Consider the following 1122174-nt stretch of genomic DNA (forward strand, 5'->3'; position numbering starts at 1 on the left):
AGAAAAGACACTGGCAGGGTGCTTGGGGTGGGGGTGGTAAGGTGTCCTCATGCTGTCTGCTGCCCAGAGCCAGCCTGCAGCCCACAGGAGCCTGCCCGTGCCAGAAAGAGAAGCTCAGCTCCCCTGGCACATGCCTAGAGAAGGATGCTACACCCCAAGGATTCCTTGGGTCACCTGGCAGAGGCTCCATAGCCTGTCTGGGGTTCGCCTCCCCATCAGTGAAAGGGGGATGTTAGCTCTCCCCTGCACTGCAGCACTGTCACGCTAACGATGTTAATGCACATTGTTCCAGCGCCACTGAGAGCCAGATTAGGCAGCCAGGAACTGTACAGATTTATCCTATCAGTTGGAGATGCTGTGGCTATCCTCAGGATATGCTGGATTCCCTCTTCCTTTCTTGCTTTCACACTCAGATCTTCCCCGAGGCTGAGAAAACACTAAGAACATCATCCAGGAAAGATGCTGAGTGAAACCCGTAGCATTTGGTGGCTCCTGTGAGCAATGCAATAGTTTTTCTCTTTAAAGAGAACTTCTGGCTACGAGGACACAGCAACAGGGCAGAGGAGGATAGCTGAGAGCTGCAGAGACCGGAAAAGTGAACCCACATTTAGCCACGGGGAAGTTTAAAGTTCCTGATGCATTTTTCCACTAAGTACAGCAAATCCCCCACACCGAGCAGCAGCCCAGGTGGCCACAAATGCCGTAAGGCTAACTGCCTGCGCGGCGTGCGGGCGTTAGGGAGGGCGTGCGGGTAGCAGCTGAAGGCAACACAGGGTCCTTCAGGGAGGCGATGCCACCTGTCAGGAGCTGGGCCTGCCACGGGACGGCTCGGGAGGCATCTGAGAGCTGCAGGATTCCCATTCATCCCGAGCCTCCCGCGGGTCGGAAGCGCTGCTAGAGTTTCGCTCTGCGTCAGCCGCTGCTGCGCTGTGCGAGCGGCGTGGCAGAGAGATGGCCACCAGGCACCTCCTGGGCCTGAGGGAGCCCAGGTGGGGAAAACGCAGCTCGGCACCCAGCAAAGGGGAGGAAGATGAAAGAAAACACGGGCTCTGAGCCTACCTGGATCTGCTGCCACTGCTCAAGTGAGATACCACGGCTCAGCCCGCCTCCTTGCAGGGCTCCTGCTGCAAAGAGCAGGCAAGCTTATTGCACATTCCGTCAGCATCAGAGCACAGGCACCTAGCTGCAGGCTCTTCATTTATAAACAGAAGAGCTGAAATGTCTCCCATCCCCTCACGGAGAACTTTGCTCGGTGCCAAGAGGAGGAGGAATTCCCCCCCAGCTCGTGCCACACGGGTCTGTGAGCCATATGGGTAGGTGGACATGTGCAGGGACAATGGCACCGCAGCCAGGCTGCAGCCCAGGTGGGCAGCGTGCTGGGTGCTCCAGGAATGGGACCTGCTTCAATTTCTGGAGGGACTGCAACAGTCCTGGGTGATACATGACGGACACAGGAGTCTGTGCAGTCTGGCATTGGTGAAGGCTCCACCTGTGGCCCCAGCACGTGCCTCACCCAGCACCAACCGCAATTCCCATGTGGTGGTCACCAAGCGACCTGCTGGGCCTGGCAGGACCAGCACGCCAGGCTGCCTGGAGCTTTGGCCAGGACTTATGAAGCCATCGTGCATTCAGACTGTCTCCAAACAGAGCCAGCACGCCTCAGGACGCTGCCTGCTTTTCACCTGATTGTCAGTTTCGGTGGCTGTTACTGAAAGGCATTTCGGAGCTTTGAGACCTGCTGGAGAGATGGAGGCCAAATTCCCAGCCCTTCCGCCTCCCCACTTCTCCCCTGCGTCCTCTCTTCTGGAAAGCCTTCCCGTGCTAAGTATAGTTCCTAACAGGTGCGTGACCAGAGGGGACTGTCAGGGCCGCAGCTGTCCCCACAGAGGCCTGGATCCAGCTCCATCTGTCTCACTGGAGTTATCCACGCCGCCTCACTGCGCTCTTCGGACACGGGATGGGGGAGCATCAGAGGTTCAGCCGGGGAGGAGATGCGTGTACACGCGCACACGCACGCAGAGGGAGGATAACTGTGCCGGGGAATGCCACAAACAAAGCCTCTGACATCAAACTAATGCGTCCTTTGAGGCTTTAAAGAGCCCTTGCCACACACAGGCAGGCTGCCAGCTAACTCATCTCTCTGCCTTGCCATGCTAACAGCCTGATGCCAAGGTCAGGCTTAAAACAAAAGCTGACTGCTTTGTAATCCCCTGAGCCTCATTTGGGGATGCCACAAGACTGGTAAGAAGCAGTGGCAGAAAACGTTTGGCCGGAGCCAACTCCAGCACCAAGCTGTCCCTTCACTGGGGAAGGAAATAGAGAAACGGAGCCGTGCTCACCATCTGAAGGTGCTCCCTACCCCTTAAAGCGCCCTGCCACCACGTCAGGCTGATGTGGAAATAATGAGGAAATAATCCTTTTGCAACACACCACTGCTCCTTGCCACTGCACGTTGCAGAAGAGCAGCTGATGTGTCCTGGGATGTGTTCTGTGCTAACAGGCTGCCGTGACTTAATAGGAGGCTGATGAAAACCATATGCAGAGAAGAGGACGGTACCTTGACACCAGCACCACCGCTGAAAGAACAAGGAATGGCTTTCTGAACTCCCACAGTGCCTCTGCACAACACGCCCCGTGCTGCACTTGGGCCACAGGGTCTGAACTCGGGGAGCCCAAAGCCCCAGGAGCTGCTAAGGGGCAGAGCCCAAAGCTGCAGGGCACTCGGGGAAGGGGCGGGCTGAGACAGACGTGTGTAAATCTTTGGCAGAGAGAAAATCCATTTCCCCTCTTTTATTTCTTTGTTAAGAAGAAACCACACGGCTGCTAGCAAGCCTCTGCCCTGTCACAGCCTCCCAAAGGAAGAGTGACGAGTCCCTGGAGCTTTGTGGGGGGAGAGGACAGCACTTGCCTGCAGCTCTAGGGACGAACTCCGAGCCCAGGCAGTGTCACCGGGCAGTGAGCCCAAACGGCACTGCCACCTGCACTGCCCTGCAGCCCCTGCCCCTTTCCTCCTCAGGGCTTCCTCAGCAGGGCTGAGCACACGGCTGAGCGATGTCTGGGGCCTCCCTGCTCCCACTCCACACCTTTTAGCAGGGCATAACACCTTCAGATGCAGACACGAGCAGGACTTTCATCAGCAGGAAGCACAGGATCAAGCCCAGACTCACTAACACCAGTGCTGATTGCAGGGACTGCATCACCTCAACCTTTTTTTCTTAAATTGCCTTACGTCTTTTCAGATCTCAGTTTCTGTCCTCTCCTGCAGGTTTCCAGGGCTACGTACAGTTACATTCCCTTACCTTTTTTTTTCTTTTTCTTTTTTTTTTTTTTCTTTTTTTTTATGACAACTCTTTTCAGAAAGAAGAGCTGACTGAAGCAATCAACTCCCTTGGGGCTCTGGGGCAATCAAGACTATTCCATCATATCGGTGCTGACAGGGCTGGGGCTGCCAGACTGAGTTATCACAGGTCCTGCCCTCCACTGCCATCACTCCCTGCTCACCAGGAGAGCCCCGGTCCAGACCGAGCAGGGAAGGTCAACCCCAAGCTGCAGAAGTCTCCCATTATTAGGGAGACATCAAAGAGAAAGAAGAGGAAAACAAACATATCCCAGACATCTCCCCTTTCTAGGCATCTCTGAAAATCATAACCAGCTCAGATGGCCCCAGGGAGGGAATGAGGTATGGGGAGCCACGAACCTTTCGTGACCAGCTCACCGTGTATCAAGGAGACTGCAGCCACATGCCAGGCGTCCCACAACACCCCTGTCACACAACCTGACATCTTCTTCTGTCCCCGTTCAGCCCCTGCCCAGCAAAGGGCTGTGCTCCTCTCCTACCACAAGGACCAACTGTGCAAGAGAAGTGGTGAAGCTGATTCTGAAGCAGGAGAGCCAGGACTCCTACTGGCAAGTGGTGAGGTAAATTCTCTCTGCCTTTGCTCTTAATCCCAGTTTGAGACTGCCTCAAGCTCCAGGGCCCTCCCCACCTGCTGCAGATCTAAGCAGCCTTGGTCAACTTTGCTCCCGTACCTTACAGTACATGTAACAGTCCAGCGGGGGTTGATAATCTCTGGGATTAGAGATGGTGGATTAATAATCAAATAAGACGTTGTCCAGATGGGCAGCAGCCCTGGAAGCCCCAGACTGCCAAGAGCTTGCACTTTACTGTGAAGCTTTCAGAAACAGGGTGGTGTTTTCAGGGTGTTCTCCAGTTCCCAGCTCCCAGGGCCCTGCCTCCACAGCCAAAATTCCCCTTTTGTTAGTGCAAAAATGGCACTCCGCTCTCACAGATGAAAATCTGAGGAAGTGGATCAAGGATGAAAGCCCTGCTCCTCAGACCTACAAGAAAATCAGGGTTAAAGCCAGATTTTTAACCTCCGTGGGTTTTTAAGCCAATTTTGACAGCCAACTGTCTCAGGCAGTCCTGGCTGTTCTTTGTAGCTGGTGACTCACTGCATATGGGGGTTTGACCTCGAGGACTGGGATGGTTCTCTCCAATGCAGAGATTTCTGGACATGGAAGAGAGGAGGCACAGGACGCAAGAGCAGACACTTGAGAGGCATTTGCAAAGTGCAAACCGGTCTCTGAGCCACAGTTTCCTCTGAGTCCCGCCTGAACATCTCTGCAAACCCACCCGGCCCTTGCACGGTGCTTCGAGGACAATTTGACCCGGAGTGTGAACAACAGGATTAAGCACTGGATCAGCAGAAAAATGACTGCAGCTACTTATTATCGCTTGCTATTGAAGAGTTATTGTTCCTACAGAACGCTTGTTTCCCTGAGCCACATTGTGCAAGTGTCGGTGCCTTTGCTAGATTTAATGGTCCAATTATCACGGGCTGTGTCACCTCCTCCCCGTTCTACATGACGAGACCTGCTCTCCTGCCTTCATTACGAGACCTGCTCTCCTGCCTTCATTCCCCTCTCCTATTTTGCTAGCAGGCAAACACACCTCTGCCGCTCCTTCCTGGGTAGCCTTCTTTTTAGCTTCTCTCATGCTCAGGGCTGGCAGGGGCTGGGGGAAGGCATGCAAGTGGAAGAGCAGTCTCTGGGCTGGACATCTCACCCTACAGCTGGCTAGCTGGCATAGTGAACTTAGTGAAAACATAACCTGAAGTTCTCCTTTAGAGTTGAAGTCACGTCAAGGTCTTCTCCCACCAGTTGCAGTGAGCTGCGGTCCTGGTGCCCAGCTGCTGACAATACACTGAGCTGCTCAGTGGGCTTTGCCCAGCACTAGCAGGCTTGGCAGGAATGTGCAAGGAGAAAAGAAGTGACAGCACACCGCCAGATAAGAAACTGCTTCCATCACCTGCAGTAGCTGTGAGGTTACAGCCGACTAAAGGTTAACCCATCTGCAATTAGCTCCAAAATCTGTCTCTAATAAAATATTCCTGCAGATATTCCAGAGGCAAAGAATTTACCTTTGGTACACCCCTACCCGTAGGGCAGTGCCTCAGCCAAAAATCAACACAGACATGGGAATTCTTCTCCCCATCGTGGTCACTCTATGGCAGGACCATGGGGAGCATCACTACAAAAAAAATGAGCAGGAGGAAGGGGAAATGAACGTGCTGGGGTGGTGGCCAAGGGGCTAAGCTTCTGGATCCCCTGCCAGCAGCAGGCCACCAAGGACGTACCGTGAGTGCCAGACCTGAGAACATCAGCTCCTCGCCAGGATATCAAAAAAGCAGTATAACAAACAGCATTAGAGAGTTTCACAACAGGATCAGACATTTATGTGAATAAGAACAGCATCCGCAGCGACAATAGCTCAAATGAAAATCATAACAGCTATTGATTCCCCTGCTTCAGGGTATAAGCTGCTTGCCAGCTGGGGTCAGGGGGAAATCTCCCCCCATAGGGTAGTATTGCACAATTACGGGCATTATGGGATTTTTATGCCTTCCTTTAAGGCATCCGGCCTTGGCTTCTGGTGGAGACAGGATACCGGGCTGGAAGGACCATCGGGCTGTTCAGCTCAAACAGTTTTTATGTCCTAATACAAAATTAATGGTTCTCTCGCTCAGATACCATGCAGTAAAGCTGCCTGCTCTGAGCGCTGCAGCTGGCAAGGCAAAAGCAGGACTGCAAATGTGATCCTTGTGCGTCCCTTCCAACTCGGATATTCTACAACTCCATGAAATTCACTCTTTCAACCCAACAAGGAAAGGCTCTGCTTGGCCGGGAGCAGGGATGGGACTGCAACAACCCGTGCACACCGGTCGATTTGCCTTGACCTGCCTGCACATCCTTGCCCACAAGCCCCGACTGACCCGTTTTGGCCTCCCTGCTGAGCAGAGTTACCGGCACGTTTCCTTTGCCTGGGGGAGCCTGGGGAGCTGCACGGCCAGGCTAGCGTGGAAAGCCGCCTGGACATGACTTCCCTTCCTTGTGCACATCTCAGCTCAGTTTTACCCGCGCTGATGCTCCTGCTTTACCCCCGAGCTCCCTGCCAGCGGGTGCCCGGCTTGGGCAGGTGAATCTGTGCCCTCATGCCCCACACAGGGCCCAGCCTTCTGGGCTGTTCTCTCTTCAACAGCCTCTCATGCCAACAAAAGGGCTGTCGGCCAGGTCAGGCAGGCTGTGGAAGCAGGAACGACCATCTTAAGAACTGTATCTGAGGATCCACACGGAGGTCCCTTCTGCTTGTATGGACCCACACCTCATCCATCATCCAGACAGCCAGGCAGGGCCACTCATCTTCACTTGACGACACCTTTTATCTACAAACACCTAGGTTAAGTCTCACAGCCAGTCTGTGAACTGGGCAGGATCTTTTTACCAAGCCAGGGGCACACTTTCCTGGCTCGGATCCGGCGTGGGGCTGGATCGCGAAGAACTGCTTGCTCCCAGCCTGACTTCTACAGCAGGACTTCTCCGAAAAGCCAACCGTGCCCCCAGCTTGGTGAGCCCATTATTTTGGTGTCTAAGTGGAAGCCAAGTTCTGCAATTGCAGCGCGTGCGGTTGACTTGTGGCTTGCCCTGAGGGAGCCAACGGCGCTGCTGGGAACCCTGACCCAGGAGCCCTGACTCAGGCGTTCTGCGAAACCACAGGGCCTGCTGTTTCCATGCCCATTGTGGAGCTCCAGTTAACAGAAGGTTTGAACCTCCTGTGCAGAGGCACAAGGGGATCTTGCTGCACCAGCACTGCACCCACACCAAGGAGAGCTTTCGGTAGCAGCCCAGAAGCCTCTTCCCTTTGGCTCTGCATCCAGCTGCTCCCCTGCAGCGCCCCACGCCACGAGTGCCCCAGCAGCCCGCCCACGCAGCCCGCCTGCCCAGCTGCTCACTGCCAAATTTGTGTGACCCTACTCAGGTCAAACAAATGGCTTTGGTGGCTGCACGTGGCCCATGCCCGGCACTGGACACCCCTACTCACTTGTCAGACTATTCTGGGGTCAGTCCACGTGCACAAGTACGTCTGTAGGAGAACTGGGACTGACAGGCATTCTCCCCACATACGCTGTGTTGCCTTAAAGGATGGCAGCAACATCCCATAATGCCCATAACCGTGCAATACTACCCTCTGGGGGGAGATTTCACCCTGACCCCAGCTGGCAAGCTGCTTATTTCACCGGGAAAAAAGACTCAAAAATTAGGACCTGACTGAAGCAGCCACGGGCAGGCTGAACTCAAGGTTATTCCTCCTGGATGGGATTTTGAAATCCCATCCTCCGTGCCTCACAGCCCCTGCAGCCCCTGCTCTGCTCCCCTCAAACACAGCACCATGCTAAACTTCACCCCCTTGTGCCCCCGGCTCTGTCTGTCTAGGGCAATGACGTCCTTACTCATACAGGGATGTTGACCAAATCATAAAGAAGATGTAATGACATTGTCTCGGCCGACACGCTGATCGATGCTTTTCATGCAAAATTATGCTTTCTACGACTAATAAATATTGATCTTTTTTGTTCCTGTGTAGCACTGCAATAAACAGTGACTTAAAAATCTGCTAGCACCGAGCATCCTCCTTGCTATGCAGCCTCCAGCTCTCTCACACCCAGCTCCCTTGCAGTCCCCACCAGCACCTGTTGCCTTTTGGGGTTCTCTTACATCTGCCTGGGCCCACCTGATGTGAGAGCACCACGCCTGATCCCACAGGGGTCAGAGAGCTGCAAAGCTCCATCTCCCTTTATTTATCTGTCCTTTAAACAGTGCTAATGCTACAGTGATTCATAGGAAGAAGTAGAAATTAAATGGAATTGGAATGAGTGCTGAGGAGGGCGGGAGGGTCATGTCCTGGGCACATTTAGGATAACAAACAGGAGAAACTGGGCCAAGCGCAGAACAAATGGAAACATTTGCAATTACTTGGCAAGGGAATCGTGTAAGCGCTAATAGGCATGGTCAGACAACTTGAAACTCCTTAAATCAACGCTTGGAGCTTAGTAAGCAAGCGCCTGGCTGCAAGCTTTGCTGGACACGAGGCATCCATTCAGCCCTGCTTCAAGCCCTGGGTCCACGTCGTGGCTGTCCTGCTCTATTTACTCCTCTGCTGGAGAGGGGTCAAGCAGTGTTTCAAACCCACTTGGCTGCCTCACCTCACTCAGTGCCATACCAAAGTGCAAAGCAGCGGTGACTCAGGCCTGATCCCATAAGTGAAAGTGCTCACAGATAAAGGGAGTGTCATCTCCAAAGGGTCTGGGGTGAAGGAACCTCAGGAGATGGGAAAAAAAAAATAGAAAAAAAACAGGTCACAGTGCAAAGCAAAACTCTGTAGAGCTCTGTGAGGCAGAAGTAGCTGAGATTTCACCTCTGCCTCCAGGACTGCAGAGCCAGAGGGAGAGATGCTGGCTGAAGGATCCCCATCCCTGTTCACAGCAGCACTCACAGAAGGCAAAGTGGTGAGAAGTCACAGGACTCCCAGATGGTACCAAGGTGGTTCCCTGTCCAGGAGACAGCTCAGTTCAGCCTCGTTTTTCCCCATTAAAATCGCCCTTCTGGAGTAACAGCAGGTCCTGGTGCATCACCAGGCAGTGACAGTGCACGACAGCAGGCTGGGAGTGAGCCATCATGGAAGCAGTCATGAGATCTGGGAAGAGAAAAGCCTGGTGTGTGTTCACAGTGACTGCTGCTCTGAAGGGGACTGCAGAGGGTTTCCCTGAGCAGGGTACAGAGGTCTGTGAGGCAACCCAGCACCGTCAAAAGAGACAACAGCATCTGAACAGCCAGCAGAGAAACAAAAACAACCTTTGAAACAAAAACCACAGAGCAAAAAATTCAAAATCAAACACCTGCTGCAGCGTGTGGGGAGAGCGATGTGCTTTGGGGTGGGGACCACAGTGACCAGCGCCATGCACCGAGGTGGACACCACCTACGTCAGCTCCCAGGAAAAGGCAGGAGACACCTTGCTGCTGTCCGGGGGCTGTGCACCTTACTGCAGGGAGACACTTCTCTTCTTCTGGGATTCACAGCTCCAGACTCACTCCCCAGGGAGAGCTGGCAGCCCTTCCCTGCCACTCATCCTCTTATCACAGCTCTCCTGCCTGCAGATGCATTGGAAAGATGGCACGCAGGCAGAGGGAGCGTTTGGTGCCGCACAGCCACAGGACAACAGCCCTGAATTGTTGGACAAAAGGCTGCAAGTCAGACGGGAAGGGCCCTAACAAGGCTGGAGTCACGGCCTCTGCTGCTGACCCGGCGCATCCTTCGGGACGTTCTGCGAAGTGGAAGCCGGAGACAGGACTGCAAACGGATTGATGATGACAGGCAGAGGCCTGGGCTCGCTCACTGCTGCCTGGCAGCCACGCCGGTGATTGGATTTGTTCAGGACACATTTTGGGGAGTAGATTGCTTTCCTTTGCCGAAGGGGACAGACTGGATTCCTACCCACTGTGAGCAAAGGAGTTGTGAACCAGAAAGGAGGGAGGGCCAAAGGTCTCTGGTGCTCTGTGCAGTCTCAGGCATTCCCACAGGCGCTGCACACACCGGCTGCAGCAGATGCTCCTGCTCACCGCTCCTCCGTCTACCATTGATCTGTGATTATCTCCCTGCTCCAGGGGAGCTGCTGCAATGAATCCTGTCCCTTGTCTTCCTGAGGACTGCTCAGCCAGGCAAGGGCCTGCGCTGCGTTTTGTGACCTGTGTCAGCGTCTGAAGGTGTTTGGGGTGACCCAAGCCTTGCCCACTCCCGATCCTTCCAGCACAAGACCTGCTTCCACCCGCAGTTTTAAGGAGCCATATTTCCCCCTTCCCCATGCCGACAGCTGAGTGCTGAGAAGGCACTTAAGGCGACAAACCTGCAAATCAAGACAGATTCTGGACTACAGAGCTTAAAATATGACCACATCTTGCCCAGGCTGTGAATGGGCTCACTTGAAGAGCTCCCCCGGTCCTGAGACCCTCCCCTTCTCCATCCCCCTCCTGGGAAAATCATAGAGGCCAAGGGCTGCTGGTCTAGCAGATTTGCAGGAGTGGGAGTTGAATCAATGAGGCTCTGAAAGCCAGTGGGGAAAGTCATTCTGCACCTTCCTGACACCAGGAATAAATGATTCAGCGGGAAAGAAAAAAAAAATAATACAACAACCCTCAAATGAGGCTGGAATTACCCACCGGAGAGATATTTCATCTTGAGGAATTGGGTTTGCTGCAGCGTTCATCTCACTGAGCCACAGCCAGGCTTTAATATCCAGCAAAAGGTCAAACCTAAATGGGAATTGTTACAGCTTGCCGGAGCCCCCGCCTGCACAAACGCCACGCGCTCCCCGGCCCTGGAAACGCTGCTGCAGGTTTCAGCGCTCCAGGTGCTCGCGGGTCTCTGAGTGGCTCTGCAAACATTCATCAGCCCTTCCCACCCCTGCCAAGGATCATCACGCCCAGTTTATTAGCAATCATCTTCCCTGCTTAATTTGATAGCACTTGCCGTCTCACAAGCACACTCTCAGCCCTACCTTCACAGCCTCTCATCTTGCCAAAGGGCCTGGGAATGAAACCCACAGGGCCCTGCCTGCAAAGGCAGGCCCTACTTGGCCTGACCCTGCAAATTTTGCCTGCCCTATGTCCGCTTCCAGAGCCGGGGACCTTGTGCCACCGCAGCGCCGCGATTGCGGTGGAAGGCACCCAGCTCCCCAAAGGTGTTGCCATCCTCTTTCGCCTGCCTCCTCCCCGTATCCACATGTAAAAAGGCTGCTCCAAATGGCAGGAGCGGGGCTGTCCGTTCTTCCCCTACACACCAGTTTCTAGGGGTGCCCTCAGCAAAAGCTGCACTGCTGTCAGTGCCAGGTCTGTGACACCGCTGAGCTCAGGCAGCACCACAGAAGTACCACAACCCTTTCTGCCCTCCCATCCCCAGGAGGCGGCCGTAAGATCGGCTGAGCCCATGCAGCACACAGGGAGGCAGAGCACGTGCCCAGAAGCCTGAAGACATTCATGCAGGGCTTTATTCTAAGGCCTAAGCCTTGCTGTTAAGGGCACTCTGCTGCTTTAAGGGGCCAAAAGCAGCGCAGCAGAGCTTGCCTCCCCCAGAAGGAATGGCAGGAACAGAAGGCACAGCAAAGTTGGTCCCTATGCTGAATCCAAGGCCTGAAACAGGCAGCGGGGCACGGCTGGACCACAGACACGCACCTCCCTCCCTGATGGGTTCCCAGACACAGTTCAGCCCAGGTCAAAGCACAGGAGCACAGCCTTAAAAGCATCCTGCGCTCACCCCCCTTGGCAGAGGGTCTGCATGCAAGAGGAACTGCCCTGCCTGCTTGGGTGTCTTGAGCAGGGTGAATTTGGGGTGAAGGCTGGGGGCTTCCAGATGTTTCCACTCAAGACATCTATCTCAGTGAGGCACCTGTTTATCGTAAAGGAAGGTGGGATTTCAAGGCACTGGAGGGCTGCAGGAGGGTAGCTGTCAGTTCCTTGATCATTGGAAACATCAATGCTTTAAATCTGTGTTCTGTGCAGAACTGCAGAGCCCTTCTGCCAGTGCCCTGATCCTGACCCGCTGCCCCGGCAGCTGGCTCTGCCCCTCGCTCCTGACCTGTCGTTCCACTCACCTCCAGCAGCACTAACGCTGCCGGCTCTGAGGAACCCCAGCCCTCTCAGACTTCTTATTTAAGGAATTTGTTTTTCTGAGGATCACGTTGCACATTTGGGTCAGCTTGGTAGTACTGAATCTTTCTGCCTCCTCCCAGCCCCAGTGTGTACGAGCCCTGGGTGGTCCTTTGGGGCTGTAGGAGCGTTCTTATCATGCCCACCTACCTCATGGCCCCCCTGGACATTTCTGTTCTTCCCACTTCTGCTTTGGTAATGCACACACTGTGCTCCTCTTCCACCCCTCTGACTCAGCCTGCCCTCTGGGAGCTCAGCATCCCTATCCCATGCAGTAGCAGAGTTCTCCAGGAATGAATCAGGCAGACAGGAGGTGGGAGGAAGGTGGAGATACCTGGAGAGCTTCTTGCCTTCTCTTCACCATCCTTCTGCGTGACAAAGGTGAGGGATCAAAGGAACAAGAAGAGGGAGTATAGCAAATGAGCAAGCTGAGCAGAGGGGGATTTCAACTAAAGCTGGGCTGACAATCAGCTTAAGCACTGGGGTTTATAGCAAGCCTGGTCCCAAGCTACAGGATTCCCTTACACAATCACGAACGTGTACGGGAAGAGGTGAGAACTGGCAAATCTCCTGACAGCCCTGTCTCATTTGTCTCATTTCACCCAATAAGACCCATAGCCCTCCTGCTTTCCTGTTCAGGAGCAGATTAAACCTGGCCAATGCACCTCTGCCCTGCCCAGCCGTCCCAGCTGCCCTCCCAGCCCTTCCTGATGAGCAGGCTGCCATCTAGGATGGGCAGCATGCTGTCTGGAACTGACACCCACTGGGGAATCACCTGAAACTACCACTCTCGTTTTCACTTGTGACTTAAGCCAGATTTCATTATGTACAGAAGGATTAAATTTTGCTAAGGCTAAGAAAAGAAAATTTTTTGTTCAAATATTTACAGTTAAAGCTCACCAGAAAGTCAACAAGATTCTGCTGGACAACACTCAACTATCCACATCCCCCAAAGGAAAATAGGGCTTTAACATGGTATTTAAAAAATCCAGAGACAACCAAAATTCAACCTTCCCGATTGTTCCTGGGCCAAGCTGAGTCTGTGCTATACATCCATGCCTCCAGGGGAAGCAGAAGCAGTCAGCTGGAAGAACTGCTTGGTCTTTTCTTCCTCCTAATGCTGAACACGAAGACATGGACACAGTGGGTCAGCCAGTCCCTCGCATGGGCATGCTAACAGAGGAGAAAGTCTCTGAGCCACAACCAGCAGACACATACTTGGGAAGCCAGTGCTGTGGAAAATGTGGTCTGATTGCTTCTCCCTATGCTTGGCTTTGTTGAGCTGTTTGTGTCTTCTGGATGCAAGACCTCCCTGGCAACGAACTGGAGGTGCCATTTAGAGATCCCGTCCTTGCTACTCAGGATGTTTAAATTCAAAACTCGAACTTGTGGTTGGCAGGGAGCGGGGCAAACAAACAGCAGAATGATCAGCTGTCAGCTCCTGACAGCCCGGCACAGGGCAGCCAGGCTGGCCTGCAATAGCTGACCCCTCTGTCGGTGGGGAATAGCTGAGGTAGCAGCTCAAGGGCCTGTCACAAGTTTAAACTGCTCAGGTTTAAGCACAACAACAGAAAATTAAAAAACAACAGACAGGAAGTGTATTGTAACATTCAGGCCATGTTCCCTCCTCTGTGAGGTCTGCTGATTGTCCTCAGATGCCTCCTGAAAGTCAGCCTCTCATATGCTCTCCTGTTTGGTACCTACCTCTCACAGCCACGTTGCAGAAGTGTTTTTTTACCAGTGGAAGGAAGGCTGGACTCACCCAACACACACCGGAGGGCTTGGGGGTTATCCCTCAATGACCCAACTGCCACTGACGGCTTCTAAATATGTTTGCTTCTTACCCCAGCCCTACACCCTTTTCTTGGCACGTCAATCTCTATCTGAAGCTTCCCTCATTCACCTCTGCAACTGTTCATGTTCCGTGTGTGCATCTTAGGTTTAATGGTTACCTGTGAGTAATACAGCTCAAGTTTGTCAAAGCTCCTGTGGCAGATGCAGAAGCTCAGGTAGAATTGCTCTCTCCCTTCTCTGCTTCTTTACAAAGGTCAAGGGGCGGCAGAGAGAAGCTGATCTACTGATGAGCCGAATCCCTGTGCGGACAGCTGTGAAAGGAGAGGAGACATCTTCAGATGTTAATCCCACAAGATGAAGGCCGAGTTGATTTAACAGCCTTATTTCCCTGGGTAGAAAATAAGCTTCCCCAGGGAGCCAGCAAGTTTCTGAGACTCCTCAAATAGGCAGAGCTTTCCTGAAATGAAGATCCTATCTTGGAAGATTTCTCATCTATCTCCCTGTGCCCTGGGCACTGCATAAGCAAGGTCTGTGTTCACATACACTCTGTTCTCTCATACAACCGTGTCCTGCAAAAGGCTCAGCAGCAGCCACATCCCATGCCAGCTTTCCTCTGCTGGATGCAGAAATACATGTGTGTGACCCCGGTGTGATCCCCAAAATCCACCAGGCTCACAGAGACCACAGGAGCAGACACAACGCCTTGGTCACCGCCACCTGGCACTCTGATGATGCAAGCTGCGGACCTCCAGCCAGCAGCTCAGCATTCCCCCCATGCCGCAAAACAAGGGAAGGCTTGGGCGGGAATGCAGACAATATCCTAAACAAATCTGCTGTTTACAAAGTCCCCTGTAAACTGTTTACATTGCTGGGGAGAAACCATGGAGGAACAGCAGCTGGAGCATGTTCTTCCCAGTGCTCCTGTGGGAGTGGAGCTGACGCATGTCTGGAATGGGTGCAAACATATGAGGGAAAGAAGAGGCAGCAAAATCCCTGCGCCACCCACTCCCCCAGCCTGCCAGGACCTCTGTGCGCACACACTGCCTCCCTGAGCTCACTGGGGGGAGCTGGCGTGACCCTAGGGCACAAGGCGGGGTGGCTGTGTCAGCTGGAAGAGCCCCACGCCCCAGGAAAAGCCAGCCTCAGGCTGCAGGGAGAGCATGGGCCACGAGGCTGGTCAGGGGCTGCTGGGCGAGCTGCCTCCAGCTGCTGCGGGAAGCAGACCTGAAGGAGCCGGTCCTGCACCTCCCCTGGAGCCCCTTGGCTCTCGGAGGCATGTGAAGCGTCTTGTGACTCTCATCCCATGGAAACTCGCTGTGTGGCTCACAGGAGTCAGGGAAGCTGGCCTCCTGCTGTATTATATACATGTATAAAGAGTGGTTGAAAACGGGGCCTCAGAAATACCAACAGGAACGTTTTCAAGCCCTGGCATAAAATAAAAGCCTCAGTGTGCCTCTAATCTGCCCTGCTTCCTGTCCACGGAGCCCCTTTGAAGTGTCTGTGAACAGCAATGCGTCAGCGCAGCGCAGGCTGCCTGCGATCCCAGGACAACCGCAGGGAAGCCACGCGATTGCCCGAGCCCGAGCCCGTCTGGGGGCTGAATCCAGGACAAGACAGGCTTTGGTGCGAGAGATGGGAGGGTTAAAAGTCAACCAACCTTTCCCAGTGCCCTCACAACGTGCCTTGCACTCGCAGCCCCTTCCACGGAAGAAAGTGTTTGTTACATTACTTGAACAGCTGAAAAGGACGTGAGAAAATATGGGCATCTCTCAAGGAAGGTGATAAGTGCTCCGAGGCCAGAAATAGCATCGGGGGGGGGGGGGGGGGGGGTATGTGTACGTGGGGATGGGCAGCTCGCTGGAACTGCAAGGACGTGAAAATGTATTCCCTACACATGATATGGCAACGCTGACCCAGTAGTTGGAAAGGAATACAGGTACGATGATTAACAAGGAAAACGAGTGGGCACACTCACCCATTTGGTGCTGATGGCCAGGCAGAGAGAGGCACGGAAATCTCTTTGCTCACATAAGCAGGGGGTAAATGATGTCCATCCGCATCTACTCTCAACTGTGTCACCAGGAATCTGCTGTCAGAGCCAGTCCTGCCCTCATTCTGCACCCAGTCGGTCTTGCTGGGCCCAGGTGTGCCCCCCTCTGTGTGATGCATCCCCAACATCTCAGCTGGCAGGAATGTTGGACGGATCTGGAGGGCTCCTCAAAGGCTAGACAACAACAAAGAAAAAGGGAAAAAACACTCTCAGGACAACCCATAACTATAAATATTGTCAGGTTCTTTTGCCAAAGCAAAAAAATTTATTTCCAAAACACTTTTTCACGATCAACCACAAGACTGCCCAACCCAAAAGATGATTTTGTTTTGTTTTGTTTTTTTGTTTTTAGTTTTGGTTCCATATTTTGCAGTTAAAAATGTCATCCAGCAAAATGTCTGAACAAAACAGTGCTTCAGAAAAAAAATAAAAAAAGAAAAAATTGAAAAAAACTGTTTTCAATAAGTCAGAAATGACTGAAGACCTAATCCCACAAGTGCTGGGTGTTTTACCCGGCTAGAATGACCTGCTGCATTCGACTAGAGTTTTGCAAATAGCTTTGCTTAGCCCATATATGGCGCAGTTCCCGTGACAAAGCACCTTCACATTCAAGGCCTTCCAGAGAAGCATCAGCCTGGAGGGATACCCCGGTGCTCTCAGCCTGGAGAAACCCACCTTGGAGGGAGGCAGACACTGCTAATCCAAGCTAGTCCTTCTGTTTCCTTCCGTGCACACCGGTGCCTACCCAGGTCTCTCCCAGCGGTGCCTTCTCACCTCAGCACCCATCATTTCACTACGAGATGAGAGGCAAAGCCATCAAGCTGCTGGTTTTGAGTATTCAGGCTGTGATTTAGCATAAGCCTTCAGAAACAGTGAAGTGAAGCAACTCTCCAAAAAGCACTTATGCTCCCCCCTTGCACCCAGATGGATTTGTTATTGAGGGAGGCTCATAAAACCTGCTTGGGCCAGCCCAATGAAAACCTTGCTTCCTGAAACGATGCTGAACACAGTTTGTCTTTGTGCTTGGAGCGAGGCTGTGTTAGCACCAGTTCTGCAGCTCTTACTGCTGACAACTATTGTCAAAAATGAATCTTTTCTTTGGTATGCAGCAGGGCTCTGATGGATGTAAAACAGAACTGAGCATTCGTGTTTGCTTGCAAGGGCTTTCTAAAAGGAACTCCAGATGCTAACCCAAACGCCTCACGCATTTTCCACTTCAATTTTAATTGTTGGTGCTGATGATCGCTTCTTTTCGTACCATCAGCTGCCAGGTTCTGCCCCAGAGTTAGCGGTCTTTCAGAGCACGGGAAGTGGGAAGACATTCCTTTAAGTAAAATCCCTGCTGCGATCAACTTGCCCAAAAGATTCCCCAGGCAAAGGCGGAGAGAGAGTACAGCAAGCTCGTGTACCGCAAATTCACTTAGGCTGCTGCGACAAGCCCACCAGAAAGCATGCGAGTCCTGCTGATGGCAAAGGTCTCCCTGCCTTCGGTTAAGCATCTCTTCCCTTCCTGTTCCCAGGGTTTTTATTCCTACAAACCATGAGCACACTGCCAAGATGGCCATGAATTAAAACACAAACTTTCTCAGCACGAAGCTCCAGTCCCATATGTTTGGCGATGCCCCAAAACCAGCTGCTGTAACGCTCTCACAGACAGCCACCTAGCCCAGCCCCATCCTCTTAGCTTCCTCCAGCACCTCTGGAGCCTGGGCATCTGGGCATCCCCCTCTCAGCCTTTGCAACAGAGAGGGGACGGGCGCAGAGCAGCAAAGAGCTTCTAAGTGCAGCTCAGAGGCTCAGCTCGCTGCCGCTATTTGCTTGTTATTCGGGTGGGGATCAGAGCCCTCTGTGACTCGGGAGAGGAGCCGGAGCCTGCCCTGCACATCCCTCACCTGCTCACCCAGCACTGCAGACATTCCTCCCGCTGGGCAGCCGGGCTCTCTGAGGGCCCTCCTTCACATGGAAGCATTCAGGAATTCCTCTCGTAATTAATTCTCCATCATCCCTGCACAGCGCTCCCGTGCAGAGGAGCTCAGAAAGCAGTGGCACAGAGCAGCAATTAAGGGGCAAAGACAGACTGCGGGGAAAGGCACTGCAGGTCACACCTGCGCTGCACCAGAGCTGCTCCGGGAGAAAGCCCTTACCAAGCTCCGGAGGGAACGGCAGCTCCTAAGTCAAACCCGAGTAATAAGATGATCTTGTAGGGGGAAAGATTAATCATTATTGGCAGCCAAGAATGTGCAAGTCTAACAAAAGCCAAAGGTGTTTTTTTTTATTATTTTTTATTACAGTCCAATGGCGGCTGAGAAGGCAACGTTAGCTACGAATTATTAAACCTATTGCAAGAATAAATTTTCTTTGAGCCAAACCATAAAATGGGAGTAAAATCCTCTTAAGCCAGTGACATTTCCTAATGGAACAGACATTATTTTTTTTTTGCAAACCAAAAAAAAATTAATAAAATTGCTTTAGATTATTAAGTGAACAGATTAGGCTCCACAATGGAAAATATTTACTCAAGCAAAACCCGCTTAATTTAATACCTGCCTCAATTAATTTTTAAGTTTGGGATTATAATTGGAGAGAATAATGACATTTTATGCTTGTATAAATAGGGACTCGTGAGCCCTATTTGCCCAGAATTCAGGCAGGAGAAGAAGGATCTAGGAAAACTTTACCTTGCTAATCCCCAGGTAACAGCAGGCTGCTGTATGTGCCAGTAATGAGATGGGCAGCTCTTGCAGGCCTGGAAGATAAAGACTGAAGCCTACGTTCCTTCTCACAGCTGGTCATTAAATTTCCTGAAATGTCTGACCAGGAGGTCACTACTGATATTACAAAACAGAAAAAATACTACAGAAAATGGAAATTGTTTCCTTTTTGAACGTGGAGGCAGAACACCAAGTTAAAAGCACGATGAGCTTGTGCCTCATCCCTCCAGCACGCAGGGGGGATCTGCAGCCAGTACGGGCTTTGATCCACCTGCCAGACCTGGGATGAAGAGAGTGCAGCAGCTCCTTGCAAAGACCTGCCAGTTATTAAGGACCTCCACTGGACACTGCTTCCCAAGTCAAAGCACAGGTAATTGCTCCTTTTACACCCCAACAAGACTGGCTGGAGGGCTCAGTCTGACGGAAAAGAAAAAAATAGATGATGACTGGCTACTGCTTTTAGAGCAAGCTCCCTCAGTGCTTTTGTGCTTTTCTCCCTCTGCCAGCACGGGTCATGTCGGAGGCGGGTGGAAATCCAAGCTCCAGGACATCCAGGTGGGAAAATATGCCTGAACGGTCACCTCCCTGCACAGTGAAGCTGAGCCCACCAAAAAAAGGTCTCTCTCTACAGAAATCACCTGCTGCCCAAGGGCTGAAACCCACCACCACTGCACTGTCTTCCTCCTTGCTCATCTTTTTTCCAAAAGCCGTCCTCGGGGCTGAACTAACACATGTATGAAGCGCTGACATGCTCAGTAACTGCTCTCCACAACTGCTCGTTAACTGCACCACTTGCCCGATGCGTGGCTCTCCTATAGCTGGGATTCCTGGAGCAGCTCCACACCCCCCTGACTTTGCTGGGAAGCAGGGAGTGGCCCCATGTTGGGGAAGAACGCCGGGAAGAACACGCCGGTTGGCTTGCAGCTGGCAGCAGACTCTGATATCCTGCTCCTGTTTCCCCTGGTGTCAGAAGTACACACTGCATAATAAGCAGTAAGAGGAGAAACATTTGATTAAAAAGCTTCCTGCCTGGAAGCAATTCTAATCCTGGCTTGACTGGCTCAAACTCAGCCCCAAGAGCGTACACATTATATATAAAGTCTTTGGGGGAAGAATATGAGAAAGCATAAGGGTTTTATTTGACATACACCCTGCTGGCATATCAGAGCTCCGTTGTTTGTGTTTTCAAGACAGGAGCCTTGTTAACAAGTGCTGGTGAGTGCAGCAGGCACTTGCAGGCTTTCCACTGAGTTACTGCTGGGGTAGGTCTGGCTGAACGTCGTGCGGAAGGGTCAGTGGGGACAAAAATGAGAGAGAAAAGGATCCGATACTGAAATCTTTCTTATATTAAAGTGAAAATATTGAAGGCTGGATGACAGTGACAGAGAAGCTGAGAAGTGTTTCAGATCCAAATAGCGCTGAAGTACAGGTGAGAAACAGGGAATATGTGACAAGAACAGAGACAGAGTCTATCTGAACTACCTGGTAATCGTGAGCTGGGAGTTTGTCAGGAAACAACCTCACCAAGGCGATGGGCAAACCGTACAAGGTAACTGTAATTCTGCAGGCCTATGGAGTCAAATGGCGATCAAAGAGCCATGCAGGGCCCAGAGGAAACAGCAGGGAAACCAGAATCCTTCTCCTGAAGGCAGACAGAGGCAAATTACAGCACAACAGACCTGTCCCAAATCACCCCCTAGGTCCCAAATGCAATTGATGAAGGACTGTGCACGTGATGTGCTGACTGACAAGCCTGGAAGACTGTCTGTGGGAAAGGAACAAGAAGGGTAATTTTATTGTCATGTACCACAGGGGGGTGTAAGTAAAATCACAGCATGAGAAAATGACAGTGTATCTGTCTTAGGTCATTTACATGCCCAGATAATCTGTGGGAGGAGAGCCAAAGTTGCTACATTTGACAGAGGCAACACAACTGCAATGCGCTTGGGAAATGGAAGCGTACACACACGATTTGCATGCACTAAAACCAATCTTGTGTTTGCTGCTCCCAGAAACTAAAATGACCAGACTTAGTAATTTAGCCTCCCAAATAAGAGCTCTTTGCCCCCTAACTATGGGCTGTATCACAGGTGCAGCATTAAGCCACGATCTCATCTTGCTGAGCATGCTGCAAGAATGCCGCAGAGGGGCAGTTCCACGCTCAGAAGTGTCCGTACATCCCAAGGACACACTTAAATGCAACAAAAATACTGTGCACAGGCTAAAGAGCTAAACTGTCACGAAGGCAGATGCTGGGTAGCAGTAGCAGATATCGGGTATGTTGGGGCTGGTAGGCGATGGAGAACAGCAGAGTTTTTAGGAGGGGTCTGGAGGATGGAGGAAAGGCTCCGTGAGTGTTTACAGGTTGCTACTCCCCTGCAGAGGGAGTGACACAGGAGGAACGTGCAGCTGCATGTTGGAACTGGCACGGCTGGCAGACAGGCAGGGCTCTATCTCCGCAGTGGAAAATTTTGATGAGCTGGCTCGATGGAGCAGGGCTGGAAGAGGCCGTCTGTGGAAGACACAAGCACTTTGCAGTTTGGGTGAAGATGATTAAGAGGCTGGTGAGATGTGCCCTGCAGGACCTTTTAACACTGCACTGCCAGAGGTTCCCAGTGAAAACCCTGATGATAAGGGTCTGTGGTACTCCACACGGAACTGAGAGGCTCGGCAGCAATCTGGTTGCTCAGAGAAGCTGGGCACCCAGAAGGATTCCAGCCAGGCAGACAGGGAGGAGGAGCTGGATCTTGGAGATACTCTTCAGGAAGAACTGGCTAGTTCACTGGTCAGGATATGGGTACTTAGAGAGGGGTCACGTTAAAGAGGAGCCAGGTGCTGGGAGGATGGTGAGAAAGATCAGAGACATCAGGAAAGGTAGGAGGGAAGAGCAAGCCAGAGAAGATTAAAAGCTCTACTTTGATTGCACTGAGTTGAAGCCAGTAGGTGGATATCCACGAAGCGCTGTCAGAAAGACAGGCTGAATTAATTTGGACAGCATAGGACAGGCAGGGAGCAAGGCGATCACTCTGTGAGTCATCAGCAGGAGATAACATATGCAAAACTTGTAAATAAGGTCACCCAGAGAGGGAACACAGAGGAGGAAAAGAGGAAGGCTGGGTGAACGGTGAGTGATGGAGCAGGTGAAGCAGCCAGCAGTACCTGAAGACTGTTGAGCAGGACAGGCACAGCCTTACAGACATCGCTGCAGGGGGGAATAAATACAGCCCCAGCAGCCAGGCTGTCTCCTGCAGGTAAATGTGCTGTACTAAAAACATAGAAAGGGCTTAGGAAGCTGCTGGGTCCTGGTTCCCCAGGGGTGAATTTCTGCCTCAGTTTCCCTGCCCTTGAGTGCAGACACGGACCAGCTCTAGCAGCTGCAGAGACCAAACCTGGCAGTGGGAAGGGTCCATATTCTTGTTTGAGCTCTTCAAGTCCCCCCAGACACAGCTACAAGCTCACTTCCAAATCCAAAGAGAGGGAGAAAAGCATTGTTGGTGGCCATGGAATGGAAAAGACAACCACACAGCTGTAACTGGCAGGGAGCTGTGCCGGGAAAACGAGCACGTCCAGCATTCCTCAGCTGCTGCCCAGATGCTGGAAGAGAGGGATAATGGTTGTGATGTGCAGGGGCAGGAGCAGCGGGATCCTGAAGTCACACTTGACCCCAGATCACAGCCAGCTGGCACGACACCGTATGTTGAAATTGCCCATTTACCTGAGCCGGCTGGCTGGAAAGCAGAGCCAGCATGCAGGGAACATCCAGGTTAACTCGTCACTGGCAACAGCCTCCAATTTGTCATGAAGGGATTCACACCATTTACAGAGGGATGCGGGGGTCTTTGCAGGTTTTAGGCAGCTGCCCTAAGAGCTCAATAGTGCAAAGAGACTCTGAAAAAAGAGGATCCATTTCTAGCCACGTAGAGACTCTTAGCATGAACAGCAAGCCACAGGCAGAGGGAAGGGAATAGGGCACTGGGAACGCACCAGTGGGGCTGTACAAAGAGGACCTATTCTGGCACTTAAACCAGGTGGAAACAACTTTGCTGCTGTCTAATCTGAGGACAATGAGAAGTCACATGTCTTACAGCCTGGAAAGGCCTGACCAAGTCCATGTGGAAAACAAGTGAGGCACTGAACCACTTACATAAATGTCTGGACATTATTCTGTTTCTGCCTGCATGTGCACAGTGACAGCAAACTGCTTCTAAGGTGCACAAACCCCGGGGGAAGCAAGATGTTGTGCGGCCTCAATTCATAGACAAACTATGCCAAAAAGGGATTGCCTCTCTCCCAACACTTGAAGCCAGTAAATGTTAAATCCTCAGAAAACATCCCTCCCTGACTGACAGGTACTCTGTGGGGAGCTGCTTCCAGGGGGTGAGTAGCGGAGGATGTCTGGAAGCCAGGCTCCAAGAAGTACTGAGGTACAGCCAGGACAAGGCTGGGTCTCTCCAAGAAGCCCCAGCAATTCTGAGATTTTTCTATGAAGCTTCATTTACAAAGAGAATCAGGGCTGCAAAACACAGCTTTGTCCAAATGCCCATTACAAGACTTCATCAGATCATTCCGGACTCTGAGGCCGCTGTCTCTGCACAGCAATAGCCATCATCCTCAAGCTTTGTGTGTGTTTATGTTACCCTTCCATTTTCCCTTCAGATATGACAAGCAATTCTTAGAACACGGGTTATAAACTCTTCTGCTCTGGAGTTCTGTCACCTTTGATTGCACTCAGATGAGAGCAAGGATGTAGTTGCAAAGTAAATCAATAAACAACACTTAAAGGGGTCTTGCAGACACAGGCTGGGTGCAACGCCGCAGCCCTTCTCTGTCCCCAGCTAGCTGTGAGGCACCGGAATAGCTCGTGTCCATGGGGCCTTCGACTGATTTGGGATCTGACCCCTAGGAACGTAACCAGAACCGACTGGAGAAACATGAGCACGGAACAGAGGGCACTGGGGAAGACAGCAGGCCTGCCTCTTTGCCCCATCCTTGCCTGGAGAAACCCAAAGCCCTTCCTGAGTGCCTTGCCAACACGGGGACCAAGCAGAGCAAGGGCATCAGGCAGTGGGAGCTGAACCAATTCAGGGCTCCACGAAGGCTGGATTCAGGAAGGGACCACACACCCCTCACTGCAGGCACCGAGGGCCCCTCAGGCCTGCTGTCACACAGAGGGCAACACAGCCACGTAGAGCACAGCTGGGGTGGATTTCCTCAGGAAGCCAAAGGGGATAGTCACAGTCAGCCCTGCGGGCATTTCGGCTGCCTGTGGCTCCTTGTGCACACACCCGGCAGTCCCAGGACCTGCTCCTGGTCAGCCTTCCATCAAGCTAACAGGGCTCTACCTCTGTAAGCGGCTCCTGCAACCAGGATTGTAACAGATCCCATTCAAGCAGCCCAGGCTGGTGGCTGAACACATCCCTAGGGAATGGGAAGAGCAGGTGGTTCATCACGTGCAGCTGGCCTGCTCTGCAGGACCAACACGGCACACGGGGTGAGGGTAAACTCCTGGAGAAGCTCCCGACAGAAACCCTACTTGAATACACTTCCAAAAGCATTCACAGCACAAATTAACTCCGCTGATTGAATTATTTGGATTTTGGTTTCTGATTTTAGAATCAAAAGCTGTGTAGACACTCTGGTGACCAGGAGGCAGCGATGCTGTCCCCCCAGCCAGAAAGGAGGGCTGCTCTCTGCATGCTGGGAGAACACCCCTGTTGCTTGCCCACCTAACAACTCCTTTTTTTCAGCCCAGCTGCATTCCCAGCTGACATCTCCATTACCTGTTTCAGTGTGCTGACGGTGACATCGCTGTGCTCCTTGCGCTGACACAGGGCATCTGCTTGCTGTTCCCAGCTCCGCTGCCTTCTCTCCCTGTGAAATAAAGCAAATTATTCAGGGCAGAAGTGATCTCTTATTTTGGTTGTCTTTATGTTTTGGCATCTGTTCAGCGTGTTTGTGCTCTGCTTCCAAATCCAGCATCGCCCATGCAGAGCCTGGCGAGGGGAACGTACAGCTGCAGAACACATACTCGTCCTCCGCCCCAGAACACGGCAGGACCTCACTCTGAGCAAGGTTTTTTGGTGACTCAGGGAGAGCTCCTGCAGGCTCTGCTCTTCTTTTTAGCATGGGCTGTCCTCACTCCTCAGCATCTCTGTGCTGGGGTCCCTGAACCCTGCACACAGAGCTATTTCTCATTGCATGTTACACTGGATGCCACATGTGCATCACAGAGGAGCTTTGGGATATCAGCCCGGAAAGAAGGCTTCAGAGCTGAACTGAGCAACCCAACTGCCCAAGGCCATACGCACTCTGTGGCTAGATCTTCTGCATAGTACCAGGCAGCTGAGCTGTACTCAGCACTTGGATGCCTCACACTCTCTCTGTGCTTCCAGTGCAACATTCCCTGCCCTTCATTCAGGCAAACCCCAAATGAAAGTGACCGAATTCCTCCCAGTTTCCTTTCAAAGCAGCCCCTTGCTCCCATACATCCCCGCAGAGCGAGGGGAACCCATCGCACCCTGCCCAGACTCACACTGAGCCCAGAGACATGGTCACAGCGCTGCTTCCTACCAGAGCCCCTTCCTGCTGCCACAGGGACCTGCTCTGGGAGCCTGCAGTGCCGAGCACCTGTGGGGCAATTAATTAACACCAGTAATCACTCATATTAACCGCAACTGGAATGCAACTCTTCGCATGCCAGCGTTGGGGATGTGCTGGCTCAGGGCATCACTGCGGTGTCTAGTCCCTGAGACCTTTGCGTGCTCTCTCCGGCTGTTAAGAGAATCAGGTGGTGTCGTTCCTAGAAGGTGAATAAATTATTATTGTAAATTACTCTGATGAAGTGGCTTTTATTAGAAAGCCAGACACAAAGGGAGCTTGCTGATTGGCTAGCAGTGATGTCATACCCGGCACAGCACTCAAATGCAGAGATACGAATTTTCTCTTCTATATTTTGTGTGCAATTTTCATTTTATACTGGCAATAAAGCGTCACCAGCAGAGCCTCTCACCCTGTGAGTGTGGTGGGGGGTCTGTACTTCTCAAGTGGCTGATGAAAGCAAAGTGGCCTTTGTTCCTCTGCCTTGCAATGAACCTAGGGCTAACAGTTTTCACCCACAAAGGCACTGTGCTTTATTGCTCTATTAAATCCCTGTGTTCAAATTTCTTAGATGGGCAGCAGAGAAACTGGCATTTTTTGGCTTGCACGTACCTAAAACCATTCTGATCACAGAGATTTTGCTATTTGCAAACTAAAGCTTACAGTGCAGATCAAGTAACATCTCAGCTCCCATTCTAATCTTCGGCAAAAGGCAAGAACAGGGTTTTGAAAATAACCAGGCAGCAAACTCCCAGCAAATTATTTTGAGGTTTCACATCTTGGCTTTTCCTCTCTGCAAAGCAATTCTGAAATTCTTGGTGAGCTTTCAGCGAGGCATACCCAGTGACCAGCCGGCTGCATGCTACCATTTCTCTTCCCTAATTGAATGCCCTATCAAACTTAGGAAGTTTGCCTAGCAAATGTTCCAGCTTTAATCATTTCTGGATGCAAACAGGCGAGCTGGTAGGGCTTGAATGCTAGAACTCGGTACGCATGAAAGCGCCGCTCGCCTCTCTGAACTGGAATGAACTTTGAAATGCCAGCAGCTGGGCGAAGCGTGCCTCCCCAGGCCGAGGTCAGCTCCACAGCTACGCCGCTGCTGGGCTGGGCTCCAGCCCCCGCTGAACACACAGACATGGGGAGCTGAAGGCTTTGCACGTGTTACATACTGCTGAGGTGTACATTTTGACAGGTGGACCAAGTCTAACACTTCCAGCACTGAGAATGAGCTTCTGCTCATTCCCCCTTGATGCTGGTTCAAAAGTCCTTTGTCCTACAAGGGCACAAAACAAAACACGTCATTTGGAAGATGCAGAACGTCCTGAGAACCCCCACAGATCTGCACTGATGAAACTGGGTGCTGACGGCTGCTGGAAAGCTCAAGAACAGTTGGATTTGCTGCCCCCATCCTGAGGCGGTGACTCTGCAACATCCTCAGCTCCACTTTCTTCCAGGTGGTGTGAGGTTGGAAATCATTGTCTCATTGCCTGGAGATTTGCTGAGCTGCCTGCCCCTTGCAAATACCACCAGCTGCCCTCAGGCTCCTAAAAGTTGAGTCTGAGACGTTTTAAGCCCCGAAAGTAAAGGTGCAAGGGATGTGCTTCTGGGAAAGAGAGGCTGTGAGAGCCTGACCATGAATCAGGAAAAAAAGACTATGACGGCAGAAATCCTTGTAGAGGATGCTGTCTGGCTGGGACACATGGTCAGCATCAGCAAAAAGGGTACTGGCTCTCAGGTTTAAGACCTGGAACAGATTCAAATCACCCCTTTTAGATCTGACCTCCCTTCCTGTCAGAGGAAGACAGCAAAGAGGAAAGGGAGCCATGAATCTTGGATCCGGTCCCTGCTTTGCCGTTGCATGGCCTGGCCTGACATCCCTCTTCACTTTTACCACTCTGTGCGCAGAGCAGAGAGTTATTAAACGCACCAGAAGATTCTCAAGTAAAACAATTTCATTGTTTTTAAGACTTTTGTTATAGCATCTTTGGCTTTCTGGCTTGGACCACCACAGACCAGAGCCAAGAGGCTCAGAACAGCCCGTGGATATTGAGTTACTGCTCAGAACCAGATCAAGTTCCAAAACCGCAACCGCTGGCCAAAAAAAGAAGCCTCCGCAGAGCAGAATACACCCACGCAGATGGCGCAGACATCAAAACGATCATGCTGGGCCTAACTCTGCTTCCCTTCCTCAAACAGAGCAATATCCTTGCTCACACCTTTGATTTCAGTAGCTTTATTTCCCCAGATGAAGCAGCCAGGCTCTGGAGGAGAATCTGGTGCCACCTACTTACCACTTGCCTTACAATGAGAGGTCCTGCGTCGTTTAGCTTTGTAATGAAGTTGTTTTTGATGTATCAGCCAGCTCCTCCCTCTCACTTGAGGCTGGTATTAGAATCACGGCTGGATTATAACACACAGTAAGCTGTTCCGGGGTGATATCAATCAAAGCCCTGAAAGTGGGATTCCGTTTAATTAATCGCGGCTGACAGATGAAGGTATTGATCGTAGATTGAGAGGTGCAGCGTTGGCCTGGAGGATAATTATTGCACTGGGTTAGGGGGATGTTGTTGAATTTCGAGCGATGTGGGAGGGAGGAAATAAGCAAATAATTGCAGCTAATTAGAACTTGCATGAGCACCCCAAATCTAGTTAGAATAATCAAGCAACAACAGTTTGATCCAAATGAAAAAGGAAATAACGGCCCAGAGAGCTCTAGATGGCTCCCATAAATTCTTCAGCCCCTTGTCTGGGACAAATGTTTTATGGAACCAAAGGCCTAAATACAGAAGGGGAAATGGGCGAGTTTATTGATTGGGAACGCTTGGTTTTGCCCAAGATGTGAGTTAAATAGAAGGGGCTGCCGAAGCTGGAGGATGGCAAAGGGCACGGGATAAGGGGAGATGCTCTCGCCTTCGCCACGCTTCCTGCCACCCGTTGGCACCGCGCCGCCTCCCGCCAGCCCGCACAGGTGGGACTGCAAATCCGCGAACGGGGCGCCACGGGGCTGCTCCGGGGGGATCAGCCATGCGACTGCTGTCGCCACAGGGATAATGAAAGGTATCTAGGCTAGCAGAGAGGGCAGATGGAGGCAAAGCTGCAGCCAGCAATCTGTGTGCACACAGCGACCAACCCACTGCTCCCTGTCCACGGGATCCCCATAATCTCCCAAGGCAGACCTGCTGTTACAAACGCTCTCATCACTAACGCAGCGGGGGCAGCTAAGCAGAGAGAGTGAATGATCTAGCAGGGGGTTAATAAAAGGACTGACGCAGAACAAAAAAGCCTGTCAGACGCCATAAGATGTGCTCTCCACCCCTTCCACCCCTAAGGAAATTAAAAATTGTAGCCTGTGGTGTACACCATTCGCTCAGCGGGACTGGACGGGGCAATGGGATGTGGAAGGGTGGGACGGGAAGGGGAAGGCTGGGAGTCAAATCTTTGTCAGGGCTGTTCTTTCTGAGGCTATATATCAAGCGTTGCTTTTCTAAAGGACCAGGTTCAAACCTGATGGGACCAAGCCACGTTTCTGTGTGCTGCTGCCAGCAGCTCATCCTGGAGAGAGTCAGCTGGATCCTGCCAGGCTGCTCTGCCTGAAACCAAAGTCCACACTCGCATGTTTCCATGGAAATGGGAAGAGAACAAATGCCTCTGACATGACACCCCTTTTCTGATGTAGATTTGGACCATTTCTAGCATTCCTTCCTACCAAAACCCTTCAGGACTGGATATTTTGCAGGCAGGACCAAAGGGAAAAAAAAAACATAATCCTATGAAAGAAAACGCACCAAGCTTTCTGGTGAGCAAAAACGGAACTCTAAAGCACATTAATCTACTGAAAACACCCTTTGAGGCGAACAGAGCTCTCTTCTCACACTCACTAAGCACAGCTCAGTAATTTACAGGCTCCTTCTTTCGTACAAGTGCTTGGCGATGAGCTCTTCCCTCTCCTCTTCAGGCTGTTTGGTGCAAAGTTTCCAGAACCATTCCCCCCCCCCTCCAAAGGAACGAAACCCCCGGGCTCCCAGGCGAATCCCCCGCTGCCGATTCCTGCCCGTTATTGTCTGCTTTGCCCTGTGCATTGTCTGCAGCCTCCGCTCAGAGCTCTGCAGGCAGGCAGGAGCAGCCGGGCTGCGCAGCACAGGCCCGCAGCGCCCTCTCCCGCGGGCCAGCCCGTGCGGCGCCGCACAGCCAGCCAAGGGGCGCTGCGGCACCCACAGCACCGGCTGCGTACGGCCCAGGAGCCCCGCTTGGTTTTAGGGTGCTGCCCCAGTCCCAGCTCCCCGCCTGGCAGGCGAGCTGCTGGGTGTCTCTCACCAGGCAGAGCTGGCGTTTCACGAGGGCTGATGGCTGCAGCACCCAAAATAGCAGTAAGTTCCATGCACCTTGAGCCAAGGCCTGAGGCATTTTGGCAAGCGAAGGCAGAAATCCGTGCCGGCGCGCTGCTTTCTATCAACTGCTGGGCACTTCAGATAAAGGCGAGCCCTGCTCACAGAGGTTTGCCAGGGGCCTGAGCTTGGCACCAGAGGAGTGTGGAGCACTCAGCGCCCCAGGTCTGACTGCGTCTCACAGCAGGGACAACTCCCTGCACTGTCACTCCCCGTGTGGTTACTCCCTGAGCTGTTCTCGCCCTGCTCAAGCCCCTCGCACCAAGAGCCCCCAGCAGCCGGCTCCTGCCCGCCCCAGGACCTGCACCTCCCATCCTGGTGGCACGGGAGCATCGCACACTTTGGGAGAAGAAATAGGAGAGATCTTTTGCAGAGCCAAAGGTAAAGCAATGACAAGTTTGGTTCCATAGGGAGCTTGCCTGGATGGTTTGGGATTATTATCATTTTAAAGGACAAGTGCTGGAAGCCAAGGGTATGAATGAAGGAGCTTCATGAATACAGATACGCTGCACGGATAGAATAAATAAAGCTCATCTACAGTCGCCGTTTCTCTTTCCAAGTGGGTGAAGACAAAGTATGCCACCCCAGGAGATCCAGAAGAGGATCAGACCTTGTCAACAGAGGCTGGACATTAAACAGTGCCTGAGATGGCAGGCCTGCTAGAAGCAGCTGGCTGAGTGCTTCCCTGCTATCAGGAGTGATGTGCCGGGGAAGTCAGCCTTCCTCTACAAGGAGCAACGCTCCCAGGAAGCAACAGATTTCTAGCCGGCACAAAAACACTTGCAAAGCAGAAGCACTTCTCCCTGACCTCGCTGCGAGGGACTGCAGAAGGTCCTCAGAGTCCCAGCCAGCGGGGTCGCAGACCTGGCTACACCCACAGGGCATTCAGCACCATACTGTGGTCGCTGGAATGAACAGTCAGCAAAACGAGTTAAAAAGGGGAAATTAAAAAAAAAGGATTTCAGTTGACCTGAATATTTCACTTGTCCTAAGAGAAAATGAGAAGCACAGGGCTGCGCATGAGCGAGAAGCAGCAGCTCTGGCCACACAGCGCTGTGTGGGGTCTCTGCCTTGCTCTCCCCACCAAAGGAACTCGCAGCACTTGCTCAAATGCATCCTCAGGTCCTAAGCCTCTGGAAAAATGTTTTTTTTTTTCCAAAACATTCCTTCCTGTCTCGCAGAAATGCGGATCACATATCTTGTATAACGTTATGTACTCTTAGAGATCTGTCCTGTTGCAGCCCCGGCAACAGGCAAACCATCCCGTGCCACACCAACCCTTTTGCACATTACCTTAGCTCAGCTCACCTGGCACCAGCGCAATTTTCTCTGGGCTTGGGAAGATTGTTCCTGCTCTTCTTGCCACTATGACACATCCTGTGCACGCCATGGGGGAGGCTAGATGTGGGCGAGTGCAAGCCAGTCTTACGATGGTAGGTTGGCTTCTCTGGGGTTTTAATGGGGCTGAGAACCTTTTCCAAAATCTCCAGCAAGCTGGTGGGCCCACGTTCCTTCTGTGCGCTGCTGATCAAGCCCTGGGAGACTGCATATTTCACCAGCCTCCAAGTCTCATTTGTCTTACACTTGCAGCGAGTGTACGTTTGTGGCTTCAGTGAAATATATGACTCTGCTGCTAGGCTATACGAACAAGAATTTATCTGCTCAACAGATTCTGCTGGCTTCCAAATGCATGATTTATCCTGGAAAAAAACAGCCTAACATTGACAGGATCTCCTGGTGGTACTTCCAGGTGGCCTTTTGTGTGCTGGTGATAGGTTTGGGTTTTTCTTTGTTCTTCTCCTCTTTGTGTTAGCCCTCCCACCACTGCTGGCTGTGGCAGCAATGACAGCAATAAGCCTTGGGGCACACAGATACCAAAAAGTGAGTAAACTCCCTTTTTTGTGCTCTAGGCTGAGGAATAGGTCAATGCCATATTGCCCAAAGGAGACACAGGTAAGGTCCCCACATCCCTGGCTGTCACGGAGTGCTTACGTGTACCTGACAGCCAGCCCTGTGCCATGCCCAGCCCTGACAGGCCCGGAGACCTGCCCTGGAGTTGCTGTATCAGCTGGGTCACGCAGAGCCCCAGCTTTCCAGGTACTGAAGGTCACAGTTTATTTCTCAGGGGTGACACTGCAGATGAAAAACATAAGTGCACAGAACTGACAAAAGGAATCTTTAAAAAAATACATATTTTTTTTCTCTTTTAGGTATCTCAAGAGATGAACAGGTCTATATTCACTGGGCTTGACCTTAGTGACCTAAGTCCTTTTGCTTGTGTTGCCCTTCTGACTCTTCCCCCTTCACAAAAACACCTCAGTCTTCTGCCACACAGCTCTCATATCAGCACCTCCAGGGGCCCACGTGCACCATGTTATTTGTAGACAGTAAATGTAGTAAATTTGTAGACTTCTCTGATGTTCCACCATCCTGACAGAATAGCAAGTACTTGCAATTGGAGTTTTTTGAATTTTAATTGCTCTCTTACTCATTTTTTTCCTCAGATTCCTCCTAACTGCACCCGAAGTAGGCACACAGCTTGGCTCTGTCTGATGCTCAATTTTCTGCATTTTCTTTTGCTCAGGATAAAAGTCTCATTTTATTGATGCCTCGCTGTATTTACGATCAGCAAAGTTGCTCAGGGTCCCAACTGCACACGCTTTTGTCCTTTTCTTGTCATACAAATATAAGCTGCAGCATGCCACTTCAGCAAAATAAGCTAAAGGCATTTGGGGGGCACTAAGAGCAGCATTTTACAACTGCTCCTTGGGGATTTGATCTCCTTTTACTTAGAAGACCTTCTGTCCTTGAACTACAGTTTGAACTTTCCACATGAGATGACAATTGCTGAGCATTCCCGTGCTATTTAGAGGCGTCTTTGCTCTGTTGATAGTGGTGACATTAACAGGAAAGCTGTCACTGTCCCGCCACTCCGCTTACGGGCAACAGATGACCGTCACCTCTCAGCTCATATCATCGGGCTGTACATGTAGGGATAAGGCTGCTGTGGGCCTGGCCACATGAACACCGCCAAACCCATGCTCTCATTGGCAGATCTAAAGGTTTAAAACCATTTGGAAGACTTGGAAGGACCCTGGAGTTGACACATCCTGAGAGTGTGAGAGTGCTGGCTCATTACCGGGGGGTATACAGCACAGACCTTTCCAAGGTCAAGGGGCAACCTCATTCCAGGCTGGTTCCCCCAGCTCTTGTTAGCAGAGTTTGCAGTTATGATCTGCTGCAGCTCCTGTGCTGAAGATGTCTCTGCACCTGTCTGCAGAACATGGCTGGCACTACAACAACCACGCCATTTGCTAGGTTAATGGTTGGACTTGATGATCTCAGAGGTCTTTTCCACCCTAACTGATTCTGCGATGCCACCCGTTACCCAGAAGAAGCACCACTGCTGCTCGCTGCCCTGCCAGCTACGAGTTGCTATTTCGGTTCAAACATTCACGGGTGCTGCGAATGTGACAGTCTATGTTTAAACTGCACTCCAGAGCCAGCTGGGAAGTGGGTGGAAATGAATCTTTTGTGGAATAGTTAAACCCCATTTTCTCCAAATTAATTAATTCACAAAGAACATATCCCTTCATGGATTTTGCAGTTAAAAACAAAGCCAATCTCTCCACCCCCTGCATTATCTGTCAGTTGGGCCACAAAGAACAAAAGAGCTCACTCAGTTGTTACTCATTTGATCACATCATGGAGGAAAAAAAAATGTCTTGGCTTTGAGCTTGGTTCTGAGCCGCCCCACATCAGCTTTGCTACAGTCACATCCAAACATTGTTCCTGCCTTCTGTTTGGAGCTGATCTACAGGGTTACGACCCAGCCTTCAGGGAGCAGCCAGAAGCCCCAGCACGGGCTCACTTGCCTGGCAGCCAAGGCGCACCCCGCTTCTATTTTCGGATTGAATTTACCTCAGTTTGGATTAAATGCCAGGTGTCTGTTTGATATCTCTGCTGCGGTGGCAACTCTCAGATCACATTTGGGTTCCCGTGGACAAAATCCAAGGAGTGACGGATGGCTGGACGGGTGCCCAGCTGAAAGCTCAAGAGCCTAACAGCAAGAAGCATCTCAGCACCTGTGACTTCAGCTGAACTTGACAGAGAAAATAACATGCACTGCCACTGAAAATCCAGCCGGCCTCCGGCTTCTGCTCCTCATCTGGCTGCAGCACCGGAGTCAGGCTCACCTACTTTGACAACCTGTGAGGTGCTTAGTGCATCGCTGTGCCCTTTTGCAGTTTAGCGTCCCCAGCAGCTGCCCAGAGCTGTCTTTCTCACCTTCAGCTGCCTGCTAAGTGCTAAACCAGTAGCAGTCTCCACAGAATTATCAGCTCTCACCTAAGGGAGCTCTGTTTGGGAAGGGTTTTCTCACACACCTCCCTGTTTGGCATCTCAGGACCTCACTTGAAATAAAGACCATGCTCAGCAACACCTCGCACTCCACAAGGAAAAGACAGTCACAGCATGTCAGACCGCAGACACCCATTATCTCCTGCCTGACAGTGGTGAACAGCGCTATGCCTGGGAAAGAGACAGCGAGCAGTCCTCCACAGGTCATCCTCCAGACACAGACAACTTCATAGCCCTCTGGGACAGTCCTCCAGAGCATCTCTGCTCAAGGCTGAAGCATCCCTATTAATTCAATTTCTGCCCAGAAGCTTTCACAATCATCTTTGTTGCTCTTCTCTGAAGAATTCTTAATACAAAATATTTTGAGACTGATGGGCAACCAAAACTGCTCTTATAAACCAGTGCTTGGCTACACCAGGCGTTCTGTCCAAGAGGAATTAGCAGCAGACTTTGGAGTGAGGCACGCTGACAAGTCTAATCACTTGCCTTCAAAGATGAATGACCTCCTCTAGACAGCAGATGGAGTCACTTGCTGTTAAGGGCTTCTTTAGCATGCTCAATTTTTCAACTGAAGTTAAAATGGGGAAGAATTAAGCAACACGATAATCTGCTTTGGCGACTGTAGTAGTGAAAGTTCACAGCAGTTATTTCTGAAATCCCAAAAACGACAGAGGTAGAAAAGGATTGGTTTGCTTTCTTCTATATTTTTGTAAAGACAAAGGAGGAAGAGTCCTCCCTGTGCGTTCAGCATGAAGGTGCTTGCAATGCCTTCTCTTGTTTCTTTAGCTCCTTTGCTTACTGGCTCTTCTCTTCCAGAGCGAGATGACGTGAGCCATTGGTGCTGTATTTCTGCAGGAAAGATGTGCTTTGCTCTAAGGTGGTGAGAACAACCCAAACACCCAAATTAGCCTGAAGAAACTGCACAGAAGCATTCATTCCTGCAGCGTTAATAAAGCTGAATCTCCAAGTTCATAAAATGAAGACGACAGCATAAATCGCATGCAAACTTGGAAAATGAAGTCCCCAGAACCTAAACTGGTTGGCCAGCCGTACAAGCACAAAGCATTTCCCTTGGGAAATGCTTGAGTTTCAGCTCAATCTCCTTCAGCCAGCTACCTCTCCTTGTCATACACGTTGCCTAGCCTAGAGGAAACACTTCCTCACAAGAGTTACAGGTGCCTCAAAACTACAAAGGGAAAATGAATTTAGTGCTCAAAGTGCCTCAGTAATATCTGCATGCTTGTATAAGTCAAAAGAGACATCAAGTAGTATTTATAATAGCACCGATTTCATTCCGGATTTCTGCGATAGAGCGAGCACTATTTCCAGAGCATAAGGCATTTTCTTTGAAAACTTGTTCAACCCCTTCCCCATATAGTCAGTCTCACCTCCCCTTCGCTTCCCTACCTCCTTTTTGTTTTATGAAACATTTTCTCAGTTTCACTTTTCTCAGCCACATCTCCTCTAGAAACGTTTCTACCCCTCCACTCACTGCCCATTTGCAGAAGAGGCCAGAGACCTCTTCTGCCAATTAAGAGGAATCTGGTTTCACAGCAGCAACAGTTACTGTCATCGGTTCATTTTACACCAAACCCTCTGTGCCTTACACAGACATTCACACAACAGAAATACCAGGGACAACTTGGATAAAGCAAGCTCTATTGCTAAAACCTCTGTAGACAGATCGAGGGACGAGAGCTGTGCTAGGCACCACAGTTTATGAGTTGTGTCGGTTAATATATGACATGGGGATGCATGCAAGTCATTTAGAATATGAACTATGAAATACACAAATAGTTTTGGCAGTCTCACTGGTGAAATTCTGAAACAACTGCCTCTCGGTAGACCTATACACAAATTTATTGCAAAATGCAATCTGGGGCTTCAGTTAGCACGTTAAAATGTGCTGAGCTTACAGCACTGGCACATCACATCAGGCAGCAGGTCTATCTGTGGGAAAGCAGAACCAGGTGCCTGAGCGCTACAGCCCCAAGCTCCCGTGCTTTGAGCATTTTGTGCTCACCCTACTGAACGGCACTAAGAGAGCCCTGAGGAGGGTGGAGCAAAGGTGAACCTGGGGCTTTCCTGGGCTTTTCTGACTAAGTAGGCTGCTGGATAAGGGCCCACACAGGCCCTGCTGGGAGGTGGGTCACCTCCAAGGATGAACAACACAGTTGTTGTTATATCACCTTGTGTTCTCTCCACCCAATGCGATTCTTTTGGTTGTGCATGTGATTGGAATGGCAAAACAGCTTTTGAGCCAGAAGAGAGAACTGCTCCCCACAAAGACCTGTGCCTAAGATCCAGGCTGTGGCTCCTTCAGACATGCATCAGACACATGCTGAATAAGACAAATAAGGCTATTTTCATACAGTAATTGTGTATTTTTGCTGGTAAAACTGTGTGGCTCTCAGCCAGAGATCACGCTTCTTCCCTCCCTCACACTCACAGAAATCTGACCTAAGCACGTCCTACCCATTGGCAAAGTAACCTCAGCAGGCCGTCGTGCACAGCTCTGCACACAGACAGGCCTAAAATACAGCAAATGCTTTGGTTTCTCTCTTCCAGTCTCTCCAGACCTGCCTACATCCTTCTTCCACGGTATTCTGCCACAGCAAGAGCTTAAATTAAAGCCTAAAGGGTTGCAAATGCACGGCTTCTCAGAGATCCTGTTTTTAGGCATTTTCTTGAATGGTAATAGAAATAAGTGTCGCATTCACAACACATCATTCCGCCGATGGGGTGGTACCAGGCTAATCTGTCAGAGGCGAGCACTGATGCTGCTGTGACGCTGGGCGAGCAGTGGCCTCCATCTGACCTCAGAGCTGTGATCCCAACAGACAGCGAGCGCTCCGAGGCACGCTCGCTATCAGGGACACCGGCACTGCTGTTAGCGTGAAGTGACACGAACAGAATTTGTAACCCACATAAAAGAATGCAAAGTACGCAGCATAAGATACAATCCGCACAACACTGAGTATGTAAATTGGATGGATCTAGGGGACCGAGGAGTATTTTGAGCTTCATTTCCAGTGTTCCTTTCCCAAGATAAGATTGGGCATCTGCCATTCATCTTCTGCCTTGCCAAGGAAGTTGGAACAGAAGAAAGTACTTGAAGCACTGCTCTGTCCCTACGCACAGCTCGTGCAAGATGTATATCCATCCTTTCTCCTGGGCCAGGATACATCAGCGTCCAACAGCTCTCACAGGGCTGTTTACAGGGCCAAACGTGACAGATAAACAGGCGTTTAGCTGGGCCGTGGCTCTGCAGCTCTCAACACCTGGCAGCACTGCTCAGAGCTGCACCATCTGCAGGAGGGGGCCGAGTTTGCCATCCCTGCCAGGGGGCTTATGCCAGACCCCAAAGCCCAAGCCAACACGCAGGCTGCACGCACAAGCAGGAACTCTGAGCACAGCTGAAGGTTCTGCTCACAAGAGAACACGATGCAACCATCAGCCATGTCCCTCCATCTTCTGGAAAGGAAACCTCTCCCACCTGGCTGCCCCTCTTTTTGTCATCCTCCTCTCTTTCCCCCCCAAGCATGTTATCCCCCACACTAACACCCTTGGGCTTTCTGACTTCTACCTTGCTTCCAGAAGACCTTCTGACAAAGGGTTTAATTCCTCCATCTGACCATCTGAGCCATTTGTTCCAGAAACAGAGCAATTGTTGCTGAGCTCAGGCAGCCACTGCCATGAACCCTAGTGGCTCAGGGTGTTCACCAGCACACACAGAGGTTCACTCTCACTCCAGCTCCCAGGCGTTGTGCAGCCAACCACACTCATCACCACAAGGTGCGAGCAACCAGCACTGCAAAATCCAACAATTTGGCTCAAACTGAAAGCAGCACATAACTCTGGGTCTGGAAGCTCCCAGCTCCAGCCAAGACAGAAGCTGTTCCACCCCCAAAGAAAAAGAGCTGCTCTGCACAGCAAGTCTCACTTCTGCAACGACAAGTGTCTAACATGGTGGTTCCGATTCTGCAGAGCACCCAAACAACCGGCATCTGGCAGCTTCACGCTAGCACTTCTTCCAGACCCTAGTGCTGGGTACAGACAATGCTGATACTAATTAAGTAATTTAAATGGGGACTTGCATCTTTCCTGTGTGATTCCAGTTCTGAAGCACTGCACTACTGATGAGTGTTTTGCAACTGCCAAGACATGAAAGCATGTTTGTTATTAACACATCACTATATAATTAGGGGACTTAGCAGGGGGCTGGGTATTCACATGTTCTTTTTCCTCTGGCGCTGACAGTGCTAGATGAAAGTCTCTAGGTATCCCGTTAGGTGACAAGTGAAAATGAGTTCTGTGGCCAAAACCAAGCAATTTGGCACAATTTAGAAGAGAGATGGTATTTTCTGCTCAAAAAGGCCCCAGAATTGGAACAGCAGGAGGTGTTACAGATCAAGATTGAGATGCGGTGGCCAAGCTGAGTGTGTCTTACGGAGCAGGGAAGCAGTGGGTGCTGAAGTCCAGGACTGAGACATGTTGGCAGAGCTGAGATGGGGAATGTTGCCCAGTTTCTGAGCACAGCACTGATTCTGTATTTTAATTAGAGTTCCTCTGCTCATCTGCAGGGCTCAGTACAAATTTCCATCTTCTGAATTTTCCAGGCCTTTATTAGGACCCATCCAAAAAACCTGGGTGCCACTTGTTCCTATTCCTCCAGCAGCAACCAGTCACACCCACCAAATTCCACTACTGGCTCTCGCTACGTGTCACCAGGCAAGCATCAGAAATGTCTGCACTAGCTTCACCAGTAGGGACTGATGCACAGTTGCCACTCTATCTTTCCAATTCAGATCAAAGGCTTGCAATCAAAGACAGGAGGATGTGGGATTTCAGGGAGAGGTTTGATAGCAGAGAACACAGAAGAGGGAGTGGGACACACAACACCTGAATAATTGACTTCACGAAGCCTAGGGAACTCAGAGAGAGGCAGTAATACCATGGGAGTGTTGGATACCACAGGAGGGAGCAGCCCTGAAAGCATCTGCAATGCAAATCCTGCCTTGGGTGCTGCCTAATGTTTATTAGGTACAGCTAAAGATTTAATTCCAGGCATTACAGATACGCATGACCGATCCCACCAACAATAAAGGAATTCATAGTTCGAGGAAAACTCCTCCCCTTCCCACACTGTGCACAGGCCTACAATTTAAGCTGGCCAAAGTAGGTCAAAAGAAGAGAGTCCATTTGAATATGCAAATTCAACTTAACAAGGAGTGAAGACAATTGCTTGCGAGTTCAAGCTAAGAAAAACAGGTCTTCATAGTTCCTTTGGGAACTCAAAGCTTAGGCTTTCACCCCTCCCTGCTATTTCTTCTGCTTGCCCATCTTCATCCCCTTTCCTCTCGCTTCCTGCCTAATAAGCTTCTGGCAAACCCCCCAATTCTCAAAACTGAGCCTGTGATCAGAAAAGCAAACTCACTAACAGCATTAAAAGCTCACAAACCTTTATGTGTGAACCTGAGTGGCTGCTGAGAGCATGTGCACTGTGCATAACTCTCCACGGCAAATTTTTTAAAAGCAGCATTTTCCTGCTTGTTTGTCTGCCTCCTGCAGACAGAGTCCCATTTCCCTCCCCCCCTCTTTTTTTTTTTTTTTTTTTTTTTTTTTTTTTTTTTTTTTTTTGCTAAAGGGAACAAGTTCAGTTTCCAATAACTGAAGACTGATTAAACCAACCTTCCCTGACACATCCCTTCCAACCTTCCAAGTCACAGGCAGCTCATATACTGAAACAGCATCAGGAAAAGGATTGGATCTACAAAGAACTTCATATAACCAGGAAGAAGCAGCAAAGGAAAATTGTTGCCATGAGTTTTGATTTAAACTCTTTAGAAATCCACCAAGTCTTACCTTCTCTTCCTATGTTTTATTAAAGGACCCCAGCAAAAGCTCTCAAAATCAGTGTCACATCTTCGAAATAAGGCACAGCCCTGAACCAGAACTAATTAAACAGGTATTTAATTAATACTTTTTACTCAATCTGAGTCATCTCATATGAAACTATCAGCCTTGTGTCCCTCTCTGTTACCTCTAACCAAAGTTTGTAGGATGCTAGGTGGTTCAGGGGAAAGGAAATAAGGAGATGCATTTCAGTTGTCAGCTGACACTTCTGGTTTAGCTGCTACAGGCAAAAATAAATCTACATTGGCTTAAAACAAATATAAGCCAAAAAGCTGCAGATTAGCTCTGTAACTGAACAGGTTCTCCAAGGGAACTGCCTTTTTTTTTTTTTTTTTTTTTTTTTGAAAAAACACCTTATTTTCGTTGGCAAGAACCAAGGTCATCAAAGCAATCTTTCAATTACCTTTGCAGTCTCATTCAAGTCCACCGATAAAACCATTCATGGAGAGTGAACACTGGCAGTTTAGGCAGACCAAATAGCCGTGGTTCCTCCTGAGCAGGTTTGATTTTGTTGATGTGGAAACTGCACCTGTTCCGGGAGTGAAAAAGACAACTTTAGTCTTCAGGGCAACAACGCAGAACATGGCATTAGCATCAGATCAAAAACTAATCACCCCAAATTGGAATCGTGGCTAATTCCCTAAAGTACTACTGTATTAGATGGGTTATCTGCTTGCAGCCTAACCCTCTGATGACACAGTACTAATAATGGAGTCCCTGAGCTGTGACAATGTTATGGGTCGCAGCTGCCTTATGGGCATGTCTAATTATGATGTTCTGTGACAAGGCTATAAATACATGTGCTCCCACAGGTGAAGACCTGATTGTACTGAGCAACGAGAGGCTCCAGCAGGTATTTGCTCTGTTCTCCAACAACACAGCACTGCTTGCTTGAACTGGAGGGCTGCTTATGGTTGTGGGAGCCCTGCAGGCCTATACCCTAGGGACTCGAAGAGTATGGAAGCAAGTGAGATTTCATAATCACGTATAGATCAAACATCTGTGGGAAAAATGCCAAAGGGAAAAAGAGTAAATTTGTTCAAATGAAAAAGCCAACTGACAAGCCCCTAAGACCACCTGAGCAAATGCAAAGAGTGTTTGCATATTAACAGACCAACATTGATGGGCTGAACACAGGTCTAAGTGCTGTAATCAGCCTTTTAAGGTGCACTGAAGCAGGTAGCTATTTGAAGAGAAAGAACCATCTGAAGGATTTCTTGAAAAATGGGGAAGGTGGCTAGGCCCCCACTTTGTTTGCAGTATACGGTTCTTAAAACTCACTACATTATTGTGCTGCTCTAGGCTCTTTAAAAAGTTTCCCTGCACACCACCCACTGCCAGGTGAGGCCCATTTTTACTCCTTCCCTCACAAATTCCAGTCCTGCCCACCTCCAAGCCCTCTGTCTTCACTTGTCCCTAGGAACAACATCACAGGAACAAAATCCTTGAGGCAGTCAGTCCTTTTTGAGAAGGGCAGGCGAGAAAGGCAACCTGATGGGCAGCCCAGTGACCACACAGGGCCAGAGCAGTGAGCCACTGAGATGAGCCAGTAGACTCATGTAGATGAGCCACTGTCCAAATACCCATTCTTTTAATCTAGAAAGAAGTATCAGCAAGAAGCCTTCCTCTCTCTTTCACTGTTTGTTTTGTCAGAGTCAAAGAAAATGACAATCATTCACAACACAGAACTGAGTAGGAAAATTATCAGCTGCCTCAGCCAACGCACTGTGGCACACAGTTGTCAAACTCCCGCAAATTTTGTCATTAAGCCTTAGAGCTAATGTTTCTGTGGTTTCTAAAGCAGCCCAGAACATTTCCCTTTCATTAAGGGGAGAAAAGCCTCTCTCCTGACTTCTTACGACACCCATGTGATGGGCTGCAGCAGACAAAAGGATGTCCTCCCACTGCTCCCTGCTAAACCCAGCACAGGCTGCCTCACAGGAACGTGGGCACAGACCTGAAGTAACTCAACCTGGGGAAGGCACAAAAGAGGCTGAGAGCAGAAGCTGCGCTGCTGAGACACAGGTTGATGAACATGAAGAGCAGAAACACAGAGCATGGGGCTACACAGGTGCTAGGAAGGCACTGAGAGAAAGGGGCACAGGCTCCCCGTTCTCCACACCACACTGCTTGCTCCCCGCTGACCTGAGGGACCGAGGCCAGGCTCCTCGGGGCCGGGCAGAGAAGCCTTGGAGGCCGCAGACAGCTCTGAGGCGCCCTGAGGCGGCCGAGGGCCGCCCACGCCCGCCATTTCCCCTCACGAAGCGCCGCCACGCTACCGCTCCCCCGGCCCTATTCCCGTAGCTCAGCTACGCCCGCCACGCCGCAGCGCTCTACTGGAGGTACGCAGAATGCGCAACGTTAAGAGAGGCTGCGCACTCGGCGTGAGGCCCGCCTCGATTCCCGAAGCGGCTTTACGGCAGCCGGCGCCGGGCGGAGGCGGGGCGCTACGGAGGCGGCGTAAGGAGGGGCGGCCGCCCGCCTGCCCGCCCGCCCGCCTTCCCCTCAGACGTGGCGGCGGGGGCGGCCGCGATGTGGCGGCGGGCGCTGTGCGTGGGGCTGCTGGCCCTGGCGCTGGGCTACCTGTGCCTGCTGGGCCCCCAGCTGCCCCCCTCGGCCCTGCGGCTCCTCCCCGCCTCGCTGCTGGGGGGGCTGCGCCGGGCCGGCTCCCTCGAGAGCCGCATGGTGGCGGCCTGGCAGGCGGCCATCGTCCGCCCGGCGCGGGGCTGGGCGCGCGTCGCCGTCGGGTAGGTCAGGGACGTGTGAGGGGGGGCACCGAGGGGAAAAACGGGAGAGGGAAGGGCGAGGAGCGAGTGGGAGGGTGCCTGTGGGGAAACCCAACGGCCTCTCTCTCTTTTTAAGCTGCAAAGAGGGCGAGGGGAAAGTTCAGGAATATCAGGCGGGTCTTCAAAGCTGGGTTTAAGCGTGGCCATGAATCTCGGTGTTATATATATAGCGCTTGACTCACTTTGTCGTAAATAAAAGGATGTGATGGGATAACTTGACTGTGATGCGAGGTTTGACCTCCGAGTGTTGCAAAAAGGTATTGAGTGTAATGGCTGCGTAGCTGCTGTGGGATCAGCTGGAGCCTTGCTCGTGCATTATGGTCGATGCAAACTTTCTCCCCTGAATACAGAACATTTCTAGTGTCCCCTTTAGTCTTATGCCATGCCCTCACTGGAAAAGAGACGGTTATCTTCAGCTTAGTCCTTTCTTCTTTGCTTTAAAGGGACTCAGTACATAGAAATAGCTAGATACACATAATAGATACACAACCCAAAGGCCCAGGGCCTCAATGTTCCACAGCAAAATAAGTTCATTAGTAGCATCTCCCTGCTGTTAGGGCAGATTATTAAAACCAAGAAGTGTGTTAGCAGAGGAGTGGCAGGGAGGGAGAAGAAAGACAGCTGGAGGATGATTAGAAGGGTCTCACTTGAAAGAGCCGTGACTTGCTTTCTGTCCCTTTGCATCTTTAATGATTCATTAAAACATAAGATTGCTGCCCTTTTGCTGCAGTGAGGTTGTGGCTAAAACGCTGTTGAAAATTATTGTTTCTTTCTTTTTTTTTTGTCTGCTGTGCAAGGGGATTTTTCTCCCTTAGTATGTGATGCAGCAGATTTCCAATCAAACAGGAGCTGCATTAAAAGTGCACTGAAAACCCTTGAGGTTTTTAATGTCCTTTATTCAGTGTGATGCACACTTCACGTGTTGCAGCCCAAGTCATGCATGAAAGGTCACTGATGAGGAGGAAAGGCTGTGCGGTTCGAGCTGACATTGGTATTTGGAGTGTTGTGGACAGATGCAGAGCAAGCTGAAGATCCTGGGAAAGCTTTATAGGTTGTTTGGATCACTGTCATGGAAGCATGGGGCAGAGGAACAGCAAATGCCCTTAGAGCAGTTCCAGAACATGCTATAGCAATTGTTCATGTGATCTCAGTAAATATTTTGTTTATATTACTGTCTCTCTGAAACCAAGGAATAGGAATGAAGGCAAGCACTCAGAAACTTCCCCTAAAATACATCAGTAGAGCATGTAAGATGTTTCCTGCAGGCCTGGTTCCAGCGCAGAAACTGTCCTGTTCTCTGCTCTGACTTGGGCTCCGCTGTGTTTAAATTGCTGTAATTTATAAAAAGTTTATAAAACTGGAAGGTTTGAGCAGCAGGTCTGATGTCACTTAAGGCTGGATCTGCCAAAATGGTTCTCGTAACTTCCCAAGTGGTGCTGGATTTTTCTCCTGCTTTGCCATTTGAGAGAAGGAGACATGCCTGGAAATTGGGGATGGTTCTTTTCAAACTGCAGTCTTCGAATGTTTTGACTGAAAAGTGGCTCTCTTGACTTCTTGTAAACAGAATCACTCCAGGTACAGGGTGTCTGTGTATGTGCTTTTGCTTTTTATTAGCAGTAGTTGAAACTCAAGAGGCTGATCTAGTGGGCTGAAATACTTTCAGTTTTAACAGTTCTGAATTGCCTGCAGGTTTTAAACCAGAACTAGAACAATAAAAGCTTCTTTATTTTAAGAATTAAAAGTTAAAAATGCTATTATTATGGTGCCTGCTCTTTTTTGAGCGAGCCTAAACAGCAAACAAAGTGCAAAATGTAACAACATTTACAACCACCTTTGAACATGAACAACTTACACTTTGTTTTAGTTTAGCAGAATGTTCAAAATCCAACCCTTCAGTGCTGTGATGGAGCACAATAAAGAGAGAACACTTTAGTAAAAATTTAGAAAATTCATATCCCATGTTTTTTTCTGTTTTGTTTTGTTTGTTTTTTAACTTGGTTTTTTTTTTTTGAGGGCTGCCCAGATTTAACAGCAAACATCACTGGCTGGGAAGTGAAGTCATTGTATTGTCTCCCAGGCGCCCTAACGTACGCTGGCTTTCCCTGCAGTGCATTTTCCTTCTCTCTTTCAGTGTCAACGCCTGCGTGGACGTGGTTCTGTCTGGCGTGAAGTTGCTGGAGGCACTTGGTCTCGAACCTGGGGATGGAAAAAACCACGCTGTCCTGACCTCCCAGCAGGACCTGAGGGAAGCATTTGTGCACTTCATGGAGAAAGGGGCAGCTGCTGAGCGCTTCTTCAGCGATGCGGAGTCTTTCCATCACATAGCACGGACAGCCTCGGAGTACCCAGGTGCCCAGGTATGTCCTCCATGGGAAGACAGGTTTTGAGAAGTACGGTTCTTATATTCTGCATTGATGGTGACTTTTGTTCTCTGTCTAGTGAGAGCCCTAATTGTTTAGGAAAAAACAGAGGACAGAACTCTGCACCTGTCCCAAACTGAAGGGTTTTGAATGGTCTGTCCCTTGCTTGCCTTTTCCAAACTGAAATACCAGCCCAAGATTACTTCTGCAGGATAGTACTAAAGACATTTTCATGTTTCATGGGAGCCAGATGGGATTGATGCTGTAAAAGGCTCTAACATGTTGTAGTGAGACAGGAAGTAAGGAAAAAATCCACACATGAGAAGTTACAAACATGCTGATCAGCTCTAGGACCTTAATGCAGGGTTTAAATTCTCTCTAGAAGTAGGGATGATGAAAAAAATTCAGTGATTTTCCTGAAGCTTCACTTTCCAAAAGCAAAGTCCTGTTGCTCTAATTTATGCTGGGTCTTCTGAATCTAGCTGCATATCTGCTTGGCAGCTAATTTCTACAGACTATTTAATGCTGCCTTATATTCAGTTTGCCAGCTGCTTTTGAAAATCTGGCCTTTTATTGGTCAGGACTTCTGCGTGTTGGTCTATTTCTCGATGTTCGCTACATGGGCTTTCTGGCATCACTTGATTATCAGCTGTATCTTTCTACAGCTTGTTTTCTGTCACCTCTTGGCACCTGTGGTCCTCGTGACAGATCTATGTTCTTTAGTTTCAGAGCTCACATAGGTGTTTTCTTACTTGAAAGTTCGACCTTTCTTACCTAAAGAAACTTTCACAGTTCTGCTCGCTTTGTGTGGGCATAGATGGCAGGTTTAACCCTGAAATACTGTAGTTTTCGAATGACTGCTTGTCTGCCTGCTGATTTAAAAAAAAAAAAAAAAAAATTACCAATTGCCAGTGCAGAAAATCTGCACTGAAGTAGGAGGGAGTGTTAAAAATCAGTTGATTTGCACAGGGCTGTCAGTTACCTGAAGGCAAATATTTAGACTTTAAGAAGAGAACACTTAAGTTGTTGGCATCTCACAGTGAATTGTAAAATTGTTTTACCTCCGTCCCCACTAAGCTTTCCTAAATTCTCTAATCCTGGAACCTTTCTAGAAGCTAAAATCTGAAGCCTGTACTAAGGACTAAGCACGTGTAAAGCTATCAAAGCAAGGGAATGCCCATACCTGCCTCGATCTGTTTTACAGCTTTACGTAGGAGGAAACGCTGCTCTCATTGGTCAGAAGCTTGCAGCAAATCCAGACCTGAAGGTAGGTGTGTCAAAAGTTATACGCTATTCACTCGGCTTTAAGGAGTCTCAAATCTGTTCTTTAGGTAATGGTTTACAGCTTATTGCTCCCTTGGAGTTACTGGCTCCTGTCTTAACCTTCTTTCCAATAAAACAAATATGGATCCCTGTGCTGTGCTGATCCTTTTAATTTTTGCTAATTTAATAAAAGTGGCTTCTTCTTTTCACATGGTCATGTGGAGGCCAAATTGTTGGATATAGACTAGTGTAAGGTCCTCCATCTTCCAGTGAGCTTGCAAGAGTGAAGAGAGTTTGGTTCTAAAGCTGTGATGGCTTATGTATTTCTGTACCGTGCATAACAAATCCTGAAAGGAAATACATTTTCCTGTATGAGAACTATCTTGCTTATCAGCAACTACTGGGAAGAGATGAAATGCGGGACTAATGCATGCATAGAATGGCTTCACACAAAATGAGACGGCTACTTCAATGCACTGAAATGCTGGCAGGGGACATGGCAGGGGATCCTTGATTGTTTTCATTGTTTTCTAGATCCTCCTTTGTGGCCCAGTTGGTCCCAAGCTCCACGAACTGCTTGATGACAATGTGGTTGTGCCACCTGAATCCATGCAGGAAAGAGATGAATTCCATCTCATCTTGGAGTATCAAGCAGGTACCATGCCAAAGGCTGAATGTTGGATGGAACCCTGATCATCACTAAGAGATTCCTGGGTTTACAGTTTTCTTTTTTTTTTGAATTGGTTAAAAGGACCGTGTAAGTTATCAGTACTGGCAGCTGTCACTGGGCTAATCTGGTAATTCTGTGCGCTGCAGGGAGCTGTGGTAGGTGAGCAAACATCTTAAACTCCTTTGAAACTTTATTCCTTTGTAATGCAGTTACTGTAAATACTGACTTATGCTGCTGTGCTGCCATCCTCTTGGTTCTGTATTCTTGTACACTGTGGCCTATAAAAACCAGGTATACTTTTTGTTTTGTGGTATATATCCTAAGCAGACCTGAGGGTATAATTCTGCTGCCAATAGCTGTTAATTGGGTGCAGTCATGGTATGAAACCATGCCTTCAGATTCCAGCAGGATATCCCAAAATAATCTGTAGGTAGGTGGTTTGATTGGCTTCTCTTCTGAGTTGGTTTGCTCCTCTTTGCTTTGCCCTAGGTGAAGAGTGGGGACAGGTGAAAGCGCCCAATGCCAACCGCTTTATCTTCTCCCACGACCTATCAAATGGCGCCTTAAATATGCTGGAAGTGTTTGTGTCCAGCTTGGATGAATTTCAGCCAGATCTTGTGGTGCTCTCAGGACTTCACATGATGGAAGGCCAGAGCAAGGAGATGCGACACAGACGACTAATGGAGGTAAGATACTTAGATCTCCTCCATTTCCATCCCAACAAATGCTCCATAGCAAACTCCGAGCTTCCCAGGCTTGAACTTGTAATAAGGTGCATCTTCCTGTCTCCCACAGTATGCACACCTTTGTTCCTTTTGTTTCTTTTAAAACACGTTTTAGGTGTTGTTTTTCACCTTTTCCTCTACCCCTGCAGGCTGTGGCCTCCATCTCTGACATCCCTACTGACATTCCGATACACCTGGAGTTGGCCAGTATGACTGACCAGGATTTTATGAGCAACATTGTGCATCAGGTAACAAAAAGGACGTGCTCTTTTCATCAGTTTCCTTTTCTTTAGTATCACAATGCGCAGACTGATAGATAAATATAGAAATTAAAAAAATAAAATGAGGTTTATCATTATTAAAATTGAAAACATGGATTTAATGTCTGCTGATGCATTCTGAACAGATTTTCTTTACTGAGCTTACCAGTCTCCTCTGAGCAGCAGAGAACTGCAATGACTCATGGCCTAGCAGAGGCCAGATTTGTTTTCTTTAGCTCACAGAGGGTATTCCTTTTAGAAAGGTTTGACTGAGGTTTCATAAAGGAGGTATCTTAAAAAGCTTTTGGTTGATCATCAGTTCAGGGTTTTTGCAGTATTTCTTTCCTGCAAATCCCAATGTTTAAGTTGACACAGCTCTAATTCCAGCATTATGTTTCATGTGGATGTGATGTTCTGTTGCTCTTTAATGTCAAAGTGCACCTCTAGAAAAAGAATTTCAGAAATAGCCAGCAGGCTGTGATGCACTTTGGTAAAAACAGTACTGTGAAGGAGAACCCAGAAGTCTGACCTGTCTCTGAAGGAAGAACTCTTGTTCCTGTTAGCAGGTCTTTCCCCTGGTGAACTCCATTGGGCTGAACGAGCAGGAGCTGCTCTTCCTCACGCAGTCGGCCTCTGGTCCCCACGCCTCCCTTGCTTCCTGGAACGGCATCCCCGATGTGGGCGTAGTCAGTGACATCCTCTTCTGGGTCCTGAAGGAGCACGGGAAGACCGCGGACCGGGCCTCTGATCTCACACGCATCCACTTCCACACCCTGGCCTACCACATCCTTGCCACGGTGGACGGGTTCTGGGGCAACCAGGTTGCTGCCGTGGCTGCTGGAGCTAGAGCTGCAGGGGCTCAGGCCTGCGCGACCGAAACCATCGACACCAGCAAAGTCTTTCTGAAGGCTCCTCTGGAGTTTGTGACCTCCCAGATAGAGGCACCTTCCAAAATATCCTTAAATCCAGATGAGCCAGTAGTGCATTGGCACAGAGAAGGCATCTCATTCCACTTCACGCCCGTTTTGGTGTGTAAGGATCCTGTCCGGACCGTGGGACTCGGGGATGCTATTTCAGCTGAAGGACTGCTATATTCAGAAGTGTATCCTCAGTAGGAGACCAAGGCCCCCCTTTGTCTCCAGTACTGTATGGTGTCTGAGGAACCATGCTCTTCTCATTAGGATTTCAGGCAGCGGTGATATAGGAACAGAATCAGGGTATGCTATGTTTTCTGGACATAACTGTAAAAGAGCCAAAGAATAATTCCAGGTATAAACTGTCAGATACATTCCAGTCACTTTGCAGCAACTAAAACATTTCATGTTGAAGTGCAGAGGTTTTAGTATTTAATGTGAAAATTGGCTTTTCTTTGTCTTAAGCATGCGGGGAGGGAAACAAATGCCAAAATCCCTGTCTGGAGTAGGTTTGCTCTGTGGGTCTTGCCTGTTAGTGCTGGAAAGTGCTACAGCCAGGAGAATTTCGTGTGTGTGGATCCCAGGCTGAGCACAGCAGTGCTTGGCCCTGCCTTGCTTCTGATAAAGTAAAAATAAAAGGCTCTTGCATTATCTCCTCTCAGCACATTGCTACATGGCAAGAGCAAACCTTGCGTTTGCTTGGTGCGATGATGAAATCTATTACTGACAAAATTACCTCTCAACCTCAGCGCCCCTCGAGCTGGAGGGAGCCGCAGCCCTGAAATGTGACGCACGCTGTACCTCCTCCCCATGTGCACAGAGGAAACCAGACTTAAGGCAGCGTAGGTGATTTTGGGTCTCTTGTCTCTGTGATTATTGTTATTCAACTGAGTCCTAGTTGCCTGCATTTAGTTTGGGGGCAACTAAAAGTGAAGATAGTCAGGGTTTTTATTTGGGAACACAGCTTTATTTTATTGCCAGGTAAATCACAAAACGTTCCCTGTGTCTGCTGACCACTACATGCCAAGGGTTTCAGCCAGAGGGGCTCACAGCTTGCTTTCTTTGCTAATGGCAGGTGCTTATGTCTGGTATTTTCCAGCTGACAGAAAAGCTATTGAGTGATAGAGACTTTTTCTTTTGTTTTGTTTGAGAACTGATGTGCAATCTTTCATCTCCCTGCCTTCTGTTCAGAAGGGTTAAATTATTAGGGAAGGGCCCTCTGGAGCTCTGGAGGCTCAAATGCTGCAACGGGTAAGACAGATGTGAGGAGCTTTTTATTTACTGTGACTAGATCACTAGGCTGTCTTTGCTGTGGGCAGCCTTTGAAAATAAAAACAGAGGAGTCAAATCATCTACTATCATTGCCTTGCTAGTTTAGAAAGCTTGTTAAATACTTCGTTTATGTATTTTTTACCTCTAGGTAGCAGCACACCATTGATTGCACAGCACCAGTGTTCTTTTGTCTCTTTTCCAGCATGGTTTTGTCTCTGTCCATTTCCAGGATCTTCAAGCCCATTCCCATAGCAATCAGATACTTTTTTTTTTTTTTTTTTCGGTGTAACTGAATTAAATGCAATCAGCGTGTCTATGCAAGTCTGCACTGTACCAGAATTTGTAGGGGGTCACTTCTGGTCAGCCTTTGCATCTCAGCAGTGGGGAGGAGAGAACATTACCCATTAGGCTGGCCTGATCTCTTTCAGCAGGGCTGTCACATTGCCATCAGTGATGTTCTCCTGGTGGAAAATGCCATTGTGAATGCTCTGTAAGGATAAAAATTGACAGCTGTTGTAACTTGTACTGACTCAACACAAAATGCTGTCTGTCAGTGTGTATTTAACTTCTCCTTTCCCTCTGAGGAAAGTCTTAAGTGTTGCACCAGAGGAGAAATACAGGCAGCGCTGTGCTTTCCTGTAGCTTATCCCATCCTGGTCTTCCACCAAGTCTCAGTATTTATCGCAATGCAGGATCTTCTTAAGACTGAAAGGCTTTCTATTCTTTGTTGGTGCTTTGTTTTGTTTTAATTTATAAATTGTAGCATGGAACTTAGAGTTCTGGTTTAGTCTTCCTACAGAAAAAACAAATAAAAATTTTCTCCTTTCAGCCATCTAAAAGGTCTGAGGCCATTAGCGGGGTTATTTGCAACCTTTGATCAGAGCCTTCTGGTACAACACCGCTGGGACCACCAGTGGCCACGCATCCTGCCAGCTGGAGAAGTAATCCTTTGCTTACGATAGGTCCCACTTTCCTGATGTCGGGCCAAGCTGTGTGGATTCTTGGGTTGGAAACGAAACAAAACTAAATACACACAAGCTGTCATGAGCAGTGGTCCTGCTGCTCTGTTTCCCTTCTCTCTTCCAAAAGCATTTGCTGAGATACGAGGCCAGTTGGGCTGTGATTGTCTTTTGGCCATTTAAAATCAGGTAACTGCGCCACCAGAACTTGTCCCAAGGGTAAGGCATGCTTACACTAAAATGAGTGTTACAGGCTTAAATCCAGTCTCTTTTTAAAAACTAATTTGAATAAATTACTGCTGTAAGTATGAAAAAGGCAGTTATTGCTTAAGAATTCATCGGGGCCTAAAAAACCTAACCATGAAGCAATGCCTCTGAACTTCCTCCTGTTGCTCTGTTCCTTCTCAGCAGGTACCGTTTGTGCCTCGCCTTTGGCCTGCGGTTGTTGTGCTGCGAGCCTGGCAGGGCTGCAGCTCTGCCCGAGTATCTGCTTTGATCAGGCATCTCGCTGCCAGCTCGCCTGGTCACCAGATTTGTAACAAGCGTGACCCGCTAATCATATAGGCCCTCGCTATCCCTGATCAAGCTTTGAAACAATCTATATGATAATAAAACTGAATCAAATGGCAGGCTGTCTACGCGTCACGTTTCACATGCTGTGAATCTGATCTGCTTAACTTCCCTCTGCCTCCCAAACTTAATTGCAGCAAGGCTTGCAGATTCCTGAAACCTGTTTGTCCTACACCTCTGCACAGCAGCAACAGAGACAACAAAAGAAAGCTGCTTGAACAGATCTTGCTGAACAACAGAAATGAAAATAGACGGTGGTTTTTTAGTTTTTTTTTTGTTGTTTGTTTTTTTTTTTTTTTTTTCAGAAAAAAATAGTGAAATACCTTTCACTGGGGGGTTGGAACTTGTCCCCCAGGCTGCTATTTTTACTATCCCCATTGCAATACTGTTGCTTTTAGTTCCTGGGGCTTTGGTTTTTGTATTTTTTTTTCCCCATGAAAAACAGCTGGAGCACATCTTAAAACCATGTGTCCTGTTTTCTTATGAGTACTTAATGCTTAGAAAGGGGTCCTGTGATCTATGCATACGCGTGGTTGTTTTTTCTTGTAAAATCCAAAAGTCCTTGGTAGGCAAGAGATTATCCACAAATTTACTTACTTGATTACTGAAAAATCAGAAAAGTTGCAATAATACCCAAGTGTCAAAACCAGTCTTGAAATGATACCCCCTTACCCTCTCTTTCTGTTCTCATGCCCTCCTCATACCTTGAAATCCAGTGATGGCTGACTCAAACCTCAGCTAGCCTCGTACTCCCCAGCAGAAGGGTTTCCTTTGGAAATGCACTGGAAATGTTTATTTGCACATAGTTTGCTGAAGACGCAATACATGAGCTCATCACTGTGGCAGTAAGTCGGTGGCTCTTCAACTGATAGAACTGGTGTGTGTTGGTATTTCCACCTCTGAGTGCCTGTAGCCAGTGCAGCCATTTGTGTGTTTTGTTTTTTTTTCTTTCACTTACCCTTGACCAAAACCAAGCAGTGGTTCCCATCTTCCTTCAAATGTAAGGTGCCGGCATGTTCCATGACGTTGCCTCCTGAAGGCCAGGTGGCAGGTTACCTGAGGTGCATGAAGCTCAGGAAGGTTCAACATCCCTCAGCAGGGACGTTGCTTCTCCACTGTGCCCATGGTGCCATGTGGTTGCTCCCTGGCCAAGGAAGAGCCTATCCCAAACCCCACTCTTTCCAGTTTAAATGCTCTTTGGTGTTTCACAGCACTCCTAAGGAATTACTTGATTTTCTTTCCTTTTGTGTTTTTTGGTTATCTCCTGTTGTGCTACGTAAGATCTGGTTACATTTGCTCTCTTGTGTGAGTTCCTCTGACAGAAATGATGGTGACGTTTTCTTCCTTAGCTTTTATGCCTTGTCTCTAGCAAAGTCCACATCAACTGCCCAAATATGGTTAGAGCTTCCTGTAGAGCCTGGCTCCACTTCTCAGCTACTGGAATCCCAGGCTTGGACAGCAGCAGGGACAGATCTGCCTCCAGAGCCTAATGGACAATGCCAGCAGTGTGTAGGTCTTTGCCATCAGGTATTTTCTGCCCATATCTATTTCAAGACAGGCTAGCCTAAGGCTTTTTGTAGCCACCTCCCAACAACAGAAATAAAAGATCTTAAGCTGTGAAGTCTGCTGGTGCTACTGGTGGCTGGCTTTTTTTTCTTACTCTCTAATCCTGGACTGAATCACCAGGAATGATGTGCCACAGCAAGGTGGTCTTCCCAGCCATGCTCTGAGAACTGAAAAGGAAAACCGGGGAACAGCTTCTGTGAGAAGGGTCCAAGGGCACATACAGCATTGCAGGTACCCCAAAAGCTCTTCGGACATCGTGCTGTTGGGCTCCATGCTGGAGCTTGCAGCTAGGTAGAAGCTGATGGAGTGGACTAGTGAGCAGCTATGCTGCCTGCACGGGTACTCAGCACTGGCTGCGGGTACACGTGCTCAGAGCAAGCTGTTCTGGAGCAGTCCTGGCAAGCGTTCCTGTCACACCATGTGCGTTACTATTTCTGGTGTAAGGAAACTCATCGAGTTGATGAGTACATTTGAAAGAACAGTATAAAAACGGAGGAAATACCAAATTTACATTTTTATAGCATTAGTTGGGTTGTTATGTTCTGCATTAAAAGTGAACGTTTCAACCCATATTAATTGTGCTGTTCTCCAGTGCAATTTGTGTTTTGGTAAAAGCATACAGTTAGGTTTTAAACCTGTGATCACAGCAAAGTAGTAGTTTCATTTTGAGGGGAAATAAATAAATACATGTCTATAGACTCATTGGTTAAAACGAGCTAGAGCAGAAGCCACAACAACTACCACCTCACGTTCCACATTCAAGCAGCAATGAGGATATCAGAGAAATGGGAATGCTGAAGTTTGTCTTTGCTCTTTGTTTTTAAAATTTGGCTGCGAAGAGGCAGAGCAAACCTATTTGCAACACGTTCTCTTTACCCCCTGGTCTGCTCTCAGGCCTGTTTTCCTCAGCACCGAGTGATGAGCTCTTTAGCCAAACTGTTGTAGACCCAGGAGTGACTGCTCTCCTGTCTGTTCAGATGCCAGATGAAGCTCTGTTCCACAGCAGATGGAGCAGTTTCTTGCATAATAATCTCAGGTGGATCCTACGCCCTGACCAAACTGAATTCTCAGGGAGTTATCGATCCAGACTTGTGGTAGGATGTCCTTTCAGCAAGGGGAACAAACGCAGGGTGGAAATAGCAGGCGCAGCCACTCCCTCCTGTGCCAGAAGCTGGGAAAGGTGGAGGTTCCAAACGGCTCCCTGTCGCTTTGAAAACTGAACCTGGTATCAGCCTTTGCTGAACTCATAGCAGCTGAAGAATACAAATACTGGCAGCTAAGGGTGAATAATCTCATTAAAATGCAAGTGGAAGAAACAACAACAAAATCCTGAAAACCTCACCTGTGAATGTCTCAGGAAAGCTGCTCCTTATACAGTGCAGCCTGGTTAAAACTGGATTCAAATCTCACCTGCATCTCTCATTAAGAACCCCTGCAGAAAACACTGATTTTTTTGTGTGCGGTTTAGTTTGAGAGAGTGGTACAGCTTTCCTTGTAGCACAGCTGTTTTCTGTTACAGAAACCAGTCTTGACAGATGAAGTACTTGTAATACTATGTGCTTTCTTGTAGCGTATATAGGTGTGGAGCTTATTATTTTAATAAGGCTCATTTTTCTTCATTCCCCTGAGGTTTGTCTGCTTCTGTAGAAAAGATTTTGCCACTTCCCAACAGGGAAGTCTAAATTTTAGGTGTTTTATGCAAGAACAGGACGTTAGAGTAGGACCCAGGCTCTTGCCATTATTGTCTGTCAGTGACCACAGCTGGGCAAACGAGGGCATACAGGAACCCAGCAAGTACACGGTAGCAGCGCATCAGCCAGCATCCAGTTGTCTCAGGGATTTCAGAATCAGAGTTATTTGGGTTTAATGCAAGTTGCTGGATGGGTAGATAATTATTCCTGGCTGAAACAAGATCTTGCTGTCCAGGCTTTTATTTTTTAACTGTCTTCTAGATTCATTCCTGTCACGAAGTCAGTCTGCAGTCTACCTTGTAAGCAGTTTGATTTAACCTGGTTAATTGTAACACTTTTTTTTTTCCTGAGAAGGGAAACAGAATGTCCTAAAGCAGGTGGTTTCTGCTTCCCTAGAAATTAAGCTCATTATTACTTTCCATCTTAAGTTTTCAATTACAGGGGGAAAAAACAGAAAATTAGAATTATGGTTGATGCCAGAAGCAGGTTTTGGAACATAAGGTGTGATTTCCAAAATCCCTAAATGACTTTGTACAGTCCTGCTGAAAACTCCCTTGCTTAATTTCAGTTGAAAGAACAGTCCAGCTTCATTCTCATCATTAGATAGCATAAAAAAACTCTCCATAAAGATACTGCAAATTTACGGCATGCAAATGCTGTCATCACAGTACCCAGGAGGAGGAGAGGAGACGGGACAAGGAACTTCAGTTTTATTTATTATCCAACTGTAATTGCAGATTTAAAAACACTTCCTTAGATGTGAAGCTCCCTTCTGCTTTGCTGAAATCTGGAAAGAACAAGGTGCTACCTTTTATTTTCACAGAAGGAGAGTTAATCATCTGCGTAAGCTTTTTACCAGAAGGTGTATTTTAAATACCTTGACAGCACCTCCCCATGCAACACCCCCTCAGTAGTGACACGTAACAATTACCCTAAAAAGCAGCCCAGAAGCTAACAGGTTGCACCAGTGGGACTGGGTGAGAAAAGAGCCTGCTCCGATTCTTGCTCGGCCCTTCTGGTTCCCACAGCACCTGTGGGCCAAGGGCTGTTGCACGCAGCCGGTTGGTTTCGTGATGCTGCAGTCCTGAAGTTAACTTAACCCGTGTACAACTGGCAGAAGGCAGGGGAAAGCAACTGGTGACATGAAAACAAGGGGATCGAGCAGCTGGAGGGAAAACCTTCTGCTATCAGCAGTGCTGGTGAGCGCGTGCCTGTAAGTGCTGTGTTCAGGTCACTGAAATTTCCACAGCTTGCGAGCCCTCATGGTAAGACCAAATGATTACAATGAGCAATTGCCACAGGAAAAAAAACGTCTTGAACTAGAGTTCTGGGGTGAGATAAAGTTTCCACACCCTGCCTACCCTTGCTCTGTGATCTTAACTTCTTCACAGCTACGGTTATGCTGCAGTAACTTTCAGTGTAAAAAGTTTAATGTGAATAAAACCACTGCACTGTACCTGGTTTATGCTGCTTCTTGTCTGGTTTGTTTAAATTCTCCAGCACTCCACAGAAGAACCTGTGATTTCTTCAGCACGATGAACACCTCACCACGGTGCTACCCCAGGGCTGCACCAATTCAAAACCAGCCCATAGAGGAGAGGCGGAAAAAGCCACATTTGAGATAAGCCGGCAGTTTTGGCAATCAAAAGAGAGAAAGTGAAGGGTTCCTACTCTTTTAGTGGCCCCTGGGGAGCAGGATAGCACTTCAGTTCCCAGCTGCACTCTAAAGATGCATTAACGTCACTCTGGATAATAGCAGCTAACCAGAAAGCACCGCTGAAGGATGCTAATGCATCCAGAGCCTTCCTCAGGCTGCTGCTACAAGTTGCTGCAGAGAAGTTTCCATTACTAACCTTGCCCTATCAGACTTGTTGATTACGGAGCGATAGAATGCAGCGGTGCAGAACAAAAAGCAGGAATGTATTTTAAGAAGCTCAGCAGCCCAAACAGCAAATAGGCTGAGCCTGAAGCTTCAGCTGCTTTGGGCAAGTGCTAGACATCCTGCTTAGAGAACTCGGATCAGAAGTCCCACAGCAACATCAGCTCTGTGCACTTCTCTGCACACTGATGGGGAAGAAGACGAAAAAGCAGATGTACTTAACCCAGTTACTGGTTCTTTCTGTAAAGCATGGTGGTCCTGCCTTAACTCCCCAAACCAGTTGCTTTGAGGACCTGTACCAAGCTCTGGATAAATCCCAGGGGCAAAAAACTGACAGGAGCAGAGAAAGGAAGGCTAAGGTTTTTCTGTTCAAGGATAAAAACACTTTCAAAGCATCTCAAGTATCACATGGGCATTAAAATTCCTTGCTCCGCTCACCAAGAGGCTGCTTTGCCTTCTGGAACCTAGCAGAAATGATTTCTCCTGAATGCTGCTGTAAGGAGGGCATAACTGAGTTATTCAGAGCACAGCTGCTGTCATACTAAAACAATTTAAATTTAGTGTTGAAGCTGACCATTGCAAGCCTTTTCAGAAAGGATCTTTTTTTTCCTGCTAACCAATCTTTCCCCCATGCTGGGCAACGCTAATTCTAAAGGAAGAACTCCAATCACATGAGCACAGAGCTTCACTGAGGCTCATTCACCCTGTTTCTCGGCAAACAATTAGGAATTTGGTTCTGGCAGACTTTTGTGCTGCTGCAGCTAGCCTGCTTCCAGAATAGCTGGCCCCTGAGCACCTGCCTTGCTCTCACCCAGCTCTGCAGTTTTCTTTGGCTGTTGTTAGCTACCACACATGCTTTAAAATAGATTTTCTCCTGTAGGATTCAAGAAATACACAGAGTGATCTTGGCATCGGAATAGGACCATGGTCCTAAAGGAGGTGGCTCAGCTGGCTGACACTCGTGCTGCCACCGGGCTGCCACGTTAACAGAACGACTGCCTCAAGACCAACCAGCTTGGCTTTGCCACGCAGCTGTCACCACTACAGAAAGGGTGCACTCGTGTACTCCATGGCCACCACACGGCCCTGCCAAGGAATGAGAGCTCCCAGCTCAGCTCCCTGCCTGAGCAACCTCCTTGGCCCAGCCTTGAGAAATCATTTAGGAAGTCTTGCCTTTGTGAAACCAGGAGTGACGAGCACGTCCCTGCCAGGATCCAGGCTGTGCCAGGCCCAAGCCAGGCTCACAGCTCTGTGATCACCCTGGTGAGGTGTTTCGCCTTCACTCCTTCTCCGAGTGCACTACCACTGACCTTACTATGGCTTGTGCAGGGCTTCCTCAGCTTACAAGTTCAGCCACCAGCAGAAGGGGTTGATCCTCTTTGGGTTCTCATTTTCCAGGATGCTGTCACTACTGCTGGCTTTTCTAAACTTACTGGGTGCCTCAGCACCCTTCTGGAGGACTTAGAGATGAACACTGAAGACATCCAACCCCATCGGGTCTCCATCCTCCAGTCTGTTGCAGTAAGGTGTGACCACGCTAACAGTAGCTACATGGGAACCGCTTCTGACTGCTGCAACTACTCCTTGGGACAAGGCAGAGAGCACGTGCTAAAATCATTAACCAAAAACAGCTGCATTTAGCCTAACTGACAGTGGGGTGAAGCCACTGTGGGTCAGGGGAGAGGGCAGGTCCCCTTCCCCACAGGTCAGCAGGCAGAGCTGCAGATGTCCCCACACCTGCCCGTGCTGACCAGAGTCCATTCTAGTCCTCTGCCTGCCGGCTCCTGCGCTTCTCTTTCCGTTGTTCCTCGGCCTCTGTTGGTGCTGTGGTCTCCTCAGGGCCTGGTTCTGAGCTCGGTTCTGGTTCCAGGGGCAGCGAGGGAGGCTTTGCAAGCGGAGCTGATGCTCCAGCACCTGGGGAGAGAACACAATTACAGAACGACTGTGTGTTTTGTCTGTTCTTTTGTCCCTCCAAGCAGGATGGAGATGCAAAACAATCATAGCTATTTTTTGTTCTCAGATTTCTTCTGTCTAGCATTAGCTTATCAGCAGCACTCAATTATTTTGTGAGCTATTCAGCCAGAGACCTTACAGTACTTGGGGTTCTGCTGAAAGGCAGCTGAGGCACAGTCTCATTCGGCCAGGCTGCTGTGAGAAGTCAGCAGGAACTTAGGAATTAAGTCGTGCTTTGGAAGGGAAAATTGTCCCACTAAGGCTGGTTTATACTCAAACTGGAACCAAAACCACAGCGTAGCTTTCAGTTCACAGTTTTAGCAATCTCAGGAAGAGTTTCCAGGCAGTTAGTGTAGCTCCTTACGGAATAAAATCAAAACAGGATACTGCCACGCTGCAGTTGTATCTGTACATACATAGGCCAACAGATAATGTTATGAACCAGCTCCTCTGACATAGGTGATAAAGTCCTTCAGGTAAGCCCCAAATTCCTGTATGTTTTTGTTTTTCAGCCTCCAAATCTTTCATGCATGGAAAGTTTATTCCATGCGTGAGGAATGGAATGGGTCCTCAGGGGTGCCAAGGAAAGAGGCCTAGGTTACACAACCTCCTTCCTGTTCCAACCCACAGGAAACAGATCTTAACAGTGACAGAAAATCACCACAATCAGCAGTATCCTGAGTGCATTCTTCCTTGGGGCCAAGGGGCGAGAGCAGGTCAGGCCATAGGCAATGGAGATGCCCCCACCAAGCCCCCAGCAAGAAGCAACACATGCAGCTATCAGCCTAGGTCTTCTAAGGCTGAATATATCTGAATGGAGCTCTGTAAGCGAGTAAATATCCTCCAAAACACACGCTGTAACTCCATACCCAAAGGGACAGAGGCTTCTCCCCTCCCACAGTTCCACTTTGCAGAGGTGCCAAGGAGAGGTACCTGGTGGAAGCTGCATGCTTTTCCCATACCCAGCAGCCGAGGACATGGCTTGACCCAGGGCCTGGTTAGAGCCCAAGGGCTGCTGAGTGCTGGAGGATTTCCCTGATGGCGCAGCTCGCTGCTTGGATTTAGACTCTTTAGCAGGCTTAGTCCAGAGCAGGCTCTCCCCGACCTGCAGGGCAGCTCCCATCTTCTGGGCAACCTCCACCATCTTCTCGAGAAACAAAGAGAGGAGACCCTTGTAAACAGGAATACTTCAGACAACAATAAAGTCAACAAAGAAATAGAGCTGTGCAGAGCTGGCAACTGCCTTGGTGCTCGAGGGAAACATCTCCGCTAATTCATTCCCTTAATTAAGAGGGAATCTTGTCTTGCTGTGTATTGATTGAAGAACTGGGCTTCAAAGAGCAGAAAAGAAGTAAGCAGCTCTCAGCAGGCGACTGCTCTGCTCAGAAAATCTCATAAGCAGAATTTCTTCCTAATAATTGGACTCAAAAGTCAAATTTCCTCCTTGTTTGTTGCAAGTCTTAATGTGGCTTTCTAGTTCCTGCTGACAACTCGTAAGCACCTACCTCAGGGTCAAAGTCAAGAGTGCTGCTCTCCTTCACTGCATTGACCTTCTTCTCCATCTCCTGGTACTGGCAGAGGGCTCCCTTCTTGTCCCCCTGGTTATACAGCAGGACAGCGTAGTTGAGGTTGACGAGGGGATTGCACCTGCAGCAAACACAGGGGATGCATCACACTTAGCCGGACTCAGACCACGCTGACGTGCCCAAGCAGCAAAGCTTCAGCCTGGCTCAGACAAGCCACGGGGTGCTCTGGCCCTGAAGTCCCATCTGCTCACATCGCTCCTCCACTGCCCAATCTCAGTTGCTCTGAGGCGAGGGCTACAAAGATCTCCCCAAGCAGTGACCTCTGCTCTCAGGTAGGTGAGCTGGCTTTGTCAGCGTCTGCAAGATTGGTTCAAAGGAGGCAAGAGCTCTCCCTAAAATGCACGCTATGTTTGGGGGCAGCCTCAGAACTACTGGGGCTGCCTGTGGGAGGGTGGAGGAGCATAAGGCAGCTGTGCTGTGCTAGAGTTTGGTTTGAAACCAGCTGCAAAGACCTGCAGAATAGTTTTGCACTTGTCAGACTTAAAAGGGCAGCAGCAGAAGCCCAGCTGAGAGCAGAAACCAGCGCTGCGCTGTATTTACCCGTGCTACCACTTACACCTTTGGTAACAAGACAGAGTCCGGCCTGCTTGGCCAAAGACTCAGAGCCCTGGGCCAGCAAAGCATTCCACAGTGACACTGACAGCATGAGGACTCTTGTGACTGCTTCAACCCCTTCAGGATCTTCTCTGCACCAGCCAACTCCTTGCACTTGTGGACTATCTCAGGACTGGCTTTAATAAATCCTAGACAAAGTGCCTGAGCAGCAAGCAGGCACCTCCATGTGAGAGCTGGTGCCTGGGGCAGGTGAAGTGACGGGGGCTTTGTGAAAGCTGATCTCTGCTCTGGCTCAGCACTCCACATTTGTAGGAGAGCAGCTTGTCATGGGACAGGACAGTGGCACTGGCTCATACTGATCGTACTTTACAAACTGACATGCTGCAGAACGTGCTGTTTATGCTTCACGTTCCCTGCCTCTTCTCTCTCTTTCACCCAGTAAAACCATACACCGTGTGTGTATGGTTACAGAGGAACAGCGGGCAGTGCCTGCCAACGAGGGATTCAAAAGGAAGCCCAACACTGCGGGTAACACTGCAACCCTGTGCAGCTCTGCCTCCCCTCGTGATTCTGTGATTCTGTGATGGAGAACAGCATACGAACACAATTTTATATGGAATAGAATTGTTCCACGTGCTCTCATTTTCTACAGTACCCATTTTCTTCACCAGGATACATTAACCCAGAGCAGCAGCTTTTCTTCCAGCTTAGCCAAGAGTGTGAGCAAACTCAGCTGGAAGGAAAGAGCGAGCTGCTTCCCTGGGTTCTGGGATTCAGTGAACCCCTCGGAGACCTCTTCCTCCTCTAGCTGCTTCACAAGCCAAGGTTTACACTCAGCAAAATGCTCTGACCATTCTTCAACAGTCTGAATCCCACATTTAACTTGGTGAAGCGAAGCACATAGGTGTTATCTGACAAAGAAACGAACAGCAAGAGGGGCACCACAGGAGCTCAGGCAGACACTCGGCTCATCCTGGCTGCAAGGCTGAGACCTGGAAAAGCAGAGGCTGCATTTGGCCAGCCCGTAGCGTGTACGTGTATCCCTGCACACCGGTCAGCCAGGGATGCTTTGGAGGTTGCTCAATAAATGTGAGCGAGGGACTGGTGCCCTCTCCTGGAGCATGGCAGGGATAGCTGGAGCCATCCAAAGATTCCAGCACCCACACCCAGGGGGCCAAGACAGAGAGCTTCCTTTGTGAAAAGTGCAGAAGGAAAGGCTTCTGCCATCGCTGTGCAATAAATAGAAAGCATCGTCTGCAGGCCATGACTATCCATCCTCAGTAAGTTATATGACAGCGCTGCAAGGAAGAAGACTATTAGAAGAAATCCGATAGCATTCATCACCATTGGATTTCCTTTATCTGAGAAACTGGAACACTGATCCTGCAATAAAAATAATAATAAAAAAAAACACCCTCCTCATCGTCTTTGCCAAAGCAAAGGATGTAATGCATGAGCAGATAAATATAAAAACCTGATTTCTTGAGGGAAAAAAAAAAAGCCAATAAAAACAGGAAAAAAAAAAAAAACACACACAAAAACACTCACACAACAAAACACCAAAACCAGAAATTGGCCAGATCTGGAACAGCCACTTTTAAAATTAATTGAACTCTATCATGCTAGTTATCCTTCAAGAGCTGAGAAGCAATATAACGGTTAGAAAAATCAATAGCTAAATAACCAAAGGGGAGGGAAAAAAAAAAAAAAAAGGCACAGCTATGAGCTAAAACCAGTATTAAGATGAAGAAACATCTTTTTTGAAGATTTTGGCAGAACACTTTCCCTTCCAGACCCCAGCATGGTACCCAGACCAAATGTCACAGCGTGGCTATAAAAGTATTTATGGCAATGGGAACAGACACAGCTAACCTTCATCCCAGCCAAACAGCTCATAATGTGCCAAGAAAGTAAGCCTGTGGGGACACGGATTCAGCCACAAAATAACTGTAGAGAATACAAGGCATGTCAGCTGAACGAGGCACAAAGAGCCTGACAGAGCCTGGATATTCCTCCCAGCAGTCAGTGGCAGTTTGTATTCATTTTTGCTTTGATGAAGTTTTATTTTCCTGGTGAAACTATAAAGCTGTAGCATGCTACTGGTGCCAGATATTTAGGCAAAGTTGGGGAGCTCGATTCCTATTCCCTCTCTTTGATCAAAGCACACAAACTCATGACTAAGCAGTCTGAATGAGCTTAAGATCCTGCACACCCTTGCTAGACATGGAGTTCTGATTAGGAAAGCCAGGCAAAGGAGCTGACTGGATCTTGGAGCTTTTGGTAGAACAGCTGATGCATAATTGCAAAACACACAGCAAGACGTGTAAATCTTTGACCATGGCTTGCACAGGTTCACTTCCTGTGAGGAGGCTGCCCAAACGTCCTGACATTTGAGGCAGAAGTAGAAATATTTAAATCTTGCTTTGTAACTTTGTTGATGCATAACCATGAAGAATCTCAGTGCCAGATGTGTGCTGGTGGCACCGGGCTAACCGATTCAAGGGCTCTGTCATGCATGCAAGCCAGGCAATTCTCAGCAAAGCGCCAAGAGCATTTACAGCACCTCTTCGCAAAAGGAACTGCACTAAGGGGTCAGACACTATTCTTTTAAACTTGCTGCCTTTTTTTAATGGGCTTGGGAACTTCCAGAATTCCCAGAATTAAGCCTGGCCTGTGTGCCTAGGTTGGAGGGGACAGGGACCAGTGTTTTCTCCTGCCATCTTGTGGTGGCCACTATGGAAAAGAGCCTGCCTTAAGACTCACTGTGCAGGCTGCTCTCAGTATGCAAATATTCGCAGTAAACTGGGGAGAATCGCCATCAAACCTCCCACTAGTTAAAATGTGAAAAGTGAAAAATGAAAGGTAAAGAAAAGCAGACCCAGGCAGCCAGAACTATTCCTAAATTTGAGACAAATCTGTTTTTTCTGCCTGAAATGACGCAAATGACTATCTTTACCACTGAAAGGCTCACTTTAACATTTCTGAAAGCAAGTGCTCTGATTTTAAGAGCTAGATTGCAAACACCAGCATTGCTAACAAAATGGAGAAGAAAGAGCTGCACCACTGTCCTTTATATGCTTTATATTAGCTTCTTGCCCACATTTTCCCAGCTAAAATCTTCCCTCTGACCAGTTCAGAACAGGCTTTAACCCAAGCCTCTCAGTGCTCTCACCAGTGCTTGAACTTTGGGTTATAAAATATTCTGGGATGGCTGGTTTCCTTCTATTGAATCTGCTCCATTGTGTGTAAATAAAGGAGGACTGGAATCCAAAGCCATCATCACTGACTCACTAAATAAACAGTAAAATAAAAATCAGCTTTGGTTTGGTCTCAAACAAAATTTCTTTCATTTTTCAGAGCTGACCTGAATGGAAAAAAAACAAGTGGTTTTCAAACTGATTTGCATTGCTTCAGGAATAAAAATATTTCCCTAATGAAAACCGTCTTGGGTCAGAGTAGTCAGAGCAACAAAGCATGTGAAGGAAACCAGGTGCAGGGAGGAAAAGCAGCGTGATCAAAGAGCTAAAAGATGTGATTAAGACTTACTTGTCCAATGCCACAGCTTGCTCATAGGAACGTTTTGCATTCTCAATGTCTTCAAGGTTTGTCAGAGCAACTGTACCAAAGGAAAAGGTACACACAGAAGATGATACTTCACAAGGACTTTACTTTTGGGATAATTCAGACTGTCATTAAATCATGAAATAAATAGGTGCTAGCAGGGTTGTCTGTATTACTGCGCCCAGTGCAGGTGAGGATTAACTCTTCTAATGTCCCTTCTTATAACTACTCATCTCACCAAATCACAAAAATTACCAGTGCTGGACATGCACACCCTCTAGGCAACACCAACCCTAACTCTTAAAGATAAAAAGTGTTTGGTTTTGTATTTTATTTTTTTTTCCAAATGTGTAACCTGGATCTAACTACAATTTAACCTTTCTGTTCACTACCAAGAGAGAACAAACTATTCAGGCTTTACACCCACTGGTGACCTGCTGGGGAACTTGGTATAGCCTTTGTCCAATGTTTTTTTCCTTCAGGACAAACTTTCCCTCTCCAAAACGCTGCATCTCCTAAGCTGGATATACACCAGAGCTGCATAACGGCGTGTCGCTTACCTGCAAGGAGCATGTACAGCTCTCCCATCTTGGGCTGGAAGTTGATGGCAGCACTGAGGAAGTGGAAAGCTGACGCGTACTGCTGCATCGTCAGGTGCACTAAGCCCAAATTGTACAGGATCTTCCAGTCAAAGGGAGCCAGGTAGTTTGCCCGCTTCAAGCAGCTGATAGCCTTCAAAAAGGAATAAGCGTGCTGTAACACAGCCCACCCAAGCAGACGTCTTGTCTCTGCCACAACAGGACTCGCGTTCTTATATAAAATTGAAAACATGAAAAAACATGAAGAAAAATAAGGAAACGAGATACTTACTGCAACGTATTTTTTCTTGCCGAAGAAGCACATCCCAATATTGTTCCACAGTGGGGGGCTTTCAGGCATGGTGCTGGCCACCACCCTGTATTTGGAGAGGGCAACATCAAAGTCTCCATGGGTCTGCATCAGGCTGCCAGCTGCCAAGGTGGCCTTTGAGAGAAGAGGAGAGCAACCAGCTGAGGAACTGCGTTTCCCCAAACATGATGAGATGATAAAGTTGTTAAGCTAAAGCCATCTCAAAAGCAACCATTTAACTTTTTCAGTTGTTTTCTTCTAGGGGCTGCCAAAACCAACAGTGAGGAGCAGATGAACCTCTAGAACCTCTCAGCATATAGTGAAGACAGGGTAAAGAGGGACTTGAGTCCACTTTTTCCTGACCTATCTCAATCATAGCACTCTCTGAAATCCTGTAATGTAAAAAGTGCTTAGGGTATGTTTTGGGGTGATAGCATATCTTCTACAGCCCAGGTGTCTGAGAAGATCTATGCACTACTACTTTCTTTTTACCAGCAAGTACTGATAGAAACAGTTCTGGTGTAAGTTATCTGGAGAGTAAAAAACACAAGCGAGACAAAGCAGCCTAGTTCACACCAACTAGTTGATACTGCAAATTAATGGAAATATGCATTGGGGGAAAAAAGGCAAGTGGCTGCAACACATATATATTTAAACCACACTAAGCTAGTTAAGTCATTTATGATACTTCACGGTGACAAGTAAAATTTGTAAGTGTAAAGGTGTTTTCACAATAACATTTGGCTTGCATTCATGTATCAGTTGTCAACCATGCATTTCAATATTCTACTTTGCTAACATCGTACCAAAGGAGGCAGCAAGAAATGAAGTAACATGTTTAAAAAGGGAAGCAGTTCCACAACCAGGAATGAAACCTAGATGCCAAACTCAGCTTTCCGGACTGGAGCCAAGGAAAAGTCACACTTGTATGTAACAGCTGGAAACACAGAGGATTATTAGCAGATGGGAGAATAATGTAATGGGACATCACTTGGGCCTGTGCTCCATGCCTAGGAATCACAGTGACCCAGGTCTTGGGCTTTTTAAAACAACGTCTGGAAGACTTCCATTGTAAAGCAAATTCAGTTCATTAAACTAGGTGCAACTTCAGATTAAAAAACAAGGGATCAATTTAACACCACATATTCTGCCCAGTTCCCTTTCTCTGTTTCCACACACATCCAGTTTCCTCTCCAGGGAAAGGTCCCAGAAATGTATTTTGGAAAAAGTTTTCTGGAGCATAATCCTTTTTAGCCTCTCAATGATACAGACAGCAAAACTTTGATACTGGAATTAGTTTCAAGAGGTCAGCTGGTTCATTTCCACTCCTCCTGATACCTTGTAATTGCCTTGGTCGTAAGTAAGTGCCTTTCCAAGGTGTTCAAAAGCCTTCTGGTAATCCCCAAGCTGGGAAAAGAAGTAAATGAGAAAAGTCAGAAAAAAATGAGAAAAGTATCAGAAAATCAGGAATAAGAAAGGAAAACATAGGCTTTATGGACACCCAAATTTCTGTTCAGCTAAAAAAAAGGACTCAGAAAAGTGATTTTTGCAGAGCTTCCACTTACTAACTTACACACACATTCCTGTTTGATGATTTACAAAACAAATCATAAAAATGGATTATGCTGAGCAGGATACACTGTTCCATCCCAATTTCCCTATCTCCAGAGAAAGGCAATGTTTATGAAGATCTACACCTTATTCTCCAGCATCTAAATAGATAGGGAAATGCTTAAGGAGCTTTCTGAATTAGCACTCAGTGCAAGTTTTCTAGCCCATCAATCCTGCCAGGATTGATACTGCCAGCTCTTCTTTGCCCATTTGCTCCTTGGGTAGCTTACTTTTGGAATAATCAGATGGTCCTGCCCATACATTTCACAGATAAGTGATATGTATGCCTTTGTTATTTAAATCAATGATTTTCTTCTATGGTGCATTAATGCTGCTTTCACGGCTGCTTTTGTTGTAGATTAACTTGCTGGACTCCAGCTCCAGAAGTAAGGTAATGACTAGTCATGTTTTACTGTACTTAGAGGATTTATAACAGAATTAGGGCAGCTGCCAGACAGAATTCCTGCTCTGGCTCAGATCCAGGATCAACTTGCTGTTAGCAGCAAAAGTAAAAAAGAAAACAAGAGAAAAGCAAGCTCTGTCGTGATAAATACAGTCCTTACAGAAACGCAGGGTAGTCACATAAGGATGGATAGAAATTAACTCTATAAAACAGTCTTGGTCGTTTTGTAAATAAGTAAGTTCATGTAATAGATATGGGAAGTTTTCAGTACCTGCAAGTAAATTAAGCCCAGTTTTGTAAGGAGGTCTGTATTTTCTGGAGAGAACCTGTAACACAAAAGCCAGAGAGCTGCATTGTGAATTGGCCCTTCTAGAACAAGGTAAATACAGAACATGGCATCGCTATGCTACACTGCCCTAGTGTCACAATACGAAATTAACTGTTATTATTAATAATACTCAAATATTGGAACAGTTACCATCATGGGGACTTCCTTTGAACAATAATACATCTAAGATTTCAAAATGCCTTATAGATACTAAGAAGAAATGAAGGCAGCTGTTTGAAATGGGTCTGGAAGCATGATAAGAGGATGTGGTTTTATTAAGCTTCACAGTGAGCCTGCGTGAGTGACCTGGAAATAGAAAATGGGGTTCTCCTGTCTCCCATAAATGATCCTGTAAATCCCTCCCCAGCTTCTGGGGCCACGTGTGACAGACAATCCTCAGCGTTTCTGGTGGATCCCACACATTCATCATCAGACTCGCCATTCACTACATTACAAAAAGATTATGAGCTGCAGACTGCTCATCATGGCCTTGTGGTACACTGCAATCCACAGGCACTGCTCTAGTAGTTAACACACCTCGGACAATATACACCACTGTTTAGCACAGCAAGGCTTCAAAAAGGATGTCCTTAGTGTTTTCAGTTACTGCATGCAACTCCCAAACCCTCGTGGCTAATTTGGGGTTCAGACAGCAATGTCATGAACACTTTTAAAAGCATCCCCATTCCCAGGAGGTTTTTAAGAAATAAATAGCATTAAAAAAACAACAACGAAGTAGAAAGGGACGCTATATGTTTGTGGCCTCACTTAACAGAAGTAAATTTTCAAGTCACTGCTATCAAGTCTTAAGAAATCTAGTATGTACAATCACACGGGCACATTTAAATCTCAGCTGGAGCAAAACCTGTGTGCCTGGTGGAAGATAAACAGAAAGTAGTGACAGACTAACCTGCAGCTGGTAACAGCAGGCTAAATGCAGCGGGCAGATGAGAACAAAAAGAAAAAAGCAGGAGTGAGGAAGAAGGGAGGGAAGGGGGGCAGCAAGATAACCAGTATAAACCTGGTAAAATGCTTAGCAAGGATTATTTATGTAATAAACATTCTAGATTAATCCAAACGTCTACCCGACACAATATACTGCCAGAGAGCAGCCAAAAGCAGATGTGTAAGAAGGAAAAACAGCTAGTACAAAATGCAGATCCTCCAGTGGTTTCTGACATGCTCCTGCTTTCCTTTAGTCTTTTGCCTACATTTTTAAAAGCACCGGTAAATCAGACACTCAGGAACGTCCTAAAAAAGACAGATTGGTACTCAGAAATGGTGACAGGGTGGGAGAAACTCACCATGCACCAGCCCATCTCCAGTCTGCCTACTCACACTCCTTCAAACGCAAATCACTCCATGAGAAACCCAGCAACTGAGTTTTGACAGACAGTCGGGGTTAGAGAGACAGCCAGGGTTAGATCTTGTTGGTAGAAAAACCTTTGGGATTTATTAAGTCCATTTGGGATATGTTTGCTCCGAGGCATTTCTGTCCATTTGTTTTCCACTGTTTCTTGGCAGACCTTCAAACAGCTACCTTCTTCCCTGACATGTTGTCAGCAGGAGGAGGACTACAGCTGAGAGCAGAGACAGCTGAAGAGCTTGCAAAGTGCTTGCTTTGCACAGAGACACTGTAATTACCATTAGCTTTTTAACTGTGTCCTCAATTCAGATCTGGGACACCCATCAAATTAATCCTGGCATAGGATGGAACATTGACAGAGAAAAAAAGAAAAAAATATATATATATTCTTACTCTATAGCTTTCTTATAGACTTCAATGGCTTTATCAGTCTCCCCCTCCAAAAGGTGAATTTTTCCCAGCATCTTGTAAGTCTGATCATGTCTGTTGAGCTCCAGGGCATTGTTTAGCTGGTCTCGTGCCTAAACACACAACCACAGAGAATAAAAAATAATCAGTGATCATTCCTCGGTGAAGCAACAGCCCAAGAGCAACCCACAGCAGCTAGGGAAAGGGAACAGCTAGCACCCCCTGAGCTCGGAGAGCCCTGCTAGCAAAGCCCAACCCGGCTAATTGTTGAAACAAGTTCTGCATTGGGGGCCATGAGCTTTCTGGGACAGAAAAAAGGGAAGCAGCATGCTCCAAGCCAAGAGGCAACAACCTCACGAGGAAGAGAGGAGCACAGGCCTGTTCCTGTGCTTGAATCTGTTTGCTTTAAGGGAAGCCTCAGCCCTGTGAGGTTAACAGGTACGTTGCAGATATTCCTCGCTAAAATGCTTACTCCAGCAGCAAGCAGGGATTGCCAAGTAAACCAGGGGAATGAATCAGCCCTTGTCAGGCACACACTGCTCCCCTCCAACAGGAGACGCTTTGCAACATGTCCTCCTCTTACCTCCTCAGGCCTAGCCAGCAGGACTGCAAAGAACATTTGCTGTTTCTGGACACACCATATATTAGAAAGAGAAATGCTGACAGGTTAAAGGAATGCTGCACTATGGGATACTTGTTACCAACAACTACTGAAAAGACAGCCATCCCCATGGGCTTCGTTGTGTTTTAGGTGTCCTCCAGGAATTATTCAGCACACACTGCTACCCAGGGTGACCAGTACGTCTCAGTTATGGGAAAGCTGGCAGGTCCCAGTATGGAAACTGCTAGTGCAGATAACAAATCCCATGGATGGACCTATGCTCCACAACATCCTGCTTTACAGCAATGCCTCCAACAGGGAATGCAGCAGGGTTTTGCCTGCAAGGACCACAGCATTCCACCAGAAAGAGCAGCAGGGAGCAATTGGGCCAAACTGGGAACAAAGGCTGAGTGTTGTGTTTTCCTGAATCCTGCCAGAGACGAGGGGAAGCAGGTTTTCCTTCAGACCAATGAGACTATTCACAAGATGCAGTAGTTTGAGCTTTATGCTGGGGAAACAGCTTGGGTCTTAACCATCACACTTCTCTTGCTGCAAGAAGATGGAATTGGCATGCTCAGTGGTTTGCTGCTCCTCACAAAACCTGCAATGTTTACCACAGTAGTTTTAAAAGGCTCTGAAACAGATGCAGCTCTTGATGGAGCACAGCTGGTTTTCTGTCTCGTTTGAGGCAGCTCTTTGAGGTTCCTCAAACATTCCTTTTAAGAACAGAAATGCTCTCTGAAAAATTCTAGTTCAGGAAAAGCCTCCTGGCCAGCAACAAGGCTAAACTCAGTTTCACTCTTATCCAAGTTCACAAACTTTCAGCTGACTCAAAATAATTCAACATGCAAATGAGAACAGACACAGCTCATGAACTTTTGCTCCCAGAAATGAACACCAAAGCAAAAAGCTTCCTTGATACCCAGCACTGCAAAGGGTCCACCTCAAACTCCCAGAGTGTGAAATTTCCAGGAGCCCTGCTTCCCATCTGTCAGGTAGGTGAGATGAGCATTTGCATTACCTTGTTGAAATGTTTCAGGTACATGTAGCACACCCCCAGGTTGTGGCTGATCTCCTGTATGAAACAAAGCAAAATAAAACCCAATCAGCACGACGTTTGAGATGTGATACGTAATCTACCAGTGACAACAGTCATCGCTGACCTGGACAGGGAGACTCCCAGCCCATACCCTTCTTGCTTTAGTTCAAATAAACCTATGAATTCCATTTGCTCCAGGAACCTACAGAGCTAAACTGTGACAGAATGGGAAAGACTACAGTCCAGAGGGACTAAAGCACAGAAATGACAATGGTCTCTTTGGAGAATATGGAGCAAAGACTGTTTTCTTCATGTGACTCAGTTCCCAGTGAGATTCCTGAAGCTAACACCCATTGCCCTCATGGGTGGCTCTCCATCTACCTGTACAATCACAAAGACACACACAACACTGCATCCAGCTGGACAAAATTTAAAGATGTGTCTAACTTTCCAAAATAGAAGTCAAGCACCAGAAGGGCTGATATCCAGGATCTCTGGCAGCTGAAACACGTTTGCAACACAGTAGGGAGATCACTTTGGCATCCTAAACACTCTAGTGCCACTGTAGGGAACAATCATGCCACTAATTCATCGCCAACAGTGTAACAGCCAAGCTACTTGTCATCTTCCTCACCCTGGCACATCTTGCAGAGCTGAAAAGCAAGGTCCACAAGTTCCTCGTTTCTATTCTGGTAAGCATTTCACTGCTTCATCAGTTTAGACAGCCTTGACCTTTGAGAGAAAACTCTCTTATTTACCCTCACAATGATACTTTCCTCGATGTGTCTCTCCAACTGTGGAGAACAGTAATGAATCAAAGAGCTACTCCTGGTCACTGCAGCTTGCAGAATGAGGCAGCACAAGCGAAGAGCACAGGCTGCTGCCAGTGCTGAGCCAGGTACGGGAAATAACTGATCAAAATGCCCACTGAAGTCTGCCTGCTGTGGCTGTAAATAGGGTTATAGTCATGCCAAGCACATACTGCAGGTAGCTTGGTTAGCTAAGGGACGATCCCCAGCATAAAAGGTTTCTGAGTTGTTTGGCACTGATGAGTTGATGAGAATAACGTCACATGTATCCTGGTATCAAGCCTCAATTTTAGACACACTGAGCACCAAAAGTACCGCTAAAGTCAGCAAGTGCATCATGTCTTAGCAAAAAAGATCACATGTGGCGAGTCTGTCCTAGAAACAACACTTCTGCAGGCAAAACGGCCACCTGCAGAAGGCTGTCCACAGCTAACTGCAAGCTGCGTCCTCTCTTTTCTCACCTCCTGTCACACATCTCCCTTTGCAGTGTTCTTCCTTCCTTATTTTCCTCTTAAGAGGAAAGAGCTAATTTATTATTGCTTCTGTAGATATCAGCCTACATTTTGTGCAAGTAGATAATGCTTGGTAGATAAGAAGTAACCTTTTCAGCTAATTTGAGGGCGATCTTTTTCAATGCTGTTTTGCATTACGAAAGGATTCCCAATTACTGAAGCAAGTTTTAGTGATAATGAGGGTTTAATGATGACCAAAGGAGGCACTTCCCACACTGTCCTTAATGTCATTTAGCTCTTCGTACTATATATGGCTGTGTTGATACCGGTACTTTGCAAAGCTCAAACACGTTGCTAGATTCTCTGCTGCTTGTGCCCCAAGACAAGGTGTGGGACTGCAGGCTGAGATCATGCCTTGCTCCTGCCATCCAAACCAGCGGCTGCAGAGCCTCATCAGCATCATCGTTCTGCCTCTCAGCCCTGCAGCTCACACTGCAGGCAGCATGAGCTCACCTCTGCCTGGAACACGTCTGCAGCTGTCTCCATAAAACTGCAGAAACATCTGCACAGCACAGTAATCTCCAAATCAACACAACACTCACCCAGTCCTTTTCATCGAGTTTAGCTGCTTCGTTGTACACTTCAATGGCTGCCTTGTGTTTCCCCAAAAGAAACCTGTGAAAGCATTTCAATTTTTATTTTTTCTTGCTTTGAAACCCTGCTGTGCAACCACTATCACCTTTGCCAGTGAGAAATGATGCTATTTGCTAGTTCTCCAGAGACCTGCCTGAGAAGCCCTAAGAAGTTTCCAATCTGAGCAATATGTCAGCACTGCTCCCTTTCAGGACCAAGGTCATTAATTCTGCACTCCCTTACATTATTGGAGATGCAAGGAATGAATCCACAGGCTCGGTCATCTGCCTTTGTCTCAAAGGAAAAGCACGGGTGATCAAAAGCAGACTGGACACTCAGAGACAAAAAGGGGTCTGCAGGGCAAGTTTACACTGTCCAAGGCTGCAGCTTTAGCTCTGGACCTGGAAATTGGTGTGCTACTTCTCTCACTTAAAGCACAAACACAAATGAAAAAAAAAAATACAGAAAAAAAAAACACACAACACAATAGCAGCCAAGCATGTAACAGAGAATGTGCTTTAAAGGGTAGCCCACGCTTCTGGAAAGCATCTCAAGTGTTGATAAGGAGGAAGCATGCTTGGAATTAAGCAGCCAGAGATTCCACTTGATGCCTGGGAGAAAAACAAAACCTGGAAGGTCCTGGGTAGCACATCAAAGTGAAACAATAAAAACACCACTCACAGCGATCGTGCCACCTGCTTGAGGTTGTCAGCACTTCGAGGGTTCAGAATGGAACATGTCTGAAAGAGTTCAAGAGATTCTTGAATTTTCCCCTCCAAGCGAAATATCAAAGCTGCAAGACAACATATACCAGGCAAATTAGTCCATTATCTGCAGGAAAAACGTACCTCTGACACCAGGGAGCTAACAGGGGGTACAGATACATTATAGCAGTACTTGTTTGGTCTTTCTCCTCCTGCAGCAACCTCATGCAGAAGCTGTGTGCGAGAACAGAATGAAAATACACGCAAAGGACCCATGCTCGTTTGGGAAAAAAATCTGTTCTTTATGGTACAGGCATCTTGAAACCCTGGCCAACTGTTCGTTATGATGCAGTCTGGATTCCTCCCCTCCTCCTACAGGCTGCCATAAGCCCTTGGCCAAGAAATCTCAGCTGTCCCCCAGTCCAGTCATCTGCCAAGGTGACACACAGCCCTTTGAATTTCAACGCCAAGGTCTGGGGGACGTTTGTGAGAAGGCAGAGGAAGACCACTCTTAGACCAAGTGGCAAGACAACAGCCACCTGAGGCACGTAGCTCTGACAGACAACACACATCCACAATACATTTCACAGCACACGATCAAACACGACCCAATCGAACACCAGCACATCGAAGGCCAAGAGCCACAAGTCCAAGAAGGAACTGACGACAAACTCATCAGTGAAGAGAAAACAGAACATCTTGTCTCTGTCCATGTGATAATCCCAAATTTCAACACTAGAAGGTAGGTAGAAAAAAAGCCAAATATACTTACATAAGAATTTTATACCCGTTTCCTTCTTTTGTCCCCACTTGTTCCCTGTATCTTGTATCAAAAGTAACTGGCTTTAGCAATATTAAGACTTTCAGAGGCCTCATGTGACATACCTTGAACGTAGACAGCATATTCACACCTTCCATGAGACTCCTGGAGCTGCTCTTTGATGACAGCCTGAAACGAGGAAGTGCAAAGACCACAGGGTAAATGTAATCCCCATCTCTGAGAAGCCCATTTACTGGGCCACCATCACCCCCTTTCCAAACTGCAGCATGACAGTTTTCAAACAAATATAAACCCTTCACATTTTTTAATAAAGGCAACCTCTACGAAAGAAAAATGATTCTGACCAACCAAATGCCTCCTGTGACTTTGATTTGGAGAATCTTTTTGCACGTGCTACATATAGCTGTGCTGTATCTGGGCGCACAGCAGAGTGCCCCAAAATACCTTGAATTAAAACATCATGCAACATGTTGTCAGACACAGTGCTTCCTTTTGTGACAGTAACGGTGGTATCACACTGGACACCACAAATACAACATTCACGTAACCAAATTTTGTGCTTGGAAAAGTCAGTATTAAGACAGAATTCGCAGCTAGTTTTTGCAATATGCTGTATTAAAACACTAAAAAAGTGGTCAACTTTCAACATTTTAACAAAACTAGTGAAAGAGATTTTGTTTCAGCTACATAAACCACAACTGCACATATAGGACAGGCACTGGATTGCGTTTGGGACAACTACAAGAGCGCGTGGAAGAGTGCAAATTCATCATTGTTTGTGAGAGCATGGTGCCAGGAATACCACAGCTGTTCAGTGTTTCTCTGTTCGTTCCCATTACCAAAGATAATTAGATATTACCTGGGGAAAACGCCACAAGAAATCTATGAAAGCATCCTCTGCTGATAAGGGTATCTACTCTAGGCCCTTTGTGAAGAAATAAATTGAATTGGAGCAACTGCAGCTGAGTCAGTGAAAGTCAAATGAACAAATGATGAGTACATGGGGAAAGGAAGGAAGAAATCTGAGGAAAATGTAAATTATTGTTGGATGCACTCCTGCAGCTGACAGCTTGGGGTGCGGGTGCAGTTTGGCTATATTCCATAGTCACACATGACCTGAAATTGTAAAAGTAGCCAAAATGAGTGACTCTGGGCAGGATGCAAACGTCTTGTTTCTGCTCTCTTTGAGGTTCCTCCTTTGTTCTGACGTAGAAGACAAAGAGGGGAAAGAAAGGAGGATTTCTGGGCTAGCAATAACCTGGCACTCATCTGGTACTTCTGTCTAGTGTGTGATCAGTACCACTATCCCCTGCCTCCGAGACGAATAGAAATGAAAGGACCAGAAAGCAAGGAGGAAAACTGAACCTCAAACATAGCACATGGAATGATGGAAAGCGGGGTGAAGGCAAGGAGAGTTATTACTGAGAAACCTCACTGACAGAAAGAAAATTAAACAAAGGAAGGAAAAGAAAGAACAAACGCAGGCTGCTCTTCCCCTTGGCCATAATACCCTCTGATCTCCTGACCAGAGACCCTCCACAAGCCTACATTTTAGTCTTAACCAAGTACTTTATCATCGGACTTTCAGCTCAGACACAAACAAGCATTTCTGAACACAGGTATGCAACACTGCCCCATCTACATAAAACCAGTCTCAGAGCAAGAGCAGGCAATAGAGAGCTATCTTTTATAGAGATCTGATTAATTCCTTAAGCCCTAAAAATCCCATAGTGAAAGGCCTTGAGCTGAGAAATATGATCTGTAATCCCAGCGTTTCCTCCCAAGTTTATTTAACTTGCTGACAGAATTTAGACGTATTGGCAGGAGACCAACCAGCATGAGTGATTTTAATTAATTAAAAGCATCTGGTAATTTTAATAATCCTTCCCTCGCACATAACAGAAGATTTCTGTTGTGAAAAACGGTTAGGGGGAAGAGCTGGAGTTGCTGCTGCAAGCAGAACACACACTTTATGAGCTGCCTATGTGAAGAGCAAGAGCTGAGTGATGACGACTGCTTAGCAGGGCCCGTCCCTGCGCTCCCCCCTTACCACCCCCCAGATCCACTCTGCCTGCACTGCAATAGCAGGGCTGCTGCTGCCTCTGGCTCCGGGGGATGTTTGCCTTGTGCCTTGCTGGGTAGCGGAATCAAGCAGGCGGAGTTATTCATCTCATGCTGTAATAAGCAGCAGCATTTGTCAGAAGCTTGGCAATGCCGGAATAGATGCAGGAGCGGCCCTGTAAGGGTTAAAGCCAATTTAATGCTTGGATTTCAGGGAGTCAACGTTAGGAAATATTTTTTCCTTGGGCTTTTACACCGCTGACAAATAAGGGAGCTTTTCCAGTTGCGCTGGAGAGGAGGCATCTCAAGGCACTGAGTGGGAAAGAGTCTAACAAGATCAGGCCAAAATTAATAGCATCAGAGGTCATTCGTTTATTAGCTGAGTCTTAAAAGAAAACTGATGGGCATTAATGAATGCCCAAATTGTACTGAAATTAGTGAGTTTAAAGCCATTTCAGTCATCAGGAATAACGATGCCACCTTTCATTTTTGAAGGTATTGGCACTGAATAGCATGTTTGGGGCTGCCTATGCTCACTGCGTGTAAAGGCAGGCAGCTGGGGCATCCTGCGTAGACCTGTAACCCCACCGAGCACCAGCAGAGAGAGCCAGAGGCTACCGGAGGGCAGTTCAGTGCACCTAGGATCTGCATTGCCTTCTGGACACGGCTATGGTTCAGGGACTGCAGAAGGATCCTGGCATGCTGACGTTCTTATCTTCTTTGGGACAAATCCAGGCCTCTGAGCACACATTCATCGCATCTGGGAGGACGGACGGAAGATTATTTAACCAACTACTGTCCGGTGCCAAACTCTCCCGATGTAACCACAAAAACACGGTTCTGTGAGCCAGGAGGAAGGAGCTGACAGCTAAAGCAAAACTGGTCTGCCACAGGAAACGTTATTAGCTGTCTTCTCTACATCTTTCCCCATCTTTTACTTCCTTCAGTGACTAAAGACAAATTGCAGAAGCCAATGCTCCCTTCACACACCATCCACACGGCTACTTCCTGTTTTCCTAAGCTGTATGTCTCTGCACTCCACGAGTCTACAGCCTGCCATGGAACTGGCAAACGTACAAAACAGGAGACCAAGAAAATGCAGTCAGATCAACAGAAAAGGGAAGCAATTTTCTATTTAGATTACTAGTCCAGCCTCTGCTTAGATCTGTTTAAACCAAGATCTGAGAGGAAATCATTCTGCTGATGACAGAGCCCTCCAGCTCCGCTAATTAAGAACTAAATGAATTTCCTCTGGCCTACCAGTTTCTTAAGCACCCCCAGGAGTTCTCCAACAGAGAGAGACAAGTCCTGGCCGATCCTGGTGTTTCAGGAGGGAAAAACTATTTCCAGATCTTCTTTGCACATTACAAAAACAGAAAGGCAACTCTTACACCCCTCCTCCTGCCACTGGCACATCATCTTCAGTGTGTCAGGAAAACACACTGGTTAATAAACTTGGCATTTCCTTAGTCCACTTACTGTTAAATCCCAAATCAAACAACCACTTCCATGATACCCACCAAACCGAGGAGAAATCAAAAGGTGCAGCGTGTCACAAGCAAAATGAAAGCATATCATTCAAGGATAGCCAAGATGTATTTTTAGACTCAGTAGAAATGTATTACTTGATTGAAGTGCTTTTTATAGCAGCTTTGTAGTACCCTTGAGAGACCTGCACTACGGAACTGCGTTATAATCAGTGTGGAAGACCCCGTGTATCACCTGGAACAAGAGAAGCTTGCAATCCTTTCATTTTCACCACTTCCAAACGTATGGTGAGTTTATGGAGCACTCTAGAGAACTGCACGTATGAATCCTGATTGTAGCTGAGGATTTAATAAAATTAAAGCTGTTTTGATCCTTGTCTTAGTTCTACTTTCTTTTGGTCCCCTGATTCCAAGAGAAGTCAGGAAGGAGGGTGACAACAGCTCAGCCTTACCTCAAAGTTGGGATATTACGTTGGTGATGTACTGGTTTATGGGGAAAAGAGGGTTCCTAACGACCCTGTGGCACAGCAGGTGATCTGGCAAACCTGGAAGGCCACAGCTCTGCACCTCCCCTGTCCACAGCACAGCTAGGCCAGGCATGAAAACCACCATTTGACAACATAGTTAAGTACTTCCTCACGCAAAATCTCAGCAGCAGCTCTTACCTTACACTCGTCATATTCCCTGCGAACGTACAGCAGATAGATGTACCAGTTTCTCCTCTCTATAACAGGTATCTCCGGCACTGCATGTAAAATACAAAATGAGATTGATCAGCAGGGAACCTGGGCAAAGCACGAGAGGGATTCTGAACTGCCTGCTCTGCAAGCACAACACAACTAATTTGAGAACAGCAATTGCACCCGTCGGTGCAATTAAACTTCCGACTTGAAACCTGGAGCCTGGACATACAACCCATGTCCAGTTTCATTTTATTTCTCAAGCTGATGTGTAAAATGCGTTGTTAGAGACAGAGACACTAAATGAGGTCTCTTAGCAGAAAACAGAGAAGTACCACCTCAAAAGGCTTGAGGCATCTGCTCCTTCTGGTGCAGCTAGAGGAGCAAGCAGCACCGAGCAGCAACACGTTGGCTACGCACACATTTTAATTTAGCACTAACGCCGGTCTGATGGGATTGGTTTTTCCAAATACGCAAGAAGCAGCTTGGGGAAATGAGTTAGATTCACATTTCAGAAGTAGGGCAGAAGAATCAAACTTCTTTAACATAAATTTCTGGGAGTGAATGAGAAGGAAATAGGCACCACACACAAAAGGAGACTTTGGAGATGTTGTCATTCTCGAGGTGTGAATAATTCAGAGAGGTCAGGCTTGGTTCTTTGAAACTGTGAAGGGAGTATGAAACATCACAGGTCTGAGATGCTGTGAAGCTACTGGCAGAAAAACCTATTTGATGCAGTGGAAGGGAGAGGATTGTGCTCCGGTGTTTCAATCGTATGGAGCTTGCAGCAGTAATTATGGCAAATCACGAATGGATGTTGCTTAGTGATATTCGTGTTGGGTTTAAAAGTTTAACACACTGCTGTGCATTTCATTACGGCTCAAAATGTATTGCTTGGTTCTCGTTTCTGCAGCTCAGATGCTGGTAGCTGAGAGGTAACCATAGCAACTGGCAAAAAGCTGTATGTTTGCAAGTCAATATTGTGACAGAAGCGTGGAAGGCAAAGATGGTCGCAGGGGCCGAGGCCACAGGGATGCCCCACGGTCCCCACTGCCAGCCTGCAGCACGGGGCAGGGTCGGATGGAAAGCTGATGTGACCACCTTAGGGCAACACAGGGACCTGGGATCCAAAAGCTCTCATCAAATGCTGCTCCCTCTCAGACCTTTGTAAGAACGGCATTTGCACACACACGCTCCCCGATCAGTTGAATTGATTTCCACCAGCTTTATGTTTTCCATTTGTTCTTCCTCGTGGTTTCCCAGCAAGTAAGGAGTTAAAAGTGTCTACAAAGTGATTTTTAAAAAAGCACTATTTCATAAAGAGCGCAGAGGGCTGCTCTTCTGGACTGCATCGGGTGGTTACCTAATTCATTGGCAGACTTGTAATGACTTCCTTGTGTAAGTTACTGCAGATGCCAGGCTCTGACAGAACTTTCTTTTCCTAGAAATACAGCACTTAGGGGTACTGGAAATGAATTGCAGAAAGCAGCCAGACTTGTGTGCTGCCCCTGTGTGGCATCTTGCCACCACCCAGCACAAAATACTGAACCAGATGGCACATCAACCTGACCTATTCAGGTACTCCTTACCTTCTTTTGTAAGCATGGATTTAAAGGCAGGCATTGCAAACTCTATTTAACCATCAACGTTCCAATTCCAGTCCAAACTAAAGTACACTTTGCCAATTTGTGCTAGTAATACAGCCTAAAATTACAAAATCCTGTATCATTACAAACAATGGAAACTGTTTTAAATAGGGAACAATCAGAAGAGACTCCAGACAAATCCCACCTGGTCTCCAGCCTGATGCCAACAGCACTGCAAGCCTTACCGAGAGGTCAAAAAGAAACAGAGAGCACCATTAAACCTTAAAACATACAGAAAATCGAGCTGGCCGGGGTGTGTTCCAGCTGAGGTGGGAAAGACCAAATGAGGTTAGACCCTACATGAATGCTTTGGGATACGGATGGCACATCAGCGAGCAGATGCAAGATGGGTTGTTGAATTCCTGAAGGAAGGGGCTTTTTCACAGTTGTGGGACCAGAAGGACGCTGCACTGCCGCCTACACGACGGCAATGCCTGCTGAGAGCAGTGCTGGGAAGGAAGAAAGAGGCGACGTTCACCCCAGCCAGCAACACGAACGCTAAATGTCACAGCACTGAGCTGGGTATCGAGCTGCAATCGATCCTGCGCATGCACTTCAAAAAAGCATCAGAGACCAAAGAGAACAATGCCATCTGGAAATGAACACATTTTACAATGGATTTGAGCGTGAGCTTGATCAATTTACCATAATCTACCTCAAACATCTGCAGCATAGACAGGCACGAGCCACGGCAGTGTTTTCTTTCCTTGTCATCTCCTCTGCTGAGAAACAAGCAGGAAAGGAAAGAAAAGGACAAAATGGACATCGACATCTCACAAACACCGTCTGCCTTGTGGGTCTGAGACTGCAAAACCCAGAAGAGTTACCTGAAAGAGCTGGGCTGGAGATAAAACTGAGAGGAAACAAAAAAGCCACAAAACACACAAGTGAATGGCATTCACATCTGCAGAGATAAAACAGTTTTGCTTCCCCCCAGCAATGCGCTGAGCTATCTCCTCGGATAACCAGGCGGAATTGGGAAAACACGTGGAGTTTTTCCTCTCCTAAAACACATTTGGAAATAGCAACAAACCTGACTGAGATGACATCAGCCTCTTTTTTCCTTTTTCCCTAAGACGAATAAATTGAAAAAAGATAAATAAATTCTGATGTCTTTCTAAAAAGATGTCTAGATTAATTCGTAGATATAAACAATCTGAACACAAAAGAAACACAAAGATTCATAGAAGAATGTTGATAGACTCCCTGAGCCTATTCGAGAAAGAAAATATCAGTGGTTTGACCCTTCCTCTGAAGAACTCCAAGACAAACATTACGTACCAAACCTGGTGTGGAAGCCACAGAGGACAGAGAAGAGTGGAAAGACAAAGAAATTGCAAGGAAATTAATAAATCATTAGACAAGAACTTGTCTAATCCACCCAAAAATGGCTGTGGGAAGCAAAGCACTGGCACCACACTGCAGACTCCTCAAGGGTAGGGATGATGGGGAACAGTGGAGTTTTCATGTGGCACAGTGGTTTGCAATCTCACCCTAATCAGAGGCCGCAACCAGGAGGTTTCTGCACAGGGAAGAGCTGCTGAATTTGGCCTCGCTGGGAGGAGCTGAGCACATTCATCACGTCCCTCAGGCTGCCTGCAATGCAATTTTCCACCTTTTTCAACACACGGACTTTCAGAAGTCCCTTGTATGTAACTGCTGCAGAGCACAGGAAAACATGTCTTTCTTTGCCACCTTCTGCACAGTCCTCTACAATCCAGTGCCCGCGGGGATGCAGGGACCCCAGGTTAGAAAAGCAGGGCTTCTGACCATTCTAGCAGAGAAAACAGACGTATTTTCTGTACATCATGCTGTTAAAGAAAATGCAATTATCCCCAAACTGTATTTACAGTGAGAAGGGTTTATAGCTTGTGTAATTATCTTTTTGCCTCTCTTTTCTGAGAGTACAAAAGTCTACTCTCATTAAGCACCTGCGACAGGGTGCCAGGCACCAAATATATGATTAAATACCTCAGTCAAGAGACAGGCCAGTTGCTCTGCAGTGTTTTGATTTAATTCAAAAGGGAATCCATCTGATCCCCCTCTTTCTCTGTGGCCAGTGATTGATTGCACAACTTGCTCCCAGCAACGTGATTTTTCTTTCTGACAACGCGCCTTTACGGAAGTCACTGGAGTGGAAACCCCGACAGAATCAGAGGAAGATCATCAGGTTTGTATCTGCGCTGCACTATCATCACTCCTCACTCCATTCATCCTGTTATAGATTTTCTCAAAGGACTGGAAAAAATGAAATCTGAATCGTCCCCTTTTGTGGAAACCTCCCTAGGAAATTACTTTGTGCTCGTGTCTTCGTATTGGGTAATTACAGCCTAGGTACCAGCTATCAACCAGCGGTTTTCAGATTTAATAGAAGCCTATTCAAATTGCTGTCATGTAAAAAACATGGGGGGGTGGACAAACAACCAAATTTCAGGGGGAAGCGATTGCTAAAGCACCAGCTGTCCTCTAGAAGGTACCCAGAGACTACTCGTGCTGTAGGCACAGCCAGATGAAGCCGACTTCACCGTAACCACATGGGCGCAGCCACCAGGCAGCCCGTCACCCCTCCTAGTTACAGCCCACTCCAAAACTGGATGCTGTAAAACAAAACCCTGCAGTCTTGAGAAAGCACACCAGCACACAGGGACTTTCAAGATTAATGAGTAAGGATGGAATGACTCAAGTCTCTCACTACCGTGGTGCTTTGCTATTAGCAGAGCTGCACCAAAGAAAAAATGTGGGACAGTGCATCACGCTCAAAAAGAAGGAGAAGGGAGCTTTGCTGCAGCAAAGGCATGAAGCTATGATCTTGTGCCATCAGAGAGGGCAAGGCTCTCTCGAAGACACAAAAGCAGGATTGATCTTTTTGATTTGGGATGCATTTCCTGGCTACAAGTACTTCTGGTCCTCAGCTTAGCATCAAACTCACGGCACCGTAACGATGTTTCACCTGCGGCTGGAGGAGGCTCCTCAAACCTGAGATGCGATGTGTGGTTAAGGCTTTCAGCACCAACATCTACCACATCCTGCAATTCCCAGCTCAGTCTCCCCGAGACATTTGCTGGCATTACTGCCAGGGATGTGCTCGTTCCCACCTGCAGAGTTTGGGGAAGGTTTGCTGCTGGGCATGGCTGCGGTTACAGCCCAAAATGAAGCTTGGTGCTTCCACAACTGTGTTTAATTAGACGCCGATAGGAAGGGAAAGGCAAGGATGAAACCAGCTGTGCAGTTCTCCTTCTTGCCTTGAGCTTCACAAGCTCCCAACGTGGGGAAATAAGGTAAAGCTGATGAAATAGAGGTAATGAGCATCTTCTGAATAAAAATAATACGAAAATAATAAGGAACAAACTCAAAAGGCTGCTATAGAATGATGTACCAGGGAACCTTATTTTCCAAAATAAGGTACAAATTATGGATAGAAAGCATTTTAAGCTCTCAAGCTTTTTAAATTTAAAAACAACAGGCTGCTTTGACAGCAGTGAAGCACCCTACAAATCCCTAGCTAGGCTGGTGCACAGACACAAGAACAAGAAATCCTCTTCCTTACCCAGACACCCAAAGGCTTTTACTGAGACTGTGGCAATATAAACACATTATAGCTTGGGAAGAAAACTAGTAGAGGAACATCGTCCTGCCTACGCCCACACCCAGCTTTGGAGTTTGAAAAGCATATAAATGGAGACAAAATGTATTCAAAATTTGGTAATGATAAAAAATAGCTCAGAAAATCACCACCCAGCGGAGGTTGTTTATGCTACGCTGCACTAATTGCGTGTGTATATCTGCATACATGTGTGAGAATACAGGTGTTCGAGTACACAACAATACCTGTAAAATGCAGAAACATTTATAAATGTAAAATACCTGTAAACAACAGAAAAAAGGAGAGAGAATTTTGCAACCGTCTCCTCGCACAGCTGCAGCCATTCCCTCTGTTTAATTCCCTTCCCTCTGTTTTCCCTTTTGCAAATTGCTGCTGGAACACCTTTAAATCAAACGATAAACCCGTATGGTTCCTCCTTATTTACAGTCAGCTGGGGTTAGTAAAATTCATCATATACTACCCTGACGCTGGAAAGAAAGCCATAATTCATAGCTGTGATCTTACTATCACGTATTAATAGCTTCACAAGACACAGAGAGAACTGCAAGGAGGCTGAAAAACAAGAGCAGGTTTAAACAAAAAGGCAACATTTCTGACTCTACACCTCCCCCTGCAGGAAAATTAGCCAAAGTTATATGAAGAGATGAAAATTGTATCTTAAAGTTGATTTACACGCTAGGAAAAAAAAGGGGGGGGCAATTTTTGTTGCTAGTTTACATTGCATGAATCTTGAAGAGCAGCCAGCTCAGACTTCAAAGTCAGTGGTTTTCCTGAGTTAAGGCATTTAAGGTCTGAGTTCCTCCAAATGAAATGTTTTTATTTGCAAAACAAATACCTGCACAGATTATTCCATATAAATGCCTCCACAGCGTGGGCTGCTCCAGTTTAACCTTTGAAAGGTGAAGTGAGGAGGTTACAGAAGTAAAGGAACCAATGCTTGCGACCACCCCAGACCTCCCAGCGGCTCAACCAGTTTGCTTACTGGGAAACCTCCAGTACCAGCACGAGGCTGGCGAGATACCGCTCTGCAACCCTGACTCCTTTCAACAAGAGGAGGGGAATTATATTTCCCTAAGCACGAATGCATTAGCCTGAGCACTGCGACACGAAGCATTTGATTCAGACCTAAAAGAGCGAGCAGCCTTGGGGTGAAGCTTAGTAATGCACACATACCTTCAAAAGCAAACTAAAAAAGTAGACTCTCGTTTACTGGCCTCAAAAAAAGACACCAACCATCTGTTTCCTCTGCACGAGCCAATTTTGAGCATTGATGCTGTCTGCTGAGCAGCAGCACGCATGCTGAACAGAAGAAAAACAAGTCTGAAACAACTTTTACCGTGTTTGCTTTTAAACGCAAGCTAATCTAGAAAAAAACAGGCTGATTCGACAACAGCTCTCAACTCTACGCTGGAGATATTCAAGGATTCAAGCTCCTGGCAGAGCCCCCCCGCTGTTATCTTCCCCATTTCAATGCTTTCATCCTCCTCGATGCCCTGTGCTTGATACCCTGGTAGGCAATGGGGAGAGGGAGCTCCCTTTGGGTGTTTGTTTGTCAGAGTACGCCGCCCCAGAATAAAACTGCACAGGAGGTCCGAGATATGAGCTGATGACAGTAAAGCAGGGATGGAAGATATTTCCCCCACAAAAAGAAGTCATGCTGGCTGCAGACGTTCCCAAAATAACCCTCCTAACCAGCTTCTCATTAATTCCAGTTCCAGGAGCGCGGTAGCGATCAGTGCTTTCAGGATTTCCAAACTAATCCTTCTTTTGGCTTAAATACTTACGCTTAGGCTTTTTCTGTCTATGGTGCGAGGTGTTTTGCATAGAAATTGAAACCAAAATTGTTATAAGGCCTTTGTAAGAAAAAGATTTCCCATGTAAAAGCAAAACAAAATTAAGGCAGGAATAGCACGGCAATTCAGTCCCGACAGCCTCCCAAACTTCCCACTCATCAGAGAGTAATAGCTAAAACCTCCCCTTGTTTCATCCCTTCCAAAAGAAGGATATTTCATATGTGGTCTTGAAAATGGTCCAGCGCTTCCTGCTACCAGCCCCTGTTTCTGAATGCCACTGTTTTTCCTGACGTGTTGCCTCGGGATGGTTTTCCACGCCAGATGTCTGTCCCAGAACAAAGATTTGCTCTTCCCTACTGCATGGGTGTCATGTCTTCATTACATGAGGACTTCTACAGCATTGGTATTTTCACCAGGTGCCCTGCCTCATCCTAATTAGGATGAATATAAAAATAAATCAAGGTTGGGTGTTGAATGACATTGCTGCAAAATGTGAACGATACAGTGCCTAAATTGCAGGACTTCTGTTACAAAGCTTAAACCTTATGGGGCAAAGGGGACAGAACCTGGAAGAAATGAAGAGTTTCTTTGTTAAGTCACTGCAATGTTGCATGAGACATGAAACCTCACTCTGATGCTGGAAAAATCACCTACCAGAGCTTCCCCACATGCCCATCCCTCATTTTTGGCTGCCCATGAGACCTGGTACCTCCCAGCACTGACTCCCAGCACGATGCACAGCAGGGATGCTCTAGACACCGAGGTCTTAGCGTACACAGGGTTTGTAACTCTGAAGAAGCAAGCCCTCGAGCTTCAGAGAACCTCACATCAGTACCCACTTTTGACTATGACCTTGCAGCACCAGGGAATTTGTCTGTGCTGGGATAAACAAGACATCTGGCTATACCCTAAATAAGGGAGATATTTTTGACTTCACACTCCCACTGAGCTGTTCCCTTTTCAGTGAGTGCCACCATCCCTGTGCAACGGGTGATGTTGGAGAGCTGGGCAAAAGCCAGCGTGTAATTATGTCACGAAAGACTCAGGGGCTTGGATTAATGTTGTGCAGGCAAGGTTAATTGTGACATTCTTGAGTGGGATGCAGCTCCCTTAACTTAGGCGTCAGAAAATTAAGCCAGCTGAGTTATTTGCCTTGGGCTGTCTTTACAGTAAAGGAGAGGAATACGCGTCCTCGGGGAGCAATTCATCTCACCCGGAGATAGGTGGCTGGGAGAGATCAGAGGGGTGGCATCGGGTGGGGCTTTCCACTCACTAAACACGGGCATAGGTGATCTGCTCTGACCTGGAGCTGGGTATCAGAGCCATCTAAATTAAGAAAGATGAATCCCGCCCTTCCTAAATTTGTTTGTTACTATTTTAGTATATAGATTTTTTAATTTCACAGCAGGAGATGCCATTTCATTTGTAAGCAGTACACCAGACAAACGAAACTGAATACTTTAAAATACAAAAGAAACTGCCTAGCACCAAGAACTTTTAAAGGAAGATGAAAAAAATAAATTTGCCAACTTAAATGTCATCCTAAAGTAGTACGCTGCAATTGTATGGCAAGATCTCCTAAAGCTGGGCTACTGCACCCCATATATATAGTGGTAGATATTTCTTAATTATCAAATCAGCAAAAGGCACTCAGATTACACTTGCTTGCTACAAGAGTTAGCACTTTTCTTGCACTTTTCATTGTCTAATTAGGTTTGCAATAGGTTTAAGAAGCAGATATGAATTTATATTTTTACAGAGGGGAAATGAAATTAGGCTGACAGCTGCCAAAAGATGTAAAACTAGAAGTGAAACCATAAAACGTCTGATTTAAAAGTCTGCACTAAAATTTTACGGTGACACCAGCCTTGACAGAACAACACACCTACCACACTCGATCTAAAATGAGTCCCCGCGTTATCACAGATATTAATGTGCACACACAAGAGGGCAGAGCTGTACTAGCACATTCAAACTTAAATGTTTCCAGTTCTTTATGGTGCGGGGTTGTTGCTTTGAGGCGAAGAGGATGAAGTGTATTACACAATTTAATTAACCCAAAATAACTCACCTTTTTTAACAGCTCTCTTCAGAACTAAAAACACCTTCATCAGATCCTGCACCAAACACGTGTGCCAGTGCTACCCACGTACCAGAGATGAAAATACTGGCTTTTCTTATAAAACAATCACCAACCAATCCGTATTATTTAGAAATCATTTTCTTTCAATGGGTTTTTAGGTTCAAATGGGCTACAAAACCTGGCTTGCACATGGCCAAATGGAACCAAACTTGTATGTCCAGAAACCAAGAACCACATTTGTGTCATTGAGTCCCCCCTCAGTATTTCTACTAACATATTTTCATTTTGACACACTTAAAAGTATTAATTAATTTAACTCAAGGGCGTCGTTTTTTATCTGGATTTCTCAGGCAGCTTCACTCTTACAAGTTCAAAGGCAGCTTTGAAGCTGGCTCAAAGAATGGATTTATATTGATTTATCAGGAATTCAGAAATGACCGGCTCTGCAGCGCACAGAACCAACTCACCAGGGCACTACAAAGTTCCTGCTCCTCAGAGCGCTCGAGCCATTAAAATACTTGCAGGAGGGATGCCCATCGGTTCATCTGCGTGAGCTGCCTAGAGAGAAAGCGAGACGCATTCGCAGGACACCGCATAAAAGACGCCTATCTTTTTCTGCATAAGCTGGAAGTTATTTATAATGCAACAGTCACATTTTGAGATTGTCACCAGCGCTTCCTAACTACAGCCAGTACCACATGAAATGAGTTTACTGCCCATCAAATTGGCACCAGCACCTGCTTTTTATTAAAGCCCAGTGACGACATCCTTGTCTTCAAGAATGAGGACCTATGTGAAAAGGACAGCACGATCAGTATTTGAGCTAAATATTGACGGGGACAGGAATAGCTAGACAAGAATAATACCCAGCACTTGAGAATGTTTCAAAATTCAATTAAGCAAAAGAAACTACTCCGGTAAGATGCAAAACACTGGGGCTTTGTCATCTATCCAAAACCCAGGTTTCTGCATGGTAAAAGAGTTTTGAGAAGCTTTGAGCCACAAAGAAGAACACCTTCCTTACCGCAGAGTTTAAGAACAGGACACAACCACTGCTTTAAAACATCTGCTCACATTATATGCTTCCCCACTTCTGGTGTCTAGTTTGGCTGTAATAGCCAGGTCTACACCAAACTTTGCTATTACATACAAAGCGACACTGAGCACTCGTGTGTTTACTACTGCTAAACCTGTCTCATCGACTGTTTGGGTCAGTACCCTACTTTGTCTCTGCAGAGCAGAGTGCTATTAAACCAGAGGGAACTTTGTTTCCTCCCCTTCGGTAGCCCACACTGGCCTTACAAGCCATTTTGGCTAGTTCAGCTGTAATTATACCAGACAGAAGTGGAAACCACCAAAAAAAAAAAAAAAAAAAAGAAATCAGATGAAGACTCACAAGCCTTGAAGCAGGCAGAAAACAGCCAGACACCTGGCTGATTTTACAGAAGTGCTCTGATGTGAAGCGATGAGTGTGTTAAATCACCCTGCGGGCAGAGCTGAGCAGGGAACACAAAATTTCTCCCTTCTGGTACGCTCGTACATCTTGCCTGCACCCTTCAGTACTATCTTTAGCAGCACTCAAACAGGTCAAGTAGTACTCTGCAGTATATTACATTTATGTAATATTTTTCACTGAACGTCTCCAAATGTTTTGTTAACTGAAAACCTGCAGCATCCAAACGCTGTCACTGAATGTTAGACCAATCTTCTCTTTGATAAATGTTAAAAAACAAAGCTGAAGCACTTTGCCAAAGGTCACAGCTAATCCAGAGCAGAATTCCTTTGCTATAAACATTAGAAAAATCATACCTACAATGGATCCAAAAAATACCCTAATGCCCCGGACTGGGGAGAACACTTAATCCTTGCTAATCCTTTTGCAATTCTCAAGTGGGAGATTTTCTCTTTGAATATTATCAACCTGCCCCATCCTTGGGTATGCGTAACAATTCAGAATTGCCTTCTTCTGTCTTAAGGGCTTCTGGCCCACGTTTTTCCAGCAACTCAAGTGTATTCCACTTTATTTTTCTACAGTGTATTTAATATGTTAGGTTTTTTTTTTTTTTAGGATTTAGGATTTTAGGATTCTACCCTGTTATTAAAAATCCATCACTGTATCTCTGCAAAAGCTGGGGTCTAATATTTGTGTAGAAATCCAAATGCAAATCCATTAACCTCTGAACTGTTATTAGACTAACACGAGAGCCCAGAACTTGCTTTCTAAATAATATTTTTCGTGACAAAGGGAAATAAATTCAAGTTCCATAAAAGCTCTTTTCCCAGCTTGTATTGTTGACTTTCTCTGCTGCGGCACTATCAGTTACCATAAAATGACTTGACTGGCCTGCGTGGCAAAAGGAGTGGAGAGCTGGGAGACAGTCGAGCTCAATTCAAAACCAATACAGCATTTGGGGAAATATCTGATTAATTTAAAATGCAGCAGGGAGATTAAAACCCCATCTCAGCAGGCAGATATTAACTCTACGTTGCTTCAAGGAACAGAGCTTCCTTTATTCCACCACCAATCGCTTGGGGAGAAAATATCAACACAGGGAGAGTTATGGATCTTGATGTAGCAACAAAGGGAATTGATTTTCAGAGGAGCTCTCCCCACGGGGGGTAAAGGACAAAATAATGAACGGTTTTAGCTACTAACGTGTCAGTTACTGAATAATGGTTGTCAGCAAGCGCAGCTACAAGATACTCGGTGGGGCTTGCCTTCTGCCACCCCCTTTAATTTAGACTGCTGTGTTCAGAGGTTTCGACCCCGATTGCTGCAGTGCCTTTCCCCAGCAGCACCACAGCCTGCTGCAGACCCCCTGCATGCTTGGCGGATGCTCACTGCTCTCCCTTTGGGCTGACCTTCCTGCAGGAGGGGCTCTCTTCACTCCAAACCCCTCGGGCTTTCGCAGCCACCTGACCAACTCATCAGCCCTGACAGCTGCTAATTGAAGAGCAATTTCTGCCTCTTATCTCACAGTTAGCCTTGTTTAACAGCCAGGGTGCAAAACACCGGTTTGAAGTTTCCATTTTAAGTTGTCTCCCAGGACAGGGAGCATCCCTGTGAGGAGCACCAGGCAGCAGCGAGGGGAAGTCACCGGACCCTCCAGTCGTGCAGTTCAACAGCACTCAACGTGTTCCCCTCTGCATAATTCAGACTGAAAACGCGGCGTTCCTTCTGGCTGAGCAACAAATCCACGTTTGTAGCTTCTCATTCAAATTACTTTTTGCAAATCTGAGACAACATTTTCAGAACCATCCATTTAATGTCTTACATCTGCCCAGGACAAACACGGGCAAGCTGAACCCAGCCACCGCGATGACTTCAGTTAGGATTCAGCGATGACTTGGTCATAGTCTACTACATCTGCGTGCAACGACATTATTTAGTTATTATAATACACACTCTGTTCAGGGACAAATTTTATCCACACCAAACCACCTGTAAGAGAAAGCCCTAAGCTACTGTATCACACAGTCTCATATCTCATCAACCTGCTTGCACTAATTCTAATGTTTTTCTCGCTTCCCACCTGAAAATGCAATGCAGATAATAAAGGCAGATCGCTGCAATAGAAAGTTACCATTCAGTGCTTAAAAATGTCAGTTTAAGATAACTTTAGCAGTGCTCTTCTACACAAACACACCAAGCAGATTTGCTTGGCTCCTTAAAGTTTACTAAAACTCTCCTCAGCCAAACTACATAGGAACAGAGACTTCATTAAGAAATTCTAGAAAAAATCCTGTTTAAAAAAAATCTGTCACAGGTAAGAGATGCTACTCTTCCCTGCCAAAGTCCCCAGAAGAATATACAACATCACTTTCATTTTTTCCTCTCCTCTCTAACATATCCCCAGGATCATACTCACACTGGACAGTTACATCACGCCCTATAACAAATCTTGCAGCTGCCCTCATTTCCTAGAGATTAACAGGAGGCTTAAATCAGCTTTTACCCACTGTATGGAAGGCAACAGAGTCAAATATTAAATGGCAAAGGCTTCCAAAGCATTTAAGAACTTCCTGTGGTGAGCCAGGTACTGGAGGTGCCCCACTTTACCTCGAGACCCAGACATAATTACACAATCACAGGCTAGACTTTTTGTCTTCATGCTAGCTCATTTTGACTCAAGAGTCGTACAAGGGAGACCCAGGGGCACCAACAGTTGGATTTCATTTACAATTTTCCCCTCTGGCAGACAGCTGTGCAAACACCCATGCCAAATCAAGGAGGCAGAAGGAATATCGGGTGGTGACGGATGCAAAGCAATTCTTCCGTGCAGCCTGAAAACCTGAAGGAATGTTGGTGGCCCTTCTTAAAGAAGCGCCCGGCTCGGTTTCGAGGCTGTCGATCAGCCTCTTGATCAAATGGCAGGCGGGATCTGCAAAAGCGGTCCCATTAAGAAAGTCACAACTGCCTCCGTTCGCTCCCCCGAACAATCAATATTAAACTGCGCGCACTTAAAAGCAGGAAGGCTCGCGACTGACAGTTTAACAAGCAAGCTGACAGAGGCACGGCAGCTTCTACCCAGCACAGCTCCGCGGCTCGTTCGTAAGGTTGACGGCCCCATCTTTCTTGCTCAGCTATTCCGTTCGCTCATGAATTATGCAGAGTTGATTTAATAGACCTCAGCCCGCCAGGAAAGAGCCGCGGAGTGATAGTCCATCTCTCAGCAAACACCATCCGCCTGATCCCTTTGCAGCTGTCTTATTTAGAGAGCTGAAGGGGATGCTGTCCTGAAAAAACAGGCAGAAGACGCAGCCTCCCAGAGTCAGGGAAAATATCATAGATGTGGCTTGCATGAGAAGGCAGAACAAGGTGAGGTTCCTGCAGATGAAGGAATCAGTCACAATCTTTACAGAACTGGATGGAGATGAACCAAGCAGTGCCTCCATGGAAGCCATACTAACTGTTGTGAAGTGAGAGCCATCCCTGCCCCGAAAGAGTTGCTGGTGGAGATAAAAGTTCTAGATTTATTTTTACTTGCATACGGGCCTGCAGCAGTAGCAATCTCTTCTTAGATCTGGGCAACATACCAGAAGCTCACACTTGTGCAAGGCAACAACAGTAGGTGGATACAGGGCTAGGTGAGGTTAGCCTGGCCTCCCCCAAAAAAAGGAAAAGAGGCTTTTCCAGCTTCCCAGGGCCAGTTATAGCACTGTGCCTACATGCAAGACAAAGAACTTCACCTTTAGGCAGAAAACACAATGCCCAGTCACCAAATAAGCTCCTTTGTAATGCCAGCATTACCACCGGGGCATTCTCCATCACGAGGGATACAGAAACATGGAATATTTTCTCCCAAAGCGTGCTCTGACAGGAACACCACACATTCAGGTAGAAAAAGGCTAAACTGCAGTGCTCCCTACCTGAGCGTCCCTGAACTAAACAGCAAGGGAAAAGGCGGACTGCTTCCGACTTGTGCTGTCAGCATGTTGGGCTTCTGGCAACACCGCAGAGCTCACTCCGCATCATCACCTGAGCTGATGGGGCCCTGGGGGTGCTTGAGTAAGGGAAACGCAGAGAACCCAAACCTCACAGGTATGCAGGTCTCTACAATGAACAGATCCATATGGGGAACGTGGGCAACCGCTGAGAACTGCAGAGAAGGAAACACTCACAGAGGGCACTGGGGCAAGTCACACTGCACGATTTAGGGGAGAGGGGGAAGGAGCGGCTGCACCACCAAGCTGCACTGCAGGCTTTACAAGACCCTTTACAAAATATCAGGATTTAGTCAAATATTTCAATATTTCAATAACTCAAAATGCCACTGATCTAGTTCCGATTCAGTCAAGATTTCAGAAATACTTGAAGACTTAACACCCATTTTGGTATATGACAAATTAAAAACAAACCTAGAGTTAACACAGTTACAACCTGACTGGTTTGATCCCAGTTGCACATGCTTTGACTTCAAAATGTAGAAAATGTGATGTCAAAAAATCGACAAGACATGATGTTTGTTTCCCAAGATCATTTTTAAAGCAGAACATTATTCTGAAGAATGCAAGTATACACACAACCAAAAAGGACAAAAACACTCATATTATTTAAGAAGGTAGATGAATATCAACTCATTAGCAAGCCAAGAAGTATGTAACCACTAAAATAAAGTCCGTTAGATTATAAGATGCAGCCTGTAGGTACAATCAGTTAGCCAGCAAAAGCACTGAGCTAGTGCTGACATAGACCCTACAAAAAAGTACTTGTACTCAGCAGCTTGCAGTCTAGAAAGCCTCGTCTTTTCCCAACGGACATTTCTTTCTTACTAGACAGCTGCACACACTATGAAGAAATCTTAATATCAACCTGCCAAGAAACACAATCGTATCTTAAAACAAACCTCTTTTAGGATGGGGTTTTGGAGGCTCTCTAGCCACTGGCAATGTAGAAACCTAGAAAGACAGAAAAGAGAAGTATTAAATACACCAGGCAAGGTTTCTTGAAGACACATTCCACAAAATAATCAGAAAGGACAACCGGCAAACCCCAAAAGAGTGCACAAAAATAGCATCGCTGCTGCTAGACAAACTCTGCCCTGCCAAGCACTAATCTTCCCTAGCCATAGCTCATTTGAGATTTCCATTCACTGTGTAGATTAAATAAACCTGTTTGTCTTACAGATCGTTCAGTTTTTGTAGGTTCACTGCTATTGATTAGGATTCCAAAAAGTGATCACGTTGCATGTGTTTACATTAAAAAAAAAACTCAAGCATTTAAGACACTACTTGGAGATCACAAGGCAAAATTTTAGAAGTGTGTTATAAACATTTATAAAATTCATTTGAATGAAATGGTTCTGAGAAGTGAAGGAAAATCACAGCCTCTGTACTGACCTACATGAGAGGCACACGGCTGTGCAGGCTCAGACCACACCTGAGAGGAGCTCACTCCAGAGAAAGGTAAGTTTCACAGTGCATCTTAAAGCATTTTGGGGTCATCTTTAAAGGATTTATTTAGGGCCAAGGTGACCTAATTAAATACCCAGCATTCTGCCTTTTCTTGGTCGAGAAATGACTACGTGGAAGTCACCCAGAGCAAGAGGAGAGAAAGTCAAGTGCCTTCTTCCCAGCAGGGGCATTCTCCACAGGCCTGCAGGCTGCTAACCAGTCCTTGATGTCCTCTTGAGAAGAAGTTTAATCACTCTTCGTGAAGATGCAGTCTTTTAGGGAAAACAAGTGCATGCTCCAGAACATAGGGGCAAAACCAAAGGCACGCCGAGGGCAGACCCCTGCCCCAAACACTTTGGGAGTGCAGCGACGCCATGCCACACAGGGCAGCAAACCTCACCCCACAGACACTGCCCACAGCTCGCAGCTCGTGGAAATAAACCCAGTGAGGAATTTTTCTTACTGTACATCAAAATCGAGCAGTCACAGAAGTTACACAGGATCACCCAGGGGAAATATTTTCATTTTTGCCTTCCAAGCCTCACAGGGAACAGTCCTCAGACAGTCCTTGTTCCTCTTCTTATAGGATTTTACAGGCCTGTCCCACCTTAACATTTTATTTTGTTAGGGTGGAGTTTCAGCCTACCTACTCGTTCCTTTCAGGGCTTTGGGAACATTTTTAGGTCTAGTTTTCTGGCTCTGGCCAGCTTCGTTTCTTAATTTTTAATATTTAGTCACTTTTCTGGTTGTTAATGAGAAGCGTAGCGTTGGTCCTTTTGCAGAGATACCTCACCCCAAGACCTTCTTCCCAAGCAGCAGTAATGAGTGCAGAGAGCTTCTTGTTGATATATTTTCAGTGTTTTTTTTTTTTTTTTTTTTTTACCAACACATCACCCCCGAGTGCCGCTCAGTGGCTTCTCCCGTTCCTCGCCTCCCACCGCCCCAAACACCCCTCGTTTGGCCACCCCTGCGTGCTGGCTTGGCAGCGGCCGGCCCCACAAACCGCCTCATTTCCCCCTCCCCCTGCCCTGTCAATACCTCCCCACCCCCGGGGAGCGAGAAATAACCCAATCCCGCCATCATTTCCCTCACGGAACGCCTAAAAACCCTTAAAATCGCCTCAAGAAGCGCCCGGAAGCGTCCTCCCACCCCCTCACCCCCTTAAATTCGGTGTTTTTTTTTAAGCCCGGGCTGCTCCCCCAGCCCGCCCCCCTCAGCCCCTCACCGGCCGGGCCTGCGGCTCCGCCATGGCGGCGGCGGGCGGGCGGCACCGTTGCCGGGGTTACCGCGCGGCCCAGTTCCGGCGCCGGGCCCGCCATGGCGGCAGCGGCGCCGCGCGGAGCCCGACGGGAAGGCGGCGGGGATGGAGCCGGCTCCCGCCCGCGGGCTGAGGGGGGGCTCGCGGCTCCTGAGGGGAGCCCCCCTCCCAGAAAGGGGTCGCTGGTTGTTATAAACGCGTCGCCCTGCCCGCCCCCGGCTTTAAAAAGTATTTTAAAGACGTGACCGGCTCCTGAGTGGGATTCGGATCAAACAACAGCTGGGTTTTCCCTTCAGGAGCAGAAGCCTTGGGGCTGGGGTAGACGGTTTGGGAAATGCTGAGTAAAAATCAAGGGTGAAGGCTCAGCCTCGCTCAAACCACACTGCTCCCGGAGCAGACATTTTAAGTATTTTGAATAGTTGAAGCCCAAGTAGCCACTGCCATGGTGGTAGGCACAAACACGTCTGCATCGTCCCACCCCTCACCCGCCAGCACTCGAGTCGCAGCAGGAAAGCTGTGAGGTGCAGGTATCGGCATCCACAGGGAACAAATAAAATGAAGAGACTGCATTTCACGTCACCGCCCTGCCTGCGAGCTGCCCCTTTGCCATTTTTCCCCCTCGAGGCTGGCAGAGCTCATAGGACACTAGCCTGGCGAAAAATACCACAGGAGGAGTTCCTATACAGGAGTAAATTTAATAAAACCACCACCAATTGTTTACTTTAACATAGCTCTTGTTACAGAAATCATAAAAATGGACTCAGTAGCTAACTCATTAGTTCTTTCCCCTTTTAATTGAAAAATACCCCCACTGATTTCAATTTCTACTGCACTAGATGGAGTGTTAAATATTTGCCAGGACAGTATGCCCAGTAATCGAGCCCAAAACAAACACAAAGACAATTCCATCATCTTTCCTTTTCAATGTTACGACTCGTTATAATGTAAGTGAAACTTAACAGCAAGGAACGCTCCATTTGACAGATGAAAGGGGGAGGGAGAGGAGATCCACAGCCGAAATCTTGCAAGAATCTTTTGAGAAGTGGTGCAAAATACCCCTCCTTTTCCTGCCTCAGAACTAAGGAAAATTAAAAAAAAAAAACACAAAACTCTAACCACACACATACACACACTTCCTCCAGGTTCAGAGTGCGTGTCCTGCGTGCATGGATGGGAACAGCTGAGTCTGATTTGGGCAGGCCAAGCAGTACCAATGTGGGGAGAGAAAAAAAATAAAGAAAAAAAGGCAAAGCATCCTGAACCACAATGTACATTCGTCACTAATGCGGTGCACACCGGGTTACCGAGTGTCAGGAGCTGAGCGTGAGGGGACGGGTCTGTCGCCAGCAATAGGTACACACAAAACCACAGAGGCCACGGCTGTAAAGCAACTGCAGGAAGAGGAGAAACCCCACTTCTCTGGTTAAAGCCTTCAAAAAAATTCACTACACCAGCACACGCTTCCCCCACCCCATCACAGGGAAAACAGAACAAAAAAAAAAATAATCAAACTGAAAGAAAATGCACAGCAAATAGACATAATCTTGAAGATTTTTAAAGAATAAATATTTTTTTGTAATTAAACATTATGCAAACACGTGCCACGCTTGCTCTTTGTCCATGCATATGCGCTATATACAACTTTGAAAAATACTGTGTTGTCCTCTTTTTGTTTTAAAAGTCATATACAAATTTTTTTTTTCCTTGCTGTGTACCCCCCCCTCCTCCCCTCCCCAAGAATCACCTTTACAAGGAGCCAAATCGACATTCATCCGTGTACTTGGGTGGCAGAGAGGAGGAGGGGGGCGGGAGAGACATCCCCCCTTACCAAAGTACATCAAAATGGCTGGTTTGGACATGAAAAGCAGTGTCAAGAAATTGGTTTAAATTTCATCTGTACTACACACAGGAAAAGAAAGATAGAAAAGAAAAAGGAGTCGGCTTGGAGAATGAAGCTACGTTACAAGTTAAAGTTGGAGGGTTTTTTTTTTTTTTAGTGCGTCTGTCACACTCTTATTGGCCGCCTAGAATACTGTTGTACAATGGTTTATCTACCTTTTTTATTACAATATAATTTACTTAAATTTTCTGTTAACAAAACAGAATCCCGGTACTACAGACCAGCGGTGTAACAGGCGTAGTGCCTTGTGTGTGTTTTTATTTTTATCGCATGAGCACTCTAGATGGTAAAGGTTTCAGAGTTCGTTTTATGCGGGGCCTGTCTCAGTCCTCAATGTACTCCCACAGGTCCTTCTCGTAGCCTTCATGCACGTGCTGCAACAAAACCCTTCGTCGACTCTCGCAGTATCTGCAGCAAAGGGGGACAGCACAGAAAAGACAGGTTAGGAGGCACAGCTCGTCCCAGGCATTGAGTAATGCAAACCTACATTAAGCCTTGCTTCCAAAGGGGAGATCCCCAGAGAAGGGCTTTGTATCTGTAGCCAGTTAACAGCACTAATTAAGACTTCAGCTACTCTAGTCACTCACTTCAGGTCCCTAGGTGGAAAACCATGCAAATTTATAGTTTCCTGTGCAAAAGTATCCCCAAAGCCCCTAGAGCTGAGAAATCTGCTTTGATAACTGAAAAATGAAGAAGGGGTGGCTGCAATTTGCAGAAGCTAGAGCACAGGTTAGTGGTGACACCTGCAACAGGAGGGAGCTCTCCTCAAAGGTGTGCTGATGCCTGCTCACTGAGCTGTATATAGACAATTCCAGGAGCTAGCTGGGCAAAACCCTGGAATGCTGACCCTGTTTTATTCCCCCTCCAAAATCCCTGTAGAGATGGAAGTGGTAGAGCATTGAGAGATGGCTACAAAAAGGGCACTGGCCTGGCTGGAGGGCAGGTCTCACCCCACAGTTCCTGCGCCTCAGAGGGGCGCTATGCCCTGCAAGGTCTTCCCACCTACACACTTAAACTGACAAAGCTGCAAATAAAGCTGATCCCAGAGTTAGGTACAGTCCTACCAGGATCAATGATAGTGAGGAAAAGGGATATCATAGGAACATATCAAAAGATGCCATGTTCATTTCAGGTGCGTTAGCCAACTAAAAAGATAAAAGCAGAGAAACGTTTAAAGTATTCAGGTTCCAAAAGCAAATTATAAATAAGCAGCAGGCAGTTCTGGATTAAACCCCTTCCAGTGGAGCACGTCCCTCTGCTCACTAAAAGGAGCTGCCCAGCAGAGGCACAGGAGGAGCCCCCCAGCACAGTGCAGGAGACCCTAACAGAAAGCTATCCAAGCATAGCACATGCCAACACGTAGGCAGGAGTGCAAGTACATCACAGCAGCCTGAACTCAAATGTTTAATGCCCTAATACTGTTAGCATTCAGTATCAGATCAGATCAACAGATTTATCTGAATAAAACTGTTCTGGCTCTTCTCCCTGCCATCAGCTGTTGCAACACACGTCCTCGTACACCAAGTCCCACTGATTTTTACAAAGCATGCAATAAAGAACATGCACAATTACTGCTTTCCCAACTTCAGTTATTTTGTTGTCGATGAGAGGGTCAATTCTGTTTTCTAGAAATACCTTTGCAAGCTAGGAAATCAGTTTCCCAGTCTTTTAAACCCCGTCTGACCACCTTGATAACATCCTTGGTCTCAATCTTGCATCACTGTAACCAGTACACAAAGAGCACTGCGCAGGACATGATTAAGACATGACTGAACTAGTTAATTAGGGACCTGCACAGGCTTGACAGATGCATACTGTTTTCCCAGAAACTTGAAGGCAGACTGAGGATATATATTGTCAGGCAATTCAAGCTATACAATTTTTAATTTCTTCTGGATAGCTGTAGCCATCCCTAGAAGGGCATCCAGTTTCACAGAACCAAAGCAAACAGCTGCTTGAACTGAGATACCAACTTAGCGGCCATTTTAAAGGCTAAGTTACAAAACTTATCCAAAGAGGAAGTCTGAAAGCCTTGTCCAGTCCCAGCCCTGCTGCCAGACCCTTTGGCAAAATTGGCCACAGGCCCACTGTGAGTTAATGGCTGCTTCTTCCACTCCCCAGCATCCCTTAATCACTAAAGCTTACCCTACTTGGGCATATTTTTTTTTTGCCCCCAACCTAGACACGACAAGTTTAGCGACTTTGGCAAAATGCCTCAAAAAAATGCAAGCCATAATCCTGTGACTCATCCACATTTACAGCTTTGAAATTTTCCACTGTGCAGAAGCGATTCCCCAGGGACCGTAAAAAGCACTGGCATTTCTGTCACCTGGGCCCCACTTCTGCTCTCTTTCAGGGCTGAACAGGTTACTCTCTCCTTCTTCTTCAGTACAGCTTTTTTGCACCCACTTTTTGCTCAGGGGACACACTGTGCAAGCAAGACAATGAGAAGAGCTGTCTGCTTTCTTATGGCAATGCAACCTAGGCCAAAGTTGTTGGTTGGGAACAACAAAGTCACTCCTTGTTTTCCTTTGGCAGGTCCTGGCCACTCCCCAGTGCTCCTTCTGTGCAGCGCATGAAGAGCCTTTGCTTTTGGTCACAAGATTTTTCTGTTCGGGGCTTGAACCTTCTAGCTACTGGTCAGCAGAGCAGATGCAAGGAAGAGCTAGGAGCCACCTCCCCTGAGGGCTGGTCCCAGCAGGGGCACAAAAACACGCTGCCAGCATCTGTGAAGCCCCCTGCACGAGGTCTTCACGGCCAGCAATTTCAGGCTCTGGCACAGGACACTGCTGTTCTGAGATGCCCAGGGACAGGCTGATGATCACAATGTATGGCAGAGGGCCAACAGCAAACAGCTTCCCAGGGACATGACTCTGGAGAAAACAGTAACTTGACAAATACATGCTGCTACCCACCACAGGAGATGGCATTACAGGTGCTAGAGCAGCTCTGAGATACGAGGATTATTCAGAAACAAACCTGTACTTATCCTGTACTTTCTGCTTTATGTCTTGCAGCGAATCTTGGGAGATATCTCGCTCAAGGTACCCAGAAAGCACCTCTGTAGCATTCTCTAAGTCTGCTTGGTTATTCTGCAAAGACAAAAAAAAATGTGTTTTTAGGTGGAAGGGAAGATTTTTCTGTCAATCCAACCAAAGTAAAAAAAAAAACAGGGTGAGATATAAACCATGTAACACTGCAGTAACCTGCTCTGAGCACTGTGACTGAAAAAGTAGAAATTTCATTTGATCAGAAGAGAACCGTTATATCTACCAGCAAGCCCTATTCCTCCCTCGATCTGCAATATCCTGGCAAGTCTAAGGAATCTTTTCCTTACTACTACAGTGCAGTACAAGCCAAATGGTCTCCCATTATGCCCTCAAGTCTATTTCCATCCCCCCAGCATTGGCACAGCTGTACTGACTCCTGGTACATACAGCTTTGACTACTGTTCAGTAGTTCTGTGCACCCTGACCACACAGCCCAGAAGCCTTATGCTTAAGTTCTGCACATAGACCAGTGAGGGATTGCTGTAAACCTTAAACAGCCAATACAGCTTCACGGGTGAAACAGACTGTGTAGGTTGTCAAGAGCAATTTTAATGGTAGTGCCCTTGGAAAAAAGTCAGCACCAGGGAAAGGCAAAACACTGGCGTTAAGTTTAATGCATTCTTTTGCCAGTTCAAGCCAGAACCCCAATCTTTTTTTTTTTTTTTTTTCCCTCAGAGTGCAGCAACAAGTAGCAATATTTCATCCTCCAGCAGAGGATCTACAAAATGCCTAGCAGGGCATTTACAGACAACAATATTCAGAACAATTCACTTCTGTACAACTGGGGACAACAGCTTCTCCAAGCACTACACCCCTATGCCACTTATCTTTGTGATCTGAACTCCTGACAACCATGTTTTCTCCTACCTCAAAGATAATGGACTGATTATTCTTTTTGAGGTAGAAGGCAAAGACGTAAGTGTACATGAGTGTGGCACGACACTGGCAGAGGACGTCGACTGCTTTCTTCAGGAACTGCACCTCGATCCACGACATGTTGTGCTGCTGCATCTCCTCCATTTTCTGCTTCACCTGAGCATAGAGCTTGTGCTCAAAGCGCAGGCTCTGCATGTGGTTCATATAGCGGTTGCAGTAGAATAGGTACCTCTGCAGGGCTGCTCTGGATCGCTGTGTTAATTCCCATTAGGGAAAAAGAGAACAAATAGTTAAAACAAAGTAATGGCTGCAAGAGAAGTAAGCCCTTCACAAAGCTCTTCCTGACCCTGAGAACGAGCTTCCTTTCCAAAGGTGTTTCCTCTCCTCACACGTTGGCCAGATTCAGACGGCGCCACTTTGTGCGGCACTGTTAACCCTGACATTGTGCACAGAAGAGAGGCCAGACCCTCTGCAGCTCCCTGTCATGCAGGGGACTTCCTAGCACAGCTGCAGCATCCTCACTCCCAACCCTGAAAGTAATTGGAATCACATTGCTGAAACCTAAAGTTTTTTTGTTTTAATCTCAGCCTCCCCTCTCAAGTTACAAGGACCTAAATGCTTCCAGTGTCATAACAGACAGCCAGGAGCAGATTTTCCTTTTTTGGCTAATAAAGAATTCTAATTAAACAATTATTGTGCTTGTGTTAAGAGGGCAACCTTAGGTTGCCTAGGCATGTCGATTACAGAGCAGGGGAAAGACGCAATGTGCTAAGTAGTACAAGAGAACCAAGATGACTCAATACGCAGCCATTAATCTTATTTTCTTCTCACTGACAGATCAGCTGAAAACAAGGACAACATGGGCATGGTTAAACTTGCAGAGTGGATGTACAAAGGTAGCACACGCCAGCCAAAGTCATCCCTATCTGCAGGAGGAGGGGCTGCAGGAAATACTTTGGTTCTTGGCTGTAACGGTACTTTGACAGAGATGCAGGAAATGGATTTCTGCAAGCTGCAGCACACAGCATGCAATCCCTCCCCATTAAAAGAGACTTTGGCTCTGCTAGCCATATTCACAAAGCAGTTCAAGGTAGCTGCAGCTTCGCTCCCAATTTCTACTTCTGTCAGGCCTCCAAGTATAGGTATTGGAACAACTGAAGTCTACTCTATTTACATTCAAAAGGTCTGCTGTGTTTAAACTCCTCGGGATTAGCATTAAGAACTTTGCAGTGAAGAGCATTTTCCAAAGGGCGTTGGGATTGCTGTCTCAGACCTAAAGCATTATGACGACTTCATGCAGGAGCTGCTATAAAACAGGCAAGGCAGCATGACAGATAACAACTGAGTTAACAAGTTCTCTACGCTGCACTGAAGTGATTTTGAACCTTCCCCCCACCCAGCACAAGGCAAGAATCCAAAGCTGCTGGTGAACATAACTGTCTTTTGGCTTCGTGCCCAAATCCAGGAAATTCCTCGCGGCTGGTTTACAGGTTTACAGAAAGCCTAAAAGCATGCACAGAGCTGCAGAGCTCCCTCACCGCCAAAGGTTATGGACTCACCTCCTGTGCATCCCTTGCTGCCTTTGCATCATCCTCATTGTAACGATTGCAGTTGTACCTGTAACGGGGACACCGATGCCACAGAGTTCAACTCAAAACTCGATGCAGGTTCTCTCGTGGCTGCCTCGCCTTCCCACCACGCTTCTCAACTCACCAGGCAGATCCGTGGGGCTCCCAGGGGCCCAGACACACCCAGCAGAACTCGGCTTTGCAGTTCTGGTTCCGACAGACCATGTGGTTGCAGCCCCCATCCTTCTCGATGGTGACGTGGCATTTCGGGCACTCCTGTGGACAGGACACAGAGCACTGTCAGCACGGAAAGCGAGGCGGGCTTAGTCACAGGCATCCCTTAAAAATCTTAGGAAGTGAGAAGGGTTCTCACAGCAGTAAGAGACTGCACATCGGGTGAAATACCCGGTTTACTTTTTCCCTTTGATCATCAAGGTCCTCTTCGAAGTTAAGTCTCCAAGTAATTCCAACCTCAGAGCAGCTAGACAGACCAAAAAAAGCAACACATATCACCTTCGTTGCTATCATACATTGCTAGTGGTACAAGGGATGGGTAATTTCATGACCTTCTCCAGAGTTACAATGGTAGCAGCGATGGTTCATAATTGCCCAGGGGAAGGCATCTGGCTTTCCTCACCATCAAGTGTTTGGTCCACTGCAGCACTCAAACCTCAAAAAAGCCTAGCAGTGAGCTGGTATCACGCTGCTATCAATCCGAGACACCTGCAAGTTGTGAAATGTCATCCAAAAAGTATCCAAAAACTAGCAGCAAGAATCCATTGTGCTTCAAAGAAGCCTCTGTCAGCTAAAAAGACAATGCTCCTCCTGGGGCATTTCCACACTTCCCGTCAGGCTCCTTTTCTCCTCTTCATGTAACACCTCACTGAAGGCTTTTCTTACACAAGTCCACGTGGGGCTTCCTTTTCAGGTGTAAGGCTTCTGTCGAGTATGAGCATATCAAAGAGCAGCACTGCACGGGGAAATCTTCGGAGAAGATATATATAATTTTTTTAATAACACCGGTATCACTCCCATAGATCAGCAGAATATGGCCACTTTCCAAAACAACATTCACCTCATGCAGAATATAAATGACTTCTGTAGTGTCCTACTGAGTACACAAAGCTGAAGTAGCAAAACCACGCTGAGCTGCATCTACAGGTGAAGGAAGCCAGTCCAGCTCATCTGCTGCTTGTTCCTGCCCCTCTGGCACTTCTCTCATGCTGGCAATACCAGAGTTGAACCGAGAAACTCCTTGGGTTAAAACCAAGCAATGAGTACAGTTGGAGAAAACAAAACAAAAACATCTAGGCTGGATCAGCCCAGCTCATCACACAGCCACACCAGCAGTTGTGAAGCTATACAGGGTACAACCCAACACATTCATGCACACACACTCCAGACGTCCCAAGCACTACCACGTAAGCTACGTTTGCATGCACGTTGGTCCTGTTTGTGCTGTAAGAGCAGAATCTGCACAGTTACATACTCAGAGTATAACCGAGAGGTGCCAAAGACCATCATGGTCTCCACCTGTCAGAGGCGACCTGTCTCACTAGGTGGGCAGGCTAGAAGGGGAAAAAAAGACAAGGGAGAACATGCTGGCATGAAACTGAACTTGGTTTTGGCCATCATGATTGAAGTGCTCCGAGCTGCTTGTGCTCAGCAATGAATGGTTTTCCAAGAGGAGGTGATGGTAGCAGAGCTGCACAGCTTTCCCCCGCCACGTGTCTCATCTGCTCAGGTGCCAACACTCGAGTGTCTCCGTGGAAGACACAGCTATAGCCAAACAGCTACAGCCAGAGCTCCTGCTTAGGACAGTCCCACAACTGGGGCAAGAGAGAAACAGCTCCCAGACAACCTGCCAACGTGCCAAGGCACAGTGGAGTACATCCATGCTGCTTGTGGGGCCGTCCTCACCCACAGCTACACTTACTTTGAAGTGCTGAAATTGTTCTCAGGTCTTGGAGGATGCAACTGAGCTTCTCAGAGTGTCAGCACGGTGGTGCTTGGAGCTCCAGGGCAGCACCGTGACGCAAACCAGAACAAAAAGACCCTAACTACAGCCCTTGCAGTACAGGGAATGCCATCCTGGTCATGCGTTTACATTCTGCTAAGCAAAGCGCAAGGGAGAGATTACACAGTGAGCTGTGCAAGTTCTGAGAAAGTGAAGAAGCTGAACATTATTAGAAATTAAGGAAAAGCTATGAGAAGGATGCATGAAAAAAACAGCGAATGCTGGCAGAAAGAAAAAAAGCAGCAACTACTCAAGCCACTAATGCAATGAGTGGAGGAGATTTATAGATTAAGGAGGATATGGAAGGCAGTTCTTATGGAGAATTACGGCCATGCAACAACATAATAGCCAGCAAATCAAATTACTAAACCGGTAGATTATTCTGCACGTTATCTATCATGCCACGATGCAGAAGTGACCTCATTAACATTGTTCCACTCCGAACAATTCGGTGTTTGCTTACACACTGCACTTTGCAACAAAAGCCCAGGCAAACCTGGCCAAGGAGAACAATCCCCATTCTGTGCTAAAAGGCTGCGTGTACAGAAAACCCCACAAACCTCAGCAGCTGCTCTGCGGACAGGAGGCTAAATAGAAACACCTTCCAGATTTCCATGCAGGTGAAACAGATTAGTCCTCTCCAGGACTCCCAGAGGCAAGGGACACACTTTGGCCTCCCTGACGTATTCACCACGATGCCTTCACCTGTAACGAGCCCTAAAAGATGAACCCTCCAACACCACAGCGAGCACCTCAACAAAATCCACAACTGAACTTAATTACACTTGGTGCAAAGTAGCACGCTCTGACACCACCTAGAATCGTTGAGCAAAGGAGGATATTTTAAACGCTTGCTCGTCTGAGAGGAAGGATGGCATTTTGACATCTCAGGGAAGGCTGTTCACAGTTCTGGCACGAAACCGCGCTGGTGAGAAATGAAAGAGCAAAGTTCGCTGCTGGTGCCCAGGGAGGATCCAGGCGGCTGCCAGAATTTCCACGCGTTAGAACAAATGTAGGACTTCCAGAAAGTACAGAGGGAGTACATGTTCAGGCATTAAAAGCAACCTGAAAAGGAAGAGAACTGGGTTTTTGCCATTTTATCTCGCTTGGAGGAGAAAAATGCCCAATAGCTTTTGTGGAAGAAAAAAAATCTGCCTGTTTTATACATCAGACCTTCAAGTCCTGTCTAGCCCAGAAGATAATGAGATGGTGACACGCCAGGAGCCAGAAGTGGTAAGGCAGGGGCATTTTTAGTATCAGATGAACAACTTTCATTAACTCCAATTTAACTTCAACAAAAAACAGTGCCTTGGGTGAAGACCAGACCGTTAACATCTTTGTTCTTCTTCCCTTAGTGCTCAAGATGCCCAAAGACCAACATCGCTGAAACTCAGGGTTAAAAAAGGTTTTGTTCCCGCCCCCCAAACCCTTCTAAGATCCTTTCGGACAGTTTTGAAACACCTTAGGAACCCCAAATAAGCACACAAATCCAAGTTTTCTGTTTTTATTTCTTCATCCTTTGAAGGTCCACTTAGTAGAAGTAACTGATTCATGTGGTTTCTTTATTGCCAAAGCCACGCGAACCGAACACCACCAGAAAGCTGCCTAGTTTATTCAAGAAAGGAACTGTTTAAGAACCAAGTTTATACAACAAACTGAGGAAAGAAACACACAAAACCTTCAACTATTCAACCCTTTGTCTGCAAGAATACTGACAACTAAAGCCTGGGTAAAGAACTTGCTTATAGGCTTACCTGGAATTTACATTTACTTAAACTAAAAGCCATCTACTCCAAGCACACCACAATCGAGCAAGAGCTCTATCTTTTGAATAAGCAGAAACAATTTAGTGTATAGGTCTCCTAAGATCAAATAAAATTAAAAAATATATAGAGGAGGCCACAAAACTCACTCCTCAAATCTCCTCATTTTTCATTCAGACCACTCCAGGTTTGTCAAAAAATGCATCACACCACTCCGGTTTTTGAACAAAAACCAATTCAGCTGGGTTTTACTTTTCTACTCTCTCATATAACAATTGCCTCATTTTCCTTTCCTATCCTGTCTCCCAGGGCAAGCTGGAACAAACGTATCTCACATTCTCCTGTTGCAGAGGATTACCCAGACTCGAAGCGCACACGTTCCAGGAAGACTGGTGTTTTTCTGTTACGCCTCCATCGCGGTGGGATGGGAAGTGTTCTTCCCTGCACGGAGACCACATAGGACTGCAGCCCAGCGTCACGCTCGGAGGGCTTGAGAAAACACTTTTCAAAAGCTAGAAATGGCAACGGAGACAGCAGGAGCAACAGGAACACAGCAGCAATTAAATGACTTGAGGTTTTTTCCCCCACCTTAAAATGGATTTTTGCACCTGATGGGATGTGATCCGATTCCCTTCTTGGTTCTTCAGAATGAATAAAGTCGATGCAGAATTTGGCCTCTGACTTGTACTCACTGAAGCGAGCAGCTGTGAAGAAGGTTCAAGACATCCCTCCCCAAACACGACTGCCCTGCTTTCCTTGTAGAAATAGTAAGGAGACTGACAGCAAAGGCAGACATACACACACCCAAACTGCGCAGCTCCTACCCCAATGTCTTAATATGGCAGGAAGGGATCTTTCCCAAGCTGTACAAACACTTGGCTCCTCTGTGACCGCGGACTGCACAGCTCCAACCACGCGTCTTCCAACAGCCATCCCCTCTCACACATCATCACAGCAGCACACAGCTCCCATCTTCGCTGCCCTCGAGAAGGCAGAGATCATTATGAAAGGGAGGGTTACATTTCTTGCCAGCTTTCCCCTGAATTCAATCTAGCATCAGTTCAGAGACAGGAGAATTGTGATATTGTCCTTCAGTTATTTCAGTCAGTACGGACACCACAGGGCTCCACGACAGTTGGCTTGCTCAGATGTCTGGTGTAATTACCCTGCCTTCCCCCCCCCCCTCTCCTGTTGCTACTGCACAGTCTGGACTCCAAAGTGTTTTCTTGCTGCAGGAGCATCTCTTATGGTATTAGAGGAAGTAGCTTAGACAGGGATGTGCAAGGACAACAGCCCTTCTGCTGCTGACACCAGATGACAGGCACTAACAGATAAGCTGGGCTGATGCCAGCATGGCTTGGCCACACTTGTTTCCCCTCCTCACCCTCCTCTGGATGGGTGTTTCCCACAAAAAAATAAAAAGCTTCTTGCTCCTGCCATTTAAACTTATTTCTGATAGTCTGAGATATGCTTTAAATACCCCTAGCATGGCTCCTTGCTGACAAAGTCTAGATCCCAGTTTAAAAAAAGGATGACCATCTTTACAACACTCTTTGGGCAAGCAAGCTGCAGATACCAGTCTAAAAAATACAAGGAGACAAGCAGCTTCGTATTTCCAGCAGCCTGTCTTAGTGACACATTACTCATGTTTCATTTACAGAACACACACAAGGATATTTTGGCTTTTTTTTTTTTTTTTTTTTTAGATGAGCACAGAATCCAGGAAGGGAAAGCTTAACTTGAGATTGTAACAACACCCCACAAGCATGAGGCTCTCCAGGAAAGCAGGCAAAAAAACCCAAAGCAGGAGAGCTCAGACCTTGGCCTTTTGCAGCACATGCCAAGGTAGGGACAAGGTAGGAGACGGAGAGCCCTAAGGCCAGAGCCAGTGTCACCCCTAAGGGGCAGCAGCAGCTCCTCCTCTGGCTCCCAAGGGCTCCACCACAAGCAAGATAGGGCTGTCCAACAGGAAAACAGGGCTGCGCCACTGTGATATTCCAGGTATTTGGTTCCCAAGGCTAAACTAGATGCTTTACATGTGCTTGCACTCAACCCTTTCCAAATTATTTGGTTCTTCTCCCTCAGGTTTAATTTAGGCAGTATCTGAAGAGTGAGCAAACCGAATAAATTTGGTTCGGTTCTTGACCCATGATCCACCTCTGAACACGTTCACCCCAGAAACGGCCAAGTTCACTTTCCTGAGCAGAGCTCAGCCCCCAAGCAGGGACCACACAAACCCCAGCCCGTGAAACAAAAAAGCACCGAGACTGCACAATTCCAGCACGCCTTTAGCCGTGCGTTTCAGCGATGGGTGTTTCTGCTCTCACCATAATGCAACATTCCAGTTCAATGAAAAACACGCAGCCAGCCCCAGAAAGCAGCAGCGCTGCCGCAAACAATGCCATTAACCAGTTACACAACGGGGCTAAGAAAACAAAGCGGCCATTTCCTCACACCCTCCCCACCTTCTTCCACCCTGCCGGCAGAAGTGAGACCTGAGTCTGCTCCTAGCCCCAGCCTCCCGATGACATCTGCTTCTCCTGTTTCCTCGCCACCACCCCGCCGCTGTTTTTATTCCCAACAAACGCAGACCTGCTGAAGTTTCACGCAAAGTTGGGCTTGCTGGAAGGAAGACATTTACATAATAAAATCTTAACAGCTGTTCTGCCAGTCTCTATCTGGAATGTTGCCCAGCGGAAATGAACAACTCTTCAAGAGACCAGCCCCGGGGATTTAAAGGCAGATGTAAATTATCACAGCTGTATCAAGCCACGGGTGGTGTTAACATGTTTCACACACCTGGAGTGAGGCACTGAATTGCTCAGGGAAGCCATCAGTGCCAGACAGGAGCCCAAAGACTTAAAACTTGAGCTTCCTTTGGGTCTCCAGTCAACTTTCTTACATGAACAAACTCTAACCTGAAGAATGTTCCTCAATTCGAGGCAGTAACACCTATTTGCACTTCAAGAAGTGTACTTCAGTGAGCTGAGCATTTTAATGTGTGCTTTTAATGACAACAGCAGAAAAAAAGAATCCCGTATTGACAAATTAGGTTGCCATTCTTCTTTTCATCTGATCGAGTACATAAAACACAAGGAGAACACCCTCACCTTTGTGTTTGCTGCAATCCAATTAGAAGTTTCACTGTCATCATCACACTTCTTAATCCACTTCTTTAACCACTGTTAGAGAAATGCAGAAAGAGTTACATTAGAACAGAGGAACCAGCTGTAAAGGCTCCCAAGACAGCTGCTTACATTAAGGTGATAGTGAAAAACACAGAGCTCAATGCTACCACACTGAAGTGCAACTTCACAAAGCTTCCTAGAGCGGATACAAATCCTTTGACTTGCTCACTAGATACATACCAGAAGAGAAGAAGATAGGATCAGAAGTCTAAGCAATTATTATTATTCCAAAATCCTACCTGTTGGAAATTATCTTTTAGTAAATCGGGACAGGGAAACAGCATAGGTGATGCTAGAAAGCAGTGCAAACGGCAACTAATTTAGTTGCAGACATTTCCTGCAGCACCAACCTGATGCAGTGAGCAGGACCACTGCACTAACACTTCAGCAAAGAGTTTACAGTTCCTAAAGTTCAACCAGCTAAAGCTTTACATGGGACTCGATGTTACAGGTATTTTAAAAGTGAGCTGTCAAAACTGTAGTCAGACCCTCTGTGCTGGCTACCTTTACACCAAGCCATGTCATGTATTTTTCCCTTGCCATCCACCTTAACTTCTTTTTTTTTCCCTTCCTAACCTTAGGGGGAACATGGCTTTACCAAGTGAACACGAGTTACAAGAACAAAGGACTGCTTACACCTGGTAGATAAACTGACCACTACTGTTCCAGAAAGACCAGCCAAACCATGCTACACCTCTGGTGAGGCTTCCCTTTCCCCTCCCCAATGAAGTTTTTATGCATTTGTCACTAAGAACACAGACTGCCCTGGCCTCAAGGCATGAAACATCTTTGTGAGCTCTGCACAGGGCCACAGGAATCCTAGGTTTAACTGCAGCTTCTGGCAGACCTGTGAAAAGTAACAGCCCAGTTCCAGAGTTCACTGCATGGCAGCAGATCCCTGAACCAGGACCAAATTCCTTCAGTACTACAAACCACAACCCTGCAGAAGCACCAACACCTACAAAAAAGCTGAGTGTAGGAATGCTCTTTGTAAAGTGAGGCATTCGCTTCTGAAGCCACCCACTTCTCCTCCAGGGTCTCTGTTGTACAGCCTCCTCCTCGGGGTGTTCCCCCATGTGGCTGAGGAATTGTTCTATCAAAAAGAAACTTTCAGGCTTCCTAAATAAATCCTGGAGGACTTCTCTAATTCTTCTCATGAAGTGATCTAAGCAGGAGAATTACTATGCTTCTTGAAGCACAAGCTTTGCAGCTGTTCACATCATTTTTGTGTCTTACACATAACTTGACTTTAATTGTTTCAAAGTCACACATTTGGAAAATTGCTTTGAGATGCTCACCTTGCATTTAACAGGATCATGCCAGTTTTCACCACAGTTAAAGCTGAAAGTGAAAGAAAGGGAAAATAAGCAAATTAGGTAGCCAGCTATACTTTTATTTCCCTTGATTAACACCATGGAAATCTTCTGGGTTATTCTGTTGAAAGACCATGGACAACCTCAAGGAAAAATTACACACAAACACCTCAAATCCCACAGCCTCACTGGAATATGCATCACATTCGTGAATCTCAGTGCTAATGTTACATGCTTAGGTGCAACAGGGATTTATTTTCCTTCAAGCACCTCAGGCAGCTTTGCAAAATAAATTTGGTATCTTAAAAAAAAAAAAAAAAGCAAACAAAAGGGTCTAACCTGGACAAGACACTTGACTTAAGTAATTATTATAAAAACATATGCTGCAGGCAAACTTGTTATTCAAAGTTAATGGACGAATGCCTTGTCAGGACAGTATACACCTAAAAATCACTGGGATTTTCTGCTTGCAATCAAGAACCTCACCTAACTCGAAATCAATTAGCTGAAGGCCAACTCTCATTGAAAGCCAGATGTGGGGCCTGGTCAAAGGAGCCTTGAGACACCAGCTGCAACAACTACACACCAGCTGGGCCAAATCCTGGTTTACCATTTGAAGCCCACCTCCTCCCCATGCTCTTCCCACCACATTTAAACCCCATCTCAATATAAAGTCTTCTAGATTACATACTAAAACACTTTGAACACAAAAAGCAACATTAACTTCTTTTATGTGTTTGTTCTTACCAAAACTGACGTCCACATTTGCAGCGAACAGGTTTAGCATCAGGATATTGGACTTTAACAACGTGGTGGCAGTCTGGGGCAGGACACCATTTTAACAGTCGATTACACTACAAAATAAAGGCAAAAAAAATAATAGAGAAAGGATGCTGCACAAGAAACTTACCCATCTGCCCTTCAGCCCTTCAATTGCACTTCCTCCTGCCTTACTGTAAGTCTCCTCAGCCAAGGCATTTGCTCCCTTACTAGCGAGAGAAAGCAGGAATACAACCATCAGCATTCCACTGCCAAATGGAGTCCTTTATGAAAGAGGAGGAGGAGCACAACCTCTCCTGCTGACCTCGGAGTTCACTCAGAGAACACATTTGAATAATTTGAAGCTATGGAGCTCTCCACTGAAATAGTGCATTTAAACTTGTCTGCAACTACTCACTTCTGTTCCACTGCTCCCACAGCCTTTTTGAAACTTAAAAAGCTCACAACCCTGCACAGTAACTAGCTCTTACTACCACTGCATCATTTCAAACAAGGAGTGTAAGCGTAATCGCAGTAACAACTTGCATACCAGGCTCTGCAACAAATGTGAACGCATGCAAGTAGAAAAAGGGGACAAAGGAAAGTCTTCCAAAGCACCTTTCTCTAAGATAATTCTGGTTTTGGAGGTGTAAAACCACTAGAATTTTGCTAAAAGCAATTTTACAGCTTGACTTCAAATGGCAAACATTAAAGGCACTTTCTTGTTTATAACACTGTTTCCTGGTTTTCAGTCTGAAGCATCTCAGATAACATTCAAGAACTATAAACATGAAGTGCTCCTCAGAACTTAGCAATTGCAACAGTTGTCCAATGTGTATTTACAACAGCTGGCTATACCTCTAGGTAACCATGTCACCATGGCTTTTGTGCTATACATTTTTACTCTTCTACAACTGTAGCTGTAGCTAACTGGGCTATAGAACAGCCCCCGCAAAGCCTCTCATTTGTAGTTACGTTTGATTAGAGACTATGCAAAAGAAATCCTATTCTACAGCTATAAATGAGCCTCACTTCCATGGTTTAGTACACATGCAAGACAAAAGACACCCTGGAAGCCATTACAAATTCCAAAGGAAAACTCACCTCTACAAAACTATTGGTTATTAAATGCTGGTACTTTAATTTAACCTTGGAATCTGTGATCAGACGCCTGTGGAAATAGAAAAAAAAAAAAAAAGTAGTAAACTCAGTTTTTTCCCCCCCCACATAGCCAGTATACACAGACAAAGGATTTTGATTCTTCCTTCTATGCTTGCAGGCGCTTTTTTTGTGCTTACCTTTTCTCTATTATATTATGAAATCTACAGATACTGCATTCAACTTTTAATATTAATTTCAGAACCAGACAAAGCCATGAAGTTCAAGGGAACTAATCTCTCAGTGTGAGGATGTTTGCTTTAAAAAAAAAAAAAATCACTGTCTTCAAGAGCACAAGAACCAGAGCAGTTTCATTAGCTCGTTCACATTACAGGTGCATTTTGTGTCAAATTCCTTTAAAAAGCTTCAGAACTGCTGCATTGACTTTGGTAGACCTTATGTTAGCTGGGTTTGAACGGAATGCAACAATTTCAGTTTGAAAGTCAATGTGGCTTTAATCTATTATATTCATCACAAAAAAGGCAAAGCTGATTGAAATCCAACAGCACAGAGTGATAGTGTCCACAGCGTCCACTTTACTTCTGAATTGAGTCAGCTCAGAGCAGAAGACAACCAGACAGGAATCCTTTAAAAGCATGGTGACCACTTTTCTCCTTGACACAACGATCCAGCTGGCATTTGCAAACTGTCCACGCTAGATGCGTTATAAATAATTTAATTATGTACTGCTGAAGACTGTCATATACATTTTTTGGTTATTAAAGAAACATCTTCTGCATTTATAAAGCTTCACAACATAAAGCTGGCCTAGTACACACTTTGTGATATTTCTGTTTTAAATCCAACTGTAGCCTGGTACAGCCACACCACGTATAAATATTCTAATTAATACACTGCCCATTTCAGGGTGCAGCCAGAATCAAGCATGCTCCTGCATGTTATCACGCCAGCATTCACTGACGAACAGCGCACGTGACCAGGCGATGTTGCATAAATCCTAGCCCTTAGCAGTCTGGGGAGCTCCTCACCAAATGACACGCTGGTTATTACATAAACACAGCACGTGACAGCCAAATTCCCAGTGCTAAAATAAAACAAATCGACTGACAAAGCAGCTCATCAGGCCCTTGTCCGTGACGAGCCTGCAATTTCAGAGTGAAACTAACCAAAAAAGGAAAATAAAAATAAATTTGTCAAATAAATTATAAATCTCACTTTACTCTATACCTAACCTTCTAGATACAAAAAAAATAAATTCCTTAAGTGGCATTTAATGTATATATGAGATGAAACGAAGTTCATGAAAGAGTATTACACACTGACATGTCTTCAAAACAATTTCAGATCCATCCAAAGATGGCAGCTCCCCTTTATAAGGCCATCAGTTTGACACTTTTGTTCCATTTTCACAATGCAAACTCCTCAAAGACACAAAAGAATGAATTTTCAAGCCCCACATCAGGTGAGAATTCAAATACCTTCCCACAGGAATTACTCCAAGACCCTACTGCATTCTGAAGTGACACAGCAGCAATGTTTTTTGCTATTACGCAAAGGAAGACTAAAGTCAAGGCAGTGCTCCATACGACTTCCCATAAGAAAACCCCAAATTCACCCATTTCCCCCGAGTGGGTTGATTCTCAAAGGTTAGTACCGGCCTGCTGCCATCCACCAGCACAGCCGCCAGGTAAGCCTGCCTCATTTCCTAATGAAATCAACAACTTTGCACGTAGGATAAAGCAATTACCAGCAGCATTAGCGAGACTGAACAAGGGATGGGAACAGACTACCTTCAGCCAATCTGAAGGTCTCAAAAGAGCCAAAGGGTCTTTGCAACCTTCCTGCTTAAGGTCAGCAGGAAGAGCAGCAGCAGGAGAGCTAGCAATCTGCTAGCTGAAGACTCACAAATCAAGGAAATTCATCTGAATTGCTCAATTTGGACTTGTAGGGAGAGAATGCAACTTGGAGATGTACTGCCTCATTGATGGAAAGTACCGAGAAGGGAGTAAGTGAATAGCTTGGCCTATCTACTCTGATTTGATGGATAAAGAAACTTAAATGTCTCTCTGCATTGCACATTCCTTTTAGGCTTCTATAGCTTGGAAACCTAGAGCTGGAGACTTCGTAAAAAGAACAAGACTTAAAAAGAGAAAAACTAAGCACATGGGAGGGGGTGCAGTTCCAGATGGCATTACTGACATCTTCGTTCCTGCCATTTTGTAAAATAGCTGCAGATCACCATCACTGCTTCTCAGGCAAAGCACTAGAAAATGCACCTCTCCTTCCCCAGAGATTGCAGGTGTCCCCATAAGGGGAGGGAAAGGAGAGTTTTCACCTCTGTACTTAACATTTCACTTAAACAAAGAGAACTTGCTTGTTTTACTGCCAGAAGTCCCAGCTATCCCTGCCGGTTCTAGGTGGGGCACAGCACATGCTTCCATCTTCCCCTTCCTCCCCCTTCTACTGCCGCCACCACAGCCTCCAGTGACCTGAAGACCCCCAGCTAGCCTATGTGAAGAGACCCCTGAGCACATCTCAGTCACTGAGAGCTACGACCAGGAACACCCTTGAGTGATTTCCTGCTGAGAGCATATGATGCCGCAAGTCAAGCTCAGACTCCAGTAAACAAAAATCTCCATCACATCACTCAAGAGATGCCAACTTCAGTTTGGTTTCCACCCACTGAACTCCACAAACCACCCCTCAACGGGGCACGAGGATATTTCAGCTACTTCCACTTCTCTTCAGCCTACACTTTATGACTAACAGAACCACTGGCGCAGAGGGATGTGGGAAATCACTCGTCTGAAAGCAACTGATAGAAAAAACAGCAAATTAATATCAATGAGTGAGTCAGGCTTCAGGAAGGAAGGAATAAGGTAAGAGAACGAGCTTCTATTTAGATGCTTTTTAGCATGAGGAATTAAAATGAACTTAATCAAGGTTCAGCATTATGAAGGATATTACTCACACAGTAGCATCACACAGCATAAAAGGGGAGGAAGCTTGTGGAATTCACTGCTTCGCCTTGTGCAAGCAGCCATCCTTCAGCGAGACAACTTAATAAGCCAAGTGACACAGGTTGACATACCAGTTTAATCAGATCTTGCGTTTGAGGGTCAACTGCTCTCTATCAGAGGGCATAAAACATCCCCCACCTCAGACTGTACACAGGACTGACATCCTCTGACTCACAGAGTAACTACAGCCATAGGACCTGGTGAACCAGTGGGTTGACCTAGGTAGGAAGTCAAATTCCTACATAAATCAAAGGAAACAAAATGCACAAAGCTGTTAAACAGGGTTTGGAAAGACTGCCTGATGTTTATTATGCTGTCTCGATGACCCAACTGGTCAAGGAGTCTTTCCTCCAAGTACTGGGGCACGGGTTTTTCAGACCTAAACGGGAAGTTAAGAAACACACCAGAATCAAAATAGACACTTCAGTGCCAACCTCCCTAGTGCCTTAAGCTTCTACCCGGCTTTTTATAAGCCAGTACATATTTGAATAGCACATGAATAACAAAATGGAAAAAAGAGAAGAAAGCCAAGAGGTAGCAACTCATCATACTTACATAACTGTATTGTCATCGACTAAGATATCACAGCCATGAGCAGGGCATGAAATGGTCTGAAAAAAACCAAAAAGGTCATAAAAAGAACAGTGTTTATCTTATTACTTTTTTGCATCAGAGAATTCCAAGGCAACAGACTTCACTCCAACCACAGCAAAAACAGTAGATGGACTTTATCATCACATCCCAGATGTGCCACCCTGCACAGCACGATTCCTCCCACCCAGAGCAAAGATTTACACAATACGCTTCCCTTCAGCTTCACTCACGGCAAAGACTGCAGCCCCCAAGGTTTTTAAAGGTTTGTAGTTTTATTGTTGCTCTTTTGTTTTTTTCTAAACTTTAGTGAAGGATTTCCCTCCCCCCTTCCCCCTCCTCTCCAGTACACAGAATGTTGACAAGTCGTGACGTGTAGGAGTTGACATTTTACCTGTCCCATGCCTTCCTCCATTATTTTGGTAGTTAAATATTCACTCCAGCACTGCATACAGAACTTGTGTCCACACTCTAGGCCAGTAAAGTACTGCAACGACAAAGAACACAAGACATCGAGACGTTTTATGTATTCCAGCCTCCTCGATGATGTGCAGATTACTGCATCCCTCATCCCCCGTACCAAACCTGAGCCTCTAGTATTTATTTCCATCACCACCATCATGGGGCATCACTAACACAGCTCTAGACACGCTTTCAAAGCCAGACTTCAATCCCCAGCCCGAGCAGAAAGGAAAGGTGTGGCCAATGTTTCCATCCTGCCTGCCTGTTCACACTGATCCTCATCTTAAGAGCACAAAACGGCTCTCCCCTTGTTTTTCTCTGGGAATTCAATAAAAATAAACGTAACACCACCAAGCAGGTCACAGTTATATGATGAGTTGTGCCTCCTGTTTGGGCACTTGGCTTGCAGCAACGCGTGGGGGCTGCCTCTAATTCCCAGAAGAAGCCTACCTGCTATGCGCAGGCACTAATTTACCTCCCTCCTGGACAGGAAACAAGAAGTGATCAGCGAGCATTAAACAACAAATAAAAACGCACCCACTTATGGTCTTAATACGCACACAAAGTTTGCCAACTTGCTTGGTAAGCTTCCCTCTGAAACCCAGATGCTCATCTGATGAGGACACTAAAGATCCTAATTGGCAGGTGTAAATTACTAAATAAAATTCTCTGATAAGCAGCTGCAGACAGAAACAAGGACAGCTTCACCTGTGAATGCATCATCTACACGGAGTGTGTCAAGATACCATCTGGGACTGAGCAGTTACACAAGGGGTGGAGAAGCACACGGTGCTCAGCAAGGACTGAAATTAAGTCACTTTTCTAAGGTCATCTTAAAAGTTATTTTACACTGAGAGCCAGGGGCAGGGACAAGCTAGATTTGAAACTGTGCCCCCATAATGTTATGCAGGTGACAGCCAAGCTCTGCAAACTCCCTTGCAGATAAAACAAGGGCTCGACCCTAAGATGCCATCACCTTGGATGCACCTCTGTAAATGAAGGAAAGCTGTTTGCAGAACAGCCCGAACCAGCAGCAGGATGCTGTTCATCACAAAAAGGAGAAGTCCATTTTGAAAAAGCGTTCTCCCTAAACAGCTTCCTTGTCCATGTGAAACTCAAGGTGACAGCCACCACTCGCATTGCCCATTTTGCCCATCCGACACCAGCCTACACACATCTTCCACTGCTACCATGCTGGGACTGCGCAGCGCTCCTCAGCGCCTTCTTCCCACGGCCTCGGTCTTCTCTGATTCATGCTTGGCTGGCACCCCTACCATCAGCGAAGGCACAGGTTTGGACGTGAGGCTGGGAAACGGGCTGCGGGACTCTGCATGCCAGCCCCACGGCCCTGCCAGAGAGCCCATAATGGCAGCAGGAGGATGGTGAAAGCCGGCCTGAGCGGTCAGTGAGGAGCTGAGGGCATCTGGCTGTGCTTTGGGTGGAAATGGAGACAGCCGCCCAGCCCCTCTGCAAATCGGAGTAGCGTGTTGTGTCAGGGAGATTGGCCACAGGTAGCTCTGTGGCCAAGGTAACTCCTCAAGGCTGGACAAGAAATTTGCTGCCAGTTCCTGAACGGGCTAACAAGGCAGCTGATGCTCTCCACAGATGCTGCAGTGACCAAGTGACATCCCCTGGAGGTGCAGGGTTACAGCTGAAAAGTCTCCTGGTTTCTGCGACTTATTGAGCTATTAACAACACATAACCAGCCTGAAGTCACCAGTTTTGCCTCAAATTGATGCTTCTCCACATGGAAAGAAAGCAGAGACAAGGGGATCACCCCTTACTAAACCTAAATGCTCCCACAGCAAGCACACAAGGGGAGTGTGGCAAAAACAGGCAGTGAAAAGTTTTGCTAAGTGCCCGCAGAAAAGGCAGCCACCACACCTCCTCCTGAGCTGCAAAGAATTCAGAGCTCCTTTTAACTCACTTCTTTACTTTGAGGGAGTTCCCAATTATTTTTGGCCAAATTGACAGCAGATGTCAAAGGAGCAAGTGAAAAAGAGCAACAGGAAACGAGTGAAAGGGGTAACTGTGTCTGAACAGTTTGCTCAGGGGACAGCTCTGCTGTCACCTCACTTATACTGATCACCTACACTTCGTGGGATGCCAAGCACGAGCACACTGTCCTCGCAGCACCAAGCCCACCAAAGAGGGGACCAGCTGCTGCAGGATGTGCTGACAGCTTCGCTCGGGCTTTCTTCAGGTCTGTAAGGATAGCAGCACAGCCTTACGTTAGCTGTGTGTGCTCAGCGCAGTTTCACAACAGCGTGATGTCTCCCAAACACCCCCAGCCTGGCAGCTTTCCTCTCAAATGGGATCCGAAGGATGAGATGCAAGAGAGGAGGTGGGCAAAGCCACCGCCCTCTCAATTCCCAGCTTCACCAAGAAGGATTTTGTCTGCAGTAACTATTGGGACTTGACCTCGGCTCACAGAGACTCAGGTTTTGAATATAGCTTACCCTAGAATTTAGAATTTACATTGACTAAACTTCTGAACAGACGGCTTACGGTCACTGTGGACAGAGATAACACAGCCCCTTACAGAAGAAGCCATGAGCATTGATTTCCCTGTACTTCCACCTCCTGGGTACAGTAGAGACGGAGAGGTTCCCCTTGCTTGTCTCTCGTTAATCAACACTAGCAATTCAGAGAAACCCCTGCTCCCTTGCAACACCTCACTGCTCCAGTTAGGAAGTGCTTTTCTAATAACTGGGCCACTGCTATTTTTACGACCTACTCAAACTACAAAAGCAAGAACCGGTGTGCTTTGGGCAGTTCTTTCCAGCAGCAAGGAAGACGCTTCCCAGGCAGCATAAGTGTGTCAGGTGTGAGTGCTGGGCACACTGCTCCCATCCAGCACAGCAATTACACTGAAAAGAAGGTAAATAATACCTATTAAATGACATAAAACCTGTACTTGAGATCTCCAAAAGGACCTTTTCTGGAGATAGACCTTAAGACAACAGAAGAGGTCTCCCCCTGTTTTGCCCCTCAGTCCCCCTGTTTTCATCAAAAATGCTGCAGGTCCTAAGTTATTTCCTCACTCGAACATGGAGAGGTCTGTAGTGATTACACAGCAGGGCTGTAGCATAAGGTAGAGGGGCAGACAGATTTCTCAAACATGTCTTTCTTTTTAGAAGCACTTTATACAACGCAAGCAATGATTCTCCTTCGCAGATACTCTCTAAAAAGGAAGTTGTAAGCATGTACAAGGCTTAAAAGGAGATGCATGAAGGCTTGTGGTTACTGGCCCAAGAGCAACAGAGATCTTATGCTGAGCATCTCAGCTGCCTCAAACTGGGCTTTGCTTCGCTCTGCCTGCTCCAGAGCAAGGAAGAGGCTGGCAAGCAAGGTCATGGAAGCAAGAGCCCTTCATTCATGGCTACTCATAAAACCCAAAGCTCATAATGGTTTCCATTATTGCTGAAAAGCAAGCCCATAAACACACCCAGAGCAAGAGTGGAAGTCTTACGTACGGGCTGCTTTTCTCTTTAAAGGTCAGGCAGATGTCACAGTGTTTTGGAGGATCAGAACAGCTCCACCAGGAACTCTAAGTTCCAATAGAAGAATTCCTCACCTATGTCAGCACCCTGCCTTTTGGCAAAGCCACTGTTGGACTCCCATGATTGAGCTTTTCCACTAATCTCTTTTTCTTCCCGGATTGCCCATCACTGCTTTCTGCCCCGGGAAGGTCAACAGCAAGCTGCCTGCCTGAGCAAGACAGGGTGAAAGCCTGGACCTCTCCTCAGCAATTACACCAAAAAGGTTTTGTGAACAGCTACCAAAAAGCAGCACTAACACCAATCTTAACCAAAAGCCTGAATGAGAGCCCCAACAAGCCCTTCTACCCCGACCTTCTCCCAGTAGCTAGGTATCGTGGGAGCACGATAAGTAATACCCATTATTTCCTCTGAGGAGCACAACTTTTATTCCTAGTCACACCTAGTTTTATTCTGAGCTTTCTAGCTTGACTGTATTGCATCATGATTTACTATTATAAGCTGTTTCCTGCCCTGCCGTTCTATTTAAGTAAATCGCTCTGCCTGTCATGCTTCCTACTTTTTTTTTTTCGCCTGCCATTTATTTGTATGTCTCAATTGGTATCTGACCTTTGAATCCACCACTTGCTTTTTTTCTGAGTAACTTCACTGTGCTGCTGTGCAGAACCCAGCATCCTCAAAGGTTTCTGCAGAAAGGATAGTCCTTTCGTTTGAAATATGATGCCACTTCAGGAAAACTAATACTGTTTGAGGTTTGCTTAAAAAAAAGTTCGTCAAACCACAGAGTAAAAATTAAAGAGAATACAAAAAGTATTACAGAGTCCTTTGGTCCCTGCTGTATTACTCAGATCAACTGCAGCACAGAAGACACTTTACTGTGTTAAAAACCATCTTGAACAGTTTTTTATGTCTATACTACAGATAAGAAGATTCCATCAAAAAATAAAACCTCAGTTTCTTTTCAAAGGCTTTTCTAAAGTGCTGTTGGAGAAGTCCTTACAAAAGTGCTCAAAATGTTGAGTTTCACACAGCAAAACCGGGGGTTACCCATCAGAAACTGCTTTGGATGCCAAGTACTCACCGAGTTTGGGTAGTTCAGATAGCAGATCTGACAAGGCATATCCTGGGCTGATGACCTTGTGTTCATCTGGCGCGTTCGAGACTTTTTACTGGGATTAATTACATGACACTCTGCAAAGAGCTTCTCCAAGTTGCCATCGAAGTACCTGCACGACACAGAAGAAAACGAAAATGTAACTCCCTTCCCTTTAAGTCACTTCTCAATTTCCATTTAGCCGTTAAATGTACAAGGTTGGTTTTGATACTTAAAAAAAAAAAAAAAAAAAAAAAGAAAAGAAAACCACCACATACATCAACTTCTTTTGACAAGCTCTTCACTTCCCTGGCCACAGAGGGGTCTATTAGATAAATCCAAAATTTCAGAGGTCTGGGCTTGAATTGCATATTCCTGAAAATTCAGGTACCTTCAATTCCTCAAGTAATTCATAATTCTGAAAGACATTGCTTTGCATTAAAGCTCCAAGACAGACAGCTGGAACCAGACCATCTGACTTCACAGTCCAGGCATCAGGGCACCTTCCTAAAGCACAGGTTTCTCAGGTTCAGTTCTCTTTTCAGCTCCAGCCTTCCATTTCTTGCTAATATTCTAATCACAAAAACATTGAGGAGGCAGAAAACAGCAATCGGTCATCACGCAGGCATTAACAGGTCCCTAGCTCCTCTACTTTGTGTTTTCCTCAGCGTGCTCATTTATGTGAAGTGTCTCGGAGAGGTCCTGACTCTGGTTTCAGCACTTCTCTCTCCGAGAAGCGACGCAGCAGCAGACTCAGCTGATCGAGCACTTACAGAGTTCACTGAGGTCCAATTAAGGCAACTGCAGGACTGCATTTCACGTGCTCCAAGCACCTCCAGAGTTTGGGAACAACGGCTGCTGGGCAGGCATCTATGAGATCCGGCCCTTCACCCAGCTCCACGTGGAGCAGGCTGCAGCTGCACACTGCACACCCTGCCTACATCCGTGCCTGCAGAGAGGACGCACGGCCCTCTTCTTAGGCTCAAACCCTAGCCACTGAAGTATCAGCTGCCTCCAGCCAACGCAGAGATGTTTTAAGCAGATCCTAAGAAAATACAATTCCAGGTTTGCAGTGGTTCCAAAGGTCAGGGAAGGAAGGACATAAAATTGGTTGGGGGGGGGGGAGATGAAAGGCCACTTGCTGTTTCCTACTCTTCCCTTAAGGACAAAAAGCACTGCTTTGGTTTAGTGTCTTACAGAAAGCTCTTCAGCTTGGTGCAGGGCCACAATGGAAAGAGCCACAAGCAGGCAAGTCGGCCTCTTCCCAATACCAAGACACCACACCACGCTTTCCTGCAGCCTGCAGCAGTTGCACAGAACTAATCAAATCTGACAATTAACCAGCTAACCTTGCCCGCATGAACATCCCCCTTCCAACGTCAGTAAACAAGTTGTTCCCCTCCCTTCCTCCATCAGGGAGTTAAATCCAAATAAAGTGGCACCTACCTAAGGGGGAAAAAAGAAAAACAAAAAAACAGAAGAACGCACATCTGATCATAGCACAGCCACATTTAAGACCAGCAAATTTACTCCCAGCAACTGTCCCTACAGCAAAGCACACAGGCAAGACTGATGTTAAAGGTTCTTTACAAGGCATATTTTAAACTCCTCACAGACCAGGCAAAAAAAAAAACAACAACTCTACTGTCCACCAACAGATAGAATGCAACCAAGTCTTTCTGCCAGGGTCAGAATTTACCAAGTGGCTCTCAAAAATCCGGGACTAGGCACATACACATCATCTAACCAAAGCGCCTCTTGCTAGAGGGGTCTTATCCTGTAGCATTCCCAAGAAGTCCCAGATCCGCAGCAGCTCTCATACAGCTCTACCTACCAAAAACCTACCAAAAAGATCTGATTTAAAGGGTTAATGCTTTCTTAGAAGGAAAACCTATTTCTGAAGAGTTAAGAAAAGGTCTCCTATTTGCTGTCTCCCATCAGTGAATGCTCAGCGACTGCCACTCCAATCCTGATTCCGATCCCACTGCAAACACACACGGCATTTTGGCATTCCTGCCAAACCACCTGATTGCAATGGCTTTAAAATCATGAATGCAACGAGGCAACGTGCCACGCAAAAATGGTTCACGGCTGTTTTATAAGCATCTCGATGCAGTTCACATACTTTACTCCTGAATTTTCAAGGCGCTGAATTTTGAATGTGCTGTACCGGCGTGTTCTGGAATTGCAGCACACACGAGGGCCTCACTGCTGCTCCTCAAGGTTGGCCCAGGGATTTGGTTTACCCAAGGTATTTTGCTTGCCCTCAGGGTTACTTTTATCTAGAAAACTTCAGCAAGTGAATTCAGTGCAGTCCCATTATACACCATATTTATAATGGATAATTATTAACCCTACAAGAAGTTTCCATCCTTGAAACTGTTTCGACCTACAGGGTGATCGGCATAGGACAGCCTCTGTTCGAAAAGAGCACACGGACAGTGGGGCGGGATGTCTGCAAAGAAAAGAGTTTTGAAGACAAATCCTACAATGCAACCACAAGACTGGCACTCGTGGTCAGCTCAATGCTTATGGAAACAGCAGCGATGTTTGTAACAGTGAGACAGTTTAAGTGCATAACCACATCAGGAACTTCACCCTAGCACTTTCATCTTTTAGCTACATTCTTATAAGGTCTCTGAAAAAGCCACTCTGAGCCAGGACACCAACACACAGACAGAAGTTGCCAGCAGCTGCTTTTTCACCCAGAATCGCCTACCTCCTTTAAGTACCAACAGGGCCCAACTCACAACAGACACCTCTTTCCCAAGCTTTCCCTATTTTCCCCATAGAGAGAGAGAATGGGAGATTGACCTCACTGATGTCAAGGGAAACAGGGCACTGTTTGCATTTAATGCCTTTGCTTTCTTTGCTGTGCCACGATGCTCTGAGCAAGTGATTTCCACAACTATTTGCACGCATGCATCTCGGACTTAAAATGATGCTGCAAGGGAACATGAACTCTACAAAATGCCTACGAATACCTGAAAACACACAACTGAAACGGGAACTCCAAAGTGAAGTCCAACAACATCTCTCCAGCAGCTCCACCACTCTTTATGTCAAGGCACTCGCTGCCCAGCCACAAGGCTGTTCCAGCTCCTCGCATGGTTAGGGATGACTCCTAATTTCAGCCACGACATCTTTTTTCCCCACTTGTACAAACATGGGCACAGACCACACACCCCGAGCTCCCCCTTTGCCCTTTCTATGTTCTTCCTCTGAGGGACTGGGGGACGGATTCTGCAGCTCCCTTCCTGGCACACCACAAGTCAGCTCCTCGCACGACACCTCCCCACTTCCCCAACCACCCCAGCAGCCCCACACAACTGCTGCTTTCCACCTCCACTCATCCTTCTCAAATCCAAGGAGACCAAAGCAGACGCAGTCCTGGCAAGTTATCACTGCTCTCTCATACAAATTCACCCGGATTTCTCCTGCAGATGTCCACCTAGCGCCTCCTGTGTGATGCCCACCTTTCTGTAGAGCTCCTTCATGCTAGCAGCTCCATTTTAACCTACTTCAAATCCCAGATTCTCTTCCAGCTCTGTGCTGATGAGACCCATCGTGACACTTTGTACTACTTTCCACTGCTAGGATCCTCCGGCTGTCTGTTTTTCCCCCATATGACGTCTGGATCTTCCTCTGAGCCCAATGCTTCCTAACGGATTTGTGCCAAGTCACTCATTAAGACTTTAACAAACATTCATCCCTAAATTAATTGATAAGGGGCTTATTAACAAGTCCCATCTGGTCTGCTACCCTCCCTCCCGAGCAAAGGGACTCCAGGCATGCCCTCCAAATCCCTGTACCCATAACGCATACCCCACATTTGGTATCGTACAGCTGCATACCAGCATCTCTGCTGGGAAACCTGGGAGAAAAATGGGAGAAAAAGCCTTTACTTCCCATCTTCCCTCCTTCAGGGCTCCAGAGTTATCCCACCCCCTTCACCCTCCACTCCTCTCCCTGTCACCTGCAGGGCCCTGAGGTTTGCTTCCAATGCAGATGCAGCACTGTCCTCTCCCACCTTAGCCACGTGGCAACAGTCATTTCTCAAAGGAAACCCAAAGATTTGTTTTGTTCTTACTGATAGCACAGGTTCTGCACCATATCCTCACTGCAGAGCATTCCTCTACCCTAATTTCTCATTCTCTTGGCTTGGATGCTTCACCAAATAACTGCACCTGGGTTCTGACTATTCCCACACCATCCCTAAACCTCTCACTGGCAAAGGGTTGCTTCTTGGTAGCTGGGTCCTCCTTTCCATCCTAGGTGGGAGCACAGCATCTTTAACACCCCTCTGTGTTAAATCCCTTACATTCCCTTCCTCTCTTCACAAATTCAGTGATTCCAGCACTTAGGCCATTCCCGAAGTGTTGTGGTCTGTTCAGCAGCAGACTTTGTTCAATACAGCTGACTGCAAAACTAATAGAGCCAGTTATTGATGTTCCTTCTTTTCATTACAGACCAAGATGTTTTCTCTGCCACTTTAAACTCATCAGCCACACAGCAAAAATTCTGTTCAAGTTCTTCTAGAATTTCTTCTTTGCTTACCAAAACCAAGTCCATAATAGCATCAGGTCCTGTTGGCAGAGGGATTAAGCTGTCGACTCCTTTATTTTCTCAGAACAGCATCCATCTCTACAGACACCGCTGCTGGTAACTGCCCAATAACAATTTTCTAGACATAATCAAATTTCATCCCAGGGAGTATTCAATACAAAAACCCTTTCCACTCAAAACAAGCTCCTAGTACACACTTTGGGTTATTTACTTTATTGAAAGGGTATTTGTGAATGTCAGAAAATCAGCACACTCCCAGTAAAAGATACCTTTGCACCAAAAAGCTGCCCATAAGCAATAATTTCTTCACCTATTCAGCCCTGCTGAATAGTCTAAAAGCACTTCCATGCCCAAGGGAAAGGAGGGAGGCATGAAAGCACCTACAGGCAGGAGGGGGACCCCAAAGGCAAGGGCAAGAGGCAGCCTGGGCTAGCAGCCAAGCCACCAAGGCTGTTTGAGCATCTGTCCTCTGCTCAGGGGAATGCAGACATGCAGCCACCAAGAAGCACCTATGAGGGACCTCAGATCTCTCTCTGTATCCCAAATTGGGCCTTTGGTTATATGCTGAATTGCTTTTCTTCAGGAATTGCTTTTCTTCAAGACAATAACATCCTTGTTGTCTGAGACACATGCAACACGTCAGAAGCTGGAGTATTTCCTGCACTACCCACTTCGATCCTTCAAACCAACCCACCCCAAAACACCACTGTGGCTTTCAGCCCCATCAAATAATTAGTACTTGAGGAGCGGATAGGGCAGCTTTTGAACTGTGGATGTTACCTCACTTGAGGTAGAATAAACACCTGTAACATATCTGCCCTCTTAGTAACTCCAGGCAATTACTCCATGACAAAGCTGTCACAGACCATAATAACCTGTCACAGACCATAATAACCCACGTATTAAAAACGTGCATAACAATACAACAAAGCAAGGAGGCTTTTGTGTATTAAACACATGGAAATTTTCATCTCACGAGCTCAGAGCTGGTAGCACTCGGCACTTATCAGAAAAAAGCCACTTGGTTTATCTGCTCTCCTGCAGGCGAAGTCCGATGGGGCTGCCCGCCGGGTCATGCTGATTCACGATGAGCTAAGGTCGGAGAGGCACTGCCCAGGTCTGTAAACACACGCCATTGAGCAACGGAGCTGGAGCTCAGACTTGGTGTGACAGCAGCTACCACAAACTGCACCCAAACATCACACCTCAGCCAGTGTTAAACCCAGCCAGACTGCAGGAGCTTCTGAACTGGAGGAGCCTGAGTCGAAGTTTGTGCCCGATCACAGCACGCCTCTCCTCTCCCCGTGGATGCTTCCCTGTCAGTTGTGTTTTTTAGTTTGGTGACAGTAGCACAATGCTGCCCTACGATTTGGAAATACACGAAGCCAAGCCAGACTCAAAAACAATCTCTGTTTTGGAAGACTAACCAAGCCTAGATTTGGGCTTAATCAGCTTGTCTTTGTCTACACAGGAAAAATTTCCAAAGCATCTATTTTTGCAAAATCCTCCACTTCGACAAAAAGACACAATCTGCAGCTAGCTCGTGACCACTCGCCTCCCACCCTCACCCTCATCTAACACTGCAATCGCAGAGCCTTCCTCAACCCTCTGCAAAGAGCCAGCCCCAGCCTCTGCCCCAGCATCCCACTCCTGTTTCACACAGCTGGGTGCCAGCGGAGGGCTGCAGACGGCTCCGTTTGGTGAAGAGATGACAGAAAGCAGCAATAGCTCCTCGAGGGAAAACGTTTTAGTGTTTTTCTAGTACAGCAGGGTACCTGCACCAGAACTGCAGCTCGTGTGCAATAGCTCTGCGTAAGCAAGGGCCACGTATTACATTACTCACAGGGGTGATCCTACGGAATTAAGATAAGTATTTTAATGAATACATACCCAGAGTAAATATTTACCTGTGGACTTCATAAATATTTACACTTAAAATGTTTTGGCTGCAAACTGTAAAAGCCTTTAGCAATAACACCTTGCACAGAAGTGGCTGACACCCCCCTTCAAAAAAACCCACAGGCTAAACCGTATTTTTAATTGATGGCAGCCTTACCAAACTTCTGGTGAGAATGGGCTAAAAAAGAAGTCTTCCGAATAAATGGATGATGTTTCAGTACACTTAGACAGAGATATCTCAAAGTGAGAAGGAGATAGCCAAGGAGAGTGAACTTTAGCCTGACTGAATGAACCAGCACAAGAAGCTTAAACAAAAAGAAACGAAGGGGGAGAAGTTACACAGAAGGAGCTAAGGCAGAAAGCTTAGCAGTTACAGTCAGTCAGCCTCAGAGTGACCATGCGTGGAGGTTCCTGCCTCCACCCAAAGTACAGAGCTCCGGGCTGCTTTCTCCTGCCCTGATCATCAGGAGACGGTAATTGAGAAGAAGCTGAGTAACGAAACAACCCCACAGATGCACAGACCTCTTCTGCCCTCACCCCTCGACCCAACCATGTCTTCTAACTCTTGGTGTAAAGACCAGCAGAGACTGCAAGCACCCTAAGTCACCGTGCTGCCTTTACTGCTCCTTCTGGTCCAGCCCAATTCCTCCATGGGCTTCTGAAGTGAACTGATTTCTCCAGCTCCTTCATACTCTTCAACAGCAGCACTGGCATGGATTTTTTTATTTTTTTTTTAAAAGGCGCATTGCCACTGCAGGTAGATTTGACCTCCACTGTAAGACACAAGCTAGAAAGCACCTTTACCTGCAACACCTTCCAAAAGCTAAGAGCCAAAGAGAAGCAGCCATAAAACACTTTGCTCAGAGGGAGAGACAAAACTCCAGCCATTATTTATACACACGTTATTTACACACACCCTACAAAGGAAAAAACTAGCACTGCAAAACGAAGACCAGGAAGGCAGATGCAGTTTACCAGCACCCCTCACCAGTCAGGATGAGTTTGGTCTCAGCAAGACTAAAGAATAATCAAGTCAGGAACATGCATGCTAGGATCAGATGCAAAAGCACCTAAATCCAAACCCAAAACAGTTGAGAGATAACAGGAATCTGTTCCTGCTTGCTTTAGTCCAGAGTCTGCAAAAATCCAGCAGCTCTACGTATTAAAACTGAAAGGCACCCACCGCTCCAAGTGGCAACTAGCTTCCAAAACTTCTCAAGTCTTGAAGGCATCATTAATATTAAACCAAGGAGTCACTCAGCCAGTAAGAGCTGCTAGAGAAGGAAACATCCAGAGCTTACACAAGAGATTCTCCTACCACACACGCTGCATTCATCTGTTCTCACACTAATCCAGTAATAAACATTTCTTGCGGGTACGATGTGAAGTGTGGCTGCTTACCTCTCCATCAGCTTCTCTTTATCCCAGTTGAAATGGCTAAGCAGTATTCGAGTGATAGTCGCTGGATTCTAGAGAAAAAAGAGAAAGAATAATTGAGTAAAACTGTTTACCGAGCTGATATTGTATCGTGAGGATCCCAAGCAGAGTTCTGAAAAAGCAGATAGGGAAAACAGCGTGCCTGGTAACGGGCTGCCTGCACGAATTCTGTCAGCTTATACTGGAGGACAGTTTGTCTTGACAGATAGAAAAAAATAACAAAACCCACAACACGTCTCTAAAGCAAAACATCTACACGAGAGTACAGCTGAAGACTTCAGGAACTGGTTAGCTACTGCAGCCACAACAGGTGGGACATCTTCACATCCCACGTGCTCACGCAGTGTGAACCCAGGATGCCCTTTAGATGCAGGAAGGGCTCACCAGCACCCACCCTGCCATTTTATCCTGCACAGTATTTGCAGAAAAAGAATATTCCACATTTGTCCCAACCTCAAACCCCCAAACACTGGGCTCAAAACTTGCCCAGAAAGTAACCAGCCATAGGGTGACGATGTCCATGAAGCCTCCAGGAGATCCCAAAGCACCCCGAGGTTCAGAAGCACTACGTCATTATCCAACACAAAGAAATACAGCCTGGAAAGGTCAAAAACACCACTACAAATAAAAATCAATTTTCACTTTACTTGAGTTTTTCCCTCCAGCTACATCTGTATCTTCAGCCAAGGCTCTGGGCACACGGGATGAAACCCCATGTAGCTTCTTTTACACCCCAGCACTGTGCCCTAGCTCCCCAAATCCCAGCTGTCTCGGCTCAGGCCGAGGACCATTTACACACAACAGCAAGCACCCTAGGAGTGGGTGCCCGTCTTCTGCCATTCCACACCAAAATGGAAGTTTGCCTGAGGGCAGATTTTCAATGGACACTCTGAAGCTGTTGAAAAGTAGGACATGAAACAGCAACGTGCTTTTCTGAGCCCGCAGGCTATAGCTACAAGTTGAAGCTGCCAGAAGCCAACACCACTGCCCAAAGCAGCAGTCCCACCCCTTCCTCACCCTCTGCTTTATTGCCTGCCTACACAGACAGCTGCATCAGCACAAGGGAGAGGGCAGGAATAAGGAGCCAGGGACAAGCGGGACAGCATCTTCCAGCAGTGACAGCATCAGAAATGTTCCCTGAAATAAAGCCTCAGAGTCAAAATTTGAGCACAAAGAACTAGCCTTGCAGTTTATGCTGTAAGAAGTGATGGTTCTCTCCCTCTTCAGCCTGTTCTTAGTCTTATTAATGCCAACATGGCTTATTTAAGGCCAAATTAAGAATTTTTTCCAGCTTAAAAAGCCCAGGCAAACCTGCTTTAAAAAGGTTAGATGTTCCAGTGGAGCCCCACAAACAGCTGTGATGGTCAGTCTGCAGCTAAAAACCCAGGAGCCAGCACTGCCAAATACTCCTTACTGCAAACACGGCCCCAGTCCCCCTCTGAACAGGTCTCACATGCGACGTGGATACGAGCTCGGAGCTGTAACCCACACAGGAGATGCACTAACACAGCACGGAGCCCTCTTTAAAAGGAAAAGGGTTTCATGGCAGCCCTGCCACCAAGCAGCTCAAGCCTCCTGCAGCAAATAGTCAGTACAACACCTATTTTTAAATAAATCTCTATTTCTACAGAACAAATCCTGCCCCAAACCAGGGAACCCACTAAGCATACCAGCCTCATCCCATGCACAGCTCGCTCCATCTAATCCCTCGGGCCCACCGCCCATGCCTGTGCTCCAGAGCTACAAACAAATTTCAGGCAGCAAAGCGCGCGGCTCCCTCAGCCACAAGGATCCTTTGGTCCAGAGATCTGCCAGAAGGATGCGCAACAAAGCAACATTTTCTTAACTTCTCAAGCAACAACACAGAGCTTTAAATTAGCCCCAAGACTTGTGCTACAGCAGCCCCCTTGGCTGCAGCATTAAGGCCTCAGGGATCACCCATCAGTTGCTTTGCAGGCCAAGAGGTGATGGATGCAGTAGGCTGAGTTTTCTCATTCAGAGGAGGCAGACAGACGAGTTCGCCCTGCTCTGGAGGGTAAATTACGCTGTGCTAACACAGAACTCATTGCTCTGCGGTGATTATCGAGTGTTGCAAGGCAAATCCAGCAAACACCGTTCGCCAAAGGACGCACGGCTGCGAAGAACAGGAGCATCTCGTTTGGGGCCTGTCCATTTTCCCAACCGAGTGCCACTGCAGGACAAGTTTCTCCTGATCAGATGCCCCAAACACCCACGTGGCACACACAAAAAAGCTGTTTTTCCACTGCGACAGCACACGAACCAGCGTGTTATTAGAGGATTACACTTCAGAGAGGAGCATGGTTGGCGGGGTGGATTGTACCGCAGACACGCAGCTCTTGGTGGGCTTCAGCTACAGCAGGATTTGTTCAGTGGTATTTTTTTAAAAAAAGGGAAGACCAGCAGCACAACAAGCTCCCACCAGCAACAGCTGCTTGCCCCATCCAAGATGGGGCATTTACAACTTGGCTGGTTGTTCAGCGCCACCGAGGATTAACACAGCTCTGCCCTTGCCCTCAGGCTGTGCACGCAGCACTGTAATCCAGCAGGGAGGAAGGCAGCAGTGAGAGGCTTGGTGTGCACAACACAAACCACCCCTAAACACAAACGCACAAACCTCTGGCACTATGGGCTGTTTAATTTAAGGCTGGGCACACCTGTAAGGAGCTGGGTGGCAGCTGCTCAGCATTAACTGCTGGCATCTGCACGCTTCTCCCAGTTACTGGGGAGCAGCTCTGGTTGGGGTAAGTCGTCAGCACCTACCCCAAGGAGTTAGGTGCTGCAGAGCAGCTATGTCCCGTCACCTGCCCAGTTGTGTGTGGGTTAAAATGGCACCAAAATCACCCCAAACCCTGCTTTGACACCAGTTCTGCTGCAGCCCTCCATCAGCGTGGCTGCTGCTAGGAGACCTCAGCCGTGCTCCAGGCACCTGGGGGAATTAACTCCCAAATGATGCTGCGTTACGCAGCGCCGGTACGTTTTCTGTCCTGAACCTAGACAGGCTCCTCATTTTTCACCCAATATTGCGGTCTGTGAGTGTCACCCCACAAAGATAACTTACGGACAGGCTACGAAGCTGCTCAGCTGGGATTACCACTCGGGCTTGGAGCTGCGGCCGGAGAAGTGGGCTTTTACAAAGGGTGCTTTCTGTTTACCAAAGAAAAAGAAGTAAAGCAGCCAGAAACAGCTGGTAAACTAAGGAAAAGCTAACACATTCAAACGTTCAATTTCCATTCAGACGTGGTTTGATGAAAGCTGAAACAGCAGATCTAATTTACAGCAGTCGCCTATTAAATTTTACATGTCAAGCTGAGGAAGACTGCCTAGAGCTCGGGGCAGCGAGCCTGTTGATATCCAGATATAAATGAAACCCGAGGAAAGCAGCCATTTTGTTGAAATTCTCAGGGCACTCTCAAAGACTCGCTGTCACAACTAGCTAGCTAACAAAACACTCAGAATAAAGCTCTGCCCACAGAGAAATGCAGGCAGTCCTGCAGCAGGGATTTTTTTTAGGTTAACAAAGCAGCCAAGTCCCAATCTGCTTCAAACAGATTCCACTTGACTACTGCTCCTCAGCGGAGATATTTACGTTTACTGCTCTCGTCTACATTGTCGTATTTGGACACACTGATGCAAGCAGGAGACGCAGGGATGGGAAACCCTACAAAGGTTCAGAAATCGGATCTGGACTTCACCAAAGAAGCATCACAAACTGCAATGAAACTCCTGGATTTGGCAGAATGTGAGGGACTGGAAGCTTGGTCACAAATACCTGAGTTAAATTCTTTGTGCCACCAAAAGAAAAGAACAAACTGAAAGGAAGAATATGGATGCCTGTAAATGCTATAAATGAATTATGAATTGAAGATTATTGGGACATTAGCTTAAATCAGAATTTCCAAGCAGCATAATTTGCTGAATGACAGTTTGCAGCACTTGATCCATTCATGTTTTCATCTGTCAAGACGAGCTGCACGGTTAATTCTTGCAGTTATTACAGACAAAAGCATACTTCAGACTTCAGCTTCTCAGCACACGCTGAGAGTAAGCTGCTGTTCCAATTTGAGCATTCACTGCAGATAAAAACCATTTAACAACAACTCTGCGTTCTCCAGAAAAATTCTCTCTCACCTCCCTGAGACCTGGTATTGATAAATTCTTCATTTTGTTTCCTCCCATTTCATGGCTTCGCTTGTGTTTTGTTTTTTAATCACGGCAGCTCTGGCATTTCAACAGTTTTCATCCTAACTGCAGCATTTATTTCCCATTAGCAGCAGCTTTCTCAGACTCTGTGCATCAATGTGAATTTGATACTGCTTCCAGGTCGGTTTTCTATGAATCTGCTTTGGCACACAGAGAAGACGCTCCAGAAACACTGGCTTCACCCAAGCCCCGCACATCAATGAATGGTTTGAGCCTCAGCAGCATCCACAGCTACTTTCCACAGGCACATAAATGCCCCAAGACCGTATTTTAACTTCCCTGGCAAAAGGAACCCAACTGGCTTCAGGGCAGATGGTTGAGGTCAAAGACTTGTGCATGAAGGTGACACAGGTGGGTCAAAAAGCAGAGGGCTGCCAAAAAGAGTTCAAAACTACACCTCTTTGGAACAATCAAGTTTGTTTGGAGCATTTGCTCTGAAAAAAAAGAAGCCAACCACCATGTGTTCCAGTAAGGAGGCAGCATGTCACGCCACCACTGTAAATATTTAATCAGCCCAAACCACAGCGTTTGCCAACAGAAGAGCACCAAGTGGAAACTCCGGCTGCCCTCCGAGCACGTGCAGGAGGGAACGGCACCAACGCTTCCTGCTGCCGCATCGCTGCACACACCACACAGAAGGACGCAGAAACAAAACTAACCAACGTGACACGTCTCACGTTAGCAGGTGGAGTGAGAGCCACCTCCCCATTAAAAGGTTTGAAGGATTTCTTGATAAATTAAGATGATTTCTGGCTTGCCCTAGCTGTAGCCCTCACGATGGCCAGGATCAGCACTGGATGCACCACGCGCTTCTCCCCGCTGCCCTGCAGGTGACCGTAGGCTGGCGTGCCCTAACCCGAGTCACACCTGATGGGCACAAGCAGGCAACAGTCGATGGCATTAATGCCACCACCGAGCAGGAGCAGCACAACCCAACAAGCCTTCATTTCAAACCCGACCAGGTTTACACCGAGCCCGCTTTCTCAAGGCCAAGAGCTCACTCTCCATCTCCAGGCCGGGGGCAGCCAGCAAAGCACGCCAGGCACCAAACCGCTGCTTCCTCGGTCCAGCAGTAGCAGAGCAAACGCCGGCAGTGAGTCCTGCACTAACCAGGTCACCAACTGTTGCTAGCACCACGGCTCTTCATCTGTGTGTCTCCCAGCCCCATGCAGGTAACCTTAGACATAAACAGAGTTGGAAGCGTTTTAGATAAGCTTCTAGCCAGAATCACGTTACAGTAATGCTGTCATCATCAGGTTTGCATTGTCTTACACGTGTGCTGAGTGCCCTTTGTGAAGACCCATTCACATCTATTCCTGCAGGAGACAATTACAGGAAATCTTACAAACTCAACCCCTTTTCTAGCAGCTTAACAAAATCCCCAGGAACAGACGAGGGAAGATGAGATGTAAGGTCCTCCAGGACCTGATCTCCTGAAGGGCTTACCTTCAAACTTACTCATTTTTAACACCACCAACCAAGAGCTCCGAGAAGGCCCTAGAAAATTCTGGTGTAACCCAGTACTGGCTGGCTCGATTACAGACACAGCGTGAGTGCTGCTGGAGGACAGCTACAGCTATCAGCCCACTGCTGCCATCCCCAGTCTCCATCTCTGCCATCCCGAGGCCAGGGGGAGGATTACTCGGAGGTGCCTTTCTGCCTTGAGCCACCTCATGGTTTGTAGGGCCAAGTCAACAAACACATGTGGACCAGAGAGATCTCAGCTTCCAAAGCCTGCTAGAAATAAGAAAATTGGTACTTTATCTCTATGCACCCACTGAGGACATGGTCTTTGCGTCCTATAACTGCACTGAAGTGATCCTTTCAAATTATCCAGCTCTGAATCACTCAAATTTCCCTTTTTCCTGCATTTCCAGGCAGCTCAACTAGAAGACAGGCTACCTCCCTGCAACACTGCCCAGCACTGCTGTCCTCTGGCTGGCACCTCATGCAGCTCCCCCCAACACACACAGCAGCTTCAGCCTGCATCCTGATCATCTCCTTAGCTTCCCACGTCTTACTTCATCTCAATCGCCCTTCACACATCATCTCTAATTTTGAAAATTAAGTTTTCCAGAATTATTGAATTAGTAACATTACACGTTGGCACCAAATGGCAGCTTGATACGAAGATCTCAGCTTGTAGTAACCTCTTTATCTGCACTTTACTGATTGTTTCTAGCTGATGAACATACACTCTTTTAGCAGAGGGAGATAATAAAAAGCAACTTTGGAGAAAACTTTATTACTCCACTTAATTGGTTCAAGAGACAAAACCGAAGCAGTCAGCTGCTTCGCATTTTCTCCGAGCCTTTTGGAAAGTTTTCAGGTTAATCATTAAGAGCCACAACAAAGATCCATTGTCTAACAAAGCTTTTAAATCCGAAAAGAAATCCTCAAGCAACAACTCCGGGATGAATTAGCAGATTTGGAAATGCAAGAACTGCATTCACACTGCAATACTTCCAAATAAAAGCAGAGCAGATGGGTTTGCCATGCTGCGGTGTTCTGGGCAGTTCTGGCTATCTGATGGCTGCAGAAGCTCCACCACCAACTCGACGCAGATTTAAAACCACATGGGATACGAGCAGGGAGGCTGTTTTTAAGTGCTTCACCTGCGTTTGCTTCTCTACCAGGTTTGATAATGGGATACGGGAAGATGTCAGCCCCTCCTGCACACATTTTGTATGAAGAACACTTTGGCTTCTACTACCTTTCACTCCAGCTTCTGGGTGTAAAGGGGACCCTTCCCAAAGGCAGCATCACACCCAGTGTTTTGCTCCTCCTGGGGTCTCCCATCACCAGAAATCCCAACGTGGGAGCAAAGCTCAGCAGATCCGTGCAAGCAACAAGCCACATCTACGGTTTCCGGAGCTGCCGCCGAGCGGCTGTAGCTGACATAGTGAGAGAGAAGCGGAGTGGGAGCACACGGGTGCCGAGCGTGTTTCCAAATGGGTTTGTTCAACCCATTGCCTCCCACTCACCAATTTGCAAAGACTTGCCTTAAAGGAGTAGGAGAAGGTGATGGCATCATTTCCATATAATTCGTTCAGTTTACTATTTTGGTGGCTCCCTGAAGTCTCCCATTGCCGCGGAAGAAAACAGCACACGGCGCAGCAGCTGAGCTGTGGAAGGGGTGATTTTAAGCACCCCATACGTGCCCCAAAAATAGTTCTGGCATTCCTGAATGCAAAGGGCCCACAGGTTCATCCAGGCAGAGGTCAGGTCTTCGGTAACCACCACTTCCCCGTCAGGCCAAAGCTTGAGCCAACATCTCGTGCCTCACAGCACTGCTGCTGTTAGGGTGAGAAGCCACTGAAACAAACAGATGGGTGTTCGGAAAGAGCACTCAGAGCCCTCTGGTTCCCAAATCAACAAGGTGCCGTCACTTTCCCTGCTCATCCACCGTGTATCACTACCACAAGCACTATCCACAACGTGTATTTCGGCCCCATCCCCTCCTGCTGTTACACAGAACTGCTCTTCCAGACCTCCAGGCTCAGCTTTTCCCCTTCTGTCCCCTCTGAACCTGCACTACAAAGCTTCTCACCCCACTCCACTTTGTTTTGACCCACCAGTTGCTGCACCGTTCATGTAAATGTACTGCAAACAGATCCAATTGTGCCAAATACAGAGGAAAAGCATTGGTTTTCTCGAGACCACAAGCACCTCAATAGCAGAAAGCAGCAGCAATCGATACTTTTAGTCCCACAGAAGAGATGCAAGGTTACGGGTTCAATTCTTGTCTCAAACCAATAAGACAATTCACTAGCACGGAGCCTGAAGGAAAGCGAACAATATTGATTCAAGAGGAACACAAAAGCTGATTTTGCGACGGAAAGGAATGACCCCAAATGACAGCGGTGAAATTCAGCGAGGGGGCAATGGGTACCACAACCCCTCAGCTCTGCAACAGGACTGCAAAGAGCAGCATTTTTAGAGCAAACTTACACTCTGAGAATGGAAAAAGCCCTCCTGAACCCTTTCCAGTGCCTGTGCACAGACAGTACCTTTGACTGGAAGAACAAACAGGACAGTGACCGGGCAGAGCAGTAAAATGGGCTCGTCAGAACCTGCTCTGAAGCAGCTGCATCCCACTGCTACCAGAAGCAGCTCTGAAAGTATTTATTTTGGCAGCAACACAAGCTCGTGCAACCACTGACCTCTCCGTGGTGGGAACACGACTGCCTGCACAGCTACAAGTGAAGCAGACGAAGGCACTGACCCGGGGAAGGGGTTTCCTGGTTTATTTTAACCCAGACCACTTCTGGGACCAAGATCACGGTGAGGCCAGACAGCCAAGTTGGCACAACTTGGACAGGAGGGTCTTGTTCCCAACAAGTTTTTCTGTTTGGGAGATCACTGCCCAGAGCCACGTGCCAGACATGTCCAAGTTGGGTTCTCCTGCCAGAGCTTCTGGTCCTGAAGGCTTGAAAGCTCATCAAGGTATGATTTGATGCACATTACTGGAGCAACCCAAAGCAGCACATTGGGATTTGGGGGAAAATGCTGTCTTCTCTGGGTGCCCACTTCAACATCAGAACAAATTGCTGCTGGGAAAGCCCCGATCTGCCCATGTCACCCCCAGAGCCTGGTCTGTGTGCAGGGAGAAGGTGGTAAAGGAATACAGCTGAGAAGGGAACATTGCCGTACAAATGCTTTTTCCTTTAAATCATTTCACAGAAGTGTGAGCTATCACAAAAAAAGCTGTCCCTGCTTCTTTTTCCTCCCTCAGACGCGTATCAGAACATTAATTTTGCTCTTTCCCCACAGTCAGCACTGTGCATTGCCAGATTCTGGTCCAGAGCCAGACTCACCCACAGGACTTTACCCGTTCCATGGGCTCAGTACCTCTTGGTAGGAACCTGACACTGTTCCTCCCCATCAGGTAGCAAAGGCGCTGCTCTGCCAGCTCCACAAGGCCCAGCAGCTCACGGAGCGTCAGGAGCAGGCTGCCTCGACCCTGCTCAGCAATAGCTGCGCCTTCTCTGTGGGTTTTGCATGCCCTTGGGTAACACAACTTCATTTTTGCTGCTTAAGCACCTGGTTAAACCACTGCAGCACCCAACAGGCAGTTCTGCTGCCTCAGAAGGATGCTGCCAGCAGATCTGTGAAGAAGGCAGAAACTGGACTTCACCCCAGGAGGAAATCAGTCCAGCACCATACGACCATGCACAATGGTTATGAAACCCTTTTTTTTTTTTAATGTCAGTTTTAAAAAACAAAAACATTCCACGTGTTCTTCTCAAAGAAACCAACCCATCACTTCATTCCCAAAGGTCTGCTACTCTGCGTTAAAAATCTGTATGCTAGAACAGAACTGACTGAAAAACACCTATCCCACTAGGTACCTGCACCAAAGTCCTTCCTGGAAGAGTATCCTGCAGTATTTCTGTGATGTCAAAAGACTGGATTTTTCTGGGAGAAAAAAAAAATACATTGAAGAAGTAACAATACCGTGACATACTTCAAGTGTGTAGCAGAAGTCAGGCAGAGCAGATGAGGACATTTTCCTGACACCCATGGCAGCAACGCACACCAGGAAGGGCAAATTCCTGACAACTTGTGCTTGCTTTCCCGTAGACAATTTCTACAGCAGATCTGCCTCTAGGCTCAAACATGTGCCAAGAAAACAATAACAATTAATTGATTTTCTGGATTAAGCGTTGCAAGTTCTCTGGAAAGGTCTCTGGTATCTCTAACTGCCCTTTTTCTGGTCTCAACAGTTCTTCCAGATGATGATTATGAAGGAGTGAGCTGCTTTCAGACAGCGTGGAAGCAGAGGATCAGAACCAAGGAATATTCAACTCAAATACGTCTCAAACTGTCAGGGAATCTGTCTTCCACCTGCTTTTACCAGGAACCAATGGAGAATATCTGTACCACCACGGCATGCTCACACAGACAGATGAGAGCTTTATCACAGGAGAAAGATAATCCAACCAAATGGTGCTTGCCTTGAGCCCACTGCCTTCATGTTGACTCCTCTAAAATCAATCATTTCCACAGATATCCTGAGCACACTTTTACCCCAAAGGATGCTGCTGGCACAAACATGGCTCTTCTGTCCCACCAGCTGTTGCAGTGCTTGGTTACACGGCGCTTTGCTCTTCTGAGAAGAAGTTTGAACAAAAGGACAGGCTAACTCCCCTAGCAAAAGGCAGAGCTCCTGGGCTCAGAGGTGCTTGCAGGGGAAATGCTCGTTGCTCCAACACCTTGAGGTACCACACCTGTGCAGCCTGTGCCCTGAATCCAGGCTTCCACTTCAGAACATTGCAATTAACATTTTCCAACAGAGAAAGTACACAGCGAGTAGAAAACGGTTGGGCAAAATAACTTCTGCAATGAGCAGCATTCGAGTAGCACTCAAAAATCAATCATTTAAAAATCTACCATGAAAGCTAAACAAATCCCACCCCAACACAAAACCACCTCTCACACCTCTCACTGCAGCGGCCAGGTTATCTCAAGTAAGTTTTGAGACAGGGTCACAGGTGGTAGGCAGCCACTCAGCCTGTCAGATGATGTGACTGATGACACACACGGACTCGGCAGAAGAATGTTTAGCCAGCGGCACTTCACAAGCAAATTTTTAGGGAGAAATCCTTAACGTCCTTCCATCTTATCTTCCTTCCCCAGGTCTGGGTTTGGTGAGCATCCAAAAGCTCCATATCTCTCCCCTCCAGCCCTTATTGCTTCCGATGGCGTCCCCTGCTCAAGGCAGGGCACACTTTTAGTCAGTGGGCAGAGAGAAACCTTCGCCGCTCACCAGAACAGTGACACGCACTGTAATTCTCAAGCAGAAACACTGCTTGGGCTGACTTCATTTCCTCGTGTTGCTGCTGCTGCTGCCACCTTCTCATTTCCAGCCCTCACCATGCGTTACCTCCGCAGCAGCCAGCAGAAAGACGGACAGCCTCACCCAGCTGGGACACGAAACAGGAAGAACGTAACCCTCTGAAGTAGCTGCTGGCCAGGTGTGGTTTCACGCACACGCGATGTCACCTTGAGGAGCAAGTCTCCCCTAGCAGAGCCTACAACCCTCAAGTCGCACAAAAACACGAAATCAAAGTTGGGGACCTTCGTGCTTTTCAACCTGACAGGCCCAGGAAGTCATCGCCGGTGCATCTTGGGGACGTAATCTTTGGCAACGTTCTCACCTTGGCCAAAGCCCTGGAGCAGATGTGGTTACGGCATCTATCACTTCCCCCCACAGAAAAGCAGCTCTACCTGCAGAAGCGCTATTTTCTGGCAGAAGTTGCATCTGCACCAGGAAAACCTGCCAGCATCCTTTCCCCAACAAGCCTCTTCTAGCTCAGACCACTTCTTACTGATGACTTTGCAGTTCACTTACCACACTCTGCTCATTTAGTTGTACTCAGTTTTATAGCCAGCAAAACGGAGCCCCAGCAACATCCCATTTTATGAGCCAAAACTTCCACTGGAGAGGTGATTTTGCCTGTTTACACCTCAAAACTTTCCTGCACAGAAGTCACCAGTGAAGAAAGGATATTCTGGAGGCACGAAGAGTTTGGCGATTCCTCTGTTCATGCTCATTCATGCCTCTGAATAAGGCACAGTCACACCTGTAACTGCAGCCACCAGCTGCTGCACATTTCCAAGCGCCCCCCCTCCAGTTAGTTCCCTTCTCAGCCACCCCAAAAAGCAACGTGGGTCCCTGCACCACAATCTCTTCCTAGAAGCATCCTCTGTTAGTACCATGACTGCAAGCCCGCTGAAGGGTCCCTAAGGAACACAGCAAAACCTGGCAGCAACAGCACCGAGCCCTGCACGCTCCCATAAGCTACCTACAAAGCACCCACGAGAACTCCTCTAAGCCACGCTGCTGTTAAAAAACAACACTTGGTGCGTCTCAAAACTGTCCTTATCATTCACATCCAGAGCACACAGCATCCCAGCCAAAAAAGTCAACACCAGAGATAGAAGGCTCGATCCCAAGTAGTGACCCCCAAATAGGATTATTAACACGAGAAGGCAGATGAGATTCAGAAATTAAGGCAGCAGGCCAAGAAGCATGTATTTGTTACTAATTTCTCAAAATTTATACCAGTTTCTATACAGTTTTCAAACCCATTTGCAATACACAGCACAGATTTCCCATCTGGAAGTAAATTATCTCATTGCTTAAATGCAATAGTTTAAGACCTTATCAAGTTATACTTAATCTTAACTGTCATAGCTAACTAAACTCGCCTTTACTATCAGCTATCTGTCCAACACAAAAATACCTTCAGGTGTTCATTTCACCTCTTAGCAATACAAATAAGGAAGCTTCAAACGCATCACTTTATCAAGTAAGATAAAGCTGAGTATGAGAAGGGTTGTTAGAGCACATGCTAATGCATACATAAAATATGTATGAAATTGAAGAATAAACCCAAGTTGCTCAGAGAGCCTTTCAAGTCATCACAGAAGTATTACTAATTACCCAAACAAGGATGTCAGACATGTTTGTTCATCAGATCTTCATAGTAATTAGAAATTGTTACTTAATCTTCTGTATGCACACACCAGGTGGGATTTTACCCTGAAGACTTCCACTTCACACGAAAACAAATTTCACATTAATAGCACCTATTGGGTTCGTTTATTGAGGAATGCAGAACAGGAACCTGCGTTTCTCATTGCAAGGCAGGGACTCATTGCCTGGGCTTACCAGAACTTGTCAGAGCTCCCAGAAGAGAAATGAAATGCTGACTACATGCTGGAGTGTTCTTCCATCGCTTTATTAAGAAGTTGGTGTTCGTTCTAGCTTTGAAATGCATCGATCAGCGAAGTGCTGTCACTCCCTGTTCTGGAGCCTGAACTTGCAATGCCTCGGGAGATTTCTCCTTAGGCCCCTCAAGACACAGATCTGGCACACGCTCCCTTCTTGGTCCTCAACTCTTTGTGTTTCAGACCAGTCCCTTCCAACTCCCTCGTCTGCAGATCCCAGAGCCTGAACTGGATGTCAATTTTTAAGAGTTAACTTCTTCTGTTGTTCCTCCCACAGAGGGAAGCACAGTGCAGACCGTTTGCTCATGAGAGTTCTCCTATTTTCCCCCAATCCCTCTCCACATTTGTTTGCCAGACAAAGGAATGCTGCTTGCATTTTGTGCTTTGTTACACAAGAACACACGTGATCCAAAGTTATCAGCTGCAGAAGGGATTTGCACTTACCACAGCCATGCTGAGTTCTGTACGTGCCCAGAACAGGCCACAGAAGCTGAGTCTCCAGGTGTTGACACACACACTGAGCGTCTTGGCACTAACACCCAAAGCAGTCGGTTGTATCACCAGCTGACTACTTTCAGGTATAACCATACAAACCTAGTTCTGCATTTTTAGCACGCGTTCTGCACTTCAAGATGACTTGAGCTGTGCCCAAGCAGAATCCCTCAGCAAGGGCTCCTACTCTACCCTGCTGACCTGCTGGAAAACAGAGTTCAGGGCTTGCATCCTTCACCTGGCGAAGCAACAAGCAAAACATTATTCTATCAAGCACCGGGGATTTTTCTCAAAATGGTATGAAGGCAATAAGCGAATGATCAAGCTTTGAATTCCTAGCGTTGGAGACTACCTCCCTCCAGCTCCCAAATTCTTCAAGTTACAAAGCAATCAAAGCTGGGTCTTTTGTAAATTGCCATGCACCCTCTCTCCACAAGAAAAGGCACGTTCATGATGTCCCAGAACGTGGAGGAAACCTCAAACCCTCAAAAAATTGAGCAAGTCATACAAAAAAAAATAATTTTTTCTCCTTTATATTTTAGCCTTTATGTTTCGGCCACAATCACTTTCACTGCACACCTGGTTCCTGGTTTTGAAGCAAGACAGCCAAGACAGGTTCCTCGCACCACCCTCTCTCAGTGTTTTCCCATCTCTGGGAATCAGAAGCTCCACATCATGCTCTAGGATGTAAAAGCTTTAAATGAGGAAGGTAGAAACCCCAGAATGTTTTTGAGAAGGCTGAAAGGAAGGAACTGAACATGCTAGCATGAGCACGAGGGCACCATCAGCGGTTCAAAAAAAGGCCACAAAGCAGAGCTTTGGGTAGGCACACAGGCTACCACCCCAGTTCTCCTAGCTCGTGGCCACAAACCGCCCGCTCACAGGGCTCTCCTTTGTTCCCACCAGCTCTCCGGCACTGCCTAAAAGACCTGGCGACACCAGGGGTGCTGACAAAAGGGACCCCAATGCCACCACACTTGCACAAGGCAAGCCAGCGTGCTCAGAGGCAGGTGCTTAAGCTACAAGAAGCATTTTTTTCTCCTGGAAAAAAAAAAAAAAAAGTCTCTAAATGGCTTACTAGCTTCCTCCTTGTCCCAAACGACTTACATGCTGTTAAAAATACCTGCCTAAGACTTGGAATTTGAAATTATTCCGGGCATTTGCAGATCTCAGCCTCTGCAAACAGAGGAAAGGCTTGGTGCAGCTAGCTGTGTGAACCTCTGTACTCGCACAGCACTCTTACTACCCTGAATACCAAAACCAATTACTCAGCGTTACTATGCCATGTAAACAAGGGACCTCTTTTGAAAGAGTGTCTGTAGTCATAAGGACATTTCAAATTCTAAAAGGCTCTGATTTGTGAAGCACAAACACTGCTGAACTAAGTTACAGATGAAACTCGGCTTCTTAGGAAGCCTTCAATAGCAGTTCTCAATGCATTCATTTAAGCCAGTATTTCCATCACAGCTCGAGATCAAAAGCTAAAAAACAAGCCAAGGAATCAAATATGAGCCAGGCAAAGATGTTCAACTTCCCCAACCAAAAAATACCTGGGATGGTGCAGATTGAAGTATCAGCGGCTTTTTCCATCATCAGATTACAACCCACAGTTCTTCCTCCAGCTCAGAGTTGGTCACTTCATGCCCGAGCCTCCTGCATGAGCTCCTGTACCCTACATGAGCTCCTGTATCAAACACGCAGGCATCTGTATTCCGGGCTGCACTCAGATGCACCATTTGGCATCACCAAGTAGCTACGAACCTGCCGTGTGCGTTTTACAATAAACGAGGCTGCAATTTTCCTGCAATTGCAGAAGCCAGAGCAACTTCGTGATGTTCAGCAGCATTACACACCTATAGACAGAAAAAAAGCCTCCCAACCTTCATGGATGCCAAACAACACAGGGAACACAGCCGCAAGCAAGCGAAAACATCACTTCCAATATTTTTAGATCCCTCCAGAGGACTGGAAACACAACCCAGAACAGATAAGGTGCAGACTGAATGACACAGACAGGACTTTCATTATAAGAAGAGCACAGTTCAGAGTTCAGCGAGAGCCATAACAGCAGACCCAAAATTCCTTGTTTACTCTGCCTCACGCATGGAGTAAGGGGGAAGAGAGCTTGTTTTCAAAGAGAAAAAATTCAACAGGTGGCAGGGGGGCTTGGGGAGGTGCTGTACAGGGAGCTACTTCTAATTTATGAGCTTACAGCCTCACTTCAAACAAAAGTTGAAGTCTTCCAGGTCTCAGTTTTCATCACAAGAAGCACACCCTGTCAAACTGCAGTTCTGTGCACCGTGCTCTTAAATCTAATACTGCTTGCCAAACAGCACTAAGCAAGTATGCAAAGTATTTCTGAATAGGCACAGCACTGCCCTACACTTCCATGCCACACCACAGGAACACTGGACGCATCAGAAGGGCGGCTTGATTTCCTATTATGAAGTTTAAATTCCTGCAAGTCAGAAACTAAGGAGTGAGAGCTTGGGATAAGCAGATAGAAAGGAAACCACAGCTCGTGTATGACTGAACAACACAGCTACTGTTTCACACCAAGGAGGGTGAGTGCTGCAGTCTCTATTAGGACTTCTCCGTGGCACAGCAGTTTGGGATTTAGAGCAGAACCACCACTTCTGCTTTGCGTGGCACGTATGGTTCTGCTAACTAGAGCTAAACCCACAGGGAATACCAATGGCTGCACGTATCTTTTGTTCCTCCCCCCCCCCCCATAAACAAATGTTTAAAAGTAACTAAAACCAGAACAAAGTGTTTTCAGTTTCATTTTGCAAACGTCCCCAGGATACAGCACTCCCCATCTGCACCCACAGGCCCCCTGAGAGACGGCCGCTTTGTTGGGATTCCTGCAAAGTGACACTGGGGCAACAGAGCCCAGCATCAGTTTTTACTCATGGACAGCCATGAGATTTGTATTTGGCCTACAAAGAAACAAATCTAAAGCACAAAGCAAGCGGGACAGTTAAGCACGAGCTTTAGCTTAATCTGGAGACTTAAAAGATAGAACAAACCTGGTAACTCTGAAGTTTATAATAGTATTTTTTTGTTAGCTTTATTATATTCAGAATTACATGTCTTAGCAGCCAGGAACAGATAGGATGTCATTTCCAAAAGCCTCACAGTGATGGCTTGTAGCAGATTTCAGGAGCACTTTGTCACAACGAAGTTTGTTCCGTTCCTTGGAAACATTAAGTGCATTCCTCCGATAATGAAACACCTTATAAACGCCGTGTGACAGAACCATGCAGTTTAACAAAGCATTTCCTTCCAGCATCATAACATGCAGGGCCCCAACTGAATTTTATTATCAAATAGCTAACCACACAGTAAGAGAAGTCAGAGCCTTGCAAACTCACCTCGTACAGGCACCGCGAGCAGACCCAAAAGCAAGCAGCATCAGCCTCAAGTGCTTCCTCCCACAGACTCCTACCTAATGCTTGTCAAGCAGCTTCAAGCACTCGGGGTTTTCAAGATGTCATCTCAAACATGAAATCCAGTTCTAAGCACAGCCCTGGATGACAGCAGCGGTGCCTGTTGCTCGCTGGAAAGTCATTCCTATTTTGGACAAAGTATTTTGAACGCATTGCCAAGACCACTGAATTACACCACTACGTGGGAGATTTCCTAAGTTACGACTGGAAATCAGCACTTTCTGTCTGAGCAAGAGAAGCCACTGTGGAGTAACACCGCTCTTCCTAAGCCACACTGGACTGACACTTGCTGTAACAGAGCCTGACTAACTGCAGAGCAGTGTTCTGGGGGATCTGCACTGCCCCGGTCACAAAAAAAGCCACCCCTTGTAGCTTCAGAGCAGCCTGGGGTTTTGGCTTATCACAACATCAAAGCTGCAGCCGGTCAGGATACTCACTTCTCAACAAGTTATCCAGCCTGGTCCTCTAAACAAGGACCAGTATTCAGTATAACTGTTCTGATGTTGCACGTTACCTGTTCTACCCCGCAGAACCTCATTTCACAGCCTGCAGTAGAGAGGAGAGGTATTTCTGAGCTAGCCTAAGTTGCGTGAGACGTGGTGTTTCTGTCTCTTCCCAAAGCCAGGGGCGTTTCATGAGCTCACAAGGCACAACACCCGGCTGCGTCCAGGGTGCTGCTCTGGGTGGGAAAAAAAAAAAAGCAAGGGCTCAGCTCCCTTTTCTGTGCTTTGTTTTTAAATGTCACCATCCATCTCCAAGCTTCACCCTGAGAGTTTTCCAATACTTAACCCTGCTGAAGTCCAAAAAGAACAAATGTTGTCAGGTGACATCACAGTGATGTCAAACACTCCAGAAAAAGCTGACCGAGAGCAGAAAATGAACCCAACTTAGAAATAGCAAAGTTGCACCAAGTTGCAACAAGGCAAAAACACTGAGCCAAGCAAGACTAGAGAGACACCGACCATCACGTGCTCTATTCAGAGTAGAAATAAACATGCTATTCTAAACATTTCCAAGTTTATTTTCAGAAAATCTACAGCAAGGACAGAAATAGCAGTCTGATATTAAAAAAAAAAAAAAAAAAGAAGAAGTAATGATGGTAGAAACTTATTTGGACAGTCCCTCATGCCACAGTAAGGAGAAGACGAATACGGGGATGACATCCAACTGTGGGAAAATGCCTTTCAAAGGAGGCAACCTTTTGTTTACCAGAGCCTTCATGTCTAGTTTTTTGCAGTTGTTCAGTCAGTTATTCTGCCAGCAGCTGGAAAAAAAACACCCCAGAAGTCCGCCCGTTTACGTTGACAACTAAAACCAAAATAACTTGTGGAATGATTCTCTTCTCCGTGTAATTATAGCAATATAATGGAAGCGATATTTGGATCTGAGGTGGGGTTTGAACGTCTCAGCCAATCAACAGCGCAAGGTTAGAGGTTTATTCATGCCCCTATTTTTGCATTTGGAGGAGAAGGGGAATTCTTGCCATGTGGCACAAGGAGTCAAATCAGATTATCAGCATAAATGCTAAATATTGTGCAAAAATCATCATTAGGCACCTGAAATCCCCCTTATGCTCAGACAAGAGAGAGTGAATGCAAAACACGGTGAGTATCTGACTCACTCTGAAACCTCCCGAGTTCACTGCAAGTTTAGCGGTCTTAGATGGCCAAGTGATAGAAAAAGGTAACAGCTCAGCACTCAGCAGCCATCTTCGCGTGCACGTTACCTGCTGCCAGCACAAATCACACGCCTCGTAGCCAGGAAGTTTATCACAAGTTAGCCACTACTTCAGCAAAGCCTTTGTCAGGTCAAATCCCTGTCCTGAGAACTTTGGGCTGTTCTTATACAGCTCGCAGTTGGGAAGTGATTAAATGGATGGGAAAATAGGTTTAATTCAACTCCTTCCACTGGTGGTTGTATTAGCTAATAATTGTTCTTCAGGGCCCGTGTTTTGTCAGGGACAAAGGCCCAAGTCCCTGCACATGGAAGCTGTATCTGCAGCTCAGGTACCCCCCTTGCAGATGCTTCATGGCTCACCGATACCCTTTCTTCTCATTGCACCTACAAAACAATCAACTGAAAAATAAAACCCACGACTGACTTCTGACCAGAAATTGGTACCTCCTCTGATGAGAGGGCACAGGCCCTACAGCTGAAGCTTTTGGACATCAGGGCCCTCTGCGTGGTAACAAATAAGCTCCTGAGGACTGCAACAGGCAACTGCAACCGTTATCATTTGATATCAAACTGAATTTAGATACACAGGGACCAAAGCCATCCAGTTCTAGACTGGAACAAGTGAATCACAGGACTGCAACCAAGGATCCGCAGCAGGATCCTGAGCCAACGTGAGTCCAGAAAAGGTTTACTGAACCAGAAGAGCAGCAGCAGCAATCCTGGTTGGATGCCAAAAGCAAGAAATATACAGAACGGAGCCCTGGAAGCTTTCAGCGCAAGCAGGAGAAGTGAGGATGAGCAAATGCTGAGGCACTGACTGAATTAAGTTCACTTACCTCCGAACAGGCTAGAAATCCAGTAAGGTGCCATTTCAAAGCAATTTGGAGTAACTTAATGTTTTCCTACCCTCTTCTGATGTCTGCTAGCACTTGAGCTGATGTTAGGTCCTAGGCTGACTCATACTCCAAACCAACTGACGTTCTGCACCCTGCTAAACCAGGAATAACCACCACAAACCTAACGCCAAGACCTAAAGCAGCAGCCACGGAGCTCCTGCAGGCTGGCTGTGCTCTGCAGAGCCCCACAGAGCCAGCTCAGGGAAGGGCCAGGCCCCCCACCACCACCCTGGGTGCAAGAACAGGAAAAGGGGCTCCACCTCCCTCAACTTCTGGCTAGTTGTTCTGCTATGCTGAGGCCAAGCGCTCAAGTTACACAGCTCAAGGGCAATGTAAAAAGGAAGAAAAGCCATGGACCAGAAAAGAGGACCTCATTTAAATCAGCTCCTTAAAAACATGCAGGTGAATTCCTCAGGCCAGGGACACACAGGAGTGGGATGCTCACTATTCCTCATCAACAGAAACATTTCTACCACTTTGCTTACTCAAAGCTGGGACAAATGGTTGAGTCTGTCCAATACCACCAGTCCGGGTGGTGATTCTCACAGCCTTAGTCATTAAACACACCCCCACCATTTTAATCACTACTTCAAAGAGTTAAAAACTTCACCGAGTGTTTGCATGTTTACTTCCCATTTGCACATCTTCATTTCCCTCCATTAGGATCAATAACTGGGAGCAAGGAAATATCCATACGTAACCAGGAGATCTTCTTTAGCTCTCATAATCAGCTAATCAAGCCAGACTACTTTATAAGCCTTACATGCGCGGTACTGTTATTAAAGTTATAAACTTTAATTTGACTGAAGAGCTGCCATTTACTCATTTCCTAGGTGAACACTCGGGCAGTTGTTTGCATCAAGCTCCCCATAAACTACGGTGGATTTACAGCGCGTGCAGCCACATTTTAAAGCTGCTCGTGGAGTCCCTGTACAGCACAGGACAGCTGGACAAAAACATTCACTGAGGCATCTGGTATTTAATGCTGGAAGTACACGCAACTAGGAAGCGACTGATTTGGGGGAACGGTGTCCTTTGTTGTGTAGTATCAATAAATTCAGCCTCCTCACGCCACTTAGGAAATGCAATACCTTCACACCGCTGTTCACGCTGTCGGCTAAGGAGAAGCGTTTGCCGTTTGCTGGCTGTAACTCTGAATACCACCAAGCAAACCGAAACAAAAGAAAACCCACGCACTCCGGTCACCTGCAGGAAAAGCGGACGGCACCAGAAACTTAGGGCAAGCCGGAGGAAAACCCAGCTGTAAATATTTAGGAAGGGATGCTAGATAGCCTCGGCGGCTTGAATTTCTTCCAGCAGCACAAGAGCCGGGAGATTAGATACGCTGGTCGGAAGGCAGTGGGTGTGCTCTGGAGCCCTGCTTCGTTTTTAAAACGCCACAATTAAAGGGAGAGGGGATGGGGGGGGGGGGGGCACAGCCAGCCCGTTCCAGAGCGCCCAACCGCTGCCCTGCCTCCGGTAACCGGGCGGCTGGAGGGGGGGGGGGGGTGGAAAAGAGGCAAAACGGCGATATTAGCAACAAAAGGAAAGAAATCCCAAATGGGAAAGGCACAAAGGGGGGCGGCGGGGGGTGGGTTGGGGGGAGGGGGAGGCCGAGGACCCATCCCCAGAAACCGGGGGGGGAGCCCCCCAGAAACCGGGAGGGGGGGGGCCGGGGGCCCCCTCGGCGAGGCGGCGGCGCACCTGGATGACTTCGTTGACCTCGCGGATGCACTCCACCATGTGCTGCAGGATCTGCTCGGCCGTCAGCACCTCGTAGCGGTAATCCTCCTCCTGCTCCGGGCCTCCGCCGCCGCCGGGGCCCGGCCCGCCGCCCAGGCCTCCTCCTCCGCCGCCGCCGGGCCCCAGCCCTCCGGTCTCGCCGCCCAGCAGCCCGTCGCGCTCGCCGCCGCCGCGCAGGCCGGGCTCCACCAGCTCCACCTCGCCCAGGTCCAGGTTATCGTCGGGCTCGTCCTCCTCGTCGTCCTCCTCGTCCTCCTCCGCGCCGCTGTCCTCGCTGCACTCCTCGTCCTCGTCGAACTCGTAGTTGTAGCCCTCGTCCGAGTCCATGGCGAGGCGGCCAAGCGGCGGCTCACCCCGCCCGCTGCCTCGGCCGCCTCAGCGCCAACAAAGGGACGCGGCCGCCCCGCTCCGTCACCGCGCGCCGCGCACGCACGGCACGGCACGGCACGGCGCGGCGCCGCACGGCACGGCACGGCGCGGCACGGCGCGGTACGTCACGCCGCCGCGCCTCAGGCGCCGCGCCTGCGCGGCCGCCGCCATCTCCCTTCGCCCCGCCGGGAGCCATCTTGAGTGCGCGCCGCTCCCCCGCCCGCTTCCTTCCCGCCCCGCGCGCCGCCGCCATCTTGAGTGCGGCGCGGCCGCCATGCTGAGAGTGGCCGCGGGGGGTTGGGGAGGGGGGCTCATTGCTGGGGTTGGTGGTTGGGGGGGGTGAAGGAAAGATGTTTAAGTACAGAATCACAGAATTGTCTAGGTTGGAAGAGGCCTCAAGATCATCGAGTCCAACTTCTGACCTAACACTAACAAGTCCTTCACTAAATCAGGGAAATGGGAGAGAAATCCCAAGGAAATGTGAAGGAAAGAAGTGTGAGGGAAATAGGAGAGAAATGTGAAGGGGAAATGAGAGAGAGATCCAAGGGAAATGTGGAGGAAAGAAGTGTGAGGGAAGTAGGAATCACAGAATCACAGAATTTCTAGGTTGGAAGAGACCTCAAGATCATCGAGTCCAACCTCTGACCTAACACTAACAGTCCCCACTGAACCATATCCCTAAGCTAAGGAGAAAAATGTGAAGGGGAAATGAGAGAGAGATCCCAAGGAAATGTGAAGGAAAGAAGTGTGAGGGAAGTAGGAGAGAAATGGAAAATGGGAGAGAAATCCCAGGGAAATGAGAAGGAAAGAAACATGAGGGAAATAGGAGAGAAACTTAAAGGGAAAATGTGAGAGAAATCCCAGAGAAATGTGAAGGAAAGAAGCATAAGGGAAATCGGGCAGAAATGTAAAGGGGAAATGGGAGACAAGTCCCAGAGAAACATGAAGAAAAGAAGCGTGAGGGAAATAGGAGAGAAACGTGAAGGGAAAGTGTGAGGGAAGTCCCAGGAAAATGTAAAGGAAAGAAACATGAGGGAAATATGAGAAATGTAAAGGTAAAATCACAGAAGTACAGAATATCCTGAGTTGGAAGGGACCCATAAGGATCATCAAGTCCAGCTCCTGGCACTGCACAGGTCTGCCCAAAAGGTTACACCATGAATGTGAGAGAAATCCCAGAGAAATGTGAAGGAAAGAAGCATGAGGGAAATAGGACAGAAATGTGAAGGGGAAATGGGAGAGAAATCCCCAAGAAATGTGAAGAAAAGTGTGAGGGAAATAGGAGAGAAATGTGAAGGGAAAATGTGAGAGATATCCCAGAGAAATGTGAAGAAAGGAAGTGTGAAGGAAATGTGAGAGAAATGTACAGGGAAAACATGAGAGAAATTCCAGAGAGATGTGAGGAAAATGTGACAGAAAGTAACATGAGGAAAATGACAGGGAAATATAAGGCAAATGTGAAGGAATAATTTGTGAGGGGAAATAGGAGAGAAATGTAGAGGGAAAATGTGAGAGAAATCCCAAAGTGTGAGGGAAATATGAGAAAAATGGAAAATGTGAGAGAAATCCCAGAGAAATGTGAAGGAAAGAAGTTTGAGGGAAATATGAGACAAATGTGGAGGGAAATTCCAGAGAAAGGTGAAGGAAAGACATGTGAGGGAAATGTGAAGGAAAAAAGTGTGAGGGAAATATGAGAAAAATGTAAAGGGAAAATATGAGAGAAATCCCAGAGAAATGTGAAGGAAAGAAGCGTGAGGGAAATATGACAGAAAAAGAGAAAATGTGAGGGAAATGACAGGGTAATATGAGGGAAACGTGACGGAAAGATGTGTGAGGGAAATGAAATGACAGGGAAATATAAGGGAAATGCAAAGAAAAGAAGTGTGAGGGAAATAGGAGAAGAATTTAAAGGGAAAATGTCGGAGAAATTCCAGAGATATGTGAAGAAAAGAAGCGTGGGGGAAATGACAGGATAATATGAGGAAATTTGAAGGGAAAAGAAAAATAAAATGAGGGAAATGACAGGGAAATGTGAAGGAAAGATGTGTGAGGGAAATAGGAGATAAATTTAAAGGAAAAATGGGAAGGAAATCCCAGGCATGTGTGAGGGAAATAGGAGGGAAACCTGAAGGAAGGAAATGTGAGGGGAATGTGTGGGAAATTATAGGAAAATGTGAAGAAAGGTGAGGGAAAATAATTCAGTGAGGTGCTGGTACCAATATGGGTGTGTGGGCTTGGCCCTGACCCCTCTGTTTGATGCTTCACAGGTTTCATTTGATGCAGACGTTGCCCACACGTGGGGCAGCCCCTTACCAGCCAGGGTTTATCAGATGCCTCCATCTCTGTGTTTCCGAGGGCTGTTTCCAGTGTCCCAGGAAGAATGTGGGCAACGGTGATTACAAGCAGTGGGTCCCTACACACAGCCCATGCTTTCCAAGGAGAGCAGCTCCACACACCTCTCCCAAGGAAAACTGACTGCATGTGGGCCACGCAGGGCATTCAGCCCCTGGGAAAGATCGTGGAGAAGCAGGCATGCAGGCACTGCTCACGTGTGGAACAGCAACATCTGCCCATGGATACAGGGAGAGGCGATCCAGCCTCTGTACCACTTGTTTTTCCCTGGTTCCCAACCACGAGGCCTTGTGTGACCCCAGCTATGCCAGGTGGCATCTCTGCTCCAGCTTTGCTTTCTGGTCAGCGGCGATAAAAATAGCCAGTTTTTCACAGTTGTGCTGGGCATGATTCCCTTTCTTCAGTGGGCTGCATAATCCAAAAAGAAAAAAAAAAAAAAAAAAAGCTCCTTGCAGGGCAGGTACTATAAAAAGAGGCAGCCTCGTCTGGAGCTGTTTATTATTTAATCTGGCATTTTGCAGGGGAGCAGAGTATGCACTAGTGGCTCTGTAACGTGCTCACAAACAGACCTTTCCCTTCTGCAAACAGCCGGTGCTGAGCCTGCTGTTCGAGAATGCTCTGGGCAGGTCAGGGCCGTGGAGCAGCGCTGCGCTCAGGTGCCCCCGTCCCTGCTGGGGCCTCTCTTGGACGCTGCCACGGAGGGCAGGGGCAGACACCGAACTGGCCACCAGGCTGCGGGTCTGGGGCGCGGCAGGGGTTGAGCGCCCTTTGCCCCCCACGTCACACAGTGCCCTGAGCTCAGCTCGCACCCCACGCCCGCCGGCTTTCTGCCTTTGCAGCTCTGTTGCCAATATCAGACGTGCTGGGCCTGGTAGAGCCGAGGGACGGGGGAGGCGAGCTGGGCTTATTGTTTGCAGCCGTTTGGGGAGCGCGAGGGACTCCGGTTGGCTTGGTAACAGGCTGTAGCCTGGCCCAGAGGAGAGCCGGCTGATAGCAGATCCTCCCTTGCTGTTCACTGCGGATGTGAGGAGACTGCACAGCCCCGGGAGGACTCCAGGGCTGCCTCCTCCACCGCCAGGCACTAATCCTCGGCTTCCTCGTGCCCTGGGGGATCGTTTCTCCCTGGGTGAAGCAGGTCATTCTGATGTGGTAACATTCTTCACCCACTTTGCCGGGATGAAAACGACCCGGTGCCCGGAGGGCGGGGGAGACTCAGCCTCGCAGTATGCGGCGTAGGTGTGACGAGTTTCGTCAGCTCTTTGGGACGGGAGTCACCGCGGCGCTTTGTGTTTGTGCAGCACCTGGCACAGCGGGATCCTGCTTCCTGCTTGTGCTTCCGCTGGCCTAATGCAGCACAAACAACAAATACCTTACGAAACAGGCAGGGGCACTTGCAGAAAATTAGAAGCTGCCGCCCAAAAGCTGCAGGGGTGTTTATTTGCTGATGGAGCACGTAAAGCGTAACGATGGCCACAGTGTCAGGGGCTGAAGCGCAGGGTGAGACCCTTGGGGATCCAAGCAGATGAGGTGTCTGATTTTGGGTAGATGCTCTGGAGGCCTTGCTGGGTACCCGTCTGCATCTTCAGATCTACAAGTAGCTCCAAAAATCAGTGCCGGGTGTTTTGTAGCACCACAGTCTCCATCCACGGGGTGCCTGCTGTCCCCGCGTCCTGCTCTGCCCCGGCATCGTGCCTGTGACCGGGTCAGGAGCACATCCCGGTGGCACAGGTGGGTGTGGGCTGGGCTGAGAGACATCGGGGCTGGGCACGCACATTGCCTCATGCCAACCTACCGAGTAAATAAAGCCAGCTCCCTAATTACCCTACTTATTTAGAATGGCGAAGGCCTGGGCATTAATCATCCTGCCCTACATAAATATAAATAGCACCGGCTTTGTTTAGCTCTGGGCTTACCAGCTGGACGCTTGCCAGGCTGGTGCCATCTCACATGTCAAGCGTTGGTGGCTCTGTTGGTTGTCACAGGCCCTCGCCTGGTGCCACAAAGCCCACGCTCCGACCTCTGTGGCTCCAGGACCCTCTGTGCCAGGTGGTGGCTGGCTGCACAACTCCACCTCGTGTCCTGGTGCGAGAGGGGTCACAGAGTGGTGCAGTGTCCCCAGGGGGTGTGTGGCACCTCCAGGAGCTCTGTGTCCTGCCCAGCTGGTGACGTGGGTCACCAACAAGCGAGTGGGTTTAGGGCAAAGCGTCTGCTGCAGCACCCGCTGGGCCTGAGGAGCTGAGAAAGGTGCTGAGCAGGCGGCACGGTTTGATCAGGGCAGCGTCCTAGGGGCCGTGCTTCACCTTTCTCCACGGGACGGGGTCATCCAGGTGTTAGGGCAGGGTCCCTGCCCCGGCTGCAGCCCCGCTGCCACGCCAGCACCCCCGCCCCGTGCCTCCAGCGCCTCCCCGCTGCCCTCTCCTGGCCCCTGCCGAAGCTGCAGAGCTCCGGAGCCTCCTCCAAGCACGGTGCCCTTGTACCCCTCCGGCTTCCTGCAGCTCTGCAGGGGTAGGGTACTGGGGATGGGCGCTGTCGATTAATTCACGGGTGTCCTAAGCCCTGTGCAGCGATGCACAGTGCCAGGAGCACTGCTTCGCCATCCCCCAGGGACCTGGCAGTGTCACCTCCCACCTGAACATCTCGCAGGGGAAATGCTGCAGCCCATTTGGTAGCGCATAGTCCCTTAGAAACACTGAAACTTTCTCAGGTATGTGTTTATAGAGGAAGGCAGGTTGCATTCAGGTTCACGGTGTGTCAAATCTCCAGGCACCAGTGAACCTTCACCTGCTCTTCGCAGAAACCATCGGTCACAGCAGCTCCGTTACACGCGCAGTGAATGTGCCCTCGTTCTCTGCCTGCCACCCAGTGCAGGGGCAATTTCAGACAATCGCTGCCTTCCAAACCCAACTATCTCCCTTTCTGTGCCTAATTCCAGTACTAAACATTTATAAATGGTGATGGGGTCTTCCCTGTGCACCAAAGAACGCCATCCCACAGACGTGGAGATGTGGTTCTCCTCCTACGGTCCCAGCCTCATTTTTTTCCCAGCAAGACACGGATCAGCACTTCTCTGCCAGCTGCTCCGCAGAGCTGTGCGTGTCAGTCTGTGCTAATGACAAGACCAGTCTGTTTTAACGAGCATGGTTAAAACACTGATCTGCAGTTATTAAAAAGATGTCTCGGTATGAAGTTATAGCCATGGCCTCTGCAAAAGTTACAAAGCTTCTGCCCCAGTCACGTGCAGAGCCCTGGGTGCTCGCTGTCTCCTTGAGAGGTTGGTGAAAGGCACCCGGGAGAAGCACGGCTGCTGCCTTCAATTCCTTGTGAGGGGATCTGCGCTGCCATGGAGAATTTTAGGATTCCAGCTGCCTAAGAAAGTTGAAAACTGCTGTTCTACCCAATCTGAAAAATGATTTAGATCTCCATAGGCACCTGGTGCTTTTTCATTTTATTCTTGCAAGAGCTTAATTACACAAGTGATTCTAGTAACTGCTAACACTGAAGCTGACAAGAATAAAATATTGCGTTGCAATCACCTTGCTCCATGAAGTTAAGCACATGCTTAAGGGATTTACGGGAGCAGGGCTTCTCTGCACGCTCATTTCATTTCCAGATGGAGGAGTTCTTCACCGCACATCCACGGGTGCCTGATTGATTCCAGTTCAGCTGATTGCTCAGCCCCACAGCTGTGATTGAGAGCAGCCAGGGACGGCAGCCACAAATACTCGGCCTGCACAATAACTCACAGCAGCCTCGCTTCTCTCTGATAGCACCGCGTGGAGCCTGACATTTCAACGATCTGCCATCCAGCCCCGCGGCCTTGGCACAAGCACCCCCAAAAGCCCCTCTTTGCTGTACCAAAATGCTACAAAGGTCTGGTGGCCCCAGAACCGCACCGAGGCTCTGTTCTGAGAAGGAGACCTGGGGATTTGACGTATGTCAGCGATCTTACCCGTTTCAGTGCTGCACCCAGCCTCACTCCTGCTCCGCTGCTCCTTGACCCAGGTGGGACTGGGCAAATATCTCTGGAAAAAAAAAAACACTTTCTCCTCCATCCCCTGGGACCTGTAGAGTTCTTGCAGTTGGAGAAGGGAAACCCAAGAGAGCTCCCTGTGCCCAGCTTCTGCTGTTCTCCCTGGGGGCTGATTTTGGCTGCCTGCACACCCATTAGTTACCTGAACCCTGAGTGTGTGCTGAGATGCCCCTCAGATCACCATGGTCCAGAAGCTGTGCAAGCTGAAGAAATTCCAGCAGAAAAAGGCTTTGCAAATAATGCCAGTAGTGCAAATACCACCTGGCTGAGCTCTGCAGCGCTTATCGAGTCAGGAACCCAAATTCTTCTGACTGATTAACACATCTTGCCTCAAGCTTTTACATTAGACTCTGCTTTTAAGTTCATATTTGTTGAAATACTGCTCCATGCAAATATGCCCAGAGCCTAGCCCCACTCCTGCCTGCTAACACTGAATATCCCAGGCCTTGCTCCCCTTGCTTGTGCTCTCTCATCTGAAGAGGTGCCTTCTGCTAAACTCCATCTGTGCCGAGAAATTCATTTACCACATGCATCTGCTAAACCGTGCAATGGCAGCACGTAGCATGACACGCAGTGGTCAAGGTGGAAGCAGGGAGATTAAGAACGAGGCATCCCGTGTTTTGAAAAGCACCGGGATATGCGCTCGTGGCTCTGAAAGCAGCCTGCCATGCACCAGCCTGTTTCAGCCCCCAGAAGTGTGGGTGTTCCCCATGGGTTGAGCTGTTAGTGAGGGATCTGGCTGCTGGACATGGATTTAGGACCACCTCTCATTTAGGATCTTCTTTGTGCGTGTGCTAAAGCTCCAGCAGTCCTCTCTCGTCATCCCACCTCCAGAGGAGCGTACACTCTGTCCACAGAGTGGCCACGAGCTGGAACAGCAGATGCATCGTCACTAAGTCATGCAGACAGCTCGCTCCCTGCCAGCACCTGTGTGACACTGCACTGAGCAATGTCCCCTCTGAAATTAGGAGATTGGCAACAGGAGGGTCCACGCCTGCAAATCCCCTACACACACACACCATTAATGCCCCCAGAGCATCACCACAAGAAAGGTCACTTCATCACTGCATCCCTTGTGGTTTCGATTCAAAAACCATAATTATCTTACCAAGGATTAAATGAGAGGTAAACAAGTAAATGGAGATAGTAAGACAGCACGGCAAGCTTCTGAGCCATCAAAATTCAAGTCAGAGATCTGCAGGCAGTTGCAGGCATTTCCAGAAGATGGTCTGTGTTTTCCAGAGCCCTCTTCCAGCCACAGCAGCAGCAGGTCTACTGACCTGGGAGCTGGCTTCATTCAGGAACGAGTGTGCTTAAATAGCGTTTGGCTCAAAGAGCAAAATAAACAGGAAAAGTCCTGGGAGTGCCCTGTGGAGGTTTCCATGATCACACATACCAAACTGATCCCAGAAAGCGAGCCCAGCTTGATTTAATAGCGGGCAGGACAGATCAGGGTCCAGCCCTGCGAGACGCTAAGGCACGTGCTGACATCCGGCAGGACTTGAGCAGGTGCTGGGGTGGACTGGGGCCATGGGATGATCCGCTTCCTCTGCTCCCCTTTCACCGGCTCGCATGCTTCCCACCGGCAGAGGAATCTGTATGCAAACCATCCTCCTGATTGAATGCAGATGCAGCCAGCGTTACAGGGAATTAGGCAGCATAATAGATGGTTTTATCCTCAAAAAAAATAACTGCTGTGGAACACAGAACTGCACTGACAGCCCAAAGGCCACCCTCAGGCACCCAAGGTGGACAAACCAGAAAAAAACCAGTGTGGCACTGGCCAGACTTTAACACCATTTATGCTAGAATAACAAATTTGTATTTCTACCTCATGCAGAAAACAGGTAATCCAGCACAGCCCTGGTGCAGAGTACAGTTTTCTGCAGAGTCCCGCAGCAACTTGGCTTTCTGCCTGGAACAGGACGGCTCTTGCAGTCAAACAAGAGGTGTTTGCAGGTACCTCTGCAACAGGCATCAGCCGGCTGGCGCACTGCGATGTTCTCAGCCCAGTGCACTGACATCTGCGGCCACCTGCCTCTTACTGTCTCTGAACCGATACAAGCGTGCTGTGGGGCTGGAGATCTCAGCAAGGGCGAGCAGAGTTGTGGAGGAGCATAGGTAAGCTCTGAACATCGTGTCTCACAGTTTATCCTGTGCTTGTTCTTTGCTGACTTCGCCAGAAGTAGCCCAACTTGCCAGATGGATGTATCGCCCTCCAGAAATGCTCTGAGACCAGGAGCTGGCTACTGAGGAGCTACTGAAGAGCATCAGCAGACTCTGGCTGCTCCATGCCCAAAGCAGGATAGCGTGTGAGACAGTTTAATTCCAGGCTCCAGAGATAAGCATATGCTCAAGCAGTTTTCTTACGTAAAGATGCATTCCTGAATCAGACTGTTAGTCTGGATTAATGCTGCCCAACTTCTCTGAGTCATCCCCCAGAGACATCAGGGTCCCCTAAAATAGCAACAACAACAGAGTACGTAGAAAGGCTTGGATATTTCGACTGCGGGCTACGATCACAACATTTTACATAAGTCTGGTGAACACGCCACCCGACAAAGACTGAAATAAGGGTTTGCTTCAAGCCAGGGCAGCAGCCCCAGGAAGAGCAGTCAAGGCTCTCCTGCATTTCAGCCTCACGTGCTGGGAAGCGCAGCCCTGCTGCTGCTGCTGACATTGCCTGCTGTAACACAACAGCAAACCGTGTTTTGTTGTTTCCTGCAATCTTAATACACTGAAGGAAGAGCCCAGAGATGCTGGAATTGGTCAGAACAGCAGTGGCAACAGCTGGCACTGCACAGGTTTGAGTGAAGGCCACCAGGAGCCCTGAAGGTTTCTAAAGGAGCTCTGTTTAAGCTCAGGCCAGGGCAGCTGTTTGTGGGGCTGTGCTCCCGGGCTTCCCAAGGCTGATCATGGGCTTGGTGCCCTGCTTTTGTATATGGGCACCGCTGACTGCAGATCCACCTCGTCCTGGAGGGGACAGGCAGCTCCGGGGGCTCCTCAGGGCTGGGGAAGGAGGCTGCGGTGCTGTGCGGGAGTTAAGCTCACGGATGGAGCTTCCTCAGCCTAGGGGTGCCCCACAGCCCCCCTCCACCTGAAATTCCCCCACCTGCCTGTGGCAACCCCACGAAATCCCCACACTCATGTTTAGACCCCAACCAAACTGTGACCCCCTCCTGTGCCCTGGCACCCCCAGGCTGCCCTCGCTGTGGCGAGCATCCTCCTCCACCCTCCCGGCCCCACAGAAAGCCCCATTCCCTCAGCCTCTGGTGATGCTTTTGCGATGCTCAAAATCTCAATTCCTCAGGGGAGGAGGATGGTTCACTAAAACGCTGCTCGGGGGCGATTTTAGGGCTGTAGCACGGGTAAACCCTGCACCGAGCAGCTGGGACTTCAGCACCTCCCTTTGATGCGCACGGAGCTGGCAGCAAAGAGCCTGAGGCCGCTCGGGGGCCACAACTTCCCCTCAGAAACCCCTTCAAATCCCCCTTTAACCCCTTCTCTCGTCACCCCACAGCCGTGAGGGACCCGGGGCCGCCCTCCCCCGGCCCGAAGCCGTCCCGAAGCCGCACCCCCGGCGGGGCGGGGAGGGGAGCGCGACATGGCGGCGGCCCGGCCGCTGCTGCTGCTGCTGGCGGCGCTGGGCCCGGCGGGCGCCGTGTGGCCTCAGCCCCTCCGGCAGCTCTCCCCGCCGGCCGCCGGCCGCTGCCCGTTGTCCCCCGGCCTCTTTCGCTTCTCCTACGCCTCCGGTTCGGCCGTGGGGCCGGGCTGCGCCGTGCTGGACGAAGCCTTCCAGCGGTACCGGGCGCTCATCTTCGGCGCCGCGCGGTCCGCGGGTGAGGAGAGGGGGAGAGGGCGCGGGGCGGGGGGCGCCCGGCGGGCTCCTGGGGATGGAAGGGGACGAGGAGCCGCTCTGGGAAGCGGGCACGGAGCTTTGAGTCCCTAAAAACTTGTGTGCGGCTTGTGGAAACACGCGCCTTGACGCGCAGGGGTCCTGTGTTGTGGTGGGACTTTGTAGCTTCGTGCTGTAATAAAGCAAAGGTCTGCACCTCAGGCAGCGCCCAGGTGGGGCCCGGCTCCTCTGCCTGTCAAAGTCCTTCTCCTCAGGCCAAAGAAGCAAAACTGGCTCTGTAGAAGGGCTCCTGGCTTCAGGTCGGGTGTCCATGTGGGATAGAAGCGGTGTGTGTGCCTCCAGGAGCGGCACGCAGAGCTGCACCAGGGTGTTGGATGCGGTAACTGTGGCAGGCGAGAGCTGCTCCGCTCGCTTCGTGGCACAGCAGCCTTGTGTTGGCCCAAAAGGTGCACCGAAACCTGCCCGCTTCTAGCTCAGCCCAGCAGAAACTTGGCTACTGGGAAGTTTGGTGTCACCAAATCCTTGTTCAGCAAAACGATGTGGTTCTCCACGATGTAGTCAATAAAAGAGAGACTGCGTTTTTCTGTGTTAAACGCTGGGTTTCACCCAGTCCTCGTTCAGCAAAAGGATGTTGTTCTCCGTGATGTAGTTGATGAAACAGAGATTGTGTTTTTTGGGGTTAAACCCTGGGTTTTCCTTAAAACCATCTCCCAAAGGGGAGTGGGGATGTGCTGACCCAATGACAAGATAAGGAAACCTCCAGTGTTGCAGTTTGTCCCCATCTGCGCTGTTGGGTTGGTAGCCTGCTCATGGTGTCACCACCTCCTGTACAAGGCTTTCAGGGGGCTTTGCAGTGTCAGCAAATCAACTAACTGCCTCAAATAAAGCAACTTGTTGAATTTTTAGTGATTCTGCACTGGGGAGCACAAGCCCAAGTCAGCCTGGAGCTTCAGTGCCCAGCTCCTGTCTGAAAATTCCTGTCTTGGGTGCGTGAATCCCACGTATTGCTTTTTCCCTCCTTGTGCTTCTCTAATTCACCTGGGGCTGATGGCTAGAGGAAGTGGTGGCTGTAGTCTGGTGGCTCGGTTGGTTGAATTGAGTCTTGTATCGAAAGCCCCTGTTGTTTTTTTATGTGCAGGGCAGTGCCTGCTGTGCTTCTGTTGTTGTGTTTAATAAAAACTAAAAATCAAACAGCCTAGCCTTCCACAGCACGGAGAGCACCAGTCATCTTGCATTTCTTTCAAGGAATTATTCAGTCAGCGTGTTCTTTTTATCTCATTTTTATCTCCCCCAGATTGCATTTCAGCACTGCAGCGTTGCGTTTTACTTCCTTTTCTTACTCGTGACCGGGGAGAGCTGCTGCCAGTCTTACCAGCGCTTTTCACAAGTCTTGGCTCTTCCCGTTTCGAGCAGCTCTTTGTGCATCCAGTGCAAAGATTTTGCCTTGAGAAAGAACTGCTGTTGCCTGGTTCTCACAAGTACATATTCTTGTTTTGGGGCTCTTTTTGCCCTTTTTTTTTTTTTTTTCACAAGATGAGCAGGTCAGCATCCCGAAGCAGCGTGGCTTTTCTAGCAAAGAGGTGACAGCCCTTGGATGCACCCTGAAATTATCTATAGTATAAGATGAGAAAAGGCAAAAAGCTTTGAGAGCCTAGGCTTGGTTTGGGGCCGATCATAACTTCCTTGCATTCTGGCCTTCTTTGTGAAAAAGTGCTGCCTTGCTGCACATCTGAGGTGAAATGCTGCAAACTCCCTGGCTGCTTTTGCAGGGCAAGCACACACATCGAGGAGCCGGCACGCACCGAGGCTGAGTGCCTGCGTGGGTCTGCAGGCAGCCCGAAGAGCTCCATCTCCCAAGTGTGAAACGCTCCATTCATCCAAAAGAGCTCGTAACTCTGCTTCCCGGTATGTCAGCGTGAACTCTGTCGCTGCTGAGCAGAGCAGAGTAGGGTGACAGCACTGGAAGCTGCCCTGCTTTGTCTCAGGTGCATTGTGACAAAGGCAAGTGTGAAACATGGAGAAGAGATGTTTGGCTTAGCTCTTAAACTTGACTCTTCTAGGTAGCAAAAGAAATAATTTTCCATTTGAGGGTTGCAAAGACAGCATCGTTTCTTCACGTGATTTTTACAATTTTTCACGTTTTCCTGCTCTTGTCAGAGGGAGCTGTGGCTATTGCATTGTTTGGAGCAATTTCTTCACCAGATTGAGCTCTCCGTGCACACTCACCGGTCTCCATACGCTCTTTTTATGTGGAGTTTGGTCTGCATGTTTAATTTTAGGGCTTTTTTCCTCTTGGCCTTCCTTTTTTTTTCCACATGAGTGGTTAGTAATAGCAAGGAGTGGGAACCCTGCTTGGAAAAAAAAAAATAGTTTCTATTAATAGAGAAAATAAATGACAGAAAGAGTTTTCTTCCTGTTTTAGCAAGCAGCTATGTCAGTTGAACAAACAAGCACGCCGATTGCACTGCAGAGAATTTAGGAGACTTCAGCATCTTCTCCTGACCTGCTTTCAGAGCGTGCCAAGGCAGCGCTGGACTTCCCACAGAACAAGTTTAGGGTCCTCTTAGAGCCCTCCAAATGTTAGTGAGCCATCTCCTCCTGCCTTCTGCGTGCCGGTGTGAGTTATCAGCTCTGCAGCATATCCAGCAGGTGTGGGTTGTGCCCCGAGAGCAGGCGTCTCGGAGTCTTTCTCCCTCTGAGTGGAGGGAGAGCGACCGCTGCTGTGGGTGGGATGCTCCAGCAGCTGTTACCGTAGCGCGCTTGGAGGGGCAGTCGCATGTTGCTAGGGGTTGAAAATGTTTTGGGGATTTGTGGATTATGCCCAAACGCTGCTGGACTCCAAGCGTGAAAGCAGGCTGATGAAAGTTGGGAGGGACACGGGGGAGTATTTGGTCAGATCAGGGCCAGCCCTGGAGTCAGAGCCAGCCTCGCAGCAGGGTCAGGCTTCTCAGGGCTGTGTCCAGCTGAAATTGAGATATCTGCAAGGACGGAGAGCTCAGCCCATGCAGTAGGGTTTGAACACCCTCAAGGTGAAGCATATTCCTTTTCCTTGTCTCTGTGGCAGACCCAGTACAGCCTCTAGTTGGGATTTCCCTTCCTGTTCTTCCCCCGTCTCTTGTCCTTCAGCTGCGTGCCTCCAAAACGCCTGTGAGCGTGTGACCTGCACCCTGCGTGGAGCTGCAGCCAGGACCTCTCATCCCTGATGCCTTACTGCTAAGAACCCGCTGTGACCATCGCGTTAGCGTCCTTGCACCCCGTGACAGTAATTCACAGAATCACAGATTCATCTTTGTTCAGATACACCTTCTGCTGGCTGCAGATTCCCTCCCCCATCAGAGGTTTACCCGTGCTGTGCTTTCTGCACTGGGTGTCTCGTGCTCAGAGATGCCTCTCAGGCAGGTTTAAGTGTGGTGGTGGCACCGATTCTGTTGCTGCTTCACTTCCCCTTCGCGCTGCCTGGCTGCAGTGCTTTTTTGGTACCCCGTGGCATGCTGCAGGCCGAGCTTCACAGCGCCTGGATTATTGCTGGGCACTGACTTCCGTCCTCTCAAGGCTGCTGGAAGGGCTGCTGGTGCTTGGTAGGAAATTTGGAAACATCTGCACCTTAAACGCAGCCCCCTCGTCCTCAGAGCAGCTGCTGCTCACTCCTGGAGGCTGCTTTCCTGCGACGAAACCAAAATCTCCACCCGAACGGAGGTGAGAGGCGCAGGCTGGGAAGTGCTCACCCTGGGAAGGGCCCTAGGGAGAAAATGAGTATTTGCCGTGTCGCCAGGCTTGAGAGCAGCTGTCCTTGCTGAGCCGCTGCCTTGCCAAGCGTAGGGAGCTGGTCTTGCTGTGCTCCATGTGCCAGCTCGCACGTCTGCAAGGTTGCCTTGGCTACCAGCTTGTCTGTACTGAGAGGAAACCTGAAAATGGAGGAGTGTTTTTGAGCCATTTCGCTCCAACCACAGAGGTTTCACCGTTCCTTCGTGGGGGCGTTTGGGGTCTCTGGCTCCTCTGCTCTCCGCGTTTCACCCAAATGCTGGCGGTGCCACGGTCTCTCCAAAGCTTGGTGTCTGACTTGTTGATGAGGTTCAGAGCCAAGCTTTTTATTTTTTGGTGGCTGTGCTGAGCGTTGGCTGTCCCTGGGAACGCTGTGGGGCTGTCGGTGTGACCCACCAACCTTCCTCCTGGCCAGAGATGGCTCTGAGCAGACCCCCCCTTACCTCAGGGCAGCTGTAGCACCTCCCTTGGGAGTTGGGGCAGCATCTCCCATGTGCTCCAGGGAAGATTTGGGCTTCAAAATGCTTCTTCAGATAGGGAGGAGCAGCCAGAGCTCCCACTGGGTTTATTTTTCCAGCTGCTGGGGCTGCCACCAGCTCTGCAGAAGATGAGGTCGGACAGGGGCCTTTCTGTGCTAGGAAAGCTTCCAGCCAGGTTTTGCAGTTGCCTCTAATCCAGCCCAGCTTTGCAGTACACCTGCATTCATTTTCAACCTTTGTTTTGATCTGTATGCCTTGCAGAGAGCAAGCAGCCCTGGAGGAAGCCCTGCACTGAGCTCTCCGTCTTGGTCTCCACGCCGGGCTGCGATGGCTTTCCCAGCCTCAACTCCAATGAAAGCTGTAAGTACTGGGGAGGAGGTAGCTGGAGCAGAGCGCAGGTATTTCTGTGCCTCTTGGTTGGAAATTGCACCCTACAGCACTTAATCCTCTTTTTGGAGAGGCAGGATCCTCCCTGTATTGTGGAGAAATTGGGACAGGGGCAAGCAACTCACCCGAGGTTGCTGGCAACGTAGTGAGAGAGGTTTTGAAACAACACAAAAAAACTACCCCAAAATCAGTTCTCTGAGACCCAGGGGTGCAGTCCTGTACCAAAACCACTGCTGGTCCAGCTCTGATCCCACAGCCGGGGATCTCGTGCCTTCAGGCAGTGTGTGAGGATCCTAATGCCTGTGCCAGTCCGACCAATGCTGTATTTTCAGATAAGCTGCACATCTCAAGGGACTCCTTGCTGCTCTACGCTGATGCCGTCTGGGGAGCTCTCAGAGGTGAGGCGTGCTTAGGCACGGAGCTTTCTGCTGGGCATTCCCGCCCTCCCTGCAGGCCGGGACATCTCCCTGCACCTCCCTTTTCCCATAGACTTAATTAATTGAGCTCTCTTTGGAATCCGTGCTGAGCGAGTGACTGCGTGTGGTTCTCCCGCAGGCCTGGAGACGTTCAGCCAGCTTGTTGGGAGAGATGAGGACGGCATGGTGAGTGCGTGGCTGGCTCGTGCGGGGGACGAGTCCTTGCCTTGTCTCCTGGGGGCAAGCTGTGCTTCAGGGCAGCGCGTGCTGCCTCCTGAGCTGGTACAGCACAGCAGCTCTTCCCGGCCAGCTCACACACTGCTCGTCCTGCTGGCCCTGGGGATGAGGCTGACCCTGATTTCCTCCTGCTAATGGCTGCGTTGCCTGGAGCCCTGCTCACTTCTTCCTTCTCCCCTCTCCTCCTGCAGTACTACGTCAACGAGACAGAAATTGTGGACTCGCCCCGCTTCCCTCACCGAGGCCTGCTGCTGGACACCTCTCGCCACTACCTGCCTCTGAAAGCCATCCTGCAGACCCTGGTAGGGTGCCTGGGCTGGGAGGCGTGTGTCCTGCCCCGCTGGCAGGCAAAACCGTTTAGCTGGGTGTCCCTCTCTGACAGCTGAGCCTCCCTGAGTAGCCTGGAGGGCCGCCTTTCTGTTTTCTTGCGCTTTTTTTGGGGTGTGTTTTGCTCATTTCTGATGATTCCAGGAGCTGTCTAGAGAGAGCCAGCCATGCGGCTGAGCATGGGCCACTGCGTTCACTTCTCGTCAGGGAAGAGCTTGCCAAACGGAAGCTTTTTGAGGAGCACCAGTGTGCTTATTTCTGGATGAAGCAACAGGCTGGGGTGGGATGGCAGCCTGACCTGAATTCTTCGTACACAGATTTGCATGATGGAAAAATGCCTCCGTGCTGTCAGCCTTTCCTAGTGCAGTTCTCTGCGCCTGTGGCTGTGTTTGCTCCTGGTGTAACTCACAGCTGATTTAGGTGATTTCTCAGCTCCCTTCCTAAGTGGGAGAAGGAAGAAAAAGCCCTGAGGTATCTCGGATTCCTGCAGCCTGGCTTACTTTCCAAGGCTGGATCCTTTCTGAAGCAAGGGAAAAACACTTCCCAGTGGCATTAGAGGAAAGTGGGTGGTGGTTCTGCATCCATCCCAGGCAGAATTAAACTTCCCAATCTCAACCATTGGCTCTGGTATAAGGAGAGCAGGGATTTTATTGTGAGCAGAAGCACTGATGGCCCTCTGCAGCTCTTTGTGGTGTTGGAATTGCTCTTGGGTCCTGGGGAGCACTTGGGGATCTCGTGCTGTCCATTACTCAGCGACCTGAGGTCCCGTGGTTCCTTCCTGTGACAGCAGGCTGGCCTTTCAGAAGGAGCACGACGTTTTTATCTGTGTTCCCGTTCCTTCCCAGGACGTCATGGCTTACAACAAGCTGAACGTGTTTCACTGGCACATCGTAGACGACCCGTCTTTCCCTTACGAGAGCTTCACCTTCCCGGAGCTCAGCAAGCAGGTAACCCCTGCTGGCCGTCCTGCAGCCCCCCCGGCCGGCCGCGTGCTGCTTGCTGTGACCCCACGTCTTCCCCCAGGGCGCCTTCAACGCCATGACCCACGTGTACACTGCCAGTGACGTGCAGGCGGTGATCGAGTACGCCCGGCTCCGGGGCATCAGGGTGATCGCCGAGTTTGACACCCCCGGGCACACCCAGTCCTGGGGGCCAGGTGAGGAACTGGGGGTGTGGGTGTGAGAGCCGTGGTTGTAGCTGCCCGGGGAGGGGGCTCTGCGACGTGGATCTCAAAAGCAGGGTGCGGGCAGCCACATCCTGCAAGGGTGAAGTGCCAATTCCCCTGTCCCGATGCGCTGCCCCCTGCCCCAGCTGTGTGTGTGTGGGTGCGGTGGGGAGCGCAGAGCAGCGCAGGATGGGGATCTGCTTCAGACTTGCCAAGTCACAGAGCACATTTCTGGTGCACTGGCTGGGGTTTTTGTCCCCCCAGTGGCCTCTGGGCTGTGCCGAGGGCGGTCTGGGTGGCTACACGAGGCGCTACAGCCCCTCAGCCCCTTCCTCACTCTGCTGGGCTTGTCCTGACCCAGGTGCTCCAGACCTGCTGACTCCCTGTTACTTGGGCAAGGATCCTTCTGGGACCTACGGGCCCATCAACCCCATCCTCAAGAGCACCTACCAGTTTGTGACCAGTTTGTTTCAAGAGGTGGGCGCTGTGTTCCCAGACTACTTCCTGCACCTGGGTGGCGATGAGGTGGATTTCACGTGCTGGTGAGTGATGCCTGGGCAGAGATCGGGTCTGGAGGGGGCCTGGGGTCTGAAACAGGCCCGGTGCTCTGCTGCCTGGGTGCCTGGGGATGGGGGTCTGAAAGAACAGCCCCCTTCATGGGTAGGGGGAGAGCAGAGGGTTGTTCCTGTGGGAGAGGGAGCCAAAAATTTGGCACGGGCTTGCTTAGTCCCAGCCGTGCTTCATGGCCACGATCACCTGCAGCTCTTTGGTGCCCTGCTCCCCTAGGCAGAGAGAGAGGCTCTCCGGGTTGGTGCCTGGGGATTTTATTCTCTTCTTTTTGGTACGCAGGAAGTCCAACCCACAAATTCGTGCCTTCATGGAGGAGATGGGCTTTGGTGACGATTACACAAAGTTAGAGTCGTTCTACATCCAGAGGTGAGGACGGCTGCGTCCTGGGCCTGCAGCTGCAGTACGACAGGCACAAACGTCTCCTGCTGTCTCAGACAACAAATCTCCTTTTCAGGAGTGTAGGCCTTTGGGCCTTTCTGTCCCTGAACAGAGTAGCCTAGCCACATTTTTGGGGGGGAGACTGGCCGCAAAAAGGCTGAGGGAGAAAAGAGCCCTGGGAGGGGCTGTGCTTTCTCCCTCCTTCATGAGAAGTCCCTTCCTGTCCCCCTGGGGATGGCGAGGGCGTTGGTGCTGCTGCTCTGGCTGTGTGCAGCTGGCAAGGAGAGGGGAATGTAGCTGGGAGGCCCCCAAACTCAGTCATGTTTCCACCCCAGGCTTCTGGACATCGTCTCTTCCCTTGGCAAAGGCTACATGGTGTGGCAGGAGGTGTTCGACAACAGGGTGAAGGTGAGAGCTGCCTGCATTCCCCGGCACAACTCCCTAAATCTTGGGTGAATGGTGCTGGTGCTGTTCACTTGAGTGAGCCTGCACGTGGCTCAGAAGTTGATCCAGTGCCTGCCTCGGTGCTTTGGTCCTTTGGGGGGGCTTTTGCCATGAAGCAGCAAGCACAGAGCAAGGAGAGCTTCCCCGGAGGGACTGGATGCACAAGGACAGTGGCGATGTAGGGCGGTGGGTGTAAGTCTGCCTTCCAGTATTACGGTGACTGGTTATGGACTGGTTCTGGTGCAGAGCCCTGGTCACCAGAGCATCAAGAGGTGTTTGGAGCTGGGGATGTCTCCGGGGCACTCTGCTTGTGAGGGGGGGCGGTGCCCTTGCTGCCCTGACGCTGTGCACGGGCTCCACGTGTGTTTGTGCTGCGGGTCCAGGTGAGGCCGGACACGATCATCCACGTGTGGAAGAACTCCCCGCCCTACAAGGAGGAGATGGCGAACGTCACCAAGGCTGGCTACAAGGCCCTGCTCTCTGCCCCCTGGTACCTCAACCGCATCTCCTACGGGCAGGACTGGATGGCAGCCTACCAGGTGGAGCCCTTGGATTTCACAGGTGCGTTCCTCGGGGTGTGTTTCCTTCTGGCTTCTTGCTCAGAGGAGGTTCTGGGGCTGTCTCTCGTGATTCTCACTGCTGGTGTGAACGTGCTCGAGTCACCGTGCCTTGGCTGCTGGGCTCCCTGCCGTCCCCTCGCTGCAAACAGGCTGCACCTCAGCTCTCCCTGCCCCAGGGTTTGAAGCTGGGGCTTCCAGAAGAGCAAATCCCAGCTTCCGTAGCTGTCCCCCCATGCAGGGCAGGAAGGTGAACTGTTGTCTTACAGCACCCGATCACCTGAAAGCTGTGTCCTCTGGCAGGCAGCCCTGAGCAGAAGGCTCTGGTGATCGGCGGGGAGGCGTGCATGTGGGGCGAGTACGTGGACGTCACCAACCTGGCCCCCAGGCTCTGGTAAGAGATGTCCTGGGGAGGTTGGCTTGGTCCTTCCGCGCGGCGTGGTGTGCACCCAGGGCTGCTGGTTCAATCTCACGGTGCTTGTATGTCCTCTGGCAGCAGGGCTGTGGCACTAACAGCTTCACTGAGGCTTAAACGAGGTTCTGTGGCCACCTCTAAGAGCAAAACTCGCTCCTGTGCCACCTGCTGCTGCAGCCAGTCTGTTCTGTCCTGTCACTGGGACACCTCCCGGTCTGCACCCGTCTGGCCGAGGGGCTTTTAACAATCAGAAGCCACGTGCCCTCGTGTGTTGGAGGACTTGGGTCGGGGAAGTGTTTGGGAATGTGTGAGACGCTTTCCCTGACCAGGCTGCTGTTGTCACTTGCTCCTTAAGGCCAAGAGCTGGGGCTGTAGCCGAGAGGCTGTGGAGTGACGCGACCGTGAGGAACCTGCAAGATGCTTACAGGCGGCTGGCCAGCTTCCGCTGCGAGCTCCTCAGGTACCTGTCCCCCCTCCCAGCGTGGGGGGACACTGCAGGGGACACCCCCTGCACACGGACCCTGGGCAGGGCTGGGAGGGTGCTGGGGGTGAGGCGAGCTTCCCTGGCTGTGAAACGAGCCGTAAAGTGCGGAGCATTTCTCGTGCCTGAGTGTGGGCAGAGCTTGCTTTGGGCTGGGCTGGAAAAGGGGGTCCCTGCTGGTGGAGGGGGTGGTGGCTGTGTGGGGGAGAGGGTTTTGTGCTGGGGAAGGGGCCCCGTCAGCTCCTGCGGCACCGGGCGCTGCCCTGTGGCGCTTTCCCTTGCTGCATCCCCAGGAAAATTACCCTTAGGCCTCGCTTCCACACTTGAACAAAAAATAACAGCCTGTAAGAGCAGGATGCAAACTGCTCGCATCTGAACCGGGGCTCCGGTGGCTGCTTTGGGTTCCTCTGACCCCTCACCCCCCCTCACCAGCTCTGTGTCCTCCGCGTAACGCCCGCTGCCTGCTCTGCTTCCAGGCGTGGTGTCCAGGCACAGCCTCTCTTCGTAGGATACTGTGACCACGAATTCGACGGGGTTTGAAGGGAGAGTCCCGCTGCCCTCGGGCTCTGCGCACAGGAGGAATGAGCTCTCTCTCTCTCCCTCAAAAGCTGCTGGCACGGTGAAGGGACCCATTCACTCCCCCTGCTTCTGCTCTCGCATTGTTGCACTGAATGTGTTTTTTTTTTTTTTCCTTAGTATGCACTCTTTGCCCCTTTTTCTATTTTTATTTCTTTAAATCTATAAATAAATGACCCCAAAGAGGAAAAGGTGCCTTTTCATACCCAGCTGGGGCCTGGGAAGACCATGCAAGGGCTTTTTGCTGGGCAGGCCTTGCCCTGGAGCAGGCTCGTTGCAGGGATGCCGGCGGAGGAGAATCTGGCTGTGCTTCGTCCTGCTGGCCCTGCAGCGTGCTGGGTGCCTGCTCCGCTGGGTTAACCATGCCTATTCTCTGCCAGTATCCCAAATTTCATCCCTGCTAAGAGAATCTGGTGTCCAGTTGAGCAGTAACATATATGTGTGGGGAATCCTAATCTTGCAGGCCAAGTGGGCTCCCTCAATTTCCTGCTGTTGGCCCCTGAAGGTGCTGCCTGTGCCGGGATGGCACCCGCTGGCTCCTGGCCTTTCCCTGTCCCTTCTCTCTGTGCCCCGGCTGCGTCCCTAAACCCTGGCTGCTCCTGAGACGAGCCCCGAAGCCTCTCAGACCTCACAAAGCCGCTGAGCCGGGAGCTGGGTGCGGATGTTCCCGAGGCACCGCTCAGCTCCTCCATCGGCTGCTGCCTCTGCTCGGGCTTTTTGTGTCCCCCCGCTGCTCTCTGGTCCTCGGAGGGGCTCAGCTCTGCTTCCCCTGCACCCAGGGGGCTTGGTTTGGACAGTATTTTCCTTGGGGAAGAGGCTGGCGTTGCCACGTGGCTGTCCCAGGGGGGTCGGCCGTGGTTCTTGTCCTTTGATGGTTGGGGAGGATTGAGGTTGGGCTCTCGGGGAGAATTCCCCCAGGCCAGGACTGCTGCACGCGTGTCCTGTTTGAAACGAGTGAGCTCTGCTGTTTGCTCTCCGTGATGGATGGAAACTTTTCACTGTTGTTTACTTGGAATTAAAAATATTCCTAAATTACCAAGCCTCGCCTTCCTTCACCCTCCTGCGCAGGGGTACCCAGGCGGTACTTGGCTGTGGTGGTAAAACTGCCCCAGTTTTAGGGAGAAAAAGGATTGGGAAACCCAACCACCATGGAGCAGGGAAGCGTAGCCAATAGGCAGATTTGGGGGAAAAGGGGGTGTTTCTTCCAACTGGACAGGGGAAGGGAAGGGAAGGGAAGGGAAGGGAAGGGAAGGGAAGGGAAGGGAAGGGAAGGGAAGGGAAGGGAAGGGAAGGGAAGGGAAGGGAAGGGAAGCCATCCTGCACGCTGCTTGTGAAGATGCTCCTCTGCTTTCTCTGGGTCTCTCTGGGAAACTCGTGCCCCTTTTCTCCGTTGTTTTGGTCAGTAATTGCTGTCCTGGCCTGGTGATTGAGGTAGGGCATTGAAGGCGAGCTGGGATTGCCGGTGTGCCCTCCTGCTCTTCCCGTGATGTTTGTTTCTCTCAAACTGAGTAACACAAAAGGCGTAAATAACAATGCTGGCTGCTTCGTTTTGCTGGGGCTCGATGCACCAAGTCCTAAAGAGCTCCGAGAGGCCGGTGTCAGCACAGGTCCTGGAGCAGCAAACAAACGCTGCCCTGCTGCAACCACGGGAGCTTCTCAGCCCCCCAAGGACAACTTCTGCTCCATCCCATGCTCCTGAGCAGCCCCTTCCCAGTGAGTATCCCGCTGCATCTTTTGGGATCAGCTTTAACCCATCCTGTTGTTTTTTTATAGTAGTCCTATTGTTTATTCCCCATCACGGGGTGACCTGGTGGCCGGGGACCAGGGGGCTGCCGTGGTGTGGGGTCCCAACCCATGGGGGTGCCGCCGGTCCCCCTGTTTCCCCCACTGCATCCTCGCGGCGTGTTGGCTCCTTCGAGAACATCTATTTTTACCCGGGATTTGTCATGTAAAACTTGCCGGGGAGAACACGGGAACATGCAGCGTGTGAATCACTCGGGGCCAACGGGTTTAAAAATAAACCCAAGCGGCGCCGAGGAGCGGCAGATGCCTCCTGCCCAGCCCCGAGATTTCGGCTCTGCTCCCCAAAAACGCCCGCCGCAGACACGGGGCACCCATGGGTGCTGCCTCCACCCAGCGCTGGGAGCACGGGCAGGGGCACAGTTTGCCCACAAGCAGGGCCGGCAGCAAAGGAGGGTGGAAAAAAAATAATAATGACTGCGTTTATGCAAAAACGTTTCAAAAACGAGATTAAAAAAGTAATTACCAAAGCCGGGCTGATGGACAAATGGGTTTCTTGGTGCAACAGGCGGCAGGAATCGATAATTCCTGGCTGGGTTTGAGGCGATGGGAGATAAGGATGTTTTGCCGTTGGGTTTTGTTGGGAATTAAATGCCGCTCCGTGCTGGAGGAATTAATTTTCATTTTCCCTATGAAGCCGCCCCCCGGGAGCGCCGGGAGGTCCGGCCTCAGCCCTGCCTGGGGTGGGAGCCTCCATGGGGGCAGCTCCTGCCCGTGCACACGTGTGCAGCCAGATGCGTGTGCACATGCATGTGCTGCATGAACGTGCACACACTCGTACCCATGTTTGTGTTTGCAAGCATATGCACACAAATGCTTGCAAACACAGGCTGCAAACACATTCACACAGGTGCTTGCACATGTGTGTAATTGCAATACAGGCTTGCAATACAGGCATGCATTTGCATGTGCTTGCAACTGCTTGCATGTGCTTGCAACCATTTGTACACGCTTTCAATGCATGCATGTGTTTGCACAGTTGCACGCTTGCACATGCAACACATGCATGCTTGTAACACATGCACGTGCATTCTTGCAGACTTGCAACACGTGCATGCCCATGCTTGCACAGTTGCACACTCTTGCAACACGTGCATGCTTGCACGCTTGCACACTTGCAACATGCACGTGCATGCTCACATACGCTTGCACCACGCGCATGTCTGCACATTTGCACACTCCTCCACCGCATGCACATGCACGGTGCACACACGCGTGTGGCCGCACCCCCTCGTGCCCCCAGCCCCCCGCAGTGTGCAGCCGCAGGCCCCCAATTAGCGGCTGCCCCCTAATTGCGGCCGTGCCCCCCCGGCCCCCGGGCGTTAACTCTGAAGCCTACCGAGGGCGGCCGGGGGGGCGTGGCCCGGCGGCGATGACGCAGGCAGCGGTGGGCGGGGCCAGCCGGGGATTGGCCGCCGCCGCCTCATTATGCTAATGCCCCGCGCCCGGCCGGGGCCGGCCGGCTGACGTCACCGGGCGGAGGGGAGGGGGGGGGGGAACGAGCGCGGCCGGGCCGAGCCGAGCGGCGCCGAGCGGTTCCGAGCGGTTCCGAACGGTTCCGAGCGGTGCCGAGCGGCGCCGAGCGGGGCGGGCGGGGCGGGGCGCGGCGCGGAGCGGCCATGGCCGCGGCGGGCAGCGGCGTGGCGGCGGCGGCGGCGGCGGCGGAGGCGGGGGCGGGCCCGGGCCCGGCGGGGGCGGCGTTCAGCACCGCGAACAGCGGCCGGGTGAACGGGCTGAGCCACCCGGCCGGCGCCATCGCCATGAAGGACCACGACGCCATCAAGCTCTTCGTGGGGCAGATCCCGCGCAACCTGGAGGAGAGCGACCTCAAGCCGCTCTTCGAGGAGTTCGGCCGCATCTACGAGCTCACCGTGCTCAAGGACCGCTTCACCGGCATGCACAAAGGTACGGGCGGCCTCTCCGGTGGGGACGTCGTGAGGTGGGGGGCGCCCCCGAGGTGGGGCTCCTCAGGTGGGGCGTCGTGAGGTGAAGTTATCCCCGGGGGGGAGGCAGCCCTGAGGGGGGTACCGTGAGGTGGAGGCAGCCCTGAGGTATCGGGCTTGGTGAGATGGGACGCCGTGAGGTGGAGGCAGCCCTGATTTGAGGTATTCCTGAGGTGGAGGCAGCCCTGAGGGGGGTACCGTGAGGTGGAGGCTCCCCCGGGTGAGGTAGGGCTCCGTGGGACACCATGAGGTGAAGTTATCCCCGATCTGGAGGTAGCCCTGAGGTGGGGTGTCGTGAGGTGAAGTTGCCCCTGAGGTGGAGGCAGCCCTGAGGTAAACACACCAGGAGGTGCATAGGCGCCCCACAGATGGAGGTACCCCAGAGATGGGGCACCATGAGGTTCGGGTACCCCTATAGAAGGACACCCCTGAGCTGGAGGCACCCATCTGAAGCAGAGAAACCCCTGCCACGGGGACAGCCGCCCAAGCAGGAGGCACCCACCTATGTCTGGGGTGTTCCCGCCTGCCTTGGGAGCGCCCACGGGCTGTGCTGGGCACTGCCTGGGCTGGGGACACCCAGCTGGGTGCACCGCACCGGAGTGGGACCACGGAGCTCTGGGTGTCACCGGGATGGGACCTCATGCTCCTCGGCAAGCTGTCACCGCGCTCCTGGGCTGTGGGCAGCGCCCGCCTCACCGCGAGATATTGGGAAGCCGAAACTTGGCGCTAGCGGATGCCGGCGTATCGGTACCCCTTCGGCCTGGGACGACTCCTGGACTCCTTCATTCCCAGCACCAAGGCCTCCCAAATGCCTCCGACGCTGAATTTGTGCCCTAAGGCAAGGGAATTGCACGGTGCTGGCCCCAACGGCACTTTGTCCAGCACAGGTTTTGACCACCATGGCCCAGGAACACAATGTTATTGTGGATGCTCCTCTAATTCAAACGCTGTCCTTGCTCCTGGAGAGCCTCTGAGGGGAAACGTGGCTGCCGCTGCTGCCCTTCCAACTTCTCCTGGGCACCGTCCACATCATTGCCTGCAGAAGGGAAAAAAAAAGGAAAACAGAGCAGAGAGGAGGAAGCCAGCTTGATTACAAATGGCAAACACTGGAAACGCAGGCGGCTGGGAAGGCAGAGGCACACGCAGCTCGGGGCTGAAGCGAGCCACTGCATCGACCTCCGTTTTCCACCCAATATTTAACCAAAGGGGCTCTGTCTTTGCCCCCACACGGGCTGATGTGCCCAGGACCCCAGGGTGGCTGAAGGACCCCATCCCTTGGCGCCCCCCGCCCCGCTGCCACGCTCCCTCTCCTCCGAGGCACGCTGATTGTACTTATTAAGAGTTATTAATACTTAATCAGCTGGCGGATTTAATTGTGCCAATATTAAAAATGCATCAATGTCAATTTTATTCATTAAATATTTACTTTGTTGAAGGGAAACTGTTTTGCTGCTGTTTTAATATCACTTTCAGAAGCTTATGGATGTGACCTCGGCAAATACGGGGAGCCCTCGGATAGGGAGCGGCGCGGCGGCACGGGGACCCGGGACGCTCCCGTGGGGACAGAAGAGAGCCGGCCCCGGCCCTGCCGCGCGAGCCGTGGGGTGAGCGAGCGCTCGGCAGCGTGAGTCAGCGTGGGAAAACCTCGCCCCGGGCGCATTTCTGATTCCCGAAGCGCCGCGACGTGATGCTGGAGGAGCCGGAGCGCCTTGGCGGCGCGATGCCATCCGCAGCGGGGAGGATGCTCCGGGGTGCGCGGCAGCGACTCTTGGAAATCTGCTTCCCGGAGGACTTTGGCTGCGGCTTTCCCCAGGGCTCCCCGGTGCTGTGCTTGGGGCCGGAGAGCTGCTGGCCTCACTGTGCGCCCTCACCTTCCTCCTGCTGCTCCCTCGTCTCTTTTGCATTAACATCTCCCTCTCTGCTTTGGGGCTGAGCTCAGGGCTGGCGGTTTTGCTCACGTGCACGTGGTCCCAGGATGGGTGTCCGGGTGCTGATGCGCCCCAGAGCCACGTTAGCCACCGGGTGCTGGAATTTGGGGTGCTCAGGGCGTTGTGATGGGTGCCAGGCCAGACGCTAACCCTGCCTCCCCGTCTCTGCAGGCTGTGCCTTTCTCACCTACTGCGCCCGCGACTCGGCCCTGAAGGCTCAGAGTGCCCTGCACGAGCAGAAGACGCTGCCAGGGGTAAGTGACAGCCGGGAATCGGGGCGAGATTTGGGGGCTGGCACCGCATCGACCTCCCCTGCCCATCTGCGGTGCTGTGGGTGCTGTGCTGGGCACATGCAGTGTGCACGGGCATCACTTTAGCTCAGGGGATGCTCTGCACGGGGGAGCTGTGGCCTCAGCTGTGCCTTGTGTCACCGCGTCACCACTGTGACGAGTTCCGAGCACTCAGCCTAGTGCTTGGGGACGATGCCAGCGTGGCCAGGGGACTGGGGATGGCACCAACTCCATCGGCGCTGGGTGCGTGCTCAAACACAGCCCAATTAAACGCAGGCTCGTCGCATTTTAACACATCCCCCTCCGCGGGGGTGGGTTTGTCACCCCTGGGTGACGCACCGGGGCTCCAGGGCGCAGCGGGGTCCCGGCACGGGGCGCAGGAGCCGCTCCAGCGGCCGCAAACCCAGGCATTGATTTTCTCCCCGCCTGCGTGCCGCTGCGCCTTCTGCGGGCTCCGACCTCCCGAGCTTTAACAAAGTGAAAATAAATATTTAATTATTCTCCTAAATCAAAATCGATAGGGCAGCCGCTTGGCGGGGGAGAGCCGCCAGGCCCGTAAATACAAACGCCGTGCGCGGGGGGGGGGAGGGGGGGGGGAGCCCTTTTGTTACGGGGCCGGGGGGCACCGTCCCCATCCTGTGTCCCCCCCCCCATGTCCCTGCTGCCATCGGTAGGCTCCCGAGTGAACAGCGCTCGGCGCCGCCCCCGCGGGGAGCTGCGGGACGGAGCCGCCCCCCGCGCCCCGCACCCGTCCCTGGAGCCCCGCTCCTCGCCGCGGGGGCGCGCCTCTGCGGGTGCGCGCCGCTCGCCCCCTGGCGCGGCGAGGGGGGCGTGGCCTCGGAGAAGCCCCGCCCACCTCCCCCCCACCCCCCCCCAATCTCCCGGCTCGGCTCGGCCCGGCTCGGTCCGGCTCGGCCCCGCCCCCGCCCCGCCTCCCGCGCGCGCCGCTGCGCGAACCGAGCCGAGCCGAGCCGAGCCGGGCCGGACCCCGCCGAGCCGCCGCGGGTGGAGCCGGGCCGGGCCGGCCCGAAACGAGCCCAACCCAACCCAACCCAACCCAACCCAACCCAACCGGGCCGAGCCGGGCCGGGCCGGGCCATGCAGCTGCCGCAGGTGCCGGCGCCGGGCCCGCGGCCGCCCGTGCTGTGGGTGCCCGCCGGCTCCAAGATCCTCTGCATCGAGGTAGGGCCCCCCCGCCTTTGTCCGCCACCACGGCCCCGCCCGGCTGCGGGGGGGCAGCGCGTGTGTGTGTGCGTGTGTGTGTGTGTGTGTGTGTGTGCAATGGGGGCACGCAGGGCTCAGTGGGCGTGCAGGTGGGTGTCTGTGCGCAGGGGCCGTGGGTGCGCGGGCGGTGCAGCTCGCACACCCCCAGGGGCGTGTGGCCGCCCGCACGTGCGCGTGGGGCCGGCGTGCGGCTGCACGTGGGCGTGCGGTTGCGCCGAGGGCGTGCGAGGACGGGCGGCCGTGGGGCTGCGCGGGCGCAAGCGTGCAGGGCGCTGCACGGAGGCGTGCTGGCACGGGCAGGCAGCGGGCTGCGGGCACGGCACGCGTGCAAGCGTGGGTGTGCGGCCGTGGGCACCACAGACGCGTGTGGGAGCAAAGAGCGAGCCCCGGGGGTACCAAAAAACCCTTTCTGGTTTTCTCCCCGGAGCAACGTAGCCCCGGGGGAGGTTGGCGGGTCCCCGCGGCCCGGCGTTCCCAAACATCAGCCGCTCCCGGAGGACCGCTGCGGGTTCATAAGCGGCGGGCGGGGACGGGAGGCACATCGAAACGGCGCTCTGCGGCTCCGAAATGTTATTCTAAATCACACGCACTGGGTTCATTATGTTGAGTGTATCACGGCAGGAATGGGAAACATCTTCCATCAAAGGCCACCGTGCTGCTGAACGCAACCGGCAGCGCCTCCCCCCCGCCCCAAAAAATGGGGTCCCTCCTCCCGGCTGTGACAGCAGGACGCAGGGACCCCGTGTCCATCGGTCCCCTCCCCGAGCATCCCTGCCTCTGCGCTGACATCTCCTCCCCGCGTTTCCCGGGAGACGAGGCGGTTGCCGTGGAAACCGCCCTCCTCTTCTTCCCGAGCCTTCCTCCTCCTCCTCATCGAGCCTTCCTCCTCCTCATCGTCACCTGGGGGCCAGCGCTGCCCCCACCCAGCTCTGGGGGTGCCCCCGCGGTGGTGGCAGTGGCGTTTTGGGGCACCTCCTTGTACGGGTGGCTGCCTCCTGCGGGTGCCCAGCCTGCTGCGTGTGCCCGTCTTTACACGCCCGTTGCACGCACGTCCTCGCATGCTGCCGTCGTGCGCCCAGGCCGTGCAGTACGTTCCTGGCACACCCGTGGCGTGTTGCACGCGTGACGCCCCCCCCGTGCATGCTGGGTGCACGCGTGTCGGCCTGCCGTTGCCGTGACGACCCTATCAAGCACATGGCACAGCAGCGCGGGGGATGCACGCTTGTTGCCGTGGAAACTGCCGTAATTGTAGCGCTTTTTCGGAAAAAAAAAGGGGGGAAGAGGAGGGGGGAGAGAGGTGGGAAGGAGAAATGGCCCCGTGCAGCGAGGCACGGCTGTGGGGATGCTCGCACTGTCCCCGCGTCCTGGTGCACACACACGTCACGCCCATGGGTGCGGGGACAACACGGCGCCTGGCACACGTCACGCCCGTGCACATCCCCAGTGCCACCAGGCAGCAGGGGGCACCTGCTGCCCCCAAAGTGCAGCCAGCCCCACAGGGCTGGGGCTGGAGCCTCTGCTCTGTCCCCGTTCCGTGCCCTCGTCCCATGCCCCCACATCCTGCCCTTCCCCACGGAAGGTGTCACCGGGGGCTGTGGCACCGCCGCCAACCGCCTGCTCCCGGTTGTGTGTTGCAGATGAACCGCCCCATCCAGGTGAAGCCGGCGGACAGCGAGGGACGAGGAGGTAGGTGCACCCCTGAGCTGCCTAAAAGGGCGTGGGGCTGCCCGATGGATGCCCTGAGCACGCGGCTCGGCAACGTTTAAAGGCAGAGGGCTGAGACCTGGCACTTCTCATGATGCTGTCGGGTCCTAGAGGCCCTCAGGGACCGCAGCGACGCAGGGACCCTCAGGGTGCTGGCGTGACAGCCAGCTGCACCCTGTCCCTCTGCCCGGGGTGGACATCTGCGTGTCCACAGCGCGCCGCAGTTCTTCGGCACAACGCAGCTGCTCCGAGCGCGTCCCGGAGGGACACAGCAAATAAATTACCCACTTACCGAGCGTAATTGGTGAGGGATTAAAAATCGATGGGTGAGCTCGGGTGCCCAGCTCCGGCCCCCTCGCCCAGGAGGCGACGCTCGGCCGCGTTCGCGGGGAGATGGTTTATGTTTAACCAGACAATGCGTGAGCCCTATTCCCTTAACTAATTTTCCCGGTACCTTAACGGGCGGTGCATTAATCGTCTCCTGCCGTTATTTATTTATTTCCCCGGCAACGCTCTGACAGGGCACCTTATTTTCTTTGTCAAATGCCATTAGCGCGCGGCGGGACCGTGCGGCCGCGCAAGACAGATGCTGGTAATAATCATGAAATTCTCATTATTTACTCTCCCTTCTCTCCTGTTTGGGTTATTGATGTCCCCCGGGCACGGCCAGGGACTGCGGGTTATTCTGATAGTCAATCATACGAATACAATTGCTGGGGTTTTGTGGGCTTTGTTCCCCAGCCACATCCCTACACATCCCGTGGTACGGGACAGCATCTGCACCGTGGGAGCAGGGTCCCAGTCCTCAGCTCCACTTCACCCCTAAGAAATCCCCCTGCAGGAGAGGGCTCCCACCCCGTGCATTTTGTAGGATGGGGAGGAGGAGGAACCCTGCATCTCCACCGCCAGGTTTTGCGCTGGTGCTGCTGGCCTCCCTCCCTCCCCAGCCTCTTGTTCCTCCACGACCGTTTGCAAACCTGGCACAGGGGAGGGAACGGCGCGTGGCATCCCCCTCTCCGACGGGCTCTGCTTTGCTTTTAGAAGACAGGAAGCTCTTCGTGGGCATGCTGGGGAAGCAGCAGAGCGAGGACGATGTCCGGCGCCTCTTTGAGCCCTTCGGCCAGATCGAGGAGTGCACCATCCTCCGCGGGCCCGACGGAGCCAGCAAAGGTGGGAAGCAGGGAGCCGGGGGATGGGAGCTGCCAGCCGGGCAGCCCCCACAACCCCCAACTCTCCCGTGCCCCCACTCTGCCCGCAGGTTGTGCCTTTGTGAAGTACGGCAGCCACGCCGAGGCACAGGCTGCCATCAACAGCCTGCACGGCAGCCAAACCATGCCGGTAAGCACCGGGTGCACCCCGCGGCCCTCATCCTACCCCCTGTGCTGTCTCCATAATCCAATCACCGGCTAATTTGATCTGTCTAATTGGATCAAAATCTCAGTTTGTTGTCCACATCACCCTGAGGTTCATCCTTGCCGCGCGCTGGGGGTGGGTGCGTGGGGCTAATTCCCTCGCTCCAGGAGAAAGGTGTGATTTAATTAACACCGAAGGTCAAAGCTGTGAGCGAGGGGGAAAGGAAAACAGCGGTCAGGGAGCAGCCGCCGGGAGGAAAGACGGCTGTAATTAAACCTCGCATCGATCACTGCTTGCTGCTGCCAACCAGGCGGCATCCCAGGGCTGCAGGGCGAGGACGCTGCAGCTGCCGGGAACCAGCGGGCCGACCCCTGAGCAGGGTGACATTTTGGGGTCACGCCGGGACGGTGGCCCCGCCGTCAGCCCCATCTCGCCCTCGCCCTAGGGCGCCTCGTCCAGCCTGGTGGTGAAGTTTGCGGACACGGACAAGGAGAGGACCCTGCGGCGGATGCATCAGATGGCAGGGCAGCTGGGCATCTTCAACCCCATGACCATCCAGTTCGGCGCCTACGGGGCCTACACGCAGGCGGTAGGAGGTGGCATGGGGTTAGCACGGGAGGGGACGCGTCTTTTTTTTCGGGGCACGTGCTGGGAATGCTAACTTACCCTCCCTTGCCTCTTTCTTCCTCTGCACCTCGCTCACTTTTCCCTCTTTCCTCCCTCTGTTTCTCCTTCCCCCTTCAGATCATGCAGCAGCAGGCGGCCCTGATGGCGGCGGCGCAGGGGACCTGCCTGAACCCCATGGCTGCCATCGCTGCCGCCCAGATGCAGCAAATGGCCGCCTTCAACGTCAGCGGGCTGGTGGCCGCCCCCCTCACCCCTTCTTCAGGTACAGCCCCCGGCTTCACCCCTCCACCCACCTCCTCGGTGGCCTCAGCAGGGGGGGGATGCCAACACTAACGCCCTCCCTCCTGCCCGTGGGGCCGCAGGTACGAGCACCCCTCCCGGCATCAGCACGGCGCCCGTGCCCAGCATCGCCACGCCGATCGGGGTGAATGGCTTCAGCCCGCTGCCGCCACAGACCAACGGGCAGCCCACCTCTGAGACCATCTACACCAACGGCATCCACCCCTACCCAGGTGCCGGTCTCGCGCCGCCCCGCGCAGCGTTGGGGGGGTGCTGGGGGCGCGTGCTGGGAGCTGGTCATCCTCGGCTTTCCCTCGCTTACTCTCTTCCTTCTCCCTTCTTTTCTCTTCCCAGCTCAAAGCCCCACAGTGGCAGATCCCCTCCAGCAAGCCTACGCGGGCATGCAGCACTATGCAGGTCTCAAACCTCGCTTGCACGTCTCCCTCTCTCCCCGCTCTGCTCCGTGCCGGTTCCTGGAGGGGGGCCGTGAGCGCCGCGGGGGGGTTGAAGCCGGGCAGCGCGGCCCCACGCGTCCCGGGCACGGGTTAGGGCAGTAACACAGCGAGAGAAGGGTGTCAGCGTGCTGTGGGAGTACTCTGAGCCCGGCAGTTGGTATTTAATTAGGAGCACCAGTTGTAGTTTCCAGCTTTGCAATAGAAGACAAAGTTTCTGACCCCTGGTTATTATTTTGGCCAACCAAAAGTTGATAAAAGCCTCTTTCCACCACCTTAAGGCCGGGTTACTGGTGCCCCCAGCATCCCTACTGGGAGAGCCATTCGCGCAGGCCAGGGCCGTGCTGGCAGAGTCAGGCTGCACTGCAGGGGGAGCCAGCACCCCAGAAAGGCTTTGGCAGCCCAATTGCGCCCTCCCACGGTGCCACGTCCCACCCCGGTGCCACAAGGGAGGAACGGGACCTCAGCAAGCAGCCACCACCTGAGCGGTGACCACGGCTCCTCTGCGCCACCAAACCCCGCGTGCTGGGGTCAGCGAGGGTGGCGGCTGGGGACATCCCTCCAGGGGCCAGTCCCCATCCCTTTTTGGGGTCTCAGCACCGTGTTTCTCTGTTCCAGCAGCATATCCCACCGCCTACGCGCCCATCAGCCAAGCCTTCCCCCAGCAAGCGCCCATCATCCCGCAGCAGCAGCGAGAAGGTAAGGGGGGCACCCCGCCGCGGGGCCGGCTGCTCTGCCGCTCCCGGTGGCCCCCGCCTCGTGGCTGACGTGTGGCCCTGTCCTTTGTGTGTCACCCAGGTCCCGAAGGCTGTAACCTGTTTATTTATCACCTGCCCCAGGAGTTCGGGGACGCGGAGCTCACGCAGATGTTCTTGCCTTTCGGCAATGTCATCTCTGCCAAAGTCTTTGTGGACCGTGCCACCAACCAGAGTAAATGCTTTGGTAAGTCGCTGTCTGGGGCTCTCCCCGGTGGCCGGGCAGCACCGATGGGTGACCAAACCCAAAGCAGCGTGGTGGCTGTCACCCCAGGGCTGAAGGACCACGCCGTGCCAGGACAGAAGGACATAACCTCCTGCTGCCACTAATTAGGATGTCACTGCATCACCTTAGTGTCTCCAGACCTCATCACCCCAGCGTACCCCAGTGTCCCCACAGACCCTGTCAACCCCATGCCCTGTGGATCCTCTCACCCCAGTGTCCCCACAGGCCCCGCCACCTCAATGTCCTCACAAACCTCGGTGTCCCCAGAGGTGTCATCACCCGACGCGAGTCCATTCCTGGGCTTTGTGAGCCCGTCTGGGGGAGCATGGGTTCCACAATGAAGTTGGGCTGTGACCCTGTTGCAGTCGAGCAGCGAGGTGTGTTGCTGATGGTGACAAACTGTCCCCCCCTCTGTCGCCCCGTCCCTCGCCCCCAGGTTTCGTCAGTTTTGACAATCCGACTAGCGCTCAGGCAGCCATTCAGGCCATGAACGGCTTCCAGATCGGCATGAAGAGGCTAAAAGTCCAGCTAAAGCGGCCGAAAGATGCCAACAGACCCTACTGACCCCTGCCCACCCTGGCCCTATGGAGAGGTAAGGTGGGGACCTGGGGGTGTCACCTACAGCACCGCTGTTTTTAGCCCGATTTGCTCAAAAAATGCCTGTGCTGGGCTCTCTGCTCCCAGAAGACTGTGTGGGGCTGGGCGCTTGAGATAAAGAGTGTCCTTTTTTGATAAAATCCCAGTGATGTGGGATTCGTGCTTCAGCTGGGCACTGCCGGGATGGGCTGGATCCTGCCCAGCAGCCGTGGGTCGTTCACGGAGCCTTCGGTGTCTTGCAGGTTGGGCGTCCCGCGGTGTCTGACGACTTTCCCCTTCCCCAAGTGCAGTATCCAAACCCGTAACTCTCTTTCTTTGCAACATGTCCCGGAGGAGGAGGAATAGGAGGAGGAGGTGATGGTGGAAAAAAAACGCGAAGAAGAGAGCCATTCTGGTCGTAGCTTTTCTTTTCCTTTTTGATTTTTTTTTTTTTTTGATCCAAATGGTCTTGTTTGTTTCTTAACGGGATTGAGAGAGCGAGGAAGGCAGGAAGGAGAGCGACGCGGCAGTGGTAGCGGGGCTGAGATTCGCTGCTGGCCGCTTGCTGGGACTCGCCAAATCCCTCGCTGGGAGAGAGGACCAAGGCCCGGGCGGCCGGGATGTGAGCTACCTTTTTAAAGCACTCATTTGCTGCTACAAATTTCCCAGGAGGAACGAGGAACAGAGGCTCCAAACGGACTTTAAACCAAAGGCAGCGGGAAGGGACCAGCCTTGGGCGCTTCACCTGGAGGATGCTTGTTTGGAAAGAGAAATCATGATTGGTTTTTCCACGTCTGGCTGGGAAAAAGAGGGAAAAAAAAAAGGATAAAAGGATGTTGGACTTATAGAAGATATATATAAATAAGTATATATATATATATCCCATGGAGCAGGGTGGCGGGACACGCACTTCCCCCTGCTTGTCACTGGCACAGGGACATAGGATTACTTGTTTCAGAGTCATATCATTCCTTAGAGTTTAGGGACCAAAGGACTATTGCTTTTTTAAATATATATATAAATAAATTAATTTAAAAAAAAAAACACACAAAAAAAAAAACAGGAAGAAGAAGAAAAAAAAAAGATTTAAGAAAAACCTCGGGCGCAAGAGCTGCGAGCGGCGCCAAGAGGAGCTTAAGGGCTCAGTCTGGGGGGGCTGATTTGCGGCTGAGCGCCGGGGAGGGGGGGATGTAGAGGGGTTTTTGGGGGGCTGCGGCGGCCCCAGCAGCCAAATCTGGTCAAAAGAGCCCCTCGGTCGCCTGCGGGAGACGGCGAAGCGATTTGGTTCTTTGGCCCTTTTGTGTTTTTTTTTTTTTTCTGTTTGTTTTTCAGCCAAAAAAAAAAAAAAAAAGAAAAATGTGAGGTTTCGGCAGAAATGAAGCGAAGCAAAATAAAATTATTTTGTCAAAATCTTCACCTTGGTTTGTTCTTTGGAGCAATCACTGCATGCTGGCGTCCTGCTGCGAGCTGGGACAGCGCTGGCGCGGCCGCACTTCTTCCCCGGAGAAGGAAATGGGACGGGACCCGATATGCACCAGCAGCCTCTCATTTTGGGGTTTTCCTTTGCTTTTTTTTTTTTTTTTTTTTTTTTTCTGGAAATTGACATTTCCTGAAGGTATTTGCCTCCACAAGCTGGAGAAGTGGGTGCGAGCAGCATCTCTGGGGCAGGAGCAGGCCCCCAGCACTGCTTGCCCGCGGTGTCAGCGTTGTTTCGAAGCAATGGGGACCTTTCGCAGGGCATTGGCGCGTCCCCTTGGGTGTTCCCTCGCTGCCACACCGGGAGACTTCAGTAAACGTGGGAAAGTGGCTTTATTCATTTTATTTTTAAGGGAAAAAAAAGCCCACAAACCTAAGCAAAAAACGATGGCATGGTCTCAGCCGCTGTGCAGCGGGGAAGGGCAGTTTGGGTTTTTTATTTATTTCGGGTTAACCCCAGGACCACGGTTAACCGCGGCGCGAAGCTACATCCCCGTCCCTTCCCCACAGCCCCTGCCCACCAGGGTGTTCAAAGAATTTTACTACGCCACGACAGATTTCTTTTCTCTTTTTTTTTTTTTTTTTTTTGTCTGTTTTTTGTTTTTGCATGTTTTTTTTGGTTGTTTTTTTCTTTTTTGCTTCAGTTTCTCGACTTCGGTAAAAATGCCGTCGCTGTAAACACGAGGAGGGACGGCCACCACCGGGCACGCGCCGTGCCCCACGCTGGCTCGGGGACGATGTGGGGACAAGAGGACCGCTCAACCCGCTCGCCACGCGCTCGCCACTTCACGTCTATGTACAGGGAGGTGCCGCCGGTGCCCCCGCTTCTGCCCTGCCTGGAGCCGCGCGCGTCGCCCGGCCAGCGCAAAATCCACTCGCCCGTCCTCGGCCAAGGGCCCTCGCTCAGCGCCCGGGAGCGCCGCGGCGGGTCCCTGCCGCTCAGCTTGTGTACACCTGAGTCCCGATCACACGCATGATCTCCTTCTGGATTTTGGGGTCCTGAGTATTGATATTGGCGTCTCCCACTTGGCCGTCTTCGTACCTGGAGGGGTAGAGGGGGTGAGAATGGCCCACAGGGGCTGGGCACGGGCATATGAGAGGTGGCAGGACTCACACAAAGAAGAAGCGGGTGCAGACGTGGTCTGAGACGGGGCAGACCCAGATGTTGCCGTGCTTCTGCAGGTCCTTGGAGGTGATGACTGCCAAGGGAAGGAAGGGGCTGTCAGGAGGGGGACGGGTGGTGAACGGGCACCGGGACATTGCGCTGAGGACCCCAGGCCCCCCGTGGTGCCCAGCCGGGGAGGTGGGTGCTGCCCGTCCCCCCGCCACCCCGCGCGGCCCCGCACCTTCGCAAAGCGCGATGCAGTTCAGGTTGCGGCTCTGGAGGAAGCGGGACTGGATGGAGCGGGTCTGCGGGGAGAGCACACGGCATCACCTCCCGTCCTGCTCCGGTCCCCGACACCCCCCCAGCCCCATCCCTCCTGTCCCTGACCCCCACCGCCGCGTCCCCCACCGTGTCACCTGGGGGATGGTGTTCATCCGGTTGTACCTCTGCACCAGCTCATCCTTCGAAGGCATCCGGTGCTGCCCTTTCCCCATCCCTGCAGAAAGCGACACGGCGCCGTCACTCCCCGCCCGCAGGGCACCCCAGGGGGATGCTGTGGCCAGCGGGCCGGAGCTCCCCAGGGTGACGTGGGGACAGCGGCGAGGACACATGCCACAGACACCCGCGGGGACGGCCATGCAGGATGCTCCCGGCCCACAGCTGAACCCTGGGAACCCACACGGGGGGAGCAGCGGCTTTTGGAGCTGGCAAAAGGAAGAAGTGGCCATTGTGACACCTTAAATTTATCTTTTTGAGCCTGGAAAATGCTGGTTTATTTGTATTTTTTTCTGCAGTGACCAAGAGGGCGCATCGGAAAGCCCCGGGTTGGCAGGGAGAGGCTGGTGCGGGTGGGATGGATGTGGGATGTGGCCAGGAGGCCTCGGCACCCTGTTCCCACACGGCTCCTCCAGCCGGCACGGCACCGAGCGGCCCCGGGCCCATGCAGGGGGTGGGGTGGGAGCGCAGGCGGGATGGAGCGGCGCAGGCAGCCTCTTACCTGAGTATCCAAAGGAAATACTGGAGATGGGGCTCAGATAGATGCCCTTGCCATAGGCTGCTCCATGCAGCTTGCAGGAAAACACTGGGGTGAGCGACACGGGGCCCACAGCAGCCTGGGCACGGGGCACGAGCCATGGCGGCGGCGAGCAGCGTCCCTGGGGCTGCCCACATCCCTCCCTGCCCTCCCGCCCTGATTTGGGGCCGGCGGCGGCCAGCGGTACCTGCAGTTTGGTGTAGGACGCGTTGACCAGCCCGTTGCGGAGGATGGAGTGCCAGTTCTCAATGTGAGAGCCGCTGCAAGAGCCAGCACCGTGTCAGCCCCGGCCCCACAGCGCCCAGCCCCGCGGTGCCCCATGGGGGTCCCAGCAGCCCCCCGCCGCCACCCAGTAGCTCACTGGAAAGCAAAGGTGCTGCCGTAGAGCTTCTTGGCGGTGCGGAAACGGGCTTCCTTGGCCGGGGGGCTGCTCAGCAGGAGGAACTGGTGTGAGGTGTGCATGAACTTCAGCTGCTACCAGCGGAACAGGAAGAGCAAAGGCAGCGCCGGCGGGGAGAGAGGACAGACAGACAGACAGACACAGATCATGCACGGCAGTCCCCAACCCCACGCCCACCCCAGCCCAGTGAGACTGCCCGGAGCCTGGCCGGAGGCCTTGGACATGGCACAAGGGCCAGGAGCCATCGGAGCTCACCCATCGCTGCCCGCAGCATCTCGTGGCTCTTGTCCTGTATCCCACCTCCCGCATCCCAAATCCTCCATCCTCCATCCCACAGCCTGCATCCAATGCCCCATATTCTAGGCACACGTCCCGTAGCAACATCCTACATCCCATATCATGCATCCCACCACCTGCACCTTACAGCCCACACCCTACGTCCTGCATCCCATGCCTGTGCAGCTCTATCCCCATCCTAGCTGGGCCACTTACCCTGCTGAGAGGCAGCTTGACGATGTGGGACCTGTTGCTGGAGATTATCCTTGGGAAAAGGAGGAGAAGAAAGAGGTCAGACAGGGTGGATTGACCCAGGATGTGAGTCCCACACTGCTCCTGAGCCTTGGGTGCTGCCTGGTGGGTGGTCACAAACCCCAGGAGAAAGCAACCACGATGGAGCAAGGGGCCTGAGCCCTGTCCCCTGCAGCACCCTCGGCCTTACCATTGCAGGAGGGGATGTGCCAGGGGGTCCAGCTTGTCCATCTGCTTCTTGATCTCCAGATAGGAGCCCTGGCAGAGGCACGGTGGAGGTGAGAGCCCCTGTCACCCACCCACCCACTTGTGAAGGGCACCAAAATGCCAGCCAATGGAGATGACCAATGGGAAGAATCTCACACAGGGCCAAAATGTTGGGCTGGGGCCACACCGCATACCTGGGTCATCTCCCGGATGGACATCACGCTGTCCAGGGCCTTCTGCAGCCGCTCGTAGTTCTTCTTCTGCACATGGGGCAGCAGAGGGGCGGCAGTCAGAGGGGTTCTCCAGCCGTGGCACTGGGGAGCGCTGCCCCACTGCTGCCCTGCTGCTTACCTTGGGGTTGAAGGCGAGTGTTTTGGGGTCGTTGGGGTCCACCACAGAGGGATAAGGCTCGAAGATGATGCTTTTGCGAGGAGACTCCAGCGCAGCGCGGCACATGGCCACCAGCAGGTCCACCACCTGGGCACGGAGATGGTCAAGGGGCACAGGAACGGGGTGAGGGCAGCACCCCAAGGAGACGTCGCGGTGGTCATCCCAGAGATGCCACCCTTGTACCATGCACCCACCACACCCCTGGTCCCCGTACCTCAGCACCTGTGGCCACGTCCTCCGCCGCGCCAGACATCACGCCCAGGGTGTAGAAGGAGAAGACACACAGCTCCCGGGTGCACACGGCCGGCTGTGGAGGGGACAGGCAGCACGTGTGGCATCGGTGACAGCGACATGGGGTGACATTTGTGCCCGCCCGGCTGCTGCCACCACCACACCTTGAGCATGGAGCCGTTCTGGAAGACGTGCTGCTCGTCGCACACCACGCAGTACTCGTTGAGCGTCGGGATGCGCTGCTCCGCATACTTCATGATCTGCAGGGCAGGATGTGGCAGTCAGCCCCGTGGTGGCAGCGGTGGCCCGGCCACTTGGGTCCCTTGCGCCTGGGAGATGTTTGGGACCACTACGAGGGACCACAGCAGGAGCCAGCCTCTGCTTTGGAAACCCCAGCAGGATATGGGGCAGTGGGGAAGATGCTCTGGTAGCGGGATGTGGACAAGTGTGACCAGGGACAGAGGGGACAATGCTCTGGGTGCTGGGCCAGGTCCCAGCGGGACGCAGGGCGCTCACCTGGACGAGGAAGCCGTACTCCAGTGTGGGGATACTCTTGCAGTGGCCACCAACCTGTGACAGAGCCCAAGCAGTGCCAGCTGTGTTACCCTTTCCCCACACGCCCCCTGCCGCATCAGGAGCCCCTGAAGGCCCTGGGTGCCCCCAGCACCCTCCTGGGGGCACACGGCCGCACTGGGGATGTGCCACCTGCCCTGATGCCATGCGGCTGGGGGTAGGGAAAGGGGAGGGAGAGCAAAGCAAGCCCCGAGCCGGGGTTGGCACCCACCAGGATGTTGAAGGGGGCGACACCTGCCTGGGTGCTGGGGGTGTAGCCGAAAACCTCCCCCTTGGGGTTCTTCACCGTGCAGGACACGGAGCGGTTCATCAGGCGGTTGACGCGCACCTCGGGCGCGCCCAGCTTGCCCTTCAGCACCGAGTCTGGGATGACGGGGAAGCTGGGCGACCTGCGGGCACACGACCAGGGGGCTGCTTGTCACAATCACCCTCCCCAGATGGCGGTTTTCCTCCCAGCTCCTCCTTCCCCATAAATCTGGCACCCAATCTATGCCTTTCTGCAGGTTTTTGGGAGCTCCCACTCTCCTTGGCAGCATCCAAAGTGCAAATGGGGAAACTGAGGCATGGTGACAGAGGAGCGAGGGTCCCCGGTGAAGATGACGGAGCCTGGGACCCTGGGGACACAGCTGGAACCTTACTTGGGGATGGGGGAGAAGATGCTGAGGCCCGCTCGAAACTTCTTGATGGTGCCACTCGTCTTGAACCAACTGTGCCGCTTCTCCTGCTGGGTCTTCAGGAAGTCGTTGCTGAGGTGTTTCCATTGCTGGGATGTGAACATGCCCAGGATCCTGCCAGAGAGGTGGCATGGGTGCCCCAGCAGGGTGCCAGCACCCAAGGGTGCTTTGGCCAAGCTGGGTGCCCCCCTGCTCCCCAGCTCCTCGTCACCAGAACCCAGTGACAATCCCATCCTGGAGCTGTAGGGCGGGCAAGCAGACGTGACATGATGGGGACAGGGGCACCCGGATGGTTTTGAGGCAGAACACTCCCAAGCCACCTCCCCACCACCCCGGGTCCCTGCAGTATTTCAGCTCTTACTTCTTCAGCTGCAGACCCAGCCCGAAGCCCTCCTTGTTGGATGGCTGGAAGACCTCGATGGACGGTTCTGCCGAGAGCGAGCCACTCGTCACCCAGCGCCCATCCCACAGGCACGTGGGGACACCCCAACCGCCCATCCCCACTCACCGGGGCCATCGAGGTACTGGGAGAGGGAGAAGCGCAGGCGCAGGACGATGGGCTCCGTCCGAAGCACCTTCCACGCTGTCGCCACCTCCTCCTGCCGAAGGACAGCCATGGGGACCCCAGCTGGATCCAGGGCACCCAGGGGACACCCCACCGGCATCCCACCACGGGGACACCCCCCGTGCCATGGGGACTCACATCGAGGAAGCTGATGTTCACGTGGAGGTCGATGTCCACGTCGTCGATGGTCCCATACTCCCTGCAACAACACGAGGTGAGGGGATGGGGTGAGGCTGGCGTGCCCCCTGTGCCACAGCGGGTGGCCTTGTGGGCATCGTGACGGGCACACGTGGCTCCCTGCGTCCCAGGGTGGCATGAGGAGAGTGCGGGGGACCTGGGGATGCCACGAGTGGGTGACAAGGAGTTGTCACAGCCAGTGGCCCTGGGGATGTCACGGTGCACACACACCCACCTGACGGACACGGCATTCTCGCTGTAGATCTCCTTCACGGCCTCGATGTCGGTGTCCAGCTGCGGGTGGCGGTACAGGTCGGCGGCGCAGGTCCCCTGTGGCACAGCACCCATGGCATCATCAAACATGGAGCCCCCGGGCCCCCATAAAGGGGACAGAGGCACCCACAGCCCCCCAAGTGCCCAGTGGAACCCGTCCCCAGCAGTGGCTTTACCTGCACCCCGTAGAGGAACTCCTCGGACTCATTGTCCCCGTCGGAGTCATCGTCCGTCCAGTACTGGCCCTTGAGGTCCTGGGGAGAGCAGATTGGGGGGCAGAGAGTTAGGGGGGGAGAGGATTTGGGGAAGAGGGGTTGGGGAGCAGATTGGGGGGTTGGAAAGGGAAGTTGGGATGGGTTTGGGGGCAGGCTGAGGGAGCAGGTTTTGGGGGGCAGATTTTGGGGAGAGGTTTGGGGTTGCAGGTTGAGGATGCTGAAGGTTTGGGGGGAGAGCCTGGGCGGGAAGCCTATAGGTAGGTTAGGGGCCAGGTTTAGGGGTGCAGGTTTCAAGGGGCAGATGGGGGAGCTGGGTTGGGGGGCAGATGTGGGGGAGGCAGATTAGGGGGAGAAAGCTCAGGGGGTAGGTTTGGGGGTGCAGATTGAGGGATAAAGATTTGGGAAGGTGTAGGTTTGGGGGGCAGATTGGGAGGTGCAAGTTTGGGGATTCAGGTCCAGGTAACAGGCATGGGGAAGGTTTGGGGTATAGGCGGGGGAAGCAGTTTGGGGGTGCAAGTTTGGGGGTACAGGTTTGAGGTGTAGGCAGGAAAAGCAGTTTGGGGGTGCAGGCTTGGTGGGTGCATGATGAAGAGCACAGGTTTTAGGTTTGTGGGACTGATTTGGGGGGCAGGTTTGTGGGTGCAGGTTTCCAGTGCAGGCAGGAGGGTGCAGGTTTGGGGGACAAGTTTGGGGGTGCAGGTATGCAGGGCAGGTTTGGGGGTGGTGGTTTGGGGTGCAGGCAGCAGGGTGCAGGTTTGGATGAGAGATTTGGGGATGCAGGTTTAGGGGCTGCGTTTGGGGGCAGCTTTAGGGCTCAGGTTTTGGGGCACAGGCAGGGGGGGACCCGCACATCACCACCCAGGGACCCCGCAGCTGATGCGGGGGGGGCTGCACTTCACCCCTCCCTCCCTCATCGGGGGGCTCCCGCCCCACAGGAGCCGTTTGCGGGGGACACGAGGGGACACAAAGGGAGACGGAGGGGACACGGGGGGGACCCAAACCCCACGCTCGCCGCCGTCCCCCCCCTCAGCGCTGCCACCGCCATCCCCCTGCCGGCCTGTGCGGTGAGGCCTGGTCCCGCCACCACCGCCAGGCCCCAAATGATGGCGGGAGTGGGGAGGATGCCGTCCCCTTGTCCCCCTGTCCCCTCGTCCCCGTCCCTCGGCCGTCCCCTCACCATCTCAGCGCTGGCCACGGCCTGCCCCCGGCCCTGCCGCCTCCATGCTGCCGGGCGGGCGGGCGGCCATCGGGCCTTGACGTCAGGGCCCCGGCGCCTCCGTCTCCCAGCAACGCCGCCCGGGAGGTGACGTCACCGCAGGGACCCCGGCACCGAACCCCAAAATGTCCCCAAAATGTCCCCAGGGACACCCCGAGTGTGTGTGTGTGTGGTTCCTCACGGCCCCACATTGCATCCCCACTGCAGCCCTCAGTGTCCCCAGTGTCCCCAGCACAAGGTCCCAGTGCAGAATATCCCCGTGGTGTCCCCAGTGTCCCCATAGTGTCCCCAGTGTCCCCATGGTGTCCCCACAGTCCCAGCAGAAGGTCCCCACAGTGCTGGTATGAGGTCCCCAATGTCCCCAGCCCGGTGTTCCTGCCCCTGTCCCCCCTTTTTGGCAGGGCACAGGGACACGGCACGCTGCCGCACCCCGCGGTGCCGTGGGGACGCCCCACACCTTGTCCCTGCCACCACCTTGGACTTTACCCCAGGTGCCACCTGGCGCTGGGCACGTGCGGAAGGTGGCAGGAGGACACGTGGGACAGGTATGTGCCACCTTGGGAGGAAGTTTTGTCCCCAAATCTGTTTCCGCCAGTGTGAGTGGGGTCAAGGCACCTCGTGGGGACGGGTGGCTTGTCCCCAGTGGTGGCACTGCTGTCCCATGGGGACAAGGAGCTGGCAGAGGGGACGCAAGGGGTGGGCACCATGAGCATGGCACTGTCCCCATCCTGGTCCCCAAATGTCCCCTCCTTTGGGGCTAACAGAAGAGCAGGGGACGCTCCCTCAAGACTCCCAAGCCCAGCAGTGACAATGGTGTCACCACCTTCCAAAGCCACCCCCAGAATTCCTCTTATTGGCCAAAACAGCCAAATGGCTCAATTCCTGCATGCTACATTGAGGTTTGGTGGAAAACGGGGCCAAAAAGCAGCATTTTGGTGCCCCCCCCAAGGGCCACTGAGATTTTTGGGCGCTCAGGCCCGGTGCGTAACTCGAGACTCCTATTTTTGTCCCCAAGCATCTATTTTTGTCCCCAGACCACAGCGCTGGCAGCACAGGGGATGGCCTGTGCCCCCCGCTGCCTCCATCTCCTGCGGGGTGCCACGGTGTGTAGGGCACCACGCGGGACCCAGCTGCGTGGGCACCTGCCCTTTTTTTCCCCAGAACGCCTGTTTTGTCCCCAAAACTTGGGGACAACCATAAGGACAACCGGGGGACACCGCGGGGTGGCCGGGGGGGCGGAGGGAGGCACCACGCGGTGCCCCCCGCCCGCCCAGCGCCCCTGCAGGTACCGCGGTCAGGGGGCGCGGGGGGGGTGAATTAAGGGGCGCGGCCCCTTTAAGAGCGGCGCGGCCCCTTTAAGAGCGGCGGCCACTCTCCTCCGGCGTGCCCGCCTGCTGCGCCGCCGCCTGATTGGCTGCGGGGCGCGTGAGTCGCCTCACTCCTCAACCGCAGCTTGCGCTTCCGCCGGAAAAAGTAGTTCCCGCTTCTCCCCCGCGGCGCGAAGCCGGCGGAGGGATCCGTGGGGGCGGTGCTGCGGCCGGGATCACCTTGGCGGCGCGGCCGGGCCACGCGCAGAGGAGCGGCGGCTCTCGGGCAGGACGGGAGCGGTGCTTGGCGGCGGGAGCGGCACCAGGAGGTAACGGCGGCCCCGGACAGGGAAGGAAGGGGCGGCGGGCGGGCGGGCACCGGGGGCCGCCGCCATCCCCGGTGCCCGTGCCGAGGCCGGGGGGCTCCCCGCGGGGCCGGCCGTTAGGGGGGTGCGGCCGTTAGCGGGGAGCGGTCCCTGAGGGGCCGCTGAGGGGCGCGAGGCCCCGCGTGTCCCTGGCGGGCTGCCCGGCCTCGCGCCGCCGCCCCGAGCCGCTCCCTGCCCCCGGGCGCTGAGGCAGAGCCGCGGCAACGCTCGTGTCGGCGGCCGCGGGCCCTTCCCATTGCCTCCTGCCCCCCCCGTCCCCCGCTGTTTGCTCCGGGGGCCGCTTCGCACCGAGTTTGGGGTAAGGGGGGGGGGTGCGGGCAGTGGGACCCTCTCGGCTGCCTCCCCCCGAGCGGTAGAAGCAGCAGGCGAGGGCTGGGGCGTGCTCAGGGCTGGCCTCGGCGCTACCCGGCCGGCAGCCCCGGGGATGCGCTCAGGGGAGCTGCCGGGATGCCGGTGATGAACGCGCCGGGAAGCGGCCCCCCCGTGCTGCAAGGACGGCTCCTGACGGCGGCTGGCACCGGCACCCGAGGGCTGGGCTGGGCCGGGCTGGGCGGCGAGGAGCTCGGGTTGCCTCAGTGCCTCCGGGGAAGCTCGAGGGCTGCTTGTGCAACCCGTAAGGGCTGAGCTAAAAGCCCCCCACCGTCCTAAGCACGTTTTTGTGCCCAGTTTTCAAAGCAGAACTTCAGCTTAAGTACTTCTAGGAAGGAGCCCGCACGTGGTGCTGTGAGAGCGCTAGGTGTGCTCGAGGGAGGGACAGCCCTGCGGTTGCGGTTCGGTGGCCCCATGTGCCATGCTGCTGCGGCCGGCTTAAAAACAGTCTTTTCTTTCAGCACAGGGAGCTCTGCTGCCGGCCAGGTGTTGGACGCCGTGATTCAGGGCAAAACCCTGCCCCGAAACTTTGCTTTCACTCGAAAGCACTCTTCCTGCTGCTGGCGGAGACCGCAGCGCCGCATCCAGGCCTCCCACCCGAGCCGTCTGTTTTTCCCCAACTAAACACACGTTTTTATTAAAACCTTGAATTTATCGCCGTTAGCCGGAGCACCACAAAGCCGGCGTTAATTCCCCTTCCGTGCCCCGAGCTGGTAATTCAATTTAACACAGACAAAATGTTCCTCCGGCTGAGCGGGCGGGCCCGGCCACGTGCTAATCCTTTATCTCCCTGTGTCCCCAGCCGGGGCTGGCCCTAAGGGCAGCCGGTGGCTGCTGGGAGGGGGCCGGGGTGGTTGCAGCGTGCTGTGATGGCCGGCACGTAGGGAATGGGGCTGCAGTACCCTGCTGCTGCCACTGCCAGACCCTGCGCACAACATCTCCATCCCCAGGCTGCTCACGCGGTTGGGCGGTGTGTGGCTGGGGGAGTCGAGTTTCCACCCCCAACTATGCATACATTTAAAGGAAAAAAAGGCCCTTTTTTTTGTCATGTTAAAAAGCTTTCAGCTTGATAGCGGGAGGTTTGATTTGTGCTGGTGTGGCTGGAGGGCTGCTCGGCCTGTGTTGGAGCATGGCAAAGTGAGTAGGTGTGTCTGCTCCGGCTGTATCCTCTAGATAAGTTCTTCCTTGTCACCAGCAAACATCTGATAGTCACCTCTACTGATTTATGGTGCTTTAAGCCTGCTGTGTACCTTTGCCCTCTGGGGAAGGCAGGCACAGCCAAGCTGTATGTGGCTCTGACAGCTCACCCACCGGCACACGGGGAGAGCACCAATGTCACAGAGCACTGTTGGGGCAAGCACACCCTCCCCAGTCCCAGCACCCAGCTTACTGCAGCCTGACCCGTGGCAGAGCTGCAGGCATGCTTGGGGTTGCATCCGGCCTCCAAAAGCCTCGCATTTTGGGAGGCATCCCATGGTTGCGTAAGGATGTGGCGTGGCATCCTGCTGCAGCTGGGAGTTGTCCTTCCCTGGAAGAGGAACTGACCCTGTTAAAAGCCTGTTTTGCCACAGAAATTGATTTTTATTGCGGCTGAGACCCTGAAGCAGGGAACCATCTCTGCCCGGCGTGGCGGTGGTTAACACCAGCCCTGCAAAGTCACACTTCCCTGTGTTGCAGGCTGAGATAAGGGGGTTGCAGCGGGGATTGCTGCTCTGCGCAGCCTCTGCTTTCTTCCTCCCCCGGGGCAGGGCTGGAGATGCCGTAGACGTAACGTTTCTTGCTGCCGACCGCAGGATGAGCCGGCTCCACTTAGTCACCTTGCTGCTGAAACCGGGCACGCCGACCTCAAACGGTCCCGGCTTTCTAGAACGTTCAACGGCAAGGGAGGCACCAGCCATCTTTGGTGCACCCTGCCTGGAGCACGGACAGCTCGCAATCAGCGTGGGGATTTATGAGTTGTGCCCCGAGGAAGGAAATGAGATTTATCCAGGGAATCAGGCTTTGCAGGGTATTACTTTCCCCCTTCCGAGCTCTGCTCAGACTGAGTGCACGGTGCCTTCAGGTGTCCGTGAAGTCCTGGTTTCCCATTGCTTTTTATTAAATGCCAGACATTCCTGCCAGGTTTATAAAACTGGTCCTTCCAGGAGAATTCAGTAGATGCTTTGTGAACGTGTGGTAAAGGGAGGCAGGAGGAAGTATAAAAAACAGAAACTTGCTGGTAGCAGGCAGATGAGTGTTTTTTTTTTTTTTTTTTTTGCTGCTGTGTTTCTGCTCTCCCCCTCAGCCAAGGCCCCGGCACCGCAGTTCTTCTGATCTCCCTGGGTTTGCAGGAAAATCTTGGAAAGGGGATTCTGACTCAAGGCAATTTCACTTTCCCTTTTAGTAAATTTGTAAAGCCTTTGGGGGTTAAAAAAAAAATTAGCATTACAAATGGTTCGAGTGGGTGGGGGACTTCCAGGAGACAGGAGCTGCTTATGAAACAGACAGAGCTCCTCCACGTGTTCTCAGAAAGTTGCACCAGTGGTGCTCTGGGTGCAGCCTGTCTCATCTTCCTCCACATCCTCTTTGGAGGTGCACGGAGGCCGTTTCCCAGCAGAGCCTCTCTGCTCGTGCCTGGCGCTGTCAGACAGGTGCTCCGGGATGCGGCAGCAGCAGTTAGAGGGCTGAAACACAGTGTTCAGGTCTGACCAGCGGGCATTCCCGTAATAATGTGACTTTGTCGAAGCTTTTTATGTGGGCAGGCTTTCTTGTTCTGACTGCAGTGAATCAGCAGCTTCTGGCAGGGCTGAGGTGAAGGACGCTTGCCAGGACAAATTATGGTTTTCGCTGGCCTGTCTCCTCGCTCCGCTCGGCGAGGCAATGAGGCGGGGGTGACTCAGGGCTGCCTGCGAGAGGATCCGCACGTAGGTGGGGAGGGAGGGAGGGGGGGAGAGAGGGAGGGCCTGGCAGCACAGCGCCGCAGCGGGGTCTCTGGGGACCTCCCTGCCCCTGCCTTAGCAGCACGATTTCATTCTTCCGCAGAGCTGTCGGCTTCCTAGCGCCCTCCTTCAAAGCTGGAGGCCCTGGGCTAGCTGGCATGCACAGCGAGCACCATTTTGTGTGCTTGGGGCAGGCAGAAAACCCCATGTTGCTCAGTGAAGCCTCACATCACACATTTGCTGATAGCTTTTTCAATACAAAGGTGGTAAAATACTTCTCCAGGTGGTAGCACCAGCAGAGGAAGCAGCTGAGCCTTGCCCAGCCAGGCCGTCTTTTACCTGGGTGTAAAAGCAGAAGGAAGATGGGAGGTACAAGAGGACACAGTTGTGAATGGGATGCCCTCCCGTCACAGCAGAGATCTGTGAGATTCAGTTTAGCTTTCTTGTCTGATGGGGACCTTCCCCACTCTTCTGGGGATGCTGTTGTCCTGTCCAAGCCAGCAGGCAGAGCTCACAGTTTGTTATCCCCAAAATAACCAGTCTATGAGCCCTGCGGTGGCTTTCTGCCACCCTGGGTGAGGGTGAACAGAGGGGGCGGGAGCAGCCATGTGGTGTCTTTGGTTCAAAGAGAGACCTTGAGGAGGACGTTAAAGGAGTCTTCAGTCTTTTCCATGTTCTCTGCCACGGTGTTGTGTTTAATCAACTCAAGTCTACTTATCTGTGCAGGCTGAAGGACGGGTGTTAAGCTTAGGTGGACCCTGCTGTGATTAGGTGCGTCCCTGCAGAAGATTGCCTGCGTAGAGCACCTCTGCGGCCATGCTAGCAGCGAGCTGCCACGGCCCCCCCTTGGGGTGGGCACCGCAGCTGAGGCTTGTAGGAGAGAGGACTTGAGAGCTGGGAGGGAGGAGGCAGAACGCTGCCTGTGTGCTGAAGTGCTTGAATTTTGTTGCGTTGTGTAGCTCCAGGGGAAGACTGGCAATGAAGAGAAGCTATGAAGGGAACTTCTGCATAGAAGGCAGGTGAGCTTTGGGTGGTCTATGTGGGGAATGACATTTAAATAGAAGTGTGTCTTGCCTGTATCTGAGACTCTCAAGTAGGAACATAAAGATAGTCTGACCCAGTAGCAGCTTTCTTGTTACCTCCATATTCATCACGTGGGTGTGTTGGTGTCTCTGACGAGCAAGTGTGGGTGATCCCTAAACCTGGCAAGGCTTTCTTCTCTTCCAGACAAAAGACTCCAGTAACGATGTCGAAGCACCACGATGCGGGGACTGCTTTCATCCAGACCCAGCAGCTCCATGCTGCCATGGCGGACACCTTCCTGGAGCACATGTGCCGCCTGGACATCGACTCCGAGCCAACCATTGCGAGGAACACCGGCATCATCTGTACCATCGGTAGGTGGTTCCTAGATAACAGGGAGCTGCAGCTCTCCGCAGCAATTAAGCTGCGAACCCCTGTGCCGGTGAAACTTGCTGCGGAAATCGTGGGACGACTTGAGCCTTTATCCCTTGCCAAGGCTGGCTCCGTGTGTTGAAACAGCACGACTTTCCCATGCCTGCCCAACCCGTAGCATTGCTAGGAGTGGATCCAGTAGCCAGGGTAGTCTGGACTGGTTGGGTTCAAATGCACTCCCAAAGGCAAGTTAAAACAACGCTTGCTGCTGTAGAAATGAGCTGTTTCGGCGTTGAGCAAGTCTGTATCCACCATACCTTACTTATCCCTTCCACATGAAACGGTCTTGACGTCTGCGGGTTATCTCATTATTTTTTTTATAAAGTTAATATTCCAACTGCTTCCTTCTTCCAGGCCCAGCCTCCCGCTCCGTGGAGAAGCTGAAGGAAATGATTAAATCTGGAATGAACGTTGCCCGCCTCAACTTCTCTCACGGCACCCACGAGGTAAGGGTGTGGGCTGAGCTAATGCTGCCCTGAGCAGGTCCTTATGTGTGTCTGCTGACCCCTTCCCTTGTGGAAGAGGATACGAAGGGAAGCCCAGCCTGCTCCAGAGCAGCTCTAATCATGTGGCAAGACAAGACTGGGCTCTGCCTTTGGGGAAAGCATGCCAGATGTAAATACTGAACCTGTGAGGCTGCTAGTAACACCTTAGTGTGCTTTCCAAGCCTTTTTGGAAGCAGATCAGGTTGGTTCCACACCCTTCTGTGCACCCACCTGTACCTGGGAGCCAGGTAGCTGATGTTAGACGTGTGTGCCAGCTGCTCGCTGTGAGGTCCTTCACTTCTTCCTCATGCCCTGCTGCTCACTTCACAAGGCTGCTGCTCCCCAGTTAATTGCAGAAGCCGAGAACTATTTCACGGTGCTGGGCACCTCAGCAGGAGTACACAACTGTCCTGTTGATCCTGCTTTATTGCTGGGGGCTTCGCAAGCCAGTGATAAATGAATGACCTTGTCTCAAATGAAAACTATTAGCAATTTGAAGTCACAACTGTGCCCATTTGGAGGAGTTGAACTCCCAAGTTTGCTTGGCTAACCAGCTGCTCAGGTTGTGCTCCTGGTGGTCATAAGGCTAGCACCATGGTATGCGGGTCTTGGGGCAATAAACTTATAAGAATAAGGTCAAAAGAAATCAACACTGCGGCCAACGAGCCCTTATTGATAAAAATAGATGAGATCCTTAGCGATGCTGGGGGAGCCAAGGATCCCATTCCAGCTTGCCTCGAATGCTGCCCTGAGTGTTGAGGCTGCGTTTTCACACTGGCTGCCCTCCAGCTTTCAAAATGTCAAACAGTAACCAAGTGACAGCTGTAGGTTGCTTTGCTTACTGAACCAGGAGCTTTGAGGTGCGTAATAGCTCGGCCTGTCACCCTTGTGGCCTTTAAAGGCCACAGGGCACTGTAGAAACCAAAAGGTCTGGTGCTTAGCTGTGGACAGCCATCGGACCTTGACTCAATTAAATACTGAGTTTTACACAGTGCTGCTCCTGTGGCTTGTGTGCTTGTTAGCTGGGGTGAAGGACAGGGAGTGTGGCTTGGTTTTGGGTGAAGTCCCTTCTAATTCTGTGTTTCGTACAGATGAGGTTAGGTGACAGTAGAGTTCGTCTTGCTGTCATCTCTTGTTTAGTCTGACTGTCAAGTGTAGCCAGGCTAAGTTTGTGTTCCCTGCTGCTCCTCTGAAGCACTCAATTATTCAGTGAATTCAGGGGTTTTCATGTGCTGTATGTGTTTCAGTTGCAGTGTTTACCCTAAAACACTAAATAGGGCTTAAATTACCAACTTCAAGCCCCAATACCTGGCTGCAGTTGTTTTATAGAGGAAGTTGGCTTTTACTTCATCTGTCTGCATTCCTGTTCGGTGTATGTCATTCTTCAGGAAGTCAGCCTGCCTAGGAGGCACTCATTGATCTGTATCAAAAGCAAATAAATTCCAGGTGACTAGGGCCAGATAAACCTAATGGTGCTGTACGGGCACACTTCCTGTCCTGCCTCTCTTTAGGCCGTGGCACATGGAAGGATCAGGGGCCTCCTCAGTCTCAGCTTGCACACTTGATCAGTAAATACCTTAATTTTTCCTTCCTTTAAAGAGCTAGCTGTAGCATATCTCTGGCCAAGGGCATGCAGGCCAACTTGAGCACAGCCTGTTCCTGCCCCACCTTGCTGGTGCTGGGTTCTGGTTGTGATGCAGGTTTTTATGGGGGCAGTCGCACGTTTCCGGGTGAGCCAGGCCATACGCTGTCAGCCCGTGGCACAGAGAGGGGAAAGGGCATTTCTTATCTTCAAAAGTCTGTCAAGTGTTGCATCACTCTGTCAAGGTTATCTCTAATATTGTTTAAACTAGAAAGTGAATTGATCTGCTGATTATCTGAAGCTCATTCAGGGTAGTTGAGGTGGAATTTCCTCACAAAAGTGTCTGAAACCAGCGGTATTAGCAGGACGTGAGCATGTGAAAGGGTTTTGAAGCCTGGTGAACGGTGCTGGAGTCCTGAACTTCCGTCTGATACTGCTTTAGCACTTGAAATAAAATGCAAATACGTACATGGATAATATCCTCTGAGTAAATCCTTTATCCGTCTGGAAGATTTAGGCCAGAGCTGTAAAAACGTTTGTCCATCTGCCTGACAGTGGAATCCTAGGCCTGGTCATGCTGCTGTTCTGCTATGTTGAATGGTAGCTTGGGCAGTTTTTGGGGTGCACAGTGGTAGATTAAAGTTTCCATCTCTTTCCCTTGCCAGTATCATGAGGGCACAATCAAGAACGTGCGAGAAGCTACAGAGAGCTTTGCCTCTGATCCGATCACCTACAGACCTGTGGCTATTGCACTGGATACCAAGGGACCTGAAATCCGAACTGGACTCATCAAGGGAGTAAGTTCATTTTTTTTCTACCCTTTTCAGTGCATAAGACTACATAATGCTATTCCTGTGTCCTGCTTTCCCCAGACAAATGATGTTTTGTGCAAACAAAATAACTGTGTGCATTATCTGGCATTTGTACCAAAAGTTAGGATGAAGTGCTGCAAGCTGGGAGGCAGTTGGGTGCCTGTTTGTGCTGGTTTTGCTGAAAATGTGTGTTTTGACAGAGTGGCACAGCAGAAGTGGAACTCAAGAAGGGTGCAGCTCTTAAAGTGACTCTGGATGATGCCTTCATGGAGAAATGCGATGAGAATGTGCTGTGGCTGGACTACAAGAATCTCACCAAGGTTGTAGAAGTTGGCAGCAAAATCTACGTGGATGATGGTCTCATTTCCTTGCTGGTTAAGGAGAAAGGTGTGTAACAGCCCTTCCAGGATTTGCTAGCTCTGCCTGTTTGCTCTTTCCTAAGAACCTCTTTGACTTTTCTTTCAGCAACTGTTGCTTAACTTGCAGTTCTACGTTAAAGAAAGGAACACTTTGCAGCTAGGCTTAATGCTGTAGCAAGACTTTGAGCAAAACTATCTCTGCTTCAAATGTAGCAAGCTTTCAGTCACTAACTTGAGCAGGGTTTCACCAGACTGATCTGAAACTCTCCTCAGAGGTGCATGTGTGGGGGTGTACCTGTGCTTGTAATGTACACCTGTTCATGCAGGCTATTTCAAATTTTTATGCAGGATTTGATATTTTATAATATAAACACCAAGTTTTGTAGCTGGAGATGGAACTAGCTTTACTGGTAATGTTGGGGCAAGGTGAGTTCCACACCACTCCCTTGGTGGTAGTGCAAAAACTGCTCCAGCCTGGAGGTGTTGCCTCCAATCCCAGAGGGTGCAGGAGCGTGGAGGTGAGGCTCTTGGGTACTCCATTTAGTGTTATGGGGTGCCTACATGCAGGAATGCAGCCTGGCAGCCCCACTCCTGCAGGGAACAAATGGCATCTTCCCCCAGAGCAGCACAGAAGTGGCTTTGAATTGCTCTGCTGTGCTTCTGTGGGTGAACTGAAGTTCCTATGTTCCATGAGACTACTGAAGAGAGCAGTGGTGTGCTTTTATTGCATCGATGCTGTTAGTGCTGCAGTTCTCAGGCAGGTGGTGGTGTGGGAGCTGGCAGTGAGGAGCTTGCTGGTAAACACTGACTGTGGGAGCACTTCTGTTCCAGGCAAGGACTATGTCATGACCGAGATCGAGAACGGTGGCATGCTCGGCAGCAAGAAGGGCGTGAACCTCCCTGGTGCTGCAGTCGACCTGCCTGCCGTCTCTGAAAAGGACATTCAGGACCTGAAATTCGGTGTGGAGCAGAATGTGGACATGGTGTTTGCGTCCTTCATCCGTAAAGCTGCTGATGTCCATGCTGTCAGGAAGGTGCTAGGGGAAAAGGGAAAGAACATCAAGATCATCAGCAAGATTGAGAACCACGAGGGTGTGCGCAGGTGAGCGATCAACTTGTGCTCCTCTTGATTAGGTTTTGCATAGCTTTGTAAACTGTCTGCTTCCTATGGTCTTGTTTTTTTCCTCTTACTGCGGTGTTACAAGGTACCAAAATGGCACCTGGAAGGGCAGAGTGCCCATAGCATTGCAGTGCAGTGCTCCCTTTTGGAAGGGGGAGGACAGAACAGGCAGTCTGCCCTCAGAACAACAGGGATAATGAACCTCTTCTCTCGCTGCCAGGTTTGATGAGATCATGGAGGCCAGCGATGGCATTATGGTGGCCCGTGGTGACCTGGGAATTGAGATCCCTGCTGAGAAAGTTTTCCTTGCCCAGAAGATGATGATTGGGCGCTGCAACAGGGCTGGCAAACCCGTCATCTGTGCCACTCAGGTATGTGAAACACAAAGTGAGCTTGTAACTGCCGGAGCATCTGTGGGTCTGGCAGGGCAGGAGGAGTGTCAGTAGCTGTCACCCCATGCTGTGGGGGGTCGGCTGAGGGCACATCCTCGATGGCATTTCCTAGAGGATAAGGAACCAAGAGCAAAGAGGCATCGCAGTGGCTGAATAGCTCATCTTGAGGCACTTGTATAGAGATTTTTGTTTACCCCAGTAAGGTCACAGGAACTCTTGCAAGGGACATGGCAACTCTGAGCAAGTTGCACCCACACTGAAGGAAATGGAGAAAAAAAGTCATCTTATCCTGGGAGGTGCTGCTCCTCAGCTTTGTGCATTCCTGTAGGGATCATGAACAAATAGTTTTCAGACAGTTTTCAGGTGCCGGCAGGGCTTCCTTCTGAGCTGTGCTTCCTCTGTGCATGCTGCAGCAGGGGGTAAAGCTGAGCACCTGAGGAAGACATGAGCTGGCCAGCTTGTGAGAGCAATATGTGGAGTTGCACCAGCTTCTGGGAGAAGTGGGTAGGAAGAGCTCTGCTCAGGAGCAGTCTGATTTCACACTTCAGTACAGGTGCTGACATTAGCAGCTGTACTAAGGTTGAGCCTCTAGATAACCTATATAAAAAGAGGAACATCTTGCCTTAGATAAGGATTACTGTAGTTGGTGCAAACCTACTGTTGACCTGGTTTTAGATGAACAAAACAGCAACCCACAACCCCAAACAACCTCCTCAATGCCATCAGTCAAGCATCTAGTGAAAAAGCAGCTGATTCCTTTCCTGGTGCCCTGACTTTGGGCTTGTTCTCCTGCAGATGCTGGAAAGCATGATCAAGAAACCTCGCCCAACCCGTGCTGAGGGCAGCGACGTTGCCAATGCTGTCCTGGACGGAGCAGACTGCATCATGCTGTCTGGAGAGACCGCCAAGGGAGACTACCCGCTGGAGGCTGTGCGCATGCAGCACGCTGTGAGTAGTGCTCTGGGTGGGAGCCCAGCCTGCAGGTGGAGGTGGCAGCACGCTGTCTTTCATCTGTGCCTGCATCTGAAGATCTAAATGTGTCTGGTGCTAGGTGGCAGCACCTAGCAGTGTGAACCAGCCATTTTTTGGTTCGTGCTCCCTCTGTGGGGTTTTCTTTACTGTAGCATGGTCCTAAGGGGCCTGAAACCTCACAAGGTGTGCTGCATGCTACTGCCAGGCAGAGCTGAGAACTGTTTTGCAGTGCTCTGAGTTCTAAAACTTTATTTTCCTCACACTAATTTTGACTTAAGACCAAGGTCAAGTTTTCTTGCTATTACCTTGGTATAGGTTTCTTCAAAGGCCCTGTTTTAGTGTATTAAATTCCTTAAACTTCTCCAAGGTCAGGAAGCTGCTTAAGCAGTTTATCTCTAGATACTGAAAAGTATCAGCTAACTCCTCTGGGTTGTGGGAGGGAACAAGGGAGGCTGGTGAGTCTGATTTACAGCACTGTTGTTGCATTTGGCACCTGGTGCTTTTGGTGGGGGGGATATTTGTTGCATGACTACTGACAGCACCATATTTTTACATGCCTGAACTGCCAGAAACCTCTGCTCTGCTTCAAGTTCACCCAGCTTGTGTTTCAGTTGATAAAAAGCGTGATGCCAAGTATCTAGAGGTACTGGTTCTCCCCAGTTACCAGTGCTGTGAATCACAGCAGCTTCACCTGCAGTTCAGGTTATATAGATTAATAAACAGAGTGACTCCTTGTGTTTGCAGTGCATTAACTAAATACCTTTTTATCTGGCCAGCATGGAGTGGTGTTTTTTTGCACATGGCAGATACAAAATACGACCTGATGAACACTGGGCAGTGACTGCTGGCCGAATTCTAACCTAAAAAGTTCTCCCTCAGCTTTTCACATCTAAATTGTGGTAGCTGACTTCCTACCAAGATTTGGAAACTTGCTGCAGCAAATTGTGGCATTAAAGCTTCAACACAGGCAGGTTGCGCTCTACTTGTAGTGTGAGCCCAGTACCCACTGCCTGTGCTCCCCTCTTCTGCGGACCCAAGAGTAACAGTGTTCGTTCTGCCAGGCCCCCAGAGAAATGTGGAAGGTTTTACCCTAATACTTCCATCTGAAATGGCCAGGCAGTCACAGTACAAAGAGAGCACCTTGCCTCAGGCATGGAGTAGCTCTTCTGTATGTTGTCTGGTCTCAAGCTGGTCTAGGCTCATAGTTTGCTTACCCAGCCCTGCCACAGGAGTATTTCAGGTAAAGCTTTGTCCCTAAGGAGATGCAGACAGCAAACGTGGGCTGTGACACTGAAAACAAGCGGAATTTACTTCATAGTGCCATTGCACCTCTGTCTCAGTGACTTGACCTGCCTATGCCAGTGGTTTGTGGGGTTGCTGCAGTGGTTTCAAGTAGCAGTCACTTTCTAGCGAACTTCCCAGAAGTGAGCTTCCTGTTCCCTGGCTGGCATCTCCGTGACAAAAACAATTGCCTTGAGTTTGGTAGCAAGTTTCCAAATATTGGGCAGGCCATTTCCTACTTGTGGGATTGGGCTTCCTTCCAATCCCAGTTCATGATCCACGATTGCCTTAGTCTTCAAGTGCTGCCCTGGCCGTTTGAAAGGACCAGGGTGTACAATGCTCCTCTGCTTCCCTTTCTCCCACTTCTACCCCCTATCTGTGCCCGCATGCCAACTGCAAATCCTGTATCCATTTCCATGGAAATAGAGCCAGGTTTGATGTGGAGTTGAATTGCTCTGCCCTTCTGTAGCCATTGTCAGAGCAGGCACACGTACACACACATTCTGACTCTGCAGACGGGGGCTGTAGGCTTCCTGCTGAACTCGGCCTCACTCTGCATGTTGTGCAAAGCTGCCTGCCTCTGGACCAGGAGCTGACGATGTGCTGCCTGGCTGCCTGCGCTTGCGTTTGAGTAAGTGTTGTGAGGTGGACACACACATCCTACTTACCGAACAGAAATGTGAAGCTGGTGGTAACAAAACTGACTGCTTCCCAACTGGGGTTGGCACTGCACTCCTGCCTGTCACGTGTGCAGTTATATTTAGCCATAAGACACTTAACTGCTTTGGCTTAAACTGTTATCTGTGGAAGAGGGATAATTCCCAGCATCATGAAAAGTAATCCATTAACACTAGAGTAGCAAAATTCTTATTGGGAAAGGGTCTAACTAGAAAGCTTTCATGACAATGGCACTACAGTCTCTGCTTAAACATCAACTTGTCATGCTTTGTGTAGCAGCTGTTCAGCTTTGGGAGTAACTGAATGAAGTTGTCCTTGAAAAGATGATCAGCCTTTGCATGCTTTTCTAGTCTCTGCAAGCCTTCTTTATCGGGTTGTCAAGGGCAAGTGTGGCCTTCTGAGATGAGAATTGTCCTTAAATGTGAGCAGTTCTCAGCACAGCGGGATGAATAATTTACTGAGCTTGTTGCAAATGCTTAGTCAGTGACCAGAAAGCCCTTCTTTGTGCACCTCTGGTCTGAATCTGGCACTACGCAAATACCCCAGCATATGTGGTGTGACAGCCCTGTAAGGAAAGCTTGTTTCTGTTGTTCCTCTCTTACTGAAAGAAGTTGGTATAGCACTGGGAGGTGAAACTTCATTGGCTCTGAACTTAAACTAAACAAAGCTGGGAGGGAGCCCAACTTCCCTTTCTGGGGGTGAGGTAGGAAACCAGTTGCTCACCTGTTGGCTCAGAGTACGAAGGGGGCATGAACAGCTGCAAGGAGTACTCTAGAGGCATTGTGGGCAAGGAAGTAAAAACAAGCACCTGCAGCAAAGTGTATTCCGAATTGGCTTGCTCTGCTCCTTGATCCAAATTACAGCCAGAATGCCGCCTTTGAAGGCCTAGTGCACAGGGCCCCCAGATAAATGGTGTGGTGGAGCAGCCTGTGCAGCTGTGGTGTGGTAGACAGAACTGCATTCAACTAACTCAAAACCTGAGAGCCAATGAGCGTTTCACAGCCTGTCCTTTAGTATCCTCTTGCATGCATTACTATGAAAATTAAGTAAATTAACGTGATCTCATGTTACTCTGGTCTACCTTTCCTTTTCTTTCCTCTTTTCTCCTTCCTTCTTACTCGGGCCTGCAGATCGCTCGTGAGGCTGAGGCCGCAATGTTTCATCGTCAGCTGTTCGAAGAAATTTTCCGCCTCAATGTAAACAACAGGGACCCTGCTGATGCCATGGCAGTAGGCGCAGTGGAGGCTTCTTTTAAGTGCTTAGCTGCAGCTCTGATAGTTCTGACCGAGTCCGGCAGGTAGGGCTCAGAGCGGGGAGAGGTTTAGGGCTCTGTGAGGTAACTGACGCTCATTCCCAGCATGTGGGTTAGGTGTTCAGAGTGCAAACACGTGCTTTATGACAGTTGTTTCAGGCAATAAAATCACGCTCCATGCTAACACTGCAAACATTCAGCAAGCAGCTCTGCTGTCAGCTGCATGTACCCACAGGGCAGGACTCAGGTAGGTAGGAGCAGAGCAAGAGTGCCTGGCAGTTGGGCATGGATGTCACCTGAGTGTGGGCTCGGCGGGGTGAGGTGCCTCCAATCCAGAAGAGAAATCTTGAGAATCAAAGGGTTCCTTGGCAGGGGTGGTGACCCCATCACCACAGCGCACTGAGCTGAATTTGGGCTAATTGGCGACTCTTCTGAATGTCAGCAGCTGGCAGCATTCGCTTGCTGACTGAGCACCTTGCCTTGCCCTGTGCTGGCCCGTGTGACTGACGTGAGTGTTGTCTTCCCGGACGCGTGTTGCTCTTGTAGATTGCCCGCGAGGCCGAGGCCGCCATCTTTCACAGGCAGTTGTTTGAGGAACTGCGTCGTCTGACCTCCCTGAACTGCGATCCCACTGAGGCCGCTGCTGTTGGCGCTGTGGAAGCGTCCTTCAAGTGCTGCAGCGGGGCCATTATTGTCCTCACCAAGTCTGGAAGGTAGGAGGCGACAGGTTCCCTCAGGTCACGCGGACATCGTGACCGGGTGGGGGAAGGAGACGTGCAAAAAGAGCGCTTTGAAAGCCCAGAGCTGTAATGGTGAAGCTCAGGTTTTGGCAGCGACTCAGAGCCCGGGCTGCCTGTCTGCAGTGCCAGTTCCTCAGGAGATGGGCAGACATCTCAGACATCCGCACATACGCAAGCAGCGAGTTCCTGAGCCTCCCCCTGCCAGTGTGGCACCAGCACCAGGCCCTGCCTCCTCTTCCTGTTCTGCGCGGCATCTCTGCCAGGAATGCTGGCTGGAAGAGTAGAGGGAAAAGAAGAGTTGCAGCTTCATTCAGATGTCTTAGCAAGGAAAGCAAGGAATTATCAAGTTAGCTCTAAGACAAAAGTTCAGTGGAAACAGATTTTTTATTATTACTATTTTTAATCAAGGCCTTAGCCTTTCAATGTATCATCCAAACTAGAGGTCCCTTGTTGAACCTTCTGGGCATCAGCACAGCTTGCCTAAGCCCTGGGGCGAAGAAGGAGTGTGAAAGTGTTGCAAGTTTCCTTCCTCATGCCTGCCTGCGAGTAGCCTCGCTGTAAGGGGCGGGCACCCAGCAGCCAAGTGCCTGCCTGCATGGTGAGGTTAGCTCAGTGCCTTGGCTGCAGGTGAGCTGCATAGCAGGGATTTCTGTCCAGAGATGGTGACAACTTCTGCGTAGAGACTCACTCTTCCAGTTGTGGAGAGGAAGCAAAGTAGAGAGCTGCAGCCTTGCTGTGATCAGCCCTTCCAGCTAGAGGAACCAGGCTGCCCCATGTTCAAAGCGCATTGGACCATAAGTCTGAGGCTGCTTTCTGGAAGAGTCTGAATTTGGAACAGAACTGGTGCTGTGGTAGAGACGTGACAGTGTGCATGCTCGGCACGGTCTACCTGAAGAACCAGACCATCAGTGAATTCTCCGTAAACTTACAGCTTAAAATGATTTGAAGCAGCTACTTCCTGGAGAGATGAAGAACTACTGAGTTTCTGGATACTCCTGTACTTCTAAAGTTTCTTTGTAAAAGGTTCCAGTCTTACACTTGACCTTTTTGAAAAGACTTGAACTCTGATATTTGAATATTTTTAGCCTTGGATTCTGTTACAGCTTTTGAGTACCTGGGTCCCACAGAGCTAATGGGCAGCTCGTTGGTCAGTGTGGGAAGGATTGTCTGAGAGCTGGCACGTGTGACTGGGCGCTTCAAGCAGGCTGCTGCCTATTTCCGAGCAGTGGTCTTTGAATCAGAGCATTGCTGAGCTTGGCTCTGGGAAATGAGGTCGCAAAAGCTAGCGAAGCTGCTGGCATGCTTGTCAGAACCATGGAGCTCTAAATGTCCTGGCCTTGCAGCTTTAACCTCATTTTTGCAGGTGCCTTCTGTAAGCAAGCAGTGCCCAAAGAAGGGCGAGCTGCAGTCCCCACCCAGAGCGTGCTGTTTGCCGTGTTAAGGCATCCGTGTCCCTACCCAGGGCTGGCAGCAGTTCCTCTTGGAGAGGAACCTGGCAGCTGCCTGGCTCCCCTGGTGTATGGGGCCCCCATTTTGGGGTGAGAGGCACTTGTCTGCATGGCCTACAGAGGGGCATCGCTTTGTTTCTGGCTGGGTGGGAGTACAAATGTACGGGGTTGTGTGTTGGCTGCCACTCCTCTGGGATCAAGTGATCGGTGTAGTCAAACCCGTTTCTGGGGCAGCTCTGCTTTTCCCTGACACAGTTTCCCCTGTAGCAATGCTTCTGAAAGCATCCTCCCTGGCAAGCTTTGGATAGCGCTGCTGGCGCAGGCGCTTGCCATCCCATAAAGCGGGAGCTCATCAAAACAGCAGGAACTTGCAGGGACCCCACTGAGATGCCAAGGGCTGCTTGCAGAGGCCAGAATAAATGGCTCCTAGCCATCTTCACATAGCAACCGAGACAAATAACTGCTTGTTTTCAGGACCAAAACGTGCAGATGGCACAGCCAGATCTTGGAGGTGAGGCCATCTCCCTCCCCAAGACTGGAGTAGGGTCTGTTGCCTTCTGGTGTTGATCCACCCAGTTGCTAAATTTGGAAATCACTTGAGCATCAGGCTCTGTTGGTAGAGCTTGGCTCTTGCAAAACACTCTGCCAGCATCCCTCTGGTCATCCCCAGCACGGTTTTGGGGCTGCAAAGAGGAGGACGGGCAGTTTGCTCCTGGTGCTGGAGTGGAGGTGCCCCATGGGTGGAACAGGGGCTCCCTCAAGTGCTCCGGGGCAGCTGTAACGCGATGCTTCACCTCGTGCCTCCTGTCCTTCCTTGCAGGTCAGCACACCTGGTGTCCCGGTACCGCCCGCGGGCTCCCATCATCGCTGTCACCCGCAATGACCAGACAGCGCGCCAGGCCCACCTCTACCGGGGCATCTTCCCCGTGCTGTGCAAAGAGCCCGCCCATGACGCCTGGGCAGAGGATGTGGATCTCCGCGTGAACCTGGGCATGAATGTTGGTGAGTGGCACTGCTCCCAACTCGGCTTTCCCGGTCTGGGGTCACCCTGAGCCCAGAGTGGCTGCTGTGGGGACCCTCATTTTGGGGAAGCTGCCCATTGGGAAATGGGGGCCAGCGGTTGCATAAGCGCATTGCATCTAACTGGGAAGTGGGACGGGTTTCGTCATGGCAGCCTTTAAATAGCATCCAGCAGAGATCCAGCTTTGTTTCAACAAGCACATGAAGGGGGGTGATGCTCTCCTTGCTGCGTGGAGCCCCTGAGCCCTGACATCTTCCTCCTCTCCTCTTCCCCTAGGCAAAGCGCGTGGATTCTTCAAGACCGGCGACCTGGTCATCGTGCTGACCGGCTGGCGCCCCGGCTCCGGCTACACCAACACCATGCGGGTGGTGCCCGTTCCCTGAAGCGCTGCCTCGACCAGCACCGTCTTCCTTCCCCCCGCTCCCCCTCCCCGTGCATTAGGCCAGCAGTCGCTTGCGATGTTCTCCTTGTCTCTAGAGTCGGATTTAGGTTGCTCCACGCCATCGAGTGCAGCAGCAGGGGGAAGAAACCTTCCGTCACTACCGATACTTGAAGTGTTTAGTTCTTTTCCACCCTCTCCCCGTAGTTTTTCTGTCGGAGCAGGTTCGGGAGGGTCCTGCATGCTGATGGGACTCTGCTCCTCCACCTCCCCGTAGCCTAGTGCCTGTCCTCAGGGTGTGCCGTGCCTCTCCTTGCCCCCGCGGTGGGCGATGGGGAAGGGAACAGGCGCGGTGTGGTGAACGGTTCCGCTGTAACACTCCGCAGCTCCCCCGCCTTGTGCCCGCAGCACCATCAGCACCCTCTGGTGATGCAGTTGGGTCCCCACGTGCATGGGGTCAGGGCAAACCCCAAAACCTGCTCCCACCCCATGCTGGGGTCCCACTGCTGTTCATCCGCATGGGGGGACTGGAGGCTGCAGCGGGGTCCTGGGCGCGCTTCCCTCGCCGTGTCACATCTGCGTGTGTCGTCGCCTTCCCCCAGTGTCCCTGTCCGTGTGTCCGGGGCCGTGGGCGCAGCCGCGCGCGTCAATAAAGAGCTGAGCACCCCTGCACCGCCCGCCTCCTGCAGCCGCAACTGGGGCGGGCGGGCCCTTTAAGGGGCGGGGCGGGCGGGAAAGGGGCGGGGCTACGCCAGAAGGAGGCGGGGTTATACAAGACTCCGCCTACTCTAAGCAGGCGGGCGGAGCGCGCGTGTGAGGCGATGCGGAGGGCGGCGGCCAATGGGGGCGCGGGGCGGAGCGGCGGGCAGCCAATGGGCGGGCGGCGTGGCGCCGCGAGGCAGCGACGGCGCCGGGCAGCGCGGGGCGGCCGCGCAGGTGGGGGCCGGGGCTGGGACCGCGACCGGGACCGGGGGGGGGCGGCGGCGGCGGGGGCCGGGGTTCGGGGTCCGGCGGGGCCGCGCTCGCCCCGGGAGGGGGGTGAGGGGGGGGCGGCGGGGGCCCCGCAGCGCTCAGCGCCTCCCCCCCCGCAGCGCCGCGCCCATGCACGAGAAGGCGGCGCCCCCGCGGAGCCCCGAGCCCATGCCCGGCCGCCACCAGCTGCAGGCAGCGCGCGGCCACCGCAGCCTGGAGTCCCTGGACGGCAGGTGAGGGCCGGGGGGGAGGGCACCGGGCTCCTTCCCCCGTCCCCGTCCCTGTCCCTGTCCCCCCCGCTCAGCCGGTGTCGCCTTGTCGCGCAGCCTCGAGGCCCTGAAGGACGAGGACATCAAGAAATGCCCCCGGGAAGCGGTGAGTCGCGGCCGGAGCCGCCCCTCGGTGCCTGCCCCACGGCCTCGGGCTCCGGCCCTGGGCTGCGGGAGCTGAAAGCGAAGCAGCAGCGGCTGCGCCTGGCTCACGGGGAGCCACGAGCTGCCCTGAAAACATTTTGGGGGTTTTATGCAGAGCCAAGCAGAAAGCTGAAAGTTTGACTGTAAGAGAATTAATTCACTTCGAATTGAGCCCGTTTGGTTGCTCAAATCTCATCAGAGGTAGAACTTTTCACCCACGGGAAAAGAAAGGCGCGGAGGAGCCCTCTCCCCGCTGGGCTTTACGGCTCCAGAAGCAGCTCAGGCAGGACACGAGCAGCAGCCGGGGCCCTGTCCCCGCTCAGCAGCTCCCGGTGCTGGGAGCAGGGCAGCTCTCGGCCGTGGGGCCGTGGCGGTGAAGCCGGAGCCGCTCCAGCTGGCGGCGTGACGCAGGAGATCATCCCGGGTAATCCAAAGCCTCCCTGCGAGCGGGAGGACATCTGGAGCGCCAGCAGCCCCGTGCACGGGCTCCAGGAGCAAGGAGAAGCTCCTCAATGCAGCAGGAGCCCGGGGCTGGCACGGGGTATCGCTGCGTTGGGACGGGGTGGCATGGAGAAACTCCTCTTCCCCCACGCAGCGAGCCGCCCCCGCTTGCTCCTAATCCCATCTTTTATTTTTAATTTTTTGAGGGCCCGGGTGTGTTTTCTTCAGAAATGAGCCCAGCCTTGCTGGGTGCCTGCCTCGCTCGGGGCTTTCTCAGGAGAGCGGGCGGCCTGTCCCACTTCTGCCTCGCCTCCTGCGCTTGGCAGGGAGCAGGCGCGTTGCTGCCCGCGCCCGGCGAGGACGTTCCCCATCCCGCTGCGCCGGAGCGGATATATTTAGCAAAATATTTTGCCGATTATTCAGAGGCATCTGGGAGGATTCTGAGCGCCGGGCAGGCCGCCAGGCAGCTGGGTGCTTCTCCCGAGATGGCAACGGGTTTGTGCTGGGACTGGAGGTGCTTCGTGGGCTGAAGAGACATCCAGGGGTGGCTTGGTCCTTTTCCTCACCCCTAAAAGCCCCGAGATGCTCCCACCCATGCCCACCGCCAGCCTGGTGGCTCTCTGGAGGGTGCCTGAGCCGCCCCCAGGTGATGCTGAGCCTTGATCCTCTTAAACCCCAGCTCATCCAGTGACAAGGTGCGCGGGGCGGGGGTGACCTTGTCGCAGGAGGGCTGTGCTGGATTTCTCCGTGTCCTGGGAAAGCATCTTCTCCCTCGTGCGTTTGCCCTGGATTTCAGCTGTGCCGGCGGAGGGACAGGGGTAAAAATCTGCCCGCACAGCCTCGGAGGAGCAACTGAGCGGATTGAACGTGAAGAGCTGAGCTCCTGCCGCGCGTTTACCTGCTGTTTAGCATTATTTAACCATCGTGTCAAGGAGCAAACTGCTGCCGAGCCGCACATCGAGGAGGCACCGGGACTATAAGCAGCGGGATGGCGCGGCGCGACGGGCGCAAAGCAAGTGACATCGTGCCCTGCATCGGGGGCAGCTGGCACGGAGGGAGAATCCACTGGGCAAAATAAACAGGCTGCAGATGAGCTCAGTGGAAAACTGTCCTAGCAGAGACTTGGGCGTCTCCTTAGATAAACTCTTGGTGGAAATGTTTTTGGGAGGGCGGTGTTTGCTGTTGCAGACCCTCTTTAGGCCCTTACCCCTGTGGTGCTGGGTCCTGATGTCCCCAGCCCGATGCATTTGCAATTTGCAAATTTGCAAAAAAACCAGCAGGGTGGGTTTGGTTCTCCTCTTTATCGGGTAATTTTGCTCTGTTCCCTTTGCAGGCCGCCAGCAAGTACAACTCGCAGTACCACAAGCTGTTCAAGGACATCCCGACAGAGGAGAGCGTGCTGAAAGGTGGGCAGCGTGGCGAGGGGAGGGTGGTGAGGGGCTGAGGGGTTCTGGCACCCAGCCTGACCCTGCTCTGCCTTGCAGTTTGCTCCTGTGCACTCCAGAGGGACATCCTCATCCAGGGACGGCTTTACATCTCCCCCAACTGGCTCTGCTTCTACGCGAACCTTTTCGGGAAGGACATCAAGGTAACGCAGTGCCTGGGTGCAGGGTGCCCCACGTGTCCCTTGCCCCGTCCCAAACAGCTCTCCCAGCAGCCTGCTTATCCCTTCCCACACCCAAGTGCCACCAGAATTGCCTTCAGAAGCCTCCGATGCAGCGGGGAGAGCTGCCTGCATCGAGCCCAGCTCTGCCTCTTCCGATAACCTGCAGGATCCGCCTTGGGAAAACAAATACTGGTTGGGTGTAAAATTCCCCAGTGCAAAACCTCATAAAAGCCGCAATGGTGTCTGAAGGAAGATCAAAGGTTTCCAGAGGATTCGGGAAGAGATTTGCATCTCTCTTCACTTCTCTGCTTGATTTACAGCCTGATGTTCCCCAGTTAACGTTGTGGCTGACGGGGATCTTTGGGAGAAATGAGTTCCTTCAAAGCCGGGCTGAAGGGCTGAATTATTTATATTGGCAGCTTTAAACAAAAGTATCTGATGGAAGCGAGGTGCTGCACTTCCAAAGCTCAGCACGTTTCGATGGAGTTATTCTGCCACAGATTGTAGCCTGCCTCGTTTTTAACCTTGCGTGTAGGACCTCTTGCAACGAGCCTTAAGGTCTTGCTGTGTTTGTGTTGGACGATGCCTTCCCTGCATCCTCGCTGTTTTCATCGAACAGAAATCGACTCCAAGCTGAGCTTAACGCTGGGGGGTTGCCACGACCTTTAACGAAGACAAAGCCATCTGGGGGCAACGCTAAATCCCCTCGCCCTGTGTTTTCCCCTCCAGGTCGTCATCCCGGTGGTCTCCGTCCAGCTCATCAAAAAGCACAAGACGGCGCGGCTGCTGCCCAACGGCCTGGCCATCACCACCACCGCCAGCAGGAAGGTAACGGGCCCTCCCCGGGGTCCCTGCGGTATTTTTGGGGGGGATGAAGGCCTCACATCGCCGGCTGAAGCCGCAGGCTGCTTGGGGAGTGAGCACAGCTCTTCGTGCTGGCGGCCGGCCAGGGCAAACACTGCAGCTTGGCTTTTGTTCCTGAATTTCACTTTGTTTCTGGCCGAAGCAAACCCCAAGCAAAACCCGGCCGAGCCTGGCAAATCCCTGCCAGGCTCGAGTAAAACCTTTAAACTTCTTAAACCCGAGGAGGGGATGGGGTTTGGGCCACAATACAGCCTAAGCTGGCGGAGAACTTGGTTAATGGGCTGAGGCTGAGCTGTGGTTGGGCTTTTAAAATGCGCTGCTTGTTTTCTGCTGAAATGTGCTGACGTAGTCCTGCTCAGTGCTCCGAGTCCTTGCCTGCCAAGGCTGCTGCTCGTGGCAACGTTACGCGGATGGCATTTTAGCAGGGGGTAGCACAAGGCAGGATTTGGGCGTTTAGATCCATCTGCCCTTTGCAGCCGTCCTGGCTGCGCCACGCATCGCGTGGGCTCTGTGTGTTGGACCGAGCCACGGTCTGGGGGATGCTCTCGGTCGCTCCCGACCCCGTTCTCCTCCACCACGTCCTGCTCAGAGCCCGTGGGGACAGCAGCCGAGCAAAACTGGCCCTGAAAAATCTGCTCCGTGTGTTAGCAGGCAGCAAAAATAGCTGCGGGGAAAAACTCAGGGAGATAAATACCTGGGGGAGGGCAGGGGGACGCAGCTCCCAGAGGGGGAAGATTCAAGGGCAGGACGTCTCTGCCTGTCCCTGTGTTTGGAGAACTGGTGCTCCAGCAAACCCCGGGCAGCAGAAATTGTTTGGCCACGTCAGACTGCTTTTGGAGGAGGATTTAATCCGGGCTCGGGCTGGTGGGAGACCTCTCCCACCTTCTTCTCTCTCACCTTCTCTCTGTTTTTCAGTACATCTTCGTGTCGCTGATCTCCCGCGACAGCGTGTACGATGTCCTGCGGAGAGTCTGCACGCACCTGCAGGTACCTCCTGCCACGTCCCCCTTTCCCCATCCTGTGTCTTGGTGTCACGCTGGCTGTGTCCTGCTTTGGGACGTGCTGCTGAGCATCACGGGGCCAGACCCACTCTCAGCATCCCAGCAGGACAGAGCCTGTCCCTGTCACGTGGGTGTCACGGAGGTGTCCTGTCCCCGTCAGCCACCAGGGACCTGTTCTGGGTCACAGATGAGTGGGGCAGAGCCCGCAGTTTCTCCTCTCGCTTTCCCAGGGTGTGTAGATGCAATATTTATAATCTGGTAGCAGTACTCGTTCTGCCAGTATGCGCATCGCTGCCTTTTCCCCAGATCTTCTAAAGTTTTTAGGGGGTGGGAAATGCTATAAAATAAAATAAAAAAAAAATATCTGAGTTAAAAAGCCTGAGATGGGGAAGAAATCCATCAGTCCTTGGGCTGGAGGTGAGGATTACCACGTATCTCCTTCTCCCTGCCTTTGAAGTGTGTGGGAAGTGGTGCTGGAGCCATTCCTGCCCGGATGGGTGTCCCCTGGGACAGCAATTTGGGTGACTCAGCCCCATCCCTGACCCAGTGGGACACAGCAGCTCTGCCCCCGAAACTGCTCCGTGGATATTTATCCAGTGGAAATACTGGTTTGCTGTTAAGAAACATTTTACAGGTTGTGTGCTGCCAGCAGCCCTGTGTGATTTCCCAAATACGAGATTTCTCAGGGTAGCTTTTCACCTGGTGGATGAAAAGTTGTGGGACACCTGTTGCTGAAACGTGCCCAGCTCTGCCCTAATGATCTGTTTTTCCCCCTTCTCTTCTGGTTCATCCCCTCTGCCTGGCTGGGACCCTTTGCAATTCCTTGTTTTTTGGGTTTTGGGTGTGGTGGTTTGTTTTTCTTTTTTTTTTTTTTTGGAAATGGGAAGCAACCCCATCAGATGCTTGTGAGTTTTAAAGCAGCTCATCTTCATTGACCCGCTGGTGAACCAGTCGAAAACCTCAAAATCTCATTTTGTAACCCCAGCTGGAGCAGGGAGAGGGGTGGCAGGCTGTGAGAGGAAGGTGGGTCGTAACGCCCGTCTTGTTCTCCCTCCAGGTTTCGAGTAAGAAGAGCTTGAGCTTGAAGGAGTTCACAGAGGAGCCTGATGCCGTGTCCCTGGTAAGGCTTGGGGCTCACCCACGGCTCCGGCAGAGCCCAGTGCAGTGCAGGAGCAATCTGTCGTGATGGGGCAGAAATGGCTTTAAAAAAAAAAGAGTCAAGTGACAGATTTGGGAAGTCTGCAGCAGAACGGCAGCCACCGGCACAGCCAGCCGCTCCCTGGGGGTTGTTTATAGCCATAAAATTCTGACTGAAGTGCAAAACGCTTCTCAGCTCTCACTGCGACCTCTGAAACTGATGCAGCTCCCAGCTGCGAACACCGATAACACTTTGGGAATGTGATTGGATTACCCTGAAAAAAGAAAGTGTTTTTTTTTTCCTGTTCTGGCTGGTCCTCAGGGAGCTGCTGGCTGGAAGTGCCCGGTGGCTGTGGCAGCGTTGTGCTGGTTCCACATGGCTTCAGGAGCACGGTGACACTGCTGTGCTGGGCTGTGCTGGGGCTGCTGGTCCGGACCATCGGCGTTTTACCCACATGTGCTGGACCAGGAGGTGACAAGTGGGGTGTCTGCTGTGTCTTGGTGGCCCTCTGTGCCCAAAAGCAAGGGCTGTGCTGGTTCCTGGCCCAGCAGGAGGCAGGCAAAGGGGCTGTGATGTGAGAGGCAGGCCGGTGACAAGGACAACGCGAGCTCCGAGCCAGGCGGTAGGCGAGGGGGGCGAACTGTTTGGTGCCCTCCCTGGCGTCTCTTGGCACCGACTGCAGTTTTGGCTGGGAGTGGGTTTTCCGCCGAGCCTGCGATAAGCTGTGCGGCGTCTGTGTAATTTTTCTGTCAAAACATTTGGAAAAGCGAGCGCGTTTCTGCGGCGCGCAGCTCGGGAGGAGCTGTGGGCGCGCGGCGAGGTCTGGCAGGTGTGTGGTGGGCGAGAGCTCGGCTGGCAGCTCGGAGAGCAGCGCGAAGGTCCTCGACTGCACGGGGGAACAGCCCTCGGGTGTTCTAAGTGCAGGTCTAAAGACGAGGGCAGTGCCGTGTCCTCTGCTGGACAAGCTCAGGAGGCTGCTGTGGTGCCAGCAGCTCCGCAGTAAACGTGGTGGAGATGTCCCAAAACTTTCCCTAGCCAAAGCTTGGGGAGTTCATTGCTCTGTGGTGAGGCCACGGGTACGCAGCTGGGAGCTGCATGGGGCATCCCAGGGGTTGAAGGTGTTTTTCCAGGCGTGACTTGGGGCTGGCAGCAATCTTCTGGTGCTTCCAAGGGACCTTTGTCCCCATGGAGGCCATCACGATGGCGCATTGGATGTGGCTGTGCTCAGTGGAGCTGTGTGAGGGTTCGGGTGTGGATCCGGCCCCCTCGGCACCGCTGGTTCCTCCCCGCAGGAGGTGATCGTCCCCGAGGGCAAGTGGAGGAAGGTGTCGCCTGCCTCGCTCTCCCTGTCCCTGCCGGACGCCGACTACCAGTGCATCCACCGGGCCTCCGTCAGCAGCCTCAGCGCCAAGGAGAGCTTCACCTCCGAGGAGCCCCTGGCCTCAGGTGAGGGCTGCGCCCGGCCGGGGACGCGGCATGGGAGGAGGCGCGGAAACCGACTCTCGGTTTGCGTTGCAGAAAGTGCAATAAACACGGAGGAGGAGCTGGAGGTGGAGCAGAGCTGCGTGGCGGAGCTGAGACCCTCCGACTACCAGCTCCTGAAGATCTTCATCGTGCTGTAAGTGCGCCGCGGGCGGCCGTGCTCTGGGGAGGATGGGGCACGTGGGGTGTGCTCGAGCACTGGTGCTTGTTCCTCTCCCAGGATCTGCCTCCTGGTCGTGTCCTCCTCCTACCTGGCGTTCCGCATCTTCCGCCTGGAGCAGCAGCTCTGCTCCCTGAACCGGGACTACCTCTCCCGCGGGCACAGGAGGTGAGCACCCTTGGGGCAGTGCAAGCGCTGCAGATGGGGATATTTTTGGGAGGCAGGTTGAGCTCACCCTGTCTCACCCCGCTCTCTGCCTGCAGGTGACCGTCACCCCCAGCACAGGACGAGGACCAGACGGTAGCACTTTGTGTACAGGGCCAGCATGGCTGTGGCATCCCTCCATAGGGCACCGGTGCCGTCTTCCAGCCGAACCCCGCGCCTCGCACGCGGCCCGGCTTCCCCTCAGCCGGTAACACGGGACCAAACACCTCTCCTCCTGCCTCCTGCTCCCCGCAGGACTGCCCGGCCGGCTCGCGGCCGCGGGTGCCAACTCCCCCTACCACTACGAACCCCTTTTCTCCCCGGGACACCGACGTGCCCTAGCACAGGATGATGGCTCGGGGAGGGAAGCAAGCCCCCCCTTAAGACTTGCTGCTAAAACGGTCACTGTTTTTTACTCCAGACGTGGGTTTTCTTGTTGAAAGATGACCTGAGGCTCACCGGGAGCCCTATAAGCACGTGGATGAGCTGCGTCTGCCCTGGGTGAAGCTCTGGGGCAGGTGCAGCTGCGCCGGCCTGTTTGTCCCTCTCTGTGAGCCCCTCCTGCAGCCCAGACACCGCGGGGATGGGGGCACAACCTGGGCTCCCCCTGCCCCTTCTGTCCTGGAGCAAAGGGGCCTCGGGGCGCGCGGCCCCGCGCAAAGCACTTTAGGGTCCTCCACAACAGGCGTCCTCTGCAGGGACCGTGCCTGGGAATGGTGCTGGACCAAGGGCTCGTTAGCCCCGCTCGCCTCGTTAAGATGTCCCAAAAGGCCTGGCTGTCACAGGCGAGCAGCCGGGATGGCGACGTGCCCCCTCCGTGTGTCAGCCCTCGTCACTGCGCGGAGCGAGCAGGATTTGTCTGAACCCTTCCCTTGTGCGGCGCGTCGGGAAGGCAGGGGATACCTGTGCGATTTCATTGTGTTATTTTGCTTTTTTTTGTTTTGTTTTTTTTTTCCTGTTTTTTGGGAACTAAAAGTGCTGATGGGGCCAAATCCCTGAGCCCTGGGGAAAGAGCTCGCTGCCTGGCTCAAGGCTGTGAAAGTATTTTAAATGAAAATAAAACCACGATTTTCTAGCAGTGCCGCGAGCATCCTTGTGTTGATGCCGGGGTTGGGGAAGGGCTGCGAGCCCCGGAGCGGGGTGCTCGGTGCTCCCACGTGTTTGGGCTGTCCCAGGAGCTTTGGCTCATTGCTGACCGTGTCCCCTCTGTGCAAGGAAGGCGAGGACACGGCTTACATTTTGGTGTTGGGAGAAGGTCCTGGGTATTGTCCTCATGCCACGGCTCGGGACCGGTGGCATCCCTTTGGGGCAGCCCTGGCAGACCTCTTGAGCCCCAAACATCACCACGTAGGAGAGGCCAGGAGGTACACGGAGTGGTTTGGCACCGTTTGGGGGACGCCGGGGTGTGCGTGGGGCACTCGGTGTCGCTTCTCCAGCACCAGGTAAGTGCCACGAAGGGTCCCCAGGGATCTCCAGACAGGTTCCCCATGGTTTGTCTCTAAATTACAGGGTCAGGGAAACAGCTTTTGGGAAACCCAGAGCTTGGGGAGCAGGGGGTGAGGTGCTAGGGAGGGATTTTTCACTAGGTGGCAGCAAAGACTACGGGACTGCTGCTACAGGGGGTGGCAGGGGCGCCTTGGGGACGGTGTCAGCCCGCTGGTGGGGTGCTGAGCTGCTGGGGCTCGGGGGGGACAGGCTCGAGCTGCCTCCTCCTCCTCCTCCTCCTCTTCCTCTTCCTCCTCATTGAGCACCCACAGCCGAAATCCCCCTCCCAGCCTGGCCCTGCAGTACCCAGTGCTGCCCTTGGCCCTCAGAGCGTATTTTGGGGGCACAGTGAGAATGGGACGAGGCCGGGTGACACCTCATCACCTCGGTTTTTGGGAGATTTCAGCACCCTGGGGTGCTCCTCATCCTTCACTGGCACAGGAAAGGTGCTGCGATGCTTTCTTCAGGGGTTTGTTCTGCTCGTTTGGCTGGCACAGGTCTCTGAATGGCTATTTGCGCAGTGCCAAGCTCTTTTTGTTGTTATTTTCTTGTATTTGCACAGTTCTGGGTGGTTTTAGCCCAGCAGGGAGTGTGTTTGGTGGCTGAACTGAAGGCAGGGATGCTGCAAAAAGGTTTTGGCTCGGTCATGGCAGTGGGAAGGCGGAAGCGAAGGGCGGTTTGGGTGAATGCAGGACCTGGCTTATTTGGGCTGGCACCGCAGGGACTGGATGAAACCTCACGTGGGAAAGGAGGCTTCTGGAGCAGGTTTCCATGCTGACCTGCCTGTATTCTGGGAAGGGCACCCCGCAGCGAACGCAAAGCAGGAGATACTGAACCATCTCCCCCTGCTTCTCCCTCAAAAACCACCTTTTTGGGTTTTGTTTCCCAGCCATGAAGGTAAGCACAGTGGCGAGGTGCCTGGCTGGAGCCACAGGGTGCTGCCACCACCCCACGCCCGCCCCATGGGCGTACGCAAGTGCTCACGGGGTGATGAGGTAAGGCTGTGTGAGCACTGCATGCACATCTCTCCGGAGGCTGTGTAGGAATTTTCTCTGTCCCAGCACTGGGAATTTGCCCCTCCTGGTTTCCCCTGCTCTCCCGTATATGCTTGCGGAGAAGGTTTGGAGTTCTTCTGATTTTTTTGGGGACCCTGGTGTGATTTGGGAGCTCCTTTCTGCTGGAAGCTGGTTGCTTTCTTTTCTGGAGGGTGTTTGTCTGCTCCTGTTTGTTCTCCTGAGCTCGGTGACGCCTGGTTGAGTGTATTTACTTTTCTTTGTGTAAAGAAACACCACGTAGAAGCTCAGGGTGCACCAACCGTCTCCAGCAGCCTCCTGGCGTGGGACAGAGGCTCGGGCAGGTGGATGTCCATTGTGAGCGATTGAATCAGCCCACACAGGTGCTGGTGGAGTTCCTGCACTCACCAGCTCCACAAATCGCCCCCATTTTACCAGCCCCAGGAGCAGTGCCCGCACGGAGGAGGACTCTGCCACCAAGTCACAGCCACCGCAGACGCGATGCCATGGTGCTGCGGGACAGCCGGAGCCACCGCTCTGCTGGGTGCTGGCTGTAAGTACTCTCAAAAGAAGGGACAACAAGCGTAGGGCTTCAATTAAATTTTATTTGTGGTTCCCCCGGGAAGAAGTGGGACCCTGGAGGCGTTTTCTTCCTTCACTCCCTCCTCTTGGTTGGGCAGGGAGGAAGATGAGGGAGGTGATGTTGTCACAGCACAGACAGAAGTGTTCGTTTGCATTCGATGAGCAGCTCCCCTGCAGTCTCTGAGCGGTGATTGTACTCGGTGCTGCAGGGCAGGCGGTGGGGCGTGGAGGTGTTACACCTGGGTAATGGCAGGCTCAGCCTTGGCGGCAGTGGTATAGCTCTGTCTCAGCAACACGGGCCCCATGCTCAGAAAGAAATCCCCTTGGCAAGCAACTCGATGCCCTTTGGGGCAACTTCTGTGGTTTTGGATCTGTCTGAGTGGTGGAGGTGCTCTTCCAGGGAGGGCTGGTGCTGGGAGGAGAGCCCTGTGCTGCTGGCTGCTTGCTGTCAGTAGTGGCTCGGAGCCTCGTTTCGCCCCATTGCTGTCTGTGATGGTTTGTTTGGGTTCTGGAGGAGCCTGTGGGGCTGTATCTACTTACCTTTTTCTTCAAAACAAGGGAAATTGATGTTTCTGCCCCATCCTACTCTGTGCTGGTACCAGCACTTGTGGGACTGGGCTGCAAATGAGCTGGGTGAGGAGTTGCAGGTCAAAAACAATCCCTCGCCTCTTCCGCGGGTTATTTTTGTCCTGGATTTCCCTGGTCCAGTTGGCACCAGGGGTGTGGTTGCTCTGCCAGACACCACCCGAACAACTGGCTCCTCGTTTCTCAGGAGGTCATAGATTATTCCTTATCCTGCAACGCCATCTTGTTTGCTTTCCCACTGCCAGTCCTGTCTCTTAATAATAGGATCTGCTCTTAGATCCCATGTGGAGTCCAGCACTGGAGGAAAAGTGTGTTTCGTGTAGGCCGATCGTGAGAGAAGTATATTAAGGACTGAATCTCGAGCTTCAAGGAGACCGCGCTTATCTTTGGCTTTTATACCTCAAATTCTGCCCCTTTGTTCTCCCTGGTATGTTTTTTTTTTTCTTCTTTTTTTTTTTTATCTGGAGTAATGCAAGAACTGGTTTTGTGCTAGAGAAAGCACAGCAAATGATAACAAGAGTTGGGGAGCACTGCAGAGCCCTCCCCACCAAACAGAGATGACCTAAAATTGTAATGAGAAAAGAAACTTCAAAGCCTGAGTGTCACTTTCCATCTCAATTAAGTTTCCTTTTCTAGGATTTGTTTTCTCAGCTTCCTATTAATCTTCCAGCAGCTCAGAGTCAGGCTTTAATTTGTAATCAGAGCAGACAGAGGTGGGGAAGGGGGGGGGAAAAAAGGGGAAGGAAAAAAAAAAAAGCAATCTTCACACAGCCTAGGAGCACCTATCTGAAGAAGACAGCTTTTTTTTTTTCCTGCCCCAATCTTTCAATAATCACAGCATTCTCTTTTGAGTCTCATCACTTGACACAGTCATCTCAGCGTCATGCATTCTGCAGCCTTGCTGCTAAATCCAGGCTTCTCAAACACACTGAGCTGTAGGCACAAATTAGGAAAGTCCATAATGAAGTGTTTGGGGCTTGGTTTTAAAGGGGATTGCTAAACCTGGCCAGTAGAGCAATGCCCACAGCTAATTAAAGCCACCTAACGAGGGCGTGTTGCCTGCTGGGCAGAGGTGGAGAACTATCTTTAGCACCTCATTTTGCCACAGCAATTAGTGTAAAATAAATAAAATAAATAAATCGGCACTGATAGGAGGATTCCTTTGAAAGCAAAGGGGCTTTACTGGTGGGAAGTTCAAAGGCCAGCGATTTCCAGAGGAGACTAAGGCTTTGGGAGGAGGGCACTGCGGGTTGTGGCAGTGCTGGAGGGGTTACATTCTTCTTTGGGGAAAATCCTGCGCCTGGGCACCTCCCTCAGGCACTGGGGGTGGTGATGGCAGACAGGAGAGGCGGTGGTGGGGACGAGCATCACTTCTGGGCGAGCTTGGTGATGAGGGCTTTCCAGTCTGCTCTTTTCTGCGTGATGTAAGAGGGGGTGAGGAGCTGCAGCAAAGACTCCTGGTGGCCCCTGAAGTATCCCTGGCACAGAGCCTCGGCGTTACAGATCACATACATCCCACAGTCATAGCTGTTCTGCTGGGCTGGTGCCTTCTCCTCCACGAAGGTCACTTTGCCCACTTTTTTGCCCAAAAAGGCCTCCAGCTTCCCCGCCACCTGCTTGGCGTGGACGGAGTTGCACTTACTGTGGGAATCATAGTGGGCGAAGCACTTTTTGTCCCTGAAGTAAACCAGTAGGCTCCAGTGCGTGCCCCCAGCAGCCTGGTTGGAGTTGTCATTGATGGGCAAGAACACCAGCTTCTTGTGGAGAAGGTCTAGCGGTTGAAGGAATATGGCTATTTCTTCCTGGCTAAGGGCACATTTGATGAACTGAGCCACTTCGGGGCTGATAAAGCAAACCTGATCGCTAAATTCTTGGAACTGGTCGCTGGCAAAGTACTCGAAGGCAAAGCCAATGATGTGATCGTTAAGCCAGTTCGGGGGCTCCAGCAAGGCAAGGTCTGACTGCCGCAGCAAGCTGTCCATGTAGCTGAGAACAACAGGGTCCATCCTGCGCGGGTAGGGGCCGCTGCGCTCCAGGAAACTTCAGAAGCTGCAACACAAAAAGGGTAGGAGAGAAATTAGGCAATTAGACCACACCTTTGACAAGACACAGAGCCACAGCTATCTTGTGTTCCTTCTCAGCTAGCAGAAAACCAAGTCTCCCAGGCTGAAGGAGCAGCACTGGCAACACCTGCCAGAGGGCAAGGCTGAGGATGGGCTCCTTGTCTGCAGCATGCGACAGGCTGAGCTGGCTGCTCGTGCTGCTCTAGGAGCAGTCTGTGTCTCTGATGAGATAAAAATCTCATGGTTACAATCTTCATTTATGCTGTGAGTGGTTTCAAAGCAGTTCCTGCTCAGAAACTGCCAGCATTCCTTCAGCTCCGTGCTTTGCATAGAAAAAACACAAAAATCTTCACCTAGGAGAAATCAGTCAGCATTGCAGTGTTTTACCTGCATGGTGACAACCACTGTAACGCTTTGCACCACTGGTATTCATTAGAAAAAGTCTTTTTAAGCCTGCCTGATAGCATACATCCCCCTTTGCCCAGCAGACAGTGCCGCAGCTCCGTGCCAGACGCGTGACCTGTTCCAGGAAAACCTGCTGGTCCGCCAGCACAAGAGGCACGGCTGCGGTAAGGAGAAGCCAAGCACAACAAGATCACAAACAAACCAGCTCCCTGCCGTGGGAATTTTTAGGACAATTCTCTAGATACCTGCTAAAGATTTCAGTAATTCTTGTACTAGCGAAGCTGTCAAATCCACCAAGCATCTCTGTCTTTCAGCTTGGGTTTTAACTCACCAACATTTTGCTCATAAAAGATGTTATACTGATTATTTTAAGCTTCCTGAATTTGGGTTCAGGAGGTTATCTTGCAGCAGGTGTATTAGCACGGCTATGAAGGTGATCTTGAGAAGGGAAGAGTGTCAGTACTGCGTCAGACCATCCCATCTCTGGTAGCAGAGAAACCTGGTGAACGGCACTGCAACCGGCCACACGGACCAGATGCCTCAAGCTCTCCCAGCTCCAAACTGTTTTGAAATTCAGCACGGACACAGGCTGAGTCACTCATCTTGTTTTTGAAGCCCTTTTGATTTGTCTTTGCTGTTGGCTATCGCAGGCGAATGTGGCCACCTGGCTGCTCACGACCCTCCCATATCAGTCCGGGCACACCGAGCGCTCACATCCTTCCAGACAGAAGTGGGTCCTCACCCTGACCTGCTCTGTCCCATCTTTTCCTCCTTGTTTGTCCAGACTACACTGTGTCCTCTTAATCTGTGCCTGCTTACCACAAGCAGTGGCTGCTTATCCTTAGGAGCCATCTGGTAATGCAAGCAGATGCTAGCACCTTGGTGTCCCCACCCACGTTTGAGGACATCTTCAGGGGACTCGCCTGGGTTTGCCAGGCAAGACATCAGCCTCTTTTCTGCTTTATTTGTGCACCCCCTAATTCTGTTCTTTCCTGGTTCCTACCGCTCAGCCCAGCGACAGGGCCACCTCTAGCTTACATACAGCTCCTTCTCAGAAGCTGCTGCCTTCCTGGCTGAGAGGATTAAAGCATTTCCAGAAGGAGGTTGGGCAGCACACTAGGAGGTGCTGCTCAGCAGGCAATGGTCTGGGACCAGGCTGGGGTTGAGCCATGGGATCTTCCAAACACAAACGGCTGCTTTCACCCCGCTGCAGCAGCCCTCTTTTCCTTCCACTCCCCCATCCTCTGCCTGGGCTGCTCCTCTGCTGCAATGCAGCATCAGCCCCGAGGCATCTCTTTGGCTGTCTGGGAGCAAAGCAGCTCGGGGCGGCAGCAGTGCTGTTGCCTCACCCTCTCCTCATCTGTGCCAAATGCGGCACGAAAACATCTTGGGGTTTCTCGAAGCGCTGTGTGCAAACTAATAACGATAAGATTGCTTCGGTATGATTCACTGTGAAGAAGACACTAATTATCTGTTATGATAGGGGAAAGAAATCACGTGTTGTTGTTTACACCTCAGGAAGACGATTTGTGCTTCTCACTGCAACATGAATCATGAAAAAGCCCTTCCTGTCCAGGTATGCATAATCTCAGAAAGATTTAGATCTAATAAGTCTTGGCAGGGCCGCAGCGCACGTGACTCACGAGTACCAGAATGGCTGAAACACGCTGCATGTGTCATACGGCGGAAGGAAGGGCCGAGGTAGAATGTCTTGAAGAGCTAATAACTATTTGTGCATCACCGATAGACCTGGCACATGCCAAGCTGCAGGAGTCACTAAAAAGGAAGGGGAGCAGTCATTGTTATTTACACTGAGCCAAGCACAATGGTATTTGGACGCGCTTCCTATGTTAACGAACTCAAACCATTTCCAAGTTTATGGAGCAAATCCTTTGCAACAGCCTGTGGTATAAAAACAACACAAGAAATCCAAACCAAGTCCCAGGAACACAGTACCATGCCTAATTATAACCATGTTTCTTGCGCTATACATCACACAATGTTTAATGACCAGTTTAAGGGGGTCAGAGGGTCACTACTCACATAACTTTACACATACCCATACAGAGCCCCAAATTCTCCTTTACCACATTTTTTTTCTGCGTCATCATCTCCCAGCGATGTACAAAATACACCCAGTAGCTTTCCAGGCAAGTCGAAATGTGATTACAGGCAATGGACAGATGCGAGCATCCTGTGTTCTGTTAATTTTCCACTCTGCAGCAACACAGCTTTATTTATTTTTTGTCAAAGATAAAAAAGAGGGACATGTGGCCTCCTCCTACAGTCAGGAAGGGAGAATGGTTATAGCAAGTGCCTTACCACCACGAGATACTACTTGTAATTTCACCGCCATCTGGCATTTGTGAAGCTGCTCGTGAGTTGTGCTGGGTGCCTCACAGGAAAACCCTCCACAGCCCCACGCGCCCTTCAGAGCTGCTCAAGGCCAGCAGCAAGGACCGAAAGCACCGTGTCACAGAAGGCATCTGCTGTCAGAGAGCTCCCACTGATGCTAAAGGCACACTCACAGAGGGGCTGGGACACAGATCCCAATGCATGCAGCATTAAGGGGCTTTGGGCTCCAAGTGGCTCTGCTTGAACCCAGCCAGGATTTGCCTCCTTGAAGGCTCCAGCACGCTCTGTTCCAAGGTTTTCATGAAAATAGGAATAAACACTGATGCAGGCCTGGAACGGTTGTTCTGGCTTACAAGCAGGAGTCTGGCTCCTTCACTTTATTTGCGTGTCAGCAGCTGGGATTTGTGAAAGCCATGATCCCTGGCTCCTCAGCGCAGTGTTGGCTTACCTGATTTTGACAAGAGCAGCAGGGAGAAGGATAAAGGATCGCTCCAACCACCACCCAGCCCCACGAGCAAGCCCACCCGCTCCGGGACCCCCTCAGGGTTACCGACCTGACACGGCCGCGCTCTTACACGGGTCCCGCAGGCGGCCGCCGTCCTCGCATCTTCGGGTCTCCGCGGCAGGGCGAGGGGTCCGTGGCTGCCGGCCCCAGCTTGCTCCGTGCCCGGCTGGGGCTTCTGGTGCGGGGCAGAGCCTGGGTTTCGGAGCAGCTGGCAAAAGAAGGCGCAGCGGTGTTATTGTTATTGTTATTGTTGTTGTTGTTGTTGTTGTTGTGGGGCGCCCCGGGCACCGCCTCAGGCTGCCCGCGGCCGGCTCCTGAGGGCCGAGGAGGGCCCGGGTGGGCTGCGAGCTGCGGGGCCGCCCCCCCCGCTCCTCCCTCAGCCTCCCCAGCGAGCAAACCCCCTCCCGGCACAACGCAGACACCCCTCTGCCCTTCCCTATCAGCCCTGCCCCCAAAACCCCTTTTTCCTCACGTTTCACCCCAAAACCGCGGGGCCGCTCCCTCACCTGCCTCCTCGGCGCCGGCCGGTTGCCAGGCGCTGCCGTAAAGCGAGCGAGCGGCGCGTCGCAAAGCGGCCGGGGGGCGGGACCGCACCGTGTGGGCGCGGCTTAGACACAATGGGCGTGGCTTAGAGAGAACGGGCGTGGCTTAGACACAGTGGGCGTGTCCCTCCCCCGGCACCTCCCCCCCTCCCCTCCCGTCCCCACCCGGCGGCGCGCGGGCAGGCGGGCGGGCAGCGCGCGAGCCGCCCCCCCCCGCCCCTCCCTCCCCGCCGCCCCCCCCCCCCCAGCCCGCGGCGCGAGGCCCCTCGGCGGCGGCGGCGGCGGCCGGGATGCGCCGCGCCCGGCACCCCCCAGGTGAGCGGCGGGGGCCGTGGGGTGGGGAGGAGAACCGGGGTGGGGGGGGGCTGCACCCAGCGCCTTTGTTCCGCCCGCGGAGGTACCGGCGGGGAGGGAGCGGGAGGGCGCCGGGGAGGGGGCTGACAGCGCCGGGAGAGCGGCTGCGGGGCCGGGCGGCGTGTCCCGGGGAGCGCCCCGCGGAGAGCCCCGCGGAGAATCGGTCCCTCGGTGCCCCCCCCGGTGTCCTCCGGTAGCCCCCCGGCACCTCTCGTCATCCCCCGGTCTCCCTTCGTCACCCCCCGGTCCTCCCTCGGCATCCCCCGGTCCCCCCTGTCACCCCCGGCATCTCCCCGGTGCCCCCCCCGGGTCCCCTCCGCTTCCCCCGGGACCCCTCCGGTCCCCTCAGCACCCTCCGGTCCCCCCCATGTCCAGCCCCCCCCCGCCATCCCGGTGCCCCCGCACCCCCCCCCAGCCCCTTCCAGCCCCTTCCCGGGGAGGTGCGGGCACTGTTGCTTTCTGGAATTTTCCTAAATCCGTGCGAATCGTCCCCTTTTTCGCTCCCGGCAGGAATGACCCCCCTCGCGACGAGGCGGGGAGCCGGGGGTGCCTTTTGTTGCGGGCTTCGCCCCGCAGAGAGCCTCGCAGCCTCCTCCTGCCTCGCTCCGTGCCCCGCAGCCGGGCTGGGCATTGCTCGGAGCTCGCCCAGCCCCTGCTGCAGCCCTCGTCGCCCGCTGCACCCAAAAGGGAGCGATTTCAGGAGAATTCGGCGTGGTGGCGAGGAGAGCTCCGTTGCGGGGAGAGATCCCCAGCGTGGCGTTGCGCTAAACCCATCGTGCCTTAACCCATGGTCCCGTCACCGTGAAGAGGTTCCCAGCTGGGGACATGGCTTTCTGGCTGGCTTTGTGGCTTCTCCTCCCCGAGGAGCGCTCGGAGGCGAGGCGTGAGTGTCGCCTTCCCGTGCGTGGCGGCAGTGGGGATGACGGGAGCGAGGGACGAGGCCGGAGCACCGCCGTGCCGGGCTGCCTGCGGGGTCACAGAGACGGGCGTTATCGCTGGGCGGCATCTCCTCCTCGGTCACTTGCTCCGGGGCCGCGTGATAATCACGCTTGCCCTGACGTTTTTGAGTAAATGTCAATCGTGGCGGCTTATCCAGTTGTTTAAATTTAAATTAAGTGAGAAATTGCCCTGTTCTCCCTTATCGAGGGCTGTTCTGCACTGGGATGCTCGTGCTGGGCTCTGGGGTGTTTCCCTGTGCGTCCTGCCCTAGAAGACCTGCGGGCTGACCGCCTTGCTCTGCTTGTGGCAGCTCTCCCTCCTGGCCCCATTTTTCCATCCTCAAGGCTGTTTTGAAAGCTCTCGGTCCAGGCTGCTTGGAGCAGGGGAGATAATTGAGCAGCGTGACTGGCGAGTGATAAGCTCTTGTTTCCCGGTCTATCAACGATGGTGCGACTCGATACTAGCAGTGTACAATCGGGGATGACGTTACAGATTAAAATCCCATGGTCAGTCGGTGGCAACTGTGATGAATCTGAAGGGAACCAAGCTGCTGCTTCATTTGGATCGCTTGATTTTCTTATTTCTTAAGGAGTATGAAAATGTAGATTCAGCTTTGCAGCGTGTGCGTGCCTCAAATTTATTTCTTCTACGCATCCACAGCTCCAGTTATGATTTGTAAAATTCAATTTTGCCTTTTTTTTTTTTTTTTCTTTTTGTGGGGATCTGCATTGTAAGCTTTAAAGGTATCAAGTGGCTGATGTGACGTCTGCTGTTGCAGTATCTTTTAAAAACACTGGTGCTTACATGTGCTACCTAGTAGCACTCTACCCAAATCTTTGGGAACCTTTGATTCCATTTTTAATATTGGGCCAAACATCTAAATGTCATGTGCCTGAATTATTTCTTACCATGTCCGTCTTAGTGAGCGTTCATCAGGTTTGCAAGAAAACCTCTGAGAATGTTAAGCATGCGAGGTCAGGCGCCCGGGAAACACGAAACCTGAGGTTACCTGTACGGCCGTAATTTAGCCCATTTCGAGGCAGAGCTGTACCAGAAATCCTAATTGCCAGTCCGCCACTTGATTTCCCTAAGGATGGTTTCCAGCTCTGGCACCTCGGGACTCCCAGTGGGGATGGATCCATCGCTCCTTCGCGTCGGCCACGAGTCAACAGGGGGAGTACTGGGAGCACAGGGACGGTGCCGCTCCCCGCGCTGGTTCCGCAGCTCCACATGCAAAGCCAGCGAGGAAGAATGAGGTCTGGGACCAAGCCTGCCCCATAATCCTGAAGTTTTCGTGGTCTCGAGCTGCCAGTGTTTAGTGAAACCGCGAGCAGAAGCGATGTGAGTGTTTCTCAAGGCGTTTGTCAGGTTTGGAGTTGTTTTTTCTTAGTGAGCACAGCAAGCAGCGTGTCTCTGATTAGAAGGCCATTTTCTGCCAAATTCTGGTTCTCGTTCAAACCGTGGAGCTGTTGAGTATAATTCCTTTAAAAGTACATTTATCGGGGGGAACGATGCTGTTGAGCTATTTCTGCTGAAGCGTCCTAGCTGGTTTAATTTGATTTGTAGAAATTCCCGCTTCCAGTTCTTTCCTAAATAAAATGGAATCGCGGTTCCGCTGGCATGTGAAATACTTGAGAAGTAGTAACACAAACCAAGTGCTTCAGAAGAGCTGCTGTCTGCAGGAAGAAACCTGACCGTTCCTTAGATGAATTGTTTTGCTGCTGTGTGACTGTGAGGCTCAAAACACGCTCGTCGGGTCGTTTATGAGACGTTTGGCTGCGTTCTGCAGGCCGGCTCCCCAGGATGGGATGGGTGCAGGTTCCGGCTTCAGAAGACGAGTTTTTGTTGGGTTTTTGTTTTTGTTTTTTGCTGAGGTTAAAAAGAGTGCCTTATTTTCTCAGGCTTCGGTACTGTGTGCCTACATTTGCTTAACTTCCTCTTAAGTGAATGGGATTTCTCTCTTTTCTAAAAGTAAACATGAGCATAAATATTTAAAGGCTGGCGGCTCAAGTTTGCAAATTCAAGACTTTCTCTAGCATTCCTTTAGACAAGAGCAGGATAATAAGAGATTTTTGGTTGTGTCTGGAGAGCTCCTTGCTCCGAGGCGCAGCTTGTTAATTGTTGGGACTTCCTGCTACGTGGTGGTGGTTAAAATGCTGCGCCGTGTTTTCAGGTTGGGCGGCTGGGATTATCGCTTGCAGGGAGCTGTGAGAGTCAAGTGCTGCTGATGGGATGTGCGTAGAGCGTCACGACTGTCTCCTGATCGAGGTCAATTTTATGGTCAGTTTTCTGTGTTTATTTTTACACAGGCCAAATTTTTCTGTATGCTTCGGGTAGGTGTGGATGCGCAGGTGCCTGGGATTTAGCCTAAGTAAGCTACACAGGTGAAATGCTTGTCAAGGATGAAGGGGGGAAAAAAAGGAAATGCAATTGTCTTTGTTTTCTGGGGAGGACTTGGTATTATCTTGCTGTCCTGGTCAGCAGGTTGAGCACCACAGTGATGCACTTCTCGCTGGTGTGACTGCACAAAATGCTTTACCTCTGTATCTTAAGCAAACACAAGCCATGCATCCTCAGAAAATGTCAAAATTCAAAAAGGGAGGCATATTGCAGGGTGATTTTTAGAACTGAAGTGATTCGTGTATCTGTCCTAGAATATTAGCAAGAGTTGGGGCTCTGTGACTAGCAATTTTTTTCTGTGGGGAGGAACTGTGCAGCAAGCAGGTACCCACGGAAAAGTTTTGTAGGCAAGGTGAGACCTGTCCGTCTTTGCCACAAATGCTTTTTGTTGTGTTTTTTTTTTAAACCACAAACTTTAATGCTGCGCAATTGTGTATTGTTGCTTGTAGCTTTTTTTCCTTTACAGTGAAACTGCTTTCCTTCCGATGGAACAAAAGCTGCTTTGCAGCGAGTGGGGTGCCGATGAGCTGCCTCATCACTTTCCCCGCACCCCCTTGCATTCCTGCCTTCACAGGACATTGGGATCATCGGGATCAGAAGCAACCCGAGCAGGTCACTTAGTCCAAAATCCTGCCCATGGCTATAGCTGGCTAACATTGGTCCTCCTTGCCCTGTGGCTTGCAGGTTGCAATAAAAGAAGGGCAGGGAGAAGTTCGGGCATCCAAATGCTGGATGAAAAGTGTCGGGGGAGAGCAGGGTTATCCCTGATCCCTTCTTCATGGAGCTCTGCAGGGCGCGTCCCTCGCTCAGTGCCCGCTGGCATGACGTGCTGCCACCTTGCACGGCGTTTCTGTGTTGCTGTTAAGCTGATGGAGCCGTAGGCTCCTGCCCAAAGAGGATCTGAGCTGGCTGAAGATAATCGTGGCAGGGGAAAGGAGAGAGCTCTCAGCCGGATCAGTTTGCTGATACCTCCTCACTCAGCAGCCTGAAGCTGGCAGGCCGACAGCGCTGCCCGCTGACGGTGCTGAGCTCTTTGGGGGTGAAACGGTCGTGCTCCAGGTGGTCGTGCTCCGTTTTTCTAGGTGAAACAACACAAATAAACAATACATAGCTGCTCCTTCAAGAACTGTCATTGCTCGCTACTTGCCATTAAATTGAGTGTTCTCGTTGTTGCTTTTGAGCCCCACTGGGCATCCGTGCAGCACGGTGGGCTTTGGTGCAGGATGGGGCCGTGTGTTATGTGTGATGATGCTGATGGCTCGCGTGCCGCTTCTGTGCGGTTAGGAGAGGATTAGCTGTGACTTCTGCATTTGCGTTTTCTGGTTTTCCTGTTGCCCTTGTGACTGGGAGCTGGGTTAAGCCTTTGAAACGAAATGGGCTGAGAGCCCCGCGATTCGAGGGATACTCTGTCAGTCCCATGACACCGCAGCTCGCTGGGCTGCCGACTGCTGCAGGCTGCTCGATTTCCTCGCTCTGACTTTGGTTTGTAAGCAGGGCCTCAGCACAGCACCGAAACAACTACACGTGTGTAGTGTTTTAACAGTGAGGTCCCCGATGTTCCTGACCGTGACACAAACCTGCTGCGTGGGGAAGAGGGCTGAAGCTCGTTTTCTTCGCCCTGGGACATGCACCGACTCGGCACACGATGCTGCCACAGAGCAGAAGGCAGGTGGGAGTGATGTGAACTGGTGAGGCACCAACTGATCCCGCTCTTGTCAGGCAGCCAGACGGATTGAGTGTTCCAGCTTGGCTGCGGCCATGAAACCCACTCTCAATTGTGTGTATCAGGCCCTTCCAGCCCCTGCTGGCGTTGATACCGGTGCTTTTTAGGGCTGGTGGGGAACAGGCCAGTGGGCTGCCCCCTTGGATCCTGCGTGCAGCAGCAGAAGACAAATGTGTTATAAAAATAACCAGCGTAATGCACGTAGGTACTGCGTTTGGTGTGCAATGGGCTGCTGTTAGATATTTCTGCTACGTGAAACTAAAGTAGTTAGGTCCTAACTAAACATGCAAGGAATGTTTTATTATTTTTATGATTTATGATTTTTTTTCTCCTGTTACAGCTACTTTGATTATTGCCTTTATTAATGTTCAGGAAAAAAACAACTATGGGTTTCTCTGTCGGGTGTGAATCTTCTCTGCCGCTGTCTCACCTTGAATCACATCTGGTGTACCGCAACGTGACCTTGAGTCTGTTCCCTCTCTGGATGCGTGTTTAGAGTCCCTGCTTATATCCATCAAATGCTGATCATCTGACAGCCTCTACACTGTTTTTAATAAAAATTCTCAAGACTGTATTACTTGTAAAGAATGACCTTTCAGAAGGTACACGATCCCAGATATGCTGTGTTGTCCAGTGGTGGCTGAGCGTTAATGGGAGCGGAGCGTCTAATCCATGCAGATATCTTTGAAAAACCCAAACTCTTAAGGAAAAAGAAATAAAAAAAAAGACCAACAATGCACATTATGAATGTTTTTGATAGACAGCCAAGCATTCTTTTATTGTGTTCCACATCTTCATGTTGGTTTTGTTTAGAGTGATGAACTTAAAACAGTTAAAATATTTACTTTAGAAGACTTCCGTAAGCCTACTGTTTTTTCTTCCGTTACATAAGTACATAGACTGAAGTACAGTTCTTAAAAACATTGACGTTTTCACTTTTGTAAGGCTTGTCTGAGGTAAAGAACTGTTACGTTGGTTTGTGCTTGTTGGGTGTGTAGGACAACCTCTCCTGGAAGGAATTAGGCAATGATTTAATTGTGGAGGAATGTGGTCCCATTAGGTGCAAAAAAAAAAAAATTAAAAAAAATTGAAGGCAATAAATCATTAGAAATTTAGCACTTGATTGAAACGACGTTAAGCAACTTTTTAGGGTTTCGGAATTAGTGCTGTTGGAAGAGCGGGGTTGTGTTTGTAAATAATCCTTCTGGGGGTTTCTTTGACAAACCAAGTGCCGGAGAGCTGTGTAGGAGGCCGCTCCCCGCACCTTCGGGCTGCGTTCAGCCTCCATTTGCCAATCATTCAGCAAGCAGTGGATAATTTCATGGGTTTTGTTGCTGCTGTCGGTGGCAAGGACAGCTGAACAACTCCTGTTTGAAGAGGGATTTTGGCGGGTGTCATCTAAAAGCAGGATCATTGTTTCTTCCGTTTCTTTTCATCAGAGAGTAAAGATACTGCCAGCTGAGAGGGCCAGGGTGTGCAGGAATTCGGAGGAGGATGCAGCAGACAGGCAGCTTGTTTTGGGTTTGGGCCATCTCACTTGTAGAGCAAGGTGAGACATCTCAGTGAGCAAAAAGGGCACGTGTGACGTGCTTATCCTCCCACGTTCCATGGGAAGACTGTTTGAGAGGTAATCCGTGCGGGCAGGCGTTTGGGCTTCACGTCAGGAGAGCAGACTGTTCGCCGTGGTCATTGCCTCAGATAATCTTATCCTGAGACACTTCACCGTGCCTGGAAGGTAAGCACGGGGGTCAGGAGACAATGCAGGGCAGAGGCTGGGGTAGATTTGCTTGCGGCAGATAAATCCCTGAGGAGAGGTTTGTGCTGTGGGGGGTTTCTGATGGTTGCAGCTGGATTCGGGACATTGCTGCAGACAGACCCAGAGGTGGTTCAAATAGGTAGAAGTGAGGGAGGTTTGTCGTTTTTGAGGGGGAACGTGGGCTTTCCTTGCCAGCTGAAGAAGGTGGGAAGCTGTGTGTGAGGTCGTTGCTGTTTAGGAATGTAACGCCAGTGAGGAATCTTAAGAGTCTCACTAAATCATGAACGGAATTAACTACCCAAAAGCAACCAAGGAGTCTGCAGGTATGATTTTCTAAACAAAAAATTGCTTTTCCTGCTGACTGCATACCCTTGTCTTGTTCTCCTCTAAATAGGTGATTGTCAAATTCATCATGACTTGTCAAAGCACAGGATCCATTTCAAGGCTGATGCCGTAGTTATGCTTCTCCTAGTACATCTCTGTGATCTCACTGTTCTATGCAGAGATTTGATTAAGGAATTTATTAACCTTGAGCTGTAATATTTCTTCCTGCAGGACTGAAATCATACCTCTAAGCAGTAAATTACCAAGAGGGATTACTTACCAGCAATTGCCCATCACTTGCCCCTACCACTCTGTAGAAGTGTCGTGGATTCATGTGCATTGTTTCATGCTCAAATCCCTTTTTAATTACAGAACAGGAACGGCGAGCCTGCTTCCAAAAGTATTGTTTCTGAGTTCAGTTTTACTATATGTTCTGTTCCTATCCCTCTCCCTCCATTTATTTGATTTAAATGCTTTTCCAGTGCTGCTGCTATTCAGCTGTGATAAACAATACAATAAACACAGGGGAAAATAAATAAAGCACCTCCAGTGAATGGGGGAAGAATAATGAAATACAGAAGAAGCTGAGCACCGAATAACATGCCTGGTTTGGGGTATTGAGAATTCATCATCACACCTAAAAGTCTTTGCTGGAAAGAAAGATGATCTGAAAACTAGAACAGGGAAAGACATATTCCTATATTTTTCTTGTATTTTTTTTCTTCCTGAAAGAAGATCTGAGCATCACCTGTAGTGTTGCAGGGCCACTTGGCTTTTGAGTTTTTATATATTTTAAGGTTTCCTCCTCTGGTTTACCTCTCATCAGTCCTGCTGTCCTATTTTCATGCAAGCCCTCACGCTGCTTTCATTTTTGGTTTGTTCAGGAGCCTGTGAAACTTGAGGATTAAAGCTGACTGAAGAGTTTTATGCAATTGTTGTTGTTTGAAGAATGGCCCCGGTGTGAGCTCTCTGGTGCTGAATATGGACGCTTTTCAATTACACAGAAAGCTCATTTAAACCTCAATTTAGAAGTAGCTCGGTGTCTGAGACTTGGTATGAAGATTGCACTCTTGTCTCTTGCACTGTGTTTTTTTAGGAAAAGTGAAATCCTTGAAAGAATATCATCTTTCAAGCAAAAAACAAACAAACAAACAAAAAAGCACCTTTTTGAAATTAAACGCCAACCTGTAGACGTGGATTGCAAGTGTTTTGGGTGCAGTTTTTCTGTGTGCCACATGCTTTGTAAGTTAACTCTACTTGAGCATGGACTGAAAGCGAGATTTTGGAGGACTTTGGTCTGGAATGACTTTCTCTTCTTGTGTTTAGGTTTTCTGGGAGCATTAATCTACATACTTTTGTTTCAGGTATGCTGTTAAGGGGGTGGAGGGGACAAGTATTCAAAAAACTTGAACAATTTTCCTTAGGTGAAGGATCATTACAGGTTTAGATCCTGCTGTTATTAGTGAGACTCCTGTCAGCTACCATTTAACTTTCTGCATGTCAAAATTCCTGCTTGTGATATGCTCTCCTGCCTCTTGATGTGACCTTTTCTAAGAGTCCTTGAGCTTTTTAAGGTCTGGAGACTTGAAGTGTCTGTTGAACTCTGCAGGATGAGCAAGGAAAGTGACTATTTCAGTTAAGTTGCACAAACATTTCCATTGTAAAAAGTTATTTTTGGCTGCGCAGGGTTGTCGGAGCTGATTTTAAGATGGGGCTGAGCAGACGCTTTCAGCTAAGGAAGAGTTTTCTTTTCCTTCTCCTTCCATCCCCATTTATCTCCTGAATTCATTTGTAGTCTAGGCTGTACTGGGCCATTTTAGGGTAAGATATGAGATTGGAAGCTTTGTGGATCTAGATTATAAATTTAAAACCACAGGGACTTCTGAAGCAGGAGAGAGACAAAGGTGAGAAAATTCCCACTTGAGATGGGAGTAATCCTTACTTAAAAGCATGTCGTGTTTGATCTGAGGGAAAACTAGATGGGTTACGACTCTTACCCTATGTGAACATTGAACTGTGACTTATAATTAAAAAGTTTTTTTGTGGCGCGGGGCAAGCCAGAGTCTGGGCAGCATGGGGCATTTTCCACTGGCAGTCCTTTAGGATTTCGCTGCATGTAATCTTCATGTTTCAGAGCTAAAAACCTCATTTTGGAGTAAGAGAGGACTGTGTGGCAATTACGGAAGCATGCATATTTGTGTGCTTTAGGGAGCTATAGCTCTGAAAGGCTGGAATAATATTTAGCTAAGTGCTGCAGATGAATTTGAAGACGAGAACTTCAGTCTCAGCTGTGATTAGGTAGTAAGTACATGGTAATGTGTGTTCATCTTCCAAAAGGCAAAGGCTTCTGGTTCTGAGCTCCGTGAGGCTAAAAGCTTTGTGGGGCAGTCTGTCTGCAGAATTACAGTAAAAATTGGAGTTGCTAAGGCAAACGTGAAAACTGAGCAGCAAGTTAGCTCTTCACTGCACCCAGTATCGTCCCCATTTGAGCCCAGGCGTCAGGGCAGTTGTTAATTTTGGAATTTTGTGATCTTCCTGCAGGTACCAGGAGCTGCTCAATGCTTGGGGAAGAAGCAGGTGAGCTCGACACTTCGCTTCTCCTCAAGCATGGGGTTCCCGGCTGCTTCCACCTGAGCTGGAGGGAAACAAAGCTCAAAATCCTCTCATTTAGCTGAGATTTGTTGGTTAGGCTGTAGTGTTATCCTTACACGGATGCAAAGACGAAGATGGAAAGAACCACGGGGTGATGGAGGGTGCTGAGCTCTGGGCTTCTCCTCGAGCCCCCTGCGTTTTGCTGGTGCTGCATCTGCCGGGGCACAGCGCCTCTGCCAACTGGGGCCCAAACTGGCTTTTCTGCCCAGGTACCTGAAAATAAACAAAACTTTGGTCACCTGGCAGGAATCATAGCCAACTGTAGAGGCAAGTAGGAAAATAAGACTTTTTTTTTTTTCCTTTTGCATGTCCCTTCCTCATTCTCTACGTGCCGTCTAATTTCTCAAGCAAATAAGGTGTGGGTCCTTCTGGTGCCTTACTCGACGTGTAGCTGAGTTGTTCTCTAAGTTTTCTGCGTGTTAAAATATGCAGCAGTGCAAGTCGTATGTACGTGAATTCAGTGCTGGCTATTGTGTATTTGTATCAGTTATGCTCATGTTGTTCTGAAGTATCCCCATCAGATTAATGTTGCAGGTGAAAATTTCGCTTGGGTTAGCTGCCTCGTATACTTCACCGTGCCTGAAAATGATGGAGACGCGTTTGCTCTTGCTGTCTTTTTTTTTCTTCTTTTTCAATTTTGTTTCTGTCCTGAAGCAGTTAATGCAGAGAGATGTTGATTTGGGCAAACAATACGAGCCAGTTGCTGTGGTCTGCAGGGTGTGGCTGCGAAAGGTCTTGTTGCTGGTTCTGTTTGCTAGGCTGAGCTGGAAAGGGCTAATTATAGAGACAAACTGGGGAAGGAAGAGAACAGGGTCAATTAGAGCATCCAGCACAGCTTCCTTTAAATTAGTAGTTGGGCTGAAGAGATAAAAACAATAAAGAAGCATGGAGTGAGATTTCAACTGCTCTGGTGCGGAGTCCTGCCAGCAGCTACAGCAGATGATGTTTTGCAATTTTGGTTTGGTTTGTAAGTAAAGAACGTGTTGAATGAGTAGTTGTGTTACTGAATTGCCAGATTGCTTTGAGACTGAAAAGATGTTACCACTGCTTTTCCTTTAATAGGCTTCCCAACGGCAACCGGTCGTGACCGTGGTTTGAATGAAGCGAGGGAATGCCATGCCCCCAGCATATGAGTAATGTGGACTTGTGTGAAGAAGGAATTGTCTTCTGCACTCAAGATGCTGTATTTTAATTTAGGAAAAAAAAAAAAGAAAAGACTAAACCATACATCTATGTAAATGTGAAATGGATCAATTTGGGGCATGTTTTATCCCCAGTTTGAGAGCATACCGGGGCTTGGCTTGTCTTTCTTGAGGTTGTCTTTAGGGTTTAGAAGCTTTTTTCCTGGATTTATGTGTGAACTAACTCTGATTAGAGGAAATGGTATTTAAAGAGGTGATGCCGAAGCAGTATGAGCTTTTGGCTCGTAGTTGCACAGGTGTGGAAAGTAATAAACTCCTGTGCTGTCTGGAATTCATACAAGCCAGTAAAGAAAACCTTCTGTTGCACTCTTACCAGATGACATTTAGTCCTTTAACACACCCTTGTCTCAGTTTTTCTCCTTTTAGGAAAAAAAAAAAAAAAAAAAGCACCGATTGGCACACCCTCCCCACTTCTGCGGTGTATTTTTGCTTTTCTTTGGCTGGTTTGACCATCCTGCAGCGTGCAATTACTCAGAATTACTGTGCAGGAACGAATATGGTGGAGCAGGGAGGAAAAGCGGGGAGAAAATGCAAAGTTCTGTTCATGCTTTTCCATCCAGATTGTCAAGTTCCTTCTGCCGGTGCCGTGACTCATCCCAGGCTTCCTCGCTGGAGGCGACTTCTGGCAGCGCATCAAAGCAGAAGCCCATGCTTTTAGACCGTAGTTGAACCAGGACTTTCCTTGAGCGAAGGCTGTTTTGCTTGTCCTGGAACCTTTCATGTGCAGGAGACTGCAGGATGCGCCCATCTCTCAGGGAAATTCATGGTGAAGTCGGGTAATTCAGGTCGAGAAGGGTTTCTTCTTGCTGCTTTGAGCAAGGCACCTGCTTGTCTGGAGGGTCTTGCCCACCCCTCCCAGATCTGTGATACCATCGAAGAGCAGAGCTGGTTTTCCTCTTTATTTCTTGTTTTTGTAGAGTTCATATTTAGGGTTTGAGCTCAATTTCCAGGCTTAGTATGTCAGCTAAAAAATTTCATTACTAGGAAGGGAATTTTTCTTTTTCCTGAAGGTACAGGTAGAGATGCGCTCTGCTTGGAGCTATGATGCCAGCTGAGTATCCTGCCCTCCTCTCTCTCATTATAGTTAAAACCAAGATTGCTGTAAGCCTTCAAAATGGCTTTTTTTTTTTTTTTTTTCATAAGCTTATTTATTCTGAGCAAGATGGCTCGGGAGCATGAGCAGTTCCACCTGGAGGAATTTGGGATGGTGTCACTGGCAGGGAAAAGACAGGCCTGGATCCAGGAGAGGATGTCAGTCTGCAGCTTGAAGGATGTGCAGCAAAGATTTTGGAAGAAGGTTTGTTTTGGAATTTAGGGCTGCCTTGTGGAAAGCATGGGGCTTTTGGGGAATATATTGCCAGTTACTTACTTGATACAAGCACCTTCTCATTATGGGGCCTACTTCAGTTCTTAGAGATTTTTTTAACTGAACTGTACTCTTAATGTTTTGAGTGATTCTTTGATGTTTTACAGTATTATATGGTATTTGTAGACTGTTTTTTACTTACTACGTAGCCTGTGTGCCCCAGTTACAACCCAGCATCTCTTAGAGAAGAAAAGCTGGTACCTGCTGCGAACAGCTTCATCACACCCACAGGGCAGCGTAACAGCATGCAAAGGCTCCGGGTAGGTGTGGGCACAGCCCTAACTGGGGGATTTCTTTTCTGTAGGTGTCACGCAAAGAAGGGAAATGCTGGAGAGAAAGTGAGAAGGATGTGTAAATACTTAGAGGCTGCTTCTCTCAAACGCGCAAGGGAAGGCTCTTGGAAAACCATGAAAGTGGCTGTTGTCTTTTTCTTAATGGGTTGGAAATGGAGATTGGCATCCTGAGTTGGCATAGGAGCCAGCCTCTCGATAGGGATCTTAAGTTACACACAAGGTAGAGCCTTAAAGGTGCAGATAAAAATGTAAAATGAATTCAGTAAGAATGCATTAGGGTGCAGGAAAAGAGTGGTGTGGTCATAGAGAAAAAATAAATTATTTTTGCAGCAACTTTCTGTTAGGTTGAGACAGGGTTAGAGGGAAGCTGCTCTGCCAGCTGAGGTTAGTGCCTGTGATGAGAGTTTTACAAGTGTGGATGAAAGTGAAAAATCTTCATCTTCGCTTTTTTTTTTTGTGCTAAGGGAAAAGGACAAAAACAGATAGATGTGGTTTTAAATACTGGCATCGTGAAGTGGTATCAGAGCTCCAAAACCTGGTCTGTGCCATTCTTACTTAGTAGTGAGACCTTTTTTTCCTGTCTCTATTAGATTAGCCCCCTCAGTTTTTATTTTGAAAGCGACATTTTAATGGTGGGATTGTTCTGGTCTCTCTTCTGCTGCCACATTGCACACACATTTCTTTCCTTCGCCCACATCTTAATTGTTTCCTCTGTGTGACAAAGTCCACAGGCCAGAGCTGCTTGGGAGGGGTGTGTTTTTTTTTTTATCACTTACTTACCCTGCATCTGACGTTGGGCAATCCCTGGAGTTTTGTAAGTATTATAGCAGCCTTCCAGGTATATTTAAGCACTTTTTCATCCTTTTTTTCAGATGGTGTTTGTGTCGGTCTGTGCGTTCCCTTCTCCGTTTGTGTGCTATGTTTTGGGACAATCAGGGCATTTTACATCCAACTCTTCTGCGAAGTCATCAAAGCTTCAGGTTTTATTTAGGCTTGTTTCCTGCAGAGAGCAACACGCGATTGGCAGCGACAGCACCAAGTTTCTTTTCCACGTGCCTCTAATCTGTCAGCAAAACTGTTGAGAAGTGTTTGAACAAGTGGGATTTCACTGCATTGCAGGTCTTAAACTGCATTATTTTTACACTGTTAGTACAGAATACAGGATAAGCTTTGGGGTATTTGAAAGTCTGCAGTGGTTGAAGCATGTGCTTTCCTGGGAGCAGAGTCAAGTGAAGGACTGGAGATGTGAATTATTCCTGTGGCTTAACCTGTGGTTCTGCTGCTAGTCAGTTTTTCAAGTATTCATTTAGGTGAGAGCATTTAATAGCAATGTGTAAGGATTTGTGAGATGCTCAGGGTAGCTGACAACCAAGGTAGCTCTACTTCTGTCTCTGAGATTTTTGCATGGTCCCCTTTAGAAAGGAACACTTTAAAACTGTACCCAAGCCTGCAAAGTGGCTTTCAGTAGGTATGTGCGCTGAAGAAGATAATTCTCACTACTTTGCTAGGTCTGTGTTAATGATTTGAATAAATGAGGGTCTTACTTAATTTTGCATGACTCTAGGTTTTTGTTCAGGCTCAGCACTATGATTGATAGACTTTTTTTCCTCCCACAATATGCTCATCCCAGTCAAAATGTTATAACCAGCTTTAGTTTTCTCCGTTTCCTATGATTCTGAGTTAACCCTCTTTTCAGGAAATTAGTGGCTTCCTGTAGACTATTTGTAGTTGCTGCTGGCCGAGAAGAGTGAGGTGATGTCTATGCAATGAAATATGATAAAGTGTTTGGGAGGATTAGCTCTTTCCTTTTCTAGGATTAGCATGATACAGCCGGGCACGATAGCGGTCTGAGAAGGATGCCGTGTGATTTCTGCTCCTGTTGGAGCGCAGCTGCCTGCGGCCGGAGGAGGAGCAGGGCTCTCCGTACCCTCCGGCTGATCGCCTTCCTCCTCGCACTGCTGCAGCTTGCTTTTGGATTCTGAGGATGAGCCAAAACTAAGAGTTTTTGTTCCGTTGTTTTATTGGCTTCTTTAATTAGTTTGGAGGTACCGGGGTGTTGGTGTTTTTTTTTTTTTTGTGGTGTAGGAAAACAAAGCCAAAACAAAACCTGCTGAGAATTACTCTTGCTTAGGGAACTGTCAGCGGAGACAGAGAGACTGTGGTGCCGATTCTTGGCTGCTGCAGAGTCCCCGTTGGTGCCACTTCTCACCCTGGGAACTCGTGCTGAGGCTTCTCCTTCCTGCTCTGCGTTCAGCCGCACGCTCTGGACAGGAAGCAGCGAAGGCTGAGCGAGTCTCAGGGCGCTCACGTTTAATACATTTGTGCAAGAATAGGAGAGTTGGGATTAAGGGCAGGCTGCAGCTTCGTCTCGGAGGGAAAATGCCTGTTTTCAGCGCTTTGCCAAAAGCAGAAGACTTCTAAGACTGTGGCGTTGAGGCTTGACCTACTTGTAGCTGCTTGGACATCTGTGCGAGGAGGTGAGGATGAAACAAAGCATTGTAGCTTCTTAATAGCAGAAACATGACACACGAATAACGTGCATGGCTTGGCAGCGTTTCAGAGGAAGTCTGAGTAGACGTGTCTTACCGGAGGCACAGGAATCACTGGGGGTGGCATTCAGGTTGTTCCTAGTGGTTGGACTGTCCGCCCTGTTCTGCTGTGCCCTTTTCCTGCTCTTTGGAGGCATTGTTGAGGGGAAAATTCACAGTAGTGGCACTCATGCTTATCTTATTTACCGTTGTTCAAAGAATATCTGATGCTATTGTCTGCTCCTTCATACGTGAAATCTAATCTCTGCTTCAATTAGCCTTGGTAATAAGGCTCCTGCTTGATAAGCGAGTAGACAAATATTAGCGCATTACCACCAAAGTCTTTATCCTTTGCCGAGATACAGTGGTTGAGCTTGAACACAGGTTATTTATGCACAGAGAACAAACTTATCTGGGTTCCCGAATTACCCCTCTTGCAAAGCGAGCATTCCTGCCCCTGAACAAAGCCGGATTCGGCTAGATGGATGCTTCCAGCCCCTTCCCTGTCACACAAGTAAAATATTTTTCCCACTTTTCCACGTGTGCAATATTTCTGGTGCTGCCTACGGCGTGCACGCAGAAAAATGCATAAAGAATCCAGTGTTTGTGGGCAGCTCTGCACCAGGCTGGGCTTTCCAGCAACGCATCTGAAATATGCGCAGCTCGTTCACGCGGCGCCTCCGCAGCCCAGTGACCTGGTGAGGAGGAGGATGGCGGGGGCCAGCAGCAGATTGTTGCCGTTGCAAATAAAACCACTCGTCTGCCCCACAGCCCTGTCCCGAGCCCAGATGTCCCAGAGGTTGGGCAGTGGGAGCAGAGCAAGTGATTTGAGCTGTGCAGAGCCTCGAAGCTTCAAGGAGATAGCACCAGAGCGCTGCTGGTGGCAATGGGGATCTCTGGATGTTCTTTAGTAAGGGGAAGAGGGAGAGAAAATTGCTTCCAGAGGTGATCCTGCAGCTGATGGGAGAGATCTACTGAGGGAGCATGTGGATGGAAGTGGCAGGTGTCACGGACAGATGAGGTTTCTTGTTCTTATGCAAAATTCATGTCCAGGCTTTATGGTGCAGGGTGATCTTTTCTAAAATAACACTGAGACAGCCCTTGGAAGGCTCCCCCCCTTTGCAAAACAACCCAACCCACTAAATGGTGTTTGCTTGTTTTTTTTTTTTTTTTTTTTTTTTTAACATATTTCTTTGTAAAAATAGCTAACCTTTTCCATTTTATATTCTCCTCATTCCTGCTATAAATGTCCTAGTGCCATCATTTGGTGCCTTTAACATCTAACTCAATCGTTCTTTCCACTGGCTGGGAAAGCACTGCCGGTGCTTCAGTTTGCTCTGGCTGTGTTGCAGCACAAAGGAGCCTCCGTGACCTCCAGGAGGTGAGGGAGTACTGAAGTTGATACTGCAGACCCCATGGTTGGTGAAATCACTAACCAGCTCAGCATACTGGAGACGGTTGCATGATATACAAAGCTGTCATCATCAATTCAGGTAATTTGAGAGGAAGCACTTCAAAATTCCTTTTGTGTGCATCAACAATTCCGTGTTAATTTTGAAAGCTTCTTTGCATCAGGGTCTTTGCTTGGTTTTCCTCTCACTTGTGCTCCTGAGGATGTTTGCCCACAGAACTGGTAGGGTTGCAGCTGCCTAACATCTTCTTGTTGCTCTCGGGTGAGTTGTCTTCTGCTTGTATTGTCCACCTTAAAATTAAATTGATAGAGGAGTTGGAAACTGCCTTCTTCATGCGCCCGGGGCAGGAAGAAGAAAGGCAAGCTGATGCATGCTTTCCTTCGGAAATTTCCCTGGATCTGTCTGGTTGCTCTGTAGGCACCGGGAGAAGCCTCTCTCAGACAAACTGGGTGTCTGGTGGCAGGTGTGATGGGCCTCCCACTGGCTTGTTGGAGGGAGCCAGCCCTCCTCCACCTGGTGTCCCACTGAGGACACTTTCAGCCAGGTGTTTGTACTCTTAGTGCATGAAATATTTTAAAAAAATAAAACTTGACATCTCCTTAAAGCTCAGCTTGGGAATACCTAGAGACCTTCCCAGCCTCCAGCCTCTAATGACTGGTTCCCCGGTGAGCCCACTAGTTTTGTGTTCCCCATTTCGGAAAGCGATGGTCTCATGAGAGTGGGAATGAGAGTGGTGGAGGATGTCACCTCCTCTGCAGGAACGTGCTGTGCCTGTGGATGTCCTTGGCTTCTTCCAGTGCCTCTCATCTACTTCAGTGCAAAAGCAGCTGGTCTAACTTTTCCAAGTGAAGGCTGACACGTTTTTCCCCCAAACACACCAAGAAACAAACAAAGCCTGGCAAACCAGTAAGGGTAGACCTGAAAGGAGATGTCATCCATTAAATACTTGCATGGAGGGCTGCGACTAGGATCTGCTGGGGTCCAGATTATTCAGCAGGACTGTAAAAATAAATTAAAAGCATATTTTTCATGAGTGCTTGTCGAAGAAGCCTTTTTGATTTATGTTCCTGGATCTTTTACATGTATGCATCTGAGATGAAAACCAGCATGGCTAAATGATGAGGTTCAGGTTGATATGAGCCAAACAGATGCACTTCAGAAAAAAATGAAACTTCAATCTTAAATTTACTTAGCTCATTTCCTAGTGTCATTACATTATCCTGATGATGAATGTTCTTCAGTTGTGTGATCCTACACTGAATATATTTTTAAACATTTCTTCACGCTTCCTTCTGTTGATCTCATCACATAGCAAAGTTAATAGATTTAAGGCAGTTTCATTTCCATACCATATGTTCTCTAAGACATTTTGGACGGATAATGATAATGCTTATACATTTTATTTTATCACACGATACCAGAATGTACTCTGTTTTTCAGGTAACAGAGGTAGGAGGTCTTCAGAGAAGCTATGAGTGAGATGCTTTGTTTTTTCCCCTGAGTGGTACTGTCTCCCATTCTCTTTCAGAGCAGTCAGGAAGGATGGCACTTGGGATGCGAGGACTTCTTTAACCCACTAGCCCATCAATGTGACCTTGATGAATGACTTCTAAACCTTAATTTATGTAACGTTGATTATTGCAAAAGGAGGAGTTCATGCAGCAGCTGTAAGTGTCACAGTGCGTTTAAAGGTCCAGGACCATAGCAAGGAGAGGGAAAAGCAGCATTCCCTGTGGCACTGGATTTCCTTTGGCTCAGGCTGGAAAAAGGGGCTTTGCTTCAGATTTATTGGAGAAGAGTGTTTGGGGCTGCACGCTACATTGTTTGTAAAAGATTCCAGGAATGGCTTTTTAAATTGCCATAGTTAACTGTAAACGTAAATCACAAAATTGAATTGTGTACTCTGGGAAAGCACGATCTCATTTGGGAAGGATGTGATTTCTCCTATCTAAGAAACTGTGATCGGTGCCTGAAGAATAAGCTGAGCTGCAATTACAAGCTGCAGCTGATGCTTCACTAACACACCAAATTTTGCTAAATCACCTGAGTAAGGTACTGAAGCTGACAAATTTAACATCATCTGGAGGGTACTAAATACTTTCTTTCTTTAAACATGTGCAGTAGTTTAAGTGGTTTTGTGCTAGAGGTGAATAAGTTGTTCTTAGACTCAAGAAGTTCATTTGTAAATTTGATTATTTGGTAACATAGGTTGGGAAACTTCATCACATGTACTTCATTAGTGCTTTTTTCGTTTTGTAGATAACAGTATCCTTAAATATAAATGCTAATCTTTGTGGTCTTAGTAGAGGAGAAATCCTGAAGCACTCTGAAAATATGTTTGCTAATAATTAGTGTTAGAAAATAAATTTGAAATTGTCTAATTAAAGAAAATAGTGTTCTGTTACTGAGAGTAACTTTACTCCATGAAATCCATTGACATATTTTAGGTTATTGAAGCTGAAACCTCTAATCAGAAGATAACAGGATTGTGACTGGGATCCAAGTGTTGTCCCCTCCTTTTCTGGTTCTTAAAGGATGGTCAGATAGTTTTTGTATTTTTTTAGGGAGAAAAGCATTTTGTGTTGCTTTGCTGGCTGTGTTTGGGTGAATTAACTATCATTGTCCAAGAGGCTGAAAGATGTTCCTAACAGAAACTGGGTTTGATGTTACCAAAGGTGATGAGGGGGACTTTGAAAAAGGGACATGAAATTGGTTAGGAGTGTAAAACTGCAAAATTCCTTTAGTAGTAGTGGTTTGGAAGATGGAGATGTAGGTGGTGCTTCCCTGTCAAAAACCTGAGACCTTGGGATGAGTTTTGATGAGGGGGATCTGCAAAACAGCAGCTTATGGAGTAGAAGGATGAATAAGGCAATAAAATTTTCAGTAATTTTACGTATCTGAAGGAGCAGTTGGCAAAGTAGTGGGAGAAATGGGCAAATGTAGCAGAAGCTGAAAGGACAAGGACAATAAAATGTCCCAGAGTCTGAGACCTGGGAGTGTTGTCAGCTTCGTGCAGCTTACTAGTATTTTATTGCTGTCTAAGCTCTTTAAATCCTTATTTCTGGTCTCGCATTTCATTCCATCACAACAAAAGCCGACCTCAGTTTCAGACAACCATGTTTAAAAATAGGCAACAAAAAGCCCTCTGCCTTCATTCTTTTAAAAACTTGTGGTCTGTCAAACCTGATTACCCTTTAAAAGTTAGGGTTAATGATGCTGCTTTTAGTCAAACTGAAGATGAGTTTCACTGCAGGCTTGATTGGAAAGGATCAAGGAGAGCGGAAAATCGATGAGACTCGAGTCAGAGGCTGTTTCTGCTGAAGTCAATTAGAATAACCAAGAACACAACAAATGGTTTTCCGTGCATGTGGCAGATGCCAAATACTAACAGCTAAAAACCACTGATGCCCTTAAATGGGTGTGAAACTTCTGATATTAGTTTCTGCCTGCGACTGAGGTATTGGTAACAACAATAATAAGCTGCTTAAAATGCTTTTTCTCTAGAAAGTGACTTTTGGGCCGAGTCCAAGCATGGAAAACTTCATCAGTTTGGTCAGGTAAAATCAAGGCTGCATTGTGAGTGGGAAATGCCCGACTGCTGCTGCCTGACCTCAGCCTCCTGCAGCTCCTGAGCCCTCCGAAATGGCAAGAGCAGCGTGTATCGCCTTTCAGAAAAGTCAGCGAAATCTCAGATTTCTGATCTGAATCTTGGGCTGTGATTCCTGTGCATGCAGCAGAGGTGGAGGTGGTGTATCAGGGACAGCATTTTACGGAGGGGAGTGAAAAAGCTCTTTAAAGCTTATTGCCAATGAACAGATAGAAAGACAATATGAGAAGTTCTTCTTATCTTTCAAATAATACAGCCTGCGTGTAAAGCGGTGATGGTGAAGAAATAGCGAGATCTATTTCAGTCCTCTGAACAATGCGAGTTAATTAGTGGCAACTTGGCTTTCACTTGTCCATTTTCTGCCAGTGCATTTACGGTAACAGAAAATGGATGCCTCTTGATATTCCTGTCGCGTTTTATTGATGCGATGAACTACGATGAGTCCTAAAAACCTTGCTGTGAGATCAGCCAGCGCGCCTCACGATTTCCTTGCTGAGAGCATTTCCAAATCTGCAGGAGGAGCGACAACACACCTGTACTCGCTTCCAACACACGTTTGGAGGGTCCGTGAGGGCAGCAGCTTGTCTTGGGAGCTGGCTGTGCATCTGGCAAGCGCCGTGTCTCTGCGTGTCTGATGAGAGCTGAGAGGCAGCATCTGCTCCGTGCCTGACCCGTTACCGCCGTAGCAAAAGCCTGCAGGAGGAAGGCTGGCTTGTTGTGTGTTATGGCCCCGGGCAGCTGCCTGTTGTGGTGAGCGCTGCTGTCCTAATGTTTCTAATTCTGCCAGTGAAATGGAGTGCAAGTAATTGGGGGAGAAAAAAAAATGATAGGTTAAATCTTCTGATTTTTATTTTATTGCTGGGTCTCCCCTCCATCCCTCCTCCCCGTTTCATAATGAACTTGCCTTGCCTCCAGCCAGAAAATTGAACTAATGTTGTTTACTTGTCTTTTTAAATACTTGTTATTGGATTTCACTGACCTCTTTCTCTGATGGAGAGTCCTGCTGGCTTCGTGCCAGCTGAATACTTTGGCGTAACCTGGAAGCGTTCGGTTAACATGGGTTATGTTAAATTCTCAGCACCCTCTCCCCTAACTTCTGCTTGCAGCGCGTGAAGCTTTTAGGTACTGCCGATGTAATTGGGTGGATGAGTATTGTGAAATGAATCTTGTGAGTATGGAAAATGTATCAAAAATATATGCAGTATGCACACACAAAGCTGAAAATACTTCAGCTAAAAATTTTACATGTTGAACGTAAGTTTGTACATGTGGACGTTTGGTATCCCTGAGTTAGGGCAACGCTTTGAAAAATGTGGTCTGCTCATGGAAATGATCTGTAGGGTTTGGATTGAATTTAGGTTCCCTTACAGGAACAGAGACAGAGGTGGTCATTCCAGGGACCTTGCTTCATTATAGAGCCCTTCTCTTAGGAAATGTAGAGATAGAAGACAAGTTTGATAAATCATTTCAAACTTACGTAAGTCACCTGGTTGCTCTCTAATTTAGAAGTCCTAATAATTGGAAAAATAAACATAAAGGAGTGTGCAATCAGTTGTTAATTCTGCATTTAACAAAAATGCAATAGTTGTTCTTACTGGTGGTTTCTTTATACTAGCAAAGAAAGCATCTCAAAGATACTGCTACTGTTCTTTCCAAAAAAAAAGAGATTAAAGACCCCTGTGTCCTGCAGCTCTTTGAGGGATGTCTGTATCTCATCTTCCATGTCTGTGGCACTGATAGTTTTTGGCACTGGTGCATGGAAGGGGCTGAGATAGCTGTGGGATTTGTGGCGAAGAGGCCTCTGCTTCCCCTGTAAGGGGGAAAAGAGAAATCGGGAGAGACAGATTGCCTGTGATGGAAAGTAGGAGGGGAAAGGGAGGGCACAGGGCAGCTGAAGGAGCGAGCATTAAGGTGAAAACCAGAGAAATGCAAGAAGGCTCTGCAAAGTTCAACAAAAGTGTTTCTAGTGGGCTCCTAACATGTTGGTAGAGACGGATGGTGAGGTTTTCTTAGATGCCTGCCTGTGTGGGCTCCTCCGAGACGTTCAGACTGACTTCCCCTGGGAGTAACCCCATAAAAGCAACTGAAGGTAGCACTCACGGAATAATGAGAAGAATCACCTCTGAAACGTTCCAGACCAAAATACCCTTGGGGAGGCTTTAAGATTTATAGCAGATCTTAAAGAAAATGAATATGTGAGGTGGGAGATTTTTCTCATATTGCATTTGGCACCCCTCAAAGCAGCAGCAAGCAGTTTGGGGATAAATGTGATTATCCACCGCCTGCAATTAGGGCAAATGCCATTGCTGAAGCAGCTTTGGGAGCCGCTGGGTGGTAAATGCCTGAACAGATGTCGAAGAAGCACTTCTGCAGGCCTCGCTTAACAGCTCCTCTTCCTCCCCGAGATATTTCTGCTCAGGATGTGGAATCATCTTTGAGGTTGGGGTACTCTTCTGTTGCAATCTCGTCTAATTTCTCAAGGCATTGGGGGATGCTTGACCTTTAGCAGTGCCGGCTGCCTGAGCTGTGTGCTCCCTGCCTGTTTGTTTTAATGCTCCCTTTCTGAGGACGGACCGGGTCAGAATTTTGTGTTTCTGGCCGTGTGAATTTGTTCTGTTACTTGAGGGGGTGAGGTGGGGGGGAAAGGCCTGTCTTCTGCTATGGCTTTTAGTATTGCTCTATTCTAATGAGAAATTGTGCCTGGAAAAAAGTGGGATGCTTACCTCCCACCTCCCTCGTGCCTTCTTATTCTGCGTGCAAAGTAGCCTTTCTGAGCACGGGGCTGCCTTGTGGAAGTTTCAGGCCGTCCGGCTGGGAGACAAAAAAGCAAATAGCTTGTGCTGGTTCCAGTTGAATATGCTCCCTTCAATTTGTGCTTACTGAAGCGTGGAAATCATTCCGCTGCCGATCTTGTGAATGTTGCTAGTTGTTGTTGCTTGATCTCCAGAGAAACCTCTCCAACCATCAGATGAGACAGGCTTGTTGTTTTCTGCAATGAGGCTCAGGCTGTTACCTCAGTCAGCCGTATTGGACCAATTCTGTGATTTGATTTTATTTTTCCAGAACTTAGAATTGTACTTTTGAACTTTATTTACTCCAGATGGGTCCGGAGTTCAGGATGCATTCTTCCTTATCCTTCTCAGCAATGTACCATTAGCAAAAGGCGTATGAAGGCCAATGAAACCCAAAGGGCTTGTATAGTAAAATCTGTGCTTATGATGGCTGTGCGCTGTGTTGCGGCTGCTGCTGTAAATACTTGATCATTTTCATTGTAAAGAGCAGTAAAGATGATTTCTGGTGCGTTGCTTTCTCATTATGTGAGCCTTTTCTGCAGGCTTGGGGTTGTTGTGTTCATAAGGATGCTGCTGTCTGTTAAGAATCCACATTTCCCAAATGCAGAGAGCTTTGGCTTTTTTGTTTTGATTTAAGATCAGGAGGGAACGCACTCGGTATAATAGGTGTTTGTCGGCTTCTGATCATGAGGCTGACTTCTGTTTTCGTTTTCCCAACCAGCTTTCACTGTCTCTGGTGCACTTAGCTTGCCATGCCGCAATCCGAGTGAGTTAATCTGCTGTCTGACGGCATTACAGAAGATAGGGGCTTGGAGCAAGGCATCTTTCTCATGCATTAGTGTGTCAGATCCATTTTTCAAAACACAGCTTGACTTCCCCATCTCTCTTTGCTCTTTGTGCATGTACATAGACGAGCAGTGGAGATGAAAACTTTCTCAACTCGCCTTGTATATTAGAAGAATCACCAATTCCCCCAAATATTCCCTTCTTACAAGCTACCCAGTTGTTGCCTTCTCTATTAAAATTGTTGGCAGTGCTGCCAGGATGGCATCCAATTTGCTTCCGCCTTCCGAAGAAATGCACAGCTCGTTTCACATACACCATGAAAAATTAAAACAGCCGCTGATTGCAGTTCCGTGTCCTCTCGTGGGAGCTGCCCTCTCGCTCCTGCAGCTGCAGAACCCAGAAACAAGCGGGGAAATTTAGGAAACACAAAACTCATGTAGGAAACCTTGCCCCTGTTGGGGCTTAGTGGGCAAAAAACTTGCTGCCATGCAGAGTCGAGTTGGAAGTGGTAATTGGGGTAACCTCAGCAAATGCTGAGTGGTATTTGGAACAAGCTATCCCTTCAGTTTTAAAGTAGTGATTGAAACGGTGGATTTGAAATATTTTTGCAAAAGGCAGGTGGTATACATTATTAAATACTTGCATGTCTCCCCCCTCCCTTTTTTTTTTTTTTTTTTTTTTAACTTCTCCTTTAGATATTAATGTTTTCCAAGAAATCAAAGCCTGTGTTGTCAGATATCTGATAATGACTATTTTTAGTGAAGCTGTCATCTATAATTCAAGGTATTTTCAGTTCTTCCTGGACTGCAATAAAGCTTTGTTTTCAGTTTCATGTCCTACTGCATTCAGAGTACTCATCTTCACGTTTTAAAGACACGCTGGTGTTGTGGCACTTAGCTGACAATTTAATTTTGAGTTTGATTATATTGTTTTGTGGTTAATTTAAATGCAACAACCTATTTGTGCCCTTGTAAATTATCATAATCTGTGGGATGAGTATTTTTTTTTTTTTTTTTTTTTTACATACGGCCTTTACAGGAAAAAGACTTATTTTTTTCATAAACTAGTTGCTGGAAGCCTTGTTTAAAATATGATTCACCCTTCTTGTTTGTTTTTAAGGTAACCGAGCAGATCTGGCAGTACAGTTTTAATATTCCTTTTCCTCTCATGTCTGATAACGCGTTCAGAAATGTGCCAAGACTTTTTCTTTGCTGTTCTGGAGAGCACGGAGGCTGAAGTCGCTCCAGACCATGCATGGGCTCGCAGTATGTGGGTGATGGGATGGGGTACCTGCCGCTTAAGTGGAGCTTTTGCTCCTTTCTGCCTCCAGCAAGAGGCTCTGCACTGGTTTTGTAGGATGCTGTTGGAGTGTGCTCCATTTATCAGGTTGGAAGCTCCGCTGTGTCTGCAGTTTCTGACGTCCTCAGTCCTTCTCAGGCTTCCAGCTTTCGGCGATGGTGAGAAAGGGGAGGGAGAGAAACTGGCCTCTGCCTCGCCATGCCTTGTCTGATGTCCCTTTGCTTAAAGTGTGCTCTGCTTGGCTAAGAGATTCAGAACAAACAGCTTTCTGGTCAACTTCTAGGAGGGGAAAATAATCCGTGGCTTCTAATTTAGTAAGTTGTGGTTTTTTCTCCCCATATAAACTAATTAAGTAGCTGTGAAGCTTATCGTGTTGGAAGGAACCCTGCTGACCCTCTGAAAACAATTGTTCCGGTTGAGGCAGATCTCTGCGAGCAACCAAAGCAGTTGAACTAACGTGCTGCCTTGTACTAAAAAGAGCAATGGAACAAATGTTTCTCTTGCTTCTGTCCGTAGAGTTTTGATTGCTGAAACTCTTGGTTAAGGTTGGTCTTGGTAATGTTAAGAAACAGTGAATTGCAGGAGGAACCTGAAGGTGAAGGAGGAGAAGCTTGAAGGCTGCAGGATGAGTTAGCTTGTCCAGAGCATGCCCGAAGGGGTGCTGTGAAATTCCTACCTGGAGAATGCACTTGCTAGGGGCTTCCCCATGGCTGGACACTACTGAATCCACCATGGAAAGGGAAACCTCGCTCCACAAGTGCCTTGGCTCGTAGCACCCCGTGCTTAGCACACGATGGTCCAGGATTATTATGTTCCTGGGTTCAAGTCCTCTATGGTACAGTGTTTAGAGGATCTGTACATTATTTTCCCCTTAGCTGATGGTGCTGTAGCTGCTGGCTTGTGGTGCACAAGGCTGTTTGGGCTGCTGAACTCTGAGATGGGCGTGTTAGGGTGACGCATGGTGTCGTCTCTCACTTAATGCAAACCTTAGTTCCAGCCAGGAGCAGCTGCTTTTTTTTTTCTGGCGAGGCTGCAGTCATTGCTGCTGAGGGCTGGCTTTCATTTACTGCAGAGGAGATTATTCTCTTTTGGGAAATGATTTCATCGGCGGATTGAAAACGGGAAGGTGAAGCAAGCAGAAGTGGCAAACAGGAAGGCAAAACCCATACGCGCTTTGCAGCGAGGCGAGGGTTGCCTTCATTCATAACATTATGGAAATGACATTTGAGGATTTGGAGGATTTTGAAAGACCCTGGGTGGATGGTGTCCAAGCCTTGCTGATTCGTATTTCCGAAGTGAGAGTTGCAACAAGAGAAACCACTGCTTGGAAATGACATTGCAAGAGAGTTCAAACTGAACTGTAGTGTCACTTAAGGGATAGGAGACAAATGGAACAGAAAAAGTTTTTGTTGGAGAATTGGCTATTTGAACTGCAGTTTGTTAAAAGGTATGTTGTACTTAAAATGTAGCTTTTTTTTTTTTTTTTTTTTTTTTTTTTTTTTTTTAAGTATTTGGCTTAAGGCCAGTGAGAGTTGGCTTTTATCATTCATTTTAATCTCGGAGTATGTATTTTCAGGATGTATCCTATCAGTAGGAGAGCTGGAAATGTCTTTCTGGCGGAAGAGGAAGCTCAGGTTTTTATGTATTGATGGGTCTCCGGGAATAGGTGGGTAATAACTTTTTGTGCAATGTAATAAAATTGACTTGGGAACACTGGAATATTATATTTGAATATGACAGATAGCCAAAAAGAGTTTTCAGTGAGAAGGTTGTAAAACCCTTCCTTTTCCCCTGTCGGTTGTATCTGTAGTCCTTGAGGAAGGAGAGACCAGCAGTTGTGAAGCTGCAGCTCCTCCCAGCACTGCTGCACGTGAATTTGACTTTGCAGCCTGATTGTGTAAACCTCTGCCAGATAACATCAGCGCTCCTGAAACCTTTGGGGAGAAAAAAACAACACCCTGAAATCATCATGAGATTATTTGACTCACTACTCAAAAATGGTGCGGTGACATTGCGTTACGCAAATCGCTGACTTCACTTAACTTCTGACATTTTCTAATGCAGCGATGCAGTGATGCCTGGGCACTAGTGTCGTGCAGTCGTGTGAGATGTATTGCTTCTGCATAGGCAGGGATCAGCTTTGCCCAATTCCTGCTTCAGGCCTGTTTGTTCTGGACCAAGGGTGCTGCCTCCCCTGCTGAGGTTGCATCCTTCAGCACGCTTTCCAGGCAGCTGTAGCCATGTTTCTCCTAACACCAGTGCCTGCAGGGCTGGATTAGAAGGTGCAGGATACATTCGTTTCCCTGGGCTTTGCTCTTGAAGCTCTAGAGCTCTGTAGGATAGAAGTGTCTTGTCCTTAACACCTCTGTAATCCCTGATCTCTGAAATAGGTGTTCTCTCTGTCTGTTTTGGGGGTGGTGGGATGTCCTTAGCGGGAACTCCTGTGACACTTGGCAGTCTCTCTCTGCTCTACCACTCTATCTTTTATTTTCAGCAGGTTCCCTGAGATTTTTATTGTAAACACTGGGTGTTTTTTTTTTTCTTTTTTCTTTTTTTTTTTTTCAGGCTTGATACATGAAATTTTAGCTGCAAACAGAAATATAAGTAACTACAGATGTGCTTCATGCACTGACTCGAAGATGCTATGTCCATTCAGAGTTTTTCAGCAAATATTTCTGGCATCTCTGATGGCTGCGTTGAAGGCACAGCATTGGCATGCCTCCTTTGATTTTATTCCTTATTTTTTCTTGGCTGTGCTTCTTTCTGGCCCCTGTGGTCCTGGATTATCACCCATCCATCACAGGCTGGGTTTTCTGGTTCTAAAGACCAGAGTCACTCTGTTTGCTCATTTGTGACCACAGTCTAATTTCTATTAGAAACACAAACCATAGTATTATGTAGGTAACATTATATGTGTAAGGGCCAACTTTCAGAAGCTAGGAAACACCAAAGAAAAAGGAGTTTCTGCAGAAATGCTGATGGATGCTGGGTGATCATGCTGCTTCTAGCTGCTTTTATTAGGGTTTTTCCCCCTGCCTCCCCTCCCCCCCCCAAAAAAAAAAAAAAAGGCAACGTACGCCTCTGCTTCAGCTGCTGTGACTCAAGTTGGTATCTCAAGAAAGAGGAACAGCTGGGGCCGTCTGTGTTGGGTTTTGTTTGCACCGCTCCTTTTGCTTCCCAGCATCACGCAGAAAGCGTGTGACGGAAGAAGGGATGGAAGGCACTTCTCCCATTCAGTTGTCTGAATCATAAGACCACAGTTTGCCTTCCTGTAGTCCCTTTTTTCTGTTTTACAGCATGCCTTCTTCTGTGCCTACTGTAGCTTCTCCGGCGAGCGAGGCAGGAACCCTGCAGACAAGAGCTCCATTCACGGTGTGGCCGTGATTAATTCCTTGAACACTGATTCATTCTCTGCACAGAAGGTGCTTTGACCTTAAGGGGAAGAGTAAGTGATTGTGATATTATTCATGCCTTAATTCAGTTCCTCGTTTGTAACGGTCTCTAGGAGTGATTTGCTTTGCAACAGTTTTTTCCTGTGGTTTTTTTAGGTGTGTGTATCTAGATACCTTTCCTTTTCATTTTGTCTTGGAGAAAAGTTGGCTCTAATCTGACAGATTTCCACACGAGACATCAACAAGATGATTAATGGGTACTGGTGTCCTAGCCCTGCTTCCAGCTGCTAGGAGGGGAACTGTTGAGCAGTGTTTGTAGCTCTTGGAGCACAGGGGAACAGCAAAACCTCAATGCAGGGTAATTCCAGGTTCTGGAAGGGGGAATCATCTGCAGATTTACTCTGTGTATCCACGGGCCTCTTAAATAGGTGTCAGTCTCTTTCTTTAGGATGAAATCGACAAGATGCTGATGCCATTGCTGAAAGTGATGAATAAAAATATAAAAACACAGGAAAAAATAAGCCTGAGATGGCTTTTCTCAACTTTCAAGTCAATGAAAAAGCCAGCGAGCTTAGGAACAGCTCACAAAGTGTTTGCAACCTGTTTTAGGTTATATTTAGTGTGGGCAACTGCAAACCTTTGGGAAATATTTACATGGTTTTAGCTGAGTGTTCACAAATCCTTTCATATTCTGGGAATCTTCCTTGGGGCAGAGTGCACATCTCTGACCCCAAAGGCATGGCAGTGGTGGGTGACCCCTGCTTGTGGAAATACTTCCACCTTCTTCCCCCTACCAGAGGGATGGAGGTTGACACCTGCCAAATGCGGTTTCTCCTTTTCTCATGACAATAACAGCCAAAAAAAAAAACTTCTGGGGTTTACAAGTCTGCCTTGGATTGCAGGCTTCAAGAGAATTGTTTGTGTTTGCTGTGATGCAAGAGGTGAAGGGACACTGGGTTTGTTAGGTGTCATTGGCAGTCATGTATCAGTTCTTGCTTGACACCTGACAGTCCAAATAAGCTACTCTGAAACTTATCTGAGAGAGCTTTTCTCTGAATATGGAGAATCCTGGAGGGCTGAGTTCTTTGCTTTCCAAGTTTCTCATGCTTTCTGAAGAGCTTGATTTGACCTGTGATTGCAGACTGGCACAACAACGCTTACAAGTCTCACTTTTCCTGCATTTGTTTTAATTCCTTTGGTGGTTGTAACTCTTTCTGGATGTAACTCTTCTTACGGAGGTCTTGCAGACAGCTTTACTGCAAGGCACCCCCCTTTGCTCCTCTTGTTGTCCCTGCACCAATACCTGGGCACAGAAATGCTAGTTTTAGGTAGCATGTGCACTGTGAGGTTCTTAGAGAGTTTCACTGAAGTCATTGACTAAGCTACCATGGGATGTTTCTTTTCCATCACGGAAAGAAGAAAATAGGGTGAGTGAGGAAGAGAGGGACCATAAAAAGGAGAGGATTAGCAGGTTGCCAAATGAACGGGTTTGTAAAACTGCACACAATAACTGTGTTCAGGATGACTGAAACCATCAAGACTGTGTGTGACTGATGCACATTTTTGTTTGTAAATGAAGGGAGCTCTCTGCCCTTATTTTCCTCCTTGTGCAAAGAGAAGGTTGGCATCTAGATGGGCTTTTCCTGCCTTTCTGGATGCTGTAGTTTTCTGGTGGCATTGTCACAGTCGTTTTGGTCTGGTAACAGCTCCGTGGCAGGGGTTGCTCTGCCTGTGTTTCAGGCAGGCGGCAGCCCTGGGCCATTTGCTGCTGCCTAAGAAAACTTCAGAGAGCTCTCAGGCCAGTGCGTTCAGGTTAAATGGTGAAGTATGTTTAAATTGGCTGTTTTGGATTTTTAAGTTATCTATTTCAGGAATTTCGGCGGCACGCGGTATGCGTTTTGACGTACCAGCGGAGGGGTGAACCCAGTCTGTCTTGAGCAACCTGGGCCATTGCAGTCGTCTGAGGATTAGGAAGGGGGAGAAAGTTTTGCTATTTTTGTAGTCACTCGTCTGGGTTATGTGATGCTACAATACAGCAAAGTGAACTTTGCTTCCAGAGTTGCTCTTTCAGCAGTCTCAACACTGACACTACCTTTTTTTTTTCTCATTCAGTATTTGGCAAACCCTGGCCATGATTTCAAGCTATAGCTGTCTCAAATTATTTATGGCGGGTACTGATGCTTCCCCTAGACAGTTTATTTTGGCTTTTTGCTGCATGTTTCTTACGCTGTCCCTGAAAAGGGAAATACTGAGGTTTGTCTTTCTGAGCAGAAAAGCAGGAAACAGCACAACCAAAAGCTTCCATTCATGCACTTTGTGGTAAACACTTTACCACAGAGGCCCCAGACCCCTTTTCTCCCTGCTTTTTACCTATCTGTCACCATAAAATTTGCAGTGTTTCCTTGTGCCTGCTCATAGACAGCGAGCAGTGTGCTCTGGAGTATCCTGCTCGCAGTGTACTGCCCTGGCTTGGTTTGTTGCAGTGGCTTTGTCCCTGTTGGTCTAAACACTGTTCCCTTCCTTCCGAAGGTAATCGAACCATTGCAGTTCATTTGATATCTCTTAAGAGAATAACACTTGCTTGAAAATGCATCTCCCAATACAAAAACACTCGCTATATACAGTCATATATGTTTCCTTTAAGACAGTGCGTTTACTACCAGTGTTAAAGTACCATAAGCTATGGTCAACTAGTGAAAGATTGCCTATAGTGTGGATTTATACACCACATGCAAGATCGGTGTATGCACAAAGCCTAGTTGACCACCAGAATTTTAGTATACTTTTCCTGTCAACCTGTTCAGCATGTCATCAGATCTTTGTTCAGATTTTTATATGGGATTCTGTGTTTTAGGACCTGCTTTGTTAGGTGGGAGGGCATAAGGCTTAGTTTGCAGCCTTGCATTTGTACACAGGTCATGCTTTTTATGTTGCAAGTAGATTTATGTTGCAGCAAAGTGAGCAAAATCAGTGTGCAGGGTCAATTTGAGTAAGTCTTCATTCAAATACAGAAAATGTAAACAAATACAGAAAATATTAAGATGAAAGCATATCGGTTAAAATGCCATAAATTTCCAAACCCTTCCTTTCACAGCAATGCTTAATCTGAACGTTTTGGCCAAAGACTTTTGCATTTATTTGTCGTGCATCCTCCAGCTGTCAGTCTCTGCAGCATCAGCATCCTTCATCCTTGCTAAAGCCAGTTCTGCGATAATGAAGCAGTTGAAAGACAGCTCAGTGGTGAAGTCAGGTATTCCTAAAATCTGCCACTGATTGGGTTTGGAGACAGGCATCCTGTTTTAGTAAGATAATAGCTTTTTGTAAGTGGCCTGCCTATTAGATGTGTCGTAATCTTTGATCCACTCTCGTGTAAGTGCAAATGCACGGCAACACTCGATGTCCGTAATTAAAGCAGTGCGTAGGGCAGGTGGTCAGGGATTGCAGAGCGCCTCTTCTTGGTTGTACTTACCATGACCATATTTAAAGTATTTGCATCTGAACACAAAAACAGTGTTTAGTTAGGAAAAAAAGCTGATTATGATAGTCTGCTAGAGCACCTTTCACAAAGACAGCCCCTCTCCCGATACCTGCTAATTACCATTTACTTGTGTTTCAGTGCAGTGTTTTCTCCGACATGGTTTTAAAACTTGCTGTCTGCTTGAGGCACATTTGATGTTGAGCAGAGCCAGGCTTTTGCACCTCAGCGGTTGGGAGACCACAAGCAATTACCTTCGTTAACGTCTCTTTGACCTGACACAATACTCCAAGCCGCGTTTAACATCATTAAAGGCAAATCACATAGCCTGCCTCCTGGGATTTATAAGGCTCAAATTAACGCCTCTTCACTTTCGCACCTTGCCGAATTTCTGTGTGGTTGGTGGAAGCTCTTGGCGCTGGAGCAGCTCGGGGAGACTTGGCCCTGGCTCTGCAGGAGGTTTGGGCTTTTGGCACTCGGTCCTGGAGCTGTTTGGGTGCAGGTGGAGTAAGCATCTGTAGGGATGAAAGCTTTAGGAGAGGTGGGGGAGAGAGGCAGGCTGCTGATGCTGCTTTATGGAGAACTTACTGGGCTTGTGAGTATCTGGAGGAGGGAGGAGGCAGCAGGGAAGGAGGCTTTGCTCTGGATGGCTCACTTGCAGTACTGTTTGCAGCTCTCAAGTGAGTCAGCAGCCTTTGATACGCTCAGATAACCTGAATAAAAATAGCCAACCATCTTGTGGTAAGCTTTGAAGTGAGATCTTGGTGAGGAATTACTGAGCTTAAGTGTTGTTTTTTTTTTTCCTCCTTAAAGAAAGGCTGATACTGGAGTCGAGGAGCTAGACAAAGAAAGCCCAACCCAGCACTTAACTGACATCATCCCTGCTGCATCTGTGCGGAGCCTAAACCTATAGGAAAGCAGCTGGAGCCCTTCCCAGTATATAATATATGTCCTGCTACCAAGCATTGCACTGCGGGGCCACACCAGATGTATTTCACTGTGACATATTAATTTCTTTGCTTCAAATAGCGTGTGGCTAGGGATAATACACTTGGTGAAATATTGGGGCGAGAAACAATGCAACATAAAATAATGCTTTTCATTTGAGGACCTCAGAAACGTGTGCAATAAATTAAACAAATAACCCAATTTCTGCCTCATGTCGCTGCAGAACATGAGGGTGGTGGTGCTTGGATGGGGGCCTCGGTTCTGGGTGCCAAGAGTGACTTTGGGAAGAGCGTAGGGACAGGGTGAGCACTTGAAATGCTTCTCCTGAATGTTTCCCAACACTGAATATCTGAAGCTCAGGGGTACCCCAAATGTGGTTGGGCTTTGACTGTTTTTTTTTAACCACCACTAACATCTTGGTGCTGTTGGGGAGCAGTCATAGATGCAGGATCTCACTCCTATGGGGCAGAGCTTGATGGAAAGCTCAGCGTGAGGTTCTCCATCACACAAACCTTTATCTGTATTAAAACTCACCTGCCTTGGATCTCTTTTGTCTTGATCCTGGAATAACTGGGAGATCTTTGAGGGGAGTTTTGCATTTGTTACAGCATCCTGTCACTGGAGAACTGCGGACTGCTAAGTCTGGAATTGCTTTAATTTGGGGCCAGTGGTGGGGTGGGTGCCTTATTCTCATAGGGATTAGGAAGTTATCTGCGTTGCATATTTCAACACTGGAGCTTTCAGTTCTCTGTTTTTTTAAGCAGCGTGAGAGAAAGAAAATGAGATTGTACGAGTGAGTTGGCTGTAACATGTCACATCTGGCATTAAGTATGGACACGTTGGAAGAAGGTGGACTTGGTGGGGCAAAGGGCCGCTGATGGGGTGGCAATACCCTACAACTTGAAGGTGTTGTGTTCCATAAATACATGCTATAACATGGTGATTCTTACTGCAGTCTGGATTTCAGAGCAGCGATCAGAGGAGGTAAATTAAATCGATACAAGTTCCTGGTCCCATTAGTGCTGCAGCAAAGCATTGGGCATAGCAGCAGTTTGTGTTCTTAGAGCAACGCAGGAATTGTGTGATGTCTTACAGCCTGAGACAACGTGAAGCTTGTGACAGCCGAGTAAAGGACTTTTTTTTTTTTTTTTTTAAACTTGTGACTGGGCAAATCATTGTTTCAAGAGTCTAAATGCTGTTCAGCATTCCTGTTCAGGCCTTTGAGTTGACAAAGAAGGCATTTTCCTTTCGGTTGGAACATGCCTGCAAGGTGACACATCAGAGCTTTGTAAGTTAGCGTTTATACAACTGTTCAAAGTCTCAAGAGGTTTAGTTCTCTTCAAGTGTCTAGAAAATACGTAGTTTGTGTGCACAGAAAGTCAGCGTTGGGAAAATCATGGAGTGTTTTCCAAAGTCACAGTTAGCTGAGCCATACTTTGCCTGGGTTCTCATGCAGAGCATGAACATGGAAGTAGAGGCACTAACTCTGAAGAAGTTATTTGGTAATGCTGATTAAACCGAACCAACTTTCGACGTGAACGGAATGCCACTGTTGATTCAGTGTGCTGACCAGTATGTTGTTCACAAAATAATGCTTTTCTTGTTGATTTTATTCTCAGTAAGGTACATTGATGGAAAAGCAGAGGGTCTGCTTGCATCTTTGATGCCTCAGGATGAGGGAAAAAATGATCAAAATTTGAGATGATGAGGGTGGCTGTGTCTGGGTAGATCTGTGCCTGTGTTTGGGTGTCAAGTGCATGCTGACTGGGTGAGGTTTATTTTTGGCCACAGCTTTGGTATATATATGTATATATATATATTTTTTTTTTGGTATTTTACCCTGCTCTCTTTTCAGGTGTCAGTTGGGAATGATCGGTTACTTTTAGGTGCTTGGTATCATTACTTAGCTGCTGCATTGCACTGAATCTCATAGATAAAGATAAAATACTTAACCTGTTTGCTTATTTTTCATTTTCAGTGCTGATAACATGATGACCTGACGAGGTACAGGACGTCCTAGCTATGCAGTGCAGGTACTGATGGGAAAGGATCCAATATGAGTGTAAATGATGTTGGAGGCAGACGACGCTTTGAGGATAGCGAGTACACGTTGCACATATACCCCGGGAGCATCGCAGAAGGGACGATCTATTGCCCCATCACCGCCAGGAAAACGTCCACGGCTGCTGAGGTGATCGATTCGCTCATCAATAAACTCCAGCTCGAGAAAACAAAATGTTACGTCCTTGCAGAAGTGAAGGAGTTCGGTGGGGAGGAATGGATCCTCAACCCTACGGACTGCCCGGTCCAGCGCATGATGCTGTGGCCTCGCATGGCCCTGGAGAACCGGATAAGCGGCGAGGATTACCGCTTCCTTCTGCGGGAGAAGAACCTCGATGGGTCCATCCACTACGGGAGCCTGCAGTCGTGGCTGCGGGTGACGGAGGAGCGCCGCAGGATGGTGGAGCGGGGCTTCTTGCCCCAGCCGCAGCAGAAGGACTATGACGACTTGTGCAGCCTGCCGGACTTAAACGAGAAAACGCTCTTGGAAAATCTCAGAAACCGCTTTAAGCAAGAAAAAATCTACACCTACGTAGGCAGCATCCTAATAGTTATTAACCCGTTCAAGTTTCTACCTATTTATAATCCTAAATATGTCAAAATGTATGATAACCATCAGCTGGGAAAGCTGGAGCCCCATATTTATGCCGTGGCAGACGTGGCCTACCATGCCATGCTTCAGCGGAGGAAGAACCAGTGCATCGTGATTTCAGGAGAAAGTGGGTCAGGAAAAACACAGAGCACAAACTTTCTGATTCATCACCTCACTGCCCTCAGCCAGAAGGGATTTGCTAGCGGAGTAGAACAGATTATTCTTGGAGCTGGACCAGTGCTTGAGGTAAGATGAAAATGATAGTGGTGTGGAAACTTTTAATCGTGTAAAAAAAAAAAAAAAACACAACACACACACAACAAACCTAAGTAGTTGTGGTTTTATTACGTTTTTATCTAGTAAACACTGATAATAAACTGAGTTGCAACAGAATGAGTAATGAGAGGAGGTAGCCTCCCTGCCTAAAGAACACTACGTGATTCAAAACAGGGAAAAGAATTGCAGCAAGTGGCTTTGACAGATTTATTAATGCATATATTTTCACTCAAATGTTCCTTCATACCAAGGTATCTCAGTGATTTTTCAGTTGGAAAATGGAAATGAAAAAACCTTTCATGAATTAACGGTGGCCTCTTTCATAGCATGTTGCAAACTGAGCTGATGTCAGGTAGCGTACAGATAGCGTTGCATTTGGGTGGTTTTCTGTACCCGCAGCTTGACTGAGCTGAGGAATAGATCAAAAGTGATTTTAATGGTCAAAAGTTTATTTTCTGATAATCAGTGCTTGGTTTAGCCGGAGAGAGTGGGTACTTTATGAGGATTTCTCCTGGTGATGAAAGGAGATAACTGGATTGTTAATGTCACAGATAATGAAACTCTACAGGTGGGATACAAGTGGTCATTAGTTAATTTGCTTTGAGCCAGCTGTGTAATTCTTGGAAACAGCTTCCCTTAGGATTGTCCAGTTTTGCTTGCAGAAGGAGTTCTGTCGGTGCAGCCTGGCTGTGTGGGGCTCAGTGCGGGTGGTGGGCTCACATTGGCATGGAAGAGCCGCCACAGCCAGGCCAGTTTCCCTCCCAAAACCTGGGGCACAGGCTGGCTTTCCAAGAAAAGGCAGCTGCTGTTGGGCGGGGAAAACACTCCTCTCGCCTCAGAAAAGCCCGCTGTCAACTCCCCAGTGGATTATTTTGAAGCAAACATTCAGCTGTTATTGCAAACCATGTTTTTGGCTGTGTCTGTGTGAGTGCTGCCTCAGTCAAAAAGGCTACCAAGCAAAATTCTCAGTCTGAGTGACAGTGGTGAAACCTCTGCATGGATGTCACAGGAGCCCTGGCCTCACTTAGCTACAAACTTCTAGCAATTTCTCAGTGTTTTTCTTTTTAAGAAGGAAATGCTGGATTGCATTTTATTGTCTTAAAAAGTGGCTTTGACCATGTCTCCTAAAAATAAAACTCACGTTTTGGTTGGTTTGTTTGCGTTTTATTTTGAACACTGTTTGTTTAGGTATATTCCAATTCCTGACTGTTGTCTCAGGATTTGTCCCTGAAGCATTGAGGGTTCAGGGAATGCTGGCTGGTTCTGCTTTGGGGACAGAAGCTTGCATTCTTCTGCTCCGGCAGCTGCGCTTCTGCTCTTGCACTTCAGCTGCCTCCAGGTCTCTCTGAGAAAGTCAGGTTAATCCAGAATTTCTTCTGGTCTGCCGCTTCGGTTCAAAATAGTCACAAATCAAGCAGTCTGAAAGATAAGACGTGCATACCTCTGTTTTTTCCTTGCTTCCTAAAATTGCCTAAAAAAGGGATCTTCAGAGAAGATGGGCTCTCATGGCTTGTGTTGCCCTGAGAGCAGTTTGCAGGTTGACCTCTTTTGATTCCTTCCATTTGTGGTTGATGCTAACCTTGTGCATCTCATTTACGTTTCCTCTTCCTTCCCATTCTTTTCCCTTTCTCCAGAAGCCTTCTTGGACCCTCTCATTCTCCTTCTGCCCACTTAAAATGAAATTGTGTTGGGCTCAGGTTTGCCTTTTGGGAGGCACATGTGCTGCAACATACCTGTTGGTGGGTCGACCCCTGGTATTTTGGGGCTGGAGCACAGCAAGTTGGAGTGTGTTCACTCCTATCGAGCTCTCTGCCTACTTGCAGAGCATTTCCAGCAGCACGAGTTGTTCCCCCCGTCCCTGGGAATGCCTTTGCAGCCGTGCTCGCATGGAAGGAGCGGAAGCATGGCCAACTTAAGGTTTTCTGCAGCTTCACTGTTTTCTGAAGTTCGCCTTTTGGAATAGCCCAAGGCTATTGTTCTGTTGTTGTGTTTTTTTTTGTTGTTTTTTTTTTTTTCTTGCAGAGGTCATTACGAGATTCCTGTGAGCCTTGTCCAAGCTGTGCTTTTTGGGATGGCTGTCAAGGCAAGCTGTTATTGCCATCTAGGTGTGGTGTTGTCATCCAAGAGCTGTGTGCAGTGGCTAGCACCGTGCATTGGACAGGAGGCCGCATTATGCCTGCAGAAGGTCCATTTTCCAGTAAGGTGTCAGTAGAGCTGAGTTGGCCAAAGTTTTGCTCTCTGCCTTTTTTAGTTTCAGTGCTTAATTCAGTTCTTAAGTTCAGGTGTTTTATGCAGATATCAGAGGAATAATTGCATGTGCAATTGAGTTCTGTTTCTGATCTACTTCATGCAGTACTTCAGATGAAAACTTCATTACGCTCAGCTTGATGCTCCATCAGGGACCCTGAGTGCATAGCTTTGCTGCTTAATTTCCATATAGATTGTTACTTTTCGTTTAGATGCCAACCCTGATACTATTTAAGGAAGCATCAAGAAAGTATGCCAGGCATCTGTGTACATGTAGGTTTGTATATATGTCTTTTAGTGAAACATTTTACTCCAAGAATTTCTCTTTTTTTGAGAGAGAAATAAGCAACACGCAGAAGAGATTTTTCCACTTCCATTTGCATTCCAAAAACTGTGGTTAAAGGTTTGCTCTACAGAAAAGTGCTGTTATCGCAGGACTTCCAGACACTAGTGTGTCTAACCTACTGTAAAATAGTGGAACTCCGTGGAATAAACGCCACATGCAAAGTGGTTGCTCCCCTCTAGTTATCTTTCACTGAAAAATTAAGATATTTTATGTGTATTATATGGTCTTTTAATGACTGTTGCCAGGTTTGTAACAATCATCTCTAGCTTAAAAATCTGTTGAAATCACTTAGAGTCCCACTGCGATATTTTGTCCTGAGACGGAAGCAGAGGTGGGTTTCTTGAGGTTTTCCTGTGCAGTATTCCCACTCCTCACTCGTTTATCTTCAGGAGCATGTGCATTGGCAGAGCTGCTGCTCAGCCTCTCTTGATGGCATTAATTCACTGAATTAATTCACCTAACCCAAATATTCACAGCTCACAGTCCAAACTGAATAGGTCAGAGCTACTCAGCCAGAACTATTCAAGCCTGATGTCATTGACTGATTGGAGTTCAGTGATTTTGGGGTGGGTTTTTTTCCTACACATCGTTCAGCATCAAAACCTGTTCTTCTCCGTGCTGTAATCACCAGGCCACTTTCCAACTTAGGTTTGGACTTGAAGCTTGCCAGTTTTGACAGAAATTATAGAATATTTGGGAAGAACGTGCATGCAGCAAAACAGGCACTTGCTCTTGGTTCCATTTCTGCTGCTTACACCACACACGAAGAATTTCTTCAGAACCACTAAGCTGCAGCTCTCCAGCACGGAGTCAGTGAACTGTGGCTCCAGAAGTTACGTGGGATCTGATCCCTGTCCAAGGGGAGGTTTTTAATAGTGTGATAGGGAGAAGTTATGGGACCCACTTTAATTCCCAGATAGTTGAGCTAGGGTATAATTAGCTAAGACTCAAGCGTATAAAAGCACGAGCTTGTCTGAAATTAGATCTCTCTCTCCTATCTAAGTAAGAGATGAAAATTGCGCCAGTGTTTGATATAAATACTAACCTGAAGGTGCAAGGTATGAAGGTGAAGTTAAGATTTCAGATATACACTAATAGTTCAAGGGCTTATTACTTGTCAAGAACATTAGATGTTTTTATTGCAAACGAGGCTTCATTACTTTCTGTGTTGGGGGGAAGACCAGGAAACCTAGGACTCCTGTCTTTCTTTCCTTTGAATTCTTGCCTTGAAAGGTGTGATGCATGCCACAACCACGCTTCATTCTCGTTTGTCAAGGTCTCTTGGAGACGGGTCATGGTCATGTAAACCTTGGGAGCCAGAGGCTAGTGGATTTAGGGAATGTCCAGCTGGAAAACAGCCCTTGGGTGGCTTACCTTTGTAGAATCATAGAGGCTTTCAGGTTGGAGAAGACCTCCAAGATCCTCTAGTCCAAGCTTTTACCTAGTGCTCTGAAAAAAAAAAATCAATGGTATGTATTTTCTCATCTTTTCAGGTAGGGAGACCTGCTCCTGGTGGCTGCCTCAGCAGGGTGAGGAGGAAGGCAAGAGGATCAGGTCTTCCTTTTTTTCTTACAGTGGCTTCAGGCTAAGAATGCTTAAAAATTCTGAAGAGCTTTTCCCAGTGTCCACACAAACTTTGGGAGGCGAACTGGATTTTATTTTATTTCTTGAAAGTGTTGCTTTGGCTTTGGGAAAGTCATTATCCACTGCTATAGGTCTTGAGGAGAAGGAAGAAGTCTGTTAGGAAGTATCCCTGTATTTTCTGTTAACTTCTGGGGATGGATCTCTGCAAGCTGGTACAAAACAGCTTTGTAGACAATGCATGTTTTGTTTTTACAAAGCATTTAATGGACGAGTTCAAGTTTATACCATAGATGCTTGATCTTTGTGACGTGGCAGTAACTTCACTCTTGGGATTTTCTTCCAGATTTTTTCCATTAAATGGTAGCAGTATTTGAATTCTTGTATGTAGAGTTGTAATGCAGGAGCATTTTCCCATTAACTGTCGTTTCATTCTACTTCTAATCAATACAAACTTTAAAAAGTTGTTTATGACAATGTCTTAAGACACTGTTTTCCCTTTAATTACATTAGCTAAAACATCAGGATGAACTTGTATTTTCATAGTCTTAAATCTTGTAGATGTGGAAAGCCCAGCCCCAGCAGGATCACGAGCGTCTTCCTCTGCTCAGGACCCAGTGAAAGACAAATTGCATACATAAGCTTCACTGGAGCAGCCTGAGTGCAAGTTGATTTGTCAGGCTGTGTGATTTTTCTTTATTTCTCAGCATAAATGCAAACAGTAGCAAACTGCCCCCTGGCCCTGGTATGGCCACGTATCTCCAGGAAGGTTTAGGACGTGCCCGGAGCTCCAGGAGACTGTGCTGGATCGATCCAGCAGCTGAAGTTTTGCTGACATCTTGGTTGTCGCAAGAAGCACTGCAGCTACAAAAACCAGACGTGTTTTCTAAGCAGCTGTTTGCATGCATCTTAAAAATGTCCTAGTGGGGATTTCTCAATTGCTTTTTTTTAAAAAAAGAAATAATAACAAAAAGAAATGTTTCTGTGACAGGCTAACGATCACTGCTGGCTGTGGATGGGAGCTGTTGCTGTCATTCACTGATGTGCGGTTGCATTGTCTGTGCCAAAAAAAAAAAAAGAAGAATTGGTGGCTTGAATTGCTTTTGGAAAATAACAGCTAGCCTTTCGTAGTGATGGCAATGCTACGTGCCTTCCCAATAGGTGGGGGGTTGTGTTGAGATGTTAGGAACAGCACCGTAGCAATGTTTTTTTTTAATTTCTGGAACAACTTTACACCTCTAGCAGGTCTGTGAAAGTTACAGCTTCAACCTTTAGGCCTGGGAGTCTAGCATCTTTTCTTTTTCTTCTACTTGTTAAATTGCTGGAGGAATACGTAAGCAGCAATTAAAAGGTATTTAATTTTATTGTATAGAACTTGGCCATGGTCACGAGCAGGCTCCATCCCTCCTCCTCCCGAGCTGAGTCAAGCCAGGGAGCTGCTTGCAGCAGCTGAGGAGCTGGCTGAGGCTAGGAGAAAATACTGCTTCCCTGCCAGAAGTGCAGTAGATGCTTCTGAATGCTTCAGAGCGCAACAAAGAGCTTTTGAATGGAGCAAAAAATCAGTTAACTCCAACATTTGGGCATGTCCTGGACCTCTGGGGTACCCGAGCAGCACGGGACAAGGAGGAGCTGTTGTTACCAGAAGCCAATTGCACACAACATTTCAAATCATGATGTTGGGCCAAGTGTCTCGAGAGGTTTTACATATGAAGTAGGGATTTACGTCTGCTCTTTGCTTGCTCTTGATAACTTTTAGCCTCTAATACGTACAATTATTACTGATCTCATGTGTGGCCTGAGTTAGGCATGGAAGTTTGGTGCAGCAGCCGGGATTTGAGCACTGCTTTCTCCTCTTCCAAACGCACGGGAAGGCCAGAAGGGGAACAGCTCGCAGAGATTATACAGATTATGTCTAATGTGAGAAGAATTTGTGCAGGCCTCTGACAGCAGCAGCGACACAAAGGAGTCATACAGCAATGCCCATGCACTAAATGCTTTTCAGCAGTGTTTCCAAAATGCTGTTATTCTTTAGCTCGTGATATTTTACACTTTCTGCCTCTGTGTCAAAGTGTGCCATTCATCCGCTTCTCCAGTTCGGAATTACTCAGTCCTTTTTCTTTAGAGGCTGTGGAACAGCCAGATTGACCACATCGGTGGTGGAATTTGACTTTTCTTTTTCTCCATTATTTGCTATCCTCAGCAAGTATTTCACTACCTCAATTCAAAAGTCATTTTATTATGTTTGAATGATGGAAATGGTTATTTCTGACCTGAGGTGGCTGCAGGAAAATCGATCAGTTACTAAAGCAGGTTTATGAGAAATGGCTTTTTCCTCTACCCCTAAGAATAAGCAGCTATTTTGTTTCCCCTGGTGGAAACAACAAATAAAGCCCTGACCTTGCTGAGTGCAGTGCTTTTTATTGAACCTTTGAGTCCAAATATCCCATTTTTTCCTCACTTCCTTGTCTTTTCCTCCCTCCTGTGTTCCTTAGCCCCCTCACCATCTCTTTTGGGCGAATTGCTTTGCTTTGCCATTTGCTCTCATTCATACCCTTCCATTTTTATCTTCTTTCTTTAGTTTTCTTTCATTCTTTCAGGGTTTCATGTTTTTCCTCTATTGAGGTATATAATCCTGAGTCTGTCCCTAGCAGGGGGCCATGTGTTCGTGCTTATGTGCTACCATAGTGAATCCAGATTAAGACTTCTGGTCTGAAAGCATGTGTGTTGTCACCCTCAGAATTATTTTGCAGCAGCATTTTTTTTTTAACCATGTCAGCATTATATGGTATTAGAGGACTGTTGATTTTTCATTAATACTTTTTTTTTTTTTCTTGTGGCTTAGCACATATATTTCTTCAGTTTATCTGTTATTTGGTTTTGTGCTAAGCTTTTCATTTTAACCTGAATATGAAAACATACACTCTATGAAACTTTTCTTTCATTTTCACTAGATTGTGCAATGATAACGTGGCACCTGGTAAGTGATGTTTCAAAGGAAGATTGAGCCGCTGCTGCTCAGTGAAGCTTCCATGAGAACTCAGTATTGATAACAGAGGTGCAGAAGTCCCAGCCCTTATGCAGTTGGTACAGCACTGGAAAAAGCTGTGGTGTTCTAGTTACAGAATAATCGGTAATTAATGCAAAATAGCAGTTGATGAATTTTGGCTTTTTAATGGTTTCTGGTATCCATATGGCTGTTACAGGCATGCAACGTGAGTGCCCCCCATTAAACCTCTCTAGAGAGTGCAGGGTTTCGCTGCCAAATCCTGCGTGTTGCGGGGTGCCCAAGGACCTGTGCCTTGTGATAGCCCCTTGCCTGCTTGATGACTCAGCTACAGCATCCTCCTGAGCACTGGGAATGCCAACACATTGCTTGCCAAGACTGCACATAAAAGCTTTGAAGTCAAGTCTCAGTGTCCTCAAGTCACGGAGTCACAGAATGGCTTGGGTTGGAAGGGGCCTAGAGATCATCTGGTTCCAACCCCCCTGCCCTTGCTATTTATAACATGGTAGTGGGTTTTGTTACTTCGTTTTTGCTGTGCAGTGGTGACAGAGTAAGTATGATTAATTAACTATTTTTCTTCTAAATCAACCTTTTTTCTGTATAAACCTAAGTGACCGGGGCTGCTTTCAGAGTGGGTGCACCTGCCTGGCCTTTGTTCCTGTTCCTCCTTTGCTTTGCTTCTCTGTATGAGCTGGGGCAGGTCTGCAAGCACTGTTATTTTTAAAGGTACTGTACTATCTAGCTGCCCTTGATGGGAATTAGAAAATAAATTCGCAAGCATATGTTATGGGACCTGTGTATATATAGTACGTGTACGTTAGCAAGCAGTTCAGCACCGCAGGGAACTGTTGTGCTGAGGGAAGCAGCCAAGGCCGAGTCCACACATATGTCTCTGTAGTTTTAGTTCTGATGAGCCCCAACTTGGTCCTGTGGCTGAACGCCTCCTATTGCACTATACTCTGATAAAAACATGGATTTTGTTTGGGTCTGAGTGGACTCAGAGCACTGAAACTCAGGTGGGGATGACCAGGAGGTTTCCTTTGAAGACCTACCTGGGAGCCAACTGAATTGTGATGTAGCTGTAGGTCTGCTGTTGCTCTGGTCTTTTCTGCAGCTTGGAGAAGATTGCTGCTTCATCACGGTCCCAGTGCCTGCTAAATATGAAGCCGAACAAAGTGCGTCACGCGCTGACCAAACAGCTCTGCTGCTGGCGGCTTTAACAGGAATCAGATCAATGAGTGGAGCAATGCATCAGGGCGTAGGCAGGTACCTGCTTAGCTGCTGCAGCTTCTGGAGTTAAATATCGCACGGAGGTCACACCCAGTTAAAGCTGGGCACATGGAGAGGGCAAAGGAACAATCCTTCCCCCAGATGATGTTCCACAAGGTTCCATTCCTTCCCCGCAGTGGGGATGGCTGGGCTTAGCAGGACAAAGGCTTCACCTCATCCTCCCATGCATAGCTGGGAAGCAGAGTAAGCAGGGCAGGTGATGTGTCCTTGCTGGTCCATGGCTATCAGTTGCCTGGGGCTCAGGGGATCCCTCATTTGGCATCAGAAATCATTCTGGTAGATCTGGATGGACTTTTGGGGGTCTATTGGACTACGTGAAGTTTGTGCCAACTGCTGGCAGTTATCTTGATACAGGTGGCACCATGGGCGTGCTGTCTGCTGTTGTGCTCCCGGCTGCTAAGCCAGTAAGGGTTTCCTATTTTCAACCCTGCAGCAGTTCCATAAAAATTCATCTTACAGCTACGTGACACTTAACATTTTTGGTATGACTGCAGAGCCGATGCAACGAACAGTGCCTAGAGGAAGGACCGGCAGTCATCCTCTGCGGGTGTGCTCGTCCAAACCCATGATGAATAATTCAGTTCCTTCTTGCGAGAGCCGAGCAGCTTTCAGAGGATGTGTTTCAGTTTTCAAGAGTCTTAACCCTGACAACAAGCGTGGGTAAAGACAGAATAGAAGAAGAGATGTTGCAATGTTTTTTAAGAATTGAAATCATGTTCCAAATTTAGCCAAATCGGGGCAGTTTGCAGTAATGGAGAACCATTACTTACAATCATGAGGGCTGATTGTGTCAGTTAGCTTCATTACAAAAGGTACCGAGAAACTACATAATCCACTAATCCTAGTATGAGAAGTAGAAATCAGGATTATTTCTGATTTTTTTAAGCGTTTTTGGATGTGTTAAATACTTCTATCAAAGTGGACAATTCAGTTTGGGGCAGTACACCTTGCTATGGGCAGACTGGTAGCAGGGTGTACTGTAATGGTTGTCAAGCAGTTCCTGTTAAAATACTTAAGAAGTGCTAATGCCACACACCAAGTATAAATTTCAAGAAAAAAAGTGATTAAGGAAAAAATTAGGAGTGCATGAAATCTATTTTTTTATATTTTAGGTGCCTTGCAGTGAATGAAGAATTATTACATTCAAGTCAGCAGTGCAAAATCTGTAACTTTGTTTGAAAGGCCCTCACTGTGTCAAAAACTCCCCTCATTGCCACTTTCAGGAAAGCGAGGTTTTGCAGAGAGAGCACATCTCAGAAAATGGGTGGCTGTACCAGCAACTGTGTGGGAAAAGGATGAGTTTGGTGGTGGGGAGAGAAAGCTGAAAAAAAACCAACAGTTTCTGATTCTGAAAGCCATTTCTGGCCATGGTGCAATAACAAAATGTGGTTTTATTTTGACAGCATTTTCCAGATCTGTAACATCCTTGTGTTTGGTTGAAGGGAATGAAAGCAGAGACATGGGATTCCTATGCAGCAACTGTGGTAGGGATCAAATATCTGCAGATTGCCCCAGATTAGGCAGATTTACGTATTTATTTTTCATCAGGATCTTGGACAAGGAGTTGCGTGAGGGATACCAGATGAGAATGAAAGCAGGTGAATAAAAACGCTGTCATCGAAGATGAGGGCCAAGTGTTAAAGCCTTCATCTGCTTCAAATCCAAGGGCTGTCTTGGGAAGTGGAAATGGTTTCAGGAGAGTTTGAGGAAGGAGTGATGCTGCGTGCTTGCCAGCGATAGCCACGGCTGGGCTTGCACGTACAAAAACTGGTCCAGCCTCTGGTTTCCAAAATAATTAAATGTTACAGGTGACCCTTACAGCGTCAGCAATGCTGTTGTTCTGTAGAATTCTACCAAAACTGGAGGAAAAGAAAAAATTCTGATGTCACCTTTTTGGTTCTTACATTTCTTTGGTGATAGGCAACTTATAATGGTTCATAGTTGTTTGGTAGTACCGCCACATCCCTGTTGTTCCCTCCTTGCTCACATTGAACTGATAGAGGAAGAGACCAAGCTGATTTTAATAAAATATGAATCTAGTTTCTCTTTTGCAGAATTCCTGCTTTCTTTATATTTGGAGTTACAGAAACGCAGGCTGGCGGGGCACATGCAGTGGGCAATGCTGAGTCTCTCCACTACAGATGTGTGGGGTTCTTTTGGGGTTTTTCTTCTCACAGCTTCTAAATTTCACTGTGAAACTACTGGATTTATGTGCTGCACTGGTAGCTTCTAATGAAGGAGATCTTGTTGCTCTAGAAAGTCATCCTGAGGAGCAGAAAATTCTGGTGGTTTTTTGTTTGTTTCCAAAATATAAATGAAAATGTCAGAGGAAAGAGCATCTGCTGCTGTCAATAGGTATTTAGTGACAACTATCAGGCAAGTCAGCATTTCTTCCACCTCTGAATTGAGTGGGGCAAGCCCCACTTTATTTACAACCTGCAGAACCATATTCCTGTGTGGAGCTTGCATTTGCTGAGTGCTGCAGCCTGATTGACGACTCTGCCCCTCTCTGTCCTTTTGCATACACTGCCAGCTTGGCGTTCTGAATTCTCCAGACTCTGCAGATCCTCGACTCGACTGTAAATGCTCCTCACCCTGCAGATAAGAAGCGAGCTCTGAAGTGAGTACAATGAGACTTCTTGTAAGGCATTATTCAAGGGAGAGATATGAATCAGCTGCGTGGTAGGTGGAGTAGGCTGTGTCTGATGGAGCTGGGGAAGGTTTGGGTTGCCTCCCCGAAGCAGGAAATTAAATGCCCTTCTGTGCAAGGCTTGTATCCATTCCTTAATTGAAAATAAACTCTGTGAGCTTTGGCAATAATGCTCTGCCATTTAGTTTAAGGCTCTGAAAAGGTAGGGGTGCCTTCTAGTAAGTTGTGTCCTTATTGCTGAAGTAACTCGATCATTTGCAAAAACAGAAAAAAATATTGCGGGTGTCTCATCACAGCTGTGCTTCAGCAGCAGCGTGCACAAGAACAAGCCCTGAAATCACTGCTGTCAGAGAGTGATGGTCTCATAATATATAAAATGGATATTTTGCCTCTTGTAGATTAATCAAACCTCTTATTTTCACCAGAGTACCTTTCTGTTCTTGCTAAATTTTGTTTCTTCATTGCTTAGGCTCTAGCTCCAGCTCCAGCGATGCTAAAAGAGGAATGTATCCAAGTTATCTGCCTGAACTCTGCATTTGTGGGCCAGAGTTGTCTTGGTATTTGGAGGCCTCTGGGATAGCGGTAAACTTGCCAGCAGTTCATAAATTTTAGCCAGGCTTTTTACCTTAGTCAGGAAATTCATGTTTGAACTTTATTAAGGGGCTTAAGCTGGGATTCGCAGTGATCTAATACCAGCCTGCTGCCAAACGTAACATGCAATTTTTGCATTTGGTTGCTCTTGTTAATTCTAGCTTGCTCCCCTCTGTTCCAGGGCGGATGAGCCCTGCAGAAGGGGACAAGGGCACTGCTCTTCCCTGTGTGCCTCGTGGGGCCAGGCTGGCTTGCAGCACAAGATGCTTGCCAGGAGAAACTACAGCACGGAAACATTGCTGAATCTCAGCTTGAGGAGGGCACACGCTGGTGTTTTGCATTCGTTGAGATCGTGGATGCTGAACATGAGGATGTGTCGCAGGTGCCATGCGGGAGGCCAAAAAATGGTCAACCACCTAAACCCAAGAATTTTTTCTGTGTTGTGCTTTGGCGTCCTCCTCCTAAAATGCAGTACCTGAACTTAATTCTCAAGCTGCGGAGGAACACAGATGATAACATAAGCCAAGCCTTTTGTTGTGATGGGAATGTGCATCCATCTGTGGAGGATACAGAAAATATTTTAGTGAAACGTCCCTGCTGTTCTACGTGTTGCATTTAACTGAAGGTGAGGGGTGTTACTGCTCGCAGGTGACCCTGCTGAAGGTGGGACTGCAGGACACGTGTGTGTAACTGGCAGCTGAATAGGATGTCAAAACTAGCTTGCTGTTGGTGTATTTTAAGTATTAAGTCAGTTTTGAAGAAATCAAGTGAATCGCCCAAAGTAAGAGCTCCATATCCCAGGGGTGCTCTGTGATTGCCACTGTGGTCCTCTGAGCATTGCTGTCTGTGTGCAGGCTGCCTGTACGCAGGCACGTATTGGCCATTGATTTTTGTGCAGCAAATCCAGCATGACAAGGCTTGTTTCCCCACTCACTTTCCTGTGCTCTGCATTGCAGCCGCTCTTAATGGCTCACATACGAGTGATTCGAGTCCGAGAGCTCTGTTGCCAAAACCTTTTGGTGAGCAAAGATGGAGCAGTTTGAAGGAAAACTGTGCCCTCCTGGGGCCGTGCGCCTGGAGATTCACCCAGGTCAGGTCACCTGCCCTGCAGTTGCCCACATGTATAGCCAGGCAGTGTGCAAATCACTCAGGATTTTCTCTCGCTCCCTGTTTTTGCTTCAGGCAGCTGCCCACTGCCAGTACATCTGTGTTCCCCATGCAGACTGTAAATGAAGGATTGCCTTCAGTATTCCCTCAAACACACGTGTGGCAATACTTCCTGAATTGCCTCGTGTGCGTGTGTGCAGGCTCCTTTCCTTTATTCCTGTTGTAAGTACAGCAAGTGGGCATCCAAGAGCTAGTAAGCTTGGATTAATACTGGGCTTGGGCTGCTTCAAAAGGGATTACAAACCATAATATTGGCATTAATGCCGCAAAATGTGAGCGAAGCTTTTGAAAGTGCTTATGCAGCACAAAGAAACTTTGCTGGAGCCTTTTAACTTGCTTGCTGCTTTCTCCTTTCCTCTGCTACAGAGGAGAAAATTGTGGTTTCCAGAATTACATCACAATTATAATATTTGTAATAATAGAGATGCAATATAAATAGCCTTATGGCATGAGTGAAATATAGGGGTAATGAATGGGTGGGACCTGCTTGTTGCTGTCTTGGTTTCTCCTGGCTCGTGCAGGCTTTCCCTCTGTAGGACATCTGTTTTTCATCTGGTACAGGAAAGCTAAATAATTTCAATAAAGCTGGGAGAAAACAGAGTGATTTGGGGAGGGGAAAAAAAAAAAAAAAGGCACTTATTGAAGTTTGCCTGTTTTTCAAGCGGGGTTATTAACTAAATTTATCAGCTTGGGTTATTGACAGAGTGGACGCTTACTTGGATGAGTAAATGTGTCTGCTGACGGACTGTGCAATTACAGCTTAATGAGGTCAGAGCTCCGGGCTTTTCCTGATGTTGGTACATGCGAGGGTGTGAAATGATAAATAACTGGGACTGGGGTTACTCTGAGTTTTGGGAAACCACCGTGCTGTCGTTTCAGCCAAGCATTAACGCAGGCACAGCCCTGTGCATCACAGCCTCATCTCGGTGGGACTATGTTTATCCATGCAAGAATTACCCACTTGAGAATATCTGCATGGTGTGAGCCTGGAGCTAAATGCATTTAAAAATGGTAGAATACAAAATGTACTGCATTTTCTTTTCATCTCTGCCTCTAACTCTGATCGCAATGGCAAGCTTGTCCTTTGGGCTAATTTTAGAGTTTAGAGGAAACGTTGGGTCAGTGTCTGCTTAATCTCTATGGCATTAGCAGATCCTTTTGACTAAGTTTTTAAATTGCATTTTATTGATTGCTAGGCTTTTAAAGAACTCCATAAGCTATTAGCAAGGGCTCCACTGTGTGAAAATGGAGCGTTTGTCATGCTACGAGCAATATTGACCCAAACAGTTGGGCACTCTAGGAATATTTAGGCTTTTTTTCCCCTATTTAGGTTGCAGAACTCTTGGGGATCAATTAGATCTGTTGTTTCTGCCCTCACTGTTTCTTGATGCTGGAAAAATTTCATTAAAGTATAATCATAAATAAGCAAAATATTTCTAGTTTTCTGTATTAATTGCATCTAGTCAGGGGGAGAATTGCATGTAGCTAGCTGAGAGGAGAAATGGCTGTTGAGAAGAGAGGGTTTCTGGTTATTCCTACTCTGACAGCGTGCAAAGCATTCTGAATAACTAGGTTGTCCTAAGCATTAGCTTATAAAGGATCTGTGTGAGCCGTGCTGAAGTCTGCAGGAGTCATAAGTTTGCGTTTGGACTTCAATGGTTGTAATTCTTAAATTGCTTTATGGTTGTAGTGTTGAAAGATCTTAAGCACTAATTTTTCCTGAGAGTTTAATTAAGTTGCTAGCTTTCAATTGGAAATTTGAGAAGTAAAATAGGTCTTAACTTAATAGTAAGTTCTGTTCTCAGAGAGAAAGCTGTGCATTTCTACTTAAAGGCTTGCTTTCACTGCTTCCTGAGTAGCTGGATCCACGTGTTATTTTGCTTATGAGATACCAAAAGTAGCATTTCTCTGGAAAAGGAAGCATCATTGGGTAGGGCACTTGCAGATGCTGACGGTTTCTTGACAAGAAATTAGGGAAATGTTTTCTTTTTTTGTGCCATTCTGTTCCTCACAGCCGAATTGCACATCAGCCCAGTTCCTCATGCCCATCTTGCTGTAGTCCGGTGCCGTGGGCTGGGCTAAGGGGTGTGCAAGGCTAATAATAGTTTGAGTCGGTGCTAAAATCCCTCAGTAATTCAAGGTAGAGATGTTAATACCTGCTTCTGCCTATTACATGAGTTATCTCTGATGCATTTGTTTTCTGGTATGGCATGGAGAGAATTTCTAGTGCAGTAATACTCCCCAAACTACTTAAGTATGCATTAGCTTATAAATGCACTTACAAATACAGTAACCTATACACGTAGCTTCTTTTTGATTTCTAATATGACTTTAGGCAGAGAGTACCAAGTAAGCTGAGAAAATAAACAGAATGTGATTTTATTTGTGTGAATTTACCTGCACAGTCATTGCCTCTCAAGAAAAAGTCTTTCTGAGGACAGATGGCCACGTTAAATGAGGTAGCGTCTGAGACAGAAGTGAGTAGAAAAGGACAAGGCTTAACAAAACAAATACAAACCATGACGTGCCACTAAATGTTTCATGTTTGAGAAAAAAGCTGCTCCTGTGGGGTGTTTTAGAGTACTGGCTCTAAATGCTTTGCTTTTATGCTCATTCGGGATCTTGATCCCTTTCACAGCATGGTACCCAGGTGGGACCCCCTGATGGTGATGCTCTTGCTCAGCACCACTTATCTTCAAACCATGTTTTTTGGTACATGCAGCTCCTCAGCACTCATTCCTCTCCCCTTCCCCCCTTTTTTTCCTTTTTTGTACAATCCCTGACAATGTGGGATTTTTTCCATGCCTTGCTTCAGCTTCCACCTCGCTTTTAATTATTACAGCCACTTCAAGCCAGGCAGCTGATGAATTTTCAGCAGATCCTGCGTGCCTGGATGGCATCCAAAGGGAGAGACAGGGAAGAAATGGCAGAAAGGAGAGACTGCCAGGGTAAAAGCGTCGTGTATCTGATGCCAGGGGCTGAATGACCAAAGCATTCCTGCTGAAAACAGGCCAGCGCGAGGTAGGACAATTGTGCTGCTGTTCTGCCCGGTGGTTATAAACAAGCGGATGAAGGCTCAGCAATGCCCACTTAGCAGAAAGAAAGGTTTCTTTCTGTACTTTTCCTTTTTGTCAGTTTTTAGCTTCCTTTGCCATTCCTCCTCCTCGAACTGCAGGCAGAGCTATGTAGAGAAGAAGTGCTGTCTTCACATGCATTTAATTTTTTAATGTAGTGTTTTGCTTGCTGATTAAAGTCAATAAAGAGATGCATTTAATACTCTTCAAAGACAAAGATGCAAGCAAACTCCCCTTAGCTACCACTAATGGTCTTCTTGTTTTATAAGGCTGAAGCAGCATCCCTGTGCTTCCCATTCAGAATAAATAAATGTGCTCCAGCAATTTCTGCTGCCTGCTGCATGCATCTTTTATGTGTAAAAAGGAAACAGAGTTCTAAGTGGTTTCCAAATCAATTCACATCATCCCAAATGCAAGCGGAGTGGCTGAGTTTGTCACTTGAACTCCACTTCAGGACAGCCTGTCCTGTGTTGTTTAAGGGAGAGTTCCTTCAGCTCTACCCCAAGAAACCTTTCCAGATCACTCCAAGTGATGCACGTGGAGATGTTTGGTTGCACAGAGCCACCTTGCTCCCATGCCATAGGCATTGCTTCCAGCGTTTTTTTCTCGGAGGTCGGTGTGAAGTGCAAATAATGGCTAGCACGATGGCAGGCACCACAGAACGCTTGAGCAATCACCTCCTCGGTTTCCTCGTTGGCTTTGGCACGTTGGGGAGGTGCGTAAGGAGAACAGATTGCTGCCTGCCATCCCAGTCAGGGCTTCAGAAGCGGGTGATACGCGAAGGAGCAAGTAAACTCTGCTTCTCACTGGGGGAGAATGCTTGTACCCTTGTCTCTGGCCTCAGTCGTGCTGGGAGGGATTCAGCACAGCCCCCTCCCACCCAGGAAACAAGTGCAATCCTTCCCTTGCCTTGCAAATGTGGCTTCACAGTTCATTTTTTTTCACAAGCTAAGCATAGTTATCTGTGGCCCACTCCTTATTCCGATGTGGTGCAGCCGTTGCTATGTGTTATGTAGCCACCCACTTCCAAATAACAGAAGAAAATGTGTTTTTATGTAGGGTATAAATTGCATATCGCTGTTTAGCACAGGGAGTGCTGGGTTTCGCCCTTCCTGGCTCCCTTTTTCACATTCCTGTGCTCCCCAGGCTAAGAGCTTTTTCTCCCACTGGGTTCCACCAATGAATCTTGTGCTAAATTGAGAAAAACTACTCTGAATTTGTACGCGAGCTTTGAGGTTTGCTGCAGGCTGGCTGAAGGCCTGCGTATGTGAAACCTTGTTCGCTTTTCCAGTTATTTTGATGACAGACAAAGTTACTTTCGCCTACAAAATTTGTTGCACATCTATCTTTATCCCATTCCAGCTACCACAACGCTAGTATCAGGCTGTGATTTTTCTTGCTTTACGATGTGTTTTGTTAGAGAAGAACTGCTGAAATGCTTCAGCACGCTGTAGTGGTTCTTGAAAGCTTGAAAGAAGGATGGTCGGTATAAATTGTAATGGTGCAGAGCTTGCAGGCTTCTACAAGGTGAGCGAATTGAGCACACTGTTTGTGTAATTACACAGGGATGGAGAGGGAGCATGATGGTTAGAGGTCTTCAGGATGGGAAACAGCCAGAGCGGGTTTATCAGGCAGTTAAACAGGAAAGAGGTTACAGAAGCTCTGCATACAGAAGCTGTCAGCTGGAAGCCCCCACTTTGGGAAAACAGGGAATATCACAAGTGTGTACTCGAGTGAAGGCGTCTTTGGAGCAGCCATTGCTTATTCACAGGAAATTATTTGGAAAACCAACTGCACGTTCCTGTTAACTCACTGGTGAAAGGCAAGCAGCATCCCCATGAATTTCCCAGTGTCTTTTCCTCGTTTTTTGTGCTGTCAGGCACGTGAGTGTTGCAGCATGGAATAAAGGTGCACGGCTCCTGGCACACAAGCAGCAGAACATCAATCATCCTGAGCAAGCCGTGGTCTGTCCGGCCATTGCACACCCTTATCTCTTATCTGATTTAAATGGACGCACACTGCATTTTACTTTTAGCACTGGCTACATTCTTTTGAAAAACAATCAGGATTTAAATGGTTGCTCTCCCCAAAACAAGTGAAAGCCATTACATATGAAGGCTGAAGGGATTGCAAAGCTAAGTGCTATTAAATGCATTTGGAGATGTAATTTGTGCTGTGGTTTTTAGGCATCCTTGAGGACACAGCATGTTCCTCCTGGCTCCCTGCAGCTGGGGATCAGTTAATTCGTGCAGTAAAATGAGCTTACTGCTGGGAGGACCCCAGTTTCCTTCGCTGCAAAATTTGGGAAATGTTTCCCAACCTAAGGAGGGAGATCCCAAAAGGAGGGTTGATGGCTCACAGATGCAGCTTTAGAGAAAAAAAAAAAAAAAAAAAAAAAAGAGAAAAAAAAAAAGAGCCTGCGCTTCTTCGCCTTTGGTTTGCTCTACTACCCATCAAACCTCCACTGCAAACTTGATGACTTCAGTACTTGAAGCGATGTCCCGAATGCTTAGCTTTCAGCAAAGCTAGGCTTGAAAACGGTGGACGAGCATCAGCATTGGTTTTGTGTTTGATGCAGCATGGCTCGCTGCCATGAAAACTCAAGCACAAGTCTTAGCATGCTCCCCTTCGTTTGATTCATTCAGAGCTTTCTTTTTTCAGATTATTTTTTTTTTTTAACTCATAAATACTGGCCTCGATGGCAATGGAAAATAACATGCAAAGCCGAGCAGGGGATTTGGGCAGGGCATGCTCTGTGGTGAGAGCTGTTGCTCTGCTGGGAGGCATGGCAGAGCGCTGTGGCACCGTGCCCGTGCTGCGCCGCTTCTGCACCACGCATCACAGCTGCTGCTTCCTCCACAGGTAGCCAACGGGGCGATGTTATGCTCACCCTGCCCTCTCAACCTTTTCCATTTCATATTAAATATCTCCATCACAGCCTCAGAAATGCTCCAATCCTATGCTGATGGAAAATGGAAGGCAATACCTGTTAAATTGGCTGTTTTGCTTTACCTAATTGCTGAAAATACATTTTTTTAAGCAATCGTGTCCTCTGATCAGACAAATCAGCCGTTCATTTTAGGTCAATAAAAATATACTCATCTCTGAGAGTTCCCTTTTGCTGCTTGTGAGCAGCCAGTGCCAGCCTTTGATTTTTCTGGGGTTTATCAAATATTCCGGTCGCAGATGAGCCAATTGTTCCTTTTTATTTATTTATTTTGTTTAGCGTTACCCAGAGAGAAGATTGTGGTCCATTGTAAATACTTAGCAATAGCCACATTCAAGTTCCCTTTCTTCCCATTTGACTGCTCGAACTGCACTGCAGAAGGGGAAAAGGCGTTCTTGTGGCCGGGCTGGATGATGGGAGCTGCCTCTGACATGTTGCAATCGGTGGAAAACACCAAGCACGCAGAGCTGCTGTAGGGTGAGCAAGCCATGGGCATGCTGCGCCCAACTCTGATGCTGTGCGTACACAACCAGCACTTGAAATCTGGGAACCTCCTCAAGAGGAGGTGCGGATTATTTATATAATCCAGGAGAAGATCAAGGATGAGGTGGAGGCTTCTGTCTTCCCGTTTTACCATGTCCTTTCTTGTGCAACATGACTTTCCATGGCAGAGTTTAAATGTGTTTTTTATTGCGTCGGCTCAATGGCGGAGCTCGGACAGTTTTTTAGGGGAGGGTGTATTATTATTTTTGTCTGTAACTAGCAAAAAGTAGCCGAGGTCTAAATGGAAGGATAACACGCGCAGAAGCCAAGCTGGGTTTCGTATTACAGTGGTATGTTTTTGTTGCTGCTAACGTGTTTTTGTTTTTATTCATTACACATATTTCTCTTGGGAAAATCACGAAAATATGTGTGTAAAATATACATAACGACCCCATGCCTCCGCTAAGAGCTTCCAGATGGAAGGTTTGACGTTAGGGACGCTTTCTCCTGCGTTTTGGTTTGTGGCACTGATTTTGGTGACAAACTACAGGAAAACTTGTGTCAGGCCTGAGCAGGGAACACTTCAGTTTCTAGTGCTGTCAGGGCTGTCCAAGTATGCAGCGGGAAGCTGAAACTTGGCTTCTAGACATTTATGGCCCCTTGTGGAATCGTTACTTGAAAAAAAAAGAGGAAAAAACAGGGCTTTGAAGGGACCTTGAGAGGCCTCCTCCAGGGGCTGGCGGGTGTCCAGGGGGAGTGTGCCAGACCGTGTCCCTCTCCCTAAATTAGAGGCTGAGGGTTGGTCTTGTGCCAAGCAGCGCGCTGGAGGACCTGTGCCACCCCACTCCTGGAAGCACGTGAGGTGCTGGGTGAGGGCTGCCTCTGCACGGGTCAGTGCAGTGCCCGATGAGCTCCAAACCTATGGGAGATGCTTGGGAGACAGGGCCAGACCCCAGCATGAGCCAAGCACTGAGCTGCGTGGCTGTTTGGTTTTGGAAGTGGAGGAATTGTGTCATTCGTAGCGGCGGCTTCAGGGCAGGTGAGATGTGGGTGGCCAGCAGCTCTGGAGACGATGAAGCTTCTACCAAGAGAAGAGGCAAGCCCAGCACTGAGTGGCATGTCTCAGGGGCTTTGGCCTGTATGAAATGTGTTTTGAGATTTGGGTCTTGTTAATTTTTCATTTTTTCAATAGTTCTGCCAGCAATGGCAGCCTCAGTTCCACATGCGTCATCCTGTACTCATCTCAAGGGAAACGAGCCGCTGTGTTACTTGCAGTGGGGCATGTACTGGCCTTTGTGAAGGAATTCTGTCCTGGCACATGCTGGTGTTGTTTCTAGAAGTCACAGGGAAGTTTTAATTGTAGAATCAGCTCTTTGTGATAGATCACCGTACTCAACCTCGGTCTGTAAAAATTGATTTTGCAAGGTGGGGAAATCATGGTATGGCTTGATGCTGTAATAAATAACATAACCTATTTGCCAGTCACTTTAAGTGTATATTAAGTGTTTTTCATCTGTCAGTATTCTGTTACAGGCTGCTTTTCCTTCTCTTGTGCTCAGTGGGGATGCTTGCATTGCATACTATGGGAGAGGAAAGTCTCCTCCTTGAGCTGTGTCTTGTTTTCAGCCTCTCATCTTATAGTTCTGTGGTTATTTTTTATCTCCATCGGTATGAAAAAGCTATTTGAAGCTCCAGTTAAGGCGATTTTTCTCAGTCCTGGAACCTGCCAGACGCTTACTATCTGCATCAGCCAGCTGATGTAGTAAAATGTTCTTTTACTCCAAATAACCATGTGGAGCTGAGAGGCCTAGACATCCCCTGGGTCAGGGAGGAGACTGGCACAACAGCAACCAGCTACCAAGCACCGTTTTGGGATACTTTATAAATACGAAGCTGAACCTGAGCTGAAGGTTCTCCACCAAATCACTTGTTTGCCAATGTGTCTGAAATTGCTGGAAAACACACAATCAAAAGCAGAGTTTGGCTGCTCTGCCTAGGGCCATCCACTATGTGCATGAAAACCTTACAGATTTGGCAGCCTCTGCCTCCCGCATCCATCCGTGCTAACATCTGCCGATGCCTGCTGAGTGCTCAGCTGCCTTTTTTTCCCCCATTACAGCATGTGTAGGGAAAGCATCCCTGTTTGGGAAGAGGACTCAAGTAGGAGGCCTTGGTTTGGCGTTGGTTTTGTTGCTTTGTGGTTATGTGGCAATTCCTTGATCCTTTGCCTAAGCACTAACCTGGAAAAGAAGGAACAATCTGTTAAGGTTGGAGCATTTGGCCATAATGCTGGCATTAAATCCTATTTCTTACATAGAACACCTGCATCAGCAGAGCTTGAAATCTCCCCCCCCAAACTGTGTATTGTAATCACTTTTATAATAATTGTATCTAAAGTATCTTACTGAGTATACTTAATGGTTCTCTTGAAAGCTGCATTTCATACACTGGAACTCGTTATTCAATTCAGTTGACACCCAAACCTTCTCCAGTGGAGTACTCGCAGATTACAAGTAATTTTCTCCCTTATCTTAGTTTGGGAGTGTGAACTTGAAGTGCATAAAGATAAGTGGTCATGACTGACCCTCTATCTTAAGCCTAATTGCTGGAAAAGATTTTTTTTTGTTAGTTGCTCAATTCCAGGATGGTCATGTTGTTTGGGAGAGGGGAGGAGTTTCTGCCCCCAAATATTCTGTTTTGCTGTTGTCAGGGGGGTATTTAGTGCAAATGCTTTACAATGACAAGACACTTGGAGTTGGCAGACACTTAGCAGTAAAATAAATATTAAAAACCAGGTGTTCCGTTGCCCATATCATGAAAAAGCAATATTTTATATATGGTTTAAATTGTAGAAAGTAATTTAATTTGGTGGAACTCATTTGGCTTCCACCCAGTGATGGTCCTTTTCTGGCTGTTACTCTGAACTATTCCTACCATACCTAATATGCTTTATGATGAAAGAACCCGCCGTGTTTAATCCTGCACAGGGCAAGCCTGTGGCAGGTGTGCTGCCCTTGACATATAAAATTTTGTTCTAGGCACTGTGTAGAGCTGCCCTCTGTGCCAGAAGGGCAAGTAATGCGGGTAGATTTGTGAATCTAGGACGGCTGAGGTTGGCAGGGATCTCTGGGAGTCCCCTGGTCCAGCAGTGCAGGTCAAGGGGCCTCAGGGGAGTGTTGAGTATCCCCAGAGATGGAAATCCCACAGCTGTTTTGGGCCATGTTCTAGTATTTGGTTGTCCTCATGCTGAAAACATTCCTCTCTTCCATATAATCAGAATTTTCCTTTTGTGACTTGTGCCTGTTGCTGATCCATCGCTGAACCTCTGTGGGTGTTTTAGGGAGAACCAGCCCCCAGCCAGCTCAGCGGCCCGGGCTCCTCTGTGTTAAGTTTCTCTTTTCGGCAAGGAGCCCAAAACTGAAGCCAATTTTGGTGCATTCAGGGCTTCCACCCTCCTGTGCTGTGCAAGTAACCACCGTCCTTTCCAGTAGCAGCTGCTGAAGCAGAGCTGGATTCCTGCGATGGATCCAGTCACCAGCATCCTCGTTGGCTGCTGCTGGGCAAACGAGATTTGGGTGCCCTTCAGTTCTTCTGGGTATGGTAACAGCCAGGAGAGGTGTTTTTTTCTAGAATAATCAAGGACAAACACCATCAGTTTGTAATGTAAAAAAAATAAAAGCATTTTCTCATTATAGACCTTACATCTAAGCTACTTTGTCACCTTTGAGGTTCGAAATGGAAAATTGTGTTGTGGTTATGCAATGTGTTTCAGTGACCGGTTGAAGGATGAATAATGCTGTTTTTATGTATAGGCATAATATATTGATATACAAATGTTATAGGTTGTCATATGCATATGTTATATGTTGACTAAAGGAGAAATGTTTATAAGTTAGCCCAAAGATGAAGCAGATTTGTGCTGCCAGGTTTGGTCAGCTTTGCAGGTCCATTCTTGGCAAGAGCTCACCTCAAGCATCGCAGCACATGCACTATAAATACTTGGTGGTTTGTGCTGGTTACCATAAAAGCATAAATGGTTTCATTAGGCTGTGTGAAGCACCAAGCCCCAATGAAGAGAATTAAAGGGTGAGGTGTCGGCACTCGACCTGGTATTTAATTGCTGTAGCCTAGACCTTGAGTGCTGGTGCCTGCCCATGCAGAACGATGTCCCGCAAAATGAACATAATAAACGTAAATCCTCTTTTGCTTTGCAGGAACTTGAGTTGCACCTCGTGCTTTTTGGTTTCAGCACTTGTTTCGCTGCCCTGCTCTCTGCTGCACACAGGTTATGGAAACTGAAAGTTGGGTGAGGTTTGTTGGAGCGACTGAGCAGTGCAGTTCAGGTTGACGAGCTGTATCACGCAGTGAGGTGCAAGCTTAAAAGAAGTATTTCTTCTAAATGGAAGTCTTCAAACAAGAGAATTTAAAATAAAAGTATTTAAGTAAAAAATACTTTCGCTGTTATTGTGGCAGCTATAACGAGAGGAAATTTAGGGAGGCTCTAACTCAAGTCATCCAGGTGCATTTTGGGTGATGAAGTGATCACTGTTCTGGTCCCAGTTCAGTGCATTTCTGTTAAAAAAGATTCCTGGCAGGATGAGTGCTGTGAAATTGGTTGCAGATTGAACCAAATCAAGCAAAAGTTGTCTTTAACATCTGTGTATTTATGTCTGAAGATGCAGAAAGGAGCTCCTAACTGTACAGGCTAAGTTAAAAACTCCGTGAGCGCTCTGTGTGGAGCTCACACAGACATAGCAGTGTTAGCAGCATGGTAAAATGTAAAGATGCGTTTTTTTTTTTCCTGTGGGCTGTTCTTTCCTGCATAGAAGTTAGTTGACTTGCTTTGCAAAGGGAACTTCCTGCTATTAATCACTTTTTGTGATGATGTGCTTGTTTTATTGTGCTCAGTAGCTATTGTTACAGGCCAGCAAACTCAGTATTAATGATATATATATTTTAATAACACAGTCTTTGTTCCGTCATGGTTTTTAATTAAGTTTTATGGAGGCTTTCTTTGAAATAAGTGTCCCTAGCATTGCGCAGCTTTTTTCCTGTCCACCTCCTTCTAGCTCTGTCCTTTGCTGAACCTATTTGATAGCAAATAGGCTTTTCCAATTTCACCTTTTTTTCCCCTCTTCACTGCATTCCCCATGTCTTAGGGCTTGGGCTCTTTGGGCACCTGGTCAGGCGGACTCGTCACCTTGCTGCTGTGCTTTAACAGCACTGATGTATGTGGAGATTTAAACATGTGGCTGTGACAACAGACGTCATGCTCGGTGGTCTAAGTTCAGTCTTGGGTTTCATTATGCCGACACTTTGAGTTTCCTCCTGGCTTACGCAGTAGCTACAAGCAGTCCTGCTTTACTCAGAGACTTTATTCTTGAATCTCTGTACCAATTTCATAGTCTCTGCCATGCTGTGCATGTTGGGCATTTTCAAACTCGTGCCTGTTAATACATAGCTCTAAATAACAAAGATAAAATGCTGGATTTGTTTAGTTTTCACTGTAAGGGCAGCAGCATCAAAAATAGAGCTGAGTGCTGGAGGCTCATCTGCAAAGGGCTGTGCAAAAAAAGGGACCTTAAATACCCAAGGCATATACCTTCCTACCCGCTCTGCTCTGCGGAAGCTCTTACTCTATGCAGGGGTGATATTCAGCTAGAATTACCTATAAAATGCCCTGTTACTGTCATTACAGAAGAGCAAGGCAAGAGCAAGGGGTTTGGAAAACAAATTTATTTCAGGAAAGACCTGGAGATGGTCCTTATTCCGGATCAACGTTCCAGATTGCACTGGTATCAAGTCCAATATGAAGAGACCGTAAGCACTGGGGATCAGGAGAGGAGGGAGGGCAGGTACTGAGCCATGAAAACGTTAGTGGTTTTTTTCCTGCCTCCTGGGCCCCATGAATGAGCAAACGCTGAGCGTTCCTGAAGGTGACGGAGCAGATTATAGCTGAACAAGGAGGTTTTGAGATTCAATCAGACGCAGTTGCACAATTTCAGGAACACAGCTCATTTTTGAGTCTTCATCGCCAACAATATTGCCTGGTGAATTAGCCTGTGGTGCAAACGTTCAGCTCCCAGCCTGGTCCACGATAAGCATCTCTTTGTGCAGAAGTGCTGTAGGAGGTACCAGGAATGGGGCTGTCCGCTCCTCTGCGTTTGCCGAGCCGTTGGAGCCCCCGCGGCCGCTCCAGACGGACGCGTTGCTCGCACAGAGGAGCGTATTGAATTCGTTTCCTTCAGAGTGTTGAGCTCCGGCCAGGACAAGCTTTGGTCTCCCCAAGAATTTGAGGAATGCTGTTACTGAGTTTTTCCGCTGAGTGTCGAACAGCTTGGAATTGACGGGTTAGAGAAGTGAAATAATGTGAACAGAACCTAATTTTAGTGAAGCAGTTGTAACTCATTCTCTGTTTTCCGAGGCTGAACAATGTTGTGCCCCATCATCGCTGGCTGCAGAAGAACGTAGGGTGTTGTTCAAGCATATGTAGACTAGACGTGCATAAATTGAATTAATCATGCTTTTTTTTTAATCTGCTAGTTCCGTTAAAGAAATGCGGTGAGTAAAACTGACAAAAACGTATTAAGTTGTCTCAAGTTAAACATCAGACATGTCTTGAGCTACTTACTGGCCCCTTACCAGCATGCCTATGCCATAGAGTAAGCTTCAGCTTTAACAAGGCAGGATGCAGAGAGCTTTCTCATTTACGCAAGGAATACAGAAAATCCCTGAAAGAGAGATACTATGGCTTACGATTTCTGTGGGCTTTTGGGTTATAAAATATAACGTGATTTGGCATATTAATCCAGAAAAAGCCATGAAACCTATTCCTCATAAAAAAAAAAAAAAAAAAAAAAAAAAGGAATCCTGCCGTTTCCCACTCACACATTCGACACAGTTTATCCTGAATCTGTTTTAACAGAAATAAAAGAAATCCACCCTGTTGGGAAGCGAGGGGATTTGAGAATTTGCTGATACTACATCACCTTGAGGTAGAAGCCCTGCTGCATGGAGGTGGGGCTGTGATCGCCTCAGGTTCTGTGCCCGCTCAAGGAGGAAGCATTGCAGCTGGTGGGAAGCTTTCTCTGTTTTATTCTCTGCTCAAAGAAATCCCAATAAACAGACTTGCTTCTCCCCTTGGGCCATTTCCTTGTGCTATAGCAAAGGGAGATGAACCAGAAAACCCTTTTAATATTGTTGTGTTGAATATCACTGTATTCTGCTTAAACACTGCTGTGTGTGCTCGCTGAGCCGTTCAGCTGAAACACCTGCAAGGGACAGGTAAATCCTTTGACAACACTGAAATAGCTTGAGACTTTTAATCTGAACATGCACATTCTGGAGAAGCAGATGCCTGAGTTTCAGTGGCCAGGAGGAGGTTTTGAGGGCATGAGGAGGGTTTCAGGGCCCTTGCAGGAGAGGATGCTGGGGGGAAAAGCCCCTATGTGCAGCAGTGATGTGGGGGAAAAAATCAGAAAACAAAGTATGTAAAGCCTGAAAAGGTTGGAGACCTGTGCATGGGAACACTCATTAGTGTTATGAAACCAGCCTCTCTGTGCAAGCACAGCCATCAGCTGCTCGTTTGGCAGGTTTCTGCTATTGCAGAACTTGTTTTAGTCAACCGAGGCAAATTCATGTGCAACAGCATGAGCTGAAACAAATGTGTGTATTCAGACGGGGCGGGGGGGGGGGAGGTCCGTCACCATTATGCTAGCAAACCTGCAGTTCTGGGGCTGGGATGTAACACTGTGCATGATTATTGGTGCCACTTGAGGAAAATGGTTACACCGTTCCGGGCACCCAAATCTCTGCGGCCCGGAGCTGCTCCACTGCGTCCCGCTGATGGGGAGCCCACGATGCACGGGAGGGGGCGAGTACCTTCAGGGAGTGCCTTTCCTTTCGTTTAGCCTTTCTTTTTTTTATCTTTTAGATGCAAAATAAAACCTGCAAAGGTCATTTGAGAAGGTTGGGATTATAGATGTAAAGCCTTTTTAATCTTTTCTAATAAATAGCTGAGTAGGAAATAAATCTGCTGGGAGCTCGGAGCTGAACGCTGATGTTGAACATCAGCACAAAATGTGTCTGTGAGTCAATGTACATACACAACTCCCAGAATTACTCTGCGTATAACTGCCTTAAATAGGTTTGGTTTGGGAGTAGAGGTGAATTATTACCAAAACCGATGTAATAAACGAAGCATTAATTGTACCTGGCAGCATGACAGTTTCTGTCACCATGGGCCAGATTATTAAAGTGATTTAGGCACAATTGCAAATACCAGTTCTCAATTAAGCTAGTTTGAGATGCAGCTCTTATGGGTTTCCAACAGCTCTTGTGGTTAGGGCTTTCTTTTAACCAATGGTAAATGAGTCTGTATTAGATGCCTCAGTAAGGCAGGGTTTTAATGAAAGCTTTGTGTCATAAAGTCTTAAAAGCATTTCAATTTTGGAAAAACAGCGGCGACAAATCGAAGCGACAGTGTCTGAAATACTGAGGATACTATAGGCACTGTCGGTGTTACATACAACGTTGTCGAACATCTGAGAAGCCTTCAAAGTGTTCTCCCCTAATTCCATATATAATTAAAAAGCAGCTTCCTTTAGCTCATTAAAGTTAGTCTTGTTGGAGCAGCGTACTTTTATATCTATTTAAATGAATAAAGTATAATCTTAATATAGAATATAATAACTTCAAATATTAAATCTCATGTATAGCTGTGCTTTACTTTTAAAGAGTGTTTATCTGTCCTTCATGAATCCCAAACTGAAAACGAATGTGGTCCCCAGAAGCTCATCATATTATTTTGTTGTAGCCCATTCAACTAACTTTTGCCGTGTGTTTTTTATTAATGATACGATGACAGCAAAATCTGGAAAGTCAGTTGTTAGCGATGAGTGTATAAATAAAGAAAGGTGGTGGCTTTTCAAATGTCCTGATGGTATCTCTTTCTTTTAACAGGCTTTTGGAAATGCAAAAACTGCTCATAACAACAACTCAAGTCGCTTCGGCAAATTTATTCAAGTGAATTATCAGGAGACGGGCACCGTGCGAGGGTAAGCGGAAATCGGATTCAACGCGTATATTTTTTTAGCATATTTAAATGTTATGAAAATGTTGGCGTACCTATGCTGCACATTAAAGTATGAATACACCTGAGCTGGCTTTAAGCCAGTCCAGATCTCATTAATCATGGTGTTAACTTTGTAATTAAGCCAAAATGGAATTTTTCTTCCAAAGAAGAAGAAAAGTTTTCTGCCAGCAAGGCAGGAAGGGGATTGTTTTAGCTAGGGTGGGCCATGAGGATGGGCTGGGGGGCTGGAGCATATGATGGGCAGGAAGAGGCTGGGTGCAGTCGCCAGAAGAGAAAGCCAAGGGGGATTTAATCCTCCCAGCTGCCTGCTGGGTGTTACGGAGAAGATGGAGCCAGACTACTTAGCATCGCGGTCTAATTCTCCATATGCTTCTGTCTCTACCCTGAAGTGCCTCTTGAACCAAACCCATGACCAGTTAGGGCATCTTTTTCCGTGGGCTGTTGCAAAGAGATGCTTGTCTCCATCGTGTTTTTCTACTCTACCATCACGGGATTTATTTCCAGTGTTGTTGCTGCTTCCCAAAGCTGCAGCTGGATGAAGGCTTCTGGGTGGCAGACCTGGACCCAGATTTCTCTTTGGTGTCTCCTAAGGGTGTCAGCGCATTATGAAGCAACTCAAACTAGCTCTAAGAGAGCAGTGCTGCCTTAACTCTGCTTTTTGGCTGGGTTAATTAACTCAGTTGGAGAAGTGAAGAGTAGATGTGGCATTCCAGGGGCTGGGTAATTTTTGCAGCTAGCTAAGAGATCTCTTGCTGAGACTTTGTTGTTATTGTAGAGAATGGCTTTTAAATTTTTTTCTTTCTTACTTTCCAGCAGAACAGTATCACACAAATAGATGCCATTAATTTTTCAAATGAGCTTGGGTACTCTGCGTACTTTGCAGTCAGGCAGCTGTTTTTTTCATCCAACTTCTAATCTGATGTTCTTTTCCTTTTCTCTTCTTCTGTTATTAACTCTGGTGAACAGTTATCTTAAAAGGATAAGCCTCAATTTTTTTTAATACCTACTTAAACAGAAGCATAGGGTAGAATCTGGCAAATGCCATAACAATGTATTGTCTTGGTGTGCTGTGCCAGCATTCTGGTAGTGGCCTCTATTGATGGTTTGCAGTTACCTGCAAATAGCATTGCATTTGTATGCTCCAGTTCTAAAAAATAAGACAATTTTTCTCCCTTTTCTTTAAAAAACAAAACAAAAACACCAACCTGTGAGTTGTTCCTGGCCTATGACAGTAATTTTTTTTTTCCATAATCTTAGGAGGAAGATCACAAGCACTCTTTTAAAATTTGTCAGACTGTGTGCTTAAAATCTGTGCTTACACAAATCAGCTCTGTCCCCATTTTGTGCATGCAATTTGTTTTGTTAATGTAAGTGCAATTTGCAGTACCGAATCAGAATTTTGCTCCATTCATAGGCTGAAAATAGCAGTTGGATATTTGATTACAAACTATATGCAGATAATGACCCAAACTTGAAGGGAATTTCAACTTAAGAGATGTAATAGCCGAGAGATGTAGTAGCAGCCAACCCCACCCCACGAAATGAAGCCTTTGAAGATTCGTTTGAAATCAGTGGAGCATGAGCAATGGCTACGTTGAAGTGCATTCCCATAAGGCTTTATGAATTTATTATGTCCTGTTCAGTGATAAGTGAACTGGGAGGAAGGTCGTTGCAACGTGTTCAGTCCTCCTAAGATGATCAAAAGCCTCAACATCTTACATACTCCTTAAAATTGCAGAACAGCCAGATGGGAGACATTTTAATTAAATTTGTGCAGCAGCATGGGGCTGTATCACAAATAGCAAGAGGCAGCACTTTCAAACACAGTGCTTGGGTATTTTGCATGGTGGTATTTGTATGCGAAATTCATTCTCGAGTTTCGGTTGATATTACCTGGTATACCAGGTACAGGTTCTGTAGCGTGGTTAAATGAATATTTTGCATGAAATCATACTCTCAAAAACTCTTTACTGGTAAAACTGTGAGTAATGATAAGGCGGTTTCTGTATCATTGACAGCAGTAAATAGAAAAGATTTTGAGGGGGTTTGCTGTTTTATACATAGGTTCTTTTCCTTTTCACTATCCTATTGAAATAAGGGGGCATAGTTTTTTCCTTGGACGTGTATTCTTTATGGCCTTCCCACTGAGCAAACATCTTATCAGAACAGCATTTGCATGCATCTACCCCCCATCCCACCAAAAAAAAAAAAAAAAAAAAAAAAAAAAATTGGCCCTGCTTTAAATACTGGGTTGGACCAGATGACCTCCAGAGGACCCTTCCAACCTAAATTATTGTATAAGACTTTATTTTGGGTCTATAGTAAGAGCAGAAATCACAGGGGAAGGGATTAAACGTCAGGAACAGTGGACTCGATCCAACTCATCCTACAGCAGACGCTCTGATACCTTCCTGGGTTACCCCATCTACTCCCTGAGTCTACAGGGAACCTCATGTCCTGCCTTGAAAACTTGGTGAAACACAAGCCCGTGCTTAAGGTTAGAAGGGGGGATGCAAAGGAAACCTCTTGGCAAGGAATATCCATAGCTTTTGTCAGCTTCCTCACAGGGAATAAACAAGAAAAAAACCTGTGGTGCACAGCATGCACAGGAAAATGGTGCTGTGCTGCAGCCTGTCTGCACATCCTTACTCTTCCTGCACAGCAAGAGCCTCCCGAGGGTGTGCCTGTTCCAGTGGCCTCTCCTCAGTGCTGCCTGCCCTAGGAGTCATCGAATGCCTTTGGGCACGACCACGTGGCTGATTTTTCCATGAAGGCAGAGGAGAGGGACTGAGCCCCCAGTAACATCCTCCCTATTAGAGGTGGAGATGCGAGCACCGTGTTGTCCTACCGTGTCCAAGCTTCCTTGGGTTCTGGGCTTGCACCTTGCTGCCCGTGTCGGTGCCACCGCGCTGCGAGCCGGTAGCTGGAAAAGCCCAGCCTCTGCTTTTGTGTTTCGTGTTACATCATCTCCATTGGCAATTATAGCTCCAGTTTCTAAATCCCTATCGTTACTGGTTGGTATTGCACACAAAACAAACAAACAAACAGAGAACACGCCGAAGCTTGCTTCAGCTAGCAAAGCTTTGTATTAATATGTAGATGAAATAAGTTCATTATGAGGCTGTTAGGATAAACGTAAGCTCCAGTAAGGAGCTTCTGCAGTTGTTTGTTTTCTGACCGTAGCCACAAGTTAATAACCCAGGTTTTTGTTGAGAAGTGGCTGTTGTGGGAGAGGGGGTGGTAATTTGGGTAATGAATCTGCAGCTAAATCTTATCTTGCAAACTTCTGCATCCAGATGTATTTCTTGTTGAAGTAGGATTTGTGCATGAATTTCAGTCTGCAAGCGATTTTATTTTGCTGGCTTTGGATTAAATAGGTATCAGAGATTCTTAGTTTCTGTCAGAATTTCCCCCTGCACTCCCTACCCATAGGCTAACTCGTCTGAGATCATGTTTTTCATATCCAAGTTAGTTTTGGCTTTGTATCAAACCAAAAAACCTCAAAAGCCAAACATAATATTGGGCTTGTTCTGCCTAGGAAGAAATTTATATAACTAAGTGAAACAAGGCTGAAACTTTTTTGTGTACTAAAACTGAAAAGTCCCAGTAAAGCTGTGTTCATTTAAGTTGAATATTGGGTCAATGAATAACGCTTTTATTTCTCCTTCCAGTGCTTATGTTGAAAAGTATCTGCTGGAGAAGTCCAGACTCGTGTACCAGGAGCACAACGAACGGTAGGTGCCTGTGTTTTGCTTCCATGCTTGGCTTTGACTCTTGAATGTGTTGATAGCATGGCGCAGACGGCTTAAATCCCTGTTTGAACTGGCACAGGGAATCGGGATTTCGCACTTCTAGCCGTGTGCTTCACGGATAAAGTCCGTGTTTACATTTTGTACCATCTTGGCTTGAGGAGACAAGCCCAAACTCCAACAGCTCTTAGTGTGGGTCCGGAGTGGGTGACACTAAATTGTATCATCGCATGGGCTGGCCCCCTGAACATGTCTTTTATTCAAAAAAACAAAACAAAAAAAAAAAAACCACACGTCAGTGGTCACACATACCATAACGACTCAGTGAAGCAGCAAATACCTGTGCATGGAGGGAAGGACGCTGCCAAAAACTTGCTGAGATAACTGAGCAGGATTTGTATCTTTCAAATGGCTACAGGCACTGGGTCTGCTGTTGTAGCCTAGCAGAACAGCAGCCAAGGGGGAAAGGTGTTTTGCTCTCTGCAGCCAGGGCTGTTGGAAACTTGCCACTCCCATTTCCAAAGGGAACATCCCGTGGGATGGGGCAGCAAAGAGTGGGGGGTGCATTGTGCCAGCCAGCAAGCCTGCGGGCACCTAGCTGCTGGGCTGGAAAGCTCCAGCCCTTCAGCACGTTTTTGGGTTGCATGGGGTTAAAGGGTAAAACCAATCCTCGTGACAGGTCCTGCATTAAATATTCATCAACCCCCCCAGTTTGGTCATCTTCAGGGCCTAGAACTTGTGCTCCTTGAAGCCCCACGCAGATGGAGGATGCTGTACCTAGAACCATTGGTAGTGCTCTGGGTGATGGGGAAGGTGTATCTGAAACTGAAAAAAAAATCCTATTCATTGCAATTTTTGTTATGTTTACTTCTGCTGTTTTTTTATTATATTTATATGCATGTGTTTATTCATAATTTTGGACTCAGGCACCGAAGTCTGTCTAGTTTCAGGCTTTGTTTCCTAAGATGCTGTCTGGCCATAGAAGCCTGTTTTTGCTGTCTCCTTGCCTGTTTAGGGAGGAATGTACTACCCAGGGAAAAGAGACTTTGTTATTTTATTAACAGTCCTTGACTTATATTTTCCATTGTCTGTATGATTAATGTCATATGGATTATCACATACCATTTGTTTTCTTGCACAACTTGTAAACTACTTAATATCTAATTTGGGGACAAGATGACATTTTAATTCTATTTTATAGCTCTTAACAGATTGAAAACATCAGAAAGGCCTCTAGAAAAAGCTAAGATTATATAGACAACAAATTTAAGCAAATTATTCTTTCCTAATTGCAACATATTAATTGCTACGTCCTCTTCAGTAACTGTTTATTCTGATTGTAATAAGTTTGCTGCTTCTAACTCTCCATCATTTGTCGTCTTTCAACTACTGGCACTTCTGTCTGTGCTTCCCTTTTGGGATAGATGTGCGGGAAGTTTTCTCTAATGCTGATGGATTGGTCCCAAAGTTAGATGGCACACACAGCCTCAGACTTGATAAATGCGCTGTTGGGTGCTGTAATTATTAACTTGATTTCTCTTGGAAAATGTCTGGCATAAACCAAAGTTGTGGTTTTACATTCTGCTATGCTGTTAGCATTAATCCATGTCGTAGTTGTTTTGAAGCAAAACAGATGAGTGTCACTTGTGTTTTTTTTAGTAAAATTCAAGTATTCCAAATATTTGAGTAACCATAAAAATTGAAGATTTTTCCATTCTGTCATACAGAACTGCAACTGCAAAAGTATTACTTTGTTGTGGCAATGAAGTATTAAAAAGTAATAATTTCTGCATTGCAAAAGTGTTTTGATTCCAATAAATATTGCACATGTTTCTGGAGGAAAACACGACGATGTCGGCTAGGAATTCTTTAAGTATATTCTTGGAGAGTGGGCGTCCTTGGACGGAAAGGCAGATCTAATTCTCCATTAATTGGTTTAATCTTTTGCATCGATGTACAGTGGTCTCAGGCCATTCCTAAACCACCATCAGTGTCGAGCGTTCCAGTCATTGCAGAAGGCTTTATTGTATATTTATATGTTAGATCTAAAAAAATCTTTGTAAATCGTCTTTGAAGCTTTCATCTGTTTCTGCATCAAAGCAAGATTAGTCCAATACGAGATGGAGATTGGGCTTGTCTCTTATCTGGAGGGCTTTGGTGACATGGGACTCAGCGGTTGTTATCCTTTCCAAATTTATGAATTTTTTAGTTTCTTATTTTGCTGTTCTATTCCCTAAAATTCTAACTTCATTCAAAATTGCCCTACTAGCTAAAAAACATGGGACTTCTCCCAATCTATGGATTAAAACTTTGCACACAAGTCCAAGTTCAGAAGCTGGAAAATGAAGTTATGAGGTTTATGTGTGTTTATCTACTCAATGCTGCTGGTTGTTTTCATGTTTAACATCTTTTTTTCTTTGTTACCAGGAACTACCATGTATTTTATTACCTCCTGGCAGGAGCAAGTGAGGAAGAGAGATCAGCATTTCATCTTAAGCAGCCTGAGGAATATCATTACCTCAACCAGGTGGGAATACTCTACCAGTAGTGCTGGCAGTACATGGTCTTGTCTTTTCCACCACTGAAGCTTAATGCTAATGAAGAAAATGTGTGCAGTAATGAAAATGGGTTGTCTCAGTGCTCTATAGGCAGTGGTCCGACACTGGAAATTAATCAGTGTTGGCAATCTGAACACCTGATAGTATGGAAAAATTGGTGTTTTCCATTTTCTGTCCCCTAACTGGGATATGTTAAATAGATGACTATAAACACAATGCATATAAGGGAGAAACAGTGATAACCTACCTGTTCTCTGAATTAATGTTTAGTCATTAACATCTGTCTGCTGAGCAGAAGAAAAGAGAAAAATGTGTGATGCCAGTAGACCATTAAGAAGTAGTATCTTGAATAAGATAGTCCTAATTTTGGCTGGCTGTTTGCATGAGCCTTTGAATTTAATGACACAAGAAGCTTAATATAAAAACATAAAAACTATTGAAAATGTCAGAATTAAAAATGTGTGAGGTATTACCAATGGCCAATTAACTTCAAACTTTAGAAAATGTAATTTACGTCAGTTGTTTAATATGCATTGATGCTTGCAAAGAGGAAATTTACTGTTTTTTGTTCAAAAACATAATTAATGGCGTAGGATGACATGGAACAGCACTTAGGTTACACGTTGATTTTAACTCTAATTGCCGTTTTCTTGGACTTGAGACATGATTAGCAATAAAGACTGATTTAGCCCACAAGTTGGAGAGCAACTTACATGCAGTGTGCAATGCAAATAACCTTTAGTCTTTCTAGAAATATAATTTAGCTCTGTAATATATCTCAATTATCCAGGGCTTTTTAAGGATTTTTAAAGTGGACTATCAAAGCCAAAATATATTGTGATATTAATGGCTACCACCAACTCTTAGCAGGATCAGGAAATTTGCTCAAATGAAGAACATACTAAGAGTTTAACGCTTTTGCTCTCTCTCTGTTTGTGCCTCCTGTGCTCGGAAGCAGTGCAGAGGTTGGAGAACGTGGTGTGTTCTTTGCGACCATCTGCGCTGCAGTTTTTCAGCTAAAAAATGCCAAGATAATTTGGATGGAATGTTTTGTCAGATTCACAGATTTTGTTGGGCAATCCGGTAGTTCTGTGTTAGCCTAAAATATTGCTTTTAATTATAGTCCTTCCCTTTATTTAGTAGCATTTTAATGTTTAAGGTCATTAATATTTAAAGCATAGTAATGAATTTCATGGTGCATAGTGTGTAGATCTGATAGTAGTGTGATATTTTAGGTTGTTAAGTGTTTATTTTAACCAAAATTACTCTGCTGGGCCACGAAGGCTGCAGGAGGATGCTGAGGTACATCCAGCAGATGAAGGAAGCAGGCTCTGGATTTACTTGAACACAGTTTATGGAGAGTAGTAACATTTGGGGCTTTGGGGTATTCTGTAATCATTTTACTGCATTTAGCATTCATGTTAGGGAGATCAGGTAACACTGACAACTATGAGAAAATGGCTCCTAAAGATGAGTTCAGTGCATTGTTTTATATTTAGGATTCCCAACAATGCAGTAACTGCCTTCCCGTGTCCTGTAGGAAAAGAGGAAAAAAGGAAAATGAGGAGGAGGAAGGAAAAAGTAGTAATGGATGAATGGGGAGAGAAACTCTGCAGACCTATAAGGGAAAAGTAGTAAAATGACCCTTGAGCATTCTCAGTAAGTTCTTGAATGTGTCCTAGGGAAATCCCTGCGTTTTAGAGAGGGAAAAGAACAAGCCCAGAAGTGAGCATAAGTGTGTAACTAAAATTAAATACTAAAATTTAAAAGCTATAAAATACTGAATCAGGCCCCTTAAGTCAAAGACTGACTCAATCCTCAAGTCAAACATTATTTTATTTTCTCAGGTTCTTCAACTCACATTGTTATGCAAAATAAAAATGTATTTTCCATTTCATATGAGAAATAATCTATTCAGGTCCTTCAGCGAAATAATGGAGCGTTTTGTTGATCTGTAAATGTAGGAAGCAGGTTGGACAAAAAATATTTTCACTTTTGTTTTTTTAAAATCAAATTTACTTAAAATATCCCGAGTTTGGACGGCATCTCAGTCTCATACCAATGATAAGAGTCCTACCCTGCAATTTGCTAAATATTTTCTGTGTTCTACATCCATATTTATCAATTCTGAAATTAGTAATTTGCAATATTAGATCCATATTTAATTGCAACAGGAGCTGCGGTGCTGTGTCTGTGTCCCTCTCAGGAACACCAAGTCCTGAGCCTGTGTAAGTCCTGCGCTCCTGCGATGCCTTTCAAGTTCATCACTGTCTGATAGGAAAAAGTTAGAAACTCAGAAAAAGAAAGTGCTTTCAACCAAGAACTCAATTTTGCAGCACGTATACAGGTCTAGAGAGAGGTTGAGAATGGAAACAAAAATCAACTCTGCTTGAATACCTCTTTGCTCTCAGCAAAACAAAGATTTTTCCAACCGTGGCAGTTGAATTCTCTTAAAAGTTCATTAAGCTGATAGCCTGAGAAATCCCCACTACCTTGAAAACACTGGGAGCAGAAATCAGAGCATCACAGGCCTTGAAAGAACTATAAATCTTACTTCATGCTGAAAAAGAAGATCAGGAATGACTGCACAGAATAGTAACAATTATTTTACTTGGGAGGTCACCATTGCTGCCCTGCCTGAAGAGCCGGTGGTGGGTGTCGTGTTTGGTCCGAATGCTACTTAACTCGGTCTGCCTTGCTTTCAGATGACAAAGAAACCCCTCAGACAGAGCTGGGATGAGTATTGCTATGACTCTGAGCCGGTCAGTACAAGTACACGCGTCTTCTGTGTCGCTGGTGCAGGGCTGCTCCTTTTGCTCACTTGAATTTGGGAGGTGCAACAAGCCACGAGCAGAAATGAAATGAAATTTAACCTGTTAATGACCCTTTCCCCTGCCCTATGGTGGTGTTGCTTGTGTGTTATCTGGTGACAACATAGATGCTCTTTCTGTTGCCCTTTTTTGCTTACTTCCATCTGGAAAGCTTCTTCAGCAGCTTGGTTTGGATTCGGTCACCTAGTTTTCAGTCGTTCCTTCCTGATATATAATACACATTGTTTCGTGTAAATTGGTCATCACATAGTAATTTGTGATGTGGAAGCATTGTGAGAAGTGTAATTGCTTCCTGATACAACTGCAAATCAGCCTCTGGAAGCACTAAGAGATGGCCTGTTTAGCGTCAACTTATGGTGATTGTTGCAGCCTATCTGCCATCCAGCTTCCAGGAAAAAGACAACAAAACCAAAAGCACCCTTCAGCCATCTGTGGGACAATCAAATACTGCTATTACTGAGAATGCAAACAATTTCTTCTCCTAAAATAGTTCTGGTGTCCTTTCCATATGGATCTACCCAAAAAAGGGACCATGATGCTTCTTACCTTCCTCAGCTCCTCTTTTGCATCTAAGGCAGAGGCGGTGGCTTTGGTCAGTGGTGTGCTTTGGGTTTGTGTGGCCTGCAGCTGTGTCCCCGTGATGGTCTGTGTCGGTTGTGTCTTGCACCAGAAAGCATGTTTTCAACCAGCTGCATGTTGTCCGTGCTAATTTTGCCGTTCACTTAATGGTTGCCAAACCCAGTGAATGTATCTGGAAGAAAAGGTTATCTGGTAAGGAGCTGTGGTTCTCTGAGGCTAAATCAGCACATTGCCAGCAAGCCTTCAGATGCAAACCTTCGTTAGGAGAGGAGGAAGGGAAGGCAGTCTGGCCTCCGGAGGTTTAAAATGTCAAATGTTGTATTAGCATCATTATGAGGCTCTATGAGACCAGAGAGCAAAGAGTGGATGTTTCTCTGTATGCCTCAAGATGCTGTAATGAGTTGCAAAGACTTTAATTGCTTTAGGAGTGGGTTAGGACAATCGACTGGAGAAACGCCAAGAAAACCAAGCCCCAGGTTTGTTGCCTTATTTTGCATAGCAAAACTGTGTGCCCTTACAATTTGGCTGTTGATCTGGTATTTTATTTGCTCAGGGTTGTTTTCCATGATGTTCCTGGTAGATCACGTCTTGGCTTCAGTGAAGATTTGCTCTTAAACATCCTCTGGCCTTTTCCCTCCAAGGGACTAGTGGCAAAAGGAATGGGCTCTACCTGGTGCACTTTCAGCTTATAAAGAAACCCTTCTGTATCTTCTTTAAGGGTTTCCTGGAAATCCAGGGATTGCTTCAGTTTGACAGTAAGCAGGGAACTCACAGCTGTTTCGAAGTGTTGAACACTCTGGGAAACTAATTGGACCAGCAGAATGTTAATAACTATTTTGGTACGTGGGCATAGATTTTGTAACATTTGTCTGCCCTAATATCAGTGAAACTCATATATAGGTATGTGTATTTATACAGACACACACACACTCTCTATATAGACATATATATACATATATATGTATGTATATTTTATATATATATATATATATATATATATAATATATATATGAAATCATCCATTAGGAAACAGTACCTAGCACAGACCTGGAATACTATCAAGTGCATCTGCTTTTAAGTAGATAATTTCCAAAAAGCTTTTCCATACAGATTAATGAGTTTGGGAATTGTTATGTAAATTGTTCATTAAATTGCCTTTGGCATAGATTGTACTACTTTTGAGTCTGCTCTGGTATTTCAGTGTTGTCTTGTGACTCAATTTTGGATGAATGATGCCACAAAATGAATTTGTTTCTGGGAATGTGGATGGCCAGTAGGAGTGGCACTTGTTATCCCTTTAAAAAGATTTTTAAAAAGACCTTATTTGTAGAATTTGCAAGGCATTTTTTGTTCTGCAGCCTCCAGGTCCTGCCTTAGTGAGGGTGAAAACTCCTCCAAGTTATCTGCAGTGTATTTGTAGTGACCAGGGATGCTAATCAGCCCAGGTTTGAGTTAGGAGTAAAACAGTTTTATCCTGATATTGTATGATTTACATAATCCCATTGCTGGTCCCTACTGATATATAGTGTAGTTGTCAATACAGCACTCCTTTCAATAAATTGTGCAAATAGCCTATACATCTGTTACTGTTGAGGGCAAATTTCAATAACCTGTAACAAAAAATGAAAGGTTCACTCATTAAGGAGTATTTCTTAAGAAAGGCAGAAATGGTATTTTCTAGTTTATTTTAAAACTCTGTGTTCATTGATTGTTGGTATGGTTTTAAAAATTACACAGAATGATTCTGCTGTTCATCAACATCTCTAAATAGGCAGTGCAGTAGTGACTTGTTGCCCCTGAGGATTGACAATAGATTTTATTTTTGGTTATCTGGGTTTATGGCAGTGCTCTGAGCTTCTTGAGTGTTTAGTTGAGGGGACGGGACTACTGTTTGAGGAATTTCCTATGTTGGCATAAATATCTTAAATAAGAATGTCTCTTTATAATTGGTAGCTATCACTTTACTGATGCTACCTAGTGGGATGAAGAACATACCACTGATACCTCAGTAAGGCTTAAAATGCCTGCTTTGCATCTATTGTGAGATGCAAAACTGATATGATAAAATAATTTTATATATTCTACGTTTATGATTTTCATATTTTAAGACTACTTGGTATCTGTTTAATGATGTTCACTTTTGTATTCATGTAGCTTTGTTCAGTACAGATTTTCAGATCTGTTTGTGCAGAAGTCTGTGCACGCTTGCTCACGGTGTAAGGATGATTCACAGACAAATGACCAAAAGAAACCGTGGATGTAGCTGCTTTAATTCATTGTCACTACAGCAGCAGCAGCAATTTTTAAATTATACACCTGGATTAACTTGTAGAGAATCTCTATTTAAGTGTTACTAAATATTTTGATATTTAAGATAACGCTATATTGTGTGATACATAATAACCTACTTGGAGATCGGGGATTTCTGTAGCTAGCAATGGGAAAAATATTAAATCTGGGCTATGAAGAGAGAGAATAATAAATAATCCAAGGGGACCCAAGGTGAGTCAAACCCTGCAAAAGGTTCTTGGCATTGCTAGTTCATTTACTAAGTTAAGGAGAGTAAGTTTCACTATGTTCTCTAAATATTGGTGTAGGTCAGTGTTATTTGGATTCAGCAAGTCATCTGATTTCTTTGAAAGCATCAGTGACTTCCATCAGTTTGAGGAGAATCTGAATAGCTAAAGTGTTCAGCCATGGCGTGTTAGCCTCTGGGAGATATAAAAAGTGGTGGACTTCAAATTCCCGAAGAAAATGCAGCAGCATTTAGAATAGTGAATAAAATGTTTGAAACTTTTCCTTCATTATGCAGCATTTCACTCACTGATTACATGGAATTACATGCATTTTATTTCGAAGCAGTTTAAAACAGAACTCTTCTCATTTACTCACAGGAACTCTTAATGGACCGGGACTTAATGTGGAATATACTGCCTGTAAATGTTAACAATGCACAGCGTATTGTTGTTAATTCACAGCCTTTCTATATGTTTTTTGTCCAAAACTCTTGCCAAGTAGTGCTACTTTAAATATGACAACTCTGATTTGCTTATACAGAGACTACTGAAAAACTGATTCTTCTAGACAGCTTGATTATTGTTATTTATTATTTGATTTAAAATTGTGAACGTGTTTTCCAATATTTAAGAAGAAAAATTGTGCCTTACCACTGGAGCTAATCCTGGATTTTAATTGCATCCCATATGTGCTTCTTGCTCTGTCTGCTCTGGTGCTGTGCATTTGTGCTCTCTCTCAGGAACAGGATTCAGAGCAGTGTCCGAGGGGGTGGGTGTTGGGTAATTAGCCACCGTTAGTCTGCATCGTGTTAACAGGGCCTCCTGTATATCTCATTTTCCCAGTGCCAGATTGGAAATGTCCTAGTTGCTGATAAAAGACTTGGAAATCACAGGATGATATTTATGAAGTGCTGACTTGGCCATCTGGACCTGTTCTGACCTCAATTTGTGTCAATGCTTAATCTTTCTCTTTGACCCCAACAGGACTGCTTTTCCGTCGAAGGGGAGGACTTGAAGCATGACTTTGAGCGTCTACAACTCGCCATGGAGATGGTGGGGTTTCTTCCCAAGACTCGCAGACAGTGAGTTTCTTTTCCATATTAACATGTATTAACATATTAGAGATTATATTGATTAATTGAAATAATATGATAATATAAAATATGTATATAATATTACTGTAAATACAGTCTCCCTAAATAGTGAGAAAAAATCACATAATTTTTGCTAACATAACTGTTTTGCTCTGCATAATGTTTCAGGCTGGTGAGAAAGAAGAATGGTGCTTGACCATTCATACAATAAAGGAGTAAACAAAATATAAAGGCATAAGCAAACTATGCCCATCATTAGTGTAGTTAATGACTCTTTATGTAAAATGAGTGTTGGCAGGAAGTTGGTACCTGGAAATATATTTTGTACTGTTCATGAATAGTCATGCTTTACTCTGCATGTCATGAATTCAGATCCTGTTTTAATTAGAAATCCGGATTATTAGTCATCACACTTAATCCCCTTCCATGCAACTGCTGGTTTTGAGGGCTCATTTCCAATTGGCCTTCATTCACCAACACAGTGAAGGTGCCAGTTGAAAACCTAGATTTTTGTAGTTGGCTTGCAATACTGTCTTCCACTGAGTGCAAGGAATTACATGCTTTACATGAAGATTGTCCTTCACTGAAACCACAAAGTAATTCCTGTTGTGTTAATCGTTGACTGACTTCATTGTTCCAAAGTCTCAAGTAGGTTTGAATGAATTTGACAAGTAAGTTACTAAGGTTAGGAACAGGCTTAGAAAAATAGGTATTGAAAAATGATCTTACAGTGATTTTGTTGTGTTGTGTTGTTTGTTTTTTTTCTTGACATCATAAGTATTGCTGAAAGGCAAATCAGTAGCTGGAACACAGTGAGAAAGCTTGTGCTTTTTTAGGTAAAAATGTTCAAATGGTAATTTAATGAACCTTGTTCCTTTATCGGAAATCCTGGAGGTTTATGTGGGAACAAGGAATTACTGCTTTGTGCTAATGGCACTTGAAACCCTTGGGTAGATGACATTTAAGATGCTAACAGCTAGCATTATTTTGCAATTGGGTGGATTACATCCCTCCTTTTTTAAGCATTGTTTTTCTTTCCTTTTAACACGTGTCTGAGCCAGCTATAAGCCCTTAAGTGTGAGACATTGTCCTGCATTTTGATCCAATAAGAACTTATTTCACCTACCCAAAAATCATTTTTCTAAGTTCATCCCAAGCATAACAAATTAATTCTGAAATCAATACTGCTTTTTCTCTATACATTCCACACAAATAGATAAGCCAAATATACATGTTTTTACTATGAATAGGGTATATGTCAGTATAGATCCTTATTCTTCACGTGTGTCTGCTTTGCACCAAGCACATGCTCACGTTCTCCTGCAAGCATCACGCATCTTCACTCCATGAGCAAATGCCACTGCATCCCACTTGAGACAAAGCTGCTTTGCAGATACTGCAGCAGCAAGGAGCTAGTAGCGCAGAACCAAATTGCTTCCTGTATTCTGCCCCAGGTGACTTGTTATGCAGCAAGAATCAGGTTTCAGTGACAAGGATTTTCTAAAGCCTGCTTACAGTGCAGGGTTGCAGTACGGCAAGGTACTTTAATTGGCAGAGTAAAGCAATCCGTAAGTGTCTGGACTGAATGGAGTAGGATGTCATTTTGATTTACTGTGCAATAACTTTACTTGGTGGACAAGTTCTTGTATTTCTGCTAGTGCGTGTTGTCAAAAGCATGTCTGCCTCTCTTAAAAAAAAATGTGGCAGATTCTTCGCTGTATGAGCAAATCTGTTCTACTTGGCATTGTGCAACTTCAACAAGAAAAAGTAACCACCTCCAGCTGAGCAAAAAAGGGAAGGGCATTTTAAGTGCTGTTATTACTTTCTGAAGTGATTGTTTATAGCAAAGCATGGGCTTTCACCTTTGTGGAAACAGCTACAGAAGAAAATTGTTTATAAAGGCATTCAAGTAATTCATGATGAGGAATCAGTATCCCCATTTTAGAGATAATGAAGGACAGGCTTGGAGTGGTGAAGTTGTGTTGTCCAGACACACTGGTGACATGGCTAGGAATCAAGTTCAATTTTAATCATTTTTAGCTCCCCAGAGTGTGTAGAATGAGGGACAAATGGAGTATATAGCTGAAGTCAGCCATCATTCATCCTGATGATTTCATTTTGTAGTTCATATAGGGTGCCATTTTGTAACCGTGGGTTTAATGTGTTGAACTTCAGGCTGAGAATTAGGTGACCTGAATGATTTTGCAGAATACTTCTCAAGAAGGCTGTACTGATGCAAGTTTAGTACTTGACTAAATGGAAAAAAATTACAAAGTGGATGCTTATTTTGAGCATCATTTTTAAGAAACACTTGGAGATTTGGGACAGAAACTGCTTCAAACTAAAAATTAGAGGATGAGTCAAATATGAAGATGGCACTTGGATGTCTGGGAACTGAAGGGATTGTGGAAAGGGCAGGATATTTTGTACAAGTCGTGGACTGAGAAGTGCTGCATTCTTTTAAACAGAATTTGGAAGTGTTTTTGTAGCTTTTCAGCTTTCATGGTGATGGGATCCTGATAAATATTTGAAAAAGTTTTGCAACCAATTTTGGCATTGAACATGTGGTTTGCTTTTTCATTAGCTTTAAGAAAAAAAGAAAGGAAAAAAAAATGAAAATGAGATCTCTCTATTTTCTTTAGAATTTTTTCTCTCTTGTCTGCAATACTACATCTGGGAAACATCCGTTATAAAAAGAAGACCTATCGGGATGATTCCATCGATATTTGTAACCCTGAAATACTGCCTATCGTGTCGGACCTGTTGGAGGTAAGTCTTTGCTTTCTGCCCTGTAACTTTCACGCTTAATGAACTACCTTTATTTTATAATAGAATTTGTTTCCAGTTACAATGAATGGTAAGTTGTCTTATGTTAATGTAGACTGTTTGTGTTTCCCAGTGAGACATTACAACGATTTTCTTATGAGGCTTTTCATGTGAAGTTTTTTTCTTCCTAATCTTCAGCTTCAATACACTTGTTTAATTAACTGAATATAGTGTTACCTTGATTAAAATTTGGAAGATTGCAAGCCAGTTTTAGGTGGAAAAAAAACCTGCCATTCAACATGCTATTTTCTCTAATTGCCAACCATCAGCTCCCTCACCAGAATTCCCCAATGCTCCTGAAATCTGTTCCAGTATTTCTGTTAGAAACAATTCAAGAAAGTGGAGCAATTTTAAGACCCACTCTTCTGTTACAGGTAGTGGCAATAGGAGATTCTGAGTGAACTCAATGCATTTTGCAGTCTCTTGTTACTCTGCCAGCATCCACAAAGGTTGTGGTAGACTTGCTGGAGGGTGCATCTCAGTCTGCTTCCTGTAGTATCCATTTATGGACTTACTATCCGTGCATTTATCTAATTCTGTTTTGAGCCTGATGATGCTATCTGCTGTTTTACTGTGTAAGAGCCTTTACAAAGAGGATTTTGTTCTCTGCGGATGACTGTTGTACCAGTATCATTTGGGACAGGTTTCAGTGTCTCAGCCTTGATGGCCCTGGGCCATATCCAGTTATGCAGGTCAGTGCAGAAGTTCTTAACCAGACTGCCCTGTTAGCTTGTGCAGGTTATGAAATTGTGGCATTATTTGCTCAGGAGTTTTTACTGCAGCGAGCCAAGTTGTCCTGTGCTTGCTTTCCATGTTCAAGAGCAATGGGCAAAACCTCTTGATGTGGATACAGATGGCCAGAAGCAATCCTTGCCATCTAAGTCACTTGCAGCTCTAAGTGATCCTGAAATGTTATCCTTGTAGTTGGTTAAAACAACTGTACAATCTCTGCTCTTTTGTTATTGTCCTTGTCACATCTCACCTGACCAATTCCCATCGTATCCAAACTTGCTGAAACAGAGGAAAGCACTCTAATTCCAACTGTCTTAGATTTCCTTGGTCCTTCTCAAAACTTGCTGGACAGTGTGGAAGGTTAACTTCTGCTAATTTTATATTCCTGTCAGAAGATAACTTGTCCTTTCGTGCACATGTGACGCTCTCTCATTCCTTCCCTTAAACAGCTGTTGTGCTATCTTACTCATTGAACTCTTGGGAGTTGGCTTTCAGATTTTCATAGCACTTCATTAATGCTCTGAATTTAGGGAGGGGAAAGCTTCTGTAAAGTATGGGTATAAGCAGCTGGATGCTCTTTGCATTTTGGACTTCAGACTGCAGAAATAAACAGAAGGAAAATATGAGTTTGGACTAGAATGTTGTTGATCTGACCCTGTTAAAAATGGCCATATCAAGTCGTAGCACGAGTGCCAAGTCATTTAAGAAGTAATCATTTTTTAAAAAAGCTTTGAATAAGAGAGTGACTTAGAGATCTGAAGAAGTTCCAGGCTTTGGGTCTTTGCCCTGGCTTTCTTCTGCAAACAAATTCTTTTGCAACATCTGTGTGCTGTAAGGTATTAGCGTATTTTTTGCACGTGTGCATTTGAAATTATGCATCAGTTGAGGCATACAGATCCAATGGTGGCTTAGTGCCATGCTCCGGTACAGCACAGGTATGGACACCATGCTCACTTGCAGATAGTGTCAACAATTTGTAGAAAATATACATATGTACATACATACATATATAAACATTACTATTTTGAAAAAGCACTAGAATCTGGTGTAGCTAAGCAAAATGATCTCTTTCTGTTGCTCTTGGTAAGTCTTTTGCGAGCAGACCAATCCTATACAGTATGAAAAGCTCGTTAATTAGGTAACGGCGGTGCAGATCTCAGGTATGGTTTGTGAATGGTGCTGCTGTGTTTGGATAAGTGTTGCTTGTTCTTTAAGCTGCATTTATTTGGATGGAACTGCAGATGTTGCCCGCAGGTGTAAGATTTCTGATAGACCCACTCCCCGATCAGCCAAAATAAAGGCAGCAAACGCCTTTTAAGAAGCTGATTTGTTTCTGAAATGCTCTGCATTTGCAGACCTGAATAAATCTTTTGTAATGTTTATTCAATTTTGACCAAAGGGAGGACTAAAGGGTTCAGACAGATGAGGCATTATTACATTGCACTTAGCTACTTAAAACTGTCCAAATTAAGTGTGGTTGAAATCTTAGCCAGAGACCAAAAATATTGGTTGAAACAATTTGACACTTTGTATTTTTGTCTCATTTGGGTAATTAATTTTACTTATTTATTTTGTGGTCACTGAAAAGTATACAGTTCTGCTTTTCATGCCATTGTTGCTAAAAATATGAATTGGCTTTAAAAAGTTTCTAATTCCTTCCCTAGGTCTTGCTATTACTTACCAAGACCGAAAAATCATCTCAGAAGAAAATTAATAGTTGACAAATACTTAAATTTCTTTTCATACAGCCACTGAGTGCTTGACAGGACAGGCTGGGGTGTAGCAAAATGATGCAAGGAACCATCTATTCTGTGATCTGATACAGAGAAAAATCCTGTGTGTGTGTGTGTTTTTGTTTTGTTTTCTTTAAATGACTTTCTCAATTTGTCCATTCAAGGATTTGATGAGAAAAAAAGAGAAAAATCTAATTGGGTTTGGTGAAAGGGCACTGAATTGGTTGTATCTGAGAGCTGCCAAGAAGGGATCCAGAGGTCCTGATGTACATAACCAAGGGAGTGGTTGCTTTCTTGGGGAGAAGAACAACCAGAGTGTCTGAAGTGAAACAAATAGGCGAAATTAGCCATGTTTTCCCCCCTCCAAAGGCCAGTCTGACCAAAAGTATCATGAGCTTGCTGTTCTACGTTAGAAAGAATGGAGCCTTTGAGTTTCTAAGGACAATTGGGGAACCTTCAGTAGTTAATGCAACAGCACCCTTCTTTTTCTCCCTCTTTTTCTCATTTTCTCTTTCTTTCTTCTGATACCTATCCTTCTGTTGTATCAAGAGACTTCTGATCCTATAAAATGAAGCTAATATGCAGATTTTTTAAGGAATCTGGGAGGAGTTGATGACCTGAGATGGATTTTATTTTTCTTAGATACTGACAGCCCAGTCCAATATGTTTTTAGTTTATTAAAACATTCAGACCAGCATTTGTTGAAAAAGCAAATTGCAATATAGGATTTTGGCCAGACTCCGTGGATCATTGTTTCATTTACAGTAAGACCCTGATTCCTTTCCTCAAGAATAGACATAGCGTGCGGATTATGTGAGGGTTTTGGCAGGTTTTTCTCGGCCTTTGTTTAAACTTTGCTGAAATACGGCGCTGTAGCGTGATGTCAGTTCTGCCTGATGGATTGAACAGACGTGGAAGTCTGTGCAAGCAGTGAAATTATTGCAGGCAGAGGGAGAAATCCTCTTCAGAAACGATGGAGGATTGTGTAAAACTCTTCTGGGGAAAAACCTGGAAGTGCTCCTTCTGTGGGCTTATTGGTATCCATCTCTTTCCATCAGTCCAAACAAAAAAATTCTCCAGCCTCGCAACATGGACTTAAAACAGCAGGGGTTTTGTATTTGGATGTGTAATTCACCCTGAGCTGTAGTTCAGCTTGAGGAGCTGTTTGTTCAGAACTCGTAGCTGAACTGAATCTTTGGGCTGCAAGTCGGCAAGGATCTGTGGTTTTATTAAACTATTGTGGTATGTTTCTGATTTCTGAATTCCTAAGAATAATTATCAAAAGTCATCCATTAGAAATGATCGAGTGTTAGATCACCCTAAAGTTGACTATTTTTTACATTAGAAGAGCAAGAATGTTTTAATTATGTGCATTTACTAATACTGGAAATTATTTCCATGGAGAGCGCTGAATAAGGAAGACAAATTCTGTCTTCACTGAATAGTTTTATATTCAGTCGTTAGGCTTAGATAACCAGACTCAATGCAAATAGTGGTAAATATAAATTATGAGCTATCCAAAATTAGTTTTGCGAATTCTCTTTTACATTGACCGTGTTGGCTTTTGCAGCCAACATCTACCTCCCCAGGAAACTGTGCTGAAGCTTTTTTTCTACTAAAAAGTTATCTTTGGCTGCGCACAGGAATCCCACAGACAGCGTGCTCCTCATGTGATAGACATCTCAGAATGTAACAGAGCAGGGAAAAGGAGGTGAGGTTTATGGGGCAGCAGGCGCTTTGCGCTCAGCATGGCATCCAGCCTTTTCTTCTGCATCCCTTCTCTGGTTAAGTTTGGGGTTGTGAAGCTCTGAGCCAGATCTCCAATCAGATAGCTTGGCTTGAAAGAAAGTCAGAATAGAAAGTTCTGCTCTTTCTCGGGAAGAGCTGATAGAAAATGAAGTCCATCCTAGCACTGTCTGTATTTACGTTCCATACCAAGCAGCTTTCGAACGAGCACTGAGCATCTCAATCCTGTTCTCAAATATGGAAGCAACTAGAAGGAAAGAGAAAAAGATAAGATTTCTTGCTCTCAAGCTCGAAATGGTTCCTTTTACTTCATAACACAATACCCTAGCATTACAGGAGAAGTAATCACAGCCTGCCTGGGCTCCTGTCCAGCCTTTGCGGGAGGCTGCCTGGCTGTCCCTGCTGTCCCTACTGCCTCCCTCTCTTGACATTTACAGCAGTGGCAGGGTTGGAGGTCATCCTTAACTGTGTTTTAGAGGTCTAGTCAACCAGCCATCCCAGCATCCGTTCAACTTGCATGTGGCATTCAACTCTAACATCTGTGTTTTGTCCCTGTAATTAAGGTAGGAACTCCTACAGCCCATGTAGCTTTTTTGAGACTTGCCCTTTTAGCACCGGAAAGCAAACGTCCATGAAACGTAACCCAAAAGTATGACTCCCAGGGAACAAACTAAAGGAATAAGTTGTGTTTTCTTCTTTGCTCATCTCCTAGGTTGGTTTTGTCTCCATTTTAGTATATTATGCATATTGAATGCCAGAGGAAGCTTGGGATGCGTGCTTTGGAAACAGCAACCATGTGCACCAGACATCTTTAGTCATTGCTGTATGCTGAATTCATCTTTAGAAAGCTCCTATGGATATCAGGAATCAGACACCTTAAAGCTCTGACCTTCGATTAAAATTTGGCCAAATCAGCAGTGCTCCTTGTCAGGTATTGACTCTCAGCAGTGAAGTAATCAGACCAAGCTCTGCTGGGCATTAGCTGTGGGCAGAGACCTGGAGGATCCCCGTCTGGAGCTGAATATCCATCCTTGCCAAGTATGTTTTCTCATGAAAAGATCATCAACAGCGTTGGGATGTAGGACACACATCTGCAGGTCTTACCCATCCAGAAAGCTCAGGGAAGAGGAAGCTATGGAGAACCACAGACAGATGGGGAGGGCGAAGGGTACGGGTAGTTGTTAAAACCATTTAAAATGCCTATGTTTACTGACAAATCTGAGACTTGGAAGCATTCATGCTGTTTAGTCTGGGCACCAAGAATATTGCATTGGACTGTTTTGATTAGTAACCATCTGATACCCCTCTGCCTATTGCTTTTTTTTTTTCAAAAAAAAAAAAAAAAAAAAAAAGCCAGCACGCAGGCTGTGGGTTTGCAGCAGTCCTCCCTTGTTCCTACTTCAGCGCATTTGCTGTTCATGCGGCAAAATGGACGGTGTAAAACTCACTTTTGTTCCAGGCTTTGCAATTGAGGGATGTCAGCTGATGTCCCGCAGTTGCAAGCTGCTGAAAAATTGTCCACATTTTGCTTTTGGCTGCATGCTCGAGTCAGCAAATAACCCAACTGCGTTCAATGAGACGGGAGCCTGGGACTGAAGAAGAACTGAGTGGGGACCTGGAGCCGAGACGAGGACTAGGTCGATTTAGGTTGTGCTTTAGTGGCACATGCAGAAAATGATCAGTCGTTCTGGCTGGAGAGCCTAGCAAATTGCCATTTTGCTGTATGTAGAGGAATAGAAACCAAATGTGAAAACTTGCTGTGGATTTCCGGGCTAACCAGAAGATACTTTTTTCCCCCACTTTGTTTTGAAAGGCAAAATAAAATTGCAATAACTGGGGGCTCTAGGGTATTACTGAGCACAAGTGAGATTAATCTCAAGGTGTTGAAGTTTGATTCCTCACGGTAAGGACTTGTTGGTAGGTGAAGGCTGTGTCCCGGTGACTTGGTGTTTTCTACTTCTCACTCTGGCACAAAAAGATTTTGTTACTGGGTGTTGCATGAAAAAAATAGTTGTATACAAATTCATTGGAGTGTATCAGGGAAAACCCTGTGACAGTACATCTGGTACAAAGAAATATTTTTTTTTTTGTCCAGAGTGGAATAATTTTTGCAATGGTTTGTGAGCTTAGGCTCAACTGGCTTGTTTGCATTGCTCTCAACACTCATTATTGGGTTAAACCAATAAGCCAAAGTGCATCAGCTGCTAAGTTTAGCATCATCAGTGCCAAATCATAAATGGATGTACCTGTGTTTAAAAATAGATAAAAATAAAAAAGGCCTAGGATGGTTTCAGAAATATGGATTTGGTGCTTCTAACTTTCCACAGAGGTGATGTGAACAGGTCTGGTGTCCACATTGGGCTGTTTGGTTAGGGCAGTCAGCTTGTACAGCCTGTGTTACATATCCTCCGATGGCAGTATCTCTGGGTCAAGGTATAGCTGCTAAGTCCTGGCTCAAAGGTTTTCACCAAGATGAAGAATTTCAGTTTTGACATTGAAATTTAGCAAAGAGAGGAGTGAATAACTCGAAGTATTTAGGTATAACTTATGCATGAGCATATCATCATCTGTTCTGGTAGACAGGACACGCTTTGGGATTTCTCAAGAAGATGAAAATAACAGGAACTTGAATCTTGGGGCGCAGGAGGCTTTCTCCTGACAATTAGTAGCAGGGAATGTTTAATTTGTTGGCACCATTTACCTGTTTGCCCAAGTGTCTGTGTTTATACAACTGACTTTCCTGCAAATGGCTGATTAGCAAGTGGTTGTCGCCTGGTTGGGAACTGGTTTCTTCAGGGAGTTAAATATCAGGTGTGAATATCAGAGCAAATATCAGGTGCTTTTCTTTTCAAAAGGTTTCTTTCTCCTTCTAATTCCTCCCTTCTCCCCACCATGAAAAACGGAAAACAAAACAAGAATTTAAAACCCAATCCCATCCAGATATATCTCTTAAACCAGTGACACTGTTTGGTTTGTTTGTAGAGTAATTTGTATTATGTCATCTTGATAACACTAGAAAGTTGAGTTATTTTGCCAACAAAGGGGGAAAAAGCATGGGAGGGAGGAGCTACAGCAGGAACAAAGGAGACCAATGGGAACTTGCTAGAAATGAGGTGGCTGAATGCAGAAAATCAGGTTCCCTTGAATACTGTGGTGTCTGTTTTCTGATGCTGGATTTATGGGCTGAGTTATCTTCTCCCAATATCTAGCTCATTCTTATGCATGGAACATTAACTTTGTGAAGGCTGGTGAAACAGAATGGATTATTATTTTTTTTTATTCCTAGAATAATTGTTAACATCAAGATTTTTCTTTCAGGTAAAAGAAGAAATGCTCTTTGAGGCCCTGGTTACCAGAAAGACAGTGACAGTAGGAGAGAAGCTCATCTTACCCTACAAACTAGCAGAGGTCTGTACACGATGTTTATTTTTAAAAGGAAAACTCTTGGGATGGTTTTCAAAGCTTTGAAATGAGTTTGAAACGTACTCTTAGCTCTGCTAGAGTTTCTTTTAGTATTTATTTATTTACTTACTTTATTTAAATGTAGGAGAAGCTGATGTGTGTGGAGCTAGAAAACAGTTGACTTTACCTTCTACACTGTTCTTGGAAAGCAGATTTACGCGTTGTTCTGTGATTGTGTTTAACTGTTTTAATGACTTACAGTTGTGTAAATGTTCTCCAGAGCAGAGTTGTGCATCACTGAATGTGAGTGATATGAGTTAAGTAGTAGTCTTCATACATCATTCCCTAAACTGCAGCACTGATTCATCCCACAACAGAGAGGTGATCTAAGACCTCCAGGACATTTTTGGCGTGGTTCTGAAGTGCCTACATTAGTCACGGGTCCTGTATGGGAGGAGCTGGAGATCCTCTGCAGAAAATTCCCATTATCGCTTTTGCAGACCTCTCATGTCCTCGGCCCTTGCATGGTGCTTTGGGGTGGCCATGACTCAATCAGCCTCTCTCAGCTTGTTCCAAGGGTAGTCAGTGCTGCTGCTAGCTTTGGGATGGCACTGCATGAAGTAACTTCTTTATTATGGTCTGACTTGGATTACAATGTCAGCAAATTTATGTTTTTCCTAAATATGAGGTTTCGAGGAATTCTGAATTACATTCTGTGGCTGGTAAACAGAAATACTTCTGTTTTCTTCTTATATCCTCCAAAGTATATCAGCTCTGTTCTGTGGCAAGACTTGTTTTGGCTGTTTCTGCACCTACTGTTCTTGAGTTCCTCAATTTAAGAGCGTAGAGCGTGGCCCAAGCTGGTTCCTTCTTGTCATATGGTTGTATGTGAACATGCAACACCTTGAGCAATGTCCGTGAGATCAGTCTGTTATGTTGGAAGTAGATAAATGCTTAATGTGTTGTATTTAGGGTCGTCTGTAAATATTTTGATTTCTGCGTTGTTGTTCTTTTTCCCCTTTTGAGATTGTGTTCAAGTTCCATAACTGAAACCAACCTCTCATGTTGGAAATTATTTCCCTTGTGCAAAGTTTGAATCTCTCCTAACAAAGGACACATATGCTTTTATTGTATCTTTGTTCTTAGTGATGTCTCTGCTCACAGATCTCAGGTGTTCATTGATAAAGGTTTGTTACTAATACCTGGTTTAAAAAAAAAAAAAAAAAAAAAAAAAATCAGGGTGTGGTGAGGGGGGAGACAGAGGAGCATCAGACTCCAGTGGCTCATTACATGATGATTATGCTCTAAAGTAATCTCATGACTGAATCACTAAGTAAGAAGCCATGAATTTCATCGAGAAAAGACAGGCATTGCATGTGCTTTCTGTCCACTGTCCCTACAGCATTAGCGCCCTGACTGCCAAAATGTATTTGCCAGTGAGCTCTGTGGTTCACCACCGACTGGCTTTTGCTCCGTACACTAGAGCAGGATTTGAGCTGCTCTAACTGCAACCTCACTGCAGTAAGAGGTCTCCTCCTTGTCTTGGGGAGCAGGAGAGGAGACATCCCAATCTGTCTGAATGAGGAAGGAAGCGTAGGATTTGTGGGACATTTTAGGGCTTTGCACAGGACAGTGCTATCTGATCGTCCCACTCATGACTAATTGGACCAGCAGCACAGTTGGCCTTAGTGGGAACCAAGAGACCAGTTACTTTTGTATATTTTACAAAAGAGCATTACAGTTGGCTCAAATGGATGGAGTGCTTGAGGTTTTGAGGATTTGCAGACATGACTGTCCCACCACGACTCCTACAGCTCATAGCTGTCTTTCCTGATAAAGCAATGATGTGTGTAGCAGCTACATTATTTTCCAGATGCTAAAATGCTTGATGCTTTTTTCATAGATCATTGATTGTCTGAAAATTTTAGTGGAATTCAGTGGAATTTGTCTGGAAAAGGCTATACGGCAGTGGCTCTCAAAAAAGGACTGTAAAAATGTTATCTTGGCATATACTTGCTCTTTTACACCATCAAGAAGAGCAGCTTGGATCTACCAAGTGCCTTGTAAGGCTTTGAAGAATTTTATATGTGCAGCCTGCACCCAAATGTCTGGACAGAGCAGCAGTCACTAAAAGAAGTGCAAAAACTCAGCGAACGTTACGCTGAAAGAAGGGACTCTAAGAAGTGAGATCAATTGTCCTGAAACCTGTTGTGTGGAAATAGCAAATTTGGGGTCTCTGGGGGTAGCACTGAGCATCTACCTCCAGTACTGCTGATGAGATTCCCTGGCACAGTGAGCAAGGTGGTGTGTCCTCTGCTGCAGACCAGGCACGTACAGATCTTGGTTGTCTTGTGCTTCTTAGGCTTTGGTTATTGGAGAGGAGTTATAAGGAGGGAGCTCTAATTTAAAATAAGTGTTTTTCATACATAGAAAGCCTTGAGATCTTACATTTTGAATGGGTTTTTGAGCTTTGATGAGGTTCCCACGTGCTTCCAGCCCAGGTTTGGGAATTGTTTCTCTGTGAGCTCTGCACAAGGGCTGGTGTTTGCTGATCTCTTCCATCAAACAGCATTGGAATATGTGTGGCTGACAAGTCGACATGGGAAATACCGTATGTGAAATGGCAAATGCTCTCTGTCTGATCGCAGTCTGATCTGTGCTGTCTGTAACCTCCTGATCCCACCGTGACCATTGCCACCCCACCTTAATAATCTTGGATGAGCAGAGGAGATGCAGCCAGCCTGGAAGCATCAGAGCTGAGATCGGGCTTTATTATACAAAGTGAAGTCTTTTCTCTTCGATTGTCCCAAGCTGCAGCCCCACAAAGAGGATGCCTTTGTTGGATTTGCAGCGATGCCGCATTCCTCCCCATCCGCATGCTTGCTCGCTGCATTGTTATTGTACGCTGATTAGAAACACTGTTGTGTGGTTCAGGGCTTTTTTTGAAACTGTGGTTCGAGCAGTTGGCAGCTCCTCGTTTGAAACATTCTCCTTCATAACAGTTCTAAATTTATATCAGACTCCTTTTGTAAGCCTGTTCTGTTCATCTCTGCAGTAATTTAAGTAAAACTTGATATTTTATTCTGACATCTTTTGACGCTTGAGTAAAAGGTATTGCAAAATGTCCTCTAGCAGTGTTTGTGATGACAATTTATAACAGGAGATCCCAGTGGCCTGAAGCCCATGGCGTTGAAGATGACAGCTGCAACTGTCTCTGTGTTTATTCATATTGTACTTCTTTATTACAACATTTCTTGTTGGCTTTATTTTTAAGAGTTGCATGCCATTTTTCAGTTAGGCAGAAATGCTGGCTTTGTCAACTCTGTGCTTCTTTTCATAAGATGGGTAGCCTTGGAGGATCTCAGTCAGGTTAACATATAATTATTCAACTTCAGTAGGAAGGTGAGACTTCAGCAAAAAGCAAAAGCACTGCCCTCCTATGCCCCAGCAGCTGCTGGTGCTGTTTTCAGCTGAGCAAGTTCTTCCCAACATGTACAGATTTCATCTTACTTGTGTCACACAGGTGGGTACAAGATGTGTGACAGCAACACCTATTGAGCAGGGATGCAACCAGGAGTGGAAAGACTGTGAACAGAGTTCCCAGTTCAAGGTGCCTGTCCTCAGGCTATTACAAGGTAAAAAGCAACCCTGCTTTGTAGTTGCAGTCCTTTTTTTGGAACTAATGGCAAACGTGGGCTTGATTGGACCCCCTGTGTAGCTGAGCCCTGTGGGGAGCGAGTTTCCTGTACACATCCAGTCTGCATCTCCAATGGCTGTCGAAATTCAGATGAGCAAGGACACCACATCCATAAATAATGCTTATATTTACCTCTGGCAGCTGCCTCTTATCTTCAGACCCACAGTGGGCTGTCTGCTGTGGAGCTGCCTCCTGGAACCATTCATTTTTCCTTTTATAGCAGCTGGATGGTATTTTAATGCAGTGTTTGAAATGACTGCATAATTTGGTCTAGCGCTAAGGTTCAGAAGCTCTGTGCTGTAGATAAACTAAGAAAAGGCTGCACAGACATAAAAGGCTGTAGTTTTGTTCAAAGGTCTAGGTTCGTTGCCCAAAACAGCTGCTAACGTCTTTATCAGGGGCGAGCCTGTGTATTAACATAGCCAGCAGCAGTTAATGGATTTCCAGAGAAACCACGGTGTGTCTGCGCAGGGCGAGCGCTGTGTTTGATAACAGTGAGCTGGCCAATTCCACTTGAGTGAGCAAACAAAATACGGCAGCGAGGACCCTTTCAAAAGAGAAGATCTGGCTACGGGAGCAAGAGTAGTCATTGATTCCTTGGGTGGTGTTTTGCTTCAGGTTTGCCTTCCCTGTGGCTGCACAAGTGCCCCCATGGTTCTCCTTCCTAACAAGGTGAACTGCAACAGGCATGTAAATGAAATGGAGAAAAATGGGATTTTAATGGTAGCAGAAAAGTAATGTCTTCTGAGAGTTAATGTTACCCTCAATTCCAGACTTTGTTTCTTCATCTATCATTACATGTGTTTTTGCAGCCTCCCCAGCAGGTTGAAAAGTTTCATAAGACACATTTCAGGTATCCAAAAGAAAAAACAACAGACATGCTGAATGCTAAGCAGCTTGACTTATGTCTGGTAGGGAATATGCAGCAGGTCCACCAGCAAAGCACTTAATCAAAGCTTTTTTGGAGAACCTGGGGGCTGCTAGCCAAAAAAAAAAAAAATCACTCTTCCTTATGTGTGTAATCTGAGCATCATCTTAAGCTTAATCTGCACAAAGAACTGCCCTTCTGGGCCACATCTGTCTTCCTGCTTCTATCTGAATAATTCAAAGAATTCTGTTGTTTTTTTTCCACCTCAGCTTACTGCAGGGCTCCGAGACAATTACTTTGTGCCTTGACTAATCTAGTCTTTTACCTCTCTGAAATCCATCTTGACTGGTGTTTCTCTCTCTGATCGACCACTGCATTCTTCAGCTTGTTCCCCCTGTCTGTGGCGCCGGAGTCAAGCCCCGTATCGGAGCTCATCACCCGTCCCCACCTTCTTTCCATCCCGTTTGTTCTGCTTATCGTGCTGGCGTCTGTCACCTGCTTCTCTGTTTTTCACCAGAGTCTCAGTGTTTTTTTCCATGTTCTTCATCAGAGGAAGAAAGAAACTCGTTATCAGAGTAAATACATCTGTTAATGAATCCTCTTTTACATCTTTCCAGAAAACAGATTTTTCCATGATGCCTTCAATTCATTTAGTACTGTTGGCGTTACTTAAGCCAATGACTTTGCAAAAAGACTTTGTTTTAACAGACCTGTATAGTTGTCAGCTATTTGTGACCAAGGAGTTTTTATCCCTGAAGGGTTAGTTAATTAATTAATTTACACTTTCTGAAGAAATCTGATGCGAAAACACCAAAGAGAAGGGAAATGAAAGATGTGAAACAACTTCTTGGGCAACAAGTAACTCGAATCTTTAATTCCTTCAAGTCTGGAAAGCTGTTAGGAGCTGCTTGTTTGATGAGTGTCAGTAAATGTCTTCTGGTTAATTGAATGTGTATTCATCGTTGTAAGTGGAAAATAACCATCTTAAAAGCCAGAGGACCTGAAAGGGACTGGGTGGTGTGTCCTAGACTATCCCTGCAAGCAGAGGTGGTGGAGCACAACAGAAGGAAGGCAGGCAGTTTCCTGCCACTGTGGCATTGTCTCTATGGTGACAGCAAGACCTGGGATGCAAACAGTTCTTTTAGTCCCTCTGCATGGCTGTGAGTGTCCCTAGATCTAAAACTCCGCGTAGCGATAATATTTTTTTGAAACTTTTATTTCCAAGCTTATACAGGATATAACGTGCTATCATATCTTTTCTTAAATGGCTATGTGCCAGTAACTCAGCACGTGGCTCTTAGATGCAGGCAGTTACGTGGCCATGGAAGCACACTGTAACCTTTCTGTGATGGATGCTGAACGCCCAAATTGCAATTGTATGTATTCTCAATCTGCAAAATGCTTTTTATTCTGCATAATTACGTGCAGCTGTAGGTCCGTGTGAAATCAGCCGATGATTACTTGGAAAAGCGCTTATGCAATTCAGGTCAGAGTTGCTAACAGAAGTATTCAGGCTTGTGAAAATCTGCTAGGTACAGAAAAGACCAGGGGGTCTTTGGACCTGCGTAGTCAATGCAATGAAAATGCAGGAGGTTGCAGTTCGGCAGTCCCTCTGAGGATGATGTGAAGAGGGGCTGAGGTTACTTGCCTCTTGCTGCTTGCTATTCTCACATCTTTGTCATCCCTGGGGCTGTCCTGACTCAATTAGCCAGCCTGGAGAGAGTCTGGGAACGGAGGCACTGCTGGGTTTGTGTCCTTTGGCTAAGTCGAGTTGGTTCAAAAAAAGGCCAGCAAACACCAGCCTTGTGCTGGGTTCAGAAAAGGAGAGAGGAGCCAGGACCAGGGGTAGCTGATGGGGCTGGCAGATCTCTCCCTTCTGGTAACACTAAGCCATCGGATCTCTTCTTCATGTCATGATGTGTGACTTCACCCCAGCTGTCTTTACTTGGGATGAATTTTGGCGTGTTCGTGGAGATACTCCCAAGATGGTTATTTCAGATAAGCCGTGCCGTGTTTGGGGTTGAGCTTGCAGGGAACACTTTATTTTCAGCGAGGTAACAGTTAATTGGCAGAAATGCGAGATAGCGAAGCCTTGTGGAGCAGACCTTAATGAGAGGAAAAAAGTATTTCATTACAGCAAAGAGCTGAGTGATGTTTCATTAGCTCATGTGCTAGTGGTGGTACTGTCTGATGCCTTTTTCAGACCATTATAGAGAGAAAAGGAATGGAGTTCCACGGCCAAGTTTTCAAATGGCGTGACATTATCTAAGATGTTAAAAAAAAAAAAAAAAAAAAAAAAGCACAAAGGAAAATATCATAGTTGCAACTAACTATGAACACTTAACAGACTGAAAATAACAGAGGGGAAAAAGTGGGAAGGAGACAAAATAATTAATAGCATGCAAAAAATGGGATGAATATTCTCAGTCCTGACGTATAAGGACACTTAATAAAGTAGAAAGGAGCAAAACTGCTGGAAGCACCTACTTATACCAGGCACCATTAGCTTATGAGACTCATTGTCACCACAGGTCATTAACGTTTGGAGCTTAGCAGGATTCCTTTGAAGAGTTGGTACGTTGATGAGTATATTCAGAATTACAGAAAAATATTAATAGAATAAGCCTGGAACCCCACAAAGCTTATAAGAGACCTGCAAGTGTCTCTGCTTCAGAATATGAAGGCACTGTTGATGCAAAACTTCAAAAGAAACTTCTTTATGGGATTAGGTTTTTCATTTCCTCTTCAAAATGCCAGGTACAGCCATGCTTGGTGGCAGAGCATGGACTAGCCAAGATGCTTGTTTTTTTTTTTAGGATGGGTGGGCTGCACATATTTCATTGTGAGATGCAGCATTTTTCTTTTGTTAGGAAGACCGAGTCCATCAGTGACGGGTCTTTTTTGATTTTTTTTTTTTTTTCACAGTGTAATATGATTGTGTGTCCTCATGTTTCCGTGAAGCTGTGCATGGCAGATGTTGCAGAGATTTGGCTGAATGAAGCTTGTGTCTATGAGAATTTCCCAAAGCTGCAGAGCTTCATGGTGACAGCACCTATCTAAACATTGCTGTGCCAGAACTGTTCAGTTCACTTTTCTCCTCTGTGCCCATGCAGCCTTGTAAATTCTTGTGTATCAGCAGTGTTTGTGCTATCAAGTTGGCACTGGTGTTTGGAAAATAGAAGACTCAGCTTTCTGGAATTCTGAGTGGACTCCAAAAATAAGGACTTTAGGAAGAGAAATGGTGACTTTCCATGGAGAGCTCTGCCTGTCATCAGCCTCCCCACTCCAGATGCCCTTTCTGTCATCAAATCCATTCTAGACTCTTTTAAAGGTTCTTTTAATTATATTTGATTACTGAAAAGGTGCTTTGATTTCATAGAATCCCTTTAGTATGTGTCCTCAGTAGTTTCTTGATTTAAATTTACACTAAACTCAATGCTTTATAAGAATGGAAACCACCCATTCCTGAATTAGCAAGTCAGCTTTTCCCACGCAGTATGTAATTTTGGTATTGATGGTAGGAATATGGGATTTTCTATATAATCTCAATCTGAGTAAATCCAAGTTGATTTCTTAGCGAGCTGATAAGGCCGTTCATCAGCATGTGATGTAGGACGAGGTGTAGAAGCTCGGTGGCTGGACAGGGTTTGTGGCACAGACTGTGCCTCCATAGCTGGAGCAGTTGAGGTGTGACGAGGACACGTTTTGCATTGAGAAGGCTTGCCAAAAAAAAAACAAAACACAACACCTGTGTGAGGACAAGGATAGACTGGCAAAACAAGTTTTTCTACGATCACATCTTTGGCTTGGGAAGGGCCAACAGAAAGGCAGGATTTGGCTGTTATAGCTAAAATGCTATTTTTGGCCATGTGTTGTGCTTCACAATTGGAATGCTGGTACATGGTGCCCGTGAGCTTGGGAACAAATTTCCCTAAGTGTAGCCTATGGTTTCCTCCTCGGGTCAGGTCACATGCCTTGTTCTTGTGTCACTGAGTAACCTATTAATTTATTTATGTACCGGTTCCACTGTGAAAACACAGACAAAGGAAGACCTGGAAGTCTGACTGGGATCTCAGTTGTTGATACAACAAACTCTGGGTGAACACAGGTGGAGAAAAGCACTTCTCTTTTCCTTTGCTTTCAAATTTGGCTGCCCAGTGACTGTTCTTCGGCAGCTCTTTATGCTGAGCTCACAATCACGCCTTCAGTAGGACATCTCTCCTTGCATCCTTTCCTCCACAGGGAGAATTGAGAACCACAGACTTGTTTTCTGGAGGAGTTTTATTTCAGGAAGAGAGGGTATTTTTGTTCTTTTTCTCTTTTAATTTGTTACAGATCACATTTTCTAACCACATTGTACAAAGGCTGAAGACTGACTAAAATCTTTTTAGGAAGATGACGTTTGCAACCGCATGGCTCCAGCATGGAGACTGAGAAAATCACTGAAGAGATCTTTGTTGATTTAGTTTGGTTCTAACTGTAACCTGGGTGATTTTTCTGAAAAGCATGACCAGAGCGTGTTACAAATATTCATCTCTCCAACAATATTAAAGACGGGAGCTTGCAAAACAGCTCTAAAAATAAATAGTAGGCAGGCTGCAGTTCGTGATGGGAATGACGGGTCTCCCATCTGTCCTCTTCAGTCCTGCCTACCACCAGCTGAGATACAATTGACACCCACAGGAGATGTTGTTGTTCTTGTTTCAGATTTTCCACTTTGTTTTCCCTATTTATGTACGTATGATGACAGGAGGATGAGTAAGGAGGGGAAAGTTATTCCTTAGAAGTCATGTTAGTACAAGAACGGCGATTTCAGTGGGAACATAAGCGAGATAGAGTGGGGCAAGGATGAGCAAATTAACACATGATGAAAAGAGTGGAATAACATCTTAAAAAACATATATTTTTAAATTAATAATAATAAAGGTTGGATTTTCCTATTTGCTAGACTAGCAGGGAAGCTCTGAAGGACTGTCTTGTTAACCTGATGGTATATTGAGACAGGAAGACTGTCTCACTGGGCATAACCACTGATTTTACTGCTCTGGTTGTGGTTTGGATTTTCTGGGAAGTGTCTGCGTGGTTTGATTACCTCTGAGCAATACAGGCGGGCAGATGGGAGACAGGCCTTTGGATGGAAGAGATCGGGGAAGGTGCTGGGAAATGAGGACTAGAGAAGGGAGAGCACAAGACAAGTTAAAGTTAATAAGCATTTGATATGTAAGTTGGAATCTAGTACAACAAAAAGCTCTGCCTCTTGACACCTTTATAAGTGACTTAAAAATATCTCTAATACCTAAAATGCTTCTTTCAGTGTTGCATTGGAGAACGATTCAGTGTTGCAATGACATTTCAGTCTATTTTTTTTTCTCATTGTAAAGTCCACCAAATGACAAGCAAGGTCTGGAAAGCACGAGGGACACTTACACCTTTTGGGTTTACTGATCCCCTTTCAGGCCACCCCCTGTTGTCCCCTGGCTGCAGGGTGACAGCAGGAGGTTTCTGCAGGTACGTGGCAGCCAGCTGGGAGCTCAGACACCAGCACTTAGGGCAGTGCAGGGCTTAGGGGTTTTGGGAGGGTGTATTGTTTGCTGCTACATTCATAGAAATAAAAGCTAAAAATGAACCTTTATAGAAAAGCCCATAGCATTTCTAAACTAACTTTTCCCTTTTGGTAATTAAACTCCTCTTACATCTGCTGCTCCCTCTCTTCTTCCTGTGACCCTTCTAAAGATTTTCCTCGTCCTTAATCAATGCAAACAAAAATCATAAAAAGCCTTTTCCAGGCTCGAGTCAGCATGATGCATTAACAATTCGAGATCTCTTAGGAAAAGCAAGCCAGAGAACGACAGGATTTTAATATGATGCTCAGATAAAATATGAGCATGGAAAATTACATCATACTTGCTCAGCCTGAGTATGATATAATACTCCTTGATGCCAAGATAGGGATTAAGCTTGAGTCTGATATCCTGCAAGAGTACTTTCCTCTGGGTGTTAAGCCCCTGTTTAAAAAAAAAAAAAAAAAAAAGCTAAGGCTGCCTGTCTCAGCCTATGTCCTGTGACCCAAAGGGGAACCACAAAAGCTGCTTAATCTATCTCTCACCGCAGGACGCGGCTGTGAATGCAAACCAGACACATGACACTTTGGGTAATGCACAGAAAGCGAGCAGAGCAGCAGGAAGCCTTCGTTCTCTGTGCACACGTGTGACTTGGGACCCGCTGAACCTGACGTTAGATAAGAGTTAGTCACCGAAACCTGCACTTGGACAAAAAGAGGGACTTAGACCTTGCCTAATGCCAGCAGCTTATAGCTTATACATCTGTTTTGCAAACCTGGCAGTCCAGTGACATGCTGTCCCAGCTTCAGTGAGCTACAGAGAGGATCTGATGCACAGCCAGGCTTTGTATGCAGTGCTACTACACTTCATCACCAGCCTGATTGTCTTCTGCTCCTTCCCTAGCTCAGCCTCACAGCCACACATCTCTCCCTTCCTTATCTGCTGCTCCACTTCAGAACGGGGGTGACAGACCTAACAACCATTGCCTCAGCTGTTCTCTTGTCCATGCAAATACCAAAAAAGCCAAATCCACCTTACAAATGTTTTTCTTCCCCAGCCCTCACTGAACAGTAACAGCAGCAGACGTGAACACTTAATTTTAACATTATTGTGGTACTCCCCCAACACGAGCACTCCATATGCATGCACGCTCGGTCTTATTAGTAACCTGATAATTGAGTACCTCTGAGCTAGATTTAAGTAAAACTGTATTTTGTGTCTGCTTTATGTGCTCACGTAATTCATGCTAGCTGCAGAGAATGTCATCGCCTAGGTGCCTGCGTGTGCTGAATGCCCAAGACCTGCTCCTGTTGATTCGGCCCCTGTATGAGATGAAAAGTAGGTGTGTTACGGGAGCTGGCAGTGCTCTTGTTTCTGCTGTTTCTGATCTTACTGGTTAACCATTGCCAATCACGCTGGCTAAGCATTGCCAATATTAAAGTAAAATGTTTTTAAGAACAGGAGCTGATTTATTCCAGCATTTACTCACATGTGCAGCATGATTCTGTCGATACTTTGAGTGCAATAAGATAACAGATATAGTTCTTTACCTTTTTTTTTTCCCCCCTACTTGAAAATTATAGATACTGCTCAAACCTACAGCAGTGATTGAAGGAGGCAACAGCAGAAAACGTTAGTTGAATACCAAGGGCAAAATTCAGTGTGTATTAAAATGTGTTTTTTCCTCTGAGTCATCTTGGAATAAGACATTTATGTTAGAATTAGTACAAATGTAATTATGCAGCTGAATTTCACCTTGGAGAATAAACGGGGAAAAAGGGGAATGGCTGATAAGGATTTTAAAACAGACATCAAATTATAACAAAAATCAAATCCTGTGTGTGATCTGCAGATAATAGCTCTCTAAATTTTTTTTGTGGGCTATCAGCAGCTTCCTGGGTTTTACTGCCAAATCCCTGTGAGCAGAAATGAGAATTGATTCATTGGATAACACAGGGAAAATGTATTCCACATATTAAAAGAAAAACAAACAAACAAAGCCCCCATAGAGGCACTATAAATATGTATACAGATTGGATTTTTGAGGGATTTCCTGAAGAGGAAGAATCCTGATTTTTTTTTCCGTGAATATTTCATTGGAAGCACCGTTCATCCTTGTATAGAAATGATAGGAAGTCTATCAAAGGCCCTAAGGAAGAGCGGGATATTTCCTCTCTTCCTGCACTCATATCTTATTTCCTGTAGAGAATAGGAATCTCCATTTCTGTTGTACACAAGCAGCAAACCTTAAGTGTTTTATGGTGAGTGGCTTTACTTAAAGAACTTAACTTGTGCTTTTACTGTGTTTTACGTAAACTCTCGCAAACTTCACACTCATTGCAAAGAAATGTTACTTGTCATCTTGGAACTGCTGTGATTGGTTTTGTAAGTATTTGATAATCCCAGCCTGAAAGGAGAGCGGGTGCTGCTTGTTTTCTTCCTGGAGGGCAGGAAACACGTGCACACGTGTGTTTGTAGCTCTGTGTGTGCTATGGCGGATTTCTGGCTTTACTGGGAGACGAAAGTTTGTAGGTAGTTTCTGTGGCTGCCTTGAGAGCATTTATGTTCTAAAAAATTGATTTGGGGAGATTAGTGCAAGTTCTTATGGGAAAGTTTGCATTAAGAGCTGCTTGTAAAGTCAGATTTTTGGGGGATGAATGGAAATTTTGCATTTGTAGAATACAAGGACTGGCTACAGGCTTTTACCCTGTGTGAGCAAATAGCACCGACAGTGTCTATCATGAAATGTACACACATAAGGAAATGCAGAAAAATGGACAAAGAGGGACCTTGATACACAAAGCACATTTCTAACATGTTTGCACTTTTAGAACCCTATGAATTTGTGCCTGAGAAATGGCATTTAAACATCCTGTTTTCAAGTACTCGTGGCTTTTAGCAATTCTGGAGTGGATGCATTGACCTCGCTCCCGTGTCTGCTTTGTCCCCTGGTGAAAAATGGGGAGAGGATGTAATAACATCAAGTTGACCCAAAATTGCTGAATTATTAACATTGTGTTGACCAACAGCATTGTTCAGCACATCTTTGTGGATGTTTCATAGTTTTGTTTAATGCTGAAGAAGCAGGATAAGGGTTGCCCACTATTAAACTCTACAGGGTTTTAATCTTCCCAGGGCTTCAATTCAGTTTGGTGCTTACACTTACTTTCCAGTTCTGCTTTTAAATTTCACTTCTGATAATCTGAGCCTGTATTTAGTAAGCAGGGCCAAAAAAAATATTTAAAAAAAGCCACCTTTCTTCCAATAGTGACCCAAAAGCTGCAATAACAGATTTCTGCTGTCCAATGTGCCTGGCCTAAAGGGAGCCACTCAGTGGCTGGTGTTATAAATAAATAAATAAATAAATAAAAAATAAAAAATAAAAAATAAATCTGCCCCTGCCTGTACCCAAGTGTCCATCACCCAACCTTTTCAGTGCAATGTTGCAACACTCTTCCCAAGTGATAGCAAAAGTGACTAACTTCGCTTTGCTTCTGCTGCCTTCTAATTTTTGGAGGCACTGGGTCGAGTGATGCACCGCACAGAAATGGTTATTTATTTTGTGCAGGCATTTTTTCAATTGAATGTTAGTGGAAGTGTTTATACTGGTTGCAAGAGGCCTTTATGCTGTGTTTTTGTTTGGGTCAAAATGTTTAAAGTTGGATGTCGGAGGCCGGTTACAGATATGGGTTCTGGTTTGTTTGGTTTGGACAGAGTAGGTGGGGAGAAGATTTTGAATTTGTCTCTCTCTCTGGATCTCACTGGAGGTCGTGGGGTCTGCACTCCAGAAAATGCTCGCCTTGGCCTGATTAAAACCATATCGCTTCCAGCAGGGTCTTACTTTTTCTGCAGCAGGTTCTGTTTGCCTTCTGGTCCCTGTGCAGCCCCTGGGATGTTGCTGCAGTTCTGCACGACAAACTGGCGCTCTTTGCCTTTAAAAGCCCTTCAGGATTTGTTTTCCTCCATCCTCCGTTCTCCTGGCTTTTATTCCTTTAGGCTGACTTCCTAAAGATTTATGGTTTTGCTGTTCGAATTGAAATCATGCTTGCTGACACGTTAGGTTGGTAAAGGGCGAGGAGCCAGCGTTGGCATCACCGCGACCGAGGGCTCTGCGTGACGGCACAAGGGCGTCTCAAAGTCACCCGTGTCTGTGGGGAGCTGAAAATCCCAAAGCAGGGCACGACGTAGAGGTCTGACACCACCTCCTCTTCTCAAATGGGTTCTGTTGAGAGCATGAAGTCAAGAGCGGTGTTTGGTAAGGATTCACTGGGCACCAAATGCATCCAGCCCTATAAAAGAGTAACGAGCGGAGTGAGCTCAGCTGAGATGTAACGGGCTACCTTGCTGGCAGCCTGCGTTTCATTTTGGTGTTTTGGGGTAGATTTCCCATCTGATTGCATGCTGACAGGTAGGTGCAGCTTAAGTGCTGGTGCTACCCCCATAGCCTGCCTTAATGGGGTCACAGAGCTGAGCTGCAGGACTGCCCTGGTTTTGGCTCCAGGATCAAGTCCAGAGTCTATAAAACAGGCAGCTTGTGACACTGCGGTGACAGCGTGGACTTTGCACAAATACAAGCCCCAAGCAGGAGTTTCACAATTTCTGGCAGTCTTGGAGCTCTGGGTATGTTCAGGGAGGCATGCTGGGGAAAGACGTGACATTTTTAAGAGGAATAAGAAGTAAGAATAATTCTTTTACTCAGATTTTTAGATTTGGTACCTCCAGTACACAAGCATGAAAGTGAAGGGACACATTTGCTCATGAAGCACTAAATTTGTGGCATTTTTTTCTTCGGTATTTGAAGCCATAAAATTAACCTGGCTAAACTGCAGCTTCTAGCATGAAATTATTTCCCTTCAGTTATTATTTTTTTTAAAGCAAAGATTGTGTCAGAATGAGTAAAAAGCTGCTGATTTAACCAGGGATTTAGGAAACAAAAAGGATGATTTCAACTAGGTCATCTACGTGTAAGCTGCTGCGGCTTCTGAATACTTAACAAGGTGAAAGAAACCATTCTGGCATTTATTAACAACCTGAGTTCTTCTTGTACCACCTCTGCCCGTCCCACCCGCCTCACAGAAGCAGTGCAGAAAGAGGGTGGGCTAAAATACCACCCTGTACATCACCACGTACAGCCTTTTTCTGGTTTCTGCTGTTTGAGTCACTGCTTCTGAGCAGGGCAGCAGGAATTTGAGAGGCCAGCACCAGGGCGATGGTGCTGGGGGTGGCAGATAGGGCGTCTGGTGAGCACCAGCAGACAGAAGATGAGCTCGTATGTCAAGAGACTTTGTAATCTTAGGAATTAACAACCTGAATGTCTACCAATGTATTTTGCAGAGGCTTTTAATTTGAGCAAATTTGGTTTTCTAAGATTATATCTTTTGCCATCTCTAAAACACAGGCTGCCGCTACCGAGACTTGAAGTCCGTGCTCCAAAATGCTTCAAAGAGAGATTTTAATTCTTCAGTCTGTCGCCCCTTGTTCATTGTGGCAGAAGACGTTTCCAAAAGTAGATCTGCTTTTAAATTAGCCTGAATCTAATGCCCATCATGAAAACTCAAGGGCCATTTGCTTTGGCAATGCAATCTTATGAACAAAACCAAGCATCTTAGTAGGGAATGTTGGCCAGCCCTAGCAAGTGGCACCTCTAGCGTCTAAGCAGCAATGCCTGTAATCAAATATTCTTCCTTGCCAGTCCTATCTGCAGGAAACCTATTGATTAAAACCTTGTCTTCAGTTTATTTCCTGCATCACCACATTCAAGAGCGTTTGATCTATTTTGTTTTTGAATCAGTAAGCAATATTTCTGTGTGTGTGCAAGATGTTGTGCTTGCTTTGATCCCAGAGAGATTGTTTTGGCATCGCATGAGCTATTTTTATTTTGCTTTGTGAGTGAATTTTATGAGTGCTGCAGTGTTAGAGATCTGCCTAAATGGTCACGTAACGAGACATGCAAGAGACAAGAAGCTGGAGATGACACAAATGCTGCTTCAAAATACCAAGCAGGAATTTTGAACCATTCCCTGGAAGAACTTCATGGGACTACTTATTTTTGCAATTGCAAAGACCAAAGAAACTGGTAGAGCAGCCTGTAGAGCTTCCATTTGTTTTTGTGTAGTTGAGAGTTTGCTGTACGCAATTTTTTTTTTGCCTTTTTTCAGTTTAAAAATGTGAGTTAAATCAGAAGGACTTATGAGGTGGTGATCTTAGAGGAATTAGGTTATAAATCAGTAAAAGCAAAGGAAGGGAGGCTAGGTGGAGACAAGCCATACATACATACTATGTGCCATATATTTCAAAGGGCATCCCCAGTTAACATACGTTTTAGTTAAAAGTTGTGTGTTGCCTTCAGCAGGCCGTGCATATTTGTTCTCTTACTTCTCTAATAAATCCAGGTACAAACTGTTTCAGCTGTGTACGATGCATGCAGCATTTGCATGTTGTGAGCTTGGTGGCATTGATTATGTCTGAGTGCCAGCACTTTGGAAAGAAGAAAATGCCATCACTAAATCACCCAGGAAAAGTTAAACCCTTCAAATCCTGAAATAGAAAAGATTTGTAAGTGTGTATTTTAAATGCTTTGCTGCATCAGAGTGGATGTGAGTGTGTGGCTAATTCCTTTCTTGAGTAATTATGAGCAAGTCCTGAATATTGCACACCAGGTTGTGCTGTGAGCAACAGGGAGGCTTGGGCAGGCAGAGCATCCTTTACACAGCCTCTCGTCAGCAGTGCTACCCCACTGAGCAGAGAAAATAAGAGCGAGACGTGCTGAAGGGGACAAGTTGCCGTGTGGGTTTTCTTTTAGCCTTTCTGTATTTAAAGGGCTTTATGGGCTGACATTATTTTAAGCTGTCTGCATGGTGGCATGTGGCAATGCAAGATGAATGCCAAAGATGAAAAAGAAAAGAAAAAAAAAAAAAAGGAGGTGGAAGACTTGTTTCCAAAGCGATCCATTTCAGCAATTTGGGGGAAAACTCGATACCGTGTTCTCGAAATTGTAGCAGCTTAATTTGGAAAGAAACAATATTCCCTCGTGCAGTTTATATGTACTTAGGCTAGAGAAGGGACTTTATCTATAATGTAACATCATGCAGGATCAGTTCTGAAGAACAAATACCTTACTGAAGTGGGAAGAAGTGCTAAAAGCCAGTCGGCTGCAGTAGGTGCATGTCTCTGCAGGTGTTGCATAGTTCAATGCTGCGTGCACAGGGTCAGGCGCTGCAGCAAGCCCAGGGTGGCAGCGTGGCTGCTGAGAGTTATCAGGATTTGTTGGTACAAACGAGAGAAGAAATTGGCTTATAAGGAGCCAACAAGTTCGCAAATGAGATCCATGTGTACATACGCATCCCCCCGCCTCTTATTCTATATATGTTGCTTTTGCCAGCTTGTCTGCTACAGACATGGTGTGTAAAAATAACTGTTGGAAATCAGAGATTGGGTTTTTTTGTCGTGCAGGGGCTCCTGGGTCTGGAGCAGAGCAAGGAGAGCAGCTCTCCATCATAACAGGGGGGAGAAAAACAGTCTATTGTAATAGAAAACCATATGGGAATGTACAGAGGAAACAATGCTCTTCTTCATTGGCTTTATATAGAAATGGTTTTTGGTTTTAACTGCATGCCTTTGTGTCAGACCAGTTAATTGGACTGGTTTATGCTGGACGGATCATTACAGCAGCGAGAAGCATCTCTGCCTTAGCCTTTGTCCTTCCCCAGGGACAGGTTTGTTTGGTGGCAGCGGGTGACAGTGGCACCAGTTGTTTTCCAGCATTACCAGATTAATTAGGCTGAGAGAGAGCATGGAGGTAGTTCTGCATTAATCACTGAAATCTTTCCCCACATGTTTTTTTGGGAAAAAAAAAAAAAAAAAAAAACTTCCATATTGCTTATAATATAAACAAGAAAAATTCTGAACTCCCCCAGGTCTTTCCTTCAGTAAAGGAAGAGAAAGCAGTTACTGGAAAATACATAGCCCTGTGTGCGTTTCCAGGTGCCAGCTGATCTCCAGTGCGCTTGTTGGATAACCCCAATGTTTCAGCAGCTCACCCAGGGCCTTTGAAGGCACCGTGCTGATCTGCAGCACAACAAGGCTGCTCGGCCCCACTGCTCATGTATTTCCATCCTACCCTTGGTTTTGGTTCATCCCAGTGCTGGTTTGGGACAAGTGATTCCCCAAATGATTCCTTGTTAATTGTTGTAATGTTTCATAATTAGCCCTCCTACGTTGCTTATCTGGCAGTGTTTATTGCCACCAAGCAAGAGATGGCTGTGGCCACATCAGGCTGATGGTCAATGTGCAGAGGCACGGATTTGTGAACATCCTTAGGCTGGCATGCTTGGGCTCCTGGTACCCCGCTTGCAACCTACTAGACAGAGGACCACAGACTGAATTAATTGCATGTAGGAGCAAAACATTGGCAGAAGAGCATGCAATCATGGTTAAAGATGTCATCCCAAAATATTTAGGGGAAAAGAGGGAGCTTTTGGTGGAAGCAAGCTGAGAGAAAACAAATGATGCTATATGAGCTTTGCTCTTTTGCTTCAGGTTGGTGTCGTGAGGCTACACAGCTCTCGTATGTTGGTTAGAGGTCTGGTGGGAAGGGGTTTCAATGCGATGTATATAAAGCTGCTGATTTGTTATGGTTCAAGGTTTTACTGAATTAGTTGTGTATGAACCCTGTTTCCTTCTTTATTCTTACATAGCAGCTAAAACCAAGCCATGACTTGATGGTCACTGCTGGTATTGCAAGGTTTTGGGTGACTAGTATGTGCAGAAGTACCATAATACAATTCAAGGTAAAAATTTAAACCAAGGAATCACAAGCAAAGATAGCCCTTAAGTATGAATTGCTGCTTTCTGGCTTGGTCTGTAACTACCTGTGCCAAAGCACGTGTGGTGTGGAGAAACGTGGGCTGGTGACCCTCCTTTGCACGTCTTCTTCGTCACTGTCAATCGAGAGAAATCTCTCATGTCGTGGTTGAGAGGACTGTGATGTTGAGGCCCCTCTGGGGAAGCGTTAGTTCTCTTTCTAGGAGAGCTGTAGTGCCTGGAAAGCTTGGGATATTCAGCGCCGTTCACAGATTTACTATGTGGGTTTCAGCCTCCCACTGGCACCAGGCGGTGCCTGCCCCGACACACGCTTCCACCCTGCTTGATGGTTGCTGTGCAGTATTCCCCCTCCTCTTCCCTTCTCCACAAATAAATCTGCGGTCCTCTTGGTGAAGTTAAATACACGTTTTATTTTTATTTCCTTTCTCCATTGGTGATGGGATTTATTGTGTGATCTCATGCATCATCCACTTGAATGCACCAGGGTAAGCCAAGTTAAAGTCTAGGGCACATCTCATGGTTCGGCTGAGCAGAACAGTGTAGCGATCACAGCAAACACCCCATGGCTTCAGGACCAGTGGTGTATGCAACATAAACTAGAACAGTAGACAAAAGCTTTGGCGAGGGCAAAATACGAACATTGTACGTGGTTGCTTAAGAGGTGAAACACGTTTCAGTGCAGAGCATGAATCATTTCCAATCGCCCTTTTCCTTTTCTCCTTTCAGGCTGTGACCGTGCGAAACTCCATGGCTAAATCATTATACAGTGCCCTCTTCGACTGGATAGTTTTCAGGATTAACCATGCACTCCTGAACTCGAAGGACATGGAGGAAAGCACCAAGGTAACGTCTTGCCAGCTATTTTGGCTATGCACTTCAGTTTTAAAATAGGTAACTACGGGATAAAACATTACACAAGCTGCTAATGGCAAATTGCTTAATGTAAAGTTAACTTTTCCTCGTGGAACATTGCTGTTAATATTTCGGACTGAGTATATCATTATTTTAAGTGGTGTTTGCTGAGCCAGGAACAGAGAAGTGCCTCAAATAATATATCCTCAAAGCAGCTGGGGAAAAGGGTTTGGTTTAGTCACAAAAGCCTAGTCCCCCACCCCCTCCAGGAGCAATGCCAAGTCCTTCTTCCTCCTCATGTAAGTCTGTAGGACCACATGTAATTGAGGGAAAAACTGGAAATCTTGCTAACGTGTGTTAGCAAGGTGTTTTGATGAGGTTGTTCAATAAGAATAATCCAAAAAAGTTAAAAACCTGTCGCATTGGGAGATAGCAAGGTAAGAGACCCCTCTGATTCGCAGAAGAGCAAAATTAGGGAAAAGCTCTATGACGGGAAGAGTGAAGTCAGCACGGTGCCTAACCGATTTCCCAAAGAATTTATGGAAGGGATTACAGGACATTTCCTGCGATAGCAGGGGCTGGACACGGTGACCCAGGACATCCTCTCTGCTCCAGTGTTCCCAAACCTGTCCCATGTTCGTCCATGCTCAGAGCAGGGGCTGACCCTCGAGAAGCTTTCTGAGCATGTACGTGTATATATGTGGACATGCACTCACGCGCTTGCAGCTTGCCAGCTACCCTTGGCTTGGAAATTTTGGGCGCAGGCCAGCACTGTATTTTTTGTGTTTTTTTTTTTTTTTTCTGGGTCATACATCCAGGCTGAAGCTGCCAAGAGGATTGTTTCACTGAGTGCTAACGTTGTGTTTGAATCATGCTGGAGGACTGAGCGAAGTCGCAGCGGCTTGCAGTGTAGCCGATCCTTCATTTAACTGCACAGAAATGCTTGTGGTGATTAGAGGAGAGTAATTATAGACCGCAAATAAATGTGTTTGTATAAAGTTTGTTTTTAATGTATTGCAGTGACACTACTGACAAGAGAAGTTTTTTGAAGCTGTTGATATCTAGTGAATCTTCAGACTCAATGTGCTTCTTTTCCTTCTGTTTAACGTTTTACAGAAAACGTTGTGTTCTTCCCTGATTTTTTTCAAGTCATCAAAAGTTTTGTCTGGGACATCAGGAAAAAAGACAGTTGTTTGTGTATTTGGTGAAACATGAAAGGTAGATTCCTTTGGCAGGGAGATGCATCTCGGATACTGATTGTTTTGTTTAATGATCCAATATTGGTGATTTTTTTTTCCAAATAGTATGTGTTCCATAATATTTACATACAAAGTCAGACTGGGACATTACCATTTGCTTGCTATTAGCCTGTCACAGCAGGGCAGAACTGTAGGTGCTTACAGGCCATTAGACTTTGGGTCTCAAACTCAGAATAACTTCTTGTGTGGCAGGCATGTTTTGCATAGGTAAAATAAGACTCAAAACCATCTGAGCTCAGAGTGTATGTGGGAGCAGAACTGTATCTGAGGCTGGTGACAGAAGTGAAGATGAAAGGATGTCTGTGAGCATAAAGTCTGATTTCAGTGCTCGTACTCAGCTGCCCTTTAAAAGCCCTTGATTCCAGCTCATACAGGCTTTGCAGAAACAGGCTCAACCAGAGGTGTCATTTGCCTGATTGTGGTAGATCAGGATTTTGCTGGTGCAAGATGGAAGTTGGAGAAAGAGACAAATATTCCAAAGACACAGCTGCATCTTCATCAGGCACATGAAATCCTGCATTGCTCCCTGCTCTGCATGCTGTAAAAACTTATCTCTGTACCCTGCAAAGCCTTTTTGCTGGGGAAGAGCAGCTGGCCACCTCTGTAAACCAAGACTTGGCCAAACTGGTGGTGGTTTTTGAATCTCTGGAGGGCTGTTTTGTTGATAGGTGGGAAGAAGACCTAGGTCCTAACAAAGTCTGTGGCCCCAAGAGAACTTGGGACAATGGGAATGGAGAGATTTTTTATATCCCAGTATGTGTGTTTATTTATTATCAGCAGTAAGGAGAAGATCAAGAGATGAAGCTAGATTTAAAAAAAATAAACACTCGGTCATCACTCTTCCACTGTTTTTCAAGCTAGTATTTGAAAGATGTAAATCAGACCTTTGATATCCAAATTTAGTTAAATGTACAGTGAATTATTTTGGGAAAGCACAGTAGGATTTGGCTTATCTCGCTTGCTGGCAGGACTTGTAGTGCATTATATCTGAGCTGAGTTGTGAATAGTCATTTGAAACGGGCTGTTTTATGCTTACAGCAGCACTACTACGTACGAGTTTCACTATGACTTGCTGCTGGTGTGTTCTCAGTTTTCCTTGGTCTTCTCCCTTTAGCTTTTAGTTTCTGTTCTGATAATGGCTTTGCTCGTGATACCCTACAAGCTGTCCGAAATTTGACCTTTATTAATGAGGTCGGAGACGTTTCTTCCTCATGAGAACTAGATTACTAAACCTCAGAGAGTCTTTTATTTAATTTCCCCTCCATAAATTAGGTTAAGAATTGTTAGAGGTCCGTCTTGCCGCTTAAAATGATGATATAGTACAGATCATGTTTGAACGAGAGACGTTTCTTTCAAGGGGGTTTTTAAGCTTTCCCATTTGGTTCTTGTGAAGCATCTTCCTTTCCTGCTAAATAACCCCATTGTGTTCAGCGGAGGTGCTCTGTAAGTGTTTATGACGGTGAATGTGAATTCATGGCCTCTAAATAATTTAAATTAATCAACTAAGTTCATTCCTGGCTGTCTGACCTGAAACAGAGGAAGAATTGCTGAGCACTTCATGGGTTTAGTGCGCATCTGTTCATCGTTTTCAGGTCCCAACTTCCAAATTCATAACAAATCTCTGCCTCACACTTGATATCATATGTCACCGTGTATGTTGTGGTGATACAAATTGGAGTAATCCTTTTAGATTTATTGTGATGGCTTTCTGTATTTACAGTATTGGCTTGCATTGGAATATTGTTTAATTTTATTCCTTTTCCCCAGAATTTGAAACAAACCCATTTGTAATTGCCAAAGCGTACCTCAGAGCTGGAATGACATCACCAGCGTGCATTCGGGGTACAATAAGTCAGCTCTGACAGTCGATGTTTATAGGTAATTTGGGAGCTGTGGAGCACTGAGCTCCAAGGCTGTCATTTGCAGAATGCCCTCGAGGCCCCTGCGTGGCATTTAGCTCCCTGATTCACAGCTGTGGCATTTCCAGAAAAGAGCGAGGCCACTTTTATCTCAACTACAGAGTGATTCCTAGCCCAGGGCTCGCACAAATTTCAAAATCCTTGTAGACGTAGGCTTTTAATTATGGGAGTTTTGCTATAGATTGGTATACTGGTGCGCTCGTCTGCTGCTGGTCCTGCTGCAGGCTTGCGCACTCGCAGGCTTGTCACTGCTGTGCACTTGTTCTCTTTAAATGTTAGTTTCAGTAAAGGAACAAGATTAAGACATAAGCTAGACTTCGGCTCATGAAATCTAAATTATGTTGCATCTTGGCATGATTTCCACATGGCACTTGTTCGAAGTCTGAATTCGAAACTGAAGCATTACAGATTTTTAAATTTAAAACTCCTTTGATTATTTTCATTATATATTGGGCTGTAAACTTAATCCCAGATTACATGCTTTAAGGAGTCTGGAACTTTAACAGAAAAATTTCACTCATTCACACCTCAATGGAAATCATTTTTTCAACTTTCTGTTAGAAGTGGCTGTATTGGTGAAAGGTTTTGTGCTGTTTTATAATAGAAAAAACAATACAACCCTTTTGTGTGTATGTAGAGTGAGATTTTTGGAGGAAAGCAGCTCAGGAGGCAGAGAAATAGACAGAAATTCACAAGTTCTTGTTTTCAAAAGCTGGACCAACTTGAACGTGTTGACCCCTTTCTTTTGGGAACTCCACACCAGAAAGCAAACCACAGAGCACTGCCCTTGTTTCTCCTGCGTGAAAGTGTGTGGCTAAAGCCACACTGCCAGTTTACTCATTCGAAGGCAGTCAGGAGCTGGGCGCAACTGAGGTGAGACGAGGGAACTGCTGCTTTGCTCAGTGGGACAACCAAGGCAGCCCCAGCCATGCTCATCTTGTACAGCTGCAGTGATGTCAAATACAGCATTGTTTGGGCGCCTTACTTCTGAACTTGTTTTTTGTGGCACTTTCATAGAAACTTGTAGAAAAGGAACTTTAAAATATAAAACGTTTTTAATAGGCTTCTTCTTTTACAAGTGAAATAGTCACTTTTTCTATATCTAATAACTCTATTTTGCTTTATAAACTTACTTGCATACAGCACATTAAAAAGTATTTCAGTAGCAGTTTGGACACAGTAACTTCATCAGCACTAAAAACAGGGGGAGGTTATTTGTGCTCAGCTATTTCATGTTAAATTTTGTTGTGAAAGGCTGTCTGTGTTTAATTTAAAGTGTTCACTCAAGGTAGGGGCTTAGCAATGTCCACACAGAAACAACGCAATGCTTATGAAAACGTGTGCAGCCGGTATAGGCACTGCGATGAGGACTCTGAAAGTGGGAACAGTTATTTCTTGTAAGTCTTGTTTTTGGTCGCAGTAATAAAGACGTTGATCTTGAGTCATTTTGGGAGCTCTTTTGCACTGTACAGAAAAGTTTGCATGGCAGTGGAAGAGTTGGGGTTGTGATTTGCCTACGCAAGGGCGATACGGATGGCTGATCAGTACCGTGGATTCAAAATAGTCACTATCTGGTGTTTCCATCATAAACTTTATGTATCCTATATATAAAACAAGTGATCTGCTAACTAAAGGAGATTTAAGAAAAAAAAAATATGTATATATTTACCTCTCAGTCTGAGGGTTAATGAATGGGTCCGTGAACGAATCGTTAGGACGTGCAGGGGAAGGAGCCGATCACTCTGCCAGGCTCCATCCTTGGTCCTGAGGCTTCCAATTTCCATCTCCTGGCCAAATGGCTGTTTCTTGCAGGCGTCTTGCCAGGGGATTCAAACCTCTGGGAAGCTGGCCAAGGGCTCTCAACAGTCGTCCTTGTAACAGGCAAGGCTGCGGGTGAGGAGGTAAAACCCATCCGGCCCTGGAATAGGGAGGTAAACCTCAACATCAGGCAAGAGGAGGATAAAGGGGCCAAAGACCTTTTGGAAAAATGGTCTAGGCGCACTTGGGAGTGTTCCTGCTGTGCTTTATATGCTTTTTCAGTTGTGCTTTTTGCGTGTGTGACTGTTAGCATAGCCACGGTCCCCAGAGCTTCAACTCACAAGTGTGGCTTCCCAGCGCACGGCAGCTGCATCTCCTTCAGTTTTAGGTGTCTCTCTGTTTATGGACCCAGTACAGAAGGAATATTTTACTGCCACGTTATGTGATCTGTTGAAAACTGTCAAACTGCAGTGTGGAGAGCCTTGTGGGTAGTCTGGTTTATATTTCTGGCAGTGGAATAACACCAGCCTTAGGAAGGTGGTTTTATAAAATCCTTAGCATAGATAAGACCAATAAAATTAAAAACATGATGCCCAGCAACTCGTGGGTTCTTACGGGTGGAGCAGAGAGGTGTTTTCATCCTTGCTTGAGCTTTGGGTCACCTGACCGGTGCTAATGCTTTTACTTCTCTAACTATTTTAATTTAATTAATTTAATTAATTATAATGTATGAACAAAGCACTTTGTGCACAAGTGGGATGATGGTTAGACATGGGAGCTCATTGAAGAGCAAAGGCTGCTAACGGTGAGCTGCTGGAGCTCTGTGCACATGCCCTTCATGCTCAGTGCTCCTCTTGGAGGGGGCAATACACTTGTTAGATGGGGACAAGCTGAGTTTTATTTGTAACTGATTATTAATTACTTGTTTGACGGAACAGTTCTATACAGGCTTGAATGCTGCAGCAGGAATTATGCTTACTTCAGCTACTCTTTACCAAGGCGAGCAAGGTTTATATGCTGCCACAGCCCCACTTCCCTTTTCCCCTGTGCTCCTCAAATCCATCTGACTGCAGAGGTTCTGGATTCTCAAGTTTTGTGAAACACAGGAACCACGTATAGCAGAAACAGGTTGCAAAGAAAGCTGTGAATTCACAGCGACATCACGTAAAAACTCTTGGTGCACCCACGTCTTGATGCCTGTCTCAAGAAGTTGTGGCAGGCTAGAGGAGGTTCAGGCAAGCACTTTGGAAGGCTTACAGCTGGGCTGTGTTTACGTAGACACTCTATCTATCTAGTAAGCCTGTTTCTGTGCACTATCTTCATGGTGCGAGCTTCTTTTCCAATCCTACCCTTGTTTTCCCCCAAACTGCTATATTAGATCCAATAGAAAAACCTGGAACTGGGTTCAAGTTTCTTCAAAGATGGCAATTTTTCTATAAATTATCTCTGAAAGGACTTTTATTTAAAAAAAAAAAAAAAAAAAAAGGCCATCTGTCCAGACCTCTAAAGTTACATGTTGTCTCTCTGATGTAAGTGAAGTCTTCCAGATGGTGTAATATTAACAGTTCCAATAAAAATTAAAAGTCCTGCTATTAAGTATATTTAACTATGTTTATATGGCTTTGATGATGTACTGCATACAAATAATCCATTCACTTTGGATGTTTTGTTTTTTTTTTTTTTCTAAACTGCATTCTTATTTTCCTTCCAGACTTTATCCATTGGAGTACTTGATATTTTTGGGTTTGAAGACTATGAGAATAACAGTTTTGAACAATTCTGCATTAACTTTGCCAATGAGCGCTTGCAGCACTACTTCAACCAACACATCTTTAAACTTGAACAGGTAGGTCTGTAAATACTTACTCTGTAATGCAGTGAGCCTAGGCATGAATTTGTAGCACCAATGGATCCAGAGTTCTTCAACTGTCTCACTAATTTCTTTGTGTTAAAAGGTGTAAATTATTCATATTTACCTTCTATCACCGTATTTTTTATTTATCAGATTACTTACTGCTACCTATAAGATAAATTCCAGAGATTTGCTGTTGCCAATTAATGCTTGCTTTCCAGGCCCTTTGTGAGTGCATAACAGAAGCAGCCCCAAACATCATGGAGACCTGAACTGTCGTTCTTTTGTCTCTTTATTATACGCTTGGAGGATTTGTCAGTGAGCAATCTCTTTCTTGCCTTTGTCTGGACTTGCTGCTGTATAATATAGTATCTCATGTACTATATGTCTGCACCTATTGAAAATTTAACACATCCTGCAAGGTCGGACTTGAGATCCTTCTGATCACGTTAGGAGAGGTTGTCACGTTAGGTTGTGTCACGTTAGGAGAGGTTGAACTTTAAGCTTTACTTTAGGTTTGTCAAGACTGGGTGTTTCTTTTCAGCCTCAGATTAATGGGCTGTAAGAGAGATGACAAAAGTACAGGCTATAATTTAACAGGTAACATATACCACAAAATGACATAGCTTCTCAATAGGCTGAGAGGAGGCTTTTCCAAACATCATTTGTTAGTTACTAACAAGCAGGACACGACAACTGCTAAAGTACATGTCATTTTTTGAACGCGCAATGGATAATTGGGCTGAATAAAAGGCAGTCTGTCTTCCGTAGTATCCTGTCTCTGACAGTGACTGATAGAAGATGCCTTCGGAAGAATTAAGTATATGTATATATGTATACATATGTATAAAGAAATATTTTAAAAGTACAGTAGATGCTACAGACCTTCAAAATGCTTTTTTTTTTTTTTTTTTTTAACGCCAGTCCACATGCCCTTCTTTCAGGTGAAATTCTTCTTTGGGTGGGGTCAATGGAAATCCTCCTTATCATTAGTTTCAGCGGAGCTGGTATTTGATGAACTGCACTCTGTAGCCTGAGTCCAGCTGAGATCAGAGAATTAAGCCAGCCCTTCCCAGAAACTCTGATAGCTTTTCTTTGGGCCCCTGCATTACAAGAGATAAGCAATACAAGAGATCTGGAAAGCCAGAAAAGGGATGGGCATACAGGAAGGGCAAAAATGAGCAATGTAGCCCCAGATGGATTATTATCGGGCTGTTTGCTGCAGAGTTTGACCCTTGTGTCTTAGCTCTCTTCATCAAGAAGATGGAGTGGAGCCACTAAATGTTTTATTTCAGTTTTGTAGCTGGTTCTTTATATTCTGATGCACCCTTCAATGGATGTTGTGAGAAGCTATTGAGGAAACCTGACTGTATTTCTAGGAAACAGGTCTGGGTTACAATTAGCCACAATAAAAGAGCAAACTAAGAGACTGCTGCAAAGTCAATATAGCTTTTTTTTTTTTTTTTTTTTTTTTTTTTTTCCTATGAAGATAACCAATAGACTTTCTAGAAGGGATTTGGGTAGGGAGGACCCTTCCTGAAAGCTGGAGGGAGGATGCACATTGGTGAGGTGGGATTTCAGGGCAGTTGAGGGAACAAGCTGAGATGCCAGCATCCCTAAGAGAATTCCTGTGCTCGGGCTGGGATTTCTTAGCAGGTCAGTGCTCCACCCTGGGTCTGGGGTATATACAGAGCTTCTGACGGCAGCAGTTTGGTGGAAGGAATGTGCCTCTAATTCTCCCTGGGCCAGCTTATAACCAATGACCTAATTAGCTTTCTACAATAAATCTGTCAAGTGCATGAAGTCATTGAAGTCCATATTTTCTATATGGATGAGAGGAACAGTTTCAGGGGCATCTGTTTCCCCAGTACTCATTCCAATTCTTAATGCTGGAGCACGTCATTTGCAGTCTCTGCCAGTGGAAAATATGCTCATCTCTTCATTTTTTGCTTCCTGCAAGTATAAATACATTGCACAGCCGCATGAGTGCTAATTCCTGGTTGACTTTCACAGTTATATCATTTTATCTTGTTCTTCTGGGGGTTATGTGCTGCATGTAGAGGAATGCATCTGATGAGAAGAAAAGTGTTGATACATATTCAGATTTTGGGACTTGAGAACATTCTTTGTTCCTCGTTGGCCCAAAGATTAATCTGCTTTTTAATAATAATAGCCAGTCTACAAATGAAGACAGGGTAGTTAATATTGTGTTTCAAGACAGCAAAGTAGTTGCGATACCTTGAGCAGCAAAAGTCAGGGATATTTGGTGCTTGCAAGGATTAATTTGATGTATTCTGTGCTGAAAAACTAGTGGGGTTCTTGGTGATGTGCAGGTGTCCTCTGCTTCCAGAGAGAGGCTTCTTGTATCTTCAGAGCTTACAGGAGGTGGCAGACAGCATTACCCAAGCTATCTGGACATTTCTGCCAGAAGAACGGACAAATTCCAGTGATCACCAAGGGTTTTTCTTAAAGTTGTAGTAGAATTTGTGTGCAAGAATGGTATATAGCAATGATGTAATTGTTGCTATGACATACCCCTCATGTTATGGAAACCAGAATCCCCACCATAAAGCGATCTAGCGCAGGCGTGGGATTATTTTAACCTCATTTTCTTTTTTTCCTTCTATGATTCCGGGTGAAACCTAACACAATGTGCGTCGCGAATCTTTTTTTAAACCGTCTGTCTGAAGACAGCGCTATTTCCAGCTGTTTGCAAACAACCATCCGAGGCATCCTCTGGCTGTCTGTCTTCAGCCTGGTGCCTCTGTCAGCGTGGTTGCAGTTGGGCTGCCCGCCAGGAGCCTGCTTCAGGCCGGGGCAGATGCAAAGACCTCATCGACAGCCAGCCCCTGGCTGGATAGCTGAGGAAGACCCGGTGGTGATTCATGATGCATGGCAATGTGCTTTAGCAGGTGACAGCAGAGTACAGGAGAGACCAGCGCTAACCATGCGGTGAAGCCTGGGCTCATAAATTCTGGTATATTTGTGTAGGCAAACTCACAGATTCAAAAGGGTAATGATTTACCCTTTAAGATTTAAAGATTGTTATTGCAGGAATGCCTCACCATTTAGCCAGTGCGGTTTTCTCCTTCCCACGTGCCCCACAGAGCAGGTCAGTGGCAGCAGGCTGTTCGAGGGGCTGTGCTCCTGCTGCTGGTGGCTGCTAGGGGTGCTCCCACAGTCGGTGCCGTGCCCTCTCTGAGTGGCAGGAGGATGTGTGTCCTTTGGCAGGCTCCTCGCAAAGCGAGGACGTGGTTTGCTCAGATGGTCTCCCATTGACTGGTACGGCCCTGGTGTAAGGCAAGATGTCCTCACGGTGCTTCGTCTCGTTAGTTGCCCTCAGAGCATCTCACCTCTGCTGCAGAACTCTACTCTGAGTACCGAGTTTTCAGATCCTTGGCACTTAGAGGGCCAGGAACGCAGGGGTTTATTTCATTATGTATTCCATGCTGTCCTGATGGTTAGGCAGCCTTCTGGTACTCATTGTTTTGGCTCACCCCCACCCTCCTCTTCCTGTTTTGAGCTGATTTTTTGCAAAGTTTGAGAAGTCCTGCAGCTTTCCATCCCACGGGCATTGCTGCTGAAACTTCTCTGCCTAATTTTCTACTTCGCGGTTTGTTTACATGCCAGATTTCAATTTCGAGGACATCCTTTTATTGTTTTAAAAATTGACGAATAACTGAGGTTGAGCCTCAAAAAAAAAAAAAAAAAAAAAAAAAAAGACTTGGAGCATGATCAACTGGCATGTTCTCAGGTGTTGAGCAAAGTCTATTTTCTGGCACGGTCCCTGGTGAGTTTGATGTCCCAGCCAGCTCACACAGAAAAACTTAATTTCATAAAGATAACATGTCCTGCAAAATGTTTGCTCAGTCATCTAAAGCTCTGCAAATATTTCCAGAGGTATAGAGGTTTTACTGTTTCTGGAGAATAAGTGGAGAAGGTTGACAGTCCGGACTATATTGTGGATGATGTAACAACAAAACACACACACACAAAAAAACAAACACGCAAAAAGCCCTGAATTTGTTGCAGGATGTGATGATACACAGTTTATACGGTCTGTGAAATGTCTGTAGCCATGGTTATCACCTGCAATGTTTTAAAGCATCTTGGATATTCAGGATTTCTCATTTGGTTCCATATCCCAGCAGCCTACCATGCATGTCATTTAGGGAAAATAAAAAGAGAAATAACTAATGAAAAAGGCTCTTTCTCCTATTGTGTGGAGGGCTTTTTCCCTTCCCTCCAGTGGCTCATCGCTCCGCTTAGGCATGAACATATTTCATCTTTATCGTGGCCGGAGACAAGAGGCGACCATCAGAAGTGAAGCGTCGAGCGCTGGGAGGCTGGGTTCGGGTTTCTGTTTTCGTTGGAGATGGGCTGGCGGGTGCTCGCTGAAAAATGCTGTGCTCAGCTCTATTCCATATGACACACGGAGAAATAACAAGCTGCAGAAGTTATTGATTTATTATTTGGAAATATGCCATCCTACATAAGTCACACGTGGAGGGAAAAAAAAAAATCCTTTGAGTTGCTTAAATGTTATCTTCAGAATAGGAAGATTGGAAGAAAACCTGTCTCTGTTTGCCACCAGCCCCCTAAAATGTTTCCTGTGGCCAGTCCCCTCCTGGGACAAGAGGAGCTGGGGTCTGCAGGGGCTGTGTTAGCCACCGGCCCCTTCCTAGGCTCCTTCAAGCAATGAGCACGTGCCGGATGCAGTGATTCACTTCTATTTTGGTAAAGGTTGAGCAGGAGAGAGGCAGGGGAGAGCTTAGGGTTGGGGGTAGCACAAAAAATGTTTGGAAAAGCATATTTTGATTTTATTAAATCTGCACAGCAGCATCCTAGGTAGGCAAATTGGAAAATGTTTAAATGCTTAAAATATTACTAGAAAATGTTCTGGGAAGCTCTCATGGGGTGATGTAGTGGCATAAAAGACTCCAAGGCTTTTTGCATCTTTTCTACACTAGGTCTAGCTATCCATAAGAAACAGTTTGGCATGCTTTGGGTTGTTTTTGTCCTTGTTTTTTGTTTCCTTGACACTTGCTTAAAGCCCAATGTAGAGAAGTACTATGTCTGTGAAGCCCACTAAGGATTTAGTTTTTGTGAAAATATTGTCATTATGGTTAGCTGTGTAAAACTCATAAGGTAAACGCACCGAGAGGTAAATGCTTCCATTTGCAGGTTGGGGAGTATGTTAATTTTAAGGCTGAAGCTCCTATTTTGGTTAGGAGAAAGATGGAGAAGCAGAACTGATTTGGGATTCAAACAACAGGAGGACCAAACCTCTTTAAAAAGTAAATTAAAAAATGCTACTGTACTGATATTATGTATATTATGCAACAGAGGCAGAAATAGGTATTAAAAGGGACTAGATAAAGATGAAATAAACACTATTCTGTAACTTTTATTTTATATTTAATGGTACAGAACTATTTTCTTTCCGCACCCCAGTGGATTGCCTTGTACACTCAGCTTTGGAGAGCGCTGATCTCAGGTGCTTTGGGTCCAAGCTCTGAGTCTTTGACCAGAGCTGTGGTTATAGGGAAATTCTTGCACATTCTCTATATCTTTCAGTTACACTAGGCAAGGATTTAATAAATATTTGATTATTTCAACCAAAAATCACCAGCAAGTCCCTGTGAACAACAGCTTTTCTTAAAAAATCTGTATGCATCTTGGCGGATTTTCATAAGCAGGATGGGGATCCAACAGGTCCAACGTGAGTGCCCTTCTTTTTGGGCAGAATGATGAGCGAGGAAACGCTGGAAGCAGAAAGCCTCTGAAATATTTCAGTTTGTCTGAAACGATGCCTTATCAAGGCAGGAACGACTGGTCCACTCCGTGCAAGATTCCTGCCTGGACAGCTGGCTTGGCACCATAAAATCTTGGCACAGCAAGATTTTATAGGGGCAGCCTAAGATGACTTTTATAACAGGGAGAGCTGTGAGCCCGCTGCGAGAGTAGATGAATGTAATGGGAAATGGGAGAGCGTGTATTTATTGACATAAGAGGAAGGTGGCATTTAGCTGGGGTTCCCCTCACAGTGTCCAAGCCTGATGGTGAAAACCATTGCTATATACATTTTTTTCCTCTATGATTTCAATACAAGTTACAAACAGATCGCGTGGCATCGTCAGACTCTTGCTTTACCTGGCTGTAGGGACAGAGTTGGGAAAAAGGATGCTAAAGGAGTGAGTGGGACTGTGGCAATGTGTGTTTTGCAAGCTGAATGGCACAAACTCAATTTTCCATCTTTTGAGAGCAAAACGCAATTTTTGAGCAAAACCCTTTGTTGCCACTAGTGTAGGAAATTGATATGGGCTCATATGGAGAGCCCGTATGCCACAAAACCCTGGCTTCAGATTGGGTTAAATAACGGCAATCCCAAGGGCATCAGCTCGTGCTCGTTGGCTGCTGGTGGTGCTGCTGGATGCAGCGCAGGGCACGATGTCTGCTTACAAACCGTGGCAGTTATTTCCCTGTGATTTTCTAATTGTGATTTAATAACAGCTCAGGGTTCATCTCAGGTGCTTTGAATCCAAAATGGTAATTCACTTTTTTTTTTTTTCTTTAAATAAAAGTATCTTCTTCTCTTACAAAGATCCCAGGGGGATTTGATGTCTCCAATGCAAAACCATGCGCTGCATGCAGGCAGGCAAGTTTTTGCAGGCACCCAAAGACATGATGACTTGGTTGTTTATAGCTTGAATGGTCCACAGTGAAGGTTGTTTATCAGAACCCCTGCATCACCAGATGGTGTCATTAAAAATAGCACAGTTTATAAACCTGTTTATAGATGGCGTATTTATACAGCATGTGGATATGTATTTATATATGCTGTCTGTGGGCGCTTTTTTTAAAAAATGCTGTGTGTATAAATTCCTTTTCTACTTAGCTTGAGAACAAACAAAAAATACTTGGCAAGCTCCTAAATGAAGCATTGGCATCGTCAGCCTTGGCACGCGCGTCTGGAGGGGCGTCAGGAACTCAAGGCATCTGTGTCATCTGCCGCCCGCAGCCGTGGGTCTCCTTCAATTGGGAGCTCACTCACAGTGAGGTTTTCCCATCTTGAGGATTTGTCACCTTGAGGTCATTTTAATGAACACGTTGCACTGGGATGATTTTGCTTCAGTGACCTGTGTCATAGAAGGTGGACTTCAGGAGCTCTAGCTACCTTTGCCAGCCCTTCCCTAGGACAGCTTTTGGCTCTTCTGGTTTGCTGTGTTATCTGTCAGTGATTTTGCAGGAAAAGCAATATTTTCAAATATATTTAAGTATTTTTAAATGCAAGTAAAAAATGCAGGACTGCTCAGGAGCAACAGCATTTAAAGCTGTAATCCCATTTTCCTCTTGAAGTCCATCCCACTGGAGTTTGTGACAATAAATAAGATTTTTCATGACTCCTTACTCACTTAGAGGAGAATAAAACCTTTTAGCTACAAAGATCAAAGTTTCTTTTAAAAAGCGTGGGATTGCCAGGGATCAGAGTGAAGTTTCTTTTACCATGGTTTGGTTTCCCCTGAAAAACTTTTTCTTTTGCTGGATCCTTTCGAGTCCCAGCTGATGCTCTCTCGTTGGAGACAACCACAAAAGCAGCAGCACAAATACATTGTGAAATTCCAGACCAACATATCCAGAAAGTTCCAGAGAGGAGCTTTTAAGGAACCTTTTAAAAGGTTTAGCTCATTTAGTGTATCATATGCTGCTGACCTATTTTGATGTAATTTTTAGAAAAATAATATTATGTTCTTTCCCAGAAGTTTTTCATATAGAATGAAATATAAGGATTCTGTTCCAGCTTTTGAACCATCTCTCTTAGGTGTTTCACCTTTTTCATCCATCAGAATCTGCACAGGTGATGGGTTGTTATTGCATAAGCAATCAAGAGAAGCAGATGAAATGCTTGGGTTTGCTGGCTGTAAGCTCGTATTTGCAAAAAGCTTGTATTTTTGTGGGTGTTGAATCAACTTGTGATATTTTTTAAGCAAGCTGGGGACGTCGACTAGAAACGAAGCGAGATGTGGAAGTGGTTTCATTCCTCCTTTCTCACTTTGTAAATGTCGTCTCAAACCAAAGCAGACGGTGCTAGAGCCAAGCAGAATTTCACAGCCTTCTGTTCAGTTGTAAATTTTTGGGAAAAACGCATTTGTACAGAAGCCCCGAAGCGTCTGTCTGTTGATGGCATCTGAGCGCAGTGTACGGCGTTGGGCGTGGGTTACGGGAGGTTATTCATGAGCAGCCTGCAATAGCAGTAAGCTACTCTGGAAGAAGGATTTTCAGATGATTTCCCTCTTTATTTGGGGAATTTTCATGTGGAAACAAGGCTTTCTTATGCCTCGGTAATGAAAGTCGTCAGATCAGCTCTCGCAGATAAACTCCGGGGGCTTATCAGGCTCCATCTGGGAAGGAAATGAATGAGCCAGTCAGGTTTTCCTCTGCTTTGGGGATTTACTCCAGCATTACAGGCATTTTTCTGCTTTTGGAAAACAGAAAATGCCATATGGAACCTGCACACAATTCTATGCAAATAACAAATAATTTTGCTTTACATTTCCTTGTTAATCTGCTCTAATTTTGCAGTTGGACTCGGTAAAAGCTGTAATAGCACCACATGCTGGGTAGTGGTTTGCCCCCTTGGTTTCAGTCTGCTTTTTTACCTTCATCCTTGCCTCATCCTAAGGAAAGAGGAGAGAGTGCTATGCCTGATGGGGACCTGCCAAAGGGAGATGAATCCCCAGATCTGAGGGCCTTTCACACATTTCCCTGCTTTCTAAACCAGCTTTGATAGCTTTTGCATCTGGATCATGAACAGCTCTGAGTCACGTACCTCTGCACAGCTCAGGAACATCACAATGAGCGTGGACATTCTGATAGGAAAAAAAAGGAGAAGGTGCAAAACCATTTCAGCAACGACAAACCTGTCACCTTTTCTTTGTCAGGGCTCTTTGGGTTATAAATATTATCTTTTTGGGTTGCTTCCCAGTCTGCACCTTATGGTAGTAGCTGTGCTGCATGATACGACTGTGGTCACCAAAGTCCTCAGATGTTTTGTGCTCGTGGCTTGCAGGCTGGGCACTTGAATACCCAACATGCTCCAGACGTGTTTAGATTGTGACAAATTTTTGACCTTTGATATCTGTTGATAGGGCAACAAATTCCATACATCGTGGAACCCCTCCCCCCCCCCCCCCGCCTTTGTATTCAGGCCTGAATTTTTCATTGCCTTTTGATTTCATTTCCCACTCCCTTGGTTTCATGCTTTAAGATAGATGGGAAATTTCTGTTTATTATGTTTTCTTCATGCTTTCTTCAAGTTTTTCAAGCATCAATTCACTCCCTCTGACCATCTCTTAATTTCACCTCATGATTTGGGAAGCAATAGCCCCCTTTAGTTCTCCTTTTTTTTTAGCATTTTGTATCCCTTACTGTTGATCGTAGCTGGATGTGGAACAATTCCTAGTTGTTGCAAGACTTAGATTATAAATGTGTTGTTCTCCTTGGAGGAAATGAATTCATTTCTGATGCTGAATGCAGAAGTGAAAATCTCATGCATCATCTTTTTTCTCACTCATCCTGGAAATTGCAGAGACAGTAGAGAGAAATCACACGTGTTCAATGTCAGTTCATTATTCTGCACTGCGTCCTTGTATACTGGCATAAGCAGTTCTTTCAGTGTTTGCACTCTGGTCAGCTGTAGGCAGGCAGTGCTTCTCTTTAATACTGCTTAGCTGTCTGTTTGCTATATTTCCTTTAATTTTCACACGTGAAGATGTTGGAAATTCTGTCATGTTCTGCCCCAAATTTGGGGGAAATTCTGCCATTCTTCCCCAAATTTTACAAGCTTATACTCCTCAAATAATATCATATTGAATTCAGTAGAGACTTGGGCTCTCATTCTGCATGCATTTCAACATCAGGACCCACATTTTTATTTTTCTTCTACTTGAACATTGCAAATTACGTTTTGTGTCACAGCATTCAGATCAGTCTGAGCATTTTAAGCTCTCAAAAATGCCTTGCAAGCAAGAAAAAATCAAGGAGCCAGCTCCTTGCTTAGCCACACCTTTCTAAATATTGAATGCAGTTATGAAGTGCACACATAAGTATTTTTTTCCCTAGTGAGAGGTGAGATGAAGTCGCTGACCCCCTTCTCCCCTGAGCTTCAGCTGAGGCCGAGTCCATCTTATGCAACCTTGCTGACCGGGCTGCGTTAGCAAGCTCGCTGATGCAGCTATGGCAACAAAACTCCACTCCGTCACTTTGGGTTACGTCGCTTGAGAAGCCCTTGTGCTTGTGCCAGCAAAACAACTCCCTCCACTGACACGTGGTGTGCATCCCCACGGGTGTCCTGTCTGCGCCGACCTGGCCGGAACAGCAGAGGAGCTTCTAGAAGCAAAATCAGCAGGCAGTTGTCTTTGTGTGGGTGCTTGAAAGGAGAGCAATCAGTAATTTCTCGCCTGATAGGGTTAAATGTGGAGCTGCTGGACACTGCGAAACCTGAGTGCGTGCTTTTGGCTCGTTGCTCAATTCCTTTTGCTGAGTTTTGTGTTTGGGAACTCAGAGCACGGCCAAAGCTCTGCGCTCTTCTCCAGCAAACCTGCACTGCTCCTCCTCCCAGCAGAGCAGGTTTCAGTGGGCTGGGGCTGGGAAGAGTAAGGCTGTGCATTTTTCCTGGACATAACAGTGCCAAAAATAGGAATCTGTGGACGTTACTGCACTAGAAAGTTTTGTAGATCCCGGTAATGTCGATGGTTTGTTCGGTTGTTGATAACTCTTGACTCGCTGTCAGGGGTCCTTGTTGTAAGTGTGTCTCAAAAAGTTGGGTTTTTACCCACAGAAGTGATATAACTGATGCTGGCAAAAGAACTGAGACCTGTGCTTCCATCAAGGAGCCAGGTGGACAGCAAACCCTTGGCAGTGCCATTTGTCAGCATCAAACCCTCCCCTGCCCACCCCATACCTCAGGGTGCTGAGAAACAAACCTGGCTGAGACGGCTGCAGGGAGTCTGTGGTGATCCATGGATGTGGTGTGTAAATGCTGCGATTCACCTTCCCATAGCGTGTTGTCCAGCAGCCAAGCACCGTGATGAATGATCCGTCACTCCCAGCTGCTGGATCAGGACGGAGAGATGCAGATGTTGTCATCCCCAGGGGTCTGAGAATACCCTGTATGTTGTCGACTCGTGTCTTACAGCACAAAAATATCGAAATTTCTTCTCCAGAGTTAACCTTTCCCCAGCTACTGTCAGACAGGGCTATGGTCCCACCATCAGGAAGGACAACGGGCTGTCGGTGGGATGCACAAAGGTCTCTCTGTGGAGCTGTGGTCCTGCTTCTGTGAGGCACAGTGTTCTTGGCAAGGCTGCAGGGAGCGATGCCTGCCTTCATCAACCTCCTCTGCTGCAGGATGCTGCTGGAGGGGCCACACGTGGACAGGAGACATGGCAGGTCATTCCTTCTGCTGAGAAAAGCAATTTTGTCCACTCTTACTCAGGGATGATAATTTGGCAGTTCATGCAAGAGTCATCCAAACAGGCCTGGAGTTCCCTGGGGTAGCTGATTTTGGATACCAAGTAGGTCCTAAGACACTGTTTCAGAAGAGCCCTGTTGAGAATGGGATATGGCAGTGTCTTACACTTCAGAAATAGGAAATTTTAATTTGTCTCTAAAAATAACTTAGTTTTAATTTGAAGTATAAACTGTAGCAGATTTTTAATTGCAAGGTGTTAATCTCTGGTATGAGAGTTTTTCTCTTTGAATGGCCTTACACATGTTTTGTTTCATCTTCATCTCAACCGTATGTTTGTTAAATGAAAACCTGATGTTGGTTTGCTATAATTCCTTCATCTTCAAGTGCTCTGTGGGGACCCCGCATCCATCAGAGGAGGGCACAGACTTCGTTGTGGTACTTAGAGATGAAGGAATTTTTGGAGGTAGCTTTTAAGGATGTCTCCCAAGTTCTGCAGAAAAACAGTCACTGCTGTATTGAAGATTAGCAACTGAAACTTAAGAGAGTAAATTTAACATACATATGGACAGCAAGGATCTTCCCCCACAGCTGCTGTTTTTTTATGCACAATTTTCATCGTGTTCTGCAGGCTAGCAAAGGTCCAAGAAATTATATTGGTAGATCACAAAATCATAGTTATTTCTCCTGGGCTGTGAGTCCTTCTAAAGACAACCAAACTGATAACTGGAAAAATGCTAGGAAAAAAGAAATAAAGGGAACTTTTTTTTCCACTTGTGCTTTGGAACAAATGCTCTGGTGTAGTTACTGCTGCGTATATGCCTGTCCTGAAATGAGAGCTTACATCTGAGCTCTTGTGGAAAAGGTTGTGCTTTGAGGACTTCAATCCCAATTCATATTTGGCCACTGCAGCCAGAAGTTGAACTGGGGATGGAAGGGAGGGAGCAACAGATGGACAGATGTGGGGAATAAATCTATGGCCTGAGAGTGATGGGAAAAAATAGCAAAGGAGAGCAGCTTTTTAGCCAAAATTCTGCAGTTGAAGAAACTGAGGCCAGGAGGTACATGATGTTTTGTCTTGGGTCACGCACACATTGTGGCAGAGCTGAAGAGGAGCCTGGATAAGTGGAGTTCTGGTGCAAGCATTATTCATTAGATAATTTTTCCCAAGCTAGTTACAGTAACAAGCAACTTGAAGTGTGAATAAACTGATAAACCACAGTACACTCAGTGGTATTTTTTGGTTATTTACTGAGGTCTATTAAGGAAAAACAGCTAGCATTGCTAATGAGTAATTTTGTACCAATTTTTGGATTAGCAGAACTTTTTAGGAAGAATTTCACAGCAACATCAGCTGTGCAGCTGCTGACCATCACATGCAGAACAGCGTACACCAGGCTTTCAGGAAAACGTGTAGAGCAGAGCGATGGCATATGCCCAGTTTAGGTTTATGCAGACTTAAAGCTCTAGGTGATTTCTGGGGGGGAAAAAACCCACATGTAGAGCTCCTCTTTTATAATCTGCACTCATCACAGCAACTTTTATTGTTGCCTGGGTGCTCAGTGCTGCAGAAAGGACCTGTCCTGAGCAGGCAAAGCTGGGGCTAATGGACCCTGCATCCTATCCTAAAGCAGCTGTCAGGAGCAGGCGGCTGATGAATGGTGCTGGCTCTCGTTACCGTTGCATGCATCGCCGTCTCTCCCTCCTGAATCACTCAGGAAAAGCTCACACTTGCTCAAGAAATACTCATTCTTCTACAGTTGGCAGGATTTCCAAATAAGTATATTTTTTCAGTGCCTATAGTTTAGCAGGGACCTTTGAAAGTCCTGTTGTTCTGCGAGCCTGCCATGTTCTGGTTGCTCCACAGAGACCTGAGATGCAAAAACAAATACAAAATTCATAACACAGAGTTATTGCTTATTATCGGGAGTTTTGTTCCAGCGGGTGGGATGTGTTCTGCTTTGAATACAGAAGGCTTTATCCTCCATACTTCATGGGGATTGCTGAGGGAAACTGTTCTGGTTGCTCACTGTTGTCTGTCAGCACAGCAGAGATGGAAAGGGTTTATGGGTTGACAGTCTTCCAAAAGAGTATTTTTACTGTCATCAGCATCATTTTACTGTCATACAGCATCAGCTGGTCAAAATTGGGAAAGGTTTGCCAGGAGCACATCATCTCCTAGGTTTGAAGTGAGGTGCGTTTGCTTTTCAGAACAAATCAGAGATTTCCATTTCCAACTCTACCATTTTCAAAATTCTTCTACACATGCATGCAATGGGTGGTTTTGGTGTGATGCTATTTGAAGCCTCAAATTCTGAATTCAGCATACAGCTTGATTGGCCTGGGGTGAATGCTGTCGGAATTTCAGTTCCTGAGATTTTGGAAAAAGCTTTTTATCATGGCAATGGAAAATCACCCTCCACCTTCTGGGTGTAGGTGCGACATTTCTAGAAAGATTTATTGACTATGGGGATTCTGAAATCTGTTCCTTTAGAACACTTTCTACTTAAAAACAACTTGAAAAGCTCACTCTTCTGAGGTTCAGTTAAGTAATAAAACCAAGCCAAGCCTCAGTCTTGAGCATCATTGCATGATTGATGTTGAATACCATTGATCGTGACATACCTTGATTTTATTTTTTATTTTTAGCAAAAATTTCATTGTGGGATGTCCCAAAGCTATCTAGTTCCTTGAAATAATATATGAAGGGTTTGTGCTAATTTTGGATAAGACACATTGGATAGTTGGAAGAATATACTTATTTTTTAAAGTTTGCACTCAACAGTAAAAGCAGAAGGAGCAATAAAAATGAATTGGATTGGTATAAATGTGCACATTATTAGTGCAACTGAAGAGATTTTTCTTTTTTTTTTCTTTTTTTCTTTTTTTCTTTTTTCTTTTTTTCTTTTTTTTTTCTTTTTTTTTCTTTTTTTTTTTTTTCCTCCAACTCTATCATCATAACATCTTACAATGGAGAAGTAAAAATGCAGCTTGGAGTGGTGATACTTTTTCCAACACATGGAGTAACACACATTTTCAATATCACTCTTCTGAGAGTGAGTCACAAGTTGTTACTTAAAAGCATATGATAAAGATTATGATTTTTATGAGCAGAGCAGTTCTACTTTCTTCCAGATGCGCTAAAATAATTTCTCCAGAAGACTTTTCTAGGTAATACAGTTGCAGATCCATCTTGGCAGAGATAACCTCTTACAGAAGAGCAAGGATCGGAGTTGTCTGGCAGAAAATAAATTGCTTGCTCTTTTTCCCCAGCGTGAATCTGGGGACAGACCCTCATTTTTACTGTAAAGCTCCATGGCTCTGCTGACGTGGGAGTGGTGATTTATGCTCGCTGGAGACCCCTCTGTTAGCCTTTATAGCACCAGCCATTAATATTGTTAGATACGAAAGGGGAGAGCCCAGTCAAGCAGGAAAGGGAGTTATACTGCTTTTTCCATGTAATTAAATGAATGTATTGTACCACCATTTTCTTTCAGTAATTTCATGTACACTTAAATGCTGTCGTAGTAGTTTCCTGAAGTTGATGTTGCTATCTCATATGATGCTTTAACAGCAAGTCAGAAAAAGGAAAGCAATAAAAAACAATGTGTAGCATGCCATACATCTTCACTAGGCATGGTCTGCAACATGGCTAGGCTACCTCAGAGAGAAAGCAGGTAAAAATTAGAATTGTTTTTTATTGCAGTTTAAAGAAACATAGGGTCAAAAGTGATTATTCTTTCCAAAAAGTACCAACCCTGTTATCTGTAAAGCAATTTTAAAGATTGCTGCACCTAAAATTGTAAAATGCCATTCAGTTCCCTGTGATTGAAGTTGTGCAGATGTTCCAGTCCTGTTTTCTTCTGCATCAGAAAAAAATGATGGCATATTAATGGAAGAGCAGTTTGTTTTGCTAAAAGACGCGTCACTTTCTTTGAAACCCTTTAGCCTTATGATTTTTTTTTTACTTGCACCCAATATCATTGTAACATCTAACTGTGCTTCTTTGTAGGAGGAATACAGAGCAGAAGGGATTAGCTGGCACAACATCGACTACATAGACAACTCTGGCTGCATAAACCTTATCAGCAAGAAGCCGACAGGCCTGCTCCATCTGCTGGATGAGGAAAGCAAGTAAGTGGGAGCCAGGAGGGATGCTGAACCTGCCCCCAAGTCAGGGGTGATATTGCCCTGCACAGAGTCCCACACGAGAAGAGCAAAGAAATGCTGTGCCTTAGTAGAGGGGAAACATCCAAAAGTGGTGTTTCTGCTAATGGTGTTTGATCTTCACCTAGGAAGAGTTTATCCTCGAGTCGTATGTCCTCATGTGATTTTTCTCAGAAGGATGCTCTTAGCCATCTGGGCTGATTTATCCTCTTAGGTCTCTTGTTTCCAGAGTGGTAACACAAAACAGTGAAGAATCATCAAGCCAAGTTAAGTCCCTGACAAAATCATAATTAAAATTATATTTCAATAATTTCCTCTGTTAGAGGGAAGGACAAAGACTGCCTTTGCTTTGCTTCTGTCTCCCTCTCTTGGGGGGGTAACAACATGAAAATGTTTGAAGTTAAACAGAGTGAATGGAGAATCCAAGCGTATGCACTAAAGCTGTATGGATGTTGCTATTCAGCTATAAGGTGGCTTCATCAATTCAATCCTAAATTTAAGCCTGAGTGAACCAAGGGCACTTTTACATAGGGATCGCCCTTCTGTAGGGTTTGATGCACATCAAGGATGTGTCTGAGAATCACACACTCAGGTGTTGTGAAATGCCCCCCCCCCCCCATGTTGCAGGTTTACGTGACGTTTGAGGATGAAGAATTGGCTTGCTGTCACCAAGAGGCTGGGCTCACACTCTCTTTTTTCCTTCCTCTTTCCTATGCCAGGGTCAGTTGGCTAACTCCTGTAATTGAAGTTGCATTTGTAGGTAAAATGGATCAGGATTTCCTTGACACGTGAATTCCCTGTAGATCTAGGACTTAGCGTTCAAAGTCTCAAAACCAATGACAGAAACATTGAACTTCACATACATGCAGCTACCTCAAAGAATTTACATGCAATGGGAGAGTAGATTGCAGTATCACTCAATAAATATATACCTATTTATACTTTTATAAGTGATTTCAGACCACTACTGAGTCAATTAAGAGTTCTTCAGACACCATGTATATCTTGTATTTGTATATAACCATTGACAGCATACAAAATAGCACTCAATGTGTGTTTAGCATCTGCAAGCACTGAAGTGGAGGCTTGGAATATTTTTATTTAATATTTGTGGTCAAGGAAGAAGTGAAGTTCTTTCATTGTGTTTACAGCTGTCCTCTTTAATTCTTTCCAGCTTTCCTCAAGCTACCAACCAGACTCTGCTGGACAAGTTTAAGCGTCAACACGAAGGCAACTCCTACATTGAATTTCCAGCGGTGATGGAGCCAGCTTTCATCATCAAACACTATGCAGGCAAAGTCAAGTATGGAGTGAAGGTCTGTCACCCAGCTGTTCCCCAGTGGTTGCTTTCATTTAAAGCATCTTGTTATGGGATGGAGAGCACCAAAGGCTCTGTAAAGATGTTTTGAAGAGTACTTGGCTAGAGAAAAGAAGCAAGCTTTGGGAAAGAAGTGTTTGGTGAAAAGCTTGGCTAAAATATGCAAGGAGAAGGTGGTGGCGGGGATTGTGTCTTCCTGTTCTCTTCCATGATGCAAACTCTTGGTATTTTGGAGAAGAATTAAGGACATACACTCAGGCTGATGCTACACCCCAGCAATGCATTGAAATTTGGTATTTGGTAGCATTTTGGGGCTTGGTTCATCTAGAGAACCTAATGTCTTTTACTGTTTCATCATTAGCCTTAGAGCATAGAGGTTATGTGATGTATCTTATTTAATATTTTTGAGATTATGAGATGCATTACCTGCATCTCAGTAATGCAGGTAATTTTAAAATCCCATGTTTTCAAAGTTGACCCCATTTACCTGCATGCCAACTGAGTTATTAGCAGAAGGATTTTTGGTGGGAAGATGAACTTGTATAAGAAACTGCATTAGTATTTACAACTGCAAATCTGTAATCATGCTTCCGGTGCAGTAATTACACATGAGAAACTTAAGCATCATCTCTGAGATGCTTCAGGTTGTTCCAAGTGCCTTGGAATAAAACATTTATTCTCTGGAGATAAAGAAGTGTCTGATACGGAGGCAGAAAAAAAGATAAAAGCATGACTCAGTAGTCCTGCTCCTTAGTGTGTCTTGCAGATATTCTTTATTTCACTCCTTTCTCCTCTTTGTTTCTCTTTCTCCCTAGGATTTTCGTGAGAAAAACACAGATCATATGCGTCCAGACATTGTAGCTCTCCTGCGAAGCAGCAAAAATGCCTTTATCTGCGGAATGATAGGGATTGACCCTGTGGCTGTGTTCCGATGGGCAGTCCTCCGGGCATTTTTCAGGGCAATGGTTGCTTTTAGGGAGGCTGGGAAACGATACATTGAGAAGAAAACTGGTAAGTGTGCCAATTTCCTGACTCTAGTGTATGTTTTCCAGCAGCAGCATGGATCTAATATGTTCCTACAATATTTTAAATTGCCAGACTGACTTACCAGGAGTTAAAAATGACTACCAGAAATGTTTATATAGCTGATATCCAAAAGTTATGTTTACAGTTGTGTTTGCAGTAGGATTTTAGCACTCTAAGAAAAGCTATTAATTTTACTGCTGCTCCAACTTTTCCTTTTTTTGTAGGATGCATGCATAGGAAATCCAGAAAGATTCAAACAGAAGCATAAAAATTATTCAGCAAATAAAGCAAATTCTTTTTAGTTAGTAGTTCTTTAGCTGTTCAGGTTACATCTGGAAGAAAATGGGACGTAATTCTTCTTTAGAGTTTTTCAAGCTGTTCACCCTTTGAGCTGAAAGAGAGCGTGTCTCTTGTCTAGCAAAATTCATTGCTTCGCAGTCATGCAGAACCACCTATCCGTCCTCATGCAGAACATGGGGGCATTAAATTAAAGGAAAGTAATGGTGCATCATCATGCTGTGGCAGGCAATACTTGGCTGTGCTTTTAGAACATTTCTCTGCATTAAAGCAATTTTGGAAAGACGGGTACAAGCTATTACTATTAATTTCCGCGCACAAGAGGGCTTGAAATTCATGATGAAATTAGAACATCAGCAGGGAAAGCGTCAGCTGAGTTAAAATTAAGCACAGAGCTGCCCCATTCATTTTCAGTTTGAGACGCAGTGAGGTGTGCGTCAGGAGAGCCAAGGGACAAGAATCATAGATAGGGAAGCTGTGCAAGCAGGAAGAATAATTTTCTTGTTTGGGGAGAATAATACCAGCCTCTTGGTCAAATACCAAGAACAGCAGGAGACAAAACCGGCTTTCAGCTATTGAAGCTCTCCCCCAAACCACTCAGGAGGGGAATGAGAAAGGACATTTCTCATGAACCTGTGTCTGCCTGGCACATCAAGGCAGCACTTGGACATTGTTGTTTTGCCATGCCAAAAGGAGGGTGGCAGGGACGTTTCATACCGCAGCCTCCCTGTGCATTGGAGCTTTCTTGAAGCTTCTCATTGGCACTGGAGAAAGGCCGCTTAAATGAGTTGGCTCTGAAAATCTAAATTTGCATTTTCCTAGCATCACCTCTTAATCTTTCACAAATCCCAGGCTGAGCTACAGCAAGCTGTTTGAGGAAATAAAAAAATATATATATATATGTTCAGGCTCTGAAAGTAAGAGCTCTTCCCCTGCTGGTTTCAAGCTCTGCTTTGCTTTCTCTGCCTCTTGCTGTGCTAGTCTCCATAGCCAGCTTTCTGCCTTCCCAGCCTTGAGTTTGTGGCAGTGACTTGCTTATATCTATATAGATCAATGTATAGATATAAATCAGAGTCCAGGAGGTTTTTGGACAATTTTGGAAAATTCAGTTCTTGCACCACCTTCTTTTTCCAACTAACCAGTACCCGGTAATGGCTGAGACAATTTCAAGCTTTTTCTGGCACACAGTGCTGCTATTTTATCTGTCTTAGATCATTTGGACCACTTTCAAGTGTCATTGCCCCACTTTTTACTTCAAAGCCTCTATTTTTTCAAAGTTAAAAAGGCAGAAAAAAAAAAAAAAAAAAAAAAAAAAACAAGAATCCTCAAAATGATGGATAGATTAGGTTCACATTAAACTTCCTGATAATCCTCCAACAATTTGTATGCTGAATTTCTGCCCACGTGCAGGATGTTACTGAATAATTCCCGAATTGGGAAAGTGTCATGGAAATTCACCATTCTATAGACAGAAGTAATGGGAAGACTTTACCTAAAGCTAATTCCTGTGATGAGGTAAACCTTAATCTGTCAGAGATCATCTCTTGCTTCCCCTCCAAGCAATGGCTGAGCAGGGGCAGTGACAGTGCCTGGGTCTCTGCAGAGGATGTAGCTGGTACAAAATCCCACCTGTCTTTCAGAAGCATCCCAAATCAAAAGGCTTTCAAGGAGACGTAGCTAAGCAGAAGGCTTGGCCAGTATCTAGGACTATTAACCCTCCTACTCCCCAAAATAATGCTGAAAAGCCACAACATGACGTTTTGGACAGGGCACCTATGGCAAAATACATTTATAAATTATTAAAGAGTCACTTGGCACTAAAATTACCTGGTAATTGTTCTGGAAAATGCAGGCAACTGAAGACAGCATATGTTTTAAGTTTATTTTATTTTTACCAAACCTTACTGGCTTTAATTAGCCTGATTTGAATGCCTGAGTGCCTGTGAATGTGGAGCTTTTGTTGAAATTATGGTGGATTAGCTGAGAAGAACCTCACACAAATAACCTTGTACATTCACGCAAGTGTGGCACGCGTTATAATTTTATGTAATTTGTTAAAAGGCGTGCTGCCCAGCTCTTGGTTTCTGAAGCCCTGTCTGCTGCTGCTACAATCCATCGGGCAGGTCTAACTAATGAACAGAAAAATGTTTGAAGCATGTTGCTTTTTTTCAAGCCTCTTTGTATTCCTTTGTCTTCACCACAAATTGATCTGCACTGCTTCTACCTGTCTGAAGGCCTGTCCGAGTCATGCTTGCAATACCCAGCGGGGATTTTCATGAAAAAAAATCTGTAGCCTGTGCATAAGCAGCTTTTCAAAATTTGCTCTGCTTTCTTTTTCTGTCAGCCTTTCAGTTATCTTCTCTGTGCCAGCAGTGCCAAGCAGTGCTGTGAGATCTGTGCTGTTGCAGGGATGACTGCACTTGCTTCCCGCTGTTGGGGCTCTCCTTTTTCTCTTTCGTGCTCTTAATATTCTCGTAGTGCAGCTTTTAGCGACTGTGTGACTGTCCCTGTTAACTTGGAGGCGAATAGCAGCAAAGCAGCATAACTGCAAGCTTTCTTCTCCCCAAGAGATAGCTCTCATGGTGCTGCCGACACTCTGCAAATGAACCATTCCTCGATCTGGCCAGATGCAATTAGCTGAAGGGTGGACTCTTTCCATAGTTGGATGTTGTTACTATTATTATTTAATTTATCAGGGAGGATTGAGATAGTCCAAAAGAACTATACATTGGAAGTAGATTTGTTTTTAATGAACTTTGATGAAAGGAACATTATCAAGCTTTTTAGGAAAGAAATTTGGCTGATTGACAATTTTTTGTGGTCTGCTATATCATTGCTATGAATGTATTATGCAAAAAAAAATACTTTTTCTAGTGAAAACTTAGAAGAGTTGGTGCTGTTCATATAAATCAGGCTATTGGGACTCTGAGCTTTCCTATTTGTTTTTTGCTGGAGTTGGGATGCCATGCAGCCCCATCACCACGCTGCCTTGTCATGAGGTAACTGAAGTTAAACTGCAAAAAATGATCGTGGAGGTTCCACTGAGCAGGATGAAGGGGTATTACTGGAGAAGGACGACCCTTGACAGTGTTCCTCTGTAAAGTTCAGCTCGGTCCTTTCTGATGTTTTAATGCATTGGTATAAATGCTTCTGTACGTGCTGGCACAAGGTAACTCCTCAGTAACCTCATCACACAGGAGCATGATGTATCTCAGGGAGTTCTGACTGCCTTGATCAATTCATTGAATGCTGACGGAGAGGTGCTGCCTGGTCACAGAGTGGCACCTGTGTAACGTCTCCTCCAACACGGGGCTGGAGCTGGGCCACCAAAGTCCTCCCAGAGATGGTTTCGTCCAGCTGCTGGCCTCAACCCATCACTATTTCTGTCTTCTCCTTAAAAACAGTCCCACCTCAATCCAGTCAATGTCCCTTAAGGAATACTGAATCCTTGTTAATACAAGTAATTTTTTTTTTTCCCTTTATTTGTCAATATCCGAGCAAAGCCCAGAACTGGGATGAAATGAGAATTTGAGGTGGCTGTGCCTGGGAGCATCTGTGCAGGAAATTACAGCTAACAGCTGGCAGAGGCACGGAAAGGATTTTGAATAGCAGTTAATAAAAGCAAAGATTTGTGTAATCATTTATTTTATGTCCAAATAATCTTGGAGTAATTATGAAGTTATTGTGCTCTGGCTAATAAAGACCGTACGGCGCTGGGGAGTGCTGGAGTTGGGATGCCATCCAGCCCCATCGCCCCACTGCCGTGTCATGAGGTAACTGAAGTTAAATTGTGTCCTCGCTGCATGTGGTCCGAACTGCTGCAATTTAGGGAAGCTCTGATCCAGGCGCAAGAAGCGTGTGGCTCTTGAGCTCTCGTGTCCCTCGGGCAGTTGGCAGCGTTGTTCTTCACTCTCTCCTGATTTCTGCTTATGTAATCTTTCTCTTCTCTCCGTTTTTTTGTTTTTATTTTGCTTCCCAAGGGCATGATGATGCAGTGCCATGTGCGGTTTTGAAAAGTGTGGATAGTTTTAGCTTTCTCCATCACCCAGTTCACCAGAGGAGCTTAGAGATTCTGCAGAGATGCAAGGAGGAGAAGTACAGTAAGGCTCCACATCCCGCCCTTCTCTCTGATACCACACTCACACGTCAGGAAATGGAAACCAGGTGCATTCGGCAGAGAAAGGGTGAAAACACCCGAGAAGCCTTCCAGGACAACCTGCTGGTTGCCAAAAGAAATTCTGAGCCCATTGGAAATTATTAGGCAGAGCTTGGAGAGTAAAATCAAACACAAACCCATGCCTTTTTAGACATGGGGTGGTTTTGCTAAGTGCTTTCCCTGTTGCTGACCTAAGTCAGGATGCTGAAGCTCAGGGTATTCTTGTTCTGTTGTTACCACACGTCTGATACTAAGCCCAAAGAGCTGCAGATGCAGTAGGAATATCTCTGCATGTGGCTTGAAGCAGTTGAATTTGACTTCAGACTTGCAGACAGATCTCATTCTGGTTTGATTTGTTTCTTGATTGCACCTCCATTAATTTCATCAGACTCTAAAAATAATGATAGCTTGTGAAACCACCAACATGGTCTCCAAGGGCTTTTACTTATAGAGCGTTTGGCAGTGTTAAAAAGAATGAGCAGGTAAAGATGCACTTGGTCTCCATTTCTGCCTCCTCACTCCTCTGTCACGTAATAAACTAGTTCTGCATGACAACACGTACACTTCTGCCTGCGCTACTAATTTCCAGGGCTGGACTTGTGTGGTGGGAGGAGAAGGGAGTCTGAGCATAACCTCACATGCTGTAGAGCTGGCACGGGGCCCATCAGCGGCGTAACGCCGTGCAGGGACATCCTGCTGCTCGTGAGCACGGTGCCACTGCATCACTTGAGAGGCCACTTCCAGCTGCAGACCCTGTAATTACTAGTCGGAGAATAGGAAACGATGTAGTTTTAGGAGTGGCCTCACTGCTTTCAGGGAGTGATGCAAAAACCTACAGATGAACCTTCAGAAGTATGTGTGTGTATATATATATATGGATGTATTATTTTGTGCTTGCAGCTTTAGATGTATGATTTTGTGCCATTATTATCTTCCATTATTTTGCATACCAAAGCTTACAGAAATGCAGCATTGCTCTATGCAGTCAAGGGCAAATTCTCTGCCCAAGTTCCTAACTTTGCCATCAGTGCAACTTAGGCATGAATGCAAAATTTTGTGGTTTGTTTCTGCAGAAATGAGCATGGTAAGTACAGCAGTTGCATGTTAACTCTCCACAAATGTACAATTTCTTGCTAGAAACTTCAGATCAGGTTTCTCTTTTCTGCTTCCTGCAGCACTTAGGGAGCAGAGGAAGAATGCTAATTCTTAATTTAGACTTTTGTCTACCCAGGTTATTTTTCCTGCAACTTCCCACTGTTGCTTTTATTACTACAAGGAAATACAAAGCAATGGAGCAAACATAGCAATAGATTTTCTGAAGTAGCATTGTGCTAAGTGTCCTTACTGAAGGCAATTGTCAGTTGAGCAATTTTAATTGCAGGTAAAGATGTGTAGGTTAGCTCAGCAGTATAGGAAGTCTGTTTTTTTTTGTTGTTATTGTTTTTTAATTTGCAGTTTGCTTGGGAATAAAGGGGGGATTCATACAGAGCTACTTTGAAACACAGTCTTAAATTAATGTAAGGCAGGGAAGTCATATGTATATGGCTGTTGAGTTCACTGCTCTAAAACTTTGTTCATTATGGGCTTGTCTAGTAGTCCATGCAGTTTGTGATATAGGTCCCTCAAACGAAAACAAGGCATGGATCCACAAGCAACGTTGCCATGGTTTTGTGAATTGGCCAAGAGCAGTTGACCTGACAAACAAGCAATTCATGTTCTCCTTTGAGAAATCGTTCTTACCTACCCGTGCCCTGCCCCTCCCTAACGCTGGCCATTTCACTGGTGTCTTTGTGTCCTTGTCTTCAAGAACAAGGCCCAGCGGTTAGACATCTCAGTTCAAGACCACATCTGTCCTGGTTGTTGCTCATGAGCAGTGAGCAAACTGGATATTGTCCAAAGCTCTTCCCAGTAAAAACATCCCTTAGGCAAATCAGTATTTCTGAAACTGCAGTTGAGGAAAAGGGAATAGGTTTTGGAGATGGGAATAATTTTTTTCCTGAAATATAAAATTGATCATCCTGCATCTGAGCTGGGTGCAGGGAATGAGTTGCTTCTACTCTCACCATTGTTCCTTGGCATGCAGTGTATTAGTATGTACAACTTATTAACCCATTATAATTTTACATAATTCTGTAAGCCATACTCAGATCATCTGATTAAAATCATCTGATTCATAGGAAACCCTCTCTGTCTCCTAGAGGAGGGGCTACATGAGTATGGCAATTTTTATTTAGCTTTGGCATATATAGAATCATAGAATCATAAAGGTTGGAAGAGACCTCCATGATCATCTGGTCTGACCATTACCCTACTACCAATATCACCATATTACTATGTCCCTAAGCGCCAGGTCCAACCTTTCCTTGAACATCCCCAGGGACGGTGATGCCACCACTTCTCTGGGCAACTCGTTCCAGTGCCTGACTACTCTAGGTCTGCTTTTGAGAACCAAGGAGTGGCACATTTTAGTCTTTTTGTTGTATGTCGAAATCAAGTTTCTTTAACCCAGCTTGTACCACTGTGCACCATAACTTTTATTAATCAAAAAGTCACTTAAGGTGCAAAGCTGGCAGAACTACAGTGCAGTTCTAATGCAGCTATTATCTGGAAGTCTGAAAGAACAAATCCCTTTTCCTGATCAATGCCAGGTGCAGATGCAGTGATATTTTGATGCAACCTTGCCTTCATAAGTTTGGTCTGACCTGGTTGGATGATGGCTTGGGATTTTTGTTTTAGGGATTTCTTTGGTGAGGAATGAAGGAGGGGACATAGTTTGCTCCAAAAAGGAAAGAAAAATTTTGCAGTACCAGTGAAAACTCGCTGTTTGTGATTACTAGAACTGGTCACCAAACACTGCAAGCAAAGTGAAGTGCTTTAGGTTAAAGGAGCCTTCTGTGCATTAACGGGCAAGCATCTAGGCATGTGTGCTATATATAAAATAGACACAGCCAGACATTAGGTGCTTTCCTGTTGTAAAGGTAACTGCAAAAAATAGTAAGACAGTATTTTAAGGAGGGAAAAAAAATCAGCAAATAGTGGAAAAGTCCTCAAAGAGGAGCAGGACGGATACCTAAACAGTGCCTGAAACTACCCACCTCTAGCAGAATCACTGCTGCTCTGCTGGCATTGCAGTTCTCTGGACTTGGGCCCCAGAAACAGAAGTCTGAAGGTTTATTATTGCAGATTTCTGACTATTCTGTCTTTTTTTTCTTTGTACTTGGGTTTCTGTGTTCTAAAGAAGCAATTTGTGCCACAGAAATGTAAGTCTTGAAAGAGGTAAAAGAACGCACCTCTGATGATGAGTAATGTAACAGAAAAAATGGCTTAAATTGCAACAATGGAGATTTCAAAGAGAGCTTTAAACTCCAGGCATAGCTAAGCACTAGAATAGATTATCTGGCCTGCTTTTGAAAAATCTTCAGTTAGAGATTGCAAAACCTCCTAAGCAGGAATTGTTTCTGCCTTGGAGCAAAGGAAGCTTTACATGGCCTGTGGCAGCACAGTCCCATTTTTTTTCACTGAGATTTCAAGGATATTTGGACACTTGCACCTTTAGACATAACATTAACCAAGTGTACTGTTAGCTTTTTTCTTTTTTGGTGTTCAGGCTCCATATTATAATGTCTGAGGAGGTGGAAGAGGCCAGCAGGTGTCCCGTTGGAGGGATGCTGTATGCTGAGGTTTGCTGGGAGCTCGGCTTCTCCTTGGGAACCAGGCTGTAAGGAGTGGACTGGGGCTGGCTCCAGTCTCTGCATGCTCACTTCTGTCTTCAGCCTCAGAAAAGATCCTTATGGCAACTCTTAGCTCAGAAACTGGGCTGTATAAGAGAGAAAAATGATAAATCTGGGCAGGGAATATGCTATTGCTTCTTCCTATTCAGCTACAAACTATTTTGGACTTCTTTTCTGTGTATTTTTTTTCTCCAGTTTTGTCCCACTAGAGAAGTGTCAGGGTAAAGGAATATACAATTTTCTTGTGTTTAAACAAGTGCTACAATGTTTCCTGTCTCACAACAGAGATTTCAAGACACTTAAAAATTGCTTGGCTGTTTTCTTGTCAAATCCAAGCTTATTGGGTCTTTAAATATCTGTAGTTTAGTGACTTGAAAGGTGTTTTGTTTTCTACAAAAATTGCCTTCTGTCATCGTAAATGCTTGGTTACAAAACATTTTCATTTTGTGGAAGGTAACAGATGAAACATCTGCTTCTGTAACCATGCACGATGACTTCCTTGGCTATTTCTTATGTATGATGCTCTAAAACTACCCCTGTCAAAGGTTATAGCTCAGTAACACCTGCTCATGCAGCACGACTTGCTGTGCGCATCCATACCCATTTTATCTGCAAGAGGGGAAGAAGCATGCAAGGAAAAATACTACCATTTCCCTGCAGTGATCTGAATACCTGTCTTTCTCCAAGCACCTTATTTATAGCCAGGTATTTTGCCTGTGTAAGCAACCAGGCTGTCCCATGGGCACTGGGGACCTTGTGTTACTGCTTAGGAGTATTTTGGATGTGCAGGAAATGGGTGGCCAGTCCCCAGCGTCACAGCAGTGCTTCCTTCACCCCTGTTGCTTACGAGCCAGGACAATGTGTCCCTAACACGAGGTGCGTATGTGGGAGGGAAAGCAATAAGCTTGAGCAAACAGTGTTACTCATAAGGATGATGACTCGGGGGCAGAGAGGTACGATGTAGTAGACGAAGGGTATGTCAGCATCCTTGGCACCCTTGTTTGTATGCCCAGCATGTGCCATGACACGTACATACTCCTCCTCGCTGTAGTCAACACTAAGCTATGGCTCTGCTAATTGCATTCTGGTGAAGAGCCAGGTAGAAACTTCTCTCTTGATGTGCTGCTTTAGGTATTACCCGGAAAAGCCCACGAACACCGCTCTCAGATCTCCAGGGAGTCAATACCATCAACGAGAGGACCCAGCGGTAAGTCTCTTCCTTTTACATTGCCACGGCATGAAAATGTTGGATGGGAGAGTGCTATCGGTTTTTACAAATGACTGTATTAATGTTTCTCCCAGCATGTTTATTAATTTTGTCTTCTCTTCATTCTTGTGCTGCTATGTGGTCATATCAAAATATCTTTATGTGACTTAACAGCAGGCACAGAAAGCAATTTTCCTCAGTCACAAGGCAGAAGTTGTAGGGGTCTGATGTACGAGGTGGTAAGAAACATGAAAAAAAAAAAAAAAAAAAAAAAAAAAAAGGATGTGCCAATATCAAGCAAAAAATAATTAAATAGTTTATTGAGCATCTTGATTGCTCAGGTCTGCCCTCATGGCTGCTCTGAGTTTCATGAGAAGAACAGAACAAGTCCAGAAGATGCTCACCAAACACCATGGTGCTTGCATCTCAGTGTATTGTTTGTTTTGTGTGCATGTGACACAAAATATCCACCAAATATCTTATGAAATCTCTGGTTTAGTTACTTTAATGTCAAATGGCCAAGATAGAAATCACAGAAAAGCAAGAATATCTAGGGGAACAAAAGGGCCTTTTATTGTCTGGCTTTTTTGAACACGTCCTCGGAATTTCCCTGAATTTCTTCCCTTTGAGAGAGGTGGATCAGCATACTGCTGATCATGCATGGCACCCTGCTGAAGGAGCACTGAATATTCTCAAACCACTACAAGCTGGCTTATTTTGTGGCCAAAGAGGATTCTACTTCTGTGAAGTTTTTACCTAAAAGGATCGAGCTATTCAGACAGGAACATCTTGCTGCAGAGTAACACCTTCTCTACAGGGAGCAAGGCAGGCTGGTAGAGGATGTGTAGCTGTAAAGCTGATACGTGATCCTTTAGGAATTCAGTCCATCTCTGCAAATTTTGTGACACTTCATGGCTTTGTGCAGAAATCCTGCTTTCAAAAACAATCTCATCCTCTGGTGGAAATGAGATTACTACCTTGTCTTTCCTTATGCCAGTCTTTCCCACCTCTCCTTTTGTTTTTCGTGCTGCTACAGCTCTAATCCATTGGGTTACATAGAGCAAGTGTATGGCAGCATTTGAAGCAGAGAAGGTTGTTTTCTCCAGAAATGATGTTCTCTCTTTCTAGCTTCTCTGGTTGCACAGGTATCCTTAAATGTGATGTAACGTGAAACTTTGTCGCTGTGAAGATCTTGGGTAGATAAGAGGCGTTCTGCAGTTTCTCTAGCTGCAATCTCTCTCACAGCAGTCTGAAGGAGGCTGCTTATTGGAAGAAAGCCTTCAGATGTGATGTTGGTGCTTGGATCACGTCTATGAAGTAAGACAGGGCTTTTCAGGTTGTACAGCTCCAACTTCAGGGCCTGTCAGTGTGGCACTATTTTCATAGCCCAAAACATTTTAATTATCTGGAGCTGTTGATAGCACATCTTGTAAAGGCAGGGGAACTCCTACTGTCCCAGGGAACAAGGAGGATGTATTTGTTTACTCCTCACTGTGGAGTTCAGTCTGTGGTCAGCTGTATTTATTTGGCTTAAAACAAGCCAGCACAGCCCACAAGTTCCCTTGAACAGTCAAGATCAAGGATAGCAACTGCTGTGCCTTCCGTGTCTTCCTTCCTTCATTCTCAGCAGTTGTATCCTAACAATAGTCAGGACAGACATTTATTCCTTTGATGGACATGTTTGCAGTGACTGGCAGAAAATGTATTTTTAAGGGCATAACTCCTGTGTTTCTCCCGGTGAGGTGGTTCAGCAGTGTGGGCCATAAACTTGGCATCCTTGGGCATCACGAGTGACCAGTCCCCAATCGTCATCTGTGCCCTTTCCATCTGAAACTTCGAACCAAAGTGTGATGTGTCAAGATACCTTTAAAATCCAGAATGGGCTTTTGGAGAAGGCACGTGACTTTAATGCCTTTTATTGTGGATAATTTTGATCTGAAGAGGTGTGAATTGCACTTTGTAAATGTAGTTTTTTTGTTTAAATTGCACTTGTCAGAAAAGAGGAGCTAACTACAGAGATAAAGGTAACACCTATAGAAAAGAGATTTACTTTAACAGCTCTGCTGATTGATTATCCCTCATTTCAGAAGTGCAGAGTTGTAGCTTCCCAATACTTCCCAACAGATAAGTTGGTGAGTGATTTACAGAGCTAAATTAAGCAGAGGACTCCTCTTTTAAAGCCATCTCATTATCATGTGGTGGCTGATAAGTCTGCCTTGTACATCCAACCCACAGGATAGCCCCAGGCTCTCGTCTAAAAGCAAATTTCAGGCATGACATCATGCAGGAAGTCACGGGGAGGGCTTAGCGAGTCTTGCTCTCTCTTCTGATCTCCTTGGAAGAAAGTGGCCGTGTGGTTCACACATGCTGGGACAGCAGCAGGAGGAAACCAGGCCTCGACAGAGCATCGGGGAGCCGGCATGCCTTGGAAGTGCCTCCAACGGCCACCGAGTAATGAAAGCCATGCCATCGCTAACCAGAAACTCTTGGGCTGAATGTTTTTGTGCAGCAGAAGCCTTTTTATGTTCCTTGATGTCTGCATAGCGTGCAGGGAAGCAGGTGTTGATCAGTCCACCTTGAAACAGTTGGTTCTGCCCGGTGAGATGATTGTCTTCCCAAGACAGCTGCGCCAGTCACTGTGTGCATGTATTCATCCCAAAGTGTCCATAATAAAGAGGGTTGTTCTCTCCTCTGTTTTTTTTAAACTTCATGGGAGTTCCTAGGGTTTTCTTTTTTTTTTAGCCTCATTCAGAGTCTGTATAACCATGGCCTGTCTTAAGCAAGAGAGTACGTTATGGTTGGCCAAATTAATGACAGGTTGTAGATCCCAAAAGTGGCCATTGAAGCTTAGGGGAATTGGTCAACTGGTGATGTTTTTCCCCTGCAAGTGGGAGGCTTTGGGACCTTAGTTGTGAAGGTAAAGAAGGTGGCCTGGAGACATCACTTGGTGATTAAAGCTTCTCACTGGCCTTCCTTGCATCGAATGGGATGCTGAAAAAAAAATAAAAAAGATCCTTGAGTGCTCTGTCAAAGGTTTGCTTTGCTGTGATTCATCCTTTCTTTTAATAGCAGTACATGTCAAAATAAAGATTTAATGGAACTAGGAAGGAATGTTAAAAGGACTGCGGCAAGGTAATAAGGGGATTTGGACTTTAATGTTATATTGCTCCAAGGATCTGGCTATAGGCTTTGAGCTGGCTGAATTAACAACTTTACCTGCTTAATTTCTTCTTTCCATGTGGCACCTGATGATATTTCCCCTTCCTTCAAAACAAGACTTGAAGGCAAATAGCTGCTTCATTGCTAGACCTCAGAAGTGATGCCCGAGGACTCATTTAAATCACCGTGTCCATCAGCATCTTCATGACCAGAAAACTGAGGCTGCATTACTGGTGTCCTCCATGTGCTGGGTCTCTTCCTATTCCTGTATCTCTAGTGGTCTTGCAGACCCCACATCTCTCCTTAGACCAGCTTACAGCATTATTTGATGTGACAGTTTCTGCAAGGCTGGTAGAGAATTACAAAAACAAACAAAGTATTGCAGCCCAGGGAGAGGCTTTCTGTAACCCCAGGCACTGGAGGGAGGCTCCTCTTGGCCTCCGCAACCCTGGAAGTTATTTTCCTTGACATGAAGCTTTGTCAAGGCTTTCCCTTCCTCCAAGGGGGGAATTTGGTTCCTCTCGCCATCCCCTTCAGTCCTGCTGTGAGCCAGGGCTGCCAGGGTACCCCAGTTCCTGGGTACCAGCATGTCTCAGCTCCACGGCAGAGAGGAATGAACTGGGTGAGTGGGTGGTGTGATGGTTTCATGGTTGGGTACCACTGAGCGATTCCGGGCCGACCCCTCCATCCTGCTGAGACTGACATCCTCAGCTTGTGGAGAATAATTAGTTTATTGCAAATGCTATTTTCTTTTTCTTTTTATAGTGAAAGGACTGCATGAATTAGAAAAGACAGGGTCAGCAGCAGCAGCATCTAAAGTAGTGAATGCTATTAATGACAGCAAGGCTGATAAGCAGAGGTCATAGTCTTGTATTCTTTGGGCCACCGGCGTATCTGCAGAGCCAAGCATTCTGGCAGAGAGGATGGGAAGTTATCCTGTTGACAGATAGATCCTTTTATGAATACTTGAGTTTTGGAAAGTGCTTAACTAGTCAGTCACTTCACATGCTGCGTCTGGCATCGCGACCTCATCATTTGGGAGTGAACAAATGATGAAAAGAATAAATCAGTGACTGTCATTTTCTATTGTTGTTAATTTTCATGATCTTCCACTTTAGAAGACGGTGGTGGTTATTAAGTGAATGCTCCAAAGCTTTATTCTGTCATAGAATCACCTTTTGTAATATATATTCCTAAACCTGCGCTGACTGCCCTGTTTGGTGTTTCAGGGATGCCTACGCGGTCGGCTGGAACGGCCGGATGGGGATGCGGCACAGCAGGCTCACCAGCCCCAGCTCCTTCCTAGACAAAGATGGGATATTCGTGAACACAACCAACAGCAAGCTGCTGGAAAGGGCCCATGGGATTCTCATGTTAGTACAAAAGGAGTGGATTTTGGCTTTATTTCTAGAGTATAGTGAGTAGTATGGGTAATAAGGGGAATGTAAATAGCCAAAACAACAACAAAAAATTGAAGTTTCAAGTGGACTTGGACACTGTTGGGTCAGAGTGACCCTGGTGTGTTTTATGCGTCTGATTTATTCATTTCTTATCATCCATTTATAATGACAGACACAGGAAAGTGGTACAGGGAAGCAAGAGAAGGGATGAGTCTTCTTGTCAAACCAGTCTAAAGAGATAACAGCGATGTTATGCAGTAACATTTTTTAACGTGATATCAAAGTTTCCATTACAAATGAGTTGTGGAAATGATGTTGATGAATCATGGTACAGCCTCATCAGAAGTTTCAGAAAACATCACCAGGGTGCCTGGAGGTAACGCGCGGCATGAGAAAGCAGGGTGGTCAGTTGTTCTGCGATGCCGCTCCCTGTTCTACCCAAATTACCAGTCAGCCCATCGTTCCTGATGTAACAGTTTGCTTTAATTGAATGCCTTCCTCTCCAAGCTGTGGAGATAAATTTGGAAAACTAGTTTGCAGCTTACGAAAGGAACCTCATTTCAGTGCAGGTTGTAGGAAGGAGTTTCTAAAGGGGATTTTGAAGGGCTTGTTTCAGAAACTTGTATTTTTCTGAATCTTCTCTTATTGCTTGTACCGTGCCACAGTAAAGAAATATATATATATATTTCTAAATGGTAGAAGTTGAGCTGTCCTATTGCAATACCACAATGGTAACCATACACGCTCTTCTGCAATTGCACACGTGGATTAATCTGAGCCATTTATTATCTCCCCAGGCGAAATAAGAACTTCAAAGCCAAACCCAGTCTCCCAAAGGTGAGAGAGAAGCAATGTTTTGACCTTGCCAGTCCCCGGGTTAAGGCTGTATGTACAGTGTTGAGATGCTTGTGTGTGTGTAAGGAAGGAAGGTGGCTGTGGCTGCTTTCAGGACCATCATCATCTCTGCTGTTTTGCTCTGTTCAGAGTTCTTTAATTTCTGTAAAACCGAAGGATTTCTGATTTCTGCTGGGAGAGGACTGTGTGAGCGCTCGCACCCTCTTTTCTCTGACCTGCTCCGGCTCCTTTTTTCCTTCTCCTGAGGGAGAAGTATGTCCATGCTGGGGAAATTTGATAATTAAATCTCTAAAATGAGCAAGTAGGTTATGCAAGATGGCTGGTACCTATAGACAAAGTCGTTGCCATGAGGCCTACCCAGTTTTGTCTGAAAAAAATCTCAAAATTTCCACCCTACCCTACAGCATGACTGCATGCTGTGTGTGACTTAGAGTCCCCATAATCTTTGAACAGCTTGTCTAATTCTCAGGTTCCCTCCACTTTGGCTGCATTTACTGTATTGTAAGACAAGAAAAGCTGAGAAATCTGTTTTAACTGGAAGAATAATGTTTTTTGTGGTCACTGCCTGGCTTCTCATAAGGATTTTATTTGCAGAGGGGTCAGTGTAATGACAGAATGAAGCAGCCTACAGCTTCAAGTGGGACTAATATGTGCCCAAAATTTCTCTCTTGCCCATTACTAAATGATCTCTGGATAAAAAGAGCAGTGCGGCACAAATTGCCGTGGCAGGCTTGGTGCAGCCCAGATCAGAGCATCCTTGTACTAAGACCCATGTAACTTCTACACAGGCAGATATGCTACTTACTCCTTTGATTGACATTGCAGATTGTGCATTTATGAAATAGTTTTCAGTCCACCTCAGTCTTCTGATAGCCCAAAGCACTGATGCTGGCTGCCTTTTGTTCTCAGTTTTGATTTCTGCCTCCCCAAATGGACCAGAAGGAACAAAATTTAGTTTTATTTTCCTACATGCAGATTGCACTGGGAGAGACACAGAAGCAGATAGTAAATGAACTCCATTAATAGTGAATGAACTGCATGTGATAAAGGAACTGTTTCATAGCAGTTACAAGGAAAGAGGTTTTCAGTAGGTTTTGTGGGCTGATGCCTTCATGGTTCTGGCTCACTCAAGTAAACTTCTCCACTAGTTCTTGGACAATGTGCATTTCAAGCAAGCCCAGTCCTCCCGTGGACTTTCTCATACCCCCACACTTATTGAAAGAGGAGATGCTTATGCCCTGCTGGCAAGCACATGGTTTCCATCCATGGTTTCCTGTTCACAGGAATGAAGCCCCCGGGCTTGCTAATTATTGCTGATGGCTCATTTTCTATATGCGCGTGATGAATTATTTGCAGTGGCCGCAATTCAAGACTGTTGTTAACATGCCGTGAAAATAATCAACAAAGGGTCAGCTTTCCAGCAATGTATTTATGTTTGTCTACAACTGCACGTTAGTGGGTTGGAAAGCCAAAATTCACATGGTCAAAGATGCCCTTGGCAAGTCCTCAGAGGCCAAACAGGGCAGGCGTTTTCAGCTGTTCCTTGATCTTGGTGTTTTCCATTGAGATGAAATAGGGTAGGGTGGTTACCCTAAGGAAGCCCTGCAGAGGGTATGAAGGGGGGCATAGCATGGCGGTAAGGTCTAGTTTTATTTATAAAGAACAAACTAAGCCTCTCTCTTCTGCAGCACCTGCTGGATGTGAAATCTCTCAAGCACTTGACCAACCTAACACTGCACGACCGCATTACAAAATCCCTTCTCCATCTCCATAAGAAGAAGAAACCACCCAGCATCAGTGCCCAGTTCCAGGTAACGCAGCACCCTGTGTGGTTTTGAATAAAAGGCAGATACCTGCTCTGGCTCCCCACAGGAGCACTTGCAGGCACAGTGCGGTCCCATCTTCACCACTATTTGTTTAGGACATTAATTCAGCTCAAGATGGGGTTTGGAGAGGCTGGGATGGAGTGCAGCGCCTTGCATTTGTCTGAATGATGGAAATCAAGAGAAGCAGGTTATGGCGGGTGTCGTGATGAGCAGGGGGGTGATGTGCCAAGACAGCATTGGTGAGACATGAAGATGAGCTGCAGAACAGAATATCATCTGCTGCAGAAGGTGGCTGGGAGAAAGGCAGTCACATCTGTGTAAAATCAGTGGGCAAAGCAGCAGGGAAAGCCTTGTGTTGAGGTGGATTGATTCTGGTCTCCTTCATGTCTGTGATTTTTTTAAGTACCCTCCTAGTGAAATACATGACCAAACACTGATACATGTAGCATGTAGCTCTGTGTGCTTGAATGCCCTCTTCTCTAGTGCCTTGCTCTCAAGGCAATCACATTGTGGTGTTTTCTCTGCTGTATCTAGAAATCTAGTAAAAATCTGCAATGACATTTTAAAGTGTTCTTTTACTTGCATTCAGCATCTGAAATTCAATCTGTTTTCAAGTCAGCCAGAATGTGAATTTTAATAGGTGCGGAAAGGTCAAAATATTGCTGCATTATCTCAAGGCACACAGAGGAATTCAGAGGAAGGATCAATACAGCATTTGTTGTGTTGGCAGTGCTGTGCGCCAGCCAGCCTTCCCTGGGAATAGCTGCAGCTAAAATAATTCTCAGAAATGTGCATCAGGGCTTGGAAATTGGTACAAGACACATGCACGAGCATGTGGTAATATTAGAAAGCAGCATTTCAGTTAAAAATCATTTTCTAAGGAAGTCTGGCTTGTTTTTTTTACTCATTTTTTTTTCTTTTTGAGAAGTGAGTCATTTTTAGAAAGTCTCCATGCATAGATCTGGGTAAGATTAAGTAATTTAATATATATATATATATATATATATATATATGTATGTATGCATGTATATCTGTGTATATATAATATGCAGAATGCACATCTGTATATATATATATTAAGCTTAGTCTAGTCTAATGGTATGCTGGTTAAAATAAATGTCTGCAGAGTTTAAGTCATACATAATTAATACATACGTGTACATGGGGGAGCTGAAGTGAGGATGTCTTCCTGAAACCCATTCATCGTTCCAAGGAGATGTGGAAAAGCACCGGGGTGCAGGACTGAGATTCCTGTATATTTTCTAGCACATAAAAATTACAGAGCTCTGAACACCGTGAAGATTCCCCCCTTCCCCTGTGCAGCAAAGCAGAGCCTTCAAATAGCAAATATGCATTCTGACGTTCCCCAGCAGTGACTTGACAACGTAGGAGCTGTGCCTACAACACATCCTCTTTTATTTAAATGAATGAAATCATATTTAAGTCAGAGGCAGCATGCTGGCTTCTGGTGTTACTGCCTGCTTCTCCTTTTAGAAAAATGCCGGGCGCTCCAGCCCTAATTTCATTTAACACTCGTAAGGGAGAAGTATTTTCTCTAGAGACCAGCCTGGTGCAAGCCTGCCACATAGCTTTTTATCAAGAGCACGCTAATAAAATTGCAGAGCATGCAACTGGGTCACAGACAGGAAATACAAATGTTTCCTATCATGGGGTTTTTGTTTTGTTTTGTTTTTCAGATAAATGCTGCCTTGTGGCTAATGCCTGGACAGGGAGCTTGCAGCTGCTCTGTCTCGTATTGATTTTAACCATGCCTTAAGTTACACTGCTCTATAGGCAAAATAGCTCTGAGTCACTGCTGCCTGTATTTAGTGGACACTGTGATGGCTTTCTTGGTAAAAAAAAAAATAAAAATAAAAAAATAAAATAAATGGAAGGACAGGGATTTGTACAGGCTTCCTCGTTACCCGCCTTTCACGTGTTTTTTCCCTGGCAAAAGGAGTCTGCCCTTACTTGCGCAGGGTGATGCAGAAATGACAAATCGCGCCCTGCGAGGCTGAGTCCCAGCGGTACAAGAGCGTGAGCTGGGGAGGTTTTGCAGGCAGCGGACAAAGGAGCGGGGCAGGGAGTTAATCCGGGGACCCTGCCTGTGCCTTATGGATTCCCGGTGCTCGGGGCAGGCCAGATGGCGGCGGGGGGCATGTGGCGGGGGGACCATCTGCCACGCATGGTGCGGCGGTGGCTGCTGATGGGATGGAAACACCGCGCTCTGCTGCAATTCCCAGCACCACCCATGTACGTCGCTGCTGGTTATTGCTTAATAGAAATTGATTCTTTATTTTTTTCCAATCTACCTTCCGCAAAAGATACCCACAGGCAGAAATCTGGGAACGCGCCCACCCGCTGAGGTCTGGGCATCGCAGCCTCCCTGGGATGGGAGCGAGGGGGCTGTTTGGTGTTTGGCATAACTGGGGGCTCAGCTGCACCACACGTGTGTGCTTCACCAGTTCCTCTTCCCCAGATGCCGCATGCAGATAAACATTTATTAATATGAAAGGCTTCCCATAAAGGTGGCTTTAAAATGATCAGAAGTAGAATAAAAGGCTTTCTGCAAGACAGTCTTTAGACAACGTGCGTCTTGCTAATATTATGCACTTGTGCACGCAGGTTTATGACCATGTATATTCATAAATTTGTAGCTGTATATAGTAAATACACAACAGAATACCCTTTAAATAACTGAGTTTTAGACGCTATTAAAATCGGGTCATTGCCGTGAGTAATCAACTCTGGAGCACGTTATTAATACCACATCAGTAAAGTGCTCTGCAATTAGAGACATCCAAAGCATTTACAGAGCACATAAAAAAAATAAAATGCAGAATGCAGTCAAGGAGTTGGTCCAGCCGCAGAATGACTCAGTGACTGTGTGTGCTCTGATCTAAGGCGGTCAATGTGGTGTTATTTCAGAGAGCTTGTGCTTTGTTGCATTTTTGCAAGTCGGAGGCGTAACTTGGGATGACATCCCACTGAAGGAATTGTATGCAGTAATTGTAGCAGTGATGCCAATACCAATTCACTTGCATGGTCTACGCTTTTAATAATTGCACAGAAATTAAGGGAAATGAAAATGCCATGAAATCTCAGTGTCAGAAATGGGAAGCTGGCAAAACCTTGATTCTCAGTGATCACAGCTGTATTTTTCAGCAGACAAGTATGGCCAGGAATATGCCAGCTTTGAAACTACTTTCATGTCAAAGCAGCCTATGAAGTTTTTAGGATTTGCAACTTTAAAAATCTATATAAATCCAGTTATTTGACAGAATGGGAGTTCAATCAGGCATGCTCTAGAAAGTGGTTATTCGGCAAGCAGTCAGGTCATCTTCCTGTTCCAGAACTATCATTAAGAGAATTTCTTTCTAGGCCAGTGATGATGTTCTCAGAATTAAAAAGCGGAATAATTTTTGACAGCTGAAAATTCTCTTTGTCTTTTAAAGACATCAGCAACCGTTGGGTACAAAAGGGTTCGGTCATTATCTTGGAGCTCCCACTCAATACTTATATGTGGCTTACTGGTACGGAGCAGGAGGTGACTTTGGGATCCAGTGGCAGATTCAGAAATGTCAAACTGGGAGTCTCAAAATACATTTCTGCACGGTGTACTGCTGTGAGTGCCATCCTGGTTTCTGCAGGAACCCTGAACAAACAGGGTTGTATTTCCCTGTTGCTAATTTGTTGGGTACAAAGACAAAAGCAGCCAAGTTGTAGCACATCTGAGATGCTTGTTTCAGGGAACAATTTCCTATCTGCCTGGTTTACTCATTGTTTGTTCATAGTTTTGTTTTCTGACATAAGTGCCTGGTGTTTCATTATTCTTTATGTTCCCTTCTCTGTTTCCCAACTGAAGATGTCTCCTCTATTGCAGGCATCGCTCAACAAGCTGATGGAGACTCTTGGCCAGGCAGAGCCTTATTTTGTCAAGTGCATTCGATCCAATGCTGAAAAGGTAAACTCTGACCTGTAAGATCACTGCTGTGAAGGATGTGATTGCAAAACCCGCTCTCGGTGTTTGTTTGTGCGTAACTGATTCCTTCTCTCGCTGTTTGGAGATAACAACCCAAACTTGTAGTGTTTTGAGGTTTTGGAAACAGAGATCCTTCTGCAGCATAGCTACTGGATTGGGAACCAAATAGTGAAATGGACCAGAGTTGGCCTTTAGTTCCTGATCTCCTGTTTAAAATAATTTTTAAAATATTTTGTAAATGTCTAATTGAAGGAAAAAAAATAAGAAATGAAAGTCAAAATCAAGTTGGATTTATAGGGTATTTGTACCTTAGTAATGGAAAGCATGGACATTATCACTTGGGTGTAGGATCACTCTTGATAAAGTGCACTGTCTTTTCTTGTAATAGAAACACCTAGATGAAAAATCTTCAATAAACCAATCTGACTCTTCTGAAGCTTCTGCCACCTGTAATAGAAATTTACAGACTTATGAATTCACTTGTGCTCCTACTGAGCTCTAATGCTTTTTTTTTTTTTTTAATTATTTGTAAAAGCACATTTTTTTTCAAAATAAGCCATGTTATTCAGGCTGATTCAGAGATGAAGCCAAATTCAAGAAATATGATGTAGAGAGTCATTTATCTCATGGGATAAGGATCCTTAACTTAAAAACAAGGCTGTAGAAACATTTTTTTTTTTTTTACATTAATCCTTTGGAGTCTTATCCAGACATTTAAAAATACATGGTGAAACTTTATGCCGAGCAGGTTGTTTCATTACGCACAATCTTACCTTACTCATTGGCTATGCTGTTGAGGGGTTCTTTCTTATTCAGTTCAGCAGATCCATAAAACCTTTGCGGAAGCTTTCTGTCTAATTAGATGTTTGAAAGTCTCCATCTGATGGCTCTTTGGAAACACAGAGGATTTAACTGTGGTGGTATTAGTGTGGTTCCTGAAAACCCACATTCCCTCTCAACATCGTTGCCAACGTGCATGTGATGCAGATGTGTTACATGTGCTGAAACCATTGACCCGTTTGCATGTTTAGAAGTTTCACCAAGTGCTTGGAGTTCAAGGAAATATTGGCTGTAAATATTTTTTCCCTTCCAGCTGCCCCTGCGGTTCAGCGATAGCCTGGTGCTCAGGCAGCTGCGGTACACGGGCATGCTGGAGACTGTTCGGATTCGCCAGTCAGGATACAGCTGCAAATACTCTTTCCAGGTTGGCTAAACATTTTCAGTCTTTCACCACTTTTATCATCATTATCACAGTTGTCTGAGTGCTGCTAGCTTGTAAGTATATTTGTGTTTTACAAAGTAATGAATTTATGGCTTGTGCAAGGCAGTGGATGTAATTGGATGACGTTGGGAAGGGAGTAGTCATGGGCTGTTTTGCTACGCCTGAGTTATTGCAAGCTGCTCTAGACCAAAGGCTGCAAGTCCTTCTGCAGATAACTTCATGGTTTTTGAACAAAAGCAATAATGCATGCAGTGTTTTTTCATAATGTATGCAAAATCACTTAGACAAATCTATATCCCTTCAGAGTGATAATGAGAAGTTCAGACTAATGATGGCTGATCCCTGTCTGAGCTGTAACAGGCCAGGTCAACAAAATGTAAGAGTTAAGATATGGGTTCCTTTAGATCAATGTTAAAAGCTTTATGAATGCTTTGTAGGAGACACCTCCTCAGTGTGACCCAGACAAACAACAAAGTCTCTTCTCTTATGTTTAAGCCTACTGTTGGCTATTGAGCTGCTTTTCAGTGCTCGTTTCCTTTGTTTCTTTGGGAGCAGCATTCTCCCTGTTGTTTTGCCACTGGCTGCGTCCCATCAGGAGGCTGATGGGGATCCTCTAAATCACTCAGGAGTTATCCAGCTTCTCTTTTTTTTTTTTTTTTTTTTTTTTCTTTTCCATATTTTTGCCAGCTTTTGTGCACATGTCAGTTCTTTCATGATTTGCTGTTGCTGATTTGTTTCCTGCTGGCAGCTGCTTTCGGCCAGATGTCATGTCCGTGCAGCAGCTGTTAAGAAAGGAGGACTGCTTAGGGTGTTGTTGTTTTTTTTTTTGCCATAAGAATGAATCCCAACCTTACTTGGGAGGATCACTCGTCTGATACCTCTGCTCTCTGAGTCCTCACAGCAGCAGTGATTGAAGCAACCTCTTCCTTGTGATGCATTGCAGATTCTGGTAACTCCCTTTTGTAGTGGCCATTCCTAAGGATTTGTAGCATTTTTGCTCAAAATGACCTCTGCAGATTGTGCAGAGTCTCTCCTCCCACACTAGATGACATTTGAATGTTCCTGGGCCTCTTCTTTGATGTGTTTTCCATGCAATTTTGAACCACAAATGGAGGAAACTTGGTGTTTTCCAGTCCGTAAAATGCTATCTGTCCTTCTGCTCCTTGACAGATCCTTTTTCATGTGGCAAGTGGAGCAAATCCAAGCTGCTTATGCAAAAAGGTGACACAGCAGTACCCATCCCATTTAATCCAATCTTGTTGTTTTTTTTTTTTCCTCAGGATTTTGTGAACCATTTTCATGTCCTTCTGCCACAAGGAATCAGCCCATCTAAGCACAATATCCATGATTTCTTCAGGAAAATAAAACTCAATCCAGACAATTACCAAGTTGGAAGAACCATGGTAAATTTTTATCTGTTTAAGATAAAGATACACCTGCATTTGTGCACAGTTATATTAACATCTTCATATATGTTTTTAACTAATGAAAGTAATTTTCTTCTGTTTGCAAGAAGCCAATAACTTAGTTGATGCTTTGAGTATTGTTAACACAAAATAGCGAGTAACACTGTTATTTTCTTCTGACCAAGCCACAGTGGTCAGGTTATAACAAGGTAGCCTTTAAAACTCATCTGTGTGCAGACAGATGATTGTTGTTATCATTTTGCCTCCCCAGAGGGGAATGCAGAGGCTTTGTAATTCATGACTGACGTGTGTTTTTTTTTCCGCAGGTTTTTGTGAAGGAGCGAGAGCGGCAGCTTCTGCAGGACCTGCTCCATCAGGAGGTACTGCGCAGGATCACACTGCTGCAGCGCTGGTTCCGCAGCATGCTCTGCAGGAGGCAGTTCCTGAGCTTAAGGCAAGCGGCAGTAATCATACAGGTAGGTGGTGGTGCCTAATTTCATCACTAATTACAATCTGTAAGTCCTGTAGATGCAGCTCTGGCTGTAGCTGGAGTATCTGAGGCCTAAAATCAGTTCCCCTCTGCTAGGAAGGAGCTTGCCATCAGAGTTGGACTCCTAGAAGGGTGGTAATTTGGTCATGGGAGAGACCGAGCTGGAAAGCTTGCATAGAGGCAGATGCTCTCCAGTTCCCAAATCATTCATGTTTCAAGGAGCTGCCTGCTGTGTTTGCAGAGATTCTGGCGTAGTTACCAGAGCCGAAAGCAAGGCGAACCATCCCCAGACCCCCTGGTACTCAGCAAAGCTGCAGTTGTGCTCCAGACCCACTGGCGAGGCTTCGTGGAGAGGCGGAGGTTTCTGCAGATGCAGTTTGCTGCTCACCTCATCCAGAGCTGCTGGCGGGAGCACTCGAAGCGGAGGCACGATGCAGCCACCAGCATCCAGGCAGCCTGGCGAGGGCACTGTGCAAAGCGGCTTTACAGAGCCAGCAGAAGCAAAATCATCAGTTTGCAAGCAGCGTGCAGAGGATACTTAGCACGACAAAGGTAACGTTGATCTTAAAATAAATGAATAAAATAAAGAAGTACTTTCTGATAGTGCCCAGTGGGGAGAAGAATGGTTGATGTGAATTCTGGCACTGCTCAGACCACTGTGACTTACAGATGATGGTGTCCCTTCATAGCATCGCTGACACTGTCCCGACCTGCCCTAATCCTTCACTCGTCCACGCTTTCTAACAGAGGAGTTCAGTTAGCTGCACATCCTACTCTTAGAATAAGCAGAGCCTATTTCAGGTTAGAGCACGTAGGCAGTGGAAAGCCGAGGACATAAATACTTGTGAGTTGTTTTTTTTTCTTGGCAGCAGCACCAGTTTAAGTAGCCTATTTTTAACTCAGATTGGCTGCCAATCTGGTTGCTGCACTGTCTCACAGACAATCAGTCAGCAAGTGGGGTGAGGGCAGAAGCAGGGACAGGAGTTACTCGAGCCAGCTGCTGCGAGAAGAAAAACATTTGCAGCCATGCCTTGGCTCACTGGCTGTACGGCAGGTCTTGGTTCACTCTCAGGAAGCACTTCCTGTAAGGTGTGGAATGACTGACAAAGAATTGGGAGCTGGAAATAGCTCTTAGTGCAGGGTACGAGTGCCTGTCAGCTGTGCCAGAGGCATCCCAGGCATGATGGTGAAGATGAGGAAGCCAAGGTGATGCAATGTGTTACGGTTTCCTGGCTTACAAACTGTCTACACCAGGGATGAAGTCTGGAACTACTGTCATCGGCACAGGAGAAACTTTCAGGTGCGTTGGTACAATTCTTGAGTAGGTAAGATGGCAAAAGAGAAGACTGAAAGTGCACTTGGTGCATTGACCATGAACTTGCATCATCTTGCACCTGACTGGAGAGGAGGATTTTTCAAGATGCTGATGGTGGTGAGATGATGGTGATGAAATGCCCCCAGTGTGGTGCCTTGGAATGATGTTTATGGGCACGGGGTTACAATGTGCTGCTTTTTTGCTTTCTTGCAGGTTTAGAGCTTTGAAAGAGCAGAGGTTAAAAGAGATGCAGCTGGAGAATGGCCTGTCAATTAGTGAAGAGGATGGACTGGAGGCAGATGGTGCTTTGGAAATTAAGGGCTCCGACCCATCCAAGTGGGAGGATGGCTCGTTTGAAGAGAGAGTGAGAGCTGTAGAGGAACATAAATCACTGATGGAGAATAATCGTGTGAATCATGTGGATCCACTGGACACTTCTGCAAATTTATTGTACAAAAGGCATGAGAGAGCCAGTAGCCAGAGTGGTATGGACACTGAAGAGGAAGTAATTGTGAGAGAGAGACCCAAGTCACTGGAGGATCTTAACCAGAAGAAAGTCGTTCGTGCAAAAAGAGAAAGCCGGAGAATGCGTGAGCTGGAACAGGCAAAATTCAGCTTGGAATTGCTTAAGGTCCGGTCCACCGGAGGGCTGTCGCCTTCAGAAGAGCGACGGTGGTCTACCGAGCTGGTATCAGAGGCACTTCATTCCCCTCAGGGAACCCCGGAGAGTGAAAGCTCTCAAGGGAGCTTAGAGATGTTAAGCTGTGAAGATACCCCAAGTAAACTTGTTTCCTTAGTTTTAGATGAGCAAGATGTGCAGTCATTTTCCCCTGAGACGCAGGACTCTGTGCCTAGCAGTCCCCAGCCCCATCTGCAGGACAAGTCTTTCTGCACAGCTGATGTGAACAGCAATTTATCCAGTTGCAGAAGGATGCTTTCAGACTCTGAGCTGCCCGATAACCACACTGCAAAGGAGCATGTGGTCTGTGACCCCCAGAATTATCTGTACAAGACGCATCCAAGAGAAACTTTCCTTTCTAGTAACCTACCTACTTTCTACATTCCACCACAGGACAACATGAAGGTAAAGCAGTCACTGGTGGAGAATAACTTGAGGAATAAAGCAGCGGAAAGAGAGGAGAAAACAGTTACGTTCTCAGAGATCAGGAAGGACTCTGAGCAAGACCAGGGCAAAGCCTTGGGAAGGGAGGAAGGAGAAAAGTCTTCTGCCAAGAGAGAGGAACGTGGGACAGCTGCTGCGACTCAGACCCATTCTCCAGACTCTGTTATCAAGAGACTGGAGAAGCTCAATGTGGAGAAGGAAGAACGACAAAAGCAACTTCAGCTGCAAAACGAGAGGGAGATGATGGAGCAGATCCGTCAACAGAAGGAAATTCTGGAGAGACAGCGCAAAGCCTTCGAGCAGCTCGAGAAGCAAGGCCGTGTGGAGGCTTTGCAGAGGGCTGAGCTAAGCAGAACAAAGGACCCCACTTTGAAACCATCCAAAAAAGCAGACAGCCGGCCTCAGTCGGCCCTCATCCTGCACCCCCAGGGCACGACCACAGCTGGAACGCCAACCTCATCAGTGGACATCAAAGGTCTCACCGTTGGGAACAGGGGAGGCTCTCCAGCCCACAGTGCTGCCAAAGACAGGCCTGTCAGCATGTTCATGGAGCGAAGGGAAAGTCAGGCGGGGACGGCACTGGAGTCACGGTGCAGCTCCAGGCTGGCTCCCGACCCCAGGGATGTCCCGGGCAGCCCTTTCTCTAGGACAGAGCGCCTCCGGCAGCCCCGAGCGCCACACCAGGCCACTGAGGAGACGAGGGCAAGCAGCATGTTCTTCACACCGAAAGATAATCCCTTTGGCCTCCAGTGAGTAAAAATATGATGGGATTTCCTTGTAGGCCTTTGCTGGGTAAAATGGTCTCTGGCAGAATGTGGTCTGGAGATAGGAAAAAAAAAAAAAAGCTATTGAAACAGACCAGTGTCAGATTTTTTGATCTTAAAGCAGTGAGTGGGCAGAAATCAGGGGACAAAGAAAAAGAGCTTGAAATGCTATTTCTAAGTCTTCCATGTGTTGGGCATTATATAAGCCAGGGGAGATAATCATAGCTATTAGCAGGTGAAAGGTGTTAATAGCAAGAGAGAGTTGACACTTGTTTCATTTACCCTAAGTATGAACAGTGATACAGGTTTCTTTTGAAAGGTAAAAAAAAAAAAATTGAAAGGAAAAAATCAAAAGAGCAAAAGTTTTTTTTTGGGTGGCCAGAACAGGAATAGCTAGACAAGTAAGAATATTTCTGGATTTGTCTTGCTAATTGTAGAATTAAAATAATCAGCAAAGGTGATTATACTCTTGCTGAGAAAAAACAGCAACTGCCCAAAGGGAGTTTAGGATGTGGATGCACTTTGCCAGTCTATCACTTGCATAAAAAGTTACACATGTAATGGGCTTAGTAGTCTTTAACGGTCAATAAAAATACTCCTTTATCCCCGATAGAGCCTCTAGCATCCCATGAGCAGGAAGGCAGTGGAGGGCTTTATGGAGCCCTCACCCGTTGACATGGTAGAGTTTTGTTCAGAAATGATGGCAGAAAGAGTGAGCTGAGCAAAGAGCAAGTTAAATGGGAATGTTCTTGAATGCTGTGTTAGATGCAAAGTGAGGATGCTCTCTTTCTGAGCCAGTTTAGTTGAAATCTGCAGGAGGTCCCAGAAAATTGCTTTGGAAGTAAGTATTTGAGAACAGTCTTCTCCCCATGCTCCTTTCAGTTTCTTTTTCCTTGTTAATGCACAGAACAAGCAAGAGAAAACGGAAAAATATATCAAAAATCCTCATCTTTAGTTTTCCTGGAACTTAAAAATTTTAATGCTGCAACAGAGCAATCACTTTTCAGAATACAGAACTGGAAAAATACCATCAGTAACCACCATGAAGGGTAGAGTGCAGCTCTGGCAAAAAGAAATTCATATCTTCTTTTTTTCGTCCTTTGGTATTAAGTCAAATCCTGAAGAATTTGAAGCGGTTCTGAAAACCTGTGACCTCAAACAGTGATTTCTTCTTGATTGCTCGGGCTGCCTACTTCTATGTTGCTGAGAGCTGGGCTGGCACGGTGGGAAAGCTTTTAGAGAAAATGAAACGTCTCTGTTTTGTTGCCTTTCAGCAGGGAAGCAAGTCATCAATGCCTTCCCAAGGGTGAGCTAACTAGGAAGCCTTTTAAGATGCCTGGGTCTGGCAGAGGAGAGGTAAGTTGCAGTTTTCTTATTTTCTCTTTTAATTGAAAAGGGGAAAAAAAATCCCAAACCCTTATTCTGCCAGCTTTCCCTGAAGTGCTTTGGAGAAGAGAAATATAAAGCACAAGGGTTGCGCAGGGCTCTTGGGGATGGGGGGGATGTCACATTAACGCAACTTTCACACATCTTGAAAAAAGCCCCCGTAGCATTAATGTGTAGCAGCACAGAATTGCTCTGGATGAAAAGGATCTTGCAGTCCTGATGGCAAACACTGTAGTACGCAGTCTTGTCTTGTTTGCTTTAATGTCCATTTTAGTAACATCCATTATTGTCCCATTTTCTCCGTGCTGTCTTGGCTTTTGTTTTCCTGGTTGTTTTTGCACTACATGTAATAGTGTGTGTCCTCTGTGGAGTGCAGTGTTACTCAGCGTTGTTGTAAGGCTGTACTTGAGCTACGCTATGATGCCAAACACTGGTAGAATCTCCTTTTATAGAATCTCCTTTTATTTTTAAAACCTTTTTTTTTGTTGTTGTTATGTTTTATCATTTGGTCAAGCAGGTTCCCAGACCGACCCATAAAAAGAAAGCCCGCATGGCGCGGACGCGCTCCGATTTCTTGACTAGAGGTACTTTTGCTGATGGGGAGGGGGATACGGAGGAAGATGATTACGATGGCAATTTTGAGTTCCTTCTCTCCTCTGACCAACCTCCTCATCCTGAGACAGGGCCTGCAGCCCGGCTCGGGCAGGCCTGTTACAGTGACTCCGAAATGGTAATTTTCCAACGTGTTGGGGCTGGAAAAAAAAGGGAGCAAGCAGATCTGCGGGAGCGTTTCTTTGCTAACCTTAGCTGCACGGATCCTACACTGCTTCTTCTCCCACTCACACAGATGTTGTAGATGGGTAAACTCGGAGAACACAGCAGAAATGAGTACAAAACAGAAAGGGAAATTATTTGAATTTCTGTCAGCCATGGGGATGTTTGCTGGCATGATTTAAGAGAAGCTTCCATGGTTTCCATAAGTTTTAGGTAGCATTGCAACTCATTGCACGGCTACCTTGTTTGTTTTTTTTAACTAGGATTACCTCCATTACAAAATCCCACTAGGATCCTTTGGCTCTAGCAAAATTATCTACAGAAATGCATAGAAAAAATCAAGGCAAACACTGGACAAAAAAGTAACAGAACAAAGAAAACAATATGAACCTTGCACCTCCTATGATTTTTGATTTGGTATCCTTACCTAGGGTATCCAATGATTATTCAGTCCTCAATTATTGGAGTAATACTGGCAGATGCTGTCTTTGAGAAACAAAAACCTGTAAATTGGGCAATAAAACATAGTGTGTTTTTTTTTGTTTTTTTTTTTTTTTAAAAAAAAAGAGAGAAAAATCATGTTAGTGGTTCTGTCAGGGAGAGATGGCAGCCTGGATAAGCTGTGTTCAGAAAACCTGAGAGGTTTCAGGAGTGGAAGAGGACAGTAACTTCCACCTCTCTCCCAGTTTTTCTGTGGCAGGAGGTGGCAGAGGTGTCCACATAGATGTACGGATAAACCCAAAGCAGTGTCTCGTGCCGTAAGTGCTCACATTGCCAAAGATCCAGCAAATATCTCGTGTGATCCTAAAATCTGCCTTTGCAAGAAAGGCAGATGGCTAAGGAGGGCTTTTCGTGACTTTTCTGTTAGCAGTTCTTATTATAAACAACACGTTTTTCCTCACTGGGAAGGAGCAGAGTTTCACAAATTCCCTGAATTTTTAAGGTTACTCATGTTAAATTTTCAAGGGTTTTGAGCCAGGAATACTTCAAGTGCTATCTGGCAGAAACGTGATTGAAAGATGTGGCTCTTTGAACTGAACTCACTTGGCTGTGTTTTAGTTCATCTCCCTGTTTTTATAACAGGAAAGGGAGAATTTTACAGAGGAGTAATATCAGGACCAGCTTTTATTTTTTGTCCCCTATTTGATGAGAAGTCAGCTTAAATAAACTTGCACATGCAAATGCAGTGCCTCCTATCCTACACCTTTACTTTCACTTAAGGCGCGTATTTGAGGACACAATGAGAAAGAAAATGTTCAACCCCCCTACACAAAAGAACCAAAGACTCTCCATTAAGATGGGGAAAAAAAATAGGGAGGAACAGGAAGCCAAATCTGGAGGTGTAGGTCCAAAACCAGCTGTAGACCTGTAGGAAAGCCACACTTGCCTGGCGTGTCCCTCTGTAAATGCTTGGTGTGTGCAGCCAGGAGCCCAAGGGAGCCTTGGCAAGAATGCAACAAACTTATCCATGATTGATGCTAAATGCCAGCATTTTCATCTGGACTTCCTTCTGCCACAGTCTCACTGTCTGGTCGAATGGCACATGGACCTGGTCCCTGGAAATGCTGGAAGCAGCAGCTCAAAAACGTGGCAAGAGTCCTGGGCTTTGCCGTGCTGTGTTCCTGGAGGCTACCCTGTTACAAAGCCCTAGTTTTTTAGCCGTAGAAGTCTTTTCCACTGGCAATCTCTGCTGAGACGCGAAAGGTGCTGGGCTAACGCTTGGGAATCTCCATCCTTGGGAGGGACCTGGCTCATCCCACTCATTAGAGATGCTCCTGGGCCTCTGCTCACCTGGTTTAACAGCTCTCATTGCATGCAAGTAGTAGTAGGTGCCAACTGTATCGTCTCTCCTCCTGTATCCCTCTTCTCTGCGCTCCATCACTAGCTCTAACTGGTGGTCGGGCTTAGCCAGCGGTTTCGCCTTGACGCAACCCCTTGTGCGGTTGAGTTCTGCTTTCTAGCAAATGTTGCTCGTAAAGTTGTGTGCCCAGTGGTATCGTATGTCTGTATGTCTTGACCACATGTACAGTGTTTCCGTCTGTATTCTGTATTGCAGGTTTGGGACCAGCTCTTTGGCTTGTGGCTTCTCTGTGTTAGGATCGCCACACCCGTAGGGCAGAGCTCTTTAAAGCAGCAAAATCCAGGGCTGCTTATTCATATTTATTAGCAGAGCCTGCTCGGGTGTTGCAAATGATGAAGCAGCCTATAATAGAGCAGTACTGGTGCATGTTGGTTTGGGTTCAAGTAGGTGAATGTGTGTGTAGCCATATCCCTCGTGTCTTGTGATGCTCACATGAAGACGCGCCAAGCAGTCACCACACGCAGGCTGGTTGCCCTCCTAGTGAATAGTTTATTCATAGGTTTCCTGCCCCCAGCTACAGCTTTCCAAAAAGCCTCTTTTGATGTGCTGCTCGATGGCCAAGGGCTGCTGGACACACAACAGAGATCAAGTGCGACTTTGTGAAGTTAAGCATGTGATGAGTCTCCAGCTGTGCTGGTGTGAACCCGGCTGTTTTACCCTTTGGTTTCACGACCACCGAGTCAATGGTTGAGTGTCACCAGCTGGTACTTGCAGGCCCACCAGAGACTGATGCTCCTGACCTAAGTGCAGGGTAGCCCGGAGCATCTTCAGCCAGAGCTGAAGTCCAAGGTGCACCAGTATATAAATTGGCTGCTTAAGGTACGATTATCTGCAAAGAGCCAAAGTGTGTTTAAGGATAAAGGGCTTCCTGACGAGACCAAGCCTTCAAAGGTTGCCTGAGCTTTTTGGCCAAGGATGTACCTGCCTTGCAGTGAGACAAGTACAAGTGGGAGGAACAGTTCCTGGCTGTGGTCAGTGCATATTAATAGCGGTTGTGTTTTGCACCTACGCCTGGAGAACTTCCCTCCAGCTGATAGAAAGAAAGCCTTGGTTAAAGAAACCACACCAGAAATACCTTCTGCATATATTTCCCTTCAGCAAAGGCTCTTAGAGAGGGCCCTGGATAATGAAGTGGTGATGTATTTTGCTCCAACCTCCGTACTAAAGCCATGAATTGACTAACAGCTGTCTGAGTATCTGTCATTTGTCGCCAGCTGATCCCAAGCATCCCTGAAGAGCCAGCCATGGAAGAAGAGCTCTTGTCCTCAGCTGTTCAGAGGCAGTGTTGCACTTTAGGAAGCCCTTCAACACAGCATGTAGCACTGCTGCCTGCTGGGACAAGTCATCTCACTTGGCCTCTTTTTAGCATGGGCAAACAAAATACAGTTCTTTCAGAGTTAAAAAAATAAAAATAAAAATTGTTCCCCTTTTGCTCCATGGGATGACTACAGACCCCCTGGATATCGTGGTTTGCACGCACATGGTGCTTTGTGGTGTTCCCTGTATGGAAGAGGTCTTGTCTTGGGAGCAGAGAAGGTTTCCTATCCAGCTGAGGACCTTGCCCTTCACAACTTCTTCGAGGAGTCCCTCAAACAGAAGGGTCTCATGCCAAAAATGCCTTCAGTCCTTCTTTCAAATCCTGGAGAGTTTGCAATGGTAGCAGAGGAAACACTGATCTATAATAGATAAAAAATAGGGGCAGAGCAGGGAGAGATTGTAGTGGTAATGGCCAGAGGGTGATGGGGAGGTGATGTCTGGTAGGAAGTCTCATCTCCCCACAAAGCCTGCCTTCAGAGAGAGGCATGCAGTCCTTGAGGCGTCTACATGTGATGAAAGTAAGTCCAAAACTTTATCTTTAGTCTTAATGATGAGGCTATGCGCCACTTCCATCCTGTCATATGCTCTGATGTCAGGGAGCATTTCTTCTCCATGGTTTTATTCCACACTGGTAAAGACGAGGGCTGTTTTCAGACCCTATCCATTAACATCCAGCGGGCAGTGATGTCCCTGCTGCGTTTTGCTTTATAAAAAGCCCTTTACAACAGAATTTCACAGATTTTTTTCCCCTCTCTACCCTGAAATGTGTCCCCTCATCTCCCAGACAAGCCAAGGCAATTCCAGGAAAACATGCTGAATCGCCTGCACAGAGCAATCACAATGTCCATTATGCCTCTATATTCAAGTACTTCATTATTGCTTGTATTATTTGGCATCCAGTTATTCCTTAGTTGTTTAATTACCCCCAGTCATTTTAACTTTGGTCCTTGGCTCACAGATATATCCCCCTGATGAAGAACAGCATTTGTGGCATGTTTTGATTAATAATAATAAGAAAAAAAAAAAATCCTTCAGTTTTGTCTAAAAAGTGCATTACAGATGTGATATCATAGGGGCAAATATTTTAATAGGGTCACTGGATGGAAATCATTTTCATGGGTTTCAAGGTCCTTTTTTCCCTTGCAAGTCTCCACAATTTATATGTAATCATCACCTAAATGTAAGAACAACAGGAATAAGAAACCCTTTGATGAAAGCAGCTTTTTCTTTTGCAGTGGCAGTTTCGCCTTGTGTGCTGCCATCTCCTGGCTGGCAGGGATGTACAGGGGTAAAAAATAAAGAATGGGAGAGTAAGTGTGGTAAATGTGACTGCCCTGCCGCCCATAATTTATTGAATTTTATATGAAATGTTTTTGACGGAGGAAAAGGCAATGCTTAAAAGCATGGTGCATTAAGCTGAAACATTTGGGTAAAGGGAAAGCTGAAGAAGAGATCTCCCAGATCATTTCATACAGCCTGATTCCCTGCTTTCCTTGTGCTGAAAGGCTCTCTTCCAAGAGCCAAAATGTATTAAAATATATATATATAGCAAGAATATTTCTGGGCTGCACGCTGCCAGGCTGCCTTTGGATGGCTTCCTCCTCCATGCTGGGTAAACAAAGAGAGATTTTAGTAATATTTCCCAAGATAAAAAACGTTGCTCATATAACACAGTGGTGGAGACTTTGTGAGTGTGTGACAAGAGAGGGACTAAGGTAACATCTCCATTTTTGCTGCCTCTTGGGACGTGCTTTTTGGATAGCAGCTGCTAGTCATTAAAATACAGCGTCATGGCTGTGGCCTCTGCAGCCTCTGGGGATAAGAGGAAAGCACCATCACTTGCCTTGTCTCCTACAGAGTGCAAGATAATGGAAATGGTGCAAAACTTATCATTGTATAATGCAGAATAATTTAAAGCCACATTTTTAGAATTTAGTAGATATTATTATTCATGGAACCCTGTTAACATTTGATTATTGCAAATTCCTGTCACCCTTAAAAATTATCCCAGGGCATTTAAGGAGGTGACAAAGGCAGAGAGCCTTTGTATTAAAGCTGCTTAATCTCTTATTTCGTAAGGGTACATTTTAATGTGTCCTTGGCACAAAGATTTATTTTTTTCCTTCTGCAAAGTCTCCAACAAAGGCTGAAGGCAGGCTCTGCTGGGATGTGTCCACAAGACTGAGGTGGGGAACACCACAAATCACTTAAGCGTGGCTAACGATCGCAGCTAACGGGGCTCTTCTCGGCCGGAGAGCTGGGCTGCCCAGGGCAAGGTGACTGAGCAGTCCTGTGTGCTTGGTGAGGAGGAAGGTTGGACTTAGAGATAGAATTGGAGTAAGAGAAATGTCCTTTTGTTTTAGAAGCCATTAAAATATTTCTGTAGTTGAAGGAGCTGCAACTAGCTCGACAGGGACATAGATTTTCACCTGTAGGCAGATAGAAATAGAAATTTCAGTCATAACAGAAGAAATGTCTAATTGTTGCTTAAGGAGTTCTGGAATTCCAAGAACTGTCTCATTTTTGAATGATTCATCCTTGAATTGTTACAGACGGTGCAGCGGTTCACCTCTGGAGAAGGCCAAACAAAACTCCATAAAACCATGTCTCAGGGGGAGATCGGGAAGCTGGCGGCCGCGCAGAAGACCCTGGCCCCAGATGGGAGGTATGGAACGTGGCTGGAGCTGGGGGATGAGTCCACCCCGAGCCCTTTTTGATTTCCTTCACACTGCTGAGCTGCACTAGTCCCCAGCTTGGTGGTTTTGTCTCAATCAGCCAAAATCAGAATGAGTTACTTGTCACATCTCTTCATATGTGACACAAACACACCCAGTTAGAATGGGTGATAAAGTTCATGTCACAACAAAGTTTTGAAGCCATATGCCAGGCATCCCATCTCAAACCACCCAACAGCATACATGAGACTTGGAGTTTCCTGCATTTCCTGGGGACAAATAGCCTGATTTTCCTGTTAGCAGTTGTACAGATTTAGCTCCTGCTAAAAGGATGTGAAGGTCTGGGAGAGACTGTAGGTAGTTTTGACTCGAAGGACATTTTCCCAGTTAAGGCAGTTCTTTCCACAAATTATTTCCAGGTCTCAACGAGCCAAGATGAGATTTTGGGTGAAGGGAAAGCAGGGGGAGAAGAAGACCCCTCGGGAGAAGCTTGCTACACAGTCTGAGCTGCTGGAGCTGTACGCAGAGCAAGAAGCACCCAACAGAGAGATGATTTCTGGCTTGCAGCTTGGTGAAGGTGAGTGCTGGGTGAGCACGCAGCAGGGTCACGTGTGTAAGGGGCAGAGAAATTGCATTTGCTGTCATGGCACAGATAAAATGTGGAACTGTTTTAAGCCTGGCTTTGCACTATCTTTAAGTGTAGCCCCGTGTATGGTGGCTTGGGTTAAGATGTAGAACCGATAAGTTCGTTTATCTGTAGGGTCAGGATACCTGTAAATTAGAATACCATGTATGTTCATATGGTCTAGCTGAGGATGGTGTAGGAAGAAGAGTTGGAAAACTGCACAAATTGAAAGGACGTGCTGTTTAACTTCTCTTGACTTCATGGGTGACGTGAACACGAAACAGCAGTGAGGAAGTTAGATGCTACAAAATGGGTCTGGAGGAATTCAGAAAACATTCAGAAAAGATAGTATGTGGCAAACCAAACAAATACTATTTCTTTCAAAATTTCTATGAAGTTTTACAAGTAGGGATTGTCGCTTTGTTCTGGGAGGCAGGGGACGAGGACAGAGGACAAACTCTTCTCCATGACCCCCTGAAGCCAGCTGTGTGCTGTCACCAGCACCTTCCATCTTCCACTGTGGAGCTAATCCTCCAGGCAGCCGTCTGGACACCAGCAGATGTTTCCCCTCTTGATAGAGGAAGTAACCAATGGAGACGTGACATTTAATCTTCCTATAAGCACTGCACAGTACTTTTCTCCTCTGCAGGTTTATTCCAAAGCCTATCTCCTTATTTTAGTGACAGGACTATTTTTCCTTTGTGTTACCTTCCCGTCTTGCTGCTGGTGCAGCTCTGGGAGTTGACACTAGATTTTTTACTTACTGAGAATTCATCTGGAGCCGCAGAATTTTATTATTACCTGAGAACAAACCCTACTTCTCTTTCATACCATGCATGGAACATGGGGAAAAAGCATTTTTATTGCTTACAGCTTCATCTCACCTAATTCAGGAGATGCTGAAAAGCAAAACATATTGCAGAGCTTCAGTGAAATCAAATACCAAACAATCATTGCTACAGCATTTTTGGTCAGGCAGAGAGCAAGTTAACTAATCTGCATTTTGTTCTTTTTCTTCTTTATTAATGACCACCCGTAGAGTTGGGTCCTCACCATCTGACACCCCCGCGGAGTCCTGAGCTGTCAGGAATCTACCGGAGGGAATTTAAGGAGAACAAGGAGCCCTCTCCCAAAGTGAAACGCAAGCGCAGCGTCAAAATCAGCAACGTGGCTCTGGAGCCCGTGCAATGGCAGAATGACTCCCTGCAGATCATAACCAGTGCTAGCGACCTGAAAAGCATGGATGAGTTTCTCCTGAAAAAGGTAATGCCTGTCATTGCTGCTCCAGCTAAATCATCAGAGAGTGGATGGAGGCAACAAAACAGTATTATCTTGAAGGCAGCAAGGTGGAGCTTATAATCCACCTAGGGGAGAGCTTTAGTTGCACTCCCAAAACTGCGAAGAGTGCACAGTGTGCACCAGGGCAGGCTTGGGAGAAAAAATGGGTGCATTGTGCGTGCACAGCACGGTTGTTTTATGGGAGCACCGTAGCTTTGGTACTTCCACTGCTTTGAGCAGCCTCTGGTGGCATCAGAAATGGATGACCCAAGAGGGCAGAAGCTGAAGGCTCCAGGGAAGCATTCATGTTTTTACGTGCTAAGTTTGCACGCAGGAGAAACCACCTGGTAGACACACGTAGTTATTAACATCACCTGTCTGTGGTGGAGCAGCTGCTCATTTAATAGTGCTCCACCTAATGCAGTGCTCTGCCACAGCACAGTCACATCGGTGCATTACACCCTTTGTTTTTTTCCCAGATGAATGAGCTGGATAATGAGGACAGCAAGAAGGACACGCTGGTGGATGTAGTGTTCAAGAAAGCGCTGAAGGAATTCCGACAAAACATCTTCAGCTTTTACTCCTCGGCATTAGCGGTAAGTGCCTGGATGGCAGGTGGGAACTTCCACTTCCAGGAGAAATGAGATGCTGTGAGTCTTGGTGGTAGAGATGTTGCTGAGCCTTATTCCTGGTCTCCTTATCCCAAAAGGAAGATGCTTTTCCTTTGTATTCAGTCCCACAAAGCTGTAAACTTGGACTAATGCTTCCTCGTTAGCCAGCTCTCAGTATACTTTGAGAAGAGATTTCTAGTCCCTTCAGTACAGCTTGCTGTCAGTCAAAGGGAGATGACAGTAAGTCAATAAATTCCCATTTGCCACCCAACTTGTCTGGAAACCTGTGGGTTAAAGTTGTGAGTTGTGAACATCTGAGGAATGTGGTGCTCTGCTCTTCTGCTGCTCCAAATTCTAGCAGTGATTGCTGAGCCAAGCCATTTTATTGTCCAGATTGCGTGAAAAGTTCCCTCTGTGGTAATATTTGGTCTGTCATTTGACGTGGCTTACAGCAGCTGCCTAGATTTCTGTCCTTATATTCTGTGCGCTGAGAAGCCACCCTGACAAAGGTCACGGAACAGCTCTCCATTAAATATTTTTTTCTTTCTTTTAATCATAATTGTATTTTCCCCGAGCAGTTGGAAGCCAGTCAAGCTAAAATAATTGTCTGGAGCAGAAGAGGCAGTCTGATGTTTATAAAAATCCCTTTTCTTTTTGCTTCTGTTTCTATAAAAGATGGATGATGGGAAAAGCATCCGCTATAAGGACCTGTACGCCTTATTCGAGCAGATCCTTGAGAAGACCATGAGGCTTGAACAGAGGGACTGGAGTGAGTCTCCAGTGAAAGTCTGGGTCAATACCTTCAAAGTCTTCCTGGATGAATATATGTTAGAGTACAAACCCCTGGACTACACCGCAGTGAAGGTAGCCAGCATTTTCTCAAGGTCCTTTAAGATTTGTGAGCTCTCTTTCTGTGGGGCTGTGCTCTGTGCAGACACCTTGAAGTCTGTTGTCTTCTCTCCTTTTGTAAGCTGGGGTGGACAACATAAGCCAGCACAAGAGGAGGAGTGAGTCATTGGTTGTGTTTCACTGGGCTCAGCAAGCCTGGGATCATATCTGGGTTGAGCTGGGCCTTGGCCGCTGCCAACACGTGCACTTTGTCTCCAGGGCAAATCTGCAACCATCTGTGGATGGTTGGAAAGGCAGCTCCAGTCTTTGAGGGATGCGTGAAAGCATCGTCTCATTTTTCTATGAGATGTTGTGCTTTCCTAGTCTCTTGAGCTTTTCCCAAGTAACCATATGCATCATTCTTAGTCTGGTGGCAGGAGCAGGCTACGTGGTAGTGACAGTCCTCAGGGCCTAGGTACAGTTGGTCAAGCAGTTGGAGCTCACACTGTCTGTTACAAGCATGAGCTCCTTGCGTTCTTCTCCCTGCTGTCTTCAGGGACCACTCCTGGGTCTCAGGCTGGGCTTGGGAGATGGTGTTTCTTGTGGAACAGGGAAAGCAAATATCCCATTCTCCAGTTCTTCTGCTGTGAGTCCTCCCCAGGCTCTCTGCACAGGATTTCTTCTGAGCAGGCTGAGCATCAGCTCCGGCTGCAGTGCTGTGCCCTTGGGTGTCTTGCCTGAGATTGGAGAGCTTTAGGTCACAGGTGCTGGACTTCAAGCCAGAGCAGCAGCTAATCCCAGCTCTGAGATGGAGATGGTGACAGTTGGCCAGGGGATTTCTGAACGCCGGGTGGTTGGTTGCAGTAGGAGCATTTCTTGGAGTGGTTTTCATGGGGCCGCAGGTGCACTGGAGGATGGGGCTGGAAAGAGGTGGAAAAAGTTGGATATGGGACCTCTGCGGGCTTTATGTGTGGGAACTGCCCATAAACATGCTTGACTCTTTTTAATACCAGGTGCCAAAAACGGAACGAAAAAAGAGAAGGAAAAAAGAAGCGGATGTGGTGAGTTGAGCACTCTGGGTCTGTGCGTTAAAGAATTTATGTCCTTTTGGCCAGGATTACAAGTGATAAGAGACCTGCTCATGATATATCCTATGGTGAGATCTGAATATCCCAGCCCAGTGAATGTGCAGACTTGAAAAGATGTGCTAGAAAGATGGACAGGATAGATTTACTTTGCTTGTGAATGGCTGTAGGCAAAAGCAAGAGGTTGTAAATCAGCATTTCTGTTCAGATCAAGGACTGGTATAGGTTGTTCTCTGAAAACATGTCCCACATCTGTCAAGGCAGTAAATATGTCAGGAATTATTATAGAAGAACTGGGAATGAAGCAGAAAGTGTTGTTCTGGGTTTCTGCGTAAATTTAGCGCATATCTTATATCTCTGATAGAGTTTTTGCCTGAAAGATATAATAGCACTGGGAAAGATGCAGAGCAAAAAGGGGCCATGGATGTATAGATAAGCTTTTCAACATGGAGAGGTTGACCTGTCAACCACAGTCAAATGCAGCTGGTTTCTAACCTGCTTGCAAGAAGGTTTGTTTCCCATGCAGGCTGGATTTTTGTCCGAGCAGCCCATGGGGTTATTGGTCCAAAAAGGAAACACAAATAGCAGGCTGGTTCTATGTAAAAGCCCACGTTGGAGAGCAGGCCATGTCAGGCTCCCTGTTTTGCAGCAGACTGCATCCAGCTCTTTTTCTCACCACTGAATCTTTTCCATCACAGGTGGAAGAGCACAATGGGCACATTTTTAAGGCGACCCAGTACAGCATCCCCACCTACTGTGAATATTGTTCTTCCTTGATCTGGATAATGGACAGGGCTTCTGTTTGTAAATGTAAGCATGCTCCATTTGGCTTTTTTTTTCCCCATGTATTTCTGTTACAGTCTTGGGGTTTTGGGCTCTGAAAGATGTTTGCTACTGTTTTCTATAACCCTACTCTCAAATATTTGGGATTTTTCACATTAAAATAGCTTTTGAGACAGATCTTAAGGATTTCTGAAGTCCACTGGTAAGTTCATACTGGCATTCCTTCCAGAACCTACATTATGGTTAGTTCTGTGCATGGGGGCTTTGCATAATGGATCTTAACCCAAGTCTTCAAACCGTTCAAACCATGTTTAAGTTGTGTTTTCAGAAGGGATGGTAAAGAAAGCCTGTGGCAGCTATGGCAAATGTACCCCATGGCTTCAGCCTGTGGGATGGATGCTGTGGGTCTCATGACCATCACAAGGTCACTGGGCTTAGGCCATTTGACCTCTGGCTACTTGAACTTTTGGGGAGCCCAGGAAAGTGGAAGAAGAACAGGCAAGGTTGAGACTTTTTTTTTTTTAATTTTATTTTTTTCAATGATTCTCTTATTAAGTTGAAAATATCAGCCCTGTGGTGCTTCAGGCTGGTATCCAGTGCAGGAAGAATACAAATTAGGTGCTCTTTCCAACCTCTGAGTTATATCCATGTCTGATAGCTCAGAGTGACTCATGGGCTATTTTCTGAGTTGATCTGTCAGGTTGTGTGTGTTTTTTTTTTAACATTTCAGGGACTTAAATATAGGGCCTTTAAAATTAAAGGCTTCTTTTTCTTTTTTTTTTTTTTAATTTGAAGAATGCAAATTCAACATGCTTTTGACATGCACAAATCCTAAGAAGAGCTACTTAATTCACATTTGTGCAGAGGTCTGAAGTTTTGAATTATTAAAAACTATTTTTTCTTTGTTGTAGTATGTAAATATGCTTGTCACAAGAAGTGCTGTCTTAAAACCACGACCAAGTGCTCCAAAAAGGTAAGTTTTTCTCATTCCTTTTCTCTCATTAAATACCTCTCTGACTGTCATCTCAATCTTTTTTAGTCTTTTTTAACAAATGCTTACGAGCACAGAACTTGGTACAATGCTTGCAATAACCCTTCATCGAGAGAAGGTTGAGCTGGAGCTCCCTGGAGGTTTCTCCAACCACTGCTTTTGTGACTGCTTGTATTTCAGTAGTAGTACAGAGATGCATCAAGATAGACATCTGCCCAGTCATGCAGCACCTCTTGCAGTGATGTTCCTGGCTTGTAACCATGCTGAATAATTGAAAGCTGCCTCATTTTATAGCTTTTGAGTACTTCAAAATGTGGTTGGTATCAAAAGGTAACGTTTTTGAACAGTCAGTGCTACACAGAGAACTCTCAATGTCCAGCGCATTTCATGGCACGCATTTTTTTTCGTTCTGTGGTGCTGCAGTTTTGGCTGCCATGATTTTGTGTTTATTCTTAGAAGGTCAGGATGTGGCCGGTGGGGTTCTTGCAATCCACAGCCAGAAGCATAACCCGCTACAGCACCCGCAGCCCTAGTTTTGCAAGGCTGAAGCATTTGTTCCCAGTACAAAAGGCAAAAATACAGGTTGTTCTTCACCCTGCTGCTCCCTGATAGGGCTCCCTGCACAGTCCTCAAACAGCCACGGCACTGCAGCTGAGGATGAGGACAGCAAGAGGAGAAGGGTGGGTGGATGGTGCTGAAGCACTTACTCTGCTCATTAGAGGTGAATTAAGTATTGTTTACCGCATTCAAGGATATGTTTGACAGTGAATGAATGCAGCAGGTCGCCCCAGCTAACAATGAGTCATCAAGCTTTCTTTTTTTGTTTTGAATAGTTTATTTTGTGCTGCATATGCCCCCAAAATAATAATGCAGGCAGGATAATAATGTGTGCAAAGCTTTATCAGACCCTAAGAGGCTTCTCAGGTGTACAGTCTCCATAAAGCCTTATGATTACATTTTTCCCAAGGAATAATCTGAATATATATATGTAAATGTGCATATATATATGTATATATTAATATATTTGCTTTGATACAATATTTCTTCTGCAATTTCTCCCTTTCTGGCAGTCCATCTCTGTAAGAGTTGGGAATGGGTTCTCTGAGGTTTTGTTCTACAAACCTGTGAAGTTTAATGAGATCACTTGATTTTTTCAAAGACGTTCCCTTGCGTATTTTTAGACCTTTTGCATCTGTGATTTGAGATCTGAACAACCGAGCCTCCTCTTTACAGGGAGGAGACCTCTAGGCTTTGCTAGATGCCTGTTTCACAGGCTGGTCCTCATGCTCTTGGGTCTGCAGTCCGATCCCATCATCTTGGCCATGGTTCCATCACACCCGCCCAGAAACGAAGCAGGAAGGAAGTTGAGGCCATGAAAATTTTGCAGGACAATAGGGGAATTTTGCAGGAAAATAGCACTATCTGAAGTGAGTTTCTTATTTAAATGTTGTGAAAGAGATACTGATGTATTTGCCTAAGTTGATCTTTCAGTCCTTTTTTGTTCCTCTCTATGAAAAATGAAACCTAAAAATAATTGCAGCTCTAAATGGTTGCTCAGAGATGTTTGGAACCTTCTCATTTCCTGTTTTGTTTTGTGTTTGTTTTTTTTTCTCTGCACAAGAAAGTTTTGGTACTGTCCTCAGGGAAATAAATTTACAGTGTCTCTGTTTGGGCAGTTTGAGGTCCTCCTGTAGAAAGGCTCTGGCTTGTCTGTGCTTGGTGGATTAACGTTTTTAGGGTTGTTTTCAGCAACAGAGTGCCACAAACTGTGTAGTATGCTTTAAGAAGGATGTCTTTGTTTTCCGGCTATGGCCGATTTTGTAACTGCTTTCTAACCTTGTCCCAGAGTGAATCTGTTTCTCTAGATTTACAGTGGTGAGCTTGAGCAAATCCTGAGCTCATTTCTCTTGGTGGATGTGAAACTGCTTTTGCCCTTGCTTTGTCCATGTCTCTGAGTTACTTGTCTTCCCACTGGAGTGAAGAAGCCTGTAGCATTTGTGGCGTCACATCGGATGGTGGTTTCGGCAGCCAAGTGGGCTGGTAGAAGAGCAGACTATGAGTTTCAGCTGGTAGCTGGGACTAGATGTTCTCCACCTGCTTCCTGGGGCATTTTTGCTGCAGAGCATACCATGGTCATCTTCCTCACATCATCTCATGAGGTTGATAATGTTTTCTTTGACGAAAGGATGACATTGAATGGGAAAAGCAAAGGTGTAGGAGTGGTTGTAAGAGGAGCTGTGACCTGTTTCAGGGTCATCTTGCTCATCACTGCATTGCAGTGCGTGCTGTCTCACATTCCCTTTGCTGGTACTGGGTTTTTGTGTCAAAATTTTGTTAGGACTGCTTTGTGCATCATCTTCAGGCAAGTGAAGTCATTCCTGGAGATGGTGCCAGAGGGGCAGGAGATGAGAGGAACATGCCCAGCTGCTAAGAACACTGTAACCATGGTGTGGTGGTTAAATGAAGAAAACCCAAATGTTTATGACTTCAGGTGCATGCCCAGAGTCTGATTTTGTGTTGCAAGCTGGGACTGTGCACATTTGTGAGGCTGCTGGTAATAGCAAAACAACAGGTTGAGGTTAAGGTCCAGGGGTGTCCTGTCCTTCTTTGCTTGTGACTTGCAGGTAAACTGGATGGTTTGAAACAGCCTGACCATTGACACGTTGCTTTCTGGAAGGAATTCAGTCAGAAGGAATTCTGGAAAGAACTGAAAGAATTCAATTCTTTTGCATTTTTCTTTTCCCCATCAGTATGATCCCGAGCTCTCATCTCGGCAGTTCGGCGTGGAGCTCTCCCGGCTGACCAGCGAGGAGCGAGCTGTGCCAGTGCTGGTGGAGAAGCTGATCAACTACATAGAAATGCATGGGCTGTACACAGAGGGCATTTACAGAAAATCAGGGTCCACCAACAAGATCAAGGAGCTGCGGCAAGGACTTGATACAGGTAAAAGGGAAAAACGACAGAAGACCTGGCTTGTTCTTTTTGGGTGCAACACAAAAAAAATATATATAGTTGAGGGAAAGCTCTGTCTTAGAAATGGTGCCAGCAAGAAAATAAATCCTGATCCCACCCAAGGTTCCTTACCCTGGAAAATGTGTTTTCCTCTAGTCTTAACCTGTAAAGCTGAAATCAGATGCCAGATTTCCTGCTGCTGAATGCAGTGTGGTGGCACATGGATGTTTTCTGTCATAGAGGTATAGCTTACCCACACACTGGCTTCACTTACAGCTTAATATTGATCATTATCTCTTGTTTTTGTGCCTTCTTCTCAATGCACTGCTGAACCCCAATGAACAGACATTGATAATGTGAATTTAGATGACTACAACATCCACGTCATTGCCAGTGTCTTCAAGCAGTGGCTCCGAGACTTGCCCAACCCTCTCATGACCTTTGAGCTGTACGAGGAGTTTCTGCGGGCGATGGGTAAGGAACATCCTTTGCCACTGAAAGAGGGTAGATTTAGACTGGGTATAAGGAAGAATTTTTTCACTCTGGGCAACATCTTCCCAGGTCTCACCACCCTCAAAGAAGTTGTGGAGCGCCCCCCCCCATCCCTGGAAGTGTTCAAGGCCAGATTGGATGGGGCTTCAGGCAACCTAATCTAGTGGGAGGTGTCCGTACCCGTGGTGAGGCATTGGATAAGGTGATCTTTAAAGGACAGATCATCTCCAGATCATCATTTCCTAAGGGAAATGTCAGCTGCTTTATGTGCCTAATTCTTTACTTGCTCTTCAGTCCCAAAGCATCTGATTTTACCCAGTCTTATTTGTCCAGTTTCAAAGTCTGTTTTTTGCTGTAAGGGTTTGTTTGCTTTGTTTTTACTCAAAGACACAAGCAGTTCAGCCCTGTGTATGGTAGCATCCGTTTCCATCAGAGTTCAGCAGATTTCAACCTGCTATCCAGGTCTGTCTTTTACATGGTGATCGTAAGCATGAAGAATGTACCATTTTAAACAGGAGAAAGAAGTAGAAACATAATATTTTTAGCAGTACAGTATGCTTTACAGCTCCCGGCTCTAAGAAACAACCCTTTCAAAAAAAAAAAAAAAAAAAAAAGTGTGTTTGAGAGCGTGCCAAGTGCGAGGAGGGCAGAGAGAACCTGCTGAGAGAGGAATGAGGGGGAGGAGAGCCCTTGCTGCAGCCCCCATGGCTTGGAGATGTCTTACTGGTGGCGGGGGCTGCAATGAGGCCTCCAGCAGTGCCCGTGACAAGGCTGTTGTGTTCTCTGCAGGCCTGCAGGAGAGGAAGGAGACGGTGCGGGGAGTCTACTCAGTCATCGACCAGCTCTCCCGCACCCATTTGAGCACTTTGGAGCGCCTCATATTCCACCTCGTCAGGTAAACAGGACCAGTGGGGAGGCTGCAGCTCCTTATTGCCAGTGGCAGAGGCAAAGGAGCTGCCTTCATCCCTGGCTTCTCTTGTAATCCTTGTATTTATTTATTGTTTTATTTTAGGATTGCCCTCCAGGAAGAGACCAACCGAATGTCAGCTAACGCCTTGGCTATCGTCTTCGCTCCCTGCATCCTCCGCTGCCCCGACACGACGGACCCGCTGCAGAGCGTTCAGGACATCAGTAAAACAACCACGTAAGGATGTGGCGCTGGGCGGGATGGTCCAGCTCCTGCTCCGTGGCTGTGGCCACGTCACCACTTACGACTCAATAACCTTTAGTACTGTCAGATGGCTCAGAAATAGAGAGCTTTAGCCTGGAAATGACAAACACTGTACAGCTTTGCATATTAACTGCATCTTAAGGAAGTATTTAATGTTTTCTCAACAGCCAAGCGGTGGTTAATGGGGATTATTAAGGAAGGGAGGATCCACCAGAGCAGATCAACTCGCTCTCCAGGATTTTAAAACATGCTCTCTCCATCCTTCATGCCCAGCAGATCTTAGCAGGAATAAGTGGAGTTTGTGCTGATGTGGTTAATCTCATTTAGACAACTAAGTCTTTATTCTTACTTAATTTGCTGGGATTTTGTTTGTTTGTTTGTTTGTGGTTGTGGGTTCTTTTGAGAAGAAGATGAGTTTTTTTGGTAGGCAGCAATACTGTCTACTTAGATTTCTTTAAGGTATTTGACATAATTACAAAGGTTTTACAAAAAATGAAGCACTTGCACAAATTCAGTCTGTCTCACTAAGTAGATTTAAAAATGGATAATGGAGACATTTGAGATGAACCGTAGTGGGAAACCATCCAGTGAAGGGCTGGGCTACTGAAAGAGGTTTTTAGCCTCCAGTAAGTGTATTAAAATTGTTGAAGACCAGAATGTACTTGGAGACCCACCTCATAGGACCTTTTTTGGCCTTAAATACCAAAAACATTCCCACTAGACTCCCCTGCCTACCTCTGAGTGAGTTTGAATAAATCTCCTAAACTTGTCCCAGCAAGGGATTTCATTGTATTTTCTCTTGTAGACTTCAGCTATAGCACATCCTCTAATTTTATTACATGGAAAGTTTTTTTTCCCCAAACACGATCCCAACAGCATTAAAAAGTCAGTTCAGACAGCTAAATGAGCTTGTGTTGCTGCGTTACTGTCTCAGCTGCATGCAAACAAGTCTGTGTGCGTTTGCAGCCCAGAAGCAACCTGCCTTTCACAGGTTTGCATCTTCCTCTCCTTGTCCCATCTCTCCCTTCCCAGGGCAGGAGTTTCTCTGCTTTAATCCTTGGGGGTCTTTAATTCCCCTAGTCCAAGTTCCTTGGTCCATCCGAAGTCCTTTACTGCCCTTTTTAGGAAATTTCCTTGGGTTTTTCCATCCTTGCACGCTGGAGCTCTCAAGCAAGGCAGATCTTTGTGCCAAGCAGGGGCAGCTCAGATAAAATTCGTTCTGACACCAATTTTCTCTTTTCGTTACCCTCAGCTGCGTAGAACTAATTGTCATCGAGCAGATGAACAAATACAAGGCTCGTCTCAAGGACATCAACAGCCTGGAGTTTGCTGAGAACAAAGCCAAGAGCCGCCTGTCCCTGATCCGCAGGTCGATGGTGAGACACTGCGCCCGTCCCTGCTGCTCACGGACTCGTGTCCCCTTCCCTGCTCCAAGGGAATTTGCAGCCAGGAGGAGATCAGGTGTTCCCGTGGTGTGTCTGTCACAGCCCCGGAGGATTTCTGTCTTGCAGCAGGGAAAGTCAGACCTCCCTCTGGCTCTGATACTCTCTTCTCTCCTGTCCTCTCCTTTCACTCAAAGCAACCCTGCCTTACCTCCCCCTGCTTATTCCAGCCTCCCTGCCCCCTTGCACCTGCCAAACCATCCCACCCCAAGCAGCACAGGACCCGTGCCCAGCCCTATGGCAGCTCCCCAGGTTTTCAGGGAATTACACAAAAACAAGAGTCCAGCAAAGGTGATGGGGAAAGTTTGCCAGAAGCCTGAGAGAAGACACCGTGGAGATGTAGTGGCTTGAGCTCAGAGGCTCCTGGTTACATTTCAGGCTTTATTTTACACACTTGAACAACTGGGTTCTACGTTGAATCAAGCCTTTGTTTGCCCTCTGCTTACAACCACCTCACTGTCACCCCATGCACAAACACCGGGGAGACCTGGACCGAAGCAACCCATAACCACGGCCTTGCTTCGTCCTCTTTTTGGTGCAGACAAGCTCAATAATGCTATCCAAACCCAAACTGAGCTCCCTCAAGGCTCCTGAACCATCTCATTGAGCTTCCATGCTTCTGGGGTGAGCGACGGTGGGGTCTGGTTCCGTCTCGCTCCGGCACACCAGCAGGCTGCCGACACGTGCTACGTTTGGCTTTTTGGCTGTGGGATCAGGACAGACTCGGCCTGGGTTCATGCTATGGGGCCGAGCTGCCCGCTGTTGCCCTTGGGGCATTTCTGACCATGGGTGCTGCTTCTGGGACTAAGCCCAAGCAATTCCCAGAGTCGTTTTGCCAAGCTTGGGGCTCGGCTGTGCGCTGGCGCAGGTGCAGCAGAGAGCTGCCTCACTCGTCCCGGTTAAAAAAAAAAAAAACAAAAAGACAAAAATGAACAAAAAATGGTTCTTTTGGAGGGCGATGGCATGTGCACTCTAACCTTCTGCTTTCCTTTTCATGTCCTCTCTAATCCAGAAACCCGTACTAATTGCAGTTAGATTTATGAGCATAACCCGCAGTTCAATCCCGGTATGTATTAACTGCACGGTGCTCTGTGCCAGCCGCGTCCCTCCATTGTGTGTGACTGCCGCTCATTCCAGCCCCGTGCCACCGGCCATTGTCCGTGACGTTCCTGTCTTGTCCCCGTGCAGGCGCCTCTCTCGGACCGGCCAGTTCCCACCCAGAAGCAGGAGCGGTCGCATCTGCCGGGCTCCCCCACGGGCTGCCCTCACTGCATGCAGCTCTGTGAAAAGCAGCTTTTGCCCTCACATCTTGTTTTCCTTTAGTGTTTTTGTTTTCCCATTCTGTGCTTCTCTGACTTTCTCTTTCTTTGACTCTTCCACCCACGATTTCTGCTCGGGATGCATTTAGGCACCGTGCCATGAAGCCGTTGCATTGGCTACAGTGGGTAAATCCTGCAGGCTGTGGGGATGGCGAGGCATCCACCAAAGGGCTCTGGATGCGAGGCCAGCTGCACCCTGACGGCTAGGACAGCCCAGGATGAATCTGGGGACCCAGCAGCTCCTGATGTCGCCACCCCTCCCTCACCTCTCTATCCCAGCATGAGCCACTGCAGCAATGTGCTCCTCAGTGAGACCGTGGTAGACATAGGATAGACACAGACCACAAACGCTGCCCTAGGATAGGGGGAAGCTTGTGGAGCTGTTTCTCTTTACACCACTTTCAGCCCATGATGCTTCTCCCCACCCTTCTACATCCACAATTGTTTGGGGAAAAAGGAGACCTGGGTTTGAACCATGCCACCCTGGACACTGTTTTGCAAGCCCTCTGCTCAGCAGCTTTTGGAGCAAACACCAGTCTTAGCAGACGCATTAAATACACCAGAAAGTGGTGTTGCCCTCATCTCAGCCCAGACAAGCGCTCGGTTGACGCAGGAAAGCCAGTGGCAGAGGCGCAAGCCCTTGTGCTTTGAGCAAACGCACATCCGAGCCGTCAGGAAATTTTCCACTCGCAGCAGCCAGGAGAGGAGAGGGCTTTGCTGAAAGCCCACGTGTACGTCGTCACCGCAGCATCCGCTCGCTGCTGACCACCCCGTAGGCTGGGAGAGCAGTACACGAGGTGCTGGGGATCTTTGGGAGCTCAGGGGTTTTTGCTAATAGGATTCAGGTGGCTGTGCCTCAGCTCAGGAGCCCACGTGATGAGGTTGCCATCAGAGCAACGTTGCTCTGGGGCGCAGAAGCTTCTTTGCGGCTGGAGAAAAGATCTCCCAGGTGCGACACTGGGAGATGAAAGGGTAAAATGGAGCAAATCTCATGTCTCAGCACCAAGCAGCAGCATTTGTATGGGGTGGAGAACTTAACAGACACTGCAGATGGAAGAAATGCTCAGCATTGCCTCCCACAAGAGCTGTGTCCCATTAACATCAGCATAGGGATGCTTTGCAGCTTGAAGAAAGATCCCTGCTCACATTTCTGATAGTTTTTTGCTTTCAAAGAAAAAAAAAAAAAAAGAGTCTCTTTTACCATGTTCTGGGCATGTGGATTGTGAGAAAGACCAAGAGGTGTCCCAGCTACAGTGCTTAGATATCCTTAGAGAAGAGAAGATGGATTGCACTGAGCTTGCGAACAGGGCAGAGTACAGCAAGAACTAGAAGGGGGATCCGTATTCACTGCCTAAGAAATAAAATGATCGTTTGAAGGACAAGGGCAGCTTTTGAGTGGAGTGGAGGCAAGTGATGGGTTTTCTACCTTGCATTGGTGTCCTAAGACATGGTCAGCCCAGGATCCTGAATTCAGAAGATGAGTTGTGTTCAGTTACAAGTCAGTCATGATTAAAATCTTTCTAACCTGTGTGCCCCAGTAGCTACTACACAGCATCCTTCATATCCAAAACCAGTATTTTTCTTTTACCTTGTGGAGCAGATCTGTGGAGCTGTTCCTCCAAAGTTAAAGCAGAGGCCAGCTGCATGTGTATCCATCCATGATACCTCTGTTTGAGAACTTTTTCGTAGTCAGAAGGTTTAATACTAGTAAAAATCCGTGATTTCTCAGAGTTCTTCAGCACAGGGGCTGCTGGCATGGCTGCATTAAATCTCCCCTTAACTGCAGGTGCAAGTCAGTAGCTGTGGCATTGCTGCATTTGATTATCATTTTTGAATGATGTTTTCCCTGACCATTCATTTTTGCCGCTCTCCAGCTGTTCCTCACCCACTTTTCTCATGCAGCGCTTCCTCCCATTTCCCACCTGATTAGCAGACCCTCCTCCTCTTCAACCCGCCGTCCTGTTGCACCATTGTGTTGAGTCTCGTGATACCTCCCTGCCAGGGAGGGTGAGCCCCCCAAGAACAGGCAGTGTCTCCGTGTGCATGCCCGCATTTCCTTCCATCCAAAGCCAACACTGTTGTTCGCTCCGCCTGGATTTGTAGACGCAGCATGTGCTTGGCTTTTTTTGGGTCATGTGTAGCTGGTCAAGATGCGTTGGCTTCATCTCCGCCGTCCCCAGCGTGTTGAGTGCTCCTGGTACATCTCCCAGCTGGGTGTGTGATTTTGAAGCCTCTGGGGTGCAAGCAGAGGCTGGGGCCATCTCCTCTGCTCCTTGGGAGTGGAACACTCAGGGGAGAAAGCTGCTGTTGCCTGAGATGTCCTGCAGGCTTGCCAAATAATCCTGTTTGGGGGCTTGCTTGACACCGATGTTTATCTCCAGGGCAAAGGACGCATACGGCGTGGCACCTACCCCAGCCCGACTTCTCCCGTCGCCGTACGCCTGCCCTCAGTGTCGGATGTCCCTGAAGAGACCATGAGCAGCGAGGAGGCCATGGAGATGGACGTCACGGAGCAGCAGCAAGCAGCCATGCAGCAGGAGGAGAGGGTGCTGACTGAGCAGATCGAAAGCCTGCAGAAGGAGAAGTGAGTCTGGCCTTCAATTCAAGCCACGCTCACTCCCACCCCCGATGCCTATAGGTTCAGTTCGGGCATGACTTGAGCGTGGTTGCATTCCAGGGTTGGTGTGTTGTTCCTGGGATAAGCTGGAGGACTTCTCCATGTCCCTCTTGTTTTCCTTCCCCCCCTTTTTCAGTCCTGTTTGGTCACGGGGTTGGTTTTCACAGGGAGGAGCTGACGTTTGAGATGCTGACACTGGAGCCCCGTGCTTCTGATGATGAAACGCTCGAATCTGAAGCCTCCATTGGCACTGCTGACAGCTCTGAAAACCTGAACTTTGACTCTGAAGGAGCCATCTCCGATCGTTCGGGTGAGTAAAAGCCTCCCTGGAATTTTTTATTTTTTTTTTTTGGTTAGGCCATTCCACAGCCAAGCTGCCTGCTCTGCACGTAGCAGTGTGGTTGGCATTAGTGAGGTGGGCAAGCCATAACAAGGTGCCTGTCAAAGGCCGGATCCAGGCCACTAACCCTCCCGTGGTCTCTGTTCCTCAGAGCGAAGCATAGCACTTAGCTCCCTGCGTCCCACCAAGGCGGAGGGGCCCAGCCGGCTGCGAAGGCACCCCAGGACGCGGCCGGATGCGGTGGACACGGCGGACGCCTCCATCGTCTCCTCCTCCTCCTCTTCCCAGTCATCCACCTCCTGCTTACCCCATCTGCCCCGCAAGCGCTTCCAGATGTACTCCAAATCGCCCTTCTACCGAGCAGGGGGAGCGGGCGAACCCCCCGAGCCCACCTCGGGGCCACCTGACGACCGCCCTCAGTTCACCACCCGCGGGACCTTCAACCCGGAGAAGGGCAAGCAGAAACTGAAGAGCGTGAAGAATTCCCCCCCGAAAACCAAAGAGCCACCGGAGGGGGGCATGGGCCGCAAGAGAAACCCCGAGGCCGACCGGGCCGCCGGCCAGCAGCTCGTCCTCCTGGGGAGCAACGAGTTCATGGTGTGAGGTGTGAGCCCCCGGCCCTGTGGCGAAGCCTCGAGCATCCCCTGTTGTCACCATCATCATCGTCACCATCTTCCTCACCAATTGCTTGGGCGCCAGCGCCAGAGGAAGACGAGCGCTCAATCCAGAAGGCTGGTGGGGACGGATTCAGCAGTGGCCTTAACGGTGTGGGGTCGGGAGCGGCCGGGGCAGGCGGCCTGGGGACAGAGGGACAGAGGAGGGACAGAAGGACGTCGGTGGGGAAATGGAAAGCCCTGGGTCCCACCTCGGGAAGGGTGCGTTGCTCTTTGTCCGGGTGACAGTGCCGCAGCCGAACCCTTGTGCCGAGCTGCCCGTGGCTGGAGGTCCCATCATCAAGCGAGGAAGTAGGAATGCGTGGAAAGCAAAGCCCAAAAGCCCACAAAGGCGCCTGGGTCCGGCCGCGCTGCCGGCGGGAGTGGGCTCTGAGACCCCTGCGCTGTAATCGTGTCATTCAAGCAAAAGCCAAGTGCATGAAAAAGCGTTAAGGAAATCTGCCAAAAGTCATCTTTTTTTGTTCGTTTGTTTTTCAATGTGACCTAACCACCCTCCTCTTGTTTTTTTTTTGTTTTGTTTTGTTTTGTTTTTTGAGACCATCAGTATTAAAAAAATGATAATAATAATCAAGGACTTACTTGAAGCTCTATCTGTTTATATTCTGGCTTACTGGAGTTTATTGTAAATATTTTTTTTATTTTTTAACTATTTTTCCCCAGACAGGAGTTTTATTTTTCTGTGCCAGGGCAAGGGAAGCGATGGGCAAAGTGGGGTCACCGCGGGCGTCCCGCTGTCCTACCTGTCACCTGGCGGCAGCGCGCACGTCACCGCGCACATTGTCTTTGGCGAGAAATCCACCGGGCTGTAATTAGCGTCACTTGGAAGCGGTGCCCGCGATAGCGCTAATTATCAGCGCTCACTAACAACCGGGGGCTTAATCCCTCCCGCACCAGCTCAGTTGCAGCCCGGGTGCTCGGAGAAGCACCGCGGTCGCTGGAAGAGAGGAGAGATTAGGAGCCCGGGGACGCTAATTGGATTAATAAATGCTGGATCTGCCCTTTCGGATAGGCTGCTCGCTCCGTGCGTCTGCAGGCTGAGGCTCAGCTCCTTTCCCTAAACGCCAAGAAAAAGAGGGAAAATACCAATAATTGTGTCTTCCTGGGTATTTTGCATTAGTTTGACTGGGGCTGGGGATGCTCGGCTCCTTCCAGTCTTGCTCCTGCCCTCAGCGCTCGCGGCATCGGCTCGGTCCTGCAGTGCAGCCCCCTCTTCCCAGCCCAAGTGCCAGTTATTTCAAGGGATGTTTTATTTATTTATTTCATTCCTTTTCTTCTTCTTTTTTTTTTTTTTTTAAATTTTGGAAAGGGGAAATGATTTAAGCTGCATGGGGGAAGAAAGCGTTGTCCCTGCTCTGTCTCCCTGCTTAGGATTGGGAGGAATGAAACCCCCGTCGCTGGGCGAAACGGGCCGGGGCCGTGCTAGGACCAGAGCAGGACACAGCGTGGCAGGGGCGCGGCGATGCTCACAAGGGCAGGAATTTACTGGGGAAAAGCCTGGGAACGGCACGAGCACCCAGCAAGAGCCTGGTGCAGTCAGCGTTGGGTCCCCAGAAATCATGGAAAATTGGGTGTTTGAGCCGCTTCCCACCCGGCATGGATCCAGCGCCCAGCTGCTCCCCCTCAAGGGTAAATTGCCATTTTTGGGGGGCAAAAGGTTAGGTTTTGAAAACGATCCGCTCCTCGTACCAAGTGAATGTACTTACTACTGGAAAGGACATGGGCTGCGTGTTGTTAATTATTATTTTTAACGGAAATTTTTTTAAGTAATTTATAAGTATGCTGAGTGTAAATTAAAAAGGAAAAAAAAAAAACAAAGTATGTATTGTAAGAGGATATATTATCCTGTGTCATACTCTCTATAAATTTTACCTGTTAAAAAAAAAGAAAAAGAAAAAGAAAAAAAAAAAGAAATAAAAGCGTAATTATATAAAGGAGAATGATTTATCTCTCCCCTGGCAGCGAGGGGGGCAGCTGGCAAGCTGTCATGTCGCGTCCGTGGGTTCTCTTTAATTTCTTAATGTTGTTCCCTTCCCTCCTGCAATAAGGCCGTCGTTCTGTATAAAGTGCAATTTTTGTGTAATATTTCTCCGACGTATACCGTGTGGCTGTACAAAGCGGCTTGGTGGCCGAGTGAACCCCTCGCTTATTAAAGAGCTGTAACGAGGAGCGCCTGGCACTGGGTGATGTCTTTGGTGCAGGGGGGATGCTCGGGAGGGCTGGCGCCGTGGGGACGTGCCCCCAAAAGGTGACATTTTCTCCCGTTTCTATGTCTTCAGGTGGGTTTTGCTTCTTGGCTTTCCATTTGGTGCTGGAAATCTGTTTTTTCTGGTGTTTTTTCCAGCCCAGTGTTCCCTGTGTCCCCAGTGCCAGACCCCAAACAAAGGCCAGGAGGAGGCTGGCTGCAAAAGCCCTCTTTATTCTGAGTACAAAATGGGGGGCAGGCTGTGAGCCCCCCAGGGTGGGCAGCCGGTCCGTGAGGCGCATCCCATGGACCTGGCCACCACCTCGGGCACGTTCAGGCCAGGACGAGGAGCCCCAGGGGGTGACAAGGGGACAAACAGCCCAGGGGTGCAATGGGGGGGTCCCGAAAACCAACGAGCGATGGCTGGGTGGTGGCGGGGAGGGGCTCAGTTCTTGAACATGTCGCAGAGCAGCTTCTCCATAGGGGTGTTGCCGATGGTGCGGCGAAAGAAGAGCAGCTCCACGCGCTCGGAGGAGAGGAAGCGCAGCGCCGGCAGGAGCAGCAGCAGCTTCCCGAACCTGGGGGACAGAGGGGGTGGTGGTGGGTGGTGTCACCACCCCCAGTGTCCCCGGCACCCACTGGGGATGGGGACGGCCGTACCTGACGGGCTGCCCTGGGTAGTGGGAGCGGTTGTGCTGGCCCAGCATCACCTGCGACTGGTCCTGCAGGTTCTCTACCTGCTCGGGGTCCTTCAGGCCGCGGGTCTCTGTGAGGACAGCAAGCGTTGGGGTAGGGGGACATGGGGACCAGCCGTGCGGGACCCAGGCGTGTCCCCTCACCTGGCTTGAAAAGCACCACGGCCTTCATGCAGGCAAATTCGGTGGGGTCGACTGCCAGTGCCTTGAAGCGCCCGAGGGTCTCCTGCAGCGCCCGGACATCCATGGTGGCTGGCAGCAGCTTGCCAGGGGACGGCTCGGGGACAGCCAGCAGTGGGCAGCTCTCCAGGGGCATGGACCACTGGATGGCGCAGAGCAGGAACAGCTCGCTCCATGCTTCCTCCAGCAGGATCACCTTGGGGGCGACCAAAACCCCATCAACCCCCTTGGAGCACCCACGGGTGGGCAGAGGAACATCTCCCATGACCAGGAAGGGAGCTCAGGGAGGCTCCAACCATCCCGCTGTCACCTTTCGTGTATTGGGGTGGTCCCCACCTGGTCGCGGAAGGGCAGGTTGGAGAAGACGGGCAGGTTCTTGGCCCACTTGACAGCCATGAAGAGGAGGCGCGCTGAGGTCTCGTAGACATTTTCGGGGCCAGCTGCCGGGTATGGTGCCACCTGGTACTCGCTGCCTGCCCTCTCAGGCTCGCTGCCCGTCACGTCCACCGTCTCATCGGCTGTGGGGACGGTGACATGGTGTCACCCCACCATGGGGACTCAACCCCAGAGTCCCCCCGACCGCCGGCAGCCACCCACCGTCCTCAGGCTCCAGCTTGGCGCAGGTCTCGGCCGTCATCAGGCTGGCCATGAAGCGGTGGTTGGTGGGCGGAGTGGGCGCGCGGGGGACGGTGGTGGCGGCGGCGGTGGCCCCGGGGCCACGCGGGGCTGGGCAGGGGACCGAGGGGACCTCACGTGTGGCAGCCACATGCTCGGGGGGCAGCTCGGCGTCCAGCTCGATGCTATCCAGCCGGACCTGGGCCGTGCTGCGGGGCTGACGCTCGTTCTGCACGGCTGTGGGGACACGGTGGCATCAACAGCAGCCACCCCCCATGGTCACCTCCCTCCCCGTTTCATCCCCCCACGCTCACCATCCTTGTTCATGCCGGCTTGCAGGCACTTCTTGAGCCGGCAGGCCTGGCACTGGTTTCGGTGCGCCTTGTCCACCGGGCACAGCCCCGTCCCTGCCTGGCACCTGCGGGGAGAGGTGGCACCCGGCTGTGCCCGCAGGGGTGGTCCTGTCCCCCCCAGGGGTGTCCCATGCTGGGAGCATTTTGTCCCTGCTGGGTGTCTTGTCCCCTGGGGGGTGGCCTCTACGCAGCGAACATCCTTGTCCCTATGGGTGTCCTGTCCCCCATGGGTGCCCTGTCCCCAAGAAAACCCTCCCTTGGTGGGTGTCCTACCCCAATGAATGCCATGTCCCCATCTGTACCCCCAGTTTCTGTCTGTCCTCATGGGCCCCTGCCTGCTGGCTGTCCCCTGGTCCCCGTCCCCCCGCTGCCCACCTGTAGATGAGCTTCCTGCGGACGCTGCGCTTGAAGAAGCCACTGCAGCCGTTGCAGGCGTAGATGCCGTAGTGCTTCCCGCTGCTGGTGTCCCCGCACACCTTGCACAGCAGCACGGGGCTCAGTGCCTTGCCGGGGGCCGGGCTCAGCCCTGCGGGAGCAGAGCCACAATGTTTGGGGTGACTGGGGGCACCCCCGTGTCCCTTGTCCCCCATCACCTCTCCCCACTGTCCCCAGCACCCAGGTGATGGGGTCACTCCCACCTCCACGGGTCCAGCCCCAGGGACCTCAGATGTCCCAGAGGACAGGAACGGGGACTCCACAGGGCTCAGCATCTTCCCATGTCCCCGGGATGCCTCACGATGAGCTCTCACAGGACTTTTAAATGGGGAAGGAAAGGTGTCCCTAGGGCTGGGGGCACTGGGTGACCTAGGGCTTGGGGACCACAGGCATTCCAGAGAAGGAGCACAGCAGGGGGATGCAGGAACCCTGATGGGCAGCAGGGACCATCCAGAATAAGGACAGGAGACCCTGGACATCACGGATAAGGACCACCACTGAGGATCCTAAGCATCCTGGAGAAGGACCACCATGGGGAACCCCAAGCATCCCAGAGAAGGACCATGGTGGAGGACCCCGAGCATCCCGAAGAAGGACGGTGGCAGCAGACCCGTGCAGCGGGGCGCTGGCTCTTACCCGAGGGGCTGTCCTCCAGCCCGGCGCTCACCACCGACCCCGCCGGCGACGCAGCCATGCCGGGATGTCCCCGTCCCTGTCCCCGCCGTGGGGCTGCTCCCACCTCCTGGCAGCTCTGCGGGCTGGGGGCCGTGGCCGTGCTCTCTTCAAGGCAGATTAGCGCCGGGCGCTGTGTAAGCAGCCGCCTGTTTGTTACCGTCTTAATCTTTAGTGTCTGCGCGGGGGGGGCGATCAATCAGCCACGCGATGAAGAATTAAAAAGGTGCTGAGCCCCAGCCCGACCGCCTGCCTGTAACCCTAAACCCCGCGACACCAAAGCCACCAAAGCCACCCGTGGAGGGACATGGGGTGAGGGGGGGGTGCACCGCGATGCAGCCGCCCCCAAAAGTGGAGGGCTGAGGTTGCGGGAGGGAGGTTGGGGTGGGGGGAGGCTGGGGTGTCCTGGCCCCGCCATCCATGCTGCGCCCACCAGGCCCTGTAAGCGCATAAGCCCCTTGCTAAGGAGTTTAGAGGGGAATAACAAAAAAAAAAAAAAGGTAATTACGGAGTGGAGGGGTGACACTCCCCCCTTCCCTGCTCCCAAGCAATTAATTACAAGCCCTGATCGAGAGAGATGATTGAAGCCCCCACACACCCCAAGCAGCTTAGTGCTGGTGCATGGGGCTGTGCCCCAATTGAATGTCCCCATTCCCCCCCCCCGAGGCCAGCAGCCTTGGTGTCCCCCCTGGGGGGGCTCCTGGGGCTTTGGACCATGGCTGCTGACGTGGCAGTGCGGGGCCAGGTGGCCCCAGGGTTACGCAACGGCCGCTAAACCCTCACCGTGAAAGGGCAGCACAATTTGGGATTTGAGGGCTTTAGGTGCTAAACCCCCCCCGTGGCCACCGGGGACAGGATGGGGGGGTGGTGGTGGTGGACTGGGACAGGGATGGGATGGGGATGGGGAGGGATGGGACGGGGTGGAATAGAATGGGATGGGGTGGGATGAGGATTGAATGGGAATGGGGATGGGATGGGATTGGGATGGGGAGGGGATGAGCTGGTATAGGATAGGATGAGGATTGAACAGGAATGTGGATGGGATAGGATGGGATGGGGATGAGGAGGGAATGGGATGGGATGGGATGGGATGGGATGGGATGGGATGGGATGGGATGGGAATGGGGTTGGATGTGGTGCTTAGGGACATATTCTACTGGGTAATATTGGTGGTAGGGGGATATTTGGACCAGATGATCTTGAAGGCTCTTTTCCAACCTTAGTGATTCTATGGGATGGGGAGGGATGATGTAAAGGGGCACCCCCATGGCAGTGGGACATGTCAGTTTTTGGCCCCATGGGGATGGTGATAGGCGCTGACTCGGCTAATTTATCGCCCCGCCACGCTCTGCTCTGTGCCACCGGTAAAAAGCCAGCTCCGGAGCTGGGATTTGGGAGGGGGATTAGCCCCGGCAGCCATCTGCTGCCGGCCAATAATCATCATGCTGGGGAAATCCAATAATTACAAAAATATTGCTCCCACCCCCATTTTGCCCTTGCATCCGGCTGTGGGACCCCCACCCATGGGTCTCCACTGCGGTGTCCCCACCAGCACCCCGATGGGGCAACGGGGTCAGTCGGGGACCTGCCGGTGCCTGGTGCCACCACCAAGGGGCTGCCGGTGGCCCCAGTGCTGGGGTCCCCAGTGAAGGAGCAAATGTTAAAGCCCGTGACCCAGCTCCATGACAGATGCCGCGGGATTACCCAGCCTAAAACCTTGGGATCGCCCCCCTCCCTTCTCCCCAGCATTTAATTACTAATTTACTAATTACCCCAAGATGCTGCTGGTGGTCTTGAGACCCGTGCCCTAATCCCAGCAGCCGTGGGGAGCACACGGATGTTCTCCGGTCAGGGGATGGCTCAGCTGGGGACATCGGAAGCCCTGCTCCTGGTGGTGATGGTGGGGATCTGAAGAGGGTGGTGGGGACCCAGGGGACAAGGTGGGGACCAAGAGTGGGTGATGGGGACCAGAAGGGTTTGATGGTGGAGACCAGGAGGAGACAATGAGGACTGGGGGGGAGTGATGGGAACAAGGAGGAGGTGACAGGGACCAGGAGGAGGTGATGGGACCAGGAGGAGGTGATGGGGCCTGGGAGCTGGTGGTAGGGACCAGGAGGGGACAACAAGGCTCAGGCAAGGGTGATGGTGACCAGAAGGGCCTGATGGAGACCTCAGACAGATGGTGGAGCACAGCTGGGGACAGAGGGGACCAGAAGGAGATGGTGGGGACCAGGAGGCAATAACAGAGCCCAAGAGGGGACAACAAGGATCGGGGGGCGGGTGATGATAACCAGAAAGGCCTGACTGGCTCTGGGAGGGGATGAGGGGATCAGAAGGGGACAATGGAGACCTGGAGGATTTGATAGTGACCAGGAGATGATGATGGAGCATGGGAGAGGATGGTGGGGACCAGAAGGTGACAGCAGGGACCAGGGGTGACAATGGGAACCAGGAGGGGATGACAAAGACCAGGAGGAGGCAGTGAGGTGCAGGTGGGGATGGTGGAGACCACGGGGATGATGGGGACCAGGAGCTGGTGGTGGGGATCAGGAGGGGACAAAAGCAAACAGAAAAAGACAAAAAGTTCTGGAAGGGGACAAGAGGGATGTGGGACTCTGCTGGCCCCACACAGCCCCTGGTGGCACCAGTGGTAGCTGTGATGGGTTAACGCAGCCACCGGCGCTCAGCCGTGTCGAGGCCAGGCTCCGGTTTCACCTGTCGTTAGCTCTCCTTTACCGGAGGCTCCTTTTCCCTTTGTGCCCCTGCTGTGACAAATGACGCCGGGTGGCAGCAGGCGGTGACAGCTCCCAGATCACCCGTGCTGATCCTTGCCAAAACCTTTGCTGACCCCCAGATAAAACTTTAATGTGGCTCCGGGGCTGACCCGGCCATGAAACCCAGCCCCAGGGGCAAGTGTCTCCCCTGGGGACATTCTGGTGGCCATAAGGAGGTGGCAGCACCACCCCGGTGGCCATGGGCTCAAGTCCATCGAGGGCGTCTTGTGAAAACCTCACAGTCACCCAAGTTGTTTGTTGAGGAAATGTCCCACCAGGTGGGGACCGTCCCCCTGGGAGGGCCCCGTGTCACTGGGATGGGGCGGGCTCGGTGGCAGTGGTGGGGCCGGTCGGGACAGTCTGGGCACATTCCTGGGCGCGGGCACTGCCAGCGAGTCGGGGTCCTGAAGCTTGGGGACTGCAGCAGAACCAGGGGACATCAGAGGAGACCCCAAGGTAAGGGGGGCGCAGGTGAAGCCACGTCCCCAGTGATGGCACGGTGCCCGAGGCCAGGGCTCGGTGCTCAGTGACGTGGCACCACCGAGGACCTGGGGACACCACAGTCCCCAAGCAGGGGCTGGCACGTCACCATGGCCCCCACCATGTCTGTCCTTGCAGATGAACCTCCTGGCACAGGTAGCTGGGGAGCCACCAAGGAGGCCACCACACCCTGTCCCCATGGTGTCACCCTGGGGTCCTGACAGCCTGCACCGTCTGTGCTGAGTTTGGGGGCAAAGGGATGTGGGTGCATGGGGAGGGTGCTGAGGGTGAGCTGGGTGCCACAAGAGATGGGTGCCACCCATCTGGTGACACCAGGGTGGCTCTAGTCCCACTCTCTCCCCCCAGGTGAGCTCCATGCTGCAGACCCTGCAGGACAAGGTCCCCCCGTTCCTCCAGCCCTGGCACTGGCTGAGCTCCTGGGTGCGGCAGGTTTGGGTGGCACCATTCAGGTGGGGGGGTGACATCAAGGGACGTACCTTGGTGACGCTGCCCCAAATTTGTCTGGGTCTGGGGCAGGTTGGGTCCCAGTGCCACCGGGGTGACCGTGAGTATTTGTCCTTCCAGGTGAGCAGCTCCAAGCAGGTAAGTGCCAGCATCCCCTCCACGTCCTACACTACCCATCCCATCACATAACAGGGCAAACCTGGCTTTTACTCGGCACCCACGGGTGCTCTGGACCTAGTCCACTTGTGCTAGCTGCAGATGACTTCCAAAGCCCCTTTCCTGGTCCATGGAGACCCAAAACCACTGTGGGATGGGGACAAGCCGGTGGGTCAGTGCTGCACCCACAGCACCTGGCTGGAGGTGACACATGGTGGTGTCCCCAGGCAGTGGCAGGAGTTGCGAGCACGGCGGCATTCTTCCTCTGTGAGGGGCTGCTCGGTCAACACTTTGATGTTGTACCCAACGGGGTGGCGGAGCCTCAGCCTGGGGACCTCTTCCTCTTCCCACTGGCCTCGGGTGGCCCTGGCTGGTGGGGTGCCCATGCTGGTGTCTATTGTGGCAATGGGGAGATCATCCACCTGGAAGGTGAGTGGCGTGGGGAGCATCCCTGCACAAGAGACATGGGGCATAGCATCTCCTCCTTGGTGACCCCAACCCTCCTCGGGGACCTCAACCCTATTTAGTGACCTCAACCTTCCTTAGGGACCCAACCCTCCTGGTGTCTCCAGTCCTCCTTGGGGACCCTAACCCCACCTGGGCACCCTAATGCTCTTGGTGTCTCCATCCCTCTTTGACAACCCCAACCCTCCCTATTGACAACAGCCCTCCTGGGGACCCAACCCTCCTTGGGCACCTCAACCTTATTTGGAGCCCAAACCCTCCTGGTGACCTCAATCCACTTCACCACTTCAATGACCCCAACCCTCCTTGGGCACCTCAACCCTTTTTGAGGACCCCAAGCCTCCTTGGGGACATCAACCCTGTTTGGGGAGCCAACCTCCTTGGGGGACATCACCTCCACTCCACAGGCACCTCAGGAACGTCCCCAACAGGGATCGTGGCCAAGCACAGTAAGAGCCACCTCCTGCGGACACGGGGCCCTGCCAAGGTGCTGCGGATGAAGCAGGGGCTGGATGCGGCCACCCTGCAGCAGCGGGCCCAGGCAGCCATGGACATGGTGCTGGAGTACGATGCTGTCACCTGCAACTGTGTCCACTTCGCTCTTGCCCTGCTGGGGCTGGGCCAGCTCGCTGGGGACATGGTGGGTGCCATTATCCCCAAGCCTAGGGGACCGCAATACCCACCCTGGCTGAGCGTCACTGGAGCTGTCTTCTCTCCTAGATGTCCCCAGAGCTACAGTGAAGAAGCTGGTGATGTGACCTGGGAAGCACACAGGGCTGGAGCATCCTTCCTGGGTCACTGGCAGGATGTGGGATAAAGGCTGGAGGGTGTGGGGTATGGGATGCGGGGTGTGGATGTGGGGTGCAGGATGGGCACAGGGTGTGGATGTGGGTGCTGGCATGTGCCCACAGCTTTTCAATAAAAGGTTGCATGTGAAACCCTGCAGCACTGCAGCATGAGGACACCACAGCAACTTGTCTGTTACGGGGACAAATGCTGGCTTTAAGCCCCTTGGCCACCGCCTGCCCCAGCGGGAGATGCCCAGCACCAGCATTGGGCTTTTCCACTTCTGCTTTCTCTTCTCAGAAGCCCAACGCCACCCCCCCCTTCCTGCCTTCCAAGAAAAAAGTGGCTGCTTCCTGGTGTCCCCTGCGATAAACTCACCTTTGTCCCTCAGGTCGCTGCCTCCTACCTGGAGGAGAGAGGGCAGAGGAGCCCCGTTGGCATGGGTTGTTCCCAATCCCCCCAGCTCCTTGTGCACCCCCCGCCTCCTCACTCAGAGCAGCAGAAGAAGCAGAAAAGTCCTCAGCTCTGTGTGCACTGCTCTGCAGCAACCGAAATACCAGTGTGTTTCTACCACTATTTTCATCAAAAATCCCAAACACAGCATCACACCAGCCTCTACAAAGAAAATTAACTGTCTCCCAGCTGAAACCATGAAAATATCCACTCTTTATTCCGTACCACTCACACCATGCTCAGGTCCCACGTTTTCTAAGACATTCACATTAGCCACCACCCTTTGATTAATACACAAAGATAATTGCCTTAGTCTATGGACCACACCTGCCAAATGTCCATAAAATGTCTGTTGAGTTCTTTTAGTCCATGATTAGCTTCTATCTGTTATGACAGTCACTCGGGGCAGGAGGGGCAGTGTGTTGCATGGAGCTATTGGATGCCAACGCCATCTCAGGTCAGGTCACTGCTGTTCTTGCACTACTTCTTGTGAGGCCCATCCACCTCAGTCCTATAGTGCTGATACAGGAATTCCTATAGTATGCAACTCAGATCATGGGTTACAACAATTTAAAGGCATTTCTATTGCAGTCCTCACCCCTTGCTCTTTTGGACCAGGCTGTAGGGTTGCAATTAACTCCAACCCTTGTCCCTGCTCCAGCCTGGGATTTTCCTTTGGCCACAGTCCCTTAGAGGTCTACTTGCTGTGTCATGGACTAATCCATGGCTGCAGATGCTTCAAGGTCTACCTGTCCTCGTGTGGATTTTTTTGTGTGGTCACAGGCACTTCAGGGTATGCGTGCTGCCATATGGACTCATCCACAGGTGACAGTCCCACTGGCTTGAGCTCAGTCTGAGCCCCAGGATGTCCAGCCAAAACCACAACAGGTGCTCCAGGTCTCTGTGGGCTTTCTTCTGGGGACTTGGTCAGCTCCCACACCCGTGGGAGAGCTCCTGGGCTGCTTCATGCCCATGAAAGGGTTCCCGAGGGAGGAGAAAATGTCCTTGTGGCTTGAGAAGGAGGAATCAGCAGAAAGGAGCAGCCCTGTGCCACCTCAGGGTGGGAGGTGACAACAGCCTTTGGCCCATCTGTTTCCATTTTAGGAGCTGCAGGTACCAAAGGGCATCAGGACAGGGGCAGGATTGATCAGGTGTGCTGAAAACCAGCCCTGCAATCAGTGCTTGCAAGGGTAAAGTGCAGGTTGGGGACCATCCCTGAGCACACAGAGAACCACAGCAGGACAGCCTGGTGCAGGGTAGCCATTCTTCACCCTCAACGTGGGCCTGAGGATGTCGTACAGTGCCGTGAGTAGAATGATTTGGGATTTCTCACCTTTCCTCCTAGTGCTTCTGCAGGGGATGTGCTGTCCTGGGGCAGGGTACACAACAAGACCTGCACTGGCAGTGTTTTGGGGCAATGGGGACCACTTCTGCCCCATGTTGAAGCTGCATCTTCCCTTTCTCTCCTAAGCATTCTTCCAGTAGAGCGAGTGAGGCTGCCATGTTCCTGTTCGAGATTCATATGCCTCTGTTCACAACAAATTTTGAAAAGCTGCCAGTGGAGAGCAAACTGCAGCCTGGGGATGTCCTGCTCTTCCCCTTACAGAATAAATCTACACTTCTACCAGGAATCTTCAAGCATGCTGCCGTCTACTGTGGGGATGAGGAGATCATCCACTTCCAGAGTGAGCTCATGCTCCCCATCTTCTATTCAGGTCACGGCAGTGGCCAGTGAAGGCACATGGTAATGGCCAGTTCTTTCCTTTCCAGACACAGGCGATCATGAAAGTGGAGGAGAAATCAGCAAGGAAGGCCTCCGTGCTATGTTAAAGAGGAGGGGGAAACACTGGATTTACAGGAAAAAGGGTGGGGTTGACCTTGATGCTTTCCAGAAAAAAGTCCAGGAGGTGATGAACAGCACAGCCCAGTACAGTCTCACAGGAAACAACTGCATCCACTTCGCACTCTACCTGCTGGACTTGTTGGATTTCTATTCAGAGGCGGTGAGTATGGAGACAGGACAGTGCATGTGCAGTGGACCAGACGAGTCCCCAGACAAACGGACTTCTTTTTCCTGCAGGTTAAAATCAAGAAGAATGACAGCCATGGCAGTGAAGTGAGTATTTGCATGAGTGTCACTGCTCCCTCCAGGGCTGGGTCTCCAAGGAGGGCTGGAGTCCATAAGGAGGGATGCGGTTCGTAAGGAGGGCTGGGGTCCCCAAGGAGATTTGGGGACCAGAGCCCAAGAGGCTCCTGGTCCATAGGAACGTCACAGAATCATAGAATATCCCAGGTTGGAAGTGACCCGCAAGGACCACTGAGTCTAACTCCTGGCTCCACATAGGACAATCTAAAAGTGAAACTGCATTTCTAAATGCTTCCTGATCTCTGGCAGGTTCTGTGCAGTGACGTTGAGAGATCCTGTTCCATGTGACCACCCTCTCTGTGAAGAACCTTTTCCTGACACCCAGCCTGACCCTCCCCCGTGCCAGCTCCATGCCGTTCCCTCGGGTCCTGTCACTGTCCCCAGAGAGCAGAGCTTAGCACGTGCCCCTCTGCTCCCTTTGTGAGGGAGCTGCAGGCTGCCATGAGGCCTCCCCTCAGCCTGCTCTGCTCTTGGCCCTCAGCCATTCCTCAAGCAGCTTGCCCCCAGAGCCTCACCATCTTTGCTGCTCTCCTTTGGACGCTTTCTAATGTTTTTTTTGTCCTCCTTATATTGCCTGGGTCCCCAGGAGGGTGGGCCCCCAAGGAGTTACTGGGGTCTCCAAGGAGGGTGGTGGTCACCAGGCCGCTCGTTTTCCAGGGGAGCAAGCAGAAGGTGTGAGGGGGCGGCCAGCGGCCCGTTCCCCTCCATGTCCAGGGCAGCCATGTCCCTTCATCCCCACGCTTTGCCTTTCCACGCATCTGCTTCCTGCAAATCATGACTTTTCGGGGGTGCTCCTTTCTATTTTTTTTTGCGCTGGATCATTTCAAAGACACCACTCAGCACCCTCTGCGCGGGAAAGAAACATTAATCAGCTGCTTTATTAATTATTTCCACCTAGTGTGCTCATATTTGCTGCTTCATATCCTGAGTGATTGGGTGAAGTAACTGCCCAGATGAAAGTCGCTATTTCTGTCTTAATGAAAATATGAAATAAAAAATGTTAAAATGTGGAAAAAGAATAGAATTTCTGAATTATCTTCAAATAATGATGATATCCTGAATGCTCTGAAAATACTGATTATTTGTTAATAGCAATGAGGCTTATCTCTGAATAGTGTTACTTATCTGTAAATAATAAAAATAACAATGGTAGTAATAATAGTAGTAGTAATAAATTATGATAATAGTAGACAATGATGATAATAATAGTAAATAATAATAGTAAGTGATAGTAATAATAGTAAGTGATAATAATAATAGTGATAGTGATGATGATGATGAAAATCACAGCGATGATAATAATAATATTCTGAATAATAATAAAAACGTCCTGATAATAATATCCCAAATAATGATATCCCAAATAATGATATCTCAGATAGTAACAAGTGTCCCAAATAACAAGATCCCAAGCGATGGCCACTTTTAAACTGCAGGACTGGGGACCACCTCATTTTGGGGGAGCAAATCCATCTTTTTATTATATTTGGGGAGGGGGGGGAGCCATGTGGGAGCATCCCCCAGAACCACACGGCCCCCGCTACGCCAAGCATCCCCCAGGGTGCCGCGGGTGCCGTGGGTAGGGTGGGTGCTGTGGGTAGGGTGGGTGCCGTGGGTACCCGCTCTCCCCGGTGCCTTTAAGCGGTGGCGGTGGCCGTCCCCGCACGACGCTGACATCAGTGCCGGCGTCCCCGGCCTGCGCATCCCAGCCTGCGCCAGCACCGCCATGGCGGCCAGCCCGGCCTACGGCGAGGAGAAGGGGGGCTCCTCCAGCCTGGGGGAGCCCGAGTACGGCCACGACCCTGCCAGCGGCGGCATCTTCGCCTCCGACTACAAGAGGTGGGGATGGGGGGGGGCGGGTGGACGCGGGGACACCCTGGGGACAATGGCAGCGGGCTGGTGGTGCCCCCCGCCTTGGGATGGAGACGCGGCTTTGGATAAGGATGGGGACGCATCGCTTTTTGCAAAGGCCACCGGGATGCGGCGGCGGTTTGAGGGGAAAAAGATGGGTTTTGGAGCAGGGATGGGGGAGAGGGAGGGGGGAGAGATCTGAGATCTGCTGCGGCACTGGGGGCTGCAGGTCCCCGTGCCCCCCACCCATGGGGGGGCATGGGGTGCGCAGGGGTGGTGGATGTCACCTGCGGCTGGCAGCTGCTGGGGGGGCACGGGGATGCAGAACAGCAGGGGTGGGGGGGAACGGGGAGGAGGCAGTGTAAAAGGGGAAAGTGGGGCTCCTTGTGTCCCCCTCCCCAGCCCCTGCAGCATCCCCCACTCTGTCCCTGTCCCCCTGCTCCCCCCGCCCCCCCAGCAGTGACCTGCAGCCTGGTAGTGTCCCTTACCCCAAACCCCTGCAGCATCCCCCACGCTGTCACCACCCCCCCTCCTCATCCGCTGGCAATGTCCCCCACTTTGTCACTTTCCCCCCACTCCAGCAGTGTCCCCCACTCCGTCACTGTCCCCCACTCTGAGCCCCTGGCAATGTCCCCTAGCCCAGCACTGACCATGCTGGATCTGTCACTGTCCCTGTGAGCCCCCCAGGTGCCCCCCCATCACCCATTTGGGACACCCACATCTGTCCCATCCCCTTGGGGATGTCCCCACCTGCAGCTGAGCCACTAGAAGTCCCCAGGGAAGCATGTCCCTGCCATGTCCCACTAGCTGTGGGGCAGGAGGCACTTGGGACCGCGAGACCCCATGGTGGCCTTCTTGAGTTGACTCTGCAACCCAACCCAGCCGAGCATCAGGTTTCAGGAGGAGGAGCGGGGCCACAGCCCTGCCACTGTCCCTGCTGTCCCCAGTGCCACCCCTGGCCGCAGCGATGCTCTCACTGCCACCCGTGCAGAAGCTGCTGCGGCCAAAAACAGTGGCAGGCGGTGACGCGGCCGAGGAGGTGACCAGCCCAGTGCTGGCCACGGAGGCCGGGCCACCCACCTGCTACAGCGCCCTGCGCGCCGACGAGCTGCGGCCACTGGCTGTCCCCAAGGACGAGGTGGCCACCAGCACCGAGCAGCCACCGCGGTAAGACTCCCCCAGGGAGCCCCCCAGGGATGGTGGCAGCAGTGGCTGGGGCTGAGCATGGTTCCAGGGGGCTTTGGGGTGCAGCATGCCCCATAAGGGTGTCATGAAATGCTGGGGCTGGTTTGGTGCAAATCTGTGCTCTTTGGGGAAAATTGCTGTCCCTTGATGATGATGGGGCTGTTGTGGGTGGATGCAGACTTGCAGCCCCCCCTCCGGTTTGGTAGGGACAGATGTGCCTTATAAAAGGGACATAGATGGCAAACAGCCTTATAAGAGGTGACAAAGGTGACAAAAGTGCTGGATTTGACCATTCCAGGGCACTCCTTCTTAGGGTGCACTAGCACATCTGCACCATCATGCCCAGGAGGGGACAAGGAATGTCCAGCTGGTGGCCAGGATGGGGACAGAGCTGGTGGCCAGTGCCATGCCAGTCCCTTCGGTTCCTTTTTCATACGGCTGTAACCCAACTCCTGCCCCATCAATATTGCACAGTACTGGAGGGTCAGGTTGCTGGCACGGTGCGGGCATCTCTCCCACTGGATAGGGCCAAAAAAAAAAGGAATAAAAATGGCTAAAAACAGCCTATGGGACTTTCCATCCTGGTACGGTGCAGGCATGATGACCTCAAGGAGATGCTGGACAGCAACAAGGACTCTCTCAAGCTGGAGGCCATGAAGAGGATCGTGGCGGTGAGCTGCTGCATGCCGTGCCGTGCTGTGCTGTGCCATGCTGTGCCAGCCACCCCATGTCACACTGCTCCTTCATTCCCTAGATGATCGCCCGGGGGAAAAATGCTTCTGACCTCTTCCCAGCCGTGGTGAAGAATGTCGCCTGCAAGAATATTGAGGTGAGGTTGCACCCATGGGGGACCCTGGGACTTGGGATGCTCCCTGTTTAGGAGGGTTTTGGGGGTGTTTGGGGGTCCCTGCCACCTTGGCCAACTCCACCCCGCAGGTGAAGAAGTTGGTGTACGTGTACCTGGTGCGCTATGCAGAGGAGCAGCAGGATCTGGCCCTGCTCTCCATCTCCACCTTCCAGCGAGGACTCAAGGTGGGCATCCTAGATGCTTTGGGGGGAAAAAGAGGAGGCTGCGAGGCTGTCCCAGCTCGCTGCAGCAATGCCTATGCCCCTGCAGGACCCCAACCAGCTGATCCGCGCCAGTGCGCTGCGTGTCCTCTCCAGCATCCGCGTACCCATCATCGTACCCATCATGATGCTGGCCATCAAGGAGGCCGCATCAGACATGTCCCCATACGTGCGTAAGACGGCAGCCCATGCCATCCCCAAGCTCTACAGGTAACGGGGGGATGCCAGATGGCTGCTGAGAGCAGGGAGAACTCATTGAAGGCTTTGTGCGTCTTTCTGTTGCTAAATTTTGGGAATGCAGAACCTGGTGGGGGAGGTCCCAGCTACTTGGTGCCAGCAGGGGTGGAGGAGTTGGGGGGCTGGATGTATTCCCACCCGCACCAATCCCACTCTTCCCTCACAGCCTCGACTCGGACCAGAAGGACCAGCTCATCGAAGTCATTGAGAAGCTGCTGGCGGACAAGACCACGGTGAGCAGGGTGCCATGTCTTCCCTCCCCCAAAATGTGGGGGTGCCAATGTCCCCACCAAGCCATCCCTCATGGGGATGTCACCATCCCCACCAAACCAGCATCCCTCTGGAGATGCCACCACCCCAGTGAGCCACCCCGAGCTTTCCCTCTGCAGCTGGTGGCCGGCAGCGTGGTGATGGCATTTGAGGAGGTCTGCCCCGAGCGCATCGACCTCATCCACAAGAACTACCGCAAGCTCTGCAACCTGCTCATCGACGTGGAGGAATGGGGCCAAGTGGTGATCATCAACATGCTGACCCGCTACGCCCGCACACAGTTCCTCAGCCCCAACCAGAACGTGAGTTTGGGAGCTTCAGGGTGCCCTGGACACCTTGGGGTGCCCCCGGCCACCTTGGTACCAGGGATGCTCCAAGATCGCGGTGCATCCTGTTGCTCTGCCACTGTGGTTGGGGTGGAGTGGTGGGGTGAAGGTGAGTGCTGCTGGCAGGAGTCCCTGCTGGAGGAGAGCGCCGAGAAGGCTTTCTATGGCTCTGAGGAAGAGGACACCAAGGATGCCAAGGCGGAGGCAGCCTCGTTGGCCAAGCGCAAGCCCTATGTCATGGACCCTGACCACCGCCTGCTCCTGCGCAACACCAAGCCCCTGCTGCAGAGCCGCAACGCTGCGGTGAGCCCCCGCCCTGTCCCCAAGGCCACCAGTAGTGTCCAGCCTGGGCTCATGATGTCCCCACCAGTCAAGAAGCCACCAGGGTGTTGGGAAAGTTTTGAAGGAACCTGCGGTGGTAGAATTACCAAGGGCTGGGTTTCCTCTGGGTGTTGCTGGGTGGGACACTGGGGGGCACAGCTGTCCCCTGGGATGTCCCCATGACCACTGTGTGACAGGCAGGTGTCTCCCCACAGGTGGTGATGGCTGTGGCACAGCTCTACTTCCACCTGGCACCCAAGGCAGAGGTTGGTGTCATCGCCAAGGCGCTGGTGCGGCTCCTGCGGAGTCACAGGTCTGTGGCACCTGGGTTTTGGTGGTCTCCCACCCCACAGAGCATGGCCAGTGGGACCCATGGGGAGCCCCAAGACCCTGGGGAAAACTCCTAAAACTTCCCAACCCAGACAAAGGGTGGGAGCATCACGATGGCATCACCGTGGTGGTGGGTCCTGCTCCGTCTTCATGGGGACATGCTGGGAGGGAGGTCTGGCCTGCCCCACTGATGGCAGCCCCCTCTGTGTCCCCACAGCGAGGTCCAGTATGTTGTGCTGCAGAACGTGGCCACCATGTCCATCAAAAGGCGGGTGAGTTTTGGCCCTGGTATGGGAGGAGTCAGCCCTGTTAACTCAGGAGTGGAATGAGGGCTGGCTGGCAGCTGATCACCAGGGCCACCTGCCCATGGGTGGCCTTGGCATGGTGGGAACATCAGTGTCACTGATACCGCTGGCTCTCCGCACAGGGGATGTTTGAGCCCTATCTGAAGAGTTTCTACATCCGTTCCACGGACCCCACACAGATCAAGATCCTCAAGGTGAGCTGGAAACACCTGGCAGGACACATCACTGGTGGCTGTGGGGCTCCGTGGAGCTCTTCCCCATGGAGCAGCCATCTTCCATGTTCTGGGGACAGGAGGACACTGTGAATCTGGTGTCCCTGGGACATGTCTCAAGCTGACAGTCTTTCTCTCCTTCCTGCAGCTGGAGGTCCTCACCAACCTGGCCAACGAGACCAACATCTCCACCATCCTGCGTGAGTTTCAGGTATGCTGAGACCCCAGGCAGACCGAGGGTGCAACTCTGGGTGCAAAACCTTCTTGGGGGAGATGGGGGGGCAATGGAGGAGAATCCCACTAGGAGGAAAGAGGACTGATGTGCTAACCCCATGGATGGCTCCAAAAAGCCCTGATGTGTGGCCACCACATGCGGGGGACACCCGGTGCTGGCACAGGGGTGACGTGCTGTGCCCGCACAGACCTACATCCGCAGCATGGACAAGGACTTCGTGGCAGCCACCATCCAAGCCATCGGGCGCTGTGCCACCAACATCGGGAAGGTGCGGGACACCTGCCTCAACGGCCTGGTCCAGCTCCTCTCCAACCGGGACGGTGAGCACTCATGGCGGGGGTGAGACGAGGGCTCCATATCCCTCAGGGAGGACCCCGCTGAGGCCGGGTCTCTGCTCACAGAGCTGGTGGTGGCCGAATCCGTGGTGGTCATCAAGAAGCTGCTGCAGATGCAGCCGGCTCAGCACAGCGAGATCATCAAGCACATGGCCAAGCTCACCGATAACATCCAGGTGGGTTGGGGCATTGCACGGCACCTAGGACCAGAGGGGGTGACAGCAAAGCCACATTCCTGAGGGTGTTTTGCAGGTGCCGATGGCACGGGCCAGCATCCTGTGGCTGATTGGCGAGTACTGCGAGCACGTGCCCAAGATTGCACCCGACGTGCTGCGCAAGATGGCCAAGTCCTTCACCAACGAGGAGGACATCGTCAAGCTGCAGGTCATCAACCTGGCGGCCAAGCTCTACCTGACCAACTCCAAGCAGGTACCTGGGGGCATGTTCCTGGGGACACGGTCCCATGGCCTGCCTCAGTTTCCCCAGGGGGAGGAAGAGGCCGGCCCTGAGCGTGCCCCTTGGTGCAGAGCAAGCTGCTGACCCAGTACGTGCTCAACTTGGCCAAGTACGACCAGAATTACGACATCCGCGACCGGGCTCGCTTCATCCGCCAGCTCATTGTGCCCACCGAGAAGAGCGGGGCCCTCAACAAATATGCCAAGAAGCTCTTCCTGGCCCAAAAACCCGCTCCCATCCTGGAGTCCTCCTTCAAAGGTACCCACCCTGCTTGCAGGGCATGGGGACACGGGGCAAGATGTCACCCTGGTGCTGCACAGCTGGCCCTGAGCTGCCACCACCTCTCGTCCTGCCATAGATCGGGACCATTTCCAGCTGGGCTCCCTGTCCCACCTGCTCAACGCCAAGGCTGTTGGGTACCAGGAGCTGCCGGACTGGCCAGATGAAGCCCCCGACCCCTCCGTGAGGAACGTGGAGGTGGGTGGGCAACCTGGGCTGCATGAGGGACTATGATGGGGAGGTCACTGCGGTCCTGGGAGAGCCCCAGAAGGGGCCCAGGTGCTGCTCAGCTGCCCCACGTCCCCCCTCTGGTGACCATACAACTGCCTGGGGGCAGGAGCAGGGTAAAGGCAGTGGTTTGGGATCTCCCCCATGGGTGACAACCCTGACAAGCCCTGTGCCTGCAGGTTCCCGAGTGGACCAAGTGCACCAGCCGGGAGAAGAGGAAGGAGAAGGTGGAGAAACCTTTCTACTCTGACTCAGAGGGCGAGTCAGGGCCCACCGAGTCTGCAGACAGTGGTGAGGACCTGGTGGTGCCACCACGGTGGGGGAGCAGGCAGGGGACACCATGATGAGGACATCCCATTGCGGTGGGGATGGGGGACGTGGAGGGATCTGGCAGGGGGAAGCAGGGATGTGAGGGGAGATGTGGGGGCGCTGTAAGGCACCATGGGCAGCTGTGGGGACATGGGACACAGCAGAGGGATGTGGTGGGACACAGCGAGGAATGGTGGAGACGTGGAGGGACACAGCAGCACGGTTGAGTTGTGCTCCTTGCAGAGCCCGAGTCCGTCAGCGAGGAGAGCGGCAGCAGCAGCAGCTCCGGCAGCTCCAGCTCCAGCAGCGAGGAGGAGGATGAGGAGGATGAGGAGGAAGGCAGCGGGGAGTCAGAGGACAAAGAGGAGGAGGAGGAGAAGAGGAAGAAGAGGAAGGAGAAGGGAGGCCCCCAGAAGGCCTCCTCCGCGGGGAGTGCGGGCAGGTACCCCAAGGAGGCTGCGTCCCCCCCGGCTGAGCTGGTGTCCTGGCCTCCCCTAAAGCCTCCTCTCCCTGCAGCCCCAGCGAGGAGGAGGAGGAGACTGAGGGGAAGAAGGCCAAGAAGGCAGCAGGACCTCAGGGGAGGAAGGGCCGTGCAGAGACCTCGTCAGAGGAGGCCAGCGCCTCCGAGAGCAGCTCTTCAGGGTCAGACTCTGGCACTGAGGCACCGGCTGTGGTGGAGGCCAAGCGGAGGAAGGCGGTGAGGACCGGGATGGGAGGGAGGCCAGGGGGACCCCAAACCCCCTGCTCACCCCTCCCCATCTCTCTGCCCCTTTGCAGCCCCCCAGCAGCAGGGCCGGCCCCAAGGAGATCTCCCTGCTCGACCTGGATGACTGTGAGTGGCTGCAGGGGACATGGGATGGTCACAGTGGTGGCTTTGGGGAAACTGAGGCACGGACACCTGGGGTGGGGAGCTGCAAGGTTGTGTGGAGTCTTTGGGTGAGCAGGAACAGGGGTGGGGACTTGGGGGTTGGATGGCCCCTGTCCCATGAGGATGGCTGTGGAGCAGATGGCTGAGCCACCAGGGCTGTCCCCATGGGATTGTCCCCACGTGCCTGTCCCTGTGGGTGGCATCTGAGGGGCTTCCTCCCTGCAACTGTGCCACTAGGGCTGTCCCCACATGGCTGTCCCCATGTGGTGTCCCCATGGGGTTACACCACAGAGGCTGTCCCCATGTGGTGTCCCCATGGGGCTGTCCCAAAGGAGCTATAGCACTGAGGCTGTCCCCATGTGGTGTCCCCATGGGGTTACACCACAGAGGCTGTCCCCATGTGGTGTCCCCATGCGGCTGTCCCCAGGGGGCTATAGCACTGAGGCTGTCCCCATGTGGTGTCCCCATGTGGTGTCCCCATGGGGTTACTCCACTGAGGCTGTCCCAATGTGGTGTCCCCATGTGGTGTCCCCAAGGGGCTATGGCACTGAGGCTGTCCCCATGCAGTGTCCCCATGGGGCTGTGGCTCATCGGAGCTCTGTTAACCCTTTCCTCTCCCCGCAGTCACTCCCCCACCTCCTCAGCCTGTCCCCTCCACCAGCATCGTCTCCACCAGCCTGGTGACCGACCTGGAGGGCCTCACGCTCACCGACACCTCCCTGGCCCCCGCCGTAAGTGTCCCTCACATCCCCTTCTGGGGCCCCAACACCCAACGGGGTGTGCTCGGTGTCCCACATCGTCCCTCGGTCCCCGGCAGCTGATGAGCCCGGCGTTCGGTGCGGTGAGGACCTACGAGCTGCTGCACCGCATGGCGGGCGAGGGGCTCTCGGTTGAGTACTGCTTCAGCCGCCGGCCCTTCCCGGGGGACCCCCACATGGTGGCCGTCCAGATCCACATCTCCAACAACACCGACGCCGAGGTGAAGAGCCTGCGGGTCAGCGAGCCCAAGCCGCTCTCGGGCATGCGGATCCAGGAGTTCCCCGAGATCGGTACGGCCTGGTACTGGTGTTCGGGAGGGATGGGGGGGACAGCCTGAGGAGGGGAGGTGGGACATGGTGACAGCCGGGTGCTTTCAGAGTGCCTGGCACCCGGGGACACGACCAGCGTGGTGATGGGCATCGACTTCTGCGACTCCACGCAGGCGGCCAACTTCCAGCTGTGGTGAGTGCCCAGCGCCAGGAGGGAGGGGACAGGGTGGGGGTCCCAGGGATGGGCACCGATGTCCCTCCATGGGACATGGAACAGCAGGGGACAAAGGGCAGCAGGATGAGGCGCTGGGGGACAGAAGGGTAGGGCATGGGGTCCTCCAGGGCACTGGGGAGAGTTGGGTGGGCACTGGGGGACAAGGGACAGCAGCGCAGGGCATGGGGTACCCCAGGGGACAAGGGACAACAGGACAGGGTATGGGGAGCTCCAGGGGACAGGTACAGGGTTTCTGCAGGGGATGGGGACACCAGGATGCACCCCAGGGGAGGGGGGACACTGGGATGGACATGGGGTGCTCCAGGGGACAGTGAGACAGGCACCAGGGGACAAGGAGGTGGCAGCAGTCCCAGGTCCAGCCCGATGGGTTCCCTATTCCTGAGCCATTTTTTGCCTCAGTTTCCCTCCAGCTGTCCCTCTGCCTGAGGCAGGGGGAGGTGGGGGTGTCCTCAAGCGCATCCCCTCTGACCTGCCTGTGTCCCCAGCACCCACACGCGTCACTTCTACGTCTCCATCCAGCCGCCGGTGGGGGAGCTGATGGCCCCCGTCTTCATGAGCGAGAACGAGTTCAGGAAGGAGCAGGGTGAGTGAGGGCAGGGGTCGGGGCGGGGGGGCACCCACTGTCCCCACAGTGGCACTCACTGCATGCTTTGTCCCCCTGCCACCCATGCCGTGGCGCAGAGCACCTCACGTGGCAGGGCAAGGGTAAGTGGCAGCCCGGCTGGCCCTAGAGTAGCTCCCCTCATTCCCTTCTGGGCACCGGGGTGCCCCAATGGGGCGTGGGGGCGATGGGACACCTCCACGTCCCGTCCTGCCCCACAGTGCCGCAGGGCTGCACGGGGTCCCCAAACCCCTGCCCAGCACAGGACCCTCATGTCACTCTGTGGCAAGTGACGGGGACACCCTGGCCTTCTGTCGCCACGCTCCCGGAGCAGACGGGGTCTGTGGTGAGCTGAAGATGGCTGGGGTGTGCTCAGGGCACTGTGGTACCTGGTACCATCACCCCACAACGCTGCTGCCTGGAGGAGCCCGTCCCTAGGGACGTGGCTGCAGGCTGATGTCACCAGGCACGGTGACAGGGACAAGCCCAGAAAGGGTCGTGGAGGAAAGGTTTTTTCCCAAATTCATCTCTGCCAAGCTGGAGAGGAGCAAGCAGGACAGCATGTGGATGTGAGGCCACACACAAACCATAGAAACAAGGTGGCCTGGGACAGAGCTCAGCCTGGGGCAGGACAGGAGGGGACAGGAGCCAGGGCTCAATTTGGGGACAGCAAAATGGGACCTGGTGGGGATACGACTGGTGTCAGCGGTGGGCGCGGGGTTGGGTGCGTGGCCGGAGACAGGCAGGGGCTCTGCTGCCCGCTGCAGGGAAGCTCACGGGCATGAGCGAGATCACGGAGAAGCTGACATTGCCTGAGAAATGCCGGAGCGACCACGCCATCGTCCAGCAAGTGACCTCGGCTGCCAACGTGGGACGTGTGCCCTGCGGAGCTGACAATGAATACAGGTAACCAGGCACCCCGGGGCACCTCAGCTCCCTGGGGACTGTGCCACGCCATAAGGGCAAGGAGCCTGCAGGAACCTGCCCCCGGACCCACTGTGACAGTGGCTGCGGGTGGCAGACACCTCCCCAGTCCCTACAGGAGCATCCCAGGGGCTGGGGACAGGGGACAAGGGACAAGGGGGGGTGACAGAGGAGCTCAGCTCGCCCTGACGCCCTGTTTGCTGGCGGGCAGGTTTGCGGCCAAGACGGTGACCAGCGGCAGCCTGGTGCTCGTCACCCTGGAGCGGCGCGAGGGAGCCGCGGCCCAGCTGACCGTCAACAGCGAGAAGATGGTGATCGGCACCATGCTGGTGAAGGACATCGTCCAGGCCCTGGCGCAGTGACAGGGCCCTGCCACCCCCCCACCCCACCCCCCCTGCCCCACACCACTCCCCCAAACCCTCCCTGCCCCTATTCCGGGGTTATTCCTCACCCCAGCACTGGCGGTGGGACAGGAGGCGGTGACACCCGGGCTGGTTTTGCCTCTGTGAAGAAGGAGCAGGGTAGGATGGACGCTGTGCTGCTCGGTGAGGACACGCTGGCTCTATTCCCTCACCTCATGCCACAGCCACCCGCTGTAACCTTATTTATTATGGCCAATAAAGCTCTCCTCAAACCCGCACCCTTCTCTACGCTGCGTGTATAGGAAAAAAACGTCTCTTTATAGGAAAAAAATATCTGTTTGTAGGAAAAAAATGTCTCTTTAAAGGAAAAAAATGACTCTTTAAAGGAAAAAAATGCCTCTTTAAAGGAAAAAAAAGTCTTTCCCCTCACAGCAACTGGGTGAGGTGTCAGAGCCCCCCCCCCCGCCCTGAGGAGCCGCCCAACGGCCGCCGGGCGTCGTGAGGGGGCGCGAGGCGGGCGCGCGGGGCCGCGCCACCAACGCGCATGCGCCGCGCTCGCGTTTAAAACCCCGCCGGGGGCCCGCAGCCCAGCGCTGCCGCCGCTGCCGCCAGCACCCGCCCCCCTCCCTCCTCGTCCCCGCCCTGTGCAGCGCCCATGGCGTTCCCGCCGGTGAGCGAGCAAGCGCGCGCCGTGCTCAGGCGGCTGCGCGCGGGCGGGAAGCAGCAGCAAGGAGGGAGGGGGGGGGAAGGGGCGGCGCGCGGGGTCCTCCCTCCTCCTCCTTCCCCTCCTCGCCGCCCCCTCACGTGGCCCCGCACGTTGGCGGCGCGCGGCGGGTGAGCGCTGGGCGGGAAGGGGCGCTGAGGAGATCGGGCGGGAAGCGCGGCGCTGAGGGGGCTGCGGGGGGGGGGGGGGAGCGCTGAGGCGAAAACTTCCCCCCCCCCCCCCCCTTACCTCCCTCGCCCCTCAGGGTCGCCCCCCTGAAGAGGTGTTGGCTGTCGTGGTCTCGCTTCGTGGCTCGAAGCCGCTTTTTGGAGGCGGAGGGAGGGCGGAGTGGTTGGGATTTAGGAGTAGTTTGCGCCCTCTCCGAGCTCCTGCACCTGTGTGGAGTGTTCTCCAGGCTTTACGTCGTATTTTTTATCACCCAGCTAGGTTTAGTGCTCGTTGGGGCTGCTTGGGGGGAAGGGTAGCGGTGTGGTGGCAGCTGTGGGGGGAATGCTCTGGGGGAGGTCAGGGCTCCTGTCTTACAGTACCTAGCCTTATTCTCTGTTGATACCATTCTGAAGCCTCTGTTTGGGGTGCTAATCGATTCTAAATAATCGCTTCAAAGTATTCAGTTGAGGAAAATAAAAAACAAACACCAAAAAGGAGGCGGTTAGCAGTGAAACTTCCTTCAAAACAAGGATTTTGGCAAAACTGGTGTAATTCCGAAGTCAGCACTCCCACATAAAAGTAAATCCAAAGAAAACTTTTCCAAACGGGGCTGTTTTCCAGGCAGATGTGTTCGAGGCCCTCTCCATGTGAGCCACGGAGCAGTTGCTGAGGTGCAGCCCCACTGGTGGGGAGCGCCCTGGACAGCCGGTGCCAGCCCTGGGCAGGCTGAATTGCTCCTTCGTTAAGCAGTGTTAATTGGTAGGAGCAGTGGCCTCAGAGTAGTGCTTTCTGTTGGTGCACCTGACTTTGGTTTGGGAAGCAAAACATCTCAGTAAGAGACTTCTAGAGCTGCTTTTGATTGAAGTGTAGATCTGTCTTGATTTAGTGATGTAGAAACTGATGCTATTTTAGCAACATCTTACATTTTCAGGATTCAGGACCCTCTCGGCTGAGAACCCCTTCAGGCATCAGCGTGATGCTGCCTCAGTGGGATTTCTGTGGAAAGCATAACGAGTCAAGGCTGAATCGCAGCTGAGGTGGACGAGCCTTGCCTGTTCCTAAGGAGCTAATGCACATCTCGGTTATGCTGGCAGCTGAGCTGTGTTTAATGGCTTCCCTCAGGATTAGGATATCCTAATCCTGCACACTGCTGGGGGTGCTGCCTGGCCCTGGGATTTCATTATCTGCTGTTTAAATGCTAGGCTTCCACCAGGTGTGTCTATGTCAGGGCTGTGGAGGTGCCTTTGTTTCCACTTAGATATCTTTAGTGGTTTTTGCTTACGTGAGCAGGCGTTGTTCCATGGACTGAGCTGCAGCAGGTCCGTGTCTTGTGGGTGTCCTGTGTGGGATCTCCAAGTGCAGCTGCAGTCATGGTTTTGGGGGGCTGATGAGATGTGAACCCCAGAGACGTGATGGCTGCAAGTACAATGATGTTTTGGCTGCCAGCTTCTGGATGCAGAGTAAGCAGGTGAGGTGGCACATCAGCTGTCTTTCTGCTGCTTTGTGGGGGCAGAAACTTCTTGCCTTGTTTTGCATCAAGCCAGGTGCTCCCCATCTTGCTCAGGTGGCTTTTGTTTGGAGTGTGGTGCTACAGGTGTCTGGTGCCTGATGGTCCCTCCCTGGGGCTTCAGAGCCTTCTAGTGCACTGGGCACACATCCCTGTGCCTTGCTGAAGGCAGAGGGGGGCAGCCTCAAGCATGGGCTGTGGCTGTAGTTGCTGTGGTGCAGAGGACATCCAGAGGAGCAAGAGTAACTATTGATGTATTGCTCTGGTCAGCAAAGTCCTTCAAGATGGAGTGTTGAAAGCTAATCCTTGCTGCATTCAAGAATGCTTCTTTGCTTAAAGTGAGAAGGGAGCAGGGCCTGGAGCACGCAGCCTCAAACACGTTTCCCTGTGCTTTGGTGTTAACCCCTGGTGAGACTAAGGGATGTGGATGTTTTCTCCAGCTACGTATTGTAAATTCCTTTTGTTCAGCAGCCTGTGTAGTCCAGTTGTTTGGACCCTGCATGCTTCAGAGACCTGCAGAGCTCTTTTAAAGGAGTATTTTTGGCTTGGGGGGCCAGGGAGGTGGGTGAGCTTCGCTAGGGAAGATGCAGAGACACGAGCCACTGCCTACGCAAAGCGTTGGATGCCAGCTCTGAAGTCGGTGGTGCCTGCAGTATCTCTAGGATATCCTTCAGTCTTCAAAGTTAAAAGCTCTTTAAGTAAAAGGAAATTCCGTAAAAATGCTTGGCCATCCTCTTGCTGTTTTCTGTTCTTGTTTGTGGCAGGACTGGTGCTGCCAGCTGTGGGAAGCATCAAATGCTAAATGAGCAGGAATGGGTCAGGCATTTGGTTTGCCGCTGGAGTTTATTTTTGTCTTGCTAGCACAAACTCTGAGGAAAAAGCTTTGCCTTCTGCTCTAAGAGGTTCTGTAGCAGTAACATGAGGAGAATATGGCACTTCACACTTGTGCCAAAGCAGCCTGATGCGGCACTCTGTTTTATTAAAGATGACTGGCAATACTTTCTTAAATTGAGCTACTGTACTCCTCAGCTGCTTTTTATAAAGATGACCTAAAGCTTGCTCTGCCTGTTTACTCTTGCCTGAAGCTTGCTTTGAGCCCTACCTGTTTATTCTTGGCTTGTAAATGCTCCTGTGCTGTGCTGACAGTTCCAGGGCCTTATCTGAGGGTGGGCTGGGTCTTTTAACAGACAGATAGCCCAGGCAGTGATGCTGAATTAGATGCAATAATCTTAAGCAGGCTGAAATCTTGAATCAATTGCTTGCCTCCTCACAGGAGTTAGCAATTCCCTGGCTTATTGCTGCCTCCTCCAGGACAGGGGCTCGTTTGCTTGCAGCTGACTGAGATATGGAAAACCGAGCATACTTAATGGCAGTAAAACTGCTCACGAGGTGGGGAATGGGGAAATGGGAGTCCCATGCTCAGGCTGGGCCAAGTTCCCATTGCCATGTGAAATTTGGTTTAGGCTTGCCTCTTGCACCCTGTTACAAGCCATGCACTGGAAGGATCAGTATGGGATCATTTGAGGAGGAGAACCAGCTCAGTGCTTCAGGCTTGCTGCTGGGCGAAGCAGGAGTGTAGGGAAGGCAGGCCCCAAGTTGTCAGGATCACATCCAAATGGTGGATGGATTAAACGGCTCCTTGACAAATACAAATGGCCCAATTTAAAGCTATAGGCTCTTGTGTGTCTTGGAGTAGCAGAGGCCTCGTTTGCCAGCCTAGCTGTGATTCAGTTCTTTGAATTTGGCTCCAGCTAGATTTGCTTAATGGCAGGGATTCTGGTCCAGAGGCCAAAACCGGAGTGGCTGTGCCTTCCTGCGCTTCTCTTTAATGTGCGTCTTAATTGACGGCAATACTGCTTGCTCAGCGTGTTCAGGAGCAGGCTTCTGCTGCAGTAGCTTTTGGGTGGCGGGGAGACCTGCCTGTGGTCCAAAAAATGCTGGTTGGAGATTGTTAGCAGCTTCTAGAGTGGCAAGGGCTCGAGTGCTGTGCAGCTGCACTGAAGCAAGCCTGGGTGTGGAAGTGGCTCCCAGGCAGAGCTGGGGGAAGCAGCTGCTGCTGCTGGGGCTCTGGACTGGCACCAAGAAGCAGGAGGGTTTTGCTCTTGGCATGCAGAAGAAGCTTTACTGAGAGCCGTGGCTTGTAGTAGGATGGTCAGACCCAAAAAACCTTGAAATGGGTAGGTCAGTGCGGGTGGAGGATTGTGATAAAGCAGAGCTGTTGTTGGGTAACCCCTTTCTGATAAGGAGCTGCTAACTAAAGAGAAGGCTGGGATTCATTTCACCTTGCTGAGTGACACCTCAGGGCTTTGGGGCTGTTTGATTAGCTGGGAAGCCTTGTTTTTTCCATAAGCCTGGAGTGATTGTGTGGCTGCTGACTTGGCTTTCCCAAGATGTTGTCCAGAGTTGCAAAATGAGAGCAGTGAAGTGAGCCGCACTGTGTGTGGGGGGAACCCCTGTGGTGTCAGGTGGTGGCTGCCTGGGCCACGAGTGTCCCCTGGTGTCAGGATGCTGATCGTGGGGATAAGGAGTGTGGTCTGTGCTGTGCAGGAGGAAGGCAGAGAGCTTGTGTTAGCAGCCCAACAGGTTTGGGTGCTGTGGCTCCTGGTCTAAAGTTCACCCAGCCTTGCTGAGCTGGTGCCTGCTTGTGACTGGGGCGGTCCTGGTCAGGTGTGCAGTGCTGACAAACTGCTGACCCTTTTGCTTAACTGTTTCTTTAGTGCAAAGAATTGTGCCTGAACCTTGCGAAGACATGGAGCTAAAGCTAATATGAGTGTTGGAGGCAATCCAGGCTTTCCACAATGTGTTGAAAGTAGGGTGGTGAGTAGTGTGCTTGACACTAATGCTTATTCTTTCTTAACAGAAAGAAGATACTGGGAGGAGCATAAAAGACTGCTGGGATAGCCCGGATGCCCCTGCTCTTTCCACTTGCAGCAATGCAGATATATTTCGCCGAATAAACGCCATGCTGGACAACTCTTTGGATTTCAGTGGAGTCTGCACCACTCCTGTCACAAAAAGCAAACGTGACATCTTGCCAGGTGACGTGTTTGGCTGGGTTGGAGGCAAGCTTGAGGGCCAGGGGTTGGTAGGATGGGGGAGTTGCTCAGTGGGACCTGGCAAACATGGTGTGCTCCTTGGTGGTGTGGTGGCTGGTACCTGCTTGTGGACAAAGAGCTACTCGAAGTTGGGTCTAATGCTTTTTTGGTGATGGGGGGGCTTTGTGAGCCTGAAATGGATAACCCAGTGTTCCCTGGCAGTGTGGAGGTGCCTGGGAAGGCTGGCTTCATGTTCCCCCAGGTCCTGCGTGGGCAGGATGTGAGCTCTTGTTGCCTGATGTGTGTGTAATGTATCATCTGCCAGCTGCTTTTGGCATAGGTGGTTCCATCAGTAAAGCAGTCTGCCTCTCCTGGAGGCAGGATTAGTCTGTTGGTGGCTCCTATGGCTGATCCGCTGCATGCATTAAATGCGAAAGCCTTTTGAATAACCGTGTTTGGTTTGCTACAGCGTAGTTAATCTCGTGTTGAAGAACACACAGAGCAGTGCATGTAGGAGAAAACTTTCTCTCAAAGAGGAGCTTGAGATTATGCAATTGGTACCGCAAGTTCCCGCTTCGTGCGGGCTGAGAGCAGTGGGAATATTCTGCTGCCTTGCACTTGATTTGCCTCAAAACAGGAGGCTCTGTGCCAAAGCAAAGAGTACTGGGTCCAGACTTATTTTTATGTAACTGAAGGACGTGCTTTTGTCCCTTTACAGTGGGTGAGATCTGCCAGTAAATGTACCTGCCCAGAGCCTGATGATCCTCTTGCCAGTGCACTTTTGTGCCAAGGATTTGGGTTCTTGAAAGAGATTTGCTGTTGCTCCTCCAGCTTCTGAATTTATAGGGTCAATAAACACTTCTCCCATTATTGGGAGCAAACAGACCCTTGGGACTGGTCCCAAAACAAAGTGGGAAGTAAAGGGAAAACCTCACCAGCTGGTGACCTTGCAGGCCACTGCAAGCTTTCTTTGTAGCTGCTGGTGCTGGTGGGTAGCCTCAACCAAACAGTCACAGAAAGCTGCAAACTGGTTTCTGGACACCTTGTGGTCGGGTTGGGCGCTTGTGCAGTGCAATGTTGTGCTGGCCTAGTGAAATGACTGCTACCAGATGACTTCCAGTGCAGCTTAATCTCCTGCGTATTGAAGGCTTTAGCGCTGTGGACCAGGGGCTGATCTGGCCATGTGATCCTGTGCTGGCGCTGCAGAAATGCTGGAGGAAGTGAATTGTTCGCTTCTGGGTACGGATCTATACCCAGCATTGCTTGAAACATGGCAAGTAAAACAGTTTTGGAGGATATGCTCTTAACTTTTGAGCAGTTGCATAGAGAATATTAACTCATTCAGGTCAGTGGCATGCATAAGTGGTGCTTTTTCTGAGATTGCTGTTGTACTGAGCTGGTTAGAAATTTTTGTCCCTTAAAACAGTGCTTGACAGTGTTGCATCTGACCTTGATGTGTTGGAGTAATAGCAGAGGATTAAACCTAAAATAAAGGAAAATACACTCATTGGGTTCATGAGGGTTCTTTCTGGCTGCTTCATTGAAGTCTTAGCTTTAGCCTTTCATATTCCATTTTTAATTGTGAATGGAGCACTTCGTAATTTTGGCAAGTAAGCTGAGACTTGACTTAGTTGGACATGTCTCACCCCACCAGAGCAGATACACCTGGTGAAGATGTGGGTTAGTTCTGGCTTTAGGTCTGGGCTTAGAGCTGGTGTAGCAACACTGATTTACAGTGCTGTCTTCCAAAGCTCTTCTCTGAAGGACTGGCATGAAATGAACCTGCTTATAACCCTCTGCATGTAAATCTCTCTTGTCTGTCAGTTGCTGTGGTATTTCTTAGATGAAGTGGGGTCTTTCCTGTCACAGGGCTGTTGAGAGGTGGAGTCTTAATTGGAAAGTGGGTAAATTTCCCTTCTGTGGTGCTGAACTGTGTGCTTCAGGCTGTCAGCAAGTTAATTCTGTGGAAGACCTTCCTGTAGGACAAGTATGATGGTACTTCTCTGTGAAAAAGGAGGTTTCCAGCACCACATTATTTCTGCTGTGGTGCAAGCAAAGTTGTGCTTTCAGGGAAATCCTAGTAAATGTTTCTTGTTCCTGCTTGGTGGGTGAGGCTGGCCTCACAAGTAGGTGCTGACTGCTGGCACAGTGGTGATGCTGGGTGCTGCTGAGCCAGGGCTAGGAAGTGGCTGCCTTTGGTGCCTTCACCATTCAATGGGAACACGACCTTTCCAGAAGCTGCCTCTGGGCTGCACAAGACACTGAAAAATAAAGTAACCTGAGCTATCCTGGCTGGTCCAGCAGCTACCAACTGCAAATATTTGGGTGGGCCAGCATCTGTCTGGTGCATGTTAGCCCACCAGCAGTCCTGGCCTTGCCTCATTAGTCTGCATTGGGACCTCTCCAGAGGTAGCGAGGGCCTGAATGCTGCAGTTCTGCAGGTCAGTTCGCAGTGTTCTTGAGTGAGCAGGACAAGGCTCTGCTGGATCAGGGTCTCTTGGTGAGCCTGGCTGTTGGGTGGGTGGCCTTGCAGAGCTGTCCCTTGGTCAGAGCCAGGGACTTCTCATGTGGTGACTTGGCTCTGTGTTAAATCACTCCTGATGAACTTGTGAGCTTCTGGTGCTTTTACTCAGTGCAAGAACAGCTTGTGCATTGTGCATAGTAGTTAGGCTGCATTAACATAAAGCTCATAGCTCCTGCAGTCCTCACTACTGTCTCAACTTAATGAGCCTGGAGATCCACCCTTAATGTAGTAGCTGTAGCAGTTAAAAGTACTGCCTCTGTTTGACTTCCTCTCTTCTGGTGGCAGGGCTTGGGGAAGAGATGTATTCCAGTAGGGGAAACTTGTACTTTTAATCTGTTCATGGTCCCTCCAGCTTTTCAGTTGTCTTCCTCAGGTCAAACTAAATTTATCCTGGATTGAATGTGTGTTTAAGAAGCCCCATTCAGCCTTAAGAGGATTACACGTGGTGGAGGAGGAGGGACTGCAGAAGTTCATGACCTTTCATTAATGCTATTGGGGAAACACGTGTGGAGATGCCCTGCTTGGTGTGGTGAAGTGCACAGAGATGGCCACGGCATCGGGCTGAGCAATGTGAGACAACGAGCTTATTCAGGGCCCTGTTCCTGACACAGGTGGGGAGTTATCCAGGTGGCGGAAGGGACTGCCACTGGAGACTTAAGTGGGCATACCTAATGTTAAATCTCTATAAAGATCAGTTTGCAGTTAATGATAATCCTCAGTGAACTTAATTGCCTCGTCAAAATGATCTGAGCTGTCAGGCCCAGCCTGATGCTGCAGTCGTTTATGGGTGCTCGCTCCAGGAGCTTCCCAAACACAAGGCTTAGGTCAGGCCCAAACTGAAGGGTACAGCGCGGCAGCACGGTGGCTGCTGGCCATGAAGGCTGTAATTGTGGAACCTGTCTGGTTGCTTCCCAGACGGGATCGTGTGGTGCTTCAAAACACCTGCCTCTCTTCAGAGAGCACTGAATCAGCCTGAAAGGCAAAACTTCCTCAGCATGGCTATGTCACACAGACATCAGCTTGTTGTGGCCTTGCATGCCACAGCTTCTGGTGTTGGTTCTTCCCAAAATGTAAAGCTAATGTGTGTGCTCACCGCTGGTCTGGGTAAGAACGTGAGTGAAGCCATTCTCTTTAAGTAGCTTTTGTTGCACAGCTGTTCAGGTGTTTTTTTTTGTGTTTTTTTTTTTTTTTGCCAGGCTTCAAAGCCTGGCCTTGCTGGCTACCAGATCTGGGTAGGAAAGCTTCTGAAATCCTGTCTGTTCTGTAGGGACAACTTCCAGCCTAAGTGGAACAGCAAGTAAAGCTTCTCTTTAGCCTTTGTATGCCCATTTGTTCACCTGGCTAAAGGACTTGTTTCAACTAAAGGTGATATGGACTGAAAACAAGGGCTTGAAGTGGCTGTAGGTACCCCAAGTGTAGCCGTATGTTGTCTGTAAACTGACAGCCCATTGTTCAAAGGATTGGGGTATGCTTAAACTGCTTACTGTGGCTTGAGGTGCCAAGGTGAGCATAAAAGGCTGCTAGCTGAGACCCATCAGCCCTTAATGATTCTGGGGAGTTCCTTTATTTAAGGAAAGCCAAAGGAAGAATGCTGACCAAGACTAAATAAGCTTGTTGCCTGCCATCAGCTGCTGTTAATGGCATCCCTTGTTTAGCCACCGAAAAAGTTCTCCCTGGTACTGTAATGTAAATGCCTCTGTCCTTCACTGCCCTGCAGCCACCAAGACGGAAACGCTGGATAGATGGCACTGGGATGAGGGGAAAAATACTGTGGATGGTGACCCAAAGCATAGCACAGTGGTGCCTAAGCCAGGGCAAGGCTGTGGCTTGCCCCAAATAAGTGCCGGATGCCCTGGACACAAACCCAGGAGAGCTGAACGGGATGTCGCTGCAGATCCAGCAGGTTTCCTGAGGGTTTCATGACCTGCTGTGCTGAGATGGTGTTTGGTTGTGCAAGTTTTTGGGCACTAGTGCTGTGACAGTCTCTCAGAAGTAGGTAGAGCAGTGAGCCAAAGTTGCAGCCCCTCTTAGTTTCTTAAATAGTTGGTTGCTAGCTGTTCAAGTGCTTGTGGTTACCAAAAGAAGTCAAACTCCTTCAGCTGGCTGTGAAATGGTTCATGCAGCAACAAATTTCTCCACTTGAGGAGTTTTTCAGATTACAGGGAAGATGCTTAGTTGTGTATTAGAAAAACCTCTTGTAACTAGTAGGTTTATGCCTAACAAGAGCTTTCCTAAGCCCCTGATGATCCCCGGTGTACCTGAGGAATACAATTGGCTCATCCTCTACAGGCTTTCGCTCAAGATTTGTTGTAGTCTGCCTTGTACGCAAAATGTATTTGAGAAGCTTAATTTTCATGGATGCAGTTCCTAGCCTTTGAAACCGGAGGGATAAAAAGGTGTGAAAGGCAAAAGGGCGCTCCTGCTGTGAGCCGCCTTTCCGCTTGTGACCCGAAGGGCTTAGCAGGGTTTGCCTGGCCTCCTGCTTCTCTGGATTTGATCTGGAAGTTCAGAGCTATAGCTCACAATGCTGCTGCGCACAAAGATGTCTTGGAGCTGCATCTCTTGGTGAACAGAGCTCCTTCCGCTCTGTTTTCCAGCAGAGCTCTTATCCCTCCCCTGTGCCCACGCTTGTTTGTGGAGGGGCTTCCTCTGCATTCAGGCTCCGCTAGAAATTAGTGTGTGGGAGGGAAGGGGGACCTTGCATGGCCACAGAAGCAGGAGGAGTGTTTGGTTTGTGTGTGCTTAACCATTCTGCTTCCTTTTTTCCCCTCTCTGTATTTTCCCAGTTTTCAAGACAAAGCGTGCTTGCTGGATTTTAGCTGGCTTTGCAGGTGGCCTGCGTCTGGAGGGCTTGGAAGTCTGAATGCCTTGGTGCTTGCTTGTGTCAGTTTGCAGAACGAGTCTGATGGCACTGAGGGATGCTGCTGCTGTGGGGCAGGGCCTGGCTTGTGCTCGGCTCCTCGTGCTGCCTTAACCCCTCTGCAAGCTGCCTGCGGGCCGTGGCGCTTGGTGCCAGTCCTTCCTTGTCCTCTCCACTCAGGCTCAAGCTGTAATTTTCTAAATATTTTCCTGTTTGAAATGCCTGGCTGGTGCAGCCGCACTGCATACCAGATTGGGGAAATGAGCCAGGCTAAAACTAACTCCTGGTGGCGTGGCTTTAACCAGATCGGTTCCCCAGCCCAGCTTCCAGGGTGGAAGCTCATCTGCCTAAACTGGTGTGAGTGGGGAGGGAGTGCTGGGGTGGGGACAAGTGGCTGGGGCTTGCGTAAGCCTGCTGGTAGGGTTGAGCTGCAAGTTCAGGGCTGAGCTGCGTGGAGATGCTCCTTGTGAAGAAGCCTTTGAAATGCCTTAAATGTGGGGCTAACATTTGAAGTCTGAAAAATGCAGCTTTCTGTTGGGGCGGTGGTGTGGAAAGCTGCCCAGCCTGTGCTGCTGTGCGCCCTGACTCTGGGGACGTCCCGATCTGGTGGGAGGACGTCACCTGGGAGAGCTGCTGAGACTCGCACGGGAGCGCTTCGCTAAGGACCTGCTTCTCAGGATGCTGCTGAAACAAAACCCGACCGGCTCGGGCATGAGCCCAGCGCCGCAGCACGGCTCCCTCTGCCATGATGGTTGGGTTCCAGGGGCAACTCCAGGGAAAAACCCAGGTTGGAAAGATTTGGGCTGGTTCTCGGGGCTCGGAAAAGTCTGCGGCAAAGCATTTGGGCTGGGCTGGGTCAGATTGCAAAGTGAAACTAATATTTGGTAGGCACGTACTTGCAACTAACTTGAGGTTGTGACTCTTCAGACTGGATTTCTGTAGGAAATTAATTCCTCCTGCCCTGCATCCTATTAGTTTTACATGTGTGCCATTAACAATTGACTGCTTTGTAGCAAATTTCCATTCTCTGAGTTTGAAAATAAGCATTCCAGAAATGCATTTTAAATTCCCTTTTTAAGTTTTTTTCCTTGATGACCCATATCTATCTTTCTCTGTGGCTGTTTGCCATTAAAGGGGAAGCAGGCTTGTGCTGGCTGTTTGCTTCGGTTGGGAGAAGGTCTAATTAAGAAATGCTGGTTATCAAAGTAAATCCTGCTTTGTTTCAGCAGCTATGCCTGTTAACTGAATTGCAGAGAGCTTGTCTTCAATGTAGGTTGAAGTCGTCAGAAAGAAACACAGCTCTGAACCCAAATCTGATTGGGTTCAATTAAACAAAATAGCTTATTTCCTGAGAAATAGGGATAGTGAGGGAAAGCTGGCATGTCTGGCTTAGGATGCTGTGGTATGAGCACTTTGAGTTCGTTCCCTATTTTCCCTATTTGTTCAGTTGTGGGTTTTCCAGAGGGGCTCTGGATGGGATTTGAGTTCTGCTGTCAGAAAATGCTTCCTGCTTGTGTCCGTGCTTGTGAGAACATCAGGTGTGATGGGAGTTGATGGTGGAGATGGTACAAAACCTGTGCAATTCTGTTCCCCAGGTGGAAGGTAGCCTCCTCCTGCCAGGGATGGGGACTCATGCAGAGCACTTGTGCATTTCCATAAACACAGAAATGTTGCATATTCATATGGGCAAGTTATGGTTGCTGTGGGAACTGAGTTGTCTGAGCAATGTGCCTTTCTCCTCTCCTCCCTACAGCTGCATTATAAATGTTTTTAGGGCCTGTCCAAAACGAGCAATCCAAAAAGTGTACAGGAGGAATTAATGCAGTAAAACACCCAGCCGGAGATGCGGCACGATGCTTTCAGAGAAATACTCGGTGCTGTTACAGGCGCCTGGTAGCAATTTGACTGAATTGGTGCTACAGCTCGTACTAGCATACTAGGGGAGCAGGAAAAGCTGTGCTGATGCTATGCCAGCAGGGTACCATGGAGGATGCTGTGGCCAGGGAGGCAGCTGGTTGTCGGTGGGTACAGTTTTAGCTGCTTGCATCCCGACTGTGGTGTTTTAGCTCCTGAAACCACTGTGGGGTGAAGGCAAGGGCCCCACCTCGGTGCCTGGCTGTGCTGGGTGCTGAGTGAGGAGAGATGTGGCTGTGGGCACAGAAAAGGAGGCCTGTGGAGGCCAGCAGGCTGCCTGGGATGGCCAGGGCCGCACGTGAGGGATAACGTGACGGGCTGGAGTCGCTGAAGAGCCGCGAGCAGCGTGTGCGCGAGGTGCACATCTGATGGCACAGTGGGAGGGAAGGGGGCAGGGGGAGGAGGAGGAGACAGCTGCCACTGCCTGGAGCTGGCTTATAAATGCCCTCTGACTCAGATTTCGGGTAGCACGGCTGAGCATCTTGTGGTTTCATCAGCCCCCAGATCCCGCATTAAGCTGGAATTCGCAGACTATGAACCTGCTGCGTTTCCTTAGGCTGTTGGCACAGGCTTAAACCGAGGCAGGAATCCGGCATCTCCAGTACCGTAGGCTCGCGCACCTCCCGCAGGGGAGGGGAGGGCTCAGGGCAGGGGGGGACCGGGCAGGCGGAAGGGAAATAGGCCATGGAAATTCCCGATGGGAAACGGGTCCTGCGCTCCCTACGCTGGTGTGATGTGCCCACGCGGACCGGACAGGGATAACGCGCTTCCCTCTGGGTAGCGGGGAGGGGGGTGAAGGTTATCCTTGTTACTCAGTGGTAAACAATGCAGAGTCAGGGAGGCAGAGTGGCCAAGCTGAACCGAATAGATTATGCTAGCAGAATTGTGAAGCTTTGCATCGGGCTCTGAACTGGAGCCAGCAGCTGGAGGCTGTCCAGGACTAAAGTGTTTTTGGGTTTTGTGGGCGGAGGGAGGCGGGGACAGGAGAGCTGGGTAGCACTAAAACTAACTGTCTGCTGTCGCTGCTGCGATCGTCGTTGCTGGGGGGATCGCTGTCTGCTGCGCCGTGGAGCTCTGCTTTTGTGCTGCCTGGCTTACCGGAGCTGCACCCTTTTCCTCCTGCCTGCCGCCTTGTCTTTCGGGGGAATCCATCCTTTCTTCTTACCCCTATTTTGTAAGAGCTGATGCGGTTCTCTTGCATGGCTGAGTGACGTCACTGTCAGCACAGTAAGCATCAGCAGCCTGGTCACATGCTGACCCAGTCAGTAATGCAGGCGGGATAGGAAGGTGGAGGGGCTGAGGGGGGTGGGGGGCTGGTTTCTGGACATATGGTAGCCCTCCCTTTCGGGGTGCAACCGCTGGCTGCGGCGGCAGTGGCTTCAGAGCAGCGCCAGACCTGCCTTGGGGCTTAACGCTTCGGAAAACTCCTTTCGAAAGAAAAGCAGCCCTGAACTCTCAAGCTTCTGTTTGTTCTCAATCTGAGCAGACTTCCAGGACTCTGAAGAAGCAGTGGCAAGCAGGATGCTTTTCCCCACATCCACGCAAGAGTCTTCCCGTGGCCTCCCCGACACCAACGACCTGTGCCTTGGCCTGCAGTCCCTCAACCTGACAGGGTGGGACAGACCCTGGAGCACCCAGGACTCTGATGCTGCAGCACAAACCAGCACACAGTCCGGTGAGTGACACATGCAGCAACAGTTGCTGGATTCCTTTTTTTTTTTTTTTTGGCTCTTTTAAAGCTAATGCAGAGCAATTGCTTGTGTAACAGGGTGCTGGCAGTTTCCGATGGGGGCTTGTCTCCCTGTAGTGCTTGTGTAATGTGGTGGCAAGGGCAGGGTTGAGTTGGGGAGGCTGTGGCTGGCTGTGCCACAGCCCCCTCTGCTCTGCTGTCAGTTCACTGCAGGCAGAAGTGCCCGGGCTTATCTTTTGCTGTCGCTGTGACGCTGCTGGAGGAATAACGCAGCTGAGAGAAGAGAAATCCTCTCCCTGCCACTGCATGGAGTGGGTGGGGGGTGTGGTGCTAGGGCACTGAGCCACGCCGCCTGCGAGCGCAGCCCAACTTCGCTCCGGTGGCCGGAGAAAATCCCCAGCGGCAGGCAGGGTGCGTTGCAGCTGGGTGTTTGCAGAGAGACCCCCTGCCTGGCTGCGAGAGTCCCGGTGGCAGTGCTCACCCCTGCGCAGCAGCAGTGCTGGCTGCACGACTGCCTCTGGGGTGTGGTAGGTGCAGCCAGCACCTGGCAAACTACTTCAGCCTGGGGGATTCAGAGGGAGCCTTCCCTGGCTGGAAGCATCGGTCCGCTCCGAGCAGCGGGCTGGAGGAGGTGCAGCAGAATGGCTTCTCGCTTGAACCCCTGTGGTCCGGCGCAAACCTATGTGATTGGCAGGGTGTGGGCTTGCGGCCGTGCTGCTGGCTTCCCTTCCCCCAGCACTGTGTCCCCAGCTGGGATGGGATGGGTAGTCCTGGGGGTGCTGGGCACTCCCCAGCACCACTCAGGGCTCAGTTAACTCCTACGGAGCTACTGGCTTTCTCTGTCAAACCGTGTGTGCTCAGGATGAGGAAGGGGCGCCTCGTGCACAAACTCATTGCAGCTCCCTGTCGCGGGGCAGGGGGTGTGGTGGAGAGGGACGTGTTCATTTCCCAGCCTTGCGGGGCTGTAAGGACCAGCTTCTCCAGCGCTGGCGTGCTCATTCAAGTATCAGTCCATGGAAAGATCTAGTGCTTTGGCAGAGTTTGTACAAGTTCAGCCTGGTTGCTACAGAAACTCATCCCTTTATAGCAGCACGCTGCTGCTTTGTTAAAAGGGTAGTGCATCTCTGCGCAGACTTGGGTGACACAGGAGGCCCCAGGCATGAAGTTGTTGCTGACAGGAATGTAGATATCCCCCGGGCAGTGCCATGTGGGTGTCTGGGGGGGGGTAGGAGGTGCTGCAGACCACCTCCGATGCCCAGCTGTTTACACTGTGTGTGCTCTGAGGGGGTGCTGCCCCTGGATAGGAAGAGCTGAGCTTTTGGGACACAACACAGCATGTCACTGCATCGGTCGTAAAAATCGCTTGTGGGGTGGCAGAGTTTGAAATGACAGCTTTGTCAGCACCGCTTGCTCGAGTTCCCACATCCAGTTCCCGCAAGACAGAGCTCATGGACCCTAGGGCAGGCAACCAGGGTCTGCTATGGTCAGGCTGTGGTTGCTGTATGAAACCTCCAGCACATGGCCCTCTGGGTTTCCCTGAACGAGCCAGGGAACACCACGCTCACTGTGTGTCCTGTAGCTGATTCACTGCCAGCTCAACCCCTGCTGAAGCATGGCGGGGGGATGGAGGAATGGGAGTTATCGGTGCTGTGGGCTGGACAGATGCCTTAGTACAGGCTGTGCGCAGAGCCCCTTATGGCAGCAAGCAGACTGTAGGGCCCTGGGCTGTGCTGTAGGACCTTTAATGTAAAGGATCACTCAAAGGAGGCTGTGTCGGTGCTGAACCATTCCTCCAGCATTAACCATGCCATGCAGGGCTGGGTCATAGTGCTGCAGAACTGGGGCTGTCACACACTGGGGTGGCTGCTCCGTGCTGGTGTCCCAGCCCCACCTGATCTGGTGCGGCTGTCCCCAGCTCTCTTGGCCAGCTTCCTGCCAGGCTGCGTTGGCAGAGGTGCAGACATCTCTGCAGCGCTCTGCCAGGCAGGCAGCAGCGCTTGCACGAGCCTGTGGCAGGCTTCTGTGTGCTGCAGGTTGAGCTGCGTAGACTGTGGTGCTGGGGGATGTGTGCCCTTCCAAGGGCAGGGGGCTTCTGGTTTTGTAAGGGAGGTGAATTTGGGGGGTGATGTGAAGGTGCTGTGGTGACCTCCCTGCTAGTAGAGGCTGTGCCCGGTGCCCCTGTGGATTGCAGTGTGCTGTGCTGGAGCTCCTGCCACAGAGGCTTGGGAGGAGCGGTGGAAAGGGGCTGTGCCTGGGTGGCCTGCATCCCCTGGGTGCTTTTGGTAGCAGCAGCTGTTGGGAGGTGGCACCCAGCATTGTCTGGAGAAGACTTCCTCACTTTCACTCCTCCTATTCCCTTGGTATAGGAGGTGGGGATGACTGGGGCATAAACCAGCCCAGATGCAGCTTCCCTGGAGGAGCCTCAGGCCTTCGGAGCACCCCGGCTGTATGGTTGGGGTGTCCTGAGGCTGCATTCTGCCTGTCCATCCCACCCTCCCTTCCAGGACGTGCAGCAGCTAGGCCAGGCATGCTCCTGGGCCTGCCCAGTTGTTCCAGTCCTGCTCCAAGCACTGTGGAGATGGCATCTGCTCACTGGGGAGGTGAAATGTTGGGGTCTGTGTGCGGCTGTGGTACGGCTTCAGCCTGCCTACGCCTCCTGGGGCTGCAGAGCTGCGGCTGCCTGCTCTGCCAGGGCCCTGGAGCAGCAGTGTGAAGCTCCGGGGGAGGAGAGGCCGTGTAGCTCGGGAGCACCTCCTGAAAACTGGGGAGCTCCTCTCTGGGTGGTGGAGGAGCACTCCTGGGCCTGTGAGCTGCGCAGATCTGAGAAGCTAGTGGACATTTGTGGGTGGCCTGGCCATGCTGTGGCTGAAAGGAAGACGTGGGCTGGGTGCTTCTATGTCCGCGCACTCCTAGCACCCGGCATTGCAGCCTAGGAGGCTGCATGAGCCTGCTCCGCAGGGCTGGGAACTCTTTTGCGGGTGTTCTGCAGGCAGGTGAGGCTGTGTCAGGGCTGGGCAGTCTCTAGGGGCTGGGGAGGGATGGTGCTGCTGGCACCCAATGCCTTTGGAAGGTTCCAGCAGTGACTCAGCTGCGCAGACCCATGGGGAGGTGGCTGGAAGGGTGGAAGTGCAAAAAGGAGGAGGAAAAAAAAAGCACAAGTAACAGTCAGGCTAAAAATACTGCTGATGTGGTCCCCTGCAGTGCCTGTGCTTGAGCACTGATGAGCTGGGACCTCCTCTGCTGCCTGTTGTCCCTGCCAGCGCAGAGCTCGGAGCCGAAGGGGAGGACCCGCTGGCTGCACACCCTCCTGGTGTCACCTTGTGCACCCAGGGTGGTGGCATGGCACAGCAGGACCCGGTGCCACACCAGAGGAGGCCAGGGTGCGGTGAGGCCGGTTTGTATGCTCCAGTCCTGCCTCTGTCCCCCTTCCCAAAGGGATGCTGGAATGGCTGTGCGGGACCGGGCTGTTATAATGCGCCTTCCTTCTGGGTGTAGCACCGTAATGCACCGAGGACGTGTACTTAGCCCTTGAGAGCGTGCCAGACGCGCTGCCAGCCCCTGAAGCTGGTGTCTGGAGAGAGCCTCCCCGGGAGGCAGCAGCTGCTGCAGGCTGAAGCCGCCTGCATTTATTGGCTGTAGGAGTGAACTGCTGTCTCATAGCTGGGAAGGCACATCAAACCCGCTGCTGCCACTAGATCTGTCAGGCTGGAAGTACTTCATCGAGCCCCAGAAAGCTGCTCGGTGGCCTGGGGAGGGGCTTTTGCAGGAAACTGGCCTGAAGCACTTCCAGTGCTGGCATCCCAGCTGTCTTTCTGGAGGCAGCGTTTCCCCTTTACAGCATCCCAGCAGCGGGCAGCCGCTTGCCTCAAGACCTCTGTGTTCCTCCCTCTGCAGGGGCAAGGAAGGGGTAAGAGGCAGCAAGGCAGGACTGCCCTTGGTGGCATCCTTTATCCTTCCTGTTTCTAAAGGAGCTTGAGCAAATGGGGTCCTGTTCCAGTTCTTGCCCGGAGAACCAGTGACAGCAGTGTGGGTTTCACAGCTCCCTCACTGCTGTTCTGCCCGTGTGCCAGCTGCTTGGTCTGGCTGGCCTGGTCTGCCCTATATGGGTTAGTCTCAGCCTCCCTATGTGGGACAGGCAGGTTTGCCCACTGGGAAATCATCCTAAAACCAGTCTGTTAATGTGAAGCTTGCCACAGTACCAATGCACTGGAGGAGCTTTCTGTCCTGGTCCCTGAGCTGAGTGTGGCCTCCATAGGCTCTAACACAGGTGTAAGCAGTGCTTGGTGTCGGTTTCAGACTTCTTTGTTCTGCTCATGTCCCTGTAAAGAGAAGGAGCTTGATCCTTCAGCCCCTCTTCAGAGATCTGCAGCCTCAGGCTTTTTGCTGCGCACTGGTTGTGGGGGGGACGACTGCCAGGGTGTTTTCAGGAGGATCAGCTCTGCTCTGTGATGTCACTCGTGTTGTTCCCTTGCCCCTAAACAAGTTCTGAACGCTGCTATCAGTGTCTTGGGAAACTGCTGATGGTGGCCTTGCCTCCTGGAGGCTGGGATGCTGTCTCTGGGTGAGGACAGCCTGAGCAGATGTGCAATTCCAAAATGTCCCTGAGTTCTTAAGCATCACCATGAGGCTGCTGGTGTGGCAACGGACTTGAGTTTGGTCTTGGATCCTTTCAAGAGGGGCTCCCAGTTCTACCGCTTCCCACAGCACAGCAACTTCTTTCCACAGTAAGTGTGGATGTGCTGGTCATCTGCAGCTGCTTAAAGTCTGCTGGGCCAGAGCTGCGGGCAGTCTGTGTGCTGCCTGGCAAGGAGCTGGGGTCTCTCTTAGGAGGCTCTAAAGCCTGCAAGGCAAAAGCCCATCATCCCCTGAAGGGGGGATGTGTCTTTCAAGATACAAGACCTGTTGCACAGGAAGATGTGTGGCTGTTTCCATGGTCTCCTAGCCTTTCTTCCCAACAACAGCAGGAGGGACCTGCACGCTGCTCCCCCAGGACCGGCTATTTGCAGACTGTCTTCAAAACACTGCATCTGTGGTGGCAGGCACCTGGGAAAACACCTCCTCCAGAGCTGGTTAGCTTTGGCAGAAGGAAGCAGGAAGCACCCCTCTTTCTGCAGGGTAATCCAGACTCCTGGTGTGTGCCATGGCTGCAGAGGAGGTTGGTGAGTGTTGCTGATCAGTCTGGGGTGGTTGCTAATGAGCACGACACAGCAGGTGCTGCCCTTCCTACAGGGCCAGAGCTGCTGGCTCAGAGTGCTCAGCTGCAGAGCTTGAGGAAGACCCTGGAGGGACAGGATCTGGGTGAGGAAGTCCCCAGGGCATCCATTCTGTTTAATTTGCTGCTGGGCTAACCTGTGCTGCAGCATGGTGCCAAGTGCCCGCTCCCAAGCAGGGCGGCAGCTTGGTACAAACAGTTGCAGTGCCTCATATGTGGAGATCAGTTTTAATAACACAAGGGAAGATGTCCAGTTTTCCAAGCTGGAAGCTGGCCTGCCTCGCAGGGTCTCCTGTGTGCCCATTGTACTGCAGCGCTGCCTACGCAATGGCCTGCCTAAAAGCTTGCCCCATGCCCTCTTAGCTCCTGTAGGGCTTTTCTGAGGGCGTACTTGGTGTGGATGCTTAATGGGCACTTGTTTCTTGAGGACATCTCAGTAAGGGCTGATCACATTCCATGGGCTGATTTCTCAGCTGCTGGCCAGAGCTGGCTGTGCTGAGGAACAGAGCCCGGAGCACTTGATAGCTGCAGGCTGTTTGTGGGGCAGTGGTGCTTGATCCTTAACGGAATAACTCATGTATCAAATAAGTAAAACAAGTATCCAAGCTCCAAGTTTGCAACTGGCTTCTAATGGAAGCTGCTCTTAATCCGGCTTTTAGATCTTCCATTTGAGCAGCTTCTCCTAAACAGATTTTTTTTTTTTGCACTGATGTTGTAAGGCAGAAGATGCAAATAGGTGAGCAACTTGAACAGGAACCTACCCAGCATCTCTGCCTTCATCCAGCAAGAGCTAAAGTGGGTCAGGGCAGCCTCCTGGCTTGTGCTGGAGATGGCTTGCAGGAGCAGGCACGCCCCACCAAAAATCCCTTCCCTTGGTCCCTCCTGGGAGGGAAGGACGTTTGAGTGTGCTCTCCAGAGCATCCGAGGGGCTGTTGCTGCTGCTTGGCCACTGAGCCTGTGGAGGTAACGGTGGATGAGTGTGGGTGCAAGGAAGGCACAGACTTCTCAAGCATCTGATCGTTGGTGGAGGTGTGGTGGAGAAAATGCTCCAGCACTGGCAGATCTCCACCCTTCATAGACAAGCTATCTGTTGCTTCATCGCCTGGTGATGCCGGTGTGTACGAATACATGGGGCTCATGGAGCTTCCCTATAAGCTTTTGACACCAGATTGTAGTTCGAAGCGTGTGCCTCTCATCTAGCTGCTGAAATGAGCCTTACAAGTGTCTCCTCCCAAGGAGAGCATCTGAGCTGCTCCTTGGTGGCTCTGAGCTGCCCCAGGCGACTAGCAGCTTAGTCTTTTTTCCACTGTGATTGATATTGGAGGTGGTGGCAGGGTGTTTCAGATGTGTGCAAGCTCTGGCCTGGGGTAAAATTCATCCCCAAAATTGTGCCAATCAAATGAGGGATAGGACAGACAGGTTTTCTTCCATCCCTTGTGCTGCTAGGTGTCTAAGCAGTGGCAGGGCTGCTTATTGCTGGGCAGAGTGAGGCATCAAAGTCTGCCTGCTGCAGCTCATCTGTGGTAACATGGTAGCTCTTCAGAAGAAGTCCGGAGTCTGTTTTTATCTCCCTGCCTTGTTACAAACCCTGTGGTGTGTGCAAGGCTGAGTGTGTCCAGGTGTTGCTGCATGAGGGCACTGCTGGAGGGCGGCTGGTCTGAACCTGCCTGCCTGTGGGCTCAAGGTAAATCGCCTTCTCCAAGACCCTGCATGGGGAATGGGACAGGCTGGGGAAAGCAGTGTAGCCCAAGGGGGGCTGAAGAAAAAGAAACACTAATTGGGCCAGCATCATGTCCCAAGGCCATCCGTGTGAGAAGACTGTGGAGAAATGCCTGGCTCCCCTCCTTGTGTGCCATTTCCCAAAGAGGCTTGCATTTGGGGCAACAGCCTGTTTTAGTTGTTCTTCCTTTGCCCAGAGGGGTTTTTCCAGCATGCTGCTCCCCCATCGTTCTCCAAAGAGCTCTCCTTTTCCTAAAGCTGGTATCCTGATCGACTTGACACCCCACAAACTGTGATACAGCTGAGCAGTGAAAATGAGTCAGCCTCAGCCTTGTTATCACAGAAACTAACACATGCTGCAGAGTTTGCACCCTGGACGCTGCAGCAGATAATTGAGAGGAGTTTAGTACTTAAATATAGAAGTGTTTGTTCTTGAGGCTTGCAAAACTGAAGCTTGTTGTGCAGAATTTGACCTGAATATGTTGGCTTTTAAATATATCTGGGACTGATACGTGTTAAACCTTGCTGTATTTCACCGTTCTGATCTCTTAAGACGAATGCAGTTGTGGCAGTCTGCTTAGTGAATGCAATTACCTGTGCGCTTCTAAAATCCTGAATCATGTTCTAGCTGTCCTTGCTGATTTTACATCTACCTTGGGCATCCATTTTCCCCTCCCAGAAACATCGTAGTAAATTCCCTGCCTCAAGAAGCAGTTAAGCTTGCTGTCAGCCAGGTCCTGCTCACTTGGAGCAGGAGGAGGACCTGTGCTCTCAAACATTAATGCAATAAGCTTCTGTTCCTGGTTCTGCTGCTGTTTCCATTTTTCAGGGCACGCCGGGGAAGTGACTTACCATGTTGGTGCCAGAACCAAGAATAGACCTCAGGTGTCCTGACTCTAATTCTGCGGTTCAGCTGTGGGATCATGCTGCTTTTTTCTATTCCCTTGCCCCTTCTTAGCAAACCAGAAATAGCTGCCTGAATATCCTCAGTTCTTCTTTGTCCCAAATGAAGAATCCGTCAGGGCAGAGTTCTTCTTCTGTAGTTCAGAAACAAAAAAAAAAAAAAAAGGGCTGTGCAATAGTTCTTGATTGCCAGTAGTAACCGCTGTCTAAAGTGGATCCTTGATCACATCTGCTGGTCTGGGCTCTACTTTTTGTGAATGTTGGCATTTGGCTCAAGATGACTGAGACTTGTGTTGTGATGTGCAGCTCTGTGCCTCTGCCTTCACGTAGCTCTTCTCATAACAGCGGTGACTCTGCTCCATCTGGAGTGATGGGAGCATAACGGAAGGAGGAGGATTTCAGCAAGACCTCAGGAGGTATCCAGGCTGCTGCTCTGATCAGTAGCGCTAGGTCTTGCTCGGGTGAGCTCTGAACATTTAAGGCTGCAGCTCTCCCTTGTCCATTCCAGATACTGTCCCATTGCTTCTGTGCTTAGGAGGAAGGATTTTTCTTTTGCCATTAGCAGTTCTTTGCAAATTTTACCTGTTTCTCTGTGATCCTTTGTAACTGCAGGCCTGCTGGCTCCCCCAGGCAGCATAAGGTGCCACGGATGCAGGTGAGAAGTGCAGAAACCCCACTTGAGGTTAGTTTGGAGTATGGATCTCCCCTTTCCTGTGCTGAGCAGGCCAAGTTCTAAGCAGCTTGGTGCTTGTTTGTGGTGGAGGGGGAGAACTCACCCTGGCGGCCTGTCTGGCTGCGTCTCTGCCGTAACTACAGAGACGTTGGCTGTAGCTGTAGGAGGTGGTTAAGGTGCCCGTTTGCCTTTCAGACATGCAAATGTTTCTCATGCCATGAAGCTGCTTCGTGTCTGTAGGAGGTGCTGCTTTTTGGCTGACTAAAACAGTCAGCCTGCTCCCACCCCACATGGGTAGAGTCTGGCTGGGCGGTAAAAACTGCAGACAAGCTGTTTTTCTGGAACTGCAGCAGGCTATTGTTTGGGACATCAGCCTTTTTTCCCCTCTACAAGCTTATTTGACGAATGACAAAGAAACTGCACTGTGTTCAGTCTCCAGGGCCTTGGTCACGCTGCTTCCCTCCTCCGCCGCCGTGCCCCAAATGTGCATGCAGCTCTGCAGCCTCTGGGCACGGCAGGTGTCACCGAGTGGAAGCAGAAGTGCTGTGGCTCTGAAAACCATCTCCTCTGCTTCTTCTGGTGAGAGTCTTCCTATTGATCTCTTCATCCCTGCCTCCACAAGGAGATCAGGGCAGAGGGGCAGGCTTGCAATGTGAGCAGTGTTTGGAGATTGAAATGTCCCTGCCTCTACCCTTGCTGGTGGTGCCAGCCAGCAGAAGCGACCATCTCAGCGTTGTTGACCTGCTTGTACAAGTTCTGGTCCCTTCTAAACAGGCTTCCTCCAGCCCTGCAGCGCGCTTTCAAAGGCTGAAATATGTATTCAGAGCACGACTTCAAAAAGTGGGTGCCTGTGCTCATCTAGCACTTGGTGCCACTGCCAAAAGCGGTGTCTGACTGCACGCACATTAAGCATGCAGGTGCCAGACGTTGCCTGTAATGCAGGAATCTGGGGCCTGGCACGCTGCTCAGCAGAACGGGAGTCTCTTGTGTGCGTGCACGCTGCTACCCACACTTATGAGGGGGCTGAGAGCAGTGCGTGCTGCCCCGTGGCAAACTTCTCTGGGGAAGCTTTGGCTGCTGTTCCAATGGTGTGGGGAAGATCTTGAGCAGAGGGATGTGAGAAGTGTGGTGTGAGTGCCCTTGCTCTGGGCAAGGCTCTGTTTCTGGGTAAGTTGCCTTGAACAGATGCACCATGGGGCAGAGGCACTGCTCTGCTAGCAGCTGTGTGGAACGTGCTGTCAGCTCCTTCTGCTGGGTGGTCTCCTGCAGCCCAAAGCTGAGGCCGGAGTCCTCGAGGACAGCTTAATGGTGGCAGGGCTCTTTGTCAGCTCGAGTCACTGGGAATAAAAATTCAGTGGCTGCTCTGTCTCTAGTGTTCTGCTTATCTTAAGGTCTTATTCAAGGCAGTAAAGCGTCATTTGTCATCAGCGTAGCAGTAAGGTGGTTTATTTGCCCAGAGTCCTTCCCTGAACTGCTGGCAGTGGTAAGCCTGGCTGCTCAGGGCTCATCTTTACAGCCATTTCTTGTAAAATAGGCTTGGTCAAAACTACCAGGAAGGTCTAATCCTTAAGTGGCTGTAAATAACAGTATGCGGGGAAGAAAGCCATATGCTTCAAGATCCTGAGCAGGTGCTGAAAATCTTAAATTGTAAATCTAACTGGAGCATGCAAGGAAAAAAGCTCTTCTGAGTCTGGCTGCGTTGGGTGTTGGATGCCTTGCTGCTGGGGCTCCTTTCCCAGGGAGCACACTGAGAACAGCAGCTTGTGCTGGGGGAGTTGTTGGTCTGAGATGGGGTGGACTCACGTGTAATATGGCTGTAGTAGGGCCGAGAGATGACTTGGGGTCTGCAGGACAGGGTTGGATGAAAGTTAAGCCTGGCCATGGCTGTGGGCTGTGTGGCTGCACACTTCTGCTGTGAAACGTGTGGCTTGGGTGTGATGGGCCTGAGATGCTCGTACCCCCTGGGGCTCCGGGATGATGCAGGAATTAAGAGGGCACACTGCAGCAGCAGCATCCTGATGGCATTTACTAGGAAAAGCAGGACTGGATCTTCCAATGCTCATTCTCTAGAGAGCGTCCTGAACGCCTGCGATCTGGAAGAGTGCCATGCGGGTGTCGAGACTGCTCCACAGAGCTCTTAAATCTGTCAGCGTTTGGCTGACGTGCTCGGAGATGGAGCATGCTGGCTCCGAATTCAGTCATTAAAGCTGCAGCAGTGAGTCAAAAGTCAGAGCGGAGTTTCTATTAAAAGCTACTGGTTTTGCTGTCCCCTGCAAAGGAGAGTTGGCATGTGCCTCTCTTGCAGCTCCGAGCGGTGGCCTGAAAAGTTCCAGAAGCTTTCTGCCACCCGCTGTGCTCTGGATGCCGAGGCTGCTGTGTGAGCAGGTGGAAGGGAATTGTGTGGACCCTTAGGCTGGAATTTCCCACATAAGTGTGAGAAATACTTGATTGTTTGCTTTTCACTACTTAGACTAAGAAAAAAGTGGTCTGGTGTCTGCTGTTCCACTTCAGGATCTCCAGGGATGCTCCTGACACTGGAGATCGCTGATGCATCTTGCTTATGCACTAAAGATAGTTAAAGTCTCCTCTCCTGCAGGCTCCCTGTTTGGGAGGGGAGATGAGGCAACATCCCTGGATGTCTTGAGTGGTCCAAATGACTTGAGGTTCTGTTGGGGTGGGTGGCCTTTTCTGGTGGGTCTTTCCCCGAGGAGGGAGCTCAGCGGGTGACCCTGCCAGCAGGGAGCTGTGTGAGTGCTCCAGGTTGGTGGAGGGGTGCAGTGAGAAACAAGATCTGGTCTCCAGTGCGGATGTTTCCTAGGCTACCTGCAAGGGCTGGCTTCAGGGGATGCAACCTGATCGCTCAGTGAGCATGAAGGAGCAAATGCCGAGCCTGGCTGGCAGCTCTTCCTCCCTGTGAGCAGCTGTAGGTGCCGAGATAAGCCCTCAGACTCACAGGGGCATGGGGGTCTCCCACAAAGCTCAGCACAGCCCGTGGCTGAGTGCTGCCAGTGGGATCTGTCAGAAAGCTGCTGGGGTGGCTGGAGTCCATCTGCATTAACTGCAGGATGCCAGCGCTTCCTGGCCGGAGGTCAGGGGTGGGTCGGTTGTAGCCACTGCGGTGGTCGGTGCTGGAACTCAGGTGCCCCATGCTCTTCAGACACCTGAGCACTCGATCCCTTTAAGGCCAGCAATCCTGCTTCTTGCAGACACTGCTTTCGGCCTCATTGTTTTTCTATTTCTAGCTGCAGTGACATCCCAGCAATCCTGGGAGCAAATGTATAAGCTGCAGCCGTAGCAAGCCAGCACGGTGGCGGGGATGAAGGTGACACTACCGATAACCCCATAACACCTCGGGGGACTGCTGATGTGTCCCTGACCCCTTGCTGGTGCGACCTGTTTGGGGCTCTGGTCCCAAACCTCTGAAAGCAGTGCTGTAGCCAGGAGAGGAGGCACAGGACTGCGTTGGCTGCTAGCTGTCAGCACGATGTTTGCTGTAGCACTCCGGGAGTGCCCACTGTACACGGGGTCACCGTGGGGCTGCTTGCTGACCAGTACTGTGAACCCACAGAGCTCGGTGGAGGAGGGTGTCAGTGTTGGAGCATTTGTCAGCTGTGAGGCTTGGGCTGTGGGATCAGCTGCTTTGCTTTGACTCTTGTACTGTTTAGTGACTAATCAGATTTTTGAGCCTGTTTAACAAATTCAGCTGTCTCCCTTGAACAATACGCTGGCTGTATTTTTAAACACATCACGTGGCTTCAGAGAAGTCGGCAAACCAGCGTAGCGCAGCTCGCCTGGGCTGGGAGATGCTCTGCTCTGCCCTGCTCTGTGCTGCGACGAGGAGGGAGCAGTCTCCTCCCCAGCTTCAGCTGTCTGCAATAGCTTTCCCTCGGCTTCCTGCTGCTCGCGGGGCTGCTCCACTCGAGCTCTGCCGACAGTAAGTACTGCCGAGGCTTCCTGTGGCTGTGGGGTCGGTCTGGCTTTTGCTGGTTCATCTGTGTGTTGGGGAGAGCTGAGCAGATATTTGAAAAGCTCCCCGTGACCTTACCCTGCAGATGGTCTCTTTCCAAGTCTCCTTTTAGCACAGTGCTGAGTTCAGTCCTGTGCCACGGCTGAAATGGGGGAAGGAAGAGGTCTGTGCTCTTGCTGGGGAAATTCTTGGGGATAAAGCTCCACAAATGCGGGGAGGTGCTGTGGATGGAGCTGAGAGCTCCTGTGGACCGGCTCTGCCTCAGGTGCCTCGGACCTGCTTCCGCCTAGCTGGGTTTTCTGTTGCTGTTTTGAGGCTCCTTGCTGCAGTGTGAGGTTAGAGGTGCCAGCTCCCAGCAGGCGTGGGGCTTGGGGCAGGTACATCCCAGTGCTGCGTGTACCCTCGGCAGCTCTGGCACTGGGGTAACACCAGTGTCCAGTGGCTGTAGTGCGCCTCAGTGTGATAGCACTTCTTTTAATGTCTGGTTTGGGCAGCGTTTTAGACTCTCCTCTCCTGAAAACCTGAGTTAAAACCTTGTGAGGCTGAGGATATCGTGTGTATCCCGAACTTGCTTTGCTGAAAACTGAAAGCTTCAGGGCAGGCTGCCTTGTCTCGCAGCCTCTGAATAATTAAAACCGTTTCTGAATGCTTTGCTCTTGTCATTTGATTTGGGGACATGTTCAGCTTGCTGAGACTTGTTCCTCTTGTCCAGAGCTGGCTGGAGCCGTGCCCCCGTGGGATCCCACGTGGGTGGGTCAGGCCTCGCTCTTCCCAGCCTGCCACCTCCCTCCCCGCCCGCACGCAGGGTGATGGCACCCGGCATCTCCTGGGCCCTGCTCAGGGAGGAAGGAGGCGTTGTGCTGCGGCACTGATGGGCTGCATTTCTCTGCAGTTCTCAGCATGCTGAGTAACCCTCTGGGGAACGTCCTGGGGAAGCCCCCGCTGGGTTTCCTGCCGCTAGACCCCATCGGCTCAGACCTGTCGGAAAAGTTTTCCACTCCGGCGCTGAGGAACTCCCGCCTGGATTCCCGCTCCCTCCTGGACTCGCGCTCCAGCAGCCCCTCCGACTCGGACACCAGCGGGTTCAGCTCGGGCTCCGACCACCTCTCGGACTTGATCGTAAGTCAGGGGCCTGCGCCTGCTCCCTGCAGCCTGGGCTCTGGTTGTGGTGTCTCACTGCATTTCTGGAGAGCGTGGGAGATGCGTGGGGCTGCGGCCTGCCTGCTTGGGAAGGGAATGCTGAGGGAGCTGCCGTGCGTGCACTGATGCAGCTCTCCTGCAGCCCAGGGTTTGGAAGAAGGGCTGCTTGTGCAGTCCTCCTTCAGAAAAGCCTAGCAGAATCCTTATTTTTCTTCTAAATGTTTTGCTGCTCTGTGCCTGCAGCCTTAATGGGTTAAAGCATCTCCCAGAGGGTCTGAGTGCTTGAGCTGGCGTGTGGCAGGGTGTGTGTCCTGCTTCCACCAGCAAGGTGGCCGAGTAGTGCAGCTGACTCTAGCCTGGGCTTCTTGAGAGCTCCTGTCTCTGCCTTTCATTGCCCTTCCCCTTTGTGCTCCTCCAGCGCAGGCCTGTTTCTTCCACAGCAAACTGGGTCTAGCCTGCTTGTGCTCCCTAAAGCACAGCTAAATTTGGAAGCCGGCGAGCGAGGCGAGCGCCTGTCTCGGTGACCCAGTCTGTGCAGCTGGGTCCACCTGCGTTGCAGCGTGAGCAGCAGCTCCGGGTGCCAGCAGGGTGCCCTGTGCTCCTGCACACGCTGTGGGCTGCTCCTCCTCGGGATCAGAGCATAAAGCCAGGGCCTCAGCTGTGCCTGGCTCTGCTCTGGCACTGCTGCTTCCTTAACTCTTGTGTGGGGTGGGGACTGGGATCTTCAGTGGCAGGCAGCACAGCTCTCCTCTGGGAAGGTCACCTCTTCCCCAGTGAGGTGAGGCAGTGGCTTTCCTGCCTTCGCCGGACCTCAGTCAGAGCCAGGAGCATCCCCAGAGCCTCTCCTCCGCGTGTGGTGCATGACCTCAAGCGCTGCATCCTCCTGCTAGGAAGCTGGGCTTTAATGTGGAGTTTCTCTTTCAGTCAAGCCTTCGCATCTCCCCGCCTCTGCCCTTCCTGCCCCTCAGTGGGGTGTCAAGAGACCCCCTCAAGATGGGAGTGGGGTCACGGCTGGAACAAGATCAAGCGGCCTTGGCTGCAGTAACTTCCTCCCCAGCCAGTGCATCAAAAAGATGGCCTGGAGCTTCTGCGTGGCCTTCCTGGGATCTCCTGGACTCTCCAGAAGACCCCTTCAGTATTGAAAGAGAAGCCAGGCTGCACAGGCAAGCAGCAGGTAAGTCAGGTGCTGGGTCTCAGCAGGCTTCAGTGCCTGGTGGTGGCTTCTGGGAGGGGACCGGGTGGCCTGGCCTGAGCTTGCAGCTCAGAGCTTCCATGCAGGCCTGCTTCTGGGTCCATGAGCTGGTGGACAAACAGGCAGAGGCCGTTTGGGCAGCTGCCTCCCTGCTGCAGCTCTGCTGAATGGGTAACGGGGGGATATGGTCCTTACGGTCCTCTTCTGAGTGCTGCCTGTTTGTCCAAGCTGTGAATGAAGCAACTTGCACCTGGAGCGGGCAGCTGCCTCCCCGAAACTACAAGAACCCTGTCTACTCCTGCAAAGTGTTCCTAGGTGGAGTCCCCTGGGACATTACGGAAGGTGAGCAGCCCACGGCCATGCACGCAGGCCTTGGGTTTTGGTATCTGGTGGGCTCCCATCCTCCCTGGGGTGCTGCTGCCAGCTCCCCTGCAGCCTGGGGGTAGGGAAGGAGCTGAAGCTCTGTGAAAAGAGCCACAACTCCCACTGGAGTTGCCAGCATGTGGTGGCACAGTGTGTGTACAGCTTGCTCAGGCCTTCAGGAGAGCCCTGTGAGGAGGTGGCTGCATGGGAGAGCCATCTGAGGGGGCACTGACTTCTCTCCTTCCGTGTGTAGCTGGACTGATCAACACCTTCCGTGCGTTTGGCTCACTGAGTGTGGAGTGGCCTGGTAAGGATGGCAAACACCCACGCTGCCCTCCCAAAGGTAATATGCCTAAAGGTAATAGCGACACGGTAGGGTTACTTTTTTCCCATGCTATGTTACAGCACGGATGCTGGGATGGTACGGCTGCATGCTGGTGACTGGATGGTACAGAGCACCCTAGGGTAAATGTCCTGCTCGCACTGGGGTCAGCACCAGGGTTGCGGAGCACTGTCACCTCTAACCTGTCCCTAGCAGGGCTGGGTGGAAGCGTGGGGGTGCAAAACCCCCGTTTGGCGCTTCCAGAGCCCAGTGCGGGGCTGTCCTGCTCTGGTGGTGGCTGCCAGCCTCCTCTGCTGCTGCAGGCACCCAAGGTACATGTGCCCTTGGTGTAAAGCACCCACAGTGAATACAAACGTGTGTTTGCAGCAAGCTGTGGGCACCACTGAGTTGAACAGCCCCGTGGCTTACTCCTGTCTGAAATAGTTGGGCTGATGTGTAAGCAGGAACGAGTTACCGCATAACAAATGTGGTGCCTGGTTTGTAGCCTTGGCAGTGCATACTGGCCTTGCTCAGCCACCAAAGCAATGCGAGGCACTGTGTTGGCACTGACGGTGGTGTACAGCTCTGTGTTGATGCTCCTGAGACGTCCGAAGTGTGAAGCTGAGCCCGATCTCCTGCAGCCCGTTTCTGGGCTGGTTGTGGCCATTTGATGTGTCTAGAGGTGGCTGCAGGAGGCAGTGGCCCAGATGTCCCTGAGCGCCGTGACTTCTGATGGAGAGGAGCAGCCCCGTGCTGCAGGGGGCTCTTCCCCAGCTCCGTGCATCAGCAGTGGATCCTGTGTGTGGTGCTTGAGCAGGAGTAATGCTGCCTCCCAAGAGGAAGGGTTGGGGCCTGCAAGAGATGCAGTGCAGATACTTTGGGTGCTATCAGTGTTTTTGAAGGTGTTTGGAAGCTGGAATGGCCTAACAGCAGCTCTAACAGTTGTTCCTCTCCCTTCATCTCTAAAGGATACGTTTACCTGGTGTTTGAGTCAGAGAAATCTGTGCGTTCTCTGCTCCAGGCATGCTCCCAGGACCTGCTGAGTCCTGATGGGCTCAGTGAATACTACTTCAAGATGTCCAGCCGCAGGATGCGCTGCAAAGAGGTGAGCAGGCCCATCAGTTCTGCATCCCTTTGTTTGCGGAGACACTTCCATCCCTCTGGTTCTCTATTAGACCTCGCCTGCTCGTGGAATGGATGGCTCCTGTGCGTGCTGCAGGCAGATATCTTGGATCTGCAGCTGAAGCTGCAGCTGCTGCCCAGCACAACCCTGGCTGGCTGACCGGTGTGCTGGAGGCGCTGCAGCAGCCAAGGGCTTGGACTGGCACACCAGTGAGTGGGGCCTTAGCTGTAGATCAGGTGCAGCTGCACAAGTCTGTAGAGTTAAAGAATTGAGATTCAGGCCTTATCTAGACAGGCGCAAACTAATTGCACTCCAGACAGCTCTCCTGGTGTCTGGCTATTGGCAGCACTTTTGTGCCTGGTGATTTAGCTCTGGCAGAAGTTTCTCCTCTTCAGAGCCCTATATCAGCTGTCTAGCAGATGGAAGCTCCTGTTGAAATTGGCAGTGGGTGGGTTGTTTCATCGATCCCTTCCAACAATAGGCTTCTGTGCAGGGAGGCATCTGACTGGGCTGTAAACATAGGTGCAGGCAGTAGGTAAAATTGGTCATGCCTGGATTGTTTCCTGGCTGCCAGCCCCAGCGGACTGGTGTTTCAGATTCCAGTTTGGCTGAAACAGAGCAGCATGGAGCGTTTGTGTTCCCTTGGCAGGCCCCAGCTCTACTGAGGTGTCTGGAGCTCCAGAGCTCACGCCCTGGATGTGGACCCTAAACAGCAATAACTGAAGGGGCATTTGCAGATCGGGGGTGAAGTCTTGAGGGCCTGGGTGGGTTCCTGCCCTCTGAGGGTGCGGGATCAGCCCGGTGCTGGGATCACAGGCCCTTGGCCTGCTGACCTGCTTGTGTTTGCTTCCAGGTGCAGGTGATCCCGTGGGTGCTGGCAGACAGCAACTTTGTGCGCAGCCCGTCGCAGCGGCTGGATCCCAGCAAGACTGTATTCGTGGGGGCTCTGCATGGGATGCTGAATGCAGAAGCCCTGGCAGCCGTCATGTATGACCTGTTCGGAGGGGTCGTCTACGCTGGCATCGACACGGACAAGCACAAGTACCCGATCGGTGAGTGCTGCTCCTGCCAGGGAGCACTCTGAGGAGATGCGCAGGCTGCAGCCATGCCCGTTGCTGGTCCCTTCCCAGGGCACTGAGTTCTGCAGGACAAGCAGCCAGCAGGACAGACAGCCATCTGCCTCCACCTCTCTGGGAGCAGATGTCCAGCCAGCTTCTTCCACCAGCAGTGTTCCTCACCTCCTGGCTGCGGGGATGCGAAACAAGCCTTGGGGGTGCTGGCAGAGATGATGTGCCTGGCACCTTCCAGTTCCCAGATTATTCCGCAGCAGCTCAAGGCTTTTAATGCCTCTTCAAATGTTGCTGAAGGGTTTTTTGCCTTGGTTCAGTGCTGTGCACAGACAGTCGGCTGCTAATGATCCTTAGATGCTGCTTGAGCTCTTCCCTCCCCAGAGCAGGGACAGCTGTGGCTGTTACGGTGTTGGGGCAGACTCAAGCCTGCTGGCTGCTGACCTCAGCACTGAAGGCGCTAGTCTGTGTGGAAAAACACTGCAACAAACCATCAGGAGCAGTTTTCCAGACTCAAGCTATGGGAAGGCTGCAGTGAGCCCTGTGTTTTGGAAGGGACTGTGAGTCTCTTGGTTGTCACCAGGCAAGAACAACTTCAGTTGGCTAGTGCTGAGCTGCCTGCTGCTCATCGCTGTCCATGGACAGCTTCCCAGCTTTTCTGGTCAAAGCTGGGTGCCCGGGGCCTGGGTTTGGGGTGTGTTCATGGCACTGCTGAATGGCTTTTGGAGACAGTCCCAAGAGACCCCACAGAGCTGGAAGTGACCCTTGTAGAGAGGAAGGGTCCCCAGATGTGATCTCTGTGCCCCAGAACAGATCCAGGTCTCCCAGCCTCTGTCCTGTGACGCTGGCTGGGTGCTGAGGGGACAAAGTAAATGTGCTCTGGGTGGTGCTCTCTGCTGTGCCCATCCCTGCTGCCTTCAGCTCTAGCTGCCAGCACGCAGGAGCGTCGTGTAACAGCCAAAGCTCTTATTACTCCAAGAAAGGAAACTCGTAGGTGAGCACAGATAGGGTTTTCTGTAGCATAAGAAAACTCTGCTGGAAATGAGTGGTGCAGGAGCACTGCTGACTGGCAGTGAAGATGCAAAAAAGCAAGACTCTGGGATGAGTGGGAGGCTTAAAATAAAAGCTGCTGAGCTGTCTCGGCACTGGCTTATTTCAGGTGCAGGCGTGGAGCTTGCTGCTCCTGCTCCTCCTGTCCTGGTCCCAGAGCTGATGCAGGTGTGGAAAACCCTTTCTGCTCTCAGCTGCCTGCTGTGCCTGCCTGGTGGAGGAGGCGGGTGGTGTGTGGGGCTCCTCATCTCCCCAGGCTCCTGCCTTGGGGTGCAGGCTTGGTGTAATGCTTGTGGTCTGTCTTCTTTTAGGGTCTGGCCGTGTCACCTTTAACAACCAGCGCAGTTACCTGAAGGCGGTGACCGCTGCCTTTGTGGAAATCAAAACTACCAAGTTTACTAAAAAGGTGAGGAGCTGGTGGGAGAGGCTTTGGGGCAGCCCAGGGAGTTGGGCTTTTGTGTGTGTGTGTGTGATGGGCAATGCTGCTGGGAGCACCCTGACCAGCACAGCCTGCCCTGTGTCCCTGTGAGGGGGTGCTGGTGACCTGCATGGCATGGCCCTGCTGAGGCTGCCCAGAACCACTGTTTTATGCCAATTGCCTGGTTTCTTGTGCAGGTTCAGATTGACCCATACCTGGAGGACTCCATGTGCCAAGTCTGCAGTGCTCAGCCTGGCCCTTTCTTCTGCAGAGACCAGGTAATGCTTTCCCCTGGCGCCATTCCTGCTCCTGGCAGCCCCGTGCAGGGACTTCCTCAGGGAGGAGCAGGCTCCACTCCTCGTGGCTGTGGTGTTTGGGGTTCCCTGTTGTCCAGGCTCCCCTGCTGGGGAGGATGAGGTGTTGAAGCAAGAGCTCTGGAGGCGGCAGAGCCCTCCTGCTGCTCACCGGGGCGGAGGCAGCGTTCCACTGCTGTCCTGAGGCTGCTCAAAATGTAGAGGACGCTGGCTGACCTCTGCTCACTGCTGAAGGAGCTGGGCTGGAGTCCAGCAGCTCCCTGTTGGAGTCTCAATGGGAGATGGAGCAGCAGCAGCATGCTGTGCTCCACCTCACCGGGAGGAGATGAGAGTGGGAGAGCAGCAAGCGCTGGCAGAGCCCTCTGGCAGCATTGCTGGAATTCCCTCCCTCTGCTCAAGCAGCCCTCGGAGCTGCTGCATTGCTGTGGGCAGTGAGACCAGGGAGGGGGCTGCCAGCCCGCGGGCTGCTGTGTGCTGTGTCCACCCATCCTGACCGGTGGCGTTGCCCTCTGCTCTCCCCGCAGATCTGCTTCAAGTACTTCTGTCGCTCCTGCTGGCACTGGCAGCACTCCATGGAGGTCCTGCGTCACCACCGCCCGCTGATGCGCAACCAGAAGAACAGAGACTCCAGCTAAAGCGGCTGCCGGGGCTCGGGGGCCGCCGCGGGCGCAGGAGAAAGTCCTTTTGTTAACCTGCCAAGTGGAGAGCGCACGAGCGTGCCTGCTGGTGCCAGACCCAGGCTGGGAACGCGCTTCCTGAGGACTAATGGGGAAATCTTACATTCACGTTTGCACTTGCTGGTCTTTTTGTTTCTGCACTAATGCACAGTGAATTTTGTCGGGTTTTGTTTGGGGTTTTTGAGGGGGGGAGCACCCCTCAAGTGATTCTGCAGTTCCCAGACTTTGGTTCCTAGTTTGCTGACGAGAAGCAAAAAGGGCCGCGTGTTGAGAAGGTGTTTATGCAGATGCCTTCACCTAGGTTTTTTATTTATTAAAGGCGCTTTTTTACATTCCTTGCAATACTGATGGTAATAATGCAGGTCTCATTGGCTCCATTTTTTTGCAGTTGCCATACAGTGCCTTTCCATTCATTTAACCCCCATCTGAACGGCATAAACTGAATGTTCAGCTGGCGTTTTTTACTGTAACAACAAGGAGACTTTGCTCTTCATTTAAACCAAATCATATTTCATATTTTACGCTCGAGGGTTTTTACCAGTTCCTTTTTACACTCTTAAACAGTTTTTAAGTCGTTTGAAACGAGAGATTTTTCTTTCCTGGCAGCTTTTAACATTATTGCAATTTGTGTCTGGGGGCTGCTGGTGGAAAGTTGTAAATCGAGGTGTTTGCAACAGAACAGGACAGGATTTTTGGATTTGAAACTGGACCGGATAAACGATCTCTGAGCTGCTGTATATAGTTTTAAATAGTTTGTTGCACTTTTTTAAGTTGCACTTAAGGGGGGTTGATAGAGGTTTTTAATCACAAAGTCACAGGACTTACTTTTCTTTTGTAACTAGCTAAAAAAGGGCTGCGTTTCGGTGGACAGATGAAGGTTCATAGGAGCCCTTTCTCTTAGAGGGGACAAGTACTTTTCCTTTTGTTTAAGAAATGTATGAAGTAATGGTGCAGTCGACTGAAATGCTGCTGGGATTTGAGAACTTTATAGTTATTTTTTTTTTTACTTTCCCCTCTATCGGAAGCTGTGTGCCAAAGAACCAGTGTCATAATTTCTCCCTCTTTCCTGCTGAGCTGATGTTGCATTGTTGCATATCCCAGCTGCTCTTTGTGGGTTTTCGTGAAGCTGTGTGTGAAGTCTCTACCTCATTGTAGTATATGCAGGCAAGACTGCACTCTCCTACAGATGCGTGGAGTAAGCTGTGGTGTAGTTTTTGGCACATAATAAACACGTTGCAGCAAAAAAAATAATGAATCTTGTGCGCTTCCTCTTTGCTCGTGTGCACCTTGGGGATGGGTGTGCTGTCACCTGAGGGCTTTGGGGGGGGACACAGCAGGGCTGTGACCAGAGGCAAGGAAGTGTTTTGGGGTGAAGAGTGGGGTCGGCGAGGTGAGAGGGGGCACAGGGGAGGCGCCGGGCGGGCGTGGGGACCCGGGGAAGCCTTGTGGGCGTGGCCACACCTCCAAACCACGCCTCCTTTTACTTAAGCCCCGCCCACTCCCTCTCCGCCCAGCTCCTCCAGGCCGCCAGGGGGCGCTGTGGGCGCCGCCCGCTCCCGGCGTCCCCTGCCGCCTCCCGCCCTCCCCTGCGCCCTCTCTCTCTCTGCGCGGCCGCCGCCGACATGGTGAGTGCCGGCCCCATCCGCCGCCATCCGCCCCCATCCTCTCCCATCCGCGGCCCCGCTGCCCTCGGCCGGCCCCGGGGAGCTGCGGGGAGCGGGGTGGAAGCCGCGGGACCCCCGGGGGGAGCGGGCGGGGGGTGGGTGGGGGGAGCGGGGCCTGCGGCGGCAGCGAGCGGTGCCTCCCCCCCCCTTAGGGACGCGTTAGGACGAAGACGGTGAAGAAGGCGGCGCGGGTCATCATCGAGAAGTACTACACGCGGCTGGGCAACGACTTCCACACCAACAAGCGGGTGTGCGAGGAGATCGCCATCATCCCCAGCAAGAAGCTGCGCAACAAGATCGCGGGGTGAGGCTGCCCGGCGCGTTTTCCCTTATCCGGCGCGTTTTCCCTTTTCCTACGCGTTTTTCCCTTCTTCCTATAAGCTTTCCTTTTTTTCCTATGCGTTTCCCATTTTCCTGCACGTTTTCCCCTTTTTCCTGGGTGTTTTCCCTTTTTTGTGCATGCTTTCCATTTTTCCTATATGCTTTTCTTATTTTCCTACGTGTTTTCCCTTTTCCTATACGTTTTCCCCTTTTTTCTATATGCTTTCCCCCTTTTCCTATATGCTTTCCCTATATATTTTCCCCTTCTCCTACACGGTTTCCCGTTTTCCCTACCATTTTCCCTTTTCCTGCATGCTTTCCCCTTTTTCCTGCACATTTTCCCTCATTTCCCCCACACCCGGTGCTCTTGGAGGTGCCGAGGCCCCCGCGGTGCGCGGTGTCCCCCTGGCAGCCCCATGTCCCGCAGGTATGTCACCCACCTGATGAAGCGGATCCAGAGGGGCCCTGTCAGAGGCATCTCCATCAAACTCCAGGAGGAGGAGAGGGAGAGGAGGGACAACTATGTCCCAGAGGTGAGCTCGCGGCCGTCTTCCCACACAGAGACTGTGGGGCCTGCCCATCCTGCTTGGGGTGTCTTCTGTTGCAGGGGTGCTGAAGAGCACCTAGATGCAGTGTTTTCCTGTTACTGGCCCCAAACGTCTTTAAACATCGTTGAGGAGGAACTGAGGGGGGGCTTGGGTCAAAGGAGGAGAGCTGAAGCAGATTCTGGCCTCCTGTCTGAGGGCTTTTCCTTAAAAACTCTGTGGCGTGGGATGGGAAGAGCAGCTGACTTCCTGTGTTTCAGCTCTGCTGCTTGTTACAAGGTGGTACCCATCCTCCATTTTCCTCGCTTTGAATGAGGAAAGAAATAACATGACACAGAAAAATGTTTCAGAGCGGCCTAAAGCTGGCTGTGCAGTAGATGTCGCTAAAGAGAGGCAATTGGTAAAATCCCAGAGGTGGTCGGTAAAATCCCAGTTGGTGGAGGGGCACCACCGGGACCCTGACCTCCATGCGGGCGGTGCGTTGCCTGCTCGTAGCTCTGGTGGTCCTCGCACCAAAGTGCCCGCCCCGATCCCTTTTCCTGAACCTGCATTCGAAAGTGATCAAGGTCTGGTGCGTGGCCTGGTCATTGATAGTGCAGGGAGAGGAATTCTGAAAGCATTTCCCGTGTTTGGTGGGTCTGCTCCTGTCCCTCCCAAACCCTGTAGCATTCGGACAAGCTGCTCCTTGCTGCTCTTCCGCATCGCCTTACTCAGCTGCTTGTAGTGCTGTTACCTTCCGTGCTGTATAAGTGGTCGGTCTGACCGTTATCTCTGCTCTTCAGCCCTCTGAAATCGGTGCTGGGGTTTGGTGCAGGGTTTGATTATGTGGAAGATTTATTTTATTGATGTTTGAAGTCTGTATCGGGGAAGAACAGGTAGTTCTGTAGCCCAAGGTGGGGTGATGAGCCCGGTGCCACAGCTCAGTGTGACTCCTTGCTCCTGGCATCCAGAAATGACTCAGGAAATACCAGCAGCCCCGTGTGCTCTCACGTCCCCCAAATTCCAGGTGTGACCAGAGCTGTGCTGACCTGCAGAGCTGCCTCCTGCAGTTCCCTGCAGATAGCAGAGCTCCGGAGGAAACAGCGGGGGTGTTTTACACCAGCTGCCTTTCAAAGGCCGGGTGGGGTGGTGCTGGTGGCAGAAGTCACCCTGAAGCTCAGCTCTTCCTGAGCAGCGAAGGAGCATTGGTGCTGCAGCTGTGTGAGCTGGACGTGGGTTACTCATTGTTTCTTAGCAAGGTACCGGTGTAACGTAGCCTTCTGTGGAAGGGGGCACACAGAGGCCAAGGTTTGGGGTTTGGAGAGTGGAACTGAGATGGTTCCACAGTGTTTTGGTCGGGGTCCTCCTGGCTCATCATGGTGAGGGCACTGGAGCTGCTCACCGTGCTGGTCAGCAGGGCTCATGAGGAGGATGCTGCTGGGCTGTGCTGGGTGGGGATTTCGCGGCGGCAGCGCGGACTTGGCCCCTGGGGCTTCCTGCTGGGCCACGCAGCACTGCCCAACCACTGCCTCGCTTCTGTCCCCAGGTCTCTGCCCTTGATCAGGAGATCATCGAAGTGGACCCAGACACCAAGGAAATGCTGAAGCTTCTGGTGAGTAGCTTGAGCCGTACTCGCTGCGAGGGATTTATTTGCCTGGTGTCGCTGGGAGGGATTTGCCTCCTCCCTCGGCGGGGTTAGGGCTGGCAGCGCGGTGACTGACCCCGGTCTCTTTTCCAGGACTTCGGCAGCCTGTCCAACCTGCAGGTCACGCAGCCCACGGTGGGGATGAACTTCAAAACACCCCGAGGAGCTCTCTGAGGCAGTCGCTGTTATGTCACTTTTCCAATAAACGTGGGAAACCAACTCGGACTGCTTGGTCTTTCGAAGCCTGTGCGCGCAGGGGTGAGGAGGGGAGGGCAGTTTCTCTCGGGGTGCCACATCTGAGGCTTCACTGTGTGAAGAGGACTTGACGCCTTCACATTTGTGAGCGCCTTTTGGGGGTCTTTCCTTGGGGCGTGAGGTGCAGAGCTGTTATTTTACAGGTTTTCCTGCAGGCATGCGTGCTTGTTGCTCTCAGGATGGCGGCGCACAGCCAGGAGAGGGCGAGTGTGGTGTGTCCTCGCCATCAGCGCCTCCCAGCTTTGTGCTGTGCTGCTTGTGCGTGGGTAGCTCTCAGGGCCGTGCTGTGCCAGAATAAAAATTGCCTTTTATAACCGCATTTGTGACTTTTTAGTGCTTAAATGAAAGAGGGAGAAACCGGATTTTATTTCTATGAGGGGAACAAACTGGGCTGAGCAGAGCACTGGGGGTGGAAGCTCCCCCGTGGAGACAGGCCCCAAAGCCCCCAGCAAGAAACCCCACCACTAACGATGTCCCCAGGGTGCAGCAAGCATGGCAGAGCTGTGGCCTTCACCCCCAAGGCTCCTCCCATCCTCTGTGCACAGGCAGAGGACCTGCAAGTCCCTGCCGTGGCTGTTGGCATCATCCAGCACCACAACCTGTGGTCACGGTGCCCTGGGCACCCCTGCTGAGGCAAGGGGTCTTGGCACAACCACCTGCAGCACTCGGACCCGTGACTGAGGTGGGTTCTGCTGAGGGAACGTTTAGGGCCTGTGCTCAAAACCCACACAAGCCCACGAGGCTCCGTGTTTGTACTGGGTGTCCCAGGCCCACCGTGACGGTGCTGACCACAGTCTGATGGGGCACTGCGTCCTACAGGCAGGGCTGTGATGAGAAGCCACTTCCTTTGCTCTGCGTGTTCTTCCAAGGCTGCCGTTTGCAGTCACAGGATGACTGTCTTAAGTACTTCATACAAATGAAAAGGCAAAGGGTTTGGTCTTTCAGAGATTCGTCTATATTTACGTGTTCTGTGGAATTTAAGTAGGAATAAAATGTTTACAACAAACGTAGCCATTTAAATGTACACTGAACATTTAAATGTACACTGAACATGCTGAGCTGTAGTCAGGATGAACCAAAGGGCCAAGTTACAAATCCCCTCAAACAACACAGAGATTTAACACAGAATTCTCAGCTCAATACCACCAATCTCTTCACTATTTAACTAAAACACGGTGAGAACACAGACTGACAGTAAAAATAACCATCAGTCTGCAGAAAAGTAAGTAAGGCGTCAGAGCATCTAACCACGGGATGTTGCTAAACAGAATTGAGTCACCGTACCGGGCTGACAGCATTTTGGCAGCACTCTGTTAAGCTTTTGATGAGAACAGCCTCCTGTTACTTACAATTTTCTTTTCATTTTAGTTTTCACATCAGAGTAAACTTTGATTTCGTTTTGAATCCAGTATGCTGCGTAACCCGAGGTGCCAGGAATGAAATCACGTAGCTCTCCGACGTACTTTTTCATGTCGCGAGCAGAGGTGTAGCCTGGGAATGGAAAGTGCTGGTCTCACTGTGGGAGCCCTGAGCTACCTAATTTCTCATTTCTCAGCTGAAATTAGAACTATGGAAAATGAGCAGTGCTGAGGGGAGGGGACCAATTCCAGCTGTGCCCTTGGAATTACAGCAAAGGCTGGTTGCGCTCTCAAGATTCTAATGACTGGAAATTGGTGTCAGATAATGTCTAGGGAAACGGCTCTGATCTACCACCCAGGAAGCTCAACCTTCTTACCTGACACAACTGCCGCACCACTTCTGATATTTGCACGTGCCATGCAAATTAGGACAATGAGCAATAAGCAGTTTCCATCAGAAATGAGCAGTGTCAACAAAAAATGACAATCTTTCAGGTGAAACCTGTAGCCATTTCTGAGTCCAGTAAGAGTAAGGGGGGAAAGAGCAATCCCAAGGGGCGTGTATGGCTTCATCAGTACCCACAGCTGTTTTGGGGCATATTTTCCACTTGTTACAAGGCTACCTATGCTACACATTACCTGTCACCATGTTATTCATCGGGTACTCCTTAAGTGCATGGTATGAAAATTCCCCCTGGGTTGATGCTCTGGAGCCTGGGTTTTCTTCACTGCTGTATTGGAGGAGAAAGATGTTATTTCCTTCATGTTGGATATCTTCTGAAAGGCAAAGGCATATCCAAATCCTACCATCAAGGCCAGAAATACCTTTCAGACAGGTTCCGTACATCCTCCCTCACATCTTGCTTGCAGTCTTTTCTCACCATCTCTGCTTCATCTGGCAGATCTTCATTAGGTTGAAGATCTTTGTTAGGTCTCTGCTGGTGTCAGCACAGAGTTCGTTTAGAATTGTGCCCTGAGCCCATTTGCCTTGAGGCAGTTTTAGAAATTCTGATTGCCAGCATATTTTACAATAAAGTTATAAAGATTATGATGAATTTTGATTCAAAAGTACTGAGAAATCCTTCCAAGAAGACAGCACACAGTAGGAATTGTCATGGGGAAAGAAAATGCTGCACCAAAAGGGCTGGACTTGGACCTCAGCAACAGGCAGTCCCCAGAAGGATGTACAGACCGGGTGCCTGCGTGGGCAAGAGAGAAAATCCCTCCTGCATGTGCCAGTGTTTTGTCCCTGGGTTGTCACACTGAGAGGGACACATGCAGCGCAACAAGTGCAAGAACATTTCATCCTGTATTTGGGTTGAGGGTCCGGGATGAAAACCAGTTGCTACAACTGATTTTTACACCACCTCCTGCAGTATTTCTCATCTTACCTGTTCTGCAAGGGAATCATCCATCTGCTCCCAAATAAAGCCACCAATTTTTCTTCTGATTTCTGCCGTGAACAAAATTAAATGACTGTAAAAGCACGAAATAAGAAGACTGCCCAGTGGTGCAGGAGCTCACTGAGTGGCATTGCTCCCTAACAGTATAATAGATGGAGCATTAATTCCTCAGCCTCAGGGAGGAAGAATTGCTCCCAGCAGAAGGAAATCCCCCACCCTCAGGGCACAGGGGACCAAGGATTGATGCCAGTTGGCATCCCTGTGTGTACTGGGGAATACAGAGCGCAGCAGCCACCTGATGTTCTCCCTCACCTTCTTGCAGGCAGGCAGGAGGCAGAATGAAGTGGCCCAGAACCACTGACTCCTTCATTTCTGCACTGGTGTTTGCCCAGGCAGAGAGGTAGCAGGAATGGAAAACTGTAGCTCTGCCATCCAAGTACTCCTGGCTCTCATGTATCCTGAAAAAGAATGGTTCCTGAAGGTAAGCCTGAAATAAAAGCAGAACAGAAATAGCTTTGGCTTCGATCAATCTGGAGATACAGGGCTAGGGGGCAGCTTTGGGTAAAACAAGTGTGAAAGGATGTGTGCTGTCATTAAAACTGACCTGCTTGGATGTTTTTGCCTTTTTGCAGGGTGAAAAAGTACCCAAGGAAAAGCTGTTATTTTCTGAGACTCTACCAGCAACGTCCTGTTCTAGCAGGATGTGCCAGGCAATGCTGTGGCTGAAGGAAGGGCTCTGTTTTAGGATCTGCTGGATTCCACTCCCAAAGCTGGCCTCGGTGTCTGAAGGCTTACAAAATCTAAGCCAGTTCTAAGCAATAATGTGTTAAAACAACCTGCTTTCAGCCACTAGGAAAGCCTGGTGCAGAGGATCAGGAGAAACCGCTCCCTTTCACATAAATATATTTGCGTGATAAGTTACACAGCTATTCACTAGGTGGAGGAAGATCCTGAATAATCTCTTACTTCTGTAGTTCTCCTGTAAAAACATTATCGAGCTCTATTATTTTTATATGAAACAGAAGGAAAATATCAATTCAACTCTTTTCCTGCTGGGTTATTCTCGTTTCCAGGCTTGCTGTCACAAAGTTCCGCCCTGCCTTTTTTTTTTTTTTTTTTTTCTTTTTCTTTTCTTGTGGTTACTTCCTTGTTTACCCCATGGCCTTGGGGATGGTGTCAGCTCTGTTTTAGACCCTGTGCTTTTCTAGCATGTCAGGTCAAAGGTAGCGAGAACAAAGCAGCACCATTACTTCGATTTGCACAATTAAAAGCTTTTATCAGTTGGTTCTGTGCAGAGGTCTTGTACCAGCACTAAGTGTAGGTGGGTTTTATTTTTGCTAGTACTACTTGGAGTGTGAATGCAGTTTTATCAGCTCCTACCTTGCTCTGCTTCCCACACAAAAAGCTATGCCAGTATCAGCACCGTCCTTTTCTCACAACACCGTCCCCAGTGCTGGGTTGAAGCCAGCCTCATGCATGGAAAGCTGCATTATTTTCACAGTCATTTTATGTTTTGTTTGGCATAGCTCTAGACACACTTTATTGTAGGTGCAGGTTTTCACATGCATGAGCTCTGTGTCAGAGCAGACTAAGAGTAAAACCCCAGCAGACCACAGCAGGAACTGTACAAGGCACTTCCAGAACACCACCCTGACCTGCAGAGGATGTTTATACCCATTAAATACTGGGCTAACACAACTGTTATCGTTATCTGTGCTTTTACTTTTGCTGTCGCTACATAGCTGCATGGCTGAGCCTCTCCAGTGTGTCACGCATACGATGGAGGGGGCTAACAGTGACCAGGGGCACTTCCCGAGCATGTGCCAGACAGTGAGGAGGTGGCAGCGGGGGGGGACAGCTGGGGAGAGGGACAACCTGAGGGTGTCAGGGTGGGCAGCATCGCAGCTGAAGAGGTAGTCAGCATCCTGCCAGCGGGTGAGCAGCCCCCCGCCAGCCACTGCAGGAGGAAGAACAGGGGTGAGGATGACGGGAGGCAACCCAGTGTGTACCCACACACCCCGACATCGTCAGAACCCAATTTGTCCCCACATTGGATTAAATACACACCCCCAACACCAAAGAATTTCCACACACCCCAACACATTTCCACACACCCCTGTGTCCCCCCACACACTCCATGTCCCCACACACCCTCAACATGTTCCCATATACCCCAGTGTGTTCACCCACATCCCAGTGTGCCCCCCATGTCCCCCCACACCCCAACACACCAATGCATCCCCACACCTCAGTGTGCCTCCCACGCCCCATGAGTCCCCCTACACCCCACGACAGCCCCACACACCCCAACATGTCCCCAGACCCTGTGTTTCCCCACATACCCCAATGTGTCCCCACACCCCAAAACATCCCCGTGTCCCCCAATGTGCCCCCCAACCCCAGTGTGTCCCCCCACCACCCCAATGTGGGGCACTACCTACCCCTTGTCCCCACACCCATCACTACACCCCAAACATGTCCCCTCACACTCCAGTGCACCCGGGGTGTCCCAGACCAGGCCCCATTATGGGCCCCACAGCCATTGGTCTCCCCGTGACCCACCCTGGGCTCCTCACAGGGGGTCCCTGCCCCACTGAGGGCTCACCCCACAGCTGCTGAGGGCTGGGCTGGACGCTGCGGGAGAACCAGGCACGGTGGCCCCGAAACATGGCAGGGAAGCCCTGAGGGGTGGTGAGGCAGGAGCCTGAGGGGCAATGGCGGTGGCGGGAAACGCTGAGGGGAGCCGGGCAGGGAGGGACTTGCTGAGGGCTCTGAGTGCCTCTGGAGCCCCAAAATAGCTCAGGGTGGTTTCAGTTAGGCACACAGGTGGGTCAAGTGGGACTTTTTAACCAGCTGAGGTAGGTTTTTGTACAAGGCTTGACCACCACGTCCTCCAGAAATGCTTCATGACGTAGCCCGGCTGGTGACACCTCTGGAAACCTGAACAGAGCTGAATGTGCCCCAAACAGGCAAGTGATGCGTCAGCCATACTGAAAGGTGAAGCAGAAAGCCCTGATCTTTGATTCATACTCATTTTTCATCATTTTTTTACACAATCTGAAGACATAAAGATAAGCATTTGGAGGTGCACCAGCATCTCTTCTGTTTGGTTTTTCACTTTTCTGTTTGGTGTTTCACTTTTCCTGGAGGACGTCTATATTCAGCTGTGTCTTGAAAGATTTTTCCCCTCCTCTTTTACCTGAGCCCTTTGTTTTTTTCTCCCTGTCACGCAGGAACTGATGAAGTGTCAGAGACTCTAAGGTGACGTGACATTGAAGAAGTAACCCGTTCTAAAAACACATACTTGGTTGATCTGGGAAACAGCTTGCTTTCAGCAAAACTGCTCACAATTCATAAAGCACAAATGAGGCTTGTTTCATGCTTCATACTTGCCAAGATATCCCTCGACAATTCCACCCCCTAGGAACTTGCACTGAAAAAACTGCAGCAGTAGTGCAAGTACATCCCAGATATCTCTGGACCACCACCCACCACCCCCCCGGCTGGACCCCCCTCAAACAGAGAACTTTTTTCTAGAAATGATCCCAAAATTTGCCAGCCTTTGGGACTGTCATGCATCATACTCCCCAGAAAGGGGATTTTTGAGTATGCTGACAAAATAATTCCTAAGTAATACCACAAAAAGCCCACAGATGCAATCAGGGCAACGACTTCCCTAGTGCAGCATGATGTTGTTGGATGTTTCCTTCAGCAATGTGGTCTTCTTGCACCACCTGTGCCATAGCATTTTCAGCTTGTGCGGAGCCAATTTCTTAATTAGGAGGAGGTTTTCCTGTTGGTGCAAGACACCCAGCCATCACCCTGTGATGCATTTGCAGCCAGTAAAGGGGAAGCCAGGGTGGTGGCAGGTACCTGGTGGCTCCCCCTGAATCAGAGGAGGCCAGAACACCATCTGTGGCTCAAGCCACCTTGGGTTCTTGCAGCAGGCTGTGCTGCTCCACAGGGATCTCTGGAGGGGAATTTCCAACCTTGTCTTCCTTCCCAGACTATCTTCTACCACTGGTGGGGATGGCTGATCTTCAGAGCATGGTTGACCTTGCAAGCTGAGCTCTGCAGTGGCTTGGGCGAGCTCTGCTGTCCCAGGCTGGGTGACGTGTGTTTTGTACAGCCACCCAGGCATGACATCCTGGTTTGAATGCTCCCGAGGGTTCCCCTTGCTCCTGCAGAAGACAGCTCCTCAGAAACCCCCCAACTTCCCAGGTCCTGAACCCATCTTTGTACTCACACAGGATTTTCCTGGATAGGGAACATGTAACCCACCACCAACACCCCAGTGGAGACCCCAAGGTTTCCATCTACCTCCTCCACCTGAGAGACTGTTGGGTTGAACAAAGGGTCTGGAAGGAGATGGACAGTGAGCCCTGGGTAAGACCAATGCCCCACCTGCACACCTTTCCTGATGGATAGAAATTCCCAGAGCACCTAGCATTTCCTGACTGATTCCAATCCGAGGCTAGGAGAGCACGCCCCTTGTAGTAAACAATTTGAGTAAAACATAGTTTCAAGCAAAGCAGAAAGCCAGAGGATTGCATATGGCAAGTTCCCTTCTCCGTGTTCATCATGGAAAGTGCAAATATAACAGAAAAAGCTGTGAAGTAAACCAAGATCAGGTAAACCTTCAGTATGTGATGCCTTGGCATATGCAAGCCTCCGTGAATCTTTACCCATGAGAGCAAGTGCAATAAACCACACACACCAGGTAGCCAAGAATCCTTGTTCAGGTGTGAGCTCTGCGCTAATCAGATCCTCCTTGATCTAACAGCACCAAGGAATCACAACAGCTGCTTCATAAAATTAAAGCAGGCTGCCCAGCTGTGCAGCATAGCTCCTGCAGTATCACCATTTTTGGGTAATGCCATCAAATTCTTGTTGAGCTTGAGGTGTGACAGAACAGCCCCCATGAGGCCATGTGCTGTAGCTTGCCCCTTGCAGAATTAAAAAAAAAAAAAAAAAAAAAAGGAAGTGAAACTAGCTGATACATCCTGCTTCCCCTCAGTCCATCTTTGACAGCACATGCCCTGAAAAGCATTAGCCAGATGTCCTGCTTTCGTTTGTTATTTTTTTCCCTTTTGAGGGACTAAGTGGCTCCCCTCCAAAAAAAAAAAAAAAAAAAAGTGTGCCTGCACCTTCTCAATGGGGGAAAAAAGTGCAGCCAAGTGCAGCTCCACCATACTCTGGATCAGCCCACAACCCAGCAGAGTCCAAAAAATTGGTTCAGGCTGGTACAGGACTCTGCAGAAATACTTTAAAGACACATATACTTCAGAAAGACACACTCCTTTTAAGTTTTCTGATTGTATTTAGATAAAAATTAGGTACACTGAAGACCACTAAAGAGCTACAATTTTCTAATGGGTAATGCAGACACTTATACCTATGTGTTCAGAAAAGTCTAGTTAGCATACTACTTTGGGGTGAAGGTTATTTTGATGATAAGCTGTAATAATAGTTCTTTAATAATGATTCTACAAAACCAACCAATTGTCGCTACAGCCAGACATGCTTACAGAGAGCAGATGTTAGAGGATGTTTTTTTTAATTATATTATGGGGGAGGGTAGTTATGCACATGTTTTGAAGGTGTAAATTTGCATTACAAATCTCCTGGTACACAGCCAAATTTTCAGAATTCCCCCCTCCTTCCCCCCCAGATCAGCTCACGTTGCATCTCCATCCTAACCAGGTCAGGGTGGTTCAACAGCACAGCATGACTGCGCTTGCAGAACATCTGCCACATGCCGCAGTGTTCAGGCCCTCCCTCAGCCCACTTTTCCTCTGATGCCAAATTCCTCAGTATTCTAATTTCATGGTGAAGGAGGCCAGGAACATAATACCGCGTGTTCAGACAACCACTGTTAACTGTAGGCGACCCCCAGCATTGTGAAGAGAAGGAATTTCATGATGAAGACAATTGCTCTTTTCCATATGAAGAAAGGACAGAAGCTCAAATTCATTTAGACTTGCAGGGAAAAATTCTTCAGATCTGCATGGGAGAGAGAAGACTAACATCAGTCACTCTGCATAGCTTCAGTTGTAATTATTGTTTAGGAAGAGCTCTCCACAAGGGAATTCTGACTGCAGAGTCCCAGCTACAGGCACACAGACCCACCATTGAGCACTGCAGAAACCACTTTCAGTCCCTTCCGCCCGGGGGGTTCAGACTTCAACAAGCAATCCCCTGTTAAGACCATCAGTGCTCTGCACCCTAAACAATGCCTGCACAGACGTTCTTGCTTTATCCTGCTCTTGCCTCCTCTGTCCCAGCTCTGCAAATCCTTACCCCCAGACTCCAGCAAAGTCAGGACTGTCCCTGCCCTACAGTCCCAGCCCAACCAAGCTTGGCATCCCTCACTATCAGAGGCCTTCATGCAGACATCCCACCAAAACCACTGGGGCACGCCACACCCCAGGCCCAGCTCTAGGGCTGGGTTTCCATCCCCAGGAAAGTGACAGAGGTGCTATATCACTTTTCTGAGCTCTGTAACCCAGAATTGTCTGTACTACATCGAATCACAGGCCCATTTACCTCAGTAACATGTCCCAAGCAGCAGCTGAAAGAAAATAACTAACCGCTGATGGCATCCCTTCTAAATATTCTTCCAATCCAACCATTTTCCACTCTGGGTGAATTTCCTGAGCCTTTCCCCATCCCTCAGTACCACACACATTCCTGCTGCTAATTAAGAGTATATCCTGTTCCTCATCCCAGGAAGCTGGTGACCTCACCTCCAGTTTTCTCCTGTCCCTGAAGACCAACACCCCTCCCAGCCTTTGTTGGAGAGACCTTTAGGGAAAACAGCGGCAAGGAAAGGACTCTGATCCTTCTACATCTTAAGAAGCAATGCCCCAGGGTTTTTCCAAAGTCCATGTGACTCATGACTCAGTCTCAGTCTAACGGCCTTGTTAACATTTTCTTCACCAATGGGAGGGAGGGGGGGTAATTCCTGTAAGGCCTGGCAAAGGCTTATCCTGCACAATGTCAATAATTACCCAGCCTCAACTGGAGTACTCAGAGGAGTTTCAGTTTCAGGTCTTTCAGCCACACATCCTCAATTTTCTCTATCAAGAGTTAATCTAGCTGTTTGCAGCGATCTGTGCCTCGCACATCACAAGTTTCCAGAATACCACCAGTAATATGCCCAGTGCAGGATTAGCCATATTTAGTAAATAGCAAGAGCTTCAGGACAGCTCAGCCCCCATTCAGTGGCAACACGATGGGGTTTTTGTGGTCACTCCTTTCGTTCCTCAATTCTGCAAGCCATGTACTTCCCTCCACAGAGAGCAGTCCATGTTCCCTTTACCACCGGCACACAAAATACGAGTGTAACTCACCATGATTATCCCCGGCACATCTTAGAAGTCTGGTTCTACAAGAAAGAAAGACAGCATTAGGCTTCAGAGCAAACAGTAGTCACTATAGGGCCCACCCTTGTGGGGAACAGCCTCAGAGAGCTGCCCTTGCTCGGCTTTGTGCTTCCTGCCACTAACCACAGACCAGATCACCAAAAAATCACTCCCCACTGCTGCATTCTTCTTTATGTTCACCCCAAGCATTGTGCTTTACTCTTAGAAGGCTTCACCCAACAACCAAGGGCTGGAAAGATCCTGGTTTGCCTCGGGAGATGCCCAGCTGCCCTTAGACCAGAACTTCATGCTCACATGCTGCCGTCAGCATTAAGAGGAGCACCAGCAGTCTTGGCTTAGGAGCCAAGGCACACAAGGGGAAGACAGGAATTCAAGTAAGCATGATCTAAACAGTAAGCGTCAGTCTTTACCACTAGATTAAAGCCAAAAATCATTGCATCACCCATCTTTTTTAGATAAATCCACCCAGAGAGCTCTATTAACAGTTGTCAGGCCCAGCATAGGCAGGCCAGGAAGGCAGGGGACAGCTACCTACAGGACCTTTGGCAATGCCAAAGCAAACCTTCCCTATCTGCTGCGAGCTAACTCTCGCACGGGTTTGGTGCATAGTCTTTCCAAGCCAAGTTACTTTTGTTGGTGCTCACGTACGTCTAGAACAAAGCCTTCAAAACACGCTCCACGACAGCGCCCTGTTTCTAGAGAGCCTGAGCCCAAAATCAGCGAGGCTTCTGGATGCGAACAACAGCGACACGCGGAGAGGAAACCATACCCCATCTGAAGAACTGCGGCTCCTGGAAGGCCTCGTGGGTAACCCTGCAGGTGTAGACGTCGCTCTTGGTGGGCGTGAAGGTGGCGTACACCAGGCGCTGGAAGGTCCAGTCGTCCCCAAAGGACATGTCGTTGTACTTGACGTCCTTCATGGGCTCCCCATTCTTCAGCAGGGTGATGTCGATCTTGGGGGGGTGGAAGCCCTCCACGTAGCAGTTGAGGACGTTCTCGGTGCCGGCGGTGGCGGGGTGCCGGGAGTACACCTGCACCTTGGGCGCCGCTGCGAGGGGCGAGGCAGCGCTGAACGCCGGGACCACCGGGGACAGCCCCGCCACCGCGCCCCTCGCAGCGCCGAGCACTCACCTTTGGCCTGCCCCTGGCCGAGCAGCGCCACCAGCGCCACCAGCGCCACGATCGCCGCCTTGGCCGCCAGCCCCATGCCTCCCGCTCCGCTCCGCTCCGCGCCGCTCCGCTCCCCTCGACGAGTGGCCCCGCCCGCGCGCCCCGCTCCTATTTATCACCACCGCGGCGCGCGGCCAATGGCGAGGCGACCTCCCCGCCGCGTCACTAGTATCCGGGCAAACAGGCAGAGTAAAGGTTGCAGAGAGCGGGCAGCGGGCGCGGCGCGCGTGCGCAGTGCGCGCCTTTCGCTTTCGCTTTCGTTTCCACCGCCCTAACGGGGCAGCGGGGGCGTGGTCTATCCGAGGAGGGCGTGGCCTATCCGAGAGGGGGGCGTGGCGTGGAGGCCGCGCATGCGCGCTGCCGGCGGCCGGTAAAAGGCGGCGGCGGGGGCAGCGCGGCCCCGTAGAGGGAGGCGGGGGCGGGCGGCGCCGCGGCATGGCGGAGGGCGGCGAGAGGGTTGTGAGTGCCCGCCCCGCACTGCCCGGTCCCGTCCCGTCCCGTCCCGGTGTTCACTCTGGAGCCTAATGGTGGCACGTGGGGAGCGCTGGGGCTCCGCACCGAGCTCCTCGCGGTGCTCGGTCCCTGCAGAGGGTCCCGCAGGGGTCAGGGGTGGTCCCCGGGAGCCAGCAGGGCAGGTGCTGGTGCCTGGAGGTTGCTCCTGCTCGTCTCTTCCAGCTGCGAGCTGTGGGGTTAGCTCCCAGGAAGGGTTGGGTGCCCCCCTGTTGAGGGTTTCTTCTTCCCCCGGCTGTCTGCGTCGCTGGTGCCCACGTTGCTTTTGCCTTCTCGCCCCCCAGATCCTTGAGGACTACCTGCTAGTGGAAGATGTGCCTCTGCTGGAGGAGATGGCCGAGGAGGATGAGGAGCTTGACCTGTACAATGAGATGACGTTTGGGTTGGGTAAGGTTAAGGGGAGCCCCAGACTCGGGCTGACCAGTCAGCACCTGGTGGGATGAGGATGGAGGCTGGGGGTGTGAGGAAGGTGTTCCCCAGGTGGGATGTGTCCTTATACCTAACAAAGAGCTCGGCAGGGAGCCTGGGGTTGTTTTCCTGGGCACTTATTTACCCCCAACGCACCCTGCTTTCCCTTGCAAGACCGTGACTCCACTGAGGAGGATGCTGTGAAAACCCCAGTGCCTTTGGAGAGGAGCCCTGAGCTCGTGGAGACCGAGGAGGAGCCCCAAGCAGATGAGGGGCAGCCACCACCAGAGGAGCAGGGCGAGCCCCAGGGTGAAGGTGGGATGGAGCCTGACGCTGAGCAGGTGGGCTCTGAGGAGGAAGAAGAACAGCTGGGGGCTGAGGAAGAGCATGAGGATGAGCCCAACGACTTGGGAGACCCAGCGGTGATGAGAGCTGTGCAGAGCAAGCCCACGCTGGAGGTGATGCCTGAGTGGGGTGGGAGGGGGACCCAGCGCTGAGCCCCCAGTGTCCAAGCAGAGATACTGCCACGGACCTGCTGCTTGTCCCTCCATCCACACACCGTGGGTTGTGCCCTACAGAGGGCGAGGAGTGGTTCTGGGAGGGACAAGGGCGGGTCCGTGGTGCTATGGCCAAGTGTGTGCCATTAACTGTCCTCTTTGCTCCCAGAGCCAGGACTCAGCAGTGCTGGACAGCAGGATTGGCTCTGTCTGGGCAGAATTTGGCAAAGAGGACATGGTAAAAATGTCCCTTCCTCCTTGGTGATGGGGTCTGAGTGTCCCCTGCCCCTCTCCTCCCCGTGCTGACCTCTCTCTGTCTTCCAGCTGGCCATGGAGCCCATGGTGTGGGGCTCCTGCCCCAGCAGCATCCCACCCCACCCCATGCTGGAGGTGGGTCCCAGGGGTATCCCCACGTGTCCCCGGTTGTGGCACGTGGACAGGGCTGCATTCCCACCTCCTGCCACCTCTTCCCACAGGACAAAGCCATCCTGCAGGTCCTGGAGACGCCCCCTCCTGCTGCCAACGTGGCCCTCGACTTCCTCAGCTCCCCTGTGCAGAGGGGGTATGCGGGCTCTCCCCGGCTCAAGCGCCCTGACTTCAGAGGGACGTCCCCCAAGTCCTTCTCCCAGCGCTTCCTCCGGCAGGTACGGGCTCTCAGGGTGTCTTGCTCATTCCTTCCTCTGCCCTCTCTGCTCCAGAAGCTGTCCCCAGCTCTGCAATGCCTCTGTCCCCCTATGAAACCCACCATCAGGCTGGGATTCATGGCTGTGACCACATTCCCGGTGCCCAGCTGGTCCCAGTAATGTCTGCTTGTCCCTGCAGCAGCCACCTTTGATGCTGCGCTCCACGTGCTCCCCTCGGCCCTTCCCACCAGCCCGCAGAGCTTCTTCTCCCTTTGCTTTCAAGCAGGTAACACAGCAGGCCACCACTGTCCCCACAGATGGTGCCGTGGCCTGGAAGAGCCACCTCCAAGCACTGCTCAGCACCTCCCCAGAGCAGCAGCCTTTCCATCTTGGTCTCATCCTGGGTGCCCTTCTCCATACGAGATGGGGAAGGTGTTAGCTACGGCTTCACAAATCTGTCCTGCTGTCCCTGCACTGGGTGTGACCTTGTGCTTGGTGGCACGTTGGAGCACTGCTGATGGATCTGGGGCGTGCTGGGCAGCAGCATGACTCCAGGGTACCCTTGCCTGGGACGGGAGCACGAGATGTGGTGTTGGCAGAACCAGCCCATCCCTCCAGGAGTCCTCAGAGGTGACAGCAGGGTGTCCTGCCACCTGACTGCTTCTCCCTTCCTTTGCAGTCCACGGGGTACGCACCCCCAACCCGTTTCAGGCCCCTGTCGCCCAACGTGGGCACCCCGCCGCGGCCCCTCGCCATGCACTTCGGCCCCATGTCTCCTTCTCTGGACCCCTGTCCTTTCTTCAGCCCCTCGGCCAGCAGCCAGTTCAACTTCAGGTAGGAGGGACGGCGAGTGGGGTTTTGATGCTGGGCACAGGGGAGGGGTGCTGCGGCCCCCTAACCAGAGGAGGTGGTGGCACTTGTGGCACCATGCTGAGAGCAGACCCAGGGGGTGTTCCAGGGGATGCTCTGGAGCTACTGCAGCATCTGCAGCCCTCGCTGTCCCCCTTTGCAGCATGCCCAGCCACCTCACCCAGCTGCACCCCCAGCACCAGCGCATCCTGACCCAGCGGCAGCAGCAAGGCGGCACGGTGCAGAGGTACGGAGGGCCTGGGGGTCTTGGGAGTGCCCTAGGGGGGCTCTGGGTGCTTACAGTAGGCTGTGGTCTCCCCCGTGACAGTGTCTCCCCTAAGAAGCTGTGGTCCCCTAAAGCTGACCCTTACGCTGGGCTGATGACCTGCAAGGAAAAGGACTGGGTTGTCAAGGTGGAGATGATCCAGCTGCAGAGTGAGAACATGGATGATGACTACTACTACCAGGTGAGCCTCTACCATAGGTCCCGTGGATCACCCAGCTCCCTGGGGCTGTGGCTTCCCACCTTGGGGAGCTGGAGGGAGCTGGGGTGCTGAGCCCCATCCAGAAATGGGCTTGGCACGGGGGGCAGAAGGGCTTGGATGGTCCCAAGCTGCCCTCCTGGCTCCCACGCAGACCTACTACCATCGGCTGGAGCGCAAGCAGGCAGAAGAGGAGCTCATGGGTGGGCGCAACAAGCAGGAGCCCCCCAAGCTGGTGACGCCCTTCATCCAGAAAGTAGAGACCTACAACTCCGGTGAGGGGCCGTGGTGGTGGCCGGGGTGGGGTGCGGGGTGTGGGGCACGCTCTCACCGTGCCCCCCGCTCTCTTCCAGTGGTGCGCATCGCTGGCTCTCTGGGCCAGGTCGCTGTGTCCACCTGCTACAGCCCCCGCCGAGCCATTGATGCTGTGCACCATGCCCTGGTGGAGGAGGTAGGTGAGGGGACACTGGGCTCCAAGCCTGCTTCCAGGTCTTGGAGCGATTTAGCAGGAGCAATAAGGAGCTGCAGCGTGGGTGTTGCTTTGGGTATGGGATGGGGCGCGTGGTTGGGTGACACCTTGGTGGCATCAGCAGGGTGGGATGGGGCAGCCGGCGGTGGCCGTGGCTTCTGTGCGGGGTTGGTCTTTGTCCTGAAGTCACTTTGATCCCCAGGGAGCAGCTGGCCCAGTGCTCTGCCAGCGGCGGTGTCTGGTGCTGGCTGTAACTCTGCCTTCCTTTCTCCCCTCCTGAAGGCTGCGGGGAGCCACCGGCTTCGAGCGCTGCACAGGATCGAGAGGGTGAGTGGCCGGGGTCCTGATTTTGGGGCACGGTGCCGATGGAGCAGGGGCTTGGGTCTCGTCCAAGGAGCTCCATGGGGAAGGTCTGATGTTCCAAGCTGCCGCCTTATCCCACATTATTCCTCCAGCTCTTCCTGCAGCTGCTGGAGGTGGAGGAGATGCAGCGGAAGGTGTCCCTGGCCCCAGAGGAGCAGGAGCAGAAGACTCAGGAAGCGGGGCGTATCTACCAGGCCCTGAAAATCAGAGCCTGCAGCAGTGAGGAGTGAGTTTGGGCTGTGGTGAGGTGGGGGTGGGCAGCGTGTCCTGGTCCTAGCTGAGTTCCCAGTCATTAGGTGATGGGCTGTCATCCTCCGTGTGTCACCATAATCTGTAGTGACCCTACATGCAACTCTTGTCCTCCACTGGAGCTATGCAGGAGTGAGGGAGGTGATGCTGGTTCCTCACCCAGATGGGCAGAGAGGCTTCAGGTCCCTCAGAGTCCGTGCCAACAGAGCCTTTGTCCCCAGGGAGGCAGAGGATGAGTTCCTGCAGGTCCTGTGTGTACGGAAAGGCAAGAAGCTCACGGCGCGGCTGCTGCCCCACCTGGCCTCAGAGCAAGCAGAGAAGATCCTGCTGACCATCACCCACCACCTGCCCTTCCTCATGAAGAAAGATGCATTGGATGAGGCGAGCACCTCCAGCTGGGGCAGGGGGTTACTGGGCTGCATCCCTTCCCTGTCCCCCTGCCTGTGGGCATCCATCCTGATGGGTCCCAGCAAGGCTGGGTGGATGGTGGGGTCGGCATGGGAAGAGGCTGCTGTGAAGGGCAGGTGCAGGGCTTTGCTTCTGCCCTTGCGGGGAGGAGGAGAAAGGTCTCCAGGAGGAATTAAAGCAGTCCTGGTGGCTGTATGCTCCTGGGATATGCAGCATTGTCCCCTGCATCATCCTGAAACCCTGAAGGTGTGGGGTGGAGATGGGACTGTGTCTGTGGTGGGTTGAGCGGTCTCAGATCCCTGCTCTCCCCTCTGCCCTGCCCAGTCTCTTCCCCTGCTCTACAGCCCTTTGAATGAGGTGGTGGGCAGGATGACCTTCAGCAGGCTGATCCAGGTCCTGCAGGAGATTACCAGGCCCCTGCCTGAGTCTGACGAGTTTCCGCTAGCTATGGCCCTGAAGAACCAGGTATGTTGGGCATCCCCGGCATGCAGGGGGCATCACGGATGGACACAAAGCAATGGTGCTCCTCCTGGTGCTTCTCTGCAGTTTGGCATCACCTTGCTCTACTCCCTGCTGAGCCGTGGTGAGGGGCTGCTGTCTTCTGAGACACCGCTGGAGCCACACGGCAGGGACTTCGAGACATGGTGAGGGGATGGGGCCACGTGAGTAGGGTTGGGGTTGGCTGCCCAACAGGGCGCTCACTGTCCCCTTGGTGCCTCCAGGACAGACACAGTGTTCCTGGTCGCTCGGGAGCTGTCACAAGTGCCCAAGGCCTCGTTGGTAGAGCCACTCTTCTTGCCCAGCAACCTCCTCTCCCTCTTCTGCCGCTACCTGGACAAGCAGACTGTCCACCACCTGGAGGCCAAGATGGAGTGAGTACCACCTGGACCACCTAGCACTGCCTGTAGCCACCATCCCTCTTGGATGGAGAGAGGGGACCTGGTGGGGGGGGACCATGGAGAGGAGCGATGGATGGTGCTGGTGGCTCTCACTGCCCTGTTGGACATGAGTCTACAAACCTCTGTTGTGGACACAAGTCCACGTTGACCAGTTTGCCCCCACGGTGGTGTGGCAGCCTGATGTTCCAACCTTGCTTCCCCACAGGTGCTCCCCGCTGCCGTCGGAGGCTGCCATGCCGTGCTAAGCCCCGAGAGTGGGGCAGGGCCTGATAAAAGGACTTTGAGTTTTGAAGCAACCACAACTTGGGTGTGGGGCACTTTGGGTGAGCCATGATGCACTGGAAGGGAACGCGGGTAACTTATTTCGGCCTCGCGCCCCGCAGCAGCCTGTGACGGGTGCTGAGGCCGGTCTGCACAGGGGCACTGAGAGCACCTTTGGGGGGGAATTTCTGTACAGCACTTGGAATAAAATAAAGAGGTGATTAACAAGCGCCTGTGGCTCCTGTGGGCAGCCACTGCTGTGCCTGAGTCCCCGGGCTCTGATAGAGGCATCACTGGAACATGGGCCCTGAGACATCCTGGTTGGGGATGGAGGGGGATCCAAAAGGGCAGAAAAGACAGCAAAGGGGGGGAAGGACCAAAGGACCCAGTAAGAGGATATAGGGGGATGGAGGAAAAGGTGTTGATGAAAATGGACCTGATGGGGAACAGAGGAGGGGGGGAAAAAGCCCATCAGCAGGGGAGAGGTGGTGGTCAGAGCTTGCATAGAGGTCAATGTCAGATGAGTGTGTATAAGGGGAAAGGAAAGGTCTGTGCACACAGGAGCGGATGTAGAGGGCATCTGGGTGTGCACAGAGGATGGGGGTCTAAACACATGGCTAGGGACAAAGAACCTCTTTCTGCTGAGGTCTTAGTCTATGACATGTAGATAAGAGACATGGTCATGACAGAACACCTTGAAGTTACCACGTCTTCCTTGAGATACCTTAATAGACCATGACTGCTTGTGTTAGGACTAAAAACCCTGTTAGGTTGGCCCAGTGTGAAACAGAAGCAGGGTAAGACAAACGCTCTGTGGAAAGCCCTGTCGTGCTGTTGTGACACGAACAAGGTGGAACTCTGCCCTTGTGATAACGTATATTGTTTGTTCAGCAGATATGGTGCCAGGCCATAACTCATCTGGCATGGAAAAAAATGCTGCCATCAGGAACGCATGTGCTGGCCCCCCCTGCTGTGCATAATTGCAGTAACCTGTCAGGGGCTGCTGGGTGCTCCCTGGGACCAGGGCTGCCAATTGCTCTGGGTCTGGGAGCATGCAGGGGTATAAACAGAGCAAAATGCTCTGTGTCCCATGAGGCAGGAACATCAACTGAGGTCAATGTAGCCTCTGTGGTGGTGCCCACAAGACATGGATGCCTACTGCACTGGCAGGACGCCGACCACAACCTGCCTGAGTATGGACTACTGGGTCTCACGGTGGTGGACACCGATGACTGGGAAAAGCACTGTACTCGTCGGTACTCTTGTCATCACCCTGGGGCTGGTATGTATGTAAATAGCTCGTAATAAAGCTTGCTTACTTTATATATACGCATACAGCTCTTGTCTGATCCTTGCTGATCTGCACCTTCAGCTTCAGCCCCCAGAATCTAACCAGAATGCTGCTACAAGCTTATCCTCAGGTCCTCATCTAGGCATGAGAGGGTGCCTAGCCATAATGTTTGGTCTTAGTGTAGAAATTTTTGTGCTTCCTGCCTGGTTTCCAGCTGTACAGTGGGATTTCTCCTAATCCTGTGGGAGATGTGCTCTTCCTGTGCAAAGGGGACACCCAAAGTGTTTTAGGACACCTGTGTTTAAGCATCTGGATGGATGTTTATGGCACAGAGGGGTCTGAACTTGACCCCCTCTAAAGCCTCCTGTATATTCAAAAGAGATTTTCACACCAGAAAGTCATCTTATCCTTTGGCTAATAACAATGGTATATATTCCAAGCTCCAATCCTATGTAAATTAGAGTACATTAATCTATTCCTTCAAGCTGATCTCCTCCAGTGTCTACCCTGGATGGTGACCCTTATATTGAGCTCTGTAATGTACAGCCTCAGAAATAAGGCAATGTCAGATGAGAATGAAGCATTCAACCTCCAAATTTAACCTCCAAATTTGTGGTCTGCTGGACAGCCACCAACTGAGCTGTCTGAGCTGTCCCTTCAAGAGGGTGACGCTTGGCAGGTTGGCATCAGGGCATGGGAAAAAGGGCCAGGCCAGATACTCAGGAGATAAAACTTGTAAGGTGAACCAGTGTGGGAAAGTATCAGCTCTAACGTTCTGGTGCTGTCTCTGCATCATTTTTACGGCTTTGCAGGCAGACAGGAGGATAGCAGCGAGGCCTTCGAGATAAGGACAGGCAGTGTTTGTTATGTTGTTGTTTCACAGAGGAGCAGGGCGCAGCCCCTCACATTCCTCTCAGCAGGGACGGAGGAGAAAAGAGGGACAGGGGCCACTTGCAGTCACATATAACACCAAATATTCAAAGGCATAAGGTGCAGAAAAGAAAACTGAGAGCCTTGAGCCTGCTGCCCGGCTGTGCTGTGCCCCCATTTTCCCCTATCGCCATTTCCCCCACAGAGCCCCCAGCCCCAGGGGCTCCCCCTCAGCTCGGGGCTCGTCCACTGCTGTTGGAGGGGGGGGCGCATCCCCTCTTCCCTCCCCCCCCCTCCGCCGCCCGTGCAATGGTACCTCCCGATTCCGAGCAGCGGCGCTCATTGGCTCCCCCTGGTGGCTGAGAGGCGGCTTCGCCCAATCGCGGAGCCCCGCCCGCCCCTAAGCCCCGCCCTCGCGGTTTAAGTGGCGGCGGCGGCTTCCGGTCCCGGCTGTGGCAGGGCGGAAGCGGCGGCGTGGAGATGGCGTCGGGCGGCGCCGGCGGCTCCCGCTCCCCCTCCCCCGGGCCGCACCTGCCCCCGCCCTTTCCCCCGCCCCACGGCGACGGCGAGGCCGCCGACAGCGACACGGAGGGCGAGGACATCTTCGCCGGCACCGTGAGTGCGAGGCTGGGCCGGGGGGGGGCGGGCCCCGGGGGCCGGGGCCTGGCGGAGGCCTCGCCGCTGGGGCTGGGGGCGGCAGCTCGGGCCCAGGCTTTGGGGGCTGGGCTGGGGCAGGGGCTCAAAGCTGCCGCCCCCCAGCACCCAGCCGTCGGTTCTGGGGTTCGGAGGCTGCGCTGAGTGGCGGCCTCAGCTAAAGGCAGCCGGGAGCCAGCTCCTCTGACAGGTGCTGGGACTGGTTTCTTTAGCACTACGAGCTAAGGCTGAGCGTGTTGTCCCCTGTGATCACTGACATTGTGGTCTGTGCGCTGCACTCAGGGTTTTTCCAGCAAGCAAGGCAGGAACCATCCAACATCACCTGTATACGTGTTCTCAGCCCAGGGATTTACCCAGGGCGCAGCTCTCACCCTCCTTTGAGCTGGCCCAAAGACACAGAGCTGTCCATCACCAGGGAACGGAGCTGCGTGTCACTGCTGGTGGCTTCGCAGCAGAGATGAGGGCAGTCTGGGACATGACTCCTATCCACACACTGCCCCACGTCTGCTTGTGAGGGTGAAACTCTTCATTTGGTCTGGGCAGAACAGAGCAGTCCCATGTTTTGAAAGTAACATGGGAAAGCACGGTCCTGACTTGACAGCAGGTGTCCAGAAATGCTGGGACCTCTTGCCAGCACCAGGACGTGGTGATGGCCTGGAGCTTCTCAGGACTGTTCTTCGCTGAAGAAATGAAAATGTTTGTGGCTTGTTGCTTTGTGGTGGCGGCAGCCTGCTAAAGCAGATGAGTGTTGACCACTACAGGCTTTTGTGCAAATCAGGTGGCCCATAGCAGAATCTGAAGTCTGTTAAGCTAAAGCAGCTTATCAAGTGCTTAATGTTGTTGTTGAAGCAACTGTCATAATTAATACTTGGCTCTTTTGCGTGCCCTGGTGGCTTTGCTTGTCTCGCTGCCCTTGAGCGTTAGCAAAACACTCCCTGTGCAGCAGGGGAGCTGCTGGCGAGGCAGAGCTGTGGGCGTTGGGGTGGCAGTGAGAAAATGTGTGGGGCCAGTGTATTTATAACCAAAGCTGGAACTTATCTGTTTGTGCAGCTTCAATCCCTGCTGGCCACGGTCCTCTAGGGATGGCTTTGAGTGGTCAGCTCTGAGATCTGCTTCCCTGTGGGAAGCATCAGGCTTATATCAGGGGGCCTCGGGGGGGTGAAGGGGTGTGCTCTGTTGGGCCTCAGATGTGGTGGGCGTTATGTTGTGGGCTGCTCTGAAAGAGGCTGCAGCTCTGAACTTCCGTGGTAACAGATGGAGAAGTGGAACAGGGCGTGATACTTTCTTGTTCCTAGAAACTTTCCATCTTTGAGAGCTGCGAGGCTGGTAGGGAAACTGGTGCCTGCCTCACCCTGTCACAGAGAGCTTCTTCCCAGCTCGAGGAGCCCCTGCAGGAGCAGAGGATCTGGATGGCCCCCGGATGCACCTAACGTGGGGCTGGTGGGAGCGCCCCTGTTTGCTTGGCCACAGGCTGGCAGAGGGGGCATGAGCTGGGAAGCAAATTGCTGTGGGTCTCTGCCACTGGCAGCAAAAGCTTGGTTTTCCTGAGAGGTCTGCTCAGCCCCACGTGGTTCTTGTGCACGAGGCTACAAATAGCATGGCCAGGCCTGTTGTGGCTATCGTGAGCTGTTGCGATATGTGTACTCTGCTGGGACTGCAGAGGTGCAGAAGGGAAGCAGCCTGCTGGGTCTGTAGTGGTGACCCTGTGTGGCAGTGCCCAGGAAGGTGGGCTGTTTGGCCCCCCACCATCTGTTCCTCAGTGGAGATAACCTCTTTGTGCTCTTTAAATTCTTTTTCAGAGCAAGCCCCCGGCACCGAAAAGGGAATCACTTCTCCCTGTGAGCAGCAGCTCCAAAGAAAATGGGGTTCGCGTAGAGCAAGACGATCAGGACTTATTTGCAGGTGAGTCTGAGTCTGTTTGTCCTGAGCACTCCCCGCAGCTTTCTGCACTCTGAGCTGGGAGCCGTCTGCGTTCTGGCCACCTGCGAGTGGCTAGACTGTGCTTACTGTGGAGTATCGCTGGTCCTTATCTGAAGTTTGTGTGTTGCAGTCTGCTCTGGGAGCACCGAGTGCTGGTGGTGGTTTTGGGAAGGTCCAGTCGCCTCCTCCAGCTCTCCAGCTTAATCGTGCAGCAGGATTAATCGTGCAGTGGAAGCTGAAGCTGCCTAAAAATGGGGTTCACTTGAATTTTGTTAAACTGCAAGGCAGTGTCCTTCCAGAGTCAAAGGGCTTTTTGTTCTCTGCCTTCTCCTCCCTCCGTGCAGGTGGAGGAAGCATCTCTAGCTGAGACGTGGCTGTTCCCAGGACAGGGAGCATAACGCCCCTCAGCAGGGGAAACGAGGAGGGTCAGACCTGCTGCAGCCCTGCTCCTCGGCTAGGTGTGACACCTCTGGCAGAGACAGCTGAAAGTCAGCTCCAGGGAAGCCTGGTAACAGAGGGAAGCTTTGGCTTCCTCTGGGTGGAGAAACGTCCTGGGAAGGAGCAGGTTTACATGCTGTGTAAAAATCCAGCTTGGCTGTAGCTACTCTAGTGCGCAGCAGCAAGGAACCGTGGCCTGGCTGTCCCTAGAATCAGAAGCCTGTTGGTTTAACGAAACGTTCTCCAGCAGGTTTGATCGGGTGCTCTTGCTGCAGCGAAGGTGCATGAAGTCATGCTCTTGCCGATGCATACAGATGTCCTCCCTGTGTGTTTGTTTTTTTTTTTTTGTGCTAATTAAGATTACTGTTACTGTCTAGATCCCGTGAACTTCTCTGAAAATATTGAAACTTCCAGAAACACAAAGTAGAGAGGCTGACCCTTGCAAACTTCTCTTGACAGATGCCACTGTAGAGCTGTCTCTAGACAGCACGCAAAACAACCAGAAGAAGGAACTGGCCAAAGCATCCAATCCTGCCCCCTCATTAGAAGTAGCTGCAAGCTCTTCTAGAAACCCTCCAAAGAGCTATGAGGAGGTGAGAATTGCTCTGAGCTTTCCGACTTGCCCTGCTGGTTTGGGACTGTAATTGGCAGGAACCTGTCTGTTTACTTCGATGTAAAGCTGCATCTTAAACGCTGCAGTGAATGTAATTGGCATATTGGACGCCCTGGCTTCTATCTCAGGCCGTCGGTCTGGGGCTGATACCACCGAAGCAGGGTGAGGTCAGCCTGTCAGCATTCCTGCTCGCGTGCAAGGTGCAGGCTGCTGCCAGCGCTGGAAGAGCGAGCAGCTGACTGGTCCCTGGGGGTCTGAGCTCAGATTCAGAGCTCTAGCACCCCCTGTTGCCACAGACGGGGCAGGTGGTGTAACTGCTCTCCTGTGTGCTTAAAGGAGGCTCCTGGCTGACACGGGAGTGCAAACTCCTTCAGCAGAACTTGTGGTCTGGTTGCCAAGCCCAGCTAGGTGATGCTGGGCCTAATTCTGTGTCTTCTCCTGCATGGAGACTAAAACTGTTTTGGAGACAAGTAAAGAGCTCCTCTTTTGCCCCAAGCACCTCTGAGCTTGCGAGGACTGACTCGCTGTTGGTGTCTCAGGCTAGCTCCTGACCAGCTCAAGTGAAGAAGCAATGCAGAACTAGGGCAGGATGCTGAGCTGATCGGTGAACTGAGATGCTCTCACCTTAAGGCTCTTAAACCAGGGGCCGTGTGAGGCCTGGTGCTTTACCATCCTGCTAACAAGGAAGCGTAATGTTCTCCGAGCAAGCCTGAAGCCCCTGTGGTCTGTCAGAGGCAGTCCCATTGCTCTTGCTGCCTGCTGACCTTCAGCAAAGCAGGATTTGACTGAAAGACCAGTTCAGACTGGGTCTGCCGGTTGCTGCCATGGCTGTCCATCCCAACATGCCTGCACAGTGTAACTTGCCTCCTGTGTGCATTCCGTGCCTTCTGCAGTTTCAAATGCAAACAGAAATGATGTAAAGGAGCCCAGAGGGAACGATCTTGCACAGAGCTGGGCTGAGGCTGCGCTCTGCAGAGTTTCAGCTTAGCACTGATCAGTTTGTGCACCAGTCTGAGCAGACAGCATTGTAAAGACAAAACCAGTTTGGGATACTTGGGACGTGGAGACTCAACATCAGTGAGAAGCCCAAGGGCTTTACAGAGCTGCCTTGGCCAGACTGAAATACCAAAGATGCCTCGGCAGTGTGACGAGCACACTAACATGTGGGACTTCATGGTTTGGAGTGCACTGAAGCCTGGATTTCTAGTTTTAACTTGCTGTCCTTGTGTGCTTGCTTTAAACAGCTGGAAGAAGAGGAACAGGAAGACAAATTTGAGCTGACTGTAGGAGTGAGTGATCCAGAGAAAGTTGGTGAGTTACCGTCCTGTCTTGCTGCATGGGGTGAAGCACAGGCAAGTGAGGCTTGATGGTAGCACTGAATGCAGCTGCTGTCCCCACACATCGTGCTTTCCAGCTGTCTCTGCAAACACAAACCTGACTATTGAGTGACTTCTGCAAAACTTCTTCCAACATCTCGAGGAGATGAAGCTAAAGAAAGCAAAAAGTCTAGGACCCAACAAGCGAGGTGGCAGCAGGTTTAGTAAACCAGGCAGCTCGAAAACAGAGACCCAGTTATGGATTTTAGGAGGGGGAAGCACGATGCTCAAACACTAGCAGAGTTTGATGTCTGGAATTATGGTGACAACTCTGCTTGACCTCTAGGCAGCACTGTGTGCAGCTGGCAAGGAGGAGGCAGAACTTCCTTAGCCTAAAATCAAGTATAATATCCCATGTTCTGGCACCTTCCCCAGCAGCTGTGGGGCTCTGAGAAGCACGGGGCTTTTTGTGTTGAAAGTGGGGATCAGAGCAACTTAGCCAGCTCCAGGGCAGTCTGCAGAGAACCCACATGATCCCAGCCAGTTCGTGACATCTGGAGCTGGGAGGCGCGCTGACTTCTAAATCAGAGGTGTATTGGGTCAGTATCTGATTTCTGAGGATGCCCTTTGATTGAACCACCAGGTAAACCCTCCTTTCCCCAGACAAGGGGATTTCTGTATTAGCTGGAGAAAAAACTGCCTGTGATGTCTCGGAATCAAACCACACGCAGCCAGGGGCCGTCTGACTTGCATCCTCTGAATAGACTGCTTCATGTGCTGCACAGCCGCTGAATTGTTACGTGCTGAGCAGATGTGTGGAGTTAGCCCAAACGCCGTCAGCTTAACAAGCATCTGATTGTCAGCGTTGGCTGCCTGGGGAAGGAAAAGGAGGACTGAGCAGTCGGGCTGGGGAAATGCCTAGTGGGCAGGGGTCCAGGGTCCTGCAGGAGGAAGCCACTTGAGGGTCTGCGTGCAGATCTGGGGCTCGGATCAGAACCAACGAAGCAGGCAGAGGCCAGGAGGTACCGAAGCCTCCAGGTGATGCAAAAGGCTGATGTTGGGATACTAACGCCTCGTTTTTGTTTCCCACAGGGGATGGCATGAATGCGTACGTAGCCTACAAAGTGTCAACACAGGTAGGTGTAACTCGTTGCCTCCGAGATAAGATGCCTTTTTTTTCCCTGCTCTGAGGCAGCTGGGTTGTCCTTTCCATGTCAAGTCAACGGTGACCTAAATAGAAGGGAGGTCTGAATCTACATGGATTCGTGAGTTATAATCCACTCCTCCAGATCAAAGGATGAGCCGAGAAATAAGTTTGAATCTATTTGGAAGGGGCCTGACTTTTTCAGCCAGTTTCAGCCACTGCAGTCCTGGCTGATACCTCCGCTCAGCATTGGATTGAGCAGCAGGAATAACATCTGCTAGGGAGAGCCCCAGATGCTTGCTCTGTGGCTGATGTTAATGCAGCTCTTGCTGAAAAGCTGCTGCTGTAGCTAGCTAGTCTCTTGTCAGGACCTGTTCTCTTGGGCTAGTCGCAAGAAATCAAGCTTTCTGCAGCTGCTGCCCTGCTTTGGAGCTTTGGGCACTTCTCTGAGGTCTCCAAAAAGCCTTTCCTAGCTGTCTGCCCGGCAGCTGTTGGGCCACAGGCACTGCATCTTCTGGTGCAAAGCTGCTGCTGTGTGCTGGGGACAGGGGATTTGTTATCCTCCAGCCTTGCTCTGCAGATACTGTCAAAAGCTGCTGATGGCCCCTGAAGCCTTAACCTGACAGTGGTCCCTGTTCTTGTAGGGAGCAGGGATGATGGGATTAGGCAGTGGGCAGGGTTTAGCAGGCATCCTGTGGCCACAGTAACAGCTGCTCTGCTATTTAGTGGCTTTAATGCTGCAGCATCACCACAAGGAGGGCTCTTAGGAGGTGATTTGCTGAAAACCCAGGCCAAAGCTTGCTCAGTGCAGCCTGGCGTGCTCCTCCAATCCCACAGAGCTCAAGCTGCCCTATTTCCATCCCCAGAAGTGACAGTGCACACAGTGCATGCACAGGCAAGCTTCCCTGGGTGAGTCTGACCTGAGTCTCGTCTCTTCCCTCAGACGAGCATGCCAATGTTCAGGAGCAAGCAGTTTTCAGTGAAAAGGAGGTTCAGTGACTTTCTGGGTCTCTATGAGAAGTTGTCGGAGAAGCATGCCCAAAATGGGTTCATCGTGCCTCCACCGCCAGAGAAGAGTCTCATAGGTGAGTGGTGGAGGTGCAAAGCGGTGCTCTAGATCTCATCCTTCTGATGTTGAGCCTTGTGCCCCAAAAACAGGCCTGCCTGCAGTCTGCAAGCTGAGAGGCAAGCTGCAGAGCAGTATGGGAGGCAGGCACATAAAATAATGAGGGTTCTGTAGCACAAATCAAACTCTGCTGGCTCCATACTTGGAGCTCTGGGCTTGAAGCCTTGTTAGATTTGATGGGTGGCTCTGCATCTGCTTGAAGCAGAGTAAAACCTTGTCCTCTGCACTGTCACTGAATTGTTGTTCACTTGGGTCCAGACCTGTAACCCCTCAAATCTTGCTTAGCATTGCTCTGTCTCTCTTCTGGGTGCAGATCTGTGTTAGATGTAGGCGTAAGCAGATTTCAATTTTCCAAGTAGCTCTTGTCGATGTAAGGTCGAAATCCTCTACCGTCACCCTGGTAGTCTGCACTCCGTAACAGACCTCACAACCTTGTACGTTCAGTTTGAAGCCACTCCTTAATTGCGCCTTCCTTCTATGCTAGGAATGACCAAAGTGAAAGTTGGGAAAGAAGATTCCTCCTCTGCAGAGTTCCTAGAAAAAAGACGGGCTGCTCTAGAGAGGTACAGATCCCAACAGCTATCCCCTCGTGCCTGAGCCAAGCAAGGGACCTCTGAAAGGTCAGCCTGGCTGCACTCTCCTCCCTACACGAGAAAAGCAGTCTGGTGCTAGGTTTAGAGTGAACCTGAAGGCCACTGAAGAGTTGCAACTGTAAGGTTGCTTTGACTTTAAAACTGTCTCCTGCTTCAAAAGCCCCTGCTGGTGCTTGATCTGGATCTGGCCAAATTCTGCTGACAAGGCAGAGAGGAAACTGAGCTGTCTTGAGCCAAAAAAAAATGGATGTTAAATAGCAGTACAAGCAGAGCAGATGAGGTGAGAAATATCTTGGTCTCTTTAACTGCCACCCTAACTATCCAGCCACCAGTGGCCTTTGCTCTGCCACCTGTATTGACTGCTGTAGTTAGCACCAGGATGCTGTACGCCTCCAGCTTCAGTCTCTGAAGAAGTGTCATTGTAAAGGAATGTCAGACTGGATCTCGGTCAGTTGGTGTATCAAGTAACCTTGATACAGTGAGTACTAGTGCGGCTCTGGTCTTGCTGACTCGTCTCACTAGAGTCCCCAGGGAGGGAGGACTCTTGGTGGGAGGATGAGAACGACTTGTTGGGTCTGGCTTCAGCTACTGAACTGCCATTTCAGGGGAAATAAGAAGCACGCTGCAGCTCACTGGGATGTCTTGGAGCCAGGCTTGCTCCAACAAAGGTAACTCTTGGTGCATTCCTCTCCCCAGGTACCTACGGAGAGTTGTCAGCCATCCAACCATGCTGCAAGACCCGGACGTCAGGGAGTTCTTGGAGAAGGAGGAGGTCAGTGGGGTGAAATGATGTAGCTATGAGTATCTTGGGAGCACAGAAGTTAACAGTGCACAAGAAATTAACCAGGTGTGATGCTTCAAAGCTCCGTGAGAAGCAGCAGGATCTTCTAAGAGCCCTTAACCAGTGGTGGGGCGAATAGGGCCTCTTCTGTGTGTTAGTGCATATCTAAGAACTATACGTGGATAACAAGCTGTGGCCAAGCTTGCTTACATCACAGTGGGGACACACATTGAGGACAGGGGTTGAGTGTTCTGAAATTCACGGTGGGAGCATAGCCTGCTGTTTGAGCAAACTTTCCTATTTCTCTGCAGCTGCCGAGAGCAGTAGGCACCCAGGCCCTGAGTGGAGCAGGAATATTGAAGATGTTCAACAAAGCTACCGATGCTGTCAGTAAGATGACCATTAAGATGAATGAATCTGACATAGTAAGTATTCGGATACCTCGGGGCTGTCCTCATCCTTGCTCTCAGCTTTTTGTGAGAGGTGCAAGGACGGCTCTGCAGCCCGGCAGAGAATGTGGGAACCAGCTCGGGGTCTGTCCATTTCAGTGGTTCGAGGAGAAGCTGCAGGAGGTGGAGTGCGAGGAGCAGCGGCTACGGAAGCTGCACGCTGTTGTGGAAACACTAGTGAACCACAGGAAAGGTAACGAGCTTGGTACCACTTTTCTCTGTAGCTTGGGCCTTAACAGCTAAGCCTTGTGCCTGGCTGGAGACCACCAGTGAACAGGTGTGAGAAGATCCGGCAGTGCTTCTGTGCTGTAAGGGATTCTTGGCCTCTTTGTCATGGGAGACAGAAGTAAAATGATAATTCCTCGTCTTCTGTCCAGTTGTATGAGCTTAGATGTGAAATAGTGCCCCGGTGCGTGAAAGCTGCTGTAGCAAACCAGAGCAGAGCTGATCTTGTTGCTAATTGCCAAGCTGTCCTCTGGCGAGGAGCAGGAATGTTTTTCCTTCCTCTGCATGTTTTGCCTGACCTCTGCAAACCTGTGCCTGTCCTCCCCCTGCTGCTTCTCCTGGCTGGGGTTCCCAACGTCCTGCAGAAGCTGCCAGCTCCCAGGGCTGAACTCTAGGCTGGGGCTTGTCTCGCGGAGCAGCCGGTGTAGCAGAGCCCATGGTTGACTCTTGTATTCCGTTCACTAGAGCTAGCATTGAACACAGCACAGTTTGCAAAGAGTCTGGCCATGCTGGGGAGCTCGGAGGACAACACGGCCCTGTCCCGGGCACTGTCCCAGCTGGCTGAGGTGGAAGAGAAGATTGAACAGCTGCACCAGGAACAGGCTAACAATGACTTCTTCCTCCTGGCCGAGCTCCTGGGAGACTACATCCGCCTCCTCTCAGTTGTAAGGGTAAGCACTCTGTTGGGGTAATCCTCAGAGCCAAGCTGTAGGGCAAACCCCTGGTGCTAGTGCAGGTCCCTCAGGGGGGATAAGGAGTAAGCTCATGGCTTTAGGTGGCCTCAGCCCTTCCAGAGAAGGTTGCAGGTGCTGCAGAGGCTGTACTCTGGTGACCTACGGTCTGTGTTGCAAATAGAGCTGCCAGGCACCTGCTGGGGAACAGCCTGGGTCTTGAAGTTTTTGCAGCCTGCCTGGTGCGCAGGCTGCTGTGCTGGAGGCTGAATGGTACAAGCCCCAAGTGACCTCCAGGTCCGTCAGGCTGACCTGGTTCTGCCCCAGACTTGTCCCATCTCTGAGCAGCTGCTTCTGGAGCCTGCAGAGGCCAGAACACAGCCTGCTCAGTCCTTACTGGGAGAGGTGGGTGCTGCAGGGCAGGGCCAAGACCTCTGATGGTGCTGGAGGTGACAGGACTCGTCTGGGATGTTCTGCTAAGGAGCTGTAACATTGCCTCAGACTTCACCCGTCTTTTGGCTGCTCTGTGCTTTTGAGCAGGCAGTCAGGCACTGCTTTCTGTTCTTCTGGCTCTTCCCCACCATCTGGCTGGACGCGCTCAGAAATTTGACAGCTCTTCCTTGCTTGGGCTGGTGGTTTATGAAAGTATTGCCTGGCAGGTGCTCAAGTGCTCAGCAGTGACTCGTGGTCACTGTGCTCTGCAGGGGAACCAGTGTGGGACTGGTGAAGGCAGCTCCTTGTCCTGCAATGTTCTCAGTGAAGTAACAAAAGGGGCTCTGTGCCGAGGGAAGCCTTGGAGCTGCTCCTGAAGCTGGTTGCTGTAGTGCCCGGGCTCCTTTCCTGGCAGAGCAGCGGGGAAAACCTCCGTGTTCTGGCCTGTGTGGGAGCTTCGGCTGTGCTCAGCTCCAGGACCTGGCTGATGAAGCAGCTCTGCCGATGGCGTGGATGTCACCGTCACCAGCACGGCTGCAGTGAGGTGGCACAGGGCACAGCTGTGCTGCTCACAGGCTGCCCTGCTGCTCAGCCCTGCGCACCCGACGCTGCTCCCAGCTTGTTTGGGGATGTGCCAGCTCAGCCTCTGCTCCTTCCTTTCAGGGAGCTTTTGACCAGCGCATGAAGACTTGGCAGCGGTGGCAGGACGCCCAGACCATGCTGCAGAAGAAGAGGGAGATGGAGGCCAGGCTGCTCTGGGCCAACAAGCCTGACAAGCTGCAGCAGGCCAAAGATGAGATTTCAGAGGTGAGGCGTGCTGTGCTCTCTGAGCAGCGTGACAGGAGATGTTTTGAGCTGGAGGGGTGGGTCTCTCTTGCCAGGCTTGCAAAGAGGAGAAGCCAGCCTTTAGCAAGGCCTCAGGGAGCCACAAAGGCTGCAGGAGGGGCTGCTCTTGGTCCCGCTCTGTGTGGCTTCGCATAAGGGGAGCTGGGCTCGCAGGAAGCTTGGGCACAGGGTGCAGCCCACGTGGCGAGTCGATGTGAGGCCCAGAAGTGCTGGCATCAGCTCTCTGGGAGCAGTCAAAACCTATTCAGACAGGAAGCGAAAAGCTTCCTTACCCTGGAAACAGCGTGCTTCCTCTCTCTGCAGTGGGAGTCTCGCGTGACACAGTATGAAAGGGACTTTGAACGGATTTCTGCCGTGATCCGCAAGGAAGTGATACGGTTCGAGGTAGGTTAGCCCCAGCCCTCGGTGTGTGATTTTTCCCCCAGCAGCTGGCAATGGTTGCAAATTTGGGCACGTTTGAATGGGGCATCATTGCAGCAGAGCTGCTGTTGATGGCTAAAGAGGGGTTTTCTCCTGCTCAAAGTATTCAGGTGGGCATGTTCATCAAAATAAGGGCAGGTGTGCAAAGCTCCTCCAGGCCTGCTCATCTGTCCTGCTGGTCACAGCCAGGACTGAGCTTCACCCTCTCATTTCCAGCTCTTGTGCTGGTCACCCGGCATGTAGGCAGCTGGGACCTTCCAACATGGCCCCAGGAGGAACAGGAAAATTCCCCCTGAATTTTGACCTCCCCACAAAGGGCAGGGGGGTTTGGTGGTTGCGGCAGCTTCCTTCTCACTTCTGCAACTGTTTCTTGCAGAAAGAGAAATCCAAGGACTTCAGAAAACACGTGACTAAGTACCTGGAGACGTTACTAAACTCTCAGCAGCAGGTGAGTGTCCCCGGTGCCAGCAGCCAGCCTTCTTTTACCTCCTGGAGCTCCGTGAGAGCCCCCCCAGGCACAACCCACTGCGGTGGGAGCATCCCGCTCCCCTCTGCCCCCCACAGGCTGGAGCGGGGCACGTTGCCCACAGCAGCTAACGGGAGAGCTGCTCGTTAAAAGTCACACCCCGCTGGATGCCTGACTTTTTGGGGGGCTGAGCACCCTGCCCTGACCACAAGCTGTGTGTGTTGGAGGAGCTTCTGCCTCCCTAACAGCTCCTCAGTCCTGCTGAAGCTCGTTAGTGCTGGACTGGATTTGCTGGCTCCTGACTCTTTCCTTCTCTCTGCAGCTGGTGAAGTACTGGGAAGCGTTCCTGCCTGAAGCCAAGGCCATTTCTTAATTGGACCAAGCGAACGAGCACACCTGAACTTTGCCTTTTTATACACTATACCTCTGTCTTTTACATGTGAACGAACCCTAGTTAAACACGCGGGAGCTGGTAGAGGTTTAACCCCCCCCCGACAAGCAGCTTACGAGCCAGTAACTCTTCTAACTGTATATTTTTCATTTAGCAACATATATTTTCTTACTGAAGAGAAACTAGTTTCCTGCTTTCTGACCAGCCCTGCAGTAGGCGAAGAGCGAGGGGGGGTTAACGACATATGTAAATGTATATTTTTCAGGCTGGGTTTTAGGGCTCTAACGACTATCTTACTCCTGCAGTGCCATTACGACTATGTAATAAAACTTGTATCAGGGCAAACAGGCGTGTGGTGTGCTGGGACAGGGCTGGGAGGGACGGGGGCTGGCGGCGGGAGGCTGGTGGGAGGCTGCGGTGCCTCCGGCTTTGTTGTGACTAAGAAGCCCCTGACCTTGGGCCTGGCTGAGCCACCTGTCTCGGCTTCTGATTAAGCTCTCTCCGTAAGGCCAGGCTGCTGTTTTTAGGCTCTGAGCTCAGCCTGGGGCGGGAGCTGGCGCTGCAGGAGCCTGGGGCTGCGATGCTCCTCTCTCCAGCTCTGAGGCTGCAGCAGCTCTGATCAAAACCGATACCGAGTCTTCTGCCTTGAAGAAAAACAACTGAAAGAGAGAAAGCCAGCTTGTGCTGACTTCCCACTTTCCTTTCCTCTTATCCCTGTGTTACCTTCGGCTTGCAAAGCACGAAGGCTCGCAGGAGGCAGCTCTGCTACCGGGCCCGGCCCCCAGCAGCCGGGGCGGGACGGGGCGGCCCCTCAGGAGCTGGCCCCGGTGTCGGCGGTGGCGGTGGGCCATGATCGTCGTCTCCATCCCCGCGGCGGAGCCCGAGGCAACAGCGCGCAGCCCCGAGAAGGCGCACACGGTGAGGGGTGGGAGGTGGTGGTGGTGGTGGTGGAGGTCCCTGCTTGTCCCCTGGGGTGTCCCCATCTACCTCATCACAACGCTCCCCGTCTGCCCCGCGTGGTGGTGGTGGTCCCATGATCTCCAGGGGCTTTGAGGACCCTGACCCCGCTGTTAAAGGGGTTGGGGGGGAGCTGTTGGTCCCTGCAAGCCCCCCTTGGTCCTGCGGTTGGGGTGTCCCACCTGTCCCAAGGCCGGGCGTGGGGCCCCCTGCCCCGGGAGGGTGATGGTGAGGATGAGGAGGTGCAGGTGTTCCTGGTGGAGGTGCTGTGCAATGGCCGGCGGCACACGGTGGCGAAGCGCTACAGCGAGTTCCAGGCGCTGCACAAGCGGGTGAGGACCCCGGGCTCAACGGGACCGGGGGGAGCGCTCGGGGTGTGTGTCCCCAGCCGGGGACCCTCCCGGGGGACACGCAGCGCCCGGCCCCATGTCCATGCTGCGCCCCGCTCTGCCCCAGATCAAGAAGACCTGCAAGGTGCCTGACTTCCCCCCGCGCCGGGTCCCCAACTGGGTGCCCAAGGTGCTGGAGCAGCGCCGGCAGGGCCTGGAGCTCTACATCCAGGTGAGGCACCAGCGGGCAGCGGTGGCGGCACCCCGCATCCTGGGGGTGCTGATGTCCCCCCGTCCCTGCCTCAGGGCGTCCTGTGCCGCAACAAGGAGCTGCCCCAGGACGTGCTGGACTTCCTGAAGGTGCGGCGCTGCCAGCAGGACCCCAAGGGCAGCAGCGCCCCGTGAGTCTGAGGGGTTCCCCCCTTCCCCAGGGTGGGAGCGGGGCGCTGCAGGTGCTGAGGGGCTTCTCCCCCTGCAGCACCAGCCACCCGCCCTCCCAGCGGCCTGTCCTCGGCTTCCACACTGACCCCTATGTGCGGCTGCCAGTCACGGGTAAGGCACAGGGACGGGGGTGACACCACTGTCCCCTGGTGCTGTGCATCCTGTGCCTCGCCCTCCATTTATTGGGGACACGAGGGGGGGCACAGAGCAGCGCCTGCTCCTCTCGTTGCAGATGCGCTCCCCGACACCGTGCTGAGGGGGGTGCTGCAGGGCCTCTACGTCCCGTGGAGCTGCTCCCCTTGTGCAGCCGTGGCCCAGGGGCAGCCGGGGTCCTGAGCACCCCCAGCACGGAGGGCAGAGACGTGGGGGTGGTGGCACGTGAAGGATCTTGGCCCCAACACCTTGCCTACGGAGCGAGCACTGGTGAGGGAGCGGTGGGAGAAGCCCCACCACAGCGACTTTCCAACGTGCAGGAGCTCTGTGGGAGAAGCCTTTTGGGGGCTGAAAAATGCTGAGAACTCTCAGCACCTGGGCTTCTGTGCAATAAATCACTGTGGTTGCAGTGGCCAAAGGTGGCTGTGTCTGACTGCTGCGATGTGAGGGCAGAGCTGTGGGGCTGCTCTGAGACCCAGGAGAAAGATGGCAGCACGAGGGTGGGCTTGTGGGGAAAGGGCTGGGAGGCAGAAACCCATCACGCCTGGCAGGTGATGGTCCCCTCTCCTCAGAGCCTAGGAGAACCAGAAGGAACAACGAGGCCCCATTGTGTGCTTGGCTGAAGATTCCACATGCAACCACCCCCCCGACAGAGCAAACAGGGCGCCTCGATAAAAAACACATTGGTCACATTTATTGGTGCATGTGCTTCTTACAAAAGTGTTGGAAAGAGGAGCCAGCGCTCCGTCCTGCCTGCTGGCCAGCTGGGAAGGCCAGGAGCAGGGGCTCAGCGGCTGCCCGTGCTCCGGGAGGCCGCGGGGGAATGCACGGGGGCAGGGGGCAGCCCCAGGCCCGCAGCCCTTTGCAGCCGGGTCCCCGCAGCACAGGGCCCCGCCACGTCGCTGAGCCAGCGGGGTGGATCACTCCTTGGCGATGGCAAAGGGCTTCTCCACCTCGATGGTGCCGCAGTCGGCGATGGTGACATCCTTCAGGGGCTTGTCCCGGCTGTCTGTCTTGGTGTTCTCCACCTTCCTCACCACGTCCTGGGGAGAGCAGAGGTGTGAGAGGAGTAACAGTGGCCATGTGCATCTCCCAGCGTGCCCTCCCACCCTGGTGCTGCGCTCACCCCCTTACCATGCCCTCCAGCACTTTGCCAAACACCACGTGCTTGCCATCCAGCCATGGTGTCTTCACTGTGGTGATGAAGAACTGGGAACCATTGGTGTCCTTGCCAGCATTGGCCATGCTCACCCAGCCTGGGCCGTAGTGCTTCAGCTTGAAATTCTCATCAGGGAAGCGGTCCCCGTAGATGCTCTTCCCTAAGGTGGGGGAAAATACTGCACTGCACTCGTGGAAATATGTCAGGGATGGAGTACTGGGGGGGCGGGGGAGGGCTAGGCACATCTAAGCACCAGCACCACAAGGTTGCTGAGGACCAGAAGAAACTGGCAGATGGAGGGAGCTAAAAGCTGAGCCGTGAGCTGGACGGAAGGGGCTGTGCCCCCAAATTAGTGGTGCAAGAGGCTGTGCAAGAGCAGACCTGACTGCACACTGCCAGCGGCTGCAGCATGACAAGGAGGTCAGGCAAGAGCTAACAAGCCCAAAACACTCCGCTGCTGACATTATTGATTTCACTGATGTTTGCTAAGTGCTGGTAGGAGGCTCGTCGATACCAGACCAAACGTGACCTAGCAGCCGGGACACCCAGGTCCTGCAGCCACCACCCCTCCCCACTATGAGCACCGCTCCAAAGCCAGGTCCCCGCGCTGTGTCCCGCGGGCAGCACCACGCTCCACCTCCCCCAGGCCTCTGCAGGCCGCGTCACCTCCAGTGCCATCTCCGCGGGTGAAGTCTCCTCCCTGGATCATGAAGTCCTTGATCACACGGTGGAACTTGCTGCCTTTGAAGCCGAACCCTTTCTGCGGCGGGGTGGGGAAAGAGAAGCGAGATCAGAGCGCTCAGACCCAGGGCGGGCCCGGGGCCACCACCCCCCCACAGCCCCCCGGGGCCGTCCTCACCTCTCCGGTGGCCAAGGCCACGAAGTTCTCCACCGTCTTGGGCACGGTCTTGCCGAACAGCCCGATGACGACGCGGCCCGCGTCCTCCTCGCCCAGGCGGAGGTCGAAGAAGACCTTGGGGGGGGGCAGGGCAGGGGCGTTACCCGGGGCCCTCCGGGACACAAAGGGCTGGGGCTGCCCGCGGCCCCCTCAGAGCCGTCACCTCAGGCCCGGCTCCCTCAGGCGCGGTCCCCTCAGCGCTGCCCCCCCCCCTCCATTTTACCTCAGCCCCCCCCCACCCCCCGTCCTGCTCCCCCCCGACCTTGGCCGTGACCTTGGGCCCCTTCTTGCGCTCGTCGGCCCTGGACGCGGCGGGCAGCAGGAGCAGGAGCGCAGCGCCCAGCGCCGCCGCCGCCACCAGCGCCTTCATCCTGCGCCGCTCGCAGCCCGGCCGCAGCGCCCGCCGCGCCGCCTGCATCCGGCCCCTCCCCGACAAACTCCCCCCGCGCCCCCCCTCGGCCGCGCTAGGTGGTTCCGTCCCGGCCCAGCCCCGCGCACGCCCGGGCGCGACCAACGATGGAGGGCGGGGGGGTGCAGGGGGAGGGACGGGGCTAAGGGGGAGAGGGGCGGGGTTGGCGCCGGCCGCCGGGCGGCTGCCACGTTGCCCCGGCGTTGGTGCGGCCAATCAGGAGCGGGCACGGGGCGTGGCGGGCGCTGATTGGGGGAGGGGAGGAGGCGGGAACGCGGCGGGCTCCGCGTGCCGCCCTCCCCCCCCCCCCCCAACGGCCGTTGGGCGCCCTGAGGGGAGCCCTGAGGGAGCCCCGTGAGGGGGCGCCATGAGGGACCCCCCCCTCCTTTCACATCACTTCAAGCAGTTTAAAAGCTGCTCTTTTTGCTAACACGTAGCCCCTTCCCCAGTGCTTTTCTCCACCTGTACCATGAATAAACACGCAGCGGCTATTTGTGTGCTGACAAACCTCCCCACCACGGCCCCGCACTGAAGTGACTTCCATCAGTTTGCGTCCTCGTGTTCCCTGTGAGCCATCTTGTGGCGCAGGGTGCTCGAGGTGGGAACGTGGGGGAACCAGAAGAGAACTGGGTGCCAGATCTCCTTGTCCAAGTGCTGTGGGGCTGAACTGTCCGTGGCTGTCCATGTCCAAATTGGGCTGTCCAAAGTGGGCAGAAGCTCCCAGGAGATCCCACACGTGCGTCGTGTCCCCCAGAAAGGGCAGGGTACCAAGAGAGCCCAACAGAAGCGAAGAAGACATTAATCGAGCAATGTTTTCAGGAAGGGGTAATAAACACATCTATTCATGGAGAACAATGCAGCAGTGCAATGTTTTATTGAAAAAAAAAAAATCTCACTTGACACCTCAGAAGACTGCATCGCAACGTTGGGGGGGCCACACTGCAGGAGGGCTGCGCCTGGGGGGTGGGTGCGGCACCAGGCGCTCCCCCCACGCTGCTGGGGGCTGAGCCAAGGCCCCCCGGGGGTCTCCCAGGTGCTGGCGACTCCCAGCGAGGACGGGGGAGCTGGCCCAGGCAGGATTAATGCCCTACTTCCTAGCACTGAACAGTTGGCTCAGTCTGGCTTGTGTCTCCTCATCACCTCCAGACTCCCTGGGGACAGCAGATTCCTCAAGCACGGGGCTTACTGTTAACCTGCATTCTTTCTTTTTTTTTAAAAAAAACACACACAACAACATCTTTGCCCTTTCGAAGAGTCCAACGTACGATTATAGTGCAAGAGGGCTTGGTACAAGTGAGCATTACCAGCATGCCGTGGGGGGACAGTCCTCCCCTACAAACACATCTTCATAGGATTAAAAGAACATCGTATCTCCAGAGATAAGCAGTAGCGGGTCATCGTGAAATAGCTTTCAAACCAACCCACTTAAAAACAAGGTCAGGAAAGTTTCTAAACAATCAAATACATTCACTTTAAAAAAAACATTTAAGAACAAAAACTGTTGAGATGGCCCCTTTCCCCCCGCCCTCCCTCACCCTGCAAACACTTACATATGCTGCAACTACAAGCTGCTCCTTGAGCGGACGCAGCGAGGAATGACCAAACACGGCAGGAGATGCAGAAGGAATCGAGTTCTGGTGACAGGCACTTAGTGGGGCTTGGGAGGGCAGCAACAGAAGTGTCTCAGGGCCCGGCTCCATCTGCAGCACACGGGGCCGCTCCCCGGGGAGCGCCTGTGCCCCCTTTCCCCTCCCCAAGACGCCAAACCATGGTTTCCTACAGCTGAGAGGTTTCCTACAGCCTGTGCCAGAGACGTGGGACTTCTGGGAGCCACCCGCAGCGGAGGAGCTCGAAAAGAGAAGGGTGGAACACAGCCGGTCCCTGTCCTCCCTCAAGTGGGAGGGGAGGAGAGAACAAAGTGCCCCGGCACTTGCATGCAGGAGATGGACGGTCCCTTCCTGCCCTGGCCCACGTTACACCTGGAGGAAAGCACTTTGCAGAGCGAGAACGGGGGTGCGCGCATCTCCCGGTGGGTGCGCAAGCGGAGAGCAAGCCAGCCTGCAGCCAAGGGTGCTGCCGGGGAGAGGAAGGTGCAGCCACGCCTGAGAGCCGTGCTCCGTCAGGGTAAGGCATCGAGAGAACTCGGCAGAGGATGGCTGAGGGACACCCAGAAGGGATCCTGGCCAAGAAGCGAGGCTTTGCCATGCTGATGCTGCACCGCCGCGTGCCTGCTTCGAGGAAGCACGGAGAGCCAGCCCAGGGGCTCCCTGCTCAGGATGATCTCCTGCCCCCTCAGCCTGCTTCTGCCCAGCAAGGGGAACCAAACCTTCCGTGAGTGCCGCTACACGAGCTCCAAGCTGCGCAGGTTATCGTTTAAGAGCGGGTAATGAGATCCAGTCTCGCCCTTTCCTCCCTTCATACTCTCCAGGGAATTCAGGGACCGGGGTGAGCCAGGCCCAAGTTTACAAGTGAAGGCCCTCAAGTGAACAGTCCCAGCCTGGTCAGGTGTCACGCGTGAAAAGAAAGCACAAGGAACCTATAGGAACCTATTCACAACCTCCCCAAAGGCTGCTCGAGTTCACCCAGAGCCCTGCCACGTCCACGATAACCCTTGAGCAAACTCAGCCTCCTCGAGCTGTGAACGCTGCAGCAGGATGCGAGGTTTTATGCCTGCACAAAGTGCCCCCAGCCCTTTGCTAGCTGTGGGTTTGGCTCGAAAACGGTGCATGAGAACCGTGGCTTCCTCTGCAGGGCGGGAGCTCGCAGAGGGGGCGTGAAGGCTGTTGCAGTCCAACCCACCTGACCGTCTGGAGATGGAATCAGTATTAAGGCAGTGAAGCATTCCCACCTCTGCTGGGGAAGCTTTGCTCCTGCTAACGTTGTCTCGCAGAAGGTGCGTGTTCACAACCACCCTACCAGAGGGGTTGGAGAAGGCTGCCCGGTTACGCACCGAGAGATGCCTGCGCTTTGGGAAGCAGCGGGTTCCCAGGTACCTTAATCCTGACCTGCCCCTTTGGCCAGAGCGACCTCCTCCAGCTCAGCAAAGCTGACACCGCTCCCTCCTGCGGCGGCCTTTCCTCTCCAGGCTGCTCGGGTCAGGCACGGCGTAGGAAACCATGGTAGGGACATTCACTGGCAGCTAGAAAGGGTGACTGAAAATTCAAGTAATGCTCTCCTCAGCGCACGGCCCAAGGTGGGCTTCGAGAGCCCCAACCTGGCACGAGGGTTGTGCGGATGCTGTCAACATCCCCACCTGTGGGCATTCTCTGCACCCCACCGCCTTCCCAGCTGAATGTCTGTCTGCGCTGGCACCACTTGTCCACGCAGAAATCCACAGATACAATGTGCATCTGTAATGCTAAAAATAATAAAAAGTGCAACAACGTCAGTTTCTTTAAAACAATCCACATTGCTCTGTTACCGTCAGAGGAGGGAGGTGTCGAGGGGAGCCAGAAAACCTAACTGGAACAGTAGATTGCAAATTTCTCACAGCTTGCACATTACAGTGTAACTGTTCCCAAGGAGCCTAAAAGGGAACCTGTGTCTTACTGCTGCAGCAGTCAGGCCCTTCTCCCACGCAACTCTCTCGCCCAGACTGCATCCTCCTGCCCTCTCGAGAGCCAATCGAGCCGACAGTATTTCTTTTCTTAATTAAGGAGGGAGGAGGACCGAGGAGCCGAGAGCGCAGGGGAGGGAGGGGAGTAAAGTGAGCAGGAACTAAGCACAGTCCTCAGGTTTGCATGAACGATGCCTTCGCCGTAAACAACGGGAAGGAGGGTCAGCCAGCCAGCCCCCCTCCCAGGGCGACCAAGACCTGAGCCAGCCACAGTCCTGGTCCCAAAAGGAGCTTCAGGCTTGGAGTGAACGAGGGAGACCATTCAGCAGATCCACCCCAGAGTGGTTTGTTTTGGAACGTTTTCTTCTCTTTTTGGTTTAAAATGTCACTTTTTTTTTTTTTTCTCTTCTCTCTTCCTCCTATGCCTCCTCCTCCCCCCTAAAGAGAAGCCCCTTCCAGTTAGACAGGGCAGGAGCCGCAGGTGCAGGTGGCGTTCCTGCAAGGCCCGGGAGGCACCGGTCACTTGTGACGCTGCGCTGTCTTCTTCCGTTTCCTCTTGAAGAAGCAGCAGCACCTGGGGCACAAAGGAGAAGGACAGTCAGCCCCACGCACGTCTCCCCGGCCACCCCCGCTCGCTGACATGCAACAGCTCCGCATGCCCAGCCCTGGGCCCCGCCGGCCCTGCCCGTGAGGTGGGCAGCAGCTCGCGGGTGGACGGCCCACCTGCGCCTGGGCAAACGCCCGCGGCCGAACGCTGCGGGTCCTGGTCCTGCTGCGCACGGGCAACAGCGGGGCACAGCCCCCTGAGAGCCCCGAGGCAGGGCTGGCATCCTCTAGAGGCTCAGCTGGGGCAGGAACAAGAGGAGCCAGACGGGGAAGCAGTGAAACAAGGATCCAGATACTCCGCTCCCTCTTGGCCAGAGGGCCAGTGAGCCTTGGCTGCTCTATGAGACACACGGGTTCAACACCGCCCACTAAAAAGACAAGTTCCAAAGAGATCTTGGATCGGGGACCAGGTTTCTTTGCTGAACCTTTCACAATAACCAGAGCTTCCACCTTTGTAAAGCGTTATTCAGTGCAGGCGTGCAGAACACCTGCTTCTTCCCTCCTCCAGCGCGAGGGAGATGCACAGTGCCCGGGGGTTAGGAGAAGCAAAGGATGGAGAGTGGAGGCTGAGGTGGTGAGAAAAACATTCAGCGCAGCTGAACCTCGAGCAGTGGTGGTTTCACTTATGGGAGAATACTGAAAGCAGTCGCCCAGGTTTTCTAGTCCTGCTGGCTTCCTACCGAATGACTTGGCATTTAAGGCGTTTGTCTTCCTAACCTCGGTCTGCTGCCAGGAACCCTCTGCACAGAAGAAATGTGTTCATTCTGTGCACGTTTTTGCTCCTGAGCTATGTATCTTTCTCTTCCTGCCATTACAGCCATCTCCGGAGAAGCCTGGGTGAAGCTGAAAGCCCCCTTTGCCAGGCTGGTGCAAGGGACATGGCGCTGAGCAGCAAGAGCAGATGTGAGTATGCAACAACCATTTTTTCCTATGAGCATCTTTTACCAACAGCCAGACCGAAAGTGTTCAAAAACCCTGCAACAACGTCTCCAAATTACTTTCAGCTGGGTCCATCACAGCTCTGCAAAGCCGGCACTAAGCTTCTGTCCCCTCGGCACTAGAGGAATAGATTCTCACCTTCACCCAGTGTGCTTGCCCCCGGAAGCACGAGCCTTACCTCGGGGTGCACAAGCAGTGGTGCCCACCACCACCACCACAGCACAGACCATCTGCTGGGGAGGCTGAAATCCCCGGCAACATTCAGAGCTCAAAGCCGCAGCTGTAGGAGGGCGACCTCCCATCGCACGGTCCTGCATGGACTGAGAGCCGGGGGCAGTTTAATGTCCATGATTTGGCTTTAGGTTTCTTTTAGGCACCCCTCACAGGTCCAGCTTGGAGGTAAGCCGAGAATAAACGTGACACACTTGTCCTTCCAGGAACGCTGTCCCAGAGCGACCTGTCAGCTGTGATCACTCCATCACTACTCCCTGGTCTGATGCTTGCAGCGTGCTGCCTGAAGCTTTATGATCGCCCAGCGCAGGCTCCTGCACGCTACTGGCACTGTCCCCACCCTGCTCCAGGACTGGGCATATATTTTATTGTCCCAGCCCACCTGCCACCCTCTCTAGTTGTCCTGTCACAGTATTTCTCTCCCACAGCAACCACCTTCCTTCATGGTTTGGGCAATGGTCAGTAGGGAGGAGGATTGTTACGGGGAGAGGTGATGGAAATGCACGAGTTATGATCTGACATGCAGCTGGGAAGGGAAGAGGGCTGAGCAGCGCGTGTTTCCTTGGGCACTGTTCGAAGGGAGCTGGCTGACTTTTGGCTGTTTTTCTTTGAGACTGTCTTTTTAGGCTGTTACTCAGCGGTCCAGGGAAGGGTTCAGGAAAGGAAGTCCTGGCAGTTCAGACAGGCAGAGGCAGAACACCAAAACAAAAGAATAAGGCAGGCCGACAGTTACAGAACGTGATCTCTGTGCATGCAGACAATGCCCAAGAGAACAGCCCCAGACTATGACATACAGAGAAGCCAGAGATGCCAGAGGTATCGGAGGCAATGCCTATGGAGAGCAGGGCAGAGGCGGGTCAGTCTCTCATCAAACAAGGACATTCCTCACCACACAGCAGCGTCACCACCTCACTCTGCAGCAATTCCCTCCCACCAGCACCCCAGGGTGCTGCCTGGGCCTAAAATGCCTCCAGCTTCAGCTCAGCACCTTGTGTCCCCGCTCACCTTGACAGGCCTCTTTGAGGCTGGGATTACAGCTTGGAGAGCCTGATAAACTGCACCTATGCCTGAGCTGGGCTTGGACTGACGTTAACCCCAAACCCTCTGCAGACAGTTGACCCGAGCTCTCATCTGCAGGGCTTTTTCCCCCCCGAGCTGTCAGCCTGCTTGGGAGGCAGCCGTTGCCCACCCACTCTCCCCAAGCAGTAGCTCCAGCTGGGTGTCTGTCACTAATGCCATGAATGGTTGTAATTTCTTTACACCCTCTCTAACGATGCCCTGGACTGTGTTTTTGCAGGAACCTCTCCTAGGAAGTGGCTGCTCCCCTCCCCTCCATACCCAGAGCAAGGCTTTCCCTTCGTAACCGTCTGTGTGAGGAATTCCTGCAAGATGCCTGGCAAGCCTGGTCCCGACTCTGCCCAGCTCCATTAGACATCATCTGCACACGGACGTAACAGTTTGGGGGAGATGGGAAGCCAAATAGGAGAGGATTAAAATCTGTCTTTTGCATAGATCAATTCAAAGATCAGTCTGATTGCTCGGCCCAATGCGGCCTCTCAGACACAGCCCACACCCTCCCCAGGATTGCGTGTGGTTCTCAGCAGAGACCTAAATCAAAACAGCCCTGGGTTGGCTTTGAGTTTGTGCCTTTTTATGGCTTGGTTGGTTGGATTTTGCCAACCCCAGTCTAGTCTGGTCCGCTCCCCCTTGCATGTGGACTGGAGAGAGGGACTCACCACAAGTTGAGCATTTTCAGGCAGCTACAGAGAGTGTAGAGAAAAAACACAGAAAGGAAGAAAGAGCAATTAGTTCACAGAGGTGGGATGAAAGCATGTCACTGCAGCCATGCAAACATGCAGTGCAGACTGGCAGACACACACCATGCCTGCCCACCGCCCGCCCCCAGCCCTCATACCACCTCTGCCCTTGCCACGGTGCCGCTGAGAATTGCCAAGTTTTGCAGGGTTTGGAGGCCTTGGGTAAACACTGCACGTTCTCCATGGAGGCACAGGCCCCGTGAGGTTCTTTTCAGCGGCTGAGATCAAAGAGGGCTTCTGGGCCACCAGAAGAGGAGACTGCTCTGTCCCCTGCAGCTCCAACCGCAGGAAGGCCAGAGCGTGGACGGCCGTGTGTGACCATCAGTGAGATGGTTTCAGTGAACCCCAGGGCTGGGATTGGCAGCTCGTCCCCACAGTACCCCCAAGCAGCACTGCACAGCTCCTCTGCCTGCCGGGAGTGCCAGGGTCCTTCCCTTTCCAGCATTGCACCTCACCTCGAAACACAGAGCCCGAACTCCATCTAGTTCTAACTCTTTTTGGCCCGCTTTATAGCAAAGCGGTTGTTTTGAGTCTAAAAAATCCAAGGGGCTTTATGATCACAGATGCAAGGAGAGATGAAGGCAGCCCTCCTCGTGGCAAGAGGAATGAAGCACTTGGGAATTCGCACACTAGGGAATTATGACAGGAGTCCCCCAGACCTGTTGGTGCAGAGCAGCCTGTGCTCTGCTGCACAGTAACCTGTTAAACCCTCCAAAACCAATTCTGAACCACCCAGGCAGGGCCTGGAAAGGGACAGAACAAATCACAAGACACAGCTTGGGCAACACAGCCCTTGCACGCTTCTTTTCATCTGTCTTGACGCTTCTCTGGTGGCGATTTGCCCCGTCCTTCTCAGGAGCAGCCCCAAGCCCAGGAGGCCCCAGTTCAGTCATCGTGACCAAGACACGGCCTGTGACACTGAGCCTGCCTTCCCTGCAGGCCATGCTACCCAAATTTAAGAGGCACTTTTTTATTTTCCACTCTACAAGTCGCACCTCAAGACCTCCCCCTCCCTGCCACGCTTTAGGAGGAACCTGTACCAGACCCACGGCTCGCTCCTTTGGCTGGGAGGAGGAGAAAGAATATTCATTGCTCGGACAGCTCGCTGCCAGGATCCCGCCAGGCTGGCAACCAGCAAGGAACAGCACACGGGAGTGCTTCCCGAGGGACAGAGGAACAGACAGCAAAAGACCTTCAGCACAACAGTGATAAGGTGGGAAAGCAGGCCTGGGCCTGACAGATTCCTAGGGACGGTTTCCATCAACACACCCTTTCTCACAGCTGCCAGCCTTCCTTCCTACGCTCCCACGAGTCATTCCTGACAAAAGTGTCCACAAAGGCTGAGACAAGTGGCTGAGACAAGCAGCACCAACACCACCAAGTCAGATCACAACCAGGCCTGCTTACCCCTCGTACTGGGAAGCTGGGATTACACCGTGACCCTGCTGTGGTCCTGCTCTAGCTCAGAGGCACCACGAAGGTCTCGTGTTGAGGATCATGCAAAAGGTGATATTGATGGTGCCAGATGGAGGCCAAAAGGGTCAAAGCAGCAACTTTGTATATCAGTTCTCACTCTTTGCCACAAGCTCTGGAGAGGTCTGCTCAGAGTGAGCACACAGTTCCCCATGAGCAGAAGGGCTGCTACTGTTTTCTCTCTCAGCTTCTGGAGAACTGGACCAAGAGAATTCAGAGGAAAAAAAAATCAAGTCCCTACAAGAATTACTTTAGGACCATTATGGATACCTGGCATCCACTTCTTGTGGATGGGAGCCAGAAATAAAGTGTTAACTTTCAGACCAACAATTCCTTCACTGAGCTGTGTTCAAGCTACTCCTACGCTCTCAGCATGAGCGTACAGTGAGTTCTCCTTTTGGAACAGGGGATGCTCACCGGGATTCCTGAAATAATTCATATTACCTTGGTATTTCTGCTACTGTCTATTTTGCAACACATGCTCTGAGTAAGAGTTACGTTCTCCAGCCACGACAAGTGTAAAAAGAAGCAGCAGCAGCAGCACCGAAGGCACCATGCACAAAAGCAGCAATATGCAGGAAAAGGTCATGGGACACGAGCATCGAGTACTTCACCACGGGTAAATATCCCCACTCGTTTCACAGGAGGAGGATAAATGACCACACCAGTGGAAAGCCTGTTTGTAAAGCGAACGTACTTAGCTTCCTCCACCACTTCCACCTCTGCCTGCGCCGTTATGGGTGCATTGGAGTGTGCCCCCGTCGGGTCGTCCACGTTCAGCTCCCCGTTGGTCGAGCTAACCACCTGCAAGACAAACAAAACGCCCCGTTAAAGCCCCTGGACACAGCACGTGGCACGTGGCGTGTCTCCACTTGCCTCAACAAGGGATGCTGTAGGAATGGGAAGTCTGCAAAATTTCTGTTCCTGTCTCCCAGCACCCTCTTAGCAGGCTGTGGGATTCCTGGGATGCCTTGAAATCACGTGCTGTGTTTCCAGCAGCCGTTTGGAGAGAATAATCTGGCTCGTGAGAGCAGAACGCCAGGCAGGGGACTCTGTTCACTAGTACACACTTGTGCTGTGCCCAGCACAGGCCTGAACGTCTGTGGGAGGTTAAGCTACAATTTGGGGTCTTTTAAAGAAAAATTGGTGTGAAGACTAATCAACAGCCTCATACGCACACAGAAACTGCACTGTGCTGACTGCATTCTCCTGACACCTTTAGAGGTGAGTGACTCAGTCCTGTCACCAGCCACTAGTGTGGGATAAACTCACTCCAGAGCCCCCAGATCTCACTCCTTACACTGCCAGATTCTGGAATTACCTCCTTGCCCAAAACCTATTTGTATGATCTCCTTCTGCTTCAGTTTGCATTATGGCTGACTTCAACGTGTCCATTACAGGGATAACTATCCAGATCCCCAGCTGTCAGCAGCTGTTCCTCCGCCAGGAGAACACGTAATTTTCTGGACAATTCACAATTGCTCTATTGCAGGTGGCAGTGCCACTAAGCACCAGAGATGAAGGGAAAGAAGCCAGATCTATAAAGATGTCTCTTCATGATTAAGTGCATCTGCACATTTGTTTTGAATACTCAAGTCCTACCAGCAGTTGCTGTTTCTGCAGATCAAGTCCCATGCCCAGTCTCTGCACCAAGGGAAGTCAGGACCGAGCTCATTGGGTTTTCAGAGCTCTCCTCTCAAGAGAGCCCCTCAGCTTCTCTTCATGCCCCCTTCCCAGACCCATCACAGTGTAGGCCCACCCAGGCTCTCCAGGCCCTCACACTTCCCACACAACTTTGATAAACACGAGAAGTTAATTGTGCTGTTCCCAGCGACCTTCCCACACTTTCTTCAGCTACTTCTCATTAAATTTCAATTTACAAAAGTCTCTGTTTTTCTTCCTCCTTTTTTTAACGTGCTGCCACTCCATTCTGATGTGGCAAATTCAACCGTTCCCATAACAAAAACAGCCTCCTGAAACTCCTGACTTCCCAGGGGCTCAGCATTAGCTGGGGCATCTGTTGAGAAACAATTTGAGCATCCATCACGCTGCAGGCAGAGCAGCCATTCACAGCAGAAGACATCCCATTCTCGGCTGCAGATAAGCAGAATTTTAATGCTCACAGTAGCACACACGCTTGTAAGCTGCCCAGGCAGGCAACCCTCATGGTCAAATTCAGACTAGGGCTGCCTTATTGCTGCAGTTACTCTGGCAGGGCATTGTTTGTGGGGAGTTGAAGCTCATGCTGACGTTGCACAAGTGAACTGTTCCCCTTATGTAAAACAATGCCAATAAAGACACCCACTCCATAGTTCCTGAGGGCTGAATTCTCCCATTTACTCTCTGCTCTCATCCGAGATCAGAGCTATACATACATGGGTTCCTCCTTATGTCTGAATTTCTCAGCCTTTGGCTTTTCCCAAGCATGTGGTCTCATACTGGCGTAACAGTAGTCTCAAGACATATTCAGGAAGAGTACACAACAAACTAGACAGTTGTAAGACACAGACACTGCTCCAGAAGTAAGTCCTCCTGTCTCCTCAGCTCAGCCCTGTCCCACACCAGGCTCTACTTCCCCTTTCACCAGAGCCAATTTTCAAACTCACACTAGAGTTGTGTCTGGCACTGGAGCCAGCTCTTACAGGCAAACCTCTGCCAAGGAGTTCACCTCGCCAGCAATATTAGGCAGCTCTTGTTTGCTTGAATGAGCCTTGCATCTTTTCTCCAGCATTTCCAGCCATCTTACCCTGGCAATACTGCAAGAATATTAGCCAGCCTGAGTGACAACCAGAGGCAGGCATATTTTCAGGATCACAAGCAGTCTTTTCAGGAATTTCTGAACTTAGCTGCAGTGCACCTTTAATGCTGTCACTGTCACCCATCCTCTGCTCCTCCACCTTCTACAGTGCCATCACCCAGCACTCACTGATCCTAAACAGCTCTCAGAGGAAAGGCTTCATGGAAGCAGTAACAGCAGCTGTGTTGGACACCACAGCCTGCACCCCACAAAACATGACCGCTATGAAACTGCCTTCCTGGCCCCAGTGCTGTAACTGCAATTCAAGGAGACTTTAGGGGATTTCACACAGAATCTCATAACAAGGCTGTGCAGATCACGGGGAGAAGGTACCTGTACTGATCCTCCATGCCGATCTGCAGCCAAATGAGATGTCAAGTACGAGGTATTCGTCTGCCGGCTTGGCTGGATCTCCCACTCTCCTCGACGATCTGATGACGCCTGCTCGCAAGTCCAGAAGCAGGAGAGAAACAGAAGAGAGGGCAACAGGTGAATGAGGTGAAGAAACGAAAGGGTGCTTGTTAGTGCGTTAGTAGTGCTTTGTTTTGTTTGTCTTTGCAAAAAGCAAGGCATTTAACATTCAGCTAGGCTAAAATTTCACTTTACCAAGTACACATCATTCCATACTTTAGCTGTCTCTATCCACTGCAGCAGTGGATTTCTTCTTCTCTAGGTAATAAATTATGAGAAAGCTCAGATCTACTCAGCAAGTTATTTCTTTACACGGCTTCATTTCCATGTGTTTCAGCATAGAAATAAACATGCTGACAATATGTTTGTCTGTGTCAGGTCATGCACCAGAGAACTGGACATGGCAGCAAGTTTGGATACACAAGCTTGACCTCGCTAAAATACACATTTTTTAAACTCAAATTTGCAACTTTAAATGAAGCCACGTTTTATTTCACCAAAAGCCAGTTCCACACATTAATTCACCTGTACGATGCAGAAGGAAACATCCACCTAACTCCTTTACTGGAGTGAGGGTTGCTGTTTTCTTGTTTTTCTGCAGAAAACTACAGCAGCAAGAAACTTTCACTATCAGTTTCTTTTTTGTCCTCAGTAGATGCAAGGAAATTATTCAAATTGGATTTGTTTTATTAGAAGAACCCTTGTGCACATGCATGTGAAGCTGCTTAGAGGTTGTGTAGCACTGATGATACACATCCGTCGGTCACCTAGCACCAGTGTACCGCAGTGCAGCTAAAGCCAGGTGGCCAGCTGAAGGAACACATCTGCTTCCCAAGACCAGGAAGCACAGAACGAACAGGCAGATCTGTGTCAGGTCTCACGCCAACGGCAGAGGATGTAACAAGCATGAAGTTACTGATGGGACACATTTACAAGGTGTCTCCTTGGACACCATATAAAAAGGTAAGCAAAGGTTTCAAAGCTGAAATACAAATTCAAAAGAAGAGAGGGCAGAGAAGCAGAGCCCCCACAGCACACACACACCTGGCAGAATGGATGCTGAACAGACATCATGGACCTGGCCAGCACAAATGAGCTTTAATCCAGCTAGAGGGCAGGAAACAAGAGGCTCAAGCGAATAAACATCAAGTTATCAGCAGTGAAGCTGAACTGGCTACTCAAAGAGAAGTGCCCAGACTCTGCCTTTCCCCAGCACTGCTGTGTGTTACTCCCTGCAGTTGCAGTAGAGAAAATAAGTCTGCTTGCACTTCATACAGCATGAGCCACCACTTCCTTTGCGAGTGACCTCTGAGTCCCCCTCTGAGCTACTCATAGTGCATCTCCTCCATCCAAGCTGTCACCAAATCCAGTTCACAGGCAGTATTTCCCTAGAGGTGGCTTTGTCCAGGCTTGTCCTCGTAAATCTTTTTAAATGTTTGCCCCACCAGCCTGAGATGCTGCTTACACTTTTTGTACCTGGTAGCACTGAAAGGAGTTACTGGAGAAGCACCTTCCTTGGAATTCTTCTTTAGCTGCTGCAGGTCACAAGACTATGAAGGACTGGAGAACTTAACTGCAGGTTTTAAGAACTAGTAGAAGACAAATCTTGAGTGCTGCTTCCTACAAAGCACTATACCACCAAGCTGCTTGGTCAGCCCAGGTGCTGAAGTTGTATCACCTATGTCAGCACGGGGAGGAGCACGCTTCTGCCTAGGAGCCCAGAAGCAGTTTATAGGAAAGGCTTCAGAAACCACAAGAGCCAGAGCTTTGTCTTTTGGCTCTACACCCACGTATGTGGGTTCAAAACTGTTTTTGAAGTAGGGTTGAGCTGAGCAGCTCACAACGCAGCCCGAAGAATGGCACCGAAGAAGCGATGCCTGTGAATTGGAGAGCATCAAGTTCCTGTTGACACTCATCACCTTCCTACCAGCTACCAAATCGCGAGACATGACTGGCATCTAAAACAGACAGGGCAGGGCTCACCCATGTTTGATAGAGAGTAAATCTCTTCCTACAGGAAAAGGCTACAACAAGGAGACCACTCTCTTATCAGTGTCTTTACTGGGAAACCAAATATTATAAAGGAGAATCTGCTGTTAGTATGCTTGGAAATAAAAATAAAGCAGTTAACTCTGAAGATCTAGGCAGTTACTTGACCCAAACCCATGTCTCCAATCCACTGCTCTAGAAATTTAGTTTTTCTCCTCCTTTTTACAGAAATAGTTTGCTCAACAGTTAAAAGGAATATCCCTTGGAAAAGAACTGTTTAAGTTTCGGCAAGGGGAAACTTATTTGCTGTGTATATCGGGAATGTAACATAATTCAGCATATCCTAAATAATGTCTAGGTGAAAACGATGACAGAAGGTGCCCACAGTACAGAATCCAGATAATTTGAGAAGCTCAGAAGAACAAGGGCCGAAGGTTGTCTGAATAGTATTTTAGGAATATGCCAGCTGTCTTTGTACTACACACTATAATTTGTGAACTAACATGCTTGAAAATGAAGCCAGGCGTCATTGTCTGTTAAAGGAAACAAGATGCCTCGTGTACACAACGTGAAGGTCTGTTGTCAAAGCGGACAACTAGAAACCGCCACCCAAAAAGGGGGTTAATGCATTAATCAGGCAATATATTAAAGCAGATTATTTTACTAGTGCTCTCATACCAGTCCACACTAATAAGCATGCATAAATCCAGTACTGCACACATGCTTCAAACAATCCAGCTTCCTACAAGCAACACTTCTAATGTGGGATGTTCATCCTGATTGTAGCTGATGGCTTTAGATGTATTCTAGTCTATATTAAGTGCTCTATCACTCAGAGCCCAGCTGCATGGAGCAAGGAAAGCCGAGCCCAGACAGGTTATTTCATCTCACACTCAATTCTGTGCACACAAACCCCAGCTCACATGAGCTGCGTGGGCGCAGAGACCACAGACAAGGAGCTAGAACAGCACACAGCAGTTAGAGGAGCAGAGCGAGCCCAGAACCACTCACTGGGAGGTAAGAGCACCAATAGCTCTAGCTAGGAGCCAGCAGTTGGAGATCTACTGAACTTCTGATCAGCTCTGTTAATATAGAAAATCCAGACTCTCAACAACACCAAGAAAATATTACGACTAGAAAGAAAAAAAATGGGGAAATTCAGAAACTTGAAGTTCATCTGGACCACGATGCTAAGCCTCCCCACAGGACCCTACGCTGGCAGTCCTTTTTGCTGCCTTTTTGCTGCCTTTTTGCAACACCTGTGCCACGAACAGGACACCCCGAGCTGGATATAGCGCGTGTCCATGGGACATCTTATTACAGCTGCATGGTCCTTGGAAAGAGGGCAGCTGGGAGCAGGCTACCATAGCCACGACTGTTGGTCTGCTCCACAGTCCACGTGCTGTGAGTAAAAGCACCCAAAGGAATGTTCTTGGCCAGGCTGGTCAGGTAGTCTGACCACGCCGGACAGCTGAGATAAAGAGCTTACCCACAAACTATGACCCATTCCAAGTTGTACTCTGTTTGGCTCACGGTCCTGAGGAGTTCCGCTGGCCGACAGAGTATTTCAGCAATCTGTTGCTTTGACAAAGTCTTGCTCAGACCACAGTCTTCCTAAATTAAGCAAGAAACGCACTTGCCACAAACAAAGCAAGAATCAGTCTCATCAACTTCTACTGGCACAGCGTTTCTGCTTCTCCAGACCAAGAGGAATTCAGAAAGATGCCAAACAACACAGTCCTGCCAAAGCAGCGGTGAGTAACACACCTGATTGCGAAGGGCCTGCTGCGATGGTCGATCCCTATGGACGTGGCTGTCTCTTGTTACTGCAGACGTCCCAGAATCTACGTGAACCGATCCCACTGGAGTAGGCTGGAAAATAAAGCATTCATTAGGATGAAGCCAATGACTACAACACGTCTCTCAGCATGTGTGTACAAACCTAACTTGTCGGGATGGCTCCCATCATGCAAGGACAATGCAGGAAAACATCAAAATGCTGCCCAAATATACTGACAGCAACCAAGGATAATTACAGTAAGGGCTATGAAATCCCTTTGATTTGGTGGTTTGCTGGATATCAGCACCAAACATCTTACAGAAAACTGAATCAAAAAGACATAGCTGCATATCTGTACCAATGGCAGATCACTCCAAATGTGTCTCAAATAAGATTATTGTGACTGCAAATATCCAGGCTTATTTTCCTCATCTCATTGTCTTGCTCCTTTTAAAAACCACACTTGCATAGAAACAGGACGTGTTAAAATTAAAGCTTCATCTGCTCTGTTCTCACCAAAGTCGTAATCCCTGCTCACAACATCAAATCTCCATAGCAACCACTGCAGTTGTCAGCAACAGCCAGCTTGTCTTACAGGGGGCTTTTTATCAATTGCCTTTGTAATTAAACAAAAAATGAGGAGAAAAATCACGGAATGATTTCACAGAATGATTTCTTATTAAAATGAACCAGTTTGGGCACGGTAAACACTGGTAACGCTAAATATAGCTGGGACTGGAAATCACCGGCAATGGCACCAAGTTTAGCGCTGGAGGCATTTGATCTGGCACCAGTGACAATTAATTTACGGGCGCCTTTGCCATTGGCGGCGCACAGTGACTGTCTATCAGCAAGAAGGCTATCAGCAGCACGCCACAAAATACAAGCGACAGGCTGCACCACGGACACAAATCAGACAGGCAGCCAGCGGAAGAGCTTTAGACACTTTTATCAGATTTCCCCGTGACACATCTTTTGGCCAAGGTCTTCCTGAATACAAATGGCTTTTGACAATAGAAGAGGTGGATCAGGATCACTGTTGTGTTCCACCTGGTGTCACAAAGCTGCTAAATGGAGCGTGGATACTCCCACGTTTCCTTGCCATGTGCTTTATTTAGAGCTGGCCCAGCCTCTGGAATGGGGTAAGCCCCAGGATCTTTTGAGATCAGAATGGGTTTGCTGTTTACTGTTTTATGAGTGTTTGTCAGAGCCCTGCCCAGCTCTGTACTCCCCTATGAGAACCCAAGCATTAGGGAGGTCTTCCATCATTCAGTGCTGAGGTAGCAAGTATGCTCTTCTGCTGTAAGATGGATGTCTTTAGATATCGATTACAAAGGTCTCCAGTCCTGTGCTAGACCGGAGCAAATTAAGTCCAGTCCTGTTCACGGCCTCAAGTGCGAAAATCAGGTTTGAACAACCCACGCCAGGGTAAACCCAAAGAGGTGGGAAGGGGCCTTCTGCCCCTTAGGGAAACGTAGGGCACCACAAGAACCCCCAAATACAACATCAGGGCTTCTCACTGTGTTCAGCCTGTGCTAGCTAGAGAAAAGATGTGAACGATTTGATCCTGAACTCACTGGCACTAATTGGGATTATTCGGACAAACCAAGAGGCAGGTGGCTGGGAAGCAGCACCTGGAAGGCAAGGCCCTTCATTTTGCAGGACTGACTTACAATTGGCCTGCCGACCCAGTCATAGGCGTAGTCAAAGGTGTAGCCTTTCTTTTCAAACAGCTCTGTGAAGATGGTTCGTAAATAATCGTAGTCTGGTCTCTCAAAAAAGTCTAATCGCCGAACATAACGGAGGTACGTGGCCATCTCCTCTGTTAAAAAAGGGGAAAACAGAAGCAGCGTTAGTTGTGCTCACACATGGGCTCCATCACTTGCAAGCCTCTCAGCAGAGGCTACACGTGCATGCTGGAAATGTGCTTCACCATTAACTCCAGCAAGGCCTTGCCATGGCACTTGGCAAGGCAGTGCTCAAAGTTGGACCCATGACCAAATCCCCAGAGCTGAGAATTGTCCAGGCTCCACCAAATTCAGGTGAGCCCCATAGACTGATAGAAGCTGAGGATATCCAGCAGGTCTTTACCCAGTCTTTTATTGCTCAGTGAATCTCACTCAGCTCTCTAGAGCCCTCCTGCCCTGCCCAAAGTCTAATAATAATCCGTTTTTATTCTGAATCTTCTCAATGAGTGCCTATAAACCAAGGGCTGTGTTGCAGCATTGAGCATCAGGCTGTGAGAGGATTGTCTGGGCTACCAGTTCTAACCCTGGCCTTCCTTTAAAAAGCACTGTTTTTTGCAGTGGTCTGCAATGCAAATCAATTCAAATGCTCCTCAGACAAAGCTGGAAGTCCCACACTTGCTCCAGGGAGCTGCTGCTCTACCTTGAATCCGAGTGTCACAACAAGTTGTATTCTATACCTTTGTACAAAACAAACACTAAAACACACTGTACAATAAACGACGACTCAGTGAGCCTGCCAACAGGATGCTCACGCATACGCCTGCTCACACAGACATAAAATAGCCACAGCGATTTCATCTGAATGCTCAGCAACCAGCTGGGGAAGGAAAGCAGGAGATGCTGGTGTGCACCCTGGAGCACCCCTGAGCTCCAGCAGCAACGAGGCTTTTTCTGCCCAGATATCATCCCATCTCCTAAGCTGGCCACCTAAAATTTTAGCAGCTGTAAATCCTTTCATTTGGAAAAGGATTAACTCAGTAGATCGAACGCAGTCACTTGAGAGAAGGACAGTAATGAGGTCCTCTTGGGGAAGGAAGCCAAAAAGAAAAGAAGCAACCTGAGGCATTGTCTGGCCTCCTCAATGAGAAGAGTTATGTTCATTACAAGCCGCAGCCACAAGCTCACAGGATGTGCTAATTTCTAGCAGCAGCTCCAGTTGTTTGCCTGCTTGAGGGACGACGATGTAACAGACGCACACCACCAGCATACTTTATTGAACAAGGTATGGCCACCTCCAGCTGCACTGCAGGGATCCCATCAGGGCTTTACCTGGAAAGTTCTCACAGAGAACTTCAACCGGAGTGTTTCTCTTTGTGTCCCCAATCTTCTGATACCTCTCTTTTAAGGTGTCAGCCTGTAGCGCACAAAGACAAAACAGTTGTGGAGAAAGAGTTCAACCATGTGATAAACGACATGCTGTATGGGAAGAACAACAAAATATTTAATATCGAGCCTCCGTGGTATCAGACAATGTTACTTGTAGCTGAACTGCATCCTAGACTACACTACCAGGAATACCGTTGTAATTCTCCCTGTACATTTTCCATCAGCAAAGAATATCCAGTGATGCTTTCAAAACAGCTTCAGTGCTTCGAAGAGAGTACATTGGTTAGTTTCTCACAGGGCTGATTTCTTACCAACCCAGTCCTGAAGACTGTACAGGGAAGCTTTCATGGGACAAGAAAACAAAGCTGAGTATATTTTGATAGCACATCAGGATCCTGACACTCCAGCAAAGAACAGACTGAGGCTTAGAGCCATCTGCAATCACAACAGCTTCATAAACAACTGTAAAAGTAGTTAAATTGTGACAATTTTGACACGTTGAGATTTTACTGAGCCACCACAAAGTCAAATCAGTTTATATCAGTCACAATTCTCCCAAGTCCCATGCTACTTCCACACCACCTGTCCTTTCACCCCCCAAAGTGCCTATCACTTAGCATTGATTAAACAGCTGGCTGTCGAGAAGAATGAAACAACTTTCAGTTATGGTTTCCCCACCTGAATCCCTCCTGAAGCAGAGCACTACTCCAGCTGGCACCCAAAAAACATGTTTTATTGCCTCCATTTCAAAAGATGCCAGTTAGACCTGCCAGCCACATAATTAGCATTGTAAGATGTCCTCTCAGGACTTTAGAATTGACGGCAGAGACCAAAAGATTAAGCAGAAGAAACTGAGAAGAGTGAAGGCACCGTATTCTAGATCAAGCTGAAGAGTTTGGGTGTGCTCTGGAGCTAAAGAAATGCAGGACTTCAAGAAGCAGTCTCAGCAGTAATCTGAGGAAATTTTGCAGAGCCTTGTCTAAACGTGGAATTATTTTTGAGTAATTTTCAGGATCAATTTAAAGCAGATAATTTCAACTGAACCAAAACCAAAACATATTATTAGAGTAACAAACTCAGAGTTACCACAGGAGGCGCACCTAATGTCAGAGAGATTCTGATTCCTTTCAGAAGCATTTTCATGCTTGAAGAACCCTCTTGTGCTTTTCTGAATCGTCTCTGACATTTGTGCACATGTCTGACAAAGCGAAGCTGAGGCTAACTCTGGATAGCTGGTGACAGAGCAGCTTAGCAGCTTCAATCATGCCACTGACCATAGCAGCACTCTGCTGAGAAGCCTGCGAGCCCAAAGGCTCATCTGCTTTTTCAAACCGTATTAACAGGCCTAACAGGAGTCACTGTCTTCACTAATAACTTCACCCTCTCCTAACCTGATCACATCCAGTCCCTTCCCTCACTCCAATTCCAAAGGTGAATGCAGCAGCTTCATCATCAGGAAGGTGACAGAATGATGCAACTACCAACACCCCACAGCCAGCGGACGACTTACGACTGCTTCATTCAGCTGCAGTTGCCGTAACTCAATTGCTTGCAACCTTCCACATGTACGTGATATTTCATAAACTTATAATCCAGAACTAAGCACCGAGTGTCCAGTGTCTCTGGAGGGAAGCCAAGCTCCATACTTTCACCAGAAAAAACGTCTTTTCAGGCTGAACTCCATCTGCACGTCTAAAACGATCAAATGGCTCCCATTATAAACACGATCGCAGATGCAGCTGGGGCATTGTGTGCCGTAACGGGAACTTCATAAACAACCATTGTGTTCCCGGGGCAGGTTCACATTACAGCTAAGCTGCTCCGACAGCTCGGCAGCCCTCTCATTACTGTCCCTGGCCCAGACGCTCACTTGCCTCTGCTGCATCTTCTCTCCAGAGCTGTACTGACCCAGTGAAGCTACAGAAACCCGATGTGATAGGAAACACGCTTCTGTCCCGGTACCTTCTGTAGGTAAAGCTAACGCCTTGTCGGCAGACAGACAGAGAGAACGGTTCTTCTGCTTGCATTCTGCAAACTTTCTCCTGCCAGATTCACATTTGGGCAGAAACCAAGTAAAGTTTTGAAGGGCAAAACCTAAAACTCAAACCTACCTTCAGTCCTTGCCAGGGCAGACTGCCTCGGAGGAAATACATAAACATATGGCCGAGGGCTTCCAAGTCGTCTCGACGACTTTGCTCTAAAAACAGAAGAGATGACAAATTATTGCTGCAGCTGCAGAAAGGGATCTGACCAGTAGCCAGACGTATTTCAGCAATATCACAGGGAAATTCGCTTGCTGTCTGCAGCTTGGAGTAAAAGTACCTGAAACCTTGTTACAGCAAACACAAAACACATGAACGTATCAGCTAAACAAGGGGAGGCAACACAACTGCCAGCCAGACTGCCCAAGGTGAGGCACAAAAGATGGGAGGTGGAGGTATTAATCGCAGAGGAATAAAGCAGTTCCCTAGTTGTTCTGAGGACTGCCAGTGCCCACGGTACAGCTGCGATGTTGTGCTGGGTTGTGTTATTTCCTCTGAACTACACAGAACAGGCAGGGGACACTTGCAGCCAGCTGCAGGGAACTACCGTGCTGCATAGTGCCAGCCCTCTCCCGACTGCTTCTGTAGCTCATCGCATCAGAGAGGATTAAAAATAGCTCCTTTTGGTACTGCTTTGCTTGTGAGACACTTGCTGCTGTTGCCATGCAGATGTTATGATTATAGATGAGGGGAAAAAAGAGGGGCCTCATGCCAAAGGAAAAGCATCCTTAAACGCCCCAAGCAGGCTGCCCTGGTGGCAGCGTGACCCTTTGGCTTCCTGGGTGAGCAAACAGCCCTGGAGCTCCTCAACAGCATGGGGACCCCAAAATCTGTCATCTGCTGTCTCTGGCTTCCCAGCACACTGCAGGAAAGCGTTTACAGGGAAGGTCAGAGCGCTGCAGTTCGGGCCCTTCTCCCATGGAGCACCAGACTGGGGTTCACAGAGCTCGCAGAGGGCTTTGGTGCAACCTCCTCCCCTGCCAGCCTCCACCTGCAGGCAGATAACGCGTTCAGAACCCGCAGTACGGAGCAAATCGAGTCATGCAGCCCACACACCACAACAAGCTGCGCGTGAGCTGTCCCCGATGCTGCATAATCTGCAAGGGGAGAAAAAGGCAGCGCTTTGCACAGCACGACTCCACGCAGCAGCAAATGTAACTCGCAAAACGGTCCGGAGGTGAGAAAGCTCAGCAGAAGGGAATCAGGATAATGGCTCCTGCATGTCACCCTGATACAGCTGTAAAAAGGAGGGGGGAAAAAAAGGGAGAGCTCGGTAATTTAGTGCAGTGATGCAGACAAACTTCTCAGGGAGATGGCTGAAAGCACTCGTCTTTCTGAAAAACTGTAATCAATCTGCTGCACTTTGCTCAGTCCTGAAACACAAAGGGGACAACTCCAGCACTCCTTCCCAATCCTCCCACCCGATGAAAGCAGGGGATGAGAAAACACATCAGCGTGCTGACGGCAAGGTCACTCGCCGGTAGGTGGTGGCAGTGCCGTGCCCTGCAGAAAATCCCACCCGCAGCCTCCAAGCCTGGCGAGCGGCCTGTTCCCACTGCAGCCTCTCGCTTCCTCCATCCCTTCCTGAATCTCCGCTTGGTTTTCCGAAAATAGAAATTGGGCCCATCCCTTCTTACTGCCCAAAGAGAGAGCTCTCCAAGAGATCCAAAAGCCAGCAACGCCCTGATCTCCTAGCCGGGAGGCTGCTCAAGGAATATTCCACTATCTCACTACTCTCATGAATTTAAGTGAATATAAACATTTAATTTTTTTTTTTTTTTTTGCCTTTCAGCCACAGAATTGTAATTTTCTAGTATGAAAGAGGGATGCAAGACAGTGAGGAGAAGAGATAGAAGACAGGTTTAAAATCAGTTAAGTCATTAAGGAAAACATTATGCATTTTCTCTAACCAATTATTAGGTCAGGGAACATTGAACTGTAGCACCTGAAACTGAAAGGTACCCGTGCAGGGCTGTGCTATAAAAATCTATTTGGTCATCATTCAGTGCAGCAATTACAACCCGCCTACTTGCCTTTTATCAGAGCAGGGTTGCTACCAGTTGTTTAGTTCCTAATAACAACTATAATTACAAGGCTTTCAGTTCCAACATTTTAGCTGTCTCAATGCCTCAGAAGAACCCCAAACTGTAAAACCTCACAGCTGTAAACAGCATCACCATGGTGCATGGTTTGCAAAGACCTCAAAGGGCACGACAGAGCTGTAAACCAAGCAACAATCAGAGCTCGACAGTACTCGGCATGGCAAACTCGCGCCGACCGCACAGACCTTTGCCAAGATGAGTGTTGATGGACATGTATCTTGCTGTTCCAGTTAAGCTCTTGTGTTCCCTGTAAGGTATGTGTTTTTTGGTTTCTGGATCTATGTACTCCTTCGCCAGTCCAAAGTCTATGATGTGAATGACGTGGTCTTTCTTATTGCCTTGCCGGCCAATAAGGAAGTTTTCTGGCTTGACATCTCGGTAGATGAGGTTCTTCGAATGCACGTATTCCATTCGAGATATCTGCAAAAGGAGGAGGCAAAAGTTATTCCCAAGCAGACCGGCTGTTATGTTCTCCCAGCTAACAGCACAGCAAGGTTTTGCTAGCCCATCACAAAGTCTCCTGAAAGTGCTTCGTGCTATCTGAGAACTCCGATATCCCACAAGAAACACAACAGATGGAGTACAGCAAGGCAGAAGTTACTGTTTGAGCTGGGTCACGTTAATTGGTGCAGAGCTGGAAAAAGAATTTGTCATCCCCTCCTTTCTCCAGCTACCACACTGTGCTCCCTGACTTGAACTGAAAAGAAATTGGATAGGCTCGTTCTGAAACGCTACCACCAGAACACCGTTCTTGGAAGGATTCCACAGAGAATTGCAGCAGCAGCCTCTTGGTATTGATTTTAAATATACTAAACTGGTTACCAAGAGCTCTTCCCTTGCCCACAGCCTTCCTTTGTTGCTCTGTGTCTTACCACCTTCCTCCCTCGACCCATATGTTGGCTTAGACACGCCAGATCCTCCACTGAGGGGGATTCTGGGCAGGTGGGAGCCTTGATGCTGACCAAAAATAATAATTCATCTCACCAGTTGTCAACCAGAAATAGCTGGAATATTTTCCAGCTTTTGACTAACTTTGTTCTGCCCCTGAAGACGAAGTAAACAGGCAGGTACCCCCAGCTCCAAGGGTTGAAGGGGCCATTCCCCCTCTCAGCACTCTCCTTATTCAGATGCTCACCATTAATAGCACTTCTGAAAAGAAATATGTTGCAGGTGATTTTAGAGTAGGTCTGCAAGCAGTCCTCTTCTGTGTTCCCAATTTATCAGATGATTCCAAGTGAAAATAATTAACAACTTACTTCCATTTATTCCGTGTTTATTTCCTCTTTAGGTTTTAATTGAAAAGATCTAAATCCCCTTTTAAGGCTACCTTGGTCTGCTGCCCCCCACATCAGAGGATATGTATTTCCTAGCAAGACACTTTGGAAAGGCCGTTTAGATCTAACCATCTGCATGCAGGCTCATGATGCTACAAAAAACATGGCAAAGCTCTCACAAACTCCAGATTTTGTATCAACGAGCACCAGTGCACAAAGGTCACTGCCATGCTACTGCAGCAGCCTCAGGCGTGATGGCAGCAGACTGGGGGACCTGCTCCGACTGCGAGCTGGAGTCAGCCAACAGCCCCCGACTGCTGCTGTTTCTTGCTGAATCCAGATGCATCCTCAGCTCTCAAACCCATCTCTCTCTTTTTCTTTCCTGATCTTGGATGCCTGCCTGGCTGAAGGCTCCACGTGCCCGGATCTGACAGCCCAGGTGCCACTTCAGGTACCTACGTGTGTTTGCCAAGACAAAACAAATGAAGCTCTTTAATTCTGCAGGCAGTGAAATCAGAGCCTCGTCCCTGCAGGGCATGTGAGATTACTCTGTCCTGCTCCCAGAGGTTTATCAGACACCTTGTTTTTAAGGAAAAGTTGCAGCATTTTTACCATTTGCAAAGGAGTAACAGGCAGAAGGGGGCAGCTCTCCTAATAAAAACAAAGTTCTGCACAGGGAGGGCAGGTGACAGGAAAAAACTGACTGCAGGTGCCTCGGTCTTAAGAAAAAACCCAGGACTATTAAAAGGCTCTTCAAAGAAGGTAACAGCACGTGTTACAGTTCCCCTCCTCTCTCATTTTAAGCAGTGATTTATTTCAATGTACTGAGAAAATGGGTTCCACGGCTAAGAGCCATTATTTCTAATCAATTACAGGGTGATGCAGAACAGAGCAGATGCTCTGCACTTCAGCCCTTCTTCACGCTTTGAATCACCTACATGACACACCAGCAGGTTAGAAGACAAAAAGGTATATAGGGAGGCAATTCAAATTAAGATGCAACCCTTAAAATGGGGACAAAGGGTATCCCAGCCTCTCCATACATAACAAGCTTTCAAGCGTGGCCTGACTACCTCATTTGATTTGCCTCTGCTACTGGAGAAGCCCAGTTGTTGAAACAGACAAGAGCAATTACACAGCTGTGAAAAAAAGCCTTTTTTTTTTTTTTTTTATTTAATTGACAGCGAGTTGCTCTGGCCAGGACAACAATCTGGATGGCTGAGATGTCCGCTGAAACAATACACTCCAGCAGCGCTTAGCGATATTTATGTACCTGCCTTTTTTGCTCCCATCACACAGACACACGCTGTCGGGTCTTTCATTGTCCTTTTTCTTTATTTCCATCTGCCTGGACACCTCCTGATGTGCTGCTGGAAAAACCACACGCAGCCAGGGATGGCTGAAAGAGGCTCTCCACGTCAGAAAGATGCTTCCTGAAGCAGCCTCAGCGCTTTATTTGCTGTGACAGGATGCGTGCCCTCCTTATGCCTGCCGGGGATGGGGAGCGGGTGCCAATCCGTGCTGCATCTCCCCTCCAGGCTTGCTGAGATCCGTGCCGTGCCGCCGCAGCAGCTGCTCCCCGGAGCGATCGCTCACGGCATGGCCCAGACACGGTGCAGCTGAAGAAGAGGAGGTCAGTGCAGGAGCTGAGGCTGGCGTGAGTTCCCAGTCCACAGGCCGGATGGAGCAGAGCCACGGTGCCCACTGGTGTGTGTTTGAGCTGTAGGCTCTAATATCCGCCTGTTTGTCCTTCCACATACAGACAGGCCTCTGCACGGAGCTCGGACTAATGGTTGGAATTGCTTTTATGCTGAGAAACAGTGACTGTGAAGCAGCCTTAAAATCTGCTCCGTTATTTTAACAATCATGAGAACAGGCCGTGGCATTTTATCTTAGGGCAAAGGAATGGTAACAGTGTGGGGGAGATTCTGCTTGTGACTTACAGCAGGATTTCTGCATCCACAGCTGGCCGAGTTCCTCAGGGGTCCATCTCTGGAACCACAAATACCCATTCCAGGTATCAGAGAACCCCCTGCGAGGGGAGAGCATCCCCTGGCACACAGCAGGACCCCTGCCCTGCAGCTGAGAAATGCAAGGATATTTGTGACATTTAACCAGATGCCAAATAAATCCATGCTTTTGTTTTCCTTTCTCATGTCAAGAAGAACTGTGATAAACCCTCTTAACCCAAAAAAGTAGCTGCTGATCATCTGATCTTGCTGTCAATCTTATCTGTACATCCTCATGATAAATCTCAGCCCTTCTTCTGCAGATCACCTGCCTGAATACAGATCAGATCAGCAGAGATCAGAAATTCTTCACGTTTAATGGCTGGAGTCTGATGGTCACCGGTCACTTTTCACCACCACTTGGTCTGGGTCGCAGCCAGAAGTACTTGCACCATGCCTGACACAAGGGGCCTCGTGCTCCTTGGCTCCGACAGCGAGCACGTACAGCAAGGTTGCAAATCACGTTATTCCTGACAAATTGAGCTGTCAATGCAGCATCACAGATGTTGGATGCAGCCAAGAGTGAAAAATCGAAGCCAGAGTAAAAAGTGCTCTTCCCTTCCCCAGCCCGATCACTGAGTCAGCTCCTCAAAGCTAAGATGACTTCTGCTTCACGGGCTGTAGGGACTGGCATCAGTGAGCCCATGTTTTTATTTCCATGTGTTACGTAGCTAAGGAATGTCAGCCACTCGATCTGTTCAGCTGCACCTGGAGGACGAGATTCCCTTTTGATACTCTGAACAGAGCAAAGTGAAGCATCGTGAATGCACAAGCTGCAGGAGTGACAGAGCTCCAAAACTTCCACTGGGGAAGGAAAAGCAGAGGAGGACTCCTTTGACACAGGTTTGCACTGAGATGTGTGAAGCAGTGAATTAGGCTAAGAAAAATTAGCTTGCTGAGCTGCTCCCACAGCTCCGAGCACAGCACACGCCTACCAGAAAAACACCCAAGCCTAGTGACAAACCTGAGGGCTGTGTCTCATCCCCGGCCGAGGCGGACTTCCCCACTGTGTCATCTGACCAGAAAATACTCCAAAGGGGTTCTCCTTTTTCTTTGAAGATTCATCATCATCCAGGCTCTATCTCCCTCAGCCAGCAGTCTTCTTGACGTGAAACCAAGTTTATAATCTCCCTTAATCTCAAGCTACACTCCTGAAAACCATCACCAGGTGTTTGTTTCTCCCAGAGGGTTTTCCTTCTCCTAAAATCTGTGGAGTTAAAGGGTTCTACCCAGCCCTGAGCTGCTGCTACCTGTCAAGCTAAGAGCAGCCAAGCATGTGTGCTTATTTAAAAAACATCTTTTGTGTATGCCTCTGGTTAAAAATTGACCACTGGACACAGGAAAAGGAGATGGAGTGCCATCACACCGCATTCAAACTTCCTTCCTACCTTTAGCATCCAGCATAAGCACAGACAAGTCGGAGACGTGCTGTGCAAAGTGGTCAGGCTGCTGGGGGAGCATGGGGAGAAGGGAGCTGAAGGGGAGGTGGAAAGCAGCAGCTGGATGCTGCTGGGCTGAGCCTGCCGCAGGGAGCACACGGACAGCAGAGGAGGGACTGGACCCCCCTGTGGTCATGGGGATGCAAGCGAGGGGAGAAAAAAATAGGGGAGAGAAGAGTGCACACTGTTATTATCCCACTAGCTTAGGGACAGCATGCTTTTAGTGCAGAAACCTGCTGTGAGCTAGTGAAGGGAAGAATGACACATGCTGCTGCTGCTCTACATGTGCAAAATTATCCACAGTACACCGATCCTTCCTCCCCTCCAGAAGGGACCAAGCCCAAGGCAGGAGAGGAACTGCAAAGGCAGCTCCTGGCACTGGGGACATCTCTGGAGTGCTCCCAGAGGGGTCTCGCCAACCAGTAACACTGCTTTACCTCTGGGTGGTCTTCCTGGGCTAAAAACCAGTAATTTGATGGCATTTTGTCAAACTGGAACAGCACCTCTCTGTGAAGTCCCTCCCTCCCTGCAGCAGGGCAGGTGCTCTCTGCTCTCTGGGTGGTACCAGGCTGCTCACATCTTTGGAAATCTCCCTGGACATTCGGCTTTGTTAACGGCCATGTCAAACGCCAGAGGAGAGAAATGCTGCTGGTGCAGCGCACTGAATTCTGGCAGTGAAGTTTTATGTCTCCTTGTGACTGAGATTAGAACAGCAGCAGCTTAAGCAGCCTTGGCTGGTCAAAAACAACAGCAAAACAATTTATGGAGGCAAAACCACTGAATGTGACATTCAACTCCTCTTCTTTTATGTCTCCTTCACAATGGAGTGTGACAGAGTGACTGTAATGATTTAGTGTAGGAACTGAGATAAATCCAAGACAATTTTCCCCAAAGCCTTGTGGTTGGAGCAAAGGGCTTTTGTTCCAGTCGAGCAGCAAGTGCCAACCCCTTCAGAAAACGCTTCAGGGCCAGCTGAGCCCTTGTCCCAGGAAACCTTCCAGGGAAGGAGATGGGGCACACCTGAAGATGCCAAACGTGTCTCCTTAATGCATCCACTCCAAGCTGGTATCTCATGAAATCTTCCTGAAAAGACTGAAGAGGTCCTAACACATCTCCCCAGGGAAAATGGAGAACCACTGCCTACAGAGAAAATTGGCTCAGTTTGTGATTGCATTTCCTGTCCTTCACCTCGAGCATCCATTTCCCAAACTGGTGTCAGTGTCACAAAGAGCTGGCAGGCCAGGCGAGGTCACATCAGCAGACGATGCCAGTGAAGACCCTCCAAGTACAGAACTAACCTACAGCCACAGGGCTTGCTAAAAGGCAGAGGGACCCTTCTGTGTCGGTCTCGGTTTCCTCAGTGGCCTCACAGAAATAAAATTATTCCTACAAGTACTAGGAAATTTCACTGGCACAACTGTAGGAGATGTAAGCCTGTCAAATTTGATGGACATAGGTTGTTCCAGCCCAATTTTGCCCTATGTTATATACATGCACTTAAAAATATATCCATGTTGCTATTCTGTTCCCACTGCTTATGAGAAGGGCTATGAGTTTTTTTAAGCACTTGCAGAAAAGCTACCCAAAATGGTAATGCTGTTTCTGGAGCGCACCCTCACAATGGGAAGGTTACAAAACTGTATCCAAGGCTTCGCCAACTGATGCCAGTTGATTTAACCAAAACCAGAACTATAAGTTGGTTTTCCAGTGATGAAGGACCACTCAAACCCAACAAAACCGGACTGCTCAGCCATGTGCACCCAACACCAAGCCAGCACAGTTCAAACTTGTTCATCTGTGACAAAATTTTACACTTGAGATTCTGTCGTGGCACAGTTCAGTTTATTCAGAATAATATCACACTCTCTGCTCCTTTACTATCTTCTTTTAACACTTGTATCCATGGATCCGTTTATGCAAATACACGGTTCTACCTCTGCAATGCCACTTAGGTATCTGCAGGCCACAGGCTGAAAGCCAGCAAGCCAACCCAAAATTAGAAGTGACCAGCACAACCCACTTGTGGAAGTCCACTCACCATGTTTAGTATTTTCAGTTTTCATGTGGTTCACTCAAACTCAGTTCAAAGCTACCCCTTTTAACCAGGTTTCCTTAGGCAAAAAGTGTCTCTGTGATGGTGCCCACAGATCTATCACCTTCCAACTATTAGCTTTTTAAACACATTGGCCAATTTTGACCAAATCTGACCAAGAGAGACTTCAAACACCGGTACTGTGGTTAAGGACTGCTCAGCTCCCGCTGCCCTGAGAGGCTTCAGACTCTGAGCACCCTGGTAGCACTAAGCCAGTACAACTGGTGGCAGTGCAGGAGGATGCTGTGCTCCCCGTGTCGTGGGTAAGGAATAAGATGTTGTGGGGGATGTCCCTGCAGAGAGAAGGAGCTGGGGGAGGTGCTGTGGCAGGGGCATGCAGGGGACACAGGACAGGTCCACAGGAATCCAGCTCCACTGGTTCTGCTGTGGAAGGTTGCTCTGAGCATAAGCTAACCTTCCCCTCCTGAGCAAGAGCTTTTCCTCTCTTCTCTGGAGGACGACTGTCTCCAGCCAGCAGACATCCCCGAACCTCACGCTGTGCCAGCCCGACCCTTTGGCTAACACAGACCTGACACAAGCACAGGTTGTTTTGCGGAGGCTGCCGTGCCTGCTACTCACCAGCTGGATGGCTATCATTAATACCGTCTTCAGAGTGAACGTCCTATCACAGAGGTCAAATAAGTCTTCCAAGCTAGGACCAAGCAGCTCTAGTACCATGGCGTTGTACTTTCCACACGGTCCGAAGTAATAAACCTGGGGAAGCCCTTCAGCTGGAAGAATATGAAAAGAATTGAAATCAGTCAGCGGTACGATGTTAATGCCCTTCCTCCTGGGTGTAACTCTTGCTGTGCAGAGCCTTTGTTTTTACCTCTTGAGTGTCCTTTCTGTTTGATCTCACCCAGTGAGCAAATAAGTTTCAGCATGTACCATGAACGAACCAAAGGCCAAATCAGTGCAGGCTTTGCTCAGCTACACCCCTGAACAGACAAATGGATTTCAAAGCACTAACACGACCACATGAAAGCGTCTAGCTTTGGCAGCACAGCGGCTTGGGCTTCATGTAACAAGACAAGGAGTTCCCTGCATTGCACTAACACCAGGCAGAGCACAACCCGACCGTGGGCCTGACTTCTCCAATGAGTGTCAGAAGATGACAGCCCTTGCAGAACATCAGGCACGTCCAGAAAAGGGCAGCTTTTTAAACAAAGTTAATCCACTGTTGTTATTCAGCACAATCTTACGTAAAGTTTACGTGTATTACATTCACAAGAAAGGCAAACAAAAGTTTTCCATTAAAAAAAAACACGAAGGTTTACATTTTCATTCATCACCACATAAAAATAAACAAGCGCCGTCATGAAGCATGTGTGTAAAACATTTTGCTAGGCTGCACGCAGAACTCGGCACAACTGGTAGGAGTCAGAGCCCACCCTTCCCACCTAACAGCTCAGCAGTGGATTTCTCAGCAAGAGCATGCAATATTTATGCCCAGCTGCCAGCGCCTTTGTGCCGGCTGGCTTTCTGAAAGGCACCAGCAAAGGCAAAAAACAGCCTCTGTGTCTGAACACTCACCGAGCCGCACAGCACTACCCGAATTTCCTTTTAGTTAAACAGGAAAGTCAGACCAGCCCACAGAGGGGAGGACACAGTGCAGAGCTCACTGCAATTTTTTCTAATCAGCATCTAGCACAGGCGCTCAGCCTCCTGGCATCAGCATCAAGCTGTGCATCAGACTTTTTTTTGTCAGCGTACTTCCAGCCCATGTCTCATAAGCACTTCCCAAGCACAATGGAAGGATTTTAATTTGGAAATACGCGTTTTTCTGCTATGTCAAAACAACATCTTTGCTTGAGCGCATGGAGGTGCAGTGCCCTGCTGGTTGCTGCAATGGCTGAGCACGGGGAGCACTGCAACGCACGCAGCCTGTTGGCACAAAACAAGCTCCTTGGAGGTCCATAAATTGTACAGCATGGGGCCTGAAAGGACAGCATTTATAAACCTCATCACACACTTTGTTTACATAGGAGATCAATATTGAAGGTAGAAAAAAACATCTCACTGTTTATCAGACACCAGGATTAGATTGTTTTCATCTGCCCTGTGTTGTGCTCAGGCAGCCTAGCCCAGCACAGGTAAAAGCAGCAAACCAGGGAAACACCAGAACTGGAGATGTCAGAAACCCAACAGCTTTACCCCTGCTGCAGGCTCAGAAAGCTTGGTAACCTGCCCAGTGGCACTCAACAGCCCACCAGTACAGGAAATGTGGCACTGAGATTACCAGAGCTTAAATACTGCAGAACTTACACTCTCATAAATTACTTAAAAAGAACAAAATACGGCATGACAGAGATTACTGTAGGATGGTTTTAATCTCGTTAAATCACATGCTTGGGGAATCATATTAGGCATCAGTCGTCAGGATGCATTAATGAGGTATTACGGAGTATTGCAGGAATTCCCAGTCCAGCCAGAGTTCATGTCCTGCGTAAAACATTTACCCAGGCTGGCACTGGCAATCCGAGCACGGGAGGCTGCTGCTCTTAACAGAGCTTTGCATTTTAGTGAGCATTAACAGCAGTGAGGTCCTCTGAGAAAACGGGGCTCTGACACAGAGGCAATTCAGAAAGCAATGATGGGATGTGACCCAGGCAGCTCTAAAGCATTTTCAAATACCCCAAACAAACATAAATGATAATTTAATGCCATCAGCTCAGTGCTGAAGGCTTGAACAACTGCAATAGATCTTGAAGTAGCTTACAGAGAGCCATCATGTTTTCAGTAAAACCTGATGAGGACTTACCTACGTTACTTTGTAAAAAGGACTAAACACAGAAAGGACTCAGAATTGAAACAAACCTGTATTTCAGCACCAAAAAAGGCGGCCATAATAGCAGACAACCAAAACAGAATTGCTGTTTTGTTTTCAAATAACATTCTCTAATACTAAAAATCATCTACTTTTTAGAAAATAATAGAATATTCTATGAGAAGTTCAAACCGAGACCATTATAAATTCAAGTTGTCTATACACTGAGTACTTGTGCCACAGTTTCTACATCAGGACAACAGTCTTGAAAAGTGCAAATCAGGAAGGAAACCACTCAGGCTAGGAGTGTGCTAATTACGGAATAGCAGAGAATAAAATTGCAGAAAGGCTCTTAAGGAAGGCAAAGAATCCCATTCCCAGAGCACGGGGAAAAGGAATAAATTTACTGCCTTACTTGGTAAAGAGAGTTCACTGCAATCAAAATTAAATTCCTACTGGACACAAGAACCAGGAAGACGGATTACAGCAAGACCCAGAAGACGGGGATTTCACGTGGGAAAGGAAGCAATGCAGCCACTCCGTGCTCTCTGGGGTCCCAGCCCCTCGAGTTCGCTTCACCATCAACTGCGAGCGCCTCGAGCCATGAGCCTGGAGCACCCTGCCCAGCCTCTGCAGCAGGATAAAGCCTCACGAAGGCTCTGCCCTAGGTGGGAGCTCCTGCAAGGTGAAGCTGTAGCTAAGAACATTAAAAAAGAGCATCCTAAGTGCCAGCCTCCAGAGGACGTTATTAGTTCCAGGCGTATTTTAAGGGTTCGATTTTTCTCTGAGGGTTTTGGGCAGCGCTGCTGCCAGCTCTGCAGTCAAGAACTTACAGACTGGCTTTGCTAGAATAAAAATGCCGCGAAACGTCTCTCCTTTCCAGAGGGCATTTGGAGGAATCTGCCCTGGGCTGCATCACTCACGCATCCCGGCTCCAGAGGAGCATCGCTGGCCGGCCTTTTGGGGACCCCCAGCCCAAGCCAGGGCTCCTCAGCTCTGCACCTGTGATAAAGTTAGGAGGAAGGCAGGGTAACGCAGCCTCAGCTCACTCAAACGCAAGTCAATATGCAGTATCTTTTGGGAAGGGGCAAGGCTGGAAGCAGAAGTTTTGGTATTAATGGTGCCTGCAGGGCCTGAGCAGGCCGACCAGGCCAGATGGCTTCAGGGTGGTCCTCGGCAAGTTTAAGACAGAGGGATCTCCGAACCAATTCTTCTTACAAACCTAGGAAAATCTATGTAAAATGTAATTTAATCAGAGCTCAGCTGTGTAATTCAGGGTGTAGCTTGGCTCTATTTCAGTAACAAGCAATGTGTCCTGAACCCCCCCAAGTCCATTGCCACAGGAACCTCACAAACATCACCCATAGATCTGTAAATACCTGAGAAGAACTTTTTAACAGGAGATGGATCGAAGGAGGAGCATCTTTTGTCTGGGCAGTCAAACTTGAGGTTTTTAATGCAAAGCAGTGGTGCTGGCAGGGGACTGGAAAGGTTGAGGCGAGAGGCTGTGCCGTGAAGCAGCCTGTGCTCGGTGAGCACGCCTGGAGTCAAGGAGAGCAGGACGAAAAGCTACAGGCAGAGCAGAGTCTGATTTGGACGATTCAATGATACAACTCAACACTTCAAATACAAACCATGACCAGTTTAACCATATTTATGCATGAAATAACTTCTGAACAAGTCATTTCTCCATGGCGCTAAACAAGACCAACACATTAACACAAGAAAACCCAGGCATGACACGTGCAGGTTCCCCTCTGGAGACAAAAGCAGCCTGTTACAGTTGAGAAGTCATCGGAATTTGTTTAACGGCTTCAGTTGTGCTGCTGAGTGGTTTGGTCTGACAATTTGTAAGAGGTCCCACTCCACCCTTGCTCTTGCGGAAAGTTTATCAATGCACTAAACAGAGACTGAGCGCTGTGCTGGAATCCACAGGCAAATTCTGCTATTTCAGCAGTGCGGTGTCTTGGAAGAAATTCAAGCTGAGCGCAGCGAAAACCTAGCACAGCATTTCGGAGATTAAAGCATCATTGCTGGAATGAAAGCAAACGCAGACATCAAAGCCCAAACTCAAGCTCTGCCGCCACCACCGTGCTCCCGCGCTGCCCCGCGACTCCTGCCCTGGGTTTCCCAAGGTGCTGTGACTGCACAGCTCCCGAGGGCTGCCACCAAAAGGGACAGGAGGAGGAGCGGGGCAGTGCGGATGGGACCAACAGCCCCAGAAACCCATCTGACATTCGGTATGCTCCAACAAGCCGCATCAGTCCAGGCGTCAGCTGTGCAAGCCATGCAGGCAGTCCAAAGCGGCTTCCAGCACCAGTTATGAAATGGGGAATGGCAGAGATGCCAATCAAAGGATGTGCCCAAGGGAAATCTGATTTTGTAGCATCTGCTCCACGTGGAAGGCACAGAAAGCAGAAACCATCTGCTGTGAATACAAAGAACACGTACTGATGCTCTCAGAGGCTAAGAAAAAAACCTGGTGCAACAGCGAGCAACCTAAACTGCACCCAAGAAGAGGTGAGCACAGAAAGCTACGTGTGGCATCTACATCAGCTGAGGTGCAAAACCTGAGTCCCCATCCACCAGTTCAACAGGAAGCAGCCACATTTCATAAAAGGTGAACAAAACTGTTAGCTTCTGAATCACCATTTTTTTTTCTCCCATTGTAAGTTGGCTTACGCTGCCCTTAGACGTCGTGTGGCCAAATACTGAGGAGCTGAGGTCTTCAGCTTCAAGAGCAATTACAGCTTGATTCCTTTATTAAGGTTCATACAGGCTTCAAAACTGAAAACTATAGCAGTGGGGCACTGCTAAGAAAGCCCAAATGAGATACCCAGGGACAGAGGGAAGGGGGAGCAACCCAACATCAAGCAAACGGCCGATGCTCCATGCAGGAACGCGCTCTACGTGAGCGGCAAGAACAAGCCTTCATAAAAACTCATCCAGAGGCACAACAGCCCCCCTGCAGCATTAATGCACAAAAAGTTCGGCAAGATTTTAAAGCAGCACTGATGAATAGGATGCAGATTGTCAGAGAATTCTCATTCAGAGCAAAAAAAGGTTTATTTTTACAAATCACAGAACACAAAATTACGCGATAAACAGCATAAATAGCAACTGTGCGAGAGCTGAACATTTATAGCTAAAATTAAACATGTTTCAAACAAATTAAACAAATTGCTTTAGAGTAGTCAACCCATTTAAGCTGATTACACTAATGAGGATCTACCCTTCTCTTAATTTTCAAATCAGAATAACATCCTAGCCGAAACAGAAGCTCTGCTATCAACATCAGCTGGGCCAAGATTTCTTCTTTTAACCTCTTGAAACACACCCTGCAGCAGCTTTAAATTTACCCGAGTATGTTGGTTAACAGGTTATGTCTACGAGCCACATTCTGCAGGCTGAAATTACAAAGGTTCATTCTGACCTTCAGGTTTCTGAAGGATCTACTTAAAAAAAATAGAAACAGAGGTGAAAAATTAAGATAGATTTGTTACTTGGAATAAAGTTGCCTCAAAGGTCTTTCAAACGTTTGATGGTAGGTTTCGGAGATGTCCTATATCCAAGTGAGACTGCAAAGGCTTTTCAGTACAGCCCCTCACCGAGGCTGCTTCCATTTCAGGACTGAAACAAAGCTTTAGGCAAAAAAATAAAAACAGAAAAGAGCACACGTTGCTTGTCTTTAGCATGTTTGAGTGTCATCAGAGCAATCACTACCAGCGGCGGATAAAATTAAGCTGAATGCTTTCACTCCCTGAAGTCAGCAGCAGGTACTTTGCTGTGTCCATGACAACACACGGATGAACATTTTGGAATATGCCAAAAGCTGGCCACAGGACACTCAGCGAAGCCACACTGATTTAATGCCCAATTTCTGTGCGTGGGCTGCAGGACACGTGCGGCTGCAGACCAGGTTGACCTTGGGGATGCAGCTGAAAACCAGCCCCAGCGAGCTCCCACAGGGAGCTGAGGGCTCGGAGGGACCAGTGGCTAAAGAGGAGGTGGAAACGCCGCAGCCACAACACGGGCTGAGCAGGACTTCCACCCACAGTCTGCGTTTGGACCTCAGTGACAGCAATGAGGAGATGAGACACGGCAGCGTGAAGCACACGTGTAGATCCAAGGCTTTCTGGAAAGACCATTTTGGAGTGCTGTTGGCAGACAGAAACAGGTCCAGACTTATCTAGTGCTCCTCCCTCTTCATGCCAGCCTCCAAGTTCCTCTACGAGAGAGGGATGGGGAACTTTTGTTGCAGAAGTTTCAAAGCCCAGGCAGAAGGCTGTAAGCCTCAAACCAATTAGCCAGCGAGACAAAAGCATGGCTTTCAAATGCCAGCAGCTTGAACCTTCCCAGCTTTCAATAACGAGCAAGCGATGTTAAGGGCTCCTCACAACCTAACTCCCTTCGAGCTGTCATTAGGTCCCTCAACACCACCTCCTTCCAGCATGGTTATTTAGAAAAATCAGCTGTGTGTTTGTTGTGGTTCACTCTTCAAGCTCAAGTGATTAAAAGTAAATCTGTAACTGAACTGAGCACAGGCAGCCTTTCCACCCGAACTGCTGCAGTGGAGAATCATTAACGGTAAGGACTGAAAGATACCCAAGTCCTGAGAGTCTAGGAAAAGGAAGTCAACACACTGCTTTAAAAATAGCCTATTTTTAGCCCAGTTATATCCAATTCAGCTGAAGAGGCTGCAGTGGATGAAGTTTTTGGTCATGCAGCTAACCCGAGGAAAGCCTGCAGGAGCCCAGGTTTAGCCCAGGAGCACACTGACTCCAAACTGGATGTGCTGTAAAAGTCTTCCAGAAGACAGGATGGAGCCTTGTGAGTTTTCTTACAAAGAGATTTTACTACGTCTCCTAAACCCCCTGTTGGTGTTGCTGCTGATCACCTAAGGCCGTTTCTTTGCAGGAAGGTCACATTTGGTGAAGTCCAGACCCGTGGCCACGTGGCACTGCTTTAAGAGCCCGACTGTAGGAGCCTGTGAAACCTCTCATTGACAGGTGAAACTAAACTGTTCAGACCAAAAAGTCTGGGTGACAAGGATGGTGATCCAGTCACTGGCAAAGATCCCACCAGTCAGATCTGTCAGCAAGGAGCATCTTCCACTCAAGCCGAGTCCTCAGAATACCTAGCGAAGTGCTCGATATGCCGTTCGTCACTAGGCACTTACTACAAGCACGATCAAGTGCTCTCAATCTCTTCAGGAAATTTAAAACGTGATAAGTGGTTTAATTAAGATTCTCATTTTAACCTCCTTCATTCCTCAGAGGTACACCCTTAATGGGAACAGCCTGGGATGGAGAGAGCTCCCTGCTCCCCTCCCACTGCTCTGATGGGGATCACAGAGGTGACCGACCTTGCCTGGGAATCGCGAGTGCTTTCAGCCCAGCTTAGGGCTGCAAAGCTTCTGGATTGTTTCCCTGCCCTCCTCAGCTTCCATATTCTGTTTTGAGAGCCCCGATTTACCCTCTGTTCACCTATCTGAACGGGGAAAAGAGCAACTGGACCTGCCCAGAGCATCCTCGTCTCCTGCCCCCTTCCTCCTTTGGCTCCTCAGGGAGAAGGGCACTCGGCAAAGTGAGAACCCGCTCAGAAGTGAGAGCCCACCCAGCTCCCTCACCCACAGCCTACCAAGGAAGGCAGCCGAGGGGGCTGCTGCTAAGACAAGCCACCTCCTCAAAGCTCAACTGGCCTTGGTGCTGGCTTTCTCTGCTCCCAGCCCCATTTATTCTAGACATCGCCGTAACACGGAGCTCAAACTGCTCCCCCTGCTCCAGATGTCATCTCAGCAGCCCTTTTACAGCACCATTATGAGCTCCTCTTACTCACGTTCCTCCCAACATCCCCATGATCTGTTTGCTCTGGCTGCTGCCAGACACCAAGCTCTCCGTTGCCAGCTTTTTGCAACATCTTTTTCCTGCTTCAGTTGGGCACTGAATCATCTCCTCTCGAGCAAGTGCTAAATGCCTTAGTGTTACTGTCCAGCACGAGTAGCTGCAGCAGGACTTGCTGCTTGGCTGCAGCAGAGAACCCATGGGGAACAGAGCAAGGGAAAATGTCCCAAAACTACAGTTTGACCAATTCCCCTTCCCCTGATGATCACAGAGCAACCAAGCCAGATGCTTTTGAAGGGAAGAGCTAGCACTCAGAGGTACAGCAGTCATGTTCATGCCAATAGCAGGCAGAACTGCTCCCATCTCAACGTGTTTGCAAGTAAAGTGTGGCTGCTACACAAACTTCAAGACTCCAAGTTGATTCCAGAAAGCTAGCAGATTTTGTGCTTCTTCTCAGGACATACAGGATGTATTGAGTCCCCGCTGTGTTTTGAGTAGCTTGTGTTTGAATCTACAAAAAAAAAAAAAGTACGGGAAAAGGAACAGAAGAAAAACAGATATGGGAAGGACAGAAGGAAGAACATATTTGTTCTTGCTGCTGGTATAAATCCAAACAATTTAATTTTACTTCAGTTACAGAAAAACAATTTTCACAATCGTTGTGTTATTAACATGGGGCAGCATTTCATTTTCCTGGAGTTGTACACGCTGGTTTCCTGATACCGTGGCTAGATTCTATTAAACAACTCTTCACATCCACAAAGAAGCAGTTTTAGGGAGAGCACCCAGAGGATGCTCAAATTTGTATTCATAAAGTCAAATCCAGCCGTACAGTAAAACCAACACTTTTTGCTCAGCCTTTGGCTACCACAAGCGCTCACCTTTCAAAGCCTTGCAGAAGTTCAAAGCCAGTTGCACTGATGACCCAGCTAAAACAAACTTTTCCTGAGATTATTTCAGACAGATACAACGCACAGTAAGAGAGAGCTCTGCTCAAACGCTGTCAGCATGGCATCAGATGACTGAAGTACACCAGCACCTGATCTGGCCAAAAGATCGGGAGGAGAATTAGCCCTTGCTGGGAAGGCTAAGCTGCAGGAGGGCTTTCAAATCTGTTACGCACAAGATTTACCCAAAAACACCTGCTTGTGGGCAGGTTTTTTAGCTGTAGAGAGTAAACTACAGACGAGTGAATTTGTTTCGGTTCTTTACAAAGACAAAAGCACAACACAATGACCTGCTTTTTTGGCAAGTTTCAGGAGACCGAATTCCACATTTCACCTCCAGGGCTCAAGGGAAATGATTTCACTCAAGTCTCCATATTTCTGCTGCATTTTATGCTGCTAAACTCTTTGCACATTCTCTTGCTCCAGCAACAGCAGCAGCTGGCACATAAGGCAACAGCTCAGCAGGAGGATCAAAACACTAGAATTTTAGAATACTTATGTTAAACCACCCCAGAAAGTTCTGGCTTAAGTTAATTACCTACCTTTTCCCACGTACCTGCAAACACAGGGACATGGATGGAAGAAAATATCAAAGGTTTAACTTCATGTAATTATTGCTCTACCCTCATGTTTCAGTCTGTGTCGCTTTCTGGGTTTCTTTCTGTACTCAGCGGAGCCTGTGTCTCTGCTGAAAGGCGTGAGAAGCCGTGGTGCTGCTGTTTCTGAACTTCTTGCAGGTTAAGTGAAGGGTTACAGCAGCCTGCTGAAGGCAGCGGGATTCGCACAAAAAGCTCTTGTGCAATTAAAATACAGCCACACAGTGAATCACCTTCCCAGGCTGTTTTTAAGCTCCCATACAGCAGAGAAAGGTCACTTTTCAGATCGCTAGGATCCAACCATCAAAATTACCTCCAAAGCCTCTCTCTGAAGCCATCAAAAGCCAAGTGCCTACACAATGGCACTTAAAACGAACACAGCAGTTCGGTGGCCGCGGTGTCACACCTTGAACACAATGCTGCGGCCACGAGCAGCAGCTCAAAGCCCTTTCATCACCAGCTACAGCCACATCACAACACTTCTGCCTCCAAGGCGTACGTCGCTCCGCCGCGCCGCCTCCTGCTCCCGCTGTGCCACCGGCCACGCGCTGGGGGAGTTTTGCCCTGCTGGTGCAAATCCGGATCACGTCTGTGATGACTGACTTGGTTCTGCTGGGTAGTAGCATAGAAACTGCTATTTTTTCCTTTATTGTGTAATTCTGGCACTGGAACAGCTCTAGCTGCTGGAAGGGAACGAAGCAGCAGGCTTTGGCTCCTTCATTTTTAAGGGGAGTTAAGACAACTAAGGGCATCCTCCGCTGACTGTACTCTATGCTCTGAGAACATGTTATGTGCGTTATGTCACGTATAAGCTACAGGTTACTTAACAGAGCTTCTAGGCTGCAAGAGAGCGCTCAGCTGCACACAAATTTAACTTCAGAAGCACTGGCAAGGAAGAGGCTACTCAATCCTGGGGAGATGACAACTGCTAAGAAAGCAGCAATAATAAAATACCTCTGCTGAATCGCTCCTCTGCTGTCCAGAGAAACATTTTGATTTGATCCCACCAAGTCCCAGGTGGCCCCTGCCCTGCATCAGCTCATCTCCACTGGAGACTGTCAGCTGCAGGCTGAGCTCCTGCTGGCGCCTACTTCCTCCCCCTCCGCATGCCAAAAACCTATTGTGTGAGTGAGGTGAGACTTTAAGCTTACAGTGAGTGTGCCGGCCAGCTGCAAAGCAGGGTGACACTGCTGCTGCCTCGTGGTGCTACTGCAGAAGGAATTTGACAGCTTAAAGCACAGCTCAGCTCCAACCCACGCCTCTGCGCAGTGACCAGGAGCTGTTCTAGACAGGATGGTACAGTAACATAAGGCAAAGCTGGCATGTACGAGCAGCATCCACAGCGATCCAACAACATTTGGTTCTTGGATGACAGATCAGACAGGTCCAGGGTAGCTGGATAAAGCCTAACAGGCACGCAGCCCCAGCTCTGAGTGCCCAGGAGCGAGACAATACTCAGCCACACTCGAAGCTGGCCAGACCCTGCACAGTGATCACAGGGGAATGGGCTGGGTGGCATTGCTGGCACCCATGCAGCTTGGCCACATGAACCCTCCTGTGCCAGTGTTGCCATCAAAGCTGCTCTATTGCAGGACCCAACAGAGCAACTGATTGAAAAGCCACGAGATCAATGTTTGCTCCTGCAATTGCATCAAACTGGTAGGTGACGGGGTGGTGGTTTTACCATGCTAGGCAGCTAAACATCACAACTGCACTCTCACTCCCCCTCCTTAGATGAGGAGGGGAAGAAGTAAAGTAAAGAACAACTCACGGGCTGAGATAAGGATAATTTAATTAAAAGCAAAAAATTATTATTATTATTAAGGAAAGATTATTATTAACTAAACAATTTAACTAAGGGGAAAAAAAGGGAAAGGGGAAAACAGAAAAAATGGAACAAAAACCACAAACAAAACAAATAAAGGCTATGTGGAAGTGCAGAGGAAAGAAATTACTCTCTACTTCCCACAAATGAGCGATGCTTGACCACGTCCTTGAAGCAGGGCCTCAATGCACGTAGCCGGTGTTCAGGAGGAGGACCAACGTTTTCACGAGAGCCCACCCCTCCCCTCTTCCTCCTGTTTCCACCTTTTATTGCTGCGTGTGACATCATATGGTACGGAATATCCCTTTGGTTGGTTTAGGTCAGCTGCCCTGGTGATGTTTCTTTTCTCACTTTTTTGCCCACCCTCTAGGAGGGTTAGAGAGTCCTGATGCTGTGCCAGCACTGCTCAGCAGCAGACACAACCCTGGTGTGATACCACTGCTACAAGTGCAGGCACAGCACTGTATGGGCTGCTGCAGGGAAAGTTAACATCCCAACCAGACCCAGTACAGGCGGATGCTGAGAGTCAAACAAACCTAAGCTGTCCACAACAATTCAAAAGGTTGGCACTCATCAGTCCCACTTACACAAACAGCTGTAGTTTTTGAGGGGAAAAAAGAATTTGTCAGATTAGTAGGTAAGTGTTACCCACACAGTCCTTTAAAGACTGATGGAAAGCCTCCCAACCCCTCTTATTACAGAAGGTTCTCCTACAGAACAAATTCAGATGCACGAAATAATATAATACGTCCAGGTATCGTGCCATTGCTTCACCTCAAGATAGCTGAGTACAAGCGGGTGAGAAAAGAGTTTTGAAGGAAAAATGATGCCCCTTTCAGACAAAAGCTTTATGGAGCCACAAGCCTCCAGGCAGGGCAGACCTTGCCGACCAACCTGCTGTCATAGCTTGACCCCTTCGAGATGCAGGGGCAGAGTCAGTGGCTCCTCTTTTAAAGATGGGAGGAGGATGAGGAGCATAGTTTGACTGGCAGGCAGGGCAGAGCTTGGAAATGCAAACTCCAAACCAATAAGGGACAGGATCCCACTACATCGGAGGTTTAATCAAGACAGTACTCAACACAGGCTCTTAAAACTGCGTTGTTTTTACAGCTGTGTACCTCAAACACCTCACGAGCACAGCCGGATCGCTGCAGCAGCTGAGCAAGCACATGGCACACCCTGCCCTTACGAGGCTCTTTGTCCCTCACAGGAGCCTGCGGAGGTATCTGGATGACTTGGCAGAGCCCGGCTGTGACAGATTTACGACCACCGCTGCAGGCACATCGGGCTTCGAGGAAAACCATCTGCAGGAGGGGCATTTCTCAGCTTCCCAGCACGCCGCCTTTCCCAGCCTTCCCCCTCCCTGCGCTGCATGGTGTCGCTGGATTCTGGTTTGCAATTACTGCAACCAATACCGGAAGAGTAGGAGATGCACAAGGACTTTTTGAAATATAAAAAGGAAACTGCCCTCATCTCATATTCAAATATTAATGGCCTTGCTGTAAAAGCATCTGATAGCTTCCAATTGACAAAGCCTAAATTTAGACCAAGGAAGTTAAAACTTCTGATGTTAAAAGAGATGCTGAAGTGTGCAAGTTCAGTAAGCCCTTCCTAGCAAGGCAACTGCCACATTTAAAAAATATATGCATATATTTTTAGATAGCAAAATATTGTGCCTCAGAAATCAACAGCAAGCCTGCTTTGAAAGCAGGCAGGCTGTAGCTGGGCATGTTACAGTATTCCACTGCATTTCATTTTGCAAATCAAAAGCTCTGAAGTCAGAGATCCCAAAGGCTCAGAATTTCATTGGACTACCCTGACTTTATAACGAACGCATACAAATGGTTGGAAATGTTGATCATCATTCTTCAAGGGCACAGCTAACCTTGTCAGGGACCTCTGTATGTTGCCCGTTGTTTAAACAAACTAATTTTCAATTGAATAAAAACCATACCCGTTACCACTTCTTGCTGAGGCATCTCAGACTTACCTTCAATGGCAAGCTTCTTTGCAACACCTCGCAAGAACTGAGAATGAAGGTACAAGAGTTTTTGCTTGCTGTTAGAAAATAAACCCAACAGCTTAAAAGTATAGCTTAGTGTCTGTGCCAGGGATTTGAAATAGGGAACTGCTTAAACATGGGATGTGATCCAAAAGAAAAAGTTGCTTTCAGTGTAAGTGGATGTCAACTTCGTATTATCTTGCACAGAAAGAAGTTGTCGATCCAATACTTAGAATGTGAATGCGCAGTTGGTGTAAGATATTTCCAAATACCTTGAACTACAAGGTTGCAGTACTCATCTAGAGTTTCCACTCCGATGGCTACAAACTACGTTTGCTCTACAAGGAAGCAGGGCACAAGCTTGCTTCGGGGTCTTGTGTCACTCTGCGCCAGCACAAATCCCCTCCGCAGCCCAGAGGGACACCCCGGCACGCCCCAGACCAGCTCCCTGATCACCACCCGGCCATGGAAGCGCTTCTGGCACTTCAAAGCAGGTGGCAAATCCAAGTGGGATTTCTGAAGATTAAAGCGACCACAGCAACAGCTAACGCGTATGTTTGCGCTCGTTAATTAGGCAGGGGTGTAGGCATCTTGCATGAGCCCTCACTTACGCAGCCCCAAGTTACTCCCGCTCCCTCGGGGAAGAGCGTTGCACACAGGGAGTTCCCCACGAAGCAGCAGGTACTGGCAGCACGCTCCACCACGGGAACTTGTTTACAGCCATCCACGTAGCACGTCTCACTGAAATGACCCCTGCCTAATTGCTGATGAATGACGGCGTTGTGCAACCGGCACGGAAAGAATTTCTCTGGAGAGACCGGTACGTACCAAGTGTGCAGCAGGTCAGGAGTAAAGCAAGATCAACACAGGATGAGAAAAACGTGCTAAACGTAGGCAATCCTGAAAAGCAACTTAATACACAGTATGGAGTAGCAGACAGATACAGCTACATTGAAAAATATACATGCAAATATTGACTAGACTATGTAAAAGGCTCGGTTATTTATACCACCTTCACTTTTCTTGGTCCTGCTTCCTGACAAGTAAACAGACTGCTTCACTCCAGCGAGTTGTGCAACAGAAAGAGGTCCAAAAGTAAACACACAGACTCGATACTTCATTAGAGGTGAACTTGTTTACAGAGCAAGGATTAAAACAAAACTGCAGAACCCTTCGATATTCTATATGTAACAACATATCCCTCCCTGACTCAGTATATTCTGCTTTGCTTCTCTGCTGTGACTCATGTTCTGCGTGGGCAGGGGAGAGAGGAGATGTTCTCGGTTTCCTGGGATTCTCCAGCGCATCCGACTCCTCTCCGACATGACACCACAGAGGCTAATTACGCTTGACATCCACTTGCCAATGTTACCTCCTCGTCCTGGGGAAGAGCGTTGGCTACAGCCCGTCAGCCGAGCCATCGCGTGAAACTCGAACGCGTGTTGACACCAGGCTGCGATGAATCACATGTGCCAAGGTGGGACTGCGAGGGAGTCGGGGCCGGCGTGACTCATCTGCCAGCTGATACAAAAATAAGCTACTACTGAATCAAAAATGCATGACTTCCTTCACACCATGCGCGCAGGCAGAAGCTGTCACTATGCAGGAACTCAATCATCAGCTCCACGCAGCCAGCAGAAACCTGAAAATAAGCAGCACTCCATCTTACCTCCCGAACGCAGAGCTCACGGGGAAGGCATTACGTCCGTTGTTAACAACCACAGGGGAGAGGTGCCAGGGATGCTTTGAAATGTAGGAACAAAAATTCAGTCCTGTACATCTCCTGGTCACTGCTGGAAAGTCAATACTTCCCAGGCCCACGGTGAATTATTTATTTGCGGAGAAGCACAAGATCAAAAAGCAGTTTCCTGACTGCTTGGAGATGTTTTTCAGCCATGATCACATCCTTAGAGAGAGGAAGTGGGCTAAAAGCAGTACAGCAACTCTCATGTGGCAGCGGGCTCCTCATCCTCAAGAAAACGCTTAGAGTTTGCTGACAAACATGCCGAACTTTGGGGAAATAATAGTTAAAGCTTCGTGAGAACATAGCTGTGCAGAGATGTTTGCCTCAATTACTCAGCAAAGCAAGGTTCATAGGAGGAGATAACCCTTTTTTCCCCTCCAAGCAGCACAGCTGGAAAGGAGAAAAGCTTTTGGACAAAACTTGCCTCGAGGTCTCCACAACTGGCCTCCATTTCAGCTGAGCTACATTGGATGTGACAGTGGCTGGATCAGGAGAGGCATCAGCTTTGTGGCTGCACAGGCACACGACGCAGCTCCAGATATCTCACTGCAGGACACGAAGTGATGTGGAACAGCCTCGTGGCTCTGCCGCAGCCTCCAGGAGAGAGGAGCTGCCCGGCTCCCTGGCGTGCAGACAGCTTCACCACGCTCCTGTGCCTCTGAACGCAATGGTTTTCTGCAAGCAGTCATGAACAGAGCCTTCAGCTTCCCGTTGGCAAAGCGATGTTAAACACTTAGCAGATGAGAGATGTGCTTATGGCACTGAGTAGGAACACGGAGGTTCCAGACTCCATTTGATCTTTAATTCCATCTCAAGTAATGGCTGGTGTTTAAAAGGTGTCCTAAGACATCTCTGTATTCATTATATTAGCCCATCAGCTCCAGCAACTTAACTACAGCAGGAAACACAGCAGCGTTTTAAGTTGACAAATACAGAACACATTTGGAGAGTTTTCCAGCAGCGCGCAGAGCAGGAGGATCCACCTTGCACACAACAGGCTTGAGCAGCGCTGCTTGCTCCTCGCTGCCGCCCAGATCGTGATCAGAGCAGCGAGCAAACAGGAGAGTCCAGTATCTCCACGTGTGACAGCCTCGCTGGCTGGGAATGCCAGCAGATGCAAAGGAGGAGCGGCTGCAGATTGCGGCCAAACTCCAACTGATGGGATGGGCAGAGAGAAAAAATGTGGCCACGTTCTCCTGTGTGCCCACGTTACGCATGGGAAAGAGCGGCTCAAGCCAAAGGCTGCTGAAGGCTGAGAAAGACTGGGAAATACGGGCACTGTTTGCTGATAAAAGATGAGCTTCCAGTAAAAACTTTGGAAGAGATGTCCTGCTCCAGAAGTCTGTAGGAGAGTTTAATCTGAAGGAAAGGTGAGAATCTAGAATTCATGTAGAAAAAATAAGACAATTTCTGCTTAAGATCCTAAAAGCAGGCCAATAACCAAAAAGCCCACAAGAAATAGTTGATGCAACTACTAAGACCTTTGTGTGCCACCAGGCGCTGACGGTGGCCCAGCAGGGCTCCAGAGTGATCCTGCAGCCTGTGGGACTGCTTTAATCCCCCACACCAAGGAGAGTCCCCTGGGATGCTGCTGGATGAGCAGAGGTCCACTCAAGCAAAGCAAAAGCTTTGCCCTTTGGTACATCACCCAGGAAACACAACCATCGCAGGAGCTCGGAGCTGGGTCTTTTTGACCATGGGCAGAGCAATCAGTTTGCTCTCCCAACACGAGCTTTCAGCACCTCAGTACTCACGGGGAACCAGGCACTAACACCAGCCGGCAGTGGGGACGAAGCTCCTCCACTTGCCATCCTGCGGGCTGCACGGCTTGATGATGCAAAATTTTCTGTGAATGCTAAGAAAACGGGCCTTTACTCCACAAACTTGAAGTACAGAGAGGACAAATTATGTGGTCAAATGCTTCATCCAGGGGAACGCACTGGAGAACTGAACTTCTGGCAGCGACAGGAGATACAGCATCACCCGGTCGAGTCAGAGTGTGAGCTCACCTCATCCCCAAGGCACAGAAGCAGCGGATTTAAGTGGCTGTACATGAGACAATTTTGGGGGAATACCCAGACAGCTGTACTACTCACATTCACTGGTAGCTGCTATCCAGCAAGAAAAAAAAAAAATCGGGACCGACACACACAGAGCTTAACACCAGCCACGGAGTGAGATGCAGCAGCGAGGCAAGACCGAAGCCCACACATATGTCAGGATGTTCGTGCACACCCACCCAGACTTCACAGCAAAGAACCATGAAACTGTTCAGCGTATGACACCAGCATCTTGCAGGATCAATGATAGTGCAACAGAAGAAATTTGCACAGAAATTGGTAAGACTACTCCAGTTTTCTTGCAAACGGCGTCTCCTAGACTACCTAAAACCTAAAGGAATACTCACCCTTGCCTGAGGCACCATATGGACTGGCCATCAGGAGTTTGACTCCATGCCTGTGTTTTTTGTTTGATTTTCACTCATTTCATTGCATACATTAAGGTAAAGCAGTCATACACTGCTTTAGGTTATTAAATATTTAATTCCACAGTAAGACAGAAGAACCCAGCAGATGGTCACTGTGCAGCAGGCCCCTGCCTCTTCTCTTCGGAGGGGTAGCAAAGTCAAAGGAACTATCATGAAAACACATCTTTACTTCCAAAAGAGTCATAAATCCCAGCGCTGTGCCAGAGGACAGGGTGGAAAAGGAGATGAGGGCGAATTGAACAGCTCACTAGCAGCTCCTGGGCAACAGCTACCCACGTCCCCACTAGCAAACCAACTTCACCGGACACATCCACTCGCCTGCTAGGGGTGAAATACATCTTCTTAGACCCACATACATGCAGACACCCTATAAGAATGTTCCTGCTTGATCCATGGTAAGCTGCTACCTTCCAGCCTAGCTTTTCCCATGATTTTATAGTAATATACTTTAAAAATGTTTGTTCTGAGCATCCAGGGAAATCACCAAAGCTGTTCTCATTTGAAAAAAATACCTTCTGTCTACAAGTGCTGCACATAAAAGCCAGTGATGACAATTCTGACTTCTCCTAGAGATGCTGCTCACTGAGACCATCTGGTTGTACAGGCAGTTGAACGCAGCAGTTGCACTAACGAGAGGACGACGCTGCTACTGCTGCGGTGCAGTAATGCTTTTACTAGTATTACTTCTCAGGTTAACGGTGGGAGGTTCACAGTCAGGCACATTATTTGGCAAGATTAATTGGCTAATTTATTGAACAGTATGTCACACGCAACACTACTGTTGTTCTCAGCTGAGTCATACGCACCATGGGTTTGGCCACTTTTAGTCTCAATTTGGCAAGTCTAAGATAATTTAAAGTAACCAGTCCTGCTTACTGGAGGCTCAAGGCTGGCTGCTTGAGCAGCTGAAGTTTTTGAAGCAAGGATCTCTGAAAAGAGACTGGCATTAACGACATGACCAAGAACAGTCCCAGCTATTCCTCCAAAGCTGGCACACACGTGGCACCAATCTGTTTTTACAGACAGACTGTCTTCCCCTAAATCTCAGCATGGTGTGCAGGCACCAAGTGAAAACTCCCTGGTCCTGGCAGTCTGACTCCACCAAAATTTATTTTTTTAATCTTCCAAGTTTCATGGAGAGACCAGAGGTACAGCTCACATCCTCCACCCTTGCTTCTGGCCTATTTCCAGTTGTTTTAGCAAAACTATGGTGTGAGAGCTTCTAATGGCATTCAACAGGTTATCAGAGCTGGGGCTGTGATGCCTGTGGGACCATACAGAGTTAGAAATTAAAGTCATGTCCTTCAGGAGGCCTCCCAACAGTCTCTTGACAAATACTGGCAAAGAGCTCGAGATTGCAGACATCCCCCCCATGTAACGAGAAGAGAGATCTCGAAGGCAGGATTTCCACATCTGATGGCAGCATATTCAGAAATACTTCCATCCGCATGCACAGGATCAGACAGGGCAGAAATCTGGGTGAGCGTTGTAGGATGAGACATTTAATTCATTATGAACTGGAGAAAACCCATTAAAAATACTTAGTCTAAACAAAATAAAGCCTCCATCATTCAATTAGTTTTTAAGTTCCCCAGTAACATCTTTAAAGAGTGGTAGAAAGCTGGCAGGTGTAGAAAAAGCACACTGGGATTCATTCATGTGTCATGAGAGATGCCCACTGCAGTACTGCACAGACCACACACATCAACAAAACTCAAGAAGGGAAAGAAGGGCAGAATTCACTCTGTGAACCTGTATTTGACTTATTTACAAAGGCTTCAGCAGAAATGCACTAAGTTTTAAAAGCACAGGCAACTGTAATTAAGTGATGACATCAACCTATCACAAGTTGTGTGAGCAAACACCAGAATATAAAGTACATAGGAAACAGCACCATATTTTAGTGGACAAGACCTGTTTAATAAGAGAAAAATAGTAATCAAGAATACTACTTCAGTTTTTCTAATAGTTCCAACTCGCTTTGTTTCCACATCCCAGATTTTGCATGCTATAAGGAGAATAAAGATGAAAAAAAGAGTACAGCAGTACCCCAGACACCAGAGGATATAGTACACAAAATTTAGTAAACTGATTAGAAATAATTGGAACAAGCAAAATAAAGCTGTGGGATGACTGCTCAGGTACTGCATTTTATGAGCTCAGAGCAGATCTACCTTTCATTCTGCTCAGCTTAGTATTTTGTTACCACCTGGTGGTATGAGAACACATCCTCTGCGAGTGAAATCCGTGTCCATCCAGGGAACACAAGGCAAAACTCAGAAGTGTAGGAAAAATTACAGTGACTTAAGAAGCTTGCCAAAAAACAATGGCATTGTATTATCAAGGCACAGAAAAAGCAGAGATCTTCCTTGTGCAGCTGTGGAAATCCTCTCCATTGTAAACAGTGCGTGTTAAGAGTCTACATAGGTTTAAAAAGCAACCATAAATTCACAGAAGAAAAATCCAAATGCTATTTAGACACAAGCTCAAGCCTTATATTAGGTAAATCAAAGAGCTTACTGTTTGCCCCCTCCCCCCAACCAAAACCAACAAAAGAACCCCACAATTTTGGTTTGTTTTATTTTTCCTCATATTTTACATATGCTACTGTCACACTGAGCTAGTGGGCTTTATCATTTATCATTTAGTAAATCTCAACTAAAAAGGTATTTCAGTATTTTATTAGGAAAACTCCAAGCTTCTTGCACAGCTTCCTAGATTTTTAAGAGTTTCCATCACGCTTCTGAAGCATCATTCTATACAGAAATAACTTCCCATCCATCGAAGGTTCCTGTGTTCTTACAAACACACTTAAATGGGTATTTCCCATATTAATCAATCCTCGCTAACACAATAACCGGTTTACTAATGATAGTTTCTAGGTCTGAGTAATTATCCAGTATCGTTATGATGTTATTCTGACCAAATCTCTTCCAAAAACTTGCATGTGACAAAAGAACTTGCTCAAATCAGTAAGTTCAAGCTAGAGGTTTCATGTTAGAGGTACACAACAAACATGATGGCAATGTTTGATTTAACAAAGAAATCACAAGCCTTCTAATAAGCCTAAGGTATGTTTACTTACCTGCACTTCCAAGTTGCTTATAAAATCTGTATTCTAAATGGAGTTGCGGTGCTCGTGATTTTATTGGTTCCTAGAAGAAAAAAAAGTTGCCTGAAATCTTCGAAAAATATATATATACTTATATTAATTACTTAATATTCATATACTTAATTATATGCTTAGAGTTTTGTGACAATACATACTGCTTCAAGTTTCTAGATAAAACATCCCAGATGAAGTCAAACAATTGATTTCACCCTTAGACGTCACTTAAACAAATAGAGAACAAAAATCTGAAAAGAAAGACTTGCAATATGCGCTCTGCAGGAGAATTAACTTCCTTATTAAAAAAAAAACCTCATTCATGGAAGTCAAATTCAAGAATTGTTCAACAAAGCTCCTGATCCTTGAAGAGTGACCCTGAACAGGCAGTACGTTTGTAGGAGGAAAGTCAAAGCTGCCGAAGATTAAGTCACACGTTCAGTCTGTGGACTTGTGGTTGCCCACAGTATTTTTGTTGGTCACTAGCCTGTATTTCTGAAAAAATACTGAGTCATATACCGCGCTTTAAATCAGACCGCAGTTACATAAACGTATCATCTTGTTTGCAACAAGCACGACAGCACAGCCAGAGATCTGATAGAAATGCAGGGAGAAGTCTCTCCCTTCACTAGCAGGTGTCATTCAGACATTTCAAAGCACTCAAGAATATTCTGTTTTTATACACAGGATAAAAATTGGATAAGCCTGCAACACACCCAAGATGCTACACTTCTCAGCTGCCACTCACCTGCACAAAACTTAATGCCTACAATCTGCAGTGCATTAATATGCATGATTACAGAGCTTCTAAAAATACGAAGTTAACATGGAGAGGATTAAGAGACTTGAGTAATTACATTTTCAATAACACCGCACTTGTAGGCAGTGATGGGGATTCACCTCCTGCCCAGACATCTTGGAACTGAAGTTAATCCTGGCCTCAATTTTGTTGTTGCTGCCGCTGCTTTCTTGCATGTCAGGAGATAAATGTTCCATGCCTAAACTACATAAAATTCATCTCACGGCACCAAAACTAGGCTGAATTTAAAAAACCTGCTGAGTAGCCCTAAAATGATGTTTCATATCAGCCCCGGTGAGTTACAACAAGAGCACCCAGGGGAGGTGCAGCACAGCCAGGAGTCTGACAGAGCACCTTCAGCAGCTCTGCTGTCTGCAGGGGAACACAAGGCTTCGGCAGATCCACTTCTCTTGTTCCACCTGTGGTCCGTACTCTAAGATTAATGCCCACATTTGTCCTGAATTCCACATTAAAGACTTCTTTTCAGATTAAAAGAACAATTTTTGTACAGGAATTCTGGTGATTGGACTTCAGCCAAGCTGTTCATCACCTGCTCAAGTCATCCCCTGTTCTCCAGCAAGGGGAATATTGCTCCTGGTTGCTTCTCAGCCTTGATATTTAAAAGATTCACCAGTCACACATTGCTATTCAGAAAGTATTTCTAAAATAGAAAACTGATACTGTACCAAATGCAGGTACAAAGAATTGCAAAAACCTGTTTGCTGTACAATCACTATCACGTGAAGGTAACTGTCGATGCTGGTTTGAGGGAGAGTCTTCAGGCACCTCCACGGCAAGGACATTTAGGGCAACAGGAGCCCAAGCCTATGCAGCGAGCAGTTCATTTGTTCAAACAGGTGGAGGGATTAATGTGTGAGGACGTGAGGCTGCTTGGGACAAAGCACAGGAAAGCCAAGCCCGAGCCTCTCTGCATCAGGAGCTGCTGGAGCCGCAGCTCTGGATGCTTGCCAGTCGTGGCAGCTCCCGAGAAGATCGTACCAGAGCAGATGGCTGTCCCGCAGGCCAAGGGCTTAAGGACGCTGGCAGATGTTGCATTTGTGCTGAAAATAATGGAATTGCTGCTGCCCAGCATACAAAACCCGTGGCTGAAACTGACGGGCATCATCGGGAACTTTGTAGAAACTCCTACGACGTGCAAGTCAGCATTAAAAACCTTCAGAAGATGCAGCCAGTAAACATGGCTAATGCACCTCGCCTCCTCCACACTCTAGATGCCCATAACCAAACGATCTTCAGGACAAGGAGCTGTGCAGGGACACCACACAAGCCAGAGGACAGGCAGCAGTCCCCATTTTCCCATTTTCCAAGACACAACAGTCTCAGACATCCTCACCCCCTGCAGACAAGCCAAGAGATGAGCACAGAATTTCATAGCGTTTTCTGATCAACTCTCTGGCACCCATCACATTGTTCTCTAATTTTCCCTCCATTCATCTTTAACATAACGACAGGAGCAGGAAACAGCTGAGACAGCAGGGTTGCAGTTTTACAAGAATCTCAGGCAGCTAGGACTTTGAGCAGAGCTTTGAGTTGGTCCAACGATGCAGATAAAACAGAAAAAGTTGCCTTCAAGCACAGCAAATGCAGCCACTAGGCTGCAGATTACCTGAAGTATAAAGAAAATCTTCAGAAATGTAGCAGGTTGTTATAAAAAAAAAAAAAGTTGAAAACAAGATCTAATGCAGGTATTCCCTGGGGAAGAAAGCAAGACTACTTACAACTGGTTTTGGTCTCAAGTTCTCCTGACCTTTTGTCCCTGCATTTAACCTGGCTTTGTAAACGCCATTCTGTTTAGAAAAATATTTGAAAAGCAGGAACGTTATTTTTACTCCAGCCCCAGAACAACATATTGGAAACAGGCACACAGTCAATCAGCTCACTGACTTCTTGCATTACGTTGTCTGGAGCCGAAGGGCTGCCTCAAAGAACTGGAGCTCTCCCTGTCAAAAGAAGCACTTCTTCCCCTGAGCTTGCTATCCACAATGTAGTCACAGTATTTCTAAGCCTCTGGGGAAGCAGGGAGTCCCTGGCATTAGGCAGCACGTCACTGCCTAGCCTGGAAGAAAATACATCTCCCACCAAGAAGTACTTGCTTCCCTCGTGATCGCAGTTAAATACACACAGAGCAACACATTTGCTGCTGAGGAGGAAGAGTAATTCCCACTCCTGGGGATCATGGTCCAAGATTAGGAGACAAAAAATTAATCCTTGCTTCTGATCCCTCATTGATCTTCGCAAAACTGGCACAGGCATGCAGGACAGCCACGGGATGGCAATTCCAGTCCTTCGAATCGGGGTCAGAGGTTTTGAAGCAGGAATTGTAACAGCACAAATAAAACGTGGGGAAAAGCGACTGTGCTAACACTCAACCACTCAGATACTTTGAAAAAAAAGAGAAGGAATGCTGTTGGAAAAAATGGATTAGCTTTAGTATTGCTGCCTCAGTCTTCTGCCACCTGGCTATTGAAAGGCTTCAGGTTACGGGGAGGTGTCACTGCAGGCAGTGCTGTGAGAGAAACAAGCATCCTCTGAACAAACACAGCTGCATGTTTGCCGTGTTCTTACTTCCTTACTCCTTCCAAGGCTATAACTCCGTGGGATTATCTTTGAAAGCAAAAAAACTAGAAGCACTATTGATTCAATGAAACGCCAGGTCTGTGCACACAAGCACATTTTCTGTTGTCCCATCTGCCTACAGAGCGAGCTACGGAATGAGCACCAGTCCTTCCTCCTGATGTGTAGCCATATCCACACACACCTTAAGCTGCACTGCAAACATTTATTTTGTTATTTTAGGGATTATATTATATGCTTCAAAACAAGTCCTTCCTGCAGAGCACTAATTATTTTTCAGGTACTATGCAGCACATAAGGAGAACGCTAGAGATGTCAGGTCTGTGGCATCACAACATGAATCAGAATTAATGCATCAAGTCCATCTTGATCTTCTTTAATGTGAATGACTGCTGTCATTTTGCCAGACATCGGTTGGAAAAACAGGCACACTTGCTGCTAATACCAAATCAGTGTAACAACTTCAACTTCAGATTCTAGGGTTTGGATCTATGATTAAAGAACACGCAGAGGAAAGAAGAGCACTGGGTATTTCAGCATCAAATTTCAAAGCCCCCCAAGAGACTACTGAAAGTCTTAGTTTACAGAGAGCTAAGGCATAAAATCAAACTCCCAGGGTATGGTTTTACAAATCTGGCGGAGCTACGAGTATTCCCATCCTTTAGACTCCTGCTTCAAACCACAGCTGACTGTAGTGCCCTCATGCCCTGATGCTCCTTCAGAAGAGGAGCGTTACCTGAGCCAGTCGGGGCACTGCAGAAACATGAACACTGCCACCGCATCCACCTGGGGAGGGACGCACTGACTGCAAGGCAGAAAAACTGGTAACTGGGTACCGAGGCTGGTACAACTGGATGAGGAGTTGTAAACATTATTTCATGTACAAACTCTGAAGTTTGCTACTGCTGGGGCCAAGGTTTTGTTTTTAAATGCAACCCCTGCCATGCTCTGGTGAGCTGGTTTGGTTCATTTTTACCGTCCTGTAATGTAAAAGGAAAAAAATCACACCGAAGAGGCTGTGACCACATATCCTTGGACATCCAAATCAGCTAGAGGATTCGCTGGATTGGATCTTGTTTTGCCTGTTGCATCTGCAGGGTCATGGCCCAGAGAATTGATGGGGTCTGTAACAGAAAGGCTTGGTCCTGGGGCCGAGGAAGGGGTGACAAACCTGCCATCGGTGCTGTCTGCCACTTTGGGAAGAGGAACAAGGCGCTTGCAGCTACTGACCATTTACATACTGTGAAGGGCTGGGTGCTTTCCGAGTTCACAGCATTCTCAAGAACTTATCTCTGTTTAAACCTGTTAATCTGGCTGAGATCAAGAGCAGCAATAAGCACCAAATGGGGAAGCTGCTTTTTCCCTGAGTTTCTAGCACCAGGTACGAGTGATTTAAGGGCACCCGAAGCTCCTACTTACCAGTTTGATCGCTACATATTCATTGGTGTAGAGATTTTTGCCTGTGAAGGAAAAAGAAAAATCTTTTAGTTGCACATTCAACACTTGCAGCTAGGAAGACAACACAGAATAGTGTCACTGATCACTGACTTTTCTCAATTACTCTCTCAGCTTCATGCCTCCAACAATTTCAGTCTCAAAGTAAGAAGCTGCAGCAGCCCACCAGGGCAGACAAACACCCTCTTATACCCAGCATATGGTAACTGGGTTTTACAGTAGCAGTTACGTTCATTTGAGGAGGTATCGCAGACATATGTTTTATTATCCACATCATGCTAAAAAAAAAAAAAGGTCGGAGAACAAAAAAATGAAGAGTCAGTATCATTTCTTTCAGAAGTGGCTTGATTCTGGACATTGAACAATTTTATCCTATGGTCTGTAGGGAGCTTCACCAACATAATTGTGCTATGGATCAGAGACTACTGCAAGTAGGCAACACAAACATTTTCCATACCAACACACAGCTTTTTTTTCTTCCTCTATAAACAGGCAGGACAGGCAAAACGCTGCCTTGGTGGCAGCAGAAAGGCAGTGCTCGTCATCTGCTAAGGCCCAGTACCAGCGAACTACACAGCTCTTCCCAGGCTGTTAGAAGTTACACTAGGAGAACAAAACTCATTCTTCAGACCCCAAACACACCCTACTATTTCTTAGATCTGTTACAAAAAGCTATGATGTCCAGGCTGGTAGAAAGCAGGTTTGCAGCTGCATCAAGAACACTTGATCCTGTGGACTGCAGGACCTCACCACAGCTTCAGCACTCAGGGCACGGCTCGTGCAGGGCCCCCAGCCAGCTCCTGGGCTCTGCCACCCAAACAGCAAAATGACACTGGGAAAACAGCGTTCCTTCAACTCCGCAAGGTGGAGGAGGACACCGAGAGCAGCCTCCACGTATGGGGTGCCGTAACCCAGGCTGTTGTGGTCTGGTTCGTAAGGGCAAGAACTAAGCAGGAGAGAATTTTGAGTGAAATCCTCGAGAGTGAAATCCCCAGCTGTAGATCTGGGACTGGCAAAACTCCAGCACGAGATGCAAGGCCAGCAGCCAGAGGTAAGGGAAGGAATTCATCCTCCAGCTCAGCCCTTTCACAGCAGTCGTGGGGCAGACTCTGCCCATGAAGGTGCTACCAGGTCCACCTCAGACCTCCAAAACGCTGCAGCTGCAGTGGGAGAGGCTTTGCCAGCTGTGACAGCAAGGCCAAGGGCCAGAGACCTCTCTACTGGCTTGCTCCAGACAGATCTACCCCTGGGTTTTGCCATCACACTGCACAAGGTGTCAATGGAAGAGCAAAGCCTGCACTGCCCACAGGACAAGTCACGAAGAGAAGCTACCTCTTATCTCTGTCAGCAGGGAGCTGTAATACACCCAAGATGATACAACCGTGCTAACAAAGGCCCTTCAAGTTCAGGCAAAGCTTTTGATGGGGCAGCGATTAACGCCATGCCTCCGTTTTAGAAAGATCCACCGACAAGTAAGAACCGTATGTCCTAAATGAGATGCGATGCCTCAACGTGGGAAAGCTGGCAGCGTGGATTTCCCAAGCCCTGGCAGCAAGATGCGCCCAGCACACGGGCACATTCACACAGGTCAAAGCGAAAAGCCCGAAGCGCAAACCTCTTGTGACCGAGAGGAGTCACGCCTCGACCTTCCAGTCCAGCTCAAAACTGTATGGATGACATTTTGGTGACAAATCAGGGCTGGGCAGTGGAGCAAACGCCCACCCAGCCGTCCTCAAGACCAAGCAGAGCTTGCCCCAGACAGCACCGCGTTTGCTGAGACCATATCCCAGTGTGACACGAGGTCACGCTGATTTTGTAGCACCACACTCACTACCCCTTCTAGAACACATCTTTCCAAAAAAGGGACAGCAGTGTAGATCCTTCCTATAATCTACTCTTACCCATCTAGCACTATTCCAGCCCAGCAGGCACACGATGATTTTATTAGGGCAAAGACATAACCAGCCCCGCTATCAGACACCATTACACATTTTTCCTTTTTTCAAGCAGGACCTGAAGCTGCAGCACAGGGCTGTGCTGGGCAGTTCTTGCTCCCAGCAAGGTGCCCTCCCAGATCTCATCCACCTGCAGTGAACAAGCGAGCAGCCTGTGCTCCCTTGGGGCTCACCGATCACCTCCTCGCTGCGGAGATGCTGGATCTTTGTGAGACCTGTGCACGACCCAGGCCAACGCCTGGCTTCAGAACACTACACAGGTTCTCTGGGTAACACACTTCTCCAAAAATCCCTTTGTATCCTCTCTTAATAAGCTACTGCACCAATCCAGACTGGATCCAGCTCTCCTAACATATTTTTTCCCTTCAAACAGGGAGAAAAGCCGTATGAGCTCGTTTTTACATGAGTGGATGCAGAGTTTTGAAAATGCCAGGTTATGTTTGCATTGGAGCAAAAAGATTTGGGCTCCAGTCTACATCTCTGCATTAAAATAAGCCACTGGTCTGTCCAGAACTTCATGCTTATTTAAAAGGAAGGAAACCTACAGAATCTCAAATAATTTTACATTAGCATCTGTTTTATGCTGTACTAAATAAAAGTGCCAAACACTGGGGGGAAAAAACAAGACCATTGAAGAGGTGTATTTATACCTAACATTTCTTATGGTTCAGGATTTCAGGTAAATGCAGACATGACAGTCGATGCATTGAACCTGCCCACAAGCTGTTCAAGCTCCAGAGGTTTTTCCAGTGAAGACAGAAAAAATCCACGTGGTGAGTTCTGAGGAGGTCAACCCAAGGGTTTGAGCAGCTTGTCCAAGGGAACAGCCATCGGTTAAGCGTGTTTCATCTTACCCTGGGCCAGGCACTGATTTTTGTGCTCACTTCCCTCCCATCCCAGCTCGTCTGCAGGCTGGAATCCAACTGCACAGCTCCACGTGACCAACAGCTTCAAAAAAGTAATACCCCCGGGGCTATCTGGATTTGGAGCAAGAGAGATCAGCCCAAAGCAGCTCAGTTGGCGTTTACAGAATTGCCTCGATGCACAGCACCTCCCTCCCTCCCCCGGAGCCATCAGCCCTCTGTCTGGTGCTCCAGAAGAGCTTTGAGTGAAAACACAGCACCTGAAAAGAGAAATCCTTCGGAGGATTGGAAAATGTTTTTTCCCCTTGCTTGTCAGCCTACAGGCTGTGCACGACTTTGTTCTTCCTGCGTTACTAAAAGCATTCGCTGACACTTTACTTCTCTGAAATCATGTTAAAAAAAAAAAACACAACGCAGAGGGCACGCCATTCATCTTTGCAGAACAAAACTGTTATCAGGGACTTGTTTGCTCCTATTTCAGACACACTGCTTCTCCTTCCCCACCGCACAACTCAGCAATCATTAGCATCACATCTGTGCAACAGAAAGATCTGATAATTAACTGAAGAGTTCTTACAGTTATAGTGACTGTCAAAAAGTAATAGAAGTTAAAAAAATATATAGCTTCTATACAGGCTTCCTGTTTTAATTGCCATTATCAGCATGTACAGCCCGTTGCCCAAATGCAGCAGGCTGCAGCATATTTGGTTAACACATATTAGCAAAACATTTACCAGTGTACCAAAAAAACCCAACCCCAAACCACTGAACTAAAAAAAAAAAAAAAAAAAAAAAACGACCACTTGATTAAGAGGTGTTTTTTTTCCCCCGGTTAAAACCAAATTTCTCTGTAAACAGATCTTCTCACAAGTGAAATCTCTTGTATGAAGTCCTTTGAAACAATATGTTAGTACAGAAATCCAACACTGCTCAGAGAAATGGGGGAAGAAGAGCAACCACAGAGACAAAAAACAGAATCTGGGCTCCAGCTGAACAAAAGCAGGAACCATTTACCTGGGGGGAACCAACACAGCTGCTGAATGCTCAATGCTGTGTGGATGGCAAAGCAATTAAATGGCTCTTTCCATATGGATCTCGCTATATTGTGATATTTATTGTTGGGGGGAAGGTCTTTGAAAATGCTACGAAGCTATGCAAGTTACGTTACTGTAAGGATCCAGCCTGTACTCTCTTCAGCTGTAGATAATGTGCATTCACATTCAGGAAATTGGAAAACTTTGTCCCTCCCTTGGCTTCTTGGAGCGTTTCCGCCTTTAGAGCATTATCTCTGCTCTTGCAAATCAATAAACCTCCTCTGATGTCATGCTGAAACCAAGACCACCCATTTACCCACAGAAGCCGGTTGATCATCCTGCGGGGAAGCCGCGTGTCCTACAGATGCAGTAAGCACACCTCAGAATGACAGACACATCTCACAGATTCGTCACAGGAACCCACAGAGATGCTATCGGTAGTTATGCGTTATAACCCTCTGGTTACCTGAAGCAACTGCCTGATCAATGTATCCATCATCCCTCGTGCCTGACACGCAGATTACTTCAATTCTGAGTAGATCCCGAGGCTGGGGAGAGCAGTATTTGTATCAGCCAACCTGCCTTCAGCACCCTCGAGTTTCTTAGCACAGCAAACCACTTTGTTCAGCAGACAGAAGGAAAAAGCAGCTGTTTTGAGGCAATCAAGACCACCGCAAGCTGCTGCTTCTGATCTGAAAAAGCTACCCCAGAACCACACACTGTGAGCTCAGGAGCATGTAATTAAAAACACAGCCTGCTTCCCCCACCTCATTTAAAAAACAACCCAACGCCCCGCTAACGGGCCCTTTGTCTAGGCTGACTTACAAGCCCAACAGGCGGCAGCCCACAAAGCCATCTGTCTGGGCGGCCAGCTGCAAGGCACACGGTCAGAAAACCAACAGACCAAGAAAAAAGCAGGGGCTGCCACGCAGGCAGACGCAGCGGCCAGATGGGCACAGGCTGCACGCCCCGCTCAGACACGGGGGGCAGGTCAGGGAGCAGGTGACAGGGCAGAAAATGGGGCTCTGGGGACAGTGAAGGACGTGGAACTGGGAAGATGAGAGTGCTAGGAAACGGGTCTCAGTCGTTACTTTCATAGGGAGTCCTAGCTTATGGAAAAGAGATTGAGAGCAAGATTTAGCAATCCAGACAGTTAGAAAGATTTTTCACCTTAGGCAAGACAATCAGCGTTGAGAACAGTCTTCATTGTTGGGATTGTTCAAAATTTGCATCTTTGGCCTCTCCAGTGTATTCACTTTGACTTTATGCAAATAAAAATAATGCTAACAGTTACATCTTCTGAGTCAGAAGCTTCAGGTAAGGTAGCTCGACACTTGGGAAACAGGCACATGCTGTTCTCAAGCCAGGGTAAGTTTTAACGTATTTATATTCCAGTGGTGAAATGCTAGTCTGTATAATGCAGGCCACTAAAACAGCTAGTTCTTACCTAGTCTGAGTTCTCCAAAGTTCCCACACCCAATCTTCTTGCCCACTCTGAAGTTGGGCCCCACCATAAGAACGCCTGAAGACGCAGACGAGCTCGGCCGAGAACCATGGCCGCTCCTCCCCGGCATCCCTTTCGTCGTCCGCTGCCTTTCATCCTTTTCCCTATTGGGATGGTCCATGATCTTAGAAAAATCTCTCTGCCAGCGAGCTGGCAGAAAGGAATCTGAGCGTGCACTCTTGTCCTTGGAATAGAAACAGGTAATCCAAAAGTATCTCAGTCAGGGTCCAAGAGAGTCATGGAAACGCGTGGAGTTCTTTTGGCACCGTATCCAGTTTCCTAATGCATCTTTATAGTGTACCAAGTGGTCGATTATGTTCTTGAGAACTCAATAAAGGCAAGTTGCTTTTGGTTTCTCACCTGGGGAAAATATAAAAAAAAGATATATGAAGTAAAAATCATTATTTTAAAATACCAAGCAAGAAATGTACAATGTGGCAAACCTCCAGTACTTTCCAAAGCCATTTAGGCCTCGAGGAAATTAACAGCTATAGAGGAACTTCATCGTTGTCTTAACAGTTTTCTGATAAAATGCCTCAACATCACGATGGGAAGTAAGTGCTGCCCATCCACCACTCGCTGCTGGAGTTGTCAGGACAAACACTGCCCATAATGACAAAAGTGATTCCTATCACAAAGGTGCGTCAGGTGGAAGCCACAAGGCAATCACGTTCTACCTTTAAAGCAACTGTTACATTTTTTTTCCTCTTGCTTCATACATATTTAAAGGATTATACAAAAGTCAGACAAAAAATAGAAAGGAGCAATGGAGAGGTGTCAAGAAAAGAAAATACTGAAGCACTTACAAAGTTGCATGCATCTACCACACTAAAAAGTCCCCTTCATTTTAGGTCCTTAAGTTGACCTCCAGCATACTTGCCAGCTGAAGATAGTGTATCAGAGATGACCAAAATGAATAAACAAAGCTGTATTATTTGCAGCTAGAATCAACATTGCTGGAAATACCCCCCACATCCCAGGACTACATGCGCTGGGTTGTGTCCCTCTAAGGTCTGTATTTGTACTTCTGTGTGGACGCTGAAGTTTCAGCACTTGCATGGCAGTCAGGAGGCACCTCAACAGTCAGCAGAGATGTGCTGCGTGAAACCACAGAACAGGAGTCACCGTGGAGGGACACCAGCAGCAGAACACCACCAGGTGCGCCCAGAAACCCAACCGTGTTTGCGAGGGTTCAAAAGTTACTAAGGCGGTAGACTCAGCCCTCCTGGAGCAATGCATTTGTAGCGTATTTTTCAGAGGACTTAGCAAGGCTTTGCCTGGTTGTTTTATGAAATTAAATGAAGCTAACCTACTTACTTCCAGTCCTCCAAAAATGAAAGGCAAGAATTATTACCCATCCACAAACCAGTGGCACAGAACAAAAGCATTAACTCTTTTGAAATATGAGTATGTTCTCCCTAACCTTCAGCTGTGGTGTGCTTTTATTTCTTGAAACTTTGTTTTGATCTGAGGCGTCTGTATACAAGGCAGAAGTCATCCGCAACGGGTCCTGCAGAGCATGCAGGTTGCTAGCTGCAAGCTGGAAATTCCGACTTCTGAACACTAAACTAGTCTGCAGCACAACTCCGACCTTTTCTGCTCGTTTCCATTTGCCGTTCTATCTGCTCACACACACACACACACACAAAAAGGTACAGTTCTCCCCAGCCTGAGCTCCCTCCCCTAAATCAGAAACCCCTCCCCTAGATCAGAAATACTTCTGCAAAAAAGCAAATATTAAACAAGGAGAAGGCGCAGCTCTAACCCCACTTTGCAATTACTTTTTACTGCCCCTGTTCATACATCACTGGAGGCTTCTATACTGGACAGGGAGTTTGCAGCAGGACTCTAAAGAGACTCCATAGGAAGGTGCGAGTCTGCAGCGTATTAGAAAACCTTCAGTACTGAAGAGGAGCCAGTAATAGGGTCAGGAAATGCCCACACACGTGGAACCGCTTCATGCAGGACGACAGTCCCACAAAAACCCACCTTTAGCTGTGTATCTGCTAACGCTAGGAGCCTAGCTCAGGCTGCCCAGGCTACAACCCACAGGGTGTTGTATCGAGCCCATGACTCAGCAGCCTCCTCTCCAGAGAGAAAAGCAGACGAGGTCTTGCTACCACCCAGGAACCGTGCTGTGCCTGCCGGGCACCAGCAGCACATCGCTCCCAGCCACGGTCGGGCACCGCTGGGCCAGCCAGAGAGAAAATATTTGAAGATGCTCACCTGCAAGGAACTCAGCGCTCAGTATTACCTCCACCACACGTTAATTCAAGCTTCAACGCTTCAAACTGGATGTGGATCAGCAGGAAGTAACCGTTAGAGGCAAACGGGGCAAACTGGTTCCCAGCACAGGTAGCCCTGGCAGAGCTTCCAGCGGCAGCACTTACTGGGACAGGGCGAGGGAGCGCTGCTCTTCCTCAAAGCTGTTTACGTAGATGCCAGCACGGTTTTATTTGCTTTGTGAAATCAGCTCGCAGGAGCAATGGCGATGCTCTGCCAGATACGAGAGCAGCACACGGACTGGGCCCCACCCCAGCCTGCCCTGGGAGAAGGCTTGCTTCAAAAACCAACCCACAAAAAAGGGTCCGTCACTGGGACTACGGGAGAACAGAAATGGAGTATCTGAGGACGAAGGGGTGCTTCTGGGGCTGGACTACAGACCAGCAAGATGAGCAGAACAGAGGAATCCCATGAATGAACAAGTTAAGAAAACACCCTTGATCCTACCAAAGCCGGAGGGGAATTTTTTTCTCCCTGCAGACAGAAGCCGTTATTTTCATCTAGGCTGGAAAATCCACGGGCAACAACTGCAGACCTCACAAAAGGATAACAAAAAAGTCTCCAGCAAGAGCTAGATCCCTTCCCAGGTAACTGTTGGAAAAAAAAAATCAGTGCACATTTTTTTTTCAGTTTGTAGACTGAGGAGATACTTGGAAGGTGGGCTGAAAACTTGGAGAGGAAGAAGCAAAATCTGCATGACAGGGACTGATTACAGCAAAGGAAGGATGAAAAATACAGTTTTGGTAAAGTTGCAAGTTGATTTTCTTTCTCGAGACTTTCTTGCTCATTCAGCTAACAGTTACCCAGCCAGCAGAAAGAGCAAGAAAAGTCAATATAAGCTGAAGCCACCAGAAATGGCTTCAGAACAACCGTGATGAGCATTAGGTGGACTGGGCAGACACCATGCCACAGCTCACCATTTTGTTGTACAACGTCAGAAACTTTTTAACCTTCTTTCTGCCCGTTCTGCCATGAAGAACTACCAGCTTCCTACCCGAGGGCAGATGCATCCCAATAACGAGGTTGTTCTGCAGCAGACCCTGATGCTGGGCGCAGATCTTTTCAAAGATCTGCTGGCAAAAGATGGCAATGATACAGCAGGCATTTCACTGGCTGTTGTAAAGCGGAGCTGAAAGCCACCAGGGGCAGAGATGCAGTTTAACATATTTCAAACAGCTGATATTTGAGTTATCCTCAGCCTGAGGTGGCTGCTCAGTCACTGCTCCATGACACAAGGACGTCGTTCCCGTAAGGGCTGCTCAAACCCCTCTGAGCCTCAATAAATACGGCTTCCCCCTCCTCCAGACTCAAGTCCCAACTCAGCCCAAGCCCCACGTGCCGGGTTTCTGACCCAAGAGCAGAAATGGGCTGCTCTGTTTGATGCTTGCACCATCCTGCTCACTGCTCCTCAGGCGGGACGAGCACCTCTGTTCTTCGCAGGCAGATGAAGTGCACAGAGCTCCACCACGCATTTTCTGGCTTGTGAAATAAGATTTTAACAGTTATAAGCTCCTACGCCCCCATCCTTCCCCAGCGTTTCGCTAATTTGTATAAGGTCTCCCCAAGGGGAAGGATGGAAAGGTCACGCCTGAATCTGAGAACACAAAACATCCTCTTTCTTCTCTGAAAAGCCTCCTGCAAACAGGAATTCAGATCAGCAGTGAATAAGAGGTTTGACAACGTCTTTATTATGGCCAACCTGATCCCAGCTGTCAGTACACCAAATTGCACAAAGATCTTCCACTACTGCTACTACATACCAACAGTATACTGAGGGCATATCGTAGCAATAGTGGAAGTAGTAGTATCTGGCATCAAACACAGCTTTGGAAGGCTAACAAAGTAAAAGCACTTGGTTTTGGAAGAGGGGTGGCAGAAGAATGAAGACTAGACTGCAATTTGAAGTCAGTCGCATTAAAATTTAAAGACTGCTCAGAACACCAGGACTATTTCCTGCCACGATTCAAACTTTTTCATAATGATTCTCCTTCCTACCTTTCCACCCACTCAGCAAGATTGCTCCCGAAAGTTACGTGCATTTAAAGAAAGCTGCAGGAACATATTTGCCTAATGGTGACTCAGTTCAATTCCAGTATTCATTTCACTACAATGTGCTCGAAGACAGGGGAACGGTTATTTAATAAAAGATACCGGCTTGAAAGCAAATTACTTAAAGCACAGTTAGCTAAATAAAGCAGCCGGCTTCGCATCTTACACGCTTCCAAACACTTAGGACTTGAGATCTAAATCACTGCGGCTCCTGCACCAACAAAACCACCCGGCTGGAGCTGCGTACCCGCTACCAGCCGGCGGGGAAGGCAGCTGTCCTGCCCCTTGCGATCAGCTGCAGCACGAAGGAAGGCTTCCCAAAGAAAGGCTTACTGCTCACTGAGCGCTCCTTACAGCGCAGGCACGCCACAGCTCTGCTTCGGTACAGGCACTGCTTGTAGCCACCCTGTTTCCCCAAAGTCCCTCAGTTTGAAAGCAGCAGTAGTGAAGGGCAAAGCGAATGAGACTAGCACAGACAAGTCAGAGCAATCTTTATTTCTACCCTTCGAAGGCAAAGCTTGCTTCCCCTGCACTGAAAATTTCTTTGACCTGCTTGAGATGCTCCAGAGCCCTCTGAGACAAGGACAAGAGCTGTCAGTCTTGCTTTGCGGCAGAGTTTCAGACAGTTTCTGTCTGAACCAATATTGCAAGTGAATCCTTTCCTCAAATCAAACCAAGCAGGCCTGATCCAGCTCCATGTGCATTTTCGATTCACAAGGGATTCAAAATGCACTAGGCTGCGAATGCGTGGTGTATGGATTACTCAGCTAACGGGTGGAGGCACTTCACCCCTACAATTCCTTTTTCCTCCTTTTTTAAGGCAAGATCTTGCAGAAAGCCCCATATTCTGTTGGGATGAGTGACCTCACCCCACTCTGTATGAAAACAGGAACTCCATTTCTCAAAGCATCTCCACAACTCTTGCTTTAGGACATGGCACGTGCCTTCACACTGTTTCCTCCAACATCCACCCCACATGCTCGTGCAATACTTTTGGTAAGTCTCTTGATCTGGGGAGTGTTTTCTAGGCAAGATCTGCTCTTTTCCATGTGACTTCAAAGACTATAAAATCCTCCAGGGCTCTCAGCTGAGATGTTAAAAGCGGACGGATGTGAGATCACCAACTTCCATGCTCATTCTGTGCAAAAAGTGAAGCCTTCAGCTGCACAAAGCTTCACTTGCTCTGCCACGGATCGGGACAAGCCCTCCACCCTCTGGAGGAGGTCTAACAGCCAGTGTGAAGGTTATGAGTTTGATTTTTTTTTGAAACCAGGACATATGATGCATTCACACACATTCTCAGCACCTGTCAACTCCTTTTATTAGCTGACACTCTTAAGTTTAGAGGAGCAAGCTGGCTTTGTGTCCCGTGTTTCACTGCATGCATTAGCAGCTTCCCAGGCATCAGCGCTCTTCCTTTATTAAAATGAGATTAGCGAACCTTTCACTTACAGCTTTGCTCTCTTCCCCACAAACACCTCCATCAGCTTCAGCGCCCTTCACACCTCCTCATCCTAGCGCCTCACCTCATCCTCCCATGACCTCCCACCTCTTGTCCTGCCTCTGCCCGTGCTACTTCCCAACTGGCCCCAAGAAAAATTCATTTTTTTTTCAGAGCCACAAACAGCACTAGAGTGACCTGGTTTTAGCGTCCTCAATGTTGTGAAAAACAACAGAAAAACGGAAAAAAGTAGGTTAATATTCTCTGTTTCAGTTTAAAGCTGGCTGCAGACTACAGCAGGCGGCTGCATGCCATGTCAGATGTCCCACACGTGGGAGGCTCCTTCCAACCCTGAATGCTACAGATGCCTTTTACACACTACGAGTCGCTTCTGTTGAATCACTTGACCAAATGAGTTCATCTTCAGCTCATGCAGTCAGTTTTGTTCAGTGCTTCATAGGCAGGAAGGAGAAAAAAAAAAAAAAAAAAAAAGGTGAGGCATACAAACAGTACTTAAGTCTAAATTGTTGGGAAGGGACAGGGATGAGGAATGGACAACCACAGAGCACAACACTCACTCCTTACTCATGGATGCCCAGGACTGTCAAGCTGCCATACTACAATTCCAGTTTTCACAGAAAGGGATGGACCCAAATGAAGTCTCACTTCCCTTACTTGGGAAGCAAACTGATTGAAGTCTTCCCAAAGATCTTGTGAACTTCCTGAAAATGTTAACTGGGTAACCCTCATCTGAGCACGTTGGCAGGTGACTTCTCTACGTGAGGCTCAGGCTGGATGTTGATCCTCTCACCAAGAGCATCCTGTAGGTTCCTTCCTGATGTTTGTTCTCCAAAGACTTTATACAAGTTCAACGTGAAAGCGGGGAATGTTACAGAGGGAAAAAGTGATTTCATTCTTCCACATGCAGAATCTCGGAACAAAACAGACCATTTTCGGGGAGGTGGTTTGTGGGCAGGGCAGAGTCTCTGACTCCCCTTCCCCGCTCACTTTTAGGCCAAATGTTTGCAGCAGCCACGTGTGCGTATTCCTACACACATAACAGAGGGCTGAAGACCACAGACTGCCAGAAGGAGAGGGTTAGTGCACTTCGTTAGGAGTTGCACAAAGCTGGAACAGCTACACGAACAGTTGGATGCTTAAAACGAGAAAAAATCCCCTAATGAAACCTGAGGCTTTGTTTGTTTGTTTAGGCTGGGAAGAGGAAAAAAGACGAAGAGCAACTGCCAGCCCAGCTCCAGCCCGGCTTCCGAGGCTTGCTGCACAAGTCAGAGGCGCAGCCCCCTGCATGCAGGGCTGACAGCCAGCCAAACCCCGCTCCAAACGCTGCAGGTGCGCAGCCCACACACAGCTGCATGCACAAGCCCGGCGCTGCAGCCCGAGGAGGGAACCGTCGCACACGCACCGGTTTTGAGATCTCCACCTCGATATTACAGTCACCAAGCCCAGCCTCTGCAAGGCTCCCGCAGACCAGCAGTAAGCGTGACATTTAAGATACCATCTGCTTGCAAAAACAGGCTGCGTACGGCCGTGCAGGATCAGGTTCCAGCAGAAACAGATATTTATGAGGATGCTCTAGAGGAAATGAGACAAAAATTGGCAGTGGTGAAGGGGTGTAACAGACACTGAGCAGGACAAGAACTCAGCAGACGTCCTCTTCTGAATCTGGCCACCACGTAAACTTATTTTTTTCTTTTCCCAATCTTAAAATACCAAGTAAATACCAGCAAAAAGAGAGCTTCAGGCACACCTATGCCACCTCCTTCCTTTCAAGCAATGTTTTTTGAAGGAAAAAGGGGCAAGCCTACCAAAGAATATGTTACTTCCAGACAGCCACGTGCATCTCCAAGGAACAAGCCCCATCAAGCATTCAGGTGCTCTGATGGCATACAGCAGCTGCAGGACATAGCTTGCACTTACTGGTACCACCAACGAGCGCAGCCCTCACTCGATGAGACCACCGCTGCAGCTTCACCTGTGGAGCAGGCTGGGATCACTGGGAGCAATGCTGCTTTTGTGGATTTATAGCGTAATTTAACACAGATGCACCTCGATAGTCTGAGACTGTTTCATCTGCCTGGCAAGGAAAAGCAGCCTGGAGGATGAATTGCAGATGGGCTTGGAGAGCTTGAAAAGACTGGTGATTTGGCAGTTAAAGGCAAGAAAAAAAAATCCTTTGCACTATCCAAACCATGAAATGCTTTTTTTTCTGCTTTCAGAGAAGAACGCGAGTATCAAGTTCAGAGCCAACACGGCTTTCACGGTGTGCGCGTGCGGGGTGAAATGCCTCTTATTAGAAGAAAAGTCCTCCTGAACTTGAACAGAAAGGGTCACAGAAAACCAACGACCCTTTAATAGCAAGGAGTAAGTAGAAGTCGTGCTAATTAAACACAGCTCGAGCTGACGGGCAGCCCTGACTAATCCAAAGTGATGCTGAGAAGCACATTCTGACCTGGCTGTGCACCAAGATGAACATGCGCACATCAGGTACACGTTTCGCCTGTGGAAGAGCAAGCTCATGTCAAGTGCCACCCACTATCAATAAGAACAGCATCACTACTAAATAGCAATCAAATGGGGCTCACGGAGGCTGGAAGGCTCCAGGTCCCCAGACTCCAGATTTCCAAGGACGCCCATTGCCTTTCCTCTGACCCACCAACACTCAGGGTGCCTCAAAAAGAGCACGAATGATCAGAGTAGCCTCTTGGTTGTCTTAGATCAGGAGGATACTAAACCCCTGCCAAGGCTCACATCTCTTAAAGAGAGCTTCAGTCACTGCTGGTCAGATGCAGGAGTCACAATCAAGTTACTTACACAGCACAATGCCCTGAGCATGGCTGCAAAGACCAAGAGACAGGCAGCCGAGGGGGAAAACATCCTGGTGATGCTGCTGAGCACCTGACGGCTCAGGAGACACAGGAAAGCTCTGAGCCCTACACATGTGCATGCTGTCCCAGCAGCGGCACGCTCACCACCGACAAGCTGGGTAAGGCTCTGCCAGCACTGCAGGAGGCAGTAAACCCTTTGAGAAGCTATTACTTGTGTGAGAAAGGAATGAAGTTACAAGGATTTAGGCCCTGAGAAGAGACACACCATAAACCAGGCAGGATTAATCCCTGCAGGCTCCCGGCGTTGCCCAGCGGATGTCTCTTGGTCCCTGCCTCCAGGCAGCTCGGCGCTGGGAACTCCTCCCAAGAGCTGGTCAACAGAGTGGAAACGCAGCAGAGAGATGGCTGGCTCTTAAAAAATAGTCATGGCAATGCCAAAAGGGGTCACGATAGCATAGTAAAAGGGAACATATAAAAATACTGAGCAATTTTAGCATATATCATCTTTTCATTTTAGTGCCTGAACTCCACCCTCTCCTTACGTGAAGGGGCTGCCTTTTCCAGCAGTCACAGGACCATGCTCCTGCTTCATGTAATTAGATTAGACATTTGGCAGGAATTCAACTGACGTTACCTACATTTTGTTTGCAGCTGAGCTGCTTCTCAAGGAGGAAACCATGTACCTGAGAGCACAGGGAGAGAAATCTGCCCCAGCCCTTAACGCAATGTCAGTATGCGGGCAGAGGTGACAAACCTTGCAGCCACACACACAGGTTAGAGAGCACAATGCAGCCGAAGAGGAAAGAATCGATGCTCACGGTTAAGAAATCATGCTTGTTTAGGGCTGATAAATATGTTGCTGCAGTATAAGCAAATCTAAAAGCTACATTCAGGAAAGGGCAGCAGCTCCCAGCACACCATTTCCCTGCCGCCAGGTTTTTACTGGTACAGCTCGCTTCAGTTAAAAAGGGATCCTGTAGCACTAAGCAGGCAGGCAAAAAAGTTGACTAGAAGTGTCTGCATCGTCTTCTTCAGGCCTTTGCTAACCCCAGGAACAATTTTTACAGACGGAGCTTAATACTTAAGGCACCGTTACACTCGGAGCCTGAAACCTGCCGCAGCAATCTGTCTGCCCTTTCCATTAAGGGATTATGAAAACTTCATGAAGTCTTTTCTGCAGCTGTGCTATACTCCCCAAACAAGCTGTCAAAAAGCCCCAAGCCTACCTATCCTACAGGGTAGCATCCTTATAGCCCATCAAGAATAACCTTCTCCTTTCTCTGAAATTTACGATTTCCTTTTTTCCAAGCTCTCAACTGTGTATCCTTATGAAGCAGTTTAGCTGTCAAAAGAGATTGATTTTGATAGTTTCACAATTGAAAAGGTGCCAAGAGTGACATGCAGACAAAGCAAAATACCTGCTGGAGATGTACAGCCCCCTTGCAGGAGGGCTACGAGATGCTTAGGAGCTCTGTGACAGTTTTGTGGAATAATCCAGCCTCTCACTTTTTTTTTTTTTTTTTTTTTTTTTTTTAAACCAAGCAAAGGTCACTGGTGTGGTTTTGCTGGCAGCTATAAGCTGCCTCCTCCCAGTACAAGGTACAGGCTGGGTTACTGGTTTCATTCTGTGCCCACCAGCAGCAGGATAGGCTACACCTCCACAAACACCGCCAGCTCCATAAAAACCTGCACTTCCTCAGCAGAGCAATTAGATATCATCATCGCAAGATACACAATTAGACGATTACAGATGTTCGGAGGGTTAATGTCTGTACCTAGTTACTCCCTTGATAGGGCTAGGACCCAGCCCAGATCAATGACCCACAGGGAAAGCCAAGATGAAGCTGACAGCAGCTTGAAGGTTTTCATGTGCTGGAAGACTGCTTCTTCCAGATGTGACAGAAGGATCTGTCCTTCTTCTACTTGCGCTTCACAAGGCACAGCTTCTCGATAAAGGCACTCGCAGGAGGGCTGCGTGGCACTCTGTGCTGACAGACCTGACACAGAGCTGCTCGACGCTTGGGTGGCACGAGGAGAGCAAGAGAAAGCAGCAAGTACTATCTGGTTTCTCTTGAGATAAGCCGTGGAGATTGCTTTCGCCTATACCCATCTGGCCAACACAGTCGAGTTTCTCCCTTTGCTTAAGGGCACATTAAGGGCACAAACTCAGTAATGCAGACCCCTGCAGCTGGTACCAATACCCCTCTGTCTGCATCCCAGCACCACACAATGCTTATTTCTAAGATCAACAAACAGTATGTTGGTAGTAAATAAACATCTCAGCTGCCGTAACGCATTTGCCAGGCCACCTCGCCTCCTTCTACCCAGATTTAACCCCCCCGGGCCATAGGAGGTCACCACTGAGGTCACTGAACGCGGAGAACAGGCACACCACGAGGTGCCTGCTGTTCCCCTCGCCGTGGACGGGCATTTCCATGCGTTGCATCAGAAGCGACACGACAGGATGCCCACCTACAGCACGCTCGGTTTCAAGCAATGACTGCGAGCAGCAGAAACAAGCAGCACTGACACAATCATTCAGGCTTGCAGGCATTTGATGTAGCAATGTCAGCTGAAGGAAACCGTGTGCAGGTTAGCAGGGGAAAAGGGGAGAAGAGATTTTTCAAGTTTCGAAGAGGCAATTTCACAAGCCAGCTTTTCCTTGTTCTCTTCTTTCCCTCATGTTACGGACTTTGCACAGCTCATGACCGGGCTCCTCTGTTTGCTGTAAACTTGAGAAGTGCCTATATAAAGCAAACATTATGGCAAAATAAACAAATCGTCCACCCACTTATGGCCCAGCAATTTATTCAGAAGGCAAGGCACGTACCTGTAAAGGCCAGCCAGTGTGAACATGAGTAAAGCCAAGTCTTGCTGTTAAAAAAAAGGAAGCACTTTGCTCCATTCCTAAAGCACTTAGATTTGTGTTGGTCTCAGATGTGTCAGTATTCCCGTTTTGCAAGCTTCTGAACCCATTCATGTGTTTCAATCCCATCTGACAGTTTTCAAAGACCTTCCACTTCTGACGGTGCAATTGAAAACAGGCATCCAGTGCAATCTTATGCTAAGAAGGCCTGCACTATCCTTTGGTCTCCAAAACAGAACACCACAAAAACGCAAGGAAGTTTTAAGTGTAGTAAGAAGAGCTCCACACGACTGCATTTCCCATCTTGTAATGGAGTCAGAGTTGGCAACATTGCAGGGAGAAGCCTAAAGATTTCTCAAGAACCCAAATAAGTCCCTGTAACAACATCAAGGCAGGAGTTTGGTGTAAAGAGATTAGAAGACATCTCCTGACTTCCCCTGGAGTACCACTGGGGAGAAACCAAAGCCAATGACCGAAGAAATAAACAACACGCAAGGAGCGACGAGCAGAGGAAGCCACTGGTTCCTGAAGCCCAAGGAGAACATGGATACATCTAGGGAAAATATTTCTCACTATGAACCGTGCCTGACCTTGTGAAGTCCCAAACATCAGCCCTGCAACAACCTGCAGCCGTTCCAGCTTCCCATGCGGCTACAAATACTAAACCAAAAAGATTACTGAAAGCCCCTTTTTCTGCACTTTCACTCCCATCTACATTTAAAGTTGTTGAGAGACTCGAGCGCAGAGCCATGAGGATGACTAAGGGAGTGGAGCATCTCCCTGACAGGGGAAGGCTGAGGGAGCCGGGTCTCTCTAGCTTGGAGGAGACTGACGGGTGACCTTATTGATGTTTGTCAATACGTAAAGGGTGAGTGTCAGGAAGATGGAGCCAGGCTCTTCTCGGTGACATCTAATGATAGGACACGGGGCAATGGGTGCAAGCTGGAACACAGGAGGTTCCACTTAAATACCAGACAAAACTTTTTCACACTAAGGGTGACAGAGCGCAGCCTGCATTTTGGGGCTAGAGCTGAGCCTTCTCACGACGCAAAGCCGATACAACACTTGAGCAATTCCAGACATCCCTTCAGGTTATTGTTTCATATTTTGGGTTTAATACTCGTTGTTTCCATGGTCTCTTCAGGACGTCTCCAATGCTCGGGTGTCCAGCTGCACGTCAAGGACATCCCCGGCTCCCAGGCCGCAGGCTGGGCCTGGACCCCAGCCTGGCAGACATGGCTCCTGTCAGCGTGGAGCCGCCATCTCACGTCAGCGTTGTCCCACAACCGTCAGGTGACGTCTGTCAGTGCTGCCATCAGGGGCACCCCGAGACCCTTGTGATGTAACCACAGAGTCACCGTCACCCTACGACCTCACAAAAGGTGGCTGGCTATAAAAGCCCTGAGCGGCGTGCCTGCGGCCAGTCCAGCTTGTGGCGCTGAATTGATTGAGGTCCCACTGCTGGAAGACAGGAGGCGGCGGTGTTGTGCAAAGCACACTCAAAGCCATTCTTCTTGCACGCGAGCCATCAAGGTCCTTCGGTAACGTTATCAAATATCTATACCTACATGGTCCTCACCTATCCTAAGCATAGTCTTGCCTTCGAAGTATAAGCTCTCAGAAGCAGAGCTGCCGTTATAATAGCATTGGTTGAAGTCCATACGAAGACCATTTACTGCTCTAGTACTATAGACAACTTGGCTGAACCTAGAAAGCTAATGTGGATTTGCTGCTAGAATGTTTTCTTCCTGCTTCTCTCTCTAGTGGTCCTGCTGGTGGCAAGCAAGGTGCTGAGGTCCAGCCAGGGAGACGTGAAGCGTCGAGATCCTGCCGACAACCCGCAGGCGAAGACCGGAGTCTGCTGACAACCACCCTGCACCAGGGCAGCTTTCCACAGAAGACCATCTCGACGCCGGGGCTGCTGCAAGGACAATGAACCACCAACAGCGGGAGCAGCCAGAGGAGGAGGCCGCTGGGGACGAGACATGCCCCATTTGTCTGGGCCAGCTGTCCAACGCGGCTCGGGTGGACCCCTGCGGGCACCGCTTCTGCCTGCAGTGCATCCAGCCCTGGGCCACTCAGAGGTTCACCTGCCCAATGTGCCGTGGGCGGATTCTGGCCATCGAACGCTTGGAGGCACCCGCCCAACGCGACGTCTCACCCCCCCGACGCGACGCCTCACCCCCCCGTCCCCGCCGAAGACTGGAGCGCAACGCGGGGATGGGGCGGCAGCAGCAGCGGCAGCAGCAGCAGCGGCGGCAGAGGAGCCCCAACTACCGCTCCCGCAGTGCCTCGCCCCGGCGCAGGGAGCGCAGCCCCTTCGAAGAACGGGGGATGGTCCGAAGGCGCTCCGGGCACAGACTGAATGAGGACATATGGTACGACGACCTCGACGATATCTCCTGGCTGCGTCGGGTCCAAGAAGAGGAGCCGGGGTCTGGCGACCATGTAGGCCGCCGGGCCCGGCGCCGGATCTGAAATGACCTCAGCTGGGGGTTGGCTGGGGGTGGCAGCCACAATTACTCCCCTATTAAATTATGACTTTTCCACCCTACAAAGCCTCTGCCTGCACTTCTTCCTGCATAGGTCAGCGGGAGGCTGAACGCAGCCCTCTCCTGCTGTCCGCACCACAAAGTGGATGGGGATGTCGGCTGTTGACGGGGAATGGCTGCGGGTGGCGGGTCCCCAAGTGAGACTTGGGGATGAGAAGTCATCATGGGAATGGGAAAGTGCTGGGGATGGGAGCAGCACCAAAGGTGACCTGGCCTGACTGGGAAAAAGGCTGACAGCAAAAGTCTCCTAAAAGCCTGGCAGCAGAGAATGCCTGCCAGCTGGGGAACCGGGCCTGGCAACCTGCAGCATCCTTGGAAGGCGCTGCTGGCCTCCTGCAAGGGCAGCCTAAGGGTACCTAAAACCCAGAGATTTCCTCAGGATACCACCACCAAGGGCAAAAGCAAGGAAGTAGAAGACCAAAGGGCTGTCTCAGGAGGAATTGCTCTGGGAAAGGTGCTGTTCTCAGAGACTAGGAAGCACTGGGGTCTATCGCTTGTCTCAGGTGAAACACCGAAATTAGTAGTGTCTTTCGGCTGCTCAAAGGAGGTGGTGTTCTATGCCCTCTTCTGTCTCTTTTGATGGAAAAAGGACTCCTTTTCCACCCAAAATGGAGCGCCTCTCTCCCTCAGAGCTTCCTGTGCTGCACAAACTGTTCTTGCCTACACGCCAGCCCAAACCCACTGAGCCTTTGCTGGGGACGCGGGGCTGACTCCCAACTCCGTGATGGGAGGCTCACGTCTCTGAAGTGACACCTTGTCCTTGATTCACTGGGGCCCACTCCTGGGTTTGGTCTCTCCCGAGACGGCTTTTCTTAATTAGCCTGAGGCCTCTCTCCATGCTTGCCTTTAATCACAGAATGTTGCCTAGTGGCGATTCGTGGTCATCGGCTGCCCAGGGGGTTGTGGAGTCTCCTTCTCTGGAGACTTTCAAAACCCTCCTGGATGAGCTCCTTTGTGGCCTGATTTAGGTGCTCCTGCTCCAGCAGGGGGATTGGACTAGATGATCTTTCACGGTCCCTTCCAATCCCTAACATTCTGCCATTCCGGGAAAAGTTCACCGTTTAAAGTAAGAACAGGTATTCGCAGAAAACGCAGATCCTGATTATGACATCAGTTTGCCCTAAAACACATGGACTTCTGCTTGAAGATTTCTTCGTGTGGAGCTTTCACATTCATTTCCTGAGTGCCAGTCTCATGGAGCACAGACAAGATCTTATTCCACCCCGTTACTCTTCATACCATAGTACAAATTATTTTCTCTTCCCTCCTTCACCACCAAAACCACTAGTGCAAGGACCCTGCAGGCTGCCAAAAAAAGTGAAAAATAGTTAACGTAGGAGTATAAAGCAGCCCAATGTTCCAGACTGACTCCTAAGGCCACCAGATTTCTTGTTTCAATCATCTGGGGGCTAAATTCTTCCATAGGAAGCCCAAAGCTTTCTCGGACAAACCAGCACAGAGCTGTTAATAATAAAAACACATCAGGTTTCAATCAGTCAGAAGTGATATTTTGTCCCATGCAAACTTACCTCCTAACCACAGAGAAGTCATACCACTTGTGCTACCAAACGTCATTCTGTCCTCTGAAAGGCACTGAAGTCCCATCCAAACCCTTCCCCATAAACAAATCTTCAGGTAAACTAAGAAAGGGCTGACCCTCTGAAACCCTGCCTCCCAGAACTGCAGATCACGTTTGGGCACTACCTTTAAACTGTAGTTTTCAAGATTAAGTGACTTCATTACTCTGCCTGTTCCTTCCATGCAAACAATAGTTTTTTCAGCCTTCTCGAGGGTTTGAGTCCAATTCTTCAGCCTAGAAAGCAGCTCTTCCTCAAGGCAAAATAAAGGAGCAGGGCAGCATCTCTTGATAGCATCTATAGAAAGTGCCCAATATTCGCCTGTACATCACCCGTCAAAATTGTCAAAAGTCACCTTTTGTGTTTTGAGACCTCAAAGCTGGTGTGGCCAGCTTAGACGTCCACATCAGAGAAGCCCTTTCTTTTGCTAAGTGACATTTCCATTGATACATCAGAACAAGAAGAGAGAGAACAAGAACTGGAGGATACTGTTCTCCCACAGACATCATACAGATTTGATTCCCTTTCAGCTGGACAAAGAAGTTGAGGAGAGATGGGCGCTGAGGGCAATCTGACATTTCCTTTAAAGGAAATGCTAAAAACTGGACTTCAACATTAAAACGGAAAACAAACTCTCAACCACGGTGGTCTGACAGTCATACCTCTGCGAACGAGCCTTGGGACAAGGTGAAACTGTGCGTGGGAGAGAGGAAAGCCTACCTAAATGCATTCCAACGTGGTCTGGAGTGAATCCTTGCTTGATCACATCTACAGAGCCCAGACAGATGTCAAGCAATTGCAAACATTATGGCAAAATAAAAAATCGTCCACCCACTTATGGTCCAGCAATTTATTCAGAAGGCAAGGCACGTACCTGTAAAGGCCAGCCAGTGTGAACATGAGTAAAGCCAAGTCTTGCTGTTAAAAAAAAGGAAGCACTTTGCTCCATTCCTAAAGCACTTAGATTTGTGTTGGCCTCAGATGTGTCAGTATTCCCGTTTTGCAAGCTTCTGAACCCATTCATGCGTTTCAATCCCATCTGACAGTTTTCAAAGACCTTCCACTTCTGCAGCTGTTCTGACAAAGCCAGAGGAGAGATCCACTCACGTTCCCTCACCGAAGAAATAACAAAGCACGAGCCCCATAACACAGCAGAACACAAAGGAACACACAGGAGAGGAGTCCCAACAGCATGCAAAAGAGCTACAGGACAGAAGTGACTGTCTGTCCCCAGAGAAGCTCCTGAGGGATGCTCCCAGCCTGTACTGATGCCTGCCCCGTTCTTCCGGGAAGTCCCACGGTGAAAGCTTGATGAAAGTCTATTGCCCCAAAGTTTGTGGAGTACAACAATGAAATTTAAGATGAATTTCAATGTGTTTTTTTTGAGCAGCCAACTCCAGAGCCATTCCTTAAGAACAGGATTGCTAAGGGATGAGTGAGCAGGAAAGCGGAAAAGGAAGCTGATGAAGCATTTTGACGGTGCAATTGAAAACAGGCATCCAGTGCAATCTTATGCTAAGAAGGCCTGCACTATCCTTTGGTCTCCAAAACAGAACACCACAAAAACGCAAGGAAGTTCTAAGTGTAGTAAGAAGAGCTCCACGCGACTGCATTTCCCATCTTGTAATGGAGTCAGAGTTGGCAACATTGCAGGGAGAAGCCTAAAGATTTCTCAAGAACCCAAATAAGTCCCTGTAACAACATCAAGGCAGGAGTTTGGTGTAAAGAGATTAGAAGACATCTCCTGACTTCCCCTGGAGTACCACTGGGGAGAAACCAAAGCCAATGACCGAAGAAATAAACAACACGCAAGGAGCGACGAGCAGAGGAAGCCACTGGTTCCTGAAGCCCAAGGAGAACATGGATACATCTAGGGAAAATATTTCTCACTATGAACCGTGCCTGACCTTGTGAAGTCCCAAACATCAGCCCTGCAACAACCTGCAGCCGTTCCAGCTTCCCATGCGGCTACAAATACTAAACCAAAAAGATTACTGAAAGCCCCTTTTTCTGCACTTTCACTCCCATCTACATTTAAAGTTGTTGAGAGACTCGAGCGCAGAGCCATGAGGATGACTAAGGGAGTGGAGCATCTCCCTGACAGGGGAAGGCTGAGGGAGCCGGGTCTCTCTAGCTTGGAGGAGACTGACGGGTGACCTTATTGATGTTTGTCAATACGTAAAGGGTGAGTGTCAGGAAGATGGAGCCAGGCTCTTCTCGGTGACATCTAATGATAGGACACGGGGCAATGGGTGCAAGCTGGAACACAGGAGGTTCCACTTAAATACCAGACAAAACTTTTTCACACTAAGGGTGACAGAGCGCAGCCTGCATTTTGGGGCTAGAGCTGAGCCTTCTCACGACGCAAAGCCGATACAACACTTGAGCAATTCCAGACATCCCTTCAGGTTATTGTTTCATATTTTGGGTTTAATACTCGTTGTTTCCATGGTCTCTTCAGGACGTCTCCAATGCTCGGGTGTCCAGCTGCACGTCAAGGACATCCCCGGCTCCCAGGCCGCAGGCTGGGCCTGGACCCCAGCCTGGCAGACATGGCTCCTGTCAGCGTGGAGCCGCCATCTCACGTCAGCGTTGTCCCACAACCGTCAGGTGACGTCTGTCAGTGCTGCCATCAGGGGCACCCCGAGACCCTTGTGATGTAACCACAGAGTCACCGTCACCCTACGACCTCACAAAAGGTGGCTGGCTATAAAAGCCCTGAGCGGCGTGCCTGCGGCCAGTCCAGCTTGTGGCGCTGAATTGATTGAGGTCCCACTGCTGGAAGACAGGAGGCGGCGGTGTTGTGCAAAGCACACTCAAAGCCATTCTTCTTGCACGCGAGCCATCAAGGTCCTTCGGTAACGTTATCAAATATCTATACCTACATGGTCCTCACCTATCCTAAGCATAGTCTTGCCTTCGAAGTATAAGCTCTCAGAAGCAGAGCTGCCGTTATAATAGCATTGGTTGAAGTCCATACGAAGACCATTTACTGCTCTAGTACTATAGACAACTTGGCTGAACCTAGAAAGCTAATGTGGATTTGCTGCTAGAATGTTTTCTTCCTGCTTCTCTCTCTAGTGGTCCTGCTGGTGGCAAGCAAGGTGCTGAGGTCCAGCCAGGGAGACGTGAAGCGTCGAGATCCTGCCGACAACCCGCAGGCGAAGACCGGAGTCTGCTGACAACCACCCTGCACCAGGGCAGCTTTCCACAGAAGACCATCTCGACGCCGGGGCTGCTGCAAGGACAATGAACCACCAACAGCGGGAGCAGCCAGAGGAGGAGGCCGCTGGGGACGAGACATGCCCCATTTGTCTGGGCCAGCTGTCCAACGCGGCTCGGGTGGACCCCTGCGGGCACCGCTTCTGCCTGCAGTGCATCCAGCCCTGGGCCACTCAGAGGTTCACCTGCCCAATGTGCCGTGGGCGGATTCTGGCCATCGAACGCTTGGAGGCACCCGCCCAACGCGACGTCTCACCCCCCCGACGCGACGCCTCACCCCCCCGTCCCCGCCGAAGACTGGAGCGCAACGCGGGGATGGGGCGGCAGCAGCAGCGGCAGCAGCAGCAGCGGCGGCAGAGGAGCCCCAACTACCGCTCCCGCAGTGCCTCGCCCCGGCGCAGGGAGCGCAGCCCCTTCGAAGAACGGGGGATGGTCCGAAGGCGCTCCGGGCACAGACTGAATGAGGACATATGGTACGACGACCTCGACGATATCTCCTGGCTGCGTCGGGTCCAAGAAGAGGAGCCGGGGTCTGGCGACCATGTAGGCCGCCGGGCCCGGCGCCGGATCTGAAATGACCTCAGCTGGGGGTTGGCTGGGGGTGGCAGCCACAATTACTCCCCTATTAAATTATGACTTTTCCACCCTACAAAGCCTCTGCCTGCACTTCTTCCTGCATAGGTCAGCGGGAGGCTGAACGCAGCCCTCTCCTGCTGTCCGCACCACAAAGTGGATGGGGATGTCGGCTGTTGACGGGGAATGGCTGCGGGTGGCGGGTCCCCAAGTGAGACTTGGGGATGAGAAGTCATCATGGGAATGGGAAAGTGCTGGGGATGGGAGCAGCACCAAAGGTGACCTGGCCTGACTGGGAAAAAGGCTGACAGCAAAAGTCTCCTAAAAGCCTGGCAGCAGAGAATGCCTGCCAGCTGGGGAACCGGGCCTGGCAACCTGCAGCATCCTTGGAAGGCGCTGCTGGCCTCCTGCAAGGGCAGCCTAAGGGTACCTAAAACCCAGAGATTTCCTCAGGATACCACCACCAAGGGCAAAAGCAAGGAAGTAGAAGACCAAAGGGCTGTCTCAGGAGGAATTGCTCTGGGAAAGGTGCTGTTCTCAGAGACTAGGAAGCACTGGGGTCTATCGCTTGTCTCAGGTGAAACACCGAAATTAGTAGTGTCTTTCGGCTGCTCAAAGGAGGTGGTGTTCTATGCCCTCTTCTGTCTCTTTTGATGGAAAAAGGACTCCTTTTCCACCCAAAATGGAGCGCCTCTCTCCCTCAGAGCTTCCTGTGCTGCACAAACTGTTCTTGCCTACACGCCAGCCCAAACCCACTGAGCCTTTGCTGGGGACGCGGGGCTGACTCCCAACTCCGTGATGGGAGGCTCACGTCTCTGAAGTGACACCTTGTCCTTGATTCACTGGGGCCCACTCCTGGGTTTGGTCTCTCCCGAGACGGCTTTTCTTAATTAGCCTGAGGCCTCTCTCCATGCTTGCCTTTAATCACAGAATGTTGCCTAGTGGCGATTCGTGGTCATCGGCTGCCCAGGGGGTTGTGGAGTCTCCTTCTCTGGAGACTTTCAAAACCCTCCTGGATGAGCTCCTTTGTGGCCTGATTTAGGTGCTCCTGCTCCAGCAGGGGGATTGGACTAGATGATCTTTCACGGTCCCTTCCAATCCCTAACATTCTGCCATTCCGGGAAAAGTTCACCGTTTAAAGTAAGAACAGGTATTCGCAGAAAACGCAGATCCTGATTATGACATCAGTTTGCCCTAAAACACATGGACTTCTGCTTGAAGATTTCTTCGTGTGGAGCTTTCACATTCATTTCCTGAGTGCCAGTCTCATGGAGCACAGACAAGATCTTATTCCACCCCGTTACTCTTCATACCATAGTACAAATTATTTTCTCTTCCCTCCTTCACCACCAAAACCACTAGTGCAAGGACCCTGCAGGCTGCCAAAAAAAGTGAAAAATAGTTAACGTAGGAGTATAAAGCAGCCCAATGTTCCAGACTGACTCCTAAGGCCACCAGATTTCTTGTTTCAATCATCTGGGGGCTAAATTCTTCCATAGGAAGCCCAAAGCTTTCTCGGACAAACCAGCACAGAGCTGTTAATAATAAAAACACATCAGGTTTCAATCAGTCAGAAGTGATATTTTGTCCCATGCAAACTTACCTCCTAACCACAGAGAAGTCATACCACTTGTGCTACCAAACGTCATTCTGTCCTCTGAAAGGCACTGAAGTCCCATCCAAACCCTTCCCCATAAACAAATCTTCAGGTAAACTAAGAAAGGGCTGACCCTCTGAAACCCTGCCTCCCAGAACTGCAGATCACGTTTGGGCACTACCTTTAAACTGTAGTTTTCAAGATTAAGTGACTTCATTACTCTGCCTGTTCCTTCCATGCAAACAATAGTTTTTTCAGCCTTCTCGAGGGTTTGAGTCCAATTCTTCAGCCTAGAAAGCAGCTCTTCCTCAAGGCAAAATAAAGGAGCAGGGCAGCATCTCTTGATAGCATCTATAGAAAGTGCCCAATATTCGCCTGTACATCACCCGTCAAAATTGTCAAAAGTCACCTTTTGTGTTTTGAGACCTCAAAGCTGGTGTGGCCAGCTTAGACGTCCACATCAGAGAAGCCCTTTCTTTTGCTAAGTGACATTTCCATTGATACATCAGAACAAGAAGAGAGAGAACAAGAACTGGAGGATACTGTTCTCCCACAGACATCATACAGATTTGATTCCCTTTCAGCTGGACAAAGAAGTTGAGGAGAGATGGGCGCTGAGGGCAATCTGACATTTCCTTTAAAGGAAATGCTAAAAACTGGACTTCAACATTAAAACGGAAAACAAACTCTCAACCACGGTGGTCTGACAGTCATACCTCTGCGAACGAGCCTTGGGACAAGGTGAAACTGTGCGTGGGAGAGAGGAAAGCCTACCTAAATGCATTCCAACGTGGTCTGGAGTGAATCCTTGCTTGATCACATCTACAGAGCCCAGACAGATGTCAAGCAATTGCAAACATTATGGCAAAATAAAAAATCGTCCACCCACTTATGGTCCAGCAATTTATTCAGAAGGCAAGGCACGTACCTGTAAAGGCCAGCCAGTGTGAACATGAGTAAAGCCAAGTCTTGCTGTTAAAAAAAAGGAAGCACTTTGCTCCATTCCTAAAGCACTTAGATTTGTGTTGGCCTCAGATGTGTCAGTATTCCCGTTTTGCAAGCTTCTGAACCCATTCATGCGTTTCAATCCCATCTGACAGTTTTCAAAGACCTTCCACTTCTGCAGCTGTTCTGACAAAGCCAGAGGAGAGATCCACTCACGTTCCCTCACCGAAGAAATAACAAAGCACGAGCCCCATAACACAGCAGAACACAAAGGAACACACAGGAGAGGAGTCCCAACAGCATGCAAAAGAGCTACAGGACAGAAGTGACTGTCTGTCCCCAGAGAAGCTCCTGAGGGATGCTCCCAGCCTGTACTGATGCCTGCCCCGTTCTTCCGGGAAGTCCCACGGTGAAAGCTTGATGAAAGTCTATTGCCCCAAAGTTTGTGGAGTACAACAATGAAATTTAAGATGAATTTCAATGTGTTTTTTTTGAGCAGCCAACTCCAGAGCCATTCCTTAAGAACAGGATTGCTAAGGGATGAGTGAGCAGGAAAGCGGAAAAGGAAGCTGATGAAGCATTTTGACGGTGCAATTGAAAACAGGCATCCAGTGCAATCTTATGCTAAGAAGGCCTGCACTATCCTTTGGTCTCCAAAACAGAACACCACAAAAACGCAAGGAAGTTCTAAGTGTAGTAAGAAGAGCTCCACGCGACTGCATTTCCCATCTTGTAATGGAGTCAGAGTTGGCAACATTGCAGGGAGAAGCCTAAAGATTTCTCAAGAACCCAAATAAGTCCCTGTAACAACATCAAGGCAGGAGTTTGGTGTAAAGAGATTAGAAGACATCTCCTGACTTCCCCTGGAGTACCACTGGGGAGAAACCAAAGCCAATGACCGAAGAAATAAACAACACGCAAGGAGCGACGAGCAGAGGAAGCCACTGGTTCCTGAAGCCCAAGGAGAACATGGATACATCTAGGGAAAATATTTCTCACTATGAACCGTGCCTGACCTTGTGAAGTCCCAAACATCAGCCCTGCAACAACCTGCAGCCGTTCCAGCTTCCCATGCGGCTACAAATACTAAACCAAAAAGATTACTGAAAGCCCCTTTTTCTGCACTTTCACTCCCATCTACATTTAAAGTTGTTGAGAGACTCGAGCGCAGAGCCATGAGGATGACTAAGGGAGTGGAGCATCTCCCTGACAGGGGAAGGCTGAGGGAGCCGGGTCTCTCTAGCTTGGAGGAGACTGACGGGTGACCTTATTGATGTTTGTCAATACGTAAAGGGTGAGTGTCAGGAAGATGGAGCCAGGCTCTTCTCGGTGACATCTAATGATAGGACACGGGGCAATGGGTGCAAGCTGGAACACAGGAGGTTCCACTTAAATACCAGACAAAACTTTTTCACACTAAGGGTGACAGAGCGCAGCCTGCATTTTGGGGCTAGAGCTGAGCCTTCTCACGACGCAAAGCCGATACAACACTTGAGCAATTCCAGACATCCCTTCAGGTTATTGTTTCATATTTTGGGTTTAATACTCGTTGTTTCCATGGTCTCTTCAGGACGTCTCCAATGCTCGGGTGTCCAGCTGCACGTCAAGGACATCCCCGGCTCCCAGGCCGCAGGCTGGGCCTGGACCCCAGCCTGGCAGACATGGCTCCTGTCAGCGTGGAGCCGCCATCTCACGTCAGCGTTGTCCCACAACCGTCAGGTGACGTCTGTCAGTGCTGCCATCAGGGGCACCCCGAGACCCTTGTGATGTAACCACAGAGTCACCGTCACCCTACGACCTCACAAAAGGTGGCTGGCTATAAAAGCCCTGAGCGGCGTGCCTGCGGCCAGTCCAGCTTGTGGCGCTGAATTGATTGAGGTCCCACTGCTGGAAGACAGGAGGCGGCGGTGTTGTGCAAAGCACACTCAAAGCCATTCTTCTTGCACGCGAGCCATCAAGGTCCTTCGGTAACGTTATCAAATATCTATACCTACATGGTCCTCACCTATCCTAAGCATAGTCTTGCCTTCGAAGTATAAGCTCTCAGAAGCAGAGCTGCCGTTATAATAGCATTGGTTGAAGTCCATACGAAGACCATTTACTGCTCTAGTACTATAGACAACTTGGCTGAACCTAGAAAGCTAATGTGGATTTGCTGCTAGAATGTTTTCTTCCTGCTTCTCTCTCTAGTGGTCCTGCTGGTGGCAAGCAAGGTGCTGAGGTCCAGCCAGGGAGACGTGAAGCGTCGAGATCCTGCCGACAACCCGCAGGCGAAGACCGGAGTCTGCTGACAACCACCCTGCACCAGGGCAGCTTTCCACAGAAGACCATCTCGACGCCGGGGCTGCTGCAAGGACAATGAACCACCAACAGCGGGAGCAGCCAGAGGAGGAGGCCGCTGGGGACGAGACATGCCCCATTTGTCTGGGCCAGCTGTCCAACGCGGCTCGGGTGGACCCCTGCGGGCACCGCTTCTGCCTGCAGTGCATCCAGCCCTGGGCCACTCAGAGGTTCACCTGCCCAATGTGCCGTGGGCGGATTCTGGCCATCGAACGCTTGGAGGCACCCGCCCAACGCGACGTCTCACCCCCCCGACGCGACGCCTCACCCCCCCGTCCCCGCCGAAGACTGGAGCGCAACGCGGGGATGGGGCGGCAGCAGCAGCGGCAGCAGCAGCAGCGGCGGCAGAGGAGCCCCAACTACCGCTCCCGCAGTGCCTCGCCCCGGCGCAGGGAGCGCAGCCCCTTCGAAGAACGGGGGATGGTCCGAAGGCGCTCCGGGCACAGACTGAATGAGGACATATGGTACGACGACCTCGACGATATCTCCTGGCTGCGTCGGGTCCAAGAAGAGGAGCCGGGGTCTGGCGACCATGTAGGCCGCCGGGCCCGGCGCCGGATCTGAAATGACCTCAGCTGGGGGTTGGCTGGGGGTGGCAGCCACAATTACTCCCCTATTAAATTATGACTTTTCCACCCTACAAAGCCTCTGCCTGCACTTCTTCCTGCATAGGTCAGCGGGAGGCTGAACGCAGCCCTCTCCTGCTGTCCGCACCACAAAGTGGATGGGGATGTCGGCTGTTGACGGGGAATGGCTGCGGGTGGCGGGTCCCCAAGTGAGACTTGGGGATGAGAAGTCATCATGGGAATGGGAAAGTGCTGGGGATGGGAGCAGCACCAAAGGTGACCTGGCCTGACTGGGAAAAAGGCTGACAGCAAAAGTCTCCTAAAAGCCTGGCAGCAGAGAATGCCTGCCAGCTGGGGAACCGGGCCTGGCAACCTGCAGCATCCTTGGAAGGCGCTGCTGGCCTCCTGCAAGGGCAGCCTAAGGGTACCTAAAACCCAGAGATTTCCTCAGGATACCACCACCAAGGGCAAAAGCAAGGAAGTAGAAGACCAAAGGGCTGTCTCAGGAGGAATTGCTCTGGGAAAGGTGCTGTTCTCAGAGACTAGGAAGCACTGGGGTCTATCGCTTGTCTCAGGTGAAACACCGAAATTAGTAGTGTCTTTCGGCTGCTCAAAGGAGGTGGTGTTCTATGCCCTCTTCTGTCTCTTTTGATGGAAAAAGGACTCCTTTTCCACCCAAAATGGAGCGCCTCTCTCCCTCAGAGCTTCCTGTGCTGCACAAACTGTTCTTGCCTACACGCCAGCCCAAACCCACTGAGCCTTTGCTGGGGACGCGGGGCTGACTCCCAACTCCGTGATGGGAGGCTCACGTCTCTGAAGTGACACCTTGTCCTTGATTCACTGGGGCCCACTCCTGGGTTTGGTCTCTCCCGAGACGGCTTTTCTTAATTAGCCTGAGGCCTCTCTCCATGCTTGCCTTTAATCACAGAATGTTGCCTAGTGGCGATTCGTGGTCATCGGCTGCCCAGGGGGTTGTGGAGTCTCCTTCTCTGGAGACTTTCAAAACCCTCCTGGATGAGCTCCTTTGTGGCCTGATTTAGGTGCTCCTGCTCCAGCAGGGGGATTGGACTAGATGATCTTTCACGGTCCCTTCCAATCCCTAACATTCTGCCATTCCGGGAAAAGTTCACCGTTTAAAGTAAGAACAGGTATTCGCAGAAAACGCAGATCCTGATTATGACATCAGTTTGCCCTAAAACACATGGACTTCTGCTTGAAGATTTCTTCGTGTGGAGCTTTCACATTCATTTCCTGAGTGCCAGTCTCATGGAGCACAGACAAGATCTTATTCCACCCCGTTACTCTTCATACCATAGTACAAATTATTTTCTCTTCCCTCCTTCACCACCAAAACCACTAGTGCAAGGACCCTGCAGGCTGCCAAAAAAAGTGAAAAATAGTTAACGTAGGAGTATAAAGCAGCCCAATGTTCCAGACTGACTCCTAAGGCCACCAGATTTCTTGTTTCAATCATCTGGGGGCTAAATTCTTCCATAGGAAGCCCAAAGCTTTCTCGGACAAACCAGCACAGAGCTGTTAATAATAAAAACACATCAGGTTTCAATCAGTCAGAAGTGATATTTTGTCCCATGCAAACTTACCTCCTAACCACAGAGAAGTCATACCACTTGTGCTACCAAACGTCATTCTGTCCTCTGAAAGGCACTGAAGTCCCATCCAAACCCTTCCCCATAAACAAATCTTCAGGTAAACTAAGAAAGGGCTGACCCTCTGAAACCCTGCCTCCCAGAACTGCAGATCACGTTTGGGCACTACCTTTAAACTGTAGTTTTCAAGATTAAGTGACTTCATTACTCTGCCTGTTCCTTCCATGCAAACAATAGTTTTTTCAGCCTTCTCGAGGGTTTGAGTCCAATTCTTCAGCCTAGAAAGCAGCTCTTCCTCAAGGCAAAATAAAGGAGCAGGGCAGCATCTCTTGATAGCATCTATAGAAAGTGCCCAATATTCGCCTGTACATCACCCGTCAAAATTGTCAAAAGTCACCTTTTGTGTTTTGAGACCTCAAAGCTGGTGTGGCCAGCTTAGACGTCCACATCAGAGAAGCCCTTTCTTTTGCTAAGTGACATTTCCATTGATACATCAGAACAAGAAGAGAGAGAACAAGAACTGGAGGATACTGTTCTCCCACAGACATCATACAGATTTGATTCCCTTTCAGCTGGACAAAGAAGTTGAGGAGAGATGGGCGCTGAGGGCAATCTGACATTTCCTTTAAAGGAAATGCTAAAAACTGGACTTCAACATTAAAACGGAAAACAAACTCTCAACCACGGTGGTCTGACAGTCATACCTCTGCGAACGAGCCTTGGGACAAGGTGAAACTGTGCGTGGGAGAGAGGAAAGCCTACCTAAATGCATTCCAACGTGGTCTGGAGTGAATCCTTGCTTGATCACATCTACAGAGCCCAGACAGATGTCAAGCAATTGCAAACATTATGGCAAAATAAAAAATCGTCCACCCACTTATGGTCCAGCAATTTATTCAGAAGGCAAGGCACGTACCTGTAAAGGCCAGCCAGTGTGAACATGAGTAAAGCCAAGTCTTGCTGTTAAAAAAAAGGAAGCACTTTGCTCCATTCCTAAAGCACTTAGATTTGTGTTGGCCTCAGATGTGTCAGTATTCCCGTTTTGCAAGCTTCTGAACCCATTCATGCGTTTCAATCCCATCTGACAGTTTTCAAAGACCTTCCACTTCTGCAGCTGTTCTGACAAAGCCAGAGGAGAGATCCACTCACGTTCCCTCACCGAAGAAATAACAAAGCACGAGCCCCATAACACAGCAGAACACAAAGGAACACACAGGAGAGGAGTCCCAACAGCATGCAAAAGAGCTACAGGACAGAAGTGACTGTCTGTCCCCAGAGAAGCTCCTGAGGGATGCTCCCAGCCTGTACTGATGCCTGCCCCGTTCTTCCGGGAAGTCCCACGGTGAAAGCTTGATGAAAGTCTATTGCCCCAAAGTTTGTGGAGTACAACAATGAAATTTAAGATGAATTTCAATGTGTTTTTTTTGAGCAGCCAACTCCAGAGCCATTCCTTAAGAACAGGATTGCTAAGGGATGAGTGAGCAGGAAAGCGGAAAAGGAAGCTGATGAAGCATTTTGACGGTGCAATTGAAAACAGGCATCCAGTGCAATCTTATGCTAAGAAGGCCTGCACTATCCTTTGGTCTCCAAAACAGAACACCACAAAAACGCAAGGAAGTTCTAAGTGTAGTAAGAAGAGCTCCACGCGACTGCATTTCCCATCTTGTAATGGAGTCAGAGTTGGCAACATTGCAGGGAGAAGCCTAAAGATTTCTCAAGAACCCAAATAAGTCCCTGTAACAACATCAAGGCAGGAGTTTGGTGTAAAGAGATTAGAAGACATCTCCTGACTTCCCCTGGAGTACCACTGGGGAGAAACCAAAGCCAATGACCGAAGAAATAAACAACACGCAAGGAGCGACGAGCAGAGGAAGCCACTGGTTCCTGAAGCCCAAGGAGAACATGGATACATCTAGGGAAAATATTTCTCACTATGAACCGTGCCTGACCTTGTGAAGTCCCAAACATCAGCCCTGCAACAACCTGCAGCCGTTCCAGCTTCCCATGCGGCTACAAATACTAAACCAAAAAGATTACTGAAAGCCCCTTTTTCTGCACTTTCACTCCCATCTACATTTAAAGTTGTTGAGAGACTCGAGCGCAGAGCCATGAGGATGACTAAGGGAGTGGAGCATCTCCCTGACAGGGGAAGGCTGAGGGAGCCGGGTCTCTCTAGCTTGGAGGAGACTGACGGGTGACCTTATTGATGTTTGTCAATACGTAAAGGGTGAGTGTCAGGAAGATGGAGCCAGGCTCTTCTCGGTGACATCTAATGATAGGACACGGGGCAATGGGTGCAAGCTGGAACACAGGAGGTTCCACTTAAATACCAGACAAAACTTTTTCACACTAAGGGTGACAGAGCGCAGCCTGCATTTTGGGGCTAGAGCTGAGCCTTCTCACGACGCAAAGCCGATACAACACTTGAGCAATTCCAGACATCCCTTCAGGTTATTGTTTCATATTTTGGGTTTAATACTCGTTGTTTCCATGGTCTCTTCAGGACGTCTCCAATGCTCGGGTGTCCAGCTGCACGTCAAGGACATCCCCGGCTCCCAGGCCGCAGGCTGGGCCTGGACCCCAGCCTGGCAGACATGGCTCCTGTCAGCGTGGAGCCGCCATCTCACGTCAGCGTTGTCCCACAACCGTCAGGTGACGTCTGTCAGTGCTGCCATCAGGGGCACCCCGAGACCCTTGTGATGTAACCACAGAGTCACCGTCACCCTACGACCTCACAAAAGGTGGCTGGCTATAAAAGCCCTGAGCGGCGTGCCTGCGGCCAGTCCAGCTTGTGGCGCTGAATTGATTGAGGTCCCACTGCTGGAAGACAGGAGGCGGCGGTGTTGTGCAAAGCACACTCAAAGCCATTCTTCTTGCACGCGAGCCATCAAGGTCCTTCGGTAACGTTATCAAATATCTATACCTACATGGTCCTCACCTATCCTAAGCATAGTCTTGCCTTCGAAGTATAAGCTCTCAGAAGCAGAGCTGCCGTTATAATAGCATTGGTTGAAGTCCATACGAAGACCATTTACTGCTCTAGTACTATAGACAACTTGGCTGAACCTAGAAAGCTAATGTGGATTTGCTGCTAGAATGTTTTCTTCCTGCTTCTCTCTCTAGTGGTCCTGCTGGTGGCAAGCAAGGTGCTGAGGTCCAGCCAGGGAGACGTGAAGCGTCGAGATCCTGCCGACAACCCGCAGGCGAAGACCGGAGTCTGCTGACAACCACCCTGCACCAGGGCAGCTTTCCACAGAAGACCATCTCGACGCCGGGGCTGCTGCAAGGACAATGAACCACCAACAGCGGGAGCAGCCAGAGGAGGAGGCCGCTGGGGACGAGACATGCCCCATTTGTCTGGGCCAGCTGTCCAACGCGGCTCGGGTGGACCCCTGCGGGCACCGCTTCTGCCTGCAGTGCATCCAGCCCTGGGCCACTCAGAGGTTCACCTGCCCAATGTGCCGTGGGCGGATTCTGGCCATCGAACGCTTGGAGGCACCCGCCCAACGCGACGTCTCACCCCCCCGACGCGACGCCTCACCCCCCCGTCCCCGCCGAAGACTGGAGCGCAACGCGGGGATGGGGCGGCAGCAGCAGCGGCAGCAGCAGCAGCGGCGGCAGAGGAGCCCCAACTACCGCTCCCGCAGTGCCTCGCCCCGGCGCAGGGAGCGCAGCCCCTTCGAAGAACGGGGGATGGTCCGAAGGCGCTCCGGGCACAGACTGAATGAGGACATATGGTACGACGACCTCGACGATATCTCCTGGCTGCGTCGGGTCCAAGAAGAGGAGCCGGGGTCTGGCGACCATGTAGGCCGCCGGGCCCGGCGCCGGATCTGAAATGACCTCAGCTGGGGGTTGGCTGGGGGTGGCAGCCACAATTACTCCCCTATTAAATTATGACTTTTCCACCCTACAAAGCCTCTGCCTGCACTTCTTCCTGCATAGGTCAGCGGGAGGCTGAACGCAGCCCTCTCCTGCTGTCCGCACCACAAAGTGGATGGGGATGTCGGCTGTTGACGGGGAATGGCTGCGGGTGGCGGGTCCCCAAGTGAGACTTGGGGATGAGAAGTCATCATGGGAATGGGAAAGTGCTGGGGATGGGAGCAGCACCAAAGGTGACCTGGCCTGACTGGGAAAAAGGCTGACAGCAAAAGTCTCCTAAAAGCCTGGCAGCAGAGAATGCCTGCCAGCTGGGGAACCAGGCCTGGCAACCTGCAGCATCCTTGGAAGGCGCTGCTGGCCTCCTGCAAGGGCAGCCTAAGGGTACCTAAAACCCAGAGATTTCCTCAGGATACCACCACCAAGGGCAAAAGCAAGGAAGTAGAAGACCAAAGGGCTGTCTCAGGAGGAATTGCTCTGGGAAAGGTGCTGTTCTCAGAGACTAGGAAGCACTGGGGTCTATCGCTTGTCTCAGGTGAAACACCGAAATTAGTAGTGTCTTTCGGCTGCTCAAAGGAGGTGGTGTTCTATGCCCTCTTCTGTCTCTTTTGATGGAAAAAGGACTCCTTTTCCACCCAAAATGGAGCGCCTCTCTCCCTCAGAGCTTCCTGTGCTGCACAAACTGTTCTTGCCTACACGCCAGCCCAAACCCACTGAGCCTTTGCTGGGGACGCGGGGCTGACTCCCAACTCCGTGATGGGAGGCTCACGTCTCTGAAGTGACACCTTGTCCTTGATTCACTGGGGCCCACTCCTGGGTTTGGTCTCTCCCGAGACGGCTTTTCTTAATTAGCCTGAGGCCTCTCTCCATGCTTGCCTTTAATCACAGAATGTTGCCTAGTGGCGATTCGTGGTCATCGGCTGCTCAGGGGGTTGTGGAGTCTCCTTCTCTGGAGACTTTCAAAACCCTCCTGGATGAGCTCCTTTGTGGCCTGATTTAGGTGCTCCTGCTCCAGCAGGGGGATCGGACTAGATGATCTTTCACGGTCCCTTCCAATCCCTAACATTCTGCCATTCTGGGAAAAGTTCACCGTTTAAAGTAAGAACAGGTATTCGCAGAAAACGTAGATCCTGATTATGACATCAGTTTGCCCTAAAACACATGGACTTCTTAAAACACATGGACTTCTGCTTGAAGATTTCTTCGTGTGGAGCTTTCACATTCATTTCCTGAGTGCCAGTCTCATGGAGCACAGACAAGATCTTATTGCACCCCATTACTCTTCATACCATAGTACAAATTATTTTCTCTTCCCTCCTTCACCACCAAAACCACTAGTACAAGGACCCTGCAGGCTGCCAAAAAAAGTGAAAAATAGTTAACGTAGGAGTATAAAGCAGCCCAATGTTCCAGACTGACTCCTAAGGCCACCAGATTTCGTGTTTCAATCATCAGGGGGCTAAATTCTTCCATAGGAAGCCCAAAGCTTTCTCGGACAAACCAGCACAGAGCTGTTAATAATAAAAACACATCAGGTTTCAATCAGTCAGAAGTGATATTTTGTCCCATGCAAACTTACCTCCTAACCACAGAGAAGTCATACCACTTGTGCTACCAAACGTCATTCTGTCCTCTGAAAGGCACTGAAGTCCCATCCAAACCCTTCCCCATAAACAAATCTTCAGGTAAACTAAGAAAGGGCTGACCCTCTGAAACCCTGCCTCCCAGAACTGCAGATCACGTTTGGGCACTACCTTTAAACTGTAGTTTTCAAGATTAAGTGACTTCATTACTCTGCCTGTTCCTTCCATGCAAACAATAGTTTTTTCAGCCTTCTCGAGGGTTTGAGTCCAATTCTTCAGCCTAGAAAGCAGCTCTTCCTCAAGGCAAAATAAAGGAGCAGGGCAGCATCTCTTGATAGCATCTATAGAAAGTGCCCAATATTCGCCTGTACATCACCCGTCAAAATTGTCAAAAGTCACCTTTTGTGTTTTGAGACCTCAAAGCTGGTGTGGCCAGCTTAGACGTCCACATCAGAGAAGCCCTTTCTTTTGCTAAGTGACATTTCCATTGATACATCAGAACAAGAAGAGAGAGAACAAGAACTGGAGGATACTGTTCTCCCACAGACATCATACAGATTTGATTCCCTTTCAGCTGGACAAAGAAGTTGAGGAGAGATGGGCGCTGAGGGCAATCTGACATTTCCTTTAAAGGAAATGCTAAAAACTGGACTTCAACATTAAAACGGAAAACAAACTCTCAACCACGGTGGTCTGACAGTCATACCTCTGCGAACGAGCCTTGGGACAAGGTGAAACTGTGCGTGGGAGAGAGGAAAGCCTACCTAAATGCATTCCAACGTGGTCTGGAGTGAATCCTTGCTTGATCACATCTACAGAGCCCAGACAGACGTCAAGCAACTGCCACAGCCTTGGCACGTGAGCTACAGAAGCTTCATTATCTACCCTTGTTACAGTGATGAGCTACAAGACTGCAAACTTCTGCTGCTGCTAGAGGAAGAGCAGACAACAGCAACTGTGTATTTGCCTTTAGGAATTGCTTAATCCAGGAATTACTGTTGGATTACTGTGCTAGGTGCATGTCAGTGTTGGGTTTTTGTTTTTACAAAACGTCAGTTACTGTACAACAGTTTTTCCAATTTGAGTATTTGTGTAAGAAAGCAGCTTATACCTGATCCACCTGGTGACCATATACATATTATATCAATTAATTAGCTTTAGTTTTCCTGATGTCCCTCCCCCCCTCCGTCTGAGCAAAACCAGTGAGGCTAAGCATCCATGCACCGCTTGAAAACAGCCTTCCTGGATCTATTTATGACAGCGTAACGATGGAGTTTGGGTGCGAGTCAAAGCTCCATATGTACTCTGTTTCTGGATTTTGGTTCTGTTCTTACAGCAGCTCGGATACATGGTGACATGTTTAATATTCCATAAGCTGCAAGTGCTGAAGCACAGAGAGAAGGTTCAAGGTGATGAGAAAAAACTTCCAAAGCCTTCAAAGTGAAACACAATTAAGCTTTTACCTCCAGATTTCTCACAACCTGAGGGAAGAAAGCTGCATGCAAACCTCTCTCAGCCAGCCATCCGTTTATCCCTGTAACATTTTCTATCTGCTTTTCATGTTATTCTTAGTGGCCAACTTCAGGTGAATCCCCAAGTGGCTCCATAAAACCCCTAAAGCACCCAGCGAGTCTGAAATGCTGCCCCCACACCACAGTTCAGACTCCTCCACCCCATCCCCAGGGATGTAGCAGACCACGATTAGCCTAGGCTGCAACAACCTTCATAGTTTAGCAGGCAGACCAAGGCGTGAAAACTCAAATGAAGCATAGACAAGGAAACTCCAGCCCCAAGAGGCCTCCCAGAGCCAGGAGCCTCAGGTTGGGGTCACGGCTTGGGACTGACCTGCAGCTCCCCAGGCAACGGGAGGCACCAAGCACAAATGTTCCCAAGCTGCTGCCACCTCCCTGCTCCCATTCACTGCATCCTCGCCTTGCCTGGTGCTAGCCTTCGACCTGCCCATGTCCCATGAGGGAGGACAACACAAGCCAAAGCCAGGCTTCAGCTGCCTCCTGGGGGTTGCAGGAGGCAGAGGAGCTGGTTAGAAGGGGAAGGGAGTCCCCAGCATGATCACAGAATGGTTTGGGTTGGAAGGGACTCAAAGCCCATCTAGCTCCAGCCCCCTGCCATGTGCAGGGATGCTTTGCAGCAGCCCAGGCTGCCCGAAGCCTCATCCAGCCTGGCCTTGGGCACTTTTGTGGTCCTTACACACCAGAAGTGTTTTAAGGACTGCTTAACCCATTTAACATCTACTTAACCTCAAAGGCACGCTCCTACTTCTCAATCCTGCAAACCCTCCCAGTCTCTCCAGGCTCTAGCACTCATTTGACCTCTCAGCAAGCCAATTCACCTACCAGAACTGGATGGCTTTCCATCAGGCTCCTGGGTCCCTCCTGAGAGGTTAAAAAAGCCTCGGAGACAGCCTGAGGAAAGCTACAGGTGGATGCTATCACCCTCCTCAGCAACAGCAAGCTGTCACAGCGCTGCTCTGTTAAATGAACAGTTAAGAAGCTTGCAGACAATTGGACATTATGATTCCTCTAACAACTCAAAACAGACGCATGTTTGAGGAGTTTAGCTACTGAAAATTACCAAACAGGGGAAGCGCTTTTTGTATGCTGCATAATAGCAGCATGCCAAGAACATAAAGGCTTCCCTTTGTGTTAACTGCAGCAGCAACAGCTTTCGCTAGAACCACAGCCACATCTCCCACCCTCACACGTTTCTGAAATGCTAGGAGGTGGCGCAGCCTCCCTCCCCCTTCCCACTGGGGAAAGCTAGGACAGGAGACGCTGAACGTCAATTATTTAGGTGGTGTTTCAATTCAATGTAATGTTTCAGTTATCAGCTTCAGGTAGTAAGCAAAATAATTCAGTACCATCTCATTTTTGATATCTAGAATACACTTAAAGGAGGAGCTTGTTGTGCAAGGATGACAACATCAGGTGACAGCAGTAAAATCCAGCAAGTAGCCAGCGAGCACGTTGCTCACAAGCTCATTTTAGCAAGGCCTTACTGTAAGTATCATCATGCACTGGTTCTGAAAATCACTGAAAGCACGAGCCTGATGCAAGCAGCACAAGGGATAGGAGTTTGAAGCGTTACTGTGAGTACCAGCCTCACACCTCACTAGAAGAGAAGGATATTCAAGTCACCTCCCCCTTAAGCTGTGTCAAAACTTTGTGGGAGGCATCTAGAATTTCTGAAAGAGCACCAAAACAAAGGCTAACACATGCTGGAATCCCTAAATGAGAAGGCTGGAGCATGTGCACCATGTCCTGAAGCATTTCTGGTACTAGACAATCATCATTTCCAGCAGAAGCATCTCTAACCTAAACCAGCAGATACTGAAAACTGAAACCATTTGCAGAGCTGTACTTCACCACCCCACGTGCACTTCTCAAGTGCAGATAAATAGAGTTTCTAAATGTCTAAATCTAAACCTATTTAAAAAAAAAGTTTAAAATTATTACCCCTTGTCCTGTATTTATCCCCCTTAACGCACTGGAGGGCTCTTTCCACCCACCACTGAAACTGAGGAGTCAGCTTCCCAAGGAACTGTGAAACAGTCAGCCCAGCAAAGGCCCAGGGCTGACCAGAGGTGACCTACAGGTATGTAAGACACCTTGCTGACAACCAGAATTCACAGCAGGATCTGCACGGCTGCAGATCCACCAGACAGACCCAGCCCATACAGCGCTAATTGCCCAAGCCATGTTAACCCTTATTAGACAGCTCGACTTCCCTTCTCCCGGCCCACCTTAAAACAACACATTTATGGAAACATTAAAAACCATGGAAAAGGCCTCGTAGCATACCACAAAAAATAAGGATCCATCGTTGCTAAATGAAACTGCAAGGCTTGCACTGGGTTCTTAGCAAGAAAATGGAAATCATGCTGACATACAATTGTTCCACCCCCGGCTTCGCCTTCACACATTTCTTACAGGTCAATTTTAAAGAATTAAGTCTTGTTCAGCTAAACATCTGGTGGCTGTTGCTAGAGGAAACAGACTATCTGCAACATTTGAGCAGAAATAATGAGTTACATAAAAGCCAGACCGCATAAGGAAGAACAAGCGTTTTGCCAGCCTACGAATCTCAAACATTACACGAAACTGCGTGTTTAATTTTGGGGTTAGAATATCGTGAAGTTAACCTGTATGCATTACAAAAGCAATAAAGACTCCAGTTTTTGCTAAGTGTATGGAAATATAATCGTGCTGTACTGTAATTAACCTTCTGGCTAGCAGCTGTCCTAGAGACCTTCCTTAAGCAGCCTGCTAGAGCTGAGTTACAGCTCGGGGTGGACCAGTTCAGCTCCAGGCATTTTCAGGCTCAGATCAAGTCTGAGCAAGCTGAAGAGTTAAACAGGGTGGTTTTGGCACTTAACAGTTTGAGTTAGGCCCCCCAAATTAGTGGAAGAATATTTTTCTGTAGCTGCTGAGCACCTTTTTGGTCCCTGTCCCCTTGTCCTTCTGGGTATATCAGTGCTTTACAACCAACACCCAACAGGTGAAGCCACACCGTGCCCAGCTGGAGGTGTGACTGCAGAAAGAGTTCATAGCTGAAAAGGAACCCTAATGGCATCACCATTTGAGTCCCCAAGACACCTTATAAGCTTACAGATCTTTGATACAGGCTCTGCAGATCACGAAGTCCCACAAGAGGGGAGGCAGCATTCCCAAGAACATCTCAAGCAGCGTTAACTCGAATATACTGGAATTGCACTTCACATTATGTACCTTTCTACAAATAGATATTGCTGTTCTTTGAGGAGAGCTTCAGCACTTAAATAATCCAGAAGCCTGATGGATGACTAATACAACTAGAAAGCTTCGCGTGCAGAAGGATATTTTAGCTACCACACATCATCAGGATGACTCTCAGTGCACAGCCCCAGAGCAGCAGAGGCACCTATGAGTTTCACCGCTGTCCCTCTTTTTGGGCATCGAGGCTCAGGCTTTGGGTCCAGCGGGCTTGCATTGGTATTTCATGGAGAAGCCCATCTGCAACCCACCCCAATTGATGCGATGGCACAGTACTGTCCAGCACAAGCCACCCCTGGTCCAGGTGTACCACATACCTGCACGTACCGTGTCTACTATGAGGCGGAAAGCCACTCCAAAGCTCCACTTACTGAGCACAGTGGAGATGAGCCACACAAGCAACTGCTCAATCCAGGAATTTCACCATTTAATCAGCTGCTGTTGCTCCTCTTCATCTGTGTCACCTGGGATAAAATCTGCTCCTAAAGCCACACTCCTCGAACTTGAGGAGGCACTGCGGGTTCGCCAAGCACACTGGAGGAAAACAGGGCAGGCTGGGGAGCTAGCCCCTCTCCTGTACAGCCAAAGCCTGTTTTCACAGCATAGACACACCAGCAGAAGGGCCTGGCACAGGTTTCACTGGAGCTGGGAAGAGTCATGCTGGTGTGCCTCTGCCTGGGGATCCCGGCAGAGGGAGCGTGCAGATGGAGGCTCCCTGAATGGGTAAGGTGCTGGCTTACAGAGGAGCACGGGGGAATGAAAGTCATGAAATAGGAAAACCAGAGCTGGTTTAAGTGTTAAAATACACAGAAAGATAAGACAGGAGGCAGGAACAGGATACAAGCGTAGGCAGCTCGGGAGCAAGATCTGTGGCTGAGACAGCAGCACTTTTCAGTGTCTTGGAACCGATAAAGAGCTTCAGAAATGCATTATCAACAATCAGAAAACAACATGCACTTGGGTCTCCTCAGCAGCTGATCTCACGTTCACATTGCCTAGCAGTCTGTGCTAAAAATCTACATCTTTGTGTCAGTGGCTGAACAGAAAGCAAGCGAGGGAGGAAAGTTAAACATTGCGAGCTGGGCAGAAGCTTCTCTCAAGCTGAACAGCACACTGTGATCCCAAACCCCATGGAAACAGTTTCATCTGATAAAAAAGTTCTCAAGATCCCAGACTTGCAGGCAGGGAAGAACAAAAACAAGCCAGCGACTTCTGTCATGAAAGAAACCCTCCGCAACATCACATCAACAAAGAGGGCTGCTTCAGACTCCAGGGGCTTGCTTATCTTTAAGACAAAACAATGCAAAAACGAAGCAGAGTCAGATGCCTACAGTCTCTGCTGCGTTCATACGAAGATATTAAAAGCACCGTACTGCACCAGCCTGAATTGCTCAAACTAAAGACTTTTCAGACAATTAATGGCACTCCTACTACTGGCACCAAAAAGAGATAAATCAGTTTCAGGGGATGAAACTGCATAATAATTGGACATACCGTACAAAGCAAAATTGAAAACCGATTTCTCCCCCAGGCATGAAGCTACTGAAAGCATCGAACTATCAGCTGCTCAGTTGTTCCCCCCGCCCCCAGTGAAATTACCAAAAGTCAAAAGTTTATTAGAGTGTCTACACAAAGTGTAACTACACAGAGTCTAAAATTAAAGTTACAATTTAGAAAGAAGTTGTTTTGTGGACCCATTTTGATCAAAAGCAGAAACAGCACCCCAAAAGGATGAGACCATTAAGGTCTGAAACTGAAGGCCCAAAGCATTTTATCAGTGTTACTGAGTCTGCACTTGCTTATGTTCAAACAACAACAGAGAAGTAGTTTGCTGCCTTTTTTCAGAAGCCCAGAAAGGAAACTGGAGTGCCACTTTCACTCCTGCAGTACTCATTACGAACACCCCAAAAATGCATGCTAAGCAGAGGCACATTGCTCTCTCAAGGTCCTCTCTTACCAAACCCAAACACTCGCTTTTTTACTTTCATCACTACCACCTGTTTTGTGAAATCAAGGTATCTATCCACAATGACGTCAAACACCCACCCATGAACGTTATTTCCTTTGCTTTCTCTGTTCTGGAGAAGAAAACCCTCAGCATCTTTCAACTTTTCTGTTAAAATTAACAGATGAAACGAGCAGAATAGGCAATCCAGCCCATATTTTACACGTCACACCAGAACAAATGCTCATTTACTAAGCACATCAATTCTCCTCCTGGTAACAGAGTTAAAACACTTGTCTAGAAGCTTCAGCTCCTCACAAAAGACTTTGGACTCTCCCTGACTATCCTGCCCCATTTCCTTGTTGAAGATATTCATCGTTGACAGGCAGCGTTGCAGCTACCTACTTTTCAGCTCAACATGCACATTTCTAAAAATAAAGCTAGGGGAAGTAGATCAGAGATGCAAGTTTCCAGAGAAGTTACTTCAGGTAAGAAAAATACTGGCAAAACTGAAAGAAAATACTAAAAAGGAAATAAGGCATAGGAACTGAACTGCTTGCATTTGGGTCTCCTGGTATAACTCCACAGACTTAACACTTAGATACTGCTTAGGAACAGAGGTAAGAGCTGCATACTAAGACCCTCCAGAATATGAAGCCACATGGTACTCACCACACGTGTTACAATTCACTTCTTGTGTTTGCTATCTGAAATCACAGGGCAGGAAGTGCTGGGGCATAGGAGCAGCACAGCAGCTAGCCAGTCATATCCGTAATCAATCTGGAAGGCAAAAGACAACATTTTAGAAAATCTGAAGGCAACAGCTAGAGCCAGCAACTTCCAATCTTGCTTTATTTAAGAAATAAAAGCACGGTTTACAGTTTTCAGTTTAATGCAACTTCCATGTGTGCTACAGGAGAAACTGAGCCAAACAGCACTTCCTACAGACAAATTCTAGTATTTCTTCTTACCCCCATGTCTTGGCAAACTAACAGCCTTCTGTGCAATAACACAAACTTCAGTTCAGAAAACAACAGGGTTTTCTTAAAACACCAAAGTTTCTGTCTCTGGAAATTCTGCCTTTTGTTTTTGGTAAACTGCATTTCCCCACCTTGGGAAACAGGTTCCCAAACCCGCAGCAGCATCCCTGGGCTGACTACACCTCCTGCGATGCTGCGGGCAGTTTGGTCAGCACAAGAGGCTTTGTTTGTTTGTGCCTTTTTCCTTAAAAACACCCTCCATTGCACATAGTCCCTGTGACAGGGAGGTGAAGATTGAACCAAAACGAAACTGTTCTAAAATATTTCTGGAAAGCTCTGCTTTGAATGAGCAAATACAGGTTACTCTGTTCTGCATTCACAACTTGGGTGTTTAACTTCCTTTGGAGAAAGAGCATGGGCTGTTCTAACCAAAATCCTGATTTTAAAAGCAACTTCAATTCCAAAAAAAACTGACAGTCCACGCAAAACAGGCCCCGAAATGCTGCAGTGCCATGTCAGACTCCCTTATGTGTGATGCTCCATAATGGGCTACAGACAACCAGGCTCCCTAACGTCCAGGGGCATGCAAAGCTAGCACTTATTTTATTTTCATAACTATTACAGGAGAAGCTTAAGGGTCTATACGGTCCCCTCTGCCTGCTTGTAACATAGGCACATGGGGAGAACTGGTCCCCTTACCCTGGACACGGCAGAAGTAGATGTCTGTCACTTGGCCTGCACTCTGTCAGCCAGGAACGTATTTCTCCCATTTCCAACATCAAGTACAAGACACAAAGTCATCACCACACTGCCAGGAGGCACTACTTGGACCAAAGCACACAAGGTTTTGGTCCCCCTCTGCCCTGTACTCCTCTAAACCTGTTGTCAGTCCAGCCTCAGTCACGCACACGTTCCTCCAGAGGCGTTCACCACCCCTCTCCTCGAGGACCTGTGGGGATTGCTCATCGGCGTTGCACGGGACTTCAGAAGTCGCACTGAGCTCACAGCAGGCATCGTCATTAATCCTCGCCTACAATTACCCAGCACCAGCTTGTCCACGAAGCCACGCAGGCGAGGAGAACACGGCACAGCCCAAGCGCTCCAGCGCACAGCCCTTGCAGTGGAGCGGAGAGGTGTGAGGCTGAGTACATCCCCCAATATTTTATTGCAAAGCACGTAAGGCAGACTTCAAGCAGAACTGTTTTACGTGATTTGACCAGGCCAAAGGCTACAGCAGGGAAGAACCAGCCAAACTCGTCCCAATCCAAGCCCTACAGGAAACAGAAAATCGTGAGTCCTCTACTCCCAGCAGAGGAGGTGTTGCAGTTACTCCAGTTACTCGACAAAACACCAGGCAGCACTGCTGGGCAAAGGGTAGGAGCAGCCCATTAACACGGCAGTCCACGTATGTAAATGCTGAGCACCTTTAGCCCAGTGAAGCTTGCTCTTTCAGCACCTTGAACGTGCCCTGATTGAACTTACAAGGAAAAGAGAAGCAACGCACTCCAATTCTCAACAGGGATCGTTGACCAAAGACTGCCTCGGTATCTCCACGGAAATACCAGCTGCTGAGAACCCACATCTCCCAACAAGGAAGCTAGACAGGAGGCTATTTATAACCTGCTCCACATCATGGTGATTTACTTCAGGAATAAAGCTAAATAAATCATTTCACGCTCTGCTAAGGCTAGAGTTTGAACCCGGGGTTAGGCATTATTCACATTCTACTTGAAGAATGGGAAGGCTGGCACGCTACAGAAGAGTCAAAGTACAATGTCAGAACATCCCCAGCGCAGGTCCATCCCTGCCATTTCCTGCTGGCAAAGCCAAGTTACGAAAACCCCTCCCCACCTCGCACAAGACATTCTCTAACAGACCTTTCGACCTGCAGCACAGCAAACACAGCTCCTCCCGCGTTCACATAACAGCACCGCCTCGGATGGACTCCAGCCTCCTAGCAGCATTTGAAGCTCAAAAGATGGAGCTCATTTTCCAGCCTTAACCCGGCCATGCACCAACAATGCTGGGCTCACCCAGAAGTCCTGTCTGGAGCAAGATTGCTCAAGCAAAGTGTGGAGGACCTCGGAGTAATGGGAGGATCCAGCTCACAGCTGCAGCACACATGAAACCTGGACTAGAAGCCAGCAACCTCGTTCAGCTGTTAAGCGTGGCACAAAATTAAGCCACCTCCTGGAGTGAGAAAAAGCAATGGTTAACAAGCAAGAATATGTGGCCAACCCGGTTGGAGCACAAGTTTATCATGGTAATGAGCTCCAGCCTTTCCACGTTCAGAAAGCCTCACGGCCCAAAACCTAAAATTATGCAGAAGACAGGTGAGTGCATCTGTTCTTTACGGGAAGACTGAGGCTGCTACAGAAAGAAGGAATGAGAATGAAAGAGGTTGTCCAAAACCACAAACAGCAGGACAGACCCCTTCCAGCTTTTGACAGATAATTAAACTTTTGTGTGCTTAATTAGTACCTCCAGACACTTGGCGCACTTCCTGTGACATCTCCTTGATGGCACCAGCTATAGGCCTCAGGCTCGGGGACGTACATCTCAGCTTGAAAGCAACAGGCCTTGGCTTTGCGTGGCCATACAGGAATAATGCAGAATCCTTTAGCCAGGACACTCTGGTTCCCACCAAGCAACTCTCCTCAGGAAGAGGAAACTTATTTTGGAGTGCCATAAGCAGAAAGATAGGAAGGAAGCACTCAGGGATGTGAAGCCGTGTCTAGATACATCATATTGTTTGGGCAAGCCCCACAGACACCCAAACCCTCTTCTAGCTGTCAGTGAGAGAGGAAGAGGACACAGCAGAGGCTTTCAGTATCACTAGATGTTTTTCCCCATTACTTCTCAAATCAAGGAGCAGCCGAGAAGCCAACTTTGCAGTTTGTTTTAGGTTCAGAGTCAAAACTAACATCCCTGAAGGCACCTCATGAATAGCTGAACTTGCTACCTTAATGTACATGGCCAGATCTTTCATCTCCTCGTGGGGCCGTGGCAATCTGTGCCAGTCAGAGACAAGAGATGAGATTTCCTAAGTGAGTTCAGGGCATACCGCTGATGCTGCTCAGCTCCCAGGGGAGGGCCTCGCTTCCTCCACGGCAGGGAAGATGACTCCACAAAACCCCTCCTTACGGGCGCTCTCGGGAAGCTGGTACACAGACAGGTCTCGGATCTGTTGTACTTTACCTCATTATTCTTTTATTGCCAGTCAGCAGCACAAAGCTCTGGATAACACTGGAGAAACACACGCTTGTCTTTAGGCTTGAGGCTTCTACAGCCTTACAAATTAAAGCATGGGAGCAATAGCAAAATTCGGGCCTAAAGGATGTACCCCACTGCCAAGTCTTCACACCATCCATCCAGCACCACAAAAGGGTGGAAAGGCTCCCAGGGGCACTAGGAGAGAGCAAAACCTCCTGGGCAAACACACCGCTCCAGTGCTTTCCTCAAGTTTGAACAAGGAGAAATTTGACTGGTCACGTGCAGAATTTGTAGCTCTACAGAAACAAATGCTTAATTTGAAAAACCACCCATCAGACCCGGATCGACATCCATTTCGGTCAGCAGATTTTTAACCAGAGAGCTCCACACCCACGTGGAAAAAACAGGGCTTCTGTAGGGCCCTTCTGGTGGGCAGGAGACTTCTCAAGAGACCTCTACATGGTTTAGGCATAAAAACACGGAACATTTCTATTCCAAGTCAAACACATAAGCATTCAAAAGCTTTGTCTAGAGAAAGGCTCCCCTTCCCGACTAGGAGACATCCTTTCTCTTCACAAGAGCGAGCGATCTGCAGGCACACACCGCGCTCCTGCTCTTTATCTCATGTATTACACCCTCCTCTCACACAGACCTGCAGCCACAGCATTAAGAGAAAACCTGGGACACTTAAAACAGCAGAGACAAACCCCAGATGTTCTGTTTCAGAACCTGGAAACGTACAAAGGTCCGACAGCAGCTGGGGGAAGGCTCACAGAAGGAGAGCCCAGGAATGGGGAAAGAAGTGGGCAAGCACATGTAACACCTCCACGCACACCTCCAGCCCCACTGCACTTAGTTCTGGGCCTCCACACCTCGGTCTGGCCTTTGGGCTATTCAGCACAGCCTCCTCGCAGGCATCAAATCCACTGTAGATTAACTAAGCAGCACTGTGTGTCAGCTATCAGTGAATAATTAGCAAATACTGCTTATTTATCAGGAGATATTAAAACCTATGCCTAGCGGACATAAGAGCAGAAAAGGCTCACGGCGCACATTAAGGCTGTCTGCCCGCAGAAGGTGGAAAGTAGCTATGTCAGGAAGAAAAATCTTACCTTGTCAGGTATTTTCCTGTCTTTTCACTAGAAATAAATACTTGCATTCAACACCTGGAGAAGAGCTGGGCACACAGCTCTCAGCCTTAACCACCACGCTTGAAGCAAAGCCCCTGTGTGGATTCAGTAATTTGCAAATTCCTCTCTGAATATGCCCCAAAGCTGACATCTACATTTATTCTGCTCAGCTGGAGAATAAAAAGTCAGCTTTTATTCTGGCACTGTACTCGGGCAGTGCTCAGAACGGTATTTATCGTCTGACACCTAGGTAAAAACAAGTTAAAAAAACCACACTGCTGCTTGCAAAGCCTTGCAAATACCATTCAGCATCTTTCTCTCAATTCCCCCAAGTCTCATGAGTAGCCCACACATTTCAGATGCAGCAGAGTACAGCGAGCAGGTCTCGATCTCAATTTTCCCTTTACAAAAGCAGAACAGCAACCAAAAACTTTGCGTTACACTGCAGCACGCCAAACTGCAATCTCTGCACACCCAAGCTGCAGACGGCTGCTGAAACCTGCACGTACTTCTAACAGCCTGCGCAGCAGGAAGCCTACATTTTGTTAGCAGCAAAGTGCTGAGGACTTCAAAACTGATGCCAATGGCCTGCGTGATGAAAGGGAACGGAACGGTGCCATGAATAAGTCAAGGAGACCATAAAATTCGGAGAAAACACGCGGACGAGTTCAGATAGCCCTGCTTCCAGCACGTGAACGTCACGAAAGGAAATTCTTTAAATCCTGAATCATTCAGAGCAGCGCCCTGCTTACTCTAAATTTCATTAAGTGAAGTTTTCACTGCCTATACTTACTTGAGGTGTTCCCGACAGGCAGCTAGACCGCACGTTTCCAGTGGCAATGAATCATTTGGCACTAGGTGGTTCAGTGACACCTCAGCCTGAGTGGACAAAGATGTTAGGGAAGATGTTCACAGAAGTAATTGTACTTTATCCTTCAGACACCAGCCTCTGCTCCTGAAACCTTGACCTGCTTGACACAGCCTCCAAAAGCTGGAAAAATCAAACGGGCAAAGCCCACCCAAGCAGTATTTCACTTCTCGCTTCCAGATGATTTAACTTTTCCCCCAGACAACTGGGGAAGCTGTGCAAGAAACAGGAGCCTGAAAGAACAACAGTGTGCGGCTCCAGGAGAAATAAACACACAAAACATCCACTTTTCACTCACACAGAGGCTGCTATGGAGACAGTTAGCTTGACAGCCCTGTTCTGATGACAAAAATATACCAGAGCGATAGGTGAGAAGTTAGAAGAGGGCTGCCCTCCTGGCATGCGTGGGCCCAAATCAACCCCAGAGCAAAGAACGAGCCTCCTGTTTGGCTTCCCTGGAGCAGGAGCAGAGGGGCACCCAACCAAACCACCCCGATTAACAGCCTGAGCGCAAGGCGAGCTCAGAGGAAAGGACTGAAATGGCACATACACCTTGATCAAACACGACGCATATATAGCCAGTTATATTTAGAAGTGGGATTTTGAACTCCTGTTATCTTATCAAAGCAGGCATTCAGGAACACTGATCACAACTGGTCTGCGGTGCCTCCGCTCACCTGGCACCTTCCTCTGAAGCACGCAGTGCCCAGACCGTGCTGTGCCACCATTAGCCACGTACACTGCCATGCACATTGCTCAGGCCTTGGATTTCCCTCCCCAAGGATCCCTCCCCAGGTTACACAGCCGATACTCTCCTGGAGTTGACAACATCCATACAAGGAGTATTTCCACTCCCCAGTCCCTCCTAGAAAGGGTTGCAAATCCCTCTGAAGTCTAAAAGAAATCATCCCAAACTGGATTTGTCTTATTACACAAGTTCACACTCCTAGATTTCAATCCCAGCCGAGAACATGCAAGCACACATCAAAAGAAAAATTAAGAATCTCATCTAGTCCAAGTTTTCTTGCAAGATGCCTTTGATTGACACCTGATGATGAGACACTTCAGCTCTTCATGCATTTTTGAAGAAAAGTGTAATCAAGCTGTTCGAGCACCTACCTCTCCTAGCTGTGATGATTTGCTCAACATTCCCCCACTTCATACGCTGCTTCACCAAGTCATCAGCACTCCGAACGTTCAGCATAGCTGCCTGCTCTGCTGATACTCCTCCCCCAGCACAAACCAGTAACCCACAGGCTGCAATTTGGGGTCTGCTCTCCCTACCTGAATGGCTCGGGCCATGACCACGGCAGAGCAGAAAGTTTGTCATGTACATGGGTGACAGCGAGGTGACACCTTCCAGAAGAAGCCCATGAGTCTCCATTCATCAGCACTTGTGCTGCTCCTCAAGAGCTTCGTTCCAGCAGACTTCAGGTTCTCCACAGCTTCTCGTTCTCTCTCCTGGTTCTCCTCCTCCACTTGTTGTCTCCTTCTAGTGGAGGCCAACACCACAGCTAACAACTACCAGCCAGCCAGATGGCTTTATTAAGTGCCTATCAGGTTGGAAACTTGTGATACTTCCCTCAATTAAACTCACAGAGTTGTGGCTAATGGTAGTTGAAAAAAAAAAAAAATCACTTGAGAACATTAAGAGCCAACAAAAATAAATGCATAACACACTCTAGAAAGTGGGGAGATGCCTACAACATGGAACTTGCACAAGGATGAAACACAACCTCTGAAGACGACTCAAAGCTTGCTCCCCACAAAATGCAGTAAACCCAGGCAGAACTCCTGCTGGTTTCTCTTATCAGCCCTCTTGTGAAGGAGTCTGCCTCATTACAATAAGAGGAGAAAAACAACCCAGCCGTACCTGGAGAGTTTTGTGCCAGGTTAGAGGCAGAGCAGCTCACGAACAGGTTAGACGAGCAGCAGGAGCAGCGCATGGGAAAGGCAGGACCCAAACCTCCACTTGTGGGCACAGCGCTGCGAGCCGCAGCCTTCAAACATCGACAGCTCCCCAAACGTGCTGAAAAGACCACAGGCACGTTCTCGCTGGCCAACGCACGCTTTGATAGCCCAGTTTCTGATTGGAACTAGATTTTCAGCAGGCGTGGATCAGGAAGCCAAGAAACCACAGCAGCAATCCCCAGCTGGGCAGCCACGCCACGAGCACAAGGCAAACAGCAGCGACGTGTTGTGAGCACTGCTGTGGGGACCTTATGTAATTCCTGTGACACAGAGCAGGACATTAGTAGGTGCATGCCAGGCTGGTTATTGTGACGACCCAGTTCTGGGCTATTAGCCCATCACCACCTGCGGAGGAACGCCTGATTGTCTGCTGCTCGCAATCCCACACTAGGAGAGCTGAAGAGAAGCATTATGATCACCTCCTCCCACTCGCCGCACAAAAAAGGTGGAATTTAAGGAATCTTCCCTTTTAAAGTGACCGAGAACTTCTTGTTCAATCACCTCATTTGTCCCTTTCTAAAATTTCTCCAGTTTCAGTTTCTACCCGTCCCACCTGGACGCGCCTTTACACATAAACCACAGCACGCTGTGTGAAATCTCTGCTTGTGCACAGACGGGAGAGCTGCAGGTAGGCACAGCATGCCAAGAAGCACCTCGAGAGCTCCCCTCCTCTAGGTATCCATGAGCCATCCTCCTGAGCTCTTTGCAAGCATTTTCTCCCCAATATTTCCACAGAAGGGGGTTCACGAAGCAGGAATAGTTGAACACTCAACAAGAAATCCTCTGCTGGCATTCCTGCAGCAGATCACAGATGTTGGCATGGACGTGCCTGCCCCATCCTACCAGCACTCACCTTGGGGACCCATGGACCGCGGGTTTCTCTGACCACTTTTTGAACACACCTAGGCCAGCAGCCTCCACGAACTCCTAGAACAGTGAGATCCAGAGCTTTGTTGCCTGCTCTTCAGAGAAATGCTTCCAAACTGTAGAGGCTCAGGCAGTTCAGATGCTCCACTGCCTCCAGCTGCCCTTCTTTGTGTGTTTCCCACTGAAGATGCAGCAGGCAGAAACGCGCAGCGCAACGCGCTCACAGACATTCACGCACTGAAATTCCTTCAGCGTTACTCAATGACCGTAGCACTTAATCAGATGAAGATTTCATCCCTCCAAAAAATAAAAACAACACACACTACCTGTAGCAAGAGACCAGCGTGCCAACAACAACTCAGCCAACGGCAGGGAGAACAGATAAGCCCTGTCGGCCCCAAACAGCCAGCCGTGCCCTTGCTAAGGGGTTTGCCCACTCACCTGCAAGGAGTTTCTTTCACAAGCCAAAAAACCACACCGCTCACTGCACTTCTGAGCACTGTGAAGCCCAGCAGACACTCGAAAATCCTGTTCTACTTCCCAGCAGCAGCTTCTCCCATTCAGCTGGCAGCGTCCTACCATCTGCAGAGAAGCGTGGCATTTCTTGGGGATGGCAGAAGAGCTCCAGATACCCCATTATATATAAAGGTAACCTCCTTATTACACTCAGAGGATGAATTATGAATTTAACTGGAATCAGCTGTAACAGAAAGCTGTTAAGGTGAACACAGAGGATCATGCAGACAGCATACAGAGCTGGGCAGCTCCGGCACGTGCTGTACCGTGTGGATTTACCTCCTTGTGCAAAGTGAGACCACCTCACACACTGACAGCTTCTCCCAGAAGCTGGAATAATGCACTGCTTTGTACGGATGACTTTAACCTCACCCTGAATGCAAATATTACCATTCACACGCTTAGGAAATCACACCCGGACAAAGACAGTTGGATTCAACTTCCACTTCCCATCCCTAATCTTCAGCGTGGCTGTCAATTGGAAGTGTTCATTCCCAAGTAATCCCCACTACACACCAAGTCCTCTCCGTCCTCTTTGAAGCCTTAATACCCATCGGTGAGGATCACTTTGTACCAGCAGATCACTTGTAGGCCTTCTGAACTGCATCCAGACACGGAATTACTGCCAGCAGCAGCCGATTATCCAACACAAAAAGCTTTTCAGCGTCACTGATCCCCAAAGCTCTGTCCACCACAGAAACTCAGCCTTTACGTTCTGATTTCGGCATCTATAGATGAGTGGAAAAAGTCCTTGTTGTTACAAGGTCATACCTAGCTTGCTAGGAGACTAAATTTAGCCACCTGTGCCTCAGGCAATTCTATTAGTTCTGGGAAGAAAGGATACTGGTGTTGAGCAGGGGTCCAAGGGTAAATCCCCTGGAAGACGTGACTCCATTTAATTGCAAATGATCTCAAAGCTATTAGCGGGGAGCCCGATCGCAATTCATCAAAAGAGGAGACATTCAGATACTACACAGAGCTAGTTTTTAAGGTAGGATTGTTTGAGTGGCGTAAACTATTACTACGTTCAGTTTTAGATTTGGTAAGAGAGGAGTTCAAGCAGGTTTAACAGATGGGGTTTCAGCACAAATGTATTTTAGAACACCTCCTTAGCAAGCAGATTTCCGACTCTAACATGCCGTGCACTACAAGCGTAACGCCATGGAAGAGCTGATCAACACAGGGATTTCTCCGAGCTTTTGTAAATGTTACCAGGGACTGACTGAACAGTTTGCGAAGACAAGCTCCAGTTTACCAAAAGGTGTCACAGCAAACAGCTTTGTGACACATTTACTAATTTTCCAAGCCAGAAAGACGGGGATGACTCAGATCCTCCAGCAGCAGCACTAGCTGCGTTGGGTCTTCGGATCAGTATCAGCAGCAAGCCCACGGAAGCATCACAGCGCTCAAGCGAGGTTCGAAGGCCGGGATCACTGCAAGCGTTCAAGAGAACCTACACTCAAAATGAAAGTTAAAGAATTTGGTTTGAAGACTTCACTGAGGAATAACTACACCGTCTGTCTCAGCCCTGCCGGCTTCGCAGACCCTGACAAACCTACTTGGGTGCAAAACACGTGAACAGGAGCATGTTCAATCACGCTTAACAGAACAAAATTAGGATTACCGAGATCACTGCCCCACATCAACATGAGCATAAGGTTTCTCATGCTGGATGTTGAGTACACGGGGTCCAGCTAGACACCCCTAAGTCACACCCCATTCCCCTGAGTCTCCGAGAGCAGGAGGCTGCCTGAACATCCGACCTTCACCGCCGCAGCTCCTTGCCCCTGAGCCCACCACTGCAGCACCCCCGGCCAGGAGGGATCCCCAGAGCCCACCGTACCTCGCGTCGTCTCCTTGCTGTCGAAGCTCTGTTTTCTGCAGAGCCCAGAAGGAACAGAACAAGTGGTTCCAGCACACCACGCCCCAAACCATAGATCTGGACAAGTGAAGGCACTCTGGCACACACAGTAACTGCTAACACAAGCGATAAAAAAACACCGAGTACCAGTGCAGCAGCCAGTAAGTCCAGACAAAAACAAAGGGCTGCGTAGTGGTTTGGAGCCTAACACCAGCTTTGAATCTCAACCACTGAATACCACAAATTTCAGCGCAGACACTCCGCAGGAGCAGAACACTGCCTAACTCTGATTTACCAGCACTGGTGTTGCATCTATCACCAGTAAAGCTGAAGCTTTAGCACTGCCAACACTGCACAGAGCTTTTTCAGAATTAGAAACCTGTCAAAACCTTTCCAAACAGAGGACAGCTGGGAAGCAACACCAGATGCCTAAGTGGCTGCAGGCCTGATCTCAGCCCCAGGACGATGACCCAGAGAACCTGAGGACCCCCAAACCATCGAACCCGGCACCGATGCTCCAGCGTTAGCTAAGCCAGCCGAGGCAATCCACACCCAGCAAGATGAACGCGTAAACAGGGAGCGAGCACTTTCTGGCGCGGGGAAGAACCACGCTGCCCGGTGGAAGCACACGGAGCGTTTTGGAATTTCCTCCCAAAGCATCCAAGAAGTTGCTTAACACAAGTGCTGCCCCAGTCCCTCCCTCCCACGGCAAAGCAGCCCGGCGTTACCTGGTGCTTCAGCCCTGCCAAAAGCGCTCTGCCGCGGAGCAACAGCGGGAGCCAGGCTCCATCAGCCTCCCGAAGGTGAGACCTTTGAAGTCTAACACACTTGAAAAGAGGCAACTACAAAGTGTGCGGTCTCTGCCTCATTAAAGTAAGATGTTACAGGTTAATAAGTTTCATTTGTTTGCTCCAACTTGTTCTCTTAAGATCTAGGAAATAAAATGAAGCTGTAGAAGTCAGCCTTGCGCATTACAAGAACAGTTAGAAGGTACCTAAGGACAGCCAGAGCAGCTAAAGCAGGGTTGCTGCAGGACTTGGAATTAAGCAACTTGTACCACATTTCAGAGAAGCTGAATTGTTTCATTACACTTGCCAGAATTGTGACTGCCAATGGAACAACTTTATACTTTAGAAGCCACATTTTACAGGACTTCCCCTGATTTTTATTTTATTTTTTTTAATAGACCTAAATAAACAGAAGTCAAACCTACAAGGAATTCTGACTGACAAGGAACGAAGGCTTGAAAACCCTGCAAGACTGAGACACTGAGACTGCTACACATCAGAAACTCACTGAAAAAAAACACTGTCAAAGATTAGCAACTCAATTCCTATTCCTCTCCTTGCCATGAGCAAGACTAGACATATGCAAACAAATTGCCTGTAATGTTTTTTCCTGTAGTGTGCTCTCTATTAATGTGAAAGGGGAAAAAAATAGGCTGCATATGAATGCACCCTCTGATTTGTAACTCAGTGGATGTGCAAAGGAACAGTTTGTTTGTTATTTCTGCAAACAGGATGTTACCCTCATTGCAGGTGTAACAAAGGTAAGTATTTAAGAAACTCACACAGCTTTCAACCTCATAAGCAGGCAGGATTTACTGCCACCTAAGACGATTTAAATTATGAATTGAGCTGCACAGCAAATTGCTAAGATGGAAGTTACTGTATTCTGCAATGTGAAACAAATAGCTTTGACAAATACGTGCTTGAAGCAGGTTGGCTTCAGAGCTTAAGTATGTTTCTCCTACAACTTATTTAACCTAACTTTAGTGATTTCTCATGAATTGGGAAAAAATAGGAGTTGTTCTGCAGAATACTGCTATTCCACATATTTCTCAGCTTTATCACAAGCCACAGACTTGTCAGGACTCATCAATACACATTAAAACACACGGAGGGGACAGCAACTCCTCAAGATACTGGTAAGTTCTGTGGCCTTCTGTAAGGTACCATGTGCTATATGGCCAACTCACCTCAGAAGACTACAGAAACATGACAGCTTCAGAAAAATGACTGCAGATTCAGGACTGCGAAGAAAACTTCACTTTATAAACAGCTGCAATTTTGCCAGCCTAAAGGAATGTCATAATATAATCATAAGGGAGAAAAAGAGGAGCAGGAAAGCAGAGGCAGACAGGAAAGCAGCTTCTCCATCTCGCAAACGAATACCTCCAATTTCTGCATTAAATGCTAAGAGGAACGTATCCACACCATTCAATTGTCTTCCACAAAGCACAAACTGTCAGACTCATCTTCTGGGTACAATTGCTGTCAGCTCCTTAGGCTATTAAGTTATTATCCAGAAGAGATTTGCTCACAGACGAGCAAACCAAAACAGAAGATTCAGACAGGTAAGAGACACCTATCCGTTTCTCAGAGCGAGCCTCTCCAAATAGACTTTACGGGAAGAAATAACAGATGAAGAGCCAGGAGAAAATGGTGGTGATCTCACCCTGATCAGTAGCGTTTCAGCACTGGTTTTGTCGACTGCCTTATTTCTGTAAGCGGCCTTTCAAAAGGTAGAAGTGTCTGATGAACCAGAAATCTAAGAGACACTTTAGCAAGGCGTTAGAATACCTCCTCCCTCTGTACGAGAAAGGTCATGGGGATTGATTACGAAATACAACAACCAAGGAGGCACAAGTCTGAGATTTTACCTCGCCATAGCATATCCTGCAGCCTGCGCTCTCCACACTAGACCCCGAAGCCTCTGGTCTTCTCAGCTCTTTGAAGATCAACACGACCACACGATGACCATCATTTCCTCAGTGCCATGAGCCCCGCGTGGCTCCAGGTGGAGCCCTGTCCAGCAGCCACCTGTTTCTGCAGGAACATGTTCCTAAATAACGTTGGGAAGGAGCTGCTGGCTGTGGTCCACAGGAGCGAGCGCTGCTGTCATATGAGGCAGGGAAGTTTCTGGGGGCTGAGAATGGGAAGTTGATGACCAAGAGTTCTGTGACAGCATTTTAAAGAACTGCTCCCACACTCGGGCTCCGACTCATTATGAACCGAGAAGTTTTGGGGACAATTGGAAGAACGAGAAGTCTGGATTAATCAAAATAGCACCAGGGTACTGGCACTTGAAATCAAGATTAAAGACTCCTCTGACACTTCAGCAGAGAGCCAGCAGCTAGAAGAGCACGTGTCTGAGGATGATGCAGCTTTTGGGGGAAGAGAAGCTGATTCACAAGAACCTCATCTCCTCGAAAAAAATCCTACTGGGATTAAGGTTAGTAATATGAAAATCAAAGCCAGAAAAAAAAACCAAAAATCAATATGGTACAAGTGACACGACAGAGAGGAACAGAGAGCAATTCAGAGGTATCTGAGCAGCCGCAAACCAGGCAGCCACACCAGGCGAGTCAGAGTTGTCCTAAAGAGCAGACTAAATGGACACTGGGATAATTATATTTTATAAAATGAAGTCATGTCTCAGGAGTAGTTAAGAGTTGTTTTTTTGTTGTTTTTTTTTTTTCCTCCCCTGAAGGAGTGAGAGTACATGAAAGAGGCAGCTGATATATTTCATTACAAAAAAAAAAAGAGTATACTAAATAACAAGATGCTTCACCAGAGCTCTTCAGGGAACAAAACTACCATGGAATAAAAGGAAAAATTCTTCACAGACATAAACAACCGGTTTAAAAAATAAAAGAATTGGGAAAGAAAGGCATCGCTGGTCAGTTTTGCAGCAGAGGGGACTCACCGCAGCACTCTGCTCAACTCCACTGAACTGTGCAAGGGAAGGCAGTGCCGAGATGACAACATTTGCTACCCTGAATAATTTAACATTATCAGTAAATAAGAGCAATGACTCTAAGGAATTGCAGTAAAACCTCATGATACGAGTGGGTGATAGAGTCAAAGCGCAGCACGCCGGGAACGACGAACTCCAAATATGAAGAGCGACAGAGGGAGCTCAGGCCAACGCCCAGGACCGGGACAGCAGGGCTACCGCAGCGTGCTCCACAAAAAACAACAGCACCACGGCTTTTGCTCACTGAGGGACAGGCAGAGCGCCTGTAATTATGGAGGAAATAACAGGGAATGAAATACAAATCCACGGCACACGGCGTTTTCGAAAGAGGCACCTGCTGACAGGATGACCAGCCTCGCGCCCAGTGCCATCCATCCCCTCAGCAGGAAGGCTGCGGCACGGCCAGGAGCCACGAGGAGAGATGTGGAAAGGAGAGTCTGAGCAGAGCAGCACAGCTCAGACAGGACAAGACACCGCCAGGACGAAAAGCAGTTTCCTAAAATTCCAGATGTTGTGGGGAAAGCGAGGAAAGAATTTGTTCTGAATTTGCTTCTTGTCTGCTTTTTTTTATTATTATTTTTTTATTTATTAAACTTATTGACAACCTTGTTCTTGTTTTCTGTCCCTTCCTTGTGGGTGGGCTACACAACAAGTGGGCTAAAGGCTCAGCATCCAGCTCTGTGCCTCCCTGCGAAAACCACGATGACTCAAAGAGAGCGGGCAGATCTGTGGAAGAGAAATGTGGAAGGGCACTGAGTTCAAATGTCATGACCTCAAAGTTCACAAACCGCTGGAATGAGGAAAAATTAGAGCATTATTTCCCCAGATTAGATCTGCCATACTTGTGCGCTCCCATCCCTGGGCACCTGCTGCTGGTTCCCAGTTGGCTGGACATTGGGCCAGGTGGATCACTGGTCTGCCCTGGAAGCCGTTTTTCGGGCACTATACAGGACTCCATCTGTTAAGCTGAGGACGTGTAGCAACCACTTGTTTCAGAAGAGCTGGAAATTAGTTTAAAAGATATCCACCACAAAAAAAAAGGGTAAGTTAGTCTAAGGTAGGCAGCAACTGGCCGTGAATGAGGCCGCCCTCAGCCAGCTAACAATTCCCCTCGCAGTGCTGTTCTCCAACCCTGGCTGCTGGATCAGGCTTACCTGAATACTTTGCAACAGTGATTTTGGCACAAAAAGGTGAATTGTTGGCAATAATGAGAACTGGAACTGCATAAAACCTCCTAGGGAAGAGAAATACAGATGGGACGGGACGGAACGAGGTAGGGCCAAGGTGCTTCAGGCTTTGCAAAAAGCTGGGCTGGTGACTGGACGCTCTTTAATCCAAGGGAAAGAGACACAGGATATATGCTTGCTGCTGTGACCTGAGAGCCACCGAGCTGAATGAGCGCTGAGAGATACGGGCACAAAGGAATTATCCGTGACACCGCGCGGCATCCCCGTGAGACCTGCCCCGCACCACACACCCTGCTCTGGCCAGTCATGGTCAGGGATTAGTTTAAGGAAAACACGTGTGCAGCAGAGATCTGCCGATAATCTGGGAAAAAGCAACTGGGAGGCTGGTGCAGGTGGCTTGGAAATAAGAAACCAAGAGCAGAGCACTCTCTTGGAAAGTGCTGGAGGAACAAAGAGGTGTTTTCAAAAAGGCGATGTTGGTGCAAAGACAGAAGGGCACGTACCGGCTGGAAATAAGTTTGCTGTGAGAATCTGAAGCGAATTCTCCACCATCATGGCCAGAGGAGAGCAGAAGAGCTTTCCCACAAGGAACAACACAGGAGGAAACCCAGCCTGGCCTAAACCAGGGCGGGCTTTAGGTAAGCAACTGAAGATATTCTGCTAGGGGGACTCCCAGAGCAAGCTCTCACAGGGCCGTGCCTCGTCTTCACAACCCAACAGCTCTTCCAAAAAAAGAGCAACAAGGAGAAGGCACCAGCTGGGCGCTCTGCTGAGTCCAGAAAAAGCAAATTGAGGGCAAGCAGCATTCGAAGAAACACTTGTATCTAAACAGGGCACAGCTACGTATGCAAGACGCGAGTGCACGGCACTGATTTTGTCATCTGAGGGTCAAACGTTTCATTGGAGGCAGCAGATTTTTGCCAAAAGGTTTCTGCACCACCTGCCCTGGGGTCCCACCATGCCAGCAGGAACTCCAGTACCAAGAGGAGGTTTTTGTGGCTTTCTCACTGGCGTCCTCCAAGCTTCCTAAGCACACCTTTCTTTTTTAAACCTCCCTGAGACAGAATTACCTGTGGCTGGACACCCCGGTGTTTACATTTGAGGTCCTGACAGCCACACCTCGCCGGTGCTCACCGAAATCCCGCAGCAGCAGCAGCTCCGGCAGCTCCCGGGGCCTGCCCGTGGGGATCCCCGAGCCCAAGGAGAGGAGCCCGGGGCGCAGCAGCCCAGCTCCACCCCAGCTCCCCCAGCAGCCGGGCAGCACGGGCCGGCTCCCGGAGCTCTTTGTGCCGCCGGGGCTCGGAGGGGGGGCGAACAAAGCCTCCCCTCCTCCGCCCCCAGGGCTCGGCTCCACGGCTCCACCCGGGAACCGGCAGCGAACCCGGGGAGGGGGGAACCGAGCGAGGCTGGGCCCTGCCGGCTGCGGGCACCGCGCCCCCGAGTGCGCACAAAGGAGGCGGCGGCGGAACGCGGACACCCCCGGACACCCCCTACCCGCCCGCATCCCTCCCCCCGGAGCCCCCCGGAGCCCTCCAGGCCCTACCTGGCGGCGGCGGCGACGCGGGGCAGGGCCGGGCCGGGCCCCCCGCTGCTGCTGCTGCTGCTGCTGCTCCTCCTCCTCCTCCTCCTGCTGCCTCCGCCGCGCTCAGCGGGGCGGGCGCTGACCCGGAAACAACCGGCGGGGCCCGGCCCCGGCGGGCGCCGCCCCATGGCAGGGAAGCGGCGGGGCCGGCCCGCAGCGCTTCCGGGCCGGGCAGTGAGGGGGGGGGGCCGGGCCCGCCATGGCGACGCCGCGCGGTTGCTATGCGGAAGCTGCCGGCCCCCGGCGGGCTCTCCCCGTCTCCTCCCTGCTGTTTCCAGCTCCTCCGCGCTCTCGCAGCTGGGGTGTTCTCAAGATCAGGGCTCGGCAAAGCAGCCCGGGCTCCCTGGAGAACGCTCCCCGTGTCGGAGATGAGAACAGCTCCCTTCTGTGCCACGTTTGGGAAAGCCGCAGCGATTTAGGCAGCAAAATGGGGGATTTTGGGGGCACCGTTACCTGCTGTGAAATGCCGAGCCTCAGGAAGCAGCCAGCAGCTCCACACCCCGCTGCTTACACGTCCCGCACGTGTCGCCTACACGAGGCCGCTGTCCTACGTGCCTTCAGATCCCTTCCCAGCACCGGCACCTTTTTGGTACAGAAAAGGGCAAAATGCGCGCTGCCCTAAGCACCGGCACGGCCCAGTACCTGATAGCTGGAGATGCTGCTGACATCTATTGTCAGCGCGGGGTATTTCTTTTTTGTTTTCTTTGTGGGTGTTGTTTGTACGTGTGTCAATGAGTTGAGATTAATAAATCAGCCGGTGCTGGGACACAGTGATTGGTTTTACATCTGCTGGCATTTACCTGCTTGCTCCTATTTTGTTAGCTAAATCTTTGAACCTCCTTACGCAGGGCACTCAGACCCCTGGATTTTAGCTAGTTTTGTGTTTTCCTCCTTCCACATTAAAAAAGTAGCAGCGTTCATCTGGATTTAAACAAGACAGTATTGCTATCAAGTAATCCTTTAAACTTAAAAGAATTGAGAAGTGGCCTCAGGAACCTGAAACTCAAAAGTGAATACTACCTCACAGTAATAGTAGCAATAATAACATAGCTGATGGTTCTTCCTAGGAAGTTCTCTAGAAAATAGTGTTTGCCCCAAAGTGCTGGAAGTCCCACAGCACGGGGGAATCTCTGTCGTGTGGTGCAGTGACACAAAGCACAGGCACACAGCCAGTTTATCCTCATCTTGAATTTGTTTTCAACACCACACGATTTCAGCTCTTCAATGACCTGTACGTCAGAGCAACCAAAGAGTAGCTGCGCTACTCTTCCCCTGGGACAAACATTAGAACAAGACAGCTGGTTTTTTAATTCAACCTCACCTTTAACCTCCAGCAGGCCGAACAGCTTGTGAGGGGTGGGAAGGATCCTCTTTCCTCTCAGCAGAGAGAGGACAGGGCTCCTCACAGCAGCATGCTGCAGTATCCCACTCTAATTAAGAGTCACATCCTCTTTTGAGCTCAGAACCTTTTGCAGTAATTTATTTTTCTTTAAAACGGATGAGTACTTGGTGTCTCCCTCCAGCAAAGTGTTCTGAGGCTCTGGCCCCATCCCCAAGCCCATCTTTTCAGCCTGCTGCTCCCTGGGACGTGCACACACCATGTTTGTGTACTGGGATGTGGTACGAGATGTTAGCAAGTGACAACTCCCCTTACACCTCACCTTTCTTTTTGTCCCATTCCAAATCCAGCTTTCCCCTATTCTGAAAAAGAGGTTGTCATTAACAATTTCTAATTCAATAAAGACATGACAGATGGACTTTCAGAATGCTTCTGTGTATTAGAAAATCAGAGATCTGCATTTTAAAAACAGAAGCAGCATGATCATGCAAGTCTCAGACAAGCAAAAAGCAATTAAAAGATAAGTGCAGGAGTCACTGAGGAAGTCAAGGAAGCAAGGTAAAAATTAAAGCAGTGACTCATTCTGAATGCCAAGCTTCAAAAACATATATTAATTTCACAATAATTTTACCGCAATTTTCTTGTGCTCTGTAAAACTTATACTTTTGGTTCTGTTCAACAGCTGGACATAAGCCATAACAATTCTTAAGTTTAATAACCAATGGAAACAACATTTTGAACAAAAAAAAAATACATAAACATACAGAGGGCACAATGTGTTATTGAAATCGGGGTCAGATCACACCTGCTCTTCTTCAGAGGACGTGCCATCTTCTGCAGAGTCTGGTGGCAGGGGCTGAGCTCTGTAAGAAGTGTTAGCAATGCAAGAGTTAGCAGGACTCGACCAGCAGCTGCTTGCAAGGCTCCAATAATGATAAAAAAAAAAAAAAAAAAAAAAAAAAAGTTGCAGAATTGAGTAAGTACGGCTCCTGCTTCTTCCAGAACGCCCTGGGAGGATGTACATTGTTTTAGAAGGGCACTGAGTATTCTCTGTAGTGTTTTCAGCACCCAGTCCTAACTCAGGCAAACAAATTGCAAGTGGAAGAGGAGAAGGCTTTGGAGCACTAGAGCACAAGCATCTTTAATTTCTCCAAGAGGTAGGAGGCAATTAAAAGTCTTTCTGTTCGTTTGCTTTGCAGGGCCTTCGAGATAATTTGGGAAAGCTTCCTACAGGGCTTCCCTAACAGCTTAGGGTTATCTGTATTTGTGAAACACTCATTCTTTGAGAAGAGAACAGAGATATTGCCTTAAAGAATGTTTCACACCGTTACCTCTTTAGTCGGTAGCACTGACTACAAGTTGATCTTTGAAGTGTCAGCTAGGTACAGCAATTGTTTCAGAAACACAGAACTTGCTGGCAGTCCCCAAAGCTTTTCTGAAACAGGGCTGACAGCTCTGGAGAGTCGCGCTGCTGCTGCCTTCATGCAAACACAGCCTGTCTGAGCACAGAGAATTTGCCTCAACTACCAATTACCGCACCCATTTTTAGGCACCCCCCGAGATCGTTGGATACTGAAGCTGAGTTTCACCAGAAGAGACTGTTCATAGCAAGACATTATTCCTCTGAGGATATGAAGGTCCGGCCGGCTGGGTCAGAGCTCTGCAGGAGGACCGAACCCTGGCCATGTGTGGGGTGCAGGTGGGCACCCACCTCCTCCTGCCGGGGCAGTGTGCCCCTGGCCCCTCTCTCTTCACAGCCCAGAGCACTGCCGAAAGCCTCCTGTTCTTGCCACAGCTGTTTGCTGGGTCTCTTGGCCAAGCCGAGCAGCTCCAGTGGGTCCCCGGGCAGGAGGTGGCAGCCAACTCTCCTCAGGGCAGCCCTTCCACTGAGGCACAGCCTGGGAGCTGAGGCTAAGTGCTGCCTCGCACAGCCGCCCCCATGCTGGAGCAGATTTAGGGCACGCTGCCCTCTGTCCCGGTTCCTCGCACTTCTGGCAGCTCAGCTCCATCCCAGAGGCAGCATCAGCCTCTCCTGCTCCGCGGGCACTTCCCTTCCTCCCTGTCACTTAATTTAAGGGCACAATCACGCTCTCACAGTTGTTTCCCAGCCTGTGCTTGGCTCGGAGCAATGATGCTATTGTTTCTCTGTGGGAGGTGTCTGACAGGAATCGTTATTTTTCCAACCAAACGCAAACTTTGTTCCACCTTCTTTTTTTTTTTTTTTTTTTTTTTTTTTTTTTTTTTTTTAAACAGTGCAAATCTGGATGAACTGACAGAGGAGAAGGAGTGACACTGCTCCCCGCTGTGACCAGCCCTGATGGCTGTGCTCAGCTGCCAGGCAGTGCCGCCAACACCAGCAAGGGAAGTTTGTTCCCTTCCAAGGCACTCGCAGATGTGGAAGCCTCAGCTCCAAACAGTTTGCTGACTGCCTACAGCATTTTTTAAAAGAAGTCAGAGAGCCACCCTGGCTAGGAGCATGGAAAGCCCCACAACGTGTCACATTTGGGTCCAAGACTGCACTTCGTTTCCAACACCAGGCTTCAAGTGGTTCCCAGATGCTTGGCGGGCACACAGGGACCGGGGGGGAGAACTGCTCTGCCTGAGGAAGGCTGGCTCTTCATTTGGCCCACCACGTGTGGAGCCCAGACACCGAGGGGTGGTTTCAGTGGACGACTGTGCTCCGAAATGTTCATGGTGGTCTCCCTGATATGGATCTCCCAGCTGTGCCCTGCAGGTGTGGGCAGCCGCGGGCCTCGCTGTGCCACCTCTGCTACTTGTGTCGTAAAGAAATCTCACTCCCTTTCTGCAACGTGCCCAGTGTTTCAGCAGAGGATGGTTGCAAACACCCTCCCTCCTTCCCTTTCCAACAGTTATTGCTCCCTTATCTGAAAGTGTTTTTTTTGTTCACATTAACGCCTCTTTATCTAATTGAGCTTTTAGTGTTGGCTTTTTTTCCTTTAATGGTGGATTATTTCCCCATTCCCTTCCACCTCCTGGTGCTGGCACACACGGCACAGACCCGTGCGCTAAGAATCACGCGTTATCACTTTGTTTTGGGCGTCTTTGTTTGCTTTTCAAAAAGCGGGCACAGGCTGCGGAGCCCACCGGCTGCTTATTGCCTTGCCCAAAGCAGCAATGGAGATGGAAACACAAACACGTATATCCATCTATATACACCACAAACACGCTAACAACGAGAGACCGCTCCCTGTGTGGGGTTGGTTTTAGGAAGGGCCCGGAACGGCAGCGCCGCGGCCGCGTTTCTGAGGGGAGCGCCCGGGCGCGGCGCTTCCCGGCCCCCGGCAGAAGATGGCGGCGCCCAGCCCGCTGCTGGCCTGGTGCGTCCAGCACCTGCGCGGCGACTTCGGGCTGGACGTGGGCGAGGAGGTGGTGCGGTGAGGATCCCCCCCTTCGGCCTTTGGTGCTCCTGGGCTTTCTCCCTCTTTCTCCTCAGCCTCTGCAGCTGACACGAACGGGAAATGTTTGTTTTAGAGACGCGCCGGGGGTTGTTGGTGGTGGTGGTTTGGGTGGCCCTGGAGACGGGAGGTGGCAGGGAGGGGAGAGGGGGAGTTATGTGGTTAACGAGGAGCTTGTCGTTGGTTTCTTTCTTTATTTATTTTTATTTACTTATTTTTGCGTGCTGTATGAGAGGAAGCAATGTCTGAGTGAGAGGTGTTTATTATTTGGCAGAAGGGGCAGTGGCAATGTCAATTTGCCCAGGAACGGGGGAAGAAAGAGCTCATTCCCCCCCCTCCCATTTTTTTTATTTTTCAGGGAAAGCCATAAGGGATTTCCCCAAGTGTCTGTCTCAGTATTTTCCTTAGAAAGCCTTTTCCTTACCATAAACTACATAAAAACCTGTTATAAAGAGGAGAGATGCATATGCAACTAGTAGGACTTACAGGATCAGGCTGTGGGTTTCCTCAGAACCGAGCCCCCCTTACCCATTATTCTGCCCCTTGCAGCTACATCTTGTCAATAACAGATGAGGACGAGATCCGGGAGTATGTCGTTGACCTCCTTCAGGGGACCGAAGGGAAGAAGAGTCGGTTTGTAGAAGAGCTGCTGTCCCGGTGGCGGAAATCCTCACAGCTGCCTTCTGAGCCCTTACCAGCGTATCGGAAAAAGGATGGTGAGTGGTATGGGGAGGGAGGAATTGTAAAACCAAGTGAGCTTGCCTCAGTTATTCTGTTTATAGACAATTCTTTGCCATGAATGGCAGTGGCTGATCCTGTTTGTGAAGTCAGTTTTCATTCCCCAGCTGGACGTGGGAGGTCAGGGACGTATTCCTCTTGCTGTCAGTTCCTGAGCCTTTCTTTGTGCTTATGGACTTCCAGAGACTTCAGAAGCACCTCGGGCTGGAGACCAAGCGAAAAAGGGGAAACGCAAAGGCAGGAACAAACAGGAAACACCTGCGTATGTGGAACCAAGCACACCTGTGGAGGAAGTAAAAACTCCCATCGACCTGGCCAAGGTGGGTGCAGCTGGCACGTAAGCACCGGCTGTGTGGGGTGGCACGTCCCAGGGGGTGGTGAAGGGTGGTCACTCTGGTGCAGCGGCTTGATTCGAAGCTGACTGCAATCTGGACAGGCAGTGTTTGTGCTCTGTGTGTCTGTCTGTCTGTCTCTAGGCATCCAGGGGCCTTTCACTGCCACAGGGCAGAGAAAAGATCTGGAAAGGGTGAGAGTGGAGTACTGAAGGTTATGGAGTTAAGAAATCCACCATGTGGGTGAAATGTTCCTTCTTGCTCAATTTAAAACTTGCCAGTCCCACCAAATAAAGCTCCAATTGACAGCTGACACATTTCTGGCTGCCAGGCTCCTGCTGCTGCAGAGAGGAGGCCATGACTGCCAGGCAGAGGAACCTGAGAGCTGAGGCTGGGTTTGGTTTGGCAGTCTGGCTTGGCTGTTTCCTTCCTGAGACGCTGTTTGATTCCGTGGACAAATGGTTTGAAGTGTGCATAAATTCCAACAAAAGAACTTTCAAAATATGAGAATCCTGCAGCTTCCAGGCAGCACAAACCCATGCAGCAAGTGTTCATTGCCTTTCTTTTTGTTAGTTAACACATTTGGTAGCAGACTTGTTTTCCATTCAACAGCACTGTTTCTGAGTGTGAGCACATCAGATGTGGAGATCTGAGGTCAAATACTGTGGTAGTTGCCCAGACTGAGTTTCTGGATTTTTGTTTCTTCTATAGAGGGCTTTGACCCAGGGTGTTAGAGCTACTTGCTGGGAACCTGAGCTCCTTCTGTAGGTGGATCCAGCTGGAGAGCTGCTCCTGGTCCATATCGAATGCAGCAGATCACTGTGTCGCTGTCTGAAGCGTACGAGTGTGCTCTGTGGAAATAAGAGTGTGGAAGTGTGCTGTGATGGACTTGCATTGTTAGATTTGCAGTGAGATTTAGTGTCCTTTGTGCCACAAACGTAAAGCGCGTTGTACATCTCAAAGCTGAACCCTGTGATTTACCCAGGTGCAACCCTGCCACGAAGCTGTGGAGCATCATCCGAATCCTAAAAGCCAGGGCTGCACCTGACTAAATAGTGGAACTTAGTTATGTTTTTAAACTGATGTTTTTGAAGTGGGGAAAGTGCAAGTGCTTAAAATGTTTGTAGAGGTTAAAAAAAACAAACTTTTTTTGGGGACTGTGCAGTTAAAAATGGACATTGACGTGCCATTTCATTGCAGTTATCTTTTAACTTAGTAAAAACACTGAGAAAGCTCTGTCAAGGTTTGCTAACCAAGGTTGCTTTATCTGCTTCTGTTTCTTCTGAGTAGTAGTGTTTGCATCTCATAGTGGCAACAAAGCCAATTGGGCAGAGCTGGGGGAACTGGAAACGTGTTGTCTCCTTGTCTCTAAACCAGTAGTGTGGCTGAGAGCAGGGAGTGGAGGAAGCTGGTGAAAGGAGTCAGGACAAGAGGTGTCCTAAAGCCATAGCTCGATGCCATCGCTGGGAAAAGCGACATGGGAGCAAGAGGCTGTGTCAGGGAGTGGGGCGATCCTCGAGCGTGCGGCGAGGAGGGAGGGAGTTACTGTTCAGGGGTGAAAGAAACAGTTGTTCTGGATCCTAGAAATCCTCTTTACTATCACTGAGAGGGGCAAAGAGATGCTGTGCTTGAGCTGCAAGAGGATTTTCAAGTGTCACAGACAGGGCAAGTAAAGGCTAGAGAGTGCATTTATGTAGGGGTGATGCTTGCTGAAATAGGCAAGGGCAGTAAGTCCTGGTTTTTCTTGGTCATGGCTAGTGTGTAATTCTTGGTTGAAACCAGTCTCAACTAGTGTTACGAGATGGGTTTGTGCCTGCAGTCTGTTGGGCTTATTTTCAAAGCATCTGGTTTTGAGTATTGCCAGAAAAAAACAGTAGCAGGATTGATGTGGCTTTGTTCTGTCCCTCTGGAATGATTTCTGCGCTGGATTAACTCCTCCAGACCTATTCGCTTCTCAGCTGATACCTGCTGGAGATGTCAGGTGGGTGGGGGAATGATTTGTTTCTTTGATCAAGATGGAGAAGCTGAGGGAGAAAATAGAGAATTCCACCGTCGGGTTATTAATTCAGCCGTTGTCTAAAGTATCTTACTTCATTTCTGATCAGGATTTCTCTGTTTCAGCCTAATCCAAAACCTATACGCGTGGTCCCTGATCGCAACTCGGAGCGGTGAATTATAGCATCGCTGATGCCAAGTCATGAATGAGGAGAAAACTTTACGTTGCAGCAAAAAACTCAAACGTGCAGGGCATGGCAAACCTCTGCTCCAGAGGCTGTGCTGGGTGGAAAACACGAATAATTCTTGCTGGTGAGCTGGCTGTGAGGGACGAGGTCCCACCTGCCAGCAGCACCTCTGTTTCTGGGGACAGGAGCGTGCAGGACTTCACAGTTACAAAGAGGGGGTTGCTGTAATCTAAATAGCCCATGAGAGTGCGTGTCTGGGAGTAGCTGAGCTGCTGTTTGAAGCTGTGAAATACCAGAGGGTTGATAACACCAGGCCAGAGGGCAAGCAGCACACCTGCCTCTAGACCCAAGCAATTTCAGCTTTCAGAGGCAGCAAAGAGATCAAATGGGCCTGCAACATCCTCATGTCCTTGCTTTGCTAAGAGCTCTTGGACCGCTTCTGGCGGGTCTAAGCTTGCCTTTCAGTTGTCTTGATGTGAATCTGGGGCAGTTTCATTCCATTTAGGCGGAATAATGATTATCTGAGTCTCCCCAGCCTGCTCAAGTGTCAATGCCTGTCTCTTTGCTGCTGGTATTACAATCTGAATACAGTTTGTTCATTTTATTTTTCCTTCTCAGGCACAGGAGAACAATGCTGGAGTCAGCAGCAGCAACAATTCCTGTAAGAAGAAGGCCAAATATGTCAGCCTGTATACCAAGGAAGGGCAAGACAGGCTAGCAGTCCTGATCCCCGGCCGTCACGCCTGTGAGTGCCTGGGCCAGAAGCACAAGCTCATCAACAACTGCTTGGTTTGCGGGCGCATTGTCTGTGAGCAGGAGGGCTCCGGACCCTGCTTGTTTTGTGGCTCACTGGTTAGTAATGAGGTGTTTTGTTTTTTTTATTTGCCATGCTGGAACGCAGCGGGGTTTGCTCGGGGTTTTGCAATGGCGTGGGGCTGAATTAGCCGCTCCTCTCAGATCAAAGCTCCCTTAGCAACGTGCTCCAAAATCTGAAGCTGTGCAGGAAAGAACCTGTGCCATCTCCTTCCAGGGGAAGAAGAACCGTTGTGGTTTTAAGTCACTTTTGTGTTGGTTTTATGATGTGCGGCTTCAGAGAGTGGAGAGGTTGCCCTTATAATTTGCATCGCTTTGAAGCTTGCCTGATTTATGGCAGTCTCCTGTGCAGCAGTGTCCAAAACACTTGTGAGACTTCAGCTGCTTCCTGGGCGCAGCCATGCTAGGCTTGTAAGGGAGAGAAGATGTGGCCAGGGTAGCATGCTGTTTCCTTCAGCACTTGCGCTGTGTGCGTCATTTGGGATGTCTCTTGTGTCCTGTATTGTGAGAGAGGGGGCAAGGTAAGGACTGCAGGCTCAGTAAGGTTAATTTCAGCAGGGTGGAAACGTTGGTTGGATGAAGAAAACATTAGAAATCAGATTTGTTTTTCTTTTCAAAGATCTATTTAACTCCCAATGGTCAACCAAGAGAAAGGACCTGTGAGTTAAGCATTGCTTATCTGCTCAGGGAAGCTCAGAGTGCATTTCTTGTCCTTTGAGAGACCCCAGCAGTGTGTCTGCCCACGGAACCAATTAAAGGCAGGCTGTACAGATCTCAGGGACTGTAGTAAAGAGCAAGCCTTCAGGGTTCTGCCCATATAGATGATGCAGAAGGAGGAAGGACATGGGCTATGTTGGCCACCTTAAACAGCTTTCTTTGAACAGTTGCCCCGAGCTCTGATGCTGGTCATGCATGCAACGTCCTTTCTAGTCTTTTTGTTTTTGTTTGTTTTTTCCCCTTAGGTATGCACTAAAGAAGAGCAGGACATTCTTCAGCGGGACTCAAACAAGAGCCAGAAGCTGCTGAAGAAGCTCATGGCAGGTTAGTAGCAAGCTGTAAAGTAATAAATCCAATCCCTCGTGCAGCAGCAGGAGCCCTGCTGTGCTTTGCTCTGCTACTTGTTGGACTTGCCTTGACGTGAAGGAATGAGTGTCTGTGTCTTGGTGTATGAGGTGTTTAGATCTGTTCACCTGAGTTACAGAGAACTGCCAGCAAAACCGAAGGGAAATATTTTCTCATGAGCTGGCACCTCAATGTTTGTCTGGAACATAAATTGCCAGGACAGGCTGTGAGCTGTGTTTGCTTCAGGCTTCACTGAGCCTCTTGCCCCCACTGCTGCCGGGTGTACAAGGGTAGCTGGGATGTTGGCTCGTTGTGTCCACTCGGCAGCGTTTCTGGACTTCAGCAGAGGTGATAAGTGCCAGTGTCAGATGGCAGCATATAACGTCCTTACCCAGAGGCCCCAGGGCTGCTTGTTAGGCATTCCTGAATCAATCATATGAACTGGATCGCTGCAGCAGTCCTTGAAAATGAGGATAAGTCCCATGTGGAATGTGTGCTGTGGAAGATGAAGTGCTGCTATCTGATTTGCTGGGTCTAGAGAGGTGTTGGTTAATATTTTCTAATGGCTTTTCTCATCTAACACTTATCTTGGGAGCTAAAAATAAAAACAGAGTCAAGGAAAGCAAAAGGAAATAATACCCAGTCTCCCAGTGAAGACCTGTGTGTTACGGGGATGTTTGTCTGAGTTTAGTTGAAATATAGCCAAGGTCACAATGTTCTTGGTTGAAAAATAAACTTTGCTGAGGAACTGGGGAAGTATTTACTTTGGGTCTCGGTGTCAATTTCTGAGTAGAGCTGCAGGAGGTCCTGTAAGTCCTCGGGAATAATAGCTGGTCAGAGTCAGTCTGTTTATAATCTTCCTGTAGAGAGCCTGTTGTGCTTCAGGATCCCACTTTCTTACATGTTTTATTGGCCTCCGCTTCTGCTCTGCTGGGCCTTGCTTTGTTACGTTATCTGTGTAGGTGAAGGCCGAAATGTGGATAGCTGTTTGGCTCAGGAGTGGAAAAATGGGGATTGGTGGAGACAGAGGAATACAGGCCTTTTGTTTCCCTGAAATAAAGGCGTTGTGCTGCGTGTTGCTTCTGTGAAATGCATTGGCTTGTTCCATTGTGGCTGTGAGGCAGACCTTCTCTCCTTTTGTTTGGTTGGTTGGGTTTTGGCTCCTTGCCAGAAATGGTAAGAAATAAGAGATCATTGCTGGGAATATATTTCTTCCTCTAACAATAGCCGGTCTCAAAAACCTGCTGAGGTGTACTGGGGGAGGATTTCATTTGTGAGAAGCTCATACAGCAGCAGATGCAAGGCTTGCTCTGTGCACAACTAGCATTTGGCAGCGATCTATTGTGGCCAAGAGTCTCTTTGTAGCAGTAACAATGCTTAGGAGGTAATTTGGCTTGCAGTTGACAATGGGCAAAGTTTGCATTGACCAAATTGTTAGGGAAAGGCTAACAGAGAATCAAAGACTAAGATTTTTCTCTCTGAACACTGCCTTGACATTGTCACTGGCATTCAAGTGCTTTCTCCTCCTTGGAGGAAGGAGTCTGTGAAAAGGGGCTAGAGGGAAAATCAAAACCTGATTTAGAAAGGTGCTGATCTCGGTGCCTCTTTTCGTTCCTTGAATGGCATTTGTTTTAGGGGGCATTTCTGCAGCCAGCCCCACCAAGACCAGACTTTAAACAAGTATCCTGTCCCTGAATATCAAACTGTGATTTATTTTCTCTCTCAGGTGCTGAAAATTCAGGGAATTTGGATGCCATAAGCAAAGACTTACTGCCTCGGCAAGAAGCTAGATTCAAAGCAGGCCTGGAGATGGCTGTGAAACACAAAGACAAGTTGTTAGAGTTTGACAGGACAAGGTAAGGTACTAGCTGTGACTAGGGTGAACTAAATTATCTGGCAGGCAAAGCTGCCTCTAACAGAAAGGTTATGGAGTTCCTTCCGTAATATAAAACCTGGGCAGTAGCTACCAACACCTTAACATTGGACTTTGGCGCTCACATTCACTGAAACAAGAGTGAGCCCCTGAAATGTGTCCTGTTTGGATTTCCTTGTGCTGTGCCCGTGACGGTCCAGCTCTCTGGAGGGAGCAGGTAGAAGGGAAGCTTTGGGGCAGGCAGTGCTGCGTGCCTGTCCTGCTGTGCTGATCTACCGTCGCATTTGTTTCTTGCCAGCGTGCGTCGAACCCAGGTCATTGACGATGAATCGGATTATTTTGCTACGGACTCCAACCAGTGGCTGTCCAAGCAAGAAAGGGAGGCCCTCCAGAAGAGAGAGCAGGAGCTGCGGGAGCTGCGCCACGCCTCCCGGCTTGCCAGAAAAATCACCATCGACTTTGCTGGTAGACAGATCCTGGAGGAGGACAGCGGGATGGCTGAATACCACAGCAAGTGAGTGAGAACTGGCAGCACAAAGGCATGCCTCAGAGCAGGGAGGTGAAAATCATTACAGAGGGGGGTCTGGCTGAATCCAGGTGAGCAAGTGTAAGGAAAGCTGAGCACGCCATTCTCTTGAAGGGCACCTCTCATGCTAGGATGCACACCTCCATTCTCTTCTTTTTGAGGGTCTCTTTTACTTGCAACGTCTGTCTTCCAGCACAGGTCTGCTGAGATGCCCACCTGTGTGAGACTTACACAGAGCTGGCACTGTTAAAAATAAATAAAAAATAAAAATGCTCTGGAAAGAGATGTTGCAGGACTATCTCACCAGAACCAAGTAGTCACAGTTTCCAACCAGGCTGAGTTTCTGTGGTAGATAAGACTGGCTGCTCAAATTAAGTGAGGAAATTATCAATTTAGGGGAGGTGATAAAAACCAAAAAACAACAACAACAACAAAAAACGAAATAAATGCCTTGGGTCAGAATTGCTTGCACAGGGAGGACGGGGATGTTGCCAGAGGGAAGCAGGGAATTCTCATGCCTCTTGTTTGTGTTTGCAGACTGGATGAAACCATTGAAGCCATTAATAGCGGCACACTGAGCAAGTCAGCTGGGAGCCCAGAAACAAAGATGACTCCGAATTCTGGTGTTTTAGTGAATCCCCGTCTTCTTCAGCCTGCTCCTTTGGTCAGTATGGGATGAATATTTTACACCAGAGAGCTGGCTAATTCTGGGAGAGCTGAGCTTAAGAATTGTGAATTCTAGCATGTCTGTAGTAGCTCCTCATTCCTCCCCTGTCTCAGAGATCCTCATTCTCCATCTGAGTTGGAGATAGAAGTTTGCCAGTGCCCTACTCTGTTCCCAGCTCTTGAGAGGTTTGGTTTATCTGGGTTTTAGTCTGCTGCCTCCTCTTCAGGAATTTGGAAGAATTCCTAAGGCAGCGTCACTTTGCAGCTCTATTAATGAAGCCTTTTCTGCCACATTTCCAGTTCTCAATGGGCATAATCTCTAGCCTCTAATTCCACTTCCATCATGACATGCTTAGCACATACCCATCATTTTGGAAGCTGGATGATTACCAGTTTTGGGTGTTGTCAGCTGCAATTTATGCTTTTTTTTGTATCTTCCTATGAATACTTTGAGACACCAGCATGCATTTTTTTCCTTTAAATCCATTGTTTAGCTGCAATGAATAGAAAGGAAGAAGAGCCACACAGTGGATTCACTACCTTGCTTTTCCTATTGCCAAAGTGTGGCGTGTAAGTGCGGCATTCTGCTTGTAAGGAAGAAAGAATGATCCCTGTAAGAATATTAGCACTGTCCTTAAGCAAAAGGAAACGTCAAATAGTATTTGCACTTGGTAGATATATACGTTGTTACTAGAGGGGTACTAACCTTTTTCTTGTTTATTTTGAATGCTGAAGTGGGTGGACCAAACTGGTTTGCTCCCACACAGGAAAGCCATGCGGTCCGTGGATGCTGGAGATGAGCTTGGCTCGGAGCGGAACAGGTTGCGGATTCAGGATCGAGAGTTACAGGAGATCTCAGACGATGGCTGGTGCCTCAGCATGCACCAGCCCTGGGCGTCCTTGCTCATAAGAGGAATCAAAAGGTAAAGGGGTGGTGTGAACTGTGGCTTACCCTTATCAGCTCTTGCTTCATGTCTTGCAAGATGGGAAGTTCCTCAGAGAACCTTTGCAGACTCGCTTTGTACAGTGACTGTACAGAGCTGGTTTTTGCCAGCTGTTAATCCACGGGCTTATCTAGCACTCTAATTTGAAACATTCCTTTTCTTGAGAGGAAAACAACTGTGAGGGATGTGTAAAACGTGAAGCTGTGCACATACGGGAAGTCTGTGCAGCATACTGGTGGTTGGAGAAGGCTGGTGAATCTGTTTTTCGTGAAAGTAGCTAAGCTGGAAGGTACAAGCTTCTTATATAGGGTAAATTTAGAGAGAGGCTGAGGTTTCTGGAGTATAGTCAGGGCATACCTTTCTGTGACTTGAAAGGTAAATAAGATGAAAATCTGGTCTTTTTGTCCATCATAAATAAGCTGATAGGGGCACTGACTTCTGTCATAGAAAACAATCAAAAAAAACTCACCCAAAACCCAACACCCCACATCTTGCCATCACCCTCTGGCCTAGGAATCGGATTCCAAAGAGAATCCTTCAACCTGACATCTCTGGCATGTTAACTCTCCTTTCCTGCCATTAATGTAGAACAAGGATTCTTCTTTAGTCTTTATTCTCCTTTCCTTCAAAGAATGTTTCATGTTAGAGAGCAAAGCGTTTTCACTTCTCCAGCTGAAGATGCCAAAGATCGTAGCTGCATCGAGGTGGGCTGGGGATGCTGTCAGCTGCTCTGATACAGCCGCAGCATTGATGTTGAGTGCCCATGCTGGGATCCCCGAGAGCCGCTGCTAACAACTGCTTCATACGGCCGTGTGGTCCTTTATTAGTCCCTAGACTGCATGCTCACTGCGCGCAACTTTTGGAGCTTGAAAGCAAATTGTACGAGCAGATTGTCCTGCTTGCATCCGACATGCTGTGGTATTTGCAAGGGATTGATGTCCCTTCTTGCTGTTACTCTCAAGGAATGAGGACATGCTCTGCTTGTGGCATTATTTCTTGCCCCTCTCAGCTTTTCTCTGTAGTGCTGACGAGTTGCTTGAGATCTATATAGTCAGGGCAATGCTTAGCAACAGGAATTACATAGAGAAGCTATAGATTGAAAATCTGTCCGTGTGGGATTTCTGTTGAAATTTAAGTCCTAAATTCTCCTTTGTTCTCTAGGGTGGAGGGCAGGACCTGGTACACATCTCATAGAGGGCGGTTATGGATTGCAGCCACTGCTAAAAGACCTTCCCCTCAGGAGATCTCTGAACTGGAGACCACCTACAGAATGCTGCTCCGGAAAGGTGAACTTCTCTCCTTGGATCTTTGTATTATTTGGTACATTGAGCCACGTAATGAGCAGTGTCAGAAAGCCCTCTCTGCTGAGCAGTTATTACTGCTTCACTTTTTAACCTTCTGTTCTTGAAATTCTCTTCATCCTTTCTGCATTTCGTCAGCTGAATGGGTACGGCAGCAGAATTTAACTCGTCCTTAGACTGGTCAGATTTTCCAAGCACAAACACTGACAAATTGCACCTGACTTCCGTGGTAACTTTTGACAGCAAAGGACTTTATTTTATCCTGGGCTCACGCAATAAGATACTGAGTGTGTGCTTGTGTGTGCGTGAAGTGGCTTGTGCTTCTTTCTGTTCCCAGTGATGTTAAAGGCTTTTCATGTGTTCTGACCTTGTGGGAATCAGGATGGAAAAGCTGCAGGTTACCGTGGTGCTATTCTCTCACGTGGGCCTGTTTGTGCAGTGTTCCTTTCTCAGAAGCTAAGCAGAGAAGGTTGTGTGTGTAATTCTTTCTCCCAGCCCTCATCCTGTCATGGTGAGGATCCTGAGCTTCATTCTGTTCTCGACCCTTCCTCTTCATTTGCTTCAATGTGCAAGCTTACTTTGTGAAACCTTGCTGTGCTTGGAAGCAAATGAGTGCTTTGGTTGTGGGGCTGCGTGGATGTTCGACTGTTGCTGTCTGTGGGCTGCTGGGGCAGATTGATAACTTAAGACCCCCCCCAAGCTATCAGACAAACTGGTAAAATGGAGCATCAAAGCTTGAGAGCAGGGCACTCTGATGAAAACCCCCAGCCTGGCACATGCCAGGCTCAGGATGTGTGAGGAGAGCTGTGCACACCCTTTAACTCTATCAGCACATGTGGCTTATGACAGAGCCCTAGTGCTAGGCTGTCCTGGGCAGCGTGCTCTTTCTCCTCCAAAAATGGAAAAAAAAGAGCTACAGGGTGTTAAAATTGCTTTTTCTTGTGCTTCAGAAAGTACAAGTGCACGGAGGGAGTGAAGGGCACCTGGGGATTGGAAGGACCCCAGCTATGTGTGTATGGCTGTGGAGCCCTTAAAAGATGTTTCTTTTGATGCAGATGTGGAATTTCCAAGCGATTATCCCTCGGGGTGCCTCCTAGGCTGTGTGGACATAACTGATTGTTTGTCACAAGAGCAATTTAATGAGCAGGTAAGTACAGCAAATAGACCTTTACAAGCCTGCAATAGCAGCAAGCTTTTAAAGTAGTGTAACTTGCTTCTGTGAGATGCTCTGGAGAAAGTGGTGAATAAAAATCTTAAAGTGCAATGAGAGAAGACGCTGCTACCACGCAGTCCTGTGTGGATAACCAGCGGCTGTGCAAGGTAATGTGTCTCAGCAGCTCTGGAAGGGTGTGGGGGACTAATAAAGACTCAGTCTCTGGCCAGCCTTTCTGGGTTGGAACTAGTGTCTCACCTACTGTGACACTCTTTTCAATAAGGACTTGTAGCTGTTTAATTAAACCAACACTAGCTTGAGAGACCATGCTGCAGTGGCTCTTGGCAGCTGTTGCTTCCCTTGCTGCGCGGACAGATGTGCCCCAGAATGCTGCGGCTGTGAGGAATGGTGGAAAACGAGCATGCGTTAATGTATTTCTGGTTTTTATCCTCGTCTGGCAAATTCGGGGAGCTGACATCTCATGTGGATGCGACTTCTAAAGCACCGATTGTTTCTCTTAAAGAAACTTCATGGGATCCTGACAGGAAGAATGCCTCAAAGTCTTGCCTAGCCAGGCAGGATAACTGTGCTGACCTTCCTATCCTGGGGAGGACTCTGCACTAGGAAGGGTCAGGTGCCTGTCTGGCTGGTTTTGGAGGACAGCAAACCACTCCCTGAGTGTGGACAGCAGAGACTGCAGTTACTACAGTGATTTGTTGACATCCTGAGCCCCTGGGTGCAGTGAAGGGGGGAAGCTGGAGAATACAGTGGGTCAAGACACTCAAGGGAGGCTTAAGTGGGGCTTCTGCTGAATGAAGCAGTTGATTTGGTGACCAGGGACACAAGTACGGTTGAGGCTTCTGCAACGAGGTCTCCCCAGGATCTTATCCCTAGTGGCAAGGTTCAAGGAGAACAGCAGCTACCCGTAGTGCAGGGGTGTTGTTAGGAATGTATGGAAATCTCAGCCTGTATAGTGGGCGCTGATGGTGCGCATCCAGAATTGCTGAGAGAGTTGGCAGATGCTTTTCTGAGGCCACTCTGATCTTTGAAAGGTTGTGGAGATCAGAAGAGGACCCCAATACCTGGAGAACGGTGAATATTACATCCATTTTTAGAAGGGGCAAGAGGGATGATCCCAGGCACTTCAGGCCTGCCAACATCACTTTGGTCCTTTGAAATTGCTAGAGCTCTTGTAATGGCTCCTGGAAGCCATTTTGGAGCACACAAAAGAGACTGGGAATAGCCAGTGTTGATTTACCTAGGGTAAGTCATGCTTCATTAATCTGGCTGCCTTCTATGAGCAAACAGTTCGAGCAGTGCATGTCTCCTGCTCTGCATTTAGCAGGGCTGTCTGTGGGATCCGCTGCAACGAGCATGTATCCGAGATGAGCCATTACAGCCCGGGGAGGTGGACTGCCAGGGTTAAAAACTGGCTGGGCCGTTCAGCTCCAAGTGTGGCGGTGGTTGGCTTGTAACCTCCCTGGAGGCAAGCTGTGGGTGCTGTTCCTTGGGTTTGTTCCTCAAACCTCCTGTTTAATGGATTTAGCAGTGGCCTGGAGGGTAAAGGGGAGTTCTGGAACTAGCAGCATCCTGGGCTGCATCAGCAGCAGGGTTATGGCCCTCAGCAGTGATCATTCCCTGTGCTCAGCATCATTTAAACCACACCTGGATTGCTGTGCTTACAAAGCAGGCTGATAAACTGAAACGAGTCCAGTGGAGGCTTCCGAGGTGGTCAGGGGCTGGAGCACGTGCCCTGCGAGGATGGGCTGAGGAAGAAGACTTCGTAGAGACCTTCCACTGCCTACCAGGAGCTTACCGAGGAACAGAGCCAGGCTCTTTCCTGATATATGTGGCAGGAGGATGAGGACAGAGGTTGTAAATTGGAAGATGAGGTTTCAGTGTGACTTAAGACAACATATTTCCCCGTGAGAGCAGGCCTTGCCCAGAGGGGTTGTGTGGTCTCCACCCTCAGAGGTTTCCAAGACCCAGCAGGACAAAGCCTTGAGCGACCCTGCTTGAATTCAGTGTTGACCTTGCTTTGATCAGGAGGTCCAGAGGCCTCCTGGGCTCTGAGTCTGTTCTGTGATGCCGTGACTTGCCTCCATGCCCCAAAAATGGAGCAGCTGCTTTCCTCAGGCTGCATTTTATTAACTTACAAAGCCTGTGCTCAGTGCCACGCACGGCAGGGCTGCTCTCGATACTGCATCGTGTCTGTTCATTGCACTGCCCCGGTACCGCTCCGGTTTGGTCTGATGGGAGTCACCAGACACCGACACGTAGGGCTTGGTAGTGAACAAGACTGGCTTCAGAGAAAGAATAAATGGATTATTTGGGCCAGAGGAAGAGAACACACCGGGCTGGTGGGTGCCTTCTAGCCATGAAGAGTTGGAGGGGTATCAGTGGTTGGGGGCTGTTTCTTGTGAAGTGCTTTTCTGGCCTTCCCAGATCCCGTGAGGTTTTGTCAAGCAGAATTAATTTAGGAGAGATGCCTGGAAACTACAGGCGAAGAGAATATTTCTGATGAGGTTGTGTCTCTGTTCATTTAGGGGCAGTTTTCTCAGGAAGGGGGAGAGGTTAGAGTACGAGCAGCAGAGGGAGCATTGGGACTGGATTACAACAATCTGCACGTATGTGGCCTTTGTATGGGAGCAAACCTTGGCAGAGAGAAGAGGAAAGGACACTGGGGTCAGTGTAAGATTTTTTTCCCCCTGTATCATGCACAATCAACCCCCATCCTTCCTCTTCCTTCGTGAGTTTGTTCTTTAGGCATTGGTAAAATGGCAGCCACAGCTTCTTAAAATCTTGAAATCAAGCTATAGGTAACTAGTCTTTACTCTTCCCACAGAGAAACCTCGCAATAAATAATGTTCCCTATAAATTCCTCCCAGTTTGCTGACACCATTTGGCTGCAGAGGTAGTAGGAAACGAGTAGCATATTCTGTTACGAGGCCTACAGGCAAGAGATTTTCTTCTCTCCTTGGTGCCACAAAGCCATGGCACGTGCAGATTTACAACTCACCAGCTTTTTGCTGCTCCCATATTGCAAGATTTTTATAATTCCTAATTTGTTGTCTTCTTTGGGTGCTTTTGTAAATCTTTTTTCCAGGCTCGCTATATGCAGTGTTCACTTCTCTGGCTTGTAAGATTGAATTTGGAGATGTGAGCATCCTTCTGAAGTGGGTTTTTGAGAAAATGTGTGTGTTTTTGGAGTAGCATGAGCAGCAAGTGCATCTGAAAGAAGCTGAGATTAATTTAATTGCAAGTGCTAGCAAGATGAAAATGTGTGCAGCGCCAACTCAGAAATCCGAGTTGGATTTCGCTGGGAGCAGGAAATCCCTGTTGATCACACTGATGATTCAGCTGAGGTTCATCAGCAAGCAGCACCAAAGCCACTTGTCAGCAGCATAATCCAGCAATTTCTTGTGTACAAAGACTCCTCCGAGCTCCTGGGGGAGCAGGAAAGGAGAACGTTGTTTTTTTCCCCCGCTTACAGCACGCAGAAACACTGCCAATTTTCTGCAGACCCGCAGTATGTTAGCGGGTAAGTGCCATGGTGCAGCAGCAGAGACCTCTCGGAGATGAAGCCACAGCAGAGCGCTTTTCAGGCGCTGTGCTTAGGCTCACACCTCTCCTCTTTGCCAACTTTTATGTGAAGCTTCTGCGTTTTCCAGAAGAAACCATTTCACAAGTACAGGGCAAACCACATTTGTGGATTATACCCACCAGCTGAAGATGAAATAGTTTCCTTTCGTGCTCATTGTCTGTTGATGGTGGCCCTGCCTTTTTTAGCAGCCGCAGGACTTGGTTTTGACTCTTATGACCATTCTTTCCCATAAGCAAAGGAGACTTTTCCTGGTCCGTCCCTCCTGTGACTTTTCTGTTATTTCTCTGTCCTTTTGATGCTGTCATCCGCTCCCTGTTTAGTACCATCTGCAGATTTAATTTCCTTGCTGTTTGCGTCCTCTGTCAGGTTGTTAATGAAGATGTTAGTGGCACCCTGCTGGTATTTTTCTATCATTATCATCATTTAATATTTTTTTTACACTTTGCTCAAAAACCAGAATCAAGCAATGGTGCCTCTTTTCACAGAAGGCTGTGCCAACAGAGTCAGACCAAATCCCTGCCCTGAGAGCTTGCCTTTATTATTAGGGACTGGTTGTTTATCCGCATTATTACCGGACACGCACGTCTGGCCTCGCGTAACCCCTTTGGAGGGGTCTGCCCTGCAGCTCTGCCCTGTGCACAGTGTTTGAAGGCAGATTGACTTTGCTGAAGTGCTCCGCAGATCTGCAGGGCTGTGCGAAAAGTGATGACAGAACAAGATCTCATATGCAGTAGCTGGCAGGGAGCAGAGGAAGATGTTTTCTGAGGAGAGATGTCCTTGTGATTAAAGTCAGCATCATGTCAGATGACATTGCCCTAATCCCAGTTGTGCTACTTACTGTGTGGACTACTTAAATCAGTTCCTCTGGGTGCCTTTCCCGCGTGTAAAATAAAATACTGCTTCCCTGTCGGAGATTACATACACCTAATTTCGTAGCTCGAAGCTGTGCTCTGATCTTTGGATAGAGGCTGCTCTCGGAGCCCAAGCTGTTACCGAGTAGGAAAGTCCACCCAGGGCACTCGGGGTAGCTTTGTGCACGGGGGAGTGGAGCAAAAGCTGCTTTCCGATTCCAGCCCGCTGCTGAGGGCGGGTGGTTAGCTGGTGCCAGGAGATCCTCTGTGTGGCTCTTAAATCTCAGTATTTCCAGTGGAGCTTTAGACATCTCGCACCTCCTCGGAGTGCCTTCTGGACTCATTTCTGAACTCATTTCCTCCTATTAATGGCAGCCACCCAAAAAGCGTTGCTTCAGATCAGAATGATCCCTTTGTTACGCTGCTCGGCGCGAAAGGTGACCTGGAAACTTTTCCCCTCTCAAGATCGGGGCGTTAACGACCGCTTTTCCTTGCTGCGGGCTGACGTCACCCACACCTCGAGCAGAGCAAGGAGCTGCCTTTCTTTTCCTGCATTAGGTGTTGGTGACTTCAGCAGCGGTAACTGGGGAAACACGGGATGGTGCAGGCAGGGCTTGGCACCAGCCTAAAGCAAGCGCAGAACGATTTACGCTTATGCTGCTGTAACGTGCTCTGAAGTCCACGCTCGTTTTGCTAATGACTTTGATCAGAGAGGCTGTGATTTTAACTGGAAAAAGAACATTTCCGTTGCTGCTATTTTAGTAGCTGATAGGTGTGTTTGGGCTTATTTTAAATGCAAGCGCACACACAGATACTGATACCTAGCGGTAGCTGTAATCTTGGATTGAAATATCAGGTAATTATGTTTGACGGGAGTAAAGTGTTTATTTTTCATTTCGAGGTGATCGCTTAGTGTCCTAAATCTGCACGAGGGAACATGTCTAAGCTATTTTTGTGCCACGAGATTGCAACTATCATTTAAATAGGCTCCTTCTTACCCCCTCAGGAAATTTACATTTAATCTCTTGTCCTTCTCTTCCCTCCCCAATGAAAATAGCAGCAGAAAAATGAGACTTGGGCGACAAGTGTACAGGGCTCGATTTAATTTATCCTACAGGAGTGAAGAAGGGAGGTAGAAATTTTCTGTATTTAGCATCCAGAAGGTGCCTTTTTAGATTATCTGCAGATAAAGGAACAATAGCACGCTCATGGTGTTTTCCCAAGAAATAGGTTAATGAGAGGGAGAAATGTGAATGCGTACACTGAAGTGTACTTTGGAAAACAGTATAAATATGTAGAGATTTAGGTACGGCTTTTCACAAGGACCTTCTCCCTGACGTAAAGGCTTCCTAGCACAGGCTGCAAGCGAGACAAATGTTTTGCCTTGTAGTGGTGTGGCTGTCCGGCGTGTGCTGGCAGGAAACACCTTTGCTCGCCCCCGCCAGCGGGATGTTTGCCTTCTGGTTCCCGAGGCTTGGTTATCGCACCTCTGCCAACGCAGGGTTTTTAGCAGGGTGTCAGGGCTTTGAGGACTAGATCAGACTGTTAGCGAAGGAAGGATATCTAGGCGGCTGTTAATGATTGCAACCGACAGAAAGGCCTTTGAACTTTACAGGTCCCTGAGTTCTCCTGAGCTGAATTTGTCTCTGACGTGGAGCCTGCTGCAAGATGCAGCGGTGTTAGGCATCAGTCTGGCTTGCAGGGCCCTACAGGTGACGAGTATCTTTATTCAGTTTCTCCCTGTACTTCCTCAAGGCATAAAGCACCTCTGGTTCTTGGTTAGAGAAGCAGAGCGGAGTAGGCATGCAGCTGGTTTGGATTATAGATGGTAAGAGACGGGGGAGTTTTTCCGTATGTGAAGTGCTTTGGTTTTCATCAGAGGCTGTTCTAATGCTCCAGCTGCCTTGCATAAGCCAGCAGGTTTACTGAGGCCACTGCTCAGTCTGTTAAGATGAAGGAGAGATTGTCACTTGATGATGATTAATTTAGGAATGCATTAACATGCCAAAGAAATCGAATGATAGAGGCTAGCTTGCCCTCTCCTCTGGTTTCATAGACCCTAGGGAAAAAAAACGAAGCCAAGGCTGAAGCATATGACTTAATTAATGATGACTGTGGACTTAGCCTCTGCTACCATTTTTAACAAACTAGTCAGTGATCTGGGAATTTTTTTTCTTTCAGATGTGGTCACTGATACTTGCCTTCTTCTTGCTGTTTGGTTTTTATTAATCCTGAAACCAAGGCTTAGATAAAATCAACCTCGAGCCTGGCTGCTGCTCAGGTGCCCTGAGCCCTGGCTTTCCAGTCCTGGTTCCACTGGGTTGAGCCGTGACCGTGCTTTAGGTGGTGACCCTAAATGGGTGGGGAGGGAGCTGGCAGCTACAAAACACAGCCGCTGCCATAAGCCTGCGAGGGCTCGGGGACTGTGCTTGCTCCAGCTTTCATCTGCACGGCATCGATTCCCTAACCCTGAGCACACAGGCCATTGGGATGCACATCCTGCTTCTGTCACACCTTCGCCCGTGAGAAGTGGCGCGGTGTTGGTGTGAGGGAATCGATAGCACGGGCAGCCTGCCGCCGGCATCATCAGCCTCGGGGGGTGGCAGCAAGGGAGCAGCAAGGGTCACGGTGGGGAGTGGCGGTTGCTGAAATGAAGCAGGGCAGGGATGTGGACGCTTTATCCGCGCAGAGCTGCGCTCACCAAAGTCAGATTTTTCCAAGTTCAAATAATCTTCCTCACCTGCTGAGCTTGGCTGTGCTGGCCTTCCATAAATCAGAGTTTCAAAGCGAGGGGTAAGGATTTTATGAAGCTGATTGAAAATGCCTGGCTGCATCTAGCAGGGTGCAGGCGCTCTGAGTGGCTTGAGCAGAAGCAGGTGCCCTGGTTTCCCCTCATTTCCACCCCCCTCCCTTTGCCTCTTTCCTCCTTATTGCCGTGGTTTCGTCTGACAGCGTGAGCGGTGGGGCTGCATTGCAGCTGAGGTTAGCCCTGCCTCCACGGTCCCTCGGCACAGGAGGATGAAATGGTTCTTTCAGCTGAGCCTATTACACTACCGAATATTTTTCCAAGTCCACCCAGTTTCCCCCGATGGTCGTCAGGCACTCTATAAATGTCTCGGGCCCTTCTTGCGCTGCGTGTAGGTTTACCACGGGCGGGTGCTCTCTCGGGCTGAGATTTGAGCCTCAGAAGGGTGTTGGTGGCTCTGGGTCCTGTGTCGCAGGCTGGCTCTGGGAGAGCAGAGGGGATGTGATGTGCCCTGGCACTGCTGGGGTCCCCGGGTCTCCCTGAGGACCGGGACCCTGGCAGACTGCTCAGTGCTTCAAATCGAGTGCACCAGAACGAGCTTAAATATTAAATCTACATTTCAAAGTCCTGTTATTACTTATTACATTTTAATTGCTTCCCCTGCCCTTTGAATCAAAGTACAGCTTGTGGTGGAGAAGCACAACTCGAGCCGGGCTGGGAGGCGGAGAACACCCATGGATGGATCAGCCTGGCCGGGGGCAGGATCCTGCGGGGCTCCCAGCCTGCCGCCCCCGCTGCCCACGCATCTGCTCGGTACCAGCCAGGCCTGCGAGGGGCAGAACAGGCACCAACTGACGGGCATCGCTGTGGGAAGAAGGGGAAAGGAAGGCAGGCTAGCAAAATTCCTTGTGCATTCTCATGAAGGGAGCCTATGCCAGCACATTATCTGCCAGCAGCAGATGTAAGCTCTCAAAAACAGCAGGGAGGATGTTGACTGCAACAATGCATCAAGGCTGCGGTTTGTAACCTCAATAGTAAGGCAGTTAACTTTTTTTTTTAACAAAGACATTTTGATTGCCAAATCCATAACCATTAGCAGCTGTGGTTTTGAGCTGTTCCTTCCTCACACGTTGCAGTCTAGACCTGACAGGCTTTCAAACAAAAGTTTGGCTGCCGGCTTTTGTTTTTGTTTTTTGCCATCCTGCTTTTTTCTTTTTGCCTCTTCTCTTGACTTGGATCAAACGTGGCTGAGCATCCCTCCTCCAACCCAGCCTCCCCTTCTGTATCGCTGCGGTGGTCTTTGCCTGAGAGCTGCGTGCAGAGCTCCTCAGGTGCCTGTTCTCAAGGCTGCAGTACTGGATGTTTCTGCCTCAGGCTATAAAATTTGGCATTTCTAGAAATTTGGACCTGCTTTGGGATTTCTGTTTAGGAAAGCGTTGTGTTTGTCGTGGGCCAGAAGCCCGTTTGGCCTGGGCTGAGGCAGCGGGAATGGGGCCTTAAAAGCTGATGCCTGAACGCTCGCTGAAAGTTGGAAGCGTGATGCAAGGCCCTGTTGTGAGGGAGATCAAAACTCAGAGCGAAGCGCTTGGTTTTCTGTGAGCACTTCCCAAAACTGGCTGCCGGGAAGAGGCCACTCGGAGCAGCAGCAAACCCGCATCCCTTGGCCATCGGAGTCGTCTTTGCCGTGCCCTCAAGCGCTTCAGCATGCAGGCTGCTTTGCCAGGATGGGTTAGATAATCCCCGAAAGTGACCGTCCGTGTAACGAGGCGGTGGAGACGGCCGCTGTCAGAACAACAGATGGGGAAAAGCTGCTTCAACACGCCTGTCCTTGGGCAAGCGGCAAGGAAGGACGCTGCTGGGGCTGCCTGTCATCGAAGGCTGGACCCGCACGCAGCGAGAAACAGGGGATTTTTTTTTTTTTTCTTGGTGTTAAATAGCTCCTACCTGCTGCCTGATCGCAGGGCCGTTGACTGAGCTTCGAGCCCTGGATCCATTTTGTCTGCAGCTGTACCTAAGCTGCTCTTTTGCAGCCCACAGGGCAGCTGTGAGCAGGGCTCTGGGTTATTGCTGATGGCACATGAACTGGAATCAGGGAGTCTGCAGCACTGGCAGATACACAGCTAGATACACGTACGTGCCCTCACTCTCCGTTTTGAGGGCTCTGTTTCTTCTGAATCCTACAAGCACAGGGACTAGCGTCCATGCCGTGAGCATTGCCATAAATGCCCCCATTTGGCCGCGGCAGCCCTGTCGCTTGCCAGGAACTACTGAGTTTCTTTTCTCTTTTTTTTGCAAACCACTAAAGAAACATTTTCTAGCTGGATGGTGAGCAATTTCCCTCAGGAGAGGAGGAGAAAATGGCTGTTTAGTAGTTAATTACCTGTTATGTTAGGCTGACAGCTATGAAGCTTATGAGGCATGAAAGAAGAGTGGATCTGCCTGGCCCACAAATCACGAGGAGAACTGGGTGAAGGAAGTCGCGGGGAGGCCAGACGCACTCGCAGACCTCCCCTCGCCTCGCGGGGAGCCCTCTGCCGCCCACTCCCCTTGCTCATCAGCCTCTCGTAACTCTTGGAGCTTCGGGGCAGAGCCCGCTGCGTGTTTCTGCCTGCTGGGGGAGGCTGATTTATGGCTGCGCGCGGGCCTGCTTACAGCAGCCCAGCTCTTTCGGAGGGACACCGTCTCTGCCAAGATTTTCTTTTTCTTTTTTTTTTTTTTTTTCCCCCTCTTGAATGTGTTTTACGGTGAGGAATAATCAAGCGCTCTTGCCAACACATGGGTTCTGCTCGCTTTTATTCTTTCCAGACAGCCTCGCTTTCCAGTACTGCCTCTTTTATTTTGAAGCTCTTCGAGAGCGGCGGGGGGAAGCGGAGGCCAGGGCTCGAGCTGGTGTCCTGGCCCAGCGCTGCCTGGCAGCACCGGCTGCCTTTCCCTCACAGCGCTCCGAGCAGCCATGCCAGGAAAATGATTCACCCCTTGCCGAACGCCCCCGTCCCCTCGCCGCGACCTCCACCTCCTTTTTACGCTCTGCCGGGGTCACCCCAGCGGCCCCCCGGCCCCGGTGGCCATAAGATGGAGCGAGGGCGGCCGGCCCAGCGGGACTACAGCTTCCAGAGTGCAATTCTCCACCGCCGGGGCCTGCAGGCGCTGGGCTGTGCCGTGCTCAGCGAGCGAGGAGAGCAGGCCGCATTGCAGAGCTCTGCCTCTCAGGCTGGGGGGGGGGGACACACGCACACGCCGGGGCTGTTTCCACGCAGTATTTTTAGCCTTCGATCTCCTGTTTGTTTCCTTCGGCTTTTTGTGTCGTGATAAGAGCGAGAGAGGAGCTCGAAAGGTGGCCGGCGGAGCTGCCGGGGAATGTTTTTCGCTCTGCGCTTTGTGCTGCGCAGAACCTCTGCTCCGTCGCACGCGGCGCCTTTGTTCCTGCCTTGGATTCACCGGAGCAGAGCTCATCTCGTTAGCGACGGCTCCGCTCCCCTGGCACGTTTTCTTTCGGTTGCTGCAATCCCCTTGCCTTCTGTTCGAGGCGCTTGGGATCGAGCGAATGCAGATTTAGGGAGGGGGTGAAGAAATGGAGGGTGTGAGCGGGCTGGCCTGAGGGCAGCGCTCCTGTGGGTTCCCAAAGAAACAGTGCCCGTCCTGGGAGCTCTGGGAGGCACAGGCAGCAAGGGAGAAACAGGAGGAAAGCGGGAATATCCTCTGGGATGAAAAACATCCAGCGGGGTCTGGGCAGCCCTGTGTGGCACCCCCGTCCAGCTGGGGAAAATTAGGGGAAAAAACAGTCACCTTAACAGGTTGCAGGGGGAGAAACTGCAGGGAAATAGGGATTTTTCTCAGAATGTCAGAGAGGATGGGTTCATCTCCACGCTGACTCTGAGCTCCTCCTTTGCTCTTTGCTGTGGAGTGGGGAGGCAAGGCAGGCCTGCTGCTATTTCTGGCCTTGACAAGCTGGTGATGGGAGATGAGGGACGGCGAAAACAAAGTGTAGGGAACATTCATTAGCAATTATCCCTGCCTGCAGCCTGATTGGGGTGGCTGTTGGGGACATCTGATAGCCGCTTAATGCATGTTCAAAGCGCTGGCTCCAGAGAGAGGGCGGGCGCTGGCGAAGCTGGTGGCTGGCTTTTGGAGGAGCCCAGCACGCAGCTCCCTTTTCCAGCTCGTGCTCAGATGCTCCATTTAACCTCGAGCTCTCTCTGTGCGTTAAGCTGCCTTGAGATCTGCTTTTTGTTGGTGGTGGTGGTTTTTTTTTTTTTTTTTTTTTTTTTTTTTTTTTTTCCTCCTCCCTGCTAATCTCTTCACAGCTAGGATCTTACAAACCTGTTAGCAGCAAATGGAAGCCTGAGTGGAAGCAGAGATGGGAGTTTACATCTGCTGGTGGCCGGGGTGAGCAGGGAGGGTGGTGGCTGCACTGACGCAGCCACATGCAGGGTGTACGTGGGGCTTTCGACCACGCAGAGATGTGGGCTGGAGCAGCAGTTGGCAAACTGTGCCTGCTGTTTGCAGCCCACAGCGCCCACCGTCCTCCCAACAGCCACGTTGCGAGCCTGCTACGAGGTGGCAGAAGGACTGGAAGGAGACCAAATTATTTTTTACGCTGTTGTTACATTGTGCAACCCCTTTCTGTAGAGCTTTCTGGCTTATCTGCAGAACTGGAGAGCCTTTGTAGCCACCTTCTCCTAAACGCTGAACTGATTCCCTGGAGAGGCAATGCCAGAGCCCTGCACTACTGGCACCTGTCTTGCTTAATGCATTCAAGATTAATATGACGAGTGCATTGGGAAGGAACATCCCCCATGAAAACTCCTGCTTGGGTGGGATTCTTGGCCTCTTGCAGTGAGGGAGTGCAGTTTGCCCTTTCTCTTCACCTTCGAGTTTTATTTAAAGAAAAAAGAGCTGTTGCATGCCATTTCTACCGGGGACGTGCTCTGTCTTCTTTCTCTGGCACTCTAGATTTGGCTTTTGGCATTTTCCTACAAGTCTCACGCTTGCTGAAGCACTGATGAGCAGTGGTTGCAGTCTGTGGGCCATGGTATTTGGAAGAAGATTTTTTTTTTTTTAACTTTACCTCCTAAGCTTACTGTGTGGTAGGTTGCAGACTGACTCGGCTGACCTCTTGCAGCCCAAAGCAGAAGCGTTGAGGGGTCAGTTGTTGGTCCAGAAAAGCTGCACATAGTTGATAAAAACAGTAGGATGGAAATCCCATTGCCTCGGGAAAATGTTTTCGGGAGAGGGAGGAATCAGGGTATTGTTTGAGGAGGAAATTGGATGGGAAGGATTGCATAAAACTGAACAGAAGGAGAACTTTCTCAGCGTGGCCAAGGAGTGTAACTGCCATTAAAAGCCATCCAAAGTGCCAAAGGCACTTTGAGAAACAAATTTTTTACTCATTAGGCACTTGGGCAGCTGTGGAAAATTTAACAGAGACAAATGTATGTGTTCCACGTCCCGGTGCCAGTGGCTGAGACGAGAACAGAAGTCAACCAGCAGTCGCCGATAGGAGAGGCATCTTCAGAGCGTGGCAGGTGGGAGCTGATTTCCTAGCGCTGAGCTAAGCTGCGGGGAGAGCCCGCTGTGCTGCCACAACGTCTGTCGTGGTCCTGGTGCTGGTATGGGGGGCACGGTGCCTACAGATGGCTTCTTTACGTTGCTCTTCCCTTGGACGGTGACTGCACAGTGCTACGGGAGGGTGCTGGTGGTGGGACTAACTTTGTTCAGGACGAATGAGTTGAATCAACATGCCAGAAGGGACTGGTGAGTCCCTGGGACGTGCCTGTGCATCTGGGAGCAGGGGGGGGAGCAGGGCCTGGCCCTTGGGGAGGCTCAGCCGCTCGTGAAGGCTCAGCCCCCGTTCCTCCACCTGAGTGCATCTTGCTGGAAGCAGATGAAAGGCTGACGGCTTTTTCTCAGCCCCAGGAGGCAGCAATATTCCGCCTTTGGTGCTCACTGGGATGGGGTAGGAGACCTCTGGGGTGGGTACAATCGGGAGCCTGAGCTGGGAGCCCCTCGCCAAGGCGCTCTTCCCTGCCTCCTGGGGGCGAGATGCCAGAGGAAGGGCTGAAGCTTTTAAAATGCAGGACACGGAGGCTGCGCAGCGTTGGCACGCGGACAGAACCCTACCCTGGGAGAGGAGATGAAAGGCTGCGGCATGGCAGCGTAAACCCACGTCGCAGCTGTGGCATCCATCTCGGCCTTGGGGTTGGATTGAGCTTTAAGCGTGTGGAACTGAAGGGTTGAGCCTGGTTTTGGATGAAATCTCTCAGCGGAGAAAGCAGCCTGGCTTTCAGTGCCTGTTGTGAGGCTGTTCCCCACTGTGGGGGCCTGCGTGAGGTGCGAGGGGGACACTCTGCTGCTCAGCTCCACCTGGGAGGGGTTTGGGAAGCCACTGCAAGGCAGCAAGTCCTCCACGGCACATTGGTGCTGGGCGTGCAGCCTGGCTGAAGAAGCCGTGGCCGAGCCACGTGTCGTGGTGCAGGGACACCACCGCTGTCCCCAGGGAGGGGGCTGAGTCCCCCCAGCTCGACGGGGTGAGCTGCAGAGGCCCCGCTGCTGTGGGAGCTGCTGGGGCAGTCAGATGCCTGGCCCTGAAGAGCGACCGCTCGGCCGTGTGATCCCGAGAGCAATAAAGCCGGGCGAGCATTTCGCACTCACCAGGCGTTGGCCGGGGATATTCACACTGGCGCTTTGTAACCTTCCAAGATCCTCCCTCCCTGCAGATGGGAAATGAAAATCCTTGGCATCGGCGTGGAGCCATGGAAGCAAGTCAAGTAACGTGGCTTAGAGAGAGGAGAAAAAAAAAAAAAAAAAAAAAAAAAGGAAGAAACCTGTCCAATGCCAGCTCAGTGCAGCAGGGCGTCTGCGTGCTGCACAGATGAGCGCAGCTCCTTCCCTCCCAGCGCGGGTGTTGCACAGAGCAGTTCAGTGCCTGTACATCTCTCTCGCTCGGCGAGCGTGGCCCACGCTGTTGTAAAATGAGGGGGCTGGAAACACTTTCCAGTTGATCCACTCCTAGTGTCAGGCTTCTGTAAATCTCCCCTAACTGCCGGCAGCGCTGCCAAACCCTGCTACAGCGCCGGAGAAGTGGGCTGCTCCCTGCTCTGCTCTCCATGCCCAGCTGTTCCAGGGCAAATCCAAACTCATCTTGGCAGATCTGTGAGAGAGGGAGAGCTTTTCAAACACTCAGCCTAGAAGTCATTTGTTAGTAACAAATGGGGGATTTGCCAGGACACACTGCTCCATCTGGTTTGGCATCCTGTCCCGTACACCAGCCTCAGCGGATCTGCTCGAGGAAGGCAGGGGAGAAAAAAGGCAGCTTTCCCGGGGAAGGGAAACAGCTTCCCCTGCCTGTTTCTGCAGCGTTTCCTGGGCTGGAGCTCTTTCGTTGCCCTCTCCCGGAGGGGCAGATAGCACTCCTGGCAGCACAAGGTCTGCGACCAACGGAGGGTCTGAAGGGCTTCTTGATATTTGCATTTTTTTGTTGCATTTCCCTTCTAACCCAGCGAGGTTGAGCTGCATCCAGACAGGACTTCCATGCGCTTCTCTCACCCAGTGTTGTTTTTTTTTTTTCCCTTTCCCTATGGTTAACGAGAGAAGTGCTCTGTTTACACTCTTCCTGTAAAATTCCCTGATGTTTTCACCACAGTGACATCTCTCAGGAGACCTTTGTGTGAGCTCCTGTCCCGAGGTGCCTGGCCCGGAGGAGCCGGCCTCATTGCAAGCTGCGTTAGGGCTCTGGGGCCGAGCTGTTGCCGTACCATAACGCCCCGTTTCCTACCCGCTGCTCTTGGTTGCTCACCCGTTAGATGCAGGTGATTCTCGAGGGCTGTGTCCCACAGCAGGACGGTGCGTGCTCTCCAAATCAGTGTGGTTGAACCAAGCACGGATCTGCCTCACGGGGAGTGGATGGGGCTGTATCTGGAGCTGGAAGGGCTATCGCAGCTGAGGAGATGTTGCTGCTCTTCTGGTGGTCACGGCCTCGTTGTGCTGGCTGCCCAGGCTGTTCTGGCTGAAGCACTGGTGTGTTGTTCGCAGTCAGCTGGAGCGCAGCAGGCTGAGGATCACTCGTGCTTGTTAGAGCCAGCACAAGGTAGGCGGTGAGGCGGCGAGCTTGGGAGGGCAGAGCCTCGCAGCGACAGCCCACGCTCTGGGTCAGCGTAAGCCAAGTGTGAAACCACACCTTCAGGCAGCGAAACGCAGGCCTGTGCTGAGGGAGCGTGCGGGGATCTGCTCGGTGCGCGGCTCCAGACACAGGGCGAACCCCAGCAGAGGCAAAAATGAGAAGGGGCAAACCTGCAAGCGTACTGCTTTCATTAAAAGTTCTTGAACTGGCTCAGTCAGAGCTGGTGCAGCCTATATATAGCTGGGCTCTGAAATGAGGGTTTGTCTGGAAGCGCTTCCTTTTGTGCTGCTCCCCACTGCTGAGCTCCCTTCACGCCCGCTGCAGTTCGCCTGACTGTGCTGTGTGTGTGTCTCTGTGTTTTGCAGTATCCGGATTTGAGCCAGGAGTCTGGGTCTCCATTTGTCTTTATCTGCACTAATCCCCAGGAGATGGTTGTGAAGTTTCCCATCAAAGGAAAACCCAAAATCTGTAAGTAGTAAAGTTTCCACAGATGCCCCCCTTGGCCTTTCTTGCCTGCTCTCATCACCACCTCTGCTTGCCTTTGCCATATGAGTTCACAACCTTTGCCCCGCGCTCTTTGATCTGTAGGTGTTTGTTTAATGATTCAAATACATCTGTAATATTTTTGTCTTCGGTTCCCCTTTCCCCAGATGTTGTTTCCTTCTAAATACATGCCTCTTCCTGCCTCTGCAAGCACTCGGGACTCAGAGAGCGCTCACGTGCTCTGAGGAAACGCATGTCTGCAGCTGATCTGCGTCTGGCACGAGCTCTCTGAGCCTGGGTCAGGACGCGAGGCAGAAGCCTCCCTTTATCCTCAGACGAGGAGGGGGGCGTGACACTGCTCCATGCTCGGGCCGAGCCGTGCTGGCCGCTTGCCTTCCTTTCCACATCGCCTGTGAGGAGGTGAGGGGCTGAAGCAACGAGGGCTGCGGGGCCAGATGGATGCGCTGCCCCAGCCCAGCCGCGGGCCGGCAGGATGGGATGTCCTGGCAGAGCTGGCGGGGAAGCGCCGCAGCATCTGTCCGCGCTCTGCTTGCCAGCGTCGTTAGTCCCTTTTATGAGCCACCAGCCCTCCGCAGGCTGCCAGTTACTCCTGCCCGCTGCTGTAAAAAGAATGGAGGATGGATGCAGCAGCTGGGGAGTCTGCAGTCAGCTCCATCCTTATTAGCAGCTTCCCCACCACACAGCCTGGGGAAGGCACCGTACATGCTTTCAGGGGATGTGAAAAATTAATTTGACAGGCTAAAAGCAGCATAAGCAGAAATAGTCTTGGCTGTTTGTTTAGCAGAGCTGATGGCTGGGTTTTCTTTCTCATTTGCAGCGTGGTTCTCAGGGAGTAGTTATCTGGTGGCGCAGGAGCGGCAGGGTTTCTCAGGACTGGTTAATAAGGCCTTTTGAAGCACAGTGTGGGTTTTTGTGTTGTTTCTGAGGTGTTTTTTTCCCCTTTCTCCACTCGCAGGAGCACCGTTCTCCCACGGCTTTGCTCTCTCCCTGGGCGCTCGGCGTGTACCTTCCCTGCAGTGGTACCGAGCGGGTGGAAGGGCAAAACAATTTGGTTTATTCCCTGGCTTTTGTAGCAACATCTGGGAGGTGCATTCAGCCGATGGCAACAAACAATGCTCGGTGATCTGCAGCTGCAGAGCTCATGTGAGGGCTTGGATCTTGCTAGCGGCGCTGTCCTCCCCCGGGGACAGGTCTTTTCCAGCGTGCCGGTGAGCAGTCAGGGCTGTGCTGAGTTATTTGGGATGGAAATGTCTGTGCTGCGCTACAACAGCCTCATCGCTGGAACAGCTGCCGTGTCCTTCGTTTTATTTTTATTTACATTTTCAGCTTCTCTCCACTCTTTCAGGCTCCGGCTGCCGTGCCCCCTTCCCCTTCACATCTGCCCCTGTGGAGCTGCGGTGGCTGAAGGGGAAGCGGCTGCGTGGCGCGGGGCTGGCCGCCTCCTGCACGTCTGCCTCTCCGGGCACGGGCGCTGCCTGCCCCCCCATCTGTCACATCGTCTCCTTTGTGTTGTGACAGTTTCCTGCTTGGAGCAGGATCAGCCTAACAGCCTGGAAGGAAGCCGGCTGCGCTCGCGGCTGCCCGCGTGGCCCGCTCCCGCTGCTGGCCGTGCCTCCCCTGCCCTCCTCCCCACGGGATCTGTCACGAGAGCGCGGGAGCTGCGGCGCGGAGGTCGTGGAGCTGCACGTCCCCCTCCGGGGAGACACAGACAGTGTTTGTGACGGGTGGGGGAAGGAGCGGGGGAGCCTTTGACCTTTGCTGGTGGTGGCACGCTGTTTTACGAGGGGCTGGCTTCGCATGCGAGCCGGTCAAAAGCGGGGCTCTCCGAGCTGGAAGCGGCTGCACCGGCTCATGTCCCTACCTGGGCTCGCTGGCTGCCCCGGTCTCCTTGAAGCCTGGCTCAACCGTGACAAAATGCCAGTTTGTCTTGTTGGGAAGCCAAGCCCGAGCGGCTTTCCTTGCCAGATAACAGCATGGACCTCACCGCAATGACATCTGAATGCTTCTCCATTGCAAATTAGTCGTTTCTAGCAGCCTGGGGAAGGAAGAAAGAAACAGAGCTCGACTCGGTGCCAGGGTTATTGTTTGCATGGAAGGGATGGGCATGGCGTTTGTGTCACATTTGTGACCACGGCTTTCCCCAATCGTGTCCCTGCTCAGTCTCAGCGTGTGAGGACAAAGCTCAGCCGTGGCTCTCTGGGGAGATTTCCTTCAATCTGGGCAAAGCTCCCCCTGGAGCAGCGCTCCCAAAGCTGCCTTGAACAGCCGAGGGCTGGAGGAGCGTGGTGGTGGGGCTGGGAGAGGGGACACAGCGCGGCGCTGCCTGCGAGATGAGAGTCCTTAAATCACTGAGCGTAAAGAGAAGGGGACCCTGGGGCCGTTGCCTTATTTTTAGCCTTTTCTTAAAGGTTACCCACGTGACGTTTTATCTTTGCCAGCTGATAGAGCAGAGGAGCCTACTGATCACTTCTGGGACCCAGGAGGAGCAGGCAGGCATGCTAAGTACGGAGCTAACAGCTCTGGACGTGACAGAGCTTTGGCGCTGGGAGACCAGAGCGTGGAGCGAGCACGAACTCGCCACCTTTCTCCTGCCAAAACCCCACGGTTTGGTGACTCGGAGGGCTGACGCGCAGCATCCGCACGCTCTGCCTCGGCCCTGCTGGGGGCCTGGTCTTTTGCTGTTTATTTCTGATGGCAGCAGCAGCACGCGGGAGCTTTGCAGACACCCTGCTGGGTCCTGGGAGCTGCCGCACCGAGGCATCAGCACCACCTGGTTCCTGCAACCAATTTCAACCACAGCCATAGCCTGGTGCAGGCATTTGCAGAGCGATGGCGCAGTGAATTGCAACTGCTCACTCGTGGTTTTTTTTATATATATATATATTTTTTTTTTGCACATTTACGGCTTCTGTATTCAGAGAGGAGCAAGGCTGACCCGTGACTCAAGCTGAAGGAAGGAGGCAGTCTCAGGGAGGCCGGGGTGGTTGTCCTAATGGGATCTCATGAGCAAAGTGGCTTTGTCATCTGCCTCTCCTGGAAAAAAAAAGTGCTGTCAGGCCCTTCTGTGAGCTAAAACGAGAAGTTTTCTCAGTGTGATGGGAAGGCGACGCTCCCTGACTGGATGAGAGCCATTGTCTCTGGCCAAGTTTCTGCTTCCCGTGGCACGCTGGCATTTACCAGCAGTTTTAGGAGCCGTGCCCAAAGGTTTGGAGCTTGGGCCGTCTCATCCCCGGGAGCTCCCCTGGCCGTGCTGTAGCTGTGCTGGAGCTTCTCCTAATTCTCCTTGCTTTGAAGAATTTAGGTCTGGCCAGGGTGAGGGGGACCCTCCCCGCCCGCTCGCTGTGCCGCATCCCTGCCACGCCGCTTGTCCCCGCTCTCTGCGGGCTTCCTTCGAACGTGTTGACACGCATCCTGGGGGCGAGCAAAGCGATCGCTTTCCTCCTGGATGTTAATTTGCTCTCCTCCTCGCTGGAGCCCCCCCGGCGCCTGTGTGCTGCGCGCTGCCCCGGCTCCCGTGTCGCGCCTGCGGAGGGAAGGCATGGCGGCTGGAAACGCCGGGCTCCTCAAGCACGATAATTAAATGTGACAGCAACACACTAACTAGGAGACCTCGCTGCCTCCAGCTGATTTGCAATGCAAATAGCATTTAAAAATAAAGACTGATGAGGGTTGTGTTTTTTTTTTTTTTTTTTTTCCTTCTCCCCCCCCCTCTCTTTACAGGGAAGCTGGATTCCAAGATCCATCAGGGAGCGAAGAAGGGGTTAATGAAGCAGAAAGCAGTGCTGTGAGCTGCCACCTTCCCACGCGGGCACTGCCACCGGGACTGCCACCCACGGGTGCTGCCGTGGCCCTCGCCTCTGGAGCAGGTGCTCGCGGGAAGGAGGCTGCGACGGCGCCGTTGGGTATCGCTCCGTGTTGTACTCGGAAAGCATTAAAAGAAGTGTTTTCACCAAGCTCTTTCCCTGCCCAGGGCCCAGCGCCACGGAAGGGGTGGGTGGGAGATGGAGCTGATGCGGTGACACATTCGGGTGCTGGTGTCTGTCCCCCGTGGGGACCCCACGACTGATCCCAGGGAGCCTGTGGGCGGCACGGCCTCCAGCCACCATCCCAGCCCCTCGGAGCTGGCTCTGTCCCCCTCCAAAGCAAAGAGGCAGCTCGTGCCTGTTCGCTGGGCTGGGACACGTGCTGGCCTCGCAGGAGGGCACACCGTGACTGCTCCCGGGTGCTCGGCAGGGCTTGCAGTGCTCGATGCCTTCTGCTGGGCCAAAAAACCACGTGGGGCTCGCGGGATGGCTCCAAGCAGCTGCGATGCTTGCACCCTACGGCCCCACAGCACATCTATGGGGTCGGGGGTGGGAGGTGGGCTCTGGTCCTGCCTGCCCCGAGGGTCGGTGTGTGGGGCTGCCAGCGGGAGCTCGCCCTTGCAGCTCCCGGTGCCTTTGGGCCGTGCATCTCTCTCCTGGTTTGTACTGGAGCAGCAGCCTCCCTGCAAAAGCTGCTCCTGCTGCAGCTGCGTGTGCGAGTTACAAACCCTCTGTGCCTCGCGAGCAAGATTAATTTCTCCCTTTCTTTAATCCTTCACATTCAGCAGCTCCCCGCATCGACCTGCCCCTGCTCATTACACCTCCGTGCTCCCTGGTGCCACCTCGCTCCAGGCTCTGCCCCACCCTGCCCTCGGTGTTCCCAAGGCCCTGGGGGATTTTGGTGTGGCCGCAGACCCCAGAAAGCTCCTTGGGGCCCCTCCTGGACCCCCGCAACCTGCCCCAAGGGAGCTGCCTGGTGCCTCTGCTGCCATGTGTTGGGGCTGGAGGTGCTGGATGTGCCCCAAATGCCCGTCCCATTGGTGCCCCACTGCCCTGCCAGGGGTCCCCATGGGTGCCACTGGGGTTCCCCTCTCTTGGGGTGCTGGGGTTGGGACCAAACGGCCCCCACGGCTCCTGCGGGCAGCTTCAGACCGAAAATTACCTCTGTGCACCTGCCCCACACCCCTCCTCGACTCTCAGCTGTTCCCAGGGCACCGTCTACCTTGGGAGCCACCTCCCAGCCCACCGCGCCCAACCCGCGCCCCCCAAACCCTCCCCTAAACCACCCCTGGCCGGGGACAGCTCTGGGTGCTCCCCGCTCCGCTCCGCTCCACTCCGCGTTTTGCGGCCAGCCGGGCACGGAGGCGGCGCGCTGCGGGCTGCACCTCCGAGCGGGGCCGAGCGGAGCCGAACGAATCCGAACGGAGCCGAACGGAGCCGAACGGGGCCGAGCGGAGCCGATCCCGCGGCCGCGCGCCCCGCCCCGCCCCGCCCCGCCCCGCCAGGCGGACACCGGCGCGGCCTGCCCCGAGCGGCGGCATGGCGGGCCCCGCCGCCCGGCCCTAGCTGCCCGCTGCAGGCAGGAGCCCCCGCGGCCCTCATGGAGGACACCTAGGGCCGCCCGGGACGCCAGCTGGAGCCCGGTGAGTGCCGCCACGGGTAAAACGGGGGGGGGGGGGGGAGCGGAGAACGGCGTCGCCCCCGGTGCCCCCCCCCCCCTCCCTGAGGGGATCGTCACGGGCCGAGCCCGCCCCCCCCCCCCCCCGTGCGGCCGTTGGGGCCGGGACCCCCCCCCCTTCCCCTCCTTCCCCCTCTTCCCCCCCTTTTTCCCTTTTTTCCCCTTTTTCCCCTCTTTTCCCCTCCCCCGGTGGCCGTTGGGCCGCCCCCTCCCCCCTCCCGGACCGTTGGTCCCGGTTCCCCCTCACGCCCCCCGCCCCCCCCCCCAGCCCCTCAGTGTGGGGGGGCCTCGCCTTGTGCCCACAGGCCCCGGGGGGGGGGTGCAGGGGCCGCCCCCCTCCCTGGAGCCCCCCCCGTGTCCGTGGGGCCCTGGGTGCTGTGGGGTTCGCTGCTCGTCCCCGCTGTGCCTCAGGGTGCCCGGAGCCCCCCCCGGGGGTGGCTTTTTGGGGGGCTGCTCCCCTCGCACCCAGCGCCCTTGGCACTGCAGCGCCGCGGGGACCTCGTGGGTGCCCCCCGCCAGCGGGCGAGAGCCTCCTGCCAGGAGATTTCCAGGCGTAAGTTGTGTTTGGGGGCACGGGGGGGGCACCGCTGGAGGGCACGGGGCTCCTCCGCTGCCCGGGATCGAGGGCACCCCGAGCACCGCGGGCACCCTGCGCTGGAGCCATCGCCGTGCTCCTCACAGCCCCATCCCGAGCCCCCCGGGACGCCGCCGCTCGTGGCTGCGGTAAGTGCCGAAGCTGCCGGCCGGGCACGGTGGCCGCGAACGGCTCCGGTGGCCACAAATGGCTCCGGTGGCCACGAACGGCTCCGGTTTTCTCCGGGTGCAGCCGAGGGGTGAGAACGGGCGCTCCTGAGATAAAGCGCTCCCTCCCTCCCGCCCATTGTGTACACAGGGAAGGTCACAGGTTCAGGTCTTGTCTGTCAGACTTGGCTCCCCTCCACCTCCCAGCAGGCCTCTTTTTTTTTTTTTTTTTTTTTTTTTTTTTTCCTTTTTTTTTCCCCCCTTCCCCCCTGTTCTGGGTAGGCCCTTTCCCTCGGAGGAGGTGTTAGACGAATTTTTTTGTGTGACGTATGGCCAAGAGCTCGCGGGCCCTTTTTTTCCCCCCCCCTCCAGAAGAATAAGGATGCCGGTGTCGGGGCTGACTTTCAGAGCAGGGCCGATGCTGGTGTGCGAGCCTTCCTCGCCTGGACATCCTCAGGAAAACCTATTTCCACGCTTTGTGTGATGACTCCGGCATCGGATTATGCTGCACATTTCTAGCTCTTTGTTGGCAGTACACAGCCCTGCACAGCGCTCGAAAAATCCAGTCAGCTTATTTTATTGATTAGCTTTTGAACGGAATAATTTATAATTTATCGTTCTGAGGCCGTTTTGGTCTTGAAAACAGAAATCCTCGTCCTTTTTCCACCCCCTTTAATCCACCAGCGTTTTCTCCTCTCCCCGCGGGGTAGAGCTCGCCGAGGAAGGGCGACGTGCACGGCGCCAGGAGCGTGGCCATCTCGCTGGTGCAAAAGAACGAGGATTTAATGTTTTACCTAAACCGGCCTCGCGTTCAGGACGAGGGCCCCGAGCCAGTTCAGAGCCACCAGAGGAAATTAATTATCAAGCAAGTTGTAATGACCTGTAATTGAGTATGACCGGGGCGCTGGGGCTTTTTTTTTTTTTTTTCATGCTTGGACTTCATTTCCAGCGGAGGGCCTGTGCGCTTTGCGCGTCGCCATTCGGCTGCTCGTTAGCTGGAGGTGCCGGGCTGTGCGTGGAGGTGCCTCGGCGCACGTTACCGCGTCCTCTGCGTGCCTGCAGAGCGGCAACATTATTTTTTGCAGAGCCTGGCTCTGAGGGAGAACCTGGCGAGAGTAAGGGACGCTCAGCCACCCGCACCCCAGCCCAGGCTGGGTGGGAAGGGCGGATAATTTCTCCCTCTGTGCAGTGGCGAGGTCGCAAAGGCCCCTTGCAGGAACCGCAGCGCGAGCAGCCATGCGGCCGTGACCTCGGGTCGCAGCCCTGCGGCCACCAGAGCTTCTCCTCTGAAGTCCTTTGGCTCTCTGGAAGCGTTTGCGGGAAGAAATGGCTCACGAGGTGGGAAGGCAGCGGGGGGATGCTCAAGCCACGTCGAAGCTACCTAACAGCTTGTGCGTCTTGGTGATGTACAAACAAGGTCGGTCAGGTTTGTTCTCTTTGAGAACTGGGCAATGTTGAATTTAAATCCACCTCTAGGTTTGCATTTGCAGTATTTTTTTTACATTCCTTGCCTTTTTGCATGAGTTAAAGAACACCAGGAGCTGCCTCGTGGATCTGGCACTTCTGCGCGGGCGTCCCTGCGCACGTGGATCAATTCCGTGTGCCCGGCCGGTAACCGTGGGCCATGACAAAGCCACCCGGCGAGGGCAGCGGTCTCTGGCACTGACTGCCTTGGTGTTTCCCGGGCACACTTCTCCTCTGCTCGCTCACCGTGTTGCTGTTGACCCCGTGGGCTGGAGCCTTGCTGTGTTCCCACGCGGCCGCGCTCGGATTCGGATTAAGGCCTCGGGGTGCTGATGCAATGCTGGTGCCAGCTGTAAGGCACTAAGCCTCTTTGTCCCCTTTATCCCGAGCCTTATGTAAAGAGGATGGTATTTCTGCTCCCAGGTACGTTGTTTCAGGGCAGCCTGGTGCTGTGAGCTGTGGGACGTGGACAGCAGTTTCCCCAGTTGGTGTTGCGAGAGTCACGGGGCTGTTCCCAAACCCGCCTCGCGTTTCCCAGCGGCTGCTGGCTGTTCGTGGGAAGGCTTTTTGAGATGTTTGTGCACGCCGACCTTCCCAAAGCTCCTGGAGATGTCCAGGCAGTGTTAGTCTGGGGTTCCCCCTTGGCACCTCTTTTCTGCTGATGCTTTGTGGGCATGGGCGAAGCGTGTGGGAGCTCTGCGGAGCTCTGCTGGCTCGGGTGGTTCCCTGGGGTGGCCTCGGAGCACACGGGTACTTCGGCTGCCCTCACAGAAGCAGGTGAGGAACCAGTGAGCTCATTTGGCACCCAGCCTCATGGTCCTGTTCATCCTCCCCAGCTCTCGGGGCCGCTCTGCAGAACGGGTGCAGAGTGGAGTGATGCGACCTCAGCAGCTCTCATGCAAGGGAAGGAGAAGAAAAGACCCGATCGGGGCACGGCAACACAAAAAAGGCACTTTCCTGCTAACTGGGATCAGTGCCTTGTGGTGCAGCGTGGTTTCAGGGAGAAGGCAAAGTTTGTGCTCTGATGGCCTTGTACTAAGGGAAAACGGGCTGGCTGCCTGTCTGGGAAACCTGGCTGTGACTTTGGCTGCTTCTGAGATTTCTATTTTTTTGTGTGTCAAATTTATTAGTTTCTGTGAAGGAAATGCCTATTTCACTTCTGGGTTCCGGTGAAAAATCTGTTTCCTAATTGAAGCTGAGATGTTGTCTTGCTTTTTTCGCAGCTGAGTGTCCTTCACATGCAAAGAAATCTCTGATGGACCTGTTTAAACGTCAGCTCTGATGCGGTGTGAGGGGGGTGTGTGTGTGTGGAGAGGTACAGAAGGATGTGAGTGCGTGGTTGTGGATGAGGAAAGAGAACTTCAGGAGAATCTTGATCTTGTATTTAAGCATTAAGCGCTCAACTTCTGCAATTCATTTCCTTGTTTTCTGGAGCAAGAAAAGAGACAGGGAGAGGGAAGGTAACCTTCCTTTTTGACACTCTGTCACCGAGCGTGTCATGGGCACGGGAAAGTTTTTCAGCCTGAGTTGTTCCCTTTGAGCTGTTGCTGGGTCTGCTCGGCCTCTCGGGACAGCTGGAAGGCTGTTTGTGGACTGCATTTCATCAGGTGCAGCATCTCATCGCTTGGCATGGGTACCACGATCTATTGGTAACAAAACGAGGCGATTTCAGAGCGCTGTTAATAAACCCGGGGAGCCCCTCCTGGGTTGTGGTGCAATGGGAGCATCTCCGCGTGGCTGACCCTCAAGATTTGGCTCTGAGTTACCCCGAGACCTGGTGCTTCGAGGAGAGCTCAGGATCCTGCCTGCAGCTCCTGAAGGCGTGAGGGGGGCTGGCGCAAACTGCCCTGCTCCCGTTGAGGAGGTGGAGGCTCTCCGGCAGAATTCACGCTCCTTCCCAGAAGGTTTGGTGGGCGATGCTGCAGTGAAGGTTCTTGTCCTGAAGCTTTTCTCTTCATTTTTTTTCTGGTTTAGCATCTAATCCATACCTTCCCTTTGTACTTATTGCCGCAAGTAATTACAGCTGGGCTACAGCTACCAAAACAAGCCGAGTACACTTTGATGCATGAGTCTTGCTTTTTTTTTTTTTTTTTGTATTGTATTCCTTTACGTGCTGGCTAATTCGCAAAATTCAGTAATTTGCAATGGGCCATTAGCGTGAATTAGCAACTTTCTGATGTATATCATAGCTTTGCAAATGCGCTTTATTAATCTGTGAAACACACCTATTTATTATCCCTCTCGTTTCAAAAAAAAAAAAAAAAAAAAAAAAAAAGAAGGTGGTGGTGGGGAAATAAAGCGCTGGAGGGATTTCTTGGTCTGGTACTCTCTGTGCCTGCATCCGTCCCTGTCTGTGCCTGCCTTCCCTCCTCCCGCACTTCGCAGTCTGGCTGGTTTTTCCCAAAGTGTTCCCAGGCTGATGGCTTGACAGCAAGAGGGATTACAGCCGCACGTACAGTCTTCTGCTGCAAATGAAGCCTTTGCTCGTGTAGCCAAGGTGCCCTAATTGGTTATTGAATGAGGGGAATTAAAGGCATTAAGAGGGGAAGTGGCGGCTCCTTCATTTTTGGAGCGGCGGAGAGATGTTCTTCCTATTCTGACGCCTGGGAAAGGGCCAAGGCCGCCGGTGCTCTCTCCTCAAATTAAAATCAAGCCCAGGAGCTCGCTGCCTCTGCCCTGCGGTCCTGGGAGCGGTGGGGACGCAGCGCTCCGTCCTCCTCCATGGACAAGCATCGTGCTGCCCTGGCGTGTGCTCGGCGCCTCCTTTGTGTCGAGCCCCAGGTGGGAGCGTGGCTGGGAGCTGGTGCAGAGCCCTTGGTTCGCATCTCCCCGGGGCTCTTCCTTGGGGTGGCGAAGGCAGGAGGGAGAGGTTGACCTGTGTACCACCCCCTGCCTGGGTGCTCTCCCACCGACGTGGCCGGGGCGAGGCGAGGCGAGCAGCCTCCCTGCCTCCCCAGGCCCGGAGAGGAAGGGTGCAGCTCTCTGCCGAGACGTGCCCGGTCTGCTCCCACCAACGCCCAGCAGCTCGGGCTGCTGCCAGAACCACCGGTGCGCTTCTGCAGGCCTGCGGACGGCGTTGGGCGAGCGGGGGAGAAGGCCGAGCTGCCTTTTTTTCCGGCGTTTGCTCCGCCAGTTGTTTATGCCCGCCGCACGCCTTCGCTCGGTGCCAGCTTTTCTCTCTTCCCATCTCCGTGACTGATGTTTTGGGGATCTTTCCTGATCACATCCATCTCGCTGCTTCCTTTCGCTGCCGACTTTTGCAGGCTGTTGGCGTCCCTCCAGCCTGCGCAGAGCTTTATCTGGAATTTGTGAGCCTTCTTGGTTGTTTCTAAGCGCTCTCTGGCCCGGTCCCCCTTGGAGGCTGTGGGCGAGGACAGGGCACCAATTCAGATATCTCTAAGCCTCTCGTAAATCAGCTCCTTTCTGTGTTGGGGTGAGCAAGGGTGTAACCAGACCGGTTTGAAATCCGCACGGCTGCGTTCGTTCCAGTTTCCTAATGGAGAACAGCTCCGTGGATGAGGGAGAATCAACCCCCAGCTTTGTCCCATATGTCCCTGTGGGAAGCGTCACGACGCACAGCTCGGTGCCAGTCAAACGGCTTCGCCCAGATGTCCCGTTTCGAGTGTTTCATGTTATTTTTGGACACAGCCGGCAGCGGCGTGGCTGACTGGGTTCAACGGGAGCGAGCTGCAGCGTGGTAGGAGAGCACCCGCGCTGGGTCTGGTGCTGCTGGTAGCACACATCCCGCTCTGCAGACTGCTCCCAAGCGTTTCTGAGCCCGTCCTGGCCAGGTGTGGCTCCCAGGGGCTGCCGGTGCCACCAGGGAGCTGCCAGCATCCACAAGGCCCGTGCTCAGAGCTGGCAGCACCCGCGACCCGCACTGATCGGGTGGGGGCTGTAGGATTGGGGTGAGGACGGTGCTGTAATTCTGGTCCTTGTTGGACCCTGACGTGCAAGTTGAGGAGCAGCTTTGATGCAAGAGCAGATCCCCGTTGAGCATCCCTGATTGCCGTACGCTCCCCGTGTGCGTGTTGGTGAGCTCGGGGTCCAAGCCAGGTACCGGGGGTGGCTCCGTGTTTGTGGGTGAGTGACAGCAAGCGGGAGGGCCGAGAAGGTGCCGTGTGTCTGTCCTGTATCAGAATGGAAGGAAGTCGTGCTTGGTGCCTTCACCTGGGTTTGCAGGTACTCTGGTGCCTGCTGATGGTGCCGAGGATTGTGCACGCGAGCGATGTTTCTCTTGCAATTTGTTGCCTTGAAATGGGAAGCCCTTGGATTTCCCTGTGTGTCGGCAGAAGATGTCTGAGCAGCGTTTGATTCAGTGCAGAGGCAGGTAGCTTGAAAAAAACACGAGGGCTGAGGAGCCCCAAACCAAAATACCTGTAAATCTGAAGAACCGCCGGCTCTCGAGGCACGAACAAACAAAAAATTGTGACTTTGGTGCTGGCGCTTCCAAGAGCGATGGGAGGATTAAAGACGAGCTTGTGCCATTTTTCCTGTTTCCTGATATAAGGAAGGCCTGAAACGTTTCCTCCCTTTTGGTCCCCCCTTTCTGTGTGCCTCACGCAGTGGTGACGTCGCTGCCGGTCGCGTTTGGCTCGTTGGGGGCTGAGGGGAGCGTGTGCGAGTGGGGGTCTGTTGGGGCTGGCTTTGCTCTCGAGCCTTGTTCAAGAGCACTGGGGGTTTTCAGCCCTGACTGAGCTTCTCCTAAATAAGTGTCAGGAGAGGTAAATGCTGAGCTGTAGCTAGCCCAGCAAAGCGTTTCCTTCAGGTCTGGTGCTGCGTGCCCGTATTTTGTGGCACCTCTGCTTTTGCTGCTCTTCTTTGTGATAATCTCAGTTGAATGTTGCTGCAAAGGTTGTGTTTTAGGGTTCCCAGCAGATATGGGGTGGATGCGAGCTAGAGCTCTGACCTGAACCACATTTTTTGACCGATGCTGAGTGTTACGTTGATGCTTACCCGGGTGTTTGGGTGCAGGTGGGCATCACGACTGGTAACCCTGAAACCCTGCCGCGGGCAGAGCCTCCCGGCCTCCCCTCGGCTACGGGCTCCCCTCTCCCATCCATCCCCAGCCTGCGTTCGGACACCGCAGGCTCCTACCGACCGCCAGCAAACGACTCGTGCCCCGTGTCAGGTTCATCTCTGGTGTCAAGGCTCAGCCCACGGAAACTTGGAGTCCCGGCGTAAGTTTCTGGAGCGCTCGCCGGGCGCTGCAGCTGCATTGCATGCTGGAAGATGTAGTCTCGCTGGGACGCACCTCCATATTAAACGAGAAGGGTGGCTCCATTTTATTCAAATTGGGCTCAGCCTGCTGGCTCCTGGCAGCTTGCCCGCGCCGTCCCGCTCGAGCCGGGAGCCACCGAAGTTTTCCCGGTGCGCGGAGGCAGGAGCGCGGCTCCTCGGCGCGGGTCGTGCCCGGTGCCACGCCGGGCGGCTGCTTTCGAAGCCCCGCGTTTCGGTTTCGCAACGCCGCGGGCTCCCGCTGCGCGGACGCGATCGAGGAACCCTGCCCCTGTCGGGTGGCAGTTCTGGAGGGTGTCATGGTAAATCTCCTTTGTCTGCTTCGGCTTGACTGATGCATGGGGGAGAGCAAACCCTCCTCCCCTGCCGGATTTCTGGAGCTGAAAGCAGCAAGTGAGTGAGGAAGCTCCTTTGTGCAGATTTCTCCGTCTCCTCTTGTGCGTGCCAGCTGGCTCTCATTCAACATTTCTCTTCTTTTTTTTTTTTTTTTTCTCTCTTTATTTTTTTTTCTCCCCCATCTCTAGAGAGAGGGGGCGGGGAGAAAAGGAACATCTTAAAAAGAAATCTGCAGAAAAGACACGGGAGTTACTTAACAAAAATCCAACCCAAACAAGCCCAGCTGGGGGATTACGAACGCGGCGGTAGGAGGCGAGCGGGGAGAGAGCGCGGCGGCCCTGGAAAGGGAGGCGCGTCCCCTCAGAGTTTGCTTTAGTCGTAAAAGGAAACAAAAAGGGATCTGGTGTTGAGGCGGCGTATGGGGAAAGCTGCAGGCTGGCTGCCAGCGAGGGGCGGCGGGAGGAAAGGCCTCGTGGCACGGAGGGACCACGCTCCTGCGTTGCCCCGCGCCTCCCCGGGGATGGATGCCCGCGAGACCGGCGCGCCGGAGCCCTCCGCTCCCAGCCGGGGGAAGCGCCGCATCCAGGAGCTTTTTCCGTCCTCTTTTGCCGCTCCTTCTCGCGGGCATTCCTGAAAGTTAATCAGGGTGAAAATTGCAGTCAGTCATGTCTGGAAGCCACCAGAGGCTGGTCCTGGAGCGCTGCGGGCTGGAGCACATGGGTATGAGACAGCCTTGCTACGTGTGGGCTGGCTGCCTTGTCGCCAGGAGAAGCGCTTTCTCCTGCCCCTCGCCCCCGTTGGGCTTGCAGCCGATCCCCAGCCTGGTTTCCTGGCCTCTGGTAGTGCGGCGGCGAGCCGGGCTCGGAGCATCCCGCGCGTATTTCAGCACAAAGAGCCGGGGCTTGTGCGGTTTCCCAGCTCTCGGCTTGGTGCTTTTTGAAGTGCTGCCTGGCTCTGTTTGAATAGCTTTCTCTAGGTGTGTTTGCAGTTGGCTGCTAGCTCCGAAAGTGAACTTTCAGGTTTGTCTCTAATACGCTGGCTCCTTCCCAGTGCGGAGATGTGGATTGTAGAGGTCTCGGCACCTAATGGAGCTGAATTATTCATGTCTGGTGCTGTGTGTGTGCAGCATTCCCAAGCAGAAAGCTGTCTCCTTGTCGGATCTGTGCTCCAGGACTGCTCTTAAAACGCTTTGCTGGCAGGTCTCCAGGCCAACAAGTGAGCACATGCTTTTCATGTTGTGCGGGGATCAATCCTGCGATGGCAGGAGGTAAAGGGAAGGCCACGTTTATGGCTGGATCAATCCCTCCGGTCTGTTCCGTGAGACGCCGGGGTTTGCGGAGGAGAGCGGGGAGCACCCGAGCAGCACCCGGCATTTGGGGGAGCTGTGGGAGATGCTTGGGACCCACGTATGCAGGCTGGCTTGCGAGGGAGCCACCAACCCAAATCTCATTTTGGGGTCGCAGCCTTCGAACCCAAGGCCAGAAGGCGCGGATCCCCGGTCTCTGCAGGGCTGGAGGCCGGCTCCTGCAGCGCTCGCGGCACGACGCGCCTCTCCTTCCCCGCTGCAGCCCCAGCCCGTTCTTGTTCGTCCTGTTTGCGGTTCCCTTCCCTGCCCCGGCAGGGCTCGGGCTCCCTTCTGCCGCCTCCTGCGTTGGGTGAACGCTTTCTCCTCCTGTTTGCTAAACCTTCGGTGGTGCCCGGCTCTCCACTGGACTCGTGGGCTCGTTCCTTTTGCTGTGGGAGGAACCAGACGCTGCTGCTGTTTGGGTAGCTTCAGACCTAAGTCCTCCTCATCCGCTCCTCTTATTTTCTGGACAAAACTAATACTTGGCCGTGGCGTATCCCTTCGTTCACGGGCAGTGGGTGACGCTGGGCCCAGCAGACGGCGCATCACCTGCTGGAGGCTGCGGGGCCAAATCTCTGCCCCTTCGGCCATCGTCCCACGTCCCCGAGCTCTGTGTGCCTGGGGAAGGGACCGCTGCCGGCTCAAACTCTGGGCCGCCTGGCTCCTCATCCTTTACCCCTCCGGCCGAAGGAATCGCCGTGGGTGCCACAGTGCAGAGGGAGGCCGTGCCGTGCTCCCGAGGAGCTGCGGCCTTCCTCGGCCTGGCGGTGATTTGGAGAGCTCGGCTGGGGAGAGGGGCTCTGGGGATGCTGGTGAGTCAGGGCTCCGGGAGAGGAGGAGGAGGAAGAGGAAGGCGAGAGAAATGCGTGGGGTGGCTTTGGCAAGCCGTTAGCGACACCGGTGCACAAAGTGATCTCCTGATTCGGCACTTTCCCTGCCGCTGAAACGAGAGGTCAGTGCTTTTCATTTTCAGCTTGCATGCTAGCCCCTGGCTCCTGGGGTTAAAAATCTCCGTAATGACCTGTCAGAGAGTGGATTATTAGCTGTGCAGAGCTGGGGATGCTGTGGGGAGCAGATGGAAAATGGTCTGGCTGCGGCAGCCTGTCTGATGAAAGAATCCTTGGCATTTTTACAGTGTTTGCATCTCTGGAAACGCACCATGAAGCTGCTTTCCAGGCTCCTGCCTGCTGGGGTTTGAAGAAATTTGTGTGTGCGTGCGTGTTTTTTTTCTCGTTTCTCTTTAAGTCACCTGTTTTTTGAAGTGCTGCTCGTAAATACTAGCAGGAGCAGGCCGCGAGCGCGGCGGGAAGGGGAAGGACGATGGCGCTGGAGAGGAGCTTCGTCCAAATGGGTGGTCAAGGATTTCTTCCGAGATCTGGAGACTGGGGCCGGGGAGCTGCTGGGAAGAGGCCGTTTCATGTGTTAATTACGTCTCGTAAATGTAATTGCCACCAGCTCATTGCAGTGAGGGACTTCGGTGCTTTCCCACCTTGCGTGTGGCTTTGCTTTTTTGTTCTCCTCGCCCCCCCCACCGCCTCCAGAGACGTGTCGGTGTTGCTGTGCAGTGCCTTGGGAGCTGGCCCTGCGCTGTTTAAAAACCAGGTACCCGCGTGGCCCAGCCCAGCCTTCCCCCTCGTTTGGAGCCAGATAATTCGGAGCAGGGCCCTGAAGCACGGTGCCACCTCTCGCTGTCCCACCTTGGGGCACGTGAGCTGGGAAGCCGGCGCTTTCCTCTGCGATTTGGTCTTCGGTGACGGCTCTCATGCTTCCAAGCGCCAGTCCAAGCGCCAGTCGTGTCGCAGGTGCCCCGGGGCTGGGATTTATTTGCCACCAAGGCACTAAACCTCGTCCCTGGCAGCAGGGAGGAGCCCCCCCCCAGCAGCCCCTGGCCGTGGGTGGCATTGGCAGGAGAGGAATCAATCCTCCATCCCAGGGGCAGCGCGCGGGCAGCGCTCAATAATTCAGAGGGAAATGGCGAGCGGGGAATGTGTGAGTAATGTCTTGTTGGAGCCGGGAGCTGTGACCTGCCAGGGCCTCGTATTGATCGAGGGACCGCTGCCAGATGGCTCCTGCTGCAGGGACAGCGAGGAGGGGACGCGGAGGGAGGGAGCCTGCTGCCTGGCGGCGGAGGTTTGGCTGGGCCCGACGCGGGATTTGGGTAACCGGGGATGCAAAGTGACGCTGGTGGCCTGGAGGGGACCTGCTGCGGGGACAGCTCGGTCCTGGTCCCCTGCCTGCATGCTGCCCGTGGTGCATCTCCCTGCCCGGAGTGCCTGCCATGCTCTTCTCCTGTAACTCTTCTCTCTGCTCTCCCTTTCAGCAGCGATGCCGTCACCTGGGCAGACCCCGACCGCTGGCAGCCCAAGGACGTAGGTGCAGCCGCGCCGTGGAGGCAGGGAAGAGCCTTGAACCGTGAGGGGCCGTTAACTCTAAGATGTCCTTGAGCAGCGGAGCTTCCGGAGGGAAAGGAATCGATGCGAACCCGGTAGAGACGTACGACAGCGGGGATGAATGGGACATTGGCGTAGGGAATCTCATCATTGATCTGGACGCTGATTTGGAGAAGGATCAGCAGAAATTGGAAATGTCGGGCTCCAAGGAGGTGGGGCTGCCGGCACCCAACGCGGTGGCGACCCTGCCTGATAACATCAAGTTTGTGAGCCCAGTGCCAGGCCCGCAGGGCAAGGAGGGCAAATCCAAGTCGAAAAGGAGCAAGAGTGGCAAGGACAGTGGCAAGCCAACCCCGGGGACCTCCTTGTTCACCCCCGGCGAGGGAGCTGGCGGCAAGAAGGAGGCTCAAGGACGCTCTGGGGACGGCGCGAACTCTGGTGGCTTGGTGCCTGCCGTCACCCCCAAGGGCTCGGAGAAGTCGGCCAAGGCATCTCGCAGCGTGGCCGGCTCCAAGAAGGACAAGGAGGGTGGTTCATCCAAAAGCAAGAAGGAAAGGAGTGAGGGTGCGGGGGCTCCGTCGGAGAAGGAGCCTGGTGTGCTGCAGCCCCTGGCCCTGGCGGTGCGGGTGGGACAGTACGATGGTGGCCAGGGAACGGAGCCTGCTGCTGCCGAGCAGCTTGGGAGTATAGCTATTGACACGGGAGCGGCGCTCAATCCCTTGGGAGTTAAGTCGGAGCTGGAGGACGGGGAAGGCGAGTGCCGGCAGCTGAAAAAGGTCAAATCGGAGAAGGTAAGGAAGGGGCCGGGCTGCGGGTGGAGGCGGCGGCGGTGCCGAGCACCCGTGAGACCCCCGGTCCCTGCAGCTCTGCAGGAGGAGCCGGGGCAGACGGGAGGGTGACGCCCTGCTCCCGTGCCACCTCCAGCAGAGCGGGGCACTGCGGGTCTCCAGCCTGCTGGCTGCCACGCTCCGCTTCCCAGCAGCCTCACCTCTCCTGCTGGAGCTCCCCGAGGAATGTGTTTCTCTCCAGTTGCCTCGTTTGCAGATGAGACCTTCGCCTGTTGGTAAACGCGGGCTCTGCGTGGGCGTGCGAGCAAGCACAAGGTGCGGGGCTGACGGGAGCCGCCTTGCTTGGCCTGCTGTTGGTACGTGGGCTTTGTCCCACTCGCGGTGACAATCAGCCTGGGGCCACCGTGCTGCCGTGGGTGGTTGCTCCGTGTCGCTCCTCTGCTAATGTGCGGCGGCGATGCTGAGCTGGCGCTGCGTCTGGGCAGGAGCAGCCTACGGATGCCCTCTGCTCTTCCAGGAGCCCCGCAGCTCCTGCTGGTGGAGCGTGCCCTGGCCTTGTGTCTGTCTGTCTGTCCGAGCAGCACTTCGGGTACTCTCAGGTATGCCCATCTGTGTGTTTGTGCCTACAAGAGCTCATTTGTGCTGATCGCACGCGCGGTGTCACCGTGCCCCTGAATCCGAGCGGTCCCAGTGTGCCCACGGAGCGATTTTCTTGTCGGTGCAGGTGGCGAGTGAGGGAGCCATGGCTGGCAGGCATGTGGGGTGGCGTTGGCCTGCTCCCAAAGGGTCCTGCACGTGCTCGCTGGGTGTGACGGGGGGATTTTGGGCACCAGGAAGGGATTGGTGCACGCAAGGATGGGCCGCACTCAGCAGATTTGGGAGAGTTGCTGAGATCAGCAAGATGCTGGGGAGATATCTGCAAAAAAAAACAAAAAAAAAACACAAAACAAAAAACACAGTATGGAGCATGAAAATCTGGAGCAAAGGCTGGGGATGACGGGTCACGGGGTGAGAAGCTACTGAGTGTGTCAGGGAAGGAGATTCCTGGGGCAGTCGGCTGAAGCTTGTAAAATGAAGGAGTGGCGTGGGGAAGGCGCCTTGTTTCCGTGTGCTTCCCAGCAGCAGAAGCGGGGTGAATGATTCCAGGAAGAGGGGCAGATGCTCTTCCGTGTGATGGCTTTGAAAGGCCGCAAAAAGCTGCGGGTGCCGAACGTTTAGCGGTGCTCTATGCGCCTGGGTGGGTTTGTGGAGGAGCAGTGCTTTGGGCGCTTGTTTGGGGCAACATCTTTGGCTTGAGGAGACCCTGAGGGGGGCTGGAGCCTGGGAGGTGTCACAGCGTGCTTGGCTGCTCCGCTCCCGAGCAGCCATCTGCTGCTGGCTGCACCTTCGGTCCTACCCCGCGCTGCCTTGTCTGCATTTTGCGGTTCAAACCGTCTTTCTGTCACAGATTCAGCTGCAGAAGCCCTACCTGCGGGGAGAAGTGCCGAGGTGAGGTAGGGGTTGTGAAGACAGGGCGCAGACATCATCCAGCTGCACCGCGAGGCCGCCCGTGCTGCTGTACCCATGCTGAGTCGGGCAAAACCATGTAGGGGCAGGCACGGCCTGGGGGGGCTGAGCCCCGTGTAAACAGCCTGGGTCTGGAGGAAGGTCTGTGGGGTTTGGGCTGGGGGGGAAAGCTGCCAGTACCCATCTACGACGGCACACGAGGTCTGGAGAGCAGGCGGAGGTGTGTGCCGGCTGCGGGAGACGGCTTCCTGCCCACCCCGAGGCAAACCCCGCTGGGAAGCGAGAAACTCGCTCAGAGCGAAACAGGAACGGTCACGCCGTGACTCAGCCCAACCTTTGGGCTCCGGCAACCTGGCCTCCGCTTCACCCTGCCCTGCGCCCGCTTCTGTCTGGGCTGCGGCGCGTGGCGGGGAGGCCGCTTTCCGCCCGGGGAGCGAAGAAGAGGGGCCGGGAGCTTTCACTGTGCCTTCCCGGCTGGAGTCGAGCTCTCTCAGCGAGTATTTTTCCTTGACAAGGTGCTTTGGTGCCACAGGCAGATCGCCGTTTGCCCCTCCTTCCTCTTTTGTGCTCTTTAAATACCTCCCGGCAGGGTGTTGCAGCCCTCGAGTCCTTGCTGGGTGTAGAAGAGCGCCTTGCTTTGGTTTTCCGACATCCTCTCACATCTGTGCGTCGCGGCAGTGAAGCGAGCAGGAGATGTTTGCCGCTGTCACCAGATGTCTGCTGTGGTTGCTGCTGCCCGGGGTGAAGCTGCCATGCTGCGCCCGGCACCGACAGCCCCAACACCCTTTTTTTAGGTGTGTGCCCTTGGCCGCATCCTGGCCTCCTGCGTGCCCTCCTCTAGCTTGGGCATGAGCGCTGCAGGCGCTGCTCCTCCCCAGATATGTTTGTGGGGGCAGGATCGGGAGCTTAATGCTCGCAGGGAGCCTTGTGCTGCTTCACCCATCTCTGGTGTGTGTGGACCAGTGCCTGGGCTTGCTGGTGCTGGGGCACGGCATTTTTTGGGGGGCAGCACGGCATTTTGGGGGAGCACGGCGGTGCTGGCCGGCCAGGGGATGTCAAGCACTGAACAAAAGAGCCTCCCAGCTCTTGGCTGCTGCTCCGGCTTTGTTTTGATTGAGAGGTTGTTCAGCAGGAGGAGGGCGTTTTAGCTGACGAGTGTCCAGATGTGACGCTGCTGCAAACGAGGAAAAGGCAAACAGAAGCCGCTGGAGACGCGGCCCTTCAGAAAACCCTCACTGCCTCACGTGCGCCGCGCTTTGGGGCAGCCCGGGGGGTGGGTCTGGGCATTTTGGTCAGAAGCCACCGGGGCGTTTTCACCCTGCCTTTCCCCTCCACATAGAGACGTTTCTTTACTTTGGGCACTGCATTTTCTTCCAGCTTTGCATCTCACAGAGACGGATGCTCTGAGACTGCTGTGGGCTTGGACCCAACGTGATCGTGGGAGCAGCGCGTTGCACGTGGCCCTTAATCGTGTGCTGCTGCCTCACTTCATCCCGCTGGTGCGAGCAGCTCCGTCTGCCACGGTGTCAGCCATCGCCAGCTTCTTGCTTTTGCCCTCTTCTTGGCTGGCTGCTGATGGCACAGGTAAAGCAGCGTGGCACATTCACATCACTCATAGCTTCCAGCTTTGTTGTCTGCACACCGTGTATTGGCCTCAATATTTACCCCTCCGTGGGCAGATCCTTTGCTCCGATACCAAATGATTCAAGCAGCTTCTCTGCCCTAACCTGCAAAGCCCTCCGAGCTCCCTGCTGTGCCGTGCGAGGCTTTGGCGAGACCCAGGCCGCTCTGACGGCGACTCCCATCGCACTGAGGATGCAGAGGGTGCCCTTGGGAGCGGCGTCGTGCGCTTCCCCGGCCTCGTGCTTGGCTGTGCGCTTGAGATTTTGACCCGTGTGTGTTGGGCAGTGCCCGTCGTGGGCTCGCCTCTTCGCAGCGCTCCCCACCCTCGCCCCGGCTCCTTCAGGGAGCTGCAGCTGCAGCGGCTTTGGCAGCCCCGGCCGAGGCCGAGCCAAGGGCGCCCGGGAGGCGGCGGGGAGCGCGCGGCAGCAGCTGCCGGCTCCTCTCGCTGCGGTTTCCTTTCTCCAGCCATGCTTGAGTAAGCCGCCTCCGGAGCTGCTGACAGGGCTGCGTTTGGAGGCCTTGGAAATTACACTGCTCATTTCCTTATCGTCCCCTGACCTGCAGTGCAGAGCCTTCTGCTGCAGGAACAAGGCGAGGAGGGGGCACGCAGCCAACATGTGTCAAGAGCTACAAAGGAGGAAATTGGACTTGTTCACTTAAAACCATGGGGTTAGTCTTTGAGTTTTGGCTCCTACTGAGAGGTTATTTATATGTGTGCGTTTTTTTTTTATTTTTTTTTAAAGCTGCTAGATGTAGCAGGCTGGGAGTTTTGGCTGATCCCACCTCGTAAGATTCCGTAGTGCAGGCAGGGGAAATCTTCATCTCCTCCCGCTGGATTTCCCCGCGTTAGCAGTGAGAAGGAAGGACGAGGCAAGGCGCCGAGGTCCATGCATGACCTGTTTGCGTTGCCATAGCTGACTGAACAGCTCTGGGGGCTCACCTCAAAGCACAGCCCCATCGTGGTGCACATCCATGGCGCTCTGGAGACAAGGACTGGCGGCTCCCCATCGAGGCCACGGTGGCACGAAGCACGGCCACACTGTAGGAGCTGGGAAGGCACAAGGGCAGAATGCCAACGTGGGAGTGAGGAGGTTGAAGGAGGTGGAGGGGTTTGCACTGGGTGCACGCCGCTTCCCCGGCTCAGAAAAGCCGTCAGCCCGCTCCGTTGCGCGCTTCGCGGCTCCCCAGCTGTGGATGAAAAGGCCAGCGTGTGACCTATCCTGCTGACTCATGTGCCCGGTTTCTCCTCCAAAGGAGACTCCTTAGCAGATGGTAACTGCTTGAGATGGGTCAGATTTTGAGGCTAACTGGCTTTGGTGGATTCTCTTGTGTTTGTTGCTTTGCTTCCAGGCTGGCAGTGGCTGCTTATTAGCCTAATGACCCCTGCTACACAGCACCATTTATCTGGCTGAGCGAGATTTCTTTAAAGGAAGATTTGCTGGCGTCTCCAGTGCTTCACAACCCTGAAGGCTTCAAAACCGGCGAGCTGCTCTCGCAGCCCTTCCGGGGAGCTGATGCAAGGGGAGTGTGCCAGGAATAATCCGCTAATGAGCAAATCTGCTCCTCCACCTGGCAGCCGGGGAGGCCGCTGGGAAGGGCCGCGGAGCACGGCGCTCTGCCTACACCCTCCCTTCGCTTTTTAAGGCTGCCTCACAGAGCACCGGCCACCTTCTCCGGGTTTCCTGCGAGCGCAGTGTCCTTGGTGCCATTCATTCCCCACGCCGTGGTGGCTCTGCGTTCCCGATACCTCACCGGTGAGCGCGGGGCCACGGCCGGGTGGCTTCGGAACATCCTCGTTGGGCAGCTGGGCAAACCTGTGGCCGACCTCATGGCCGTGAGCCAGAGGTCACCGCGAGATCCGAGCCAACCAAAACAGTCACGGGTCCGTCCTGGCGCGCTGTGGATGTCCCTTCGCAGGATGGAGCTAACCACAAAGCTTTTTCGCATGGTGTGGTAACAGCGCGTGCTCCTATCTGATGATGTTTCCCCTGCTCTTGACACTGAAGTTGGTTTAAAAGTCGTTAATTGTCTAGATTGATCTTAAAATATTGCCTGTCTCTTGTGCGCTCGGGGTCCCTGCAAACGCACTGCCGTGAATCGCACGGGGAGCGGGCAGAGCAAGCAGGAGGAGGTCCTCACATTGCCCACCCCTTCAGAGGGGTGGGATGCGATGCAGCTCCAAGGCAGTTTGCATCCCAGAGGAGTCCCTGCTGCTCTCAGCTGCCCCTCCTGCGTCCTGGGGGTGAACGTGGAGCCGCTGCCTCCCTCTCCCCGCCTCAGTCTGCCCCAAACGCAGCGGGATGCGTGCTGGGAGCCGGCGGGCTGGCAGGTGCTGCAGGTGGAGAGAGTGCAATTACAGCTACAAATGGCGGTGTTTTTTTTTTTTTTATTTTTCTTCTTTTTATTTTATTTTTTTCTTTTTCCCACCCCAAGCCAGAAAGCAATTTCATTCCAGGAAGCTCGCTCCCCCAATTAGCCATGTAAATGCGATGTGATTTTTCCCAGGTGCTATGCAAATGAGCGCTCTTCCCCGCATCCCTTCTCGCCCCGTCCCTGCCTCCAGTCGTTCGGGTGCCGGTTCGCTGCCCGTGTGCTGGGAGCAGCCCCCCTCATCCTTCGGATGGCTGGACGGCTTAGATGGGGCAGAACCACACGCCGGCTGGCCCAGCACAGAGACCTGCACGTGGGGCAGTGATGGAGCAGTGCCGTCCCGCGCTGGGCACGCCGAGGGATGCAGCTAACGCGGCCGTACCGGCTCTGAGCGAGTATTTCCAGCCAGCCTGGCAGCGTGGGAGCCCTCCCTGCCCTCCCTGCCCTCCCCGCTCCTACATCTCCTCCGGCACAGATGAGGTGACCTTGGCGAGACCGAGGGAGCAGGGGCAGCACAGCCGAGCTGGGAGGTAGGCTTGAAAGAAGAGGAAAGCTCCGGGGCGAGGCCGGGAAACCTCTTTTGAAGGCTGAAAAGGATCCTGTAAGGGGAGGATGGCGAGGAGCCAGCGGGATCTTTGAGGTGGTAACGAAGTCATCAGCAAGAGCTGGCGAAGCCAGCCTGGCCCGGCCGGGGAGCCAGGAGCATCTATGGGGCGCCTTGTGAGCAGCGCGGCGATGCGGCGCTTGGCGTGCTGTTTGCTGTTCTGTGGCTTGCAGGGGAGGAAGGCCAGCGTGTATATATATCACAGACCCGAGCCGTTTGCTAACAGGAAGGCTTCTTTTTTTTTTTTTTTTTTTGCTTAGCATTAACATTTCAAGGCACAGGAACCCTTTAGGTATTTAGTGTTTTATGGTCTTCCAGGCCGGCTATTAATACTCCACTTTGTGTACAAGGGTGAAGGGAGCTGGAGGGGCTGAGCCTCTGCAGGAAGGGCTGTGAATGTCCCTTTGAAGGAAAGCAGCCTTTCCTTCAAGACCCTACAGCCACGAGCAGAGCATTTGGTAACTGCAGACCTGGGGGGGGAAGAGCCACGGCCCCTGGCGAGGTCGGATCTTGCATTAAAAAAAAAAAGCACACAAAGGCTGCGTGCATGAAACCACCCTGAAATGTGCCTGGTCAGCTGGGGTCACTCCTGGTGGAGCCGTGTCCCAGGCAGCAGGCAGCAGGTCTCCGCAGCGAGGGCCTCGCAGCCTCCCTTCTGTTTTTTTCTGTTTGAGGCTGCCTCGGGCTTCCTGCTGCTCTGCCTTCAGGCCTGCGCGAGCCCTCGGGTCGGAGACCCCCAGGGAAGGGGCTTCCCTCGGCCACCCCTTCACGGCGTCCCTCGCGTCTCCAGCCTTCGGCAGCACGAACGAGCGCGACCGGGCTCGCAGGTGCCTGGTGCCTGGGCAGGAGCCCAAGCGCCTCAGCCTGCGGCCCACCAAAGCAGCCAGATTTTCTGGGCAAGGCGGGCCGTGGTTTGGCACGGGCTCCAAACCTGATGGCACGTAATGAGAGTTCAGCTTGGCAGGGCTCAGCGCCGGCAGGGAGATCTGTTCCGAAGCCACCAGCGCCGAGCAGAGCGTGTGGGATTTCGGTGGAGCTGGCCCTTCCTGCGCAGCGAGACCCATACCCTTCGGGAGCCCTCGTCCCTGGTCAAAGCTTCCCAAACGCAGCACTGGAGAGGTACCCGGAGGTGCTACGTGAGACAGAGCGCTTCGAGCATGGCACAAACAGGGCTGTTAAAACCCAGTCTCCTCTGGGAGCTGATGGCCTGATAGGGGAGATGCGAAGAGAATCACTTTCAATTTGCCATTGATCCTAACGAGCCTGCGTGGGAGCCTGAGGTGGCCCGGCCGCGTCGGTGGCTATTAACGCCGGCACTCAGCGCCGCTATCAGGACTGCCTCGCTGCTCAGTTCTAGGAAATCGAATAAAGAGAAAACCACTTAGGAGGATTTTAATCAGAACTTGGCAGAAGAATTTAAGGAAATCCAAGAAATCTTCTGACAACCCCGCTTCGTGCCGAGACTGCTGATGAATGGAAAGGGTGAAAATGGGGGCTGCGGCCGGGTTGGGTTTCTCCTGGGCTGTGAGAGCAGATCATTTAGCACTTCTGCTCCCCGCACGCTGGGAGAGGGGACCAAGAAGTGAGCTTTGTTCCCGGCGCTGGAGGCTTGCTGTCAGCTGATGAAAGGCATCCCAGATCTGCTGGAGGTGTCCAGCACCAGCTTGGGAGGAGAGGATGGCTTGATTTACAGTAATAACTGCTTCAGTGGCCGTGCAGATCCGGGCAGTAGTGTGAGATGGTTGGGTTTCTTTGAGAAGCTTTTGGTAGCAGTGGTAAATGCTGGTGGGACTGGGGAATGCTGGTGTGAGGTCCAGAGCATCTGTGGATGGCCAACAGAGGAGAGCTTCCAGCGGTGAGCTGTGGGGTCTGCAGCCAGCCCAGCACCAGAAGAGCTGTCCCCCTGCTCGGACAAAGGTGCTGCTGCGATGGGAGACTTGTCTCAGCCCTCCAGACCTGACTGAGAACTGGTGGTGACCCTATCACGGTGTTCTCGAGGCTCGAGTTACTCATCTGGGGCTTTGACTCTCCTGTGATTCCTCCTGCAAATCTTTATTTTGGGAAATTTGATTGAAAATCCATGGGGCAGTACGAGTTGCTTGACCAGAGAGGGGAAAGGGATCTGCAGGAGCATTTTTGTGCATGTGTCCGGCAGATGGGCAACCCAAGGCAACTTTTATTTCCAGCTCCAGGTGAGGTGAGCGTGTAGATTTGGTTTATGAGAGCAACCCCCCCCCCCCCAGAGTTGTTTATTTATAGTGAGCTTTCCAAGGCTGCATTGTACTGCTGCTTTGTGTTTTATTGATACTCCAACATCTGGGCTCTTCTTCTAAATCTGCTTTCATCCAAGAAGAGGTTAAGGGAGTGAGAGCCGTTCTGATAAACCTGCCAAAAATAATCTTTGCCTGAGACAAAGTGCCGCTCTCAGGGCTTTCTCTTGTAAAACCCGTGGCGTGTGGGCATGACGAACAGCCGGAGGAAGCCCCCGAGTGCTCCCGCTGGGGGCTGCAGGACTCTGACTGCGCATCCGAGTTTGTCACCTGCCTGGCGAGGTGATGGCAGAGCGGCCAGCGAAGCTTCGGGGGCTCACGGCTGGCTCCTGGCGAGGAGGGACCCGAGCGCACGTGGGCAGGCTGGTGGGGACCAAACTGCTCCACCAGGACAACGTCGGATCCTGCACCCAGCCCGAGAGCTGGCGGAGCGTTGAGGTGCCGAGGAGGCAGCGGTGGCAACGCGACACGGATACCTGCAGGAGCCATCTGAGAAGCAGGTTGGTGCGGTACCGGAGCCGAGCGGTTGGCTCTCGGCACCTGGGAAGCTCAGAGCTGAGCTGAGCACAGCAACCTCAACTCTGCCCCCTTGGTCATGTTCCTTCTGGCAGCGTTTGCACAAAAAGTCACCCGTCCGTATGCTGGGGCTTTGTTTGACAACTACGGCGCGGTGACGAGGAGCTACGTGTGTGTGCTCCAGAGCAGCGCGGCCGTGAAGCAAAATACTTCCGAAATACCAGAATGCAGCAAAAATGCATGAAGCTGTGTGCGTTGGGGGATTTACCGGAGGGAGCTCCGTGCTCTCCTGACTTGCAGGGCTCCAGCCCAGGCCTGGGGACGCGCTCTGCCTCTCCTGATGGCCACCGCATTGGTTGGGCTGGGCGTGCGCATCCCGTCACGCCGTGGGGTTTGTGTTGGGCACCTGGGCTTCCCGGTGCCAACACCAGCGGCCGTCACGTTTCAGGGAGCAGTTCCCCTCCCGGCCTCGAGCTCGCCACCGCTGCGCTTCGTTTAAAAGGATGGCGGCACCGGAGGGAGCGGGAGCGAAGCGCGAGCGCAGCCGGGAGTTGTTGGAGATGACGCTGCGGGGGATTAAAGCTGTGACCAACTCTGAGCGCCTCGATTCCATAAATAATTGTGCTGCTAACCCAGAGGAGGCCCTCTGAGCTCCGGAGGGAGCCGCTGTTTGGTCGGGGCCAAGAATTTGGAGGGGCTGATGGATCCGTCCTGGCGGCGGGCTGCAGCGCGGCTCCAGCCCCGGATTTATTGCTGTTGGCAGGCGGTCGCACCCGGTGCAGCTTCTGCAGCTCATGCCTTCCCGGGGACTGGGGGGCAAACGCTGCTTGTTTTTTCTAGACTAAAATCAAAATCTCAGTGTTGTGTCACTCACTTGTGTTCTGTTCCCTCTGTTTGCGACCTGCTCTGCTTCCTGCAGCTGTCCCCGCGGAGGAAGCACGTGGACACGGTTCCACCTTTTGGTGTCTCATTTGCAAAGCCCCTCGGAGGGGCAGTGCCACGAGAGCTGGGGGTGGTTGCTGTGGGACTCACTGCTAAGGGAGGCACGCTGGCTTGGTGGCACGCTCCTCTTCACCTGCCCCACCTGTGGGCTCTCCCACCAAAGCCAACTCGCACATGAAAGCCATCGGGCTGCAGGCACCTCTTGGAAGGTAGGGAGCCTCGAGGGGAAATCTCTTTCCAGCACGTGCTCAGCTTGGGCTTGGGCATGGGAGCTCTTCTGCGTCCTTGTGCGGTCATCGGGGCGTCGCGGGAGGTGTCCTGGCCACGTCCTCCCACACTGCTGCTCAAGGGTTTGTGCAGCCATGTGGGGAACTGGGTCAGGGAAATGATCCAATTAAAAGCTGTGCCGAGCAGCAAGGAAAAAAAAAAAAAACAATAAAAAAGGCAGGTTTTAAGCAGGCGGGTTCCCAGGGCTGCACAAACGCGTTGGTAAAAGAGGGGTTGGGGTAGGAAGGAGCAGGGTGGAGCACGGCGAGATGCTTTCTCCTGGCGTTGGTGCCAGCGGTCCCTGAAGACTTGCTGAACTTGTGCTGGTAGGGCAACCGCAGGGGCAACAGGCCTGGTGAGAGCTGGCGAGCCTTCTTTTCCTTCCTGGGAAGCTCAGCCTTGCTCCCTGCGGGTGGGCTGAGTTTGCAGGGCTGCCGTCGCTCACGGAGAGCGTCCTTGTCCTGCTTTCGGGGGGCAGCTCCTCTCCGGAGGGCTGCGGGTGCAGGAGGGGAGCGCTGCACCCCGGCTGCCTGGTGCCAGGGGGGTTGCCTTCGGTAATCCCGCCTAATCCTTTAATCTGTATCACCACTGATAGGTATTAAAGCAGCAGATAAGATTCAGACCGTGGCTTCCAGCTCAGCGATCTCCCCACCCTCTTCCAGCTAAATCCGCCTGGATGGTGCTTGCCTTTAAGGGGACCGTGCTCATTTGCCGAGCGGCTGGCAGGGGCTGGATGAGCTGCTCCCAGCTGGAGCACGGCCTCGTTGTGGGGCTGCAGCCCTCCAGACGAGCCCATCGAGCCGTCCGCATCTGCTCCCAACCCCCGTCGGGCTCGGTGACGGACATCTTGTGCTAGGAGGAACCACTCCAGTGGCGTCTTCCTCTGCGTGTGGCCGATCTGGAGCAGATCTGCCTCCTGCCGCCTTTTCTCTGCGATACCCTCCTGGACGTGAGGCTGATCTGACTGTAAACGCTTTGCCCGTACAGCATCTGGGCACCTTTGGTTCCCCGACTGGCCGGGCTCAGTCCCAGCACCCTCCCGTGAAGGTGAGGCCCTGCAGCTGGTCATCCTTAGGCTTTCCATGCATCTTCTGGGCTGGTGACGCTGGGGAGAGCAGCTCCCCGTCGAGTTCACCATACAAAGCAGGCCGTCCCTGCTGGTTTTGCTCTCCTTTCCCCATCCTCCTCCAGCTTCTCCCCATGCGCATGGGATTGCTCGGAGTTTGCCACCGATTCTCTCATCAGCAAAGCCATGGTTAATCCTGCCCTTAAATCCCTTAAGCTGTCAGCAAACAAACCCCTTCTTAAACTTCTAGCACGCAAGCCCTGCTGGGACAGAGCCTGGCTCGCAAACCCAAGGTTTTATTTCTCTTCCCAGCTCCTCGAGCTCCCATTTTCTGCCAGCACCGGAGCTTCTCCTCCCCGTGGCTGCAGCCCGGTGCAGTGGGCGGCTCGATGTCGGCATGACCCGCAGTGATAGATCCTGGGTGTGAAAATTCAGGTTCCTAATAACCTAATGACAGGTTCCCGGCGTGCCGCCGCCTTTGAAGTCGCAGGTGAAGATTTGTTATTTAGATGCGGGGCAGCTGAGGCTTCAGCCCTTCGAGGAGCCTCGTGGAGCGGGCGTTGCTCCTGCTCTGCTGGGGCTGGACAACGCAGCTCGGGGGCTGCAGGCTGGAGAAGGTGGCTCCCTGTACATCAACCCACAAATCTGTACTTGGAGGTTTCACTCCGAGTGATGGTGAATCCCTCTCAGGCCAAGGGATTCCTTCAGAACACCAGGTCACGCTGTGCTGGGCCGGGTTTTCAGAGATGGTTAGGGGGGTGCTTTGGTTGTTTGAGTGCCCTGTTTTGGGGGAGCTCTGAACATCCACCCTCAGAAAATCTGCATCCTCTGAGGTCTTTGGCAGAACCCGAGGGAACAGAAAGCACCGAGCACTTCTGAAGTTCACTGCCATCATTTCCTGCCTTTCTCTTCCACGTAATTTAGTTTCTCTCTTACAAGTCTGGATGAAATGCTCTTGCGAAGTGCTAAGATTTGCATTGTGCTTGTTCTCTAGGGCTGTCAAAGGAGCGCCACGAACCTTTTCCCACTCCTGATCCCAAGGGGAGGAAAGGCTCTGATGCTCCCGTAGGAGTACGAAATGGCATCGTGTGCTTCACACGGTAGACGAGAAGGGAGCCAGAGAGGTTAACACGCCGTTAGCACCCCTGAAAGCTTGTGCCCTGCACACCGAGATGGTTTTTCTCAGCGACTCCCATCCAGCTGGTGCCAGGAGCCTGAGCCGACCGCCAGCACCAGCCCTTTGGCCTCACCAACAGTGGGATTTGGGATTCGGGGAGCAGCCGGCGGAGCCGTGAGGCTGCCAGCGCCCCGGGGCCGGTGCCGGGGCGAGCCGGGAGGGGGCTGCCCTGCTGGCAGCGCTCCTGCCTGCTGCTCTGCATCGCTCTTTCCAGGAGTGCGAGGGAGGAGCAGCCTGCGGGCATTACATGCTTTAGCACAGGCTGATGTGCTCGCTCACCTTCCGCAGGCAAGCAAGGGCTTGAACAAAAGCCGCTTGCCTGCATCCGAGTTGTTTTTTTTTTTTTTTTTTTTTTAATAGCAAACAAGCTGGGTGATCTCGGCCGGGCTGTTGGCACTGCGTCTTGCACCATATGACGGGTAATCGGCCTGGCTCCCCGCCCGAGGAGGAGGCGAGGCCCCTGTCGATAGGTGACCCGGCGTGGCACACAGGTCGCTGTGCCATTTCCCCCATTAGAAACAGGGAGATCAATGCAGCAAGAGTCTCCTTGGTGGGTGCAGGCAGGGGAGAAACCTCTGCTCCCATCCGGGCTGGGTAGGACCCGGCCTCTCTCTAGCATGCAGCAGCTTTGTCCTCTCCGCCTCCTGGATTTGAAGCCCAGCTCTCTGGAGAGGGGGTTTTGGATCTGCCAGCAGGTTTGTTAACGAGAGCCAGAGGACTTGGGATCTGGCCCAGCGCTTGGGAAGGACTCAGCTTGCCCCTGTGCTGGATGATGGATCGCCGGAGCCGAGTTTTGGGGTGCCTCAGGCTTTGAGGAAGCGGGGGAAATGAGCAAAGGGAGCGCTGTAAATGCGACATCCCGGTGCTGGGCTGGAGGCGTACGTGCTTGCGGCGCTTTCCAGCCGGTGAGGATGGAGCAGCTCTGACTCCCCTTGATCTCGTCAGGCTCGTTAATGAGCTGAAAGCCATTTCACGTCGCTGGATGAACTGCAGGCGGATCCGCTCGGCGGGGGCACAGGCAGGCCCTGAGCTTTGCGAGCGCTGGCAGGCACCGGCACTCACTGAACAGAGCAAAAAATCACCGAGCGCTGGGCTCCGACAGCAGCGGGAGCCACCGGGCCTGGTGGGGCTGTGGAGCAGACCAGCAGCTCCTGCTCCATTCCCTTGCCTCCGAGGTTTCTGCTCCAGCTGTCGGTGCCGCTGTCTTGGGGCTTCTCCTTCAGCGCCTGCTCCTCGTGGCTGAAAGATGCAGCAGAGCCCAGCTCTGTCCCCGTTACAGCTCCTGGTGCTGCTCCACTTGCTCCTGGCCTCCTGGCTGCCCTGCTCTCTGTCGGCAGGAGGCTCGAGCTCTGGTCCCTGCCTGTCCGTGGTGGGGGATCTGTCCTGAGCCAGGGGCTTGTGGTGGCTCTTGAGAAGCGACAGCTTTGTCACACGGGGAAGGGTCGGTTGCTGCCTCCCTTCCTGTCTGCTGCCCTACACCTCCTCCTCTTCTTTCTCCTCCTCCTCCTCCTCCCTGCTGTTAATTGCTGAGCGATTGCTGATGCAATTAAAACAAGATGTGTCTGCAGCCTCCATGCTCACATCCACCCTCCTCGCTCTCCTCTGCCTGCCGGGGCAAGGAGGAGGCCGAGCAGCACCTCAGCCAGGCGGCACCGGTACCGCTGCTTACTGGCCTCCTGGGGGGGTCTTCCCCTCTTTGTGCTGCACTGGTGGGGCAGAAATTGGGCTCCCCATCGTGATCCCAGCTTCCCGCAGCCTGCCCTGAGGCTTTCATCCCTGTACGCCTGGAGTTCTTGTGCCAGGCTCCCCCCGTGCAGCATCATCACTGTTACCTGTCAGCCGTCCCCTTTCTTCTCCGACACGGTGCCCTTCCAACGCGGGTGTTTGGTCTTTTGTCTCCATGACTGAGAAGCGGATCTCCGTGCTGCTGCGCCCCTCGTCTCCCGTTCTTGTCCTGGCAGGCTTCGCTTCCACGTGCGTTTGATCCCTCGGGCAGCAGCCGCCCTCCCTGCCTTCAGGTCCGTGGCAGCCCTGAACCTCTGCTCCTTGCCTTGGAGCTCACAGCTGGTGCCCGGGGCCCCCTCCCTCAGTCCGTATTGCGCCTGGCGTGGCTTTTCCCAGCTAAAGCATTATCCTTCCTTCCCTCAGGTACAAGGCAGGAGCAGGTCAGTGCGAACAGATGCGCCCGCTCTGTGTTCTCCAGGTGTAGCTGGAGCTCAGAGGGGTTCTCAGAGGGGTTTATTGCAGGGATCTGGGAACAGAAATGGTTTTTTTTGCTTCTTCATGCTGAAGTGGAGGTATCCAGTGCTGTTGGCCAACCCTTGTGGTAGTCAGAGGTCTGTCCCGTAGCTGATGGGGAACCCTCTCCTGCAGGGTCACGGCACCCATGTGTGACAGGCGGTGACAGCGGCATTCCCGGGAGGTCTGTGCTGCCCCAGTCACCTTGGTTTTGTGTTCTGGGTTCCCCCACACCCCAGAAACCCAGACTTGGCAGACGATCCCAGTTTAGGAACCAAAGATGAAGAATTCTGGGGGTGTGGGGGACGTGGGGATGTGTTCCCAAGGAGCGTGGGGACATGGTGCTGTGGGGCAGCAGGGTCCCTGCCCGGGAAGGACTCGTAAGGACTGGTCCCTGTCCGGGAAGGCCTCTCCTTTACAGAATAATGCCCGGCCACGGCCTCCAGGCCAGTGCTGAGCCCTTGGTGTTTACTCCCTGATGCTGGGACTGGGCTGAAGCAGCCCGAAGCAGATGCTGTGGGTGCGGTGCCAGGCACGGGCTGGCGCTGTGCGGGCTGAGCACAGCAGCTCTCCGCCAGGCAGCGCTCGGTGGAGAAACGAGGGCAGCAGCACCCTGGCCGCAGGGGTCTGGTGCTAAAAATGCCTGTTTTTTTATCATCCTGCTCTTTCTCGCCACATTAGGATCGCTTGCAGTGGGCCTGCTCTGTCTGACAGCGTCTTTGCTTTGTTTTAGGAGCGCCGGCGTGTCTGCTGCTGGCCTGGGATGGGATTTTTTTTGGTGGCGACCATCTTCTGTCTTGTTAAAAGCGAGTGTTGGGCTTCATTCTGTGGCGAAGGAGAGCAATTACTCATTAGCTTAAATTTGGCGATGGGTTTCTCCGTGCACAAGCTGAGAAATGCACGGTTGGAGGGCAAAAAGCTTCCTGGGGCTTATCTGGGCGGTGTCAGCATCCCCTCGCTCCCATCCCTGTGGAGCTTCTCAGGGTCCCCGTGCTTATTTGGATTTCAGATCTGAGCTCTTTGCCTTGCTGCAGACCGGAGGAGCTGATGAAGCAGCCACTTGAAGATGTTTTTCTATTTTTACATCGAGGGCTCTCAAGGAGAAGCACGGCTGCAAGCGTAGCGTCCTGCCACGGGGGGCACGGCGCTGCTCCGCGCTCTTACAGGTGCCCAAAACGCGCTGGGCTGCTCCCAAGACAGGCAGTTTTGGAAAGGTTGCTGGGAAGCTGGGATGTGGGGAGCTGGGGGAGGCGCAGGACTCGTGGCACAGAGAGGCAGAACAAAGGGAAGGTGTTTGGCATCTCCTGGCACGGGCGCGTGGTGCCGTCCTCCTCTTGTTGCCCCCATCCGTGGCTATCATGGGATTTGGCTTATTTCTCGCTCGCTCCCCTCCTGTAATCTCCCGATCAGGCCATCAGACAGAGCTGGCTTTGTGACGAGAAACCACGAGCATCTCTCCTGGCAACTCGAGCAAAACCTACAAAGAAGAAGAGATAAGAGCCAAGCGGGCAGCTTCCTAAACGTGCAGCCTGCAAGGACTGGGACGTGAAAATCATACCAAAATAGCTCTTTAATATTAAATAGATGGAAGGAAGATGTCTCCTCTTGCCTGAGGGATAAATAGATCTGAAACTCCTTGTAGACTTTGCCGCTTATCACACTGAAATACGTCTCTCTCGCCCTGGAATTGAGCCTCTTCAGGAGCCTCGAATACCCAGCGACAACAGGCGTGTGCAATGCTCTTGTGCTGTGCATGCAACGTGCCAGCACAACTCCGAATGCAGCGCCTGGCAGATGGGTTTGCTTATTTCCCCCAAATCCATGGTGACCTGGGCAGGATGGAGAGCCGCGGCACTTCTCGGCGTGCTGCCGGGCCGGGTGCCCTCCGAGCAGAGCTCTCGGGTGGCAGAGCTGCTCCGGGAGCTGTGCCGGTGCCTCCGGAGGTGCGTCCTGCTTTGCAGAGAGCTCGTTTCATCTCCTTCCCTCCCGCCCCAGCCCCAAACAGATTTTCCACGCCTGAGCGCCGGGCGCACAGCTTGGCTTCTCCTGCCTCGGAGCCAGGAGTCCGCGAGACCTTAAAGTACCCGGCGCCGCTGGTAGCTGCAGGCAGCTGGGTTTCTTGCCCAGGAGAGCTGCTCAGAACACACTCCAGCTCGCCGACTGCTCTTTGTAGATAGGCCGAGGAGATGAATGACGGATTTTTTCTGTATCTGCTTGTTTATGAACCTCCTGGTCCAGCCGTGGAGGGATGCGGGGAGGGGAGGAGGAGGGCGGGGAAGGATGAAGGATTTTCCCCATTGGAAAGCACTCGTGTGCTCGGGAACAGTTTCACTGCCAGGAGGCTGTGGCCAATGCCTTTCTTAAACATTCCTGTCCTTAATTCATCCCAGTCCTCCTTGCTCTTACCCTCTGCATCACCCTGCGCCATTCCTCTCCTTCTGCTTGTTTTCATTCCCCACAGAGCTGTCGATTACGGTCGTGTCCCCTGTTAGCTGTCACTGAACCGAGCTCTCCGTATTTTTAGCTCTTTAATTGCCTCTTCCGAATCAATCCCTTCAGCCTCCTCCTTGTTTTTGTCCTCTTCTCGGAACTTCCTCCAATTTATCCGTATCCTCTTCGGTAATGAGATGTCCAGAGCTGAGCACAATCGCTGCTCTCCCGGGAGCCACCAGGACAAAACCATCAAATTCTCCTCCTCCGACACCGTGTCCAAACTGAGTCGGGGCTGGGAGAGGTGAGGAGGGGTTGGTGTCCTGAGCAAAGTCCCGTCCGCTGCTCCTGCACCCAGGTCTCCTGCAAGCTGCTCTCGCCGCTCCAGCTCCTGCTTCTGAGGCTTTGCAGCCCGGTCTGCATCTGGCCAAGCTATTTTTGAAGATTTTATAGTCATAGAAATACTTTTAAGGAATATTTCTTAGAAATAGTAGAAATGCTTAGGAATATTTCTAGGATTTTGTAGTCTTAGAGATACTGCAGTCGTAGAAATCCCGCTGCCAGCTATGGCCTGCTCCTAGGACGTGGTAGTCTTAGAGACACTGCGGCTTGCTAAGGAGAAGAGCTTGGGCTGTGCAAGGCTTTGTGCTTGGATGGGCATCACTAATTAATGAAACGACTTAATTATTAACACTCCCAGTTTGCACGCTGCCTGTGCGGCCGTGCCATGGTGCGAAGCGCTGGGGCCGAGCGAGGTTTGGACTCGCAAGACTGAGGTAGGAAAACTGGGGGGAAAAACAACGAAAAGGGTGACCCAAGGAAGCGGAGCTGCCAAGCGGGCGGCCCTGCCAGCTTCCTGCAGCCACCCTGCAGTGTGGGAGCGAGCCGTGGTGCTTCTCTATTTCAAGGAGGGGGCCAGCCTGCTGCTCCTCCTGTCGTTGTGCAGACGGGTCGCTGGCAGCAGCTGGCCCGACACCAATCCCATTGTCACCCCACGGGGCTGCCATCCCGGCCTGCTCCTTCCCCACTCCTGCTCCTGTCACCTGTCCCCTCTGTGGCTGCTCTTTGCCACCTCTCTCCTCTCCAAGACACCTTTTTTTTTTTCATTTTCTTTTGCTGGAGCAGCTCTGGTAGTCTCGTAAACGGTTGGAGCAGGTGACTCGGTGCCAGCACGTCTGTCTTGGGTGCTATTCCTGGCTTTATTGAAGGCGCAGTAACATGCAAGACTGTGGCTCTGCAGCGTCTGCCTCCTCTTGATCTCAAAATGCTGCAAGTGCTGAGATAAGCCTGGCTGTGTTCGAGCAGGGATTTACCCAGCGGAGAGCGGTGACGGGGAGAGAAAGCACGGCGCAGGCCTGTGGGGGGGCGGCGATGAAACCTGGGGGCTGCTCCCGAAAGGCAGCGATGTCCCAGCCCTGCTGCAAGGACACACGTGGCTCTGTCCTCGTGGAGCTGAGCCCCGGTGGCTTTCCTTGGGTAGCCTGCTGGGCTGCTGGTTTCCCAGGCATCCACCCCAAATCTCTCCTCCTGGCAGGGGGCAGCTGGGGCAGTGCCGTGATCCCTGAGGACAGCGGGAGCTGGTTGCCTCCTTGCTATCGTCAGGAAGAAACCTGAGAGACCCAATCCTGTGGTTTTGGGCTTGCTGACTCCCTCCCAGCTCAGGGCTGGCACCGGTGATGCTGCACTTGACCCAGCAGCCCCCAGCGACGGGCCGGGGAGGGGGGAAACCTGGGCCAAGAAACGCTCCTTGGAGGACTCCGCACGCTGAGCAGCAGGGGCTGGAAAAATCCTCATCTCCTACCCAAACAGCATTTAATTATGCATTAAAATGTCTGACGTGAGGCTTGAAGCTGGCTTTTTTCCAGGACGGGGAAGGGGAAATTTCTCCTAAAACATGTTTTTTTGTTGTTTTTTTTTTTTTTTTCCCATCTTGATGTCAGTGGGCAGGAGGGAAGGGCAGTGGGTGGCAGTGCTGGGGTCCCGGCTGTGTCCTTGCGCCCAGGGCTGTGCCGGCGGCACTGGGGTGCAGGACATGGCCCACAGGAACCTCTCAGCTCCTTGCCATGAAGATGTTCGGCTCCTCCCATCCCCAAGATGCTCTGCAAGTGGTTCATGCTCTGCACACCCAACTTTGGGGGTCAGGATGGAGAAGACCTCTTGGAAAGCCGAGGTCACCTGCATGGGGCAGAGGCACCTCAGGTGCTGCGGCTTCAGCTTTGGAGGTGCCAAGCAAAGGTGCTCACCTGTGGGATGGATCTTCTCCATGGTTACCTCACCTCAAGGAGTTTGAAACTCTTGTTCCCAGGCTGTATAGGAAAAAGCAGAGCTGCTGGGGCTGTGCTGACCGGGCAGGGCAGGAGCGACAGCGCTGATGCTCCCAAACGCTGCGCTGAGCCTGGTGAGGACGTGGGAAGCGTTGGCTGCAGCCTCAAGCAACTCTTCTGTGCCGGAGCAATTCTGCTCCGCGTCTGGTCCTCGCCACCCAGCTTGTGCCCAGCACTGGCTGTCTCTTATTCTCTGGTTTTGCAGGACCCTTCCAGGCAGTCTCACACTGCAGGATGCTCGCTGCTGGGTGCGTGGCACTGCAGCTCCGCCGGCACGCCGACACCTCACGGCTGCTGACACCTCTGCCCTCCGAGGTGCAGCGCTGGTTGCTCTTCTCCTGTTTTTTTTGGGTGCATCTGTTGGCTGTCGGTGCCCAGAAACGCACTTTTCGTGCCTGGATGACTTGGATTACTGGGAGCGAATGAAAATATTGATAAATACCAGTCCTGCTTTTCCCCTGCAAGGTGGTTCAGAGGTTGGCACCAAAACTAGCCCCGTGGTTTGATTTTTTTTGTGCCCTCCCCTCTCTCTGCCGTTAGCTGATGGCTGCCCTGGAGACGCAGCGTCCCCTTAACGCCAAGGGACGCCAACGAGGCCGCGGCGTGCGGCTGCGGGATGGCAGGAGCTGCTTTTTCCCATCGTGCTGGCCGCCGCTCGCCGGGCTTGGCTGCGTTCCACCTCTGTCCTCGGCGGCGGTGAGAGCACGTTCCTCGTGATGGGAAAGCCTCGGCGAGGAACACAAAGGCCTTTCATTAGCGAGGCTTCGGCTGGGGCGGGTGGACGGCCGGAGCCGGCATGGGAAACATCGTCCTGCTTGAACTCTTGTGGGAGGACAAACAAGCTCCCTCCGGCTGCGTTTGCGCTCCCGAATCTTAGCACCAACCCTGCAAGGAAAGAGAAAGAAATCCCCTTCTGCCAAAAGGGGATCTCGGGCCCAGGATCACCAAGGGATTTGCCCAGGGGTGTGTGTGTGTCGGGTGCTGGAAGCCGCAGCAGCGCAGGGCTTGCTCTGAGGAGCCTGCTCCATTCCCCAGCCCCGTGCTCGCTGCCTGGGGGAGGTGGCAGGGACAGCAGCAGCTCCTGGCACCCGGCCCCATAGGGAATGGCACGGCAGAGGGTGAGGGTGGTCGACGGTACCCGGGGCCCCCGTGCCACACAGTTATTTCCCACGGTGAGCCTGCCTGCCTGCTGCTCTCCTTCCCCACATCAGCCCTCGTGCGCTGCCTCTGCCCCCAGCCTCGAGCAGGCGAATCTCCTCACCTCCATAAAGCAGGAGGATGAAAAGCTGCGGCGCTGGGAGATAAGAGGCATGCGGGGGGGTGGTGGCGGGGGGAATCTGGGGGTTGATCTGCCCGCTTCTTCCTCTGCCTTGGCTTTTAGGTTTGTCGCCTGCCTGGGACGTGTCCCCAGCTCTGGGGGCTTTGCTCCTGCCCGGCCCCTGGGCCTTTTTTGCTCTCGAGCTCTGGGCAAGAGCAGGCAAGCTGCCTTTTCCCAATGGCTGATAAATGAGGCTCTGTTTGTTCCAGTGCAGGGTGAAATATGAAATCCCATAAAGCCTCCTCGCTTATTAGAGAGATCGCAGCGAGCTGCTTATTATGCGCTGTGGCGTAATGCAGATTACAAATGTGACCAAGCGATAATTAGCAGAGCTGGAACTGTAATTAAACGCTCCTGTGCTGCACTGTGGTTTCTGTTGCAAAGTGGAAGGAAGCTGAACAGTTTCAAAACCCACAGGTGCCCTTCCTCTCCTCCGCACGCACAAGCAGGCAGCTGGCCGCTGCTCACAGGCTCGGGGTGCTGGGGGCGAGGGCTCCACCGAAGCCACGCATCCCTTCCCCGCTCCTCTCCGCGTATTTCCTTGCAGGGGAACTCGCACGGATTCGGAAAGCACAGCGTTCGGGAGCAGTTTGCTTTCTTGGCCCCCCTCCAGAGGAGCCTGCTGCCTCCTTCAAGCATCTTTCTTGCCCTGGATCCGCTGAGATGCACAGGATGGGCTTGGCGTGCTTGGGGGGCTGAGCTGTCTGTGGGTGAGCTTTCTATGCCAAAAACCTCCTGCAGGACTAGCTGGCCCTCGGGTGGCCTCAGGGGCTGTGCTGGAGACCCGGGGAAGGGCTCCTGGGGGAGCTGGTGCTGCCGGCACGCAGAGCGAGTGAGCGGGGTCCAGCCACTGCTGCTGTAAACCTCTGGGCCATCGTTAATGCCTCACGGGCTGGATGCGCCCTGATGAGCCCTGCAGGCAGAGGACGGATGCAGGAGGACACGGCTGGAAGAGCAAACATCCACCAGAGCCTGAAGACCTCCACGCTGTCCGAGAGGGCCACGCTCGTGTCCCCTGCTGGCAGGCACGATCTGCTCCGCCACGCGGGCACTGCAGCGCCTTTGCTCCTGTTTGGGTGCTCTGCATCCCCCAGGGTTTGGAGAGGCTTTGGGGGTGCAGGAAGCTGCAGTGCGGCCGCGTGTAAACCCTGGGGCAGGGTGGTGGAAGGTGTGAGCTTCCACTGGGGCCGAGAGTGTGAACAGGTAATTCTGGCAGCTGGCGCCAGTTCAGGCTGAGCACTTTGTGCTCGGCGACGTTGGCCAAGGAGAGGCAGCAGCGAGGTTGGACGTGGCCCTGGGGGTGTCCGTGTCCCCTCGGTGACCAGCAAGCGTGGCCTCTGCAGGGCTGTGATCAGCTCAGCTCAGCAGAGGCTTCGGAAGACATCTCTCGGTGCAGGGCTGGATGCTCTAGAGAGATCATCCCCCGACTGAAACCGAAACCCAGGTCAGCGCTTGCTGATGATTTGATTATTTTCCTCAGCCTGCTTCTGTTCTGAGGCTGCTCGGCGTCTTACTGAGATTGCAAACCTCCTTGTGAGAGAGGGGACTGAGCAGGGGAGGGGCAGCCAGCCCCAAAGTGCTGCCCGCCTGCGGGTGGCTCGGCTTGAAGGCCCAGCAGCAGAAGCAGAGCCAGCCCTCCCTCTCCTAACGCCGTCATTCCCGTAGCTCGGCTGTGCTTTGGCCACGCTCACGCTCGCTGTGCTGTGCTGCTGGCTCTCCGAGCTCTCCGCGTGCAAGGCGCTTGGTATCCGGAGCCGAGGCGCGCGTGGAGGAGGGGGCCGTGTGGCTCTGGATGGTCACGGGGTAGCTGTGGGAGGAGGAGGATGTTGGTTTTCACGGGCACCGCAGAGAGACCGCTGCTCGTTGGGCCTGTCCTGCCAGTTGAGCAGAAGCCTGTAATTTTTTTCTAATGAGCCATTGGGTCCAAAGTCACGGACTGCGTTAACATCTGAGCGCTGGCCAGGAGGCACGCTGACCAGCAGAAGCGGTCGGGGAAGGAACTTGGCACCGGCTCCCAGCAGCAGAGCTGCTATCTCCCGCGGAGGGCCGAGGGGCGTGATCTGCACGACTACAAAGCGCTGGCTTTGCGGGGTTACGTGGCTGTGGGCACGCCGGGGTGGGAAAGACCGACGAGATCCTTGTCCTCCGTTGGGGTGTGGGACCTGAACCGCCTCCTGGCGCTTGCCCTGGGCTCGAGGTTCTCCAGAAATGTAGCTGCCTGTTGATACTTGTTCCCCTCCCGGTGGTGACCGGCCTGTTTCTCCTTCCCTGCAGATGGAGTCTCCGGTCTCCACGCCCGCGGTGCTGCCCCTGCACCTCCTCGTCCCCGTGGTCAACAACGACATCTCGTCGCCTTGCGAGCAGATCATGGTACGCACCCGCTCCGTGGGGGTGAATACCTGCGACGTGGCCCTGGCCACCGAGCCCGAGTGCCTCGGCCCCTGCGAGCCTGGCACCAGCGTGAACCTGGAGGGCATCGTCTGGCAGGAGACTGAGGACGGTAAGTGGCACCGGCGAGCTTTTTGCTCTCTGAGAACGAAATTGTGGAGCTGGGGCAATCCCTTTCTTCCCCTGTCCCTGCTGTGCTGCTCGTTGGCACATCTCGGGCTTTCTGCTGCAATTTGGGTGGTCAGGACAGAGTAGCTGCGTGGGAGCAGCTCTTAGTCTGTGCAGCAAAGGGAGTAACAGGCCAAAACTTGCGTCAGCCCAGCGCGTTGTGTTATCCTGTCGCCCAGACAGTGGGCGAAAATCTAAGCTGCCATTTCTCTGCCTTTCTGCAAGAGCTAACTTGCTCCTGGAGGTGCCAGAGGAGAGGCCATGCCAGCCCGAATGGGAACTCGACAGAGTTGACTTCATTTCTACTTGGCAACCTGCAGGTCTGTCACAAAAGCGCTCAAGCCCTGGGAGGCAGCAGAAATCTCCTGCTGGATTAAAAAACCCCAGCGGAGCTTTCAAAATAGACTCGACAGGAGATCAGGCTCGCGTCTCTCTTGCCAAGCCAATCGAACCTTTTTCCGCTGGAGCTCGTCTCATCTGCGCACAGCTTGGTTTGCTTTCCCAGCTCCTTTGATGGGTTTTAGTTGCTGTTGGGGCTCTGCCAAGTCACACAGGGATGAATAGGTGGCTCAGCGGACCACGGCGAGCGCTGGAACCTGGCCTTCCCTCCAGCCTCCTCGGGACATGGGAGGTTGCTGCTTCTGGAGGCCTGGGGTGAACTCCTTGCGTTCGTCTGGCTTCAGCTGGCTCTGGAAGCAGAAGCAGAGCCCAGAGGCACAAAGGTGAGGAGGAGCAGAGGTGACAGGGGCCAGCTGACAGGTTGCCTCGGCCAGTAACCAAGAGCTCCTTTGGAGGCCCGCTTCCAGCACAGCTTGGGACAGGGACCTCCAGCTATCTCACGCTCCTCAGCCCTCCCTGCTTCCCCTTCTGCTCACTGTGGAAAAATTCGTCCGAATTGTGGCAGCGGGGAGCTGTCAGGGTGGTTTTTTCTGCTGCTCCCGAGGCAGGAGGAAGCCACAGGCTGTAAAATCAGACCCCGGGGATCCTCGTCTTGGAGCTCGCCCTGCTGGTGGGGACAAGGGAACAAGCGGCCGTGCAGCTGCTGCTCTGCTGGGCCCAGGGCTGTGGGATCTGCCTGGGAAGCCGTCAGGGTCAGCACCAGCCTGGCAGCAGTGCTTCCAAGGTGATGAGGTCCTGTGTGACTCCAGAACCCCCCTGAGCTGCAGCTGGAGAGCCCCAGGGCTCTGGTTTTACTGGCACAGTTGGAGCCCCCCATGGGGAGGGCTGATGAGAGCTTGGAGAGCTTTTTTATTTTGTATTTTTTGGTGGAAATCGGAAAAAGGTGCCTGTGGTGGACAGCAGAGCCCATTTGGCCACGCAAGAAGGAACAAACAGAGCATCCCCAAGGCCACAGGAGGCAGAGAGCCAAAACATCTCTGCTCCCACAGCAGCTCCGCATCGCTCCACAAAGCACACGAGCCCTGGTGGCTGCGCAGGGCCCTCCGGTCCTTCAAAGGAGGCGGCCGTGCTGCTGGTCTCCCAGCTCCATTCTCCCTCAGCATCATTGCTGGGTGTTTGTATGCAGCTTCCCCTTCCTCCCCAGCCAGCACGCTCTGCCTGTCCTGCCGCATCTCCCCTCGCCTGTGCAGCTCTCGGCTCAGACCCTGCCTCGGAGGCGCGCTGCGATTCCTGCAGCTCGGCTATTTTTAGTCTGCAGTAATTCAATGAACTTGTGCAAAGATCCTTCTCTGCCTGCCTCTGCTGGCTGCGGCTTGGTTCCTGCTGTCAGGAGCGATGGCTTTTGCAGCAAACCCTGCACTCCTGTCACGCAGAATACAAATCCTGCTGTTTCCCTCGGTCGTTCCCGGTCTGCCACGTACAGCCCCACCAGACCCTGGGGAGCAGCGGGGGCAGCAGCGAAGCTCGGCCGTGTCAGCTGGCCTTCAGGGATCGCTGCCCCGCGGTCATCGCTCCAACGCTGACCTTCCTGCCAGCTGCTCCTCTCCACTCGCTCCTGACCACGCCAAGAAGCTGAGGGGATCGGCACCGCGCTGTGCGTGCCTGCAGAAGTGTATTTGGGCTCAGCCAGCTTCACAGCTCCTCTTCCAGTGGGTTTGCCTCACGGCTGGCTCTGGCTGCTGAAGATGTGAACCCTTCCTTGGAAGGGGTCAGCTGCATGGGGGAAGGCAACGTGGCTCCCTTTTCTCATGAAATGGTTTTTGGGTTGTCCTCATGGCCATGAAATTTTGGAGAAGGTGTCATAAAGACAAAGCCTGCCACATCTTCGGAAGGACAAGCAGAGCTGGTCCATCAGAGGAGGGAGTGTGAAGCTCTGAGGAGCTCCACGACATCCTCCAACCTTGTCCAAGTGTCTGATGGCCACGACCATCGCCTTCTCCACCCCCGGCTGTCCCACCACCACGATGAGGAAGCTTCCATGCATGGCCGCCCCTTCACCGAGCCCGTCTTGTGCAGGGAATGTGTTTTGTTAAATGCCTTTCATGGGAGCAGCTGTCTTGGCAGTTTCCCTAATTCTGTTAGGTGCGATTTCGATCTGCAGCAACTATTAACTGATCTAATTATACCGGAGAGCATCGCTCCGCTCGCTGCCTCGTTAGCTCCCGGCTCTCCTCCATCCTCCTCGCTGGTGTCACCTGTGGGCCAGCAGATCCCTGCCCGTGCTCAGCAGGAGCAGGACCAGACCAGATCCCACCTGATGGGGCTGTGTGTGGCTCAAACAAGCTGGTGTCTGGGCTTCAAACCCTTGTAGCAACGAGGCAAACGGCCTCTTGTTTCTGCCCAACCTGCAAAATCCCAGCACGAGCTCGGAGACATGGTGTGAGCCGAGGGAGGAGCAGGAGGGGTGCAGCTGGGAGGTGATAGGGATGGGCAGGGTTGGAGGCGAGGGCAGACAGTGGAAGGTCTCACCATGACCAGGAGGGAGCCCTCTCCCAAACTGCTGGCTCTGCATGCCCGGCGCGCTGCCTCGCTGGATCCTGCAGCCCTGCCTTGTGGCTGGGAGCATCATTGCTGCTGAGGGTCCTGCTGGGGCTGCTTTAAATCGGGGGTGGGCCACAACTGAGCTGCTTGGAGCTGGGCTTTGGGGCTTCAGAGGGGGAGACATAACCCCCTGTGAGCAAAATCAGTCGTTCGTAGCCATGAGAACTTGAACCCAGAAACAGATGAGTTTTTAAGCCTTATGCAGCAAGGGAGAGGAGCCTGGGAATATGGATTTCTCATTTGCTTTAATGGCATTTCCAAAAGTCGTGAGCGATTGTAAATCCCCTCCAAGGTTGCCGAGCCATTCAGCAGCCTGCCCGGGCTCAGCGCAGCCCTTTGAAGCCTCCAAAAACCATTACGGCGTGGCCGTGACCGCTCTCGGCTTCAGATCAGCGATGGCAGGTGAAGGGACGCCTCCCCTCCGGCACCCATCGGAGGGGGAAGCATCAGCCCTGGAAGCCAGGCGGCTGCTCGCACGTCGTCGGAGAGAAGTGGAGCTTTATTATGCATAATTTCCTGGTACTCCCACAGCGCGGCCGCTTCCTATCTAATATTTGCTGGCAGAATGCTTGACAGTGCGGGGAGGCAGGGAGCTCGGGAAGAGCTAATGCACTGCTTATCACTCTCAAAGCACTGTTTATTTCAGCATCTGTCAGCTTGGTGTGAAGGCTGTTTTATCAACAGGTGAGCAATATTCTGCTCCAGACAGGGCTGTTGCCGGTGCCGAACTCCCTCCGCCACGCGTGTAGCTGCCCTGGGGAACAGCAGCTGGGCTGGCCTCAGCCGCCGGGCGCTGGATTAAGGGACTTGTTTACAAGGAGGCTCTCGAGCTGCGACCTGCTGTGCCTCGCTCCTCTGGGAGCTCAGCCGGGGTCGATTGTCTGGGAGGGTGAGGATGGGGGCTCGGTGCCACCCCTGGGGCCCCGCTCCATCCCTGACCCTCCTGGGAGCATCTCCTGGAGGGGCTTCAGGCCACGGGGAGAGGGCTCCCTTCGCAGCACGGCTCCTCCAGCAGTGTCATCATCCATCACAGGGCCCTGCTCCCGTGCCAGCTCCTGGCTTTGTGCAGGCTGCCTCTCCCTGCCTTTATTTGTGGAGGAAAACAGCAAAAACCACTGCCGCCTTCCTCAGCAGCAGCCCAGCAGCGTCAGCCCTCCTGTAATTCCCCTGCCGGGTGTGACTGGGCCCTGCTGCAGTGACATTAGCGCTTTGCAGCCGGGCTTGGGCAGGATCGATCGCTGGAGCGCTCCCAAAGTGTCACCTTCCCGTGCAAGCAGGTGGGGCTGGAGTCATCCCAGCGGGCTTCGCACAGCACGGCAGCATCACAGGGGCTGCAGGCTGCTGGCTCTTTGTGCCTGAGCATCTCCAGCCCTCCGAGGGAACAGGGAGAGCTTCCTAAAGCAGAGCCCGATGCATCCCAGGGCTTTTCTGCTCAAGGACAAAGGCTGACGGGGACAGCGGTGACACGTTGCCATCCTACGCCGAGCGCAGGGCGTCGCTCCTTGCTCTCCGTCCTTGCATCCGCGAGCATCCCCTCCTGCCACAGGGGACGGCGGGTTAAAAAGCTGCTTAGCATCTATCCCCGTGCTTTAAATTGTCCTGGGTTATTGTCGGAGGATTAGGAGGGGATTTGGCGCGATTGGTTGCAGCGGGTTAAATATAGGCTGGGACGTGTCGCGGGGTTTGTGCTTCACCCCGCGCCGGGCTGCTGCTGCGGAGGGGAGGAAGGGGCGGCCGCCGAGCGCGCCAGCCCCCGTCTTTCATCTGCTGTGCTCGCGGCAGCAGGGAGGAACGCCAGAACGTCCTTTCTAATATCACACGCCAGCCCTGGGATGTGCAGAGCCTCTGGTGGCTTGTCACGCAATTAACTTCTAGCAGCACGCGGGAAGGCGGAGGGGGACGGGCGGCTGATGTCTGTGGCTGCAGCTTGCCTTCAAAGAGCTGGCGGGGGGAAGGATGAGCTGTGCTGGGGCTCAGGGCTCGGGCTGGGCGTCGTGGGCACCCTTCATGCTGGGATCGGCTCCCCCTCTCTCCCCTCGTTCTCCTCGTGTGGGGCTGTGGCCCCCACGTTGGTTTCTGCTCGTTCCTCGCCTGCTGCGTTCCCTGCATGCGTCCTGCCTGCATCCGCAGCCTCACGAGGTCTGCGCCTTGCTCCGGAGCCAGGACACGTCCTCCCCTCCTGCTGATCTGCTTCCCCTTCCCGTGACCTGCTGCCATCGGAGCTGCCGGTGTGTTCCAGGAGGAGGAACAGAGAGCATTTGGCTTTTGCTTGTAGTTTAGGAAACCTGCGTTTCGGGCCACAGCTCCGCGAGCATCTCTCCGTTTCATACATTATCACTCCAAAGTCTGCAGCTGGCTGCTGGCACCTCGCAAGCGAGGATGTGGACCGAGATTTACAAATGTGCTTCAGGCACAGCTGCTCTGGGCTCACTCGGCTCCATCCATCTTCCAGGGCCGTGCGGCTGTATATCTAGCTGCACTCGTCTGCCCTTGTAAATGAGATTTCTATCTCCCAAGTTTTACCTTGCTCAGATAAATGCACTCGGCGCAATGGACTCTGCTCCTGGTCAAATTAGTTATGCAGTAATCAGAGCAGTCCATCGCTGGGAGGAAATATCCACTTGAGTTTCACTCTGCTAATGGCCTGAGATTATTTAGTGTAATTGCTTTCTTGTGGAAGCACTTGCAGCTTGCTGGCCACGAGAGGCCAGTGAAGGTGCTAGTGCCGGGGCGGGCGCAGGCTGGGTCTTACCCACGTGCAGCATTGGGGAGGGCCCGGAGATGCTGCACAAGACCTTCTAGGAAGAGGCTGAGGCTGCATCCTCGGCAGGGCTCTCCTCCGGCTCTGTGCTCACTAGGCTGTTTCTCTTCCTTGCCCAAAGCTGAAACGTCCACTCGCCTGCTGGTTTTCAATATCGGCGTTGCACAGCATTGCCTGACACCTTCACACGGCCCCAGGTGCGGCATCGCGGGGCTGACTCCTCGCCGGGGGTCTCCCTGGGTGTCCTGGGGGCTCAGGAGCAAAGCGAAGCAGCGGACACAGGGCTTTTCCTCAGAGCTGGCTTCTCCTTGCCCCAGTGCGGGGCCGTGGGGTGGCCATCAGAGGCGGGCGGCTGCGCAGGGACGCCGGGCTCAGCTTGCCATCTAGTGGCGGCAGCGTCCCCTCCGCCGGCATTTCCGTGGGGACATGGGCAGCCCTCGCTCCCGGGAGGTCACCTTCCCACGACCACCACCACCCGTGGAGCCCGGGGGCTTTGAGCCCAGTTCGTGGTGCCCCTCAAGCCGTGAATGCGTGTGACGCTGTCCCCTCGCCTTGCAGGTATGCTGGTGGTCAACGTCACCTGGAGGAACAAGACGTACGTGGGGACGCTGCTCGACTGCACGCAGCACGACTGGGCGCCTCCCCGGTAAGCGCCTGCCGGGTCCGGCAGCACCAGGGGGGCTCAGCCTTTGGGCCCCTTCCCCTGGGAAGCGTGGCAGGGCCGTCGTGTGATAAAATCCTCATCCTCCTCTCCGCAGGTTCTGCGACTCTCCCACCAGCGACCTGGAGATGCGCAACGGCCGGGGCAGAGGCAAGCGCATGCGCCCCAACAGCAACACGCCCGTGAACGAGACGGCCGCCGCCTCGGACAGCAAAGGGACCAGCAACAGCAGCAAGACCCGGGCGGGAGCCAACAGCAAAGGGCGCCGGGGAAGCCAGAACTCCTCGGACCACCGCACGCCGCCCAGCGGCACGGCGGAGGACGTGAAGGCCAGTCCCTCCTCCGTCACCAAGCGGAAGAGCAAACCCCTCTCCGACATGGAGCTGAACTCCAGCTCGGAGGACTCCAAGGGCAGCAAACGCATCCGCACAAACTCGATGGGCTCGGCGGCGGTGCCCCCCGCCACGGTGAAGGTGGAGCCGGCTGTCCTCGACCGAAACTGCCCTTCTCCCATCCTCATCGACTGCCCCCACCCCAACTGTAACAAGAAGTACAAGCACATCAACGGGCTGAAGTACCACCAGGCCCACGCGCACACGGATGACGACAGCAAGCTGGAGGCAGATGTGGACAGCGAGTACGGCGAGGAGCCCTCCCTGCACGCCGACATCGGGAGCTGCAACGGTGCCGCCGTCTCGCAGAAGGGCTCGCTCTCCCCGGCTCGCTCGGCCACCCCCAAGGTCCGTCTGATGGAGCCCCACAGCCCGTCCCCGTCGAGCAAGTTCAGCGCCAAGGTGCCCTGCAAGAAGAAGCTGGGGGGGGAAGGAGACACCGACCCGGGTGCCCTGTCCAACGACGGCTCTGAGGACGGGCCCTCGGTGGCCGATGAAACGAGTAACGATGGCTTCGACTCGCTGGAGAAGAGGTGCGTTGATAAGGACAAGTCCAAAAAGGCATCTGGTGCTAAGCAGGAAAAGATGCCTTCCAAAAGCTTGAAGTCTGCCAGACCCATCGCACCAGCCATTCCCCCCCAGCCGATTTACACCTTCCAGACGGCCACCCTCACCGCCGCCAGCCCCGGCTCCTCCACGGGCCTCACCACCGCCGTGGTCCAGACCATGCCCAACAGCCCTCAGCTCAAACCCATCCAGCCCAAGCCTACGGTGATGGGAGAGCCCTTCACTGTCAACCCCGCCCTCACCCCTTCCAAGGAGAAGAAGAAGAAGGACAAGAAGAAGAAGGAGCCCAAAGAGGTGGAAAACCCTCTGACCCCCGGCAAGGTCTGCAGAGCAGAGGAAGGCAAGAGCCCCTTCCGGGGAGAATCCAGCGACCTCGGGACGAAAGGCGAGGGGCTGCTGAACGGTTCGTCCGACCCCCACCAGAGCCGGCTTGCCAGCATCAAGGCTGAGGCAGATAAGATCTACAGCTTCACTGACAATGCCCCGAGCCCCTCCATTGGTGGTGCCAGCAGGCTGGAGAACACCAACCCGGCCCAACCCATGACCCCGCTTCACGTCGTCACCCAGAACGGGGCAGAGGCGAGCTCAGTGAAAACCAACAGCCCAGCCTACTCGGACATCTCTGACGCCGGGGAGGATGGGGAGGGCAAGCTGGAGAGCGTGAAGGCGAAGGACCCAGAGCAGTTGGTCAAGGAAGGCGCCAAAAAAGCTCTTTTCCCCCCACAACCCCAGAGCAAAGAGTCTCCCTATTACCAAGGCTTTGAAACCTACTACTCCCCTGGCTACCCCCAGGCAAGCCCAGGTCCCTTGAACCCCAGCAGCCAGGCTGCGGCCGAGACACAAGCCTTGAAGCTGAAGAAGGATGAGGAACAGGAGAACCCGGAGGTGAAGGTGAAGAGCGAGGGCAGCGAAGAGAAGAAGGCAGAGCTCGGCAGCTCCAGCCAGCAGCCCTCGGTCATCCAGCAGCGCCCCAACATGTACATGCAGTCCCTCTACTACAACCAGTACGCCTACGTGCCGCCCTACGGCTACAACGAGCAGGGCTACCACGCTCACCTGCTGAGCACCAACCCTGCCTACCGCCAGCAGTACGAGGAGCAGCAGAAGCAGCGACAGAGCCTGGAGCAGCAGCAGCAGCGAGGGCTGGAGAAGAAAGCGGAGCTGGGCTTGAAGGAGAGGGAGGCAGCTCTCAAGGAGGAATGGAAGCAAAAGCCGCCCATGCCCCCGACGCTCACCAAGGCCCCGAGCCTCACGGACCTCGTCAAGTCGGGGCTGAGCAAGGCCAAGGAGCAGGGAGGTGCCGACATGGCCAAATCCGTCATCATCCCCAAGCTGGAGGACTCATCCAAGCTGTCTGGCAGCCAGGTGGCCGAGGGACTGAAGGTGAAGCTGAGCGAGGCCGGCCACCTCGGGAAGGAGACCGCTGAGACGAAGGCTGGCTCCGAGTGCGGCCGGCAAGCGGAGGTGGACCCCGTGCTCTGGTACAGACAGGTAATGCAGTGCTCGTTCACTGCCCCCTCGGTGGGGTTTCTCCTGTAGGTTGCCTGGGGCCAACAGTGTGGAGAACGTGTGTTGTCCTCTGCTCCAGGACTTGTTCCTGCCGTGATGGGACTCCACGAGGTTCTTTTGGGGCTGGCAAGGATGAGGCTGGTGAAGGAGGGGGGGCTGCTCTGGTCTCTTCCCAGTCCAGCCCAGTTTTGGGGCACGTGGGACCAGGGGGAGGCAGCTGCTCTGACATTGATCTGGTTCTTGCAGGAAGCAGAGCCCCGTATGTGGACCTACGTTTACCCTGCGAAGTACTCGGACATCAAGACAGAGGATGAGCGGTGGAAAGAGGAGCGGGACAGGAAGTTGAAGGAAGAAAGAAATCGCAGCAAAGACGTGTCCAAGGAGGACGGGAAGGAGAGCACCAGCTCCGAGTGCAAACTGACCCCCACCGAGGAGGCTCGCATGGTGGGAAAGGACCCCAGACCCAGCGTCCACGTCCCCGTGTCCTCACCCCTCACACAGCATCAGTCCTACATCCCCTACATGCACGGCTACTCCTACAGCCAGTCGTACGACCCCAACCACCCCAGCTACCGGGCCATGCCCACGGTCATGATGCAGAATTACCCAGGTAGGGAGCCACGGGCATCTCGGGGACATCTCACCCTGGGGGGACATCCCTCCCCGGGCTGTACCTGTGTCCTGGTAGTTTTTGTGGGTCAGGCTCTGGGAGCGATCAGGGGGTGGGCAGGGGAGCATCTGCTGTGGTCTTCGTGCCGCTGCTGGGATGTTCACCGGGTTGCAGCCACAACTTACTGGCTCCTGTGCAGCAAACCCACTGTGTCCCCATGCCCTGACTGCCTTCTTTCCCCCCAGGATCGTACCTTCCCTCCAGCTATTCCTTCTCCCCGTACGGGAGCAAGGCATCCGGGAGCGATGACAGCGACAAGTCCCGAGCCAGCCCCAGCGTCAGCTGTAAATCCAGCTCCGAGTCCAAGGCCCTGGACATCCTGCAGCAGCACGCCAGCCACTACAAGAGCAAATCGCCCACGGTGAGGCTCAGGAGCATGCTGGCTTGGCCTAGCTCTGTGCAGCAGCTTCTGGGGTGGTGGGGATGGAGCCGGCCCCATCACTGCAAGCTGCCCGCCGGCATCCCTCAGCGCCCACTTGTTTTCTCCTCTGCAGATAAGTGAGAAGACATCTCAGGAGAGGGACCGCGGCGGCTGCGGAGTGGTGGGGGGCGGCGGGAGCTGCAGCAGCGTCGGGGGAGCTGGCAGCGGGGAGAGGAGCGCGGACCGTCCCCGGACCTCACCATCTCAGCGCCTGCTCTCGACACATCACCACCACCACCACCTCGGGTACTCGCTGCTGCCGGCGCAGTACAACCTGCCCTATGCAACAGGTGAGAGCCCCACCTCACCCCTGGCGGGGTTTGGGGAGCCAGAGCCCCCGCGGCAAGCTCTGCTTTGGCCGCCTCCAGCGCTCCCCAGCCTCCTGACGAGACCTCTCCCTGCAGGTCTGTCCTCCACAGCCATTGTGGCCAGCCAGCAGGGCTCCGCTCCCTCCCTATACCCACCGCCCCGGAGGTGAGAATGGTAAGGCTGCCTGCGAGGGGGGGACACGGGGCCGCCTCGAGCCGCAGGTTTGGGGTTCGCCCCTCGGCGGGGGCTGGCGGAGGCAGGGGCTGACGGGGCCTTGGGTTCGGCAGGACGTGAGGCCGGGACGCCTGGGCTGTACGAGACATGTGACTGGCTCACATGGGGACACGCTGGAGACTCCTTTAGACATCAGTTGAATGGTGTTAATTGTTCTGCTTGACGTTCCTGCCGCGATCTGAGGCAGACTCTGTCTTCTCCCCCCGTCGGACACACACTGAATCCCCCCCACACCCTCCCCTTTGGCGAGCGGGCGAGCTGGTACCTACGGAAATATTTATTCTACTGGGCACCGGCACTTGGGATGGAAGTGAATCGCCTGCCTGGTGCATATGAAGAGGAAACGGAAGCACTGAGGTTTCTCGATGGATTTGTGGCCCTGCTGTGCCCCTGCGAGTCGCCGCGTCTCCGTTGGGGCTGAGCATCACAGGACTTGGGGCGGGTGGTGCAGGATGGGGCCCCCCTCCCTGCGTCCCCCCCGTGAGGCTCAACCTGTGGGGCCGATCCCCGAGGGGAGGCACGGTCTCAGGAATGGAAGTTCCAGCAGCTCCGTGTGGGTGACACAGGGCCAAGGCAGGGGACGGGGACACGGGGGGGGGATGGCAGCTTCACAGGATGCAGCCATGGGGGTGTGCACATCAGCGGGTCAGGCGGCCTCCCTGCCTCCGTCGGCCTCAGCCCCTCTCCCAGCCCCACGGCTCCGGGCTGGGGCGCTGGGGGCTGCCGTGAGCAGCACCCACCACCCGGCCCTGCTGCCAGGGTTTCTCCCCCAGTGCCTTGTTACGGTCCAGCCCTGACTGAAGCTCATTTCTGAGGCTTCCGAGTTGGTTTCTGAGCTGTGACTCTGCAACCCACCCACCCTGCCCCGGGGCTTTTCCTCTGCCCTGCGCCCCAGGGAAAGCGGCCACGCTTCGCGTCCTCTCTTCCCTGTCTCCGTCGGCTTCCCCAGGCTGCGAGCAGAGCTCGGCGAGGAACAAGCACACTTAGGCTCTGCCGGAGGCACCCCGGGGTGCAGGGCACCAGCCCCTCGAAGCCGCTTCCCGGCGCCCCAGGACAGGGGCTTTCTGGTCCTCTGCCCGCCCCAGCCGCGGTGTGGCTCCCCCCGGGCCACCTCGCTACCTCGGCCCGCGGCCGCCCCGGCTGTCCCCACCATCCCTGCCCGCCGCCGTCCCTCCCAGGCCGGGGAAGTGCCGGGGGGGTCCCCTCGGTCTGCGGCAGTCTCCGTCGTGTGCGTGCGCGCGCGTCACACCCGGCCCTGAGGGGTCGCTGTACCGGGATGCTCTGCCCGCCGGGCTCTGTACATACTGTAAAAAGCAATTGTTTGAAAGCTGTTGTTTTTGGGTTTTGTTTTCTTCCCCCTGTCCCATCCCATCCTCCCCACCCCGTTCCCCTCACCCACTTTACCTGGTTGGAGAGATGCTCGCTGCCCCTGGTTCTGACCCCGGCAGCGTGGCGGCCCCAGCCTGCTCTCCTCGACGCCTCTTAGTTCGACTCATTTTTTTTTTTTCTTTCCTCTCTTCGTTGACTTTGCGAGGTGGTGGGGTCGGGGCGATGCGGGGAGCCTCTCGGTGCACCCCACCGAGGCTGCTCCAGCGCATGAGGAGGGTGCCTGGGTGGGGGGGGGGCTGCTCCCATCTCCTTGGGACCCGCTTGCCTCTCCCTTTAGGTGTCAAGTGAGCCAGCAGCTGAAGCAGCACGGGGCCCTTGGACGTTCCCAGGGCCAGCCCCTGCCCGCGGGGCCCCCAGCAGCCCCCCGGGGCCCTGTCCCCAGCCCCTGCCTGTGAGTGGGCACCCGCCCGGGTGTTGCACCGTTGATGTTTATAGCGCTCGTTTCCATTGGAGTTGCTGTGTTGGGTTTCATTTCAGTCTTCCTGATTCTGCCCTTCTGTAAAGTGTACATTATTACCAAGTTCCTTGTTTTTTATATATATATATATAAATATATATATATACAAACTGTACTCTTCTTGCCTTTGTACATTTGGGCAAGGAGAGAGAATAAATCTTTTTAAGAGACAATCACAAACCTGTGAGGGTGGCTTTTTCTTCCTGTCCCTGCTCCCCCCCGACTCCTCCACCCCAGCCAACACGGACGCTGGGCTTTGGGGTGGAGGGGACATGGGGGCCTTCACTACCATCACGGTGCCCAGCCTGTGGGGACCTGCCAGCACAGCATCCCAGCGCCATTCAAAGCCCTAGGAATGCAGCTGAAGGGATAACTGATGAGGGACTTGTCGGGAAGGTCCGCTGAGAGGTAACAGGAGGAACTGAGGCTTTAACAGGCAACAGCTATTTAATGCGGGGGGGGCGTGCTGAAAGCGGGGCAGTGACAGCCCTGACCAGGCACACGCAGCGGGGTCCTGTCCTCCCCTGGCACCAGCCCCGCAGCCTCAGCCCTTCGCCAAGGCTGCCCCACTGCAGGTCCAGCCGGCCAGGGACAGCGCCAGCAGCTGCGAGTGTGGGGTGCCTGCTGGAGAGGCACCAATAACTGCGGGTTCTTAATGAGCTCGGGATAACAGCCACACCTGGGAGCTCACGCCCCACCAGCATGGAAGGAGCACAGCCATTCCCACCCCAGCAGGTTAGGGACGGGTAGACAGATGTGGACAAACAGCAACCACCCGATTTTAAACCAAAATCCCCCCAAAGTCCCCTTCTAAAAGGGATTAGAGCCCCCAGCTCCTCGCCCCTCAAGCCCACGTCTGTCCTGTTTCACTGTGTTGGAGGGGAAGGAGGGCAAAGAGACGCAAACTTTAAGATGATTTATTCACACAAACTCGTAGCCCGGCCCCACCTCTCTCCCCCAGACAGAAAACACTGACCATGATGTTTATGGAATGGCTTGGCTTCAGCTTTTAACAAAATCCTCCACAGAAGAGTGAGAGCAGAACAAAGCACACACGGACAATTCCACACGCAAGCAGCCAGGCCAGGAAGAGAGCTCGCGACACGGCTCCAGGGCCCGGTTTATAAATACACCCTTCTCATGTGGCGCTCGAAGGAAGCCAGCCAGGTTATGTCCACGTGGCACGAAGACAAGAGCACAGCCTCGCTCCCCAGCGCTACGAGTGAAACGCGAGCTGCCCCCCGCACGACTCCCTTGGCTTTGGGTACAGCCCATCTCTCCTCTCGGGGCTCGAGCGTCTCTCTTTGGAAGGGCCCGGACAGAGGTGTGAGGGCAACCCCTCGCCTCGCCCTGGGAAGGAGCCCCAAGGCTCAAGTGCTCTTTGAACCACGGAAAGCGCGACTCCAGCAGGTGAAGGGAACGCTCCCCCAGACCCGAGGCATCGCTCCAAACGCACGCTTGACCCTAGCAGAGCAGAGTACCATTGCAGCACGAAAAAGGCTCCGTTCCTTTTTTAAATAAGCAGCCCCAGCTGGGTGAAGTTAATCTGAATGCCCCTTTTATTAAATGCTGTGATAGTGCAGTGGTAACATTGAACAGAGTAAGACTGTTTAAACAAAAGCTGGAAGAGCAAGAAGGTTTTGTGGTTTTTCTTTAAAAAAAAAAAAAAAAAAAAAAAAGTTAGATGAGTTAAAACAGCATTGGTTGCCCCAAAGCAGAGATGCACAGGGGTTTTAATGTAGTGTTAAAGGTTAACTCACGTCTCCTCCGTGTGTCTAACACCCCAAACATGCCTTACACTTAAGAGTCTGAGTGAAAATTAAAAGGTAGCCGGTCAGATGAGCGCACACCACACATCAGGTGATGGGGAAAGAACCAACACTGATGTGGAGAAGTCAAGGAGTTGATGATGCTGCATCTACCGCTGTGCTCCCCTACGCTGCCGGGCCCCCACGTGGCCAGGGCATGAGGCGCCTCTAGGCTAACACACCACACAGCTGCATGTAAAGAGCTCCTATGCCAGTTCATAAACATCTTCCATTTACTATTTGGTGATTACATGTGTATATATAGTTCTCTAGGCAACACGTTTCAATGAGATAGTCAACTCTGAGGATACACAGGCCAATCTAACAATGAGAAATGCAGTTTCAGTCCAACAGAAGCTTGTTTTCCCTTTCCTCAAGAAAGGAGATGTAACCCTCTCTCCCCTCAAAAGCATTTTCAGGTCACACTCGCGTCCCCCGCTGCAACTATTCTTCGTCAGAGGAAGAGTTCTGATCCAGGGGGTACACCATGAACATCACATCTGGCCGCGATGGGACAGAGGGGTGACCAGGCCTCACGATTTCAAAGCCCAAGAAGCTGAACGTCTTCAGGAGTGGAGCTACCAAAGAGAAGGAAATCCGTTACCATCAGGAATAATCCTCTGTACCTGTGCTGCCCTACAAGCCACGACCATCACTCCTGGCTGAGAGGGGGACTTGAGCTGTGCACTCCACTGCGGCAGCCGCCCGGTTACCCACCAGCTGCACGCCGATGTCTCTGTTCTGTGCTGAACTGGGGGGCTGCTCCCAGCACCCGCTGAGCCCTGAAAGCGGGTCGTGCAGCAGCAGATGGGAACCTGCTTGCTCAGGGAGCAGTCAGAGATCTGCTGGCTCCATGAGGAGGACCTGGAGCTCGCTGCAGCCTCAGCTCAGCTGCGCACATTGCCCCAGGAGAGCTGCAGCCCTGGAGCCCCACTCATGCTCACCTGGGTGAGGTGAGATTACGTGGCACTAGCAGGATGTGTGTCCCCTTGTTACTACAGCAGCCACTCCCCTGTGACCTGAGAGCCACCCTGCCACAGCACCTCATCTCTGCGACACCTCCTGATGATTGGCCTCAGAGCTCTGCACAGTCACGCAGAGCAGCTCCTACGTGCCCTCAAGGCGATGCTGAATTTCAGCTGTACAAAGACTCAGAGTCTGGAGCATTCTAGAGCTCGTACGAACGAGCCAGGTTCAATAGCAACATTCCCTGTGCTTTTTAAAAACGAGCAAAACCCAGCATCAGATGTCCCTGTAAACAGCCACCATGGAGGTCACCTATGCAGCTACTGCTGGTGACACACCAGAGCAAGAGCTCTGTTTGGAAATTAATCTTGCTATCATAATGCGGAGCCACAGCTTCCTGGGGTCAGCACAGCTTAGCTGTAACAACGTGCTTCACTTCAGAGAAGGCAGTGCAGCTTGCGAAGCAGCAGAGTAAAATTAGAATTAAGATTTGAATTATTCCTGCCATGGTAATTGCTTGGTTACTAGCCTGCGTCTAGTAGGATTTGAAGTGACACGTACGTAGCTTGGTACATCATCACAAATCTCAAACTTCCGTGCTCTAATCACTCATCCGACACATCTATCTTTAGATCCTAATGCAGTCCCCTTAAGCCCTAAGCATCTATAGCCAGGGTCAGGATTACCTGTAGGTCTAGGAAGGGCAAAAGTGCCAGGAGATCTTTAAAAAGCAGATGAGCACAAGGGCAACAAGCTACCAGTATTCATTTACCATGTATTAACTTCTCCTGGGTTTCCCCTTGCAAATCACAGAATCCTGGTGCCAAATGCCTTCCCTCCTTACCCAAGAAGGATTACTAACCACTATCTGGACAGGAAAGTACTCCAAGTTACTCAGGAGCAGCTTTCTCCTTGAGAATACCAGCAATAATTTAACTGCAGGACAGTAAAGCATATCCAGCTGGAGAAATCAAGATGTTCTCTCTCCCTCAGTCTCAAGACAGGGCTTATTTCCTGCATGAGAAACCATTTCTGATTTGTGAGAACACCACAGAAATTCTGCACGTAACAATTCCTGCAGTAGGACGTGTCCCCCGAAGCCCTGGGATGACCGGATTTTTGTACAGACCCAGCAGCACCATTTTAGATCTAAGGAGCAAACCTCCCAGCAGGGCTGAGTTCTCACCTCTATCTTCTCTGCTTTTTCTGAAGCAAATAAAGACGTAGTTTACTTTCATTTTTTCTTCAGCAAATTCCAACAGAGCTGATAACCTGCCAAGGAGGAAGAAGACAAAAGAACATCAGCTATAGGAAGTCCTGTCCTGAGGAAGCCACTGAGCACTATCAACTGTTTGGATGTTGTCAGGCAGAAAGATGACTTGTTTACAGACACCTTCCAGCGAACAATGGGTGCTGAAACAATGGACTTCCTGCCTTCATGTCCAGCCCTGCAAAACCGAGAGCTGTCCTCCACCAAGTCACCCCACAGCTCCGTGTCCTTGGCACCCGCCTGCCAGCACGCACGGCCCCGCCAGCCAGGAGTTTTGCATACGAGCCTTCAGAGGTGGGAAGCTGAATATCACAGCTGTTTACATTCCTTCCCCTGGCACCACACGGGATCTCTAAGTTTTGCATGTTATGTAAAGATTTAAAAAAAATAGAATAAAATAAAAGAGCTCATGCCAGGCAGAAAAGAAAACCATCGCTGCAGGAGCATGTGCACAGGCAAAGCTGTTTCCTGAACATATTATCTGGATGGCACAGCTGAGAAGCTGCATCATGAAACCCAGCTTCCTTCCAGCTAAATTATTTCTGCCCCCTCTCTTGACGGGAGCAGAGTGGCACTGACCCCATCCGAGCCCCGGGGAGCCGCGTGGTGCTGCCGGCCTTGTAACCATTTACGATGCAGGCTGCTAGAGCAGTGACAAACAGGGCTCGAATCGAGATCTAATTAAACAGCAGTCAGTGAGACTGGAGCGCACTGAGGGAGATTAAATTTGCAAGGATTTTGTTAATATGGTAATGAACTACTTTAATTATAGCCTCTACTAGGCTGTTTTACCTAGCTAAAAATAATCTTGCAAAATCGTGCTTTAAGTCATGATGAGCTGGGCGGGTAAATACCCCCACGGAAGAACCTGCTCCCAGGAGAGCAGGCACACGGACAGCCAAAGGATTTATGGGCTGACTGCGGAAATTATGCAGAAACATTTATCTGGACTCGGATTCCAAGGAGACGAGCATGAGGCAGCAGGGATACTGGCACTTACTGAAGGTGCCCAATGATGGTTTTTTGCAATTAGCTTGTGCCATTTGCTGGTAAACCCTATTTGGAAATTTAGGAGGGCTTCAGCGAGCTCTGCACAGGAATCTGGTGAAGCCACATCTATGCTACAGCGCTCCCTGCCAGCGGAGATCTCTGGCGAAGCACTTGGCAGGAAGTAGCTGCTCTGGAAGCTGCGTTTACACAAACTTCCCAGAGCAGAGCTGTCTGGACAAAACACTCCCGTATTCTGCCAGCAGAGAAAAATCAGATTCTGGCAGAGCCAGAAGCCTGCATGGCAGCAGCCCAAGAGCAGAACCACCTACTGATGAGAAGGAGCACATCAATATAATGGAGTTTTTCCCTGAAAGAGAGGAAGACACTTGCCAAAATAAATACTTGCCAATTGGCCAGCGGAACAGAATTTTCCACAAAGTATGCAAAGAATCACTCCACTCATTTCTTGCTTATTTTTCATTAGCACAGGACCTCAAAAACAGTAACTTGTCTTAAACGATCTCCAAAGGGGGGAAAAAATACATATGGAGGACTAACAGGACTCTTCTCTGAAGACAAGGCAGCAAAGACGTGCTTTAGCTGTACAGATCAGGAAGAGAGGCACCGTACATATGTACAGCTTGTTCTCCCCACACATGGAACATCACCAGCATAAGAGAAATACTGCTCCCTGTGGGCACAGCTCCGGGATGCCAAACTCACCCTTCTTTGCTTCCATCAGCTAATAATCCGTCAGGGATTTCCACAAAGAGGCTCTGATTCGAGAGCACTGCATCCCAGGAGGAGGTCTTCACCTCTGTGACCTTGTACTGGAAGTGGACAATATGAGGCTTCCCTTCGTGCACTGGGACATCTTGGTTAACAGTGATCTTCTCGTCCTGGACAGGGGAGGGAGGAGAGCTCGTGAAATAGGCTTTAAGGTTAAAGAAAACTAAGCGTGAAACTACAGACCAAAAGTGTAAGAGACCATGCTTCAGTGAACATGCAAAGGAGCTGAGACTCATGCCCAAGTCTCAGCGCCCCTCACACCCACAAGGGGTTAAGAGCTATTGTTTTAAGCTGCCTGTATTTCCCAGAACACCTCGCTTTTGTTCTGGCCTAACAAAGAAATAGGAGTGAAAAGTAAAACCCTACATCCTAACAGACAGGGGAGATGCAAATGCAAAATAAATGCTATAATAATTTTACTGAGAACATTATACTTTTCCCTTCCCCTTTCATTGGCTCGGGGACACACCAAAACGAGTATTCCAGCCTTGGAGTGATTTTCTAGTCATGCTTTTCTGTTCAAGAGAACGCAGCTTTGCATATTCCCATTTTATTCAATTTCTGGGCAGCAAGAGTCCATTCATTCACCGCAGCTCCCAGCCACATCTTTGGAGAGCGGTTCATGAACTACCCTTCAAAGAACACAACCGACGAGCTGCAATAGCATCTGCTGTGGCAGCCTGACCACTTTTGTCTCCCCAGTCCCCAGCACAGTCTTTTTGTTTAAGGGATGACCACAAATTGCTTTCCCAGATTTTACAACCAACTGGTATGGCAAATGGCTCGCCTCCCGGTACAAGGGAGGAGAATACACAGCACAGAGACCCCCAAAATAGACAGAAGCTACGCGGATGCGAAAATTGTGACAAAGTCTTTTTCCAGAGACCACAAACATACATGTCCCCCTCTAACGCTTCTCTAACAAGCGTGCAGCCAGCCTCAAATTCAGCTTAGCAGTTCCTAGAAAACAATTCCGTGGTTAAATGCCATTCCTGCTCCTGGCAGTCTCCGTAGGCAGTTGGCTTGCCCAATAATATCTTCCACATTTAACTTCGAAAAGCCCCAGTGTCACAACTACAGAAATTCATTAGGCTCCAGAGTTAACGCTGTCAACTCCAGCGCAAGCTGAATCGTTCCCATGTGCTGGGCTGCAGGCTGCTGCACGCTGTCCCACGCGCAGCTTGTACAACTTGGGCAGCTCTGACGGGCAAGAGCAAACCAGGAAGGAGAAGCCAAGCCTGTGCTGCTCTCGAGCTTCAGGGACACCTGGGTGGGAGGTGCTTTAACCCACAGGGTCACTGGGCAGGGGTCCGTCCAGCCTCTGGGCATTGTATTTTATCAGGGTGAGTGACTGAGCAGCTCAGTATGAGCTCTGATCTGCTGACCAGCAGCTGGGCTGACAACAGAACAAGTGCTTTGGCTGCAGAACGGCAGCACCTCACCAGACTGCCCTTGATAAATCCCTTGTAGGCACATCTACACATCTCTGACCGTAACATCCACACCTGGGGACGTTTAGTGCAGCTTGGGGCTGCAGAATTCCTCCTCACAGCCACAGGGTGGGCAGGGGATATTGCCCTGCAGGTGTTTTATCCTACTAAGGTGTAAGCATTGCAGAAAGGGCAACGCTCAGCAAAACCCTCTGAGAACGTTGCTGGGCTCCTCTGCCCTGTTTCCCAGGGGTTTAACCCCTATTACCACATACACTGAAACAGTCCAGCCCCTTGGTTTGTCTGCTGTGACAAGGGTGAAGGCAGTGGGCATGTTAATGCTGGCGGTGAGGGAGCTCTGCATGTAAATCAGGAACTGCCTGGCTCTGGTAAGGGGAGCAGAGGAAGCTGCCGTTTGTTTGAGGCGCACAAAGCTGAGTGCGGGCCCACTGCAAAACAAGTTTACACTTCATCAGGGTAAATATCCTGTAGGAAATAGTTTATTCATTCAGTTTGAAAGGAGCCTGTGTGGTTGTGCCTGCCGTCAGGTTTCACCACGGTTTTTAGCCCAGTGCAGCAAGAAGCCCACCAGCAGCTGCTCCAGGAGAGGTTAAACCAGACAGCTGCTGAGCGAGGCACAGCAGAGCTGCAGAAAGACTCAGGTTTGAGCCCAGCGAGAGCTCTGCACCGCAGAGGCCAATTTAAAAACAGAGCAAAACAAGGGGATTATGCACATCTTTCACCGGTGACTTCATGGGAGCCTTTTCTAGTTGTTTTCCTGTGCAGAGAACATCTCCATTCCAGAAGAGATCTCTCTCAAGGAAGAGACAGGCTCACAGATGCTTTTCCCATATTTCACCAAAACAAGAACAGGGCGAGGAAGCTGAGTAAAGCAGGCTGGGATTGACACGCTGCAGGGGGAGGCACACGCGTGCGTTTGTGTGGGAAGGCTGGCAGAAGCCTGCGAGAGCAGGGGAAGAGCTTTTCTGCTGTCACGTAGCCCTGCTGCAACCAGAAGTCAGGCACTTTCGAAGCCTTCCCCAGGCTCCCAACCTTGGGAGCTTTTTCCAAGTCCCCCAATACACAGCCCGCTATTGCAGAGGCAGCGAAACCGTGGGGATGAACAGAAGCCGTGCCCCTGGTTCTGTGAGAATTACGCTTACGCAGCCTGGCTCGGGCAGCTGGCGTTTTATTCCCGTGTATCAAAATAGAGCTAGCGATATCCCCAGGAGAGGAGCTGTTCCTGGGAAGCAGCAGCCCAGGAACCTGCTCAAAGCACAACCCTGTTTTTGCATCAAGCGAAACCCAGTTACGCTCCTCGAGCACCCCGATCAGGACGGAGGGAGGCCCCTCTGTGCTGGCAGGGAAGGAGGGATGCACACTGAGCTCTGCCACGGCCAGGCAGCTCCAGAAGCCCCCGCAGGCAACCTGCTGTCCACATGTACTATACCTGCAGCCTCCTGCCAAGTTTGCTGGCCAGAGCACGGACGTCGCACAAAGCCCCTCCTGGCTGCCCAGCACTGACTCCCATCACCATTGCTTTCCCAGCTCTACAGAGCTCCCTCAATAAAAGGTGGAGCATCAAGTCCCTTAAAATGAAAACACCAACAGCTACCGGGAGCCCCAGCTGCCCGATCCATAGCCCTGCTGTACACGAGCGCTGTGCTGCACGCTCAGGAGGAGGCAGGCGCGTTCAGAAAGGTCAGCCCTTGAGCTGAAACAGCTGACACAGCTGGAAAAAGTACTTAAGCCTTTGGGCCCAGATGCCTTTCCAGGTCACGCTGGCTGGAAAGCCCAGCCTGCCATACCTGCCGTACCTTCAGCGAGCTGTGGAGAGGGGCAGAGTCACAGAACTGTTCAGCTTGGAAAACGGCCTCCGAAAATCAACAAGTCCAACCCCAAACCTTGCACTGGCAAGTCCACCACTAAGCCACGTTACAAAACCCTACAGGTAGATGTTTCTTGAGACGTCCAGGGATGGTGACGCAGCCACTTCCAACGCCACACAGCGCCTTCAGTAAAGGCATTTCTCCTAACATCCAACCAACCCCCTGCCACACCAGCACAACTTGAGGCCCTCTCCCATCGCCACATCAGAGGTGGGACTTTAAACTGCTGGAGGTGGTTTACAAACACAACCTGTTCCACCCTGGGATGAGCTACATGAAGGAAGGGGCCAATCCCCTGCCAGGCTCTGGTGGCAAGGTGGGTTTTGTCAGCAAAACCCTGGAGGAAGTTGTGTTCTGACTTCTGAGAAGCAGCTATCTGGACGAGATCTCCTCAGGCAGCAAGCCCTGCCTACACACCACCACCGAAGGCTTCTGTGCTGATTCAAGGCTGTACTCAAATCAAATACTTCAAAGCCTCTAAACTGTGACTCTTTTCACCAGCATCTCCTCCACGTCTAGACTATTTTCCACCTCTGGTCCTGCTTGGTGTGTACGCGAGGTTTGGCAAATTTGGCCTGCAGGAGTTGAAGTTGCAGGGTCACCTAGTTGTCATCCATCAGACCCTGACAGAACGCAGCTCACGTCCTGAGCCCTCCTGAAGCTGCTCGTGTCTTTTCTTTGAGCAAAATGAAGCCAGCCGAGCTGCTTGCTGCCTCTCTGGACTCCACATCCCTCTAACATCTGCGACAATTCAACAGCATTAAGCTGATGTCACATTGTTATCAAGAGGCTAGAGCTTGACATTTATTCACAAGGCAAGCAGGCAAGGCACATGCTACAAATTCACCAGCTCTGCATTAAAGCAAACTCCTCTGAAAGCAGCCCCGAGGTCTCTTGTTTCTCATGAGTTTCCACAGGAGACTTTGGTAGCTGCAACCTGAAAGGGCCTGCATCCTTTCATCATACGAAGGCTGCTTGCCTCCCACGGGGTAATTAAAATCAAGTCTAACACCTATGACAGCAATTCTGTCTGAGCAGCCAGATCTGCAAGCTTAGCAGAAATTCAGGCAGCCTCATCTGATAGCACTTTACACCCTGGTTTGGGGAAAAACAGTGCCTGTCCCAGAAGGGAGACAGATGTGCAGCACTGTAACGTAACGCAGAGAAGCTGCACAAGTGCTGATTATTCCACAGAAAGAGCCAATTCATCGGAAGGCCAAGAGGAAAGATCCTTTAGAATGAGGGTGGCCACGGAAAAAAAGCAACACAGACCCACGTACTCCTAGGCCAGTTTGCAGACACGAACACCCCACGATCTTGCCTCACCCTCTGCGTGCATTCCAGAAACGTTCCCGTTTGTGAGCCTCCTGCTTTTGTGAGGTTCAGGCAGCGTTACCTTCCGGACCAGGGCACGGGAAGGAGCTTATCGACCCTTCTCTCCCAGCATTTCACCTTTCTGCTTCCCATTTCCTCTTTTTGCATAACATGCAAGAAGTTGCTTCACGTGCTGATAACGCCAGCTCTGCAGGCAGCAGCTGAAACAGGCTCTGGGAACTGGGCTAGCCAGTCATTTGCTGCACACCTTTGATAAGAAGTTTCTTAACAAACAGGTGATACTTAAGCAAGGCAGAGCTGCAAGCAGCTCAGTCATGTGCCAGCAGGGCTGCTGAAAAAGCTAGCAGCCTCCCCATTTATTACCTTGAAGACTTTTACATTTATTCCCATCAGACTGCGGAAGGAAGTGAGCAGAGTTGTTACACGGAGCATTGTTTAGACATCCGATCTTTCTCACCTTATATATCAGAGCTGAAAGAGAAGGATCCCTGCTACCCCCTCGCCCACCGGGGATCTTCGACAGTGGGTGAGGGGCATCAGGAGCACCACAGAGGCCCTGGAACGATGTGCCTGCAGCACTGCAGCTGGGGACAGTTACTCAAAGGTAAGATACTACTGCAAGACAAAAAGGGACAACAGAAAAACACCAGGTTACGTTAGCAGGGGTCCAAGTTTCTGATAATCCAGCTCCCCATAACCCCAAACCGCCTGTATTCCCGCTCCTCTGCAGGAGGTGAGGGGCAGCTGCCGAGCCTTTGGTGCCCGGAGGTGTCTGGTAAAACATTTTGCTGCCCAGGCACTGCTGTGTCGGGGAAGGGCAGCGCTCTGTTCGAAATGGAGGAGGGGCTTTGCAGCCAAGATCCCAGAGAGTGCTGAGCAACCTCATGCTAATAAGGGACGCCTGGAAGGCTGCCAATAGCAGATGGCTGGAAACGCATGACCAGATGAGCACACATTTTCTGTAGACAAATATCTACAAATAGATCAACAGGGCCCAGAAGGAGGAGGTTTAAGTTTCACATTTTCAAAACCGGGAGGAGGCGAAAGGGCTGGTTCTTCAGATACCTTGAATGTACTCCGCAGCATCCCAGCTGACATCCTCACATGCACGTGAAACACCACACAAGCATCCTTCAGCCCAACCCTAAATATTACAAGCTCACCCCACAGACTGTGTCCTAAGATCTATTTTAAGAGTTTAACGCAAGAAGAAAGAGTTCCCCTTGTGGTCTTTGAGTTTGCTGGAATCTCATCTGTATGCTCTTTTAGGATCACTTCTAACGCAGGCTTTAACATCTATTCTAGCTTTCAGCACATTCATGGAATCAAGTTATTTTACTCCAGGAGCATTGCTTCCTTTCTCAGCACCATAAAAGCTCTTTGCCAAGGCACGGGGCAGCAGCGGTTACTCTGCTCCCGAAGCCTGCAAGAGCAAGGCAGAGTCACCAGTCATTCTCCAGCATTCCCACGATGAAACACGCCAGCACAGAGCTATGCAAACACCACCTGGGCACAGCTTCCCTGAGAAATAAAGGGGAACGGGAGGGTTTTCAATGGGCAAACTGACAGAGGAACACGGATGTACGGGACAGCCTCTGCAGAAGCATTCACAACTGGCTGGCTGTCCTGAAGCTTCTCAGCTGAGGTGCTTCCAGGATGGTGTTTTTTTACTCCAGGGCCTCTCCAGGAGCGAGGCAGTCCTCGGTATCAAAGCACCCAGCACTGAGCTGCACCGCCTAAAACAGCACGCAGGGCACACACACCAACAGGCTGCAAACAAACTACTGAAACATCTACGGGTGCCAAAAAACCCAACCCAACAGCCTGCCAACACGGTTACGACACAGGCAGAATCTGCTAAGATCTTGTCCGTCCACCTCGTACCGAACTAATCTTTCTGCAGGAAACACAAATATTCTTCCTCCACGCGTTTCCTTCTCCTCCAGGTTTGCTAGGCAGGGCTCTCCGGAGGTGCTCCCACGCGGCCGTGGCATGTAGCCGATGCTGCTTGCAGAAAAGGCTGCTCAGACACGCTCAGAAGAGAGCTTAAGCAGTCGCATCGAAGATGTCTGAGGGCAAAATCCCTTCCACACATGCTCAGTCGCACTCCGTATTAATACAGTCCCTCCGCATGGCATGACTGGGGCTATCAATGGACCAGTGTGTATTCAGTAGTAGTGGATGTGGAGAGGCATGACAAAGCACTTTGCTGTGCAATTCCCCACCCCCAGAAAGCTGTTGGCAGCTTTGTTTTTCCCTTCCCTCCTCCCTCACCCCCCCAGCTAACAATGTACTATTGATAGCTCTCTCCGACTTGCAGCCAATGCATCAAGAAGCTGGATAATGAAGTGGAGTTGTGGGAAAAAAAATATAAAAAAAAAAGAGGCAGCAGTTTTCATGCAAAGCAGCTCAAGGCACTTCCCAGTTTTGCTTCCTCTGGCACATGTAGAAGTCAAAACACAAGACCCCTTCAAGCGCTGAGCCCTCTGGGGCTTCGCCTAGCCCAGACCTGCACGCTGCCTCTCTCCTCCCACCAAACTCTGCAGCTGCAGCCAGGCAGGGCCCTACAAGCAGCCCCGGGGTGCAAGCATGTGCAGGGGGCACAAATTAAGAGGTTTTGCTTCATCCCGATGTGCATTGGCAGCAGTCCTGCGAAGAACTTCATGCACTGGCCCAGCAAAGCCTCGTCCCTCGACGCACCCCGTTTAGAGCTTAAAATGAGGGCTGCTCTCCCATCCGCTGCAGCCCCTCTTCGTTTGGCTTTCCAGCAGCTCAGAGTAAGAGGCGTGGAGCTCAGCGAGCGCCTTGCACTGCAGCAGCTCCCAGAGCTTCTTCACCAAGTCCTGCCTGAAACGGGAGCTGCTGCTGAGTGCACCCAGCGGGTGTCATTTCAACTCGCCACGCTGCCAGCAGCCCCACAGCCGTGCCCCGGCCCTGGGCAGCGCAGGGGACGACGACTCCGCTCCTCAGCCCGCTCCCGCCGGCTCCCCAGCACCTCCAGGCCGCTGCCGCTTTCCGTCCATGCCAACAACCGGCACCGCTGGGTCCAGGAGGCTCCAAATTTGGGTGGGTTCGGTGTTGTTTTTTTTCCTTACGCCAAAGACTTGTGCCAAGTGGACAGACCCACGCAGCCCCCTCGGCGTTAAAAAAACAAACCTGTTTGCTTCTTAAAGGCTGCCCTGGGGATGCAGATGAGCACAGCCCAGAGGAACAAGCCCCTGTGCTGCCAGCCCCGCACGGAGCAGCCCCAGCAGAGGAGCACCCAAAAAACACCCCACAAACACCCTGCAAACACCCCGCACAGCCCAGTGCCGGCCCCACACCCCCCCGCAGCCCTTCACCGCCGGGCTGAGGGGCTCGGGGACAGCCCCAGCGGCCCTGGGGAGCCCCCCGAGGGGATGCCCGCGCACCCCCCGTGCTCGGAGCCGCCCCGCAGGGCGCTGCCCGCACACGGGGCCCGGCCGCCCCCTGCCCGCCTCCGCCGGGGGAAGGCCGCGGCCCTCCGGGCCCACCCGGCCGGGGCTCCCCGAGCTCAGCAGCGGCGGCCCACCGAGAAGCCGAGCCGAGCCGAGCCGAGCCAGGCCGCGCACCTGTCCTGGGTGTTTATCATCCTCGGCTGCCTCCGGCTGCGCTGGGCTCCGCTCCGCTCCGCACCTCCGCCCTCCGCCGCCGCCGCGCTCCGACTGACCCCGCCGCGCGCCGCGCCACGCCCCCTTCCCCCCGCGCCACGCCCCCTTTTCCCCGCGCGAGGCCACGCCCGTTTTGTCGGGGCCACGCCCCCCGCCCCCCCCCCCCCCCCCCCCCACGGTCCCGCGCGCCAGGCCCGCTGGGTAGCGCCGCCGCCCCAAACAAAGGCGCGTGGCGCATGCGCGCTGCGCTCGCTCTCCCCTCTCCTCATCCTCCTGGCCTAAATCCCCTCTGTTTTAGTTAAAAACCACACACACACACACCAAATCCTGTCGATATCTGAGGGAGGAGTCCCTCTCCATGTGTTTCACAAGACCCCTTCCAGTACTGAAAGGCCACCACGAGCTCACCCCAGAGCCTCCCCTTCTGCAGGCTGAGCGCCCTCAGCATTCCTTCATGAGGGGAGCCCCAGCCCCATGGTCGCCTTGTGGCACTGCCCTGCACCCATCCAGCAGCCCCCGTCCCCGTGCAGGGGTACATGGTGTGCCCTGGGGCTGTGTGGTGCTGTGCTGAGGTGGCTCCGAGCCCCTCCAGCCCGTGGAGCAGCCCGGGGTTGCTGCAGGGAGGGCTTTCTGCAAGGGTTTTGTGGGGTGTGAGACACGGCTGGGGAGCCAGGCTCTCTCCTGATGTGCCCGGTGCCGGGATGAGAGGCGCTGGGCACAAGCTGGAGGGCAGGGGGTGCCCTGTGAATGTCAGGACGTGCTTTTTTACTGTGTGGGTGACCGAGCCGATCAGGGAGGTTGTGGAGCCTCCCTCCCGGGAGATTTCACACCCCACCTGGACGTGGCCCTGGGCGACTTGTTCCAGGTGTCCCTGCTCGAGCAGGGGTGGGCACAGATGGACCCCGAGGTGCCTCCAACCTCAACCACTCTGAGCAATCTGTGAAGTAGTTGGGCCCGGGTGGTGTCTGCAGCCCCTGCCACTGGCTGAGCTGTGTGATACCCTGCTTGGGGTATGCAGATGCTCCTTCCGACATGGTCTGAGGACGTACAGACCTACGGAGGGGTAGGAGTGTGAAGCAGGACAAGAGGAACGCGGACACCAGTGTGCTGAGCTGCCCGCTGCAGGGCTCTGCGGGCTCTCGTGATGAGCAGCATCCCCTAAAGGAACGGCACCGACAGCCCTTTGGGCACAGACATGGAGCCTGGAGAGCAAGCTGCAGGCTGTGGGGGGCTCAGGAAGCGGGCAGCTGTCTGGAAGAGAAGTTCTTCAAGCCTTTGAGACGCAAGCTGGAGAACATCTTGGGAAACCTCACACCTGCCCGCCCGCCCCCGTGCCTTCTTGTCCTCATCTGCGGGCCCGTAGCCTGTGGGGTCTGACGGGCAGCGCTCGGTCGGGGCTTCCTGGTTCCCAGCGCCGCCGCACGCGTGTTTTGGTTTGTCAAGAAGGGGCCAGCTGTTGTGCAGGGAGCTGGCCTCCCGCCAGGGCCCGAGTTCAAACGGAGCCCATTAAATGGCCTCGCAGCCGTAATTCTATTTATAATACCCAGGAAAAGCGAGCTGAGACTTTCCCACAGTGCCTGCTTCTCAGGCGATTGTTGTTCGGGAAGCTGGAATGTACACGGTATTATTTTTGTATCCCCCGGGAAGGGTTTTATTGCGTGTCCCTTCGTGTCCCCATCTGCGCCAAGGAAGGCTTGCCGAGCATGAGGTCTCTGGCGGCTGCTTGCAGCTCTCCAAACGCTTTGCTGAGACGGTTCGGGTGTCTCTGCCTGCATGTGCCCGTGTCTGTAGCATGCCTGTGTCTGTAATTCCCACACCTCTGGATGTTTTGCAGAGCGGAGACGTGCTGCTTGGACTCTTCCCCCAGCCTGGCTCCCGAGGCACTTGGTGCCTGCCAGTGGTTTTTGTGGCTCTTGTGGCTTTTCCCTTCGCCTGCTCTGCAAAGCTGGGCACCGCTGCTGTGCTTAGGGTGTTTCTGCTGTCCCTTGTTTGCTGTCCTGGCCAAAGAGCTGTGAGGCTCTGCTGGGCACCACCACCCTTCTTCCTGGTGAGCCGTCACCCTTCTCTCCATTTTTACTTCTCAAATAAAATCCAGTTGCCGGCAGCTTCCCAGGTCCCAGAGTGCATTATTTTAGCACAGCATCCTGCATGGCACTCCAGCAGAGCACTGCCTGGTTCTCCTCTATCTTCTCCTGGCCTGGGAATGCTTCTTGTGCTGCAGCCAGTCCAAGGTAGGGCTGAATAGCCTTGCTGTTCGTCATGCCGGTTTTAGGGTCAATTATCCCAGGTTCCAGATGCGGAACGGATCCTCGTGGAGCACCTCGTGGAGCTGCCTGAGCCAGAAGACACTAGGTGGAGACGGACGAGGAGAAGGGGACAGGAGGACAGCTGCATGGTCACAGCCTCCTTGCATATGGGGCTGACGGCAGAGACGCTGCCCAGATGCTGGGGCCTGAGGAGGACAGCGGGTCCCTGCGGGACAGGCGGTCCCTTGGACATTCGCTCTGTGCTCTGCCTTGGCGGCAGTCCCGGCCGCGCTGTCCTCGAGTTCGTGTGAGAAACGTCCGGGAGCGCCTTCACCCCCTCTGAGCGGCTCTGTGGCAATGCAGTCAGCGGGTCTCCTGCTGACCTCGCGGAGATGCAGCCGCTCAGATAAGGCAGGGCACCAGGGAAGCTGTAGCCCTTTCCTCTCCTTCTTCCCCCGGTGGGTACCGGCTGCCTTTCCCTTGGCTCTGCCCTCATCTTTGGAGCCTCCGAGCCTGTCCCTCGGGACCCACAGCCACCTGGCCTCGCTGCCTGTGCTGGAAGGGTGTTGTCTACTCAAAAACACTTCCAGAGGCTTCAAAATGAAGATGGAAAAAGGTTGGTAGCTTTCCACGGAATGAATCACGTGTAGTTATTTAAAAAAAACATCCTTAGAAACATGTCATTCAGAACTTTTTAGGGCTGAAAAGGCATCTGGGAATGTAATTATGTTTTCGACAGCAGCCTTTTCATCCCCGCTCCTGTGATTGCTCTTTTTCTACATTAGGATCTTGTTTTGCTAGGAGAAAAAAAAAAAAACACGCTGCCAGGGAATTTTGTTTTCATACCTTGATTCTCCCAGCCCGCTGCCAGCTCGGCCTTCCTGTGCCGACACGTCTGGATCATGTTACAGCTGTAGCAGCACCAGCAGCGCTCCTGACACCTGATTTTGGCTCCCCGTGTTTCTGGGTGAGCCGCGGACAAGTTCATGGAAGCCAGTCCGTCTGCACAGCTGGGAGCCTGGAATCACGTCTCGAGGTTTTCATGTGAGTGTCAGCCCCAGAGATGGCTTTTAATGGCTGAAGCAGGCTGTGCTGGTACAGCGTTGTGCTGTTCCTTCACGTTTCCATCGTGAGGAGTTGATTCCCTGCCTGGAGCTGGGGGTCAGAACTGAGGCACGCCGCTGCCGTCGATGGCTTTCATTTTTTAATGAGCTTTTTCAGAATTGGTTACTTAGCCACTAAGTGGTGCCAGTGAAGAGTTCATGCATGAGCTAAGTTGAAAATCTGCTGGGTGTGAATTAGTGATGAGAGAAAAGCAGGTCAAGGAACGTGTTGTCTCAGAGCACGCTGAGCTTCAAGCTTAGCAGAGGCAATACGGGTACATCCGAGAGCTCGAGCAGGCAGAAGAAGAAAGTGGACATCATGGAAATGGCTGGCCTTCCTCTGCTGTTCTGGGAGGAGGCATCATCCCTCTTCCTGCATCAGCACCAAGTGCAGGTGATGTCGTGCAGCACAAATTTAGGGCGTGGGCAGGGAAGAAAAAGGAGCTGGATGGCATCATGGGGACGAGAGCAGGAGACAAGACCCACCACGAGATGGTCCATCGTGATCTTGTGTATCCGTGATGAGCCCCACGCCCTGTGAAGATGCTCTGGGCCAGCCCCAGCACCTTTGCAGACACCAGCGAGGGCTCTGCCTGAATCGATGGGGTGGTCATGGGGTGAGATGCTGAGACACATGCCGGAGCAAGTCCCCAGCAAACCTGTGCAAAGCGTTGGGATGGGTTGCCCTGGAGAGGCGGGCAGGGTTTTTCCTCAAATACTGGAAAAAGACAGTTCCTTCTCCCGTGATTGCCTGGCATAACACAACCTGGGAACGGGGCGTGATGGAAAAAGTAAGCCATGAAGTACAGAGCCTGCAGCAAAGACAGGAACGTGTAGGTGCGAGGTTTGGGCATGTGGCTCCCAGCTTGTGGCTGCGTCAGCCGAGAGCAGTTGGCCGGCAGCAATGCAAGGTTAGCTCGCTCCTCTCTCAGTCAGAATAAAGGCTTCTGTGTTTCTCTGCCTTGCCTTGCCAGGACAGGAGGATGCCCAAAGCTTCTCCTCTGCATCATTTCGGCATCCCCTCTCTTGTGTGCCCAGAGCCCTTTTTCCCTGGCTGCTCACGGAGTAGGTCGCGCTCCCAGAGCTGGCCCAAACCTCTCGGCACAGGGTCTGGTGGCTGGCCCCAAGCACCAACGATGAGCCTTGGGGAAACAGCTGAGGGTAAACTGGTAACAAAGAGAGAGGGGTGCTTTGCTGCAGAGACCTGCTCAGGGAAAAGGAGGCATTTGGAAAGCTGATTTTGTTAAAAATGTAAACCCAGGAACGTGGTTCCTGGCATTACAGAAACACGCGTGTGCCTCCAGCTAATGCCAAGCAAGCTGCCTGTTTGCGTTGCACACCGATGGGTGTGAAGGAAATGCTGTGGCTGTCAGAAGGCAAAAAGGCTGGTGGAGGTGGCATGGACAATAAGGGAAAGCAGGCAGGGGCTGTGAGGAGGTGTCTTGCTGCTGGCACGTTGCGCATCTGAAGCCAGCTAGGTCTTTGTATTGATTCTTGTAAAAGCCCTTTCAATTATTTTTGCAATGAGCTCATCCTTCCTGGCACATCTCCACTCCCTTGTTCGTTTAACACAGGCACGACAGGCTTCGGTGCACCTCTCTTCAGGCATCCACATGTGAGCTGGGAACACTCAGCTCCGCTTGCTGTCCCCGGGGAGCAACAGGCGCTGTCAGGGGTCTCCTCTTGGCCACTTTTCAATGCAGTGTGAAGCTGGGCTGAGCGGAGCCCGAGGTGTTTCTAATCGAGCTGTCAGATCTTAGCCCAAACCAGGCTGTACCGTGTTCTCCACGCTGGCACAAAGAGGCTCACTCAGAAACTGTTTTTACTTCTGTTTTGGTGCTGGGGGCCGGGTTTCAGGGACGTGAGGTGGTGTTTTGTGTGGCCTGGGCAGCCTGATGGCTGCAGGACCAGGGGTTTGCAGAGCGCCTGCCTGCTGACACCTCCCGAGCTGGCGGTGAAGCTGCTGGAAACAAAGAGCCGAGGAGCTCAAGGACCTGTCCAGGCAAAGCACCTCCTCTGTTTGCTGTAATAATATTGTTTTTCTCAATTCTACACCCCCATAATAATGTGTCCGGGCCTGTTTTCGTGCTCTGGATCACTCCGAGGCTGCAGCTGAGGTCTCGTATCCAGATATTTCCCCAATCTTGCCTCTGTCCCATCCCGTGCACTGCTCTGGAGAGGGTAACACCGTTCCTCTTTTTCCATGTTGCCTGTGCACGTGTGAGCTCGGGGACGCGCTCTCTGCAAACCCCCAGACCTGTGTGCTCAGATTCATCTCTCTCGTGGCTTTCTGCACGTGCAAGGGCTTCTGCTCGGTGCCTTGCTGTTCCCGTGCGGTTGGATTCGTAAAGCTCATGTTTTTGTGGCCCCACAGGAATTTGCAGGCTCAGTGAAATCGCTCGGGGCTCCCCGCTGAGGCTGGCTGTGTGTTCGCCCTCCGGATCGCTTGGGAACAGAGGCACAGAGAGGAAAATTGTCCTGCAAAGTTGCACGCCTCGCTCGCAGCCTGGGAGCCAAAACGTGGCTTCTGACTCTGGTCTGTGGCTAACCATGAAGTTGCTGATTTTCTTGAGATGGGCTCCCTTATATTTTCTAAATCCTGTTAAAGCTGCTCCCTGGATGTTTTTAGTATGAATGAGAATAAAGAGGCATCGGTACTTGTCTCCTAGAATTTTCTTCTTTAAGGCTTAATGGATATTTTCCTAAGTGGGACAGGCTGATTGTTTATTCATGACACAGCTAAATTGCTTGGTGCAATACAAGCTTTTCTATTGGCCATCTCCAAACCACCAAATTCACTTTTACTAGTGTTTCACAGTTGCTATATTCCGAGTTTTTTTTTTTTTTTTTTAAGATGCAATTTAAATTACTTTTATAAAATCGCATTCTTGACTTGAAACAATCCCAGAAATCACTGCTCAGGCATGCAGAGAGGAAGAGCCCTCTTGTAGCCTGGAGAAGTGAAATGTCTGTTCCTCTTGTGGGTTCCTTTTAAGACAGGTGATGATGAGTGGCTCTGGTTTTTTATCTTGCCGAGAAGCCTGCAGACCCTCCAGGGGCTGTCACTGCATGAATGCACCAAGCCGGGTGGGGAGAGGAAGATCACCATCACATCTCACAGAGTGGTTGAGGCTGGAGGGGACCTCTGGAGGCCATCTGATCGCAGCCCCAGCTCTCTCAGCCTCTCCTCCTAGGAGAGGGGCCCGTTCCTCCACTCGTTTGCCTCGCAGAGCAGCCACGGGTGCCTGTACGTGCCTGGGGTGAGGCTGGGTGCTCTGCTGCCCGCGCCCACCCGCCGTGCAGCGCCTGCCCCGTCTCGTGTGAGCGCTCTCGCTGGCGGGTTCTCTGCAGGGGTGTGTGCTGAGCATTGTTTTCCAGCATTGTTAGAAGAGCAATGGAAAACGGGTTGAGGGTTTCTCAGCTCAGAACACGTTCAGATGCCAAAACTTCTCGTGCTGATTACCTTGCAGTGCTCCTTGTTCCTGGGAAGTGTTGTTTGAACAAAGCTTTGCACGAAGAATGGAGAGAGGAAAGAAATGAGGGGGAGACAGGAAAAGGGCCTCTCCGGGCTCTGCACGGCTTTGCGCAGACTTGGGACAGAAACACCTTTGTGTTGCAGGTGCATCAGCTGCTGAGGAGTCCCTGGGAAACCAAAAACCTTTTCTTCAAGAGCCGACATCTAAAAATATCCCCAGGGACCTCTCTCCTTTACAGGTGTGACCCAAATCTGTGCACGTGTGGGCTGCAGGGCTGTTGTCTCCACATGCAGCCTGTAGTCTTGGGGTTCCGATTCCAGCTGCCCAGAAAACGTGAGCTTGGGAACAGCCTAAATATTTCGCATGGAAGAACTTCAGAAAATGCCCACCAAACATCTGAGGAAGGGATTTGTGAGCAGGCTCTCTGCAGTCCTTTGAAACCCTGATAAAAAGCTCCATGAGATACCTTCACGGAAGGCTTTCCCAAATACGGTACCAAAAGCTACACTCCACAGCGTACGCATCGTGCTGGAGCTCTCACATGTGCTCAGGCTATGGATAAAGGTATTAAACCCACTGGAAATGGCATCATAACTGGGAATATTTTCTGCTAGAAGAGCGCGGTGTCCTGCAGAAGGGACTCAGCAAGTTGCTGCAAGGGGCAGCTGTCACCGGGACCCTTTGGCTTTGCTTTTTATTTTTGGCAGCTCTGTCCCAGTGCGCGTGTGAGCAGCACCCACGATAGGTGCCGTCTGCGTGCAGAGGGGCTGAGCCTGGTGGGAAAGCTCCTGCCTCCTCCTGCACCTCTTTGTGCAGCGCCGGCATCCGCCTCCCGGTGTGGCCCCTCCGGCCCGAGCTTCGGGAGCGAGAGGATGTGGCTTTGGGCTGGAGCCAACGCCGGGGACTCGCAGGCGGCCCAGCACGCAGCCTGGCTCCCTCGCAGGCACCTGCGGGACGCGGCAGGCTGGCGGCTTCGCCCTACAGCTCCCAGCCTGGAGAAACACAGCGGTTGTTTTTAACACGGCGTGCCAAAACTGCGATGGGCAATCCTCACCTTGGGCATAACCCGCTGCCCCCGAGCATCCGTGCACAAGCTGGGCACCACGGGGCCAGCGATGCGGGCGAAGTGCTGGTCCCCCAGATCCCATCCCTGCAGATCCCATCTCCATGGATCCTATCCCTGCAGATCCCATCCCCGCAGACCCCAGCGTTTCCGCCTCTGTGTCCTGGGGCCGTGAGGAACAGGATGCACGGAGGGGCGTGGGAAGTGGCCTCAGTGGCTGTGATGCGGATGCTGCCTGTGTTCCCCTGCTGAAACGCACCCGGCTCCCTGCTCGGCCACTGTCACAGCACCCGCGCCCGTCTGGTCGCTGTGTGAAGCCAGGCTAAGGGGTGGGTTGTTAGGAACCAGCTGAAAGATTTCATGCGCCTTTCATCATTTTATTTTTAAATTAAGTTTAGAGGATCTTCTGAACACTCCAAATATTCCACAGAATATTAAAGTGTCACTTTAGGATCCTCTAGCACGTTTTTTTAAAGGAAGCCATTTGCCATGTCCTGCTTCCAGGTGATTTAAAAGGCTGAGATTTGGCATCCTTCCTTCCCAAAATCTCTCCTGGGGCCCCCATCCTGCCACAGGAGCCCCTGGGGCTGGGGATACAGCAGTGCTCCCCCCTTCACCCTCTGTGCCCCTGTGTTCCCACTAGTGTCTTTTCTTCCACTTTATAGGGTTTATTTCACCTCCTGCATGATCTTCCCATGGCTGCCTGTGGACACGGGCAGCCGGCAGCCTCCTGGTCCCGGGGAGATGACAGCAGGAACCGGGCCGTGCGTGTTCCAGTCTCCAAAACATTTCCAAACGTTTTAATGCAAAAGCAGATCCCTCTCCAAACCAGACCCTCGCAGCCCTTTCTGCCTGGCCAAACCCCGCTGAGCTCCCTGCCTCGCCTGCAGCACCCCGTGACTTCTGCCCCTGTCTCGCATCTCCCCACAGCGGATTTCCAGCGCCTCGCCTTGCTCTCGCCGTCGCGCCGGGCAGGGAGGTTTCCTTCCAGCACAACGGTTGGGGTCACTCTTTCACAACGAGCGTTCTTCTCCCGGCACGACGAGCTGAGCGTTGCATCCCGCTCACATCCAGCCAGGATTTTGAGCTCTCGCGACTGCCTTCCCTGGAAAAAAAAGACCGACAACATCTTCGATTTTAAAGAGCAGAAGTGTGCAGGGAGAAGCTTTTTCCAGTGGATTCGGCAGTTTGCTAAAATAACATACAAGCTCCCTGGGATCTGCTCACTGCCTGGCTGCTTTGTGCTGTCGCCGCTCGGGTGGCAATGCCATGGCATTTGTCACTGTCCCTGCAGCCCCCTCCTGGGCACCCCAAGACCCATATGGCGGGGTGCTGGCTGCTGCCTCCCCCAGCTCACCCCTTCCCTTCCCCAGCTGCTCCCTTCACCCTGCAGTCCCCCAAAACCCCTCCCTGGTGCCACCAGGGTGGGAGAGGAGCTGGTGGCACCGCGCTGCGCAGCTCGGCCTTAGCACCGAGCAGGCTGATGGGTCCCTTGGTGGCCGAGGGGACGGGGGCGGCAGGTCGGGAGCATCCTCAGGGGGGTCCGGCCACGCTGCCGTCCCGTGTGAAAGCCGCCCCGGGGTAGGCGAGACCACGGGAACTTCCTGACCCTTTGGAGGGGGCGGAGGGGAAGGGGGGAGCGGCCGGCGGTGGGAACCGATAAGCGAGGAGGGGGCTGCGCGCGGCGAAAGGGCCCAGCTGGGGCTGAGCGTGCCAAATCCCAGCCAGCCCGGCTGCCGTCCACGTGTCGCGGCCTTGCTGCATGGCAGGGGCACGGGAAGCGCTGCTTTTGCTCACACGGAAATGTTTTCCCCTCTGGGTTTTTTATTTGTCCTCAAGCAGAGGCAGCTCTGGATGCTGCTCCCTCAGGAGGTGGCGTTGGCACTGCTTTGGTGACACTCATGGTGTATTTCCCTGCTCTATGTGTCGTGCCAGGCCTGGAAATCCCATCCGCCATCCCTTCCTTCAGCATTCACGCTGCGGGACCGGGCGGGGTGATGTCTCACCTCGTACTGCTGTGCCTCTCCCATCCCTCTGCCCCCTCCTTGTCCCTGCATCCCACTTCTCTGCGGGTGCAGGGAGACGTTCACGTGCCCACGCAATCTTTTCACCCTCTCCTCGTGCTTTGGACCAGCCGCACACACCCAGCTCCTTCCGACAGCTCTGCTTTCACTGGTGACTTTCCCCCGGCCTCTTTGTGCCAAACAAAACCACCCGTGCTCGGTTCCTGCGCTGGGTGAACACTTGCCCTGTTATCTATTAACCCGCCTCAGTCTTGTAACCATAGTGCTCCACTAAATATTGTTCAAGCCCGTAAACCCGAGCCTCGCGTCCTTCCTCTCTGTAGGCGGCAGCAGCTCGGGGGTGAGCTGGATTGCGGGGTCTGGGGAGGTTTTGCGGGCAGTGGCTGATCCCCGGTACAAGGGGCTTGCTTTTGGGGTGAATGCCACCGGTTTTGGGGTGCCCGGAGCACAGAGGGCAGGCGGACACCCCTTCCATCCCTGCTTTGCCCTGCCTGGTGCCGGCGTACCGCTGTTCCTTCCGCCTGGCCGAGCGGCCCAAGACAGACCCTGTTAATTCAGCAAGTCATGAATTTGTAATGCTTATTTACCACGCAGGGCCATGAATATTTGATAGCGGCCACCGGCTCGTGGAGGAAAAGCTGGGGAGAGGGGGGGGGCTGGCATGGAGAGGGGCTAGCAGGGCTGTGCCAAAATGGGGACGGAGGGACGTGGTGTCCCCCTGCCCTGCAAAGATGTGGTCAGAGTCTGCGGGGGCATCGAGAGATGTGCGGGGGCCGGGCTGGCAGCTGGAGGCTGTCAGCAGGTCGAGGAGGAATGGGGCAGGGAGCTGACGGGGGGACTGGAGATTGGGGAAGGGAAGGAGGTGAATTTGGAGAGCGTGGGGGGGGGGGTGGGCATCTCTGAGCTGTTGCTGGGAGCATTTTGGGCACCCCGAGGACTGCCTCTTGCATCGTCCCAGAGTGGGTGGCTCTCCCTTTGCAAGGAGAGGGCAGGGGAGCAGGGGCTGAGTGCTCGGCAGCCAGCTGAGCCTGATGGGATGCGACGGCTCCAGTCGGGCGTGCGGCCGCACTCGGGGCCGCTGCTGGGCTCTGCCTGCTTGCCCCGTGCCCGTCCTTGGCATCCTCGGCCCCGTCACGGGTGACACAGCTCAGGGATGCTCCGGTGGCCGAGGCAGGCGGCTCCTCGCCATGCCGATAAGGTGGCATCGAGCCACCAGGGCTGCAGTGGCAGCCGCTCGCTGAGTGATGCACAGCTCCTCCCGCAGTGCTGACACAAGCCAGGCCAGCCCGAGTGACAGGACAACCCTTTTACGGTAGCAAGGACCCCGGCCGGTGCTTTTATCTGTCCCTGGGGAATGCGGCCCCAGCGCCGGCTCAGCAGCGATGCCGCCTGCCCCAAATTTCACCGTCAGGCTCCCAGACCTGTGTGCGTGGTCCTCGCCATCCAAGGATGCTGTGCGTGTCCCCGAGCCCTGCAGGAGAAGCTGGTGGCGGGGATTTCCTCCATGGGGCGACCCTAAGGACTCACAGCTCCTCTTTGGCTGGGGGAGCAGGAATGAAAGCCGTTTCCAGCACCGTGGGGTCATGCAGGAGAGGGGACATCCCAGTGGGGGCTTGGCAGTGGGACTGGGGGGTGCACGGTGCCAGCCTGTGCCTGGGTGCAGCACCCCAGCCCCTGCAGCCCTCCTCGTGCACCTCCTGAACCTTTTGCCAGGGACGTGCCTCTGCTCACGCTGGTGCCGGCAGGGCTGCTATCGGGGCTGCGGCTTAGGGGATTTGGGAGCGTGGCAGGCTGGGGCAGCTCTGCTTTAATTTATGGTTGTGGATGTGTATGGGCCTCGTGCGAAAGCCCACACTTCATCCACCTCTGTGGTCATCTTGATCCTATTCCAGTGAGGACAGGGTGGGTCACCAAGGGCTAGTGCGGGCAGCGGGGTTTCCCCTGAGGGTGTGCACATCCCTTGTGCCGAGCACTGCTGCCTCCTCCCTTCAACCCCCAGAGAGCCCCAAAATAGTGGAGTGGCAATGTAGGAGCAGAACAACCTCTGAGGGGGTAGCGGGGCAGGGATCCCGAGTTGGTGTTCATGATAAAGCCCAGATCCCCCCCAAAACCAGCTGCAGGCAGAGGCAGGGCGATGTCCCATGCGCCTGCCTGCTCCCTGTGTCACCTCACAGCCACATCCCCCCTCCTCTTCCTCTCCCCTGGCTGCAGTATTTGGGGACCATGGGACTCCTGTGAGCATCAGAGCTCACGGGGATGGGCAGAAGGACTCAATGGGGACACCAGAGCAGTGGGAACGGGTGCGAGGTGTCTTTGCCCACCCCGCTGGGTGTTGGGGTGTGGGGTGGCAGTGCCGGCAGTTTTGGGTGCAAGCATCAAGGCGACGTGGATTTGATGCAGAGGCAGGGTGCAGGGATCAGCCGGGCACACAGGCATCGGCGGCGTTGCAAGGGTTTGGGATTAGCAGGTGGTGGTGCAGGGGTGAGCAGGAGTGCGGGGATTTTGGGGAGCACAGGCACCAGCAGCGCCGCGGGGATCAGCACAGGGAGCGCCGGCAGCTCTGCCTCCCCCCAGCCGAGCGGCGCAGTGCTCGGAGGCACCCACGTTACTCATTATTCTGATTAATGCATCAGCAGCTTTGACCAAATAAGTCAAGAAAGTGGAAAAATATCTGAATAGCTTCTTGCCCCTTGCTGTCCTGCCTGGAGCGGGGCTGGGAGCTGCGGCGCTGAGGCCGGACCCTGTCCCCCTCTGCCGGCACTGGTTTTGCTGGTCTTGGGGATGGGGATGGAGGGACGTGGGGGCTACCCGCCCTGGGGACACAGAGGCACGTGTCCGGCCCCATCCCAGGGCCTCGCCCCACTCCTCTGGGGGCTCTTCCTCCACCTCCTTTCTCCAGGAGTTAAAACCTTCCCCCCCGGCCTGGCGCCGCTCATGGAAAGTTTATATATAGCCTTTTGTTTTTGCCAGCGTCCCTCTTGAGTTTAAATAGCTCTGCCCCGTCCCTGGTGGTGACCCCGGATGTATTTATAGAGAGCTATCAGATCCGTGCTCAGCACTGAGCAAACCCAGCTCATGGCATGCCCCCGCGGAACGCTGTTGCATCAGTGCAGCTCCTCACCCCTATGGAGGGGGCCTCGAGGGCTGGAGGGGGGCAATCGGAGGGCTCACTGCTTGGGGTACATCGCCAGGGCCGTGCTGGGCTGTGGGGGCTCCCTTGGGGGCAGACACACAGTGGCTGCTCCAACACAGCCCACCAAACAGCTCTCTGAATTGCCATCATTAGGCTTCAGAGTGAACACTGGCTCAAGAGAGCCAGCTACATCCCCCCCAGGGCTGCCGTCTGGTGTGTTTCAGACATGCCAGCCCCTTCTCTGCCTGCTGGGACTGGTGGGGAAGTGTCTGCGGTGCCGGGGGCACCAGCAGCACCCAAGGGTTAACCGGGAGCCTGCTGCCACCTCTCCCCCCCGCTGGTTCCCCCCGCGGTGCCCGGCTCCGCTCCCACCCCGGAGGTCTGCGCCGCTGCCGGCCTCCCCTCCAATCTCAGCTCTTGCCTATTTAAGGCAAATCTCCTCGCTGGACTTTAAACAAAACCCGGCTCCTCTCGCTCTCCTCGTTTTAAATAACTCGCCTGGCGTAAACAGAACGAGGCACAAGCCTATAAATCAGCTGTTCCCAGGATCTGCCTGGCAGGGCGCGTGCACGGGGGGCTCGCTGGACCCCCAAGCTCCCCAGGCTTGGACGGGAGCTTTTTGGGTGCCTCGGCGAGCGGGTGGAGAAGGAGAGAGACCGGGGCTGTGGTGGGGCAGGCGCTCCGAGGGGGCGAGAGACCGATGAGATAGTGGGGCGCTGCCGGGGCTGCCAGCGTTGGGGCAGAATAACGGAGGTTGCAAAACAGTTTCCATCACAGCCCCTTGCCTGTTGTTCCCTGCTGAGGGTGGAATTTTCCAGGCCCTATTCCCTTCTTCAAGATGGATGATTCCTGGGAAGTCCGCGCACAAACACTTTGGGGTGGGAGGAAGGGGAAATGGTGGGGCTGGAGGTAGTGAGGAACCATGGATGGGGAGACACTGGAGAGGTGGTGGGGAAACCAGTGAAGTTTGACTCTTGACCAGCGTAAAGCTCTGTCCTGGAAGTGCCGTCGATGCTCAGAGCATTGATGGCCAGGGATGCAGCGGGTGTTTCCTGGGAGTTTGGGATTTGGGGAAATGCCTAGAGGCAGGCATCAGCCCGGGACATGCACCTTGTCCCCTCCTGCCCCATCAGCTGAAACGATCGATAGCGGCCAGCCCTGGAAAATCGGCGCTCACTGCCGTCGGTGTTTATGTGCTGTGGTCAAAGCAGAGCAGAATTAATTACAGCTCATCCCAGGGACTGTCCCATGATAAAACTCTTTGTTTTCTGTGGTTTCAGGGCTGTGCCAAGCTTTAATCGCGAGCTGAAGTCTTTCATGCTGGGTGTCCAACATACCAACGTAGACGGGTTCATCTAAACAGCCCATTTTAAACAAGTCTGGCATTTCTGGGACTAAGGATTGGAAAGATGGATGGCTTTGGTTTGCTGCCAAGGCTTGAAATGCCGAGAGGAGAAGCATGGGGTGCCCTGGGGACAGAGACGGGATGTTCCCTGCTCCTGTCAGGAACCCCCTGGCTTTGGCCAAGCTGTGGAGCCCTTGAAAGCCCCTGCACAGGCTCCTCAGCTTGGCCAAAGCCATGGCCAGGGTCTTCTGCACAGGGATGGCACGAGGGGCTGCGGGACGGTGCTGCCCATGGTGGCTCTCCTATCCCCACCTCACGGAGGCCGCCTGCGCGTGCTGCCCTCTGGATCCGGACCGGCAGCATCGATAGAGCAGCAGCTTCCAAGGCGGTGGTGATGCTTCATTTAGCTCCCATCCTCCCCCGGCTTGCTAATCCCTCCTTATCCACATGACCCAGGAGCAGCCAGCAGCCCCTGAACGGGAAGCGCTGGCTCCGGGAGGAGGACATGGGCGGCTCTGGCTAGGCAGGCAGGACCTGGGAGGCCAAAGCCACCAGGAGGTCTCCGTGCCATGCTTGGCGGTGCTGTCATTTCCCCTGTGATGGGGCTGAGGATTGAGGTGTCCAGCCTCGTGGCTGCCACAAGCTGCCCTGCACGTCCCATCTGGGCTCCGTGAGCCACGGTGCATCCCTGCCCGCGGCCGCAGCCACGGCGCCGGGGGAGCCGAGTGACGCTGCGTGCGGTGGGATCGCTCGCTTGGGTTTTTGGCCATCTGTTTTCCAAGTCGGAAGGTCATGTGTATGTTGGCCGTGTTGCCAAGGATTCATCCACAACAAGCCCTTTTGTTTTGCTTTACAAGGTCTCCAGTGCATAAAAGGGCTGGACATTAATACCCTGCATGAAAACGGGCCTTCCTTTCCCTCGGAGGAGATCTGGTCGTCTCTTCTGGGGTGACCAGGGAAACGTATCACGCAACCCCTCTCGACTTGTAGCTGCTTAATGGTAAATGTGGGGAGCACTCCTGCCTTCAGCATGTTCTGTGGTCTGCTGGTTGGGTCCAAAGGTGATTTAACAGAGGATGGAGGTCGGGAGAGAATTAATGGTCAGAGGTGAGCCTGCTGAGCCGAACGGCACAGGGTCCATCCGCTCCCATCCCAGGGCAGGGGGTGATCCTGGCTGGGATCAGGGGCTGCTGCTTGCTGCTGCTGACCCCCAGAAGTGTCCCAGCACGGTGCCCTCCTCCACAAGTGCTTGCCACCAGGGAGAGCTGGCTCTGGGACCTTTAACAAGGGTCCGTATAAAAAATTCCCGCTGCTTCGTTCCCCTGTAATTAATATGACAGCTCGAGCAACACATTAATTATGAAACTAACGGGATAACAACGCGTTGTTGAAGCACTGCACAAGCTTGGAAAAATGCTGTGAATTTTTTTTTTCCTGCGTATTTTACCCTCAAGGTAAAAAAAAAAAAGAAAAAAAAAAAGAGAGAAAAAAAAAAAAAAAAAAAGAGGAGTTCTGGGGCAGACTAAAGCGAGATCTTCATTTCCTGGGTGAATAAACTGCAAAAGCCCTCCTCTCCTTCCGCCGGGGGACTGCAGGCGTGCTGCATCTGCAACCCATCAGGGAGAAGCGTGTGGGCTCATTGTTCGCGCTCCTGGCTCCAGAGAGGCATTTCTGTTTGGCGCATTTTTTATTCAAATTTCGTAAACACAAGCTCTCCTCGCCCCTTTTTGGGCCGAAGCCCACTCAGCGGCCTCGAAACGTCACGGGGCGCGGCGAGCGGAGAACGTCCCCGGCCCTCGGCTCCGGCGGAGCTGCCAGGAGCCGCTCCGAAATGCCCATAAAAGCCGCTTTGCAGCGATCTGGTGCGTCTGAGCAAGCATTTGCACACACCTCCGAGCCCCTGTCTTTCTCGGTTAGCTTCAGCGCGTCCTCCTGGGGCAAGGCAGAGCCGGAGAAGACGGGCAGTGACGTGCGGGAAGGAATTAAAGTTTGAAAGCGCTCGCTGCCACCCTCGGAGTAGCTGCTGCAGGCAGATGATGCTGGATGAGCCCCGCTCTCCCCCTGCCTCTGCCCAGCACCCTCCTTGCTGCTCCACCCAAAATCCTGCACTGCTTGGGCCGTTTGCATCCCGCCATTCGGTACCCAGGTGCCCCCAAATCCTGGCCGTGCTTGGTGCTGGTTTTCCTGCCACATCTCTCATCCTTTGCCCTTCAGCCGTGCTGCTGTCGGTCCTTGGGGTGCCACGGGCTGCAGAGGGGAGCGCAGCCACCATGGCTCGCTGAGCTGACCAGTTTGGGGCTCAGAGCAGCCCGAGGGGAGTGATGCTGCAGTGCTGCCTTCGGGCACCCTTCTGCTGCTCTGGAGCCCTTGTGCCATTTGCTATCACCCTCTCTCTGTCAGTGTTTCTGTCTCCGGAGAGGCCACGGCACTTTTGCTTACCAGCTCAGTGATGCTGGATGCTCTAGGCCTCAGTTTTCCCATCTGCAAAATGGGCATCGCTGTGATAAATTGCTTTTTAAAAAGTACCAGGAAATGAGATTTAGTGCCAACAGACCCGAGGCACCCTCAGAAATGAAACTTGTGGTGTTCCCACAAACCCAAAGCCGTAAAGTGCCAGAGCAGGGCTCACACGTTGGGTAGATGGGACAGCCCAACACACGTCCACCCGGGCCTCGTGGGAGTGATGCGGGGGTGTTCAGCACGCAAAGGGCTGGGGGCTGCTCTAAGCCTTGCCCCAGCTGGCTGCTCTCCCCGCTGTGGTGGGCTGGGGAGGTGTAAAGGGGCTGTGGGGCCAGAGCGAGCTCCCTGTGCAGGTTGGGGATGGGAATGGGAGGTGGAGGAACCACAGAAGGGTCACCAAGGGTCTGGGCTGGGTTAGTCTGGCCAAAAAGAGGTTAAAAGGGGGTCTGTTGGCAGCTTACAGCTCCTGGGCCAGCTTTTAGAAAGCTGGTGGAGCTACACGTCCCTTGGGAGTGGGAGACGACACAACATGGGACAGCGGCCACAGCTGGTGGCTTGGGAGGTTTGGTGGGTGTTAGGGAAGGTGCAGGAGGGTCCAGCCCTGTGATGGGCACCTGGAGGGGGCGACCCATTCTGGGGGGCTCCAGGGTGGCAGGGGGTTGGAGCTAGGTGACCTGTAAGGTCCCTTCCAGCCCAAGCCATTCTGTGGTAATGAGTCTCCAGATGTTTGGATGTTGATTAATACCAAAGGCATCATCTCAGCCCTAAAGCCTCCTCCTGCTGGTGGCCAGAAAGATCTCCAAGAACAAATTTATGGTCCCGCAAAGAGGTTTTGGTGACCCCAGTACCCAGCCTGCACGTGCCCATCTCTCCCCACATTGTCGGCACGGCGGGGTTGGCTGCTTTGCTCTGCTCCCTTGGAAATCAGGGATTTTTCGGGGCAGGATGGAGCGGAGCAGCAGAGCGGTGCTGGCAGGAGTGGTCTGGGGAGACATGAAGCTTTCCAGACTGGGGTGAGAGGAGGAGGAATGGGTGTCAGCAGTGAGCAGAGGAAATCCCCCCATGTTGTGCCTGGAGGACGAGCACTTTCCCATCCCCGTACCTCAAACACTTTGGAAACAACACGGGAACGTCCTCTCTGCTCCGGGACAAGTGCCAAGGCTCAGCTGTTGCCCCAGATAAGCAGAGAGAAATAGCAAAACAGCACAGCGCAGTGTAGCACAGCCTGTGATGGGCTCGGGGCTAGCAGGCACCCGAGGCACCCTCCATGACAACCCCCAGGTGAAACTTCTTGCATCCCTACAGATGGGTGAACGACTCCGAGTTGTTCCACAGCATCACAGACTGGCTGGGGCTGGAAGGGACCCCTGGAGGACCCCTGGTCCAACCCCTGCTCAGGCAGAGCCACCCAGAGCCATGTCCCTGAGGGCCTTCTCCACCAGGCTGCTCCCCAGCTGGGTGCCCCCAGCACGTCCTGGGCTTGTTCTCTCCAGGGCAGGACTCTGCACTTCTCCTTGGTGAACCTCATCAGTTTTCACCTTGATTTCTCAGCTGACTGCAAACTGTTTTAATCTAAAGTACTTAAGCTGTACCCTCGCCAGGACCTGCTTGATGGTTATGAGCACCTGACAGCTGAGCACCTTTCCCTGGTGAGTGCCAGCACCAAATTCCCATCTTTTACAGGACACAGTGATGTGCCTGCATGGGACAGGTGGTGGGGCAGGCCCCTGTGCACATCGCACATCCCTGTGTTTGCAGAAGCAGGAGACCTGGGGGTTTCTCTGGAGATGGAAATACGATTTTCCAGCTGACATTGAGCACCGGCTGCTCCAAGCCCTGTTGGTGTTGCCTCCCAGCACCTGCCAGAGGGGGTCCTGTCCCACGGGAAGCCATGTGGAAGAGGCTGGTGGGGGTCTTCTCTGCTCTTCTCACCACTGCATCACCAAGGATGGCATGGCAAGGACACTGTCCCGATGCACGCCTTGGCCAGACTGCAGAGGTAGACACTGTTGGACAGGAGGTGCTCCAGGGTGCAAAGTGCTGGCATGAAAACATGTTGCTGTAAAGTTTGTCCCCAACCAGTGTCACCCAGGTCCAGCTGATGTGGTCTCAGATGATGCAGCTGAAGCTCCATTTGGGTGCGGAGAGTGGAGAGCAACCCAAAGAAAAAGTTCTCAGCCCAAATCCCACACTTTTCTGGTGGACGGGCTCTCCTGGACAAGCTGCAAGCAGCAACCACATCATTTGTCCCAACTTTTGTCCACCCCTGTGAGCTTGCTGGGATGGGAGGCATCATCTCCCTGTGGAGGAGAAATTGGACCAGCAGGGGCTCCTCACTGCAGCACACGCTGCTTCGCTGAAGCCCCTTGGGACAGGACAGGCTGCCTTGTTGTGACCTTGCTGGGGACATCAATGGGACTTAGGAGCCACAGGACACTGGGACATCGGGATGCTGCCAGCAAATGCAGCTCTGAGGGGTGGCCCTGCAAGCAGGACGCTTCGCTCTTGCCCAACAACCCCACAAGGAGCTTTCCTACCAAGTGAACCACCATGCCCATGTCAGATGGCCAAGCTCAGGCTGCCACCTACAATAAGGGACAGAAGTGTCACCTGGAAGGACCCGGGTGGTCCATCAGCTGCTCAAGCAGGCGTCCTGCTGACACCAGAGCTGTGCAGAGCTCCGTGTCTGCTCGACATTCTTGTTGCTGAGCGGAGAAGCGGCCAGCCCTGCCCGGCCGATGACCTGGCTGTGGGGGTGGAGAGGGGGCTCTCCCTTGGTTTGGCAGGGCTGGGGGAGTAAAGGTAAAAAAAATACCACAGATCAACACTGTAAATAATTGGTTTTCTTAATTAAAAAGCGCTTTTTTGTTTTTCCTTCCCTCCCCCCCTCCTGGAGGACAGCATCCTGGCAGGGATCGGGCTCTCGGGTTTAGAAGCTCATTGCGTAGCCTTACAAAAAGAAGCCACCTCCTTGCCACTGGCCACACGAGAACCACGACACCTCCCATGAAGACATGGCCTAGAGGGCACTCGATTGACTACGGGAACCCTTGGTGATGGTGCTGGACCCAGAGCTCCTTGGTCATGCTAGTGGCTGAGTTTAGGGTGAAATTTTCTTGACGAGCCTCCGTGCACCCAGGTGGAGAAGCAAGTCAGGAGTGGGAGCTTGAACAGGGCACCAAACCCAGGTGTCAGCAGAGAAATCAGCTGTGATTGCACCCGGCCACGCTCACACCCCTTCACAGCACACACACGAACGAAATGTTGTCCCCGAGCTGCTGCTGGAAGCAAGGCACTGGTTGGAGTCTTGGTCATGGGCTAAGTTTGATTTTGAAGTGAAATTCAGCCCTGGTGGGACAACATGGTGCTGGAGATGAGGGCACGCGGTCATGGTGGGGAGCTGGCTGTGGGGCTGGGTGAAGGAAGCCACCAACATGATCAAAAGACTGGAACATTTCTGCTAGAAGATGGAGCCAGGCTCTCCTCAGTGGTGCCAGTGCCAGGAGCAGAGGCACTGGGCACAAGCTGGAGCACGGGAGGCTCCATCTGAACATCGGGAAGCGCTCCTGTGCTGTGCAGGTGATGGAGCACTGGCACGGGCTGCCCAGAGAGCCTGTGGGGTCTCCGTCCATGGGAATCTTCAAAAGCTGCCTGGACGTGGTCCTGGGCAACCTGCTCTGGGTCTCCCTGCTTGGGCAGGGGTCGGAGCACATGCACCCAGAGGTGCCTCCGACCCCAGCCGTGCTGCGATCCTGCGATCCTGTGAGCAGTGATGCTCAGCCTGGGCGCGAGAGCACTTCCAGGCGAGGCCAACCCAAGCAGCCAAGGACCGGGAGCACACAATGCTCGGGGGAGCTATGGGACCACGGGGGACAGAGTAGGGCTGACATCTCCCCTCCTTTCACCCAGCCGTGGAGCCGAGCAGGCGATCAGTGCGGGCTGAGAGCGGGGCTGTGCGCCTGGGACGCGGGGCTGCTCTTGCAGGAGGACTTGGGCTGCTGTCCTAGGGATGTGGGGCTGCTGTCCTAGGGGTGTGGGGCTGCTGTCCCAGGGATGTGGGGCTGCTGCCCCGGGGATGCTGTTTTGGGTACAGGACGCGCATCCTGAGCCCATGGGGTGCGTGCCGGGGGCTCGGGGCTCTCACGGGGGTAACGGCGGCGCTCGGAGCTGCAGCCCCGAGCTCCTCGGAGCCCCGGGGGGAGCCCAGCGCCTTCCCCCAGCCCCCGAGGGGAGCCCGGAGCGATCGGTGCCGGCTCGGGGAGCCGCCGGTCTCTTGTCTCTTTAAAAAGCTGAAGCCCGAAAGTTCATCAAAGTTGAGAAAGTTTTTCGTGGAAAAGGGAGGAGGAAAAAAAAAAAAAAAAGCAACAACAACAAAAAAAACAGACCCGCAAAAAAAAAAAAAAACAAAAAACACAACAGAACCCGACCAAAAAAAGCCCCTGGACACCCCTCACCCCCCCGACGGCCGGGGGCGGGCCGGGCCGGGATTGGCTTTGGGCGGCCCGGGGGCGGCCCCGGGGGCGGCGGGGCGGGGGCGGGCGGGTCCCGGCCCCGCTGCTCGGTGCGCGGCGGCGGCGGCGGCACCGGGAGCGGCGGCACCGGGAGCGGCGGGGGCTGGCGCTGGGGCTGGGGCGCGTCGGCCCCGCAGCTGCGGCTCGTTGAGCTCCGCCCGGCCCGGCCCGGCCCGGTCCGGTCCTTAACAGCGGAGCGGAGCCCGGGGGTCACCGCATGTGAACCGGGAGGGCAGCGCCGCACCGCCCCGCACCGCCCCTGAGCACCGGCAGCGCTCCCCTGCCCGGCCCCGCCGAGCCCCGGAGCAGCTGTGCACCCTCCCCTTCGCCCCCTCTCTTTCTTTTTTCTCTCTCTTTCTTTCTCCCCTTCCCCGGTCCCACACCATGAGCAACCTCAACAAGGACACCGAGCACACCAACGGCGGCGGCAACGTCGAGGAGGAGGTGGGAGCTCACGGCGGGGCCGCGAACCGGGGCGTCGGGGGTCCGGAGAGCTGCGAGCAGGGAGCTCCAAAGCCTCGGGGGTCCGGGGTGTTGGGGGTATGGAGCATCGGGGTGGGGTATGGGGGTGTTGAGGGACCCGTTGTTGGGCTGCGGAGCTGAGGTCCAGCTGTGGGAGCTGGAGATTTGGGGAGTCGGGGAGCTGGAGCATGGTGGGCATCGGGGTTTTTGAGGGTAGGGGGTTCTGACTGACAGCGCTGATGTAGTGAGCCCTGGGAGAGAGCAGCCCGGTGGTCTCATAGCCTCATGGGACAGGGACTTTGCTGCCCTGGGGGACAGAGTCCTGTTCCCAAGCCCCCATGGTTGGTGGGACCAGGCTGTAGCATCCAGGCATCACTGATGGGCTGTAGGGACAGGCAAATCTGGGTAATGGAGCCCGTGCCATGTGTGCTGGCAGCCCGTCTGGGGCTGGAGAGGGCTGGGAGCCGCCCTGGCTGCCATCCCCATCCCTTGGACAGCCGTCATGAGCCAGATCCTGCACTGGGAGGGCTCTTGAGGAGGGTTGCTTGTCCATAGCCACTTGCTGAAGCACATGGAGTCCAGCCCTCAACGCTGCGGATCCACTGGCTGGGCATCAACATCATCGTTACCGCCGCGTGTTGGGGCGACGTTGGTGTGGTGCAGTTACCTCTTCTCCTCCATCTTGGCGTTGGGAAAAAGCCTGGGCAGCATTTTGCTGCAGTCCTCCGCACCCAGCCCTGGGGAGCGGGGAGATGCGCTGCCCCCTCCCCTCGCTCTCCTCCAGCGCGCCGTGCGCTCGCGCCGCCGCAACATGGCGCCCGGGCCGCTCTGCCACCCCCGGGGCCGGACAGACCCCGTGCACCAGCTGCCTGCGGGGCCCTTGCGACCCTTGGCGTGGAGTCCCGGGTAATGGGGCGGAATGGATGGGCAGGTGGTGGCCGCGGCTCGGCTTCTGCTGAGCAAGGCTGAGGTGACGCGATGGGACGTGGCTGTGATGCTGCTGGTGGCACGTCCCTGCCTCACTGGGCGTCACTGCTGTGTGTGAGTGTAGAGAGGGAGCACCTGGGGACCCACGCAGCTTTCTGGGTGCTCAGTACCAGGGGGTTTTCACGTGCACACAGAAGACTGAATGTGGCTCCTTGATCCGATTGTTCACTGGCCTGCAAAGCTTTCTGAGGCTGATGCCGTGTGGTGCATCACAGCTCTGGCTCAGTGGTGGCTGGGTGAGCTCATGGTGCTCAGGGAGCCTGGCAGTGGCTTGGCCACTTGGGTGCTGGAAGCTGGTGTGCCCTTATTACATTTTGGGAGTCTGGTGTTCTCCAAGGTTATGCTTAGTGGCCGAAAAACAGAATTAAAGAGCGTGGGGCTGGCTCTGCGGCAGAGGTTTCCCCTGCTCTCCATCGTGCCGCCTCTGGCTGTGTGTGGGGAGGGGGACAGTCTGGCACACCCTGCTAGGTCTGTATCGTGGTTGTGTTTGTCACCCTGCCCCCAGGGGAGCAGAGGATGTCTGACCATCCCAGAGGTGGCTGAGGATGCTTGGGAGGTGATGGGCTGGTGGGGGTGTCCCTGTGCCTGGTGGGGTTGCTGTCGGGAAGCCCTCCTCTGGGATCCTGCTGTCACCACAAATTACGGTGTTAACTGCTCGTTGGGCTCCCTGGTGGCCACTCTGAGCCCTCCAAAGGGTTTTTTGTGGCTGAGCAGAAGCCATCCTCTCAGCAGAGGTAGCTAATGGTGACACAAGGACCAGGAGTGACCTTGTGTTCAGGGTACTGCTGTGGTTGGGGGCTCAGCTGCGTCCTGGGCTAGCCCGGATGCTTGCCCAGAGCTCCCTTTGCTATAGGTCTGTTCGCTCCCTTCTATCAATAATTGCATTTAATGCAAAGGTGACTCCTTCAATCCCAACACAAGTAGCAGGGAATGCTGGAATATCTTCCCAAACAGCATTGATAATGCTGCCAGATCCTGGTGCTGTGGATGCACCCGCCCCAAGCCTCCTCTGCTGCTTCCCAGAGCATTCTCAGAAGGGCACTGTGTGCCCCAGATGCAGTGGTATGAGGCTCCTAAATTCAGCCTCTCCCTTTATCTAATCTGCAAGCCCCCGCACCTCGCAGCCCCTTCCTGCCCGGTGACATGTGGAGGACAGGAATGCCTCTTGCTCCTCTCTGGGTCGTTAATGGGAATGTTAAACAAACAGGGCCGAATGTCAGTCCCTGCTGTTCCTCACCCGACACCTCCCCAAAGCCGTTCCCTCCCCACTTGCTGCTATCTTCTGTTTAGTTTTCCAGGCAGCCGCCAATCTGCATGGCAGTGCATGTCCCCGCACTCCCCAGGGGCAGCGTGAGACTGGCAGCTGCCTGGGTGCTGCGTGCCCCCCTCGAGCAGCCGGGGGAGCTTGTGTGCTCACCACCTTGGGGCCTCTCCGCTGGGAGAGGGGCATCTTCCCTTCCGGCCCATGGCGAGGCTGTGGCGATACCCAGCAGTTGGAGGATGCCCCGCTCTGGGAGGCAGGAGGCTCTCAGCATCCCTGCAGCCTCCAGAAGGAGGACGGGCAGAGCTCTGGTTTGGCACGTGTAGCAAGTACTTCGTCCCTGGCCTTTCTTAGCTCTGTAGCATGCTGGGGCTGCCAGAAGCATCCAGGAATGCCAGTGGTGAGCAGCCTGTGTTTCGCGCTGGGTGGCTGTAGCCCTTCATGGACTGGTGCCAGACGCTTCTTGATTTCTGTAATCTCCACTTGAGTGGACGTAGATACCTCCTACATGCGTGGATTCTAGCTCTCTGACTTGAAACAAATAAGATTAATGTGCCTTCTGAAGTCAAATGACTTTGTGATGCTGCTCTTTGCTATGTGGAGCTTGCGGGTGCAGGGGCTGTGGTCACCACTTGGTAATCTCCTTGTGCTCTGTCTGGCTGGTGATTCACTTCAGAGCTGTTTTTGTGCATCGTGAGAGTATCTTCGATGTTAGACGCGGCTTTCTGCTACTGACAGATAGTTGGCCCAGCAAACACCCTGAAGTCACCATGCACGTGGAGGGTCTGGGAACTGCAGTGTTCCCACTCCTCTTGGTCTACCAATGAGTCCCTCTTCCTGGGAGAGGGCTGTGGGAGTCTCCCTGTTATCTCCTCCTGTCCCGGTGCCCTGTCTCTGCTGGAGGAATTGGCACTGTGTGAAGTCAAGCGTGACTCCTCAGTGCTGGTGCAGAACGCTTCTGGAGCTAGAAGTTCTCATGGGCTTGCTGGTCTCAGCCAGGTTAGGCTCTGCTGAGTCACGAAGACTGAGCTGCTTGGATCGTGGGGCAGTGCTTCATTCTGCCTGTCCTGGCCCCGAGTGCCTGAAATAAAGGCTCAGGTGCTTCACCTGCTTTCTAGGAGACCCAGCCTGAGAGCTGGTCTCCTTTTCAGATCTGGAGGTGAGTGGTCCCAAAGCTTTTATGCTGTGGAATCCTAGAGTGGTTTGGGTTGGGAAGGACTCAAAAGCCATCTCATTCCACCTCCCTGCTGCAGGCAGGGACTCCTCCCAGCAGCCCAGGCTGCCCAAATCCCACCCAGCCTGGCCTTGGGCACTGCCAGGGATGGGGCACCCACAGCTTCTCTGGGCAACCTGGGCCAGGGGCTCACCACCCTCTGAGTGAAAAATTTCTTCCTTATATCTAATCTAAATCTACCCTCTTTCAGCTTGAAGCTGTTACCCCTAGTCCTATCATCACACCCTGACAAAAAGTCCCTCCCCAGCTCTCCTGCAGCACCCTTTAGCACGGGCAGGCTGCTGTGAGGTCTCCCCAGGGCCTTTTCTTCTCCAGGTCGAACACCCCAGCTCCTTCAGCCTGTCAGGAAGCCCTGAGGTGTCTTCCCCATGTGTCCCTACATCACAGGCCACCCCTGGAAGAGGGCAGTGCCTTCTACAGCAGCAGTCACTGTTACACAGGGACGTCTCATGTGGCAGAGGCTGTAAGTGGGAAGGATCCATTTGTGCTTTAAAACACCCATATGCCACGTGGGATGGCTGGAGCTGAATCCCTCCTGTGTGCAGAATGCTGTGAAGTCCCTTGTGGTGAGGGAGCAGGGCAGAGTGATGCAGCCCCACGTGCTGGAGATGCTGGGCTGGGGCCACACTGCCATGTGTAGCTGTGGTCCTGAGGCAGCCTGGAGCATCTGGTGAGGAGGGACCCTGGGGCAAGTGGTGGCCCTCATGCCGTGAGAGCATCTGTGCCAGGTGAACCTGCCCTCAGTGTGGCAAAAACTGAGAACATGAGCTTGGCAAGGGTACTTTGCCTGCTGTCCTGTAGGGTCCTGGCATGCCTGCTGTCCCCCTTGGTTCAGCCCCGATGAAGGGTGTTGTGCTGTGGTGCTTTGGGTGATGGCTGAATGGCAGAAGGAGGTAGGGCACTTCTGCAAGCTCTGGGCTCTGCCTGGTGTGTCTGGGGCGGTGAGGACTTCTTTGGGCCTGGGGCTCCCTCAGTTGCTTGGAGATGTGGACAGGAGCAGGATGTTGACCTCTGCTGCATGCCCTATGGGAAGGAACGGTCTCAAGCCCCACCAGATGGATGTTATCCCTCTGGGAGAACAGGGAGGCAGGATGTCGGTAGGAGATCCTGCCTCCAGCCTTGCCTTAGTGTGCTCAGAGCTTGTGGGGGTGTGTGTCTCTGGATCATGGCTGCATGGACCATGTGTGCTGGCCTCGCACAACGCTCTCCTCTGTTCCTGAGCCCAAGCTTACCTGGGCACAGGCTGTGGCTGCTCAAAACCAAGGGACAAATAGGACAGCCTTACTCACGTGGAAGACCTCCAGCCCTGCTGCATAGCCCGGAACAGGCTGTGGACTGGCTGCACCTCCCAGTTTGGGATGGCATGTTCCCTGCTGAGGACATGGTGGGTTCTCGTGTTAGTTTAGAGTGAGGTCCTAGAACTTGGCTGTGTATCAAAGCTGTTGTCTTGGGAGCCAACAGAAGTTCTCCTTCTGGGCTGATAGTCTTGCCTCTGCCTTGTTTTCTGTTTCTTACAGGCTGGCTGCCCACTTGGGGTCTTGTGGGGAAGAGCCCTGTGTGGAGGCCAGGGCTTGGTGCTGGTTAGGGTTGGCATTTAGGGTCTGTTCTTGGATAGGATGGCCTCTCCCCACTGTCTAGTAGCCTTGTCTTGCCAGAAACTGAACTAATGCAATGGTGGTTCAGTGCTGTGGCATCCCACTGATAATCCCAAAAGGTTCCCTGGGATCAGGGTGACGCTCCCGTAGCTAGCATTAATAGCAGAGAGCTGCAGCAACCCTTCACCTCACCATAGCTCAGGTTTTGTGGAAGACTTGCTTAGTGTTGGCCCATGGAGATGTGAAGTGTGGCCAGAAGCGTGCTGCCCTACATCAGGCTGGTTTGAGGAGAGGGTCGTGTGCCTCCAGGTGTACTCTGTATGAGTAGAGGAGATGTAGGACTGAAGGGTGCCCAGAAATCTGACTTGTGGCTGGGCAGAGACCTTGGACACATGCTTGAGGACCCAAGGGGAGGATGTTCCTCGTGAGGGTCTTGCATCCAGACCAACACCCTGCTGTCAGGGCAGGAACTTGTCTCATCTCTGTGTCTCCTGCCAGGAGAATAAATGGGTGTGAGCAGGCGGAGCTGGTCTGTAGAAGCTTTCCATGGTGTGTGTGCTCCTGAGCCCTCTCTGTGGGTGATGCCCATGGCTCCAGCTGCTGGTGAGAGGTCTGTAGGTCCCTTGCCACCTCATGGTGCCACATGGGCTGGGTGGTACCAGTGTGGAGGTGAGCGTCCAGCGTGTTGTCTGCACCACTTGTGTGTCTCCTAGCCCAGCAGACCTCTTGGCCAGGTGGAAGGAAGGGGGGGATGCTGTGCTGGCATCTTCCTGAGCTGGGGAGCTGCCCCGTTGGGACAGTAACCAGCAGCACTTCCTCTGCCCCTGCCACGTCCTATTCTTGGGTGCTGCCCCATTGTGCCTGGCCTTATCGGCACCCATGTGCTTCCTGCTCCTCCAGGCAGGGGCTGGTGCCTCTCCATGCTTTTCCCCTTGCTCGAGCTGCTTCCTGCCCTGACCACAGGGGTGGCTGAGCCCCGGTGGTGTCCCCCTGCCTGCCGTGGGTTTGTTGGAGAAGGGTTGATCCAGCTGGGAGCAGAGCTGTGCAGAACGCCCCAGCCTCGGGGAGAAGTGCTGGTGCCCAGCTCCAGGTCTGATCCTGCCCTGGGGCTCAGTGGTATCCAGCCTGCGAGCTGCAGATCAGCTGCCTCTCGTCTCTGTTTTCTTTATTTGGGGGGGTGTTTGTGCAGAAGAGCAAAACTGCCCAGGGCTGGCTCCACCTGGAGCAGTGGCAGGAGCCCTGCAGCCCATCTGGAGTGTCCCCATCAGTTTTCAGCCCCGGCAGCAGCGCTCCCGAGCCTTCCCCTCTCTGCAGCCGAGTTCTGCACGCTTGGCTCCCCGCCTTTTCCATCCATGCCTTATAAGTCCCTGCTCCTGGGGCTGCCTGCAGCCTTGCTGCATTCCAGCAGCCTCGTGTCAAGTGGCCCCAGCCGCATCGCGGCCGCTGGGGCTCAGCAGCATCCTGGGGGCTGCAGCCCCAGTCCTTGGGGTGCTGGGTGCCCAGCTGGGGTTGCACTCCCACAGGAATAGCTGCGGTGCAGGAGGTGGCTATGGGGCAGCTTGGCTCAGCCAGAAGGGCATTGCAGGGACAGGGGATGGGTGGTGGGCTTGCATGCCTGGAGTGGGGACTGCTTTTGGGATGCTGTCTGAGTGTGTTGGGTGCTGGGCTCCCTTCCTATGTCGGCACGGCCCCAGGGCTCTGATGGGAGCTGGAGTGGTCACAGCTTTGTTAAAGCAGGGATGTGGGAAACGCAGCTAAAAGCCTCATCCTGCAGAACCTCCCCTTCTGCCTCGCTTGCTTTTGGGAGGATTTGGAGCAATCTCTTAATGAAAGCCCAGAGAACTACCAGAGCAGCCTTGCAGGAGACGGGTGCTTGTGTTTTTGCATTTTTGACATAACTTGACCCTTGCTGGGCTGCAGGGCAGCGTCTGGCTGCTCTTAGGACTCCCCTTCGAGCGCTTATTTAAAGCAGACATAGGCAGGAGATGCGGATGTACAGGACTTGTGCTGGCTGAAACTCTGGTGCTAAGCACCTGGCTGTGCTCACACTGGGTGCGTTTCTCTTCTGGGAGATGCAGCTGTGCAAGGACGGCTTTAGAGCCTGCGAGGATCTGATCGCTAACTGGCTTTGTCCTTGTCCCTCCCTTGCTCCTGCGTGGGAAGCAGCGCTGGGATCCTCCCTCTTCAAGAGATGGCCTAGATGGTCTTGTCCCTCCTGGCACGAATCCTGTTTTCCATGGCTCTCCTCCATCTCTGCTGGGTGTTTGGACTGGGGACATCCCCAGAGGGGGCAGGGACAGGGAAGGGAGCGCGTTTTCTGCAGGGCCTCCAGCAGCGTGACCCTGCTGGGCTGTCCTAGGCGAGAGCTGCTCTGCTTCTCTGGTTGTGTGCACGGTGAGGAGCAGCTTGGGCAAGAAGGGGCTGCTCTGAGCTGCTGCCTCCGCTCTGCTGCCGGCCACTTGAGTCTCAGAGCATCAGAACAAGGTGTTCCTGGAGAGCTTTCTGTGGTATCTTCTCCAAACTCCTGCTGAACATCCACTTTGGCTTAGGTACTTTCTGATCTAGCCTTATACACACACATTATATATAATATATAATAAAAATAATTACATTTGCCCTGTGGCTTTTCTGGCTGCTCTGTGAGGAGGCTGAATGTCAAAGTGGATCCGGTGTTTGGTGAGGCAGGGTGGGCTGATTAAAGTACCCCGTTGTGGCACCATGAGGGCTGGAAGGGTGGATGTGTCAGTCCCAGTGGCCTCAAAACCAGCAGGACTTGGGCTGCAAAGGGGCATCTGGAGAGTCCCAGTGCAGTTAATACACTGGAAGGTACTTGTCCAAAGCCTTTATTGATGCTCTTCTATATAATTCCTCCTTCTTGGACCAGGGCTGCCCACAGTGCATGCCCAATGCTTAGACTGGCGAGATGCCTCCTGCTCTCTTCCTGTTGGAATACTGCGGATCTCCTTTGCTTTCTGCTTGCTGCTCTTCTCCTGCTCACGCCTGGTCTGAGAAATGGTCTCTGGCTTGCCTTGCTCTGTTTATAAGCCTTGAATGGGTATTTTGCCAGCCTCAGGCTATCCTCCCTGAATATCTTGGTCTCACTTCCCCCTGCCCTCTGCCAGATCGCTCACCAATGTGCTGAATTGCAGGGATCTTGGAAAACCACCCACTTGGTGTCATCTTTCCTAACCTGCTCCTCTGGGCAGGCCCCTTCCTTAATCTGTCTCAAGACCCTTGGGGAAACCTCACTTGCAGGTCCTGTGGCATGCAGGACTGGCCAGACTTGCTCTGGGGCAATGCTGGTTTTTGGGGGGTGCTGTGGGTCAGCTGGGGTCCCCCTTCCAAAGCCACGTGCAGTGACAGACTGCATCTGGAGGCCAAGGGAAGCTTTGAAGCTTGTGAAAGAAGGTCTCCTGTTCCTGTCCTTGGCAGCAGCTGATGGGGACAGCATTAGGAGCTTGCCTCTGACAAAGAGCTTTCCTAGGCACCTGCGCTGCTTTGTTCAGGCTGTTGTAAGGGCTCTGAGTAGCCGACTTTCTCCCTCCCCAAGCAACTGCACATCTTCCATTCTGTCACGCCTGTCGCAAGGACTTACCCAGCCGCACATCACGGGACCATTTAGAGACCCAACAGGGATGCAGATTTCTATCTGCTCGGAAGAAACATCCATTCTGGGGGCTGAACGCACTCAAATCCTGAAATATTGAAAAGGGATGGTGCTTTCACATGGCTGAGGCACATGTGTGCCACTGTGCTCCACGCAGTCCTCCCCTGCAAGAGATGGCTGCGCGTCTTCTGGGAACGTGCAGCAGCCGCTCCACATAGCTCAGGCTTCAGCCTGAAGTCTTCGAGCTTGCTGGCTGCCACTGCCTGCTCTGTTTGGGTATGAAATAGCCCTGAGGAATGCACTGAGACCTCACCTGAGGTGCTGGGTGGGATGGGAAGACCCCAGGACTGAGTCTGGGAATGCTGGCACTTGGGGTAGGAGGGATGCTCAGTGGCTGCATCCCAGATGTGCTGGACTGGAGGAGGGCTCTGTGCATTAACGAGGGTGGTGGCAGCCTTTGGTCTCAGGTCGTGGAGAGAAAGAGGGGCAGAGCACCCCAAGAGTTGGTGATCACCATCCATCCTGGAGGGCTCACGCTGCCACTTGGGCTGATGTGATGGGTGTTGCTGACCTGGGCACAGGAGCAGAAGGAGATGTGTATTCCCTGTGGCAAAACAGCAGAAGCTTCCTTGCTTGGAGGAGTCTGGATCTGGCTACTCCTGAAGACCCGCAGGGTGTGGAGGCTGTGCTGCATCCCCCTTTTTAATTTTTTTGGTGGCCACAGCTTCCAGCCCAGGAGCAGGGCAAGAGTGTGCTGCTCACTTCGGTGGGAAAAGAGGTTTAACGAGGTGTTAGGTACAACCCCCTTCCTCTAGGGAAGGGGAAACAAAAAACTGAAGTGTGGGAGCAGAATGCTTCTGCCATGGGAACATAATGGGAGTGTGAACTCCCGACTGGAAGAGGGCCAACACAAGGGCTCTGCTCCTGCTGCGTCCACCCCAAATGTCTCTGGTGCAGTTTGGTGTCTCTCTGAGCACTGATGCTCTGCTGCTGTCCCATGAGCTTCCAGAGATGTCTTTGGGATTGCTTCAGTGGGTGGCATAGCCAGGTAGTTCAGAGCGAGGAATGAAGAGCTCCATCTTGTTCCCATAGATTTGTCTTCCCTTGCTTCTGTGTTGGTGCTGGCTGAGTTGAGCTTGCGGTCTCCTGCTCCTTATTAACGACGACTAGTGTCTTGGTGACCTCTGTAGTGCATAACTTCCCTTTCCAGCTCAGTGCTGATTTACAAGAAATCTTGGCAGCTTCGTTGTGCTGCTTCCTATGGAAATAGGCTGGCAGCCAACATCTCCCAGTGCAGGGAGAAGGTGGCTGCGATGGTCTGACTGTTCAGCAACATTCTCCATCAGCCTGTAGTACTGCTTTATCTTCCTGGCTATTCATGTGAATTCTGGCGCTGTCTGTTGAGATCTTCCTCTGGTACTGGATCGGTGCTTGTACAAATGTTTGGATTTGGTGTATTACCTCTAGAGCTTGGAAGGAGCAGCGGTCTCCTTGGACTTGGTGCAACACAGCTGGCTCGTGGCTGGCTGTAGTAGGATGGACACTATGAGCTGCTTTGAGAATGACTTCTGAAAGGTCTGGGGTGGACCCAAAATCACCCTCCCAGTGATGTTCTGGGGCTCTCGCAGAAGTAAAAGATGTGCATGTAGTAGTGAGCTGGCTCACAAAATTGAGGGCTGTCTCTGAATTCGTGGCTGAAGTGAGGTGCTAGGTTGGGCTAGGGAAAGGAGATCAAGATCTAGCACTTTGTCTGTGGGAAGAGCTAGAGAGACACATCGGGGTTGTACCAGTCTCTCCTGGAGTGGTGAGATGTTTCACCCTGCTGTAGTGCTTTGGATGGTGTACAGTCTTGTCTTAGTCATCAAGGTCCAGTCAAAGACTGGGGCTGCTGTCCACACCCTGTTCAATCCAAACTGTTCTAGAGTGGATTTTTGTGAAGGCCTAAATCCTCTGGGGAAGAGGAAAAGGACTGGGTGCATCTCATCTGTGACAATGCTCTGATATAGGGGAGTGTGAGTGCCTGTGAGGCCACCTTTGGTGTGAGATGCCCTGCCTCTACCACACAGAGCTCCTGAACTGTCCTCTATATTCCCACTTCAGTCCTGAACGTCTCCTTTCAGTAGATCTCATTGACTTCTCTCCTAGGTACGGACTCTGTTTGTCAGTGGTCTTCCTGTGGACATCAAACCCAGAGAGCTCTACCTACTCTTCCGACCATTCAAGGTAAGTCTTCAGGTTTGGGCTTTGGGGGGAAAGATGCTATCTTACGGCCAGCCTTGCAGAAATGACCTCTGCCAGAAGGAAGCAAGAATGAAGTGGGAAGCGAGGCCTTCTGTGGACGCTTTGTGAGCCAGTTAGGAAATGGGACTGGTGTCCTATGGGTTGTGCTCAGCTTGGCAGCCTCCCTTAGAGCCTCTTGTTGGAATCCTGCTGTCTCCAAGCCTGATGCTGGCTGTTTGGTCAGCACTGATGCCTGACTGGACCAACCCTTCCTCTACCATTTGTCCTGACCCAGTTCCTATCCAGCCTTCACTAGATACCTCCCCTCTGGCCACACTGGGGTCTGGGATAGCATTTCTCCTCCCATGTACTGCTGCTCCCCAGGGCAGGGGGAGTGGTGGCTCTGTAGCTGCTGGAAGTGGCCAGCTCGAGGTTCTGGAAGGTCTGGTCCTAATGTCCTGGAAGTCCTTCTGTGGAGTCCTTCTGTGCAGGACCTGGGAAGCTGGGGAATGAGCAGAGGAATTTGCATCAAAATGAGCCTCTTCCCCAGGAGTCCTTGTTTGCACTCCTCTAGCACAGGGTGCTCTGTGCTCCCTGTGTGCTACCCAGGCAAGGGTTTCATATTTTAATAGCTTGACAAGGAGCTGGAAAAGAGGGTTTCTTCCTGAGCGGACTAGAAGAATGGGTTAGTTGAAATACCTGCTCTGCCTGGTGACTGATTTCTCTTCTCCTTTGGGAAAGAGAAGGATGGCTCCCTGGGAGATGGGTTAATGTATCTGCCTCTGCTGCAGACCTTGCCTTGTGGAGGGTTTGGTGCTGCAGGAGCTCCTGGAGCTGTTGCATCACTTCTCGTTTGTAGCTTGGCTCCTACAGGAACCTGACACCGACTTGCTTTCTTCCTTTCTCTAGGGTTATGAAGGGTCACTGATCAAGCTAACATCAAAGCAGGTACCTCCCTTTTCCTTCTGCTGGATGTGCTGGGAGGGAAGGGGTGCAGATGCCACTTCACTGTCTAAAGCATTGTCTGTGTTCAGCACCATGTATGCAGCTGGGTTCTGCTCACTGCCTCCTCTCCTGGTGGCCCCAAGCTCTCAGCACGTGCTGAGCATTTCCATATTGCCCATGGCTGCCTGTATTGATGGGGGCTGCAGGAGAAATTGTGCTTCAGCCTCACCAGAAAACCTGCCCTAGACCCATCCTAACCAAGGCAGCAGCAGCTCTGTTTGTGGGCAAGGGTGATTTCTGCTGAGGGGGCTGCTGGGGTGAAAAGTGCCCACTTGTGTAGGAATGCCAAAGCACTTTGGTGTGGTGGGAGCAGACAGAGCAGGGGTCACTGCCTCAAGCCCCTTCAAGCTCTGCCTGAAAGCCCTGTGCAGCTTCACGTGGTTTCTTCTGCTTCCTATAAGCTGTCTAGGTGAGAGAGGGTGGTAGGGTGGTCTGAGGAGCAGGAAGAGGCTTCCAAACTGAAATCAGCGTTGTTTCTTCTAGCCAGTTGGTTTTGTGACCTTTGACAGCCGGGCTGGTGCTGAAGCAGCGAAGAACGCCTTAAATGTGAGTACTGGGAGGGCTGGGGGCTGTACACCCTGCAGTTACTCCACCTGGAGCTGTGGGCAGGGGTGATGCGTGGCTTCCCTGCAGCATGGGAAGGGTCAGGGAGTCTCAAATCTGGTATTTGCCCACAAATACCAAATAAATGGTCCTGCAGCACCAGGCAGGCAGGAGGGCTAGTCATGTTTAGGGCTGATGTCAGTCGTGCTTGGCTTGGGGTATCTGATGCAGGGTCCTCTGGCACACTAAGCCTCAGCGAACAGGTACAGCAACACCCAGTGCTCTGTCGTGGCATGCGGTGCTCAGCCTGTGGTCCCAGCAGTGTTGTGGGGCTCCAGGCTGCACACACCAGCCTAGCTGGGCAGTGAAGCAGGCTCGCTGCAAAGCTCTGTCAAATGGCCACAAGGCTTGCTTGGTGCTGACAGCCTCATTTAAATCCTTGCTTACCAAATGTCCTGGTGGAAAGTGTCAGTTCAGCAGAGCAGGTCCTTGTCCTGTGCTCTGGACTGCCAGGACCTCTGCAGCCAGAAGGTACCTGCTCCAGAAGGATGTGTCAGAGGAGAGCAGCCTTCCCACCCTGACTCTTCCATGGCAGCAGATGGGGCATGTTTCCTGACGAGCACTACATCATTGCTCTGCTGGCTGGCAAACTGCACTTAAAGAGCAAAGCTGAGTCCCTCATCTTGGAAGTAGTAGCCTTGGGCCAGCTAAAAATGGAAATGCAAACATGAGGTGACAAAAACTGGGTGTGCGACTGCAGGGTGATGGCCCTGATCCCCTGGTTAGGCTCTACTCCATGAGTGCATCCTGTGCTTGGATAGGAAGCCTTTCCTCTGAGAGATTCCTGTGCTTTCTTCTGTGACAGGGCATCCGCTTTGACCCAGAGAACCCTCAGACCTTGCGGCTAGAGTTTGCTAAAGCCAACACAAAGATGGCCAAGAGCAAGCTGATGGCTACACCAAACCCCACCAATATCCACCCTGCCCTGGGCGCACACTTCATTGCACGGGACCCCTGTGAGTATGCTGGGGGAGGCAGCTGGAGGCAGTGTCTGGCCCAGCCTGGGAGATGCCTGGCACTGGGAATGCTGGTGTCAGAGCTTGGTGTAGCAACAGAACTGCAGCCACCTGCTCTGGCTGAAATCTGTCAGCATGTTGGGGTTGTAGGAGAACAACAGGCATCTGCTGAGGCTGCTGGCCAACACCAGAAGCATCGGGAGACCAGAGTTGGTTCTGGTAGCTGAAGTGGTACTGCTCAAGTGCTTTAAGCTAGGTGCAAGGCCTAAAGGGCTGGTCCTGTGCCATGCACCCTCAGCGTGTCCTGGTGGGGCAAGCAGCCCTGCTGAGGCTTGGTGGTGGCCCAGGCATGAAGCCTAGTGTCCCTGTGGGGTGTGGAGTAGGGATGGGACATGCTCCTGGCCTCTCCTGGCAAGGCTGGGAGGCCAGAGGAGCAGAATGCAGGGGGCTACGTGCATTATATTTTAAACCTTGCTGGGGCAGCAGTGCAGGGTTTTAGTTTGGGGTGAAAAATCCAGAGCCCGTCCCTGAAGCAGGCTGTTGGCTCTGGCCACTGAGAGGCTGTCACCTTGTCTCCCCCTGTCCAGATGACTTGACTGGAGCAGCTCTTATTCCAGCGTCCCCAGAAGCATGGGCTCCCTACCCCCTGTACACCACGGAGCTAACCCCAGCCATCCCCCATGCCGCCTTCACGTACCCGGCGGCCGCTGCTGCGGCCGCTGCTCTTCACGCTCAGGTGAGTTGCTCGCCAAGAACCGCGCTCTCCTCTCCCCCCTTCCCCTGGTTCTTGCTCTCTCGGGGTTCTGCTTGGCCAGCTCGACCCTGGCCTCTGCACCTTGACTTCTGGGCAAAGCCTCTTCCCGGCTGCCATGCGCAGGGGCCCCCAGCCCTGAACAAAGCACGGGGCAGATGTCTCAGCCATAGCCTGTTGGATAAATAGGTGACCTGAGTGCAGCCAGAGCTCTGCACTGGCTTCTGACCCTGCAGGTCCAGCCTTCCTCCTGTGCCAGAGGCAGGCAGCTGGAGAAAGTCAGTGCTCAATTTTTGGCCGGCTTTGGTACCCTTGGCCAGAGAACCTGGTGTGACTGCTGGGAGGATACCCTGTGTGCCAGCACATAGGATAGCCAGGAGATGTCCTCCGTGAAGTGAAAGCTTAGCTCAGTGCTGAAGCTCAGGGGCTCAGCTGGAACCCCATGGGCCGGGTAATGCAGAAACAATTCTGAAGCTGGAGGGGAATGTCCTGCAGGGGATGAGTGACCAGAGCCCTGCCACTGCAAGGAACTCTGTTCATGAGCCAGTGGTGAACTGTTAGCCCCTCTGGGCACAGGCTAGAGAGGGTCACTGGTGTGTGGGCCTGTGGAGATGCTGGTGGTGGTGCATCCAGCTGCCTGGTGTCCCTGGGGTATGCTTGCTGACAGCAGGAGGTCTAGGGGTGCCTGTACTGGTTTGATACTGGAATATTTTAATGTACTGAGACACCACCACCAGTATAACATCTCCTGAAGCTGGGGAAATGCAAAAAGAAAGCTGAAGTAGAGAAGATATGTCATCACCCCACATTAAGGTGCTTTGTTTGGAGAACTTGTGTAGGAGAACCTGGAGCCCCTGTCCCAACCCTGCTTGGTGTTATCACCAGCTGTGCTCTGCCTACTTCTGTCTCTGCTCCTGTAACAGTGCTGGTGGGGCTCTGGGCTTAGTCCCCAGAGCACTGGGGTTTAACCTCTGCTATTTCTGCCCCACCAAAGCAGGGCAGTTAGCTCTGCTCATCCCTGCTTAGCGTGAAAGGAAGAAGAGCTGTGTCCCATCACCTTGTCCACCTGGCCAGCAGCTGAGTTGGCCCTTCATCATCCTCTTGCTCCTGCAAGCATCTTGACTGTAACTGAATGGCTTCAACCCAAGCTTGTGTCCAAATGCAAGATGGAAACACTGGAGGGGCTGCAAGCTTCTGGCCTGTGTAGGCTTGTCCTCTGCTGCTTTTGGCCTTCTGCTGGTGAGCTAGCAGTGGGCTGAAGCTCCTGCAGGGTAGGCAAGAGGGATGTGGGGCCTAGGGCAGGACCAGACACTGGTCCCATCTTTCAAAGGCCTCCAGGGAGGCTGGTCCTTCACTAGGTCTGTCCCAGTCAGGAGGTTTTGTTTGCTGGTGTTCTCCAAGAGCTACTGATGGTGCCTACAGCTCCAGGAGCACCCGAATGTGCTCTGCTCCTGGGCAGCCCAGGGGAGCAGAAGTCTCTCCTTTCCATCCCTTCCCCTTGTGTAGGGTGGTGGAGCCAAGGGCTGTTGCTGCCAGAATTGCCCCAGCAGGGAGGGCCAGGAACACTCCCTCCAGGGACAATTGAGGAAGGTGAAACCATTACTGTGGTTCCTTCAAGGGTGATCATTGGTGACTGTGCAGGGACAGAAAGGTTAGACACCAAAACTTTATGGTGTGTGCTGGGAGGAGGAAAGAACTCTGCTCTCCCAAAACAAAGGAGGCCTTCAGCCAGATCTTCTGCTGGGGTTTGAGTTCCTGCCCCCCAGCTGGTAAGATACCTGTTCTGGGCAGACAGCTTAGCTATCCAAAAGTCTTTTGGCCTGCAGGATGACCCCTGAGCTCAAGGGAGCTCTCAGGAGGATGAGGGACCCCCTGCCCAAGCAGGTTATGCTTCTGTAAGCCCTAGGGAGCCAGCATAGCCCCTCCAAACTGCAGCCAGGGCTGGAGTCTCCTGAAGACGAGCAGCCAGGCTGGCTGAGCAGCCACGGCTGCTGCTCGCTGCGTTGTGCTTGAGCTGGCGGTGACCCTGCAGGAGACATTCTGGCGCAGCATACGTTACCAATAAAGTTTTATGGGGTTAAACATTACTCAGGGTGGCTGCTCCGAGCTGCCTGTTCTCTAGGCTGGAGGCCTTTCCCTTGCAGAGCCAAGGCAGGGTGGAGTTGAGTCAGCGTGAGAAGAGATGACTTTTGCTCTCAAACTGGGCTGAAAGCTGTAGCCTCGGTCTTGGTGTGCTGAGCCCTGTGTTCTCACTGGTAAGGCTGGCTCACCTCGCTGTCAGCGTGGTGGACACATGGGCTGTTCTCCAGGACAGCAGCAGCTCTTCTTACGGAGACTGGTGTTGGCTGGAGGGCATTCATGGGGTGCCAGGAGCTGCAGCAGCTCCATTAATCGCAGAGGGAGTGTGTAGGTGGAGGCAGCAGCTATAGAGAGCTTGTGGCAAAAGGTTTAAACTCCAAGAGCTCGTCCTCTCGCATCTCTGTGCTCAAGTCTGAGAGGAGAGTGGCTGCCGTCTGTGCTGCACCAATGCAGCCTCCTGAAGAGCTGCTTGGAGGGCTGGCAGGAGGTGGCACGAGGCTGCTGGCCCTGGCTCGTGCATCAGGCACTCTCGGGAAGCCGTGCACAGAAGACTGATCCCACTGCTCCCGGCATCGCCGTGTCGTGGGGATGGGGTCCCTCCGTGCTGCCGGTATGACTGTGGCACTGCTGAAAGCCTCTACCTGCGGGGACTCCCCTGACTTTAAGACTGTCCCACCTGCCTTCCCTCCCTCCCACCCTCTCTCAAATCCCTCCTTTGATGTCCCTAGTGAACTCCAGCCATGATGCCAGCGCAGGCTAGCCCTGAAGCTCAGAGCTGTCCCTGGAGATGGGACGCCCTAGTGATGCCTAATTGCAGCTAGTGGAGTGGCTGTACTACAGCTCCATTCCTAGAAGTGTTAAGCATGATGGCAGCCCCGTCTGGAAAGACTGGTAAGGTAACCATCTCTCCTCCAAGGTGCACCATGGGATTTGCAAGCTTCTGCCCATCTCTTTAGCCCGTATCTCCTTGCCCACCCAGTGCATGGGCCTCACGCTACCCACCCACCAGAGCCTGGGGAATGAGATACCAGGCCTTCTTTCTAACCCACATCTCCAACTTGGCAGCACATGACATGGCGCACACAGCATGGCACCATCTTACATCAACTCCTCCCAGCTGAGCCAGGCTCAGCCAGGTCCTGCCGGCGGGAGGGGAGCAGCCTGGTTGAGCCGGGGCAGAGATGATCCTGCCCCTTGGCAGGAAAGAAACCTGGTTTCTCCCCAACCACGACCCTTTGAGGGCAACCAGAAATACACCTTGACCTCACTCCTGGCACACGGTGGGGGAGGTGAGTGACGTGATAGCGGTAGCACACGACTAAATTCTACCGGGCACGTTAGACAACAGCACTTGCCGGTCACTTTGTTCCAGAATCGCATATCGGGACAGACCCTGCCCCTACTCATGGGTCTAATCTCACCTCTTTCCTCTCCAGTCACTGGAAATGGAGCAAGTTCCTACCTGGAGCTTGGCTTCTCTTTGCAGCCTGCAGTCACAGGCAGGATGCAGCTCTCGTGAGCTGCAACGAGGGGAATCTGTGGCCTGGGAGCGGTGTAGGGAGCTGGGAGGTTGGGCAGAGGGAAGGTGGCCTGGCCTGGGGCTGGCAGGCAGGGAGGACGGTTGCTGTGGTCATCTCCTACTGAAGGAACTGAGTCTGGATCACTTCTCCTTGCAGTGGTTCTGGGTAGACTTTTTTCCCCTCCCATTTGTGGTATTGATGATGGGGAAAGATGTCATCAAGGATGGGGGCTGAGGTCTGCCTTTGTCCTTAGAAGACTGGGATGCACAGATGTGCTGAGACGGTGCCCTGGGAAGAAGGAGATCTTTCTGCCAGGGTGGAAACCTGGTCTCTCTAGACCTGTTGAACTGTTTCATCTAGTGTCTGTGTGACCGAGTTGGGCTGTGTTGTGTCTCTGATGTGGAACTGGGTTTTGGAGTGTCCCTAAGCCAGCCTCTGAGCGAGCACCAGGAGACACCAGGGGCTCTCAGTGATCTGCAAAGTGATGCTTCCAGCTGTGGCAGCACTTGCCCTGAGATCAGCGTAGAGGAGCATCCCATAAACATGTGGGTAAGGCTGGAGGCAGCCACTGCATGGTGCATGCAGGAGACCCAGCAGAGGTGCTGGGTACCCAGCAGGCAGGCTGTGGTACCAAGACAGGGAGCAGATCGTGGTCTGAAAGCTCCCAGCTGCCCATCCATGGGGGTGGGCTGCCTGAGGTGCCATCGGAGCCTCAAAGCTGCTGCCAGCAGCAGAAACATGGGCTGGAGGCTTTGAGGAGGTGGTGAAGGTGGGCTTCTGAAGCTGGGACTGCCCAGGGGAGGGGAAGGAGCAGTCCCAGCTCTGCTTCGTGGCTGTGTGGTGGTGATGCAGAGCCCAGCAGGACCCTGAGGCTTCCCAGCATGGAGCTGAGGCAGAGCCCATCGATGGAAGAGGAGGCCATTGCTCTGAGAAATTCTCCAGCCTTTCTCTCTTGATCGCTGCCTGAGCTTGCCCAGGGCAAGCTGGATCTCCTGAGCTGTGGCTGCTGTTGTGGATGGACATGAGGCTGGTCCCAGTGGTTGTTATCGGGTGCTGGTCCTAAAGAGCTTGGAGCATGGAGCAGATCTGCTGGGATGGCTTCAGGTGCTGCACTTCTCCTCCAGTACCTGCCTCCTGTTGGATGCTGCTGTCTGCTGTGATGTGTCACCAGCCTGGCAGAGACTGGGAGCAGTGGACACCACGGCAATCTGCAGCCCGTGGGGATTTCCCTTTGTGTACCTCTTGGCTTGATTTTGGGGTCCTGTCTGCAAAATCTGCTGGACTTCACATTGTGGCAGCTGAGCTGTGATGGACCCTCCCTGCGATGGGAGGCTGGAAGCCGCGGTGGATTTCCTCTGTGTAATAACCCATTGCCTGTTTGGGGCTGACACATAGGACTTACCAGGATTATTTTTTCAGGGCTTGGATCCTTAGAAGTGTGAAGAGTACTTCAAGAACCTTATGGCTGTGATGTTTGCCTAAAATCCAGTGACTCAGTGCTGGCTAAGGAGCCTTGAGCAAGCTCTCCCCAAGCCACTTGTTTCCTCCTAGCCAGAGAAAAGCAAATGTGAGATGCTCTTAGCTCTTTAGGGTACCTGCTGAGCAGCCCTTCTCTGTCACACCTGAGGAGCGACCTGGACCAAGGTGCTGTCAGAAGGGACTCCCTGAACCACAACGGGCACAGCTCTCCCTGGCTCAACAAATGGAAGCAGCCCACCTCATTTCTGCTCTGGGAAAAGGAGAACTGCTTGCTTGAGGTCTCCACTATCTGGAGCATAGGCTGTTGACCCAGAGTGCTTCAGAGCATTGGATGTGTGTTGAAATTCCCCTTCTGAGGAACAGGGCTGGATCGCTGCCTGTCCTCCATGTGCTTCTCAGCACAGCGCGGGATGTGCAGATCGTCCCTGACAGCAGCCGCATGGGGAGCACTCGGTTCAGCTGCAGTGAGGCTTGGTAGGCTGAGCTGCTTGGGTCTTGCAGAGCATGCAAGTGCTCGTGTGCTCATCTCCTCAAGCCAGCTCTCTTGAAGGACCCTGGAAGCAGGAGGCTTGGCTGAAATGAGGCTGGAGGTGTCCGGGGAGCCCTGCTGGCTGGTGTCAGTGCTGGTGGTGTACCTCTGCAGGCTGTCCTTCCCTGTTGCAGGTTGTGTTCCCATCTGGAGCAGAGCAGCTCTTGAGTGAGCTGCTGGGGTCCTACCAGCTCCTGGGAGCCCAGAGGAGGGGCTGCTTCCTCCTTGCCACACAGGGAGGTCTTTCTGGTACCTGGGGAGCTGCTGGCTCTGTTCTGGGGGTAGGTACAGCTCCCTGAGGCACTGGGGCTGGCTGCAGGGCGAAGATGAGCAGACCTACAAGTAAGGAGGAAGGACGGGCTGTCTAAGCCGAAGATGGCTTGAGGATCACCATGTGTATTTGGCCTGCTCTTCCTGCTCTCCATAAGGAAGGCAATCAAGAGAAGTGGCTGTTATATTCTGAGCACAACCAGGAGAGCTGAAGCAGACCTTCACAAGGAGAATGGAGCCCTGATGGGGCATGTCTCTGCCCCATGTGCTGATCCTGTTGTTTCCCCTGGCTTTGTGAAGATGGCGAGTGAAGCCACACATTGCTCTTCTCCAGCTGTTTTCTGGGACCTGAGGCCAGCTGCAGCTGGCTGGCGGTGTCTGTCCTGTCCCTGCGGGCAGGCGAGCAGGGGATGTTTGCAGTGGTGTGGCCAGACTCCCTTCCAACTGTGAGCTAATGCAGCTCCAGAAACAACTGCGTGTCTTCCAGTAAAAGCCTCCCTTGCTCTACTTCCCTAGCACCCTCCTGGATATCCATCCCCATTCCCTGCCTCAGCTTCCTACATGACGGATAGCCCACCTGGAGAGACTGCAGACCTCCCCGAAGCCCTCAGGTGTGGGCTCCTCCAGGGAAGTGCTCTGACCTGGCTCGGTGCATCACAGCCCTTGAGACATCCCTGCCATGTCCTGGTGTACCTGGTCTCCTCCTCCAGGCGGCTGCAGTGCCCCCATTCACAGCACCTCTGCTTCCCAGGACAAGCGAGGCACCCAAGAGAAATGTGAAGAAAAAATTGTCCTGATGGGCTGTTGTTTCCATCAGTGTCCCCCCTTGGCTACGAGATCTGGTTGTTCTGGTGCTTCCCGCTGGTTCCTAGCCTGGGATGTCCCTGCCTGGCGCAGAGATGGAGGTGTATTTGTGCCAGAGCTCTGAACAAGCAGGATTTCTGTTGAACTGGAGCTGCTGGAGGCTTTGGGTTGCATTTGGGGCAGGAGCTAGCTCGGACCCCCTGTGGAGGGGTGGGAGAGCCACCGGGTTTGGGGATGGGGGTGGCTGTTTTGCATGTGCCTGCACCCAACTGGGCAGGCGCAGGATGGTGGCTGCTCCTGGGGTTAAGCACTTGAAGCCTTGTGAAGTTCGGGGGAGTTTCCTGTTGCTGCTGGGTAGGAGGAAACTGCTTCCAGCTGTCGAGGGGAGGGTGCTGGAGTGGGAGATGTCAGCCAGCGGAGGAGGACCTGGGCTGCGGCTCTGCTGAGTGAGCACCTCCTGGTGATGGGGGGGAAAGGGGCTGATCCTGCCCTGTGCTGGTGCTGGCAGCAGCTGTGACAGCCCCGTGAGTGCATCAGCCCTCCCCAGGCTGTAGTAGCCTGCCTGGCCTGTGCTGGTGCGAGGAGATGGCTGTGCCCTGGGGCAGCGTGGTGGCAGTGGAGTGAGGATGTGGCTGAGCTGGGTCCATCTGGTGCAGGCACCAGAGCCTGGCTTCCAGCAGCCCTCGCCTAGCTGAGGAAACCTGCAGGGCTCTCTCCTTCTGGGAAGCATCACAGGAAGGACCCCAAGTTCTCCAGCTCCTGCTTGGGGCCGTTGAGTTAGTGGTGTCACAGCTCTTGTGCTGGTGGAGGGAGGATGCAGCCTTCACAGGCAGCTGTGTTTTCTGGGAGGTGTGACCTTGTTGTCCCTTCCAGCCTCTGGATAAGGAGGCTGCCGTATCAAGGTCTTGGCACTTGCTGTGTGTTTGTGTTACAGCAGTGCATGCAAAGCCTTTCCACCAACAGACAGACCGCTGCTTCTCCCAGGGAGTGGGGTTCGGAGGGGCTATCAGGGATGTTCCTATCTTGGAGAGTAATCCCAGGGCTGTCACTGAGTCTCTGGCTGTCTTCAGAGCTCTGGAAACCTGTGCACAGCCCTTGGCAGGTCTCTTGCAGCTGGGATTGGGGACACAGGTCTGCATCTCCACTGCTGGGTGACTCTGCAGCAAGATTTCTGCTGCATGCACCGCAGTGCATCTGCTAGGCAGCGTGCTGGCTGCAGGAGCATCTCCTGCAGCGCCGGCTGCCATCCCAGCCTGCAGTGTCCCAGCCCTATGTGCTGGTCTTGCAAACTGAACGTGAGCATCTGGATGTCTTGATGCTATTCTACTGGATGCTGCCAGCTCGCTGCCTCTACTGACAGGCTGAAAGTGCCTGTTTGGTTTCTATACCTCTGCCTGCTTGTTGGGTCCTTCCTTGCCAAGGAGCAGCCCTGAGCAGCAGATACTGCTGCAAAGACTGAGGAAGCCTCTGCGTCTTGCTGCCTTATTGCTCTACAGGTTGTTCCTGTGGTGTGCTCTGCCTGGAGCCTCTGTGGATGGCTGGATCACTGCCCCTGGTCTCTTCCAGTGCAGATGAGGCAGGTCTTACCCGTGCCAAGTGGAGGTTGCCTGGTTAAAGTGTGTGGCCTTGTGGTGGCAGAAGGCAGAGCAGCCACCACACTGAGGTGGTGTGTGCCTGCTGTGAGCCTCCTCTGCCCTGCCTGAGCCTGTTCTGGGGGGGAGAGCTGTAAATTTGGGGTGTAAATCTGGGGTGTGCCCCCTCACGCACAGCTCTGAAGCAATGAGCTTCCTATGTGGCTTGGTGGTGAGGACCCTTCCTAGCCTGGGTGGTGCTGCCCAGCGTGCTGTAGCAAGCTGGGTGTGAGTTTGGACGCTATTTTCTGGCTTTGGAAAATACTGGGGATGTTGAGGCAGGCCATGAGAGGGAGAGCGAGCTCCCTTCAGAGCGGTGGGATCCTGCTGTGCTCCTTAAGGGAGGACGTGGTAAGGTCCTGGTGCCTGGTGAGCCTCAACCTGTCTGTGCACAAGCCGCCAGCCCTTGAGGTGCTCCTTGGGGCACGTCCTTTCCCCTGCTGGAGCCTTCTCCGCTCAGTGTGCCTCTCCGGTGGCCTAACAGAGCTGAAGGTTTGCAATTACTCTGGATCACGGACCTCTGGCGTGGCTTTCTTTTCTTCCAGATGCGCTGGTATCCTCCCTCCGAAGCTACCCAGCAAGGATGGAAGTCTCGTCAGTTTTGTTAGTTTGTTAGTAAGTAAGTAATCGCTCCTGGAGCCTTGTCCTTGTCCTGCCTGTCCTTGAGCTCCGGTGGGAGGAGGGATGGGAGCTTGGGCCGCCGCCAGCCCCACGCACCCCACAAAGGACATGCTTGGGTCTTGATAATGAGCAGCGGGGTCAAGCCCCGCTCCCTGTGGGGGCATGGGGTGACGGGGCTGGGGCATGGCTGCGTCCAGCCCCACTCACTACCACCCCTATCCCGCAGCGTCTCTCCTCGGCTCGTGTTCCTCCTCCCCGCCTCTCCGCGGAGGGATGTGCCAGGGACGACTGCTCCAACTCCTCTCGCTTTGGTTTGCGGCCAGCGGACAAGGCGCCCGGCCCCGGCGCATCCCCCCTCCGGACTGTGAAGCTGCCGCACGCCGCCTCCGTCCCTCTGTCCCGCTGTCTGTCCGTCCACCCCCAGGACCTCTTCCCTGGCTGAGCTTCACCGCCCGGCCGTGCCGCAACCCGGCCGGGGTGGCGGGGGCTCGGTGCCGGGCTCGCCTCGCCCGCGGCTCGGCTGAAGGAAACGAAAGGCAAATCGGGTTTTTGCATGTTTTCTGGCATGAATTAAAACACTTAACTTGTGTATGTGTGAGTGTAAGTTTGTTTGTTCTAGCGTTTGTGTAACCGTTAGCAACAGGTCTTGGCCCAACGGATTGATCCATCAAGGTTTTCATCTTGCGTCGGTGAAGACTTGGCTCTGAGAAATACTAACTGTCCTTGTCTCACCCCTTCGCCCACCTCCGCCCTCCCCCTTCCCAGTACGACCAGAAGAATTTGAAAAATGTTTTTTTATTTTTTTTTTTCCTCCAAGTACGATGCACTGGGTTTCTGTTCTCATCCATTCTCCCGTTTTAAAGTCAGGGTTCTTATATTATTTCTTTCAGACTGCTATATATAGAAAGGCTGTAAAATATCTAACCTCTTTTTTTCTTCTTTTCCACATCCCTCTGATTGGAGAGCATCCAGTCCTGCCAAATAATCAGCCATCCTTATGGGAATACCGAACAAAAAAAAAAAAGTACGAGTATTTTTGTACCATGTGTAATAAGGAAATATTTATGCATCATAAAGAATTTCTTGTGTGTTTGTGTGCAATTAATTATTATTATTATTAAAAGAGAAATTGTAATCCTGTAAGATAAGTTAATGTTTAGTTAAAAGCTTGAACAGAGAAGGGTTGTCTTCTGTAACAATGATTCAGTCAGGCATAGTAAACAAGAAATTGTGCAATTTTTGTTTTAGCATCTTATTGCTTGGTATTGAAGTGCTTTAAGTATTATATGACCATGGCTGTCTCGCTTGTATTAAAAGATTTGAGAGTAAGTTGCTCTATACTTGCTGATCCTATGAGAATGTGAAACTGGATAATATATGAAATGCAACAGACAAACAAAAATATACCCAGAGGCTGCTGTGACTCTTTCTGGTGGTCTGGAGTGTTTTCTTCTGGGGCTGGGCATGGCCTGGGGCAGTGTGTGGGGCTCCTGGCCCCTGCCAGGGGTGTTTGGGGGGCTTCCTTCTGCCCCCTGGGCACAGGGCAGCATGGTTAAGGGGCTGTTGGTGCTGAGCTTCTCCAGGAGGCCTCCAAGAACAGGCAACCACCATGGCTTTGGGTGTTTTTCTTCCCCCTCCCCGGGGCCTGGGGTGGCCTCTCCTCCGTGCCAGCGCAGTTCCTCGCTGCAGAGATGTCCATAGAAGGCAAAACGGCCGGGGAGCTGCAGCAGCGCCCAGCTCCTCCTCCACTGCCGGGCTCGGGGCGAGCTGGGGCTGCAGGAGGGCGAGAGGCTCCCCCGGCGCTTCTGCCCTTATCAGTACCTGCCAGAGCAGCCCCGGGAGCAGCGGCCCTGGCCGAGGGGTAGTTGCTTTTCCAGGGGCCCTGCCGGCACAAAATCATCACTGGGGGCTTCTAACTGTGCTGGGAGGGCAGCCCTGTGATTATAAAGGAGCTTCCCTAATCCCTGCCACCCTACAAAGGCTGTCTCCCTGCCAGCACAGCGGGATGGGGTGCCACCCATGGCCTCCCTGTGTGGTACAGCGCACAGGGTGGGATGCGGAGGCAGCGGGACCCTGTGCAGCGTCCTGCCCCAAGGCTCGGTGTTTTCCTCTCTTCCCCAGGGCTTCAAGGCTGCTTGGCCAAGGCAAGGAGCGGGAGGAAAATAAACCAAAAAAAAAAAAAAAGAGAAAGAGGCGGCTCTAAATATAGCTCCACTGGCCACCGTGCCTGGGAACGGGCTTGGCCGCATGGGGAAGCGGCTCAGAGCAGGGTCATGGGGTGAAGGCAGCGGGGCCAGCGGTTGCCCTCCCTGCTGCTGCCTGAATTGGGGCCGGCTCGGCTGCGGGGCAGCTCTGCCCTGCCAGCTCCACCTGCATCTCACAGAGCTGCTCGCCTGAGCGGAAACACTTCTGGAGAGCATCCGTGGCGATGGGAGCGTGCGAGGCTTTAAATTATAAAGGAGATTTTTTTTTTTTTGGAGAAAAAAAAAAAAAGAAAGCCTTTAGCACATGCATTAACATGGCCAGGCAATGAATAATTTATGCCTGGCTCTATTAAGCTTTTACACTGGGACTGGTGCAGCGCGGCTCGCCTCGGAGCTAAAGTAGGTCACGTCTGCGCCGAGGGTCCCTGGGCCGGTGCCACCATGGGTGGGCGAGGAGTGGGCACGTGTCTGCGTCCATGTGGGCATGCGAGGGGCACAGGACCGTGTGTGCACCAGCGATGCCCCTGCCCTGATGCATTTAAGGGGTGTGAAGCTGTGGTGCTGCTTGCATTTACCCTGACCCCAACCTGGCTGCGTTGTGTCCTGCAGGAAGGGCTGCTGGCATGGAGCTCCAGGGCGCAGAGCTTGGACAGCTCAGCCACGCTTGTAGCAAGCCAGGGCATCTTCACGGAGGCCAGTGGGACATCCAGGTGCAATACTCAGTTCCTACTTGAAACGAGGTTCATAGGAAAGGAGAGCAAACACTTAATGCCTGCGTTTGTCCACAGACCAGCTGATCACAGGGGACCACAGCTCCTGTCCCCGAGGCCAGGGGTGTTTGGCAGAGCTGCTGCTCTCTTGGTGCTGTTGCTGTCACTGGTCTTTGAGAGTGTCCAGATGCCTCTAGGCCGCACAGGTCGCGTGCTCTAGCACCTTCACCCTATTTCTGCTGATGAAAGCAATGCAAGCAGCTCCTGCAAGTAATTAAAATGGCTCCTGCAAAGCCCAGCAGCTTCCATCTGCTGGTCTGCAGCGGCAGCGCAGGCAGAAAAGCCTCTGTCATGGTCTTTCCACATGGCATCCCTCCTCTCTCAGGCCAAAGTCCTTCATGGCTGAAGACCATTTTACCTCAGGACCAGTCATGTCCTCCAGTTCCTCATATGCTGCACAGACATCAACAGCCTCAGCCATGGACCAGCACATGGACCGGCTCTGCAGAGCCCCAGCCCAGATGCTGCATGTGGGGCTGAATAAAAATTGACTGGCCAAGCTGCTTGGTGATGGAGGCACTTGATACCACACCTCTTGGAGAGGTGGGTTTGGCTGGCGGGCGTACAGGTAGGCTAACCCAAGCCAGAAACATCACTGTGAGGGCAGAAAGAGCCAGGATATGCTGGAGAACAAGCGGGGAACATGCTGTTTGCACCTTGTCTTGCATTTATTGCACAGTGCCCCCTTTCATGAGTTTTGATCACCTGCCAGGCTGGTATAGATAAGACAGCAGACTGTCTTACAGCTCCAGAAATCCCTCTGATTTGCTATTCCCTCAACCACCCACTAGTTAAATTAGTCCCCAAACCCACAAGAAGTCTGCAGAGACTTGGATGCAGCATCTCAATATCCCAAACAGGGAGCACAGAAGGACACAGGTGAAACTGCATAGGGGTCATATAAAACCCGTAGGGACAAATTGTCGTGACGGGACAGGCCCTTGCTGTGTGCATTGAGACGAGCAGCCTGGAGTCAAGGCGCATTAATGAGCTGCACAGTACAGTGGGAAAGCCAGGAGGTGGCATCCAAGTCCTGAGCACACGATAGCTGGACACTTTTCCGAAGCAAGAGCTTAGCAGGAGGTTGTTGCAGCTTGGGATGGCAAGGGGGCAAGGGGAACACACACCTGGATTTTGTCTTGCACCATCCTCTTCCCCTTGGGAGGGGCAAAGTGTAGGCAATTAGACAGACACTTTGTATTGAACAGAGGAAGAGTTTGCTTTTTTTTTTTTTTTTTTAAATTAATTAATTAATTAATTTTAATTTTGGTCAGCTATAGCATCTCCACCCAAAAAATCCACTGGATCTCAGTGGGCTTGCTGGGAGGCTCTGGGACAGGTGTAGCCCAACCTGTCTGCAGTGGGACGGGCATCAGCACTGTCTGAGGTCGGGGGGGATCCCCTGAGGATGGAAAGCCCCCTGGGTGCTTGTCCCAGGGAGCAACTTCTGGTATTCCTCGTTAAAATCAAAAGGCAGAAAACCACAGCAGCCTTATGTGATGACATGGCAATGGCACATTCAGCTCTTCATTAGGAACCATGGTGTAGCAACCACACAGACCTCCACCCCATGGGCTTTTGGGGGTCCTTTTTCCTGAAAAAGAGGGGAGAAAATGTCAGGGAACCAATGAAGCTTGGCAGTGGGCAAACTGGTCCATCTTTTTTTGCAAGTGAGGATGAGGAGACAACGGGTGTTACCACCACCCTACGGCGGTGTTGGGGTGAGGCAGCAGATGGCACTAGGAGATCAGGAAGGACTGAGAGAGCCAAGATGCCTGGAGGGAGCAGAAGCCACCTCTGGACTCGCAGCTCATGGACCCTAATGCTGCTGGGCAGGAGACCAAGAGGAAAGAATTGACTGCAGCAACCCAAGCCCCGGGCCAGAGAGAGCATGGGAGCACCAGACCCTGATAGACCCCCTAGAAGTGTCTGCAAATGCATGCAAAAATGTCCTGCCCCCTTCATCTAGAGCACTCAAAACAGGAGAAATACCAGCTTCAATATGATGCAGATGGGTTGGGGTCTCCTGGATGTTTGTCCTGCTATGGGAATCCACAGCTCACCCCTTCCCTCCATTTCCCACACCCTCCAGGCACGGCAGACCGAGCACATGTTATCTGGTTGGCCTCATCCACTGGGCTTCATCTGGTGGGCTTCATCCCCTGAGCATCACTGTGATTGACACACTGTTGGTGTCCCCCACCAGGTCACTGGAGTGACTGGGAACCCTCAAAAATCTCCTGGGAACCAAATCTCCATGCCATTCACACCAGGACAGGAATTTCAGCAGGCAAGGGGAGGATTTCAGCTTGGGCCAACATGTCAATGTCAAATGGCATAGTCTTCCTCATGCTTCCTCAGTGAGGTTGGTACCTGCTTCTTCTGCAGGGGCTTCCCCTTCTCTGCCCACCTCCAGTGGTGGGCCAAGCTCATGTAGGATGTGCTGGAGTTTCTCAGCTTGTCCAGCCCCACCAAAAGGTAGCTGGATGAGTGCTGGGGAGTCGTGAGCCAGGCCTCAGGCCCACACTTTGGGCCTTTTGGGTATTTCCAGCTGGGAAATTGTGGGTGCAGTGCTGGAAGTCCCCCTGAAAATGGCTTTTCTGTTTGTTTTCCCAAGGCAGCAGGGGAAAAGCTGTGCCCCTACGTCTGCACTGTGGCACTCGGTGGCACAGAGGAGACCGTAGGGAACGGTGAAAGCAATGGGTGAGCTGAGATAAATTTTGGTGGAAAAACACAGCCTGGGAGAAGCCACTGAGCTGAGGGTGCCCACGTGTGGCCCAGTACGAGGTGCCTGCTGGCCCCGCGGCTCCAGCCCCTTCCCTCAAGCGCCTTGCTCTGGCAACAGGCCCTGGTGCTGCCGACGGGCCGAGCCTCGAGTACCATCACTGGCCAAAGGCAACAACAGCCAGCACTGTTTCCGTGTACCTGGCTCCCTAAGGCAGCTAATGTGTTGATAGATGGCCTGATAAGCACATCCCTGTACTGCAGGAAGCTTTGTGGCTTCACCCACCTTCCTGCCAGCCTCTCACAACCAGCATTTTGGCTTTTAAATCCCAGACCTGACTGCCATGTGGAAATACGGCTTCTGTGCCGGAGGAATACTCAAAACACCAGGGTTGGGCAGCCGGCAGCAGGACCTGGGTGGAACTGGCTCCCCAGGGGTGCTTGTCCTTTCAAGATGCTGGAGCACACGGCCCTCGTGGTGCCTGGGGGTTTGGGAAGCAGGCATCACCTCCGGTGTCACCGCTGCATGGGGAAATGTGCTGAAGATCTCCGCTGCTCTGGGAGTCTGTGAGGCCAGACCACTTGACAAAACCCTTTGGTTTTCATCCTTGCTCTTGGATGAATCAAGGCCAGCCAGGGATGAAGGCTTCGCAGGTGGAGTGGCCGAGAACTTTGGGCATGGAAAGCGCTGCCCTGCTGAATCGCCTGCACAGAGCGAGTTTTTCACCCAGAAATGAATGCATTTATCAGGCTTACCACCACCACTCCCCATGCCCCACGGCTGAGTCTTTATGAGGATATTACTCAACAAGAGCATCTCCAGTCCCAGGGGCTCATCTCTGCAAGAAAAGCACTCCCAAGCAGATCACTGACCACAAGTTGTGACTCTGCTGTTCCTGAACCACTCCTTGCATTTGTGTCCTGAGCACATCAAAATGCTGACAAGGAGAAAGGGTAAAACTTGATTACATTTCATTTTAAAACACATGTTTTTGGGTTACTCCTCTAGTGTAGGCACTTAGAGATGGGGATCAGTAAGGAAACATTGCTTTTCCAGGGAAATTGTCACCTGCAAGGACATTCCCTATTTTACAGAGGTGGTTTTGGGGGTGGTCTGGGGAAACTGGGATGAATTATTTCTCTTTTGCAGGTCAGCCCAGATGCAGCAGCATCCTTCTAAAACACTATCGCTGAGTTTTTCAACAGCTGCATCTTAAAACGCCATCTCTTGGCTTGAGCTGAGCATTTGGACAGGGACTTTTCTTAAGGTCCAAAAAAAAAAAAAAAAGGCTTTCTTGGAAATCCCAGGGACCACTTGGCCTGTTGTCCTGGTTTCCTTTCTCAAAACAAAAGAAAATGAAACAAAATAAAAACAAAACAAAAACACAAAACAAACAAACAGAAAACTTACCATTGCTAAAGACTGAAAGATAACAACTTGGGAAGTATTGAGTTCAGAAGATGGATACAGCTTTATTAAAAAGACAAAAGAAAGCTTATATCTGACATATGTAAAACAAACATACAAAAAAACAGGTCATAGAAGCTTAAAACTATTTTAATACTGTGCTAAGACTAAATAGTTTTTCTTAACATTTATCTTAAGTGTCTCTGTTCTATTTTAAAATGTTTATTTTTCACTTCTGATGGAGAAATTCTGTGGTTAGGGAAAAAACGAAACCCCTAGGGAAAGAAGGGGAAATTCCAGTTGGATATAAGGGAAAAAAAATCACATTGAGAGTGATGGAGCTGCCTGACAGCAACAGGGAAGCGAAGTGGGATCTCCAACCTTGGAGACTTCCAGTGCATGCCTGGAGAAGGCCTTGGGCATCCTGCCTTGACTTGGAGCAGGAGTGTGGACCGAGCTCCCCAGAGATCCCTTCAGCCCTCAGACTTTCTCTGATTCCTGCACTTTATGGAGACATTGAAGGGGAGAAGGGATACATCTGGCTGAGCATTTCTCTCTGGCCACGCTCCATAGGAAGTCATTTATCACTTAATACATGTGGATAAACTTTGTTTTAACAGATCTTTGCTCTAAAAAGAAAATTTCTAGCTCAGAACAAAAAAAATACATATTGTTTTAGGGATTACATTTATCTTACCCACTGAATGCAGCCAGGATTTTCCAGAGAATTTAAGCATTTCTTAGTGTTTAGGCACTTCTCATCACACATGCCCTTACAAAAACACTATGTAAATGGAAAATGGAAGCTAACAGCTTTTTGAACTGTCTATAGTCCTAAGAAATATTATTACGCACATACACACACACAGCTAAAGCTGGTAAGTGCCTTGGGTGTCTGAAATATTTTGTGGTTATGTGAAAGGCAATCTCCCAGAGGTATTTGTTTGTGTATCGGATCAGAGTAAAGCTGCAGTGCACTTAAGGATCTTGATCTAGAAAGTGGAAGCAAACACTGGTGACACAGAAGATGGTGTTGAGTGAGGCTTGGAAAAAACAAGGCAGGTTTTCTCACATTTTCTGAGTGGGGATAGCCAAAACTATGGGGCTTTTGTTTCTGAGCAAAGTCCTAAGTGTGAATATTAGATTGGAAACATCTGCAGGGGAAGCTCCAAATGAAAGGGAGGAGGTGGCCAAGGTCAAAGTCATGATGAGAAGGGGAGACCTGGGCTGAGCTGCTGTGGATAAAACCAACCCCAGCCACCAGAACTAATTTTTGTTTGTTTGTTTGTTTTCAGCAGACTGTGGAAAATAGTATAGTTATAGCTACTTCCATTTCAATTCACACTGTTCACGTCATTCCAGTGTAACCTTCTTGCATGAACAAGGCAGGATGCGAGGCAGTTTTGGGGCAGATACAGGAGAAACCCAAGTGACAGAGGACTGCTAAGAGCTAGAGAGGAACACCTTCTCCTGAGCTCGAGATGACGGAAAGGTACTAGGAGAGAAGATGCTGACTTCTAGTCAGCATTTAGTGGGGCATGTGCCCTTCCTTGGACAAGGTCCACCACACTTCTTCTCAGGAAGACTTATGGGGCTAGGGAAAGGTGCGCTTTGATCTCCAGCATCAGAATATGCTGCTGTGTCTGTTTTCCTCCTGTGGATTTTGGACTGATTCCCAAATGCCCTCTGCCTGTCATTCGCCTCCCACCCTTTTACTCTTTTCCTGGGCTTTCCCACTGCTGTGGGTATTTCTGGTCACTACGTAAGTGCGCATCAGCTCTTTGTGGGGAAAAATGATGTCGGCTGTTTTCAATAATTTTGAAAAAAAATCTTTTAGGAAATTGTGCATATAGACTTAATATCAGCATCGATGCATGTGTGACTGGGACCTTTGGGAGCAAAGCTTGGGCTAAAGAACAAAGAAGTGTTGTGCAGGAAAACATGTATTTTGGTAGAGAAATGCTACATGGGCCATTTGTTTCAAAATAATGTCATTAAAAATAACGCTGTGAGAAGATGACTATAGAAAGATGACTATGGAAAAATAAAAGCAAATGCACAGAATGCATTTTCCTCATTTTCAGGACTAAACAGCCTCTCTGTGCCATTATATGTATAAATCAAATTTCTCCTAATAATTGCACAAAGATCTCCAGCAGAGAGGATAAGCCGAACTGGTGAGTCAGGCACATTGCACAGGACCGAGGTCATGCTTGACTGACACAGAAGTGGCCTCTCTAGATGTTTTCCAGTGTGAAAAAAATCACAAAACTGAAGGACTGGGTTTCATTTGCCCCAGCGGAGCACTTTCAGAGTGCTGCAAGCAATTCAGTACATCTCTGTGACTCGTGCTCTCACAGGTAGCTGGGCCTTTGCTCTCCTCGCTCCTTGTTTGCCCCCGTGACAGCCCCTCCTGGGCGAGGCTTGAGCACCACGATGCTCATCTCACTGCCAACAGCGGCAACCTGCAGGAGCAGGATGTTTTAGAGGTGCTGCAGGGATGGGACCCGATGGGTGGTGATGGAGAGATTTGTGAAGTCGCCGCCTTGCTTGCGAGGTGTCTCAAAGCAGCCTCTCCTTTCCAGTCTGATGGAAACAACAGGCAACCTGGTGCAGCTTACAGTAACAAACAAACAAACAAAACCAAACAAAAACCAACACAAAACCTCTGTTGTCTTCTTGCAGAGGGTGGCTTCTCCACCCATGGAGCCACACCGTGCCTTTCCCTTTGAGTCATCTTTGCCCACAGCCAGACCAAGTTCTTCTTCTCTTCCTCAGATGAAGTATTTTGGACTATTCCAGCAGTAGGGGAAGGCTCTGGGCTTTTTCCCAGCTCGGATATCTCATTTTCTTCTGACCCTTTGCATCCTGACATCCCCCCTGGTCTTGTTCCTCCAAAACTGCATGGCTGCCCTTCCCCATGGGCTGTTTCCCAGCTAGAAAGGACAATTCTGGACACATCCATGTCAACGGGGACTTTGCCTTGCAGAGCTGCAGCTGTACTGGTGGGACAGGAGACACCACGGGTGCCAGCAGTGCTCCAGGCTGGGCCTGGGCCATGGGGTCTCCATGCGTGCCAAGCACACGAATCCTGCAGGACTTTGTGCTGGAGAAGTTTCTACAGCAAACTCAGATTGTTAAGTAGAGAATTAGCGCCCAGGCTCAGGCAAGAAACATCTGAGTATTAAAACTTCTGCTAAAGTCCTAGACAGAAGCACAGCTTGTCCTGCTGCACACCAGGTCCCATAGTGACAAATGCCTGTGAAATCCTCGTTATTGTCTTGGTGCAGATACCCATCCCTCAGCTGGTGATGGGTATGCAGGGATCCTGACCAAATGGATTCCTGGCAGGAGGGTTAGAATACAACATTTTCTACATTAGAAAAAAAAAAAATAAAATGCAAGCTGCAATTCTGTCAGAGGCTCACCGCAGGTTTGTAAAGCTAATTGCCAAAAACCCTGTGTAGAAGGAGCCATTGCCAAGATGAAGAAGGGTCCAAAGCAGGATGGCTGAATCCAAGGCACGTGATCATTTTCATTGAGGTTTTAATTCTATTGTACTGAAGTCTAAAACTACTTTTTTTTTTTTTTTTTTTTAATCACCAATATTCATCTCTAAGAACCCCAAAGCACACTGGATTATGGCCAGAGATGGTTTTCTGCCCCCCTGTGTGGCTACCATTGTGAGAATACAGAAATTGGCAATGCAAAGTGTGGGCAAGAACTGCAGTGCTCTGTCAAGTTTGTCCCCAGGAGTAAGCAATGAGCAGGTAAACAAGGACACAATCCTGGTGTTCAATTATGAAAGAGCTTCCCTAATAAGACGAGCAGCTTCCAGTTCAGTCAGTGCTTTAGTAGACAAGAAAACACAGGACTGAGTCAATCCTGAAATCTCTTAATGTGTAACCCAGCTGCTATGCTGGAAAGATGAAGGGGATGAGCAGGTCATACGTGGCATCTCAAAGACCAAGCCATTACCGACAGTCTGCAAGTTAGGGCCAGACTTGACATCTTCCTGGCCACTTTCCATCTTAGCCCAGGGATGTAGAAGGTGGCCATCTGCCAAGGGTTAAAAGAGCAGCCTCCATACTGTGCCACCAATCCACCAAACAAGTTTGATGCAGCCTTTGCCGGGTTTCTCAAGCACCATCCTGTTTCTTTCTAGGCTCTGGGCTTCTACTTCTTGCCAGGGCATGTTGCAGGCGAGTCAGCCAAACCTTCAGGGTGGAACTCAGAGTTCCCAACACCCCATGAAGATATCACATGGCATAGCAAACCCTGCTATAAACCAGAAGAGATTATTCAACTAAAGGGAATCAAAGTAGCAAGGCAGGAATCAAAAAATAAGAGGTTTATAAGAAATTTTCTCCTTGCAGTTGACCTTGCCTCCAGACCTGGGGTTAGTGAGCTCCGTGGCTTTGAGTCCAGCTCTGCGTGGGGCCACCAGTCCTGTGTAATGTACGAAATTAGAAGAAGCAAATCACACAGTGCTAAGAGTTGTCTGGGGGAAGCCTTGCAGATGGGCTCTTGGGCCGGTCTCCAGGGCAAGCTTCAGCACAGGATGCATCCCCCTACATGAGCAGGTCAGTTCAGCTATGCAGAGGAGTTGCAGCCCATGGGTGTTTTCTGCCACTGGGAGCAGTTGGTAGTCCACATGCTGAAAATAGCTGAGCATTCATCAGAGCTACCTCTTATTCCAGCTGCCAGCCTGACATCTTCTCTGGCTCGTGGCTCCCTACGTTGGGACAGCTCTTGCTTTAACATCCTGGCATGCATGGTTTTCCTCCTCAGCTCAACTCAAACTGTTTTTCCATGCTCAGCCTCCTCCTTCAGCACTTGCTCTTCCACTGCATTTCTCAAGGAATGCCATTTGAATGTGGACTGTGGGCTGTTCTCACCAAGCCCAGCTCATCTTTCCAACCACACCCAGCTTTTAGTTATTTGGCCCAAAAAGGCTGCTCCAGATCATACCAGCTTCTCACAGTGTGAGGGTGAGTATGCAAGTCCCACATACCTATCACAAAAGTAATGCGTAGTCTCTGGCACCTCCTAATACAAACGCCTCAGAAAAAAAGCTGACAGTAAATGGAAAAAATATGTAGCAAGGCCAGTATGTGAGAGATTAGCAGCTTCACACCTCCAAAAGTGTCCAGAGGAAAACGTGGGAGCACCAAGAACATCAGAACATCTGGCCAAGGTAGTTTCCAAAAGCTGGAGGTACCTCAAGACTTTCTGAAGACACACTGTGGGACAATACTTGGATGGGGAAAATTTTATCACTGATCCCTACAGACTGGTAGAGAGCCACTCAAGACTGAGACAGCAGAGTAGCAAAAACGAGATGCAGAGGTCTGGGACTCCCCGTGTCTTGCAGAGGAGACAGGGAACCTGCCCCATACCTGTAGGTGACAAGACCAGGAGGAACCAAAAGAGAAGCCAAGGGAGAACTCTGGCAGGAGTGGGGAATGAGGCAGTGTGTGATTGCAGAGATATGTTTGCACTTTGGGTGTTACCTTTGAGGGCAAGGGAGAGGGCTGTATGTGACTCTCCACAAGACTGCAAAGAGGTAAGAGGGTTGAGAGGAAGGAGGGGAGGAGGACTTGCAGGAAAAGAGGAGGTTCCCTAGAAGGATATCTGGTGTTGTCTGGAAAGGGGAAATGCTTCCAAAGGATGAGGTCTGGAAGGGTGGGATGATATGCCAGGAACAGGATGGGAATGCCATGTAGCAGTAGACAAGAGAGGGACTGAATGGGAGCTGTGTTTCCCTTGTGGCTGAGTATTTCAGAGTGGGCAGTGCTTTGTGACCTCCCTGAGCTGCTCTTCCCCCTTGGCAGAGGTACTCCTTGAGTCCTTGGCAGTCCTGACAGCAATCAGGAGCTTCATCTGCTGTTAGAAGATCAACAGTCTTTGGGAAGGAGATTATTTGTCCCCAGTCTCTGCTGCTCTCATCAGTAAGAGAGGTTTCCCTGAGTCCTTTGGATGTTTCAGGAGCTGGACTTCTGTGCAACAATCAGGCAGACTTAAGGTGGCACCAGGGTTTGTCCCATGTTTGCAGGGCTCCTGCTGTCTGGGGAGAATTTTCTGTCAGTGGCATCCCACCCTGCCCAAGAGCAACCTCCCCTGGATCCAGGAGGCATTCAGGAGCCCTCTGGGTCCCAACACTGGGCACATTCCAAGTCCCTGCTCCGGGGGACATTCATTGCATGGACCACTTGTGTTCATCTCATCTGCTCATGGTGCAGAGCTGTTTCTTTCCTCAGCATCTTTCCCCTGGACATTTACCCAAATACTCTAAATTGTTTTTGTGGAAATCTCAACCTATTTTGACCAAATGAACTGTTAACACTGTCTGGGGACCAAGATGGGGAAATTCCACTGGGGCCAACAGTTAACCTCCTGCTCATACTCATCTCATAAACTGGGTCCACATGACAGATTAGAAACGAGAGCTTCACCTCCTGAGAAGAGGAAGTTTTTCAGGCCCCTGTGAGATCCAGAATTCATTTCTAGCCCTGGGTGGTTGAATTCGTTGTAAATAGGTCACTTTTTTTAACAAGATGCAATGTCAACATTTTTTTTTTTTTCTAACTTCCCAAACAAACCTTGAGCATTAGGTCAATAACCTGGTACCTAGTTTCCTTGCTGCACTTGGTGTTTTTGTTTCCCTCTGTTTCCTCATCTGTTGAAGGAGTGTGGTTTATGACTCATTTCACAGCACTTAGATATTTGAGATGTGTTTAAAGACATGATGTTTTTATGGCATCCCTTTGCACTGCTGGTGTTGTACTTCACCGTGGATGGTGCAGACATGGATCAGATGTGATTACAAAGCAAAGCAAACAGCTGCCTCCAGCCTGCTGCTGCTGGTGCTAAAAATGGCCAGGCTCTTCCAGGAAACATGCTGTGGGGAATGGCCTGGCATGAGGAAGAGACAAAGTGCAAAATCTGATACCCAACCACAGCCTGCTTTGGGGTATCGATCCCTGCTGAGAAGCACCTCAACTTTCCGTGTAGCCTGGTTCCTGTGTGGAGAATGTGGCAACTTCCTCATGCGTTATCCAAGCTCCGTTGCTGTTCCTCACCACCCTCCCTGTCTCCAGCACATAGTCCAGCATTCCCTGTCTGCCTCCAAGCCTCCTTGTAGCTATTTCTTCTCTGGTCCACAGTCCACAGCTCTCACCAAGCCCTGCTTGTTTTGTGGTCTGTTATCCCACGTCTCTCCTCCACCTGCAGGGAACTTTCTGCTCTTTCATCCAGTCCCACAGGTACGAAACAGCTCCTCCCAAACTGGAGACATCTCTCTTGCAAGGATCTGTCTATCAGTGCCCAGCTTCCCAAGAGGACTTAATGGTGATTTCCAGGCTGTGCCACTAGCCTGGAAAAAGCTCTGATAAGCATCCAAGCAGCTTCTCTGTCCTTCCATTATCAAAGGACATGGCTCTTTCATATGGAAAAAAGATGGTGACATACAAACAGCCCCAGATTTAGGCTGCTGACTGTATTGCTGAGCTGTGCTTTGTAGTCATATGTGCCAAGCTGTTTCTCTGTGGGTGAATGCAAGTACCACATGGCTGGGTCTTAAAGCATTCTGGTATTAATGGTGTGTGAAGAGAAGCGGAAGAAACTGAAGAAAGGCAAAGAGACGAGCACAATAATCAGGCTTATACAGGCAGGTAGCTTCAGGGCAGTACACAAAGAAAGGGATGCCACAATAGAGGAGAAGTAATGTCACTGACTGCTTGACTTTGCCTGTGTTCATGGAATCAGGACTTTGAGTAAATCCTTCCGGAGGGGTGCTGGAGAACTTGGTCACCACAAAGTCCAGCAGAGGGTCACTAATATGGCTGAGGCTGGAGAACATGGTATATGAGGAGATGCTGTAGCAGCTGGGCATGTCTCACCTGGAAAAATAAAGTTTCTGGGGAATGCAACTGCTGCCTTCAGTTACCTATAGAGAAGACAGAAACAGACTTTTCTCAGAGGTGCCCAGAGCAAGGACAACTGCTCAAACTGCAGTAGGGACATTCTGGTTGGACATAAGGAAAAAATTTCACCATGTGTGGTGCAGCTGTGGGACAAGCCCAAAGATTTGGAAGGAGATCGCCACCCATGAGGACATCTCCAGCCAAACTGGAGAAGGCCCCGATCAACCTGATGTAGATTTGAATTTAACCTTGCCTTTGCCTGGAGACCCCTGCTGGCTCCTTCTAGATTACATCTCTCTGTGATTGTATGATGACAAACTTTGGTAACTGCATTTGTTTGCCCCACTTATCTCATCTTGCTGTGTAAAGCTCCCGTGGGGCCAGAAAGGATCAGATAACTAGATTTTATTTTGTTGTTTTGATGTGTTGTGTATTAGAGAGGTCACTGCTCATAGGGCATTAAAAACTTGACTGCTGGTGTCTCCTGCTCACCTTTGCAGGGTTAATACTGAAATTGAATTCAGGCAGGAATTGAATTCAGGCAGGAATTTCAGTAGGGCATTGCATAGCTGTAGCATGTGGATGATCGTGGATTAAACATTACCAAGTACTACAGGCTTCTCTCCTGGATCAAGACTCTTGCAGTCCAGTTGCCACGTCTGGGCAGCTGGCTTGGACCACCTCCCATGCTTAGCTCTCATGCATGCGAGGTGGGGAGGCAAGTTGCTAGAGGAGATTTGGCAGCGTCTTTTGTGAAAACTAGATGTAAAGTCAGTAAGATTGTACTTAAAGAAAAAAAAAAAAAAGGACTGGAGCAGGGAGTCACAGGAAAACTGATAACAGAATGTTGCTATTGCATGGGCGTGATACGCTGGGCTTGACCTGACTTTGGGGTGACAGTGTCAGTCTTTGAAATGCACTAGCAAACAAATCTTGCTGCTTGTAAAGCTATTTTATGTCTGCAGACTCCTGGGAGAAAATTTTGCCCTGTAAGCTTCCGGGAGCAGGACCAGACCTCGGGGCTTTCTGCTCCCATCAGCCTTGGGTTCAAACCCTCCCCTACATGTACCCGAGTGCTTCAACCACTAGGTACTTATGTAAATGTAGAGAGATTTGCCACCATCCAATGGCTTAGAAAATCTGGCTGAAAAGGGGTGTTTCTAGGCAAGTGAAGTAGGAGTTGGTCATGGAGTAAAGCAGCGCCTCTCTGGGTTGAAGCCCTGATCTTGGATCACTAAATGCCACCAAATTGTCTTGGGTGACAACTGGGCAGTTTGCTCCTGCTTTTGAGACAAAAGCTACACCCACCTCTGCCAGAACAGGAGAAAGTGCATGCCCTTCATGCTCCCAAAAGGCTGCCACAGGCTCTCCATATCGTTGTCTCATAATGAGATTACAAATGATCGTCTGACCATTACAGTACAGGGAAAAAAAAAAAAAAAAAGGGGGGAAAAAAAAAGTTAAATATTAATGGATGGGAGGATCTGAAATGTGATGTTCCGTAAGTGTGGAGAAGGAAGTGAGCAGCTGATGATTGATTCCCGTGAAATCATAAATAGAAGCTATATACAAGCTATGCAAATAACTAACTGTATGCTTAGGAGATTTCTAATTGGTTGAATCACAGCATCCATGGAAAAGGCAGAGTGAGTGATGGCACGTACACACAACAATAGGTGAAGGTCTTGACTCAGAGCAGAATGATCTTGCAAAAATTGATAACCAGCAGCCACGAAGTCTCCCAGGATGGATCCTCTTTTGTCATTACCCAGCTATCTGGGCAGTTAGAAGTGTTGTATCTCCCTGTATTCCTCTATCTGTCTTCCTGATGCAGCATCTTGTGAAGTGCTAGGAGGGCAAGGAGCAGAAGCAAACTCTGTGGAGCCCTCAAAACCCAAATAGAGGAAAGGAATTGCTTTGGAGTGTGTGGTTGTGGTGCATAAATATTTTAAAGTAAGGAATGCTGGTAGATATTTTGAGCTCCAGCCCTGTTTGCATGTTTGGCAACACAGGATCACATTTTTGGAAGAAATCCTTTCAAGAGAAAACTGTGAGGGCTTGATGATGACTTTATGGCTGAGAAGCAGTCACGGAATTGCCGTTCTTCAGGAGGGAGTGTCCTATTGTGTTTTTTGACTGATTTTTTTTTCTAACTGTTGACAAAGGTGCTGGTAGATCTGAACAAATGGCCACACAAGGCCCCCAAGCCAACACGAGACCCAAGGCCGTCCCATCATTTGGGACAGCTGCAGTAGCTACCTCCTACTTACTGCAGGGAGCCTGGGGTCCGAGGAACTGTCCTCATCCTGCTCTTTGCTTCCTCTCGCTCAGTCACTGTACATCTTCCTCCAAGACCTGCGGATGAGTCCCCTGAGCCCATGCCACCACTCTCCACATCTGAAATGGTCCAGGAGTGTTTCATAACTAGCAAACAAGGAAAATGCTGATGTTGACTGACATAAGCGAACAGAGTTACAGTCATGTCAACAAAGCACTTATCTCCTCACAAAGCAGGGAAACAATGATTCTGACTATTTAGGTAAACACATTTATGTTAAGCTAATACAAAATGAAGCTGTTTCTGTCAGTAAGGATTGTTTTGCAAAGTCAATTTATGATTGAAATATGACCTTTGTAGCACCACTACTGTGCACTTGAGGGAAATGTGTATGACCTCTGTGGTTAGAAAAAGTTGGACACCCATATGCTTCCGTGAAAAAGAAACAAATGTGCAACTAAGTCCTAGGTATGTTTTGTTTACAGCTTTCTTTGGTTGGCAGTCAAAAGACCTCGCCAGGTAGCTAAGAAGAAAAACAAATGGAAATAGGCCATGGCAAGAGCTTCAAAACTTCTTCTAAAACAGGATGCCTGAGGACTTTATTGAAGCTGGCAAAGTCCTTATGATCTTGAAGCAAAAGCACTCAGTCTGCATGCTGGACCTCCCTGCCAGGCAGCAAATACTGGCAGAGAAAATACAGAAAACATGAAGTGCACCTGATCCAGAAGGAAAGTGTAAAAGAGGCGGGGAGGAAATCAAAGACCTGGTGCTGACAGTCATGGCAGAGGGGAGCAGAAGAGCTGAAGGGACCAGTTCTCCTGCCTCTACAAAAAGGTGCTTGTCTGCCCAAACACTGGCAAGGATCCACCTTCCTCCACATCTTGCTGCAGGGCAGGGAGCAAAGACTTGTCGTGTGTTGGCTGAGGGTATCACTGCACCTTGAGAAGAGCCAGCACCACCAGCTCCTCCTGGAAGAGGAGAAGACGGCACTGAAGAACTTTAAATCTACTGGGCTCTTCAAAGCATCCCCTGGTGTGCAAAAGCACATTTAAAGCAGCAGAAAAGTCACTTCTGCAGTAAGACAAAGCACGTGGGGACTGCAAGACACTTTTTTTAGCTTGCTGAATGCACCTGCCATCAGCTCGGCCTGTTGCTCTGGGCCCGTTTGTTACATACAGAGGAAATCTTGGTGTGTGCTGCAAAATGCAAGGAGCCAGAGCTGCTATTGCAAGGGGGCTCTGAGAAATGGGAGCGGTTTCAATCAGAGAAATTATCTGGGACAAACACTGAGCCTGTGAGAAATTTCCTGTGACAAAAGGAAGGATTAGGCTGCATGGAAATCGCCAGCTTCATAGGCATCCCTGGTCATGCTTTATTCTGGGCAACTCTGCTTATTCAGGCATTTATTTGAAAATCAGCAGTTTCCTCTGCAAAGCGTAGTTTGGAGGCTAACAGCACTACGTCCCACAAAGGGGAGCCATGAGCTGGTGCCTCAGAAAAACGAGCGTGTTCAGGAGGAGATGGCCTCTCACCATCTTTCTGCAATTTGCAGAAATGTAAATACTCTGGCTTGTTCCACTGAGGACTCATCAGGAGCTGTGCTGGTGTGTAAACACTGAGTAACACGTTTCATCACGGCTTCCCTCATACACACGCTCCTGCCCTCATTATAACCACAGGGACAGCTCATGGCCACTGATTACGCGCTGACTGTTACTCTGATAAACGTTGCCATGAATGACTGATACAGCTGAACCCGATACGAAGACAAGAAACGTTATCAGCCCCAGTCTGCCTTCAAGGTCACACGCAGTTACAAAAAGGAAAGTAAGCTCAGAGATACTCCCATTCATGTAAGCAAGCAAATACAGCAGGAAAACATAGTAACATTAGAAGTTCGAGCTATTTTTAAATGGTTCTGCGAAGTGCTGCATGACACATCCTGAGCATTTACTACTATTATTATTATTTTTCCAAGGAAGTGCCATCTCAAACAGCTTTCACTTCAAGCTGCTTGGGGACACCAGGGTGAGCGAATTCCTTGATACCTCTGCCAACGCTGCTTGCAAAAGATCTCGGATGCAAAGCACCTTATCGCTGAAACTTCCTGAAAGCCCAAGCTTTTTCCCCAAAAAGCAATCCCTGCCACCGAGCTCTCCTCGTTCAAACCGTGCTCGGAGAGCACTCCCCGCAGCGCGGACCAGGCCTCGGGCCCGCATTTTGCTGCCTTAAAGCCCAATTTCGAGGGGTGCCCCGGGGAGAAGGAGGGGGGGACGAGGCCCGAGGCAGGCCCGGGGCTGCAGGCACCGAGCCCGCGGGGCCTGGGGGCGGCGCCGGGCCCTGCGCGGAGGGCGGCCGGGGGCAGAGGGCGGCCCCCACCGGCGGAGGCCCCGCCGCCGGCCCTTGGACCCGGGCTCCGCGCCCAGCCGAGCCGAGCCGAGCCATGGCGGCGCCGGGGCAGAACCTGGCCGTGGTGGTGCACCGAGCCGGGGACCTGCGCCTGGTACGGGCCGGGGCGGGGATGGGAACGGGCCCGGGGCTCGGCTCGGCTCGGCGGGACCCGGCAGCGGGGACGGCTCCGCAGCGTCGCGGCCGGGCCCGCGGAGTTCGGGGGGAGGCGGCGCGGCCTCGCCGGGGCCCCCGGGGCTGCGGGAGGTGGCGGCCGGGGCCGGAGCCGGGACCGGAGCTGGAGCCGTGCTCCCGGAGGGCACCCCCCGAGCAAAGGCGGCCCGGAGGGGGCGAGCCGGGGGCGGCGGCGTGGCTCGGCGGCTCGGTTTGCGAGGGCAACCAGCGACAGGTTTTTGTGGGTTTTTTTTTTTTTTTTGGATACCCAAGCAGCTCGCCCTGTTTTACCTCTATTTTACCGTGGCTGCGCAAGGCGAGCAGCACGTGCCCGAGGGCAGGCGGTGTTGGCGTGGGTTCGCTGCCAGCGGTGACACAGCCGCAGGCTTCGCTGGAAGAGCCTGCAGCAGCTCGCCCTGGCTTCCACGGCGAGCAAAAGGCAGTGCCACGGCGGGTGCCGCCTCACCCCTGTCTGTGTTGTGGTGTCCGAAGGGGCTTACACCCAGATGTGAATTTTATTTGGGGTTTTCTCACTGCTAGGGACATCAGAGGTGGTCATCAGTGCACCCCTGGCACTGCCGGCAGCCCCTTCTGAGCTGTGATACTTTCAGGCTGCTCCGTGTTTCTCTTCCACAGTGTGAACGGCCCGCACTGCTTCGCCCCACTGATCACATGAGGAGTTCAGACAGTAAACTCTGATCTGCGTTATTGATAGCTCAGGTTAGGTGAGATCATCTTTCCTGTAATGCCCACCCCACGCCCTTCTTCAATCTCGGGGACCTGTTTGCCATTGGAGTCACCGTGAGTCACTCAGCAGCTGCTCTGTGTTACCTGAAAGTGTATTGGCGGCTGTTTCGGTAATTTTCCTCTCGATCTTCTGCAATTGCAATGGGCTCTCATCTGCTGCCACTTCAGGTTGTATTGTTTCATATGCATTTACCATATCTTCACGAAATGTGCCTCCTTTCACAGAGAACACTTGCTACATCTCCCTTACATCCTCACACCTGTTACTGTCTCTGAACTTCTCCATGAACAATGGGCAGCAAACAGAATGTGTGTCCAGAAAATGCTTCCAGCTGGGTCACTCAGTATTTTACAAATCAGATGGGAAGATATACTGTCCACCAAAACATCTTGTTTTCAGTACAGATATTACTGAAGAAAGAAACACTTTTTTTTTTTTTATTATTTTTTATTTTTTGGAGGGGGGAGCTGTGAAATGCCACGTATACATTTTCAGCTAAAAGTTGTGTTTTTTTTTTTTTTTTTTTTAAATCTCTAGCCATGGACTGTTCTGTTTGATCTCTTTGAGATATCTGAGGCGGTCTGTGCCTTTGATGTGTTACCAGACTGCACACACATCAGACATTTTCTACGTAAGGGGCTACATCTAGATCAACTTCTTTTAAAACTAATGTTCTGTGCTGTGCCCTTGGTGGGACAACACAAACATCCCCCACAAAAATAAGGGCAGTTCTAAGCATTGAAAATTTCAGTAGGTTGGGCTGTGCTTCCATTTATGTCCTAGTCAACAGAATTTGGGCCATGCTGACCGCAGGCAGCACTGTTTTAATAGAGCTGCACTGTGTGAGCTGCATGTATGCATCAGGTTTTGTCCAGCTTTCCCTTCCTTGCCCCATTGATGTGTCCCCTGGTTCTCAGTTGTGATGCAGTCCCTGTGTAATCAGTCAGCAGGGTTGTGGTCTTGGTAATAGATGAGCTTCAGGATTGTTCAGTCTGTTTTTGCACTCATTAAATTTAAATTTGTTGCTGGGATTTTAATTTTCTAGATTTTTTTTTTTTCTTTTCTGATACCTAGATTAGTGAAGTAGAAAGAATGGGTTGAGAAATACCGCTGGGGTTGAGAATGCAATTTAATTAGCTTAAATGCAAAACAGCACTCCTCAAAAGCAGGGGGGAGTACCCCACTTTCTCTGCAGTAAAGCAGCAGAAAATCCCATGTTGTTGCTTCTAATTGGTGTAGTTAGCAGCTATAAAGTGATTGTTCATCTCATGAATCCAGAGATCAATTTCCTTGCTAAGATGCTCTTGCAGAAAGATACAGCCAGAGGTAACACTGCAAGGGACGATAACCAGCCATGGGCTCGCTGTTGTGATGTCCACCAAATTCTCCCTATTAATGCAGGCTTTAAACAGGAGCCCTGTCAATAAGAGGTCTGCTCAAAGGTCTTGTGCTCAGTTTTGGGCTGTGGGCAAAGGGCGCTAGGATGCGTGAAAATGTGAGCAGCAAGTGGGTTCTAACGAGTTCGTGGTCAGCACAGCAAACTTTGGTGGGGACTTTCTTAGAGATGCGACCCTAGGGGTGGGTTTCAGGTGGATTTCTTGTGGGTTTGAAAACAAATGGAATGTATTCCCGTTTTCTTTCTTGAGGTTAGGAAGAAATGTATGGCTGAGCCTGTTTAAAGCTGGGAAATTCATGGGTCCTTTCTGTGTTGCAGTAGATAACTCATGGCCAACAGCCAGCCCTCTGCAGCTATTTCTAAAAGCCGACATTTATCATTTATCCCATGCAGATCTGTCATGGCAATTACAAGAAGAAGACATGACTTTAAATGCAGTTTACAGTGTATTTACAATTGTTTTATACAACTAGTTGTTATTCTATGGTAAAAAATATTTTCTGTTATTTATAATATTACAGACATTGAAATATTACCACTTCACAGACACACATAGCTCGGAATCTTCCTGGTTATGTAAGATTGATTTTTTTATTTTCTTTTCTCAGTGTGTGGGGTGAGGGCTTCAGCTGAAACTTGAGGCTGTGCCAGGGCAGGAAAGTTTAGTATGTGACTCTTGTCTGTGCAGGGAAGGGGGAGTTACTGCAAAGTAAGTTAGAGAGTAGGTTTACAAACTGACTGTGTGCTCGTTCCTGCATGCTCACGTTACACCTCTGTGCAAGAAAAGTGAGGTGAGCTTAGCGAGGAAGTGTGGACTACACACTGATACCCTGCTTTGTTCCACAGCAGTGTCTTACCAAGCAGGCAGAACCAAAATCCCGATCGGCATGTGGACTTGACTGATGTACCCTGGACTGACTTTCCACAAGGTTTTCCTGTTGCTGTGCACAAGCACCTGAATCCCTTTCTTTTTCTGTTTGTCCACAGGAAAACCGTCCGATCCCAGAACCGGGTCCCAATGGTAGGTCTAGAGCTGACTGCTTCTGCCTGCTGCCTTTGCCAATCTGTATTCTCACTCTCTTTTGTCTCTCTATGATACTACAAACATAAAATATTTCTGAGAAAGTATAAAATAATCCAAGAAAAAAATCTGCAGCTGAAACAGATAATGCTTTGTTTCCCTTTGTAAAGAATTGCTGGAGCAGCCACAGATATATCCCATTATCCAGCTTTTTTTTGCATCCTGTTTCTTCAGTTCATGTATTTGACATTACACAGCTCTTGAGACTGGTCAAGTGATCTAATTGTAGGACTAAATATTAGTAGGCCAGGTGTATGGGCTGATGGGAATTTGGTTCACTCACTCTCTCCAGGGATGAAATTGTAGCTTAGGGAGAAATTAAATGGGCTTGCTCTTTTCTTTTTGCTCCAATAATAGTCGTGTCCCTCCTAGATTGTATTAGCTTTCATTGACAGGGGTCTTCCCATATTTTAAGCTTTCCTGAGGTGCAAATCCTTCTGTAGTTTTATACTTCAGCAGGCGTCTCATGAATATGCCATCTGTCCTGAAGTGTGTTTGTGTGGTTCTGGTACGTTTATTCAGTGCTGGTAAATGTGGATGCTTCACCGCTGGTTTGGCCATGGTTCTGGGGTGCAGGGACAGCAAACATGACTCTCTCCCAGTGCTCAAGAAGGTAAGTTTTTCTACAAGGTACTTTTCATCCTGTTCTGGCAGAGGTCCTCCTGCGGATGCATTCTGTTGGGATCTGCGGATCTGATGTGCACTACTGGCAGCATGGTCGAATTGGAGATTTTGTTGTAAAGGATCCTATGGTGTTGGGGCATGAAGCTTCCGGGACTGTCATCAAAGTGGGATCGGGAGTAACTCATCTGAAACCAGGTGATATGGATGAAATTTCTCTTTTTATTTGTTTTCCTGCTAATCAGTTCCTGTGAACGCAGTGATATCAGGCTGTGCCTTTCCATGGTATTAAGTTATCTGGTGTTATGAGCTGTGAATTGCACGATCTGACCTTCTCCTCCTTCCAAGAGTGCTACAGTGCTATGCATCACCCAATGTTGCTGCAGTGACTTATGGCTTATGGTATTTTTTAGGAGTATCTTGATATCTTATTATATCTTGAGCTGCTCTGATCTTATTTTAATGCAGGTCAGAGCGCACAACGATAAAAGGTGCCTTTTGAACTAGCTGGAGAAAGCTTCAGAAACCACGTACTCTTGCCAACAACCTGCTGTTAATGTTTTTTCACTGTGTGTGTTTGTGAAGGAGGAATGGACCTCCTGCAGTGGAGAGAGGTCGCTGGAGCAACTGGACCAGGCCCTGTGTTGTGACCTCTACAGTTTACTGTGCTCATGAATGTCCTAGAAAATGGAATTTTGCAGTTTGCTGATGACTGCAAGTTAGGCAGAGTGAAGGGGACAAGGGAGAGTTGGTAGGCATTGCAGAGGGACTTTAAGGATGCCTGGGCAATGGGGTGCAGATGAAATTCAATGCAGATAAACATAAAGGTGCCCATGGCAGAAGAAACCAAACCAGCTTCGCACCTAAAATGATGGGCTGACCATCACTGCTGACGAGTGAGGCTGTTGGCTCTGACTCAGTGTGTGGGAATGTTGGCTCAGTAAGGGAGAAAAATGCAGATCAGTGTTAGGAAAGGCTCAGAGCACATCGTCACACCTCTGTGTGCATCCCCACATCTGGAGCTCTGCGTGCAGGTCTCTTCTCCTCCTTTCCATAGCAGTGTAAAAGAAGTGAAAAAGATTCAGAGGACAGCAAGGTGGACCAGCAGATCTATGACAACTGACTAAGCTAGGAACTCAAGCTAGGAGCTAAATGGACAGCTCCAGGTTACATGACAGAGGTCTGAAAGCTAATGGAGGACGGGGAGAGGGTTGTAATGTTAAACAACCTTTGTTATCTAAATATAATAAATATTATCTTAAATACTATCTTAAAGATAATAAAGATCGCATTTTCTCTGGCTCTTTCAGCTTAAGAGCAAAGGACAATAGAATCTGGGTGTGGTGTGCACCTAAGATGTAGCAGACCTACCTGGCTCCTTGGCAAAGGATCATAAAAGATGCTGAAAGATTACGTGGTGGAAGTTGACAGAGGTGGTGTTGATGGTTACTAAATACAGAGAAACCACATGTTTGTGATTCCCTAGAAGTGAATATAACAATGCTGGGAGAAGATTCAGCATATCCTGCTCCTCTTCCTACTGGATGTTCCCTGTGTGCCATATCTCCGATGGTGTAGTGGGCTAGAATGAATCTTTTCTTTGATCCGTCCTCTTGTTTGTCACTGTGCCTGATTAGGAGCCTGGCAGAGAGGTATACTGAGAGATTTGGCATTGGCTGTCTTCCTCTGCCAAATAAAAAGGGCTGTCTTGTGTCCCTTGTGTACTTGCAGGTTGCAATGTGGTCCCATGGTTGTTTGCCTTAGTCCATTCTGCAATTAAATAATTATTCTTTGTCCTGCAAGATGTGTGCTTCCAGCCACCTGGACTACACTACTGTAGCATCAAGATACCTCTGTACCCTGTTGAGCTCTGCCTGGTTCCTGGGTGCCACTTCTGCATCTTGAGTTCCCTTGCCAAGGAACGGGTCCTTCCAGCTGGCAGCGTGGTGGCCAGCAGAGCTCCCCTGCTCTGGCATAATTATTTCCTGTTCTGACTAGAGATACTGAACAAAATGTGAGTGCTGTGTGATTGCTTGGGGTGAGGGCTGCCTTTTCATCTGCTAGGATTGAGTGCATGGCAGCTGGGGAGGGGTTTGTGTGTGACTGAGCCTCCATCTGCTCAGTGTCTGTGCCTGCGAAACACCAACTCTTTTCATGTAACTGTGAAGATCTTGGTGGTGAGGCCACTGTAAAGGAAGTGTTAGGAACTTGCCTGCTGCGTGCAGTGTGATCTTTCTCAGTTACCAGATGTCCCTCAGGCTTCTGTGCCAGGGTTTCATGCTCTCTTTTGCGGTTGTTCTCAGCTACGTGTACCTGCGTGCCCACCTTCTCCCCGAGTAACAGTCTCCTTTCATCCTGGCAGGTGACCGAGTGGCCATCGAGCCCGGCGTCCCGAGAGAAACAGATGAGTTCTGCAAAACTGGCCGCTATAACCTGTCCCCAACCATCTTCTTCTGCGCGACACCTCCTGACGATGGGAACTTGTGCCGCTACTACAAGCACAGTGCCAGCTACTGCTACAAGTCAGTCGCTGCGCCCTCTGTGGAGCAATAGATACTCCCCGGGGGGAATAGCTGAAGCAATTGCCCTTGGCCCTTTTGAGTGTCACAGTGAGCGTTCTTTACTTGAACACAACATTTTTATTGCTTTCTGATCCATGACTAACACGTATAAGGCTTGGATGGTAGCCACTTTGCAAAGGGTTTATCAGGCAGGTGTAGCTATCCCCTCTGGTGCCAGACATAAGCAGACATTTCTAGCATGTTTCTTGGGATGTCGCTGTTGTTTTACCCTATAATTGCTTTCCTTTCCTTATTTGGTCCCTGCTTTCGATTTGTTTTCTGTTGTCTTTTTATATCTTTGCCTTCTTACACTGCTGCCTAAAGGTCTTTGATTGCTTGAGCGGAGCTGGCTTTATTGTTGCTTCTTAGGAAGCACGGTATCAACTGCTGACACTTCACTCTGGCATTTGAAACAAGGTCATCCTAGTTACAGCAGGAGAGGAGGAGAAAACTGTGTCTTTGCTAAGCTGATCTTTTTATGTGCCCCTGAGAGGCTCCACTAAGCTGCCAGCATCACACATCAGTTTTCATATGCAGTTGATTAAACTTGAGTGTGCTTTTAATTGTGCCAGGACTGACACGTTTGCTTAAACACAAGTGCATGCTTAAGTCCTCTGGCAAATTAATATGTTAGAAATTTGCATAAGCCTCTGCAATGTTGTACCCACCTAAATGCATTTACACAGGGAGTTAAAAATACTGTAAGGTACTGGTCCCGTGAGACTGGTCTCTCTCTGGAGCTTTTGTTTCTCAGACTGCGTGGAGCATGAGAAGGAAGGGAAGAACAGCTCCTTGAGCATCCCCAGGATTTGTCTTTGGTGTCTGCAGAGGTAGCGTTCAGGATCAAGTTATTCTGAAGTAGGCATTTGAATGCTTTTACTTCTCATGAGAGTCTTCAGGCAGGAAGCTCCTTTCCAAGTGGGTCACAGGCAGCTGCTGGCAGAACGAGATGCTGGTCTGCATGGGCCCAACTTCTTGCTGCCCAGGCCCACTATCACTGGTTCTTGTGTTTCAGTAAAATAACATTTGCTAACAACATATCACAAGTTTCTGGGAGTAACTGGCTGGTTTGTAGCTGTCTCCTAGGGAAAGATCTGTTTTTTGTTTGTTTGTTTGTTCTTTCCCCACTGTGAATAATTGGGGATATTACGTAGCTAAACGTTTTTTCTTAAGCTGTGAAACACAAAGCCTGGCACTCCTGGGCTCAGCTCAGCAATGCCATGGTCATCTGATGCAGAACATCAAGAGCAGGAAGTTGTTCTGCACAGATTTTCCAGGAGAAGTTGATGATGGAGCTCAGTGGGCTTTTGCACATTTGGGCAGGTATTGGCTGTCCTTCTGCAGGATGTGATGCCAGACTCTCAGGCAACCAAACTCTTGGAGTCAGCTTCCTGGAGATAAGGGACGTATGGATGTCTTACAGCTGCCTTCCCATAACTGTCGTTTACATTACTTTGGCTTCTTTTGGCCTGGCTGATCTCTGACGTCAAGCTTCCCTGGGCTGTCCTGGCACCTGCTGTGTGAGAGGCTACACTGGTGGTTTTCTGGAAGTCTGCAATTTATTTCTCATAAAATGTCAGCTCAGAAGGGTTTCACACCACTGCTTTTTTCTGTCACTTCTGCTTGCTGCATTACACTGCTGTTTCCGTCCAAAAGGTGTTTTGATCCCTTCTGTACACATTTACCCTGGTTGCTGGGAGGGTGCACAGCTGGAACCAGTCCACTGTTTGAAACACTTAATGCATTATATCCAGGGCACAATGAGGAGAGCTGGTTCTGGCTGCCTTTGCTTTATGTGTCATTGCCATTGGCTTGTCAGGCAGCAAGATGTTCGCTGATCTCTGGAGGTAGATGACTTGGCCCAAATGAGGGGGCTGGGATCTCACTGGTGGGCCCCAGCTGTAGGGCAGCATTTGGGATGATGCATTTGCAGCTGCGTGGTTTATTTTCCAAATGGAAGGAGCAGCAGAAGAGTTTTAGAGTTGACTTGCCGAGCACCGGACAGATGGTATGGGGAAGTTTGTGGGTCCCTCTGTTTGGTGCTTAGGCAGACCTCACTGGTAAATGGCTGAAATGTACTTGATGGTAAGAAAACATAACCTGGATAACCTGGAGTGCCTTCCAGCCCTGCACTTCTCAGGCCATGGGTAAGAGTGTATTTTGCAGCTGTGATTTACACCTGTGTTTGGTTTTCAGGTATCAGTGTTTTCCTCACCACCTTCATAAACCTCTTTGGTGACTGTTGTTTTGTGTCTGGCTCTTGCAGGCTTCCAGATAATGTCACCTTTGAAGAAGGGGCCCTTATTGAGCCCCTTTCGGTGGGAATCCATGCCTGCAAAAGAGCGGGAGTCACTCTGGGAAGCAAAGTCTTCGTGTGTGGCGCTGGTATGGTCGAACATACTCAGTCCTTGGGTTCTCTGCCAGCTGTGGTGTGGGGGGCGATGGTCAGGGTGCAAGCTGTGCTTCTAGGCTCAGCTGTAAATGTGGGTCATGGCAGATTATGGGGTTGCCAGGGGTCCTCAAGTCTGTTCTTGCTCATGCTGTGCTATAACACTGCATTTTGAGCAGCCCAAACACAGAGTACAAGGGGCATACTGCTCCTTCCACCTTGAGGGAGCAGAGAAGTGGGTGGTGTTTTCACTGCAGAGTCCCTCTCAAGCAATATTTTGTCTCACTACCCTGGGATTGAGGTGATGCTGTGATCCCCGAGCTGCCCACCTGGAAACACTTTCAGAGCTTCCTTTAGCCCAGGAACATGGCGAGCTCTGGGCACCTTCAGAGCTTATGGCTGGTGCTGCCTGACAGCTGTATGTGTTCTTTTTCTCCCCTTTGTACCCAGGACCAATTGGCCTTGTTAATGTGATTGTTGCCAAGATGATGGGTGCAGCAACTGTGGTAGTTACAGGTAAGTTCTTTAAACACTTACTAGAGTGCCTTTTTTCCATAATACAGCAAACACTTTGAATAGTTCCTTATTATTCCGTCGGGCATCCCAAGCACATCCCATTTCCTAGGAGAAGACATGGATCTTTGCATTAATTGGAATCTATAAAACATACAGGTTGCAACTGGTATTTCTCTGCTAGGTCAGCAGACCAGGCTAATTACTTCTGCTTTCTAGCAGAGACAGGTTGTGCAGGGGGAGTTGCTGCAGTGCTTTAAGAATAAACCAGGGGCTAGTGAGCGGTCCTTGGCTCAAGCCCTAGACTTCTGTCAGCCTTTGAGGAGGCCTGTTGAGAAGAGGCAATGCATCTGTATGACAGGCCTTGTAGTTACAGATGCTCTTCTTGCTCCTGGTGCCTCTGGTCACTGGCTGTTTTCTTTTCATTTCTGTTTTGAGCTCTTGACCTCAGTTTTCAGTTTTTTGGTTTGTGTTGTGCCTTTGACTCATAGGTCAGGTTTTCTTGCTTATTATATTTCCTCTTCTATGTCATGCCTATAAATATTAATTTTATCTGCTTCTAATCATCACCTTAATAAGGCAGGCAGATCCAGCACGTTTTATACCCTGCTTGGTGCTATTCTTGGAACTTTGCTACGAGCAGAGTCTTACCTCTTGTTATGCTAAGTGCTGGCCTCTACGTAGTATTTTCACCATCCTTTCTGTGTCCAGCCACATTGTCCCCCTCCAGTCCTCCTTTGCTGTTCTTGCTGCTGTCCTGCTCGGGGGCTCATTTTCCACTGAATATCTACAGTGATCAAAATGACCTTTTCAGGCTCCCTGCATTTCAGAAATCCCGTGTCCTGGAGATATCTAGTCCAACTAGTGTTTGCAGACATGTTTTTGTTTGGCTTGGTCTGGATAACCTCTGAAGTTGGGGAACCCACCTGTCTGGGTACTAGTTCCAGGACTGCACCACCTCCTAATGAAGAAGCTTTTCCTGGGGTCCATTCTGAACCTTCCAGACTGCAGTTTGTGGCTCTTTTCATTTTCTGCAGCAACTGAAACGTGTTCATAGTCTGAAGTCCCAACCTGGCCTTTCAGAAGGCTGTTCTTCAATCTTTCTGCTTTGAACGAGGCTCACTTTGACCTCTCAGTTATTGTTTCCCAGTCTTCAGGTTGAGAGACAGAATTCAGGTTCCACCCTCTTGCCTTTGCGGAAGCATCCTTCAGTAGTCGCTCGTGTCAAAACCTAAGGCAGATTGTTGCCTTCTCCTCCCCAAATCCTCTTGCTGCCAAGTCTGGGGCATATTTTGCGCTGCTGGCCCCACCCTGCTGGGGTGTGCTTAGTGGATGTAATCAGTCCAGGCCTTACATTTTGTTAAGTGTTGTCATCTGAGGATGATGGTTGCTATAGCAGGAAGATCAGCTCTACCTCTTGAATCACATCTGAGGAGCCTTGCTGCAGAGCTGAGCTGGTGCTGGGGCTGGTGGGTGACCCAGTCCTTGGGTGGGGAAGGGCCTGGTGAGCTGGCAGGGGGTGGTGGGGCTGCTGGCTCACCCTGCTGTCGCAGCCCTGCTCCTGTCTGGGCATATTCTTCCCTGCAGTGCAGGGAGCTGCTGTTGCCTCAGTTTGTGAACGGCTTCTGGAGCCTTTGGTGGTCAGGTCTGAACAGTGTGTGCCACCGGGCTCCAGGCGGCCATAAGAAACCAGGTACTGTTCCTGGTACCTGGTTTGTAGGGTGAGCAAGCTTGGCTACGTGAATTAACCCCTTTTTATCTTTGAGCCTTCATCTTGGCAATGATCTGGACCTGTAGGCATCTCCACATCCCCCACCTGACAGGCTGAGATGCTCAAAGACACCCATGTAGGTGCTGTCTCTAGTCAAATATTTGTACATTACATGAGCTGAGAAAAGAGTTTAGTTTGGCTTGTTGCCTCTGGGGAATTTGCTGTGCTTCTCAAGGAACTGCTTTTTGCGTCAGCTTCAGGAACCCATACCTCTGAGGTGACTGTCTGCTCACAAAGGCTCTCTTGTCCTTTGCTATCAAATTGTTTTAATTCACCGCACAGAGCTTTTATGATGTGTCTGTCTGTGAAGAGCTTTGTCTGTGCAGCGCACTGAAAGATCATTACTTTAAATGTTTGTGTTTGTTTTGAAAAATTACATGCAAATGCAGAAATAGCTAGAAGAGTTTTCTTCTGAGCTGGGGAGAACTCACCTCCTATGACTGTATTGAGTGCCTTTGGCATAGCTGGATTCAGTGAATTTGAGAAAGCTGCATCGCTGCTGAGGGGTCGGGTCCCTTCTCTGTGACTCCTGAAGAAAGGCTGACTTTTCCAAGAGGCTTAACAGTTGGCCATACCTTTCCCAAAGGCTTGTGTGAACCAGAACTTGGCTTTCTTACCAGCTATGGCAGCTTACCTGGTACAAAGTATTAGTTCTTCTGATAACTTGTGCTCTTCTCCCAGAAGTGCTTTAACCCCAGCAGGCTGACATTTTTCCTTTTTAAGGGGCTTTTGATGTATTTAATGACATGTTGGGTGCTGAAGCTGAATTTGTTCATGGCTCCTTGTTTCCTATTCCCTCAGATCTACAACTTTCTCCGCTCCATTGCTAAGGGTGTGCTTGATATTTATGGAAAACCTTCTCCTGTCCTTCTGCCTTGCTGTGGACATTGTTGTTGCTCTGAAAAGCTGCTTTTCTCCTTAAAGGCATGTAAAAGAGCAGCCTTATACCCAGCAAGTGAAGTGACAGTTTGGGTATTTGTATGACAGTGTCAGGCTGTCTTGTTTTGCTCTGTCACTTAAAGTACACTTAGCATTTCCTAATTAAGGGAAATTATTCCCCTTGTGCTGTATAAATCTGAAGTCCTGGGTGCCAATGCCTCTGAAAATCCTGGAAGTCAGTGTTACGGAAGATGAATAACTGGACTGAATTCAGCTCCTTTATGAAGGATGATCAACACAGAACATGTAAGAGCTTCAAGGATATTTGCTGGTTAAATTTACTCATTGGCTTAAGTGTGATTTGATAACTTCTGGGGGAGCGGAGACACAAGACTGGGCTACTTAGTCTGGCAGTGAAAACGTTAATTAGCTCCAGCAGCCAGGAAGTGAAAACAAATTTCTGCCTGAAGGCAAGATGCAACCCTTTAACTCTGTAATTGACTGGTTACCCAAGAGCTCTGTGGGGTTCTGCCACAGTAACATTTAGAACCTGAACGACTCTGTCCTTCTAAAATCTCACAAGTGTCTGAGCTTGGGACAATACGATAGCCTTCTCATTTGACAATGTGCAGATCTGGCAGCTTTAGGAAATGCTGAACAGTGATTCACTTAGGCCAAGCGCACAAAAATGTTACCAGGGTCCTGACTGAGTCTGATGGTATTGTTGCTGTGTCCTGCATTCCTCTCCTATACAAAGACTTCTTGATGAGTGCGTCAGAAAACTAGATGCCAACTGCAGAAGTTTGGGTTTTCTCCAGAGACTTTGCTGCCTGGGAGCTCCTTTTGTGGTCAGTTTGAAATGCATTGGCTGGCAGGGTGGGCTGTCTCTTCCTTTGCTGCAGGACACTGCCTCTGGGTGTATTTCTGCCAAAAAGACAGCATAAAATACATTAGCAAATGGGCAGCAAACGGTTGGATCCAGCTACGTGTGCTGCGGGCTGGGGTGCTTCACAGGGAGCATCCTTGCTGTACTGTGAGATTTGAGAGACACCAGCCATGCCAGGCAGAACTGCTCCTTAGCTCTGCAAGTGCTTCAAACATAGCAGCTCTTGCTGTTCGGGAGGTCTCCGGGTGCAGCTCCATGTCAAGCGTGACCACGCACGTGGCCCGGGGCCCAGCGCTCGGAGCTTGGGAAGGGCAGAGGTGACTAATGCCTCCTGCTGCCACAGGAGAGGAAGCTCACTGCAGGGCTTCCAGGGTGATGCTGCGCTTAGTTTCCATCCTTGGGTTTTCCTACATCGTCTGCTTTTTATTACCCTTTGTTCTCCCTTCTTGAAACTCCCTCCGTGGCTTTCCTGGGTGCTCATCTCGGTGGGTGTGCCTGCAGCCGGCCTCCCGAGCCCTCTCACTGCCGGCAGGGACACGTCCATCGTCTGCCCTGGCAGGAACGTCACGTTCCCCACACGAGGAGCAGGGCAGGTCCTCTGGCCTTGCTTCCTTCCAGTGCTGGGTCTGAGTCAGAGCGGCTCGTGTCAGAGCAGCAGGCTCGCCACGGCTGTAGCTCTGTCTCCAGTTCTCCTTCTCTTCTCCCTTAATAGTTTTCCCCACTCCAGCCCCATCTCTGACTTCTCTGAAACTGGACGACGTGCTGTGTCCTGGTGAGAAGGGTGTTTTAGTCTTTGTGGTGGGTGTGCTGTGAGTCCTGGAGAGAAATATTCCTCTGGGAAAGGCATGATTTTCTCTGTCTTCAAGCCTAGGACCTCTGGCAGGAGACATTGCCAACCCCTCAACCTTGGGTGTAGGAAATCTTGGCTGCTATAGCCCAGTTTCCACCTTTGATCCAGGCTTCTTTTCTAGTGCAAACACACGCCCCTCTAGACAACTGCTTTGGCAAAGAGATCATCTCTGCTTGAGAAATGCTGCTTCTTTTCTGCTGTCCACCTCCTCATCTCCAGAGATGTCCCTGTCACCAGTGCTGCCTGGTGTTTTGGGTAGCGTCATGTGAAAGAAAGGACACACGCAGCATATCTGTGGGCATTGGGGAGCAAAGTCAAAGCAAGCGACCATGTTGTAGTCTGCAGGTGCCCTTGAGAGAGATGTGCTTGATGGCATCAGCAATAGCCAAGCACCTTGAGAGCCAGGGAAGGAAAATGCAAAAGAAGTGAGTGTTGGGATGTTTCAGATTAACTTGCTGAGCTTGTGCACTGTGTTTTTCATACCATCCCTTTTCACTAGTGGACTGAGGTCCCATGTGAATTAGTAAAACTGCCTCATGAAAGAGTGATTGCCAAGAGGCAGTGAGCAACAGAGCAGCACTATTCAAACAGGGTGAGCGTTGTTCCTGTACTGCCTTATGCCTTTTCCTGCACTAAGGAAGAACACCCTCCCCTGTAACTGGAAGGACTCTGTTATCTCCTAGGTCTTTCAAGTGTCCTCATTGCTCACACTTCTCCGCTTTCCCAAAAAAATGAACAGGTCTCCTCTTTACCTCCTCATTGAAGCCTGAGTGAATTTCAGGTAGGAAATGTAGACAGACTGTTTCCTTTCCTAGTTGTGTGCTGCCCTGTGAACCCATGTTCAGACCGCAGAGAAATATGCTTCCAGCAGGGCTCCTTGATGGTGGCCATCAACTTCCATCCAGGCTGAGAAGCCCTTTGGTCTGGGTGGGCTACGTAAGTTCTTGAGAACTATCTTGAGGTACGTGACAGCTGGTCACTGAACGAGGTCGCCCTGCTGAGATGTCGGATGGGCAGGAAGCAGATTGCAAGCTGAGGTCCTTGCTCCCCCTCTGGTTTGTATCATGCTCCAGTTCGTGACGTTTTGTCTTTCAGATTTATCTGCCTCTCGCCTGCAAAAAGCCAAGGAGGTGGGGGCAGATTTCATCATTCAGGTAAAGAACGAGTCCCCTCAGGAGGTGGCCTCCAAAGTGGAAAGTCTGCTTGGCTGCATGCCTGAGATAACAGTGGAGTGCACAGGAGTGCAAGCCTGCATCCAGGCTGGCATTTACGTGAGTACCCCTTGTTCCCAGGCGAGAGCAGTGCTGGCTTTTGCTTTCTCTTTCTGGGCTGCAGTGGTGGGTGATGGTTGTTTCACTACCCCTGTGCTTACTTCAGTGTGTTTAGTGCAGGGGAGAGAAGATGCTTGTTAGACGACAAACCAGGAGAGGTGATTCAAAAAATTTGGTCTTTGCAGACAGCATGCAGATAATTGTCTGATTTGCTGCTTACCAAAGAGACCACAGTAACACCCCAGACCAAAGCATGGCAACGCAGCAGTGCCAGGGAGCTGGTACAAATAGGACAGCGTCTTTCATTATGTCCCAATAAGGAGAATAATTAAGAAAATTAATTCCATCAGGTGGAGAAAGCAGTTAAGGACAGGATATTTTGTTGTCATGAACTGCATAAAGGGAGGATGTGGATAAGACTCTTCTCAGAGGCTGGCAATGAAAGGGCAAGAGACAAATGGGACAGGCTGCCAGAACAAAAATTCCAGTGAAACATCAGCCCCTTAGATGTTTTAAATCTCTGCTACTGAAACCCAAAGGTACTTATTGTACTTCTAAGTGCCAGTCATTTTTCAGAATGAGATTTAGATACCAAAATCCTTCAGGGATTTTCGAAAGATTGTTTTTTAAGCCTTGTTTATCTCATGTTTCACACTTAGAGCCTCCTGACAGCATCCTGCTTGTCCACTGTCCCCCAGGCAGTCCATCATACAAGAACAGCTTTATTTATTTATTTTTTTTTACAGACAACTGAGCAGGCTCCGGCAACTAATTGCATTTTGCAAAATGTAATGCATTTGTGTGTCTTTTCTTCAGGCCACTCGTTCTGGTGGGACACTGGTGCTGGTTGGGCTGGGGCCTGAGATGGTGACCGTGCCCATCGTGAACGCTGCCGTGCGGGAGGTGGATATCCGGGGGATATTCCGCTACTGCAACACGTGAGTCTTGTGCAGGGCTGGGTGGGCTGATGTGTCTGGGTCTTTCCTCCTCGATGTCCTTTAGAAATTCTTGCTCTCCACAAAGAGAAAGGGCGTGGAAAAGGCTGTTTGTCCATACAGTTGTTTAAACCTCATTTCACTCACTCTGAAATCTGTCTGCAGTGCAGACAGTCTGCCTGATACGTCTTGCATTTTATCCCTTGGTTCTGGGTAGAGCCCTTCACTGTAGACTTGACCACAACAACCAGCCCGCCTACAATCCCATTTCACACATCATTTGGCACAAAGAAAGGTACAGACACAAAAAACCCTTACTCTGCTGCAAGCAAGCAGGCCAAAATGAAAAAACAAACAAAACACCCATACTTAACATTTGTGCCCTGTAGAAAGGAAAGTCGAGGTACTAGAGGTGTTTTGAATGAGACTGACTTGTCCACAAGTGAGCTGACTCATTGAGAAGACTGCCTGAGAGCAACACAGCTTTTAGCTGCTTTCAACCCTTTGTGCTGGGAGGTGTTTAAGCAGCAGCGTGGCCTGGTACTGGCCTTTCACACTGCTTTGTGAAAAGCTGTCTGCATGCTGCCTTCCTAGGTGTTGTATTGTCCATTTTGAGGCAAAGGATATGGGGAATCTTAATTCTGGGCAAAGAGTCAGAATCCCAAATGCCACATCCTGTGCCAAGCCATGCATACCCAACCTTGCTGGTGGTGCCTGGCTCTGCTCGCCTTGCTCGTCATGGAAGGAAACCAGATCATCAGTCTTGGTGGAGATCAGTGCATACTTGCATGAACAAGAGCCATGTTTAGTCTTCATATTTTGCTGGAGCTGAAGATATGTCACCAGCCAGTTTGAAGGCATATGCGCTCTCTACGGAGAACTGAACTGCACAGCTTGCAAACAAGCAGGTCTTTGAGCATACTGAAAGTTGGCCTAGCACTGAAGGCAGGAGAAGCCCAGCTGTCCTCTTTGGTCTTGTTACAGGGCTTGAGACACAGCATCGCACATTTGCAGCCTAGCTTCTGCTGTGCTCAGAGCTTCAGTTTCTTGCTAGCTGAGCAAGAATCATTGCCTAGTCTCTAGAGGTTGATTTCCAGGAAAGCTTTATAGGATTTAGTCTTAGCCACTGCCAAGCTCCTTCTTAAAATGAGAGATGTCTTCAAGTATGCAGTTTGGGAATTGGATTAGCTGCTGCATCTCCCATCATTCTAATTTGGCCCAACAAAATGGAATGGCAAGGCAATCAAATTGAGTGAGTCTCTGCCAAAGAAGAGGTTGGAAGCTGACAGGATTCTCTTTTCTTCTTCCTGCACTGAGTTGGTGAGTCTGAACTCCACAGCAATCGTTCTGCTAGCAAGGAGGCAGAGCAAGAGGAGAGCAGCATGCAGCAATTTTGTTTTTAATTCAGTACTTCAAATATACATTTTTTTCCCGTGATTTTCACTTGCTCAGTCTCCTGAGGATGTGTATTGGGTTTATGTGGCAAGGACTTGGTAGCAGGGGGCTGTAGGGGTGGCATCTGTGAGAAAAGCCCAGCAGCTGCCTCATGTCAGATCAGAGCCAGCTCCAGATGGTTCAAAAAGGGACCCGCTGCTGGCCAGAGCTGAGCCATGAGCGATGCTGGTTGTGCCTCTATGAGAGCAGATTTAAGAAAGGGGAAAAAGCAAAAAAAAAAAAACAAAAAATACGGAGTGAGAACCAACCCAAGGTGAGTGCAGCAGGATGGCAGGAGGTGCTCCAAGTTCCCCTGTGGCCTGTGGAGAGGCCCCTGGTGGAGCAGGCTGTCCCCCTGCAGCCCATGGGTCCCACATGGAGCAGATCTCCACGCTGCAGCCCCCCCATGGGTGGAGGAGCCCCCGGTGGAGCAGCTGGATGTGGCCTGGAGGACGCTGTGGCTCATGGAGAGCCCCCGCAGGAGCAGGCCCCGGGCTGGAGCTGCAGCCCGTGGAGAGGAGCCCACGCAGGAGCAGGGGGTCTGGGGGGAGCTTCTGCCCGCAGGGGACCTGTTTGCTCCTGGGGGATGGACCCTGTGGTATGGAGCCATGTGGGAGCAGTTCTTGAACGGGGGACCCCCTGTGGAGCAGGGGCAGGGAGGAACTGTGAAGGAGCGGCAGAGACGAAGTGTTAGGGACTGACCACAGCCCCATTCCTCTGTCCCCTGTGCTACTCAGGAGGAGGATGTAGGAGAGGGTGGGTGAGGGAAGGTGTTTTCAGTTTGTTTTTAGTTTCTTATTGCTCTAGTTTGCTAGTGATGGACAATAAATGACATAATCTCCCTATGCTGTGTCTGTTTGCCCGTGGTGATAATTGCTGAGTGATCTCTCTGTCCTTATCTCAACCTTTGAGCCCTTTTCATCATATTTTCTCCCCCTTTTTCCTCTAAGGAGGGGGAAGTGAGAGTGGCTATGGTGGACTTTAGCTGTCCAGCATGGTAAAACCACCCCGGGGTGAAACACAGCCAGCTGTCTGCGTATAGCCCTGCCTGCCTTTATGGTGCTTGACAGCCCAAAGCAGTTGGCGTGTCCCAGCTCACGTACATGATGCTTGAGGTCCCTTCTCCAGAAGATCATTTCCAGGCAAAACTCCCTTGGTTGCCTGGGCTGAGGAAATTACTGTAATGAAGCCAGGCTCCTCTATGCTCTTTCCTTAGGGCTCCAAGCTGGTGACTGCTCTCATCTTCTGCTCGCTGTTTCCCTTGCAGGTGGCCCGTGGCAATTGCCTTGCTGGCATCCAAGCGGATCAATGTCAAGCCCTTGGTCACACACCGCTTCCCCCTGGAAAAGGCTCTTGAGGCGTTTGAGGCCACGAAGAGGGGCGAGGGGGTAAAAGTTATGCTGAAGTGCGACCCCACTGACCACAACCCCTGATACGCCGTGGTGCCCGGCCCTCTCCCCATCACACCGCCTGCCTGAGATGAGAAGCATGAAGCCACAGGAGGCTGATGTATGGCTGATGCATGTTTCCAGTCACCTTATGCAGGCAGTGCTTTGTAATAGAGCTAAAAAATCAAACGATAATGAGGGTGGATGGCACTGAGGGGTGAATGATTTGAATATTAGCAGGCAGATACAAATGGAGAACCAATAGGAACTAGTTTGAATTAAAACACTGCTCTTCGATTAGATGGGTCACGCAGATGGCTCTTCAGCAGACCACACGTGTGGGTGAGCCTGGGTCTCTCTGCATGTGCCACACAGCCTCCCGCATGGCCACGGGTTTGTCTGCACAGACAGACTGCAGGAGGCTGTCACCAGCTGCATGGGTGAAGCGAGGACAGAGGTGCTTGCTGCAGCTCTTCCCACATGGCTATCCCTGGGCATGGGATGGCCTTGTGTGAGCACCCTGCCTTGCAGCTGCACCTTCCCTCAGGGACAGTAACAGCCTGTGGAACAAAACCCAGCCAGCCTGTCTTGGCAGGGTGCATCTGTACATTCAGGTCGTTCTCTCCATGTTCTTTACAAACAGCAAACTGCAGGCCCCAAAAGCCCAGGGCTTTTTCAAGGAGAAGCTAGGCTGGCGGCCAGCTGGGACCATATCTGCTGTGTAGGCCCCTCCAGCAGCTCCCTCTGGGGTAGAAAGGACCGCTACAGAGTGGGCTGGAGTGTTTGCATGGACACGGCCCTGTCTTTGGCTTGGAGACCAGATCCTGGTCCTAACGTGGCTCCCAAGGAGGGGCTGCTGGTGGGGGCCACAGCTTGCTTTTAGCATGGGGGGACATGCAGTAGGAGCACATCACTCAAAGGTTTTACCACTATGAAGGAATTGTAACTCCTCGGGTGTATCAGCCCTTCCTGCTGAATTAGTGAGCCATGAACGAGGTACTAAGCGAGGGGACAGGTTGCAGATAAAACATAATCTTAGATTGCAGTCATGCTAATTTTAATACTAGGAGATCAATCTGAGATCCCTTTCTTGGGCCGGTACTGGACTTTCCACAATAAATGCTACCTACCTGGTGTCTCTGTGTCCTCTGAAGTGTGGGGTGGGTGGCTTGAAGGGGTCTGTGACTTTGGGCCCCGGGGAGGGTGTAGCACCTGGGCTGCTAAGTCTCACCAGGCTGTGGTAGAGCTCAGCGAAACCTTAAATGACCCAAGTGCTTCTGCATCAGAGCTGATGGCAGAGGTGGCAAAGGAGATTAGGCAGAAGAAAAGCCTGCAAGGTTATGCTGTGTTTTATGGGGCTGGTATGGCCTGGGCAGACTTCCCTTAGTCATTGTAGAAGCGGTCAAAGTACCGCTCAGATTAACTGGGTTAATGTGTCATCCTGAGCAAGGTTTCACTGGGGGCATTGCCACTGCAGGGGTGTTGCTGGGGATGATAGGACACAGTCAATGGGGCTCAAGTCCTTACCCCTCCCACCCCCAGCCCTTCTGTATTACCAGTGGAGGGGAAACTTGCTCCTGTTTAATGTGTTTCCCAGTGGGATGGTGCGAATGCTCTGTAATGGGAGCAAGACCCGTGTGATCCTACAACTATTGCAAGCCTGCAGGTGACTGAGACGCAGCACAGGACCCAGAAAGTGATTGAAAACTTCAGTCAGCTTTATTTAAGCAAAGATAAAATCCTGTTGCTCAATCACAGCCCGCGAGAGCAGCAGCCCAGCGATGCATAGCCAGGCATTAGTTAAACAAGCACAAATGATCCCTGATCAAAGTGATGGGGATGCTGCTGAAAGAAGCCAACACAAACACTGCTAAGGCCCTAAGCAAACCCAGGGAAGGCTCAGAGCACTGATGAGCAGGCACAGTAGCAAAGCTGAGCCCGGTTGCAGGAGAGGGGCAGTGGGGAGCTCACTGCCTCCTCACCCCATGTGCGTGTCCCCTGCCCAGGTCTATGGGCAAAGCTGTGAATTGGGGTTGTGCAGGCACCAAGCCCCTTTCCTGAAGTGCTTCAGAGCCATTCCCCCGTGACCCCACTGAGCACGGCCTCCAGCTTGCAGGATCAAGGTGGTGGAGCTGGGCTTGAACCGAATTTTGGGTTCCTGCATTGAGACACACAAGCCGCCAGCACGTGGGGCTCACGGAGGGCGATGCCGGGAGAGCAGTGTTCTGCTGGTGCACTGAGCACTGGGTCTCGGCTCCTGTGTGTGCCAGGCTGCTCGTGGTCATGGGTGGGTTTCTTCCAGGGATGGCAGAAGGTGGGAGCCTGAGACCACAACCACCCCCGAAGCCTCGCTGCATGGGTGCTGGGGTCAAACACACATTTCCCATGGTGACTGCAGTCCACAGGAGTAAAACGTGGGTAGGGTTAGAAGTTCTCATAGTGATGTGCAAAGTAGGCCTGGTCCTTCTTGTTCAGCTGCTGGCAAGCTTTCTCCACGCTCTTCGTCATTCCAGGTGGACCACAGCTGAACACCCCGATCTTGTGCACCTGGGGGAGGAGGGCAGACAAAGGGGTCAGCCTGCTCTGGAAGCTTCAGGCACGGACACCAGCCTGAGGAGGCTCTCAGGGAGGTTGTCACCTCCCTAGGAAGTTACAGGGGGAAGGATGAGGACCTCAGGCTTGAAGCCCTGGGTCCTCTGCCAGCTCCAGGCACTGGAGGGGCACATATGGCTGTTGTGGGGCATTGTTGACCCTCACAGCTCATCCCAGCACCGGAGGGAAAGGAGGGTTTATGGACCTTGAGGAAAGGCTGGGAGTGGTGCCACCAGTGTCCTCCACACCTACAGGTGGGTGTCCCCCTCCTGTCCCCAAGCAGATCGCTGACACTAACCTCAGGGTGCACCTCCTGCAGTGAGTCGAAGAAGGGTACGAACGGCGGGCGCCCGAAATGGGTGATGGAGCGCAGCCCCGTGAACAGGCTCTTGTTCAGCACCTTCTGGAAGTGCCGCTCGCAGATGTACTGGAAGAGAGATCAACACACATCAGACAGCCCAGCAGGGCCTGGCGGCCTCCCCGCGGGTGGGCCTGGCACAGGGCTCACCAGCATGGTGGTGCGCAGGTCGAACTTCTCGGCCAGCTGCGTGATGTAGATGTGCACAGAGACCAGCTCGTTCTTGTCTGCCTCCTCCACCTCGCGGATGATGTCTGCCAGCCACTCGAACTGCCGCTGCGTGCGTGTCACCCAGATGAAATAGATCTGTGGGAGAGAGGGATGAGGCTCTGCATAGGGCTGGGAGCCCTCCATAGATCTGTGGGGCTCTTCTCAGCTGGGTAACGGGGGATTTCATCTCAGGAGGGCTCTTGTCCTCCAGATGCTTCCCCTTACCTTCTTACACATCAGCTTGGAGTTGATGGACGACTTGAAGACCAGGTCCTTGAGGATGGATGCGAAGGGTGTCACCCCAATGCCTCCTCCCACCAACACCGACACCTCAAACTTGTGCCACTCCTGGTGGCCCTCCCCAAAGGGCCCGTCCAGATAGAGCTAGAAAGAAGCCAGCCATCAGCAGAGCACCTCCCTCCTCTGCTTGCCCAGGGCTCGGTCACCTTCAGGGCTAGAGAGGTGTTTTGGGCCAGGCACAAGCCAGCACCGAGATGCTCTTGGCTTGGGTGTTCCCATCCCCGGCGGGACGCCTCACCTTGGGCAGCTTGCCGAGGACAGCCAGGCTCTCTGGGGCATAGAGCTCCCGCAGGCGGGTGGTCCAGGGCCCCACGGCACGGATGTGCAGGCTCAGAGTGTCCTCGTGGGGCGCCGAGGTGAGGGTGAAGGGGTGGTACTCGGTGGTGCCCAGGGCCATGCAGGCGATGCGCACCCACTGCCCGGACTTGTAGTCAAAGTCCTGCGGCCGCTGGAACCGCAGGTGGGTGACGCCTGGAGGGGGGACAGGGACCTCGTTACCTCTGTCATTAAGGTGGAGACATTGAGTGGTGGAAAGGCTCAAGGGAAGACAGAGCGCTAGAGTTGTCCTAGTGATGGCTGGGACAGAGCTTGAGGACAAATGGTGGAGCCAGGCACGGTGCTCAGCATGCTGGAGAGGCTCTGCTGGGCTTGGGTGTGATGGCCTGAGCTCTGTGCCTCAGTTTCCCTAACTTTGGGAGGTGCAGAGGAGACCCTTGCCATGCAGGCATGCTGTGAAAGCATCAGGGGATCGTGTAGTGGGATGTGGCTGCCTCTTGGAGGTGCCAATCCAAGCCACTGGCCTGCAGGACAATCAGCAAGCGAATTTCTGGGGCCAGAGTCACCTGCACGCCACTGGGCTGGGGACTGCTGCCATGGGGCACCCCACAGACCCCCACCCTGGGGGAGCTGTGGCTCCTTCAAGCCCTGCAGCCTCCATGCTCTTGTAAAGGGCCTGGGCTGACCTGGCACCGTGCAGCCGGAGGGATACAGTACCTGAGGGCAGGAGCTCAGCTTTCACCACATTGATCTCCACCTTCTTCCTGCTCAGGCTGAGCAGCTTGTCTGCGCCGTAGATGAGAGCTGGGATGATGAAGTAGATGTGGAAGCGGGGCTGCTGGACCAGAGCGTAGCTGCCGTGGATGATGACCTGGGCAAGGGCAGGGGGCAGCCCTCATCAGCACGGGGCTTGGCACAGCCTTTGCTGGTTCGGTGGCAGCTCAGGAGCAGTGGGTTGCTAGGACTGGGGCACTGGGTCCCTTGGAAGCTCCCATGGGCTTGTGGTGCATCGACCCTGTCCCTCCCTCCCCATCCCATAGGCTTTACCAGGACGTAGAGCAGCACGTAGAGGTGGTGGGTGATCCAGAAGGCCTGGAAGCTGACACGTCGGAAGTGGTGGGTGGCAAACACGTACATGACGGCCAGGATGATGAGCAGAAGCACTCCTGTCATGCCTGTGAAAGGGGTTGGGAGGTGCTGGTAGGGATCTGGGATCCCTCATGGGGCTCCCCTGGAGCAGGGCAGAGGACTACCTGCCATCCTCACCTGGAATGGACTGGAAGACCCACCAGTAATACTTCTGAGGGAGCTGTGACCTAGAGGGGGGACAAAAAATTGCATCAGGGAGTTGGCAGACCTGGGAGAAACCAAACTCCTGGCTTCCACTTTCACTCCCATCTATGCCTAACATGCTCTGCTTTAAACTTCACCTACCCATCGTTCATAAAGACGCTGGAAAAGAGGCAGGACAAGATGCTGAGAGGCGTGACTGAGAAGATGTAGACATTGACTATGTGACCCGCGGTGTGGAGCACTGTAAGAGACAGAAGCCATGAGAGAAAAGCATCACCACTGCGGTGAGTGGAGACCTGGCAACCCTGCTGTTGTGCTGGGGACACGGTGATTCCCCTGGCCAGCAGCTCACCCACCTGAGAAAATCAGGGCTGCCATGGCAATCCAGCGGTGGAAGTCCACGGCGGCATCAAAGGGGATGTAGTGATTGAGGAACGTCTCCCGCAGGACAGTGATGAGGTTGCGGCACATGGTGAGCAGGATGTAGGAGTACATGAAGGAGACGCAGGCGGCTGATCCTCGGGAGATGATGATCCCGACAAAGGTGGTCTGCGCAATTCCAGTGCTGGGGGATGCAAAGGCGTAGTCTGGGGGGAAGAGAGCAGAGTGCACATCATGTGCCTGGTGGTGAGGACCGTGCCCCTTCCTGCACCAAGGGGACAGCCGCTTGTGTGGCTCCACCAAGAAAACATCATCTGGATGGGGCTGTGTGGGATGGGTGGGAGCTGGGACATGTCCCACAGGGCAGAGGGTGAGGGAAGTGGGCTTGGTCAGGCTGAAGAAGATGGGGCAGGGAGCACAGTGCTGTGTGCCACCACGTAGTGGGTGTTACAGAGGGGAAGGAGCCATGCTCTTTTTCAGAGCTGCACAGTGAAAGGATGAGAGGCAACAACGTGACTCTCACAGAGGGAAATTCAAGTTAGATGTAAAATAAAAACACTTCACAGGGAAGATGACCAAACACTGGCACAGGCCTGGCAAGGCAGTGAGATCTCCAACCCAACAGATCTTGAAGCCCTCTCTAGATGGCAGCCTGGTGTGGCTTTGAAACTGGGCCCCCAATGGTCCCTTCTGACCTCAGGAATTCTTTGGTTATGCCAGGGGAAGACCAATGCTGTTGTTCAAAGCCGTGCCGGGACCTTTTGCACCCCAGCGTGCCCCACGCAGCGAGCAGCTCCTCCAAAGGGGCTGGGGGGACACTCACAGTATGCCCTCTCCACGAACAAGCCGGCGGTGATGGCCGAGAACAGGACCACGCAGACGATGTGGCGCCGGTAATTCTCAATGAAACGTTTGAACTCCTGGATCTTCTGCTGAACTTTATTTCGCTGGTACTTCTTCCGCTGTGCTTCGGTGTACAAACGCAGCTGGTACTGATTTGCCCTGGCAAAAACAGGAGGACCGGCGTCATTTTGAGGTTCAACCAGAAGGGCATGGCTCGGGGTCCTCCTGATCCATGTGGTGGGCTGCAGGGTCCAGATTGATGCATCTTCCTCCCTCTGCAGCACTGCAACCACCTCTGCACGGCAGCCACTGCAGTGACCACACACGATACCAGCGGATGATCTTAGGCCATCAGCTGGTCTACATGACAAATCATAACAAATCATCATGTAGTGACTCACAAATGAAACCACAGATAAGAACCATAAAAGATGATTCTCGTTGTAATATTCAAACCTTCCAAAATATCCTGGGGTCAGGTAAGGTTCTTGGAACTGTCAAGGCAAACCAGGTTATTATAAAGAGTATATTACTTCTGGCCATGAAAAACAGCCAGTTAACTGCTTCCTTATATAAGTATTTGGCAGTGACACAGCGGTGAGGACAGGAGCCTCTCCTGCAGCTCTTGCGGGCAGGCCACATGTGAATTAGCAGAGTCCCAAGGGGCAGAGGAGTGAAGGCAGGACTTGCCATGAGATATCTCTCTCCATGCATAAGGCATACACCCCAAAAAGTAGTCATGTTCTCCAGAGCTGACCACTTCGTTATTATTTGGTTTTGTCATTGGAGAGACACCAACACCTCTCCAGCTACAGCAGGAAAGGGGCCAGCCCTTTGCTGTCCCCACAGTAGGTGCTCAGCAAGGGCTTGATGTGTCTCCTGGGGCTGGCATCCCCTCCCTGCAGCCGTGCCACTTGACCTGTGGTGTGAACAGATGCAAGAAACCCAAGGAGGAGAGGAGCATACTCACTTTCTGCCTGTTCTCTTCCTCAGCTCCTGCCCTTCTTGATCCCTGTAGTGGGCCACTGTCTCCAGGTTTGGGTCTCTCTCCCCATCTGAGACGGTTCTGCCAGAAAGAGGGGTATGTCTCACCTAACGCTGTCCGTGCACACAGCGCCGTGGGTCAGCCAGCCTGGCCTCGCCAAAATTTTCCCTACTACCACCCCATGGACACTTTCCATCTCAGGCTCAGCTGCCAAGATGTCCTGCTGGTGTGAACCCTAACTGCTCGGCACACGGGGTGGGTTCCCTCCAAGATAACCCGCTGTCCCTCTGACAGGCGAGGCCGGACTCCCCCCGCTGCTCTGAGACACCCCAGCCATGCAGGAGATGCAGCGGGGGCTCTGCAGGAGCCACGGGAGGGCAGAAGGCAGCAGCCCCACAGTGGTGGTTTGCTCACAGGCATGGCCCCACATGGTAACCCCCTCCATCCCCAGAGCTGGGGGTGCAAAGGCCTGGGAGGAGCATTTGCTGGAGAAGCTGTGGTGAAGGATGGGTGTGCATAAGGGCAGAAGAAGGAAAAAAAATAATAATTGCATGAGTGAGAGCACTTACTCTCTGGGCTCTTTCTTTATGAAGGAGACACGGTTGTGCAGGTTTTTCTTGAACACCTCGGGGACACCTTTCAGGAGATAAAAGGACAAAACAGCCATTTACAGAGGGGTGATACGGTGGACAAGGTGTTGGCACCTCTGCTGGGCAGGGCTGTGTTGGGGAGAGGCTCTGCACGGAGCAAAAAGTGTCGTGCGAGGAGTGACAGCCCATGCCCGCTTACTTCCCCATGGAGAATTGGGATTGGAAAGATTGATAGGACAAGACTGGGAAGCTAGGTATGGGTGCTGCTGTTCCCCCCCAAGTCCTGCAGGCCCTGGGGCAACCCAGAGCTCCTGCCCATTTCCTGCTGACCTTTGATGCAGAGCTGGGTGAAACGAAGCTCGCTGTCGTGGTCCCGCAGCATGTAGTGGAAATCCTCCCACGTCAGCTCATCCCTGTCCTGAAACCCTGAGGCCCGGAACATGGACTCGGTCACCTGCTCTGCCTGCTCCCTTGACAGGCAGTTGTTGGAGATCTCAATGAAGGACCTGGAGCAAGGAGGAGAGATGAGAATTTCAGAAGACAATAGCTTGAGACCTTGAAATAACACAGGGCAGAGCCCCAGACAAGTTTCACGGGAGAAATGGGCTCCTGGTTGTCAGTGCTGAGCCCAGGGGCTCTTGTGTAACTTCCTTGGGGTCTGAGGCACAGAAGCTGGGAGCTGTTTGTGAAGATACTTTTAACTTCAGATATTGTGAAAATGCTTAGCGAGCTGAAGAGAAGTACCTGAGCATCCTCAGAAACTCCTCCTTGGAGAGGAACCCATTCTCATCAATGTCATACATCCTGAACATCACTTTGGACTTCTCCTCTGAGGACCCTGGTGGCAAGGGAAAGAGGTAAAGTAACAACAAGATCCTAGTTTCACCAACAAAAGTGTTTTCAGACATGTCTTTGAGAGTCTGGACCTGCATCAGTGAAGCCACACAGCTCTGAAAAGTCTGAAACCACACTGCTGATCACAGTCTGAATGGCAGCTGAATTTGCTTTCAGAGCCCTGTGCTGCCCTTCTGCTTGACTTTCCCAAGTGCAAGGTGAAAAGTTGGGTAAACACACATTCGTTGTTGGGCATTATTTTGCAAACTCATAATGCACTTTTGCATAGCAAAGAAATTTTCTGGGAACTGCTGTGATTGAATCTGGCATTCACCACCTCCACCTGTGAATCTGTCTTTCCAGTGATCATTAGGGATGACGAGAACTGATATCAGATATGGCTGTTATCAGCTGCCAAGGATAGCTGCATGGTACATTCAGGAGGTAGCCAGAGTTGCACGTGGAAGATCAGTGATCAGCAAATCATTGCTCTGAGATAGCTCCCCTCATGAACAGCCTCACAGCAAACATCATTACATTGTCACTGCCCCTTGAAGGGAACTGTAAGCTGTAGAAGTGCCTACAGATTGACCTGCTGGGTGGATCTTGTCCTTCACTCTGCTGATGGCATTGTCACAGCCTGGAAATGGGGCTCAGGGCAACAGATGAAGACCCTAATCCCCACCAGTTCCCACCTTTCATGAAGACCACCAAGATGTCCAGGAACTCCCTGAAGGAGATGTAGCCATTGCCGTCCTTGTCCGCCAAGGAGAACATGGAGTCCACGAACATGGAGTGGGCTTTGAGCCCAAGGGCCTCGGCGAACTCAGCCCTGCTCAGCTCACATGTCAGAGACTCCTTTGCCTTCTGTGAGGATTCAAAGTTGAGCTCTCCAGCATCGGACTTGTCGATGTCCAGCACCTGCAGGTTGTGTCCCACAAAACAAATCCCATGAGTGTTGGCAGAGCAGCAGGTTGGTGCTCGCATGGAAAATCTATTGCACAAGGGCTGGAGGCTCTCTTGGCACAGAATTCATGGCAGATGCCACGGGGAAGTCTTGTGTTTCTCCTGCACAATACAGCTTTTATGCTGTATTGTGCACCACTGACCATTACAGAGACTGTGGCTGCATCACACAAAAGTCTCTTTGCAACTTTAGCCACCCATATCACCACAGCAACAATCACTTTGTTTTCTACAAGGGAAATGGTCCCTTGGTCCTGAAAATGTTGGCAGCTTCCTTGTGCGTGCCTTAACAGCTCTTACAGAGCCCAACAGCAGCAACATTCATTGCTCAGTCAATACAGAAATACCTTCTTCCATGCATCAGAGCCTGCCACACCCAAACATACCTGAGCAAACAGGTGCCTGAAGAAAGTCTCCAGAATTTGTTTCCTCTGCTCCTGGGTGACTGCCCGTTTCAGCAGGCTCTGCTCCTTCATCTCAGACACAAGCAGGTCAAGGCAGCTCTTTCTCAAGTATTCTTGTAGCTTCCCCATGAAGTTGCTCCTCTCTGCCTCCTCGTTGAACAGCAGCACCTGCCCAAGGACCCACCAAAGGCTGTGAGTGGCAGAGGCTCAGCCAGGCTGGGGCTGGACATCACGCCCAGCCAGCTAAAAGCCCATGCTCTCCTCAGTATATTTTAGTGGCCTGACCTCCCCTACCAAATCCACCTCCCACATGCCATTTCTGTCCATGGGTATCACCCAAGATCCAATTTGCTGAAGTCTGGAGGAAGGTGTCTGCCCCCAGCTCAGTACAAATTGCTGCTGTTCACCACAGTGGACGCTCCATGGTACAAGCTAGTGGCTCTCAGGAGGCCACAGCCACCCTTCAGGGACCTACCCTGCCCTGGGATCCCACAGCCCAGGTCTGAATGGTACCATGAGCAGCAGCAGAGGATGGTGGAGGGTCCAGGGGAGGCCCTCTCCAGGTGTCATGGTACTCACCAGGTCATACTCCTTGGGGCTCTTCAGCAGCAGAGCCTTGTTCCCTTTGTTGCTGGAGAGGATCACCTCCACCCTTCCATGGGCTTTCAGGCTGATGCTCCGCAGCACCGACCCTCTCCCATCCAGCACTTTGAGCACTTTGTCAGCTTGGAGTTGAATGTAGACAGGAGAGCTGTCTGTCTTGGGACCGTGCCACTCCATGGCTGAGGGGACAGAGCACAGCATGCAGTTGGAAAGGGGCACCTGCGCTTCTGTTCATCCCAGCACCTCCTTCACCCCAACGTGGCTTGTGAGAGATTGCATTCAGCTTGCAACCTAGGGCTGGCAACCCTTCATTCATTCCCTGCCAGTACAGACACAGTACAGAAAACACTCTGGGGGCCACAGCCTGCCTTTGCTGCAATAACTGCCATTGCTGGTGCAATGGTACAAGCGTGCACAAGTGTCAGGGGCAAGCTCTCCCATCCGATTTCTGAAAATTTAGACTAGCAGTTCTCAGTTTTATTTATTCTCTAACTGCTGGCTGAGCATCTGCCAGGAGACCAAACTCATGTTAAAATGATGCTCTCCCAAACACAGCCCTCATGTGCATGGGCACGGAGCTCACGTACAACTCATGGAATAGGGAGGCAATTTTTTTTCATGTCCAGAGCAAAGAGATACAGTCCCTGTTCTGTAGCTACTAGTGCAATTGCCTACATGGATTTTCTTCAGGTAAGGAGTGATCTGGGTCACAGGATGGATGGGGTTGGAATATATCCAGTTTAGCTATAAGCTCCAAGCCCAAGATGCCTGGATATGTGTCCTGCCTTCAGGAGCATCACCAGGCACCACCATGGGATCGATGGTGCCACCTCACCTTGTATTGCCTCGCTGGCCACCTCCCGCCGCACACTGGCCTTCTTCTTCTCCAGCTTCTTGAAATCTCTCTTGCGGAGAACGGCAACAATCCAGGCAGCAAACAGACTCACTGGGGACACATGGGAGGAGGAGGCATGAGATACCCCAAAGCCCCTTTCTGCTTTGGCAGCATCACTTGTATGATCAAGGTGGACAGGGGCCCATGGGCACTCAGCCCCTTTCTCCAGTAGGAGAGGAGATGGGTAAAGAAATGGGGAGGCAAACCTAAAGGCAGGCAGAAGAGAATAACGATGATGATGCCGAAGCCTGCGCCACTGCCTTCAAAGTAGTCCAGGACAGTCATGGGCGTGCAGTTGGCCAGGAGTTCAGCTGTCAGCTGCTGGGGCTGGGGGCATGGGTCTCCTGCATGGGGAGAGACAGGCAGTGAACATCACAGGACTTTTACCCTTCTCACCTCCACTATCTCCAGGAACCGCTGCGACTGAAGTGCTGGTGAGGTTCATTGCCAAGTGACCCAGGAAACCCTGCAAATGGGGATGCTTGAGATCTTCAGGAGACAAGCCTTGTTTTCAGGCTGAACCTTTGCATGCCACACCAAACCACGTGCAGAACTGGGCTCTGTGGAGCTCAGCACCATCACCTCTCCAGTGAGTAAGAAGCACCTTGGGCCATGGCAAGCTGGGACTCAGGGCCTCTGCTTGTCTGGGCTGCCAGCTGGGTGCTGCAAATCCAGGGAGTCCTCCTGGTGCACTGCCAAGGGAACCAAAATGCCTTGCAAGGGCTGGAATGTGTGCTGGATAAAAGGCTTTCAGTACATGGGAAAGGTGTGGCTAAATCCCAAGAGGAAAAGTCAGACTGTGGATAGTGCCAGGACTTTCTGGGTCTCAGTGGGGAGAGAAAACCTCATTGCAAGGACAGCACAGGAGGTAACCTTGGTGATGGACCACATAAGTGTGGGACTTGGGGCTTTTAGGCTGCTCCTAGCCTGGTGGGAACTCAAAACTGCACAGGAATGCAAGCCCTGAGCCCTCAACGGGCTGCAATCTGGCTGGTGCAGTTCACGGTGTTGTTGCAAGCACAGTTGCAGGAAAGCCTGGCCACCCTCCCAGCAGCCCCGGTTAACCAACTCCGGGCAGCTGATGAAAGGCAGAAGCAGGCAGAGTTACACAGCTATGGTACGCAAGGCTTAAGTCATCTACAGAACTTCATTGTGTTTCAGGTTGCTCACGTTTAACCTGCAGACCTGTGTGTGCATGTATATGGAAGCAGAAAAAGGACACGTCAGTGAGGAGCATGACACAGCACGGGGTAGGCAGAGGCCAAGCCTTAACCCCAGCACAACCTCCTGGGGCATCGTTGCATCTTTTGTACCTGGGGATCCTTCCAGGACTCGTGCAATGCAGATGCCTGGACTTCAGCCCACTTTCAACTCGTGCAACCATTGCATTTTGCATGCTCCTTGCTGTCATGCATTGCAGCCTGGTGTTGTTCCCCCCCTCGCCCTGGCATTGCAAGCAGCACTCACCCTGCCTCCAGACGAACACGTTGCTCTGGAAGTCTGTAAGGTTTCCAGAGGTGACTGCAGCCAGGACGTCACGGAATGTGGTGTTACGAATCTCCCTGGCTTCTGCCTCTGTGAAGAGCCTGGGGAAAGAGTGGTGGAGTCAAGTGGTGGCCCCGGGGTGCCGTGGCTCAGCCCAGAGACCTGGGGAGCTGGGGTTTGCTCCCTATGCTGCATTAGGAACCGAGGGAACCTGCTCTGCCCACCCGATGGGGAAGAGGTATTTACCCATTCTTGGTGTTCTCAAACCAGAATCTGTCGCCGTCGCGCAGGCGCACAAACTGGTCCAGGATGATGGCGCTGAAGAGGGGGCTCTCAGCCTCCAGCATGCCTCCGGGGAGCATCTCCAGCCTGGCCGTGTTGTTGGCGTACAGGTCAGCAACGTTCTTCAGGACCTGGCCAGAAACCCACGTCACACACATGTGAACAGAGGGGATTTTGTCAGGGCTTCACAAAGTCCTGGCAAGCCTCAGAAGGAGCAAGGAAAGTGCACTTGCCAGGCATCAAGTCTGTGGGCTGGGAGGTTGCTCAGCCCCATGCAGCCTTGAGCTCATAACTTGGACTTGAGCAACTAAACATCTGCCCCAGGAGGAGCAGAGCACACAGCAGCACAGGAGCTCAGCACCAGGGCATGACAGATTTATTCCTGCCATGTAACTGTATGGTTACCCCAGTGCAGCAGCCCCAAGGGCACAGGAGTGAGCTAGAGCAGGATGCGCACTGACGTCCCTCTTCACATGCTGCTGGAGAGGCCAGCTACCTCTTGGACTACCCCAAGATGCCCCAACATGCACGGTTTCCATGCTGGGCCATTTTCGTGTTACCTCTTGCTCCAGGTGTGGGGCAAGGTCCATCCAGTCCTGGAGAGGCTGCAAACCAAACCGCTCCCGGGCTTGGTTGTAGGTGGGCAGGCCAAGGTCACGCCCGCGCTGCAGCCAGCTGGCCATGAAGTCGGTGCGGGAGTACTTCAGAGGCCCGTACCAGTAATCTGCAGGTTGAAGCAAAGCCACCGTGATGGTAAGGAAGAGCTGAAACGGCAACCCCAGCTGTTCTGGATGCCTAGCTGGCCTTGTCGCCCTGCCACGGGCCTTGCTGAACATAGAGAACACCTCTATGCCCTTGTGAGGATACCCTGTGGCTTCTCTGCACCTCTGTTAACAGGGCTGAAGCTGCTTGGAGTAAGTGGTTGGGTGCTGACAGCAGGATGGGACCTAACTCCCCTCCTTGTCCCCCACATGGCTCCAGGAGAGAGGGTTCCCCCCCCAAAAAACGCGCCAGTTGAGGTGTGGGGGAGCACAGACCTTGGAGATCTTCCACCAAAATGTTGTCCTCCTGCTCAGCAATCTGTGAGCTCATCCCCAGCAGGAGGCCATCCACGTCTTCTGCCTGCACCCCAGTGTTCTGAGGGGAGATGGGAAGACAAGGACAAGACAAAGGATGTGGGGCTGCCCCACACCCTTGAACCATTGCCCAAAGAGGTACAGGCTCCAGGTGGAGGGGGACCCATGGGTCTTCCAGGCTCATCTCATCTATGTCACCTCAACTTTGAGGTCTTAAGACCATTGTGGCTGAAGAAGGTATGTCTGGATGAGGGGGTTCTCACACTGTGTTCGGCCATCACACTCTGCACCCAGTTTCTCTTTCAGCCCCCTGTGTGGTCCTCCATAATGTAAAGCACTGCATGAAGCCCCCCGGTCATTCTGCCAGCTTTAATACAGACTGCCCAAGCAGGGCACATCCACCACGGACCCAAGTGACCACTGGACTTTCCTGGCCATGGCACATGTGTCCTGCAGAGCCTGGGGACACAGCTGGATCAGGAGCTGCACCACACAGGGCTTTTGGCATGAAAGTGGTCCTGTCACCACCACCAACCATGGGGACAAGAGGGACCCAACCTGGACCAAGCTGGAAAATAACCCCAAAGCAGGGGATAGGAGGGTAGAGCTGCTCTTCAGACCAGCACTTCCCACAGCAGTAACTGTTTTGTTTCTGCACCCAGCAGAGAGATTTTGTCCTCACATCCCTGACCTCATCAGCTGAAGGAATGATGATCCCTTCTCTTTGTGGGAAATGACTCCTCAGAGGGATCTTCCCAATGAAAAGACAATTTGGGGAGAAATGGAGCTTCCACTGCGTGTTGTTTCTCCCCTCTTCGTACCTCTCTGCTCCAGTAGTTGTTGCAGAGCCGCATTGCTGGGAAGGTGCCACCAGGGCTGGACACATTCTGGAACTGGCAGCTGAGGTCCCTGCGACAACAGAGAAGTGCTGGACACATAGACCATGGCCAGGGATGTTCCCAAGCTGGGGCCAGGCAGGAACCATCCCCAGCCCCAACCCCAATCTCAGGCATCCCCTTCCCTGGCATCGTGCTCCCGCTGCCCAGCTGAGATGTTCCTACCTCTTGTAGACACCCGGCGGCACCATGGTGGCCAGAAAAAGCTCCGCTGCTGCCACGAATTCCGGCGAAAGGCTGGGGTCCATGTGCTGCTGGTAACCTGCAGGGTGGCAGCAGTGGCTGAATCCAGCACCCAGGACAGAAGGAAAGGGGACCAAGTCCTGACCCCAAGCTCCCCCAGTCCCTACACACCCCATGGTCCCATTGCCTCTGTGACTCTCACCTGTGTACTCCGGGACAGCTCTCCCCAGCAGCGCGGGCAGCCACTCGTACAGCACGATGCTCTAGGGCACAGGGAGCCAGGTCAGCGACGTGACCGGGGAGAATGCTGGAGAGCGTGGGGTCACGGCCCTTACCTGGAAGGTGGCGATGACCTTCTTGCGAGTGTGCTGGAAGATGTCCTCATCGGACCAGCTGGGTTGCGCCTGGGCCAGCTCCGTGGCCAGGTGGTTGTGGTACCGAAACCAAGCGATGCTCTCAGCCTGCAGGAAGCGGTTCTCATTCCCCCAGGCGTTCCCCAGGTCTGCAAGAGCCACCAGGGACATCAGAAGGAGACACAGCTGTGGGTGGAGACTTGGGCAGCTCCTGCCTTTGTCTCTTGCTCCCCATCCAAGGGTTTTCCATGCCCATGGTTCAAGAGGCCCCCAGCCCCATGTCCTTTTAACCTCACTATTTCTCGATGGGGAGGTGAGCAACCTGAGCAAGAAAGAGGCAGCACAAGCCCCAAGCACTGACCGAAGGTCAGGCAGATAAGGAATTCAAAGCAAGCTGAGCTGGTTTTTATCATCTGCACCCTCTTTCCCAAGAAGAGATTGCCTCGGATCCAAGGCACGAGCGCCCGCCAGCCTCCACACACATGCTGGGAAATGACTCAATGCCTTCTGGGGACACAGCACCTCCAGTTCACCGTGCATCTTTGCCAGACATGCATCTTCCTCCCCCTCAGGCTAGGACGCTGCCTTCTGTCCCATGGGGCTCCCGCACCCCCCACCCTGTACTTGGGTCACCTTCAGGCATTTCCCTGGCCACGCTCATTAATGGCCATGGCTCCCTGCCAAGGTGAGGGGGAGGATGCTGCAAGGCAGCACTGGGTGACCTCTTCCTTGACTCATCCCACCCCGAGATGGGGAAAGCCTCCACTGAGTCACTCAGCTGGGGCGAACGTGAGGAAACCACCAGGGAAGCTGCAGGTTGTCCCTTACCGTAGATCCCACGAGGACCACCCTGTCCGGTGGATGGATCCAGAGCTTTCCACATGGGGACCCTCCCATCCGTCTCCTTGGGTAACTGCCCGCTGGGCCCTGCCGCCAGCTGTCCCCCCGAGAAGCTCCGCAGGGCATCGCTCCAGGAGTGCGAGGGGCCGTAGATGGAGCTGCCATCCAGCCAGCCTGTCACCTCGTTGGTCTAGAGAATGAGCGTCAAAAGATGCAAAACATCTGAAACGTCCCATCCCGACCTGTCTGGTCCTGCAAGCCACCCCATCCCCTCTTTTTAGGGCAAGCTATCAGGGTGAAAGTACGAACACAGCCAATATCTGTGCAACCTGGTGGACTGACAGGAGTTAGTGACAAGTACAGGAAAAGACCATCATAGGGTTTTCAAAAGTACATTTATATGCTCTTATATAACAATAAGTAATATAAATAATAATACATATATAGACACGTATATATTTTCCCCGATTATTTTTGGCTGTACCCAGAACTGGATGTCAATGAATCCCTACGTAGGCAAGGCAGGGCTGGAGAGGGGCTAAATTCATTTCTGGGGGTACTGGGAACACTGGGGTTGTGCCCTCTGGGGATTCCTGTCCTCACAGCTGGCAGTCCTACCACCCTAGCAGCATGTTGAAGTATCTCCTCTGCCAAATATTTCCTTGAAAACATAATTTTCCTTTTGAAAGCATGCTAGAATTTTCACTTTCTAAGGTTTGAAAAATACTGCTGAAAATGTGACCTGCTAATCTGGTCTCATCACGCTTTGTCATGTGAAAGGTTTGGGGCAGAGTGGATTTGCTTCAGCAATTTTGGCTGGGAAACTTCCCAGAATTAAAAGAAACAGCACATTTGACTTTGGAACACATCCAACCTCGGCACAACAAAGTATGGAGACGTGGAAGTCAAGAGGCTTTACAACTTTATGAGAGTACCAACTCAGTTTCATGATATATTTTAAAGAACAGAGTTGCCTAATAGGTACGTCTTAATTACTGATCTTCTGGAGTGGTACAAATGTAAGAATCTGTTCCTGAAGTTTTTTACATGTGCCATGTAAAAAGGTCTTGGCTATCACTTGTTTCACCAGTTTCTTATCCAGTACCAGTGGACTTATCTTTGCTTATCTTGATTGAAGCAATAAAAACTCTGACAGCCAAGGAAGACTGTGAACTGTTCCTTTACATTTTCTCTTCTGCTCTTGCTAAACCATGCCAGATACTCAAATGTGCATTAAAGTAAGTGGCATGAGCAGATCTAGAGTCTTTCCTTCCCAGCCCCCCCCCAAAAAAAAAACACCAAAAAAACACTGATCTTGAGCAACAACAGCTGTTGCTCTATGCAAAGCAACACCTTGGGAGGCTGTGCTTTGGGCTCATCTGTAATCATTTAAACACTTGAGAGAATTATCTTTTTAAAGAAACAGCAGTGCTCTTCTTTTCTTTGGAAATGCTATCTCAGCTTCTGTAATTCCAAATATCTGGTGAAGAGGAATTAGAGGAATTTAGCCAAAAGGGGAAGAGCAAAGGACATGCAATCTCCTACCTGCTCTCGGGGGCTGTTGGGGCTCTGCCCTGTCTCCAGCGCCCAGTGGATGCGCTGGAAGGGCAGGACCACGGCACCAGTTCCTTCAGGGTCAAACACGAGGTCCCCAGACGGGATGCGGATGTTCAGGAACTCAGCGGGACAGCCAGGTTTCTCCGTCCCCAGGATCTCCGAGAGAACGTGGAAACCTGCCAGAGAGCCAAACAGGGGCAGCTGTTCGGAGGATGGTCACTGGCACCCGGAGCAGATGGTGATCCTGCTGCTCCTAGCCAGACACCATGAGCAGGGAAGGATCATCCAGGGACCAGGGTGGATAAATTCAGTCAGTGGTTCAGCAGCTGGACCATCTACAGGCCACCACTTATTTCTCCAGGAATAAGGCTCAGCTGTTACTTCCCTGAGCTCTTCTATGCTGATGACCTTCAACACCAGCGGTTGCTGCTGATGTTGAGCTCAGTGGCTACTGTTGCTGTTGGTGAACTTAAGGTTTAGTGGAATGGGAATATCTGCCTCCAGGGAGAAATTCAGTGGTACTGTACCACAGTCTTCTGCCCCTTAGTGGCCCACCTTGGGGCATCTGGGGACGTGTAAGAACTTCGTGCTCCACATCTTTGACAAATTCAACCTGTTTCCTCAGTGAGCCAACAGTATTTCCCAGTGACCAAAGACCCCTCCAGCCTTCTGAGCAACAGCAGAAACTGCTCTGAATTGTAGCAATTCTGCCTAGCAATCACTCACCGTGTGGCTCTTATCAAGTCTGTTGGATGTTTTGCAATGAGATGACTCTTCCGCTAAAACAAACGCAGAAGTTTCCAAATGACAAATATCAGCATCTGGGGCAACTGTCAAAGGTCACCAAAATTCATGCTGAACCGCACTGTGGTTGGCAATATGCAAGGCTTTATCTTTTGGGTGTGGGTCTGCTCTGAAGCAGTAGGTGTGAGGACTGCTCTGATGTGCAGCCTGGGGGCATAGGAAACCTACGTCCTCCTCCTGTTGGCAGCCCCCAGCTCTTACCGAAGAAGACAGCCAGCACGGTTGTGTTCCTCCCGGAGGGCAGTCCAGAGGGTCCCCGTGCCACCACGTTGCTGAGCTGGCGAGCGTTGGGCACGTGGGGCTCCTGCAGAGCCTGGTAGACGCCATCCGCGTAGTTGGCCGGCAGGAGACGCAGCAGCCGGGCACCTGGGGCACCAGAACAACACGGTGTGGGGCCAGCGGCACATGAGACATGGAGCCATGGTAGCAGCAGTGTGTACCAGTGTGTGTGAAGTTATAAAAGAGACTAGAGGCACTTATCGTGGCCAAGGACATGCAAGTTTTGGTGCTGATACCAACTCCTCAAACATCTTACAGCACAGGGATCAGTCCTCTTAAAATGAGGGATCCTTTGTGGTTGTCCTTCTCCTCTCCCTCTGCATCCCCTTTGCTTTCTGGGGGCCTGGGGAGCTCAGTGGTGTGCTCCAGGTGGTAACTGGAGTGGTGTTGAGCTGCCAGTGTTCTTTATATGATCATGTGTAAATATGGCAATTACCAACATTGTAGGAAACGGGAGAGGTAACAGCCACAGAGGTGTGGAGATGAGGGAGAAGAGCACCCTGATTTGGCACCCACTGCTTGACCCATAACTGAAAAGCTGGGAGACAGGAACTGATGGGCAAATTCTTTTATAAAATATTCTTCAAAAAGAGTTTCAAAACACTCTTCATTTAAAAAAACTGTGCAGTGGGCATCTCTATTGAAGGGGATCCCTAAAACTGGGGGAAATCCTGAATTTACTGACTTAGTTTCAGGTTTAGGTTTGTTTTGAAATATTAGGAGTTGACCTGTGTGCTCTAGTAGAGAGAAATCTTGTTTGTCAGGACCCACTGGAACTCCCTGATGGGCTTTCATGTCACAAGAATGGTCTGCACAATGCCTGGACCGTGAACTTGTCTGTCTCTGACTTGGTGTTGAATGCTGCTCAAACAGAATGCTGGTTTTGGCTCAAGATACCTTTTCCTGGCTCTGGGATCCCTGACCGTCAGTGAAATGCCTGCTGGGAACAGCTGTGTCCACCCTACCTCAGATATTTTGAACTGGCCCACAGTGGCTCTACTCTGGCATAATCCAGCCCCAGCACAGCCCACAGATGGTGCCTGTGCAGAAGGGAAGAGTGACACAGCCACGGCACTACAGCTGGGCTGCTTGGCCCCCTTGGGCTGCTCTGACAGGGCTGTCAGGTACATTTAGGGATCTACCATGAGCAGCAGGAATTACCTGGTCACCTCCTGGGTTTGGACTCAAGTGGGAAAAGGTTCCTCTCTCAGTCCAGATATCAAAGTGCCAGCTCTCCCCACCCCACCCCACCACCCCCATCCCCATCTGGCACTCACCCACTGAGCCACGGCCGTGGTGCAGCAGGTTGTTGTACCAGCCGTCATAGCGCTGGACCTCCCAGAAGATGTTTTCCTGGGCACCTGGAAAAGACCAAATCCATCTGGTGAGCAGCACAAAACACACATGAAAAGAGTATCTCCATTACAGAATTATATTGTACTGTTATATTTTCCGATATTCTTTCTGAAACCTTCTGTCCAAACAGGTATTTAGAGAACTTTTACCCTTCTTCTGAGGGATAAGGAGTGTCTAAGATAAGAAATTCATGCTTGTGATCCTGATATTCCCAAATCAGTGTATAAGGTTTCTGGCTTCCACCAGTCTATTCCCAAAGGATCTTCATTTTCTCCTCTGTGTCAGATGTATTCCCTTACTTCTCACCCCCGCATTACCTATGTGAGTCAAGTGAAGACCTTGACACTGAGGTTATGCTCCTCTATTTGCACTGTGTTTTAAGAGCAAACCTTTGTCAATAACTATTTGCCTTGTTTCCTTTCTGTTAATTTTTATTTATGCCATTATAACGCTAGGAAGAAGCTCCATTTCCTGGTTACAAGCTGTGTACACACACGAAGCACGCTAGGGGAATCTCCCAGACTGCAGGATCCACACATTCAGGATTTTGCTCATTTTTCTTATCTCCTCACAAAAAGAGTCATCCCCACCTCTAATACGATACCCCATGAAACTACTTTGGATCCAGGATCTACTTTTGGACCCCCTTCCCAGGAACTGTCCTTACCCCCCAAGGTCCATGTCACCAGTAGAACCACAGTCAAACACAACATCATCTCTGGGGGCTCCATTGGCCACTGGGTCCTTGGAAGAAACAACCTGCAAATAAAGAGGACAAGGAGTGAGCTGGAGCAGGGCTGTTCCAGCAGTCTGGGAACATCGACAGACCACGATGTCGGCTCCCTCTTGTGGTTTCTACTGCCCAGTGAAACCTCCGCAGCCACCCATCAGCAGTGTCGCCCGACTCAGGCTGCGGGATGGTGGCAGGGGCCATACGGGAGCCCATCACCCTGGGAAAGCTCTGTCAGGAGGCACCATCTGGCCTGAGATGGCCTTTCTGATGAGGCAGGACCAGCACCCCTGCCTCGGGGTTGCTTCAGATGTAGGTTCACAATTCATCATCTACGGCAGGAAGATGTTAAGGCCTGCCAGCTCAGTTAAGAGAAGTATGCTCTTCGTTACAGAAACAGACACGTTTAAACCGGCAGTTTCTCTGCACGCACATTGTCCCATCCAAACAAAATCCAGCTGTGAACATGAAGGGAACACCCTCAGCATGCAGCCAGGTGCCCCCAAATGTGCCAGTACTGCAGTAAAGATCTGTTGGTCATCCCTGGTTACCTCCAAGCAAGTGCCCAACACCACTGACTCGAGACCAGCCATTCTCATGATATTTTACTATCTTACTTTCCACAAAGACCCTGAATCCAGAGCAAAAGTCATCAGTGGGACCTGAAACTTCAGATCCCCAGCCAACACATAACTGAACAGAGAGACTCCTGGCCATAAAAAGCAAAGGTTACATTTTTCGGCCACAAATGCTATAAAGCTGCCACTGGCTTTCCATGCACAGAAATGCTAAACATGGTTTAACTCCAAGATAGGGCTTTCAACTAAATATGGTATTTGCCCACTTGTGCCGATACTATGGCTAAGTAACAGAACTGTAGAGGCGTATCCAAGGGCTAACATCATTTTGGATGAGCTGCATTGACGAGAAATGCGGAGATGCACAGGTTTCTCTGTGTCAAACATCCCTTCTTCCTACATCTCTCTGTCACAAGGCATCCTTTTAGCTTCTTTTTGTCATTGTTCTAATCAAACCTTAAGAAACACTGATTTCAGTAAGGCTTACGTGTTGCCAGTAGTTCTGTAGGTTTTATTTTTGATTACCTGGGAATCGCAGTGGGGATTTATCACATAACTATCAGTGGTGCAAATTACAGCGTACAGGTAACTAAATACATTATCCACTTCAGAAACGAAGTGGTTTGAGATTTAAATGTTATCATTTGTGCTCACAGTTTATTGCATTTGTAAAACTGGATGTTCATTGCCAGGTTGTGCGCATATCATATGAACCACGTTAACCCACTTCCATCAAAGATTTCTGTACTTTTGTCCTTTTACATTAGAAAGTGAGGTGTTTCTTAATGAGTAACATTTCCCTGCTCCTCCTCCTTCACAACAGCTCACCTTCTTTATACAAGAGACAGAATGTTCTTACAAACCACTCTATTATCTTTTCATAACACGGATTTTAACACTAAACCACTGTTGAAATACCTCTGCACTGACTGCATTTTCAGTTCTGTTCTCACCTCCGCGTGCATAGGAGTGAGGTGTCCAGCCCACACCTGGCTCTATGGGAAACCTTTGTGGGACACCTGCAAAGAGCCGCATGCCCTGAGGTGGCTCTTTCTCACCAGCAAACCCTGCAGTTTCACAGCAGCACAATGTGCCAAGGTGGCTGTGTGGTGCTTGGGTTATCCTGCAGCTCCTCTGCAGCGTGCACCTGGCAAACAGCTCATGCACAGTCCCTCAGCTGTGCCACAGGGCTCACAGCAGGTCTGTGCTGTGCTGGGGGCTGCTGCAAGCCTCGGAGCTGCTAAGGATGCCATCAGAGGGTGGCCCCAGGCACACAGTGCTGTCCCTGCCCTCCTGAAGTACTCCATTGTGAAAGGGGCCCCACAGCTCTTCCATCCTACAGCCCTCTGCTGGGCTGGTCTTGAGGATGTGAGATTTGGGTTGTGCAGCTGGCGGGAACCGCAGGAGGAACCCAAAAGTTTGTCCAACAGGTGAAATACCACGACGTTTGTGACCTCTGCCAGGAGTGGCAGCGCCCAGCCACCATCACCACAAAGGACTTTTGTACCAGGGAGATCTTTCCTCTTTCCTGCTGAAATCAATACGAAGGGCTGCAAGGCTGGAGACACCCTAAGCAACCAGCAGCAGCAGCGATTTCCTTGTGCGCAGAAGTCCGCTCGACCTCCCACGCTGTAGGAAGGGAGCCCCCAAAGACACAGCTGGATTTACCTCCTGCTGATCTGCAGTGTACACGGATCTGCAGGATTTCTACAGATTGCTACACGGAGCTGCAACCCTCATCTACAACTGAGACGTGAAGGTGAAGATTTACCAAAGTCACTCAGGAAATGTGGGGTGAAGCCAAGGCTCAAACCACATCACCATAGTCACAGTACAGCACCTATTCTCCTTCCCCTTACTTCTTCTCGCAGGGCTCCAGAAGAAAGTAATTTTGAAAATCCCCTTTGTCAATGAGCAAACCTCCCATTTCCTCAGCTATAAGAACTGTTCTTGATTCAAGTCAAGAGACAACATGCCAGTTCTCACACATTTCTCATCTGTCAGTGGACTGGCACTGAAAACCCATTTATTTCCTGGTCAGTCTCACACACTGTGGAGTCCTTGGAGATCTTCCAGCCTTGGGTAGAACCAGCTGTGGCCAGCATGATACAGTGACAGTGCTCCAAGCAGTAGGTTGGACTACAGACTGCTGAAACATAGATTATTTTCCACCCATGTTGAATCTTCCATATCTTCCTTCTCTTCCATATCTTTCCATTACCTTTATGTCTTCCCATGACTTATTTGGCATATCTGCAGCATGTCTCTCTCAACCAAATGTCAAGAGCCATCTCCCTTTTCCAGGAGCACTTTTTCATGGCAGTATTTGGACTGTGCAGGCATGGGAAAACATGACCCTACTTCTCCCCTGTCTATCAGAATTTCTCCAGCCATTCCTGGGAACTTCCTCAAAGGGAAGGCTGAGTAACATGAATCCTTACAGGACACTCTCAAGAAGGGGAAGATGCACATCTCAGCTTGGGGCCCCATGCCCAGGGAAGACAGGCATCCCATGAGCAGCACTCAGCTGTCCTACAGGATGCTTTGCCATGCTGCAGCTGAGAGCTCCAGCTTCACTCTCGCCACTGTGTTCTCCATGTTTTGAGGACCCATCACCTGGCTTCTCCAGAAAGAGCCTTCTGCTCTCAGATCTGCCTCCAAACCTGCCAATCCACCCAGGAGCTTCTCTGACATAACGAAATGTGGCTGACCTTGGAAGCCCATGGTGCAGCTTGTCAATTGAAAGTTTTGCAAGCTTGGATTAGCTTGCCAGGAACTTCATAAGGTCTGATGAGCCCTCAAGGCTTTGCTGTTCCACAGATTCCTGTGCCACCTTGGGAAAGTCACTCCCTCCATCTGCACCTAGTGGAAGGAAGTACCAGCTTCCCAAGCCCTGCCTTTTCCCATTAGAGAGCAAACCTGTGCCCTGTCTTAAACCTGGGCTTTTTACATCCCTGAGTATGTTGAAACCCTGCTGCAGAGGGTACATGGATGTGGCTTCCCCCAGAGCCAGGACCTCCAGCTTAACTGATCTCAGCAGATTTGGCTCCCCCAGAGTTAAGGCTTCATCCTTCAAACATCTCCTGAGCTCTCCCCAGAGGCATGTGTCAGCTGGGACTTTGAACCCCATCAGCACACTGGAGGAGTGGCAGTGCTGTGGCTGAGCTGAGGGTGACCATACAGGTAAAGCAGACTCAAGGCTCCTTGTCCTTATGGTCCCCATTAGTCACAGCTTTTTTTCTCTCCCCCTCCCACCACCCCAGTCTTGGTGGGACAGGTTGGGACACTGCCACCTTCCCCCACCAGCCAGTCCTGGTGTTTGAGAACAGACTGCATCTCTCCAGCCTTGGATGTTGTCCACAAAAACCCACACCTGGGCACACACTATGGACTGTGATGACACAGTGGCCCACAGCACCTCCAGCTTGTCCATGCCAGGTGCTCCAGCATCACCACGGTGTCAGCCCACCTTGCCCTATGTCTCCAAACCCTGACAGGCAGGGATGTGCAGGGCTCCGTTGCACCCTGCAGGAGGGGGACGTGTGTGACCCCATCCCACTCTGCTCTCACACAGGCCCCCCAGTTCTCCACACAAGCAGGGACATGGGTGTCTCCACCCTGGTGGAGCAGGGACAAGTGCTCCACCCTCCTAGTACCCTGTACAAGTGCATGCCCCAAGCAGGCAGGGACACCAGGAGCCCTGACCCCTAGGTCTCCTGTGTAGATGGGACATGTACCCCCATCTCACCCTGTCCCCTAATAAGCAGGCAGGGACACCAGTGGCCCGGCTGCATGGTTCCCATGGACATGGAGACATATGACCTTATCTCACCCCATACCCCACACAGGTGAGAAACACATGACCCATCCCCTTCCATACACCACACAGCCAGGGACGCGTATGGCCCCATCGCCCTTTGCCCCTCGTGTCAGAGAGGAGTAGCACAGCCCCCTGCTCCCCCCACGGGCAACAACACACGCACAGCAAAACCCGCGGCACGCCTCGGCAGGCAGCAACATGTGCAGCCCTAGCTCCTGCTCCTCCACGCGGGGGGGGACAAGCGTGGCCCCGACCCCCCCTGACTCCACACCAACGGGGAGGATGCGTGGAAGCGATCCCCTGGCACCTCCCACCCAGTCGGGGAGGCTCGTGGCTCTGACCCCATTACCCCACGCACCCCACACTCAGCAGGGACACACACGGTGCTGACCCCAGCGCCCCCCCAGCCAAACAACAACGCATACAGCTCCAACCCCCATCACCCCCGCGCAGAAGCGGACACGCGTGGGACCGATCCACAGCCCCCCCCCCCCACGCAGGCAGGGAACACGCGTGGAGCCGACTCACATCCCCCACAGACAGTCAGGGAACACGCGTTGAACCGATCCACGGCGCTCCCTGACCCCATCACCTCCCCCCCCGCGGAGCAGGACACGCGTGGCCGCGATCCCCCGAGCCGCGGCACTCACCGTGGCGGCGGTGCTGCGGGCTGTGCGCCGGGGCGGGCGGCGCCGGCATTTACATAGGGCTCCGCGCCCGCCGCCGCCTATAAGAGCGCTGCCGGGCCGGTACCACCCGAGCGCCGCCGCCGCCGCCAGCAGGTAGGTGCCTGGGAAAGCGCCGCCGCCCCCCGCACCGGCTCGCCCGAGCCCCGCTGCTGCCCCAGCCCTTAGCGAGCTCTGGGGAGCAGCCCCCCATCACCACCCGGTGCTCGCTGCCCTGCTTGAGGGGTCCCGGGTGGGTGAAGGTGAGGGTGGGGAGAAAAGGATGGAGCTCCATCCTGAACTAACGCAGAAGTTTTTCCTTAAATGGATTTGACTTTTTTTTTTTTTTTCTTAATTTTTTCTTCAGGGGTGGGATAGTACAGGGGGTCCCCACACCTCTGAACTTCCAAGAGATTGCCCTTGGAAATTTTGATGGGAAATATCAATCTGCAGCCCGCAGCAACCCAATCGAGGGTTGCTGTTGGCTCTACTGTGAGGTTTGGGATGGAGTCCTCTGAAAGTTCTCTTCCAGCCTGACTCATCCAATGACAGGAAAACAAGATTGTCAATCCAGAATATTTTAAATGAAATATATACTTTTATGTCCGTTTCTACTAAATTACTGAACCTTTCCTTGAAGATGTCTCTAGACTTTCTTTTTCCATACATCAATAGAGGAGATGACAAGGGCTTGAGGGCTACGTACTTGCTCCTGCATGGAGGATGCTTTCTTTCCAAGGTGCAACAACTTCAAGTTCTTCTGTCCTGAGCTGCGGGCCTCAGCTTTCCACTTCAAAGCTGTGAAAATGCCAAGGAACTGGTCTTCCGTGCAGGAAACTCAAAGAAAGATTGGATAGGCAGCAACAGAAAGCACTGTTTCCCTAGGAATTCTTCCCAAAACTGTTCTTACAAATTATATTGTAGACAAAATGTAAACATCCCTTGATATTGTTTGAAAGTTAGATTAGATTTAAAAATGAAACATTTTCCATGTTATGTTCTGTGTTTTCAATTCTTATATATCACTGGTCTTTTGATGACCCTTTTAAGCCGCGAAGAGGTGCATTTCAGTCAATGTGGACTTGGAAAGCGTCCCTTCCCAAGCGTTTCCATCTTTTGAAGTTTGGACAAATATACAGTGAAAACAGTGAAATTCAAGACAACAAGAGTTAACTAGTTCTAGTCTAAACTGGTTGTTTATTCCTTCTCTTACAGCCTCTCAGACTGTGGGCACATTTGCTGATCTGGGAACCCTGGACTTCAGCCTGATATTGTAACATTGGGACTCAATTACAGCTCCTGCTCATCAGGTAATCCTAGTAGGAATGGTGATTGAAGGCTGTACTGATCCGTGCTTGGCTGTCCTTGGAAATACACAGGAATAATTACAACAAAACAATATGAAACAAGATTTATAAGTATACTTGATAGCTCTGTTGTTCTGGAACAGAGAGTCTAGATAAGATGAGAGCTAGATCAGTTGTGAGCCAGAAAATTTCCTTGTAAAACCTAGTGTCTGTTAAACTGTTTGCTGTAATGATCTGGGTTTCTTGACAGAGATTTATTCTGAAACAAAATATTGCTTTACAGATTGAAAAGTGACTTCAGCTGCCCCGGTAAATTGTTTTAAGATACTTACTATAATCATCACCCACTTCTAGGGATTTGAGACCTGTGCTTTTGTGGCTGAATTGCTTTGGTTTGGATCTTATCTAAAAATATGATTATTACTGTTTTCAGAAAATAAGAATAAAATCAACTCCTTCATGCAAGGATAGAATGAAATTATATTTGGCTGTGAGTCATGTTAGCTCTGGCATTTCTTGACTTTTGAAGACTTCCCAGGGTAGTTACATGCAGAGATGCTATTAAATAAGCAAAATGAAAGGACTAAGCATGTAATCAGTTTTGGTAGAAAATATCTAGCCCAGAAATAGGTGAATTTCTGTAATTGCCAGAACTAAAGTGTTGGTGGGAGTTCAAAGCAATCTTTTGGAACTGCACACTTTGCCATTTGATTTTGTATAGCTTAGTCTCCCATAAAGATTCACCCCTGATGCTTATATGTGCCAGTGCTCCATTCTTGGACCAACATCTGAGGTCCACAGGTTTCTTCTGTTCCTTTGGGGCTGCTCTGGACTGAGCATAGAAAGAGATTGTACTTTGCTACTCCTAAGACTTTACAGTTCCTGGGGAAAAACCTCTCTGAAGAGAGGGGGTGGCAATGGAGGTAGTGGGCTTTGACTGGTGATGGTGCCCCTGGCTGGGATAATTTTCCTTTTGTGAAGTCAATATTCGCAGAGGTTCATTGTTATTTTGGAGGAAGTCTGCATGTGCCAGCTTGGAGGAGCGGTGGTTGCTGGCTTGCAGACTTCCTCGAAGGGCACACCACAAAGTGGAAAGCCCTGGCCACATCTGCTGGAGGGAAAAACCTGGCTCTGTCCGGGGAGGAGCTGCTCGGCAGGTTTCTGGGTCTGGGCACTTCCTCAAGCTGCAGCAGGACAGCACCTTGTGGTTCTCCATGCAGCCACAAACCCCTCAGGCTGGCTAAGCCCTTACCCAGGCACTTCCTCTCCTCCCCTGAGGGCTTTGGGTGGCATGTTTCTCTTCTGGGGAGTATTTCATCGTGTCTATTTCCTTGCAGCGTCATTTCCTTGAGTTCTGAGGTGGACCTCCCGCAGCTGGTTATTCCAGAGCTGAGTTGGAGCTGGTGACCACAGGCTCAAGAAGCGAACGAGGCAGTCTGAGCCTCTGCCGTGACCGCCTCTCTCCCCTGGGCTGCTAGAGGTGCAGAATGACTCTCTTCGACGGCGTCTACCCCTTCTACCTGCAGCAGAGGAAGCACTTTGTGTTCGATGTCAGCACCATCATAGTGATTATTGTCTTCCTGACGTTCGCTGCCACCTTCCTGCTCATCATCCCAGGCATCCGTGGACGGGCGGTGCGTGACCCTTCCTCCTGGGGATAAAGCGTCCACTGCCCACGTTTTGGATGCTGGGGCGAGGCGGGAGGACAGCCGGGGGCTGTTCCTCCGTGCCTGACATCCCACCTTTCTCCATGCAGAGGCTGTACTGGGTGTTCCGAGTTCTCCTCAGCCTGGTGGTGGGAGTGGTGATTGTTGGTAAGTGCTGCGCACCCCTTCGAGGGCGGGCACGGGGCAGGATTTGACCCTGGGGCAGGGTCTGTGTCTGGGGAGTATGAGCCGGTGATCACAGCCGCGGCTTGGCAGAGACTGGTTGCCCTTCCCTTACTATGCAAAGCAGCCGTGTAGCTTCTCAGCTGGGCTCCCCCACCACTCACACAGGGGCTGAGAGCTCTGGGAGGTGCCTGAGCTCACTTCTGAATTGGGAGGGCACTTTGCTCTAATTGCACCGAGGAGGTCAAAGAGCCCCATGTTCCTCCAGCTGCACGAGCCTTTCTGAGCCACCTGGTGCCACGGGAGCACAGATAAGTAGCTCAGACTGTGGCCAGGCAAAACTGGAGGGTGAAGGTGATGTAGGACAAACTAAAATATAGACAGAATGAAAGCAGGGGGTAAAGACTTTCCAAGGAGCAAGGCAGGAGTACACAAAGGAGAGGATTTGATTGAGCAGAAAACAGGAAATCTTCTGTAATAAATGGGACTGACAGCTGGAACCTGCAAAGCCCAGGCTGTGGGCATTTCAAATTTGGACAGGTCTACAGGGTGTATAAGCAGCAGTGAGGGGAGGGAAGATGATGGGTGGAGCATCAGTCCTGAATCAAAGAAACCCCAGCTTTAAAGTACAGGGCTGATTATAAGACTGCTTGGAGTGGGATGATGAAGCACAACTGAAATGACAAACAACTTGAGGATAAAAGTGGATAGAAGTGGATAGCCAGGCTGTGACCAGCTGCTTGATTCTGCTACCTGACACATGGGTTATGGGGCCCAGCCTGGCATGTGGCAGTTGCCCTCCACCTGGGGGTGTCTAAGTGCTGGGAGATGCCACCAGAGCTGCCAGGGAGCACAGTGCCAAGCTGCAGCTGGAGGAGGGGAGGAGATCGTGGCTTGCTCCACTGCCTGAACCAGTTCAGCACTCACTCAGCTCTGGAGAGCCATCCAGTGCTGTTCTCAGTACAAGGATGCAGCCAGGTGCTGCTTGGGCACACAAGAGGAATTAATTGTTGTAAAGCCAGCGTCAGGATTTCTGTCTTCAGTTGGGCACACTCAACCCTGCAGCTGGAAAATGTTCCGACAAAGCTGCAACTGGATCAGTGCTCTCACAAGTTGATTCAGCAGCTGAACTTATTTTTAGGCAGGTTTGAAAGGTTTTGTGTGGCCTGAGATTCAATCATTGTCTTTACATTCAGCTTGTATTATTGCTGGAAAATTAAATCCACGACAAAGTGAAAGTGTTTCAGAAAAACAAGCTTTTTTCAAAAAAAAAAAAAAAAAGTATACCAAAAATGGTTCAAGTTTTTCTTTTTCCCCCAACTGAAATGACCAGCAAAAGCTGCAATGGTGCTTGCCACCCCTCTCAACCACCTCTATTGGACAAAAATTCTAGTGATTTTTTGCTATTCACTCTTAGTGCTATGTGCTGCTTCATAGGGAGCTTAATAACGGCAATGAAACTCACCCCTGTTCCTGAGGCTGAGGTATGGGCTCATTTCTGAGCCCTGTCCTTGGGGGCTGCGGTGCTTGCCATGGTGGGGAGCTTGCAGGGAAGTTCTGAAGAGAATGTCCAAGGAGGAATCAGGTCCTGGGGTGCGTTCCTGGGAATCTGAGCTCCCCCCCTCCAGGACTGAGGGTGTGGATGCTCAGCAAGAGGAGGACAAGAGCTCTGCCAGGGCGTGGGGGCTGGTTGAGGCACGTCCTTATGGCTGACTCATTTCTCCTGCCCTTCATACACTCCCTTGCAGTGCCACAGAAGGAAGGCGGCAGCTTGAGCTCATCTCAGGCCCACCTTGAGTACAGCAAGGTCCGGGACCAACCCTTCTTTAACCACCCTTCAATTTTTTCTGGCAGCTGTCCAGTTCACGGGGGACTGGGAGAGCGGATGGGTGACAGCAAACACCTCCTACAAGTCCTTCAGCACTGTCATGGTGAAGGCGGACATCGGGCTGCACGTTGGCCTGGCGGGGGTGAACGTCACGCTGGTGGGTGAGTCTGATGTCCCTGCCTGTAGTTCTGGGGGCCATGGCCATGGGAGGTCTCCAAGTGTTTTGTGGATGGCCTTGCTTTTACTGGAGGCTTCTGAGCCGATGCCATCGCTGGGTTGCCTGTGCTCCTGGCTGGCAATGCCCAGCCTACTGGGCCACAGCAAGACCTTAGTCTTCCTCCTCTGGCAGGAAACCCGGTGAATCAGGTCAATGAGACCATCGACTACAATGAGCACTTTGCCTGGAGCTTCGATGCAGACTACGACCACAGCTACAGTGAAGGCCTGGAGAAGGGGCTGCCCAGCCCCATCCTCTACGTGGCGGAGAAGTTCACCACAGAAAGCCCCTGCAACATGCACAGGCAGTACCGCATCTCCGGCCACTACGCGTCGGCCACTCTCTGGTGAGCTCTTCTCTGCAGGGGAGACAATCCAATTCCACCCCCTCTGCCCTGGGCAGGGACATCACCCACTAGATCAGGCTACCCAGGGCCCCATCCAGCCTGGTCTTGAACACCTCCAGGGATGGGGCATGATGACCACGAATCTCTGCTCCCACATGGAGATCCTCACATAGATCCACCTAGGCTATGGCACTTGCACATCTTATCCACTGGTCTTCTCTTGTTTCCAGGGTGGCCTTCTGCACGTGGCTCATCTCCAACATGCTCTTCTCCATGCCCGTCCTAATCTATGGAGGCTACATGGTCCTGACTACAGGGGCTTTCATGATCTTTTCATTGCTTTCCTTCTCCACTGTGAGGAACTCCCTGATATGCCCGATCCAATTTGGGACTGAATCCCTGCTCATAGACTATGGGGGATCTTTCTGGCTCACACTAGTGATTGGTAAGTACAAGCTACATCCAGACTCACCACAGAGTCTGGGTTTGCAAGAGTTCTGTGTTTTTTTCCTCATAAATGGAGGAAAGAGAGCTTGGGGAGTGCAGCCCAGTGGAGGCTCGCCCTGTGACTTGGCACGACAGCTCCCAGCAGAGGTTAGGAGAGGGCTGGCAAAACTGGGAGCATAGTCCCTGTCTTGAGGGTGGTGGAGGGGTTTTTAGTCCCTAAATTGCAGCAGTGCAAGGAATTGGGGACTATAAGCCTGGAATTTAAGACCCATACTTGTTTTTTATGATGCTCAGCACAGAAGCTGAAGTGACCTTATACAGTAGTATGCCGTCTTACATAGGAGAAGGTATTGTCCCTCAGTAGGGGGCCATCAGGGTAGGATATGGGGAGGGAAATGTGTTGGTGTTTACAGGATTGCTCTCACAGAGCACATTGTCTTTCAGGCTTGCTCTGTTTTGTGGTTGGGATCGCTATTGTTGTACTGCACTACTTCAACCCAGACCTACTGAAAACTTTCTTTGACCTCCATGAGGTCAGAACTGAGGACTGCCAAGAGATGACTGAAGTGTACATCAACCCTCAGTTCATGAGCAACACACAATCTCCTCCTCAGCCCTCCAGAATTATCTCCAGCGGCATGTAGAAGAAAGCTTTTCCTATTCCTTCCCTTAAGGCAGGCCCAAGAGGGCAGAGCACAAACCCTTCTTGGTGTCTCCCAACACCCATCTCCCTGTCCATCTGCCTCTAAAATGTGCATGAGCCCTTAATGGGATGGGGACTTGCTCAGAAGTACCTTTGCAGATTCTCTTTCCCTGATTGTCCTCTCTGGGAAAAGGGCAGGCTTTGCAACGAGCCAGCAGGCTGCAATCTGAGTAGCTCAGATCCCAAGCAAGTTGAGCCATATGCTCACCCGGGAATGTGGTGGTCAGTTCCCATACCAGAAACTGAGCTTTCTGGTGAGATTTCTCACGGGGAGCACCCGTGACTCCAAAAGACAGTGATCAAACCTGTTCAGTTTTTCTTTCCCAAGCACTGATGTAGACTGTGTAGAACTTGAAATGTACCTAGGAAGGCCAGGCACAGACCCAGACTCCCCCGGGCTGGATGCTGCATGAGCTAGAGTAAGAAAGCTGCTCCAAAAATAAAGACTGAGTAAACATACCATGGAGCTTGCCAGGGGGAATGTGGTGATGTGATTGTTTTCACTTTCAAACTTGGGCTTTACGAGATAAGAACTGTAGCCTAACATGGGCCAAAAAGATGCCACAGGGGAGGGAAGAATGAAATTATACCCGTCCAGCTGGAGCACACTTGTACTGGCTGGGCTTACCACGAAATGCAACCCTGAGTCAGACCCAGCCTGCTTGTAGATGAGGTGAGAAATGAAGTGCATCAAGTTGTGTAATTACAAATAAAAGATGAGCTCTGGAACCAAATTCACCAGCCTCACAAGGTGTCCACTGGCATGTGCAAGGTGATAGTCATATCTGGATGCTGGTTACCTGAAAAGATTTAATCCAGTTAATTGTGAAGGAGACAATTTCAGTATTTTGACTCTTTTCTTCCTGAGAAAAGATTCTTGCTGTTAAGTTAGACTACTTATTCCTTTGACATGAAGATTGTGTCGCTTTAGTGTGATTTGTTACTGACAAGAATTGTTATTTTTAATAAATTTTTATTTAAAAGTACTTCTTGGAAACATGTTGGTTATTTTCTGGGGCTGTTTTCTTCTGTGGGGCCATGGGTCTTGTCTGCAGGTAAATGCTTGTGAGCTCCCTGCGGTGGCATCCTTTCTATTGGGGTTGCCCTGGCAGAGGCACCCACAGGAAGCATGAGACTCATTGGCTTGGCTCAAGGTGGGCCCCTGAGAAACACTTGTCATCAGAAGCAGCATGTTACAGTGGTGTAGGAGACCCTCAAAAAGATTTTAGTTAGTTGAATAGCATGATGAAAACCATAAAACAAGAAAACTCCCTCAAGAAAAGGAAGCTGCTTTCTCAGGTCTTTCGTTCTTGAGTGCAGACATATCAGGTCTGGAGGCATTGCGGGAAGATGCTGCAACCAAACACAGGTTATCAAGACTGGTGTGGGACAGATCGTGTGTCCCCGAAGCACAGGAGGCTGGGGGGCTTCCTATCTGTCCTGCCACCCCATCTGGCACCCTCCTGAGCACTGCAGCACTGAGCACGTTTCTGTTTTGCTCAGGGATAATTATTTTGCCTCACTGTGTAATGTCATGTGTTTGTTCACATGCATCATGAGAGCTGTAGTTGTGCAGCCCCTGCTTGAGCTGCTGCAGGCCCTACCTCCTCCATACATCACAGATCTTTCCTCAGTTTCCTGGCAGTGCCAGGCTGCTGTTGGACAACAAGATGTAAAGTGATTGCCAACAAAGCCCTGGTTCTCAGCCCAGGCTGCTTCTGGCCCTACGCTGCCCAGATGGGGTTTGATGGCTGGGCAGAACCTGGCATCTCACCAGAGACCCAGTGCCAACAGACAGAACAAACACCATTAAGCAACTTGGAGAGCACAGCTTCTGGGGCCCTGTAAGGACCATGGTCCCTGTGCCTGGAGGTAGTCAGTGCCCCAGGACATGCAGCCATCATGCCACCTAGCTTTCACCAGAGCTGCCTGCTACCTTGCCCCCAGGATGGGCTGCAAGGGGGAACATGCTTCAATTTTAATTAGATAAGTAAAAGCCTTTTGTTGCACCTTGCATCTTTAGGCTGAAGCATCACCTAGTAGACACCTTTGGGAATGTCCTGGCTGAGGTCTCCCAAACCAAAGGAGTTCAACTCCAACCTCTTTGTAAATGCCTCTTTACCACATAAAAGGCTCTGCCTGTGACTTCTTCCCTATCCTATGATGGCCATGTGAAAGGAACAGCGTCTCCAGCCCTCAGAGGGACTCCTTTATTGACAGACAAGAGAAAGGCTGAGTCCAACTTATTTTACTAAGAACAGCAAGTGAATACAATACAGGGGGAAAACAAACAAACAAACAAAACAAAACAAACAAACAAAAAAAAGCATTGGGTGGCCACATCCACCCTGGATTTGCAGGATTCCAGCTTTGCATACCCCATGACGAGTTCATTTCCACAGCCTTTTACACTAAATGTGAATGAAACTGCATCCAGAGCTTTGTACAGAGCCGGGGGAGGGGAGCGGGGTGAGAGGGGAGCGGGGTGAGATGGCCCTTGGTCCCCTCCTGGCTCTTTGTAGGGCAGGCAGACTGCCTGGTGGTTTGATGCTCCTTTGTGATCCAGCCTCCAAGGCTGCTCACAGGATCGTGGTTTGGGGTGTTCATAAGCAGTGTAAGAAGCAGGAGCCTACCGACCAACTCTGACTGCTCTGCTTCCAGCACAGCGTGCAGCCCAGCAGCTCCCTGACCCATGAGCAACTCACTGCCCATGAGCCTCAGCAGTGGGGTGCTTGGATGCACCTGAAATCCAGGATGCCTCCAGAAATTGGTGCCTCCGACATTCAGGACACCATCAGGGTTTGAGCACACAAGCAGCGCCAACATGGCACTAAATGATGGGCCTCCTTGACAATCCATCCTTCACTCCAGACAAAGAGGAGGTGCTGGACACAGGGCACCCTGGTGGCCACGGCTCTGCTCCATTTTACTGCCTGACGATGGGCAGAGTGGGCCTCTTGGAGGCCTTTGGGGGCACTCTGCTTCTCCTTTCATTCATATTCATGCTTCTGCAATTATTTGGTTTATCTCTAGTTTCTTCTGGTTTAATTTCCATATCTTAGGGAGGGCTCCCAGGTGTTGTTGGGGATGGATGGGCTAAAGGGAAGGGCAGTAGCCCAGTGTCTGTAACTGGACAGCCAGGGACAGGACAAGGATTCACCTCACCCTAAAAGCTCTTCCAGCTGCTGGTGAGTTCAAAAATTGAAAAACATTAAAGAGGAGAAATGGGGGGGAGGGGGGGAGAAGGGGGAATACAACTGTTGTTTTTGAGGAGTCTTTCCAGATTTGGATATTCTTTTCAGTCAGCTCTTGATGTGTCTCTTCTCACCTGGGCTCCTGGGGGTTTGTACCTGAACACGTATTTGGGGGGGATGATGTCCTCCGTCTTTGCCCTCTTTCTCCTGACCCCCCACAACTGTGCCTTACAGCTGGGTGGTCGTCACCTCACAAAGCTCATTTAGGGGGACCATCAGCACGTCCTGGTCAGAGGAGCTGGACTCATCTGGCAGGTGAGGCTTGTCCCACCCCTCCGCTTTTTCTCCCTTTCCCTCATCCAGGTTAAAGACAAGCTTCAGCTTCTGTGGTCGCACGGAGTTGAGGATGATCACGCCCAGCCCCAGCAGCAGGCACAGCAGCCCTGAAACACACAGGGTGAAGACAAGCGTTGGCCCCTGCACTTCCTTCTAACATGTCCCATCCCATCCAGACCCAGACCCGGGGATGGAGACCCAGACCTGGGGATGGAGGCCAGCATCACCTGGGAGGTCAAGGGGAGGGTTATTTCCCTTCTCACCTTCCTACTGCACCTCCATATCTAGACACTGCTGTCAGTTTGGGCTCTCCAGTACAAGAAACTAGCTGATATACTTGGGCAGAAGGCCAAAATAGATGGGGCTGGAGCCCACCATGTATGGGGAATGTCTGGAGGAGCTGGGCTTGTTTAGCCAGGTAAAGAGGAGTCTTCAGGGGAACCTCTGCTGAACAAGAGCCAGTCTCTTCTCAGAGGTGCACAGGTGCAACAGGAGAAATTCCACCTTGATATAAGGAAAAAAATGCTCTCCATGAGTGGAACAGCCATGGGACAGGTTCTGAAAGGCAGAGAGGGTCTCTGACCATGGGGATATCCACCACCAGACCAAACAAGGCCCTAGACAATCTGATGTGTCTTTGTGGTTAACCCTGCTCTGGGCAAGTGATTCAGGACTTTTATAGCACTTCCCAGGGCACACCTCCACACAGGTAACTGGGGTCACTCAGATGAGTGTGGACAAAGTACTTTTGGGGCATCATTGCTGCAGGGATGAGCAACAAAAGCCCCAGTAGCAAGCTGAGCACCCACCTGTTGCTAATGTCAGCCAAAAGGATCCACCGTAGTCTGTTTTCAGAAAGGCTGGTCCAAACTGGATGGGACACTTTGGGGTGTTCCTCGCAGTGATGAAGAAGAGCAGTGAGAAGAGCATCAGCGCGGCAGTGAGCAGGAGCATGTAGCCACCATAAAGGAGGATGGGCATGGAGAAGAGCAGGATGGAAATGAGCCAGGTGCATAAGGCCATCCTGTGAAAGGACCACAAAACCGAGCTGCATGCATCACACTTGGGCATGAAAATTCCTTTGGTGGTAGAGGGGCCTCTCCACACCCAGGGGTATTCAGCACTAAGCTGCACAAGGCCCCGAGCACCCTGATCTGGTTTTGACACCAGCCCTGCTCTGAAGTGAGGGCTCATCTGAGCCCCCAAATTAAGCCTTTTACTCCAAATTAAGCCTTTCTCTGACCCGGTGGTCCTCCATGAGTGGCCAACTCCAGGTGGTTCCCACCTATTCAAAGCGAGAATGGCAGCAAGGAAGAGCTTTGTAGGAAGAACCAAACAAGATGCCCTGCCCGCCTCTGATTCAGCATCTGGAGTGAACCCAGCTCCCAGCCCTGCCCTGTGCGTGGTTTTTGCGTTTATCTCATGGGGAGGTGAGAAATTGTTATGATTCCAAGAACAATAAAGAAGAATACTTTTACATCAACTTCCCTGCCTTGAAATAACTCCCTTCTCAATAGCAGGGAGGTTTAGGCATGGCCAGTTACTTCTGAGAATGAAGAGGGGGACGTGAGCTGGGGCTGGGTGCTGGCACCCTTGCAAGGAATCACAAGGCACTTGTCCCTGCAGCTTTACTCATGATCTCTGAGACACGTGGGGATGCTCTGAGACCCTGCAGTCACAGTGCACACAAAGGATCCCCATTTTATGCCAAAAACAGCCCCTGAGCACCCTCTCGATGTTCCCTCCTGCTCCCCTCCAGCAGGTCTCACGCCTGCTCCAGCTTGCTGGAGGAATCCCCATGGTGGTCTCAGCAGGGCTCTGCATCTTCAGCCAGGTGGTCTGGGAGAGGACCTTGTGCCAGAAGCCTCACAAAGTGCACTGGGTCTGGCTGGGATGGAGTTAACTTTCCCTGCAGCAGCCCATACAGTGCTGTGCCTGCACTTGTAGCTAGAACAGCTCTGGTATCACACCAGTGGTGTGTCTGCTGCTGAGCAGTGCTGGCACAGCATCGGGACTCCCTCAAAAGCCCCCCAAAACCAGTAGGTAGGCAGTGGGCAAGAGGTGGGAAGGGGATATCACAGGGGCAGCTGACTTAAACTGGCCAAAAGTATATTCCATACTGCATGGTGTCACACCCAGCAATTAAATGTGGGGAAGAGGAGAATGTCTCGTTATGAAGACATCTGTCCTCCCAGACAACTGCTATGCATACTGAGGTCCTGCTTTCCAGGACATGGCAGAACATCAATCAATGATGGGAAGTAGAGAATTTTTTTTTCCTCTCCTTCTGCTTCAGCACAGACTTTGCTTGTTGTTGTTGTTGCTTTTTTTTTTTTTTTTTTTCCCCCTTTCTCTCTCTCTTTTTTTTTTTTTTTTCTTTTTTTCCTCTTCCATTTCCTTTTAATTAAATTATCTTTATCTCAACCCTTGAGCCTTTTTTTTTTTTTTCCAACATACTTCCTTCTCACACTCTTCCAAGGAGGGGAGGTGAGAGAACAGCTGTGGCAGAGTTCATCAGGCCAGGAAGGTAAAAACACCACATGAAGCTTCCTGTACTTTCCTTTAGATAATGCAGAATATTTTCACCACTTTGCTGCATTAGGGTGCAGGGGTTAGATAAGGACTACAGGGGAGATGACCAAGCATGGGTGTGAGCCATGCTTGAATCTCTAATTCTTCAGAAGGGAGGGTCCCTGAGACCAGCCAAGGCTTTTTTTGTGGACTTCCAAGGAAGAGAGCAGCTCCAACAAGCACTCTTGGCTCTACTCGGTTCTTCCTACTTCCCGACTAAGCCCTGGAACTGACCTCCTGCTCCACCTTACCACAGCGTGATGGACGCGTAGTGGCCGGAGATGCGGTACTGCCTGTGCATGTTGCAGGGGCTTTCTGTGGTGAACTTCTCCGCCACATAGAGGATGGGGCTGGGCAGCCCCTTCTCCAGGCCTTCACTGTAGCTGTGGTCGTAGTCTGCATCGAAGCTCCAGGCAAAGTGCTCGTTGTAGTCAATGGTCTCATTGACCTGATTCACTGGGTTTCCTGCCAGAGGAGGGAGACTAAGGTCTTCTCTCAGCCTTAGAGACAGCTCCAAGATTTCCTGGTACATGCAGGGTAGCCAAGCTTGTGCCCAATCCCTTCTGTTTGCGATACGCACTCACCCACCAGCGTGACGTTCACCCCTGCCAGGCCGATGTGCAGCCCGATGTCTGCCTTCACCACGGCACTGCTGAAGGACTTGTAGGAGGTGTTTGCTGTCACCCATCCGCTCTCCCAGTCCCTGGTGAACTGTATGGCTGTAAAGACAGGTTAGCCATGGCCTGGTGGCCAGATATCTAGTGACAATGTCCGTGGGAGGACCTGCTTGGACTGCTACCATGGCCTGAACACCATCCCAAGGGTGAGGCCTAGGTTGTAAGCCTGGCTTGTGAGCAGAAGGTACACGTGCTTGCGTGTCATCTCTCCAACACCTACCCATGAGTTCAGGAGCCCCATTCGGGATGGTTTCTCCTAGCTCAGCCCTCCGGACCTACTGGCAATGGGGCTGGTTTGTGGGCACCCTCCAGACTTTGGTCCTCATCTAAATGCCTGCCAGTTTGTCTGGGTCCCCTGGCAGATGGCATCAGACTTTCATTGTCCATGCTAGAGATGCTCTGTGCATCTGACTGCCAACCTTTAGAGGAGATGGCTCCCACCACTTGCTGATTGCCCTGGGTGAGCCAGGTGCTGGGCACAGAAATGGGTTGGTCTTCCCTGTGAGCTCATCCTGCAGGCTGGGCTTGGCTGCTCCATTCGTTTCATCCCCCCACACCTCACTCCTCCATGCCACACATCTTGGACATCCTTGCTGTTCCCCACCTGGCTCCAAGTGCCCCTGGACCCCCGTACTCACTGAGGACCACGGCTCCGATGAAGAGTCCCATAATCACTCGCAGGAGCCAGAAGAGTCGCTGCAAGTGGGAAGCAGAGGTCTCAGATTTTGTGACCTGGATCTCAGCTCCAAGCATGTCCCACCAGAAATGGGGCCATCCTTAGCCTGGGGAGCTGCCCCACAGGCTCTGTGTGTGGGTAGGAGAGGGGAAGGACCCATGACTTGGGCTTCCCTTCCATGGCATGGGGAAACCTGGGGGGAGAAGGCAGAAGGGAGGTCGAGGCAGGGTAAGAAGGTCAAAACAGCCCATTTCGGAAAACCGTGCCTTTCCCGTTCTGAGAAAGATGGAGCCACTCCCTTTCATAGTCCCGAGTGGAAGATTTCACACTTATCCAAAGCTTGTATGTTTTTATGTGTTGGCAGCTGGCCACAGCTGGAGACAAAAGCAGTGAGGCGGTGGGTTGGCTGGGTGGGAAACACCTTTCTGCAGGCTTGTGATGTGCGAGCGGTGGGGTCACGGCAAAGTGGGTTTGCCACACATCCCCCCAGGCTTGTCTGGCAGTGCTGAGGCATGCACAGCGCACACCGCCTGTTTTTTTGGGGATTCAGGAAGGTGGAGCAAGCTCTGTGCCTCACCCAGTGAAATCATTCAGGTTAAATCTAACCGAGAACTTGCCAAGCTCAGATCTGGGCTGCCTGTAAATTTGGGGTGGTGGAGTCCAGCATAGGAGCTGGGCTGGAGCTCGTCCTCAGGGCTCGCTGGAGATCCCACAGCCCTGGCCATCGGCAGGCCCCTGCCCCGGGGGCACATTTGCTCCAGAGTCTGCTGTAGAGGCAGGACAGGGGGGCAGCAAGTGGGGTGCACCCAGCATGGGGCTGAGCCCTCCCAGCCCCTCCACTTACCCCCTTTCCTCGGATGCCCGGCAGGATGATGATGGAAGTGGCCAGTGCAGAGAGGAAGACGGAGGCGATGACGGCCGAGGTGGTGTTGAAGGGGAAGCAAGCATTGGTGCCAGCGTAGAAGGGGAAGGAGCCATTCCACAGCGTCATCCTGCTGCCTGGGGGGTTGGAAATTGGCACCTGGATCCCCCACTACGAGTATCACCACCTTACATCTGGAAGTGCATTCAGGCATCCCCCATGGGACCCCATCCACCTCCCCAGGCCACATCCCAGAGAAAAGCAGGCTCAGAGCTGCAGGAGTTTCTGCTGCAATGCCTAAGTGTGTCCCCAGAACTGGCAGCAAGGTGCACACACATGGCTGGACCTCCTGCTTGCTCCTCTTGCTTGTTCTCCACCCCTGGTCTTTTGTCTGGGCTTCCATCCTGCCTTGGGCTGGCTTCTAATCAAAAAATCCAGCTTCTGCTTGTGTGCAGAAGGCACTCCATGCATCAGGGCTGCTCCTCCCCAAGCCCCAGATGGAGGCAACCCCAAGAGAGCAGGATTAACCCAGAGGCAACAGAGAAGCTGCCCCGTGTCACTACTTCCAACCCTGCATCCTCAGAGCTGGCTGGTGGCAGCACCATGCCACAGCAAGCAGAGAACTTGGAAAACAAGCATGCTGTCATGGTTTTGGCCAAGGCATTTGGTCAAGACACTGTCGGACACCCCTGGGCAGTGGGGACCATCTGAGCAGCACCTGCAGAAGCACCCGTGCCCCTTCCCCGTGCCGAGCCTACCTCTGCCGCGGCGATGCCGGAGCGCCCGCCGATCCCCAGGGCCGGCTGCTGCTCAGAGGTGCTGCCTCCCCGCCTGCCCACGCTGCCTCCCGGGGCTGCAGGCAAAAAGCCAGCCTGGCGTGTTTCTCCCAGCAGTTTTCTCGTGCTTCCAACCCCCTCGGCAGAGGGAGGGTAAAACCACGTCTTGTTTTTTACCAAGTTCATGCCCAGCAGGAAATGAGGCATTCCTGGTCAGACTTTGCCATTTCCCCTCAAGTCCCAGACTGTTGCTACTCCATCTGAACACTGAATCCCTCCCTGGGGGTTGTTTAAAAAAAAAAAAAAAAAAAAAAAAAAAGATGAACAAAGGGGTGGCAAAGGTGACGTGGCTGGGAAACATGTGCAGAACTGTGCTGCGGGCGCATCTGCTGGCTCAGGCAATGCCTGGATGTGGCGTCAGCTCCAGATCCAGAAGCATCTGCAAAGCAAGGGAGACGTGAGCTTCAGAGAAAATGGGGCAGCTGTTGGGGGGTGATCACTAGAGTTTGTGGCTTTGGGCCTCTTGGAGAAGTGTGGGAATGGGATAACCAAGGAGATGCCCGGTCCAGCTGCTAGAATCCCACTTCCCAGAGAAAGGATTTCACTGAATTTCCACTTAGTTCACAACCCTTTTTCCCCATGGGGTGGGAGCTGATGGTTCATGCACAGCATAGTTGTACTTCTCCCTGGAGAAGAGCCCTGTGAATTGGAGCTGCCATCCTTCCCCAGAGACCCCCATCCCCGGTGGTGATGGGAGCGTGGTGTGGCAGTGGCAGGGGGATGCTGCACACCTCTGGGCTGCTGGTGGGGTCATTGGCATACGGCTGGCTTTGCCTTTCCCCAGCACTCAGCATCCACAGAGAGGTCTTATGGGAAGCCTAAGGCCACAATGATAGCTCAAGCTTTTTTTTTTTTTTTTTTTTTTTTTTTTTTTTTTTTTTTTTTTTTCCTCTCTCCTTTCAATTTTCTGGGTATTTCTCCTATTTTCTGAGGACAATGGTGGTGCAGTCATGCCATTCTCCAGACACCTTCCATGGAACAGGTCTAGGGGTGAGTTTTAGGTGCAGAAGCCCACAGCCACATGCCCAGGGCACTGCTCCTGCCGTGAGCACCCTGCCCACAGTTTGAGAGACATCTTTTATCAAGCTGCTTCTGCTTCGCCCTGTTTGCAGTGATAGATGAGGGTGAGTCACCCCATCCAGGCCACGGCAGGGAGTGGGGCGGTGGGAGCAGCCCCTCTTGTGCAAGCTGCCTCACCATTTCTTGCAGTGCTGGGAGCCAAGGCGGGGACAGCGTAGGGATGTGCTTAGCCAGGGAGGTGGCTCTGGGGACACATCAGGAGCCCAGGAGGCCACCACAAGGGATTTGTGCACAGGCTGTTGGGGCCAATGGGGTAGATGTGGCGTTTGCATCCAGGTGTCACCATGGCCATCCCCATTCCTGGTCCCAAGCATGGACATGGACACCTCAGCTGGGGCCAGGCAGTGGCTCTGTTGTGGTGCAGCCCATCTAACATCCCCTATCCAACATCCCATCACTGGAAGAGGTCTGGGTGTCAGAGGAAAGGGCCTCCCGTTGGCCAGCCCAAGGGAAACCTGCTGAGATCTCCCCAGCAGAGGGTGCCCACCAGGTAGGCAGCGACATGGTGCCCATGGAGCCACAAAGGTGATCACCACGAAGGTGATGCGGGGCAGGCACTTGCGGCTGCAGTGGAGCCAAACACAAGAGGAAAAGGCCAGGCATCTCAGCACGTGAGACCTGCAAAACAAGACCAGCCAAGAGGCCAGGGCACGGCATGGCTCCTCTCCCCTCCCTGTGACTGCTGCCTGTCTCAGCTCCTGACTCGTGGCCACCATCCACGGCAGGCTCATCTCAGCAGCCGGGCCTGGGCAGCAGGCTGGTCTCACCTCCGACGTGTGTCACGCCGTGCATCACGTCCCTGCCCACCTGCTTCCTGGGGAGCGGTGCTGGGGACACGGGGAGCAGCTCTGACCCATCTCTTTCACCAGCCACAGCTCCTGCCAGGCCTGCTACTGCCTGGCCTTAGCAGCGTGAGTACCTTCACTGGACAGGGAGTGGAGAAATGCCCCAAACTGCCTGGGTTGAAGTTTCTCCATCTCCCTTATCCAGAGGTATGATAGACTTGGCTCACTCTCTACCAGCAAACGCAGACCCATGGGCCGGGGCTGCCTAGAATGCCAAAAGCTAAACAGGCCAACCTGGATTATTTCATGCTTCATCCTAGTGCAAAACCCTGAAAGCAAGAGCATGATCCTGTGCCAGTCCACACTGCTCAACAGGTATAAAAGCTCAAAGACTTGTCCTTGCACACATATGGCTAATTAGAAGGAGGCAAGAGCTACTGTGATCTTCACTTCCAAGGCCAGGATGCTGCTTGACCTGGCCCTGGCAAAAGCCAACCATTGCACCAAGATCTTCCTGTGCAGTTGGTTTGCTCCAAGGAGCATCAGGAGTGAGCTTGGTGGCCAGGCTGCAGCATGGGGTGAGGGGTGGGATCAGGCTGCCAGTGGGTAGGATCATTGCTGGGTGCTGGGATGCAGCTACAGGCCAGGGATTAGTGTCTTGTGGTGGAGACACAGGAGGGCTAACAGGGAGATGGAGCCTTCATCCTCCCAGAAGGAGGTGACAAAGGCATGAGGCTTTGGGACACATTTCATCATGGATTTCACCACCACAGCTTGGATAACCCCTTCCTGGAGATAACAGCCCTTCCTGTCAGCTTGACGTAGCAAAGAGGGAGCTGCCCCTTTCCAAGCTTTGCTGGGGCTTGTTTACGATGCACTATGTGGTAATTAGCACTTTCAGCCCATGCTGCAATTTAGAGAGAAGCTTTCTCTCATAATCCCTGCTGTTAGAGGCCTAATTAAAGCGATATGCATTTTTCCATGGAACTCCTGTGTTTAGCATCACCACTCCAGCCCTGAAATTGATGAACAGAGCTGTGCTACCCCACCTAGGATTCAGGTCTGTGTCTGAGCACACACAAGCACTCTACACCCCATACCCTATCTGTGGGTAGAAGATCATCAGAATATCTGCATCCTCCATCCAGGCAAAAAGGCCAATAGCACATGGTGTGATAGGAAACCATTCCGAAGAGGTGGAAAGCCCTGAGGGCTGCTCTGCAGTGTGTGGGTAGAAGTATTGTAAGATAACTTGCAACCAACTGCTTGCTTAATATTTAAATAATAATAATAATCATCATCAATAGGATCAAGGTAGTCTGCAAGCAGAGAGAAGGTTGCCTTAGCTTAGACGCAACAAATAGCTGCAAATAGTGCTGACTGCAGCTGGAACTGGTACAGATTTCTGGAGGGACTGTCAAAAGGAAACTTCCCAAAGTTTACTGGGAGCTTAGTTTGTCCTTTTCCTGGTGGAGGAAAATTGAAAGGAATGTCCTAAATTCATTTTTCCTAGAGCAGATCTGGAAGAAGGAGGGAACACATGCTATAGGAACAGTGCTGCACAAAGCAACTCCCATGTGCTACATCAAGTTTATCCCTCTCAAGATATTTTATAAACCACGAGCTTGAAGAAACAATTAATATATGAATATTTTATTCTTATTCCTGGTTATTATCACCATGCAGAAATCAAAACTGTGGCATAAGTATATAGAAAATGGAAATGACATTATGACAGACCTCCCCCCTGCACACATCATCACCCTGATGGGTTTTTGGGCCTTCTGGCTGCAGGAAGGCTCTTACCTGGCCGTGTGGCTGGTTTTGCCCCTGCTGCTCCAGAACCTTTTCCATCCGTTGAAGACTGACTTCTGTCTGCCAGGAACAAATGCTGCAAAGAAAGCCTGTAAAAAGTTTTTGTGGATCTGTAGCTGGGACAGTCTCTCTATCTCCCTCTAGCCTTGAGCAGCAACATCTGCTGCATGGACATTGTGAGACTGTTCTGAGCGCTTCACATAGGCAACCTTGGGTGAGACACAGCCCTGAGATGGCCCAAAGCCTCCCAAACTAGCAGAGAGATGCAATTCCCTTAGTGCAAAGAGCTGCAGAAATCACCAGATTTCCAGACACCATGTTTTATGATGTCCTTGTTTCAGTTGCTTGTCCACAGACTACCCAAATCCAGAAGAAGCTGTGCTGTTTGCTTGGGGCTTTCAGGTAGATCTCTGTCAGGCCAGAACCCATCCCCTGCTCCTCTTCAGCTGACTCTCTTCCTGGGGACCTCAGGTGGCAGGACCAGATGCAATGCAGTGCTAAATCCATGTTGGGGTCCCATATCTGTTTTTTTCCAAAGTGCTTCTGCCATGCTCCAGACAGATGGGAAGAGCTGGTACATGGCTTAAATCTCCCTTCTCGTCACCTCCCAGGTGAGTCCATCCTCAGTCCCAAAAGCTGACCAAGGAACGCTGGCCACATGTGCGCCGATGACAGGGCTGGACTACTTTGAAGAAAACAGTGCTGGATTCAGGGTACAAATCCTTGCTCTCTGCTCTTTGCCATTTGGTGAGATCCCTCTGGGCCCTTCTTGTCATCCTACCATCATACCCTTGATGGAGCTACCCAGATGGTTTGCAACCCTACTCTGCATTTTGCTTTGGCTCCTCTGCAGCAGGATGCCCTGCCCCCTGGAAATCATTTTCAAGACAACAGGGGTGCCAAGCACTGGACACCCACTTCTGAAGCTGTCTCAGCATTTGGATTAATTGGGTTTAACTTGTTCAGGTCAGATTTAGGTGGCCATATCAGGATGAGAGAGGCTTCCATGGAGGTGCATGAGGGGAGTGGCAATGGTGTTTAGAAGATGAAGATCATTTTTGCATCCTGATGACAAGCTGGTTTCCTTTCTGCCCCTTTCTCCCTCCTCTTCATTGCCTGGTTTCTTGGTCTCCCATGGAAGAGGGGTCTCAAAACACTGCAGAGGAAGGAGCAGACCAACCTGAGGCCTGACACCTTTGCTGAGGATGGAGGAGAGCCAGTCCTATGCAACTGAGCATGACAGGGAGCAGTTCGCTAAGCCTGGGACGCTAATGACACCAAGTGGTAGTAGTGAACCTTCAGCCACATAGCTCTGAGCCAGCTCCTCCTCTCGGGGCAGTCCCACAACTGAATAGAAATAAATGTCAGGGGTGACAGTGGCTTATCACCTTTTTTCTTCTCTCATTTCACACCCTTTTCCCACCTCTGCAGTCATGCCATGGCCACAGGGGTGGGGGAAGTCCAGGACACCTTCTATGAGCACTTTGCAGACACCCATCCTCTGAACTGCCTCTGATGCTGAGGGTCTGTGTGGGTTGGGGGCATCCCAGGGACCTGTCAAGTCAGTGGCCGCATTACACCTCTGCTCGTGGTGTGCAGAAGCAGCCAGCACTGCTCTGAGCAGGATCTGGACAACACTGAGGCACAAGAGCCTGGAGAGCAGGAGTCCAAGCTGCAACATGGAGGCGTGGCAAGGGGAGCAAATGCAAAGCTGAAAAAACTGAAAATAGTAATAGTAAAATGCTATTTTCCCTAGCCTGGGTGTAAGGGCTTAGCCCTGGAAAGTGATGACCTTGTAAGTGATGGGAACTTACACAGCTAAGTGGTGGAGCAGCAGGCCCAGTACTGGGCTATGCAGCCTTCATCCCCAGAGTTTTCAAGACCCAAGACAAAGCCCTGAGCAACCTGCTCTGACCCCAGAGCTGGCCCTCCTTTGAGCAGGTGGCTGGACTAGAGACCTGCTCAGGTCCTCACCAGCCCAAATTATCCTGTGCTCCTAGGATGGTGCCCAAGGCAGGCTTCTTTCTGTGCAACACAGGGCTCTGTGGGGCCAACACAGCTCCAGTGGTCTTACATGGCAGCTCAACGTGGCCTGGATCTCTGGATCCTCTACCCAACAGAGACCTCTTGTGTCTTGACCTGCAGCCCTGGTGCACTACGTATGAAGATGTATGCATCCTCTGCCACCTCATGCTCAAGAGATGAATAGGTCTGGCAAGAAGTACCTGTTCCTTCTAGCTGATCTGCATTCAGAGAGGCTCTGCTCAGACAACCACCTTTCCTAGGTGCACAGCACCTGAATCAGTATTCAAATACTTATATTACGTTAACTGGCAATACATTAAGCTCCCCAAATAATACATTAATTTCCCCTCAATTGAGTCTGTTTTGCCTGCAATAATAATTGCTAAGTGATCAATTCATCTTTATCTTGGGGTCTGGGGCAGACAGTGGACAGACAGACAGGTAAAACAGAGAGGTTCCTGCTGGGAGAGGGAGGCTCTCACCTTGGTATCTCATGGCAGGTTTCTGCTGTGACATCCAGAAACCTGCCTACCTTCCCCTGAGCCTCCCTGGGCAAGCTGTGAGCTGCAGTCCCACTCCGTAGCACATCATGAGACAGCTGAGCATCAGGTCAGGAATCCCATAAGGCTGTCACTCCATCACACTGCCATCTGAGAGGCATCTGGTCTGCTCCAGCGTCAAACACGATAAGCTATGTCATTATTTTTCCTTGCTCATAATTAGCTTATAAGACAAGGCTTTGATACAGCTAACAGTAGGCAAGCTGGGGGTCACCCACATCCCAGCACACAGCAACGAGCTTGGGGAAAAAATAAAAAATTAACTGAAGAAAGGTGCCTCCCAGAAAACATCTCCCTCAAGTACAAAATACCCTACTGTTGGGGTGTTTGATGGGGAGCTCCAAGTTTTGGAGACAATGCTGGGGGCAAACCAGTTATAGGACATTTGGTTTTCACCTGCCAAAACCAACCTTGAAATAGCTGAGAGAACTCCAACAGCTCAAAAGCAGGGCTGTAAGTGGGAGAAAAGATGCTCTTTTATTGGTCTAAAACCTGTATTTGGTGTGCATTTGCTGGCAGGCTCATTTTCTGCAAACATGATCAGTGCAAATGCACCTGGACTGGTTGCACCCACAACAGGCTCCAAACCCCAAGACTGAAGATTCCTGCCATGGCTTTCCCCTCCCTCTGCACACATCAGCACATGCCCAGGGTGGCTAGGAACACTCATGATGAGAAGCTGCTCACAGCCTGCACTCTGAAGGACAGCAGAGGAACATAGTAAACCCTGGGGTTCTGCTCCAACCAGAAATCACCGTGATATAGGCAAAATGCTTTTTTGTTTTCACAGGAACATGCTAATAATTTCTCCAGCAAGGAGGGTTTATAGGGTGCTTCAGTAGCACAGTGCTGTAAAAACTTACCCACGCTCACACTTTTATCCAACAGCAGTGAGCATATCCTTTTGCCTTCTGGTTGCTGAGATCCAGCAGCCTCCCTCCATTCCCCATTCTTCCTTCACAAGCCATGGGGTCAACCTTTCCACCCCCAAATAAAGTCTAAGCTGCTGTTTGCAAAGAGCTAATTTTATTTGCAGGGTCACATCAGATATCAAGAAAGCAGAAAACATACAGGAAATATACAGGGTGGCTCTGCTTTTCATACAAGCAATCACTATTAACAGTATTACAGAAAGAATAAATAAAAAGTGATGTTGCTACAGTAACCCACAAGGATTATGATCTCCTCCGTTTGCCGTGCATGGCCAAGCCTACAGACTCCATCCTCCACTGCTCTGCTCCTTCAGTTTGAAAAATACTTCTCCAGCACCTTTGTCAAAAGCCCGGTCTCCTGCAAGAAAAGGTACAATAGTGAGCAACTGGTCCCATATGCAGCCTTCGTTGGCATCAACTGCCTGGGCAGCATGGGGCTTAGCAGCTGGATCACAGCTGACATCGGAGGTGAGCTGTGCTGACACTGAGACAGTCACTGCTGTGTTGGGTTTCATGGATGAGAGCGGCCACAGTGCCCAATCCAGCAGGGAGCTACATGAGAAGGCAAAAAAGCACACAAAACACAGCAGAGAGAAGTTGTAGATGGATTTTTGAGGGATTGCATACTGCCAAGAGCTACACAGAGCAGCATTTGTTTTCCACCCAGAGGAGCTCTCCCCCTACCCTGGAGTCATCTCATTCCACACACGGGTCTCACCGTGGTTGCCTCCAGAAGAAATATTGCCGTGCACACAAGGAGATGCCAGCCCTTCCCACCCCCACTGAGGATCCTCCCCTCCCAAAGATTTGTCGCACATAGCACTGGGGCAGCACCAGGACCCCCCTGAGCACAAGCCTTGCCTATTGCATGTAGTTGAAAAGATTTAAAAATATATATATATTGTTTGCAAGCCCCTTCTGCTCTGTGAGACTTCTTGCATCACTAACCATGAAATACATGCTCCTGCTTTGGGAAGGGACATCGTGGGATAAATCCCACTGGCAACAGGTAGGAAAAACAAAAATACTAAGCCCTGGGACTTGTTTAATGTTTAGAGGAGCCCCACAGAAAGGAAGAGCCGTTCTGCGAATGATTAGCAACAGCCTCAGGAAGGGAAAGGTCCACTTGTTTTTTCATTAAGTCTGCATTCCCTTGACAGCTATCCTGCTACAAAGGACAGCTTGTGCTGGAGCAGCAGAGCAACACGTAGCACGTCAGTTCTTGTCCTGCTGACCAGCAGGTCCCAGTGAAGGTGGAAGCATCTTGGCTTTTCTAAACCATGTCAAGATGGAAATGACAAACCCCAAGTAGAGGGCACATGGAGAGTTTCACGACAAAAAGCTCTTAAGCATCGTCTTAGGCAGGCAGCAAGCACTGCCCGCAGATCAGTTCAGGCACACACTGGCTGCTGACGCCAGGTGTCCAACAACAGCCAGAGTGAGGGAGAAAGCAGTAAGTGGCAGAAATTTGCACTGGCAATGTGTCACCCACAGGAGCAAGAAGTATAGTCCCACAGAAAAGTGTAACAAGAGCAGTGCTCAAAGGCACCAAGGAGAAGTAACATCAACCAGCAGCTCTGAGGCAAGGACACCCCAGAGGGTGAGAAGGCAGGAGGAAGGCAGGAACTGAGTCCAGTGAGGTGCTCAGAGGTGGTCGAAAGACACAACCAAGTGTAACGCCTGCAAAGAGCAGGGTCCCTGCTGCCACCAGGATGGCTGGTACCCACCAGGTCAAGGCAGGAGAGGCAAGAGGTTCTGGGAAGAAACTGTGAGGGACAGGAGCCAGCAGCACACCAGGCACCTAAGCTGCAACACCACCTCTCACACAGCCACCAGAGGCATCAGAGCAATGAGGCAGACAGCTGGCAAGTGCCTGCTTCATGGAGAGCCAAATTGCTCTCCAGCAATGGAGCTTCGACACCCAGATCACACACCAAAGGTGAATGTTTAACAGTGGGTGCTAACCCTGGCCAGGACCTGCTTTTGAGCACTGAGAATGAGCACGGCCATAGCTGGCAGAGCACAGGCACCCCCAGCTGGCAGCCTAAGCCACAGGACCACTGTTTGAGGAAACATCCACCCAAGTGCATCCGTGACAGAGCAGTGACGGCACGACTTACCTACATGGAGGAGATCCACGAGGATCACACATCCAGCTCTCACATCTCATTTAGCTAATGCAGCAAATACCCTCCACCTCCTCAAAGGCTCCCCAAAGCTGGTTGACGAAAAGTCCAGGATCTGCAGAGCTTTCTCCTCCCTTGCAGCTGCATCTAAGGAGCACAAGCTGTGACACCGCAGTGGACAGCACAATGTGAGGAGAGCAGGATGTCTTCGGCCACATCCAGCTTCTATCCCTCTCTATCCCACTGGGGCTAGTTCCCTAGGAGAGCCTCAGTTTACCTTAATCTGAAGGAATCAAGTCAGGAAGATGCTCAAATAAACCATTCAGGCTGACCTTCCTGCAGCTCTGCTCCACTTGTGCCTTCCCTACAAAAAAGGAAATAGGAGCAAGCACTGCCTAAACCTGGATGACAGAAGCAGCTTTACCTGTATTCACTGTTACTGGATAAGCTCCTCAAGCAAGCAGCTCAGTGGTACAGCACACACAGGACCCACCTAAGTGGATTTCATCCCTTCAAGGCTCTCCATTACTTCCTGCTGTGAATAGAAATGGCAAGACACCAGGGAAGCATACATGAGACAGCAAATGGGCAGAACCACATGGACCAAGCAATTCCATCTCCATGTTTTAAGAGAGGATCTGGGCTCGCTTTGCTCCCAGTGGCTTAATTTTCCACTAGGAGTTGGGTGAGCTCTCAGGCAAAAGCCACACCAAGGAGCTAAAAGAGCAGAATTAGGACCTGCTGACATAGCTGATGGAGCTTCCGCTGCAGACAGAGCACTTGCCTGCTGCCCGATACCCACTCTGTGGCAGAATAGTTCACACCTTCCCTCTGCAAACCAAGCTAACAACACTACATGCCCCTTCTGTAATGAGGCATCCTGAGCACAGCAACACAACCACCCCAGAAGGGGGAATCAGAAGCCCAAGACCTCTCTGTAGGGCAGACTTTTCCCTGTAAATACAAAGCCATGTCCCTCTTCGCCTTTCTCTACAGAAAGCAAGGGGAGGCAGGATTTCCAGGTCCTTGCGGTGGCTGGGTAAGGAGAATTATTTCTTTATGAGAGCCGCAGTAGCCAGCTGTCCTCCTCTGCATCTAGGAGGACCCAGATGCTCATTAACAACCCCTGGGCTGGAGATCATGACATCCCCTCCTGCCCAGCTTCACATCCTTCCCAAACATTTGGGACCACTAGCCGCTGTCCAGCTGGACGCAAGCCTTGACAGATTTATCTGCTCCTTTGTGGCTGCTCTAGGGAAGTAATTTAAGGCAGGTTAAAGGGAGCAAGAGGGGAAATAAACCTATAGCAGCTGTACAGGTGTTCCCAGCAAGGCTGGCTGTTGCAGATTAACATCACGACCACCTCCCTGCTCTGGGCATCTCCTTCCATATTAGTCAATATTCACCTGATCAGCGAGGTCATATTTTCCTTGGTTCTCATCCAAAAGTCTTTCTTGCAAGAGGATTTTCAGGAGCTCGCGGGTGAGCAGTTCCATCATGTCCTCCAGCAAGGCTCTGAGCGAGGGACCAAAAACCATCGGCACTGCGGGCTCTTCGGGTGACTCCAGGCGCGGGGTGCCCGTGACGCTCTTCTTCCCCATGAAGTGTCCTGCAACACAACGCACTTGTGTGGCTACACAAAGGGCTGGAGAGCAGCAGAGACTCCGGCTGAATGACATTAAGCTGTTATTTGCTACCGCATGCTGACACCCCTCTGTGAGATGCACCAAGCAACCCTAATGTCTAAAACAGCTGGATACAATGCAGAGAAACACGGAGATCCCAGGTCCTCGTTCCACACCAGACCTCAGGGGATTGAAATTACCACCCCCAGGAGATGTCACCTGCTTCACCAGGGAGCATCACCTCCGCCCTCAGGCTCTCCAGCCACCTTCTGTGGGCATGGACCAGATGTCCCATGCCACCACCTCAAATGACAGCGCGACCAGAGAGCCCCCAAAACCTCCTCGTGGACGGGAACCACCCCGGGACCCCCCCCTGCACACCGCAGCCCCGCTCCCGACCCCTCACCCCCACCCGCTCTGCCCCAGGGGGACCCGCGCTACCTGTGGCCCAGAGGTTGCCGCGGGGGTTGACCTTGATCTTGGCCGCCTGGCTGCGGTGCTCGGCGAAGTCGAGGTGCACGGCGGGCCCCAGCGCGGCTCCGCACAGCAGCAGCAGGAGGCAGCGCAGCGCCGCCATGGCCGCCTCGGCGGGACCCGCTCCCGCCTGGCGGCTCCGCTGCCGCCGCCCCGATTTATATACCACTGGGGGCGTGGCCTCGCTGAGCCACGCCCCCTCCACCCCAGCGCGTGGGCTTCTCGCCACGCCCACCCCAACCGTTGGGCTCCTCGCGCTCCCCCCTCAGCCGCCCGCTTCCCGCCCTCGGCGTCCCCTCAGCGGGGCGGCCCCTGCGGAGACAGATCCCAGTTCCGCTGCTCAGCCTGTTACAACTAAAGTAGCAGCAGAAGACCTGATGCGTCTCAACAAACTGAGCTCCGAGTTTCCAATCGTTATCCCTACATGTCCACATGTTTTCAAATCCCTATGCCCTGTCCCTGCTTCCACCTTCCACATATAGCCTGCAGACGTTGGAGCTCAGTCACAAGCTCCCAGCTTAGCCAAGACATCTCCCAGTACGTTTTTACCTGGTTATTGGGATGGCTTTGGAAGGTTCTGTCTTTAAACCTACCAGCTCTCCTGAGTGCCTTTACCCTTTTGGTCTGTGGCCTCCTATGGGAAGCAGATCTGTTTCCCAAAGCAAAGGGTGGCTGCTTGCCTTTTTAAGTCACTTCAGGATCCTGAAGACCTTAGCACCACAGCCACACCTGCCATAAATTATCACATTCCCCCCAAAATTTGTCTTTTTTGCATGAATAGGATAGAGTTGTGCATACCCAGCAACACCATGGATGAGGTTGTGCACACCCTGCCATGCCAGGAGCTGTGACAGTAAGGGCCTGAAGCAGTGACTGCTGAATACAGTGAAATCCACGTAAAACTTGGTCAAACAGGACCCTGAGACACAGACTGTGCTTGGTTTCCTCTGCAACCCACAGGGATTTTAAGGATCCTCCAGGTTCCTCACTCACACCGAGGTGTTCCCAGTGAATAGCATGGTGCAAGAGCAACCTGTAAGAGCAAAGATAAGTTACAGTGCCCAGAGAACTCACCTGGCATGCTGAATTTTGAATTATTCCTCTTCTGCGCAGCACACAGAGACCAGTGCCAGGGAGCAAAAGGTCTGAAGGGATGGGGCTGAGCAGGACCCATTAGACCCCTGAGGCCCAGTCCCACCAAGAGGGAAGCAATGCAGGCAGAGATGGCCACCAGGTTCGGACAAGAGCTCAGATCATCAGGCAGGTTCACAGCAAGGACACAAGTCTCAGGTCAACCTAGCAATAAGGCAGGGCTGAGATCAAGCCCAGAAGTCAGTCCATGGCCAGGCACTGCTGAGCTGGAGGTCAGCACCCCCACTACATAGCTTAAGGAGAGAATGAAGACCTAGGGCTGAGCTTAAATCAGTTCCTGGGGCCATGAGCCCAGGTGGGACCCATTAACATCTATCAGTGCCCTCAGGCAAAAAACCCACTACAGTCCCCTGAGAGATTCTGCCAAATTTGCAGCTTCACCACTTTGCAGGGAGGTGCTGGCTTGTGGGGGAGGAGATGCCTGAGATGACCCAGTTCTCCTGGGAGGTGGCACAGGGGAGGCTTATTAGCAATGCCCTTCTTGGGTTTTACTGCTGCTAAAGAGAAAAGGTCTTGGGGAGATTCATTCCTCTGCCACAGCAGGGGGTAGAGAGAAAACTGCAAATGTAGTTTTAATGTTACAAGAAGAAAAAATAAATAAATAAACAAATGATATGAAATATTCCTGCACAAGGCATGCATGCTTCTCAATTGTGTGCATGTCCCAGGATGCCAGCTGGCTGGTCAGGAGGTGCAGGTTTCCCCAGAGGTGGCTTTGCTGTCCTTGTGGGCTCCCTTTCTATCGGGGAGGTGTGCCGTGCTGAAGGGCCAGCAGGCCAGCTGGGAGACATGCCCTGCTCGTGGGTCCCATGCCAGTGTTGCTGGAGGCCCTGGGCAGCAGCAGGAATCTCGTGCCTCTTTCTCTCCATGCTCCTTCCCTGACCCTTTGCAGCCAGAGATCTCCTCTGGATGTTCTCCTCCGCCAGGTGAGCTGAGGGAAGAGCCAAAAAGCCTTCAGGCTGCTCTCCTGGTGTAGCTAGGTGGCTGTGCCCAAAGCTTTGGCTCTGCTGTCCCATGTCACTCCTCACAAGCCTTGTGGGAAGCTCTCACTAGCATTTGAGCTGCCTGGAGTGATGTGATCCCACCCTGGTCTGATTTTAACTGGATACAGTACCAGAACTAACACAGAACTTTCCTCTGTTTTAACCAGCAGCTGCATGCTGTTAGCTGCTGTGTCACTGCACGCGAGCAGCAGCGGGTTAGAGCGAGATGAGGAGATACCTGTAGGATTACGGAGAATGAAGCCGGGGATGAAGTGATGCCAATTACAGAGAGGGCAGAGAAACGAGTCGTGGGCAATTACAGCACCTACCCAAGTGTGACGGGGTTAAGTCCTGCTCCTGCAGGGCAGCGCGGTGCTCCTGGGAGACTAACTGGGAGGGGAAGGCAGCCTGAGGGACAGGGACTGTCACCTGCCAAGCAGCAGGAATCTGCACAGCATTTCAAACAGGGTGAAGGCTTTTGTTCTGATCTGATTTTAACTCGATGCACAACCGAACTGACACAGATCTTTCCTCTTTTTCAGCCGGCATCTGCAGGTGTTATCTCAGCCAGGGTGTGAGAGGAGGAATGGATATTTCTGATCCCCATGCTACTGAGGAGGGACTGCAAGGCACGACATTTCTAGCCAGGCTTGGGAAAGGCTGGGAAAAGGAAAGTCGGGGAACAGCTGCTCAGGGGCTTGGTGCAGGCTGGACGTGGGAGTATGATTCGTGGCAGCATGGCGACCCAAACCCCTGTCCCCAGCCACCAGCCTGCTGCGGTTTGTGATACATTTTCTGCTGCTGCCTTCCTTCAGCTTTAGCGGGCAGAGCTGGGCTCCCCAGGGGCTGCACACCTCCCCGCTGCGCAGAGAGGCAGCTGCTGCTTGGTGGCAGTGGGGGCTGGAGCCTGCCGATGGGACAGCCTTTGTCTGGGCCCTGCTGGGACCTCAAGTACTTGGGCAGGAATTGTCACCCCAGTCCTCCTCCGTGGCTTGCTCTCTGCAACTCAACAGTTCACTTTACCAACTGCTACCAGCCGCCAAAGAAATCTTCCCAGCTAATATATTAAAAAAAAGGCAGTACAAATTCTATTTTAGAAATTGATTTTGCCAGCAAAGGTCACCACACTGGCTTCCGCAGGTGGTTGCCTGTCAGCCACCAGCTTCCTGCAAGTGCCTTGCAATGGAGCCAGGGTGGACAGAGGTGACTCAGCATACGCTGGACTTCTGATAGATGGCTTTGTCCGTGAGGCAGTGTGTCTGCAGAGATCTCACCATCCCCTTTCCCAGCAGGATTAACCCCTGGGACAGGGCTGGAGCCACCTCTCTGCAGCCTTACATGGACCCACAACCTCCAGGAGCTGTTCCGTCTCACCCAAAGCAGCCTAAAGGCTCTAAAGATCCTTCAGCTTGCGCCGTTGGCTCCCTCTGATGCCTCCAGTTGGAGGAAACAGAGATGGTCTGTTTTGCTCTCTATTTTTCCCTAATGATTCTCACTTGTGATTTATTTTCTCGATGGCTACTGACCACTGAAATGACATTTTCATAGCACAGTCTGTTACAACCCCAGCGTTCCAGATGGTAACACTTAACTCAGAACCCGTTGTTTTATAAATAGAGTTAAAATTATTTTTTCCCCTTGTGCACCATTTTATATTTATGTACATTTGAATTTCATCTTTTTTATTGCCCAGTCTCTTCGCACAGTTGGCCTTCATCCACACAACCCTGAAAAACTTTGTATCAGCACCGAACTTCAATATTTGCCTTCTTTTGCAGATCATTTTTGAATATGCTGAGCGCAGTCCCTGCACAGCTCCCTGATGTTTTCTGCTACAGAAACAGATTGTTTCCTCCTACCTTTTGTTTCTTACCTTTTAGCAAACGATTTCTCCCTCTAAAGACCTGCCCTCCTATTCCAGGTCTGCTTCCTTTCTTTAGGAGCCTCTGCTGATGAACTTTGCCAAACACCTTTGAGAAATACAGGTGGATGATCCCAGTGGGCTCACTTGCCCACACACCTCCTGAATCCTTCAATGAGCTCCAAGCTTACTCTGACAAGAAGTCCTACTTCTTCCCAGCCCACAGATCTGGTTTATAGCCTGCAGATCCCTGTGGCTCCAGCCCAGCCATCTCTCTGTCCCCTGGTGCCATGGTGGGTTTTACAGGACAGGTATTTGCCACAGCTAATAGCTTGATGCTTTCAGGTTTGTGTCGCGTCTGGGTCTTTGTTTGACTGTGTCCCAGGCCTGGGTCTTTGTTGTTATTCTCTCAATCACTGATTTCTTCTGCAGGTTCTTATACTGCTGGTGTCCAGAAGCTGATGGCAGCACAGTACACCTGGGGTGTCCCCTTCCTTATCAAAGAGCAATGTTTGTCTATGTAGGGCTGATGTGAGTACTAACAGACCTGTGAAACAGGCACTAGTGAAAAATCCTGCAGATGCACCAAAGACAAAGCAAGTTTTCGCCAGGGAAAGCACAGCTACCTTCCCATAGCTATGTAAAACAAGCGTATCCAAAAACTGCACAGCTAAGAAGGCCTTGCTAACACTGAGCTAAGATTGGGCAAACTTAATAGACCAATCTGGAAATGCCATGGTTCGTAGGGTTTAAAGCAAGGTCCATTTTGTGTCTTCGCTATTGAATTACACTTTGATACTTTGGCATTGACTAATGCATCTCCCAGTGAGGTGGCCAGTCTGGCCTGGGAGGGACTCTGAGCTGGAGAGCTCCAGAAACACAGCGCAGATGCTCCTAGGCCCTGCAAATATCTACTGGGCAGGCAAATGCATACTCAAAACCGATGGCTCTAATAAAAAACAAAGAGTAAAGGCCTCAAATCCTGCTATATGTCTCTCTCAGAGCTCCTGGTGCCAATAAAACTCTTAGCAGCAGCGACATTCTTTCAGCTTCCTCTTCAATGCTTCTCCAAAGCCAGGTCAAATTTAAAGTCCTGTCATATGCCCGAGGGTCTGTTTTGATGCATTTGTCTCTTATTTACAAAAGATTAAATCCCTCTGTTACATTCATTCTTCCACAGGCAACAACTGTTGTTTATAAAAGATAAATCTTGAAATCTCGCACATCTTGTTTTCAACTCTTTTTCAATTTTTATTTAAGCAGTAAATGAGTTGTGGTTTTCCCTGAGGTTTCCCACTCACTCCACACCCACTGGACATGGTACAAATAACGGCTTTGCAAGAAGACTTAGAAGAAAATCTTGTTTTCTTGCAGGCAAATCCAGGCCTAGCTCAGAAGTGTCCCAACCAGAATTACGTGGCAGAAGGCTGACATCCCTGTTTGAGTGAAGTGAGGCTTAGAGAAATTAAATTGAAGTTCATTTTCTCTGCATTATTTTTACTTTTGTCTCTCTGGAAACTAAAGCCCTGCAAGGCTGGTTTCTATAGGAGAATGAGAGATTGGAGAGGAAAAGCGATAGCAAGATACTCAGCAGAAAGTGCTCCAGGAAGTGCTTTTAAATTATTAAAGAGAATGAGCAGAAAAGTCAAGAGATGAGGAGCTCGGCAGAGAGAGCAAGAGGTAGTGAGTGTGTCTGTGCAGTCCTGGACCACAGGGGGTAATCTGTCCCTAATTAGGCAGCTGTCTGTGCAGAGATTTGATTTCCCCCAAGGTTTAGGGAGCTCTGCTAGATCAAGCATTCAGAAGACCTGCTGGAATTGAACACGTGCATGAACTGCCCTGTGAGCGGGACAGCTTCCACTGCTAACACACGATGTGCTCAGCCAGCAGGACCCACAGGCAGGCTGCGCACCGTGGTGAGATGGGACTGTGCACGAAGGAGCATTTGTTGCAGGACCTGAGGGGCAAGTGGGGCCAAGGACACAGCACCAGCAAAGCCACACGAGGGACTCCTCATGGCTGGGCAGGCTACCAACAGTGGTGCAGCCACCTGGCTGTGGCTAAGGAGATCCAACAAGATCTGCCTTGCTCCTTCCCACACACTGACTCTGGATCTGCTGTTTTCTGGTGGGTGAGCAAGCAGAGTGGCTGCGTGCCTAGGGCAGAAGGGACGGAAGTATTGCAAGGGAGGGCAGAAGGTAAAGGAGGCAGGAAGCTATTAAATTGGCCCAAGACGCAATGTAGGTGCTGTTTCTCTTTTCCCAGCAGCCGGAGCTGAGACATGCGGACCAGTCATCTACTACACATCAGCCAGCACCAGGATCTGCTGACACGGATGGGAACCGAAGGCTGTGCCTGTCTGGCATCACCCAGGCGCACCTGGCAGTCAGAGGACTGGAACCAGGACATTCCTCATCTGATTCAGCCACTGAGTCACCCACACCGTGTGGGTCTTCAGCTGGGGAGATGGACACATCTGCTCTGCGTTGGCACAGGAGCTACCTCTGAGTGACGAGCTCTGCCTAAGCCACCTCTCCTCACTTGGCACCTCTGCTTAGCCTGTCCCAGGAGCTGCACGGTGAGTTTGTGGTCACGCATTTCTCTAGCAGGAAGCTGTCTTCTAACCGTACACAAACAAGGCATTGCCTTGCAGTCTTCTCTGAAGAAATAAGGTTGACCTCTTCTGGTTATAAAGGCAGTAAAACCACCATGAGATCACCAGGTCTTTCTAAAGAAAGCACGCAACCGATCACTACAAATCCAACCTCTAGAATCGCCCTGCTAAGCAATACGCAATGGCAGATCTAGATGAAAACAGGGCAAAGCTGATCACTGCTTAACCAACAACTGTGCATTCAAGCATCATAAACCTACAAAGACAGCCTTTGTCTCCAGGAGCTTCAATTTTCAGCATGTTACTCCTTACAGCTCACTTCCCATCCATCGTGCTTTCGCTTAAGCATTCAGCTTTGATTTGAAAAAAGAGTTCACCAACTGAATTCTAGCAGTGATCAAAAACACTCCAGCACTGCTTTGTTCTGATGAGGCAGCTCCTGCCCATGAAGGAATCTGTACATTGCAGACCTGTGCCCTGAACTGCGGATGTGAAGGAGCAGTAATTAGGCAATGACATTGTCTACCAGAAAACCTGCTCTGTTTGGCTGTAACCACAACAGAGCCTCTGGCAGTCTTAGACCTGGTGGATTTTTTTTTTTATTATTATTATTATTTTTTTTTTGTCTTTATACACCAGACCTTTCAACACCCACATACTTTACAAACAAATCCTATTCCTGCTGTGACACAAAGGTCTCCGTGTTTCCTAAGCCACCTTGAGATCCTTAAGTCTCAAAGGCTTTGCTGCAACTGGCCAGGCAGCTTCACCTTTAAAAGAAGAATAAAACTGAAATAAAACACAAAGACACAGCAAGTCCTAGCAGCAAAACCCCTGGCTCTGTAGGAGCACAACAGCACTCACCAGACATTACAGCATTAGCACCCAGCTGAACCAGAGATCCTGCACGCTCCGTAGCTTTTCTGCTCAGCAAAGCAGAATAAGAGATGGGGACAGAGCCAGCAGCAACTCTTTGTCATCCTGCCCCCACGTTCCCAGTTTCCAGCCTGTGCAGGCTCGTTCCCGGCACCTTCCCTTCTCACAGCGGCAGGAGAGGCATTACACGGATGCGGGATGTGATGTGGGAGGCAGTGCGGGAGCTGGTGGGAGTTCGAGCTGTGAGTGGATTAACTGCTTATTTATCCTCGCTCTAATTAGAGTCAACACTTCATTTTATGACTGCAGATAACACAGAACCACATTGTCAGCTACGCTGAGCTGAAAACAGGCAGAACAGGGGCCAGAGGAGTAATTTCCCAAATGGCCCCCACAAGCACTGAAGCTGGGGACTGCAGTGGGAAATACTCCACCCTTACCCCAGCCACCCTGCGTGTTTGAAAATCTCCCTGCTCAATTACACCGTGTGGCAACATGTGAGAGCAAGGCTGGGAAAGGCACACCTTCCTGCGAGAGCCTGAGCGTGGCCTTGCGCCCACATTTGCAAGGAGCATGTCCTCAGCCACACTGACTGCTGACACCTGCTGCCAGCAGCCCGCATCGCCAGCGGGGTGACCATGCCACGAGCAGGACAGGTGCATTGGTATTGCCAAACAACTGATGTGACCACCTATCTCTCGGAGCTGGGGTTCTTTCAGAGCTAACCCTTACATCCTCTACAATCAGAATTCCTTTGCATTTTAGCTTTTTTGTTGTTGTTGTTAAATTCTCAGTGACAGTAACACAACTGCTCCTGTGTGCTCAGGTTCTTGCAAAAGGTGTGAAAGTGAGAGGACTCAGGGAACAGCACCTGCAGCACTTTCAGCAGGCTTTTGCTGAGAGGTGTTGATTAGCAGACTTCAGAAAAGCTTGACTCCGTCCTTCATATGATACCAAGTTAAAACAATTTCTGCACAAAGCAATTCAAGCCAAAGGCAAACTGGGGAACAGAGCCTCAGCTTCAACGCTACCTGCAAATGCAGAAACATTGCTCCAAGTCCTCAGGAAGGTGCTCAGCAGCCCTCAGAGAGAGATTTTATGTTCCCTCACTGCTGCCTGGGTTTGACTTTGACAAAACATTCCCTCCCTCACTCCAGCATCTTGGACAAACTGTGTCCGAACTGTCTTCTCAAGGACTCCAATGCTGGAGTGGCAGATATAGATTTTTATTACTGGGTAACGTTAAGTTAGAAAAAACAAAGAGCCACAAGGCCCAAGGCTCAGTGCTAGTGGCTGGACCTTTTTGTAGACTCTTAGCACTGTCCCAAATATAAGATACTTCCTTGCTGCAGCCTACCCAGGGAACAAACCACGTGGTTAAACCAACTGTCTCTACTCATTTTGGGATACCACAGGTCAGCACAGCTACCGAGTGTTAAACAAATGGCCCCGTGGTCGTGGCTAACAGCACAATCCACCCCTAGAGGTGGCACAAGCCTAGCAAGCTACGTATGCAGGAATCTGAAAACAGACCATAAATGCCCTGTTGGGTTTTGTCCTTAACCTTCCTGACTGCTTTTACCCTACACAAGCTGTGTGTGTGACAGCAGTAATCATCTTCAGTGATCCCTGTTGCTGTGCAATCCTAGAGCAGTCATGAAGAAGGGGAAATAGAGGATGCGGTGAAATGCACCTGAAGTAAAACCAGCTTTGAACTCTCAGCAGGTTTTGTAAGATCGAAAAGAGAGCTGTTGATCCAGGGAGAGCACAAGTGGGGAGGAGACAGGCTTCTGCTGCCAGGGGAAGCTGTCTAGCAAGGCAACCGGTAAGTAAACTGCACACAGGGTCAGACAGCCTGAGCTGGAGGCAGCAATTGCAGCACGATCCCAGTGGCTGTTCTCATGAAGAGCTGCCCTAACAAAGGGAAAGTAAAGTCTTTCCATAAGTCAGTATAGATAGCACAGAGGTAAGTTATAAGTTATATGGTCACACACTCCGTGCCAAGCGGCACAAATTTGCTTAGAAGCAGATAAGTACTGAGCCTCTGCTTTATATCTCCTCGTCAGACTCTCCTCTGACATATCTATACAAGCAGGATCACTAACCAGACAGGGAAGCTCAGAAAACAAGCAATTGCATGTGGCAATGAGTGTTTTCTTCTTTAAAACCTCTGTGTAGTTGGGGTTCAGCCAGAAAGTAGCTTCCAGATGAGCTGTAAGACATGGCCAGCTGTGGAGACCCAAATCCTATTTCTAAAGTGTAAAAAAAAAAAAAAAGCCTATTCCATCCTACTAAATCATCCCTGCTAAACAGCTATGGATATTTCCCATCACAAATCTTCTGTTACTTAGTGCTTATGCACAAAGTAATCCTTTGTCATCTTCTGCCCAAAAGACATCGCAGTCCTTAAGCAGATTATTTCAGTGTGATTTACAGGAACACAGAAAAGTTGAAGAGATCTACAGCTCAGGACTGCTTATTCTCCAAAAACAAATGAGAGGGGCAGCTGCCGATCTGTAACGAGGGGACAAGTCAGTTCACTGGGCTCTAGGAGTCAGTCTGCGATGGCAAAACCCAACCTCGCACAGGGAAGCTGGGCAATAACAACGAACATGGCGGGCTCATACTGGGCGAGATGCAAAATCTTTATTCCAGTTCTGAATTGGAAAAAAAAATCACCTCCACACATCACCATTTGACAGTTCAGTCAGCATGGGGAGAGGTCTTGCCCAGTGGAGGCACAGACTTAGAGGACACAGTCCTGTAGGCACTTGGAGAGGAAGCTCAGCTTCAAAGTACAAACACTGAACAGTTTGGCTTAAATTTTTAATATAAAAACTCACTAAAAATGCTAAAATGTGACAAACCATTGGAAATACTGTGACAAACATTTGCCCTTACGCAGTATAAAACAAAACAAACCCAAACTTGCAAGAAGCTTTGAAATGTATGTTTTCTTCTTCCTCCCGGCACATTGGACCATCACCTACTTAAAATGTTCCTCTACAAAATCCATGGCATCTTCGCTGCGTACTTCACTGCAACAGGCTACTCTCGATGGACCAGCACAAATAAACCCAGTAGAAAGAGGACTGCGTACTGCAAGAGAAAGCAGAAGAGACAAGAGTGTGCACTCACATCTAAAAATGCAGAAACAGCAGCAAACATACAGGGCAAACAGCACTCTGCACACCAAGTTCTCATGAGGTAATTTTAGCTGGAGTGGAAGAAGCAGGGAAAAGATTAAAGAACTCTTACCTTAAATTTTGGATAATCATTCATTAAGATGGTCACTATTCCAATATAGGGCACAAATCTACAAAGACAGAAATAAGAAGGAGAGTATTCAAGGTTGCACACGGAATAGGCACTGCTCTGTACAAAGGAAGTGCTTGCTGTACAAGCATGTTTTGTATAGCTAGCTGTTATGGTTAAACATCTTGGGATTCTTCCTGCCAAGCAGGAAAGCCACAGCAGCAGGCACTGAGTGGATATGCAACCCCAGTGCGTGTTTTAGCCTCTGCCTTCTTCAGCAGAGGTGCAGAAGCAGGCTGCCTTCATTCCTGCCTGATGGGGTTCTTTACCTCTACTAACATAAGTGGTGATTTTTTCCTATCAACCCTTTAGGTTCTTGGCCCTCAAGAGCTCAATGGCACCTTGAAGCAATCAGACCTATTGAGGTACTGCTCGGAAAAAGGTTATCACCAGTGCTCCCTTGCTTGCATCTTCAAACAGGCTAGCTTTCCTGAGGGCCACTGTAAAAGGAGCAGAGGCCTGGCCAAAAGGCAGGTTCCCTTGGATCGAACAAGGCAAAGTCAATCAAATTGCTCATTATGCGTGGTGTGCTGCAAGGCAATTCAACCCAGTTCAGCAGTCACCACCTGCAGCTTGTCACTGGTCCTATTTCCCCAGCTCCTTTCAACACAGTAAATCCACATCCAGGTGCCAGCAGGCTCCTAACGCCAACCACTGGAAATAAAACATGGGTGTAATAGCAGCTTGTTTTCTGAAGAGGGAGGGAGGGATAATTAGTATCAGGTTTGCAAAGAATCGATTTAAAATAAACGAACAACAGTGGACCTGCCTTGGGATGGATGGATTTGGCACAAAAACAGTTTAGCTTGTAGAAACCTTATCGACTGCTATAGCAAAGAGCAAAATCTAAACAGCCCTGAGTCAGCTATCTAATCCCAATTATTCTAATACTCTTGATGGTTAACTGAAGTGACATGCTTATGCATGATCTGGAATATGAAAAAAGCTTAATGGTGAGGGGAGGGGGTTTGGTTTGGTTATTGTTTGTTTTTGTTTTAATTTTACTGCAGTTATCAGGAAGACCAAGTTCTGTCGATATTGTGAGTACTGAAGCTCTTTTGTCTAACTGAAGGAAGGTCCTCAGGAAAAAGGACAACTCTTAGACCAAAAGGCCAACCAAGCCATGGAGATTAGAAACAGGTGGTTGTTTCCTCCTGTGAGAAGGAGGAAAGAAATACTAAGCAAGCATGCTCTCGGGCCTCCATCAACTGATGATAGCCTGTACCAATTGAGAACCTTATCTTGCACACAGGGGATTCCACATTAGAAAGTCAGATCTCACTTCCCTGGAAAGACTCTGACTTGCAAAACAATTTTGATAAAAATTCTCATCGTGCCTAAATGCCTGAGCATGCACTGCCTTTGCACTGGTGTCCATTCAACGTCAAAATCTCAGGATGCAGCTCACAGCTTGACACCTTCACTTAAACAAGCTCAGAACTGAATTACCTTCGTCTTTTAACTCTTGGTGGTACCTTTTGAAACAGTCACAAAAACCCAGCAGGGTGAGTTCAGGGAGAGCGGGATTAACAGCCGGCGTTGGGGAAGAGCAACGCAAAAAGCTGCAACTTCCTCAATTTCACTTACCCTCTTGCTCTTCCTACTACGTCCTTCTTCTCCAGCCAATGTTGCCCTCGTTTGTACAGCCCTCTGTCATCAACAGCATTATTGTCTCCCTTTGTCAAAAATTTGATGTCACCGTTTTGCCTAGCAAAGATAAGATGGACAGATAAATCAGAGAAAAAGAACTTTTCAAGAGCTGCTTTAGAACAAGCATGTTGAGACTAACATAAAGATATTAAAGCAATTGTGTTCTTGATGTTTGAGCAGGATGAAAGACGGAAACTCTTGAGCGCAGAGGAAAGAAGATTGTTTGAGGGGAAAAAAATGCAAATGGAAGAATGAATTCTGGCCCAAGCCAAGCTTTCCTGCAGAGTTTAAGATCAGAACCAGCAGGATGAGCCATTTCTAGTGAAGGTGCAGCTACTGTCTCTCTGTTTTTGACCCCTCTCATGTTGATGCTTCTTGTGCTTTATATACATATGTTGGACTCTGGGCTCGGCACTACCACCCAAAATGTGATTCTGGCGTTCAAGGGTATAGCTCTACTCAGTAGCAGTCAGAAGCAAGCTGAAGCTTAGAAATTATTAAGAAAGGGGGACAGAACAAAACAAACAATACCATTATGATACTGTATGAACTCACGATGTGCCTGCATCTTGAATGCTCTGTGTAGTTCTGAACCCCCTACATCCTTTTCTGAAATGAAGAGGAAAACTGGCAAAGGTTCAGAAATAGTTAACGAGGTCTGGAACCATTTCCATACAAGAAGCAACAGACCAGGACTCTTCAGCCTGGAACAGACAGGACTGATGAGAGATATGATGGTAGTCCAATTTAAATGAGCAACTATCAAGCAGCTTTTCACTGCCTCTTCTGATACAACACCTAGAGGACATCAAACAAAACTCAGAGGTAACAAGTTAAAACAAGTGAGAGAAGGTGCAATGCATAACTAACGCAGTGCAAACTAAACCACGTCTCTCTGTGGTGGGATAGTTTGGATGGCAAAAAATTACATCAGTTCAAAAAGTGACTAGATATCCCACGTAAAGGAGTAAGTGGGGCCATTAATACAGATCTATCACTTCTTGCTCGAAACCATAATTTGCAGAAAGCAGGGAAATCATCACTGCACACTCTCCAGTTTTTAGTTTGTCCTTAGGTGAATTAGTTAGCTTGTCAGAAACAGGATCCAGTGGTAGACAAACCTTTGCTCTGACCCGGAAACAGCTGCTGTTATGCTCTAGCCTTACACACCATGCTTTGCATACTTCCCCAGGCATTTCCATCCTGCTTTCTGGACACCTGGCAATGCTTGTGTCGAAGCAGCAGCTTGTGCCACTGCTCAGAGATCAGCTGGCCCCTGTCATCTCCCTGTGTCACCTGAAGGCAGATGCTGAGCGGCAGCATTCCTGTTGCTTGATTCTGTCGGCTTGCTCACATAAACAACAGATCAAATACAGCATGGGAAAGCACGCAGACCTTCAGAGCTCCTACCGTTTTCATCATTTCCGAATACCAATCTGTGTTACTTGACATGAGAAGCTTGGAAGGGAAAAAGAGGAGGGAAAAAAAGGACAGATCTCTCTTCAAAGCACATCTGGCTCCCAGTGTGGGAACAGCAAAAACCCTAGGAGCTTACAGATACGGTCTGGAAAAAGATGAAGATACCCAAAGGTGCAGATAATGTAGTTTCAATTCTGAAAACTAATGGTGTAGTAGCACAACATCTTACTGGAAAGGTTCAATGCTGCATCACGAACCAGTGTGAGAATCTCTCAGTAGGGCTGCTCTGCTGTCCGAAAGGTGAAGTGAAAGCTGGTCTGGCTTTCCTGCACCAAAACCACTAAGTACCTAACTTCGCAGACTCTGTGCTTAGTGATAACGAATGAACCCCATTTCACTCTGAACATGAAGAAAAGGCTAGCAAGTAAAAAAACATTTTTGCACTGAAACAATAGTGATGTGAACTGGAACCCAAGCTGCCGCAAAATCATGGGCAACAGGGTTGTCCTGTTTACCTTCATTTTGACACCCCCATTAGCTTTCACAGAGACTTTTCAGTTTTCATACTGTCCGTGACTACAGAAAGAAACTGGACTCTGTCTACTCGGAGGACATTCCTGAATTCGAAATTCTCACTGGAAAAATATTCTTCAATTAGTGAGTGAAGCAACTGATACCTTAGAGTATGAGCTGCTTTCGATGCCCAGCTTCAGGTCACAGTACTCATTTTTCAGTTTTATCTTTACTAACCCAAGGGTTTGTCTTATTTTAAAACGAAAGGAAAAATACAGGAGAATGACTTGACTTCACAACATCTAGGACTGGTACTATGGTCCTGTTACATTTTAATTAAAAAAAAAAAGGTGATGGATACCTTAATACCTAGTGCTGAGATAAAGCCAGGCAAAAAAAAAAAAAAAAGGTGGTGATTATCTGGAGAGAGACTGTCACACTGCGTGTAGATTTCTGCTCCTCCTTCCCATACACTGAGAGCAGAGAGAGGACCCTGACTTTTCTCGCCTCTTCAATCATCAGCCCATGCAGCAGCACCAGAGCCCAGATGAGGCTCTGATGAGGGGAGAAGGAAAGTAGCGTTTCACCTAAAAGCGTTCCCAAGACATCTTAAAAAGTGCATGTGCAGCATTAGATACCAGATTTACTACATATAACGACCTTATTTTGATTTTTAAATTAATGGTATCAAAACCAGTACTCTGAAAAGTGACTAAACCATCGTTGCAAGTTTTGGGTGCAGAACAACTCGGTACAGCAAACAATCTGTTCTGTCAACTGGGGGAGATGTCACCCTCTCTCAGCCAAGATTTAAGCTGAACTATTCACATGCATGACGCTGTTTGAGCTCGAAATTGGGTCAGACATGTGGTCTGCACGTCCCAGTAGCTGTGGCTGCTACGAATGCTTGGGGAGAGAGAACCTCCCCATCCCATCAACCTCATCTGTCTACAGCAACCCTCAAATGCCACCTTTACATGTGATTCAGGTGATTCACTAAATCTATGAACAGATCTCTGAGCCCTGGTACAGCTCTAGTCCATCCATAATGCAGCAGGCATTTACTCAGCAGAAGCAGGTGTTGGGACACCACCCAGTTGTTGCCCTCTTCTCAGAGCTTGCTTGAATAAAGAGGGATTTGGTTCAAGGTTTGGTTTTCACCTGAATCCCTCACGGGGCTGGCTCATATCCCCCTGGACTGCCCCTGAAGGCTCACAACTGCAGAAAAAGCCTTGCATGGAAAACCAAACGGGAACGACATTGTTTTTCAGTCCTTCAGACACGCACCCTGCTAAACATTTTGAGAATGAAGAGTACACAGTGCAGCACATCTAGGAGCCCTGAGCATAGCAATGCAAAAATTCCTACAGAAACACCCTGCCCCTATACGAGAGCAGGAACCTGGACCAAAAAAGAAGCTTTGAAATAGTAGCGTATGCTACACACAAAATTCCCTTCTTCCATAAAGTTCTACCTCTACAAACAAGAGTCACTTCACACATACAAACCCAGCCACACCTAGAGGAGACAACACAGCAATTTGGGGTGGAAACCATGGCACAGGAGACATTAAGTGACACAGGGAGCTCAGGATACTAGTACAGACTCCCCAGCTTGTGAATTCTGCCAGCTGACCCTCATAAGGAAACCAGAGGCCAGATTTGGTCTGTCTGAAACTTCGATGTTACTTCCGACAGCAGGATACCTGTTACTGAACTTTCACCATTCTTTTAGCCAAGGAGATGAGGAAAAATACAATTAATTAGATAACTGCAAAAGCCACCAAATTTGGACATACTTCTCATGAATTTTCAGGACACGATGGACTATAGGAATTTCCCTTCCTTCTATCCTAAAGACCACGATTTCTCCCACTCTGATTGGATCTTCAATTCGGTTTGTTAGGAACAGGAGATCTCCTCTGTGAAACGCAGGCTCCATGCTTCCACTGCAAAAGAGAAGAGGAGCAATTGAGCAATATTTAAACACTCAGAATCAGGCTTTGGAGTTTATAGTCTTTTAAGAAAGATCTTGCAAGGTTCTTAACTTGGACTCATTAGGAAAAGAGCACTGCCAGCAGCCAGCGTTAAGAACATACCAAATAGGAAAAGCCTTCTGCTCTCTTCATAGTAACTGGGCTGACGACAAGCAGCAGCAACTCTGCCTCTGAGCAATCAGCTCGAAGTGCTACACTGCAGTACTACAGCGATGGGTAGCATTTTAAAGTTCATTTTTTTGTACAGGTAGATACATGATCTTTGTGAGCAAAGCACTGAAAACATACAGGCATTTATATTCCCATCTGGAACAAACAGACGGGTGTGCTAAAAATTTGTTATTGTGATTCATCACTTTGCTTAACTGCCTCATCCCAAGCACTGCTATTCAAGCTATTTTTCTCCTGTCTTGTAAATGGCAATTGTTACAAAATACTTAACCTTCTTAATTCCAAATAAATAATGCAGCACAAAAGGAAACAATGAACTTTAAAGTACCGGGTGTACTTCTGTTTTATCGCAAGACAGTGCAGAAGCTGCTCTTCAGAAGATAAGATCGCATTGCCGAAGAAGGGACGTGACCTAATGGCCCCCGTCCTACTCACTGGGAGGTGCAGGGCGGAATGTCTCCCCTGAACTTCACAGATCCGTCAGGAGTGCCACCTCCTTCAATTTGTATGAGTCTTGCTAAATGGCACGCCGCAATTAACGCTGATGTAGAAACGCACCGAAAGGCCAAGGCAGCGACAGAACATGACCTGTGCAATACGCACGCGGCGCCTGACAGTGCCAGCACCCAACAGCTGCCTGAGAACTCCAGCAACGGGAATTTGTCCTAGTAAGCAGGAGGACACGAATAACAGTGGTAGTACCCACGGCATCGTGCTTTTGTGAGGCTACGTGCAACATCTGAAACACATTCACTGACGGTGGTATCCCTTATTTTCAGCCACACATGTATGAGGGCATGGCTACAGCTCACTAGAAGGCCAGGGAAAAAAATGAGCAGCCGTGAAGGGACAGATAGTGGATACTCGTGAGGATGCAACACAACACTAACAACGCTCACTGGGTATTTTAGCAGCAAGCCTGCTCCCACTCAAAGATAAACTCCTCCTCACTGTAAGAGTTTATTTCCTGGCACCTCAAAGATTTCAACCTCTTTTTACATTAATCCAGACTTGTGACATACTTCAGCTACTCATGTAGCAACAAGAGAGGCAGGCAGGAGGTAACTGCACTGCGATGTCCTGCTGCTACAGCCTGTACCAGGGGGACTGTCAGCCACCAGTCTCGCTGAGACGTGAGCTCCACCACAAACTCCGCTTTCATACAGTGGTGATGCCCCAAGCAGTGGCTCTGTCACTGATGCCAGGCTCCCTGCTCCAAGGCCTTCCTTCCCCACGTCTGCCTTCACCCACACTGCCGCGCGTTTTTCCACAAGTTTCAGCAGAAGCGGCTGGGTGGAGCTCCTGCCATATGTCTTTGAAGTCCTCTGGTTTCTTCCGCATCTCCTTCCTGAGGGTTACCCCCGTAACACACACGTTTGCCGGCTGACAGAAGCAGAAAAGTAAGATGTTACTCTTACATCAGGCAACACATTCTGCCTACCTCCTCCACAGAATGGCTGAGATTGGAAGGGACTTCTGGACACCACCTGGTCCAAACCCTGCTCAAGCAGGGACACCAAGAGCAGGTCGCCCAGGTCCACATCCAGGTGGGTTTGAAGATCCAAGGAAAGAGACTCCACAACCTCTCTGGGCAACTGTGCCAGTGCTCAGTCACTCACACAGCACAGGAGTGCTTCCTGACGTTGAGAGGTCCTGACAGTGGGCACCACCAAGAAGATCCTGGCTCCAACCTCTCTGCAGCCTCCCTTTGGGTGTTACTTCTTCTCCCCTCTTAGAGAGGCTCTTGCCCAGCCAGGGCCTGGTGGCTGGGCTGCAGGCAGGGTCTGCTGCTGCCGTGTGTCTTTAGATAACATCCTCCAGGGGGGATGGAGAGCCTGGAGCACCACCACCACGCCCATGACCACAACCACGACCACCCTGAGCAGGACCATACCCATGCCCACGGCCACGGCCATGACCACCACCGTGACTGTGACTGTGCCCATGACCACAACCATGAATGACCGTGACTGTGACCACCACCGTGCCCATGCCCATCACCAGGACTGTGCCCACGACCACAACCACGAATGCTGGTGACTATCTCCATGGCCACGACCATCACCCCATGACCATGACCACGACCATGATCGCGACCACCCCCCCGCCGCCCAGGCCGCCTCCCGTAGCAGACCCGCGGCTGTACCTGAGCACCACCACGATGGGGCTCTCGCTGCCCGTCACCACCATCAGCCCCTTCCAGATCATCAGCGCGGACGAGACGATCATGCCGAAGTTCAGCACCTGGTAGTAGAGCTGGGGGGAAGGGGGAAGGGGAGGGGGCGAGAAGGGGCAGCGAGGTCAGCCCGGACCCCACCGCCGGCGCCCCCCATCCCATCCCATCCCATCCCATCCCATCCCATCCCATCCCATCCCATCCCATCCCATCCCATCCCATCCCATCCCATCCCGGCCCCGCACCTGCCGGCGGTTCATGCGGCGCACATCGTCCAAAAAGTCCAGCGACAGCATCGCCGCTGCCGCGCCGGGCCCCGCGCCCCTTCCGCTTCCCCCCGCTTCTCCCCGCCGCTTCCGATCCCGCCCCGTCGGGGGGAGGAGAGAGGGGGCGGCCCCGGGGCCTCCCCGGACGAGGCGGGGACGGGGGCGAGGCTCCCCCCGGCTCCCTCGGTCCCTCCGTCTCCCCCCCGCCGCCGCCAAGCAAGCACGGACCACTGTTGGATGCTTTTATTTGAAATACTTTGAAGTAAACATCGTAGCAAGGCACAAACGCCGCTGCGGATTAAATAGGTTATGTGATGGCTTGGGAGTGCCCCCCGCTATCGTTACTCTACGTAGGCTACCTCGTAAAACATTCCCTAGGCTAATGTACACAGTATCAAAAAATACAAAGAGTCCAAACTGTTCGTATCAAAACACATTGAGACAAGAAAGTGAGCGATTCGAATGCAATAAGATAAATAGTTCTTAAATTATTTAAACATTGTCATAGTAAACAATAACGAGCAGGATTCTGGCTCAACATAAAAAAAAAAATGGTACAGGAGATAATTATATTACACGAAGCATGTGTGTGCCAGGGGGACGAGCGAGGGAACAGCAGGGACAGAGTCAATATGACCACGGGGAAATAATCGCCTCCAAAGAACTGGATGACACCGAGCCCGGGGGAGAAGCGCTAGGGAAGGAGCTTGAGCCCAAGGGTGAGTGGCAGCAGGGGCAGCCCAGCTCTGCCAGCACCTCTCTGGGGACTTCTCCCCACTGATGCCACCAGGACACGGGCACCTTGGCCACCCAGAGACACCGTGGTCATGGGCAGCCCTGGCGGGAAGATTTTCTGCTCCAGGGACCACAACACCCCGTCCCCATTGTGCCTTCCTGGTGCAGAGGCGAAGTGCCATACCCACCCACTCTCACACTGGATGACAGTGATTGAAACTCTCTTTCAGGGTGAGTAAGATTTGTGACATTTCATTAAGTTACCTTTCGGAAAATAAGGTTGTTATTTAGGGCAGTAAAATAAACGGAAGCTGGGGTACAGCTTGAGCCTGTCCTGCGGAACACAGACAACCTCAGATCGGCCAAGGGCAGTTCTGAGGAGTGTGTTCTGCTGAGACAGCATTATGAATTAAAATGAGTATAACAAAGGCAGGATGGGAAGAGAAAAATAAGTCATAAATAGGAGAAGAAAGAAAGCGAGACAGGGAAGGCAAGGCAGGGGCTCTGGGCAGAGGCTGAGGCAGCGCACACTCAAAGGAGGAGAGCTCATCTTTAGGAAACTGCAGCTGCAGAAAGTGCTCCTTGATCCTCAGGAGTTGGACAAGCTCCAGCGAGGATTCTGGCCCTGCTTTCCCTTTTCACCTCTCTGATCTGGCAGAGAGTTAGTGCTTAGGATGAAATGGCAGGGTTTTTTCCTTTTTAAATTTCCCTTACAAATGGAAGTTAACGGAAAGCAATGTCCATCCCAAGAAATCAACAGAATATTTCAAAGATTTGCCCCATCCCCACCCAGTATTTTAAGTAAAAACCCCCAAACAAAACACCCCAACAGACCAAAAGGGTTTTTGTTTCATTTTGTTTTTGTTTTTAAGTCTTAAGAGACTTTGAATGATTGTTCTGAGAGGTGCTATTAGGACCCTCCACACCACACGTCTGCCTGTGTTCACAAAGAGCTGAGTCAGTTTTGCACTCTTTGCATTTCAGGTTTTCTTCTTCCACCGTAGTGTTCATCTCGCCATTATACCCCTCATGTCCGTTCTCATTCATCTCTGCCTGTAACTTCTCCCTTTCCTCTTCTTCCTCCTCCTGCTCCTCCTCCTCTTCTTCTTCCTCCTCCTCCTCCTCCTCTTCCTCCTCATCTTTTACTTTGTGAACGATGAAGAGGTGTCTGTTCAGAGAGATGTGAGACGTGTAACACAAGCCGCAGAACAAGCACTGATACGTGGAGCTGTCTGTCTTGTGCTGAGGTATGTGTTCCTGAAACTCAGTACTGATGTCTGTTGCAAATCCACATTTAGCACATTTCCAATGCGCTTTCAGTTTTTTGGCTGACGGCGCGTCTGAACCTGCAGTGGTCTCTGCTTGACCCAGCTCATCTGTTGCCATCCTCTTTGGAGATCTTGCCTTAAAAAGTAAGATGGAAAACATTACATTATTGTTCAAAACCATGTAAGAATAAGTCTTAGCTTGCTAAATTCCACACATGCATTTGAAGACCTCTGAGAGCGAATGTATTTATGTCTTTCGTTACAAACTAAATAATGGCATGCCTATGGGCTCTTCTTGCATTGTCTTCCCTAACACCACCTAAACACCTCGGGGTTACTGCAATGCTTAGTCCATCCTCCATCCCAACACACAGGATCTCAGCTGCTGTCCTGCAAAGTGAGATGGGAGCTCTGGGAGGGGCTGGCTGGGCAGAAACGTGATGCGAAGGTGAACTTGAACATTTTCCCCTCTACTCAGGCATTTTCTTTGTGCCATCTCTCATTAACTCATCCCCTCTGTCTTACAATCCCACAGCGTGCCTTTCCTCCCACAAGGATGGCTTGCTCACATATGTCCCTTCATGTGATTTTGTTATCTCCTTATCCAGCAGGATTGTGCAGTCTTTGTTTTACACACACTTAGGCTTGTATTTGCAGACACAACTAGAGCTGTACGAAGCAAACTGCCCTAGACACATCAGCTCTGCTTCGAGGAAGCAGCCACCAGCTCATGGAAGTGAGTTCCAGGTTTCCCTTTCACTATGCCTGTGACCACAATACAAATACAGCATAAATACAGAGGGGACTCAGTCTTGGTTATAGTCCCTCTGTGCTACGGTACTGATGAATGACAAACAGCAGTAATAAGGAAAACCTACTGCTATTTTTAAAGTAAACGGAACAAAGAAACCCAGCCAGGCAATCCTGCACTCCAAATCAACCCAAAATAAAATCAGTTGAATGTTTGCTGAAAAAAAATTGCACAGTCCTACTTAGGAGGAACACCATTCTCTTATGTAACATACAGTAAAAAAAAAAAAAAACAAAACAAACAAAAAAACGAGAGAAAGCAGAAAAATGCACCATGCTCATACACCTAAATGAAACAACACCATGGCAAGGGAAAATGAGGGTAAAAACAGACCCAAATTAGTTCTGGTTACAAAGCAGCCTGGAAAATGGTCAGTTAGAGACAGGGCCACACATTCAAAAATAATTGAAAAATGCAAAATACATTGCCCTTGTGCTGCCACAGCTCAGCTGCGCTTTCAGTTCATATCACAACACTTCTAGAAAGCAACAAACTGTATGGAGTTTACAGAAGAGGAGGGCAATCTGCCCAATGGATGTGAGAGGGCTTTACTGCCACAAGGCTGCAGCTCGACACAACACCCTGAGTGGACAGCTGCTTGCAAGGTACACTTTAACAAAAAAAATAAGAATATCAGTTACTTCTGCTGCGTCTCTCTCTGGAGCTTTTGCTTTGGCCATCTGGGATAAGTCTGGGTTTTTGATGCCATGCATGAGGCTGATGTGATTCTCCAGCATGAATGGCTGAGGAAATGTTTGATTCTCATCTGTGCAGTACCTTGGAAACAAAAAAGGAAGAAAATTTATTAAGGGAGATGCCCAACTGTTCATTTCATCCTAACAGCTCTTCGTTACGTGCCAAACCAAGAGGTGTCATTGAAGACAGAAGCTGGTGAGTAACGTACTATTAGATTACCGAAAGAGGCAGCAAATCACCGTTTTAATAATAAAATATTATCCCTGACGAATCTAGAACAGTTTAGAGCTTACCACAGTAAGTATGAATGAGAACGAAAGTAGGACACACATTATTTACAGTACAGTACTTAATAAACACAGGGATGAGTGGAGATCAGGCCCACCGTGATACATGCCACACAAGCACAAGGTAAATAATCAAGATGGAAAAAGAATGGGAGAAAAACAGCTCTCAGTTGAGAGACCTCATGACTTGTGGAACACAGGGGAGCCCTGCAGCAAAACCAGGTCCTGCACCCAGAACTCCCACACACCGGTGCAGCATCACATCCACAAGACTATATTTACCACAGCACGCTTAAAATTCTTACAAAACCTCTGCACTTCCTGACTTGATAACAAGAATCTAGTCAGGAACACTCACAAATGCATCATTTACGTGTAACCGCACCTTAAAACTTGGAAGGCTTCAAGAGGTGCCAGAAACCACAGTGGCATTTCAAAAGGAGATGTGGAAGGGTTGAGCCAGCTATTCACCGGCCCTTCTGGGTGACCAAGGTCTACTGCAAGTAAGTGCCAGGTCTCGCAGGCACATAAACCACCCCTCTGCAGCACAGTCAAGCATGCAGAGTATTATGATTAGCAACTGGGACACCCAAGATGGACTTTGTGCTCTTCTGCAGGCTGCCAGCATGACATAGGGACGGTCCATAAGCTATGCATTGACCCAAGCAATGAGGCAAGTAACATCAGACTTCTCTGAAATGCACAAAATTGCAGCTGAAATGTAGGCAGCAGGGGATGAAAAGCAGCACATCGGAGATTAAGTGTCTCTGGGCAACAAAGACATTTTTAACAGCAGACAGGATGATTCCTACTGATCTTCCAGCTTCTCTACTGGATGGAAATTAAACAACTGTCAGTAACAATATGAAAATACAGAACTGCTCACTGAATATTTCTGTTTTTTAACAGGAACCGGTTGGATGATAAATCAATATTTAATAATGATGGAATTTTTCTCCCTCATGAAGGCAAGATGAGAGGTTAGTAAGTGGCATTTATCAAAAATAAACAAGTTGAAAATCAAGCATTCCAGACAGTTTGTACTTGAGACTGGGAAAACCAGAGCAAGTTCCGATAACAATAACCAAGTACACTATGAAAGAAAATACATAAAACAGAGTATCTTGCAACTTGTTTTAATTTGGAATTCTTTTCATGGGAAAAGATGGGAAAAGTTGCTAAAAGATGCTTTCCTAATTATTCCAGTGACAAACTTGGCATGAGGGTGTTTAATCAAAACCTCCAGCACTGATTTTGCCCGACAAAGTTAACAGAAGGCAGAGGCCTACGCATGGCCAAGGGAGAAGGGGAAATCACAGCTTGAAATGTTAGAAGTGAGAGGACAACTACAAGACAGCACAATGGAGTCTCCGAAATACTTGACTAATGGATTCAATAACAAACTTCACTTATACTTCCTGGCCTTCACGTGGAAATTCAGGAGTAGAGGATGATGTGAAGTTAAGGCATCAGGACTGATACAAAGTGCCTGGTAGGAAAAAGAAAAACAACAGCACCCAAGCAAAAAAGGAAAGCAGCAGCAGAGACGTGATGCCTTTGAGTGCAGAAAGGAGCCAAAGAGGAATTCAGAGAGATGAAGGAATCACAAGTGGTAGTAATGAAGGTGATTTTTATAACAGCACTCTGCACTACCTAAAAGGGATTGAGCCAGTTCAGAAACAGGTTTTGGAAAAGACCCAAGGGACGGAGAGTCTTCCGCATCTCCTGGTGTAGAAGCTGTTCTCGGGTCTAAGGCACACACGCATAAAGGCAGCTGGAGGAGACACCAAGGGCAGACAAAGACAGGGTATGTAGATAGGGAGGAACACGGCCACAGAGGCTTGGTAGAGATGCACTGAGGTCAACTAGCTGACAAAGGGAAGACCATCCAGAAGACCTTGGATCCAAATAAAAAGCAGCTGTTGGAGACTCTGGCATAAGATTTTCAAGGAAGAGACCTAATGTGAAGGGTGCTATGATTTCACTAAGTCTTCCACTAGAACAATTAAAGAGGACACAACCACTGTCCAGTTACGACTTCATCAGCAGATTTTGAGAAGGAGCAACTATGAACTTGAGAATTAAATACAACCACAATTCACTTGAATTCGTAGCTGCGTCTGATGTAAATATGGCATGACCACAAACCCTTGGGTAAACTATGGATCCACAACTGCATGCTGAGAAGTAACAGAAGAACTGGACTCTAGGGTCTGTACAAGCTAGTAGGTTGGCACACCCCAGGTTATTTGTATGCAAATCCTTCCTGGCTAGACCTTATTTTCATTTTGATTCTTATACACCCCACTTGGAAAACAACCGATCCAGAGAGAATAGATTTATACAAACCAAGAGCACAAAAAGACCATCTCCAAAGACTCCAAAGACCATCGTCCACAAACTAAAAGCAGAATGAATTCGGGGAGTACTGGGAGCCAATGTTTCATTTCCTCCAGAGGCTGCAAGTCACAGCGCAGTTACAGGAAATGGAAAATGTATAATTCCTGGCTGGAAAATGGGTTGGGAATTTACTCCTATCAGGCCCTGTGGTGATACCAATCCTTCATCCATTTTTAAAAAGCTACTGTGGCTCACTATGCAATCCACAGACAGAGTACATGAGAGATGTACTCTTCAGAATAGGCTTTTAGTAATTTAAGTGCAGTAAAGCAATAGCACACTCTTCAGAAACACTTGCATTAAGCCAAGATTTTAGTTTAAAAAAATCCTGTACCCTACGTCACTGCAAACTTCCCTTCATACACAAATGTACTTTAATTTCATGTTTTTTAGAAGGATATCTGAGAACCTGAGACAGGAATCAAGTCCGCATGATTGCTCACTGTATGACTTATTCTGCAACAGTAGATGAGAACAGTTGCAGAGGCAGTTTTGTAAGCACTGAGCTCTGTCCTTAACTGACATTGTATTCACAGTTAAAATATGTTCACCGGCAACAACTTTCATTCACTGCTGATTCACGTAGTTCCTCTGAGGTCTCCAAATCCATTTTCCAATTTTGAGGTGCATCTTCTGAAACAAACCCAGGAAGCTTAATTCTCCACCGCCCTGCAGTTTGAGCAGTCAGTTCTGCCTGTGCAAAGTGGTGGCAAGACCTGGTGCCCTAGATTCATTAGCAGTTTACACACCTTTTTTCCAAGGGGAAGGCACGTGAGTGATGCACAATTACACAAGCCACAAAGCAGCAAAGGATTGGCCCCAGATTTTATCAGCTGTTCCACAAGGGCATGCAACATAATTCTCTTTGCACCTGCAGATCTCAAAATCAAACCTTACCCTAAGTTTCCAAAAGGTATTATGCAGTCCAAATCAAGGACTTACTTTAGCCACCAAGTCTCTCATGTCTAAAATAGTCTTCTCACTCTCTCTCAGTAATTTCTATCCTGGAGTAGATTGGAGCAGACACGATCTATTACAAATAGCTCGGAACTTGAAAGATTAGCCTGCTATTGAGTAGAAATTTGAAACGTGGTATTTAGTACGTACCAGCAAGTGTAAACTTTCTTTGCTGTGTCGTGATTATTGCGGATGTGTCTACGCAGACTGTTGGAGGCGTTAAATGAGCGTTCACACTGTCGACAGGGATACCTCTTCACAGACTACAGAAGAACAGAAACATCTTTTAGTAACAGGGAGACAAAAGGTACTGACTGGATTCTAACTTTCCCATGCTGTACATCTGGACCTTACCTCTCACGTGCAGAATATTGCTCTTCCACTATTAAAGATCACTGATATTTTGGGGTTTCACTTATACTCAGCCCAACAGTTAGTTAATTATAAAAAACAGAATTAGTTAAAGCATATGCTTTTTAAAATTAGTATTATTAAATGGGAATTGCATTAGATGTTTTTGCTGTGGGCTCATTTCATTACAAGACCCTCTGCAGAATTAATTCAGGGGAAGGTCCATTCTCACCCAGACAAAGGCAAGACCCCAGTGCGAAGTACACATCTGCCAAGTCTACCCTTCCCTTAGACTTTTTAAATAAATACAAGTATTTACTGAACTATTTGGCAAACCTATAGAATTCAAATGGCACTCTCACCCTGCCCTAATCTTCTTCTCTTGATATTTGTCAGGTGGGCAACCTAGCATTTCACTCCCCCAGTCAAGCTAGAAGGAATCAAAGACGATGATCCAGATTTTGACAGCCTCTTCTCATGGGACTCAAAACAGGGTGATTCAGTACATCAAACAAGAAGTCCTGATGCCAAAGTACTACAAAATCTGGCACACACGACATCTTGGCCTGTGTTCTGCAAGCAAGTTAAGAATTAACTTGACAGAACTAGGTCAAGGCAACACAAGGCCTGAGCTGGATAAAACCAACAAAATTGAGATTTACGGTTCCTATAACGATACCTCTGTGCACAGCATGTATCTGTTACAGGAGTCTTCCCCAATTAGATATACCGTGATATCTACCAAATAATAGTGTCACTAGAGAGGAACTGTATGTCCTTCTCCAGCTTTGTTTAGATCCGACTGTTGAACCAGCAACTGGAGAAGACATGACTTTCCATCCGCTTACCCAAACAACAAAGCCTGGCATTAGATGTAGTGGGAGAAGGAACAAAAAAACCAATAAGGTACACAGGTTGTACAGTATATGATCAAGGACAGAAAGTGTGCTTACAACAGGCTACCTTGTTCTTTCTCCTGGCTCTACTCTTACTCCTCAATGAGCTGGCAAACAGATTATCAGTTTCTTTTTGCCTCAAATATTAATGATTATCAGTCTGGCTTGCTAAAAATGTTGTTACCTAGCTAAAGTGTTTCATATGAGTCCTTACCCTTCCATGACTTCTCTTCATGTGGGACACGTAGGTTTCCCGATCAGGAATCCACTGTGAACACTCCTTGCAAGTCCAACCAGTTCTTCTCAGTCTGGACTTGGATTCGGGATTGTGTCCTTCCATCCTCATGTCCTTCCTCGGCAGAGACGAGTGGGACGTCCCATTGGCTACTGACAGCTCCTTTGGTAGGTTATGAACCTGGTTCCTCGATGACTTCTCAGACTTCTGGCGAAAGCTTAAAAGCTCCTCAGGATTCTGAGGGACTCCATGAACACCCTGGACAACAAAAATAATCAAATCAAACATAACATTAATATATAATTTGTATAATACACCTTTATCTATAAATAACTAACACCTATTATCTAAATAAATAATTTAAGCCCCCCTCCAAACGCTATGTTAGTGTCTTACTCTCGTATATTGTCCCATTTCCCCTTGAAGCTGGCTGCAGCGCTTTCCCCAACAAGAGATTTTCCCAAGAAAGACGAAGCTTCTATTTATGCTTCCTGCGTGACAACAGCAGCTCCTTGGTGCTGTCTGTTTAACATTTTGGATGAGCTCTGAGAACTCTGGTTAAAAAGGGAAGATGTAATGAGAGAGAAATGCTAATTGTCATTATTTCAAGAGCCTAAGCTCTAAAAACACATTGCTTTGGTAAATGCCGAGCGAAATGTTTGCTGTTATCTTGGGGGCTCCAAAGCTGCTTGATCTTTGCTCAAGGGAAGGGAAGAGACAACCTCTCAGTTTCTCCAACCTTATTTTCTTTAATTCCACAATGCCTACTGCTATTTACATTTTCACAGTTCAAAACTTTGCTCCTGACAAATAAAAGCAAGCACAAAGCCAGAAACCAGCCTTATATGGAATATGTTTTCAGGCTCTTTGGTTGTTCAACAGGCCAAAATCCCTGTCCCCCAAAAAAAGTTGTTTTAACAAAGAAAATTGAACATAAAGAAAATAATCCAGAATTGAAGAGCTGTGGGAAAGCAAAAGGAAATAAAATAGCAACATACCAAAGAAACCTCAAGAAATTCCCCTAGGAACAACAACAGCTCATCCACACAAAAGGATAATTTAGAGGTTTAATTGTGCACAGTAATTAATAACGGGTAATGTTTCAACACACGAAGGCCCCAGGCCTTTGGAAGTCTTTCCTCGGGTTAGACACCAAACACAAACTTCAAAACACAAAATCTCATCTGAGAAGACTGCGCTTTGCACCTGATCCAGCTGCTGTCCGCAGAAGCTCCTTCACGAAATCGCAGGGCAATGGCAGCTGCTCCGCAGCATGGCCAGCTATTTAGGGTAACATGAACACTTCACCTTTATCCCCATCTGGAACTCTCAGGAGTGTTTTATGAGCAAGGAGTACATTAGCACCCATTACTCCATTCCTCCTGTTATTACACCACTGGAGGAAAAAGAAAGGAGCACAGAAAAGTGAACTGACTTCATTGCAGAATCAATAACAGGACCCAGACCTTCCAACTCCTCTCTTATCCTTTAACAACGGAAAGTCAGGAAAGATGAGAAGCCATACGGTTTCTTTGTTTTTCATGGGGGCACAGATCAGACAACACCTCCTACAAACGCTATACTGCATAAAGGACTGGGACCAAGTAGAAGTGATGGGTTAATGCAATTACTACCCTGCCACAGCCAAAAAGCCTTTTTCAATTAAAATCTCAAAGACATGTTGATGGCCAAATACAGTGGTTAAAATATTTTACAAGTTTTGTACTGTCGATGTCAGGGTGCTGGTGCACAAACTGCTGCAGGCAGGTCCCTGGGCCTGGCATCTGCAAATGAGCTGCAACAAGCTGAGTACTTCAACTCAAACCCAGCCATCAGCATCGGGGCTGAATGCCTCTTTGAAGGTCCCAGCCTTAATCTCAACTCTGTTTCCCCAGCTATAATACAGGAAGATTAGCAATCATCAACTTCACAGGAGGGCTTCAAATTTTAATTCATTAACACACGCAAAGACTTTCCAGATTTGCATGTTAAAGGCAAAGGGGGAGAGAGCAAAGTAGTAGTTTTGAATGTTTTTCTCTTTTAGGAGCGAGCTAAGGAATTGTCTGGCTATTTTAAGTGTAAGTATAAACAAAGTCACCAATTAAAAAGAAAGTCACTGTTTTTTGCTAATCAAAGGGAAATAAGACTTTGCAAGCTCTTCCTTCAGAATGATACCAGCAAGTCTTCCAAGACAATTTTCACTCCAGTGTTGTTAGATACTGTGCACAGAAATATACTGACTGAAACAACAGGAAAACATGGTGCTCGCATTCATGGTATAATCGAATCTGCAAGCCCTCATATGCATCCTGCTAAAAATCACCACCAAATGGGCAATAACGTGCTTTTCATACACGTATCATAGAATCACACAATGGTTTGGGTTGCAAGGGACTCAAAGACCATCTGGTTCCAACCCCCTGCCATGGGCAGGGACCCCTCCCCAGCAGCCCAGGCTGGCCAAATCCCACCCAGCCTGGTCTTGGGCACTGCCAGGGATGGGGCACCCACAGCTTCTCTGGGCAGCCTGGGCGATGGCCTCACCACCCTCTGAGTGAAGAATTTCTTCCTTATATCTAATCTAAATCTACCCTTTCATTTTAAAGCTGTTACCCCTTGTCTTATCCCTTACCCCCGACAAAGAGTCCCCCCCAGCTCTCCTGCAGCCCCTTCAGGCACTGGCAGAAGCTGTGAGGTCTCCCCAGGGCCTTCTTTTTTTTCAGGCCAAACACCCCCAGCTCCCTTATCCTGGTTCCATAGTAGAGGGGCTCCAGCCTCTGACCACCCTCGTGGCCTCCTCTGACTTGCATCAATAGGTCCATGCCCTTACGCTGGGGCACTGGACCTGGACACTGAGCTGTTGACCAGAACTCTTTGAGTGCAACCATCCAGCCAGTTCCTTACCCACCGAATGGTCCATCCATCAAATCCATGTCTCTCCAACTTAGAGACAAAGATATCATGGAGGACAGTGCCAAATGCTTTACACAAGTCCAGGTAGATGATGTCAGTTGCTCTTTCCTTACCCACCAATGCTGTAACCCTGCTGTAGAAGGCCACCGGATTTGTCAGGCATGATTTGCACTCAGTGAAGTCATGTTGGCCGTCACGAATCACCTGTTTTTCATGTGCCTTAGCACAGTTTCCAGGAGGATCTGCTCTGTGGTCTTGCTGGGCACAGAGGTGAGACTGACTGGCCTGTAGTTCCTAGATCCTCCTTTTGTCCCGTTTTAAAAATAGGGGTTATGTTTCCCTCTTCCAGCCACCTGGAACTTCACTGGACTGCCACAACTTGTTAAATATGATGGACAGTGGCATAACAACTTCACCCATCAGTATAATCGAACTACGAATGGCAGTGAAATTACTGCATTGCTTATTGCAATATGAGCTATTACTGTGGGAGTGCAGATTTGGAGCACTCTCTGGACCACCACTTCCACCAAGTTTTTGGGCTGACCCAGAACTATCAATCTTCAGACCATCTCCTTGAGCATCCCATGCTGTGCCGGGCCTGCCATGGAGCGGTGCCAGCAGGGACACACAAAGCAGGGAACCCTAATCCCAAAGGCTGGCAACTCCAGGGCAATTATTTCTGCCTTGGTCATTCTCATCTCATGATCTGCTGTGATTCTGCAGGCAAGTGGAGCAGCTGGGGAAGTGGCCAAAGAGCCAAAGCTCTTCTTTTTTTTTTTTTTTTTTTTTCCCTGTTTGAGTTCCAGAAAGAAAAGATCCAGCTTTTCTTATATAAACCCAGCAATACCGTGAGCAGAGAACACTTCTCCCTTCCTCCCAAGCAAAGATAAAGCTTCCTACCAAGCTTAATCACTTCCTTGGTTTAATATAGAATAGTTTAACAATCAAAAAGATTTACATGTAGAAAGTAAGCCTTTGTCACAAAGCTAAATTAGATATAGATGAGAGTAACTGCCTGCAATATTACCAACTAATTGCTCAACTGGTGTATCCAGATAATACTGTAAGTTTTTGCAGTCTATTTTTCCACTATTGCTCAAGAACCTTCCACTTCTTCAACCAATTTCCTTTAACAGTTGACACAAACTCTCCGTGAACTCAAAACTAGGACCTCGTATCAGTAAGTGGTGGGAGTTACCTACCTTAACGTGCTGCATTAACTGCTGTTTCTGCATATACACCTGCTGACACTGCGGACACTTAAACACGCCCACTAACAACTTGTTGGTATTCTGCTGAAAGTGCTCTTGGAGCAGCTTCTTCTTGTTAAAGACAGTCTCACAAGAACATTTGTAGATCACCCTGGAACAATTTAAAAAAGAAAACTCACTCTCTCTTCGTTAGTTATCTTGAGAAGACAGCGGAAGAAGTTATCTTGGCAAGTTAACTTCAAAAAGGGATGGGCTTCTAACGAGGGCTGCGCTCCCAATGTATTGTCAACATACACCCACGTGGACCACCAAACCATTAACTCAACTGGGAAGAATTACAAAATGCCCCAGGCACATACCACAGCCTGCTAAAAATAAGTTTACTTATATGCATATGTGTAACTACCTACACGTTTGTGTCAGTAAGTGCAGATGGAGGGGAGCAGACCCACAAGTATACTAGCTACACATTACTTTCAATCCTGCCTTTTCATGCTCCCTCCCTTACACATTTTTGGCACTAACTCAGGGCTTGATACAAAGTGGAAAAAACAGGAGGTTTCTCTCCAGTGATTTTTTGGGGCAACGCTGCATGGCACAGCTTTCTCTTCCTTTTGAGTGCCAGATTCAGCAGTTACCCTGGAGACACCTACCACAAGGTGCCACTGACTCCTGATGGACAAAGCGTAACAATTAAGGTCCTTTTACAGATGTAAACAAAACCAGGAGCCCCAACTCCTCTCCTCCTACCCAAGCAGACTGCATTCCTATCAAGGAGAGCACCCTGTTGTTAGGAACAAACCTCTGCCAGCAGACAGTGGCAGCTATTTTTCTGATATGAGGACAGAAACCAAAAAAAATGAAAAAAATGGGATGGAAAGGAGGAGCTCTGGAACTACCCAGCAAAGGAAAAGAACAGATAATAACAAAATACTCACTGAGTCGTCTTGTGAGGCTCTCCTGGGTGCTGGCTGGTCATGTGAGCCGTGGTGCTGTCTGCTGACTTGAAGGCCATTGGGCAAAAAGAACACTTGTGGAAGACTTCGCAGTGTTTCTCATGAATGTGCACTTTCAGCAATGCGAGGGTCATGAAGACATTGCCACAATGGATGCACCTGGGGGACACATGAAGAAGCAGCTGAGTTAAAGCTGCAATACTGCTTTCAAAAGGCACACACCAAGGGAAAGCAGCACAGAGGGAGGCAAGCACCAGGCTATGGCAGGTCCTCGTTTAGTCTCTTCAGTAACAGCGCAGAAGAATCAAGGAGGAATACGATACAGGAACTCACAAGCTGGGCAGATCTTACAAATTGGCAAGTGAATGCATCTATAAAAGAAGCCTTCGGAGACTACAATGATGCAGAAAGAACAAAGGAAGATATGGTAGAGCAAAACGCATCCCTGTATCTCTGAAAGCCAAGTCTTTTACAGCTGCAAATGAAGAACTGAAGTAGAAGCATCTGATGAGGTCTCCAGGTAGTAACAAGCATCATAAAGTTAATCCCCAGCACACTCACACACAAAAGAAGAATATTCAGCTAAGAAATCTTCAGTAACCCTGTACAATTGCTTTTTCTCATACTACACTAAGCAACAGCAAATGATGACAGCAACAGCAAAGATACTGAAAACAGCAACAGAAACTGATTAGGCTCATTAAAATCATTAAGACCCAGGTGCTGTCTGGATATCGCTTGTCTGGGAGCTGGGGGGACGCTCTGGGAGGACTGCGACGAAGCAGCAGAGGTTGCAGGTGGAGCCGGAGGGTTCTTCTTGGCAGCCTAAAACAAAGCCCTGGGGCCAGGAGGAGGGCCAGGGTCACCCAGCACGCTCCTGTGACAGGCCTGCCCCGAGATAGCAACAACTGCCTGCAGCCACACTACATTTAGGCTTCAGTGCTCCTCCCAAGCACCCACCCTGCTGCTGGGAAGCCACACGCCGACCCTGCAGGGGCGCATGAGGATGCAGGCACCTGCCCTCGCCTGCACCAGCTGCAGGGGTCACCATCCCTGTGGCAGCACCCAGTCTGGCCCAGGACCAGAATAGCTGCTGTTAAGAAGATTCAGTCAAAACGAGCCGTGGCAGAGCTCTGCTCGAGCCAAACGCTGCGCATCCTGACCACAGCAATGAAGGAACTTCCCCGTGAGGAGCCCGGCTGGGCACGTGTGGGACCAGCTCTCGTGCTGGCAGGATACGAAAGGCACGTAAGGGGTAAATTCCTCTGGCGAGGCTGGAGTTAAGCTGCTTTGTGAATGTTTTTTTCCTTCGTTCTGAGGTTTGCCGTTTGCCCATGGTGCTGTTAGTGCTCGTGTGCTCACCAGCACCGCGGCACGAACGCCACACCAGCGGCACCGCCGCAGATGGACCCCAGCTATCTAGCAACTGGAAGAGCTCCAAGCCTGTATCAAAAACAAACAAGCTGCCTGATTATCCTTCCCTCCAAATGAGCCTCCCGACAGCGCTTAGGAAACCAGTCTGTGCTTTGAAGTTGTACTTCAAAAGCTCCTTAGGCAGAAGCCAGCCCAAAGGAGCCGAACCCTCTCCCCCCAAAATACACACAGAAACGCTCTTTTCTGGAATTTACAGAGGGAAGCGGTGACAACAGCTGGTATCGTCCTTGGGAAAACACGAAAATGTTCTGCTCAAGTAGTTCTGCCTTCGAGCCTGATCCTCAATCATGTGAGCCAGGGAGAGAGGCTTCTATTGTAGTAACACCAAGAACCCTGTTATTAGGGAAGAATAAATTTCCAAGTACAAATGGGAGAAAAAGCACTAACCCTGCCAGTAAGCTCTAGCTGGTACACCCAGGAATATTCAACAGGCTTCTTCCACAAACACTTCCCGAATCAACATGAAACGGTTCTGCATTATGTTCAGTTTTGGCAAGCACTAAAGACTTCATAAAGAATTAGGGATGAAATAAGTTCTAACTTGGGGTCAAATGATCACAAGTTAATTTAATTTATAGTAAATGGAAGTTTAAACAAAAGCCACTTTGTAATCAAGAATCCCGGTGCCAGAAGGACAAACTTTGATAAAGTAAACTAATTAGCAGAGCAAAGTGGATGGAGGATGTCAGAGGCTTGCCATGTAATTTCTGTAAATTACAAATTCTGCTATCATATCCCAAGCACGGGGGAATAGCTTGCAAGAGAAGGCTCCAGGATAGCCTCAGGGCAGGGAAGGGTGGCGTACAAGTCTTGGAAAGAATCCTGTGAGAGGAGATAAGGCTACAAGATGTTGTTTTAACCTTCTGAGTATTTCCTACGCTGTCATCACCCAGCCCCTGAACATTCCCGGTGGCACCAAGAAGGAAAAGGGGTGCTACATGGTGCCACATCTGTGGGGACAGCTGGACAGTGCCTGGAAAGGGGGGGGAGGTGACACTTGGAGCCAAGTGGAAATCAGCATTTAGGACAGTCTCGTTAATTTTAATGCTAAACTGCAGAAGACCTTTCTCATCTTCAATGTAATCCACACTTAAAACTCAAATTCAACCAAACCTGCTCCAAACTTCATTGGATGCATTGGGATACCAGCAGAAAACAGAACAAGGATTGATCAGAAAAACAAAACCAAACATATGTATTAGAAATTCAAGAAAAATGGGTATCTATCGTGAAGCAGCAAAAGCTGAGCTGACCCTGGAGAAGATTTAAAAGAAATCCTTGGCTTTTCAGTTCTGCAAGTAACAAAAACAAAAAGAAAGAACAGAAGTCCCTAAGTGACCACAGGACAGATGCCATGGATTATCTAGATATCGTTCCACGACTTGAATTTATTTCTTCTCTTTTCACCAATGGCAATGACATCAACCCAGCAGCATGGGCAGGAAGGGTAACAAGGATGGCACAGCCAGATGTTCACCTACTCAGTGGACTCAGTTTTCAGAAATGAACTTCAGAAGATACAAATTAGAGAAGTTAAAGAAACTTAACTGCTACAGAAACCGGTTAAAGCTCAAACACCGTAAGTAGCATTCTCTAGCTCTGTCTTGTTTTAGATCTTCATTACTGTCCCTAGCACAGAAAGCAGATATTTGCTTATGACATCTGCAGATGGATGGAAGCTGGCATTGCTGACAGGCATTAAGGAGGCATCATAAAGATATTACTGCATACATATGGAATGAATAATGTTTAAAAAAAAACACAATGTCACACATTTAAGAATCAGGAGCAACCTCTGCTGTTGGTTGCTGTTGACTGTGAGCCCATTAATGGGAAACAGAAGAGAAAGGACTAGCATTGGATCCTTGCTAAGAGAGCAAGCTCAGGCCAGAGTAACCCTGTGACCCATTACTGACCAGGGCATTTCCAGGGATGGGGATGCTACACAAGTGGCTCAGCACAATGAAGCTACGCCTAAATTTGGGATTCTCAAGTGCCAGTGAAGTACAAACAACTACATTAAAACCACAACTAGTCTTCTGATGTCTATTCCCATTCACATTTTTCCATCTCAGGGAAATGTTTGCTTTTTCCAGCATTCTTCCTTCATCCTTCTCACAAATTAATTCGTTTTTCGAACAGCCTCAGTATCAGAGCCATTTAATTTGCAATCGAATTAATTCTTCATTGTGGGCTGTGCACCCTCAGATCAGATCCCACATGAAAAAAAACTATCTAATTAAATTCAGAATCAGCTGGATACGTCTCTTGTCTTCATGGTCGAAAGAAAACGCCCTTGAAAACTTAAGTGTGATTTTAGAAGCCACACAGTGGAAGCTTCCTGAATTTGTAATTTTAAAAGAACAGCTCCAAGAGCAGAAATTGCCCTATGCACTCTGAATTTCATAGTATTTAACGGTAATCAGAGAAAAAACAGGACTTTAAGGAATCTTGAAAGGTCACCTAGTCCATCATTCATCTCCTGAGCAAATCATCTGCATCTCAGCATGAGCTGTGTTGCAGCTGAGGTGATCTACACATACAAAGCAGGAAAGGCTTGTAGGGAAAAGTAATGTCTTTTATTAAAGCAATCAATTTGGCTGGGGAAAAGACAGCACAAGCACACATACACACCACCTTGGGAGCCTTCCTCCATTTCTCTCAGCTCATGAGAAGCATTTGCAGAGTTTCAGGGACATACAATAAAATAATCTGTACCTTTCCTGTGAAGGCACACATCCCTCAGTCCATTATAACTGACATATATATAAGTTCTACCCTTAAAGAGATTTAGAGGATTAAGTTCTGCAATCTTTTTGCTGTAAATATCAATCCTGAGAGGACCGTCTGCAACGTGAAGTTAATACAAGCATCTTTCAACTTAAAGCTGCCTCAAAATCATTTCTGTGCTCAGAAACCTCCCCTTAAATTCTTTTAGTCATTTCCCGTTCCAAATGTGTTTCGTCCCACTGAGAACCACGTGGTCCTGTGACACATCCCCTTTTGCTCCCACCACAAGCAAGACACATTTCCAAAGACCTAAATCCAACTTCCCCCTCCCTCTTGCCACCCCAGCGCAGAACTTGTGGAGCTGGCACAAACCTGAAGCCGACTTTGCGGGAGTAATGCAGGCAGTTCTCCTTGACGTGAGTCTGGAAGTAGGCAGAGCGGCAGACGGCCCCGCACTCCGGGCAGCAGTACGGGGACTTGTGAGCGTGGATCCTCTGGTGGGCGCAGTAGCTGCACTGGTTGGGCAGCATCATCTGGCACACTTGGCAAGTCTGATGGAAGAAAGGTTATGTTATTTATTTATTTATTCTCTATTTGCTTCTTCCCCCCAGTTCATCCCAGAAATCTTTCAGGCTTAGGGGAAGCTCCAGCACATTCCCCTACCTACCTGGCATTAAGCCCTACGACGCGCTGTGCACTGCCTTTGTCATCTTTTTCCACAACAAACCTAAAAACTTTTCTAATTAGCCATTTCAAGTGAGCGTATCCATTCTAAAACCAAGCCCCATGTGATTTATTTCCCTTTTTTCTTTTACAAAACGAAAACACCAACTTTCAGCTCTTAGCTCTGAAAACCTACGCAGCCACTGCCCTCATTTCAGCATTAGGACATCTGAGAAGGAAAGCACTTTCCTCAGCATGCCCACGTCCTGCACCCAAATCACCAAGAGCGCAGACAAACTCCCCTTACGCTGGCTCTGAATGCTTGCCACCGAACACAGCGCAGTGCTGCTGTGCCTTCCCTACCAAAACCACACCTGTGTCTCCTGCAAAATTTCTTCTAACTGGACCAACTCTGAACTTTTAAAGAACACGAGCCACGTGTGCTATGATATCCTTATAGGTATTGCTTGATAACCTTGTATTGGAAATGATGCAAAGATGCTTTTTCTCCCTGTTTCCATGCCTCTTACGAAATCCAGTTTTTTCTTTCTGCTGTTAGAAGGGCCTCACCTGATAGCAATACAGCTCTGCAGAACAAGTATCATTTACATGTACATGACACAGAGTTCAGTACTATAACAGTATGTACGTGTGAACAGCCATAATAGATACCTACCTTCTGATCTGAGCCCTCTAGGAGCTTAAAGTCTCTTCTGTCATTAATAAACACATGCAAAATTATTCCTCTGCTCCTAACTCCAGCTCAAGAATGAGCTACAGCAAGCAGCTAATTATGCATTATCAAACTGGATAATTTAACTGCATCATTTCTTCCACTCCAGTTAAAGAAGGCTCTGAGGAAGGGAGTACATCTTCGTGGCCAAGTGAAGCTTTTAACATAGCACGTGTACACATAGCTGGACCAGCCTAAGTCCTTCAGACTTCGCTGCTGGCAACCAGGGTAGAAAGCTGGGAGAGATTTGACAAAGTCTCTCTAAATCTGACAAAAAGTAAAATAAAACCAAATGCAGTGAGGGTCAGCTACGTCTTCTACACCATTGCTACGTCATGGAGCATCTCTGATGCTCCAGTACGTAGTTAGAGAATTGTCAAAAGTACTGCAGGTATCAGAGAACATCATTTATAATAAAATGCACAGCTACAACAAATCCAAATTTTTGTTTTGTTTTGTTTTGGAGGGGGAAATAAAAAATTAGGCCCTTGAGGAAGGAGGAAACTTCAGAAGTTGTCAAACTATCCAAAAGACGTGATTTGAGATGTTACAAAATAAATTTAAAGCAGAAAAGATTTCCATAGGAAAGAGAAGAATGGCTGGAAGGAACTGTTTTGTAGAATCCCCACACAGACACCCAAACCTAAACCACATTCAAGGACATTTTAGCCCTTCCCAAAACGCCCTAATTTCAGCAAGGAACAACAGCACTACTCAGTCATGGTCTGAACCCACAAAATATAAATGGCAATGGGAAAATGGGAAATTAAAATACCCCCAGGACCTCTAGGCAAGGAATATTTTAACTGCTGAGCTCAACCTTCAATTCTCCAAAGCGCTCTCAAATCGCCAAAGAAGAGCTACAAGGAGAAACTGATGTTGAGGGCAGTCTCAGCTTTTTTTATTGTCTTTTACAGAATTTTTTCTAACCGGGTTTCAATTTGCAGTGAGAAGTGTCACTTTTTGGTGTTGCCAGAAGAGGACTCGTCAACTTTGACCCCACCTAGTATTTAAAGCAGACTCAGCACAAACACAAGCAGAAAGCACCTTTGCCCTCCTGTTGTAGCGAGAAATACTTCTCCACAAACCCAAAAAACTGCCTTGTTGAGGCTGATTAAATTTTGATTTTAAGGCAGCAAAGAGACAGCTTGGGGCTCACCTCTTGCATCCCAACATGCTCTATCTGGCACCCCCAGAGGCTCCCTTGGCCCCTGGGCAACCAACACACAGAAAAACCTGATTCTTCACTGCCTGGAGTGCTTGTGCTTGATCTGAAACGTGCCCAAATCACCCCTCTGCCTGCAGCATTCAAGGGGCTTTGTGGCTGGGCAGTGCTGCCTGGAGGTGTGCAGGCTACACACAGAAGCAGTGAGCTTCCCCACAACATGAAAGGCTGTCAACAACCCAAAATATGCTGACACAGGGTAGAAATGTTTGGGGGCCACCTAGCAAGAGGCATCAACACTAACGGTTATCTTCCTCAGACCTTGCAACAGCAGGAAAGCTGCCAGAGAGTGCACATGCATGATAGGGAATAAAAAGCAAGAGTCTGGGGAGGATAAGGAGAAACGAATTTATTGCGACTATGGATGCCATGGCAGGAGCTGGAAGGATTCCCACACTGACACCATGCTGCAGAGTGGGGACAAAACAAAAAAACAACCAAGCCTCCGAGTTCAGATTGTCTCATGGAAGAGACGAGAATTTAGGGAGCAAACAGACAAAACGAAGAGCAATGAGTCACGGATGAATTAGTAAGAGTAATGAAAACTGTCATCTTTAACCAGCATTGCTGGTACCGTACTTGGGAAGAGTCAACACCGCTTTTCCCTCCCTGCTTCATCCAAGTTCTCCAAAGGACTCCAAAGCCACGAAGGTAAGGAAGATGTGCCCTCCAGATGGGTCAGTCTACCTGGATTTCCAAAAAGAGTTTTGCAATGCCCTTCTCTAAAGGCTTTCAAGGGAACTAGCTGCTCGGGCATACACAAAGATGACTTATGCATGGATAAATCACCGGTCAGAAGACAGAAATAAACAGCTCTTTCATGGAGGAAGGGCTCTAGGAAAGGTCTGCTGGAATTTGGGCTCTTCAAAATACTCACAAAATATCTGGGAAGGGGAACAAACAGTAAAATGACAAGGAAGGCTGATGATAGCCTGGTTAACTCTGTGTACTATAAATAAGAACCAGTCACGAAGAACTGCAAAAAGACCACAGAGGACTGAGTATCCAGGTAAGCACACGGCAGGTTACGTTTGGCTATCGAATCAACGTGATGTGCATGGGAAAAGCAGTCAGCTTTACACATGGAGCAACAGCCTGCAAGCCAACCACTGCCACTACAGGAAGGAGACACTTCTGAGAAACCATCAGCAGTGATCTGCAGCAATTAAAAAAATAAATTAGATGTCAGGACTGAATAAAAAAAAAAAAAAAAAAAAAAAAAAAAAAGCAAAAACCAGCACAGGATGAGACAGAAAACATCTCCCCCCTGTACATAATGCCCACAGTTGACTCCTGTATGAATGGTGGTCTCCTCCTTCGCTCCAAGGTACACAGTAATGCTGAAAAAGGTTCAGTGGAAGAAAATAGAACCGGTAACTAATGCCTTTAAGCTTATTCTCATCCTTTCCTTAAGGCCTGCAAAGGACTTGAGGCCAGAAATCCTGCCATTTAGCTGCCCAGAGGCAGAACAGGAGCCAAGGGGCAGCCCTGTTTCAGCTCCCCACGTCCCTAAGGCTTCATCTTGGAGCCCAATTGGCGTTCTCTTTTGCAACGCTTCTGCTTTGTACGAGAAATTTTAACTTGGTTCCAGATGTCACATTTTTATCTCTCTCCTAGTTTTCCATGACTTTTCAAAGAAGTCTGGCAGCAATTTGAGACATTCATTAGTCAGTTATTTCTAAAGCGTGTTACCAGGATATGATTTTGAGTTGTGTAATGTCTGCGTTTCTCATATACTCCCATAACCTACACTTTAATCAAGAGTTATTTATTACAAGTTTTATTTAATTCTGGTTCGCCTGCCACACAGCATTCAGGCTTTTCTTTCAGAAGTCACAATCACACTCACAGAAAAGTGCTCAGAAGCTCAGGCACTTCAGAATACTTAATTTTATTCCCATTTCTATTTATTAACGTCTTCAGAAGGGAAAAAACTACTAAAAAAAACCCTAAATACTCATTGAAGTAGAGTTAAGGTTAAAAAAACATGCTAGACCAACTCTTTCAGAGTGCTAACTGCAATCCTGAAGCCACAAAGGTATTCATAAAGCAGGAAACTTGAGGATAAAGCCCAGTTTTGCTGTGGGAAGTGTCTGCATAGAGACAGCATCATTGACCCTTCCACTTCATTAAAACAATTGACTAAATGACTGCCTCGCATTTGGTCCGTTTACAAGCATGTTTTCGTCCAGCCCAGCTGTGCACAGCACACCGGATCAAAGTCAGAGCCATCTCCCTTCTCACACACTGGCAGCGCTGCAAAATCCCGGTGGGCAATCCTCCCGGTGGCTACAGACAAAGCCTGCAAGCAGCCAGGGCACCATCCCATTAACACCCCACTGGAGGCTGAACCCGGGGCACGAAACCCTTCGCTTTCACTACTTCTGACACAAACCGAAAGGGAACCAGCTTCGGTGCAAGCAGAGACACTTCACATTGGGTTCAGACCCTCTGCTGCTACAGAGGGTTAAGGGATGCTGACAAAATTCACATCTATTTAACAAGAAGACCCCAGACTCCTTGACACAACCGTTGTGTAGCTTCAGCTGAAAACATGGGGTCGTGCTGATTGCAAGGCATAGAACTGAGGCTACAAAAGAGGAAAAATTTCATAAGGCTAACAACCTCTATGTTAAAAAAAAAATCATTAAGGACTCAGAGTGAAACAGTTTGAGGGGAAGAGAACTGGTATTTTTGGAACACAAGTGCACTTGTCCTTTACATATTCATATCAAAAATCCCCCACCAGAGGTGCCCTAAAGCCCCTGTCCTTCCCAAATCCAGCCTTTCAATAGCTTTTATTTTCCTGCCTTAGCAGAACTGAGGGGACAACCAACACTTCTGGCAGCCAAGGGACTGCAGGCAGTTTGAGCGGCGCAATGTAGATTAGCAGGATGTTTCTGCTATTAAAAAAAAAAATAGAAGGGAATTACCACTTCGTGTTAACCGTTAACTTTGCATTAGCTTTCACTTACTGCCTCACTGGGCTGCATGCCAGCAAGCTGCATCCTTCAGCACGGCTGGGTAGCACGCCAGCTCCGGCAGCCCGCAGCTCCAGCCCTCACCTTCAGCTCCACACCTCCTGCAGGCACAGCTTCTTGCCAGCCCACCCGTCTCTGAGCAAACCAGACGCCTGGAGGATGATTTTTCACTCGGATGGTCTCAAGTTTGTAACGGTGCTACGCAAAATTTTACCTCTGCGAGCAGAAGCGGCCAGCAGAGGATTTCTTCTGCGGTCTTTGTGATAGACAAACTGCATCCTTCCCCCTGGCTCTCTTTGAATAAATAGGTATTTCATTAGCATGTTCAACTTAAAGATCTGAAAAGCTACAAAAGAAACCTGAAGTTATTAATTAAAAGAAAATTCTGGAACCAAACTGGTACCCTGAGACCAAGGCATTCAAGTTTTGAAGGAACACGCAAGTCCAGCCCTAACGTGGACACTTTTAACCTCATTAACTCTGTACTCTCGCGGAGTACAAAGATACTTCTGTTTCCTTGGTTATAGCTGCCTGTTTTAACGTGTCAGCCCAGAGGGCCAACGCCACCACGGGAACCTGCTTGGCCGTCAGCCTAAAGGACTTAATTACAATTCAGTGAGGAACTTCTCCATCTCTCCCCTCTTCGGCTCACTCTGGCTCACTCCCCCTCTCCACCACGTCTGCTCTTTGTCGCATCCCACCTCTCCTGTTCACTCTCAGCAGTGCTCCTGCACCTTGTCCAGCACACAATGCTCCTAAACCCAGCATCCTTCTCACACCCTCCCAAGACTGACCCCTCCACACACACCCCTAAATATTCCCAAGACACCGGGGTGATTAAGCCCCAGTCAACTAAGGCGTTCAAGTAAAACCTGATTCCCTGGAAGTTAAGGCTCTTCAATAACCACAAAATACGTTCTTGTATTTGCAGCGAAGTGTGTAGCTCTAGGAATTGCCAGCTGTAGGGAACAAAGGAATTTCAATGCAAAATGAAGTTTCATGACACTATCCCACATGTAGACAATGCTGCATCAAACCAACCTAATTCTGAACGTTCTCAGAGCTTTTCTCCTGCTGTCAGCCCTAACTTTAAGAATTTCAGTTTCCACATCTTTTCTTCGGAGCCGCCAACCAACCACTCTGCCTCTCGTATTGCGACTCGAAACCTGAACTCCCAGTTGCTAAAACAACCCCTTACTGGATGACACTGGGCTTTCACATCCCCACTGTCAAGTCACCAGTACGTCCCCAAAGACTACATGGCACTTTTCCTTCTCCTTTCTCATGACAGTAACGTTAAAGCCCTCTGCTTGCCCTCCACCCTGCAGGGCAGATTTCGCAGAATTCCTAGGTTGGAAGAGACCTCAAGATCATCGAGTCCAACCTCTTTCTGCCCATCTAGTCTCTCAGCTCTGCTTCTTTCTTCTCACCCTGCATTTCCTCATGCTTTGTGTCCTATCACACACAGGAGGATGGCAGCTCACACACCATTTTTACTGTGATCTTCACCACATTGCTTTTTCACTGACTCCCTTCCTACTTCGCCAGCCAACTATTTGCTAATCCCAACTACAAGATCCCAGCCCTTCCACAGAAGGAAGGTTCGTAGGATCCCCTCCCTCCACCTGCAGGGCTTTGCCTGACCCAGCCCAGGACACCGTTTTACTCTTTGGGCACGTTGCTGGTTCACGGTCACCTTGGTGTCCCTCAGGACCCCCCAGGACCTTCTCTGCTGGGCTGCTTCCCAGCTGGGTGCTCCAGCATGTCCTGGAGTTGGGTTTTGGTGGTGCTCCCCAGGGCAGGACTTTGTAGCTCTTGGTGAACCTCCTCGGGTTCCTGCCCTCCCACATCTCCAGCCTGCCCAGGTCCCTCTGGATGGCAGCAGTTTGGTGGCACCTGCAGAGGTGCTGAGGGTACACCGTACCCCATCACCCAGACTGTTAATGAAGCTGTTTGACAGGCCTGGACCCAGCCCTGACCCTTGCACGCTGCTAGTAACTGGCCTCCAACCAGCCTTTGCACTTGCACACCACCCCTCCAGGCCTGGCTCCGCATCCAGCTTCCAGCCCGCCGCGCTGGCTGCTGACCCAGCCCATACTTCACAGCTTTCCTAGGAGGTTCCTAAAGAGGACAGCAACAACAGCTGCACTGACATCAAGCTGGGCAGCACACACTGCTCCCTCCTCGTCTACCACGAGGGAAGGCCACCAGCCTGGCCAAGCAGGAGCCAGCAGCGTGCCCTTGCTGGGAAGGCGGCGAGCAGCGGTCTGGGCTGGAGGGAGGGGATGGATCCTGCCCTGCTCAGCTCTGGGGAGGCCGTGCCAGGAGCCCTGGGTCCTGTGCTGGGCTCCTCAACGCAAGGGAAAGCTGGACAGACTGGGGAGAGTCCAGCAAAGGGCCATGGAGATGACAGAGGGGCTGAGCACCTCTCCTGGGAGAGGCTGGGAGCAGTGGGGGTCAGGGGGAGCTTACCCGTGTCCGTACATAGCTGCAGGGTGTACAGAGGACTGAGGCAGGCTCTTAGCGGTGCCCAGTGCCAGGACAAGAGGCACCAGGCACAAAATGTAACATGGAATGAACATCAGAAGTGCTTTTTTACTGTGTGGGTGACCGAGCACTGGCACGGGCTGCCCAGAGAGGCTGTGGAGCCTCCCTCCCTGGAGATCTTCCAAAGCCATCTGGACACGGTCCTGGGCAACTTGTTCCAGGTGTCCCTGCTTGAGCAGGGGTTGGGGCAGATGGACCCTGAGGTGCCTCCAACCCAAACAATTCTGTGACTCTTTCAAGCAGATCCTTGAGGAGGCCTAAGTCTGCTCCCCTGAAATCCAGATCTGTGAACTTCTCCACACTTCCCCCTGCCCTCAGAATCCCGAGTGCTTTTGATTTTCACACATCCAACAAGCCCCTCATTGCCAGTGAATGTGAGATGCAGCAGAGCACTGGCAGCCCTTGCACTCGGGTCAGGAGGCTGGCACTGATGCTGTCCAGGGCTCTCCTGGCCTGCTCGTGCCCTCTGGTGCTGCAGATGTTTTGTGGACCTGCTCCTGTGAGCGCAAGGCTGCTGCCAGCTGCCTGTACAGGGCCTCATCTGTTCTTCCCATTTTTTCTGCACACACACCTGCAGTTCCTCGTGTACACTCCCCATGCTGCATGCGTTGGTGCACGGGCACTCCACAAGGACACCTCCTCCTCCTCCTCCTCGTGCCCTTCCCTGCACCAGCAGGGTTTGAGACCACCACCACCACCCAGCCCTTCTGCTCTGGACACTGGCAGCATCACTGGTGCCCATATGGAGGAACAACAAGGGAGCAGGAGCCTTCCCTCTTGGTGCCAGAAGCCCTCAGCTTCCAGCCTCACAGCTCCCATGCACCATCCCGCCAGGGACAGCCTCTGCCCCCAATCCCCTCCTCGCTCTCATGCTGGTTCCCCTGTGTGCTGACCTCCATCCCCTGGGGGCTGTGGGACCAAGTGAGGGTGGGATTGTCACCCTGTGTGGCAGCAGCCCACACGCTGATTTAAGCGGACCACAGAGCTGCACCCAAGCCTCCTTCCTCCCCAGCCTCTCCTCATCCCAGCGCGCTGTTCTGGCCTCAGGGTACAGGCTCTGGCTCCTATCCTGCCACTCATCTCTTTGTCTGCGCTCCCAGCAGCCTCATTCCCTCCATGTGCTTTCACCATAACATCCTCCAACCCTTTGCTTCCATAAAATCCAGAGGGAAAACCTCCATATAAAAACAAACCAAACAAAGTCAGCCTTTGCTGGTACCTAGGAATTGCATTCATCGCAGTTGGCTTGGGAGAGGAAGAAAGCAGTACTCTACAGGGTCACGAGAATATTTATTGATTTTTAATCTTGTTTTCCAAATTAAAACACGAACATGCAGGAAAAAAAAAAAAAAAAAAGGAAGAAAAAAACAGCAGAGATATAGCTGCTTTCTTACTTGCTACTTTACTGCTGAGAGCTTACCAGTGCAGCATGTGGTCCTACTAGCTTCTGGCAAGTTTTAGCCAATAAATTATAAAACATTGATTTAAAAGGGGGAAGGAAGAAGAAACAGAAAAGGCAGCCATAAAATTGCTTTTAAGTAACTCTAGTGTAGGTGGTGCATAAACAGGATACGTCATGTCTCACTGAAAAATCTTACTGGACAAATAAAGAACAGAAGAAGAAGAAAGAGAGGGGGAAGAACAAAAGCACAGAGGTGGAGGAAAATTCAGAGGTCCTTAGTTTACGTGTTGTACTTCAAGTCTTTGCTACCTCTGCAGATTTCGGATGGTAACATCAAAAAAAGACAAAAAGCAAAGTAGGAAATGTCTCCGGTTACTACTAGATGGACAATTATGCCCAAGAGGGTCAGACAGTACTCCGAATTCTTGCACATTATTGTGCACTGTTCTGTCCTTGCCAAAAAAAACAAATAAGCTCTGTCTCAAAACCAGTTTGTAACCTTCGTTCGTTACTTCTACGGGAAACCTCTTCCAGAATTCATTCCTCTGATGATGACAAACCAGCTCCTAATTTTCCATGTAAATCTATGAGTCTGTTCTCGCATCAGCATTGCCCATAGGTTTAAAAAGCTCCACTCTGTAAACATCACAGTGAACACAGAGCAGCCTCACACACCCGCTTTGTGAGGAAAAGCAGACCTATAATGAAAGCATGAGGATCTGCACGGGTTTTGTTCATCTGGAATTTGAGCTCAGTTCCGAAAAGGCTACAAGAACTGTCTGATGCTGACAAACTACAGGGGCTGATCCCTGAAGGGAAGCACTTCATTTCTGAAGATTGGATTTCTGGAAGGAAGCGCCACAACCCTCACCTTAATATTGTGTCTTGTGCGGTACTGAAGGAGACCCATCGTAACGCTTCAGTTCTTTGCCAAGCTAAACTCATAAAGGTCTTTTAATTTCCCCTCGTAACATCATCTTTCCACTTCCCCAGTCGTCCAGCCTTCATTTATTCCAGCTTCTCCCTGATACATGCAGAACAATGCATGTTCCTCCCAGTAAGTAAGTGCTAGCAGCGACAGGGAGCATTAACAAGACCCTGGCTGGTGCTGCAGGTTGACTCGAATCCCTCGCACAAAGTGGTTGTAAAGTGGTTGTTCAGAGCCTTCCTGCAACCAAACACATATCCTGCTTCTCAATTGCTTCACCCCATTCCTATGCAGTCCTCATGACCACCTAGGTCCTCCTGTAATACAGCCAGTTTTTCCCCCGATGACTTCTAACTCTGTTGGTTCCACAAATTTCTCCAACACATCCAGCCTCCAAGGTCCTTAATACAAATATCAGCTAGGATGTTAGAGCTGGATACAGCCACCCCTCGGGCAGTGCTACAGGCAACCTGTCCCCCGTTGCAGTTCCCTCCTCTTTTACCTGATTCTGCTCCAACCTCTTAACTTTACTTCTTCAGTACAGCCATTCCTCACACAGCACTCCTGTCAGCCATTTCGCTGAACATCTGGACAATTAGGATCTACCTAGTTCTCCAATCCAAAAATAAATTGCAGAACATGCATATTGGATTAATTTGGCATAATCTAGCAACTATTTAATCAGACTCCCCCCCTCAAAAACACAACTTGCTCTAGAATATAACGCTGCTGTAGACATACCAAACAGACCTGAAGTTACAAGACACATCTGCTTCCACCTCTGGAACATCTGGCTAGAGATAATACCTGCACGCAGCACGGCAGCCTGTGTGATCAAAATCCAACCTACCAGATATTCAAGCTCGGACTGTTTTCTTCTTGTGATTCTGCAACAGAGGAGTAAATAAATCCTATCAAGTGATGATTGCAAAAATGGCCTCACAAGTCTCCAAAAAAAAAAAAAAAAAAAAGTAAAAATAACAGATCCATTAATACAATCCAGTTAAAACACACATCCAGTAAGTCCTGTTCTATTTCTGAAATGGATTAACTCGTAACTCGCAATCCTATATCCTCGCTAAAAGCCAGAGAGCCCACCTTGCCATTTAGCTGCCTTCATCTTACACATATTCTATATGAAACGAAGTCCAGTCGGATTTCCCTGCTGTACTTTGAGTAACTGCAACCACGTAGCCACTGGAAGCCCAAAATGTAATATTACAGCCAAGCTCTCAATCATTTCTCTAAAGGTCTTTCCGCTCCACCTTCTCACTCCCAGCATCATCGCCTTCTCATCCCCGTAGTTGCTCCCAATCTCCTCCTGTCCTGACTGTCCGGGACCACATCCACGTTCCTCTTCCCTTCTCCAAAACGACCAGGATCCACCGATGTCACTCACATTTTGGCCTCACCTAGGGAACTCATTTACCTGTTATCTGCCCCATTAACACGGACTTTACCCAAGGCCATTCAGAAAGATAAGACAGTATTTTCCAAACCACTGGCAGGAATAAGCACACATTTTGCCTTACTTTCCTTGTGAACAGATACAAGACACATGAAGATGTCTAACTAATTCAAACAGTCGCGGTAAGAAATTCCAATTAAAGTGAGAAGTCTTAGGTACGATACAGGATAAGTTTTCTCATGGAGTGAAGCCAGCTTAAGCTGCATCCCCTCTTCAATCCAATCACTCCTGCCTCTCGCTGCAGCTCACTTGTCCTTCAGTTATTTCACTGCAGCCTGAAACTGGGTAACTGTAAAGGATCATACTGAAAAAAATTAGCCTTCTACTTATTTTCTTGAACAACCTTGTTGGATAAGACATCTTCCCTGCCTTCCAAACAAGGTGACATTCTTCTTCCATACCAAGCTAGAAAGCTTCTTATTTTCTTGTTTCTCGGGTTGTGCACACATTAGATGTGCATGTTTCATAGTTAATAATCCAGATTTAGTATCATTTCACACAAGAGCTCTAAAGAACACCAATCAAACATCAACCCAGCTTACTTTCCATTTGGGAAAGTCAAGGGGTCACCATCTTTTAGTACAGACCTGGGAACAGCAAATATGCCACTGCCACCCTTTGTCTTCAGCCACTGACCTTTCCCAAGAATTCCCTTTCCTGGGATAATCTGGAAGCAGGTACCTGAATAATCACTTCAGGCAACAACACAACGGGGACCTGCTCTGCTACAACCAAAGTTAAAGGGATTTTTTTTTCTGTTTCCTGAAGCTCTTTACAACATGTAAGCCAAGCCACAGCTTTACTTTGAAAATAGCAAGATACTCAGTCCCAGAATTCAGACACAAGCTCTTCTCCACGCATCCTGAGGAAGGCATAGAGCAAGATACTGAAAAACACCAAAAAATCCAAAATACTATAGTGTGATTTCTGCTAGCGTTAAGAAACGATGACAGTGTTTCCCCATCCCAAAGACAGCTGTTTCTAAATCAACATCTCAGTAGGCTGAGAAGGATGTCAGGGACGAAAGCAGTACACAAGAGTTTTTGCTCAAATGCTTAAAATTACAACAAACACACAGTCCCTTGAGACATGGGGATGTGGTTCACGTCTGAGGTTGTCCACAACTGTTTATACCACCTCTGCATGTTGGCATCGTCCCACAACAGGAGCACGCTCCAGATCAAGCACGGGCACACAACTATGTGCTGAATTCACTGGAGCACACAATATGGAAATTGTGCCAGATTTAGGCTTCTACATTACCTGCAAGAGGGGAGAAAATATCTAAAGAGTATTTTGTGGCTGCTTCTACCACCTAAGAAAGTGTTTGTGAAACTAGCTGTTAGGTCATCTCCTGCTCCTACCAACGTTCCTCTTTTTTTTTTTTTTTTTTCCTCTGAACTATGTGAGAGTAGAAACCTCAGAAACAAATGCAGAGCTGGTGGAATCCCTGCCCATGCGGGCTGGAATTAGCTGACCTCTAGGGTCCCTTCCAACCCAAACCATTCCATGATGTGTAAAACCTTCAGCTCCTCCCTGTCCCAGGGGCACTGTGTCAGCACCTTTTTGCCATGATGACTCAGAAGCTGAGTGTGGCACCCATCTCCTGCATGGACCCCCTCCAAGACCAGCTAATTTCGGACTGATTGCTGAAAGCCTTAGTGGTGACACAAAACACCTTGGGTACTGCCACAAGGCCAAGGGACATCTTCCATGTGCTACTGATAAATCTGGACACAAACAGCAATGGGCATACAGGCCCAAGTTCTTTCTTCCTTTAGAAATGTAACAGTTTTGCTGAAATGGATGTTCTGTGGGATGGGTTGGATTAGGTTGGGCATTAGGAGAAATGTCTTTACTGAAAAGGCTGCCCAGCTCTGGAACAGGCTGCCCAGGGACGTGGCTGAGTCACCACCCGCTGAGGTCTTCAAGACACACGTAGCTGTAGAACTTCACAGCGTGGTTTATGGTGGGCTTGTCAGTACCAGGCTCGAGGTTGGACTTGGTGATCGCAGAGACCTTATCCAACCTGAATGATTCTGTGATTCCGGGAAGGGCGCAGGGCACCAGAGGGTAATGGGGAGCAGGGACAGGAGATGTGCTGAAAAGGGCCTCCCAACACAACACTGCAGCGAGGGTGAACACAGCCCTTCGAGTATAAGCAGGGGAAGACCAAACAGGGAGGAGAGGGCTTTGCAAGCTCTCACGTCCCCTCTTTTTCTAGTTTTTCAACAGCTATATTCGGAAAAGCACTTCAAAAAAAAGATCTCACATCTAGCAAACCTAACTCAAAGTGAGAGGCATAAACTTTTCTTGGTTAAGTTACAGAATAAATTATTTGATTACAGTCTAAAAATACTATCAGACATTTGTTCTCTCTTTAAGGAGCTCTTGAATTGATAATCCCACAACAAAAATAGGAAATACATTTTTAATGCCACTGATTAACATTTTAGCTCACTTAGGAGCACTCGCTGTATCCCCTCACCTGAAGGCTTTTCATTCCAGACTGCTGACATTTCCTAGAAATGTATTATAGTCCCAAACCAAGTTATGGCATTGATAAGAGTGCGATGCTTACTGGTCTGCCTCAGGTAAGAAATGTGATTACGTGGCCACGTCAATCCCTTCCGGCCTCGCTATTTTTCATGACACAACCATTCAGCCATAATCTATTTTTTGCTGCTGATGAATTTAAGAGAAAGATAACAAAGCATCTAAACGGGGCCACTGCATGCCCATGCTAGTAACCTAAATGCTCCTGGTGGACATTTAACAAGTAAAGGGAGGCTCTGGAGAATGTAGACACCGCAACGGCCGCAGCAGAAAATGGTGGTCAGACCCCAGAAGGTCATGGGGTGGCACGGTGTCCTCATTCACGGAGCTCATGGAGGAGAGCACTGGGAGTGGAGCTGGCAGCCAGATGGACGTGGAAAGCTTTCATTTCATGCAAAGAAGTAAGCAAAAAGGATTCCTCCTCCTGTTCAACTTTAGGATGGTTTATACTTAAACGGAATTGACCATATCCTCTAAAATAAATTAAAAACAAACAGCAACCACAACAAAAAACCCTACACACACACACACCAAAGTGTATCATCATGGTATGTAACAGAAAGCATCCCCTTCCTCTTCATCAGTAGATGCTGCTAACCTCTCAGCTAGTTCCATCCCAATATACGCTTTACCAGTCTAAAAGTTAAAAAAACAGCACCAAAAGTTCGAAGTATAATGCAAAGATTTTGGCACAAGTTCTAGGAAAGGTAAAATTAAGCTCTGTCAGGTTTCCTGTACCCAAGCCTAGAGCACAAAAGCCTGTTGAAGGCACTTCTCAGCACTTGATGTGCTTGCTGGTGATCTCTGATCTCCAACACCATCTTTCTTTGATGCTCAGAAGATCTCCATAGTCTCCCTCTGGCTCTTTTCTTGTCGTCCCCATAATTAAACACTATCCACTCTTTACTGGCAAAGGGTAAAAAGAAGGTAAGCAAGCAATGCCAAGACATCCCTTCAGATGCACACATCCAGGCCCACACATATCCCAAATGTTCCCTGCAAGCACTTTTTTTTTTAAACAAAGCGACTCATTTGCCACTATGACACCTACTTCTTTCCCTAGAGGACAGTGTCTTTAAACTCAGATTTAACTAACAACATTAAAATGATGACTTACCAGTCTCTCATTATCTTCTGAGGTTCTCTGGTAATGAGCCGCTAAAGCAACGTAATCCTGCGCCTGCTTGTTACATTCTAAACACTTGAGTCCTTGACGGATTAGTCGCAATGGGTCCGTGTACAGAGGCAAAGCGGGCTGAGTGTTTGTAGAAATTCCTACCCCGTTTCCTGAAGTAGCATTGGGTTTACGTGAAGGAGAGGGCGAGTGCAAAGTCTGAGGAGCCAAAGATGCTGAAGAGCTTGTAGAAGGTGAAAACATTTGGTCTAAGGAGATCGGTTTCATCAACAGCTGAGAACACTGCATGATAAATCCTTTGCTCTTATGATCTCTTGCATGTTTAAGCAAGCTACACTTATTAAAAAAAAGTAGCATAGTTGAACACTGAGTGCACATGACTTCAATGTGAACACTTCGCCTACTATAGTGTTGAGTCAGGCTTTTCTCTAAGGCAAACGAATCCCCACATTCCAGGCAACAGTACCCAGAGGCAGGTAAATTAATACTGGTGTCAGGTGGAGGGCTAAGGTTGGGAGTATATATTGGCACCGGATTGGCACTGTGCAGTACTTTGTTAAATGCCTCCACAACGACAGGAGCAGCTTTCTTGACTTGATGCACCAGCGGCACCGACATTTGAGTCACCTGAGGCTGATTCCGCCTCTGCGCTGATGACTTCGCTGTAACAGAAGCAGCAACACTGTGCGGAACTAGGTTGAGATTTGCCAAGTGCACGGCTTTGGGAAGAAGGCTGGAGGTGGTCACGCTGGACGGCTGCACCACGATACTCTGCTGCTGCCTCTTGCTCAGCTGCTGCCCAGTGAAACCGACTTTTATGGCACCACCGCTGCAGTTTGGCAGAGGAGATAAAGACACAGCAGATGTGCTGTTTGCAGCAAGATCTGTTTTCATACTATCTGCGTAAGGGCTCGCTATGTTCGACAGCTGGATAGCCAAAGCAGCCCCATTTTTGGTTGAGTTCTTGCTAGCCTCGCTTTCCATAACTGCGCTAGTGTCAGGGGAAGGGAAGGATTTGATAAACTCTTCAGCAGATGAGGTTTCTGCAGGTGACTCTTCTAACGATTTACCCAGCTCATCATTTTCTGGCAAAATTCTAGTAACAGTTCTTTTGATTTCACCAGAGGATGTCTTGATAGTCTTTATTCTAACTTTGGGAATAGCTGGCGGAGAGCCGGCTGCCATGGAAGGGGAGCCTTTCCCACTGCTGTCACTGCACACGCTTCGAGGACTCTCGGGCTGCTTGCTGGCCTTCCTCACCACCTCTAAGGGGCTTCGCGGACTCTTTGGCGACTTGGGCATTTTTGGACTTCCCTTTGTCCCATCTTTAAAAGGACCAGGTTCCTTTGTAAGATTCGGCTGATCGCCTTTTGGAATACAGGCAACCTTTTTGGCCTGAAGAGCTACTAACGCAGCCACGCAGGATGACAACTTCGAATGAGTTGGCTTTAACCTCTGGCGAGGTGGTACTGACGAAGACATGTTCAGGTCGGGCACAGACCCTTTATCTTCTCCTAAATTATTGTGAGGGAGATCTCCAAACACCAACCCTTCTCCAAGAAAGCTATTAGTATCTACCAAGTCCTTGCTTGACTCCACAAACCTCTCTGCTGCTTTGTCTTGGTCTCTCCTGTTCATTTCCAGCCTACTATCTGGCTGGAAGTGGATCTCCATCTTTTGATCCTTTTTACAGTACTGATCAAACATGCTTAATTCAGGCTCTGGCACCTTCCTAAAATGATCTAGTACTGAGGCTCCTGTTGGTATATACATGGAAGGCGGTGGAAAATACGGAGTTTGGGCATGTTTCAGTTTATCACCAATACTGTTCTCTTTGAACGCATCCTCTGGTTCAGGGCTGGAAATCGGGCTAAACTGACTAAATGTTGGCAAAGGCTCCGATTTGGACTGGTCCAATTTTTCAGAGTAACTTCTTGAGCTATCGCCATTAATAAAAGTCGACTCAAACTTCCCGTAACTATGCACTAAAGCATGAGCCTCTGATGGCAGATCAGAGCCACGAAACCCGTTGTGCAGCAGACCAGTCCCCAGGTGATTTCCCTCCTTCTCTGCTTCAAAGGACTCCTGGCGACTCGTGTTCTTCACTATTACACTCACGACAGGAGCATCGGAGGGAGGCAAAGAGTGAGACAAGGACACATTTTCATCTATACAGATTCCCGATGACTTCAGGTGATTCTCGTTCTCCTCCCCAGCTGACGGGATGGTCTCCTTGGCATCAAGGCTTGTCGGATCAGGGATGTCAAAAGCAGCCAAGAGGTCATCAAAGTCTGGGGTTTTCATGTCCCCCATGATGAAAGCTACAATTAAAAGCAAAATATGTTGTCAGTTGCTAAGGTGTAATTGCCAGAGGCGCCTTAGAAATTAAACTTATATTCACATTTTAAAGAAAAGGTACAGCATTGAAGAAGCCTCCAGGGCGGAGTGTAGCTGCACTCCACAGAAGTTCCCTAGGCCTCTAACCTTAGGTGTTGACCACACCAGAGGAACCTGGTGTGCTGACTCTAAGAGGAAATGTACAGAGGGTGGAGCAGAGTGGAGACACCACAGCCAGGCTCAGTGATAAGATGGGAACGTGAACGTACATCGGAACCGATAAGCTGCATATTTGCTACCCCGGGCCAACTGCCTGCCGTGTTTTAGACAAAATGCTGTCCTTTTGATGAACTTTGTCCATTCTAATACCAAAACACACCTCCATCCCAAAAGCTACTTGCCTCCAAGGTGTAACCACGCCTCTCTGGGAAACAGAAGTCTCTACAGAGTCACTTTATATCTTTTCATGCGTTTGTAGCCAGATAGTGTTACTCACACTCTTGGTATTTGCACGTGCTTTGCAGACAGTGAATTTATCACCAGCAATCCAAAGAACCTGTGCATCTGTTGCTCTAATAAATTGCACTACTCGTTAATCAAGCCATGGTAGTTCTCACTGAACATGACCAAACTCCTCAAGTGTGGCCGTGGTAGTTCATGGAACGCGACTAGATTAAGGGTGTGTTACGTTATTTGTGCATCTGTCATCGTGATGGTTCAGTAGTCTGAGTGTGGCTGGACTTAGGATGAATTAAGCATTGTCCCCAATAAATTTACCCTTTAATGCAATAGGTATTATTTCTCTCAAGGACAAACTTTGTAAGATGTTGATGCAAATGACTCTTATGTGACAAAAAACACAAACTACCCAAAACACTAACGCAGCATGGCACAAAGGCTAGAAACATCTGCTGCAGACATTTCAACTTCCATTTCAACTACTCCAAGATTGACTTTTGACACACAAAGATATTTGCTCTGCGGGACCCACCTTTTTTTAAACACAGCTTGCTTGGCACAAAGATATGCAGGCCAAGCACGCTCTCTAGGGAGAGGGAACCCCACTCTGGCTCCTCCAGGCCCATCAGTGACCAGTATCAGTTCAAACTGCGGCCACCAGGCAATTTTCACCACACCGAGGGTCTCCCACTAGCATCAGTTCTCAGTTTTTGTCATCTTCACCCCTTCTGCTGTGCTGCTTTGGAGGGCAATCATGGGGAAGGAACCTCTTCTACCTGCACTGCTCCTGGACAATCAGCAAAAGCTCAGTTCCCATCCTGCTCAAGCCACAGGGACAGATGACAAATGACAGGAGCTGTTCATCTACAGTCCTGCAACACCACCTCTCCTCTCCAGGTTGTCTGCGGAGCTGCTCCTGCTGTTGCAAGCAAAGCAGTGGGAGATGGCATCCCCTTCACCTCTGGTCCAAACACAACCTTTTGAACGTCACCAAGCCCACACAGAAGATGTTGTTTCAACCTGATACCTCCAAGAACAACTGTCATCATGAAATTCAACTTAAAAGATTCAGAAGTACATTACTGTTTTATTTTTTTTTTTCTTTTTTTTCCTTTTTTTTTTTTTGAGAGCTAATAATCTGAAGAATTCAGTCCTCCTTCAAGGCCAAAAAGCCAGAGGTAAACAGGTAGGTCAAGAGAAATAGGCCTGAAAACTGAGATGACTCCCTACGCAGGGCAATTTAAATAATACAAGTCTTCAGTAAATATTTCAGTACAGCCGCTCAAAGCAAACTGCAAACCAAGCAGGGGTTATTTGAAACAGGGGGCAATCCTTAATTAGATAATGATGCCACCAGGCCCAAACTGCCCAAAGACAAAGTAAAGGATCAGATCCGAATCGTAACAAGAAGTGACGTTCCCAGCCAGCTCTCTTCACAAGCCCTCCAGAAGGGAGTGGAGCTTAGACACCAGCCACAGAGCCCTATGACAGCAATAATAAAGCTCTGATGAGATGCATGATGAGAACTGACAGCACAGAATTGCTTGAACATTTGTGCTCACTGCTGTATGGGTTTTGCCCCCACATTTAACCGAAATGTTGGTGCAACAAATAGACTTTCCAAACATTTAATGAGCCATCATTTAACACGTTTCATTTGAAAGCAAACTGATGTATGCAGGGAGGAAAAGGCCCAAAGAGCACCAAGTAAACTTGCAGAGCACCAGTTCCTGCTTGGCAAGGAGCACCCACAGGCAAAGTCAGTCCCGCCACACTCACTTGACTTGGGCTGCATCCGTGCTGCCAAAGCCAGCAGGGAGTGAGAGAGAAGGAAGGAGTGGCAAGAGCCCAAAAGAAGGGGGAAGAGCTGAGAGCAGAGGTGCAGGCAGGGAGGAACAAGGACCTTGGGATGAGGCAGAGGGAGAGAAAGTAGCTGTTTGACACCTCCCCCAGCAGTCTGGGAGCTGCTAATTGAAGGCTGCTTTTATTATTTGTGACTGGGTTAAAAAAGTTCATCAAATGCCACATTTAAAAGCAAACAAAACAGAACTCTTCCTGGCAGACTGCTGGTACAGGGAACCAGCATTTCTATTTCTAGAGCTGGGCCAGGAGAAATCACCGCAGCACAGAACAAGGCATACTGGTCTTCAAGCATTAGTTCAGCCATGCCTACAGACAAGCCCCGGAGGTGTTGCTTTGGTTAATCTACTCCAACACACTTCTGTGGAGATTTACTTGGCTTAAAAGTGGCTCGCTGTGGTTTAGCTTAAACTTGTTCTCATTCTTAAATTAAACCACAAATATGAATGTCCAGACAGGGCTCTGCAGTAATTTACAAGTCCCATCCCTCAGCCAGGTAGGGCAACGGTGCTTTGAGTTAAGTCCCCAAAGCCCAGAGGATTACCCATATGCTTCAAATCACCAGCACTTGATAATGAGTTTAGAAACATCACAGATTATTGCAGTTGGCAAGGAGCGCAGACCTGAAACCTCCCTTTCCTTTGGGTGGGAAAACTTGTGCCAGTTGGGCAGGAGCTAGGCATCGTTCAGCTGCTGAGATTCCTGGCACACAAATCCCTACGCGAGGAAGACATTTCGTTCCGTAACCTGGAACACCCAAGTTTTATATACAGAAAAATCAGCTTGCCAATCACTCGACCCTTCTCTTCTCGCCCCCAAATACCTATCCACATTTCTGGATGTGTATTTTAAAACACGAGGCAAAAATGAATCCAAGGTATCCGCAGCATTACAAAATAAGCTTTTCTTGGAAGAAACCCTGCATTTTCAGATTTCGTGTACATCTTCAGGCCTATAAAAGACGAGTTCATGTTCTTTACTATTATGAGAAGAAGCCTCTATTCAAGCATTTCTACACAAAACTGCATCTTAAACTTGTCAAAGCTACAATTCCTTCAGAAAAGCAAAGTTGGACACAAATTCTGGAGAAGACTGCATAAACATCTTGCCAATGGAAGAGATTTTAAAAGGCATAAATTTAAAACTCTGATTAGACACTACTTATTTCTGCTCTTAGATAACAAACGGGACAAGTATATTGACGAAATTCTGCCCAAACTTTCCAAGAACTGGCTTATGAGGAAAGCAGAAAATAGGGACTTCCATCCTTACTCCGTCCTTCCATTGCTAAAGACTTGCCTTAGAAACAAAGCTCAGAAGCCAAGTTTCTCTCTCTGGTTGCCTATAAAAGACATGGAGGTTGAAACTTCCAAAGCAACGGGTTAAATCAGTAACATACGGAGAGAACAAGGACTCATGGAGTAAAACACATGTATTTCACTGTGCAAAGCCAACTGCAGAACAGCGTGTTTCTCCAGGAGGCAGGGAACCTAGATGTCTCCATGCCATCCCTGCGAACTTGCTGCAGGCGCTATGGCAAAGCCTAGGGCCTTCTGCTCTGGCTTAAGCTTCCCAACTCCGCAGAGGTACCTCAGTACCCGGTGTCTCCCGCACACGTCCTGTACAAACCTTTCACCAGCAGAGTTATTCCTGCGGACTTTGGGAGATCCGCAGCGGCTCCTCTTCTCCAGACTTCCAACCAGCGCGTAGCATGCTGCTCGAGGAGGAAGTTCAGGCTTGCCACCTAACACGAGAGCACAATTACATGAGGCTGGGCGTCTCAAGACAATAAATATTCATACAGCTGCAAGACAACAGTTAGGTACAACGGAAAAACACCTCCTGCTGCGACGGCAGGCCCGGAAAAAAGCAGCTTTTTCCCGGAGCGGGCGCGGAGGCAGGCCGGGACCGCTTGCCAGGGGTTCGGCTGGGCTGTCAGGAGCGGGGAAGCGCGGGGAGCAGCCGCCAGCTGGCAGCGGGGCCGGCCAGGGGCTGTCAAGAGGCAGCGAGCCCAAAGCTCGGCGAACTCTGCCAGGCAGCGGAGGCTCCGGCCGGGGGGCTGCAACCCGCAGCCGGCACCGGGGGGCAGCGCTCAGGCCCCGCCACCCGACACAAAGGGCAGGCAGGCAGGCGGCCGCCCCCCCCCGCCCTTTCTCCCTTTCTCCCTCCGTCCCTCCCGTTCCTCCCCCAGCCCGGCCGCGCTGTCAGCCCGCCGCGGCCCAGCCCCGCGGCCCCGCACGTGGGCGAGCCCCGCCGAAGTTTGCTCGCCCGCCGGGGCCGGGCCGCGGAGGCCGGCCGGGAGCCGCCTCCTCCTCCTCTCCTCCTCCTCCTCTCCTCACCGCCACCGCGGCTCCACGGTTGCCGGTGGTGGTGGTGGCGGTGGCGGCGGTGGGGCCGCCCGCCCTGCCCTGCCCGCGGGGCGGCAGCAGCACCGGCAGCGGGAGGCAGCCGCGGGGCTGGGCGGAGGGCGAGCGAGCAGCGCAGGGAGGGGAAGGGAAAAGAAGGGAAGGGAAGGGAAGGGCAGGGCGGGCCCCGGCGCGGCCGGCCGGGCGGGCGGCACTCACCCGCACAGGCGGCTCCTCCGCCGGCCACCGAGCAGCCGCCGGGGCCCCGCGCAGGCCTCACCCCGCACCGGGCACCAACGGCCGCAACATGGCGGCGGCGGCGGCGGGCGGGGCCGGGGGCGGGGCGGGGCCGGGACGGGGCACGGCGAGACCGCCCCCCCCCTCCCCTCCGCACCCCCCTTCACCGCCGCCACCGGGCTGGGCCTACGGGGACGAGGCCGCGGCCGGGCCGGGCCCTGCTTGGCACCGGGAGCCCCCGCTCCGTGCTTGGGTCCCCGCACGCACACGCAGCAGGCCCCGCTCTGAGGCGCTCCGTGCCTCCGCTCGCCCAAAATCCGGCTTCTGGGGCGGGCAGGGTGCTCGTCAGCTCCTGATTAACGCCGTGTGTTTTTTTTTTTTTTGTCCTTATTCTGCCCCAAAGTCGGCGGTCGCACGGTTTTATTTAGGGTTCTTGTCGGGTGAGTGGGGCTAGGCTTCGCGGCCGCCCACTCGCTTTTCAGAAATGTGAAAACCCAGGGCTGGGTTTTTCCCCAATCCTATGGAGCTTGCGTCGTCAGTCGTTAGGATTTGTTGACTATTGGTTTTGATTGCTCGGTGACTTCCTGAACTGCTAGCACTTTTGGGGTACTCGTTTTCAAATCCTACAGTTAAAAAAAAAAATAAAAAAAGGTTATTGTGATGGCTCATGCTCAGTGCTTTCCGTAGTTACAGATAGATTCAGAAGCACCAGATCACCAGTTAGCCCACACCTGGAGCGCTGGGTCCGGTGCTGGGTCCTCACCAGAAGAGAGCCAGAGGCGTACTTCACAGAACCACAGAATCACCTAGATTGGAAGAGACCACCAAGGTCACCGAGTCCAACCTCTGACCTAACACTAACCAGTCCTCCACTAAACCATATCACTAAGCTCTACATCAAAACGTCTTCTAAAGACCTCCAGGGATGGTGACTCCACCACCTCCTTGGGCAGGCTCCATCTGAGCATCGGGAAGCGCTCCTGTGCTGTGCAGGTGATGGGGCACTGGCCCAGGCTGCCCAGAGAGCCTGTGGGGTCTCCATCCGTGGGGATCTTCAAAAACCACCTGGACGTGGTCCTGGGCATGCTCTTGAGTCACACAGCTTGAGCAGGGAGATTCAGCCAGATGACTTCCAGACGTGCCTCCAACCTCAACAAGTCTGAATCTGTGAAGCATTTGATGTTAAGGTGTGACTGTGTCATTTTCATTCTGTTGTAAATAAAAGCCAGAAATATTTATTGTGTTTGTCTTCCCTGTGACACAACCTTAGCATCTATATCGCATACTACATGTACAGTACTGATCATACAGCATTTGTTTCTCATCAGTTAAGTAATTTTGTTTTCCTTGTCCCCAGTCCAGTGGGTAATATATATACATATACTATATATAGACGTGTATATGTGTATATTATATGCAGACATATATGTTTGTGTACACCCATCGCTTCCCTTCCTTCATTTCTGAATTGATGTTAACACCTTTCTCCTTTAGGAGGTGACAGCCAGTCCCTTGAAACTAATGAAAGGGCAAAGGAAGTTGCGCTGAGAAAAGAGTTTCAGTATCACGACTGGTACCTATATTTTTAGCACGTCTTTTTCTCTATAAAAAGCTACTTGGGAGGTGTAAGCTATAACTGCTAAGATAGCTGACATTTCTTATACAATTTATGAAGACCTGCCACAGTCCTGAACACGTTGTGGCTTGCAGGGAAGCCACTGTAATTTGAGTGATTGTGCTAATTAAGAAATATAATGCCAATGGGAATTTAGCTCCATCCCAAATGGATGAGGAGGAAAGGCAGCCATAGAGTGCCCGGCTGAGAGGCTAATTCCTCTCCATATGACAGCAGAAACCCAAAAAGTATTAAAAGGTGCTGCAAAGAGCAGCTTCCATGGGCACAGCTGTGCTCTGATGGCACCTGGATGGGCCTGTAACAGACAGCTCCTGCCCAAGGGAATCACGCTTCCCACTACAGCATGAGCTAGCTTTAGGAGCAGGATGAGGATTCAGAATGGGGTTTTTACCGCTGCCCACTCCATCCATTGGCCAAGGTGGGCTGACAAGTCAAGCAGCTATCCATCCCAGTTTTTTAGGGCAGGGAAAGAAACACTGTGTTGTCCAGCTATGTCTGAGAACCTCGCTTTCAGCTTCTTCTCCTGCTTGAGGTTGTTTGAGCTTGCATTTGTCTGGGGGAGGTGGGCTCTTCCCAGGTGCAAGCTGTGTCAGAGGGTGTGTGTGTGCGTATGTAGGCAAACGGGCTGGCAAGCACGGTGAGACCCATTTTATTTATTCATAACAAACATAGCAAAGTCTTGAGCACTCATGCCTAGGCAACTGTCATTTTTCAATTCACCGATTAATTTGTTTCTGTCAGATCGTGGTGTTATAGAGAATTACCTTGAGCTGGTTGCAAAACTTGTGTGTTACAAAATTGTAATTAATGTTTCAGAAACTCCAGGGAAGGTTTATTATTGGCAGGGTGAGAACGAATCCCCAGACACAAACATTTCTCTAAGATAACAGTGTAGCCTTCGGCATTATCTAGGCACACACACACACACACACAAAAAAAATCAGCGTAACTTAAATCAAGGTAATTAATTATACAGATGTCATCTGTATGCATTTAAAACCGTTTACACCTTTCATTCTGGCTTTTTGGTCTCCCCAACTCCAAGGGCATGCCCCAAGCAGATTTTTCTCCCTTTGGCTTCTTGGCATGTACACCAACGAGCCAACATGACTGTTCAACAAAGAGCGCCCCGTACAAACACTGATCAACCACCAACATGGAAAATCTTGCCCTTGTTCCAGATCCATTCCTGCACCAAATCAAACAGAGCAAAGCCCTGTATCCCTGGGAGTTTGCAAACTGCAGTGAGAACCCTAATTCGGGTTCTCCCCCTTATATTTTAGGATTATAGAACTGTTTTGTGCCCTGCCATTCTTCTGATTCCCATTTACTGGGAATTGAGGTTGGCTGATTTCTCACGAGGAGATTGTAGTCAAGGGCTGCTGGGATGGCATCGGTGCAACTCTCCCCTACCAGCTTTCACAGGAGCTATATCGAACCCGTTTTACTACTCAACAAGAAAACTGGAGGAATAACTTCCAGACAGCCTTCTTTACCCATGAGAGCTGCAGGCTCTGGTGCGGTACGAACATGCTCCAAGGCCTGGGCAGGCAAAGTCCCTTGCACAATCCTCTGTGCTGACAGCAGAGACAGCGCAAAGCCCTGCGCTCTGTGTGGCTGTGCCTCAGTGTTGCCAACACAACTGCTTGTGGGGCTCAGCACCTAATTGCTGAACGTGAACTGGGTGCAGAATGACCCGGGGACAAGGCTTGAGCTTGAGCTGTTCTCACCTCTGTGCCCCCAGTGGAACAATGTGATGGCAGCTGGACCACTCTATGGACAAGAGAGAGCTGATCCAGATGTTAAAAACCATTCTGGGGAAGAAATTAAACTTCACTACTTCCCCCATCATCTTTCAGGTAGTCCCACAAGTGGTCGTGTGGGCAAAAATGAGGAGTGGGGCATTGCACCCAGGTGGGAACCAGCCCTAGTGGGAGCTGCTGGGGCAGGAAGCCAGACCAGCAGCATCCAAAGCTGCAGCCCACACCGCTGAAAAAGTTTAACCAAAAACCACTGAAAAGTTTAACCAAAGCTTGAAAAAATGCAAAAAAAAAAAAAAAAATAATAATTCTACAAGGACTCCCTGTCCTAAATTGCCCGTAGCATGCTCACAGCATTTTTAGTGCAGTTGTACCTAGAAAATCATTGCCAAGAAAGCTCAGAAAGTTGCTTTGCATGTTCACAGGCAGGAGAGAGCAATGTAGGTGCAGACGTGGGGATGCTCTGTGCTGCTGGTGTGGGATTTTCCCTGAAAGCAGCCAAGAGGATTTGTAGCTGGGCAATGCAACACCTTCAGCCTGTTCTTGCTTTTCAAGCATCGCCAGTTTCTAGGAATCCCAGGGGAGGCAGAAATCCTCCATGCTTGATCTCTCACGGAATCACAGGGTCACAGCATGGTTGAGCTTGGGGGCATTCCTGGGTCTAATCCCTGCTCCCCTGTCCAGGGCCACCTCCAGACATTTTTGGAAGATCCCCGTGGATGGAGACCCCATCTGTAACGCTGCTGGGTTCGGCACCGCCAGTCCCACGTGCTGTGGCAGGGCAGAGCTGCGTCAGCTTGGGGAGCCCAGCATGAGGCTCGGAGCTCCTCTGTAGGCCTTACCGAGAAAAACCTTGAGCAGAAGGCTGGTGTTAAGCAGCAATAATTACATCCCTGGAGAAGTCACAGCCTTCAGCAACCCCTCTCAGCCCTGTAGTACTTGCATGTGAGATGCAAAATCTGTTTCCTAAAAGTTGATCTTCACTTGCCAGTGGCTTTCTCCTCCTTCTTCTCCAGACCTTTGGTTTTGCAGTCCCAAGGGAGAGAAGGACCTTGGGAATTTATCTCCGTATCTTTCCATTCTCGTTTTGCTTTGTCCTTAAATTCAAACCTGATTTTACGTGAGATTACTGGTGGTGTGTCTCATGTGTCCTGGAGGCTTTCGCTGCTTTGTTTAACAATAGAAGCTATCTTGTCTGTTTACAAGTCCATTATGAAAGAAGAAAGAAAAAAATAACACTGTGAATGAGGACACAGCATCTCATGAGCGGTGCAGGAGGCTGAGTACTTTTTGCTCAAACCAAGCTTTGGTAGGAAAATGAAGAAAGATATGAAGCTAAAAGGGGCTGTGACAAGCAGGTTTTTCAGAAAGAAAAAAATAAGAACAATTGTAGGATTTGTTGCGGTGATTTTATTTTATTTTATTTTATTTTATTTTATTTTATTTTATTTTATTTTATTTTATTTTATTTTATTTTATTTTATTTTATTTCATTTCATTTCATTTCATTTCATTGTTTTGTTTTATATTTTTAATGCTTTAAAAACACTAGGAACTGTGATGATAAGGAAGCATTGTACTAGCACAGTCAAAAGTCATCTGAAGATGTAGTTGTCTACAGTAGGCCTCCTTTGACCCCATTAACTGTGGACATTAGAGTATTTCATGTTCTTTTTTATCCTGTTAGGCATCCACTGGGCCATCAGTTACACTGTGCTGTCACTCAGGGTGCTAAGTGATGGGCTGTGGTTGCTGTGATATGTCAGTGAAAGACATTTAAGGGTAGGACAAACAAATGTCTCTGGCCTTCGAGAAACAATTTTCCAAAGGTTGAACTCACATTGACTCATTCCAGCGCAGCAGAGAGCTGTGCTAAGCGCTCTTATTGCAGTCTACCTGGAAGCAGAAGTGTTTCCTGCAAGAGAAAATTGTGGAGAGGAGCCAGGAATGAATAAGCTGCCTTATTTCATTGCTGAATTACGGGCCGGGGAGGGGGGGAGGGAATTAAAAACCACCTTTTCCAATGAAAGGGTCAAGCAGAATTCATTAAAACATTGATAAAGACAAAGAGTAAAATTACAATGGGGAAGACAGGGTAAAATTACAACCTATGGCTTTGAGGTAGGAAGGAAACAGGCAATAAATCAATTGGCCTGTGTGGGTGGTGGAGGTTTCTCAAGTCTTCCCCTGGAGCATTTTGCCATGTCGCATCGCTGCAGGTGACGAACTGAGCTGAAAGCAATCCTGGTGACTGTCCTTTCCATTCCTGTATCCCCTTTTCTCGGGGTGTCTCCTCCCAGGCTTCGTGGAGTCCTTTCTGAGCATCGGTGCTTTGCCATCTAACACCACTGCTACTATCATAGTTTCCTACAACCCCCCAGATTTAAGGCACTTTTCCAAGGGGAGGTGGAGAGGGCTGATCTGGTAGGTCCTATATCCAGCATCAGCACCCATTCCTCATGGCCGAAACACGCCTGTACTCAAAGCATGGTGAGGAGGGTCTGGAGTGGATGTTGGTCTCTTTTCAGACCCACCCTTCTGCATTTCTCCACAGTGGTCACCAGGGCAGGGAGCAGAAGCAATGTCCAGCCAGGCTTAGGCCTGTTTTGGGTCAGGCCCTGCAGAGTCAGGGCCGGCAAAATGTGGTGCACACCACGAAAACACTTCAGGACAAGCACTACTGCAGGTTGCATGGGGACTGCTGGTGTCTGAGATAGTCCTTTTGATTCAGCCACTTGAAAGGAAGCCTCCAGAGCCTGCTGACGTGCTGTGGGATTGCAGTGCATTTGTTGATTTCCAGCTGGAGGAGCTGAGGTGCGTTGCCTCAGCTGACATCAAAGGGAAGAGCATTAAATAGGCTCTTGCTTTGTCTCACTGAGTGATAAGCATCCATCACCTGAGGTACTTTAAAGTCTGTCAGACTAAGTATGCAGACCACTGGGAGGGATCGATTTTATGCCTTCTATGAATTTTCTCTTTGTCTCAACAACCAAGAACCTTCCATTTTTCCTCATGGAGTACATTTTCCAGTGTTATTCTTGGTGTTGTCTATCACATCCTCAGTAGCGCTTTCCCAAAACAGTGCCAAGACTGGACCTCCAGATGAGATCTCACCTCTCGTGAAATTTCCAGCTTTGACCCTACTGTTTCATGAGCAAGATGCACAGAAGAGTTGATGGTGCATGGGCACCCAAAATTCACTGAAATTTGAGCCCTGGGTGGGGTTGCTCCCTGCCCACAGTGCTGCTCCAGGGAGCTGGCTGCAGCTTGGTTCATCTTGCTGCTCCTCGTGATCTTGTGGGTCTCAGCAGTCTTGGGAGGGAATTCGGTGGCTCTGTTATATCAGCAATGCAATTGAAAGGATGATCTCAAGACTGGAAATGTTGAGTTAATAATTAGATTTCAGGCTTTCTTTAATTAACACAGGTGCCGGGAAGACTCTATTGAAAGAAGTATAGGAAGAGAAAGGATGAGAACTACACAGCAGCAGTGGGGCTTTGGGGAACAGCACAGGGAATGAAGGTATTAATTTAGCAGGAGCGGTGGTGGTTTAAGGACATAACGTGGCAAGGGCTGTCTGCCTTCTGAAGCCTTTTCCCTCCTCTCCCTTCAAGCACACCATAAGAATCGTCCAAAAGAGCCTGGTGGGGAGCAACAGTCACACAGAAGCACGCGGATCCCGTCCATGCACCTCTGCAGACGTGGCCAAGATCACAGCCTGTTAGGGTACGATCAAACTGTGAGCTTCCTCTGCTGTGCGATTCTCCAGTCTGGGAGGATTCAAACGGTCTCACTGAAGTTAGGTGAGAAATTAGGTGAGGAAACCAAACCTACTCTCTGAATTTGCATAGTCAACGTGCATCAGAAACCCCCCATCAGCAGCAAGCGATCTGTCCTCCCAAGGCAGCTGCTCTGCGCTGTCTCTGACCTCTCAGGCATGATCCTCCAGGGACACCAACAAAATAACTTCGAAAGAGAGAATTACAACTTTTAGCAACAATATTTACAATTCATATATCCGTTGAACCCCAGGAATGCACCCGTTTTGCTGCCCATGCTCTTTGCTACATGAGCAAATGTTGCTCTTTGCAACACGCAGCGACGTCCACCGTCTCCTTCTCTTTGAAAGATGTCATCCTGGCTGTCCTACCTAATGTCCCCCTGCTCTCCAGGACCTCTTGTTCCTCTCAATCTAATGTGTTGACACAATGAAGTTACACTTTTTAGGAAAAACGTGAATCCCCATCCTACAGCTCTGGCAACCCCCTGGGTATCATCACAAGCCCATCTGCCACTGACTACCATGAAAGACCCAGAGCAACATGAAGTTTTAGGTGGTACAGGCAGGGAATGGTGTACTTGCATTGGCCACATACCCATTTTTATCTTCACTTCGTCTCTTCCAGGAGAACATATGAAGGCAGGAGACCACAGCCAAGCGTAACTTTGAAGCAATTTTTCTAGATTCCAGGACCCAGGGTGGAAGGCCACTCTGAGGCCAAAAAGCCTTTGAGCCTCCTGCTCAAAGAGAGGCTGCTGACAGAGTGACAGCCTCTTGCTCAGAGCCTGATGCCTATGAGGTTTGTGACCCCATCCCTCACGGCAGTGCCTGCCTACACGAATACATTCATCGTCCCACACAGAGGCAGGGCTGGGGGGGTTCTCCAGTGAGAAGAGATTATTTCCTGACATTTCTGGTGTTGGAAATTGTCGTAGAATTGTAGAATGTCCTGAGTTGGAAGGGACCCAGAAGGGTCATTGAGTCCAACCCCTGGCTTCGCACAGGACCACCCAAATTCCTATAGTCTGTCAGTATACTGCTGCTCTCTGGAAAGCAACATGGCTATCAGGCCATCAGAAGCCCTCCCTATGTCACAGGGGTGCTTTTGGGATGCAAGGGAGTGACTTGGTAAAAATCAATGGCCTGGGCTGAAAAGCAAAAACAACAACAAAAAAAAGAGGAGAATATGCATCTAGAAGCACTCTCCCAGAGAACAGAGGGAAGGGCACTCCACAGTTACTTCTGCAGCTGTCTCTGGCTCATGAGCTACACTTCTTACTCAGCCTGTCGCTTCTGCATGCTGTGGTGAAGGCCCGTCTAGACTGGAGGTCGCACACAGGGACCGTGCCGCGCTACTTGCTCATCGCAAGAGCTGCGTGCGCTCATGCGTGCATCCTAGCACAGGCTCACAGACAGAAGCCTCCAAGAAAGCAAGCCAGAAGACGGAGCCCCAGGCTGCACGTGCGGACACCGGTGCGCAGACGTACCGCAGCAGCACATCGGAGCCATGGGTGCGAGCTCCTGGATGCTCATAATGAAAAATGCAGAAGGGCAGGTAACCGAGGGCATCCGGGCATGCACATCAGATCCTTGCCAGACGCCCAGGGGTCTCTGCTCTGCCAGCTCTCCTCTAGATCTCCAATGTGACAGTGCAGATATGTTTATCTTCTCCATGGTGTTCCCCCCCAAACTCAGCCCTAGGACTCTGCAAGTGAGCACCTGAGAAGATGCATAGGCCCTATACCTGGAGATAAAAGCAGTCATTGAAAAGGCACAAAGGGCATTGTGACTGTTTTGCCATGTCTCCAGTCTTGAGAGGAGGCTGAAATAACCTTTATATAATCCCATTAGCATTTCCAGTGAAAACAACAGCATTTGAGGAGGGAGAACAATGTATTTTCTTATCATCCAGAAAGGCCAAAGGTATTTATCTGATTTAATATTTTATAATTGATATTAAGCAACACAGAAGGATCCGACAGGCAGGCTGGAGATGGCTGCAGCCCTGCAGTGACATGGCAGAAACTGCCCTCTACTTTTCCAGTAATGTATTGCCCAGGTCGGGGCACAACAGCCCTCCTCTACAGACCCCACAGAAAAAAAAAAAAAAAAAAAAAGGATTTCCCTCAAGCCCATTTGTGGCAAGGACCCAGATTCAGAGGCAGGCTCCTCCAAGCTCATACTGTCACCACGTAGCATTGTGCCAGCGTCACATCTCTGCATGAGGCAGTGCTCCAGCTGCTGGAATCCCAGGGGAAGAGAAATGCTTGGCCTGCCTGTGATCTGCCCTTCCCCTGGTCAGGTGTGGTCTGACAACCCTGGCCAAACTGCTGCGGAAGGGTGAGACAAAATAGAAAGCTGTGGAGAAGATGTGCTGCAGATTGGGGAGGATGAGAAAAGAGGCAGGGCACAGAGGTGGGGGGGCTCAGAAATAGGTGGTGATGCCCAGCAGGAACCAAGGCACACACCTGAACATCCAGCAACACTCTCCACAGTGATGGCTTTGCCTCCAAAGGTAGCAGCAGGTCAGGACCAGCACCGCTTCTCCAGGCCCACCAACTGCTCCATCAACTGCGTGACCTTCAAGCAGAGGCATTACAGTGGGTGCAAGTCGGCCCCACTGATGCACGAGATCGGCGGCCACACAACACTTGGGTAAGTACCTCATATCTTTCATCTCCAGTAGGGAATGGAAATTAGGTTATTCTTTGCTGAAACATTCTGGAAAATCATAGCTGAAATCTCTCACTTGCCTCTTCCATCTGTTTATTTTTACCACTTAATAACACGTCTGTCTCGTCAACTATTTCTGACACCATGGCAAGAAAATCAAACTTGGTGAAGACAGCTTTATCAAAGAGACATTAGCTCATCGTTACTGCGTGACACCGCGTCAGTGCTTCTCGCATATATGAAGTCTGGTCTGTAATTTCAAAGAGAGTCTTCCATCTCTTTGAGGAGGTGATATGACCAATACATTTGAAATTGTTGATTACTATGCAAAAGGTTATCCAAACTGTGAAGATAAGAAGCAACTTCAAGCATTTCAAGGAGTCTCATTTGTTCAGTGATATGCTTTTCTCTTCACTGCCACATGATGTCATGGACCCAATTTCAAGCGATTAGTAACAATGGCAAAGCAGTCACTGAAATAATCTTTGATAGAGGAGAGACCTCTGTGACCATGTGAGGAGGCTGTGCTATCAATAATTTTATCACCATTGATGAAGTCTTCGTCTGCAGGCTTTACCATGCCACCAAACCTGCCCCTGCCTTTGCTTTCCAAAGAGGCATCACAGCACTCTGCAGAAGGATAGCTTGCCTGAATGCAGATCAGCCCTTTAAATTTGAGCAGTCCTGGGTTTATTGCCTTCATGGTGGATGACTTCACTCACCCTTTTTACTTAAAACCATCCTCCTGGCTTCATTACTGAACAATCTGCTTCTTGAGGAAGCCTGGAATGACTGAATCTGAACCATCTCACATTTCCAAATGAGCTGTTTCACCACCTTTCCCTTGTCTTCTAGACCTGATCTATTTTTATTTATTTTTATTTTAATTTCAAAACGAAGTTTCAGAACTAGTTGAGCTGAACCCATGTCCTTGTTTGCCTTCTGGACAGGCAGTAGGGATATTTCACAGTCTTGCATCTCCCAGCCTGCCTGTTGTTCAGAGACACCCAGAACACGTATATTCTATTGGACATATGATCTGGTAGGAGAATCACAGAAGCGTTGGTTGGAAGGGACCTCGTCCAACCTCCTGCTCAAAGTAGGATGATTGCCAGTGTTAGGAGAGGAGAACACAGCCGTGGGTGTCAGCATGTGCAAGGCATGATGGATAAAGGCCATCTGGGACATGCTGCCTTTGAGAGTACCACCCGAATTCAGTGATTCAAGAGCTCCCCGCTAGTCCTGAGTCTGCTGTCTTTGATTACCATCTTGTGCACGGTCCTGCTGTGCCTTAAGAAGTCGACTGCCACTGCCTCATATTTCAGAAGTGAGCCTCGGCTCACAACCTACAACGGTGCTCTAGAAATAGAGAAGTTCCTCTATGGGACCAACTCAAGTCATTATCTTATTCAAGGCATGTTCACAGACGTGGTCAGTGGATCCCAGGCTCTCTCCTGTGCAGTTTTGATGAGTCCAGTAGGAAACAGCTCTTACCCAGAGCAAACGGGGATGAATCCAGGTGGGATTAGCAGCCGGTGAGGGGCTGTTCTAACCCAGAAACAGCCCACATTCTGCCCCAACTCCATGCTGCTTCTTGGATACGTGTCATTAATGCCCCGGTGGCATGGCTTGCTGATGTCTCAGCTACCCAAATGTGCCAGGAAGATCTGTTTGGCATGGGGACACGCTCCATAGAGCTGCTGATATGGAAGGCCCAAAGCTACCGGGCATGATATGTTCATCTGGATGAAGAGAGCTGGTGACCAGATGCAGCTCTTTCAGAGGCAGCTCCCATTGCCAACACATAGCAGCAGCAGCTCGCACCACCAGACGGGAATAGCTGGTGTCCTTGCCTGTCCCGAGACACGAACCCACTGCTTCTGCTCTCTTCTCATCCCTAACTTGGGAGTTTACAGGCATGATCAGCTCTTCAGGTGGAGAGAGAGCTGCCTTACACTTATCTCTCTGGCTGAGTCTGGAGAGTGGCTGATCTGGGACAAATCTACCCTTTCGTTGATCCATTCACAAAAAAAAAGCCAGCTGAGACCAAACCCTGAAGAATCTGCTGCCTATGGAAGCACGCCAGGTTCGAGTATATATGCCAGCCCACACAAAACACAATTCTCAGCTGCGTGCTGGGCCAGTGATTTTCCAGCAACTAAATAAAACAGACAAAATGGCATTTCCCTGCTTTTTACTGCCTTGTTTTCTCACTCTGTTTGGGTGCATCTGCCTTGTTTTGTCAGGAACTGCCAAACATCAGCAGAAAAAAACCTGAGAACTGATCCCAGACAAACCATGTAGCACAGGACGAGCACATCAGGCTGTTGACCAAGGTGCTTCCCTTCAACACATTTGCATGAACAGAGGAAAAAAAAAAGTGAAAATTAATCCCCAAATTACTGAACATTTAGATGATGCTATTTTCACGAGTTTAATGACTGTTTAAAGCTTCAGTTCGCTTGTTAAAGAAAGCATAGCAGACTTTGGCAAAGGGAAGGCAGCTTTATTACCTACTAAAATGCTTCAAAATGCTATGCTCAAGTTGTTGTTCGTAGCCCCTGGGCACAGACTGGCCCAGAAACAGCTGCAGGCAGAGGGTGGTGGCCACAGTTATATGGAGGCATGGAAGCAGAGAAGGAATGTAACTGGAGCTGCTTTGGGGTCCCACCTTGCCTGTAGCTGTGCAGCTAATGAAGGAGTCCAGCCTTCAGTGGGTCTCATAGTCCTTCTTGGAGAAACAGACCAAGTAATGGGGTGGTTTTCTCAGTAAAGGTAGCGTGAATTAGACAGGTGAGCCCACCCGTACTGCTCAGCTATAGGATCTGCCCAAGCTTTGACCCCCGTAAAGAAATGCAGTGGGATAGCATCACATTTCCAGGTCTCTAAGCTTGGAGCAATCACCAGCTACTTCAGGAAATGTACGAACAGGCATGGAAATCTACTCAGAATTGGTGGGGATGGAGAGATAACCTGAAATGACACAGAAAGATGGGTGGGATACGTGCTGCCAGGTGAGAAACAGATGCAGTAGGAGGAATGGCCACAGGCTGCAGGGTCAGTGCTGGGCCAGGATCAGGATAAGCAGAGGACAACCGTGACGGAACCACAGATTGAAGGGAAGACTTACTGGCATTAAACATTTATCCCACCACAGCATTTCATGTGTACGGTAGGGTACAGTACGGTAGGAATATAGAAACAGCTTCACCTTTTCCTACAATGAATCCAGGCCCACATGGGAGTGACCATCAGGCTGGCTGGGGATGACCCTGACCTCTGGGTGAAGGAGGTGCAGGACCCCCTCGAGGGTGAATGCAGAGTGCTGGCAAGACTGGAGAACAGGAGAGTTGCTGAGGGAGACAAGTCCCCGTCCTACAGTTGGCACCAGGACAGGAGGCCTGCTAAGCCTGGCCCTGCCACCTGCGGGCCACCCTTTACAAAGGAGGGGGATAACTCACGATGAATGCTGACATGATTTTATCTCTACATTTCATCTGACATTATTTCACAGAATCACAGAATCACAGAATTTTCTAGGTTGGAAGAGACCTCAAGGTCATCGAGTCCAACCTCCAACCTAATGCTAACAGCCCTCCACTAAACCATATCCCTAAGCTCTACATCTAAACGTCTTTTGAAGACTTCCAGGGATGGTGACTCCACCACTTCCCTGGGCAGCCTGTTCCAATGCCTCACAACCCTTTCAGTGAAGAAGTTCTTCCTAACATCTAACCTAAAACTCCCCTGGCTCAACTTAAGCCCATTCCCCCTCGTCCTGTCACCAGGCATGTGGGAGAACAGACCAACCCCCACCTCGCTACAGCCTCCCTTGAGGTACCTATAGAGAGCGATAAGGTCGCCCCTGAGCCTCCTCTTCTCCAGGCTGAACAAGCCCAGCTCCCTCAGCTGCTCCTCATAGGACTTGTTCTCCAGGCCCCTCACCAGCTTCGTCGCCCTTCTCTGCACCCGCTCAAAGGGTCCATTAGGTAGGATTTCATCCTACCTAATGACATTTGATCCACTTGCTAAATCCACACTTCAGTATACTGTTACCTAAAGGAAGCAGTCCTCATGCATAAAATGCTAGAAGACACAGTTCAAAGCATAAAAAGCATTAGGGCAATATTAAATCACACGTCACACCCTGGCACTTAGAGGGAAAAACAAAGACCATTAACTTAGAGCCGCACGGAACTATGCATTCAAAAACACCAAGTGTTTTATTTAGAAAAAATAAACAGCCTTGCTTTGAATGAGATTAACATTCACATGAGACGACATCTGCCGTAATTACACGAGCCAGAGACACACTTTGCCCCACCGGTATAGAAGGGTGTGTATAATCCCTCCTTTTGAGTACTGTACTCCTCCTAAATGGCTCCACAGCAATTCCCACTGACCCATCTTAAATTTCTGCTGGTGGTGATTTAATCTTTGGTTCTCCCCTCAATTAGTTTATTATTTTCTGGTTTAGTTTCTCTATCAGCCCATCTTATTTAAACTTCATCCTGTAATTTATTTTTTTTTGGAGCTTTACATTTTTTTCCTAGTAGGCTTTCTAGACTTCAGCCAGATGGGGCCTCTCTTCTTTCCCTTGGCTCTACTCACTGTGAGGAGAATAAAAGCCTCCTCTGTTCTCTTTGGACAGGCTTCCAGCATTTGTAGGATGGTTTATCTGGAAGAAGCATTTCATATTTTTCCATGCTGCAATAGGCAGTCCCCACTGTACACTGATATGCTGTTATCTTCACTGCTGAAGAAGAACCAAAACTCAGAAAATGTTCTCCCCAGTCCTCTTTTAGAACAAGACAGTGGAGAGAGCTCGGGCACTCTCCCCATCCCACCCCACCATCCTTGACTTCTCAAGAAGTCTTTGAGCTCCAAATTCCTCCTGCCATAGGATCACAATTGCCAGAAGGGTTGTCTGGAGCTCTCTGGTAGAGCTCCATGCTCCAAGCAAGGCCAACTTCCATCAGTTCACCAGCACCTTCTCCAGTCTGGAGTGGACCGTCTCCAGGGATGGAGATCCCACACCTCAACAGGGTCACTGGCCTCCGTGTGCTATTTGATTGTCCTCCCAGGACAATCCTTATTAAAGAAAAATTAGAGAAGCAGGCAGGGAGGAGACTGCAACCATACAAGCTGTGCCTCCTCACCTGTGTTCCTCCCTGGACAGCTGGTTCTCCAGAGAAAGTAGTGCTTCAGGCTGCCCACAGTGCATGCACACTGAGACAGGCACTTACAAAAGAAAACAAAACCTACCAAACAACAACATCAAAAAACAGTCGCAGTAATAACTATTTTTGAGGTTCTTCCTCCTCCATCCTGTTTTTTTCCATCTCCCACATGTAGAGCCTCTGCATCTGAGAGGAACTCAGGACCATGCAGAATCTAACACCCTTTTATGCCCCAATGTAACATGCTACAAGGGGCATGCAGAAATTTACCTGCCCAGGGGCTACTACTGACGGAAAACCAGCCTTCACTGTAAACATGCACCCGACAGGACGTCTGAGCCTCCTTTTCCTAGCAAGCACTTTTCTTGCCTCGAGTATAAATACATTCTGTAGAAATATATAAACACATAATTTAAAACCTGCTTGGACACAAGCAGGATTTGGAAGGAAGGAAACCCCCAGTGCAACCCCAGGGGAAAGCTTACACATTCACACAGTTTTGTCTGGGTCCCTTGGTCATTCCTTGTGTCCTTTGCACAAGCAGTAACAGCAGCTGTGGCCTTTGAGATGGTGCCTCTGCTGTAGCACAGGACTGTAGTGTTTGTGGGCTTCTCAACACAATTAATGCTGCAACGCTCGCTTTCAGGCACTTGCTTCACAAACTCCGATTCGCAGAAAACATCATCCCGTGCCCTTGACTGTGAGCACTGTTGGGTTCTGTCTGGAGATGTTATGGCTTGTCGGGTGGCTGGGTCCTCCGCCAGACGTGACAGCGACTCCTTGGCCTACAGCCTCATGTGGGACAGGGGTCGTTTCCAGCAGGCTTCAGGACCAGATGGGAGAAGCCTTTCCAAAAAAGCAGCCTTGGCCTCATTTGGACAGGGCGATCGCTGCGGCTGGGAAGCAGATAAATTCTGCCGTCTTTAGCACTTGAATAACTGCTGCCTCTACAAGGCAGCCACCCCTCAGCTGAGCACACCAGCCTGCAGGGTCAAGGATTTGTTCCTGCCCGGGGGCCAGCCCGCAGCAATGCTGAGCAGAGCTCGCTCAGGCTGCTCTCATCATTCTCCTCTGGCTCACTGCTGGAGTTGGAGGGGTTGCTGCTGGGCAAGCTGTGGCCAGCGCCTGTCCTCAAGGATGCCTGCTGCCCTTTCGGGTCCGCCCAGGCCGGAGTGTTTTGGTACTTTGGCTGGGCATAGTTCCTCTGGCTGAAAAACTGCCCCAGCAGAGATTTTGGGAGGATTTTCTGAAGGCTTTCACAAGTCCTTTTCTTTGTGCTCAGCTGGGTGTAATGCAAATCCAACTGTAGGACCACATCCACCTAGAAGGGGAGAGCAAAAGACACGAGGTGATTCGGAGACTAAGACTTGAAGCACAGCTTTTTTGCTCAGTCAAAAATCCTGACGGACTCTGCTGGCTGTTCTGCAGGCTCACAGCCCCATGCTGTGGTGTGCTGGAGCAATGCTGCTGCCACAGAAGATGAGCTGCTGTGTACGCTTGTGGCATTCGAGGGCCTGAGCCATGGTTTCTGGATTTCAGGACCTCTCCTGAGATCATGCCACCTCACTTAAGACCTTATCAGTGCAGGAGAGCATCACCCCAGGGCGCTGGTGCAGGGGAGTTGGAGGGGACAGGGACTGTGCCCAGGCAAACTGCACCCACACAAGGAAGGCCATGACATCTGTCCTGGTCATGACGTCTGTCCTAGCCACAGTACAGCACTGCACACACAGAGGGAGGCGTGCAAGGGCAGGCATATGAATCACTTATATAAAACTCACATCACAGAGTAAAAAATGAGAGTTTAAAACAGCAATGCTCTGCAGGGATCCATTTGCAGTCTAGTACTACTTTAGATCTCTATAAAATATGGTGAAAAAAAAAATCAGAAAATAGCAGATTCATGGCAGCCAAATCCCTGAACGTGAAACTCTAGCATGGGGCTGTGCCTGAGATGCCTGGCTGTACAAAGCAGGGAAATGTATCATGCAGCAAGGAGATTTTCCCTGTGTGCCTGGCAGGCAACACAGGGTCCAGCTCTCTTGTCTGCATTTAACAGCTTGGGAAGGGTTCAAGAAAAGAGCTCCAGGAACAATCAAGGGCTGAAAGAGCTGCCATATGCCGAGGCACGTACTGTTCTCAGCAAATGGAGCTCACTGTAGGCAGATCCACACAGCAGCTCGGGAGCAACGTTCAGGGTGAGCCTGCATGGAGCAGAGCAGATAAGCACCTGGCAAGATCCACTGGCTGGGTGATAGAGGGAGAAAAAAAATAAGGGAGAAAGCAGGTGCATGCTGCTATTTGCAAAGAGAGAATCTGTTGGAAGAGACAAGGCAGGCAACTAGCAATTCTGCCTTCTCATGGTCTTTAAATAGTTTGAGAGTCTTTTGAAGTGTGCCAGAGGCAGAGTTTGGCCCAGGTTTGGTAGTATCACTCTGACAGCAGGGGATGAACTCTCCTGCTGCTCGAGTTCCTGGCCAGCCTATGTGCCCATCTCTCAGGCAAGCACAATGCTTAGTGAGATATCCTTCACCCAAAACATTTGGGCTAATCCTGACCTCTGCGAGGTTGCTACAGGCAAGGAACAGCCTCTCTGGCCAGACAGCACAGAAGGACAGGATAAGCCAAGAGAAAGAAGTCAGCTTTTGTGCCCTGGAGACCAACAAGCTCCTCTAACATCAATATGGGCACTACACTGCAACACAGGAGGGTCTGAGCCCAGATGCTGGCCACTTTCTGCATGGAGCAGAGAGATGCATGGTCAGAGGGGCACAGCCAGTGGGGATGGGGAGTACCAGTTGTGTGAGGGAGCAAGGGAACAACAGAGATTTGCACATGGCAGCCCTCTACCTGAATTTTCTGTAGTCCACAGAGCTGGAAGATGCAGTCCTGCTCCTCCTGCTTGCACACAGATGCCAGCAGAGATTCCACTTGATCCGGGCGGCTCTCCTCCAGGTTGGCCACATCATCCACCTCCTGGGTCAGAAAGACAAAGGAAATGTAAGGAAATTTCAGTGTCAGCTTAGGCCTGGAGGAACAACTGCCCATCAAACATGATGCTTCTCTACATGGCAGGGACCAGGGCTGGCCTGTGCCCTTGCCACGGGCTAGGGGCAATGCTGCGTACCCTAAGGGAAGTAGTACAGAGTGCAAACAGAAGAAATACAGAGATTTTACACACACGCCTTGTGGGAAAACCTAGCCAAACATCCCCTGAGGGCAGCAACAGGAAATCTGTGGTGTAATGGGATCTCCAGCAGTATAGATAGCAGCAACAGCCCATATCACAGCCACCTGTAGTGTAAGGGGTGTGTCGAGGAGGGAGGAAGGAGTTTTCTGAAGGCAGAGCTGGAGGAAGCTCTGAGCTGTGCTGGGTGCTGAGCTAGCTCCTGCCATCTACAGAACTGTCAATTCTTCCCTAATTACTCAAACTTTTTCCAGAACAGCTCCCTCTCTATGAGATCCTATTCAGTAACCATCGTCTCTTGGAGCCTCCCCTTTTGGCCTGCAAAAGGCCAAAGCAATTTGTTTCTGGCCAGAATACCGGGGGTGGAAGCTAAAATGTTGGATCCCAAATGCTGGCTGGGATCTACAGGCATCACAGTCACTTTTGCCTGCAATGTTGGCAGAACAGGAGTAAACAGCCCATCATCTGTCTGTTGCTGATCCAGCAGGTCGACCAGAGGCAGGCTGAAGAAATAGCATTTATCTCAGGACAAAGCAAAGCCAAATCCCATCACTGCACTTGGCTACTCATTACTGGAAAGATAAACTGGAGGGTGTTTAGGAGAGATCAGGGCAGCAAATGGAGTTGCAGGAAGGGGGATGGCTGTGCCAACAAAGGGAGGACACAGCTCATAGGAGGATGGAACAGCTCTCTTGCTCAGGGAGCCTCCTCAAGGTTCCTTCAGCCGGAATGAACTGCATCTGAAACAGAAGACAGAGTGCAATGCAGAGCACCTTCTGCAGATGAACACTGCCCTCTCCTGCCCTCTCCTTCTTTGGCTCATCACATCAGGTATCTGCTTCGAGCTCCCTCAACTCAGCCACTGCTGTGCTGTGCTCAGCAGCTGGGTTAAGATAAACCTGGAGACCAAACAGAGGGACCAAGCGGAGCAGCCTGGAAGCCACCGATGCAGGGCTTCAGCAAGAGGACCACAAAAAGGAGCAGAGTGCTCCTACCGCACCCAGCCAGCTTCACCTCACCTGATGCTGCTGACATTGCACTGCGATGGAAGGACAGGGCAAGCATGCCTATGCTTTCAGTAGCATCTCTGGACTGTTACGAAGGTGCCAAAGTTATCTTTGAACCTTGCTGGACTTCCACAGACTTCCCCAGTGCATCCCCACATCCACAACCTCTGTCCACAAGTGCCTCCTCTGGGATCCATCAGCCTGTTGGAGCTGGGGTTGGGCCATGTTCCCTTCTTTCTCCTTGCATCCACAGATGTGCTGTGAATCAGATGACTTCGAAGTGCCTACTTTTGCAATTGCATTACCAGCCTTTGTGGTCACCATGAATCTTTGGCAATTAAGATCACAATTTGGTTCATGCCAGCGGGGCAGGGATGCTCAGATCTGTTCTAATGCACAAGACTCTTCTCCTGAACATCTATTGTCCTGCAACTTCAAGCCCCTTGTGGCTACGCTACCCTTTTTTTCAACCTAAGAAAAAAACAAATATTGCAGATGTGACTAGCAGGAATAAAAGACTCCAATGCAAGTTAAGACTTGGTGCATGAAAAGCCAAGCAGCACCAGGAATCTGGGATGGGGAGAACCACGCAGCCTCCCTGAACGGGACAAAGCCATTCCCTGGCATCGAACATCCAGATCAGATGTGCTGCTTCTCTCTGGCACAGACCATGAGAGCAAATGAACCCAAACAAGGACCCAGTGCTCCAGCCGCAGCAACACTGAGCGCCAGAGAGGGCTTCACACAAACCTGGGAGCTCTTGGCAGAGCTTTTGGCCCTGCTTTGGTTGCACCAATCATTGTGGACTGACCAGAGCAACTGAGTCATTTCCCATCCCGTGCTTATTCTCGTGCTTGCTTCTGCCTGTGCGCAGGACCTTGCACCTGCCAAGTAACAGCCTTGCTGTCAGATTGCACCTCCAGCTTATCCAAATCTTTCTAAAACCCAACCCTGTTTTTTCAGCACACTGCAGTGCTCCCCATGTTACGGGATCTGCACATTAAATAAGCTCATGCTGTGGCACATCACTGATGTCATTAATGAAAACTGAAAGTAAAGCCGCAGCCCTGGTTTTCCAGAAGAAACATATTCAATCACCCTGAGAGTAGAAAAGTTTTCTGTGAAGTTTAAATGGAGCCTCCCATGCTTCAGCTTGTGCCCAGTGCCCCTGCTCCTGGCACTGGCACTGCTGACAAGCGCCTGGCTCCAGCCTCTCTGCAGCCTCCCCATGGGTGGTTATGGACATTGGTGAGCTCCCCCTGAGAAGTCCCCACTTCTCCAGGCTGAGCACTCCCGGCTCTCTCAGCCTCTCCTCACAGCAGAGATGTTCCAGGCCCTTAAGCTTCCCCGTGTCCTTCCTTGGCCCCCCAGAAGTACGCCTGTCTTCTGGTGAGGAGCCCAGCACCAGACCCAGCACTCCTGGCGTGGCCTCCCCAGTGCTGAGCAGAGGGGCAGGATCCCCTCCCTCCTCCTGCTGGCTGCTGCTCACCTTGGATCCCCAGGGCCTTCTCCTGCCAGGCTGCTTCCCAGCTGGGTGTCCACAGCACGTCCCTGGGCTGGGCTCGTTCTCCCCAGGGGCAGAATTTTGCACTTCTTGGTGAACCTCATCAGGTTGCTGCCAGCCCACCTCTGCAGCCTGCCCAGGTTCCCCTGGATGGTGCATCAGCCACTTCTCCCCGTTTTGTGTCACCAGCAAACTTGCTGGCAATATACTCTGACCTGTCATCCAGATCGTTAATAAGATTTAACATCTAATAAGATCGTTAATAAGATTTAACAGGACTGGCACCAGTGCTGATCCCTGGGGTACACCACTAGTGACTGGCCTCCCATTTGAGTTCATACCACTGATCACAACCTCTTGAACCTGGCAATTGAGTTTGTTTTCCATCCACTTATCTAGTCTGTTATCTCATCAGCATTATCTCAGCATGTCTATGAGGAAGTTAGGTGAGAGACTGCTAAAAGCCTTTTGACAAAGGCTATCAGGTTATCAGGCATGGCTTCCCCTTGGTAGTCCACACTGTAGTCGACACTGGCTGATTCAAGTTGTACACCTTGTCCTTACTGTGTTCGGAAATGCCTTCCAGGATTATTTGCTCCATCACCTTCCCAGATCTTTACTCTTGCCCTTCTAAAAGACAGGAGGGACGCTGGCTTTCTTCCAAGCCTCAGGAACTTCCATTGACCACCATGAGCTGACAGTGGCCTCGCAGTGACATTTGCCAACTCCTTTAGCACTCATGGCATGGTTTATGTCCTAGTTTCTTTAAGTGCTCCATGATCTGATTCTCCTCCACCAGGGGAAAGTTCTCCTTGCCCCAGAGTTCCTCTCTGGTGTCTGGGAGTCCTGAAGGCCACTCTGAACAGTAAAGACTGAGGCAAAGAAGATACTGAGTACCTTGTCCTTTACCATGTCCTGTGTCACCAGGGTCTGTGACCCATTTAGCAGGAAGGCTGTATTTTACTTGCCTTCCTTTGCTGATGTAGAAGCCCTTCTTGTTGCCACCAGATTCAATTCCAGACAGCCTTTGGCTTTCCTAATACCATCTCTGAATCCATGTCTCTACAGTCCTCCTGTGCCATCTGCCCTTCCTTCTACCTCTCACATTCCTGCTTGTCATGTCTGAGCTCAGTTAGGAGCCCCTGGCACATCCATGCAGGCTTCCTGCAGCCTTTGCCTGCTCATTGGGATTCCTGAGCTTAGAGAAGGGAAAAAAAAAAAAAAAAACAAAACAAAAAAAAAAAAAAAAAAAAAAAAAACACCCCACCAGCTCTGCTGGACCTCTCATTTCTCCTGGACTGCGTCTCACTGAAGATACCTCTTGAGCCTGGTGACCTTCAAGACATTCATCTGGGCAAGGAGTGACCTAGTCTCAAGGGATCAATTAAAGCCTTGACATACGAGACTCAGAGCTTCTCTGCCGACAGCAACTTGTTATCCACAAGTACATGCACTCTGCTAAATTCCCAGCCTCTGTAGCCTCCTGCGCCAATGACTTCCACAATCTAATTACAATGCACACAGGCAAGTATTTCCTTCCATTAGTCTCCTTTATCATTTCTGGCTGGCTAGGAGTCAGGAAATGGAGAAAAGAATTTTCTGAATTAATATTTATATTCCATTTGTAATTACTGACAAATGTTTCCCCATGATGGAATGTACTATTTAATGAGGATGATGCCCTGGAATTGGCAAGGCCAGAGTTTTGGTGGGCCCAGAGATTCAGATACTCTAAATAATATGGGGAGAAGGTGAATGGGGAGACCATTAGGTCAAACAGCTCCAGATCAAGTGACTTGACTTGAAAATATGGAGCTTCAACACAAAAGTTTAAAAAAGTAGGTATTTAAACAGTACAGAGGAAAAAAAAAATTGAATGTCCTAGCTCTCAGCATTACTCATTTCCACCTATGTCCTAAAATAGCTTCTCTCTCTGAGGAAGATGCAAGACAAGGGACAGGAAAGAACACTACCACTGGACAATTAAAGAAAATGAAACAATGCTAGAAAAGCCCATCATAATTATCTCTGACAAGCCCTACATCAAGCCCAAGCTCTCTGCTGAAGTCACTTTGGTAGTCAGAATATGGCAAATGTTATAAAATCTGACATTTCCTCAGCCAAACCACCCCCTGGACTCATCTTCCAGGGCTTAAAACATACACCTCACATCATGCCTGTGTTTGCCTGCCTTCAGCCTCCAGCTCCCACATCTCAGCAGTGCGCTCAGACGGTCCTCTGGCTCCTCTCAGTGTCCCTGGCAAGCAAGGATGCAGCCAGAGTGCCCAAATCCCCAGAGGAGCCAGGTGTCCTCCTACACCCTGAATCTCTGGGTTGGTCCCCAGGGTGAGTGTGGGTGGCCTCAGGGTGGATGGTTGGCGTGCTCGATGAACTGCAAGGTGTGAGGATGTGCTGCCATGTCAGCAGACACCACTGGAGGTCAGTGTAGGCTAGCACCGCCATGGAGCAGACAGGGACAGGGATTTTACCACTCCAGCTTTCCTGGGTCCCCTTTTTGTCTCCCTGATCCCTCTTGCGCTAGTCTGGGATGCAGGAGCAAGCAGATGGGTCTCCTTTTTCCCACAAGCGCTGCTGTGGGATGGACACACGCACCCACACACAAAATTTTCAGGTGTGTTTTGGGAGTTCACATGGGGAAATGATGGTCTGGTTTTGTAAGGGGCAGGATCAGGCTCCAAACCTCCCACTGGACGCGCTGCTCCGCATCAGTGACCACAACGTACTTAGGGGCAGCATCCCTCCATGAGCAGCAAGGGCCAAAAGATCCACCACAGTCATGCTACACTTCAGCAAAGGGACTACAGAAAAATGAGGAAGATTGTTAGCAAAAAGGATCAGCAAGAGGATTAAATCCTTGGCAATAGCGTGCAGACCACTGGAAAAGACCACGCTGTGAGCATGGTCTGTTAGGAAAGGTGTGAGAAGGGGTATGAGGAAGCTGGTATAGATTAAACGGGAACAAGTCCATGAGAATATATCATTGCGTTGAGGTATTTTAGCACAGCGGGTTAAGACGGGATCATTCAGAAAGCCAGACCTGCTTCCAAATGCAGAAAACAGACAGGCTCTTCATCTCAATCAGATTAAATGCAATAATTTAATCAGGCAGGCCAGAAATCAGTCTGACGAGTAACTGGTTAAAGGCATTGAAACTGGCACTAAATCCTTTTCACAATGCATTAGGAGCAAGGCAGGCAGTCTGCCAACCACTGATGTGTGGAAGGAGCATTTAAAGAGCACAAAGCTCCTGCAGGGAGGCGGTGTCAGCAGTAACAGTGGCGGGGATCCTGTTTCAGATGGGTTCAGCCTTTTCCAGCCCTTGGGACTCCTTGGGCTCACCACAACCCTCCCTCCTCCTCCTGCCCCAGTGGGAATCAAGGGGAATGGGACCAGCATCTCCCCATTTGAGACTCACGGTGGGCTGGCGGAGCATGAGGTGGGCATCAGTGATGTGGGCCGGGGGGTCCTGCAGCTTGGCACAGACAGACATCACGTTGGAGAAAAGGTGTTGGAAGCGGAGCTCTGCCTGTGCCCCGCAGGGGAATGTCACTGTTTCTCTCGGTGGCTCTGCAAGGGGAAGCAGAGTGGGGTCAGCATGCAGTTCCTCCAGTGATCCCGCTGCAGAGAGGTGCCTCTGAGGGGCACAGCGACCCCCCTGCTCCCTCCACCCCTGCACAGCTCACCGTGGCCACATCCCCAGCGCTCCACGGCTGCTCCCAGGGGGCAGATGGGGTCTGTCAGGGAGCGGGCTTCCTTCAGAGTGTGTTTGATCTCCATCACCTGCTTCCCAGTGACCAAGGGATCCCGGCCGATGTCTGGAGGAGACAATTTAGAGGCACAAGGGTCACTCCAGGTTCCTTATTTGCCACCCTGCCTTTCAGACCCAACATTAGCATCCTGGTCCTGCTGCCAGCTCATTAAAACTTTCCACGGGGCATGGCACAAAACTTGATTTTGGGGGCAGGGGAAGTGTGGGTGTTTATCCTCACTGTCCCCCTTGCTGGGACTTGGCTTCTGCTGATCTCTCTTCTCATCCCTGCTGCTGAAATGAATGGTTTCTAACTCGGGTTAAAAGCACTTCTTTACCTTCTAACACATCCTCCAGCATGTGTGTAACCTTCTTCTCCTGCAAAATATGTTTCTTCAAATATTTCATGAAGATCCCAGAGCTGAACTCCCCATCCTGCAACTCATAGGCTTCCGCATCTTCACACCTGTAAGGGTAATGATTCATCTTTACCTTTCTGCAATGGGGAGGAATCAGGGTTTGTTGGCTGAGCCTGAGTTAGCTCCTCAAGCAATGCTGCCAAGTGCTTGATGTTAGCCCCAGAGAGGATGAGAAGGGAATGGGATGGGAAGAAGTGGTGAAAGGGGACAGGAGAAAAGAGCACAACTTCTTTTGTCAGCCTGGCTGGGTGACAGCAGCTGAGCAGCCCCTAAGGCTAGCACTGGAGCAGTAAGCAACGCTCATCTTCATCTCAGGAGGCTTCTGGTGACCTGCTCATGGCACACATGCCTTGGGAATCAGGCTCAGGTCTAGAAGGACAGATGACAGGAGCTGATGCCACCTTCACAAGTAACCTGTAACTGATAAACAGGCTACCACTAGCAATGGCAGGAGGAAGAGAAGAAGTGTTCAAACGGGAAATGCTAGAGATAGGATAAGAGCCAGAGAAAACATAAGAAAAGCAGTCTCAAGCCTCCAAAGCCCCCAGGCATGAAGGTACAAAAACAGCTGGGAAAGTGCCAGCTCCTGCCAGGATTTGGTCCTGTGTCACAGTGTGGGCACAGCAAAATACACTTACGTGGCGTAGCCATAAACGATATTGCCCCAGGGCTCCAGCGGCTGTACCTGGGAGAGGGCACACTCTAGGTTGTACCTGTAAGAGATGAAAGTACCAGTCAGTGCTGAGAGCAACAGTGTGTGCCTGGAGGGGACAGCCAGTGTGCTCCACAAAATCCACCTGCTGTGGATGACAATAATATTAACACCCATGTCAAATATACTCATGTTACTTGGGCAGCAACTGAAACTAAAGCTAGGAGTCCTAAGAACCCAAACCATGGGAAAATGAGCAGATAGGGTCACCTCTGAGCTATCTACACTCGTAACTGCTCTCTATCCTGCAAGTGAGCCTAGAGCTGTGGGTGCAACCATGCCTCCTCCCTTCTGAGGCTAGTTTTTTACAAATTCAAGCAGCAGCATGCTGCAGAGAATGTGTGGGTTGCAAGGGACTGCTGGCTATGAAGGACTTGGAGGTGTGCACCAAAGCACAGCTTGTGGCTATGGCTTGACTGCCTGTCTCAGGGTTCTGGGGTACTCCACAGCTCTTTTCCAGCCCCCACACATACCTTCTGCCCCAAGAAACCAAAGCGAATACATGGCCAGGTCTCACTGGGAGATGGGATCAGTACAGCTGGAAGCCCAGTATTGGTTCTGACACCAGGGTGAGCACAGGCCTGCTATTTTCAAAATGAGTTATATCTGAAGTGATAGTCCTGGTTTCCACCAAAATAGATGTCCTGGTAGCGCTCTTGGCAAGCCTTGCCTAGGAGCTTGCCCAAATCAAGACATATTGGAGAGCACAAGCACTGGTTGCTTCTGAGGTAGGAGGTCTACACCAGTGATTTGGAGCTGTTCCCAATCACACAGGGATAAAAGCCAGGCACAAAGATGGCATTATTTGGTGTTATTCAATTCCAGCATAGCTTGCTGGGGCTGAAGCTGGCATGCTAAAGAGAGCAGAAGGGATCGTTGTATTGCCAGCAGCCAGTGAGTTACCTACTGCTGGCGGCACAGCCTGTTGAAGATGTTCAATGGCAGTATTCATCTGGCTCGTATAAGTTTTCTAAAGATGATCAAAAGAGAAAATGTTGAAAAGGAGATACACTTCTAAATATGAACACTGAATGGAGAGATTTATCTGCCTCCCAGGTGCTCCTAAATGAATACAGAAATCTGGGATGCCGGGTCCAAGAAGAAATGAGACAGCACATCCCAAAATAAGCCTGTTGTCCACATGCTGGGAACATCCACCTGAGGCTGCACAGACAAAAGTTGATGCAAACCTTTTGTGATGGCATCAGCAGGCATCCACAGCTCCAGATGCAGCTGGTGCATGCAGCAGAAGTTCTGGCCATGGTTCCCTGCCCCATGAGAAGACAAAGTTTTTTTCCAGACCATGACTAAGCACAGGAAGATGTCTGACATCAGAGAAGGTGGCAGAGCTTCCTCCTGCCTCAGGCCCTATAGAGGCTCATTCACACAGCACTTCTCATACAACCCAGTTCTGATTTGCACCCCAGACAGAAGACAGTGTCCTCCTCCTGTCCTAAGCAACACACTCTAGAAACCTTCATAAATCAGGGAATTCCTGGAAGAGGCAATCGCATCCACCCTAAATGAACACATACATGTACTAGGTTACACACAGGCTCCTTGTTCCTGGTTCGTTCTGTGCTGAAGCTGAACATCTGCCACCACTTGGCAAAGGACCGTGTATTTCTCATCGCCTTGGCATTTCTGATGCCGACATATGGGGCGAAGAGATACTCCGCGTGAGATCCCTCTTAGCACACACACGGCTCCTCCTGCTTCACGGACAGCTGGGCAAGCCACCAAAAGACAACAGCTATCTGCAATTCACAACATCAGTTTAACCAAAAGGGTGTTGGGAAAGGGGGCCCTGGGAGCCCTGTTTTACTGAGTGCTGTAAACACATGCATCTATGAAATCCAGATGCTTTGCTGAGCTGAAGCAGTGACTTCTTAAGAAAAACAAGCTGGGCAGAGAGCTTCTGCCACAATTCCCTGTGAGCCCAGGGATAACACCTTCTGCACTAAGTGCTGCGCTTGCTGTGGGAAAGGGTAGAAAAGAAGTGTGAGATTGGGGGAGGAAGAGAGAAAAACAGCCACATCACCACGCCTAAACATCAGAGCAGATCTCACATCGCATCCTTTTCCCAAAGCACCGTACGAATTCACGAAGCACATAAACAGCCAGCGACACCAAGGACGGAGGTATCAGCCCTAAATCCGCTTCATGGGTTGTCGCTGTTTGTGTTAGAAACCCCAATGCAGCACTGCCTTGCTCTTTCCAGGTGGAGCATTTGACATTTGGGTGAGTTCCTGGCCTAACCTCCGCCCTCGGATTTGGCAGGAGCTGGGCTGATGATTCAGCAGTGCCCCTCAGCAAGGGCTCTCAGCAGCACAGGGCAGGGAATCAAGGTGCTGTGCTCCTGCCGTGTACTGGCAGAGGCAGTGAGACAGCAGGAGGAGAGGGATGCTTCGCCACAGGGCTTTTGGGGCATGTATCCAGGGACAGCAAGCTCTATCAGTGGTGGCAACTCAGAGCTGCAAAATGCAAGGTAAGTCCCAGTGCAACCAGCTTGCAAGCTATTCAAAGCAAGTGTTCCCAGCTCTGCAGCTAAAAGATGTCAAAGACCTAATGTCTTTCCAGGGGCTAGCAGTTCTTTTGGGACAGTGCTATCAAAATCTTTACTGTCTTTCCAATGCTCAGTGCAGGAACCACAGAAGGAAGAGGGAGAATTTTCTGCCTTTGACCTCCAGGTCCTTTCTGTCCTGTAAATCTACCTCAGGAGCCCCAAATAAATGAAACTATCACGGCTTCTACTGGCTAAGCCTAACTACCTCTGTTGGAAATGGGCAAGTAGTAACTTTCTGCAGCCCACAAGATGCATGATGGAGATGTGCAGGCCAAGGCAGGATGATAGGTTTTCTACACTGAGAAGAAAAAAGCTGATTCCTGACCTCAGCAGCAGCCTTGGTCCCACTTAACATGACGACTTCAGAAGCCTTTAAGGCCAGTAAAATCAAGTGGCATGGCTTAAAATACTTTTCACATTGTGTTGCCTCTTCTTACTGAGATCTTAACAAAAACACAGCCGAGAGAAAGAGATGAGCTAAATGGCCCCAGGCTGAGCATGCGGGGCAACTCAGTGAGATGACAGGGGGACACTGCTACAGCCTGCCTGGCCGGGTGGGTCAGTGCAGGTGGCTGAGACATAAAAGGCCAACCCGTACTATAGCTACGCTGAGTTTCAGCTATGACTTTATGCCAAAGTGCAGCCAGCCCTTTGCAGACTGCAGCTGACCTGCCTGAATAGCCTCTATTTGTCAGGCTTTGTCATTCCCCTTCTCTCCAGCACATCTCAGACAGGATCTGATGCTTACAAAACCGCATCTAGCACGTGACTGACTGTGCTTCCCGGGAGACCCTGCAAGACCTGACAGCCTTACTGATTTTATGACACAGACGGATAACCTTTCACAGAGCCCTCAGCAGTGCAACAGAGGACAAACATCTCACGTGGCTGTGCAGGAGCCCATTGCTGAAGGGCGGATGAGGCTGGCAGCTGTTTCCCCAAGCCCTCGAGATGCCACAATCTGCCTGCCCCACTGAGGAAGGGGGAAGAGCACCCTACCATTTCCTGCAGGTGTCCAGCAGGATGAGGTTCAGGGCCGTCTGCTGCTGCTGCATCTTCTGGAGGATCCTCTGCACGCTGATGCAGTTCTCAGGGGCATACGGTTGTGGAGCATCGATGGGGACCATGTAGTTCCTCCCCAGATGTTCGTAGCCATGCCCAGCATAGTAGAATATAGCTGGAAACAAGGAGAGGAGAGGATGAGTCACGGTGCAAACCTGTAGGCTTGTAACCAGCTTCCCATGGCCATCTTTCACCTCCCACGCTGAGGGATACTGGCATGGGACAGACTTACACCAGGAGCACTTACAGGCAGAGAACTTAAGCCATGTTGGCCTCACAGTTTCAGCTTTTTCCAAATCCATTCCCTTCAGCAGAGCTGACAGTAGCCCTAAGAAGCTCTCTTGTACTTGTGGTTTCCAGCAGTTCTTCAGGAGACACCAAAGTCGCTGGGTATACATTAGCTAAACTGTAACCATTTGTGCTACAACATCCAGGCTTGGATGCTAAAATGTAATTATTTGTGCTACAACACATTAACAACCTTTTAAGTAAGAAACACCACAGCTTCCTAGTTTTGGAGGAGAGACTATCAGCACCTTAGGTGATGGGAAACACTCCTCTGGTTTGAAAAGTCAGCCTGCATTTATACAACTATGAGCCAGTGGAAAATGAGATTTAGAAAGACAGAGAGATGAGTTCTCCAGATGTCCGGATCATGTAAACCATGGACTTCAACAATCTCAAGCCAGATACCAGCCCTGTAAGGTGGGAGAGGAGTCAGATGTCTCATCCAGACATCTGTGGGAAGTCCAACATCCAATGCGAATTTTGGTTTTGAGTTTTACTCTCGAGCATATGAAACATAACAATGGTTTCTGCCTTTACAAGAGAACATGGGAACATCCAGCTTGGAAAGCCAGCACTGAGGAAGGTGACACAGCCAAAGCTGGTGCTTCTCCAGCCCCTGCACACGTGCTGAGGGATGGGCTCTCCTTCTGCTCAGGGACCCCCAGCTGGGCTGTAGCTTCCCAAAAAGAAGCTGCGCAGTGGCTGTCTGCCCCTTCCCAGCACTGATAAAACTGCTTGTGGGATGCTGTCGAAAGACAGCTTGGGGAACTGAAATCTGCTAAAAATAGCTCCACGAGGTGACGCAAACAGTTGCACTACCGCAATTGAGGGACAGTGAAGAATGAGGTCAGAAATGGGAACAAGCAGCTAAGAGGCAAAAGTAAGAGAAATTCATAAGCCAGATTCACTGCCAAAGCCCACGCTTCATTAGGTAACCTTTCCTCTATTTCCCTTCCCCTCTTCCTGCCCCTGTAGTTTGCAGGAAATTCACTTTGATCTCTGATGCTGGAAGGGGTGCAATGAGTGGGGCAGGAGCTGAAGGACTGAAAGCATGATCTCATCGTATGGAGGCCTAAAGTCAGCAGGGGTTTCCATTCTCAGGGTACGATGGAAAGTTACTCAAATAGATGTTTTCACAGATGCCCACAAGGTTTGGGTTCCTCTTCTTATGGATTGCCAGCCTGAGACAGAGGGCTCTGACTTGCAGAAGTTTTAAACTTTCATAATTCACAAATCAAAGCCACAAAAGCCTGCTCCAAAAAAAGAGTATAAAATGGGAAGCATTCTGGAAAAATCAGATGCAGGCATTTCAGGCTTGGACTCTAAAGTAGTCAAGCACTTCTGGCTTTTGTCTGTCTGCCTCCATTTCTGCACATAAAATGGAGGTGATGACATCCTTTACCTGACAGTGTCACCAACGCTTGGAAAGACCTGAAATATTACAGAAAAGCCCACAAGAAATCATTAAATCATTAAATCCCCTAACTTTGGGGGTCCTGTTTTGCACCCTGAATACACTGTTGAATGCTCCCTGTGCTATATAAACCACAAAGACTTGAGTTCAAACAGAAAGACAGGTTCTTTACATCAGCTGAACAACTTTGCTGCAAATCTTTCTTAGACTTAATCTCTCTTCCTGAACAGGAACGTCAACATTTTGCCTAGAGGGGGAAAAGGTGTTGTTTTTGTTTTGCTGTTTTTTGTTTTTGTTTTCCCTGAGTTACATTTCAGTGCTCTTCCCACATCTTGTGAGTCAAAACTGCTGAACAGAGACAAGCTTCCGAGTACCAAATTAAAAAGGGGAAGCTTCAGGCACTGCTTATAATACAGGAAATGTCAGCATGATGCTTAATTAACGCATGACAGCTTATTCCTAGTATTTCGCTTGTAACTTTCTGCTCTTATTGCATTTCCGACATTATTTTTTTGACTCAGGACTTTTTAGGACGCTTGAAATAACCACTAGGGAGATTCCTTGTTTATCCGAGGACTATATAATTAGACTATTCAGGGGATGTCTGGGGCCTTCAAAATCACCATTTCTAAGAGGAGGTCTGGAGGAAAAGCAGCCAGATGAGCCACCACCTCCATGCAGTGAATTAGAGAAGCCTTTGAATCACCTCAAACATCCAGACATACGATACCTCTGTGCCTAACAATGAAGCCTGGTTTTGTTCTGGGATGGAGAAATCTCAGATGAGGCTCAATAACAAAAAAGCACAAAGTCCAGCACTCAGGCAGGTAACACCAGGCCGTGCTTTGTCCGGGGCTGAGCGCTGACTGACCAGCAACCCTGGAGATAAGGACCTGGGGTCACAGCAGACACCCTGATAATGATGAGCCAGCACCTGGGAACAGAGCTATGTTAGGAGACAGAGCACCAGCAGGGCAAGGGAAGTTCTCAGCACTCTCCTTGGCCCTAAGGAGACCCCACTTAGGTCCTGTGTCCAGTTTTAGGGACTTCAGTTCAAGAAGAAGGTGGAGAAGCTAGAAAAAGGGCAGTGGGAGCTACTGAGATGCTGGGGTCCAGGGCCTGGGAAGAAAGCAAGTAGAGATGGGGTGGGATGGTGATGTGGAGGTGAAGGGAGGGTCTAACAAGAGCCTGCAACTGCTGTAGGAGCAATTAAAGAGACAGCAAAGCCCAGCTCTCCTCATCAGCACAGGCCATATAAAACAGGGCAACCTCAGCTCCAGAGGGTCAGAAACAACTTCCCAGGAGGAGGTCTGCCCTGAAATGGGCAGGTGGAGAGGTGAGGTCTCCAAAAAAGAAAACACCCACAGGTGGAGGCACTGAGATGTCTCTGTGCAGGTGCACATCCAACACGCCCACATGGATGTACAGGATCGGTTCCCACGTGGGCACCCCTGGGATCTTAGAAGTTCTAACAGGCTACCTAGATTGTGACTGGAACTGCAGCCTCACCACCATCATCCACCATGTACGAGTTGCATGAAACCTGAATTTCTCAATCATTTCTAGGTGTTTATCCTGGAGCTAGTGCCTTGAAAGATGGCAGTTGTTGAAGGAGTTGTTGACTTCCTTGTAAATATGCATTAACAAGACAAGGTAATTTAAAGGATTTGTGCTTCACCTGTTTTTTTAATCTCATGCAAGAAAACAGATGAAAAACTACTGGCAGATGCATCACAGCAAGATGCAGCACTGTTCAGGTGGAGAAGCCCTGGGGCAATCAGCAGGCAGACTGACCCAACACCCCACCCTAAGCCTGGATGCCACCCATTTACTGCAAAAGTCTTCCACTCAAACAGTGCTGGGACCAGCCTGTGCCAAGGTTCACTGCCTCAGAATAATAGCAGACCACTCAGCTTAGAAAGCTGTAAAGAAAACTACTATTTGAAGCAGGCTATGCCTAGCAAACACTTGAGGATTATCAAGGTTCAGTAATTCAGCTGTTAATGCTTTCCTTGCCAGTGCACAAAATCAATTTTGCCAGGAAGGATCAATGGCCACAAATGCAGAAAAGCACTAGAAGTTTAAATAAGGCATGACAGCATGAAAGGTTCGCCATTTCCAAATCTTTTTCTTCTCCATTGCTTACGAAAACAGGGGAATTGCCATGGAAAATAATGCCGTTTGGTCCTCGCTTGCTACAGATACCAGGTAGGAATGGCAGTGCCTTACGCAGACATGGAAAAAGCACAGCACCTCCCCAGGGAGGACACTAGCCCAGGAGAGGCAAAGCCTGAGGTGCAAGGGGATTTCAGACAGCAACCACAAAAGGAAGCTGCAGGTGAAGTCACAGGAATACACTGTCATCAGATGACACACGGCTGGAGCAGCAATAACTGCATGATGCCTTTCCCTGCCAGCTCAGCCTCCCTGAGTGACTCAGTGCCTCCCGGAACAAGGTAGCTTTGCAATGTTTCCATCTGTGGCTTCGTCCCTATCCATTGCACAACCTCCCAGCCTCACACCGAGTGCTGGAATTGGCCTGTGTTGACTTTTGCTGTCTCAATACCCTGGTTCGCCATGCAGCTGAAAGGGTGGTGACGATAAGCACTTTCCGAAGCAGGCTGTGCCTCATGCTGAGGTTTCAAAGGAAAAAAAAAAAAAAAAAAAACCATCTGCCAGGTGTTTTGGGGGTATCCATCAGGCTGGAAGACCCTTAGAAACCTCACAGAAGCTACTTCTCACCACCAAAATCCGAACACCTGCTTTAAGACCCACAAGATCTGCTCTTTGGTTTTATGTTTAAGGAACATTTCCCGTTGAAGCCCAGCCCCAAAGCCATCTGCAGCTGGGAATACGTGCTTCTGCAAAAAAGGCTGTCAGAGGCTCAAGCTGGACCATGAGGAATGAGAAACAAGCAAAATGTGGCCAGCTGTAGCCATCACAGATCAACAGGAGCTCCTGTCCTGGAAAAGGGCCAAGTGGGGCAATCAACAATCTCCTGAATTTTAAAACACCCTCTCCCAACCCCAACTGGAAGCACTAACTCCCCAAAACATCAGCAGAAAACCATGCTAATTGAGCCACAGGGTAGCCATGTGACAGTGAAAAACCTGTTCTGCTTGCCTGTAACCTAGACAAAACGTTTACCTGAAGAGAAAAGGTATTTTTTTTATTATTATTTTTTTGCTCCTCCCTTGTATCAACCACTGCTACGTGTACACAAACTGATGCCTTACCATAGACTCCTTTTCCCAGGAGCTGCAGGAACCGACTGACTGCTGTCACCATCTCAGCCTTGTTCAGGTCCAGAAGAGAGACAACTTGGAAGCCCAGCTGCTTCAGAAGAACGCTCAGCTCAAACACATCTGTGACGGGAGCCATCAGGTTTGGATGATGCTGGTAGCGGTTGTTGCCCACTAAAAGTGCTATCTTGCCTGTAGCTAACAGAAACACCAAGTGAAAAAGCTGTAAGCACACAGCAGGTGGCAAGGTCTCACTTCCTTCGGCTGGTGTGAGGGCAGGGGAAATCTTTCTCAGTTTTAGGCAGGAAGGTTAGACTTTACCCTGTCACGAGCCTGGAGTGCCCTCCAAAAAGCCCTCAGCCTTCTGAATACTTTGGCAAAACGTGCAAGGCATCATTTTGAAAGAAAGACCAGAAAAGTTTCCAGGTGGAAAGCAAAACCGCAGGAGTGGAGGAGGATCTGCACTACTGAGGTTATTTGGCACCAGCCCTACTGTGACTGTTTCGCATGCTGGCGGTGCCTGGGAGGGGGAAGCTCTGAGCCAGAGGTCCTTTCCCCCCACAGGACTGAAAGAGGGAAAGCCAAGGCTCTTGCTTTCATTTTAGCCCCCAGCTTCCCCTGTAGGAAAATCAGATTGGCTTTCAGCAGCTGTGGGAGCATGGAGCTTTGCTCTGGTCCAAGGAGGTATTTCAAAGAAGGGAAAAGGCGTTGTGTGACCCAGACTTCGTAAAGTCATTTGGCAAGCGCAGAGGTTGAGATTGGGTTACTCATTAGGAATAATCTTACTCCACTGGCTGAGACTGATCAGGTCTTGGCAGGGAAAAAGACTCTCATCCTGTGCCTCACAGCTCTGATCCAGAAAGCTCAGAGCCAGCGGAGCCTGTGACAATGTGGCCATAAAGGCTTGAAATGGCCTCTGCAAGAAAAGCACCCCTATGCCCTGCCCTCCCATGCACCCTGGAGCTTGCCTTTTAATCAAGGGAATGATTGCTCAGGAAGAAATGATGACAGCACTCACCAAAAAACTTCTCTGAATGACAGGAACCTGGAAAAGAGAGAGGGGAACGATAAGCCAGTGCTCAGCACTCAGCATCCCAGTGCCAGCCCCCACAACAGGTCTGAAACCTGTTCCTGTGGCCCCTGGCAATGCAAAGCTGGATCATGCGGTGCATCTGCATCTCATCCGCATCTGTAGAAGTAAAACAGGCTGCTCCTTGGGCAAGTTTTTCACTGTCTGCTTGGTAACCTTGAAGACACTTGTCTGCTGATTTCAGGAGCCTGCCTGAGCTGGCCTTTGGGAGGGACCTGAAACCCCATGTCAGCAGCAAACGGGAACGGCAAGTGGTTGGAGTTGAAAGGTAGGGCATGTCGGAAAGGAGGGTGCCTGTGTGTGAGCAGCCAGGAAGCAAAGCTGAGAGAAGGAGCAGGCAGGAGAGCCAGCGTGGAGGAGCTGCTGCCTATCAGGACATCTGTGCTGCTTGGACCAGCTCTGCCCGGACTGCTGTGCTTCCCAAAATGCCGGTGCTGCTCCCTCGCTGCAGTGAAAGGAAAGGAAACAGAATGACTCCAGGAAGAAACTCAGTCAACATAAGCCTCAGGACTGAAAGCTGCTCCCCGCAAGCGGGAAGGAAGCTGGCTGTTTGCTCTTGGTGGTGATAATATTCCCAGCACCTTCAACACCCTGGTTTGTCTCTTCCTGCCTTTCAGCAGTTCCAGCTCAGGAAGGCCACCCCAAAATGTGACTCACTTTCACATCAGCTCCCCTGTCTGAGCACTGCACTTTGTGGGTGCTGGTGTGCCTGTGGGGAGTCCATGCAGGAATCCCACCCCTCAGTGCTCCCAGCATGCAGTCTCTGAAAATCGTCATTACCCTGACAGCTCCAGATTTCCCTATTTAAAAAAAACAAAAAATCCAGCACAGGAGAAAAGCCTGGAACTCTATAAGCTCTAAATGAAGAAAGGGCATATTTTTAATTGCATAAATCTTATGAGTCTGGAAGACCTTTAGCACCTGAACACACAGTGATGACAATGCTGCTAATGCTCCAGGGATGCCTGGACATCCATCAGAGCAAGCCTATTTGTCCTTTTCTGCCCTCTGACAGAGCTACCTGTTGCGTTTTAAAGCTACTCAGCCATAGCATTTTGAACCCAACCCAGTCTGATGTCCCTTTCATGCTGACTGTTACTCCTGGGTGCTGTTTTTGCCAGACGCAAGAAGGCAGGGAGAATACACAAGGCTCTGATTATACAGGACCAGTTTGCTCCCTGGAGAGGTTTTAAAGACAGCCTGTAAGGCCAGATGAGAAGTTTATAGCATAGAAAAATCTCTAGATGGAGTAAAGAGCCCACAAAGCTATTTCTGACTCACTGCAAAGGCAGAAGGCCAAAGCAGCCATCACACTGGAGGTGGAGCATGCCCGAGGCTCCGGGGATCCATCTTCTCCCCAGGATCCATCAGGTCACACAGCACGTGCTGCATCAGCCCCGGGCTGCTAGCCCGATGGGGCTGAACCTTCCTGAAATAAACACCATCCTCTCCAGCTCCACGCATCTGAGCACATCGCTTCGTCTTGGCAAGGCTGTGAATCAGTTTTAGTGAAGGGCCCCGTTGCAATTTGTTGCGGGATCTACTAAACCAGCACCTCGGCAAGGCAAGAAAAACTGCAGTGAGCACCAGAGAGTGCACCCTAATGTGGCTGTTTTCCTACCATCCACAGGACACAGCAGCATCCCAAGCCGTGGTTCAGCCAGGCAGACAGAATGCTGTTTTTTTTCTTTTACAGTTGCTACTTCCCTCGCCAAATCTGAACCCCGTTATCAAGAGGTCCCATTTATCATGGGGAGGCCGATGCCTGCATTCCCAGCTCAGTAGGGTTTACGCAGCTCTGCTGAGATCATCCAGTATATCCAGGGTGTGAAATTGTGCTCTGCAGGCTGCTCCTGTGACAGCTGCCACAGGACTGCCAGGACACTCCAGGGTTTCTGCAGAGCCCCATACTGCCTCTCCACTCTGAAGTGTCTTATGTTCCGCTCCCCATGTAAGTGTTATTTAAAACCAGTGGTCTTTTTTTTGTGTTACTAAAAGTCTGTTCAAGCTGGAGAAAGGTGAGAGTGGCAGAGCCATGCACCCTACTTCTCCTAATCCCACACCCCTCAGCGCAGCTTCCCCTGCACAAAGTGAGCCCCGGGGTAACACCCTGGCACTGGCCTCCTTCTCCACCGGCATGGCATTTCCAGGCAAGAGCACTAAAATCCTGTAATTACTTCTCAAGGTAGGAGATGATTTGCAGCAAAGCAGATGTGGGTTGGCTCTGCTCACCTATGTGAATGTCCACTGCGTTGGTCCAGTGCTCTCCGTGGCTATTGGAGGCACAGCAGAGGTATGTGCCGGAGTCACTCACTTTGGCATGGGAGATCTAGACAGATCAAAAGTTAAATCACATTATTTATGGTGACAGTTTGCACCCTCTCAACAGTATCTGACAAATGCACCCTTGTTTCTGGAATAAAATATTTTTGTAGCTACATGTATTTCCTGCAACCTCATTTATCGCCTCAGAAAGATACCTAAGATATCTTTTCCATGACTTTTGTCTTCCTAAGAAGCTCAGTAAGGCCACACAGTAATGTTTGCTGCAAACCCCAACTTCTAGAGAGCAAGAATGCTCTGCCCAGATGCCCTCTTTTCTTTATCCAGCAGCCCTAAAACGCTGTGTCATGGCCATACTCTGCCCCATGAACCACACTAGCAGGACAGCACATGGCCAACATCAGAAGGTTGCCCATTTTTTCTCTTAGGTGGCATTTTCTAGATATCCATCACGCCCATTGCTCTATTCTAGCAAGTTTCTAATTCATATCCATCCCTCCTGAAGCAGGACAAGAATGCCAGCAGTTCTGGCTGGCAAGGACCTCTGCAGCTCTCCAGCCCAGCCTAGCCTCCTGCCCAGAGAGGAACTAAAGGCACAAGCGGGTCAAAGCAGCTGTGGCTCTGTCTAGACATGTCTTGAAAACCTCTGAGGACAGAGATCTTGTGGCCTCTCTGTGTACAGGCTGCACCACTGCACCCACCCCAGAATGAAGAATCTATTCCTAGTCCCCACGCTGAACTTCCCTGGGAAAAGTTCTGTTGGAGGCCACTGTCCCCTGTAACACCACCTAGGAAGAGCTTGGCTCTTGTTACCATGCTTTAAGTGATGCCCCAGGAGGAAATCCACCTTTCTCGCACAGAAGACAGCACTGACTAGACAGCACATTCAGCCAGTGACCAACCACAAAACCAGACCTTTTTCTGACTCCCTGACTCTTTCCTGTTGTAACTAACCACTTTTCCTTCTAGCTTTCCTGCAGGCAGACACTGTTCCTGCAGCTCCATCACTTTACACCTACAGCCCCCTGCATGTACATACAATAACTGTTCTTGGGCCACTGCAAAAAAGCACAAGAGGCCTGCTGAGAGCCCTCAATGCCAGCACAAGGCATCAGTCTCTTATTTCTTACAGAAACATCCACAGCTTTGAAAGAAGCCCATAAAATGTATTCCCTCTTCAACCATAATCCTTCAGTCAGGGCTATCAAAGCAACAGGCGTAATCTGTGGACTGCAGGGAAACACGGCTGAGCATGAGGTTGTTTCTCAAGGGCTGAAGAGAGGGGGAGGACAGGCAAGCAGAGACTGCTTTCTGACCCCATTCACCTGATCACACAGATCAAAGTATGCCTGAGCCTTTACACACAGGTAAGAGCCAGGCTTAAGGACTGTGACCTGTCCTATCAAGGATGACAACAGCACAGCATTTTCAGAAGTCTCTTCAAGGCTTCTGAAGCTCTCTCACACTCACTGTCCCGTCAGGATTCTCCCATCACCCAGCCCAGTAGCCAAGGTTTCTGAACCATCCCGAAGTAACATTACCCAGAGCTTTTTTTTCTTCTGGTGTTCCAGCACGTTCCCATTGCAGTACCACTGGTAGCTGGGGGCTGGGACCCCCATGGCAGCACACTGCAGCAGTAGTGGCTTCCCAACCTCCACCTTCTGCTCAGTGGGGTTGAGGATGATGACCGGTTCTCCTTGCCAGAGCTGAGGGAGCAGTCCTATGAAGCAGGAACACAAAATTGGTTCCCCATCCATGAGAAGAGAAAACAATGGTATTTTTGTACCCTGCAGTCTGTGTGCATTGCCAGAGAAGTGAACATTTTCCATCCGCACCAAGAGATGCCATCCCATGGCACGGCTGTAGTTGCAGCATCACCGCTGCACCCTTCTGCAGGGAATCCTTGAGAGCAACACCCACAACAGAACATGACACACCAAAGCCCTGCCTCATGCTTCCCAGTACTAAACATGCCCTGATTCCTGGTGATGCTCACCCTTTCCTGTCAAGGGTGCAGCCAACACCCAGAGGTATTTTTGCCAGATTGCCTCTTCTAGTCCCTCTGTCCAATGCAAAACAACGCACACCCAGTATAACCTCCCTCTGATAAACCCATGACGAGTAATCAACAGGAGGAGCAGGTAAATACAGCTGGGGTTATTGGGACCACGACAGGGACCTGAAACATCCATAGCATGGACGCAGGAGTCTGGCTAAGACCTGCATGCTCACATCACTGGGGCGATCTTTCTGTATAGTGATTTTCAAGCTGGGAGGACACACTGTCCCAGGAAGCACAGAGTGATGACTGTAGTGATGTCTGGCAGTATCTGTGCAAAGCAGAAAACAGAGAAAAGCTACGAGACATGATAGTACCTCTGGCAACACACGGATGGACCTCCACCTTCACCCAGTCAGAGAAGACGGCGTTTCTGTAGCGGTCATTGACTCTGCAGGTGTAGAGTTGGGTCTGCTGTGCAGTGATGGGCAAGTCTTGCTTGGTAGCACCAGGAATCTGGAGGCAGACAGACTAAAGGGAAAACACAAGTGGTGGGCAGCGAGTTGCCACTCACTGCTGGCAGCAGAAGGGACCAGCAGGCTCCTGCTAAAAGCAGGCAAAGCAGGAATCCCTCGTTTTGTCACCTCCTCCCGCCACAGGGATACAAGGAGAAGGATGTTTTCTATGGCACTCCCCATGGCACCTGCTGAAGCCCTTAGCATGGTCACGTAACTGCATGCTGCTCCCCCTCCTCCTTTCTGTCCTAGCCTCCTGCCTCCCACCCAGTCTGCCCACAAAGGGCTATCTCCACCATGCTGCGGGGCAGGGAGCAAGCCTGGCACAAGGACTGGAGTAATCTCTGCTCACAGCATTACCTGGCGCTGACAAAACCACTGGTACTGTAGCGACGTACGAGCCTCAGCTCTGCACCGCAGCGTGAAGGAATACCCGACGGGGACGGAGACGGAGACCGGCTGCTCGGTGATCACAATGGCTATGGAGAAAGAGGAGTGAGTCTGAAACAGGAGCACGGCCACAACCCGGGAGGCACTGTGTGGGTCACTTTTTCTCCTTCCGAGGAGAAACCCTCCAGCACAACCCACGGCACTCAACCACTCACAACAGGAGCGAGGCCCCGAGTGCAGACAGGGCCTACTGAGGAAGGGAAGCTTTGAAAAACGAGGATGCTTGACCTCCCGCGGGTTGCCACGCTGTTTTAAAGGCGGCTTCTGCGAGCTTAAACGCAGGCAGCAGCACCCTGCGGTGCACGCTTTGTGCCGCAGCTGGGTGAGCAGCACCTTGGGTGCAGATCACCCAACCTATGACCCCAGCATCGCCGCTACCAACGTGCTGCTGGCTGCGAAACACACACCAACACCCCGAGCTGCAAGGGTGACCCGCGAGGCTCCGTGCCCAGCGCCGCTCACCTGGCTGCATCGCTCTACCGGCGCCTCGTCCCCCGCACCGCACCAGCCCCGGCCGCCCTCTGCAGCCGCCGGCCCGGCAGGCGGCTCCTGGCCCCGCCGAGCACCTGCGGAGGGGAGAAGCAGCGGCACGAGGTGGGCAGGCGGCCCCCGGACCCCCCCCCCGGTCCCCCGGCCCGGCCCCGGGCGGCGTGGCGGAGCCCCAGCCGCCCGCTCTCCCCGCTCCCCTCGACGGCGGCGGCTTCCCCGAGCCGAGCCGAGCCGAGCCGTGCCGCGGGGCTCTCACCTGCCGGCATGGTGACCTCCGAGGAGCCGCCGTCCTCGGGGGGCAGCGCCGGGCTCAGGCTCCCCGAGCCGGCCGGGCTCCCGCGGGCCCTGCGGAGAGGCGGAGGCGCTCACCGGGGAGTGCTCGCCCCGCCGCGGCCCCCGAGCTCCTCCGGGGGCCACCCGGGGGTCTCCCCGCTGCGGGCTGGGGACGCGGGGACGCGGCCCCGCACTCACCTGCCGCCGGCCCCGCCGCCCGGGGAAGGCCCTGCCGGCCCCCACCGCCGCACTTCCGCGCCGCCGGGCCCGCCCCGCAGCCCCGCTCCGAAAGCGAAACGGAGCCCGGCGGCTCCGCCCGGGGCCGGGGCTGCCCACGGGTGTCCTCATCCCGTGCCCACGGGTGTCCTCGCCCCGTCCCCATGGGTGTCCTCGCCCCGTCCCCTCAGCTGTCCTCGCCCCATCCGTTCAGCTGTCCCCATCCCCAACCCCTCCGTTGTCCGCACCACGTCCCCTCCGTTGTCCCCGTCCCCTCCCCGTTGTCCCCACGGGTGTCTTCACCCGTCCCTCTGCCGACCCTCACTTCCATCTCCAGCCCCACTCTTGCTTCCATCCCCATCCCCACCGTCTCCCCCGGCACCATCCCCACGGCCACCCCCAGCCCCTCTCCCCTCATTCCCACGGCTGGCCCCACCTCTGTCCCCAAGGCCACCGCCCGGGGGCTCATGGTGGTACCCCAGCCGTGCTGTCCCCGCTCCTTCAGCTGGGAAAAGTGTGGCGAGACCCAGCCTGCACTGACGACAACCTTCTGGGCTGTTTCCGCCACGAAATTCCCCCACCGCCTGGGCTGGCTATCACGAGGGCTCCAGGGGAAGTGTGGCTGGGCCAGCCCTCACAGAGGTTGCACAAGACCCTTCGGGACAGGGCAGAAAGCCGACAGATGGGGACAACTGGGAACAGCCTGGCCCCACAGCCCAGCCCCGCAGGGCCGGTGCCGTGAGCTCTGGAGTCTGGGCTGGGAACTGGCCCTACTCATGGTCTCCGAGTTATTTGCTTTTCTACTCAAAGCCCAAACTTAACCTTTCTGGTGAAGGAAAAGTGTGAAATTGCTCCCCTGGTTCCTGAAATCTCCCTCCTTGGCCATGGAAATGGGTCTGAGGGTTCATTAATAAAGCAGCCAATTGATTTAGGAGTTAATTTCAGAGAGGCCTTCTGAGACCAGAACACTTGTGCCTGTCGGATTTCTATCGCAAACAGTCCGTTATAGCAGGATGAGAGATCCTTGAGCCCTTCTAGAGCTACAGCTTAATGAAATGAATTACACTCGGATGCAGGCTGTACTTGGAGAAGCAGAATGTAAGAATTGTTATCGCTGTGCTGTGATTTTTATTTACACACTTAGGACAAAAGGCAGAATCTCCTCTGCCGCCAGTATCTTGGGTGAGGCTGCAAATGCATCCAGAACAATGAAATAAAAAGGATTCGCCATCATTATATTTTGTTACAATTAATTTTGCTACATGGCCCTGTGGCACAACCAAGTCATGGTTAGTTGCTCTCCCTTGCAGCACAATGCGGCGGTGTTACAGAAGGTACATGAGGCGTGGTGAAGGCGATGTGAGGTCTGGAGTGGCCTCTGTAAGAAGAGACTCATTAAACCAAAACTCTTCACCTTTCAAAAGACTGGGCCAAGTGGAAAGGAGCTGGAGCTGAACCTGAGCTCTGTGCAATTGTGAATTGAGAGAACACAGGGGGACATGGGGGTGGCTATAATTCCCAACAAATTTGTTACTCTGTGATGTGACCACGCAGGGAATATGACACAAAACCAATGGGGATGAAACAGGTCTGGGCTCAGGACCAGCATGGACAAATTCCCACCAGCAGACAAATTCCCCCTGGGTCTCTCCCTCAGCTCTTGCCACAAGCACCTTCACTAGCAGTATGGAAGGGTGCAGGTGGATGTCTGGATGACAGGGGGAAGCTGTTACGGCTGAGAGAAAAGGGATGGAGAGAGGGCGTGGAGGAGAGGAGCTTGGGCACAAGGGGGTCCACCACCATGTGCTTACCTGGGGAAGGGACAAAGCTGAGCCATGTCTCTCCAGGGAGGGGACTCTTCCTGCTGCTTTTCTCTTAAAAAGGATGGGGGTGCAGTTTGCAGAAAAAAGATAAAACCAACAGAATTGGTGGATGGAAGAAGGATGCTCTCCCTCCACACATATTTAGAAATATACCCTACATGTTTAAAATACAGATATTAATGTATTGCAAATGAAGGTTCTGTCTGAGCATGTTCCGGTAGCTCTGTCACATCTCTCATGCAGAGTCAACATAAATACAGCACGGGCAGCTAATAACAGTGATCATTACATTAACCTGAACACTTTCCGTGAGCTAAAAATGACACTTCTGATTGATGCAGTGTCTTTTCAATCAGCTAGAGGTTGCTGCATTCCCCATAGATCACTTCTTTGGGTTTCAGGGCTAACATCCTCTATTATAAGCCTAGTCTGTTCTGCTTGTCCTTGGGTCATTAAAAGCCCTGCCATGGCACATTCTGCATGAATATTTGGTCAAGAATATGTTTTTTTCTGCATGCCAATGGTGTAGTTTGTTGACATTGTGCTGGAGAGCAGGAAAAAACCTGTTATTTTAGAAAGGGAGGAACCCATGTGTGTGTGTGCAGGATGGGAAAGGGAAGGATATACTGTGTGAGAGGAGTGAGAAAACATCTGTGACACTTGCTGTGAGTCAGCGCTGGATTTGCAGGCAGAGGACGAAAGCTTTGCTAACAAGGCTTGAAGCCTTGTGGCTGACTGGCTTAGACTTCAAAAACTAAATGCTGCGAGAGAGAGTTTCCAAGTGGAGACAGGAGCAGAGGGCACTGTCACTCTGCAAACAGAATGACTGGAGAGCAAATGCTGCAAGAGAAAGCTCTGTCTCAGCAGGGTGACTGGCACAGGAACCATACAGAGCCTGAAAGGGCAGAGAAATACACATTCACCATGTGTCTAGGGGAAGGCTTAAGCACTGCAGCAGGATCCATCCCACCACACTTAAGTTGCTAGGTGTTAAACCTGCTTCCACCACCCAGGTTTCCGTTTGCTAGTGGGGTGAGGTGCAGAACCACAGTATAACTGGGGTGAGAAGGAGCACCTCCAGGTCTCTGATCCAGCCCCTCACTCCAAGCAGGACCTGTATCTGTTGGCCAGCATCTTGTCCCATCCACATTTAACAATCTCCAAGGATGGAGATCGCTTACCTCTTGGCCCCCGTTGCATTGTTTGATCCCCCTGATGGGGCAATTTATTTATTTATTTTTCCTTAACATCTAATCTGAATTTTCCTCCTTGCAGCTTGTTTTTGTTGCCTCTCAGTCTATCACTCTGGACCTCTGGGAAGTGGCTGGCTCCGTTTGGTCTGTGCCCACTCAAGAAGTACTGAACACAGCAAGAAGGTCTCCATTTAGACCTCTGATTAAGATGTAAGCCTAGTTCCCTCCAGCTCTCCTTGTATGGCATGCGCCTGAAATCCCTTAATTGCCTTGGTGGTCTTCACTGGACTCACTCCAGTATATCAATGTCTTTCCTGTATTGGAGAGTCTGAAACTGGACACAGTTTCATCCCCAACACAAAGACTCACCTGTTCTGCACACCCTTCTCAAGATGAGTGTCTATTCTATCAGGGCAACACCCTGAAAGATAGAGCTCAGTGTGATGGCACAGTAAAATGACATGTGTAATTCATATCATGGGACTTAAGTCCAGGATTCCTGAAGTTGTGGGACCTGAAAGTCCTCCTTTCAGAAAAAAAAAAAAATGGGGATAGGAGAATGACACATTGGGCGTCCCATCCTAGCATCCTGCCTGTCACATCGGGCAGCAGCTGAAGCACAGCACAGGGTGTGAGATTGGTGCACGCACACAGCAAATATTCTTCTTTCATAGCTTGAACACTTTAAGCTTTTTAAAGCAAAGCTAGTATCTTTGTCCTGAGGAAATCTCAAGAAATTTGCCTTCCATAGACTTGTCCTTTTTTTTTTACTCCCCACTAACATTCAGCAGCCACAGCAATGTGTGGAAGCAGCTTAATGCCAAGGTGCATAAGGAAGCACCTCTCTTTTACTGACTAACTCCTGCTAACTTCACTTGATGCCCGTGGTCTTATTTTGATAGACACTCTCTTCTTGGCCCTTGGGACCGTGCGTACCTCTGTCATATACACCTTAGTTGTTCCTTCCAGGCTGAGGAGCCCCAGTCTATGCAAGGGTTCTCCAAGCGGCAGTCAGTTCTGCTCTCTGATCATCCTTCCTGCCCTTCTGTGAGTTGTTGTGTTCTTTGTTTGTTTGGTTGGTTGATTGGTTTTGGTTTTGGTTTGGTTTGGATTTTGTTTGTTTGTTTGTTTTTTCCTCTTCTTTTCAGGTCTGCTATATTCTGTTTGAGATGGATTCTTCCTGAGTGGCAGATCCCACCACTGCCTATGGAAAATGCCTGTCATTGCTTCCTCTGTGAATCATGTTACATTTGTCATCACAGACTTTCATCTGTTATTTTATTGCCTGGTGAGATCTTCAGTCAGCCCTCTCAGACTTCCCTTTCTCCCCATATTTCCTAGGAACAACTCCAAAAGTCTGATGGGGTCCATCTCCTTTGCATTTGCCAAGACCACGTATCCTCTCTGGTGTCACACATCCAGCTATTTACATGCTTGATAGCACAATTACCTGCTACAGAGATCGGCAAAAAGCAAACTCCAGTATCTACATCTGAAATGACACAAGGCTCCTTCCAAAACACTGCCCAAATGCAAGATAGTCCTGAGATCTGAGCTAAGAAATGTATTTCACCACGGCTTGAGTGGAGACCTGCAACTCTTCTATGAGAGAAAAATTCACCTGGAGGTCCTGGCTTTGGATCTGGTGTTGTCTGCAAGTGCTGCTCTACTGGACTGCATGTCTGGATTCCCTACATACTCCGTGCAACCTTCTCCCCCCACCTTGGCCTACAGATGTCACCACCCTCCCCTCTATGCAGGCTTGGGCATCTGCTGGGCTTGATAACTTCCTTGGTGGCCGTCAGTTTCTCCACATGCGTATCTGGCTCAAGTTGTAACCTCAGTTGTAATCTCCCTTTCCACTTGGCTCAAGGTTTGATATACCAGTGACAAAAGGCATCTGAGGACCAGACTGTGTTATATCAACCCGCTGTTGCTGCACATCGATGTTGTGGCTTCATGTCCAGGTGTCACCCAGCACCTTTGCTGTTTTTAGTGTCCTTTCTGGGGTTCCTGATCTGGGCCTCTTGACTTCTCCCTTCCATGTGCCATGCACGCTGATACTGTGTTTCCATCATAAACCTCTGGAAAAGTAAACTATCCATGGGACTCCAGAACAGGATAACAGAGCCATAACTTGTCTGCCTGAATAAACCAGCCAGGAGACCTGAGCCTGGTTCCTTTCCCCACAAGTGTGGGAAAACTCAGGGTAGTAAGAGAATAAAAGGGGCTGTTTGCACCTAAACCAGAGTGGTCAGTACGCTTGTCTGGCCATGCCCTGTGCCTCATCAGTGCAGTCCAGCCTGGCTTCTAAATAAACTCCTTTTCCAACTATTCATCTGGCTGAGGGGCTCTCTATTCTGTGTGGATGGGCGCATACAGGGGACTGAGTGCCAACAGTAAGTCACACTCCTTGTAACAAGGATGTGCCCAGATGAACTGTAGGTACACGTATCAGAGACCTGCTTGTGTGTGTGCATGTCTCAGTGGGAGGCAACGGGAAAAAGAGGGTGCAGGTGCCAGCTCCTGGCACACTGAGTGCATGAGCTCAGGTCCTGGAGGGATCCAGGTGTATAGCTGGCACACTGTCATGCTGGTCCCTATCCGAGGTCACCTTCCAAACCCCAGTGTTTGCTGGGGATGAGGAGCTGGGGATGTCCTGCACAGCCATCATCTGCCTCTCTGCTTGCTGTCACACTCATTCTCTCCTGCCCGGGCAGGGATCAGCTCAAAGCCTGTTGTCTTTCCCAATCCGGACCTCTCTGCCACAATCTCGTCTCTTTTGCAGCAATGCCTGCTGTTGTTTTCTCCTTGCAGGCACCGGGCACACCGCCGTGGGCAGCCCGCACAGCAGAGCTGTGCCATCCATCAATCCCGCTCCGCAGGGACGCAGTGTCACCGGCAACGCGCCTGCGGCGCTCAGCACAGCCGCTTGACAGGCAAGATGAAGGTGGAACAAGAGGAAATCCAATTCTATTACAGGTTACGTTTTCATCTGGCGTTAAATCACTCTCACTAATCTTTCGCCGCGTGTGCCCACCTCTTACAGCCCTGTTTCATGCTGTCCTCTTCGGGGAGACCGAATAAATACCAGCACCTTGGGAACCTGGGGGGTAAAACAGTTGCCAGAGTGCAAAACACTCCCGGGACTGACCCCAGGCCAACAATCACAGCACCACACAAAGATTGTGCCTTTGAAACTCCAAGGCATTTCGCAGCCGATCCCGAGCTACCTTTGGGAACCCCCAACCCCTCAAACTGACCACCACGCTGCGAATTACGATTAAAAACCTGTCGTGGGGACCCGGGGCTGGCTGTGGGGGGGGAGAGGCCCCCAACGTCACGACTCCACGACTGACAGCGCCATGTGCGGGGCGCCTATAAATGCCGGCGGTGATTGACAGGGCCGGCAGCGGCGGCGGCGGCGGCCAAGGGCAGGGGCAGCCGCAGCCCGGCCGCCGCCATGGGCTCGCCGCGCCGGGCCCTCGGTAACTCGTACGCCGGTAACGGGAGGCTGTCACCACCGCTCCGGCCGGGCAGTGTGGAGGGAGCGGAGGAGGCCGAGAACGCAGCCTGGGCTTCTCGGCCCAACCGGCGTAGTTACCTGCTGAGCATCCGGCCCCAGAACAGGTGAGGGCGGTGGGGGGCGGCGAGGAGGGGGTGCCGCAGGGGGCTCTGCTCGCCCCGTCGGGGGTCTTTAGTCGTGGGCTGGGGACGAGGAGGAACGCGGTGGGCACCGCTGGGGTGTGCCCACTGAGTGCTGGGCATGGCATCGCTGCCTGCGGACAGGATTCCAAGGAGACAGTGGGGAACCAAAACGACTGATTTGGGAGCTGGGAGGTGAAATCCAGCTGTGTTAAAAGGTGGAGCACCAGTGCGGAAGGCCAGGCTCTTGTCCCGGGCAGCGGGCAGCCGTCCAGCCCGCAGCCAGGGGCACACCCGGGTGGCGAGCGGCTGGAGGCTGCCGGGCACTGCTGAGGGTGAAGGCAGTGCAGAGCTGGGAGTGCCGTGTCCGCATGCCCCGGGGGGCCCTGCCAGGGTTACAGCAGGATAGCAGAGGCCAGCTGGATCGATGAGAACCCAGGCGCATCCCAAAAGCGATGTGGCGTGTGTTCGCTCCTCGCTTCCCTGCGGGTGTATTTCTGTGGCTGTTGCTGGGGCAGGGACGGTTAGCATCGTGCATCTTCTTATAACGGGGCCGAGTGGACTTTCATGCTGTGAAATGGTGACAGACATGAGCTTCTGTGTTCTTCTTCTTTTTTTTTTTTTTTTTTTAATTTTTATTTTTTATTTAAACCTCAGAATATTTGAGGTTAAACTTGCCTGCAGGATACTGCCCTGCCCTTTCTGGCTTCATAGTAGTGAAACTGCTGGTGTTATCTACACCAGACTCCATGCAAGGGGCCCGCTGTGCGGGTGCCTTATCTTATTGCCAAAAAGGCATTTCTACTATGTAGATACGGGCTGAGCAGTGACGAGAACTACATTCCTGGGTTAGAAATGGCCTCAGGCAGGAGGTCTGTGGTAGGAATGAGGCTTTGTTCTCAGGGGAGAAGGTATGATAAACATGTTGCTAACTCGGACTGGCTGAGGTTAGTGAATGCAAGGCAACGTGCCAGTGAAGGCGAAGGTGTTGGTTACAGCATTAGTTGTTCGAAATAAAGCCTTTAAATTACTTTGAATTTGCTATGAGTACTCTTCAACCTGTAAGCTCTTGAATTGAGTGTGCATCTTTCTTATCGACGATTTATAAATAATCCATTTCCAGCATGTCAAGGGTTGATGCCTCAAATAATCTGAGATTTGTGAAAATAAATAGAGCACCGAAAGAGATGGAAATGTGCTGCCTGGCAGTCAGATGTTAAAGCTGGGGTAATGCCAAAGTTAAGTTGCCTTAATTCAGTTCCTTTGTGCTTGTATTGTAGTGTGCAATCTAATTGCAATCTGGCTGTGTACCCTAGCATCTTCAGTACCAAGAAATACACATGCAGTATTCAAAACCAACCTGTGACCTCAGACCATGCTTAATGCTGCAAAGGAAATGTGTAATTGAGTCCAGTACCTCCATTCTACAGATTAAAGGTAGAATCTTTAATAAGATGTTGAGGCCTTTTGCCTAGAGCTTGATTCTCTATTCATCCCCCTCCCAGTATGTTCAAATTGCACCTTTAATCTGTTTAGCCATAAGGGAGGGTTCAGCAGTCCTCAACTAATACTTCCAGTGTTCCCAGCTGGCTTCCCCAGATCCCAGAGATTTTGCTCGAGGCCATTGAGGAAGATGCAGAGTGATGTGGGCGAGCCTGGCATCTCCGGGATGTGTTGACTGTGCTGCTCAAGCACAGCAATACCGCTCCCTGACTGCAAAGCTCCTAGCCCTGAACACCTTGACATTGCCATGCGAGCACTGTGTATTGGCAGCACCCCAGTTTCCATATGTAGGAGCCTTATGCTTTTGCAGAAAAAGTGACACTGCTGCAAAGATCAAATTGGCAATGGATTCATTTTCCACAAATTGTCCAATTCCTTTTTCAACCCATTCAAGGACTGGGTCATCAAAGCCTATGGCAAGGTAATTTCATTTTGCCATTTAACTTCAGTGGCTGTCCCTTCTGTTATAAGGAGCAGTGAATAGATATTTGCTAAATAGCAAAACTGACCTTTTCCTGTATTTGTGACATCTTCCAGTTTCTCTAATGAACAGGGGAAGAGTAATATAGAAGTCTTGCTCCCTGCACAGCCTAGAGTATGTCTACAAGTGCAGAAGATTTGAGCCAGGCTGTGTGGAAACTTGCTGTGAAACTGCATCGCTGTCTATGATGCAGGGCAAGGGTTTGAATGAAGTGGGGCTTTTTGTCCTGTAATTAAATAATGTATCATAACAATTCTGGAAAGCGAGTGAGTAGGAATGATGTAGCGAGGAGGCTTTCAGAAAGCAATTATGAATTTAATTAAATCCGGGAACATCTGGAGAGCTTGCCTGGGAGAACTTGAAAAGCAAGATGAGTGACGTGCAGAACAGCAGATAACATTCAGCAGTTTTCTTTAATGCAGAATGTATTTGAATTTGGTGGGTTTGAAGCTGATGAGCATGGGACGAGTGGTGCAGATACAGAATTGCAGTGGGAGGCTGTTTTGGTGGTTGGAGAGCAGAAATGGATACAATGATCCAAAGAATGTGTTTTTTTTTTTTCTCTATTGCTGTCTCTGTATGTATTTGTGGAGTGTTTAGCTGAAATACTTGCCTGCTCTCATCACCAGTTCCCAAAGGAAAAGACTAGAGAGAGTAGTGACATGATGAGGAAATCTTTGTGAAAATAAACTGAGGTTAGGGACAACTCATGAAAAAGTTTCACCAGCATACTTCTATTAATGAGCCATGTAGAGAATAGCCTAGATGGTCTCAGTTGGCTTCCCTAAGCCCATAGTAGGAAAGTGATGTGTAAATTGAAGAATTCCTATTTGGAAACTGGTATGTGCTTTTCCATTTTTTAACTTGGAGAAATCGATGGGGTGATGCTACAGAGTTCCAAAGAACAGAGGTGTTGAGAATTGCTATATTCATGGACTGTCCTGAGTTGGCAGAGACACACAAGGATCATTGAGTCTAACTCCTGGCTCCACACAGGACCACCCAAAAATCAGACCACGTGGCTGAGTGTTGTCCAAATGCTTTTTGAACTCCAGCACACTCAGTGCCTTGACCACTGCCCTGGGGAGCCTGTCCCAGTGCCTGACCACCCTCTCTGTGAAGAACCTCTTCCTGACACCCCAGCCTGACCCTGCCCCGTCCCAGCTCCATGCCCTTCCCTCGGGTCCTGTCGCTGTCCCCAGAGAGCAGAGCTCAGCACAAGCTGCTCCGCTTCCCTCGTGAGGAAGCTTCAGGCCACCATGAGGCCTCCCTTCAGCCTTCTCTAGGCTGAACAAACCAAGGGACTTCAGTTGCTCCTCGTACACCTTGCCCTCCAGACCTTTCACCATTTTTGTTGCGCTCTTTGGAGCACTCTCTAATTTTGCGGCACCTCAAGCTGCACACAGCTCTCAAGGTGAGGCTGCACCAGTGCAGAGCAGGAAAATCACTGCCCTTGACCGACCAGCAGTGCAGTGCCTCATGCACCCCATGATAAAGAATATCATCCCTTTATTAAAGAGAGTATCTAGGATATTTACCTTTTGTGCACTTGAGAACTGGTCTTTAAGAGGAGTCTTTCCCTTTGAACAGACAGTTCAGAGACCATCAATTACTGGCTCTCCTCTGTCTTTTAATTTATCTGATAACGGGCAATGAAGAGCAGCAGGTATGGTGACTTGCCTTGCCCTCGCAGCCACCAAGTGGTTTTGTTTTTGTCATGTTTTTAAACTCTTATGTCTTAAAGCAGTGGACTATAATTACTTTACAAAGTGAGAGGAAAAGCTGCCAGTCCTGTCCAGGATCTGCCTTAGCTGCATTCATGACTTCAGAAAGTCTCTATTAGTGTCCTTTTTGTAAGAACTAGCCGACTTTGGAAGACATCTAGTGCGGAGATACTTTTTTTTTCATAAAAACTTATGACAAAGGTTTCATTTGAGTGCTAGGCTGACTCTTCTGTTGGATATGATCAGTACCTCTCATCTAGTGCGGATGTCTGCTACTAGGTCTTGTTAAAGCATTGCCTCCTTGCTTAAATATCTTTCTGCTGTCATAGCTTCGTCATACGCAGCTATTTATAGAGTATAGTGACATTCCCTCTGATCTTTTCTTGGACAGCCGTTTCTGGCTGTGGTGGCAGTTGAGTTTAAGAGGGTGCCTTGCCGTCATTTTTCTATGTACCCGGCTTTTCTGGCTAAGAATGGTTCCCTATCTTGTATCTCTTCCTTTGCATGTAATAACAAATTAAGGTGAAAAGAGCTGTTACTATAATAAAGTGAGCTGAAAACGCAGGGCTGCTTAGCTCCTGAAATGCATGGTTAGCTGTCTTAGTTCAGAGGAATTCCCTCTTCAGCAGCTGGGCATCTGTAACTTCTTGTGAGACCTCGCTTTTGGCAGTCATCTGTATAAATTCCTGATAGGAAACCAACTGCGGCTTCGGAGGGAATTTGGTGCATCTCTTGTCTAACAGAAGTGTCCCAGATTTTGAATGACACTCATCCAATACTTGCTCAAAAGACAAAAACGAAGGCATTAATGGGCCGATCTGCAGTCTGTAGGCTCCTGAGGGTAGAGGTGTCTTTTTCCTGTAGGTACGGCTGTATGTGCAGTCATGCCTGGTTTGATTGGGCTCCTCGACAGCTGTATGCTATGAATAATAATCCCAAGCTGTGTTTTCTTCAGTCCTTTTTAAGGTGACCTGTCCTCGTCTGGTAGAAAGTTAGGTAAAGCTGGTGTGTAGACTGATAAGATGATAACCAAAAGTGAAAGATCACGACGTGGAGCTGAACAAACAGTGTCCTTCAAGAGCAGTGCTCAAATTTAAAATAGATCACAGGTATGAATTTTGCTCTTCTCCGGAAACCTCATAAATGGAGACATTTCCCAGACCTGCAATCCCCTTTCATTGAGTAGAGGGGGGGTTGCAAGAGAGGCAGATTCCAGGAGAAGAAATTAAAATCTGCTCCATCCTCACCCTGTCTCAGCTAGGGAAGGAAGGGCCTGGATGAATGAGGCTGTTATTTCACACTGTCTCTCACCTCTTATAGCATCAGCAGGTTTGAGAAGGGGAAGATGGAAGAGCTTTTTGTCCATTCTTGTTTCTTGATGTCTTTCTTCTAGCTGTAAAGTTAATTTGGATAATAAAGACAGTGATACTTCGGAGTTAAAATACACAAATCTAAAGCATCTCCTGAGTGTTACAGCAGTTGATACGGGAACATGTAACTCAATTTATTGTTTTCCACCTTCCCTGTTAATGAAATCTAGCTCTGAATTGTAACATTCCAGTCCATGTTCATTTGTCTTGGAGTAAATTACTTGCAGAAAAATACCATATTTCTCCAGCTCTAACATCGATTTATTCTGTGACCTTGACAAGTAAAGACTCAATACATCCATTTTCCAGTCTGTAAAATAACAACGTGTCTTGTACAACTCCACAGCACTCACAGCTAGTTTATCACAAGGTAGCTGATAATTACTGCCACAGTGTATGAAACACAAACACACTTTTTCCGTGTGTGCATGAAGTGCTTGATAAGAAGTGAGACACATGGCAGGAAAGAAGCCTTAAGCATAACCACATGTACATGAAAGCTTCGTTGTTGTCTTTCAAAAATCAGAAATGCTTGGCTACTGACAGCTGAGAAAACGTTCAGAGTGGCTTGTGTTTGCCTCAAGTAGTATTAACCTTGGAGGCAGAGAAGTTCATGTGAAATCTTATCCTTAGGAGACTGCATGTGCAAAACATACCCAGTAATATCACGGGTCAGAGTAGCAGTGGGAGGGAGCATCTGCACGGGACTGTCAGGGCAGTCCCTGTGTCCTGGGGGTGTTCTGTCCCGTTCTCCGTGGGTTCTTACACAGAGTTTTCTGCAATGCTATTTCCTTCAGAACATAACTCGGAGGTCTTGGGCTTGCTGTCATTGAGGCATTTCTCTGTTCACGTGTTGCACTGGACAGCTAGTGCAGCTCAATCTTCGTGCTGTAGAAGAGCACTGAAATGTATTAGTGACTGTTGCAGGTCGAGTCCATGTCCACGTGAGGACGAAGCTACTGCAAGGCATATTTCAGTGTCTCTTGAACTCCTGTTGACATCCATGTGAGGACCTGAGCTGGAAGGAGAATGCTTTCTTCACTCCCAGATAAAGAAACAGAGAAATGAGGATTTTGTGTAGTGACTGCACGAGAGGGATTAGAAAAGATACTGGATTTAAAGTCTGTTTTTAAAGAAATTAACTTGTCCTCCCCTGTGAGGTGATGTACCAGACTAGGCCATCAATTTGAGCAAAACTTTTAGTGATTAGGAAGTGAGTGGTGTTGAGTTCTACCTCCTGCCCTTGCAGCAAGACTGAAATTTGGCAAGTGCATGAAAAATGGGAGAGACAGTCTTCATTTCTGAAGGAAATTACAAGCAGGTGAAGGGCTAAAACCTATGAGAGGGTGATAAATGTCCAAAGTTTGAAAGCATCTCATGAAAGGAAATTTAAGAAGAGCTGAGGCTGAGCAGCGGGGTGTAGTTCTCATGGGCTGGTACAACAGCAGTTAATAACCAAACCTGCACTTTTGGGGCTAGTTTTTACCAAGCTGTCTCTTACCTCATAGCCTGCAGAGACTTTCCTCCCACAAGCATTGGGCATGCACAGAGCAGACCTCTCCAATCTAAGCATCCAGAGCCCCCTTTCTCCAGCGGACAGAAACCAGTGCCTTTAGACCTTGATTCGTATCTCAGGATAAGCTAAGCTGCTGCCTTTATCCTACATCCCTCAAGCTTGCTCAGAGGAGATATATCCGCTGTAGATGCTGCATTTAATTAGCAGAATCCTGCACTGTGTACACTAACAAGTCTCTGGAGAGCTGAGGATACGGACAGCCCAATCCCAAGGCGTATCAAGCTAGGCGTGCTGGGGCATCTGTCGTGCCTTGCACAGGAGTCCCGCATTTCCAAGTTAATAGGTTTGGTTTAGACTCTTATGTAGTTATGCTGGTGCAGCTCTGTGTGGGTATGCTGTAAACTTAATTAAAATGAAGAGAAACGCCAGCTGCCTGCAGGCAGGGCTGTTGTAGCTGGAGCTTTTAGAATTTGATCTTACTCTCTCTGGGCTTAAATCTCTAGTCTGTGAAAAAAAAAAAAAAAAAAAGTTTGCTTAGTTCCTTAGCATATTGGGGTTAAACTTTAGTTAATGCCTCTGCTCTTAATGGTGGTGTCTTTCTTTTTTTTTGATAGTATTAGGGCTCCTCAAGAGACCATCAGTCCAATATTTAGCATAATGTTTCAGGACATGCAGTGAATAAAGCCTGGGCTGTGTGCTGTATGCTGGGAATTAAAAGTGCTGACGGTGTTCACTGCTTGATCACGTAAGTGAGCAGAAGGGGGTTGTGTCACAGGCACCCTTCATTCTGACTCTTGCCTCTTGAATGATTTGCTTTACGTTGGAGACAAGACACCTCCCTGTCTGTCTTGTGCAAGAAAGCATGACTGAAACACTGCTTCTGCTAATGATAGCACTCTCCAGCAGGCATTTTAGGATCTACCCTCCTGGCTCCTCAAGCAGTGCCTGTGTCCTTTATGTTTCTGGAGGTCAAAAGGAGATGGTTTCCCTTTTAGTGGGTATGCAAAACATTTTTGGGTTCCTTTACTGTTGGAAAGCAGCTCAGAGGAATTGGAGGTCTCTTAAAACGTTGGGCTGGGCAGGAATGGTGAAGGCAAAGCAATGTGCTGGTCAGTAAGGCAGGTAATGCCAGGGCCTTGTAGTGCTGGAAAGGGCTTGGAGCTCAAAGGGATGCCCCAGGTGCTGGGACTCAACTGGAAAAGCCAAAGGCTGAAGTTCCTCAGACTTCTCCCATGGGCCAACCCACTGCACGCAAGATGGATCAGGCAGCTGATCGTCGACCTGTTTTGGTTAGTGTTTGATGCTTTTCCAGCCAGATAGCTCCTGATCCACTCATCGTCTGGTGGCATGAGCAGTACTGGCACTGGGAAGAGATCAGGGTCATGCGGCTGGGGGTGGAGAGGGTGAAGCTGCTGCTGAAAGGGCAAGTGCCACCCGTGTTTGTTGGGTTAGAGCTGCTCCTGAGTGGCTGCCTAAAACTTCCTCTGTCTGATCTGTCCTTGCTCCCCTGATCTGAGCAAAAGGAGTCAGTGAGCTCTTCAGGAGGCTGCTCTTCTTCTAGTAAGAGTCTCTACACACGCAATTAAAGTGACTTGCATGTTAGTTCTTCATCCACAGGTGGAAGTGCTGCAGGGTTGGCAGTAGCAGTTCCCAGAGGCCTTCTGTAGTCATTTTTAGGACAAGACTGAGTTCTGCTGACTTCTGTGCAACAGGGACATGTGCAGAGCCCAGATGTGGTAATTTGGGCAGGAGACCTGGAGGTGTTCACCTTTCTTAGCTCTTCATGCTGTCCATTGTAGCACCATCAGAAGGCACAGCGGTTTGGTTGTTCAGTAGTGCTCCAGCGTCCCAGGCTGGTAAGGTCTGATGCCTTACGACCCAAAGGGCATGTCCACACTCCAGTCACCTCTGAGGCCATGTGGTGAGGTTGTAGTAGACAAAATGATCGTGTATTTCAGTGTGATTAAGTCAGGGAGCTTGCGTGCTGCAGGCTGGCTGGTACCTACTTTTAGACTTCTGGTTCTTATGTAGATGAACCCAGGGCACAGTCTGATGAACCACTCCTGGCTGCTGTGGGTCTGTGCTGAGTTTATTTCCTAATAAGCAAGGGCTGCTGCTGCCACAAAATGACAGTGTGGGTAATTTGGCTGTGAATGTGAGCCCCTGAAGACACTCCTCTGGGAGAGCTGGTGGCTGTTGGTAAGTAACTCATCTGGGTGTCTTGGGTAGGGTTTGGTGTTGGATTTCATTCCCTGAAATGGCTGATTTTATACAATGCTCCTGCAAAGAAGACAAAACCTGTAGATTCCTGAAAAGTCTGTATTTTATTATAGTTCTTGTTTGTTTGTTTTGTTGTTTTTTTTTTTTTGGTTTTTTTTTTGGCCAGCCCTTAGTGATTTGGCTGACAATCCAGAAAGCAGTGTATGGTGACCGGAGCATTTTCAGCTTCTCCAAAACCCTGGTACCTCTGTCCTTGGAAGGATGGAGGTGACCAGCTCAGGCCACCTGTTTGTGGGCAGACAAGTGGCTTTGCAGCAGGCTGTACTCTTGAGGGCCACTTACCTGGGTGGAGCTGCCTGCTTCGAGCACAACGCTGCAGATGGTGCATGGAAGGCTCAGGTGCTGCTTCTTGGAAACCTACTTGTATAAATGTCCTGACACTTATTCTCTGCAGTTAATGAATGTTTCATTTTTACAGCCTTTGATTTCAATTTACAACGTGGCTTGCTCGTCCTGGCAGTCAGCCTGAGTAAGGCAGCTGTACCTTCTTTTAATAGGAACTATGACCTGTGCAAAACAACTCACATTAATACGTCTCTGTAACGGTTTATTTCAGCTCCTTTCCATGCTTTTTTATCTAATGGTTTTTATGCTGTTTTTTGCTTAGCTTATCAAGCAGCAGATTCTCTCTCTCCAGTTTAGGAAGGTAAAACTACATTGCATTAAACTTCTCTGACCAAACACTTTGCTGAATCTGGCTGCACACGATTAATCCGTAATGCTTTAGTACTAATTAAAGAGAGCCCTGGAGTGGTCTAACAGTCTTATTCTGCATGAATGCATCCCTAATACTTGCCTGAACTGCGGACAGCAAAGTGAATGTTCATTGTAATTCCTGTGATAAGGTGCAAGAAATATTCGTATTCCCTGGCCAAAGAGGATGGGTGTACAGTTTGTTCAGCTACTTCTTGATATTAAAGTGAGACTTCCATACAGAGACATTACAAATTAGATGTTCCTGCCCTGACACTTTCAAAGAAGGTGTCTTTTTTCTTCTTTCCTCATCACCCTCTGCCTTAGCATGAGGATCCTCTTTCATTTGGACTCTGCCATGAAATGCACTTGTACAGCTGGACTTTGGCAAAAGAACACATTTGGAAGTCAGTGGGCATTCCTGGTTTGCTGCAGAAGCAAGTAGAGGATTGACTGTGGATGGAAAGGCCTCTCCAGAATACCCCTGTAACTGTGGGATTGTTAACCAAAAGGTCAGGAAAAGAAAACTGTGAAGAAGAAGAAAACACTTCTCAGATCTTGTTTTCCTGCAGACTACTTTTGTATGGAAATCCCTCTTTAATGTAAAAAGGCTACTGAATTGCTGGTGTCCTCTTCCTAGTCTACAGGGCTTTTTCTGCAGCAAAGATGCCGCTTCAGGAAGGCTCAGAGGAAGAGTGGCTGCTGCCTTGTATCAGATTTCTTGAATGCTCTGAATTACTGGTTTAGAAAGCAATTTGAATTGGACAAGTCTCGTTGCAGCTGGAATGAGTCAGCTGAGAGCCCCACAGTGCTGCAGTCTCTAAAATCCGCCTGTGACTAATACAATGGTTTCTTTGAAAGATTAAAGAGACTTTCCAGGGCTCTCTGCCAAGTGAGCATTGGGCAAGTCTCGTCTGATTCATCTACTGTGCCTGTGGAGTCCCCAGCTTCTGGTGATGCTGCTTTCCTAGAGCATTCAGTAGCCTTTGCTGTATTTCTCCTGACTCTGGGATTTGCACTGAAAGGACCAGGCTTACTCGCAGTGCTGCAGTGGCATGGTGCTGGGATTAAACTTGGTCCTGAGCGTGTCACTCTGTGTGTGCACATCACCTTTTATTTTTTAAGATGCTGATCCTGTTGCTCTCTTGCTGGGGTGTGAAATGGTCATTGATGCTTGGGACATTCTAACTTCACTATGTGGATCTAAAAGGCATTTACTGGTCTAGGGACAGCAATCCTTAATGAAAAGGCCATCAAACCCCAACAGTAACTGCCTTGGCACTGGATTTTCTGCCTTGCTCTTTGGAAATGGGAATTATTTTTCTCTTGGTTTTGGGGTATGGAAAGGTTTCTCTGCTTTGGCACCCACAGCCCTTTTGTGGCTACGTGGTCGGGTAGAGAGTTGCTTGCCAGGACCAGTCCTTGGTTTGATTTCTGCAGAAAGGAGTCCAAGCTGTGGCATCAGCTTTTTACCCTCTGTCCCACAAGTGTGTTTGGATATAGCCAATGCTCATAACCCTTGCTCAGTAGATGAGTCGAGTTTGCAACAGCCCTAGCTGCTGCCCCCTTCCCTTCCCCTTGCCCAATGTGAAGTGCCTGGGAGCTGGGTGAGGCTTGCGCGGCACCAGCTGTTTGCTGCCCGGGGCTTCAGCTCCCTGCATCTCTCATAAACTGATGCTGGTGGGAAGCCAGAGTGAAAATCGCAGCACTGCAAACTCCAGGTAAGTTTTCTGGGTGGATGAAACAAGCAGTTGCTGTGGCTGGAGCTGTTCTGGCACCTTCAGCCGTGCGTGCAGCTCATTCCATGCTGCAGTGCCTGTCAGCGCACCTGCCCTTGCTGGGTTCATGCTAAGTGTGGATTTTGTTTTCTCCTGAAGCAGACTGCTTCCCCAGCAGGTAGAGCATGAGTAGCAACAGTGCCAGCATTCTGCCTGTGAGCTGGGGGCTGCTTGTGAGGCTGGGGTCTTCCTCATGGAGCCCTCACTATGTGCTGAGAGCCCTTCTGCTCGTGGTGGAGCTGTGTCAGGAATGATCTGGGGGTTTGTTCCACCTCTTGCATGTCTTTAGAAGCTGATCATTTGTTTAAGGAATGTGTCTTCCACTGCTGAAAATGATGTAAGTAGAGCTGCTGGGTACCAGTTACATTGCAATACTTGCTGTTTCTCCTAAGGTACTGGTGCTTGAGAACTTGGGGTCCTCTCTTCCAGTGTAAATATGTAGTGTGTTAATTGTAGAGGAGAAAATGAAAGAAATTCTTCCCTTCCAAGAGAGCCAGAGTACTATCCACATGAAGATCCAAGTTGGAATTAAATTCTTTCCCTTTTTTTAAGGAAGTCCAAATCTTCTGAAGCCTCTCTTGGTGACGCTCCAACAGGGTTGGCTGTAGGAATACATTGATTTAGTGCCACCCCCAAATAGTATTTAAATGACTGGAGAATCTATGATTCATTTTCATGAGCTTCACAGGTGGTACTGGCTATCTGGATAGTTCTGGCTACTTGGTTGGCCCAGCCTGAACTTTGGGGTCAGTGCATGGACTCATGGGGTACATAGCATGAGTGCCTACCCACAGTAGCAGATGTCAGCTTAGGATATAATTCCTGAGCTCAGAAGGGTACAAGCCAGGTTCAAGTGCCACATGTTCAGAAGCCACATTCAATTCACACTTGGCCTGAAATTGCAATGTAAAATCTTCACAAATGAAATAAAATCCCAGTAAAGAGCACAACGCTTGGAATGCTGATAGTGCAGTATCAGGACTGTGAAGCTAATTTTGTTAGTGTCTTAGTTTGAGCCTGCTGGCTGATCAAAGAAATGCTCAAGTGTAATCCAGAACTAAAATGATTCTTGACATTCATTACCCTGATAGCTTCATATACAAAGGGGTTGTCTCCCAAATGACACTTTAAATTGACAGAATCATCTTAGGAGTGAAAAAACAGTCAAATACCATGCCTCTTGACTTGACTTTTAAAAATCCTACTGTAGGGATGATGGGAGGGAAGGAGGGCATTTATAGCAAGAACACAGCACAGACATATTTCTGAGATGAGATAGGAAGGGGACCCTTTGATTTCTTTCTAGTACTTTGATCTCTAAGAAATGCTTCTTGAATCTTCCAGGAGCACCTTCTGCGCAATCATTTCTCAGCTGACGGAAGAAACCCAGCCACTATTTGAAACCACTATCAAATCCCGTTCTGTGTCCGAGGACTCTGATGCTAAATTCACGTGCATAGTGACAGGTAACAGTGTCTTCAGTGAATAACCTGGTCCTGCCTCCCTTGCTGGACTTGTGCTAGTTAAACTCTAGAGCAAGCGATAACAAGGCAGCACATAACAAGCCCAATGTTGTCAGGCTGCCAAGTAAAGATTCAGCGATTGCATGATGATTGCAGATGATTTCAGCTTTAATTTAAGGGGGGAAGGTGGGGAAACAGTCGAGATTGTAAAGAAGCAAAGGCATAACCTAACATCTCAAGCAGAGCAGATTAAAGACCAAAAAATGTAATATGATGATTACTTCTTGGGCCAGTGACATTTTAGCGTCCTAATCTCTGCTTTTTTCCTAATCCTGGACCCCTTAATTTAGGAATGTGCAGTTCTAAAGACTAAATCTGTTATACTGGAGCCACCTTCAGCTCTGGTTGCTGGCTGTAAATCTGCATCGGTGACAAACATGTATACCTGTTAATGTCTGAAATAAAGACCAGTTTCTACCCAGTAAGCTAAAATCTAACCCTGAGCAGGAATGGTTTAGGCCAATAAGAGGGGAAAAGGGGGAGAATGAAAAAAGAGGGTCGTATGGTGATGGGGCATGGCAACGCACTGGTATAAAGGCATGCAACTCCTTTGCTGGTGAGCATTTGTCTTTTAAATATAGAGATGCTAAAATCTCCTTTTTTTCATAGTATTTATCTGTTTATGACACTGATCCTTCCTGGTATTGCATATGTTACTTATCCAGACAGTTTACTCAGGGAGAGAACAAGCTTGTAAGTTCTGGAAGGAGGAGGTTATCTCTAATGAGCCTCTTAGTCACAAGTACCACAACTTGGTTGAGATTTAGGGGATCTAGTTTGCCATTACAAAGATGCCGTAATACAAATAAGCTGTATACAAAGGAGAGCATACTGAAGCACTTCTCTGAAAGACGCCTGCTTTGAATTCTTGGCTCTTCTCGTATGATACACTTGTTTTACAGGTCTGACTTTCTGAACTTGCAAGGCTACAACTGGTACATTTACTTCATTAATGCTTAACTTTAGCAGACCACTTCCTGCTTCTGTGGTAAAACTGGGCTGCTAGGGATGCCTCCAAGCCATGCCCTTCAGTGCTTCATTAGAAGGACTTTCCGATTGAAGTTATTTAAAAGGAGAAGCTTTACATATTGTGCAGTGGCATGTAACTCATCATTTTGCAAGCCAAGAGTATCACAGGTCAAAAGCTGAGTGATGTTTGGATGCGTTATGAAATCCTGAGTAATAGCAGATACAGTTCTCTCCTCCTCCTCTCCTGAAAGCGGGGAGGTGTGCGAACCCAAGGCATGCCTGCTTCCTGTAGGGACATGCAATAGCACTGCTTTACCTTTCAGGATTTCTTGTCCCTTTTAAAATGCCTAGTCCGGGCTTAAGTCTCCACCAGCTGTGTTTTGGGGTGGACAGCCCCAAAGTCTAGATAATACTTTCAGCTCCATGTGGGCCCTGTCAAGGTGAGAGGTGCATGTGTGCAGCTGAGCTCTAGTTCAGCTCTAGTTATGCTGGAAGTTGGCTGTCAGGGTAGGAAGTGCACTGTGCATTTGAGGCCAACAATCTGGGTGTGATTTTAGGAGGAGAGGGGAGAGATACTTCAGTCAGCCTTCTAAGGGCCATGTCCATATCCTTCACAGCATCTCTCCTAGAATAGCTGGAGAAACCCTTCACTGTGCAGGAGACGTGCTGCCAAGGAATAACTGCGTCTGCTTGTACCCACTGGCAATACATCTACAGACAGACATGGTCTTTCTCCTGTCTGTAGCCTTTCCTGTGGTCTGCCCATGCTCTCTGCAGGCAGGAAGCTGCCTTCCTGCTTTGGCTGACCTGCTGGTGCTACGTAGCACAACCTGACGTGTTACACCAAGTAGAAAACTTGACCTGATGCTTGTCTCACTTCCTAATACAGTGAAAGAAAGCATCAAATGAACATCTTCATCATGTAACCTATTGCAGTATTTTTACACCGAATAAATTAGACTGGGGAGTATCTTTATGCATTTAAATGAAGAGATGCCCTTCGCAAGGTAGGAATTTTCACAGAATAGCCCTCAAGCAGCTTGGACCACCTGTCCCACTTTGAGTGTGTTGCATGTGGGCTGCTCATCTTGGGATGTTTTTGGGACAGAGGGGCATGAGGTGGAAATCAAACTCCTGTTGTAACGTCTAAGCAGGAGTTCAGATGTCTCCCCTGCCACGATGTTTACATTCAACGGGGAGATACTACAGGGGGAAAGGAAGTGGCGATTGCATCCCTGGCCAGTGACCAGTGTGGAAACAGCTCAGTCCCACTGCTGTGGCTGGAGTCCAGGGACACTTTGGTTCATAGCCTTACAGGAGGCAAAGGGCAGACTGTCAGCTGCTCCTGTTGTGACTCTCAAGCCCCATACACAGATACATGACCTACAATAACATCTTAATATTTTTTGCTGCTTCTCAAATGATAACGAGTTCCAGGGCAGTCCCACATCTGGGAATACCAGAGACTCGCTGGTCACGTCCTAGGAGGGCAGTGTTTGAAGAATCAGCCTCCAAATTTGCTGGGGGCTGCAAGCAAGGAAATAAGTCTGAGGCAGACTTCCTGATGCTCTTGGGTGGTCACACAACCCCTCCTTTCCTCCTGCTGTCTGGTTCTCCAGCTCTGTTCTGCCTGCTACCAGAGCGCCTAACAAGTCTGACTTGATTGTTTTGGGTCAAATCATGCATCAGTTATGACATATTCTCAATTTTTTTAGACAAAATGAGTTCAGCCTTTATTCTCTGAGAATAAAGGGAACAGCAACGCTTCCTTTTGTTGTGTGATTTCTTGCAGAGCACTTTGCTTCTCTGCACCAAGTGGTTTCCTTGGTGGGTCTGGTTGGACTTCAGGACCTCAGGGGTCTCATCCTGCAGATCCTTTCCTATCAGTACCCATTGGGTGCTTCTCTTTAGAGAGTGCCCTTTACTGCAGGTAGCGCTACAAGGATTTTACAACTTTTTAGTTATACTCTGTAGAGTGTATAGGGAAGGGTGATGCATGCTGATGAAGTGCAGGGGCTTGGATGAGGGGGCCTGGGTCTGTAATTGCGTGTTAGGAAGTGAGGCAGTGACTGCCCCCAGCCAAGGCTGTTACCTTGGAGTAACCAAGTACCAGGTTACCTTGCTGACCTTGCTGCCCAAATCAATAGCTCAGGAGCTCGTTCCCATGATTCATTTCATGGGTCAGTGCTTGTGCTGAACAAGTGCCTGACCTGGATAATTCTCCCGTGCTCTGCGGATGCTAGATCAATGCTGGCACCTGTGCTGTGGCACTTGTGCAGGGTGGCCCATCCCTGGAGGGGGTGGGAACGAAGCAAAGTGCCCGGAATCGGTGTGATTTCATCACAGAGCTATGGGGAGGAAAGTGCCCTGCCTGCAGCTTGGGGAGGAGGGCTGGAGTGCAGTGGGTGAGGGGTGTAATGAGCATCAGGGATTTCAACTTGCTGCATCTGTGGGAGCCCTCCTAGGGAAACTTCTGTCTCATGAGAGGAAAGTGCTTGGATCAAGAATGTATGGAGAGGCACGGGGGCTCTGAAGAGAGGTGGATGGGTGGGTCTGGGGAAGGGGTAGGTGATGAGCAGAGGTGGGAGATGCAATGCCTGGGTTTGGGGCAGCCAGCAAGAGAAAATAAGGGGGAGCAAGTGGCACTCACAGGCTAGGGGCATGGAGAGGTTCTTGGTGAGAGTCTGTCCCCCTGTCAGCATTACTGGAAGTCTCCCAGCCTTGGGCAGGGGAGATGGGGATCTTTAAATTCATGAAGCCAGAAAGAACCAGATCTTACTGTGACTTGTCCTCTCCAAACTGCCTGAAGCCCCCAAACAGCTTCTGCAGAGCAGAAACAGAAAACCAAGGTTACGTGCAATTGTTTCCAAACTCTTTTCACCTTCCCAAGTTTCAGAAGCTTAACTTCCCCCTCCTCTGCCCTGTAAAATAATAATAAAAAAAATTGCTTTAAACATGCTCTCTGAGTGATTTTGGATGGCTGATTCAAGAGATGTTTTGGATAAGGTCACAAAAGCTTTGAAGGCTTCCCAGAATTTTAACAGCTTCGGGAAAAAGAGTGTTTGATCTAAACTTGGCAATTTCTCCATGAAAAAAATCCCTGCTTAGAAGGTCTTCCAGGCCGTGCAGCGCAGGGCCTGGCTGTCACGCTGCAGCAATGCCGCCGGAAGACACACTTCCCAAAAGCTTCTGCTGGGCCTGAAGACACCCGGGGAACGCGGCGGGAGCCTGCCCTCCTCCCCGGGAATGCGCGGCACCTTTCTGTCTGTAAGTGCGGGTGCTTGCTGGTGAATGCAGCAGACCAGCTGCTGGCAAATCCCTCTGAGCACCAGCTGCCTGGGGGCTGCGAGAGGGACAGGCTTGGGGAGGGAGAGTGCCGGGTTTGTGAATGGCTGCTCTGTCCCCAAACGGGCTGCTTGCAGCCGCCGCCGCGCCGTGGATGGATGCTGCAGCTGCTGGCATGACCGGCGGTGCAAAGCACCTACTGGGGGCAAAGCCTACCCTAAATTTATTAGCTTGTCAGACTGCAGATGGATGCCTGTGCCTGCAATGCCAGCAGCAGCTCCCCTCCCCAGTATTAGGCTCCCCGGCGTGCCCATCTCACCATCCCCTGCTCGACTCCTGTTACAGCCCCTGGGGAGGGACGGCTGGCGGTCACAGGCAGGCAGCTGGGCTCTGCTGTTCCCAAATGCTCGACTGGGCTGCGTATTGGGTTGGGAAGCCTTTCAGCCTGCGGGTTTCCAACCAGTGCTTGCCTGTAGCTCCATTTTGCTGCCAGCTGGGGTGTTCAGTGGGGGCTGGTCCCTCGCTTTGTGGGCTGGCAGGGTGGTAGCTCCTGGTGGGGAGCAGGTAGCCTTGTGTATGCAAGTGCAATGAGCCAAAGAGACTTTAGGCTTAGCAGAAGGAAAAGCCTTTCATCGAGGCACTGTGCAGCTATAGAAATTACTGTTCTTTCCGGCAGATGTCAGCTGGGAATGGGAATCAGATGCAGAGGCCACGGGGGGACATCACAGGACTTCTTGGAAATGGTACTCTTGCAGTTCCCAGAATGAGGTGCTGTGGTGGCTGTTCACACAACATTAGGAAAACCTACCTGCCAGCTAGCTGTGCTAATAGCCATGGGGCCTCCTGAAAGTCTTGTGTGCCAGACAGCCCTTGGGAAGGGTAGGGTTGCCCTGGATGAAGTGTGAGCTGTGTATGAAAACGATTTTGTTCCTTGTCCCTGGAACAGAAAGGGAAGAAACCACCATGGGCTTGTTCAGTCCATGGTCCTCCTGCCAAGTGTAGTCAGCAGCTAATATTTATGGAAAATATAAGCAGCAGGGTCAATCCGTGGTGATTTCTTTGCTAGGATACTCATGTGGCTTCCTGCGGTTGGCAGCTTAGGGTTCATTCACTTCAACCACACGTCTGTGAGGGTCTAGGGGAGAGTTTTGCATGAAGGGCTTTGAGGAGAGAGTCATGACTTGGCTCCCTGCAGAAGAGGAGGGAGCATTAACCAGCACAAACCAAATGAAAACCAGAGCTGCTGATGGCAGCAGCGAAGGGTGAATGAGGCAGCAAAGGGTGTGAGAGATATAAGGGTGGTGAGGGTGGAAAGGGATGCCAGAGGCAGTGCAGTGTGAGAGACCTCAGTGAGGAAAGGAAGAGAACAGAGTAAAACCTGGGCTGTGGGAATGACTGTGTCATGGGGATGGCTGTTGTTCTCGTCTGATAGCAGAGCAGGAAAGGAAAACTCTTCCAAGAGTACTTCCACAGCCTTGTTCTGGTCGGAGCAGGATAAGGCCTTGGAAAGGCCAGAAGACGGTGGAGAGCCCTGATGAGCGAGGGGATGGGAACGGAGTGTGTTGGAAAGCAGATGGTGGGGAAAACAGATGATGAATGGGGAGGAGATTTGGTATGTCCTGATTTAGCTCTTTCTGGTCAAAGGCATTTTGAGTCAGCCAACACCAGAGCCAATTCATGCTGATGAGTCCTTGCTCCTGCTTTTTGCTCCTGCTATAGGACCTTCTTTGTGGTAACAGACGTAAGCTGGGCTCAGGCATTGCTGCAGGTTCACAGCTCCTCTGGCTGGTGCAAACAAGAGGCTCCTCACCCTGGAGATCAAAAGTGTCCTGGCCAGCCCTGAAATCTGTGTGCTAGCCATTGGGAAGTGTCCAGGTGGCCACTTGCTCAAGCAGTTTTCCCCTGAAAAATGTGCTGCTCCTACTCCAAGCTAGCACTGCGGTGGTGGGAGGTGCTGGCAGTGGCCAGCTCAGGTCTGCCTGTGCTGATCCACCGCCGCCGAGCGCGGTGGGGAAGGTGGCTGAGCGCCCAGCTCGCTGGCCAGCCGGTCACACACGTCCTGATGTCATTCCACGGAAAAGGCAGGTGACATCTGCTGTCAAGTGACATTTGTAGGACACCAAGCTGGCTGTGATGCAATCAAGGTTGCTTCTGTTCAATGGAAACTTTTGGATCAGTTTACGGGCTGTGACACTTCACAAAATGTTGAGGGCTTCACGGAGGGGTGAGTGCCTGTTTTCTAACATTAGCCTTAATCTCATCAAAACATGCCTCTTCCCCTAAAAGCAACAGTGTGCTCACCGTCTGCTCCCAGCCAGTGTTACAGGAGATGGCCATGTGATTCACTCGCCTCTGTTCAGGAATGAAGTGTTGGGATTTTTTCCTCAAAAATAGACCTATTCCTAGGAGCGATAAAAGACTTGGATAAGCCCATCTGTTTTCCACTCACAATACTTTTTCTGCTGTGCGATTTAAAGAATGTGATAAGCCCAGAATAACACATACCCTGTCCTGCCAGAGCGCTTTGTTTTGCTGATGATTCCTTGTCCCTGCAGGAGCAGACTTGCTATGTGGCTGGTTGCAGTGTTCCTCATGCTGCTGTCCCTCTGTCTCCTCCGCAGGGTACCCGCAGCCAGAGGTGACATGGTACAAGGATGATGAAGAGATGGACCGCTACTGTGGCTTACCTAAGTATGAGATTTTCCGCCATGGAAATCGCCACACCCTACAGCTGTACAAGTGAGTAAGAAAGCTGGAGAGCAGTTGGATTTGCTGGTGGGAGCTCGTTTTGGTGACTCGGAGAAGCCGGCTGTCAGCAGCGATCCCCCCAGTGCCAGTGCTCCCCACTGCAGTGTTCCCAGCCAGCCCTTCCCAGTCAGCTCTTCTCTCTGGTGACTCCCAGATCACATCAGGATGAGCTCTGTTACTGCACCCAGGGATAGCAGCCATGCTGGAAGCAAGAGGAAGGTCGGGAGAAATTCCCCTCCCTGGAGCCTTCCAGTGCTGTAACAGTGTGTGCTGTTGCTGCAAGAGACGGGAGCAGAGTGTTAGGACTAACGCCAGGTGAGCAAAGGGAAAGCACTGGCTACATCCAGGAGGATGATGATGGTTCAGGGATCAGGCAGGATAAGGACAAAAGCAGTTCATACAAGTGTCCTGAGCAAGGACAAAAGAGGGAAAAGGGCTGTAGCCCTGCCCTAGGAGGGCCTTTCCTAACTTCCACTGAGAGGACAGGGAAGGGAAGGGCTGCTTTGGCACTGTACTGGAAGAGTCGAGGGCCTCCTTTATTCAGCCCAGGCTACCCGCTTCCTTTAGATTTAGACAAGGACTGTGTTTCTGGAGATCCAGGAACATGTTCTCAGCTAGCAGAGACCTGTTGCAGCTTGAGTCCTGGATTTGGGATGTCAGACAAGAGACCTGTATTGCTGATAGTCCTGTGATCCTTGGGATTCCAGCATGGGCTTTTCTGCCGCTCCAGGTTTCCATGTGGCGCAGTTCTTGCAGGAGTGGTCCAGGAGTTCCAGGGGGTGAAGGCAGAGGTGTGCATGTACTTGTGCCTGCCAAGTTAGGTGGGAAGGCTCTGGTAAGGTGGCAGGACAGAGGAAGAGCAAGAATGTAAGAAGCAAAGTTAGTCTGTGAAAATCTGAGAGGAGAAGATCTTGTGGAAGAATGTGGCTGAGAACAGTCAGAAAGCTTGGTGCTGGCCGTTCCTCCTTCATCTCAGCCCTCTGTTAGCAGAGTTACAGCCCAAAGGGCACTGGGCACTGGTTTACATCTGGGTTGTTTATCTGTTAGTGCTGAGAGAAGGCAGAGCCAGCCCACCGCAAGACCCACTGCAGGCGCCGTGGGCCAACATCTGCATCTTCTGGCCCCTCTGTGGCACGAAGTGGGAGAGGGCATGTGTGTGTACACAGCTGCAGTGCTTGGGGAGGATGGGCAGGTCTCATGCACAGCTTTTGGTTTCCAGGTGCCGAGAGGAAGATGCAGGCATTTACCAGGCCTCAGCTAGAAATAACAAAGGCATCGTGTCCTGCTCAGGCGTGCTGGAAGTGGGAACTATGACGGAGTTCAAAATCCATCAGAAGTGGTTTGCCAAAATTAAGAGAAAAGCTGAAGAAAAACTGCGAGAGATAGAACAGAGCAAGAAACGAGGGAAAGAGAATGTGGAGGTGGAGAATGTGCAGGGAATGAGCCCCGATCGGCTCCAAAGAAAGCGGAGGCTGGCCAGGGATCTGAATCTCCGGTCAGGAGCCTCTCCATGGGAGAAAGAGGATGCGGCAAAAGTGCATGTCGGTGATTCTCAGTCCAGATTCCATGAGGCTGAGCTGAAGGAACAGTCAGTAAACACGATGACTGGCTTACCAAACAAACTGGTAGCACCTTTGAAAGCAGAGGTGACCACCAATGGAGATGCTTGTTTGGAAAGTGCAGAAGAGAATGGGAATGGCTTTCTCGCGTACATCTACGAGACGGTGGAAGACCTAGTGGCTAAGCCAATGGCCAAAGACTCTGCAGCTAAAAAGAAAAAGAAAGTGGAGGATGCTCCAGCACCAAAGCAGGAAGTTTCAAAGCGAGAGGAAAGTGGGAGAGACAGGACAAAACCCTCAACAAATCCAAGGTTTGCCCCTCCCGTCCCCTTACGCAGGAGTGCACATCTGAGGGTGGCAAACGATCAAGAAGCGGAAAATACTCCAAAGATCAAAGAGTCTGGGAAAGCTGTGAATCAGGACAGTAAAATTAATGGTGATGTGCACTTCTCTTTGAAAGAGATGTATTTTGATAATCAAGTGAACGCAGCAGCGGAGAAGGAGGAGGCAGGAGCCAAGGAAGAGGCTGCGAGAGAGGCTGCCCTGCAGCCCGCGGGTGTCAGCAGGCAGACAGAGGGTGCTTCGCCATCCTCAGAGGTGTCAAAGGCAGGACCTGCACCACCCAAGGGAAGGAAGAGCCAGCACACAGCACAGAAGTCGGAGGGACATAAAGCCGTCGGTCCAGAGGTAACTAGAACAAATCTCAGCCAACGTGGTTGTGGTGCAGCATCAGCCCTGGGAGGCTGCCTGCACCCCAAGGGAGCTGCTGCTGCAGCTTCGCAGGTCTCCTCCAGCAAAAACACCCAGGAAACTGTCTGGGCTTTGTGTGCCCAAGTGGCAGAGCTTCCAGCTGAGCACCCCATCTCCGAATAAATGTCAGACGAGGTGGCGAGGAGAGATGTACGTCAGGCCCTGCGGCTGGACAGCTGGTCGGTGAGCGGCCCGGGGCGTGCTGCGAGCTCTCCAGTTTAATCGGCAGCCTGACCTCATGCAGAATGCTTCCAAATCAGTTAAGCAGGGAGCTGTGAATGGCTATTTATAGCTGGGGGTGGATGCCTTGTGTGTACGTGAGACTGATGACATCTGTTCAGTTTAGCAGTTGAGCCTGAGCTTCAGCCGGTGTTTAATGAGCCCCCCATGCAAATGAGCGCAGCGTGCCAGGTATGCCACGTGAGCTGTGCCAGGCAGGGCATTGAATTTTGTTTACAGTGCAACATGTATACAGTAGATCTGGGCTATTTTTTGGCTCTCCCCTGTTGGAAAAACTCTCTTGCAAGACTCATTGTGGTGGCCATGCAGAGCCAGGGCAACGCACCTGCTCCTGACCCTCAGTACATCTTTTAGTCAACTTCTATTTTTGTCACTTAACCACTTAACCTGAAGCATTTTCCATGAAAATATTAGACTGGAGGCTACCAGTTTTTTGCTTGTTTTTTTGTTTTGTGTTCTTTTTTAAAATTTGATGAAGCCTTCTGAGGTAAAGGGTTCTCTGAGTCCAATTTGCAGATGCCATCAGAATCTGGTGTTCAAGCAAGGGTAGGTGCACACTCTCAGTACAGACCAAGGCTGTCGGATGATGCTCTCCGGGTGTAGCACGTCTCCCTCAGTAGGTAACGCAGTACGTTTGGATGTGGGGACATCCATGATACAGAAAGTGGGACTGCCGGCTGCTCCAGTAAAAAAAAAAAAAATTCCTCTCTTCCTCTTATAGATTTCTTTAACCATAGACAGGAGCACTCTTTATTCTCAGAAATATGCTGCTTTATGCAGTGAATTGAGTGTCTGGGTCCTGGACTCAAAGCAGTGAAGCCCACTTTAACCCATTGGCATCACATATTGCTGCATTAATTATTGCTCTGTGTGTAAGCCCATGGAAAAGCAATTCTTTTTCTCTCTCTTCTGCATTATTCTGCCCCTTGCTCTTAAGGAGGGTGGAACTTTGTGTACGGCAGCCAGGCTGTCATCCCTCAGCTTTTGACAATACATCAAGGTATTTTCCTCTTCAAAAACCCACTCACAGAGGAAACCTGTAACTTGACAGCTAGTGTGCTTTTTGAGCAGACAAAAAGCTTTTGATTTGAATTTGAATGCTTCAGCTAGTTAGTGTTGCTGGGGGAAGTACTGAGGCTTTTGTGTGACCAAATAAGCCATTTTAAAACCCTTTGAAGCTGACTCCAAGTGTGCTTGAGAATATTTATGCTCTCCAGGACACAGATTGCTTTTTATTTTATTTTTTAAATCTTTCCCGCAACCCAGACAGGGCCTTAGCAGTGTTTTCCTGGTCTTGGGACCTATCTGGTCCTTGTGCTCAGGACTTCTCTTTGAGCTGGATTTATCTGTAGCAGAGGAACTTTATAAAATGCCAGCCACTAGCCAGGCTCTGAACATCCACATGCACAAGGGCAGAGGCAAAACTGGGTTTGAATGAAAACCACCCTTGCAGTAGTTCTTGTATAATTTTGAAAATGGTGTTTTTATCACATTTCTTTGACAAGCCCCTAGTTTAGGTGTTTCACAGTTGCTTTAGGAGAGGTGCTTTTCTAAAAAGCCCCCAGCAAGTTCTTCTGAATGAGCTTTAGTTCCTGTGCCTCCATGCCCCAAAAGATGGGCAGCCAAAGAGATGCCTCCCTTGGCAACACTGTGGCACAGAGCTCTCTCTGAACGTCCATCTGTGAACCTTGTTTTCCCCAAACTTCCTCGGTGTGCCGTGGTCCTTCGCACTCTTTGCAGTTGAATAGATGGACTGGGGCTGTGCAGTGACCATTCCTGTCCTTTTTTGTGGCACTGAGGACCAAAAACTGCAGTCCTACGTATGAAGTGCCACAACCCTCTTTACCCATGGACCTCATTTTGGAGGCTTAAAACTCCTTCAGGAGAAAAACTTGAGCAGTGGATCCTCTGGGATGTCCTGCCTGCAGCCCCTCTTGATAGGGGAAAGGAAAACTGTTGTGTGACTGCCCCATTCCCACGCAGATGTCCTGATGCTGCTAGCTGAGCACCAAACAGGCACAGCATATATCAGCGGTATCACTACCTCCCCTGAACCTTATCCTACAGAAACAGGTAGTGTCCCTTGGCTGGAAGATTTCACCAAATCTGCTCGCGATAAAGCTCAGCCATCGCAGTGGGCAGCTTGCTGAAATGTCTGCTAGTGTGCAGCTGCAGTCGGAAACATTTGAGCTTCCCGAATGTCAAAGAAACAGGATGGTCAAATAGCACAGATAACGTCAGGGTGTACAATTTCGCTATAAATCATTTAGGCAGCCTCATCCAGATACTGTGTGACATGCCGATCACCCCATCTTCAGAGTGGAGATTGCAGATATAGTGTCAGGGGAGTACTGACTCTTAAAAAAGAGCATGAATTTTATACAAGGTCTTAGCAATGGCTGTTGAAAATGGGAAAGTGTTGCTCCTTGGGAAAGTGTGGTGTTGGAGGAGCTTGTATTTAAAGCCACTGAGTGACTTAGAGGAGCAGATCCCCTGCCTCTTGGTTGTACTGCTGTGTCTTGAAAGGCAGCAGAGTTGGAGCTGACAGTGAAAAACCACTTTGTGCAGTGTGACAGGGTGCTGTGGGACTCACTACCATGGGATGATGGTGAAGCAGCAAGGCCCTGGATGAGTATCAGCAGTACCAGGTTTGCACAGTTAAGATTCAGCATTCAAGCAGAGGCTGGGCAGTGTTACATGGTACAGATGGACCATAAGCACCACTGAGCAGACCCAGGCAGTAAAATAATGTTTCCCATTTTCTTCTTTGACTAGGTTGCAGGAGCAGTGGGACGGTCTGCTAGTGACCTAAAACATCCAGTGTCTGGCCCAACAGTAGATACCGGTCAGCAAGCCAACAAGTTAGAGGAGCTCAAGAAGGAGACTCCGGTTTGCCAGGACAGCAGGGGGGCTGGAAAAAGGACAAACCCCAGGCTGAGGCCTCAGGAGCCACCAAAGCCACCACCACCAGACCACACACAGCCCCACAAGGAGCAACCTCCCTCTAGGAAACAGTCAGAAGGACATTCTCATACTCCTGAGGGCAGAGAGGCCCGGCAAGGACTGTCAAATCAAGATGTTAAGAGCCAAGGTAATAAAGAGCCATTGCCAAAGAAATTGAGTCCTCCAGAGCCTGGAGAAAATACTCCTCGTGAGCAAAATGCACATCAGACTATGGTAAAGGATGGGAAGAGCAAAGAGACGGGTTTAGAGCCATCCGGGAGTGAGCCCTGTGCAGAGGCAAGAGGCAGCAGTGTAGCAGAGTCATCCCCTGTGGTGGGAGGGACACATCGGGGGCTTCGGGAGGCTGAAACCCCAGCTCCTGCTTCAGGACGAGTGGACAAGGAAGAATCATCCCCTGTAGTGGGAGGGACACCTTTGGGGCTTCAGGAGGCTGAAACCCCAGCTCCTGCTTCAGTAAGAGTGGCTGAAGAAGAGTCGTCCCCTGTGGTAGGAGGGAAAACTCTGGGACTTCGGGAGACTGAAACCCCAGCTCCTGCTTCAGGACGAGTGGCCAGGGAAGTGTTGTCCCCTGTGGTAGGAGGGACACCTCAGGGGCTTTGGGAGGCTGAAACACCGGCTCCTGCTTCAGTACAAGTGGCCAAAGAAGAGTCGTCCCCTGTGGTGGGAGGGACACCTCAGGGGCTTTGGGAGGCTGAAGAACCAGCTCCTGCTTCAGGACGAGTGGCCGAAGAAGGGCCAATCCCCCCTCTTGCAGCAGGGACGTTGGTGGCACAGGAGGCACTGCCTGCAGCTCACAGCAATAAAGGGAAGGAGCCTGCTGCAGGGGAGGCCCTGTCTGGAGCCCAGCTGCTGCCTCCTGCGAGCAAAGCCACAGAAACCAAAAAGGCAGATGGATCTGCACCACAGGAGGAGTTTCCAGAAAGTTCTTCAGGGCAGGAGAGTGCCAAACAGGTGCCTGTACTACCTCAGAGGAAGGAAGGAGCAGAGCAAACAGCTGCAGCTCCAAAGCAGGAGCCAGCAGCACCTTCGGGCACTTTTGAAAGAGGCACTGAGGTTCAGCCACAAGCACCACTGGTCCTGCCAAGCCCCGAGAAACCTCAGGAAATGACTTTGGAGGAGAAGATGCAACACAAAAACCTTGTTTCCTCCTTGAAGAGCTACCTACTGCTGCTTTTAAAAATGTCAGATAGCAGCAACAGTGACACAAAAGAAGATGCTGAGCCCAGGGCTGAGGAGCAGCCCACTGCAGAGGAGGCTGCGCTCCCAGAGATAGGCATTGCAGGCCTGAGCCCCCGCACCTCAAGGAGAGTTTTGGAAAAGGTACAAAACAACCAGCTCTTCCAGACAGCAGAGAATTTGCCTCTGACTCCCAGGACAACCAGGCGGATCACAGGCCTGATTCAGGAGGAATTTGTTACCAGCAAAGAGATGCTGGCTTGCAGGCCTGTGCCGCCAAAGAGACGTACAAAGGTGGCTCCCGAAGCGGAGGGGTCATCCCAGCTCTCTGTGCCATCCATCGTGGTGGGCAGTGTGCCAGCAGCAGGAGCGGGACAGCCTCCTAATACTGCTCCCATTTTGCCTCCAGTGAGCCCTGAGAAAGAGAGTCCTAGTGACCCTTTGGCTGCACTACCTTGTGCCACACCAGAGGAGCTTGCTTCCGGGGCCCGCCGCAAAATATACCTGCCAAAAATGAAGCAAGCTGGGGAGGAAGAGGAGGCAACCCCAGAGAGCCAAGGGCATGCAAGAAGCCCTACTGTTTCACCACGGCAATCCAGGAAGAGTGCAGCCCTGCTGCAGACACCTGCCCTGGCTCCATCCCCTCCAACAGAGCAACGCTCCCCAACCCTCATGAGGAAGATGGCCACGTTGGAGGTTCCTAAGCTGTATGATGAACCTGCAGGTGACAGCAGCAATGATCCCGAAGTCCCTGAAGATGCTAAGCTAGAAGGGCAGCCAGCAGAATCCAAGAAAGCAAATAACCCATTTAAAGGTAAGGAAAGAGGTAATCCCCGTGAAGCAGATTTCCCTGTTGCCTATGAAGGGAGCCTGGCCAACCAAGCTGGTGAGAGCCAGCTGGGGACATGTGAGTTCTGTGCATTTGCAGGGTTTTCAACATTGTCTTTTGTCCGTGTGAAAGCCCAAAGTGTGCTCCAAGTATTTGAAAAGTCAGATGTAGCTGGGTAAGATGGGCCAGATGCTCATCTGCCCGAGCACAAGAGATGCACAAGCACATCTGCTGTAGATAAACTGCTGGCGTCCACCATTCCCTACCACAGTTAGCACAGAGGAGGCAGAGGAAGGCCAGAGACAGTAGTGCTGAGAATGGCTGTCTCCACAGCCTGGACTTCCCAACCCAAGGGAATGACAGAACTAACTCTCTTGTTTTTGGCCAGCATGCCCTGTTCCTCATGGTGCCTCGTGCTGCTCAAGGCTCCAGTGGGTGTAAGCAGGGTAAGCACACAGCTTTTCCACCTCTGTGGTCAATGCTGATGTGTTTCCTGGTGGCAATGACTTAGAAAAGGCTTAATCCTGGTGTTGAGGTGCTTGCAGGAGCCAGGTGATAGCCTCACTGAAATCAGCACTCGTAGAATCTGAATCACTTAGGTTGGAAAAGACCTCTAAAATCATAAAGTCCAGTTCTTGCAAAAGTAGGGCTAACCTTACTGAATGCCTACCATAGAGGATATGTTTCCTCCTACATTGCCTACTGTTCTTCTGCTTTGCCTCTGGCCAAGCCCCACTAGGCACTGCAGTGCTGTGCCATTGAGAACATTTGTACCTCTTACTTCCCATCGTATTTAGAGCTCTGAGACCTTCTCTGGGAAGGCAACGTTGTACCAGGCGGCACTGTGCTGATGTACTTGTGATACCCACCACCTAAGTCCAACGCAGCAGCACTGGGGTAGGCTGGCCTGTCCCCAGAGCTGCATCCAGCATTGTGTGTCTCACCATCAATCTCTTTGCACCCTGTCCTTAGCTCCACAGGTGATTCGTAAGATCAGGGCTGAACAATTTTCCGATGCATCAGGAAACCTGAAACTTTGGTGCCAGTTCTTCAATATTTTGAGTGATTCTAAGCTGATGTGGTACAAGGACGAGATCCCTGTAGCAGAAGCACAAAGGAGGTAACCTGCTAGCTCCACGTCATTGTAGTCCCTGTGCATAGCCCTGGGTTCATGTGTTAAATCCAGCTCTGGCCACTGTTTACTGTGGTAAAGATGCCCCTTTTCTTAAGGCTGCATGGGAAGCTCATTGCATGGCACGGTACGTTGTGAACATCATTTGCTCAGTGCCCTGGGAGGGAGGATTGCTCAGACAGGGAATTGCTGCCCTACTTGTCCTACTGATGCTTCATCTAGAGTCTGGCTCAACGGCTGATGCTTTGATTCATGGAGCCCAGGGGAGGGCAGGGGCTGATCCAGACCTTGGAGAGGGCAGGGAAAGTGTTGTGCCCGTCTCAGAGCTTGAAAGCTGGGAGCAAACTACAGAACTGGGACCCCAACTGATACAGGGGAGGGCTGGTAGCTGTGCTGGGAGGGCCTGCACACTGCACTTCCATGCAACCAACACTGGCAAGCACCAAAGGAGAAAAAAGTAGCTCTGGTTTTGCTCTCTCTATCCCTTGGCACTGCCCTTGCACAGGAAAAAAACTTGTGTGTGGCTTGTATCTGGGATGCTCTTTAGGGTGTGTTACAGAGAACAGCTTGTGCTCAAGCCCAGGTGAGCTCTAGCTTGTGTGGGAACATCATCCACATTGGATGAGATTTGCCTGATGCCTCTAAGAGTCGTGTGAGTGAGGATCCTTTAAAATGGGCAGGCAGAAAGAGATGCTTCTGGGGCACCAGTGATGTCCTGTGGCAAATACTTGAGCTGAGGCAGGTGGACTAGGAGTGTCCATTTCCTTCTAGCTGAACAGTGTGGCCAGCTGAGCCGTGGGTCTCGGGAGGAAGATCCCTCCTTCCTCTGCAACCTGTCATCCCCTTGCCAGTTCACACTGGCCATGCAAGGCAGAAATTGGCTTTTGGTTCCTGTGGGGACTGGTCTGCCTGGCGTGCTGCCACCTTGGCCAGGAGATGCCAGCTCAAAGCTTGGTTCTGCAGGTTCATGATTTATTGGTTCCTTGGAAAGGGAGAGTCTGCAGGATGGGGAGTAGTGTTTGCCTTCACTCCTGAATGGCTGAAAATGTAGGAGGAAGCTGAACACCTCTGTGTTTGACTTCCAGCTATCTCACCCAGACAAGCATTTATTAGTCAGCTAAAGCCCTGACCAAGCCAGACTCAGAGGCAACCACCTTTATCAACATGTAGCCCAACCCTGGCCAGAGTTTGCAGGGCTTGCCTGGGAGATGTGCACGTCCGTGAGTATGAAGGGCCAGCCTCCTGATGCCATGAGGTGCCAGGGGAGCAGCTAGGATGCTCCTGCCTTCCTGCATGCCCACCGGCTGGCTTCCTTTCCAGCCCTCTGCCCTCCCTCCAAAGCCAGCACGGTGCCCACCGCAGCGCCCTGGCTGGTGACAGGGCTCCAGGTGTCCCCATGCACTGCCCGAGGCTGACACCTTGCTCTGATTTCTTCCAGTGCTGGTGATGAGGGCCAGGCAGCCTTGGCCATTGTGCAGGCATCCCAGAAGGACTGCGGAGTCTACCGCTGTGTGATCAGCAATGAGTACGGCACTGACTCCACTGATTTCCTGCTCAGCCCAGAAGGTGAGGAGCCTTCAGCAGCCTGGTGGGCTCTTACAGCTGCCAGGGTGTGCGGTGGGGTGGCACGGCGAGCCACAGGGAGGGTTTGGTGCTGGGCTGCAGAGAGGGAGCTCTGCAAGCTGCCTTGGCAAGGTGCATCTGCCTCCATGTGCTGCCTCTGTGAGCAAATCGTGCCTTCCTCCTTGCCATCCCCCCGTGTGGAAGTGCGTGGGCCCTGAGGCAGGATGGGATCCTGGCTGAACCCTGACTCCTCTCCTGCTTTGTGTCTCCTCCAGTGCTGTCAGGATTCATCTTGCGGGAAGAGATCGAAGGTAAGGGTGATGTGCTGACAAGCTGCTGCCCCCACCTCCCTGCCGTGCTGTGGTGTGGGCAGGACGTGCCCGCTTGGTCCCTTCTCACCAGCTCTTCCCTCCACCAGTCGGCGAGGAGATTGAGATGACGCCCATGGTGTTCGCAAAGGGCTTGGCTGACGCAGGCTACTGGGGGGATAAGTTCTTTGGGCGTGTGGTGAGTGAGGACATGGAAGTGGGTGCTGGCTTCCTGCGCAAGGCCTGCCGTGCCAGAGCCATCTATGGCCTAGAGCCCATCTTCGAGTCCGGCCACACCTGCGTCATCAAAGTGCACAATTTTATTGTCTTTGGGACCAAGAATGAGAACAGCCTCATTGAGAAGAACTATGATATCACCATACAGGTGAGCATTGCAGGCTGGCATTTGTGGGGAGACCCCACTTTTTCCCCATCTGTTGGCACCACGGTCCCCAGCGCTATGCCTGCTTTCTTTATTTCCTTCCAGTTTTTGAATGCTTTGGATGGGTCAAGCCATATCCCTGTGGGCTTCAGCCCTTCTCTCTGAGCAATGCAGAGCTGCTCAGAGCTTTCCTGTCACCTGTCCTTTGACTGCTGGGATAGGGGAACAACTGGGAGTGGGCCCAAGGGATGCTTTTCCAGGAGGGGGGTCCCAGGGCTTTGTTGCAGGCTGATTGGCACAAGGAGGGACAGGGCCCTGACTCTCCTGCTTGAATCTCCAGGAATGTAAAATCCAGAACTCTAGCCGTGAGTACTGCAAGATCTTTGCTGCTGAGGCACGAGCCGTCCCTGATTTTGGAGCAGTGCCTGAGTAAGTAGGGTGCTGCAGCCCCTTGGGCTTGACGGTGGGGCAGAGCTCCTTGGGAGATGGTGGGAGGGTTCTCCATGGGGCACCGGGGACATACCAGAGGGCAGCAACTTCTTCTCCTACACTCAAACAGAAGAGATTTGGGGGGAAGGCAAAAGCCAGAGACTGATGTGTGGATCTCCATTTGCTGAGCTGTGTGTTACCACACAGGATAATTCCTCTGTACCTGATTTACCGACCGGCCAACAACATCCCTTACGCCACGATGGAGGAGGACCTGGGTGGGCCCTGTGAGCAGTACTGTGTCACCGAGAGAGATGGCAGCTTGGTGGCACGAGGCACCTCGGAGATTGTGCTCAAATGCTGTGCCTTCCAGCACTGGGTATACCAGTGGACGAATGGAAACATCCTTGTGACTGACATGGAAGGTAAAGGGATATTCCCACCCAATTCCCGTGGCCCTTCACCACTTGTGTGCTTGCAAAAGGAGGAGAACTACCCCCAGCCTTGCCCTCCTGACTGTTTCCCTATGTGCCTTGGAGCCCTGCTTAAAGGGTGATGAGCTGCCCTTGGCTCCGGTGCCCATCCTTGCCTGGGCAGGGGCTGGTTGTCCTCCCTTTCCTTGCAGGCGTGGGCTGGAAGATGACCAACGTGCGGATAGCTACCAACCTCAAAGGGTGAGTGACTCTCCAGATGTGGGGTGGCGTGGGGCATGATAGTAAGCGCCATCCGGTGGGACGTCTCCGAGCACGAGGTGAGGCTGAGTGTGGCTGTGTTGGCAGGTACCAGGGGCTGAAGGAAAGCTGCTTCCCCTCCCTGTTGGAGCAATTCGCGGCCACTCACCAGTGCAACCATTACTGCAGCATCCTGGGCCTGAAGACTCTGGAGCCAGCCAAACCCAAGGGCTCCAAGAGCCCCTCCACAGGCAGGAAATCAGCCCAGTCCAGCCCCCAGCTTCCGAAGAAGGGGATGGCGAGTCCCCAGGGCACCCGGAAGGCTTCTGTGAGCCCCAGGAGCTCCCGGAGAGCAGTGGAAGCAGGGGAGGCCCAAGCAGCCTCCAAACTCAGGTCTGGAGAGGGCAGCGGGTCTGGTTGCCCACAGTAGCCGGAGCTGCGGCCGTGGGGACCCCCGCTCCGCCCACCAGCCCAAGCAGCCGGAGGGCAGCGTGCGACCACGTGCTGCAGCTGCTCTCATCCCTTTGCTCCTGCCCCGGCTCCTCACGTTTGTGTTGTGTGGTGTGTGCTCGCGCAAGCCACTCGACTGGCTTCGCAGCAGGGCCGGCACAGCTGAGGGCATTGCGGTTCCCACCCATGGGCCCCCTCTCACAGACCTCTGCAGAAGATGCGTGGGGCCGTGCACGCCCCTGCGCCAGGACTTGCTTTCCACTCCTGCCTCGTTCCATTTGGCTTGTTTGAACTGGTGCATTCAAGACATGTGCCGTCAGACCAGCTCCCTCGGGCTTTGCCTATTCTGTGCCCCATTCCTGGCAGTGTTCCCCTGAGCTGACCAGGAGTGTGGGCTCTCCTGGCTCCCAGCTCCCTTCTGCTCCCCCAGCACGTGTCACCACTCCTCTCCCTCTTCATGTCCTCCATAAAGCCCAGACAGTGCTCAGTGTCAGGGGTGTGAACCAAACCAGAGCCCGACCGGTCCTTTGCATGCTGATTTAAATTGTTTTGCTGCAGCGGGGTTTAGCGGTGAGCTGCAGCACTTGTGCTTGCCTGCTGCTATTGCTTGGGGCTCTGGGGTGCGGGCCAGCCCCGTGGCGGGGTGCTGGTGTCGGTGCCAGCAGCCGCACGGGGTGGGAGCTGCACCCCTCTCCTGGCTTCCATGGCTGGGTGGATGCTGAGGGCGGTGGTGCTGCTACAGGTAAGGATGCTCTACCTCAGATGGGGCGCCCAGGAGCGGGGCATTGCTGGCCATGTGTGGTTAGTGTCACCCCCGCTTGGCAGCGTCTGCCCCTGTCTCTGCTGCCCTGGTGCCACACAGAGGCCAGTTCTGAGCCCCAGGGCCGCCTGCTCTGGCCATGGTGGGAGGCATCGACGGGTGGGCAGCGGTGCTCCTGCTGCGAAGTAAAGCCCCCCACAGTGGGACAAGACTCCTTTGTCTCATCCCATCACCTTCCCTAGGGCTCTGGAAAGGCGTGCTGGGTGACAGCGCTGCCACACCTAAGCATGGGGAGGGCGGTGGCACCCGAAACGGTGACTCGCTGCAGCCTGGCAGAGGAGAGAAGGGGCTGGGCTGGGAGCAGGGGTGTGCCCCGGTGCCCTGGTGCTGTCGTCAGATCATTGTAAAATAATGGTGTACATACATGGCCGCCTTGGCAAATGGGTGTGCTCGAGTGCAATAAAGTGAGAAGGACTGGCCTGTTCCCCGGCGCTGTGGTCGCTATGGAAAAGATGAACTCAAGCATGGCGGGACGGGGAGGCTTGTGTCTGGGGAAGGCAGGAAACAGCTTCAGCCGACAGCTTTACCCCATCCACGCCGGCTGTGGGGAGAGGAGAGGGGCTGGGCCCTGAAGCTGGCACCTGGTGGAGGCTCAATTTGCAAGGTTTGCAGCAAAAAACAGCTATGGCGAGCTTCAGTCATGGGATATGTACAGCCTGAGGTTTATTTTGGAGCAGTTCCCCTGTGTCCAAGGAGCCAACACCCAGGGCTGCGGGTTGCAAGGTGCATGATGCTGTCTTTCATCACTGGAGTGGACAGGACCAGACACACACATCCACGCTGTTTTTTTTTGTGCCTCTGGGACCGGTGTGTGTGGACCCTGGTGTTCCTTTGAGCTGGCAGCAGCCTGTGAGTTTCAGGGTTCACCACGTGCAGGATGTGTGGTTGTAGTGCCCACAGCACTGCATCAGCCATAGCTCACTCTCCGCCTGGCCATCCCAGACGCCAGTGAAGGAGAGTGTCCCGTTCTCCAGCATCGTGCTGAAAGGAAAGAGAGGCACGGTCAGGCCTAGAGCCACCCTTCCACCCCCATCCCCAAACTGATGGTTCAGAGGCTCACACTGGGCTCCTCATCCTCCCAGAGAGAGCCAGAGAGCTGGCTTGCTGGGTGCCGACTGTGCCCAGCTGCTGAAGGGCGAAGGAGATGGGACATGCGTGCAAGCTCCACGAGCCAGTCCCATCCCAGCCCTGTCTGCCACCCCCATGCACATGGGTCCCCAGGCAAGACCCTACAGCTCCAGACCCTCTCCATGGCCCGGCCGCACACCTACCTAGCGAAGAGTTGCTTGCAGCACGTGTATATGGGGTAGCTGGTAGAGGTGAAGTTGGCAGTGCCGAAGAAGGTCACGCAGTCGCTCACCTCCGTTGGCGTGTACATGAGGCCTGGGGGACAAGGCCTGGTGGTTTGGTCCCTGGGGGACCACACACTCAAATCCCACACCCTGACCATGCATGCACCACATCCTCCCAGCTGGCAGCAGCAGTGGGAGCTCCTCACAATGCCTCAAAGTCCACCCTTGAAATATCCCAACTGCAGCCCAGGTGAGGGTGAGGAGCCCCAGCAGTGCCATGGGATTTGGGGGACCCTGAGAAACTGCCACAGGGGGGAGAGAGCAGAGGGTTTGGAGGCCCTGTCAGAGCTGTGGGGGTGGCCCCCAGCCTTCCCACACCTGCACCAGCATTTGTAGGGGCGTTCAGCCCTTTGCCTGTTCTCCCCAGGGACCTACCTGCCAGGCAGGAGTTGAGCATGGAGACACAGATGCCGGTGAGCAGGGCTCGCAGCACGACGGAGGCAAAGTCGCTCTTGCGGTGGGGAACAAGGGAGGCTGTGGGGACAAAGCAGAGAGGAGGGCAAGTCAGATCCTTGCTCTGCTTCTGGACCCCGGTCGGGGACACAGAAAGAAGAGACATGTCCCAGGTCCCCATCTGGCTCTGCCATCCAGTGCCCTGCCCAACCATGCTGGTGTAGCATCGTGTTTGGTGGTCCTGGCCACAGCCCAGCCTGTCTGCCCAGCCTGTGGTGGGGGTGGAAGTCCCATTTCTTAGCTGCGTGCTATCAGAGGCTGAACGCTGAGGCTTGAAGGCAGCAAATTCCTGCCGCCCACAGGTCCCATTGCCCCACGCCCAAGCACCCAGGACGTGGGTCACACTCACTCAGGCCTCCCAGCATGATCCCGATGGAGCTGAGGTTGGCAAATCCACAGAGTGCAAAGGTGGTGATGGTCTCGGCACGCTCCTGCAGGGCACAAAGGCAGGGGACAGTGACCCTGACCCAGCCCCACAGCGCCCTGAGCTGAGCTCCATGGTGTAGCTCCCAGCTCAGCCAGCCAGGGTGGAGATAAGTCCCCCCCCCAATCCTTTCTCCTTCAGTGGGTCCTTCAGGATGACCCCAAACCCAGTAGTGAGTGGACATTCAAGTCTAGTTGGCTGTGGGTGTCCTCCCATCCCCCAAACCATCACCCCCCTGCCCTGCCAGGCCCCGTGCCCCGTTTCAGCTGGCTCCATCAGTGCCCTATGCCCAGCGGGGTTGGCAGTTGCCCTCACAGATATCCACTGCTTCTGGCCCCCGTTCCACTCCTCCAGGCCGTCCAGCCGATTCTTCTTGTACGTGGCCAGCTGCTGGTACGCCACGAACTCATTCAGGAAGATCTTGGTCCCCAGGAGCTCGGCCACCAGTGGCGAGTCTGCCCAGTCTGCCCCCATGAGAAAGGCCACGGGCATGAGGACGTAGGAGCAGATCATCTGGGAAGAGCACGCCAGGAGGGAGCACCGCAGAGCTGAGCCCCTGCGTAGCCCCCAGCTTGGGCACCCGCCGCCAGCGTTCACCAAGCACCAGCAAAGTGAACGCTAGACAAGGGGGGGTCTTGGCAGCCCACTGAGGCAGCGGGCGAAGGTGGGGATGGGCAGGGGATTCGGGGATACCTGAAAGGAGAGGTCTTTGATGTTCACCATCTCCCCGAACCACAGCAAGGCAGCGTTGATGAACTCCAGCACGGCCAAGAAGGCGATGAGGTTGGCCGCGATGTTGGCCACAAGCCCCACCGAGGCAGCAGCCCCACTACTAGCAGCTTCCAGGATGTTCTGCTCTTCCCTGGGAGAAAAAAGACCCAGACAGGCTCATGTGGCCAGGCAACACCACTGTGAGGTTGGTCCTGCTCTGTGGATGTACTGCGCTGTCTGCACACCACAGGGGTCTCCCAACCTTCTGCCACCTGCCATACCCCAATTGCTCCCGCAACTTCCCTGCTGTGGCAGGATGTGTGCGACCCCACCGCCCCATCCCGCTGCTCCCACTCACCCGCTGGCGATGTGGACGCTTTCCTTGCCCTTGAACTTGGACTCTTCCACTTCGGGGTAGACCAGTTTGGACATAGCGAGGGCACAGGGTGCAGCCATCACGGAGGCTGCAATCAATGATGCTGCGTCTATCTGCAACAGGCAGACCATGGGCTTAGGCGCTGCAGCTCCGTGCAAGGCTGCACAGGGCTGCCCCAGGACATGGCCAGCAAGGGCCAGCAACACCTGGAGCAGTGCCAGGCTTTCTGGTTGCTCAGGGTTGGAAAATGTCTCTGCATTTCCCGTCTTGGCCATTGAGGAGGCATAGGTCTGGATGGAGACATTGCTGGAGCCACAACAATCATAACCTCAGATGCTAATCTCTTGCTGTCTGACTTAACCTTGATGATTTTTGTCCCCTCCCTGTCCCTTTCTGTCATTATCATTATCAGAGCAATAAGTTGTGCAACATTGTGAACTTCCACCCCCACCGAACAGCCGAGCTCCCAGCAGGAGCAGAGTATTACCGTAACAGCCTCATCTCACCCCTCCCCTGCCCTCTGCGCGGCAATTTCTCATTTCTCTGTCCTTTCACCCGTGGCTCCCTCCTTAAGTAGCCTAATTAATGTTTAAATAGCAGTAGCTCAGCCAGAAGGTCAAGGGGAAGGTTTATTCCCCAGTACGGAGCACTGATGAGGCCACATCTGGACACAATGTCCATCTCTGAGACAATGATGAACTGGGGAGAGCATTCCTGGCTGCGGCACGGGACAGCCGAGGAGATGCTGGAGGAGCTGGGCTTGTTCAGCTGGGAGAAAGGAGGGCTGAGCGGGGGGAGCTGCAGTCCCCAGATACTTAAAAGGGGGCTGAAGGGAAGACACTTCCCAGAGGTCCCTGGTGAAAGGCTGAGAAGCACAGTACAGGTTACAGTGGAGGAATTCCTGCTGGACATGAGGAAAAATTTGTTCCCAGTGAATTGGGGCTTCTGGGGCAGACCAGAGAGGTGGGGAGGATCTCCACCATGGAGATGTTCACCGCTAACCTGGATGAGCATCCCGCTCAGGCTCTGCCATTACCCAGTCTGGGCAAGAGGGTGGACCAGAGACCTCCAAAGGGGTCTTCCAGGCTAAATCATTCCCTGATTCAATAAGATCTACCCTGATTGCTGTGGAAGGGTCCCTGGCAGAGCTCTGGGGTTTTGGCAAGGCCAGCAGAGGTGAGGTGAGACTGGGCATGGAGACCCCTGGCCCGTTATGGAAGAGGACCACAGTGGGTCCTTTTCCCCCACAAGCTGAGGGCAGTTCTGGCATGTCAGAACCCCTGAGCAGGGAAAACGTGGCTTGTATCTGGCCGTGCACTCACCCCAAAAGATATATAGGCTCCCATCACGCTGCCTGCAATGGTGGAAAAGCCCCCAGTCATCACAGCATGGATTTCTGAATAGGTCATGTCTGCAAGGTACGGGCGGATGAGCAGTGGGGCTTCAGTCTGTGTGAAAGAAAAGCCTCTGTTGTCACCATGCAGGGCTGTAGGTCTCCTGGGAAGGAAGGAGAAGACCCTTCCTCTGGGGCAGCCTCAGCTGCAAGGACTGAGGGGCTGGATCTCCTCCCCAGAGCCTTACCTGTCCCACAAAAATGTTCCCTGCCACACTCAGGGTCTCAGTAGGGGTGGTGCCCATTGAGAACTGAAGCAGCCAGGAGATCTGGAGACAGACAAGGCCACGGTGTTTCCAAAGGCTCCTGACACCCCACCACCCACCCTGTGAAGCAAAGCACTATCTGGTCCTCCAGCCTGCCCTTGCCAAGCAGCATGGTGGTGGTCTCCAGAAGTGCCCAAAGACCAGGTAGCACCATCAACCCCAGGGCTGGGCTTTCTCAGGAAGATGTGCATGAAAGAGAGGTCACGATAGACGTGTCTATCATTTTAGCAGAACAAGTCAAACCAAATTAGTACCATCCCAATTTTCCAGGGACATCCATCAACTTTTCATTGGGGCTGCAGAAACCACCTGGTCCTTCTCCTTTCCACCACCATCACAGAGCTAGACACAAGGCCCTACCTTCAGGATGAGCCACTGCATGGCACCGAGGTAATAGAGGATGGACATCACACAGCTGAAGAAAACAACGATGGGCAGAGTCTGCAGACAAGACACCAGGGTGCAGGATTAAAGGGGAGTTGAGCAGCACATCTAAGTACACGTGGGGACCAGGCTCCCCTGCCACATGGGCTGGGCATGGTGTTGCATATCCAGCCCACACTATTGGGGTGCCACAACACTGGGCGAGCCCAGCAGGAGGGACAGGAACCCGTATAAATTCCCCATGGCTCTGAGGAGGTCCATGGATGGGCACAAAGCTAAGGGAGACCCATCCTTGAGCTGGTTGAGCTCTGGACAAGGCCAGAAGAAAACCAGGCTCTGCCTCTCCCTCCCCACATCCCATTCCCCAAGCTGACCTGAAAGGCAAAGACTTCTTCAACGAGCGTGTTCCCAAAGACAAAGACGGAGCCAGCTTTGGTGTAGCCCAGGAAGATCTGCAATTGAGGACGTCATATGGTAAGAGGGAGATCTCCATGAGCTCTTCCCCTGACATCTGTCTTCTGCCTAGCAGGTGACTGCCCCTCAATCCCACAGCCAGATTCATTGCCCCAGCAGATAAAGACCCCATAATACCTAGGCTGGGGATAGTGGTGGGGTGTCCCTGAGGCACGGGGCACTACTCCAGCCTGCAAGGGACACTGTGCCAAAGGGCCTGGGCTGTGCCACAAAACCAGGAAAGAGCTGGCTTTTCTCCAGTCTCAACAAGAATGCTGGCGTGCATTCCCTGCCGCTCCTCCAGCCCATGCCACGCTCGGCTCTACTTACTGGTCGCAATGGGAGCTACCTGGAGGGCTTAAGCATGGGACAGGGTGAGCAGAAACAGTACCTGGATCTGGTCACCCAGCCACCGGAAAGCTTGGATGCCAGGGGTTGTTCGGAGGATGAAGAGGCCAATTAAGAATTCCAAGGCAATACCCCAGAAAACAGCTCTCCAGGACACCTGGGGACCAAGAGTAGAATGAGGACCAAAGCGTTACCAAAGCCTACAGACTTACCTCTCTGGCTTCCTGCCCTTTCAGTGGGTCTTGGGTGGTGGTCAGGGGGATGCTATTTGTCAGGAATCCCCTCAGAAACCTACAAACATAGGCTGGTGATAGAGGGAGAAGACAAGTTGGTGGGAGTCAGGAAATGGCTGGTAAAATGCAACCTGCCAGGCTTGCCAGGGAGGAGAAGGGCAGTGGAGACCTTCTTGTGGTAGTATAGACCCCCTAGAGCAAAATTGCTTGTTCACTAACACTTTGGAGGAAGGGGATGGAGGGATTGCCCAAAACATTGAAAAGGGCTGGGCTGGAAACCCCTGGGACTTCAATCACTTCTGCCCCTCCACCCACAGGCACCTGAAGCTCAGGCATGGCTCTGGTGCTGAGTCTCTGGGTCTGCCCCAGTGTGAAAGACACTGTGGAAAACAGGATAAGGGGACCACGGGGGAGCCCTGGGTCGGGCAGCAGGCAGGAGAGCAGTCTGGTGGCTTTGGGGCTGCAACCATCTAGCCTGGGCTCTGCTCCCCAGGCTGTGGCCAGCTCTGCCCAGGGGCCCTGCTGGGCTTTTGTGTCCTCCAGGGAGCCTAGGGACTTCTCCCCTGCTCCAGCCATGGGCCATCAGGGGATGATAATGGGAAAGAAGCATTTGTTCCCCACATCCTCCTCAGCTCTCAGTGCTGGGTGGCCACCTCTGGTGAGGCCACGCCACACCTGAAACACATACTGCGCTGTGGTGCTTGGAGAAGATGAACAGAAACAGCAAAATAAAGCAGAAGCCAGCTAATGAGATGAGCTGCTCTGGGTTTCTGGCGGTGTCCAAAGCCAGCCACGTGACCAGGCCGCCCAGGAGGACCACGCTCAGCAGCCTGCAAAGTAAATCCCAGACTGTCACAGAGAGGAAGCCCCCATGAAGGCAGGAGCTAACTGTGTGGGAGATGTCACCCTACGGGCCGTGCATCTGAGGAAACCCGGGTCTCAGATGCAGATGAGGGGTACAGCTAGCCATCAGGCTACTGAGGTAGAGAGGTGGTGGCAAGCCATTTCTGCCACGGCTTCTACATAGCAGGGCCATGCCTCACCACTCATGAGGTGCCTGTACAACACTAGGGCACATCCCCAGTGCCACCAGCTATCAGTCACGCCAGCCCCGCTCTGGCCATACAACCACAGGATAGGGAACTTGACTCTGGGGAGATGCAGCCCTGTGTCCTCCTCACTCACCATTTCAGCCATCGCCAGGATTTTTGGAAGCATTTCTGAACAGGGCTGAGGAGCTGCAATACCTTTGCCCCACAGTACTTCTTGAAGACGCTCCATAGCATGAAGAAGACAACCACAGCAGTTATGATGAGCAAGGCAAGGGCTCGCTGGAAGTTGAGCCAACAGGCCGCAATGAGGTAGCACAGGTAGGCTGGAGAAGGCACGTATGGGGGTCAGAAACATCAGAACCATAGGGATTCACAATGCTAATTGTGGCAAACAGGTCTGTTTCCTCAAAACATCCTTCCCTGACCACCCCTGAGGCTCTTGTCTATGCATGGGGGGGGGTTAGGTAGCACCACCTGAGCAGCCAGGCTCCTTGGTGACAGCATCTCAGCTGTGTGGGTGCACACAGAGTGAGCAGAGGCAGAGAAAACTCTTTGTGTAGGTGGAGAAAGGAGAGGACAGTGAGATGCGGGGAGCTCTCATGGACAGGAGCAGCGAGGTGAGGAGGACTTGGACAATGGGGCTGGTGAGGATAGACACAACCTCCATGTGGGCAGGGGTGCCTGTTGCTCGGAGGCTGGGGGCACAGCCATCCCAGGGGATGTGGAGCTGGGGTCTCAGTGCTGGGAAGTCCTCACCTACTCCAAAGATCCCCCAGAAGACCATCCGCAGTGTCTTGGCATGAGCCTTGCAGAAGCGCTTTGCCTTGGATGCTGGCTGCAGAGCCTTCCTGGGGAGAGTCACACACCAGAGACATGAGAGGTGCAGATTTATCCTAAAGATCAGCCCAATTTCGGACTCACTGTGACCACTGGAAATACTTCACATGCATGAATCTACGGGAGTTATCCTACCTGCAGTATGAGGAGACTCTCCCTTTCCCTTCTCCTCGCCTTTCCTCCTTGCTCCCACCACGTGGACCATCATGGTTCTCCTCATGGAGTCCCTCCTCACCCTGGAAAACATTGTTAGCTGGAGCACCCCAAGCAGCTCCTGTGGCCCAGTGGGAGGGGAAGGGGGTGATTTACCGGAGATTCAAAAGCTGGGTTGTCTATGCCCTTCTCAAGGCTGTCCAGGGATATCCGGTTTTCTTCCATCTCCAGGTGCGCCATTGCCTCACCGCATTAGAGAAACAGCACGGTGAGGGACCAGCTGCCCAGGGAGAGAAAGCTGGGATCAGCTCTGAGAAGGACAAATATCTGACCCCTGTCGACAGTTTGGGGTCTCTGAGGAGAACACCCTTAGAAGTTAGCATTCAGAGCAGCTCCTGCACCAGCAAAGCACCAGATCATCCCGTGGGGTCCTCAAGCCACAGGGCTGGTGCGCAGGCTTGCTTGTTCTCCTGTAACTATGGGAGGGTCCTTGTTCTTCCATGTTTCCAAACAATTACAGGGGAAAATTTGACACCAGCAGTGCTGCAGGGAGAGCTAGCACCCCTCCTCCAAGGTGCAGAAGATGTTGGCAAAAATGTTGTGGGGGGTTGCGAAAAATAAGAGTGGTCGCATGTCCCATCAGGAGCTCTTGGAGCACCCATGTCCTTCAGTTGAGGATAAGGAAGGTCTTTTCCTGTCGGTAACTAGTACAGCACAGGAGTGATGGGTAGGAGTAAACTGTGATTTGCATGGGGACCAGTCCTAAAGGAAGATTTTACTGGGAGAACTGGTCCAGCAAAGCTAGAAGAACCAGTGTTCCCACCAGTGCAGGGCTCCTTGCAGCATCTCGTTCAGGCACCCTCCCGCTACCTCTGCCTGGAGAAGGACAGGAGACTCCTCTCTGTGCAGAGGAGTCACAGAGAAGGCGGAGGGTGGCTGCAGGAGCACTCTTGCATGAGGACATAGGGAATGGTGAGGAGCCCTTGCTCTGAAGGTCTGAGTGTCAGGACAGCAAGGACAGGGCGGAGAGGGCAGGCTCACGCTTCCCATGGCACAAGGATCGGGCTCCACCAAGGACAGCAGGCCCCCTCCAGCCCAGGGACCCCCCAGCACCTCCCAGTCCCAGGGTCTGGGGACCCCCTCGGGTCTTCCCCAATGCTCCCAGCCCACCCCCAGAGCCGCAAGGCACTTGCACCCCAAGGCAGGGGGGCTCAGTGACCACCTCCCCTCCAACCCCCCATGGCTCTGCTGCTTTTTATTTTGCTGAGGCCTCCTTGGCCACCCTCCTCCCTGGGGTGGTGCCAGGTGAGCAGGGAGACAATCGACGCCCCCCTCCCATGCCCCCTGTGCCCCCCATGCGGGGCCACGGTGCTCCCCATGGCCCCTGCCCAGCTGTGGGACCCCACAGCCACACACAGGGCCCTTATCCTTGTCCCCCACCCCAGTCCCTGTGCCCACCGGGCCCCAGCGCTCACCCGCCAGCCCCGCAGCTCCGGCCTGGTGCCGTGCAGTTACGGATTAACAGCTCAGTCCAAAGAGCTGGGTCAACCCATAGTGAGCGATAGCTCGATAGCTCGGCTCCTCCCGGGCTCACGCCCTGGCACCCAGCCCTGGCTGCACCATGAGCAGCAAGGGTGCTGAAGGAACACGGCTGCACCCTGAGGGTGCTGGAGGAACACGGCTGCACCCTGAGGGTGCTGGAGGAGCACGGCTGCACCCTGAGGGTGCTGGAGGAGCACAGCTGCACCGTGTGGGTGCTGGAGGAGCACGGCAGGGCAGCCACGGCTGCACCCAAACCCCAGCGGTGCTCCCATCCCAGCAGGACGCTTTGTGGGAAGCAAGCTGGAAGAAGAAATACCTGGAAAAAAATAAAATAAATAATAAATCTAAAAGGGTGTTAAACAGAAGGGGCCCCTCCCGGCCCCGCCCCCCCACGCTTAAGAGGGCGCCCGGCGAGCTGAGTGCGCAGAGCCCTGGTAGCGCGCCGTGATCGTATAGTGGTTAGTACTCTGCGTTGTGGCCGCAGCAACCTCGGTTCGAATCCGAGTCACGGCATCGCCCCGGCGGTACCACGGCACACGGGCTCCGAATTTTTTTCATTTTTTTTTTGCCCTCGTTCCCCTTCTTCCCCCCACGTCCCATCGCACTCCCCCGTGGCACGGACGCCTCACGGGCCCGTTCCGCTCGCTTCCACCATTTTCGCTCAGCGCAGCCCCGCGGTGGAAGCGCGGCCTCGGGGGCTGGAGCCAGGACCCCCCCGGACCCCGACAGTGCTCGGCAGCTGCGGCAGGACCCCCGGGAGCGTTCCCCGACCCCGGCCCGGCCCCGCAGCCCCCGTCGAGGCGGCGGAGAGAGCCGGGGAGGGCAGCGGAGGGGTGAGGGGAACGAGTGAAAATTGTGCAAAAAGAGGGCTAAAAGTATACGAGGCGACACGAAGGGCGTGCTAGAGCATGTTGATGAACGAGGGGAGTAAGGGCAAAAAAAAAAATGAAAAAAATTCAGAGCCCGTGTGCCGTGGTACCGCCGGGGCGATGCCGTGACTCGGATTCGAACCGAGGTTGCTGCGGCCACAACGCAGAGTACTAACCACTATACGATCACGGCGCGCTACCGGGGCTCTGGGCGCCGAGCTCGCCGGGCGCGCTGTTAAGCGCAGGGGGCGCTGAGCTCACGGCGGGGCGGGGCGGGCCGCCGGGCGTTGCCATGACGACACGGGGAGGGGAGGGGAGGGGAGGGGAGGGGGAGGCCCCCTCCTCCGCTCGGCCGTGTGCGCATGCGCGCACCCCGCGGCTCTGCCCTCAGTGCTGTGAGGGCCGCTGGTGGTGGTGTTCAAGGAGGCTCTCACGTTGTTTTCGCATCCATAACATCCACCGAGTTCTGGTTGAATTGAATAAAACCCCTCCGTCCGGTTCTGATTGAATTGAATAAAACCCCTCTGTCGAGTTCTGGTTGAATTTAGTAAAATCAAGGCTCACGGCAAAGGAGCTCTGCATCAGCTCCTGTCACTCTGTGCCCATATACCAAAAGGGCTCGGAGGTGTGAAGGGAGGTGGAACGGCCCTTTTGTACCCCCCCTTTGCCCGTGCCCATCTCCTCCTTCCCTCAGCCTCCACTTTAACGTGCCCCAGGCCCTGGTGCCTGTGCTGGTCCCTCAGCAGCACTGTGAACCACTGTGTCTACACATCAAACCTGGGGGCTGGTGCATGAGGGGCTCTCCGGTGGCATCTCTGCCTGCCCCGTGTGTCTGGGTGGCTTTTGGGCACCTCCTGCCCCAGTGCTGCCTCTCAGCTCCCCTTGTCTGCACCCAAAGATTTCCAGTCTGTCCCTCCCGCAGGGCTACAGGGTGCTCCTGCTCATCTGCAGCCACCCTTGTCACCATCTGCATCCTCATGCTGGGCCTGGAGTGGGTGCAGCAATTTCCATGTTGGACCAGCACAGCTGTAGCGGGGAAGAAGCAACCAAAGGAGAAGGTGGGATGCTGTGGAGGTGCAGAGCATCTCTGGCAGGACGTGCTGTTTGCACCTGGTGGGGATGGGGGACCTACAGCAGTGCACGCAGCGAGCAGGGGATTCCTCCTTCCTGAGCGTGGTGTCCACCAAGGTCTTGATCCCAATTCTCAGCCTGAGCTGGGTGCTCTCCCGGCTGCATGCTGGGCGCTGCTCACCCGGCGTGCGTGGTGCTGGTTGCTCTGCAGGCAGGCAGGAGGTGGCGGGGCTCGTGCTTCGGATGCTCGGCCGTCAGAATCACAATGACCTCAGCTGCTGGAACAGACACCACCAAGATAAACACTGTGGTGATAAGGAGGAATCGGCCAAACATGGAAGTGAGCAGGGAGGTGGCGAGTGGATGTGGAGATAAGCATAAGGAGGTGTGAAGCTGCTGCCACCCATCACTGGCAGTGGTGGCCCTGTCCCAGCACAGCTTCCTGCCCATGGGATGCCTTCCCCGGTGGGATTTGGATGTGAGCACTCCTAATAAAATCATGCCGAGTTTTCAGGGCCTCAACAGTTTTTTTACTGTGTGTTTTTGTCCACAGGATGTTGCTCATCTCCCTGATCTGTCCTGCCAAGGCATTAAGGGAAGAGGGGTGTGTGGTATGGGGGGACTGTCTATCTGCTGGGTGACCTGGTCCCTGTGGCCTCTGCTCAGCACCTGGGCAGCATGCTTGCTCCAGGCAGGCTCCTGAGCTCTGCCCATCCTCTGTGTCCCTCGGTGGCTTTCCTCCAAGCCATCTGATGCCTGTGGGTTGTGTTGGATAGGATTTTAGAGGTGCCTTCAATGTCGAATGCTGGTGCAGCCAGGCAGAGCACTGCCGGGCCCAGACGTTGCCACTCCATGGCACAAACATAAATCTTCCAGCTGGCACAGGAACAAAAGCAATTCATCACCGTACGGCTGTCTCAGCTGCTGTGCCCCTAGAGCAGCCTCTCCAGCTGCTCCCTCACTGGGGCAGCCCCCACCTGCTTTCCCCACCTCGGGGAGGCAGAGCCTTCCTCACCACTGCCTCTCTCAGTCCTCATCCTTCCTCAGATCCCTAAAACATCCCCAGGAATGTTGTTGGTGCCCAGGGAAGCAGGAGGGGTGGGCAGCGCTGCAAGGAAGAACTCCAGTTTTCCCGGTGATATAGAACCGTGCACTGATGCAGGCCATCACTATCGTACTCACAGGCCGTAAATGCAGCTTAAAATTTGCTCAGCTGCTGAAAGCCCTCCCCCTTTCCTGAGGAAATCAGAGCATCTCCACTGACTGATATCATCTACTCCTATATTCCGTATTCATATTCCTAACAGACACTGCCAGACCAATGCAGGGTGCAGCAGCAAGGAGAAAGGTCTGGGATGATTTTGGAGGCAAAGGTTAAGGTGGGATTTGGGAGGTGAAGGAAAGCACCTCTGTGAGCTGTGTGAGCAGTACAAGCACCTTGACGTGGTTCTGTCCCCACCATCCAACTCCCCATCTTTTTCTAGCTCGTAAGATGCGTGCTGAGAACTGAAGGAGAAGGACTCAGGCTTTTCTTGATAGGAATTTTCAGCTGTGGTTTCCATGAGAGGCCTTACGAGCCCACAACAGTGCATGAGATATTCTTCTGGGTCTTCTCCTGACCCTGACTAAAAAGAGCTTTTTCCAGTTTAACAGTGCTATATAGGGCAGGCAAATAGGCTACATCAGACTGATTTTGTGCTTTGCTCTGTTCTGGGATCTCCTTCCTTGGCTCTGATCTCCAGAGATCAAGGCAAATGGCCCCCAAAATGCATGGAGTAGGGATTCCCCAAAGCTGTTGCTTCTGACCTGCAGGGAGAACAAAGCTCCTTGAGCCCTTTAGCAGTGGGTCCAGCCTCCAGCAGGAGCTGGGATGTGGTGACAGCATCACAGAGGAAGGCGAGCTGCCCCACAGCCCCACAGAAATGCTGTCCCGTGTCCGTATGTGCCCTGCCTGGCTCCAGCTGCCAGCCTGAGCTCTCACTCTGCCTTTGTCTGCACCACAAGCGGAGCCTCCTCCTGCAGCAGGGATTTACAGCCTGCACACAGCCACCTCTCAACCCTTCTTTGTGATGCTGAGTGGGCAGAAAACAGGCAGGCAGAACTGCCAGGCAGCCCACCCAGTCCTCCTCTCCTCACCACTTGCACTCCCCTCTGAATTCACCTTCATTTTCTACCTCTTACCCCTTTTGGAGACGTGGGGCTGGGCTGGTGGCAAAACCACCTGTATGGGGGAATGGCCCCTGGTTTGTTCCTGTGCACTGTTTCCATCCTCCTGATGGCTGGTGACAGCCCTTTTAAGAGATACAGGGGGGATACCAGGGTGGTTCGCAGCCCGTAGGCGATGTAAAGCCAGCGAGAGCACCTGTCTGGGGAAGGACTCAGCCCTGTGAGCATGGCCATCGCAGCTGGATTAATCAAACCCACCATTAACACTTTCCTGGGGGGCACAGGTCCCCTGCCAGCCCCCAAGCACTGGCCTCCAAGCGGCACGTCACTTTGATTGACCTGCAGATGCTTGGCTCCTTAGTTTGCCCTGCCTCAGATCGATGAGTGCAGGCGGCTCCAATCAATTCCACTTTACTGCTTGCTATCGGGTTCAGATCTGCACTCTCCCAGCTGGTCCCAGCTTCCTTTGTTTGCTCAGGAGAGGAATTTGGGTAGCTCACCCCATTTGGAAGCTGCTGTGCCCTTGCAAGGCCAAGCCCCACAGACGCAGATGTTCCTCCCTGCCCTCCCCACTGGCCCTCGGGACCCAGTGCTGAAGGGGGTGAATTTGTGCTGTGACTTGGAGCCCTGAAAGCATCAGCCTGGCTGGGGAGCCTGAAAGCAGGTAGCTGGATGAGGCCATGAGATCTGCATAATATTATATGGTTGTTGCCACCAAGCCGGCATCTGGCATGAGGTTTCCCTGTCATGAGCCTGGTTTTGCTGGGGAAATACCAAAGGCAGCTACAGAGAGGTCCTGTGGCTTGGCTCGCCATCCCCAGGAGCACCGAATGTGGCTGCAACTCTCAGGGGCTTGAGCCCATGCACAGTCATTTTAAAGGAAAAAAAATAAAATAAAGCCCAAAGAGTTTGCACAGGGGATGTTTGGAAATTTCCCTCAATCCCGTACCTGGCATTTGTGGTGAGAGAGGCATTTCTCACACTGTGCATAAGTCCTGAAGTCATTTTTCTCTCGTCTCTGTCACCCAGCTCTCTTGTTGGCCAGTTTCCAGGGTGCAGCGCCTGGATTTGTGGAAATGAAGCTCCCACGGCTCTCCACACCTTGTCAAGTGTTAATGAAATAATGGATCACAGCAAGGAGCAGTTGTGATGCTCACGGCCACGGATGTGCGGGGGGCTGTCGGTGCTGAGAGCAGAGGCAGAGAAGGCGCTTGGTGCTGCTGGGGCCAGACCAATGCATTTCACAGGCAGATGTCTGTCAACAAGTTGTCGACTCTTCTTTTGGTCAATTAGCATGGTTTCAATTATATTATCAACTGCATAACAATTTATTTGACAGAAAGGTTGGGGAGATGCGAAAAACATCTGCCAGAATTTGCCCTGCTTGGTAAAAGAGCATGCTTTGGGCATACCCAGCCTGTCTGGACACAGCAACCAAGCGGCCCAAACACACTTACTTACCCAGGTCTGCATCACTTGTAGATGCAGAGATGTCCTAGCTAATGATGCTTGGGAGGAGAAAAATGTCACATCATATAAAGGACTTGGCATGGGTCCCTGTTCTCCATTGCCTTCCCCATGCAAATCGCTCAGTTTCGGCTCTCACCACCCCTGTGGAACTCAGTGCAGTGCACTGGGGCGAGCAGAGGCTGCAGAGCACCCTGTGCAGAGCATCCCTTCTGTGCCAGCTTGCTCCCTGCCCTCCCTGGGCACCCTTAATAATTTACATTTAATAATTTAAAGCAATATATATATATGTATATATTTTTATATATAAAGCGCCTATCACTGTGTTGATAAACACTCTTTGGAACCACTCCAATGGCAGGGGTAAGAACAGAGTTGCCCTGAAGAGTACCTCAGCACTTCTGTTTCCAACCATTTCTTAAGGCTGGACTCTTTTCAAGTTTCAGAGACAGAAATACATGTCAGTTATAAATATATCATGCCAGTTTGGGGGGAGGTGGGGGCAAATTTAGAATGGGTAAAGGGGAGGGAGAAAGGACGAAGGCCTCTTACATTTCCAGTACTGCAAACAACAGTTTTGACCTCACGCAATGAGTCAGTGGACTTTTAAATAGCCTTATCCAAACAAAATCTATTCTAAAATGTCTCCTCTAAATACAAAGACTTTCTTTCTGTGGATTTGAAGGATTTCTTTCCGTGGATGTGTCTGGTCTTGTTCCTAAACCACGCAGCATCTGCAGCAGCCCATGGAGGGAGGGTCACTGTGCACAGTCTCCTCCTCGTGCTTCTCTCTCAACTACCTCTCTCTCCCCACTCAGCCAAGCTGTGCAGCTCTCTGCCCTGTGCCCCTGCTCGTCTCATTTCCATGCTGAAGTCCCAGTCCATCACACACCCCGCGTACAGAAACCTTAACTCATCCTGTCACCCTTCTCTGCACATTTTCCTATTCTGCTGCGTCCTTGGGATGGGGGGAGCAGGACCACACATAGCCCTTGAGCATGGGTAGCTGGGACTGCCCCAGAGGATGGTGGCACCTCTGATGTTGTCTCTACCTTTTCCTAACCTTTCCTATCAGTTTTGATTGAGACGTTTTGCAGTTCTGGCCTCTGCTGATTGCTGAGGGTACATTTTCACAGATGTCAGTGCTTCTGGTCTCAGAACCCATCCCTTTAGATACCTAGGCCAGGCTTGGTTTCTCCATGTGTGCCACATCGCTGGCACTGGCTTTCATCTTGTTTAATTGCCAGGTTGCTCAGGCTCTTAAAAGTCCTCCTGCAATTCTTAGCACTCATCCACAGTATCCAGAACAATTTACTATTATTAGCAGATTTTGTCACTTCTCCACTGATCTCTCATCAAACAATCAGCTTGTAGAAATGCAGGTGACCTCTCAGTTGGACCTCCCTCAGGTGCCCACTGCTTTTTCCATGAAAGCCACCAGCTTTGGAAGAAAGAAACTCCCTTTAAAAGAGCTGTGCTGACTCTTTCCCAGGATGTCATATTTATCCATCTGTCCCCTAACGATGCCAGTTTCCTACTCCTTATGCCAGTTTTTGTTCATTTGCAGAGAACAGATGTGTCATTTATCAGTCCGTGGCTCCCTGGCTGCCTCCTTGGAAGCATTTTTAGCATCACAGTCTCCACCTCCCAGTCCTCATGTCCCCTGCTGTGCCCAGACCTCAGGGGAAGCTGTGCATGGCCAGCAGCTGTAACATCCTCTTGGTCCATCTTGGTTTGTGTAGGGTGCTCCCACGGAGAGAAGGGGCTGCAGATGCTACAGGCATTTCTAAGCTCCCGGAGAAGGCTGTGCGGTTTTTATTCAAAGCTGCTGAAGAAGCACCTGAAGATTCAAGGGGCTGCAGGCTTCCCTGCACGCCAGGGGAGATACTGGTGTCAGGGGTAGCAGCTGACCCAGTACCTGACTCAGGTGACATGGTAGCGAGTGTCAAATGTCCAATTCAGCCCCCACTTCACCTGTGGGTGAGACTTCTTCTGGCACCTCCTCCAGAGCATGCAGGAGCAGAGACGTCACCTGAGTCACCAAAATCCACAGTCGTGAGTGGGCACCAAACCCGGGAAGATGGATGAGGGCTGAGGATACATGCAGCTCTCCAGAGGGCTGGAATGAGCCTGGAAGACTTTGCCTGGCTTTTTCTTCCTGGCTCTTGCTCCAACCTGCCTGGGAAGTGTTTACCCAGGAGGAAGGGCCATGCTGTGAGCTCCAGCCCAATGACAACAGAGAAGAGCTCCTGGACCCTCCTGAGATGGAGGTAGATGGTGCAAGATAGAGGCTGGCAGCAGAGCTCCTGCAGGTGGACATCCTTCCCTGAGGTCCATACAGGCCACTGCAGGCAGCCTTCTGTCTCACGCATTCATGCAGCCTGTAAGTGGGCCAAAAATCACTTCTGCACAGCCAGGGCATTTTCTCCTCCCAGCTACAAATAGTGGCCCCACCGCCATCCTTCCCTGGGGCTAAGGGGGCCGAGGGCAGCACAAGCATCCCGCTGGGGGCCACTTGCCACGACTGCACAGGAAAGCAGATGAAATGTTGAGTCTGGCACACAAGCGTGCTCCCTGGTCCTCTCCCATCTGCCAGTCCCCACACGAGCAATGCTACGTGACAGCCATCTGTCACGCCAATGTGCCCGGCCGTGGGGACTTGCAGGCAGAATGGCATCGGGGCCACGGATGTGGCACCAGAGCCAGCCTCTACAGTGCAGGCATCAAGCCCGGGTTCCAACATGCATCAGAGACGACGGATATTAACAGTTGGGGATTGGAGCAACACCAGCTGCAGCGAGAGACGCAGATGGAGCTCGGCTTTGGCAGTGCGAATGCAGAAATCTGTCGCTGCTTCTTCAAACCTGAAATGTGCTGCTGTGAATGGAGAGATGTCGCTAGTGTCTCGCCGTGACTGCAGAAAAGATATGAGCAGCACACGCCTGTGCTGAGCCTTGCGGAGTATAAAAAGTGCACTTGGTCAGCCCCTGACTGCCCTTTAAATCTCTCCAAGCACAAAGATGCCTCCCAAGGGGGCTCTCACCCTTCACCCTGCTGCCCTGTGTTGCTGTCTGGGCGGTCTGGGCTCTTCCCTTAGGAAAGGGAATATAACGTCATGCTCAAATCTGAAGGCTCAGCTGTGTCTTGGGATATTCCTCCTTGATGCCCCTCCAGGTGAGAGCAGGATGCCCCACAGGGCTGAGACACGAGAATGGGCCTGCCTTGTGCCCGGTGGCCACCTGCCAAAAGGTATTCGGAAGAAAATCAGCCCCTGCAAATGGTGAGGAGGTGCTGGAGCCATCGGTGTGCTCAGACTGCAGACCTTCCACCCCTAGCATGGCCACAATGCAGCTCACCAAGCAGGGAGCGATGGGAGGGATGCGACAGCCCGGGATGGGAGGGGAGGACCTCTGCAATTCCTCCAGAATGTCAGTAATTAAAAAAAAAAAAAAAAAAAAAAAAAAAAAAAACATCACAGAGAGCTAGATCCCTCCTTGGTCACCTCTCAGGGGATGCGGAGCATGTGTTTTCCAGGCCTGAGGATTTACGAGAGCCGTCGCTGACAGATGTTGCTGAACGCTCTCCCTGGTTCCTGGCAGCCCGTGGAGGTACTCTCAGTCTCACGTGCCGCCGAGCCCTGCATCCCGCTTCTTTCCCAACGCCGGCCGGACAGATTTATTGAGAACCTCAGCCTGTTCTGCATTTTAATAACAACTCCATCATCTCCATCTGCCAGGATTTAGCTTGCTGCTGCTAGGGTGTAAATGCTGCCTCGGTATTCGCTCCACTCCTGGCAGAGCTTTTCTCCTCCTGAAGTCTTTTCCCTCCTGCATTCCCCTACTACGAGATTTCTGGTTTACTTCTGAGCACAGCCTCTGAGCTGCGTCCCCGTCAGGATTTGGGGACGGCAGTTTGCGGGTGTCGGGGCTGCGGGCGAGCAGGGCCGGTGCTGCGTGGGGGCGGCCACCCCAAAGGCTGCGAGCCCAGGGAGCTGCCGGGGCGGCGGGGGGAGCCTGGGGGAGCCTCGGGGAGCCGAGCGAGCCCGTTCCGCCTGCGGGGAGCCGGGGGGGAGCCGAGGGGGAGCGGGGCGGGCCCGGGCCGGGCGCCGCGGAGGGCGGTCCCGGGCGCAGGGGGGAGCGGGGCGGGCCCCGGGGGAGGCGGGCCGGGAGCGGGGGGAAGCCGGGGCCGGGCGGCGGGGGAGGTTCGGGGGGGATACGGGGGGGATCCGGGCACGCAGCTCGGCGCCCCGCTCGGAGCAGCCGGCGCCGCGGCTCCGGCAGGTGGCACTGGCCGCCTCCCTCGGCCGCCTCCCCCGCTCTTCCCCCCCGCCCGGCCCGGGCTCCGCCGCCGCGCTCAGTCCGCCGGCGCCGATGCTGCTGAGCGGAGCGGCGGCCGGCTCGGAGCGCGGCGCCGGGGCCGGGGCCGGGACCGGGACCGGGACCGGGACCGGAGCCGGAGCCGGGACCGGAGCCGGGACCGGAGCCGCTCCGCAGTGCGTGGGCACCATGGCCCGCTGGCTCCGCGAGCACCTGGGCTTCCGCAGCGCCAAGCCCGCACCGCCCGCACCGCCCAAGCCCGACTACCGCGCCGGGCCCCCCCAGCCGCCCCCGCCGCCGGGAGGCGCCGCCGAGCCGCTGGCCGCCGCCCAGCCCGACATCGTGGCCGCCTACCGCCTGCAGAAGGAGCGCGACTTCGAGGACCCCTACAGCGGGGCGCCGCCGAGCGCCGCCCCCGACGGGCCCCGCTACGTCTCGCCCAAGCACCGGCTCATCAAGGTGGAGGCGGCCGAGAAAGCCCCCGCCGGCCCCGCGCCTCCCCCCGCCGCCCCCGGCTCGCCCCCCGCCGGCCCCGAGCCGCCCGACGAGCCGCCGCAGGAGGTGAGTGAGTGAGTGGCCCCCGGGGGGGGGGGGGGGCTCCGGGGCTGCTCCTGGGGCTCCCACCGCTGGGGGGGCTCTGCCGCCTCCCCCCTTTATGCCCCCGGTGCTCGGTGCAACGCGGAGCCGACGAGCTCACGGCGGCCCCACGCGGCTCGGGACGCTTCCAGAGATCCCTGACGGCCGCCCCGAGCCTCCTCCTGCCCCGCGTGTGCCTGCCTCGGTGAGCCTGCCGGGGCCTGCCCGGGCTGTGCCAGCTGCAGCCGGGCTCCTCGGAGCTGCTTTGTCAGGAGGCGCCCGTTGCCTCTTTGTCTGACGCCTCCGAGCTGCGAGCCCGGGGTGAGAGCAGCGCTGGGTGCTGCCCGTGCCTCCCACCCCGGGAGCGGGCAGCCCCAAAAAGTCCTCGCCAGGCAAGGGATAGGGGCAGGGAGAGGCTGCCTGGAGCCGTATGGCATCGGGACCCCTCCGAGGGGGCAAACCCCAAAGGGCCTCGGCCATCCCCGGCCTCCTCACGGGACCCCGCCGATGGAGGCAGGAGGGCACCGAGCGCCCGTCAGCGCCGCAGCCTGCAAGATGGGGCTTGTCAAGTGAACTCGGCGAGATTGCAGATCTGGCTGATGGAGGGAGTTGTTGATACAATCATCGCAGACGCGGGCTTGGCGTTGCCTGACGTGCGGAGGAAACACACACGCCGAGCGAAATCCGCTCGGGAGTGTTTTCACGCAGATGAAGAGCTCGTGGCTGGCGGATCTCTGGAAGTTGCTGTTAACGAGCGAGCGCTGCTGGGAGGTTTGCAGAGGGGCCGTTTGGTTCCCTGGTCCTCCAGGCTCCCTGCTGCGGGCAGTGGAGGAGGAAGAGGAGAGGAGGAGGGCCCTGGCAGAGGGCACTGAAGGTGCTGTTGCAGGGATTTGTTTTGCTGAGGCAGGCTTCTGGCACCTAGATGATTTTGAAAAGGACCAGGGGAAGGCTGTGCTTCTTGGAGGGACTCGGGCTGTGGTTTGTGCAGGGCTGAGCAGGAGCTGTGTGGAGCAGGGACTGCTGGCCAGTTCAGCCACGGCTGGCTCGGGCTCCCTGGGCATCAGAGCACTGGGGTGAAGCTGGAGAGCTCAGCAAAGAGCCAGGAGGCATTTGGGGAAGCCCAGCTAACAGTGGGAGGCTGAAGAAGACCCTTCGCTGTATCGCTGTATCGGTGGCAGGCAGCGATTAGGTTATCTCCCAGTCTCATGCATGCCTCTGTGGGGAGGAGGTTTCTAATTCTTCGGGGCTTTGGTAGGGGATGGACGACAAAGGCAGAGCTCCAAAGGCTGGGTAAGATGGAGGTAAGGTAGGATTGTTTGATAGGGCATGCAGCCACCCATTGAAACAATTTCCCTGGAGGAGCGGGGCAGTGTCCACCACGTGGGGCACTTCTGCAGGGCTCGGGCACCCTTTCTGGCTCCCATCTGCTGGCCTTGAAGTGGGGCTGGGTGGTGGGAGGATTCCCTGGTCCCGGCAAGGGCGTGATGCTCACGGTGGTCCTTTCTGGAGGTGGTCCAGGGGGATGGAGGGTGCCTGCATGATACTTGCTCTTGGTGACAACGTCAAAGTGTCCTGGAGCAGGGAAGGCACGTCAGGGCTGGGAGGGAGCCCTGATGAGCTCTTTACCCCAAAATGGGGTTGTGGTGGGCTCGGTGCTCCCGCTCTCAGAAGGAGGTGATGAGCCCTGTTCCCAGCTCTGTTCCATGTCTGCAGTGGGAAGCGGGACTCCAAACAGTGCTCGCGTGCGGGTCCTGAGTTGTGGTGATGTTGAAGGTGAAGGGAGAAGTTTAACTATAGGTACAGGCAAGTCTGTGCTGGAGCAGAGAGATTTTTTGTCGAGTTACACTAAAAAGCACGCTAATAAGATGTGCAGCCCTTCCAAGCAGGAAGGACAAGGAGGGACGGAAGAGGAAGGAGCAGCTGCTGGCTCGTGGTGGTTTGGGCATGGGGACCACGTTCCCTGGGAGCCCTGTGCCTGTGTAGTGCCGTGCCTTCCCTTGCTGGAGAACTGAAGAAGGGGCAGGAATGTCTTGGCAGCAGCATCCCTCCTGCCCTGGCCATGGGTATGTGCTATGTGACTTGCTGTCATCAGGTAAATCATCAGGTCGTGCTGCCTTACGTGGGGTTTGCAGCATCTCGTGGGGACATGCTTAGGGTCTTGTGGGGACATGCTTAGCTCTGCAGCAGCTCCCTTTCCATTACAGAAGCTTGCTGGAGGTGGCAGGGAGGGAGGAGGTCCTTCAGCAGTCCTTCCCCTACAGCAGTGGGCAGTGGGCTGAGGCCACTCACCTGTGCAAGGGGGACCCTTGAGATGTCTTCTGTGCCACATGTGGAAGAGACACAAGGAACAAGGTCACCGGGGCTCCCTTTGATGCACGTGGGTGAGGTTCAGCCTCTTCTCAGTGAAGAGACCTCCTTCATGAGAGTGTGGGGACACCATGCAGAGGTGTCCTTGGGGTTGGGGTTGTTTCTCTGCACTGTTGCTCCACACGTGGCTTTACCCATGTCAGGGCCGGAGCCTTGCTGCAATGTTGCTTTGTGTCGTGCCTGTTGGGACTGGCTGCTGGCTCTTGCAGTTGCCCCGTGCTGCTGGGTGCAGGCCAGACCCTCTGCAGAGCACTGGGAGCCTGTCCTGCTCAGTGACACCTTAGGATCTTCCTCAAGATCTGCCTCTTCTCTTTGAGCCGCTGCACACTGGTGGCAATGGGGACAGGGCTGTGTGGTGCAGGGATGCGTGGCCGCGGGTGCTGCCTGCGGTTTGCCAGTGTTCAGTGGCAGCATGATTAGGGTCAGACCCGAAGTCTGGGGCTCCAGATGCGACGTTTGTGCTCAGAGGGCAGGGTCAGCACCGTGGGGTGTGGGAACGGCTGGCCAGGAAGCTCCTGGGCGTGTGTCTTTCCTGAGAGAACCTCCCCGAACTGAGTCATCCTGCAAGATGCTGTGCTGTCCGCCCCAGGCTCCCTCCTCCTCCTGTGCCCTGGGTGCAGCCATGTCCGGCTCCTCAGGCGGGGAATCTGACCCTTCTTGGACAGCCGGCTTTTTGGCTTACCTAAAAGTGTGGCTTTGGCACCCACTAAAAACTGAGCGGCAAGGTGATGCCTTTGGGAAAAGGTCCTGGGGGTAAAAGTGGGGAAATCCTGCACCCAAAGGAGAGAATGAGCTGGGTTAAATCAGAGCTCAGAGTGCCTGCAGTGTGAAACACGGGGATTTGCTGGGGAACTGCAAACACATGTCATCTCCAGCCACTTGTTTATAAAGTGAAGGACCTGCCCGGGTGTCCTCTGGCTGGAGACAGAGCTCTGCATGAAGTGGAGCGCCTTGTTATGGCAAAAGGCAGTGGCAGGTAGGGCGTTTGTAGGTGAGGTTGTGCAGAGTCTCAAGTCTGCCCTGGGATTTCGGTGTCTGAGCCATGATCTCCCTCTTGGAGAGCTGCTGCCTGTCCCCTTCCCTGGTGTGCTGTGTAAAAACCGCATTAACACCAGAACCTGGCCCTTACCCTTAATTTTAGTTTGTTTTCCTATCATACAGTGGGCATAAATAATAGAGTGAGACTAGCCTCAGTGCGGCAGCGGGGATCTGGGTGTTTATTACCATGGAAGATTAATGCATGAAATGTACTCCTGGGCACAGAGAGGACGTGTTGGAGGGTCCAAGTGCTGATTTGCCCGGCTGTTCTCCAAAGGATTGCTTTGGAGAACAAGAGCACCAAGAGCTGTCCCGTGGCATTGGCTTTGCAGGCCAGGCATGCCCTTTGCACCAGAATTGTTTCAAACACAGCGAAGGCTTCAGCATATACATGGGAGGGAGCAAGTGTGCATCGGGGCTTCTTGCTCTGCAGCCCTGCACCGTTCATGACGTCCGGTGCTCGGATTAGGAAATGTCAAAGATGCAGTTTCCCAGGCAACCCTAATTCGCCCCCACGTGCCAGTGCGTTGGGATACAGTCAGTAGCTGCATGGTTGCTGCCATCCATCCTCCAAGAGCTCTGCCTCGCTCTCGGCACTGGGTGTGCAGTGCTCCCCTCCAGCCTTGGCGCCTGCGCTGCGTTGCTGCTTGCTTGGTGTTGCACCCCGAGTGTGCCTGCTGCTGCGTGTGGTTTGCAGTTCCCTTCTCAGCTTTTCCATGCCTTGCCTCTTTGCCATAGTGCCTGACCATTTCCAATATGAAAGTGTTTATATTCTCAGTACTCCATGGGCTCGACTCTTACCCAGAGGTATCTTTGAGGTAGTGGAGGAATAAAGCCAGTGTAGCAAGAAAAAACACCAAGCCCAGGGAAAATGGGGACTCAAGCACCCAATCTGGGCCATTAGCTCTGTGTCTGACCACGTCTCACCTGCACAGAGCCATCTAATTGCTGCTGAGCATCTCTGCAGCCTCCTGCAAGCAAAACACTCAGTTTTAGGATGCTTGGGCTCTCAGCAGAGATGCTTTGGATCAGACCCCACAGTCCTCTAGACCCAGAGCGTGTCTCTCCCTGTCCAGGGAGCCAGACCCAGGCACCCAGGGGGTACAGAAAGGGTTTTCCTCCTGTTGGGAAGAGCAAACGCTGGGTGCAGAGGAGCCTCTTGGCTGCAAAGCCGCTGTGCTGGCGCCCTGTCTTGTCTGAAGCTGCTCTGCTCATGGGGTGGGAGAGGGAGGGTCCAGGACTGGTGCCAGCAGCAAGCCAGGTGTCTGTCTGTCTAGTAAAACACATCTAGGAAATAGGCTTTGTGGCAGGTCTTAATGCAGGCGGGTTTGGCTGAGGACAGGAGGAACGAGCAGGCAGCCCCTTCCTGACCCCAGGAGGATCAGCCAGCTGCATTCACAGCCCTGCAGCCACCTCGGACCCAGGAGAGCCCTGTGTAAAGGGCAAGCACTGAGCTCTGAAGGCACAAAACCAGGCAGACGTGGGCACTCGGTTGCTCCTTGGTGTGCCTGGCATGGCGAGCCCCTGCCCCTGCACATGTCAGGATGCGAGTCTGCGTGTTGGTGCCTCCCTTGGCACTAGTGCCTGTGCTGATGAGCTGTCACCGGCTCGGGGCTGTGCTCTGCAGAAGTCCCTGCAGCAGCGTGGCAGGGTTTTTGTGGCTTTCCAGGACGTGCGCTCAGCCTGCGGGATGCTCTGTGGAGTGGCGGGCACCAACCTGCTCGGTATTGCCCAGGCAGCAGCCGACTTGCAGGCTGAGCCCCTCTCTGCCTTGCAGAGGATGAGGGTGTCCAGAAAACAGCTCTTTGAGGGGCTTCTCACAGGCGAGTGTTAACACAAACCAGGATTTCAGCAGCAGCACCAGCTTGCATTTGGGTTTCATGCAGACACCCCTAGTCCTTGCTGGGGAGGGAGGGCAGCTCCAGCAGACGAGCAGCTGCACAAGCCACTGGCAGCTCAGATTTCCCTGGGTGGTTTTGCCTTAGTGGTGGTGAGCAAAAGGCTGCAGCCCTTGGGCTCGGTATTGCCCCTGGATCCCACGGGGCCCTGCAAACCTACATCACCCTTGGCTGAGGGAGGCGAAAGCAGCCACAGCAGATTTCCTGGCTGTTCCTGGAGCCCCGACGTGGCATGCTGGCACTGGGCCCTGCCTGCAGACGTTTTGCTCTTTCCATCTTACCCGGAGAAGCTGATGCTCTGAGCAGACATCTGCTGCTGCTGCTTTCACACCAGTGCTGAGCAGTGTGGGCATTGTCTCGCCACCACATCTGAACCCTCGGCCGTGCATCCACCCAGGGTGTCTGCAAGCCCTGGGGCTGGCCGTCTTTGCTCTGGGGATGATGCTCTGCTGTTTGAGCCTCATTATGGCAGGGCTGGGCTGTGAGAGCTGCCTTGGGGTGAGGGAGAGCTGCTCAGGAAGCCCACAGCCCGCCAGAGGAGGCAGGTAGGTGATAGAGGAGCGGCCTCGTTCCTCCTGCAGCCTGGAGAGATGCAAAGGCTCCAGGCAGCACAGAGGTGTTTACAGCTCCAGTTCCTGTCCCCTTTTCCTGCTGTGTTTTGTTGCTCGGGGCTATTGTCAGATGCTTTTCACAGGAAGGAGGAAGAGGGGTTTTGTTTTAAACCCATTACAGGAGCCTGAGGTTAATTTGCAAGAAGCAGCCCAGGTCAGCACCACTGGCTCTGCCTGGGGCAGCGAGGTGCAGTGACACTGGGCTTGTGGGGACCAAGGCCGGGATGGGTTTTGGCTGCTGCCACACTGTGCTCAGGTTCATGCTGCAGGAGCTCAGCACAGCCAGCAGTGTGGTCAGCAAACCTTGCTGGATGTCCCGGCACAGCAACAGACAAGATGCTTGGGTGTGCTCAGACCCATCTAGAAATACCTCCTTGGCCCTATTTTAGCCCCAGATGTTGGGGCTCAAGGTGGTGTGTGCAGCTCCTGGCTTGTTACAGGCTGTGGCACTGTGTGATGGGAGCGTTCCTGCTGGGAAGCTGCTGAGATGCTGGGGCAGGAGCGTGGCTCTGGGGACTGGTGGGGACCGAGCTCCAGGTCGTCCCTCCTGTCTACCACAGGATTGTCTCTCTCTTGTCTGCTCATAAGGACAAACCTTGGTGTGTTTTTTTTTTTTTAATTCTTTATTTTCCTTGAGATATTGTACCTGAGAGGCTCTTGGTGGTGTTTTCTGCTGCCTCCTGGTTGCATGGAGGAGTCCCATCCTGTATCACTTGGGACGAGTGGAGATGCTACAGGGTCCTGCGAGAGGAATGGAGACAGAGCCTCAGGCTGTTTGTAGCCCTTTTGTTACGAAACGTCTCCAAAGGAGCCTGCAGGAGCCCTGGAAAACAACCAGCGAGCTCCCAGTTGTGCCAGCTGACACCCCTGTACTGGGGTCTGGCCTGCTTTGGACGAGAAAACGCGGCTGTGCGCGGGGAGCTGATGTCAGTGCCTTCGGAGAGGACCTTGCTGGGGCATCCGCTCAGGCGCCGGCGGCTTTGCTGGTGCCAAGCCGCTGCTAACGGAGGAGGCTGGGCCGCCTTCTGCTCTGCTTGGCTCCGGCCCAGCTTTCGGGACAAAGGCTGGAGCGTTTCCACCGCTGAGAGCCTCGCGCGGGCGCCTGGAAAGCTGCCGGCTGCCAGCACCTGCTCGGCAGGGCTCTGGTGCTGCGAAGCCCTCTCAGCGCCCCTGTTCCAAAAGAGGATGCGAAAGGGGCAAGCGAGGGCTGGCAGCAGCCACGTCCCAGTCCCCCAGTGCTGTTGCTCTTTGCCGTGGTTGTGCTGGCAATCCTGGGCTCCTGCTTGCTTCACTCCCTCTCCCAGGACTCATGGCGTGAAGGCACATCCGACCCCCTTCCCTTTGGGGCTTGGGGTCCTGGGTGCCTCTCTGGCTTCTCCTAGCAGAGCTCGTGGTGAGGTGTGGTGTCTGAAGGGGATTCAGCTGATCCTTGCACCCCCTAAACTTTTGGTTTCTTCCCCTTTTCCAGCTGGCTGTCCTGGAGGACTATGCAGACCCCTTTGATGCTGCACAGGTGGCCGGTAGCCAGGCAGGGCTGGAGAAGGTGACGGAGAACGATGGATATATGGAGCCCTACGAAGCCCAGAAGATGATGGCTGGTAAGGTGGAAAGCTTTGTGCAGAGGCCACTGTGCTCTTTGTAGCTTGGGTCCCTGCTGCTGTGAACTTGGTGGCCGCTGTGCTCTGTTCCTTACAGCTTGTGGTAGCACCAGGTCGCCCAGACAAGGCTTCTGAGGGCTGGCTGGCAAACCTGTGTGATTGCTGCAGTGGTGCAACAGCGACTCTGCAGCCAAATTTTCACAGGTCCATGCACGTGGGATGGGCAGAGCGCTTGCAAAGGCTACCCAAGCATTAAAGGCACCTCGATGCTTCTGCTTGTGGTGCTGCCTGTGAGGCTGAGCCAGGAGAGACATGACATTCGATGCATCTGGCATAAAACAAGACAGATGTGGGAGCTGTTTAATTTGGTTATGACGGGTCCAGAGCATGCCGTTGTCTGCTGCAGCAGCAGGGTCCCCAGCGGGCTCGTTTATGGCTTGAAAGCAGGTGAGGTGAGAGCACTCGTTCCCAAAGGCATTGCTCTTACTGCTGCAGCGCATGCAGGGCGGCTGTGCTGGCGTGTCTGCTCCAGGCTCTGGCTCTGCTTTGTAGTCCCGTGGTTTTCCTGGAGCAAATGGTTTCTGGAAAGCTCACGCGGCTTTTGGAGGAGACTGTTGCTTTTTTGGAAAAATCAGCAAGCGACAAAGAGTCTTGTGTCTGCAGAGAGGCTTCAGTTTTGCTCAGGGGAAGGGCATTCTGTTAAACCAGTCACGCTGGATGTTCAGGGGAGAAAGGCAGCCTTGCTGCTTGTGGGGACTCATTTCCTGGGGCGGTCTGTCCCCATGGACCCCGCTTTGCAGGGAGATACTGCAACATGGGGAGAGAAGGCATCCTGGTGCTGGGGACCACGCAGGACCCAGCAGCTCTGCTGCTTGTGGCAGGCTCTTGCTGCAGGTTTGGGGTCTGCTCCACCACCAGTGCTCTCCATGTTGCCCTTGGGTGAAACTAAACCCTGGGGGATCGTGGCCAGGTGAAAAGTCTGTGGTTCTTTCCCTCCTCTGCTAGAGATCCGCCAGAAGGGCCTGCGGGAGGCTCCATCCCGGCCGCTGCACCTCTACGACACCCCCTATGAGCCCGTGGCTGGGGGGCTGGAGGCAGACAGCGACCGCCCCGCCTGCCCCAGGCCCAGGGAGTCCCGGCTGCCCGAGGACGACGAGCGGCCTCCAGAGGAGTACGACCAGCCCTGGGAGTGGAAGAAGGAGAGGATCTCCAAAGCCTTTGCAGGTGAGCCAGGACGTAGTAGCTGTGTAGTGTTTTGCAAGGGGGAAGATGTGTTCTCAGCGTGCCTTTGTGGGGTTGGCAGAGCCAGCCTCCCCATTCCCATGGCTCAGGGAGTGCTCCTTGACTTGTGGTGGCTACTGCTCTTCAGCAGGGCTGGGGGGAGTGGTGGTGGAGCTGCCTCGGCAGCCTGTCCACTGCTCATCTCCTGCTGCTGTGCCCCTTACTGCCTGATCCGCACCTCTGGTGCAAGCTGACCCCCGTCTCCCACCCCAAATTGCATGGCTGGGGCTCTGTGCTCAGCTCAGGCAGAGCCCTCCTTCTTTGGGACTCCCTTTGTATGGACAAGAGCTGGGTGCTCCCTCAGGAGCCTTCGGCCCTGCAGACGTCCAGCCTCCCAACCTATTTATCCGTGTTGCAGGATCGATTGTGTTTGTGTTTGTTAATGAGGAAATCCATGCTGTGCATTAGTGCTGGCTCCTCCGCCGGCGCTGGCTAATTGCCACGCTCTTATCTAGGATGCATTTTAATTGCAGCACGGTGTGTCTGCACTGCTGCCAGCATGCACGAGGCGCTCGAGACAGTTTTTGTTGGTGCTGCGCGGGGATGGCGGTGAAGAGGTGTGGAGATTTGGGCTTGGGAGTGACTCCTCACCTTGTGGGTGAATGCACGTGCCAGGCTGGATGTGGTAGTGTCTGGTTGTGCCTACGGGAGGCCAGGGCTTGGGTCCCAGCACAGTAGTGCCAAGATTTCAGCTTCTTGGGCTCTGCTGTGGATCCCTGGGCTGGGTTTGTGTGGAGGGGTCTGCACTGCTCCCAGAGCAGGTCCTGCTGTGGCTTCTGGAGTGTTTCTCCTTTCCTGAGAAGCTGGGAGCTCTCTGCTGGCCCCTCTGCGAGCCCCCTGATGGGCACCTGGTGCCAGCATGAGGCTAATCCATGGCGAGCAGAGTCTGCACCCCCTTCTCTGCTGCTGCCACAGTCTGCCTGCAGCCCCATGGCCATGGACAGCAGCTTGTCCTCTGGTGGCCTGGCTGTCCCCAGGAGCTCTGCTGGGGTACTGGGTGCCACCGTGTGTGTCCCAGCAAGCCTTGGCTGGCGTAGGGCCCCTGGGAATTCCGACCTTAGATCTTCACCCTCCCGGCTGCTGTCCTTCTCCCTGGGCTTGGTGTTGCTGACTTTTTTTTTCTAAGCCCTCTCTTTCTCTCTCTTTCTCTTTCTTTCTCTTTCCACTCTCCCCACTCTCCTCCCTCCCCTTATCCAGTTGAAATCAAGGTCATTAAAGACCTGCCGTGGCCACCACCGGTGGGACAGCTCGACAGTGGTGAGACCCCCCCGGACGGTGAGGCTGGTGCCCCCGGCCCCCCGCAGCACGGCCAGCAGAACTACGAAGACGCCAACGGTGGGTTTTGCATGACAGTGGGGTGTCCGGGGTGGGCTGTGGCCCGTGCCCACCACAACCCTGCCCTGCTGCCTGCCAGCACCGGGACGTTGCCACGCTGGAGCTTGTCTAGACCTGGCAGGGCTGCCTGCGGATGGATGCTGCCGGCTCTGTGCTGAGCAGTGCAGATCCGCCCTCCTCCTCCTCCTCCTCTTTCTCTTTCTTCTCCTCCACATTTCCCCAGCTCCTCCTGGCCCCTTGCTTGTCCTGTGCAGGATGCCAGACCTTTGTCCTTGACTCTTCTGTGGCTCCTCCAGTTACCTGATACCTCCTTGCACACGGTAGTTGAGCTGCACCAGGGGATTATCCGGTGGCAGAGCTATTATCGTCTGTTTTGTTCTCTCCTCTTTGCCTCCAAATTCCCATCTGACGGCTGCTTTTACCTTTTTGACAACTGCTGAGCGTTTAGCTGATGTTTTCTTGTGACTCTTAATACCCAGGTCACTTACAGGCATGGTAACCACTAATTCAGATCCAACCGCTGAAGTTCAGGGTTGCTTTTTTCCCCAAGTGCATCACTTCATCATTTAGCACTGCTCTGTTTCGTCTTCTTTCTTTATTGCCTTGCTGCTCAATGGCAGGGGATCTCTTTGGATTCCTGGCTCTCGCTTTTGCTGTCCTGAACAGCTATATCTCCCAAGGCACATTTTGTCATCTCAGGTTTGCCTTGCAGCAAAGCCCTTTCTGCACATACTGAAGGGCAGAGCCCCCGGCAAATCCCCCTTGGACTCTGCTGGTTGTCTCGCTTATGAAAACCAAGGATTGCTGTTTCTCTTTTGACCCATATTAATTTTTAAGGACCTTGCTCTTACGCTGTGGTAGATTAGTTTTGTTTTTTTTCCAACAGCATCAGGTAAGGGGCTTCTGTCAAAAACCCACCTGGGCTTTCAGGGCCGGCCTTGTTCATGTGCCACCACTCTTGCGGAGAGCTGGGATGGATCTGTGAGATGTGACTGCTCTGCAAACTGACGGCTGTGCCCCTTTGTGCCGTGCCCGCCTGCGCGTCACTAATGCTGCTCCTGACAGGCACTGCGACGTGCCAGGTGCAGATGTCTGATTTCCTTATCTGCAATTACCCAGGTCCCCGCAGAGCTTTGTAAAAAAAAACGTATGGCTTTTGCTAAGTTCCCAGGTGGGTTTGAGCACGAGGTTGCACGTGACTGCTGATTTTGCTGCGCGCGGTAGGGATGCCCCAGAGCAGCACGGCTGATCTGCCAGCGCCAGGTCCCGGCACTGTCCCAAATGCTCTCTTAGGGATGCTACGGGCTGAAGTAATCCCCAAAAAAGAAAGGTCTAATGGAAACTTCCCGCTCCTCTTTGTACAATAAATGCAGGTGTCATGAAGAATTAATTTCTTTGCTGCACAGCCTCTGCTCTTACCCCATCATTTTTTATCCCCGCAGTCACTCTGACACGCACCCTGCTCCTGATGAACACATCAGTTTGTCATTTTTCCTGGCTTTAGCAACACAAATTCTCATTTTTATTTTGATTTGCTTTGTTGTGTTAAGTTTATCTTGCCAGAGTTTTGTGTTATTCTCTATTTTGCCTGTCTGGGGGTGAATTGAACTTCTTGAAGGATGTCTTCTTACTCCTAGGGGCTTGTTTTTAATATCCTGTTTAATCATGTGCATGCTTCTGCTGCTGTCTGACAGGTGCAATGTATTCCTTCTGAGCCTCTAATATGATGACTTGTGCAGCCAGCAAACACTTCAGTGTTTTGATTGCCTGGCTTTTTAACAATTGTCCCAATTTTTTAAGGTGATGAGTTGAAATTGAAGTCTGGTTGTTATGGGCAGGAGCAAACCTCTGCAGCAGCACGGCTTGCCGAGCCGTCACGCTGGGCACTTCAGCCCTGAGCAACTCCCGGGGGAATTTAAGCCATGCTAAGTTGTCATGGAGGGCTAGCAAAACCATCCCAAACACACCCACCAAGCAGCCAGGGCATCCCACGGGCCGGGGTCCTGCTTGTGCTGGAGCTCGGCCACCCCCAGGGTGTCTGTGCCTCTGCAGCAGCAGCCACCAGCAGCCTTGCATCAGGGCAGCTCTGACAGATCGATAAGTAATTTGTGCGAGGGGGCTCTCCTTGCAGGGGAGCAATAATGAACTCTCTGGAGGAGGGAGAAACAATATTATTAATGCTGAAATCATCCTGCACGGAAATAACATTCAGTGGGAGGCTGGGTCCCCAGGGCACGTCTCGGTTAATCCCTTGCTGGGCAGCGAGCGCTGGACCACTGCTGTTCGTCGCTGTGCAGGGTCGTGTCAGGGAGGCATCTCTCAGAGGAAACATCACCCTTCCCCTCCAGGGACTTTTTTTTCCACCACAACAGAGGTGGAAATGTGTCCCTTGTTTTCAAACTGCCTGCCTCCCCTTTAAGCTCCATCTTCCCCACTCCTTTTTATGCAAGATTGGAGAGCCTCTCAGTACTAATTCTCTTGATGGAAACGCCTAATTGTATGCCGCAGCCACTGAATCTCTGGTTACATTAGCTACACCTCTCTGTGTTTATGAAACCTCCCTGAAAAATATATCTAGGGGCTCAGGAGCCCAGTCTGCACCAAGTCCTGATTGCACTTAAGGTGGATGCACTTAAGCATCCCCAGACGCCACGGGGAGCTGCCCTGCCCCTTTTTTAGAGCAGGGGATCGGGGCAGTGAGAGGGGACCCGGTGATGTGATGTCTCTGGCCACCTCCACAGCCTCCTGCTGTGTGGGGAAAGCTGCCAGCACGGTGGGTTTGTTATTAGTCCAGCCCGTCAGCCTGTCCCCACCGCCGCTGTGATGTCCATCTGTCTTGCAGGGCCGTCGGAGGGACTGGGGTACGGCCGCACCTCGCCCTGCAGGGAGGAGAAGGCCAGGACTGGCCTCAGACATGGCACCAGCAGCCTCAAGAGCACCAAGACGCTGAGCGCGGAGCCTGGTCCCTTCCTTGGGGAGAGGATTGACCCTGCCCTGCCCCTGGAGAGCCAGTGGTGAGTCCTGCCTGCCCTCCCCCTATCCACGCTGTGATGCTGCAGGGTGGCTGCAGACCTGCTTCTTGCCTTTGCCTTTTACCCTGGTACCACGTTTTTCCCACCTGCTGCTTGTCCCTTCTGCCCTCCTCTGAGTCCTGCTGTCCCCTTGTGTCCTCCGTGTCCCCCAGGCTGCCCTATTGTGAACCCAGCAGCCCTTTGTCCCCCAGCCCCAGCGTTGCCACCCGCATCCTTTACCCCCAGCACTGTGGCCGGCATCGCTGCTGCCCGGGGCTCGGCCGTGCCCAGGGTGTGCACACAGCTGGTCCCACTCCTGCCTGCAGCTGGTACCACGGGGCCATCAGCCGGACGGACGCTGAGACGCTGCTGAGGCTCTGCAAGGAGGCGAGCTACTTGGTGCGCAACAGCGAGACCAGCAAGAACGACTTCTCCCTCTCCTTGAAGTGAGTGAGTCCGGCTGCAGGGCGGGCACACACTTGGGGCCACGCTGCTCTTGTATATGCAGCAAAGGTGGCACTGAGCGTAAACGCCTGGGAGAGGGCACCCAGAATAAGGTGACTGCCTGCAGCAAGCCCACCCCAGAAATACTGTGCCTGGGTTGATGGTTGCAGGCTCCCCATAGGCTGTGCTCAGCCACCAGAGGTGGCTAGGCGATGCAGAAGGTGAGCCTTAGGCTTTGGGTGGTGGCTTACATCCAAATTTGTACCTGTATGGTGCTGTTTCACATGCGGGGGCACACACCAACTGGCTGCTGGCATGCCCGTGCCCCCACTGCTGTGGGTGCTTGGCACCTGTGGGTGGGCGCATGGCTTTGTGCTGGGGTGCCCACGTGAGTGGGGGCCTGCGCCGTGGGGAGAGGGGGTGGCTTGGACACAACTGTGGGGCAGTTCCTGCATTTCTTTGTGGGATGGCACAGGCTCTTGACATTTGGTTTGGTGTCTGGCAGAAGCATCTCTCGGGAAGACTTTCAGAGCTAGAGGCAGGCTGCTTCTCCCTTGGCAGTGCTAGTAATCCCTCAGACGGATAAAATGATGGGCCTTATTACTCACTTGAATGTGTCTGATTACAGCTTCCAGCTCTGGCTTTTTGCTACCCCCTTTCGTTTTATGAGAAAATAAAGTCTCAGCCACATGGTGGGGAGGGCATTGCGCTGCTTTGGTTTCTCAGCAGGGAATCCTCACCCCCCACAGCACAGCTTGGTTTCAGCTTGGGTTTTGGAGGGTAATGTTAGCACGTTCCCTGAGTTTTGCAGCTTCCCTGAGAAACAAAACTGCATGAAGCATTGAGGTATGTGCCCAGAGCAACTCGCTTGGCTCTTTTGGGAGTGCTGGGGCAGCCTGAACTCCCCCAAAACAAAGCTGTTCTTGTCCAGTAAATGATGATGGATTAGCAAATACCTTCTTGCCCTTCTGCAGGATGAGTATATTAGCTCTCTTCCTGGCAAGCATGAGAAAAGTATTTATTGAGCGCTTCTGTCATCTCTGCCCAACAGCAGCCCACATATCCCTATGCTTTTCTCAATATACTTTAAGTTTTCCCAGTGGTCTCTGTACCTGCATTTCTCCCTGGCGATTTCAGCCTCCCCCATTTATTTCCCAGTGCCACAATTGTGAATTAAATTGCTCCATCTCTCCAGTTTTTATGCTTTACTGCTGCCTTCAACACCAAAGTAGGGCAGATGTTTAGCTGAAAAAAAATAATTCTTCCTTCTGCAGTTGTAGCTTTTAGGTCAGACATCAAGCTTTTTGGAAGAGCTCCCTGTTTTCTTTTATTTGTTAGAATTTTTACTGACGTTTTAATTTTCTCAATCATTTTTTCTTGCCTTGGATTGTGAGCTCCTTTGAAGCAACAGCTTCTAGTGGTCAGCGAGTTGTGTTTGAGAGGCGGTGTTGGGGTTGGTGGGGCTTCTTCCCTTTCCAGTGTGGAAAGCACTGATACTGTGCATTTCTCCCTTCTCATTACCTCTCTACAAGCCAGTCATCCCTTTTTTTTTTCCTTTTTTTTTTTTTCTCTTCCCCCCTCGCTTTTAGTTCTTCCTACCCATCCTTAGCCTCATGGCAAAAATGGCCAAGTCCTCTTCTCAAATGGTGTGGGTGGGTAGGATGTGGCTTTGCAGCAGTGTGCTTCTGCCCACAGGAGACTGCACCCCATCCAAGAGCTGCTCAGTCGATGTCCACCAGCCATGCTTGCAGAGAGCACACAGCCTCAGGAACATGATTTTTACTGCGCTGCCTTTCTCTATAGAGCCTTTTAAAGGAAAATCCCTAGGGATGCTTTTTATATAGCTGTAAGCTGGTTGCCTGCATCTCTCTCTCTTTTTTTTTTTTTTTTTCAAACTCTTTTTTTTTTTTCTTGAGGAAGGAGGAGCAGCTGAGGAGATGGTCTGAAAGGAGAGCTCAGTGCTGACCTCCAGTCCTTTTGTGCTGCCTTAAAGGAAAATATGCACAATAGAGAGCAGCAGGAGCATGTCAGGTAGCGGGGAGGTTTAACCCTGCCATGACAAGCCTGGCTGGGCCACCCCATGCTGCCTGTCATGGGCAGGGCTGTGCTGCCTTAAACGCTTGAAGGACAACTGCCCCGTGGCTCGTGCCTCCACGAGAGGGGCTGAAGCCATGCTGCAGAGACCCAGGGAATGATCTGGGCACAACCCAGCCTGCTCTACCTCTTCTCCTGCTCTGGACCTGGCTCTAATTCTGCACTGGACTCCTACGGGGTGCAGCACCTGTGGGCAGCTGTGTGCCCCCCCCCGTGCGGTGCAGCCCCCACAGCCCCACTGCTGGGATGTGGGACCACCTAGGTCTGCAGGCAGGGTGCTCCCAGCAGCACGGCAGCCCCCCCGAGCCTGGTCCCTGGCAGGGAGCCACGCCGCCGCTTCCTCTGCCGTCCCCAGGGGTCCGGCTCCCTGCTGATCAGCGCCTAAATGGATTGCAAACCCATTCCGCTAATGCAGCCGCTCTGTCCATTACGGGCACCGTCTCCTGCCGGGGGGATGGGACTGGCCTGCGCGAAGCTGGAAGCAGCTCAGCATTGCTGATGAGGTCCTGTCTGCTTTTAAGTCATCAATATTTTGCCGTAATGTGCATTCCAGACGCTGCAGACAGGCTGTGGCTCTCCTCGGAGACGCAAATTAATAGCAACAGGGCCATTAGCCCGTCACTTGGAATCAGCGCTCGTGGCAGTATCTGCCTGCGCAGCCGCGCATGGCTCGGTGCCCGTGCTGTGCCGGGAAATGGCCTCGCTACGCTGAGCAGGTTTTATGGAGCCTGCAGTGGTGGTATGGAGCTGGGGGGGGCCTGGCCACTGCCCAAAGGAGAAAATCTTGCCTTGCCACAGTAAGGCTGGCCAGTGCAGCAGTCCGGCTCCTCCTGGCACAGCTGCTGCGTGAGCCAGGGCGGTTGTAAAAGGGGTTTTGCCACAGGTTAAAGGGTTAAAAGGCTGTCTCTGCGTCACCCTGTGGCTGCAGGGATGGGCTGCCCAGCTCAGGGGAAGGAGCTGGTGTAGGGGGTGACGGCCAGCTGCCTCCCCTAACCCTGCCTTCATCTCTCCTTGCAGGAGCAGCCAGGGCTTCATGCACATGAAGCTGTCCCGGACCCAAGAGAACAAGTACGTGCTGGGTCAGCACAGCCCACCGTTCGACAGCGTGCCGGAGATCATTCATCACTACGCCAGCCGCAAGCTGCCCATCAAGGGGGCTGAGCACATGTCCTTGCTTTACCCGGTGGCTATCCGCACCCTATAGTCCTCACCCTGCACAAGCCGGGCTCGAGGCTGGGTGGACCCAAAGCTGGCCCGTCTTCAGGGCCGAGCGCTGCGGTGCCGAGGATGGGCTCTGGATCAGCGAGCTGGGCACGGACGGTGCTATCGGGGGGTCGCAGCAGCTGGACCCCTCATCCAGCTCCCTCCTACGGTGGTTCCTGTGTGCTGGTTTGCCTGCTGGGATGATGGCAGGGGGGCCCAGCACGAGGAGCCGAGCAGGGCTGGCCGCCTGCTGCCCTCGCCCCCTCCGGGAAGAGCTTGGGAAGCAAGGACTGGAACTGGGGCCTTGGAGAGGACCTGGGGGGAGCAAGGTGTGGGAAAAGGGGGATAAAGCATCCCAAGATGTGTCCTGAGGGTGCCTGGTTCTGCCCACGTCCTGCGAGGGAGAGGACAGCCCTGTGCCCACAGGAGAGGAGGCTGGTGCTGTCCCTGGTGGGGGCACAGGGTGTGAGTGAGGCCCGGGGGGCAGGTGCTCGGTACTGGTACTCACTGCCATCATTTGCCAAATGTATATAGTGACCGGTCTCGGCCACACGTGCAGCACCACTGCCTAATAAAGCGGTGCATGGTCGTCTCCTGCTCCGTGGTGTCCCTGTGCCCTTGCCCTGCCACCTGGGTGGGTGACCTGTGCAGCACTGTGCCGTGCAAAACAGCAGGGAGGGGGGTTTTATTAAGCAAAATTACTTGTTTGTGGTTTTTTTTTTGCTCCCTCACACACAGAGGCCCACATACCCAGCTTACTCTCTTACATAGGGGACCAGGGACACTACTGATCTTGTCCTGGCAATGCCTTTGAGGTCCTTTGTGGGCAGCAACGAGCTGATTTTGAACTTAACTGTTACGCCCTGCAGAGAGGGATGCTCTTTGGGATCTTGTGCCTCCTTGTTTTGTTTCACCCCTTGTAGTTAGGCAAAACATGAATTTCACAGGTTTGTTCTCTGGGCATTTAGTAGCTCCAGTCCTGTTCTTCATCTTCCTGGCACCTTGTCTCTGGGCCAGTTTGTTGACTTAGTGTGGGCTCTGGGGTTTTCCGGACTTGGCCCGTAGCTGGGGAATTGCTGTCCCATCACAGTTTGGGGCTGCTCTAGGGGCATTGCATGGGACTGGCATGCTCCCTGGAGCCTGCAGAAGCTGTGGTGGTTTGTTCCTGGCTGTTCAGCCACCCTCGCTCCCTAAAAGGCTGTGGTTTGAGCTCATCAAGCGCTCGGTGTCTCCTTCCAGCAGTGCTTGGCTGCTGGCAGCCCCTGCTGCCTCTCCCCAGCCTTTTCCAGTCGGGACGGAGTTTTGGCTAAAGGGTTTTTTCTCCTGGCCCTGCCTCTGTGGGGGCTGGCAAGCACCAGAGCCCACAGAAAGGGCTGGAGGGGCAGGAATACATCTGCAGAGATGCTCATAGATGCCCTTGCTGCATTTAAAAGGTGTCAAGGGGCCCTTAGCAGTCCTGCTGTGTGCTGATGGCCCCAACACAGTGCTTGTCCCTAGGGGGGATTGCCTTCTGTGACTGTGGCAAGGGAAGCAGAGGCCACCTGAGTCTGTGCATGCAGGGAACAAAGGCACAGGAGAGCCTCACCGTGAGGTTTTTTTTTTCTCTTTTCTTTTTTTTTTTTTTTTCCTCAAGAAATGATGGCAAAGAGCAAACAGCCTGGTGGTGAAATCCCACCCACACAGCCTGGCTGTGTCTTGGGGGTGTCCCTGCCAAGCGCACAGCAGCTTCTGTGATTATTTCTCTGGAGCTGGTTTAAACAAAGGGCAAGGTGTGACAAAGCAAGGGTTCAATGGACACTCGTGGGCATGTAGGTCCTGGCACTCCCCCGCCATCATTTGCCTCTGGGGACTTCTGGTTCTTGTTTCAAAAGGCTGATCAGGGTGGAGGATTTTGTCTGTGGTGTTTGCCTGTTGGGCTGAAGGGGGATGCTGGAGATGCCCCCCTGAGCTGCAGGGGAGGAGGTGACCTGTACAACCACCCCAGTAATTCACATCAGGCAAGGAAGCAGCTCAAATGGGGCCTGGCACCTACTCCTGATGCTGTGGAGGTGAAATTGGCCTCCCAGGACCTGGGAAGGGGAAGAGCAGACACATTTTTTTTTGTGCTCAAGTCCAGCTAATGTCTCTAATGCAGTTGGTGCTGTTGCCTCTCGTCTGTTGGCTGGGTACCTCTGAGATGCGTCTCACTCCATCTTCCTTACCACACCGCTATGGGTAGTTGGGAATGGAAATAACATCCCTCCTCAGCCCTCTTTTCTTCTTGTTGAAGCCCAGCTTTTCTAGCATCTCCTTGTACACCATGTTCTCCGGTTGCCATCCCAGTGACCCTCTGCAGGCCCCCCTCTGTACTGAGGGCCTGGAACTGTGTGCAGTGTCCAGACACACTCAGCAGTACAAAGCAAAGGGGACTACCTTCAACCTGCTACACTCACAGGATAACTCGCATTGGAAGGGACTTCTGGAGGTCTCTAAGTCCACCTTCCAAGCAGGGTTAGCTTTGAGGTCAGGCCAGAGTCAAAGGATATTTTAGAGAGAAGCAGAACTTCCCTAGGCCCAACGAGGCTTTTCCCCCTTAGTAAAGGAGATTCTATAGGGAAGGGTGTGCAGAACAGAGAGACGCAACAAAGAGTCAGCCTGCAGCTTGACATCGGGTCAGAGGATGGACCTGAGCTTCTCAAAGCAAGCAGCTCCATGCAGGTCCTGTACATTTTGGGTCTGACCTGGGGATTCCCACAGGAAGTACATTGCTCTGGGCTTAACTCTGGGTCGGGCCAATGTGTTGCGTCCTCTGATGGGAGCTGAACTTCAGGGACTCCCCAGAAAATTTAGATGGACTGAATCCCTCTTCAGCTGGTACTGTAGTGCTACATTTGCCCTCCTGTGGCTGAAATGAGTGGTGTTTGGAAATAAAAGTGGGAAAGGCATGTAACGGAGATGACAGGGGATTCCCATTCATGAGTATGCTCATGTCCAGGGTGGACAAAGGCATGAGAAGCCTGATGTGGCTCTGAGATTAACCCCACTGAGGGCATGAAGGTGGAGCAAGGACCTTCCTTTGTAGCAATTCCCACCCCACTTGTTGTCCCAATCCCCCGTGCCCTCCCAGCTGCCTGTTCCCCATCCCTCCTCCCTGTCAGCGAAACAGCTCTGTCATTCATTGCCTGATCTCTAGTCCCTTGCTAAGCCCTCCGTAATCGCCAAGCTGTTTTAGCGTGCTGCAGGCCCCGATAATGAAAGAAGTTTGTTTTGTAATTGGATTAGTGCTGCTGGGAGCATGCTCTTGCACGGTGGTCGGGTCAGAGCTGGCACAGCCCCCGAGCCCTGTGCTGCTCCGCCTGGTTTTGGGCCAGCTCAGGGCCGCGCTCGCTCCTGCACAAAACTGTGCTGGCCAAAAGGCAGGCTTGCAGAAGGAAGGCAGCCCGGAGGGGTGAAAGGCAGATTCAGGGCAGAAGCCCCTTTAAACCCAAGTCTAGTGATTAGTTTAAACCCCAGCCCTCCCAGCAACGCCTGCATCACTTGAATGTCACTGAAAACAGTGCCCAGTATTCTGTTTCCAGCCACAGCAGTCTCCAGTGCTGCAGGAGAAGGATCAAATAACCCCAAAGCTCAGCTGCCAAAGTTTATAGCAAAGTGGAGAAAATTGTTCCTGATCCCTGCAGGCTACCAGCAAAACGTGCGGTGTAGCACATACGTAGCACACACATGCATGTGGCACACACATGGCCCAGCTGAATGCCTCCTTTCAAATCTTCTTGTGGAGACCAACTTATTTGACACAAGGGGCAAGTTTCAGCTCCCAGTTCAGAGACCACCCTTGCTCAGTCCTTTTGGTGTACTTCCCCAGCATCATCTCAAAGCGGTTACTTGCTCCTGGTGCCCTGTTTAAAAATTGTTGAAAAATATCTGTGCTTGGATGCCTCCACCTAATTTTCAGTCTACGCTTGTGACGAGTTCTGCCCTTTTCCTTGCACAATTTTGGAGAGATGTCTCCAAAACAGCATGCTTGGGCAGATCTTTTGGTGAGATCTTCCCAGTGCCTCACAACTGACGCAGCAGCGCCCCTCCTGAAAACTTACCTTCACTCCCCCCTGAACTGTTTGCTATTTGTATTAGTGGGGTCACTCTGAGATGGGCGGTGGAGAAGTGCTAGAAATATCTCTGCTCAGAGACACTACTGTTAATATAACCCATTGTTTACTTAATTAGCTGGTTCCTCTGCTGTAACCATACCCATCATTTCCATCATCGGAAACTGGCTCCTATTGAGTGGCAAATCAAACTTTAACTCCAACCAGCCTACACGTGCTGCATCTTCTTGTCTAAGAAGTCAATTATGAAAGAAAAATCATTATATTAAACTGATGCAATGTTTCTGTGAGAAATTCTGTTTCCATTTGCCTGTCTATCTTGAAGGATTTCCTTCAGAACATGGTCAGAGCCTCACAAGGTTACAAAAGACTATATATGTTTTAATCTCCCTTTTTCCTATCCTGGATGTGGGAGGCACATTAGCTCAATTTCTTTGCTATTTGAGCTCTAACCAGGTAATCCTAAATCTGGTCCACATTCACAGTGAGATGACCTTGCTGCTTTCCTCCTTGCTCTCACGCAGCACCTCCTGGTTGAGCCTCATCTCATGCATTTGAAGTGTGTCCTCATCTGGTGGTTGTGCCTCAGGCACTCTCTCCATCACATCTTGTTCAGCCTGATGACCTACAAGTCTTTCATTTCCAGGATAAATTTATGCATACTGAATTTTTCTCTGTTAAATGGCAGTGCACGGCAAGTCCTGATTGGTGTCTGTGTAGGACCGATGGCTTTGCACATGCGTGTCCTCTCTCACTGTTCATGTTCGGGGTGGGCTTGCTGTGCGGGTACAGTGCTCTGTGATTTACTGCCCATGTGCAGCATTATGGCTTCTCTGCGCATGCACAGCATGTCCTGATTTACTGCGCGCATTAAGGGCTACCTCTCTGCACATTCACAGCACGTCTGGTTTTAGTGCCTGTGCTCAGTGTGCTCTCTCTGGCCATGCTTATAGTATGTGCTGATTTACAGGGCAGGGTCTTGCACCTCTTTGCCTCATGTAGAGTACCTTGACTTGCTGCTCACACGTGCCGCTGCCTCTCTCCAAGGCTGCCTGATTTGCCACTTGTGCACAGGGCAGTCTCAGATTTACAGCCCGTGCGATGGGAAGCTACTCCATGTGGTGTAGTATGGCCTCCATGTATTCATGACATCCAAACTTATCACGTGTGTTAGTGACGGGTCCTGGTTTCCCATGCATGTGCTGTGCAGTCCCTGTGCAGGCACAGTGCAGCGCTACTTGCTCTGTGTGTGCAAGCACTATCACTGTGACCTGACATCTGAGCACCCCAGCTAGCAATTTATGGTAAAGTCTGGGCTCTGTGCTGCACGCAATTCCTTTTTCCTTCCACACACATGGTCTGTCTGAGACATCTCTGCCCATGACCATCTGCCCTGCCCCTCTCCTAATCATGTCTTACAAGGGCTGAGGTGCAACCTTGCACCACCACCCTTGGCTGCCCTGGCTGATGGCCTGCTCTGGAAATCATGGGCTGCAAAGGTGTTAAAAGTCCTGCCAGAGGTAGTGGAGGGTGTCTGGTGGGCAGATGTCTGGCGGGTGTCATTTGACCAGAGCTTCAGGTGCCACTCAGATTGCAGCTCCAGGAACTGAAGGCTTTCCAAGAGGATGTTTGTGGGCTGTCAATGACTTCCTCTACAGACCTGTTGGCTTGGTAGAGCAAAAGGGGAAAACTGTCCTGCCAGAGATACCAGAAGTGCTTCAGAGAGCAGAGGGGACCATGCAACATCCAGCAACCCAGAGGAGACTGCTGTCACTCGAAAAAAATTGCAGAACATTCCTATCCAGGCTTACACTAAGGAAAGTGAGGAAGTTGTGACCCACAGCTACAACCTGTGACAGCCCATGAAGGAAACATGGGAGAGGCAGGATCTCCTGTCACTCGCCCTGGGAAGGTTTTCGTCCCTGGATGCGGTACTGGCAGCCAGAGGGCAACTGTTGGGGATGTTGAGGAGGGGTAGAAGCTGAGACTCCTCCAATTTGTTGTAGGAAAGGTGTTTTCTGTTTTTGTTTGTTTGTTTGTTTTCCCCAGAGGGTGCAGGATGCTAAAAAGCATCTTGCCCTGTTCTGCTGTGACTTGTAGCTGAGCTCTCAGATGCCGCATTGGAAGTAGTCCAGGTGGGATGAGGAAGGGCTGGGGAGTGCATCACCCGCACAGTGAGGGCTCTTGCCCTTGCATTTGACTTCAAACCTTTCCCACAGTGCTTCCTGCACATCATTTAGCTGAGCAGGCAAGCGAGTAAGCACAAGGACGTCACCCAGCCTTCTCCCCAGCACCGACCCCAAACTGCTCCATTCAGCCAAAGGCCCTTCCCAAAGCCCATGGTTCAGGGCTGCCTCATGCTTTGCAGCTGTGGCACTGCTGGTAATTCACACTGGCAGCTGCTGCTCCTGCTATCAGTGCTGTGATAATTGTCCCCGCGGGCTGGTCCCGCTCGGGGCCATTAGCAGCAAGATCCTTCTTTTATCATCATACGTCTTGTTCTTGTCTTGGCAGCTACAGTAAATATCTGCCTGTTCCTGAGGCTGAACGCCTGTGAGGACACACGGTCAGGTCACCCTGCGGTGGGTGCTGATTTTTACATGGTTGCAGCTTTCTTGGGGTGCGAAGCAGCAGCGTACACCTGTGGGTTACTGCAGGAATGGGCTGGAGTCTCCTGCAGTGGTTCCTGGCGGTGACATCCCTGCATCGTGCCCTTGCTCCAGCTCTGCCAGCTGCTCATCTGCTCAGAGCTGGGGGGATCCCCCCCCCGATGGCAGAGGCGATGCTGATTTCCATTTAGATAGAAGAATTTCAATCTCAGCTTGACGTCTGCCTCGCGACTCAAGGCCCAAATTTCCAATTTGCTTCCTCACACGCCGCCAGATGCTCCCTGCTGGGAACTGAAGCATGGCAGAGGCACCGGGAGCCCCGCAAAGGTGGACGGCCAGGTGCGTGAATGCGCCCAGCGATGGATACTCAGCCCCTTGGGGCAGCTATTGTCCGGGGTGAGGGGAAGCAAAACCAGCAGGTGCCTCAAGAAAAAAAAAAAAAAAAAAGGAAGAAATTGGGGCACGGAAGGGCTGCCTCACAGGGGGGTCACACTTTTGGTCGCCTCGTCTACCCCAGCCCTGCGGCTGCGCGGGCGGGAGGCCGCGGGCTGAGGCGCTGCTGCCCCCTGGCGGCCGCGGGCGGGCGGTGCCGCAGGGCGGGCCGGGGCCAGGCGGCTGCACGGGGCCGCCATGTCGGGAGCGGCGCTGGGCAAAGCGGCGGCGGCGGCAGCGGCGGCGGCGAGGCCGCGGAGGAAGGTGCTGAGCGCGGAGGAGGCGGAGCTGTTCGAGCTGGCGCAGGCGGCGGGCAGCGGGCTGGACCCGGAGGTGTTCAAGTGAGCGGCGGGGCGGGCGGCGCGGGGCACGGCGGAGCATCCCCACCCGGTGCGGTGCTCCCCCGGGTGCGGTGCTCCCCCCGGTGCTCCGCGCTGACGGCCGCCCCGCAGGGTGCTGCTGGACCTGCTGCGCATGAACGTGGCGCCGCTCGCCGTCTTCCAGGTGCTCAAGTCCATGTGCGCCGGGCAGCGGCTGCCGGCGGCCAGCGAGAGCGGAGCCCCCGCCGCGCCGGCGCCGCTCCCCGCCGACAGCCGAGGTAAAGCAGCGGGGGAACGGGGAGCGGGCAGGGGGGCGGCGGGCCCTGACCTCTCTGCGTCTCTCCCGCACAGAGCCCCCGCAGGACCCGCTCGCCTTCGCCTCCGCCCTGCGGCTGCCGCGGCCCTCCGGTGTCCGCCCGCCCGCTGCCTCCTCCTCCTCCTCCTCCTCCTGCTGCCGCCCGCTGCCCCGCTGCCTCTCCGCGCCGCCCGCCGGCCGCGCCGCGGGCTCGGCGCCGGGGGCTCGGCCCCTCGGGCCTTCGGCAGCCCCGGGGCGCGGGGTGAGGGCCGGGCGGCAGGGCCCGAGGCTGCTGCTGGCGGCGCGGCCGGGCGGCGGGGCCGGGCCCCGGGGGCCGCCTCCAACGCGGGAGGCTCGCGGCGCCCGCTCCGTGTGAGGCGGCGGGGCCCGAGCTGCCGCAGCGCCGGGGTTTGCCCCCTGTCCGTGCTCTCTCCGGGGAGCGACCCGGAGTGGGTGTCAGGAGAAGGGGCCTGGTGTGCTAGGAAGCGCTGGGAGCAGGAGCTGTGCTGCTTCGTCTGCTCCATCCATATGTAGTAGCACCGCAGCTCGTGCTGGTTCCCGTGCCCCAAATTCATGTTTTTATTTTAGTGGGGGTGTGACATGGAATTGGGAGGCTGCGTGGAGCTGTCACCTGTAGCAGCGACTGCTTTGGAATATAATCATTCTTACTGCTCTGACCTCAGAGGTCAGCAATAAATGTAGCCCCGAAGCTGTGCCATGTGCTTTCCAAGCCAGTTCTAATAAAACTTGATTCCCTCTACTTTCCTGAAGTGGCTTTTGGCTGGTAGCGTGACACATCTGTGGGTTACTTCCGAAAGGTTACTTTGAAAGGGCTAACTAAAATAAGTCTGCTGTCACTAAGCTTAAATTTGCCGTGCAGGAGAACTCTCGCTTCTTTTGAGCTTAGGAATGTAGTAAAAGGGGGCAGTGGCCAAAACAGAGTGGTTTCATGGATGTTTGGCATGGTTGACAAGAACAAAACTGTATGCTGAAAGATAGGTTTGCTTCACACCTCAGGATTGCAGTGCCTCTAACAGGGGTTTGATGGTTGCTGAGTGGGAGTGTGGAAATAGATGAGGTCAAGCTGAATTTTATTGTGTTCTGTTCTCCTTTCCTCTCAGTGTTTCAGGGTGAAAACTCCACTGTAGCTGATGAGGACATGTTGACCCGTGAAGAATTCTGTAGTAAAACTGAAAAAGAAAACTTTTGCCAGCAGCCACTGTTTTGGGAACACAGAGCGATGGAAAAAAGAAAATCTTGTCTGTCAGTGTAGGTGATGAGTAAGGCTTGAGGGCAAGTAAGGTTCTTCTCCTGTCATGATACCATACCGCAACTTGGTCTAGCCTCACTGCTGAGACTGCCTGGGTGATAGGGAGTGCTTATTCTGTACGGCAGCTGGCTGTGCTTGCAGGCCTGTGTATCTGATGGCATGTCCTACAGAGGGCGGATCCGAAAGGCAAGATTCACTTGAGTATCTTCAAGCAGTCAGTTTCAGGGTAAGATTGGTTATGCACCTTCACAGTAGCAGAGCCTGCTACTTCTAATGTGTATTTCCACATGGTAAATGGCTGCAGTTCGCCTCATTGAGCAGCTGGGGGTAGCATGGAGGCTGAGGAAGTTTACTAAAGCCTTAACCGGAATTTGGGTGTGCAGGTAATGTCCTGGACTCCCAGGACCTGATGGTTCCTCTTTCTTGCTGAAAGAGGTGTTCTTGATTAAAAGTTTCCCGGTGAGGGGTTGTGAGTGGCAAAGAGAACAGACTCGCGTATGAGATTTTTAGAGATGCACAGAGGAAAAAGGAGACACCTGGCTATTTTTCTTGAGCAAAGTGAGAGGGGCATGGGGCTTGAATATTTAAGAAAGCGGCAGCTTGCCACATTGAGAGGAAATGTCTCAAAATAAGAGAGTAGCAATTCTGAACAAACGATGCTTTAAATCCTGCTCTCTTGTTCTCGTTTGGTGCTTCAGGTGTGGTGGGCCCTGCAAACTATGAAGGAACTTTGGGTGATGTGTTTGTTCCTGTTTGTCTGTTAATCTGGAGTAGCTTTTCTTCTCTCATAATGCTGTTTACATAGTACTTTCCATAAAAACATGAGCAAAACAACCAGTTTCTTCTAATACTGGGCCACTGCCACAAGCTACTTCTAGCTAGTTGTAGGCCAGCTCCAGTTTGAAATGGTTAGGTGGTGACTCTTCTCTTAACAAGCATTAAATTCCTCAAGAGGAAGTCAGAAACCCTATGGTATAATTGATCTGCCCTCAGCAGTTGCCTCCTACCACTAGAGGTAGTGCAAACATGTTAAAGAGCCTGAGTTTCTAGGACTTAACATCAGTCTTGGGGTCTTAAATCAGTTTTCCCTTCATCAATCCAGGATGTTCATTCTGCATCTTTAAGCAGAGCGTCTCCTGGTCCAAGACATGCCCAAGCCTGACTGCATTCTTGCCTCAGGCCCCCGGTGCTGCCAGTCCTTGGGCTTTTGTATATCTTATTGCTGCTTTATTTCACATTTCTGCTTTATTTCACGAGTCTAACACAGGTCTTCAGGGCTACATAATACACCGATCACTGGATCAGAGTGGCTTACTGAGACAGGAAGATCACTCCCATTAAGCCACAATTTTAATGTTCGCCCAGGTACCTGCAGAGTGTATCAGTCCAATGCTGGCCTTGGATTTTCACTGAGCTGGTGCTTAGTACTGGTGGTAGAGATGAGCTTTGGCCTCCTCTCACAACACATTCATCCCTGGCCCGATGCTGATGGGTAGTGCTGTGCTTCTTTGCCAGAAGGTTTGGTCTTCCCAGTTGTCAGGTGTGGTTTTTATTTATTATTATTTTTTAAATTTTCTGGAAGGTTTTGCTGCATTAGGGCTCATAGCGGTCGCTAACTTTGAAGATTTCTCTTTTTAGTTTGTCAGCTCAAGTGACTTTGTCATCACCCAGCACCTCCTGATGTTGAACAGTGGCTAATGTCCTTGTGAATAAATTCACCGCTGAAAGCTAAATCTCTGGACATTCTTTGGGCAGAACTTTACATCTGATAGTGTTTTATCACAATCTTAGTCCTGCATCCTCACTTCTGTGAGTATAAGAAGTGCCAGTGAGATCTCATTAACATTGAGAAGAGCATGTGTTTTTTTTCCTAGACCTCCTTGTGAGGGTTTACTTCTGTCCCCTCTCACATGGGAGATGTTTGTGCTTGCTGTGACTCAGTCAAGGAGGGGCTTTGTTAGTGGAATGCCTAGCCTGACTGAAGATGGTCCTCAAGTGCAAGCTAACAGTCTTGTGCCACCGTAACTGCAGTTTTGTACAACTCTGCCTATCTTAGGTCTGATACCACAGTGCAGTGTAGACACCTGGAGCAATGTGCATGGAGTGCTGGAGGAAGATGTGTGGGGTTCTTGGTCGAAGGTCATTAAAACAGATTTCCAGAGAGAGGTCTCAGTTTGTGGGAGCTGGTAATGCAGTAAAGCAGAACAGGACCATAAGTGCCAGCCTTGTTTGTGTTTCCCTTGACCACACCAAGCTGTATTAGGGTTCGAACTATCTGCATGTCAAGGCAGCAGCTCTTAGGGGAAAGTGTGTTGCTGACATACAAATCCCATTAAAATCAATGTGTCTTCAGGCTAATTTTCTCTCCTTAAATTGGAGAAGCAAATAGTTAGCTCAAACTGAAGAGGAGGAGGAATCAGGCTTACTCATTCATTGAACTCTCTGATTCTGAACACAGTCCATCATCAGTTCAGGAGTTGGGGTAAGTGTTAACAGGGTGACTGGGGGTATCCTCTGGGCTGCATCCATTCTGCAGGGGTTTTTGGTTTGCCTTGCCTTCTTTCCCTTTAGGAGCTGCCATGGGGAAGGGGAACCAAAGCTGTATCTGCTGTTGGCCCTGCCATCTCTTGTTGGAAGATGCTGCTTATTTTTGAGAAGAGGATGGCGTGGCTTCTGCGCAGGACAAGGCGTTTGGAGATGGGAGATGCCCCCTCTGCATAGCTGGGACTTGCCTGCTGACGCAGCCAGAGCTCCTTGCGCTGATGCAGAGAGCAGCAATTGTTGTACACAAGCTTGCCAAGCTGCTTTGCACAGCGTCGTTCAGCTCTGCATATCTGCTCTTTCTCCTGTGCTTCCTTCTTTGTCAGAAGACAGACAAGTGGCTGAAGTAATCCAGGTCTCACTAAACATTAGCTGAGTCTGCTTTCTTCAAGTTTCATCAGTAACAGTGAGATATCGGCGTAAGCTTCTCAGCTCATCGTGATGCAGGGAGGTTTTTTAAATCAGTTAAAAAAAGGCTGTTACCCTGATAAGCATTGCTGGGGGTAGGGGTAAGAAAGCACATCACTTTCCTCTCCTCACCCCTGTAGTTATTTCAGCTTCTTATACAGCGAAAGCTCTTAAGCAGCAGGGAATCATAGAAATGACTTTATATTGTGTTTTCCGTAGAATATAGCAGTGGCGCTCTGCACAGAGTTGTTTGTTGGTAACAACTCATAACTGCCTCAGAATTACTGTCTGACTATTCGACCAGCCATCTGGCATGCTTAGCTAGAGACAGCTTCATGCAAGCTGCATTCCAAAGTGGTTGTCGCGATAATTGATTTGGGAGAGGAAGAGCTTATTTTAAAAGGAAGGGGTGTTCTTTGGGCAATTTCTTCCCATAAATGCAAGGGAGAGTTGTGCACGCCCATTAGGACAGTGGTGTTGGGTTTAGTTTAGACTAGGCATTTGTATAATTTGCTGTTGTGCACTTAAATATGGCTTCATGTATTGGTTCCATGCTTGCTTTTCCTGTCAGCCCACCTCACCCTCAAGCCACTGGTGATTTGTGTGCAGTTTTCTACCCCTCTATTACCATACATTTGCCAATGCCCTGCTCTTTTTTTTTTTTTTTTTTCCTAGACAAGTCAATGTTCTTTGACAGTCCTCCTCTTTTCACTTCCAATATCTTTTCCACATTTTCTCACTCTCCAGCCCAAATGCCTTGTGTGAAGTTCCTTTCCAGGGCTTTGCCCCAATTAATTTTTTGTACCAAATGATTTGTTAACATAAGCTTGCTTTTCATTGTGCTCTCGCCTGGTTTATGGATTTTTGCATGGCACTAGTGCAATCTCCTAGTCTGCGCAGGAGATAGAGTGCTTTCCTGATTAACAAGTGATTAAGAAACTTCTCAGCTTTTTGCTTTCTTGGCTGGTTAAAAAATGTAGTTCCTATTCTCTACAAGGGAGCTACCAAATCTTCGCATGACCAAAATGCAGATGATAGTGAAGTGGTTATCCTTAGTTGCAGAAACAGAACACACAGCTTTTATTTTCTTTTCCTTGTCCTGCAAGTAACTTACAGAAAGTCTAGGCTGTTGGCTGCAACACTCTAAACCTGATGTAGACCTAGTCTTGAAACGATAGGTGGCTTTGTTACGTAGAGCAAAATATTTTTGTGGAAATAACGTGCTCTCAAAACTGAAGTGTAGACTTTATATTTCTCATTCTATTGAATCTTGTGGGTGGGAAAAATCTGTTCTGGATGCTGCAACTCAGCATCCAGTACTGAGTAATGAAGTTGAATACCTAACCTGATTCAAGTGAACAGGCATGTTAGAGAAGAGAGGCTGTAAGTTCTGTGCAGGTGATATGGGGGCCTGTGTAGGTTGCAGATTATTTTCTGTTCTCTTCTTTCTACACATTCTCGTTTGTAAGGTAAGTGTGGAACCGTGTGCTTTCACATGTAGGTGTGAAAGAGAGAAAGCATGTGTTCAAATAATGATCCACTGCTCCATTTGCCTTAATGCATACCGAAGGTCTTAGAAAATGACTTTTCTGCATTTGAAAACTTATTTTTCCTCTTCCTCTGTTTCAGAACTAGTTGGATGGATTTGTTGAAGCACCTTTTGCCAGTTGTACCTGGCCTCCTGACTGTGTTTCCTCAGGGAGGCTGCTTTAGCTGGGGTGATGTTTTAGCCAGCGTGTCTCGTTGTGTACGAGCTGTTACAAATACCTCGACAGCTTTGGAGGCCTAGAGAACCTGCCAGTTTGTGTGGTGAAGGACTGAGAATGAGAGCCATAAGTGCTTTGAAGAGTGAGGTCTAGCTGCGGCTGAGATTTTATTTCAAATTTCATCACTTCCTAATCGTGAAAAAAGTCCCATCACTGTGCCAGCCACCAGTGGGTGGGCAAAAGTTTAGTCCTTCTGGTAACCACGTCATGATTGCAAGATTCCAATCTTACAAGCTGTTCTTTTCATCCAGACTTGAGTCTTTGTTCATCCTGGAAGGCCAGCTGGCTTACTGTGCCTAATGTAAGCCCTACTGAGAGACAGAAACAGGATTGTGGAGAATTTAAATCTACTCTAGCCCATAGTCGTTGCCCATACGCTGTAAAGAAGGTGCTAGAGGTTGTTGCAGCCCTGACATGCTAATCCTCCTGGACTGCATTACAAATAAAGGTACTCACAGCAGCAGCTGATGGCTTCTCCTTTTTCATGCCAGAGGGAAGAAATTTTGCAGTTCCTGTTACTGCTCAGAAGTGGGAAAGGACCCCCTGAGGAAGGTAGAAGATTGAGGAGAGAGTAGGCTGCAAGAGAAGACCTTTATATTTCTAATTCTGAAAGCGTATTTGGGGTTCCTTTCCTAAGTTTGTTTGGTCTTTGCTTGCCTTGTGCTATAATCAAAGATAGTATTTCTTCTCTCTGCCTCTTAAAACTGTCTCTTTCTGCCCTGCAGGCTCCTCTCTTGGTATCTGGTAAAGGTTTGGAGTGGTGGTGGTCTCCTAGAGGTAGCTGTAGCATTTTTTACTGCATTTTTGTTAGAGGTGTTTGGTATTAATGTGTTCAGTGAGCAGCCTATGCACAACTTGCACTGGCACTAGCAGTCAGAGGTAGGCAATGCACAAACATCCATTCCTCTCAAACTATGTAAGGTTCTTGAGGAGGTGCAGATGTAACCGCTGCTTCTGGGGTCATCTTTGGGCAGAGAGAAATCCCTCTTTTGACTTGACTCTTGCATCTGTAACTGCTTGGGCTACAGTTGTTCTGGGACAGCCAGACACCTACAAGACCAGGGCATCTTGTGTCAGCGAGGTAAATAGCAGTGGAATCCTTTTGCTAGTCCATACTGCTTGAATTGCAGAGGGTAAACTTCTTGTGCTTTGCACTGGTGGACCCTTATATTCCTGATAGTGGAAGTTCACAAACCATGTCTGTTGCTGCACACTTGATGAGCTGCTCTTGTCCAGTGCGCAGGTCTAGAGATGATGCTTCCAAAAATACAGGTGACTTTTATGGTGTTGGAAGTAACTGGTTTGTTTTAGTGTGATTTCAAGGCTATGAGGATGGAGGGCATGTTTTATCTGAGCATAGCTTTTCTTTACAGAGTGAATCTTTCTCCCCAAGTCATTTCAGCTAGGTCAGAAGATCAAGGACCTGACTCCTGGTAGCACGTAATGGTACAGTTGTCTGTATGTGCACATGGTTAGAGCTATCGTACACAGGCTGGGAACCTGCACTCTCAGTTGATATATGCATGTGAGGAAGAGGAGAACACCCATATAGAGACGTACTGGACTGCTAAAAGCATCATGGTGAACTCTAATGCTTTGTTTGAGATGTTAAGAGACTTTTCTCTTAAATACTGTGAGATCATGTATTGCCTTTGTGCAATTTGTTTGTTTTCATAGACAATACTTGCATTAGTAAAACTGCTGAAGTGCTTACAAGCTTGAGCTTTACAAAGAAAATCTGCAAGGCTGGTTGGCTGGCTTGGGCTGATGACTTGGCAGATCACTAGCGTGGTTTACAATAATAGGTTATTTTTTTTTTTAAGAACACCTGATTTGGCTGGGATAAGTGAATGTATTTCTTTTTCTAACCTAGTTTGTCAAATTTTACAGATGTGAAGGGGCTACATACTCTTACCTAGAAGTTCACAGGTTGTCCTTCCAGTACTGTGAGGCATGAATTTGTAGTATTGATGGGAGTGCTGTTTTCAGACAGTTACTCCAAGGAGAGACAGGTCAGTTTGGTAAGTAAAACAGACACATCTCCAGTGTGTGCCCTGTTGGCAGCACAGATCCAAGGTGATCCAGATGGCCATGGAGACTCTCGTGTGAGGAGTAGCTATTGGCATTCTGCAGTTTGCTCTGTCGTGATTACTAAGATGTCGCTCTCCATTTTAATTGCATGCGTGTAATTATAGGTACTCAGGGAAAAACAGCTCACTGGATTTCTTGTGTTTTGTTTGCTCCTTACTATGTTCGTGTTTAGCAGTGCTTCTTGGTGCTTGCTATCTTTAATAAAAACCGTGACTATCTTGAGCCCTTCTACATAATTTCTTTGTTCTTTATTTTTTCTTTCCTAATGCAAATATTACTTCTCATCTGAAGTAATTCTCTCTGCCAGGAAGCATCAGTCTTCCTCACTTTTCCCTTGCAGTCACTTGTTTGCAGCACATCTTAGTCTGTCAGTCTTTCTCCTGTGGCTGAATCTGGCAGGGTGGACTGTATGCCCCTTGCTTCATTCAACTTGTACCTTTCTACCCATTGTCGTCTCTGCTGTCATATTGCACTGTAGAGATGGTCAGTTGCACCTACAGAAGGGCAGCTCTGTTATCTTCTGAACCCGGTAAGAAAATCTGAGAGTAACTGATTTTGTGTAGGCGTCTGAATTCCTGGATACTCCAGAAAATGACAGGAAACCCAAACTTGCCCGTCAAATCACAAGTGAGGTTTTCTGATCCGACACTGACTGCAGGCTTTAGAAAGAGGTGGGCAGTGGCACATCAGTTCACTTATCCCAGCCTGGAGGTGTTACGTGCTCTTCATGTTTTTGAATTGCTGTTTGCAGTGCCAAATTCCTGTGCCAAATGAAAGCAGGTATTTAAAGAACAAAGTGGCTGGTTACTTTGTATGTTAAAACTAATAATGCTCCTACTGCAACTTATTTTGTTCTTGTGGCCCTGATTTCACAAACTTGCTTTCTGTGTTGGATGCTGGATACACTTGCGACATCTAATACAATTTTGCCTTTAGCATGATTTCTTAAACACTTGCAGCTTAAATGCTGTATGGGTGACACAGGACTGACTCTAATGTATGTATTTCATTCATTCAGGGAGAAATAAAACCAGTTCTGCTGTCAGTGGGACCCAGGTGATAGCAGAAAGGAGCAGCAGGGAAGGATCTGCCCAGAGGATGCCTCGGCAACCAAGTGCAAGCCGGCTGCAGAAATCAGGAGCACCTGGAAAGAGCAGTGGAGGCAACAGTAACTAGGACCTTGGCACTGATGTATTTTGATGCTTGAAGATGTATAAAAATTGTGTTGTGTGTATTAATCATTACAAACACGATTTGTAACACATGGAACGTGGTGGTGTTTCTTATTTCCAAAAATTCTGCTGGCAACTGCTGTGGTTTGACCCAGCAGGCAGCACAGCACTACACAGCCATTTGCTCACCCTTCTCCCACCTGCATTGGGATGGGGGGAGAGAATAAGGGGCGGGGGGGTAGTAAAAATCTTGTGGTTGAAATAAAGACAGTTTAATAGGACAGAAAATAAATAAATAATATGTACAAAACAAGTGCTGCATGATATGGTTGTTCACCACGCACTTACCAATCAGTACCCATCAGTACCAATCAGTACCCATGTTTGGCTGATTTAAGAGATGAGAATTAAGTACTGAGCTAGGTCATATGTTGTCAAAGGAAGAGCCTTACAATGATTGTAGCTTGCACTGGAAACCTCACTGTCCGATGGGGGTATGTATGTTCTTGTTCTTTAACTGATTCACTCCAATTCACTCCATGTGCATGCTCAGGTGAGTTTTAGCATCTTAATCTAAAAAGCACTTTGACCCCTCATGTAGTGTAATCACGTAACATTTAGTTTCTCTAATAACAGTAAAGTGATTTTTTTAAGTTACAGAACCCTTTGCCTAATGAGCCAGGTTAAATGAGGGCATTGTGCTAGACAAAGGGAGAGAATAGCTTCATCACTTTACAGTAAGATACATGCAAGTAGCTAAAACAGGTAAGTGGATTTGTTAGTGTTAAGTGTTGTCATTCATCATTCCAGGGCCTATCCAGGCAGTTGGTGTACTTGCTATGGCCTAAGTAGCTCGGTAGCTGTTAGTGAAATCCATTTGCCTAATTAGGAGAAAGTGCCTCCATTCTTGGTGGGGGATGGATAACATTTCCAAGAGCCATGGAGATCTCATGAATGTTTTGGAGTATCTGTCAGTCCAGCACAGTTAAGGGGTTTTGCTAGTGTTGGTATGTGTGAAAAACCCTGTTGGAGAAGTAGCTGTGGAAGTCATGAGTCTGCAACCCATCTGTGGAGATCAGAACTTTTCAAGGGTAGGAGTTAGAAATGGGAGTGAATTAGTTAATATCTTGCAGTAATACGTTTTGAAGGACACCCAAGTGAGAGTTTATGAGCTTTTTCATCACTGGCAAGGTCTGGGTATTTCCTGCTGTGATCTTGCAAGAAAGTTCACCTATTCCCACCCTCACACCCCCAAGAAAAAACATCTGAAACAACCACGCTGCCTAGTAGAGGCAAATGCATTAGTTATCCTAGTTGAATTTGCTGGTAAAAGAGAGCAGATGAAGGGCTGCTTTTTCCCTGGAATATGAGTGAGCAGGCTTGAGATGTGACTCAAACTCTGTGAAGTACGTTGACCACCTTTGAGAATAAACAGTACCTAACAACAGCGGTTTTGCCTACATGGTCACTGCTTCCTCTCTCTTTAGTTCCATGTCTGCATTTTTTCTATTTATCCTGCTGCAGCTCAGGGTACCTCCTGTGTTGTTCCTACCCACCTGCTTCCAGGCTTCTACAACATCCTCCTACTGCATTCTCCTCAGTCTTGTGGATCATCACTTTTCCTTTCCTGATGTCCATTTTTCCCAAGTAGACTCTCCTGTTCTCCTTTCCATGCTATCAAGCTGAATAAAGAGTGCAGTGCATTTCTTTATATCCTGTTTCTTCAAATCTTTTGCAAAGGTGAGGCACAGTGACTCCTTGCTGTGGGGGACAGCTTGACCTGTTGTCTGGGGGAGTGTGCTGCTTGCTGGAGACCCAGACCTGGGGTGTTTTGGAGGAACTACTAAAGTTCACCCAACCCTATTGACTTAGGAAGGGAAATTTGTCCAGAGGCCAGTTATATATAATAAGAAGCACTGCAGTTGCCTAGGTCTTACCTCCAGTGCAGCAGGCTGTGACGATGACATGGTGATGGTGATCATATATTTTTCAGTCACCATTGCTTTTTTCCATTTTGACAGTATTCAGTACTTAATCAGGTGTATGTGTTACGCACTGATTAGTCACTGAGTTTCTGTGCAAAGTGTTTCTTGGCATTTTTCCACTGCCTGTATGAGCGCTGTTGGCTTTAGTATGCAGTGAATGTTGTCTTTTTCAAATATGAGTGAAAACCTTCAGACGAAGGATAGTGAGAGACCTGAGTGAAAATGAGGGACAGAGTTCTCCCAGGGAATGTAAGGACATCCTCAAAGGCTGAAAAGAACAGGGAAGAATTCATATGGAGAAAAAAAAAAAAAAAAAAAACAAACAAAAAAAAAAACAAACAGGACTTATCAATCCCTATATAAAGGACTGGGGAAAAGGTTTTTATCACGGAGCAGAGTGGCGCAGCGGAAGCGTGCTGGGCCCATAACCCAGAGGTCGATGGATCGAAACCATCCTCTGCTAATGCCTTTTTTTCCCTTTGTTTCCTTATTAGATTTTTTCTTTCATTATTATACGATTTTTTTTTCTGTTGAGTGGTGGATTTGTGTGTGTGTGTTTTTCTTTTATTTATTTATTTATGTATTTATGTATTTAGAACTGTCACCCTGAGCTGCTTTCCCCATGCGCCCTGGGTTGCACGGTGCTGGCCCTTCCAGTGCGTTCTCTATCAGCTGCCGGCCGAGGGCAGACGAGACCGGGAGAGGAAGAAGGAACAGAAAAGAAAGAAATAAAATTAACCTGTGGCCCGTACGGGGATCGAACCCGCGACCTTGGCGTTATTAGCACCACGCTCTAACCAACTGAGCTAACCGGCCCTGTTGGGATGGGTTCTTTTAGGCGCCGCTTTCAGGCCTTTTCCAGGCGCTGCCCCTATACGGGATGCTCCTGGCTGGGCTGCAGCCACTTCTGTCGTCCGGGCAATTAAAAGAAGGAAACAAAATGTATAGCAGAGGATGGTTTCGATCCATCGACCTCTGGGTTATGGGCGCAGCACGCTTCCGCTGCGCCACTCTGCTCCCATAGCACTGTAAGGTGTAGTTGCACCTCCACCTTCCTGTGGTAGCTGCTGCTCTCACGGCACAGCCCAGGGGGCTCTGCCAGGGGCAGGGATACATTCCACTAGACCGGGTTGCTCAAAGTTGCTCACAAATTTTGGTTTTGCAGAAATAGCAGTTTGAAGAGTTACCTGTTTAGTTACTTTTGGAAAAACAACAACAACAACCTTCCACCCTCCCCCCCCCCCAAAAAAAAAAAAAACACCACACACATACAAAGGGAACAATAAACCTGGATTACTCAGCACATCACACACCTTGTATCCACCTTAAAGCACCTCAGTGTGTTCACAACAGCTCCATGTGTGCAGAAGGAAGACACCTCAACAGTGCTGCAGTTTGGCTCCTCATCCTGAAGGAGAAGCTGGGACTGTTGCCCACATGGCTCCCCTGGTATGAAGCCTGTTTGGCCTTGTGGTGGGATTTTGAAAAAAAAAAAAAAAAAAAAAAAAAGCTCCCTCCTTCCCTGCTCTCACAGGTCACTTCCAATGTGTGCAAGGAAGTGGGGGGGACCTTGTGAGGGGTTAATGTTATACAACATCTGTGGTATGACAGACACAAAAGTTGCCGACCTTATCAAGATGATCTATGCTTCAGGCATCTTGTGAAATTTCACAGCTGAACTTGGTTGCTAGCATCGGGTCAGTGGGGTAACAGACCTTTTTCTGGAGCCAAAGATAGACCCTTCACAAGCCACATCTACGTCCTTTTAATGTAATTTCTCCTCTCTCCAGTCCACCCCCTCCCCATACACCCATGCCAGTTCCATATCTAAAACTCATTTCTCCCCAAATGTCCCTGCTCAAACATGTGGCTGTTCAGCACAAAGAAGTACAGAATCATAGAACTCTTTGGGTGGGAAGGGACCTTTAAAGATCATCTAGTCCATCCCTCTGCCATTGGCAGGGACATGTTTCCCTACATCAGGCTGCCCAAAGCCCCATCCAACCTGGTCTTGAATGCTTCCAGGGATGGGTCATCTACCTGGACAACCTATTGTGCATCACCACGCTCTGAGTGAAGAATTTCTTCCTAACATCTGATCTAAATCTACCCCCTTTTAGCTTAATAATTCTTATCCCTTGTTCTATCACTACATGCCCTTGTAAAAAGTCTCTCCCCATCTTTCTTACAGCCCCCCTTTAAGTATTGAATAGTCTCCCCAGAGCCTTCTCTTCTCCGAGTTGAACAACCCCAACTCTCTCTCAGCCTTTTTTTTTTTTTTTTTTCAGGAGAGGAGCCCCATCCTCCTGATCATTTTTGTGGCCTTTCTCTGGACCTGCTTGAACAGGTTCATGTCTTTCTTGTGCTGGGGACCCCAGGGCTGAGCGCAGTACTCCAGGTGGGGTGTCACAAGAGCAGACCAATAAGGGAGAATCACCTCCTTTGACCCTCTGGCCATGCTTGTTTTTATGCAGCCCAGGATACCATTGGCTTTTTGCTAGTATGCTCTCAATCCATTCATCTTTCAGTCTGTACTGATGTTTGGGATTGCCTAACCCAGGTGTATCACCTTGCACTTTGACTTGTTAAACTTGTTGAGGTTCACAGGGGCCCACTTCTCAAGCCTGTCCAGGTCCCTCTGGATGGCCTCCCTTCCTTCTACCATGTCAACTGCAACACTAATTTTGGTGTTATTTGCAAACATGCTGAGGGGTGCACTTGATCCCATTGTCTATGTCACTAATAATGATATTAAACAGCACAAGACCCAGTACAGATCTCTGAGGAACACCATTCATCACTGACCTCCACTTGGACACAAAGCCATTGACCACAACTCTCTGGAAGTGGCCATCTAGCCAGTTTCTTATCCACCAAATGGTCCACCCTTCAAATCTGTATCTCTCAAATTCAGAGAAAGTAATGTTTTGTAGGACACATCCTGATGCCTGCTTACCTATGCGGACACCTCAATAGATAATGTCTGTTCTCCTAAGCTTGCTTGCTCTCTTTGGGCATTTCCTAATACTCCTTCTGCTCCTTTACCCTCAGACTGTTGAGTCCAGGCAACATGGAAACAAGGATACAGAGAAGAGGTATGAACTCACATTTGCAACCCACATGTCCACTGTCAGCAGTCCTTCAACCCTCTGCAGTGCCTTCCCAATGGCAGGGCCTGATGCCAGAGCTGTTAAAGCCCTTGTGGGAGATGGTGTCTTAAAGGCCCACAGGAAACCACAATTCTTGCCTCAAGTGCAAGTTCTAAGCCATGGTGAGGCCCTGTCCAGTGTATCTTCCACCAAGCACTTTGCCAGGGTGTTCCTCCAATATTTTGACACACAGGCAAGTCTTCTGCAGTCACCCTTGCATCTACAGCCTTGTCCCTCCCATTGCACAGCCTAACAGCACAGGGAAGTCCTCCTTCTCAAGGGGTCCCTTTTAAGACAAGTCTTCCTGGAGGTGCCTCTGCTTTATCACTCCACTGCTGCACCCCAAAATGCTGTTTTCCTTCATAACCATATTCCCACACTGCACGGATGGGGCTGGAGTTGCACCATCATTTGCTCTTTGATATGGTTGTGAGCTGTTCTGGAGTAATTCTCCCTGGCATTGGTTTGCAACTCTGTGACATAGCAATACTCATTTCTGATTGCCTGTGGGGATCACCACGGGGATTTTCAAAAGCCATCTGGACGTGGTCCTGGGCAAGCAGTTACAGGTGACCCTGCTTAAGCAGGTGGGTTGAATCAGATGACCTTAAGAGGTCCCTTCCAACCTCAGCCACTGAGTGATTCTAAGATCTCATGCAGCAGGATCCCTAACCACCTCCCATGCAGTCAGAGAAATACCACAGTTGTGTGTTATCCTCCCCCCAACCCCCCAGAGGGCTATAGGGCCACGGACACTGGATTCAGTTTCTTGATACTCTTCTGGAGTAATAGCTGGAGTCCTTTTGGGTTACACCACAGTGCTTAAATATTCCTTAACTATGCTGCAATATAGGCATGATCTGAAACCTCCTTGGCTGCCTGAAATCCACAGGGTTATCTGCTCCACTAGTCTGGCAGATATATCACAGATTTATGGGAAAGTCACACTGTTTTGCACTAGAAGCAAAACAGGATGATGTAGGACTTTTATAGCACTGCTAGATATTTGTCTTCAAGCAACCAAATCAAGTTTCTTTCAGCTGTTCAACCAAATTACTCCTTAAATGCTGATGACTGTGCTGATTAGATTGTCATTGACTTTGATGGGGGTGTGGGTGTTGACTTACCTATAGATATTTACGGTCAAATATCATAATCTTGATCTAAATCCCAGCCATATATCCAGTCATCTGAATCTCTCTATTTCATTTTTACTCTCTGTTGGAATGAAATTATGTCCATGGGACAAGCAATCTTTTGGCATATTCTTCCTAAAAACATGCAATTTTGTTTTCTGACTTTGATGGTACTATGCTACCCATTAGTTTTATGTATCTTGGAGTCATGTGTTCTTATGACAGTGATTTATTTTATACATACTTTAAACTGAACAGTGTGTAGAAAAAGGGCAATAGACCTAAACATACTGTAATTAATATTCTGAATTTATGGCTTATTTCTGTAGTCTCTGTAATGTTTTGAACAGTTACATTAAACATAGCATTTATTCAGTACATAGAGAATGTACATTTCCTAATTATAAAAAAAAAAAAAAAAAAAAAAAAAAAAAGATAAAATGTCCAAACTCCTTATAGACTTTGAGGAAAACATTAATTCTTTGATTTTATTCTTTCAAGTGCAAACAATTTTTAGAAAATAAGCGCATCTATCTGGGCAGATTCATCTTGCTGAACTGTCTCCTTCCAAACGTCTTCCTCAGAGCATGCTTTACCTCTTTGTTTCGTAAGCTGTAGATGATTGGGTTCAGCATAGGAGTTACTACTGTGTAAGAAAGAGCCACCAGTTTCCTGCTCTTTACCAAGAGTCTGGACTTTGGCTTTAAATGTATCAAGCCAGTTGTGCAGTAGAACAGTGTCACCACCACCAGGTGAGCAATGCAGGTGAAGAAAGCCTTGCGCCTTCCTTCAGAAGATGGCATTTGGAGGATGGCGTGGATTATCTGGATGTAAGACGCTGCTATCAAGACAAATGGGATCAAAACAATTAAAACAGTGGCAATGAACACAAGAAGCTCGAATAAGTATGTGTCTGAACAGACCAGATCTAGAACAGGAGCAATATCGCAAAAGAAATGCTTAATCTCCTTTGAGCCACAAAAGGGGTAGCTAAATAGCCAGCCAGTGAGTCCCACAGAAAGTGGAATACCAGCAATCCAGCATGCTATGACCATATGAAGACACACTCTCCTGTTCATTGTGGTGGTGTAGTGCAAGGGATGGCATATAGCCACATATCGATCATATGCCATGGCACCTAAGAGGAAACACTCAGAAGTGACAAAGAATATGACAAAGTAAAGTTGCAGGGCACAAGCAGAAAAGGAGATGACCTTTCTCTCCAACAGCAAATCCACAAGCATCTTGGGTACTATGTTTAATGTAAAGCAAATTTCAATTAAAGCCAAGTTTTTGAGAAAATAGTACATGGGAGTATGCAAGGCAGGGTCAGTGGTTGCAACTAAAATGATGAGAAAGTTCCCTGTCATTGTGATTAGGAACATCAGGAGGATTCCCTCAAAGAGGAAGACCTGAAGAGTGGCAAGCTGCGAGAACCCCTGCAAGGTGAAGTATGTCTGGTTTTTGAGACCCAGTTCTTCGTCTGCTTCCATGTGAAAGAACAACCCAGCCTGTATCAGCCAATAAAAAAGACATGAAGAAGAAAAATCTTTATAGGGATGAAGATAAAATAGTGAGTGTGTCTGAAACCTGTTCCATAAACTAAGTGGGATGAACAAATATAGATGGGCATATAACATTTTGAGAAGCACTCTAAAAAAAGTAAAATATCATAAAAGTAAGGTAATAAGAAAAACAGTGAGCTTAAGTGCAGAAGAGCTAGGATTTTCATTACTGTTTTCCTACTTTCCTTTTTAATTAAGCTAAAATATTGCCACATCTACATCAATTCAACCAGTATTTTCTCAAACATGATTTCATCAGTAGTTCATGTATTTTATTTTCTGCTTGTGAAATGTGAGTTTATTTCCTACTGAACTACAATCTAATTAAATTCTCTGCTTTACTTTTGGAAAAAAATATTTTCCCTTATTTTCACACATAAATACATACATATGCATAACTACATTTCAAATAAATAAAGGACAATAAAATTGTTGATGGTACAGCCATACTTTTGATAGCTTGAAAAATGGACAGAATGTATACTTTTGGTCTCATCACTGCTAAAATATAAAACAATGACCTGCTAACTTTTTTTTTTTTTTAAACAACAACAACAAAAAAAATCTATCATTGCTCTTTATTCAGCTCTACTATCAATTGTTTATGAATTCAGTATTCTAAGAAACTTTCCTGTTTCAGTTCAGTTCAGCTCCTGTATCAGCAGCAGCTACAGGAACTGCAGAAAGCAATATTAGCTGAGAAAGATCCTACCTGACAGCTTGAACTTAAGGCACTGTCTGACATGCACTTTGATCATCAGCAAATTTTGATCTTCTTAGGTTTCTTCACAGTAAACTGGAGTTATAAATCTGCATTCTTATAAAACAGTCCCTTTCAGGATGTTACCATGTTGACCTGTGTTCCCTCTGATCATTTTAGTGGCCCTATTTTGAACTCTCTTCAAATTATCCATCTCTTTCATGTGCTGAGGGACTCCAAAATGGGACTTCCTTCTCCACAGGTGGCCTCACACATGCAAAGCAGAGGGGAATGGGTGCTTCCCTCAACCAGCTGGCTGGCTCTTGCTAACACAGGTGGATACGTGGTTATTCCTCTCCACTGCAGGGATACCCTGCTGGCTGATGTTCAGCTTTCCATACATCAGGACTCACACATCCCTTTCTGCAGAACTACTTCCCAGACTGTCAGTGCCAATCTGATTCATCACTTGTGCCAGAGCCATGACTTGGCATTTATCTTCATGACATTCCTGTGTATGAACCTTTTCTCCTATTCCAAAACTGCTGGCATCTGGAACTCCCCAGGATGTTCTCCTACATCACATCTTCCCAGTCACTGATGGAGATGTGAAGAAATGTTAGTCTCAGTATCAGTCCATGAAGAATGCCTCTTACAGCCAACTACCACCTAGACTCATATTGTTGAACGTACCTGTGAAAGCTTGATGGTCCAGACAGGTTTCTTTTTTTTTTTTTTTTCCACTCACCTATTATTTTTTTCATCCAGTTTCTATCTTCCCAATTTGGCTACAAGGCTATAGTGTCAAGAATTGTTGAAGTCATTAAATGACATCCACCACTTTCCCCTGTGGTCAGTCATCTCATCACTATCACACCCACTCTGTGCCAGTCATCTCAGTGTGATGGTCAGGCATGACTTATTTTTGGTAAATCTGTGCAGTAACAAATCCCTTCTTTCCCTTCATTTTCTTGGACATGGCTTCCAGGAAGATTTGCTCCATATTCTTCCCTTGGGCCTGAGGTGAAACTGACATTCCTCAGATCTTCCTTCTTGGCTTCTTGGCTTACTTGAAGATGGACACTTTATTTATTTATTTATTTATTTTCTGTCACTGGGAAATTCCCCAATGAACTTGACCTGTCAAAGACGACAAGTAGTAATCTGGTAATGACATCAGCCACTTCCCTCAGCACCCTCCACTGCATCCAGTCCCATGGACTTTGACGGGTTCAGCTTACTGAAGTACTCTGTAACCCGATTGTCCTCTGCTATGGGTAGCACCTCCCTTTTCCAAATTGAGCAACTACTTTGTTTCTTTAAAAAATATTCTTTTTCAGAGAAAAAAATTCTGTCTTCTTACAAGGTATTTTACTGAATGATCAAGAAAAACTCTTGTGTTATTTCTGCAAACATCTGTATGACAAAACAGCAGCTGAGAAACCCATTTAAATTTCCCTTATAATCTAAGAACAGGAAAGAGAACTCTCAGATGTTCTTTTTGTTCATCCTTTGGAAGTAATATCTCTCTTACATCTCAGTCAGTCTTAAATAATATGTAAATATAAAAATATTTAGTTATATATATATAATAAATATGGCTCAGACATTGTATGCATTGCAAATATCTAGAGTTTTTAGATGCATGCCATTCTGCCCTTTAAAAACAAATTATTTTTTCTTGAGCCATCTATATTAATACAATTTTTGTTGACAGTTTGTTACCAAAAAGTCCAGAAAATATCAATATACCTCAATTTTCATGAGAAGCCATCTAGAGCTTGTGATATGACGCCTTTGTTCATGAGTTCAGATACTGGGATACCTTCTTCTGCCTTTTGGGCAACACTTCAAGTCTGTAAACAGTTTCATGTAGGATCCTGAAGAGACAGTGAGGTTTCACTGTTTTGAACTACATTTTATCTTATATTGCTTTCTGAGGTCGCAACTCCTCTCTGGATTCATTACCAAGTATACTCAGAAGACAAAACACCTCCCTTGGTATCGCAGCTGACAAAGAACAATTTAAATTAATGAAAGTTATTATTTTTTAATTTTAAATGCACAGAAGCAGTAAGTTGGTTAAGGGAGATACAGAGCAGTTTGAAGATGGCCGACTCCTCCAGCTGTCCTGTCCCAGGACTTTTTCTGCCCAGCCCCTGATGCCCAGCCTGGTGCCCGGACACCCTGAGCTCTCTGCCCAGGCTGGGCGATGTGGCTGCTGCTTTCCCCTTTTCAGGTTCAGCTGGTAGCAAAGCTGAATGTTGTGCCACAGATCCACACAGAAACACCCAGATAGACACAGGACACTGACATGACAGGCCAGAATGGCTGCCCTAGTCAAGGGCTGCCTTCAACAACAAAAAGGACTCTTGTAAATGTAGACACCAAGAGTCAAGACCCTTCCTCCTCTGGCTGGTAGAGATAGAAGTTCACTAGTGAAGGCACACACAGAGCACTCTCCAAGTTCACAAGCACACATGCATTTACAGATCTGTAAATGAGTACCTGGCACAGCCCCTCTGTCCACCCAGCACCCCTGCCCAGACCCCTGGGCCCCTTTACCCCTTTCACAGGTCACCTTTTGGTGGCCAGTCCCGCCTGAAGTTCACTGCAGATGCACACACTCACACAGCCGTCCCTCAGGCACACCATGTTCCTGAGTGCCAGCACAGACCCCTACCCAGACCCAAGGCCCCTCCTAATTGCTGGCTGGTCCAGCTTAAAGTTTGCTGGTGAATACACACACACAGCCCATGCATACCAGGTTGGGGATGATAGTCTGCCTGCAGCAGGCACACAGGCTATGACCTGTGGCCCTGTTCCAGCCACTAGTGAGAAGTCCGTGCTCACACCAGTGGCCTGAGTAGCTGCTTTGGGAACAAACACCACTCCCGCCCCATGGCTGGGAGTAAAAGACTCACATTCACTCCAACTACTGACGCTAGGACCTCGGTCACTCCAGCAGCGGGCACCATAGGGCAAAGGTGCACCTTGTGTGGCTCCAGTTGCTGGTAGCCAGTCCACTCACGCTGGTCCCTCCCAGCAGCTGGCACTCCAGGCTCAAAGACTGTAGGACCCTTCCAATTCCTGATGTTAGGATCCCCACTTGCTCCAGCAGATGGCACCAATTCCACTTGCACACACACACACAAGTCCAACCAGTGACTGCTGCTGAGACATCCTCACTCGCTCCAGCAGCTGGAGTGCCTGTCCTTCCTTGACCTGACTGTACTTAGGGTCATGCAGAGTTTTTGTTACAGATGTATAAATATTAATTAGCTTTCTGGATAAACACTATAGTAAATGAAGTGATATAGACATTTCTGGCCCTGGTTAATTTGACCTATCTATGTGACAGCTAGATGTCACTGAGTTCTTGAATTAGGAACTCTGATGATATATATTACCCAGACATATAAACCAGACATATAAAATAGATCAGATGAACGACTTTCATACAGATTTTTCTCACTTTCTTCATTTGTAGTTGAGGAAGACCAGACAACTATCTTGGATATAGACATCCACACCACAGATATAAGAAATAAGAGTAATCTAGAATATAACATTAGCAAACAACTCGTCAATCCACTAATCCACTACAGAGTTTCATCTTATTATGAACTGAATTTTAGCTGTATCAAATGAAAAAAAAAAAAAAAAAAAAAAAAAAGACAAGCAGGCTGATGAGAAGATATAACAGAATCATGGAATCATACAGTGGCCCAGGTTGGAAGGGAGCTCAAAAATCATCTAGTTTCAACCCATTTGCCTTGGACAGGGATGTGCAAATTTGCTGAGGGTGCAGACTTTGTTGTTTTGGTGGATGCTGAAATTCAGAATCTGGCATCACCTGCAGTAGCAGCTTCTATAAGTAGACCTCTCCGAATTTTGCAGTTTACTGAAATAACAGTGACTACATCTTGGTTCATCTCATGTTAGCTTCTTCTGCTATGATAAAACCTCATAAGTGTGCAGGGATCTTCAGAACTGTTGTTCATTCCACAGAAGATAAAGGGCAGGGTCAATCTCATGGCAAAGGCATACGAGCTACTGCACTTTCATCTACACTAGGCAGCCTTATGCAAATGGTGGCAAACACAGCTTGGGCAGAAGGGTATAGCTAACCCTGGATTTCTCCAGTGTAAATAAGTGCAGATACAAAGACTCCCTTTATATAGACATTCTCATTTCTTAGGTGTGATTCATCCCATCCTTAAGTAGAAATCTGAAATAATCTTCTCTAATAATAACATCCTTATTTCATTTGCTAAAATTTCTTTCATATAATCCAATATATTCTGTACATTGCTTTAGAATCCCACTCCTTCTGCTTATCTCCCCCTTCAACCATGTGTGTTTTGGGAATAATTATAGATGCCAGAATAGCATATTTTTCTAACAAAGTTTTAACCTGGGAAGATACAATTTGGGTTTTAGATGGGAGAGAAACTAATATACTATGAATGTGACAAATTTCTTTCTCACTTTTCTGAAATGTTTTCCTCTGACAACAGAGACAAAAGTACTAATCAAGGTATAAATGGACAGCAAAATCAGAAATTGTTTAACTGAAATATTTATTGTGGAATTTAACGGTCCTGCAATGTGAATTGATACTCCTATTTAACTTAAGAAATATGAATAGAACTGATGAGATAGAAAGCTGTAATTTTACTGTATGTGCTGGAAAATTGAAATCTACATCTTAAGAGTTCTTTTTTATTGGGGAGAAGGCTGTTTCCTGTTGAAATCTGGATATTGCGAAACTTTCTAAACAAGGAAATAATAAATAAATAAATAAATAAAAGGAAGAAGAAGTAAAGAAGAAGTAAAGAAAGATAATTGATGTCATGGAAAAGTTTTAGAAAAATATCCATAATGATACGTCTTAGGTGGGCTGGTGAGGACTTTGGAGTAGCCCAAGCCTTTGCAATCAGGATAAAGATATCAGATGTGTAGTCAGAGACCAGGTTATCCTGTTTCCTGAAGATGGTCCCAAGGGAATTGCTAACAGTATGAGATAGATGGTTCTAGAAAACCGTGTCCTGTCTGCTTGGCCTAGCATGTTCATTAACAAGGCAGGAATGGTGTCCTTGGGGTAAGCTGGCTGTCTAGAAGCCAATGGAAAGTGTTCCTGGAGGATATTCAGATATCAGACACCCAACATCTTCTGGTGGAACATTGTTAGAATTTTAACAAAGACATGTGCAAGATCCTTCACCTGGGATAACATGACCAAAGAGCCCCGTACACCTTTTCTGAAAGGGACCTGGGGGTCCTGATGGACAACAAGCTGTGTACGAGTCAGCAGTGTGCTGCTCCAGCAGCAAAGGCAAATTAGATCCTGGGCTGCATCCAAAGGGGCATTGCTTGCAGAGACAGAAATGCTGTCATTTCACTCAGCAATTGTCAGGCTGCACCGGGAGTACTGCATCTAGTTCTGGTTCCCACAATTCAGAAACAATGCAGACAGACTGAAGAAGATCCAAAAGGGGACCATGAAGATGATCAGAGGGCTGGAAAACCAACCTTCCTTCCTTCCTTCCTTCCTTCCTTCCTTCCTTCCTTCCTTCCTTCCTTCCTTCCTTCCTTCCTTCCTTCCTTCCTTCCTCCCTCCCTCCCTCCCTCCCTCCCTCCCTCCCTCCCTCCCTCCTTCCCTCTCTTTCTCCCTCCCTCTCTTCCTCTCTTCCTCCCTCCCTCCCTTCCTTCCTTCCTCCCTCCCTCCCTCCCTCCCTTCCTTTCTTTTCTTTCTTTCCTTCCTCCCTCCCTCCCTCCCTCCCTCCCTTCCGTCTCCCACCAGAGATTTAATACTGGCCTGAGATGTCTTTTCTGAACTGTCTGCAGATTCTGAGCTTTCTCAGCTAAGACATACTTATTGTCTGTAAAAGATGAGTTACAAATCAGCCTAACTTGAAATATTCCATCTTCCATTCTGTTTATGATTTGCAAGCTGTGCCTTTATAGAATCGTAGAATATCAGAGTTGGAAGGGACCCACAAGAATTATTGAGTCCAACACCTGGTCCCCAAAGGGCCATCAAAAAATAAATAGATCATGTGTCTGAGAGCATTGTCCAAATATTTATAGAATTCTGGTAGGCTCTGGGCCATGACCACTGCCCTGGGGAGCCTGTTCCATTGCCCGACTGCCCTCTTGGTGAAGAGTATTCTCCTGATATCCAACCTGAACCTCCCCTGTCATTCTGTGGTGAAATAGATCAGATTTCACTTGTCTCAGAAGTTATTATTTGATGCATGCATCCCTAAGATTTGTGAATGCAGGCCCAAGGACATTGTGGACAGACATTTCTCCTTACTTCTAGACAGTGACAGAGGCCTGGAACTGCAGTTTTTGAGCACCCACATCATAACATGTATGCATTTTGCTCTGAAAACAACACTCTCTAGTGGAGTGGAACTCATAACCTGGTCTCAGACAAATAAAATGTTTACAATGGCCCCTTGAAAGAGTCATTTCCAGAGGTGAATTGAACATCCCATTGGGGACCCATGTAGAATTGTCATGGCAGTTCATTGAGGAACATTGGGTGAGCTGGGCACCTCTGAGGTGGGTGGATCTGGGTGAGCAGTACTTCAGGGAATTGGTCAAGGCTTTGGGATGGGGTAGAGGATACGATGCAAAATGGGAGCTTAGTGGAGCTGGGTGGTAGGACTGGGACAACTGGGACCTGCAAGTTGTTATAGGGTAATACCACATCACCTGGAAGAAGATAGTCTAGCCATCCATTTCTGGAAAGCTAGGGGAATGGTCTGTGGCAAGTGGAAGTTTAGGGGTTGCAGGGGCAGTCTACAAAGCACCACTGAAATAGTGGGGTCTGGTGGGGTGGGAAACTGGTCTGGGGCAGGCAAAGCTCTATATGGAGAAGCTGGCTACCATCTCTGTGAGGCTGGACTGCTGGGGACCTGCAGGTTAGGCTAGAGGTGTAGCAGGAAAACTGAGTCTGAGGGCTCTGTTTCAGGACTGATCAGCAGTGTTTGAGGCTGAGGAGCATAGGGGAGGAGGGTAGTCCCACAGCTGGGACAGCAGTGATGTGTAGACCAGACAGATACCAGCTGTGTGGGTGTAGGAGATGTGGGACAGGAGTCACAGTGATTGTAGTTGAAGAGGAGTATCATTGGGCCATACTGTGACAGGGAGGTCTGTCCCTTTCACAGACCCTTGGCTACTTTTTCCTGCAGCAGCAGGGCAAGCAGGAAGAGACCTTTGCTCAGACACCTTTACTGTGCTGTCTTTGCACTCTCCAGGATCCTGGGAGTGCAGAGGCAATCTCCTCTTCATGCTCCATGCTGATCAGAAAGAAACCTCAGGCAGGCAAGGGCTGCAAAGGTTGAGCATCCTTGCTCCTTTCTTTTGGCAGGACACGTCACAGGGGCTGCTTCATGAAAGCATTTTTTCCTTCCTTTCTTTGCCTGTAAGCATGCTGTTTTTCTGCTCTAATCAGCTCCTCCCCGGAGGGCCATTAGGATTTCCCATAACAGCTCTATTTCTAATAACCTCAGAAGGCCCCATTAAAACTTCAGGAAACTTTACTCCTGTGTTTGCCCTTCACACTCTCTAAATATTACCTAATGGCTTATTAAACCAAGCAAATAATAAGTTTCCCCCTACCCCTCCTCAACTTTCTGTACTATCATTAGGGAGTTAATAGGAAAAATCATATTTGAGGAAGAGTTTTTCTAGACTTGATGTTTTCAATCGTCACATGACACAATAGCACATTTCTTGTTATAAAACAAGCCTAATGACATTGAATTATAAGGTTCCAAATGAACTTAATAAATGTCCATTTCCAGCAGGGGCTGACACTGTCAAAATTAACCTTAACATTATATTTGTGGTCAAGCATCTTGTGGACTGTGTGCCTTCAACTGTATCTCTCAGAAGACGCGATGTTATCAGGGATGTCCCTGTTGACATCTCCTTCTATAGCAGAAACAACACTACATTGCAAAGTCTGTAACAGCTCCAATTTCCTCCAGTGCTGTTCTGTATAATCACCTGCACACTCAGTTGAGATGAAAAATACATTTCTGTACCAAAACTCATGATTACTATAAAATTATTAAAATGGGATACTATTTTACAACACTGATTGTAAGATACATGAACAAAATGAGCCCTGTCTGCATTGCTAGACAGAGGACACATGAATCAATACATATATATGAACACCTAATATGACAGAGAGAAGATTAGAGAGGGGAATTAGTGATGATACATGCACAAGAATTAAACAGACAAATATTAGGTAGTACAAATATCAATATGATGGAAGAAAAATGTTTAATAGGTAGACAGGTAGGTAAATAGACATTTGTATAAATAGAGAAAAATGCAAAAGAAAAATCAGTTGATATTTAGCCAGATAAAGTATTAAGAATAAAAACATATCATGTACACAGAGATATTTTTCTTTCAACAAATGAAAAATATAATTATAGAAGCATAGGGAATATTTGTAAGATTCTGGTAAGTTTTAGAAAATCATTCTGGGCAACAAAATTAATGGATTAAAGTTCAAGAGAGATACTGATGTTCATTATTTTTTAATATTTTTAATTTCCAAATATATTTTTTTCTTTTAGATGTGGGCCAATACGTATATTGTAAATAAAAGGTTAATTTTAAAATATTAAATGGATATGAACAAGCTATAACATTTTGTTTCAGGATGAGTGACAGCAAGTGATCATAGCCCAAATTAAAATGGGGAATGATCTGCCTTGTCAAGAGACACAAAAATGAACAGGCGGATAGACTAGATAACCCCTTAAGGTCATTGCCAAGCTGTTTTCTCTAGCATGGCTATAAATGTAGCCCACACAAGGGAACTTTTATGAGCTTGTATTACTACTAGTTGAAATTAGAGATTTTCCTGGTATTTTCAGGAGGATTGAAATATTTTCTTCTTCTTATGTTCTTCCTCTGACCTGAGGATGAATATAGGACAAAGGACTTGCCTTGCCTGAACTGAGAGGAAAATACAATGGGATGTCTGCAGTGATCAAGCCAGCTATGGTCTTGGGCAGGATGGTAGAGAACTAGAGCAGGTCTTCAAGAACTAAGTCAAGATTCCCAGTGAATGAGAGTATAACACAATCAGAACAGTGGTGAGGACATTTCTAGTCATGGTCATCATATAAGTTAATAAATGCAATAGGAAAAGAGGAATGAACAGTTCAGATACATTCCCCAATCCCAAGACAATTAATTCTGTCATGCATTATTGATTTCCTTTCTTGTCTTTTGCCATGCGGTAGATATTTTAAGCATTAAATTGTAATATAATCAATGAATAAAGTACTGTTTACTTATAATTCAATGGTGTGGAAAGAAGGGGAGCTGAAAAGAGACTATGTTGGTGGCATTATGCTGTGCAGCTGTGTTCTCTGTGATCACAGTTAAGGGAGAAGGACTGCCTTGTCTGTTGGGGCTTGGCTATGACTAGATGATGAACTATTCCTTTTTGTTCACACTTCCTCTAAGTCAAAGAAAAATAGATGTAAATTATGTACTAATCACATAAGTTGAAGGCCATGATGCTCATGTGTCTGAGGCCATGCTGCTCAGATACAAGCAACACCAGAATTTGTGTTGAACTTATAAATAAGCAGACAGAAAACAAAAGCACAAACCATATTTCACTTTAATGAACACTCCTTCTGGCAAGCCAGAACAAGTTTCAGACAGAAAGTATCAAGTTCAATGAGTTAAACAATCCCCTCACATAACTTTCTTTCAGCCTATGTGAAAAGGGAAATAAAACAAAGCTACTGCAGATGCCTGGCAATGTTTCAAGTTATCATTTCTGTTTTAAACAGGGCAAGTTACTTGCTAGTTGCAAAAGAGAACTTTGTTTTGAGAGAAAGAAAATCAAATCAAGTCTAGACTTGAACCCAGTCTCTCCAATCAGTGGGAAGGAGAATTCCAGGAGACAGTTTCTGTCTTGCAATCATAAGGTACTAACTAGTTTTGCAACTCATTTCACCTCCCCCTTTTTTTCTTTTATTTTTTTTAATGGGAAAAAGTTCCAGGCTATCACTTTTCCTTTGACCGAGGAGGAAAACTTTTTTTTTTCTAAGGTAGTGACTTTTCATATTTATGGACATAAATTATAATGATGGGGGATGATTATAACTTTATAATGAAGATATCCACTTTCTGAATATTCCTGTTCTTAGTCAGGTTTACTTAGTTGTTTACAAGACCAGAAGTACAATCACAATAATTTATTTTGATATGCTGAGTAAAAAAGACTTGATATTGAATGGATTTAACAGTAAAGTTAAAAAACCTTCACATCCCTAACAAGGCCATCCCTGTTGGTAAGAATGAGGTCCAGGAGTGCCCCCTGCCTCGTTGGCTCCTCCACCACCTGCGTCAGAAAATTGTCCTCAAAGCATTGTAGGAACCGTTTGGACTGCTCGTGCCTGGCTGAGTTGCTTACCCAGCAGATGTCTGGGTAATTGAAGTCCCCCATGAGGACCAGTGTTCGTGATCATGAGGCTACTAGCAGCTGCTCGTAGAAGGCCTCATCGACTTCCTCCTCCTGATCTAGAAACCTGTAGTAGACCCCCACCACCGTGTCTCCCATACCAGCCCACCCCTTTATTCTTACCCACAAGCTCTCCACCTGTCCAGAGCTCAGAAGTTTTTCCCTGTCACTGTTGAAGACAGTAGTGATGACTTCCCCCAGCCCTTCTCTGTCACTTTTAGCTCCCTTCCCTTCCCCCATCAAACCTAGTTTAAAGCCCTGGTAATCAGCCCAGAGAGCTTGCTCCCCAACACACTTGTGCCCCACTTGCCCAGTCCTGGTCCCCGGTCCTGGTCCCCAGATTTTTGTGCCAGGAACGTGATTCCACAGAGCCTTCAAGCCTTTCTGTAGCTTTAAAGATGCTGAAATGGTCCCTGGCTGAGGAAGAACTAGTTCCCCGCCTGGCACTAGGAATCATTGCTTAGGGCTAAAAGCTGAGGCTCTGGTCTGTTACGTGAACAGCCAGGGAGACTCAGCCTCCCTTCTCTGTTGAGTTCAGTGCTGCCTAGCCTTAACATTTTCAGTACTCAGTAGCATACCCCAGGCTCTTGTATTTTGAGAGGGATTGTACTCCCCTTACATCATATGGGAATCCCATTTTTCTGTCTCAAGGGTGAATGGTGTAAGGCACTTGTAAATCATTGCAGATTGTCGATGTTGTCCATTGCCATGTAAATTAAGGCCATGCAAGTACCTTCTACTGTTTCTTCTTCCCTTTCATTTGTTGTCTGGTTTCTACCAAATATTACATATTTGGTGAAATGCCTTAAAACAACATTACTTTTTAATTAACAGTTTTTTTGTTTGTTTGTTTGTTTGTTTGTTTGTTTGTTTTTTCTCTAGGTCTGCCAGTAGCTGACAAAGTAGAAAGGTGTGCTTCTCTCTCTTTCTTGTATAGAGTTAGAGGCAATGCCTGATATCTGGCCAAGATGGACAAAGGAGAAGGACAAGGACAAAGCCTGGGAGGAGGACTATGAGCCTTCAGCATGAGAGACCCCCAGAGGGACCACCGGGGACTAATACGCATGCACCGGTGGAAGGGTTCAAAATACGGGAACTAATTATAATAACCCTGCCTTTTCTAGAAGTAGTAATGAACATGTATTAGCCTAGGAGCATAAAAAGCAGCTGCCCGATGTAACGTGTGTGCGTGTTGGAGGAGCCCAGACTCCCCGTGCATCCAGTGCTCTTTACTTGCCTTTTATTAACCCCATAAACAAATCTCATAAAGCTAAGTTGACTTGGAATTTGTAACAGTATGATGAAAAATGTTGCACTCCAAGTTGGGAAGGGGAGAGGAAAATGTTCATGTATACGTGAGAATTGTACTCAAACAGCTGACTACACCTTTGCATACACCTTTTAAGGGAAAACTTTAAACCTGAGAAGCAACAGGCAGTTTTCTACGTTTCCTGCTATGATACTGGTATATATGATATACCAGTATAGTCTGCTGCAGGCTGAAAAGTAGCCTGTGCCTCAGGTACCGTTTTATGCCTTTGCTTTTGTTATTATATCCCTGTAAGTCTTCAAAGGGGAAATGAAATTATCCTACCCAGAAGAAACACCATCCAGAAGACACTTGAGTTGTTAGGGCCTGAATTCTCACTGAAACCAAAGGCAGGGATCTTACTGACCTGGAGAAAGGGGCTTTAATCTATCTGGGCTTGTTTACTCCTGAAGGAGCGTGAAAGAGATGCGTGTCCTTGTATGTGAAGAGGAGGTGAAGGAACGGCTAGTGCAAGGAACACGCAAATCCATTGCGCCAGACTAATAGGTGGTTGTCTCTGAGCTGGGAGACTGCAACAGAATCACAGAATGATCTAGGTTGGAAGAGACCTCCAAGATCACCAAGTCCAACCTCTGACCTAACACTAACCAGTCCTCCACTAAACCACATCACTAAATATCTAAATGTCTTTTAAAGACAACCAGGGATGGAGACTCAACCACTTCCTTGGGCAGCCTATTCCAATGCCTAACAGCCCTTTCAATAAAGAAGTTCTTCCTAATATCCAACCTAAACCTCCCCTGGCACAACTTTAGGCCATTTCTCCTTGTCCTGTCACCAGGCATGGGGGAGAACAGACCAACCCCCACCTTGCTCCAGCCTTCTTTAAGGTACCCGTAGAGTGCGATAAGGTCGCCCCTGAGCCTCCTCTTCTCCTGAACAAACAAGCTGAACAAACCCAGCTCCCTCAGCCTCTCCTCGTAGGACTTGTTCTCCAGACCCCTCACCAGCTTTGTTGCCCTTCTCTGGACTCTCTCAAGCACCTCCATGTTCTTCCTGTAGTGAGGGGCCCAAAACTGAACACAGTACTCGAGGCATGGCCTCACCAGAGCCAAGTACAAGGGGACAATCACTTCCCTAGTCCTGGTGGTCACACTGCTTCTTATACAAGCCAGGACGCTGTTGGCCTTCTTGGCCACCTGAGCACACTGCTGGCTTATTCAGCCGACTATCAACCGATACTCCCAGGTCCTTCTCTGCCTGGCAGCTTTCTAACCCCTCATCTCCCAGCCTGTAGTGCTGCTTGGGGTTGTTGTGCCCCAGCTGCAGGACCCAGCACTTGGCCTTGTTGAACTTGATACAGTTGGCCTCAGCCCATCAGTCTAGCGTATCCAGATCCTCCTGCAGAGCCTTCCTACCCTTGAGCAGATTGACACACTGTTCCAGTGTGCGACCACCCTATCGGTGAAGAACCTCTTCCTGATGTCTAGCCTAAACTTCCCCTGCCTCAGCTTGACACCATTCCCATGGGTCCTATCACTGGTGATTAAGGAGAATGGATCAACACCTGCCCCTCCACTCCCCCTCATAAGGAAGCTGTAGACCGCGATAGTGGAGTGAGTCCAGTGGAAGAACACAAGAACACCACGGTGATTAGTGGTCGGACACACCTGGAGGACAAGGAGAGGCTGGAAGACTCTTTTCTTTCATACTTAGGAAAGGAAGTCTCATGGATCTTGTTGCTGTCTACTACTATGTGGTGTGGCATAGGTGTAGAGAAAATGGAGGCCAATACTTCTCAGAGGAGCACAGTGATAAGATGAGAGGTGATCTATGCAAGTCAAAACATGGAAAATTTGAACTGGATACTAGGGAATACTTCTTCACCTTTAGGGTATTTGGACAACTGAACTAGTTGCCCAGAGAGTTTGCTTAAATATCCTTGAAATTGTTGAAAACTTTACTGGACAAGACACAGTGCATTTGGCTTGTTTTGATCAGGGGAAGGAGAGTAAGCTTGCAGAGGTTCTACGTGTCTACAAAACTACTCTGAACATACTGGGTTTAAAAACCCAAGACCGATCTGGAGCTGAGCTGCCAGGAGCTTTATAAAGGAAATGTAAAAGCCACATTCCTAGAAAGATGCATCTTTGTGATTTAAAAGTTCCCGTAGGATTTACACTCCCACATTTGAATTTCTTGAACTAGAATTGAACATGTTATTTTTGTAAGCAGCTGAAACTTTTCCATAAGATTGAAAATTAAGCTTAAGATGTGAATTTTTTTTTTTTTTTTTTTGACTATGTGGCTAAAAACTCCTTATCTGTGAAATTACAATAAAAATAAAACATCAAAAATCATTACAGATCATAACAAATAGAACACGTACTTGATTTCACAAATTTCAATATTTGAAGGAGATTTAGGAAATGCAGTGACCCAAACACTGCAACCAGCTGAGGTTGTCATCTGCTTCCATTTTTTTTCTTTAGTTTTGCAGGTGACTCATATATGCATTCTGTTCAGGGAGTACTTAGTTCTTTGTTCTGCAACTCAGCACGGAATCACAAAGCTACTCTCAAGAGACTGATGAAAGCAGTAGGAAATTTATTTCCCCTATGATGGGTATTTTGTACATTCTGAAAATGATAAAAAAAAAAAAAAAAAAAAAGCAAAGCCAAACAAACAAACAAACAAAAACACTTTTTGTTTGTTTTTCCTCATCAGAAATTCCTAGTAGAGTTTGCAAAGCTTCTTCCTTGTGTCTTACTTGAATATATGGAAGTCTTTTTCATCATGGCCACACTATTAATCTCTCATCTAGAAAAATAAGGTGTGAAATAAAATAGCAGGACAGAAATTTTTAGTCTTTGAATTCAGAATAGGTTGTTTTGTCCTCAGCTTTGTTTTCTGGCTTTCCCATTCCGTAATGGTTGGAGGGCTCTACTACAGTCAGAAAAATACTGGTTGGTGGTGATGTGAGGCTTGTGCAGAAGAAAAAAAAAAAAAAAGGCAAAAAAAAAAAAAACAATTTATACAGTTGGAAAAATAGGCAAGCTTCAGCATGCAAAGACTTTTATTTGCATTTATATTTGAGCAAGTGTTTTCCCCCCATGCCTGAAAAACAAAAATAAAAACCAACCAACCAAACAAACAAAGAACTTTGGGACTTACTCCACCCTGGAAAACAAAACAAAACATACAAACAAACAAAAATTTGGCACATCTGTTTTCCTTTGACTGGATGTGTTTCTCCATTCACTGGAGAAAAGATTAGTCAGCATCTGTGACACAGAAGGAAAATGTTAGACATAGAAGAAAAAAATATCATTAAAGGAGTAGAAGAAAGTGATTAGATCACCTGTAGTTAACTGAGAATAACAGGCAGAATCAGAGGGCATTGTGGGACACACCTTGAAGGAGTGATGTTTTTCCCCAGATGGGTTTCAGTGAGAAACCCTTCTCTGCTTAAAGGCGGTAAATAACATTTAAGAAATTGAAGCGTTTGTATTTCGTAGAGAATAACACCTCTAACTCTTCAAAGGCAGGTAACTGACTAATATTTTGATAAATGTAGAATAGTATTAAATCCAAGGTTTCAAATATATATTATTCAAACGATAATGCTAAACGTATTTTTAGCCAAATATGATCAGTTTTTTAGAGTGGGTGCATATATGCAGAAATTACCTTAAGCTACATGCTTACATTCTTTTATTATGAAATCATTTTAAAAGTGTTTTGTTAGTTTATTGTTTTCATGCTAAAAGAATAAGCTACGTGTAAAATAGTATGAGAAAGAGAGTGACTGGGTTGGAGATATATTATAATGACTTCTAACAACTACTTATTTTCGGTAAAAGTATGTAGTGGAATAACCAAGAAAGGCTATGAAATGTATCTATATGTGTTGTAACCTTTACAAGAAATATTTTGGAAGTAATAATTTTTCCATTGTTTATATTCTTCAGTATTAATCATGCTACATTCAATACACAGAGAAAAATTCTCAGCTTGCAGAATTTGCAGTCTGTACTTTAAGTTAGAAATACTTGTGCTTATCTGCCCCAGCAAAATAATTTTGGGACTTTGCTTTTTATTGTATATGTGAAGGAATTATCCATAGTGCTAAGCAAACTTACTTGAGACAGAAAAAAGTGAGAGCATTTGCTTGCTCACTTGTATTTTAAAAGACTAGAGATACTGACTGTACTGATCATTAATGTCTTAGTGGGCCGGTATGATCAGCTTTCAGTGTGACGAGCAAATTTGGCTAAGAACTTGCGCTAGCTAATTTGGCTCCTACAAACTCACTGTTGCTCCACCACAGTATTGTAGGAGATCAGATGCCGGCTTTTGTTCCATTCATGTGTTGCTACTCAATGAAAAGAAGTTGTTCAGGCAAAATATAAAATTCAATAACAGAAACAGCTTGTGATCACATGCTAAGGCATCATCTTCTTTTATTGACAGCAATGTACAAAAGAAATGTTGCTTACTGTATGGAACCTTGGAGCACCTTCCAATCTTCATTTTTGATTTAAAAAAAAATTGAAATTGCTCATTTTTAAAGACCAAAGAACTATCTGGAAGAAATAGTAACCATTAGAAATGGGAAAGTTAAAATTGGCTTAAAGAAATGTAGGCACAATAGTAAAAAGAAAGCATCAAGAGTGATTCACATTGTGGATCTTTATGAATTATGAAGTTTTATTGACGAAATTAAAGGTTATAGCAGGGAGTTACAGATGGGCAGAACTGAAATATTAATGTAGCTGAAGGTGAAGAAGCAGCAATGTTTCATATTTTACATATTGTCCTTACATATTCTTCCATATTATGCACAGATGGAAGTTTTTATTTTAATATTTAATCTCTGTAAAAATTTTCACTCTTCTTTGTTTTTGTTCTAGACAGAAATTAGAAGACTGCACTATAGTTACTTTTGTTTGTGTTAAATTCTTGTGTTTGTATTCAGCTTTTATGTTTGGTTGCATATACATGTACAATGTTTTGTTCTTTCCTGCATTTGCTTGTATTAAAATAGTACAGAAACAGATAAGTATTGTAATACAGCATTTCTCACACTGTGAAACCTTGACATTTTGCTTTTGCTTCCTATTTTTCTAGCAATGCTGAACCGCACAGAGGTCAGTGAGTTCATCCTTTTGGGCCTCACCGATATCCAAGGTCTACAATACTTTTTCTTCATCTCCTTCCTGTTGCTCTACCTAACTAGTCTTTTGGGAAATGGTGTCATTGTGACCATGGTGATATCTGAGCCACGGCTCCACACACCGATGTACTTCTTCTTGGGGAACCTTTCCTGCCTGGACATTTTTTACTCTACAGTTACTGTTCCCAAGATGCTGACTGGTTTTCTCTTTGGGCATCAGCCTATTTCTTTTGCTGGGTGCTTAGCCCAGCTCTACTTCTTCCACTTTCTGGGCAGTACTGAGGCTGTGCTTCTGGCCACCATGGCTTATGACCGCTATGTGGCCATTTGCAACCCACTGTGCTACACCCTTGTCATGAGTCAACGGACTTGTCTGCTGCTGGCTGTGGCCAGCTGGTCCATTGGTTTTGTACATGCCATGATGCATTCAATTATGACCTGTCAACTGAGTTTCTGTGGGCATAACCAAATTCATCACTTTTTCTGTGATATCAAGCCACTGTTGAATTTGGCTTGTAGTAGTACCAGCCTCAACATGATCCTCCTTAATGTTGTCACCACATCTATTGCTCTAGGCCCATTCATTCTCATAGTCCTTTCCTACCTATACATCATCTCCTTCCTCTTCCAGAAAGTCCAGTCTCAGGAAGGAAGATGGAAGCCCTTCTCCACCTGTGCCTCTCACTTTACTGTTGTGGCGCTACTGTACATACCATTATTCTTCAATTATACACCTCCATCCTTGAGCAGCTCCTCTATAACGGACATGCAGGTGTCTGTCATGTACAGTGCCATCACCCCAGCTCTGAACCCCTTGATCTACACTCTTAGGAACCAGGAGGTGAGATATGCCCTGAATAGAACATTAGGGAGAAAACTCTCCTGGTGGAAAGTGACCAAAAGAGGAACAAAATTCAGAATGTAGTTACTCCACCATTCATATTTACAAGAGAAGAGATCAAGAGGATGCTGTATTACAAGAGACTAAAAAATCACTCATTATCTCATGTAGTTCAGCACATTACAGTTTAATTGCTTAGATGTAAATCAGGGGAGATATTCAAGGCTTTGGTGTTTATTCTGTCAGTGTAGGTGTCTTATTGTAGCCCATCTAGTCTCCAGCATCCAATACAGAAGCATGTTTGTCTCTTGCAGGATATGAGCCAAAGCTGACAGTCCCATTCATTAGTCCTGGATAATACAAAGTCTTATATTATTACTTGATGGCTCTGATTAGGAAGCTCACACTCTGTATATCCCTAGAGAGCTAGTATGTGTTACATTTTGGGTGTTGCATAGCCTGAGAATTTTGCCAACATTTGACTTGAGTCAGCTCTTTTTTGGGGGGTCCATATCTTTTCATTAAGTATAAGGGGAGCCTTACTAATGAACTTGTATTTAAACGTATGCTTAAAAATGGAGATGAGGATGAAGTGTACATTTTTAGACAACTACATCAAGACCTTTCACTTGAATTCCACCCTCTTGACTATCTTCTACTCTTCTGTCCATCTTACTTACTCCTGACTGTGCTAAATACTTTTGTCAAGATTTCTGAAGATGCTGACCACCAACTTCTAAAAAAGGCATCATGAACAAGGCAGACATTCTTGCTGTCTTAACACTGAACACATCACACTGAACAGTCAGCTAGGAATTCCGCACCCACTCTGAGCACTCAGATGCTCCTTCCAGCACTCTTGGATTTTAAGAACAACTGTGCCTGAGGCAGACAGAAGATTTGACAAGCTTTTTATATACACTCAGAAGAAATGATATGTTGTGGCATAATGTTTTGTGACAATGTATGTAGGAAGATACAAGATAAATTTCAACACCAGCTTTACTGCAATGCAGGGTGAATAGGAATGAGCAGGAATCAGGTATACAGCTATACAGCTAACACCAGCACTCAGACTGAGCCTTTTTTATTTATTTATTTATTTATTTATTTATTTTTATTTTATTTTTTTTTATTAGCTAGAATATTGCAAAGGAACTGTTTCCCTCCCTGCAAGACCTGCCTGGTGTTCAGTTCTGCACTGAAAGAAACTGTAAATCTACACTGAGCTTGCAAAGGGTATATGTGTACTGTCTTTGAGAACAAAGCAGAGAGAGATCTCTGCTACCAACTTGGTGTGCAAACTGGCATTTGCCCCAAAAATGGTAGTTTGCACCTCACGGAATGAACTGCCTGTAATCACATGGCATATGGTTAGATCTCTTTTGTGTCCCATCTTGTATGCAGCCATTTACCACAACCCCAAAAATGTTGATGTTCTTATTTAAAATTTTCAGTTCAAAAAAAGGGAGTTTTGTTTTGGCTGTTATCTCTGCCCTGTGTCCCTGGAGGTAGCATGAAGAAAGGACAGGTGTTTGATAATGCTGTTGAAAACAAATGTGGGAGATTCTTACTGGTTATGTAAGAACTCAGTGCCCTGTGATAGGAATGGAATTAAAGAGTGATACAGTGTAAGGTAGTCTATTCTTCTTTTTGTAAAAGGGTAGAGGAACAAAAGCAAAGTTTGGAACCATATTTTTTTTCATGGACTAGTTTTCACCTACTGGAACTTTCTATTTTGTTTTTGCTGATGGTATGTAATGAGTATATACTCATGCTAAAGCATTTGGAAAACTGAATTTCAACTGCATCTTACAAACAAACTATATGAATCTTCATCACCAAACTGAGCCTGTGATTATTGCTATTGTGTTGAGACTAGAAGACTACCCAAACCTTTACAAAAGTCCACACTGAACGCCCATGGACTTAGAATTGTATAATCGTAGAATGGTACCCAAACATTGGTCAATGACAAGAACAAATGAGAACACTGTTGCGTTATAATCAATGGATATTGATTTATCTGCTGTATCTCATGTAGCCAACTTCAAATTTGATGAATTTAAAGAGATTCTTAGAGCTGTTGTCAAGTGTGTGTTAAGAGTAGCTGCATCCAGCATATTCCTGCAGTCCTGGATAGGTGAGTGGAATGATTGCTCTTTATCCTGTGGTGGTTTTGCCCTGCTGGGCAGCTAAACTCCACCACAACTACTCTCTCACTCCTCCTTCTTGAAGGAAAAAAGGGGAGAAAATACAATGAAAAGAGCTTAAGGGTTGACATAGTTGGGAGACCACCCATCAATTACCATCACAGACAAAACAGATTCAGCATAGGGATATTAATATAATTTATTACCTATAACAAGCAGACTAGAACAGTGTATAAATCAAAGCAAATGAAAAAACCTTCCCCCCATCTGCCGTCTCCTACATCCTCCCCCTGAGTGGTGCAGGGGAAGGGGGGCTGCAGTCAGCCTGTAACATCTGTCGCTCCATGGTTGCTCTGTTCCTCTGCTCCAATGTGCGGTCCTTCCCACAGGATGCCATCCTTCACAAACTGATCCTGTGTGGGCTCCCCGCAGGCTGTATCTCTTCAAGAAATGCTCCAGTACGGGTTTGTACCACAGGGTCCATCCATCAGGAGCAAACTGCTCCAACATGGGTCTCCCAAGGGTGGCAGCTCCTCTCCACAGGCTGCAGCTCTGTCCTGGAGCCTGCTCCTGCAGGGGTTCTTCATGGGCTGCAGCCTCCTTCAGGCCACATCCACCTGCTGCACCATGGGGTCCTCCATAGGCTGCAGCATGGGGAACTGCTCTGCTGTGGTACCCATGGGCTGCAGGGAGACAGCCTGCTCCACCATGGGTCTCTCCAAAGGCCACAGTGGAACTTCTGCTCTGTGCCTGGAGCACCTCCTGCCCTCCTTCTGTGCAGACCTTGGTGTATATAGAGCTATTTCTTACTCCTCTCTCCCAGCTGCTGTTGCACAGCAGTTTTATTTTTCCCTTTCTTAAATCTGCTCTCACAAAGGTGTAACCAACATTGCTTACTGGCTCGACTCTGTCCAGCAACAGATCTCTTTTTGAGCTGCCTGGAACTGGCATCTAACACAGGGCAGCTTCCGTATTCTTCTCACAAAGGCCACTAGCCGCCCCTCCAGCCCCACTGCTACTAAGCCCTTGCCATATAAACCGAATACATATCCCTGTTCCCATGCCCTGCTAGTAGTGAGCCTGAACATGAGTTCCTGATAGGTGCATGTACACACACACACAGAGCCACAAATGGATCAATACGGGTAGAAGGAGACTATATTTTATAAGTCTCCACATAACACAGAGAGCATGAATGTGGATGTCTACTAACAGAATATCCCCTTCATGAGTTTATCTGTCTACTAGACCTTTGGTCTCTCCAGTTTTGTTCTCTCAGGCCCTTGATGTTTTTGTTGTCTGGCATCCAGAGCCACAGTACCTTTGGCAGCTGGACTTTGGACTAATGGGCTTTCCACATCTTGTTTTCTGACCTTGATCCCTCTAGTCTTAGACCTGTAATATTCCGTCTCTCCAGAATCTGTTTTTTCAGGTGTCTTTTCCTGATCAATGTCTTTATGTTTACTACCAAATCACTCACACATATGCGTATGCACATGTAAAAAGGAAAAACTTGAGGCAAGACATAGACAATTTGTCTCAAGGCAGGACATTGTGCAAAGAGGTTGGAGCCAGGCTCTTTCTAGTGATGCCCAGTGACAGGACAATAGGCAATTGGCATAAACTGAAACACAGGAGGCTCTGTCTGAACATTAAGGAAATCTTCTTTACTGTGTGTGTGACTGAGCAATGTAACAGGTTGCCCAGAGAAGTTGTGGAGTCTTCCTCCTTGGAGACATTCAAAAGCCATCTGCCTATGGTCCTGGGCAACTGGCTCTAGTTGGTCCTTCTTGAGTACAGGGGTTGGACCAGGTGACCTTCAGAGATCCCTTCTAAACTTGACAATTCTGTAATTCTGTGAAAGGAAAGCAGTTTAATAAAAAGGCAGGACAGACTGTGGTAACTCTGTACAGTGGTTGACCAGACAAGTGCACATGACCTTTTATTTGCTCATTTTCCTGTGTTTATCTCCCTTTATCTTCCTTTGGCCGTTTCCCTAAACAAACTGTAATAAATCCTGTAATATCCCCAATTCTTTTAATTCCAGACTTTCCATCCATCCCCAGGCTTTCCAAATTCTATACTCCCTTATGCTATAGTCCCCTTTATTTTGCATAGCACTTGGGAAAGTTCATGGGACTATGGCTCAGTCATTCACCTTTGATAGTATTAGGGATGACTGATTCAGAAGGATCAGGTTGTCAGCATTCTCCACCCTGTCATTGTTCCTCTGATCACAGTCTGTCTCTGTGACATTAGCCAGATATCCTTATTGTGTACTTATCAGCTTCAGTTTATACATAGTTTATCCTTGCATTTGGAGAGAAGTGATGGATCTGGAGACCTTATAGATACTGATTTTTTCCGAGAGAACTTTTTTTAATGCTCTCTTCAGTTCCTGATTCCTCAGACAGTAAATGAAGGGGTTTAAGATGGGAGTGACAATAGTATACACAGCTGACACAAGCTTATTCAAGTCATAAGGATCGATCTTCTTGGGCCGAGCATACATAAAGAGGGCAGCTGAGAAGAAAATGGTGACCACAGTTAGGTGGGAAGCACAGGTGGAGAAAGCTTTCTTCTTACTTTGGGTGGTGGGGATATGCAGAATTGTCGTGATAATTAATAGGTAGGAGACAATAGTGACAGAGAGAGGAACAAGCAGGATGAATAAAGCCAACATAAAGTCCACTGTCTCTGCCACCGACATATCAGTGCAGGCGAGGTTTAGCACAGGGCTGATATCACAGAAAAAATGGTTAATTACCTGGGGACCACAAAACTCCAACTGAGAGATGAAGGAGATCTTGATCAAAGATACAGTGAACCCACTGAACCAGGAGAGAGCTATCAGGTATATGCACATTTGGTATGTCATGATGACCAGGTAGCGCAATGGTTGACAGATAGCCACATAGCGATCATATGCCATGGCAGAGAGAAGGACACATTCAGTGCACATGAAGGAGCTGAAGAAAAAGAGCTGGGTCATGCATCCCACAAAGGAAATACTTCTGTCTTCAGCAATGAAATTTGCCAAGAGTTTGGGGATAGTAACTGAGATGTACCAGACCTCAATGAAGGAGAGATGACCAAGAAAAAAATACATGGGTTTGTAGAGCTCATGGTTTGTTTTGATTAACAAAATGATGACCACATTCTCCATAACAGTTAAAATGTATGTCAGTAGTAGTACTATGAAGAACAATACCTTCAAGTCCATTAGGGCTGGGAATCCTAGCAAGAGGAACATGTTGATCTGGGTAGAATTCTCTTCCATAAAGAGAAGTGCAGAGCTGAGCCTTGGAGATCAAATACAGAACAGGAAAGGGGAAAAAAAAAATAAGGGAAAAAAAAAAAAAGAAAAAAGAAGAAAAAAAAAAGAGCAGGATATGGAAAAGAGGCTTGAAAATTAAATGCTTATTTCTGAAAAAGTTAAACAAATGTTCTTATCCCTAGATAGGATTTGTGTGATTAAGCTTTAGATGACTACTGTGTAGGTTTCTCTTTCAGTCAATGAAAAGAAACAGGCAGCTTATCTGACCTTAGGATAAGATAAACTTCATCAAAAGTGCAGGTTGAGTAATAACAAGGAAAATGTAGATGACTAGTCCAGCTGTAAGCATTCATGCAGAAACCATTTAAAGTACATTCTGATGAATCTTGCCCCTAATTCCTGAATTCATTTTAATTCTATTTTATGAAAAAATTATTCAAATTTTCAAAAGCATTAATGAGAGAGAGATAAATTAATCATCTTGTCAATTGTATTCAGGCATCTCAGAACTGTGATCTTGAAGTTACTGGAACAAAAGACCTAGTCATCCCATATCATTATTTTTTTTCCTGTTAAAACAGTTTGCATGTAGAATACTTATTTTTTTGAAATATGAAGACAGAAGAATTGGCACATTTCTATAAGATAATGTTGAAAATATATTGATGGAACATTTCCTGGGAAAGTAAGAAATTCAAAAGAGTTTATTTCATCTCTAGAAGAAAAAAAAAATAAAGAGGATACAGAAATTTTAGTTTGTGGATAGTAACCACATTTTTTAAATTTTATTTTCTTAATATTATTTATTTATTTATTTATTTTTTTTTTTCATGAGAACTTTCAGTATGAGTCTGTGAGATGCTTGAGGAAAAATAATTTTGATGAAGGACATTTTTTGCTAATTAAAAAGAAAAAAATGGCTAAAATAATTTGAATTAAAATCTCTCACTAGTTTACAGGTCTGAATCACAAAACCCTATTAGACTTTATCCTGCAAACCCACCATTGTAATCTATATACACCCACAGAACATGTAACACTTTATGTTGTGATAGATGCATCTTTTATGTCTAATTTTGGATCCATTTAATTCATTTTAAAAGCTGATTTTTCTCCCCATTAACTGAATTGTATGATTTCTCAATGATTAGCTAAAATTTAGATACTTACACTTTTCAGATCAAGCCAATTGCCTTTAAAAAGAACTCAAGAACAATAATCTTATTAGCAGCTGTAGTCATTTTATTGTCATCAATTTATGCTTTGAAAGTTCAGAGCACCACCTGGACCCTGTTAAGTCAAAAACTGCTGAAAGAATGTATTTGGCACTAAAACCTGAATTGAAATAATTGCTATTGACTTATAAATTAATGACTTATATAAGTAATAAATTTATAAATATGATTTATAATTGTTTCAAAGCACTACCTCATTATTATTAAAATTAAAGCATTGATATTATTGCTCTTTTCAGTTCACAGTTTTGCTTGAATATAAATACAGTATAAACATATATAAAAACGTAACTTGTATGAATAAAAATCACAAAACAGGATTTAGCATTTTTCTGTAAAGATGATCACCAATACAACTTGTCTTACTTATGCCTGGTATGAATATATATACACCACTTCTCCAAAATTAACTCATTGGGTGCAAAAACTTACAAGACTGAGACTTGAGGATGTTCACAAATAAGACTGAAGACCAAAATTTGAGGCTGAAAATCAGACAATCAACTGCAAAGCCGTCCCATTGTTTGATGCATCTCTAGATTTTGTGTTCTCTTTTAGTCCTTGAAGTCATGTATGGAGGAGAAATCAGAAGTGTCTTTAAGTAGCCATGGTTCTATAAATTTAAGTGAATTTCTGACAGTTTAGACCTGGCTGTGACTGCTTTTTGTATACAGGAGCATAATTCTACACAGTGGCCTTTGAGACCTTGTCAGAAAGTTTTCAGATCGTTCCCAAATGATTCTGTCTCTGGATAGATGACTGCAGTTTTGTTGTTTTTTTTTTTTTTTTTTTTTTCTCCCCAGCCATGTTAAACACTTCTTTCATGTCTTTAAGTAATTTCAGGTGGCCAAATAGTTGTTGCATGGGTTGGAAAAGAATAATCCTGGATCAATGATGGGCCATGAACATCAGATCCCTGTATTGCTTTACATTTCTTTCAAAATGTGATCACATTATCTGAGTTGCAGACAGATAACAAGGGCTTCATATGTGCTTGAGGGAGGCAGTAAGGGCCAGAGACTGATGGTATCCAACCAACAAGAATAAACTCTCTCACAAGGCCTGCATAGATTTCTTGCACTGTGCAGAAGCAGGATGGACGCTGTGGCTCAAAATCCAAACCCAGTGTAAACTCCAACAACTGTTATTGCTACTTCTTCTCTTGTATCTAAGAAAGGAGAAAAGCACTGGGAACAAAGATGAGAGGAAACCAGATCCCACGGAACAAGACTTCAGTGTCTTAATTCACAGAATGTAGAATAAAGATTTTCTAATGTGGTGAATGCAGTTCCAGTTACAGTGTAACTGACCAAAGCTGTAGGCATCATTGGGCTTTTCATGCATCTATACCTAACATCTTGCCACAATGCACTTCTGGGACAGCTGCACAGGACTGACATATAATACAGGATATGTGAGAATATTTTGCCCTTTTATGGAGACCTAAAGCATCTGAATTTTACTAGACTTTACTAGTATAAGGACCTTAACTAAGACCTCTGAAGTAAGTAAGCAAGCTCTGGTGTGGCCTGAATCACTCCCTAGGGCCCACTGACTGTTTTGTCTAGATCTCATAGAATCAGAGAATCACAGAATATCCTAAATTGGAGGGCATCCACAAGGATCATTGAGTCCAGCTCCCAACTCCACACAGGAGCACCCAAATATCAAACCGTATATCTGAGAGTCTTGTCCAAATGTTTCTTGAAGCAGGCTTGGTGTCACTTTCATGGGGAGCCTGTTTCAGTGCCTGACCACCAGCTGTTTCCTCAGATCTTGTCACTGGTCACCAGAGAGAAGAAATCAGTGCCTGCCCCTCCACTCTCATCATGAGAATGCTGTAAGATGTGATGAGGTCTCCCCTCAGTCTCTTCTTGAGGCTGAACAATCCAATTTACTCCAATCAGTCCTCGTATGTCTTCTCCTCTAGACCTGTCATCATCCTTGTTGCCCTCCTTTGGACATTTTCTAATCGTTTTATGTGCTTCTTATATCATGGTGCCTAAAACTGCACACAGTAGTCGAGGTAAGGATGCATCAGTGTAGAGTAGGGTGAGACAATCACTTCCTCAACTGGCTAGCAATGCTGTGCCTGACGCACCCCAGGATATGGTTGGCCTTTTTGGCTGCCAGTGCACATTTGTGATTCATATACAGCTTGCCACTAACCAGAACTCCCAATCTCTTTCTGTGAGGCTGCTTTCCAGCCTCTTGCCCATCAGTTTGTACATAGATCCAGGGTTGCCCTGTCCCAGGTGCAGAATCCAGCACTTCTCTTGTGAAACTTCATGTGGTTGGTTATTGCTCAGCCCTCTAAATTGTCAAGATGTCTCTGCAAGACCTCTCTACTCTTGATGGAGTCAACAGCTCCTTGCAATTTAATGTCTGCACTCTTACTAAGTACACATTCGATTTTTTGCATCCAGATCATTTATAAGAATAATGAAGAGAACTGGCCCCAAGATGGAGCCCTGAAGACCCCCACTATTGATTGGCCACCATCCTGATGCAACTCCATTTACTATAACCTTTTGAGCCTGACCTGTCAGCCAACTGTGCACCCTTCATATTATGTATTTATCGAGTTGTACGATGGACATTTTGTCCAGAAGAATACTACAAGAAACAGTATCAAAAGTTTTACTGAAAAAAAAAAAAGATTATATCAACTGGTTTCCCTTGGTTTCCCTTGGTAAACACTGTTACATAAAACAAAAATTGAGTTAGCTAAATAGCACTTTCCCCTAGTGATCTTGAGTTGGCAATGACCAATGACTGTGCTGTCTGTTAAGTGTTTTTCAATAACTCCCAACATAATCTTCTCTGTAATTTTACCAGGCACTGAAGTGAGACTGACAGACCTGTAATTACCAGGGTCTTCTTTCTCGCCCTTCTTGAAAATTAGGGCAACATTTGCCAGCTTCCAGTCAACTAGGACTTCTCTAGATTCCCAAGACTGTTGAAAAATAATTGATAGATATCTCATGATGATATCGATCAGTTCTTTGAGCACCCTGGGCTGAATTCCATCTGACCCCATAGACTTACATGCATCCAGCTGGAGCAGCAAATCCCATACATGTCTGGAGTTGGCTGGGAGTTTATTGTTCCTGCAGTCAGTCCTCCATATCAGGGCTGTCTGGGCCCCAGGGCTCATCATTGCTGTTGAAGACACAGGTAAAGAAGGCATTGAATGTCTGCTTTGTCTATATCCCTACTTCTGAGGTGAATACCCTCATCAAATAATGGAGCAATATTCTCTCTGGTCCTCCTTTTGCAGTTAACATACTTCAAAAAGTCCTTTTTGTTGGTCAGCTTCAACTTTAATTGAGCTTTGGCTGCACAAATTATTTCCCTACAATGGTGAGCAGCAATGTTGTAATCCTCTCATGTCACCTGACCTCATTTACTGTGGCCATATGCTGTCTTTTCCATCAAAACTCTAGAAGAAGATCCTTGCTCAGCCAACCTGGCATTCTGTCCTGCCTGCTTGACTTCTGACATTTTGGAGTCCTCTTTTCCTGTACTCTTATGAGGTAGTACTTTAAAAGTGACCTGTGCAGATGGATCCCAGCACCTTCAAAAGCAAATTCCCAGGGGACCATACTAACTAGTTCCCTGGGCAACCGCAAGCCTGCTCTCCCTATATCCAGGGTTGAAGATTTGGTGGTAGTTTTCCTCCTATCACCTAATATTTTAAATTTGACTACTTCATGGTCACTATGGACAAGATGACCACCAATCACCACTTCATCAACGAGACCCTTTCTGTTAAAAATCTCAAAAACGAACCCACCACTGTCCAAAGCTGAGACAATACGCGATGTTAATTGTGCCTCTGTGATAGCATAATTAAGAAAGGGGGGGAAAAGAAAAAAGTTGTGCAACAGAATCTGGGAGAGAGGAATGAGGAAAAGTAAAGAGAAGCAACGCTGCAGACATCAAGATCAATGAATAAGGAAGGGAAGGTGATACTCCAGGTCTGGAGAAGAACTTGCCCTGTAGCCCAGTGGACAGTGGAGGAACAGGCTGTCCCCCTGCAGCCTGTGTAGCAGACCATGGTGGAGCAGGTAGATATGGCCCGAAGGACATTGCAGACCACTGTTAGCCATCAGAGGAGCAGACTCTGGGCCAGAACGGCAATCCCAGGAGAGGAGCTCCTGGTGGAGCACTCCTGAAGGGCTGCACCCTGTTGTAAGGAGCATGTTGGAGTGGTTCTTGAAGAACTGCGTTCTGTTGGAAGGTCACATTGGATCAGTTTGGGAAAGACTGCATCCCATGGCTAATATCCCATCCCACAGCTTCCGCTGTCAGGGTCTGTCTCCACACAGGTTGTCTCCACGCTTTTTCCATGGAAGCAGCTGAGATGGCAGGTGAGCAGATACAGTTCTGTGTGTCAGGATATGCCGTATGGCAGTGTGAGGCCAAGGTGCAGGAAGGTGCGTCCTTATCCGTGGGCTTCGAGCAGTCAAGGGGCCAGGAAGCGTGTCAGCAGGTGGCAATTTGGGCTGCTGGTGCAGGTCCCTTGTGCAGCAGCTTTGGGTGCAGCCTGTCCTTGAGAGTGGCAGGGAAGTGGTGGTCATTGCCCAGAGCACTTGATGATGCCATCAGAGCTGGCCAGAGCAGGTAGTTGTGGCCGAGTGGTGAAGGCGATGGACTAGAAATCCATTGGGGTTTCCCCGCGCAGGTTCGAATCCTGCCAACTACGGCATGCAGTCCCCTTTTGGTCTGCCTGCAGTTTCTACTAGCTTCTTAAGACAGGCTCACCCTCTTATCAGGAGACTGACCTTGGTAAGGGACCCAAGGCTTCTTGCTTTAGTTAATTTGCACAATGCACCACAGTTAGCAAAGACACTAAGTAGCACTAAGTAGTTTAATGCCATCAGCGCCCTAGAATCATGGAATGTCCCGAGTTGGAAGGGACCCATAAGGATCATCAAGTCCAATTCCTGGCACCGCACAGGTCTATCCAAACGTTTAGACCGTGTTACTAAGTGCACAGTCCAATCGCTTCTTAAATTCAGACAGGCTTGGTGCAGTGACTACTTCCCTGGGCAGCCTGTTCCAGTGTGCAACCACCGTCTCGGTGAAGAACCTCTTCCTGATGTCCAGCCTAAACTTCCCCTGCCTCAGCTTAAGACCGTTCCTGCGGGTCCTATCACTGGTGTTTACGGACAATAGGTCACCTGCCTCTCCACTCCCCCTCGCGAGGAAGTTGTAGACCACGATGAGGTCCCCCCTCAGCCTCCTCTTCTCCAGGCTGAACAGGCCCAGTGATTGCTCAGCTTCTCTTAACTCCCTCTCTCAGGGGAGCGCAGCACAGGCAGGGGCAGGGCGCTGTCTGTGAGGGGGCGCAGCCCCATCACGGGGCAGCGTGATTTGCACACATGGTGGCGGCCCTGGTGAGCTGTGTGGAGAGCAGGTGGTGGGAGCCTGCAAAGCAGGCAGGCAGGTGCCCCATTGCTGCGGGTTTGGCTCAGGGCACCGCAGGCAGGGCTGGGCGAGGTGGGGGCAGCAGGTCTGGGGGAGAGCAGAGTGGCGCAGCGGAAGCGTGCTGGGCCCATAACCCAGAGGTCGATGGATCGAAACCATCCTCTGCTACAGCCTTTACTTGCAGGCTCCTGTGCCAAGCTTTTGTGCCTCTGCTGCCGTTCGGTCCTCTCTCGTGCCGTGGCTGGGGCTGTTATGGCTGTTGCACTCCCTCTGCTCTGCACCCTTCCCCTTTGCTTTCTTGCCAGTCAGCACTCCAAAAGGGCCCCTGAGCAGCGCAGGCTGCTGTGGAGCAGCAGACACACCACAGACTAACTCTTTCCACTGGAAACACAGCAGGCAAAACCTGCCCTCTCCCATGTCTACCCGTGTGGGCAGGTGGCTGGAAGGAGGAGGCCCCTGCAGGGGTGGTGAGCTGCAGGAGCCTCGGGGAGGCATGCAGCCAGATGCGTTGGTGGTATAGTGGTGAGCATAGCTGCCTTCCAAGCAGTTGACCCGGGTTCGATTCCCGGCCAACGCACACCAGCTTTTCTTCAGCCAGGCAGCAGCAGCAGCCGTGTGTCGGGCTCCAAAACCACCCAGTTTCTGTCCTGACATTTGAATGCAAGGTGCTCTGGGGCACCGAGCCTTCCTTGCCTCCCCAGAGCATGGTGCTCACGCTGGATTCCTCTCCCAGGGCACCCCCATGACCGGGGTGCTGCAGAGAAGTGCTGAAGCAGTTTAGTGCTGCATCCAGCAGATGGATGGCTGTCCTTTAAGGCTCAAAGGCCTGTCTGGCTGTCTGAAGTCACACCAACTTGACTGAATTTGCTCTCTTCATCCTCCTCTGTATTCGGCATCTCTGCAGAGTTGGCTGGTAAAAATGGTGTTTCTTGAGCTTCAGAGGGTATGCTGGTGTGTACAACGCCAGTGTTCGGAGCACAGCGTTCTTTCCTCTGAGGTTGGGTTTGAAATGCACTTTTGCACAACCATAGCCAGGACTGCGCATCTTAGCCATGAGAGTGCCATGAGAGGAAGAAGGCATTGCACGTTGTGCAACGCATAGGAAGGTGTGTTGTGTGTTGTGTCATCGTGGCAGCTCTTTGTTTTGTTGAACCTCGTGCTATGCCCCATCCCTTGCTCAGGGCAGGGCCACAGCACATGTCCAGGAGGTCCCATGGTGTAATGGTGAGCACTCTGGACTCTGAATCCAGCGATCTGAGTTCAAATCTCAGTGGGACCTCTACTCTGACTTTTATTCCAATCTTCCAAGTTCTTGCCTTCCTCCCTACCCTGTGTTACCAATCCCACCGGTATCAGTGCCCCTCCTCCTACCCTGGGCCCCACTGCCCGTAGTCTCTCGCTTATGGAAACCTGTCACGTGCTCGGGTAGAGGAGACTCTCGAAACCCATGGCCAGTGGCAACTTGGTCATCTCCAGAGACTTCACAACATCCAAGAACGGTACATTGCCATCTTTGACCACTCTCAGATCAGTAGTAGAGGGTTACTGTGCAATGCTTTCCTTGAGGAGTGAGGAGCTAATGGAGGCAGGAAGAGAACAGACCACCACACGTCTCCAGCTGTGCTGCACAAGGTCTTTAATGAGAACGAGAAAATGCAGTGGAGCAGTACAGAGACCAAGAAGATCGTTTGCAGGGTTCAGGGAGGCAGAGAGAACGGCCCATCCATCTCAGGGATGTCTGTCCCAAATGGGATGATCCACGCGCTTCAGCAGTTGAAGCGGCAGAGTGGGGAAGGCAGACACAGCCCTGACCCCCCCAGACCAAGGGAGCCCCCAGAAGAGATGGGAACCCCCCCAGTGCTGAGGGAGCTGCCAACAGCAGCTGACAGAGAGGATCCCACGGCGGTGCTCTGAGGGAAGGAGGTGAGGATGGGGCCCGGCAGAGTCACCACGACCGGGGAGGGCTGGATGGCAACCGTCGAGTCAGCGCACCGGGCGACACATGGCTCACTGCAGCTGCTGGCAAGTGGGGTTGGGCCAGAGGCACCGCAGGACGATGGGACACAGGGTCTGCAGCAAGACATCTCTCGTCGAGGGAGGCGAAGCTGAAACACAGAGTAGCAGGGAGGGGATACACACCCCAAGGTCAGCCTTTGTCATCTCCAAAACAGAAGTGGCTGCACTGAAGATTGGGCAGGAAGCACCGGGCTATTTGGTAAGGGTCCCTCTCTTTTCAGGCACTTAATTCTTGCAGAGAGACATCCCTGCAGCTGAGCCCCATCAATCTAACCCTGCTAGAGAGGTCCCCACAGTCCCCAGCTCTCCAAATCCACCCCTTCAAAAGGGAAAGAAGTCACAGGCCCGAACCATCTGTATTGCAGTGCCAATCTGAGGCAGCCCAAGTACCAAACGGAGTCGCCAGCGTGACAGCAATGGGGCCCTCAGGGAGAGCTGGAGCGAGCGCAGGCTTACCTCGTTCCTCAAGGAAAGGGAGAGAGAAGAGAAGTGGATGCAGAGCCTGCAGCAGCATGGTCTTTTATGCTGCATCCCAGAGCCCCACGGGAACAGAAACATTCCTTGCTCATGAAGCATCAAAACACCTCATAGTTGCTTCCTTCAGAGGCCTTGGTGGTGGTTAAGAGCTTGCTTCTTTCATCTGCCAGCTTTTGTTCCTGCCTCATACCACCTAACACTGAAATGATATATCTGTGTCCCAGGCTCCTAAGACCAATTGTGACAGAGGTCTTAGGCTGCCTGTGTGGGATTGTGTGTTTCCGTCATACAAATGTCCTTTGGAGTATCATCCACTTTGTGGTGAGCATGGCCACTAGTCACGGTGATACCCAGCCACAGAGGACAGGAGAAGTCACCACACAAGGGCATTCAGTGCCGAGATTCGAGCTAATTCTGTGAGACATTTCTCCCTGTGGTTTATCACAGATAGGCAGGAGACCATGGAGTATGGTCAGGTAGATGATCAAGACAGCACACGTGGAGGAGACATGGGCCATGTTTCCAAGATGTTTCAGCAAGGATGGAGTGTTCTGAACTAGGGGATGTCTCCTGAAGGCAGAGGAGAGGACATCAAGGTCATTGTTGACACTTGTCATGCTCTGACAGAGCCCAAACACAAAGTTCAATGAAAGCAGAGTCAAAGGGAGGAAGGGTACACCTGAGGCCAATGCAGTTCTCTCTCAAGTCATCTCTCTGAAGCAGTGAGACCTTTCTCTGTGCCTTCACAGAAATGCAGCAGGTCAAGGCATAGGAACGCGATGCAAGAGATGCCCGCGTCCTTCCCCGAAGCTGACGCACTCTCCAATTGACCTGATTTCCTCAACACATTTGTCCCACTGGCCAGAGGTCTGCCTGGCCTGCTTTTGAGGCGAGGCTTGCAGCAAGGAGCCTAAACTGGAATTGTCTTTGTTCGGGGCCAGGGATGGAGCAGCCCCTTCCATGCATTTCCACGTATAAAGTGAGTGGGGATCTGCCTCCCAGCACACCTGACAGTCATCCCGATGTGGAAGAGCTGGGAAAATCCCTGAGCTGCAGGCAAACATGAGTCACCCAGCTGTGGACAGCAGTGGACATGGCTTTTCGGCCTTAGGCGTGCCAGGAATAGCAGAGCTCTTAGCTTCACTCCTACCTACGTGCTGCTTTCCTTACCAAGGGAGTTTCCAAGGGGCTCTGTACCCTTCCTGAAACACCAGGTGCTTTTACGCATTCTTGTGCTGCTGCCTCCCAAGGCATTCCCTTTGTGTGGCTGGTCTGGGGCCCATCTGATACAGTGCACGCCAGAGTACTCAGGGTCTGAAGGACCCTCTGGAGATCCTTTGGGCTGAAGTTCCGGCCTCAGCTGGCCAAATATCCCATTTATCTCAGGGGGTTCTGGGCCTTATCTGGTTGCCATCTGAACACTGCATCCCCCTCAGGTCACAGGCTCTTGGTAGCTCTTCCAGGGCTCCACCATGCCCACTGTGACCTGTTTTCTCCAAAGGACAGCTGGCAATTTCCTTGTGGCAGCTTGTGAGCATTGCTTCTCTCTTTGCCCATGTGATGAGACAGGAAGGGATCAGGATGTGAGAGGGAGGGATAGGAAAATCACCCAGCTGGGGCTTAAGGCACTTTGAGCACTTGCAAATAGGCAAGGAAGTGCCTACAAGGCAGCATTATGAAGAAATTGCACATATCCTTTCCAGAAAGGATGGGGTGCTTCTTTTAGAGGACCAGAATACTGATGCACGCAGGATGGGGAATAAACAAGATGAGCTAGAGATGTGTGTGTGTAAGGTGTCTGGCTGTACAGGAGTTAACTTTCCCCACAGCAGCCCATATAGCATTGTGTTCTGCACTTGTAGCTAGAACAGCACTGATATGGCACCAGTGTTTTGTCTACTGCTGAGCAGTGCTTCCGTGCCATCAGAACTCTCTCCAATCCACCCTAAGGCCAGTAGGCAGGGGGTCGGCAAGAGCTGGGGAGGCGGCCTTGGCAGAACAGCCAATCTGAAGTGACCAAAGGGATATTCCCTACCATATGATATCAGACTCGGCAAGAAAAGCCGCGCAGGAAAGGAGAAGGCGGTGCTCTCATTAGGAACACATCTGTCCACCCACGCGACCACTATGCATTTTGAGACCCCGCTTCCCAAGATGTGGCCCAACATAACTTCCCGATGGGAAGTAGTGTATAATTGTTTTCTCTCTCTTTGCTTCCGTACAGCATTTGCTTGTTTTGTCTTCTGGGGTATGTTCTTGGTTGTTGTTGTGTTTAGTTTTGGTTTTGAAGCAGTGTGATCAAAGCAATGCCCACGTTCTTCCCTAAAGGTGACCCACAATCAAATGTCCGTGTGCTGCTCAGCAGCTTCATCCCATTGGCCAGAGGTCTGGCTGGGCTGCTTTTGAGGACAGGCTCATGGCATGAGGGCAAATCAGCCTCCCAGCGCACCTGGCAGTCATCCTGATGAGGAAGAGCTGGGAAAATCCCAGAACTGCAGGCAAACATGAGTCACCAAGCTGCAGACAGAGTGGACTCGGTGTTCTGACCTCAGTCATGCCGGGAACAGGAGAGCTCCTACCCCATTCCACCCAAAGTGCTTCTTTCTTCACCAAAGGCATTTCCAAGGGTCGTTGTACCATTCCTGAAACAACGGGTGCTTTTGCACATTCTTGAGCTGCTGACTTCCAAGGAATTACCTTTGTGCGGCTGGTCCATGGCTCATATGACTTGTGAGACCTAGACTTGAAAGGACCTTTGGATGTGAGCCACTCCAACCCCTCTGACCGCCTCCCCAGAGCATGGTGCTGCGTGGTTTCTCTCCCAGGGACGAGCACCCCCATGACAAGGGTGCTGAGAACTGCTGAAGCAGTTTGGTGCTGCAGCAGGTGGATGGCTGTCCTTTATGCTTCAAAGACTCATAGGCCTGCCCGGGTGTTCTGAAGTCACACCAACTCGAGTGTATTTGCTCTCTTCGTCCTCCTCTATATTTGGTATCTCCGTGGTGCTGGATGATCTAAGGTGGGGTTTCCTCAGCTTCAGAGGGTATGCTGGTGTGTACAACGCCAGTGTTCGGAGCACAGCGTTCTTTCCTCTGAGGTTGGCTTTGAAATGCTCTTTTGCACAACCGTAGCCAGGACTGCACATCTCGGCATCCCTGTGTCCCCAGGCTGCGTGCAGAGCCACTGCCATACTATACAGAGCCTCGGTCATTTTGGAGACCTTCTGAATATACCTGGAAGTGGATGCCACAAAGTTCCTGGGAAGAAGGAGGTGAGGTACACACTCCGCTCTCTGGAGATACCACTCTGACGCCTTTCCAGGCACGTTCCTTTGAATCCAGATCCCCGACCTGTCCCTGTCCTTCCCCGTCCACAGAAGTACAGCAAAGAACAGAAGCCATGCGTACGTGTCTGCGGTAGGAGGGCTCCAACCTCACGTCCATCCTGTGATCACCAGGATGGACACTCATTTCTCTAAGAAATTTCCACCTTTCTGTTGCACACCTGTTTATGCTAGTTGCTGTGGAATGAGGTCAGGGAAGTCCATATAGCCGTGGCAGTGCACCAAGCGTGGGGAATGACTGGCAGGCATGGGAGAGGGCAGGTTTTGCCTGCTGTGTTTCCAGTGGAAAGAGTTAGGATGTGAGGAGAGAGGGCACCTGAGTGCCATGAGAGGAAGAAGGCATTGCACGTTGTGCAACACATAGGAAGGTGTGTTGTGTGTTGTGTCATCGTGGCAGCTCTTTGTTTTGTTGAACCTCGTGCTATGCCCCATCCCTTGCTCAGGGCAGGGCCACAGCACATGTCCAGGAGGTCCCATGGTGTAATGGTGAGCACTCTGGACTCTGAATCCAGCGATCTGAGTTCAAATCTCAGTGGGACCTCTACTCTGACTTTTATTCCAATCTTCCAAGTTCTTGCCTTCCTCCCTACCCTGTGTTACCAATCCCACCGGAATCAGTGCCCCTCCTCCTACCCTGGGCCCCACTGCCCGCAGTCTCTTGCTTATGGAAACCTGTCACATGCTCGGGTAGAGGAGACTCTTGAAACCCATGGCCAGTGGCAACTTGGTCATCTCCAAAGACTTCACAACATCCAAGAACATTGAGATCTTTGACCACTCTCAGATCAGTAGTAGAGGGTTACTGTGCAATGCTTTCCTTGAGGAGTGAGGAGCTAATGGAGGCAGGAAGAGAACAGACCACCACACGTCTCCAGCTGTGCTGCACAAGGTCTTTAATGAGAACGAGAAAATGCAGTGGAGAAGTACAGAGACCAAGAAGAAAGTCTGCAGGGTTCAGGGAGGCAGAGAGAACGGCCCATCCATCTCAGGGATGTCTGTCCCAAATGGGATGATCCACGTGCTTCAGCAGTTGAAGCGGCAGAGTGGGGAAGGCAGACACAGCCCTGACCCCCCCAGACCAAGGGAGCCCCCAGAAGAGATGGGAACCCCCCCAGTGCTGAGGGAGCTGCCAACAGCAGCTGACAGAGAGGATCCCACGGCGGTGCTCTGAGGGAAGGAGGAGAGGATGGGGCCTGGCAGGGTCACCACGACCGGGGAGGCCTCAATGAACACCGTCGAGTCAGCGCACCGGGCGATACACGGCTCACTGCAGCTGCTGGCAAGTGGGGTTGGGCCAGAGGCACCGCAGGGGGATGGGACACAGGGTCTGAAGCAAGACATCTCTCGTCGAGGGAGGCGAAGCTGAAACACAGAGTACCAGGGAGGGAACACACACCCCAAGGTCAGCCTTTGTCATCTCCAAAACAGAAATGGCTGCACTGAAGATTGGGCAGGATGCACCGGGCTATTTGGTAAGGGTCCCTCTCTTTTCAGGCACTTAATTCTTGCAGAGAGACATCCCTGCAGCTGAGCCCCATCAATCTAACCCTGCTAGAGAGGTCCCCACAGTCCCCAGCTCTCCAAATCCACCCCTTCAAAAGGGAAAGAAGTCACAGGCCCGAACCATCTGTATTGCAGTGCCAATCTGAGGCAGCCCAAGTACCAAACGGAGTCGCCAGCGTGACAGCAATGGGGCCCTCAGGGAGAGCTGGAGCGAGCGCAGGCTTACCTCGTTCCTCAAGGAAAGGGAGAGAGAAGAGAAGTGGATGCAGAGCCTGCAGCAGCATGGTCTTTTATGCTGCATCCCAGAGCCCCACGGGAACAGAAACATTCCTTGCTCATGAAGCATCAAAACACCTCATAGTTGCTTCCTTCAGAGGCCTTGGTGGTGGTTAAGAGCTTGCTTCTTTCATCTGCCAGCTTTTGTTCCTGCCTCATACCACCCAACACTGAAATGATATATCTGTGTCCCAGCTCCTAAGACCAATTGTGACAGAGGTCTTAGCCTGCCGGTGCGGGATTGTGTGTTTCCGTCATACAAACGTCCTTTGGAGTATCATCCACTTTGTGGTGAGCATGGCCACTAGTCACGGTGATACCCAGCCACAGAGGACACGAGGTGTCACCACACAAGGGCATTCAGTGCCGAGATTCGAGCTAATTCTGTGAGACATTTCTCCCTGTGGTTTATCACAGATAGGCAGGAGACCATGGAGTATGGTCAGGTAGACGATCAAGACAGCACAAGACGATCAAGACTTGGTTCGCTGAACACATTTGTCCCACTGGCCAGAGGTCTGCCTGGCCTGCTTTTGAGGTGAGGCTTGCACCATAGAGCCTTAACCTGATTTCATTTTTTCCTTGGCCAGGGATGGAGCAGCCCCTTCCATGCATTTCCACATATAAAGTGACTGGGGATCTGCCTCCCAGCGCACCTGACAGTCATCCTGATGTGGAAGAGCTGGGAAAATCCCTGAGCTTCAGGCAAACATGAGTCACCCAGCTGTGGACAGCAGTGGACATGGCTTTTCAGCCTCTGCTGTGCCAGAAATTACAGAGCTCATTGTCTCCCTCCTCCCAATGTGATGCTTTCTTCACCAAGGGTGTTTCCAGGGAGCTTTGTACCCTTCCTGAAACACCAGGTGCTTTTATGCATTCCCGTGCTGCTGCCTCCCAAGGCATTGCCTTTGTGTGGCTGGTCCAGTGTCCGCATTACTCGTGTTGGACTGGAAAGTACCTTTGGAGGTGAGCCACTCCAACCCCCTGTGCACTGCAGGCTCACCTAGATGAGGTTTCTCAGGTGGGACTCATCACCCTTTCTAGACCTTGCCCACCTCAAGGAGTTCTCAGGTGCGTCCTGGCCCTAGATGCACTTCATTGGTACTTTAATTTCCCCTGCTGACTGGTTCAGCTGATGGCTGCTTTTATAAGGTAAGAGGCAGGAAACCACCTAAGAGGAACACTTTCACCTGAGAAGGGGCTTGCATGCTGGACCCCTCTGCCAGCCAGGGGCTCTCCAAGCTGACCTTCCCTGGCAAGCGAGCTGGCAACCAGGAAGGAACTGGCAGAGAGGATGCCAGCAGTGTTGAGCAGATCTCAGGGTCTGGAGATTGAGAGGAAATAAATACTGGAATTAAGCATGAAGCCTCCCTCCAGGATTGGCCGGGAAAACCCGTGCTGGGACACACTTCCTCTCATCCTTTCAGCACTGCTGCACAGGAGACTTTTCTAGTCACTGGTAAGCAAGGATAACCAGGGCAGGTGGCGTTCAGTGCACGTACGCGTCCTCATACTCACTGTGGTGCCAATGAGCACGTTCAGACCCCGTGTCTCATGGAGATCAAACTAGAATTAGCTGTGGGCTTTCACACCCAGATGAAAGAACAAAAAAAGCTCACAAAAGCTCTTCAAACAACAGCCCCATCTCCTGTGTATAACCAACACCACCCAAAAACAAACAACAAACCAAGAAGCACAAGGACAATATTTGATCCCAGGCCCTACTTTGGAATTTTCACAGGGAATCAAAGGCATGAGGGCATTTCCTGAGATGAGGTCCTACCCCAGGAGGTGGGACACCTTAGGTGTGGAAGCCCAACAGCACAGCCCTCAGAGGAGCATGTACAGGAGGACAGGCTTGGCCTGAGTGTACTCTAGTTGGGCAAAGGGCAGAGGAAAGAAGCTGCTCGGGAGTGGGACTCGATCTCACGCCTCCCAGGGAGACTGCATCCTGAATGTTTGTCCCTGCCTCCTGTCCACAGTCCTGCTCCCATCCCTGAACCTTCCCAGAGCCAGCCTGCCTCCTTCAACCTCCACCAGGCAGGGTTGTAGGGTGCACACTTGCCCTCCTTGCAACATGGGCCACTGCCAGGCCACTGCAGCACCTTCGGGTACGTGGGAGCACAGGGAGGAAGAGTCCCTGGCACAGGGGCAGCACACTGCTAACGCTTCTCCCTAAGGCCGAGGCAATCCTGCACAGCGGCAACCAAAGGAGGTGCCAGCAAGTGATGGCTCTGCACATTCAACGTGCTGCCAAGGGGCTCAAGGCACACGTGTACTCTTCCCCTGACTCCCTGCATTCCCTCCAGAGCCTGTGGAAATACAGAACCAACCACTTGGCCAACAGGGCTGTTTCATGGCCTGTTCACTGGGGGAGCAAGGGTGCTTCTTTGTGCCCTAAACGGGCCCAGCCAGCTGGCTACAGAGGGCTCTATGACATAAAGCCCTAGGGGGAAGGCTGTGACAGTCTCATGGTGTCAGTGCACAGGAAAAGGCTTGGAGAGTCAACGAGAAGTGACAGGGCATGGGCCGAGTGCTGAGCAATGACTGAGATCCAGTGTCACAGGGATGAGGCTCATTTGCAGCCCATGCAGCAGAAGAGGAGAATGCAACTCTATCTTAGACTTGAGGCTTCAAGTCTTTCTTTCTTCTTTCTTGCGGCTTTGCGGTGGAACAGGCTGTCCCCCTGCAGCCTGTGGAGCAGACCATGGTGGAGCAAGTAGATACGGCCTGAAGGACATTGCAGACCACTGTTAGCCATCAGAGGAGCAGACTCTGGGCCAGAACGGCAATCCCAGGAGAGGAGCTCCTGGTGGAGCACTCCTGAAGGGCTGCACACTTTGTAAGGAGCATGTTGGAGTGGTTCTTGAAGAACTGCGTTCTGTTGGAAGGTCACATTGGATCAGTTTGGGAAAGACTGCATCCCATGGCTAATATCCCATCCCACAGCTTCCGCTGTCAGGGTCTGTCTCCACACAGGTTGTCTCCACGCTTTTTCCATGGAAGCAGCTGAGATGGCAGGTGAGCAGATACGGTTCTGTGTGTCAGGATATGCCGTATGGCAGTGTGAGGCCAAGGTGCAGGAAGGTGCGTCCTTATCCGTGGGCTTCGAGCAGTCAAGGGGCCAGGAAGCGTGTCAGCAGGTGGCAATTTGGGCTGCTGGTGCAGGTCCCTTGTGCAGCAGCTTTGGGTGCAGCCTGTCCTTGAGAGTGGCAGGGAAGTGGTGGTCATTGCCCAGAGCTCTTGATGATGCCATCAGAGCTGGCCGGAGCAGGTAGTTGTGGCCGAGTGGTGAAGGCGATGGACTAGAAATCCATTGGGGTTTCCCCGCGCAGGTTCGAATCCTGCCAACTACGGCATGCAGTCCCCTTTTGGTCTGCCTGCAGTGACCGTGCTGCTGCCACGGGATGCAGGCCCCCAGGGGCCCAGGCACAGCCGTGTTCCTCCAGCTGCACAGGGCCTTGCCAGGGAACACAGCAGCTCCCCCTTGCTCACTTTGAGTACTTGTCCTCGCCTCCGCCCCAAAAGTGCCCGGATGGGCAAGTAATGCTGATGCCATTTACCGGGCAGGCAAGAAGTGGTCACAGAAAGAGCCACAGAAAGGGCCACTGATGTCCAGGGGCTGCAGAAGAAGTCCTTCTGTGAGCAGAGTGGCCTCACCCTGAAGGGAAGACACCTCCTAACTCTGAGAGCAGTGGATCCTCATGGATCTTGCCTAAAGGCCATGGGGTCCGAACAGCTGACCCTCTCTCTCCCCAGCCTTTGCACACACAGGAACAACCTTTCCCAGGGGTCTTTCCCAAATTTCCAAATGCAGGTACCTGGTTTGTCCCCTGCAGTTGTCCCACTGACAGTCACGGATCAGCAAAGCTCTAAGGGGCAGCTCAAAGGCTCTGCCCCGAGCTATACGCACTGAAGAAGGCAGGCAGTCTCCAGCAGCACTCTTTGACCTCCCATCTGCATACCTAGGCATCTGTGTCCTGTTTTTTTTTTTTTGTTTGTTTGTTTGTTTTGTTTTGTTTTTGTTTTTGTTTGTTTGTTTGTTTGTTTGTTTGTTTTCTGCATGTCTGTCTGCTGTGTGCCAGGGCACGTGGACAGGCCGGAGAAGCAGTACGCAGAGGCAGAAACATATAGGCCTGAGCACGGGCACCTCAGCCCTTGGCTCTCATGACAGCGTCTACCTGCAGAGCCTGCCCAGCACCTTCCCAGGAGGGCTGGCAGCAGCTAAGGCTGGCCCTCAGGCAGGCTGGGTGGATGGCCCTGCCCTGCCCTACCCTGCCCTGCCCTGCCCTGCCCTGCCCTGCCCTGCCCTTGGAGGCTGGGAGTCACCACCCGACAGCAGAGCTGCGAGGGTCAGGCCTCGCTTCAGGGCTAGGGCAGAGGGCTTTCCGTGTGTGCCTGGCAGGCCCCAGCCTGGTGGTGGGCACAGCCCTGCAGCTGTCAGGGAGCAGCAAGGGCTGGGCTGCATCAGGCGGTCGGAGGAGCCCTGCTCGGTGGGGGTGACTTGCAGAGAACGGGCTCCAGTCAGTAAGACTGTAAAGCAAGTATGTTTATTCAGCACTGGGCAGCATGCGGGGTAGTCCCACCAAAGTCGTGTGCACCTGACATGGCAACTTGCCTTGGTTATATGCAGTAAAGGGTTTACATATACATGAAGTTTCACAATACGCCTATACATATTAATAACCTGTCCCCGCTTCGTATTAAAATTAGTTCCAATGAGTCATTTCCATAAATTCCTTCCGTCTGTGTTTGCGCAGTGTATCCTGGTGGTGGTCGTCAGGGGTCGTGGGGATGAAGGTTGGTGACTCTTCCTCGTCACCACTAGCTTACCTCTTGTCTTTGTGCAGACTTGGTTGCTCCTTGGCTCTTCTCCATCCACAGGACCAGTCTCTACTAGCTTCTTAAGACAGGCTCACCCTCTTATCAGGAGACTGACCTTGGTAAGGGACCCAAGGCTTCTTGCTTTAGTTAATTTGCACAATGCACCACAGTTAGCAAAGACACTAAGTAGCACTAAGTAGTTTAATGCCATCAGCGCCCTAGAATCATGGAATGTCCCGAGTTGGAAGGGACCCATAAGGATCATCAAGTCCAATTCCTGGCACCGCACAGGTCTATCCAAACGTTTAGACCGTGTTACTAAGTGCACAGTCCAATCGCTTCTTAAATTCAGACAGGCTTGGTGCAGTGACTACTTCCCTGGGCAGCCTGTTCCAGTGTGCAACCACCGTCTCGGTGAAGAACCTCTTCCTGATGTCCAGCCTAAACTTCCCCTGCCTCAGCTTAAGACCGTTCCTGCGGGTCCTATCACTGGTGTTTACGGACAATAGGTCACCTGCCTCTCCACTCCCCCTCGCGAGGAAGTTGTAGACCACGATGAGGTCCCCCCTCAGCCTCCTCTTCTCCAGGCTGAACAGGCCCAGTGATTGCTCAGCTTCTCTTAACTCCCTCTCTCAGGGGAGCGCAGCACAGGCAGGGGCAGGGCGCTGTCTGTGAGGGGGCGCAGCCCCATCACGGGGCAGCGTGATTTGCACACATGGTGGCGGCCCTGGTGAGCTGTGTGGAGAGCAGGTGGTGGGAGCCTGCAAAGCAGGCAGGCAGGTGCCCCATTGCTGCGGGTTTGGCTCAGGGCACCGCAGGCAGGGCTGGGCGAGGTGGGGGCAGCAGGTCTGGGGGAGAGCAGAGTGGCGCAGCGGAAGCGTGCTGGGCCCATAACCCAGAGGTCGATGGATCGAAACCATCCTCTGCTACAGCCTTTACTTGCAGGCTCCTGTGCCAAGCTTTTGTGCCTCTGCTGCCGTTCGGTCCTCTCTCGTGCCGTGGCTGGGGCTGTTATGGCTGTTGCACTCCCTCTGCTCTGCACCCTTCCCCTTTGCTTTCTTGCCAGTCAGCACTCCAAAAGGGCCCCTGAGCAGCGCAGGCTGCTGTGGAGCAGCAGACACACCACAGACTAACTCTTTCCACTGGAAACACAGCAGGCAAAACCTGCCCTCTCCCATGTCTACCCGTGTGGGCAGGTGGCTGGAAGGAGGAGGCCCCTGCAGGGGTGGTGAGCTGCAGGAGCCTCGGGGAGGCATGCAGCCAGATGCGTTGGTGGTATAGTGGTGAGCATAGCTGCCTTCCAAGCAGTTGACCCGGGTTCGATTCCCGGCCAACGCACACCAGCTTTTCTTCAGCCAGGCAGCAGCAGCAGCCGTGTGTCGGGCTCCAAAACCACCCAGTTTCTGTCCTGACATTTGAATGCAAGGTGCTCTGGGGCACCGAGCCTTCCTTGCCTCCCCAGAGCATGGTGCTCACGCTGGATTCCTCTCCCAGGGCACCCCCATGACCGGGGTGCTGCAGAGAAGTGCTGAAGCAGTTTAGTGCTGCATCCAGCAGATGGATGGCTGTCCTTTAAGGCTCAAAGGCCTGTCTGGCTGTCTGAAGTCACACCAACTTGACTGAATTTGCTCTCTTCATCCTCCTCTGTATTCGGCATCTCTGCAGAGTTGGCTGGTAAAAATGGTGTTTCTTGAGCTTCAGAGGGTATGCTGGTGTGTACAACGCCAGTGTTCGGAGCACAGCGTTCTTTCCTCTGAGGTTGGGTTTGAAATGCACTTTTGCACAACCATAGCCAGGACTGCGCATCTTAGCATCCCTGTGTCCCATCCAGGCTGCGTGCAGAGCCACTGTCATACTATACTGAGCCTCGGTCATTTTGGAGACCTTCTGAATATACCTGGAAGTGGATGCCACAAAGTTCCTGGGAAGAAGGAGGTGAGGTACACACTCCGCTCTCTGGAGATACCACTCTGACGCCTTTCCAGGCACGTTCCTTTGAATCCAGATCCCCGACCTGTCCCTGTCCTTCCCCGTCCACAGAAGTACAGCAAAGAACAGAAGCCATGCGTACGTGTCTGCGGTAGGAGGGCTCCAACCTCACGTCCATCCTGTGATCACCAGGATGGACACTCATTTCTCTAAGAAATTTCCACCTTTCTGTTGCACACCTGTTTATGCTAGTTGCTGTGGAATGAGGTCAGGGAAGTCCATATAGCCGTGGCAGTGCACCAAGCGTGGGGAATGACTGGCAGGCATGGGAGAGGGCAGGTTTTGCCTGCTGTGTTTCCAGTGGAAAGAGTTAGGATGTGAGGAGAGAGGGCACCTGAGTGCCATGAGAGGAAGAAGGCATTGCACGTTGTGCAACGCATAGGAAGGTGTGTTGTGTGTTGTGTCATCGTGGCAGCTCTTTGTTTTGTTGAACCTCGTGCTATGCCCCATCCCTTGCTCAGGGCAGGGCCACAGCACATGTCCAGGAGGTCCCATGGTGTAATGGTGAGCACTCTGGACTCTGAATCCAGCGATCTGAGTTCAAATCTCAGTGGGACCTCTACTCTGACTTTTATTCCAATCTTCCAAGTTCTTGCCTTCCTCCCTACCCTGTGTTACCAATCCCACCGGTATCAGTACCCCTCCTCCTACCCTGGGCCCCACTGCCCGCAGTCTCTTGCTTATGGAAACCTGTCACGTGCTCGGGTAGAGGAGACTCTCGAAACCCATGGCCAGTGGCAACTTGGTCATCTCCAGAGACTTCACAACATCCAAGAACGGTACATTGCCATCTTTGACCACTCTCAGATCAGTAGTAGAGGGTTACTGTGCAATGCTTTCCTCGAGGAGTGAGGAGCTAATGGAGGCAGGAAGAGAACAGACCACCACACGTCTCCAGCTGTGCTGCACAAGGTCTTTAATGAGAACGAGAAAATGCAGTGGAGCAGTACAGAGACCAAGAAGATCGTTTGCAGTGTTCAGGGAGGCAGAGAGAATGGCCCATCCATCTCAGGGATGTCTGCCCCAAATGGGATGATCCACACACTTCAGCATTTGAAGCGGCAGAGTGGGGAAGGCAGACACAGCCCTGACCCCCCCAGACCAAGGGAGCCCCCAGAAGAGATGGGAACCCCCCCAGTGCTGAGGGAGCTGCCAACAGCAGCTGACAGAGAGGATCCCACGGCGGTGCTCTGAGGGAAGGAGGAGAGGATGGGGCCCGGCAGAGTCACCACAACCGGGGAGGCCTCAATGAACACCGTCGAGTCAGCGCACCGGGCGACACATGGCTCACTGCAGCTGCTGGCAAGTGGGGTTGGGCCAGAGGCACCGCAGGACGATGGGACACAGGGTCTGAAGCAAGACATCTCTCGTCGAGGGAGGCGAAGCTGAAACACAGAGTAGCAGGGAGGGGATATACACCCCAAGGTCAGCCTTTGTCATCTCCAAAACAGAAGTGGCTGCACTGAAGATTGGGCAGGATGCACCGGCTTATTTGGTACGGGTCCCTCTCTTTTCAGGCACTTAATTCTTGCAGAGAGACATCCCTGCAGCTGAGCCCCATCAATCTCCCTCTGCTAGAGAGGTCCCCACAGTCCCCAGCTCTCCAAATCCACCCCTTCAAAAGGGAAAGAAGTCACAGGCCCGAACCATCTGTATTGCCGTGCCAATCTGAGGCAGCCCAAGTACCAAACGGAGTCGCCAGCGTGACAGCAATGGGGCCCTCAGGGAGAGCTGGAGCGAGCGCAGGCTTACCTCGTTCCTCAAGGAAAGGGAGAGAGAAGAGAAGTGGATGCAGAGCCTGCAGCAGCATGGTCTTTTATGCTGCATCCCAGAGCCCCACGGGAACAGAAACATTCCTTGCTCATGAAGCATCAAAACACCTCATAGTTGCTTCCTTCAGAGGCCTTGGTGGTGGTTAAGAGCTTGCTTCTTTCATCTGCCAGCTTTTGTTCCTGCCTCATACCACCCAACACTGAAATGATATATCTGTGTCCCAGCTCCTAAGACCAATTGTGACAGAGGTCTTAGCCTGCCGGTGCGGGATTGTGTGTTTCCGTCATACAAACGTCCTTTGGAGTATCATCCACTTTGTGGTGAGCATGGCCACTAGTCACGGTGATACCCAGCCACAGAGGACACGAGGTGTCACCACACAAGGGCATTCAGTGCCGAGATTCGAGCTAATTCTGTGAGACATTTCTCCCTGTGGTTTATCACAGATATACAGGAGACCATGGAGTATGGTCAGGTAGAAGTTCAAGATACAACCAGTGGAGGAGACATGGGCCAGAGGTCTGCCTGACCTGCTTTTGAGGTGAGGCTTGCAGCAAGGAGATGAATCCTGATTTCATTTTTTCCTGGACCAGGGATGGAGCAGCCCCTTCCATGCTTTTCCACATATAAAGTGACTGGGGATATGCCTCCCATCACACCTGACAGTCATCCTGATGTGGAAGAGCTGGGAAAATCCCTGAGCTTCAGGCAAACATGAGTCACCCAGCTGTGGACAGCAGTGGACATAGCTTTTCAGCCTCTGCTGTGCCAGAAATTACAGAGGTCCTCCCAATGTGATGCTTTCCTCACCAAGGGTGTTTCCAGGGGGCTTTCTTTTTTTTTTTTTTCTTTTCATTCCTGAAACACCAGGTGCTTTTATGCATTCCCGTGCTGCTGCCTCCCAAGGCATTGCCTTTGTGTGGCTGGTCCAGTGTCCGCATTACTCGTGTTGGACTGGAAAGTACCTTTGGAGGTGAGCCACTCCAACCCCCTGTGCACTGCAGGCTCACCTAGATGAGGTTTCTCAGGTGGGACTCATCACCCTTTCTAGACCTTGCCCACCTCAAGGAGTTCTCAGGTGCGTCCTGGCCCTAGATGCACTTCATTGGTACTTTAATTTCCCCTGCTGACTGGTTCAGCTGATGGCTGCTTTTATAAGGTAAGAGGCAGGAAACCACCTAAGAGGAACACTTTCACCTGAGAAGGGGCTTGCATGCTGGACCCCTCTGCCAGCCAGGGGCTCTCCAAGCTGACCTTCCCTGGCAAGCGAGCTGG

At 50.2% G+C, this 1122174-nt stretch overlaps 41 protein-coding genes across 91 annotated transcripts; 22 read left to right on the forward strand and 19 right to left on the reverse strand.

Annotated features, from left to right (window-relative positions):
* Nucleotides 1-42311: 42311 nt before the first annotated feature.
* Nucleotides 42312-51297, forward strand: ADPGK (ADP dependent glucokinase). Of its 3 annotated transcripts, none has more exons than XM_082769428.1 (7): nt 42312-42595; nt 44766-44991; nt 46199-46261; nt 46792-46912; nt 47417-47613; nt 47802-47900; nt 48476-51297. In XM_082769428.1, exons 1-7 carry the CDS (start codon nt 42381-42383, stop codon nt 49025-49027), a joined length of 1473 nt encoding a protein of 490 aa, XP_082625554.1. In that variant the 5' UTR covers nt 42312-42380; the 3' UTR covers nt 49028-51297. The 3 variants fall into 3 exon arrangements, with proteins under 3 accessions (XP_082625554.1, XP_082625555.1, XP_082625556.1); XM_082769429.1 differs by having other exon boundaries at nt 48479-51297; XM_082769430.1 differs by lacking the exons at nt 42312-42595; nt 44766-44991; nt 46199-46261; nt 46792-46912 and adding an exon at nt 46976-47086.
* A 3299-nt stretch (nt 51298-54596) lies between these two features.
* Nucleotides 54597-94195, reverse strand: BBS4 (Bardet-Biedl syndrome 4). Of its 5 annotated transcripts, XM_082769431.1 has the most exons (15): nt 94143-94195; nt 78655-78734; nt 74546-74609; nt 73638-73696; nt 72926-72998; nt 71045-71098; nt 69408-69535; nt 67592-67646; nt 66645-66713; nt 65289-65441; nt 64979-65150; nt 64404-64509; nt 60222-60363; nt 59650-59860; nt 54597-58677 (listed from the first exon to the last, which is right to left on the reverse strand). In XM_082769431.1, exons 2-15 carry the CDS (start codon nt 78666-78668, stop codon nt 58526-58528), a joined length of 1452 nt encoding a protein of 483 aa, XP_082625557.1. In that variant the 5' UTR covers nt 78669-78734; nt 94143-94195; the 3' UTR covers nt 54597-58525. The 5 variants fall into 5 exon arrangements, with proteins under 5 accessions (XP_082625557.1, XP_082625559.1, XP_082625560.1 ...); XM_082769433.1 differs by lacking the exon at nt 94143-94195 and having other exon boundaries at nt 73638-73749; nt 78655-78723; XM_082769434.1 differs by lacking the exons at nt 72926-72998; nt 94143-94195 and having other exon boundaries at nt 73638-73749; nt 78655-78729.
* A 2431-nt stretch (nt 94196-96626) lies between these two features.
* On the reverse strand, nt 96627-151783 carry ARIH1 (ariadne RBR E3 ubiquitin protein ligase 1). Its single transcript, XM_082768979.1, has 14 exons — nt 151244-151783; nt 130033-130100; nt 122155-122299; nt 117506-117598; nt 117076-117131; nt 113486-113552; nt 112370-112476; nt 111608-111650; nt 110232-110303; nt 103487-103617; nt 103333-103390; nt 101765-102025; nt 100827-100939; nt 96627-98255 (listed from the first exon to the last, which is right to left on the reverse strand). Exons 1-14 carry the CDS (start codon nt 151607-151609, stop codon nt 98171-98173), a joined length of 1665 nt encoding a protein of 554 aa, XP_082625105.1. The 5' UTR covers nt 151610-151783; the 3' UTR covers nt 96627-98170.
* Nucleotides 151784-161637: 9854 nt separating this feature from the next.
* On the forward strand, nt 161638-173112 carry HEXA (hexosaminidase subunit alpha; the record flags this gene model as incomplete). The annotated part of the gene is made up of 14 exons (XM_082768781.1): nt 161638-161872; nt 166392-166490; nt 166850-166915; nt 167073-167119; nt 167362-167472; nt 168343-168444; nt 168521-168653; nt 169024-169204; nt 169512-169598; nt 169946-170018; nt 170438-170615; nt 170915-171005; nt 171382-171486; nt 171984-173112. The coding sequence occupies 14 exons, from the start codon at nt 161638-161640 to the stop codon at nt 172045-172047; spliced, it is 1572 nt and encodes a 523-aa protein (XP_082624907.1). The 3' UTR covers nt 172048-173112.
* A 2390-nt stretch (nt 173113-175502) lies between these two features.
* CELF6 (CUGBP Elav-like family member 6) lies at nt 175503-186266 on the forward strand (the record flags this gene model as incomplete). 5 transcript variants are annotated; one of them, XM_082769483.1, is made up of 13 exons in its annotated part: nt 175503-175788; nt 177926-178008; nt 180906-180954; nt 182014-182142; nt 182231-182310; nt 182771-182914; nt 183070-183214; nt 183315-183464; nt 183586-183648; nt 184302-184382; nt 184482-184625; nt 185101-185256; nt 185504-186266. In XM_082769483.1, the coding sequence occupies 12 exons, from the start codon at nt 175503-175505 to the stop codon at nt 185226-185228; spliced, it is 1482 nt and encodes a 493-aa protein (XP_082625609.1). In that variant the 3' UTR covers nt 185229-185256; nt 185504-186266. The 5 variants fall into 5 exon arrangements, with proteins under 5 accessions (XP_082625609.1, XP_082625610.1, XP_082625611.1 ...); XM_082769484.1 differs by having other exon boundaries at nt 175636-175788; nt 184305-184382; XM_082769486.1 differs by lacking the exon at nt 175503-175788 and adding an exon at nt 177444-177577.
* Nucleotides 186267-187085: 819 nt separating this feature from the next.
* On the reverse strand, nt 187086-194316 carry PARP6 (poly(ADP-ribose) polymerase family member 6). 3 transcript variants are annotated; one of them, XM_082769001.1, is made up of 22 exons: nt 194265-194316; nt 193049-193126; nt 192835-192929; nt 192561-192621; nt 192366-192456; nt 192219-192285; nt 191822-191971; nt 191395-191572; nt 191127-191180; nt 190775-190870; nt 190594-190686; nt 190341-190466; nt 190184-190249; nt 189973-190040; nt 189747-189795; nt 189216-189325; nt 189042-189114; nt 188819-188888; nt 188238-188317; nt 188063-188126; nt 187831-187915; nt 187086-187758 (listed from the first exon to the last, which is right to left on the reverse strand). In XM_082769001.1, exons 1-22 carry the CDS (start codon nt 194265-194267, stop codon nt 187656-187658), a joined length of 1860 nt encoding a protein of 619 aa, XP_082625127.1. In that variant the 5' UTR covers nt 194268-194316; the 3' UTR covers nt 187086-187655. The 3 variants fall into 3 exon arrangements, 2 of the variants coding, with proteins under 2 accessions (XP_082625127.1, XP_082625126.1); XM_082769000.1 differs by having other exon boundaries at nt 189216-189328; XR_014318250.1 differs by lacking the exons at nt 187086-187758; nt 188819-188888 and having other exon boundaries at nt 187843-187915; nt 189216-189328.
* Nucleotides 194317-195830: 1514 nt separating this feature from the next.
* PKM (pyruvate kinase M1/2) lies at nt 195831-213931 on the forward strand. Of its 3 annotated transcripts, none has more exons than XM_082768713.1 (11): nt 195831-195939; nt 200511-200680; nt 201093-201184; nt 203471-203602; nt 203818-204004; nt 204808-205078; nt 205317-205467; nt 206284-206436; nt 210218-210384; nt 212680-212861; nt 213157-213931. In XM_082768713.1, exons 2-11 carry the CDS (start codon nt 200530-200532, stop codon nt 213261-213263), a joined length of 1593 nt encoding a protein of 530 aa, XP_082624839.1. In that variant the 5' UTR covers nt 195831-195939; nt 200511-200529; the 3' UTR covers nt 213264-213931. The 3 variants fall into 3 exon arrangements, with proteins under 3 accessions (XP_082624839.1, XP_082624838.1, XP_082624837.1); XM_082768712.1 differs by lacking the exons at nt 195831-195939; nt 210218-210384 and adding exons at nt 200278-200302; nt 209550-209716; XM_082768711.1 differs by lacking the exon at nt 195831-195939 and adding an exon at nt 200278-200302.
* Nucleotides 213932-214165: 234 nt separating this feature from the next.
* Nucleotides 214166-222582, forward strand: GRAMD2A (GRAM domain containing 2A; the record flags this gene model as incomplete). 3 transcript variants are annotated; one of them, XM_082769576.1, is made up of 12 exons in its annotated part: nt 214166-214195; nt 214351-214464; nt 214558-214606; nt 216419-216491; nt 216570-216673; nt 217421-217519; nt 218471-218542; nt 219614-219676; nt 220987-221140; nt 221213-221312; nt 221397-221504; nt 221600-222582. In XM_082769576.1, exons 2-12 carry the CDS (start codon nt 214361-214363, stop codon nt 221601-221603), a joined length of 930 nt encoding a protein of 309 aa, XP_082625702.1. In that variant the 5' UTR covers nt 214166-214195; nt 214351-214360. The 3 variants fall into 3 exon arrangements, with proteins under 3 accessions (XP_082625702.1, XP_082625703.1, XP_082625701.1); XM_082769577.1 differs by lacking the exon at nt 221600-222582 and having other exon boundaries at nt 221397-221508; XM_082769575.1 differs by lacking the exon at nt 214166-214195 and having other exon boundaries at nt 214332-214464.
* A 1991-nt stretch (nt 222583-224573) lies between these two features.
* MYO9A (myosin IXA) lies at nt 224574-418382 on the forward strand. 11 transcript variants are annotated; one of them, XM_082769077.1, is made up of 44 exons: nt 231303-231390; nt 266302-267222; nt 295594-295688; nt 299398-299460; nt 301903-302002; nt 304739-304795; nt 308944-309041; nt 311696-311822; nt 319409-319498; nt 339168-339284; nt 345941-346075; nt 361564-361685; nt 362893-363034; nt 363852-364047; nt 368340-368459; nt 373378-373453; nt 377842-377985; nt 378810-378849; nt 380556-380678; nt 384577-384657; nt 385769-385879; nt 387178-387300; nt 387630-387779; nt 388035-388345; nt 389322-390980; nt 392270-392351; nt 392896-392965; nt 393065-393111; nt 398886-398998; nt 399428-399585; nt 400673-400896; nt 401391-401507; nt 402198-402386; nt 403364-403411; nt 404134-404245; nt 405130-405191; nt 407960-408152; nt 408507-408635; nt 409443-409548; nt 409666-409797; nt 411077-411200; nt 414967-415169; nt 415370-415512; nt 415694-418382. In XM_082769077.1, exons 2-44 carry the CDS (start codon nt 266380-266382, stop codon nt 416143-416145), a joined length of 7827 nt encoding a protein of 2608 aa, XP_082625203.1. In that variant the 5' UTR covers nt 231303-231390; nt 266302-266379; the 3' UTR covers nt 416146-418382. The 11 variants fall into 11 exon arrangements, with proteins under 11 accessions (XP_082625197.1, XP_082625203.1, XP_082625194.1 ...); XM_082769068.1 differs by having other exon boundaries at nt 392899-392965; XM_082769071.1 differs by lacking the exon at nt 231303-231390 and adding an exon at nt 224574-224591 and having other exon boundaries at nt 392896-393111.
* On the reverse strand, nt 224630-231119 carry SENP8 (SUMO peptidase family member, NEDD8 specific). The gene is made up of 3 exons (XM_082768726.1): nt 231040-231119; nt 230583-230741; nt 224630-227254 (listed from the first exon to the last, which is right to left on the reverse strand). Exon 3 carries the CDS (start codon nt 227209-227211, stop codon nt 226573-226575), a length of 639 nt encoding a protein of 212 aa, XP_082624852.1. The 5' UTR covers nt 227212-227254; nt 230583-230741; nt 231040-231119; the 3' UTR covers nt 224630-226572.
* A 461-nt stretch (nt 418383-418843) lies between the features above and the next one.
* Nucleotides 418844-421370, reverse strand: NR2E3 (nuclear receptor subfamily 2 group E member 3; the record flags this gene model as incomplete). The annotated part of the gene is made up of 8 exons (XM_082768727.1): nt 418844-418976; nt 419059-419164; nt 419238-419469; nt 419610-419791; nt 419871-420125; nt 420203-420306; nt 420617-420767; nt 421313-421370. 8 exons carry the CDS (start codon nt 421368-421370, stop codon nt 418844-418846), a joined length of 1221 nt encoding a protein of 406 aa, XP_082624853.1.
* A 3147-nt stretch (nt 421371-424517) lies between these two features.
* LOC309882115 (uncharacterized protein) lies at nt 424518-426608 on the forward strand. Of its 4 annotated transcripts, XM_082768814.1 has the most exons (7): nt 424542-424578; nt 424741-424758; nt 424969-425043; nt 425188-425205; nt 425451-425652; nt 426096-426328; nt 426409-426608. In XM_082768814.1, the coding sequence occupies exons 2-7, from the start codon at nt 424741-424743 to the stop codon at nt 426427-426429; spliced, it is 567 nt and encodes a 188-aa protein (XP_082624940.1). In that variant the 5' UTR covers nt 424542-424578; the 3' UTR covers nt 426430-426608. The 4 variants fall into 4 exon arrangements, with proteins under 4 accessions (XP_082624942.1, XP_082624941.1, XP_082624940.1 ...); XM_082768816.1 differs by lacking the exon at nt 424741-424758 and having other exon boundaries at nt 424518-424578; XM_082768815.1 differs by lacking the exon at nt 424741-424758 and having other exon boundaries at nt 424533-424578; nt 424969-425052.
* Nucleotides 426609-430799: 4191 nt separating this feature from the next.
* AP3B2 (adaptor related protein complex 3 subunit beta 2) lies at nt 430800-441414 on the forward strand (the record flags this gene model as incomplete). Of its 3 annotated transcripts, none has more annotated exons than XM_082769239.1 (27): nt 430800-430912; nt 432705-432780; nt 432864-432938; nt 433046-433141; nt 433227-433387; nt 433581-433647; nt 433804-433986; nt 434137-434313; nt 434547-434644; nt 434879-434933; nt 435089-435160; nt 435327-435389; nt 435601-435733; nt 435815-435924; nt 436001-436177; nt 436276-436462; nt 436563-436681; nt 436891-437002; nt 437264-437462; nt 437537-437717; nt 437798-437852; nt 438513-438619; nt 438706-438937; nt 439025-439109; nt 439637-439734; nt 440520-440658; nt 440888-441414. In XM_082769239.1, 27 exons carry the CDS (start codon nt 430800-430802, stop codon nt 441036-441038), a joined length of 3321 nt encoding a protein of 1106 aa, XP_082625365.1. In that variant the 3' UTR covers nt 441039-441414. The 3 variants fall into 3 exon arrangements, with proteins under 3 accessions (XP_082625365.1, XP_082625363.1, XP_082625364.1); XM_082769237.1 differs by lacking the exon at nt 430800-430912 and adding an exon at nt 431892-432091; XM_082769238.1 differs by lacking the exon at nt 430800-430912 and adding an exon at nt 431892-432091 and having other exon boundaries at nt 434140-434313.
* Nucleotides 441415-446299: 4885 nt separating this feature from the next.
* Nucleotides 446300-476827, forward strand: CPEB1 (cytoplasmic polyadenylation element binding protein 1). Of its 4 annotated transcripts, none has more exons than XM_082769634.1 (11): nt 446300-446454; nt 455236-455424; nt 468806-469032; nt 469978-470227; nt 470474-470587; nt 470862-470966; nt 471899-472035; nt 472907-473105; nt 474482-474576; nt 474786-474866; nt 475427-476827. In XM_082769634.1, the coding sequence occupies exons 1-11, from the start codon at nt 446379-446381 to the stop codon at nt 475535-475537; spliced, it is 1584 nt and encodes a 527-aa protein (XP_082625760.1). In that variant the 5' UTR covers nt 446300-446378; the 3' UTR covers nt 475538-476827. The 4 variants fall into 4 exon arrangements, with proteins under 4 accessions (XP_082625760.1, XP_082625763.1, XP_082625761.1 ...); XM_082769637.1 differs by having other exon boundaries at nt 470862-470951; XM_082769635.1 differs by lacking the exon at nt 446300-446454 and adding an exon at nt 454848-454976.
* Nucleotides 476828-477112: 285 nt separating this feature from the next.
* On the forward strand, nt 477113-479952 carry RPS17 (ribosomal protein S17). The gene is made up of 5 exons (XM_082768634.1): nt 477113-477204; nt 477396-477547; nt 477992-478097; nt 479635-479700; nt 479827-479952. Exons 1-5 carry the CDS (start codon nt 477202-477204, stop codon nt 479905-479907), a joined length of 408 nt encoding a protein of 135 aa, XP_082624760.1. The 5' UTR covers nt 477113-477201; the 3' UTR covers nt 479908-479952.
* A 1381-nt stretch (nt 479953-481333) lies between these two features.
* Nucleotides 481334-488506, reverse strand: TERB2 (telomere repeat binding bouquet formation protein 2; the record flags this gene model as incomplete). Its single annotated transcript, XM_082769154.1, has 8 exons — nt 481334-481479; nt 481986-482077; nt 482172-482284; nt 482738-482799; nt 483062-483207; nt 484625-484706; nt 485355-485453; nt 488431-488506. The coding sequence occupies 8 exons, from the start codon at nt 488504-488506 to the stop codon at nt 481334-481336; spliced, it is 816 nt and encodes a 271-aa protein (XP_082625280.1).
* Nucleotides 488047-491420, reverse strand: B2M (beta-2-microglobulin). The gene is made up of 4 exons (XM_082769224.1): nt 491266-491420; nt 490904-491182; nt 490102-490136; nt 488047-488752 (listed from the first exon to the last, which is right to left on the reverse strand). Exons 1-3 carry the CDS (start codon nt 491339-491341, stop codon nt 490123-490125), a joined length of 369 nt encoding a protein of 122 aa, XP_082625350.1. The 5' UTR covers nt 491342-491420; the 3' UTR covers nt 488047-488752; nt 490102-490122.
* Nucleotides 491421-491520: 100 nt separating this feature from the next.
* On the forward strand, nt 491521-497655 carry PATL2 (PAT1 homolog 2). Of its 2 annotated transcripts, XM_082769222.1 has the most exons (19): nt 491521-491763; nt 492099-492201; nt 492397-492680; nt 492889-492957; nt 493044-493109; nt 493196-493363; nt 493542-493628; nt 494022-494176; nt 494355-494438; nt 494520-494658; nt 494828-494948; nt 495027-495124; nt 495425-495469; nt 495598-495731; nt 495976-496135; nt 496487-496627; nt 496709-496806; nt 496885-497034; nt 497267-497655. In XM_082769222.1, the coding sequence occupies exons 1-19, from the start codon at nt 491740-491742 to the stop codon at nt 497304-497306; spliced, it is 2166 nt and encodes a 721-aa protein (XP_082625348.1). In that variant the 5' UTR covers nt 491521-491739; the 3' UTR covers nt 497307-497655. The 2 variants fall into 2 exon arrangements, with proteins under 2 accessions (XP_082625348.1, XP_082625349.1); XM_082769223.1 differs by lacking the exon at nt 493542-493628.
* Nucleotides 497656-499947: 2292 nt separating this feature from the next.
* SNX1 (sorting nexin 1) lies at nt 499948-512313 on the forward strand. Its single transcript, XM_082768714.1, has 15 exons — nt 499948-500098; nt 501937-502039; nt 502955-503088; nt 504353-504419; nt 505517-505560; nt 506512-506653; nt 507179-507257; nt 507984-508059; nt 508380-508493; nt 508617-508710; nt 509208-509413; nt 510509-510652; nt 510995-511075; nt 511488-511559; nt 511900-512313. Exons 1-15 carry the CDS (start codon nt 499964-499966, stop codon nt 511948-511950), a joined length of 1542 nt encoding a protein of 513 aa, XP_082624840.1. The 5' UTR covers nt 499948-499963; the 3' UTR covers nt 511951-512313.
* Nucleotides 512314-512569: 256 nt separating this feature from the next.
* SNX22 (sorting nexin 22) lies at nt 512570-514154 on the forward strand. 2 transcript variants are annotated; one of them, XM_082768715.1, is made up of 6 exons: nt 512570-512886; nt 513174-513257; nt 513382-513486; nt 513561-513655; nt 513733-513806; nt 513928-514154. In XM_082768715.1, exons 1-6 carry the CDS (start codon nt 512818-512820, stop codon nt 514029-514031), a joined length of 531 nt encoding a protein of 176 aa, XP_082624841.1. In that variant the 5' UTR covers nt 512570-512817; the 3' UTR covers nt 514032-514154. The 2 variants fall into 2 exon arrangements, with proteins under 2 accessions (XP_082624841.1, XP_082624842.1); XM_082768716.1 differs by lacking the exon at nt 513174-513257 and having other exon boundaries at nt 513928-514152.
* Nucleotides 514155-514520: 366 nt separating this feature from the next.
* Nucleotides 514521-516338, reverse strand: PPIB (peptidylprolyl isomerase B). Its single transcript, XM_082769503.1, has 5 exons — nt 516168-516338; nt 515867-515980; nt 515674-515767; nt 514983-515167; nt 514521-514891 (listed from the first exon to the last, which is right to left on the reverse strand). Exons 1-5 carry the CDS (start codon nt 516321-516323, stop codon nt 514769-514771), a joined length of 672 nt encoding a protein of 223 aa, XP_082625629.1. The 5' UTR covers nt 516324-516338; the 3' UTR covers nt 514521-514768.
* An 831-nt stretch (nt 516339-517169) lies between these two features.
* CSNK1G1 (casein kinase 1 gamma 1) lies at nt 517170-634081 on the reverse strand. 2 transcript variants are annotated; one of them, XM_082769133.1, is made up of 14 exons: nt 634004-634081; nt 616781-616888; nt 577412-577828; nt 572077-572117; nt 567243-567312; nt 546525-546676; nt 539317-539551; nt 537099-537184; nt 534931-535015; nt 533587-533735; nt 531901-532005; nt 528067-528174; nt 525634-525740; nt 517170-520444 (listed from the first exon to the last, which is right to left on the reverse strand). In XM_082769133.1, the coding sequence occupies exons 3-14, from the start codon at nt 577587-577589 to the stop codon at nt 520390-520392; spliced, it is 1371 nt and encodes a 456-aa protein (XP_082625259.1). In that variant the 5' UTR covers nt 577590-577828; nt 616781-616888; nt 634004-634081; the 3' UTR covers nt 517170-520389. The 2 variants fall into 2 exon arrangements, with proteins under 2 accessions (XP_082625259.1, XP_082625260.1); XM_082769134.1 differs by lacking the exons at nt 577412-577828; nt 616781-616888; nt 634004-634081 and adding an exon at nt 576431-576450.
* Nucleotides 634082-638546: 4465 nt separating this feature from the next.
* Nucleotides 638547-670159, forward strand: TRIP4 (thyroid hormone receptor interactor 4). Of its 2 annotated transcripts, XM_082769488.1 has the most exons (13): nt 638554-638776; nt 639347-639513; nt 639719-639855; nt 642669-642902; nt 643826-643904; nt 645652-645781; nt 646097-646312; nt 646862-646988; nt 647726-647913; nt 649096-649220; nt 650291-650382; nt 666074-666176; nt 669933-670159. In XM_082769488.1, the coding sequence occupies exons 1-13, from the start codon at nt 638691-638693 to the stop codon at nt 669998-670000; spliced, it is 1752 nt and encodes a 583-aa protein (XP_082625614.1). In that variant the 5' UTR covers nt 638554-638690; the 3' UTR covers nt 670001-670159. The 2 variants fall into 2 exon arrangements, with proteins under 2 accessions (XP_082625615.1, XP_082625614.1); XM_082769489.1 differs by lacking the exon at nt 666074-666176 and having other exon boundaries at nt 638547-638776.
* Nucleotides 670160-671521: 1362 nt separating this feature from the next.
* On the forward strand, nt 671522-719701 carry ZNF609 (zinc finger protein 609). 3 transcript variants are annotated; one of them, XM_082769137.1, is made up of 10 exons: nt 671522-671658; nt 683138-683998; nt 706921-707146; nt 713462-713549; nt 713662-716014; nt 716279-716642; nt 716888-717063; nt 717197-717413; nt 717528-717606; nt 717720-719701. In XM_082769137.1, exons 2-9 carry the CDS (start codon nt 683252-683254, stop codon nt 717599-717601), a joined length of 4245 nt encoding a protein of 1414 aa, XP_082625263.1. In that variant the 5' UTR covers nt 671522-671658; nt 683138-683251; the 3' UTR covers nt 717602-717606; nt 717720-719701. The 3 variants fall into 3 exon arrangements, with proteins under 3 accessions (XP_082625263.1, XP_082625261.1, XP_082625262.1); XM_082769135.1 differs by having other exon boundaries at nt 717528-717597; XM_082769136.1 differs by having other exon boundaries at nt 671529-671658; nt 683141-683998; nt 717528-717597.
* A 712-nt stretch (nt 719702-720413) lies between these two features.
* OAZ2 (ornithine decarboxylase antizyme 2) lies at nt 720414-733599 on the reverse strand (the record flags this gene model as incomplete). The annotated part of the gene is given in 6 exon segments (XM_082769240.1): nt 720414-721898; nt 723473-723558; nt 725270-725445; nt 730447-730527; nt 730529-730604; nt 733580-733599. Coding segments are annotated over 6 exon segments (573 nt in total). The 3' UTR covers nt 720414-721764.
* A 21424-nt stretch (nt 733600-755023) lies between these two features.
* RBPMS2 (RNA binding protein, mRNA processing factor 2) lies at nt 755024-780021 on the forward strand. 3 transcript variants are annotated; one of them, XM_082768773.1, is made up of 9 exons: nt 755024-755423; nt 766271-766348; nt 767255-767293; nt 767834-767896; nt 768759-768909; nt 769497-769645; nt 772468-772630; nt 778518-778591; nt 778820-780021. In XM_082768773.1, the coding sequence occupies exons 1-7, from the start codon at nt 755364-755366 to the stop codon at nt 772468-772470; spliced, it is 543 nt and encodes a 180-aa protein (XP_082624899.1). In that variant the 5' UTR covers nt 755024-755363; the 3' UTR covers nt 772471-772630; nt 778518-778591; nt 778820-780021. The 3 variants fall into 3 exon arrangements, with proteins under 3 accessions (XP_082624899.1, XP_082624898.1, XP_082624897.1); XM_082768772.1 differs by lacking the exon at nt 772468-772630 and having other exon boundaries at nt 778518-778587; XM_082768771.1 differs by lacking the exon at nt 772468-772630 and having other exon boundaries at nt 755025-755423.
* Nucleotides 780022-798285: 18264 nt separating this feature from the next.
* On the forward strand, nt 798286-818323 carry SORD (sorbitol dehydrogenase). 2 transcript variants are annotated; one of them, XM_082768782.1, is made up of 9 exons: nt 798286-798405; nt 801596-801629; nt 802344-802508; nt 804673-804832; nt 807138-807256; nt 807711-807776; nt 813255-813430; nt 814247-814368; nt 817067-818323. In XM_082768782.1, the coding sequence occupies exons 1-9, from the start codon at nt 798346-798348 to the stop codon at nt 817230-817232; spliced, it is 1068 nt and encodes a 355-aa protein (XP_082624908.1). In that variant the 5' UTR covers nt 798286-798345; the 3' UTR covers nt 817233-818323. The 2 variants fall into 2 exon arrangements, with proteins under 2 accessions (XP_082624908.1, XP_082624909.1); XM_082768783.1 differs by having other exon boundaries at nt 813300-813430.
* A 1288-nt stretch (nt 818324-819611) lies between these two features.
* Nucleotides 819612-838559, reverse strand: DUOX2 (dual oxidase 2; the record flags this gene model as incomplete). Its single annotated transcript, XM_082768796.1, has 33 exons — nt 819612-819734; nt 820078-820206; nt 820288-820443; nt 820573-820731; nt 820886-821118; nt 821641-821794; nt 821971-822098; nt 822190-822239; nt 822358-822457; nt 822573-822803; nt 823421-823599; nt 824411-824506; nt 824995-825061; nt 825346-825521; nt 825760-825853; nt 826545-826770; nt 827202-827387; nt 827799-828001; nt 828658-828768; nt 828924-829061; nt 830185-830303; nt 830449-830615; nt 831045-831208; nt 831522-831621; nt 832382-832469; nt 832622-832718; nt 832842-832902; nt 832975-833141; nt 833821-834022; nt 835378-835565; nt 836395-836559; nt 837750-837833; nt 838496-838559. 33 exons carry the CDS (start codon nt 838557-838559, stop codon nt 819612-819614), a joined length of 4605 nt encoding a protein of 1534 aa, XP_082624922.1.
* Nucleotides 838560-846415: 7856 nt separating this feature from the next.
* On the forward strand, nt 846416-850239 carry DUOXA2 (dual oxidase maturation factor 2; the record flags this gene model as incomplete). Its single annotated transcript, XM_082769155.1, has 6 exons — nt 846416-846562; nt 846685-846742; nt 848612-848746; nt 848935-849148; nt 849379-849593; nt 850040-850239. The coding sequence occupies 6 exons, from the start codon at nt 846416-846418 to the stop codon at nt 850237-850239; spliced, it is 969 nt and encodes a 322-aa protein (XP_082625281.1).
* Nucleotides 850240-853720: 3481 nt separating this feature from the next.
* On the reverse strand, nt 853721-859568 carry DUOXA1 (dual oxidase maturation factor 1; the record flags this gene model as incomplete). Its single annotated transcript, XM_082768797.1, has 7 exons — nt 859373-859568; nt 858597-858751; nt 857715-857772; nt 856984-857118; nt 856651-856864; nt 854638-854852; nt 853721-853935 (listed from the first exon to the last, which is right to left on the reverse strand). The coding sequence occupies exons 2-7, from the start codon at nt 858741-858743 to the stop codon at nt 853721-853723; spliced, it is 984 nt and encodes a 327-aa protein (XP_082624923.1). The 5' UTR covers nt 858744-858751; nt 859373-859568.
* Nucleotides 859569-866730: 7162 nt separating this feature from the next.
* NMB (neuromedin B) lies at nt 866731-870976 on the reverse strand. Of its 2 annotated transcripts, none has more exons than XM_082769555.1 (3): nt 870840-870976; nt 870180-870382; nt 866731-867005 (listed from the first exon to the last, which is right to left on the reverse strand). In XM_082769555.1, exons 1-3 carry the CDS (start codon nt 870973-870975, stop codon nt 866958-866960), a joined length of 387 nt encoding a protein of 128 aa, XP_082625681.1. In that variant the 5' UTR covers nt 870976; the 3' UTR covers nt 866731-866957. The 2 variants fall into 2 exon arrangements, with proteins under 2 accessions (XP_082625681.1, XP_082625680.1); XM_082769554.1 differs by having other exon boundaries at nt 870180-870397.
* Nucleotides 870977-880994: 10018 nt separating this feature from the next.
* Nucleotides 880995-889918, reverse strand: SEC11A (SEC11 homolog A, signal peptidase complex subunit). 2 transcript variants are annotated; one of them, XM_082768639.1, is made up of 6 exons: nt 889844-889918; nt 889569-889678; nt 887054-887203; nt 883261-883380; nt 881617-881674; nt 880995-881457 (listed from the first exon to the last, which is right to left on the reverse strand). In XM_082768639.1, exons 1-6 carry the CDS (start codon nt 889892-889894, stop codon nt 881407-881409), a joined length of 540 nt encoding a protein of 179 aa, XP_082624765.1. In that variant the 5' UTR covers nt 889895-889918; the 3' UTR covers nt 880995-881406. The 2 variants fall into 2 exon arrangements, with proteins under 2 accessions (XP_082624765.1, XP_082624766.1); XM_082768640.1 differs by lacking the exons at nt 880995-881457; nt 881617-881674; nt 883261-883380 and adding an exon at nt 883414-884027.
* A 175-nt stretch (nt 889919-890093) lies between these two features.
* Nucleotides 890094-930712, reverse strand: ZNF592 (zinc finger protein 592). Of its 2 annotated transcripts, none has more exons than XM_082769079.1 (10): nt 930606-930712; nt 929671-929785; nt 923368-925706; nt 908120-908298; nt 903566-903742; nt 902619-902778; nt 898480-898758; nt 897169-897281; nt 893320-893455; nt 890094-892003 (listed from the first exon to the last, which is right to left on the reverse strand). In XM_082769079.1, the coding sequence occupies exons 3-10, from the start codon at nt 925696-925698 to the stop codon at nt 891467-891469; spliced, it is 3912 nt and encodes a 1303-aa protein (XP_082625205.1). In that variant the 5' UTR covers nt 925699-925706; nt 929671-929785; nt 930606-930712; the 3' UTR covers nt 890094-891466. The 2 variants fall into 2 exon arrangements, with proteins under 2 accessions (XP_082625205.1, XP_082625206.1); XM_082769080.1 differs by lacking the exon at nt 930606-930712 and adding an exon at nt 929881-930111.
* Nucleotides 930713-944673: 13961 nt separating this feature from the next.
* Nucleotides 944674-972699, reverse strand: LOC309882027 (mucosa-associated lymphoid tissue lymphoma translocation protein 1-like). 4 transcript variants are annotated; one of them, XM_082768649.1, is made up of 16 exons: nt 972575-972696; nt 971906-971994; nt 971623-971726; nt 971071-971189; nt 970573-970726; nt 969738-969916; nt 968146-968242; nt 965842-965868; nt 964818-965021; nt 959817-959994; nt 956178-956252; nt 955459-955586; nt 955056-955187; nt 954788-954939; nt 948504-948629; nt 944674-946974 (listed from the first exon to the last, which is right to left on the reverse strand). In XM_082768649.1, exons 1-16 carry the CDS (start codon nt 972605-972607, stop codon nt 946645-946647), a joined length of 2127 nt encoding a protein of 708 aa, XP_082624775.1. In that variant the 5' UTR covers nt 972608-972696; the 3' UTR covers nt 944674-946644. The 4 variants fall into 4 exon arrangements, with proteins under 4 accessions (XP_082624775.1, XP_082624776.1, XP_082624777.1 ...); XM_082768650.1 differs by lacking the exon at nt 972575-972696 and adding an exon at nt 972121-972150; XM_082768651.1 differs by lacking the exon at nt 971906-971994 and having other exon boundaries at nt 972575-972699.
* Nucleotides 972700-978538: 5839 nt separating this feature from the next.
* ALPK3 (alpha kinase 3) lies at nt 978539-1012366 on the forward strand (the record flags this gene model as incomplete). The annotated part of the gene is given in 15 exon segments (XM_082769525.1): nt 978539-978571; nt 978573-978784; nt 988281-988319; nt 991489-991610; nt 998543-998660; nt 999889-1000915; nt 1003994-1006172; nt 1007160-1007307; nt 1008758-1008885; nt 1009158-1009193; nt 1009301-1009575; nt 1009913-1010001; nt 1010209-1010426; nt 1010627-1010675; nt 1010781-1012366. Coding segments are annotated over 15 exon segments (4995 nt in total). The 3' UTR covers nt 1011103-1012366.
* Nucleotides 1012367-1012805: 439 nt separating this feature from the next.
* On the reverse strand, nt 1012806-1020627 carry LOC309882253 (sodium/nucleoside cotransporter 1-like; the record flags this gene model as incomplete). The annotated part of the gene is made up of 17 exons (XM_082769156.1): nt 1020534-1020627; nt 1020360-1020460; nt 1020144-1020235; nt 1019521-1019710; nt 1019024-1019165; nt 1018146-1018259; nt 1017676-1017753; nt 1017278-1017358; nt 1016840-1016920; nt 1016581-1016706; nt 1015241-1015371; nt 1014865-1015033; nt 1014487-1014684; nt 1014097-1014178; nt 1013670-1013768; nt 1013214-1013325; nt 1012806-1012923 (listed from the first exon to the last, which is right to left on the reverse strand). The coding sequence occupies exons 1-17, from the start codon at nt 1020615-1020617 to the stop codon at nt 1012806-1012808; spliced, it is 1998 nt and encodes a 665-aa protein (XP_082625282.1). The 5' UTR covers nt 1020618-1020627.
* An 11064-nt stretch (nt 1020628-1031691) lies between these two features.
* LOC309882380 (SH2 domain-containing adapter protein F-like) lies at nt 1031692-1053604 on the forward strand. The gene is given in 9 exon segments (XM_082769437.1): nt 1031692-1031898; nt 1031900-1031938; nt 1031941-1032369; nt 1039767-1039896; nt 1040902-1041120; nt 1042375-1042512; nt 1045355-1045526; nt 1045850-1045969; nt 1049079-1053604. Coding segments are annotated over 9 exon segments (1470 nt in total). The 5' UTR covers nt 1031692-1031862; the 3' UTR covers nt 1049266-1053604.
* Nucleotides 1053605-1056568: 2964 nt separating this feature from the next.
* LOC309882381 (mitotic-spindle organizing protein 2B-like) lies at nt 1056569-1066344 on the forward strand. 2 transcript variants are annotated; one of them, XM_082769439.1, is made up of 3 exons: nt 1056569-1056734; nt 1056846-1056991; nt 1066103-1066344. In XM_082769439.1, exons 1-3 carry the CDS (start codon nt 1056592-1056594, stop codon nt 1066258-1066260), a joined length of 447 nt encoding a protein of 148 aa, XP_082625565.1. In that variant the 5' UTR covers nt 1056569-1056591; the 3' UTR covers nt 1066261-1066344. The 2 variants fall into 2 exon arrangements, with proteins under 2 accessions (XP_082625565.1, XP_082625564.1); XM_082769438.1 differs by lacking the exon at nt 1066103-1066344 and adding an exon at nt 1057065-1066089.
* Nucleotides 1066345-1072971: 6627 nt separating this feature from the next.
* On the reverse strand, nt 1072972-1074019 carry LOC309882254 (olfactory receptor 10A7-like; the record flags this gene model as incomplete). The annotated part of the gene is made up of 1 exon (XM_082769157.1): nt 1072972-1074019. The coding sequence occupies one exon, from the start codon at nt 1074017-1074019 to the stop codon at nt 1073057-1073059; it is 963 nt and encodes a 320-aa protein (XP_082625283.1). The 3' UTR covers nt 1072972-1073056.
* A 17696-nt stretch (nt 1074020-1091715) lies between these two features.
* On the forward strand, nt 1091716-1092655 carry LOC309882467 (olfactory receptor 12D1-like; the record flags this gene model as incomplete). Its single annotated transcript, XM_082769601.1, is given in 2 exon segments — nt 1091716-1092638; nt 1092640-1092655. Coding segments are annotated over 2 exon segments (939 nt in total).
* Nucleotides 1092656-1097058: 4403 nt separating this feature from the next.
* Nucleotides 1097059-1098156, reverse strand: LOC309882255 (olfactory receptor 6B1-like; the record flags this gene model as incomplete). Its single annotated transcript, XM_082769158.1, has 1 exon — nt 1097059-1098156. The coding sequence occupies exon 1, from the start codon at nt 1098031-1098033 to the stop codon at nt 1097059-1097061; it is 975 nt and encodes a 324-aa protein (XP_082625284.1). The 5' UTR covers nt 1098034-1098156.
* Between the last annotated feature and the right edge of the window lie 24018 nt (nt 1098157-1122174).

Source organism: Aythya marila (genome assembly GCF_965140915.1).
Source record: "Aythya marila genome assembly, chromosome: 11".
NCBI classification, from domain to species: domain Eukaryota; kingdom Metazoa; phylum Chordata; class Aves; order Anseriformes; family Anatidae; genus Aythya; species Aythya marila.

Coding starts and splice junctions, on each gene's coding strand:
- ADPGK (XM_082769428.1), top strand. CDS start 42,381: ATGTGGCGGCGGGCGCTGTGCGTGGGGCTGCTGGCCCTGGCGCTGGGC. Junction 44,992..46,198: donor CGGAGTACCCAGGTGCCCAG/GTATGTCCTCCA, acceptor TCTGTTTTACAG/CTTTACGTAGGAGGAAACGC. Junction 47,901..48,475: donor TGAGCAACATTGTGCATCAG/GTAACAAAAAGG, acceptor TGTTCCTGTTAG/CAGGTCTTTCCCCTGGTGAA.
- BBS4 (XM_082769431.1), bottom strand. Junction 73,697..74,545: donor ATATGCTGTCTACGTTCAAG/GTATGTCACATG, acceptor GAACTCTTTCAG/ACATGTTCCATTCTGAACCC. Junction 71,099..72,925: donor AACTCGATGAAAAGGACTGG/GTGAGTGTTGTG, acceptor TGTTTCATACAG/GAGATCAGCCACAACCTGGG.
- ARIH1 (XM_082768979.1), bottom strand. CDS start 151,609: ATGGACTCGGACGAGGGCTACAACTACGAGTTCGACGAGGACGAGGAG. Junction 110,304..111,607: donor ATGATCCTGTTAAATGCAAG/GTGAGCATCTCA, acceptor TTTCTCTAACAG/TGGTTAAAGAAGTGGATTAA. Junction 100,940..101,764: donor ATCAGTCCATTATCTTTGAG/GTAGGAGAAAAC, acceptor TTGTCTTTGCAG/AATAACCAAGCAGACTTAGA.
- PARP6 (XM_082769000.1), bottom strand. Junction 189,329..189,746: donor TCAAGCTGCCTCTCAGCAGG/GTAAGTGGCCCA, acceptor TTCCGCTGGTAG/CAGCTGAAGTTCATGCACAC. Junction 187,916..188,062: donor CTGCATCGCGCTTTGCGAAG/GTGCGGGGCCGC, acceptor TTCCCTTGGCAG/TCATCACCTCCAAGGACCTG.
- PKM (XM_082768713.1), top strand. CDS start 200,530: ATGTCGAAGCACCACGATGCGGGGACTGCTTTCATCCAGACCCAGCAG. Junction 203,603..203,817: donor GAACTGGACTCATCAAGGGA/GTAAGTTCATTT, acceptor GTGTTTTGACAG/AGTGGCACAGCAGAAGTGGA. Junction 205,079..205,316: donor AACCACGAGGGTGTGCGCAG/GTGAGCGATCAA, acceptor TCTCGCTGCCAG/GTTTGATGAGATCATGGAGG.
- SENP8 (XM_082768726.1), bottom strand. CDS start 227,211: ATGGACCCTGTTGTTCTCAGCTACATGGACAGCTTGCTGCGGCAGTCA.
- MYO9A (XM_082769071.1), top strand. CDS start 266,380: ATGAGTGTAAATGATGTTGGAGGCAGACGACGCTTTGAGGATAGCGAG. Junction 339,285..345,940: donor ACATGGAGGAAAGCACCAAG/GTAACGTCTTGC, acceptor TTTTCCTTCCAG/ACTTTATCCATTGGAGTACT. Junction 409,798..411,076: donor GACATCAGTAAAACAACCAC/GTAAGGATGTGG, acceptor CGTTACCCTCAG/CTGCGTAGAACTAATTGTCA.
- LOC309882115 (XM_082768813.1), top strand. CDS start 424,978: ATGCTGCAGACCCTGCAGGACAAGGTCCCCCCGTTCCTCCAGCCCTGG. Junction 425,053..425,139: donor TGAGCTCCTGGGTGCGGCAG/GTTTGGGTGGCA, acceptor GGTCTGGGGCAG/GTTGGGTCCCAGTGCCACCG. Junction 425,206..425,450: donor AGGTGAGCAGCTCCAAGCAG/GTAAGTGCCAGC, acceptor TGGTGTCCCCAG/GCAGTGGCAGGAGTTGCGAG.
- CPEB1 (XM_082769634.1), top strand. CDS start 446,379: ATGCTGGACAACTCTTTGGATTTCAGTGGAGTCTGCACCACTCCTGTC. Junction 446,455..455,235: donor CAAACGTGACATCTTGCCAG/GTGACGTGTTTG, acceptor CAATCTGAGCAG/ACTTCCAGGACTCTGAAGAA. Junction 472,036..472,906: donor GCAGGATGCGCTGCAAAGAG/GTGAGCAGGCCC, acceptor GTTTGCTTCCAG/GTGCAGGTGATCCCGTGGGT.
- RPS17 (XM_082768634.1), top strand. Junction 477,548..477,991: donor CTGCGCAACAAGATCGCGGG/GTGAGGCTGCCC, acceptor CATGTCCCGCAG/GTATGTCACCCACCTGATGA. Junction 479,701..479,826: donor AGGAAATGCTGAAGCTTCTG/GTGAGTAGCTTG, acceptor TCTCTTTTCCAG/GACTTCGGCAGCCTGTCCAA.
- B2M (XM_082769224.1), bottom strand. CDS start 491,341: ATGGGGCTGGCGGCCAAGGCGGCGATCGTGGCGCTGGTGGCGCTGGTG. Junction 491,183..491,265: donor CGGCCAGGGGCAGGCCAAAG/GTGAGTGCTCGG, acceptor CGCCCCTCGCAG/CGGCGCCCAAGGTGCAGGTG.
- PATL2 (XM_082769222.1), top strand. CDS start 491,740: ATGGCGGAGGGCGGCGAGAGGGTT. Junction 492,958..493,043: donor AATTTGGCAAAGAGGACATG/GTAAAAATGTCC, acceptor TCTGTCTTCCAG/CTGGCCATGGAGCCCATGGT. Junction 494,439..494,519: donor CAAGGCGGCACGGTGCAGAG/GTACGGAGGGCC, acceptor CCCCCGTGACAG/TGTCTCCCCTAAGAAGCTGT.
- SNX1 (XM_082768714.1), top strand. CDS start 499,964: ATGGCGTCGGGCGGCGCCGGCGGCTCCCGCTCCCCCTCCCCCGGGCCG. Junction 500,099..501,936: donor AGGACATCTTCGCCGGCACC/GTGAGTGCGAGG, acceptor ATTCTTTTTCAG/AGCAAGCCCCCGGCACCGAA. Junction 508,060..508,379: donor AGTTCTTGGAGAAGGAGGAG/GTCAGTGGGGTG, acceptor ATTTCTCTGCAG/CTGCCGAGAGCAGTAGGCAC.
- SNX22 (XM_082768715.1), top strand. CDS start 512,818: ATGATCGTCGTCTCCATCCCCGCGGCGGAGCCCGAGGCAACAGCGCGC. Junction 513,258..513,381: donor TCCAGGCGCTGCACAAGCGG/GTGAGGACCCCG, acceptor GCTCTGCCCCAG/ATCAAGAAGACCTGCAAGGT. Junction 513,807..513,927: donor TGTGCGGCTGCCAGTCACGG/GTAAGGCACAGG, acceptor CTCTCGTTGCAG/ATGCGCTCCCCGACACCGTG.
- PPIB (XM_082769503.1), bottom strand. CDS start 516,323: ATGCAGGCGGCGCGGCGGGCGCTGCGGCCGGGCTGCGAGCGGCGCAGG. Junction 515,768..515,866: donor TGGCCTTGGCCACCGGAGAG/GTGAGGACGGCC, acceptor ACCCCGCCGCAG/AAAGGGTTCGGCTTCAAAGG. Junction 514,892..514,982: donor GCAAAGTGCTGGAGGGCATG/GTAAGGGGGTGA, acceptor TGCTCTCCCCAG/GACGTGGTGAGGAAGGTGGA.
- CSNK1G1 (XM_082769133.1), bottom strand. CDS start 577,589: ATGGACCATCCCAATAGGGAAAAGGATGAAAGGCAGCGGACGACGAAA. Junction 567,313..572,076: donor AATATGTAGCGATCAAACTG/GTAAGTAGGAGC, acceptor TTTTTCTTCTAG/GAACCAATAAAATCACGAGC. Junction 535,016..537,098: donor TGCCCTGGCAAGGACTGAAG/GTAGGTTTGAGT, acceptor TGTGCGCTACAG/GCTGACACCTTAAAAGAGAG.
- TRIP4 (XM_082769488.1), top strand. CDS start 638,691: ATGGCGGCGCCCAGCCCGCTGCTGGCCTGGTGCGTCCAGCACCTGCGC. Junction 639,514..639,718: donor AGCGTATCGGAAAAAGGATG/GTGAGTGGTATG, acceptor ATGGACTTCCAG/AGACTTCAGAAGCACCTCGG. Junction 666,177..669,932: donor CAAAGGAAAACCCAAAATCT/GTAAGTAGTAAA, acceptor CTCTCTTTACAG/GGAAGCTGGATTCCAAGATC.
- ZNF609 (XM_082769135.1), top strand. CDS start 683,252: ATGTCCTTGAGCAGCGGAGCTTCCGGAGGGAAAGGAATCGATGCGAAC. Junction 683,999..706,920: donor AAAAGGTCAAATCGGAGAAG/GTAAGGAAGGGG, acceptor CCTTCCCTGCAG/ATGGAGTCTCCGGTCTCCAC. Junction 713,550..713,661: donor CACGACTGGGCGCCTCCCCG/GTAAGCGCCTGC, acceptor TCCTCTCCGCAG/GTTCTGCGACTCTCCCACCA.
- RBPMS2 (XM_082768772.1), top strand. CDS start 755,364: ATGAGCAACCTCAACAAGGACACCGAGCACACCAACGGCGGCGGCAAC. Junction 766,349..767,254: donor TACTCTTCCGACCATTCAAG/GTAAGTCTTCAG, acceptor TCCTTTCTCTAG/GGTTATGAAGGGTCACTGAT. Junction 767,294..767,833: donor TCAAGCTAACATCAAAGCAG/GTACCTCCCTTT, acceptor TGTTTCTTCTAG/CCAGTTGGTTTTGTGACCTT.
- SORD (XM_082768782.1), top strand. CDS start 798,346: ATGGCGGCGCCGGGGCAGAACCTGGCCGTGGTGGTGCACCGAGCCGGG. Junction 804,833..807,137: donor AGTGCCAGCTACTGCTACAA/GTCAGTCGCTGC, acceptor TGGCTCTTGCAG/GCTTCCAGATAATGTCACCT. Junction 814,369..817,066: donor ATATTCCGCTACTGCAACAC/GTGAGTCTTGTG, acceptor TTTCCCTTGCAG/GTGGCCCGTGGCAATTGCCT.
- NMB (XM_082769554.1), bottom strand. CDS start 870,975: ATGGCGGCGCTGCGCTGCCTCCTGCTGCTGCTGTGCGGAGCCGCGCTG. Junction 870,398..870,839: donor CGGCAACCTCTGGGCCACAG/GTAGCGCGGGTC, acceptor TAGCCACACAAG/TGCGTTGTGTTGCAGGACAC. Junction 867,006..870,179: donor AATATGACCTCGCTGATCAG/GTGAATATTGAC, acceptor CTTTTCTTGCAG/GAGACCGGGCTTTTGACAAA.
- SEC11A (XM_082768639.1), bottom strand. CDS start 889,894: ATGCTGTCGCTGGACTTTTTGGACGATGTGCGCCGCATGAACCGCCGG. Junction 883,381..887,053: donor GTCCTGAAAATTCATGAGAA/GTATGTCCAAAT, acceptor TATCTTTGCTAG/GCAAAACGGTGACATCAAAT. Junction 881,675..883,260: donor GTAGTAGGAAGAGCAAGAGG/GTAAGTGAAATT, acceptor CTGTCTTTGTAG/ATTTGTGCCCTATATTGGAA.
- ZNF592 (XM_082769079.1), bottom strand. CDS start 925,698: ATGGGGGACATGAAAACCCCAGACTTTGATGACCTCTTGGCTGCTTTT. Junction 908,299..923,367: donor CAGAAGATAATGAGAGACTG/GTAAGTCATCAT, acceptor TTCTTCCATCAG/ACTTGCCAAGTGTGCCAGAT. Junction 903,743..908,119: donor TCCCGCAAAGTCGGCTTCAG/GTTTGTGCCAGC, acceptor TGTGTCCCCCAG/GTGCATCCATTGTGGCAATG.
- LOC309882027 (XM_082768649.1), bottom strand. CDS start 972,607: ATGAGCCCCCGGGCGGTGGCCTTGGGGACAGAG. Junction 971,995..972,574: donor CGGTGGCCTTGGGGACAGAG/GTGGGGCCAGCC, acceptor GCCTCTCCGCAG/GGCCCGCGGGAGCCCGGCCG. Junction 965,022..965,841: donor TCATTCAGAGAAGTTTTTTG/GTGAGTGCTGTC, acceptor TGTTTCTGTTAG/CTACAGGCAAGATAGCACTT.
- LOC309882381 (XM_082769438.1), top strand. CDS start 1,056,592: ATGTCGGGAGCGGCGCTGGGCAAAGCGGCGGCGGCGGCAGCGGCGGCG. Junction 1,056,735..1,056,845: donor CTGGACCCGGAGGTGTTCAA/GTGAGCGGCGGG, acceptor GCCGCCCCGCAG/GGTGCTGCTGGACCTGCTGC. Junction 1,056,992..1,057,064: donor GCTCCCCGCCGACAGCCGAG/GTAAAGCAGCGG, acceptor TCTCCCGCACAG/AGCCCCCGCAGGACCCGCTC.